General features: G+C 41.6%; 1 protein-coding gene, 1 long non-coding RNA gene and 1 pseudogene across 6 annotated transcripts; 1 reads left to right on the top strand and 2 right to left on the bottom strand.

Annotated features, from left to right (window-relative positions):
- The first annotated feature begins 273,989 nt into the window (after positions 1–273,989).
- On the top strand, positions 273,990–281,777 carry LOC133365386 (uncharacterized). The gene is made up of 3 exons (XR_009758197.1): positions 273,990–274,092; positions 276,998–277,058; positions 281,577–281,777. It is a non-coding gene; the product is annotated as an uncharacterized LOC133365386 (long non-coding RNA).
- A 162,076-nt stretch (positions 281,778–443,853) lies between these two features.
- Positions 443,854–1,152,358, bottom strand: ZNF385D (zinc finger protein 385D). Of its 5 annotated transcripts, XM_061586270.1 has the most exons (11): positions 1,151,911–1,151,989; positions 1,081,947–1,082,070; positions 966,808–967,086; positions 687,638–687,780; positions 636,830–636,931; positions 586,283–586,393; positions 533,573–533,735; positions 458,336–458,572; positions 455,583–455,761; positions 450,180–450,281; positions 443,854–449,411 (listed from the first exon to the last, which is right to left on the bottom strand). In XM_061586270.1, the coding sequence occupies exons 3-11, from the start codon at positions 967,079–967,081 to the stop codon at positions 449,178–449,180; spliced, it is 1,545 nt and encodes a 514-aa protein (XP_061442254.1). In that variant the 5' UTR covers positions 967,082–967,086; positions 1,081,947–1,082,070; positions 1,151,911–1,151,989; the 3' UTR covers positions 443,854–449,177. The 5 variants fall into 5 exon arrangements, with proteins under 5 accessions (XP_061442254.1, XP_061442253.1, XP_061442257.1 ...); XM_061586269.1 differs by lacking the exon at positions 1,081,947–1,082,070 and having other exon boundaries at positions 1,151,911–1,152,358; XM_061586273.1 differs by lacking the exons at positions 586,283–586,393; positions 1,081,947–1,082,070 and having other exon boundaries at positions 1,151,911–1,152,358.
- Positions 1,030,737–1,030,942, bottom strand: LOC133365700 (small nucleolar RNA U3; annotated as a pseudogene).
- Positions 1,152,359–1,153,433: the final 1,075 nt, after the last annotated feature.

Here is a 1,153,433-nt window from a genome sequence, read left to right as displayed (position 1 = left end):
AGAATAAGATTCATTGTAGACTGTAAAGGTAGTAAGAGTTCTTCCTCCAAACATTTATAATACATTGCAGATAACCCATCTGGTCCTGGTGCCTTTCCTAATTTAATTTTGTTTATAGCTTCAGATATCTCTCTTAACGTAATAGGGCCATTAATAGCTTGTCTCTGAAAGTCTGTAATTTTAGGCAAATTCTGTTTAGATATATACTCTTCTATTTTTTCAGATGGAATTTCCTGACATTTGTACAATGTTGAATAATATTGATGAAAAATCTTTTTAATTTTTACATTATCTGTCAACGTCTCATCTCCTTCTTGTATCTTTAAAATGATATTTTTTTGACGTTCTTTTCTTAATTTATATGCTAACCATTTCCCAGGTTTATTTGCAAATTCAAAAGTCCTTTGTTTAGCAAAATTTAGTTTTCTTTCAATTTCTCTGTCAGCATTGATACTTGCTTCTGTAACATTTTGATTTGATTTACAATAGAAACTTTAGTTGGATTCTTTTTCAATTCTTCCTCTTTTTGTTTTATTTCTTCCAAAATTAATTGCATTTTCTGTTGTTTCTTTTTTTTTAATTCAGAGTTACATTTAATAAGATATCCCCTCATAAATGCCTTACTTGTATCCCAAACGATATTTTCACTTGTTCCTTTATGTAAATTATGTTCAAAAAACTCTTTTAATTTCTTCTTACATTCTTGTACTACTTTGTCATTCTGTAATAGAGATTCATTTAGTCTCCATCTAAATCCAAGATTTTTCTTTTTTAAAGTTAATATCACAGGGTTATGATCCGAAAAAGTTTTTGGTAATATATCCATTTTAAAAGTGTCCTTCGCTAAAATTTTAGACATCCAGATCATATCAATCCTCGAGAATGTTTTGTGTCTTTCTGAAAAATAAGTAAATTCCTTTGCATTATCATTTATATATCTCCAGGTATCCACCAATTCTAAATGTTCCATCAGTTCAAAGCAAATCTTCGGTAATTTACCCTGTGTCTCTTTGATATTTTTTTCAGAAAGCCTATCAATTTTTGGTGTGATTACCCCATTCCAATCACCCGTAACGCACCAATGGTCATATGAAAACTCTGACAATTTTTCCATAAGTCCTGTGTAAAACCTTGTTTTATCTTCATTGGGGGCATAGATACCCACTATCAAAATGTTTGTACCCTGTAGAGTAATTTCAACCCCCACAAATCTACCACTATCATCCAGTAATACCAATTTAGGAAGCAATTGTGGGTTAATGTAGAGAACAACTCCTTTTTTTTTTTTTGGTCCAGCCGAAATAAATTCTTCACCCAAATTTTTACAAATCAAATATTTGGAATCTTTCTTCTTAATATGAGTTTCTTGTAAACAAATTATATCCAATTTTAATTTTTTCAAATAGTGAAACACTTTCTTTCTCTTCTGCGCCGTATTAGCTCCATTTATATTCCAAGTTAGATATTTGTAATCCATCTTTAAGCGTGTATTTTAAAATGTGCCTGATGCTCCTTTTAATCCATCATCTTCCTTTCCTTCCTCTGCATATCTTTGTTGACTTTGTTCCCCAGGAATTATATCCATATCTTTGAGTTTATCTTCATCCATATCTTTTGAAGCTTTTCTCAAGAAGTCCCTTGCTTTTTGAACAGTATTCAATCTATATTTCTGTTGTCTGAATGTAAAGATCACTCCTTCTGGAACATCCCATCTAAATTGAATTTTGCGTTGCTTAAGTTTCTCTGTAAGGAAAGCATATTCTTTTCTCTTACGTAAAAGTCTAATAGGAATTTCTTTCATCACCAGTATTTCCTTACCATCAATTTTAAAGGTATTTTTAAAGTGTTGCTGTAATACCATATCTCTGGTCGTCTTCTTTATAAAATGAACAAGCACATCTCTTGGAATTTTATTCATTGTTGCATATCTGGAATTAATTCTATACACTTTATCTATTTCAAATTCCATCCGATCTTCATTCAAATCCAGAAATTTTACTAGAGCATTAACAATTTTATCTCTGATGTCTTCACCTGTTTCCTCAGGAATTGCACGGAATCTCAAACAATGTTCTTTGTTTTTCATTTCAGTCACAGCCATATAGTCCAAGTTTTTTTCTAATTCCAGATTTAATATATCTGTTCTATTCTCCAAGATTTGTACCTTTTCTTTAGTGTTTTTTGCATCCTCCTTTATTTGCCCAATTGTCCCTTTAATCTCATCCACTTGTGTTTTAATATAGTCTTTTATATCTGTCAATTCAATTTTCATTTCCTGTTTTATATCATTAATCCCTTCCATTATTTTTTGAAACATATCTGGGGGTATAACCCCTTCCCGTGGATCAGTAGAACTTCTTCTTCGCTCCTGGGTCTTAGTTGCTTTTTTAGTTGTCATTTTCAAGAAAAGCCTTTAATTTCTGATATTAATCACTGTTCCAAAACCTAGAGGCAGTCTATTTCTTTTTTTTTTCCTCCACCAACAAAAAAGTTAATATTCCAGGCCTGTTATTAAAGTCCAGCCAGCACAGCACAGTTCTTATCTACATCCAAGAATGCAAAACAATTCTGGTTGCCAACACCAAACAATTAGTAACATATACGAGCAGCAGATTCGTCCAAAAAGAAATAGTCCAAAGAGAAAAATAGTCCAAAATATAATAATTACCTCTCATCCGTTTTTAAACTTTAAAACTCCAAATTCAGGCCAGCTTTTTGTCGTAAAAAAAGTATATAAGTTGTTTACATTTTCTTTCTTCCTTAATTATATTTAAAAGAGAAAAAGTATGACTCACCCAGGTTTCTCAGTTGCTGATTCGTAAACAAATCCCTTTTATTGTAGTAATTTAAGCCAAATGATAAGATTTAGACAGAAGTAGGCTCGCTGGTTAAGAACGTTTTTTTTAAGAAGAAGAAAAAAAACGCTTCGCTTTTTTCCAGTACAGCTTGCGTGGAAATCCTGACTCCGTCTTCAGCCGATCTGCATGCCTTCTTATCTCAGGGATTTCCTGATCAATTCCAGCCGCCGACAGCTCAACGAAGTCTTGTGGAAAATCTGATCGGTTCTCCTATACCTTGGAGAACATTTAAGCCAGTCCAAGATTCCTCTTGGCTGGCTTTTAACCTGAAAAAAGCTTCCTCTGAGGCAGAGCTCCCTCAGAGACAACCACCAGCCAGCACTCCTTCCGGGAAGTCCAAGAAGTACTTTCTTTTGTCTGTCTTGAATCAGTTTGAATGAAGCTAACATTCAGCTTCATTGGCTGTCCATGGGTTCTAGTGTTATAAGAGAGGAAGAAAAAACTTTTCTTTATCCACTTTCTCCATGCCATGTATAATTTTATACACTTCTATCATGTCACATCTTACTTGCCTTTTCTCTAAACTAAAAAGGCCCAGATACTACAACCTTTACACACAGGGGAGTCACTCCGTCCCTTTGATCATTTTGGTTGTCCTTTTCTGAATTTTCCAGCTGTACAATATCTTTTGAGGTGAGGCAACCAGAACTGTACATAGTATTCCAAATGCAGCTGCACCATAGATATGTATAACGGTATGATATCAGCAGTTTTATTTTCAATACATTCCCTAATAATCCCTAGCATGGAATTTGCCTTCACAGCCACCGCACACTGGATTGCCATCTTCATCAAGTTATCCACTACAACCCCAACGTTTCATTCCTGGTCAGTCACTGCTAGTTCAGAGCGTATTAATTAAGATTTTTTTGCCCAAATATGCATAACTTTACACTTGTTTACATTGAATTGCATTTGCCATTTTACCACCCATTCTTTCAGTTTGGAGAGGTTGTTTTGAAGCTTTTTGCAATCCCTTTTTATTTTAACAACCCTGAACAACTTAGTATCATCAGCAAACTTGACCACCTCACTGTTCATCCCTAACTCTAGATCATTTATGAAAAAGTTAAAAAGCACAGGTCGCAATACTGGTCCGTGGGGAACTCTACTTTTTATAGCCCTCCATTGGGAGAACTGTCCATTTATTCCTACTCTCTGCTTTGTTTCTTAGCCAATTTCTGATCCACAAGGGAACGTGACTGCTAAGCTTACTCAGGAATCTTTGGTGAGGTGCATTGTCGAAAGCTTTGTGAAAGTCCAAGTACACTATGTCAACCGGATCACCTCTATCTATATGCTTGTTGTCACTCTCAAAGAACTCTAATAGGTTAGTGAGACAGGACTTACCCTTGTAGAAGCCACATTGGTTCTGCTTCAGCAAGGTTCCTTTTTATTCTCCTCATTCAAAGCAGACTTCAGTTTTTTGAACGAAGCCTTCTTGCCTCTAATAGCATCTTTGACTCTGCTCGTTAACCACACTGGCATCCTCTTGGCCCTGGTGGTACCTTTCTTGATCTGCAGTATACACTTCAGCTGAGTTTCTAATACTGTGTTGTTAAACAGGAAGCCAGATTTCAGCTGAACATCAGGAAAAACTTCCTGTTAGAGCAGTATGACAATGGAACCAATTACCTAGGGAGGTGGGGGGCTCTCCAACACTGGAAGCATTCAAGAGACAGCTGGATAGCCACCTGTCAGGTATGCTTTAACTTGGTTTCCTGTATTGAGCAAGTGGTTGGACTTGATGGCCTTATAGGCCCAACTCTACAATTCTGTGATTTTGGAGTGATTTGACCCTGTTGACTTTGCCTTTCAGATTCTTCTTTTTTCAGTCACCTCATTTTTGGGAAGTTTCCTCTTTTGAAGTCAAATGTGATTGTGTTGGATTTTCTTGCCGATTGGCTATTTATATGTATGTTTAATTTAATATTACTATGGTCACTGCTTCTAATCAACATCTCGCACCAGGCCCTGGGCCCCAGTGAAGAATAAGTCCAGGGTCACCACCCCTCTGATTGAACATAAGAACATAAGAACATAAGAAGAGCCTGCTGGATCAGGTCAGTGGCCCATCTAGTCCAGCATCCTGTTCTCACAGTGGCCAACCAGGTGCCTGGGGGAAGCCCGCAAGCAGGACCCGAGTGCAAGAACACTCTCCCCTCCTGAGGCTTCCGGCAACTGGTTTTCAGAAGCATGCTGCCTCTGACTAGGGTGGCAGAGCACAGCCATCATGGCTAGTAGCCATTGATAGCCCTGTCCTCCATGAATTTGTCTAATCTTCTTTTAAAGCTGTCCAAGCTGGTGGCCATTACTGCATCTTGTGGGAGCAAATTCCATAGTTTAACTATGCGCTGAGTAAAGAAGTACTTCCTTTTGTCTGTCCTGAATCTTCCAACATTCAGCTTCTTTGAATGTCCACGAGTTCTAGTATTATGAGAGAGGGAGAAGAACTTTTCTCTATCCACTTTCTCAATGCTATGCATAATTTTATACACTTCTATCATGTCTCCTCTGACCCTCCTTTTCTCTAAACTAAAAAGCCCCAAATGCTGCAACCTTTCCTCGTAAGGGAGTCGCTCCATCCCCTTGATCATTCTGGTTGCCCTCTTCTGAACCTTTTCCAACTCTAGAATATCCTTTTTGAGATGAGGCGACCAGAACTGTACACAGTATTCCAAATGCGGCCGCACCATAGATTTATACAACGGCATTATGATATCGGCTGTTTTATTTTCAATACCTTTCCTAATTATCGCTAGCATGGAATTTGCCTTTTTCACAGCTGCCGCACACTGGGTCGACATTTTCATTGTGCTGTCCACTACAACCCCGAGGTCTCTCTCCTGGTCGGTCACCGCCAGTTCAGACCCCATGAGCGTATATGGGAAATTAAGATTTTTTGCTCCAATATGCATAATTTTACACTTGTTTATATTGAATTGCATTTGCCATTTTTCTGCCCATTCACTCAGTTTGGAGAGGTCTTTTTGGAGCTCTTCGCAATCCCTTTTTGTTTTAACAACCCTGAACAATTTAGTGTCGTCAGCAAACTTGGCCACTTCACTGCTCACTCCTAATTCTAGGTCATTAATGAACAAGTTGAAAAGTACAGGTCCCAATACCGATCCTTGAGGGATTCCACTTTCTACAGCCCTCCATTGGGAGAACTGTCCGTTTATTCCTACTCTCTGCTTTCTGCTTCTTAACCAATTCCTTATCCACAAGAGGACCTCTCCTCTTATTCCATGACTGCTAAGCTTCCTCAGAAGCCTTTGGTGAGGTACCTTGTCAAACGCTTTTTGAAAGTCTAAGTACACTATGTCCACTGGATCACCTCTATCTATATGCTTGTTGACACTCTCAAAGAATTCTAATAGGTTACTGAGACAGGACTTTCCCTTGCAGAAGCCATGCTGGCTCTGCTTCAGCAAGGCTTGTTCTTCTATGTGCTTAGTTAATCTAGCTTTAATAATACTTTCTACCAGTTTTCCAGGGACAGAAGTTAAGCTAACTGGCCTCTAATTTCCGGGATCCCCTCTGGATCCCTTTTTGAAGATTGGCGTTACATTTGCCACTTTCCAGTCCTCAGGCACAGAGGAGGACCCAAGGGACAAGTTACATATTTTAGTTAGCAGATCAGCAATTTCACCTTTGAGTTCTTTGAGAACTCTCGGGTGGATGCCATCCGGGCCCGGTGATTTGTCAGTTTTTATATTGTCCATTAAGCTTAGAACTTCCTCTCTCGTTACCACTATTTGTCTCAGTTCCTCAGAATCCCTTCCTGCAAATGTTAGTTCAGGTTCAGGGATCTGCCCTATATCTTCCACTGTGAAGACAGATGCAAAGAATTCATTTAGCTTCTCTGCAATCTCCTTATTGTTCTTTAGTACACCTTTGACTCCCTTATCATCCAAGGTTCCATGACCTACTGTTCTAGGTCACAGTCATTTAGGGTATCTAGAAATTTTATCTCTTTTTATCAGCATTAGAATACATATGTAGCCAGTCAGGATAGTTTTAAGTCACCCATAACTACAACATTCCCTAGTTTGGATGCTTCCTCAGTTTCATTTTTCCTCTCAAGATCTCTCTGAGCATTTTGATCAGGGGGATGATAGAATGTCTTCAGTACCAAATTACTCTTGGGGCCTGGTATCACCACCCACAGCGATTCTGTGGAGCAGTCTGCCTCTTTGGGGCGTTCTAGTTTGCTGGATTCAATGCCCTGTTTTACACTGAGAGAAACACCGTCTCCAATATGTCCTTCCCTATCCTACCAATATAGTTTATATCCAGGGATAACCGCGTCCCACTGGTTTTCTCCATTCCACCAGATTTCCATTATGCTCACTGTATCAACGCTGTCCTCTAAGACCAAGCACTGTCCAGTTCTCCCATCTTGGCTTGGAGCTTTCTAGCATTAGTGTACAAATACTTGTATACAGTGTCTCTCTTTAAGCGTCTTTGGCACTTTTGTTTTGGCCTGTAGTACTTTGGCCTTTCTGAACTACTAACCTGTGCCCCCGCACTCACAATGCCTAGTTGTAGGCCACATCATTTAGATTTTCATCATTTTTTTTGGTCTTCATCCCATGGGGGAGATTCGTTCCAAACTAGACCCTCCTCAGCTCCAGTTGGCTTCCCCTCCGATCAGTTTAAAAGCTGCTTTGTCATTTTTTTTATTTTAAGTGTCAGCAGTCTGGTTCCATCCCAGTTTAAGTGAAGCCCATTCCTTTTGCACAGACCTTGCTTATCCCAAAATGTTCTCCAGTGTCTAACAAATCCAAACCTCTCTTCCTGATACCATTGTCCCATCCGTGCATTGAGACTTCAAAAGCTGTGCCTGTCTAGCTGGCCCTGTGCATGAAACTGGTAGCATTTCAGAGAAAACTACCTTGGAGGTCCTGGCTTTCAGTATCTTACCTAGCAACCTAAATTTTGCTTCCAGGATCTCATGACTACCTTTTTGCCATGTCCTTGGTGCCCACATGCACCACGACCACTGACTCCACCCTAGCACTGTTGACCAGACTGTGGAGACAATGGCTGACATCCACAACCTTCATGCCAGGCAGGTCTGCATGCCCATCACACCCCCTACCATCTATGTTCCTAATGATCAAATCACCTGCTACAAGGATCCCTCTGCTCCCTGGAGAAGTATCCCTGGCATGAGAGGGTAGCTGCTCATCCCCCAAGGAATGGGTCCCTTCTAAGGGGTCATTCCCTCTTTCCTCAGAGCAATATTCTCCTTCCCCGATGCCCTCATTTTTCATCATAGCAGGAGAGCGATTATTCTGAGGGTGGGGCACAGCTATAATGCCCCTGAAGGCCTCATCCAACAATCTCTCTGCCTCTCTCAGCTTCTCCAGGTCAGCCACCTTGGCCTCAAGGAAACAAACTTGTTCCTGAAGAGCCAGGAGCTCAGTGCACTGAGGGTATACCCACAACTTCTGGAAAGCCCCTACACCGCTGCTGGCTCCCTACCTGCATAATTGTCTTTGTTGTTTACTGAATTACTTTATTGAAAGTTTACGTTTTCTCCAAGTCAAGGAACAGATGGGCAGAGTGGTGTGCCCTGGCATTCCCGCCCTGGTACCAGACTCACTCTGCTACTAAACTTGCCTTGACACTTTGTCGCTGAGGCAGAGAAACTTTGTCAGCTGGGACTCCCTCTACGACTTAAATTTATTTGTCTGGCTGGTTCTTCCCAGCTGCTACTACAGCCAGATGAAGTTAGGGTATGTGCCTCCAATTCTCAAGTAGAGGAATTTGAAAAGGGGTTGGAGTCAGGGCAGTATGGCCCCTGGCAATGGGGAGTAAAGGACGAGTGTTGATTAAGTGGACAATGAGTAGTGAGTTGATTGGGGATTAACTGCCTGGGGAAGTTTTCCTCCCTTTCTTCCTTCACCGAGAAAGATTCCTATAAAGAAAGTTTTAATTCACAAAACCTAACTTGCCTTTACCTGACCCCCCCTGTTTTAATGGAGCAAAACACACTTTTCAAAGTGCAAGATGCCCTGCAGTTTTAAGTGATAACTTGCAGTCTAGCTTGATTAGCTGGACTAGTTTTGGGGCAGTTTTGAACTGATCTAAAAGCGAATACTTTTTATCTTCTGTCCTACTTACAAATGAATAGATGCTGGCTGTAGTGATAGTCTAATTCTTTAGTTCAATTGTCCTAGGGCTGAGGAATTGAAATCATTTTCTGGAGCTGAATTTAACATGCTTTTATCCTACTGGGTTTTATCTCAGCTGGGTTCTTCAGCATTCTGTCAATATATACCAACTTTCTTGTAAAATCTTTTTATTGAGCAAGGCTTATTTGGCATCTGTAAATATCTCCAGTGCCCTGAAGATGGATTGGGGCTAAGGATTGCTCCTAATTACATCCAGTTATGGCTCTATCTGAACAGGGGTAGCTTTACTTCTGTTGTTTATGCTCTGGTAACCTCTAGGTTAGATTATTGCAATGTATTATACATGGGGCTGCCTTTGAAGACTGTTTGGAAACAGCAGTTAGTGCCAAATTCAGTGGCCAGATTGCTGACCAGAGCAAGAAAATCTGAACACATAACAAGCCCAGCATGACTCAATTGGCTACCAGTTAATTTTGGGGCCTAGTTCAAAGTACTGGTTTTGAACTATAAAGCATTATGCAACTCAGGACCATATCTCAAGGACCGCCTCTCCCCACCGCCAAACAGACCCTGTGTTCATTATCTGAGGCTCGTCTCCATGGGCCTGCTCAGTGGTAGGTCCCTGCTTGAGGAATGCTTTCATAAGTCACTTTGAGCTCACCTTTATGAAAAAAGCAACTGATAAATATTATTAACAATAATTAATAATATGCTTAAGGAAGTTGCTATTTGGGTAAATCGTAGTTGCTCCCTTGAGTCAGAAACCATTCATGCAATTCCAGTGTTCTTGGGTCTTGTGCAATTATATATATATTTTCCTACTCAGATCTGTGTGGGATCTCCCTGTAGACAAATTATAATGTGTGAAGTGTTTTGCATTACAAGTGGTACAAGTTTGTGTTTTGAAAGTTTTTTTTTTAAGCAGTACTTCGTCAAATCAAAGTAATACATTTTAATTTGGTATTCTGAGAATAATTCACTGCCTAATTAGTTATGCTGGCACCGCTGTCTAGAAATGTGTATAGTCAATTGTGCAGTTTAATTATATGCCTTGCTGACTTATGGAATCCCTTTGATTGCCCATGAAATCAGATAACTAGTACATTTATAATTGACAGAGTTGACACACCAAATGCTTACAAAAATTTTGATAATGCTTTAACGCTAAGATATCAAAAGGAGGTAAAATTGTGAAATAAAACCTAAATTAAGCCACCCAACAAACCAACAATAATTGGCTGCGAAGCATAAATAATCTTTATATAAAGGTGAAGCAGAAAATATTTGAGCACCTATCTGGAAAAATGAGCAGTTTCACAATTACACCTTGGAAGTCTCCAGGAAAGAAAGAAAAAATCATCCCAGCAAAGCAAATTTTTACCCATACATTTTAAAGTTGAAAAGAAAAGTTCACAAAATCACATGGCTATTTTCAGAGGCACCAGTAAGCAATTGTTTAGATATCTTAATTTTAAGCCTCAGAAGCAATTGTGTCAGTGGCAGCTTAATTAAACTAAGGCCAAGGGTTCCAGAAGTCCCATGAATGGGGAAGAAGATAAGGGACAGGGAAGGGCCCAGGACAATGGACAATGGCCGAGGTCCCCAAGGCTCCTACCCACCCAAACTCCCAAAGTTTAAATACCCATTCCAAAAAAATCATTTCCTCCAACACCATCGGCTATAAGTAATAAGGCTGCAGGACATAAGAGGTGCACTGTACTATGAACAGACTTGACTGGCTAAATGAAAAAAAAAACATTCATAGGATCCTCTGGAGAAATGTGTATGCAGCCCATAGTAAAGCACCTAATGAATTTGGACAATGCAAACTGAACATATTTTTAATGCCTATTCTGTGCAAGTGAAAAGGCAGCAAGAGCTAGAGAAACAACTTGGCAATATGTCCATACAGTCTGAAAGGCTTCAGTGATACCGCCAGAAAGTGAAAACTACTCCCCGCCACCAATGATCTCACCTCTTATTTTTTGAAAGCCTGTGTGTCATCAAACCATCTAAAATGTAAGGCTGAAATGTAGGACTTCTGTAGTGTTTCACTACCATGGACTCTCAAGTGTTGAATTATAGACTACCAGTGGAGACTGGTGGCTCCAATATCAGTGGGGCAGTGAATCCACTCCAGGTTTCAGTCCGAACTTCCAAGGACCTGTCTAAGGCTTGCTGCCTGTTCCTCCATCTGATAACAGTATTAATTCTGTTAATACAGGTGAGACGACTAGAACGCCGGTGGCGTAAGTCCCGCTCCGAAGATGCTCGGACACAAGTTAGAGCAGCAGTAGCTGCCTATCATGTGGCAATAAAGGCAACAAAGAAAGATTACTTTGCTGCCTCTATTGCATCAGCAGAGTGCTGTCCCAGGAGGTTATTCCAAGTGGTCCGAAGCCTGGTCGGTCCAGTTGCTCAGGAACCCTTGGAATATTCGAAGGCCTCCTGTGACAATTTAGCAAAACACTTTGCCGATAAAATCGAACATCTGAGAAGCTCGATTTCGCATACCGTGAATGCAGATAGTGGACCAGAGTTGACCAGTCATAATGTGATCCAATGGGATCGGTTTTGGCCTCTTTCTTCTGAGGATGTGGACAAGGTGTTGTCAACTGTGAAACCTACCACCTGTCTCCTTGATCCATGCCCATCATGGCTCGTGATGAGCTGTAAAGAGAGATTGGGCGAAGGGATCAAGGCGGTGGTAAATGCATCCTTGAATGAGGGTGTATTGCCATTAGCCCTCAAGGAGGCAATTATAAAGCCCATCTTGAAAAAGCCCTCCTTGGATCCCCAAGATCTAAACAACTTTCGCCCAATTTCAAATTTACCATTCTTGGGCAAGGTCATTGAGCGAGTGGTGGCCAAACAGCTGTCAACGCACTTGGATGAAACGGATTATTTAGATCCATACCAATCGGGTTTCAGGACTGGACATGGAACTGAAACAGCCTTGGTCGCTCTGGTGGATGATATGAGGAGGGCATTAGATAGGGGAGAATTCACCTTTCTGGTCCTCCTTGATCTCTCAGCGGCTTTTGATACCGTCGACCACGGTATCTTGCTGGATCGTCTGGAGGGATTGGGAATAGGAGGTACAGTATTAAACTGGTTCCGTTCCTTTCTCTCCGATAGACACCAGCAGGTGGCATTGGGAGATGAGGTTTCAGACCCTTGGCCCCTCAAATGTGGTGTGCCACAGGGCTCTATCCTCTCTCCCATGCTATTTAACATTTATGTAAAACCGCTGGGGGCTATCATCAGGAGGTTTGGGCTGCAGTGCCACCAATATGCGGATGACACTCAGCTCTACCTCTCATTCAAGTCCTCACCAGAGTTGGCTGTGGAGACCATGTCCAAGTGTCTGGAATCCGTGAGTGGATGGATGGGAAGAAACAGGCTAAAGCTGAATCCTGATAAAACGGAAGTACTGCTCGTGGGAGACAAAGGAGGGTTGGGAAATATTGACCTGGTGTTTAATGGGGTAAAACTGCCCCTGAAGGACCAGGTCCGCAGCCTTGGGGTGATCCTTGACTCCGGGCTGTCCATGGAGGCCCAGGTTTCATCGGTGTGCCGGGCAGCTTGGGGTCAATTGCGTCTCATCCGGAGGCTGCAACCCTATCTTCCTATCCATCAGCTCCCACTCGTAGTGCATGCTCTGGTCACCTCTCGTTTAGACTACTGCAATGCGCTCTACGTGGGGTTACCCTTGAAAACAGTCCGGAAATTACAACTGGTACAAAACACGGCGGCTCGTTTACTTACGAAAAGCCGCCGTTATGATCATATTACCCCAGTGTTATACAATCTTCACTGGCTTCCAGTTATTTTCCGGGCTCAATTCAAGGTGTTGGTATTAACCTTTAAATCCCTACACGGTTTCGGCCCAGTATACCTGAAGGAGCGCCTCCACCGTCATAAAGTGTGCCGCCCTACAAGATCGGCCACTCAGGGCCTTCTCTCGGTTCTGCCGACTAAAGTGGCTAGGTTGGTGAGGACTCGAGAGAGGGCTTTTTCTGTGGCGGCCCCCACGATCTGGAACTCCCTCCCAATGGATCTTCGTCATGCCCCTTCCCTAGATATATTTCGCCGGGGTCTGAAAACTTGGCTATTCCATCAGGCCTTTACGACCTTTGAGACTTCCAAGGTGAACTAGTCCTAGAACTGTAAAAACAATCTACTAAATACTGTAATTTTTGTATTACACTGTACTGGCTATATTGTTTATTGTTTATTGTATTTTATCATGTTTTATTGTAAGCCGCCTAGAGTGGCCATTGGCTAGATAGGCGGCCTATAAATTAAAGTATTATTATTATTATTAATTCATTCTTGTCCTTTACCAAATCTGGGGACAAAGCAGAAGAGAAAGAGTAGCTTCCATTCGTCTATAGCACAACTCCTAGAGAAGCTACCCCGGAGAGAGAGAGCTGGTCCACATCCCTTCTGCCAGAACCTGTCCAGAGCTCTGTAAGCACCTAATTGACTTCCAGATGTCATTAGATCCACCTAATGGCAAAAACATTTAGTTTTACACCATTTGCTTAATCAGCTCCTTTCTTCAGGTTGCCACAATATAACCTCAAGTGCAAAGCCTGACTAGAAGTGCTCCAGAAACTGAAATGGAGGATGCCAAGACTGTGACACCTTTGCTAGGACACAAAAATGCAGCAACTTACTTGCAGACCCCTTCCTGTAAAACTCCTAGCGCTTGCCTAGGACCTTCTGAAACCATTTGGTGTCTTTAAGCTGTTGATTAGTATCAGCGTCAGGCTGCAAATGTGTCCAGGCAGACATATCAATCACGCATAGTAAGAGTGACACTAGCAGCAAATCAAGGAAAACTGCATTAGCTCCCAAGGCCTCCCACATTTAGAAAGAAGGGGGGGCACTTAACAGAGGTAGATGATTAACTCTTTCCCTCATTGGCATGTGTACCCCGCTGCAGAAGGCAATTCAAGAGTAATTTTCACAAGTATAATAAACTTTCCAGTTGGCTTGTTAATAGGAGCAGCTCAGAGTCCTTTACGAGATCCTTGCCTAGGGATCATGCTTGTCCCTTTAAGTACACTGAGCCACTGAGGGCCAGGCTTGCAGCCACACCAAGAGGATTTTTTAAAAAACATAATTTTGGGGGAGGGGCACAATTTCTATCAGGATTGCATGCGAGGTGAGGGGGAGAAACTCTTCCATCCCCAGCTACAGTCCCAACTATGCTGTAATTATTTGGGGAGGGGAGGAAGAGCTGCAGTTTTGCCCCATTGCACTTGTGCTGCAGTTGGTGCTATGGAAAAACTTCCCTATCACTAATTGTCAGGATCAATGCTGGACAGGGGAGAATTAAACAACTCCATATCATGCATTTTCATCCTGGTAGACATCTTCCCGGCCATGCCAAGGATTAATTTTTAAAAATCCTTTGATGTTAGGGTGGTCAATTACAAAAGTGTACCAGGTCCCTGCATCTTTAATGGCTGCATATAAGAGGGTACAACAGCTGGTATAGCACAGTGGGAAGGACAGCCTGGATGGGAGTCCAGATTCTGTGAGTTCAAATCCCCGCTCGTGTCTCCTGGGTGTCAAGGGCAGAGCTTGGAAAAGTTACTTTTTTGAACTACAGCTCCCATCAGCCTAATCCAGTGGCCATGTTGCCTAGGGCTGATGGGAGTTGTAGTTCAAAAAAGTAACTTTTCCAAGCTCTGGTCAAGGGCCAGCTAAAGATCACCCCGACAGTGAGTGGCACAAGGGTTATGTGCCCTGCCACCTGTGCAACTGTGGGCAAGCTGCATAGTCCCAAGGAGCCCAGTTGCCCCCCAGCTGGCAGTTGCGGACAAGGATGGGGCTGGCTTGTGCAGCTGTGGCAAGCTGAGCAGGCTCTAGCTAGCTGGGGAGGACTAGCCTCAGAGGGAGGCAATGGTAAACCCCCTCTGAATACTGCTTACCATGAAAACCTATTCATAGGGTTGCCATAAGTCGGAATCGACTTGAAGGCAGTCCATTTTCATTTTTCATAAGAGGGTGCATGACAAGCTACACCTGATGAAATTGCCTTTCAACACAACTATTAAAGGGGCAGGAGCCCTGTTCTCTTTTGTATCTGGCTACTGGACATAGCTGCAAGCCATGTAATGTAACGTGTAGCTAGGCCCTCAGTAAGCCTGCAGCGGCTGTACCTGCCACCACAAGATCACAGAGCTGGAGGGAGGCATGCACTGGCCTATACCTTTCAGCCAAAAGATCAGGGGCTCCTGGGAGATTGTACCCCTTCCCTCCCTCCCTTCCTCCCAGGACAAACATCATGACAAGCATCTATTGGTCAATGAAGATGCAGCTGCTCCAGGGCTTGCTTTCCTCTTCTTTCCCCATTCATTTTTTTCCTTTTATATCATCTCTGTTAGATGAATGTAAAGCCCTCTTCTCCAGCTTTGAATCCTGCAACCCTAACAGAGATGATGATGAGTAGCTGGCTATGAAGAGTGTCTGACTTCAACTATTGCAGATCCAGGGCTCATCTACATATTGGTTTACTGTGTGTTTCGTGCTACTCACATGTCCTTTTAATTTGCATGGTTCACATGACATTATCAGCAAACAGAAGCTCTCACGCAGTTTTCCCCGTAGTAACCCAATCCTCTGAAAATACAAAAAGGGAAGGAAAAAACATCTTCACTCTGTATCTCTAGTGCTTGCAGACACCTGAGGTAGCACACACCACAAATGCTAGCATGTCACTACAGCACTTACAGCGTTTAGCTGCTTTTGGGGGGATGAAAAGCAGATAGAGAGGTACAGCTGGGAGGCCATCACTAGGGCTTGTCAGCTCTGTGATCTTCTCTCCTTGAGGGTTTGTCCCTGTAATACTCAGGAGGTGGGATCTGTGGAACATGTTCCTTTGCTTTGTAAATTTTGTGCTGGAGCTCGTAGGCAAATGATTGCCCCTTTATTGGCCAAACTACCAGGAAGGTCAGTTCAATTTTATGTTAAATATTTACTGGGAGATAAAATCTGATGGGTACCATTAGCAGTGGCCTAATTTTTATAAGTGGCAGTGAGAATAAGGAAGCAGTTAATGATATAAACCTGGAAGGACTATGGCGGGGGGTGTAGTGAGGTCATTTGCTGTTTTGTGTTTGTGCATATATATGTGTGCAGTGGTGGTTAGTACTCTTTGGGACTGGTGGGGCAGACGGCAGGGAGACCAGCAGTAGGTGGAGCCAGAGCCAATGACAGGCAGAACCACATCCTCACTGGTGGGACTTCCGGGAAGGGTGACTTAGCCTGTGCCTGCTTTTGAGACGGGCTCCTGCCTCAAAAGAAGCTTATTCAGATATATCAGTCAGTTTTTTCTTTTTTTTTTGACTGATTAAACTTCTCCCGGGTAGGGAGAAACGAAGAGATTAACCTCAAAGCCTATTTTTGTTGGGACGACCAGATCTCATTAATTTATGGGACGAGGTCCAGCCGACGAAGGTGGGACGGATTTTTAACAGCAAGCTCTATCTGATAAAGCGAACGTTCACCTTATCTTCTAAGAGAGAACGCACTAACAGGCAAGCACCCTTCTTTCTATATTTTTCTTTTACTTGACTTAAATTGTTGCTGTTTAAAAGAGATTTGCCAGATTGATCAGTTTTTGACATCTCACTGGGGAGCCATAACTTCTCTCTGCTACGCACTAATTAATAGCTTATCTCTGTTTTTGTTGCAAAAAGCTGTCCTGGATTTGCATTCTAAAGATATACACAGAAGAGGGATTTCTATTCCAGATTTTTATTTTGAAAAATATTATACTGTTTTGAGACTACTCTCTTTTTGGTCTATTTTATTTTGACGAATCTGTTTTTTGACGATTGCCATTAATTGTTTCGATCCTGGGAACTGCATTTTGTTTACTTAACTATTGGAGAGATAAGGCTGTCTGCTCTGTTTATACTGTGATGTCACCAAGTTTGGAGTATTAACCCAATTGTTGCTGAAATAAGAAGTGGTTTTCCTATATTTTTCTTTTAAAATGGCAATTAAGAAAGTGGCTGAAAATCTGGAAATAACTATGTTTCAGAAAATAATGGATGAGATTGAGATAATGAAAATTGAATTGAGTAAAATGAAGCAGGAGATTAAAGATATAAGGGTCCCTGTGAGAGAGGTGACCCTGGAAGGGGTCCCTGTGAGAGAGGAGACCCCGGAGATTGGAACAGGGGTCCCTGTGAGAGAGGTGACCCTGGAGACTGGAATAGGGGTCCCTGTGAGAGAGGAGATCCCGGAGATTGGAACCAACGTGGAACAGGAACAAGATTTGGAGTCTATGGACTTTAGAAATAAAATCTATTGTTTGGAACTCAATGTTATCTCTGAAGAAATGAATGAAGATTCTAGAGATAAAGTTATCAATGGCATGGATAACCTTCTGGACTGGAATGATGTGATGGAGCCCAATATAGAGAAAATCTATGGAATTAACTGCAGCCATGTGACAATGGAAAAACTTTTAAGAGATGACCCAGTGTATTTTGAAAAAAAGAACAGAGATATGATTTTACAGCAGTATTTCAGCAACCTATTCAGAATGGATGGCAAGAAAATATTTGGGATAGAGGTAATCCCCATCAGACTCTTACTATATGACTATGGCTTTGACAGCAAGATTATTATGGAATACTGATAATGGAAGATTGGATATTGAAATTACTGGACTTAACAAGACTACTGAAGATGGAAGATGGAAAATGGAACTAATAGAGATAATAGAACAATGGTTACTGAAATTATTGAACCTAACAGATTCTGATGTGATGGATTAATTGAAATGTTTATTTTGACTATGGTTATGACAATAAGATTATCATAATTAGTAATGAGATGGATTAATCGATATGCTTATCTGGAAAAAAAAATTGATAGATATATTTCTTAAAGAATTGAAACCTCTCTTTGACTTTTTGTGGAAAGAATAAAGTAATGTTTATGAGATTTGATGATTAAGTAAGATAACTACTGGAGGAAAGTGATTTTATAATATGACTTAAGAGACAGGATTGTTATATATTATAGACTTATAACTGATTTGATCTTTGACAAATGGGAAGTCAATATTTTACTCTTTATTTTTTATTTTTGTTTTTTTTTTCTTTTTTTCTTTTTGTTTAACTATTTTTGATTTTGTTTTTTGTCTTTGAATGTTTTATGATTTTGTCTTGTATGTTTTATGAAAATCTGAATAAAAATTATTGAAAAAAAAAGAACCACATCCTCACTGGTTATAAGTAAGAAGGCAGGCAGGGGCAACTGCGGGTACACTGAGGTTGGTGGGCAGTGCCACACTTGCCCTAATGAACCATCCTCCTCTCTCACTCTGTCTCTCTCTCTCTGTACATATAGTGCTTTTTGTGTGTGATGGTATTCAACTGGTATGGAGTACTGTCACCTCTTTGTTCAGGACAGACAAAAGGAAATACTTCTTTACTCAGCGGATAGTTAAACTATGGAATTTGCTCCCACAAGATGCAGTAATGGCCACCAGCTTGGATGGCTTTAAAAGAAGATTAGACAAATTCATGGAGCACAGGGCTATCAATGGCTACTAGCCGTGATGACTGTGCTCTGCCACCCTAGTCAGAGGCAGCATGCTTCTGAAAACCAGTTGCCGGAAGCCTCAGGAGGCGAGAGTGTTCTTGCACACGGGTCCTGCTTGCAGGCTCCCCCAGGCACCTGGTTGGCCACTGTGAGAACAGGATGCTGGACTAGATGGGCCACTGGCCTGATCCAGCAGGCTCTTCTTATGTTCTTATGCAGCTATTTTCTGCTGGCACCATGGCACTTCGATCAAGATACGAGTACTGGCACCTCATTTTTTTTTTTTTTACCAAAAAAGCACTGTAAACACAGACAGAGTTCATGCTTAAGCCAATGGCATTTACACTATACGTTGCTTTGCATTTTGCTCAGACTATGTTACAGTGCATGATTTTTGATGTTATTTCTGGTTTGTTGACCACAATAAATTGATGGTGATGTTTTTTTTAAAAAAACTGGACCAGAATGACAGTAACAATTTCTTGTGGCACCCGGCAAGTGAGGTAGTGATGGATGACTGTTCCTCACTTGCCCTACCCAGGTTGTCTGTCTAGAAGCAGCTTTTAAAAATTATTATTATAGGCATATATGGTTAATGTAATGTCTACTCCGTGTGTGGTCTTCTGAGAGTAAATTCATCCATAAACCAGAACAGGAAATCTCAGTTCAAAGGATGTAATACTCTGTGCAGAAATTAATTTTATTTGAACGATATGTAGTAAACAAAACTTTACAGTGATTTTACAAAAGGCTAATGATAAAATACTGGCAGCAAAGCTATTAACTGATTCCCTTTGCTCAAAAAAAAGGTGAGATTTTGTGCGGGGAAATAGTTTGTAATCATGCATCTGAAGACTATCATAAGGCATATGACTTGCTTTTGGACATCTGACTTGGCATTGTTAATGCTGTTTTGCTATAATGTGTGAAGTGATGGGTATCTCTTTTTGCCCAGCAAGTATATAGATCAGGCAACTACCACCTGCATTGCCTGCCTAATCAGTGTAATTGCTACAGCATGAAAATGCCCATGAAATGCCTTGAGCCTCTTTAAAACGCTATGTATATGTGAGGAATTATTGTTATGACTACACACTTTCTTGTAGACTCATATTTTTCCTGCACAGAAATTATATGTGCATGACAGTTGTAAGTGCATCCATGCTGGCTGAGGCTGATAGGAGTTGTAGTCAAAAAGTTCTGGAGGGCACCAGATTGGCAACAGCTGCCTTCGATTGATGCTCTCATGCTCATTTGCTCTGGTGCTAATGAGACTACTCAGATTGTTGGGAAAATGTATGTAGGAGCCCTTTCAAGGAACATTTTGGGCAAGAGGTAGATAAATTCCCTATAAACATCAAGTTCATGTACAGTTATTGTTCTTACTTGATTTAGAAGAGGCCATAACTTCATAATAAGGGACATGCTTTACATGGAAAAAAATGCCGTTCAATATCTCCCAGTTTTTAAACGGAACTGAAGTAGTAGAAAAAGACCTCCGCCCAAGACCCTTGACAACTGCTGCCAGGTGGAGTAGGTACTTACTAAGGGCTAGATGAAGCAATGATCTGACTCAGGATAAGGCAGATCCATATGCTTTTTTCCATTCAGGAAGTTTTTATCCTAGAGTGGCCACTTAATGTTTAAGGAAGGAAGGAAGGAAGGAAGGAAGGAAGGAAGGAAGGAAGGAAGGAAGGAAGAAAGGAAGAAAGGAAGAAAGGAAGAAAGGAAGAAAGGAAGAAAGAAAGAAAGATTAAATACATCACTTAAGAATAGGTCAGAAAAGGATGCAGGTTTGCAAAAAGTCTGCACTTACTAATTATACAGACAGATGCATATTTAGGAATGATTACTATAGACAATACCATGGATCTCACCATCATGGGGAAGATGATGACCACGTGATTAGCGTGTCTGCTCAGTCTGCTGTCCAGGTATTAACTGTTGATGGGCAACTTTAAGGCAGCTGCTTTCGTATCCTGGTTTGTAGTGTGAGATAAAACCACAAGTTCCTTGTTGGATGTAGTGGGAAACTGTGGTTTATTAAACTCCAGAACTCTTTTGTTAGAACACACAAGAGGAGGGAAATGAGGATGGGGGCACAATGTTTGTTCTTGGTCTAAGTAAACTATGGGTTTATTAGATTAAGATTGATATGTCTGAACCAGGCCACTGCCAATGATATTAGATATACTATAGGCCTTGCTGAAAGTGTTGAAATAACAAAACCGTAAATGAGAAAATAATGACCAGCCATCTACTGTGTCATTTTGGTCTCTTAGAACAGGTGCGGGGAAACTTTGGCCCTCCAGGGGGGTTTCCAGTTCCGGTGAAGGGTAAGCTGATATTTTCCCAGCCCTTCATTTCAGCTCCCTGAATTTACAAAATATAAGCCTTTCAATTTCATTCACCTCTCGGCAAAAGCGATAGTGTGAAGCTAAAAGACTTGGCATACAGCCCAGAACTTAAAACATCACTTTTTTTTTTTAATAATAATTTTTATTATTCAATTTTTTATATAACAAATACAACAAAAACAATACAACAAAAATAATAAAAAAAGAACTTGACTTCCGATTTGTTACAGATCAGCTATAAGTATATAATATATATCAAACCTGTCCCCTAAAACATACGAAATTCACTTTTTCCCATAGTCTATCTTGATTAATCGTCAAATCCCATTATCATCATTTCATTTTTTTCTTTCAACAAAAAGTCCAAAAGAGGCTTCCATTCCTTAAGAAATGTATCTATCATTTTTTCTCTAAGAAGGCATGTCAATTTGTCCATCTCAACTAAGTCCATTAATTTCAATAGCCATTCTTCCATTGTTGGTATCGATTCCATTTTCCACTTTTGTGCATATAATAATCTTGCTGCCGTGATCATATATAATATTATTCTTCCATATTTCTTTTCCTTTTGTTTATCCATAAAACCCAATAAAAAAAATTCTGGCTTTGACTGAATATTTATCTTTAAGATTTTTTGCATCATCCTACCTATCTGTGCCCAAAATAATTTTGCCTGTTTACACGACCACCACATATGATAAAAAGATCCTTCTTGTTGTTTACATTTCCAACATACATTAGAAACATTACTATACATTTTTGACAACTTTTCTGGAGTCATATACCAACGATACATCATTTTATAAAAATTTTCTTTAAGATTATAACATAATGTAAATTTCAAACCTTTTTTCCACATATTTTCCCATTGATCCATTTGTAAATTATAACCAAAATTTTTTGCCCACTTAACCATACACTCTTTTACTTGTTCTTCTTCCATGTCCATTTTCAATAAAAAATTATACATTTTTGCAATTATACATTCATCATTTGTACACAAACCTATTTCAAAATCAGATTTATTTATTTCAAACCCATACATTTTCTTGTCCATTTTGTATCTTTCTAACAATTGTAAATAGGCAAACCATTGTGAACTATATCCTTCCTTTATTAGTTGTTCTCTCTCTTTCATTATATATTCTCCATGCACATTTTCTAATAGTTCTTGGTAAGTTAACCATTTCTCTTTTCCAGCCATTTCTCTTCTATAAAATTTTATAGAACTTAAAACATCACTTCAAAGCCAAAGGATAGCTGTAATTAAGATTACAAGCCGACCAGGATTCGGGAGGTTTTAAGATGGTGATCGTGTTTTGACCTCCTCTGATATTTTTTCTCGGGAGTTGCTATCTAAACGAAACAAAAACTTTAGTATCTACTCCCTCCCCACGTCTCGGCTGCACAAAATGGTCTTGACAAGACAAAGATGCAGAGAGCTGGTGGATAGTCAACAGTCTCAGTCCCAGTCACCTATACATCAACCCTCTCAGCCAAAAATCACTTCGTTCTTCAGGCATGAACCTGCTTTGGACACACTTGATTTAACGATCCCTCCGACAGAACCTGACCCCTTGATGACACCTTTAATCATGGACTGGTCTTTAAACCATATAAATGAATATATACGCCACTGAGAGATGATTCGTATTCAACCCCCCTAAGCATGGAATTAGCTGCTGCCGACCTATTAGCTAAAGGGAATTCAACAAGCTGCCTCATAGCTCCACATTCCTGTCTTCATACATCGTTTCACTCTTCTGCTAGTACTCCTTCGCTAAACAAGAGCACAATGACGGAGGATCTTCCAGAGGTTCTACCTCCCTCCAGTGACATGAGGCCATTACTACTGGTCCTTGATGAACTTGATAAAATGAAAACCTACTTTGTGGAGTGTAACGCTCTTTTAAAGACCCTGACTTTAATAGTTAAAAAATCCATGACAAATAACTTTTTGCAACCCGTGAATGTCACAACTAATCTTGACAAGGTGGACTTTACAAAACCTCTTGAGCCCATCAATCAACCAGTCCCACCAATGAAAAACACGAAGTCCAGGAAAGCAGCAAGGAAAGGCAAGAAATCTAAGAACATAAAGAACGTTAAACACCCCCCTTATAAAAAATTTAATTTTAAGCCCCTTTTTGAAATCTTGAAAAAATTAGAATCTTCAACTCGCCAGTCCACTAACAAACTGTCGCAGCTGGATACTGGTTTAACTAAAAATGCCAACAAACCAAACTGTTTGAAAAATCATTCCTACCCCTCCCCTCCATCTAATAGCCAAAAGTCTACAGAGGCTATAAATACAGATGTGGTCCTACCTGCAAGGAAAATATTTGTACCTTTATCAATCGAGAAACCTGAAATGAAAAAGGTTACAAAAAATAAGTTATCCTCGGCTCACATGAATCTAGTTCTAGAGCAAAACAAAGTGGTCCTACTAAACTTCCCCAATTTTCTGAGGAAGTTTGGACACTATCCTGATAAATATCAGTTTTGTAAGTACCTAACATCTCGGGTGGCAATCCAAATTGCTCCCTCTGATATAAATGGAATCCTCTTCTTATATAGCAATCAACGCACGACTAGAGTGATAATATCTTTCACAAGTAAGCATGCCGCTAACAAATTTTATGTTTTAAAACCATATTTGGCTGACCATGACCTATTTGTTGTACACTGTTTTAAAAATGTAGCTCCCCCCTTCCCTTTGGTGGGCAGTCCCCTTCGACAAAGTAACCCCATAAGTAAATCCGTTGTCCCTTCCCCTACTCACGTGCCGGAGCCAGATCCACAAAGTAAATCCCTCGTCCCTTCCCCTGTTTATGAGCCTGATTTGGACCCACAAACCCCTAAAAAAGATTTACATAATGAATCAAGAGAATCGGAAGATTTACAACTTATCGAAGTCTTTCCTGAGCTTTCTCAAGAAGAGCAATTAAAAATAATTTACAGACTTGACCGCTTAAAGGCTGATTTGCAATCTCAGCAAAAGCTTTTCCTTTCTGACCACCTTTCCTCTAAAGAAAAATCCCCCGGGGCCCCCCTTATGCCATCTACTCAGACCATCTTCAAGGGGGGTAAATTGCTTATTTCAAATGTTAGCGTAATAAGACCCGAATTAGAACAAATCCAACCCTTTGATGAATCAATCCATTGAAACTCCCTGCCGTCCCCTGTTGCCACTGAACTCAGAAATGTTACCCCAGATCTCCCGGCCTCTTCTCCTCTCATAACTACTAACCTGTTATTTTGGAACATAGCAGGCTGGAACAATAAAGTTTCGGTCCCCGATCTTAAATCTTTTTTTCGTTCCTATGACATCTTAGCCTTCCAAGAGACATGGCTAACAGAAGATCAAAATCTTTATGTTAAAGGATTTAAATCTTGGTCTAAGCCTGCCTTCCGTCCGGCCCAAAAAGGCCGCCCTAGCGATTTTAATATCTACTGAATTAAATGTAACTGTTATGGAGATAATAAGCCCGTCCCATGATTATTGTCAGGCCTTAATAATATCCCCAGTCTTTTTCCCCTCCTCTATGAAATCACCTCCCCCACCTTTTATAGTTATAAATGTTTACTTTCCCCCCCTAGCTTCACCTTCTCGGTCCCAAGCGTGGGATGACTTTTCTGAATTTATCGAACAAATTCATCAAAAATATTTTCCCCTCAACCTAATAATTGGCGGAGATTTCAACGCCAGGATGGGCCCCAGTTTTCCGAAAGACCCGGTTCCCCCTGAGCTCTGTCCAGGGGACCTGGTTGTCTTGCTCCGTTCTTCACGTGATAAGGTGATTAATTCCAATGGCTACACCCTATTTAGGCTATTAATTAGTATCCACCTTTTATGCCTTAATGGATCAAAATTTGATTCGTCCCAGGGGTTTTTTACCTTTCTAAGCAAGAGAGGAGTTAGTGTCGTTGACTACATTTTGATTTCTCTCCGTCTACTAGACTACGTAATGGAATTTACCATTGAGGACAGATTGGATAGTGATCACCTTCCTTTATCGTTAAAACTTTCTTTTTCTATAGGTTATCTGATTCTCCCCCAATCACTACCTGATCCAGAGGCCTTCCAAGGCCCGAAACGCCGAAGGTGGTCCCCAAAAATAGTCGACCAGATCAAATTAACCCTATCATCTACCATCATGATGGAGTTGCGCGCAAAAGCCTCCTCACCAACATATGACACTAAGGAGCTATTTGAACAAATGCTTAACCAACTTCTCCCGGCAGTCACTATATCTAATGCCCACCCTTCCAATACCTTTATTAATAGTAAGCCGTGGTTTGATAAGTATTGTGTAGCTAAAAAGAAACAACTTTCCCACCAAATACGTTTTACTAGACACCACTATTCAGAATCGGCTAAAGCCAAACTACTGAAGCTTAAAAAAGAATATAACAACCTATTAAAACACAAACGAATAGCCTATACTTCTATCTTATGGCAACACCTGGGCTTGGCAGCTTGCCAGAAAAATCAGAGGGAGTTTTGGAGCTTAAATCACGGTTCCTTGTATGATAAACCACCCATTACAACTCCACCGATCTTACCAGAAACGTGGACCCTACATTTCTATAAGGTCTTTGGAGATTTATCCCCTCATCTCCATGATCCTCCTACTCTCCCCCCAGACTCCCCAACTTGGCCTCCAGTAACTGAAGTTGAAATTAACACCTTAATCTCCTCACTTCGTTTGGGGAAAGCCCCAGGTCAAGACATGATTCCCCCTGACCTTTATCACAGTTTCCCTGCTTGGTGGTGCCCTATCCTTGCTACACTTTTCACAAAAATTAATGAAACTGGTTGTATTCCATCTGGCTGGAAAACAAGCATAATAATCCCTATATTTAAAAAAGGAGATCCCACAATCCCCTCCAACTATCGCCCCATTAGCCTCCTAGATGTCGCCGCCAAGCTTTATGGCCGTTATCTTTTAAATAAACTTTTGGACTGGGACAGGGAACACACTCTCATAGCCGACGTACAAGCAGGTTTTAGGGAAGGGGCCTCCACAATAGACCAATTGTATATTCTTCACCATCTAATCACAAAAGTTAAGAGATCATTAAATTCCCTTTATTTAGCGTTTATCGATTTTGCTGCAGCATTCGATTCTGTTGATCGACACCTCCTTTGGAGGAAATTAGAAAATGCTGGCATCGATAAAAGACTGCTCTGGCTTCTCCAAATTTTACATTATGACACAAATCTAAGAATCAGACTGGGCTTTAACGGTCTATTATCCAAAAAAATTCCAATGAGAAAGGGTGTTAAGCAGGGTTGCTTATTAGCCCCTTTCCTTTTTAATTTCTTTATTAATGATGTTGTTACAGCCATGTCCTCCCCTGCTTTCCCCCCCCTACGATTAAATCAAGAAAAATCCCTGTATTACTTTATGCTGATGACCTTCTCCTGCTTTCACAAAATAAGATTGGGTTTAAACGAATGCTTTTGCACCTTCAAGACTATTGCAATGCACAATCCCTTAAAATTAATTACTCAAAATCAAAAATTATGGTCTGTGGAAAATACAGTAAAACCAATACCAACTGGCTCCTAAATGGCCACATCCTGGAACAGGTACATACTTACAAATATTTGGGTATCTATATCAATAATAAATTATCCTGGTCCCACCAATTGGCCCATATTAAGTTACAAGCGTTAAGGGCCCTCGGTTTGTTAAAGAAATTTTTTTACACGAAAGGTGGCCAATTACTGAAGCCTATGATCAAACTATATACATCAAAAATTCTCCCGTCAATCCTGTACGGAAGTGAGATCTGGGGTCCTGCCCTGCGTCTTGCCTTAGAGCCAATCCAAAACACCTTTTATAAATACATCTTAGGTCTCCCCAAAGGCACTCCGGCTTCCTTTTTGAGAATTGAACTCAACTCCCCTCCTTAATGGCCAAAACCGATCTAACGTACTTAAGATACTGGAAAAAACTTTCGGTCACTGCCCAGCCCTCATTACCTAAATTGTGCTGGGAGGATCAATTGATAAATGGGGGTTGGGCAAAAAACTTTTCAGCCCTAGGTCTATAATACCTTCTAACTCCCCCTTTGCTCTGTAATCTCAATTCCAATGGCCTACGTATCCAGATTTATGATCAAGATCTACATCAAGACAGAGAAACGATTGCAAATTCACATTTTTCTAAATGGTTTACTTTTATTATTTCTAATACTACCTGGCCAAATTATTTAGATATTCTAACAAGGCCTTCACTTCGTAGAGCATTTACCGAACTACGCTTACAGGTAATGCCCTCGTCCATCTTACAAGGCAGATATCTTGACACACCGTATGATCAAAGGTTATGTATAGCTGGGTGCAAGGTGCCAGATGATCTCTTACATTATATGTTAGACTGCCCATTGTTTTCTCACCCAAGAACAAGATTTTTGGTTCCAATTTTGAATATGAAAAATGAATTAAATAGATCCCAAATAGTCATCTTTTTGTTATCTTCAGTTATACCCCATGTAATAATTTCGACTGCAAACTTTGCTCTGGCTGCAAAGACACTTAGGGCTAGTTTTATTAAGAATAGTGGTTCTAAATAATGTTTTAAATTTTTACTTTTTAACCTTAGATGGTAATTTTGTTTTAATGCATATATGACTATACTTCTATTGTAACAGCCTATGGCAATATACAATAAACTATTGATTGATTGATTAAAACCACAAGTTCCTTGTTGGATGTAGTGGGAAACTGTGGTTTATTAAACTCCAGAACTCTTTTGTTAGAACACACAAGAGGAGGGAAATGAGGATGGGGGCACAATGTTTGTTCTTGGTCTAAGTAAACTATGGGTTTATTAGATTAAGATTGGTATGTCTGAACCAGGCCACTGCCAATAATATTAGATATACTATAGGCCTTGCTGAAAGTGTTGAAATTACAAAACCGTAAATGAGAAAATAATGACCAGCCATCTACTGTGTCATTTTGGTCTCTTAGAACAGGTGCGGGGAAACTTTGGCCCTCCAGATGCTGCTGAATGACAACTCCCATTATCCCTGGCCATAGGTCATGCTTGCTAAGGCTGATGGGAGTGGTAGTTCAGCAGCATCTGGAGGGGGAAAGGTTGCCCACCCCTGCCTTAGAAGGTAGAGAACTTATTTGTTATATTAGAAAATTCAGACATTAATTTCTGAAAACACACTGACCAGTAACATCAACTGAAGTCAGAGTTCCAGACAAACACTTAGGAGACTTGGTGATGCCATCTATTCTTTGAGCACATTCTTTTTCTTCTCCATCATATGTTTTATTTTATTGTGGGTTCTCACAGTCCTTTTAAAAGGTTAGTACCAGATGTATTTCTTCAAATAGACATAAAGTTATGAAAGGACTTGAATCTCAGGAGAACAAATGAATGTTAGAAGGTGGGAAACATTTGCAGTCAAATTGATCAAAACCTTATAGAATCATAGAATACTAGAGTGGGGAGGGGCTTATAAGGCCATTGAGTCCAACCCCCTGCTCGATGCAAGTATTCAACTTAAATCATACCCAACAGGTGGCTGTCTACTACCTCTCGAATGCCTCCAGTGTTGGAGAGCCTGTCACCTCCCTAGGTAACTGGTTCCACTGTTGTAGTGCTCTAACAGGAAGTTTTTCCTGATGTTCATTTGAACTCTGGCTTCCCATATGTTGAGCCCATTATTCTGTGTCCTGCACTCTAGGATGATCGAGAAGCGTTTCTGGCTCTCCTCTGTGTGACAACCTTTCAAGTACTTGAAGAATGCTATCATATCTCCCCTGAGTCTTCTCTTCTCAAGGCTAAACATGCCCAGTTCTTTCAGTCTCTCCTCATACGGCTTTGTTTCCACTTCCCTGATCATACTTGCTGCCCTCCTCTGAACCTGTTCCAATTTGTCTGCATCCTTCTTAATGTGTGGTGTCCAGAATCTTAAGGGCAATAGTTGCACTATGAAAAACAGCAAATAGGTTTTTTAATTATTGCCTGCAATAAGATAAATAAATGAGCAAGAGTAGTAACTTACTTTCTAAGGAGAAAAGTAAACAAATAATATATAATGATTACTGAAAATGCACTAAACTTTGCTAAATGTGCACTGTAAGTAACTTCTCCCTTTTATTGAATAGATAGTATTTGTATCGCATGTTAAGCTACATTTTAAAATGTCAGTTTGTTAGACTGTTACCCCACCTTCTTCTGAGGAATTTGGGGCAAGTTACATGACATATTTATTCCCCTCCCCCGAAAAAAACCTCTGTATGATAAACTAGGCTAAAGGACAGTGACTTACTTGTCTGAGGACACCTAAACGGCTTCATGATTGAGCATGGATTTGAACCTGGGCTTCCCACATCCGAACCCAATACTCTGACCATTACACCCCCACTCTCATTCGTGTACAAATAAAAAAGTGCTTGCTTTTGATGTCCGAGGGAGGAAACGACAGAGCATGGAGAAAGCGTGTAGAGAACCTTTTTCTCTCTAGAACTCACTGTCAGTCAATGACATTGATTGGCAATACATTCTGACCAAATAAAGTACTACTTGCAAAACACATAATTAACTTATGGAATTTGCTAACACAAAAATGTAGTGATGTCCACTGGCTTGGGAAAGTGCCATAGCTCAGTGGTACAGGCTTTGCATACAAAAGATTCGACCCCTGGGAAGGGCTGGGAAAGACTTCTGTTTAAAACCTGGAGAGCCACTTCCAGTCAACATAGACCAGGGACAGCCAATGTGATGCCCCCTAGATGTCGTTATCTACAACTTCCACTCCAGCCATATATCCAATGGTCAGGAGTTATGGGAGTTATAGTCCACAACATTTGTAAGCCACTATGTTAGCCACCCCTAATACAGACAATGCTGATCTAAATTCTCCAATGGTCTCATACCTTCATGCCCTGGAGGTAGTCTTCTTGGAAGCATCTGGCTGGGCATTGTGCGCAACATGATGCTGCACAAGTCTGAATTTTGGTCTGATCTAGCAGGACTCTTTTTATGTTTTTACCTATTTTTTTCACTTGCTGCTAGGGATGTGCAAGGATTTAAATGAAATTGGAACTGGCATCAGACTCCCTGATGATTCGCATGTCTGCTGTTCTGAAAACTGCGAAATTCCACTGCTTTCCCCATCACTGGATTTTTACCACATCGAATGTAAATTAAGCTATCAGTCTGCTTTGCTTGCTAACTGAAATTGACTAGGAGAAGGGAAGGAGACCTTGTCTGAAACTGATCAGCTACTGATCAGCCTTTCTTTGCTTGCTAATTTCCTCCTTCCTGGTGCCATGTGTGTGAGTGAGTGTGTGTGAGAGGGCTGAATTCAGCAGGGAGGGGACACAGCAAGTGGTTGGAAGCAGTGAGTGGCTGCATCACAGGTGGTAGAGGTGTGCACCCTAGGCAGCATGTGGGCCTGCTGGGACCAGACAGGTGGAAGGAGAGGAGCGGAGTGTGTGGTTAGATAGATGAACTGACAGGCAGACAGGATGTCGGGGGATGGGGGGCACTGAAATCTGCTGTCCTCCTTTTCTTTCCACAAGGGAAACAGCCGGTCTGTACTTGGTAACATGAAAACTGACGAGCCTCAGTCACAGAGGAGGAGAAGGCTAAGCTGCTTTCCTTTCAAAACACCAATATATCCTTTCACTTATTGATATATTGGGAGGGAAAAAATTGGATTGTAAGAGCAATGGATAGTGGGAAAAGAATGAGCTCAGTTTGTTTCCACCAGTTAGGTCAATGGAATGCTTCTGAGGTAGCACCAGCCTACTTGCCATCCTCACGTTGTTTTTGAAGCAATGCATCAAACGGATAAGTCTCAAAACTACCTCACATGAAGCACCCCTTGTACTTTGTCAGTCTGACAAAAAAAAAAAGTACCTCTGGAGCAGATTCTTTTAGCAAGGACCCAAAGGGGAGCTGTGCTTGGCCTTTTTGAGTATGTAAAAACAAACTTCCTAGTGGATTTATTGTCATCTGCAAGTTTCTCTGAAAAGCAATACATTCCTCATGAAATGCAACATTAATCCCTTCCATTGACACTGAATACCATCTGAACAGCAAAGCTTCCCATGTTTTGACTCACTTTCTGTTCCTTTAAACCTTGTGTAAATCTCACATATTGTCTAACATTCAAGAAATGACCTTCATTTGATTTGCAATTGCAGCACAGCAATCTGCTTTTTTGGCATCGATTACAAGGTCTACCATTCCCATTTAGATAGCATGCAATCTAAATAGTCAGCTAAGATCCTTAAAGGTAGATGGGAAGGTTTGCCTTAAGAAACAAAACAAAACCCTCCTCCTTTGTTATCCTTGCAGAGTTTTAAAAAAATGAGCTGCCAGCTTCATCAGTGTCTGATGAGTACAGTAATATTATACCTGCAAAAGTGATCCAGTAAAATTTACACTAGGGCTGTGCTCAGACCCACTGATCCAATTTGTGGCTCCACTGTGTAAATACAAATCAGGCCCAATCTGGTCTGGACAGATTTGGACCTGATCCAAATCTGGATCAAAATCCAGATATCCCAAATCTCTGGAAGTCCCATTGAATTACATTGGACATATTTTGATTTTTTCCCTAGGGGCATGAAACTGAAAGACATGGTAGCCCATATAGAGGGACCTATCCTTGCCAAATCTCAGTGGATAGGAGTTTTCATACTAGCCACCTTTAGTTTGCTTTTTCTATTTTTTTTAAAAAAGACTATGAGTGCTCAGTCATGTTATACTCCTGTTTCCCCTTTTCCTTCCTTTAAGATTTTCAAAAAATATGGATTTTTTTTTTAAAATAGGTTTGCAATACTAGACATGAGAAGGTAGCATTAGGCAGGCATGGGCTGGCAGCACCATGGAGGTAAAAATATTTTGTTATATAGGGATAAATTGCCAACAGCAGTAATGAGTGAGGGAAAATACTACTTAATATTAATAATATTCACTGTGGTTAGCAATTGGAGATGATGATGATGATGATGATGATGATTCTTAATGCAGAACGCTGGCTGATATACCCACAAGGTTTGGCTGACTACTACTACTACTACTACTACTACTATTGATAATAATAATTATGTAACCACACTAGCTAGTTACTTCTTATTGTTTGTGGATAGCAACTGGAAAATCATCATCATCATTATACTGAGTTCAGAAAGCTGTGGCTAAGTATGCCCACAAGGTTTAATAATAATTCTTAGCAATGAGAATAGAGTAAAATAAAAGAGTAACAGAGGCAACAAACTTTTTAAAAAATGAAATAAGGTACCTGTTGCGTTAAGGAACAGCAGCTTTTTCAGCCGATATACGGCATTTTGGGCAAATGTCTTTCACACGGTTGCAATGAACAATGTCTTGTTTTAGTCCCTCAGCTGTTATACATCTGTACACTGTAGTTCTCACCTGTGTAGGAGGTCTAAGATCTCATCCCATCGCCTCATGCAACCCCTCTCCCTTTAGCATCTGACACAGAGCTTGGAAAAGTTACTTTTTTGAACTACAACTCCCATCAGCCCCAGCCAGTGGCCATGCTGGCTGGGGTGATGGGAGTTGTAGTTTTAAAAAGTAACTTTTCTAAGCTCTGTAATATATATAATATATATTAGTTGTATAGACACAGGGGAGTTTGTGGGAAATGCTGCTGCTACCCGTGCCTACGCTGGAATGCCGGTACAATTTTGGTCAGGCAAAAAAGTGCACCTAAAGGTGGGAATGCAGTGTATGCTGGGATGCCTGTCACATGAGGTGTTGCAGCTTGTGAAAAACTCCTGTGATTTTCCAGGTTCCCAAGCTTGCAAATGGATTATTTCTGGTAACATTTATCCTGAATTTGCACTAAACTTGCACTATATTCCATTAGAATTCCAGAACTAGCTTGTACATCATGTGAAAGATCAAATATAATGCACAAATTACCAGGTAAGAAATTGTCAGACTAACAGAATAAAGTGCAGTGTGAAAGCAGCCCCCATTGTTTTCAGCAGGACTTACTCCCAGAGAACTGTGAAAATATATTGAATAAAGTGAAAGTGAACTAATGTGTTTGATATAAATTCTATTTTTATGTTTTAGATTTTTTAAGATTGTGGTGTCTTATCCTTTCAGTTTTACAATGCGTAATTTAAAAAGGGAAATGGTATTGTACTGCAGCATCAAAACACGTGATCCATTTCTTAGTGTGACTAACTCTGAAGTGTACTAGAAGTAAATTAGGAAGGAAAATAAATTTAATATAATTGGTTATATTATTAGATAGTTAATTTTTTGTGTATGGCTTATAAGGAGAAGATACTGATCTGCTTGGAATTCTGATGCCTGATTCAATGGCATGCCCTTTTAAGGCTGCCATATGGCTGTCACCTAAGAACTCTGAGATTACTGGTGCCATCAGTCAGTTCAGCACAATCTGTTACGATGCAAAACAGATGGCTGGAACTCTACCAGAATAATAGCACTGAAACCTCTGCTCCATGTATGCTGGATAGATACAACGCTCCCCCCACCCCCTCCTGAGGTAATTATCCCATCACCTGCCAGTTCTTTTGGGAGCTGCGCATGTCGTAACTGTTCTATGAGGACTTAAATAACGTTAAACCTGTTTGTGTTAAGCCAGCTGGATGTCTGGCCCACTAGCAATACAAGACTCACATTAAATGACAGGGTGTAACCTGTGATCAACACGATTCTTTTGAAGAACCCACAAAGTGCTGAAATAGTACAAAATATGTTTCAGGGCCCTAGAGAAGCGGGGTGGATATACAGTATCTCCAAGGTCGGGCAAAAGACGGCCTCCAGCATTACAGTAGCCCAAGGATGACCACATCTGTATTCTCAGGGACACTGTATTAGCCAATCACTGTCAAGGTAATGGAAGTGTATTTTGGCACACAAAGAGTAGGTGTGGTAGGACTGTGCTGCTCACCTGACCTCCCTCTGGCCGGGTCACTGCAACAGGAAGTGGGAGGGGGAAGAGGAATGGAGCCAATCCAGTGATCCTGCTTGCGTGTTTGCACAGCACCTACCTCACTGCCATCTGGCACCTCCTGTCATGGCCCCATCGGAGGACTCATCAGATGAGGATGACTCGGGAGTAACAGCAGCAGACCCAGCAGACCCAGAAGGAGAAACGGAGGAAACTCCTGAGAACCCAGCTCCTTCTCCCCCTCAGCTGCAGAGCACCCCAGACACAGCTGAAGCCCTTCAGCCAGACGCAGACAGTGAACAGGATACTCCCCCCTCACCTGCAGAACATAGACAGCAGAAGGTCAGGCAGAAGAGGGGCAGGCCTGTCCACTTAAGGCCAAAACGCTGAGGGCTCACACCTGCTGACAAACCTGCTCCTTAAAAGTCAAACCTTGGTTTCAGCTTGTTGCTGACTGCAACATCAGGCATGGCTTTGTGTGTTTCTAGTTTCCCTGAATCTTATCTTGGACTGACCCCTTGGCAATTGAACTTGGATCTCTACTGATCTCACTTCTGGACTTCTGGCTTGGCACATAAGCTTGGAAAGGGCCTTGCCCTTATCACGCTTCATCCTCATTAACCTGGCAGATTTACGACCAAGCTACCAGCTAAGGACTTTCCCGCCCTGATAACTACCCAGGAATTTCCAGCCCCCACCGGCACTGCTGTCTCAGTGCAGAGCTGACATCTCCTCCCTATGTCTCAGTACCCTGGTCTGAGGGAGGTCAGGTGAGCAATGCAGTCTTGCCATCCCATCTGATGCTGCACACAACTCTGCTGTTAAGGCTATAAAGTTGTTGCCCCATAGAATCATAGAGTTGAAAGGGGTCTATAAGGCCATTGATTCCAACCCCCTGCTCAATGCCAGAATCCAATTTAAACCATACTCTTAATTATTCTGATGTTTTACTGACTATTTTATTTGATTGGGTCTGTGACCGTAACACAACCATACTCCACAGGTGCCTGTCCAGCTGCCTCTGGAATGCCTCCAGTGTTGGAGAGCCCACCACCTCCCTAGGTAATTGGTTCCAGTCAGGAAGTTTTTCCTGATGTTCAGTCGAAATCTGGCTTCCTGCAATTTGAGCCCATTATTCCTTTTCCTGGACTCTGGGATGATCAATGTTTCTTCTTGGTCTAAGTAAACTAAGAGTTTATTAGATTAGATTGGTATGTCTGAACCAGGCCACTGCCAATGATATTAGATATACTATAGGCCTTGCTGAAAGTGTTGAAATAACAAAACCGTAAATGAGAAAATAATGACCAGCCATCTACTGTGTCATTTTGGTCTCTTAGAACAGGTGCGGGGAAACTTTGGCCCTCCAGATGCTGCTGAATGACAACTCCCATTATCCCTGGCCATAGGTCATGCTTGCTAAGGCTGATGGGAGTGGTAGTTCAGCAGCATCTGGAGGGGGAAAGGTTGCCCACCCCTGCCTTAGAAGGTAGAGAACTTATTTGTTATATTAGAAAATTCAGACATTAATTTCTGAAAACACACTGACCAGTAACATCAACTGAAGTCAGAGTTCCAGACAAACACTTAGGAGACTTGGTGATGCCATCTATTCTTTGAGCACATTCTTTTTCTTCTCCATCATATGTTTTATTTTATTGTGGGTTCTCACAGTCCTTTTAAAAGGTTAGTACCAGATGTATTTCTTCAAATAGACATAAAGTTATGAAAGGACTTGAGTCTCAGGAGAACAAATGAATGTTAGAAGGTGAGAAACATTTGCAGTCAAATTGATGCAAACCTTATAGAATCATAGAATACTAGAGTTGGAAGGGGCTTATAAGGCCATGGAGTCCAACCCCCTGCTCGATGCAGGGATCCAACTTAAAGCATACCCAACAGGCGGCTGTCCACTACCTCTCGAATGCCTCCAGTGTTAGAGAGCCTGCCACCTCCCTAGGTAATTGGTTCCATTGTTGTAGTGCTCTAACAGGAAGCTTTTCCTGATGTTCAGTTGAAATCTGGCTTCCCGTACCTTGAGCCCATTATTCTTTTTCCTGCACTCTGGGACGATTGAGAAGAGATCATGGCCTTCTTCCATGTGACAACCTTTCAAGTACTTGAAGAACGCTATCATATCTCCCCTGAGTCTTCTCAAGGCTAAACAAGCCCAGTTCTTTCAGTCTCTCCTCATAGGGCTTTGGTTCTAGTCCCCTGATCATCTTTGTTGCCCTTCTCTGAACCCAGTTTGTCTGCATCCTTCTTAAAGTGCATTGTCTAGAACTGGACACAGTACTCAAGATGAGGCCTAACCAGTGCTGAGTAGAGGGAAACCAATACTTCATGAGATTTGGAAACTATACTTCTGTCAATGCAATCTAAAATAGCATTTGCCTTTTTTGCATCCACATCACACTGTTCACTCATATTCAGCTTGTGATCAACAACAATCCCGAGATCCTTCTCACATGCAGTATTGCTGAGTGAAGTATCCTCCACCTTATAACTGTGCATTTGGTTGGTTTGACAATTACAGGGTGGTCAGAGGCAAAAGTGCACAGGACCCCTGCACTAATAGTTGTGCAGAAGAGGAAATTTAATCAGGTGTAGTTTGACATGCAAATTACACCAGCTGAAAGTTGCACTGGCTGAAATTTCCTCTTCAGCCAAAGTATTAAAAGAGTGGGAGCCTTGTCCTCTTTTGCCTCTGGCCACCATAATCACTGTGGATTAGTCGACATCCAACAGCAGTTGGTATTTTGTAATGACACACATAATTAACACAGATTCCCCAACAAATCCAGAATGCAATTATCAGTTCCAAGATTTACGCCTTTAGGCAGCAATCCTCAAACCATATATTGCAACGTAGCCCTGTTTTTCTTTTGCTGGGGCGGGGGGGGGGGGAGATGCCACAGAACTTGTACACTTTGACTTTGATCTAGAGAATGTTACAGTGTAATCTTGTACATGCTTACTGAGATGCAAGCCCCATTGGATGTGCTCAGGATTTCAACCTTGGTCATATATGAGTCCCACTAAAAGTAATACCGTAATGGCAGAACGTGTTTGGTATGTAATATTTGTGTTCAAGACCTGTGTTCTGTTCCAATTCTTTATATTATGGATATATTTGGATGCATAAATATGTTACTGGTGTATAAACTGCTTTAAAAGTTTTATTATTTATACAAAATCACTGGGACCAAAGTTAATCATAACAAGCTTGCTCTATTGCTTTTAATGGCATTGTGGATTGAAGCCTTCTCTCTAGTATATACTTTGGGTAAATCATGTTTCTGTTATTTGGCTACTCAGCAAGAAAACCTATGCTAGGAAATAATTGAGAAAATCCAGCAGCTGGCAAATTCATTCAGGGTTGACACTGGGTTTTCATAAACCACATGAACTGTTTACCAGAGACTTCAGCTGTTGGCAAACTTCATGTCAGGTTGGCATTGCTTTGCAGAAATAAATGTTTCTACCTGAGCAACTGGATCTCCTTCGACAGAAATCTTCCAATTGTCCCAGAAGTTCATAGCCTTTTACTATAGCCAGTCTTCCCTTCAAGGTTGTCAGACCCAATGTTTATTGGTCTCCCTGAGTGGCATAAAGGCAGAAAATTACTAATAATCAAATCACTTGTTGGTCTAGAACAAGAAAGAGGGGAGTCTCCTTGTTGTGTATTCCTATAATGAACAAAACCATGGAGAATAGGATTTAGTGCAATCTTATGCATGTCTACTCACCTATAAGTCCCACTAAGTTCACCTTTCAGGTGAGTGTGTTGAGGACTGAAGTCACAATCACACGTTAAAGCAAAATTATTTTCAGGATGGCCTCTAGCTGTTGAGATCAATTATGCAAGAGAAATTATGTGAGAGAAGCAAAGGGCCAAACAAGATGCAACTGTGGCAGTTCCATGGGTTTAACACAGAGCTGCTGAAATCCCATTGAGCAGTGGTGGCTGGTGCTCATTGGGACTGGTGGGGCAGAAGGCAGGAAGACCAGCAGTAAGTGGAGCCAGAGCCAATGACAAGCAGAGCCACCCCCTGGGGTTGGCTGAAGATAGACTGTGGTTGAAGTTGGTGGGGCAGTGGCTGATTTGCCTCCACTGCCTTTGAGAGAGGTGTGCAGGGATCTGGTTTTAACAGGAAAAGGGGCATGCTATTTATTACATTTGTATCCTGCCCTTCCTCTGAAAAGGAGCCCATGATGTGGGCTGACCCTGGATTAATGAGAGAGAAGTGGGAACAAGGAGATTTCAGTGCACTTCTGCTGTAAATCCATTTTGCTCTTTAAATCTGACCTGCTCCTCTTTTTATATGATTGGTACAGTTCCATGTTTAAGCAAATAAAACTGTGGATGGCAGATTTGGTTTGGCACACAGGGCCAGTGCATAGTCTGTTTCCTTTGCGCATGAGCGGATGTGGCTCCCCCTTTCTTTGGTACAAGTGTGCTGGGACCATCTGGGGAAACATTAGCATGAGCAGGGCCAAACACAAACAAAGCTGTCATGGTGGTTGGGAAAAGGGCAACTGTGATATAGAGATGGCCAACTGCAATCTCTGGGTACAGCCCAGTTCATGCAGTTGGTTTGCTTGGCACCAGAGCTGTAGCTAATATAGTGTTCCCTCGTCATTTCTACATCAGCAATGTAATGCTGATTGATTTGGATTCTTTCAGGATTAACCAATACTCTCTGTGTGTCACAGTACTGTGTAATTCCAGAGCTTGGGAAAGTTACTTTTTTGAACTACAACTCCCATCAGCCCAATCCAGTGGCCATGCTGGCTGGGGCTGATGGAAGTTGTAGTTTTAAAAAGTAACTTTTCCAAGCTCTAAGTTTAGCACATGGGAAGAGGTAGCGCATGAGAAGAGAATACCATTCCTGCATGATTTTGAATATACACTGAGATGAACAAATAAGCATGAATTCTGTAACAGTTGGATTAACCCTGGAATGGGGAACCTCTGGCTCTCTGGATGATGATGGACTGCAACACCCATCATCCCTGACCATTGGCCTGTTTGTCATGTCATCTGAACCTAGCAAAGTGGTTAATGATATTATGGTTGGTTTGAAAAGTCAGCTTCAAGCAGTGTGTTATGAAGCTGGCTTGTTTACTAACAAACCTACAGTTTACAACTACAATTTAGGGTAATGATACACTAAATGGTGATTAACTGAAACTTGAAGTGAAAGTTTCCAATCTCATCATAGCCACCTGATAGATAGGTAGTGTGGGGGGGCACATGAGCCTGAGTCTCACTGCGGCTGCCATCGAGATGTGGCCTGTGTATCTTTGCCCTGTGTTGTGTTTGTTTCAACAGCTTAACAGAACTAACCTTCTGGAACTTGCAGGATGAGTATTCTCTAAAGCAATTTCCCTACTAAAAGTGCTAAATAACAGTATCTTGTGAACAAGAGTCATCATTTTCCAGCTGAAGAAATTCAGGTGCGAAGTGTTAATCGGATTCTCTCCACAGAAACATTATGTGGCAGGAATGGTTAATAACATGGTTAAAATAGACTTATAAGTGATCATTCCACTTACTCATGCTAGTTCTCTCCTCTCAGTATATTTTCAGAGTGCTCATTTATTTTTCCCTTGATTGCATGCTTTGTTTTTGCCCAGATTGAATTTCCTTCTGCTGGAGTTCTTAAAATAGTATCATTGAGAGAACACTCCAGACGGCATGAATCTGAGGCTAAAACTAGATGTGATCATGCCAGCCGCATTTGTTTAATTTAAATCCGGGTCTGAATCAGCCACATTTATTTTTTTTTAAGAGCAGGAGAGATGTACATGTGAAGGGTGCTGAACTCTGCCCCACCTTACCCCCCAGCTTATTCCCCCATAGTAGAGGTGTACAAGACCCTTCTTTTGGTTTCATAATCCCATCCATTTTTTGTTGGAAAAGATCTCATTTGTTTCATTATTAATTCATTAAATCATATTTGGTTCATAACTCAGTTATTAAATTCACATGCATTTCATCTTCCAGAGGGGTAGTCATGTTAGTCTCTTGCAGGAAAAACAACAAAGAATTGCAGATTTATCACATTTATTATGAAAGCTTATGTCACAATAAATTTGTTAGGTTTTAAGGTGCCATAGGACTCTTTGTTGCATTTATTTTGTTACTCATACTCATTTTTCCCTTTTGTTGCTACTGCCGCAGAGTTAATTTCTGCAGCAGGTTCCTGAGAATTAGTACTTTATTTCCCCAGAATGCTCTCATGAAAATTTAGAAATAAGACATTGATTTAAACAGAAATATGATACATCTCACTTAGAGGGGAAGACTGCCCAGGTGACCTGTGTGCCTGCTCAGTCTGGAGTCCAAATGTTCAGTGCTGACAGCCAACTTCAAGGGCCTTGCTCACCCTGCTTATGGCTCTTTCATTTCAAGTTGGACTTGGACCAGAGGACTCATTCAAGCAGAAGACTGTCTTCTGTAAAGAACTCACGGTCACCCCAATGTAGTCCTGGAAAGCAAAGGGGATAATAGGGAGTCTGAGAGGAGAAAATCCTCAAAACTAGTGAGAGAGCTGTTTTAAATACATAGCCATATTGCAGGGGCTCTAACAAAGGTTTGGCTAATTCAGCTGCAGCCGCAGGCCAAGCATAATAAGCAGGGCAAAGCTTTCAGACTTTCATGTCTACCCTCTTCTTACTGTGTAAATGCCTCTTCCTCTGCACACCAATTTATTTTTGAAAAGGATGTACAACTCAGCTTTTTGTCAACATTTTTAACCTTCAAAGCAACTGATAAGATAAATGTATCTAAAACAATACAAAATCCATTAAAAATTATGTAGCTGAAAAATATAGATTAATGATGGCCCCAATGATCAGAGCACCACGTCCACAAATGCTCCCCTAAAAAGACAGTAGTCAAGCAAAGACTGTGGAGGCTGGTGCCCACTGGGATTGGCATGGCAGAGGGCAAGGAGGCCTACAGTAGGTGGCACCAGAGCCAACAGCAGGCAGAGCCAACTATTTCTAGTTTTGTCCTCAACCTTCTTCCTGTTGAGTTCTACACAGGCAGCACCGAGACTAAGGAAGAAGAAACCATGAGGAAGGAATGGGGGAGAAATTCAGTTCAGTTTGCATTTAAAGGTCAACCTAACTAATGCAGAAGTTCCAAAACAATACAAACAATACAATTACAATACAAAACAATACAATACAAACAATACAAAACAATACCCGGACATAGACTGGCTGCATATGTGTTCCAGTCATGACAAAGAAGCAAAGTTTCTAGATATTCTAAATGACTATTCCCTAGACCAGTTGGTCATGGAACCGACCAGAGGGACGGCAACCCTGGACTTAATCCTCAGTGGGGACCGGGACCTGGTGCAAGATGTAAGTGTTGTTGAACCGATTGGGAGCAGTGACCACAGTGCTATTAAATTAAACATACATGTAACTGGCCAATTGCCAAGAAAATCCAACACGGTCACATTTGACTTCAAAAGAGGAAACTTCACAAAAATGAGGGGATTGGTAAAAAGAAAGCTGAAAAACAAAGTCCAGAGGGTCACATCACTCGAAAATGCTTGGAAGTTGTTTAAAAACACTATATTAGAAGCTCAACTGGAGTGCATACCGCAGATCAGAAAAGGTACCGCCAGGGCCAAGAAGATGCCAGCATGGTTAACGAGCAAAGTCAAGGAAGGTCTTAGAGGCAAAAAGTTTTCCTTCAGAAAATGGAAGTCTTGTCCGAAAGAAGAAAATAAAAAAGAACACAAACTCTGGCAAAAGAAATGCAAGAAGACAATAAGGGATGCTAAAAAAAAATTTGAGGAGCACATTGCTAAGAACATAAAAACCAACAACAAAAAATTCTATAAATACATTCAAAGCAGGAGACCATCTAGGGAGACAATTGGACCCTTGGATGATAAGGGAGTCAAAGGTGTACTAAAGAACGATAAGGAGATTGCAGAGAAGCTAAATGAATTTTTTGCATCTGTCTTCACAGTGGAAGATATAGGGCAGATCCCTGAACCTGAACTAACATTTGCAGGAAGGGATTCTGAGGAACTAAGACAAATAGTGGTAACGAGAGAGGAAGTTCTAAGCTTAATGGACAATATAAAAACTGACAAATCACCGGGCCCGGATGGCATCCACCCGAGAGTTCTCAAAGAACTCAAAGGTGAAATTGCTGATCTGCTAACTAAAATATGTAACTTGTCCCTTGGGTCCTCCTCCGTGCCTGAGGACTGGAAAGTGGCAAATGTAACGCCAATCTTCAAAAAGGGATCCGGGGGGATCCCGGAAATTACAGGCCAGTTAGCTTAACTTCTGTCCCTGGAAAACTGGTAGAAAGTATTATTAAAGCTAGATTAACTAAGCACATAGAAGAACAAGCCTTGCTGAAGCAGAGGCAGCATGGCTTCTGCAAGGGAAAGTCCTGTCTCAGTAACCTATTAGAATTCTTTGAGAGTGTCAACAAGCATATAGATAGAGGTGATCCAGTGGACATAGTGTACTTAGACTTTCAAAAAGCGTTTGACAAGGTACCTCACCAAAAGCTTCTGAGGAAGCTTAGCAGTCATGGAATAAGAGGAGAGGTCCTCTTGTGGATAAGGAATTGGTTAAGAAGCAGAAAGCAGAGAGTAGGAATAAACGGACAGTTCTCCCAATGGAGGGCTGTAGAAAGTGGAGTCCCTCAAGGATCGGTATTGGGACCTGTACTTTTCAACTTGTTCATTAATGACCTAGAATTAGGAGTGAGCAGTGAAGTGGCCAAGTTTGCTGACGACACTAAATTGTTCAGGGTTGTTAAAACAAAAAGGGATTGCAAAGAGCTCCAAAAAGACCTCTCCAAACTGAGTGAATGGGCGGAAAAATGGCAAATGCAATTCAATATAAACAAGTGTAAAATTATGCATATTGGAGCAAACAATCTTAATTTCACATATACGCTCATGGGGTCTGAACTGGCGGTGACCGACCAGGAGAGAGACCTCGGGGTTGTAGTGGACAGCACGATGAAAATGTCGACCCAGTGTGCAGCAGCTGTGAAAAAGGCAAATTCCATGCTAGCGATAATTAGGGAAGGTATTGAAAATAAAACAGCCGATATCATAATGCCGTTGTATAAATCTATGGTGTGGCCGCATTTGGAATACTGTGTACAGTTCTGGTCGCCTCATCTCAAAAAGGATATTCTAGAGTTGGAAAAGGTTCAGAAGAGGGCAACCAGAATGATCAAGGGGATGGAGCGACTCCCTTACGAGGAAAGGTTGCAGCATTTGGGGCTTTTTAGTTTAGAGAAAAGGCGGGTCAGAGGAGACATGATAGAAGTGTATAAAATTATGCATGGCATTGAGAAAGTGGATAGAGAAAAGTTCTTCTCCCTCTCTCATAATACTAGAACTCGTGGACATTCAAAGAAGCTGAATGTTGGAAGATTCAGGACAGACAAAAGGAAGTACTTCTTTACTCAGCGCATAGTTAAACTATGGAATTTGCTCCCACAAGATGCAGTAATGGCCACCAGCTTGGATGGCTTTAAAAGAAGATTAGACACATTCATGGAGGACAGGGCTATCAATGGCTACTAGCCATGATGGCTGTGCTGTGCCACCCTAGTCAGAGGCAGCATGCTTCTGAAAACCAGTTGCCGGAAGCCTCAGGAGGGGAGAGTGTTCTTGTACTCGGGTCCTGCTTGCGGGCTTCCCCCAGGCACCTGGTTGGCCACTGTGAGTACAGGATGCTGGACTAGATGGGCCACTGGCCTGATCCAGCAGGCTCTTCTTATGTTCTTATGTTCTTACATGACCAGGAAAAAAAATACCCGTCCTTTGAAATTCACACTTCTCTGAATTTTGAAATGCAGTTCTCCAGCCAAGTAATGTACACAAAAATGCATATAACAGTGTGCATAAAAATGTACATATTGGTGAAAATATCATTAAATGGATTGTGTAAGGGAAAATGCTTTGCAAAAATGTGTTTATGAGTCAAAATTCCACACACATGTATATTAGGAGAAATTCACTTTCATGACGTCTTCAAAAACAAAATCACAAACTGACATGGAAATGTGGAGTACTGAACTTAAGAATGGAAAGATGAGAGACTGAAAGGAACCAAGATGATCCAATTTACCCATCCCTGTGACAGGTAGTGCCACTCCCTGGAGCAGTTGTAAGTAAGAAGGGAAGACTAGCTGAGAGACAGATTGAGGTTGGCGGCGTAGTGCTCTGTTTGCTCTGCTGGACCAGCCACAACTGGGCGAAGACTGTGCTAGTTGGGCTTTTCTTGGGATGGTATTTCACCTCTGAGTGAAGGCCTGTGGATGAAAATAGGAGGGGAGCCTTGATAAGGTAGTATGATTCTCACTGGGTTGCAAAGGTTGCATTGTTCCTCAGCAATGGAGCACAGGAGCATGGCACATCTGAATTATGCAGATGCAGGTTACATGTCTCTAGCACCAGTACAAGGAGAACTGAAGAGACTGTTTCCTTACATTGATGTTGGAACCCTTTAATACTCATTGAGATCCTACAAGCTGCCTCTACCAAAGTTTCTTGCCCTAGCTTTCAGCAAAATTGTTGCTTGATTTCCATCTCTCAGTAAAATATACCATGTTCCTAAATAGTGCTAAAAGGAGTCTTTCTCAAATGAGACACAGTGCAATTTTCCTGAAATATCTTTAGAACAACTCCCAAATCTGATGGCGTTATAAAATGAACTGCAGACCTTTCTAAAAGAAGAGTGTCTTGGTTCCCCCTCCTCAGGACAAATGACTGTCATTGCATTCAAATTCCAGGAAATGTGATAATGTACATCAAGGAGAAACTTTTGCCCATAGACATTTAATAGTCTCGAGATAGTGCTCCCGGGGAATGGACAACAAGGAATCCTGGAGTCAGTCAGTTATGACATGGTAAAAACAGGCATAAATCAGAATTCTTTAGTCAGCCTGTTCCTGGATTACCATGCATGGGTTTTTGTTATCTGAAAAGAGCAGACTCTGCTTTTTCACATCATTTTTGATGTTTCCCAGCTTTTTAAAAATATGCATGTAATATGTTGGGTACAGAGACCTGCAGAGGGCTTGTCTTTTAAAGGATTTAATTTGTATTCATTTTCTACAATTATTCTGCTGTAAACTCCCCATGCAAGTCACTGTTCTTGATTGCATTCACCTTTGGTGGTTCACTGAGCAGGATGATAGGAAATCACACATCAGGACAACTGCCTGTCTGTCACATAATCAAGATTCAGCCTCTTTCTGGCTTCATAATTTAATACGGGATATTAAAATATTTTTAGACTGCTGAACCAGCAAATCTTGCTATCTTCAAGGTGGGTGGAGAGGGAGAGCCTTGATCATATCGGACACAATAACACAAATGCTAGTTGGTTATTGGATTGATGTACATCATGCTGAATCAACCACTGCAGCTTTTAAGATCCTTATGACCGCTAGGAAATGACATTTTTCCCACTGCAGATTTTTTAAATTAAGTGACAAGGATTCAGTTGCTTTAATGGGGGAATGTTTCTGGTTCATTTTGTATGTTCTATTAACTTGTGAGAGCATATCCATTTATACACATAATTTGGCAAATATAATATATGCATTGCTTTGTGCTGGCTTTCTAATTACCGCAAAAGCTTCTATCACTACGGTTGGACTTTGAATGACACCTGATGGGAATCAGGAGCTTTGACAAAGAACATAAGAACATAAGAACATAAGAAGAGCCTGCTGGATCAGGCCAGTGGCCCATCTAGTCCAGCATCCTGTTCTCACAGTGGCCAACCAGGTGCCTGGGGGAAGCCCGCAAGCAGGACCCGAGTGCAAGAACACTCTCCCCTCCTGAGGCTTCCAGCAACTGGTTTTCAGAAGCATGCTGCCTCTGACTAGGGTGGCAGAGCACAGCCATCACGGCTAGTAGCCATTGATAGCCCTGTCCTCCATGAATTTGTCTAATCTTCTTTTAAAGCCATCCAAGCTGGTGGCCATTACTGCATCTTGTGGGAGCAAATTCCATAGTTTAACTATGCGCTGAGTAAAGAAGTACTTCCTTTTGTCTGTCCTGAATCTTCCAACATTCATCTTCTTTGAATGTCCACGAGTTCTAGTATTATGAGAGAGGGAGAAGAACTTTTCTCTATCCACTTTCTCAATGCCATGCATAATTTTATACACTTCTATCATGTCTCCTCTGACCCGCCTTTTCTCTAAACTAAAAAGCCCCAAATGCTGCAACCTTTCCTCGTAAGGGAGTCGCTCCATCCCCTTGATCATTCTGGTTGCCCTCTTCTGAACCTTTTCCAACTCTAGAATATCCTTTTTGAGATGAGGCGACCAGAACTGTACACAGTATTCCAAATGCGGCCGCACCATAGATTTATACAACGGCATTATGATATCGGCTGTTTTATTTTCAATACCTTTCCTAATTATTGCTAGCATGGAATTTGCCTTTTTCACAGCTGCCGCACACTGGGTCGACATTTTCATTGTGCTGTCCACTACAACCCCGAGGTCTCTCTCCTGGTCGGTCACCGCCAGTTCAGACCCCATGAGCGTATATGTGAAATTAAGATTTTTTGCTCCAATATGCATAATTTTACACTTGTTTATATTGAATTGCATTTGCCATTTTTCTGCCCATTCACTCAGTTTGGAGAGGTCTTTTTGGAGCTCTTTGCAATCCCTTTTTGTTTTAACAACCCTGAACAATTTAGTGTCATCAGCAAACTTGGCCACTTCACTGCTCACTCCTAATTCTAGGTCATTAATGAACAAGTTGAAAAGTACAGGTCCCACTACCGATCCTTGAGGGACTCCACTTTCTACAGCCCTCCATAGAGGGAGAACTGTCAGTTTATTCCTACTCTCTGCTTTCTGCTTCTTAACCAATTTTTTATCCACAAGAGGACCTCTCCTCTTATTCCATGACTGCTAAGCTTCCTCAGAAGCCTTTGGTGAGGTACCTTGTCAAACGCTTTTTGAAAGTCTAAGTACACTATGTCCACTGGATCACCTCTATCTATATGCTTGTTGACACTCTCAAAAAATTCTAATAGGTTACTGAGACAGGACTTTCCCTTGCAGAAGCCATGCTGGCTCTGCTTCAGCAAGGCTTGTTCTTCTATGTGCTTAGTTAATCTAGCTTTAATAATACTTTCTACCAGTTTTCCAGGGACAGAAGTTAAGCTAACTGGCCTGTAATTTCCGGGATCCCCCCTGGATCCCTTTTTGAAGATTGGTGTTACATTTGCCACTTTCCAGTCCTCAGGCACGGAGGAGGACCCAAGGGACAAGTTACATATTTTAGTTAGCAGATCAGCAATTTCACCTTTGAGTTCTTTGAGAACTCTCGGGTGGATGCCATCCGGGCCCGGTGATTTGTCAGTTTTTATATTTTCCATTAAGCTTAGAACTTCCTCTCTCGTTACCACTATTTGTCTCAGTTCCTCAGAACCCCTTCCTGCAAATGTTAATGTTCCTGCAAAAGGAATGTTCATATTTCTTAATGACTTGTTTATATTTCTTGAATGATAAGTTCACATGTAGGAAGAGAGCAGTGACCAGCAGAGATGTACTGTGCAGAGATTTATGTGCTACTGTGTTGCTCCCCTACCTTTTAAACGGATGTGCTGTTGTATTTATTTGGTTTAGGTTTTTGTATTGCTTTTCATCTTTTTATTGATTGGGTTCACTGTGGGTTCACTATTGTGATGAAAAGTGACTAATAAATTAAATATAATAATAACAACAATAACAACAACAACAACAATAATAATAACAATATAATGTTGGTGTGTGAGAAACTGCCATTCTGCAGATTGAATGGGAACAAAGAGAATGTCAAAGAGCTGTGAATTAACTAAGTGAAACAACTTTGTGTCCGGGGTCTCTTTCTTTAGGCCCTGTGCGGGACTTTAAAGTCCGCGTCGCCTGAAGTCCTTGTGATGCCAGGTGACTGAGAGGTGAGTGGCTCCACCCACCCATCAAATTTTGCCCATGAGCAGTAGGGGAGGTAAGTATCTGGCCTCAAGGGATCTGATCTGCTGCTTGTACACTTTCACCACTTCTTATGCTTTTGTATTTCTACATAGAGCAAATATTGCATAACTAATAGTCCCCTTTAATCATTTGCCTTCTGCGTGGAGGTTGGAAGGATGGAGGCTGAGGATGTAGAGGCAGGTGGGCATGTAACGTTAGGAGAGCAGCTAACTGTGGAGCTCCAGTCCCCCTTATTCCCATGGAATACACCTGTGAAAACAAGAATACAACAGGCTTTTGTCTGAATATTTGTATTACAAGTCAGTCTCAATACAGTACGACACTTTTTATTTGTTATGGATAAATAACAGCTAATTGCTCAAGACTCATATAGAATTATGAAATATATTGTTGTTTTTAATTTTACTTTATATATATATTTATATATATTCCTGTAAAGGATGATGTATATAATTGCAGCATCTGTACCTGGAACCTTAGGAGGACTATCTGGTTTCAGTTTTATTTATGTTGTTCTGGAAATATATAAATATAAGGGATACCATGAAAATAGGGCTATTATAAATCTCTAATTGTCTCTCATCTAAATACTTGTGCATGTCTGTGTAAAGCACAGAAGTGTTAGTTATCACAGCCCTTTAGCAAAACAGAGAAATTTTCTATTACGTGCAAGAAAATATCCTATTATACAGAAAAATTAGCATATATAAAATGCATTCCTATGTGTTTGCTTTCTAATTACTGTGAAAGGTTCTGTCACTTTCTGCTAACTGCTACCAAGGCTATGTTATCTCTCTCTCTCCACAGGGACAACAGTGCCTGCCATATTTCCTGCAAGAAAATTAATATTCAAACGCCTAGTAGAAATGAACCTGCTTTTGCCTGGTGCCAAAAAAATGTCAATGCCAGGGCCAGGTGAGCCTCCCTAAGGAGACCATTCCATAAACTGGGGGTGGGCTGGGGAATTGGTGTTACATGTTCAGATTGTGTGGTCCCTGCTAATAATGTGGCTGCTGGATTCTGCGTCAGCTGCAGTTTCTGAACTGTCTACAGAGCCAGCCCCATGTATTATGCATTGCAGTAAATCAAACATGAGGTTACTAGGGCATAGAACACTGAAGCCAAGTTATCCCCATCCAGATAGGGCTGCAGCTGGGCCACCCACTGAAGGTGGTAGAAGGCACTCAATGACAGTGATGGATCCAAGAGTATCCCCAGAGCGTGTGCCTGATCTGTCAGGGAGAGTTGACTTTGAAATGTGTATATATTCTCCCTCTCTGATGTTGGAACACAAATCTCTCCTCCCATTTTTATTTTAGAAAGACTAGACCATCCATTTATAATAGCACACCTACCTTCTCCCAATTTTTATTATATAGGAGTGGGAGGATAGGGCTACTGGTACTGGTTAGTTCTGAGGCAAGCCTGACATTAGGGAGAAGTGTTTGCTTTTATTTTATTGTATTTTATTTATTAGATTTATATCCCGCCCTTCCTCCCAGTAGGAATTAAATAATACAGGAAAGCTCATCAGTAATTATATTGTTTTGTTCTGATCTTGCCACTGTATATTCTTCCAGTTGCTTCAGAAGTTGTTAGTTTCATGGCTTTTAAACATGGACAGGAGATCCAATGATGTTTTTGTCACACACACTTTTGCTAATAATCTCTAGTTATTCCTAGACCACTATATGATTGCACTAATACCACAGATAATATTGACTATAGTGTAGTTTATCTCTGGGATTTACAAATGTTTTCTTTCCACAAGCTCTTTCCATCTCTTTCATCTAGGTTTGATCAATCCATTGACCATCTAAACACATGAAGCAGAAATACACTAAAGGATTGCTGTCTTTTGGCACTTGCACACAGAGATTTTTTTTGGGTCTTGAGTTTGCTCATTTAGTTCAGGCACACTAGTCAGAAGGCACCAGTGCACAGCCTGCCTTGATCTCTTGCCCATGCACATGGAGACAAAGCTAGGCTTTGCACAGGTGTTTATAGCCCACATATGAAGTGTGTTGTTGGCATAAGAAACCCTACATCACACTGTACCATCTTATTTTGTTTGCAATTTCCAGCTGTGTCCCAGTGCATGACGTTGATAGGATGGGAATGCATCGTACAGATGCCCCCTAAAAATAAAAATTACCATAAACAAACTTTATGAATTGGGCTGGTGATTTGATGCTATTTACATGATTTAAGAATATCCATTTCCGTAATATTCCCCTCCCACAACTCTATGTAAATTAAACCCACATCCCAAGTGTTAAAGTTGTATACATCTATACGTTAATCAATAATGACTTTGACTACACCAACCTATCAGCATCATATCCTGTATCATATCTGCATTGCTCTCATTTGGGCCTTGGAGGCATCTCTTACCATAAGGTTGCCAGCTTAGCATGAGCTTATCTGAAACAGTTTCCAATAGTCAGTAAGAACAAGAAATATAGCTTGTGGTTAGGCTTGAGTGAGAATAGAAAAAGGGAACAAGCAGAACATAAGTTAGAGGCAGTCTGCCAGCGGTGGCTGGTGCCCATTGGGATTGGTAGGGCGGAAGGCAGGGAGGCTAACAATAGGTGGAGCCAGAGCCAATGATAGGCAGAGTCCCCTAATTCTAGCTTTGTCCATGCTCTCCTCTTTGCTGAGTTCTACAACATTGAGACAAAGGAGGAGGAAGCTGACAGCTAGTGCTATGCCTTGGATTGGTTGCAAGTAAGAAAGGTGAGGGCTAGTTGAGGGCAGAGTGCGTTTGGTGGGGCACTGCCCCACTTGCCCTAATAAACTAGCGTCCACTGCACTCTATGCATGTTCTAAAGAAATATGAAGTAAACACGTAGAAACATGCTGCAACATTTGACTCGTAGACCATACATGCACCTTACTTTTGGGGTGTACGTCAAAGTCACATGTGAAGAAAGGGGAAACCATCAAAGAGTCAATGGGGTTCTGCATTTGACATACACAGCCTTATATGAAGTCCAAGATATGAGAACTGTATGAAAAGGGTTAAGAATATGAGCTTGGGGTACATATGTTATTCTTTTGGACATGAATCATAGCTCTGTAGGCTATGAGCTGGAAGTTCCAGATGAAACTTCTGGCTCCCAATTAAAAGTTTCCTAAAATTAAATTCCTACACAAGTTTGTAATAGTGGATTGTTACCAATAAAGCATCCTTCCTTGCTTGGTATCTTTCAAGGAGATTGATGCACTCATGGCATAATGCAGCTTTCTCTTTTGCCTGTGTTCTTCTTACTGTGATTAATGTAAATAATGACTGTAGATCAGGCATGAAATGTTATCTTTATTTTTGCTGCTTCTAATGTCTTTAAAGCTTTTAAGCACATCAAGGAAAATGTGAAGCAGTAATAATTGTGGCTCCAATTTGGTGGGGAATTATGCATATGGGGAAATGATTGTAGCAGTATTGGAAGATCTGAAGCATAAAAACAGCTTGTGGGATATAGGATAGTTGAGAGAAAAGAGTGCATTAATCTATAAGAAGATTAAAACGGGGAAGGCAAGCTTCAAATATAAAAAAGGAAAAAAGCAAGGAGCTGCTGTTTCATTAGTGCTGTTGAACAGGACAATGGGATTAAATCCATTAGACCAGTGGTACCCAAACCTCTTCCCCTGTGGACCACTTGGAAATTGCTGGGGGCCTTGGTGGACCACTGAATGATATTTCTGCCTATTGTAGCCATTGTAATGTGCTGTGCTAGATGCTGGATGATTTTTAATTGTATTTTTATTGCTTTATGTATTGATTATATATTGTATCCTATGTATTTTATAGAATTCAAATTGTAATACAATAAAATATAAGAAATAAAGAAGCAATTAAAATGCAATTAAAAATCAATATGGATATTTATTACAATGGATGTGCCATCTCGTCTTCAACCGCAAATCCACAGACATGCCACAGATCACTTGAATGAAGCCTGTGGACCACAGTTTGGCAAACCCTGCATTAGACAAAGATATATTAGAAAACAGACAAGGTGCAAAGTTGGTTGGGTGGAGTAGAACATTTCTATCTCCAAAAACTTTTAAGAACTGAAGAAGCTGAACAACAACAAAAAAGATCATCTGTTCTTTAAGTCTCCTGTTTTAGGGCACAGGATCTGATGACCAGAAGGGACATACGTTGAAAAAATTTCTCCACTCTCCATTTGCCACTTCTTTGCTAAACTAGAAATAAAGCAAGTGAACAAATTAGGTACCTATAAAACTGGTTTCACAACCACTGACTACCGTGTCATGCTTCTTTGCTAAATATCAGGAAGCCTAGGGTCACCCGGAGCTAGGAGCCAAATCCTGAAAGAACCTATATCTTAGGAGACAGATCCTAGGGGTAGGAAGCCTATAGAAAGCTAGTTTTCAACACCACCCTAGCAGGAAAGCTTCAGGGCACATTGTAAACAAGGCTAAATTCCAGTCGGAGAGAAGGGGAAAAAGGAAACCCCACCAATACATACAGGGAGTCAGCTCAGTCTTTGCTAAAAAGGGCAGCTTTAGCCTTCCTTAAACACAACCACAAGCTCTGTTTCCCTAGGTTAAAGAAAGGTCAGGCTGTTCTAGGTGGGAAAAAAAAAGACTCGCCTGGAAGTCGCAGCCCCTTGCTTAGATTAAAAGCAGCCAAAAGCTAGTCTAGTTTGTCCAGGCCAGAGTGCAAGGCACCACTTAAAACTACAGGGGAACTTGCACTGATAAAAGTGGTTGTTGTCAGCAAATAAAATAAAAATAGAGTAAAAGCTAGTTAACCTTTCTTACTACCACTAGTCAAAGTCCTTAAACAGCCTCCCCTGCTCCACGAGCTAGAGGGAACCCCCAGCTGACAAAGCATCAAGGCGAGTTAAGCAGCAGAGCGAGTTCGGCAGCAGGGCAAGGAGGCCTGCGTCCCCCACTCTGCCCATCTGTTCCCTGATCTCAACTAAACCGCAGTCCCCAACCCATTACCATAATAAACCTTAAACAAAACTATGCAGGTAAGAAGCCAGCAGGGGTGTGGGGGCTTTCCAGTGTTTTGCACTGCCTGCAGCATGTACGACTATCTGCCTGTTGGACAGAAGTCGTGGGTGTGCTCTCGGTGCAATGAGCTCCTGGCTCTCCGGGAACAACTTCAATTCCTTGAGGCCAAGGTGGCTGACCTGGAAAAGCTGAGAGAGGCAGAGAGGTGTGTGGAGGACGCCTTCAGGGACGTTATAGCTGTGTCCCACTCCAAGGATGAAAACTCTCCTGCTATCATGGAGAATGATGGTCTCAGGGAAGGAGAGCATCCAGCTGAGGAAGAGGGAAATGATCCCTTAGAAGGGACCCATTCCTTGGGCGATGAGCAGCTATCCTCTCATGCTGAGGATATATCTCCGGGGGGGTGGAGGGATCCTTGTAGTGGGTGATTCGATCATTAGGAACATAGACAGTGGGGTGTGTGATGGGCGTGCAGACCACAAGGTGATTTGCCTGCCTGGTGCAAAGGTTGCGGATATCGCCCGTCGTTTAGATAGTTTGGTAGACAGTGCTGGGGAGGAGTCAGTGGTCGTGGTGCACATTGGCACCAATGACATGGGGAAATACAGCTGTGAGGTCCTGGAAGCAAAATTTAGGTTGCTAGGTAGGATGCTGAAAGCCAAGACCTCCAAGGTGGCTTTCTCTGAAATGCTACCGGTTCCACGCGCAGGACCAGCCAGCCAGGCACAGCTTTGCAATCTCAATGTGTGGATGAGACGATGGTGTCAGGAGGAGGAGTTTGGATTTGTTAGGCACTGGGGAACATTTTGGGACAAGCCAGGCCTGTACAAAAGGGACGGGCTCCACTTGAACCAGAATGGAACCAGACTGCTGGCACTTAAAATTAAAAAGGTGGCAGAGCAGCTTTTAAACTGACTGAGGGGGGAAACCCGACAGGAGCTGAGGAAGGTCCGGTTCGGAATAAACCTTCCCCCTGGGATAAAGACCAAAGAAATGATGAAATTTTAAAAGGGGTAGGCCTAGAATTTATTTATTTATTAATTATTTCAATTTATATACCGCCCTTAGCAGAATAGCTGTCAGGGCGGTGAACAAACAAGATAAAATACAGTATATCATAGTAAAAAATCACAAAAACATGTACAAACAAACAACAGAAAGCACAACAAAAATGAAATACAACACAAATTAAGAAGGATACATGTTAAAAGTAGAAAGATTAAGAAAATTAAAAGATTAAAATGCCTGGGAGCATTAAAAGGTCTTTACCTGGCGCCGGAAAGATAGAAGTGTAGGCGCCAGGCGTACCTCTTCGGGGAGGCTGTTCCATAACTCAGGGGCCACCACAGAAAAGGCCCTAGATCTAGTAACCACCCTCCGGGCTTCCCGATGAGCTGGTACCCGGAGGAGGGCCTTAGATTCTGAACGAAGTGAACGGGTAGGTTCATAGCGAGAGAGGCGTTCCACAAGGTATTGAGGTCCCACGCCATGTAAGGTTTTATAGGTCAAAACCAGCACCTTGAATCTCGCCCGGAAGCAAATAGGGAGCCAGTGCAGATGCGCCAGAATAGGTGTTATATGCGAAGACCGACTGGTCCTCGTCAATAGTCTGGCAGCCGCGTTCTGCACCAGCTGAAGCTTCCGAACTGTCTTCAAGGGCAGCCCTACGTAGAGCGCATTACAGTAATCCAATCTTGAAGTTACCAGAGCATGAACAACGGAGGCGAGGTCGTCCCTGTCCAGATAGGGGCGTAGTTGGGTTACCAGACGAAGATGGTAAAATGTATTCCGTGCCACCGAGGCCACTTGGGCCTCGAGAGACAAGGAAGAATCGAAAAGAACCCCCAAACTACGTACCTGTTCTTTCAGGGGGAGTGTAACCCCATCCAGAACAGGGTGAACATCCACCATCTGAGCAGGGAAGGCGTTCACCAGCAGTGTCTCGGTCTTGTCTGGATTGAGTCTCAGTTTATCAGCTCTCATCCAGTCCATTATCGTGGTCAGGCAACGGTTCAGCACATCAACAGACTCACCTGAAGAAGATGAAAAGGAGAAATAGAGCTGCGTGTCATCAGCATATTGATGGCAACGCACTCCAAAACTCCTGATGACCGCACCCAGAGGCTGCATGTAGATGTTGAAAAGCATGGGGGACGACTTCCCAGGAGGATCCCTCCGCCTGTGCTGCCTCTGAGACGGGCTCCCGTCTTGGATGAAACTTATCCAGTTTTAAATTCAGTCAGAAGGGTTTTTTCTGACTGGGGATGATTTCTTCCGGATAAGGAAGAAGCGTGAGATCTGCCACATAGTTTTGTTTTGATTGTTGGAGCCTGGAATTCGTCAGAATTGTCTGTCTTCCAGCAGTTCAGACAGAGCGAGGATTTTATGCTAGCTCAGCTGGATAAGTGACCCGTTTTTTTTTAAACGGACTAGCAGGCAAACCTCCTGTCTACATTTATCATTTTCTTATCTATATAGCTAAAGAGATTTGTCAAAGTAACAGCAATTAAGATAACCTAGATGAGGTAAGACTTTCCTTCTTTATTTACGGCACTAAGGGGGAAGAAAATATAAATAGCTTATCTTTTTTATTATTATTATTGCAAAAAGCTGACATGGAAAATTGCGTTTTAAAGATTACAATGGATGAGAGCTTTCTGATTGGGAGAGATAAGAAATCTTTTTGATTTACAAGACTTTTGTGTAATATATATAAGGGACTATTTTTTCTGATCTACTTTTTTTTTTTTTTGTTGACGAATCTGCTCATTCTCTCTGCTACTAGTTATTTGAACGCTGTGAACTAAAGCTGTTTTTGCACTTCTGGACATTTAAGAGATAAGGACTGTCTAGCGTGTGACGTTAGTTGGTTGGAAAGATTAACTCCTTTGTAACTGGATAAAGAAATAAACTGCTCTTTGCTTGAGACATTGAAAATTGAAGGAGTTTTGTTCTTTTGGTTTTAAGAATGGCAATTAAGAAGATCATGGATGTACAAGAAGGGACTTTATTTCTAGACATGCTTCAGAAAATAATGGATGGGATTAACTCAATAAAACAAGAACTGAGAAATAATAGACAAGCGTGGAGAACTGAATTTCATGAAATGAGACAGGAGCTGAAAGAAACTCAGGATTCTATGAGAAAGGAGAATAAAGATAGATCTGGAAAACAAAAAAAGGATGAAAGAGAAATTAAAGGCAAGGTTCAATCTATGGAGATTGGCTTAAATATGGACATGAAAAAAGATTTGGATTTCCTGGTTGTGACGGATCCTGGAGATAAATATTACAGTTTGGAATACAGCGCTGTCTCTGAAGGAATTGAAGAGATTGGAGATAAAGATATTATCGGTTCAAAAAAATTCCTGGACTGGAAGGATTTGATGGAACTTGAAATGGAGAAAGTTAATAGAATTAATCCCTGTTTTGTGTCAATGGAAAAACCTTCAAGAAATGTACTAGTGTATCATGTGGAAAAGAGGAGCAGAGATGCGGCTTTGAAACAATACTTCAGTGTTACGTTTGGATTTGATGGTAAGAAAATATCTGTGATGGAGGAAATTCCTATCAGACTTTTATTATATGACTATGACAGCAAGATTTTTGGGTGCGTAAAGATGGAAGATGGACCCAATATGGATAATGACAGAAGAGCGATTTGAAACTACTGGACTCAGTAGATTTGATGAGTTGGATTAATTGACATGTTTATTTAGAAAAAAAAATTGATTGACATATATCTCAAGGATTGGAAACTTCTCTTTGACTTTTTGTGGAAGATTAAAATGATATGATGTTAATGAGATTTGAAACCAACTAAGATAACTGCTGGAGGAAGGTGATTTTATAATCTATTAAGAGATAGGTCTGTTATATATTATAGATTTATAGTTGAATTATAGTGTTTTGAAATTACTGGATTTAGTAGATTTGATGAGCTGGATTAATTGGCATGTTTATTTAGAAAAAAAAATGATTGATATATATCTCAAGGATTGGAAACTTCCCTTTGACTTTTTGTGGAATATTAAAATGATATGATGTTAATGAGATTTGAAACCAACTAAGATAACCGCTGGAGGAAGGTGATTTTATAATCTATTAAGAGATAGGTTTGTTATATATTATAGATTTATAGCTGAACTATGACAAATCGGAAGTCAATATTTTTATATATATGTATTTTTTTTTGTATTGTATTAGTTATTGATTTGTGTTGTTTTCTTTTTGTATTATTTTGGTTTTGAAAATTAGAATAAAAATTAATTGAAAAAAAAAAAAGAAAAGCATGGGGGACAAGACCGACCCCTGAGGGACTCCACAATGGAGAGTCCATGGTGTCGAGTGATGTTCCCCAAGCACTACCTTCTGGTGACAGTCCGCGAAGTAGGAGCGGAACCACTGCCAAGCAGTGCCCCCGACACCCAACTCCGCGAGTCTCCCCAGAAGGATACCATGGTCGATGTTATCAAACGCCGCTGAGAGATCAAGGAGAATCAACAGAGTCACACTCCCGCTGTCCCTCTCCCGACAAAGGTCATCATACAGGGCGACCAAGGCTGTTTCGGTGCCAAAACCGGGCCTAAAACTGGATTGAAACGGATCTAGAAGTAGGCATTGTGAGAGCAGGGGCACAGGATATAAATTCAGAAGGGCAAAATTACCACAGGCCAAACCACAAGTGCCAAAGACACTTGAAGAAAGACACTGCTTACAAGTGCCTGTACGCTAATGCTAGGAGCCTCCGAACCAAGATGGGAGAACTGGAGTGCTTGGTCTTAGAGGAGAGCATTGATATAGTGAGCATAACGGAGACCTGGTGGAATGGAGAAAACCAGTGGGATATGGTTATCCCCAGATATAAACTATATCGGAAGGACAGGGAAGGATGTATTGGTGGTGGAGTCGCTCTATACGTGAAAGAAGGCATTGAATCCAGCAAGCTCGAAACCCCAAAAGAGGCAGACTCCTCCACAGAATCATTGTGGGTGGTGATGCCATGCCCCAGGAGGGATTTAATACTGGGAACGATCTATCGTCCCCCTGATCAAAATGCTCAGGGAGACCTGGAGATGAGATATGAAATTGAGGAAGCATCCAAACTAGGAAATGTGGTAGTAATGGGTGACTACAACTACCCGGACATAGACTGGCCACATATGTGTTCCAGTCACGACAAAGAAGCAAAATTTCTAGATATTCTAAATGACTATGCCCTAGACCAGTTGGTCATGGAACCGACCAGAGGGACGGCAACCCTGGACTTAATCCTCAGTGGGGACCGGGACCTGGTGCGAGATGTAAGTGTTGTCGAACCAATTGGGAGCAGTGACCATAGTGCCTTGTTCCTGTCTCCCCCACAACCACAGGTCTGTTGGTTGTCCTATCAGCCAGCTTTCAGATCTCCGGATGTTGCTTCTAAATGCCAGATCGGTACATAATAAGATCTCTCTCATTCATGACTTAATTGTGGATGAGGTAGCCGATCTGGCATGTATAACTGAGACCTGGGTGGGTGAGCAGGGAGGAGTTAGTCTCTCCCAGCTGTGCCCACCGGGGTACTTGATTCAGCATCAGGGTAGATCTGAGGGTTGGGGAGGGGGGTTGCTGTGGTCTATAGGAGTTCCGTCTCCCTCTCCAAGCACCCTGTCGATGTGACTACTGGTCTGGAGTGTTTGCATCTTGTGTTGGGCCAACGGGACAGATTGGGGATTCTGTTGGTGTACCGCCCACCCAGCTGCCCAACGGACTCCCTAACTGAGCTGACGGAGGTGGTCTTGGATGTATTGTTGAGATCCCCCAGACTGTTGGTGCTGGGTGATGTCAACATTCATGCCAAAACCGCCTTATCTGGGGCGGCTCAGGACTTCATGGTTTCCATGACAACCATGGGGCTGTCACAATATGTTATTGGCCCAATGCATGTAGCAGGACATACTCTTGATTTGGTTTTCGCACCTAGACAGGGGGATGGTGATCTGAATGTTGGGAGTTTTACATCAGTCCCTTTGTCATGGACAGATCACCGCTTGTTGAGGTTTAGACTTACAGCGGCTTTTCCCCTCTGCACGGGTGGGGGATCTATTAAGATGGCCCGCCCCCAGAGACTGATGACTTCTGGTGATTTTCAAAGAGCTCTGGAGAGTTTTCCGGCTGATAGGGCTGGCGCTCCTGTCGAAACCCTGGTTGAACTGTAGAATACAGAAATGACCCGGGCAGTTGACATGATCGCTCCTGTACGCCCTCTCCTGTGTAGAGCTCATAAAGCTCCATGGTACACTCTGGAGCTGAGAGCAATGAAACAGTCTAGGAGACGGCTTGAGTGCAGATGGAGGCGAACTCCTGATGGATGCAATTATGCACTGGTAAGTGCCTATACTAAGTTATACTTAGGGGCGGTGAGGGCAGCAAAAAAGCAATATTTTGCTGCCACTATAACATCTTCCATCTCCCGCCCAGCAGAGCTTTTCAAAATTGTCTGAGGTCTATTGCATTCTGGCCCTAGGGACACGGTGGAGCCATCTGGGCCCACTGCCATGAATTTGCTAGGCACTTCCAGGATAAAATCTCTTGCATCCGCCAGGATTTATAGCAGTTGAATCGAATGAGGTATCCAGAGCTCGGCCTTGTCTTGATTTTTTGGATGAGTTTCAGTTGGTACAGCTTGAGGACGTTGACAAGGTGCTTGGACTGGTGCATGCAACCACTTCTAGGTTGGATCCTTGCCCCTCTTGGCTGATAAAAGCTAGCAGGATTGGGACAGCCGGCTGGGCCAGGGAAGTGATTAATGCCTCATTGCAAGGGAGTGGTCCCTAGCTGCCTGAAAGAGGCAGTAGTGAGACCACTTCTGAAGAAATCGTCTCTGGACCCAGAAAATCTTAATAACTATAGGCTGGTAGCAAATGTTCCATTCCTGGGCAAAGTCCTGGAACGAGTGGTTGCCAACCAGCTCCAGACACTCTTGGATGAGACCGATTATCTGGATCCATTTCAATCGGGTTTCAGGCCTGGTTTTGGTACGGAGACAGCCTTGGTCGCCCTGTATGATGACCTTTGTCGGGAGAAAGACAGGGGGAGTGTGACTCTGCTGATTCTCCTTGATCTCTCAGCAGCTTTTGATACCATCGACCATGGTATCCTTCTGGGGAGACTCGCTGATTTGGGAGTTGGCAGCACTGCTTGGCAGTGGTTCCACTCCTACTTGGCGGGCCGTCTCCAGAGGGTAGTGATGGGGGAGCACTGCTCGACATCCTGGGCCCTCCAGTATGGAGTTCCGCAGGGGTCAGTTCTGTCCCCCATGCTTTTTAATATCTACATGAAGCCGCTGGGTGCGGTCATCAGAAGTTTTGGAGTGCGTTGCCATCAGTATGCTGATGACACGCAGCTCTACTTCTCTTTTTCATCTTTTTCAGGTGAGGCTGTCAATGTGCTGAACCAATGCCTGGCTGCGACAATGGACTGCATGAGAGCTAACAAACTGAGGTTCAATCCAGACAAGACTGAGATGCTGTTAGTGGGCGGTTCTCCTGACCGGATGGTGGATGTTCGTCCTGTTCTGGATGGGGTTGCACTCCCCCTGAAGGAGCAGGTTCGTAGCTTGGGAGTTCTTTTAGAACCATCCCTGTCACTCGAGGCACAAGTAGCCTCGGTGGCACGGAGTGCTTTTTACCAACTTCAGATGGTGGCCCAGCTACGTCCCTATCTGGACAGAGAGAACCTCGCTTCAGTTGTTCATGCTCTGGTAACCTCTAAATTAGATTACTGCAATGCGCTCTACGTGGGGCTGCCTTTGAAGACGGTTCGGAAACTGCAGCTCATGCAAAATGCAGCGGCCAGATTAATAACAGGGACCCGGCGGTCCGAACATATAACACCGATTCTGGCACGCTTGCATTGGCTGCCTATATGTTGAATGAAGAAAATAAAAAAGAAATGCAAGAAGACAATAAGGGATGCTAAAAAAGAATTTGAGGAGCACATTGCTAACAACATAAAAACCAACAACAAAAAATTCTATAAATACATTCAAAGCAGGAGACCATCTAGGGAGGCAATTGGACCCTTGGATGATAAGGGAATCAAAGGTGTACTAAAGAACAATAAGGAGATTGCAGAGAAGCTAAATGAATTCTTTGCGTCTGTCTTCACAGTGGAAGATATAGGGCAGATCCCTGAACCTGAACTAACATTTGCAGGAAGGGATTCTGAGGAACTGAGACAAATAGTGGTAACGAGAGAGGAAGTTCTAGGCTTAATGGACAATATAAAAACTTACAAATCACAAGGCCCGGATGGCATCCACCCGAGAGTTCTCAAAGAACCCAAATGTGAAATTGCTGATCTGCTAACTAAAATATGTAACTTGTCCCTCGGGTCCTCCTCCGTGCCTGAGGACTGGAAAGTGGCAAATGTAACACCAATCTTCAAAAAGGGATCCAGGGGGGATCCCGGAAATTACAGGCCAGTTAGCTTAACTTCTGTCCCTGGAAAACTGGTAGAAAGTATTATTAAAGCTAGATTAACTAAGCACATAGAAGAACAAGCCTTGCTGAAGCAGAGCCAGCATGGCTTCTGCAAGGGAAAGTCCTGTCTCAGTAACCTATTAGAATTCTTTGAGAGTGTCAACAAGCATATAAATAGAGGTGATCCAGTGGACATAGTGTACTTAGACTTTCAAAAAGCGTTTGACAAGGTACCTCACCAAAGACTTCTGGGGGAAGCTTAGCAGTCATGGAATAAGAGGAGAGGTCCTCTTGTGGATAAGGAATTGGTTAAGAAGCAGAAAGCAGAGAGTAGGAATAAACGGACAGTTCTCCCAATGGAGGGCTGTAGAAAGTGGAGTCCCTCAAGGATCAGTATTGGGACCTGTACTTTTCAACTTGTTCATTAATGACCTAGAATTAGGAGTGAGCAGTAAAGTGGCCAAGTTTGCTGACGACACTAAATTGTTCAGGGTTGTTAATACAAAAGGGGATTGTGAAGAGCTCCAAAAAGACCTCTCCAAACTGAGTGAATGGGCGGAAAAATGGCAAATGCATTGAGAAAGTGGATAGAGAAAAGTTTTTCTCCCTCTCTCATAATACTAGAACTCATGGACATTCAAAGAAGCTGAATGTTGGAAGATTCAGGACAGACAAAAGGAAGTACTTCTTTACTCAGCGCATAGTTAAACTATGGAATTTGCTCCCACAAGATGCAGTAATGGCCACCAGCTTGGATGGCTTTAAAAGAAGATTAGACAAATTCATGTAGGACAGGGCTATCAATGGCTACTAGCCATGATGGCTATGCTGTGCCACCCTAGTCAGAGGCAGCATGCTTCTGAAAACCAGTTGCCGGAAGCCTCAGGAGTGGAGAGTGTTCTTGCACTCAGGTCCTGCTTGCGGGCTTCCCCCAGGCACCTGGTTGGCCACTGTGAGAACAGGATGCTGGACTAGATGGGCCACTGGCCTGATCCAGCAGGCTCTTCTTATGTTCTTATGTTCTTAAGCCTTATCTAAAGAGGGTGATGTTTATGGAGCTCCTTTTTTTAATTTTGCAAATATAAGAGAAATAAAAAAGAAAGAAACATTGTCAGTCCACATCAACAATACAAATAATCCATCAATCCTGACTTTAAACATATATATTAATGTAAGCAGCCTGTTATGTCCAAATAGATATCCAAACAAAATAGGCAAGTATAAGATGAAATGGAAATGGAAATGGACTGCCTTCAAGTCAATCCCAACTTATGGCTACCCCATTAATAGGGTTTTCATGGTAAGCGGTATTCAGAGGGGGTTTACCATTGCCTCCCTCTGAGGCTAGTCCTCCCCAGCTGGCTAGAGCCTGCTCAGCTTGCCACAACTGCACAAGCCAGCCCCATCCTTGTCCACAACTGCCAGCTGGGGGGCAACTGGACTCCTTGGGACTATGCAGCTTGCCCATGGCTGCACAGGTGGCAGGGCACGTAACCCCTGAACCACTCACTGTGGGGCTGATCTTTAGCTGGCTGTTTACACCAAGGAGACATGAGCGGGGATTTGAACTCACAGACTCTGGAGTCCCATCCAGACTCTCCTCCCCACTGTGCTATACATACATTTAAATGTACAAGGGGCAGTGAGATCTTTAGACCACTGAGTAGTGGATGGTGGCTGCTTATCTTTCCAGCCTTGACATATACGTTTCTTTAAAACCATAAGAGCTCGCAGGATCCACTTTCATTGTTTGTGTGTTTGTCCGCAAACCACAGGAATAGTGCTTGAACATGAACATCCATAAATATAGAGGATTTTCTGCTGTTTGCATTGGGAAACAAACCCTACGTTATTTGACTTTATTTATTTATTTATTATTTGATTTATATCCCACCCTTCCTTCAGCAGAAGCTCAGGACAGCAAACAAAAGCCCTAAAAACACTTTAAAATGTCATAAAAACAGACTTTAAAATACATTAAAACAAAACATCTTTAAAAACATTTTTTTAAAAAAAGCTTTCAAGACATCTTTTTAAAAAAGGTTAAAAACATTGTTTTTTAAAAACAGTTTAAAAATGTATTAAAAAGCAATTCCAACATAGACACAGACTGGGATAAGGACTCAACGATAACAGAGACGGCGCCTGTCTAATATTTAAGGGTAGGGAATTCCACAAGCCGCCACACTAAAGGACTTTTTCCTATATTGTACAGAATGGACCTCCTGATAAGATGGTATCTGCAGGAGGCCCTCACCTGCAGAGTGCAGTGATCGACTGGGTATATAAGGGGTAAGACGGTCTTTCAGGTATCCTGGTCCCAAGCAGTATAGGGCTTTGTACACCAAAACTAGAACCTTCAACTTGGCCCAGTAGCAAATGGGCAGCCAGTGCAATTCTTTTAGCAGCGGCGTGAATTGTTGATGATACCCTGTCCCAGTGAGTAGTCCTGCCACTGCATTTTATACCAGCCTCAGCTTCTGGACCAACATCAAGGGCAGTCCCACATAGAGCGCATTACAGTAATCCAGCCTGGAGGTTACCAGTGTGTGGATGTCAGGACCCCTCCTGTCATCACCACCTTGGCACAATCCCACCTCAGGGTCCTGGTCTCTTGAAGGTTCTCTCACCAGCCCTAGCACAGATCTCTCAAGATCCCACTGCCAGGCATCACCACGTGACACTCTCTGTAAACAATATAGCCTTGAGACTGTGCCTTAGTCTCCTCCTGGCCTATTGCTATGTTGTGTCTGGGTGTACTTACAGGCCACAACCCCACTGTATCTTTGTGCCTATAAAGATTACAGCCCTGGGTTGTTTTGGATACCTGATGATGTTATACTATCTCTTCACCGCTGCCACTATTGATACTGTTTCCCAACTTTGGTATATGTCCTGACCAGCCTTCTGGTCTGTGTAAACCCAGCCAAGGATCAGGCGTTTTGGGAAACCAAGAACTATTTATTTATTTACACAGGGAATAACAAGATTACTTAAAGGTTCAGTCAACATGCGTATGGTTTCATAAGATGCGTTACTCTTCATATTTCTTAGTCATAAATAACCTGCCTCACTACCCACCTAAATCCAATTCACCCAATAACACTCTCCAAAAACCCCTCTCAGAACTCACCCTCTCAGAACTGTCATCCTCCCATTTATACCTTCAGACACCCAGACACTCAGCCAATCATCATACAACACTCTTCAACATTCCAACCCATGTACTCTCCCCCTCACTCAGTATATTTACCACATATACTCTAATAATCCTGCACTTACCATATGTACAGTATTATATTTTACAGGGGCATCACAGTGGACAACAGTGGTCAGACCATCCCGGTCCAGAAACAGCTGCACCTGTCTTACCAGCTGAAGCTGGTAAAAGGCACTCCTAGCCAGTGAGGTCACCTGGGCCTCTAGGGCCAAAAATGGATACAGGAGCACCTCCAGACTATGAACCTGCTCTTTCAGAGGGAGTATGACCCCATTCAAAGCAGGCAACTGACCTATTATCTGAACTCGGGAACCACCAACCCACAGTGCCTCAGTCTTGCTAGGATTTAGACTCAGTTTATTGGCCGTCATCAAGCCCACCACCAAGTCCAGGCAGTGGTCCAAGGCTTGCACAGCCTCTACTGATTTAGATATTGCAGAGAAATAGAGCTGGGTATCATCAGCCTAAATCTTCTGATGACTGCTCCCAAGGGCTTCATATAGATGTTAAACAGCATGGGGGACAAGATGGTACCCTGCGGCACCCCCAAAGCACAACTGCCAGGGGGCTGAAAGGTAATCACCCAATGCTATTCTCTGAAAATGACTCTGGAGATAGATTCAGTGCCTCCAATACCCATCTCACCAAGTTGGCCCAGAAGGATACCATGGTCAATGGTATCAAAAGCCGCTGAGAGATCAAGTAAGAGTAACAGGGTCGCACTTCCCCTGTCCTTCTCCCTATAATGGTCATCCATCAGGGCGACCAAGGCCAATTCAGTCCCCAAACCAGGCCTGAACCCAGAATGGAATGGGTCAAGATAATCTGTTAATACAAACAATAATCTCTGACCAGAAAGAAACCACAGGACCCACCCACATTAGAAGCCTCAAAGAGGTATTATCAGCATTATATTGCCAGCATCTGAACTAACCAATACCTTCCTGTAAAGATGCCATGGAGTCCAATGTCCCTGGAACACAATATTTTTGTTGACTCAATCTCAATTTTAAATCTCAAGAAATATTATATATATATCTGCTTAACACCTGGAAACTGTAGCCCCATGGCATGCAGGTTTGGCCACCATCACTTAAGACAAGGACTCTACTCAAATTTAGGGAAATACAGATACAGTAAGTGTGTCTGATGACAGTATGAGTCAGGGCTAAACTAGATGCAGTTTCATTCATCCAATTAACATTTGGATGAATGGCTTTTTAAAAGTACATTATGGCTGAGCCGGGATCAGACCCTTACCTTGTAGAGTAGTAGGGGTTTAACCATTTGCCTCCTCTGTTTCCTTATCTGGATTAGCATCTCCTGTTTACATTGGGAAACAGCCCCTATGTCATCTGATGGGATTTTTTCCACAGTAAAAAGCAGGCACTGGGGCCAATCTGGATTTGGAGTACAACAAGGAGCAACACACTCAAGCCCTCTGTATCCCGTGCCAGGGTCCCAATCCAGAGTGGAGTCCCTGCACCTGCTATGGTCTTTATCTAATAATTATTTATTAATTTACTTTCTAAAATGACATTCCTACAGTTCCTAATTGTGGAAATGGCACCTTGCCTAGTTTGGCCTTCAGATTGCTGAGTGACAGACTCCTCAGGCAAGCTGTCATACTTTTGCCTTGTATTGCTCAGTCTTTCCTTATCTGTGTTGTCCAGTTTCCATTCCCCAAAGGGCAGGGAGATGGGAGGGGCATGGCATAATGTGATCAGCTGGAAATCAGTGCCAACAAAAACATCCATGGCAGCATTTGTAATGGTGGCTGTGGCTAGAACTTCCTGACCATAGAGAAGATGTTGTCTGAGGGTATGACTGAAGGGGAGCTGAGCCAGAATGCATCATGGACTGGCACAAACAGATGGATTACCAGCAGAATATTAAGGGGGGTACGTGGATGGAGTGAGTTGATTTCACCCTCAAAGTGCACTCAGAAATGGGAAAATATCATTATGTGACTAATTATTTCCCACAATTGAGAATCTACCAACACTGTCCCCAACACGGAAGGCCTTCAAGAGGCAGCTGGACAGCCACCTGTCAGGTATGCTTTAATTTGGATTCCTGCATTGAGCAGGGGGTTGGACCCGATGGCCTCATAGGCCGTTTCCAACTCTACGATTCTATGATTCTACCACTAATGTTCATGCACCAAACAAGATTCTATGTCTGTCCAGAATTAACTCTCAGCAACAATGGACAGGAAAAAGGAGGAACACTGGTGGAAAGAAGGGAATGTTCTACCTCCCCTGTCTGAGGTGGTATGCCTCTGAATAGCAATGCTGGGAATCACAAGTGAGGAGAGTGATGCTGTGGTCAGATCCTGCTTGTGGGGTTCCCTTGGCTTGATCCATCAGGGCTCTTCTTGTGTTCTTAAATTAAAGTTGACATAAAATTGCTCTCTGAAAAGCATGAATGACCAATTAAGCTTGTCTCCATAGCATGTAGGCTCACCCATGAAGAAATATAAAGTAATTAGCACTCAAATGCTGGTATATTCAGTCAATAGATGAGCCAGAAGCCTCTGTTTCATGTCTAGTGATTTCAGTATGGCTCTGTGCCAAAACTCACTGGCATAAATGAAAACATTCTTTTCTGAATTCAGACTTGTGATCTAACACCTATACACAAGCTGTGAAAATGATAAATAGATCACCCACTGAAGTCAACACAGTGGCCACCTGTATTTGTTAAAATGACCATTCAGCTCTCTCTGAGAAGTGTTAGCATATTTCTGTAAGTTTAGAAGGAGATTAATCTACTGTACTAGTATCTAGGCAACATTTCTGGACATATGAATTCAGTAAACACTGGGCAAAACAATTAACATGTAGTGGGCAGGCAGATTTACTGTGGAATCATCTATTACAAAGGAAACAGAAGATTCCCTACCCCATATTTCTTTATTTATCTTTATTAGTTTTATATCCTGCCCTTTCTCGCAGTAGGAGCCTAAACAGTATTTCTGTTCAGCACCAATGTGGAGGCTAGGGGACATTTGCAGGAAATAACTAGTGGGATGGAGGAGGGTTTCAGTCTTTCCAATACCCTGTGATTCTTACTTTCCAATGCCATGCATATAATTTTTTAAGCATGTTTATATTCACTTTAATCTATATATATTGACCAGCTTTTATGAATCCTTTTAGTTGTGCTGTTTTAATTATGTGTATTTTTTCCACTGTTTTCATCTTTATTTCCAAGCCACTTTGTGAGAACACTTTCTGAAAGGCAGAGTATAAATGCATAGAATAAATGCTACTATATATTTTGGAAACTTGTCTGTTTGCTATGCATTTGGATACCTCTTAAGATACAGTAACCAAATATTGCATCATCATTCCTGAGATTAAGGAGCAGGTTTTCATCTATGTTTCTATGCCATTGGATAACATTTTGAATCAAGATGGTGGACTGAACAATTCAAAACTGCACTTTCTAATAACTGATTTCAAAATTGCCCTGATTTGTTAGGTTTCTTAGAATTCCCAAGCAACACAGAGTACGAGGCTGCTAGTTTAGAATAATTACTATAATTTGCCACTTTGTTTCTGGTCCCAATTCAAGGTGCTCACATGAGTGTTTAGAGCCCTAAGTGACTTACGCTCAATATCTGAAAGACCACCTCCACCCCTACTGACCTTCTCCGGTGTTAGGTTCTGTAGAAAGGGCTCTCCTGATAGTTCCACCCAGGGCTGATTGGGGGGGAGGGAAGCCGGTACAAATTACCAGGGCCCGGCAGTCCAGAAGGGTGCTCAGGCCCCGACTATGTTGCATATGCTTTTGTCTTTCTCGGTAGTATCATTATTTGTCTGTTGTTTTTGACATCCATTGTAAAATCGGTGAATTTCAAAGAAAATAATCATGATATAAAAGATTAAAGTGTAAAGATTTTTAGCCGGTCCGCCCTTGCTGGGGGACCCAAAAAGTTTTTTTCACCGGGGACCAAACCAACTCTCAGGGGCCCTGGTTCCACCACCCTCAGAAGTACAGGGTATAAATGAAATAAATGTTGCTAAGTGGCAGCCAGGTCTTACCCAGTCACAGTATAGGTTGTTTTGCCACATCAATTTCATCCTGCTCATCCAAATTACTTAGAGCCTTATTATGTAACAAGACAGTACAGGATTATGCCTGTAGTGAAAGCAGGGAGTTCCCCTCCTCCTACTTTTACTGTCCCAGGAATCAATCCCCAACCTTGGGCAATTGATCCTAGCAACCTGGTCTGCTAGGGCTGTGTATGCTTACACCAACCCTGCACGGTAGTACTGCCACCACCCTTCTATTGGTTAAACACTCTGGGGTGAAGGGACCCCCAGAGCCCACTGAACACCCAAGCCTCTCAGGACCAGAGGCTCAATACCCTCCTGGCCCCTTCAGAAGTCTTAAGTGAAAATGTTCCTCTAGTACACGGTAGTTTGGTCAAGCAGCCAGGACTGAACTTAGTAACTGAACCCCTTCTCTGGAATAAACACACGTTGCTTTAAAATAAGTAAAGTTTATTAAAAAAAGAAAATAAGAAAAAGGGTAAAGGGTACAAAAGATAAAAAGGTACATACAATTAATTTGGAGCAGCAAATCAAATCCTAAAACCAACACCCAAAAGGGGCAAGGTATATAACAAACAAGATATAAAGGTTCTTGGCACAAAAATGAAAATAATAAAACTAACTGCCTCAATTGTACTTACAAGCCTCAGCTCTGTCTCAGGAGTTAGTGTCCTTCCCCTCAGGGACGGCCAGTCAGGAAGTATAGTGGAGCCACCGCAGAGCATCACCATAAGCAAGGTGGTGCCCACAAGTGGAACACAGCCCAAGAGCTGAGGCCTTCTCTTATAGAGAAAAATCCTTGCCTCAGCTGGGAGCAATCAACTAATTTAGCAGTTCCAGCACAGGAATGATGAAACGATGTTCCCACAGTACCAGGCCCCGTCCCTCCTGGTTTCCCATAACAAGCCGTAGGAGTTTTTACGGCCTTGACGGAACCAGGCCCCTCTTGCTGATAAAGAGGTGCCAATTTGCAGTAAGCTGATACAGCTGGGGCTGTAAAAATCACCGGGTCTCTGGGATGAAAAAATATCAAAGGATTTAACTATCTATGACCAGGGACCCAGGAAAATAATTAAGGGGATCAAACAGGCATGACAATGCCAACTTTCCTTGTCGTTAGTGATCCAAACAACCTTTCTGATGCACTGTGGGGAGTGCACCCAAAATAATACCTTCTCCTGTCCAGTCCCTCAGCATCTCACAATACCCTTTGCCTGAATTGAAAAAAAGGTTTGATAAACATAACTAACAGTTGCTGTAGCAGATTCTAGAGTATCTAGGACTTTAAGTAGATCCCAAGAGACCAAAAAATGTCCCTCTGAGCCTTCTAAATGGAGTAGCTTAGAGAGCATCACCCAAGGTAAAAAGCCAGCATTCTGGGCAACCTGTAAATAGACCACAACGTTACCACACTGGGTCAGGATATGCATCCAAGCTGAGTGTTTCTCTCTCCGCTTCCAGGCTGAGAACACATAGCACAGGCTGCCAATGTTGTGCCCTCCAGATTTTGTTGGGCTCTAATTCCCAACATAAGAAGAGCCTTGCTGGATCAGGCCAAAGGCCCATCTAGTCCAGTGTGCCATTCTCACAGTGGCCAACCAGATGCCTACAGAAAGCCCACAAGCAGGTCCTGGACACAATAGCACTCTCCGCTCTTGTGATTCCCAGCAACTGGTATTCAGAGGCATACTGCCCTTGACAGTGGAGGTATTATTATTCTTTCATTTATTCATTGCCTTATACCTGAAGATCTCGAGGTGACTTACATAATGAACAAGTCAACATTAAAGCCATACAGCTATAGTTAACTAAAAGTGATCACCCATTAAAACCACAATTGTAAACTCCCTCCCCTAACTAACATGGAAAACTGATTGCCATAAAACAGCAGACTGTACAAAAACCATTCACAACAGGAGAGAGAAAAGACTAATATTCAAATACCTGGGGCAATGTGGCTCTGTATTGATCATCTCCTGCAATGGAAACGTACAAAAGTATGATCTGTAAAACCCAAGTATGCTGTCATTCATATATATTGTACATATACCCACATTTACTAAAGGAACATTTCCAGATATCAGTGAAATACAAGACTGTGAGATATTGCTTACAAGGAAACAAAACACAATCATACCCTGCTTTTCCCAGGGAAAACTACAAAAGAATGCTCTCCTTAGGGTTTTATTAGCTAGCTTCAAAAGCTGGGTTGTGCCTCCAGTGAATTACCATCACACTCCTAAAGGATCTCCAAGTGACTACTTCTCTTAGTCTAAATCTTTTAATCTATTTACCCAGGAGGTGTGTTGATTTCTGGGCCATTAAAAGCCCAAGTGGTGTCTTTAAAGGTTTCTGTGTTTTGTCATGCATTGTTAATAGCCCCAAATAGCTCACATGTGTTTTTATGAAAGGCAGACTTTCTGTACACATATGACCATCTTGGGTGCTGCTGGCCATGTTTTTGAGCTCTAAAGAATCAGATCTGTAGAACTATTCTGGCATCAAAGCATAATTACAAATGTACTTATTTTCCAGACTAGTGATTCTTAAACTGCTTTGAGACCACCAGTGGTCCCTGATGCACTTTCAAGGGGTCTCCAAGACCACAGTGATAATAGCAGTTGACAATGTTGAAATGCCACATGCTGAAGAGGCAACCCACTTTTCAGCTTAAATGCCAACAGAAGTTGCCTCTTTGGCAGTGCAAATGGCTGCACTGCAAACGTTACAAATATCCACATGGAATTGTCATCTGGTTGCATTCTAGTATTTCTAGTAGTTTACAAAAATGCATGTGGTAGGGGAAAGTGTGCATAAAAGTGAATATATAAGCAAAAATAACTTACAAAATGCATTATAAGATGAGAAATTGCTTGCGAAAATGTGTACATCAGTCAAAACTGCCTACAAAAAGTATTAGAAGAAATTTTCATTTTCCTGAGGATTTCTTTTTTAAAAAACCCCGCAAATTGCTGCAGAAATGTGGAGAACTGAATTTAAGATTAGAAAAATTGAGAGAACCAAGCTTGACAGATCTTTCCATCCCTACTTGTGAGTAAAGATCATTTATTTAAACAAAATTTATGCCACTCTACAACAAAAACGACACAAACAATGCTCACAGAGCAGTTTACAACACATTGCAAACAAGACAGTTGTGCTCTCTGGTTTACAATCTGAAAAGACACAACACAACTAGGAAATGGTTTAGGAGGGTGGAGGAAATAACTCAGGTCCAAGTTCTTGGTTACAAGTTCTTCTAATGGACCAGCCCGTGTGGAAGTTTTCAAGATGAGGATGACCTAAATGTTGCTGATCTCTGAGCTGCGCTGATGAGGCAAGTCTTGCACCCCTTTTTTTCCCTCCTCTTTTCGAGCCTTGCAGAAGATCTTGCTGATGGGAAAGCTAATTGTGGAAAAGCAATGCCTCTGCTCAGTGGTGGTGAGGTGGCATTCACCTGACCTCTGGTTGGCCACATCACTGCTACTTATTGGAAGGTAGAGGGGAAGGGTGGCAGTGGGGGCAGTGATTTGCTAATGCACTGAAAGGAATGCCAGGTTGGTTCTGCTGGTGCATTTGAACAGCACCTACCTCACTACTGCCTTGCCCATCCCGTTTTACCTCCTGGTAAGCAGGACGTGGCCAGTTGGAGATCAGGTGATTGCTGCTATCCCAACACACTGTCCACTACTGCTCTTCAGCACTACAGGTCCCTAAGTGGGAAGATAACCCTGCATTTCTAGCTCTAGGGATGTCAATTTATCATCAGTGCTCTTTAAAGAAACACATTTCACTATTCATTAAACAAAAGCTTAGAACTGATCCTACTTGGCAAATCATACTATTTCTATGCTTTCAATAATAAGGCCAGCAACATGTCGTCTTGACCCTTGCCCTTGTTGGTTTATTAAAGCTTGCCAAGGGGGTATGACTGAGTGGATCCTGAGTGTGGTCAATACATCTTTGCGGGAGGGAGTGGTCCCAGCTGCCCTGAAAGAGGCGGTGATCCGACCACTCCTGAAAAAGCCCACCCTGGACCAATTGGTGTGTGACAACTACTGCCTAGTCGCAAATACTCCCATTTTAGGGAAGGTCATTGAGACAGTTGTCACGCAGCAATTCCAGGCACTCTTGGATGAAACAGATTATCTTGACCCATTCCAATCTGGGTTCAGGCCTGGTTATGGGGATGAATCAGGCTTGGTTGCCTTGAGAAAGACAGGAAGAGTGCAGCCCTGTTATTCTTACTTGATCTTTCAGTGGCTTTTGATACCATTGATCATTTATTTATTTATTAATTATTTGATTTATATCCTACCCTTCCTCCCAGCAGGAGCCCAGGGTGGCATCCTTCTGAGCTGGCCTGGTGAGATGGATATCGGTGGCACTGTTTTACAGTGGTTCTGATCCTATCTCCAGGGTCTTTTTCAGAGAATTGCATTGGGCGATTGTCTTTTGGCCCCCTGGCAGTTGTGCTGTGGGGTGCCACAAGGTACCATCTTGTCTCCAATGCTGTTTAATGTCTATATGAAGCCCTTGGGAATGGTCATCAGGAGATTGGGAGGGAGGTGTCAGTAGATCCTGGGACTGTTGGTTGGAACTATCAGGTGGATCCACAGTTGGCTACAGAATCATACTCAAAGAGTGCTTATCCTTCTCAAAGTGGTGGGAGGTAACAAGGGGGGTACCTTAGGGCTCGGTCATGGGTCCAGTGCTCTTCAACATTTTTATTAATGACTTGGATGAGGAGGTGCAGGGAATGCTTATCAGATTTGCAGATGATACAAAATTGGGAGGGATAGCTAAAGCCTTGGAAGACAGAAACAAAATCCAAAGGGATCTTGATAGGCTGGAGCATTGGGCTGAAAACAACAGAATGAAATTTTACAAGGGCAAAGTTCTACACCTAGGAAAAAGAAACCAAATGCACAGTTATAAGGTGGAGGATACTTGACTCAGCAATACTGCATGTGAGAAGGATCTCAGGATTGTTGTTGATCACAAGCTGAATATGAGCCAACAGTGTGATGTGGCTGCAAAAAACGTAAATGTTATTTTAGGCTGCATTAACAGAAGTATAGTTTCCAAATCTCATGAAGTATTGGTTCCCCTCTATTCAGCACTGTTTAGGCCTCATATTGAGTACTGCATCCAGTTCTGGACACCACTTTAAGAAGGATGCAGGCAAACTGGAACAGGTTCAGAGGAGGGCAACAAGGACGATCAGGGGATTGCAAACAAAGCCTTATGAAGAGAGACTGAAAAAACTGGGCATGTTTAGCCTTGAGAAGAGAAGACTGAGGGGAGATGTGATAGCACTGTTCAAGTACTTGAAAGGTTGCCACGCAGAGGAGGGCCAGGATCTCTTCTCGATCGTCCCAGAGTGCAGGACATAGAATAAAGGGCTCAAGTGACAGATTTCAGCTGAACATCAGGAAAAACTTCCTAACTGTTAGGGCCATACGACAATGGAACCAATTACCTAGGGAGGTGGTGGGCTGTCCAACACTGGAGGCATTCAAGAGGCAGCTAGACAGCCACCTGCTGGGTATGCTTTAATTTGGATTCCTGCATTGAGCAGGGGGTTGGACTCAATGGCCTTATAGGCCTCTTCCAACTCTATGATTCTATGATCTTTCTTGTATGTAGTATTGCTGAGCCAAGTATTCCCCATTTTATAACTGTGCATTTGGTTTCATTTTCCTTGATGTAGAACAGGTTTAGGAGAACAGGCTTTTACTTTCTGGTTCTTGTGCACAGCTCCCAGCTGAGCTGGTGTTCAGCCAACCCAGAGGCTTCTGGATGGCAATTGGATATGGCAGAACTTTACACCAGCTTCTCCTGTGCCAGCACCACTTACACCGGCTTCCTCTGAGTTGGATTGCTCTGTTTGCACATTACAATTTTCATTCCATAGAATTCAAATTGTAATACAATAAAATACGATAGATGAAATAAAAGAAGCAATAGAAATACAATTGCAAATCAATATGGGAAGTTGTTAAATACACATTTAATGGAAATTGTCAGACAAGTTCTATGCTGCTTGGTTTAGCTTTTTTGGGTATGCTGAAATGAAAGAATACGGTTACAGAACACCAACATCCCGTGGCAACCTATGGAAAGACACTTTTATTTGATGGATATTGTACCTTAATAAGCTTTTCTTTGTGAACAAAATGCTGTAATCTGTGGAGATGGATGAGAAGGGGATTCATGTTAAGTTACATGAAATTTTAAAAAATAAAATTATGAATATTTAATATGGACATGGCACAGATTACATGAATAAAGCTTGTGGGCCCTGGTAGTCCACAGACCAGTTTGGGAACCCCTGCTTTAGCTGAAGGATTGTGAATGTAGTAATTTTTATCTTGAGATTTATCTATTTGTACTCATCACATAAAGTTCCTCATCCGATTAGAAAGACTTTTTTTTTTGCTACATTGCTGTTTTATTTTTAAGTATAATGCAGAATTCCTAGGTTCTTGTTTCCCCAATCCTTTAAAAGAAATAGATACCCAATTTATCCACTCTTTTGGTTGTTTGTAATGCTAACAGTATTGCAGCATAGGTAGGATGCCAGCTCCAGATATGGTTTCAATTCTGTGCTATTCTTCTCTGCTGGGAACTAGTCCAATCAATACTCTTCTGAAATAGTGCTGGTGTTTGGCGGACTGTCCGTATGAGAACTCCCATGGTTGCTAACATGCTTTCCCCAAAGGACTGGGGCTTAGTGAAACTGATTGCAAATCCCATTAATTTCTTTTTGAGTCTGAACAAGGCTTAGGTGATCAGCCAGATGTACACAGTGAAACATTCAATAGTCCCTTCAACAGATCTGCCTTTCTGTTTTCTTCCAATTAACTATAAGGGTCTGATGAGATGGAAGAAACCAATGTGTTCACCAGTAACTTTATCAACATTCAGGCTATTTTTAAGGTGCCTCAAGTTACTTGAACAATCTACTTTGTTTTAAGAAGAACAGATGTTAATGGGCAGAACAATCCTATGGAGGGTGGGGTGGATTTCACTGTGGAGGAACCACTACTGTCTAAGCCCTGATGGACTTGTGTCAGCCAAGGCCAAAGGTGTTTTTCCCCTCCCCTTTTTTCCTACATCATCATTATTAGTTTCAATGGGACTGAAAATAACCGCTCCAACTCTATGGCTGATATAGTTCTCTTCCTCATTGAGTGAATGTCAGGGGATAGGATCTGCCCAACTCACTCCCAACACCCTCTTCTTCATCCCATACCACTGTGGAGAAGCAATGGTGACACAGTTTCTGTCACCACAAAGAGGAGGCCTCCAGCAGAAATATCTTTATCCACCCACACAGATCTCCCTTTCTCTCCATGGAGAGGGAGATCCACAGGTTCCAGTGTACCCTGGAAGCATGCCCCATTGAATTCAGTGGGACTTATTTCTGAGTAGATATGTATAGGATTACACTACAAATGTAGTTTGTTTGTTTTTTAAAAAAAATTCTTTTCCTCAGTGGAATTTTTCCTGAAGTGACCAATTATTCCTAACTGCACTTGTTTCTCCCCTTAATTTGTGTTGGTAATGTTGCTCAGTGCATACATCCCTGGAGTAAATAAGGGAAAAGGAGGAAGTATCATTTAAGTGAATGCTCTGGCCAATCATTTTTGTTTGTGGAAACAAACAAAAAAGTTGTTTTATACCATTTCAACTCACCACAGAAGACAGTAGAGGTTTATTTGAATCCCAGCCTCTACTTTATCTTATATAGTGGGATATGTTAGATTGCCCATCACTAAATAAATCACATTTACTGCACAGATTTTTAGGTGAACTAGATGACATTTCTAGTGACTTTTCTGCTGTGCTGAAAATAAAATGCTTCTCTGGGTGGACCTTGAGCTGATCTAGCCAGCACTTCTTATATTTTTAAGTCTGTAATAATAAATTTGTGAAATATTTTACACTTTATGATATTATACATTTTGTTATATTATTGGAATATTTGCACCCCAAAGGGCTACCAGAGTGACTACCAATTGGGGGAAAGACAACGAAACAGAATGAAACACAATTAAAAGACTCATTCTAATTAATTAAGGCAGCAAAACAGTATAAAATGGATGCCAGCACAGGACAAACTTAAAACCATAGTTACACTATTTTTATTTTATTTTATTTATTTTAAAATATTTCTATCCTGCCCTTCTACCCTATAATAGGGCACTCAGGATGGCTGACAAAAATAAAATCAAACAAGTACATAATAAAATTGTAAACAGTAAAAACACAAAAAAAATAAAATAAATTAAAATACATAAAATAAATTAAAATACATAAAATACAATACACACACACACACAGACATATATATAGGGAGTGGAACTAAAGGGACTACAAAGGTAAAATTTAATGTAGAAGGCATAAAATCAGTGTCAGGCTCTACCTTCAGTCCCTCCCAAAGGCTCTCCCGAACAAGGTTGTTTTCAGAAGCCTCCGGAAAACCAACAGGGAGGAAGCAGAGCGGGCTTCTTGGGGTAGGGTATTCCAAAGCTTGGGGGCCACAGCTGAAAAGGCTCTCTCCCGCGTGCCTGTCAGTCTAACATCTTTTATTCCAGGCACGCAGAGGAGACCAGAGGCAGATGAACTTAAATCCTGGACAGGTACATATGAGCGTAAGCAGTCCCCCAGGTATATTGGTCCAAGGCCATTTAAGGCTTTAAACCAGTACTTTGCACTGGGCCCGGAAACAAATTGGGAGCCAGTGGAGTTGATAAAGCACAGGGGTGGTAAGCTCCCTGCACCGTGCTCCAGTTAACATTCTGGCTGCTGCATTTTGAACCAATTGCAATTTCTCAACCGTTTTCAAAGAGAGCCCCACATAGAGTGTGTTACAGTAATCAAGCCTCGATGTCACCAATGCATATGTCACTGTGGCCAAGTCAACTGTCTCCAAGAACGGACGCAGCTGGTAGACCAGTTTGAGTTGGCCAAAAGCACTCCTGGCTACTGCAGCCACCTGATATTCATGTTTGGTATTTTAAAAATATAAAATGAAATAGGAACTAAGTTTCATAGTCATATTTCTTAGCAGAGATACAAATGCAAGCAGCAGAGTGAGATAAACCAGTCCACACCTTTCCCTAGGCAAAAATAACAACAGACACAAGCTTCTTAGGTAAAAGATAAAGAATATTTACTCACGACCTTTCATATGTTCAGGAAACATAGGCTCTAGCTTAGATGAAAGAAAAAGTAGAAGTCTTAGTCCATCTTAGTCTTTGGTAGCGATGCTCTCAGGGAGAGCATCTGCCATGCGGCCTCCCCCAGAGGTAAAAAGATCAGTAATGGAGATTATTCAGAAATCTCCAGGAGGAGGAAGCCAGGTAACTAATCCCACCCATTAAGAAGTTACATCATGGTAAACAGGTACATGGGATATTTCCCCAAATATCCCTTAAAGTGAACATGCAAGTTTGCCTATTCCAACAATTCAAGCAGCAGGGCAGGATCCAGGAGGACTCCCAAACCAGTAGGTTAATATGTCAATCTAAACTAGAAGATCTGACAGTCTGAGATAAATTTTTAAAGCTATTTTCTTTACTAATAGACATGGGGGTTGACATGAGGCAAACTTCTCTGGGTGGTGATTCAAGATGGGTTGTCACCACTGAAAAGACCTATCTCAGGTCAGTGCTTGCCTTACTTCTGTAGGCAGAGGAACCTGAAGAAGACCCTCAGAGAAATATCTTAACATCCAGGAACATTCATGAAAGAGCAGATTCCATTGATGCACTTTAGGCTCAGGCTGTTTAAGGCTTTAAATGTTAAAACTTAAAACCAGACCTTTGAACTGTGCCAAGAACCAGTGTGCTTAAAACTGGTGAGATGTGTTTCACATGCCCTGTACCAGTCAATAATCTGGCTGTTGTATTTAAAATTAACTAGGGGTTAGTCATGCAGGGTCGGGAGGTGGTGTCTTAGACCCCTTACTTTTTGGGGAGCCAAGTCTCAGCAAGGTCCCTATGTCTCCACCGTCCTATGAGCTAATCAGCATGACAGAGGAGTGTGTTAGTCCCTGAGAAGTCTTCTAAGTTATTTCAATGTCATTTCCTGTTGATTGGAGCCAGAGTGAAAGGAGATGAGTCAGCTACTGAGAAAGGTCTTCAACTGCATTTTTAGTGTTTTTACTGTATGAGGGTTTTTTATTTGTTGTAAAGTACTTTGAATTTTTAAAAAAATGAAATAGCGGTATACAAATATACTTATGAATAAATAAATAATAACATACTCCCTTTTCATGCTGATTGACTCCTAGGAATGTCTGTCATTGGAAAAGTGTGAGCGAGAAGGACTGAAGAGTATGAAGACAATAATGGAGAGCGAGTGATGGAGTTTGTAGAGGAGGAGGGTGGATACAACCAGGACAATGAGAGATGAGGAAAAATGGAAAAGGAGGTGGAGGAGAAATTTTGGGCTGAAGAGTCTCTCTCTCTCTCTCTCTCTCTCTCTCTCTCTCTCTCTCTCTCTGTCTTTGCTGCAAGTCGTCCAGATTGTTTGTTTGTTTTTTGTTTACAAGAATCTCATTCTCAAACCTGTAGCAAAAAGGGAGAGGAGGGGGAAGATGTGTGCTTTTGTTCCAGCCCAAAGTCAGGAGTAAGGAAAAAGGAGGCAAAGAGAGAAAACATATGTTCAAGGGTGGGGCAGAAAGTGTGTGTGAGAGGGAGAGGGAGTTTCATTGGTGTTTCAGTATTTAATGATGTTACAATACAACAATATCTTTATTACGGTCAAAGACCAGCCAGAGTATACAAAATGTAAAAAATACAGAAGGGAGGAAGAAACAGTTTTTCCTTAATAACTTCAGAGTATAAGTGTTAGGTTTGTAATTATATTTTATATTAAAGAGAGTAGCACTTATAGAAACTAAATAACTAAAAATTTAGTTTTCAGTGATTTCTCTACGATTAAAACTATTGTAGAGAATTTGATGATATTAAAAGTTTTCTGGTGCGAATTGCTGCTGCACAAAAGTTAGCTACCTTTAGTGTGACCTGGTGAGACTTGTCTGCTAGAAGGTAGTCATTTTTTCATCTTTAGTAGGGATTTGGTTCAGGATTGGAACTAGGAGCCTAGTACGCAATTCATGATAAAAGGAACAGTAAAGTAATACATGGGTGACTGTTTCTACTACATCGGCACCACACGGGCATACTCTATCAGAGTAGGTAATTTTCTTATACCTACCCTGTAAGAGGGCTGATGGCAATACCTTAAATTTTGCTAAAGTAAAAGCCCTCCTGTATCTAGGGACAGTTAAATTAAATAGATAGCGGGGGATGGAGAATGGAATTAAATTGTAGCCAGAATTAGGGGCAGGTGTCATCCTCATTAGGTGATTTTGGAGTTCTATATCGTGTATTCTTTGTTGGATCTGTGATTTTGCTTTTATAAAGCCCCATGACAATATTATAGATATAGAGAACCCTAGAGAGGCTATTTTATCTGTTACAGATGTTAGCCATCTTGAACAAAAAACATCAGTTAAGATGAGAGGGGTGAGGCCCACTGGCATAAACAAAATTTTCAGCCATAGATTAATCTTAGCTATCCAAATGCGGGCTTCCAAGGTTATGAGGCCAGCTTCCTGTCGTACGATGGAATTTGAAACACAGGTAGGGGTACCAAAAATTGCCCTTAGAAATTTTGATTGTACTTTTTCAAATGGTTCCAAGTTAGTAAAGAATCCAATTTGAGCTCCGTATAGAAGTTGAGGGATTACTTTAGTTTCAAAAATTTGTATTGCTGAGGGGACATGTTGACCACCCTTATTATAATAGAAAGAGAGAAGTGCCTTGGTGGTTTTATGGGCATTTGAAACAGCATAGTTTAATTGATGTTGCCAGGAACCTGAAGTGTGGAATACCATTCCCAGATATTTGAAAAATGGGACCTGTTCTATGGGGTAACCATCCATCTGCCAAAGATGCTTTAGCCTTCTTCTAGAGAAGACAACAACTTTTGATTTAGTATAATTAATTTCCAATAGCTCTTTTTTAGAGTAATTGGCTAGCGCTCTTAGCAAACGCCTCAAGCCAATGTGAGAGTATGAAAGGAGGGCCACATCATCAGCATATAGAAGTGCTGGAATTGGTCTCCCAGTCAGACTGGGATAATGTGAACCAAGAGGTGATAAATAGCTGACCAGGGAATTTATATATATGTTAAATAGTGAAGGTGCCAGGATACATCCCTGTTTAATGCCTTTAAGCGTAGGGATGGCTTTTGTTAAGCGACCAGCTCTATCACATCTAACACGCAAGTAAGTAGATTTATATAAACATTGTATCAAGGCTAGTAGTCGCCTGTCAATGTTGGTGTTCTCCAGCTTGTCCCAGAGCTTGCATCGCGATATAGAATCAAAGGGTGCTTTAAAATCGATAAAAGCAGCATACAAAGCACCATTAGAAGATTTAGTATATTTTTCTATTAGATGATTTAGAAGTAGTCCATGATCAGTTGTAGAACGACCAGCTCTGAATCCTGCCTGTTCAGCTACAAGGATGTTTTCTTGTTCTATCCAAGATGTAAGTTTGTCATTTAGGTACGTGGCATAAATTTTACTGATGATGTTCAGAAGGCTAATTGGCCTGTAATTAGCTGGATCAACTCTGGAGCCTTTTTTAAAAATCGGAATTACTATTGCCAAACCCCAGTCACTTGGAATAGTGATGTTCGCATTGATATAGGAAAATAGGGCGGCTAATACCGGGGCCCACCAGTCCACGTTGACTTTAAAGAGTTCAGCAGGAATGCAGTCCGAACCAGGTGCTTTTCCTGCTTTTAATCTCGCTATTAAACAGCCAATTTCCTTTGGAGTGACCGGTGGCCACTCTGGGAGACCTTGTTGATGTAATTCGATGTATTTGGTGCAGGGATGTGCTCCGGAAAAGAGCGTTGTATAGTGGTCTTCCCAGGTGTTTACCGAAATATAATAATCCAGGGAAATTGATGAGTGGGGCCATCCTTTAGCCACCATTTTCCAGAAAGAACATACATCTTTTTCTCTGGATGCTTTCAGTAAACGTTGCCAATCTTCTGCTTGAGCTAAGGACTTTTTGGTTTTTATTAGTTGTTTATATCGTCTCTTTTCTTCCAGCATCTGGAGGAATAGGGCAGGAGAATTTGTATCTCTGTATGCTCAATATTTTTCAGTTAGAAGTTTTTTCTGAGCAACGCAGTCATGGTCAAACCATGATTTAGACTGGTAAGTGGGTCGACGAGAGGTAGGTTTTGGGGTGCTAGATAGACTTTTTTGCAAAGCTTGTATCAGTTGTTGAAGCATGTGGAGGGGCGAGTCAGTAGGCTGAGTGGCTATAAGTTTGTTTCGAAGTATGAGACAGTACTCAGAATTTAGTAATCTCTTTATATCTGCATCCAATTTGGAGGACCAACTAGTCCGAGTGGCTTGTCTTTCACATTCTGCAGCAAAAGTTGGAGCTTGCTCTGCGGAAGTGGACTTATTACCACAAGACAATAGTATAGCTAGTGGTAAATGATCACTTTCAGGATGCACTTCGACAAAACAGGCAGAGATAGCTGGCAGAAGTTCTTGTGAGACACTGAAGTAATCAATGGTAGAAGTTTTAGGTCCGACTAGAAAAGTAAATTCACCAGGAATGTCTCCGTCAACCCGCCCATTAGATATGGTCATATTTAGATTATTTAGCATCTTTATCAAATAAAAACCAGATGGATTGGTGCCATTATACTTTGACTGTCGGCCTGGAATAAGATTTTGACATGAAGTTATTGGTACCGGTTCATTATAACGGGCGTAAAGAAATTCATGAGAGGGTCCTATCCTCGCGTTAAAATCACCTGCTAAGATGACCATAGCATCTGGAAAAAGAGCCGTTTGGTTTTCAATATATTCTTCAAGCTTTTTTATGGTTGACTTTGCTGATTTCTTTTGACTACATACTGGAAGGTACACATTTATGATCAGGAGTCGAGTCCAAGAGAGGTTTATTATTATTGCAATTGCCATCTCATCTAAGGAATCCAAATTTATATAGGAGACCAGTATCTCCTATAGAGACATAGACCTCCTTTAGGGCGGCCACCTTTCATACTAGGGGATGCATGTAAAGTATAGGATGTGTATCCATTTAGAAATATGTCCTCACAGATCCATGTCTCCTGCAGTAAAATGATATTGTATCTTTTTAAATAAGTAAAGAAGCTCGGGTCAGCACATTTATTCTGCCATCCAGAGATATTTCAAGATATAAAAGCCAGATTATTCTCAGTAGAATTAAATGGCAGTCAGGCATTGCTGAGTTGATTGGTTTTCTGCGCTGGTCTGTTTCTTTTGTTAGCAGATGGATTAGGGGAGGAATTATAATCAAAGTGAGACTGTGTGATGGTTGAAATGGTTGGAATTGACTCCGCTATATCCAGATTCTGTTGGTCTGTATTCTTCACCCCGGTAGGGCCTATATAATCATCTTTTTGTATAGGTTCAATTGGTGTAATTACAGACATTGGAGGAAGGTGGTAATGATATAGTTGTATCATGTATAGTTTTTGGGTTTTTTTTCAACTCTCCTGAAGATTTAAGAGTGCCTCTGTCCTTGGAAGGACTTAACGTTAAATCGATCTCTCCAGCTTTGGGGTCCAGGGGGACTTTTACTTCTTTGAAAATGTCCAGTAAGTGAGACTTTAGACGTTCAAATCTTATGAGGATATCAATTTGACTGTGAGGAGGTAGCGTGGCAAAGGAATTTATTGTCATTTTCTCATCCTCATCAAAAGAGTTCTCAAATTTATTAAGAGATTGGCTGTCTTCTTGATGCACTGTATCTATGTTCTTCTCATAATTGTCTGGAACGATGTCTCTAAGTTTGGTAGGTGATGAATCTTCTAGAGTCAGCTCATTATTGGCCTCTTGTTTTCCTTTTTCCTTTTCATTCATATGGTCTTCACATGGTCTACAGCAGTGTATTAGAGCTACTGGGACTGCCTTATTTTCAAAGAATCTTGATATGGCAATTCCAAGCTTTTCAAATAGAGCCTTGGCCTTGAAAACTCGATTCGCCACACTCCGAGTAGCAAAGGAGATCAGTGCACGAGCTCTTCTCCCATCATGGTATATATATTCTATCCATTCAATTTCTATTAAGGGTATATGAATCAGGAGGTGATTTCTTAGTAGCTCCTGCAGATGTAGTTTACGATTAAATTGGGATAGAAAACCATTAGGTTTGGGGAAGTTTATCAGTACCAGTTTGTAGGGGTTCAGAACAAGGTTCCAATTATAATCTTTTATAGCTTCCACTTTCAGATGTTTACTAGACTCCCTTAGTTGCATATCTGGTAACCTATTTTGAGGAGTAATATGATGCATGGACGTTGGTAAATAGGCCTTCAGGGGAGGCAGAGTAGATGGGAATACGGGGGTGTCCTGAGATTGGAGCTTCGCTCCAGAAATTAAGGAAGATGTTATGCCTGCACTCTTTTGAGGCAATCTTGAGATCGTTTGGGTGGCGGGTTTATCCAATATGTCAAAAAGCTTTTTGAAGTTCATCTTTTTTCCCCGTGTTGTCTTTAAATTCTTTAAGTTTTTTGGTTTTTTTGTGTTAGGCTTCCTAGTCTTGAAGTTTTTACATTTCTGAGGGTTTGTTCTTGCCTTCTTGTATTTGAATTTTTGTAACTTTCTTTTGGGAGAGGGTGGTTTCTCTTCGCTTTGTTCATGATTTTGGTACAATTTTACAAGAATTATTAAAAGATGATTACATTCCCTCAGGGATGACTTCATAAGGTCAATATCCTTTAGTAGCATAGACATCCAGCCCAAGATCAGTGGGTTATTCTCTACTGAATCCAGGTGTAAGTATTGAGAATGTTCTTCGTTTAGCGAGTCTAAACATTTCTCCACAGTTGGGTTTGGCTTGGTGTTAGACATGTTGGTCGAATCATTATTTAGCTGGTATTTTGGTGGGTCTGCTTGATGTAACTTTTCCATCACCGTCTTTTTACCATTATTTTTAAATTGAGTTGGCAGTTGTTTTTGTACATTCTCATCCAATGCAATTTCATCGGCCAAATTTACTGATGGATATTCATCTGGGACAGCTTGGATATTATCCTTAAGGGATAGAGACCAATCAAGGGGGAAATGCAAAACTTGAATGTCTTGTAAAGAAGCCCCTTCATTTTCTCTCTTTGAGGTTATAGTAAAAAAGTTTGTAATCTTTAATTGGTCACTTTGAGGCTCCACTGGACAGCTTGGACTAGATGTTAGGAGTTGGGTTGAATCCTTTCTTTCAAGACCTCCAGTCACAGGTAGGCTCTCAAAGTTGGGGGTATTTCCCAAAGCTTTTCGAGCTCTTCTTGTTAGAACCATTACTAGCTTTATTAGCTTCACCACTTCAGATTACGAGCTGGAATAAGTCTTAGAAAGTGTGGTAATGTTCCAGCTCTCCCATAAGTAGAAATAAGCAAGTCTTTGAGTAATTTTTCTTGAATCAGATACGCTAAAAAGCTAAAAATTAAAAAGAATAGACAGGTTTTGTCGTTCACAACGCCATCTTATCCTCTCATTGGATATTATAGCGGTTTTAAGTCTGTCAGGATTATTCTTTAATTTAAAAACAGCTTAAAAATTAGTAGAACAGAAAGTCAAGGTCTAAAAATTAGTAAAATATGTTATCTTGGGAAGTCCATCATAACCCGAGAGAGGGAAGAAGATTTATGCTGATGGCTTGACTTTAGGAATGTCTCTGAAATTCTTAGCCGCCAGAAAATTCTTCAGTTAAAAGTAGTTCATCAGAGCACTAAAACTATCTTTTGAGTCAGTTGATACATTTCATACCAGAGATTTGGTGCCGAGAATTATGAGATATCAGCAGTAAATTAAGTAGGGAGGATAAATTCTTAGTCAGATTATACTGTGTTTTAGCATCAACTCCGATAAATGCGTCTTGTTAAATCGCCATCTTTCCCTTTACTCTCCTGAAGATGACTGTAGGGACAGGAGCAGGCAAACAGTTGTTATCTTATTTTGTCTACTAGGAGTCCTTTAGTGAGAGGTAGAGCACCACAGGAATGTACTTCCTTCTTTTAACTTCAAAACAGACTTTTTATCAAGTTGTTTGGAAAAAGTTAAAGGTAGCTCTAGAAGTTTTTAAATTGTGAACAGAGGGAGCCGAGATAGCAAGCGTCTTACCGGAAGTCGTTCCAGCTTCCTCCCCCCAATGATGTTGTATATATCTGTGTCGTGCATGGTAAAGTGAAATGCAGATGAATATGGCTAGGTGTGTGGCTGCAGCCCACACCAGAGGTTAGGATCAGGAATTTCCATGCTTAAGTTTCCTCCTAAAACTCATAAGCTCATAATGCAGTTACTCTGAGTCTTAATGTGGTAGCCAAGAAGAGAAACTCAGCAAATAATGTACCTTGCCTTACAGCATGTTGTTGATTCTGATGATGAAAAACTGCTTGAATGGGCTAAAACCTGTATCTGTTTCTAACACTCTAGGTATGTGTGGAAGGAGGAGAGGGTGCCATAGGGAGATAGGAGAAAGGGATGGAAAAACCCCTTCCTACCTTCTAGAAGGTGGCAAAGTTCAAAAGGTTACAAACTCTTATGCAGAATGAGTGACTTGCTTAGAAAGTGTGAATTCCTTCATTTAGGAAAACCCCAGCAGCAAAAAAACTCCCAGAGAAAGGGAGAGGGAGGACCCTTTATTGCTATAGGGCTTTCTAAGTTAGTTGTGCAGTCCTCAATGAGTGCCAATTGCAAGCAAGCCTTTATTGATTCCTACTTCAAAAAGCCAAGACAAGTTGTGGAGAGTAAGAATTCAGTAACTACAGAAGAGACAGTGAATCCTGATGATAGCATCCCATCTACATCAACAAGCAGTTTGTAGCAGCAGGAGATAAACATGTAGGTCCTGAATTCAGTAATTCAAGCAATATCTCTGGTAGTGAGAAAGGACAGTCAAATGATGATGGTGACAGAGAAGCAGAAAGCAGTATTCAAGCCTGGCCAGACTTTTCTATAATCTTAGAAGGTTGTATAATCTTAGAAGTGGGTATGGCTGTGAGGGGGCATGACAGTGACTATTATGACGGGACCCTGCATTTCTGAAATTGCCACTACACTACTGGAATCAACTGAAATTTCCAAAAAATGTGCAAATGGAGCCCTGTACACTATGTGTTGTAGAAATAAATACAACCTATTACTGCTGGTCTTTTAAAAAACCTATTGAAAATACATTTACTAAAGTCTGTATTTGGCTAAATTGTGCTGTACTTGGGGAAAAAGGTTTGCCTTTGCAGGTTTGGGTGGTGTTAGTAATTGTATATTCATGTGTTTCAGAGTCTTGAAAGCTACCTTGTGAGGATGGTGTGCCTTGAAAGGTGTGTGAAAAGTATTTTAAATACCTAAATAAATAATATAACTAGGCTCTCTCTGTCCCACTCTCACAGCTGCTGCACCTCCCGCTGTTGGTGAAAGATGTTTCATGTCAGAGAATTTGCTGTCCAAAGACAATACAGTACTCGAACTGCAAATCTGATCCTAAAGAGGAGTGCAACCCCTTGTGAACAGTTCATCCTGTATAGATAAACCATCCACTAATGTTACTTCCATCTTGTCTGGACTGAGCTTCAGTTTATTGGCTCTCATGCAGTCTTTTATTGACCACAGACAGCAGTTTAATACTTCCACAGCTTTATCTGAATTTGATAAAAAGGAGAAGCAGAGTTGGGCATTCCCCATGTGACCTTGTACAGTGGTTTCCTGGGGAACACAATAGGGCCATATGACACATTAAAGCATACAGTTCTTCAAGCGTTCAAAGAACATAAGAACATAAGAACATAAGAAGAGCCTGCTGGATCAGGCCAGTGGCCCCTCTAGTCCAGCATCCTGTTCTCACAGTGGCCAACCAGGTGCCTGGGGGAAGCCCGCAAGCAGGACCCGAGTGCAAGAACACTCTCCCCTCCTGAGGCTTCCGGCAACTGGTTTTCAGAAGCATGCTGCCTCTGACTAGGGTGGCAGAGCACAGCCATCATGGCTAGTAGCCATTGATAGCCCTGTCCTCCATGAATTTGTCTAATCTTCTTTTAAAGCCGTCCAAGCTGGTGGCCATTACTGCATCTTGTGGGAGCAAATTCCATAGTTTAACTATGCGCTGAGTAAAGAAGTACTTCCTTTTGTCTGTCCTGAATCTTCCAACATTCAGCTTCTTTGAATGTCCACGAGTTCTAGTATTATGAGAGAGGGAGAAGAACTTTTCTCTATCCACTTTCTGAATGCCATGCATAATTTTATACACTTCTATCATGTCTCCTCTGACCCGCCTTTTCTCTAAACTAAAAAGCCCCAAATGCTGCAACCTTTCCTCGTAAGGGAGTCGCTCCATCCCCTTGATCATTCTGGTTGCCCTCTTCTGAACCTTTTCCAACTCTAGAATATCCTTTTTGAGATGAGGCGACCAGAACTGTACACAGTATTCCAAATGCGGCCGCACCATAGATTTATACAACGGCATTATGATATCGGCTGTTTTATTTTCAATACCTTTCCTAATTATCGCTAGCATGGAATTTGCCTTTTTCACAGCTGCCGCACACTGGGTCGACATTTTCATCGTGCTGTCCACTACAACCCCGAGGTCTCTCTCCTGGTCGGTCACCGCCAGTTCAGACCCCATGAGCGTATATGTGAAATTAAGATTTTTTGCTCCAATATGCATAATTTTACACTTGTTTATATTGAATTGCATTTGCCATTTTTCTGCCCATTCACTCAGTTTGGAGAGGTCTTTTTGGAGCTCTTCGCAATCCCTTTTTGTTTTAACAACCCTGAACAATTTAGTGTCATCAGCAAACTTGGCCACTTCACTGCTCACTCCTAATTCTAGGTCATTAATGAACAAGTTGAAAAGTACAGGTCCCAATACCGATCCTTGAGGGACTCCACTTTCTACAGCCCTCCATTGGGAAAACTGTCCGTTTATTCCTACTCTCTGCTTTCTGCTTCTTAACCAATTCCTTATCCACAAGAGGACCTCTCCTCTTATTCCATGACTGCTAAGCTTCCTCAGAAGCCTTTGGTGAGGTACCTTGTCAAACGCTTTTTGAAAGTCTAAGTACACTATGTCCACTGGATCACCTCTATCTATATGCTTGTTGACACTCTCAAAGAATTCTAATAGGTTACTGAGACAGGACTTTCCCTTACAGAAGCCATGCTGGCTGTGCTTCAGCAAGGCTTGTTCTTCTATGTGCTTAGTTAATCTAGCTTTAATCATACTTTCTACCAGTTTTCCAGGGACAGAAGTTAAGCTAACTGGCCTGTAATTTCCGGGATCCCCTCTGGATCCCTTTTTGAAGATTGGCGTTACATTTGCCACTTTCCAGTCCTCAGGCACGGAGGAGGACCCAAGGGACAAGTTACATATTTTAGTTAGCAGATCAGCAATTTCACCTTTAAGTTCTTTGAGAACTCTCGGGTGGATGCCATCCGGGCCCGGTGATTTGTCAGTTTTTATATTGTCCATTAAGCCTAGAACTTCCTCTCTCGTTACCACTATTTGTCTCAGTTCCTCAGAATCCCTTCCTGCAAATGTTAGTTCAGGTTCAGGGATCTGCCCTATATCTTCCACTGTGAAGACAGATGCAAAGAATTCATTTAGCTTCTCTGCAATTTCCTTATCGTTCTTTAGTACACCTTTGACTCCCTTATCATCCAAGGGTCCAATTGTCTCCCTAGATGGTCTCCTGCTTTGAATGTATTTATAGAATTTTTTGTTGTTGGTTTTTATGTTCTTAGCAATGTGCTCCTCAAATTCTTTTTTAGCATCCCTTATTGTCTTCTTGCATTTCTTTTGCCAGAGTTTGTGTTCTTTTTTATTTTCTTCATTTGGACAAGACTTCCATTTTTTGAAGGAAGACTTTTTGCCTCTAAGAGTTTCCTTGACTTTGCTCGTTAACCATGCTGGCATCTTCTTGGCCCTGGCGGTACCTTTTCTGGTCTGCGGTATGCACTCCAGTTGAGCTTCTAATATAGTGTTTTTAAACAACTTCCAAGCATTTTTGAGTGATGTGACCCTCTGGACTTTGTTTTTCAGCTTTCTTTTTACCAATCCCCTCATTTTTGTGAAGTTTCCTCTTTTGAAGTCAAATGTGACCGTGTTGGATTTTCTTGGCAATTGGCCAGTTACATGTATGTTTAATTTAATAGCACTGTGGTCACTGCTCCCAATCGGTTCAACAACACTTACATCTTGCACCAGGTCCCGGTCCCCACTGAGGATTAAGTCCAGGGTTGCCATCCCTCTGGTCGGTTCCATGACCAACTGGTCTAGGGAATAGTCATTTAGAATATCTAGAAATTTTGCTTCTTTGTCATGACTGGAACACATATGCAGCCAGTCTATGTCCGGGTAGTTGAAGTCACCCATTACTACCACATTTCCTAGTTTGGATGCTTCCTCAATTTCATATCTCATCTCAAGGTCTCCCTGAGCATTTTGATCAGGGGGACGATAGATCGTTCCCAGTATTAAGTCCCTCCTGGGGCATGGTATCACCACCCACAACGATTCTGTGGAGGAGTCTGCCTCTTTTGGGGTTTCGAGCTTGCTGGATTCAATGCCTTCTTTCACGTATAGAGCGACTCCGCCACCAATACGTCCTTCCCTGTCCTTCCGATATAGTTTATATCCAGGGATAACCGTATCCCACTGTTTTTCTCCATTCCACCAGGTCTCCGTTATGCTCACTATATCAATGCTCTCCTCTAAGACCAAGCACTCCAGTTCTCCCATCTTGGTTCGCAGGCTCCTAGCATTAGCGTACAGGCACTTGTAAGCAGTGTCTCTCTTCAAGTGTCTTTGGCACTTGTGGTTAGGCCTGTGGTAATTTTGCTCTTCTGAATTTATATCCTGTGCCCCTGCTCTCACAATGCCTACTTCTAGGCCTACCCCTTTTAAAATTTCATCATTTCTTTGGTTTTTATCCCAGGGGGGAGGTTTATTCCGAACCGGACCTTTCTCAGCTCCTGTCGGGTTTCCCCCCTCAGTCAGTTTAAAAGCTGCTCTGCCACCTTTTTAATTTTAAGTGCCAGCAGTCTGGTTCCATTCTGGTTCAAGTGGAGCCCGTCCCTTTTGTACAGGCCCGGCTTGTCCCAAAAAGTTCCCCAGTGCCTAACAAATCCAAACCCTTCCACCCGACACCGTCGTCTCATCCACGCATTGAAACTGCGAAGCTGGGCCTGTCTGGCTGGTCCTGCGCGTGGAACCAGTAGCATTTCAGAGAAAGCCACCTTGGAGGTCCTGGCTTTCAGCATCCTACCTAGCAACCTAAATTTTGCTTCCAGGACCTCACGGCTGCATTTCCCCATGTCGTTGGTGCCAACATGCACCACGACCACTGACTCCTCCCCAGCACTGTCTACCAAACTATCTAAACGACGAGCGATATCCGCAACCTTCGCACCAGGCAGGCAAAACACCTTGCGGTCTACACGCCCATCACACACCCCACTGTCTATGTTCCTAATGATCGAATCACCCACTACAAGGATCCCTCCACCCCCTGGAGATATATCCTCGGCACGAGAGGATAGCTGCTCATCCCCCAAGGAATGGGTCCCTTCTAAGGGATTGTTTCCCTCTTCCTCAGCTGGATGCTCTCCTTCCCCGAGACCATCGTTGTCCATGATAGCAGGAGAGCTATCATCGTTGGAGTGGGACACAGCTATAACGTCCCTGAAGGCCTCCTCCACACACCTCTCTGCCTCTCTCAGCTTTTCCAGGTCCGCCACCTTGGCCTCAAGGAAATGAAGTCGTTCCCGGAGAGCCAGGAGCTCATTGCACCGAGAGCACACCCACGACTTCTGTCCAACAGGCAGATAGTCATACATGCTGCAGGCGGTGCAAAACACTGGAAAGCCCCCACACCCCTGCTGGCTTCTTACCTGCATAGTTTTGTTTAAGGTTTATTACGTCAATGGGTTGGAGAAGTTAACATACATGATCTTATAACTATCTCTATAAGGCAAGTGGTTTGTTAGCCCCCTATTGCAAATTGGGCCAATGAGACGGAGAGGTGATGACTTGTTCGACAGCCATATGTTGAATTCAAGGAGGCATTATTTGAATCAGGGAATTTTTATAGCCTGATCCTGCGCACGTTTCCTCAGGTATGTCTAAAGGAGTTCAGCAGGACTTACTCCTCGGTAGGGATGGAAGAATACTTCAATTTCAGTTCTCTCAGGTTCCTATTTTCCCAATCTTAAATGCAGTTCCCCATATTTCTGCAGCAATTTGTCTTTTAAAAAAAATCCTCATGGAATTTCTTTAGCATTTTAGTGCAGATTTCTCCTAATAAACACAATTTTGTTTGGCGTTTTCACTAACGTGCACATTTTGGCAAGCAATTTCTCCTACTGTAATGCATTTTTGTAAGTTATTTTCACTGATATTTGTTTTTGTGCACATTTTCCCCAGTATATGATTTTTTGTAATCATTGGATGGCTGGAGAACTGCATCATAAAGTTCAGCTTGTTTGGACAGAGCTTCAGTTTAGTGTGAATCTGTGTTTCAGTCTCACATTGTTTCCTGAAAGTGTGAATTTGATAGGCTCACCTTTAAATGCAAACTGAATTGAATTTCTCTCCCATCCTTACTCCTAGGTATAATGTGCATAGGAGTGTAGCATTAGCCAGTTCTCTCTAAAGTTATAGCCCCTGGCAGCTCTGTTTTTGGCTAGCTAGCCCTTTAATCTTTTCCAGTTCAAACTAAACAACTTTAGCTGCTGCTATATGTCTCCAGGAGGCCTTTATTATTTTTCCACATTTGTAGAGGAGCTTGATTATCAAGTGGCCACCAAAAATCACTGTTAATACTTAGAAATTATAACTCTCAGAATCAGGTTATGCTATGCAATCATTTGAAGCAGTGCTGAAACCTAGGCTGGCCCAACACCAGGTGGAATAAGGGAAGCAATTTGGGGGTGTCATGAAAGTGCAGCAAATTGTTATCATTTGTTTGTTTCTTTACTCTCAGGAAATGGTAGAGGGGCTTACGGGAGGTGCTAAAACAATATGCACCTTGCATGGGGTAGGGGATTCTTTTTCTGCTGTGTCTCAGGCAGCAAAACAGTTTGGTGAAAACAAAACTGATAACAGGAAGGCCAGAGAGGCCATTTGTGTCAGCCATCTTATTTACAGTTTTTAGAAACATTCTACAGGCAAGATTTGGCTAATATTGTTGGGAATCAGGAGACTTGGCTTGTGGATGTCATTGAGGGCCCCTCTAACTTAACCCCTAGCATTTGAGAACTGAAGAGCTGCGTTGAGTTCATTAGCAGCAGGAAAAAATGGTTAATCATGAATTTTGGAAGCATCCACAAATGCCATCTATGGAGCTTTGATTTAACAAAAATGTGGGATGTTGCATCTGTAATGACATTAACACACCTCATTAAATTTAGAGTTGATCACAGTAAGGAACTGAAGAAGGGAAAAGTTGCTTAAACATCCTGGAACATTGTTTAATGGATTGTATATTTTGCAAATGATATAATTTATCCAACACAAGGAAAGCAAAGATGTACAATAATTATATTGGGGGCAAAAAACTTTCTAGGATGTACATCACTGTAGTTTCCTTGGCAACTGGCGTTCATTCAACCACCATATTCCTATTAATTTTGGTAGTCATGAAGTGTAATGCATTTTCAAAAGCCTGTCATCATCTCTCTCAGCAGTATGATTCCTTATATACTTTTGACATTTTTGGCAGTTCTAACAGGGTTTGTAACACTTATGTTCTAAATCTATATATCAAGATTTTTCAAATAATGACTGAAATTTTTCACATATAACGTGTGGCTATTTCTGATTGTACAATAAATGTTCATGTCTTTTCCATGTCTAGGATTTTACGAATGATAATATGGGTAATTAATATAGGCAAGATAGGCTTTGAAAATAATGTGCAGCTAGTTCAAGTCAACAATGCTTACAAGGATTGATAATCTAACCAAATAGATCTTTGTTATCAAATTCATGTACAAAAGATCTAAATTTAAGCTTTCCCCCCTAATATTTGGGTTTATATACAAATATACAAATTAAGCATAGGTGATGGTAGACAGCATTGCTCTGTTATAAAACAGCAGATCTGCTGCCCCACCTCAGGGTGAAGTTTGGTTTGGTTTGCATTTTAATGTGAATTTACCTAATTCACACTTCCTGAACCAATGTGTGACTCTGAACTGAAACTCAGCTATCCTTCAAAATTCACACTTTTCTGGACTTTGTGATATTGTTCTTCAACCACACAAGGTGTACAAAAATATGCATATATGGGGGAATGCATGATGTTAAGGGAAACGGTTTGCAAAAAATGTGTGTATTAAACTAAACAAAATGACATACAAAAGTGTGTATATTAGGAGAAATGCCATTAAAATGCTAATGATTTTTGGCGAGGACTTTTTTACAAAAATGGCAAACTGGTGTGGAAATGTGGCAAATTGAACTGGAAAAAGGAGAAACTGAATTTGACAGATTAATCCACCCCTACTTTCTTTGTCTCTGATTCCCAGCTTGTCTCTGACTATTCCTAGAGAGAGAGAGAGAGAGAGAGATTAGTTAGCCACAGCCCTTTGCTAAATATGGGAAAGGATGAGTCCTCTTCACACAAACGATTTTCTCCTCCCAGAGATATTTCTACCCATTTCCTAGCCAGTTTGGGCCATTGACCTGTAATTTCCTTGACAATTAGTGTGGCTGGCTACTTGGCCACTGACTCTTAAGTGGCTTTTTAAAAAAAGCAATCATTCTGGTCCCATTAACTCTTTGGACCAGAAACTTAGCCTCCTTCATTCCAGTTAGAGAGTAACAATGTCTTACACTTGATGGAAGCCAAACTGCGCTGCGCTCAAAAATATTGCGAAGGTTGAGGAATTGTTCCCTTTGCCTTCCCAGAAAGTTGACTCTGTGATGGAACTTGAAATGGCTTTCATTTGGTGAGGGCGTTTTGTTTTGTTTTGTTTTCACTGTGTGCAGCTTTCCTTAGCATGCAACTTTAATGCATCCTCAGTTACGTTTTGCAGGAGGTTGTTGCTTTCCCGGAGATAAGGCTCAGCCATTTAGACTGCCTTGCCAGATGTGTTGAGTTTAACTGTCATCCCTTCACTGCATTAGGCACTCATAGAAGCATAAGTCTTCTTGTCACTAGGACAACAGTTGAGCTTTGGAACAGCTTGAACTGAACCCATTTCTACTAAATCTGCAAATAATGCGTGCTGAATACTTAATTAAATGGAGCACATTTCGGATTGGAGGCGACTCAGCCAAAATGCTCAGCTAACAGCAAACAATTGGTTTGCAGCTTCCAAGGGAGAGAAAACAGCATTAATGGCTCTTTGGTGGTCTAGAATTTTTTATTATTATTTAAAAAAAACCCTATTTCATCTGATTCCAGAATGTAACATTTACCCCCTGCACATACACAGAGGAATGTCAAACCTGCATTATCTGTTACATTCAGGCATTAATGGATTTCTCAGATGTTACTATCTTTCAGATGCCAGTGGAAAGAGAAGAGGGATTTTTTTAAAAAATAGCTGTGTGGATTCAATTTAACTTGTTTGCAAATTGCTGCCAATTTGGATGTGGTCTCACATTTTCAGCAATATGACATCATTGGGTCTTGTGTAGAGACACTCATAGAAGTGTTAAAAAGGTTTAATGCTTCAGATTTGGAGAAGATCCCTGCAAAAATCTGTGTAAATGACAAGGAATTAATTCCTACTTGCTTATTTCATTTCCCCTCCACCTAGTCTTTGCTTTAAGAGTTTTATTTTGTTTATATCTCCTTAGGGAACCCATTCCCTCCATTTCTCTCTCTCTCTCCCTCTCGCTCTCTTCATGAGGCTGGATACAGTTCCAAGATTATATTTTCTCCCAAGTCTATTGAAAGTGAAAAAAGATTTAATTTTTGCTCCATAATTCTGAAGAGTATTGAATTTCACAAAGTACCTTCAGTTAATGTAAGGACTGAATATTCTATACGTTCTTTTCCCTTCATTTATCTCCTGCATACTGTAATTGAATTTTTGGCTTATGTACTCAGCATAGTTTGTAATGCACCGTAAAACAGTACTATATCCATAGAGTAATCAGTTAAAAAATGCCATCAAATCGCCAACTAATAAACAGCGAATAAAATTTTGTATGTCTTGAATCAAGATGAGGCCAGTTTCTAGATGATAACCACAATACATGTTATGGCTGTGATTCAGTGTGATGTCATTATTTGCATCCAGATATACAGGCCTAGCACCAGTACTTGGAATGGCAGAGCAAATGTTGGGGCCCACAGGCTCCAGAGAGCCTCACCATAGCTGATGCTGGCCTCCCCCTATTTTTAATTTTTTAAACATGTTTTTAATAATCTAAAGAAGCATGGGTCCAGTCAGCCACAGCTGCTGCTACCTTACCAATGGCTTGTTGTTGTTATGTGCCTTCAAGTCAATTACGACTTATGGCGACCCTATGAATCAGTGACCTCCAAGAGCATCTGTCATAAACTACCCTATTCAGATCTTGTAAGCTCAGGTCTGTGGCTTCCTTTATGGAATCAATCCATCTCTTGTTTGGTCTTCCTCTTTTTCTACCCCATTCGGTTTTTCCCACCATTACTGTCTTTTCTAGGGATTCGTGTCTTCTCATTATGTGTCCAAAGTATGACAACCTCAATTTCATCATTTTAGCTTCTAGTGATAGTTCTGGTTTAATTTGTTCTAACACCCAATTATTTCTCCTTTTTGCAGTCCATGGTATGCGCAAAGCTCTCCTCCAACACCACATTTCAGACGAGTTGATTTTTCTCTTATCTGCTTTTTTCACTGCCCATCTCTCACATCCATACATAGAGATCAGGAATACTGTGGTCTGAATTATCCTGAGTATGGTGTTCAGTGATACATCTTTGCATTTGAGGACCTTTTCTACTTCTCTCATAGCTGCCCTCCCCAGTCCTAGCCTTCTGATTTCTTGACTATTGTCTCCATTTTGGTTAATGACTGTGTCGAGGTTTTGATAATCCTTGACAAGTTCAATGTCCTCATTGTCAACTTTAAAGTTACATAAATCTTCGGTTGTCATTATTTTATTCTTTTTGACGTTCAGCTGTAGTCCTGTTTTTGTGCTTTCCTCTTTAAGTTTCAACAGCATTCATTTCAAATCATTACTGGTTTCTGCTAGTAGTATGGTATTGTCTATATATCTTAAATTATTGATATTTCTCCCTCCAATTTTCACACCTCCTTCATCCTGGTCCAATCTTGCTTTCCGTATGATATGTTCTGCGTATAGATTAAACAAATAGGGTGATAAAATGCACCCCTGTCTCACACCCTTTCCAACTGGAAACCAATTGGTTTCTCCATATTCTGTCCTTACAGTAGCCTCCTGACCAGAGTATAGGTTGTGCATCAGGACAATCAGATGCTGTGGCACCCCCATTTTTTTAAAGCATTCCATAGTTTTTTATGATCTACAGAGTGAAAGGCTTTGCTGTAATCTATAAAGCACAGGGTGATTTTCTTCTGAAATACCTTGCTCCGTTCCATTATCCAACGTATCTTTGCAATATGATCTCTGGTGCCTCTTCCCTTTCTAAATCCAGTTTGGACATCTGGCATTTCTCTCCCCATATATGGTAAAAGCCTTTTTTGTAGAATCTTGAGCATTACTTTACTTGCATGGGATATTAAGGCAATAGTTCGATAATTACTGCATTCCCTGGGATCCCCTTTCTTTGGATTTGGGATGTATATTGAATGCTTCCAGTCTGTGGGCCATTGTTTAGTTTTCCATATTTCTTGACAAATTTTTTAGCTTGTAGCAACTCTATTGGTATGCCATCTGTTCCTGGTGATTTGTTTTTCTTCCAAGTATTTTAAGAGCAGCTTTGAACTCATATTCTAAAATTTCTGGTTCTTCATCATACGGTTCCTCCATGGTTGAATATCCGGGCATCTCTTTTATAGAGTTCTTCAGTGTATTGCTGCCATCTTCTTTTTATCTCGCTCAGTCAGTATGTTCCCCTGTTGATTATTTAACATCCTTCCTCTTGGTTTAAATTTCCCTTTCATTTCTCTGATCTTTTGGAATAGGGCTCTTGTTCTACCCTTTTTGTTGTCCTCTTCTATTTCTATACAATAACTATTGTAATAGCTCTCTTTGTCCCTACGTACTAGTCGCTGTATTGTTGCATTTAGGGTTCTGACCATGTTTTATCGCCTTTTGCGTTCCTTCTCTCTTTAACCATTTTAAGAGTTTCTTCAGTCATCCATTGAGGTCTTTCTCTCTTTTTAATGAGCAGTATTGCCTTTTTGCATTCTTCCCTGATCATGTCTCTAACTTCACTCCATAGTTCTTCTGGTTCTCTGTCAACTAAGTTTAAAGCCTCAAATCTGTTCCTTATTTGATCTTTATATAATTCTGGGATGTTATTTAAATTCTATTTTGGCATTATGATTGCTTTGTTCTTCTTCTTTAGCTTTACTCTGATTTTCAATACGACCAGTTCATGATCTGTACCACAGTCTGCTCCTGGTCTTGTTTTTGCAGAAAGTATGGAACTTCTCCATCTTCTGCTACCAATTATATAATCAATTTGATTTCTATATTGACCATTTGGTGATGTCCACGTGTACAGTCATCTTTTCAGTTGTTCAAAAAATGTGTTTGCAAGAAACATATTATTGGCTTCACAGAATTCAATGTCTTTCTCCTGCTTCATTTCTGTCTCCTAATCTCCATTTCCCCACAGTTCCTAGTCCTTCTCTGTTCCCTACTTATGCATTCCAGTTCCCCATGATTATCAACACATCTTGTTTTGGTGTGTGATCAATTTCTTCCTGTACTTCTTCATAAAATCTCTCTAATTCCTCTTCTTCAGCATTTGCCATTGGAGCATAGACTGGGATGATGGTTATGTTAATAAGTTTCCTGTTTAATCTCATGGATATCACTTCCTCAGACCTAGCATTGTAGCTCCTAATTGCTTTTCTACATCACTTCTCACTATTAAAGCAACCCTGTTTCTTCTTAATTTCTCATTTCCTGCATAAAATATTTTGTAGCCTGATTGAAAATGTCCCATTCCTGTCCATTTTAATTCACTCACGCTAAGTATTGTAATGTTGATATGTTCCATTTCTTGCTTGACCATTTCTAACTTTCCCTGGTTCATGCTTCTCACATTCCATGTTCCTATTGTGTGTGTTGTACAACTCCAGACTCTCACACCTGTGCGCATCAGCCTCTGGGCTTCCTTTTGGCTTTGGCCCAGCTGCGTCAGTCACAGCGCTACTCGTATTTGTCCTTTGTTCTTCCCCAGTAGCTCGGTGAGTGCCTTCTGACCTGGTGGCCTCATCTTTCAGCACTATCTCACATTGCATTTTGGATACTCTGTTCATAGAGTTTTCGTGGTAAGAGGTACTCAGAGGTGGTTTACCATTGCCTTCCTCTGAGTTTGGATGCATCTTAGTCTGGTGTCTCAGCTTTGACCATTCCGCCTTGGGTGCCCCTGCTAGGAGTCTAGACTCTTGGTCTAGACTCCTGATGGCATTCATTTCATTTCTACTGCCTCTCAACCAATCAATCAACACCCAACATTCACCTGATCCCCTAAATGACTCCTCGCATTATCTCTTGCTACACTGTATGCATAGGTATTTTCTCCTAAACATGGACATTTTCCCTTTCCTTCAAACCCCTCCTCAAAACCTACCTTTTCCATGTCACCTTTGTCTTCTCCTTCTAAATTCTTTAGACAATTACAATGCCCTTTGTCCACACTCTTTCATCCCTACCCTTTTCTCTCCCTCCCTTCCACTGTTGCCTTCCTTTCTTTATTTCAGATGTCAAGGTCTTTGAGAGGAGGGACTTGCTGCTTTGTGAGGCACTAACAGTGTGGTGGTGGTGGTGGTGATAATGATGATAATACAAATGGGGTTACAGTAGGTGGACTTAGGCTTATTGATTTGAGTGGGCTTTAGTGTAATCATCACTACCATCATCATTATCATAGGTGTACTTAAGCTTATTGATGTGAAAGGGCTTAAATGTGCCTAATATGTTTAAGGACATAAGAAGAGTCTGCTGGATTAGGCCAATGGCTCATCTAGTCCAGCATCCTGTTCCCACAGTGACCAGCCAGATGTTTGTTGTTATAAATATAACTTCACCTAGTACCTTACTGATACATCTCTGATCACCAGTACCCATCTGTCCAAAAGATAATGCCATTTCTCAGTCAAACAAGGGGAGTTTTACAATAGGTCCTGAATGACACTTTATGTCCTAGGGATAATCAGCATTTTTTACTTATTAATGATCAGAATACAATATATTTAGGAAGAGCTTGGTGGATTAAGTTTGAGAGACAAAAGCACCACTGATTTCTATTGGGAATTTATTTACAGTATCCACCAAGAGGTTGTTCATACATTACAAAATTGGTTAAGAAAACTATTGCAAATGCAAAGCATTGTCATATGCCACAGTTCTGTGAATTAGTGCACTGATGCCACTACTCCACTGACCCCTCTTCTGAGGATCACATTCTAATAGTGGCAAAAGTAGCTGTGGCAAACATGGGCAGGGCATGACAAAGCAATATAAAATAAATAAAATTTACTTCAATAGAATAATTAAAATAAAACAAGTATTTTATGGGACTTATCTCTGAGAAATCACTGTATCTGTTTTTGCTTTGGGAAGAAATTTGGGGGCACCTTTTGGGAAAAAAAGGCTTTGTACACAGTACAATTGCTGTTCTATAGGGCTGAACCCCTGAATTATGAGAAATTAAACCTATGCAGAGAATAGATGTATCTGAGGAAACAATGGGAGTGAATCCAGTATGCATTGCTTTGCAAACAATGCCCTCTTCCATTCTAAACATAGGGGTGGGGGTGGGGTGTCACAAGTTGACTTCCTGATTATGAGGCCTCTGGCATAACTAGCTGTCATGCTGAGTCAGAGTTGTGGCTGCATACCCTGTGCAGAGTCCAGGGAGTCACCTTGACCGTTGGCCATCCATAAACTGGATGTATACACCACCACTGCTTCCTGTGCTGCCATGGTCATGAGGCACATAGATGTGGTAGCCCACAGCAAGGCTGATGATGAGGAAGTCTTTGTAGACAGTGAAGTAGAAGGGTCAGTTATCAGCCTTGCAGTCCACGTAGAGGAATGTGGTGCAGGAGCTCCAGATGAAAGGCTCGTGCAGGAGAGCCACAAGGGTGTTGAGCTTAGGCGCAGATGGGCTAGTGTGCACTAACTTGTGGAAAGCTCCGTTAGCTCATTAAGCTTAGTCATTCCCCATGTTGGGAATGGGTTAACTACTGCACAGTGATTATGTGAAGGACACACAGCTGTACCAGATCAAAGGGGCTGGCTATAAAATACAAGCCCAGGGAGCCAGGCTGTGTGGGGGAAGATAGGAGTATAGCTTATGTTGGTGATTGTATTCTGTATGCACGTTGATAAAGTTTTACTGGCACAAAGCTCAAGTGTGTCGGAATGGTCTATGCCTAATTGCCGTTTCAGGTGCACTGTTACTCACACACCTCTGTGTCCTGTGCAACAAGTTACGTCTGCCTTGTTGGTTCGGGGCACAAGAGCTTAACAAAGGGTTATGGGCCCAGCCATAATAGTGTTACTGTGAAACTGTGCTAAAGAAGCAGATCCAGAAAGTGCAATACAGCAGCCGAGAAGGAGTAAGAAAAGAATGGCAGCATTTGGAGGCGCGTCTTTTCCCTTGGAGAGGCTGGGGAGCACCAACTACTCCTACTGGAAGGTAAAGACAGAAATGCTACTGGTGAAGGAGGGCGTGTGGCAAACAGTTGCGGAAGACCACCCTGCAGCCCCACCAGCAGAGTGGATAAGGGCGGCAGAGAAAGCTAAAGCTCTGCTCATCCTAGTTCTGGAGAATGAACAATTAATACATGTAAGAGGCTTAAACACTGCGAAGGAAGTGTGGAATGCATTACGTACTGTACATGTGAGAAAAACTGCGGGCTCTAAAGTCCTACTTGCTAAAAGACTTTACCAAACACGTTACAAAGAAGGCGAGTCCATGCAGAGGCATTTACAGAACTTACAACGTTTGTTTGCCGAACTGCAAGAAATGGACATGCAGCATACACAGGAACAGATGGCATACATTACGGTGTCAACTTTAAATGATTCCTGGGATGGAGTAATAAGCGCATTAGAAAGTTTGCCAGACGCGGAGCTCAGTGTTAATTACATCACAAACAAATTGCTGCAAGAAGCAGAACGCCGACAAGAGAAAAGCAAACAGAGCAACAAAGAAAACCCGGAGTGGAATGAGCGAGGATCCATGGCATATGGAGTGAGACGCTGCTACAAATGCGGTTCCACAAATCATCTACGCAGACAATGCCAGGCTGAGATGCAAAGAAGAACACAACAATGTGAGAAAGACCCGTTTAAAGTGCATGTCATAGGAACTAAAGACAAGGACAATGAACTGAACAGAGCATCCTGGGCTGTGGACTCGGGAGCTAGTCATTTTTTGGCGAATAGTGGAAAACAGTTTAAAACCCTGACCCCAACAACGAACCAGAACGTTTACTTGGTGGATGGAAGCTGTCACGAAGTAAAAGGGGTAGGAGTGGAATATCTAAAATGTTTAAAAATGCTAGTTACAAATGTGCTTTATGTTCCCAGTATGGACAGGAATATAATGTCTGTAGCCAAGTTGAATGATATGAATTATGTTGTTCACTTTGACAAAGGGAGATGCACAATATGCAAGGGAAATAAGATATGTGTTATAGGAAAGTTCAAAGAAGCATTGTTCATTGTAAATGATGAAGCCCCACAATGTGTAAACACAGTAAGAAACAAGTCTACTCATGATAAATGTATACACTTGTACCACAAAAGGTTGGGTCATGTCAGCTATGCAACACTTCTGAAAACAAAGAAGCATAGTGCAGACCTAATGTTTAAAACTTGTATGCAGTATGAAGACTGTAACATTTGTAGTGAATGGAAGTCAACAGCAGCTCCCATACACAAAGAAAGACTGACAAGCACGCAAAGGCCATTTCAGTTAATATACATGGATCTGGCCGGTCCCTTTAAGCAGTCTAAAGGCAATGCTAAGTTTTATTATGTGTTGGTCGATGACTACACAAGATACACTTTTGTTTACTTATTGCATAACAAAGCAGAAGTCACTGGAAAGCTACAACATTTTGTGGAATGGGTAGAGGCTAGATTTAAAACCCGGATAGCAATGATACGATCAGATAGAGGAGGGGAATTTTTATCCTCAACTTTGCAAAAGTATCTATACAAAAAAGGGGTAAAATATGAATTAACAGCTCCTTTTTCACCCCATCAGAACGGGGTTGCTGAGAGGTACAACAAATTTTTGCAAGACACTGTGAGAGCAATGTTAGGAGACTCTACACTTACCAGGGATTTCTGGAGTGAATGTACGATATATGCTAACTATCTGTTGAACAGAGTATATACAAGTGCTGTAGACAGTACGCCTTATGAAATGATGTTTAACAAAAAGCCTTATCTTAACCATGTAAGGAAATTTGGAGTAGTATGTTGGGCTCATATTCCCAAACCTCAATGTAAAGGGAAACAGGGTCCGAGAGCACTAAAAGGCTACTACTTCGGTTTTGAGGGGGCATATCACAGAGTCTGGTTAATGAAGGAAAAACGTTTACATGTGTGTAGAAGTGTAAAAACGCAGGAACAAGACTGGGAAGACAGTACAAAACAAGCAGAGATACACTTAGACAGCACACACAATGAGAAACAGGAAAGAAACATTAAACCTGATCCCCAGGAGGAGAGGGGAGGGGGAAATGTAGAAACCGCAGAAACAGAAGTAAAACGAGAGGCAGAGGAAAAAGAAGAAAATAGTCAGAGCATAAATAAGGTAGAACAACACATAGAACAAACAGAACCAGCACCCATCCTAAGAAGGTCAGATAGAGCTAACCTAGGAATACAGCCAAAAAGATTTACAGTAACTAATGTTGTATCTAGTTATACAGAGCCTATGTCCTATGAGGATGTCATTAAATTGCCTACCACAGAAGCACAGCTATGGCATATTGCCATGCAAGAGGAACTGCTTGCTATGTCCAGAAATGGTACATGGAAGCTGGAAACCCTACCTTGTAACAGAAAGGCTATAGGGTGTAAATGGATTTTTAAAATCAAAAGGGACAGTGCAGGACAGCCACAACGCTACAGAGCACGTTTAGTGGCTAAGGGTTTCAATCAACATTATGGCTTTGACTATGATGCCGTATTCGCTCCCGTGGTGAAGCATGAGACGATACGGCTTATGCTAAAAGTGGCCGCCACCAGGAATATGCAAGTATATCATTACGATGTTGACACTGCTTTCCTGTATGGGGACCTCCAGGAAAACATATACATGGAGCAACCCCCTGGTCACATAGAGAATCCAGCACTCGTCTGCCGCTTACAGAAGGCTATTTATGGGCTTAAGCAAAGCGCCCGTTGTTGGAACAAGAAATTACATGACATTCTGACTAAAACGGCATTCGTGCGTAGTGTAGCAGATCCCTGCCTATATCATTGTGACACAGGTGGCAGAAAGACGTTCTGTCTAGTCTTTGTAGATGACATCATGTATGTGTGTGGTTCTGAATATGAGGAGAAAGCATTCAACACACAATTGCAAACACAGATTAATATAAAGTGCCTAGGTCCCATACAGCAATACCTGGGAACAGAGATACTTAGGCAGACAGATGGAAGCTTCAGGCTACATCAAACCGCACGAATACTACAAATACTAAAGGAAATGGACATGGTGGAATGCAAACCGGTGAATACCCCCATGGTGGTAGATTTCCAAAGAGAACAGGATAGCCAGACACTGGCTAATCCCAGTATATTCAGAAGCATGGTTGGCAAACTGTTATACATTGCTAACATATCCCGGCCGGATATTAGCAATGCAGTAGGGATTCTTGGCAGGAGAGTGTCAAATCCCACGGAATATGATTGGATGGGCTTGAAAAGGGTGATTAGGTATCTTAAGGGTACCTGTGGTGTACAACTGTTAATATCTGCCAGTCAGGAGAACGGTGTTGAATGTTATGCAGATGCAGACCACGCATCTGACCCCACTACCAGAAAGTCCACAACAGGGATAGCCATAATGATACAGGGGTCTCTGATTGAGTGGACTAGCAGGAAACAGTCTGTTGTGGCCGTCTCCAGTACTGAGGCTGAGTACATAAGCCTCTCCATAGCGTGCAATGAGCTCCTCTGGTATCAACAGTTATTGCAGGATATAGACCTAGCCATAGGCACGCCCTATATCGTAAAGGAAGACAACCAAGCTTGTATCCACATGGCCAAATCAGAAAGTAACACTAAACGGACTAAACACGTTAGTGATCACTACCATCATGTGAGAGACTGTATACAAAGTGGGCTAATAGAGCTACACCACTGTGAAACCACCAAAATGGTGGCTGATATTCTCACAAAGCCACTATGTGCAGATAAGCACATACAACTCTCAAAGATGCTGGGACTCAGATGGGACTGAGAATGTATATAAACTGAATGTATTAATGTATGTGTACAAGACTACTATATATAAAATGTGTATAGATGTACACTGTAAAAAGGAATGTAAAATGTAAAATGTAACTGCAAAAGCTGAGCAACAGAAGCGCCCAACAATGTGGAATGAGATGGGGGCTGTTAGCTCATTAAGCTTAGTCATTCCCCATGTTGGGAATGGGTTAACTACTGCACAGTGATTATGTGAAGGACACACAGCTGTACCGGATCAAAGGGGCTGGCTATAAAATACAAGCCCAGGGAGCCAGGCTGTGTGGGGGAAGATAGGAGTATAGCTTATGTTGGTGATTGTATTCTGTATGCACGTTGATAAAGTTTTACTGGCACAAAGCTCAAGTGTGTCAGAATGGTCTATGCCTAATTGCCGTTTCAGGTGCGCTGTTACTCACACACCTCTGTGTCCTGTGCAACAAGTTATGTCTGCCTTGTTGGTTCGGGGCACAAGAGCTTAACAGTATACACCACCACTGCTTCCTGTGCTCCCATGGTCATGAGGCACATAGATGTGGTAGCCCACAGCAAGGCTGATGATGAGGAAGTCTTTGTAGACAGTGAAGTAGAAGGGTCAGTTATCAGCCTTGCAGTCCACGTAGAGGAATGTGGTGCAGGAGCTCCAGATGAAAGGCTCGTGCAGGAGAGCCACAAAGGTGTTGAGCTTAGGCGCAGATGGGCTAGTGTGCACTAACTTGTGGAAAGCTCCGTTATGTGGCAGAAGTCTGAGATGATGGCAGTCTTGCTTTCTGGCTGTGCTCTGTCTCCTTGCACCTGATCCTGCCATCATTCTTCTTCTATCAACTGAGTCATAGCTGCATTGGTGTACAATAGTCTGCCATAGTAGTAGCTACATATAGAAGTGGCAATGCCTCAAATACCAGAGCTTGGAAAAGTTACTTTTTTGAACAACAACTCCCATCAGCCCAATCCAGTGGCCATGCTGGCTGAGGCTGATGGGAGTTGTAGTTCAAAAAAGTAACTTTTCCAAGCTCTGTCAAATACAGGCTTTAACTTTCCTGTTCCTCACAACACGTGATGTCAGGTGATTGGCAAGTGGGCATGTCTTGTCTCCCATGTCAAATGGAGAGGCCTGAGGGCCTAGGTTTCCCAGTGCTGCTATAACTACATAACAACAAGCTATATTTCTTCATCTAAAAATAAAATTAGAAAAAATCATAGTCTAGTTCATGATAATTGGTCCATAGCCGAGGGACACATGTTTAGTCCACTGAAAGTCAATGACAAAACTGCCATTAACTTTCAAAGAAATTAATGGGGTCTGAAGTGAATGAGTTCAACCTAAATTATTAATTGTTGACTGGGAATAGTTTGTCCTAGCAAAAATAATTACTTTATGTATAAATAGCGGCTGTTTCAGCCATCTGTACAATTTCCAGCCTATGGAAAATGAATTTGCAAATTCATGCAGGTGTGGATTTGGGATACTGATAGTGCTTGAACAGTCTTGTAGGTTTACCCTCTTTGTGCATTGCTCATGCAAAGGGCACACATGGATAAAGAGGGACTGCAAGACTGTGCATTTAGCCCCAGTCCTGAGATCTCACAGCTCAAACTAGCCTAGTCTTGAGGGATAACTTCTGTGTAGACCCTTAGAGCTCCAAATCACATGCGGAGCTTACATGGATAGAAAAGGCCCCTATATCAGAGGTTTTCTCTCAACACATGAGGGGCCAGGACGAGACACATGACCTCAGGGACATAGCTAGGCAGATAACCCCAGTTCCCCTGTGCTGCCCCTTCATGTTCTAACACAAGAAAAGGGCTTATGTACAATGCAAAAACTAGTTTGTATGTTGCTATAAATAGCACTCACTATTATCGTTCTATGAAGTCTTCAACCATTTTAACATTAATATCCTGACAGCTGACACAAAACTTGAATAGATTATTCAAAGAATCCACTAGCTTTTTGCTTAAATGCTCATCAGTGGAAACTACAAACACACAAAAACTGAGGGAAGAGAGAAGAAAGGTGAAAGAGAAATACAAGGTCTATGGCGGGGATGAGGAATTTGTGGCCCTCCAGATGTTGTTGGACTACAACAAGGGATGAGCAAATCTGTCAGTTAGGTCTTCTTTCAGTTTCTTGATTTTTCATCTTAAGATCAGTTGTCTACATTTCCCCATCAGTTTGTGTGTTGTTGTTTTTTCTAAAAAAGTTCTCATGAAAATGCATTTTAGTGAGAATTTCTCCTGATATACACATTTTTGCATGCAACCTTCCCTAATATACACATTTTTTGCAAAATATTTCCCCTAATATTTGTATTTTTTCTAACAGTACACTATTATCTGTTGCTTTCATGAACAGATGCATTTTTATGCTCAGTGTACTGAAGAATATGCATTTTTGTACACATTACCAGGCAGGAGAACTGCACTGCAAAATTCAGAGAAGTGCAATTTTGAAGGATGGGTGTGGTTGAGTTCACATTGTTTCGGAAAATGTGAATTAGATAGATTTACCTTCAAATGAGAACTAAATCAAATTTCTCCCTCATTTCTATCTACAACTCCCATAATCTCTGACGTTTGGCCATGCTGGCTGGGGCTGATGGGAGTTGGAGTCCAGCAACCTCTGCAGAGTCAAGGGTTTCCACTTGCCAATTTCTATATGTGAAATAAGCTAGATTTTTTTTTTACAGAATTTTGATCTTCTCTTTATTAAATTAGATTCTTTATAGAAATTCAGTACAGCAGATGGGGAGAAGATGAAGGAATGTAGGAGATAAAATACTCTGGGGGAGAGTATTCTTGGCTTTTCAGTTTTTCTTCTTTCGTTTCTGCCATGAAACAGCTCCCCAAATCTACTATGAGACAGAAATATGTCTTAATATTGTTCTTGGATCTGCAAGAGAGAATTCTTGAGATACGCAACAGTATTTTTCCTCTTCTTGGAATCAAATATAATTCATCCAGGTTTCACCACCCTTTGTTAGCGGTGTTGAGAAATAAGGTATCAAGTGAGAAGGTAGTCAGATTATATTTCAAGGGAACACATCCCAAAAGACTTCACTGAAGTACACAAAAGGGTAGTCCAGGAGGACTGTATATGGAATTTAAAGAAAAGTGTAAAACAGCTGGCATATACATCAGGAATAGCAATTGAAGCTTGCTATACTTTATAAATGCCAGCACAGCTTCTTTTTGCCTGCCTCCTAGTTCTCTCCAGCAGGTAAGTAGCGATGCTGGAACTCACTATGGTAATCATGAAGAAATTGGGATCTGGATTTTCAAATAAAGCAAACTAAATTACCATAGAACTAGTGTTATGAAAGATAATGGAATAAATATGAACAATTATAAGCAGTCAAACTGTAACACAATTTGACTCAATTAAAAAAGATTGTAATATGACCAAACATATTTCAACCCCTGTGAGAGAGAGATAATTATATATATTATATAATTATATATACACCATAGTCAAAAGCAACTACACCTGCAAAAAAAAAATGTAGTTGTTGAAAAGTAGTAAAGTACTTGAAAAACATATAAATAGTCATATTTTTATATATTAAAAGAAAACTTACCAAATAGGACTGGTGATTCATTCATTCATTCATGGACTTATTTGTATACTGCTTTTTGGCACAGGCCCTCAAAGCAGTGAACAGAATCATCCAGAAGAAAATATAATAAAATTGCAGTAAATACAAATTCAAAAGTATAAAGCAATCAGTCAATAAAAATATAAAACAACAAAAACTCAAGCATACCATAGATCACACTTATACATTTATGAGTTGCATTTGTGCTTTCACCACAAACACATCTGCTATCCACAAACAAGAGGCCACACAACAAGCTTCCCACTGGAAGCCGCTACAGCTGTGGCAAATTTCTTACAGTGGCTCTCCAGAGCGGAGCTGGCTAGCTCAACCTTCTGGCTGATCAGCATGCTGCAGTTCTCCAGGGGCAAGAACAAGAGCTGGTGCAGTAAAGAAGGATGGATGAGGCTAAAAATGGAATTCACCCCCCAGCCACCTCTAAGCCCATCACAACCTCCAAATAAATAGGCTTCCTCCTGGAAGCATAATACTTATCTGACCATAGAGTGCCATGTATGTATGTTTGCCAACCAGAACAGGCACTCACTGTGGTAATCATCATTGAGTAGGTGGGTAATGGGACACCAGAGAGGCTAACTTGAATTACAGGGGTTTGTTGCATAATCTCACCATCACCACCACCAATGCTAGCCCTGCCCTCTGATGGCCACGTGTTCGGTGGCAGTGTGAGGGGGTCCTACATAAATACAGATGTATGTGTATAGAGCTCCTCTGCAGAAGGGGAGACACAGGAAGCTGACTTATACCCAGTCAGACCATTGGTCCATCTAGCTCAGTATCTGGCAGACATTCCCCAACTTGGCTAAGGATTGAACCTGGGAACTCCTGCGTAGAAAATGGATGCTCTACCACTGAGACAGGATCTCCCCACATGGCACTGTACACAAGTAGCCCCCTTTCATGCAGTCGCTAAAGGTGTGTCCAGCAAGGGAAGTGTGACTGGCATGGGTAGCAGTGAGGGCTGCACAAAGTGACCCGATGACCCTTTTGTGCATTATTTCAATGCACGAGGGTGATGCATAGTTAAGGTTGCCAACTGACCAGACCAAAATTACTTGGAGTGCTTCTCTACCTGTAACAGTGTGGAGTGAGAACCAGTGTGGTGTAGTAGTTAGAGTGTTTAATACCAGGCTTCAAAAATTAGTCTCCTATCTGTATAGCTTTTGGAATCAGCCCAAATCTGTTTTGGATCCACTCTATGATGTTCCAGTTCAATTGGTCATTCAGATCCTAATCTGATCTATTACATCCAAAGCTCTGTTTTGCCCCCATTGACCATAATGGGGAATCTAAAAATGGCTATAATTTTTTTTCCTTTTCACACATGGATGAAATTTGCAAACACAGGAGCACCTCAGATTAAGCTTGAGAGATATCAGGCAGATCCATGCAGATTTTGTGCACGGATCCATTACAGGTAATTTTTTTTTAAAAAGCCTCCAGTGTTTTTCTCTTCTGCCAGAATTGAAATCAAATTACAGGCATGGCTGCTCTTTCTGAGAAGATGCAGCCTGCTAAATTTCAGAAAGTTAGGTACAGGGTTTCTCCTGCCATGGCAGACAATAATGTTTTGGGGTGGTAAAATGGAAATTGTGCCCCCTCCGCTATTTTTGCAGGGGTGATCAGTTTGAAAACTGGAAACATGAGGGAGCAGAAGCGGCTCATTGGGTTGAGCAGAGCTGCTACACTAGCTTCCGGATAGTTGTGTCATTGTTGCCTACCAGTAGGGGGAGATGGGAGAGCTGGCAGGGAGCCCAGCGTGGTGCAAACACACCAGCAGAGCTAATCCAATGTTCCTGCTGGTGCATTTGCAATATGCTACCCTTCCCCTCCCCTCAACCCTCCCTGTCCCCCTCCAGGTGAGCAACAGTAACAACCTGCTGGGAAGCTGGCATCGCAGCTCCGTCCCACCCAGTGAGCCACTTCTGTGAGGGAGGTGTCCCTGGATTAAAACGCATACCAGCATTCAGACAAATAAATCCAGGGCCTTTCCTGCCAGGTGATTTTACCTTTGTTATTAAAAAAAAAAAAAACCCTGGAAAACTCAGGGTTTTTTTTATACACACCCCTTTCCTGAAAGTACTCTCTGCGAAGAAAAATTAGGGAGTGCTATGATTTTTAATTTTTTACTAGGGAAAATGAATTTTTGGGAAAGAAGCAGGCTGCCCCAATAGTTTAACTCCATCGATTCCACCCTCCACACAGTCAAAACTCAGAGGATGACCCATGTGTTCATTTAATTTTATTTATTCATTGATCCAGTTTATGTCCTGCCCTTTCTTGCAAAGGAGCCCAGAGCGGAAAACATACCATTCAAACAATATCATTAAAACATTCTAAAAAGAGTTTAAAATATTTTAAAAACAACTTAAAACCAATTGCATTCTCTTAGCCAGTGATTTCAGGATTGCCAGGAACAGTCTCTTTCCACTATCAAATGCTTGGGTAATGTTTACTTCAACATCCTTTCCCAAAGCGCTGTGACTGGAATGAACTGGGAACATAATTCACTGTGATGAAAAGCTCAACCTGTCAATCAAAGCACAAGATTCCCCTCTTTCTCTCCATGCTTCCCCTGTCTTATATACCCTTGTGATGTTCCTGTATTAATGTATATATGGTAAGTGCTGTTTGTATAGAAGATACATGGTAAGTGGAATGAAAGAGGAGGGGGGAGTAAATGAGCAGTAGAATGCTGGATGATTGGCTGAGTGTTTGGATGGCTGAGAGTATAAATGGAAGGATGACAGTTGAATCTGGGTGGACGTGAGTGGGTTGTTTTGGTGGAGTTTGGAGGTGGGTGTGAGTTGGTGTATGTCAGGAGAGTGTGGAGAAAGAGGGAGGTGGAGTTCGGATTAGTAATAAGTCAAATATCACAGTAATAGATGAAACCATAAGCTTGTAGATCATTATCAGGGCCTGCAGGAGGAAGAGACCATCGCCCAAGGGAAGGAGAGGCTGCTGCTCTTGCTGCTGCTCTTGCTGCTGCTCTTGCTGCTCTTGCTGCTCTTGCTGCCGCCGCTGCCGCCGCTGCCGCCGCTGCCGCCGCTGCCGCCGCTGCCGCCGCTGCCGCCGCTGCCGCCGCTGCCGCCGCTGCCGCCGCCGTGGGACCACCACCTCCACCACCCTTCCCAGAGGGACTTCTGCCTGGCAGGACCAGGCCCCAGGCCTGATCCTGATCAGGGCGTGGACGTTTCTGTTGCTGCCGTTGGGCTGTCCTGGAATGCGAGACTGAAGTGCTGCTGTTGCCTCTTCTGAGGTGTATGCCACGTTGCTGCTGTCATTATCACCAGGTTGGGGGTCATTGCTGTCTATCGTTCTTGGGTCCCATTACATCAGCTACTACGGATTATCGGCTGCTGAAGCTCCTCGGATGCTGCTGTGTTGTCTGAATGTATGAGTGGGTTGTATGAGTGAGTGTGTGATTGTGTGTATATGCCATGAGTTTTATTATTTATTTTATTTTTATTATGTGCCTGGGCGAGAGGACAGTGTTGTGGGAGGGTGGACCAAAGGGGGCCCCTATTAGTGTAGTGACGGGTAATGGGAGGTATGGTGCTGTGAGTAGGACATGCCAGTTAAGGGGAACTCGCCCCAGACAACTGGTGGCTGTGACGTGTTCCGGTCCTCCTCACACCCACAGGATTGCTGGTAGTTCTATCAGCCAACCCTCGGATCTCCAGTTGCTGCTTTTTAATGCCAGATCGGTAAATAATAAAACCTCCCTCATCCATGACCTAATTGTGGATGAGGTGGCCGGTCTGGCATGTATTACCGAGACCTGGGTGAGCGATCTGGGAGGTATTAATCTCTCCCAGTTGTGCCCACCTGGGTATTCGGTTCAGCATCTGGGTAGATCCGAGGGTCGGGGAGGGGGAATCGCTGTGGTCTATAGAAGTTCCAATAGATCCAATCTATTGTTTGGAACTCAATGTTATCTCTGAAGAAATTAATGAAGATTCTAGAGATAAAGTTATCAATGGCATGGATAATCTTCTGGACTGGAATGATGTGATGGAGCCCAATATAGAGAAAATCTATGGAATTAACTGCAGCCATGTGACAATGGAAAAACTTTCAAGAGATGACCCAGTGTATTTTGAAAAAAAGAACAGAGATATGATTTTACAGCAGTATTTCAGCAACCTATTCAGAATGGATGGCAAGAAAATATTTGGGATAGAGGTAATTCCCGTCAGACTCTTACTATATGACTATGGCTTTGACAGCAAGATTATTATGGAATACTGATAATGGAAGATTGGATACTGAAATTACTGGACTTAACAAGACTACTGAAGATGGAAGATGGAAAATGGAATTAATAGGGATAATAGAACAATGGCTACTGAAATTACTGAACCTAACAGATTCTGATGTGATGGATTAATTGAAATGTTTATTTTGACTATGGTTATGACAATAAGATTATCATAATTAGTAATGAGATGGATTAATCGATATGCTTATCTGGAAAAAAAAATTGATAGATATATTTCTTAAAGAATTGAAACCTCTCTTTGACTTTTTGTGGAAAGAATAAAGTAATGTTTATGAGATTTGATGATTAAGTAAGATAACTACTGGAGGAAAGTGATTTTATAATATGACTTAAGAGACAGGATTGTTATATATTATAGACTTATAACTGATTTGATCTTTGACAAATGGGAAGTCAATATTTTACTCTTTATTTTTTATTTTTGTTTTTTTTTCTCTTTTTTTCTTTTTGTTTAACTATTTTTGATTTTGTTTTTTGTCTTTGAATGTTTTATGATTTCGTCTTGTATGTTTTATGAAAATCTGAATAAAAATTATTGAAAAAAAAAAAAAAAAAAAAAAAAAGAAGTTCCATCCCTCTTGTTAGGCACCCTATCCAGATGGCTAATGGTCTAGAGTGTCTGCACATAACGTTGGGTCAGCGAGACAGACTGGGAATTCTGTTGGTGTAGCGTCCACCCTGCTGCCCAACAGCCTCCCTAACTGAGCTGACAGAGGTGGTCTCGGATCTATTGTTGCATTCCCCCAAACTTTTGGTATTGGGGGATCTCAACATTCATGCTGTGGCCGCTTTATCTGGAGCAGCTCAGGACTTCATGACCTCCATGACAGCCATGGGGCTGTCTCAATTTGTTACTGGCCCTACGCATGTGTTGGGGCACACTCTGGACTTGATTTTTGCCACTGGATTAGGGGATGGTGATCTGAGAGTGAGGGATTTTTCATCTATTCCTTTGTCATGGTCAGATCACCGCCTATTAAGGTTTAGACTCACACTGTTTTCTCCCCTCTGCAAGGGTGGAGGACCAATTAAGATGGTCCGTCCCCGGAGACTAATGAATCCTGAGGGTTTTCTGATGGCTCTAGGGAATTTTCCGGCTGATAGAATTGATGGTCCTGTCGAAACCCTGGCCATGCTGTGGAATACGGAAATGGCCCGGGCAGTTGACACGATCGCCCCAGTGCGCCCTCTCCGTTGCAGAGCTCAATTGGCTCCCTGGTTTACTCCGGAGCTAAGAGTGATGAAGCAAGAAAGGAGACGGCTTGAGTGCAAATGGAGGCGAACTCCCGACGGCTGTAATCATGCACTTGTGAAGCTCTCTACCAAACTCTATGTGAAGGCAGTGAGAGCAGCAAAGAAGCAATACTTTGCTGTCTCTATTCAGTCATCCCTTAACCGCCCAGCGGAACTTTATAAAGTTGTCCGGGGACTTTTACACTCTGGTCCCCAGGACGCAATAACACCATCAATTGCCCACTGTAATGAGTTTGCGCGACACTTTTGTGATAAGATCATGAACATCCGCCGGGACCTTGACTCCATTATTGTAGCAGTTGATCCTAATGAGGTGTCCAGAGCACAGTCTTGTCCTGTTTTATTGGATGAGTTTCAGTTGGTACAGCTCTAGGATGTGGACAAGGTGCTTGGACAGGTGCGGGCGACCACTTCTGCTCTGGATCCTTGCCCCTCATGGCTAATAAAAGCTATCAGGAATGGAACAGCCGGCTGGGCCAAGGAGGTGATTAATGCCTCTTTACGAGAGGGAGTGGTCCCACCCTGCCTGAAACAGGCGGTGGTGAGACCGCTCCTAAAAATATCCTCCTTGGACCCTGATAATTTGGACAACTATAGGCCAGTAGCAAATGTCCCATTCCTGGGCAAGGTTCTAGAGCGTGTGGTCGCTCGCCAACTCCAGGCTCTCTTGGATGAAACTGATTATCTAGACCCATTTCAATCGGGCTTTCGGCCGGGGTTTGGTACAGAAACGGCCTTGGTCGCCCTGTATGATGACCTCTGTCGGGAGAAAGACAGAGGGAGTGTAACTCTGTTGGTTCTCCTTGATCTCTCAGCGGCGTTTGATACCATCGACCATGGTATCCTTCTGGAGCAACTTACGGATTTAGGAGTGGGAGGCACTGCTTGGTGGTGGCTCTGCTCCTATCTCGGGAATCGTCTCCAGAAGGTGATGCTGGGGGAACATTACTCGAGTCCCTGGGTACTCCAATATGGGGTCCCGCAGGGTTCAGTTCTGTCCCCCATGCTTTTTAATATCTATATGAAGCCGCTGGGTGAGGTCATCAGGAGTTTTGGAGTGCGTTTCCAGCAATATGCTGATGATACGCAGCTCTACTACTCCTTTTCATCTTCGTCAGGTGAGGCTGTTGATGTACTAGACCGCTGCCTGGCCGCGATAATGGGCTGGATGAGAGCTAATAAACTGAAACTCAATCCTAACAAGACTGAGATGCTGTTGGTGGGAGGACCCTCTGCCCAGATGGTTGACGTTCGACCTGTCCTAGATGGGGTTACACTCCCCCTAAAGGAACAGGTACGTAGTTTGGGGGTCTTATTAGATCCGCTCCTGTCACTTGAGGCTCAGGTAGCCTCGGTGGCACGGAATGCATTCTACCAGCTCCGCCTGGTAGCCCAACTACGACCCTATCTGAGCAAGGAGCATCTTGCCTCAGTTATCCATGCTATGGTAACCTCTAGATTGGACTACTGTAATGCACTCTACGTGGGGCTACCTATGAAGACGGTTCGGAAACTTCAGCTAGTGCAAAATGCTGCGGCCAGAGTTCTCACTGGGACAAAGAAATTTGACCATATAACACCTGTCCTGGCGCAGCTGCACTGGCTACCGATATGTTTCCGGGCCAGATTCAAAGTGTTGGTTCTTACCTATAAAGCCCTAAATGGCATCGGACCGCCATACCTGATGGGGCGCCTCTCTCGCTATGTACCTACCCGTTCACTACGCTCGACGTCGAAGGCCCTTCTCCGGGTCCCAACCCATAAAGAGGCCCGGAGATCAGCAACCAGATCTAGGGCCTTCTCGGTGGTGGCCCCCGAACTATGGAATGCCCTCCCAGACGAGATACGCCTGGCGCCTTCTCTGTTATCTTTTCGGCGCCAGGTAAAAACTTACCTTTTCGCCCAGGCTTTTTAAATTTTGTAAATTTTTAAATATTTTAATTTAACATTTTAAACTTAATATGATCTTAATTTAAATCTCAATGGCAATTTTATTAATGTTTTATAATTGTACTATATGTATATGTTTTTTTCCACACTTGCTCATATTTTAATTGTGATTTTATTTGTTGTACACCGCCCTGAGAGCTTTCTGCTATAGGGCGGTCTAGAAATGTAATTAAATAAATAAATAAATAAAAAATATCAAAGTTATCTTGTTATTAATGTTATTTAATAAATACTATTTTGGTTTACCGAAGGCCTGATCCTTGGCTGGGGTTTCACAGACCAGAAGGGAGGGTAAGGTAATAACCAAGGCTGAAGGGAAACAGTAACAAATGGTGGCAGCGGTGAAGAGAAGAAGATAACATTATAAGTATCCAGAGCAACCCTGAGTTATGAGTTATCTGCATTGGTACAAGGGGGTTGGGAACAGCATAGGCACGCAGTCACGAATGTAACCGGGTAGAGAGACTTGGGCAAGGTCTCTGGGAACATTGGTTGTAGAACGTGACTGGTGGTGCTGCCTAGCAGGGGGATCTATTGAGATCTGTGCTAGAGCGGAGAGAGAAACCATAAAAAAGGACAGTCTGGACTGGTGGAGTCCCTGGTGGTGCCTAGTGAAAGGCAGTAGCCACGAGCAGGTAGGAACCTGACAGAGAGAGCCAGGGAAGGGCATCACAACCCTCTCTCCTCTCAAGCTCTGGCCATTGCCCCAGCCAACTTGGTTTCATTTCTCAGAAAAGAAAAGGCAGATGGGGTGGCTGTGCACTTAACTTTATGGGGAAAAATGAGGCAATGCAGCTATTCAGATGGTTGGATACTCCTTCATCCACTTTGACATGTCTTGTTAATCATGTGATTTGTCTTGGCAACTTGAAATGCTACCAATGGAAGAGGGAAAGCCATTTTTGCTAATGCCTCCTTCCATATTCACACCCAATCTGTTCTAATCTAGAACAGCATGGGGGGGTATCTTGTGCTTAGGTCATGCTTGCGGGCTTTCCATAGGCCACCGTGAGAACAGGATGCTGGACTAGATGGGCCTGATCAAGCAGACTCTTCTTATGTTCTTGTGGTGGTGGTGCTGAGGACTTTAAGAGAAAGGGAGAATGCATAAACAGTGCCTCTTTCCCCCTTCCATTCATTGCAAGCCTCCACTGGACAAAAGAACTGGACAATTTTGGAGGACACAATTGGATACAACCCTATTTATTTCTTTTTTATTTTTGAACAATGTTGGTATGCTGCCCCTTAACATCAAGTTCTCTGAGTGGCTCACAATAATCTAAATAACCATATATATTTTAGAACTAATATTCTAGGTCATCAGAATTTCTCAGCAATGTTTCCTTCCCAGAGCGCTGTGTTCCAGGATGCATCACTGGTGTTGTGAGATTGCTGGCCAAACTCTGGAGACATTCTGATTCACCCTACTTCCAAATTCACATATGGACTTCATTCCAAATCTGAGTTTTGCCACTCGAGCTCGATTCTGCTCCTAAATAATATCACACGGAAATAATAAAACACAGCTGAAAATACTGAAGTCTTAATAAAGTTGGTTGGTCAAAGATTTAAGAAGTTGAAATGTTTGTATGTAATATTATTTTCACTGGCACAGTAAAGTATATTTTAACATTAAGTGAATGGGATGCATGGCATCTTCTGCTCGGATTGTTTCCCAGCAAATTTTCAGCTTGGTACATTTCATAGACACAAATGTTAAGAAAACCAATGTTAACATTGTCTTCAAAAGACAGAGTTAGGTGGCTAGAACACACTCCATCTGTCTTCAGTGCTCAGTTCTGCCAATATATTTTTGTGGCCTTGGCTAAATTACTTAAGGCAGAACCCACAAACATTAGGGATGTGTCCAGGCAGCAGTCTTCCATAGTGACAGCATTATTCGAAAGGAACTGGGGAGTAAACTCCTTGGCAGAAGAGATACCAAATAGCTTGGTAGTTTGGCTTTTGTGCTACGGTTGCTGTGCTAACCATGCTGATCGCACTCCATTAGTTTTTTTAGACTAGTGGCGATTAGCCATGTATAGGTTGTGCAGCAGAACAAAGGGCAAAATGGGTGCCAATAATCTAGGAAAAAATGATTGTTCAGAAGTGATCTATTGGCAGGTTCCAGAAAGCTTTTGAGGAGATGAGGTTTGAGTATGTTAACTTGATGTGGTTTACTTTTTTCTCTCTTGATTTTGGATTTATTTATGACTTTAGATTTATGCTGGATTTGATTTGATTATATTCATTTTCTTTTATGATTTATGGATTGTTAGCTTCTTTGGGCACCTTTTAAAAAGCATACGGGCAGGATATCAATGTAATATCCTTGTGTATGTGCTTTACCCCAGAAATGACTGATGCTCTGCCCAGTCCACAACACTCTTACACACTGTCTTCTAAATAATGCCCAGGAGTCATTTCTACCATTTGGAACTATTGCAGCTTTTAAGCACGTATCAACCTGATGGTTGCATAGCAAGTTTTGGATTTAGGTTTCTTTATTTCAGCCCCATCTCGGTTACTGTTCTTTCTCCTACCCTACCTGCATCCCCCGACAACGTATTCTAGAGATCGGTTTAGGAAGTGTGTGCAACTTGTGTACCAGCACAAGCACAATGACCCATAAAATCAGCCAGCCCCAGGCATTTTGACTTATTGCACCAGTATTGGCACAATTTTAGATTGAAACAGAATAATTAATAATGCCACTATCATTGCATAGGTGAGCAGAGAGGAATCGATACATTTTGGTCAGGCTTACATCTTGCTGTCCATTTAAGTTTCTACATAGACAGACAATGCCATTCTTTTTCTCCACATTTGTTGCAGTTCATACAATAGTTTGCTCAGGGTGAATCATAACAACTGTTTTCTCTCAGACTACAAAATTACTTGCTCACTTGTCTGGTTTTTTAAAAATATTTTTTCATGAGAGGAAGCAGAGAGACATGGAACTGGGCCATCTTAAACACTGAGCAAAACATGATGGTTGACTTTGATATGGAAATTACTGCAAAGGATTGACAATATTGCCTTGAAGTGAGAGTAATCTGAATTCATTTGCACAGACTGGAACCAAGGGTTGATGTGCATATTATGAAACAACTCCAAGATTCTTTTAAATTGTTCCATATTAGAGGTGCTTCTGCATAGCCATCAGTTTGTGTACAGCAGCTCATCATGTGGACTATGACATTACTTCATCATAGGACTAATGTTTAGCCATTGATAATGGTATGGAGAAACTCCGTGTGATGAAATGCTTCATATGGTTTGCCACAGGTCAGCCCCCCCCCCCAGTATTTTAAAGCAGCCTCTGTATTGCTGCTGTAATGTGCAACATAGCTAACATTTACAGCACAATTCTATGCATGTTTTATTGTGTTCAGTAGGGGCAGGGGAGTTACTCCTCAGAAACTGGGTTGTATCCGGAGTTGCCATATTCAGAATATACCCATTGAAATGGATGGACATGACTAACTTGGGTCTATTAATTTCAGTGAGTCTGCTCTGGGTAGAACGTAATAGGATGCAACTTATTATGTTAGGATTTCAGATGTAGAATATTATTTGATTGCTCATAGCTGATCCAAATTAAAAAAAATCATATTGCAAATATTGACTCATAAATAAACTTTAGAAACTTACAGCCAGAACATGGCCATTGTTCACACTGTCAGGAGATGCCTATTCATTGAGAAATAATTGCTGATTTTTTATTGTTCTTAGCAGCTTCTTGTATTACCATGCTGTAATGTGCTAATATTGCACTACAAAGTGGTGCCACGTCCACTGAAAAATTATGCTATTGCATAAAATATGCTGTTGTGCCATATCAAAAGTTCCTATAAATGTATCCCATACCAATTTCGATAAGCTCTGAAACTCCCCTCTTTATATTTGTAAACCACATTCCATTCCCTTTATTTTGCTGACACATTTTGAATTTATTTTAAAGTGCCGCCAAAGTTCAGATGCTGTCACTCATTACTAATTTATCCTAAAACCACTTCAAGCATAGCCACTCTTGTAATTTCTTATCTAAAGTGAGTTCTTTCCCCAGCAAGGCATTATCTAATTAAATGAAGGGGAGGTTGTGATGGAGAATAATCTTCATTAGAGACTAGCCTGAGTTTTTTTTACTCACAGTCTGCTTTGAATCTAGGTCTCCAAAAGTGAAAGAGAGGCAATTGCATTAACCTATACTTTATTTAGCCTGGTTAAGTCACCTTTCAGATGATGCCCTTTGCCTGACAGTTTTGATCCATCTGCCGTGACTTTTTAAAGGACTGCTGCATTCAAGCATCCTGATAAAAATTACCTATGTTTTTCTGTCAGTTTAACCTGTTTGTATGTTACATTATGCTCTCTGAGATCTCATGTACACTGAACCTATGAATTACTTGGGGCATCATCACCATTACACTACAAGGAATATATCTGAATAGCTTCTGTTATTTAATAATTTTTAGCTTTTGCCTATTTAGTCTACCCTGTTCTGCATTTCCCATGATGTATTTCCAGATATTATCCTCAATGACATGATCTTGCTCAAGTCCTCCAGAAGACAGACCTATTGTCAATCAAACCATTGGATTTGCACACACTTTTAATTCTTGAGCAAGCTACAAATTAAGTTATGGTTACCCACTTCTCTTGATGACAGGAAGCCCCAGGAATAATTTGACATATTTATGTCTTTAGTGCATATCTCATATTTCTTCAGTCATTAAACTCAAGACAGTTTCCAGATGGTCACCCATCCAAGAACTGACCAAGCCCAGATCTGCTTAGATTCAGCAAGGTGGCTGCATCAGGTGCCCTCAGACTATGTCCTAGGGTGCTATCAGTGTCATTACCTCTATCTTGGCCTCCAGCACTTGAGAGGTATATTTTCAGGACCCACACTATTCCTGTGAGTGTAATGTGTTTAAATGGTTTTTAATACTGTATTTTAAATTTCTGTAACCCACCCTTGGACCTAATGGTGAAGGGTGGGCAATAAATATTTTGATGATGGTGGTGGTGGTGATGACCACAACATACTGGAGGCTAGTGTTATTTTAGCAGCAACAGCATGGCCAGTGCTCAAGGATGATGGAAGTTGTAGTTCACAACATCTGGAGGGCACCACTTTGGCTGTCCCTGACATAAACGAACAGTGCTAGTCTTAAAACAGAATTAGGCTACCTTGTACCTCTTAAACTCTGCTTCTTGCAGCCAGCTCCCAAACGCAAACTATTTTTCTCTGCCTCCATTAAATCTGTTCTCCCCCCCCCCTTTAATCAAAGTACAAATATGGTTTATTTATACCCCAGCTCCCATGGACATTCTCAAGGTGGCTTGCAATATTGTTAAAGCACAATAAAAGAAACAATGGTACCAGAGTTACTAGAGAGGGGCAGATTCTGGTCTGAATGGTCTTGTGGGGCAGGGCTGGGATTGGACTTAATGGTCTTACATGGGGCCCCTTCCTAGTTGTTAATGTGCATTAGCTCTCTTACTTCAAAATGTGTTTGGGGACCCTCAGTGAAGGCTGGTGGCTCTGATGTCAGTGGGACATCTGGGTTTTAGTCTGAACTTTCATAGAGCCATCCAAGGTGCTGAAAGTTCAGACTAAAATCCGGAGTGGATTCACTGCCTCACTGACTGTGGAACCACCAGCCTCCACCGGAGACCCTCCTGCAGTGTTTGGGAGCCCTCCTCCTCAAAGCCCTGACCTGATGACACCTTGGCTTATTGTACTGCCTGAAGATGTTTCTTCAGTCATCTTCATGGCAGGGCCAGCCCTAGAAAGCAGCAAATGTCTTGCTAATGAATGGCAAGGGATAATATAATGGTAATAGTCAAGAAGAAAGACAGTATTAGAATCTGGTCTAGAAGACCATTCATAGAAAAGCTTGCAATTCTTTAATGTGATGCAAGATTTTTCACAAGGCAACCATGAAGTGGAGAGGTAACAGTGACAGATTACAAGATGTGGTGCGCACCATGTTTTCTCCTCATGTAAGTTGGGACATTTATATTTAAAAAACCCAAACAAACCTGCTAGCCTGGATGCACCCTTCATTAACCATACAGCAGTGGAGAGCAGATTTCCTTCTTAATCCTTTTTGCAGATGAACGGCATTCAGCAGCTCACAAACAATGTTAAGCACCTACCGGGTAAGAATGCATGAAAGTGTTATAATTGTAGTTAGCTTTGCATTTCTTAAGTGGTTAGGGATCACTTGAAATCCACAGATGCTTTGAAAGAGCTCTGGTTCAGTGCACCAATAGTACCCCGGCTGAATGGAGTATGAGGCATGCAGATAACTAACTTAGGAAGGTCACAATTGTTGTGTGTGCTCAAGCTTGTTATCAGCTGGAAACCCTCTTTTTGCTACCAAGCGCACTTGTCAAACGTTGTCAAGGGGTGCTGAAGAAATGACATTCACCAAGAAGCCATCCTTGTTGCGACCCTACAATACTATCCCTAAATGAAGATTTAATACGCTCTGACTGGAAAATGCAATCTGCATTCCTTCCATTTTGACTGGAGGAGGAGGGAAAATAAAAATGTTAAGAGCAGTGGCTCTCTTTTTCTTACCTTATGGACAATATATGTGAAATGGCAGGACTTCAGCAACATATTTCTCTCCAGCAAGCAGCTATTTTGGAAGAACTCAACAAGTTTGGGCTCAAGGCTTCACATTCTACGAGCATAACAGCACATTCACCTAGCACGGATATCAGTGATTCCCAGAGCTTTCTTCTTTATTGCCCCCCACTCCTTAAACATAATTTTCCATATGTTGTGCATCTGTCCTCTGCAAACTCCAGCCAGGAGAACAACCATATGGAGACCTGGAAATCTCCTCTGCAGTGATTCCAGGAGATATCTTTATGTTCATTCCAAATGGCATGAAGAACCATTTGTCAGTATTCCTCCAACCTCCTTTTCCCCAAGGTGTAAATATAGCGTGTGATGTTGTGTAAAACACACAGAAAATAACCTCTCTTGTGTCAAATGCAAAAGATGTTTCCTATCACTAGAATTCAGAGGAGCAGTGAATTCCCCTTTAAACTCCAAGATGTCTTCTGCTTACTAAGTTCTGGTATGGTTCCTCCTTCTCTCTTTTGAGTTAACAGCTAACAGATTTCTTACAGTGCTCACTTTCCTCCCTATGCTCAAACTGTTTAGTTTTTACAACAGCTTAGGGTACTTTTTTATCCATGAAAGACCACTTGATATTACCAAGTGGCAATTACTTAGTCCCCCCTTTAGGATGCACACCTTAATGTGGTGAGGGGGTTTGAGAGTGCTGAAGAAGCTGAGACCAATGCTGTCAGCAGTCTAGACCAAGGGGTTAGACTCCTAGCAGGGGCACCTATGGCGGAATGGTCAAAGCTGAGACACCAGACTAAGATGCATCCAAACTCAGAGGAAGGCAATGGTAAACCACCTCTGAATACCTCTTACCACGAAAACCCTATGAACAGAGTATCCAAAATGCAACATGAGATAATGCTGGAAGATGAGACCCCCAGGTCAGAAGGCACTCACCGAGCTACTGGGGAAGAACAAAGGACAAGTACGAGTAGCGCTGTGACTAATGACGCAGCTGGGTCAAAGCCGAAAGGAAGCCCAGAGGCTGATGCGCACAGATGCACACAATAGGAACATGGAATGTGAGAAGCATGAACCAGGAAAAGTTAGAAATTGTCAGGCAAGAAATGGAGCGTATCAACATTACAATACTTGGCGTGAGTGAATTAAAATGGATGGGAATGGGACATTTTCAATCAGGCAACTACAAAATATTTTATGCAGGAAATGAGAAATCAAGAAGAAACGGGGTTGCTTTAATAGTGAGAAGTGCGCAAAAGCAATTAGGAGCTACAATACAAAGTCTGAGCGAGTGATATCAATGAGATTAAATGGGAAACCTATTAACATAACCATCATCCAAGTCTACGCTCCAACATCAAACGCAGAAGAAGAAGAATTGGAGAGCTTTTACACAGAAGTACAGGAGGAAATTGATCACACACCAAAACAAGATATGATGATGATCATGGGGGACAGGAATGCAAAAGTGGGGAACAGAGAAGAACTAGGAATTGTGGGGAAATGGGGCTTGGGTGACAGAAATGAAGCAGGAGAAAGACTTATTGAATTCTGTGAAGCCAAGCCAGGTATTGATAATCCTTGACAAGTCCAATGTCTTCATTGTCAACTTTAAAGTTACATAAATCTTCTGTTGTCATTACTTTAGGCTTTTTGACATTCGGATGTAGTCCTGCTTTTGTGCTTTCCTCTTTAACTTTCATCAGCATTCGTTTCGAATCATTACTGGTTTCTGCTAGTAGTATGGTATCGTCTGCATATCTTAAATTATTGATATTTCCCCCCCCAATTTTCGCACCTCCTTCATCCTGGTCCAATCCTGCTTTCTGTATGATATGTTCTCCGTATAGATTAAATAAATAGGGTGATAAAATACACCCCTGTCTCACACACTTTCCGATTGGGAACCAATCAGTTTCTCCATATTCTGTCCTTACAGTAGCCTCTTGTCCAGAGTATAGGTTGAGCATCAGATGCTGTGGCACCCGCCATTTCTTTTAAAGCATTCCATAGTTTTTCATGATCTACAGAGTGAAAGGCTTTGCTGTAATCTATAAAGCGCAGGGTGATTTTCTTCTGAAATTCTTTGCTCTGTTCCATTATCCAATGTATGTTTGCGATATGATCTCTGGTACCTCTTCCTTTTCTAAATCCAGCTTGGACATCTGGCATTTCTCGCTCCATATATGGTAAGAACCTTTGTTGTAGAATCTTGAGCATTTCTTTACTTGCATGAGATATTAAGGCAATAGTTTGATGATTACTGCATTCCCTGGGATCCCCTTTCTTTGGAACTGAGATGTATGTTGAATGCTTCCAGTCTGTGGGCCATTGTTTAGTTTTCCATATTTGTTGACAGATTAAAGAAAAAAGAGAGAGAACAGCTGTCAAGAGCCTGGTTGACAGCCTCTCCCATGTGACCTGAACATACAAGAAAGCTCAGCTGAGGATGCAATGGGCTCTTCAAGAAACACAGACACCTAGGATGGCTGCAGAACGCAGAGCATGGAAGAGATGATTTGTAGATTGAAAGTGATGACATTCATAAAAACTCTCAGCCACCTCAAAAGTGAGGTAAGTACAACAAACAAACACCTGTACCCCACCCATTATAATTTTACTGAGCTTTTCTCTCCCCTTTAATAATTTTTTATTGCAAATTCTCTTCCTATTACTTTTTGGAAAATGGTAGAGGGGGTGGAAACAGAAGCAATTTTTGGCACAGTACAATAGTAACTGCATGGCTACCGCCAAAATTGGCAGCTGTGCACATTTAATTCCATCCATATACACTACAACATTTAGGATAATTTATCTGTGACCTGAACTCATAGCGTACTAGCCGACCACCCCCACTGCCAAAGACACACACAGTAGTGGCAGCCAATGATGCATTGAAGGGCAAGTTTCTGTGATTTTAGGATTCAGGTACATCAGGACTCCTATATGTTACAGAGAGAGAGAGAGAATGACAACACATAGCTGCTATTTTCTACAAAGGCCATGCAGTTAATGTAATGTGCCGTTGCACCTTAAGTCAAGAAGGCTCAAGCTTAGGATGTGTTGCGGGATTCTTCTGATCAGATCTCTTATTTTATTTGATTGGCGTGTAAAAGTAAAAAAAAGTAAGCAGTATTGGAGGAGGGGTTGTTTTAAAACTCTCTTCCATTTTCTCAATCTAAATGCCCTCATAGTTGCTATTAGCCCCTGCAGTCGACAGAGGGGGAGTTAGGCATGATAGAGGACCCCTGCTTTAAAATAAAAAGGGGAAAGAACTGGGAAATCCCATTATGATCTTTGGGGTCATCTCAAGACTGGCCCTACTGCAGTAGAGCCAGGATGCCAATTAAACACACAATTTAGTGTGTGCTTTGTTCTGTCCTGTTTTTCTTGTGCTATAGCTTAATAGTGCCCCTCCAGACAGCAATAGTGTGGTAACGTTGGGGCAACATCACAGATCATCTAAGTGGAATATGTATGGATGATCCAGTATAAATCCAGTATAAATCCACCACCAATGCATTATTATAGCATCAATGGCTTGTTGCCAAACATGCATACAAAAAACCTTCACCAGTCTGGAGGACTCATGAATAAGGTAAGTCTCCATTACTAATATTTAAGAGTTGCTGAATTAAAGCATAGTAAAAGGGCCCATTTCTGCCAACTGAGCTTAATAAGAATATTCCTGCAGTCTTATGCTTCTAACATATCTGATATCTGGCAAATTACTCTCAAAGACTCTGACTTTTCATTGTATATTAGAATTATATAACTGCTTTCTAATGATTTTTGGAAATGTGGGGTGGGGGATCTGTGTGCTACTTTTTGGCTGCCTTGACTGTGCAAAGAAAATGGTTAAGGCATGATAACATGTAACTCTTTTATCCGCTTTCAGTTTTCCATGGCTGACATCCAATATTAGTAATACTAATACATATTAGTAGCTAAGGATGGGTGAGAAATTAGGTTCATTTGGCACTTCAAGCCAAATCTATCACATTTATTTATTTATTTATTTATTGCACTTGTATACTGCCCCATAGCCGAAGCTCTCTGGGTGGTTTACAGCAATCAAAAACATTACAATAAATATACAATTTAAAACACATATTTTAAAAACAATTTAAAACACAATTTTAAAATTTAAAACAATATAAAAACAATTTAAAACACATGCTAAAATGCCTGGGAGAAGAGGAAAGTCTTGACCTGGCGCCGAAAAGATAACAGTGTTGGCACCAGGCGCACCTCATCAAAAAGATCATTCCATAATTTGGGGGGCACTACTGAGAAGGCCCTCTCCCTTGTTGCCACCCTCCGAGCTTCCCTTGGAGTAGGCACCCGGAGGAGGGCCTTTGATCTTGAACGTAGTGTACGGGTGGGTTCGTATCGGGAGAGGCATTCCATTAGGTATTGTGGTCTCAAGCCGTGTAAGGCTTCATAGGTCAAAACCAGCACCTTGAATCGAGCTCGGAAACATACAGGCAGCCAATGCAAGTGGGCCAGAATTGGTTTTATATGTTCGGACCGTCTGGTCCCTGTTACCAATTTGGCCGCTGCATTTTGCACAAGCTGCACTTTCCGAACTGTCTTCAAAGGCAGCCCCACGTAGAGTGCATTGCAGTAATCTAATTTGGAGGTTACCAGAGCATGGACAACTGAAGCCAGGTTATCCCTGTCCAGATAGGGACGTAGTTGGGCCATAAACCAAAGTTGGTAGAAGGCACTCCGTGTCACTGAGGCTACCTGAGCCTCAAGTGACAGAGATGGTTCTAGGAGAACCCCCAAGCTACGAACCTGCTCCTTCAGGGGGAGTGCAACCCCATCCAGGATAGGTTGGACATCCACCATCCAGTCAGAAGAACCACCCACTAGCAGCATCTCAGTCTTGTCTGGATTGAGCCTCAGTTTATTAGCCCTCATCCAGTCCATTGTCGCAGCCAGACACTTTCTGCAATGATATAAGAACTGAAACACAGCCATCCTTCAAAATGCATACTTCAAATATTGCAATTTTCATGAGGATTTTTTTTAAAAAAATTGCAAATTGCTGTAGAAATGTGGAGAACTGATTTTAAGATTGGAAAACTGAGAAACTGAGAGAACCGGAATTGACAGATCTTTCTATCCATAGAGTAGACCCATTGAAATTAATGGATTTAAGTTACTGGAGCCCATTAATTTCAATGGGTTGACTTTGAGTATGATTTAATTGGATATCACCCATATACTTATCTGATAACATAACATTTCAGGATGAATCCTGTCCCTTTACATCACTAGAGACATCTGTCACTCATTATGTAAAGAGCTACTGAATACAAGCAGCAGAAATTAAAGCACAATTATTCTTTCTTTTTTTCCTCTAATGCCACTTTGCTCACACCCTCCTCACATTTCTGACATCTGGCTTGAGAACGCAGATCAAGCAAACCATATTTCAAAAAAACTCACATTCAGTTTTAGACTCCTTTTAAAAATCTCATTCTCTAGAGCCCAATGGATATAAATTCAGCAATAGCATTAATCAAACAGAGGGCATGTGTGCTCTGAGGGATGAGAAAAGGCTGACAAAAGAAATCAATTTCTGAACCTGAAACGACAACATAAATGTTCATTTTCTTCCCTTAGCTTTTTTGATTAGGAAAAAATAGTTTGAAATGTTAGAAGAACATCACAAACTCAATTCTACCAGTTTCAAAAGATCACAGTTAAAGTGACACAAAGTGAGCAAAGCACTTCTAATTATGTCAGATTATAGCATCTATAATGTTGAACATGACCTCATTTTGTCTTGAATATGTTTCTGGCAGTGTAGGAGCAAACCTACATTTAGTTCAGAATGGAATATTTTATTAGTTTAATAGGAAGGATGGGAACTGAGGGAAACACATGGAAGATATTATGATATGGCAAGTCATCTGTGTCATTCACCACATGATTAGGTCAATTTTATCTATTGGGCCAATTTTATCCACACCTACACAAAACATTAGGAAGGGCCATAGCTCAGTCTTAGACTATCTGCTTTGCAGAGCTGGAAAGTAATTAGTTACAAAAAACCAATTAATTGTAATTTATTACTTTTTTGAGGTACAAGTGGGTAATTTCTTTACATTTTGATTGTAACTAAGAGTAATTTTATTACTTTTGAGGAATAATTGTAATGTTTCCAGTATTACTTTTGGGCATTACTGGAGGGGGGAGCAGGGGAAGTCTTCTGCTCCTCTGATTCATGGATGAAAATCATGTGCCTCAAAACTAGGCTTCTGTGAAGCATCACTCTTGTGCTCTGTGGGTGGGTAGAAGGCAATGAGGGAGGAGGTGGAGAGCAAGACGGGTGGAATGGAGAAAACAATTGCTAAAAAAAATGGACGGTGGTGGAGAAGAGTGGAGTGGAGGGAGAAAGGAGCTGGAGGACAAGGACATGGATGAAGGAGGAGAAGGAGGCAGCAGCAGAATGAAGATAAAGAACTGTGGAGGTAAGAGATGACAACGTGTGTGTGTGTGTGTGTGTGTGAATACTCTTTTTGCACTTGGCACACGAAGCAGCCTCCACCACCCTCCCTGGCTACTTTGCTGCATTTGCAGTGTTTTAACTTTTTTGTATCCCAGGGAAAATATTTGCTTGGGTGGGTGTGTCTTAGGTGGCAGCAGGGCAGAGTCTGGGAGGTGGTTGAGTGTGAGAGAGACGATGCTTGCTGGTTGAGTTTGTGTGTGAGGGGGTTGTGCTTGGTTTGATGTGCAAAGATGTGAGCGGTGGCCTCTGCCTCCCTCCCCGCCTCCCCTACCAGTGGAGAGACCACCACTGCTATCTTATGGATAAAAATAATTATTCTACTACCTCTGTGTGTGTGTTTATTTTTAATGTTGTTTCAGGCAACTTAGGTGTGCAGCAGCCAAGGTCAGCACCTTAGGCATTCTAGTTTTTTTTTAAGTATCTTAACTGTAACTGTAGCGATTACTTTTGAGTAATGGTACAGTAATAAATTCCTTTCAGAACAGCTGTAATTGTAATGGTAATTTATTCCTTTTGGGGGCCATGGAGCAGTAATTGTAATTGTAATTTATTCCTTTAAAAAAGTAATCTTCCAAGCTCTATTTTACTTAGTTCTCAGGTACTCTTCAGATGTCCCTGTGGTACATCAGAACTAAATGGAATTTGAGAACCAGTTCCTGACAGTACAATATTCTTGCAGATAAATATACAAACATCATTTATCAATGGCACGATACAAATGACCCAGTAACAATTGGGGCCCTGTTCAGCAAAAGTTGCAATTTATAAACAAAGATAGCCATTTACAAGTGATGCTGTTTGCATGGATTTTTATCCTGGGCCCCTGGGTTTGAAGAGATCCTTAGCAGAGAAGATTCCACACTGGATTTAAAAACCTATTACCATCTTATGATGACAGGGTATTGGTACCAGGCCATATTTGCTCTTTTGCCTTGAATTTTTCTCTCTCATTATATTTATTCATTCACTCTGTGGAAAGAATCAGCATAGGGATTTGGCACAGTAATTTGGTCCACTTCTCTGACTTGTTAAGAGATACTTAATGACACACACATTCATCCTAGCAGTGAAAAATGTTCTTCTGGGTCCCTGTTTGGAAGGGAAAGATCGACAGCTCCGTTTTGTGCAAACCTTTCTTTCTTATAGCTGCTGTCAGGACAAGTGAGGTGCTCATAGGCTTTCAGACATAAATACCACAGCAAAAATCAATTATTTTGACTAATTCTAAGAAGCCTTTGTTAATCCTTTCTGTCTTTTCAAACACCAATGTGAACTGACTCAGTTTTCTGTAAAGGAAAAAAAACCCACACGCAACCCAATTTGTGGGTTGACTTATGACAATGCCACTTTACATGGCAGATTATCTCCCAGTACTTCGTCCTCTTTGAGGACAATATGAAGAATGAGAAAGAGTGTTGCCTTCCAAAGGTAATTTGAGTCCAGGAAAATGTTTTGCTCCATTTCATTTTCAGCTGTATTCATTAGGTTTATACCTGTGCTTAGCAAAGAGTATTGCTTGGGGATGATAAAGGATTTGCCTTTCTGTTCTTAATGTACATTATCCAGAAGGAAACTTATTGAAATAAAGTGGGGCTCTTTGAAAGAGTCAATGGGATAATTAGCTAACAGATTCAATCGATGGGAAGCTAGCATTTAAATTTTGGCTTCAAACCCATTTCAAACAGAAATGCTGATTCTTTTTGCTAAGTTAGCCATCTAGGCTATGCTCTTGTGTCTATTTCCTGTATATCAGTCTGACTTAAATTCAGTGCAGCACATTTGCATTTTAAGACTTACACATTATGATTGGAATTGGATTCAGATTTGGATTTAGATCTTTGTGCTTAGTTCAGAAACAGGTTAAGCACATAGAAAGGCATAAATGTTTAGGAGAAATAGAAAGGGGGGGAAATCAGACAAGCAATCTCTAGCTAATCTTACAGTGATGCAGTTCCTAAGTTAGTTTCAGCAACTTACATAAAGCACAACATCGTGGTACGTGCAGAGATGCACAGAACTCATTGGGAAGTTGAGGTGAGCAAGCAATCATCCTTAAGGCAAATGGAGGTGAAAGTCATTCTAAAGCTATCCCATGTTTATATTATGTTTCTGGATAGGTGATTATCACAGAGTTGGAGCATCCAATCAGAAGGTGGTAAAGGGTGTGAGAGGTGTTTACTCATAAGGCAATTAGCATTTTACAGCAGGGATAGGGAACTTTTTTCAGCCTGAGGACCATTCCTTTCTAGGCAATCTTTGGTGAGGGCTTATGCCAGTGGTGAGTGGGGCCAGAAGCAAAAGTGTGTGGAGAAACAAACATTACTTTCACTTTTGTACAGTAGAGTTGTTTCTAAACACACTGAAACTGCTTTGGATGGGGTCATACTCCCTCTGAAAGAGCAGGTCCATAGTCTGTGGGTGCTCCTGGATCCATCTTTGTCGCTAGAGGCCCTGGTGACCTCAGTGACTAGGAGTGCCTTTTCCCAACTTCAGCTGGAAAGACAGCTGTGTCCGTTTCTGGACCGGGATAGCTTGACCATTGTTGTCCATGCACTGGGAACCTCCAGGCAGGATTACTGTAATGCGCTCTACATGGGGCTGCCCTTGAGGTTGGTCCTGAGCTCCCTGTCCGGCATTGTGGAACCAGTCTGCACCTTGGTACATCAGTGAGCTAAGGGCAATGAAACAGGCTGGACGATGGCTAGAACGCAAATGGTGAAAGACATGCTGTGAGGCGGATCAGCAACAGTGGCAGATCTCAGTGGCTAGGAGTGCCTTTTAACAGTTTCAGCTATTAAGACAGCTGTGGCTGTTTCTAGACCCCTGCACAACTTTTAAAGATACAGAACACCTCTTGGTTGCCAGACCCAGCCTCCAAGAGGTCTTCTGTATCTTTATCAGTTGTGCAGGGGGAAGGGAGAATTCTACCTTGTGGTTTTTCCCATTACAGTGTTGCAAGAACACCTGCATTTGGCTGACTTTCTCTTCTCCTAAAGATACAGGATCAGTCTCAGGCCCTGAACCTGGCAAAACTACTTATTCCTCTTTCCTGCTCAGCTCTGTGGCTCCAGCAATTGACGTTTCCTTGAGCTCATTTCTGATTGGTGGCAACAGCTGCTGCTGCTGCTAGAACATGGATTCTGGATTTGAAAACTATGACCCCTAGTGGTCTTAATGAGGAGCTCGAATTTCTTCCGCTCCTATGAAATTCAGAAAATATCCAGGTTCCCTTACATGTTTTCCATCTCCAGGTGGTTGTCATAGAGCAATAAGTAATAATTGTTAAGTGGTTTCACCGGCATCATGATTTTTGGTTGTATATATGTGTACATGCCTAATGAACTTCTCTCTGAGGTGTTTACATTGATGAAAGCTGATTGCTCATTTGAGGATACTTCTTGCCAGCCTGCATTGTAAGATTGTTTTATTGATTTTATATGTATGATTTCATATGTTCTTGAAAGTAAATTTGTTCCTGCCTTTTTATCTACAGCCTCTGATGATGAAGTCCTAAAAACTAATAGGCTGAAATGTGTCGGGCTTTGATTATATAATAAATACATATTTTTCTTGCATCTTGGGTTCCGTCCCTCTTTCTCCTCCACTGCTAGAACAAAGCCTTAGGCTTTCCCCAGGGAGCAAAACAAATTGCTCAGGTGGACAGTAAGTAGGGAGAATCAACACATGAACAAAAGACCTCTTTCTTCAGGGTACCCGTACATGTGGTGATTTTTCAAATCACCATGTGTAGACTCTTTCTCAAGAGCAACTGAACCCAGGTATAGGGGGCTTGTACCCAGGTACAGAGCAACATGTGAATACCCCTAAGGGCTTCAACAGGATCACCTGCTCTGTCTACTGGAAACTCCCCCAGGGCATTCAGGAATCCTGTGGATTCCATTAGTCTCCAGGGGAGGACCATCTTAATCTGACCACCACCCCTGCAGGGGAGGATCGGAGCCAAAAGTCTAAACAAAGATCAACACTTGGGTTTGCTGCACTCATTCATAACACCAATGAACAGAACCAATGGCAGAGAGATGGCAATTATATTTTGCTTCCTTCTATTTTTTATGTATATATAACATCCTGTGCAGCCAGTGAAGAAACCATATTTCTGCTGAGTTATAGCAAAATTTGATAAGAGCATTTTTGTGAGTAGTGCTATGACTACCATTTGGCTGGGATGCATTATTTAATCTCACACTGAGAGTGGCTGGGTTTCCAGCCAGATGGGTGACTAATAAATCGAATAAAAAAATAAAATAAATTAAAGGAAAGGAACTCTTGTAACTTGGTGCGGTGGTTGAGCTGGTTGAGGTGTTGGCAATAAGAATGCCGCAGAAATTGCAGCCAGGGAGCGAGCGTGGCCTACCATCTATTGTGGGGCCTGACGCTGTGGGGCCTGACACTGATGAGAAGGACATATAGGATGGACGAACGTCCCTCTCCAGCCTGTACCTTCTCCGACGCCACCGTTACGACCTGTGCCACCCACCGCGGCTCATACCTTCTCCGTCGCCGCCGCTACGACCTGCGCCCCCCGCCGCGGCCTGTACCTTCTCCATACCGCCACTACGACCTATGTTCCTCGCCGCGGCCCATTACCCGCTGCTGCTTGATTGCCTCCTGTGAGGGGCGGCCTCAGGACGCCTTCTATTCGAGCGAGGGAGCTGCTGGCGGCGGGTGTGGAGCGGTGGACCCGAGAGGTAACCCAGGTACAGCAGCGCCGTTTGCACTGCCCGCTTCGGCTTCCAGCGTCCTCGTCCGTAGTGGAGGGAGGGAGAGGCTGTAACATCAGCAGCGCAGCACGACGCACCCTCCATTGGCCGCTACAGAGGAACAGGACCTGACAAGGGGGAAGATGATGAGGCGCTTTCGCCGCTTTGGCCTTGATTAGGAGAAGGAGCCACTGGGCGCGCTGGGAAGACAGCGAGGAGTGGGGATAGCTGCTGTGTGGGACAGGAGAGAGAGTCGTGGTGGAGGCTTGGGAGCGACAAGAGGAAAGAAGCCTACCGGCTGCAGGCGAGCCAACCCCACCTTGTGGAGCAAGAAAGACACGGGCAATTTATACATACTTATTTGGGGGTGGGGGGCCTGCCTGATCGGCAGACAGGGAGGAGGACATGTGTAGACCGGAGGGGAGTACTGTGGGAAGGGTGGGGAGCTATGATATTGAAAGGCTAGGCGGCAGATCCTGGAAAGGCGCGTGTGGCAGGTTACGCCAGTTTAGGGGAACAAGGGATAGATGCGTTATATCCATCCCCTGTTCCAGGTCTGTCCACAACCAGAAGATAACTGGGGGATGCAGGACTCCATCCAACCTTCGACTGCTGTTGTGTAACGCCAGGTCTGTGGTGCAGAAAACATCGCTCCTCCATGACATGATCCTGGATGAGAGCGCAGACCTGGTGTGTATTACGGAGACCTGGCTGGATGAGGCCTCAGCTCCTATACTTGAGGCCATGTGTCCATCCGGTTTTCAATACGCACAGCAGCCAAGGATTGGTAGGCGGGGAGGGGGAGTGCCAGTTATGTACTGGGGGTCTTTGGTTTTTGCCAGACCCCCTCTCCATGAGACCAAGTTTGTTGATTGCATGTACTGGAGGTTGGGCCCAAAGGGTAGTTTAGGGATTCTACTTGTGTACCGCCCACCCTGCTGCACAGCAGACTCTCTGGCCGAGGTGCTCGAGGTGGTCTCGGGCGTGCGGTTGCTCTCCCCCAACCTATTGGTTTTGGGGGACTTCAACATGCACGCTGAGACCGCTCTCACGGGAGCCCCTCGGGATTTCATTGAAACCATGACTTCTTGGGAACTGCACCTTAGTAATACAGGGCCCACCCATGTAGCTGGTCATGCTCTTGACCTTGTGTTTGTCTCGGGAGGGGAGGGAAGTGCTCTGAAAATGGGGGCTGTCTTTTCTAACCCCGTGTCATGGTCAGATCACTACCTGGTGAATATGGACCTCTCAATGCCGCACACCCTCCGCAGGGGGCAAGGACCTATTAGGATGGTCCGCCCCAGACGCCTGATGGAGCCTAAAGGATTCCTGAATGCGCTGGGTGATTTGGAGCTGACTGAAGGACGCCTGGTCAAAACCCTGGTGGTGGAATGGAACAGGGAGATCACTAGGGCGGTAGACTGGGTGGCTCCGAAACGTCCTCTCCCCCTGAATAGAGCTCAGATAGCACCCTGGTATACACCACGGTTGCGGGGTCTGAGACAGGAGGTGAGACGACTAGAGCGCCGATGGAGGAAATCTTGCGCCGAAGACGATCGAACACTGGTTAGAGCAGCAATAGCAGCCTGCCAGGTGGCAACAAAGGCAACAAAGAGGGAATTCTTTGCTGCCTCTATTGCGTCGGCAGAGTGTTGTCCCAGGAGGTTGTTCCAAGTGGTCTGAAGCCTGGTCAGTCCAGTTGCTCAGGAACCCATGGAGCATTCTAAAGGCTCCTGTGATACATTTGTTAAACACTTTGCTGATAAAATCGAGCGCCTGAAGAGCATGATTCCGTACGCTGTGGATACAGGAAGTGGGCCAGGGTCGGCCAGTTGCATCCCGGTCCGGTGGGATCAGTTTCAGCCTCTTCCTGCTGAGGAAGTGGACAAGGTGCTCTTTACTGTGAAGCCAGCCACCTGTTTGCTTGATCCTTGCCCTTCGTGGCTCATTTTGAGCTGCAAAGAGAGACTGGGCGAAGGGATCAAGGCAGTGGTAAATGCATCCTTGGAAGAGGGTGCAATGCCATCAGCCCTCAAGGAGGCAGTGATAAAGCCCATCTTGAAAAAGTCCTCCTTGGATCCCCAAGAGTTGAATAACTTTCGCCCAGTCTCTAATTTACCATTCTTGGGCAAGGTGATTGAGCGAGTGGTGGCCAAACAGTTACAGACACACTTGGATGAAGCAGATTATTTAGATCCATTCCAATCGGGCTTCAGGACTGGACATGGAACTGAAACAGCCTTGGTCGCCCTGGTAGATGATATGAGGAGGGCATTGGATAGGGGAGAATATACCTTCCTCGTCCTCCTGGATCTCTCAGCGGCTTTCGATACTGTTGACCATGGTATCCTCTTAAATCGCCTGGAGGGATTAGGAATAGGGGGCACTGTTTTACGGTGGTTCCGTTCCAATTTCTCAGACAGGCATCAACGGGTAGCATTGGGGGATGAGGTTTCAGACCCTTGGCCTCTCAACTGTGGAGTACCACAGGGTTCTATCCTCTCCCCCATGCTATTCAACATCTATATGAAACCACTGGGAGCCATCATCAGGAGTTTTGGGCTGCAGTGTCACCAATATGCGGATGACACTCAGCTCTATCTCTCATTTAAGTCCTCACCAGAGTTGACTGTGAACACCATGTCCAAGTGCCTGGAGTCCGTAAGTGGATGGATGGGTGAGAACAGGCTGAAACTAAACCCCGACAAGACCGAGGTGTTGCTCATGGGTGACAAGAGAAGGTTGGGATACATCGATTTGGTACTCAACAGGGTGAGATTATCCCTGAAGGACCAGGTCCGCAGTCTCGGGGTCATTCTTGACTCCCAGCTGTCCATGGAGGCTCAGGTCTCGGCAGTGAGCCGGGCAGCTTGGTATCAATTACATCTGATACAGAGGCTGCGACCCTACCTTCCTGTGAATCTGCTCCCATGAGTGATACATGCCCTGGTCTCCTCCCGCTTAGACTACTGTAATGCGCTCTACGTGGGGTTACCCTTGAAAATGGTCTGGAAATTACAACTGGTACAGAATGCGGCGGCATGCTTGATTAAGCATAGCCGTCGCCGTGACCATATCACTCCGGTGTTAGTAGACCTACACTGGCTACCAGTTGTTTACCGGGCCCAATTCAAGGTGTTGGTGTTGACCTTTAAAACCCTGTACGGTTTCGGCCCAGTTTATCTAAAGGACCGCCTCCAGCATCACCAATTATGCCGCCAGACGAGATCAGCCACACAAGACCTCCTCTCGGTCCCACCAGTCAAAACAGCTAGGCTGGTGCAGACCAGAGAGAGGGCATTCTCGATTGTGGACCCCACCCTCTGGAATTCCCTTCCTTTTGACCTCCGACATGCCTCCTCCCTGATGGGTTTTTGCCGAGCCTTAAAGACCTGGCTATTCAGGCAGGCCTACAGGATTTCTGGGGTGGATTAGTTTTATGATGTATTAATTGAAGGCTGGTTTTAGATTAACTACTGATTGTGGTTTTTTGATTTGTATATTGTATTTTACTATGTTGTTGTACGTCGCCTAGAGTGTCCATTAATTCGGACAGATAGGCGACTTACAAATAAAATTTTATTATTATTATTATAAGATGGCAATTTTTAAACTGAATGTACTTTATACTTGACGTTTGTCATGTATTTGTATTCAATCATGAGGAATGCAAATATCTAATATAACAGCTCAGTCCTAAACATTTCTGTTCATACGGAAGTTCTACTGAACTCTCTTCACTTCCATGTAAATGTTTACAGGATTATATCATAATATGTTCTAATAGAAATACACATGAAATTTTACAATTCAGTAATATGATAATTTTAAAAAATGCATATATATATTTGCTAAAATAAAAATAATGTTATTTTGAAGTTCTAATGATTGTGGCCTGCACCTGATGCAACCTTCAATTATTCATTCTGCATCCTATGATCCATTTGTCTTTTGCCACTGTTCTGATGCCATATGTTAAGGAACAAACTGGAGGATGCCTGGAGGTGTGTGTGTCTGTGTGTGACCAGGATGGAGAAGGGTTTGAAAAGGAAGTCTACAGGAATGGTAGAAAGAGTTGGGTATGACTGGTCTGAAAAATAGAAGATTAAGGCAAGACATGATAGAAGTTCAAATGTCTGAAGAATTGTCATGGAGGTGGAGAGACTTGTTCTTTGTTTTGCCAGAGGGTAGGTCTAGAACCAATGGGTGGAAATGGCAAGGAAGCAGCTTTCAGCTCAACATTAGGATGTACTTCCTAACAGCAAACGCTGGTTGACAGTGGTACACTAGCTCAGGAGCTTGAGGGCAGAGAGGCTGGATGGCCATCTGCAAGGGATGTTGTATCCTGCATTAGAAATCCTACACTGAGATGGGGATTGGTTTAGATGAGTTCCAAGGTCTCTTCCAACTCTTTGATTCTCTGAATTGCAGTAAGGAGAATTTTGTGGGAAATGTAACAATTGCAATTGAGGGAAATGCAATAATAATATCCACAGTGCCATGTACAAGATGCTTGCACTATGGCACCCAACTATAATTCAAGTTTTAGACTTCCTAATATCTTCTCTTATATTACACTCATTATGCTCAATACATTCATGCTGGGGAACTTCATATTTCTTCTAAATACTTTTTTCTTCTATCTATAAATGATAATGCTCATATTAGCACCTCAATCCCACATGAGAAAAACAAATAAAACACTTTTTTATTATTATCACAAACCATCTCTTTCAGAAAGCCTATACAATGAGAATTGGTCAAGTAGAAGCATGAAAATCAGGTGCATTAGTTATAGGCACACCCTTCTTCCCTTCCCCTCTCTTCAGTGTAACACCCAAAACATTATATAGGCACATCCAGATGGACGAGTTTTTGAGTGTTATGGACATTGACTTAGCATGTTTGAGACCAGTAAATAACACAAGGCATATCCTGAACCCCATACTGATCACTGCTAATTAAAATTGGTCTAGCAGGATCAGCACAGGACGCTTAAGAGTTGCATCAATGTTGCATCAATGTTTCTTCTTTGCATCAATGTTGCATCAAGAGTTGCATCAATGTTTCTTCTTTGAGGCATTTCAATTCTGTTTCCTGTTTTGGTGCTCTTTTCTTTGCACAGACTATTGTCTAGACAGGACTGGGGAACCTGTGGTTCTCCAGATGTAGCTGGATTCCAACTCCCATCAGCTCCAGCCGACATGGCCAGTGCTCAGGGATGATGGGAGATGTTGTCTAACAACATCGGGAGGGGTAAAGATCCCCACTGAAGAGAGAGTATTGTAGAGAGAATGGTTTATGGACTTATGCAATAAGCACATTCTATCATAGAGACTGCAGTCAGAAAAATAATTAAGTCAGTACATTTATACTTAAGCTATCTTATTCCCTTTTGATATCTGTTAAATTGTGATGCTTCAACAATTCAGTCCTTTATGAGGATTCCCTGTTTTTACAGTTTCCACAAAATACACAGAGAGTGCTCTCCAGGCAAATAGTTGCACTTGCAGATGTCTCTTGAGACATTATAATGGGCGTATGTACTAGATGAGGCTGTGGGTTTGTTATCACAATGTCATCACTATCCACATGCATTCATTTTGTCTCTGAAGAATGTGTGAAAAAGGTTTAGGTGTGTATTGCATGTGACGTTAAAATATATAACTGACAGCATTTACAAGTTATTTATTTATTTATTTATAGCATTTGTTAGTTGCTTTTCCCCAAAAATAGGACTCAAAGCGATGTACAAAAAGGAAAACAAAAACACACTGCATATGAAACAGCTTACAGCAAGTCAAACAATGGCAAAAACAATTTAAAGTGAAATAATACAACAATAATAGACAAAAAAACAAATGGCAGATATAACAGCAACACGAAAACCATACCAACACTATAAATATAACATAACACATTGTAACAATCCTATTACACAACTAGTCAATATGGCAAAAGTAGAAGAGAAGTAACACAATTTCAACTTCAACTTAGCTACTAGAACCACCCCATCCATAATGTTATTCACAGTCTCATTCGTCTAGTAACAAAAAGCCCTTTTAAACTCCACCAATCTCTGCCAACTGCCTGCAGTAGCTCTTCCCTGGTGGCCTGATCTCAAGCTGCCACATCGAGTGACCAACAGCACCAGCGCACCTCTGGGAGAGTCCTGCTTGTGAGTCCGCCGAGCAAGGAAGGCTCCTCGGTCGTGCTGGGATAGCAGGCAATGAAGATGAACATGGGGAGCAGTCCAAGAGCCACCGCTGCCACCACCGTCTCCCCCCACATGCTGGGGATGGCATACCTGCAAACCGGTCTCCCTTTCTTCCCCCCTCTCTGCAAGGAAAAAGCTCCCCAAAGAGCAGAGTCACGGCCGCAGCAGCAGAGGATAAGTCAGCCCTCAGGTACCCCTCCACCAGCTTCCCTCGTGGGGTGAGACCACCTTGGCGGCCTCGGTGACAAACAAGAGGCAACTGCTCCACCGAGATGGAGAACCACTCAGCTGGGGTAAGGGACCAAACTCTGTTGTCCTCCGGTCTCTCCCGACCCATTTTCGTGCCGCCGCATCGGTAGTGCCTTCTGTGGAGGATGGAGCAGGTGGAGGCAGCCGCTGTTACTGCCGCCATGATGTTAATTGCATTAGTTTATTAATATACAGTCACAATAAATGTAAATGTACTGCCTTCAAGTGGATTCTGACTTATGGCAACCCTATGAATAGGGTTTTCATGAGGCTGAGAGGCAGTGACTGGCCCAAGGTCACCCAGTGAGCTTCATGACTATGTGGGGATTCAAACCTAATCGCCCAGGTTGTAGTCCAACACCTTAACCACTATACCACACAGACTCTTTCAAATAAAATAGTCAATAAAAAACATCAGAATAGATAAGATACAGAAATAGAAAAGTACATCATAAAAGAAATAGCAGTTGAGAAGAATTCTCTTGTGACTCCTTTGAGCAGAGAAGGGAAACTTAGCCACTGTCTCTGTTGTAGCCTTATTAAAATCAGCTAGGAAATATTTCAAAAACCAGACCAATGGCCTGCCAGGAAAGTTCCTCATTGGGCCAAGTAGTCTATTGCAATCCTCCCTATAAAAATTGCATACAAAAAAGACGTGAGTCAATGTTTCAACTTTGTCACCACAAGGACACATCCTGTCCGCATACCTTGGTATTGCCCTTCCAAGAGAGCAGAAGGGAGACAATTAAACCTGGCTCTGGAGAATACACAGCATTTACAAGGAAAGAGTGCCCATGGAACCAGGCACTTCTGCTCTAGAAGGCAGAGGAAAGTGCAATAGCGGCAGTAAAAAATGTAAATGTACTGCCTTCAAGTCGATTCCGACTTATGGAGACCCTATGAATAGGGTTTTCATGAGGCTGAGAGGCAGTGACTGGCCCAAGGTCACCCAGTGAGCTTCTATGGTTAATTAACTGGGCTGACAAATTGCCATGATCTAAGCAGTGACAGCTGGTGCCCATCAAGACTGGTTGGGTGGAATGCAGGTAGCCTAAAGAGTAGGCAGAGTCCAAGCCAATCAGAAGCAGCGCCAAGTGATTCTAGTTTTGTCTCCATCCTCCTCTTTGCTGGGTTCTACAAGGGTCAACACTGAGACTAAGGAAAAGAACGCTGACAGGTAGCCCTGCCACCCCCTGGATTGGTTGTAAGTAAGAAGCAGACAGGTGGGGACTGGGTGGGGGCAGACAGGTTGGTGGGGCAGTGCCCCACTTGCCCAAATGGACCAGCCACCACTGGATCTGACGTAACTTGAAGGTTATTGCTCTGTGCCTTGGGATGAGTTGGGGTGAGGAAAAGTCTTAGGCAGATACAAGAATCAGGTCTTTCCTTAAGAGAGGTTTGGCACATCTCTGGCAACTTCTCCTGTCCCAGGCTGAAGAACACATGGCATGATGGATCAGATGTGGCAAGATGTGGATTAGGCAGCTAAGGATCAGGACCATGGACAGCTCCCTGCAGAGCAAGTTTCAGAATTAGATCAGGCAAGTGGGTCCTGCAACAAAATGTTATAGGTCACATCCACACCATGCATTTAAACCACATTGTTTCCCCCAAATAATGCTGTGCACAATCCCACTACATTAAAATCGGTTATTTTTCCGTTGATGTATATGGGAACCTCTCACATCTGTTGCTGGAGACATTTTAAAACAGTGTGAACTAGAAATTGACCTATTCAGACAATGAGATAGCTCATTCTACCATTTTTATATGTATGTGTCTTTCCCTCCCTTTATTTTATTCTCCATTCTAACTAATTGTCAATCTTTCCCCGCTGTGTGTCAGTCAACATTCTGTGCTATTGAGGCTATTCTGTGCCTTATGGTTGTTTTGGGGGGTTCTCTGTTAGATCCCCCCCTTTTTGGAAGCATCTGTAAACCTCAGAATGACCCTGACTCTTTTGATAACTTCCTCTTGTGCATGGGTGTTGCTATTTTGGTTGTACCTCTGTGAGATAAGGCTGCCAATGACTACTAGTTATGATGGCTATGTTCTACCTCCACTGTTGGAGGCAATATGCCTATGATTATCAATTGGTGGGAATCACAAATTGTGGCAGTGAGGGGTGGGGTCTGTTGTACTCGCATGCTGTTTGTGGGGTTCTCATTTGCGTTTGTTTGGCCACTGTGTATATTAGAATGCAGGACAAGATGGGCCTTTGGCCTGGCCCAGCAAGGGTCTTGTTGTGTTCTTAGCTTGGGAAGACTTGGATTGGAAATGGAGGGGATGACAATAGTACCAGACTTACTGAGAAGCAGTGAGTGTTCTTTCAGCACTGCTTTGTATCTAACTGATGGCTTACATAGTTCTCTAGAGAGAAGCGGAGGGACCCTACTTCAGAGTTAAAGTGTTGCTTTCTATTATTCAAATGTGTACTCTGGCAGAGTTGGAATGCCTCCTGTAGTCCTGGGCCTTGTAGAGAGAGGAGGAAATCTCTCTTATGCTGCTGCTGGTCCTCCTCAGCTGAAACTTCAGGGACCAAACAGTCTCCTCTGACCAAGGGTGGTCAGGATTCTAGGCCATGGCAATACCTAAAACAGGGATAGGGAACCTGTGGCCCTGCAGATACGCTGGACTACAACTCCCATCTTCCCTGACCTTTCGTTATGCTGGCTAGGGCTAAAGGGAACTGGTGTTCTATGATAGCTGGAAGTCCACAAGTTTTCCATCCCTGATCAAAAGGCAGGAAAAGAGCAAAGGAGAGTGGCCAGGTACACCCTCAGGGCCTTCTGTAAGGGTATCTTTTGCTTTTTCCCAACATCTCCCATGATGATTGCACTAATAATAATGATTTGCATTTCTGTGTTCTAACCCAGTGACATGATATTCACAGTAATAATGGACTGTATAAGATTGTTTTCATTATTATCTGAGGTATATCAGTAAACATCTGAAGCATCAAGCAGGCCTTTCTTGTGCAAATATTGTTTTAAAATTAAATATTGCTTCATTAATACATTTTTTTTAAAAAAACCAGCAGTTTGAAGTAAACAAGTGTATTCTGCAAATGGAGCCACAATGAAGCCAGCCAGTTTGTCAGTGTTTCCTCTTGATGCACTTCCATTATGGCAAAATGAATGTGCCATCTGAAGCTGCTAACATTTTTGCAAGCTAATGTGATTGAGAGCAGTTAGAAGAACTCTCCCATAGAACAAACACTTGTCTTGTTTTAATTATACCGACTGTTGTGCCAGCACTTGCCTTTTTGTTTTTGTGAACAGTTGACTAAGAGGCTTTGGGGGAAAATATCGATCATAACAATGTGTGCTTCCAAAAATGAGGAAATGCAACTTCGTAGGCTACAGCTACAAATAAAAATCTGAACCTGATGTAATATAGGAAAGAATTTGATTTTGTATAATGTATATACATGTTTGTGTATATAGATAAACAGATAGATCAGCCCTTTTAATATTTAGTGCATGTACAGCAGGCAATGACAGAACCTCTAATAAGTTTTGTGTTAACCATGATTTGTGCTGATGTGTACACAGAATATGAAACCATGGGGAAGGGCCATAATTCAGTGATAGAGCATATGCTTTGTATGCGGGAGATTCCAAGTTCAATCCCTGGCATCTCCAGGTAGGGCTGGAGAGATCCCTGTCGGAAATACAAGAGATCCACTGCCAGTCAGTGTTTACAATACTGAGTTAGATGGACCAATATGCTGACTTGGTATGAGGCAGCTTCTCTTGCTATATTTAATTCTGGGAAGAGAAATACAAGGGAGGGGAGAGATGGGGGAATTTTCATTTGGAGGCTGGTTCCCAAGTTACAAACCATGGTTTTCAGACAGCCAATATGATGTGTCTGCTGAGCCCATGTTCCAATAGCAGTTTGTCTTCATGCTAAATGGGAGTGTCAACCCAGTTATTTGAAATCAGAAGACTCCTCAGTTTAATTTGAAGGCTTAAAAAAAGATTAATGAGAAATGTCACTGTGATGCATAACATGCTATGAATCCAATAATTTCATTTTAATCAGTTACACATTATTGGTAACAGTGAGTCATAATTTTACTCCTTGTTCAAGGGCATTATGACCTTGCATAGCTCTAGCAAGTGAATCATTTTGAGTTGCCTCACTATTTTCAGTTTCCATAATATTCCTCTCTGTTTAAAAATAGTAATTTTATTTCTCTAAATAGACCATCTTCTGCAGCCAAAAGCAAATAAAATAAAATAACCCAAGGGGATTCACACCAGTCAATCAGACATGTATGAGTCCTGGCGAAAGCACAGAAGACTGTAGTTTGCCGAAGGTGGGCTCTCTTGCTTTCTACTCGTAATCCAATCCAATATTTCAAAGAAAGCAATTTTATTTTTGATAGCTTAATATGAAGATTTAATTCATTCTGGATAATTTGGATTTAAAAATACCACAAAATTGATGAATAATGTTTGCACACAGATAATTTACACGACACAATTAATTTTGCCCAACATCATATTTGTTTAATACATTAAAAATATTACAATATATTAGGGTTTCAGTAACATCACAGAAGCCAGATACATATGCACATCTTATCTGGATTTCTCAGAGCTTTTACTATTCTTGTTACAGAAGTATTTTTAGCATAGGCTTTATTTAAAATATGAAGGAAATGCAAATATTCACTCTGTTTTTGAAAGTGGCAAACCACATCAGGCTATTTGGTTTTAACGTTAAAGAGATGAAAAGTGTGAGTAGGGTAAACGTCCTTTAGCATAGCTCCATTTCCAGTGTTATGCGTGTTATTCATGTACCCCCTGCTCTGCCCACACATGACATAATTCAGAGGCTGAGCAGAAGAACCCGCCGGGTCTTTAGCATCAGCTTGCTTTTTTTCTGTCTACTATGACTTCTCACTATGGATGGGCAAGAAATTCAATTCAGTTTTCATTTCAAGTCGAATCTATCAAATTTGCACATTCCAAAAAATATGAGAACTGAAATGCAGCCATCCTTCAAATGTTGCCCTTGTTTGAATTTTGCAATGCGGTTTGCCAACCAATGTTTACAAAAATTAGGGGAGAAGTGCATAAAAATGAATATGTGAGTGAAAATAACATACAAAAATGCATTATATAATGAGAAATTTTATTTTATAGTGTGATGTATGATTCTCTTCTATTTTTGTCTAGATATTTTTATAATTGTTATATTTTCTTTTTTAAGATATGTATGTTGCTAGCAATTTATTGTTCAGTTATGTTTATTTAAAATGTGATATATTCATTTTCTTTTACTATCAATTGTACCAAATGTAATGATATATTGTTTTTATGTTGTAAACTACCCAGAGAGCTTCGGCTATGGGGCGGTATAAAAGTGTAATAAATAAATTGCAAAATGTGTACATTAGTCAAAAGTGCCAAAAATGTGTTTATTAGCAGAAAATCACAAAAAAATGCTGGCAAATTTCCATGAGGATTTTTTTTTAAAAAAATTGAAAATTGTGGTCAAAATGTTGAAAACTGAATTTAAGATTGGAAAAATGAGAAACTGACAGAACTGAAATTGACAGATCTTTCCATCCCTACTCACATGCACAATGAAAAAGGGAAAATAGGGTGAGACTGCAATTCTATTCACACTTACATGGAAGTAAGGCCCACTGAACTCAATAGGACATTCTTCTGAGTAGTCATGTATAGGTTTGAAATGAGTTACCATCCTTTTTGGGAAACTGGAAGAATAGCTCTTAGTTTCTTCCAGGCCCTGTCAGTCCCTACAGTAGAAAAAAAGGAAGGGGGAGATAGGTTAAAACTTCAGTGCCGTTGTGGGGACCCAAGAGAATGGAGTTAATTTTTTCAGCACAGGGATAAACATGAGGGGCAGATTTGGCCAGAATCAAGCAGGCAGAGATTTTCCTTTTTCTCATTGTGATTTTCATATTTCAAGTTGCTTTAGAAATTTCTGCACCATGTAGGAATGTAATCCTATGGTTAAGAGCAGTAAAAATAAAGAAATCATGTAACATATCTTTCACCAGTCCTTGTATAGATTCTTGGCACAATCACAAACCTGGCAGAATGAAGGGCTGTGTGATGGTGCCAAGGCTCTATGGAAAAACACAGAAGTATCTATAAACACTAGGTGCCAGCAACACTATCACTGTAATCCAACACATCTCTACACAAAAGCAAGTCTGGTGGTTTTCAGTAGAGCTTAATCCCAGATAAATCTGTATAGGGCTGCAGCTAAATCATCCTAGTTTGTTCCCATAGCATTTGAGGCAAATCTTCCCTTTCTTTGCACTTTTTGCATCAGCCTACCATGGAAGTGTTATCTGGAACATATGATGCTAGCTTTTACTGACTCAAGCATGGTTGATTCAGGCCAGTGTTGTCTACTCTGACAGGCAGTAGCTCTTCAGGGTCTCTGGCATGGGTCTTTCTCATAATCACCATTGGTGCATTTAAATGGAGATGCTGGCGACTGAAATTAGAATATTCCGCAGGAACAGCATGAATTCTACCACTGTGCTAAGTCACTTCTCCATTGTATCACATGAAACTCATGCTGAACTGCTGCTCTAGAGTCTTACACAAAACAAATATTTTTAAATATTTCCAACAAGAGCAAAGGAGAGTGTGTTTTCTCTGCTTATAGCAAAAATAATACGGTTATTATTCTAACTTGGCCACATGCTGAATTCATCTTCAGTTTTGAAAATCCACAGATGGTGGTGAACTTCAGATATGTACCAGCATGGCTGATATCAGATTATGGCTTCTGCTCTTTCACTGACACTTCATTTCTTGCCAAATGCAATTGCTGACATGATTGCCCTTTTCTCTATAGTTTCCTTGGCAGGTAAATACTCTACTAATTTGAACTACCCCAGGCCCCAGTGGATAAAATAATAGCAATAGGCTTTATGTTGACTGCCAGACAAGAGCAAATTTAAGTTGCCATCCATTTCCTAACCTTTTCAAGCTGCCAGCATCTCTTACAATAGCCCTTCTACTCAAAATAACTAAATGGACAATACTGGCTCCCTGCTAGCTTTGTGCTTCATCATGAAGTTTTTGACTAGAGTCTCATTTTTTAAAAGTGATTATCCATTTAATTTCTGCCACTGCTGCATTCATTTTTTTTAAAAAAACTTCACTCTTTTAGACAATAACCTTTTAATCAACATTCTATAACATTTTCATAAGAATTTCTGCTTGTTCTGTTTCTTTTTAGCTATTTGCAACTCATTATATGAGTCTCCTTTATCCAAAAAGTGTACAAATAGTGTAATTTGTGAAAGGCGACTAAGTTTAACTCATCTCTTCTCAGGGGGAAAAACACAAATCCAAACTAATCCTTAATGAGCTTGCTACCAAATTAGGCTGCTGGAAATGGCCATAGCTCAGTGGCAGGGCACATTCTTTACATGCAGAAAGTCTAGAGTTCAATCCACGGCACTAGGGTTGCCAGGTCAGAAGTATCCCAAACCCTGAGATTTCAGGGGTGGGCCCTAGTGATGCCATGGGGGCAGGTCATGGTGACATCATGAGGATGGGCCATAGTGATGTCACAGGGGCAGGCCTTAGCGATGTCATTAAGCATGATACATTAAGCATCGCCCACAGTTGCTTGGACCATACAATTCAAACAAAAAGATTTCTCTGACTGGAAATTAAGATAGAAAGCTAAAAGATAGACCCTTGGTAGTGAACATTTAATCTAGCCTACTTGCTTCTGGCAAGAAGGGTTTAAGTGCCCTCAGGCCAGCCCAGTCACCAGTAGGCCACTGTAGGAAGAAAGGAGTCTAGTGTTGTAGAGATGTTAGATGGGAGCACTCAGGAGTAAAAATGGATCGCCCGAACAGCTGCAATTCTAAACACACTTACTAAGGGACTAAGCCCCATAGAACTCAGTAGGACTTCCTTCTCAGTAGATATGGTTTGGATTGTGCTCTTGGTAAAGCTTGACTAGGGATCCTCTGCAGAGATGTCCATATCCACGCAGAGTTGGCAACCCGCTGCCTGGAATGCCCTGCCCGTACCTTTTAACATGGCTGCTCCAACCTTCTTTACAGATTTGACCTTCACTTCAGAAAGAGGTTTGAGAAATGAATGAGTAAGAAGATTCTCTACCCTTTTCTGTCTACCTTGTGGGCTGCTATAAACTCACTTTGACAGCCAATCCAATTCCAGTGAATAATAATTGACAGAGAGAAAACACACATGGTTTGATCTGTCTTCACAGACAGCAGCTTGGGAACAGCAACAATTGCAGCCACACTTTCCAGTATGTGAATTCTCTTGTATATGGGGCAAGAAACAAACCACCATGCAACCGACAAGTTGCATCATCAGTGGGTTTAAGGGGGTTGAGCTGAGCACATGGAATCACTGTTGTTTCTTCCATGGATGTAAGGGAGTGAGGTTAAAGGTAAATGAAATGCAAACAGAAAAAGAAAAACAGTGATAATTTCATAAATGCAATACCATACCAATCACAACAAAATTCCCATGAGTAAGGCAGAAATCTCAGCATCCCACAACCAGTCAGGATTCATAACCAAAAACCAAAACTAAAAAGTCCTGGCAGCCAGTCAGCCAAGCTCACAGAAATCCCCATGCAGCACAGCCTGACACAGGGACTGCAGTTAGTAAAGAATGCTGCGGCACAATTGCTGACACAAGTGAGACTCTATCAGCACATAATACCTCTGCTCTGAAATCTGCACTGGTTGCCTGTTTGCTACCAGGCCAAGTTCAAGGTGTGCTTTCCATGTTACAGGCACCACATAGTACTTGTTCTGCTTTTGTAAGAAACCGATACTTTAATGTGGCAGCACCTACGCTTTAGAACTCCCTGCCTATTGACATTAGGCAGACACCTTCATTGTACTCTATTTGGCACCTGCTAAAAACATTTTTGTTTAGGCAAGCCTACCCAGGTAGGTAGAAGCTGTTTTTATCTGTTTTTAACTCATTGTTGGTTTACCTGTCTTTAACTTTTTTTGCCAATAATTTTATTGTTTTAATTCCTTCTGTAAACTGCTTTGATTTTTTTTTTACAATAAAGCGGTATATAAACATTGTAAATAAAATACGTAAATACATTTTGGAGTAACTGTGGCCCTTGGGTCTCTTTCCACTTTTAGGCATAAAGGAATCTACCTTATACCGACTCAGGCCATTTGATACCATCTAGCTCAGTACTGATCACATGGACTAGCATTGGCTCTCTAGAATTCCAGGCAATAGTCTTTTTCAGAAATTGAATTTTGGAGTTTTGCATGCAAAGCATATGCCCTATCACTGAGCTATGGCCCTTTCCCTGTTTAAAAAAGTGTCTTTTAAAATTGTTATTTTCAATTTACTTATGAATGCACATCATACCTAGGGCAGATCCATACCATTCATTTAAAGCACATTCAACACCCATTTGAAGCACATGAATCCCACCACAGAATCATGGGAATTGTAGTTTGTTAAGGGTGGTGGGAACAATAACTGTAAGGGGGAAACTGTACTTCCCAGGATTCTTTAGGGGAAGTCATGAGGTTTAATGCAAGTTGGATGTGCTTTAAATGTACTGTGTGGATCTAATTAATAAACTTTGCCCACATGTAAATTGTTTTAATTAATTTTTTTAAATGGAAATCAGCTATAAAGTTTACTGGGTGACCATGGGCTATTCACCATCTCTCAGCCTAATCTGCCCCTCAAGATGAAAACAACAGAGTGGAACCACGACCACCCCAAGGAAGAAGGGCACACTTAAAATGTAGAGGAAGTAATAATGTACAGCCATAGTGTGAAATAATATACTTATTGGGACACAGTATGAAAAAATATTTATATAAGCATGACTGTCAAAGATGTTTATTCTTTACACAAACTGTAAAGATATTTGTAATCCAATACTATGATTGTTTACTCAGAAGCAAGTCCCAATGTTTTCAATGGGACTTTCTGAAACAGGGAAGCATGCACAGAACTGCAGCCTCAAGTGAAAAAGAACACTCACCCAACCCAAGATTCAGAATTATGCCACTTTAAGCTGTTTTGGAACTGTTTATACTTTTTATGGTTTTTGGATTTTAAAGGGATTTATTTCTTGTTGTGAGTTGCCTTGGTTTCCAATCAGCAATTCTACCTCACAGGGTTGTTGGGAAGACTCCATATATACACACACACTGGAGATGTAAAAATACATAGACCCCATATAATAGTTTATTGTCAAAACCAGTTAGTCATTGCAGAACATTTTTTAAAAAATCAGTATTAGTTTCTTACATAATAAAAGTAGTGATACCTATGTAAGCCCTGCCGAAGTGCTTTAAAAATAGGATTGGAGGGAGAGAGAAAGATTTACAACACAAGCACAGTTCTTCGCGATGTTCACTCAAATGTCCCATTAATTTACAGCACAATCCTAACCATGTCTACTCAAAAGTAAGTCCTATTGAATTTAGTGGGGTTTACTCCGGGTATGTGGGATTAGCCTTGCAGTTTTACTCCCAGAAAAGCAAGGATTGGATTCAAGCTTCATATTGGGGAGGTTTTCAAAACCCTGCCCTCTTCAACAGCCCAGGAAAATTTAAACTTGTTTGACACCTGCACACAAGAGAAAAAAAGACTAGTGGTACTGCTGAAAGTTATATACTTACTCAATTTATGAGATATTCAGATAAGCAGGAAAAAACAACCATTTTCTATCTTTGCAATGGGGTCTAGGTACTGCCTGGAGGCCCAGAAATCCTTTGTCAATCACAACTCTGACTTCACTTATTGGCTACAAATCTGAAAGGGCGGGTTTAGAGCAGCCATCTAAGAGATCATTTCATAGAAGGTGTGTGGGGGGGGGAGCTAATATTTTGGTGTGTATCTCGTGAACCAGACCACCTAGAAACTTAATTTTTAAAAAACTGAAAGCTGAGAGTTCGGAGATTAAGCTGAGACCTGGAGAGGACCCCCAAATCCAGAGTCTCTGGGTGAAAACAGGACACCTGGCAACCTTACACAGCACCTCCAGTTATGTCTGGGAATGGCACTTGTCTGAATGCCTGAAGAGCCACTGACAGTCACTGTAGGACAGCCTTCACCAACCTGGTGCTCTCCAGATGTTTTGGACTACAACTTCCACCAGTCCCAGCCAGCATGACCAAGGGTTAGGGATGATGGAAGTGTAGACAATACTAGTGGTGTGCAACAGCAACAGCAACAATAAATGTCACATTCTCATGGCTGGGTGGGGTGAAGGTTGTTTGTCCTGCTTTCCTCACTTTTGAGGTGTCCAAAAGTATCTTTACTTTCCTTCTGCCAAACATCTGACTGGTGGTTTACACTCTGCAGCCTCTGAATTTCTATGTAACTCTGTGATAATTGTTTTTAAACCATGCACAATATTGGCCCAAGACATTTTGCTGTCTGAAGTAGAGGTGCAAATGCAGGCCCAACTCTTTTAAATGTCTTCCTGCACCATTCAGACATCTATCTCCCCTCATGGTGTGATCTGAAACAGCTTACTTCATCCTGCTGTATGGCAGAGCAAGCCCTGAGTGTACACTAGCAAGTAAAATCCTTCATATGTTTTCCCTTCATATTTTTTTCTTTGTGAGGGCTGTAGAATGAAAGATGAGGAAACAAGGAGGACAACCGTTTCTACCATTAGGCAGAGTTAGGTAAATGCCTCAGGAAACTGATTATGGGTGTCATTGAAAGGGCAGCCAGAAAAGGAAATGAGAGGCAGGACCATCTCTACCATTAGGCAGAGTGAGGAGGACGCCTTAGGCTGCTGATTTTGGTTATAATGAAAGGGCAGCTAAATGTTCATTATTTGATTTATTATTATTGCATTTTAAAACTGCCAGGGAAGAGGCAAGGCACTTGTGGCATTCTCTGTCTCAGATGCAAAACTAATTTGGCCAGCCTTGGCCACTATACACCTTGAGTTGGCAAAATACCTTGGACTGTCCCTGGCAAGGAGCATGGTGACCTGGACAGAAAAAAATGTAGGCAAGACAGATGCCCATTTTTCTATAAAGCACAGAAAAAAGATATACAAGCTTTTATTCACCCGATGATCTGTGCTGCTCTTGGTTAGATAAATAAAATACCATATGGTAATTTTTTTCTGGTGTGGATGACTAAGTCCAGGGTTTGAGAGCTTTGTGAGGCAGCTGTGCTTCAAACTTTCTAATTCTTTTACTGCTTGATTAATCAGATCTCTGAAAAGGGCTCCACAGGCTGCCATTAAAAGTACGAGTGCAGGGCACTATATCTCGATTAACAGCCAAATTAGAGGTATCATATAGAACAAGGGGAAATTACTACAATTTGAGTTTGTGCTTGACAGATACTATTGAACAGTCTAAATTCTGCTGAGAAGAAAAAATTCCTGCATAAACCTTTATGGTACCTAATAGTGTTTTCACTTGATAGAAATTAGCTGCACACCTTATTGGAACTGAATTATAAACCAAATTTGTTGGGCATTCTACATTAAAAACATCCACTTGGCAACCCTAATAATCTTAAGAACATAAGAAGAGCCTGCTGGATCAAGCCAATGGCCCATCTAGTCCAGCACCCTGTTCTCATATTGGCCAACCAGATGCCCATGGGAAGCCCACAAGAAGGACCTGAGCGCAACAGCACTCTCTCCTCCTGTGGTTTCCAGCAACTGGTATTCAGAAGCATACTGCCTCCAACAGTGAAGACGGAACATATCCATGAGGGTCAGTAGCTAATAGCCATTGATAGTCTTATCCTAGATTGTTTATGAACAAGTTAAAAAGCACAGGTCCCAGTACTGATCCTTGGGGAGCTCCACTTAATGCACATGATCCCAATCTTAATTTTGTTAATATACATTATTTCAATCTGGCTGTTGTTGGGGCCAATCTTAGGCTAGTTTGAGCAATAGGACCACTGTATTAGATATATCTCCATTGTGGCAACATGCTACCCAGTTAGGGTTGCCAGGTTCAGGGCCTGATCCTGATCCTGTATCTTTAGGAGAAGAGAAAGTCGCCAAGTGCAGGTGTTCTTGCAACATAGTAATGGGAAAAACCACAAGGTAGAATTCTTCCTCCTCTCTGCACAACTTTTAAAGATACAGAAGACCTCTTGGTTGCCAGGTCCAGCCTCCAAGAGGTCTTTGTATCTTTAAAAGTTGTGCAGGGGGGAGGGAGAATTCCACCTTGTGGTTTTTCCCATTACAGGGTTGCAAGAACACCTGCACTTGGCTGACTTTCTCTTCTCCTATAGATACAGGATCAGTCTCTGGCCCTGAGCCTGGCAACCCTACTACCCAGAGTTCCAATGTCCTGTTTCCTGGATTCAGCTCTCATTGCATTTGTACTCTGCTTGTGTCTGAAGCAGGGGTTAATTTCCATTCAGGCTGAGCTTATCCACCACTGCTTCTTCCTACTGGAAAATATATAACTCATATAACAAACTCAGTGCTTCTCTCCTTTTCCTCCCTCTGTGCTTTCTTTTTGTCTGGTGGTGTCCTTCCTCACTGATATAGGCAGCTTCAACACACACATCCTCACCACCCCCCAAGCTTTAAGGTGTTCTGGAACCTTCTTTGCTAGAAGCAGGTTTTGGTATCAAGATGGACACTGGAGATTTGGCACCCTGTTGCACTCAGCTGGTTTTATTTTGTTTTATTTTATTGCAATATTATACAGCCACAAGAGTATACTATAGCCAGCATGAATTTTTCACATTCTGTAATGTTAAATTGAAAATATCCCCCAGGCCAGTCCAATCCACTTGCTGTGTAGCTTGGAAGAATTTGGTAACACGGGCCTCTGAGCATATGGTGAGTGGTGGCAACTCCTGCCATCTCCCAAGATGGAGAATTACATTTTTGTATGTTTGTTGGTGTTCTTCTTACTTTGCTTCATTCCTGTGCTACTCCTTTTTCCACAGAGAATCTAATCTATAAAATTATATTTCTTTCATTATTCATCCTAGAAATCTCTGTCAAATTTGTTATTAATTTCAAAGCCTTTTTATTGGTCAGTGTCATATGATGGTGAAGACAGCCTTTTGTGTTTCAAACTGGAGGTTATGTTCTATTTCTATTCTGGGTGTATTAACAGTTGAATCTGAAACTGCAGTTTGATGTAAAATCAGACTGATTACAATATGTTGCTACTTAAGCAATGACTCTAGCTTTTGGAAAAAACAAACTTGGCCTGCCCAAGATGCATGTTTTCAGCCTGCTATGCTTAGACCACTTCACTGAAGGAAAGGTGGGCATGGTCAACTAAAAACATAGAGCACACCTAGACATTTTCTAGAATATATTTCACCTCCTACAGCTTTATCTTGTGCAAACTGAAACATTCATGTCCATTGGAGACTATTCTGCAGAATAGTTAGTGCCATTATTCCACAATTGTTTTTGGGTATTTTTAGTGTAAATTTTGCAAAGTGTTGTTGTACTTCACATATTGCCAGAAACAGAAGCAAAAGAAAAAGATTTCCTATAGGAAACTTCACTAAAATTGCAAAGTAAATCAAACATATTTAAAGTGACTATCTGAACTATATCAGCTGTGTTAATATTCTTGCTTCCTCCCTTCTAAAACAAGATCAGCACAGCACATGTCTTGTCTCTATTATTTGGACTGATTGCAGGTGTTGCCACCATTCACCATATGCTCAGAGGCATATTACCAAATTCTTCCAAGCTACACAGGAAGTGGATTGGACTGTGAAAGATCAACCCAAATTGTGTTTGCATTTTTACAAATTTATAGGGCAGTACAATATCTGAGAGAGGAGGTCAGGTCTCCTGCTCCTCTGGGGCATTCATTATAGCTGCCCAATTCCTCTCCTTTTAAAAGTTTGATAGAAATATCTGTTGGTTATAGGTACGTCCTTAAACTGCAAGGTTTTTTTATTAGGGAATTTATTACAGGGACTTTTGAAGAATTCAGAAATAACCTGTGTTTCCATATAGGTTTTCTTGGGAACTGTTTAGAGTTTTGTCGTTGTTGTTACCAAAGACGGCTTTCTGTCCATTTAAACTTTGTTTTATTATTGTAGTTATCAATGTTTTTGATCATATAACAGTAAGGCCCAACATGGGCCAACTGATTATTTGTTAAAGTAAGCATCTGTTAGGTAATCCTGACAGTGCATGTTGTATATAAAGAGAACTTTCACATTTCAATTTCATTTTACAAATGGTCAGTGTTCCTATGTTGTGAGTTGTAAAAAGTGGATCCAACAACATAAATTTTCCCACAAACTAAGGACTGCCAGTCCCCAGCGCACCCTGAACCCCTGCCAATATTATAAGCTATTTGCAGGTCAAGAGCCTATCCAAAAAATCAGAGTGAATATGACACCTGGTCTGTTATTATAGAAGGGTGCCTCAATACTGAAGCCATATAGCTTGACAGTGGGACTCCTGATGCCTGGCACACACCACACTAGGTCCATTTTATACTGGCCAACTCCCAGGGTACTCCTCAGTAGTGATTCTGACATGGATGTCAAGCAACAGGTGTGTTTGAAACAATGTCAATCCTGCCCCCGATGCTATGCCAATCCCATCTACCTGCTGTAATCAATGAAAAGTTGTGGCCTGTTTCAACCCACACCTGGCTTACAGTCTTTTAATCCCCATAGCTTGCCAAAAGAAGCAGCATATTGCAAGAACCCCCCATATTCCTTGGTCTGTAGTTATACAAGGGTGCTATCAGACTGTCACTTTTTTGTGGAAGGGATTTGAGCCCATACTGGAAGTTTAGATTTATGCAATTAAAGAAGATTAAATTGCTCTGTTGCCATAACAAGAGAAGTCCACTTGGAAAAGCAACAGGCTTTGGGTGGTTCGGAAAGTGATGAGGAAATGCACTAAAAAGGGTGGAATGAATGAGTGACTAACAGGAAGATGTGCAAACTCTCCACAAGCAAATCAGGATGAATGCAGGATGAATGCTCATTGTTATATAATGTCCCCGCAAACAAATCTGCATGAATGTTCAATAAAATCCTGACATAGTCTAAGTATTACAGAAGCATTGTGCAAGCAAATCAGGATGAATACTAATTAAACAGGCTGTCTAGAGGAGCCCTATGTCTGCTGTCTGTTGCACTTTTATGGCAGCCTCCACTGTACACAGACGTTAGTAACATAACCCTGTTAATAAGCCCATTATATACAGCTCCCTAGTGGGAGCCAAGGGAAGAGAAGGGGAGGAGTTTGGATTTGGGGCTGTACTTAAGGAAACAGTGCACAGTTAATGCACCTTGCCTGCATACAAGACTGATAGGACATTTGGTTGAAACATTTTGCTGGAAACTCCTTAAGGGAAATATGTTCCTGTATATGGAAGAGGGCATATGTGCTGGGAGGCTTTGGGGAATTTTTAGTTTAGAGAAAAGGCAAGTCAGAGGAGGTGACATGATAGAAATGTATAAAATTATGCATGGCATGGAGAAAGTGGATAGGGGAAAGTTTTTCTCCCTCTCACATAACACTAGAACTTGTAGACATCCAGTGAAGCTGAATGTTGGAAGATTCAGGATGGACAAAAGAAAGTACTTCTTCACACCATACATAGTTAAACTATGGAATTTGCTCCCACAAGAGGCAGTGATAGCTGCCAACGTGGATGGCTTTAAAAGAGGATTAGACATTCATGGAGGATAAGGCTATCATGGCTAGTAGCCATGATGGCTGTACAATGCCCCCATAGTCAGAGGCACTATGCTTCTGAAAACCAGTTGCTGAAAACTGCAGGAGGGGAGAGTGCTCTTGCACTCAGGTCCTGTTTGTGGGTTTCCCAAGGGCATCTGGTTGGCCACAGTGAGAACGGATGCTGGACTAGATGGTCCACTGGCCTGATCCAGCAGGATCTTCTTATGTTCTTATGCTTTAAACTGAGGGGTTTGTGGGAATCTTCAGATGATATCACAGACTATATTGTTTGTAAGAGCTTGGAAGGAGAGGGTGAAGAGAAGATGTATGAGAACCAGAGGGTGAAGAGACACTGCAGTAGTAGTCAGTGGCAAAGTTGCCAGAAACACCTTCTATTGTGGAAATTTCAGGTAAATAGCCCAGGAGGGCTAGGGGAGGTTGACCATAATACAAACATGCCAGCAGGAGTCAATCCAATGCTCCTGTTAGTGTGTTCACACCACACCTAACCTGCCTGCCATCTCACCCTTCTCCTTCCTGAGAAGCAACAGTGGCTCACCTGCTGGGAGGCTCGTGTAATGGCTCCACTCCAGCTGGCGAGCTGCTTCTGGTCAAGGGGTAAAGTGATGCCACTCTCTGAAGAACTGGTGTGGGAGCTGAGGATTTGTCTGGCTGTTGGAGTGTATAGCCGTGCCTGCCCTCCACCTATGTTCAACCTGTGTATTTGTAAATAAACTCAACTATCACAAAACCCCATAAACCTCAAAGGAAATCAGACCTGGGTGAGCACTGCAGCCTTGGAGTTTCTTGCCATTTGGGGAAGGGGCATGTAACAGTATTCTTTTAACTATGTTGGAACTACCCTGAAACCTTGAAGTAGAGTGGATTAATGAACAAAATTCAAAAAAACTACTGCAAGTCAAGATATCTAAATTCTTTGTTCTTGTGATTTCAGGAGTGGTTCTTTCTTTCAAGTGCCTGGAAACTTATGTTAATAAATTAAATGAGCTATAGAGCAAAAAATGATTCACAAAGTATGTTGTCTTCTCTAGAAACAAGTGCATATTCCTTTTGATTTGGCGACTTTTCCACCCAATTGATTATCTACCTTCCTTTAGAATCATATCTAAATGCTTGTTTGTTTTCTCCTCTTGCTCATAACAATTTGGTTTTCTCTCTGTGTGTGCTGTTATTTATATTACCTGGTCCTGTGGTTTCATAATTTAAGTCTACAAAGGACTTGGTTACTCTGAAAGAGATGTGGTAAATAGTTAAAACAGACTGTATTCCTCTTTTGGTTATACCTCTGTTAACAAATGGCATTGCATTACCGCAACAACATACCCATTTGTCAGCTCCAAACTGTTTCACAGCAGCTTCTTACAAAATTAATAGGAACAAGCCCACCAGGAACCATAGTACTTTAGATTTGTTGTCTCTTTAAAAGCCCCCCTCCCCCTGAAGCAATTGGAACAGGTTGTGCATGAGTTCAGAGCACAAGATGTGGGAGTCTGGATATTTTCATGTTCTTGCTTCAGTCAGTTCAAGCACTGGTCAAAATGTTCAGTCTTCCAGTATTGGCCAGAATGATCATTTGCATTACAAAGGTTTTTGTACCACATTCTACCCACTTTAACAATGATCAAACGCAAAAAGCGAGCAAGGTGCTCAGACTAGTGAGTCATGCCACATATTCGGAAAAGTTCTCATTCCTTCCCCATATGCTGTTAACAGTGCCTCCCTCAGGACAAGCTACTTATTAGTATTCTCTACAAGACAGTCTCATTTTGGCTGGTTTGTTACCTTCACATTAGAGCAGTCTTTATCCCTCTTTCAGTTTGAAGGTCCCCTCTAGGGACAAGCCAATCTGCCAGTTTTGGATTCACTGACATAATGCACTTTTACTTTCGGTCTGCCACTTCAGCATCAGTTTGTGATTTTTTTTTTAAAGTCCTCATGAAAATTCACCCAAATTTTAGCATTTTTCTTAACAGACACATTTCTGCATGCAATTTTGCCTAACGTATGCATTTTTGCAATTAATTGTCCCTGTTCCTTTCACAGTATAACAATTCCCAGAGTGGTTTAATAATTAATTCCTCTTCCTAAGGAACTCTGAGAATTGTAAGGAAAATGAAAATGGACTGCCTTCAAGTCGATCCCGACTTATGGCTACCCCATTAATAGGGTTTTCATGGTAAGCGGTATTCAGAAGGGGTTTCCCACTGCCTCCCTCTGAGGCTAGTCCTCCCCAGCTGGCTAGGGCCTGCTCACCTTGCCACAGCTGCACAAGCCAGCCCCTTCCTTGTCCACAACTGCCAGCTGGGGGGCAATTGGGCTCCTTGGGACTATATAGGGGGCTCCTAACAACTGTTCACAAACTACACTCCCCAGGATTTTGTGGCGGAAGTCATGACTGTTTAAAGTGGTTTATGGTGTGAATGTGAATGTGGTCCAGGTGAGTCACTCCTGTACATCAGAACCCAATGTGAAATCAGAGTAGATCAGTCAGCAGCATCAAGAGATCTGCATTCTAATGCCCATTGTCATGTTTTTAGAATTAAACACCATAGTTGTTTCATATATGTCATAGACCTTTGAGCCCTACCTTATGGGGCCAATTTAGTTTACTACTTTTGGAGAAATTTTGTGCTTTAGCATGTACTATAAGGAAACAGATGGTTAATGCATCTTAACTTTAGTATACCAGATTTTATTTTCTTAAGTTTGTATATATAATTTAACTTGCTTACTTGTTTAAATGTAATTCTTCTGCCTTTCTGTGTTTAAATACTTGTACCTGTATGGCTGGTCGGTGACCACAAACAATAACAATGAGATGAGACTAATTTTGGAGTTTTCCAATGAAAACAGGCAGATGAAAATGAATATTTAAATGGAAGAGTGCTTATCGTTTTTTTTAAAAAATCATAATACAAAATAAGAAAGCAATAATACTGTAATAGAACATTAGATGATAAAAATAGACACGAATACACATTTAACTTAATCAAAGAAAATATCCAAAAACATTAATAGTACTAAGCTACTATTACTCAACAAAACATAAACTGCTGATTATTGAAACCATTTAAAGTAGATGTGGGCTGATTTCAATTTTGCCTAGTCTACTTAAAAAACAAAACAAAAAACAAGTCTCTTCACGGTCTGGCAATGTGTTTTAAAATTACAAATCAAGATTGCATACCTATGATCCCTTAGCAGTTAATACATTACTGATATGTGTGATTGCCACCCTGGGCTCCTACTGGGAGGAAGGGAGGGATATAAATCAAATAATAAATCCAATAAATAAATAAATTCTGAATTATATACTCATAAAGCAAAACAAAGCATAAGATATGCATCCTTGAATTAGACCACAAATTCTTATGTTTTTAAGCTGGGATTCTTGCAAATAATTTTTGGTGTAATTCAGGGATGCATGTTTTATCATGCATTCTTTTGGGGGTGCATATGTAATCCAGAATCATGAAGATTGGTAATGTATGGACTGTTAAGAAATCATAAGCATGCAGCCTTGATTTGTAATTTTAAAAAACATTGGTGGACCATGCAGAGTCTTGTTTGCTGGATCAGACCAAAGGCTGATCTAGTCCAGCAACCTGTTTCCCATGGTGGCTAACCAGAAGCCTATGGGAAGCCCATGAGCAGATCTGAGGGCAACAGCCATCTCTTGCATTTATTTCACAGCAACTGATATCCAGAAGCATGTCACCTCTGATCTAGCAAGCATACCAGAAATGAGCCAGTGGTCCAACAGTTTAAAATGATGGGGGGGGAAAGGCGGGAGGAGGAGAAAATCCACTGATAATTTAAACTATGGTAAGATAGTATTGGGGTTAAAGAACAGGAAGAGACTTTCTTGTGAAATTCCACTGCCTATTAACTGCTAGTTGGAAAGGTCTGAAATGAATATCACTCTGAACTGCTGCTAAGCTTTTCCCTTCAGTGCTAACTGCTACAAAAGGCAAACACTATTAACAGAAGATGATTGCATTCTGATCACACCACAGCATTCTATCAATAAAAGATCAGGTTACAATGACCTGCTATATATGCTGGGATCTATTATTTCAAATGGTCATGGTGCCACTTCATAACAATGAAAGCTGTAAATATTATGTTGTGCAATTTGGGCATTTAACAAAATGGAAGCACTATTGATAAACATGGCTTGCCCATCTAAGGCACAACAGCTTTCAATTAGTAGGAATTCAGGATGCATAGAACTATAATGTGGCAATGCAGTTTTTATTTCACTGAATGTAGAGCTGCCTAGATTTCAATAAGCAACTGCTGCTATATGTTTAAGAGCAACTTGATTTGCAGACATTATCAGCTGGCCTGGCGCTAGCAGGTGGCCAGGTTGGGCCCTGGCGAAGGGCTCCTGCTGCTGAGAGGGGGCCCTGCTGCTGGGGCTGAGGGGGTGTAGCTTCTGCTCTGTGATCTTTGCTAGCATTGGGTCTTGGAGTGTGTGCTCCATCACCCAATGCTGGTGCAGATCATGGAGCGGGAGCCTCCCTCATAGACAACATCCCCCCTGCTGCTGCTGACATGGGCTGGCCACATCACCATGTCAGCGCACTCATGCTTGTCATCACCCAAGATGGTGGTGGAGGCATCAACAGGCCCCCCACTGCCATCTTGGGTGATGGTAGGTGTGCACAAGCAGAGTACTAACATGCTGACATGGCCAGGCCTATTTAAGCCCAAGGGACAAAGACAAGTTCTAGAGCCTTTTCTATTGTGGCTCCTACTCTTTGGAATTTGTTGCCAACTGACCTCCGTCAGGCTCCCTCCCTGTTATGCTTTTGGTGGACTTTGAAGACTTGGCTTTTTACCCAGGCATGGGAAGAGGATTAGGCTAGCAGATTGCTGATCTTGGGGGGGGGGGTTAAATTCAAATTTAGGCTGGCAGATTGCAGATCTTGGGGGGGGTTAAATGTTTAAGCTTTTAATTTTTAATCTCTAATCTTTAGGATTTTGATTATATCTATATGGAATGTACTTGTGTTTGGTTGTAAGTTGCCCAGAGTGGCAGATAAACCTCTGCCAGATGGGCGTCTAACAAATCTCATAAATAAGGGCCCACTGCAGTTTGGTACCGGCCCTGATTATCAGGTGATAACAGAGATTAGAAGTCTCTGAAATTTCCTGAGAAGTTTTGAAGAAGACCATATTCAAGCCATAAGACTCCCCACTATTTCCCCCTCTTCATAACAGTTGACCTATCTAGTCATTGCTTAGATCTCTCTGTATAGAGGTATTACGTCATGGTGTTGCATCAGATCACTACCCTGGCTGAAAATATATGATTTAATGTGTCATACTAGTCCAGGGACAGCAAACGTTGTGCTCTCCAGATGCTGTTGAGCCCGATTCCTATGCTTTTGGACTCCAGCTCTCATCAGCCACAGCCAGCATGGTCTATGGTTCTCGCCTTTTCTCATTTGTCCAATCTTAAATTCTCTACATTTTTGCAGCAATATGCATTTTTTTTTAAAAAAAAAATCATCATTAATTTTTTTTAGCCTTTTCATGCAAACTTCTCCTTAAAACACATTTTGGATAGTTTTGATTAATGTGCACATAGTTTCAAGCAATTTCTCCTTATGTAATATATCTGTGTATGTTGTTTTCACTAATATATTCATATAGACGGACACTTTCCCCTAATAAATAATATTTTGTAAACATTGCTCGGTTGGCAAATGACATTGCAAAATATGGATAAGTGTGGATTTCAAAGGATGGCAGTGTTTCAGTTCTCAGATTGTTTCAGCAAGTGCAGATATGATTCATCTTTAAATGCAAACTGGATTAAATTTCTCCCCCATTTCTAATAGCGGAAAAACCTATCCAAATGGGAGTGGGTGGATGCTGTTGTGCATGTGAAACGTGTTTCTGTGAAGAAGCCCCCCATATTTGTGACAATTGTTATTATGAATCTGGGGTCAGTGTCCATAGTTGGCATTGGCTTGCCTATCTATGGCCCCTCCTCTAACAGAAATTCTTATTCCTCTTTCTCCTCACCACCACTGATATGTTGCGGCAGGATTAAAATTGTCATGGCTAAATGGGGATTGACTTTGCACAATCAGCTTCATGCATGGAATGACACCATAGGTTCCAATTTTGTGGGGTGCTACTCTGGCACAAAGTTTATGCTTGAATTAAACCAGGAACAGCTCAAAGTCACTAATGTTTTGGCAACTTGCAGTTTACTTTTGGTCCCCCAGGTCAAGATGCATTTCCAGTGCTGCCTTAAATGTTAAATAAGATGCCCCTCCTGAATAAATAGACCCTTCTCCTTTGTTTGCAATGTGTTTAACCAGGAGCATACTCTACAGCAGTGATAACTAACTTGATGCCCTCCAGATGTTTTGGACTACAACTCCCATCAGCCCCAACCAGTATGGCCAATGGTCATTGATGGGGATTGTAGTCTACCACAAATGGAGAGCACCAGTTGACTACCAGTGCTCTAAAGCCATAATCAGTGCATTAGTTGCCAAACCTGTCAACAATTTCAAACCATTAAAGTCTGGCCTGACCCAGTTGTGCGTGAGGAAGGCGCTGAGTCCATCCCATCTTATTTCTCTGTGGATACAAAATATTTTGCTACAGGCACATAGATTAGTATGTTTTTCAATGTGTTGTGCAAATCTAGCCCCCAAAATCCTGTTGTTTTCCAGAATTTAAAAATGGTATTATGTACTTGAAAAGTACAGTTGCTGCCATCTATACATTTGACAAGGAGCTGCCACCAGTCCTTGTCCTCTGAATCTACCTGCACGTTTGTCTCACTAACATTTAACATTTTACATTTTCAAATGTACAATTAAAAAAAAAACACCTCAGAGCTATACCCCTAAAAACATAATTCTGATGCAGTTCTGACACTTTCAGCCTTAATACCATATGAGCTGAATCTTTTTTAAAAAATCGAAAGAAATAAAACCACACACTTGAGAAGTGATTGAGTTGCCATGCTTCAAGCTACCATATACCAGCTAGATATAGATCAGGTCAGATCCTCTTCAAACAAATGCCTTAGAAATGTTGTCTGTTGATCGGCTTTTGAAGAGATGATTGTGTTTCACCCTACCTACTTCGTGCCACCTGCAATCCCTTCAAAAGATTTATGCTGCAATCCTAGCATTCATATGCTTCTTAAAGAATGCTGTCCTAGATATAAATATTGTAGATTGCTACAGAAATATGATCTTCCCACCCCCTTTAACTTTTCTTACTCTAGTAGACGTTCGGTTTTTTGAACAACCGGTGCCAGAATGTTAAGTGTGAGTATATTCCATCAGTGAAAGCAGAGTGCCAGACTGGGCACCACATTTGATGAGGCCCAGGTCAAGGTGCTTTCCTGGTGGGGCCCCTATAGTGGCTCCCAAGCTTACCAGGGGGTGGATGGGGCCACATGACAATGGGCAGCAAAGGAGGCAGGCAGTCTCTGCCAAATTCAATAAAGTGGTGCTTGTTGAAGCAGCTTAATGTTTATATTTCAGATTTTTAGGACACATCCTATTTTATGATTTTAGGTTATTTTAAATTGTTTACAATGCTGTATTTTAAAATTATATAACCTGCACCCTTTTGGTGAATGGCACGTAACAACAAAAACAACAATAGTAAATTTTCACCTGGTGCCATCATTTTCTTTAGCATAAGTACCTCGGGCCCCCTCTAGGATGCACAACTTAATGTGGTGAGGGGGTTTGAGAGTATTGAAGAAGTTGAGAGCAATGTTGTCAGGAGTCTAGACCAAGAGACTAGACTCCTAGAAGGGTCACCCAAAGCGGAATGGTCAAATCTGAGACACCAGACTAAGATGCATCCAAACTCAGAGGAAGGCAACGGTAAACTACCTCTGAATACCTCTTACCACAAAAATCCTATGAACAGAGTATCCAAAATACAACACAAGATAGTGCTGGAAGATGAGACCCCCCAGGTCAGAAGGCACTCACTGAGCTACTGGGGATGAACAAAGGACAAGTACGAGTAGCGCTGTGACTAATGATGCAGCTGGGTCAAAGCCGAAAGGAAGCCCGGAGGCTGATGCTCACAGATGTGAAAGGAGAGTCTGGAGTTGTACGACACACACAGTAGGAACATGGAATGTGAGAAGCATGAACCAGGGAAAGTTAGAAATTGTCAAGCAAGAAATGGAACGTATCAACATTACAATACTTTGGCGTGAGTAAATAGAAATGGACGGGAATGGGACATTTTCAGTCAGGCAACTACAAAATATTTTATGCAGGAAATGAGAAATTAAGAAGAAACAGGGTTGCTTTAATAGTGAGAAGTGATGTAGCAGAAGCAATTAGGAGCTATAACACAAGGTCTGAATGAGTTATATCAATGAGATTAAATGGGAAACATATTAACATAACCATCATGCAAGTCTACGCTCCAATGGCAAACACGGAAGAACAGGAATTGGAGAGATTCTATGCAGAAGTACAGGAAGAAATTGATCACACACCAAAACAAGATGTTCTGATAATCATGGGGGACTGGAATGGAAAAGTAGAGAACAGAGAAGAACTAGGAATTGTTGGGAAATGGGGCTTAGGAGATAGAAATGAAGCAGGAAAAAGAGTTATTATATAGCCACGAGAGAGTATTATACAGCCAGTGTGGATTTTTCACATTCCGCAATGTTAAATTGAAAATACCCCCTTCCCATTCTGATGCTTCCCATAAGCTCATTTGAAAACAAAACCTTACAAAACTTATAGTCTTGAACTCAGGAATGCTTGTTAACAACCCTGTAAATTTTCATGGTGATATACAAAACAGCCAGAGAGAATTCAAGGTGTTGGTTCTGACCTTTAAATCCCTATACGGTTTCGGACCAGTCTATCTAAAGGAGCGCCTCCAGCATCGGCAGGGATGCCGCTCAACAAGATCAGCCTCAGAAGACCTTCTCTCGATCCCACTGGTTAAAACAGCCAGACTGGTGAGGACCAGATAGAGGGCCTTCTCAATAGTGGCCCCCACCCTGTGGAATTCTCTCCCAAATGATCTCCGCCATGCCCCTTCGATGATGAGCTTCCGCTGGACTTTAAAGACCTGGTTTTTCAGACAAGCCTTTGGATTGGGTTAAGTTTTTACTGTCGGTTTTTATATTTTAATATTGTAATGTGTAATGTATTTTACTTGTATGTCGCCCAGAGTGGCTGGACAACCAGCCAGATGGGCGACTAATAATAATAATAATAATAATAATAATAATAATAATAGAGAGTTCAAAGTCTAAAAAGAGAGGAAAAATCCCAGATCCGTTCTGGACTTTTTTCTGTCAGAATTCTCATGATCTGTTGAAATTCATAAAAAATCAGCCATGTTCACAGAGTACCTGTAATCCTGATACTGCAGTAATTATTGAACTATTGCCTTAATACCCCATGCAAGTAAAGTAATGCTCAAGATTCTACAACAAAGGCTCTTACCATATAGTGCCTTGCAAACGTATTCATATCCCTGACCAGTGCTCTCATATTACTGAATTACAAATGGTACATTGTAATTTCATTCTGTATGATATTTTATTTTGAAACACTGAAACTCAAAATCCATTATTGTAAGGCGACATTGGTTTTATGTTGGGAAATGTTTGTAAGAAACATCTTCATCATCATCATCATCATTATCATAACATAACAACAACAAAAGTGCTTGGGGCATTGGGCATAAGAAAGATAGCAGTGGCTGCAGCTGCTTGGCCCAACAGTTCCCTTCCCAATACTTTGAGTCAAGGTAGCCACCCACACCCCCAGTTGAAACTCATGGGTGCCATTCAATGCACGAAGCTGATTGTGCAAAGCCAGTGCTGCTATGGTGCTTAGAGAAGAGGAGGCCAGCATGAACCACTGCAAGCCTTGGTATTTGACTCAACATACTAAGTGGTGATGCCAGACCTGCCAGAGGGTACCACTTCTTTAAATTATTTTGAAAGGCTAGGAAGTCTAATTTGATTCCCATCATGTTCTTCTGCTGTTAAGCAGACAGAGAAATGAATAAAGGTCTTGCAGCCGCCTCATTTAGTGAATTGCACATCTAGTAAACATCTGCTATTATTGAATAATAAAAGGCCTCAGCGGAAAGCCGAGAAACTAACACAGAAAGGGGACACATCTATGCGCACATGCACGCAAACACATTGAAAAGGGATGCCTATTTTTAAACAGGAAAAAATGTGGAAGCTGAAACCTTAATCTTTCAATTCAAGTAGTAAAATAATGCAGAGAAAATAGGATGCTAATCTTCAAATAATGACTTTGTTTACTTCTTGGCTACAACTGAGTCTCATTTTTGCAATGTCTCTGTTTCTTCCTCTCACAGTTGTCTTCTGTTTATCTGTTAGGGCCTTTTGAGAAAGGATTGGTAAACAGAATGTTCCAAATATAGAAATGTTCCAAGTTCCAAATAAATCCACTTTCTTCCAAAAAGGTTGTTGTCTTCTTTATTTGCTTACTTACTCAGTCCCCCACTCGCTCTTTTTGTTACCACCTCCTGAGTAAGGAGCAAACTGGGCACGAATTTCCACATTGAGAAGATCCAAATAATTAAACCACGGCAGTTGGTTAGGAACATTTGGCTGTGGTTGTAATTTGTGAAGTATGGGGCATAATGTTTAATTCAGCTCGGTCTGTCTATAACAGTGTCATGCAATTATTTAGTTGGAGTTATTAAGAGATTATATAAAATACATCTCAAGGACCTGAAGAATAACAAGTGGCTATAGAAAATATTTGAATGGAACTTGCTTATATGTTGAAGCTTGTGTTGCATTATTATATAATGGTATATAGGGCTGTCACAAGACATTTTGCTGCCTGAGGTAAAAGATAATATGGTACATTTTCCTATTCCATGTACAGAAGCCAACTAGAATGGCAGTTGCATCTTCAGCATTGGCAACAGGACAGCATCTTCTACTACACCCAAGAACAACAGACTAGCATGGAGACAAAGGGCAGACTACATGGCACACAAAACTCTGCCTGTACCCTGCCTGAGGTAGCTGGTTCACTCTGGTGGTGCATTCTTTGTCATATACATTAGTCACATACAAATAATCTCATATGGATGCAAGAGTTCCAATGGAAATATGAAGTATCTACACCACGTTGGAGATCCTTAGGTCTGCGAACCAACTGTGGCCCTCCTGGCCTCTCTATGTGGCCCACAGGACTTTCCACAGGCTTCACCTTCTCCTCTTCCCAGACCACACTCCTCACTGGCCCTACTTCTCACCTTCCTTGAATGTTTTTGCCTGGGTGATATGCATCCTTGAATTCTGTTAATGTCTCTTGCTTGCCTGGTTGGGGGATAGAGAGGGGTGTGTGAGCGTATGTAGAAACTAGCCTAAAATGTACACTTGTTCTGTCTGCTCTTGCCTCTGGCCCTGTCCACACTGGCATGTGATCCCCAGAAGGTTACCAAGAAGGGAATGTGATCCTCAATCTCATAAAGGTTTCCCATACTGATCGATACCCACAAAACTGCCCCATTCATTGCAGTGTTAGGCTGTGCTGCCAACATGAATCTGCTATCTGGATTGCAGGGGTGGGCGTGGGTGAAATGGAACAGACTGAGGACAAGCAGGACTGGACAGGGTTGATGAGTGAATATTCTGGTGCCCACACCCAGAATAGACAAGACTCTTTATGTATTTATTAATTTACTTCATTTATATAGTTGCTCCATAACAAATGTTTTCTGGGCAACAAACAAGGAAATATTGAAATGCAATATAAGACCATAAAAGCTATAATAATTGTCCTTAATAAACTAAAACACAATTAAAATAAATTTTGCAGGTGAGATGCCCGGACTATAAAACATGGCCTGGGTGAATAGAAAGGTTTTCATTTGGCACCAAAAAGAACACAAGGAGGGCATTAGGCAAGCCTCTCTGGTGAGGCTATTCCACAACCAGGGTGCCACTACCAAAAAGTGGTTACCCATCTTGCATCATTTCATGAGGGCACTGAGAACCAAGCCTATGAAGAGGATCTTAAATTTTAGGTAGGGACATATGGAAGAAGGAAAGCTTTCAGATAACTTGATCCCAAACTGTCATTGACTAAATGAGGACTACAACTTCATTAATAGATAGCATCTATCGGTGTGCATTTTATGTATTGATACATACTGACTGATATATATTGATTTATTTTGTGATTTCTGACATGGGAAGTGCACCACTTTTTCTTCCAGGTCTCCTTAACTGGATCAGAGTGAATGTATATTATTCTGGTTTTCATGATATATTTTCCTTGGCCGTATCTTCTATTCATTCGATTACTTTCAGAATTAGTTTAAAACAGCCCCATACTTCCATTGAGCACAGGAATGATGTTTGTGAGTTTCCATCTTAGAGTTAGGGTGCCATCCAACTGCTGTGTATGCCGGGCTGAGTGGATATGGATATGGCAGACCTTTGGCTGAGCTAGCTGGGTACTGGCTCAGCTGGGCTATGCTGGGCTATAGCACATAACCCCCTCATCCTGGCTCAGCCATGGCTAAAGTGGGACCTGGCTGGCTCAGCTGGAGGTCTGCTGGAGAAGCTCAGCCTGGAGCCAAGGGAAGCCGGGGCAAGGCCAGCAAAAGGAGTGTTCTGGGAAGGTGTTGGAGGAGGGGCCGACAGGGATGACTTACGCGATATCCAGGTCCCATCCAGGTCCCTCCCATGGCCCTGCATCCTGGCAGCCAGTACACCAGGAAAAGGGGTGGCAGAAGGAAGAATGTATTTTGTGTCCTTCCATTGTGCCCTGCCAGCGCAGCCAGCTCCCTCCCCTCCAAGAGGCCTCTTCTGCCAACTCAGCCTCCCCCAGCTTTGCTCCTGCTGGCCTCCAGCAACTTGGATTGTGCTCCCCGGCAATAAAGTCTGTTTGAAGAAATCCCTTAACTATCATCCTTAGCAGTTCAAAGAGAGGGTTAATTAGGAGGGGAAATGGGAAAGGAGTTTGTACATTTTGTTTCAGTGTTCATTTATTTTAAAAGTGGCAGAAAAAGAATGAGGGGAAGAAATAGCCTGATATCAATTCAAATAGCCTCAGACCAATGTATTTTTGCAACATAGCATGACTGTTGCATTTCTAGGTCATGTAAATTGTATCTTAATGGTTCTTAATCAAAGGGTTGCCTCATCAGTAAAGGGTTTAATAATTCTTGTGATCATGTCTCTGCCTGTTGAAATAAAATGAAACAATACATTATACTTAAGATTGGTCTCCAGTGCAGATGTTACACTGGTCTCAGGTGATGCTGGTACTAACAATTTTATCTAACTGTAAGTAAGTTTATATACTTAAGGAAGGATCCAGAGATTGATACCTTCAACTCCCATTAGCCCCAGCCAGCATGGCCAATGATCAGGGATGACTGGAGTTGTAGTCCAACAACATCTGGAGGGCCACAGGTTCCCCATCCCTGAACGATGTGAGTCCAGCCTTGGCCTCTTTGCTTTGTATCGACTTTGGCTGCAATCTTGAAAGATATTGCATGCGTGCAAGCGATAAGATGCATGAACATGGAATTTTTTGGCTGCTTCTCTGAAGTGGAGGGCAGAGTGATGCTGGGGTGTGTGGAGTCATCCAAAGCAGCCTCACGTTCATTCTGCTGCTTTTAGGGACAGTGTTGGACACTGTCCCATCAAGAGTATCAAAGTAAGATTCAGCTAGTGATCCAGTTGGCTACTGTACATAGAATGGGAGAGACCACCATATTGTGTTTTGCCTGAGGTGAGGCAGTGCAATGTCTTGGACTCACCCTGGTCTCCAGGCCATGTCAACATGATTTGCAGCAGAGAAGCTTAAGGATGGAGGCTGTTCTATAAATATATGGAAATATATGGAAATAAATACTAGGGTTGTGCAAAATGGAAAAGCTCCATTTCGTAAACATTATGGAATCCAGTTGGTTCTGCTCAGAGCTTGGAAAAGTTACTTTTTTGAACTACAGCTCCCATCAGCCTAATCCAGTGGCCATGTTGCCTAGGGCTGATGGGAGTTGTAGTTCAAAAAAGTAACTTTTCCAAGCTCTGGTTCTGCTCCAGTTGTCAGAATATCAGTATGGAACAAATTCTAAACAGGCATTATTCTCATTTTTTAAAAAACTGGCCTGGGTAAAGCAGGAAATGCAAAATGTAAAGAGAATCCCAAAATATTACATGAACAGAATGTGAGAATAGCTAGCACAGGGTAGTCTCAAGTGGAGATGGTTAAATTAAGAAATTGCACCATTGTGCAATTTTGCAATTTAAAAAAGAAAAAAAAGGGGAGAGAAATTATTTTTAAAACTTTTAGCAGTCCAGTTTTCTTGAGGAAAATCCCAAATATATGTCTTTGGAGGTCAACCCACCAATGGATTTGACTGGGCTATGTTCCAATCTGAAAATGTGCTGGAAACACAGAAGTGCAAGTTCTGGGGCAGAATGAGCTTGAGGCAGCTTCCATAAGCATCCCTAGTAAATCGCCATCCCACTGATCTTAGCCGCTTTTTTAATTGCTTGTCAATTTCTCAGTGGTATAGTGGCAAATTCAGAAGTGCAGGGTCCCTTCATGGTAGTCATAGCCATGCCCCTCCCCATTTTTTGCTGTGAGGTTGAGAATGAGATCCTTGTTAATGCCTTCCCCCACAATAGACATCCCTAGGAGCCAATATGAGGGAAAGGGGAGAGTGTAAGCTACTGAGAAGACAGTGGCTGACTCACCTCCTTTCACTCTGATTGGCTCCAATCAGCAGGAAAGGTCAAGGAAACGTGTTAGAAGATTCTTCTAGGTGGCTAAGACACTCCCCTTTCATGTTGATTGCCTCACAGGATGCTGGAGTCACAGGGACCCTGCTGGGATCTTGCACCCCAAAAGGTAAAGGGTCTAAGACCCCCCAAGACCTTCGATGAATACATCCCTGCAATTTCTGAAAGGAGAATGGCTCTTGATTTGAGCCAATATGAACAACTGACCATGAAGATACTTTTTAAAAAATAGCTGCATAAAACCTGGCTCTGTTATCGACAGAACGTCTGTATTTAATTTTCTGCTTAGGCCCATATTGTGAAGGAAGCCTATGTTTGTGATTTTTTTTAAAAAAGAATCTTGTTATTTATCACCCTTCCCCACCCTCCACTCCCATGGGCTGCCCATTTCCACAGGTTCTTTGCTGAACAAGAGAAAAGGCACGAATAGTGCACAGCATTCTATTATGCTGGAATCTCCCCCATCTATTTAGTAAGATGCTGTACATAAATATCATGTCGTGATGAATCATTTGGACTTTATTAGCCAACACAGAATTGGCCTTTTCACACTGCTATTTTATTGGCTGTTACTGTCACCGTGTGAACTTCTGACTATGGAATTATGTACTAGGTCTGGATGAGCTGGCAGATCTAGACGACTTGTAAAAGAGACATCTGCAGCAGTGAAACAGATCTGAGGTTTATAAAAGTTCACTGGAGAGACCGCTGTGACTCTCAGCAGAGTTAGGATTGCAAAAGGTAAAAGAAAAGCAGAAAAGCTGATATTGGGAAGCTGGATGTTTTTTTAAATATTCTGTGATTGAATGGCCATCTTGAAGTTAGGAAAATGAGAGAGCGAGGCCAAACTTTATTAGGAACATAGGAAGCGGCCTTAGACTGAGTCAGATCATTGGTCAATCTAGCTCAGCATTGTCTACATTGCTTAGCCATGGCTCTTCAGGGGTTCAGGCAGGGATTTTCCCCTACCTTGCGATGCTAGGGATTGAATCTGGGACCTTCTGCATGCAAAGCTGATGCTCTGCCTCTGGGCTATTGTCCTTCTCCAAAGTCAAGGGTCCATCTTAGAAAATGTAATTTTGCTTGTAGCATTTAGTCACCAGAATATGCCTCCAGCAGCCACCAACCCAAGTACTCCAAGAGCTCTTCCTTAGAGAAGTAGTAGCAGTTACAGGGAGACCTGGGGACCTGGGGCTCCATGTGCCCTGCATTATCACTCTTTGACATTGCTGCAGTCGAGGAGCAGATCCAGGAGCCATGGCACTTAAACATTAGCCTAGATTTGTTTGACATCATCAAAAAGACCAGTACGCTAAAGACTGACCAGAGGCTCAATTTTTTGTCTCAGGAATACTCTCAAAGCAGTAGCATAACAATATTCAGAATGTTTCTTGTATAATCAGGCTGTCATTGTCAGGGCCATCACCAAATACAAATTGAATTGAATTTTTAATTACAAATGGAGCTGCATTTGAGTGATCAGTATCAGTTTCTGCTTTTTCATATTTGTCATTATAACTTTGAAAAATTGATGATTTATTCTGACTGAAGCACAGTTCTATATCCTTGATTGAAACAAGCTTCTATATTCTTTCACATGTCATAGCCCAAAACTTTTCAAAATTTTCAGGGAAAAAAAGCTTTGGGGGAAAAATTCCCCCTAGTTTTCCTGTTCCCCACCCCAGACCTTCACATCTTTAGCCCCTTCAGAACAATGAGATGAGCTCAATTCCTCCACCCACCCACTTACTGAAATTCTAAAGAAATTCTAAAGTACCCTGAGAAAGACACAGAAAGTTAGGAGCCTTCTTTGGATGAGGAAAAAAACTTCTGTGAAAATAGAGGACAGATTTTGGTACAGCCCTAAAAATAACTGCTTTTTCATAGCACAAACATACATGTCGTTAGGTAGCAACAAAAGTAATATTTGTCTAAGTATCATGGCTTTAATTCCATGCTAGTATTGTAGTGGTTTAAAGTAGCAAAATCCTATTTGTGTATGTTTGTCTTGTATGTACATGCAACAGAGAAAGTTGGCAATCCTGCTTCATGATGTCCTGGCCCTTCTAGTTTAGGCATTTGTTTCACAACCTTGCCATTTTCCAGAAAGAAGTAAAACTAGGTATCCATGATCTCCTCAATCCAGGACAACTCCAAATAAGCTTGAGAAAAACGGAATTATCCAGGATATAAAATAACTTAAATTAGGGAGGGTTTAATGTACACAAAGTGTGCATGAGCTACTTTGGCACTTCTAGCTTTTTGATCGGTTGGTGTCTTTGAAGGTAGGATTTGGGGTTTACTGCCTAGCATTTAAGTGCTGTGTTTTCAAATGCCTTTCTGCAATTTCATCTTAAGGTTTTAATAGTGTGCATGCTGAGACTCAACTGCAGTTTTATGCAATCTGCATGAGTAATCAAGCAAAGGAGGACATTGATCAGTTGTGCAGTGCTTGTGACTTTGAGGAATACGCCAGCAAATGTCCTTGGCAGTTTTCTTTACTGCTAGCATTTTACATGATTTGTAGTTGTGAAAACAGTTTTATCCATTGATTGGCTATTATGGAAATAGTTTTTAAAATTTAGCAAGAAATGTGTTGCAATAACCTTTACACTACAGTGTCTCACATCCAAAGGTCTTGGCCCATGCTCAAAATCCATAGATAAAAAAGCCAGTTCCCAAGATTTCATCACAATCTAGCTACACACTCAGACGCAAGTATAGCAGGGTTATTATGTTAGTCCATTTTCCTGAGAGTTTACACTGGCGAGGGAGGGAGCAACATCATGGGAAATGTCAGATTTGCACTTGTTTTGAGGATGTAGGAGTTGAGACTTTGGACCCAGCTCTTCCAGGAACAATACATGGAAGCTTCATAGAAGTGGAGACACAGACAACTGAAAATTCATAAGGACCAGGAAGTTGGTTAGTAAAGGTCAAACTACATGCACATTATCTTAAGCACAAATTTTAAAAGTGTGCTTTAGACTGGCAATCCTCTTTCTTCAGAAAAAAGCAGATTTGGGGATTCCAGTCTGGTTTGGGATTGCAACATTGGTGGTGGTGGTGAGGAGAGTTAATCTTTCTTCCAATGCCATTACCCACCACCACCCTGGAAGATGCTACTTGCAAGAAAAAGCATCTTTTGAGAGTAATTTGGTTTTCTTTGCTTCCAGCCAAAGATCAAGAGTAAGAGTAATCCTGCAATCAGTTGTACAATGCAATAGGCAAAACTATGTGCAGAATGGCAAGCTGTCATTTGATAGATATTCCTAAGGATTTTTCTTTTTCTTTCTTTCTTTCTTTCTTTCTTTCTTTCTTTCTTTCTTTCTTTCTTTCTTTCTTTCTTTCTTTCTTTCTTTCTTTCTTTTGGCTGCTCAGCTCCTGTCCTTTGTATTGAGCTCCAAATAACTGGTAGAGAGAGCACCTATTAATGAATGTAAGTTAGGGTGATAGAAATGGGTCCACAGCACTTACCCACTAGCTAGTGAGAGCAGCTTGGCAGACATTGGCACTTCGGTCTTAACACTTGTACTTAGCCACTCTTTAATAACTGTTTTGACATTATTCCCCTGGAGACACTGCAATCTAGCAAGCAGTAGTGGCCCATAAAAATACACTAGGCTATAAAAAGACTCAGGAGAATTCACGTTCAAAAGACTAAACAGAGAGGACAGTGTGTTAAGCCTCAATATTTCAGAAGAATAGTGCTGGATTTTACAATATGACTCTGCCTCAAATTACTAGCACATGTTTTTATCCCTTAGCACATTCCACTACCAGATTAAACAGTAGCGAAATGTGCACACTTATTTGAAATGCTTTTCAAATCCAGTGGTTTAGTCTGTTATCTGAAGCCTTGGAAGTGCATAAGGTTGTTTTTTTTAAGCCATAGGTGTGCACAGCTGTACCTTAAGGTATAAATGCTACATGATGGGTAATGCACATCACTGCTTTATATGGAAGGTACCAGAGCTTGGAAGTAACTCGTTATTTTTAACGAGTTACTTTTAATTCGTTACAATTTTAAATAACGAGTGGGTAATTCCATTACATTTGGCAAGTAACGGAACGAATAGTAATTTCCCTACTTTTCAGCTTCAACTTTAACATTTCCACGTTAGGTTGGACGTTACTTGGGGGCGGGAACAAGGGGAAGTCAGCTCCTGGCTGTGATTGGTTAACACAAGACATGTGCCTCACACTGATTGGACCTCTGCGCAGACTGTCTCTTCCCTCGTGATCTGTGTTAGGAGGCACGATAGAAGAGATGAATAGGCAGGGGGAGCCTGCTAGCATCTGACTCTGAGAGGAAAAAATGGACGCCGGAGGAAAAAGCCAGGGCAAGGAAGGCAGAATGGCGAAGAGCTGTGGAGGTGAGTGACGATGATTTGTGTGTGTGTGTGCCCCGGTGTGTGTGTTTTCGGCTGGAGTCTCTGGTTTTGGGGGGGGGGCTCTGGCTCTCTGGCTACCACCCCTTACTCTCTGGACTCTCCGCTTCAATTTTAAAAAAAAGTTTCTAGGTGGTCTAATTCCCGAGATATACACCAAAACATAAACCCCCCCTGCACAACTTTTTTTAAAACATATCATGCTCTAGCTACAACTAACATCAGCCCAATCCAGTGGCCATGCTGGCTGGGGCTGATGGGAGTTGTAGTTTAAAGTAACTTTTCAAAGCTCTGGCTGCAACCCTGCCCTTTCATGATTGTGAGTAAAGTGCAGACTTGTGTTTGTGTTGTAAATCTCTCTCCCTCCAACCCTATTTTTAAAGAAATTAGGCAGGTTTTATCACAGTTTTTATTATGTAGGAAACTAATACTCATTTTTTAAAAAAATGAATGAAGTTTATTTATTTATTTTTATTATTTTATTTATATCCCACCCTTCCTCCCAGTAGGAGCCCAGGGCAGCAAACAAAAGCACTAAAAACACTTTAAAAATCATAAAAACAGACTTTAAAATATATTAAAACAAAACATCTTTAAAAACATTTTTAAAAGCTTTAAAAACATTTTTTTTAAGAAAAAATTTAAAAACATATTAAAAAGCAATTTCAACACAGACGCAGACTGGGATAAGCTCTCAACTTAAAGGACTTGTTAAAAGAACAAGTTCCTTATCACTTGAGGCTGCAGTTTTCCCTGATTGAGTAAGCCCCATTGAATACATTGGGACTTGCTTCTGAGTAAACAAACATAGGATTGCACTATAAATATCTTTACAGGTTATATAAATAAACATATTTGATAGTCATGCTTATATAAATATTTTCATAGAATCATAGAATAGTAGAGTTGGAAGGGGCCTATAAGGCCATCAAGTCCAACCCCCTGCTCAATGCAGGAATTCAAATCAAAGCATTCCCGACAGATGGCTGTCCAGCTGCCTCTTGAATGCCTCCAGTGTCGGAGATCCCACTACCTGTCTAGTAATTAGTTCCATTGTTGTATGGCTCTAACAGTTAGGAAGCTTTTCCTGATGTCCAGTCGAAATCTGGCTTCTTGCAACTTGAGCCCATTATTCTGTGTCCTGCACTCTGGGATCATTGAGAAGAGATCCCGGCCCTCCTCTGTGTGGCAACCTTTCAAATACTTGAAGAGTGCTATCATATCTCCCCTCAGTCTTCTCTTCTCCAGGTTAAATATGCCCAGTTCCTTCAGTCTCTCCTCATAGGGCATTGTTTCCAGTCCCCTGATCATCCTTGTTGGCCTCTTTTGAACCTGTTCCAGTTTGTCTGCATCCTTCTTGAAGTGCAGAGACCAGAACTGGACACAGCACTCAAGATGAGGCCTAACCAGTGCTGAATAGAGGGGAACTAATACTTCACATGATTTGGAAACTATACTTCTGTTAATGCAGCCTGATATAGCATTTGCCTTTTTTGCAGCCACATCACACTGTTGGCTCATATTCAGCTTGTGATCAACAACAATTCCAAGATCCTTCTTGCATGTCGTACTGCTGAGCCAAGTATCCCCCATCTTATAACTGTGCATTTGGTTTCTTTTTCCTAAGTGTAGAACTTTTACTTCCACCCAGTTTTGTCATGCTGTGTCCCTATAAGTATCCAATTGTATACTATGGTTGTACAATACTTCCTTTACATTTTAAGTATGCCTTGGGGTAGTCATGGTTCTCCATTGTTTTCATCCTGAGGGGCAGATAGGCTGAGAAATGGTGAGTAGCCCATGGTCACCCACTGCACTTTATAGCTTATTTTCATTTTGAAAAATTAATTAGAACAATTTACATGCAGGCAAAATTTATTAAGCGGATTCACACAATATGTGTAAAGCACATCCAACTCGCATTTAAAGCGCATGACTTCCCCTAAAGAATTCTGGGAAGTGTCATTTCCCCCTCACAGTTATAGTTCTCACCACTCTTAACAAACTGCAGTTCCCATGATTCTGTGGTGGGATTCATGTGCTTCAAATGGGTGTTGAATGTGCTTTAAAGGAATGGTGTGGATCTGCCCTAGGTATGATGTTCATTCAAGAGTGAATTGAAAAGAACAATTTTAAAAGATACTTCTTACTCTTACTCATTTTTCAGACCTCTTTCTGAAGTAAAGGGTCAAATCTGTAAAAACATTTGGAGCAGCCACATTAAAAGATAAGGGCAGGGTATTCCAGGCAGGGGGTTGCCAACCCTGCTTGGATATGGATGTCTTTGCAGAAGAACCCTAGTCAAGGTTTACCAACAGCACAGTCCAAACTATATCTACTTAGAAGTCAGTCCTGTTGAGTTCTATGGGGCTTAATCCCTTAGTAAGTGTGTTTAGAATTGCAGCCTTCAGGAGCCTCCATCTTTACTCCCCAAAGCTCCCATCTAACATCTCCACAACACTAGGCTCCTTTGTCTCTGCTGTGGCCTTCTGGTGACTGCCCTAGCCTGAAGGCACTTAACCCTTCTTGCTGAAAGCAAGTAGGCTAGATTAAATGTTCCCTACCCAGGCTCATATATATAAAATATAAACGGCATTTTGTCAAAAGTATTTTTGTCTACATTTTATACCTCATCCTTGGTTTTCCAAGCTTGGCATGGAATGCTTTTCATACAGAATTAATTTGAAATGCTGCATATTTATTATCATAATCATCATATTCAAAATAAAAAATATATGTACCGCCTTCAAGTTGATTCCAACTTATGGTGACCCTATGAATAGGGTTTTCATGAGGCTGAGAGGCAGTGACTGTCCCAAGGTCACTCAGTGAGCTTCATGGCTATGTGGGGATTTGAACCCTAGTCTCATTTTGTTCTCACAACAACCCTGTGAGATAGTAGGTTAGACTGGCCCAGGCAGGGTTATTCAGTGAGCAAATAGGATCTCTTTTAATTGTGCTATCGACCTGCTTACTTCCACTCTGACTGGGGGATCTTGCAGCATGGGGAAGAGATGGGGGCACATCACAGCTGAAGTTCACCCATATAGGAGCATTATCTCTTGTTTATTACAGAGACGCCTGTTGCAGGTTTTGCTGCTGAGAGCAGCAGTCAGTTAGTGCGGCCACTTGAGTCACAGCTTGTTGATCCTGAGGAGGCAAAACTAGAAAGTGAGGTTCAGAAAGGAGGCCCTGTGCATGAGGAGGAGGAGGGCATGAAGCAGTGCCAGTTGCCCACAGCCACATCTGCAGAACAGCAAGTACCATGGTTTGGCTTTGAGAAAGCTTGTACATTTGTGAGCCAGAGTGGGAAAAATGTTGTTGTACGATGCAATTACTGTCTTCCAAGGATCAAAAATCTGAGATCAGCTGTTTCCCCCTCATCCAATGTGAAGAAACATTTTGAGGTAAGCCTTTGTCATGCTGGTCCTTAAAGAGTGTCCATTGTCTATTTATGTTTAAATTGTGAAGTTCCTCTCCATTTTTTCTTGGATTCATGCTTTGTTCTTCTTCCTCAGAGGGCACACCCTGAGAAGCTGAGAGCAATTGAAGAAGCAATAAAGGCAAGGAGACGTGGCCTTCCTGAACCAATGCATGACACCCCTCCTCCCAAAATGCTGAAGCAGCAGCAGACAACCCTTGAGAGGTGGGGATCTGGCAGGGATCTGCTTCTTCTGGCAGCCTGCCTACACCCTCGCTTCAAACTAGATTGGCTGGAATCGTGTCAGGCCACCACCCATACCAACAAGTAAGAACATTAGGGAAGCCCTTTGGGTGGATTACTCCAAGGGAAATGTTGTCTCAAGGGAGGCATCAGAGGGCTTAAGGTGGTAGGCAGGGGCTAGGCCTTTTCTTCCTGGGGCTCCTCATCACAACCTTGGGTTGCTGCAGGTAATCCTTAAGGGTCTGCTGTGCTGCCCCATGAGTGTGGTGACTTGGTCACCTTCCTACCTTCCATGTCATCATCCACAGGCTCAGGCTGGACCCTGAACCAGGGGCATGACAAGCATCAGGAAATGAAGAGCAGGTGATGGTTTCCTAACATATATGTGTTAACATATCCTCTCTCTTTCTTAGATACACAATGGAAGCCTTGTTGAAAGCTGAAATAAAGATGGGTGTCCTTAATGAGGACAGTGATCAGTCTTCAGATAAAGACCAGGAAGGAGATGACTTAGAAGATGACTTCTTTAACTTTCTGCCCCAGGGCAAGAAGTCAGCAGTGGACACTGCTGAGGAGGAACTGGTGAGGTACCTGAGGTCTCCCAGCAGGGAAGTGTCATCACTCCATGGCTTTCCACGTGTGCTGCAGTGTTTTTTGCAGCACGACACAGGCATGCCTTCAAGCGCCGCAGTAAAACGCCTGTTCAGTACTGGTGGCACCGTAATGACTGTAAAAAGACATTCCTTGTCTGACATGCTCTTTGAGCATCTTGTTCTTTTGAGACATAACAGAAACATATTATACAAGCATTTCAAGTGTAAAATTTGATTTCAAGAGTTGGGGTATCTTCATTGCTTGGGGGGATGTGAGATTCTGTTATGCCATTATGTTAATCTTATGGATAAATTTTTTGATTCTACTACCCCCTGTGTGTGTGTGTTTATTTTTAATATTGTTTTAGGCTTCTTAGATGTGCAGCAGCCAAGGCCAGCACCTTGTAGGAGTTTTTTTAAAAGTAACTGAAATGTAATTGTAGTGATTACTTTTGAGAAAAAGTAAAGTAATCAGTTACTTTCAGAGCAATTGTAACTAACGGTAATTACTACTTTTTTGGGCCAAGTAATTGTAACTGTAATTTATTACTTTTTAAAAGTAATCTTCCAAGGTCTGGAAGGTACACGCCAGCCAGGACAGCTTCAGTTTCAGATGGGACAACTACCTTCCACCTTGTATGTTTTCTTATTGATAAACATGAACGATCCATGGCTCTTCTAAAAAGTGAAACTAGCTTTGGCCAAATGGCTTGGTGACAAAAAAAAATAGGGAATTTATTAGACCTATATGTAAAGGGCCTCTTAAAATTTATCATCCTATTTGCAGGCAGAAAAATGGGGGGGGGTTCACCTAATTTGTCCAGGAAAAGAAAACATTCTCCATTGCTGGGATTGCCTACTAGCTGAAGCAGTAGCACAGCTTCTTTCTTTCCTCTATAGGTTGACCTTACTGCTACTGCTTCCACAATTGGAAATGATAATAATAGCAGTTGTGTTGGCAGCCTAGTCACCATGTTGAATCCGGAACAATGATGTTATGGGGTCCTAATGTTGGAGACTATTCAGGGAAAATTCTGCAAAATTGCCTTCTTTTTTGTGTGGGCCAGAAATATTGAAATAATAACTGAGGAAGGATGCATGAGTTTCACATACACTTTGAAGCCGCTTTCTTGATACAGGGCAAACTTGTCTTTGCTTTCTGTCAGTGGGGTTGCTTGTTTCAATCCAGCTCTCAGTACTCTTAACAAACTCTAGTTCCCAGGATTCTTTGGGGGCTTCCATGACTGTCTCAAGTGGTATAATAGTGCTTTAAATGTATGGGGCATACAGGGCCTAGGTATGATGTGCCCATCAGCATTTGAACAATCATAGTGGAGAGAAGGTATGTACTCACTCACCTTGACATCGTGTGAAACACAGTTGCTCAGTGTTAGTATCTGAGTGCAGAATTCCTCTTTTACAGGAATGTCAAAGACAAAAATTAAATTACAATGTTCCTTGTATTCAACTGAGAATCAGGGCTATTAGTAGGCACTGAGGGATCAGCAAGAGATTTGTTTTGAACAGCTTCCTTAATAGCCAAAAGGCTGCTGTCCTAAACAGACTTTCCTGGAAGTAAATCCCACTGAATTTAATGGGGCTTACTTCTGAACATGTATAGGATTGCACTGTAAATAATGTGGTTTTTCTATTGAAGACATCATATCTTTATATTCCATGAAAAGCTAATTAATGTTGTACATTTCCCCAATACATTCAGAATGTGTGTTATTTTTTCAGTCCATTTTTTCTTTTGTCATAATTCCCTTTACGGCTTTTATTTATCATCTCAGTAGACATCATCCAGGCACTGTAAATTCCAGTTCAAATGAATCAAATTATATCATCATTAAATTGTGTCATTCATCTTCAGTGTTGGAAGCACTTCTACATAAAGAGACTCAAATTTAACATGCATTTCTTTCTTTCTTTCTGGAATAATGTGCAATGATTCACACAGACTAGATACAGATCATAAATTTAAAGTTAATGAAATTGTGGTACCAGTGAGTCTGCTAGCTCTGTATTAAGTATGGATATTAAGATCACATGCAAGTACAGAAAGGAGAAAAAAGGAAAATGTTATCTCTACACGACACGTCATAAACATCCCCAGTGAGGCATTGATTCTACGAAAAAAACTGCCATTGTGACCATAGAAGCTATGGCTGTATTCATAACAGGCCTAGGAAATGCATTAGATTCTCACCTGAAGGTGTCCTTGGGAGTGGCCTGGAGGCATCATATGGACAAAGTTCTACATCGTTGACTGGTTCTAACATTTGATCATTTTAGCAAATCCCAACAGAATTTTAGGGAAAGGGCTATAGCCCAGTGGTACAGCATCAATATTGCATTCAGAAGGCCCCAAATTCATACCTAATGTCCCTTGCATGCTGGGTGTACCCCTCCACATCCCACCTTCATGTGCTTAATAGCAAAGGTGGAAGGAATTTAGCACAGTGGTGCAGCATCTGCTTTACATATAGAAGGTCACAGGTTCAATCCCTGGCATCTCCAGGCAGGGCTGGGAGATGCTCCTGCCTGAAACCCTGAAGAGTCGCTGCCAGTTGGTGTGCACAGTATTGAGCTAGATGATCCAATGGTCTGACTCAGTATAAGGCAGCGTTTTATGTTGCTAGATGAGGATTCATCAATGATGGCATTTGCTGGAAAACATCCCAGGAGTTGAGAAGAAGCCTATCATTTCTATTAAGGAACTTAGGAATAGTCAGGATGGGTTGATCCTCAGCAAAACACAAATCCAGTCATTATCAAAACAATTACACCACACCATTGTAAGCAGCCTTGGTACCAACACCTAACATTATGGAGCAAATACTGGGGCTCTGGCAGGGCCTGCCACTGTTGCCTCTGAGCTGTGTCACCACAACAGATGATCAGCTGAGTGGTGATGGTGCCAAGCAGAGCTCTAGACCCACACAATGCATGTGTAGTGGCTGGTACAACGATGCTAATTATACTTGCCCTGCCCATAATGTGCAAATGGGAAGGGGGCCAGCAACATTAACATGACTATACGAGTCACTGCATATGTGCAGGCTGGGAGCTCTGCTTGGCACCACTGTAGACATACAGGCTAACAGCCAAGCTATACATGTATTTACTTATTCTATTTAAATCATTTATATACTGCTTAATTTTTTGCATTTCTGTGTGGTGTACATAAAAACAAACCATACATAAAATGAAACAAAAAAGCAATGAAATCATCATAAAATCAAACATTTAAAATGCCTGCTGGAACAAGAACGTTTTATTTGTACACCTGAAGCTCAACAAGGAGAGTGCCTGTCTAATCTCAGTTGGGAGGGAGTTTCCTAGGCTTGAGCTCACTACACTGAAAGCACGACCTCTAGTCACGTCAAGCTGTGCATCTGAGCCATGGGGGGCCACCAACAGAAACTCTTCCAAAAATCTCAGTGATCAGACTAGGATATACAAGATCAGGTGGTCCTTAAGATATACAAGTTAAGGACTTTGAAAATTAATAGAAGAATTTTGAACCTGTTCTGGTAGCATATGGGCAGCTCATGGAAGCTTTTGAGCACTAGAATTATGTGCTGGAACTAGTCTGACCCCATCAACAGTTTAGCAGCAGTATTTTGCACCAGCTGGAACTTCCGGACCAGGTGCATTCCAGACATGACATTTTTAAAAATCACTCTTTAGCTGGCTACTTTAGTTTGAAGGAAAAAACAGCCACATGAGCTCCCAGTCCAGCATCAATTTGCTGCCTAATATCCCCCTCCTCCATTGGCTATTTGCCCCCCAAAGATGCTGTTCACTGTATACAGCACCTTCAGGGGCAAATAGCAGCCAGTCCTGATGGAGATCAGGAGCACAATTTGGATCAGGGCCCCATGGATATTTTCCTTCAAAACAGAAGTGGACAGTTTAATCATTCTTTGAAAAAGCATGTTTAATAGAATGTGTAGCCTGGGCTTGAGTATCTCTGAAGACTAAGGAATACCCTCAATCTGCCTAGTACAGATAGGTGTTTTTTTTCCAGTGAGCAAGGAGAGTTGATGCAATTGCTGGAGCACTGAGGTCATCTCTACACATACAATAGTATATATTAGGGAAAATGCAAGACCAGTTGGGAAGCTTCTAGTTGTTTATGTGTAACCATACTTGACCCAAACTGACAAATGCAATGGGTTATATATATTTCTACCAACTCAGCCCAAAACATGTAGTATACAGGAGAGTTCAGCAAAGGAGAAAGTATCAGAAGTTTATCTTTTCAGGTTGCTGGCAAGAAGTGTTGCCCTGATGAAGGGATTTATTAATTCAGAAATGTGTTGGACACAATGAAACATTTTGGCTCTTTGAAAATTTCTGGGGGTTTCCCCTGGCCTTCATTCATTGAGATTGCAAAATGTGTTGGGCAAAGTAAAACATTTTGGCACTTCCTAAGTATACTATTGATGGTGTTCGCCTTGTGTTTTTTCTCTGACATTTGATGCTGTCCCTTAACATCTTGAACATGGATGTACTATTTAGCTACCACAACTCATGGGTTTTGATAGTTCCATATTCTGTTAATATGTATATTCTATTCATAAATGGAAGAAGGGACATTAATAACTGGAAGGACAATGAAAGAACTGCTGCTGCTGATCTCTTTTAGGGAGTATTGAAGGAATGCCTACTCCGATATCAACCTGCTGGTGCTCATCTTTGGAGGTTTGTTCTCTGGATGTCCTCCCCACCTATCTGACCTAAGGTGGGCAATGCTGATTAGAAAATGGACCACAATCACAGCATTCCTGTTTAGACATGACTGGATCTGTCCTCCGAAAGAAGGGTATTAATGGGAAAAAGTTGACAGATTACTTGCGTTTATTCCTAAAACAAATTAAAAAGAAAAATTAATTACAATACCATTGATGGAATCAGCTAGATTTAGAAGAACTTTAGCATTTGAGTTTGAATATCTTTCAGGGAGCAAAACATGACAAAGCAGAGTTTACATCAAGCAGGAGGATTTAAAATTCTATTAGCAGAATGAGCAGGCTGAATTTTGAAGTTATTGATGTCTTCCAGTTCTGGAGGCCAAACATGGTACCTACACTCTTAACCAAGATAATCTAATGATGCAAATAGCATTGTTGTTCCACATAAATGTATGGGCACTACAATAAGATGTCATAAAGTGCTGAGGCCAGCTTTTGAAAGAAGGCCTAAAGATGTGCATGCTTCTAAATGGAATGCACATTCAATAATTTATTGGAACTATAGATTTTGGTAGCCCTCTCCAAATATTCTTAACACAGTCATGCCAAATTAATTTTTTTTAAAAGCCCACACATTTAAAAGGCACTTAATGTTGTATTGTAATGGTCAAGGAATAGATAAGAGGATCCCAAAAGTGTTTCACTTGCTTACTACAAAAACCATATTTAAACAGGGAAACAAAGTATAGACATACTTTGGACTAATCAAGAGCAGCCCGTAAATGGTGCCACATCAGTAAATGTTCTGTTTATACAACCTGCCTAATACTGTATCAAGAAGTATTTTCCAGGCCCTAATAGATGGTTGGTAGAATATGACAGATGAGTGATTTGCCGTGCTGACTTGCTACAGTACTGTGCAAACAAGAGAGAGAACTGAAGAGGTCAAAGGATACTGTGCTTAAATATCACAGGGAAAGGGATGTAGCTCCATGACAGAGTGCACGCTTGACTTCAGATGGTCTTAGGTTCCATCCCCAGCATGTCTAGGTAGGGCTAAGAAAGATCCCGGTCAAAAACCTGATGAGCTGCTGCCCATCAGTGTAGCTGCTGCCAGTCAGTGCAGATAATAATAAGCTAGATGAACCATGAGGCAGATTCCTATGTTCATCGGCTTAGACTCCCAAAGTTGGTTAAATTGCTGTTTGACTCACAGCACAGAAAATATTGAACAAGTTTAATACTTTTGGCATTTTTATGTCAACACATTATCTACGCTGATGATTTAATTTAGGTCTTAGTGTAATGGCATTATTTAAACGTATTCATTATCATCCAGAATCAATGGACTTGTACCTAAAATGATGTGCAGTGGCTCTTTAAATTCACCAGTCCCCTTCACTTTATCTGGGTTCCCATGAAAATGATGCATTATATGACGACAAGGAAAATAAAATATGTCAAGAATCCTACCACAGCAAATGCCAGCCCCAGTCTTTCTCTTCTCGGGAGTGGTAGAATGCCACACTCTTGTCAGCAGTCTGAGGACAGCAGCCAAAGTGATTGACTGTGACCATCAATATCTTTTTCCATGCCTCATTTAGTGTAGCTATTCAAGATGACACCCAGTCTGGAGGAAATGCTTGCTTAGTAGGAAATGACAGACTATTCTTTCTTATTTTTAAGGGCTTCTCTGCTGTTTTCACTGCTATGGACTGTAAACTTTCCCAAACTTTCCTCAGTGTTCTTCAGCATATATCAAGGCAGACAGCATGATTGTTCTGTTTGCCCAGTGAGCTTCAGATCCCTAATGCGATATCTTGAACATAAATAAGACCTCATGCAAATTCTATTAAAATCCAATAATGGAAAATAAACTGCAGACATCTGCTGTTCATCATAGCATCATCTTAAGTGTTTCCCCTTCTCTGCAGCAAAACTTGCTTATGCTGCTTGAATAAGTGCCAGCCCAACATTTTGACATTTGAACTGTTAGATAACCTGGTAAACAGCAGATAAAATCAGGAAGGTAAAGGTATCACAGGATATGGATTAACTGGCTCTGTTTCTCATTCAGAAAAAAAAATGCTGACCAGTTATCTTGCTTTTAAACCCAATTAGAATGGAATGTTTTCCCCCCATTCATTTAAGCAGTCAACTTCACATTTCAAAATGGATGATGCAGCAGTCCAAGGAGTGTGGTTCTTTAGGATGAAGAAGATAGCTGGCGGCTCTGACAGATTACATTATTTTTCACCTCAGTCCTAGTTAAGCCTGCTTCACGTGCCTTTCCACAGATCTCACTTCCATGTTAGAAAGTCACAATAAAGGGATACATGAAGCTGCCTTATACTGAGTCAGAGAGCATTGGTCCATCTAGCTCAGTATTGTATACACTGACAGGCAGCGGCTCTCCAGGGTTTCAAGCAGGAATCTCAGCCCTACCTGGAAATGCCAGGGATTGAACCTGGGACCTTCTGCATGCAAGGCAGATGCTCTACACTGAGCTGCGGCCCTTCCCCAAAGAAGCTCCTTAATACTGAGTCAGATCATTGGTCTTTCTAGCTCAGTATTGTCAAAATGACTGGCAGTGGCTCTTCAGGATTTCAGGCAGGAGTTTCTCTCAGCACTACCTGGAGATGCTGAGGACTGAACCTGGGACCTTCTGCATGCAAGGCAGATGATCTACCACTGAATTACGCTTCTTCCCCAATGTATATTTCATGCACACTATCACATGTTTCTTCACCTGAACACAGGTGCCCTTTTCACTCATTGCCTTCACAGATACAGAAAACATGTAGAGGAGAAAGTAGAAGCACTCCCATTGGCCCCACCCACTGGACCTCTCTGTGCGACATTGAACTTCAAACGAGGAAGGCCTCTTTGTTACATTTAACTTCCAAAAAATGAGAGACTTGACAAAAAGGAAGTTGAAAGGGAAACTTAAGAGGCAGAATGCTTAGATGTTATTCAAAGCTACAACAGAATCTCAGCTCGAGAAGTACCATTAAGTCAAAGAGGATGCCAAAGCTGAGCAGAATCAAGGAAGCTCTTAGAAGCGAGTAAATGGATATGTTGTCAAAGCGAGAATTAAAAGGAACACAAACTTTGGTAAATGCAATGCAGACAGACAATAAGAGATACAAAATAAAATCTGAGAAGCATATTGCTAAAAACATTTAAGATTCACCATCAAAATAATATTCAAAACTAATCAGAAGCAGGAAACCAGCTAGTAAGATGGATTCAGCCTTGAACAGCAAGGTTGTTGAAGGTGTGTAAAAGGCAGGATAGAAGACTGCAGATAAGCTTAATGGCCTGTCAGTCTGTTTTCAATCCAGAAGATGTAGAACACATCCCTGTGCCTAAACTGACATTTTAAGGAAGGGGATTTGAAGAAAGGAGGAAAATCACCAGGCCCAGATAACATCCACATGAGAGTTCTTAAAGAAATGTAAAACTGCTGATTTCCTAACAAAAATATGTAACTTTTCCCTAAGATTGAACTTCAGGACCACAAAGTAAATTCAATGTAAATTAATTTTAAAATAGAGATTTGAGGAAATGCAGGAAATTGCAGGACAGTTAGCTTAACATCTGTTCAAAGTAAACTGGCAAAAAGCATTATTAAACATAACATTGTCAAGCATAGAGAAGACAAATCTTGCTGAAGAAAAATTAACATGGTTTCTTTAAATATTCTGTCTAATATTTAGAGGGTTATTTTTAGAGTGTCACTAATATGTTGATCGGGACGATCCAGTAGACACTGTGTACTTGGACTTTCAAAAAGCTTTTCATGAAGTTCCTTACCAAAGGCACTTGAACAAACTTAGCACCCATGGATAACAGGATGGATCCACTTATGCATTAGAAACCAGTTAAAGAACAGGGAGCAGATAGTAAGGATAAATGAACAAGTTGCAATGGAGGAGTGTATGAAGCTGGATTTCTCAAGGATCCATACTGGGACCAGTGTTTGGACCTTCCAAAGTGCGTCATACCACCTCAGTGATTCAGACATCATCATCATCATCATCTTGAAGACAAGGGTCTTGCTAAAAGCAAAATTAATATATCACAGCTTACCATATAAGAAAAACACCAGTGTGGGGAAAGGGAAAAGAGAGAGCTCTGTTGTGACTTACAGGTCTAGCTTGTAATCAGAGGGAATTATATTACCAGGGCTGTCTAGTCCCAGTGCTTTGGGAGATGGATGTTGAAGTAAATAAATAGCCTTGGTCTCACATACTTCTTTCTCTTTTGGAAGATTTATGGAGGGCAGAGTAGGACCCCCCTCTCACTCTCAAGTCCCCCCCCAAAAAAGCAGAAGCAATGAGCAGTTGTGGAAGATTTGGGGTAGGGGAAGTATGGATTCACAAGATGTAAGTTTCAAGTGCCCATGCCAGACTACTCCTCAAATAAAAATACTTTCCTTGCTGCTCTGTGTGCAGTACCACCTCAAGGCGCCAACCTAATGTCATTGAATCAATGCCCACAAATAAAATCGTAGAAAGGAAAGTACATCCCTTTTAGTTTGTCTCCTCCCAATCAATTTTAAAGGTACTGTTCTGTCAATCCCTTGGAGTTTGCCGGGTGGGGGGGGGGCAGATGAGATGTTCTTTTAGAAAAGTGCAGATAAGTAATAAAGATTAACACCAGCTGTGCTATGTAACATGATTTATTCAGCTAACAGCTATGCATACAGCTAACAGATATGATTCTACAGACCAGATAATATACAACCTGATTCAGCACTCAGATATGGAGGAGACTTCCTTCCCTTATAGTATAGGAAAAGGAGCCTCCTGTGGGTTGGTTTGGCAGCCCTCCCTAGGCTTCCAGAACACTGTACTATGTTCAATGCCTGATGTGTTGTCTGTTGTGTTGTGCCTTGCACTGTGCTCTGTGCTGCTCTATATAGATCAAAAAGACTGAGGTTTATTTCTAGTCTTGTAAATGCCCAATAGATGGCACTGCCACAACAAGGGAAACACTCACTGGATGCTTCCTTATTCTTATCCCACATAGTGGCTTCCCATAATCTCACCCCTTCGTAGTCAAAACATCACTTGACTAATTAGATACCTGTTTTTCTTGTAACTCATCCAGTGTTCCCAGGCTTCAATGTGAACTTACATTTCACAGCTGATCATTGGATAAGAGGTGTGAGAAGGCATTTTACCTCCTTTGTATTGCTCATCCTGTCACATCATTCATTCTTACACAGCTCTAAGCTTCTACTCTTTACTATGGCATATATGCATATTATCAAGCAGTTTCAGGCCCCAAAAGAGGCTATAGATAGGGCATTAAAGGAACAATTGCTGGATTCCACATATCTCCAGACAATATGACATTACAGGTACGTAGCACACACACACACATCTGTACCTATTTATCAAAAATTTGGCAAGTTTCTTACCTAGGGACACCTCTCTCGTGTATGCTATTTTCAGTCCAGTTGCCCACAAAAGACTAGAGAAGATTAAGTAATTCGGTTTTTTTTTTACCAACACTGTAACAACTGCCCTTGTGGGAAAATCACTGCAGATTTCCTTCTCAAATATGGAAGGATTCATTCCCTCAGAAGGGCCTACTATGTCTGCAAATTTCATCCACTTTTGCCAAAGGAAAAAAATATAACCATTTTAAAATTTCCCAATAGGGAAGGGGAGGGAGAAATGAAGCATTGTTTTTTCTGAAGTGGATTTGGATGGATGCCAAGCTAAATTGGGTAGCCTTAGAAGTGTTTCAGGCCCAGGTGGATTGTTTTCCAAAGAGCAAAACTGAAGTCCAGATTGAACTTCACATATACACTATTGGGGGGTATGAGCTGATAGATACTGATCATGAAAGGAATCTTGGAGTCATACTGAACAGTTCAAAGAAAAAGTGCTTCAATGTGAAGCACATATGGAAAAGGCAAATTCCATGTTAGAAATCATTAGGAAAGTGACCAAAAGTAAACTCCCAATGTCATAATGCCTCTATATAAATATATGGTGCATTTGGAAATACTGGGTACTCTTGACCTCTCCAGAAAACGTGGTGCTAGCCTAGAAAAGTGTTTGATCTGGTCCAACAGAGCTTTTCTTTCATTTTTACTTTAGCTAGAAGACCTGAAAGGGTCATTTCTCTGTATATAGATGTACACATATAGGTGAATCATACAATTGAATTGGGGTTCCAAAGCAACTACATGCACGTGTGTGTCTTTCATTCCTTCCAGAAAGCATGTGTCTACTGTCAGCATGGAGACAATGACTAAAGGCTAGGTCTCATGTACATTGGAAAGTAATGGCCAATTTCAGATTGTTGTTATATTTAAATAGAACAAAACAGACACTTCCAAGGAAATCTGGATACAGGGTAAGCTGTAAGCTGCATTTTCTTTTCTTCATAGTCTTGTTTTCTTTTCAGTCACTTCTGAAGAATTAGCCTCAAAGAAAAATTAGGCAGCATCTAGAAGTCTGCTCTATGATCTTCCATTTATATAGTTGCATTTGACCCAGTTTTTTTCTCCAGTCCATGAGACTGATCCCAGCACTCTTTATAATATTTTGATATTTGTACTCTAGTTGTGATGCTTTCTAATTTGATGGCATTACCAAAATGCTACCACCACATTCATATTTCCTTCACCAAGGTAGCTGATAGAAAATATTCAGAAGCAAAAATTCAAATTCAGTGGATTCTTATCTTCCCTTTAAATAGATTCTTGAGACTCATTCAACATACATGTTATTTTATTTATAATTCCCAATTTAGGCACTATTTTCCTATGTGGGTGCCCAGTAAAATGGTTTGGTTAGTTCTTGAAGACTAAGGGTTGTATTGAACTAAGTCCTACTCAAAGTATACCCATATGAACATTTAAAATAATTTAAGAGAACATTTTGTGGATTTTTAGGAATTTCATTATTAGTAATTTGTTTAATATTATCTAAAACATGATTCTAAAAACATGTTTTTTGCAGTATTCTAAAAGATAGGCAAGTAATCTGCATGTGGGAATGGTATGATGCATCAGTCAAGGAGATGGTGGGCATAGGACCTGGGACTTCAGTTTGGCTCAGACACACTCCAGTGTAGTGTTTCAGGAGCACTTTAGTGACTTTGATTGGCTGCATTTGGTTCCACTGACCCCAGCCCATGAATGAATCCCATGAGTTTTGGTTAGCCTAAAATTATCCAATCTGTTCTCTCTCCGCCAGCCCCATTTCTAGCATATGTGCAGTAATCTCAAGTGCTTGGAGAAGCCCAGTGACTGAGGCCAGGATGCATGCACTAGCTAAAGGTGTGCTTTGACAGAAGTCTGTGTCAATGGATCAGTTTTCCCAAAAATATTTTTAGGGGAAACCTACAGGCTCTCTTCTATAGAAGGGGACTGCTACAAGTGTTTGTGGGAATCCCTATGCATATCCAGCTCACATATGATCTCTAGAACTTGTTCTCTTGAGAGATGCGAAATCTTTTCCATGGAGAATAGCCACACACTGCTCTAGCCCTGTGCCTAGCTCATCCTTTTTACCCCAAAACATACATTCACACAAGAAATAATATACTTCAAGGGGAAGGGTCATAGCTCAGTGGTAGAGCATCTGCCTTGCATGCAGAAGTTCCCAGGTCTAGTCCCCAGCATCTTCAGGTAGGGTTGGGAGAGACTTCTTGCCTGAAACTCTGAAGAGGTGCACTTGCATTGCTCGCTAACGCCAGGTACAACTCTGCCCCCAACCCCTCACTAATCCTTGTACCGTCAGACCTTGCCAACCCCCCTCTCAGACAAACTCATTAAACCAGGGGTGAGGAACATTTTGTTCCCACCCTGGGGGCCAACTTTAACACATGGGTGGAGCAACCCCAATGTCAAACACATGACATAACCCTAATGTCACATGATTGACACCTGACAAAGTTGGCCCACAGGGTGGGTTCCTCACACCCAGCCTCCGAGGACTTGCCGCCACTGCCACCGGCCTCCTGCCAAGGCTGCAGCTATCGCTGCTGCCGCATAGCTACCACTGCCTGCTCCTTGCCCAGTAAGCTGTCTTTGTCACTGTGCCCCACTCCAAAGTCTTATATGAATGGAGAGAGGAAAAGAGAGAGAGATCACATATGTATTTAACTAACACCTAGACCTAAGAAATGAGACACCCTGCTCTATAAGAGGAAATAAAGTGGGCAAGCACAATACTTAGTTATGAAAACTCCAGAAAATAGAGATAGTAATAAAGTTATCTTTCCTAGCTCCTGATAGAACAGTCCTGTGTCTAGGCATATGAAAGAGGACCAGGATCCAAAGTTAGGATCAGGAATTCTATGTCTGAAAGAGTTAAGGTCTTTCTTTCTACTCAGGCAATAGGGACTTTACCAAACCTTTGCACTGGTATCCAGCAGTGTGCTAAAGCTGGTCCTTGAGAGTGAAGTGGAAGTGCGTGGAAAATAGTTGGAGCTGTATGTGCCACCTGACTAGTGTCAAGACCTAATCTGAAGTCCAACTTTGGATTCCATAGGTATGTAATGTAAAAAGAGAGGATCTAATGATGTGGGGGGGGGAGAGAAGGATGCAGAGAGGTCTTCTAACATGAAAGTTTGTAACTTTTCTTCCAGATGTATTTCAAGGTTATCATCTTGGCTTCATGATGCATAGAATGTAAATTACTGTATTTTGGAGTAAAAAAGTATTGTTCTGCTGACTCTACTATGTCATAAATTATATTTAGGAATGGCAGCCGTATCTGATCAGAGGAAACATGTTCCCTTAAAGGCTGCTAAGTTGACAGTTTGGGATTTTTCCTTAGTCAACCACTGTATTGCCAATTGTTATTGATAGTCTCCTCATTGCTTTGCTGGACTTAGGAAGCCTGGTCTTTAAATCTATGTCCGAGGCAAGAGTGAGGGTTATGAAGGGGTTGGTCCCACAATGCAGCACAAGCAAGGCTAATGCTTAGGTCCAATTTATGAACCAAAGAAAAGTCTAATCAAGTGTTTCTGTGTTACAGGAGTCAGGACCATAGGCTACTCTGGATATCACTTCACAAAGATCATTGTTATCTGTCCATGTACTGACTTTGAGCTTGATATTGGAATGTAGAATGACACCATCTGCTATTGTCTTCATTCCATGATACTGTGGCTAATAAATCGCTGCAAGGTAGGGAACATTTGGAGATATATTCCCAAATGAAGTTTCCAAAGCAAATCTCTCTGTTGCATTCCTCTGAGATCGTTTGTTTTCTAGGGGGTAAAGGAAAGTGGAACAAAGTCCAGATGTTTCAATTGATGCAAAGCTGTGATTCATAAATGACTCACGTGTTTGAAAAATTCAACATGTCCTCTTGGTTAATGACTATGGGAGCAGAATTTCCAAAGAGCATGTCCTTAGTATAGCATCGCATTTACAGTTATTAAGGCGGAACCATTATGGTAGCCACTATTAGCACAATGAAATGAATAAGAGTAGTTCCATGAAGGGATAGCTGAAATTGTTTCTGTCTTTGTAGCCATTCTAATGTCAAAGAGTGATTTTGTAGCTAAGGCACGTATATTATGAACCTGGATCTGCCATAGACTTCCCATGTGATGTTAGGCAGCTCATTTGATCTCTCTAACTTTGTGTCTTCATCGGTCAAGTGAAAACGTAAGGTATGGGTAGGCAGGTATCTAGTCAAAATGAAATATTTTGCTAGACATATATGTGATTGTTCAGTCTGCTTATATTAGATTACACTGACCTCAGAATGTGGGTCACACTTTTTTGTCTTTTAATGAAGGCTGCAATGTACCATCTTTCCTGGGAGGAAGCCCCATAAAATTCAGTGGGGATCACTTCAAAGGAGACATGCTTATGCTGTGAATAAGGTTTCTAAATATAAGAGACCTGGAAAATAGCGATGAATCTATTTCATGGGGCTCACAAAGGTAAATATACTCTGATTCCTGAGTTAAAGCCCTTAGAAAGTTTGACATTTGTCTGTTACACCTCTCAGCAGCCATAAGATGACAATGTTTCAGATGTTTATTGTCATATGATGAAAATCAGTTGCTTGCATCATTTCATCTACCTGTATAAATTCTATATCCATGAGAATTAGAGGTTTGGTCTTTGGTCGTGTGGTGGTACAGTCAAGAATAGAGATATAAAAAGGACTGGCAGCCGGCTGCAACATTGCCATGCTAGATTAGTTGTTCAGACAAAGACCTGCTAAATCTGTCACTTGCTTTGTATCACACATCCAGGATGTTTCCTCCACATAACATTCTGCTTCATACTATTATTGCTAGAGGTCTTTTTCGATGTATACTGGGATTATATCTCCACTTTGTGATATTTGCCTAGAAGTATGCAGTACCAAAAGTTCAGCAGAAATAATGATCATCCTCCATCATTGTTCATCAAAGGATAAACCACTGTTTTTCCTCGTTAATTTTTAGTTATAATATTATAAACAATTTTAAGGAATAAAATTACATCCTGCCTTTCTGCTCCATTAAGATAATGCAAAATAAGAACATTACAAAAAAGCACAGTGATATCTCACAATAAAACTGCTACATAACACAATAATAAACCAGCTGAAACAGAATAGTGTCCTACCCTTTAAACTACCTAGAGAAGCTGATTTTAAAAATGGTTTTGCATTTCCACCCCTAAAAAGAAGGATGCACATGAACCTGTTTGGGTTTCCTGAGAGTACCTGCAGAGAAGGTTCTGTCCTGTCCCTCCTTTTTTTAAAAAATGGATAGGTCTGTAAGTCAGGCAGATCTACTGTATGTGCATGTGTGTGGTTAAATACGAAGGCAACATTTGGTGATGTAGGCTGAAATTCTTATGTCATGGATGGCTTATACTGAGCTGATACTTTGAAGCCCTGACAATCAGCTGAGAGTTGAGGCTTTGCACCCAGCTCTCTGCAAGCACCACCAAGCAGCTGATTTTCAGGCCTTGCAAGGAGCCAAAAAAATTGGTGCCACTGATCAACTGATTAGCAGTGTCTGCAAACTCCTTTTTTAGCCCAGCCATGATTTTACATACCGATGGGCATGGCTTAGCCAAAATGGCTTCATGGGCCAAACTGGGAGACCGGGTGGGCCTAATTAGCTCCACGAGCTGGAGGTCTTCCACCCTGGCTTAGCGAATACATCACTCAAGAAGCTATATCTCTCCGATAAGAATAGGTCAACAGCAGGAAACTCCTCACTCCATCCAGATACAACTAAAGCTCTATTTGGGAGCTTTTGGCTCACATGTAAACCCTATATGTAAGCAGGGAAAATGGGAATGAGGGCACTAATCTCACCCCATGTTGCTATCCCCCTTGCTCTCCAACTTCTGGAGGAAGACGTCCTCAGTAGAGAGCTTCCTTTACTTGTGGAGGCTCCTTGCCTGGTTTAGAAATCTGAAAAGTTGAGATTCTAAATCATGTGGGGAACCTCCATGAGTAGAGGAAGCTTCCTGCTTCACACCTCACCCATCACAAGTTGGAGAGTGACAGGGATAATGAGATGGGGGATGGGAGAGGAGCTAAGTGTGCTCATCACTGCTTACCTTGCTCATATGTAGGATTTGTGCATTAGCAGAATGCCCAAAATAAGGCTTAAATTATTATTATTATTATTATTATGGTTTATTTCTATGCTGCCTTTTGGCAAATATAGAAATACATATCAATAAAAACAGTACAATTTACAAAAATTAAATAGCAAGATAACATTATGAAAAAGCATCAATAACAACTTTAAATCAAAATACAATATCAAATCACACTTTCCTAATACTTTCCTAATAAATTTGTAATAATTAGACAATGGCTACTAGTTCTTACATCAATATGTTGACATCAAAACATGACACCACTGAGGTGTCCTGCTGGTACCATATCTGCCAGTCCTAATACAGGAAAAGGAGCAGGAGCAGTCCAGCTTTTTCCCAATATAGGTGGTGTCCACGGTAAGCAGTACTTCAACTTGATCACGGGGATGAAGCGGTCAACGTTCCAGCTCTCATAGGTCGTTGCAAAGGTGGAAATGATGGGCTCAGAAAGAAAGGAGAGGAAAGAAGTAGAGGCCAGCTCGGGATGAGTGGGTCTGCCCGCAGGAGAGATGGAAACAACGAGCTCTGAAAGGAAAGGAGAGGAAGGGGTGGGGGCCTGCTCGATGTAGATGGATCTGCCTGCAGGGGAGGGCCCGGCACCGGAGTTCATATTATTGGAGAGTTGGTACGGGTCCACCATCATGGCTAGGCTGGACAAGAGGCCCAGCAGGGAGGGTGGCGGTGGCAAAAATATATGTGGTGGTGAAGACGGGCAGGAGGCTCTTGGTGGCTCTGGGGCTTTCAAAGGCAAAGGTGGCACAACTGTCCTTCCACCAAACTGGACAACAAAAAGCCCAGCAGGGAGTGTGGTGGCAAGGAAGAACCATGACTTAAGGCGGCAAGGAAGAACCATGACTTAAATCCAGTGCCATAAAGTGACTAAACCATGTAATAACACTACCCAAACATCTGTACACATTTCCTTCGGTGTAAGTGGTTTTTACTTCCAAGTAAACATATATATAAGATCGCAAAGGAAGCTTTCTTGACAATAAACTGTGTTTTTAAGGAAATATCAGAGAGAGACTGGCATTCCCAAAAAAGTAAAGGGGGAAGAAAAAGACTCTGTCCAGAATATCCCAAAGCAACATAAGGCCACTGAGTACAGTTGATACAAGACAAGTAATTTTATTTTGTTATATCTTATTTGTAGTCAGTGAGACTATTCATCACAAATAAGTTAACTGAAAGCATAAAATAAACCAGGGCATTTTAAAAGAAATAGTTACTGGGTGTCCATTTTTTCATCCGAACATGCGCATGGAAGCCTCTTTACCATGTACATGCCCTGACATTTGGATTAAGGTGAAAGTTGTTCAAAGTAAAAAAGGGGGGAGGGGATGAATGCACCTTGCAAATGCATTTACACAAATTACTAGCCAAGCAAAAATTTTACTGGCCTGCCCACACACCAGTAAATACATGAATTAAAAAGCAAATTAAAATTAAAAACTGCTGCTTATGATTCACGCCCTGCTATACCAGAATCTTTATGAAAAAAAATGTACAAAGATACGGAGAACCAGACATCACAATGTACAGGGAGACAGATTTTGTTAAGATGTTTTTCAGAAAGATTGGTGGTTTATAATAACCCTATGAATTATTGTTTAATGGACCCCTGTGTTTTACTGTTTCTATTCAATTTCACTAAAATTCATACCTCTGATCAGTGTTTCAGTGGTTTCCAGTCTGATTTTGTGTTCCTGGTTTATTGATTAAATTTTATGTGTCCACTGTGTGTCCAAAAGCTAGGACTGGGTGTCCATGTGAACACATATCTATTACTTTAAAAAATGCCTTGAACAGTAATTGGTAAATTCATAAGTTAACATAATACATAATTACATGTTCTGTTCAAATATGATCTACACATAATATTTGTATTTTAATAACTAGATGCTTCTCACATTCCATCTAGTTATTAAAATACAAACTTTTATGTGTAAATCATATTTGAACAGAACAAGTAATTATGTATTATTTCCAAATACTTTATTGCAAGGCCATAGGCCAGCGCAGGTATACACAAATATACAAATTCAATACATTAAATATACAAATATGAATGTAGAAAAAACAAAAAGGAGAGTTGGGATATAAAATAATTTTAAAATTATTCACAAACAACCAGAGCAATCAATAGATTAAAAAAAAAAACCCATGTTCTCTAATAGTCCTTTGTTATCTTTATTTATAATTAGCCTTAGTTTATTATTTGGAAGATAGTTCTGTAATAAATTTGGCTCTCAGTTTCTGGGCTGTTAGAGCAAATAGAGCTACCTTACACGTTACTTGAAGATTTTGATCTGACATTAAAAAAACTATTTTTTCGTCATCCGTAATCAACCTATCTGCAACCAACCATTCCTGCAGGAGGTGAAGCCTTAGATCTTGATATATTGGGCAGTAGAGCAAAATGTGCAAGAGGTCCTCCTCCTCATTATTATCACAAACACATTTTCTCAGGTTCTTGGGGATATTTGTTATTCTGCCCAATCTGCCAGCATTTGGAAGCGTAAAAAAACGAATTGCAGTAAATGCGTGTCTTAGGTTAATGCGAAGTGGCTGTCAAAGATATTGGGAACAGATAGAATCAGGTTTGAATCTCCAATACCATGGAGCTACACGGGAGTTGAGTAGGGTAAGTCTATCTAAGTATTTAGAATGATTAAAAATCACCTCACGAAGCCTCTTATTTGTATCTATAGTATAGAATTGATGAGTAGTTAAATGATATCTGTGCAGCAGTTCTTCTATTATACAACCCCAGATTTTGTGTGGAAAAGGGTGACAGATACAACATTTTAGTAGATCTTTACCTTGCATAGAGGTAAAAGATCTCACAAATCTTAGAAGAGCTAAATGTATGTGGGCGCTAATTGGAGGGATACCAGTCTCTGCCCGGAGCATAGCTGCCGACGTTCCAGGTGGCAGGAAAAGTAGGCGCCTTAGAAAATTTGTCTGAATAGTCTCTAGGGTTAGAATTGTTGCAGCTTCCCAACCCCAGACCGATGCACCGTATATTACATGCAAAATTACTTTGGCCTCGAATATCTTTAGGGCCGGCATGATCAAATTGCCCCCTACGGATCGATAGAATTTTAGGATTGCCCCAACATTTTTTGTTGCTAATTGCTTTATAAGGTGGATATGAGATTTCCAAGAAAGGGTATCTGAAAAGGTCACACCCAAATATTTGAACGTTCGGCATTGTTCTAATTTATGATTTTCCAATGACCATTGATGGTTCGCTGGTCTTTTACCAAAGGTCATGATTTTTGTTTTCTCATAGTTTATATTCAGCCTGTCTGTTTTTCAGAGTACGTATAGTCTTTTCATCATCTTTCTTAGGCCAATAGGGGCTAAGGAAAGTAAGACCATATCGTCAGCATAAAATAATGCTGATACCTTCCTTAGTCCGATAGAAGGGGGAAAGTATTGCTTATCTGAGAGATCTAGAATTATTTTATTTACAAACAGGTTAAATAGAAGGGGAGCTAGTGGACAGCCCTGCTTTACTCCTCTCTCTATCAGTATCGAGGGAGTCATATTTCCCTGAATGTTTACCCTAACCTGCACCTTGGTATCAGTGTATAGAGCCCTTATGAGAAGTAATAATCGTCGATCAATTCCCATGTTGTATAACTTGGACCATAGGATATTTCTGTCCACTGAATCGAATGCTGCGGCCAGATCAACAAAGGCCACATAAAGATGTTCATAAAAAACCGCTACTTAAAAAATCTAGCAATATTAAAAATTATAAACATCAACAAAGAAAAATGAACTTTGGGAAACTATTCAAACTGCTAGATCAAAATGCTATTTCCAGCAATCACTTGGATCTACCAAAAAAGACAGACCCACTCCCCCCAAAAACAGAAGAAAATCAATCTCTGGGTGTTAAGTCATCTAAAAGAAATCCCGAGATCTCACAATCGCTGACGAAGCTGACAAACCCCCAGGACGAAGAGCAATCACTGAGTATGGACTTTTTCAACATATCCCTGACTTTGCAGAATGCTACTCAAACAGATGCCGATAATTGCCAAGATCCCTGGTCTGAAATCCTGCTGAAACAGCCCATACAGATACCTTCTAACAAAAGTAACTGGTCTATTGTTTTGGAGCCGTTACATCTAGTATTCATAAATTTTCCAAAACCGGTGGGCTTCTTAAGCCAACATGATCATATCCTTCATTTTTGTAATCTTATAAAACCAATGATAGTGTTGTCTTTAACTGATGTGCAGCAGGTACAATAGTTGTACTTTAATGGTTATAACGCTCGTGCCATAGTTAAATTCTCTGCTCAATCTATTGTTCAAAAAATATTAATGTTTAGATCTTTTTTTTCTAATCTAAATATTAATATAACTAGATATTTTGTTAATAAAGCTCTACCTATACCACTAGATGCGAAGCTTTCCAATTTTGGAAAGCAGAAACGATCATAGAATGACTCGCTGTCAATTAGCCAACCATTAATAGATCTCAAATTAGAACCGCTGGAACAAATGCAAACCTTTGATCGTCCTGTCTCGATACAGGTTAATAACAACATTTTTAATTCTGAAGAACTAATGTTAATAAATACTTTTGGCACATTATCTGAAATAGCTCAAAATGAAATACTGAAAAGACTGGACTGCTTAAAAACGCATCTTGATAAAATTAGAGAACCAAAACCAAGTCTGAAACGACCCCAAGGGGTAAAACATATGTCAATTTTAGAACCACTGACTAAGATACTCCAGCCTATTGAACCAACGGTTGACACTTAAATCCACCGAATCCAATGAAATATGTAGCTTGCAAGGAACCCACAATGACCTAAACAGAGAAAAAGGAGCTCCGGGTACTCATAGTCAATTGAGAGTTGAGATTAATATGGCGAACACTTTCTCCTCTCTTATTGAAGAAAAAACCCAATGGGAAATTTCCCCTCGTTATAAACTTGCCAAACAGGCAAAAATAGGTTCTCCAGGGAGGTGGGAAAGAATGCGTGCACTGGAAGTGATGGAATTAGGGTCTCCGCCTAGCATCCTAGAGCCTAGGGAAATTGAAATACAGCATGCTAACCAAAGAAATACTGCCCAAACCATACAATTGGTTAAAAACAAAAGTAACTCTATGCACCAAAATCGAATCTTACCAACTTCTAATGGATGTATAGTTAACACACTCCCATTTGAAGAGATTTCTGTCGAATGACGGATATCTTTGTTATCATGGAATTATGTATTATGTTAACTTATGAATTTCCATACTTTGGACACATAATGAGAAGACATGATTCAGTAGAAAAGACAATAATGCTGGCAAAAACAGAAAGGAGTAGAAAAAGAGGAAGGCCAAACAAGAGATGGATTGATTCCATAAAGGAAGCCACAGACCTGAACTTACAAGATCTGAACAGGGTGGTTCACGACAGATGCTGTTGGAGATCGCTGATTCATAGGGTCGCCATAAGTCATAGTCAACTTGAAGGCACATAACAACAACAAAACAACTAGATGCTCTAATTAATTCTATAGTACTGAAAATCAGGATCACCAAATATTAATCAATATTAATCAGTTGGGCTTTGTATATGCTATAAAATTATACCAGCGTTTGTTTTTTTGTTTGTTAAAAAGAAGCAATTAATTCCTGGGCAGTGTTACAACCCCAACTTCTATTAATTTCCAGGTCAGTGAAGTACTCATTAGTAATTAAAAATATGGCAAGTTGGTAATGCTTTCCAGCAGTGAGACATATTTGCTTATCAAATGTCCTTTGGCATCAAATCCATGACATAAATCTGAGTGTTGGAAGCAGAACACTGCATGTGTCACAAGGGAAAGTGACTCATATCAGACAGAATTTCTTCTGACATGATAATGCACAACTCCATTGCTGATTGGAGGACATCACAATAGAGGCATATTTTGAAGATTTCTTTCTTTTGCTTTATCCTTGCTGTATTTTGACAATGCATAATCTAATGTGGTATCTATCTGGAAGCCTACAAGAGGAGGGGCTAATCTATACCCTGTGGTTTCAAGAAATGTCCTGCACAGATCTTCCTTGGTGCACACAAAAGCACACTGAAGGGAATGAATGATACACTCTATGCTAATGCTGAATTCTGTGTGCACATCTTGGGAGCCTCTCGTTTGGGGCAAAGAAGTGTTTCTTGCTACAGTTTGGTCTGTGCTATAGAGCCAGTGCAATACAGTGGTAGAACATTGGGTTTGTTGATTGAAAATTCTGCTTCACATCCCTACTCAGTCAAAAAGCCCACTTGTTGGTCTTGTGGAAGCCATTGTCATTCAACCTAAACTACTTTACAAAGATGGGCATATTGGAAGAAGCGCAAATGTATTCCATGCTAGGGATCATTACACAAGGGATCTGAGCCGGCAAAGGTTGATCAGGAAAGGGATCTTGGGGTCATAGTGGATAGTTCAAAGAAAAAAGTGATCCATTGTGTGTCAGTTGTAAGGAAGGGGAATTCTGTGTTAGGGATCAGTAGGAAAGGGTTCAAAAATAAAACTGTCAATGTGATAATTCCTTTATACAATTCTATGGTGTGAACACAGAATACTGTGCTCAGCTCTGGTTACTGCACCTGAAAAACTACACTGTAGAGCTGGAAAAGGTACAGAAAATGGTGATCAAAATCATCACGAGGCTCTATAAACTTTTTGACTATGGAAGGTTGCAATATTTGGGGCTTTTAAGTTATAAAAAAAGGTGAGTAAGGGAGAGACATAAATGGATGCTGATCTAGCTAGGCCTTTGATCTGATCCAAAGGTTCTTCTTAATTCAAGATGTTATTCTTTGGTCCCAGTCCACATACGTTTTGAAAAGTCAGAGTTCTTTTAAATGACCTGTCCCCATATGAGCCTGCCTGAGACTTCCATTGCACTTCAAATAATTGTTCTCTGGGTCTAACTGCTGTCTGATGTGTGGTGAATGGGCATTAGAAACAAGACCTTTTGGGTTGTGGCACCAAGAATTTGGTATGACATCCCTAGATGGGCACAATATGGCTCCATCTCTTCTTGGTTTTAGATGAGCAGCATGAATGGTTTTATATTTCAATGAGCCATTGCTTTTTGGGTTATATGGTTGCTGTCGCTTTTTAAATTGTGACTGCTCTTGATTTTTATTTTAGATTGCTGTCTTAATATTTGCCATCTGCTCTGATTTCATTTTAGAAAGGCAGGGAAGACATTCCAGAAACAAAAAAAAATAACAACAGGATACAAACAAATGTTATGGTTGGACAGCCAAATATACAAATAAACCCATAAACCACATAGTCTTATTAAGAACTGGCAGCTTACAATAGGCAAGCAAATTTATCTGAAATGTTGATTTAGACACAAGGGAATGGGTTGAACAGTGATCACTTTTAAATGGTGGATTTTTATTATGGTTAATAAAACACTTACATGCTGCAGAAATGACACATACGTTTTTCAAATGGCTGAAACTATTGAGCTTAATGGGTATTGGAGGCATGATAAAATCACAATTTTCTTTGGTTTACAGCCCTTGCCATTTATTTTTTCAGTGACTGTACTTTGGAATAATCTTATACTGACAGCTCTGCATCCCTACAAGCTGGCTTGATATCAAATCCAGAGACAGGTAATAACTAAACAGAAAACAGCAACAGGAAGGCTTGTAGAGGAAACATGAACAGAATAGAGTAGAATAGCACTATTCAGGCATTCAGCCTGATCACGCAAGGGTTAGATGTGTCTATTTATTTATGTATTTATTAAATTTATTAGTCTCTTTTTTCACAAAAGTAAACCCAAAGTTAATTATAACCGATAAAAAGATTAAAACCAACATAAAAAAAATAAACAATAAAAATTAAAAAACATAACACATAAATATAAAAGGCGGTTGAACATCCCACCCCTAAAAGAGATTATAAAATCAAAAGCCCTCCAAAAACCCATCAAAATTAAGAGCTGAATGCCTGGGAGAAATGTTTTTGCCTGGTGCCTAAAGATAAAAAATGATAGCACCAGGTGTGCCTCCCTAGGGACACACTTCTATAAACGGGGGGGGAGGACACACCACTGAGAAGGCTCATTCTTATGTCATCATCCTCTGTACCTCCCTTGGAGGGGATATATGAAGCAGGGCATTATTTATTTATTTTATTTTATTACATTTTTAAACCGCCCTATAGCAACATGCTCTCAGGGCGGTGTACAATATGATAAAACCACATTTAGAACCAATGAATGTGGATAAAACATGTAAGTATAAAAACACATTAAAACAGATTAAGACAAAAATAGAACTTACAATTAATTAACAATAACATTAAAATTAAAAAACAAAACTAAAACTAAAACTAAAACTAAAATGCCTGGGCAAAGAGGTAGGTCTTGACCTGGCGCCGAAAAGATATCAAAGAAGGCGCCAGGCATATCTCGTCAGGGAGGGCATTCCATAATTCGGGGGCCACTACCAAGAACGCCCTAGATCTCGTTGTTACTCTCCGGGCCAACTTGTGAGTTGGAACCCGGAGAAGGGCCTTCGACGTCGAGCGCAGCGAACGGGTAGGTTCGTAGTGGGAGAGGCGTTCCATCAGGTATTGCGGTCCGGTGCCGTTAAGGGCTTTATAGGTAAGAACCAACACTTTGAATCTGGCCCAGAAACGTATTGGTAGCCAGTGCAGTTGGGCAGAACAGGTGTTATATGATCAGATCTTTTAGTCCGAGTGAGGACTCTGGCCGCAGCATTCTGCACCAGCTGAAGTTTCCAAACCGTCTTCAAAGGTAACCCTACGTAGAGTGCATTACAGTAATCCAATCTAGAGGTTACCAGAGCATGGATAACTGAGGCAAGGTTCTCCCTGTCCAGATAGGGTCGTAGTTGGGCCACCAGCCGAAGCTGGTAGAACGCATTCCGTGCCACCGAGGCTACCTGAGCCTCCAGAGACAGGAGCGGATCTAATAAAATCCCCAAACTATGGACCTGCTCCTTTAGGGGGAGTGTAACCCCATTTAGAGTAGGTCGGACATCAACCATCTGGTCAGAGGACCCCCCCACCAACAGCATCTCAGTCTTGTCAGGATTGAGTCTCAGTTTATTAGCTCTCATCCAGACCATTATCGTGACCAGGCAGCGGTCTAGTACATCAACAGCCTCACCTGAAGAAGATGAAAAAGGAGAAATAGAGCTGCGTATCATCAGCATATTGCTGAAAATGCACTCCAAAACTCCTAATGACCTCACCCAGTGGCTTCATATAGATATTAAAGAGCATGGGGGACAGAACTGAGCCCTGCGGGACCCCATATTAGATGCTGAATGCAGGGTCCAGGCTGGTTCATTTGGGGAGAGGGGGTCCTTGAGATATGGGGAGAGGTGGCCCTTGAGGTCCTGAGCCATACAAGGCTTTAAATGTCAAAAACAGCACTTTGAATTGAGCCCAGAAATGAATTCATAGCCAGTGCAGTTGTGCCAGAATTGGTGCTATGTGCTCAGACCAATCTCAGCAATCTGGCTGCTGAATTCTGCACCAGCAACAGTTTGCAAACTGTCTTCAAAGGCAGCCCCACATATAATGCATTCCAGTAATCTAGCCTAGAGGTTACCAGAGCGTAGATCACAGAAGTCTAAAGGGCACACCCCCATACCCTGTGTCCCTTGCATGCTGGGTGCATTCTCCCGCCACCACCTTCGTGTGTTTAGTAGCAAATGTGGAAGGACTTTAGTTCAGTGGTAGAGCATCTGCTCTGCATGCGAAATGTCCCCGGTTCAACCCCTGGAATCTCCAGATAGGAACGGGAATATCCCCTTTAGAAATTCTGGAGAACCACTGCCAGACTGTGTAGTCAATACTGAGTTAGATGGAGCAGTGGTCTGACTTAGTATAAGACAGCTTCCTGTGTTCCTAAAGGTTGGAAGAAAGTTTTTAAATGCGGTTAGAACCCTCCATGTGACTGGGAACCATGCATTATCAGGATTCCTGCTCTCTCTCTAACTGCTCTCAGTTAACCGTGACTAGGAGCCCCCTTAAAACCACTGTGCTACATGTATAAAGGCTGGGAGAGGAGGGGGCATGCCTAGGGATGCAGGGAGCATGGGCAGCAGACATGTGCCAGGCCATCTACACACATTTAACTGTTGAATGCCTGGATAGTGCTAATGTTAAACAGGAAAAGAGGAAGCACAGTATGTAAAATGGGTAAGATATATGTATTAGCTTAAGAACATTAGAAGACCCCTGCTGGATCAGGCCAAAGGCCCATCTGATCCGACATCCTTTTCTCACAGTGGCCAAGTAGATATCTATGGGAAGTCCACAAGCAGGACTGGAGTGCAATCTCCTTCTCCCCATTTGTGATTCCCAGAGACTGGTATTCAGAGGCATGGTGCCTCTGACAATGGAGGGACAACATAGCCATTATGGCCAGTAGGTAGGATATAAGAATTATAAGGCATTAATTTCACTGAAACTGGCACAAAAATAACTAATTCATTCAAAGCAATTGTTTGGGTGAATACCTTTGAGTAATTTGATGACATGAAATTTAGTATGCATTTTCATGTACATTTCTTTTAATATTTACATTTTTGTGTGCGGTTTTGCCTAATATATACATTTTGCAAGCAATTATTTCCCAACATATTGAATATTGGTTTATTTCCACTAATACATGCATTTTTGTGCACAATTTCCTTTAATTATGCATTTTGTGTGCATTTGTTTTGGTTGCAGACCTGAATCGCAACATTTAGAGAAGTGCAAGTGTTGAAGGATAGCTGTGTTTCAGTTCACACATTGGTTCAGAAAGTGTAAATTAGGTTTCCATTAAAATGTGAATTGAATAAATTTCTCCCCCAGTACTCATTAACTTATGGAATTTGCAACCACAAGATGTGGTGGTGGCCACCAATTTAGATGGTTTTAAAAGTGAATTGGACAAATAGTTTCCGTGGAACTAAACTGGAATATTTTGTTTGCGGTCCATGCCATTATTAAACCTCACGTGGAATGTGACTGTTATGATTGTGTAACACACACACCCAGATGGGCAGCCAAACATACAAATAAAACTCAGAAAGTGATAAAGATGGTGAGTGATCATTCCAGACTGCTCTGTAATTAAGGAGCTCACAGGAGATTCCTAAAAGTAGTGCATTTCAAACTGCCGAATTAATATTATATGCTGAAATATGCCCCATGGGAAGAGTTGGCTATGCTAATACTGTATTAAAGCGCCTGCCATTGGCAAATATTTCACTGAAGAGAATTTGAATTTGAAACAACGCTTCAACTCCAGGCAAAATGGCATAATGCATGACATGCAGTTACTAAACAGAAATCATTAAAGAAGATGAATGCATAATTAGATCTTTGTATCTTTATTATTACCAGTAGTGACCAGGCACTGTGCATCACACATACACCTGGCCTAACGGTATCCCATGTTTCATAATGATAACAGGAGATACAGAGTGGTCTTCAAATCAGGATGAACAATTTAATTGCCCTCATGAGAAAATATTAGTCTGGATGATATTTAATGCTGTAAGAGAGCCTGTCCCATCCTGGTGGCCTCCAGATGCCTTAGACTACAATTTCAATCAGCCTTAGCCAATGGTCAAGGATCATGGGAGTTGGAGTCCAAAATATCTGGAGGGTGCCAGATTGGGAAAAGCTGCCCAAAAATATCTCTGTAATTGTCTACATGAATTGACACACCAATCCTAAAGATCACTTTATCCTTGGTATCTTGCCAAAGGTCCTTTGGTTTCCATTCTTTCCACTCGTAGGCCTAATCACAACCACCCAATGCATTTTCTAAACCAGGGGTAGCTAAAATGTTGCCATCCAGATGTTGTTGAACTATATCATCCCTGTGACAATTGGTCATGCTGGCTGGGGCTGCTGGGAATTGGAGTCCAAAAAAACTGAAGGGCACCATGTTGGTCTACTATAGCTGAATCTTTTTAATTTTAGAGCTGACTTATTACCCCTCTTCACATGTTACTCATTCAGAGAAGGGGAAGTGAGTAGAAAGAGACTGTGGGGGAACATGTTTTGGCCCCACCTCCATGATGTGTAAGTTAACTTCCTTCCAACCATGCCCCTCCCCACACATTCCCCATGTGAAGCCAGGAAGTCTGTGTATGTTTACAGTTTCATAGGGAGATTTCCCCAGATTCTGAAATCTTGGTTCCAGGATCAATGGAAGCCTCTGCAAAAAAGGGTAAATGCACTAAGGCTCTCCCACCTCAGACAACTTTGCTAATGTGTGCACAGTGGAGGCAGGGCTGGGCAGAAGCCACACAGCATATGAACAAACCTCTAGACTCTTTTTCCTGCAACCAGGAAAAAGTAGCAGCACTGTATCTTAAGATTCAAGTTTGAATCCCAAAGAAGCTTTGATGCTATCTATCAGATACAGCCAATATTCTTGCCAAGTAAAGGCTGCTTCATACATTACTCATGAACAAATCTGGCACTGAGAAACTACAGTGTGTTATGCCTCCCCAACGAATATAGCTGTAAATGATTCACATATTGTTTGTCATATTCACATTCAAAACATCTTATGTAACAGACCTAGAGGAACAATTGATCATTCTTGGGCTGGCTTACTTCCAAAATACTATGTTCCATGCCAAACTGCACATGATTGTAATTGCTTGAATGCAATTAACGGGCATGTTTTTGAAAAGTGTAAATAGCAGCAATGCTGGCGTCTGAGCAGTATCAGGAGCAGAGAGGGTGGGAAGCCTTCCCTCTTGATGAGGGGTGAGGAAGCTTTTTCAGCCTGAAAGCTACATTCTTTTCTGGGCAACCTTCTGTGGACCATATGCTAGTGGTGGCCAGGACCAAATGCAAAGCATACAGAGAAACAAATATAAATTTTACCTTTGTACAGTAAGCTAGTTTCTACACACATACACCCCTATATCCCCCCATCTAGACAAGCAAGAGACATCAACAGAGTTCAAGAAGACCTTCAAGCAAGGCAGGTTGTGAAGCAGGGCCAGGGATGGGTGTGGCCTGTGGCCAGAGGGTGTGGTGTAATGAGAGTTCCAATGACCAGGCAGAGAGATTTGAAGAGCCACATTTATTCCCTGGGCCTGACATTCCCCACCCTTGCTGTTTATACAAATTATTGTTATATTTATTGCCCGCCCTTCACCAGCAAGTACCAGGGCAGGTTATAGAAATTTAAAACACAGTATTAAAAACAATGAAAACATGTTACATTCACAGTAATAGGGTGGGTCGTAAAATATATATATCTCAAGTGGTGAAGACCAGGGTAAAGAGGTATGTCTGTAGCGTTTGCCGGAAACTGTACAGTAAAAGTGCCAGACATACCTTTGTAGGGAAGGAATTCCACAAATTAGGGGCTGCCACAGAGAAAGCCCTCTCCCAGGCCACCGCTTCTGAGGAACTACCAAGAAGGCCCCCCTGTGTTGATCTTAATAGCCACGTGGGTTGGTAGGTAAGGAGACGGTCTCTCTGATATTTGGGGCCTAAGTTGTTTAGGGCTTTTAACACTAATGTGAGCATCTTGAATTGGGCCTGAAAATGAACTGGCCACCAATGCAACTGTTTTCTAAGATAGATTACATGTGTTCTAAATGCAACCTCAGCCAGTAATTTGGCCATTGCATTTTGGACCAGTTGAAGTTTCCGAGTCGTTTTCAAGGGCAGCCCCATGTAGAGTGCATTGCAATAATCCAGTCTGGAAGTTACCAGAGCATGGAGTACTGTTGTCAAGTCATCTCTGTCCAAAAGGGCCCAAAACCTGAAATAAGTACTTTTAGCTACTGAGGCCACTTGGGCCTCCAGTGACAAAGTTGGATGCAGGAGTACCCCCCCCCAAGGTATGAATCTGTTCCTTCCAGAGGAGTGCAACCCTATCCAGAACAGACTGTCTTACCATATCCTAGACTTGAAAACTTAGAACACCTAACACCTCTTCTTTTCAGGATTCAGTTTCACTTTGTTGGCCTACATCCAGCCCATCACTGCCTCCAGACATCAGTCTAGCACCTCAACCACATTTCCTGATTCAGATGAAACAGAGATAGAACTGAGCATCGTCCATCAATTGGTGACACTTCAGAAAGCTCCTGAGGTGGAGGATCTACCACATTACCTGTTAAAATGCTCCCTCTACAAACACCCCCGGGCCAAATTCCTGGACGAGGTACTGATTCATGTGCCTGATGACATACCTTCACGCATTATCTTTCTTCTTTCAGACAGAGACCCAGGGATCACTTATAGGGTTGCTCTATTTGCCTTAGCAGCGCAGAAGTTGCGAAGGAAATATCTAGTCGATTTAGGGTTCGTCACCTAGGTTTTATTTATAAAGGTATTGTATGTAATAACAATAACATTCATGATTTTACTTGTTTTTAAAGTGTATTTTTGGTCTGAGGCCTATGGCCAGACAGCAATAAATTGACTCACTGACTCACTTCAGAATTCCTGATGACCTCTCTCAGAGGCTTCATATAGATATTAAATAGCATTGGAAACAAAATGGAATCCTGTGGGACACCACAGGAAAGCTCCCATGGTGTCCAACAGAAGCCTCAAAGAATCATAGAATAGTAGAGTTGGAAGGGGCCTATAAAGCCATCGACTCCAACCCCCTGCCCAATGCAGAAATCCAAGTTACAACTACTTTTTGGATATGTCCCTGGAGGCAGGAGCAGAACCATTGAAGTACAGTGCCCCCCACCCCCAGCCCCTTGAGCTGCTCCAGAAGGATACCATGGTATCGAAAGCTGCTGAGAGATCAAGAAGAATGAGCAGGGTTGCACTCCCTCCATCTTTCTCTCAACAAATGCAATCAACCAGGACAACCAAGGAAGTTTCAGTGCCGTGACTGGGCTTAAGGCCAGACTGAAGTGGAACCAGATATTCAGTCTTCTCCAAGCATGCCTGAAGTTGGACTGCCACTATCTTCTTGCCCAAAAAAGGAATATTTGCCACTGGGCGATAGTTATTTTTAACACTTCTGGGTCCAAGGAGTTCTTATTAAAGAGGGGACACACCACCACCTCCTCCAAGGTGAATGGTACTCTACCCTTCTCCAGTGAAGCACTGATCACTTCTTGGACCCACCCAGTCAGCCTTCCAATGACTTGATCTAAGAAGCCATGATGGGCAAGGGTGAAGGGGGCATGTGGTCGGCCACACTTCTTCAAGCAGTTTGTCCACATTCTCTGGTGGCAATAATTGAAAATGATCCATAACAGATGGAACAGACACAGCACAGGATGCCTCCACTGGAATTGTTCAAACTGTGGCATCTGAGTGATTTTTGTCCCTAAAGTGTCCCAGAGTTGTTACAGTAGGCTGCCAGGGGAGTCAGAGTGGTGATTGCAAAAGACCATTCACCACTTGGAAAAGCTCTGCCTTTTGGATGCAATGGTTATGAAGAAGTAAGCTTTTTTTTGCTGCCACCACTGCCACATGGTAAGTACAATAATCTGACCTCACATGTGCCCAATCAGGTTCAGACTGAGATCTATGCCACCTGCGCTCTAGCCTACCCTCCTGTTTCATCACATGCAGGGCACTAAAGTACCAAGGTGATCTACATGCTCCACAACAATGGCAACGACACTCAGGAGTGATTGTGTCAATGGCTCTATGCATCTCACCATTTCACAGTGTGATGAGAGCCGTGACAGGAGCACCAGCCATGTCAGCTGGAAAATCCCCCAGAGCATTCAGGAATCCTTCACATTCTAGAAGTCTCCAAGGGTGGACCATCTCAATAGGTTCTCCACCCCACAGCATGAGGAGGTTTCAGGGGGTAGTATTTTCATACAGTCCATGGCAAGACTTGAAAGCATGTGGTTCTGATGCTGTTCAGGCTGCCCAGCAACTGCTATTATTTACACTTTTTTTAAAAAAAAAAAAGTGCATTCATTGCAGTCACACAATTATGTCACATGTGCTCTCCTCTCCCTGAGACAGCTCACAGATGTGCATTAATAGCCAAAGGAGTTTGGCCAAAATATTTTCTGGTAAGCAGGAAGACAAGTTATATGTAAGAACTTTTTTCTTTGCATTTTTGGTAACAGACAACAAGAGGAGAATGTGGGGTAATTGTATTGTAAGTGGATCCCTTTTATCATAATTTCCCCGAGCCTTGAGCACTGCAAAGTCAGTCCAAGCACTTGCTGACAAGCTGTTCTCCAGTTTATTAGGGTTCCTTCCTAGGAGGGCTGGATCCTATTATGTGTTTCAGGAATTTCCCAAGAGAGCTTCAGTGTTAAACCAGCAGGGTTAACATCCAGATTTTCTTCTTCAGGTTTCAAGTGTCCTGCTTTTCCAAATGTTTAATCTCCCCTACACATTTAAATGCATTAGATGAAACAGAAATTTTGACTGTTCTGCCAGTTTTACCTCCTCATCCCATCATTAGAGAGCAAAGCATCCAAAAATCCATTCCACCGCTTTTGTAGGATTCACTTATATGCTTATATTCATCTCAATGAGATACCATTTAAATAAGTATTCAGGGGAAATTAAGAGTGAGGCATTCCATTTGGGGACTGTGTTGTGTTTTGTTCCAGAGATAATTCTTTTTCCATAGCATTTCACCGCCAAGGCAAATGATCCATTCTTGATCTTTAGGCAATGGTTTAGGATTATTTGTTTGCACAGCAAGAAAGAATACCAAATATTAGCATTATGTTCAGTGTTCCTTTGCAGCTGATAATCCCTTGAATCATATGGCTCATATAAACAGTTGTAGTAGAAAAGTACATAAGGCCAGGTATGCATGAATATGAATTTGGGCAGAAGCATTGTGCAGGTCTGAAAATAAAACAAACATAAATCATGGAGAATCGTGTTCCTGTTCAGAAGAGGTCAGTGAAGTAAAAAATAGACAAGGATTCAGCATTCTCCCTCTCTCCCATGTGAACCAATTCTGGCTTGAAAAGTGGAATGTTGATGCCTACCTTGCCCTTGCTATGTATAGTATTTCATAGATGCCTTCCTGCAAAATGTGAACTAAATAACACCAGCTGTTATTATTTAAGGGTGTGTAACAGGAACATTTGACTTCCAATTTTAAGAATACTGTCCAGGAAATACTATTCCACACTTCAGTAGATTTACCAACAGAAATCCTGAAATATCTCTTCTGTTTGCAATGTATATGTGGCTCCTTTCAGAAGAACACAATAAGAAACATACCTGTGGAGGCACAGATACAAGATAGAAATCGAGGTTGCTTTTTGACAGCTGGCATAGACATGGATGAATGACCTGGGAATTAGAAAGCACGTGAATGTTTGTATGGAATCAGGCTACCTTCCTGATCACTTGCTTATGTATGTATGCAATATGCTAGGCTCTGCTCTTGCTTGTTTTGCTCACCAACGCTATTACTGTCATCAAAGCTCCTCCCTTCTCCCCCCACAGATCACCAAAGCTCCCCCTCCCCCCACAGGTAGCAGAAGTTCTCCCTGCCCTCCCATGGGTAGCCAAAGCCTCTCCTCATTCTCCAAGGGTCACCAAAGCTCTTCCATGGGTTGCCAATGTTCCCACCCCACATGGGGAACCAATACCACCAACCCCAACACACACACACACTTTATCTCTCTTGTACGCACATGCGCATACACACAGTAACACACTCCCCCTCACCACTCCTGCCTCTCCCTCTTCCTGTTCCTGCCATCATCCCCCAGGCTCCAGCACTTCCCACCCCAACCCACTTGTGGCTGCTGCCCTCCTATCTGCTCAGGCCAAGGCCCCAGCCCAGGCCCAGGCCCACTCGCTCACCCACTCCACCCCCATCCCCACCGTCATGCCATGTGACAACATGACAGCATGATGGTTTAATGCAGTCTGCACATGTGTAATGCGTGTGTGTGTGTATAAAAACAAATGAGGCACTAGTACTCATGTGACCTGCCCTGGGAACTTCTAGTGAAGGGTGGGTAATAAATCTAATCATTGACATCATCATCATCATCTCAGGTGGAGCAATACTTATGAGGGTACCTTATATGAGGTCATATTTTTGGGGGGGGGGGAAGAGATGAAGGAACTTCAGGTGCTTGAAGAAAGATTTATTTTAGGCCTGATGGACTATTTATCCATATTAAACAACTATTGTCTAGTCTGACAGAACTCTCCAGTAAAGGTTTTTCCCAATACCTGCTAACTGACCCTTTTAACTGGTTATGCCCAGGATTGAAGCTGGGAGATTCTGCATGTGAAACAGATGCTTTACAACTGAGTTACAGCCCCTCTCATTTGTCTCACTGAGTGGGATGGAATGTTTGGCCCTCATGTGTGTAGCCTTCAATCCTGTAGCTATTTATGCATGCTCAAATCACATCGGAATCAGTTGGCTTTCAAAGGGCACAATTGGATGATGGGTTGTAATTCAAAGCCTAAAAGGTCATTATAAAGATATTATTTTGGAATGTATACAGTATATAAAAATATGCCCCAAATCCTAGAAAGATTAAAATTCTTACCTTGCCCTTCTTCATGCCAGCTTAACCTATAAAGAACAAATGGGAGGTCTATAGCTACTAGAAAAAGGATAGATAGATGGATAGATGGATAGATGGATAGATGGATAGATGGATAGAAATTCCTACTGACAAGTTGTGGAGAAATGACATGTTTTCATTGCTGCCTTAGAGACTTTTGCAAAAGACACATTTTACAACGTGTTGCTATTAATTATTGCTCTAAACTGGGGGGGGGACTCTAATTTGGTGCCAACAAATTGTTTTTTTTTATGTACCTCCAAGTCGACTGCGACTTATGGCGACCCTATGAATCAGTGACCTCCAAGAGCATCTATCATGAACCACCCTGTTCAGATCTTGGAAGTTCAGGTCTGTGGCTTCCTTTATGGAATCAATCCATCTCTTGTTTGGCCTCCCTCTTTTTCTACTCCATTCTGTTTTTCCCAGCATTATTATCTTTTCTAATGAATCATGTCTTCTCATGATGTGTCCAAAGTATGATAACCTCAGTTTCATCATTTTAGCTTCTAGTGATAGTTCTGGTTAAATCTGTTCTAACACCCAATGGTTTGTCTTTGCCACAGTCCATGGTATGCGTAAAGCTCTCCTCCAACACCACATTTCAAATGAACTGATTTTTCTCTTATCTGCTTTTTTCACTGTCCAACTTTCACATCCATACATAGAGATCAGGAATACCGTGGTCTGAATGATCCTGACTGTTAAGTGATATATCTTTGCATTTGAGGATCTTTTCTAGTTCTCTCATAGCTGCCTTCCCCAGTCCTAGCCTTCTTCTGATTTCTTGACTATTGTCTCCATTTTGGTTAATGACTGTGCCAGGGTATTGATAATCCTTGACAAGTTCAATGTCCTCATTGTCAACTTTAAAGTTACATAAATCTGTTGTCATTACTTTTTGTCAAAATTTGGACAGATTCAGTCTCAGTAGCTTGTAGCAACTCTGTTGGTATGCCATCTATTCCTGGTGATTTGTTTCTTCCAAGTATTTTAAGAACAGCTTTTACCTCACATTCTAAAATTTCTGGTTCTTCATCATACGGTTCCTCCATGAATGAAACATTATGTTTCATAAGTAGTATTATTATAATGAAAATGAACCATTTAGATCAGAGCCAAGTTCCATCCTCTTATACATCCAGTTTAGAATGTCCAACCAACCAGGAAAAAAAACCTGGGAGTTTTTGTTTTGATTTTGGACCAGTTTAGAGAAAATAAGAGACAGGTTGAGATAAATCCACTCCACCCAGCTTACCCACCCAAGTCTTGATTATACAAGCCAGGTTGGCTCCCTCATTCATAATGAAGTCATGGTTGAGAGTGGCCTTATTATTTACGGACCTGGCGTTGAATAAGAGCACCATCAGCCTAGGGACCTCAATAACCATGTTACCTGTAAGGTAGGATCAGCAGAGGGAATGTCCTGAAGCCATTGTCCCCCTTCTATTTTTCTAATCCTTACAATTCACCATTCCATACCTTCCCCTCTAAGAAATAACTTGTGCCTATACCGCCACCGTGCTTATTCCACCACACTTGTCCTGCACTTGCACCACAATTATATGGCTACACGGAAACAAAACACAGGATTTACAAAAAAGCTGGCATACTAATGGCAGCATATCATCTATCCAAATGATCCAAGTATGCAGCCAGGAATAGTTCATCATATCATGAACTCCATCACCAAGGAGCACTGAATTTTTGTCTACCAGAAACTGCTTTCTCCTTGACCCAGAAGGTGTCACATTCAACCTCTGCCCAAAAACCATTATTATGGCATTTATAATTATATACTGTTTTGAATATTTATATGAAAAATTGGTTGTTTTTATTGTGTATGTTTTTTTAAAAAAAGACTTCCTTTTCCCAGTGGCAATAAATTAAATCTTCCCCACTAATTTCAGCTGGATGAAACTCTTTTGTAGCAAAGCCTGTCATTAAATTCAGGCCATCCACAAAAGTTATCCACCACCTGAAAGGCAATACTGTATTTTCTGATTGCTTTGTGTAGGTCTTTTTGGCAGTGCATTCACATTCCTAATGTTATTAAGGACCACAAAGGGCAGCACCTTGTTGTGTATTTCCAAGCGCCACTCTCCTTTCAGCCAGAACCCAGGATACATATTTTGAGATAACAGGCAGAACAGAACAATGTGAGAAATAAAACATTTGGAACACAATACATAGTGTTTTTTGTTTTTTATTTGTTACTTTATCTGGGATACAGTGAAGAAAACCGCAGTAAAATAGAATTTGTCATTGTGTCTGGGAACACTTTTTCATGTCTTCCCAGTACTTTCAGTCTGTTAAAGCAATGTTATAGTAACATCATTTCCTTTAACAATTGCTCTCCAAACATTTCCAAAAGGCAACTTTCTGAAATGAAAATGGACAGTGGTGAGCTGAGCAGAGAAGGAAGGCATGAATGCCCCCCCCCCAACAGTCAATACAAATTTTACTCAGAGGGCTGTGTCGAATGTTCCTGGAAGATATTTCTGGAAGAAAATAGCTGAGATCTTTCTTTTTCACAACGCGTCCCCCCATGCACACAAAGAGCAAAAGAAGACTTCTTTGCCCAATTTTGTCAGAATATTCTGTATTTCTTTTATTATAACACACACACACTCAGAGAGAGAGAGAGAGAGAGAGAGGGAGAGAGCCCTGAATTGCACCAGATCCAGGGCATTGTGGAGAATGCAAAAAAGTGGTCAGATCACATTCATTGATTCACTAATAGGCAAAAAAAATGCTTGTGGTTTTAAAATGTAGCTATAGTCAACAGATATTTCTATCAAACTTTAAAAAGCGGGAAAATTGGGTAGCTCTAGTGAATGCACCAGGGGATCAGGAGACCTGACCTTCTCTCTGAGATATTGTATTGCCCTGCAAATTTGTCAAAATGCAAACACAATTTGGGTTGGTCTTTCACAGTCCAATCCACTTCCTGTGTAGCTTGGAAAATTTTGGTAACATACTTCTGAGCATATGATGAGTAGTGGCAACACCTGCAATCAGCTCAAATAACAGGAACAAGACATGTGCTGTGCTGATCTTGTTTAGCAGGAAGGAAGAAACAATGTTAAGACAGTTGATGTAGTTCAGATATTCACTTTAAATATGTTTGATTTACTTTGCTATTCCAGTGAAGTTTCCTATGGTAAATTATTATTATTTGCTTCTGTTTCTGTGAATATGTGAAGTACAGCAACACTTTTTTTTACACTAAAAAATCTCCAAAAACAATTGTGGAAAAATGGCACTGACATAAAAACAAAATAGTCTCTAGTGGACATGAGAAATGTCTCAGTTTGCACAAGATAAAACAGTGAGAGGTCAAATATATTCTAGAAAATTTCTGGGTGTGCTCTATGTTTTTAAATGCCCGTGTCCACCCTTCTTTAAGTGGAGTGGTTTAAGCATAGCAGGCTGAACATATGCATCTTGGGCAGGGCAGGTTTCACTCAGCTAGATTAATTGCTGAAGAAGCGACATATTGTAAATAGTCTAATTTTACATCAAGCTGCAGTTTCAGATTCAACTATTAATGCACCCAAAATAGAAATAGAATATAACCTCCAGCTTGAAACACAAAAGGCTGACTTCACCATCATATGACATTGACCAATAAAAAGGCTTTGAAAATTATAAAAATACATTTGACACAGATTTCTAGGATGAATAATGACTGAAATATAATTTTTCTAGATTAGTTTCTCTGGAGAAAAAGTAGTAACAAATAAAAGGAGCAAAGAAGCAACAAACAAAAAGTAATTCTCCATCTTTGGAGATGCAGCCTGATAGCAGGTGTTGCCACCATTCACCATATGCTCAGGAGCACATGTTACCAAGTTCCACAGGAAGTGGTTTGGACTGTGAAAGACCAACCCAAATTGTGTTTGCAGTTTTACAAATTTGTAGAGCAGTACATTGCCCCCACACAAGGAAGACTCGTGACACCAGACTGGTATAATGTTATATTTATTAAAATATAACATCGTAAATCAAATGCGATACAGCCAATTATTAAAATATCCAACTCTTCGGGCAGGTGAGGCTAAACCTAACAACGAGGGATTACACCCTCACCTTCTAAAGGCATCCATTCACGTCATTACGTAACCCAAGAGTCAAGGACGTGTGTGAATTCCTCCCTCCTTGCTCTTGGCGCCAGCTGTGTGGTTCCCACCTCCACACCATGGCCCCGCCGTACAGGCGTTCACCCTGATGCACAAGCAGGTCCCACAAGGACACAACCCAGATTGCCACCAGACACCAAGCCCTGATGGTTCCCTGTGGAGTGCCCCTTTTTCAGGATGCCTTAACCGCCTAATTTTAACCCCCATATACCTCACCTGCCTGAATTCTATGCCACAAGAGGGGATCAGCTTAAGCTTGGTCCCCTCCACCCAATGAAGATAACAAACCCCTTAATCCCCCCCATAAGATCCTCCAAAAAAAAAATGTCACACCCTTGCTCAGAAAGATGAACACCGTCATCACGAATGTGGGGCATGGAACTTAATCCTTTCATGAGGAATAACTGCCCCACCCAAGGACAAAACTAGCTCCCTTACCTTCCTATTAACCCATTTCCTAGATCTATCTATCTTATTGGGGTGCAATGCACCCCTCCAGATCCTTCTAACAAGCATTTCGGACCATAAAATTATAAGATTGGGATATACGCGGATAAGCCACGTGAGATCACGCGTCACTTTCAGCAGCAAATCCAACACAGGACGCTGCACCAAATCATTTTCTCCCAAATGAATCAACACGATGTGTGGCCTATTAGCAGAGGACATGATTCGGCACATGGCAGTTAACAACGCATCCCATAACATGCCCCTCTGTGCATCCCACTGAACTGAAGCTGAGGCTAACAGCTGCAGCTGTGTGCCCGGAACAGAGGAGGATGCCCTCCGGTGAGCCCAAAACAAAATTGAGTGGCCACACAAGACAATCCTCACAGGAATTGGGATGTTTGTCAAACCTATGGGAAACAAAAACAAATTCCTCTGTTAAAACCTGACATAAGACTTGAATGCATCGGAACGCCACCTGCCAATCGCCTGTATATCGCTTATACTCGTGCCCACGAGGGCCGCGGCCATATCCGCACCAATCTGGAATGAATGCAGCCCATAGACTCCAACAGCGCAACCACTGGCCAACAAGGCCCGCCGAACAACGGCCCAAAATTGAAACTGAGTCAGGGCAGTTCCATCTGCATGTAGAAACCAATAACGCTGGCCCGATGGCCAAATGGATAAGAATTGCTGCATTGCAGACAAAGGGCACAATACTAGGACCTGGCATCGTTGTAACCATGATACTGCCATGGCCCTTTTGCCGCATTGCAGACACAGGGCACAATACTGGGACCTGGCATTGTTGTAACCACGATACTGCCACGGCCCTTTTGCCGCATTGCAGACACAGGGCACAATACTGGGACCTGACATCGTTGTAACCACGATACTGCCATGGCCCTTTTGATCGGTCATAGAGACACGCAGGGAGAACCTCACTATAACCGCACCTAATGTGCAATCGCCAAAGCATAAGGCTCGATTAGTCACATCACGCTTAGAAGGGGCAAGTATTTCACTAGGGCGAAAAGCACCATAAAACATCGTCAGAGTTACTGCGGCGAACAGGTGCGACTCATACTGAGATGAGCATAAATAATTAAATACTGCCAGGATCTGGAGGAGAACATCGGGCATGATTGGCCTCCTCCAGCCAGCAGACCTGGGAGCGGAACGCGACCAACCCACAAGGACCTTGTAGAGGCTTGTAGAGCTTCCTAATGCCTAGCTAGCAACGGGAACTCCACACAATAGAACTCTGGAGTATCATCTGTCTTCTCACTCCATTACATATGCACTCAGTATAGGAGACACTTTTAACGAAAACTACAACCTCACTGCTAACTCATCTAGGTGGTCAAAGAAATACTGCATACTGATTGAGAGTATTTTCCATTAACAATAATTCCATTTTTAAAATTTAAGCCCACATCTATGTACTTCACTGGACCATTTGTTAAAGGTAAGCAATAAGCTCTGTTACAAATCAAACACATTGACTGTTATGTCTTTTGAATATTACCATTGTTGCAATTTCTTTTTAAATAGATGTAGCTTTGGAGTTTGTTTTTTTAATTTAAAAGAAAACAACCAAACTTATTTAAAAATGTAAATGTACTGCCTTCAAGTCGATTCCAACTTATGGCGACCCTATGAATAGGGATTTCATGAGGCTGAGAGGCAGTGACTGGCCCAAGGTCACCCAGTGAGCTTCATGGCTATGTGGAGATTCGAACCCTGGTCTAGTCTCCTCTAAAAATCAGACAGCAGCTGTGACCAGCATATTTTACAATTGGTTTCAACCATTAAATCGTGGGATTTAGATAGAGGATTTCCACTCCAATCCTGTAAAAGTTTTGTTCTAATAAACTAGGGGTGCAAGCCAACTGGCATGTACACCAGGCTGAGGGGATACAGGATGTGGCGGAGGAGGAAGGGAGGAGAGAAGGTGTTGGCACAGCCAGCCTGTGCCAGCAAAAATCCCCCCCAGGCACAGCCACGGAGGAACTGGGGAAATCTGCCACCACCTGGGTGCAGCAGGGGCCCATCCTGCTCAGGCAAGACTGACACAAGTGGAGTCAGTAGAAGGCCCCCAAAATGGGCATTCTGGGGATGTGTCAGGGGCAGATCTGAGAGGAGGGAGATCCAGCCCACCACCGAGTCCAGGCACCAGTACAGGGCTAGCATGGCCTCTCCCAATTCAGATGTGACAGTGAAATAAAGCTGGGTATCAGCGTACTGCTGACACCTTGCCCCACATCTCCTGATGACTGCTCCCAAGGGTTTCATATACATGTTAAACAGGATTGGGGGAAAGATGGTACCCTGTGGCACCCCACAGTACAACTGCCAGGGGCCGAAATACAATCACCCAATGATAACGACCCTGGAGGTAAGATCAGAATCACTGTAAAACAATGCCTCTGATACCCATCTCATTATGTCGGCTCAGAAGGATACCGTGGTCAATAGTATCAAAAGCTGCTAAGAAATGAAGTAAGAATATAGGGTCACACACACCCTGCTCATCTCCCAATAAAGGCCATTCATCAGGTGACCAAGGCTGATTCAGTCCTATAACCAGGCCTGATTGGCATGGGTCAAGATAATCTGTTTCTTCCAAGAGTATTTGCAATTGCTGCCCACAACCCTCTCAATCACCTTCCCTAAAAAGAGGGTATTTGTGACCAGGTGATAGTTGTCACAAACCAATAGGTCTAGGGTGGGCTTTTTCAGGAGTGGCCAGCTCACTGCCTCTTTCAGGGGTGCTGGAACCACTCCCTCCCGCAATGATGCATTGACCACACCCTGGATCCACTCGGTCAAACCCCCTCTGCAAGTTTTAATAAGTCAAGAAGGACAAAGGTTGAGAGGACATCTTGCTGGCCACATTGTTGTAAGCACCTTGTCCACATCATCAGACTGCATCAACTGAAACCCGTCCCAAGAAAATGCAGCAGAGGTTGCTCTGGACACCTCACTGGGAACTACAGTACATGTGGATGGGGCATCAAGATTGCTATGGAGGCGATTAACTTTACCCTCAAAGTACCATGCAAACAATTCACAGTGGGCCTCCGAAGGGTCTAAAACTTGATTTCCTGGAGTTGATGTCAACAGACCCCTGACAATACAGAAAAGCTCCACTGGACGGCTACTTGAGGATGTGATGGTGAAAGAGAAGTGGGCCTTCTTCACTGCCTCACTGCTGCACAGTAGACACGGTTATGATGTTTTACATAAGCCTGATCAACCTCATAGCATGTCTTCTGCCACTTGTGCTCTAGCTGTCATCCAGCCTTTCATTGCCCTTAGTTCACTGGTGTACCAAGGTGCAAACTGGGCTCCGTAATGCAGGAGAGAACAATGAGGGGCAACCGTGTCAAGAGCCTGACACACCTCGCTGTTCCACCGCATGACAAGGGATTCAACAGGGTCATCTACTTTATCTACTGGGAACTCCCCCAGGGCATTCAGGAATTCAGTAGATTCCGTTAGTCTCCAGGGGCAGACCATCTTAATCTGTCCTCCACCCCTGCAGGGGAGGATTGGAGTTGTAAGTCTAAACTTTACCATGAAGTGGTCTGACAATGGAAGTTCTGTAGACCATAGCAACCCTTTCTTCCTGTCCCTGCAGCCTATGCTGGTGTTACACCAAGTATCCAGGTGGGCAAAGCTGAGTCAGATCAACACCTCCCAGCTCACACCCAGATCTCAATAATGCACACCAAAGTGGCATCTTCATCTTCTTCTATGGTAGATCACCACCTCCCCATGACTTTACTTCCTTGTACCCATGATCAATGAAATTGGGGTGGCATCACCCATGTCCCTCTTTACTAAGACTTTTCCTGAACACCTGATATGGACCCAACAAGAGCCCACCAACAAAACCTACCTGAAGCCATTATCCTAGTAGGCCTCTGAGACAACTGGGAACAGTCAGACCCACTCTGCCAGTTGAAGACTCTCACTTTAAAGGCATCTGGTGACTTTCTCCTATCATTCAGTTCATTGCACAGGTTCTCACTCTGCACAGAAATTACACATGCGCCTTATGCTCTCCCCACTACCAATCTCCTCTAGATTAGTTTTAAAAAATAGAAGGGGGTAGCACCCTTGCCCTCAGGACTCCCTAAGGGTCTCCCCAAGGGATGATCCACTTTGGTGTCACCCCTTCAGTGGCAACCCTGCCAGCCGCAGACCCGCTGCCCAAGGGCAGCCAGGACTTTATGCTCCCTGACCCAGTCAGGAGCTGATAGAAGAGGCTGCAAGATTGACTGCAGCCTCTCTCTGGAGTCAGGGTCAGGCAGCAGGTCCCAGTCCTTGCAGCACTTACCAGGGACCTCAGCTGTCTCAAGCAACCCAGAGGAGCGAGCAAGCAAGCACCCAGATGCTCAAGTACTCAGGGCAGATCTCAAGTTCCCCAGTGCTGCAGCTGTTATATACTGTTTAATGCGCAGAAGGCTTCTAATTGGTTTACAAACCATAAAAACTAATTGCAGTACATTGTTAAAATATATAATAATTAAAATACAGAATAATTAAAATTTACAACAGAACAATCCTATTAAAACAGGACTCAGGGCAAGAGATTAAGATATGCCTAAATAAACAGATGCTTCTTCAAAAGTCAGTAGAATACCAATACAAATGGTGCCTCTCATAGTTCAGCAGGGAACGTGTTCCATGACATCGATGCCACCAGTGAAAAAACCTGTGTCTATGTCACCACAAGCTGCTAATCATCAGGCTGTGGTAAAATTAATTGGGATCCTTTTGTTGATCTTAATGCCCTTACTGAGCAATGGAGGGGAAGTTAATCCTTCAGGTAACCTTATACAGAGTTGTTTTGCACGTTAGATATAAAGATTTTAAAACTGGCTCAGGGACTAATAGGCAGCCAGTGCAGATCCCTTAGCATTGACATGATATATGGCACCACTCACCACATTGGCCGTAACATTTACATGGTGGGAGTCTCCTTTGCTCAAGAATGCAACTGAGATGAAAAAGTGCTCTCTCTCTCTCTCTCTCTCTCTCTCTCTCTCTCTCTCTCTGTGTGTGTGTGTGTGTGTGTGTGTGTTTGGGAGTCCTGGGGGGTTGGCATGTGAGGCACATGGGGCAAAGCCCCTAGTATTTTGATAATTTTATTATGTCTATCTGTTTTTAATGTCTGTTGATTCTATCAGTATTTGCTTATGATATTTTAGGTTATTTTAAGTAAAACACTTAGAGGTTTTTTTAAACTATATAGATATTGTTAAAAGAATGGATAAATCAATTACATAATTCTCATAAATTTACATAATTAACATTGGTGATATCTAACAAGTAATACTCAGAGTAGACCCATTAAAATTATTAAGCATCCAACATCATAAAATGCCTTAATCAATCAACCTATAAAAGTTGCCCCAAAGCTGCAGGTTTTTACTTGGCATCAAAATGAATATAGATTGGGACAAGATTCACTTCAGTGGCAAGCTAATTCCAAAGCCACCACCAAAAAAGCTCAGGCTCCTACACTTCACACTTCATTTAACTTTGGGGCTATCAGGACAGCCTCTGATCTGAATGCACGGACAGGTATTTGAGCAAAATAAGCACATGCATTACCAATTACCATCTACAATAAAATGTAGTACCAGTTTTACCTGGAATGCACTGATGTTATATATTAGTTATTTACATGAAAGGAGAAAGTGCACTGAAAGGGGCTGTGGGGTCATGCCTTTAGCCGCATCCCTACCTTTACACAGCTCCTTCTGGCCCCTCCATGATGTTATCCATGCATTGGGGAAAAGTCTGAAGGGGGGCAGGGAGACTGCTGAATGCTTGTAGGCTGTCTCCATGAGCTAGAACCCTGTGTTGTCAGAGGGAGTTCGGGGTTAGTGTTGGACTGGGACACAGGAAGCTTCCTTATACTGAGCTGAATATCGTCTACAATGATTGACAGCAACTCTCTAGGGTTTCAGGCAGGAGTCTCTCCCAGACCTACCTGGAGATGCCAGGGACTGAACCTGTGAACTTCTGCATAGAAAGCAGATGCTCTACTAGGCTATGGCCCTCCTGACCTGGGAAACCACTGTCTAAATCAGCCTTTCCCAACCAGTGTGCCTCCAGATGCTGAGTTTCATGGCTGAATGAGGATTGAAAGCAGACTTTTTCAACCAGTGTGCCTCCAGATGTTGTTGGACCACAACTCCCATCTTTCCTGACCATTGGTAATGCTGGCTGAGGCTGATGGGAGTTGTGGTCCAACAACATCTGGAGGCACACTGGTTGAAAAAGTCTGCTTTCAATCCTCATTCAGCCATGAAACTCAGCAGGTGACCTAGGGCCAATCACTTCCTCTCAGTTTAACCTGCCTCACAAGGTTGCTGTGAGGATAAGATGGAGGGAACGGGGGGGGGGGAATTGTCATTTTCTATCATTTTCTTTACAATACACTTTCTGACCTTCATAAGAACAGAAGAAGAGCCCTGCTGGATCAGATTAAAGGGCTATCTAATCCTGTTCTCACAGTGGTCAACCAGATGTCTGTCAGAAACCCGCAAGCAGGATTCAAGTGCAACAGCACTTTCCTCCCTTGTGATTCCCAGCAACTGGTACTCAGAGACGTACGGCCTCCAAACTAATAGCAAAACTCTTATATACTTTACAGTAAACACTATAAAGGAAATGGGAAGCTATTGCTCCTGGAATTGTTTTTCTTTTTTCCTTTTTAATGTCTCGTGTCTTCCGACATATCAGGCATACGTTGAAATGAATACAACATCCAAGAACAGATCTGAAAGAATGGGTTTCTGCTTCAACATGAAAATTGACAGAATAATTAAAATGCAATTAATTGAAGATTCAGCAATGGAAGCTGATCTGAATTTCAATGCCATGCACTTCCTTTTTGCATCAACACAAGAAAGTTAATACTTAAGAAGTTTGATTGCAACAGCCCTGATTGAGCTTCACTTAAATAGGAATAGTTCCCTTCCTATTTAAGAGACAGCAGTGAGCTGCCTGAGAGAGGAAAAAAATAGGCAGTAACCCATAAGACATGCCTTTCAAATTACTGGCCAGGGTTATAGAGCAAAACTATAGCCAAGATGACCTTGCATGTTCCTTGTTGGAACATAATGGAGTCGATGCTGAGACAGGGTGGTGATTTCTTTGTTTTTAGGATTGTTACTGGACTGGTGAGCTTTTTGGTCCCTTACAGCTTCAGGGATTAGCATGCCTGTTCCCAAACGTCCTATACAAAAGAAGAAAAAAGGTATTTGCAGCATAGAGTTTGCATGCAATATTAGTGTGGGGAAAATATGTGTAATCTCTGTGTGCAAGGCATATTAAGTTGCTCAGAAAGGCTGCAACTCTAACCCCACTTATCTGGGAATTCAGTAGGACTTACTTCCAAGTACACATGGTTAGGCTTGTGCTATAAAACAAAACTGAGTAATTTAAGAGCAGCTTTGGCCGTTATAAGGATCACCATCAAGGGTGCTTCGAGATGGAGGTTTATTGTGGGATTGGTGTTCCCCAGGCATGAAAGGTTTTTGTAGGGTCCATATGGCATAATCAGCATCAAAATGGCAGTCTGAATTTTCACCCCATTTAATCTGGATTTACCTTTTCTGGGGAGAATCTGATAAGTAAAAACAACAACACACCTGTTGCCAGTGTCCCATTTGCAATATCTCAATGATCTGTTTGCAAATTAAGCCCATGTCTGAAAGCACAAAAATGTATGGATGTGCAAGTCATCATCTTTTCATATAACTTAAGGGTACTGCATTCAGTTGTGCAGGCTTCAAATGTTGTATAGCACTATTTCATTTAAAGACATCAAAGCAGTTTACAATAAGTTTTTAAAAACCCTGTACAGTAAAAACCATTAAAAATACAGTAAAAACAGGTCAGCTGTTATGTATATCTCCCATGTGCCCCCATGCCCCCAAGCTTCATCTTTACTTATTGTCTTATCTATCTATCTATCTATCTATCTATCTATCTATCTATCTATCTATCTATCTATCTATCTATCTATCTATCTATCTATCTATCTATCTATCTATCCTGCATGTTTGTTTGTTTGTTTGTTTATTATTTGATTTATTTCCTGCCCTTCCTCACAGCTGGAGCCCAGGGTGGCAAACAAAAGCACTAAAAACACTTTAAAACATCATGAAAACAAACTTTAAAATACATTAAAATAAAACATCTTTAAAAATATTTTTAAAAGCTTTCAAGACACCTTAAAAAAAAGTTAAAAACATATTGTTTTTTTTAAAGGTTTAAAAACATATTAAAAAGCAACTCCAACACAGACTCAGACTGGGATAAGGACTCAACTTAAAAGGCTTGTTGAAAGAGGAAGGTCTTCAATAGGTGCTGAAAACATAACAGAGATGGTGCCTGCCTAATATTTAAGGGGAGGAAATTCCACAGGGTAGGTGCTGCCACACTAAAGGTCAATTTCCTATGCTGTGCGGAATGGATTTCCTGATAAGATGGTATCTGCAGCAGGCCCTCACCTGCAGAACGCAGTGATAGACTGAGTATATAAGGGATAAGACAGTCTTTCAGGTATCCTGGTCTCAAGCTGTATAGGGTTTCGTATACCAAGAGTAGAAGCTTGGACTTGGCCTGGTAGCAAATGGACAGCCAGTGCAATTCTTTCAGCAGCGAAGTGACATGTTGGTGATACCCTGTCCTAGTGAGCAGTCTATGATGTTTACTCATGTCCGATCAGCCTCACAGCACATCTTTCACCATTTGCGCTGTAGCCACCGTCCAGCCTGTTTCATTGCCCTTAACTCATGGGTGTACCAAGGCGCAAAATGGGCTCCCCAATGCCAGAGCGGGCACTCAGGGGCAACCCTGTCAAGAACCTGATGCTCCTCGCAGTTCCACAGCATGACAAGGGCTTCAACAGGGTCACCTGCTCTATCTACTGGGAACTCCCCCAGGGCATTCAGGAATCCAGTGGATTCCATTAGTCTCTGGGGGGCCATCTTAATCTGTCCATCACCCCTGTAGGGAAGTATCAGAGCCATAAGTCTAAACTTCACTAGTAAGTGGTCTGACCATGACAATGGGGTGACATCCACCCCCCTATCTCCAAACCACCCCTTACTCCATCTGGAGCAAAAAACAAGTTGAGGGTGTGCCCTGCCCTATGCGTCGGGACAGTGACAACTTGAGACAACCCCATGGTCGTCATGGAGGCCATGAAGTCCCGAGCCGGAACACTAGAGGCAGTCTCAGCATGGACATAGAAATCACCCAGGACTATCGTTCTGGGCTCCTCCAAGACCACAGCTGAGATGGCCTCCACCAGCTCAGTCAGAGAAGCTGGACAGCAAGTTGGACAGTACACCAGCAGCAACTCTGGTTTACTGTCTCCTTGGCCTGACACCAGGTGCAAGCCCTCACAGCCAGCTCCAAGACAGAGTGGTTTCTTGGTGACAGAGATGGAGTTCTGTAGACTACAGCAACCCTTTCTTCCTGTCCCTGCAGCTTATGCTGGTGTTGCACTGAGTATCCAGGTGGGCACAGCTGGGTCAGATCAACTTGTCCCATCTCACCCACCCAGGTCTTGGTAATGCACACCAAATTGGCACCTTCATCCACAATCAAATCATGGATGAGTGTGCTCTTATTGTGTACCGATCTTGCGTTAAACAACAACACACACAGGTCAGTAGGCACAGCAGATGAGCAATGAGGAACCCATCCATGAGAGAAGTGGCAAGAAACAAGGTGTAGATAGCCTTGCCCTCATCTTCTATGGTAATTCACCCCCCATGGTTATACTTCCCACCTCCCCATGACTATACTTCTATGTTTTGCTCAAACCACAGATCATTCCGTGCTTATGTTGTTACATTCTTCTTCTTTTCTAGTGCTAAAGTTATGCCCTGTAATTGCTTCTTATCAATATGCGCCTCACCACCAAGCTGTAACTTCTGATTATGCCTTTCTTTCCCTCTTCTTTTATTCCCAGATCTCATGTGATCTGAGCCTGTTTTTTGGCAATCAGCAAATTCTGGCTTCTTAATTTACTTTGCAAATGCAACTCCAATCCTTCCCTTTCAGTCACAACACTCAAGATGGCTTACAGACAATTATAAATATCCACAGAAAACTGATAAAAAACAAGGATTTATTTATTTATTATTTTTATTTATTATTTATTATTTCAATTTATATACCGCCCTTAGCAGAATAGCTCTCAGGGCGGTGAACAAACAAGGTAAAATACAATATATCATGGTAAAAAATCACAAAAACATGTACAAACAAACAACAGAAAGCACAACAAAAACAAATACAACACAAATTAAGAAGGATACATATTAAAAATAGAAAGATTAAGAAAATTAAAAGATTAAAATGCCTGGGAGCATAAAAAGGTCTTTACCTGGCGCCAGAAAGATAGAAGTGTAGGTGCCAGGCGTACCTCTTTGGGGAGGCTGTTCCACAACTCAGGGGCCACCACAGAAAAGGCCCTAGATCTAGTAACCACCCTCCGGGCTTCCCGATGAGTTGGTACCCGGAGAAGGGCCTTAGATTCTGAACGAAGTGAACGGGTAGGTTCATAGCGAGAGAGGCGTTCCACAAGGTATTGAGGTCCCACGCCATGTAAGGCTTTATAGGTCAAAACCAGCACCTTGAATCTCGCCTGGAAGCAAATAGGGATTTGCTTATCTCTCAAATCCATCAGAGGCTCTCCTGTTCTTTGTTGCCTGTTATCAATTAAATTTCCTTTGCACTCCTCTTTTTCTTTTTTTCTAATGTTGTCATCCTCTCCCATCACTCTGTTTGGACTGTAAGCTATCTGGACACCACTTGTATTCATCTATGCAGTCCCGAGTTGTTGCCTTTGATCTAAGGATGGAAGAATCTGTCAACTGCCATTCATTAGTTCATTCTTAATATTAGTTCTCCACATTTCTGCATCAGTTTATATTGTTGTTGTTGTTGTTGTTGTTATAAGCCGTTTATCTTTAAAAAAAAGAATTTGTCAGCATTTTAGTGTGCATTTCTCTTAATATACACATTTGTGAATGTAATTTTGCCTAATTTAAACATTTTGGAAAGCAATTTAATAAAATGCATGTTTGTATGCTATTTTCACTAATATATGCATTTTTATGCACATTTCTCCCTAATATGCAATTTTGTACACCTTATTTGGTTGGAGAACTGCATCACAAAATTCAGAGAAGTGTGAATTTCAAAGGATATCTGCATTTCGGTTTATGTATTGTTCAAGAAGTGTGAATTAAGTAGTTTTTCATTAACATGTGAACCAAATTGAATTTCTCCCCTATTCCTACATAAATCCTAGCTCTTCTCCCTTTCTAATGCTACTAGCCCATTCATTGGTATTGTCCTGCAGGAGAATGAGATCAGAGGAATATCAGAGGAATTCTTTTATAGAATTCAGTGCCACAGGATATGAAGAAGGCTTAAATAAAGATAAGACAAATTAATAGAGGACATGCTTATTATTGGCTATTAATCATGGTGGCTATATGTTCAGTACTGGAGGGCTGTCACTTTGATGGAGGATGCTAGATTAGATGGACTTCTGAACTGGTCCACCAAGATGGTTCTGCTTAGGGTGGCAAATTCTCTCATGTCAATGTGCTTGGGGCTGGCAACACTGGCAACTCTGTGAAGAACTTGGCAGGCAAGCCTCAGTGTATATGAAGAGGATATCCCTAGGGTTGTGCTCAAATTTTGTAAAATTTAAACTTTCCTATTCATTTGCTTTTTTTTTTTGTCTTTGCGGATTGGGTTTTCTTCTAGCAGTTTTCCATGGCTGAAGCAAATTTTTTTTTAAAAAAAAATTGCCTCAAAAATGTTGATACTAATATTGATATTTTCCTCAAAATATCAATATTGGTTGTATCCCTCAATATAACGATATTAATATTGATATTTTGAGGAAAATATTTCTTTAAAATCTATGAAAAAATATATATTTAAAAATACCAATATTAATATAGATATTTTTGTGGGGAAAAACCTGAATCGGTATTTATCGCAAATAGCCAACATTGATCCCCAACGAAGCGGTACCAGAAGGAAAATTGACGCAGTGAAAATTGAACCAGCACTGAAATGCAGATCCCATCCCTAGATATCCCTAAGAGAACCTTGGAAAGGCCCTAAATTAAACATATTTATCTAGGAAGTATTCAGAAAGTGCCCTCTCCCAGTTCCTTCTTTTATCAGTTTCCCATTGCCAGTTGACAGAGAACACCACAACTTTGAACTTTCCAAAATCTCAGCATCTCACCATCATTTTCCCAGGACCTCCAGCATTTGTGTTTGAAGTCCTCTCTTGCAGGCACAGCTGCTCACATTTCCCACCTGTTTGAAAACTGCTGTTCGCTCCATGCCCCGAAACCTATTGCTAAAAAAGTGGTTCTGAAATTAACAAATGCTGTGATCACAGTATCATTGCAGGTTCAAAGATGAGAGGAAAGCATCTGGGTGGCACAAACCCCTTTGCTGAAATGTGTCTCTTCTTGATGAACAAAAAATGGTATGAAATCATATGGAAAAAGCATAATTATGTCCTTAGGCACAGGTGTCTTTAAAGAGGAAAAGAAGCAAACACTATGTAGCACTAAACATCTACATAGCTACATTCCCATTGATTTTAAGTGGGAGGACGAAAGTGTTCTTGATTGCAGTTCTTAACATGCTAATTGAGAAACAGTAAGAAGGGGATTTCTAGTTGATCCCTCTGCTAAGTCAAAAGTGTGTAAAGTAGTACCACAAAAAAGAGACCCAATGTTGTATGTTTCCTTCCAGTATAGATAACTGTAGGGCCAAACTAGATGTGACATTAAGTATATGCTTAATGTTCTAAATTCTAAATGTTTAGAATTTGCTGGCTTACTAGAAGCCACAGGGTGGGACAATCTGAACAGAAACAGGGAAGGAATTTGATTCAGTTCACATTTTAAGCTGAATTTATCAAATTAGAATACTAGAGCTGGAAGGGGCCTATAATTCACACTTCCCAAAAGAACAAGAGAACTGAAAAATGGCTATCCTTCAAAATTTGCACTTATCTGAATTTTGTGATGCAGTTCTCCAATCAATGTTTACAAAATGCATGTATTAGGGGAAAATGTGCTTTAAATTGAACATATTAGTGAAAATAACATGAAAATTCATTATATGATGAGAAATTGCTTGCAAAAATGTCTACATTAGTCAAAACTGCATACAAAATGTGTTTAATTGGAGAAATTCATACTAAAATGCTGAATAATTTTCATGAGGATTTTTTTAAAATTGCAAATTGCTGTAGAAATGTGGAGAACTATATTTAAGATTGAAAAAATGAGAAATTGAGAGAAACAAAATTGATATAACTTTGAATCCCTAAATCTGAATTGGGACTTTGGTATACATGTGGTAAAAGTGAATTAAATCTTTCCACAGTTCTAGAAGCATTGAATTTTAGAATTGGAAGGGACCTTGGTGATCACTGAATTCAACTCAATGCTCAGTGCAAGATCTACAACAGGTATGGAGAACCTCTGGCCCTCCAGATGTTGTTGGACCCATCAGCCCAAGCCAGTATGTCCAATGGTCAAGGATTATGGCAGTTGTGGTCCAACAACTTTGGGGGGGGCACAGCTTCCCTATCCCTGATCTATAAGGAAAGAAGCAACTATAGCATCCTTGAAAAATGGGTGATCAAAGTCTGCTTAAATACCTCCAGAGGAAGAGAGCAACCACTTCTTGAAGCAGTCTGTTCCACTGCTGTATAGCTCTTACCACAGGAAGACTAGACGTACCCAATTGTCTCTCCAATTCCACATAGGACTTGGTATCTAGACCCCTTACCACCCTCCTCTTCACAGGCTCCACTTTGTCAATCTCCTTCTTAAACTATGGTGTCCACCATCAGTACTCCAGATGTATCCTGCCCAGCACCAGAGTGGATTTTTTTCTTCTTCTCATGATATGGACACTAGGTTTCTAATACTACAGCCAAAGAGCCTTAGCTTTTTAAACAGCTTTTTAAACAGCTTCAACTCGTGATCAGCTAAGACACCTAGTCTGTTTACATTGATGTGGACCAGGCCTTCCTTCAGGCACTGTTTGCCACAAAAGGATTTTCGCAGTTTTCGCTATGAGCAAGTGTGAGAGGAGCTGATCCAGAGTGGGACCACAGCAAGGGCAAAGGGTGGTGGTCAATCCTTTCATTGGCGCTCACACCATGGTCCCACTTTTATTCACCTCTTTCCCGCCAGCTATTATTTAGTAAACAAAAACCAATCAAGCAAGGGTCAATCACATGCTTAGCATCACATTTAGTATGGCTTTTACTATCGGGAAAAAAGTGAATGTTGAAAGGAATCTGAAACTCACTTATATCCACCCTTTACAGCTTCATTGGGAAGATCTCTAAATGGCAGTTTATAATCCAAAAAGGGGGTGGGGGGACTATTAACACCTGTCTTAGACCTAGCCAGGCATTTGGTAATCCATAGCTTGCATCCAGCTCCAGTCAAACATCTCTAATCCTTGACTCTGCAAACATTTATTTAGCAGACTGAAAGGGATATTCACAGGTGGAAAATTATATTTCTGTCGCCTACAGGGTTTGGTAATGCATGGCACACTAAAGCCATGATCCATTTGGCATTTATAATTTGGATCTGCATACCTAGAGACTACGCTTACTTGTCATTGCTGGGCACCATCTGGGCAGGCTGCAATCCACCTCTTCCTGTTACAGGAATCTCTGCCTACCTCCCAGCAATACCATGACTAAAGCTACAATCCTCTACACATTCCCTTGATCCTGTTAACTTAATGGAGCTTACTTTTGATGACGCATAGATAGGATTGCATCGTAAGCCATTTGCTTGTTGTGTATCTTGCCATTTCTCTTCCAGTCAAACCATGAAAAACCTCACTGGGAACTACCATTTGGAACTAGACACAATAGTCATGTGCTGTTCCCCCACCCCGGATACACTTCTTTTATTTTAAAAATGGAACCACAGAAGCTGAAACCTGCAGAAGCCTGGCATAGTCGAAGGCCTTCTTAACAGGATTGCCAAGTGAGAAAGAAGGCAGGCCTCTTGCACCTTTAATAGCAGTGTAGCTGAGAGAATTTCAGTGGATGTAGCTTGCATGACCACTGCACCCACTGCAATCTTCCCATCTACATTGCTATTAAAGGTGTAGGAGCCCTGTACTGGGTTTTCATCTGGCCACCTTCTTAGTCCAGGGAGAGGAACCAGAGGCCCTCCAATTTCCACCAGCCACAGTCATCCCTGGCCAGTGGTCAAGGGTGATGGAATGATGGGAGTTGGAGTCAAGCAACATCTGGAGAGCTGCAGGTTCCTCACCCCTGTCTTAGTCCTTTCTACATCAGTGGGGTTTTTTTCTCTCCATTGATGGGGGTGGCTGATTGATGGTAACGGTGGCACCATTTTGTGTTCTCTTTTTCTGCTCTGTAGCAGCCATTTTTTATCTTGCCACACATCCAACCACAGATATACCACACCCCAAAGCAGAGACTGGTGCCCACAGCACTTTCTTAAAATTCCAGATGTATCCACAGGCCCAAAATTGTTGGTGACCCCTACTCTAAGAGCACCTTCCCCGCCTTCAAATGCCGTCTGTCTGGTAATGACAAAGCATTAGCATGAGAAGTATCCCAAAGTAAAGCATGTCTCTCTTCTTCCACAGTCTCTTCTGATTCCCAAATCAGTTTACTAGCACACCCGTCAAGATGGTCTTTTATTTCCTGGCAATTGCAAGAGAATGTATCCACAAAACGCTCTCCCTCAAAATGACAGTGGCAAAGATCCCCTCGTGAGCACACCACTACATGAAGTGCACAAGTGGCTGATTTGAAACACATCCAATGTCATCAGACAAAGTCCTTGTGCAGAACAAGAATGGAAGGAAGAAACAGGTGACAGAGGAGGACGAGGAGGCCTGAGAGGACCAGTTTTAGAAACTGCAGCCCTACAGGGAAATCTATAAGCACTTTGTCCAGCAAGAGAACATTTGTATTGTCACAAGCCTATGCACTTCATAAGAGGCAGTACGGTTTTTGAAAAACAGGATCAGAAGGAATTATGGTGTGTTCCTTAACACCAGGGGTGGGCAACCTGTTGCCTAAGGGTTGTAGTTGGCAGAGGGGAACAGTGGGGAAACGTGGTGACACAAAGAGAGACAGAGATAAAAAGAGCAAAAGGTGCCCTGCCCACTTTTGGCTCCATTCTGCAGTTACTATAGTCAAATCCTGCACAGATTTACCAGTTCATGGGTACATGGGTGTAGGACCGAATCCTAAAGGACCAGGACCGGTCCTTGGCCGCCTGATCCCCTCTTACTCCACTGCCACCTTTCTCATCACAACCCAATGGTCACACACTGCTGCCTCTACAGACAGGGCAGCATTGAATTCAAGCTCCCCAAAGTCTTGCAAGGTTTCTCTGACTTCTGACACAAGACTCTTCTGAAATCTCATGAGATGTGTTACGAGAGACACTTTGGTTACATCTAGTGAGACAAGGCAACATCTCACCACATGTGGCCAGGTGAGATATGGGGGAGGCATGTTTTAAGACCTCTCCCCATATGGCACAGCCTCAGACTGTGGGCTGCTGCACCACCTGGTCTACCTGGATATGGACCAAGGAGTGCTCACCATTGATGTGAACTTTTGTTTGAAGGGCAGTGGTGGGATCTGGGCTGGCACTGCAGATGGCATGGCACAATGGGGGCTTGGATGGGCAGACAGAGGAACTCTGTGCCAGGCTGAGGAGTGCTGGTCTCTGTGTGGTGTGGTGAGCGCTCACAGTTTCATGCAGTGCACTTATTCTGATGGTGTAGCCTGACAAGAGGTCAGACAATGGGGAGGACTCAGGCACACAATGGCAAGTACACTCATTCTCCTACCCTTCCTGATCCACTGCCTGAGACAAGTGGCTCAGGGTGGCTAATCATAAGACTTGCCACGTAAAGAAGTCTTGGGTTCATGGGTGTCCATTAGCTACTGGGCTTTCAGGGTTCTGGTTTTGGTGTACAAAGCCCTATACAGCTTGGGACCAGGATACCTGAAAGATCATCTTACCCCTTATATACCCAGTCGATTACTGCACTCTGCAGGCCAGGGCCTGCTGCAGATGCCATCTTATCAGGAGGTCCATTCCGCACAACATAGGAAACAGACCTTTAGTGTAATGGCACCTACACTTTAGAATTTCCTCCCCTTAAATATTAGACAAGCACCATCTCTGTTATTTTTTCAGCGCATACTGAAGACCTTCCTCTTTCAACAAGCCTTTTAAGTGGAGACATTATGCCAGTCTGTGTCTGTGTTGGAATTGCTGTTTAAGATTTGTAAAACTTTTTTTCCCAATATGTTTTTAAATATGTTTTGTTTTAATATATTTTAATGTCTGTTTTTATTATGTTTTATAGTGTTTTTAGTGTTTTTGTTTGCCTTCCTGGACTCCTACTGGGAGGGAGGGCAAGTTATAAATTTAATTAATAACAATAATAATAATAATGACCCAAATATAATGTGATTCCATTTTTGAATATTTTTTAAAAAAATATTTTGCTTTAAGATATGTAATATGTTCCTATGAATGGTATTCAATGCTAGTCCTACTCAGAGTAGACCCACTGAAGTTAATAGATATGACTAACCAGTTCATTAATTTCAATGGGTCTACTCTGAGTTGGATTTAGTTGAACACAACCTAATGCTTTGTTTGCAATGTAAATTTTTCCCTGTTCAAAAGTTTATAAAAATGTGAATACCTTTACACAGAATACATTAGCATAGCATTTCTTACCTAACTGTACCTAACTGCAGCTACATGTTTAAATGGAAACATAAGCTCAGATGCAGAAAAAGAAAGGCGGTGGTGGAAAGCCTTATTGAGATTCAGGACTAAAGTAGAGATTTCCCCCGGGATAGTCAATATCTGAAACAAATGAGGAACATTTCCTACCTGTGGTCTCTGCTGTGGTTTGACTGAATGTATTGCATTCACAATTGGAATTAAGCACATTGTGGGCTCAAATGGCATGATGGATTTCCCCCCAATTCACCCAATACATTTATTTTTCTGTAACGAATGCATGCTAGGCAAACTATTTTTATGGTACATCAAAAAATGGCAGCGCTGTTGCTACTATCATTTTTCCAAAGGGACAGAGGAGGCTGCCTTATCATGAGTCAGACCACTGGGCCATCTTGCTCAGCATTATCTCATTGTTGTAAACCACCCAGAGAGCTTCGGCTATGGGGTGGTATACAAATATAATAAATAATAATAATAATAATCTATACTGACTGGCAACAGCTCTCCAGGGTTCAAATAGGGAAACATTCCTACCTGGAGATGCTGGGGATTAGACCTGGGACCTTTTGAGTGCAAAGCAAGGGCTCTACCTGTGAGCCATGGCCTTTCCCTTTGTTGTGTTCTCGCTCCCACTCACTTTTTTCAAGGAACATACAGTGGCACTTTTTCCTAGCATGAGATAGATTATTCTGAAATACAAGCTCTCTTCATGCATGGCTCATGGGTAGAGGACCAATGTGGTGGAAGGGGCTGTGAGCTTCTTAATCCAAAGTGATTGATATAAATGACAATTCCCAGCCCTCACTTTAAGAGCAAGGATTCCTGTAGTGAATTTGGGAAGATTGACTTTAACTAATACGAATGCTTCAGATCAGACAAAAAATCAATAAATTGTGAGCCTATAGTTCAGCCCATTTAATCTCTCTCTCTCTCTCTCTCTGTCGTATACACACACATACACACACATACAAACACAAAATCAGGAACAATAAAAACATTACCCTCAAAGTAATGAAAGTTAAATGCAAACAAAATATTGTGGCAAAGTAGTTAGGATGGAATGTTAGCTAAGTGTATAATTTCATGGGTCAGAGCTGTTCCTAAATTATTCTTTAGAGTAAATGACTTTGCCTTTTGCCTGTTAAGCAGGCACACAAGGTCCATTAATCATGTACACGAATTGTGTCAGAGTGTTGTTTTCCAGTAATGGGTAATTCACTGAGCTACACCATGCCATAGACAAAATGACTGCCTATGAAAACTAACACCAAAAATGGATCTAATGGAATAATGCCTGCTAAATGGTTAGCAAATAGGATGCAAGTATATATTGACACTTGTACACATGTATCTCCCTTCCTTGGATTGGACAAATGTCATATAAGGGGAACATGGTTTAATAAGATACTATAAATCCAGAAATGCCAAAGAAGTATAAAAGTTAATCATTTGGGTAGTCCGTGCCATGCCCACATTAAATATTCACATTGATTTTTAATTTATGTTATTGCTTCTTTTATTTCTAATGTTGTATTTTATTGTATTACAGTGTGAATTCTATGGAATGCAAATTGTAACACAATCTTTTATATAAGATATAAAAGAAGCAGTAAAAATACAATTAAAAATCATACAGCATCTAGCACAGCACGTTATAATTGCTACAACAGGCATCAAAATTAAGTGGTTTACCAACAGAGCAATCCAACTCGGGGCAGCTGATGGGAGGGAGGCCGGTGGAGGAGGAGCTGGTGGGAAGCTCTGCGGAAACCACTTGCTGCTCAGGAGCTGCTGGCCTGGCTGAATGCAGTCTCCATTGGGAGCTGCGTGCAGGACCTGGAAGGGAAGAGTCAGCTCCCACAAACAGGCCTACCAGGGAGTCAGCACTCCCCGTAGACCACCATTGGCATAATTTTACTATATCTGCCTTTTTGCCAGTGTAACTTTGGGCCAGATTGGAACCCGTGGGAGTGCTCTGAAGGGGATTTGGATGCTGCGTAAGTCCCCCCACAGCTCCTCCCCCACCATGCCCCCAGAACACCCTGTTTTCAGGGCTACCACTTGCTTCCGTCAGCTCTCTATCCACCAGGCTGGCTGTCCCTGGCAGACCCCTGGTGATGGCTTCCAGCACTACCATGGCTCAGCCTGGATGGGGGGCTTCCGTTGGTGGAAGCTGGAGGTCCGCCACATCCAACTCCCCCCAGCCTGGTGTAAACTCAAGTTAAACCTTCAGTAATTTTCAAGTGGTGTGTGAGAAAAAAAAATTGGGGAATTATTGCTCTAGAGGCTTAACAGATCACTGTGGAGCCACTAGGGCAGTTGAAAAACTGAACTGAGGTACTGGAAATAAAAGAAAACGGTATCCTACCACTCACAGGGGAACAAGAGAAGCAAGTGTTGACATTTAAAAACACAGGAGGGGAACATGTGGTCCCTAAGATGCTGTTGGCCTGCAACTTCCATGAACCCTGACCATTCACTTGAGGCTCATGGGAGATGGAGTCCAGGAACACCTGAAAGTCCACATGTTCCCAATCTATGGTTTAAAGCAATTAAATGAAACTTTCTTTCATTCAGTTTCTGAAAGAAACCAGCTTAATTCTGTAACTGATTTTCAGCTTAACTGTGACAGGGATCTATTTTGTTAGAAATCAGTCACAGAGCATTAAATGTTCTTCTGTGTTACCAGCCAATGTACAGCTTATATCTTTCCTCTCAGGCTTGTCTAATAAGCTCTGTTTCTTCCTATAAAATGGGGCTTAGCCAATTTCCCAACAGTGCCTGTAATAGTGCATTACCAGCCATCCAGACTGTTTCCTTAGCAGAATATTGGATCTGTCACCACCACAAATTGCAGATCAGCAACCTCAGAGGTAGAAGCTTAGTGTTGTCTTTGGCTAGAAGGTTGAGGTTTTGATCCAAAACAAAAGTAGAAATTCAAGATAAACCCTGGCATTCTCTGCTTCCTACACTTTATGTTTCAGAACAAAGGAGACACAAAGGAAACCACATTGTTAATGTGTGCTTTAACTTTTCGTGCCTCTTTGATAGTCCTTCAGAACTGGACAGCAAGAAAGTGTATCTTTCCTAAGGGCCATGTGATGGCAAGAGATCTGTGACTTTTCATAGAGCAAATGCAGCCACAGGGGAAAGGAAGGATGGAATTCAAAGTGGGATCATGGTGCTGGGGGAATACATTAAACTCTTGTTCCTTTCCCACACTGCTCGCTTTTCACCTTCTTCAATAATTTTTAAGCTTCGCCATCACTGAGAGGCCATGCGATTGTACTGAGGGCAGTGTATTGTCCCTCCTGGCTTGCCACGCCATGAACTACCCTCAGGCACTGCGCTGTTTAGCTTTCAGTTCTGCATTCCAAGCAGCTGCCTACTCCATGGCTTTCCTCTTCATAAACTATTTTGTATTATGCATTCTCTGTGTAGCCTCCTCTTCATGATCCTTTTCACTGAGTCTTTTTTTTTTTTTTTCAATAATTTTTATTCAGATTTTCATAAAACATACAAGACAAAATCATAAAACATTCAAAGACAAAAAACAAAATCAAAAATAGTTAAACAAAAAGAAAAAAAAAGAAAAAAAAAAAACAAAAATAAAAAATAAAGAGTAAAATATTGACTTCCCATTTGTCAAAGATCAAATCAGTTATAAGTCTATAATATATAACAATCCTGTCTCTTAAGTCATATTATAAAATCACTTTCCTCCAGTAGTTATCTTACTTAATCATCAAATCTCATAAACATTACTTTATTCTTTCCACAAAAAGTCAAAGAGAGGTTTCAATTCTTTAAGAAATATATCTATCAATTTTTTTTTCCAGATAAGCATATCGATTAATCCATCTCATTACTAATTATGATAATCTTATTGTCATAACCATAGTCAAAATAAACATTTCAATTAATCCATCACATCAGAATCTGTTAGGTTCAATAATTTCAGTAGCCATTGTTCTATTATCTCTATTAGTTCCATTTTCCATCTTCCATCTTCAGTAGTCTTGTTAAGTCCAGTAATTTCAATATCCAATCTTCCATTATCAGTATTCCATAATAATCTTGCTGTCAAAGCCATAGTCATATAGTAAGAGTCTGATGGGGATTACCTCTATCCCAAATATTTTCTTGCCATCCATTCTGAATAAGTTGCTGAAATACTGCTGTAAAATCATATCTCTGTTCTTTTTTTCAAAATACACTGGGTCATCTCTTAAAAGTTTTTCCATTGTCACATGGCTGCAGTTAATTCCATAGATTTTCTCTATATTGGGCTCCATCACATCATTCCAGTCCAGAAGATTATCCATGCCATTGATAACTTTATCTCTAGAATCTTCATTCATTTCTTCAGAGATAACATTGAGTTCCAAACAATAGATTTTATTTCTAAAGTCCATAGACTCCAAATCTTGTTCCTGTTCCACGTTGGTTCCAATCTCCGGGATCTCCTCTCTCACAGGGACCCCTATTCCAGTCTCCAGGGTCACCTCTCTCACAGGGACCCCTGTTCCAATCTCCGGGGTCTCCTCTCTCACAGGGACCCCTTCCAGGGTCACCTCTCTCACAGGGACCCTTATATCTTTAATCTCCTGCTTCATTTTACTCAATTCAATTTTCATTATCTCAATCTCATCCATTATTTTCTGAAACATAGTTATTTCCAGATTTTCAGCCACTTTCTTAATTGCCATTTTAAAAGAAAAATATAGAAAAACCACTTCTTATTTCAGCAACAATTGGGTTAATACTCCAAACTTGGTGACATCACAGTATAAACAGAGCAGACAGCCTTATCTCTCCAATAGTTAAGTAAACAAAATGCAGTTCCCAGGATCGAAACAATTAATGGCAATCGTCAAGAAACAGATTCGTCAAAATAAAATAGACCAAAAAGAGAGTAGTCTCAAAACAGTATAATATTTTTCAAAATAAAAATCTGGAATAGAAATCCCTCTTCTGTGTATATCTTTAGAATGCAAATCCAGGACAGCTTTTTGCAACAAAAACAGAGATAAGCTATTAATTAGTGCGTAGCAGAGAGAAGTTACGGCTCCCCAGTGAGATGTCAAAAACCGATCAATCTGGCAAATCTCTTTTAAACAGCAACAATTTAAGTCAAGTAAAAGAAAAATATAGAAAGAAGGGTGCTTGCCTGTTAGTGCGTTCTCTCTTAGAAGATAAGATGAACGTTCGCTTTTCCAGATAGAGCTTGCTGTTGAAAATCCGTCCCACCTTCGTCGGCTGGACCTCGTCCCATAAATTAATGAGATCTGGTCGTCCCAACAAAAATAGGCTTTGAGGTTAATCTCTTCGTTTCTCCCTACCCGGGAGAAGTTTAATCAGTCAAAAGAAAAAGAAAAAACTGACTGATATATCTGAATAAGCTTCTTTTGAGGCAGGAGCCCGTCTCAAAAGCAGGCACAGGCTAAGTCACCCTTCCCGGAAGTCAAATGTCCTTTTCACTGAGTCTCATGAGGACTGGCTTCTTGGGTGCAACCACAAGGGCCCAATTCCTTCTAAGTGTGCTTGTGTAGGGATGGGAAATCAATGGCCTTCCAGATGCTGCTGGACCTCAATTCCCATCAGTGCCAGCAAGCATGGTGAGTGTGTTAAAAGTCAAGCCATGTTCTGAAAGCAGTCACACAACCTACTGCCAACTCTGAAATTCAACACCAGCTGAGTTTTTTTAGCTACAGTTCACAAGTTAATGTTGGTTACGTATCTGCGACACATCACTTCTTAAAAAAAATAAAAATAAACAAACTGTAGACAGATTTATATTCAGGTTAGCATATCCACACCGGGATTTCAGTTTGAGTAAACTGGGTTTTTAAACAAGCCACAGAAACCTTTTCCTCTAATACGGAAAAGAATAAATAAACTTTTGTTAAATGTTGGAGAAGTCGTTATTTACAGTACATAATCTGATCAGATCCATTCTATAGCCAAGCAATTTTCCATGGCTTAAAAGCTAGTTCTAATTCCCTCTCTGTTAACTCTCTTTGTCCCTTAAAGTGAAAACTGCTTTGCGAAACTCATCTCAACAACCTCCAGCTGAACACTGGTCTCTATTTAGCAAGGATTCAGGCTCCCTCAAGTCAAAATCTGGGCTTCAAATATAATTCATAGGGAAATATGGTTGCAAAGTCCTGTCAGAGCCAACCTGTTTCCAAATGGACACATTCTGAGCTAATTGTGGATCTCTGAGCTACAGGCAAGTGCATCTGCAGAGTGGTTTTGAATTCAGACTGATGTCTGGGGAGGTTAACTCAATTATTGTGATTTATTGATTTGAAAATGTGGCTTCTCTGCAGTTTATGTAAAATGTTCTTTTTTCCAATCCTATTCAAGGGATAAGAAGAAAGGGTAACTTTTTAAAGCCTGTCAGGTGTTAATAGCTGCTTGTCTCATTGATTCACCCCATGTAATAATGCACTGTTAGCTTCAGCTTATGCGACTAGCTTTTCATGTATTTAATTTTTGCTCTTTGTTTTAGCAAGGAGATTTTCATGTTTAAAATGTCAGATGGAATACCCTGGTTCAGTACAATCTCCCCTATTTGACCTACCATAGAGTCTGAACTGTGGCTGTTTAGTGACCATTCTGCCAGTTTTCTCCAGTGTCTTCTGGACACTATTAATTCCCATTACTAATTTTATACAGCAGATAAGAGACTATTGGCATTCTCCAGTGTTACAATTCAAATAAAAGAATTGCTTTTCTGATACCAACAGGAATGGAACTGTTGGCAAACTGCTAATACATTCACCAAATCACACAACAGAAGAAATAAATAACTTTTTCCATAGGGCAATCCAATCAACAAGCTAAGTAAACTGCAGCATTTACATTTAAGCCAAGATCAGTTTCATTTGAGCAATCGCTCAAAGGCTAGTGGACACGTTTTACGTCCACTCAAGTGAACTGGAGACTTGCCAGTATAGACAGCAGTCATTCTTGTGATCACAGCAATGGAGGGTTTCCCCTGCTTTCCCCAACTGTGGCAGTCTTGGGAGTCTCTGCTTATTACATCCATGATGGCCTTCTTCACACATTATGTTTGTCAACCTTGATAGCTTATATTCTGCAGAGTACAGTAATACCTCAGTTAACAAATTCTCCAGGAATGAACCTCCTTTGAAGAAGGCTTTTTTAAAAGGTGAAACTGACCAACTTTGCTTTGCTATGGATAAACTTTCCAGTTTGTGCCTTTGCTTTAAGGTGAAACTGAGCAGCCCCTGTCTGCTTTGCTATCAAAAAAACTGACAAGCCTATTCCTTTGTTTTAAGGTGAAACTAACCAGCCTGTGTCTTTGCTTTAAGGTGAAACTGAGCAGCCCGTGTCTGCTTTGCTATCAATGAACTGACAAGCCTATGCCTTTGTTTTAAGGTCAGACTAACCAGCCTGTGTCTTTGCTTTGCTGTGAATAAACTTTCAAGCCTATGTCTTTGCTTTGTTAGGGTGAAGCTGGGGAGGGAAGGATCCAATACATTCAGAGGAGGGGGAGGGTGCCAAGTAGAGACCCTTTAAAGCCTCTGTTGAAGCAGCCCCCAACATCTATGAGCAGGTGCAGGGACCTATCCCTATTATTTCCATGCTATTCCTACCTCTGGTACCAAAATTTCTGTTAAAGAAGTAATGTCCAGGAATACACATACTTTATTTAACTGAGGTATTACTGTACATGAAAGACACAAAGAAGCAGACTTTTCATAGAGCATGAGCCATAGATATAAAGCATAACCACATTTTTTGTAGACAGGAGGTAACTGATATATTCTGTTAGGGATGGTAAAAGAAATTCACCTTAGTTTGCATTTAAAGCTAATCTGTCAAATTCATATTTTCCAAAACAATATGAAAACTGAAACAAAACCCTCCTTCGAAATTCACACTTACCCGAATTTTGCAATGCAGTTCTCCAACCAAACAATGTTTCCAAAAATACATCTATTAGAGGAAAGTGTGCATTAACATGAATATATTAGTGAAAATAGCATACCAAAATGCATTATATGAGGATAAATTGCTTGCAAAAATGTGCACCTTAGTCAAAACCGCATATAAAAATGTGTGTATTAGGATAAATTTGCATTAAAATGCTGAAGAACTTTCATGAGGATTTTTTTTTTAAAAAAGCACTAATTGCTGCAGAAATGCAGAGAACCAAATTTAACTAGAAAAATGAGAAACTGGGAGAACTGAAATTGACAGATCTTTCCATCCCTAATCCCAGTGTTATGCATTCCATATGTTATCTACCACTGTCTGTAATTCTGACCTCTAAAAAATCAGAGCTGCTCCTGGGCATTTTCCATTCCACTTGGTGTGTCCTTTAAGTGCATTGTGAATTTTTTTGGCAGCTCAAGAGTGCAGATTATCGGAGATCAGAGACCTGAGTGACAAACCTTCTCTAGAATGTGGGACACCCACATGTGTGTCAGCTACTACTACTGTGGTGGCCCCCGAACTCTGGAACAGCTTACCTGAGGAGATACGCCTGGCACCTACGGTACTTTCTTTTAGGCGCCAGGTTAAGACCTGGCTATACTCCCAGGCATTTTAATGTTTTTACGTTTAATTTTGTTAGTTAACTTGCTGCTATGTGTTATTGATTTTATTATATTATTGTATTTTAATCCAGTTTTGTACACCGCCCAGAGAGCTACTAGCTATGGGCGGTCTAGAAATGAAACGAAATAAATAATAAATAAATAATAATAAATAATAAATAAATAAATAAATATACAGACTTGCCTGCTTTAAGATCAGGATGACGGGACTTATATAGAGAAGAGGAATGAATGAATGAACAAATGATTTATATTTGTATGATTTTTATCCCTCCTTACTTCCTTTTCTGATCAATCCTGTTAATATAAGAAATAATATATTTTTATACTAAAAAGGCTGAAAATAAGGAAGAACCATGTCTTATTTCTCCAAACTAGTTCACTTGAGGGGACTTCTTGTCCCTGGGGAATTCAAAGCTAGTAACACTGCTGGCCTCCTGCATCCTAGGGATGAAGATTTAACACTCAGGTAGGACATATCTGACAAGATGGAGGTGACACTACCCCTTGATTTCCTGACCTGCAAAACCTGAACCAGCTCTGGGCACTTCCTTGGGAAGGCTCTTGCCTGTGTCTGGGTCAGGGATAAAAGAAGGTGCCACTGTGGAAATGGGGCACCCAGTGGCAGGGCACCCCTAGCAAGGGACAACACCCAAGAGGATCATGTCTTGAGGGAGAGGCATTATCTTTGTTGTATAGATCACCTTCTGTGGGTGAGAACTAGGAAAGGGAGGGTGTTGAGTGGGGTTTTCCCATGTACACAGCAGGCTGGTTTCATATATATATATACCTACACATTTTGAGTATTTGCATGTACATGTAAACTCCTCAACACATCTACTGTCTGCACATTTTTTAAAAAAATCTGAATCCCTAAATCACCCTGAATAACTTCAGAAGTCCCTGTGTCAGTTAGGGATGCTTCAAAGAGACCTTGCTGTGGCTCAGATATGCCCCAAAGGTATCTGAAGTAGTTGTGCTTTGGTTTTTGATTTGGGATTAATCCAAATTTTATATATTTGAACATTAACTTTTAAAATATTTATATCGTCTTCTGTTAACCTAACACAGGTAAACCTAATAAGGAGGTCATAATTTACTAGGCAGGCCCCCCTCTTTAAATAACTAGGTAAGGCAGTCCCCCCTGAATGTGACTGATGGATATAGTGAAAGAAGGTTGGGAAGAAAACCTACAGACCACCCACTTTCTAATTATAATTCTCCCCCTGAACCTCCTCCCTTCCCCCAGTAATAGACTGGAAGAGTTTTAATGAGAAAGGCTTATGTTGATCATTAAGATTACAGAAATCTGTCCAGTATAAAATAGCTTACCTTGTACCTATGAAGAGAAAATTGCCAGTAGGTTGTGCTTCATTATAGGATTAAAAACAGATTTTCCAGTTTTTCAGAAATGTATTTAACTGCATCTTTTATGGGAAGTTCAAAGGAGCTGTCCCCCTTCCCCTTGAAATGATAAAATATAAATACGGAATCCACTGGAGATATTTTTTTAAAAGCCTATAAATATGTGTTATGCCAAGGAGGTTTCATTTTACCACTCACATTATTATATTTATCTTGAGAAAGCACACAATTCACACCATTTTCTAATTTATTTACAATCCTTATCCGGAAGCTGTAGGAATAGTATATCACTAATTTTATGTAGTACATCTGATACATTTTAAGTAAATGTAATGTGCCAACATGAAAGTCTTAAGACTGACCTTCCTCTTAACTCACAAAGAAATGGCATATGACAAAATCCACTAGGAAATTCTCTGATGCAGTCCCCATTGAAATGAATGGGAGTGCTATGAAAAAAAGGACAACTTTCCAGTGGTTTGTAGCCAGAGGTCAAGGGTCCCCAAACTTTTTTTGGCACAGCGGCACATTTGGAAATTTAAGCAACTATCATGTGCACCACAGAATATCCATTTCACAGAAGGAAAATATGCCTTGTATGGAAGGGATGCGATATCTGTACTGGCTTTTTATTCCTAAATATAGGCGGGCCTTCACTTTGGCTCGGTTTGATGCCCTTCCTTCAAAACTGTTGGAGGGCAGATATGAAAAGATCCCAAGAAACATTAGATTTTGCCCTTGTGATGTGCATGAGGTGGAGACGGTCATGCACGTCCTTTTTAAATGTAAATTGTACGAGGATGTCAGAAGAGATCTTTTAAATCCTGTTCTTTTAAATTACCCTGGTCGTTCGGCCAGTACACTTTTAAAGATTCTTATTCAGGGTTCTGACGAACTAGTCACTTTAAGTGTGGCCAAATACTTACATCAAGCCATGGTGATTAGAAAGGACCTGATGGGACCAAAGGTCTGACTGTACGCTATGCATCGGATGATTTACAGCTTATAGCTAGTTTTTACGCAAGTACTACAAGCTAAAGTAATGTAAGCGGTTCTGGAAGCCAGTGTATAACAATCTGTTAATTGTATGTGCTGTGTATTTGTAGTTGTTTGTTTGTTCCTGCTACGGTCTATTGACTATGCAATAAAGGATGATGATGAGAAGGAAAAATAGCAATGCTACAAACCGGAGAAAAATATCTCTGCTGAAGCTGGTGATTGCTTTATTTATTTATTTAAAATATTTCTATTCCTCCTTTCTACCCTGTAATAGGGCACCCAGGGCGGTTTACAATAAAATCAAACATGTACATAATAAAATTGTACACAATAAAGATCACAAAAGCATTCAAAATAAATTAAAATACATAAAATGCAATTAAAATAGCTAAAATATATTTGGAATATATTGGAATTTTATAGTGGAAATCTTCCATTGTTGCTGGCTAGAGGAAGACACTATCGGCAATTCCATAATAGCCAATATTCCTACAGCTTCTGGATAATGACTGTAAATAACTTTTATAGAGCTGATCCAAGTAATCAGTTTCCTCCAAGCATGCTTGAAGCTGGACTGCCACCACCTTCTCAAGTACTTTGCCCAAAAAAGGGATGTTTGCCACTGGGCAATAGTTGTGTAACACTTCTGGGTCTGAGGAGGTCTTCTTAAGGAGGGGACACACCACCACCTCCTTCAAGGCAGGTGGTACCTCCCCCTTCTCTGGTGAAGCATTAATCACTCCCTGGACCCACCCAATCAACCCCCTATAGCCAGCTCTAGGAAGCCAAGATGGGCAAGCGTCAATGGGGCAGGTGGACTTTCCTCTTCTCCCAGGCATTTTAGCATGTGTTTTATACTGTTTAAATTTTTAAATTGTGTTTTAAATTGTTTTTATAAGATCTGTTTTAAATTGTATTTGTTTTAATGTTTTTAGTTACTGGAAACCGCCCAGAGAGCTTTGGCTATGGGGCGGTATACAAGTATAATAAAATAAATAAACATTGCAAGGCCAGAAAGCTGGCTGAGTGGCACACCCATATTCTGAAACACTACAGGCAAAGCAGGGGTACAAGGGCTTGGTCATAACTAGCCTTCCCTTCGATACCTTTGCCCACCACTATCTCTCTCCCTACCATCTCACTACCATCTCCCTCTCACCTACCATCACAGGAATCGCAGGCCCAATCCCATCCCCACACCCCATTCCTGGTCATCATTCATACTTCCCTGACCCACCTCTAGAAAATGAAGGAATACAGCAGAGGATGGGAGACAGTCAAACAAAGAAAACTAGATGAGACTGACATCCTAGCTCTCCCCTTGGACAAAAACTCACTGCTCCACCCCACCTTCCCAACTCTGACCTTGGAAGGGCACAGTTTCATGATGGATTCAACTCTCCCTCCAGGAGCATGAAACCACTTTCCACCAATACACCCCCTCCAGACCACTTCCAGTCTCTCACCCTGAAAGCAGTCTAGAGAAAACCAGGACAATCTCCCCAGAGGAAAAAACAAGGAATCCACACCACACATAAAACCTTGTCATTAAAAAGTAATTAAAAGGGATAGTGATGGCCCCAAACTTAATTGGCTTTAAAACAGCGGTTGACAAATTCATGGAGGAGAAGGCTATCAATGGCTGCTAGTCATGATGGCTGTATACTACCTCCAGAATCAGAGGCAGCATGCTTCTGAATACCAGTTGCTGGAGAAACTGGATGCTGGACTAGATAGGCCTTTGGCTGGATCAAGCAGGGCTCTTCTTATGTTAAAATGCTTCCTTGTATCATTCAAATGAGGAAAAAGTGTGTTTATTTAGTAAATCCATTTTATCAAATCAATTTCCTCGGAAAAATAGGGGAAATAATTAGCTACTAATAGAATTTGGTTGAATTGTTGTTACATTGTGGATCCTGCCACAATGAAATGCCCACAACGTGTCTAATTGTAACAGCTGTCCAATTCTGCTAACATCTGCTCCATAGGAATAAGCTGATCAAAATCTCTAATGCATTTGCCAGCTGTTTCTAATAGACAAAGATAGTACTACCCTATCAATGACAATCATTCATGGCTTTCCATAATTGTAGAATGGCACTGAAGAAACAACCTCAGACTCATCATGATCAGCATCAAGCTGAATATTCTGCTCATGAGGTACTTTCTGCAAAGAGGTTATTCGTTGCAGATGACAGACACTTTGAGAATATAAAAGCCAGCATAGCATATTGAAGTCACCCACATTAAGTGCAGTAATGAGGACTAAAGGAATTGCTGATCTATAAAATGAACACGAAATTTCAAGAACTCATCAAGATTGCCACACAGTTGGGAATTAGTATGACAATTTGTATCAAGCCCCCCAATGCCCTTTTATTCTTCCCCAGCACGAAGAGAATATGAGTGAAGATCAGCTGCAGTGTTATAAAGGTGGAAAATTAAAGGTAAGAATTCCAGAATACAATATGCAACTAGGACCTCTTTTTTATTTTATTTATTTCATTGCAATACAAAACTTAAACATCAAGAAATAATACGACATATGTTTGCATACTAACTCATACATCTTCTTTGGAAGGTAGACCTTATTGCAGAGATCCAAAGTAGATTCCCAACTTAAAAAATGGCATTGGTTCTTACAAGTGAGATCTGCAACAAAATGCTGCAGTATGGAGCACTGCTTAGAATTCCAGCCTCTCTAGTCCATGCTCTCCACCCAGTTTTCTGTCTCCTTCCCTTCAATAGTCAGTCAACATTCCATGACAACTGAGCATGCTTAGTCCTCATTGGGCTATTTTAGTGTTCCTCTCCTCTTTTTCCCGCTAAAGAGCTTTTGTACATCTGCAAACCTTGAGATTTCCCCAGGCCTGCTGATGCCACCCTCTTGCTCCTGGTTGCTGCTGTTTTGACTTCATAAGAAATGGCACTCACTGCCTGAACATCAGAAACAGAAAGAATGGTTTCTGTTTGTATTCTACCCTATCATCTGGATCCAGAGCCAGTTACATGTCTGAGTTTCCAACATAACATTAATATCTTTATCCCCTCTAAAAATCTTAAAGCAAACTGATCAAATCTTCTGATGATGGAAGATTTTAGAGGGTTTTAGAGAGCAGTGTGGCAACAAGGCAACTCTTTTCTGGTTTTCACATTTGTCCATACCATCTGAAATCAGTAACCTACAGGAGGTGTTAAATTTAATTCATATTATTTTCTTTATAAAATGCTTCTAGTTACTGCCCACATCCCTTAATAAAGCTCTTTGTTTAAGATTAGCTTTGGGTGGCTGTGCTCATCCCCTTCCACTCTCAAGAAGGACCACTTTTGGTAGCACTTTGTGTGAGCTACCAGCTTGAAGATGGGGAGGCGCCAAGGTATAAAGATAGTCAAAGATTCTCCTTCTTTGTCATCTCCATTAGAAGTTTTCTGTTTTGTCTCTGTGTAGTTTTTTATAAAGACAGGGCACCACAGGTTTCCAGTTTACCAGAATTAACATCACTATACGTGATGTTAAATGAATATTTGCATCTAGCATGTACATTTTGTAAAATGAAATATTACATCAGATTTGATGGAGGAGGTGATAAAAGGGATCTCAGAAGAAGCAGGATGGTTAACCTTTTCTTCCCTGCTGTGGTTTTGTGGCAAATCCATCATCTGTAGCTAATGTTTGTTTTGGGAGAAAAATTCCCCACCCTTGTTGTCAGATATCACATGCAGTTTTGCTCTAAAATGTCTGGTACCGTAAGTGACCAATTATATAGATATCTTGCGGAGGCCCGCACAGCCCTTTTTAAGAGGTATTTATTTATTTATTTATTGCACTTGTATACCGCCCCATAGCCGAAGCTCTCTGGGTGGTTTACAGCAATCAAAAACATTAAAACAAATACACAATTTAAAAACATATTTTAAAAACAATTTAAAACACAATTTTAAAATTCAAAACGATATAAAAACAATTTAAAATGTAAAATGTAATACCTGGCTAAGTGCTATTAAAAACAAAAAGAACTGAAAAATATGGGGACTTTTAAAGTTGACAGTATTGTTTTAGATACCGAGGCTTGGGTTCAAAGTCTAGCTGGTGCCTCTTATAAACACTGAAATCAGACTGTGGTATGTGCATGAGAAAGCATCCTGTTATCAGTGCCATTTTTTATTATTAATGATTCCACAGAGGTATTGGTACTAGGCACATCTGCAAAATGTACAACCACCCTGTGTATTACTGCAGTATGATAATGCAGCAGAGTTAATGTATGAAATGAGAATTATGTTAATGTTCTGACTTTAGTGAAATGGCAGGTTAGGCATCCAACATACATGAGATTATCTGAGAAATAAAAAAAACTTTAAAAAGCTGAATTAGCACTCTCATTTTGTTGATATATATATATATGTGATATATATATCTATATCTCTCACATAGATTATTTTTAAAAAATCAATCACCATTGTGTGTATAAAATATATCATTGTTATTGTCTAGATTGCAAGTAGGTCACACTGGCTTCATTCAGCTGTCATGCTGAGCCGTAGCATACATTTGGAAGCCCAAACCATGCTGTGGATTTTTCACTAGGGCTATAGTATCTGAAATGAGTCAATTTTTCCTGCCTTTTGGTTCAGTTTCACCACTTATTGAATGTTCCATCCATTCCTCCACTCATCACCATCTTGAATTCCATCAGTTTTCAAAAAATAGATCACATCTTCCTTCTTTTTTTCTCTCTGTTGTCACAGCAGCACACAATCACTGTGGTGAGGATGACCTTGCTGTGCAAGTGGCTTTTGTATAGCACATTCTTCATATTACTGTTTATCAGTTGATTGGCCAGTTGCATTTAGTCTGCTGACATCATTCTGTAATATTGGCATGTTTCCTGGTGACTAAGAAAAGCTTCCAATAATAACATCATTGTGCAGGTTTGAGTAGCACTTTGGAATCCCACTGCTAATTAGTTTTTTTAAAAAAAATTAACTTCATATTTTGATACAAAATATGGATTGTTTACATTTTGATACAATGCTAAACTATATGTACCTTTTTTGTTTGTTTAAAGCATTTTATCCCACCTTTCAGTGTTTTTTTAAAAAAAAACTTCAAAAAGGGGCTTACAGCAAAAATTTAAAACACAGACAGCAATTAAAAGCAAACATAAATAAAACAGCAGTTACAATTCAACAATATGCATCTCTACATAGAAGAAAGTTCCAATGAGTTCAATGGAGCTTAGTCCTGGATATAGGCTTGCTGCCTTATAGGAGGCAAGTAACAAATCAGCAATAAATCAATAAAAGAATATCAAAATGCATTATCCACTAAAAGATATATTGCTGCATCTTAAGGTATGGATTTATGTATCCAAGTCATCTCCACACAAAAAATAGACCTTGACCTTGAGTATGGGATATTCATGTCCCTAAGTTGCTGTATTCTCTGTTTTCAGTGATCAAGTGGAAGGCAAAATATAGATCACCTCTGTCATATTTGTCCCCAAATCCCCTTCATCAAATTGGCAGCTTTCTTCCATACTATTAGCTTCCCATTGTAACACATTAGTAAAAAAGCGTTGATGTTCTCCGTAGAGAAGCAAAATCAAGTGATTGATATGAGCAACTTTTGTGTTGCTGTAGTGGAAGGAAACAGACTAACAGGCTATTAGAAAGGAGAAAAATGCTAGATCAAAAAAACTTGTTGGCACAGTACACATTCTTTCTTCAACCCACTTTTATCATGGGAGGAAGGGCGGGATATAAATCAAATAATAAATTAAATAAATAAATAAATATACTCTGGATTCTCTGCAACTGAAACAGGCTAAAGTATGACAAATACTTAGGCCAAAAAATGTGACTCTTGAAACAGAAGACCAGAGCCTGACTTGGATACAAATACTTTCCTCAACTAATGGAAATGGCAGCCATTCTAAGGTTATTTTTGTTCCAGTCTCTATATCATTGATGTGGGACCATCATATCACTATCACATCACAATTAGCCATGCTGGCTGGGGCTGGTGGGAGTTGGAGTCAACAACTTCAGAAGGGTGACATATTTTCCAAGTCTGCTCTCTTTATTTTGTAGGAATGGCGTGCAATGGGAAGGAGATATGTCAGTCAGTATGTCCCAGTCTAATGTTATTAGGAGGATATAATATTGTTGTGAACTCCTTGGAAGATGGGTGGTAATAGTGGCACAAATACGCACGCACGCACACACAAATAAGCTTAATGTTGCCAAGTCATCAGATGTCACCAAGTCGCCACCAGAGAAATAAATCAAGTATCTAGATGGTTATGGCGCATCTTGCAATATAATATATTCACAATATATTGGTTTATATATTTAATATGTTCAAGAAATTAAAGATATTCTGCTTTCCTAAAAGGATTGTTTCTTGTTAAAAGATATGAAGACTGAAAATTATGACCTCTGGTATTGCTAGGCTGGTAGCCAATCAGCAAGCACGTGCTAATGGTAGGATGTTAAGGACTCCAGCTGTACAGCCTCACAAAAAATCACAGGCATGCATGTTTCCTCTCTCCCCCGTAATGTTGCAAGCTCAGTTAACTAAAGTGGCAATTTGGAAGTTCAGATTTTCTGCTCTTCACATCAAATGTGTTTGTACAGAAAGGGCTGTCAAATGCCAGCTATTTCAAACTTTCAATTTCATATTAAGGCATATTCTGACCCTTATTAATGATAAGCTAACATTTTCAACACTGAAAAGTAATGTAAGCTTAACTTTCAAAGTCTAGTTCCATTGACCTTTGCTTCCATTATGAGTCTGATTTGCACCAGTAAAGGATCATGCCCAGTGATGTATAACTGTAACACTCTCTTCTACAAAGTTTAATGCTAACCTTTTATTTCTACTGCATAGTGATATGGTGTTTGACTTTCAACACCTTCTTAAAATGAAGCCTGAGCCCACACAATGCCCATTTGAAGAATATTGTAAGAGGAAATTGAGCCAACCAAATGTTTGGCAGAAGACTTGGCAAAAGATGTCCTGCCACTTGAAAACTCAATTATTTCCCTTGATAGTCAAAATACTATGATGATAAATGAAATAATAGCTTCTTTGCAACCCTTTCATGACATGAAAGACCTGTTGTCTGAGGTAGTCTGCCTCTGCTGGATCATGGCTGGATTCAGACATGGGCAAACTGGGCCTCAGCCCAGTGCACACCATCTTTGGGGCACATCAGCATTCTAGACCCACCTCCCAAATGCCACACATGCCTTGTTTACAACAGCACAGTATTTTGTTGGTGTCATGTTTTATCACCTCCTCTTCCTTCTTTGCATTTTTTTGCTCATGGGAAAATGGGCATGAGAGACAGTTCACGCTTTCCACTCAGAGCCCACAGCCTGGGCTGGGTGGCATTTCAGAGCCTGGTAAACAAACTCCCCTTTGTGTGCAGTACCATAGACAGGCCCTACCTGACATGACGAAGGCATTGCCAATCCTAAAGCTGATTCCCTCTTCCTGTACAGTAGGATTGTCTCTCCAGCTATGGCTAGACTACAACTACCATCATTCCTGGCTGGCTGGGGCTGGTGAGAGTTAAGAGTGCAACAATATCTGGAGGGCCGCAGGTTCCTCATCCCTGACTTACAGAAATAAATGTGATAGTATAAACAGTGTAGGCAGACAAGCTAGCTAGCAAACCTCAGTGTTAGAGCTGGCTAAGATCCTGGTTCCCTTAACACTGCAGTCAGTGTTCCATGCCGAAAGTGATTACCTGAGAATGAGTGGCTGGGGACAAGCCTTACTCATCAGTATTCAGTGCCACTGACATAACTTGAAGGAGAATGGGGGGGGGGGAGAGACTTAACTAAAACATGAGAAGGAGAGGAGATAAAAAGAGATCAGTGAGGCAGAAAATAAGGACATTGCCAAATTGCTTAGGAACAAAAAAATCACATACCTTAAAAGTTGTACATTTGAGTAGTACCACATGTCCTCCCTATTCAGCGCATGTTTCCCTTTGAACTTGTCACTGCAGCAATGAATCACTAGAAACAGAGGCAGGAATCATGGGCACAGATGCACATATATAGGGCATACAGATAACAGAAGTCTGCAATGTTGCCATTAACGGACAGAAGCCTCTTTCCAATTTCCATTCCATTAAAGTAAACAGACTTCTGTATTAAGGGAATGGATTCTGCTGTGCCTATTGCTTCTTCCCTATTGATGACAGAGCAGCCATAAGTATTTTAAGACTACCAGTTGCATTCACCCACAGTTCAAAAGGAAAATACAACTGATAAGAGAAAATTGGCAGTAGCTCAAGGTCACTCCTGATGCTGCCGTGTGTATGTGTGAATTTTGCATTAAGCTACATCCTTCTTCATGTTGACTGAATCTACAAGCCAGACTTTAGCCCTTGCTATTTATTTTTTTTAACCTCTATTTCTGATCATACTGAAAACGCATGTGATCTTTTGTTTAAAATATATTGATGATCTTTTGTTTAAAATATACAGATTTGTACTGGTTTTCAATAAAACATGAAACTAGGGGTGCTTGCGGAATCAGATTCCTGTGAATTCCAGCATGAACTGACCTGATCTGTGCTTCCTGGACTAATGTGCAGATTGGAATGTAATTATCCATTGGCTTTATTTTATTTATTAAAAAAAAATCTCTCCAAAGAGTCTTGCACTGACTAACAATCAGTAATACACAGAGAATAAAAATAAACACAATTGGTTAATAAATATATACACTCAAATTATTAATTTAACAACATCCTTAACTAATAATTTTGCCTTTGATAGCTATAAAGGAAGTTATTTGGAACAACCAATTAACTCTTGATGGCCCAAGCTTATAGGTTTGAATTTCTTTTTTCTGCTTCTTCAGTCAGGCTAACGAGGGACAGCATTACGTGAAATACTTTTGACCATGTTTTGCTTTATAGAGAAAGCTGAAAGAGAGTCAATATCACTGATAACCTCTGAAGTTTTTTCCCCAGTCTCAGTTATGTGCATTTTACTAATTTCATACTTCTCTGAATTTTGTGGTACAATTCCCAGCTCAAAAGCTGTACCAGAATACATTAAAATGAGTAATTTAGGAATTATGCATTTAGAAATCCACACATTGAGATAAAATGCACATTTAAATATGTATTTTGTGGTTAAAATAATGCTTAATATGGAAACAGAATGGACTTGAACATGTGAGAAATTTACAAGGACTGAAAACAGACTGGTTCATTCAAGCCTACATGAAACACAAGAAACAATAATGTGAGAACAATGAGTTGATGAGTTTTGAATCGAAATTGAAAGTACACAATCATCCCCATGAACATTGCTACCATTTCATCAGGATTGCACCCACCTCTAAGTCAATGAAGGCATCTCCATGAGATGCTGAAGGTCTGAATTCAGGTGACTCACATAAATCAGATAAGGAAACCATAAATTGACCTTGTTTTAACATTACAAGCCTATCATGGTCAGTCAATTTCTTGGGTGATGCTGTTTACCCATATTATCCCATAGAGGAAATAATTTCTTACAATCTTCATATCTCTATTTAAAAGGTAGGAGGACTTATTCCTTACCACAGGAATTAAGCAGCAATGTCAGTTCTGCATCGCAAACAAGAATTCATATCCCACCCTTCCTCTCAGGAGGAGCCCAGAGCAGCAAACAACAAATAATAAATATGATAAAACACTAAAAACATATTTAAAAATATCTAAAAAACAAAACACCTGTTAAAGAAATTAAAAACAAAACATCTTAAAACATTTTGAAAATACCTTGTAATTTTTTTTTAAAAAAGTTAAACTTTATGGAAGCATTCCACAGCCCTTAAGGTGCAAGTACATCACTGAGTTCTATTGGAGTTTTATGATCTGTCTATTTCTTTCTCTCTCTCCCCCACCCATCTTAAATGTCTATCCCTAGCATTTTGTTTGTTTTTATATGCTACTTTACTTAAATCCAATATGTTGCAGAGCTTGGAAAAGTTACTTTTTTGAACTACAACTCCCATCAGCCCCAGTCAGCATGGCCACTGGATTGGGCTAATGGGAGTTGTAGTTCAAAAAAGTAACTTTTCCAAGCTCTGAATTATGTTGGTAATGTCAGATATGACTCAAGCACTCCTGAACCTTTAAAAAATGCAAAGAATATGCTTCTGTTATGGTGGGAACAAAAACTGCTTAACTGAGGGCAATTGACAATAAAGCACTTTAAAATTATTAAACGGAATATAGCTTTCATTAATCCCCAGCAATGCATATTAATGTGTCTGTGAGCCATAGCAGCAAGTACACTGTAAACAGTGCCATTTTAGTATGAGGCACTTGGAATAAATCATAACCACAGAAGAAGTTTCCATTGTATGTTGCCTCAAATCTCCTGTCAAGTATGTCTTCATGATTGCTCTTTCTTAATGATTTCAAGAGATAGCTCCATATACCAGGTGGGATTCAGTTGAATGTACTTTCCAATTGTTCAGTAACTGCGCACTTATCAAATGAGCATGGGGGAAAATACATGAGACTAGTATCTGAAGTTGTCTAGGGTGGGATCAGTTTCAGTGCTATCCTATTGTTGGCAGGTAACTGCCAAAGGAATGGACAGTAGAGCAACTGATGAAATTGTATGTAATTTTTAGTTCAGTTTCATGAATCAAATTGCCAGGGATGCAATCAATGAGCTCATCTCAAAAAGTACATTTAATGAACTGTTGTGCTGGTGCGATGGCAAATACTGTATCGGAAAGAGTTAAGAGGATGTGACTTGCATCACTGGGTACAGTGGTATGTCTCAGTATAGTCACAGACTCTCCGTTGATTCCATTTATTAGGAAGATAATAGGAAATACTCGGGTCTAAGTCAAAATTTCCCCGCCCCAGCAGCACAATGGATGGGATAATAGACAGAAAGTTTGTAGATCTGGAATGTATGTGTGTGTGTACATGACACACACAAACACACACACATATACAGAAGTCCTGCCCAAAGTTGAAAAAAACCAGGCTCAGACTCGGCTGTGGCTTTTTCTCTTTTTATTAAAGTAATAGATACATCCAAAGCAGTTTGTCTCATTAATGTAACTACTCTTTCTAGCAACTTAGCTCTGCTCTAACTCTGACAAAGCATGACCTTGCGACTCTAAGACATTGACTCAGGAACTGGGTTTCCCCCCTGAGTCCCCTTAAGTAGGATTGGATCTCTCGCACACACTCAGGCTCCTCCTCAGCTTAGTCTGTTGAACTTCCCTCCTCAAATGCCTCCGAGCATGGGGGGAAAGGTGGTTTGATCTCAGCTTCCATCAGTGACAGAGGGGGGCTGCTAGCTGACAGTTCAGGTGCGAAAAGCTGGGCAGTGCTCAGCTGGGAAATGTCTGGTTTGCAAGGTTGAATCTTTTGCAGTGACAGCAGTGGTGACGCTTCCACAGGGGGGTCAGGAGCTGAGGGAGCTGAGCTGCCCAAGATGGGTGCTGGGGTGCCCTGTGAGTCCATCCCACTATCTGCCTGCTCCCCAGGTTCCCAGTCCGTCCTTATCCTCTGTGTTGCCATCATCTATCCACCCCCTTCCTGCTTGGCTTATGACAATAGATTCCAGATCTATAATCTGTGCATCTGTGTTTGTGTGCGCACGCGCGCAGGCGGGCAAGCAGGCATGTGTGCGTGTGCACGTGCACGCACACACGGGAAGAACTGTGTCATGCTTACAAAAGGGGGAGCTTTGGTGAGCCATGGGGCGGAGGAGCTCTGGCAACCCGTGGGAGGGAGTGGGGGAGGTCTGGTGACCCATGCAAGGGGTGGGGGAGCTGTGATGACTCACTGAGAGGGGCAGGGTAGGAGGGTGGAGTGCTGGCGATCCCTGTGGTGGGCACGAGGAGCCTTGGTGACCTGAAGGGGGTGGGGGAGCCATGGTGATCAGGGAGGGCTGGGGCAGTTTTGACAACTCATGGGGGCAGGGGGAAGACTGGTGACCCCTGTGGAGAGAGCGGGAAGAGCTCTGGTGACCCTGTGTGGGAGAGTGGGAGGGCTTTGGTGACCTTCTGGGGAGGAGGGCTTTGGTGACCCCTTTGGGGTGAAAGGGGTGAGATTTGTTGACCCTTGTGTGGTGGAAGGGGGAAGACCTGCAGGGGGAGGGGGGAGCTTTGGCGACCCATGTGGGAGAGGAGGGAGCTTTGGTGGTGGTAGACAGGGTTGGTGAACAAAGCAGCAGCCCCTAGTCTTCAGGTCATTTCTTAACAAAAGAACCCAAAAGATACTTCAGATACTAAGCCAGAGTGTTCCATATATGCCCAGATGCTGCAGAAGGAATGAATAAGATGAACAAAAGGGAAGGTAGGTGAGAGAAAAACTAGCTGTTTTGTGATTACATACTCCACATTTTGTTAAAGGCACCTCTACTCTTTGAGGTTAAGCACATAATGGCATGCACCCAGTTAAGACCTGCACTTCATCAGCTTTTGTGACACAGCATGCATAACGTTTAGACATCATTTGTGCATCAGTAGTGTGGTAAGTACTATATTCTTCCAGTCTGTTGAAAAGCAAAGGAAATCAAAGGCCATTGGCCTGATTTACAGTGCTCATTGACTTACAGCAATGATATAAAGAGCAGTACAACCCATTTGCTAGAAAGAAATTTGTGAAAGCCAGAGGAAGTGTTCTAAGATCTCTAACAATTGCAAAGGCTCACATTATCAGGGCATAATTAATTCTGCAAATTATTACAATAAAAATTATTAATAAGGTGACCCCCCCCATTCAAACATGCACTGCAGCATGAATGGATCAAATTACAGGAAATGCCATCTGAGAACCTGAGATAGTAGCAATTTTAGAGACTTTGCAAGCATTTTAGATCAAGAGAAAGAGGGAAATTGATATGTGTTCTGAATTGCTCCCTGACTTCATCTTACTTTTTTTATCCGTCTTAAAAACTCGACAAAGATTTTTAGACAGTGTGAATCAGCTATCACATCCTGCACAGAAACAGTAAAACTATAACTATGGGGTAGTTTAATATATGAGGCAGAGCTTCACATTGAATCGTGTACAATAATCAAGGGATGTGTGAGTTCTTCTTTGCCCTGATTTTGATGTATGTACTCTGAATAGGCCAGGATATTTATTTATTTTTATTTAACAAAATTCATATACCACTTTATTGAAACAAAACCTTTATAAGAAATATTAGATTATCAATAACAGTTATGTATGATTTATAGAGACTGCATAGCTGTCTACCTCTCCACTGACTGAACTGACTGGTGGTGTGGAACTGGTGGTTTGGGGTTCAATGTGGAATGGCCAATTGTCATGGACTCTTTGCTTAAAGTCACCTATGGATCTCTAAAAATATGTTATAAGCCATGGTTGTGCCCAGAAAGAGATGAGGCATGAGTGTTGCATGAAAAGGGCCACACCTTTATGAACTTAAACACATGAGTTCTTGAACTGGAACTAACTGAGGCAGGACCCCAATTGCTATCTCTTCCTTTTGTCTGAACAAAAAGGCAAGCCTAGCCCTGCCCCAGGCCAGCCCAAGTGGATACAACATTGGTGCTGTGGGAGGCCTTCTTGAACCACTCACCCAACTTTGGATGTGTGCTCCAGGCAAGCCTCAAAGGGCTTCTGTATCCCACAGCCCTGAGGGACAAGTGTCAGGAATCCACAATCTCCATAAAACTGCCTCTGGGCGCTCTTCAATTACTTTTCTTAGGCATTATTTTCCCCATGCTGTCCTGTCTGCATAGTGACCAATCTAATTTAATAAGATGTCACCATATCCAAATTTTCTTCAGGGTCAGTATTGCTTCACAAAGCCAATCAGATCCTACTCAGCCCTAGAGTGATCAGTCTTCATGGATCATAGATCATAGAATAGTAGAGTTGGAAGGGGCCTATAAGGCCATCAAGTCCAACCCCTGCACAATGCAGGAATCCAAATCAAAACATTCCCAACAGATGGCTCTCCAGCTGCCTCTTGAATGCCTCCAGTGTCAGAGAGCCTACTACCTCTCTAGGTAATTGATTCCATTGTCGTATAGCTCTAATCTATCTTATCTATCTAGTCTTATCTATTGCCACCTCAGGATAGGGAGAATGGGTGCCACAAGAAACAAAAAAAGACAAAGGATGGTCTTTATGTGAATATTTTTTTCTTTTAAATAAACTTTAATGTTTCCTGCACAAAACCCGCAGGATGTATCAGTCTAAATTGGTCAGGCTTTATCCACTCTGGACAAGTTCATTTTCCTGCAAATTTCATCCGTTTATGAGGAAAGAAAAAAGCAGCCATATTTAGATGTCTCATTATAGTCGATGGGAACAAAACAGATCTTTGGATTTAACAGATCAGAACTGCACCTATATTTGTACCAAATAACAACAAAGAGATGTCCCAAAGCTGCTTCCAAACACTACAGGTACAAGAAGAAACTTTTGGTCACTGCACACCCTAAATATACATATGGGTGTGTGTGTAAAAGTTGCAGTTAAATGGCCCCAATTAGCCGAGCCAAGCAGCTGTGAGTTTGGCTTTTAGAATATTAACAGTTGGTTCTTACTGAGCATGCCTAATGTTATTATTCAGTTCAATGCTAAATTTATTAAATTAATTAAAAATCAACTAGGCATTTTTTAAACTTTTAAACTGCAGACGATGAAGGTCAGAGTATGGGGCAAAGTCAGGATTTCAGGTTCTCTGTGAACATGGCTGATTTTTAATTAATTTCAACATATTATGAGAACTCGGACAGAAAAAAGTCTAAAAGGGGTTTAGTTTCTCTCTCTTTTTACACTTTGAACTCTCTATTCTCTCTGACTGTTTTGTGTATCACCATGAAAATTTATAGGGTTGTTAAGCAAGCGTTTCTGAGTTCAGAACTATAAGTTTTGTAAGGTTTTGTTTTGAAATGAGCTTATGGGAAGCATCAGAATGGCATGGGGGGTATTTTCAATTTAACATTGTGGAATGTGAAAAATCCTTGCTGACTATAGTATACAGACACTGTCGTGGCTGTATAATCAAGTCTCTTAAAAGAGCAAAAAATACTTCCAAGAGAAATGTCAGTGTGAACCTGCTGAAAAACAACTTATCTAAAAGTTCAAATCTATTCGCTTTGGTCTCAATGGAGACAATGGTTTCCCATCACACTACAGATGATAATATAAGCAGTGCTAAGATGATTCTGTTATAATCAATCATTGCTGCTGTGAAGGCTAACTGTGCTCATTTTACATATATTTAAGCTCTAATTGCCATTTATCTGAGAGTAATCATAATCACATTTACTATACTAATTCACTAATAGGCAAAAAACCTTGGAAAAATGGAAGAGGATGGGGAAGGAGGGGAAAGGCAGGTCTGAACATTTGCATGCTTATTGAGTTCAATATGATTTACTCCCATGCAATCATGGTTAGAATAGGTAACTGACCATGGGGGAAGGAGGGGGAGGGGGAGGGGAGAGGAGAGGGAAGGAGGAAGGGAGGGGAGAGGGGAGTGAAAGGAAGGGAAGGGGGAAGGAGGGGATTGGAAGGGAGGGGGAGGGGGAGGGATGAAGGAAGGGGAGGGAAGAAGCAAAAAGGAGGGGATGGGAGGGAAGAGGAGGGGAGGGCAGGTTTGACCATTTGCATGCTTATTGAGTTCATTGGGATTTACTCCCATGCAGTCATGCTTAAGATAGGTAAAACTGACCATGGAGGAGAGAAGAGGGGAGAGGGGTGGAGAAGGAAGAGGAGGGATTTGGAAGATGGGGATGGGGAGGGAGGGTATAGGAGGGAGGAGGAGGGTAGGGTAGGTTTGATCATTTGCATGCTTTCTGAGTTCAGTGGGAAAGAGATTGGGTGGATGAGAACTGGGCAGATTGGAAGCCCCTTTCCTTTTCGAAAGGAAAACATTGTGAACAGTATCATTTTCCAGCATTTCCCCCACCTTTTTATTCTACAGCAGGCACATGTAGTATCCCACCCAAATTTAAACCAAAGCTGTCACTAGCCACATCCACACCAGACCTTTATGTTACTTTAGACAGTCATGGCTTCTCCCAAAGAATCCTGGCAAGTGTAGTTACTGAAGTGTAGTTACTGAAGGCGAGTGGTGGCCAACCAGTTGTCAGCACACTTGGATGAAACAGATTATTTGGATCCATACCAATCGGGTTTCAGGACTGGTCATGGAACTGAAACAGCCTTGGTCGCTCTGGTACATGATTTGAGGAGGGCATTAGATAGGGGAGAATCCACCTTTCTTGTCCTCCTCGATCTCTCAGCGGCTTTTGATACTGTCGACCACAGTATCCTTCTGCTTCGCCTGGAGGGATTGGGAATTGGAGGCACTGTATTACAGTGGTTCCATTCCTTTCTCTCCGATAGGTACCAACAGGTAGCGTTGGGGGAGGAGGTATCAGACCCTTGGCCTCTCAATTGTGGTGTGCCACAGGGCTCTATCCTCTCTCCCATGCTATTTAACATCTATATGAAGCCGCTGGGGGCAATCATCAGGAGATTTGGGCTGCAGTGTCATCAATATGCAGATGACACTCAGTTCTATCTCTCGTTTAAATCTTCACCAGAGTTGGCTGTGGAGACCTTGTCCAAGTGCCTGGAATCCATCAGTGGATGGATGGGAAGGAACAAGCTGAAGTTGAACCCTGATAAGACCGAGGTACTACTTGTGGGGGACAAGAGAAGGTTGGGCGACATTGACCTGAAGTTCAACGGGGTGAGTCTACCCCTAAAGGACCAGGTCCGCAGCCTTGGGGTTGTGCTTGATTCCAGGCTGTCCATGGAGGCTCAGATTTTGGCAGTGAGCTGGGCAGCCTGGTACCAACTACACCTCATATGAAGGCTGCAACTCTACCTTCCTGTTCACCAGCTCCCACTAGTGGTACACGCCCTGGTCACCTCTCGTTTGGACTACTGTAATGCGCTCTACATGGGGATACCCTTGAAAACTGTCCGGAAATTACAACTGATACAAAATGCGGCGGCTCAACTACTTACGAATAGTCGCCGCCGAGATCACATCACACCAGTGTTGTTCGACCTACACTGGCTACCAGTTGTTTTCCGAGCCCAATTCAAGGTGTTGGTATTGACCTTTAAATCCCTACACGGTTCCGGCCCAGTTTATCTCACGGAGCGCCTTCAACGCCACCAATTATGCCGCCCGACAAGATCGGCCACACAGGGCCTTCTCTCAATCTCGCCAACAAAAACAGCCAGATTGGCGGGTACAAGAGAGAGGGCCCTGTGTGGCCGATCTTGTCGGGCGGCATAATTGGTGGCGTTGAAGGCACTCCGTGAGATAAACTGGGCTGGCCCCCACTCTTTGGAACTCCCTCCCACAAGATCTCCGGCACGCCTCTTCTTTAAATGTGTTTCGGAAAGCCTTAAAGACCTGGCTCTTTCAGCAGGCCTTCGGGGTATCTGGGGAGGGTTAATTGTTATAACTGAAATGCCTCCTGCCCAGTTTTAATATTGTTGCTGCAGATGTGTTGTTTTTATATTGTATTACTGTATTTTATCAATTGTATTTTAACAATTTTGTAAGTCGCCTAGAGTGGCCATTGGCCAGATAGGCGACAAAGAAATTAAATTTATTATTATTATTATTTATTATTATTATTATTATTAAGGTTGCTGAGAATTGTTAGGACATGCCCTGTTGCCTTAAAAAAACCCTCAATAAGAGCGGCTGACTCTTAAACCACTCTGACAACTGGACCTCTCTCAAGGGAATAGGAATTTCCTCTCAACACCCTTCACAAACTACACTTCCAAGGATTCTTTGGGAGAAGCCATGACTATCTAAAGTGAAATAAAGGTCTGGTGTGGGTACGCCCCTCTGATTAACCAAGCACCTGTGAGTCTGGCTTTTAGAACACTGATAATTGGTTCTTACTGAGCATGCCCTGGGTTATCATTGACTCCAATGCTAAATTTTTTAAATTAATTAAAAATTAGCCAGGCTTTTTTTTTTAACTTTTGAACTGCAGAAGATGAAGGTAAAAGTATGGGGCAAGGTCAGTAATAGGATTACAGGTACTCTGTGAATATGGCTGATTTTTAATCAATTTCAACAAATTATGAGAACTCTGACAGAAAAAATCCAACAGGTTCTGGTTTTTCTCTCTCTCTTTTTACACTTTGAACTCTCGATTCTCTCTGACTGTTTTGTGTATCACCATGAAAATTTAGAGAGTTGTTAAGCCAGCCTTTCTGAGTTCAGGACTATACATTTTATAAGGTTTTTATTTGAAATGAGCTTATGGGAAGCATGAGAATGGCATGGGGTATTTTCAATTTCACATTGCGGAATGTGAAAAATCCATGCTGACTATAGTATACAGCCACTCTCGTGGCTGTATAATTACAGGTGTGGGAATGAGATACAGCAGGTTTTCTGTTTAGATATTATCCATTATAATATTGGTGTTATCTTTCTTGCAACTATATTTCTCTCAAACAGAGCAATACTATCCATGTCTGCTTACTTCAATGACACTTACTCCCAGATAGGTTTGTACAGGATTGTAGTGCAAGTTAATTTTTTAAAAATTACCCATAATTCTCCACCCTGCTGAAGCTTTACCATCCAGAAATTATCTAAATCCTGATGGATTATATATTCACTAACCTAAGATTTTTCTATTATAACAAAACTATGATGCAGTGTTGTTATAAAAGTAGTGATAGGGTGTGACTACTTTTTAAAAAGAAAAGAAAAGGAAAGAAGAAATCTTATTTTGATTGTGCAAATAACTTTTCCTGTCTAAAATGTTGGCCTTCACATAGCAAGGACTTGTGATGGAAGATGCTGAGTGTTTGTCACTTAAAAAAATAATAGCCATGATTTTTGCCATAGCATCTCAATTTTTACAAAACCCTTGTAACAACTGGAAGCACAGGCTGCTTTGAGTACATATTAGCAAATGGCGCCGCTGTCTTCAATCGAAGCACTGCTGCGGGAATCAAAGAGCTACAGGTTTAGAGAGGAGAGAACAGAAATAACAGGTCATCTGGTTCGAGTCTCTAGCAGTGAAGGACTGCTTCTTGAGCTCCAGTGTATTTTCTGTTCCTTCCTTTAGTCTAGTTTTATATGTGTCAAGAGCAGCACTCCCTACGGAAAACCATTCGGCAGTTCATTAGCTCTTACTGTTAGGAAGCTTCCTCGATGATCTGTCCAATTGCTCAATTTTTGAGGCAGGGCTGAACCCAACCAAATTAAACCCAATGACTTTCCCAGAGTGCTGCAAAATGCAACACGTGACTCCTTCCTCTCCCCACACCTTTAAAAAAGTGCTCAGATTAGTTCTCAGGAATGAAAAGATTGCTTTGCTTAATTTTTTTGTGCTACATTCTCACCAGCAGACAGAGTGGGAGTAAAAGTAAGCTCTACCTTTCCTTGTTTGTCAGGATAAAAAGAGGTGCTCTTTCTTTTACTTTTTACAAAGGAGTAGGTCACTCCCTAATATGAAATAACAATCAAGCAGCCCACCCAAGTCCCTTTCATGTTGCCTAGTGCATTCTATTAAAGAAATGTCTAGCTCCTTAGATAATGATTCACATTAAATGCATTAAATGCCATTCTAGAGACCTATTCATCTAGGGAATGCAACTCCTACACAGAGGCTATGTACATACCAGACATTAAAGCACATCTTGCTCCCTCCAAAGAACCTTGAGAATTATAGTTTACTCCTCACAGAGCTATGATTCCCAACAACCTTAACAAACTACAGTTCCCAGGATTCTTTGGGGGAAATTTGCTTTTAATGTGTGGTGTGTACAAAGCCTGAATAAGGACTTGGGCCTGGTGGCCTCCATGATCCCAGTTCTGAAATTATATGTCAGTGTGGGGAGCCTTTTTTCTCTTGGGGGCTGCATTCCCCCAGGGGTAATCTGTCAGTGGGCTGCATGTCAGGAGTGGGTGGGATCAAAGCCCCAAATGGGTGAGATCACCCCTTTTCTCTATATGCCATCCCTTTTCTTCCATTCCTCTCCTCTGTTTTACAGTATGTTGTCACGCTGGATTAAGGACCAAACAAGATGAGAAGTGGGAGACACATTATTTTTTAAAAAATGAAACGTAGCTGTGGGGCTGCAAATTTAATTCTAGAAGCAGCTGGAGTACATATGCTTAACCCTTTCCCTCGGGGCGGGGGGTTCTAATTGCACTTTTATTTCTTTAATAATAGCCCTGTATGCTGTATGACCAACTGCTTGACAGTGGCCCAGAGCTTGGAAAAGTTACTTTTTAAAACTACAACTCCCATCAGCCCCAGCCAGCATGGACACTGGATTGGGCTGATGGGAGTTGCTTTCAAAACTGTCTTATATATATATATATATATATATATATATATATATATATATATATATATATATATATATATATATATATATATAAACTGACATACACAATCTGGAATGCACATTTGTTTCTGCATCATAATGCTAATTTGGCCCCATTTGATATGGCTGGATGCTTCTTTTGATAATGTGCATCCTTATCCAGGGCCGTTACGTGTTGAACTCAACTAGAGCTGGATTTGGGTTGCCATCTTAAATTCATAATGAATCCTCAGTTCATACATTGGAAAATCTTTCATGCAAAGCTATTCCATTAGCACATCCACAAAGGATATACTGTGTGCTCTGACATGTCAGTTCCAAAGCCCAATCCATTGTTCTTGAGATTTCTTCCATTAAAAGGGGGAAGGAGCCAAACTGCAAAAGGGTGCCTTCCAGGGATTAATGGTTTGAAAACTACAGCTTGCATTATTTTTTCATTACTCCAAACCATTGTGGCAACATATTAACCAGGACCATGAATTAAAAACAAGCATGGTGATTAATAAAACCAAGAGAACAGCAAGCTTTGGATATAGATGAGTCTATGGAACAAGACCAAATTCCCTTCCTCTGAAAACAACTAAATAATTAATGGTAGTGAAAGAAAAATTACAAGGCCTTCCCATAGGCATCTGATAGGTGGCTCTGAGAACAGCATGGTGGACCCCTGGCCTGATCTATAATGTGGTTCTTAAATCTGCCAGTTTGAATACAACTATTAAAAAAGAATTACAGAATGTGAGTCATATGTAAACACAGACTCCTTTTTGCATTTGTCCACTGCAAAAAAGGAAGGAAGGAAAGAAAGACATATTAGTTATATAGCCACGAGAGTGGCTGTATACTATAGTCAGCATGGATTTTTCGCATTCTGCAATGTTAAATTGAAAATACCCTCCTTGCCATTCTGATGTTTCCCATAAGCTCATTTCAAAACAAAACCTCTGCTACGGTCTATTGACTATGCAATAAGGTATATTAAAAAAACAAAACCTTACAAAACTTAGAGTCCTGAACTCAGAAACAACCCTCTAAATTGTCATGGCGATACACAAAACAGAGAGAATAGAGAGTTCAAAGTCTAAAAAGAGAGAGAAAACCCAGACTCCTGTTGGACTTTTTTTCTGTCAGAGTTCTCATAATGTGTTGAAATTAGTTAAAAATCAGCCATGTTCACAGAGTACCTGTAATTCTATTACTGCCCCTGCCCCATACTGTGACATTCATCTCCTGTATTTTAAAAGTTAAAAAAAATGCATGGCTGATTTTTAATTAAAGAAATTTAACATTGGACTCTATGATAGCACAGACATGCTCAGTAAGAACTGTCAGTGTTCTAATAGCCACACTCATAGCTGTTTGGTTTGGCTAATCAGGGGGCCACACCCATGCCAGACATTTATTCCACTTTAAACAACTGTGGCTTCTCCACAATAATTCTTGTAAGTGCAGTTTGCGAAGGGTGCTAAGAGTTGTTAGGAGACTCCTGTTCCCTTGACAAAGTTTCAGTGGCCAGAGTGGTTGAACAGTCAGCCCTTCCCCTGGGGTGGTTTAAGCATAGCAGACTGAACATATGCACCTTGGACAGGCCAAGGGTTTTCCCCCCCAAACAGCTAGAGTAATTGCTTAAGTAGCAACATATTGTAGTCAGTCTGATTTTACATCAAACTGCAGTTTCAGATTCAACTGTTAATGCACCCCAAATAGAAATAGAACATAACCTCCATTGAAACACAAAAGGCTGTCTTCATCATCATATGACATTGACCAATAAAAAGGCTTTGACACAGATTTCTGGGATGAATAATGAGAGAAATATAATTTTCTATGTTGGATTCTCTGCAGAAACAGCAGTAACACAGGAGAAGCATATGCTCAGAGGCACATGTTACCAAACGCTTCCAAGCTACACAGGAAGTCGATTGCACTGTGAAAGACCAACCCAAATTGTGTCTGCATTTTGACAAATTTGTAGGGCAGTACAATATCTCAGAGAGGAGGTCAGGTCTCCTGCTCCCCTGGTGCATTCACTATAGCTGCCCAATTTCCCTGCTTTTGAAAGTTTGATAGAGTATGTTTCACGGTTTTCCTTAGGTCCAAGGGTTTAGTTAAAAGTTTGACAGCAGGGAAGTTGGCCAGTCTGGCTTTTTATTCCAAGGCCTGGGGTTTCCCTAACCTTACAGTTGATTTTAGCATGAGGAAGACTTTGGAGGGATGGGCTAGGGAGGCACCTCAGCAGCCTGATGTTTGTAGCTCTATTTTCCCAACTTTGGTTTTGGCTGCTATTCAAGCCCTTAATGTTTTTGTCACTCTGATTTTGAGCGTTGTCTGTTCAGAGCTGCCATGCTCTTGACATTTTATGGCGCCTTTAGGGTTAGCGAGTTGGTGGCTACTTCTAAGTTTGATTGGTCAGCTAGGGCCTTGAGTTTTTCTGATGTTGTTTATTCTGCCAATGGTCTGTCTATCGAACTGCGCAGATCAAAGACTGACCAGAGGGGAAGAGGCTTTGTGGTTGAATTGGTGTCTTGTGGGGTTGCTGACCATTGCCCTATTCAGAATTTGGCTGCATACATTCACCTTTGTAGGCAAAACCCTGGAGTTTTATTGCAGAATGAGGATCAGTCACCACTGACTCGATTCCAATTTTGGGATGTGGTTAAAAGGGCCTTGGAGAGGGCTGGTGCTCCAGCTGGAAGTTTCAGCATACTCATTTTGTATAGGTGCGGCCTCTACTGCTGCATCTCTAGGCCTGGGAGATAGGCATATCCAGGCCATTGGGACATGGAAGTATGGGGCCTTTAAGAAATATATTTGACCCTTCAAGTAGCTTGTTTTTGTCTGTACTGGAATCTTCAGGCTTTGGGTCACTTGTCAACTTTCTATTTTGTCTTTGCAGATTTTGGCTGGAGTGGTGAACCTAAGCGAGTCCTGATTTGTGGTCACAGTATCATTTTCTGGGCCCTGTGCAGGGCCAGGGAGTCTGGCATTGGTTCGCAGCTTGGCCTTAATTTGATTGTTTGCATCGAGAGGGCTGGCAGGTGTGGTATGGTTTGGAGCCAGCTTCTCCTGGTCCTGCTTCAGTGGCTGCATGGTAACTCCCTGCCTCAAGTCTTATTGGTTCCCTTGGAGAGAATGACCAGGGGATGAGAAAGAGCTTGTCTATTCCCCTCCAGGCTGAGTGGGAGTTTTCTTTCATTCAATCTGCCTTCCTGGGAATCAGAATCATCTGGTCATATATGCTTCAGTGCAGCATGTGGAAATGTTGTGCCCACAAGCAGATGTATAAAGCCTGGAGGAAGCTGAATGGTTCCTTGAGATAGGCTTTGTTGGCTGGTGGGGTTGATTCATCTCTCACCAAGACATCAAACACACCTTGTTGCACCTGTATAGAGATAATGGAGTACATCTCTCTGATGAGGGGTAGGTCATCTTCAGCGAGGATCTGCGGTGGGGTATCAGGTACCACATTTGGCAGTGGTGGGGGGAGAGGGGGGGAGAACAAGGGCAAGGTGTCCTTTGTGGCAGGGTCAGTGTGGGGTTAGGAAAAATGGGGTAAGTGAAAAAATTGGTGAAAACCTTGAGGCACCTTCTAGAAGGTGAAAGGGGTTTCCTCAGACCTGTCTATCAAAGCCTCAAGGCCAGATGGTGGGGACAGGAGTCCTCCTTGAGGACTGCCCAGATCACAGGCTTAATGCCTCAGGTCTGGAGCTAAAGGTGACCTGGACAGAATTCCCTAGGCACAGTTAATGTGCCTGCAAGGATGGGACTAGGAGTATGTAGTAAAACTACTCTTGGGTCTAGAGCCAAGTTTCCTTGCCCAAAAATCTGAGGATTGGGTTTAAGCTTTATAGCACTCAGATTTTAGGAGCCCCCATGGATCTTTAATATTTCCCTCTGCAGATCTTAATTTGATAATTGGCCTAACTGACCATTCAGCTTAATTGGCTCATTTGATTAGGAGGATAATTGGTTCAATTTGGTTTAATAAAATGTTGCCCTTTTCATCCCATATTTTGTGTTTGCCTCATCATTTGGGGGGTCTGGGCACAAAATCACTTAAGAAGGGCTGGTGAGGAGGGTAGCATAGGAAGAGGGATGTAGCCTTGCCCTAGAGACCCAAAGCCTAGAGAGAGAGGTTCCCACTCCTGCTCAAACTGGACATTATGCAATACGCTGATCTGTTGCTGCTCCTTGTCTCTTCCTCGTAACATTTGTTGAACACAACAGGGGTATTCACACGTTACTCTGTACCCAGGTAGAAGCCCCCTGTACCTGGGTACAGCTGCTCTTGAGAAAGAGACTACACGTGGTGATTTCAAAAATCACCACGTGTACAGGTACGCTGAAAAAAGACGTCTTCTGCTCACGTGGTGATTCTCCCTGCATGCTGTCCCCGTGGAGCTGATCATGAGCAATTTGTTTTTCTTCCCCGGGGACAGCCTGAGCCTTCGTTCTAGCAGCAGCAGCAGCAGCCGCCAATCAGAAATGGGCTCAAGGAAACGTCAGTTGCTGGAGCCACGGAGCAGGAAAGAAGAATAAAGCTAAAATGGAGGGAAGGGAAGGGAAGAGAGACCAGCCTGAAGCAACGAGCCTGAGGTAAGGAAAGAGGCAAAAAATGGGGGGGGGAGAGATTTGAAGGACTCACTGCAATTTTTAAAAGGTCTACTCAGAAGTAAGTCCCATTGAGTGCAGTGCTTCTGTGTGCTGGCAATGAGTGAGTTTGAAGAAAGGACAGAGGGAAAAAATGGAGAGGAGAGAGCTTTGCAGGATTCACATTTGAATTTAAAAAATGTCTACTCAGAAGTAAATCCCACTGACTTCAGTGGGGCTTACTCCCAGGTAAATGGAGTGACTAAAAATGTGAGAGACTTGTCAGGAAGCTAGAGCTGGGTTTAAAAAATAAAATTGTTTTACAAACTTAAATGGAGTTTAAGCCTCTTGTGGGCTCAGACACAGCGGCGTCACTAGCAGGAGTGCGGGGGTGTGTGGACCTCCGGTGTGCGCCCTCCCAGGGGCATGAACAAGGTGGCTGGGCTTGCGCACAAGCGTGCACGCGCACTCAAGGCCAGCCACCCTGTCCATGCCCCTGGGAGGGCGTGTGCCAGAGGGGCACCCAGCCGGAGAAGGCCTGGGAACGCCGGCGCACCTCCCTCACCCTGCCGATGCTGCTCCCGGTCTCGCCCGCCTCAGAGGAGTTGGAGCAGCCTTGCCGGGCAACGGCGCAGGGCGAGGCGGCTCTAGGTGTCACCCCCCTCATGTTGACACCCGGGTGCGGACCGCACCCTCCGCACCCCGGTAGTGACGCCCCTGCTCAGATAAGTGGAAACTGCTATTTTGAGAGAAGGGCAGAAGGAAGGAGCAATCAGAAAGCTAGTGAAGAAAGAGAAGGGGGAGAGATTCTGAGGGCTCGCACTGTAATTCTAAAAATGTCTACTCAGAAGTAAGTCTCACTTAGTTCAATGGGGCTTACTCACAGGTAAGTGGAGTTAGGATTTGTCAAAATGCAAACACAATTTAGGTTGGTCTTTCACAGTCCAATTCTCTTCCTGTGTAGCTTTTAAGAATTTGGTAACATGTGCCTCTGAGCATATGGTGGGTGGTGGCAACACCTGCAATCAGCCCAAAGAACAAAAGCAAGACATCTGCTGTGCTGATATTGTTTTAGCAGGGAGGAAGCAACAATATTAAAACAGTTGATAATATAGTTCAGATAGTCACTTGAAATATGTTTGATTTACTTTGCAATTTTAGAGGTTTCCTATAGGAAATCATTTTCTTTTGCTTCTGTTTCTGTGAATACGTGAAGAACAGAAACACTTTGCAACACTAAAAAAATTCCAAAAACAATTTTGGAATAATGGCACTGACTATTCTGCAGAATAGTTTCTAATGGACATGAGGAGTATCTCAGTTTGCACAAGATAAAACAGTGGGAGGTGAAATATATTCTACCAAAATTCCAGGTGTGCTCTATGTTTTTAATTGACCATGCTGACCTTTCCTAAAGTGGAGTGGTGATTAAGCATAGCAGGCTGAAAACATGCATCTTTAGCAGGCCAAGTTTGTTTTTTCCAACGTCTAGAGTCATTGCTTAAGTAAGTAGGTTGCTTCCTGATGACCTGTTTACTGAGCATCCTGATTTGTTTGCACAAAGTTTACAGAGAGATTATACAGTGTCCCCTGATTATTGAACATTCATTCTAATTTGTTTGTAGAGAGATTATATGGCATTGTGTTGAGCAATTGTTATCCCAAACTTTTCAGAGCTTTCCTCCAACACTTTCCTTCAGAAAAGAGGCAGTGAGTTTGTTGAGCAAGGGCACCAAATCCACTCTAACTGCTCAACCAGATTTGCTAGATTGAATCCTATCTGCAAATAGCAGCAATATGGAAGTTGCCCATGCCTCTTGAGAAGTTTTCTGTTATGACAGTTGGTAGTAGAACTCAGCTTTTATAGGGGTCAGTAGAATCCAGAAGGCCACACTGTGATATGTCTTTTAGTGGTCATTCCATTTGAACTCAGTTGTCCTTAGCTACAGTTCAAGAAGATGTACAGTTTTCAGAAAAAGCCTTGTGATTGGTTAGAGGCTTCTGGCTGAAGAGAATAAAGGACATTTTTGGAAGAGACTCTGAGGAGAAGAGACTGAAAGAGAGCCTGGAGATTATAGTGACATCTACAGCTGCCCAAGGAAGCCGCTAAAAGGCAGAATGGGACTGAGTGCTGGAAGATCTTTGTGGTGGCATCCTTGGGTTCAAGAAGAAGCCAAGAACCAGAGCTGAAATGACTGAAGGCTGAAGCTGAGAAAGTCTGGAGAGAGAGACATTCCAGCAGCATCCTCCACAGGAGCTGAAGATAGATTGTCAATTGGTGGAGGTTGACTTCAAAAAGAAGTGGGGCCCTGACCAGGAAGCCTGTAGTGTACATTAAGGCCACATCAATACCAGGCATTTATTCCACTTTAAACAGTCATGGCTTCCCCCAAAGAATCCTGGGAAGTGTAGTTAGTGAAGGATGCTTAGTGTTATTAGCAGACTCCCATCCCCCTAACAGAGCTCCCATGGTTAGAATTGTTTAACTCTTCCCAGAGAATTCTGGGAACTGCAGCCCTGCGAGAGGAATAGGGGTTTCCTAACAACTCTTAGCACCCTTTACAAACTACACTTCCCAGGGTTTTTTGGGGAAAGCCATGAATGTAAAGTGGAATAAATGTCTGATGTGGATGTGGTCTAAGTGTAGTAAAAAGAACCCGGAGGAGAGGAAAGACTTTAGTTGAAATCCTCTATAGCCTGGGAGTAAAACTAGGGGACGAGAACATAAGCAAAACTGGCTGATTAGGGAAGAGAATTAGAACAAATAAACAAACATCTCTTTAAAGTAACTGTAACATATTAAAGCAAATACCAAGCAAAACATTAGTTCATCTTTAACCTGCAAATAATTTTCTTATATTATGATTGTTTTAATAAATTAATATATATTTGTTTGACTTTTAAATGCAAGTCTCCTGATCTGTTCATCCCATGCCCTATCCCAGCTACTGAATGTGTGTATGTGGCAAAAGGTGAGTAAAGGAATTATTTGGAACTAAATTGTGGCTGTAAAAAATTAAACAAGATAACAAAAGCAGGTTTCTTTAATATCTAAAGTGTATGTGGTAGGGATCCTACATTGCTCATTAGAGATGGAAGGCTCGGCCAATTTTGGTTTTCTCTGTTTTTCATTTTTCCAGTCTTAAGTTCAGGTTTCTACAATTTCTGCAGCAATGTGTGAATGTTTTTTTTAAAATTATTAAAATAAGTCAGCATTGCAGTGCAAACTTCTAATAAACATATTTTTGTTTTCAGTTTTCACTAATTTACACATTTTTGCAAGCAATTTCCCCTAATATATTCATTTTTATGCACACTTTCCCCTAATATAGCATTTCTTAAAACATTGGTTGGTTGGAGAACTGCATTGTAAAATTCAGATAAGTCAAATTTAAAGGAAGGGTGTGTTTTGGTTCTCATATTGTTTGGAAAGTGCAAATTTAATAGATTCACTTTTAAACAAAGCTTGGAAGATTACTTTTTAAAAGTAATAAATTACAGTTACAGTTACATGGCCCAAAAAAGTAGTAATTACCATTACAATTACAATTGCTCTGAAAGTAACTGATTGCTTTACTTTTCCTCCAAAGTAATCACTACAATTACATTTCCGTTACTTTACAAAAAAGCCTACAAGGTGCTGGCCTTGGCTGCTGCACATCTAAGTAGGCTAAAACAACATTAAAAATAAACAAACACATACAGAGATAGTAGAATAATTATTTTTATTCATAAGATAGCAATGGTGGTCTCTCCACTGGTAAGGGTGGTGGGGAGGGAGGCAGAGGCCACAGCTCAGATCCTTGCACGTCAAACCAAGTGCAACCCCCCCACTCAGCCAGCCAGCACAATCTCTCTCACTTAACCACCTCCCAGACCCTGCCCTGCCACCAAGTAAGGGACACTCACTTAAGCAAACATTTTCCCCTGAGATGAAAAAGTTAAAATATTGCAAATGCAACACAGTAGCCAGAAAGGGTGGGGGCCACTTCATGTGCCAAATGCAAACACAGTATTCTCTCTCTCTCACACACACACACACACACATGTTGTCATCTTTCACCTCCACAGTTCTTTATCTCCATTCTGCTGCTGCCTCCTTCTCCTCCTTTATCCATGTTCTTGACCTCTGGATCCTTTCCCCCTCCACTCCATTCTTCACCACCACTATCCTTTTTTTAAATAATTTTTTTCTCCACTCCACCCCATCTCACTCTCCGCCTCCTCCCTCGTCGCCTCCTACCCATTCACAGAGCATGAGGAAAGAGCAACACTGCACAGAAGCCCAGTTTGAGGCACATGATTTTCATCCACAAATCAGAGGAGCAGAAGACACCCCCCAAGTAATGCCCAAAAGTAATTCTGGAAACATTACAATTACTCCACAAAAGTAGTAAAATTACTCCTAGTTCTATTACAATCAAAATGTAAAGGAATTACCCACTCGTTACTCAAAAAAGTAATGAATTACAAGTAATTCGTTACTTGTGACTAGTTACTTCCAAGCTCTGCTTTTAAATGAAGACTGAATTTAGTTGTTCCTCCATCCCTACTGACAATATAAAGGTGGGGTCTTATACTGAGATATAAATAAAAGTTTCTAAGCCACCACATAGTGTTATGTTACGTTATGTTAAGTTAATGTTTATTTATACCCCGCCTTTCAGCCAAAAGGCCCTCAAGGCGGCTTACAGAAAAAGTAAACACAAATATAAAAATACATCAACAAAGCAATACATTGTACAAAAAATTAAATTAAATAGCAAATAACATTATATTAAGAAAAAATATCCAGGAAGGCATTCTGTCTCACCTGAACTTACAACTATTTCAAGGCGGTACACCAGTTCAAAACGGCAATGGCCTGCGACTCAGGCCAATAGTAGTACAGCTTAAAGCTTGAGGGTCTCCGTCTGCATGCCCTGGCCCATGATGACGATAACGCTGGTAGAGTGGAAGCAGGGCGGCGGCAACTGGCAGGTCGACCAAGTGGTCTGGCCCGTGGGCCCTCCGACGCCTCAGTGGCAGCTCCCAGGCCTCGCAGTCCTGCAGCTCTTCTGGGGTGGTGGGTGCCACCGTAAATTCCCCTCAGGCTGGCCAAACGACTCCCCGGCAACGTCTGCAGGTGGAGCGAACAGACCGGGCAGATGCAGACCCTGGTCGGCCCTTTGAGGGAGGTCTTGACGAGGTGGAGGTAGAGGGCACTCTGCTTGTTGCCATGGCTCATGCGCTGCCCGAGGCCGTCACGCTGGAGGATGCAGTCCTCGAAGCACACCACGTTGGGGTGGCAGCAGCACAGGCTGGTCAAGACCCAGAACTCGGCCAGTGCCAGCTCCATGTTCTTGGGTGCATCACAGTGGATATGCTTGACGACCAAGCAGGCACCACTGTGCCTGGACATGGCCTCATACACCACGCCGTAGGTGTGAGGTGGAATGGAGGAATAGTAAAACCCACAAGTCCTCACTGAGTGTTAAAGTCAAAGCTGGGACAGTAAACATTGCATCTCCCCATATGGTTGTTTGTTTTAGCCTGAAATACCTAGGCAGACTGCAGCTAAATTATAGGAAATAAATAAACACCCTGATACAGAATTTCTCATACACACAGAGCTCATAAAGGCTGCCTCTTTCATTTCAGTGGAATAAACTGCTTCTTCCATGCAATTAAACACGAATATTGATCTTTTTTTCTTTCAAGACATGATGTTTTTGACATCTCTCCCCACCTCCCTTCCAGCTTTAATGAAAATGATTCATGGTCAAATGCCAGGGTCACAATCCCACACAGCCACAATATGGAGGGTGAAGCTGAGGGCCGTCATTTTTCACACAACCAGGGGTACTTTGGATTATTTTTTTTACTGCAGCTGATCTCCCAGAAACATGTACAAGCCACTTAGTTTGAAACCATGGATTGCCTATTCAGCTGAATGATAATCTGTACTAAAACCTTTCAAAATATGTCTAGCTGGATACAGGCTTCTCTCTGACTTGAGTCATAGCTATGTAGGACTGCAGAAAAAAGGGTGAGGAGACCTCAGTGGTGCACTGAGAGTAATTTACGTGGTCCAGCATATTTCATGGCAAGGCTCTCTTCTTCAGCTTTTACAGTGGGTCAAGTATAAGGGGGTACTTTAGTGAATCATGAATTGATCAAACCAGTTATTCCTACAGAAGAATTGCATGAGTTGAAATGCAGTAGGCCAATAGGTGTGGGGAAACTTTGGCCCTCCAGATGTTTATTTATTTGTTATTTTAATTATACCTCACCCTTCCTTTCAGCAGGAGCCCAGGGTGGCAAACAGAAACACTAAAAATACTTTAAAACATCATAAAAATACCTTAAAATATATTAAAGCAAAACAACATTAAAAACATTCAAAAAAACTTTAAAAACATATTTTTAAAAAAGCGGTAAAGATATTAAAAGACATATTAAAAGCAATTCTAACACAGATGCAGACTGGGATAGGTCTCAACTTAAAAGGCTTGTTGGAAGAGGAAAGTCTTCAAAAGGTGCCAAAAAGATAGCAGAGATGGGACCTGCCTAATATTCAAAGGGAGGGAATTCCACGGAGTAGGAGCTGCCACACTAAAGGACCGTTTCCTATATTGTACAGAACGAACCTCCTGATAAGATGGTATCTGCAGGAGGCCCTCACCTGCAGAGCGCAGTGATTGACTGGGTATATGAGGGGTAAGATGGTCTTTCAGGTATCCTGGTCCCGAGCTGTATAAGGGCTTTGTACACCAAAACTTGGCCCGGTAGCAAATGTTGCTGAACTATAACTCCCATCATCCCTGGCCATTGGCCATGCTTGCTTTGCCTGATGGGAGTTGTAGTTCAGCAACATCTGAAGGGCCAGAGGCTCCCCATTTCCTCTTAAAGACTACCTTTTAAGTCTCTTCTCATTGGTCTTTGTACCAGTGCAAACATTTTTTCCTTGGTTGCATAGCAATTCCAACCCAAAATAATAACAGAAAATAGGGCCACCTGTGTTATGAAGTAGCACAGCCTTCCCCAGCCTGGTGCGTTCCAAATATTTTGGACTAAAACTCCCATCATCCTTGACTATTGGCCATGCTATCTGGATGCTGACAGGAGGATACCATTACAGGAAAGGCTGTAGTAACGTGAAACAACCTCCTTCAAGTGGCACCATGCAAAGGGGCATAGAAGAAGACAGAAACGGGTGTCCAAACAAAGCCACAAGCCTTTGTAACATGCTGGCCCTGGTTGCAGGGAGGGAATGGGCTCCACTTCAGGCTGCAAAATATCTTGAGTTGGCACTGAACTGAAAGCAATACAAAAGCAAAAGTGGGGAGAAATTCTGCAGCAAAGTCTCAGAAAATCAGTTCTTTTAGAATTCTTTAAGATCTAAGAGGCACATCACCAAGTGGCATAGAAAGCAAGAGGCTTCACACTACAAGAGTGGCTGAAAGTATCAATTTTCTTTTAACTGAATAGCAAAATGTGTTTCTTTGCAGGAGGAAGAAAATTGTTCTGGGACTAAAATAGCAGCATTTGACTTAAGCATGCAGTTATGGCTGTATGATAGCTGCAGAGAAAAGCAATAAAAATGAGCAACATTTTCTTTTCTGGGCTTCACTGCCATATGTATGACCAGTCTTCTCAGTGTGCATTAAATAAATTAAAATCTGTTTTTCTAAGTCATACTTTGAATTGAAAATGGGAAATAAAAAAGAAAAAAGATCCATATCTCTTAGTGATTATATTTCTGTTTTTCAAAAAAACCACTCATTAGTGTGTTCTTTGTTGATTTTTTTTTTAATCATCAAAATCCTTATCAATGGCAACATCTTGTTCTCATCAAAAGTCCAGAGGGCAACAGTGGGTGAAATTCGTTCAGAGGCACACCAAAGGCTCTGCTGTGGATTCTCCGGGTCTGAACAATTCAAAACACAAACAGTAACATTTAAACAAACAATAAAAAGGAGCTGAAACAAGTAATGACATAATTAAAAGGCTGTCTCCTGAGAGACTTAAAAGCCTTCAGGAGGAAGGCAGCCGTGATGGTGAAAAGCTACTAAAGAGAAATTGGACTGATAGGGGAAAAAAGGGTTGTTGTTTTTTATCAAATTATACCAAATGTGACTTTAAAACCCAAGGAGCATATAACCACTATAAAACATCTTCCATAAGACTTATGATTTTGTGAGCTGCAGGGGGATTGCTTAGCAGAAAAATCCAAGACTCAGAACAATAAAGCAAAAGTGAATTACCAAATAAGAGCAAAAGCCCTTCATACAGACCCACGTTTAATAAACACACCGTTTTAAAGGAAGGAAACAGTGTGGTTGGTTTTATTAAGAAGGTGAAGTATACTCCTTCTGCTTTCAAGATGGCAAACAAGGTCCTATAGATGTGCCTCCCTCTAGGTATATAACAGCATCTCTTGCATGAGTGGCTGCATCTGAATGGGACAGTCATGTGGGCAAGATTGACTGCATGGGACTTCCCCAAGGGTGGGGAACCTTTGTCAGTCCAGGGCCGCATTCCTTTCAGGCAACCTTCCATGAGCTACCATGCCAATAGTAGGTGGATCCAGAGGCAAACATGGGTGGAGCAATGATTCCATCTAAATGTCACCTTTGGACAGCAGGCTAGTTCCTACCCACACTCACACATCCCTCTCAATCAGCCATTCAGGCAAATAAGAGGCATTCTCAGAGTTTAAGGACACATTCCATCCAGCCAAAAAACATGGAGGATGTGTGGAGAAAGGCCATGAGAGAAGTGACCTAGAAGAAAAGGATGTGGCTGGAGAGGGGTTGTGGCAATGGGACAGTCCAAGGGTGACATTGAGAGGCCTGGAGGGCTGCATTTGGTCCCCAGGCCTGAGGTTCTCCATCCCTGGAATTAGCATTATGCTGTTAGAAGCTTAGTGATTAGTCCCAGCGCATATGATTGCATCATGTGGGATCTACTCTGGAAGAGTGGCTTTCACATGAGTAGTGATATGCCTAGAAGGTTTCTGAAAAGAACTTATTTTGAAATGGTATCTGTTGTAGCTCACATTCCCAATCTAAACTGTGAATGGCTATATTATACCTCCACAGTCGGCAGGCAGTGTGCTTCTGAATACCAGTTGTTGGAAACCGCTAGAGGGGAGATTGTTATTGCACTCAGGTGCTCATTGTAGGCTTCCCTTGAGCATCTGGTTGGCCACTGTGTGAACAGTATGCTGAGCTAGACGGGCCATTGGTCTGATTCAGCAGGCTCTTTTTACGGCACAAGCTCAATTGGGAAATTTGATGACCCATAAATCTGACCTGGGTGCAATAGCTAATAATACTGTTCTATATTGTGCTTTCATTGTTCTGTAACATGCTAGATATATTCTTTGGATGAATGGTGTATGTAACTTCCACAGTACTAGAAAATGATTATTCAGGGAGTTTGAATTTCAAGTACTCAGGCAAAGCTATACAAACCTTGACAGAAACTTATCAGGACGTGATAGGGCATTCTCAGGAAAGATTGTCTGGTCCACAAGGAGTTGGTTGGTCCACACATGCCATAAGCCAGCCAAAGCAGAGAGCACAGTGAAACATTACTATGAATGATTTCATATTTTGTAGGGCTTGACTCACAAGCATTTTGGGAATACTGAATCTGTCTCATCTGCTGCTGGTGAGCATACAAGATAGCTTTCAGGCAAACAGCTTGGGAATGGGTTCTGACAACTATCTGCTTGCTTGCTACAGCATTAGCAGTTATGCAAAGTTCTAACATGACACTTCTCCGGAGAAGGAGTGCTTCTCAGAAATCTCACAAAATGGTGTTTGGGAACAGAATCCTCTATTGGGAATGTGAACCTTGCACAGGCTTCTTAAGACAAAGAACTTTCAATAGGATCAACCCAACATTGTAGCTGGATTTGACAAAGATGTGAAAACTGGCAAGATAAAATGGTCAAAGTGGGAGATCTTGGAAGAGATTTTGCTATTCCTTGGAATCAGGGAAAATGTTGACATGAGGGGAAGGTCCTTTCATATGTCCATATTGAGTGACTTATCCTCCAATGATATATCAAAGCCAGGAGACCCACAGAGTAGATAGAGCTCACAAACTTCAGCTTAGATCCAAATGAACCTGATGTCCAGAGACAGATCTCCCCAGGTGTGCTTCTATGGAGCACCCAGGAAGGACACTTGGGGTGGGGTGTCCCTGACTCATCTGTGACACTGTTTGAGTTTGAGGGAGATGCTGAACCACCTCCCAACCATCAAGAGCTTTGATGCCAGAAGATCAGGCTCAGGCAGCTGGTTGATAGAGTGCATGTCTAAAAGCCCAGTGTCACCACACTACTGAAGAGTGAAGGGTTTCTTGGGAAAAACTGCACTGCTAAATAGTAAAAAGATCCTGAAGAACAGAATTGAGCAAGTTATAGGAGGCCGGCCTATATAAACCTTCAGTTGATGTTTGCTAGTTGCTGGAACAACATATGCCTTTTGGTTCCTTGTGCCTGCAACCGGACTTACCGGAGTTCTGACTGTTCCTCATAGCTGCTGACTTATGGACATTTGATTCATGAGTCTGCCTCTAGTTTATGTTTGCTGTCTTGTGCTTGACCTCAGCTGTACCTTGCCTTTGCTTTTGGATTCTCCTGGATACTGCTTGGTGCTATTGTGTTTTGGATCTGAGCCTAAAGTGGAACCTGTTGTGCAATCTTACACCACCCAGGCTATCTCAAGGACTGGGATCCAACCCAGCCTGAATACAACATCTCTCAAATTTGATATATAATGAAGGATGTAGGTTTAGATCAATATTATTAGACATTTGATATAACTATTGTAAATAAATAATAAATGTTTATTATAGATCAAATTCCCTAACCCCATTCTTTTAGTATGTTTGAGTCCTGTATATCACCAATTTTAATCCAGAAAAAGTATGCTTCATATATTCAGAGTCTGTGAAATACTACCCTAAACACTGGTTACAGATATTTACTATAAGAAAGAAAAAATGTACTTAGAGCCCATGGAGACACACAGTAAAACAATGAGGCAATTTTCATGTAAAAGAATTATTTGTGTATACCAGATCTTTGTGTGCATCAGAGCCCCTGAATTCACAAGGAACCAGGCAAGATGTGCATAAACTGCTAGCCTCCAGGTACTTTGCCAGATTTCAAAACTTTCACAATATTTGCAGTGCACATATGCAATTATGGAACAAAATGTTTGTATTTCATTTGTCCATATATATTTAGAAGCAATTACATGCAAAAGAATGAGCAGTGGTTTATTTATTAATTAAATTTATATCCCGCCCTTGCTCCCAGATGTTTGAGTCTTGGTATCATTTCTAAAATATCAATGGTCAGTATAGGGAAGAATCTCCCCCCCCCATTTTTTTTTATTTCTGGTAGGATGATTCCCAGCAGAATGAACAAATATGTTTGCTTAGTGATAAAGTATGCCATATCACATTTGCTTTTTTCCCTAAAGATTACTGAAATCACACAAATCTAGTGAAGCAGTAGCTGCCACAAGCATTTAGAAACCCAGTTTTATTGCATTAGCTACTCTGAATTGTGATTATGAATATGTGGCCATTCATCCTTGGAGAAGGCAAAAAAGTACAGTGGTGAAAAATAACCCAGGAAACAAATGATATCATTTTATTACAATTTAATTCATTCTACACATTTATAATTCTGTTACTCCTGTGGCTGGATGAGCTTGTTATATCACTATTGTCAATATGTTTGATTAAATATCAGGAAACGGAAAAGTATTGATGCATTTTATATACTATAAAAGGTCAATAGCAGGAGAAACAGATCAGATTTAATGGCCAAGTCAGTTAAGTGTAGAAATAAATAGCACCTCAAGTTAATAGCAGTGCCCCAGTTCAGAATAGGGTCACCTTCCTGCTCCTTGCAGTGTATATAACCCTTTCTATATTAGTACAAGCATCTTTCTGGAAGAATTAATATGCTGAACTTGGCATATCAGCTTGGGATTCCTACTGTGCTGGATTGATTCACCATCCACAAGCACAATTCAGGATGACAGAATATTCTGAGAACTTTAAAATTCCTGCTAAGGAATCACTGTAACAATGGGGACAATCTTTTGTGCTCTTTTACACATTGGTGCAGTCTTACTCTCTCAGACATATACTCAGGTGCTTCTCTCAGAGACAATTTTAATCAGTGCAAGAGCAGTAGAAATATCTAAGGAAGTGCACAGCCAAGATGTTTCCTAGAGAAGCCACTCCATTATAAGCTCAGTGTTGCCACAAGCACAGAAGTGGCCATTACATAGGCTAATAAAATATAGGTGCAGCAGAGAAAGAGGAAGGAAGTGGAGGGAGCTTTTTCCTTAAACGCACAGAGCTGTAACAGAAGATACTGTTTGTGTAAAAGAGAGACACCCTGTGGGTGGAAAACACAGTGAATTCTGCTTTTGATTATCTTAAAAACACAACGCTCACCTTTATTACTTTCCAGCCTAAAATGTGCATGTTTAATTGTGCACAGAATACTAGGGGTACAGAAGCAAATATTTATCTACAAATGTAAGAAATGTCTCTTGCCCATAAAAGTCACATTTATTTCTCTCTCCCATTGGTAAGTCTGATTTTCTTCATCTGCATGCTGTGGGGAAAAAACAGGATAAAGATTCTGGCACAACACAAAATTGGCAAGGTCCATAGTTTAGTGGTAGCGCACATCCTTTGCATGCAGAAGGTCTCAGATTCAGTCCCCGGCATCTCCAGGTAGGACAAGGAGAGACCCTTGCTACTGTAAGAATAGAATATGGAGAAACTGACTGGTTCCCTATTAGAAAGGGTGTGAGACAGGGTTGTATTTTATCACCCTATTTGTTTAATCTATATGCAGAACATATAATATGGAAAGCGGGATTGGACCAAGATGAAGGAGATGTGAAAATTGGAAAGAGAAATATCAATAATTTAAGATATGCAGATGATACCATACTACTAGCAGAAACCAGTAATGATTTGAAATGAATGCTGATGAAAGTTAAAGAGGAAAGCACAAAAGCAGGACTACAGCTCAATGTCAAGAAGACTAACGTAATGACAACAGAAGATTTATTTAACTTTAAAGTTGACAACAAGGACATTGAACTTGTCAAAGATTATCAATAGCTTGGGACAGAAATCAGAAGAAGACTAGGACTGGCAGCTGTGAGAGAACTAGAAAAGGACCTCAAATGCAAATGCAAATGTATCACTGAACACTAAAGTGAGGAATGTTCAGACCATGGTATTCCTGATCTCTATGTATGGATGTGAAAGCCAGCGTGGCATTGGGTTAGAGTGCTGGACTACAACCTGGGAGGCCAGGGTTCGAATCCCCACACAGCCATGAAACTCACCTGGTGACCTTGGGCCAGTCACTGCCTCTCAGCCTCAGAGGAAGGCAATGGTAAGCCACCTCTGAATACCACTTACCATGAAAACCCTATTCATAGGGTCGCCATAAGTCGGAATTGACTTGAAGGCAGTCCATTTCCATTTTCATGTATAGATGTGAAAGTTGGACAGTGAAAAAAGCAGATAAGAGAAAAATCAACTCATTGGAAATGTGGTGTTGGAGCAGAGATTTGCGCATACCATGGACTGCAAAAAGACAAATAATTGGGTGTTATAGAATCATAGAGTTGGAAGGGGCCTTGTAGGCCATCGAGTCCAACCCCCTGCTCACAGCAGGAAATCCACAGCTAGAGCATCTCCCGCAGATAGCTGTCCAGCCTCTGCTTGAAGACATCTGTTAAAACTAATTAAACCAGAACTATCACTAGAAGCTAAAATAATGAAACTGAGGTTATCATATTTTGGACACATCATGTGAAGACATGATTCACTAGAAAAGACAGTAATTCTGGGAAAATTAGAAGGGAGTAGAAAAAGAGGAAGGCCAAACAAGAGATGGATTGATTCCATAAAGGAAGCCACAGACCTGAACTTACAAGATCTGAACAGGGTGGTTTATAACAGATGCTATTGAAGGTCACTGATTCATAGGGTCACCATAAGTACTTGAAGGCATATAACAACAATGTGTGAAAATAACATGCAGAAATGCATTATATTAGGGGAAATTGTTTTGCAAGAATGTGTATATTAGGGAAAATTGCATACAAAATGTATGTATGAATAGAAATTCACACTAAAATGCTGATGAATGTTAGAATCATAGAATAGTAGAGTTGGAAGGGGCCTAAAAGGCCATTGATTTCAACCCCCTGCTCAGTGCAGGAATCCAACTGTGCTGTGTGCAATACTTCCTTTGGTTGCTTTTTCTCAATTTCCCTGGGTCATTTGTCTCCCACCCCAAGACACACAAACCTAGAAGGCACATGCACATTTTTGCTTTTTGCTTTTTGAAGGGGTCAGATCCAGTAGAATGAAAATGAGTAAGTTTGAATTTGCATAATTTTTCTTGGGATCTCCCTACAAAGTAAAGGTTACAGTGGTAGACAGCACAGTAAAATAATCACAGCTCCAGGACTTACCAGCACCGCAAAAACATTGCTCCAAGGCACAATTCATGGATCTTCATAATTTTTACAAAGAATGACAAGAAAGCCACCCACACTTCTGTTGACAAAAGAAGTGGACTATGATTTGATGGTGTTTTTGAAGGATCCCCTTTAAAAATCATGAAGGTCCATAAGGATCGATATAACATATTTATGTTTTTATACTATGGCAGCACTGGGAATCATCAGAACCATTATTTTTATGGTTCAGTCAATGGATAATCTTCCAATTTCCTCCTGCAGATCTACATACTTTTCAAGAGGGAAAAGGTAATCATCCTCAGCACCTCATGACAAAGGGGCAGTGAGTACAGAGTCTCAGAGCTCCACATGCACCAGGGGAAGTCACAGATACCGTGTTGGCAACCCCAGGGATAGACTAACCCCCCCCAGTGCTCTCTGTGCCACCTCACCAATGTCATGAAAAAATGGCAAAGCATGACTATATGGTCATTTTAATAATTAACGGGCAGCAATTATACCCATTTATGACAGCTAAGCATTTTATACCCACTAATGCTAGCAACCAATCTGGAACTCAGAGACTAAAAGATTGTGTGTGTGTTTTCATTGTAGAATCCACAGGTAGTAAAAGCACCTAAAATGACTCCTGCCTATTGCAACTTTGCAAGTCATGACGAAAGGGGGAAAATTATTGTTGGATTTCTAAAAGGTTATTCCTCTGAGACAGAAAATTTAACATCCTGTGTTTTCAGAGGTGTCTGGAGCAGTGGTAGCCCTGAGAAGCAGTAACAGTCTTTCTGTTATCTGCAATTTATCACTCTTCCCTGATTGTCAGTGATAGCAGGTTAGCAGCTGAATCCTTTCTTTTCACTTTGGCTGCCTTCTGAAACCCACCAATGCACAGAGTGGATGAAGCAAGAAAAGCAAACTGTGTCACAATCAGTTATTGTAAAAAATTCTTCTCTCTTTCCAGTGAAGCAGGTCACAGATATGATCTCTTTTTTCCCCTCCATGCACAATTTCAACCTGGGGCCATTTTACTATCTACAGCTCATTTTCTGTTAGGGACATTGTAAAGACATGAAAGTCACCCCAGCCTTTTTGATGCCGAATGTCAATGTCCAGTGAAAGATACCACAGGAAAACAATTGCAGAGAAGCTGAATGAATGTCCTTCATCAGTCTTCATTGCAGAAAACTTTGAGACACAAATGGCTGGTAACCTATTCTAACAAAGACCACATTTCATCGCAACTATGCTGGTTGTTACTCTGTTTCTTAGATATCTCTGTCTGTAAGGACTCTTGTGCAAGCCAAGTGCCATAGATGAAAGTTGGGTCTCACCTGCATTTTGATACATGAGAAAAATGCAGTGGTACTGAAAGGCATTTTGCCTTCATTGTGCAGAGAATGCTTAATATTAATTTGGACTTATGTGCTGAAAGTGCAGGACCCTGGGGCAGACATCTGGGGTCCCAGTAAAAGGAGCACAGGACTGCCTTGCCACATTTTGAAGTACAGTGGAAGCTCAATCTAATGCGCCTCACTGTAGGGAAAACTCACCAGAAGACCTATTATATCGAGGAGATAGAATGACATGTGACAATTGTTCCTTCATGCCTGACTCTCTCTATGATGGTGTCAGCTCTACACTGCCTCAGCAGTGTCAGGGGGGGCTGGAAATTCCTGGGTCTTTGGCAGGGAAGGAAAGTCCTTAGCCAGCAGTCGGGTTGTAAATCTGCAAGGCCTATCCAAAGCGTACTTGCCGAGTCAGAAGTCCAGAAGCGAGGTCAGTGGAGGTCCGGGATCAATTGCCAAGGAGGTCAGTCAAAGAGATGCTGCAGGGAAACTAGGTCTACACAAAGCCACACCTGACGTCAAGGTGTGCCTTATAAAGAGCAGGATGGACAGCAGGTGTGAGCTCTCAGCGTTTGGGCCTTAAGGAGACAGGCCTGCCTCTCTTCTGCCTGACCTTCTGCTGTCTACGTTCTGCAGGTGAGGGGGGAGTATCCTGTTCACTGTCTGTGTCTGGCTGCAGGGCCTCTGCTGTCCCTGGGGTGCTCTGCAGCTGAGGGGCAGAAGGAGCTGGATTCTCAGGAGGCTCCTCCATGTCTCCTTCTGAGTCTGCTGCTCCTGGGTCTGCTGCTGTTACTCCCGAGTCGTCCTCATCGGAGGAGTCCTCTGACGGGGCCATGACAGATGGTCTAGCAGGGCAAGCCCTTTAAGAGATTGCAAGCTTTTTAGGTTAAAGTAGCTATCTACTCAAGATGGTGTGACCTTGGAAGCTGGGAGGATCTCATATCTATTGTTATTAGCCTCCTGCCACCTGCTAGACTTATCTTTGGATAGACTAAACCAGAGCTTGGAAAAGTTACTTTTTTGAACGACAACTCCCATCAGCCCAGTCCAGTGGCCATGCTGGCTGGGCCTGATGGGAGTTGTCGTTCAAAAAAGTAACTTTTCCAAGCCCTAAACAATGATAAGACCAAGGACATGACCTTCACAACAGGTGTGATTAACAAGGTTGTTGTTGGAGATGAACACGTAGCAAGTGGAGCCTTTAGGTATCTAATTCTCCAAGATTTTGCCCAAAGTGAACTTCGACACAGACCTTAGACCATTGAGGTGCTGCGTACCAGCCATTAGCTGTGGTCTCTCCATTATTGTTCACTTGGCATTCCCAACAACTGAATGGAAAAAGTAAGCTTATTCTTGCTCAGTACATGTTGCTTTCTTGTATCCTTTTGCCTGCTACTTAATAAAATCATTGACTTCCATCTACCTGTGTGTTCATTGCCTCTAAATCCACACTAACCCTTGTCCCTTGGCAAGAGACTCACTGTACCGTGGAATCTGCTGTACCACAGCTATGATGTCCCCTGAGTAAAACACGGTATACCCTGTTTTCCTGTCTGTTATAACTCTTCTCTTTTTGTCCTCTGTGCTCCTTGTCCCTGGTAAGTCTTCCATTTGCTTCTCCTGGGATTCTTTTAGTCTTTTTCCCTCTTAGCTTTTAAAAGAAATCTCTTTCCTGATGACCCCCTTCCTCCCTCCTTTTTCCTTCCTCGCATTTTTTCTCTAAGGGATGCTCATCTCTCGAGCCTTCTCCAAGTTCTTGAGTTATTTTGTTACTGCCTGTGGAGCTCTCTGTTACCTTTCCTGCTTCTTCGTTCACACTCTGTTCCTCAGCTGCAGCAGTGGCAGAGATTTTTTGGGGGGGGAGTTGCCCCTCTAGGAACAAGTAGTATTGTATTCTTAGGCTTTAACACTTTCAGTGCAGTTTTCATTATAACATGGAAGCCTTATAACGCAGGAGCATCCTTTGTCCCCCAACCCCCGTGCTGTAATGAGCTTTCACTGTAAGTAAAGTAATAAACCATCGGGAGGGTTAAATATGGCCAACAGTGTCTTCAGAAATATTGGGGGAACAAGGGTCATGTGTTGTTACTACAGGTCATTGATAACTCACTGTACCCATCATTACATTAGAATTCCAGGAGGGGAAGTGCCCCCTTTGCCCCCCCCAGGACACCCTTGAATAGGACCATTTAATTTAAAACTACTTCACTGCTACCTGCATGCATAAACATGGCAACACAAGTAGGCCTCAGTCACATAATCATCCTACCTCTCTTTTTCATGGCAAGCATGTGGATTGTGTACCATTCATATAGGTTCATTGAGTGTTTTCCCACTCTACAACATTGATGTTCATTAGGGCTTATGCTAGGAATGGTGCAGAATATTCACAAAATTGAATTTCATATTGAATTCTGGGATAATCCGCAAGTTTGTCTCATTGACGAAAAAGCTCCCACTCCTTGTGTGCGTTTGCGGCTGTGAGTGACACTGTAAAACCGCAGTGAGAATTACATAATTATTTTTGTAATCTGCTGCTGCTGTATACATTATATAAATATACAGCAGCATAAGGAATAATGGAGAAAATTACGTAATTTTTCAGAAAAAAAGTAATGGGGGAGAAAAAGGGAGAACCGGGAATCACAATAACTACCAGAACACAATTTATAGTGAATAGGAACTGATAGCCCATTTGACGAATTGAGAAACAGAACGGAATCAGACAGTGAACCGCATCCCTAGCTTATGCACATAAATATCTAAGGCCCCATCTGTGCTATACATTTAAAGCACTATTATGCCACTTTGAACAGTAATGGCTTCCTTCAAAGAATCCTGGGAACTGTGATGCTGAGAGTTAGGAGACCCCTGTTCCTCTCACGGAGCTGTAATTCTCAGAGTTCCCTGGGAAGAGGGATTAATTGTTAAATCATACTACAGATTGTAGCTCTGTGAGGGGTAGAGGGGTCTCCCAACAACTCTCAGCACTCTTAACAAACTACAGTTCCTAGGATTCTTTCAATGTATAGTGCAGATAGGGCCTTAGACTCACTTTTACACTCTGACACAAATGCATCCTGAAAGCTACAGCCATGTTGGAACATATATAATAATCAGGGCAGGCCCCAGATATGCTGGCGCCCTTGGGCACTAGCTTGCCCTGGGCCCTGGCATGCATGTGCGCACTCACACATGCATGCGTGTGCCCTGGGCCAGCCCCAGACACGCTGGAGCTCTTGGGCAAAAGCCTGCCCCAGGCCCCAGCGCTCCCCTTCCATGACTCACGCACGGCGAGAGCTTCGGGGCTCCGCCATTCCCTTCCTTAACTTATCTTGTTCTGTAGTTGCGCATGCAGCGGTGCCCTTAAGAAAGATGGTGGCTGAGGTTTCCCTAAGGAGCTGAAGCCTCTGCAGCCATCTTGGTTCATGGTAGGGATGCGAGAGTACAGCACACATGCGTGCCATCAGCCAAGATGGCGGCAGAGGCTTCAGCCCCTTAGGAAAACCTCAGCAACCATCTTTCTTAAGGGCACCGCTGCGTGCGCAACCGCAGAACATGGTAAATTAAGGAAGGGAATGGCGGAGCCCCGAAGCTCTCGCCCTGTGATCCGCAGCAGCGATCCTGCCACGAATCATGGAAGCGGAGGGACCCCCCAGGGGCTCCTGTAGCCTCAGGGGCCCTCGGGCCAGTGCCCCACCTGGCCACCCCTTGGAACCGGACCTGATAATAATGTAGGCCCTCTAGTCAATAGGCTATCAGCCAAATTGCACCAGCTAATCGTAAAAATCTTGAGATCTGATTTATGAAATGTTTTAAATGTATGAATTGCATGCCTATCTATACCATGAAACTGAATATAGTAATTCACAGAATACATGTGTCTTCTATACCTTACCAAGTGCCTAATGATTTTATGTGTTCATTCAATACTAATTTAGTGTAACTCTCCTTAGTAAGGAAATCCTCATGGTAATGCTGAAGAACTGATATACCTGTATGCAAATTAATTTAATAAAAGCAGACTTACAAATGCATAAGAGTTCAGCAATAATCAGCAAATTAATGACCCTGCATGGAGGATGCTTCCCTTTAATTAAAATCATTGTCAACATGCTTATATGAAAGCCTCTTGTCACTTTGCAGAATTAATAGTCACGTGGCCTACTGTGCATGGAAATAATAAGCTCAATTTTTACTTTAATGATTAATGATACATATTAATCAAGAAACCGGGTGTAGGGGTCACAGTGTATCTTCCCTGCTACAAAAGAACTAGGAAGTGGAAAAACCGAGACCACACATTCATGGTATGGCTGATTTCTCCAGCTATCTTATTTAGCATGTGTTTTTAAATTGTTTTAATTTTTTTAAATTGTGTTTTAAATTGTTTTTGAAAGATGTGTTTTTAAATTTGTATATTTGTTTTTAATGTTTTTAGTTACTGTAAACCGCCCAGAGAGCTTCGGCTATGGGGCGGTATACAAATACAATAAATAAATAAATAAATAAATAAATATACCGTATAGCATCTCTTCTGTGGAAACAAGGAGCATTCCAATTCTCCCGTCCCCAATAACATTTGAACAGTAATCATTAGGTGTTCCTTCCCATTGTTGATTTCAATTCTACCCAGGGCATGGTCTGAACCCTGGCCACATGGTGCCACTCCTTGCTGAAGCTAAGCAGGCAGTGGGAGCTAGTCCATTGGGGCAAATAGGGCACTGCCCCACCAACCTTAGTCTTCCTCAGCCAAGCCCCACCTGCCTGCCTTCTTACTCGTAACCAGTCCAGGGGATGGCCCTGGCTGCCAGCTTGCTCCTCCTTAGTCTCAGCAGGGAGAAGGGTGGGGACAAAACTAGAATTAGTTGGCTCTGCTTCTCGCTGGCTCTGCCTCTGCCTGCCACTGACCACCTTCACATCAGACATTTATTCCACTATTATTTCACTTTACATGATCATGGCTTGGGTACTGGGTTGTTAGGAGATCCCTATTCCCCTAACAGAGCTCCAGTTGTCAGAGTTCTCTGGGAAGAGGGACTGACTGTTAAACCACTCTGGCCACTGTAGCTCTGCTATAGGGATCTCCTAACAATTATCAGCACCTTTCATCAACTACCCTTCCCAGGATTCTTTGGGAGAAAACATGATTGTTTAAAGTGAAATAATAGTGGAATAAATGTATGGTGTGAATGTGGCCATTGGCTCTGGCTCCACCTCCTTTTGGGTTCCTTTCTTTCCACCCCACCAGTCCCAATGAGCACCAGCCACCACTGTAAGCAGATCTGGGTCTGGCTGTGCCTGGATGGGAGATCACCTACAAATCCAGTGTTCATCACCTTGCGTTCCATAGCTGACTACTTACATAATACATTAGATGTAAAGGGAACATTAACTTCTTTACATTCTTGGGATTATCAAGGAAAGGGTGTCTGTGCTTGCTCCACTGAATCATTCCTGGTATCATCCCACTGCAGAAAAAGGAGTGCCATGTCCCTCTTTAAAAAAAAAGTGGCTTAGATCCTGAGATTCTGTGGATGGAACTCCACCCAAAGGATGGTCCCATTGGTGGATAGATAGATGATTGGTTACTGGCTTAGGTTCCAAGTTGTCCTTTCATGGGAGGGTCTTTGGTTATGAAGAGATTCTTGCTGGTGGAAGGAGGGAGATTTTTTTTTTTTTTGCCAATTTCCCCTTCTCCATGTGCCATCCAAATTCTGCTCCACAGTGTTGGGCTCCAGAAGCAGCATGGGAGGTGGTACAGGAGGCTGCAAAGAAACAGGTAAATCAGTTAAAAGCTGACTCTTCAGTTCTGGATCAAGAGCCCTTGCATGAATGGGTGACTTTAGGATCCAAGTCAGTACCTATTTGCTTATTTATCTAATTAGACTGGCTTTTTCTTTTTCACTTCATTTGAATGATTTGTGCTCCGGTCCAGTAAACATTCTTGGCCTATTTTAGAATAAAGTGGCCTTCACTTTTTATGAGTATGCCTTGTTCCTAACTGAATTCATAAAAGGGAAAATAAAATATCACAGACACAATGAATTCCTAAGTGCTTTACACATTTGACCCACTGAGAGATGAAAGTAGAAAAAGCATTCAGAAAAAACAGCTATTTCCAGGCCCGGCACCAGCAGGTGGCCAGGATGTGCACTGGCAGAGGGCCCCTGCAGCTGGTTGAGAGCACCTGTGGCTGGGAGGGTGGAGGTGGAGCTTCCACTCCGCAATCCCCATCAGCATCAGGTTATGGGGTATGACCAGGTGGTAGCACAGATCGTTCCACTCTCCCAGGCAACACCAGGCAACACCATCACCACACGTGCGTACAGCCAGTGCATGCCTGGTCGTGCCTCCTGTTGCATAGTCACATGTCTGCCATCACCCAAGATGGCAGCAGTGGTGTCGCTGTGTCAGCACACATGCCTGCCATCACCCAGGATGGGGGGGCATATTGATACCCCTGCCACCATCTTGGGTGATGGCAGCATGCTCACTGATTGAGCGATGCAAAAGGTAATACAACCAGGTGTATTAAAGTATGCACTTCCATGTAAAAAATCCACAATGATTCTCAGGATTTACTTGCTAAAATCCAGGATATTGCCCAAAGTTGACCCTATCATTATTTTTAAGTAAATTATAAAGCCACATAACTTATGTGGTGAAAAAATTGTGATACACTTTTTGTGTGGCAGTTGCAGGATGTGGCCCCCACCAGCCATGGGAATAAATTTAGCCAACTTCATTTATGGGTTGCAACAGGACACAACGTTTTTGGTTCATAGCAAGTAAGCAGGGTTGGCATGGCAGTAGGGCAAGGAACTGCAATTCCATTCCACAAGGAATGCTTGTCCCCAACCTTGGGGGTTAGCCAATGTTCGAAGCAGGTCATGCTTCTGGAGTCTCACTGGGCAACCTGGGAGGGGGAAATATGATGAGGAAGGTTCACCTGCTCCTGAGTTAGGGGTGTGGCCAAAGAATATCCCCACCTAGGATACCCATTATGTTTGACCCTGCCCAATGACATTTTTGCCTTGTGAGAGAATAAAATATATGCCTAACAGATGAGGAAGAGATCAGTGAGGGATAGGCAAAAAAGCCTTCCCATCCAAGTCCCAATTGTGATTGAGAGAGAAAATTCCTATCTGGCCCTATCAACCCTCGACTCAAAGTTCAGTGATGCAGTAAAACCAAGGGCAGGCGGGTAGGGAAGCAAGTAAGGCAAAATGGCCCCATTGGGACCTGGATGCAGGCTTTAAAGCCTAGGCTGCCCCACCCCTCCAGAGTGAGCCCCCATGAAATTGCCCTAGATTTAATTAGGTTGGCGTTTTTCTTTTTCACTGCATTCAGTGTTTTGTCTCCAGTCCAATAAACATTCTTGGCCTAGTTTAGAATAAAATGGCCTTCACTTTTGCTGAGTATGCCTTGTTCCTAAATTGAATTCGTAAAAGGGAAAAGAAAATGTCACAGACACAATGCCTTCCTAAGGGCATTACACATTTGACCCACTGTGAGAAATGAGCATAGAAAGAGCATTCAGAAAGACACTGTTATTTCATTCTATCATTTGGAGTTTCAGATGTTAGAAAGTTCACTGAAAATCCAGGTGGGCTTTAAAAATTCGCTCATACATTCTTTAACATAAAAAAATCCACAATGATTCTCATGATTTACTTGCTAAAATTCAGGATATTGCCCGTACAGAGGCATGTAGGGTTAGGATTTGGGAAAGGATGGAGGAGGGCAAAACTGGTCCTTGGCCTTCATTTTGCCCAGCTGGCAGAAACCCAGCAGAGTTTTGGAAGTGCAGGTTAACCCCAGTTGGTTCCTTGCCCCTCTCCCACCTTAGGATTGTATCCCGAGTCAAAAAAGGTTCTCAGAAGATAATTTTCTGAGGAAAACTCTTAAAGAATTTCACTTCCCCTCAAGAACATTCAGCAAAATCTTTTTCCACATGCACATATGCACACCAGTTTCACCACCCACAAATCATGTGGAGAATTTTGGGAGCCAATTTTCTCTTTGCCCAAGTTTTCAAACCTCTGCTGCTACTTTCTCCTGTTTTATTCCTCTACCCTTTTAATTTGTGTTGAATTTTATTTGAATTTTTGTCCTGTGGATGATTAATTTATCTTTGCATATTGTAACTTACCCGGAAATAATGGACATGCTGAAGGTGAGGCACTTGTCATTTAAATAAATTTGCAATGTTTTACACAAGCAGCACATACAGATTACTTGCATTCCACAAGTCAAGCACCTCCAGTCCTTCCTTCCTTCCTTCCTTCCTTCCTTTTTGCAGTTGTATCACATGAATGGAGGCTATATTTTAATGTCAGGGCTGTAATTCAGCAGTAGAGCATTTGCTTTGCATGCAGAAGGGTCCCAGATTCAATCCCTGGCATATCCAGGTAGAGCTGGAAGAGGCTCCTGTCTGAAACCCTGGGGAGGTCCTTCCCTGTCAGAGTAAATGGTCCTGAGCTAGATGGATCACTGGCCTAACTCAGTATAAGGCAGCTTCCTGTGTTTCTATCTGTACAGTGTTTGGGGAAAAAATAGTTGTGCATTAATAATCATAATGACAACAATGCATTGGTAACCGAGCCAGTGATTTGGAAATTTGATTCTGAATTCTGAAATGCGATTCTGTTTTTTTGTTCAGATAGGTTATCCATATGCTTATTATAACATTGATTGTCCAAACAAAATCTGATTAACTGACAGTTAAAACAGATATTAAATTCCATTGTTTTCTATAGTGATACTTTTAGCACTTCTAGCAATGTGTCTCATCAAGGGTGTTGACTTGATTTTCCACTTCTGTTGCAATGCGCAGCCTCTTGAACGACTCACCTCTTCTAAATGGCCACTTCTGCCTGGAATGTCAGTCATCCATCTGGAAACATAACAGGAACTGGAATATTGAAACAAGTATCCTCATAAAGGAGCTGTGTCCTCTTCCAAACTCATGTAAACTAAATTTAAAACCTCGGGGTGGATTAAGAGCCCCTTAAACTTTGATTTCTCAAACATTTATCTCTTTCCACCTCATAACCATCATACATTTGAAGAAAGGAGGGTAAAGGTGTTTTATATAGTAACTGGAAATGTTCACATATGGCATGAGTAATTATTTTGACTCTCCTTTCGAAAATACCTTCACATTTTAATTTTTTTTAAAAATGTTTTAAATGCTAGTCTTTCGTTTTAAACATGTATATAAGTGTGTTATACTTTTTTTGAATTTTTACTTTGAGCAGTTTATATCTGATAAAGCGGCATCCTCTATACAAGTAGTGAATTTCTTCTTTGAAAGCTGATTCTCATGTCACTATCATCTATCATCTATCTATCTATCTATCTATCTATCATCTGTCTGTCTGTCTCAATGTTCTACTCTTAGGTAAATGGTGCATATGCAAGTCTGACAGCTGCATTCTGGAATCTGAGTTTCCAGCCAGAATGAAAGTGACCCTAACCGGTGTCAGAATCTTGGAACAATTATGGAATGGAACTGCTCAGTTCTTCTCATCTTGAATAGCGCTAACACATACTTTCTGCCTAGTTAGTAGGCCCTACATTTATGTACCATCTTATCTTCATCAAGGCAAGATTTAGGGCCCCAGAACACTTGATTGCAAAAAAGAAAATGTAAAAGTCACCAGTCCAAGAAAGGACTCAGACAGGTCAGCAGAGCTAGCTCTAGGTTTGGAGAGGGGGTAGCTCTTGGCAAAATGCCTTCTGGTGGGCCCGCTTATCCATAAATGTGTCCTAGCAGGTTTATCTGGTACTGGAGGCATCAGTGCACCAAACAGCTGGGTCTAGCCACCATATAAATTTCTCGCAATGCCCCAATTTCTCACATCCTATTTCCCTCAAATACATGAAAATTTGCATTCTTAGCATATGTTTAACACCTGCCATCTCCAAAGATGGAGAATTGCATTTTTGTATGTTTGTTGGTGTTCTTACTTTGCTTCTTTCCTGTGTTACCACTGTTTCTACAGAGAATATAACCTAGAAAATTATATTACTCTCATTATTCATCCTATAAATCTGTGTCAAATGTATTTTTAAATTTCAAAGCCTTTTTATTGGTCAATGTCATATGATGGTGAAGACATCCTTGTGAGTTTCAAACTGGAGGTTATGCTCTATTTCTATTCTGGGCGCATTAACAATTGAATTTGAAACTTCAGTTTGATGTAAAGTCAGACTGATTACAATATGTTGCTACTTAAGCAATGGCTCTAGCTGTTGGAAAAAAGAGGATGCATGTTTTCAGCCTGCTATGTTTAAACTACTCCACTTAAGGAAAGGTGGGCATGGTCAATTAAAAACATAGAGCACACCTAGCATTTTGCTAGAATATATTTTACCCCCACTGTTTTATCTTGTGCAAACTGAGACACTCCTGATGTCCACTGGAGACTATTCTGCAGAGGTCAGTGCCATTATTCCACAATTATGTTTGGAGTTTTTTTAGTGTAAATTTTGCAAGGTGTTACTGTACTTCACATATTCACAGAAATAGAAACAAAAGAAAATGATTTCCTATAGGAAACTTCACTAAAATTGCAAAGTAAATCAGACATATTTAAAGTGACCATCTATATCAACTGTCTTAATAATGTTGCTTCCTCCCTGCTAAAACAAGATCAGCACAGCAGATGTCTTCTTTCAAAATCTTCCAAGCAAGTGGATTGGACTGTGAAAGACTAACCCAAATTGTGTTTGCATTTTGACAAATTTGTAGGGCAGTCCAATATCTCAGAGAGGAGGTCAGGTCTCCTGCTCCCCTGGTGGATTCACTATAGCTGCCCAATTTCCCTGCTTTTTAAAGTTTGATAGAAATATCTGTGGGCTATAGGTATGTGCCTATTAGTGAATTTCTCTGCTTTTTAATTTGGGAGGTAAGAAATGGGATCCTGTGCAAGTTTGCTGAGAATGGATTGATCATTTGCTTATTGAGTTCAGTGAGATTTACTCCCCTGCAATCATGCTTAGGATAAGTGAAACTGACCACAGGGGATGGGGAGGGAAGGAGGAGGAGGGAGGAGGGAGGGGAGGGAGGGCAGAGGGGAGGAGGGGGATGGGAGCAGACAGGAGGGAGAGGGGAGGAGAAGGACAGATTTGATCATTTGCATGTTTATTGAGTTCAGTGGGATTTACTCCCACGCAATCATGCTTAGGATAGCTAAAACTGACCAGGGGGGAGGGAGGGAAGGCTGGAGTGGGCAGGGGAGGAGGAAGAAGGGGGAGGGGGAGGGGAAGGAGAAGATTGGAGGGGCAAAGGGAGGGGAGGGGAGGGCAGATTTGATCATCTGCATGCTTATAGAGTTCAGTGGTGTTTACTCCTGTCCAATCATGCTTAAGATAGGAAAAAACTGACCATTGGGAGGATGAAGGGGAGGGGGAGGGTGGGGAAGGGGAAGGGGAAGGAGGGGAAGGGGAAGGGGAAGGGGAAGGAAGGGATTGAAAGGGGAGGGGGAGGGAGGCGCAAAAGAAGGGGGAGAGAAGGGGCAAGAGGGAGGGGATAGGAGGAAGTTGAAGGGGTTTTTGATCATTTGCATACTTGTTGAGTTCAATGGGATTTATTTCTGTGCAATCATGCTTGAAAATGGAAATGGACTGCCTTCAAGTCATTCCCAACTTATGGTGACCCTAGGAAGAGGGTTTTCATGGTAAATGGTATTCAGATGTGGTTTTACCATTGCCTTCCTCTGAGGCTGAGAGGCAGTGACTGGCCCAAGGTCACCCAGTCTGCTTCATGGTTGTGTCGGGATTTGAACCCTTGTCTTCCAGGTCGTAGTCCAACAATGACCTGGGGGAGGGGCAGGGAGGGGAGTAGGAGGGGAAGGGAGGAGATTGGGTGGGTGGGCACTGAATAGAGGGGAACCCCCTTTCCTTTCCAAAAGGAAAACATTGTGAACAGTATCATTGCTTTTCAGCATTTCCCCCACCTTTTTATTCTACAGCAGGCACGTGTAGCCTCCCACCCAAATTTAAATCAAAGCTGTCCCTGGCCACATCTACACTAGGCCTTGATTTCACTTTAGCCAGTGATGGCTTATCTCAAAGAATCCTGGGAAGTGTAGCTAGTGAAGGGTGCTGAGAGTTGCTGGGAGATGCCCTGTTCCCCTCACAAACCTTCAATCAGAGTGACTGACTATTAAATCAGTCTGGCCACTGGAGCTCTGTCAGTGGAATAGGAGTCTCCTCTCAGCACCCTTCACAAACTACACTTCCCAGGATTCTCTGGGGAAGCCATGACTGTCTCAAGTAAAATCAAAGTCTGGTGTGGATGTGGCCCCCTGATTAGGCAAACCCAGCAGCTGTGAGTCTGGCTTTTAGAACACTGACAATTGGTTCTTACTGAGAATGCCCGACACTATAATTCAGTTCAAGCCAAATTTTCTTAAATTAATTAAAAATTAGCCAGGCATTTTTAAAAATCGTTTATACTGCAGAAGATGAAGGTCAGAGTATGGGGCAAGGTCAGTAATAGGATTACAGGTACTCTGTGAACATGGATGATTTTAAATGAATTTCAACAGATTATGAGAATTCTGACAGAAAAAAGTCCAAAAGGGGTCTGAGGTTTTTTTCCTTCCTTTTTAGACCTTGAACTCTCTATTCTCTCTGACTGTTTTGTGTATTGCCATGAAAAGTTAGAGAGTTGTTAAGCAAGCATTTCTGAGTTCAGGACTATAAGTTTTGTAAGGTTTTGTTTTGAAACGAACTTATGGGTAGCATCAGAATGGCATGGGAGGTATTTTCAATTTAACATTGCGGAATATGAAAAATCCAAGCTGGCACTCTCGTGGCTATATAATACTGTATCATATTACAATAATGAAAATGCATGGATATGCATTCTCCAAATATTTATCATCCCAAAACATAGTAAAAACTTACCATTGCCCTATTAATATTTTGCCCCATTTTCTCTCTCCTATAACACTTGAGTTTCAGTAATGTTGAACCAAGGTAGAGGTGCTATAGCTTTATTTCAAGCCTTAGAAATGACTGTTTTCACCACTATTAATAGATTTGCTACCATTTCCAGATCTGATGCAGGTACTACACCTTTCAAATAATTCAATAACAGGAGTTTGGGATCGTTTGGTAAAAGATATCCAGTCATTTCTGAAATGAGATTTCGAATGGTGTTCTAATAGACTTGAATTACAGAACAGCTCCAAAATATATTCCAACAATCTGTGTGTGTTTAGACTGTAATCCTATACCCACCTGGAAGGTGACTTTCTCTGTTCCATATATAGTACTTGCCACCACCCAAACTATGGGAGGCTTGCATGAGAAAGGAATGGATTTTAATATCCTGCTGTCAGGTGACAGGTTCCATTCCTTTCTCATGCATAATTATATGACTTGTGGGATTTAGAGAGAGAAAAAGACTCCTGGAAAGTCTTTAGAAGTCTTTATACAAAGTGACAGTAAAATGCAAATTTGACATTAAGTCTAAAAGTAATTAATAATAAATATGAGATGAATGCATCATATTCCCCAAATCAATGATCAAATGATTTGTTCAGCAAGCACTTATTGGATTGATGTTTGATATTCATCTAAGTGCCTAACCAACTTTTGTAATGTAACTAAATGAGCAAAACAGCATAATCACATTCTTATTAATATATTAGACTTATAAGAACTATTTCTGTATTGGAGACATCTGACAGGACAGCTGAAACAAGTTAATTAGATTTCAAGTGAACTGCTAAACATGTTAATTTATATTTTATAAGAAAGTTAATTAAAATCCAATATCCTATAGCCGCAGTACAGTGTCTTTTATATTCCATACAAACTTTGCATTACAAGTAAATTAAACATTTCAAGTATAATGAATCAGTATAAAGGCCCAGCTCACCATTTATTGCCAATATAGTGAAAATTATATGGAAAATGGTTTATCTTTTATATATATATATTACAGCTCATCAAAGGCTCCTTAAGCAATCATTTTGTGCAATAAGTGATTTTATATGCAAATTTAAATGCAGGTTTGACAAAATAAATATGTATTTGAAACACAGTTTCTCTACCTTAGTTTCATTTCAATGAGAGAAATCGAATAAGAACAATAGTTATAAATGCCAATTGCTGCAAAGTGTTGAATTAAAATAGATATATTAGCTCATTAAGCACGGGCTTCCAGTCATAAGATAAAGGCTTTCTTCAGTCCCACTAAGTGCACATTAAGTTCCATTTCAGACTGTTTATAACCTCAAATGGCACTTCAGGGTACTTTATTAAGCTGAATATTCTCCTTCCCCTTTCATAGTTATGCTTCTAGCAACTTAGGGGAAAAAGAGAGAATTAAAGCGCTTCCAGGGAGTACCAAGAATTGTCATTGACATGGAATAAACCACTAATGGTATCTAGTCAGTTAATGGCATCTTTTGAGCTAATAAGGCTTTCAAATGTTCTTTATAAAACTGTAACAACTTGGGCCTGGCTGACCTGCTTAAGTCTGACACCACAATTTCTGGACAGACCCCATTTAAATAGTTCTTCACCAAATGTGTCATGCCAACCTCTTCTGGATTTATAGGTCATCTGGGGCATAATTTAAGAATGTGTTGCCCCTCCCAATTGATGCAGAAACAACTGTAGCCATCACAGGATTCTGGAATGATGCACTTAGAAAGAGCTTTTCAAACAGCCAGTAGGACAAATACTTGACAATGTCAGATACGATCTGTCACTCAGAGTGTTATAGTATAAATGGCAACAGGGCAAAGGCACCCTGAGAGTGACATGGCAAGCCAATCACACATTCCAGAAGACATTCTTTCACAGGCATCAAATCAGTCCACTGTTGATGCCTTCAGTATTAGAAGGCAGAGAAGGGGAAGCAGTCTTTGCCATCATCACATACGTTTTTTATTCCTTTACACATTGTATTGCTCGCAGCTAATTGCTCACAGCTTATTTTGTAGATTTTTAAAATGCATTTTCTCAGATGAGGAAAAGTTATGGATAACAACTATCTGACATCTAATCATTTAAAAGCAAGTGTGGGAGGGAATCAAAGATTTTGTACACAAAGCTGTGTGGATGGAGAGGGTGGCAGTCTGCAGTTCTGTTTAGTGGTTGGCCCCAATGGAAGAAGGTCTGAATAGTTTCTAATCTTAAGATACTTCATACATTTCCCCTCTGCCTTGTCTTTCCCACTTGTAAGGGGGGGGGAACAGAAAAATCAGCTTTGGCTGTTTATTTGTGAGAAGTTTTTCAACAATTTTAGGCTTCCTGGCCAGGAAGGGAAATCAAAACACAAGAACCAGGATAAAGTTAATCTTCCAATCTGTTTGCCATCTTACCCAATTACTGCTTTTCCTCACCGTGAAATTGGCTTTGGAAAATCTTGGAACTGATTTAGTAATGCATAAAAGGAAGAGTAAATAGATTGCAGATGCTCTATATGTAATGTATTTTAAAATGTTACTGTTTGCAAACACTAGGGTTTAGGTTTGTAGTTCACACACACTGTACATTTCTTTGAATTAATAAATCCCATATGGTTACCTTTTGGGTAAACGGCACATAACATATTTTTTTTTAAAGCCAAATGGAAGCTGGTGAACTCAGTCAGCCTGGGACAAAGGACATGTGATACCCAGTCCTATGTGGATTGTTCCCAAGTTACAAACTAAATCAGAAGATCAGTGGAGGGGTTTCTCAGAAGAGGCTAGATGGCCACATATTCAGGATGCATCATCAGGAGATTGGGCTAGATAACCTCTGAAGTCCCTTCCAACTATGTGGCTGTCCCTTATATGACTGTTGTTGACTGAGCACCTTTCTCCAAGCCATGATCTCTTGTGAGGCATAGATAGGGCCAATGGGCTTACCACATGTGTGCACTAGATTGGAAATTACCGAGGGAACTGGAACCAGACCAGTGTAAGTTGTCTGACTTTTCCTAGCCCATAATATCCTGATATGTCTCAGCCACTCACTGGCATCACCTGTGAGTCAAGCCCCATGCCACCTCTTCCCTGTTGCTTGCCTGGGCAACTTCACGAACAGGCAAGCAAAAGAAAACAGAATGAGCCGTCCAAGACAATGAGTGTAGCTACAGAGGTGGCTCCTCCCTGCTGCCTGCCCACACTGCCACCTGCTATACAGAAGGGGTCACTAACCCATCACCCACAGGTGCCATGGCATCCACAAAGGCCTTCAGTGGCATCCCCAGCAGGTAGCCAGAATGAGATTTATTTTTAAACAAGTAAGTCTGTAGCCCCCACCCCGAAGAAGGTTATGGAGCAAAATGTCCAGGTATCATTTTAAATGATTTAGCATGGCTGCTCCTGCCTGTCAGTGTTTGGACACTAGGCAATGGGAATCTGTAGGGTCTTAAAGACTTCTGTTTTTCCCGCCCTTTTAGTGCACTTTTTCCTGCTTCTGTCATTTTTTTTCTAGTCTTGGAATCTCCGTAGTTTGCCCTTCTTTTCCCCCTAGCAACCAGGATGCATCTTTCCTGTGCTGGATTTACCTGAGATCAGGTAGTGTCTAGAAGCTGTTTTCTGCAAACACTACTACAAAATAAGTGTGAGTGAATGTTAAAGGATCCCCCTTCCCCCCAAAGACAAATGCAAACACTTAGCAGAGGCTTAGGCATATCTCCTGCTTTTCAGGAGCTAAAGATCAGGGACTTCTTAAAAATTCACTGTAACTTTCAATACAATAGTATACATATCTACTCAGGGGGTAAAAGGCTGTTTTAGTTTAATGGGGCTTCCTTCCTGGTAAGTGGCTAGAGGATGGCAGCCTCGCGTTTGGTTTAGGGTTGGAATTGGGGGAAAATGGGGTTCTTGTGCCTTTAACTGCAGAAATTCAGCATTATTTTCTAATATGGAAATACAATTATGGGAAAAGCTTCAACATGATTACTCCAGGGGTGTAGCAACGGGGCAAGGGCAAAGGAGGGCATTCCCCCCCCAAATGATAATTCCATGAAATTTTCTTTCAGTCCCCAAATTTCTAGCACTGCAGTAACTTAAAACTTCAGTTGAGCTTTCAGAAATGCAGTTTAAGCATCCAGGGCAAAGTTACCAAAGGAATGTGAACACAGTAAATATAGGAGTTAAAAGTGTGAATGAAGTGAACACAAGTCTTGATGGATGGGGCAGGGAGTTGGCAAGCCTAAGGGTTTGCAATTGGAGGAAGAAAAGGCAGGAAGGACAATATTCTTACACACTGCAGAGCATCTCCCCCTCCCCTGTAATGCTCAGTCAGCCTCTGGAGGTGGTGGATGTTATTAGTGCATCTGGTGGGTGTGCCTAGGATTTGGGGCCAAGACTGTCCAGCAGTCTGGCCTAGTCCAGGGCAGGACCTGAGAAGAAGCAGAGAGACAAGTGAGCCCAGGAAACCTAGTGAGACCTTATTAACTGAGCCTAGGCTAAGACTAATGGGGAGCTGGAATATTGTGTGTGCATTTCTTCCTTAGTTTGTTAAAAAAAAGTTGAAAAACAATAATGCACTTTATTTAACTTTTCTCATGGGACCGTACGTACTACCAAAATGGGGTGTGTGAGATTTGTTGGTAGAGCCATCAGAAGCACTGTTAGCTGGCTGGCCCAAGGCCTTTCTGCAGAACAGAGATTGTGTGCTTGTACAGTCGATTCTAGCACTTGTAGTTTGGAGAGATGTATAGTTCCTATGTGACATCCTGTCAAGCATTTCCACATGAAAAGTGATGTTTATAGGTATCAATTTAATTATTAAAGTGAAACTTCTCTTAATTGCTTTCCTGGCATGGCAAAGGAGACCAGGGTAGTTAGTTTCAGGAAGCAGCTGCCTCAGGAGAACTGAACTCATAGTTCACAAGCTTACTAAAACATTGTGTCTGTACAAGGAAGCCTTTCCGCACACACACACTTTGTATGCTGCAGGACTCACCTTTGGTGCATCAACAGCTGTGTGTGACAATTCGTTCTCAACTTTGACGCATGTGTTGACACCATACAGGTGTTCAGTTGCTCATCAGAGAAAAACCAACTTCATAGAATCAGAATAGTAGAGTTGAAAAGGGGCCTATAAGGCCATTGAGTCCAACTCCTTGCTCAATGCAGGAATCCAAATTAAAGCATACTTGGCAGGTGGCTGTCCAGCTGCCTCTTGAATGCCTCTAGTGTTGGAAAGCCCACCACCTCCCTAGGTAATTGGTTCCATTGTTGTGCTGTTCTAACAGTTAGGAAGTTTTTCCTAATGTTCAGTCAAAATCTGGCTTCCTGTAACTTGAGCCTATTATTCCATGTCCTGCACTCTGGAACAATCAAGAAGAGATCCTGGCCCTCCTCTATGTGACAACCTTTCAAATACTTGAAGAATGCTATCATAGCTCCCCTCAGTTTTCTCTTCTCAAGGCTAAACATGCCCAGTTCTTTCATAGGGATCTTCTCTTAGGTCTTTGATTCCAGTCCCCTGATCATCCTCACTGCCCTCCTCTGAACCTGTACCAGTTTGTCTGCATCCTTCTTAAAGTGCAGTGTCCAGAACTGGATGCAGTACTCAAGATGAGACCTAACCAGTGCTGAACAGAGGAGAACTAGTACTTCACGTGATTTGGAAACTATACCTGTTAATGCAGCCTGAAAGAGCATTTGGCTTTTTTGCAGCCACATTGCACTGTTGGCTCATATTCAGCTTGTGATCAACAGCAATTCCAAGATCCTTTTTGCATGTAGTATTGCTGAGCCAAGTATCCCCCATCTTATAACTGTGCCTTTGGTTTCATTTTCCTAGGTGTAGAACTTTGCACCCATCCCTGTTAAATATTATTCTGTTGTTTTCAGCCCAATGCTCTAGCCTATCAAGATCCCTTTGAATTTTGTTCCGTTCTCCAGGGTATTAGCTATCCCTCCCAATTTTGTATCATTGATAAGCATTCCCTTCACCTCCTCATCCAAGTCATTAATAAAAATGTTGAAGAGCACTGGGCCCAAGAGTACCCAGCACATTACTGCCCCCCAGTTTGAGAAGGAACCATTGATAGCCACTTTTTGGGTACGATTCTGTAGCCAACTGTGGTTCCATCTGATAGTTGCTCCATCCACTCCACATTTAGCTAGCTTGTTAATCAGAATATCATGGGGCACTTTTGTCAAAAGCTTTGCTGAAGTCAAGATATATTTTGTCCACGACATTCCCACAGTCTGCCAGGGAGGTTACCCGATCAAAATATGAGATAAGATTGGTATGTCGGGATTTGTTCTTGATAAATCCATGTTGGCCTTGGTAATTGCTGCATTGTTTTCAAGGTGCTTACAGATTGACCACTTCATAATTCACTCCAGAATTTTCCCAGGGATTGATGTCAGGCTGACTTGTCTGGCATTCTCTGGTTCCTTCAACGTCACATTTGCCAGGAGGGTCATAGACCCTCTTTTGGGGAAAGAGTGAGCCAAAGTAGGAATTGAGCACTTCTGCTTTTTCTTCATCATCATTTTGGTATCCTCACTGAGTAGCTGTACCACCATTTCTTTTCTCTGTCATTTACTATGGATGTACCTGAAGAAAGCTTTTTCCTAGCCACTTTACTGGCTCAAAAAACATACAGTGCATAGTCTAGTACAAAATGTGTATGTTGTGAAAAAATATGTTAAATTAATGCAAATTTCTTGTATGTGTGTGTTTTTAATTCAGAGACTGATGTGAAAACAGGACAGAATGTAGTCATGAATAAGCACACGTGAAACTGAGATGGAGCAGAAAGAGACAGTGTTTGCCAAAGTTTTTTTTCCCTTTCCTGAGACAAGAAAGTTTGAGATCTGAATAAACATGAAATATACTGGTGAGAAAAGAAGATTTAGTGTTTTATTGCAACAAAAGCTATTGGCTGTGACAAGCAGGCACTTACACTAATGAGCACAGTGTTTATCTCACATTTTCAGTTTTCCCCATTGGAAGCCCCCAGAGAGCAACAGACGGAGATATCCCTTTATGGCCCCTCTTGGATTTACACCACACCACTGTTCAGGCCTGTGTTGAGGCTTATCTGCCCAGATTGAGGGCTCTTTATTTATACCCAAAAACACCATCTGGGAGGTGGCACAGGTAGCACCTATACCTGTGAGATTTTTATCTCTCCCAGGGGTCAGTGTCTTTAGATCTCACACTTTTGACTTTTGTTTATCCTACAGTGGTCTTGAGGTTGTTACAGGCTGGTATGAGAGCACAACTGTGAAGCCTTCCCTCGCCCCTGTCAGTGTATGTGAAAGTTTTCTGCTTGCTGTTTGTTTTGACTAATTTAATTGCCTTGTCCCGGCTTCTGCTGTCAGCATAGGCAGAGTGAAAAAGCCTCTTCCTAAACAGGGCTAGGAAGCCTGCAAATCCTTGAACAGAGCTCTCTTAGACTCCAATACTATGCCCAAAGTTTGCAAAGCAATAAACACCCTATGGATCAGGGGTATGAGACAAGAATTATGGGACGGGGGGAATGGGACATGCTACACTACACCTCCTCAGATGTACATCTAGATGTCTTGCAGATTTTGCCCCTACGGATGGATCCATCCATCTTAAATTATCACTATCCTGGCCAAGTCTAAAAGTGTGCAGTCCCAGCTGCTGTGTACATGTTTTGCTAGATCAGGGCAAAATAACTTTACACTGCCTTGGAACAAATGCATAACAAAATGTTACAGTCTTGTGTGTGGTTTGGGCGGATTTGTAAAGTTACATGGAAAAGCTGATGTTGCTATTCCATCACTCCTGCTGTCATTTAACTTAATTAATTTAATGAGTTCTAAATGTGATGGCTTTATTTATGTTTGTATGTGTGCTGAATATGAAGGGAGAAGCCGGACCATGATTTCCACTATGAAAATGCGGTATGATCAGTGCAGAACACACACACAGATGGAATAAATAGTGAAGAAATATGAGGGGGGTGTGTGTGCTGCTAAAAGTTTATTAGCCAGTCATAATATTAAAAATCTTCTTTCTTAGAAGAAAACTTTGTCAAATGTTAAAAGTGAAGATAAATTAAATACCCAGCATATTTCTTTTAAGAATGAAAGTTACTGACTCTGACTACATTTCCTTGTGATATGAAAGGCATAGTCTCTTACCTTAGGAAAAAGGAAAAAGAGCTCATCTACAAGGGGGCACAAATAGCCAACCTTTGTACATAAGTGAATATTAGTCAAATTATACAGGAATTCATTTTAGACAAATAATGAAATTGTTGTAAATACTTCAAATTAATCAAGAAAGGAACTAGAGAACTCCAGTGACTTCAGATATAATCCTGATTGCACCAGTAAGATACAGGAGGGGTATCTCCTTCCTGGCAAAATTAGACCTTGCCATGATCATTCATGTCCTCAGAACCTCCAGAATGGATTACTTTATGTGGGATCTCCTTTAATAGAGTTCAGAAATGGCTCATAGTGCAAAATGCTGCACCTAAAATACCAAAATCTGCTAGCCATTTTGAGTTGATCACACCAGTTTTGCGTGATCTGTGCTGGCTGTTAGTTTGTTTCTGACAATTCAAAGTGCTGGTGTTAACCTTTAAAGCCCTTAAAGTTTGTGACCTAGGTACCTTAATGAGCACCTTTTTCCATATGATCCTCCCTGCGTGCACTGATCATCATCTGAGACTCTGCATCAGATCCTGCAACAATGTGATACATGCTTGCTAGTGACCATGCTAGGGCCTTTACCGTAGTGGCACTTTCTCTAGGGAAGGCTTGCCAAGCAAACTGCGTCAGATCCTCTCATTTTACTCTTTTAGATGGCTGGTGAAGTCATGGCTGTTTAAAAATGCCTTCAGCTGAAAGTCATCTCTTTCTGGTATTTTGTAAGGGTGGGCATCAGATTCAGATGAATCCCAAGGCAAAGCAGGACATGTATGAGACAGCATGAATCAAAGCAGGGACATCTGAAACACTTTGTGGTGCCTCAGCAATCTAGACTTTTTTTAAAAAAATGCTGCAGACAAGCATCTGCTGAAAGTGAAAATAATGTCTAAATTTATCATTACAGCTGTGGGGGGGGGGATGGAGGAAGGGAGAACAAACACCAGACTGGTGATCAGCAGGTCAATCTTGTAATCAAAGGGAATAATTTTCCCAGAAAGCAAATCCCTTTTAGTTATTCCCTTAAATCAGTTTTAAAGGTGGCTAGTAAAGAGAAGGACTGGGGGAAAGGGCTGTACAAATGTGTAGGTGTGCACTGAGAAGAATCATCCAATAAATAAATAAACTATTTTGACTGGCCACTTAGTCATTGAGAATAAAATGGAGGAAAAATCTTCCTTCAATCAGTGATTCAATCCAACCCACCTGAGGTCAAAGATGGGGTGATGGAGGGAGGTGGGGGGGGAGATACTGAGCTGGTTCTGCAGGACCAAAGATATTCCCACCAGTAATAGTAATACCAGCATGTGAGGCTGGTTTACATGCAAATCTAAATCCTCATGAAAATTCTCCAGCATTTTAATAATAATAACAACAACAACAACAACAACAACAATAATAATAAACTTTATTTCTACCCCACACTTTTTCCAATAGGACTCAGAGCAGCTTACAACTAAAAACAACACCATTAAAACATACAGAAGTATACAATTAAAAAAGAATTAAACTATGAGAAAAATTAAAACCATAAAACATACATTAAAAACAGCGGACAATTTAAAATAATAAAATATTAAAATATTTAAAATAATAAAATCATATAATATAGTCACCAATCCTATGACACTTAATCCTGGTCGTTCTCTATCCCAAATGCCTATTGAAATAAAACAGTCTTTACTTGTCGCCGGAAGGACAGCAAGGAGGGAGCTAATCGCACCTCACTCGGAAGGGAGTTCCACAACCTAGGGGTGGCCACCGAAAAGGCCCTATCTCGTGTCCGCGTCATATGTACTTGCGAAGGTGTGGGGAGCACAAGAAGGGGCTCACCTGAAGATCTCAAATCCTGGACAGATTCATGCAGCATTTTAATGTGAATTTCTCCATATTAACCCCTTTTTAAGGTAGTTTTGACTGATGTACACATTTTTGCAAGCAATTTCTTGTCATATAATGCATTTTGTATGTTATTTTCACTCATATATTCATTTTTGTGCACACTTTCCTGTAATATATGTAATTTTGTAAATATTGTTTGGTTGACGAACTGCATTGCAAATTTGAATAAGGGCGAATTTTGAAGGATGGCTGCGTTTTGATTCTCATAGTGTTTCAGAAACTGCAAAATTGATACATTCAGCTTTAAATGTGAACTGAATTGAATTTCCCACCCATCCTGACTTCTGATTAAGCATTCTTAGAATAGCACTGTAAGCAGTCTCCCACTTTTAAATGTGTTCCCTTGACTTTCACTTTGTTCTGGTTTTACCTTCCACATTTCCTAAATCATATTATTAGAAGCTAAGGTAAATGATCCAGGCACTGAGATTACTACAGGCCACAGCAGCTTTGCAAGCACTGGGTTCCTGCTTACCAGTGCAGGATGGGATTGTTTGTGCATATTGCATGAGGAGGAGCAGCGGCAGCAGCCAGAATTGTCTTCTCCTGCACATGGCTGGCTGATTTGGGCAGCTGTCCAGCTAGGAAAGGTAGTAAGTATTTTGTAACATAGCTCAGCTCCTTTGCTAAGCTAAGTATTCTGCAAATGATCAGACTTACGTTGAGAAAATGCTTTGCTTTAGCAAGCTGCATCCTTGAGCAGTGTGTCTTATTAAACCTCAAAGCAACTGAGCTGCTAAATATTGCAAATTTAAATAAAAAGTCCTCAATCTTGTAAACTAAATTTAAATGGAAAGACCTCAGTCTTGTAAAGTTAAAGGCACAGCACTATTTTTAAGCCCTCAAGTTAATTAAAGAAAACATGCTAAATCTAGGTTTAGGTTGCTCAGAAGTAAGTGTAGTAGACAAAATGTGAAAGTGGAGGCTTGCTTAAAATATACAAAGATAGAAAAATAATTAAAACTTACATCTCCTGATCTATTTAGTTTTGAAGCATGACATGCAACCAATGACTTTGTAGCACACTGCAAGATTATACAGGCACAAGAGTGGCTGTATACTACAGCCAGCATGGATTTTTCACATTCCACAATATTAAATTGAAAATACCCCCATGCCATTCTGATGCTTCCCATAAGCTTACAGTCCTGAACTCAGAAACGCTTGCATAACAACCCTCTCAATTTTCATGGCGATACACAAAACAATCAGAGAGAAGAGAGAGTTCAAAGTCTAAAAAGAGAGAGAAAAAACCCAGAGCCCTTTTGGACTTTTTTCTCATAATCTGTTGAAATTCATTAAAAATCATCCATGTTCACAGATTACCTGTAATCATAATACCGGCCTTGCCCCATACTTTGACCTTCATCTTCTGCAGTTTAAGAGTTAAAAAAATGCCTGGCTGATTTTTAATTAATTTAAGAAATTTTGGCTTCAAGCCAATGGTAACGCAGGGCATGCTCAGTAAGAACCAACTGTCAGTGTTCTAAAAGCCTCAGAGCTGCTGGGCTTGGCTAATCAGGGGGGCACACCCACACCAGACTTGATTTCACTTGAGACAGTCATGGCTTCCCTCAAAGAATCCTGGGAAGTGTAGTTTGTGAAGGGTGCTGAGAGGAGACTCCTATTCCCCTGAGAGAATGGTTTAACAGTCAGCCACTCTGATTGAAGGTCTGTGAGAGGAACAGGGCATCTCCTAGCAACTTTCAGCACCCTTCACTAACTACACTTCCCAGGATTCTTTGAGAGAAGGCATGATTGTCCAAAGTGTAATAGACGCCCGGTGTGGATGTGGCCAGGGACAGCTTCGCTTTACATTTGGATGGGAGGTAGGGTTGCCAGGCCCAGCCTCCAAGAGGTCTTCTGTATCTTTAAAAGTTGTGCAGGGGGAAGGGAAAATTCCACCTTGTAGTTTTTCCCACTACAGTGTCGCAAGAATACCTGCACTTGGCTGACATTCTCTTTTCCTAAAGATACAGGATCTGTCTCAGGCCCCGAACCTTTAAAAGAAGAACCTTTCAAAGAAGATTAGACAAATTCATGGAGGACAGGCCTATCAATGGCTACTAGCCATGATGGCTGTGCTCTGCCACCCTAGTCAGAGGCAGCATGCTTCTGAAAACCAGTTGCCGGAAGCCTCAGGAGGGGAGAGTGTTCTTGCACTCGGGTCCTGCTTGCAGGCTTCCCCAAGGCACCTGGTTGGCCACTGAGAGAACAGGATGCTGGACTAGATGGGCCACTGGCCTGATCCAGCAGGCTGTTCTTATGTTCTTAACCTGGCAACCCTAGTGGGAGGCTACATGTGCCTTCTGTAGAATACAAACGTGGGGGAAACGCTGAAAAGCAATGATACTGTTCATAATGTTTTTCTTTTGGAAAGGAAAGGGGCTTCCCTTCTGCCCAGTGCCCACCCACCCAATCTCCTCCCCTTCCCCCTCCCTGCCCCTTCCCCAGGTCAGTGTTGGACTACGACCTGGTACACCAGGGTTCAGATCCCCACACAGCCATGAAGCTGACTGGGTGACCTTAGGCCAGTTACTGCCTCTGAGCCTCAGAGGAAGGCAATGGTAAAACCACATCTGAATACCATTTACCATGAAAACCCTATCCAAAGGGTCGCCATAAGTCCGGTCAACTTGGAGGCAGTCCATTTTCATTTTCAAACATGATTGCACAGAAATAAATCCCATTGAAATCAAAAAGTATGCAAATGACCAAACCCTGCCTCCCTTCTCCTCCCTCCTATCCCCTCCCTCTTGCCCCTTCCCTCCACCTTCCTTTGTCCCTCCCCCTCCCCATGGTCAGCTTTACCTATCTTAAGCATGATTGCACAGAAATAAATGCATTGTACCATTGAACTCTATAAGGATGCAGATGATCAAACCTACCTTCCCCCTTCCTTTGCCCCACTCCAATCTGCTCTTTCCCCCTCCCTCTCCCCCTCACTCATGGTCAGTTTTACCTATCCTAATCATGATTGCATAGGAGTAAATCCGGTTGAATTCAATAATTATGCAAATGATCAGACTTGCCTTTCCCCCTCCTTCCACTTTCCTTTCCCTTCCTCCTCCCCTCCCCTCTTCCTTCTTCCTCCTCCCCTGCCCACTTCAGCCCTCCGTCCCTCCCCCCAGTCAGTTTTACCTATCCTAAGCATGATTGCATGGGAGTAAATCGCACTGAACTCAATAAACATGCAAATGATCACATCTGTCCTCCCCTCCCCCTCCTGCCTGCTCCCATCTCTGTCCTCCCCTCTGCCTTTCCTCCCCACCCTCCTCCTCCTCCTCCCTTCCCCATCCCTTGTGGCCAGTTTCACCTATCCTAAGCATGATTGCAGGGGAGTAAATCCCACTGAACTCAATAAGCATGCAAATGATCAATCCATTCTCAACAAACTTGCACAGGATCCCATTTCTTACCTCCCAGATTAAAAAGCAGGGAAATTCACTAATAGGAATTATTGCGGTTTAAAAACGTACCTATAGCCCAGCCATTCCCAGCCAGTGTGCCTGCAGATGTTGTTGGACCACAACTCCCATCAGCCTCAGCCAGCATTACCAATGGTCAGGAAAGATGGGAATTGTGGTCCAACAACATCTGCAGGCACACTGGTTGGGAAAGGCTGCTATAGCCCATAGATATTTCTATGAAACTTTAAAAAGCAGGGAAATTGGGCAGCTATAGTGATTGCACTAGGGGAGCAGGAGACCTGATCTCCTCTCTGAGATATTGGACTGTCCTACAAAGTTGTCAAAATGCAAACACAATTTGGGTTGGTCTTTCACAGTCCAATCCACTTCGTGTGTAGCTTGGAAGAATTTGGTAACGTGCCTCTGAGCATATGGTGAGTGGTGGCAACACCTGCCATCTCCAAGGGCAGATTGGGCTATAGGTACATTCTTAAACCACAAGGTTTTTTGCCTATTAGTGAATATCATTTCAGAATTACAGGGACACACCTGTGAAATGATGGGAAAAGTAAAATCCTCTTCAGGGGAACCACAGTATCCCCAAAAAGCTTGTAAAAAATCTCATGCTCTTAAACCATTTGTACACCATGTGTCAAAAAGAGTGGAGCCTCCTCTCTACCCTGATTATACAGGGTTCTAATTTGCATGGGGAGCCACCACGATTAGAAGAGAGGCTTCATAATTGTGCTGTCCAACTCATGGGGTGCTGAAAAAAGAAGATGGAGTTTGAGACATCAGAGAAGTTGAAATTTCTGGTGAAATTTTTATGCAGAGAAACAGAAAGCCAAATAGTGCTTTGGGGTATAGTATTATTAATTAATATACCACTTAATGCTATAACAGGCTTCTAAGCAGTTTACAAGTATAAAAATCTGTTACACAAACATCAAAATATAAATATCCATAATTAAAACACACAATAAAACAATGTCAAGTGTACCCCAAATGACTACACTACTCTGACTTAGGCAACAGAAATTTAGTACACAGGTAGGTCTAGACTCTTGGTTATTGGTTGTATTTGTTTATATATTTAATTATTGGACCTACAGACTGTTTTTCAGGCACACACACAGCCTCCCAAAGCAGTACCAGATAAGTCTGAAAGGGAGAGATTTATAGGAGTCTCCCTGAAAACAGGGTGTATCATAATAGAATGTATTGCATAAAGTGCATTGCTAACAAATGGTTACAACATTTCCAAGCAATTTAGAACACGGACATCTTCTAAATTCGTAGTCCAAGGCACACTGATTACTGGGAAAGTCTGGAAATGGGATGTTTTTGCACCAGTTGTTTAAAACTTTGAATATGGTGTTAGCTGCTAACAGAGGTTGGCATTCCTGCAAAGAGGAAGCCTAAATGCATATGAGATGGAAAGAGAATGTTAGGCTGTAAGTGGTCATTCAAGTGGACTTTCAGTCGGGATTTTTTTTTTTCTGAGGAAGGGGGAGGATTTATACTTTTAACTTTCTTTTGTTTGCTAATTTATAAATTATTGGCAAGCATTGCCATCAGATTTTTAAGCTGGTTACCAGATCTACCAAGGATGGAATGTTAAAGGTGCAAGCCTTTTCTATTTGTGTTAAGGAAAACTGGAATTCTTGAGATCTTAATAGGACTCCCCAGTTCACACTGAAATACTATGAACTGACAGATTCATGGAAGAAAAGGCTATTACTGACCACGACACACAATGGCTATGTTCTTCCTCCAGTAGTGGAATACCAGTTGCTGGGAATCACAAGTGGGGAGAATGTTGTTGTCTTCAGGTCATGCTTGTGGACTTCCCATAGGGATCTGGTTGGTCACTGAGAGAACAGGATGATGGATTAAATGGGCCTTTGACCTGATCCAGCAGGGCTCTTTTTATGTTCTTATGTTGTACGTAGGGTCTATCAATAAACCTTGACCATGATAGTTGGAAATGAAGCCAGATTTAAAGGCAGTCTACCTGTGATTACTGGATGGTGAGGACAAACAATGTGGGATAGGCATTACCATCATGCTATACACTATTTGGATGTTTCCCAGAAAAATCAGTCTGGCCACTACTTTTACCCATTTGTAGCCCTATGCTGTCTACCATCCGTATGTTTCATGTAATCTTTGAATGCAGTAAAAAATTCTAATGAATATATTACCAGTAAAACATCACCAAGATAACTGCAGTTTGTAATTCTACATAAACATAAGAAGAATGGAAAATCCAGGCTTAGTGCACCCACTGAGCCACATCAATATTTTAAGGCACTGTTTTATAAACTCTAGATTCCAGCACAGGTGAGGTACATTTATCATGAAGTCCAGTTATCACTGATATTGCTTTAGTGACATGCTGAGTTATATTTGACATATGAAACCCAAACCAGTGTATTGAATTAATGGTTCCACTGGGTCCCTTTCCATCTTTCAGCCAAAGATCTGGGATGTACCACAACTGAATTCCACAGCTTGTGACTTATGTGCACCAGAGAAACCAGCATTTGCTAGCGTAATGGTAAAACAACATGAACAGCAATCATTCTAGGCACTGTGTCTCAGAAGAAATAAATGCCTTTTTGTTATGATACCTTTTTTTTTAAAAAAAAGCTAAGTTAAAACATTTTTAAACCAATTATATTCTAGAAATCTCCCCAGTGATCTCTGCAGCCTACAAGTCACTCCAAGCATATCTAAAAGAATCAGAAACTGTAGAAAGCATTTTACAATCAGATTAATAGGGATTCTAACAAATATGTCTATCCAGTCCTTGATGCACAGCCAAGCACTATAACCTGATGGCAACTCAGATGGAATTACTCTTGTGTACAGTAAATTAAATTGCTGTGATTGAGGTAGGGTTTTATTTGCCCAAAAGTAAATCTTGCAGATGGAACTCTGACTAAACTGCCACATTAAAATAAAAGGAATTTCTCCCAAAATAGCAATCATTCATTCAGCACACCTTGAAGAATGCCATAGTAATAGTTTGGTATGCTGTGAAACCAGATGAAGATCTGAGGTCCCTAGTTTGCTGAAAGAGAGCTTGAGGAGTCAGTTTTTCACCATCTAAACACTTTTGAGATGAAACAGTAAGCAAAGGGAGCGCAATCCAGCAATGTGTTGAAGCAACCATGTAATGGCAGTACAATGCAGTGAAGTCAACTGAAATGGATTTCAGTCCCTCCAAAACAAGCTTTTACAACACTTCTCAATGGATCGTACTGAATAGAACAGAACTGCTGCTTGTTGGATGCTTCAGGCCAAACTCGTCCACACAACCTGTAGACTAGTGCAGAACTGATGTGAGCTAGATACCTTTCATGGCTACTCACCCACGATAAGCATGATACCCTGAACACAGTGAAGGTTGGTGGCTCTATGTCAGTGGGGCAGTAGAATCTGCTCCGGGTTTTAATCCAAATTTTTGAGGAGCTGTCCAAGGTGCTGAAGCAAGGGGGCATGTCCCAGGACAAAAAATCCTTACTTCAGATGCAGCAGTCAATAAAATTATAATCTTACTTATGTTTGCATGTTTTAGTCTTGCCAATACCAAAAATGACTTTTTTCCAAAACACTGAGCTATAACAGTAACCTTCTTAGAGTCAACAACAGTAAACTAAAGGCTGATTCTGTTTGAACATGCTCTATGTTCATGCCTATCTTCAATGGATATTATGTATATGAGTGATAATAGATCAGGCACTAAATGAGTTTAATCCAGACTGAATCAGACCAACAGAACAAGGCACTACAGGAAATACTTCCTTTGGTACAAAGGATGAAAATCAGTGAAAGTTTATGTTATGTTAGTCTCTTTTTTGTTATCAACTGCCAGAAAATGAAAGAATTTTTTCACCTTGAGTGGGGGCTTTCTTAATTCACTCACATTGCCCACATTGCTGCTGCATACCAGAACAGAGAGGGTGAGGGGTGAGGCAGAGACAAGGTTGGGGTGGTGGGGTGGGATGGTTGGTGGAACCAATCCAGCTCTCATGTCAGTGTGTTTGGACTGCACCGAATCCACTGCTGCCTCACTCCTCTACTTCCCTGTATGCAGCTGTGACATGGGAAACTGGAGGTCAGGTCAGTGCTGCACCCCTCCACCATCCACTCCCTTATGAGGACCAGGAGCTCATGGGTTTTAGATGTGGGAACCATTACAATATCAGTGGGGCACTGTTCATTCAAGTCATCCTCTTTTCTACATTAAGAATGTGGCCTCCAAAACACCTTTCAATGAGGTCTTTTGGCAAATTCATTTTTTAAAACAAAGCTAGCATTTCCTCTTCACCCCCTTGCTCTTTGGACTAATTAAGCATTCACTCAGAAAGCAATGAAGACTATTGTGGAAGGAAAACTCTTCACACGTAACTTAGTAGAAACTGCCAAGTGGACAGAAGTTTATTTCAATGCAAATATACTGATGACCATCAGGAGAGAGTGCCCAGTGACAGTCAATTGATCACTTTGGGAAATCTCTCTGCCTGTGCCAGGGTTACAGGGAGTTATATAGGCCCAGCAAATTATATCATATAAGGCAACAGAGATAGTACATGAAGGGTGGTATTAGGGGTGCACACCAGTCACATTAACACAATTTCAGCATCTTCTATCCTCTTTGTCAATCTCATAACAACAGGGCAAAAGTCCCTTGCAATTGCAAATTTTCCTGTTAGGCTTTTCCCCTTTCTGCTCGCAGATGTTTGTGCAGTACCCACTTCCTCATTTCTTGCTGCTGACTTGCAACATTATAATATGATTAATATGAAGCATTTTATATGAAACAGTTTAAAGCATATCAATGGTTAGGGTCTTCTGAGGAAGCCTTTCTCAGCCCCTCCTTTGAGGCTTTTAAGCCTCATTGTGGCTGGGCTTGCCCAAAACATCCCATCGCAGGAATATTTATTTATTTGGTGGGACCCACTGACCCAAAGTTGTGTGTTAGTGCTTATGCAGACAGCAAACTTATAGAAACAGTCTCACCCCAGTAAGTGATTGGCAGGGTAATCACAGATAATCACAATCTGATATGTTATTTTAGAGCCTAATGAACCCAATATATTTTCAATTTAACAATTATTTAGTTACGTAAAATTTAGCAGAGAACACACCCATGTTCCCACAAATAACACCCAGATGCCCAGTCAGATCCTCAGGTCACACCCTCACCCAGACCAAGCAATATAGACCTTACTTTTAGAAGTTCAGAGAATGACCACATAAAGTATAATTTCAACAAATCTTCCCCAAAGTCCAGTCAGGATTACTAGCAAAGCACACACAAAAAAGAAATGTCCCAAGATCTTAGTATTCTGCAGCTCAAGAACTTCTTTCCCTCAGGCTACCTTCTGCTTCACATGACGAAGACCGAAAGGACTTGTTAGGCCTCAGGAAGTGACCTTTTACTGCTTCTGACAGAGAGGCCTCATGTTTGCTCCCAGGGAAATTCTGGGTGCCAGTGAATGCTAGGCTTACCACTGGACTTTCATGGGCATTACTATGGCCCTTCATCTCTGCTGGTGAGGAGACCACAGTTGTGATTTTCTTGAAATTTCTGGACTTGATGAATGCTTTGCCGTAGCCGTCCCCAGATCACATAGCTGCTCAGCAGACAGGTGTCGGTAACCTGCTGTACAGACCTCCTTAAATTGTGTGGAAGATTGTGATGGACAACTATTGGCTCTCGTCTTCTTTCCAAGACATGAGCACCTTGTGCCTCAATAAGATGTGTAAATGGGATGAACACACAAATCAAAGGCAGAAGCCTTTGCAGTGAAGCTGGGTTACAGGATGCTGCAACAAGGCTCTGATGAAAGAGTCCGGATTCTTGATGAAACAATCCTCCCCCCCCCGGTACTGATGGTGATTTCACAGGAGAGGAAAAGCAACATTTGTTGAGATCCCACCACGCACCCATAAGGGTAGTCCAAATAAAAGCTTAAAGTCTTAAATCCTTTGTAGACATTTCCCTTATAAGTAAGCAGTTAATACAACTAACTTTTCCCTTAACTTCCTCCAGCCCAACTACTTAAGCATTCCAAAAGGAATTGTGACAGCAGAAAATGATAAAACCAGAGGAGAAATTCTGCAACGACAAACAGAACAAGGCTTGCTTTGCCCACCATTACAAAAAAAACCTCTTAGAGTATATATACAAACCCAACCGATACCCTCATATAAAATTACTTGAACTTGGAGGAGAAACCTACAAACACCCAATTAATATTTAGTATCAGGGTTTGGCAATAACAACGCAATTTAACACAGAAGCATAAAAGATATGAGATGTTAGACATAAGGAGTCCTAGTGGTTTCCCTTGCCAATATCTCACCTTCTGCAGATTAATGCTCAAATTTAGAATTTTGTGACTTCAATTCAAAATCCAAATCAAATCCATGAACTCAGTTCAGTTATATGGCCACATAACATAATTATTGAACGAGATACAAAAATCCCCTCACTCAAAGCTGGTTTTAAGTTGAGGCATCTACTTAGGCAAAAGGGTTTCTTCTCTGTTTGCTCTTGTCCTGCCAGTGACCAGTGACCACAAGGTGACTTTTACTAGGGGTGTGTGATGATTGCTCAGTTTTGGTGGCTTTCCCTGTATTATGAGCTTAACAAATTCCATAAGCCCTACAATATTGTCTAGCAACAAAAGTGAATTTGGGTGCAAACCAATATCTAGCTTTTTTTTTTTTTTGCCATACCATCTTTCCCTACATGGGACAGACCATAGCTTATTCTTACAAGGTAGGAAAGAAGTGACTCTGAAACAATCAGCCGGCCGGTCCAATCAGCCCAGAGGCCATCTTCCCCCTTTGTACACCCTGCTCTACTTCGTTTCTACCTTTATGTATGTGGCACTGAATTCTGAAGTTTATTCAAATCATTTCGTTCAGCCACTAGCCACTGGGCAAGAACAGGCATTGAAAAACAGGATGTTGAAGAGACTGGTTTGAACTGTGCTACTCCAAGTGCAACTCCCCCTTTTCATGGCAAACAGCAGGAAAGGACCTCTAATTAAGAGTGTTCTCCCTAAATATAGACAACAAAGAACTCTAGAAATGTTTCCCTTTCCAAAATACCCCACTGCCTACATTCAAATGCTAAAATTTTCAACATGTGCTCCTCTTAGGCAATGTGGGAACATAGGCACACTCTTCTCTATAGAATAAAATTTACTTTCCAAATTAATATACAAAAGAAATCCCAATGAATTCTTCAATATAACCAATTTTCTCAAATTAATACTTAAAATCTGAAAATTTCTGTTTCACAAATACATTTTAACTATAGGAGCCTTTCCCTTTCTGATTTTCTGAGTATTTTACCATTTCCCGGATCTTCAGACTTAGAACTTTCTCCATATAATTTTGCTCATTGGTTGTGATCTTTTTCTGAGGACCCGCCTAGGTTTCAACTCCTTTATTAATTTCTCTAATTCATTGACCTCTTGAGTCAACTGCTCATTAAGCTCAGTAAGAGAAGGGGAGTCCAATCCATGAGAAGTCCTCTAAGTAGGCAACTCCTCATGCGGTGGAAGGTGTTCAGATGCAGATCCAGAACTAGTACCACATGGCAATTATTCTCTTACTTCCCTTAATTGTTGTACTAATGTTTCTTGTGAGCCTTTAAGGTTAATAAGCGTCTCAGTTTGCCATCTAAGCACTTATGAACCATTGTTCATAAGTAATTTTGGGGACCGCTAAGCAAGAGTGCTCTCCTCAGAAAATATATATATATATTCTGAGAATCAAAAGTCCCAACCAAAGGAAATTGTAGTTGGCCCACCGTGTATCCATGTCAAAAGGCCATAAACTTGATTGCTAGGTTTCCCTTTAGTGGTGTTTCATACAATTTAGAATATTGATTTGCCATGGCTTAATTCTGTAATTTTCTAATTCAGTGTAATTAGTATTGTGTGCAATATTAAAAGGATCCTGATCAATTTTTTTAAAAAAATCCCAAACAACAAACTCAAAACCACAGTAAAAGTAAATTAAAAACACTATCCTTATTAAGACTTAAATTGAATTGTCTGATTGAGATGACTCATGGGTGCCTTTTTCAGAAGTATCTGGATGATTTAGGGGCACAGTCTAATTTTTAAAATGACATAGGTGCTTCTCATTGATGTATAAATTTGTGGGGGAAAACACTTTTCCATGCTAATGCTGAACTGATAGAGTAACCCCTAGGCAGTGCCACAAACCTCCTTGTATGCTGCCCTGGGCTCCTACTGGGAGGAAGGGCGGGATATAAATGTAATAAATAAATAAATATTATTTGCTAATCTCAGAAAATAATCTGAAGATGGGGTGACTACTGCTTATGGTACAAGGCAAATGTATGATAGACAAACTTCCCATAATAAAGACACAATGAATGGGCTACATAACTGGGCTTATATAAACTTGTTGAGCTCTTAATTGAAAAACACAGATCATCAAATGCACTTCTGCCTGTATAGCCCCTTTGGCAATGGTTCAAGATTTCCAGTACCATTTGTCCTACCCTAAGCTCCTGGCAAGAAAAGTTTCCCAGTCTCTGCCAACCCCAACCCCCATGGGTGTGCTATACTATTTATTCAGTTTGGTGGTGACAACTCTACACTATCCCATCTGATGACAGAGACATTATTGTATACCTATATGTTGATATTCCATTCATGAATTGGGTGCGGTTGCCATTGACTATAACCAGAAATTGGAAAAAGTTAATTACTCCAATTCATGAATGGAATATCAACATATGGGATATGGTAAATCTTGTAAAACTTAACAATATAATTAGAACAAGGGAAGGAAGAGAATCACAAGACTCTTTTATATGAAAATGGAGTTTAATGTACTCCATATAGTATTTGTTAATCAAATGTGTAAAAATCCTGCCGTACCTATTAGAAATTACAATACATTTATATCTGATTTTCTTTTTTTTCTTTTTTTCTCTTTGGGAAAACTTTTATCAGCCAGTTTTGTCGATCTGTTGTCACTTTTGTATTTGATTTTGTTTAAATAATTATTTTAAAAATATAGATATTAAGCCTAATATGTATATTAAGACAAAATTGTGCTGCTAAGAGAGAGAGAAACCAAAATTGATATATTCACCCATACCCATACCCACCCAAAATGTCCATGCTAACATGGGCAGAGAGATGTGCATAATAGGGACAGAGACCAAGGCAAGTAATGCATGAAGGATCTTTGATCTGCACAATGGCAACAGAATGCAGATGGTAGAATGCTGAGGTGAAAGAATGAATTGTACCACTTCAGACTACAGGTGGAGAATATCACTTCTTAGCCATGTAAAAACAATAAAACTCCCAAAAGTAGAAAACTTGCACATCAGGGGGAAAAGGGTTCTAGCACAACCTTTTGTTTTAAGACAGGAAAACATTTAAAAATGGTCTATTCCACCAAGAAAATGAAGGGCTTTGGTTGATTCTGTCACCTCATCCTGCTGCATGTTTAGAGCAGATCTAATGGCAAATTGCTACAAAACCTTTCGCCGTCCACAGAAGACCCTTCCTGGCATTCTGAAAAACTGGGATGGGGGAACACAAACAGGGACAAACATGATTGTTTCTTTCAAAGTGGCAACTGCTATGAGAAAAGAGGCAATCCCTAGAATGATCCCTGTGATGCCACTGTATTTATAACACTGTAAATATGGTAAGTGTGTGTTTATTAGAGTATATATGGTAAATAGACTAAGTGAGAGGGGGGAGTACATGGGCTGGAATGCTGAAGAATGTTGTATTATGATTGGCTGAGTGTTTGAAGGTATAAATGAGAGGATGACAGTTGAGAGAAGAGTCTGGGGTTAATGAGTTCTGTTGGTTGATGAGAGAGTTCGGTTGGTTTTGTGGGTTGGATTGGATTTAGATGGGTAGTGAGGCAGGTTATTGACAGCTAGAAACATAAAGGGTAACGCATCTGATGAAACCAAACGCTTGTTAAACTATACCTTTAAGTAATCTTGTTATTCCTATATATATATAAATAAATATTTCTTAGTTTACCTAACATCTGATCCTTGGCTGGGTTACACAGACCAGAAGGGTGGGCAGGGCATATACCAAAAGGTGGAGAAACAGTATCAATGGTGGCAGCGGTGAAGAGATAGAGTAACATCATCAAGTATCCAGAGCAACCCAGGGCTGTATTCTTTATAGGCACAAAGATACAGGGGGGTTGTGGCCTGCAAATATACCCCGACACAAAGTAGCAATAAGCCAAGAGAAGACTAAGACACAGTCTCAAGGCAATATTGTTTTACAGGAAGGCCTGGTGGTGGTGCCTAGCAGTGGGATCTTGAGAGATCTTTGCTAGAGCCGGTGAGAGCATTTTGAGAGCAGGACCCTGAGGTGGGACCGTGACAAGGTGGTAGCCACAGGCGGGATCCTAGCAGGTGGTGGCCTGAAGTGGGATCCTGACGGGTAGGGGCCTGACAAAGTGGTGAAAGCAGATGCGAGCCTGACAATCCCTGTCTTTGGCAAGGTAAGGAGATGTACCATACCGAGGAGAAATACTCTTCAGATTGCCTCCTTGAAAGTGGCAAGATCCAAAAAAGCGGGAGGGTTTTCAATTTCACAGTCCAGTGTGATTTCTTCTCCCCTAGAAGTAGTGTGTCTCTATCTGGAATGATGTTTTTTACTGGGGGGAAAGGATCCTACAAAAAATTGGTGGAGCCCTATGAGTATGTCAAACTTTTATTATTTAGGTCTGAGACATTTATACTGCCCCAATTTTTATCTATTGGCACATATTGTCTCTTTTCACCATAAACACCCAGGCATTTTAGCATCTGTTTTATATTGTTTTAAATTTTTAAATTGTGTTTTAAATTGTTTTTTAAAAAGATGTATTTTAAATTGTATTTGTTTTTAGTTACTGTAAACCACCCAGAGAGCTTCGGCTATGGGGTGGTATACAAGTATAATAAATAAATAAATAAATAAACACATCCTCTTTGGGTAAATATGAAACAGTGATAAACAAAACACAGGGATTTACTGGAAATTCCAGGGGGGGAGAGAGAGAGCGAGCAAGAGATGCATTGAATGAGAAATCTAGCAATTGATGGATGGCTTCAGCAGAAAGATTGCACACATATGGAACGATTGTAGCCACATGGAATACATAAGCAGGGGAAGTGATTAAAGTATCCAAGTGTAAATGAGTATAAGAGATGCACAAGACAAACCACAATTCCCAAACCATTGCCTCTAGAGGGATACCATTAAAGTAAATGGGGTTACTCACTAGTAAGCAATTTCAAGACAGAAGCATCATCTTTCTTTATGGAACAAGAGGAAATCAAATCCTACAGTGAGAAAGCAGGGAACAGGAATTCAGATAAATAAAACAGCGGAGACATACTGGGCTGAATGACTTTTTCTTTCTTCCCCTGTTTGCAAATTTCAGGCATTTTAAACAAGAAAGTGACTCCACAGCTGTTCTGTGTTATTCCCACATTCTTTGTTACTACTCTGCAGGCTAAAGGACGTGCAGTGTTTTCGAACAAGAAGTCCTTCACTCATGTGGGCTTTATTAGGCATCACAGTGGAAAAAATTATCGTGAAAAGATTCATGCCACTAGATCCTGCTACCGATATTCCTGTGGGAATGAGAGGACTGTATTATCTTAAGAGGACTGTACCACCTGAACAGCTTTAAAGGTGAACTTACATAATCCACACTTTCTGAAACAATATGGGAACGGAAATACAGCCATCCTATGAAATTTACACTTCTCTGAATTTTGCAATGCAGTTTTTCAGCTGAGTTATACATACAAAAATGCATATACTAGGGTAAAGTGTGTCTAAAAATACATATGTTAGTGAAAACAGCATTCAAAAATATTTTATATTGGGGTAAATTGCTCTGCTAAAATAGTAGGCACCTTTGCTATTCGTTTCGGTGGCTACTAAACACTTTTCTGTTTAGGCAAGCCTTTTCAGACACACATATGTCGATCTGTTTTAATCTTTCTAGTTAGTAGCTGTTTTAACTGTTTTAAATATGTTTTAATTACTTGTTTTTAACTGTTTTATTGATAATTTTAATGTTTTTGTAAACCACTTAAAGGTCTTTATATTCAAGCAGTATACAAATTGTGTTAAATAAAAAAATTAAAATAAAGAGTGTATATTATGCAAAATTCACATTGACATTCTGATGAGGATTTTTTTAATATGGAAATGTGGAGAACTGACCTTAAGACTGGAAAAATGATAAACAGAGATAAACTGAAACTGGACACCCCTACTAATAGCAAACTCAGCAAATGAGTACCAACAGGATTGTGGCCCAAACAGGGCCCCTGAGAAACAGAAAGGTGGTTCAGCATGCTCAACAGAACATCAAGTTTTAGAGAAGGGGTTTTAGGGGGGAAACCTAAGGTAGAACCCTTTCTTTAAAAAAAAAAAACAGCTGAAATGAGAGCTGAGCACGCTCAGTTGCTACAGTACACTGGGTGTTTTCTTAGATAGAGGAGGAAAGACCAGGAGGGAGCGGGGGGGGGGAAGAGATGGAGTGAAGTACCTTGCAGAGAACATGGCTAGCTGGCTTGAATCCTGAAGAAGATCATTCCTCACTGCAGTATCATATTTAGGGTTCCACTTGGATTTCTTAATTTTTAAAATTCTGAATAATTAACCATCACCATTACATTTCACAGTCTCTGCCAATGGGCATGGAAGCTAAACATTTGTTTCTAAACAAACATTTGTTATTATATTACAGTTCATTATAATGGTTTCTGTTTGTAGTGCTATTATTGCAGCTCTGTCATCATCAGTACATCTGTGAGGTTTTTTTGAGGTTAGAAATGACTAAGCAAAGTGATTCCCATGGGACATCTCCACATACAGTCTTGATGGAAAACACCCTCTGATGGCATTGCCAAATGCCATAATTGCCAAACTGTGAGATGTAATTCTTTCTACTCAGTATTGTACCAGATGGAACTTGGAAGATTGTCTGCAGCAAAAGTAAGACTTTCCATGGTAGGAACCTGTCTAGTCAAATCTGGCCGATTCTGGATGAAATCATCTAGGTCATTTTCTCTATTTTAGGAAAGAATTAATGAGCATGATAGAATGATTCCATCTGTTGTGCTCTGCCTCAGCAAAACTCAGGTGGCATCAACCAAGATGGTGGCAGAGGCTTCAGTCCCTTACGGAAACCTCGACCGCCATCTTGATTGATGGCAACCCTGCGCGCAGCTGCAAAGAACAGCAGAGAAAGGTAGGTGAAGCAGCAGGGATGGTGGCAGATGGTGGCGGCGGGTGGCTCAGAAGCTCTTGTCTTGCGATCCACAGCACAGTTCGTGCCACAGATTGCAGAAGGGGAGCGGAGGGGCCTGGGGCAGGCTGATGCCCAAGGGCCCTGGCATTCCTGGAGCCGGCCCTGGACAGCAGATCAGAGAGCTGAAGTGGGGTGTGGGGAATAGTATTCTCTCATGATGTACTAGAGCAGACTAGCCTGTAGGCCACCAGGGATTCCTAGCCCTTATCCATAGACACCAATGTGCTTGGCATTAGTTTGAGTGCAGCTTATGCACATATGGATATACATGCATAAGGCTCCCCCATGGGGATAGGAATCATAGTTAATCACAGTTCTCACCCCACAGGTACTGAACAGCTGAAGAGGACTGTACTCAAAGCCATATTCTGTTGCAGATTTGTAGTTCTGCCAATAATGGATTATATCACAGCAAGGATGGCAAAATTGTGGCTCTCCAGATGTTGTTGGACCACAATTCCCATCATCTCATCATTGGTCATGCTGCCTGCGGTCGATGGAGTTTGAGTCCAACCACATCTGGAGGGCTACAGGTTCTCCTGTTCAGAATTACTGCACTGGGGATTCACTGGAATTTATAGGGGTGCTCTCTTGGGCCTGAATGCCTCAAATCCATTGTAGACTGTGTAGAACAGGGGTAGCCAATATAGGGTGTGTCCTCCTCCCAGATGTTGTAGGACTGCAAACTCCCATCATTCTTGACCATTTACCATGCTGGATGGGACTGATGGGCAGTGTAGTCAAACATCTGGAGGGCACACATTGCCAACCCTTAAGGGAGAAGTTGCATGGGAGTTGCCTGTGATGATGTGATCCCACTTATTATACCAGGTGCCTGAGGTCTCCAGCTGTACTGAAATTCCTAAATTCCTAAATTATTTATTTATTTATTTAATAACTATATACTGCACCATAGCCAAAGCTCTGCTGTTTTGGAGTTCCAAGATCTGGAATCTGAGGTCAATTCTGTGATTGGGGTGTAGAGAAAAAATCTGATTTAGGTATGAACAAGCATGTCTTTGGGCTTATCCATATGGGAGCAAAACTTTGTATTAAAAATGCTGCTTTTACCTCCATTTTCTGTTTGCACAGTCCACATAGGGGGCTCAAAGCCAGCTGCAAACCATTGCTTTTAATTCACACTGAAGGGAAAGGCTTAATCACGCAGCTTCCTAATGACCATGCCCTCTTAAGGTCAAGATTTCACTTCCTCTGGTTACCTTGACAACCGAGCATGCTCAGTTTGTTCTGGAATTTCATAACTCCCCCCCCCGAAGTGTATTATTTGTGTTTTCACTGCTACAATCCACCTGGAATGCAAATATTTGCTTGAACAGAGTTATGCTTTTGTGCACAGATTGGGGGGGAGAAAAATAAAGCACTGTTTGCAGCAGGCTTGCAAAACGGGAGCCAGTAGCCAAACAGGAAATGACATGAACAAAGGGAGGAGGAGAGAGTGGGCGTGGAGAGGGAAAGTACCTACAAGCATCTACAAGCTCCTAGAGATATGAACTGGAGACGTATTTACCTTCCCTTTTTGGATTAAATCAGCATGTTTTTACTACGTATTTAAAGGGGAAAACTGCATTTTAGCTGCTGATTGACAGTCACATCATGTGAACCATGCAAATTAAAAGGGGCTGTAAGTAGCACCAGACCCGTACTAAAACTCTGTGTGATCCAGCCTTTTGTCTCAAATGGGCTTTATCCTTAACCACATTCTAAGCAAATGCACACAAAAGGTCAATTTTTCATGCGCTGCAAGTAAGTGTGCACAAAACATACATGGATGCTTGGATTCCCACCACCTCCATAGCCTTCCCCTTCTCCTTCCGTGAGGAAAGAAGGAGCAGGTGCCTTAAACTCTGAGGGTCAGGGACCACGGGATTGTGATAATGACATATGCCAAAAATGTGTCTGGAAGGAAGCTTTGGTTCTGGAAATTTGAGCCCTCGGTTTTGCCATGCTGAAATCCTTTTAATTTACTGCAGATGTTTTGTTTTATATTATGTTATTATATGTTTCCAGGCTAATAGCATGTATTCATTTTTCAGCAAGAGAGATTGCTTTTCCTCTAATGCTTTAAATCAGTTAATGGCATCAAAAGCATGATTGCTGCTGTGCTGAAACCACAGGCAGCATCTGTCTAAGATTGTAATGACACACTCTTGTCAAATGCTAGACTTAGGAGCTTTTCTAAATGCATGCACACATCTTTAGAAGACTTAACTGGTGACTATAAAGGGGGCAAAATAATAACTATAATACTAATAACAATGCCTTTTGGGAACACCAGGGCAGGGTAATTTGACATTTTCAAGTGACTACCAAAAACTAAAAAGCAATGAGATGCTCCCATAGAAGTGCACATGGTTCTGTCCTACTCTCAGATCAAAGACTAGTGTAATGAAAGCAGAAAGTAAATTCATTGGTTTGTCTGAGAAATATAGATGTATAAATTGCGGGGGAGGTGAAAGGGAGGATACTGATCCCCTTTATAAACAAGCATGGTATATTTATCCTTAGTTGGTTTATTTATCCAAGCATGGAACCAAGGCATTTTGTTGCCTGCAATGGAGGACACAATGCTGTTTCCCCCTCCTTACACATGACTGGACTGGCCATCCTCCACCTCATAGAAACATCATCATTATCTTAAATTAAGTTCCTATCCCACTCAGTGATGTAGTGGCAAATTTAGAAGTGCAGGGTCCCTTCATGATACACCTCCTCAAGCAGCCATGCCCCTCACAGCTCCCCCCCTCTCTCTCTCACACACACACACACTACAGTTACACTGGTTCCACCAATCCGCCACACCCCCTGCCACTCCCACTCCCACAGAGGAGGCAGGAGAGGAGGTGATGGCAACAGCCTCCCCAGTACCACCAGACCATGGAGGAAGAAGAGGAACAGGAAGAGGGGGTGCATCACCAGAGGAACAGGAAGAGGGGGTGCATCACCATGGAGCAAGAGACAGGCTGTAGGCTGGGGTGAGTGAATATCTGCTTAATTCTGACACTCTGCAGTCAATATTAAGCAGAATTTTTGCTATAGTTTTGCTATGTTCTCCCATAGAATCCTGGAAACTGTAGTTAAGATTGTTGAGAGTTGTTAGGAGATCCCCTATTATCCTCACAGAGCTACAATTCCCAGAGTTCTATGGGAAGAGGGATTGATTATTAAACAACTCTGAAAATTGTAGCTCTGTGAAGACAAAAGGGGATCTCCTAACAACTCTCAGCAATCTTAATTATAGTTCCCAGGATTCTATAGGAGAAGCCATGACTGTTTAAAGTGGTATGGTAGTGCTTTAAATGGATAGTGCAGATGGGGTCATAATGGGACTTAACTCTGAGTTATATGTATAGTTTTATACTGTAAATCAGTACATCACTGTCTCTGATGTACTAGGAAAAGGTGACTAGATGAGACAGACAGCCCAGGGCATTGCTGCTGGGACACCAGCTGAGGAGGATGGGTATGGAAGAGGTTTAGTGGTAACAGCCGGGGGCTGCTGCTGTCATCCCCAGCAAGACTGTGAGTATACTAGTTGCCTACAGCAAAGCTTTTCCTTTGGCCACACCTGGAGGGGGAATGGGTTGATCTGCCGATCAGTTGCAAAATATCTTTGAAGTATTTTTTAAAAAGAAAATGCACCCAAGATGATCCCACAAGTGATCCCATGGGTTTGACTAACGTTGTGTGCCCCTGTTTTCTGAAAGGAGAGGTGGAGACCCACTGGAACCAGCAGAACAGTGAGTGTGTCTCTACACACATCACTCTGCCTAATGTTAGGGTTGGTCTTGGCCACCTCAAGTCTATTCATGCCAGATTTCTTTAAAAAAAACTTTAAAGCCCTGATCATACCATATCAGGATACCATATCATGTCCTTCCATATGTACCCACTCAACCACTCTGTTCATCATCAGATCTTCTGAAAACTCTTGAGGAAGAGAGAGTAAAAGGTATCAGTAGTACAGGAGATAATGGACAAATGAAGATTTACTGTAAAGCGGAAGGAAACTGGATCAAGAGGAGAAGGGTAGCATTCAACTGAAGAAGAAAAATAAGTAGCATCAGAGTTGGAAACCGGAGACAAATGAGGAAAAAGAGAGAAAGCAAGCTGTCATCATAAGGTGTCATGATTGGGCAGCAGCCAAGGGCCGTGCACTGCCTCCTTGCTCCTGTCCCAGCTTCTTGCCTTCTCCCCAATTCTGACACTGCTTGCATGTCTTCCATTTGCGTCTGCATCATCTCCTCCTCTCCCCCTGCTCTGTGTGGGGACGTCCCAGCTGCCCACCTGTCTGCTGATAATAGGCTTTTAAAAGATGGATGGAAGGGTGGAATGATGGGAGACAGGAGCTGCAGCAGCCCCTTGGCATGGGGAGGCCCATTGGAATAGTAGGGATTCCATGCTGAAGGTCCCTGCAAACCTCAAGGCAGCAAAGGCAATGTTCGAATACTACAATCAGAAAAAGAAGAAAGAATGAAGAATAAATAACACTTTTGCAAATAAAGTATTGGGCAAAACTATCTGAAGATATAAAAAACAAGGAACAATATGAAGAAAAGATGGGAAAGTAGCAAATAGATGTTATGGATAAGATCTGCCAAATTAGTCCTTTTAAAATAACCCTCTAAATCTCTGACTCAGCACCAGTCGCTGGCAGTACTGAAAACAATTTTGAATTAGCTAAATATAACTATGCCTTTTGAAAAAAAATTAAGAGAATTTGTTTGATAATTTCTGAAAATTTTCCAAAACTCATTTCATGCAGGCTCCAATCAATCCATACAAATAAATTCCAAAATTGCTTAAATGCCATTAATTCAACCAATTAAACAGATTGTTACAGTATTACTTTATTCTAAATGTTCAAGGACATGCTGCATAAACTTTCTGCTTCTGAGTACTTTGCATGATCATTATCATCAATTGATCAGAAAACAAACTGCATTCCTGCCGTTGGTTCCTAGGCTTTTGCACCTTTTCCTTTGCATAAGCTACAGCATATCACACAAATCACTCCTTTACACACAGGCCCTGTAATGCAGTGGTGCACTTTGTATGGAAGTGCACAGTTCACCTTAACACATCCTTGGATATCTGTAAGCACTTTAAGAACTGTCTGTTAGAAAGTCTTTACCATCAAAAGTCAAAGCTACTGTTAATGCCAAGTCCAACAGAGACTGTGTGCTTGCTTTCTCCTTTGCTTTCAATAATTAACTTGGCATAGCAGATTGCTTTATTGAACTATTGTGAATCCTTTGGGAGCACCTTCAGTTGTATTGGTATAACAAGTGCTAGTGTATAATAAGCTACATTCTTCTGTAGTTGTTAATGGAAAGGGCAGCCAGCTGGCTGCCAGTGTGCAAGGCCATTACTTTGAATGAAATAAAGGAAAGTATTTCACTCAAAACACAGCCCTTCTAGAGAGCACAGCCAGTGCTTATGGGTTTTACAGTCTTGCATTTGTTAGTATTTGATTTTATGCCTTTTCTCATGGGGCTTATATTTGAGCTTCTACTCCCATATCTTATCTTTCCTTCCACGTTGCCCAGCAGGAATATTGCTAAGTTGGGGCAGCTCTGAGGTTCTTAGTCTGTCTTTTTTGTACCAAAGGAATTTTTCTTTTGGGGGGGGGGCGTTATAATCCCTGGACATACAGTTATGTTCATTTTTTGTTTGTTTAATATATTTTGTATACCACCTTTTACAACATTACAGCAATATATGTATTTTCATTGTAAGAAAACAATAAAAAAATACCAAGAGTAGTTACTAAAAGCAACCAAATCAATGCAATTAAAACATTTAAAACTAAAATTTTAAAGGGAGTATAAGGCTACAATCCTAGCCCCGCTTACCTCAGAGTAAGCCTCATTGAATTAAATAAGACTAACTTCTGAGTAGACATGGCTAGGATTGTGCTATTCAGCTGCAATCCTGTGCACACTTACCTGGGGGTAAATTCCTATGGATTTACATCTGAGTAGACATACACAGTATAACAGCCTGGCACTATTTTTTTTTAGCATCATCAGCTCTGACCAAGCTTCCTTAGAGAGGTAGTTCCATAACTGGAACAGCTCCATTGAAAAACACTCTCTAGAGTCACCCCACCCACCTCATCTTTAACAGTGGGGTTCGCAGAGCAGAGCAACAGCAGCAGACTATATCTACAAGGTATATCTATATGGAAGGTGGCGGTAGCGGCATGAGCAGGTTCCTGCAAGGGAACCAGAAGGCAGCGGTGAGGTGGGCAGCAGAAGAATGAGTGCAAACGAGCGAGCAGCGCAGGCATGTACAGGCTGGGCTGGGGTTGCCTCGCCATCACCCCTGGGATGTCGGTGCACAGCCTGCTCGGCAGCATCTTCTCCTGCTTTTCCTCACCTGTGGCCACCACCTCTCCCTCCTCCTCTTCTGGGAACCTTTCCAAGCGGGGGCTCCGCCAGACCCGCAACCAGACTCAGCTGTTGTCAGCTGCTCTTGCAGGGGGGAGGCGGCGGAGAGCTTGGTTTGTGCTCCCCAGGCCAGGGCACTGGGCAGCCCTTGGCAGCCTTTTCCTCATGTGCTCTGCTGTGCCCAGCCGGCGGGGGGAGACGCTGCAGGGCTCCTTCTCACTCTCCACGCCCAGCGCCCTGCTGGATGGGTCACCCTTGGGCAGCTTCCACTTCGACTGCAAGAGCTCTCGAGGAGGTGGCTCCAGCAGAGGGGGGCCAACATCTGCCCAGCAGTCATGCCTCCACCTACATCGTGTGGAAATCTGAGGCAGCCATCACATTTTATGGGAATTTCTGCCCATCTACTAGAGCTTCATCTTCTGGAGTGGCACGACTCCCTCTTCCAGGTCATGGCAGAGAGGCACAACATGTACCAGTACCTGGTGGAGAGCTGTCCAGAGAAGTTTAAGAGCAGCAAAGACGGCAAGGAGCACTTGGTCAAAGTTCACTGCTCCCCTTCTTATTTATTTATTTATTTATTTATTTATTAAATTTATATACCGCCCGACTAGCAATAGCTAGCAATAGCAATAGCTTCTGATTTTCGCTTTGTGATTTGTGATTTGTTAATGTATTTTAATTGGAAGTTGTAACTGCTGCTTTTTAAAATTGTATTGTTTTTATTGATGTATTTTTATATTTGTGTTTATTTTTTCTGTAAGCTGCCTTGAGGGCCTTTTGGCCAGAAGGAGAGGTAGAAGTAAACAACAACAACAACAACATCTATAGACTATATCTACAAGATACTACCTTCAGGTACCTGGGTCTTAAGCTTTATTGTTAAGCACCACACCTTGAACTGAAGTCAGAAATGGAACAGGACCCAGTGATGCTCCATGATACTTCTCCATGGCAGCAAGTACTCACGTAACACAAGGACTGCTCTGTAACCAACACCAGTCCAAGAGCAAAGTGTGAGACCCTGAGCTCCATTATTTCTGATTGACTTATGTCTGATTGACTTGTTCAAAGGATTATGGGTAGAATTGTTTTAGAGCTAAAGGTCTGCAACACGCTGCTTCAAGTCTTGTACCAAAATTAGTATAGATGGAGAAAAGGAATGAATGTCCTGGGCCAAGAATAGCCTGTTGATATCGTGTTGACTAATAAAGATGGGTGAGTGGAAAAAACATGGGCTGAGCTAAATCTGGGCTTTTGACCTTTGGTATAATGGTCAAATGAAGAGGAGGGGACCTGTTAGGACCTGGGGAAAAGAGGAGCCAATAGTGTCAAAACTCTGAACACCAGGCACTGGGGAACACTGGGGACCAACTTTACCTATACACCAGAGACTCTTCAGATGATGATCTAAGTGTGGTTTGGTTATTTAGGATGTGTACACTGATGTGAGGAAGAACAAAAAACAGAACTGAGAAGGGGGGAAGTGAAAAAGTAAGAAGACCCTAAACGTTACTGTGGCCAGTCGAAAAATTTATAACACTTGATGTGAGATAATGATATATGAAGTATGATCTCAGATCAGGTCAGATTTGTACCTATAACACCAGGTACAAGGAACCAGGATTTTGTCTTCTCTTGATTCTCCGGAAATGAAGACAAAATCATTTCCAGAAATCATTCTCCCATTCTCCGGAAAACGTAGCTAGCCCTTTCTTGTGAGTATGATCATCTACTGCTTTAACCATTATACTTCTTTTCTGGAATAGGGATTAATCTTAATAAACTCTGTATTTTTCATCTCAATTCTGGTGTGCTGGTATTGCAACAATAACCTGACTCCCATTCTCAGGCCCAAGAACCTTGACTGTGGAACAGCTTGAAGGACTGTCAGCAATCAGATTAGAATGAACTCTCCTCTCTCTCAGAGAGGACCATAAATTGAAATCCTCCGGAAGTCAATAGAAAAACCTGTAACACATTTAAATATCATAATACATCCAGTAATCCTGTGCGGGCTTGGATGCTCCAGTCCTCTCCCATTCAGGATTTCCTCATTTATCTATTTATTTATTATTTAATTTATATCCCACCCTTCCTCCCAGCAGGAGCCCAGTTTATTGGATCACTATGTCAAATAAATGACAATGCTTGTTTAGGGGGTATTTGATGCATTCCAGGTCTCAGAGCTCAGGAGTGGGATGTAGTCACTTTGGTGCTATCATCTGGCGGTACAGAATCCAGTCCCTATCCGCAGTTGCAGTACACTTTAAGGGACTCCCAAAGATTATAATATAATACTATATCTACAAATACAACTCCATAATCATAAGTTTCATGGCCTTACTGAATGAAAACGTGACTCCCTCTGCTTATGAGGTGAAGAAGAAAGTGTTGCTAAGTCACAGGTAGGCCAAGTGGTGTGATGGCCTTGCTGAGGAGCATCTTGCTTGACAATCACCTTGGTGGACGATTATGTACAACCCTAGACATGCTGCATAGTAAAGCGTGCTCGTTTCGCTTACTTGTACGCTTCAATTTAACTGCATCAGGATGCTGAAGGGAACAAAGGTTTAATGTGGAAGCTTCTGAAGCAGCCTCCTGCACAGTGACCATAGTGTAAAAGGAAAAAAGTGGAAATTTGCAGAGATTGAGGAAACCAGAGTAGTGACCTGCAATACGACAAAGTTAAAGGATCCTAGGATAGGTCTGTCCCAGAGGAGAGGAATCTCAGGCCTGGGGGGCAAATGTGGCCCTCCAGGCCTCTCTATCCAGCCCTCAGGGCCCTGCCCAGGCTCTGCCCATTCCCAGACCACCTCTCCTCTCCCTAGAACATGCTCCCAACCAACCAAGTTGCAATCCCTGCTGAAGCGTTTTTGCCTACTGGAATGTCTCCACTAGCTTTTGGTAGGTTGGTGAAGATGGAGCAGAATTGCTCACCTGGCTTGCAAATGGCACACATTGCTATGGCTTACTGAGAGGAAGAGGAGCAGGGAGCACAGCAAGGTGCAGGGGGGGCGGTACAGCAGAAGGCGTATTGGATTGGCGGAGGCAGTGTACCCAGGCCATGCTCTCCATCCCTCACCCTCTCAGGAGGTGGTAGCAATGCTTGCCACCCAGAAACCAAGTGTGCAAGCCTCCCCACCCCCACTGACTGCTCCCGGATTTGTCCTTGAAACGTGCGAATGCTGCCTGTTTGCCTGGATGGAGAATACAGAGATGTATGGGTGTAGAAACCTTTGATGTTTGTGTGGTCCATGAATAAGGGTCATGTTCATTGCCTCACCCACATTTTGGTCTCTGGCCCAGCCCACCACTGGCATGCAGACCCCAGAAGGTTGCCCATGAGGGAATGCAGCCCTTGGGCTGAAAAGGCTTCCTTGCCCCCAGTTTATACAAATACTGTGAGATGCTCCAACTGACCTTGAGATTTTGTGCAAGGAAGCATTGCTCATCTCAGCTCCAACCACCCCATTTCACCACATGCCACCAGAGCAGAGCTTGCCTTTGACACATAGCGTAAGGACAGAGAACAGCAGCACTGATTTGAGAAGTTGCTGCATGAACAAGCATGTCAAATGTTTCCTTGCCCCTGTGTTAGCCTCCGTATCAGTACAGCAGCTCAGAGGATTATTCAGTTGATATGATTAGGGCAAATGTACAATTTATTATTTCATTTTTTTGACCCACACATATCTTTAAAACCTCAGAGAACACATGAACTTAGGCCTATACTAAGAATACTTTAGCCTCCTGCCTCTACAGCTTACAAAGTCTTCTGAGACTATGTAATTGGTAGTTTGTGGCAAGTTTTACTCTGACTGTATTTCACTTTGTTGGTTTATAATTTCTGTACAGAAATTCAGCAGAGAGAGAAAAATCCTTTAGGCTCTTAATGAGTTTCCAGAATTATCTGGAACTGCTATAATTCTCCAGGGTTAAAGAACTGGAATAGTTATTGACCTCAGCTATGCTTTTTTAAAAACAAAATTCATACATAATTATTTCCTCAGCTGCCTGCACACAGCTTCTCCTGGTGAGATTTAGATTTTTTTTTCTGACCTTGATCCAGACATTATCTTCTTCTCTGCATAAATTTCAAGGGAAAGTTATATACCTAGGGGGTGGCATCACCCCAATTTGTTTTGATTGGCACATGTCTATGAGAAACTTCCAAAAGTACAGCCTGGAATTAATGTTAACACACTTCACAAATCAATGGTGTTAACCTTGATTCCAAATCACAGATTCAAGTAAATCTTCATATTTTATGTCTCTGAATGGGCAGGCTGTTGCAATGGACTGCCTTGAAGTTGATCCTGACTTATGGCAACCCTAAGAATAGGGTTTTTGTTAGTGTTGAATAAATATGGACTACTGAAAGACAGCTACCTATGCCTGTAAGAGAGGATAACAAAATTACAAAAGCAGAGTTAGATTGGAGACAGGTCTGGGCAACTGCTGGATTTTTCATTTTCAAACATGGGTGTTGAGACATCATGTGCTTCTCTGTACCAGCAGTGCTAGATGCAACCTGAAACCTGCATGGCATCTAATAGTGCCTAATCCAGCCTATTTGGTATCTCCATTTTAGGACTGACTAACTACAGACATTGTGGCTTCAACATTAAGCCGACACATCTCTCTTCCTCCCTCCTGCTTTGTTTAACATCCAGTCTTATGAGGATTTCTGGAGAACTTTCTCACTATCATATGACAGTACCTAATAAAGATATTTTCTTTAATATTTATCTTTTCTTTAATTTTGGAATTTTTCTTCTGGGTCATAAGAGCCGTGCTGGAACAGGCCAAAGTCTCATCTAGTCCAGCATTTTGTTCTCATGTTGGTGAATGAGATGCCTATGGGAAGCCTGCAAGGAGGACCTGAGTGCAGCAGTAGCCTCCCTACATGTGATTTCCAGTAACTGGTATTCAGAGGCATGTCACCTCTGATAACAGAGACAGAACATAGCCATCATTGCTTCATTTGCTTTTTATGGATGGCATTCAATGCTAGTCCTACTCAGAACAGACCTATTGAAGTTAATAGACATGACTAACTTAGGTAAGTTAATTTCAATGAGTCATTGAAAGTGGGCTCTTCCATACTGCATTGTCACTCAACAACAACAGCAGGCTGAAATTGCAGCACTGGGTTTCCCAGTATGGCACTTATGGTTGCCTTGGTGCTCTTAAACATTCCTTTGTCACCCATCAAAACACCCTGCTCCTCCTCTTTTTTGTCTCTGTGTTATTTGTTTCAGGGTGTATGCAGGTGTTTCACTTGTTTTTTGGGGGTGGGGTGGGGATCCGAGCATCCCCAGTTTTTCTTTGGTGAAATGGAATATTTTCTGGTGCCCACTGTAGTGTCTTACTTTTCCAATTGTACCTCCCTAGATCCCTAAAGACTGGAAGCCCCCTGTTGTAGCATATATTCCTATATATGGATTATGAGTGGCCTGGTAATGTAGATAAATATAGAAAGGCTGGCAGGACCTCAAGGCAAGCAAACCTTTTAAAGTTGAAGGAAGTTGAGGGAGAGAGCAATGTATTCCAGAGACAATGGAAGCAGTGTTTTTAAGCAAAAGTAGTCACAATCATGTTCAAGTTTCACTGGTAAGTTCTAGGAAGTAGGATGAGTCAGATATCCAAGTAGGAACCAGCTTGTTACATGCATTACGCTGAGGATGAGATTGTGGGAAAGAAATTTGGAGCAAGGCCCACACCCAGTTTTGATGGCAGTTTTTCAGGATTTGGGGCCTCTCAGTCTTCCCATTCCCAACCTGAAAGAGATAGGTCATGCAAACTGAGCATTCTCATCTACTTAGATAGTTATTCTATACAAACTGGAAAGGGTAGCATTGTTATGGTGGTGGGTCCCATTGGGGCCTTAGTAAATACCCAGCCTTGTCACCCTCTGCAGGAGGCCCTGGATTGAGATGTTAGAGATTTTCAAGATGATTGCAGAGTGTTGAAGATAACTGAGGATCTATTTACTTAATATTTTTCTGGATCAACCAAAGGGTTTAAGGTATACTTACAGTTAGGATAGGCCTAATCTGAAACAAGAACATGAATGTGTGTGTGTGTGCGCACATGAGCGTGCATGCATGCACTTACGCAGACACACTTTCCCCATATTGCCAGAAGAGTCTCTTGAAGTTCTTTTAAGATACTCAATCTGACTCAAAATCATTCTGAAATTTGTCAGTCACTATCATTCGAAAGCAGATAAAAATACAACCATAATTCATTCTGCAAACAGAAATTATCTCCCCATTATCCTGCTCACAAAGCCAACCCACTGGAGGTCAGATAGAAAACTTCATGCGAGAACATTGCTAGCTGCCAGTTAAATGGCATCTGATAAAAATGAAGGCAGTGAAAGAAAATGAAATGAGATTTCTGCCATCAACTCAATAAAATAGCGGCACAGCACAGAATGGTTAATGAACTTTAGACCTCAGACATAGCTTATTGCTTTTAGGAAAGAAAAGATGATATAAATTATATTAATCTGTCTCTATTTTCAGATGTTAAATTCCTTCTGTTGAAGAGCCTGCGGAGTAAAGATGAAAGCAGCACTGTTCAAGTTTATTACTGAGAATTACTGGTATGCTCTTTAGCATGTCAGCTGTTCCTACCCTGTATAAAATTCCAGGCTCTGTATATGTAACTAACTCTGTAAGGTCTAGGATTAAAGACATTAAGGCTGCAACCCTAAAGGCAGTGTGTGTGTGTGTGTGTGTGTACTATTGCCGAAAAGGCAGAAGTGAGGCCAAAGCAGCACTTGCACTCTGTTCTCTTTCAGCTTTTTATTCACCAATTTCCCTCCAATTGGGAATAATGGGAGGGAATAAGAACATCAAGAAGAGCCCTGCTGGATCTGACCAATTGCCCATCTAGTCCAGAATTTTGTTCTCACAGCGGCCAACCAGATGTCTATGCACAGCATACAAGCAGGACCTAAGTGCAAGAGCACTCTCCCCTCCAGCAGTTCCGAGTGACTGGCATTCAGAGACCCAATGTTTCTGACAGTGGAGGTAGGACATAGCCATTGTGCCTAGTCGCCATTTACTGATCAATGCCTTCCCCCATCATTAACTCCTTTTTTGCCTCTACCAACACTGGAGCTCTGACATCAGTGAGGTTAGTGCCATGGATATTTCCACTGTGATAAGGAGCGTGACCAGTGAGGTCAGATCTCTCTCTCCAAGGGCAAGCCTAGGAGACAGAGACCTGTTCTACCTATGGCTTCTTTGTTGACCCTCCAAGGGGCCATAAGATTGCAGGGTAAGGCTGCAATCCTATACAGCAGGGTAGCCAATGTGTTGCCCTCCAGATGTTTCTGGGCCATAACTCCCATCATCCCTGACCATTGGTTATGTTGGCTGTAGCTGTTGGGAGTTGGAGTCCAACAATATTTGGAGGACACTGGCTACTCCTGCTATACAGACTTATTTGGGGAAAAGCTCAATTGAATTTAATGGAGTTACTTTTGACTAGACAGTTTCCAAGTACAAAGGACTGTATTGTTTTCCCTTTACGTGCTACCCCCGGCCAATCTTATTTGATCTCATGGCCTTCAGTATCAAGTTCCAAGTACATTTAAGCATGCTGCTGTTTCTCCCATTCTCAAAAAGCCTTCACTTGATTCTTTAATTACTGATAATTACTGGCCTGTTTCTTTGTAGACTTTTGTTTCAAAAGTCCTGGAATGTGCTGTTTATTCATGTTGCCTCACCATGATTCACTGGAAAAGACAATAATGCAGGGAAAAATAAAAGGGAGTAGAAAAAGAGGAAGGCCAAACAAGAGATGGATTGATTCCATAAAGGAAGCCACAGACCTGAACTTACAAGATCTGAACAGGGTGGTTCACAACAGATGCTATTGGAGGTCACTGATTCATAGGGTCACCATAAGTCATGATCGACTTGAAGGCACATAACAAGAACTTTCTTTCTCGTACCTCTGCTCTAGATCCCTTTCAATCCAGATTTCATCCCTTGCACTACACTGAGATGCCTCTTACAAAGATCACAGATGATCTCCTTTCTGCCAAGTCTAAAGGTCTCTGTTCAGTTCTTATTTTACTCAATCTTTCTGTGGCCTTTGACACCATTGATCATGATCTCTTGTGGACTCTTTTTGTGATCTGGTTCTATTCTTAGTGATTTGTTTCTTATTTGTCGGTCCATTCACTTAATGTGTTGGCCGGAGGTTGTGCAACATCCTCTTTTTCCTGTGTGGTACCACAGGGCTCAGTTTTAGGACCCTTGTTGTTTTCCCTTTAAGTGCTACCCATGGATAACCTTATTCGATCTCATGGCCTTCAGTATCATTTGTATGCTGATGACACACAGTTATATTTTTCAATCCAGGAACTTTCTTCTGATGTCCAACATCGTATTACAGTAGGTCTTTTGGTCATTTCAGCCTGGATGCCTCATCAGTGCCTGAAACTTAATATGGCGAAGACAGAATTGCTCATCTTTCCTCCTAAGCCTTCTATGTAATGCACATTTGCCATCACTGTTAACAACTTCCCTCTCTATCCTGCGGAGGAAGCACGTAGTCTTGGCTTTGCTTTTGACTCTTCTCTTTCTTTTGTTCACCAGACTAAGGCTATAGCAAAGTCCTGTCATTTTTCCTCTATAATATTGCTAGAATCAGACCTTTTTGGTCTGTCTCCTCTGCATGCTGTAGTTATTTCTCACCTTGACTATTGTAATCTTATTTCGACTGGTCTTCCATGAACTTGTATCAGTCCTTTGGTTTCCATACAACACTTCACTGCCAAAGTCATTTATTTGGCCTGTCATTTTCACCATGTTACTCACATTTTGAAGTCCCTTCACTGGCTCCCTATTCATTTCAGGATTCAGTACACGCTTCTTGTTTTAACTTGTAAATTTTTACTTGATCTGGCTCCTCCTTATCACTCAGTTCTTATCTCTCATTATAGCTCCGCTTAGGATCTCCGCTCCTCAGACTTTGTGCTTCTTACCCATCCCAGGGTTATTTGCTCTTTAGCTCGACTTCATCCATTTTCTCTTGCTGCTCCAGATCCCTGGAATTGTCCCCCAGAACACTTGCGGACTGCTCTCTCAATTTCAGTTTTTTATTTAAAAACCTTCCTTTTGCCCCCAAAACTTTTGGGGTTTCAACTTAGGATGTTTTTTAAAAAAATCTATATTTGTATACCTAGAGTATGTGTATTTGAAGTCCTTGCTTTGTCCTCTATTTGCTTCCCCTCCTCTCCTTTGTTGTCCATTTTATTTTATTTAGATTGTACACCTTATTGGGCAAGGACTTGTTTTTATTGTCTTATTTATGTGCATCTGATGATGCTATATAATAATAATAATAATAATTAGTTGCTATTTCAGGAAAACAAGATGCAAACAAAGTCTGCAAAAATCCTCTGCCTTCTATTATTTTGCTTCTGGTGAATGTGGGGGTCATGCCTTTTCAGTGGTTAGGCAACCAGGCCATTCCTTATTCATATTAAGATAGTGTATGCATCCATATTCAGTCATCCATGTTCAGAACCACATCACAATGTGAATATCATTGTTTTGCACTGCATTCCTCACCATGGACTGCACTTTAGGCATCTGTTACTTGCCCTCTTGTAAATACTTTCTCATCATGTTGTCAAGAAGAGGTGATGAATTGCTTAAAAGCAAATTCATTTTGCAGGACTATTTAAGCTCAACAGAATTCTGAGCTGCAGTCAGTAGGTTCAAAAGGGTGGGAAGTATACCGTTCTGCATAGCCCCTTTTGTGAAGCTAATCAACCCTTTGGATCTCAGCCAGGAGACCAAGAATTAGTGATGGGGTGAAACTCACCTGTGCCCATTTTGAAAGGCTTGGGCCTTTCCAAGCCTTTCTTAAGAGTTCTTGGGGGAAACCCTGGACTTTTTCTGAGAAAACATCAACATTCAGAATGATTTATTACAGGAAATCACCTTCAGTCATCAACAGCCTTTTCAGCTACCAATTTCCCATCACTCCCTATGTCCCACATTTTGTCAAACTTGCCAGATTGGGAGAAGGGGAAATGGTAGCCAAGACATCTGGCTCAAGTTGAAGGTTTATTCTTAGTTTCCAGTTGTCTGAAGTGAAAACCTCTGAGTATGCTCAGTGTGGATTGGGTAGGTAGACCTATGAAGGGTTGGTGGGCTAGAGGTTCAACTAGGTGCTATGTACATAACAGCAATTCATTCTCACCTAAACATTCAACTGTGACAGTTCATTGCAACAACAAATACTCTCTGCTACAAACTTAGCCAGTTCCAACTCAGTTTTGCTAAATGCATATTTCCCATGTTGAAGAAACCTGCAAAACAGCTCCATATTTCCATCCTTCTGTAAGCAGGAAAAAATAATTCAGTTTGGTCCCACACCATACAACATATGTAGAAGTGATTATTATACATGAAGCTAGTATAACAATGTCAGAAATGCCATATGCATTTTGTATCATTTGTGACAATCTATTCTGTAAAAAAACAAAAGTCACAGTAATTATTTTCTGGAAGTAATATGCATAGACTTTCAGAGGCAGCTTTGTATATGGTAAAAATCTCTAAACCTTTTTTGGGGGGGAAACAAAGCATGGACTCTATTGAATTACTTGTAATGAAGTACACTTTCAAATATATCATAAAAGCAATATGTTGCTCCAGTGCCTGTTAGATAGGCTTTTATGAAAACAGCTGTAACATGAGGAAAGAAAAGACATATTGGATAAAGACCTTATATCTTTATTCAAAACAGCAACAACATAATTTGATTTCTTAGAACTAAATGGACATCAGTGTTGGCGAAAGTAAACCACACTGATAGTTTTCTATAAATAATTGCCTCAATCCAGAGCTCCACATGTGCTGTACTGCACAGATGGAGCTCTTGTGTGTGTGTACTTTCAACTCTCTTCCGCTACATGGAGTAGCTCCATGCATGAAAACAACAGGAAAGCCAATCATGAGCATGCTGGAGCCCCAAAGCCTACAACATGTTGTTTATGACTGTGACCTTTTTGTAGTGGTGTTATCCAGGCTTCCACAGACTGAAATCAAATTAATGCAACAATATATATGTTATGATTTATTGAGAAATAAATGCAAATAATGAACATGATATAAGTCATGTTGATAGGGATGGGGTTCACTGCCTACTTCTGATCCACTTGTATTCCAACAGTCCATCATTCCATCCTGATCTGCCCTTTTTTTGTTCCCGCTTGCTTTGGTTCTTGCCGATTCGATCCGCTGTTTGTTTTTTGGTTGCAAAAAAAGTTGTGTATTTTTTAATGTCCATGCCTATGTAAATGATGACAGCGTTCCATGTGGTTTATTTTTTCCTATCTATCATACCTACACACTGTTACAAATGCATTAACTTAGAGGAAATTACAAAGATAATTACATAAAATCGGGGGGGGAAGGAATTAAAAAAATCTATGCCCATTACAGCCACAGCCCTCCACAAGTAATCAGTGCCAGTCTGAAAAAACAACAGACTGTTGAATTCAGTCAGAATCCACTACTAAATCCGATTTAGCTGATATTCTCCCCCATTCCTACTGGTCGATTGAAGTTCCTTGCTCTCTTTAAGTTTCCAGTTCAAGATATGCAATCATACAGTGTGTGCATGTACTTGAAACTTACAACCCTAATGTCTGTGAATTCATACGAGGATACTGAGCCTTAATGAATGGGCAAACAACCATTTAAAAATACTGCATGCTGAAGCAGCCAGAAAATAGAGCTGCTTTAACATATAGCACATTACCTACTATATAAGAAGTTTGCATTATTCAACATAAAGCCCCAAATTCCACCCTCTGCAGAATTAATGACTTAGAAGGAGAAGATATCTGTGAGGTGTGCATGTGTATGAGCATGTGCATTATCCTGACTGTGAACTTGCAACTGGTAAACTCTGAGCGGTCACACAATAGGATCTAAACACTGTAAAATTTGGCAAGTGCCTCAAAATGGCAGCCACACATTAGTAGCAGATCTGAAAGAAGATACAGATCTTTTGAAGTTAATCTCCAACAAAGGGATTTTGGAAAGATTTTACGCACATCCTTCAAGAGGTAGGAGGGAAACAAGTCATATTTAGATATACTGTAAATCAGCAAATTTATGCAACCTGGGATTTGTCCCAGAGTGTAATAGAGATATTGGCTCATAAAGAGGGACTGAAAATTGCCGACAGGATGTTGATGAAAAATAATACATAATGTGGTACTTTAGAATACTGCAGAAGAATGTATATGGTTTTGTTGGCCACAAGCCTAGTGAATAACTAAAGCAGAGAATACTGCTTTTGTTTGTTTATTAAATCCTCTATTGGCAATGTAAAGTATTAAGTCCCTATTGTGTGTTTTTAAAGTTTGTTGCCATTTCTATGCATTTTGTTTATGTTTCGGAGAAGTTGTAGGTAATGGCATTCTTGTCGACATTTCTTGAAAGGAGATTGTAGTCAATGCCTCCAGGAGACAGCTCAGAATGATAAATCTAGTCCCATGCCATTAAACTCTAAAGGTATTATGGATGGAATTTTCACATGTGGCATTTAAGAGGTGCTTTGAAAAGGGGAAATAATCAAAACGCCCATTTCTTGGTAGGTTTTGCCCCACTGCACAGCTGTGGTCAATTAGACAGACATTTGCAAAACAGTAGAATGAAAAGGGGTGGGGGAAAGGAAAAACAAAATTCTGCCTTCGGTAACACTTCAATAGTTATCGTGATAAAAACCCAGGAACAGCTTATATCCTTCAAGAGACCATAAGCCTATACACCTGCAAATGTGCATATAGCACATTCGGTTTTGATAAAGAAAATAGCAAGGTTATTTCCATTGTGCTATGCATGCACACCTACTAAACCCCAGGGGAAGATGGTACTCAGGTACATGCACCATACATCATAAGTCTTTCCAGGCATTCCTTCCACACATTTACTAAATATGAAGGGGGAAGAAGAGCCACGTCTGTTCGACCATCCCTGTTGTTACACAGCCCACCATCCCAATGTCCACGCATCAGCAGCACATCTTTATGTGTATAAAGCCGTACACACATTGGTGCTTCATGCAATCAGGACTCCAGCACGATCAGTTATTACCGCAAGGATTTGAGCATTGGGGACATTTGAAAAAGTAGTAAGCACCCCTCCACACATGCTTGTGAGCAGGATCAAGGTGAGCACAACCCTGCCTGCGTTACTCATAGAGAAGTGCTTGCTTTGATCTTGTGAGGCGCTTCTACTGCCACCAACTCCTCCCTGCTCTTAGGTCCAAGAATTTACCTTTGGAGAAGGGAATGGTGGTAAACAGTGCTGAGCAAAGCATATTTTCTCATTGGGAATGGGACTAAACTATCAGTCCCAACATTCCCTGTGGGAAGATGACCACGACATTCCCATTTTGGGCTCCTGCTGGGAGGAAGGGAGGGATACAAATCAAATAAATAAAAAAATCAATAAATAATAAATTATTTCCACTGGGAAGCAATAAATCAACGATTTTTTTAAAAAAAAAGTCTGTTCACATATACATGTATGAGAATGATTGTTTATGCAACTTTAGAATAATGAACTTCATAATTCAGTGTTCTCACACACGAAATCACAGGCACAAAAATGTCAGGGCCTTTAATTAAAACACTCATTAACACTGAATACGTTGAGGCACACCACTGTTATGGGTCAACATTTGACTTGGCAGTTAATTTTCCAGGAAAAATTGCCTATCTGGCCAAGAAAATGAAGCTCAAACTGGAATTGCTGTCACAGATTAAGAACATGAATGGGGACCTGATAGATTAGACCAAAGACCTGTCTAGTCCAGCATCCTGTTTCCCACAGTGGCCAACTAAATGCCTAAGGAAAGCCCACAAACAGAGCATGAGTGCAATAGCACTCTCCCTATTGTGATCCATACCGACTGACATTCAGAAGTATGCTGCCTCTGATATTGGAGGTAATAAGGCCATCATGACTAGTAGACACTGATAGATTTATCCTCCATTAATTGGTCTAATCCCTTTTTAAAGCTGTCCACATTGGTGATCACCACTACACTTTGTGGTTTAGCTATGTGCTATTTGATGAAATACTTCTTTTTATCTGTCCTGCATTTGCCAATCATTCATGACCTCAGATTCTAGTATTGTCAGAGAGGAAGAAAAATATATCTCTATTGCACCCCATGCATAATTGTATACACCTCTGTCACATGGCCCATTAATCACCTTTTATCAAGACAAAAAAGTCCCATATTTTGTAACCTTATAGAGGAGTAGATGGAAATACTGTCAGGTGGATTCACAACTGGTTGGAAAACTGTACTCAAAGAGTGGTCGTCGGTGGCTCTGCTTTGGACTGGAAGGAGGTTTCAAGTGGAGTGCCACAGGGCTCTGTCCTGGGGCCGATACCCTTCAACATTTTTATCAATGACTTAGATGATGGGGTGGAGGGAAGCCTTATGAAGTTTGCGGATGATACGAAACTGGGAGGGATAGCTAACACAATGGAAGACAGGAATAAAATCCAAAGGGACTAGGAAATTGGGCTGAAATTAATAAAATGACATTCAATAAAGACAAATGCAAGATTCTGCATTTAGGCCACAAAAACAAAATGCACGGGTACAGGATGGGAAATACCCGGCTTAGCAGTAGTGCGTGTGAGAAGGACCTTGGAATTGTAGTGGATCGCAAGTTGAACAGAACCCAGCAGTGTGATGCTGCGGCAAAAAAGGCAAACGCGGTTTTGGGCTGCATAAACAGAGCTATAGTTTCCAGGTCGAGGAAAGTAATAGTCCCACTATATTCTGCATTAGTCAGGCCTCATCTGGAATACTGCGTTCAGTTCTGGGCACCTCATTTTAAGAAAGATATAGACAAGTTAGAGCGGGTTCAGAAGAGGGCGACGAGGATGACAGCCAGTATGGAGAACAAGTCTTATGAGGAAAGGTTGAAGGAACTTGGCATGTTCAGTCTGGTGAAGAGAAGGCTGAGGGGTGACATGATTGCACTCTTTAAGTACCTGAAGGGCTGTCACATAGAGGAGGGTACAGATTTGTTCTCTGCTGCCCCAGAGGGTAGGACTAGGTCTAATGGTTTTAAGTTGCAGGAGCGTAGATTCAGATTGGACATTAGAAGGAACTTCTTGACAGTAAGGGCAGTTCGGCAATGGAACCGACTGCCTAGGGAGGTGGTGGGATCCTCTTCGCTGGATGTCTTCAAGCAGAGGCTGGACAGCTATCTGTGGGAGATGCTCTAGCTGTGAATTTCCTGCTGTGAGCAGGGGGTTGGACTCGATGGCCTACAAGGCCCCTTCCAACTCTATGATTCTATGATTCTATGAGTTGCTCCAGTCTTTTTTGTTTGCTCTTTTTCGTACCTTTTCCAGCTGTACAATATGGTTTTTGAGAGCCAGCATCCAGAACTGTACACAATATATTCCAAGTGCTGGCTGCAGTTTCGCCATAGGCTATAACTGGGATTGGTGTCAAGGATTTTTTCATGTAACTACTTTAGGACCGAACTACATCAAATCCTGGACCAAATCCAGAAAGAGATAATGATAACGTTAGGTAGCAAAACACTGTTGTTTATTTCCTTTTCATCAACCAGGTTAGAGTTGAGTCTAACTTTCAGCTCCACATACATAGCAGAGTACATCAAGGAACGCATCACCTGTTATCTGTTCCCTGTCTTCCCACTTATCCACTGAAAACTATAATGAAACTTTTTCTCCTGAGCTTTGACAACCCAGCCAGAAGCCTGGATGTATGAGCTTCAAAATCTTTCAATGGGAATTACAGTTATTGTCTTTTGTTGTATACTATGAATACTTAAGAGTGATGAGAAGCCACATACAGGTCAAGACCCATAACTCATGGTAGGATTGTATTTGTAAGATGACTGTTTTTTTCTTGGCATAGAATTTCTTTCATATACAAACTCAAGCTCAGATTTTATAGGGCAAGATCAAGGACAAAACATACCACTTTTAATCCTAATAGGCACCAACAGGTAGTGATTTAAGCTCTAAGATTTTAGGTAAAGTGAAGATGAACTATAGATAACTGTTTTTTGGAAACACCTTTTTCCTGATATTAATATTCCTTTCAGCAAAAAAAAAAAAAGGTTTTGAAAGTGCAAGTACAGAACAACACAAATACACTGGATTTCTCAAAGCAATTATTAACACAGGAGAAATGAATCATGTCTTTTCTGCTTGTCCCCTCCTTTTCATAGCCAAACTGTGCTTTTGTTGTAGCTGGATCAACAAGGAAATTATGATGAGTGGTTTATATAAAAACAAAGATGAGTGATATTTTGAGCAAGACCACATTCACACCGTACAATTATTCCACTATTATTCTACTTGAAACACTCATGGCTTCCCCCAAAGAATCCTGGGAAGTGTGTCTGTGAAGGGTGCTGAGTGTTCCTAGGAACCCCTCTATTTTCCTCATAGAGCTACAATTTCTGAGGTTCTCTCAGAAGACAGAGTGACTATTAAACCTTTCTGAGAATTCTAGCTCTATGAGGAGAATAGGGATCTCCTAACAACTCTCAGACTACACTTCCCAGGTTTCTTTGGAGGAAGCCATGACTGTTTAAAGTGGAATAATAGTGGAATATATGTATGGTGTGAATGTGACCTAAATGTCCCTTAATTATAACATCGCTAGCTAAGGTTTTCTTCATTGGGGCATGATAAGAACAGTGGAAGGAGGAAAGTTATTCTTTTTGATATAAGCTGATCAGATCTGAAGAGTTAAACTAGGGATGAGGAACCTCTGGTTCTCCGGATGTTGTTGGACTACAACTCCCATCATCCCTGATCATTGGGCCATGCTGGCTATGGAAGATGGGGTTGGAATATCCAGCAATATCTGGAGGGCCACAAGCTCCCCATCTCTGAGTAGTTTGAAACAACCTCCAAGACATGATATCTAGTAAAGATGTGTTTCAGTCCACTAGGCGTCTTATAATAGTTGGATCCAAACTAGGATGCTTTTCTAGAGCTAGACTTTTTAAATTAGCTCTTCAAACCAGGATTGCCTTCTTACCTCTTTAGACCTTTTGGCAGCCACTTATTGAAAAACTTCCCAGTCTTACCAGATTTTATGGATCTATCCTTTCAGCTTTTACGTTTTTAGAAAGAAAAAAGTTCTCTGAAAGTTCAGAAAACTGGGTTAGTTTTAAAGAAGACCTATTTCAAGCTATATAGTTTAATTTTGTATGGGGTAGGTCTTGTACATGCAGTAACTCTATATAACAATGCATCTGTGCAAATATGGTGTTGCTTAACTGGGTAAAATGAGAGTGTGGTGTAGGGTTAGAGTGTTGGACTATGACCTGGGAGACCAGGGTTCGAATCCGCACAGAGCCATTAAGCTCACTGGGTGACCTTGGGCCAGTCACTGCCTCTCAGCCTCAGAGGGAGGCAATGGTAAACCCCCTCTGAATACCCCTTCATGAAAACCCTATTCATAGGGTCGCCATAAGTCAGAATTGACTTGAAGACAGTCCATTTCATTTTCAACTGGGTAAAATATTACTAACTAAAAATAATTCAGAAGGAGATCCCTGGGGCCAAGGATCAATATTTTTGTTTGCTCCACAAATCTTTCTGTATCTCCCAACACCAAACATCTTAATTCCCCCTACTGTTTTCTATGGTTCCCCTCAAATCCAGTGTTATCCCCTTTTTTCACTCTGTTCCTTAACAATGACAATTTCATTTTAGGAGAGAAGGGGAAAACACAGTTGCATCCTGGACACAACGTGTAAATGTGAATTTTTAAATACTTATAATGAGCTGGATCCTGATTAAGTCGGTTGCAATTTCGGTCCCATTGAAATCAATGGGGTGGAAGCCATGGCTAACTTCAGTGGGACCCAAGTACAACTAACATACCATCTGGATCCAACCCAATGTGAATGTGATTGCAGTGGAATGTTGCATTTTTTCATGAGTACTGGTGCGATATCATCATGTTTTATCTGGCCATGATATACAATCCTAACATTTCAGTGCTATATTTTCTTGAAAATAAGACACACTGATTACAACAACATTTACTTTCCATTAAGCATGCTCAGCATTCAGCCTTAGAAATGTGAACTTCTCTCTGGTTTTATAAAACAAACAGACCAACATATCGTCTTCTACGGCAAGGTCCTTTGTTGCTCTAGGCAGTTCACTTCTAAGTAAACAGTTCTGAAATGGGCCAGCTCTGGTGGGGAGAATATAAATTACATCTTGATTCCCATCTGAATATTCTGCTTTAGTGCTGTGCCAAAATCTGTCCTCCAATTTCTCAAAAGTCTTCTTCGCCTGTGAAAGAGGCTTCAATTTCTCTGTCTCATTCTTGGGGCACTTTTAAAATTCCTTCAGAGTTTCAGTAGGAGCAGAGATTTGAGCTTACTTTATTGTTGTGACATGGCCAAAGGCTGTGTGTGTATGTGTGTGTGTGTGGGAAATAAACATTTCTCCAGCACTCTGCAGCCTCCCTGCCTGCCTGTGCTTCATGATCTGAAAAGGCCATATAATGTCTTCCCCTGGGCTTTTATTGAAGCCTAAATACTTGGGTTGGCTACGTTGTGCAGGACATTGATGAGATGATTCATGGAAAGAACGAATCAAAAAAAGAAAGAGTACTCACAAACACCCCTTGGCTAACTCAAAAGTAAAGTGACCATGACAAAAACCCTGTACCTCACCCATGAGAATTTCACAGCATTTCTCCCTTGACAATTTTCAAATGCAATTTCTGTTCTCTTTAATTGATGGGAAATGGTTGAAGAGAACCACAGGAGAAATCTTTGGCACAGCACTAGTGTTTTTAGTAACCATAACAATCAGATTCTAGCCAGTGGTACTCTAGGTCTTAACAGCAAATAACTAAGTATAGGCGTTCAGCAGGTAGTATCTACTAGAGGTGTGGATGAACTTCAGAATGGAAGAGTTTGGATCCCTCCCAGACCATTATTATTTTTGTATTTATTAAGAAGGTTTACATCTCAATTTTCGTTTGAATGCTCCTCAAGGCAGCTTACAAAACAGTATTATATGATATACATACACACAAATTCAGATTGTGATGAAAGCTCAGACTTGGTTTGTAATGGGCTTGGCCTACCACCAATGGTCCTTGACATCCTCTCCCCTTTCCCACCAAAATGTAACAAGTGGAGATTGTGTGGGTGCCTCCATTAGACACCAGACACTGGTGTACAGTGTTCTTGGCATCAAAGACCACAAACAACATAGATGCATTGGTCCCTGACATCCTGAGATGAAAGAAATTACTGTAATGACATTTCCTATAGTTTTTGACCCCCTGGATGTTACATGCCAGTATCGTTGTAGGGCTCCCACTGTCAGCCTCTCCCATGGCTGCCAGGTAAGTTTAGAGTTAGGTGGCAGAGACCTGATAGCATCACTGGGAAGCTTGCAGCAGGGTTGGAAGCTGGTAGATGACATGATCCAAGCCTAATCCAATCCAAGCCTAAACAAGTTTAATTCAGACCAAGTCCATATCATGCACAAATATATGTTATGTATTTGAGGCAAACGTAAATAGAATGGAGCCCAAGGGGAATCTCAAAACAGGGAACTTCCATGAGGCTTGATGTAAAAGCGGGGTGAACACTGGAAGGCTCTACATGTGTAAAAAAATGTTTTTATGGGTAGAAACATCTCACATTTATCAAACAGTTTCTGTTTGTTGCATGAATGAGGAAGAAATCTGAATTTTAATGTGAACCTACCTAATTCGCAATTTCTGAAACAATGTACAAACTGAAATTCAGCTATCTTTTAAAATCGCATGATAGGGGAAGGTCTGTATAACAATGCATATTTTCATGAAAATAACACATACAGTGCACGATATTAGGAAAACTGCTTGCACAATATGTATATTAGGAGAAAATTGCACTATAATGCTGAGGGATTTTCATGGGGACTATAAAAAAACACAAACTGGAACAGAAATGTGGAGAACTGAATCTAAGACTGAAAAAATAAGAAACTGAGAGAAACTGAGATTTGATCCATCTCTAGTTTGCTGTGTGTATAACTAGAAAGAATATTACAGCAACTACTATATGAGGGAGATGATGGCTTGCATCCAGCACTAGGTGAGCAGAGTCCACTTGCACAACAGGACTTTAACGTCCACTGGAGCAGATTTTGATGCTGTGGAGGAGGAATGCAGGGCAGAGGAAGGGAAGTTTCATTGTGGAAGTCTGCAAGATGAACAGAATGGCAGCACTGAATATAACCCTCTGTGTTTTCTTTAGGATGCAGAACTCTTGCAAGTCTGCTGTGGAAGAATCAAGTTTCCATGTCCTCATCTGCCTCATCTCTCCTCATGCTCTCCCTCTCTTTTCAAAATGAGTGATGCTGCTTACTTTTACTTTATTTATGTATTGAAAAGGATTAGGAATTAGCTTGGTTCCAAGAATTGCTTGCTGCCCAAAACTTAAAATGATGCCAAAATAAGTTAGAAGAATGGGCTAAAATTTTAATTTGAAACTACATCAAATAATTTTTTCTTCATCAGGCTGAAGGAGAGAAAATCTTGAACTTGAAAGTCAGTCTGAGTTGAAGATTAAGTCTAATGAGGATTTAGGAGACTGGCAACTTTGTTGATAAATGCATTTCTCCCTTCACCTTCACGTGCTTTTCTTCCCATCAAAATATTTCCCTAGGATGCAGTAAGGTCTTGTTACATTAAAAAAAAAAATGTCACAGGCATCACGTAAAGTTAATGTCAGTATTAAAGATAGATGACTTCAAAAATCAATGTTATCCAGAGCTACTCAACAGCGTCTTATGAAGCTCCTTTGGCCTGGGTTAGAGAACTCAGACTTGTTTCCTTTGCTGTATGTTCAAATATTTTGACCATTTTATATGCACAGATTTATAAGTCATGGTGAGAATGATGATATTATTTAGCAGTGGCGCTCTTTGAACAGTTGCTGGTACTAGTTTATAGGGATGGGTGAAAAATTCAATTTAAAGGTGAGCATAACTAATTCGCACATTCTGAAACAAGATTCGAACTGAAACACAGCCACCCAAATCCGCACTTCTCTGAAGTTTGCAATGCAGTAATATATACAAAATGCATATATTAAAGTGTCCATATAAATGCATATATTAGTGAAAATAACATGCAAAATGCATTATATTAGGGGGAAAATACATATATGCAAAAACACATATATTAGGTAAAATTGCAGACAAAATGGTTATATTAAGAGAAATTCACGATAAAATGTTGGTGAATTTTCATGAGGACTTATTTTTAAAAAAAATCACAAACTGATGTGGAAATGTGGAGAACTGAACTTAATTTTGAAATGATTTGTAGTGGGACAAGACTGGAGTGAGATGAAATGTAGCAGAAGTGCTAATCCGGACACATCCTAACCCAATTTCTGTTTCTATGTCCATTAACACAAATCACTCACCATCCACTCAGATTTGCATAGGGCTGCCTCTTGGCATCAGCAAAACTGCTCGGCTTCCTGCTGCTATACATAATCACTATTTTCTCCTTAAAGAGCACTTCTGCTTTCAAAACACCATTTGGCAAAAGGAAATGTGAAGAAACATGTTTGTTCTCTTTCCCTGATTTCCATATCAAATATGTTTATCTGTTTTCTGTGTTGCCTGCTTTCCCCCTTTTAGTTGCACAACAGGCAGTCAGGGGAAGATGGATTGTTGATAAAAACTTCATTTTTTGGTAACAGAGTAAATAAAAACTAAAGATTAAATAAAACTAAGTAAATATGAGAAGGAACATGTAGACACTGTAGATATGTTTAAAATAACATCTTAATGTTTATTTATCTATTTACTATATTGAACAGTTGCCCAGTAACTCATGTTCTTTTGGTGACGTGGATCAAAAATCACAAAACCATAAAATAAAATAAAATAAAAAATTATTCTGTTCACTGTCCCATTCAGTCAACTGTGCCCTCTTCCATTATACTCCATCGCTGTTCCCACCTGGTTTTACATCCCACCCCCACCCCCAACAGTCAGTCAGTATTCCTAGGACCCTGCCTATGCTCAACTCTCACTGGAATGTTTTTGAGATTTTTATCTCCCTTAATGTTTTTCCCCTAGAAGATTTTTTTGTATTTCTGCAAACTTCAAGGTTCCTCTGATTTTGCTTTTAACTTGTGTGTGTGTGTGTGTGTGTGTGTGTCCGTGTCTGTGTCTGTGTCTGTGTGTCTGTGTCTGTGTCTGTGTGTGTGTGTGTGCACGCATCTCTTGCTGTATTGTCTATGACACTCATGCCTGGATAACAGAGATAGAGGGGATGATATAAATTCCTACAACCTGCCATTTCCTCTCTTTTGCATTACAACAAGTATAGAAGGTCTAAATGTGATGCATTTCTCCAACTTGAACAAGAGGTCAATTATTTTAACTTAATCATCAGATTGGGCCAAACCATTCAACAAGGGCTCAGTGAATTTCCTTCTGGTTCAGGATAAATGTCACAATGAAGTGCCTAATGACAAATGTTTTCAATCACCTGCTCCCCACACATACAAAGACACTGGTGAAAAGTGAAGATCTGATACCGTCCCTTTAGCTATTGAGTTGACATGGTTTGGAATCTCAACAAGTCAACTGCCTTACTCAGGGCAAAAGAAGTTAAATCATGAAAGTAGCTTTCCGGAATGTGTTCTGTTTTGATGAAACACATGTGAAGAAATTTAGAACATTGTTTCCATATCTTGATTTGAGAAATTCATTTAATTAAGCTTTGATAAATGTATGCATGTTCCCAACACTTGGCATTTCAAGTTTGCACAGAGGGTTGAAATAATACATGGACGCAGCAAGCTGGCCACTTTATTAAACTTCATACAAACCCCTTAACTAAACCTGCAGAGGGGAAACCTAGGTGCAGGAGCTGTTTATAAGCAAGCAGTTGCAATACAGCTATTGGGCAACCAGCCCCTACTGGGGCAAGGGCAAGCCATTCTGCTTACCCCTTACCCCCACCACACCCTGTAGGTGAGCAAGGGGGCCTTCCCATGTCACCAACCCCCGGGGCCCTACAACTCTGGGCAGATGAGGTAAGTTGGCCCCCAAAGCAGCCCATATCCTGCCCCCAGGCCCTAAAGCCCTGACTGGCAGGCCTCTGGAGCCATCAATCACCTCCAAAGTTGCCTAAGTGGGCCACCTAGCTGTCCTTACCTACTTCCCTTCCTGCACCTTGCTGCCACAGAAGGGGGACAAATCTCTATTTAGTCCCCCTTTACCTTACTGTTGAGAACCATGTCTTGCAGACACCACTGCAGGTCAGTGAGAAAGATATCATTCCCTGCATCCATCGGGTGAATGCCATCAGCCTTGTAAAGTTCAGCCCGAGAGTGCCATATATTGGGGTGATGTAAAACCAACCCGCCATGTGGCAGGAGAGCCAACCGAAGCTGCCAGTTGACCTTCTTGCAGACCCTGTCTATCCCCCTCAAGTCCCCCAAACAATGCCAGACCCTGCGAAGGAGTATGTCTGACCATATCAGACAAACCAGAGGCCAACGTTGCCTCAGAACCTGCAGGTCCTGGCATGCTCGCAAACTGAGGGCCTTGCCCTTAAGTAAACCAAGGTCATTGCACCCCAGGGTAATGGAACATGTGGAACCATCCACACCAAACCTTGCTGGAATAACATGGGTAGGAGCCCATCCCAGTGCATCCCCCACCGGCCCAGCCATTGAACCATGGCCCATTGACTGAGGCCCAGGTGTGAATCAAAACGTGACTTCACAGCTCTATGGCCTGCCCAGAAGATCATGCTATAGCCGTAGAGTAGGACGCACATCCACGCTGTCCCAGTCCAGCAACCTGCCAGAAACAAAAATTAATTACACTTAGTTAGGCTCCTGGACCTCCAGGCTCACCAAAGGGGCGAATATAATTCTTATATGCACCAGATTACCACCTTCCAATGGCCTGCACCTGTGCCTGTGCAAACCCAAGACCAACTGCCATGGAGGCAGCTCCAATTCTAAAAGAGTGGGTCCCAAACCCTGCGGGGCCCACCCCCAGGCCTTGAAGCACTAGCTTGGTAAGTGCCCAAAACTGAAACTTTGTGAGGGGAGCCCCCCTTATGAATAAACAAATATCCCAGCTCAGAGCCGTTTGCCTCTAAGAAGTGTTATAACACCCTCACTGGATAGATGTCTGGTGTTGGGGAAGGTGATAACACAGTGGTGCACCTCTTACACTGCTGGTCCATTTTGGACCATCACAAGTTAATATTGCCACAAGTCCCATCAAAACTAACAGCAGACCACAAGATGGTGTGTAGAGATGAGTCCAACTTGAACCCAGCAACCATCTCACTGATCCAGAAGCACCCCCCCCCCAAAAAAGTGTGAGGGCCACTGTGTGAAACAGCTGAACCTCATAAGGGGAACAGCATATGGCAACCAACTGACCTAACAGTCCCATCAGCAGGTCAGGCAAAAAGGGGCAGCAGGGATTCAGGGCAGCTGGGTATTCCCTAGCCCAGCCAGCCAGCACGTGATGGACCCTATTGTCCTATGAATGGTCCTGAAAGTCCCCTGCCTTGGCCATAAAGGAACCTCGCAGGGTCCTGACAGATAGGCCCTTCCTCCTGCCTTCCACCAGGAATTCCAGCAGGTAATTCACAGGAATAGGCCACACTGACGTGTAGCCCTGCTGGCCCTGAACTCCTGAAGCTCCCTATCTGCTCTCTGATAGCTGGTGAGCATGTTGGGGGCAATGGGTAGAATTATGGCCCTCTCCGACTCCGCTCTCCAATCTCCCAAAGCTTGGTGGCATGGCATCCGGCTGAGCCCTGGCCAGCAGCGTCAGCTGTTGAAACCTCTCCATCTGATTCTGTGACAAAGCATCAGCAACAGTATTGTCAATACTCAGTACATGCTGTGCCCAAAATAGAACATAAAAATGCAGGCATTGAAGAACAAAGGAACAAACCAGACCCATAACCCTAGTGTTCCTAGATGTAAGGGAGTTGGTAACCTGGCCTGTGCCCATGTTATCACACCAAAAATGGACAGTAGAGTTCTGCAGCCTCTCTGCCACCAAGTAGACCTCCACCATGATGGGAAAGAAATCAAGAAATGTTAAATCCCTGGTTAACCCCTCTTGAATCCAGGTCTGCAACCAGCACCCATTATACCAGGAAATCCCAAAAACAACCCCAAAGCCAAATGCTCCCAATGCATCTGAGTGGACTTGCAGCTCTGTCTCCAGGAGCAGGTCCTCCCTCCAGAACGAAACCCCATTGAATTTCTGCAGGAAGGAGAACCACACAGCCAGGTCGGCGCATAATGCTGCCATAACCTTGAATCTGTGGTAAGGCCATGAAAGCCCCACCATGGCATCATACCGGCCCAGTGTGATGACCCTACATGCGAAGTGTAAATGTCCTGCCAGCTCCTGGAACGGATCTTGATCTGCAATAGGTCAAGCTTATCCCTGGGCAGCTTGCAGCACTGTACTTCAGAGTCAATCTCGATACCTAGGAAGGTTAAAACAGGGGCCGGACCCTCCATTTTCTCTGTAGCCAACATAACCCCCAACTCCCTAGTCAGGTCATAAAACTGTGACAACCAAACCTACCCCACCCGTGAACAATAAATCATCCAGATAGTGCACCACCACATCCAAGCATACTCATCTCTTGACTGCCCACTCCAAAAAGGAGCTGAGGCACTCAAATACTGCACAAGAAATAGAGCAGCCCATAGGCAATGCCCTGTCCACATAACATTGACCTGAAAAGGCAAAAGCCAGCAGTTCAAAATCTGCCAGGTGGACAGGCAAGAGTTGAAAGGCAGACTTGATGTTGCATTTGCCCATAAGTGTAGCTCTGCCACAGGCGCGCACCATGAACACAAAATCTAATGAGGTGCAGTGCACTGTGCAAAGACTATCTGGTATGAAGTCATTAACTGACTGCCCTCGCAGTAAGACAGGTGGTAAATCAGTCAAATTCCCCATCAGCCTTCATGTACACTATGCCAAGGGGGGACACACAAAGAGCTGAGGTAGGGGTGATGGAAAAGGGCCCATAACCTTGACAGCCTGAGCTTCCTTATCAATCTTCCCTTGTACAATTGCTTCCATGCATAGCAGCCCATGTTGAACCCCTTGCCCCACATTCAAGCAGTGAAGGGTAGTTGCTGCCTGCTCAATAAATGTCTGCTATCACTCATATCTCCTGCCATAGCCTGAGCAGCAACCATGCACTACAGCCATAGCTTGGGTTCCTTCCTGTCCCATGGCAAGGCTTTGTCAAACACAGCCCACATACGAAAGACCTCATCATACAATAGCCACGCAGGGCCAGAAAACTCCAAATACCCTCTGTAAATGATGTTCTAGTATTTAAGCAGTAGCAGACCCTGCTTCTGCAGGATAACCCCTAATCAAGTAGGCCGGCAGCCAGTTGGCCCACATCCAGTCCACTTTCCTATGTCTGGGCCTATCCTGCTTCCTGTCCTCGCCCTTCTCCTTATTCTCCTTGGGGGGCTCCCAGTAAAGGAGGAACAAGTCCATATACTCCCCCTACAATTTTTTTCCCTTTGTCGCGGGGAGCAGATGGAAGCCGAGCTGCACCAACATTTCCCCAAAGGGAATAGCTTCCTCAGCAATGGAACCCAATGGGTCTTCAGCTGCATCCTTAGTGGCTTCTGTGGATGACTGTTCCACTACCTTAGAAGCAGCCACCAGCTCCGAGGGCCAGCCTAAATTCGTGGTCGAAGCAGCCTCAGCAGCAACCTGACCATTCATGGGAAGCTGCCACACCTGGTCACATGTCACCATAAGCGTTACCTGCTGGTTTTGAACAGCACTTTCTACTCCCTGTCCTGTCACTGGCAGGGAGATTGCCTCCATCCCGCAAGGCTGGGAAAAAGGCCACCCCTGCCCCAGAGCCCCAAACCCCCAAGGTGGCATTCCCCGATCTGGCCACCCATGCCACTGAACATGTGGTGATGACTCAGCTCCCATACCCCTTGGCAAAGAAACCATGGCCAGCTGGCATTCCGGGACTGGGGTCGTTGTCACTCCCCCTTCAGTGTCATCGGGGGGGCATGCTAGGCCCATCCTCCAGAGCATCCAGCCGTGCTAGAATAAAATTAACAGTGTTCTGATTAAAACCACCATTGCCTGCCCATGATCACACTTTAGCTTGCTTAGACCTTGCTGCTGGAGCCGCTGGAGGATCAGGATGCAACTACTCCTGCGTTCCCGGATGGGCCCTCTGCTGTTCCAGCACCTCCAAGCAAGCCAAAATAGCAGCCCATGGCGGCGTCTCATCCTCAGCAGATGACACTGCCACAGGGGGTGGATGCTTGGGCAGTGGCTTAGGAGATTTACCCTTGCCCTTTGCCCCCCCTTCTTAGGTGGCATGTCACCCAGATGAGGAGAGAGAAACCCTTAAGAAAAAAATCAAGGGTCAATTTTTAGTTTTTCTCTAAATCAGACAGCTAAAAACTTCAGGCTCCAATGCCTAGATTTATAAAGGGGCCCAAATCAGGCCAGTCCCACCCAATGACACCAAATCTCAGACAAGCTTTTACTGCACTCCGGTTCCAGTCAATGCTGATCGCCGCTCTGACGGGATGTTATAATTAGATTCCGTGGAGTCAGCAACTCTGCATATGTGGGGCTAATAAGGTGGAGGACCTCCCACACTAGAGTTTGAGAATCCCTGCTGTAGGGGGGCTTTGAATGAGGCAGAGATGTTCCTCTGCTCAGCCCTGTGCTGGCAGGTGAGCCCCACCAGTGAGAAGCCTTGCCCAAAGTGGTGTCCCCACTGCTGGTAGTCAGCATAAATCCCCAAAACAGGGCAAGGAGGGGGAGGGGCTGGCCTGGGAGAGGATTTGCTGGATCTTGAGCCAGCCCTGCAGCCATCACATGATGGCAAAACAGGCTGAATCCTGGGCTGTTTGCTGGGGAGTTAGTACAGCAAAGAGGCCTTCTTTCCTTTCCCCGACCTCCCACCCTTGGTGGTGCAAGCACCTGGGCTATGCATGTGGTAGTGGCTACACCACTCCATTAAGCCCTCTGCACCCAGCCATTGGGTTTGGATAGATGTTAGGCAAATTTATGAAAGATAAGATGATAGCTATGTTCTACCTCCACAGTTAGAGGCAGTATACCTGTACATCACAGTTGCTGGGAATTGCACAGGGAAAGAGTGCTATTGCACTCGGATCCTGCTTGCAGGTTTCTTATCTGGTTGGCCTCTGTGAGAACAGGATGCCAGACAAGAGAGGCTTTTTGCCTGATTCAGCAGAGCTTTTATGTTCTTACATTTATCTTGTTGTGGACTTTCCAGCAGCTGATCCACAAAACCTGGGTCTATGTAATAATTGTTGGCAAGATTTTTACTGCATATATTTTGAACTTTAAGCATTGTAAGGGTTAGATGGCAGACCAAATTACTTCTTTCTGACCAAGGCACACACACACACCGGACTTTTTAATAGCATGGCTGTCACATTTCTATTTATGGTGAATGGGGTACTTTTCAAATACTTTCTTTGTTTCAAACTTTTCTTTGTTTTGTTATCATTGTCATTCAGTTATCGGTTAAATCAATACAAAGTTTCACAATAACCTAGGCAGATGAAAACCATCTCATTTCCATAAATTTAGTTTGTGGGCCAATGCCCAAACTGGAAAATAATCAGATTTTTTTTAAAAAAAAAACATTTTTCATTATAATGATTATGACAGGTAACACAGTCTGATGCATATTAACTCAGAAGCAAGTTCCACTGTATATTTCCACATAAGTGTGCTTATTACTAGGGGAAAAGCCCTATTGAAACAAAGTCACATCTGCACTATCCATTTAAACCATTATGATACCACTTTAAACAGTCATGGCTTCCCACTAGAAATTGTAGAGGGTGCTGTTAGGAGACCTCCTATTCCCCTCACAGAGCTACCAGAGTTCCCTGGGAAGAGGGATTGACTGTTAAACCACTTTGGGAATTGTAGCTCTGTGAAGGGAAAGGGGATCTCCTAACAATTCTCAACAATCTTAACTACAGTTCCCAGGATTCTATGGGAGAAGCCATGACTGTCTAAAGTGGTATGGTAGTGCTTTAAATGGATAGTGCAGATGGGGTCATAATGGGACTTAACTCTGAGTTATATGTATAGTTTTGTACTGTAAATCAGTATATCACTGTCTCTGATGTACTGGGAAAAGGTGACTAGATGAGACAGTTCCCAGCAGTCTATGGGAGACGTCATGACTGTTGAAAGTGGTATGATAATGCTTTAAGTGGATAGTGCAGATGGGGTCATAGTGGGACTTAACTCTGAGTTATATGTATAGTTTTGTACTATAAATCATTTACATAGAGGTCAGATTAATGGGCTAAGAGGCAATCCTGTCTAATCTCCCTGTCCTGTACAACAGAAGATACAACCATGACACATTGGCCACAATCTTATTAAAACTACTTCTGCAGCACATTAACAAGATTATTAGTCTTAATCCAGTGAAGAAATTGAAAAATCATTTTGGTATTGCACATTGTCACACTGTTGATATACTGTATACCCAGAACACTCCAAACTCAGATGCTGCCTTTTCAGTCATGGGAGATCAAATTTTGTCTCAGGGCAGTATATTCAATAGCAAAATGAGTGCATTGTTGAAAAACACACCTGACATCACACATCTGATAATGGACAAAGTATCAAAATCAGAGCTTGGAAAAGTTACTTTTTTGAACTACAGCTCCCATCAGCCCTAGGCAACATGGCCACTGGATTAGGCTGATGGGAGCTGTAGTTCAAAAAAGTAACTTTTCCAAGCTCTGATCAAAATGGTGGAATCCTTCCAGAGGTGTGGCCTAAGAAAGTTTTTATTAATTTAGTTAGTTATTTGTTTATTTATTTGTTTATATCCTGCCCTTCTTCCCAGTAGCAGCCCAGGGCGGCAAACAAAAGCACTAAAAACACTTCAAAACATCATAAAAACAGACTTTAAAATATATTAAAACATCCTTTAAAACATTTTTTAAAAGCTTTAAATCATCTTTAAGAAAAGGTTTAAAAACATATTAAAAGCAGTTCCAATACAGATGCAGACTGGGATAAGGTCCCAACTTAAAAGGCTTGTTGAAAGAGGAAGGTCTTCAGCAGGTGCCAAAAAGATAACAGAGATGGTGCCTGTCTGGTATTTAAGGGAAGGGAATTCTAAAGGGTAGGTGCCACTACACTATGTTGTGCACAACTGACCTCCTGGTAAGATGGTATCCACAGCAGGCCTTCACCAGCAGAGCACAGTGATAGACTGGGCATATACGGGATAAGATGGTCTTTCAGGTATCCTGGTCCCAAGCTGTATAGGGATTTGTACACCAAAACTAGAACCTTGAACTTAGTCTAGTAGCTAATAGGTAGCCAGTGCAATTCTTTCAGCAATGGGGTGACATGTTGGCAATACCCTGCCCCAGTGAGCAGTCTTGCTGCTGCATTTTGCACCAGCTGCAGCTTCCAGACCAACCTCAAGGGTAGCCCCACATAGGGTGCATTATAGTAATCCAGCCTGGAGGTTACCAGTGCATGGACAACAGTCATCAGGCTATTCCGGTCCAGAAATGGACACAGCTGTCTTAGCAGCCGAAGCTGGTAAAAGGTAATCTTAGCCACTGAGGTCACCTGGGCCTCTAGTGACACGGATGAATTGAGGAGCACCCCCAGACTATGGGCCTCCTCTTTCAGAGGGAGCATGGCCCCATCCAAAGCAGGGAACTGACCAATTATCAGAACTCAGGAACCACCAACCCACAACTTCTCCATCTTGCTAGGATTCAGACTCAGTTTATTGGCCCTCATCCAGCCCACCACCGAGTCCAGGCAGCGGTCCAGGGCTTGCACAGCCTCTCCCGGTTCAGACGTTACAGAGAAATAGAGATGGGTATCATCAGCGTACCGCTGACACCTCTCCTCAAATCCCCTGATGAGCACTCCCAAGGGCTTCACATAGATGTTAAACAGCATGGGGGACAAGATGGTATTCTGCGGCACCCCACAGCACACCTGCCAAGGGGCCAAATGGCAATCACCCAATGCGGTTCACTGAAAATGACCCTGGAGATAGGATCAAAACCACTGTAAAACGGTGCCTCCAATACCTATATCACCAAGTCAGCCCAGAAGGATGCCATGGTCAATGGTATCAAAAGCCACTGAGAGATCAAGTAAGAATAACAGGGTCACACTCCTCCTGTCCTTCTCCCAATAAAGGTCATCCATTAGGGTGACCAAGGCCGATTCAGTCCCATAACCAGGCCTGAATCCAGATTGGAATGGGACGAAATAATCTGTTTCATCCAAGAGTATTTGCAAGTGCTGCACCACAACGTTCTCCATCACCTTCTGTAAAAAGGGGGTATTTGTGACCAGGCCGTAGTTGTTGCAAACCAATGGGTCCACGGTGGGCTTTTTCAGGAGTGGTCGGATCACCACCTCTTTCAGAGCAGCTGGAGCCACTCCCTCCTGCAATGATACATTGACCACACCCTGGATCCACTCAGTCAAACCCCCTTGGCAAACTTTAATAAGCCAAGAAGGGCAAGGGTCAAGAGAACACATTGCTGGCCCCATCATTGCAAGCACCTTGTCTACGTCATCAGGCATCAAGAATCAACTGAAACCGTTCCCAAGATGTTGCAGCAGACAATGCACTGGACATCTCACTGGGGACTACAGTAGATGTGGATGGGGCATCAAGATTGTTACAGAGGCGAGCAACTTTACCCTCAAAGTGCCTTGCAAACAATTCACAGTTGGCCTTTGAAGGGTCTAACACTCCATTTCCTGGAGTTGATGTCAACAGCCCCCTGACAACACAGAAAAGCTCCACTGGACGGCTACTTGAGGATGCAATGGTGGCAGAGAAGTGGGCCTTCTTCACCGCCCTCACTGCCGCACAGTAGGCATGGTTATGAAGTTTTATGTGTGCCCAATCAGCCTCACATCTTTTGCCATTTGCGTTCTAGCTGTTGTCCATCCTGTTTCATTGCCCTTAGCTCACTGGTGTACCAAGGTGCCAGAGAGGGCACTCAGGGGCAACAGTGTCAACAGCCCAAAGAGCCTCGCTGTTCCACAGCGTGACAAGGGCTTCAACAGGGTTACCTGCTCTATCTACTGGGAACTCCCCAACGGCATTCAGGAATCCAGTGGATTCCATTAGTCTCCAGAGGCAGACCATCTTCATCTGTCCACTTTTATATCACTTTGTCTAACAGCAAGCATACGAAAAGCTAGGAAATGTTTGGGGCAATGTTTGGTGCTTTCCCTTCCCCCCGTCTTGATTCTTTTCCAAGGGAGACCCTCCCTCCTCCTAATGCTCTCTCTCCCAACTCCATGTCATTAGCTCTAACAAAAATATTGTACTACCTTGCAAACAGGTATCCTAGTCCCAACTATGCTTGCTGCTTAAGTGCTACACCATATGACTTTTAAAACAGACCTTCATTATCTTCCTTCCCAAGTGTTTCAAACTGGATCACCGGCATAGGTGCCACACACATCACAACCAAGCACACACCACAACTATTCTACCAGCTACAACAGAGTGCCTCTTTCCAAGCCTCCTTTAGGGAAAAGACTTTGTGGGTGTCAGAGTAGGCTTCTGCAGGCACAGTTGTGCAGGCATCACATTGGCAAGCCTTGCCTTAGAGATTATGAATGTTACTGCCCTGCCCACACTTCCCAGATTGCTAGCAGTCTGATTGGCTGGTTGGTTGACTGAGTTTATTTATATTCCATCTTTCCACAGTGAGTTGCACCCAAAGTAGCTTGTAACAAACATTTACTTATCAAAATACAAAGGGCTGGGTTGGGAGAGAGAAGTCAGTTTACAAACCTCATTGGTAAATTCAAATAGGACAAAAATCAACAATTTAGCAAAAAATCAACAATTTAGCAAACATAGAATAAATTCTGTATTATAAAAGAAATAATTTAGACTTAAATACATAAGTACAGAGCAAAATAGGAAGTTAACAAACAACAGAGTTCCATCTGCTCCTGCTGGTCTCTCTGCACTCCAAGGAGTCTCAGCAGTGTGGCCTAAATACAGTAGGGCCTCGCTTATATGGCGGGTTAGGGACCAGGCCCCCGCCTTAAAGCGGAAATCGCCATAAAGCAGAACTCCATTGATTATAATGGGGCACGTTGCACGAAAATGCCGCAAAATGCCGCAAAAACGGCTTTAAAATGGGGAATTTCCTGCCGCCGCATTAGCAGAATGCCGGAATGCGAAGCGCCGGTAAACGGGCCCCTACTGTACAGTTCAGAGAGGACTGAATCTTCTCACCAGGGTAGATGACTACTGCTGGCTCCTTCTTCTCTCCTCCAGAGAAAACCAACAGCAGCAAAAGGGAAATGCTGGGGAGGGCAATGATGGAAAGCCTCCTAGAAGTTCCAACTACTGGTGCAATTGGAATTGCACTTCGAGGAGGCTGAAGGAGAAAACACAGGTGAGCAGGAGTGCTGCCATTTCAGCTAAAGCAGTGATTCCACTTTTAAAAAGAGTTCCATCTGACGAAGCATCTCGGAGAGTACTCAAGTTGATGTACTTTTCAACAATCAAGTTTCATTTAATGAGTGTCCAAGCAGCAAAGTTCTCAAAGGTCAGTTGAGAATAGCAGACTATTTAAGAATCTACCAACCCAGATTTCGGACTTTTAAATCATAAGGAAGAGCAGTGAGGGCTGAAATGCTACAGATAATATGAAGAACCTCCCACACACACACCACCCCCACTTCAAAAAAAAAGAAGAAGTCAGAATATGGTTCATTATTTACTTTTAGGACCTTGTCTGTAGAAGAACTGAATGGAAAAGAGACGAGGAAAGGTTGCAGCATTTGGGGCTTTTTAGTTTAGAGAAAAGGCGGGTCAGAGGAGACATGATAGAAGTGTATAAAATTATGCATGGCATTGAGAAAGTGGATAGAGAAAAGTTCTTCTCCCTCTCTCATAATACTAGAACTCGTGGACATTCAAAGAAGCTGAATGTTGGAAGATTCAGGACAGACAAAAGGAAGTACTGCTTTACTCAGCGCATAGTTAAACTATGGAATTTGCTCCCACAAGATGCAGTAATGGCCACCAGCTTGGATGGCTTTAAAAGAAGATTAGACAAATTCATGGAGGACAGGGCTATCAATGGCTACTAGCCGTGATGGCTGTGCTGTGCCACCCTAGTCAGAGGCAGCATGCTTCTGAAAACCAGTTGCCGGAAGCCTCAGGAGGGGAGAGTGTTCTTGCACTCGGGTCCTGCTTGCGGGCTTCCCCCAGGCACCTGGCTGGCCACTGTGAGAACAGGATGCTGGACTAGATGGGCCACTGGCCTGATCCAGCAGGCTCTTCTTATGTTCTTATGTTCTTATCTTTACTATGGATATTTATGTCAGAGATAAACAATGCATGCAGACAATATGCCCTCCTCTTGCACAGAGAACATAAAATATTATTTAGTATTGCTTCAGTAGTTAAGGGAAACACTCAATGCACAGTTTATCCCCTTAGGATATTTCAGTGTCCAGCCGCTCCCTATTTATTGCTAGATAAAGGTATTCACAGCTGTATTTCCTGTAGAACAGAAAATGACCTTCCTTGCCCAACAAGGCTGATCAAAGAGAAGAGGTCCCATAGGGCACAGACTCTACTCTTCCACTTGCTGTAGTTAAAATGAATATGACTCTCAGGTACCTGCTCAGCCTAACTGCATTATACATTTATAAATTAACATATGAGCTATTCATATGTGTGAATTGTATCCAATAAAGCAGCACATTGTAGCTTTTTTTTTAAAAAAAGTTATTAATATCTCTAGTTTTTGTATATAATAGAGCACTTGCACTAAAACAATAACTGGATTTATCCCAGCACTGTCAGGAAATAATTATGAAGAGGTGGTAAATAGGCACTTGGCTAGCTTACAATGGCAACCACTCCATTTCAACTAGACGAATTTTCTTCGGGAAACATTTGGAACGCTCTTGTGAGTATTGATTTATGCAGATTAGCAGCAGCATGAGACTGGCTTTCCCAAAAATACCTTTCAAGTTTGTCACATGCTCGTATCATTCCACAATTTCAATAAAAATAGCTCATTTCATGTTAAATCCAGATGTTGGGGTTGGTGGGAGATATATCAGGATCATTTCTATCAGTTGACAGAAGATAATGGGGGAGGAGCTTACAGGGAAATCTAATCTGTGAGACTTGGTCCTCTGGCCTTTCCTGTGGTTCTTCACTCTGTATATATAGTCTGGCACTGCATGGGATGGCTCTTTGGTAATGGGAGTTCATATAACTGGAGGTGCCAAGGACTGAACACAAGACCTTCTGTGTGGTGTGTATGTGCTCTGCTATTAAGCTATAGCCCTTCCCCTACATTGGGTTTGCTGTCGTTGCAACCAGAATCAGGAAATAAGAATCAAGGCACAGAGAAATGAACTTGGTCACATTTGTTAGTAAAACTTCTAAAAGGGGGAAATGACTAGAGCAGGAAGCTAGCGTAAGTTAAGTTGGATGAGTCAAAGCTTTATCAAGGGCAGGGGGCACTGTGTGTGTGTTATGTGCCTTCAAGTTGATTACGACTTATGGTGACCCTATGAATCAGCGACCTCTAGTAGCATCTGTTGTAAACCACCCTGTTCAGATCTTGTAAGTTCAAGTCCATGGCTTCCTTTGTGGAATCAATCCCTCTCTTGTTTGGTCTTCCTCTTTTTCTACTCCCTTCTGTTTTTCCCAGCATTATTGTCAGTGAATCATGTCTTCTCATTATGTGTCCAAAGTAACCTCAGTTTCATCATTTTAGCTTCTAGTGATAGTTCTGGTTTAATTTGTTCTAACACCCAATTATTGGTCTTTTTCGCAGTCCATGGCATCCGCAAAACTCTCTTCCATCACCACATTTCAGTTGAGTTGATTTTTTCTCTTATCCAATTGTTCACTGTCCAACTATCACATCCATACATAGAGATCAGGAATACCATGGTCTGAATGATCCTGACTTAGTGTTCAGTGATACATCTTTGCATTTGAGGACCTTTTCTAGTTCTCTCATAGCTGCCCTCCCCAGTCGTAGCCTTCTTCTGATTTCTTGACTATTGTCTCCATATTCTGTCTTTACAGTAGCCTCTTGTCCAGAGTATAGGTTGGCATCAGGACAATCAGATGATGTGGCACCCCCAATTCTTTTAAAGCATTCCATAGTTTTTCATGATCTACACATCATGAGAAGACATGATTCACTAGAAAAGTCAATAATGCTGGGAAAAACAGAAGGGAGTAGAAAAAGAGGAAGACCAAACAAGAGATGGATTGATTCCATAAAGGAAGCCACAGACCTGAACTTATAAGATCTGCACAGGGTGGTTCATGACAGATGCTCTTGGAGGTCACTGATTCATAGGGTTGCCATAAGCCATAATCGACTTGGAGACACATAACAACAACAAACACAATCAAAGGTTTTGCTGTAATCTATAAAGCACAGGGTGATTTCCTTCTGAAATTCCCTGGTCCGTTCCATTATCCAGTGTATGTTTGCAATATGATCTCTGGTGCTTCTTCCCTTTCTAAATCCAGCTTGAACATCTGGCATTTCTCACTCCATATATGGTAAGAGCCTTTCTTGTAGAATCTTGAGCATTACTTTACTTGCATGGGATATTAAGGCAATAATTCAATAATTACTGCATTCCCTGGGATCCCCTTTCTTTGGAATTGGGATGTATATTGAACACTTCCAGTCTGTGGGCCATTGTTTAGCTCAATTAGTATGTCATCTGTTCCTGGTGATTTGTTTCTTCCAAGTATTTTCAGTGCAGCTTTCAACTCACATTCTAAAATTTCTGGTTCGTCTTCATATGGTTCCTCCATGAATGAATCTGTCATCCTTACATCTCCTTTATACAGTTTTTCAGTGTATTGCTTCAATCTTCCTTTTATTTTATCTCTGTCAGTCAGTGTGTTCCCCTGTTGATTATTCAACATCCCTACTCTTAGTCTGAATTTCCCTTTGATTTCTCTCATCTTTTGAAATAGGGCTCTTGTTTTACCTTTTTTATTATCCTATTTCTGTACAATAATTATTGTAATAGTTCTCTTTGTCCCTACGTACTAGTCTCTGTATTATTGCATTTAGGGTTCTAACCGTGTTTCTCTCTCCTTTCACTTTTGCTTGCCTTCTATCTTTAACCATTTTAAGAGTTTCATCAGTCACCCATTGAGGACTTTCTTTTTAATTAGAGGTATTGTCTTTTTGCATTCGTCCCTGATAAGGTCTCCGACTTCATAATTCTTCTGATTCTCTATCAACTAGGTTTAAAGCCTCAAATCTGTTCCTTATTTAATCTTTAAATTATTCTGGGATGTTATTTAAATTGTATTTTGGCATTATGATTGCTTTGTTGTTCTTTAGCTTTACTCTGAGCAGGGGGCATTACAGGGCCATAACCCCTTGAACTATTCCACACCATTAAGATGAGTAGGGAAGCCTTCCTTACCCCACCTCTTCCTGTTGCCCCACACCTCTGGGCAGGTGGGACAGCAATAGGGTGCTCCACATCCAGGCCAAGGGCCCCATACTCCCAAACAGCTGGCCTCTGGAAACACTCATCACCCTCAGAGATTATCCTTCCCATTCAAATTTCCCACGCCTTCCTGCCAAATGTGACTTATTTAAAATGTACCAATCCTGTAAGCCATTAATTGCCCTCAGTCTGGAAAAAAAATCCTCTTCAGCCCTAAAGCAAGTAGAACAAACATGTCCTGCAACCAAGGTTGGGCGGCCAAAGACATTCACCAGTCGTAGCTTCATGCTGGGCTGGGGAGCAGCATTGTTGTGGCAGATGAGCAATTGCCAGATACACCTAGTCAATGTCTTTCAATTTCTCTTTTTTAAAAGTGTAACATTTTTATCCTAAATGGGCAGCTTTTATTTCTTCTCCATTCTGTAATAGAGATTCACTGTCTTATTAAGAGAGCACCTCCTTTCTGGAAATAAGAGCCTACCTTGTGCTGTCCAAAGGATGCTTAATTGTACACTAGTTTTAATATCCATCTAAGTACCATATCCCCAATTAGCATGCTAATACTTCTGTGGAATGTCATGGAGCATGACTGGCTCTTTCTTTTTGTTGATGAATTAGTGCACATTAAAATGAGCAGCTGCAGTTGATAAAGCCAACTAGCCAAGGACGCAATGGGGAAATACTGGGCAAGACTCATACTCAGCCCTGCCAGCTCACTTCTGCCCTAACCTGAAATGGTCCTACCAGTCTCTTGCTGGGTACTATCTCATCTGAGATGGCCATTGATGTCTCTATCTGCCAAACTGCATAATACAGTTTGTGGCACACATCCATTTTCTAAAATAAGACTGTGTACTTAACTGACATAGCAGCAAACCCAAATGTTAAAAAATATATAGATCATTAGTCCAATGCAGCAAATTATTGCTTTGCTGCAGAAAGTAAGGCCTAACAAGAATGCATCCTTTGACTCAGGATTGGTTTCCATTCTATGGTAGCCTACTCAGAACCTTAATGAAGTTAGAATCTGAATTTCACACAAACATGCAGATGCTAGAGTTCTATCCAGGCATTGTTTACTTATGTGAGGGCATTGTTTATTTAAGTAATTCTAAATCCTATGAGAAGAGCATGGATGCATTTTATAGCCTCATGTCTCCATCATTTCCATGCATGTTGCCCTCTCCAACTTGAAGAGCAAACTTCTGCAACAGGGAGCTTTCTAAATCAGTGGTTCCGAACCCAAACTTTTGTTCCCACTTAAAAATTGCTGAGGATCTTGATGGACCACTTAATGGTTTTTCTGCCTACTGTAGCAATTGTAATACATTATGCTAGATGTTGCACAATTTTTAACTGTACTTTTACAGACATGTTGCGGACCGCCTGGATTCACCCACAGGCCATTTAGAAACCCATGTTCTAAACCACAGTGGGAGCCTCTACATGTTCAGGAGGCTCCCCACTGCAGAAGTTCACTCTCCAGCTCATGGAGGGCAGTGTCCATAGGAATGGTGACATGATGCAATGGGTGGGACTAGAATCATGTGAGTAAACTGAAAGCTTGACTAGGGCTTTTAGCACTCTTTAGCCAACTTATCAGTGCAAAATGAAAGCTTATTAAGAAATATGTGATCATGAGTTTGTGCCCAGAGAGTTCAAAGAGTAACCAATCTACTTACTTGGAATAACCATAGCAGATTCAGGAATTCTTTTACCTTCATAATGCAGCCTGTAAAAGTATCAAATAATCTTGTGATACCCTAAAGACTAGACATTTTGTGTAGCTTAAACATTAGTGGGCTTGAGCCCTTGAGAGCCTTAGTTGCTTTGGTTGTAACAGATTAGCATGGCCATAGTAACACATTGCTAACTTACATTCAAATTATTATCACTAACCCCTAAATGTCACTAAACCCCTGAACTTTAAAACCAGCATGACTGTATTCAGTTCCTTCTTCTTGACACCCTTGATGGATCTGGACAACTAGAAACATCACCCTGTTATTTTCTATTCAATTCTTGAAGGGGGGACACCTTCATTTCAATTTCAAATCAAACAGCATCCAATTCTTACCTATACCCTGGGTGCTGTAGAAAGCCAGGGGGTGCTATTATGTCCATACAAAAGGTGGTGAGCTTATGAAGTGCTCCCTCTGTTGACGTGGATATGAAAGCCTATGTGCATGCATACAGGAGAACCAATGAATGTTGTATGTGCTGTGACTTCTATGTGCCTGATGCTGTGCTGTGACAGGCTTAGTCCTGATCCTGTTCTCAAGTGATGGGAGGGTGTTGTTCAGTGGAGGTTGGTCCATTAGGGCAAATGGGGCACTGCCCTGCCAGCCTCAGTCTGCTCCCCATGTGCTGCTTTCTCACTTACAAGCAGTCCATGGGGTGGCACTGCCTGTCAATTTCCTCCTCTTGGTCTCAGTGTTGCCCTCGTAGAAACTCAGCAGGGAGGTGGAGGAGAGCAAACCTAGAATGAGTTGGCTCGAGTTTGGGCTGTGCCTGGCTCTGGCTCCACTTACTATTGCTCTACTCACTATTAGTCTCTGCCTTCCACTATACCATTCCCAATAGGCACTAGCCACCTCCAGTGGTGTTTGATGCGACTACGTACAGAGACAGTGTGTGTTTGGTGCATGCAACTGTGCCAGCACAACTTTTGATCCCAGTCCTTCTATGCTTCTAGCCCCTTGCCATCCTTCCCTCTCCGCCCACTTTGGTTTTGCATACAGACCAGCTGCTGGATTGGAAGAATGAGGCGTTGTTGTGTTGTTGTTGCAGCAATACCGCATCTGTGTAGCTGTCTCGCAACCTGCAGTTACTAAATAATATTGTGCAACATCACAGAGCTTTACATGTAGCCCCCTCCTGCTCATAAGACCCATAGCAGAGGATAGGATAATGCTGCTCACCTGTCTGTCCCCTCGTCCATTATTTATGTATGTTGAAGATGTATTATATTTTTAAAATATTTTCCTATCAGCAATGCTCATTAATCTCGTAAAATTTTCATGAGGAGGGATTTTCTTTACTTCTTCCTTCTCTTTCTTTTTAACAAGACAGAAGAAGGGATCCATTGTGTTTGGCTTCTCTGAGACGTGGGAGGAGAAAGGATGTATGGAAAAGTAATGGTGTGGACAGCCTCACCTCATTACTTTCAGTGTGGTTTATTCTGTTGTATCCATTATATCACCCTCACTTCCGAAGAAATGACAGTGAACTCTTTTGCTGTCATGATGGGAAGCGTTATAAACTGCATTTCAATGCTCCAAACCAAATAGGAGGTGTTCAGCTTGTCAGCATTCATGCTGATCTTGAAACATGATCGCAAACACAAACCTAAATTATACTATCGTTTCAAAGCACCATCTCTTTCCTCCTTGTGCTGTACAACATGAGGAGTGCATAATGGCTTGTACAAACATGATATGTGACTTTCTGTTGTGCACTGCAGAAAAAGAACTTTAACGAGGTTTATGATCACAGTCTTTGCAAGTGTCACACACATTATTTTTCTTCTAAGGCATTGATCCAGAGGCATTGAGGCATTGATCCAGAGGCATTGATCCAGAACCTAAATAAAGGTGGGTGGGGAAGAGAGACTGTGCATTTCAAGACTATGCATATCCTCCTCAGTTTTGAACTAGAATACTGACATTATCTTTGTCTTGATTTAGCTGTTTTGGGCTATGTTATCTCATACACACTGATAGCATGAAAACATCATTTTTCTCAATATGAATAGTTCATGCTGGTGCTCAACATGTTGCTTTCAATCTAGATTGATTGTAGATCCTGCCATCCAGACAGGTAGATGCGGTTACTTGATGTTTTTGAAGACCTTTCCCTTGATTAGATTACGCCTTTGAAAACCTTTCCCTTGTGAGCTTGATATATGACTACCCACAACATCATTGGGCAGGTGGGGGATGCATCCCCCCATTGCTGGACACACTGTAGGGTAATGCAGAATCAATCTGCAGTGGGCTTTTATTTTCAGAATAAAACCAGTTTGTCAAGAAGCACTTTTCAGGGGCAAAAAAACCCTTTCCAAACTTTGTCTTTGAGGTTTCTACAGTCTATGGCAATGCATATATTTTCAGCAAATGGAGCAGTCACCGTGCTGCAGTGCTAAATATTTATAAATATACTGGGGTAATGGCTCATAGAGCTCCTTATCCAACTGTGACCCTCCATGTAAATTCTGCTTTTTAAAAAAAAACTTTTTTTAAAAAAAAATAGTGTTCTAGGTGTAAAAAAAATGTAGTGTTTGTATTATAAAACAGAAGGCCCCAGTTTAGAACAGATTTATTTATATGGACATAGACCCACTATAAAATACAACTAGAGTAACAGGCCCCAAACAGCATGGGATGTTACATATAGCATGTAGTATAATACATACAAAACTTTACAACCATACAAAACTCATTCTGAGATCATCTGAGCTCTTATCTTGATTAACAAATATTTAAAAGGACTACTTTCTAGTAATATATTCATCCTCTTCCTTCATACAGAATTGGAATCTAACATCCATTGATCTACCAGGTAAATGCTTTAAAAGTGGGAGGATCAAGTTCTTCCTAGCTCTGTTATAATGTCTGCAATAAAACAAAACACGAGAGGGAGATTCCTGACAGCCCTCATCACAAGGGCGTACTCTTTCTTCCAACAGAGTCCAGTTAAATTGACCATCTATTCATACTCCAAGCAGAGATTTACAGTGTGCCAGCATAAATGCTCTTCAAAGTTTAAGAAGAGTAAGAAAGTTTAAATACTTGTTCATCTGATAAAATTTCCAATTACTCAACCCCAAAGGTCTTCAACTCTTGAAAACTCATAGCCTTAATTCTTTGCTTGATACAATCTTTAGCTTTCTCATAACAAAAAGCAGTGATAATGACCACAGAAAATCTTAAAAGATGTATTTTATGCAGGATTATTATTATTGCTACTATTTATTCATTCATTCATTTATTCAATTTATTTATATATATACCGCATTTTCCACAAATACATATGTGCTCAAAGCGGTTCACACAAACAAACAGTCCAAATGCTGCAGCACAACAAAACACAATAAAAAGTACAATCACTACAACATACAAACACACACACACACTACTGCTACTTTTTATTTCATTTATTAATCACTTCCTATGAAGCATCTCAAAGGAATTTCAAAATACAATAAAACATAGATAAAACAATTGAAAATGGAAATGGACTGCCTTCAAGTCAATTCTGACTTATGATTAGGGTTTTCCTGGTAAACGGTATTCAGAGGTGGTTTACTATTGCCTTTCTCTGAGGCTGAGAGGCAGTGACTGGTCCAAGGTCACCCAGTGAGCTTCAGGGCTGTGTGCGAATTCGAACCCTGGTCTCTCAGGTCACAGTCCAACACTCTAACGACTATGCCACAATTACATATATAAAAAACGTTAAAGGAGCCCATGAAAGAATCTGTAAATACCAAATCAGCTGACTGTGCAGATTTCATAAAAAGGATATGATCCCAATTCCAAAGAAAGAGGATCCCAGGGAACACAGTAATTATTGAACTATTGCCTTAACAACCTATGCAAGTAAAGTAATGCTCAAGATCCTACAACAAAGGCTCTTACCATATATGGAGCGAGAAATGCTAGATGTTCAAGCTGGATTTAGAAAGGGAAGAAGCACCAGAGATCATATTGCAAACATACACTGGATAATGGAACGGACCAGGGAATTTCAGAAGGAAATCACCCTGTGCTTTATAGATTACAGCAAAGCCTTTGATTGTGTAGATCATGAAAAACTATGGAATACTTTAAAAGAAATGGGGGTGCCGCAGCATCTGATTGTCCTGATGCCAACCTATACTCCGGACAAGAAACTACTGTAAGGACAGAATATGGAGATGAGACAGGGGTGTATTTCATCATCCTATTTGTTTAATCTGTATGCAGAACATATCATAGGGAAAGTGGGATTGGACCAAGATGAAGGAGGTGTGAAAACTGGAGGGAGAAATATCAATTTAAGATATGCAGACGATACCATACTACTAGCAGAAACCAGTAATGATTTGAAATGAATGCTGATGAAAGTTAAAGAGGAAAGCACAAAAGCAGGACTACAGCTGAACGTGAAGAAGATTAAAGTAATGATAATGGAAGATTTATGTAACTTTAAACAAGGACATTGAACTTGTCAAGGATTATCAATACCTTGGCACAGTCATTAACCAAAATGGAGACAATAGTCAAGAAATCAGAAGAAGGCTAGGAATGGGGAGGGCAGCTATGAGAGAACTAGAAAAGATCCTCAAATGCAAAGATGTATCACTGAACACTCAAGTCAGGATCATTCAGACCATGGTATTCCCGATCTCTATGTATGGATGTGATAGTTGGACAGTGAACAATTGGATAAGAGAAAAATCAACTCATTTGGAATGTGGTGTTGGAGGAGAGCTTTGCAGATACCATGGACTGTGAAAAAGCCCAATAATTGGGTGTTAGAACAAATTAAACCAGAACTATCACTAGAACTAAAATGATGAAGCTAAGGTTGCTTTGGACACATAATGAGAAGGCATGATTCACTAGGAAAGACAATAATGCTGGGAAAAACAGAAGAGAGTAGAAAAAGAGGAAGACCAAACAAGAGATGGATTGATTCCATAAAGAAAGCCACAGAACTAAACTTACAAGATCTGCACAGGGTGGTTTATAACAGATTTTCTTGGGGATCGCTGATTCACAGGGTCGCCATAAGTCAAAATCGACTTGAAGGCACATAAGAACAAAATTGGGAACAAAGCCCTACATGACTGCCCTCAAGATTTGGAACCTCTGATCCTGCACATTTAGGGATTCCAAACATTTCTAAAGAAGGCTCCAGCTCAAACAATACCAGAAAACTAAAAAGAGATGAGGAAGATACAGTACTATAGGGTGTACATTTTATCTACAATATTCATTGTAAATACATACCCTTCTATATCCAAGGCAAACTTGACTTTACACTTAGAGCAGGAGTGGGACAGCTGTGGCCTTCCAGACAAAGCCAGCGTCAGAGGGCAGCCAAGTTGGGCCCTGGCCGAGGGGCCCTTCTTAGGTGGGAGGGTGGATTTGTGATCCTCCTGCTTCGTGATCAGGGTGGGCTTTCTAGCCCCACACTGCCTTTATAGGGGAGTTTTGGGCTACAGCGCCATGGGCCCGGGGCCGGCTAATGCCCAAGGGCCCAGTATGCCTGGCATTGGCCCTGCTTCTAGATGTCATTGGACTTCAACTCCCATCAGCCCCAGCCAACATGGGCAGAGATTATAGGAGTTGTAGTCTAGCAATCCTGTCACTTGTATGGGCAAATAAATCAGCAAGATATCTAGATGTACCAAGGAGGTTTAGAGTGGCATGCTCCATTCCCCCCGTCCCATATTCTTGTCTCAAACCCCTGTTTGTCATGATTTTTAGGACAGGAAGCTCAATTTGCAGGCTCTCTGCATATGTTGACAAAAAGCTGGGAAGAGGCCTTTACTCTGCCTGTGCTGAAAACAAAAGCTGGAAAAAGTCTGTTTAATTAGTCAAAACAGACAGTGGATGAGCTAATCACATACACTGATAGGCTGAGAATGAGCTTCACAGCTGTACTCTCAGCCCTTGCTAGCTCAATTCCAAGTTCACTGTGGGATAAGCAAAGGGTAGAGGCATGAGATTCAAGTAAACGGGCCACTGAGAAAGATAAAAATGTCACAGGTATAGGTGCCACCTGTGTCCCCTCCCAGAGGGTCTTTTTGGTATAAATAAAGGGCCCTAGATCTGGGAAGATAAGCCTCAACACCGGCCTAAAGAGAAGCATGGTGCGTTGTAAATCCAAACAGGGTCGTAAAGGGGATTTCTTTACTGTTGCTATCTGAGGCTTCCATCAGGAAAAAGGAGAACCTAAGATAAGATCTGTGCTCATCGTTAGCTGCTTTAAGTGTTTTAGTGCCTGCCAGCCAAAAAAACCCCAACAGCTTTGCTGAAGCACTAAATTTTCTTTCCTCACAAGTGTGTTTCATGGTCTTTGGGATCCTGGACTTTCTTGCCTCTGGCAAAACAACCTTTGGCAAAACACCCCTGCTTTAAAGCTCTTTATGGCCCTTACCATTCTGCCTTGTTTCACTCTTAGTTTTGTATCACAGTGCACTTTTCAGCATTACTAACAATAATAAATACCATTTAGGGCAAGAATGGGGACATGTTTTCAGCCAAAGGGCCACATTCCTTATGGGCAAACCTATGGGTGGGTGGTGCTAAAGGCAAAAGTGGGCGAAGCAATGCATGTGACTTTTTGCCTTTGTACACTTTTGCTACATTTTGACCACACAAAAATCAGAGGTTTCTATACACACACACACCCCACATCCAGTTCAAAGACACATTCAAGCCAGCCAAAAGCACTCAAGAAAGACAAAGAGCAGACCCAGTAAGGAGTGTGGCCTGAGGAGAATCCCAAGGGCCAGACTGAGATGCCTGGAGGGCCACATGGAGGTATTATTTCAAAGATTTCTGAGAGCTCTTCAGATGTACACTGACTAAACCCTTCTCCCCAGCACCACCAAAGTGAAGCACAGAAGAAAAAGCAGGTTGAGACAGTATGATGAAAGCAGACAGAATGAACACAATGAATCTAATTGGATTACTTCAAGACGAGAATCTGGTATCACTTTCAAAAGCACCTTACTACATAGTTACAAGTGCTTGTACATACATTCAAAATCTTCTCAAAGTAACACTCCCTGACTGTTTCCAAGAGACATTCACATGGTTAGTGTACCAGATTCAGGTACTCTTGGAGGAGGGAAATTTTCTATATCCATTTCAATCAGGATCCAGCCCTGGCTTTGGTACAGAAACTGCTTTGTTTACCCTGTATGATAACCTGTATTGAGACAGAGATAGGGGGAGTGTGACTCTGTTGATCCTCATTGATCTTTCAGTGGCTTTTGATAACCAACCATGGTATCCTTCTGGGGGGAATGTATGAGCTGGGTGTTGGGGGCACTGCATTGCAGTGGTTCCATTCTTACTTGAATGGTCAGCTGCAGAAGATGGTTCTTGAGGAGCATTGCTTGGCTGTGTGGGTTCTCCAGTATGGGGTCCAGCAGGGGTCAGTTCTGTTCTCCATGTTGTTTAACATCTACATGAAACTGCTGAGTAAAGGTCATATGAAGTTTTGGAGTGTGTTATCAGTATGCTGATGAAACGCAGCTCTATTTCTCCTTTTCATCTTCTGTAGAGAGGCAATGGATGTGCTGAATTAGTGCTTGGGTGCAATAATGGAGTGGATGAGGGCCAGTAAACTGAAAATTAATCCATATAAAACTGAGATGCTGTTGGTGGGTGGTTCCTCTGATTGGCTGAGTAGTGTCTGGTTTAGATGGGGTCTGAAGGATCAGGTTTGTAGTTTGGGGGTTCTCCTGGATCCACTGCTGTTGCTTGAGTCACAGGTGGCCTCAGTGGTGTGGAGTACCTTCCATCAGCTTATGCTTGTGGCTCAACTGCAACCCTATCTGGATAGGGATAACCTGGCTACAGGAAATTGTGCTCTTGTGAACGTAAGGTTGGATTATTGTAATGTGCTTTATGTGGGACTGCCTTTGAAAATTGTTTGGAAGCTTCAATTAATGCAGAATGTGGCTGCCCAATTGCTGATGGTTTAAGGCAAACAGATAACACCAATTCTATTCTAGCTCCAATGGCTGCCTGTATGCTTCTGAGCGCAATTCAAAGTGATGGTTTCGACCTATAAAGCTCTTTACAGCTCAGGACTCCAATGTCTTCTGGAATGCCCCTCCCAATATGAACCTACCTGGACCCTTAGATCTTCTTCTGAGGGCCTTCTTCAAGTCCCTCCTGAGAGAGGCTTGGAGGGGACAGGCCTTTTCAGTTGTGGCTCCCCATCTGTGGAATATGATCCTCAGGTCTGCCTGGTGCCTTATGGACATCTTTCAGTGCCAGGTAAAGACTTGCCTTTTTTCCAAGGCATTTATTATTATTTAAAATACTTATACCCCGCCCTTCTTCCGAGGAACTCAGGGCGGCTCACAATTAAAACAATAAACAATCAGAACAACCAATATACATGTTAAAAACAATTAAAAATAGATTAAATCAAAATAGATTAAAATTATAACATTTTCAGTTAAAAGCCCGCCTAAATAAAACAGTCTTCACCTGGGCGCAAAAGGATGATAGCGAGGAAGCCAACCGACCTTCGCTAGGGAGGGAATTCCACAATCTAGGGGCAGCCATCGAAAAGGCCCTATTCTGTGTCTCAGCAAGAAGAACTTGCGAGAAAGATGGACTAGTAAGGAGGGCCTCACCGGATGATCTTAAAATCCGGACAGGTTCATAGAGGGAGACACGGTCTAACAGATAGCCTGGACCTAAGCCGTATAAGGCTTTATAGGTCAAAACCAGCACTTTGAATTGTGCCCGGAAACAGATTGGCAGCCAGTTGAGCTGGTATAGCAAAGGAGTAGTATGTTCTTTGAACCCAGCTCCAGTTAACATTCTGGCTGCCGCTCTTTGTACCAATTTAAGTTTCTGAGCAGTCTTCAAGGGCAGCCCTATGTAGAGCACATTACAGTAGTCTAAACAGGATGTAACTAAGGCATGTGTTACCGTAGTCAAGTCTGACAGGTCAAGGAACGGGCGCAGCTGGCGCACTTGATAGACTGAAGTGTTGTTGTCTGTTATTAGTATGCTGCCAAAGCTTCCTGTGGCTGCATGGGAGTGTTGTTGCTTTATTGCTTTGTTTTACAGCATGATGTGTTTGTTTTTGTTTTTCACATTGTTGTAATTCACTTGGAGACTTACTGGTAACAAGAGACTAATAAATCTAATGACTAATAATAACAGTAATAATACTTCCATAGGAATAATTTCCAGACTCTCCTTTATTTGTGGACTGCCTGGCACACATGCTATATGCAGATACATCCCTAGAGATGGATTGAGTGGATATGATGTTAGATGTCTAAAGAGACACAAAATGTTTCATTTTTCTTGTGGACAGTCTGCAGTGTTTGGGGGGGGCAGGAGGATAACATCTAAATCTTTGAATTACCCCAAAGTACTTCAGAAGCCCCTGCTTTGGTTTGGGGTGGTTGAGAAAGATCCCACTTCAGCTCAGACAAATCTATCTAAATCTAAATCTATGAGCTTCAGTTCTTGATTCAGGATTTGTCCAAATCTTTTGCACAGATCTACTTTGTAGGAGCCCTTTCAGATGTTATGTTAGTGTAGAATGAATGTGTATAGAAGGCAGAGGGCTCCACCCCAACAGTTTTTTTTATTAGAATGTCTAAAGAGCCTTCTGCTCATACATCTTCACAGGGGCTCTGTTTGGATGTTCTAGTGAACCTTGTAAATAAGTCTGGACTCTGCCTCCCACCACCACCACCATGCACGTTTATTCAATACACATGCAACATCTGAAAAGGCCTTTGGCCACAGTGTATAAAATTAATGCACATAAGGTGAGAAGCCCCCAACCTTACATATGTTCACTTGATGATGTGTGCTGTAAGCAGTGTTCCTAATCATGCACATTAGCCTACCAGTGTTAAATGCTAACACATGTCATTTTCAGGGTCAACCAAACCATGTAATCAGGAACAGGAAGCCAGACCACAAAAGAGAAATGATACAACTTGTTTTTATTCAATTATAAATCAACTACTATAAATTAACCACAAAGTCTCCAACACCTTATGCCCCAAAACTGAGCTGTACTAAATCTGCCCCAAAACTTGAACCCATTAGCAAACAACAATGGCTTTTTGCTCATGGGTACAATTATCAATGCTTTGGTAAAAAGCGATGACCACTTCCTCTGATCTTCAAACAGAAGTGAGATCTGGACCTTTTCCCCATTAGCCCAGTCACTCTGCATGCATTGACCATAAGAACATGGTTTAAAGATGCCATGGTCATGGCTAATTGTAGGAATATCATGCTCATGCAGTCTGTACAATTTAATTCCATAGGGTTTGTCTTCCTCCTGTATTTCCATTTTTGCAGTTAGACACCAAAATGATAAGGGCAGAGACATATACAGCATGAGAAAATAAACAGGCATGTTGTTCAATAGGATACATTCAATGATTTAGAACATTTGGTATTCCCTATCAATCTTAGCAAAAAAAAAAATCCCATACACTATATGCATTTAAGAACCATAACATTTTTAATCAAAGGCATCATCTCTGATAGGGCAGATTTTATAGGACATCTTGAATGTTCAGTGCTCTGACAAGAAAAGCCTCTCCTCTATGACATTAAACAAAAGGGGCAATGCATCTACTAGCTGACCATAAATTGAAATATCTCTAAATCCCTCATACTAAAGGGCACTGAATGGTGGTTGGGGTTATTTTAAGAAGAAATTAATTTTGAATTCTCTTACGTCTTAGCTTTACTCCAATTAATTTGAGTATGGGTATGAAGAAGTTTAGTATTGGACTAAAGCAATTCACAGATACTTCTTAAGCCTATTTTTTCCACCCCTGATGGAACAGTTAATAGTGCCCTCATTTGTTCTTTTCATTCTTTGGATAACCTTACCTATATTTATATAATGTATGTGAAATGTGGGGGTGGTTTCAAAATCTGGTGTTCCCAAATAATATGCTCTTTTCAATGTGATAATGTACTACAATCTCCAACCCTAACTAAAAATGTTGTAGTAAAACATTTGTGGAAAAAGCCTTTCTGCCAATTCCAGTGTGTCTCCACCTCTCTATTCTGAAAACGGGGGCACACCACGCTAGTCAAACCTTGCCCCTTTTTTACTTTAAAACCTGTTGAGATCAGCAGTGTTGTTGTTTTTTAATTCAACTTCAAAGAGATTTCACAACTGATTGGCCGATCAGCCTGTTCTCCCTCCAGGCACGGCTAATGGAAATGCTTTGGGGAAGGCAACTAGTATGTTCACAGCCTGTCTTTCAAAAAAAAAAATGTGAATCACCCTTTCGAAACTTAACACTGTTAAGTTAAAGAACCACTGTTAAAGAACCACATGGCAGATGTCTGAGACATACAGTTAGGAAGATTCACACATGGGGCTAGCTAGGCTTTTCTTTTAAGAATTTTCTTTTTAAGAAAAAAACTGACGTTTTTTTTAAAAAATGGTTGCCTAAAAGAGGCAATGAAGATATTTGCAGGACAAAACAAACTCTTGGCCCACTGTAAATGAATGTCACATGAATATTGTCTGATTTCCTGATTAACCAATTTCTATGGATAGAATTCATAGTCCATTATTTTCAAAGTACAGGGTTGTTAAGGAGAGGACTAACATCACATCACAGAAATATAATTTGGTGGAAAGAAAGGCAGGGATTGAATGCATATGGAAGACCTGGCAACCTTATCTGTGGGTGACATTTTCACAGTTTGGGATTTATTTGTTATATTCAAACTTCCTGTAAGATTTCAATAATGAAGATATTTATTTATTTATTGCCATTGTTATCCTTTCAATGAGTTATATTATTTATTTATTTATATCATATTATTCTTTTAAGAAGGTATATATTTATATTTTTATTATCTATTCTGGTTTGCTTTGCAATCTAGAAAGAAGAAAGACACACTATCACCTATCTTACAGGGGTGTGCATCAGCTGGAGTGTGTGTACCCCAAATTACAAGGCAAATTGGGGTGATTCAGGAAAGTGTCTCACATTTCTGAATCAGATCACACCATTGACAAGGTATCTTGAGGCACTCAGGGACTCCCTAAGCTTCCAAGTGGCTCTGTGATATCAGCTCTCCAAAAAATTGCACAACTAGTTTTCCCCTGAGAAACAAAACCAAGCTGACTGGAGAAACACCCATAACTCAAGAGGGAAGGGAGGGGGTGGAGGGGTGTTCAGGCTTTTGCAGACAGGTCTAGATTTTAATCACAGTGATTTATTCCCAATCACAGTGATTTGGGGGAGGGATTAAACACTGAGTTTGTTTTTTTCATATGGATCTATGCCTTCCCTTATGTAAGTCACTGGAGAGATCTCCAATATATCCCCCAAAATCAGTGAATTGGACAGAAGCCCATCCCCCACCAATGGCCCTTGGTCTAACAGAGTCCTTGCTGGAAGGATAAAATTTTCCCCACCCACCTGAGTCTTTTCTGTTCTAACAATCCCAACATCCATTACTGGCTTTGCAGCTATCCTTTTGAAAATTGGTAGGCTTCATCCCCACAGAATGGGAAACCTTTCCTGCACATTTCATCTAATTCTGGCAAAAAAAAAAAAAATAGGCTTGTCCTTTAAAGGTGCCCTACACAAAATTCCCTAGATATGTTTGCCTGCAATTTGGCTTAATGCACGCTCTAGTGGAGCTGCTACACCTGAAAATTCCATCCACTTCTGTAAAAAGAAAAAAGCTCATAGCTGCTTTTATATTCCCTATGATAATGATGGGGGGGGGACCAGACTTTCTTTTTAACAAAAAAAGTCCTAAATAACAAGTTGAATTGGAAAGACACAATGTCGTTCCTAATTAGGGGCGTATTTGCCTCCACCATAATTACAGGGAAGACTTGGGAACATTCTCGAATCAAGTGCTAGGAGCCACGTGAGATCAATCATCCTATCAGGGAAGGCACTGGGCAGCAGATATAAGGCTGCTCCGTTCTTCCCGCTCTTGCCTTTTTCGCCTCGTGGCTTGTGCGGTTTGTCCTCGCTCCGTGGCGTCGTTGGTGCTCAGACGCGATCGTTCTGCTTATTTCCCTCGTTGCTTGTTTGCTTTTATTCTGCCGTTCGTTGAAGTCCCTTTAACTCCTTTCCTCGTTCCGCCGATTAGCTGGGCAGCGGGCGTCCGCCCACCCGCCCGACGGCTTCTAGCCGGCTCATCCTCCCTTTAATCTCGCTTGTGTTCCTGTTGTATTTATAGCATTAAGTTCCCTAATTTACCAGTACCGTTTGCTTAGGAATTGTAGTTGGTGTATTATTTGTTTCCTTGTGTTTGAATTTTATTTGGTGCTTTGGGCTTTAGGTTTCGTTTTTGCTATCCGCCCCCCCTCCCCCTCCCCCTCCCCTTTCCTTTCGTTTTCCTTCATATTTAGCTTATTTGTTTCTTCTGTTTGTTGGTTTTTCAATTCATTATTTGAGTAGTTCTTATATTGATAGTTCTTGTTTATTAAGATTAATTGTTCAGGTGTTGCAGTAGTTGTTGGATTTTTATATTTGTTAATTTATTAATTATATTCATTGCGTAAAATTCATTCCCCTTTTAAAGAATCCCCTTTACCCCCTCCCTCATCTCTTAATAATAGTAACAATTTATTAATTGGATTATTATAAAATAATAATAATAATAATAATAAATACTAATAATAAATTTTAAATAATAATATAAATCATAATTATAAAATTTTGTTAATGTTTTGTACTTGGCACTTTAGGAGTGCTGGTATTCTGTGATAAGTTTGTGTATTCAAACATTGATAGAGTTTTATAATTTTGTTAATTGTGTAATTGTTATTTTGCTGTTCTGAGCATGCCGCCCAAGAAGGTGCAACAAAAGAAAGGAGTGCGGGTGGTGAAGCAGGCCACGAAGCGCCCCCCATCTCAGCAGACTCAATCTTCTGATGAAGAATAGGATTTGGGCACCATACGCGCCTTGGTGGCTTGGGATCAAGGCATTGGAAAAGGAACGCTGGCAGCCAATGGATGTTGATGCAGGCCCTAGTTCAGCCCCTGCAGGTAAGAAATCTGCTAGGTTGGCTTCCAAGTTGCCTAAATCTCGTATTCTTGCTGATTTAGTTTCTAGGATCGGTGTGCTGGAAGCTGCAGCGCCTCCTGCTGATATGCCAGTGCATACGCCTTCAGCTGGTTTGCCTGCTCCTCGGACTGCTACTTCTTCGACCACTGCTTCAGCCCCGCCGGCTGCAGGGCCTTTGCAAGTGCAGCTTCCTGTTCCTCCTGCTCCTGCCACACTCATCCCTGGGGCTTCAGGGTTTCCCACATCGTCTGTGGTTGCTTCTCCTGCTGCTTATACAGGTGAGCAACATTTACAACCGCACGCTACACATGTACAGGCTTCCAGTGTCCTTTATCGGGATTCCTCAACCACAGGTTCTCCTTTGCAGGTAGACTCATCACACCCAGCGGTATTCATGGGGGGGTTGGTGCCTCTGCACCCACAGCTCCCTTGGCCTGCTTCTGCAGTGTCCCCTTGGCAGCAGTCTTCGGCCTCCCCTTCTCAGTTGCCCGCCTATTTACCTCTTCCTCAGGGAGTTTACCCTCAGGGCGATACATTGCTCCCTTTGGGTGACCAATTAACATTAGGAACAAAGGAAAAAATTTGGCGTGGAGAGTACATTGATTTGTTCTCTCTTCTGTTTCGTGAAAATGAAACAAAGCCTAAGGACGGGCAAGATGTTAAAGAGCATGAGGCTGCTATTAAACGGAGGGTCGATCGTGTGTGGCCTAACTGGTTGAACGCCTATACGATTTATATGGGTGTTATGACACAGGCTTATCCGTCTAGGGCTTTATCCATGATAAAATATCAGGATATAGTGCATCGGGCCGTCCGAGAATTCTCTGGAACAGCTTGGCTTAGGTATGATCAGAATTTTAGCCAAAGAGCAGCATTAGATCCCACCCTTCATTGGGACATTGAACATACTGGACTGTGGCTACGTTCTATGACATCCGCCAGGCCCTCTCTTGGAGATAGGGCCGATAGTGGGCATTTATTGGCACGTGCGCAGACTTCCGCCTCTGGCTACAGCCAAGGGGGGCAGTGGGTTCAATCCCAACAAGTCTGCTGGACATTTAATAGCAATGACCGATGCTCAAGACCTCCCTATAGGTTCCGACATGTTTGTGCACTGTGCGGAGGCAACCACTCTAGTTCCTCTTGCCAGGGGGCACGTACAGCTCCACAGGGTACAGGGGAGCACCGACAGCCAAAACGCGGGTCTGGCAATAGCGGCTGTACGTCGCAAGGCCAGTAGCCCGATCAAGCTGGCTCCTTTGGCGAAGCTGTTAGAGCATTATCCCAATCGGCAGGCTGCTAGTTTTATACTCCAGGGTTTTACGGATGGTTTTCGTATCCCTTATGAGGGTCCTAGGATTGCTACATCGCTAGTCAAGCAGCCCTCTTATAGTAATTTAGCGCCCGTAGTTTTGGCCAAGCTTCATAGGAAATACTTGCTGATCGGATATCAGGCCCCTTCCGTTTTCCTCCTTTGGAAAATTTGAGGATTTCCCCTTTAGGTATTATCCCTAAGAAGCAGGCTGGAGAATATCGCCTGATTCATAATTTGTCATTCCCAAAAGGGGCCTCTGTCAATGATGGCATTTCCCCATTATTTGCATCAGTTAGATATACTTCTTTTGAAGAGGCGGTTAGAGTAGTTAGAAAAGCTGGAAGGGGTGCTTTAATGGCAAAGTGTGATATAAAATCTGCTTTTCTGATTTTGCCAGTACACCCTGAGGATGTGGATTTGCTTGGTTTTAAATTTCAATATCAGTTCTACGTCGACAGAGCTATGCCAATGGGCTGTTCTGTGTCGTGTGCTGCTTTTGAAGCATTTAGCACATTTCTAGAATGGGCATTGAGGAGGAAAGCATCGTCCTCCTTTTCTGCTCATTATCTTTATGATTTTTTATTTGTGGGGCCGGCCAGGTCTTCTCATTGCCTTCATTTGAGGCAATCTTTTGACACTTTAACTGACGAATGGGGAGTTCCGTTAGCTCCCGAAAAGTCAGAGGGCCCTACTACTTCCCTTATTTTCTTAGGGATTCAGTTAGATACTGTGACTCAGTCCTCACGTTTGCCGCTTGAGAAGCTGGTAGTACTGCGTCAACTGCTCTGTTTAGTAATAGGGTTGAAAAAGATCACATTGGCCCGGTTACAAGAACTTGTCGGCCACTTAGTTTTTGCTTCCAAAGTTATTTCCCCTGGTTGTGCGTTCATCAGGCGTTTATGTGACGCCATGAAGGGAGTTCACTCTCGCTTCCATTTCATAAGGATCACGTCAGGGATGAGAGAGGATTTGTACATGTGGCTTGCATTCCTGAAGGATTTCAATGGCCTTTCCTTTTGGAGGGAGGAATTACTCTTAGAAGCGGAATTACAGGTGCATTCTGATGCTGCCGGAGGCACTGGCTTTGGGGTCATCTTTAGAGCCCAGTGGTGTGCTGAGCGATGGCCTGACAGTTGGCGAGATATCGGAATTACTTCCGACTTGACATTTTTGGATTTTTTTCCAATTGTGGTCGCTGTTCATATCTGGCCAAAGGCATTTACAAACCCCACAGTGCGCTTCTGGTGCGATAATATTTCCACAGTTAGCGTGATTAATGCCCAAACTTCTAAGTCTCCTCGGCCATGCGCTTGGTGCGTGCTTTTGTGTTGCAATGCTTGCGCTTTAATATTTTATTCCTGGCCAGACATGTTCCAGGTTTGCAGAATACGGTAGCTGATGTTGGATGTTGGATCGGGCACAAGCAGATGCCCAGAATGCAGAACAGAATAGTGACAGGCTAGATCCCAGTTGAATCACTCAGCCAGACAAGACATAGGTTTTAAGAGTCACTTTTACTGACATGAAAAGTTTCAGGATACATTTACAAGCTCTTTCTCTCTACTAACAAACTCCTCGACCCCCACACTCTGCCAGTTTCAGTTTCCAGCTATATACTGATAAGACAGCTGGTTGTCCTGGCAACGTGTCCTTGAGGAGTGCACATCCACTCCAGCCTTGTGAGCTACTTGGCCTTGTAACTCTGCCATGGAAAAATACTCTTAGGAACTTTTTACTTGCCAACACCCCCCACCTATTTTTCCATAAGCAGCACCTTTTACATTTGTTCACATTTTTGCTTCCATTTGTCATTACATTTACATTTACATTTCTTGTATTCACTTAAATCACATTTCTCCACATGATACATTTTTCAGTTTACATGTTCAGTTCAGTGTACATCTACATTTCTTTGTTCCTTTATTTTACAGAGGTTTTACAAACATCATCAGTTTATCTCTTTGGGTTTTACACACTCCAAGTATAATGTGTCAGCATCCATTTCCCTGTGTGTTTGTGCTTCATTCCCCTTTATTGTGGCAATCCTAAATCTGTCAGTTAGCACACTCACATTTGCCCTTCCAGAACGTCTCAACATTTGCTTGTCACTTTTACCAAGGTATTCTTTTACCCCTGTTTCTCTGTCATGTACTGTGGGTGCATTTGTACTAGGCTTGGCTTTAGTGTTCCTTGCTGCTACAATTGCCTTGGTTCGATGACACGCATTGCAGTCTACATATTTACCACAGTTTCTCAATGTAATATCATTACTGTTCTCAGTTGTTTTCACCACATTTTCATATCCTATATGTCCCAATTTTCTGTGCCATAAATGTACACAATCATTGTGGGGTTTCTCATTAGCACACATGAGTACATGATTTGTTTGTTTCAAGTATAAGAAGAACAATGAGTTCCTTACTATTCCTTTCATGAATATTTTGTTCCCTTTCATGACTTGACATGAGCCCCTTTGAAACAACACATTGAACCCCATTCCATTAAGTTTAGAAACTGACATTATGTTATTTTCAATGTCTGGAATAAACAGCACGTCTGTCATAATTGTATTAAAACCTGCTAATTTCACTGTACCCCTACTTTTGATCAGTTTCTTAGATCCATCAGCCATTATTACATGATCCTCTACGTCACAAAATGTATGAAACATTGATTTATCTTTGATTATACTATTTGTTGCCCCACTGTCAATTGCCCATAAATCTTTACAGTTATTTCCCTGCTCATTGTTAATACATTGCTTATTCTTACTAGCATAGATCACCTGTACACATGGTTTTCTTCCTCTTTCTCTTCTTCTTGCTTCACAATTCCTTTGAAGATGTTGCCTGGAACCACAAAAATAACATGCCTTTTGTCCATACAGTCTCTCTTGTGCAGCTTTGTTGTTCTGTTTTTCCACGTTGTGTTTAGACTCAGTCTTTTCCTGCTTTGCCATTTCCTGCCTCCTTTGGAATTCTTGTAAAAGTTTGCCTTCTATATAATCCATATTGAGATTTGCATCGTCCATTGCTTCCAAAGAGCTCACCAGACTATCATAACTTGAATCCAGACTTGATAACACAATATAAACTTTTTGCATTTGAGAATGTTCAACGTCACGTTCTGTCAACTCAGCAAATAGTCTATTCATCTCCAATAAGTGCTCTGACATGGTTGTATCTCCAGATAAGCGCATCTGATATAATCTTCTGGCAAGATAAATTTTACTACTAGCAGTCTTTTTCACATGAATATTTTTCAAAGTTTCCCAGGTTTCCTTTGCTGTTACTGCGTCACGCACGTGCAGTAGTTGAGAATCATCAATAGCAAGAACAATTAACGCCTTTGCCCTTTCATCCAGCCTTCTCCAAGCTGCTGGAATTGGCACCACGGCGGGTGGGTCATCTGCGATGGCTTGCCAAACGCCTTCTTTCACTAGAAAAGCCTGCATTCTCTGTTTCCAACTGCCATAATTTTTCCCTGTCAGCCTTTCCAAGGGAATCCCGGCCGATAACGTAACAGACATACTTTCACTTTTCACAGTTCACCGCCTTTGTAATTTAGAGCTTCTCACCTCCGTCCTTCAGTCAGTTATTCCCACGGCTCTCTCACAGCTTTCAGCTCAGCTTTCGGTTTCGCCGTCTCTTCACATGCTTGTCCTCTTCACTCCTCTTTTGGCTTTTCTTCGGACATCCGTCTGCGCATCGAAACCATTCTGTGCTACCACTTGTTGGATGTTGGATCGGGAACAAGCAGATGCCCAGAATGCAGAACAGAATAGTGACAGGCTAGATCCCAGTTGAATCACTCAGCCAGACAAGACATAGGTTTTAAGAGTCACTTTTACTGACATGAAAAGTTTCAGGATACATTTACAAGCTCTTTCTCTCTACTAACAAACTCCTCGACCCCCACACTCTGCCAGTTTCAGTTTCCAGCTATATACTGATAAGACAGCTGGTTGTCCTGGCAACGTGTCCTTGAGGAGTGCACGTCCACTCCAGCCTTGTGAGCTACTTGGCCTTGTAACTCTGCCATGGAAAAATACTCTTAGGAACTTTTTACTTGCCAACAGCTGATGCACTTTCATGCTTGCAGATGGCGTGCTTTCGCGAGCTTGCACCTGGAGCGGCTCTGGATCCTGTACCAATCCCAACTTTCCTGTGGAACCTTGGCAACTAGAAGTTGGGGTTGCGATTGCTGCCGCTCTGGCTCCCAGTACTCAAAATGTGTATGAGCGTTCATTTGCTAAGTTCCAGACTTTCCGTATAGGCACGGAGCTGCCTTTGGAGTGGCCTATTCCTGTGGAGCATTTATTGCAGTTTATGACACATTTAAAAGGGCACAATAATTCTGTTTCTACTATCGCTGGTCACCTCTCGGCACTAGCCTTTATTTCCAAGGCAAAGGGGGCTGCCAGATCATTCTGTAGATTTTAGGGTCAGAAAGGTCCTTGTGGGTTGGTCGCATTCCGCTCCCAGGTCCGCTGGCCAGAGGAGGCCAATCACGCCTGATGTCCTCCTCCAGATCCTGGCGCTATTTAAGTCTTTATGCTCATCTCAGTATGAGTCGCACCTGTTCGCTGCAGTAACTCTGACAATGTTTTATGGTGCTTTCGCCCTAGCGAAGTATTGCCCCCTTTTAAGTGCGATGTGACTTATCGAGCCTTATGCTTTGGCGATTGCACATTAGGTGCAGATATAGTGAGGTTTTCACTGCGGGTCTCTAAGACTGATCAAAAGGGCCATGGCAGTATCGTGCTTTTACGAAGTCGCCAGGTCCAGGTATTGTGCCCTGTGTCTGCAATGCGACAATTCTTATCCATTCGGCCAGCGGGCCAGCGTTATTTGTTCATACATGTGGATGGTACTGCCCTGACTCAATTTCAATTTTGGGCCATTGTTCGGCGGGCCTTGTTGGCCAGTGGTCGCGATGCTGGAGTCTACGGGCTGCATTCTTTACGGATTGGTGCAGCTACAGCTGCGGCCCTTGTGGGCATGAGTATCAGCGAGATACAGGCGATCGGAAGGTGGCGTTCCGATGCATTTAAGTCTTACGTCAGGTTTTAACAGATGACTTTGTTTTTGTTTCCTGTAGGTTTGACAAACATCTCAATTCCCGTCAGGATCGTCTTGTGTAGCCACTCAATTATGTTTTGGGCTCACCGGAGGGCATCCTCGTCTGTTTATGGAACACAGCTGCAGCTTTCTGCCACAGCTATGATTCAGTGGGAAGCCTGGAGGGGCATGTTATGGGATGCATTGCTGCCTGCTGTGTGCCGGATCATGTCATTGGCTGACAGGCCGCACATATTGTTAATTCATTTGGGTGAAAATGATTTGGTGCAGCGTCCTGGGTTGGATTTGCTGCTAAAAGTTACGCGTGATCTCACGTGGCTTATTAGATCATATCCCCATCTTCTGCTTGTATGGTCTGAAATGTTTGTTAGAAGGGTTTGGAGGGGTGCTGTTCACCCCAATAAGATAGATAGAGCTAGGAAATGGGTCAATAGGAAGGTTAGGGATTTAGTTTTGTCTCTTGGTGGGGCAGTTATTCCTCATGATAGGATTAGGTTCCATGCCCCACATCTATTTCAAGATGATGGTGTTCATCTTTCTGAGCAAGGGTGTGACCTGTTTTTGGAGGATCTTATGGGGGGATTAAGGGGATTGTTATCCTCATTGGGTGGAGGGGACCAAGCTTAAGCTGATCCCCTCTTGTGGCATAGAATTCGGGCAGGTGAGGTATATGGGGGTTAAAATTAGGTGGTTAAGGCATCATGAAAAAGGGGCACTTCCTAGGGAACCATCAGGGCTTTGTGTCCAGTGGGGATCTGTGTTGTGTCCTTGTGGGACCTGCTTGCGCATCATGGTGAACGCCTGTACGGTGGGGCCATGGTGTGGGGGTTGGAACCACACAGCTGGCTCCAAGAGCAAGGAGGGAGGAATTCACCCACGTCCTTGACTATGGAGTCACGTGATGATGAGAAGTGATGCCTTAAGAAGGTGAGGGTGTAATCCCTCGTTGTTAGGTTTAGCCTCACCTGCCCGAAAATATATAGATTTGAATAATTGGCTGTATTGCATTGGATTTAGGATGTTATATTTTAATAAATATAACATTATACCAGTTTGGTGTCAGGAGTGTGGGGGCAAAAGGCTCTTATTGCTTCTCAAAATGTCCCCTTGTCCATGGATGCTTCAGACTTGAGCACTATTTTTCACAGACATCATAGCAGAAAGTTTAAAATTCCCAGTTTTGACTCAACTTTTCTCCTCTGTTCTTAGTTTCCTAGAACATTTAATAATGATTTACTTCTTTGTACAACTCTTTTTTTCCATATGGCAGAAAGTAGGAAACTATTGAATGTGCAAACATATTTTTCAAATATAAAATAACTTGACAACCTTTGGCATCAAGCATGTATTTTAAAACTTCCACAGAGATATATTCTAATATGTCAGAGTTATGCTGTTTCTGCTTAGACAGCTGGTAATTCTAAAAGAATGAGCCACCAGAAAAAATACAGCTGATATTAATGCAGCTGAACATAAGCCCTTCAAAACATGGATGTTGAAATGTAGGCTCACAAGCTGATATATGGGTCCTTCAATATGTAGCCCCACTTGTTGTATTCCAATAACCCTAGTGAATCTCAAGTCCACATAAACAGGGACTGCTTTTTATTTAGGCCTAATTAAAAGCATGACTAACAGCCTAATCTAAAATGCTTGCACCAGCAAATACATGTTTTGCATGGATCACAATGTCTCAGAAGATTCCTAGCATTGCAATAAAGTTATGGGATGCTAATATTTAGAACCAGTGTACTTAGCAGCATTGCTGAACCAAGGGAAAATGTTTTCATAAACATTTTGACACTCCTCCAATAACACCTCATTTCAGCAAAGGGGCTCAGAAATGTTAAAGCATAGTGGAGATGCATGTTTTGAAGAATGAGGTAACATGACATGCCTCCATTGCTGCACACAGTGAGGACGCATTCCTTCTTTCTCAGAGTTAGGGTTTCATTTCCCCTCAGTGACACAGCCAAATTTTATTGACTAGGTGGTGCTGTGATGTCATCATGCTTACAAAACTTTCCCTAATTAACTGGGATGATGCACTGAAGAAGCACCAGAGAATACAGTGGATGAACAGAGGGATTGTTCACCACTATAAAGTCCCCTTTTCACTCCCACACCTTTTTTTGGGGGGGGGGAGAGACTCATTCTGTTAATCTGTTCCTAACTATAACACTGGCCCATCAGTTTATCAAGAAGAAATGCTGCCCCCTATCAAATATTGCAAATCATATCCCGTAGCATTTTCTCCCTAATTATCACAGCACGGCTGCTTTAATGGTCCTCTTGTGCACTTGGCTATATAACATGTGGAACATATGAATGCTAACAGCAGTCTGTATTGCCTCCTTTACTTGAAGCTAGCTTCGAAAGGACAGAGGTTTTGCCAACACTAATAATTACATTATAACCTTTTGGTGAAAGAAGAATAGCTGGGGAAAGGAAGGTGCACAGCTGCAGACATTCCAATTCATTGACTAATTGTTTTCTTCAGCAAACAAAAGAAGATTAATTATTATGCCAAAGGTTAAGTGTCCACTCAGGCTGTCTGCACCAGCAGTTTTTCATGTGTGCTGTTCACTCAATTCCGTTTCCCTGCCTTCTGTTAAGGTGAGGGCAGCATGGTCACATGAGATTGGAGCACATGAACTAGGAGGAGGGAGGGACAAATGTTGCTTGGCAACATCTGTCTGCCTCGCTAATGCAGCCAATGAAATAGCCCATCAGGAAAGTTTACCCTGCTCCTCAATACAAAAGTTTGTTTTTAAAGACCCATTTGATATGTTCTTATCACCAAAATAATATTTCAATTAGTGTTTTGTTTTAATGTACACATTTCTAAGTGTATTTTGTCCTGAGATACATATAACTTTACACATTTGAATACATTATTTGAGCACAGAACTGTATTGCAAAATTCAGAGAAGTGCAGAATCTGAAGGATAATTGTGTTTAAGGGCTAGTCCAAACTGACCTTGATAATCCATGTTTTCCATATGCGCTTTGTCATCTGACAGTCCCCACTAGCCTGTTTGTTCGCTCTTTGCCGATATAAAAACAATGCTTTTTTGCGCCTGCACATGCAGCGGGGAGGACCCGTACTTCTTCTCGCTTTCCCCCAGCTCCGTTCCTGATTGGTTCACTTTTCCCGGGCTTCTTCTCCCGGACATTCACGCACATACGCAAAAGTTATTGGATGGGAATGACAGAAGGGGTGTGGGGAAATGGCCAAGGACCGCCCATGAACCGCCTACATCGCTAAAGTCCAGGGTATTGCATCCTAGCGCTATGTTGAAGCAGGTGATTCCCGGTTTAAAAAAAGGAAATCACATTTTTTGCGATACTGCGGATGTGGATTTAAACGCTATAACATCCGTGAAAACGGGTGATGTCGTATGGACCATGGAAAATTAATGAAGACACAAAGCGATCATATCGCTGATTAAACAGTCGTTTGGGTGAGCCCTCAGTCTCTGAATTAGTACAGGATATGCGAATTAGAATCAGTTCACTTTAAAAATGCAGACAAAACCAAATTCTCCTCCATGCCTACTCCAGGGTAGGGCGGACAGAAAATACACAGCCCTCATTTCACCCCATAATCTGTCCATTTGTGTTTTCTATGTCCTACTTCTCACATGAAAAAATCATACTCTTTGTTAGAGAAGTGATTGAATAAGTATTTTGAGTGATTTGTGTAATCAGTTCTTACATTGTCCTTTTTTTCCTGAACATCATCTTCCCCTACCCCTTTCTATATATGATTCCTATTTTTCCTGTCTACCATTTTGGATTGTTCAAAATAATTAACCAATATAAATTGGATATTCTGGGTGCAGAGATTGCCCAAAATTGTCCAATAACGTTCTAGCTTCCAAGAACTACTCTCTGTTTTTCATCTGTGCTACTGCTGCCATAGGGCCATGTCAACTTCCAGCAACTTGGAAAGGTGCAACAAAAGGATCCTGCAATTGTTCTTAGTGCTGATAACTTAAAATAGCGTCAGTGACAAGGAGAAAAATGCCATATATAATTGTTAAGGCTGTCACAGAATCAGGCCCAGGTAGGACCATGCTCCAAAGGAATATTGCAGGGAAGCCTTCCACGTCATCCTCAAAACCCAACTAGTTCTGAACAGCTATTGACACAAAGATGCTTCTCAAGACTCCTTTCCATCAAGCAGAACAGCTATGATCAAACCAAAAAAATCCAACCCTTTACACATACACTTTAGTTCTGGGTTTAGTTTCTAGAAAGAAAGGAGAAATGTACCGACAAGACAGATTATGAGGACTCTTTTCTTCTATTGATGGCTATTTTTCTACCATTTGAATATGCTCATCTTGGGTCATTAGAGTTGCAAGGAGAAGGTGATGAGATGGGCTGTTTGCCTGGTACGCAATACAATCCTTGGGAAATATTCCATTTTCACTTCAGATAAAAGAGCAAAGGAAAAGACATCAGAGAGGAAGAAAACCCAACATATTCAGGAAAACAAGGCTCTTCTTCCCACCCATGCTTTGGGGGGGGGCAATTTTGCCTACACTCCCTTGGAGAAGATGAAAGAAACTTTGGTGCACCTGCAGGAAGTGGGGCAAGAAACTCTAGAAGGAATCAGTCACCTTTAGAAGTCTGGTCTAGCCCTCTTCTTCAGCATGTTCTTCAAGCAGCAGGCTGACTGGCCCTTCCCTGCTGTAACTGATACCCTAGGATTAGCCATTCCCCAGGAGGATGTTTTCCCCACCCTTCACTTTTCTTTGCCTACATCATGCTATATTATTTCAGGGGAAGATTATGCCGGTTTGGCTGATTTGGTGTAACTCTAGCTTAACACATTTGGCAGGTGTAATGTGACTTACACAGAGGCTATCCTGGTGACCACCCTTATGCAACATTCGGGTGATGGTGGGGAGCTTACCCAAATCACCTCTCATGGTCAAATGGCAGGGAGGGGTTTTGGAAAGGAAGCTAACCTTGGACCCTGTTCATCTCATCACACGAACAACTGACCAGATGTGGCAGCACAGAACGGGAGTGGGGAATATTTTTTTCAGCCCGAGGGCTCCTTTCCCTTGTTGGCAACCTTCCAGGGTAGACATTTCCCTATCCTCTTTCGAGGCAAGCAAGATGCATGACCACAGTTCAAGAACACATTCCATTTGGGATAAGCACTTCAGAAGGGTACAGCCTGTGTGTATGCATGGGGTAGCCTGAAGGGCTAAGAGAGGCCTGAAGGGTTGCATTTGGACCCTGGGCTTGAGGTTCCACACCCGGGCATAGAACAATCAGGTGCCTCCTCACCGTACCTTTAAAGTGAGTGGGCAATGACAAGCACAGGTGAGCAGATTGGTCAAGTGATTGGAGCTAGGGTGGAATGACTCTTGTCAGGTAGACAGCTCTCTCCTGAAAGTCGTGGACCAACGCTGAAGGATTGCCACTAGCACATTGTGCTTGTTGCAGAGCTTGCAAAGGGAATAAAGCTGTTGCCCATTTGCCCCTTTCTGTGCCCTGGGTCTTCATGTGGTGTTGGTGGGGGGACATGCAATAATTTCACAAAATCTACAATGATCTTAAAAGCACTATAAATGTCTACGTTACAGATCATTTACAAATGGAATAAAGGATATTGTGTAACTTCCTTATGGAACTTTGATTGAATTATTTATTGTTGACAACCACAGAAGAGTACATCTCGCAAATGCCAGGGGATTCCTAGATAGAAGAGGAACTCATTCGCCTTGCTGCTGTCAGTTTTGTGATAGCAGAGCTGTTTGTTAAGCCCTTCCATGGCCCAAAGCCTTTTCTGGAATTTCGTGGTGTTACTACCATGAAAACAATTTGTTGTTGATTTTAGTCCAAAAACTATATTAAAAAAAAACTATGATCTTTAGACAAACATTTAAGGTTATATCCTTTAAATTTTCGAGTTTGTGCATTTGAAGAATGTATTCCCTCCACAGCAACTACATGTGTATTATGCATTTATGTAAAATACATTCATCCTGAAGGAATCCTTTGACATTTTCATCTTCATTCCAAAGGGGGAAATTATGGACTGGGTTCTACTCATGCAATCTAGAAATAGGCTTCCAAGTTACTATATAATTTAATTCTTTAATTTGCATATAAAGTTAAATGTTACTATCTTCCTTTGCTTGATGTTTGACTGACAGCTATAAAATCATCCTGTAACTATTGCCTTTGATTAATTCTTTTTCTTTAGGGCTTGAAGTTACATTTTGTCTTTTCCATAATTGATTTTTGAATTCTTTGGCTATGATTATTTCAGTCGGAGATCCTTTTTTACATGGCGTTGCAAGACCACCTTGAAACCTCATTATAATGTTTACTTAGGAAGCAGCTCCATCATTTAACCTTCTGAATCCTCAATTATTTTAAACACCATGACATTTAAATTAGAGAAAAGACCTGTTTGTAATCACTAATCCATTTGAGTTTCCCATGAGGGCTCATACCTACTACATTATTTCACAGAGTTATATGGCATGATTTTTATCTGTATTACTGGTTTCTGATTTTTTACTTAGTTTTCCTGTGACAACAGCTAAATCCTGGATCCTAAATTGTATGAGTTGCTGCAAATTATTATTTATGATGGAGAACACCAACTGCTGTATCAGCACAGTATACTGATCTGCATCATTACACACTGACCTAGGATGTTGCATTTGTGCAGCAGAATGGATTGATGCTGCTAAGCCAGCAACAGAACTGGATGGAGAGGAGAAAAGGTAGAAGCATCTGGCGCTCTTTCAGCCCAGCAATTCCCAAGCACACATGGGCTCAGGAGACCAAATAGACCAGCTGCCATGCTGCAGCTACCAGTGTCATTCTCCTGTGTGAATCTTTTGATGTAGAAGAAACTGCAGTACTCTTGCAAGGAACTTCAAATCCTTAGCACCTACCGCAGTTGACAAACAAGAGGCAGAGACCAATCTTTGGATTTAAAACTTGGCCCCAACTTTATTGATTACCATGAAAGAATTATTAAATTATCAACTGGGACATGAAAATGAGGGGGTGGTTGTGCCATTTTCTCTCGTCAACTTTACCTGAGCAATTAGTCTGGCTATCAGGCCACCTTTCTCCGCCACTGTAACCCTCCCCACCGCACAGGTTTTGTTGCAGGAACGGAGGGCCCTTCCTGTTTCTGAGTCTAGGAGCTGTTGTAACTGCTCTGAACTAGGGATGGAAAGCGCTGAACATTGTGGTCAGTTCTCCACATTTCTGCAGCAATTTGCAAATTTTATTTTAAAAAATCCTCATGAAAATTCTTCAGCGTTTTAGTGCAAATTTCTCCTAATAAAACCCAGATTTGCAGGCGATTTTGACTAATGTACACATTTTTGCTTCTCACCATATGGTGTATTCTTATGTTATTTTCACTCATATATTCAGTTTTATGCACACTTTCCCTTAACATATGCATTTTTGTAAACATTGCTTGGTTGGCAAACCGCATTGCAAAATTCAAATAAGTGTGAATTTCAAAGGATGGCTGTGTTCCAGTTCTCATATTGTTTGGAACATGCAAATTTAATTGATTGGGCTTGAAATGTCAGCTGAATTGCCTATCCCTACTCTGAGCAATCATGGCTGAGCAGACTATTGCCCATTAGCTGGACTATGTGGTTTCTCTACTCATTATCTGCTTAGTTGCTGGGTTTTGTTGGCCTTCACTGACAAAAGAAAGAAAAGGGCACAGTGTTCATAGCATTCAGTCCTTTTGTGAATTATAATCAACATGAATTAGGATGTAATAGCAAGCAGGAGTATCAAGATTTCTGTTAACAGGCAGCTCTACTCCACCCCGCTTGCCAAGGACAGGTTGGGCTATGCCTCCTTCCTGTTGCATTTACTATGGCGATACACTCCTTGGAAAAGGATGCAGAATCCCAGAAATCTCAGATATCATTGGTTTTTTGAAATATCTATATATCTTTTTATGGTTTTAGAGATATAAGAAATTAGGGTTGGATCCAATCTTAGTCATGCTTAGAATAGATTAGTTGAGATCAATGGGGCATAGGTTAAGTCATTCATGATGATTAACCTCTTAACACTAGAACTCATGAACATTCAGTGAAGAAATGCTGGAAAATTCAGGACAGATAAAAGAAAGTACTTCTTCACACAGTAGAGGAGGCAGTGATGGTCAACAACTGGGCTGTAAACACAATACTCACCCAATCAAAGCATTTCCATTAGCCATATCTTGAGGGGGAGCAGGTTGATCTGCCAATCAGTTGCAAAATCTCTGTGAAGCTGATTTTTAAAAAAAGAAGAAGCACCCAAGCAGCTCCCACCAGATTTTACAGTAAAAAGGGGCCAGGTTGACTAGTATCATGTGCCCCCGTTTTCAGAAGTAAGAGGTGGAGATGCACTGGAAGCAGCAGATCAGTGAGTGTGTTTCTACCCTCAGACAGCTTTAGAAGAGGATTAGACAAATTCATGGAGGATAATGATATCAAAGGCTGCTAACCATGATGGCTATGCTCCACCTCCACAGTCACAGTATGCTTCTGAATACCAGCTCTGGAAACCGCAGGGGGATTGAGTTCCCTTCTTCTCAGGTCGTGCTTGCAGGTTTCCCTGGGGCATCTGGATGGCCACTGTTAGAGCAGGATACTGGACTAGATGGACCACTAGCCTGATCCAGCAGGCTCTTCTTGTGCTCTTAACCTTAGTCTCATTGATTTCATTAGGTCTATTCTAAGCATGGGTCCAGCCCTTAGAACTTAAAGCAATATCGGCATTGCTAATGGTGAGGTATGGTATGGCGGGGCCACACCCAGTGAAATTTCTGTAGCTAGAATGGTCTACCCTGGTTTTATAAGGAGTAGAGAACAGACTTTTGTATTCTGCATAACTCCATGCCCCTTTTCATAGTGATAACTACATACTCAGAATGCAAACACATAAAATATTCAAGGTGCGGGTTATATCATTTTATGATAAATAATTTGGCTTACTTTGTTGCTCAGCCCACAGACAGGATGTTGCTTTAGCTACTTTAATGCAAACCACTATGCCACTGGGGTTTCCAAACACCCTTGACTTTATTGAATTAACAAGATCTTAAAATGCCTTGACAGTGTCTCTGCGTGCACTGAAAAAAATATGCCTTGTAAGGAATTTGGAACATATAGGTTTTTATAGAAAAAAATTAATATTGAACACATGCTGCATCACAGTAATTCTAATTCTTTAACTGTACCTAGTTCCTCCCCCTCACAACCTACTTTATGTTACTTGAATACAACTCTCATCCCCATGAAAGTATCAACTATGAGTGGGAACTCTTTTTTTCTCAAGAGGGGGCACATTCCCTTGGGACAAATCTTTCCATATGCTAGCAGTGGGTGGAGCTGAAGCAAGTGGGGAGGGGGACAGAGCCAAAATCAGACAGGGTACTCCCTTTCCTTGTCTCTCTGTCTCTCTCTGCCACCTCCTTTACCCAAATTTTCCCCTCTTTTCCACTTGCATGTAATTAGGCCAAGGGCTGCAAGCAGCCAAGGGCCGCAGTTTGCAGACTACTGGCATAAACAAATAGTTTCATAAAGGGACTGCACCCAAAAAGGTGCTGGAAAAGCCCCTCTGGAATTTCCACTTCTATTGCATTTCTGCTTGTTTTCATCACGGAAACTGAATATCTTACACACTCTGTTATTATTGGTGGTGGTGGTGGTGGTTGTTGATGATGATGATAGGTCCCCAGTGACTTACACAATGTTAAAAACAAAAACATAACACCAAAACAATAGCAATAGCACCCTATGCAGCCACAGGAAGGTTTGGCAACATAATACAACAAAACGTCATCTCAATATATCAAATGCCTGGGGGAAAAGGTACATCTTTACCTGGCGCTGAAAAGATGTCAATGACGATGCCAGCCAGACCTCACTAGGGTTCATATTCCACAGATAGGGAGCCTCTAGAAACTTCAGGCTTTCTGATGAGTAGCTAAGTAAACTGATAAGGGGTTCCCCCAGAAATAGGTGTGCTTGGTCTGGTGCCATCCCCTGCCTCCCTCCACAATGTAGAGGGTTAATGTCCGAAGTGGGGAACCTCCTGTATTTGCGAGGGCTCCCTGTGCCCTTTAGAACCTCAGAGGACCAAGGTTCTCAAATATGCAGGGTGCCCCCAAGAGGATGGGGGAGGTTGTTCCTGCTTCAGAAATCCTTTCTAAGACATCCCAGGACATTGTATTGCCTGAGGTGAAGGACAAGGTGGCACCCCTCTTATTCCATATCAACTGGACTGGCTGTTGAAATATTGGAGAAAGGACAGCATCATCCACTATACCTGATAGAGAGGTGCAGAACAGGCCCATGTGGCACACACTGCCCTATCCTTCAGCACCTCACCACTGCTGCCTACCCCTCAGTATCTGCCACCTGAAGCAGTCGCCTCACTGCATAACGGTAGGGTTGCCCCTGCTAGTTGTAGAAGGGAGGTCTACAGTCAGCAATAGCCTTTCCCCTGGTAATAATGAAAATCACTGTGCTCAAGCTGAAGTTGTGGGTCTGCCAGATATGATCTAGTTTTAGGCAGTTTGCAGATGGACACATTTCTTTTTACCACTATGCTGGCTGATTGCTACAGAGCTATGCCTCATAAAAGAATGATGATCAATGAAAAATAAAATCCTAGGTGTCCACCAAGACATACCATTAGTGATGCCAACATTGCTTTAAGTTACAATCTCGTTTCTTTTTCCTGTTTAGTATTCTGTGGAGGTGTTGTGTCCATCGGGATTAAGATGAACATAATCTCCGAGCATATTCTTGCTGTTCAATTTAGTACAGTGTGTTGGCATTGGTTGGCAATATTTTTTCTATGCTCTGCTTGGCTTACTGATGCTGTGTAAGAGAGAGAAGGAAAGTGGGAAAAGAGACTGGATAAAGAGTCAAAGTGTTAATCAATAATGAAATACAGCAACTGCAAGTCTGTGAGGATGTTTACCCAACCTGTAGAGATGGAGCAGGGAAGGGAATTTGGAAATTCATTGTTAACTCTGACCAAAATATTCACCTTTGAACAAAATCCTTGTTTTAACTGAACTCCTTGAGAATAGGATTGTGTAGCTGGGGGCTTCCACAGGCAGCAGTGCAGAAGTGATGTGTGTGGAAAGTAACCCATGCAACTGGATGAGAGAAACTCTACAAGGCACTTTGGCATATCTCCATTTCCCAGGTCAACATTTTTATTGTTATGTGCCTTCAGGTCGATTACGACTTATGGTGAACCTATTAGGTAATTCTAAAACATGATGTCATCATTTCACGAGTCCTCAAATCCTCAGAGTTTAGGGCAGCTTCTCCTAGGCACCATAAGAAGCACACACCACTCTCCCTTCTCTGCCTTCCCAGAGGCCAGAGAAGCCCTGCTTGTCATGTGGGAAGACAAATAACCATCCCCCAACAGTTCCTTTATCCTCTCTCAAGAGCAGCCTTTACCTTCAGCAGCAGGGATTGGCCACATTTTGGGGCCAGTGGGCACATTTGGAATATTGAAAAAGTGCTGTGGGTGCCAGTCACACAATTACTGCCATGGGAGTGTGGCATATCACAAAATGGCTGATGTGGGGTGTGTGATATAATGGCGGTCACACCTTAAAAGCTGCCCTGGGCTCCTTTGGAGGAAGTACGGGATATAAATACAATCTAATAATAAAAGAAAAAGAGGACCACAAAAGGGTGAGGGGCATGTCTCCCCCCATCAGCCACCCCACCAATGGGGAAAAAGGCTCCTACATCAGCCACCACCAGGCGTGCTCACAAAGAGAAGCGCTTTGAACCCTTTCTCTGTTCAAAACAGATGGGAGGGTGGGCAGAAACAGATGGGAGGGTGAGAGAAATCTGCCTGATGGATTCTTCAGTCCGAAACAGATTATATTACAGTACCAACCACCTTGACCTGACCTCTGCAAGGCAAAGTCATCTCCTCTTTAGGCTAGGCCATGAACGTGTAGATGGTTGGGATGCCAAGTGCAGAACCCTTTTGGAATACTTGGAGACTGTTTTCCCCCAAAGGTGCTGTTGAATGCATAAAACACCTTTAGCAGCAAGTAGCAACCAAGTAGGAGTGGGTGATCTGCATGAGGAGTGCAGCACCAGGCCAGGACTGTGCACAGATGCCTTCCAAATCAAAGTGGCAGCATTAAGTAAACTTTTTTAAACATCGGAATTAACACTGCATGGATTTTCTTCCTTAAGAAAGGCAGAGATTATCACGACCATGGTGAGGAAAGATCCAAATATGGAATTTACTGCTTCGCATAAAGCTTGAAAGAACAAAACCTGCCATGCAACTGTTAAAATCACATAGCTTGTAAAAATGAATAATTAAAATAGCCATCCTAGAAAATTCTTCCTTCCTATAATACCCTTTGGGCTGAATCACACAGAAGATGTTCCTAAGATGCCAGCTATAGAGGAGGAGGCAGAGGGGAACCTATCCTAGCTCAGCTTGCCCATTTCTCTATGGACATCCAAATCCTTCAATGCAATGGGCCTCTGTGGCTGACACTATACACAATATTCATTGACAAAATGGACTGAACTGTGGTGGTGCCTTCAGTAGTGGCACAAAGTTTGCTCCTCCATGAATAAACATGAGGAGGTGGTATAATCTGACTGATATCAAAAGAGCATCTCACCACCTCCCAGGCAGAATTGTATAATTCTCCCTTGCGTACAGTATTCCAGTTTCCTTGGTAACGTGTGATCACTTGCCTTCCTTAACAGCCATGATGCCAACAAACATTACATACAGTAATAGGTGTTTGCTACAGCTGGAGATGTGAGCACCCTAATGATGGCATAATAAATCTTAATGGGAAAATTGGGATGCCACATTAGTGACAGGCTAACAGCCATCTCTCTGCTCGCTGCTTTTTCTTCATAATCAGGTTGATGGTACTCACACTTTGCTGGATTCTTTATGCACCACAGTGTATCTTCCAGCAAAGTTTTACAGCACTGGGACCTTGGAAGGATGCAATGCAGATGTTCAAGCAGACCTACTGGGCAATTTTCACTATGACAAATAATTATTTTCCCCTCTCAGTCCTCCCCTTCCTCACATGCCCTTGTGCTGGTGCAGTTAAAAATAATCCACTTTTGCAAGCAAGATGTGTCTTTGTTTCGTGATTTATCAACCATTTGTTTGGAATATTTATGTGCCACCTTTCAACAAAGTTATATAGTAGTTATATAGTAACATTGGGCACTAAGTGAAGGAATATAAGAAGTGGGGGGGGGGAGAGCCAAAGGCAGATGAGTTGTTTTTCCATATGGATTTTAGCCCATGGAAAGGCACTGCTGGATACCAGTACATGATGTCCTCTGGAAGTTACCTTTGTAATTCCACTCCCAGTGAATTGCGGAAAAGGAGCACCCTGGTAGTACTAAAGGGCTCTACCATAGAAGGAACCTAATTTCAAGGCAGAATCTTTTAACGCATGGTACACAGCTGCTCTGTGAATCTCTGGCACGCCCAGGGTGGTGCGTGTGGGATGCTCCCTGGTGCTGTATCCAGCTGCCTCCATGCCCCACATGCCATTGCAAAACAAGCAAAACATGCCTTGCTGTTTGGAGCCTACTGGCCGGTCACAATTGGTTTGCATCTCAGGATTGCCGAGCCTGTGTCGGCAAAGCTCAAAGCCCTTGGAATGTGACTGTTGTTTCTCCTTGGCTGGCTGTTTGAATGCCAGGTGGGAAAATTTATTGTCTCCTTTTTTAAAGACTGTTTTTATTGCTATATTTATTGACTATTTTATACCATTTAATGTAGACTGCTTAGATATATTTTTTTTGATTAAGCAGTATATAAATCTTGTTAAATAAAAATAAATAAATAAATATGCCTTACAGGGCTGCACTGACAGAACGGAAGGGGTAGGGGGCCTTTCCCCTCTGCCTCCCCTGGTCATCCAGGCTTTTTTCTTAAAGGTTCCATCTATTCCATTGGGAGGGCTTTGGATCCTGCGGTTCTGCAGCCTCTCTTGGCATCATGGTTGCCAGGTTCGGGGCCTGAGACTGATCCTGTATCTTTAGGAGAAGAGAAAGTCAGCCAAGTGCAGGTGTTCTTGCAACACTGTAATGGGAAAAACCACAGCTTGGAAAAGTTACTTTTTAATCCAGTGGCCATGCTGGCTGGGACTGATGGGAGTTGTAGTTTTAAAAAGTAACTTTTCCAAGCTCTGGGAAAAACCCAGAAAAACCCAGCCTCCAAGAGGTCTTCTGTATCTTTAAAAGTTGTGCAGGGGGAAGGGAGAATTCCACCTTGTGGTTTTTCCTATTACAGTGTTGCAAGAACACCTGTACTTGGCTGACTTTCTCTTCTCCTAAAGATACAGGATCAGTCTCAGGCCCTGAACCGGGCAACCCTACTTGGCACACTCACCTGGCACACCTTTTTCCCCTCGCTATCAGTCAGCTCTTGGCTCTCAGAATTCTCAAAGAGTTCTGCTAAAAGCACTAAGGAAAGGAGAGTGATGTAAATTGCCCCCTCCAGTTCAGGGGTGGGGAACCTCAGGGCCCAGGGCCCAAAAGCAGGCCTCCAGGCCCCTCTGTCTGGCCCATAGAACTGTCCCCAGGACACCCTCTCTGGGCCACTTCCCTCCCTGGCCTTGCTGGAAGGTGTCTTTGAACCCGATAATGCCTCTTGCCTGTCTAGATGGAGGATAGAGAGAGCCTGTGAAAATGTGTAGAAAATAGAGCAGTGTACAAAATTTACATTCATTGCTTCATCCACTTCTGCCTCTGGCCCTGCCCGCCACTGGCATGTGGTCCTCAGGAGGTTGCCCAGAAGGGAATGTGGCCCTTGGGCTACTTCTCTAGTTCCCATTATTGCTTCACCAGGCTTGCAGTGGCCACAGTGAACAGCCCTAGAAGTTTGTTACTGAGCACCAGGGCCAGGTAACACAAGTTCAAGGTGCTGGTTTGGGTGTATAAAGCCTTATATAGCTTGGGACCAGGATACCTGGAAGTTTGTCTAGACTCTCATATACCCAGCTGATCACTGAGCTCTGCAAGTGAGGGTCTCATGCAGATACCATCTCATCGGGTGAGCTATGATCCCTGTCTAAAGAGGGCAGGGACTTTTCAATTCACACAAGTTGCCACATCAAGCCACTCCTCCTGGCAATATAGTTCTGCTTCAAGTGATTGCTTGAATGTATATGTTCTTGGTTTATTTGGGGTAGGGGAATAGGGACAGGTAGCTCAAAAGTTGTGTATCATTTATTCCAAATCAATTGTTCTTCATCATGATGCCCCATTTGAACACACTAATTGGAGTTGCATGGGAAGTGACAAGGTCAGTGTTCATCAACCTATAAACATCCTCTTTCATTAGCTTCGGTTTGACTGATATGCATAAATTTGCCAACTTGCGTATGGTTATATTTGGCCTCGCTACTTGTTTAGCTTTACTTTTTAAAAACTACAACTGTGAGGAAAGAATGCATTACAAGCTATAATTTATGTATATTATTTCATTCATTAGAAGTGTGTAAAAAAATTGTCCCTTACCTAGCAATGAAAATCAACTTTTAAATCCCTGAATTTTATGGTTACACAGAAAAGAGGCAGGCTTTCTTAGTCTTGTGCAGGAGACAGATTTGTGCCCTGCTTGGTTGGGATGGGAAGGACAGGAGCTAAGGTCAAGCAGAAGGCATCTTGGCCAATTGTGGCCCCCTTTGGTGGCTTGGCTCTTGGCCCTTTTGCTTCCTATGTTGCCTTGAGCAACAAAACACATATCGAGGAATGTCTTAGCCATCTCCTCCCCACAAATGCAACAGTGTAAACTGAAAGGCACAGCTTGGTCCCATCTGTGTAAAACCATGGAGACTATTTGCTGAACTGTAGGCTCTATTCAAAATTAACTGATGCAAATAATAATAATAATAATAATAATAATAATAATGTTTTAATTTAAGTCTAAGGACCATGATTCTTGCAGTTAAGATAGCACTACCAATGACTCCCAGGAGCCTAGAGAGACTTCCAAGAGCATTAGGCTCTCTGTCAGAATATCCAAATTATAACTGTTTTGAAAGGAAGAACAACTCCATATTTACAAACACTGCATTATTTATTTAGTATGGCAACTCTGTCTGTGCTGAGTTTGATGTTAATTAAAGAAGCCAAGAATAAAAATTAATTTGGCTTCAGATGTAAGGAAAACAGAAGGTTTCCTTTTTTAGCCAAAACATTTTAAATCCTACTGTGGTCCCACAAAGCTTTTCATTCTGTAAACCATTGTGAAGCACAGTATACATCAAAGCTGCATTTATGTTCTAGTGACAACATACTGAGAACGCCATCAAATGGGACAATTGTACATTTGGGGTCTTCTCTTTGCAGTTGTGCAGTGACGTAGAGCATGAAATTGTGCATTCTCTCCACAAGGTGCAAAGTGCCCAAGACCAGACAAATTGTTTTTACACCAGACACAAAATTCCACAAGTGCCTCTCTGTCTCCCTATCATCACCATCATCATCCCAACAACTGACCAACAATTTACTATCCTTTCTTGACACCCAGAATCAGTTACCTCAGGTAGTCGTCTCACTCTGGCCATCCCCGAGAAAGGGCCTATAACTGGGCCTCTCTTAGGCCCTAGAACTGGATAAGAAACCTGTGACCCTTCAGATATTGTTGGACTTCAGTTCCCATCAGTCCCACCCAGCTTGGCCAATGGCCAGGGATTATGGTAGTTGAAATCCAACAGCATCTGGAGGGTGACAGGTTCCCCATCCCTGGCCAAAAATAATTCTCACTGATTAGCAAACTATTTTCCCACTTGACATGAGCCTGGAGGGCTATATTTTAGAAAGGGCATGTGGAGAGGAAGAAAAGGCTTCTACAATAATGGCAGTTGTATAGAAATGAAGGAGAGCCAGCTTCTTCCACCCCTGCATAAGGCATCTGCCTAGCCTTTTTACTGGAGCTGCTTCCGCACTTTTAACCGAAGCCTAATAGTGAATTTAGCAGGTGAAGCTTCTCTCCGGTTAAATATTTGTGTTAGGCTGCTGCGACACAGAAGCAGGAGCAATACAGAACAAACGTACACACACACACACACACAAGGCAAAAATTTTCTTTCACACGACTGTTAAAGCCCCAAGAACGTTCTTTTTTCCCCCTGCATATGGTCTGTTCACATTGCCTGGAGGTACCATATAAGCTGTCAAGGTTTGACAGAATTTTGTCAGATGAAATGGAGAGCTCTAAGGCTGGCCTCTCCGCATCAATGCAGCACATATTAAGGCCAACACTGATGTTCTCAGCAGGGCCTGTATTTTGATGAGGCTCCAAAGACTAAACAAAGATAAGTCTGAACTTTAATTCCTGAGGAACAGTCCAACTTGAAAGACTACTCTTTGGTGTCACCCTACTAACGAGCTCCTTATGTTTCTGTTGGTGCCTAGCTTGAAAATAGGGATGGACAAATGTGTCAATGTCAGCTTCTCTCAAGTTTCTTAGTTTTCCACTTTTAAGTTCATTTCTCCACGTTTCTGCATAGTTTGCATTTTTTTAAAAAATAATAATCCTTGCATTTGTTTGCATTTTTAGCAGATATTTCTTCTGATATATAGATTTTTGTATGCAGTTTTGCCCAATATATGTTTTTTCAAGCAATTTTTATTATATAATACATTTTTGCATGTCATGTTCATGAATATATACATTTTTATTCACACTTTCCTCTGTGCATGTTTGTAAACGTTATTTGGTTGGAGAACTACATCACCAAATTTGGAGAAGTGTGATAGTTACATTTTAGTTTGCGTGTTTTTTGGAAATGTAAATGAGGTAGTTTTGGATTAAAATGCAAACAGAAGTGAATTCCTCTGCCATCCCTAGTTCATGACCAATAATCAGCCTTGCTGAAATAGAACCAGTATGGCTTTTGCAAGGGTAAGTCCTGTCTCACTAACCTATTAGAGTTCTTTGAGAGTGTCAACCATCATACAAGTAAATATGATCCAGTTGACATAGTGTACTTGGACTTTCAAAAAGCTTTTGACAGGGGATGTCACCAAGGACTCCTGAGTAAGCTTAGCAGACCTGGGGATAAGAAGAGAGCAGAAAGTAGGAATAAATGGACAGTTCTCCGAATGGAGGGCTGTAGAAAGTAGAGTCCCCCAATGATTGGTATTGGGACCTGGGCTTTTTGAACTGTTCATAAATGTTCTAGAGATAGGGGTGAGTAGTGAGGTGACCATGTTTGCTGATGATACTAAATGGTTCAGAGTTGTTACAACAAAAAGGGATTGTGAAGAGCTCCAAAGGGCCCTCTCCAAACTGAGTGGATGGGCAGTAAAATGGCAGTCACAATTCATTGTGAACAAAATGTAAAGTGATGCATGTCAGAGCAAAAAATCTTAATTCCCCGTGTATGCTCATGGTGTCTGAACTGGCAATGACTGACCAGAAATGAGACCTTGGGGTCACAGTGGATGACTCTATGATGCAACCACATTTGGAATATTGTGTACAGTTCTGGTCACCTCACCCCAAGAAATATATTGTAGAGTTGGAAAAGGTTCAGAAAAGGGCAATGAAAATCATCAAGGGGGTGAAGCAATGAGTAAAGGTTGCAGCATTTGGAGCTTTTTAGTTTAGAGAAAAGGGCAAGTAAGAGGTGACATGATAGAAGTGTGTATACAATTATGCATGGCAGAGAGAAAGTAGATAAAGAAAAGTTTTTTCCCTCTCTCTTAACGCTGGAACTTGTGGGCATCCAATGAAGCTGAATGTTGAAATGATTCAGGACAGACAAAAGACTTCTTCATACAGCACATAATCAAACTATGGAAGTTGCTTGCCCAAATTAAAACTGGCTTAGACAAATACATGGAGAATAAGGCTATCTGTGGCTATAGCCATGATGGCTATGCTCTGCCTCTATGTCAGATGCAGTATGCTTCTGAATACCAATTAATGGAATCCGCAGGAGGGAGAGTGCTCTTGTGCTCAGGTCCTGTTTGTGGGCTTCCCATATGCATCTGGTTGGCCATTGTGAAAACACGATGCTGGACTAGATGGACCATTGGCCTGATCCAGGAGGTGCTTCATGTTCCTATGTCCTTACATCATATGGTAGGGTAATCAGTTTGCTCCAAACTGCAAAATTACAGCATTTCAGTCCACTTGTCCAAGAGACAACAGCATAGATAGAACTGTTAATTTAAATATGTGGAGTACTACCCTAGCAACGAGCAAAGTGAGTCATACGTCTGGGAGGTTTCTAATTGAAATATCATCTCAACATGTGTTTTGCCAAAGATTTTCCCCCTTCCCTGTGGCAAGAAAGTTCGTTATCTGAATGGCCATGAAACACACTGGTGAGGAAAGAAAATTTAGTGCCTTTATTGAAGCAAAGCTGTTGCTTTTGACAAGTAGGCTCTAATTCCTTACACTTAATCAGCTAATAATGAGCACAGCTTTGATCTTATGTTCTCCATTTTTTCCCTGATGGAAGACCCCCAGTCAGCAACAGGCAGAGAGATCCCATATCTGGCCCTGTTTGGATTCACTCCACACCACTTTTCCCTGCAGGCCGGTGTCGAGGCTTATTTGCCCAGAGCTAGGATCCTGTATTTATACCAGAAAGACCCTCTAGGAGGAGGCACAGGTGGCATCTGTATCTGTGAGATTTTTATCTTTCCCAGGGGTTACTGTCTTTGATCTCATACTTTTGACCTTTGTTTATCTTACAGTGGCCTTGAAGTTGTGCTCGCAAGAGCTGAGAATGCAGCTGTGAAGCCTTCCCCCACCCTCTAAGAGTGTGTGAAAGCCTTCTCTCTTATGAGCTTACCCTGGTTGTTTTGGCTAATTAAACAGCCTTTCCCAGTCTCTGGATTTAGGTGGAGTCAAGCAACCTTCTTCAGAAAGCCTGCAATTTCTTGAACAAATCTTTTTCAGACTCCAGTACTGTGCAAGCAGTTTGCAAAGGCAAAAAGCACCCCATAAATCAAGGGTATGGGACTAGAATTATGAGACATGCCACACTAAGCCTCGTCGGTTACATCTCGATATCTTGCGGAGTTTTGCTCTACAACTTGGCACTAACTAAGCAAGCTGCTGTTCTCTCATTTTAAGCTCACTCCACCCCTATGGGGTGAGAATGGAATGATAATACTGACCTAACTTACAGAGTTGTTTTATGAAGGTCGGAGAGGGTTGCATTCATTTAGTGCAGTTTGCCAGCCCTACCATTAGGCAGAATGAGGCATCATTGGGTATCATGAAAGAGCAGCACATTTTTAGTCATATCATTAATAGTTATTTATCATTTTTTTATCATTAATTTTTATTCAAATTTTCAAAGACAAAAAACAAAACAAAACAAAAATAATTAAACAATAAAATAAAATGTTGACTTCCGATTTGTCGCAGATCAGTTATAGGTCTAAAATGTATAACAATCCTGTCTCTTAAATTATATTATAAAATCACTTTCCTCCAGTAGTTATCTTAATTAATCATCAAATCTCATAAACATTACTTTATTCTTTCCACAAAAAGTCAAAGAGAAGTTTCAATTCTTTGAGAAATATATCTATCAATTTTTCTCCAAATAAGCATGTCGATTAATCCATCTCGTTCAAATCTGTTAGGTCCAATAATTTCAATAGCCATTCTTCCATTATCAATGTTAATTCCATCTTCCATCTTCAATAATCCTGTTAAGTCCAGTAATTTCAGTAGCCATTCTTCCATTATCAGTATCCCATAATAATCTTGTTGTCATAGCCATAGTCCAAATAAACATATTGATTAATCCATCTCATCAAATCTGTTAGGTCCAATAATTTCAATAGCCATTCTTCCATTATCAATATTAATTCCATCTTCCATCTTCAATAGTCCTGTTAAGTCCAGTAATTTCAGTATCCATTCTTCCATTATCAGTATCCCATAATAATCATGCTGTCATAGCCATAGTCATATAATAAGAGTCTGATGGGAATTTCCTTTATCACAAATATTTCCTTGCCATCAATTCTGAATATGTTGCTGAAATATTGTTGTAAAGTCATATCTCTGTTCTTCTTTTTTACAAAATGCACTGGCTCATCTCTTGAGAGTTTTTCCATTGTCACATATCTGTAGTTAATTCCATAGATTTTTTCTATGTCAAGCTCCATCACATCATTCCAGTCCAGAAAATTATCCAAGACATTGATAACTTTATCTCTAATATCTTCATTAATTTCTTCAGAGACAACGTTGAATTCCAAACAGTAAACTTTGTTTCTAATATCCATAAACTCCAGATCTTTTTCCAATTCCACATTTGTTCCAATCTCCAGGGCTTGTATCTTCTCTTTAATTTTTCTTTTCTCATCTCTGATCTCCTCAATCTCCTCTCTCACAGGATCCCCTATTTCTTTAAGCTCCTGCATCATTTTGCTCAGTTCAATTTTCAGCTCCTTACTGCCCTGTCGCAGGGTTTGTTTCGTTATCTCAATCTCATCCATTATTTTCTGAAACATAATTACTTCCAGAGTCTCAGCCACTTTCTTGATTGCCATTCTTAAAACCACAAAAACAAAAACAAAAAAAACCCACTTCTTATTTCAGCAACAATTGGGTTAATATTCCAGGCTTGATGACATCACAGTGTAGACAGTACAGCCTGCCTTATATGTTCAGGAATACAAAACAAATTTAGTTCCCAGCATCAAAACAGTTAGTGGCGTCGTGAACAAGCAGATTCGTCAAAATGAAATAGACCAAAAAGAAAATAGTCCCGGACATATAATATTCCAAAGTTCATAAATCGAATTTATTTATTTTTTTCCTCCTCGGAATAGAAATCCCTCTTCCGTTTGTATCTTTAGAATGCACTTCCAGGCCAGCTTTTTGCAATAAAAACAAAGATAAGCTTTTTCAATTTCTTTCCTCCTTAATTTCGTGAATAAAAGAGAAGAGTTATAACTCACCCAGAAATTCTTTATAGCTGATTCATTGACAAATCTCTTTTTGCTGCAACAATTTAAACCAAGTGAAAAAAAAAATAGAAAGAAGGATGCTTGCCTGTTAAAGTCCGTTTTTCTTTGAAGAAAAGAAAAACATGTCGCTTAATCAGTTAGAGCTTGTTTGGAAGTCCGTCCGGCATTGCTGGCTGAACCTTCTCTCATAAATTAATGAAATCCAGTCCTCCCAACAAAAACAGGCTTTTGTGGTTAATCTCTACGTTTCTCCCTGCTCGGGAGAAAATCTTTACCAGTCAAAAAGAACGTTCTGACTGATTTTAAAACTGAAAAAGCTTCTTCTGAGACGAGAGCTCATCTCAAAAAGCAGGCACAAGCGAAGTCACCCTTCCCGGAAGTGGTTTATCATTATTTATTTAAAACATTTGTTTTCCCTCACCCCTTTCAATGCAAAACAACATCAGAGCAGGGCACATAAAGGTCAAAACCAAACTGATGTCTTAAAAATATTTTTAATCTACTGATTTTTCTATCTGTTTATTTAATTTTATATCCCCCCTTTTCCTCCTAAAAGAGGAAACTTGTACTGTGAACTCTCTTTGAGATGCTTGATAGGAAGTGATTCATAAATAGCGTCATCATCATCATCATCATTACTTCAGCCCTGGGGAAGAAACACTTGTGAGATTTAGTGCCTCAGATGTCAACACAGGAAGACATTTCTTGCTCTGCCTCGTGCAGTAAAATGTCTTGTCCAGCCCTGTAAGCAACCGGTGGTAATGGCACGCTGGTCTGGCTATTGGTGCTGGGGAGGGACTGGAGACATTATGCCTCCTCTTCACATTATTGTTTGTGAGCCGAAGGGGTGCCATAGTTAAAGTGTTAGAGTAGGACTATGAGGCCTGGGTTCAAGTCCCCACTCACCCACATAGCTGACTAGGTGATTGGGTGGGCCAGCCCAGGCTAGTCACGATCTGTCAGCCTAATTTACCTCATATTGTGAAGATTAAATGAGGGAGCAGGGAAGGGAAGACCCATCTCTGTTGCCGTGACCTCCTTGGAGGAAATTTTAAAAAAGGAGTAAATATATGCATCCCAAATCTTATTTGGGTTGATCTGAGGCCTCAATTCAAAATCCATGCAGGACTATATGAGGGCATTCACTCAGAGTAGAGACACCCTTACTTTTGTGCTGGTTCCAGTGCATCTCCATATCTCTTTTCTGAAAATGGGGGCACACAATGTTAGTCAACCCCCCTTTTTTACTGTAAAACCTGGTGGGATCAGCTCGAATATATTTTTAAAAAATCAGCTTCCAACAGATTTCACAACTGATTGGCAGATCAACCTGTTGCCCCTTCAAGTATGGCCAATGGAAACGCTTTCCTGTAGGCAACTAGCGTGCTCACAGCCTCAGTATGGTGATATGGAGACACATTAAGCAGATGCTCGACAAAGGTACTGTTGGGGAACTCTAATAATTTTATTCAAACCAGGAAAAATGAGATTATTTTTAGTCTTTCAATATCTGCACTTCTCAATCTGCCTCTCTAAGTTAAAGACCAGTTAAGAACTGAGCATGATAGATATATTTTGACAGGTGATTGTCCTGGCAAAGAATACATCATTGTATTTCAGCAAGCCAGAAAGGAATTCTTCTGTTGACATCTGTCTAACCTTCTCCCAGTTTTAAAGCACTTCTATTTTACATGGATATTGCTAGTTACTTATGAGAACCTTTTGTCCTCTGACTTTCATTATTCGTAAGGACCGGTCCCATAAAAGATTGAAAATGCCTAGCAACAACCAAGATTAATTCATACCAGTTCATGAAATTCATTTGGACAGGCATGTGGGACATGAAACCCTGAACACACTGTAATTGTATGGAGCACAGAAAACCAGGGAAGTTACAAACATATATCTATCCAAAATGCAGATTATTTTTTTAAAAAGCTCTCCCATGTTTCTAAAGATTTTAAAAATAATGGTCTAGCTTCACGTAGAATCAGAGAGGGCCAATGGAATCTTGTTGAACAATAAAATAGACCACTGACAAGGATTGGCTTTTGATATCCAGTATTTTATTGATGACTTAAGGTTTGTGGTACCATCCAGTAGCAATTTGGTGCACCTATGTCCCATTGAATGAATGGAACAAATAGTGCCACTAAATGCTAAAACAATTAGATTTATAGCCCAGTTCTGTTAATACAATCTGGGATTAGGAATAGGGTACTGCTTAACTCTTTTTCCTTCTCCTCAAACCTCTCCCCAACTTGATTTCCCACCTACAGAAGAGAAGATTTTGTATCCCTGAATCTTTTCACCTATGGGGAGAAAAACTGCTTCAGATGGGGGTAATTTTTGACTGTGCCCAACCCCCACTTCACTCCTTGTCTGCACATAATCGCAGCTGCTAAACTGCTTTTCAGTGTAAAACAAGCCGTGGAAGGGATTGTTCACATGGCTTTGTGGTGTAACATCTAGTTAGGACCTGAAGCTGCAATTCTCTGTATGCTTGTTTGGAAGGAAGCTACATCAACCACAGTGGGACTACTTGGCAAAGGATCAGGATGGAATATGCATGTAGTGTGCCATAAGGAACAAGTTAGCCACAACTAGCTAAATTCCTACTGCTTTCAATGGGACTTAGTCATGACTAATTTTAGCTACAGGTCGGTCTATGCTACAATGTAAGCCTGTTTCGGACATGTTTAACTTTCATACCTCCCAACCAAGGAAGCTTGGGGTCTGTAGTTTGGTGAAAGAGGTTAGAAATCTCTAAAAGAGCATTAGTGTTGCCTGGCTTTCATTACCAATCCGCCATTTTTTTGTTCCCAGTTGTTTTTACAATTTCAGATCAGCTCATTTTTTTGAAGCAAAAAACCCCATAATTTCTAATGAAAATGGTTATGCTGTAGGCACTTATTCCGTGGGTTTTTTTCTATTTACATATCAGTTAGGCAGATAATCACCCATTGAGTCTGTCTCTTGCTGTGCTACTCAAAGATGACTGTCCCCCTCCCCAGTTTGCTAATCTTGTCATTTTGCAGTACTTTTGATTATTGCTGTTGAAAAGCTGATCAGTTTAACTTCTTTTTCTGCTAAATTTTAATCTAAAAAGAAAATTAAAGTAACAATCTTCTTTGTGATCAAAATAATTTTTACCAAAAGTCACATTTTATTTATTTTATGTATTTATTGAAATTGTGAATGTAATATGTTTTAAAAGCAGAAAGTAATATTGCTACTGATAAGATGTTGTCATTATTATTTATTCACTTTTTATTTGATTAAAAGTGTGAATTTAAATAATAAATATAAACCCTGCAAATTTCATGCTTGATGACCTCTTGAATGACTTCATCAGCAGCACCACTACCACTACCTTGTATTTGTATTTCTTTGCTGCTTACAAGATCCTAAAGAAATCTACACATTAGCCAGTAGGCACTCACAAGGTGCGACACTTAATGTACCATAATACATCAGCGTGGCTTGGAAATTTTTAACTAAGTCACTCACACACACATAGCACAATCACAACACAATCAATCACACAGATACGTGCACACACAGCATCAACAGCAGAGATTCCTCATTTGGTAGATTGAGAAAACTACACTGTCTTCTGCAATTCAATTGGATAATGAATAATGACCAACATGATTACTTTACGTAATTTAAAGATCAGAAGAATTAGAGAACAGTCAGACAAAGAAAAAGAATTAACATGAATGTTAATGGACATCTCTGAGAATTAATAAAACAAAGAGAAAATTGGATGGATTTAATGGATGTAAATGGTGGTTGTTATGATCGTGAAGAATGCATCCGCTTAGAGGAAAGCTGACTATGAAGACAATAACGTAAAATTTGGAGCAGATTTTTTTAAAAAAGAAAACCTGCTGATGACAGCCATGACCCACTGCAGGAAATCAATGCCGGTCTGAAAACACTATGGATTGTTGAATTAGATCAAAATCCAGTAATTGATTTGGCAAATATTCTCCCTCATTGTCGGTGTGACTGCTTTGAGAATTGTTCTTGGTATGACTGCTAATTGTTGGTATGACTGCTTTGAGGAAAAAAATTGAGGGCTCAGATTTCTGCATCAAAATAGAGAATTATCTGGAAAGTTTAAATAAGTTCTTTATCAGTGCAATTATGCACTCCAAGTAGAAGTGAGGGAGGAAGTCAGAAGGCTGTTACTCTTTCTGCCCTCCTCTCTCAACTCTATGAAATTCTCTAGCTCCCAAACAACAAGAAGGAAAAGTGCCCTATAAAAATGTTTTAAAAGACAAGAGAGAGAGAGAGAGAGTGAGAGCAAGCGTGCGCGCGCGCGAGAGAGAGAGAGATAGGCTTGTGGGCAGCTGCAACAACCAGACTCAATATGACTGGAGAGTGAAACAGACTGAGTGGATGAGAAGGGAAGGACTGGGGCACATCTCTGTGTGATTTCCCCTCTGGGGCTCTCTCTCTCTCTCTCTCTCTCTCTCTCTCTCATGTCTTCCTCTCAATCTGTCTGGGGCAGGTTCTGTGCTCTTCCTTTCCTCCTTTCTCTCTGGGGTTGTGGTTTTCTCTGTCTGGGTCTGGGTGTCCTGGGAGAGAGAACGAGTTTGCCTTTGTGATATTTGGATATTTTTGTGACTGGTCATGCCCACTATTGGCGCCATTTTGTGCATGCCCATACCCCATCTCAGCCGTTTTGTGACAGTGTCCATAAGTCTCTCACGATTCCAGATATGCCCATTGGCACTCAAAAAGGTTGGTGACCTTGAGCTCTCCAGGCTTTCAGACAAGGAGCATTCCCAGCCCTACCTGGAGATGTCAGAAATTGAATCAGGAGCTTTTTACATGCAAAGCATGGCAACAAACAATGCTGCCTTATACTGAGTCAAGCCATTGGTCCATCTAGCTCAGTATTGTCCCCACAGACTATCAGCGGCTCTCCAGAGTACTCCCCTTTCTCTTCTTCTCTCTCTATCCCCCCTTTACCCCCATTTCCTCCTCCTGATGTAATGACAGCTGCATGCAGCCAAGGGCCACTGGTTGCCCACCCTTGGTATAAACCGATCATTCCATTAGGAGACTGAACCAAAAAAGGGTTAGAAAAGCCCCAGTGAAATCCCCACTTGTGTTGCATTTCTGCTTGTTTTCATCACACAGCTTGCATATCTTACAAACACTAGAACCCACATTAGGCCTTCTGATGTTAAGTAATACAGTTTGGTTACAGAACCCACAACACTCTCTTAAGATTCCAGATGTGCGCATGGGCCCAAAAAGGTTGCCAGCCTTGAGCTATAACAAGTGAATTGACTCTTACACATGTGGAACTTTAAGGTAATGATGAGTTTACATTTCTTCTTAGAACCAAGTGAGAATAAAACTGAAGACAATAAACTCTTGGCCAAGCCCAGGGTTTCGGACAAGGGTATTTCCCAGCCCTGTCTGGAGATGCCAGGAACTGAACCTGCAACACATAGAAACATAAGAAACTGCCTTATACTGAGTCAGACTGCTGATGCATCTACTCAGTATTGTCCACACTGACTGGCAGTGACTCTCCGAGGCCCAGACAGGGGACATTCCCAGCCCTACCTAGAGATGCCAGGGAGTGAAGTGGGGATCTTCTGCATGCAAAGCAAATGCTCTTCCACTTATTTTCATCTTTTTATATATATATTTTCTTAGCAACAACAATAATAAAATATTTTCAGCATGCTCATAAAATAATAGTTTTCAAGCCTTTTGTGGGAGCGTGAGGGGATGTGTGTGAAAGAGGAGCCATAGCAGCTCAACCAGTTTTAAATCAGCTTACGTTAGTAATCAATATATATCCACTAGGATCCTAGCTCAAGACTAGTGCTTGTTTGTTTGCTTCGTTGCTTTAAAAAATTTGTTTCTCACAGAGAAATAGCCTGATTTTAAATAGGGAAATATTTTCTCAAACATTAATTAGTTATTGACTGTTTCCCACCAAAACTGAAATCAAAACTAGCAGTGTATGTTAAAAATTAATTGCACGAACAGCCTGCCTGCTAAAAGGCAGTCAACTATGCTGTGTTTTATCTCGTCTCATTTGAAGACATTCTATACATTTGTGACACATGAATCTGGCAAGTTTTTAGACTTCTTGTGTTGTAACTCAGCAGGTTTAACACTGATGTTTTACACACATTCTCTCTTTCTCCTTTTCCGTCTCCACGTCTCAAACAACACTATTTCAGTTTGCAAATTGTCCTCAAATAAATGTACTTATCTCCACTAAGGATCATTTCGCAATGTAAGCAGTAGAGTTATGGGAAGTCAATTTAGCAATTAGTTACAGAATAAATAGTACAATACTGTAAATCGTCCATCGAGACATAAGTGCAAAGAACAAAACAAGACTCTTCAACCAGGAAGTGCTGTGTTTCTGCTGCCAATGAAACAAAAGCAACAAAAATGAAAACAGTAAAGATGTTGTAGAAAACAGATGGCAAAAAATATTTACCTCTACAAACCTGCTGAAAGATGGTGTATTGTGTCATTGCGCTGTGGGGAGGCAAAATAAAATTACCATATCAAAAATTCCTAATTCCACTTCTGCTGCTGCTGAACAAACAAAAGGTGATGGGAAGGGCCATCACTGAGCATTAGAGCACATGCTTTGCACACAGAAGATCCAGGTTTGCACTGGCTTCAATCCCTGGTTGCACATTTCAGAAACCCCAAAGGACCATTGCCGTTCAACATAGACCAGGGGTGGGGGACCTCTGGCCCTCCAGATGTTGTGGGACTCCCAGCTCCTATCAGCCCCAGGCAGCACAATCAGAATTCAGGGATGATGGGGGTTGGAGTCCAACAGCACCTGAAGGGCCACAGGTCCCCCATCCCTGCCCTAAAATAATAACCAGCATTTGACAGACCATTTTGCCATTTTATATGGGCCTGTTGACTATGTTTTAGAGAGCGCCTACTACTTCCAGGAGGACACTTTTGTAGAAGAGAAGCAGACCCCGCTTTTTTCAGCCCTGCATAAGGGAAGTGCCACTGGTTCCCCATTCTTGGCGTTTTAATTCTGATTGTTGTTTTCAAGATGTGTCTGTATTTTTATTATTTACTTTATTCTTGTAATTCTCATTGTGGCTTTTTGTTGTGGGAAGTGATAGGTACATTCAGTAAACCTAACCTAGCTTAACCAACAGACTGGGGGTTTATCGTTCAGTGGCAGAGAACACGTGTTTTGCATGCGAAAGGTCCAAAGTTCAGTTCCTGGCATCTCCAGTAAAAAGGAGCAGATAGCAGGTGATGGGAAAGATCTCTGGCCAAGACCCTGGAGAACCGCTGCCATGTCAGACTAAATAATGCCAGGCAAGACGGACACACAGTTTACCTATGTTCCTATTTCCAGAAGGTTAGTTTCGTTAGTCTGGTACATCAACAGATCCTAGTTCATGAAATCTCATGCTATAATAAATCTCTAAGTCTTTAAGATGCCACAAGATTCTTGCTTGTCTCTATTTCTGTGTCAGTTCCACACGGCCTGAGGCTTGGACATATGATCCCAGTATCACAGGAATGCACCGCACTGTAGTAGGATCCATGTCAATGAAGTAACCCGAGAAGGCATATGTAACAGCTAGAGTTTGTCCTTTTAATTGTCTGAAGGATCTGCTGAAGTTCCAGAGAAAACAACTGTTAACATAACTGCTTGTGTAGAAACTCTGTTCAATGAATATACGTAGCTTAGGGCAGGGCCAGCCACTGTGATAAAGTCTATGGCCCACAGCATCAGCAATGGTCTGTTGAGGAAAATTAGAAGAGCAGTGAAAATCTTTTGCACTTTTAAACAATCAACATTGCATTGAGAACATAAAGCCACATATTCATCCACATAGAATCATACGATATTAAAAGTATATTGTGGTCTACCAGATTATTTTAAGAAGTATATGGCATTTGGATGAGTTGTAATCCCAGTTGTTTGAGAATGGCTGTGTTTAATAAATCATGGTCAATTGTAAACACATTTCTGGAGTGGTGCCGGCCCTCTTTATGGTACCTAGAACCAAAGAGGCTCTCCAGCCAGGAAACAATGATCCTCTGCTTTGGCCAGCTGTGTAAATTAGGTCTTGTCCACGTGTCACCTGGATGGCCAGAGCTGTGTGTTTTTTAGCTCTACAAAATGTACATTAGGAGGAATGGTATTGTTGAATTCAAAGTGTGTGAGTCACACAAAGTGTGTTTGTTGCCAATGCAAAATAACAAACGATGTTTGCTCTAAAATACTATTGCCTACATGTGCCACTAGATTTTCTTCACGATGCTGTTGTTTTAAAACCATCCAGACAATTTCGTATTCCTGCCGGAGTCTGTAATGTGCTCCCCATGTCAATGATGGACAGAGAGTCCACATTAACACCCACTAGTATGCAGAATTCATGAGCCAGGCCTTCAGTAATTATGTCAATCTACAAAAGAATAACTCTTTGTTCTTTCTATTGGCCTGCTGGGATTTGAGCCAAGAGGCTTGAAGCTTCCATAGAGCTGAGAAAATCAATGGTGTTAAAAAAAAAGAAGAAAGGAAAACTCGAGCTCTTATATATGCATTTATTTATGTTATATTATGTTAATGTTATGTTAATGTTTATTTATACCCCTCCTTTTGGCCAAACGGCCCTTATAGCTTTGGGTGTTTGGATTTAAGGAAATTATTGAATATTGTTAAGCTTTCAGTAACACGGAGAGGCTAATGTATTGCATACTACCTAAAATGTATACCTTCATCTTATTATCATTAGTAGTAGTATTGGGTTGTATCTAACTAAGTTGTACTCAAAGTCGACCCATTGAAATCAATAGACTTAAGTTATATCCATTAATTTCCAGGGGTCTGTCTGCTCTTAGTAGGAATGCTATGGGATACAGCCTGTTGATTTGGATCCTAAGCTAAGTCAACTTAAGGAAGTTCTCAAAAGGAAAGTATTCTCTTCTCTGCTACTTCCTGTGCCTCCTGAAAACCCTTTATGGAAGGTCAGGGAACCCATCTTGACACTATGGGATAGGGGTGGGAAGGTGTGTGGGGGTAAAACTCAAATTAGGTTTGGATCCTAAGCTACGGCAATTTAAGGAAGTTCATAGAAGGAAAGGTTCCCATCTCCTTCTGCTCTCAGCAGTGCCTCTGCAGTCCCCATTTCTTTCCAAATTCATCCTCCTTATGTGCCCCCTCAATCTCAACCTTTCAGAAGCTCATGAGATCTGTTCCCATTATTTCTGTTTGCTATGTTCTAATTCCTCAGTCTTTCCTCTTCTCTCCCCTTCTCCACCCAGAATGCCCCATTACCCCGGTTGTACTGTTTGGGAAAAAGCTTAGATACAAGGTTCTTATTCTACATATGTAGCTATCACATGGAGCCACTACCATGGTGTCATAACCACATGGCACAATTGGTGCTACCAAAATATAAAGAAGCAGCAGTCTCTGTCTAGGCAATGATCATGAGCTTTGACAAAATGAATAAGCTAAGCGAAATAGCTGTATTTTCTCAGATAAAATGTTCAAAATGATTTGGCCCTGGTCCAAAAAACTGTGATTACAGCACTGTGTGGGTGTCTTGGTCAGAAATGCTTGCAATCCAGAGCCTGGCTTTCCTCTACAGCAGATTGTTTTTTCTTTCTTTTTAAAATGATTTATTTATTTCACATATATCTCATCTGTCTTCCATCATAAAAATCAAGGCAGCGTATCTGGGCAATGAACACCCCTAAAAGTGTTTAATTTCAGCAAGGAGGCTGCACCACAAACCATCAGTATCTGGGATGTTTTCTCCTAGTTTAGATGTCAGCAGGAGGTATCAATATATAAACTATTTTATTGTATAATACAGCCATGGGAATGGCTGTATATTATAGCCAGCACAGACTTTTCGCATTCCACAATGTTAAATCGAAAATACTCCCCATGCCATTCTGCTGCTTCCCATAAGCTCATTTCAAATCAAAACATTACCAAACGTATAGTCCTGAACTCAGAAAAGCTTCCCTAAGTTTTCATGGCGATACAAACAACAGTCAGAGAGAATTGAGAGTTCAAAGTGAAAACGGAGAGAGAGAGAGAAAAGACCTCTTTTGGACTTTTTTCTCTCAGAGTTCTCATAATCTGTTGAAATTCATTAAACATCAGCCATGTTCACAGAGTACCTGTAATCCTATTACTGACCTTGCCCCATACGCTGACCTTCATCTTCTGCAGTTTAAAGTTTTTTTTAAAAAAATGCCTGGCTGATTTTGAATAAATTTAAGAAATTTAGCATTGGAGTCAAAGTTACTCGCGGGCATGCTCAGTAAGAACCAACTGTCATGGTTCTAAAAGCCAGACTCACAGCTGCTTGTCTTAGCTAATCAGGGGGCCACATCCACACCCGGCATTTATTTCACTTTAGACAGTCATGGCTTTTCCCCAAGAATCCTGGGAAGTGTAGTTTGTGAAGGGTGTTGAGAGTTGCTAGGAGACTCCTATTCCCCTGGCAGAACTCCAGTGACCAGAGTGGTTTAACAGTTAGCCTCTCTGACAGAAGCTTCATGAGGGGAACAGGGTGTCTTCTAGAAACTCTCAGCACCCTTCACTAACCTCACTTCCCAGAATTCTTTGGAATAAGTCATGGCTGTCTAAAGTGAAATAAAGATCTGGTGTGGATGTGGCCGGGGACAGCTGTGGTTTAAATTTGGGTGGGAGGCTACATGTGCCTGCTGTAGAATAAAAAGGTGGGGAAAACCCTGAAAAAGAATGATACTGTTCACAATGTTTTCTTTTTGGAAAGGAAAGGGGCTTTCCCTCTACCCAGTGCCCACCCACTCAATCTCCTCCCCTCCCTCTTCCCTCCTCTCCCTACCCCTCCCTCAGGTCAGTTTCAACTATCCTAAGCATGATTGTACAGGAGTAAATCCCATTCAACTCAAAAACCATGCAAGTGATCAAACCTTCCCCCCTCCTTCCTATCCCCTCCCTCTTTCCACTCCCTCCCCCTCCCCTTCCAATCCCTTCCTTCTCCCTCCTCCCCCATGGTCTGTTTTACCTATCAAAACCATGATTGCATGGGAGTAAATCCCACTGAACTCAATAAGCATGCAAATGATCAGACCTGCCCTTCCCCTCCTTCCTCTCTCATCTCTCTTCCTCCTCCCTTCTTTCCCCCTCCCCTCTTCTTTTTTCCCCCTCCCCTGCCCATTCCAGGCTTTCCTCCTTCTTTCCCTTTTCTATTCCTCCCCCATGGTCAGTTTTACCTACCCTAAGCATGATGGCACAGGATTAAATGCCACTGAACTCAATAAGCATGCAAATGACCAAACCTGCCCTTCCTCCTCCCTCCTCCTCCCCTACCCTCCCTCCTTCTACCCTCCCCGTTCCCCTGTGGTCAATTTCATGTATCCTAAGCATGATTGCAGGGGAGTAAATCCCATTGAACTCAATAAGCAAGCAAATCATCAGTCCATTCTCAGCAAACTTGCACAGGATCCTGTTGAGCCTCAGCTCTCCCTTCAGGGGCAGGAAGGGGGGAGGCATGAGTTGCAAGTGCCTCAGCTGTCTGAGGGCACGGAAGAACCAGCAATTATTGAGTCTGAGCAGGACCTTGGGAGGGGAAGCGAGCCTGAACTTGGGCCAATTCCCACTGATAGCACAATCTCAGAAGCAGAGAGTGCGCTGCCCCCAGTAGTCGCAGAGGAGATGTTGGGGGAAGTTCAGGAGACTCTGCCAACTCCTCCCCAGCCAAGCAGTTCTCAGGATGCCAACAGCATGACGCAGCCTCCTGACCTCGAGCCTACTCCAGAGCAGGTGTCTTCCGATGAACCGTTGGAGACCCGTCCCCCGTTACCTTGCGCCCGCCGCCGTAATAAGCGGACAAGACAGAGACAGGACTTGCGAAGGAGTCAGAGATTACACTCAAAAACGTTCCCTACTTAAGCTGGCAGCACACGGGGGGGTTGCTGAGTCAACTTTCTTCACACGTCGTAGAGCATGTGTAGAGTGTAGCTAGGGATTCTAGTGAGCCAGTATAGGTGTTTCTTATGAAGCGCAATGCCTTTGATGTATCCATTACTTTAATAAAATGAGATTTAATTGCACCCGTGTCTCAGTCTCTTGGTTCCGGCTCTGGAGGGGACAGATCCCATTTCTTACCTCCCAGATTAAAACCATTTCTTACCTCCCAGATTAAAAAGCTGGAAAATTCACTAATAGGCAAACAATATCTTGCAGTTTAAGAATGTACCTATAGCCAATAGATATTTCTATCAAACTTTAAAAAGCAGACAAATTGGGCAGGTAGAGCAAATGCACCTGGGAAGCAGGACACCTGACCTCCTCTCTGAGATATTGTACTGCCCTACACATTTGTCAAAATGCAAACACAACTTTGGTTGGTTTTTCACAGTTCAATCCACTTCCTGTGTAACTTGGAAGAATTTGGTAATATGTGCCTCTGAGCATATGGTGAGTGGTGGCAACACTTGCAATCAGCCCAAATAACAGAAACAAGGCATGTGCTGTGCTGATCTTGTTTTAGAAGGGAGGAAGCAACAATATTAAGACAGTGGATATAGTTCAGATAGTCACTTCAAATAGGTTTGATTTACTTTGCAATTTTAGTGAAGTTTCCTATAGTACTTTCTTTTGCTTCTGTTTCTGTGAATATATGAAGTACAGCAACATTTTGCATAATTTACACTAAAAAAACTCCAAAAACTATTGTGGAATAATGGCACTGACTATTCTGCCGAATAGTCTCCAATGGAGATGAGGAGTGTCTCAGTTTGCTCAAGATAAAACAGTGGGAGGTGAAACACAGTAGGGCCCCACTCATACAGCGGGTTAGAGACCAGACCCCCGCCGAAAAGTGAAAAGAGCCGCAAAGTGGGACATAGCATGCGATCAGCTGCACAGTACAGCTGATCACGTGCTACAGCTGATTACTGTTGGCTGGAGCGCAGCAGCTGGAACACCCTGAGCTGCAGCTAATTACTAGCGTGCAAGGAGCTCCAGGGGCCAAGCACTGTCAGCTGGACCGCTGTGGCTGGAGCTCCCCGTGCTACAGCTGATCGCTCAGCTGGTGCCGTATTAGCAGAACGCCAAAAAGCAGGGCACCAAAAGTGGGGCCCTACTGTATATTCTAGCAAAATTCTAGGTGTGCTTTGTGTTTTTAATTGACCATGCCCACCTTTCCTTAAGTGGAGTGGTTTAAGCATAGCAAGCTGAACACATGCATCTTGGGCAGGCCAATTTGTTTTTTCCAACAGCTAGAGTCATTGCTTAAGTAGCAGCATATTGTAATCTGTCTGATTTTACATAAACTGCAGTTTCAGATTCAACTGTTAATGCACCCAAAGCAGAAATAGAACATAACCTCCAGTTTGAAACACAAAAGGCTCATATGACATTGACCAATAAAAAGGCTTTGAAATGACCAAAAGGGAGAACTTTTGGATTTACTCTCTGGACACATTGGCACCACATGGCCTGAACCTGGAGGACAGTACCACCACTACTTAGCTTCTGCAAATGAAGCCCCTCTGAGCATTCCATCCTCAATGCTCTATAACTGCCACCTTGGTAACAGCATTTCTATGTTGGCAGCTGATGAAGGCAGAAGCTGAAATGTTTTGTTAATATAATAAAAACCTCTGTTTGGTTAATCACAATTACGTTCATATCTATCATCTATCTATCTATCTATCTATCTATCTATCTATCTATCTATCTATCTATCTATCTATCTATCTATCTATCTATCTATCTATCTATCTATCTATCTATCTATCTATCTATCTATCTATCTATCTATCTATCTATATATCTACAAGGTTTTTTTTGCCTATTAGTGATTTGTATTGTCCTTGTTAGACTCTTTGAGTGCTGTATATAAAGAAAGGAAGGATATTTGAATATAATAAACAATAAGATTTCCTTAAACAGCTTTGTCACAAAACCATAGAATCAATTATACTTACTTCCATAGACTATGGGTGGTATTCAATGCTAGTTCTACTCAGAGTAGACCTATTGAAGTTAAAGGACATGGCTAACTTTGGTTCATTAATTTCAATAGGTCTGCTCTGAGTAGCACTTAGTTGAATGCAACCTGTGCATCACAATTTCACTGAGGGAACAAGCTGCAGGCCCAGGAAATTTCTGAGATTAATTTGCTCAGTCTCATATTAATAATATTAATATTAATATTAATATTAATATTAATATTAATATTAATAATAATAATAATAATAATAATAATAATAATAATAATAATAATAATAATAATAATAATAATAATAATAATAATAATAATAATATGGTCTGAAGGCACATAAGGCCAGCTCTCTGCTGAAGCTAAGCAAGGCCAGGTCTGGTCAGTGGCTGGATGGGAGGCCTCCTGGGAACCACATGTAAGCCGCGTTGGGTTTCTATCATGAAAAAGAAAGGCGGGGTATAAATGTAATAAATAAACCTGAGTGTTCACTTTTTAATAAGAGCTTCTAGTCCTCACTGTAGCAAAAGTACATGAAAGAAAAAGTCAGCACAAGTTACTAATATAAATTGTATAAGCCATTAAATAGAATATACACATTACACTTTTTATTGCTATATCTGCAAAATCTGAATACTATGTCAATTAAAAAATAGATTAACATTTTCCAAGTAATATCCCTTCTTATCATGAATAGCTCTGAGTTGGCCTTTCCCACTTCATTTAAAATCTCTGTGAAATGCAGCATCTGGCAAACTGACCTTGCACAGCCTAAGTCTATAGCAGCAATTAAGGATTGCATCTCTTCACTATGGTGAATTATCAAGTCATTGCTGAAGACTGATTCCACAAAACATGGGAAGTTGCAGGTTTTAGCTCACGAGACACGGAGAAAGCAACCATGCCCAAAGCCATGATTAAAACACACTTGCCTCAATTAGATTTTCCCTTCTGTCTTAGTGTTATGCTAATTTTCTCCATTATTAACAGCTACATCCATTTTATTCTTTATTCATTAAAATCACATTTTGTTATGTACACATTATAATCATGAACTTCCAAAGAGGAGAGGATTCTATAAAACAAATGCAAAAAAGTAATTATAACCATGTTCATTTCCGTACTTGCATTCATTTTCACTTATTTATTTATTTATTTATTTATTACATTTATATATCGCCCCATAGCCAAAGCTCTCTGGGCGGTTTACTTGTGTGTGTTTTCTTTGATTTTGCCATTCATGACAGCAGCAGCAGAGCAGCAACAGGAACTGATTTCAGTAGCTGCTCCTTAGGGCCACCATTTTATTCTCCCAGAATGCCCTGGGAGTTGCAACATTCCATGGCATTTGGGGTGGGAGAAATGACAGTTGTTGTTCTTGTTGTTATGTGCTTCCAAGTCGACCCTATGAATCAGCAACCTCCAAGGGCATCTGTCATGAACCACCCTGCTCAGATCTTGTAAGTTCAGGTCTGTGGCTTCCTTTATGGAATCAATCCATCTCTTGTTTGGCCTTCCTCTTTTTCTACTCCCTTCTGTTTTTCCCAGAATTATTGTCTTTTCTAGTGAATCATGTCTATCTTGGAAGAATTTGGTAACATGTGCCTCTGAGTATATGGTGAGTGATGGCAACACCTGCCATCTCCAAAGATGGAGAATTACATTTTTGTATGTTTGCTGCTGTTCTTCTCACTTTGCTTCTTTCCTATGTTACTACTGTTTCTACAGAGATTCTAACCTAGAAAGTTATATTTCTCTCATAATTAATCCTAGAAATGTATGTCAAATTTATTTTTATTAATTTCAAAGTCTTTTTATTGGTCAATGTTATATGATGGTGAAGACAGCCTTTTGTGTTTCAAACTCGAGGTTATGCTCTATTTCTATTTGGGGTGCCTGAACAGTTGAATCTGAAACTGCAGTTTATGTAAAATCAGACAGATTATGTTGCTACTTAAGCAATGACACTAGTTGTTGGAAAAAACAAACTTGGCCTGCCCAAGATGCATGTTTTCTGCCTGCTATGCTTAAACCACTCCACTTAAAGGAAGGTGGGCATGGTCAGAGCTTGGAAGATTACTTTTAAAAAGTAATAAATTACAGTTACAATTACTTGGCCCAAAAAAGTAGTAATTACCGTTACAATTGCAATTGCTCTGAAAGTAACTGATTACTTTACTTTTTCCTCAAAAGTAATCACTACAATTACATTTCAGTTACTTTTTAAAAAAAACTCCTACAAGGTGCTGGCCTTGGCTGCTGCACATCTAAGAAGCCTAAAACAATATTAAAAATAAACACACACACACAGGGGGTAGTAGAATAAAAAAAATTATCCTTAAGATTAACATAATGGCATAACAGAATCTCACATCCCCCCAAGCAATGAAGATACCCCAACTCTTGAAATCAAATTTTACACTTGAAATGCTTTTATAATATGTTTCTGTTATGTCTCAAAAGAACAAGATGCTCAAAGAGCATGTCAGACAAGAAATGTCTTTTTACAGTCATTACGTTGCCACCAGTACTGAACAGGCGTTCTACTGCGGTGCTTGAAGGCATGCCTGTGTTGTGCTGCAAAAAACACCGCAGCACACGTGGAAAGCCATGGAGTGATGACACTTCCCTGCTAGGAGACCTCAGGTACCTCACCAGTTCCTCCTCAGCAGTGTCCACTGCTGACTTCTTGCCCTGGGGCAGAAAGTTAAAGAAGTCATCTTCTAACTCATCTCCTTCATGGTCTTTATCTGAAGACTGATCACTGTCCTCATTAAGTACACCCATCTTTATTTCAGCTTTCAGCAAGGCTTCCATTGTGTATCTAAGAAAGAGAGAGGATATGTTAAGACATATATGTTAGGAAACCATCATCTGCTCTTCATTTCCTGATGCTTGTCATGTCCCCTGGTTCAGGGTCCAGCCTGAGCCTGTGGATGATGACATGGAAGGTAGGAAGGTGACCAAGTCACCACACTCATGGGGCAGCACAGCAGACCCTTAAGGATTACCTGCAGCAACCCAAGGTTGTGATGAGGAGCCCCAGGAAGAAAAGGCCCAGCCCCTGCCTACCACCTTAAGCCCTCTGATGCCTCCCTTCAGACAACATTTCCCTTGGAGTAATCCACCCAAAGGGCTTCCCTAATGTTCTTACTTGTTGGTATGGGTGGTGGCCTGACACGATCCCAGCCAATCTAGTTTAAAGCGAGGGTGTAGGCAGGCTGCCAGAAGAAGCAGATCCCTGCCAGATCCCCACCTCTCAAGGGTTGTCTGCTGCTGCTTCAGCATTTTGGGAGGAGGGGTGTCATGCATTGGTTCAGGAAGGCCACGTCTCCTTCCCTTTATTGCTTCTTCAATTACTCTCAGCTTCTCAGGGTGTGCCCTCTGAGGAAGAAGAACAAAGCATGAATCCAAGAAAAAATGGAGAGGAACTTCACAATTTAAACATAAATAGACAATGGACACTCTTTGAGGACCAGCATGACAAAGGCTTACCTCAAAATGTTTCTTCACATTGGATGAGGAGAAAACAGCTGATCTCAGAGTTTTGATCCTTGGAAGGCAGTAATTGCATCGTACAACAACATTTTTCCCACTCTGGCTCACAAATGTACAAGCTTTCTCAAAGCCAAACCATGGTACTTGCTGTTCTGCAGATGTGGCTGTGGGCAACTGGCACTGCTTCATGCCCTCCTCCTCCTCATGCACAGGGCCTCCTTTCTGAACCTCACTTTCTAGTTTTGCCTCCTCAGGATCAACAAGCTGTGACTCAAGTGGCCGCACTAACTGACTGCTGCTCTCAGCAGCAAAACCTGCAACAGGCGTCTCTGTAATACACAAGAGATAATGCTCCTATATGGGTGAACTTCAGCTGTGATGTGCCCCCATCTCTTCCCCATGCTGCAAGATCCCCCAGTCAGAGTGGAAGTAAGCAGGTCGACAGCACAATTAAAATAGATCCTATTTGCATCATTTTTGCTCACTAAATAACCCTGCCTGGGCCAGTCTAACCTACTATCTCACAGGGTTGTTGTGAGAACAAAATAAGACTAGGGTTCAAATCCCCACATAGCCATGAAGCTCACTGAGTGACCTTGGGACAGTCACTGCCTCTCAGCCTCATGAAAACCCTATTCATAGGGTCACCATAAGTTGGAATCAACTTGAAGGTGGTACATATATTTTTTATTTTGAATATGATGATTATGGTAATAAATATGCAGCATTTCAAATTAATTCTGTATGAGAAGCATTCCATGCCAAGCTTGGAAAACCAAGGATGAGGTATAAAATGTAGACAAAAATACTTTTGACAAAATGCCGTTTATCTTTTATCTTTTATATATATGAGCCTGGGTAGGGAACATTTAATCTAGCCTACTTGCTTTCAGCAAGAAGGGTTAAGTGCCTTCAGGCTAGGGCAGTCACCAGAAGGCCACAGCAGAGACAAAGGAGCCTAGCGTTGTGGAGATGTTAGATGGGAGCTTTGGGGAGTAAAGATGGAGGCTCCTGAAGGCTGCAATTCTAAACACACTTACTAAGGGATTAAGCCCCATAGAACTCAACAGGACTGACTTCTAAGTAGATATAGTTTGGACTGTGCTGTTGGTAAACCTTGAGTAGGGTTCTTCTGCAAAGACATCCATCTCCAAGCAGGGTTGGCAACCCACTGCCTGGAATACCCTGCCCTTATCTTTTAATGTGGCTGCTCCAAATGTTTTTACAGATTTGACCCTTTACTTCAGAAAGAGGTCTTAAAAATGAGTAAGAGTAAGAAGTATCTTTTAAAATTGTTCTTTTCAATTCACTCTTGAATGAACATCATACCTAGGGCAGATCCACACCATTCCTTTAAAGCACATTCAACACCCATTTGAAGCACATGAATCCCACCACAGAATCATGGGAACTGCAGTTTGTTAAGAGTGGTGAGAACTATAACTGTGAGGGGGAAATGACACTTCCCAGAATTCTTTAGGGGAAGTCATGCGCTTTAAATGCGAGTTGGATGTGCTTTACACATATTGTGTGAATCTGCTTAATAAATTTTGCCTGCATGTAAATTGTTTTAATTAATTTTTCAAAATGGAAATAAGCTATAAAGTGTAGTGGGCGACCATGGGCTACTCACCATTTCTCAGCCTATCTGCCCCTCAGGATGAAAACAATGGAGAACCATGACTACCCCAAGGCATACTTAAAATGTAAAGGAAGTATTGTACAACCATAGTATGCAATTGGATACTTATAGGGACACAGCATGACAAAACTGGGTGGAAGTAATGAGTGGTGTACCACGGGGCTTGGTCCTGGGCCCAGTGCTCTTCAACATTTTTATTAACTATTTGGATGAGGAGGTACAGAGCATGCTTATCAAATTTGCAGATGATACAAAATTGGGGGGCATAGCTAATACCGTGGAAGACAGAAACAAAATTCAAAGGGACCTTGATAGGCTGGAGCATTGGGCTGAAAACAACAGAATGAAATTCAACAGGGATAAATGCAAAGTTCTACACTTAGGAAAAAGAAACCAAATGCACAGTTATAAGATGGGGGATACTTGGCTCAGCAGTACGACATGCAAGAAGGATCTTGGAATTGTTGTTGATCACAAGCTGAATATGAGCCAACAGTGTGATGTGGCTGCAAAAAAGGCAAATGCTATATCAGGCTGCATTAACAGAAGTATAGTTTCCAAATCATGTGAAGTATTAGTTCCCCTCTATTCAGCACTGGTTAGGCCTCATCTTGAGTGCTGTGTCCAGTTCTGGTCTCTGCACTTCAAGAAGGATGCAGACAAACTGGAACAGGTTCAAAAGAGGGCAACAAGGATGATCAGGGGACTGGAAACAATGCCCTATGAGGAGAGACTGAAGGAACTGGGCATATTTAACCTGGAGAAGAGAAGACTGAGGGGAGATATGATAGCACTCTTCAAGTACTTGAAAGGTTGCCACACAGGAGGGCCGGGATCTCTTCTCGATGATCCCAGAGTGCAGGACACAGAATAATGGGCTCAAGTTGCAAGAAGCCAGATTTCGACTGGACATCAGGAAAAGCTTCCTAACTGTTAGAGCCATACAACAATGGAACTAATTACTAGAGAGGTAGTGGGATCTCCGACACTGGAGGCATTCAAGAGGCAGCTGGACAGCCATCTGTCGGGAATGCTTTGATTTGGATTCCTGCATTGAGCAGGGGGTTGGACTTGATGGCCTTATAGGCCCCTTCCAACTCTACTATTCTATGATTCTATGAAAATACTTATATAAGCATGACTATCAAATATGTTTATTTATATAACCTGTAAAGATATTTATAGTGTAATCCTATGTTTGTTTACTCAGAAGCAAGTCCCAATCTATTCAATGGGGCTTACTCAACCAGGGAAAACTGCAGCCTCAAGTGATAAGGAACTTGTTCTTTTAACAAGTCCTTTAAGTTGAGACCTTATCCCAGTCTGCGTCTGTGTTGAAATTGCTTTTTAATATGTTTTTAAACTTTTTCTTAAAAAAAAATGTTTTTAAAGCTTTTAAAAATGTTTTTAAAGATGTTTTGTTTTAATATATTTTAAAGTCTGTTTTTATGATTTTTAAAGTGTTTTTAGTGCTTTTGTTTGCAGCCCTGGGCTCCTACTGGGAGGAAGGGTGGGATATAAATAAAATAATAAAAATAAATAAATAAACTTCATTCATTTTTTTAAAAAATGAGTATTAGTTTCCTACATAATAAAAACTGTGATAAACTCTGCCTAATTTCTTTAAAAATAGGGTTGGAGGGAGAGAGATTTATAACACAAACACAAGTCTGCACTATGTTTACTCACAAGTCCCATTAATTTACAGCACAATCCTAACCATGTCTACTCAAAAGCAAGTCCTAATGGAGTTTAATGGGGTTTACTCCAGGTACATGCTTTACTCCCAGAAATGGCTTTACTCCCAGAAAAGCAGATATTGGATTAAATACTTTCATATTTCATAGCCCAGGGTCTGACTCTTGGACAGAAGAGGAAAAAAAACATTAAGCCATATTACTTACGCAAACTGCAAAAAACTCAAAGCCACCATATTCTGACGTTCAGCCTAGGCATGCCTGGATCAACAAGTCACAACTCTGGCGTCATTGCCTACAATCATGAAAGGGCAGGGTTACAGCCAGAGCTTTGAAAAGTTACTTTTTTAAACTACAACTCCCATCAGCCCCAGCCAGCATGGCCACTGGATTGGGCTGATGGGAGTTGTAGCTAGAGCATGGATCTGTTTTAAAAAAAGTTGTGCGGGGGGGTTGACGTTTTGGTGTATATCTCGGGAATTAGACCACCTAGAAACTTACTTTTTTTTTAATTGAAGCGGAGAGTCTGGAGAGTAAGGGGTGGTACCCAGAGAGCCAGAGCCCCCCCCAAAACCAGAGACTCAAGCCAAAAACACACACACCGGGGCGCACACACACACACAAATCATCGTCACTCACCTCCACAGCTCTTCACCATTCTGCTGCTGCCAGGCCTTCTCCTCCGTTGTCCTCGCTTTTTCCTCTGGCGTCCATTTTGTCCTCTCAGACGCTAGCAGGCCCTGCCTACCTCTTCCCTCGTGCCTCCTAACACAGATCACAAGGGAAGAGAGAGTCTGCACAGAGGTCCAATCAGTGTGAGGCACATGTCTTGTGTTAACCAATCACAGCCAGGAGCTGACTTCCCCTTGTTCCCACCCCCAAGTAACGTCCAACCTAACGTGGAAACGTTAACGTTACAGCTAAAAAGTAGGGAAATTACTAGTCGTTCCTTTACTTGCCAAATGTAATGGAATCACCCACTCGTTATTTAAAATTGTAACTAATTACAAGTAACTCGTTAAAAATAATGAGTTATTTCCAAACTCTGGGCATGGTCAATTAAAAACATAGAGCACACCTAGAATTTTGCTAGAATATATTTCACCTCCCACTGTTGTATCTTGTGCAAAGTGAGATACTCCTCATGTCCATTGGAGACTATTCTGCAGAATAGTCAGTGCCATTAATCCACAATTGTTTTTGGAGTTGTCTTCAGTGTAAATTTTGCAAAGTGTTGCTGTACTTCACATATTCACAGAAACAGAAGCAAAAGAAAATGATTTACTATAGGAAACTTCACTAAAATTGCAAAGTAAATCAAACTAAATATGTGTAGTTTGTAAACAGACGGTCTGAACTATATCCACTGTCTTAATATTGTTACCAAATTCTTCCAAGCTACACAGGAAGTGGATTGAACTGTGAAAGACCAACCCAAATCGTGTTTGCACAAACTTGTAGGGCAGTACAATATATCAGAGAGGAGGTCGGGTCTCTTGCTCCCCTGGTGCATTCACTATAGTTGCCCAATTTCCCTGCTTTTTAAAGTTTGATAGAAATATCTGTTGGCTATAGGCATGTTCTTAAGCCAAAAGGTTTTATTTGCCTATTAGTGAATTTCTCTGCTTTTTAATCTGGGAGGTAAGAAATGGGATCCTGTACAAGTGTGCTGAGAATGGATTATTTGCATGCTTATTGAGTTCAATTGGATTTACTCCCCTGCAATCATGCTTAGAATATGTGAAACTGACCACGGGGGAGGAGGAGGGGAGGAGGAGGGAGGGGAGGAAGGGCAGAGGGGACAAGGGGGATGGAAGCAGGTGGGAGGGGGAGGGGAAAATGAAGGCAGGTCTGATGATTTGCATGCTAAGTATAACTAACCATGGGGGAGTAGAGGGAGGGGATAGAAGAGGGAAGGAGGGGGGAGGGTTTGGAAGGGGAGGGGGAGGGGGAGGTGAAGGAAGGGGGAGGGAAGGGGCAAAAAGGGGGGATAGGAGGAAGGAGGAGGGGAAAGGCAGGTTTGATCATTTGCATGCTTTTTGAATGGAATGGGATTCACTCCCGTACAATCATGCTTAGGATAGGTGAAACTGACCTGGGGGAGGGGCAGAGAGGGGGAAGGAGGAGAGGTGAAGGAGGGGAGGGGTGGGAAGCAAGGGTGAGAGGAGAGGGAGGGGAAGGTGAGGAGATTGAGTGGGCAGGCACTGGGCAGGGGGAAAACCCATTCCAAAAGGAAAACGTGAACAGTATCATTCTTTTTCAGGGTTTCCCCCAGCTTTTTATTCTACAGCAGGCACATGTTGTCTCCCACCCAAATTAAATCAAAGCTGTCCCTGGCCACATCTACACCAGACCTTTATTTCTTTAGACAGTCATGGCTTTCCCCAAAGAATTCTGGGAATTGCAGTTTGTGAATGGTGCTGAAAGTTACTAGGAGAGGCCCTATTCCCCTCACAGAGCTACAATCCTCAGAAGAGGGGCTGACTGTTAAACCACTCTGTTCGCTGGAGCTCTGCTAGGGGAATAGGAGTCTCCTAACAACTCTCAACACCCTCCACAGACTACACTTTCCAAGATTCTTTGGGAAAAGCCATGCCTGTCTAAAGTGGAATAAATATCTGGCGTGACTGTGGCCAACTGGTTAGCCAAGCCAAACAGCTGTGAGTCTGGCATTTAGAACACAGCTGGTTCTTGCTGAGCATGTGCAATTGTATAATAGACTTTAATGTTAAATTTCTTAATTAAAAATCATTTTTTAATTTTTAAACTGCAGAAGATGAAGTTCAGAGTATGGGGCAAGGTCAGTAATAGGATGACAGGTACTCTGTGATCATGGCTGATTTTTAATTAATTTGAACAAATTATGAGAACTCTGACAGAAAAAAGTACAACAGGCATCTGGACTTTTCTCTCTTTTTACACTATGAACTCTCAATTCTCTCTGACTGTTCAGTGTATCGCCATAAAAACATAGAGGGTTGCTAAGCAAGTGCTTCTGAGTTCAGGACTGTAAGTTTTGTAAGGTTTTGTTTTGAAATGAGCTTATGGGAAGCATCAGAATGCCATGAGGAGTATTTTCAATCCAACATTGTAGAATGTGAAAAATTCATTCTGGCTATAGTATAAGCCACTCTTGTGGCTGTATAGTATTAACTCATATTCTGGCACCAGAGAAACAAAGACTCCCCCTCTCCACTCATGAATGTATGACTAAGGAATAAATAGAGACAAATGGGAGTAAAAATAAAAAGTGTATTATTTATTATTTGATTTATGTCCCACCCTTCCTCCCAGCAGGAGCTCAGTATCCATTCATACCCGTTTATTCTTCAATGAATTTGCTTAAAAAAGAATGAAACTTGAACCAAATAGTCCTCATTCAGTTCAAATGTTTAATTCAATCAGAAACAAATGCACATCCTTAGGCCCAATCTAACTGGTGCCATCTGCATGCAAAAGGAGGTGAACTGTATGTATCATCATGGGCATACAAATCTGCTTTGATGGGGGGGGCAGGAATAGTGCTGTATCCAGAAGGAAAACACCATCCACCTCTAAAAGTGCTGATCGTCCACAGGAGGATGCTTCATTTAGACTAAGTAGGCCTTTGTCTCCTCCTCTTTCTCTGGCTTGCTTAGTTCTCATGGATGAAGAGTTGGATGTATATTCACTGTACACCCAAACACAATGGCTCCCAATGTGCCTCTCCACAGCTATCCCTCCGCATCCCCTTAAAGGATTTAGGAAGAGTAATTGCTGGACCTGAGCTACAGGTACACCTTGCACACAGTCAGACATATTAATGGCAATAGGTTTCATGATGTTCCAATCACATTATGCTAGCTTCCTGCAATATAATTTAAAGCGGGGCTTATCTTGGTACTTCTGTTGCAAACAATATTTCTTCATATAATTTTTAATGTCTGACAGCTAAAGAGTGAGAGGTCATCCCACAGTGACAAAGCACATTTTAAAAAATACGTACAAAGGCCCAGTTTCCATTTCTTTTATTTTGTTTACAGTATTTATATATTGCTTAATCAGTTTTCTTTCAAGTCTTATTAAAGATTCTCCAGTAGTAGAGGTGGGAAATCCTCTTCCTTGAGACCCTTGATATCCCCCTTCCCTGGTTGATTCTCTGGGGCAGCTTCAGATATCCCTATAGCCCCTTGATTAATGTGACTAATGTCTAGAGATATGCTGTTATGAAATCTTTCAATATTTAATCAAAATGATATCAGGAAATGTCACATCTCTTCAGCATATTGCCAATGGTATTTTATAACCGTGGCTCATTAGACAGTTTTGGTTCCAATCTCTGTTACACACTGAAATTGTAACATATGTTTATCTAACCCAGGGGTCACCAACCTGTTTGGACTTTTGAGTAGCCAGAGCACCATCCTCTCTGGTCACTTCTTTTCCCCCTATCCCAGATCACCCGCTCCCCGAGAGACTGAGATAAATGAATTGTGCAAACACACACCAGAAGAAGGCAGAAGCTGTCTCTTGAGGGAGGGTAAAGTAAGTGGTGGTGGTGTGGTAGGTTGGAAAGACAGAGAAGGGAGGGCAGCCTGTGTTCCTGAAGCAAACAAAGACCAGCTGCCCCAAGTCTGGAGTAGTCAGAGATCCTGGAAACTGTGACAGTGTTTGGTATAGTGTTACACCAAAAAACAACCCCCTAAAAAATAAATTGAATCTAGTAGGCTTGTACTTCTTGAATGTATAACAAGCCCTGATTTTGATCCAATGGACTTTTAATATTTTCATAATTCAAACTGAGATTTGACTATATTTTAAATTATAGTTTCTATGTCTGTACACTCTGCACAATTAAGTGCCAAACTCTGCCATCTTTGCAAACACTCAGAGGTTTGTTGCTATGCACCTTTACTTTCCAAAGAAAATAAGGAAGTCCTATGGGCAGTACACATGCACATGGAGTGATTTTACTTTAATCCTTTAATTATCCTTTGTAAAAAGGAACCGATCAGTTTAAAAGTTTGGATTTGAAACCATACAACAGCCAACCATGTCTGAAGAAACAGACATGTACATTTATATCCACTCCTTGTTCAACATTTCTTTTTCACTCATAGCTGAACATTCATTTCTGATCGACGTAGTCGTCTTGTGGTCATTTCTCTCAACCTCAGTCAGAAATACACAGGCTGGGTGATGCACAGAGGTGGAAAACAACGCCATAGAATCCACGCCACATTCCCAAGATGCACTTTGGTGACACGTATGCACAAAAAATCAGAGATACTTCAGTATTTCCACATCCCCTTCCCAAACCCTTTATCCTAGTTTGTACTGTTGGATTTGCAAACAAACTACAAATTCTATGTTCACCCATCACTAGTTTTGTTACCTTCTGGCATGCAAGCCCCTGACCCTAATTTCCCTTCAGGGAATCAAGCAGGCCAACCCCCCATTTTCTTTCTCCAATTGACACCTTTGCTCAATTGCCCTCATAGGTTCGACAGTCCACATTGGTTCCACAGTCACTAAAAATAAGTTCTTGTCCAGGGGTCTTTTCGAGGGATGGTATTTGGATTTAATTTCTGTTTATTTAAATGTACAAACCAATAGATTTCTGTATACCTAGAAAGTCCCTCATATATGCAGAAACCACTTTCTTATCCCCCCCCACTTTGGAAGCCTTATTTTGCTTCCACAGCTCATAGACAGACATGGGGTCACCAAAGTTTGGTGACAGAGGGGACGGTTGTTCTGTTTATCACTCACAGAAGTCCAGCAATTAGCATGTAGTGGGACAATCCAATGCATAAAATCCATCACATTACTAACATTTAGGCTTCATCCTTTATTAGGTAGTGAATAAGAGACATAAAAATGATTGTTTGTTGCTTACAGCTGAAGTCTAGGGTAGACGTGTGTGTGTAAGAGAGAGAGAAATATGTTTGCATACAGCACAATGAAGATCATGATAACAGAGAGAAGTTCAAGCAACTTAAAAGAGCATGGACTGGCTGATGAGAAGAGTAGGAATGACTCTTTATTTCGAGCAAAACTTTGATTATCTCTGCCATTTGTACTGTGCCTCCATACATGCCACAGGCCAAAATATTAAAATGCTATTCCTTTTGATAGTGCAGTGGCATGTCTCTCAATACCGGTAGGCCATGCACACACTGTGTTTGAATTTCTCCACTTTTCAGTTCTGCATATTATTATGCCATTTGTGAAAAATTATTTGGAGCATCCCCAATACTCTATGGCTTGGTTCTCAGTGGTTTTCTTTTGTGGCCACAAACAAAGGCTCTACAGGCCAATAAAAATTCCTAGAGCTTGGCTTGAAAAATCACTGCCATGTGTGCACATGCCAGAGTGCTGAGGACATCGTCCTTATTGCAACTACATAATAAAAAGCTGAGATAGATTGCTGGAGAGCATCTCAGTTGTCATGGAGATGCCATCAAAAAGTTCCCATATAGAAGATAATCCCTGCATTGGGCACAGCATGTGCTCACCATGCAGGTGATGAGTAGGAGGCCCCCCCACCTCCATATCTCCAGTGACTCAGAATGTGGTAACTCTGGTCTGTGTGGTGAGCACTTCCTTACAAACTATCCAGGACAGAGACAATTCCCTGTGGAAAGGCTATTTTTAGTAGCATCTCAGGAATAGCCATCATATGATGCTCTAAGGCAGGGGTGGAATCTAGCTCCCATCAGCCTCAGCCAGAATGACCAGTAGTTAGGGATGATGGGATTTGTAGGCCATCAAATCTGGTATGTCACAGGTTCCCCACCACTGCTTTGTTTTTGAACCAATGTCACTTATTGATCTAATTAGTGTAGTGAGAAAGTGATATTTGTGTTCACTTTCATGGGCCACTGGATCAAGCTCTCTATAGTGGTTTTACTTCCAAAAGTGCTGTGCTGCAAGATCCCAATGATTTAGGAATAAATCTGTTCATCAGCTTACAGGGAGCTAGTGTATATTCAATATCCTGAAGTATGAATTTGGAAATTTAACATTAGAGTCCTCGTATTAAAGATGTCAAGTAATCTGTTGAATGAAAGTGCATGAAAACCACAAAATTCCTTGACTGACATCCTATCTCTGATTGAAGATTAAGATAGCCACACACACAAAAAGTGATTTATCTTCAAGGCACAAACATTTACACATAAGATGGGTGAAATGTTTCTAAATCATTAATAAAGATCTATCTTTGTCAATTACATAAAAAAGACAAATGCATCTCTTTGGGTTTTGGAGGCACATACTGGGCTGGATAGAGAGTTCCAGAAGTGGGATTCTGCTCTCAGATCTTCCTTCCTTCCGCAGCCCCCTGCTCTCTGAAAATCTCCTCCAGAGGGAAGTTGTGAGGATGGGACTGCAGAGAGAAGGGATAATTGGTGAAAACTGCCTCAGCCCACTTCATTCAGGGAAGTATCTGCTGGATCCAAGCCCCTTCTGCAAATAAAAAATACTTTTCTGAGAATGGAAGGACTCCTGTTCATAGAAGGGCATCTTTGGCTCCAACATCATAACCTTCCCTTTTCCTTTTTATTATTACGTATATGTATGGATATGTGTGTGTGTGTATGACATATACATATGCCCACATGCACACACGCACACCCCTTATAAGTGGATAGCTTTTTCTTAAAAATGAAGAAGTAAATACCAATGAATAACTCTTGGTCAATATACTCCAAGAGTAGTAATCCTCAAGTGCTAATATTTTTTAAAATGTGCATGTTTAGCAAATCTATGGCCAATGTTTCGCATCACTAGCATTTGATGAATAGCCTTTAATCTCCTGTTCCCCACTTAATTCAAAAAATATGGTTTACTTTTTATAGTTAAAATCTAACGTGCAGGCACTCCAGCTGCAAATCAGTATGGCTGAATCTGGCTGAGCAGACCATCTCATATTATTTATAATATCATTTCCAGCTCTCTGTGGGAAAATGTCAGCAGCAAATATCAGAGATTCAAAACATGTGCACTTCTTTTCCATCCTCTCTGCTGTTTGTTGCCAACCATTTCTTGACCCACATCTAAAACTGAATGGCTCTCTATATAATTATTTTATATAATTTTCTCTTTATACTTTTTTTAACTCTTACATATATACAGTATAGCTCTATAGATCTCCAATATTTCATTTTTCAAAGCCTCACAGTGAACATAAGTCCTGAAGAGATTATTACATAAAGGCCAGGTGCAGGGTTTAGGTCCAACGGTTGTATCTGTTCCATACAAAATATATGTGGCTCTCTCATAAGATATATCTTCACATATATTTAAATTTTAGATCATATCAGTAGCAATGTAAATTATTAACTCATATCACAACCCTATAACAAATGCTCCCCACTTGTCTGCCCACTTGTGTAGAATAAAACAAAAAAAAATGTATTTGTGGTGTGTTCTAGGTTCCCTTTGCTAGGTGAGACTTATGTCTATAACCAGCAATAGATTTTATTGGTGTCTAATAGATATATTTATCACTAACATCTGAAATATATACAGGCATACCCTGCTTTAACATACGCAATGGGACCGGAGCGTGTATGTAAAATGAAAATATACTTAAAGTGAAGCAATTATCTATGCATGTACTGCACTGCAATTGCCACTAGATGGCAGCAACGTCATGCCATTAAGTGTCCGTAATTACGAAACACGCGAATGTTAAGCAGGGTATGGTGGCGTATGGAGCATGAGTGAAGCGACATCAAGCGAGGTATGCCTGTGGTACCTTCCATATTACATAAGGTTGAAATTATCCACTTTACAGCCTTAAATTGGTCCAACAGTTGTCTCCTCTTTCCACAGGGCTTTAGGATTTTAGTTTCATGAGAGAGACAGTGATTCTCAACAGCGAATTCTCTGTGCTCACAAAAGGACAATTGCCAGATATCTTTGGAGAAGGTCATGACATTAAAGCTGCATAAAAACCAGGAGCAGTTCCTATATAGGAACTGGCTGCCACCAGGGGACCTGGGAAAAAGGGAAGTTCCCATGCCCCTACTGAAGGTCTCATGCCCCTATTGATGACCATTGCATAGTAGCGATACAGGCAGTGGCCACTAGATCAAGACCAGTATGGGTGCTGCTGCAGCTGCACAGAGCCTGCAGTGTGGACAGAGCCTCCACACTGCCACATATTGCCCTCTCCTAAGGGTACTGAATCCCTCTAACCCTCGGCAGAAGAGCAAAAGGCCAATTTCTTCCAACCTAGGATCTCACAGGTTTCTGCTGATAACACTAATATCAGTTTAGATAGTGTACATAAGGTCACTATTACCACTTTGCAACTTGCATACACTATAATTTCAGTAGTCACTGTAATGGCCTTACCCTGACCCAAATCCAGACAAGCATGCAAGAAAATGCAAGTGGGGTAGAACTTTTCCTTCTTTCCTGAACAGTAAGTCCCCAGTCCCTTTAAATAATGCTGCAAGATACATTTAAAATCCTGCAGAATTTAAAAAACAGCTTGGGATGAGGCAAGCAGGGTCTGGTAGAGGGGCTACTTCTTGGAAAGAAGTTAAGAAGCCTTGTTGCACGTGCTGTCTCAACTGTGGTTCCAGTGCTGCTCATTTGGAATCATCAATGGAATCATAATCTCTAATTTTCTTTCTGAATGCCACTGACTGGAACATTTTGAATATAGGAGAGAAACTAGCACTGCAATCCTGTGTACAGGTCCTCAGAATTAAGTTCCCCTATGGTCAATGGGGTTTGCTCCCAAGCTAAGTGTGCACAGGATTGTAGACCACAATCTATGATCATTGTGGCAATTTACCATAGAGAGATGACACATTTACTTCATCTCAGTTTATGAACCTAGTGGCATACATAGAGACACAATACTAGTGCTTAACAAGACATCTATTGCATCTACTTTTACTCAGATAAATAGGAAATGCTGACTTGGCAGGAGCATTGGCAAGAGTACTACTATTCACAGTGTTTCTGTGCCCCACTTTTTTATTCTACAGAATTAAGTATTTTATGTACATTGAAATTGGTTAATGCCCTTGAGACAATTGTGTTTTACTCTTTCATAACCAGGAAATACTTTGCAGGGGAGATGTGCCAAAAAGCACAGTTAAAATGACTTCATACCTTTTTTTTAAATATATTACTTCATGGTTGCTTCTAAAATGGTCAATATTTAAGAGGAATTCTCATCTGGAGAAAATACTGCCTTTCCCCCCTTCTTAGAATTTGTTCAAAAGTCCCAGCTCATATATATAGTTTGTTTTACTTTACTATAAATTAACACTGCATAGTTCATTGTTCTTGTGTTACTTTTGCTCTGAAAAATTATTGCAGTACAATTAATTCCTTTGTGGAGTTCAGTATGGAGCAAAGAGGACAGGCGTGTGGGTGGTCCGTATAGGCCCAGGGGCAGGTCGAAGGAGCGCTGGAGGAAGTGCTGAAGTCTGAAAGAGGGTAGCTGGTGGGGCTGTTCGAAGACTGAAAGGGGAATTTACAGCCACAGCAGCAGCTGCTGCAGCAGCTGCAAGTGGGTTTGGTAAGAGCCGTGGAGCCATTGGTTTCGAAGGTTCCTTTGCAAATACTAGCTTTACCTGCAGGAGAAAAGAAAAAGATTACCCACAATGCAGATTACCCACAATGAAGAAAGCTTTTCAGAGGTAACATATAAAATACTTGGATGGCATTCCAGCCAGAAAGGTGGATCAAATGTTTTAAAGGAAGGCAGCATATAAGGAAGGGGAAATGTAGTTTACATTGTATCTGCTCTGATCATCAAAAAATGTTAGATACAAATTTGTTTCCCACTGGACAAAATGGGACATGAAATCTTGCGGAGAAAGATCTACTTGTTTGGGGTTTTTTTAATCCAAAAGATTGGGCACTACATTTTCATATGACATCATGAGGCCCTTCCATGGGCATTCCATGAAGTGTGCTGGCCAGGGAGGTTGCAATGCACGTCCTCTCCCTGCCCCCGGCCACAAGTTTCATCAGGGTTTTAAACCCTAATTAAACATGTGGTCGATAGCTGGGGAGGGGGAGACGAAAGGCAAGTGAGACTTTCTATCTGCATCTCATTCCCCCACCCCTCGACACTGATTGCATATTTAATTCGGGTTTAAAACCCTGATGAAACATGTGGTTGGCTGACCACCACTTCTTTTGACAGTTCCACATTGCTCTGGGTGGTTTAAGTGGTGCTATGACAACAATGCCACAGAAGCAACATGACCAACATTTTCCTCAAACTCATTTTCTGTGCCATCGGAAATACTCTGCCTGCCAATACACATCTGAACCGTTCTTCGATTATATATTATATATATAGAAAAATCATCTCAGAAAAATCATTGGCTTACCCCAAGTGGGTGTGTTCCCTTCTGGAGTTTGTTGTAGGGACTGTATTTAGGTTTTGGGGGCTTCCCAGCAGCTCTGTCTTTGTGCCTTCTACTGCTTATGTGCTGTTTGAAAGCAAGTAGTATTGTTATTTATTATTGTTCTTCTATAAATAACATGCTTTCAGTTGGCTTCAGCACGAAACACCTCTAGTCACCTAAAATCCAATTTGTTCAGCTTATTCCAATACCAAAATTATTATTCACAATAGCAAATCTATTTCAGTTTCACAGTTCTATTTTTCTAAGAAGCACATCATAAACGTTTTGCTGGCTTATCTGCTATGATGAAATCATTCTTTATTTTTTGAAGATTTATATACCACCCTTTGCATAAGCCAAAAATACAAAACAAAAATATTATACTTGTTAACCAGGCCATAGCTGAGTGGTAGAGCCTCTGCTTTGCATGCAGAAAATCCCAGGTTCAATCCCCAGCATCTCCAGGTAAGGCTGAGAGAGACCTCTGTTGGAAACCCTGGAGATCTGCTACCAGTCAGTATAGTCAGCTAGATGGACCAATAGTCGGTCTCAGTATAAGGCAGCTTCTTATTTTCCTATGTTCTCTCTAAGCTACCTAAATGGGAGATCGCCTTGGAAAAATATGGAGGCCATAATGATCTCTTTAGAGGAGGAGCAGTGAAACAGAATGCTTCATTGGCATTTGTTGTACTATAACGCTTCAATTCTAAAGCATCACCATTTTCTGAGATTACTTATCAGAGCTTGGTGATGAGATATCATTCATCATTAAAAAAGAAATGAATAAAAGACCATAACAGGTAATGCTATTCTAATATTTCTAGGATGGCCATCTGCAACAATGGACCAATACGCTGCACCTTTGTACAAAAGAGGAAAATTGGGCAAATGTAGGTTTTCCCTTCCCCTTTGCCCCCCTGCAGAACAAGCTGCCCAAATTATCTCTTCTACACAACGTAAGAGACCCGTGACCCTGAGCCACCCAGGATGCAGCTATCAATAGTTCCCCTTCACAACCATTTTTAATATGTACTGTTCAGTACAGATTAGCTGCCTTGGTCTTTTAGCCATTGGGCTTTACCTTCAGGTTTTGTCCAAGCCCATCCATGTAACTAAATGCCTGTCTGGCAGCTGATTTAAATTGCACCCCATGGCAACTGCCTCCATATGGCAAACAATTTGTCTGCAACATTTCATCTTGTAGAGGAGCCTCCTGGCAGTTCACAACCAGAAGTCCACAATTTGGAGGGTTTGTATGAGGGATTTCCTGTTTAGGACACTGATGCATATGATCAGACACTGTGCAATACCTCTTTCTACTGCTCCTCATGGCAGCGGCCTTCATAGGCCGACCCATTTGGGTGTAGTCACCTGCCACAAGGGCAAACTTGCACAGCGACAGACAGCTTCTCCCTGTAGTGGGTTGCTACAGAAACATGGTTTTTAGTGATGCCATTCAAGAGTGAGCAGTTTGGAGTACTAATCTGCCTAGCTTGTAATGTTCAGCTGCATTCTGAGCTGAGTGCCATCCTCATCCCCTGAATTCTCTTCTGGTTCAGATTAGAGAGAGGAAAAATCCTTCGCTCTGACCATTCTCAATGAATTGCCCTTGGTAGCAGCAACAGGGAGAGATCTAGTTTGACAAACCTCTCTTCCTCCCTCCCTCCTCTTCACATTCCTCTGATGGTAGAAAGTTGTGATCCCAGGCACCCTGGGAGATGTAGAGAACCATATCTCATAAAGTCCCTGGTATATGGGACTAGACAGCTGGCACCAGCCACAAGATTCAGCTTGGTTCCTGATTTGGTGGCTTGGAACACAGCCTGATTTGGCTTGAACCACTTCAGAGGCTGTCGCTTCACCTCAGGACCAAATCAAAACCTCAGTTCAGGACAGCTGAAACTTCATGCATCCCTACTGATTATCATGGGAAAATTGAGAAATGGAAATAACTTTTTTAACTTTTTTGAACAGAATTGAGAATATAATTGAATCTGCAAGGATAGTAACTCCTTCGGAATGGATAAGGCCCACCAAATATCAGACAACTCAGTACAGGGACCTTTACTTTTTTTTTTTTAAGGAATGATAACTTTTTTTATCTTTTGGAAGAACTGGATGAAATAAATAATCATGGTAATATCTTCTGAGGGAATGAATTTCACTAGTCCAGTTACGGATTGGCAATATGCCTCAGGTCATCAACACAATCACTCCTGAATGTCCTCTCCAGATTGGTGGAGCCCACAATCTCCTTAATGTTCTGGGGCACTGCAGATGATGAAACAAAACACCTAGAATGCAATTGGCGTAAAACACACTGTGAGGATGGCAAAACACGCATTAGAGCATGTCATTGTTCCAACTGTGTGGTGGTGGAGGTAGAAAAGAAAGCCTACTTTGCTGTCTCCATTGCATCTTCAAGTAGCTGTCCAGCAGTTATTCCAACTGGTTTGGGACTTTTTAATGTCTGCACCAGTGAATGGATGTCTGCTGTAACAAGCCTGCAACACCTCCATAATGACTTAGACACTATTGTTGTGACAAGATGCTTATAGCAACATGGCTTGCCATGTATCATCTTAACCCTTGCCCATTCTGGCTGATTCAAGCTGGCCATGTCTGTGTGACTGGGAGGGTCTGGGGTGTTGGAAAGACATCTTAAGGAAGTGGTAACGTGTCCACTCCTGAATAAACCCACTCTAGACCCAGAGTAAGTGGCAACTACCGCCCAGTTGTGAACACACACTTTGGGGGGAAGATACTTGAGAGAGTAGTGATGGTTCAGCTCTAGGCATTATTAAATTATCAGATTAACAGATTATCTGGACCCATTTCAGTCGGGTTTCAGGCCTGGACATGGGACTGAAACAGCCTTGGTTGCCTTGGTGGATGATATGAGGAGAGCGTTGGATAGGGGTGAATGCACTTCCCTCGCCCTCCTGGACCTCTCAGCGGCTTTTGATACTGTTGACCACGGTATCCTTCTGGATCGCCTGGAGGGGTTAGGCATAGGGGGCATTGTATTGCAGTGGTTCCATTCCTTCCTCTCTGATAGGCACCAAAGAGAAGCATTAGGGGATGAGGTTTCAGACCCTTGGCCTCTCATTTGTGGAGTGCCACAGGGCTCCATCCTCTCCCCGATGCTATTGAACATCTATACAAAGCCACTGGGGACTATCATCAGGAGATTTGGGCTGCAGTGTCACCAATATGCGGATGACACGCAGCTCTGTCTCTCATTTAAATCTTCACCGAGGTTGGCTGTAGAAACCCTATCCAAATGCCTGGAATCGGTGAGTGGCTGGATGGGAAGGAATAAGCTGAAGCTGAACCCTGACAAAACCGAGGTACAGCTCGTGGGAGACAAGGGAAGTTTAGGGGATTTGGACCTGGTGCTCAATGGGGTACAATTGGCCCTGAAAGACCAGGTCCATAGCCTCGATCTTGACTCCCAACTGTCCATGGAAGCTCAGGTTTCGGCTGTGAGCTGGGCAGCGCTGTATCAACTCCATCTGATACGGAGGCTATCCCCCTACCTTCCCGATCATCTCCTCCCATCGGTGGTACATGCCCTGGTCTCCTCTCGCCTAGACTACTGTAATGCGCTCTACATGGGGCTACCCTTGAAAACAATCCGGAAGCTGCAACTGGTACAGAACGTGGCGGCGTGCCTGATTAAAGGCAGCCGCAGGCGAGATCATATCACTCCAGTGCTAAAAAAGTTGCACTGGTTACCAGTTGCTTACCGGGCCCAATTCAAGCGGTTGGTTTTGACCTTTAAATCCCTATATGGTTTCGGCCCAGTCTATCTAAAGGAGCACCTCCAGCATCATCAGCTATGCCACCCAACAAGATCAGCCTCAAAAGACCTTCTCTCCATTCCATCAGTCAAAACAGCCAAACTGGTGAGGACTAGAGAGAGGGCTTTTTCAGTTGTGGCCCCCACCCTGTGGAACTCCCTCCCAAATGATCTCCGCCATGCCCCTTCCATGTTGAGTTTCCGCCAGGCCTTGAAGACCTGGCTCTTCAGGCAGGCTTTTGGGGTTGGCTAGATTTTATCTTCATTGTTTTTAGATTTTTAATGTCTAGGTATTGTATGCGTATTTTGTACGTCGCCCAGAGTGGCTGGACAGCCAGCCAGATGGGCAACTAATAAATTCAATAAATAAATAAATAAATTCCAACCTGGTTTCAGGCTTGGTTTTGAGACAGAATTGGTCTTGGTCTTCCTGATCTTTATCAGGAGAGGGACTGTGTGTGTGTGTAGCGCTTTTGATTCTCACTGATCTCTCAATAGCTTTTGATTCTTAACCATGGTCTCCTCCTCGACTGACTCTGCAGGCTGAGAGTGGGAAGCACAGTGGTCTGATAAAGCCTTATATGCTCCAGAATGTAGTGTGCTGTTCTTTCTGTTTTCTCACATTTTCTCTCAGCTTAAAAAAAGTGCAGTTCAGCCTCTATAGCTGTAAAATCCCTTGACGAGCTTACCATTCCAAAGAAACACAAAGACAATGTTTTACAGAAATACAGATTTGCTGAGCTGAGAATGATTGAAATGTAAGTTGTATAATGAAAATTTGGAGGTGATGCTTTTGTAGTCCAGAGAAGAATCAATTTATAAAAACAACCCACTCTCCTCAGAGTAAATTATTCAGTCTTCTGCAAAAAAACCCCTACACTCCTCCCCAAGCTCCCACACATTTGGGTACACAGTATTGAAAAGCAAATAAAATGCTTGAATGCATGAAACAATGTATATTTTGGCATTATCAAAGAACATTCACTGAGACTTTTGAGAAATACACTTTAATGGGATGGAAAGGTGTACTAAAAACAAAACAACAACATCAACATTAATTGTGTAGATCAGGGATGGGGACCTTGTGGTCTCCCAGATGTTTTTGAACTACAACTGATTATTCCTGATCATCACTGATGACAGTTGGAGTCCAACAACATCTGGAGCACCACAGGTTTCCCATCACTGGTGCAGATGACAAATTATAGTATCAGAGGACTGGTCCACATATTCCATAGACAATTACTTCAGGAACATATGGGACCACTGCTGGACCCTCACAGTCAGGTTGTAAATTGAAATAGATATGCTACTTCTCCATTCTACACATGCACACACTGTGACTTCTGTGATAGTGAAACAACTTTCTGGAGCCATGACATTGTTGTTGCAGAAATCACAGAGCTACATTTGTTGTAGAGGCACCAGTTCCACTGTATGGTGTGTTGATATGGTGCAGCCTAATCATAAAGCTGTCAGTAGCCTCACACATACTTAAAGCAGGAGGTTGGCAAGGTGTGTGAATGAACTCTTATGATCACTAAACTTCTAGAAAGTAGGAACATGCATCTGGGTTTCTGTACCTGTTTAAGTTGTGTCTCAGAGTTTACATGCACATCACAAATTTCACAGTGAAATGTTTTGTTCTGAAGTCCTGTGTTCCCTTTATTAATGGGTCCTTTGCCTTTGACGCCTGCCCTGGGAAAGGCTTTGATAGTTCCACTCCCATTTCGAGCTTCTAGCATAGTTTTGTGCTTTGTGCCTGGAGACATTAGACAAGGTAAGGAAAATGTCATTTTAGCAAGTTGTGTGTATTATTCCTTTGTTTCACTAGACATGTTGCAGGTCTTGTCCCATGTGATATCATGGGCACCAATCTGCATTCCCACATTACCATGATAATAATTAAGTAATATTTCATTACCTCACATTTAATTATTAAATGATGCCCATGTATGCACTGAAGTAAGCTGCCATCAATATGTAGTGACATGGTAGGGGAGGCCTGAGGTGAAGTTAAAGGGATGCCTTATTTTGTTATGGCCTCCTGATGTTAATGAAACATGTGCTGGCACTGAAAGATAAAACCATGATAGCTCTTTAAGATGTTGGCTTGAGTCATTTCCACACTTTTCAGATTGTTTTTTGAAACAGAGAGTTGAAATTTTGCTGCTGCTGTTATTGAAATAATTGACATTCTCTCAAAGGGCCCTTTCAGGAGAAAGTTTGCCTGTGCAGGGCCCATTGAAATGAATGGAAGCTAAACGGCAGCATATTTGTCCTTTTCTAAAATCTTTTTGTTTCAATGGGTCTTTCACAGGAAAAATTTCCTGGCAGAGGCCCAAAGTCTTCCACAAGGAGTTCAGCTCTGTATGTATTGTTTCATGCCACTACCCCTCAGCAGTGGGAGTCCAGAATACCTTTACATGGTCCATTTCCTTTTTGATGCGTTTGTCACGGTCTTTTTATATACAAATGTATTGAACAGGTATAATGAGAGTTAAGAAACAAGCACACAGTGTCGGTATGAAGCCCAAAGCAACTTCCGTATTCTGAAATCCCAAAAGACTCTTTCTGCCAGCTGGAAACCTCTTGTCAACTTTTCTGCCAGCTCCAAATCTCAATCTGCTCTCTTTTTCAGGTATCCAGGTCTACAACTCAAACAGACTGAACAAACAAATTTTAGAGCCCCTACCTATACATAGGTCTAAGCTGACCATACGAATGGGAAAGGTGACCAGCTATATTGCTTGCCCTTTGTTAGCATCCATTGTTAGGGATTAACTAAAGGGACACTTCAAATTATAGGACAATGTGCCTCATACTACTGTTAATGAGAAGAAAGTTGAACCTGCAATAGTAAGCAAACTACATCAGATTCCAGACCATTTAAGAAGTGTAGTGCCACAAAACAGAGCCAAAAAAATTGAAAGCAATATTGGTATTGCCACTGTTGCCAAAATAACAATAACACCAGCATTAAAAAATATCCAGCTAAATGGTGCAAAGTCTTATGAAGGAAGCACTACTGATTCTACAAAACATCTTATTTGACCTATAAAGAACATGTAACAAAATATATGAAGAGATATTTCACATAAAATATGAACTATGATATGGATATGTATGTAATGAAATAGTTGAATAAGGCAAATATTGGAAATGATATAACAACATTGCTGATTACATACACACGTGTATACATACTTTTCTTATTATTGAACAATATGTACGTAATATGTATTAGAAAAATATGGAAAAAATCCAAATATTAGTCATACACAGAGGAGATCAACCGAAATCCATGCAGTCTATGGATTTTGGTGGATCTTTCTCGAGTATGAGTTACTTGGATAGCATCCATTAGTTTTAAATATCAACACTAAGCAAACTACATTATGGAATAAAGAAAGTTGTGTGGTGAGGGAGAAGATGTTAAATCTGATTATGGTTATTCTTGTTTTATTGCTGAAATTGAAGTCAAAATTGTACAATATAGGGGGGAAAAACACCTCCATAAACAGGGGATAGTAGCTTACTCTTTTATTGGCTTCATTGAGGGATCTGGGTTAGATTACACCCTGAGAGTACTAATTAACATAGTGGGAAGAACTCTTCAAGTACAAGAGAGGTTCAGCAATGGCAGAACACACTTTGGTTTGGGAGATGGTGGAGATTTGGGGGGGGATGGGGAGCATTTGCCAATCATGCTTAAACACAGAATATCCTGCCTGACATTAGATGGCTTAAGTGCACTCTTCAAAGGGCATATCAACAGAGACACTGAAAACGTTTAGTCTGGGACACGTCATTGAGTGAATGCTATTACTGTTGAATAATAAATGGAAAAGAGCCATTTTAAAACATGTAGCCAATTAACCAATTTTATTTTCTGATGTGAGGAATGCAAAAGCCAATTTATATGTCACATCTGAAAACTGCCTAATTCAAAAAGTCCACCCATACGAGATTGTGCTTTTCCTTTCATGTACAACAATGTCAATTAATGTTCAGTTTGCTATTGGGGATAAGTGGAAGTATGCAAACTAGGGTGAGAGAGCATAAGCAGTCACATTCTTCCATAATTTAATATTTGGAATGGTTAAAAAGACAGAAATTTAAGGAAACTGATCACTTGCATGAAGTAGAATTGCTCCTTTTCTCTTTTATGATGGACTTTTTTCTTGTTGCTTTTATTCTTTAAGACTTAATGAATTCCATGTAATTGCTGGTTTTCTGCCAACTCTTTTTATCCCCCTGCTGCAAGCAATCTAATCTATTCAGGGGAAGATAATTGCAGGGCTCTTTAGTCAGGAAAGAAATTGCCATATCTCACCACTGTTGTGCGCCTCCAACTGTGAGGCGGAGTTGACAGCAACCTTGCATAGTGAACAGTAAAGCAGCCGTTTGGCCTTTTCTTCCTCCGTCTCTCCCAAAGAGCACGCGTTGCTGCTGCTAGTGGCTACTGTGGGGAGTTTTTCAATTTTAGAGGTGATTTCCGTTGTCATCACACTGCTCTTCCGAATTTCGACCGCTGTGGTGGTTGATATTGCTGGTGCCTCTGTTTTATTGTCTGCTTTGCAGATTAAAAGGAAAAAAGCATAAACAAAATACATTTCATACAGCGTGGAACTTGAATGTTGCAATGAGAAAGTGACTGAAAGTGGAAATAATCTATTTCTAGGTAAAGGAGTTTCTGGCAGGAGCAATGTCGTGTCAACTTTGCAATGAAGACTTATGGCCTATCCCACATGTTCAAAACCACACTCTTGCATTCTGTTTTCTTAGCTGAAAAAAACCCACCTAGTTTTCCCCAAGCATGCAGAGTTACAAAGCACCTCCTCCTGAATCATGAATTGGCAGCCTTGCTGAGAACTAGAAAAAATGAAAATGGAAAAAATGTTGCTGTATCTATGTGTCTTCAGGGCAAAACCAAAAATTAATTAATTAACAAATAAAGACATATGGTGACTATTTCACTGCATGCTGTTTATAACCCAAAGGGTTACAGGTTCAGTGAAATATGTTTTAAAAATAGAAGTTATGATAATGACTTTGTATGATGATCATTAAATTTGTAATTAAGTTCCAAATAATGTAAACTGTGAAATATTGCCCATACTTTTCTTTAGCCGATGGCAATGAAATTTTAGTTCTAAAATCTACCTTGTCATTGGACATTAAATTAACAAACATGTTGCCACACAATATGGTAGCTGGGAAACACAGCGCCCACTTCTGAGCAGCAGACAAGAATCATCATGAAACAGGAAGATTACAATTTTTGTGCTGCTGAAAGGAAGTGCCAAAGGATTTTCCCTTAAAGAAGGATATTTTTATAAATTTGTTGATAAAGACAATATATAGGGATTTATTCAACTAAATAAGCTGAGTAGACCCACTTAAACTAATTAATCTAAGTTTTTCATATCAATTTTCAATAGGTCTACTCTGAATAGGACTAGCATTCAATATTACTCACAGTATCCAAGATACCTGTACTGCACACCTGCACAATGGGATTTATTAAAGTGAATGTGACCTGCTAGTTGAGTATTGTGGCAACACTGACAACACTGTTTCTGCAGTCCCAAGTACACAGAAATAAAAAGGAGGTTTACTTCATATATGGTTAGTGGACAGCATTCGGCCGCAATCAGGCCTGTTCTACTCAACTCACTGATACTCTTCACAGAAAAGAAAATAGTTGCAAATGAAGTTTGACATTTACCCACAATTCAATCTAAGAGTACCTCATAAAAACAGGCAGAAACAAGATCTAAAGAGCTGCACAGAAATTTATTGAACAAATGGGTTTCGAGTTGGTCACTCTTCTTCAAGACAATAAGTTAACATTCTATGAGCATCCAGTGCAACGTCTGCTGCAATGTCTTGGGAAATGGTTGGCAGTCTCCAGTTTTTGCCTAGAAACTCCGGTTTTTGGGAGTCCTCTCTAGGTGAGTCACCTTAATCTCCAGACTCTTAGCTTTCATTTTTAATTTTTACGTTTCTAGATGGACTGGTTCAAAAGGCCAAAATGTCAGCTGCCCCCCACACCTTCTGTTAGCACCGGCTGCTCTAATCCCAGCTCTTTCAGTTTCTAGCCAATAAGTGAAGTCAGGGTTGTGATTGAGAAGATTTGTTGACCCCCAGGCAATACTTAAACCCTTTTTCAAGTTCTGAGAAAAGTTTCCTTTTCCTGCTTGTCTCACATCAGGAATGCAATAAATATATAGCTTTCAGCAGCATAAAGAGTACTTTCTCTATACAGGATTGGGACTTGCTTCTGAGTAAACATGCATAGGATTGCACTACAAAAAAAGATCACAGCAGGATCTTGGTGGGCATACACAGTAAACAATTTTACTTATAATTATAATAAAAGTGTGCATGCAGGTTTTTTTAATTACTTGCAAAAATGTCGTATTATACATTTTATCATTCAAATATTTTTTGAACAGAAGTTTTAAAAAGCGTACATGCTGCAGTGTCACACTTTTCTAATTAAGGAGCCAACCCAGTTTACATTTTACTGGACTGTTGAAGAGGGCAGTTTATTTGTCTTATTCATAACCTGTTTTGAAAAAACTTCCTAATATGAAGCTTTTCTGGGAGTAAAGCTGCAATGCTAATTTCACATACCTGGGAGTTAACCCAACTGAATTCAGTAGGACTTACTTTTGAGTAGGCATGGTTAGGATTGTACTGAAAATCACTGGGACTTTTGAGTGGACTTGGAAAAGGATTGTGTTGTAAACTTTCTCTAACCCTCAATCCTTTTTTTAAGCAGTTACGTAGGGCTTACTTAGGTGTCACTGCTTTTATTTGGCAGGAAACTAATACTTATATATATTTTTTAAAAGTGTTCTGCAATGGCCAACTGGTTTTGACAATACATTATGATAGGGGGTGTATGCATTTTTACATCTCCAGGGTGTGTGCGTATATGGAATATTTCCAACAACCCTGTGAGGTAGCGTTGGAAACCAAGGCTGCTCACAACAAGAAATAAAGCCATTTAAAATCCAGTAACTGTAAAACAAATATAAAACAGTTGCAAAACAGCTTAAAGTGGCATGATTCTGAATTTTGGATTGGGTGAGTGAAGTTCCTTATCACTGAATTGCAGTCCCGTGCATGCTTCCATGTCTGAGTAAGCCCCATTGAATACAGTGGGACTTGCTTCTCAGTAAACATGCATAGGATTGCACTATAAATATCTATGCAGGTTGTGTAAATAATAAACATATTTTACACTCATGCTTATATAAATATTTCTTCATACTATGTCTTGATATGTATCTGATTTCACACTGTGATTGTAAATTATTACAGTAGGGCCCCACTCATATGGCAGGTTATGTTCCAGACCCCCGCCTAAAAGCGAAATCCACCAAAAAGCAGAACTCCATCAATAAAATGGCGCCCAACTCCCAAAAGACGTTGTAAAAACAGAACAAGCGCCGTATGAGTGGGGCCTTACTTTACTTAATAATATCTACCCAGAAGTAAGTCCTGTTGAGTTCTATGGGGTTCAGTTCCTTAGTAAGTGTGTTTAGAATTGCACCCTTCAGGGACATCCATCTTTAGACCTGAGTGTTTCCAATTAGCATCTCCACAACACTAAGCTTTCTTCCTACAGTGGCCTACTGGTGACTGGCCTGGCCTGACGGCACTTAAAGTAAAAAGCCAAAAGCAAGTAGACTCGATTAAATGTTCCTTACCCAGGCTCTCTAAGCAGGTGAGAAGGAATGATCTTGTCACTTCAGTGAGACCTAGAAACACCCTCATTTAGCTAAGATTTCTATCTTAATTTCCAATCAGAGAAAAAAAATTGTTTGAGTGGTATGCTCCAAGCAACTGTGGGTGATGCTTAATGTATCATGCTTAATGGCATTACTAGGGCCCACCCCATTACATCACTAGGGCCCGCCCCTGAAATCTCAAGGTTTCGGATGCTTCTGACCTGGCAATCCTATCCTTCAATCAGTTTCAGTTGATGTTTCCTGATGATGTGGACAAGGTGCTTGTGACAACGCGACTAGCAATGTGTCCTCTCGAATCTTGCCCTTCTTGGCTTATTAAAGCTTGCCAAAGGAGTATGACTGAGTTGATCCAGGGGGTCTTTGTGGAAGGGAGTTGTTCCAGCTGCCCTGAAAGAGGTGGCGATCTGACTGCTCCTGTAAAAGCCCACCCTGGATGCATTGGTTTGTGACAACTGCTCCTGAGTTGCAAATACCCCCTTTTTAGGGAAGGTGACTGAAAGGGTTGTGGTGCAGCGATTGCAAGTACTCTTAGATGAAACAAATTATCTTGATGATTCCAATCTGGGTTCAGGCTTGGATATGAGAGTGAATTGGCCTTTTTTTGCCCAAATGGATGTCCTTTATTGGGAGAAGGATAGGGGGAGTGCGACCCTGTTATTCTTCCTTGATCTCTCAGCGGCTTTTGATACCACTGACCATGGCATCCTTCTGAACCAACTTGGTGAGATGGGTATTGGAGGCACTGTTTTACAGTGGTTCCGATCCTATCTCCAGGGTCTTTTTCAGAGAATAGCATTAGGTGATTGTCTTTCGGCCCCTGGCAGTTGTGCTATGGGATGCTGTTTAACATCTTTATGAAGCCCTTGGAAGCAGTCATCAGGAGCATTGGGGTGAGGTGTCAGTAGTACACTGATAATAGCCAGCTCTATTTCTCTGTAACATCTGAATCAGGAGATGCTGTACAAGCCCTGGACTGGTGCCTGGACTCGGTGGTAGGCTGGATGAGGGACAATAAACTGACTCTGAATCCTAGCAAGATGGAGGTGTTATGGATTGGGGGTTCCCGAGTTCAGATAACTGGTTGGTTGTCTGCTGTGGATGGGGTCGTACTCCCTCTAAAAGAGCAGGTTCGTAGTCTGGGGGTGTTCCTGGATCAATGCTTGTCACTAGAGGCCCAGGTGACCTCAGTGGCTACGAGTGCCTTTACCAGCTTTGTCTGGTAAGACAGCTGTGGACGTTTCTGGACCAGGATAGCCTAACCACTGTTGTCCATGCACTGGTAACCTCCAGGATAGGTTGCTGTAATGTACTCTATGTAATGTGCTCTATGGGGAGCTGTCCTTGAGGTTCGTCTGAAAGGTGCAGCTGGTCCAAAATGCAGTGGTGCAACTGCTTACTGGGGCAGAGCATTGCCAAAATGTCACGCTGGTGCTGAAAGCATTGCACTGGCTGCCCATTTGCTACTGGGCCAAGTTCAAGATTCTGGTTTTGGTATACAAAGCCTATACAGCTTGGGACCAGGATACCTGAAAAATCATTTTATCCCTTATATACCTGTGCTCTGCAGGTGAGGGCCTCCTGCAGATACCATCTTATCAGGAGGTCCACTCTGCACATTAGAAGAAGCGGATCTTTAGTGGCACTAACCCTTTTGAATTCCCTGCCTTTACATATTAGACAGGCACCATTGCTATTATCTTTTTGGTGCCTACTGAAGACCTTCCTCTTTCAACAAGCCTTTTAAGTAGAGACCTTATCCCACTGTGCGTCTGTTTTGGAATTGATTTTTAAGATGTTTTAAAGGTGTTTTTTTTAAAGATGTCTTGTCTTATTTTGAAGTCTGTTTTTAAGATGCTTGAGAGTGTTTTTAGTGTTTTTGTTTGCCGCCCTGGGCTCCTTCTGGGAGGAAGGGGGCAGATACTACTACTACTAAGACTAATTATAATAATATAAAACATGTACATGTGAAAATCTATTAAAAGAATCCACCATCCCATCTGAAGTGTGGCTTCTCATCTCACAGATTCTGCTCTGCCTTCATGGTTGGAGGCAGTATGCTTCTGACTATCAGCTGCTGGAAACTGCAAGAGGGGAGAGTGCTGTTGCACTCAGGTCCTTCTTGCAGGCTTTCCATAGGCATATGGTTGTGAGAGCAAGATGCTGGACTAGCTGGGCCACTGGCCTGATCCAGCAGGCATTTCTTATGTTCTTGTTCATATTCACTGTATTTTAGAACTTCCTACTATGCTGGTTGATGAAAATACACTGAATCACAATAATGTTCCTGAAATCTCTTTCCCGTGTGTGTGTGTATTTACCGATTAATACATGTAAACAAATTATATCTGTGCCAGTTTTTGTCTTCCTCATTTGTCTGGAGAGCGAGATATATAACACAAAATATAACGTTTAACAGATTACAACTGAGTTAAAGACAACTTTTAGCTTGATCATATGGATCAGCTTAAGGTCCAGTGGCTTAAATGGTATGTTGCACCCCTACAGCTCAGGTGTGACTGTATGCTCACCATAGGATCAAAGAAAACCTAAACTGCAGAACTCATCCCAATTTATAGCCTAGACATGAGCAGAACATCAAAACACAGTAAGTTTCTGCCTCACCCCTACCAAAGTACATCTATCCTATGTCCTAGATGTTCCATTGGGTTGACACTAGGATTCTTATGGCAAATCTTATAAAATGCTGCCTCGGTACTGCATGTCATACGCTAGTAGGCCAAGCTAATCAAGACGCTATGATGTGATCCACTGGTGCACCCACACAGCTCCAACTTCATTGCTGTCTTGCCCCACTCCAGCTCCATCCAGGTAAACTACAGCGATGCTGGTGCTGGGAGGGCAACTCCACACTGTACCCCACCACAATGGTCATTTCTGCAGATAAGCAGCTCTGGGGAATAACATTCCACAGCTGGGGAACTGCCGCTGATAAAGTCCATTCACTGGCAGTCTCAGCCTGATTGTTTATGGTAGGTTACTCAAATAAAGATCTTAATGTGCGAGCAGGTTCCTGGGGAAGGAGACAGCATACAAGTACACATGCTTTGTGGAATTATTTAGATAAAGAAAATGGTCCAATCTAATCCCTTCCCCCATGACCACTTTGAACTAAGGACTAGAATCGTGTTGATTTTTCCTTCTACTTTATCCCTAGTTCAAAATTACAAGGCAGTCTTACTGATAGAAGAGATGGGCCAAAACAGCAACCTCCCAATTCATAATTTTGCCAACTGAAACCGCTCCAGAACTGGTTTAGGAGCAGAGACCTTGCAATTCTTAAAGAGAGAAGGCTTCTTACTTTCCCCCTTCTTTTCTTGAAATCTCCCTCCCCCTTTAGCTTGACTTTCCTTCTTCTTTCACAGCTTTTGGCAGTGCATGAGGAGAAGTGGGACTCTAGCTGCTGCCACCAGTCTTTCTTCCTCCCTAGATGATCTCTGGCCACCAGAGTTCTGCTGCTACCACTGTTCTGTCAAAGCTGCCAGCAAGCCAGTGGCTTTAAAGGGTTTATAAAAGGGTTACAAGAAAAGAAGACAGAAAAAATAAACAAGGTAAGAAACACTCCCCGTGCCAGAATTGTAGTCCTCTTTTTGGCCTCCTCCCTTCATCATTTTGCCTCTTCTCTTCCATTTTCCTACTGCGGTTTGGCCAAAATGCTCCACTCCATTTCAGCTGAACCCCTGAAGTGACACGAATAGGGACCAGCCCTTATTCTGAGACCCTCTGTGGAATGAGCTCCTGTGGGAGAGGAATGAAGAGAACTATAATCGTTTGGGACTTTTATAATTAGGTTGAACAAGGCTCTCAGAAATATATTGTAGGTAACTTTCTCCCATCAGCAGAATGGAGCAGATTCCTCTATTTCATCTATTGGATCTAGGAATTTGTTCAGCTACTCTTTTTTCTTCATTCTATGATTCTCCTTCTGGAATTTTTAGACCTACAGTTCCAACATGATTAAAGTGTAAGTCATCTCTCCATGCAGGGAGACAATCAGCTCTAACAACCCTAGAGGTGAAACAAAAATTGCCTCTATAGGCGGGAGATATAATCATGTAGTATAATTACAGTAGTCAGTCACGCTCTCTGGGGAAAAGGTGGGAAGTGTAGTAAAAGGAGAGAGAATAGACCATTTATTCCTCCCTTAAAAGCTTCTCCTGCCCTTTTCCATCCTTGTGTCACTTGATTAATTCATTTGGTTAACATAATTTGACACTTAAATTCACCTGTCACACAGAGAAAGAATTTTGATACATGTGCATTAAAAAGGGGACATTAAAATAGCACTTCCTGTTGTCAACTGCAAATACAAAATTCTTTGTTTTTTGATAGACAGAATGCAAAAGAAGATAGGCAAAGCTATCACCAATTCAACAATCAAATGTCATGGTCCAAGAGCCTTGGTACCATGCAAATGTCTTAAGAATGGTATGTTTTCAAAAAGAACCATAGCCATCCTCATTCTCTTGAAGCATCTGTGATCTGAATATGCTCCTTGTCTAAATCTGATGCATCTTGATCAGATCATTTAAGAGAAACTACATTTTTTCATTTATTATACAGTCTTTTGTCATTTGTATTTAAAAAACAAAACACATTATTATTGGTCTCACATTAGGTGATACAAACTATAGTTCTCATAACATTTGAAAGGGTGGCCAAAAAACCCTGGTTACAATGCCCATTTTCTCCCTATCTTTTTTTATGGCAGCAACTTATGCCCTGATTGAGGAACTCAGAGCAATGACTGAGCGCTTGCAAACTCTGTAAAACTGATAGTGACTGGCCCAAGGCCATCCAGTGAAATTCACTGCTAAGCAGGAAATTCAACTTGGGTTTCCCAGATTTAAGCCCAATACCTTAGCTGCACCATACTTGCTCTTTAATATCTTGGCTCTGTGTAAGTATTACACCTACACGTTTGTTCTTATTAATCTAAAATTAAACACAAATGGTCCTTCTTTGAGGTGCATTTTCTTCAAACATTCTGTATACAAGGAAATTTCTAGATTGTTAGGGAATCAAAAACAAAAAAGAAAGTCCTAGGAATGGACTATTTGTTCTTAAATAATGTTCTGTGCATGGGGACAGCTTGTGTGAATGATTAACCATAGATTTCAATCCACCAAGTCAGCTGTAACTAAACTCCACTGAAACCAATGGAACAAATTAGTCATGATTCCCATTAATTGCAGTGGGATTTAGGCTACAATCCTATGCACACTGGGTTTGGTGTAAACCCACTGAACTCAAGGAGAATAAGAGTGCATGAGACTGGCCTGGATATCATGACCAAAACCTTATTCAGATGTTTGTTAGTTGTATTGGAGCAGCACAGCAAAGACATTCAATAAATAAAAAAAAGTAAATTCAGTGGGGCTTAATGCCAGGTAAATGCATTTAGGACTGTGGCCTGATTAACCTACAAATTAAGTCAATTACATTGCAGTCTTAATACAATATACTATACAAACATTATACCTCCTATATTAAATTATTTTGAACATAATTATTCTGTTAGAGGAGCCAAAGCCTGCAAGGGAAAAAAAAGTATGCAGAATAAAATTTTCACGGAAAAATGTATGTAGAATGCTACTCTGTCAAGATCCTCTCACTTCTGCATAATTAGAAATTCTGTAAAACAGGTACTCTCAAAGTTTGGCCATGTAAATTCTCCACCTCAAGAAAAACATTAGTGGCTCCTCACATTAGCAAAGATAAATGAATGATTAGCAGCTCAATAGGAGGAAACAGTCAATCTCACCCTGTATCTAAAAAACCTGCAGACTAAGAACAGCTTCTCATGTTACATGTTGTGCTCAAGGAGAATATAATTCAATTGCTACTTTGCAATATATGAAAATAGGAGCCCAATCCTTTTTTTGGTTGTGGATTCAGTATATTTGAAAGGAATAGTTGCATTTAAAAGTCAAACACCATTCCCAAATAATGTATGTCCTCTGAAATCCACACCTTGAGGTGGGAAGAATGCAAAATGATCCATCCAGAAGGCTCACAGTGGAAGCAAAAAGCCTCAGAAAATCCAGGTGGGCCTCAACAACATAATCTATGGGCACCCATCAGCATCTTAAAATACAGTCTGAGTGGTGGCATACCATTCAATATTGATAGCTTTTGAAATCTCCTTCCCACATCTGTCCGCCCAAGTATGTGCAGCATCTTAAGGCCAGTACTCTGCGGTAGATGGCACTGGGTGGAAATGTGCATCTGACTGAGCATGTGCACATGGCAAGGAGCTTTTTCAAATTGTATGCCTTCTCCAAGTGGAAGTGGTTTTTGGTGGACTGCATGAGGATTTTATATTTAAGCCTGATCTTAAGTCGCAAGCTGTGGAAAGGGGCATGTTTTATGTTGTTTCAGCCAGCCAGTCTATTAAAGAGAAAACCTTGAATGAAGTGGCAAACATAAATCCAAAGGTTTATTTTCATACTAAAACAGTGCCAGAATGTACATAAATAGAATCTGTGAATATGCATTTTTTCATTAAAGTGTAAAGGAAGAACCAAAGGAGGACCCTATGAGTGAATTATTTAAAGGATTTAAGCACATAGGATTAATTTTGTATCCCAAATAGGTTTTTCTAAATTTTCATAGGCTATGAACACAAATCCCATTTGTAGTTTTGCAAGTAGAATCTTGCCTTATATAAATTAGTTATGATTTGGAAAACAAAAGTTGTTGTGTAGTGTTACAATTAACTTCTGAGTCCTTATCCATTTATTTTGGATTGTGAGACCCAAGCTCCTTTCATCAGGGTTTAGCAAAAACAGCAAGGAGAGGCTGATAACAAGCAACATATGGAAGAGGAGCTGTTACTAGGGATTGTTAATTGCAGGGTTCAGAATCTTTAATTCCAGAGTTGGCCCCTGAGATCATTATGAACCTGAAGTTATGGCCAGCTCTGTGACACCCTTCCCTGGCTCTCTCTGTCAGGTTCCTACCTGCTCGTGGTTACTGCCTGTCTCTAGGCACCACCAGGGACTCCACCAGTCCGGACTGTCCTTTTTTATGGTTTCCCTCTCCGCTCTAGCATAGATCTCAACAGATCCCCCTGCTAGGCAGCACCACCAGTCACATCCTATACCCAGTATTCCTAGAGACTCTGCCTGAGTCTCCCTCAATTAGGTTACCTCTGTGACTGCGTGCTTAAGCTGTCCCAATCCCTTTGATTTACTCAGACTGCTTATAATTCTGGTTTGCTCTGAATACTTGTGGTGTTATATTCTTCCCTTCACCCGCTGCCACCATTTGCCACTCTTCAGCCTTGGTTATTTACCTCACCCTCCCTTCTGGTCTGTGAAACCCCAGCCAAGGATCAGGCCTCTGGTAAACCAAATTAAGTATTTATTAAATAACACAGAGAACAAGATTAACAAGATTTCTTCATAAGGCACATAAGCATATGGTTTTATCTAATACTAATCCGAACTCCACCCCCTCCTTCTCCACGCTCTCCTGACAAACAACTCTCACAAACCCACCAACGTCCACCTCACATCCACTTCACATCCATCAGCTTTGCTCCCAGTTCAACAAAAGACCTCCCTGCTTGGATCTGACAGTTTCGGAATAACTTTCTAAAATAGTCAGGTCCCAGTCTGAATCTTTTGTAGACTGCCTCTTTAAACTCAGCATAGGTGACGGGCTTGTCTGAGGGGAAATATTGGTATACCTCTGCCAATTCCCCTTTAATCAGGTTTGATAAATACTGCATGTATTTATCTTCAGGTAGCCCCCACAATTGAGCTGCCTTTTCAAAGGTACTGAGGTAAATTTGAGGATCTTGACCAGGCTCATAGACAGCAAAGTCCTTTGGAGTAATTTTTATTTTTGCTCCATCTCTGTTTCCTTGTCTCATCAGAATGAAACTTCTCTCTTTCAAATTTTAACTTTTCTACCTGTAATTCCGCATTCACTCTCATTCTCTCAAATTCCGACTCCCTCTGTTTTTCCTTCTCTGCACCTTCCATCCTCAATCTCTCAGTTTCCATCTTCAACTTCTCAGTTTCTAACTCTCGCTGTTTATCTTTTTCCTCAGCCTCAAAGACCCATTGCTTTTCTTTCTCATCAGCCTCCCTCCTCAATCTCTCAGTTTCCAACTCATGCTCCCATCTTAACTTCTCTCTCAAGTACTCTATATAAGCGGGATTGCTTGAGTATCCTTCTGGGGTCTCTTCCCTGACAGGTTGTTTTTGCTGGGCAGTTGCAAATCCTATAAGTGCTACCCTCAATTCATCTACCCCTTTACCCTCGTGAGGTAAATTGAATGTTATGCACTTCTCCACCAGCTCCTCTCTTTTCATTTTTATATATTCAGCCATGGTGTTTGAGTTCACTCACTCTTTGCCACACACTCTTTGCCAGTCACTCTCACAAATAATCTTGTTTTGCTATTTCTGTTTGCCACACCACTGTTAGGGATTCTCTAGTATTCGTATCTGGATTCTCTGTTGTTCGTATCCCACCGCTGTGCTACCACATGTGACGCCCTTCCCTGGCTCTCCCTGTCAGGTTCCTACCTGCTCGTGGTTACTGCCTGTCTCTAGGCACCACCAGGGACTCCACCAGTCTGGACCGCTCTCTCTTATGATTTCTCTCCCCGCTCTAGCACAGATCTCAACAGATCCCCCTGCTAGGCAACCACCAGTCACGTCCTAATACTAGTATTCCCAGAGACTCTGAATACTGGTATTGTTATTCTCTTCACCGCTGCCACCATTTGTTACAGTTTCCCTTCAGCCTTGGTCATTACCTTACCCTCCCTTCTGGTCTGTGAAACTCCAGCCAAGGATCAGGCCTCTGGTAAACCAAATTAAGTATTTATTAAATAACACAGAGAACAAGATTAACAAGATTTCTTCTTAAGGCACATAAGCATATGGTTTTATCTAATACTAATCCGAACTCCACCCCCCTCCTTCTCCACGCTCTCCTGACAAACAACTCTCTCAAACCTACCAATGTCCACCTCACATCCACTTCACATCCACCCAGATTTACCTGTCATACTTCCTTTTATACTGTCAGCCATTTTAAACATTCAGCCAATCATCCAGCATTCTACTGCCCATTCACTCCCCCTTCCTCCTTCATTCTACTTACCATGTATCTCCTATACAACCAGCACTTACCCTATTTACACTAATACAGGAACATCACAAGCTCATAAGGGGTTGACTCTGTGCTAAATCTGTCTGGCAGCTCCCCATCACAAAACAACCCCTTTCTAAACATAGTCTGTAGGAATAGAAGGGATGACATGTCTTTCAGTAGTGAATGCTTCAGTCTTAAGGTATATGTTGCCATTGGAAACTCAGAGGATTGTAGCTTTCCTTTCCTCCTGGCTCAATTGGATTGGTGCTGACCCATCACAGGGTCTTCATAGTGGTGGTTCCCTGTTTGTGGAATGCCCTTCCTGATGAGGCACATCTGCCTCATTATTAATTTTCAGGGGGAATTTAAAAATGTTCCTGTTTACTCAGGCATTTGACGGCTGGAAGATACTGTTCCTGGCACCGTGGTAATTATTAGCTATGAGGGTATATGACATTCTTACATGATTTAGACATTCTTTTAAAATGTTTTAAATATGTTTCATTTTATTTTTAATTGTATTGGTTTTACCACTTTGGTGTTTGCTGCCCTGGGCTTCCTTGGGGGGAAGGGCAGGATAGAAAATAAATATGTAAATATTCATTGAAAACAATGCTTTCCAGAGCTCCTGGCTTCTAAGCAGCCTTAGGAACATATGAAGCTAGCTTATACTGAGTCAGACCATTGGTCCATCCAGCTAAGTATTATCTACATTGACGGGCAGGCGCTGTTCAGAGTGTCAGACAGGGAATTCTTCCTAGCCCTACTGGAAAATGTCAGCGATTGAACCTAGGACCTTCTGCATGCCAGGCAGATGCTCTGCCACTCAGCTAATTGCTTAGGGAGTCCTAAACCTTGGGAGCCTTCATTGTTGCCAGGAACCCTGGGAAATAAAGTATGAGCCATCGAGTATTGCTAGCCTCCTTTGGTGTACGATTTCTGTCTCTCTTCACAAAAGCTGTTGGGGAATGGGGAAGTGAATGATGGCAGAGGCACTGATGTTGGGGAGCTTCCCTGACACTCTTAGGAAGTTAGGCAGAGGCAACTCATTCATCACTGGTTGACACTGCCACCCAACACCATGCCCTTAGAATTGCCAGCAGCCTAGCAGAAAGCTTCTTTGGAAAGCAGTCTGTTTACTCTAGTATTAGTCACTTCCAAAACCAGTGAAATAGAGGGGTGTAAAATTTCTGGAAATATAGAAGTAATGGGAAAGCTTTTTCTAGGCTTTTCTTTTTAAGGAGAAGAAATTGGGAGGTGGGGATTGAAATATACGTAATACTAATTTTCTGAGCTAACCAACAGTACAGAGAGATAGAAAGAGAGAGAGAGTTGGATTCCTGCATTGAGCAGGGGCCTTATAGGCCCCTTCCAACTCTACTATTCCATGATTCTATGACACTTCAATGCTGATGGCTGGAGAAGGTTAGAATAGTGTGTCGGTTCTTCTCTGCTGCCCTCCAGTGGCAGAGATGAGTATTCATGGTGGGATTCCGCAGTGGCAGAGGTCCCAGATGTCCCCAGTGGGCAGAAAGCTACTGCTGGCAGTTCTTCCACCAGCACCAGCAGGCAGAAAGCACATGTGATGTGGTGGAGGATCTGCCACTCTACTCCTGCCTGACCCAACTTAGGATTGCTCTCTTACTTTACTAGTTTAAGAACCTGAAATGTACTATCATGCATAAATAGAAAAAAACTCACTATTTTAAAGAGAAAAGAGCCAGAACCAACTTTAGTTATAAATGTTGCAATGTTAGCCATTGGATATACCTTTGAAGAATATTCAGAATCTGCATCTTGTGGAAAGAACAGTCTCCTGTCCCACAAAAGTGGAGGTGAACGTTTACAAAATATATTACACTGGTGGTCCAAACTCTGCTATACTTCCTTAATAGCATTCCAGGAACAATTCACTGTTATTTATTTATTAAATTTATATTCCACCCTTCCTCCCAAAAGGAGCCCGGAGAGACAAACAAAACACTAAAAGTACTTTAAAACATCTTAAAAACAAAAGACTTTAAAACGTATTAAAACAGAACATCTTTAAAAACATATGAAAGCAAAACATCTTAAAAACATCTTTAAAAATTATTTTTTTTAAACACCTTAAAAAACAATTCCAGCACCGATGCAGACTGGAATAAGGTCTCCACTTAAAAGTCTTGTTGAAAGAGGAAGGTCTTCAATAGGTGCTGAAAAGATAACAGCATCTGTCTAACATTCAAGAGGAGGGAATTCCAAAGTGTCAGTGCCACAACACTAAAGGTCTACTTCCTGTGTTGTGATAAATAAAGCTCTCTATAGATTGCGCCTCATGTAGTGTATAATATGGATTATGCTCCTATCTACAGAATGGTGTACAAATCCACTGTCTATAGAAGAAAAACACAAATCCATTAACTGTGGGCAAATATATCATCACTTATGTAGCTTTCAACAGATACATGCATAGTAAAAGACAAGAAACGAAATGGTGGTTCAGCTACACAGTGAGGATGGCAAAATGATTACAGATGCAAAGAAAAGGCAGAAGTGCTCAATTCCTACTTTGGCTCAGTCTTCTCCCAAAAGAGGGTCTATGACCCTCCTGGCAAACATGAAGTACAAGCTGAAGGAGCAGGATTGCAGCTTGAGCTTGACAGACAAATGGTCAAGCGATACCTAATTACTTTGAATGAGCTCAAATCCTAAAATAATGAAGGAACTGGCTGAAGAACTCTCAGAACTACTGTCTATTATCTTTGTGAAATCATGGAGGATGGATGAAGTGCTGGATCACTGGAGGAGGGCTAATGTTGTCCCTTTCTTCAAAAAGGAGGAACCTGGGAACTGCAGACCAGTCATCTAACATCAATCCCTAGGAAAACCCTGGAGCAGGTTTATCTGTAAGCTCCTTGAAAACAACACAGTGATTACTAGAAGCCAACATGGATTTGTCAAGAACAAATCCTGCCAGACTAATCTTACCCCATTTTTTCATCAGGTAACCTCCCTAGTAGATTGTTGGAATGCTGTGGACATAATATATCTCGATTTCAGCAAAGCTTTTGACAAATTTCCACATGGTATTCTGATTAGCAAGTTAGCTAAATGTGGGCTGGATGGGACAACTATCAGGTGGATTCACAGTTGGCTCCAGAATCGTACTCAAAGAGTGCTTATCAATGGGTCCTTCTCAAAGTGGGAGAATGTAATGAGCGGGTTACTGCAGAACACAGTCCTGGGCCCAGTGCTCTTCAACATTTTTATTAGTGATTTGGATGAGGAGGTGCAGGAAATGCTTATCAGATTTGCAGATGATACAAAATTGGGAGAGGTAGCTACTACCCTGGAAGACAGAAATAAAATTCAAAGTGAGCTTGACAGTACAGAGCACTGGGCTGAAAACAACAGAATGACATTTAACCGGGTAAGTGTGAAGTTCTACACCTGGGAACAGTTTTAAGAAGGGGAATACTTGGCTCAGCAATACCACCTGCAAGACGGATCTTGGAATTGTTGCTGATCACAAGCTGAATAGGAGCCAACAGTGCAATGTGGCTGCAATAAAGGCAAATGGTATTTTAGGATGTATTAACAGAAGTATAGTTTCCAAATCATGTGAAGTACTAGTTCCCCTCTATTCAGCACTGGTTAGGCCTCATCTTGAGTGCTGTGTCCAGTTCTGGTCTCTGCACTTCAAGAAGGATGCAGACAAACTGGAACAGGTTCAAAAGAGGGCAACAAGGATGATCAGGGGACTGGAAACAATGCCCTATGAGGAGAGACTGGTTAGACTTCATCTTGAGTACTGTGTCCAGTTCTGGACACCACACTTTAAGAAAGATGCAGAGAAACTGGAACAGGTTCAGAGGAGGGCAATAAGGATGATCAGGGAACTAGAAACAAAGCCCTTTGAGAAGAGACTGAAAGGACTGGGCATGTTTAGCCTGGAGAAGAGAAGACTGAGGGGAGATATGATAGCACTCTTCAAGTACTTTAAAGGTTATCACACAGAGGAGGGCCACGATCTCTTCTCACTTGTCCCAGAGTGAGGACACGGAATAATGGGCTCAAGTTATAGGAAGCCACATTTTGGTTGAACATCAGGAAAAAAAATTCTAACTGTTAGAGCAATACAACAATGGAACCAATTACCTAGGCAGGTGGTGGGCTCTCTAACACTCGAGGCATTCAAGAGGCAGCTGGGCAACCACCCTTTGGGGAAGGTTTAACTTGGATTCCTGCATTGAGCAGGAGGTTGGACTCAATGGCCTTATAGGCCCCTTCCAACTCGACTATTCTATGATTCTAGATGTGATGCAGTAAAACTGTGTACAGTCTAATAAATGTTCAAATAAACTTTGGATCACTATCACAAAGTTTGCTGTATTTTAACAACAAACTGAAGACATCACCAGAGATACTCAAAGCATATCAGTATCAGCTTGGATCTGGCACTTCACTCATGAGAAAGTCCTGCTGGTGGAAAGAGGGGGAGGAAATTTCTACCCATTTCTCTTTTTACCTGCAGCCCTTGAGAATCTTCTCCCAAGGGTTGAGGGATCCTCTGGAACCATGTCGGAGGTCATATAGGGAAGGGCAGGGGTAATTGGTGAAACTTAATCCCACCCTTATGCCAGCAGGAACCTCCACTGGATTGCCATCCCCTCCAAGGATGGAAGGATTCAGGGTGCAACCCAGCATTATCACAGGTAAAAGCATCACATGAAAAAGGTACAAGAAGAAGCAAAATCAAATAGTTTGAGCTTCTGACTGAGTCCCTTAGTTTGGCCCAAATATCCATGTGCTGTGTTAGACAAGCAAGAATAAAAGGTGCATAGTAATGGAAAGCATATTGACAAGAGGAGGAGGAGGTGGTGGTGGTGGTAGAATCCATCCACAGCAGGAATTTCAGGGCCTTGTGCTCCCCAGTTAAACCTAATTTGATATGCCCTGAAGTGACTTGTTATTAATTAATGGTACACAGTTTTATAACAAAATCTGTATTCTGTTTCAACCATCAGTCCCTCCAGTTCAGTGCACAGTTCATCAATTCTGAAAGAAATTAACTGCAGAAATGGGATGCCTACATTCTTGCTGAAGTTAATTGAACGAAACTGGCAGGAACCAACAGTTGGAGGTGAAGAGCTGGTGGGAAAAGAGCAAGGCAGGAAAGTATGAGGCAATTTTATGAATGTAGGGACTATCTGATAAACGTCTAAAGAAAGATGAGTGCAAACAAGTGAGGAGAGGGGAGGAGAACCAATTTATTCTGGATCTATTTTAAGTAACCTTGGTTTTGACTAGATTTAGAAGCTGTCTTTTTCAAGCCTATAATATAGATTTCTCCTCAGTAGGGCAAAAATAGAAACTGCTTTCAGAAACTATGAATGAAAGGCTCTCTGCCCAAGGAGCTTCAGGGGAAAGTGTTGCTGGCGCAAGCTGCAGCTCTTGCCATTTAATTAATGAAACTTGTGTAGTGAAGAAAAAAATCAATTTTAAAATCAGGACAATTATTTGAGCTTTAAAAGTGGAGCTTACAATCAAGAGCAGAGAGGATCATACTGATTTTAGTCCCAGCCACACTGTGAAAGTAACACATTTTCAATTTATACTCTGACTTCAAGGTTAAACGAAAGGTTAAGTACTGGGTTGAGATTAGGTAGCAGCATTGTTATTTTGGAAGCTGCAGTGCAAGATTAATCATGTAAAATGTTGCTTTTAAGAGTAAGAACAAAAACTTCAAATAGTGTTTTGATCATGCATTAGTGTTAATGTCATGTATTTCTAGTATACCCATCTTTTCTTGCAGGCAACAAGGGGGGGGAAATGATAAAGACTTATCCACCTCGCCCACAATATCTTCTCACTCAACTCATTGCTAAACCACTTTTCAGCCTTATATCTACCCACTTGCTTTCTTCATATCTCATCTTCCACAAGCTTCATAATATAAGTATAAATCTACCTTGTTGCTTCTTCCTTTGGGTGCTCTATTAGAAACACACACAATCCCAATTTTCAAAACACACAGGGACCAATTAAAGTGGGAGCTTTTCTAATTCACAGTACAATCTTATACATATTTACTCAGAAATAAATCCCACTGTATTCAGTGGGCCATACTCCAGGCAAGAGTGCATAGGATTGCAATCCCAACCAATCAAAATCGCTAGTATATATATTTTAAGACTTATCTTATGGACAGGCTGTTTCAAATCGGCAAGTGTCACAAAAACTTATAGTATTTGAGTGACCATTTTATATCATACCCTGATTTAAAAGGAAGTTACATCATTTCCTTGTGCTGATGTATGAAGACTGATTAGACATAATAGCAAGAATGTCCAAACAAGATTGTAATGTTTGATCATAAGTCACAACAAGTCTTCTGGTGTGACACTCAAATATGAGTTCATATCACTCATTTACTGATCTTCTACTTTGGGTTTTGGTCTTATTGACATTAAAAATACATTGTAAAGAGGAGCTCCTTGGTTCCATCTTTAAAAGATCATTTAACTAATAAAAGATTGCCCTGTTTCCCCCACGTATTATTTGCAATTCCAAAAATAAACAGGGGGGCAGAATAAAGTTAGGTGTGTTCACATCCCATTTGACATTGCTTCTAGCATTTGTCAGTATGAAAGGGTTCCAGATGAAGGGTTCGTGTACCACAATTCTCTATTGGACAAACCAACAAGCACAACAACAACAAAAAGGCCATCCACACATACATCCTTCTCCAGGTGCTTCCCCCTGAGGGAGGCTCGGAGGATGGTGACAAGGGAGAGGGCATTTTCAGTTGTGGCTCCCCATCTGTGGAATATACTTCCCAGTGAGGTCTGCCTGGCACCTTCATCGACATCTTTTTGACACCAGGTAAAGGCTTACTTCCACCGCCCAGGCATTTGATAACTGAGATTTTTTTTTATTAGTATGCTGCCAAAGCTTCCTGTGGCTATATCAGAGTGTTGTTGTTTTATTGCTTTATTTCACAGTACAATATATTTGTATTTGTTTTTAACACTGTTGTAAGTCGCCTGGAGACCTTCGGGTAAACAAACAAACAAACAAACAAAGCAATTCACCTTGAACACAAAATTCAGATTGTGCTAAAATATTTCCCATTCAGGCTAAGACGCTTGAAAAACTGAGAATGCACCAACCCATATATAGACCTTGGATCAATACACAGCTCAGGAGACCCTAGATTTTTTGCTGTGTTGCACAACAGAAATTATGAATGGACTGGAAGACATCTGTATTTGGCATTAGTTCCCATTCTGTAGGAAGAATATAAAAGGGCAAAATTAAAAGGACAGATAACAAGAAACAATGAGAACGTAAATACACTCAGTGTGAAAGAGTTTGGAATGTAGAAATTCTTTTTTAATCACCCAGGCTGTAAGCTGCAAGCAATATTGAGCAAGATGCTTTTCTCTACAGGGGAATGCATGCATAGCTCTAATGAGAACCAGCTTATCTACTTTGCAAAAGCTAGTTTTTCTGTGTGTTGGTTTTTAAGTCCTTTGCTGCAAGTAATTCCAGAAGTACATCACTAACTTGCATTCATTTGTTTGGGGCAAAAAGCTTGACAAGAGGTTTCAGGAAGAATAATTAGCGAAATAACTGCTACTGGATCTAATCAGCCAATGACAGAAGATTTAAAAAAGCAGAAAATGAATGAATAGGCCCCATTTCTTTTTGGCAGGGCTGTGAAAGGCAGAAATTTGTCCTGTAAAGTTCTCTTCCCTTGATTTACATCACCATGCTAGATAGTACTTCACCTGTTGAACCTCTGCTTGTCACATAGTTGTTGAAGGTCAAGGAATTCCCCACCACCACCATCCTCAGCTTCTTGCACAGCCAAAACTGACAGAGATGACAAGAGAATTCTCCCCCACCAGTTTGATCTGAATCTTTGTGCTGTGTGAAAATAGCCTCTTGAAATTGTCTACCCTGCATGACAGCAGAGAATTTGGGGAATTATTTTGCCAAATTTCCCTTGAGAGAGGAAAATTCCCCAACAGTTCCTTGATGTGAGGCTCACTATTAACAGTGGCACTATCACAAATTATTCCTCTCCTTCCCTCCTCTCTCTCATTGTTATCTTTCCTGCGATTGCAAGTGGCAGTAGCAGTAACTGGTGGCAGCCTGGACACAATTTTGCATCTTCCTTGATGCTCTGGACCTAGAACTGTTCAGGGCCATTATGGATGGGAAATGGTGGAGAGTACTCAGAGAAAATTCTGCCAAGTGGAAATTCTTTTTCTAGGGGACTGAGGGAAGAAACACCTCAGAAATTTTCTCAGAAAATATATTCTGAGAAAGGTGGGCTCAGTTCCAGTGAAAACTCACACCTCCTGTTACTGCAAATAACATTTACATTAGGCAAAAAACCCTTGCGGTTTAAGAACATGCCTATAGCCAACAGATATTTCTATCAAACTTTAAAAAGCAGGGAAATTGGGCAGCTATAGTGAATGCACCAGAGCAGCAGGAGACCTGACCTCCTCTCTGAGATACTGGACTGCCCTACAAATTTGTCAAAATGCAAACACTATTTGGGTTGGTCTTTCACAGTCCAATCCACTTGCTGTGTAGCTTGGAAGAATTTGGTAACATGTGCCTCTGAGCATATGGTGAGTGGTGGCAACACCTGCAATCAGCCCAAATAACAGCATAGCATCAGGCCCTAGTGATGTCAGGGGGACAGGCCCTAGTGATGTCATTAAGCGTGATATTTTAAGCATCAACCACAGTTGCCTGGAGAATACCACTCAAACAAAAAAACTTTCTCTGATTGGAAATTAAGATAGAAATCTTAGCTAAGTGAGGGTGTTCCCAGGTGCAGATGAAGTGGAATGCCCTGCCGGCCTTTTAACATAGCTGCTCCAAACGTCTTTACAGACTTGACTGTTCACTGTAGAAAGAGATCTGAGAAATTAGTGAGAGTTAAGAAGATTATCTACCCTTTCCTGTCTATCCTGTGGGCTGCTATAAACTCACTTTGACAGCCAACACAATTCCAGTGAGTAATAATTGACAGAGAAAAAACACATGATTTGTTCTACCTTCACAGGCTTGGGAACAACAGCAACTGAAGCCACCCTTCCCAATATGTGAATTGTACCACTATTGCCCAAGAAACAAACTCATTCAACCAACAAGGTGCATCATCTGTGGGTTTAAGGGGGTTGAGCTGACCACATGGAACCACTATTGTTGCTTCTATGGATCTAAGGGAGTGAGGTCAGAGGTAAATGAAATGCAAACAGAAAAAAACCAAAAGACAGTGGTACCATACCAACCACAGTAAGATTCCTATGAGTAAGGCAGAAAATTCAGCATTCTACAACCAGTCAGGGTTCCTAACCAAAAACCAAACCTAAAAAAACCCGGCATCCAGTCAGGCAAGGTCACTGAAACCCCATGCAGCACAACCTGACCCGGGAGCTGCAGTTAGTGCAGAATACTGTAGCTGGATTGTTGACATGAGTGAGATCCTGTCAGCACATAATACCTCTGCTCTGAAATTTGCACTGTATGTTATGTTTCCTTTGACAGCATAGTTTTAATGGTTTGGCATAGAGGACCTGGCACTGTCATGGGGAAGTGTGACATTAAGTCTGCCTTCTGCCTCCTGCCAGTTCACCCCTTTGACTTATTAGGGAAAACTTCTACATTGACCTACTGATGGATGCTCTGTCTCATGTGCTGCTTTTGAACGTTTCAGCACATCTTCAGAGTGGACTTTCAGGAGGCGGACATGGTCTTTTTTGTTGTGCATTATTTAAACAGTTTTTTGTTTGCAGGGCCCTGGGGATCGGGGAAAGTCAGCAGCTCATGTTAGAGTTTGGTTGATTGGCTGCATATTTGGGTGTAACCATATGCTGAGAAGACCAAAGGGCCCTCACCTGTACTTACATTTCTTGGCATTGAACTAGATTCCCAGGCTCAAGTCAGCTGCCCCTTGAAAAAGTCAGGGAACTGAGGTCTCGGATCAAACCAATGCTGGGAGCTAGGAAAGTCACCCTTAGATAGCTCCAGTAGATCCTTGGTCATTTCAAGTTTGCTTGTAGGGTAGTGCCCCCTGGGAGGGTGTTCATGCACAGGATTAGTGACTTAACTAAGGGGCTTAGCAAGCTGCATCATAGGATTAGAGTCACCCATGAGATGCGTGAGGACCTCCTTGTCTAGGCTGATTTTCTTGGCCAGTTCAATGGTGTTTCTTTTTGGAGGAGCAATTTGTTATTGGAAGCCGAGCTTCAAGTTAGCTCAGATGCATCCGGGGCTTTTGACTTTGTGGTTATGTTTCGGGACAGATGGTGCACGGCCACTTGGCTAGTGGTTTGAAAGGATACTGGCATTACCAGGGATTTAGCTTTCCTTGAGTTTTTCCAATAGTGGTCGCTGTGCATCTGTGGGCTGACTATTTCACCAACTCCGTGGTGCATTTTTGGTGCGACAACTAAGCCACAGTGCATGTTATCAATATCCTGACTTCCAAAAACTCACGAGTTATGGTTTTGATGTGTGCATTGGTTGCCCAATGCCTTTGTTTCAGTGTACTCTTCCACATACCTGGGTTGGATAACGGCATTGCTGACACTCTTTCATGCCAGCAGATGGCATGTTTTGGGGAGTTGGCTCCTTTTGTCAGGACTTGTCCAGAGCTGATGCCTATGGCATTGTGGGAACTTGGCAGCTTGAAGCGGAGAAAGCCATTTTGCAGTCCCTAACACCCAGCACCAGGTCCAGTTATATAAGAGCAGGTAGGGAATTCTTCAAATTCCAGCAGATGCATGGGTTACCCAGTTGCTGGCCAATTCCTGTTATGCAGCTGGTAGAGTTTTGTGTGGTTTTACACCATGGGGGCCTGTCGGTTTGAACAATCGGGGTAAGTTGGTTGGCTTACATTTTTGGTCTAATGTTAAGACTTTTCAGGACTATTTGGGGGATTTTACAATTAGAAAAATGTTGGATGTGTGGCTTCATAGCCAGCCACCGGTGCCTGATGCACATTGCCTGATTCCTCCTGAAATCTTGATGGGTCTATCCAGCACATGGGCCTCAGTCTATAACTCAGACTTTAAGGCTATTTTGTTTCAGGCTGTAGTCCTGACAGTCTTTTTTGGCACTTTCAGAATGGGGGAATTGTTGGCAACTTCCAGGGGTGACCAGTCTGGGCATGTGTTGGAGTTTAGGGGTGTAACTTTTCATGACAGCGGTGTTCAAATCCAATTACACCAGTCCAAGACTGATCAGTAGTTCATTTGGCTTCATCCTATCAAGAAGTTATGCCCTGTTAGGGCCCTGGGCCACTTTTGCCAGATATGGGGATCTCAGGAGGGCCTCTTTTTCTGCCAGCACAAGGGACAGGCCCTTACTAAATATCAGTTTGGGGCGGTCACTAGGTGCTCCTTGACAAGGCTAGGGGTTGATGCAGCTCAATTTGCGGACACATTCCTTCCACATTGGGTGGCGTCCACAGCAGCAGGGATGGGTCTTGGTGCTGCAGATATACAGGCAGTGGGCAGGTGGAAGTCTGGGGCTTTCCGAGCATATGTTCAATCTTCCAAGGGGCCTCATTGATGGGGTTGTTTAGTTAGTGTTGCTCATGTTCTGTTTTATTTTGACAGGTGATTGGAGGGTGTTGGAGTGGATCTGTGTGCTCATTGTTGGGCATGATATGGCTTTTGGGGGCAGCTGCAGAGCACTGCAGATGGCCAATGAGACCCAATTGGGGCTTAGCTACTGTGGTGTGATCCAGTGGCTGGGCCAGCATGACATACAGTGGGATCGGCTTTTGCCCATGCTTCTTGATCCCATGTCAGGGCAGCACCCTCCTCATGTTCTAGTTATTTACCTTGTCGCAGATGGGGGAAGAAGGACTAAGCAGAGGCTTGTACTCTTCTGTGGAGGGTATGTGTGGGAAGTTTCACAGGTTAGGGTATTGGTGAGCACCCTTAGGCACGTGAAAGGTGACACCCAAGGCTGGCCTTTTGGGTTTGTGGAGACCAGTTAGCCAGGTAGGGATCACCTTTGGGGCTAATCTATACTACCCATTCAGAGCTGTGGGGCACTGGGAGGGGTGAGTGAAGGAGGATTCCCTACCCACCCTTAAGGGTGGGGCTGAGGAAAGACAGTGGAGTTAAGGTCACCCCCTTTTAGTTGACAGGATGGATCTCGCCGGGGAGATTAATATCTAGGTTCCTGCACACTGCAGATAGTTGGTTTAGTTGAATAAAGTTGCTGATGTTTATTAAAGTTTATTAAGTTTAATACATTTAATAAATGTGGCCCAGGTTTTTAACCAATGTCACCTGCGCCATGTCTCTTTATTTCATGGTTATGGTCACAATATCCATGCAGAATGTCTTTCTCTTGAATCATATAATTCCACTGGAACTAGACATGAAGTTCCACATTATATTCAGAGCAACGGCAGGATTGTCTCTTAAACTTATTTTTCATGATATAAGAGGTGCTCCAAACTTGGATCCAGTGCTCCCAAGATTATTGTTGATGTTTTATCTGTCCAACTCTGATATTCCTATTTCCCAGGAGATTAATTTATAGTTATTTAAGAAATATTCATAACAATTGGAATGGCAAGGACATTATTTTTAAATACCATGAAGAGTGTAAACATAGTTGGGGGCAGCCTTAAAAACGTTTTTGTTGGAAATATTTGTTCTAGTTACTGGTTAAAGCAGTTCAGTGTATTTTTTTTTCATGAGGGCATTTTGATTCCCCTGAGAAATCTTCATGATGCACAACAAACATTTTCTTGATCCAGCCATGAATTGAGCACCTTATTATGTGATAATATATATTGTACATTCCCTGGTTCATATTCTGCCCAGAACTGATGCAAATTCACATATTTGCTCTCCAGGTGGATTTCAGCCCAATGCAATTGCAGTTGAATTTCAAACACATTGACATGATCATAAATGTTACATAATATAACAAACCTTTTCTAAAAAAAATAGGAGAAAAATTGGTAGAAAAAGGAAACAGCACAAAAAGGAGCTAAGTGAAATTAATGGTTTGGATGTGTGTTAAATCACAACTCACATTTAGCTAGCTGTTAAATCAAGCAGTACTTGAAAAATCAGAGTTTTCATGTTTCCTATATTGCATTTTTCTTCAGGGATATTAAAATATAGAGAGCCAGTGTAGTGTAGTGGTTAAGGTGTTAGACTACGACCTGGGAGACCAGGGTTCGAATCCCCACACAGCCATGAAGCTCACTGGGTGACCTTGGGCCAGTCACTGCGTCTCAGCCTCAGAGGAAGGAAATAGTAAACCCCCTCTGAATACCGTTTACCATGAAAACCCTATTCATAGGGTTGTCATAAGTCGGGATCGACTTGAAGGCAGTGCCTTAAAATATATTGTTGCGAGTTTGGGAGTTGAAATAGATAATATAGAAATATATAATATAGAGTCCCCTTCAAGCCTCCAATTTGGAATCCTGTGCCTTGGGGTGAGAAACTTGCTCTGCTGGTCAGATGTGTTTCTTTTGTTAAGCTAACAGAGTGGCCAGGTTTGTTAATTTGTCTATCAGGTGCACAGCAACTGGTGAATGGGCCAGGAAGACCCTTTTGTCATTGAAACTCTTCAGGAGAGCCTCCCCCCCTCCTGGGGCCAAGGAGAGGCTTGTGTTTTGAGTGTGAGAAAAAGGCTGGAACTGGAGGCAGGCAGAGAGACTGGCTATCTGCACCATGGCTTTAGGATGCCTCCTGTAACCCTGATGGAAAAGCTGGATATTGGACTGCTGATGCCTTGAACCCCTCCATCCTAAGCTCAGGTTGGAATGTGTGTAAATAAACAAACCATATTTGATAAAGACACCAGTCTCAGCTGACCTTCTTCCCAAGGAAACCAAACCCAGGGTGAGCACAGGGCCCCCTGGAAATCTCACCACTCAGAGAGTGGGGTGGCGTGCAACAATATCATTTAATACCAGATTGCTTTTGAATAATATGTTTTGTTCAACTGATTGGAAGTGTATTGGAATGATAATACAAAGAACTGACAGTGTTATGAATCACATCCACAATTATATAATAAACTGGTGTCTGATTCAACATAATGAGAGCAGGAACAGGGCTTTCTTTGTTGCAGGACAGTATCTTTAGTGTTTGTTTTGTAGAACAATCTCCCTAGAGATGCTCCCATATTCCCAACAACATTTACCTTAAAAAAGGTTAAAATCTTCCTATATGAGAGAGCTTTTGTTTCCCATTCCTACATGGTAGATTAATTTTAGTTTTTTAAATTATTGATATTGTTACTTTTTTAGGCTGCACTATTCAAAAGCCAGTTGGGGGACATTTCAGCCTCCAAGGATACTCTGTAAGTAACACTGCAGTGCCATCTTGGCGCAAAGGGAGACTGCGACTTGAAATCTTTATAATGTATCAAGAGATTCAATGCTATCACTTGGGGACTGAAATTTTTAGTACATTATGTGTTAATTGGCTTACCAAAGCTAGAATGTTTGTGTCGTCGAAACTGTTTCACAAATTACCACTGTTAATTACACAGTTGTCACAGTCTGTACTTTTCTGCATTTCATTTCTCCCTGACTTCACTTTTTACAATTCCATCCCCCCCATTCACCAACATATTATGTGTCAATATACCAGTTACACAGGATAACACTTCATGCATCTGATGAAGAGGAATATAGTCCACAAAACCTTATGCCATAATACATTCATTGGTCTTCAAAATGCCACAAAACTTTTTTCTGTAAGAGATGTACACGGCTACGCCTTTGGAAATTACTAATTGTACATTCATTATTCAAGGCCAATTAACAGTGACAGATTACTGTGCATGATGAGCAATTCATGTGAAGTTGCTCATCATCCAGATTTTTGGATTTTCATCCCACAAAGTACACCATAAAAAGATTTGCAATTGTGTGTGACAGGTTGCTGAACAAAAACAACTTGCCATAGTAGTTTTGCACAAAACTTGATTTAAAATTATTGCAAGGTGCTTGCTTGGATGTGTGAACAGGGGCTAAAGCAGATGATAATCTCCACATTATCCATAAATATGCAGTGGGAGATAAATTCCTTTTTTACCAACTGTAACTGTGAGGGTCATGGGTAGTTAAATGGTGTTAATAAGCAGTTTATCCACATTCAGCAACCATAACCAGGTCCCTGAGCAACAGACAAGTGCACATTTATGTACTGTGTGTGCTTTGCTTTCAAAGCAGAACAATATAAGGACAAAATGGAAACACCCTTTAATAAGGCCACATTGATTCACATATTATTCAAGGAGCATAAAACAATAACTAACAAACTGGGTTAATGGATTGCAGGTCTTTGATTAAACAAAATGTACATGTTAAGTGAATGTTTTAGGTTGTAAGTGGAGAAGATGCTCCTGTCTTCCATTTTGCCCTTAATGGATCCCAGATGTCAGCTCTCCTCTTCAGCTTCCTAATGAGCCACAGCTGTGAGTTCCTCTGTTCAAAGCTAACATCTAAGATGCCTCTCATACTGAGACTTCCTCTTTATAAGTACATCTGGAATGGAGATATAACATGACCTCTTCCATAGTTTAAAAAATCTGAAACTGAGGAAAAAGTCAGTAAAACAATCCAATTTGACTATTTGCAAAACTGTAGCTCAAGTGAAATAATTACCAATACCCAGCTCAATAAGCTACAGCTGACATAACATGCAACTTCCAGGTTTTTGAACTTTGATCCAAAGATTACAAGTTATTAAGTAGGGTAGTTTTGGGGTTGCAGTTTGGTAGTGTGTGGGATGCCACATTTATTTTTAGGAACAGCAACAGCAAAATGCAACTGCAAGCCCAGAACTGAATGTATGAAACCAATTACCAATTAAAGATGGATCAGGCCTGAACTTTCAAAACACTTCCATGAAGGGAATGTGGCTTGGAAATCACTCTGAAAGGTAACACACAGGTCAAGATGCAGAGCACAGTATTTAAATGCATGCTTTGTTATGGGATTATTTATACATAAATTTGACCTGATGTAGAGTTTTTAAAAGGGGATTTCTGTCTTCCTCACTCAAGGCAGTTGCTTCAATAAATTTCAAGTAGGTCCCAATCACCCAAAATTAACACTAAAGAATTTAGGACAATAATAGCATAGTCAAGCCAAAATTAACCGCTTTTACATCCCATCATTTTTCTTGGTAGAATTAAGTGTGTGCTGAAACTATCCCATTAAAATAATGAAATGTGCAGCCTACTCCAAAGGATGTTTACTCAGAGGTGTGTTCCACTTAAATCAATAATACTTTCTCACTAGTATGCAGGCTTAGGATGAGAGATGTAAGAACACTATCATGTTCAACTCAAAAATGGTTGAGTGTGTGTGTTGGTGAGCATTCACTTAGAGGGGGAAGTTAAAGGATTGATTATTAAACTTCGAGGGAATTGGTATAATATTGTGTAAAATGTATAGTTAAATGCATGGCTGATAAAATCTGGCAGGGAGGGGACAGCTGGATGGGCCAGGGAGATTTTTAATGCTTCTCTCCAAGAAGGAGTGGTCCCAGGCTGCCTGAAGGAGACAATAGTAAGACCACTCCTGAAGAAGCCTTCCCCGGACTCGGAAGAGACTACTAGTTTTAGATTAGTGCCAAATGTAATTTTTCTGGGCAAGGTTCTTGAGAGGATGGCTGCCAACCAGATCTAGGTACTCTTGGAGGAGACAGATTTTCTAGGCCTGTTTTCAGAAATTGGGCTTATTGTGTTAGTTTAATTGATTAAAACGGTTGCACTTCTGTCTCAATTTCTAAAATTTCTTCCACACTGCAGTACTTGTTGCTTTTTTAGTAGCTTTTTCAGCCGGTATACTGGCATTTCATGCAAATATCTTTCACATGGCTGCAACGAACATCATCTTGTTTTTGTCCCTCACCTGTTATACACATGTGCACTGTAATTCCCCACTGTGTAGAACATCTGAGATCTCATTCCGTCACCATGCAATCCCTCTCCCTTTAGCATTTGACATAGGTGTATAGACATAGGGGAGTGTGTGGGAAATGTTGCAGCTACCTGTGCCTATGCCAGAATACCAGTACAATTTTCGTCAGGCCAGAAAAAAGCACACCTAAAGGGCGGGAATGCACTGCATGCTGGAATGCCTGTCACATGAGCAACTGCAGCTAGCAAAAAACTCGTGATTTTATGAGTTCCCACATTTGCAAATGGATTATTTCTGGTATCATTTATCACAAACATTTGTGCTAAACTTGCACTATATTCCATTAGAATTGCAGAACTAGTTTGTACGTCGTGTGAACAATCAAATGTAATGTGCAAAATACCAGATATTTTTTTTGTCAGAATAATGGAATAAAGTGCAGTGTGAAAGCAGTCTAGATCCATTTCAACTGGGATTCAGGTCTGAGTTTGGTACAGAAACTGTCTCGGTTGCCTTTACAATGACCTGTGTCAGGAGAGAGATGAGGGAGCATGACTCTATTAATCCTCCTTGATCTTTCAGCAGCTTTGATACCATTGACCATGTTATCCTTTTGGGATGACTGTCTGAGTTGGGTATTGGGGGCACCGCATTGAGGTGGTTTCACTCTTACTTGGATGCCTGGTTCCAGAAGGTGGTTCTTGGGGAGCACTGCTTGGCTCTGTGGGTTCTCCAGTATGGGATCCTGCAGGAGTCGGTTCTGTCTTCCATGATGTTTAACATCTACATGATACCACTGAGTGGGGTCATATGGTGTTTTGGAGTGTGTTGTCATAAGTATGCTGATGACAAGCAGCACTATTTCTCCTTTTCATCTTCTGCAGGTGAGGCAGTACATGTACTGAATCAGTGCTTAGCTGCAATAATGGACTGGATGAGGGCCAATATACTGAAGCTTAATCCAGACAAGACTGACATACTGTTGGTGAGTTGTAGACTAAGATGCTACTGTTTGTATTAGTGTGCTGCCAAAGGTTTTTGGTGGCTGTACGGTGGTGGATGTTATTATTTTGTTTTATGGTATATTTGTTTCAATTTTTAACAATGTTGTTAAGTTGCTTGGAGACCTTTGGGTAACAAGAGACTAATAATAATAATAATAATAATAATAAAAGATGCAGGTGGGGCATTACTGAGGTTCACCAGTGACAAAATGTTGTGGCAGGGCAAGCAAGTGGGAAGAAGCACTGGGCAGGTTGTGGCAATCTTAACAGAGACGTTTTCTCCATAGGGACAGATTTAAAGGTCTGCAGAATGGGGGCAGAACTGAGGCAGCGGAGGGGGGGTGTCTACCGGAATAATATTGACAATTTGAACTTCCTTGCTTAGAATTCTCGTCCCATTCCTACTGACTTGTGCCATAACACATTCGTGTAAGAAATATTCAGATAGCTAATTAAACAATGTGGAGAATGAGAAAACTTTCTTCCAGGAGTGGTGAAGATAGTGCACTGTCCTATACCACAAGGCTAACAGCTGTGCATATAGTAGGACAATTTTCATTAGCACTAAAGAAAGTGATGGGTCAAATATTCCCTCCATATAAACCATGTTCCCTGTTCTAGAGACCAGAGCGCAATGTCCCTATACTTTAAATTGTCTAGTAGCATACACATCTACCCCCACTGTCCTAAGCATTTTACTATGTCGCTCTATTAAGTAAATCTCCCTCCTTCTTTTTTAATAAAATAGCCCAAGGTCTTTTAAGGTTTATATTATTATTATTATTATTATTATTATTCACTGCTTTTGAAACTTTTCAGCCTTCTCAATGTTCTTTTGACAAACCCAAATTATATGTGCTCCAGATTAGAAGCAGCTGTTCAAACAATGTAGCAAGTGCAGTGAACGTTACTAATCTTCTCCCAACTTCTATATTACTTTCCTCTCTATCATTTCAATTCTCAATGTTCTATTTTGCCTCTTCAATTAATTTTTATCATTATTTATTTATTTATTATTTAAAATATTTCTATCCCGCCCTTCTACCCTATAATAGGGCACTCAGGGCGGCTTACAAAAATACAATCAAACACGTACATAATAAAATTGTAAACAGTAAAATCACAGTAAAATCATTACATAGATATCTACACACACACACCGCTCTTTGTATGTTTTGCTTTGACTCTTGTCGCAAGTATGTAATTCTTAATTTCTGTTTATACTTTGCATAAGTTTCTGGCTTAAGAACATAAGAAGAGCCTGCTGGATCAGGCCAGTGGCCCATCTAGTCCAGCATCCTGTTCTCACAGTGGCCAACCAGGTGCCTGGGGGAAGCCCGCAAGCAGGACCCGAGTGCAAGAACACTCACCCCTCCTGAGGCTTCCGGCAACTGGTTTTCAGGAACATACTGCCTCTGACTAAGGTGGCAGAGCACAGCCATCATGGCTAATAGCCATGAATTTGTCTAATCTTCTTTTAAAGCCATCCAAGCTGGTGGCCATTACTGCGTCTTGTGGGAGCAAATTCCATAGTTTAACTATGTGCTGAGTAAAGAAGTACTTCCTTTTGTCTGTCCTGAATCTTCCAACATTCAGCTTCTTTGAATGTCCACGAGTTCTAGTATTATGAGAGAGGGAGAAGAACTTTTCTCTATCCACTTTCTCAATGCCATGCATAATTTTATACACTTCTATCATGTCTCCTCTGACCCGCCTTTTCTCTAAACTAAAAAGCCCCAAATGCTGCAACCTTTCCTCGTAAGGGAGTCGCTCCATCCCCTTGATCATTCTGGTTGCCCTCTTCTGAACCTTTTCCAACTCTATAATATCCTTTTTGAGATGAGGCGACCAGAACTGTACACAGTATTCCAAACGCGGCCGCACCATAGATTTATACAACGGCATTATGATATCGGATGTTTTATTTTCAATACCTTTCCTAATTATCCCTAGCATAGAATTTGCCTTTTTCACAGCTGCTGCACACTGGGTCAACATTTTTATCATGCTGTCCACTACAACCCCGAGGTCTCTCTCCTGGTCGGTCACTGCCAGTTCAGACCCCATGAGCATATATGTGAAATTCAGATTTTTTGCCCCAATAGGCATAATTTTACACTTGTTTATATTGCATTTGCCATTTTTCTGCCCATTCACTCAGTTTGGAGAGGTCTTTTTGGAGCTCTTCGCAATCCCTTTTTGTTTTAACAACCCTGAACAATTTAATATCGTCAGCAAACTTGGCCACTTCAGTGCTCACTCCTAATGCTAGGTCATTAATGAACAAGTTGAAAAGTACAGGTCCCAATACCGATCCTTGAGGGACTCCACTTTCTACAGCTCTCCATTGGAAGAACTGTCCATTTATTCCTACTCTCTGCTTTCTGCTTCTTAGCGTGGAGGGCTTCTAAGGAGGGTTATGCCATGTGCCTTTTCTGAACTTATATATTAGGCCCTATGAGGATTTCCATCCAATTGGCAACAGGGGAAATGGACTTCAGTAGGAGGAAGCAGACATTGCTTTACCTTGATTCAGTAGAGTAGGGATAGCCAACATGGTGCTCTCCAGATGTTGTTGGCCTTCAACTTTCATAATCCCCACCCAGCATGGTCAATGGTCAGGGATAGTGGGAGTTGTAGTCCAACAATATCTGAAAGGCACCACATTGTCTATCTATCCCTGCTTTAGAGCTTACAGGCAGAGGCTATAGGGCCTTTAGAGGGAGCTGCCCCCACAGGCACTTTTAAGATTATTATAAATTCAGCTCCATGATGGCCTAATTCTAAGTTGCACTGAACATTCATCTAGAATGGGTTGCATAGCAGTGACTCAGGTGCCTTACCCAGCCAGTAATGAACACAATGCAAAGGGTCTTATTATGAATTCAAATTAAGAATAGATATTTGTTTTATCAGTTTGGGCTAGAGAGCAGTACACAACAGATTAGGACATCTCTTACTTCAGTTTCTAAATATTCTGTGACTGAAGAGAAATGAGACAAAGAAATTCCTTTACATCGGGGAAAGGACCTCAGGCCAAGGGGCCAAACATGGCCCTCCAGGTTTCTCTATCTTTCCCTGAGCAATACTTCTCACTGGCCCTACTCACCCTCCTAAAGCGATTTTGCCTGGCTAGAATGTGCCCTTCAACTGTGATAATGTCTCTTGCTTGCCCAGATGGATGTGTAAGTGTGTGTAGAAATCCCTGGTTTTTGTGTGGCTTGAATGTAGCCTACCGTACAAAGGTAAGAGTCACATTTGTTGCCCTACCCACCTTTGCCTTTGAATTTGCCTACCACTGGGATGGGGGAATGTTGCCCTTGGACTGAAAACGTTTCTCCACCCCCCACTTAACATAATTTGTGGGGGCAAGGTGGAATAGGCCCTACTCCACTTGTAACAACTCCATTCTACCTTGTCCTAGAATCTGTTTTAAAAGCTGGAATCTAAATTAACCATGTTATTATGCATTAGCTGAAAAATATTTGCATCTGGAGAAGGTTCAACTTTTGTTTCCACATATAGTTATGACAGCAACATAATAGTAGTGATTACTACATTAAAAGATTGGATTCACCTCTGCATGGAAATTCCATCTCAGAAACAGAGAGATGTTCAGAAGTTGTTTCTGGGAACTCAGTGATGAGGGATGTGCACTCAGATGCAGGCGAACGTTTCTCAGTTAACGCATAATATGGTTAATTTAGACTCCAACTTGTAACTAAAACAGATTCCAGGGCGTCAGAGGTGAGCTGCCACGAAAATTAAGCATTACAGCACTGGAAAGTAACAAGAGGAACATGATTAATATGTGCTGTGGGCAGCGCTCTTGGTACACTTAACTATCATGAGTTAAACCACTCAATGAAATGCAATAGAACAGAAGAGGCCTCCCTCCTGCATCCATCCTCACTAATGATTTAATTTATACTTAAGAAGCTTTAGTGGAGGGAGGGAGAGATGGCAGTTTGCAAAGAAGACAGGCACGGGCAAAATGTTCCTTGATTTAAATTTAGTGGCAATGACATCAGCAAGCTAATGGATTTAATTGTTACATCTGAAGAATGAAAATCTTGGTATTTAAGCCTATTGTGGAATGCTTCAGCAGTGCTCATTTTAGAAACTTCATTCCAACAGCCGGAGACTATTTTTAGTGCTCAGTCTTGGTTAAACAAACATTTAAACACAAATGGCAATGACGAATGCAAGAACCATTTCACACAAGCTTTGAGGCTGAAAAAGAACATATTTGTTACAGGAAAGCATCCAACAGTTCACAGAACTACAGAAAATTGGTGGTGCAATGAGATTATGCCGTATCTGCTCAGATCCTTCTAGCAGAAAAAAACATTCCCTACAGCCTTCTTGAGAAATCCCCCCCAAATAATATTTTGCCATCATATGGTATGATTGCCATGAGGTGGCTGCTCAAAATCAGTTACATATGATAATGTCAATGAAATAAGAGGCCATTTATGAAAAGGTTTAGCTTTTATTTACCATCTGGCCACTTCTTTCTAATAGGTGTATGGGTAAATGGCTATAGGTTTTAATTTGTATTTTTAACTAATAAAAATATATAACTGAAGTTTTGGGTTGGTTTATTTTGATTAAATACACAAATTAAAATATGATAGTGCCATCTGCAGTAAGACAAACTTAAGCATCTGGCAGCCAGATTCAGGGCTATGAGTTATGAAAAAAGAGAAAAGAAATGAGATATGTAAGCATTTGGGAGAGAAGAATGTAAAGGCTGCATAATGCTGCAAGCAAAGCAGCAATTGAATGAAAAGACAGGGCACTTTGGCCACTTCATATGTTGCTATTTTGTAATGGGAGTAAAACTATGAAGCTATGCATGTGCCTATTCATGAGAAATAAACAAGATATGAGAATCCAGATTATATATAGTTCCTCCTTTATAATTTTGAACATTGGAATAACTGACTTGAACGTTCCCACATCACAGATTCTAAATGCTATATTGACTACACATGTAATTAACAGGAGAACCATTATTATGATTATTAATTAATTAAATTTACTGCCCTTCCTCTCAAAAGAGCCCAGGATGGTAAATAACAAAAGCTATATTAAAACCATATTAAAACAGTTCTAATACAGATGCAGACTACTGGTCTCTACTTAAAAGGGCTGTTAAAAGAGGAAGGTCTTCATTAGGCACCAGAAAGATGAGATGACACCTGTCTAACATTTTGATCCACCAACAAGATGTAGAGTGCCCATAACGTTGGAGCAACTAATACTAACATTTTTCCCTTTAAAGTTTCCTCTTAAGAAACAGATCCCACATCTAATTCTGGCTGGGGCCTATCAAGTAAAACCCTTTCGTTGTGGCAGACCAGCTTTGTCCCGATTCTTTGGAAATGGAAAGCAATAAGGATGAAAAGTTGCTATACTAAAAAGGCAAGTGGTGGTGGTGGTGGTGGTGGTGGTGGAGATCATTCTGAAGTATTGGGGCAGGAGGGGATTAAGAGTCCTGAGCCAGCATCTCATAGAGGAGAAAACTGGACCAAAGTCTCCCAAGTTCACTACCCCAGGAATAGACTTGGGGTGTGGGATTGTGTGGAGGTCACCGGGAAAGCACTTCTTAGCACTTCATGACTAGTTAAGAGCAGTGAGGAACAGGTGTGGTGAGGTTGTCCAAGCAAGGCAGCTAGTGGTAGACAGGGACTAATAGGCAAGTGGAGAGATAACTCAGTAGTTGCAGATTAGCAACTCAGTGATGTGATTTTAGGGAGCCAAGCCACATATCTCATGTGCCTTTATCCCTGGTGCTAGGAGCAACATGGCTCAAAACTGCATCTTCTTTAAATTTTATTTTTTAAAAAATAGATTGCATTCAAAGTTTGATATTTTTTAAAAAAACAAATATGTATAACAAAGTTCTAAGTGCCTGGATCCTGCAAGCATAAGGGAGCACCTGCTGCCACATGCTCTTCCATGCAAATTAGACGTATGTGAAGAGATTTTGCTCCACAATCTTTCTTCTACTGTGAAGAGAGTTGTGAGAGTGTAGAGTAGGGTATTTTCTCTTTTGGGCCTCACACTGAAAACTTCTTCATTTCTGAACTCATTTGTGGGCACTGACCGATCTTGCCTGTTTTAGGATTGCTAATATACACTATTGTATTTGTGCTTATTGTTTCTGAATTTGTTTTTAATTTTGCTGTAGGTCACCTTGTGTGCTCAGTTTCTGAATGGAAAAGCAACTCATAAATCAACCAGCCAATCTTTGTTCCTACACATGTGTAGTTTTTTGAAGTTGCACTGTGACCCAAGTTTTGCAGCTGTAAAGCAGCGTAAGCAGCCATTCTTGTGCATGGATATTTATGGTCCATGGTGCCCAATGAAACAACGGTTAATTAGGGAGCAAATGTTCCCAAGGTGAATCAGAAATTGGTGTGTAGAACTTATCATGGAATTACAGGAAGTAGCCTGGCACAACAGAGTTAAAATGTATCACAATATAAAACTACTGCAAAAATATATAATAATTGCTTTAGTGCTCAGAAGGCTACAACATTCCTTGGATGAGTAGGGAGTTGACATAAAGGAATTAATATCAAATCTGCCATAATTTAGAAATACAATTCTGCTTGCCCCGTTGAGGCTGGTTCATTAGGGCAAAAAAGCCAGCCCCCACCTGCCTGCCTTCTTAATTACATTCAGTGCACAGGGTTTGCCTGGGTTAAGCTCATTATTCTCAGTGTTGCCCTTGTAGAACTCAGCAGGGAGGAGGATGGGGACAAAATTTGAATTAGTGGCCCTGCCTATCATCGGCTCTGGCTCTACTTACTGTTGACCCCTCTGCCTTCTGCCTAGAAGTCCCAATGGCCACCAACCTCCACTGGCTGTCAAACTACACAGTTTGAAACATATTTCACTTTTAAAGACTGTTGGCAGCAATTCTTATGTTATCTGGCAAAATCCTAAATAAACTGATGCATTTTCTCCCTTTTCATCTAATGAGGTTAAAACATGACAACTTAGGCAGGCATTCAAAAGAACCTGTGAGGGTTCTAACTGGGTAGGTGGCACGGGGTATGCATGATGCCCCTGCTCCCAACATGCCCATGTGTGTCAGCCCCTCCTTCCTCCCTCCTGACCACCATTCATTGAGCATGAAGGTCTGTGAGGAGATTCTAACCACATTCTGCTGAACAAGAATCCTCCCTTCATTTGGGAATCCTGTCTGCACAGTGTTCCCAGTTGTGGGGGGATTATAACTGTGTTCAGCTTAATGCAGTTAGAATTGTCCTTCCTACCATTATGCTGAAGACAGAAAGGTCAGGAGATGAGTCGATGGGAGGGGACACTGGGTGTGGAACTTGTGTGTGTTTGTAAATTCTAAAGAGCTCAGGCCAGGAAACATTTTCTCCCTTTTCATGCTCAAAATAATTCTGTGATGCAGGAGGTTGTTGCTGCTGCTGTTTTAATCTATTACCCACCCTTCATCCTGACATCCCAGGGCGGGTTACAACAGTTTAAAATACATAATTTAAAACAATGAAAAACAACTTAAAATCACAAACATCAGAAAAAATAGGGTGGGTTTCAAAAATATAGATCTCAGGTGTCAAAGATCAGGGTAAAGAGATGTGTCTTCAGCATTAACTGAAAACTGTATAGTAAAGTTGCCAAGACACACTTCTGTGAGAAGGGAGCTTCACAGCATAGAGGCTGCCACAGAGAATGCCCTCTCCTGCCCCCCTGACTTCTGAGGGTGGCAGAATTACCACTCTACTGCTCTTTATATCCAAGAGCATCTGTAGGGAAGAAGGTGGTCTTTCAGCTATTTGGAGCCTAAGTGGGCACCTTGAATTGGGCCTGGAAACAAATTGGCAACCAATGCAGCTGTTTTAAAACAGGAGATATGTGAGTTTCAAATGGAACCCCAGCCGGTAATCTGACCATGGCATTTTGCACCAGTTGAAGTTTCTAAGTTGTCTTCAAGGGTAGCCCCATGTAGAGTGCATTGCAATAATCCAATCTGGAAGCCGCCCTAGGCTCCTGCTGGGAGGAAGGGCAGAATAAAAATCAATCAGTTGATCAATAAGTTAAGCTGAGAGAGAACCAGATGTTCAAATATGGTCTTAAACCCTGGTTTCCTCAGTCCTAGTTTAACTCTCAGCCACTATACCAACTGGTTCTCCATTTGTGCCACACCTAACATGTGTGGAGTCTTGAATAGCATCTGAATGTACACCCTTGTCTGCACCATCATATCTTAAGCGGATTCATTTTAGACATGACAAAATATTCAACACTAATGTTTCTTAGATGAGTACTACTGGGCAATTGGCAAAGCTCTTTTTTCTTCCTGCAACATAGAGGAAATGCAAAAAAGAGCATAATACTGCTCTTGCCTGTTGCTTGTGTAAGTTAATTCATCCTTGCTTCTTTTTTTTTTAGTTTTCTCATGAGCATGCATGAATGTTAGCTTTCTATGGGCTGCTCATGAAAATGACTGCTGACTGTTACTTTAAATGCCATTCGACACAAAAAAGAAAAGGAGGGGTAGAGGAGCCAGGATGATAAAGCAGCAAGATAGGGTTTCTATTTGCTGCAGCTACCAAAAATATGATTGCTCCATAAAGATTGTGGGAGGGGGAGCTTTGCCCTTGGGCTGGTTGGAATTTCTTTGTATTTTTATGCCAGACTCACTAAAACATATTAGCACTTTGGCACTTGTGTAAAGAATCAAAAGTGAGACAGATGACTTATGCTGACCCAAGAAACGTATTTTAAAAAGCAGTGGGAAAGAAAAAAGAAAGCTGCATGTTTTAGGATTTTAGATCTTTTGTTAGCTGCTTTGGTATAGAAATACATTAAATGGATAAATATATTTTAAAAAAACAGAAAACAAACAAGGCACTTTTTAAATTCACAGGAAAATTATACTGATATCCTTTTGCCATCACTTCTAAGAAAAGGACAGAATCTGGAAATTGATGGGAATAGGGACAATATTACATTTTCTATTCACCTCTTAGATGAAGCAGGAAAGTGGCAGAAAATAGCATTCACATGATCAAATACACACGAGCCCAGGTTCCTAAAGCAGGTAAACAGGTTCCATGTATTCTAATAAGCATTGTGATATTTAGACAGTTTAAAGAGTGAAGTAAAGAAAAAATGGTATTGTAAGTATATAAAGCAGGTGACCCTGTTGAAATCCTTGTCATGCTGTGGAACAGCGAGGTGCGTCGGGCTCTTGACACGGTTGCCCCCGAGTGCCCTGTCTGGCATTGTGGAGCCCGGTTTGCAGGGGCGTCACTACCGGGGTGTGGAGGGTGTGGACCGCACCCAGGTGACACCTGAGGGGAGTGACATCCAGAACTGCTCCGCCCTGCGCCATTGCCCAGCAAAGCAGCCGAGAAGCGATCCGGGTCGGCGCAGCCAACTCCTCCTCGTAGGCGGGTGGGCGAGACGGAAAGCAGGCGCCTGCTCGCTGGCGGTGAAGCCGGGACGGGCCTTCCACCGCCAGCCTGGAGCGTGTGCGCGTGCCGGAGGTCCGCACCCCCCACACTCCCGCTAGAGACGCCGCTGCCGGTTTGCACCTTGGTACACCTGTGAGCTAAGAGCAATGAAACAGGCTGGACGAAGGCTAGAGCACAAGTGGCAAAAGATGTGCTGTGAGGCTGAATGGACACAAGTAAAACATCATAACCATGCCTACTGTGTGGCGATGAGGGCAGCGAAGAAGGCCCTCTTCTCTTGCCACCTCAAGTAGCCATCCAGTGGTGATTTTCTGTATTAAGAACATAAGAACATAACAAGAGCCTGCTGGATCAGGCCAGTGGCCCATCTAGTCCAGCATCCTGTTCTCACAGTGGCCAACCAGGTGCCTGGGGGAAGCCCGCAAGCAGGACCCGAGTGCAAGAACACTTTCCCCTCCTGAGGCTTCCGGCAACTGGTTTTCAGAAGCATGCTGCCTCTGACTAGGGTGGCACAGCACAGCCATCACGGCTAGTAGCCATTGATAGCCCTGTCCTCCATTAATTTGTCTAATCTTCTTTTAAAGCCGTCCAAGCTGGTGGCCATTACTGCATCTTGTGGGAGCAAATTCCATAGTTTAACTATGCGCTGAGTAAAGAAGTACTTCCTTTTGTCTGTCCTGAATCTTCCAACATTCAGCTTCTTTGAATGTCCACGAGTTCTAGTATTATGAGAGAGGGAGAAGAACTTTTCTCTATCCACTTTCTCAATGCCATGCATAATTTTATACACTTCTATCATGTCTCCTCTGACCCGCCTTTTCTCTAAACTAAAAAGCCCCAAATGCTGCAACCTTTCCTCGTAAGGGAGTCGCTCCATCCCCTTGATCATTCTGGTTGCCCTCTTCAGGGGTCTGTTGATATCAACTCCAGGAAATGGTGTTTTAGGCCCTTCAGAGGCCCACTGTGAATTGTTTGCAAGGCACTTTGAGGGTAGCCTTGATGCCCCATCAACATCTACTGTAGTCTTCAGTGAGGTGTCCAGTGCAACGTCTTGGGAATAGTTTGTTGATGCGGCTTGATGATGTAGACAAGGTCTTGCAATGATGCGGTCAGCAACGTGTCCTCTCGACCCTTGACCTTCTTGACTTATTCAAGACACAATTCAAAGTGCAGGTGATGACCTATAAAGCCCTATATGGCTTAGGTCCAGGCTATCTGTCAGACCGTATCTCCCTATGTGAGCCTGCCCGGGCCCTGACATCCTCAGGAGAGGCCCTTCTCTCAATACCTATGTCCTCACAAGCACGACTAGTGTGGACGTGAGATAGGGCCTTTTCGGTGGCTGCTCCGAGGCTTTGGAACTCCCTTCCTAGGGAAGCAAGAATGGCCCCCTCCTTGCAGTCCTTCCGTCGGCAAGAATAGACTTTTTTATTTCAACAAGCCTTTGGAACTGAAAGCTGTTAAGGACAGGACTTGAAGGGTGCTGCATTGCTATTGTCTAATTGTATTATTTTAAACTGAGTTTGAATTATTTTAACTGTATGTATGAATGGTTTTAATACTGTAAATTGTTTAATTCAATTTTAATCTAGACTTTTGTATGTTTTTAATTATATGTGTGCTTTTATCTGGAAGCCGCCATGAGTTCCATTTTGGAAAAAGGGTGAGGTAAAAATAATGATAATAATAATTATTATTATTATTATTAAAGCTTAATGAGGGGGTCTGACCAAGTGGATCCAGGGTGTGGTCAATGCATCATTGCAGGACAGAGTGGTTCCAGCTGCCCTGAAAGAGGTGGTGATTCGACCACTCCTGAAAAAGCCCACCCTGGACCCAATGGTCTGCGACAATTACCGACTGGTTGCAAATACCCCCTTCTTAGAGAAGGTGATTGAGAGGGTTGTGGTGCAGCAATTGCAAGTACTCTTGGATGAAACAGATTATCTTGACCCATTCCAGTCTGGGTTCAGGCCTGGTTATGGGTCTGAATTGGCCTTGGTTGCCCTGATGGATGACCTTTATTGGGAGAAGGACAGGGGGAGTGCAACTCTATTACTCTTACTTGAACTCTCAGTGGCTTTTGATACCATTCACCATGGTATCCTTCTGGGTTGACTTGGTGAGATGGGCATTGAAGGGACTGTTTTACAGTGGTTCTGATCTTATCTCCAAGGTCATTTTCAGAGAATAGCATTGGGTGATTATCTTTCAGCCCCTTGGCAGTTGTGCTGTGGGATGCTGCAGGGTACCATCTTGTCCCCCATGCTATTTAACATCTATGTGAAGCCCTTGGGAGGGGTCATCAGGAGATTTGGGGCAAGGTGTCAGCAGTACACTGATGATACCCAACTCTATATTTCTCTGTAACATCTGAATTGGGAGAGGCCATGCAAACACTGGACAGCTGCCTGGACTCAGTGGTGGGCTGGATGAGGGCCAATAAACTGAGTCTGAATCCTAGCAAGACAGAGGTGCTGTCGGTTGGTTCTCAAGTTCAGATAATTGGTCAGTTGCCTGCTTTGGATCAGGTTGTACTCTTTCTGAAAGAGCAGGTCTGCAGTCTGGGGGTGCTTCAGGATCCATCTTTGTCGCTAGAGTCCCAGGTGACATCAGTGGCTAGGAGTGCCTTTTACCAGCTTCAGCTGGTAAGACATCTGCAGCTGTTTCTGGACTAGGATGGCCTGACTATTGTCCACGCACTGGTAATCTCCAGGCTGGATTACTGTAATGCGCTCTATGTGGGGCTGCCTTTGAGGTTGATCCAGAAGCAGCAGCTGGTGCAAAATGCAGCGGCAAGACTGCTCACTAGGGCAGGGTATCACCAACATGTCACCCCGCTGCTGAAAGAATTGCACTGGCTGCTCATTTGCTACCAGGCCAAGTTCAAGGTTCTAGTTTTGGTGTACAAAGCCCTACACAGCTTGGGACCAGGATACCTGAAAGACTATCTTATCTCTTATATACCCAGTCGATTATTCTGCTCTGCAGGTGAGGGCCTCCTGCAGATACCATCTTATCAGGAGGTCCGTTCTGCACAACATAGGAAATGGACCTTTAGTGTGGCTGCACCTACCCTGTGGAAACCTACCCTACCCTTAAATATTAGATAAGTGCCATCTCTATTATCTTTTAGGCACCTACTGAAGACCTTCCTCTTTCAACAAGCTTTTAAGTTGAGACCTTATCCCAGTCTGTGTCGGAATTGCTTTTTAATATGTTTTTAACCTTTTTTAAAAAGATGTCTTGAAAGCTTTTTTTAAAAAAAATGTTTTTAAAGGTGTTGTGTTTTAATGTATTTTAAAGTGTTTTTAGTGCTTTTGTTTGCTGCGCTGGGCTCCCACTGGGAGGAAGGGTGGGATATAAATCAAATAATAAATAAATAAATAAAGCAAGCAGTCCTAAATTGTTTTGAATCTCAGTACTTTATATTAGCTTGGGAGTTCCACTTACTTGGTAAAACAGAGATAATTGTCACTATATATAAAAAATCTAGGCTAATTTTTTTAAAAATAGCTAACATCTGGCCCTAGGGACTCTTCAAGATCAAATTCATACCCAGTAATTTGTTACTTGCAGACACAATAACAAGTATTCTAACCAGTTTTCCTATCACTATCTAATTCAAGGTTCAGTCTATCATTTTACCATATATTCACCTCACTGTTGGTAAAGGTACCTGGCTAACACCAACAGCACCCAAATAGGCATGGTCTCTGCATCCTTTTCTAATTTAATACTGACTTTCCAATTGAACTGTCAACCCTATGTAAGTATATTATCCAAACAGTATAGAACCAATATAGGTTGATGTTTATGAAGATAGATTCTGAATTCCAACAAACTATTTTATTTATTCACTCATAGCAAGGCCCTCCAGATGTTCTTGGCCTACCATCAATCCAATACCAGCTGGAGGTCTGCAGGTTCTCTATCCCTGATTCATAGAATGCAAATGGCACCCTTCAATATAAATATGTAAGACATAAAACAAAAGAAACACAGAGTGCATTCTCATTGATACAATAGCCTAGCTTGGATACACGCAAGCCAAAAAAGAGTGAAGAGTGAGTGCAAAGGCTTAATACTTTAGACAATGCCAGGCTGTGTCTACAGAAACAGAGCTCCTTCAACCGCTTGCTGTTATTGTAACAAATTACAACCTTCCCCAAAGCATTCTGCTCTGTCAGTTCTTTGAGACTGCAGAAACAAGGGGAAGGATTCCTGACCTCTTTCACTGTCCTGAGTGCAAGTATTGCTTAGTAGTTGCACCACCTCCATCCCAGGAAGACCACCAGCAAGGAAGATTAATATGATACAAACTGGGTGTACATGCCTATTAACAATTCCACCTCTTTGTTCTAGTCAATGCCAAGCTGATCTCCCTCCTCTACTTTTGTATCCTTTGTGTATCCCGTCTTTTAGATTTAATGCCCAAGGGCAGGGCCTATGCCTTATTTTGATTTATATCAGGATTTATATCAGGAGCAATCAGTTGAACTGAATGGGGTGATACCACAGAGCCAGCCTCACAAAAAGTGTCGCTGCTACTTACCAGGAGGGTGCGGGGACATGGCAGGGAGACAATGAGATTTGGACAGTATGGGAACCCTAAGGAGGAGCAACAGATTGGCTCATTACCATTCTGCCCCATCTCCACACCATCCTGGTAAGTGGCCATGATGCTGCTACTGGGAGCTCAGCTCCATGGCACCGCAGAGGCATTGTGTATTTCATTTTCATTCTTATTTGCACTGAATTTTAATTGCTGCAAGCTGCTTTGAGGAGTAACTTTGACTAAAAAGTGTAATACAAATATAACAAAGAACAGACCTTATAGGGAGAAAGAGATTTATCAGGTTTAGGAACTAATGACATCACAAATCATGTGATTTGGAGCTAGTAGAAGCATTTATTTCAAATTTGCCCCTTATTCATAGGAATCTGAAAAAGTACAGAAATGTATAAAGTCCGTTATATTTGTTTCCAGAAAATGTTTGCATAAATGTCAGACAGGCTGGGACAGCTTAACCCCAAAAATTCATTTTACACTGCAATCGTACTGATATCTACCCAAGAAGTATGTTCCATTTAGTTCAATTATACTTTTTCCCAGGGAAATGAATATAGGATTTTGGCCACAATAAGTACTTTGAATCTGGGCTTAATACAAGATGAGTGGGCAATACAAAACCGTCTTGACAAGATGGCCAAATTTTGATCAGAACAATATAAATGAATTATATTTCTATAGCTCCATCGTAGCTATTTATATATTACTGTATGCAGTAAGGTCATAAATTAAATGGAAGCTCCCTGTATTTGTATATCACCTGACATGCCTCTTCTCTATCTTATCTCCAGCTTTTTGAAATTTAGCTCTCAGTGAGAACGTAGGGTGTGAGGATGGGACTAGAAATAGGTAAGATCTTACACATAGACGTAAGTGCCTTGGTAATTAACCTGAAAATTGGAGGGGGGGGGACTCACCAAAAGTATCTGACCTCATCACCAGAAAGATTCTCCCCCAGTGCTGATCTCCAGACTACACTCTGTCCCTCCCTTTTGTTTTAATCAGCATGATGGCACAAGCAGGGGCAGGTGGTGGAAGGAGAGGAAGTGTTTTCCCCCCATACGTCTCTCCACTACAGAACTGATCTCTGTCATTCTAGTGGGCTGCTAATTACTGTGCCCAAGTTTTAGAGGGAGGAAGAGTTCTGCAGAGATAGCCAGGAAAATTCTTTTCCAGCTCAGTTTTCGATCTGAGCTGGAAAAGAATTTGAGAGTTTTAAAAGTTCACTTCTCCTGTCCGCTAAGATTTTTGTGCCCTTGAAATTTGTCTCTGAGCCTGGCTCAAGTGAACTTCTCTGGCATCCCAGTTTATTTATTTATTAATTTATTACATTTATAAACCGCCCCATAGCCAAAGCTCTCTGGGTGGTTTACAAAAATTAAAAACATTGAACATTAAAAAAAATGGAAATGGACTGCCTTCAAGTCAATCCCAACTTATGGCTACCCTATGAATAGGGTTTTCATGGTAAGCGGTATTCAGAGGGGGTTTACCATTGCCTCCCTCTGAGGCTAGTCCTCCCCAGCTGGCTAGGGCCTGCTCAGCTTGCCACAGCTGCACAAGCCAGCCCCTTCCTTGTCCGCAACTGCCAGCTGGGGGGCAACTGGGCTCCTTGGGACTTGCAGCTTGCCCATGGCTGCACAGGTGGCAGGGCATGTAACCCCTGAGCCACTCCCTGTGGGGGTGATCTTTAGCTGGCCCTTGAAACCCAAGAGACACGAGCGGGGATTTGAACTCACAGACTCTGGACTTCCAGCCAGGCACTCCTCCCCACTGTGCTATACCAGCTGTTGAACAGTAAAAACAAATATACAATTTTAAAACCATGCAAAGTTTAAAACTATGAAACACAGATAAACAAGGTAAAAGACCTGGTAAAAGATCATTCCATAATTTGGGGGCCACCACTAAAAAGGCCCTCTCCCTTGTAGCCAACCTCCCAGCTTCCCTCCGAGTAGGCACCCGGAGGAGGACCTTTGATGTTGAGTGTAGTGTACAGGTGGGTTTGTGTTGGGAGAGGCATTTTGTCAGGTATTATGGTCCCAAGCCGTGTAAGGCTTTATAGGTTAAAACCAGAACCTTGAATTGGGCTCGGAAACATACAGGCAGCCAACGCAAGTGGGTCAGAATAGGTTTTATATGTTCGAACCGTCTGGTCCCTGTTATCAATTTGGCCGCTGCATTTTGCACAAGCTGCAGCTTCCGAACTGTCTTCAAAGGCAGCCCCACGTAGAGTGCATTGCAGTAATCTAATTTGGAGGTTACCAGAGCGTGGACAACTGAAGCCAGGCTATCCCTGTCCAGATACAGGCGTAGCTGGGCCACCAATCAAAGTTGATAGGAGGCACTCCGTGCCACCGAGGCTACCTGAGCCTCAAGTGACAGAGATGGTTCTAGGAGAACCCCCAAACTATGAACCTGCTCCTTCAGGGGGAGTGCAACCCCATCCAGGACAGGTTGGACATCCACCATCTAGTCAGAAGAACCACCCACTAACAGCATCTCAGTCTCGTCTGGATTGACCCTCAATTTATTAGCCCTCATCCAGTCCATTGTCGCAGCCAGGCACCGGTTCGGCACATTGACAGCCTCACGCGAAGAAGATGAAAAGGAGAAGTAGAGCTGCATGTCATCAGCATACTGATGGCAACACACTCCAAAACTCTGGATGGCTGCACCCTACGGTTTCATGTAGATGCTGAACAGCATGGCGGACAGAACTGACCCCTGTGAAACCCCATACTGGAGAATCCACGGGGCTGAGCAGTGTTCCCCGAGCACCACCTTATGGAACTGAACCACCAAGTAGAAGCAGAACCACTGCCATGCAGTCCCTCCCACTCTCAACTCAGCCAGTCATCCCAGAAGGATACCATGGTCAAAAGCCGCTGAGAGATCAAGGAGAATCAATAGAGTCACACTCCCCCTGTCCCAACAAATGTCATCATACAGGTTGACCAAAGCTGTTTCTGTGCCAAAACCAGGCCTGAACCCCAACTGAAATGGATCCAGATAATCGGTCTTATCCAAGAATGTCTGGAGCTGGCCCGCAACCACTCATTGAAGGACCTTGCCCAGGAATTGAACATTTGCCACTGGCCTATACTTAATAAGATTTTCCGGGTCCAGGGAAATTTTCTTCAGGAATGGTCTCACTACCGCCTCTTTCAGGCAGCTAGGGACCACCCCCTCTCACAGAGAAGCATTAATCACTTTCCTGGCCCAGCCGGCTGTTCCATCCCTGCTAGCTTTTATTAGCCAAGAAGGGCAAGGATCTAGTACAGAAGTGGTTGCACAAACCTGTCCAAGCACCTTGTCAACGTCCTCAAGCTGTACCAACTGAAACTCATCCAAGAAATCAGGACAAGGCTGTGCTCTGGATACCTCACTTGATTCACCTGCTATAACACTGGAGTCTAAGTCCTGGGGGATGCCTAAAATTTTAACCCGGAAGTGCCTAGCAAATTCATTACAGTGGGCCTCAAAGGGTTCTACCCTGTCCTTGCAGCCAGCATCTAATAGCCCCTGGAGAACTCTGAGGAGTTCCGCTGGGTGGCAAATTGATGATTTAATAGTGGCAGCAAAGTATTGTTTTTTTGATTCCTTCACTGCACCTGAATACAGCTTACCATAGGCACTTACCAGTGTCTGATTGCATCCAACAGGAGTTAGTCTCCATCTGCACTCAAGCCATCTCCTATATTGTTTCATCTCTCTCAGCTCTGTGGTATACCATGGAGCTGTACGAGCTCTGCACAGGAGAGGGTGCTCAGGAACAATCATGTCAACTGCCCGGGTCATTTCTGTATTCCACTGATCAACGAAGGTTTCGACAGGAGCGCCAGCCCTATCAGCCAGAAAACTCCCCAGAGCCGTTTGGAAACCATCCAGATCCATTAGTTTCTGGGGGTGGACCATATTAATAGGTCTCCCACCCTTGCAGAGGGGAAAAGCTGCTGTAAGTCTAAACTTCAGTAAGCAGTGATCTGTGCAAGACAAAGAGTCTGATGTAAGGCCCCCCACATTCAGATCACCATCTCCATGTCCAGTTGCAAAAACCAAATCTAGAGTATGCCCTGCTACATGTGTTGGGCCAATGGCATATTGGGACAGTCCCATTGTTGTCATGGAGACCATGAAATCCTGAGCTGCTCCAATTAAGGTGGCCTTGGCATGAATGTTGACATCCCCCAGAACCAACAGTCTGGGGGATCTCAGCAGTACACCCGAGACCACCTCCGTCAGCTCAGTTAGGGAGTCTGTTGTGCAGCGGGGTGGGCAGTATACCAACAGAATCCCCGATCTGTCCTGCTGACCCAACACAAGGTGCAAACACTCCAGACCAGTAGTCACATGGATAGAGTGCTTGCAGAGGGAGATGGAGCTGCTATAGACCACATAACCCTCCCTCCAGTCTACCCTGATGCTGAACCATGTACTATGGTGGGCATAGCTGGGAGAGACTGACTCCTCCCTGCTCACCCACCCAGGTCTCGGTTATACATGTCAGATCGGCTGCCTCATCCACAATTAAATTGTGAATGAGGGAGATCTTATTATGTACTGATCTGGTGTTTAGGAGCAGCATCCAGAAGCCTAAGAGCTGGCTGATAGGGCAACCAACAGACCTGTGGGTGTGGGGAGGACCGGAACAAGGCACAGTCATTAACTGCCTGGGCCGCGTTCCCCTTACCTGGCAAGTCCTCCTCACAATGCCATATCTCCCTCTACCCGTCACTACACTGATTGGGGGGCCCTCAAGTCCCCCCACTTGGCTCTGAGTCCTCTCTCCCAGGTACATAACTCAAAACCCACAAATCCCACCAAAGCCAGGCAATCTACAAAGCAAAAGTCTGACAGGGCGAGGACGGTGGTGGTAGCCGAGCAGCAGCGACAGCAGCAAGCAGGCAGGCAGGAGGCAGCAGCAGCAGGTGGCTCTCCCTCTTCCCTGGGTGGTGGTGGTCCCCTTCCTCCTACATAAGTTCTCTTATGTAGCGGCGGCCACTCCAACAGCTGGACCGCAGCAGCCAGCAACCCGCAGCGCGCACAGAGAGACACCCGGGGAGCCGGTGGTAGCACACCCCTCTCACCCTGCCTGGCCTGGGCTTCTCCCTGATGGCCGCAGTTTAAAACATGAAATAGCATTTAAACTGTGTCTGTTTCCTGGTGCCGTCAAAACCTGTACCTGTTACGATCTGTCTGAGCTGGACAGGTCTGCTCCCCTGGGGCAGCAGCGTACCTGAAAATTTGATAGTTATTGGACACCAAGGTTACAGAAAGCAAAAAAGCAATTGTGTCTTCTACTGAAATCAGTGACAAACAAAAATGTGTAGGAGTTATGCAGTGAATAAACTAGTTCCCACTGATTAACAAAATGAATGTAATTCTAAGAAATAAGAAGCAAAACAAATGAAAATTTCAACAATGGAAATGGAATCATGAAACAAAACAATTTTCTTGCACCCTCTTGTTCATGAACCCTAGACTCTTGTTCATGAAAGCTAATGCTCCAGTAAATTGGTTGTCTTTAAGGTGCCACATGACATGTGAAGTCTATCAGTTTGTTACAGGTCATTACTGTCATGCAGTGATATTCAATGGCAGGAAGGGTCCAGTTCATGCAAAATCTGTGGCAGATATGAAGTTTTTATTTAGAGATGTTTCCAAAGTTCATATTTTTAATGGCTTGGAGTACAAAGCTCAGTGACTTATGATCACATGAAGATGAGCATTGTAACTCCTGAATGCCACTGTAGTTCACGTTCCCTCAGCACCTTCCCCACTGATTCATTCACTCTCACCCATCCACTCCAGCTCCCTTCCTTCCTCACATCCACCATTTATGGAAATTGGTCTCATTGAACTCCTGATGATAACAGGTGTGCACCAGGATCAGAATTTGCTTATAGCTGGGCTTGAAATAAACTAATCTATTTCACGATGGGGGTGGAAATAACTTGGTTTGCTGAGCCCAATTACAAATTGAACCAGGCAGGGTCCACCCATTACTAACTTGTTTCCTATGCTCAGAATGATGGCTAATGTGAAATTAGCCTCCAAACCCTATGAACGCATCATGGGCAGCAGTTATTGCACATGAAAGTGAATTTGGTCCCTTCTGGTCATCTTTGCTCCCCATGGCTATAGCAACATATTCACTAATAGGCAAAAAACGCTTGCAGTTTACTAACTATAGCCAACAGATATTTCTATCAAACTTTAAAAAGCAGGGAAATTGCGCAGCTATAGTGAATGCACCAGGGGAGCAGGACACCTGACCTCTCTGAGATATTGTACTGCCCTACAAATTGGTCAAAATGCAAACACAATTTGGGTTGGTCTTTCACAGTCCAATCCACTTCCTGTGTAGCTTGGAAGAATTTGTGACAAGAGGATAGGAGGAAGCAGGGCTGTGGAGTCAGAAGCAATTTTGGGTGGAGTCGGAGTCAGAGTCGATAGAAATGTACCAACTCCGACTTCAAAATAAATTTTGATTGACAAATTTTTTAAAGTATAAATTCAAAATGTCAAAGAAGCTTCCCATGAAGTCAGCTGTAGTTGAGCATTTCACCACAACTCAAGATGGAAAACATTTTGTGTGTCAGCGTATGACACAGGACCCAGATGAAGACAAATGCTGTGATGCCAAGATCAGCGCATATTCAGGCAGCGATAAAAATGCTCCTATGAGAGCTTCCAATTTAGAAAGACATTTACAGCCCTTTCCAGGGCTGTGGAGTTGGAAGCAATTTTGGGTGGAGTCGGAGTCGGAGAGTAGAAAAATAGAGGAGTAAGAGTTGAAACTTTGGCGTACTGACTCCACAGCCCTGGGAGGAAGGGTAGGGCTAGGGAGGAAGGTGGAGGGAAGAGAAGGATATTGGGTGGGTGGGCACTGGGCAGAGAGAAAGCCTCTTTGCTTTCCAAAAGGAAAACATTGTTAACAGTATCAATATTTTGGGGGGTTCCCCCTACCTTCTTCTCCCACCCAAATTTAAATCAAAACTGTCCCTCGCCACATCCACACCAGACATTTATTCCACTTTAAACAGTCATGGCTTCCCCCAAAGAATCCTGGGAAGTGTAGTTTGTGAAGGGTGCTGAGAGGAGACGCCCCATTCCCCTTACAGAGCTACAATCACCAGATTATTTGGGAAGAAAAGCTGACTGTTACACCACTCTGGCCACTGGAGCTCTATCAGGGAAATAGGAGTCTACTAACAACTCCCAGCACCCTTCACCCTGATTAGCCAAGCCAATCCGCTGTTAGTCTGGCTTTTAGAACACGGATAGTTGGTTCTTACTGAGCCTGAGTTATCATAGACTCCAATGTTAATTTTCTTAAATTAATTAAAATTCAGCATTTAAAAAAAACTTTTTAAATTGCAGAAGATGAAGGTCAGAGTAAGGGCAAAGTCAGTAATAGAATTACAGGTACTCTGTCAACATGGCTGATTTTTAATTAATTTCAACGAATTACGAAACCACTGACAAGAAAAAGTCCAACAGGAGTCTGGATTTTACTCTAGTTTTAGACTTTGAACTCGGGATTCTCTCCAAGTGTTTTGTGTATCGCCATGAAAATTTAGAGGGTTGTTAAGCAAGCATTTCTGAGGTCAGGACTACAAGTTTTGTAAGATTTTGTTTTCAAATGAGCTTATGGGAAGCATATGGCATCAGAATGGCATGGGGTATTTTCAGTTTAACATGGTGGAATGTGAAAAATCTATGCTGGCTATAGTATATGGCCACTTTCGTAGCTGTATAATTATACAGTTTCATTACTTGCATGCTGCAGCATGTGCCATATGTTTCTAGCTCTAGAATTTTAAATAAAAAGTCAGACATGTGCTTGATCAAATTAAACATTTAAATTGATCTATGTTGCATTTTTTCCTAAGCTGTGTATGCTAGGTGGCCTAAAATCCTGTGACGCAGATATGTGAGCAAAAATTTCAGACCTTTGCAAAATAATTGCACAGTTGATTACTTGAGTGCACATACTGTGAACTAATTTTTTTAATAAGACTTTTAATTTAAGCCAGGTATGCAAGGAAACTACTTCAAAACTCCTATCAGAGTTTTTCAGCTTCAGTATGAATACTGAGTGGCCTAATTTTGTTAACATCATAGGAACAAATTAATTTACAGGGAAAGACTAACTTTGCTGTAGCAGCTAACACTACATTTACATGCCTCTGTAATTTACTTCACTTAGACTGTCTCATATTAATATTCATTAAAAAGCCTTCTCCTAATATTACTTGATTTGACAGGAATGCATTAGCTATGACAAATGCTTTATAATGCACTCACACAATATTAATACAAGCAGAATGCATGGTAATTGCAGTTACTTAAGCACTACGGTTGGCCTTTTCTATTGGTTTTCATCCTTGCAAAATTCTGCAGCTGAGTATATGTGAAGATTATTTACAAACATTTCATTAAAAAAGGAAAAAGATATTATCAATAAATGTAGTGAAAGACCATTGTGGCATTTATTGTTTTTTGCATGTTATGGTAATCAAAGGAAGAGGAAGTACAGTGAACATTCACTGTGTGTAAGACACAAAAGCAACCTCCTTGAAAGCAGAAAATTAGCACAGCAGGGAGTGGGCTGGGGTAGCACCTTTCTCCCTGAAAAGCTAGTTTGTTTGTTTTACCTGCAGGGAGATTTCACATGCGGAGAATTCAGAAAAAAAGGGAGTCGCCCTATTTGTTCAACTGTATTTTTGATCTTGATATGTTGTATTTTATGGTAAATTGTATTTTAATTTTGTTTTTAATACTGTATTTTATAAATGCTGTTAGCTGCTCTGGACTCTGTAGGAAGAAGAGCAGGATAGAAGAAATTAATTGAAGTATTATCATTATCAGCTGACTTGCACCTCCTTTCTCATATTTTAATTCTAATTGTAAAAGAGGAACTGATTTATCTACAATAGGGGTTTTTAACCTGTGGTCTATGGACCTCTAGGGAGTCCATGGATGAGCCTCGGGGGGGGGGTGTCTGTGAACTGGGTACACACCAAAAATTAATTTCCAGTGCAATAAAATATTTATTTATTTATGGGAGTCCATAGTTTTCATCAGATTCTCAAAGGGGTCCATGATCCTCCAAAAGGTTAAGAACCACTGATCTACAACTTGGGAAGAAATGTGCTGTCTTTGCATGTCCAGATCCATTTTTAAGCTAACAACAACAACAGTGGGTTTGTTAGTCTTTGGTGTCCCAAGACTTTTCATTGTTTTTGTTGAAATACCAATTAACACAGCTAACATTCTGGAAATTATTAGGCTGTGATCCAATGAGTTATTCAGTAGCAATTCTGCAGAGAGAGCAGAACATAGTACTCAGCTTCGAAAATTGAGTGTCAGCCAAGGAGAGAGACCCAATGCATTTATTGGTAGGCATTGCTGAGAGGAGTCAAAGGGAAACCAAGATTGCACCATGCAAATGTACCCAAATCATTTCCCCCCCAAATAGTCCTGGGCCTTGTGAAATCAGTGAGGCCCACTTCAGAAATGGCTTTGCCCCACTGGATACAGACATTCTTGTCCAGATATTGGTGGATGTGGAACTCTAGCTTAAACCGTAGCGCTCACAGGAATAAATTCACAGTTCTTTGGACCCTAGCTACTGTTATTGTTGAGCAATTAACTCATTAACAATTTGGGGGAAGGGATAACACACAATTAGTGGATTTTCATTTTTAAATGCCTTCTTCTTAGTATTTTTCAATGAGGAGAATTTCAGAATAACCCCTTCGTACATGACGTTGAGTGTTACAGTCTCTGCATGAGGACTATAGCAGGTTAGAATAATGTTAGAGCATGCAGACTGGTCCTAAAAGAGAAGTGGCCAAGTAAGTGATTTCTATTATGCATTCTGAAAACAGAATCATGTTTCTTTTTAATGTCACACCTTTGCTAGTGGGGTTACTCACATGCCATGTGGATATCCTTGAGCTAAACCTTGAGGTTTGGGTTGAACTTAGCAACTCCACCCTGCAAGGGTAGGGAACCCATTGGGATAGTCTGCCCATTCAGAGACATATGGAATCTAATGGATTCCTGAATGCTCTGGGGGATTTTCCGGCTGACATGTCTGGTGCTTCTGTCAAGACTCTTGTTTCACTGTGGAATGGTGAGATGCATAAAGCCATCAACACAATTGCTCCCGAGTGCCATCACTGAGGAGCACATAGGTCACCTTAATACTTCAGTGACCTGCAAGCAATTAAACAGTAGGGTTGGAAGCTGGAGCACAGGTGGCATAAATTTCAGTCTGAACCTGACCAAACACAGGTACGGTTGCACCATTGTGCCTACCACTTGGCAATGGTGGCAGCAAAGAAAGCATACTTCTTTGCCATCATTGTGTCTACAAGTATTTATTATTATTATTTATTTATTAGATTTATAATCTACTCTTCCTCCCAGTAGGAGCCATCCAGCAGAGCTTTTCTGAGTGGTGGATGGGCTTTTTGTCATCTGCCCAAGACAGCGTTGCTCTGACACCCTCAGAGCCCTGCACTAACAACTTTGGGAGGCACAATAGGGACAAAGTTGTTCAGATACCACGGTTAGAGCAAGTCCAGTGGAGGCATTCAGAGCACTATCTGTTCCATTTGTACTGGATCAGTGTCAATTACTGCAGCCTGAGGATGTGGACAAACTGTTTGAGGAAGTGCGGCCAACTATCTGCCCCCTCGACCCTTGCCCATCTTGGCTTCTTAGAGCTAGCCTTAGGGTGTTGACCGGGTGGGTCCAGGGAGTGATTAATGCTGCACTGGAAGAGGGGGAGGTATCACCTGACTTGAAGGAGGTAGTGGTACATCCCCTCCTTAAGAAGACCTTGCTGGACCCAGGAGTGTTAAACAACTATTGCCCAGTGGCAAATATTCTTTTTGGGCAAGATGCTTGAGAAGATGGTGGCAGTTCAGCTTCAAGCATTCTTGGAGGAAACTGATTACTTGGATCTGTTCCAGTCTGGCTTTAGGCCTGGCCATGATGCTGACACTACCTTGGTCTCCATGGTTGATGGCATCTGTTGGGAGAGAGATGGGCGAGTGCGACGCTGCTCGTTCTTCTTGATCTCTTGGCGGCTTTTGATACTGTTGACCATGGCATTCTTTTGGAGCATCTCAGGGAGGTGGGGCTTGGAGGTACTATGCTTTAGTGGTTCCACTCACACCTCCAAAGCCGTTTGAAAAATGCAGTTATGGGAGGCTACAGTGTGGCACCATGGGAGATGTCCTGTGTTTTTCCTCAGTGTTCCATCTTGCTATTTAACATCTATATGAACCCGCTGGGAACTGTCATCAGTAGATTAGAAGTAAACTGTCATCAATATGCAGATGACATACAACTCTATCTCTCTGTTTCATTTGAATTGGAAGAGGCAGTTGAGGTACTGGACTGGTGCTTGGAGGCGGTGTTCCCCTGTATGTGGACCAATAAATTGAGGGTGAATCCTGAAGAGGTGTTATGTGTCCAGAGTTTAGGAGGTGGGGAGATGGCTTGTTCTGGGCAGGATCATACACACCTAGAAGGAGCAGGTCTATAGCCTACGTGTGTTCCTGAATCCAATATTGTCACTGGAAGCTCAGTTGGCCTCAGTGGAATGCCTTTTTCCAGCTCCAGCTGGTTCGCCAGCTTCGGCTCCTTTTGGACAGAGATGACTTGGCCACAGTACTCTATGCTCTGGTAACTTCCAGACTGGATTACTGCAAAGCACTGTATGTGGGGCTGCCCTTGAAGATGACTCAGAAACTTCAACTGGTCCAAAATGCAGCAGCCAGATTTCTGGCTGCGGTTCCCTTTAGATCTTATATAATCCCTCTTTTAAAACAGCTGCACTGGTTGCCAGTTCATTTCCAGGCCTAATTTAAGGTGCTCGAACTACCATTTAAAGCCCTAAATTACTTAGGTCTCAAATATCTGAAAGACCACCTCCTTCCCTGGAGTGTTAAGATTAGCAGAGGGGACCCTTTTGTTAGTTCTGCCACCCTTGTAAACTTAGGTGAGTACATTCTCTGTGGCAGTCTGTAATTTGTGGAACTCTCCTCACTGATGTGCGTCTGGTAAATTCGTCATACAGTTTTAGGCTAATGCTGAAGACACATTTAGGCTAATGCTGAAGGCATACCTCTTTATCCTGGCCTTTGACACCCTGAGACATGTATTTTTACGACCTACTGTATTTTAGGTTATTTTTAAATTGTTTTTAATGTCATATTTTAACATTGTTGTAAGCTGCCCTGGGACCTCTTGGTGAAAGGCAGGTAATAAATGATGATAATGATAAATAGCATTGAAAGGGGGCTAGGTCAGACACAGTAAAGTGTGCACTGCCAATCACAATGCAGTAAGCTACACAATACCCATTGCACATGATGACACTCTACCAAAGGAAGGCAAATACTCTTCAAAATTTTCAATTGCAAAATGACTGCCAAACTGTCTGATATGTGAAAGCAAGCGGGAACCTAGTTATAGATTAGAGCAAAACTATGGCATCACAATTAGTCCTTTTGCCGAAGTTTATACTGAATCTTTTACAAAAGTAAACTGTGCACTCTGAAAAGACAAAACAGCATGGAGTAGGAGAAGTTTCATATCAGCCAAGTTGTATTTATTGTGTGCACCCAACAGTGTAATCCCAGATCTGAAATGGCCTTTCACTTGCACAACTGGACTTCCTCTTTCTCTTTCCCTCCCCAGGCCCATGTGCACCCTCAAAACCTGCTCTTCAGGATTGGGGGATCCTCCAGAGTAGATCTGGAGGGTTTGGGAGGCTGCAAAGGGGAGGAGAAGTCTGCTCATGTGACATTAATTAATGCTCATTTAATTTGACTTAATTAACACACACATACACACTTTCTGTCCCTATTTTGGGTCCATCAAGCAGCCGACAACCATAAATTAATAAAATTACTATAAAATCCACACTTCCAATTTCACATAACATAGCAGAACATTACAAATTCAATTCTAGCAAAGCAACAAAGTCTTCATATGCTTTCTGAAGGCCAGTAAGGAGTCTCTTCCTTGTAGGTGACAAACTGAGCTCAGTGCCAAGGAAAGCCCCTGAAGCAGCTTCCCTCTAGATTATCTAAGGGGAGGAGCCAGTGAGGATCCTAATTCAGGAGGCTGTTTCTCCTCCAGTCATTCTGCTGCTGCACTGCACAGAGCTAAACCATAGTTTGACTTAGCATGTCACCTGAAACTGAGCTCATGGTTTAGCTCTCCCAAACAAACCATGAGCTGTAAACCATAGGCCAAATCTTGGGTACAGCTTGTTGATTTGACTGGGACCGTTAAACCGTAAGCTGGGAACAAGCTAAGCCAATGTCTTATTGCAGTGCAGCAGCAAAATGACCAATGGAGGACCAAAGAGGCAGCCATCTCCTCTCTGGAAGCCTGCATATTTGCTTGTTCATGCCAAGCCATGATTTGGCTTAGTTTTACGTTCAAACCAGAACATGGTAATTAGATCGCAGAGGTGATGCTAGAACAGATTGAAATCAAGCCAAGCACAAGCAGTGAGTAATCATAAAAATGGGGGGACAGGAGAGAGATGAGGGGCTCTAGCTGTCAGGAAACATCCAACCTGTCTATAATTATGACCCTTGACTAGTACTAATATTTCCCTTATGATTCAATTTCTGAAGTAGAAATATTTACATAGAAATGGGGTGCTCCCAAACCTATATTGCTCTCTAAAGACCTTTAGACCCTTTCATTCACTGTATATCAATTGGATATGTCCATTAGTTTGGTAGAACTAGATGGTTACTTTTTTTTGTTTGGAACAATAATGAGAATATCATGAAATATTGCATCAGAATGTTTCAGGCCCTATAATGACTTTTTGATTAAAAAATTGTTGGCAGACATTTAGTTGGTAAGAATAGGTTGATGATGACTACAAACAGCGGGCAGGATCAGTAAACTAAGAGGTAGATTAAAGGAATAATCGGATGGTAGGTGTCTCAGGTGAATTTACTCCTTCTATACTGAATTTTTCTTGTAGCTATTAAAGCAGCAGAGTAGAAAATAGACACATTTGGATGACAAATTGGAAATGCTAGTTATACTAAGGATTAAAACTGTACAACAGATGTCTCAGGACTCCCATGACAAGGTGAATGAACTAAAAAGCTCATTTTGGAGCAGAATACCTTATTGCATACAAAATGAGATAACTTGGAAAACACAAGAAGAAAATATGAGAAAGAACTTTGGGCTTTATGGTACCAAAATGGGCAAAAATCTTGCCCACATATTAATTTTTATATCTGCCTTATGAAACATCATCATCAGAAGCTCATCAAAATGCTGTTTTTTAAAGGACTAGAACACTAGTAGGTGGGAGAGAAAGCACATTAAACTGGAAGAAGGCAAGAAAGCAAAAGAACCCACAAATCTTGTAAATTCATATTCATAGGAATAGGAAAACACATTTTAATTTCTTCTTATAAGACTAACAATGCAATCCAAACCCCAGCCAGGCAGCAATGACGTTTGGTGGAATAGCAAGACCACCGACTGCTCATGCCAGTTTGGGTGGAAGGCGGAATGGGGGGGGTGTCATTCACTGCACCATTCTGGATCTGGGTCTAGATCCCAATCTAGACCTGTGTCTGCACCATGTCTAGATAGGGCCCAATGCCATCAGGTGATGGCAGTGGGGCCAGATTGGGACCTAGTAGATCCCAGGTCAGCTGAGCCCCTCCCTGGAATACCCCCATTTTGTGGCTTTCCATGGGCTGCTGTTGGCAAGGATCCTGCCAGCAGTGCTTCTGTCTGCCTGCACATTTGGCAAGCAGAATGGGAAGCTCCACACTGGCAAAGGCTGGCAGCGCTGGGCAAAGGAAGACTTCTGGCAATCCACCTCCCTGCCAATCAAAGACAGCCAAAGATTGTTGATGTTGTCACAGGAGGAAATTAATATTGTTCTAAAAAATGTAAATGTACTGCCTTCAAGTCGATTCCGACTTACGGCGACCCTATGAATAGGGTTTTCATGATGCTGAAAGGCAGTGATTGGCCCAAGGTCACCCAGTGAGCTTCATAGCTGTGTGGGGATTCAAACCCTGGTCTCCCAGGTTGTAGTCCAACACCTTAACCACTACGCCACACTGTTCTAGACAAATTGTTCTAGACAAATAAAAATATTTTAATTATCCAATTTTGGGGTGGGGAGGTTGACACAATGAATAATATTCCCCTTTCCATACAAATGCACACAGAGAGATGACCAAACAGAAGGGACTGTATCAATTGTAGCACTTGGTGAGTATGTGGCATCTAGGAGATTATTTCTGAGGGAATGTAGCTTTCTATAAAAGAAAGATTCCTTATCCCTGCTATGCAGTGTTCTCCCTTATAGAAGGGTGGCTGCTTCTCGTAAATTTGGCCTGCAGGAGATAGGGGAGATATGAATCTGGCTCACCAGCCAGATCTAACTCCCCAACCCTAATTTAACTAAGCTGCTTACATAAAACATAGACAGGTTCAATGCATAAAAGGCTGTGTCATTGCTAAAAGTGCCAAGAGTGTTGTTAACTCTGTTTTAGTTATAGGAATAAAAGGACAGAGAAGGGTAAATCAGCTGTTCATCATCACGTTAGGAGGTGTATTATCTGCATTAAAACAAGGTTGATTTTAATCAGAAAAAGAGTTTTACAGCACAATCCTATGCAAGCAGAAGTAGAATAGGGCTTGCTCCCTCAAAGTGTGTTTGGGACCGCAGCTGTAGCCAACACTATGAAATCATTTTCACTCTAACTATCAATTAAAACCTCATGCTCTAGACCCAGAGAAATCCAAATGGTTACCCGGCCCATATCCATCACCAATGAACCATGTATTGATAGTAGTTGGGGTTGTAGTAGGTACATTTAAATTTAATGTCAAGGGTTTTCTCCTTAAGCGCGTATGCGCGGACACACACACATGCTTGATGGTGCTTGCCTCTTCTTCTGGTCTGTTCTTTTTTGATTGAATCATAGAATAGTAGAGTTGGAAGGGGCCTATAAGGCCAAGTCCAATCCCCTGCTCAATGCAGGAATCCAAATCAAAGCATCCCCAACAGATGGCTGTCCAGCTGCCTCTTGAATGCCTCCAGTGTCAGAGAGCCCACTACCTCTCTAGGTAATTGATTCCATTGTTGTATGGCTCTAACAGGAAGTTTTTCCTGATGTCCAGTCGAAATCTGGCTTCCTGCAACTTGAGCCCATTATTCCGTGTCCTGCACTCTGGGATGATCGAGAAGAGATCCTGGCCCTCTTCCATGTGACCTTTCATGTACTTGAAGAGTGCTATCGTATCTCCCCTCAGTCTTCTCTTTTCCAGGCTAAACATGCCCAGTTCTTTCAGTCTCTCCTTACAGGGCTTTGTTTCCAGTCCCTCGATCATCCTTGTTGCCCACTTCTGAACCTGTTCCAGTTTGTCTGCATCCTTCTTGAAGTGCGGAGACCAGAACTGGACGCAGTATTCAAGATGAGGCCTAACCAGTGCTGAATAGAGGGGAACTAGTACTTCATGTGATTTGGAAACTATACTTCTGTTAATGCAGGCTAATATAGCATTTGCCTTTTTTGCAGCCATGTCACACTGTTGGCTCATATTCAGCTTGTGATCAACGACAATTCCAAGATCCTTCTCACATGTCGTACGGCTGAGCCAAGTATCCCCAATCTTATAACTGTGCATTTGGTTTCTTTTTCCAAAGTGTAGAACTTTGCATTTATCCCTGTTGAATTTCATTCTGTTGTTTTCAGCCCAATGCTCCAGCCTATCAAGGTCCCTTTGAATTTTGTTTCTGTCTTCCACAGTATTAGCTATGCCCCACAACTTTGTATCATCTGCAAATTTGATACGCATGATTTGTACCTCTTCATCCAAGTCGTTAATAAAAATGTTGAAGAGCACTGGGCCCAGGACCAAGCCTGTGGTACCCCACTCGTTACTTCCACCCAATTTGAGAAGGAACCATTGATAAGCACTCTTTGAGTACGATTCTGGAGCCAACTGGGGATCCATCTGATAGTTGTTCCATCCAGCCCACATTTAGCTAGCTTGCTAATCAGAATATCATGGGGCACTTTGTCAAAAGCTTTGCTGAAGTCGAGATATATTATGTCCACAGCATTCCCACAGTCTACACGGGAGGTTACCTGATCAAAAAATGAGATAAGATTAGTTTGGCAGGATTTGTTCTTCATAAATCCATGTTGGCTCATAGAAATCATTGCATTGCTTTCAAGGTGCTTACAGACTGACTGCTTTATAATCTGCTCCAGAATTTTTCCAGGGAGTGATGTTAGGCTGACTGGTCTGTAGTTCCCCTTTTTGCCCTTTTTGAAGATAGGGACAACATTAGCTGTCCTCCAGTGATCTGGCACTTCATCAGTCCTCCATGATTTCGCAAAGATAATAGAGAGCGGTTCTGAGAGTTTTTCAGCCAGTTCCTTCAATACTCTAGGATGCAGTTTATCGGGTCTTGGAGATTTGAACTCGTTCAAAGTGATTAGGTATTCCTTGACCATTTATCTATCAATCTCAAGCTCCAATCCTGCCCCTTCTACTTCATGTTTCCCAGGAGGGTCATAGACCCTTTTTTTGGGAGAAGACTGAGCCAAAATAGGAATTGAGGACTTCTGCCTTTTCTTTGTCATCTGTTATCATTTTGCCATCCTCATTGAGGACCATTTCTTTTCTCTGTCTTTTACTATTTATGGAAAATAACAACTCAGGAAGATACCTAAGAGTTGGCATGTAACATTCATGCAGACTTGTGGGGTACCTTTGGATCCCAGGTGCATTTTTCATTGTTTACACACAGGTAAACCTACAGGGATGTCCTTCTAAGATATTGTCACAAATTTTAATCTATACAACATCTACAAATTTCAGCCAGTTACCACTTACTATTTTCCTTTTGGAAACAAAACACCAGCAAAAAGCGCTGAGGCCAAATTTCTGACTTTTCTTGTGTAACTTATACCTGAGTAGACCTACATGATTGTTCTCCTAAGTCATTGTCACAAACTGTCACCCATACAACATCCCCAAATTTCAGCCAGTCTGGAAACAAAACCCCCACTGGGGTCCAAAAATACCCCAGTTTACTCAATATGCATAGAGAAGGAGCCAATATATACTGCTCAGAAAAAATCTGCTTTCTCCAAATAAGTGTTTTATTGGTTCAAGGTGCTTTGGTAGTGTCAAGCACACTTGTGGTGATAAAAAAAAGGTCTCCGGGGTACAAAGTAACCCCATCCATTCACTGGAAATCTCATTGGAATCCAAATAAACCCCAAAGTCTGCCAATGTGATTTTTTTCCCCTGGGTCTGCGTGAGTTAAAAAGACATATTTTAGAATACTGAGGGTAAATTTTGACTGTAACTTCCATAAGAGCCACAAATGGTTGCTGAATAATAATAATAATAATAGTAATAATAATAAAATTGGTTGATATACTGCTTATATGAAAAAATGACAACATTAGCATTGCCCTATATGAACATTTCCTCCCCCCCGCTTTTATCTTCCAGTTCCATTTCACTCAACTGTTATGCTTTCCTCTATTGCTCTTTTTCATCCTAGTGCTTTGCAGCAACAGCTGCTGCAATAGCCTATGTCACCTGAACTCCATTTAGGGAACGGGCTGCCAAATTGCTGCCGTGTGTCATTTCAGCCTGTTCACCATCTGCTCACCATCAGCGGCCAGTTATAGGTTTAGGAGAGAAACTCTGTGAAAATTTAGGAAATAATTGTGCTTGAAAGACACACAGACAGAGAGGAAGAAAGTCTGTTGACACTGATGGCTGCTTTCTTTCTGCTCAGATCTTAATTTATTTTAAACCTACTATCCCTGTTTTTTGCACAAAACCATGGTTCTCCCACAGGTTTCCCAATCTTACCTACTGTTTCAGCTTCATTTATTATTGTATTTCATTCTTTTTCCATCAGCACACTCAGGCAAAACAACGAACGTATCAACACTTCACTTGTCAGAAGATAGATTATCATGGCACAGTTGTTTGAGCAGGAATGTATTTCCAGATCATACTTATAGGCTATAAAGAGGGGGCATGGAAGAAATATTGCATGGCATTTTTGGGCATTCCTCTGCATCATTGGACTGTGATGTGGAATTAACATACATGCACCAACCAACACCAGCAGATTATTTGATCACGTGGTTCCAAAAACTGACTTATGTCTAGATGTGGTAGAAATGTTTGAGGTAATTTATCAACTTCCAGACTGAAGGAATCTGGGGCTGAAAATCTTTCAAACAGAAGTTAAAAAATCATTGAGAAACATGTACTATTATTATTGTTATTATTGTTGTTGTTGTTGTTGTTGTTGTTGTTGCTGTTGTTGTTGTTGTTGTTGTTAAAGTAAAGCTAAGCTATTAGACTTAGGTGAGTGGGGAAGAAGAGTCAAACTATCTCATCTTCTGGCTTCTGGTCGGACTGTTGATAACTCTGTGGCTGGAGTCATCCACCACAATTTTGGTGGTAGAACCAGTCAGATGTAACTGAAGCATACACAAAAAATGGTTATATAGAAATGGTGGGCATTCCATTAGCTTGATGGCACAGCCCCTAATTTCAATGGATATATTAACCACATGCTTAAATCTCTCATTTAAGATATATTAAAAAGTTATGCCTCTTTCCCATCAAGAAATACACACACCAATAAAGAAAAAATAAACAAGTAAATATAAACAAACAAGCAAATACAAACAGACCAATAAGAAACTTCTGAAGTCCTATAAAACCTTTCATCCAAAATCAGCTATCTACCTAGAGCTCAAATGCCAGGTGGAGTTAAACAAAAAAGTATCTAAAGCAATAAAGAAATATAGTCTAGCAGACCTTCCTGCGAAGCAACCTCCTTAATTGTGAGCCCAGGGAGCAGTGTAGTTGTCTGTAAGCAAATAATTACTCATCGACTGAAGTGGGTTTAAAATGACCACACCTTTATTGGTTACAACTCGGAGAGTTTGGTTTGGGACAAGGCAAAGATCTAGTCAGTGGGCAGCCTCATTGCTGGCCCATGTCACCTTACCAGTTTGATGAGTGGAAATGAATCTCAGGCCCACTACAGTGCCTCATACAACCTAAGAGTGTGGTGCTCATGCCAGCCCCCTGAGCTAGACTGAGGTCATAAGGCAATACCCAAATAGGGTTGCCAGGTCGGAACCATCCAAAAACCTGAAATAATGGGGTGGGCCCTAGTGATGTCATGGGGTGGGCCCTAGTGATGTCACGGGGTGGGCCCTAGTGATGTCATGGGGTGGGCCCTAGTGACATCATTAAACATGATACATTGTATCAACCAGTTGCTTGGAGCATACCATTCAAAAAAAAATTCTCTGGAGATTAAAATAGAAATCTTATCTAAAATAGGGTGTTCCTAGGTCCATCTGAAGTGACAAGGTCATTCTTTCTCACAAGCTTAGTGTGATGCAAAATGGAAATGGACTGCCTTCAAGTTGATCCCAGATAGGATCTTCATGGTAAGCAGTATTCAGACAGAGGTGGTTTACTATTGCCTTCCTCTGAGTCTGAGAGGCAGTGACTGGCCCAAGGTCACCCAGGGAGCTTCATGGCTGGGTGGGGATTCGAACCCTGGTCTCCCAGGTCACAGTCCAACACTTTTAGGGAACATTTAATCTAGCTTACTTGCTTCTGGCTTTACAAAGTACACAATGTCACCTACATATATTTTCAGGGGACTATTTATATACCATTTCATTGTTCTAAAATAATGCAGAGGTGTGTGTTCTCTCTCCCCCACCCCCCATTTAGGACTTGCCTCCTTAAAAGATAAAGAATATGCATATATGTGTATCACTTATGTTTCCTGCCAGTAGCATACTATCGTCATTATCTGTGGGCTCGTGCTGACTGGCCAACAAAGAGGAGCATCCACTGTCCTCCTTTCCATTTTCCATTTCACTAGCATTCCCAACATGCCTCCACAAAATTTGTTGTTTTTCTTTGTTATTATGTAGAGGTTTTCCTTCACTTTTGATGTCAACACTCTTGGGGCTTCCATAGTGCTGGTCACTATACAATAGCTTCTCTGATACTCTTTAGTGCAGTCTTTACAAAACTCCTTATTATAATTAGCAATACAGAGCTCTTCTGATCTTTTTTCTGTTCCAAATGGTTTTAACGGTGAAAGTCCACAGTGAACAGTGTGTCCTTCCCTGTCCACTTTGGAACCCGTTTCCTCGCTTTCGTGTTATGTCTGGCCCTGACATCTCCCTCCCCTCCCCCATCGCTTCTCCCTTTCTCTCTCCGCCTGCCCCCTTTCCCTGGTAATAATGACATGTAAGCCCTCCTGCCCACATTCTAGCAACCGGGAATGTGCCAAGCGCCGCAGCAGGCAGCTGCTGCCACCCACTCGCCTTGCCTTGCCTTGCCTTGCCCTGCCCCCTGGCGCAATGCAATGGACCCCCACCCCGGAATCCTGCGCCCCCTCCTCTTTCCCTTGGGAAAAAGGGGTGAGCTGGCGAGGAAGGGGGCTCTCTTTCAGCCTCCCCCCCTCAATTCAGGGCTCCCAAAGGCTCCCGGTCTCCTCTCCCTGCCCGCCAAGCCCCCGATTGGGGGGGCAAGGCTGGCATCGGCCGGCCTCCCTTCCCTTCCCCTCGCTTGCTGGTCCCCGGCCGGCCCATGCAGTGCCTGGGGTGCATGCCTCCGCCGCTGCAATGCAGCCACTTGCGGCTGTCAACCTCTTGCTCAGCCCCTCCCTGCCGATTGCAGCTCTCACACACTCACATGCACCCGCTCTCACACACACGGTGCCAGGAGGGAGCGCGGTGGCATAGTCAGGGCTCCCAAAGGCTCCCGGTCTCCTCTCCCCGCCCGCCAAGCCCCCGATCGGGAGGGGCAAGGCTGGCATCGGCCGGCCAGCCAGCAAGCTACCCACGCCACCCTCCCAGTCAGAACATGCTGCTCGGAGAAGCTGCAGCTGCAGCTCCCGCTCGGACTATAGCAGCGGCTCGGGCTGCCTCGCTCGGTGTGTGGGCACGCACGCACGCACGCACGCATGCGCGGTGGTGGCTCCGGGCGTGAGTGTTCGCCCGCCAGCTTCGCCGAGTCTGGCTCCGCCTGTCTGACTGTGCCACCGCGCTCCCTCCCGGCACCGTGTGTGTGAGAGCGGGTGCATGTGAGTGTGTGAGAGCTGCAATCGGCATGGAGGGGCTGAGCGAGAGGTTGACAGCCACAAGTGGCTGCATCGCAGCGGTGGAGGCGCGCACCCCAGGCACCGCACGGGCCAGCCGGGGACAAGCAGGCAAGGGGAAGGGAAGGGAGGCCGGCCGATGCCAGCCTTGCCCCCCCGATCGGGGGCTTGGCGGGCGGGGAGAGGAGACCGGGAGCCTTTGGGAGCCCTGAATTGAGGGGGGAGGCTGAAAGAGAGCCCCCTTCCTCGCCAGCTCACCCCTTTTTCCCAAGGGAAAGAGGAGGGGGCGCAGGATTCCAGGGTGGGGGTCCGTTGCATTGTGCGAGGGGGCAGGGCAAGGCAAGGCGAGTGGGTGGCAGCAGCTGCCTGCTGCAGCGCTTGGCACATTCCCGGTTGCTAGAATGTGGGCAGGAGGGCATACATGTCGTTATTACCAGGGAAAGGGGGCGGGCAGAGAAAGAAAGGGAGAAGCGACGGGGGAGGGGAGGGAGATCTCAGGGCCAGACATAACACGAAAGCAAGGAAATGGGTTCCAAAGTGGACAGGGCTAAATCAAGGCAGCCTCACCTTGAACAGTTTCCTGTGCATTTGGGCTCCGCTAGCCGAAGCAATTGGGGTATCTGAATCCAGGCAAGAGTCGTTGCCTTCTCTCCACTGGGCGAGCCAGCTCTGCGGGTCTGCTAAGCTTGAGCTGCCACCGGAAACAGTTATTTTCCTTTCCGGAGCAGGGGAACTGCCTAAGGAGGAGCCAGGCCAGCCTGGCCTCCACAGCCACCACCTCTTCACGCATGCGTGGCTGAGGGGGCCGCTACAAAGCCAGAGATCCACCAGTTTGACTGACATATGGCCGGGGGCCGGAGACGGCCCCATTTTCCCTGAGACTCCAGCAGAAAACCGGAGACCTGGCAACCCTATACCCAAAGACCTCCTATGGAGATCCCCCACTGGGAAACAGGGTGTTCTTCACTACTGATCTGGTCCAATGCCCCCCATCTGCAATGGAAATTGTGACAAATGCCAGCACTTGCAATTCCTGCAGGTGATGAGAGGAAGGCAACTGGCAGCTAATCTCTGTCCATAAGAATTACAAATAGCTCAACTGGGGGTGGGGAGGAAAGTTGGCAGATGGAATATCACATCATAGTCCAAACCCTTTATTTATGGCCCATGAGCAGACCAGATCTCTAACTGGTTCACCCTAGGCCACAATCCCTGGCTGGCACTGCCAATTGAGTGGGCCTGCCCAGGCTATAATATATCTGAACAATTCTTCTGTTCATAGGTCACCAGCCACACACCCAGGTGGTCACTCTCTCACAATAATGTGAGGACCAATAGCTTGAGGTGCCACAAAAAAAAAAGTAATGAGACTGCCATGCTCTGTACTGAGGCAATATGCAGCAAGACTCAGGCTAGAGACAGTGTAAGGTTCATGCTTGGTCCCAAGCTGGAGATGGTTCAGACTGAATGTTAGTTCATCAGGCTATGCTGTGTGAATACAAAACTCCTATGTTACTTTAGCAGGGAACAAGTGAGCCTCAGCCCTATATAGTAGCAACACAGCTGCCTCCAAATTGTGAGCCCCGCTCATATTGGAAGGTGCTGCTTTGCTTAAAGGGGCCCAGCCCTCCCTATTAGTCTCTTATTGAGATGTTGTGGGGGAGTCTCCATGAAGTCCTCAGAGCTAGATGGCAGTGTCGCATCCTCTGGCTGAGGGGATGCTGGCCTTGTGGGCTCATCAGGTGACAATGCTTCTGAGGTGAGCCCTCCAACTATTTACCTTCTATCTCAGAATCCTCCGCTTCATCAGTTGAAGAGGACTCTGACTCTTGGTCCCTGAGAGAGAAGTGTTTACATTTTATAAGACTGTGATTGCATGAAGTGCTTTAAATCAGTTCCCTCAGAGAACTAGACATTCCCAGAACAAGGCATAGTTAGTAAAGGCGATTTAACCAGAGAAACTGGAAAATTCTAAGTGAGATGTTCTGACTAATGCCAGCTCCTAGGTTGGTAGTCTAAAGCAAAGTGCCATCCTCTAAGCCCTCTCCTCTTGGTGGACCCTCCTCATACCCCTGATACTTGCCTTGGGGAAGCATTTTTAAAATACTTCCACCACACAAACATACACACATTTCCACCTTTTTTCCTGGCACTCCATCTTGGATACATCTTTAATGTCCTGGAAATTAAGTAATTCCAGAATAGGAGGAGGGAGAGAAGTTGGCCACTACCTTATTTTTTTTAATGGAGGGAGGCATGGTGGCCATGTTCTCCAGGGGTCCTAACTCTCTAACTCTAACTCACCCAGAACACCTGCCTGAGTAAGCCTCGTGGTGGCACAAAGCCTGTTCCTTAATGTACCCTTTAGGCTACTTGTTGAGTGCTTTAGCTCCACCACAACATGTACATATTCAATTAACGCATAGGGAAGGGAGGCAAATTAAAAACCATGGGATTTGCTTCAAAGTAAACGTATGTAGGATTATGAAATTAGTATCATTTTAATTGCTACACTCTAAATCTGTTTTAAAAGTGACATGTGAAATGCGTTCCAGGAGATGTCAATTTCTTGATTCAACTAATGCTCTGTTATTGTTCCAGACTGTCTCTGATTTGCCTATGGCTTCTACTGGGATCATTCCCTGCCAAGAGGTATAAGCAAGATAGCAAATTTATTTATTTATTTATATATTTTATTACATTTTTAAACCGCCCTATAGCAACAAGCTCTCAGGGCGGTGTACAACAGTATAAAAACAAATTAACATACAAATGAGGGTGGGTACAATAGACTATAAAAGATATATAAAACAAGATTAAAACAAAATTAAATTAAAATTAAGATTTAAATTTTAAATTTAAATTTTTTTTTTAAATGCCTGGGCAAAGAGGTAGGTCTTTACCTGGCGCCGAAAAGATAACAAAGAAGGCGCCAGGCGTATCTCGTCAGGGAGGGCGTTCCATAACTCGGGGGCCACCACTGAGAAGGCCCTAGCTCTAGTTATTACTCTCCGGGCCTCCCTATGCGTTGGAACCCGGAGAAGGGCCTTCGACGTCAGGCGCAGTGAACGGGTAGGTACATAGCGGAAGAGGCGTTCCGCCAGGTATTGCGGTCCAATGCCATTAAGGGCTTTATAGGTAAGAACCAACACTTTGAATCTGGCCCGGAAACATATTGGTAGCCAGTGCAGCTGGGCCAGGACAGGAGTTATATGATCATATTTTTTAGCCCCAGTAAGAACTCTGGCCACAGCATTCTGCACCAGCTGAAATTTCCGAACCGTCTTCAAAGGTAAACCTACGTAGAGTGCATTACAGTAGTCCAATCTAGAGGTTACCAGAGCATGGATAACTGTGGCGAGGTTCTCTCTGTCCAGATAGGGTCGTAGTTGGGCCACCAGCTGAAGCTGGTAGAATGCATTCCGTGCCACCGAGGCTCTTTTGCTTCCTATTTCATGTTGCACATTGACTTCTCTTTCCCATAATCTTCATTACTAGGCACTGAATGTTTTCTGATGACATTTTGTTTGTCTGTGGAGCTGAAATCTTGACAAATGTGCTGGTGCTCACATTTTATCCACCATTTAACCATTTTTTTTGTACATGATATAGTGGTGGTGATGGCAATATGACCTGTCAGCTAACTTCAGATCACACATTAATCTTTCAAACAAAGCTTTATAAAGCTATTTTTTTTAAAAAAAAGCTTCCAAAGGCACAGGTAGAAAACACACTAATGATTTCCAAGGAAGATGTATAGAACTTAGGAGGCCAGTTTTTCCTCAACAACACACAAGCTTTTGATCACTGATATCAGCTTTTAGATACTGACTTTTCTTGGCCACTTCCCCAAGATTTTTCTACATCCATGTCGTGAAGCAAGTTGTCCTTTTACAAGCAATATAAACCCAGGCTTTTCTTTTCTTTTTAACAGCTCAGTATAGTGTGCAGAGAATGAAAGACTTCTGAAAGCAAAATGATTGAGTACAAGGAGATATGCTTATTAGCATGTGCCAAAGCTTCCTGTGACTGAATGGGGGTGTTTTTTTTGTTTTGTTTTATAGTATGATGTCTTTGTTTTTAATATTGTTGTAAGTCAATTGGAGACCTTTGGATAACAAGTGACTAATACAGTAAATCTAATAATAATAATAATAATAATAATAATAATAATAATAATAATAATAATAATAATGTGCTTCTACTAAATCAGAATCTTTCTTATAAACTCTGGGCTCCCCAGAGTCTGAGGCTGAGAATCCACTTGCCAGTGCTGATACCTGAAGTTCTGTAACTGGAGATGACAGGAACTAAAGCTAAACCCGAGACCTCAAGTGTCTAATTTATTTATTCCTGCACTGAGTTATAGTCTCTCCTCCATGTCTACTAAAGTTCACCTTTCAAGAGTTATTTTTACCAAGCCATAATAATGAATATCTGGAATCTTTGTGCATTTGATACAATCTTTTATACCATTTTAGATGTTTTTAAGGTGCAATTTTGTAGGCTTTAGAACCGAGCTAGGTTTGAAAAGGTTTATTGTTCCAAATGACATGAAAATGACAAACGATTCTATTGATCAAAAGGCCTTACAAAATTACCACCATTTTACACTGCCATGCTTTTTTTTTTAAGCTCATTTTTCACTCTTCACTGATATTGGCACTTCTCCCAGAGATAAAACTACCATTCATCATTGGCACAATCTAATTTAATTAATGTATAAAAATTAGCATTCCCTATTATCTTGCGCTGAGACTTTAAAAATAACCAAGTAGATAAGGTGCAAACCCCACCAAGACTATTGTTTTCTGTGCTGTTTTATAACTGCTAAATTAGACAATCCTTTCAAAGTACAGTAAATAGGTTTACATCATGGTATAAAATAAATCTTAGCGCAGGAATAACTTCTAGTCTTTGATATTTTTGTTAACTTCCTGTCCATGTTAACAGTCAAGTCCATAAATACCCTGATACTATGAACCCTCTGTTCGTTGTAGGATGTTGTACAGATTTGTTAACAAAGGACCCATATAAGCTCTTAAAAGCTCATTGGGAGAAACACCTAGGCCATCTTACAATCAACAATTTATCAAAAGTATTTTCTGGATTTACACATGTATCAGATCCAATTTTTGTAGAAATAATGCAATATTAAATTATGTTGGACTGAGAAATACAAAATGAATATCTGCCTATTATGTTATATACGTTATCCTTGCTCTCCAACTAAAATATGAAAAAACCCCAAACTATTCTGATGGCATGAATCTGCATCACATAATTTGCATGGAAAGGTAAACTTTCTCTTTGTGCATGCATTTTGTGTTTGTTTGTGTGCATGTAGAATGTTTACAAATTTGTTCTTACCCCTTCAATAATTTCTGTGACCTTTTTGGAAATTTTGAGGTTGTCTGAACAACAAACTTGATATTACTAATTATTTCAACACTTGATTTCATTGTCCACTGTTTTATCCAACAGTGTCTGATGTCTGAATCAATGTCAAACATAAGAAATGGTCTGGATGAGGGCGAATGAACTGGAGCTTTATTTGGACAAGAAAGAGGTGCTTCTGGTCAGTAGAAAGGCAGATCTGGGAATAAGGGTTCAGTCAGTCTTAGATGGGGCTGCAGTCCCCTTGAAAATTCCATTCTCATGTTAGGTGGATTTCTAGATATATCCCTGAACCTGGATGCTCAGGTTTTGGTGGTGGTTAATGGGTGCTTTTGGACATCTGCAGCTACTAAACCAATTACACCTGTTCCTGGAAATGTCCTATATAGACACAGAGGTAGATCCCTTAGTTGTATCTTGTTTGGACTGGTGTAACACACTACATGTAGCTGTTTTTGAAGTGATTTTCAGAAACTTCATCTGGTTCAAAATGCTGCAGTCAGGGCCAGTTGTAGGCAGTATATGACTCCTATGTTAAACTTTACTAGCTACTGGTCCATTTATGGGGAAAATTCAAAGTGCTGGTTTTAACCTACAAAGCAGTCCATGACTTTGAACCAGATATTTTAACAGACTGTATTCTCCCATATGAACCCTCTATAGTTTCAAGATTTTGGGAACAGGCCCTTCTTTCTCTCCCATCAACATCTGAAGCACATTTGAGAGAGGGTCTTCTCAGTGGTTCCTGGCTCAGGAGCTTCATGCCAACGGTGACCTGTCTAACCCCTTCTCTGATGACTTTCTGTTGGCTAGCAACAGCATTTGGCCTCAAAAGTTGACTTGTTATGGCCATTGTATATATGCTGCAATTTGTTTTATTAGTTACTGTATTTTATCATTTTATTTTTCTGATATGTTTTACCTGCATTGTTTTTATGTTTTCTTTACTTTGCATTTTCTTATTTTATTTATATTTTATTTCTGTTAGCAACCTTCATTCACTCATTCATTCATTCATCATTTTATTTGTATGCCGCCTTTTCACAAAAAATTGTGCTCAAGGCGGCTTACAACAACCACTGAACACCATTTATAGAAAGACAGAATACAAGGAAGGATACAAATTTAACAAATAAACAACTCCTGTGGGGTAGATTAGATAGAGATAGTGACCTGCTGATTGATGGTTGATTTCAGATCTGATTGTGGGCCTCCTGTGTTCTATCCAGTTCAGCAGGCAGCACTAAACTGATGTTGAGTTAACCATTAGGAGACCTGAAGCACCACACAGGGAATATCTAGAAAGTCAAACAATTACATTGCAGAGTTGAAAGGGGAATAAAGGACATCTAGTTCAGTGTCCTGCCCAAACGTCAATACCTCTAGCACATCCAACATATGCAGTCCAGACCACAGTACATCAAAGCAGTTAAAGCATGGAAAGGTGATTGTTGAGCACATGATCTAATTCAAGCAAGCAGGACTAGCTACATGTATAGACTATAGAAGAAAACACCAGAAGCGTTTGTATGGTTCAAGCAGCACTTTGAAGAGGACCAAACATTCCTGGCATGATATAAAAATGTATAGAAACAAAAATCCTGAGATGACTTCATAACTGGCTACTATAGTTGCTTTGCACAGGCCAAGGTGATCTGTCCTTAAGATTTCCTTCCACCTTCTCCTTTCTCTGTTTTCTGCACTGTATATTACTATTTTTTTCTTGTTACTTTGTTTGATACAACTGCCACAAGTCAGCAATTACAACAATTCGGTATTTCAAAACTATTTGTTTTACAGAACATTTTGAAGTATTTTCAGCCGATGTGATCCAGCTGACAGAATGTTGGGTTTGAAAAATCACAAATATCTGGATTCAAATCCTGTCACTGCTATAAATTTAGGGGGCAAATCACTATCTCTCAGCCTCCAAACAAAGCTCTGTAATGATGACAATTATAAAGCACGGTACACTGATATATGCTGATATAATGTATATAAGAAAGGCTCACCTGTGGATAAAGCCTTTATTAATACAGGTATCAGACAAGGAAAACCCCTCTCTGATCACTTGGAAAAAGGAAGCCACACCAACAAAGCCTAGGAACAGTCTTTTTTTAAAGGATCAGTTCACTGCAGTGCAAACACTGCATTCCCTTAAAATTGGGCAGCATTTTAAAAAGGAGATGGTCATGGAGAAAGGCAGAGTAAGTCTTCCAAGCCAATGCCATGCAAGTTTGAGCTGTGCTAAATTGCACTGTAGAAAATCCCTTTGTATCAAATGACGTGCCATCCACAGTAGCCGCAGGAGAAACAAATCACTTGACTCATTGTACATCACTCTTTTCAGCAAGTCTTTTATGTACGCACCTCATGAGTTTGCATACTACAAACACATGACAGAAAGTGACAAGATCAATTCTTTTGTGTAAGGTACACAACTGTCTGCCTTTGAAGTTTTCTGGACAGTGGCTCAGATTTTAAATACCAGGTTACACACACACCTACCTGTTCTCAATCCATGATTTTCAGGCTCTTAGTAGTAACGAGAAAAATAGATATCAGTCACACTAACCTGTGAGGTGTGGTTATATAGCTATTATCCAGCTTGAAATCATGCAGCACCCATTTTAAACAATAATGCAGTGCTTAAAATTTGCAATAAAGCTTTGATAAAGAATACTTTTTATCACAGGCTTCCAGTCTCAATTAGTGCTATTTTTCTGCTTTTGTAGCTAAAAATATGTCACAGCCAACTGCAGAGAGAATACGCTGCATATAGATTACAAGGTTCTGAGCATTTCTATTTAATTGTTTGCTTGCCACAAACATTACTCATCTTACATATATGCACTCATGTCTGAAATGATGACAAGCCTCTTTGTGCACAAGAGAAATCAGTTATACAACTCATCATGATTACCTTACTCTCATAAGTGTACTGTGAAGAAGAAAGAAATCAATATTACATAAAATGATGGATCAAGCATGAATCAATGTGGCAAGCATATAACCAAACGGACATGGTGGTGAATAAGAAAAATAAAATAATAAAAGAAACAAACCACAACAGAGATTATCGCTTAACCTGTTTTGTCAGAGCTGGCATTGATGGTATTGGTAGTGATGGAAGTGAAGGTAGTCTTTGCGCTGTCCTTGGTAGTTACAGATTTCTGCTTATTTTTCATGGCTTCCAGTGCTTTGAGCTTCTTGGCATGTTTAGTGCCTTTGTAGTGGGCCGCAGCCTGGCTCTACAAAGGAGAACAAAATGAACCATGCAATCAGGCTCATTTCTAAACTGGCATTCTCTGTATTAGTACAAATACAGACCACCTTTCAATAATGGGTACCATACGCCATACCAAGGCAGTGACCAAACTGTAGAATTCTTTTTAGAATTGGATTTTGAAAACAGTTAAATATTATATTCTAACACCATTGTTATTATAAATATCACATAGGGCTATCCTACTTTCTCAACTCATATAATAAAATACATTCCATTTCGTAATTTTGGCAACTAATGATTTTTCCTCTCTGGGTGAAGCAGCATTTTTCTTTGAAGTTAGTTCTTACTGGAATATAGATTAAAGGGGGATTTAATTTTAACAGCAGGAGTGGAAATGTTTCAAACAGATACCAAGTAACAAGAGGGAAATTATGCCATGTAAAACATAGGCCTCTACCAAGGCAATGTCATTTTGCAAAATTCAAAATGAGGACCATTGCACAGTGCCAAAACTTGGAACAATTCCAGATGATAAAGCTTTTTTGAGCAGTTAGAGTAAAACTTTGACTGATTTGTAGGGGTAAAGTGGATGCACATTGCCACTTTGAATGGTGATTCTCAAGGAATTAGCTTATCACATGTGAACTCTCCTTCCTGTTGATGGGTTAATGTTTGCATATAGTAAAAATAATAACAATACCCTGTACCCAGGAGCGCTGACATGTGATAAGATAACCCCATGGAATTCAGCTTATGAAGCAGACATGTACATCTACTTCATTCCAGAACTGACATTCTAGTGCTGACATACAGATATTGGCATACAAAGTAGTCATGGTTTCATCCCAACTCTCAATATTTAAAATCATTTGGAGCAACTTTGACCTAAAACCCTTGCCCCATTGTTCAAAATGTCCAATGAGTGTTAGCCACTTTTTGCTGGGGAATATCTGTTGGTGGAGAACAACTCACAACTCAATTGTTCTTTCTCTCCCTGTATATATATAATTTAAGCATATATAATAACAGACCCTGATATTTTATTCCTAGCATGACAAACAAACAAATCCAAAATCAGAGGCAAGGATGAGGCTCTGCAAATAGAAACTGGCTCAGTATTAAATGGTTGGAATAACTGGTAACTGATATAGCCTCATCCCCGTGTTGTCCCTGAGTGCATCTGTTCTATTTTCTTCCATATAAGTGAATGGCTGCCATTTGTGCCTATAGGAAAATGCAGATCACTACATCTGGGGACTCTGCTGTGACGGAAGCAACTCTAGCCTCCCACCCTGGCATTAGGTGGTTAATCCTCACTGGCAGGACTTCCAAAGTTGTGCATGTGTTTGCAGTCTAAATCTGTGCACACCACTTTTTTTGCAATATACTTGTAAGCCCATTATGTCCCGTTCATTATGTCCCATCATGACATTTTGCTAATTCACTATGCAGGTGCAATTGTACTTTTTACAGTCCCTTTGTTCCACGTGTGCCTTTTCACCTTGCCCATCCAGCACACTTTCCCCACCAGGTGTCTGCATGTGAATGCAGTGTTTCATGAGGGTTTACACATGTAAAATCCAATGCATGTAGGCTCAGATCATGAAGTAAATTCCAAGATTTTCTCTGGGATATTGATCATGTTGCTCAGGCCTATCTGTAGTCATCTGTAGAGGAGTCCTTGGTATGGTGATATTGGAGGTGAAACAGGCACAACAAGTGCACATGCAGGGAAGGTGAAGTCTTACATCCCACCATGCATGGGAGAGAGTGTTGCCTGAACAGGGTTCATCTCTTCTTTAAACAACAGCGTGATCTAACAGCTCCACATGTGCATAGATGACTTATTACTCTTCCATGAATGGAGATAACATTTTGAGAATAATAGGCAGTCTTCAAATATAAATTAAAAGGAAATTTTGCAGAGCATTCCTAAAATTAAAGAGAATGGACCAGGCATTTCACGTGGAACACCATACATTAGTGGTCATCAAGATACAGGATCATGTTATAATCACTATGCCTTCCACATAGGTTTTGTTTGTTTACCAACTTGTTTACTAGTTGAATTACAGAAATTGATCGACGTTCCAAACTGAAACATATGTTACATATTTTTATGTAAAAACTAAATGCTTAAGTGGTGACTATCAGCGCTGAAGGGGGGGGGGGAGGTCACTAGCTTAAAAAATCCTCCAAAATTTGTTCTGGTCCACAACAGAAGGACCTGTGCTCATAGATAAAAGTATAGATTTCCTTTTCTATGAAACAACTTAGGTATTATGGTAGGTACCATTATTGAAAGAACACTGGACAGTGAAGATATTAATTAGAAACAACTTGAACAAAAATAGCACAATCATGCATCTTCTATGGTTTTCAAACGACACACAACATTAAGAGACATACTGTAAGCCAAACGTGAACAGTCAAGAAGTGTTAATTATTATTAAATTGAAAGACCAATGTTAGGTTAGGATGGCATAAATAAAATGACAGCATAATCATACACATTTATGTCATCATTTCCATGTGTTGGTTTCTCTAGTACAACATTTTTTTAAAGCTGTTGTCTAATTGGAACTGGATTTTAATACTGTATATTGACTCAGAACTTTATTCCATAACCATATATGTTTCATAATTCTGTTGCCTGTGCTAATTTCAGTATTATTTGGTTACTTCAAGTTATTCACAGGTATCCTTTTTCCAGACTACTTACACAATTCCTATTCATATGTTGAATCCATACCACCCCATCTACACCCCCACTTCAGTGAAAGGTACACGCAATTAAAAATACGAGGTATGTAAAGATAAATCGCAGTGCCCTGAATTGGAATTTATAATTTATACCAAAAGCTTTGCTGATGAAGTGATGAAATGCAACATTCATAGAATCATAGAATCATAGAGTTGGAAGGGGCCTATAAGGCCATCAAGTCCAACCCCCTGCTCAATGCAGGAATACAGCTTAAAGCATACCCGAGGGGTGGCTGTGCAGCTGCCTCTTGAATGCCTTCAGTGCTGGAGACCCTACCTCCTCCCTAGGTAATTGGCTCCATTATCATAGAGCTCTAACAGTTAGGAATTTTTTTTCGATGTGCAGTGGAAATCTGGCTTCCTGCAACTTGAGCTCATTATTCCATGTCCTGCACCCTGGGTGATCGAGAAGAGATCCTGGCCCTCCTACTCACAACTGATGCATGTCCCCTCAGGTTCAGAAATGAGCAATAGTAAAAAAAGAAAGAGAGAGAAAATGGGGGAGGATCCCATACCTCAATACTTTAGTCCTTTGAAATATAAAATGAAACTACTCTCAGGTCACAGGTAAAACTGAATTGCAAACATCCCATGGAGTACTGGTACTTTTTCTCCTTTCTACTCACAAAGACATTTAAATGCTTTGTATTAAAATTTCAGAATGTAAATCTTCAATTTCTATAGGGATATGAAGGCATTTAAGGTTGTTTCAAGATAACTAGTGTTGGCAGTTTAATGGTACTATGATGCAGAAAAGACAGATTGCTTGCCAACAGTTTTAACCAGTTTTAAATTAGACTCTGACTACACTAAAGATCCCTTCCTGAATCTTTAGAGCTGAACTAGAAAACTCTAAAAATCTGTCATTGCCTTTTCCTGTAAAGTAATTTGTAAGAGTGAAAAAAGAGTGAGAAGATATTCCCAGGCTTTTTTTTTGCATATATCTGCAACACAAAAAAGTACTTGGCAGAACAATTTCTTTACAGAGTTGAAGTTGCACACACAAAAAAGAAAAGAAAAAAGAGTAAATTTCCTCATATAATGCCTCTTGTTGAAGCATAAGGACTAAAATTAGATTGAAAAATGTAATTATGCCAGAATGTCATGCAGAAAAAGGAAAATGGAGCCACAGGCTGAACCTGAGTAGAAACCATGATGCAGAACTGTGGAAGAGACTGAATGACTGATTGCACCATTTTATCCAGGGTAGGAAGCAAGCGTACATACTGTGACATTCCTTAAGATAATAGTGGCAGAAAATGAAAAGTGCATTGGAAAGGGGAATTTAAAACTCATTTGTAGCAATCTCCTAAAAGACCTGTGCTATGTAAGAAACTTTGCAGTGCTTGCATTTATTTGTCAATCTATAAGAAAACTTTTTTCACTGCGAGTTTTGAATATATTGTTTAATTCTATCTGCATCTGCAAGTCCCAGGCATAACGAGGAGTTAGAAAAATAACATCTGCCATTTCTTTAAGGGAGATTTGATGCTTTCCTGCCCCTGCACATTGCTGGACCTCTGTCCCAAATCAGCCATATAATAGCAACAAAAAGGTACATACAATGATCAATCTTACTTTTACGTATATGTGAGTTATTTAAACTGATTTAGGATTGACAGCAAGTGTAAGGATCAGTTAGACAATATTGCTTACCTTTTATTATTAATACAACTTCCCATTTCTCACTTGCTTTACTCTTTAATCATTTAATAAATATCTTGCATTAGAAGCCTTGAGTTTAGTAATGAGGCTTTATTTGAGCACCTTACCCATAATGACTGGTCTACAATTGCTAGAAGGAAAACTGAATAAGGTTTGTCCTTTCCCCTTTAAAATTCTGTAAGTATGAATTCCCACATGTTCAAACTAAAGCACAAAATACTGTGGTGCAAGGGCTACTAATGGATAAATTACACAAAAGGTATAAGCCAGTGATCTTCCTTTGCAAGAGTGGCAGAAGCTTAGAGAACTGGTCTATTACAACTGCAAATCCAAGACAGATGTTCACTTGAGGCCTCTGAAAATGGTTACCTTGGGAAGTACCTGCTTTGCTTATTGTGCACAGAGGTTCTGATTGGTATGTGAAGAAACAGGGGTTGATTTAGCTTTTTTACAGGGCTAGATGTGTTTTAGTGGCTAGAACAAAAGCAGAGAGAGGTGGGTCCAAATTCACACTCAGCCATGAAGCTCACTGGGTGATGTTGCACCAGTCATCATCACTTCAGGAGACTAAAGTGTGTGTGTGTAGTGGTGGGGAGACCATGTACAATACCCTGAGTTCCTTGGAGAAAATGTCTAGATATCTGAGGTATGTAGATAACTTGTGTTTCTTTAAATTCTGTGATTCATGAGTAAAACCTAAAACATTTGTTAAGAACACATTTGATGGAAATAACATTAATATATTATATTAAAAAATGGAAGCCCTACATTAGAATTGATCTTAAAAAAAAAAAAAGATGCATGTATACAGTTGTGCCCACAGTAGGGCTAATAAGTACCAGGAGAAAAGTGCCTGGGTTAAAATTGGCCACAACTTTATTTGTTGATGGGTAGCTTACACAACATTTTGATGGTGCATGGTCAAAGATCCAGTTCTTGGACAGCATTCTGGCCATCTGAAATGACTAACCTATCTAGGGTTGCCAGGTCGGAACCAACCAAAAACCTGAGAAAATGGGGGCGGGCCCTAGTGACGTCACGGGGCGGGCCCTAGTGACGTCATTAAACATGATACATTGTATCAACCACAGTTGCTTGGAGCATACCATTCAAAAAAAATATCTGATTGGAGATTAAAATAGAAATCTTACCTAAAATAGGGTGTTCCTAGGTCCATCTGAAGTGACAAGGTCATTCTTTCTCACAAGCTTAGGGTGATGCAAAATGGAAATGGACTGCCTTCAAGTTGATCCCAAATAGGGTCTTCATGGTAAGCAGTATTCAGACAGAGGTGGTTTACTATTGCCTTCCTCTGAGTCTGAGAGGCAGTGACTGGCCCAAGGTCACCCAGTGAGCTTCATGGCTGTGTGGAGATTCAAACCCTGGTCTGCCAGGTCACAGTTCAACACCTTTAGGGAACATTTAATCTAGCTTACTTGCTTCTGGCAAGAAGGGTTTACGTGCCCTCAGGCCAGGCCATTATTGGAAGAAAGGAGTTTAGTGTTGCAGAGATGTTAGATGGGAGCACAGATGGATGCCCCTGAAGGCAGCAACTGTAAACCTGCTTATTAAGGAACTAAGCCCCATAGAACTCAATAGGACTTACTTCTGAGTAGATATGGTTGCAGCCATGTTAAACAAATTAAACCAGAACTATCACTAGAAGCTAAAATGATGAAACTGAGGTTATCATACTTTGGGCACATCATGAGAAGACGTGATTCACTAGAAAAGACAACAATGCTGGGAAAAACAGAAGGGAGTAGAAAAAGAGGAAGACCAAACAAGAGACGGATTGATTCCATAAAGGAAGCCACAGACGTGAACTTACAAGATCTGAACAGGGTGGTTCATGACAGATGCTCTTGGAGGTCGCTGATTCATAGGGTCGCCGTAAGTTGTAATCGACCTGAAGGCACATAACAACGCCTTCTTGCCTGCACTATCTAAAAGTAACGTTTGTAGGGATGAGAGAGCTGTTTTATGGCACCAACTATCCCAAATAAAAGGCACAATTCAAACCATGTCTGCTGCTACATACATGCTTTAATCTGCTAGCCCATAAGAGACTCCCATGAAAGCACTATAGTCCAGGAGGCCTCCACCTTAGAAAGTGCCCCCACTACATTCCAGATCAGTTCCAGCCTTGGGAGGGGACAACTATATTAATAGGTTGCTCATTACTATTGTTGAGTGGCAGATGCCTACACAAAAGGCATCAATGTGCCAATTTTACAGTAGCATTAAGTTACTACAAACAAATAATGCAGCAGAGTTACAACACCAGGACTGCACACTGCACCCATGTTACTGCTCCCCATATTGGTGTCTCCAATAATCCCTTTAGCTGTTTAGAAGGCAGGTGGGTGTTCTCACTTGTAATCTGCATTTCAGAAGATCATTAGATCCAGAAGTGTAAGCTCCGAATCTTGCATTAAGATCCACAGACTACAAAAAAAAATTCATTCATTCTATACCACGATTCAATCCACAGCCTAATCAATTTGGACAGATACTGAGATGGAAGGGGTATTTAAAAGCCTAAGTCTGTGGGAAAATTCTGCTAACGTCTGTATGCTGTAGTCCTTTAATCCAAATACTCTCTTAGTGCCATGGATATTAACTGAACTTGCTAAGCAAGTTACAGCATGAAGTCTTTTCCCCTGCAAGAATGAGATTTTGTAGGAGGGGAGAAAAAATGACAGGAATTAAGAGATTTCGAGGGGCATGAAAAAAACTGTCATCTCCTACTGTGGCCAGGCTTATCTGTAAATACTTTTCCAATATATTTTTAATAGTACCTTTGTACAGAACAATAAATATCTTTTCAGCATTCTGGTTTTTTACCTCCGGAAAGGAGCAGCGTGGCGCCGATGGGCAGGAGCGGCTGCGATGGGGCTGAGGAGTCTGTGCGTGCGGTCGTTCTGAATCCGGTTGGGGGAAGAAGGACCGGTTTGAGGCCGGGTCGTTTGTAGGCCGTCGCGCAGAGGGAGAGAGAGAGAGACGGAGAGAGAGATTTGTCTTGAGTCTGCTGTATTTAGTGAAGCTTGAGTCTGCTGTATTTAGTGAGCGGCCTGCCAGCCTCAGCCGGTTCCCCTGCTCCGGAAAGGACGGCCGGCCGCTTCACTAAATACAGCAGACTCAAGCTTCACTAAATACAGCAGACTCAAGCTTCACTAAATACAGCAGACTCAAGCTTCACTAAATACAGCAGACTCAAGACAACTCTCTCTCTCTCTCTCTCTCTCCCCCCTCTCTGTCCCCCTCCCTCTCTCTCCCCCTCCCCCCTCTCTCTCTCCCCCCTCTCTCTCTCCCCCTCTCTCCCCCCCTCTCTCTCCCTCTCTCTCTCCCTCTGCGTGACGGCCTACAAACGACCCGGCCTCAAACCGGCTCCTTCCACCAGCGGCCTTCTTCCCCCAACCAGATTCAGAACGACCGCACGCACAGACTCCTCAGCCCTATCGTGGCCGCTCCTGCCCATCGGCGCCACGTGGCTACAGCCTCCACTCACCACCCCCTCACCTGTACTTCTGTGGCCGGCGGGAGCAGCTAGGCTCTGCTGCACAGAGTGGGGGGGCGCGGCGGCGACTCAACTCCTCCTCTCTCTCTCCAGTCCCTCCCTCAATTACAAAGGGCGGGAAGGCGGCCAGCCACAGCCTTCACGCATGCGTATGTCAATCACGCATGCGTGGCTGAGCGGCACGCTCAAAAGCTGGAGATTAGCCTCTTCAAAGGAATTATGGCTGGAGGCCGGAGACAGCCCCCTTTTCCCCGAAACTCCGGCAGAAAACCGGAGACCTGGCAACCCTAAACCTATCCTGTCTGCTGGGAAAAACACTGAGGGCTGGAAGTGACTTAGACAAACCATGTTGCATGGTGCATTGAGGCTGTGGTTTGCCCCTAGGTATGCTACCAAGGCCCATTAAGATCCTCCCAGATAGGGAGTGGGTCCACTATGGATCCTGCCCCACGCCCCCAATACCACAGAAGCCTGGCACTAGCTACACTTGAGTTGTGCCCCTTATATAATGCCCAGGCCCAGACCAAAGCGAGGAGGTTCTCTCTCAAGTTTGCACTGAAGCTCTTTCCTACATTGGGGAGTAGATATCCCAATCAAGCTGACTGGTAAGGTAGGAAGCCTCCTGGCTGTGGTGTGGCTGATGATCAACCAGAGCTGATATTACTGGTCCATGCTAGACGTCTTAGCAACAGCTTTCGTATCACCATCCCTGCCCCACTCAAGTCATAGTGGTGGTTCCTACTGATCTGGGATCCTATACATGGCCAAGCAGATAAATTATGCTTGTATGTTGCCCTTGGTATTGCACCATACGAGGCCAACTATATTCCACACTAAGCAACAAAATATATTTTGAATCAACAATAAGCAAGGACCAATTCTCACACTAAATTTAGAAGACTGGTGTGTTACTTGTACATAACATTGGTGCCTGAAGATGTGTGCAAATGTAATGTGGTAACTATAATAAAATGCATCTGCCTTAAAGATAAGTGATACAAATAACTGCACAGGTGTGTGACTAGTTGTTGCCTTATCAGTCCAGGGAGTAAAGACACAAAAGATGCAAGGAACTTACAGTATATTGGACCAATTTGTGTTGGAAGGACTATTAGCCTTCACAGTTAAACAGATGTTTTACAAAAGAAAATTCTAAAGCAATAGAGAAAGGAAGTTTATTTATTTATGCAAACAGACCAGTAGACTAAGTCTATAAGCTTGCATTACTGGCAAGGCTATCTTCTGAATGAGTCATAACAATTATTATCCCAGAATGTAGGACACGGAATAATGGGCTCAAGTTACAGGAAGCCAAATTTTGGCTGAACATCAGAAAAAACATCCTAACAGTTAGAGCAGTTCGACAATGGAACCAATTACCCGGGAGGGGAATCTCCAACACTGGAGGCACTCAAGAGGCAGCTGGACAGCCACCTGTTGGGTATGCTTTAAACTGGATTGCTGCATTGAGCAGGGGGTTGTACTCAATGGCCTTATAGGCCACTTCCAACTCTACTGTTCTATGACTCTATGATTTTATCAGCACAATAGCACACAGTGTGATTTTGGCCCATTTATGTCACTGAATCAGCTGGCCCAAACAACTAGTCATTTATGGGCCTATCAGTATGAGATTCCAGTCATGCAATGTAGTGTGCGTGTGTATGTGTGTGTACATGCACACACACACACACACACAGAGAATGTCTATTTGATGTTCGCCATATGAGGGACAAATGAATACTCTACTGAGAAATCTAGATTTCCCTAAATCCCTTCTTTTTATTTCTAGAGAACAGCAAAGCAGCAACAAAAAGCCATCCTACACATACCTTTTATATGCAATTATTCACCCTGTAGAATCAATGTTTTGCCATTTTATAGTCATCAGCACAGAGACAGTTACCCAGAGATTGATATATATATATATATATATATAATGTGTCTCTTATTCATTTATGAAAATTCAAGATGTACTTGTCCCTTGGTACATTCAACCTCCCGACTTTTACATTAACAGTAATTACATTTGGTTTGATGTGTTTAATATTAAGAAAAAGTATATTTGAAATTTGAAACCTCTGCTATTTTCAAAATTAAAGGTATAAATTAAATGTGGCACACCATCTAATAATGGCATACTTTATGTATATTCTCCCACTTATATTTCTGTTAAAACATCAAGGAAGATGCTGCTCTAGAATTGATCTGGGAGTGAATCATAGGACAAGTTTTTCCCTCTCATATATCAACAACAATTATCATTTGATTGGCTAATTTGTTCAACATTCCATAATGCTACCTCTCTCTGTGTTACCCATTTCAACAAGTAAAATAGCACCTGTGGAGAGTCTATTAAAACTGGATAACTGTCAATCAAAGGAAAAGTTCCATGATTTCAGTGGGAAGGGAGAAGCATAGTTTCAGCATAAGCAGTTCACATGGTCATCTAAAACTTTCATTTCTCTAGTTAAATTTAGCTCTGATTTTTGAATTACACATTCAGAAAGGAAGGCATTGACAAGCAAATGAGGATATATTTGCATCTATCTAGACATATAGAGAGAATGGTGCATGTTAAAACACCTGTATTAATAAAAATATCACTAGAAAGAGCCCACATTCAACTTGGGATACTACACAAACATACATACACATTCCTGTAACACGAGTATTAAACGAGACATTTCTTAAGATTTCATTCCCGAATGTGCTTCAGTATTAATATGATATCTGTTTATAACTCTGTTTAAAGTAAAAAGAGCAATTTTCTAGAGAAGAATCAAAAGAGAAGAAAAGAGAGAAGTCTACCCTCACTGATTTTAGTTGAAAATCAGACCATAATGCTCGCTATAAAGCCATTGCTTCCCTTAGTCTCAATTTAAAACAGAAATCTTTGTAACAACTCCAGCTGGAACAGTATCAGTACACACTTACCTGCCCTTAGCCACTCAGATTAGTGAAAACTTCCTATTGACTGGTTACTATCGGAGTCTTTATCTTGTGAACAAAACAACTAAAGGAAACTTGTGGGTGAGAACAATGTTGCCAACTCGAGTGTTTTAACCTTGTACCTGTTGCTAGGGAAACCACTTCTTTTGTCTGCATACAATCAAAACAGCCACTTTGCTGAACTTGGAATTAAAGAGCTATGATTAGGTCTAGATTCCAAAACAAAAAAAGAAAAAGACTATACAATGGTATCAGAAATCACGCAGGAACACTTAAAAGCCATCAGATTTACTCATTTGTCATTTTCTTCCTTCATTTATTGTGAAAATAAAGGAATGATAAACCCAAATAAAGATGATCAGATTGTCCTCTTCTGGATTTCTGGCCTCCCTATGGCAAGCATTTTGTATATCTGAAACATCCTGTGGCACCTAAAAGATCAACAAATTTATTGTGACAAAAGGCTTATGTGAGGCCGAACCCACCTTGTTAGGTACAAGTGGGCAGGGTATCTCAAAAATTATCCATGCATCAGGCACAATCTGTGAGTTACCCTTGCTGAGTTGGTGCTGGTTACATTCTGGCTGAATGGGCCTTTGACAAGATGGATGCTGCTTGGATTAACTGTGCTGTCTTAGAGTACAATCCAACTTGTAGGAGGCCTGCAGCAGCAGAGCCAGTGGAAGGGGCTACCACAGCCAACCTCCATTCAGGTGCCACTGGGAGGGAAGGATGCTTGCTATGCCTGCAGGGCACCATGGAAGAAAACAAAATGCATGTTTCCTTCCGAACCCCTTCTCCTGACATATCGGCTGCCAGGAGAAAGGGCCGCAGAACTGAGCCGAACAGGCTCAGGATGTGGTGGAATTCCCTGTCCCCTTGGTTCCACCCGCGGCACACCCCCAGAATGCCCCTTTTTGAGGTCTTCTGCCAGTTCCGCTTGCACCGGTCTTGGCTGAGCTGGCTGTGCCCAGGTGGTGGTGGAGTTCCCTGGCTGCACCTGGGCAGGGGACTTCTGCTAGCAGCGCCAGGTGACACTGACACCCTTCCTCTGCCTCCTCCACAGCCCTGCCACCACATCCTGAAGCCCCTCAGCCCAGCATATCTATCAAGTGGATTTTGCCCTTAGTTGCTAAGTGACTGGTTTTTGCATGCTTGGTAATCTCACTCTCTACCTGACATTGATGTCAGAGTAACAGAACTCCTAGAAGTGGCATCTCGAGAACAAACAAGATATATAGGAAATAATGACTTGCACAAATTTAATGGCATATGGAATGACTTTATGGAGTATTTTTAATGGCATACATATGGGATGACTTTATGGAGTATTTTTAATACAACATTATTGCCTTAAAAGAGGTTCTGCTATGACTCTGGTGCTCTATCTGACTCCTTACTTAGTCAACACAAAAAGCTACTCTCCAATAAAATGAATGAAGCTGTCCTACATAAGACACGAGGCTTGCTTGATCAGACCAAAAATCCATCTAGTCCAGCTCCTTGTTTAGGGTAGCCAGATAGAAAAGAGGACAGGGCACTTGCATCTTGTCACGCAAGCAACATATTACTGAAACATCCACATCTACACGAATTGTAAAGGTGCAGGAGCTCTGTCTTCTTCTCCTTATGGCTATGTCTAATCATGTTCTTATAGTGAGTACCTTGATGCCTCTGGGAAGTACATAAGCAAGACATGAAGGCAATAGCTCTCTCTTCTTGTTGCTCCCCAGGAATTGATATGCATCTGAACTTACCCCAATAGTAATGGAAGCTGGGGCCTATCTCAGATTCACAAACACTTTAGTGCACAGAAAATCTTTTCATGTCCCTCAAGTAAACAGTACAATGTCTGATACTTTAAGGATGAACTGAAAAGTAACTTAATAGGACTTACATGTGCAGGAATACACTACATGGTATTTATGACATTGTAATGGAAACAGACATGTAATTTGCTCACATATCTGATCACAGCCCGAACTGCCCTGAACTCCACCTCCAGATTTTGCTTCACAGATTCAGCAAGTAGTGGAGATGCAAACTTAAAGGGACCTCTGTCCCCACTTATCAGTTTCCCATCTCTTTACAAAGGTTTTTTCACCTCAATCCGCCTTCACTGCACAGCTGGGATGTGCAGGTGAAAAAGTAAACAGAAAGTTCAATGTGCTTGTTCTCCTTTATGGCCAGCTTTCACCGCTAATTTTTTACTGTCTAAAAGGTTCAAAAGACTGTTGCTAGCATTTACAAGTCACACCTGCACAAATGAGCATCGGGCTTTAACAAATCTTTTAAAAGCAAACAAAATACCTCAGCTGACACAGCCACCTTGTTAAGTCAAAGTATGCCAACCCTCCCCCAACAATTTTTTCCCACAAGCAGCTATTTGGGGTATTCTATCTCCCACCCTACATTTCAAAAACACAATTTTTCTTTTCTTTCCTCCCCTGTCTTGCCCACATTACAGCACAATCTTGTAGATTTCGACTTAGAAGTAAATGCCATTAAGTTTAGTGGGCTGCATTCTAAGCACATCAGAAACCAGTCATGACAAAGAAGCAAAATTTCTAGATATTCTAAATGACTATTCCCTAGACCAGTTGGTCATGGAACCGACCAGAGGGATGGCAACCCTGGACTTAATTCTCAGTGGGGACCAGGACCTGGTGCGAGATGTGTTGTCGAACCAATTGGGAGCAGTGACCATAGTGTAACATACATGTAAATGGCCAATTGCCAAGAAAATCCAACACGGTCACATTTGACTTCAAAAGAGGAAACTTCACAAAAATGAGGGGATTGGTAAAAAGAAAGCTGAAAAACAAAGTCCAGAGGGTCACATCACTCAAAAATGCTTGGAAGTTGTTTAAAAACACTATACTAGAAGCTCAACTGGTATGCATACCGCAGATCAGAAAAGGTACCGCCAGGGCCAAGGAGATGCCAGGATGGTTAACAAGCAAAGTCAAGGAAGCTCTTAGAGGTAAAAAGTCTTCCTTCAGAAAATGGAAGTCTTGTCCGAATGGAGAAAATAAAAAGGAACACAAACTCTGGCAAAAGAAAGGCAAAAAGACAATAAGGGATGCTAAAAAAGAATTTGAGGAGCACATTGCTAAGAACGTAAAAAACAACAACAAAAAATTCTATAAATACATTCAAAGCAGGAGACCATCTAGGGAGGCGATTGGACCCTTGGATGATAAGGGAGTCAAAGGTGTACTAAAGAACGATAAGGAGATTGCAGAGAAGCTAAATGAATTCTCTGCATCTGTCTTCACAGTGGAAGATGTAGGGCAGATCCCTGAACCTGAACTAACATTTGCAGGAAGGGATTCTGAGGAACTGAGACAAATAGTGGTAACGAGAGAGGAAGTTCTAGGCTTAATAGACAATATAAAAACTGACAAATCACCGGGCCCGGATGGCATCCACCCGAGAGTTCTCAAAGAACTCAAATGTGAAATTGCTGATCTGCTAACTAAAATATGCAACTTATACCTCAGGTCCTCCGTGCCTGAGGACTGGAAAGTGGCAAATGTAACGCCAATATTCAAAAAGGGATCCGGGGGTATTCCGGAAATTACAGGCCAGTTAGCTTAACTTCTGTCCCTGGAAAACTGGTAGAAAGTATTATTAAAGCTAGATTAACTAAGCACATAGAAGAACAAGCCTTGCTGAAGCAGAGCCAGCATGGCTTCTGCAAGGGAAAGTCCTGTCTCAGTAACCTATTAGAATTCTTTGAGAGTGTCAACAAGCCTATAGATAGAGGTGATCCAGTGGACATAGTGTACTTAGACTTTCAAAAAGCTTTTGGCAAGGTATCTCACCAAAGACTTCTGAGGAAGCTTAGCAGTCATGGAATAAGAGGAGAGGTCCTCTTGTGGATAAGGAATTGGTTAAGAAGCAGAAAGCAGAGAGTAGGAATAAATGGACAGTTCTCCCAATGGAGGGCTGTAGAAAGTGGAGTCCCTCAAGGATCGGTATTGGGACCTGTACTTTTCAACTTGTTCATCAATGACCTAGAATTAGGAGTGAGCAGTGAAGTGGCCAAGTTTGCTGACGATATTAAATTGTTCAGGGTTGTTAAAACAAAAAGGGATTGTGAAGAGCTCCAAAAAGACGTTTCCAAACTGAGTGAATGAGTGGAAAAATAGCAAATGCAATTCAATATAAACAAGTGTAAAATTATGCATATTGGGGCAAAAAATCTTAATTTCACATATACGCTCATGGGGTCTGAACTGGTGGTGACCAACCAGGAGAGAGACCTCGGGGTTGTAGTGGACAGCACAATGAAAATGTCAACCCAGTGTGCGGCAGCTGTGAAAAAGGCAAATTCCATGCTAGGGATAAATAGGAAAGGTATTGAAAATAAAACAGCCGATATCATAATGCTGTTGTATAAATCTATGGTGTGGCCGCATTTGAAATACTGTGTACAGTTCTGGTCGCCTCATCTCAAAAAGGATATTATAGAGTTGGAAAAGGTTCAGAAGAGGGCAACCAGAATGATCAAAGGGATGGAGTGACTCCCTTATGAGGAAAGGTTGCAGCGTTTGGGGCTTTTTAGTTTAGAGAAAAGGCGGGTCAGAGGAGACATGATAGAAGTGTATAAAATTATGCATGGCCTTGAGAAAGTGGATAGAGAAAAGTTCTTCTCCCTCTCTCATAATACTAGAACTCGTGGACATTCAAAGAAGCTGAATGTTGGAAGATTCAAGACAGACAAAAGGAAGTACTTCTTTACTCAGCGCATAGTTAAACTATGGAATTTGCTCCCACAAGACACAGTAATGGCCACCAGCTTGGATGGCTTTAAAAGAAGATTAGACAAATTCATGGAGGACAGGGCTATCAATGGCTACTAGCCATGATGGGTGTGCTCTGCCACCCTAGTCAGAGGCAGTATGCTTCTGAAAACCAGTTGCCAGAAGCCTCAGGAGGGGAGAGTGTTCTTGCACTCAGGTCCTGCTTGCGGGCTTCCCCCAGGCACCTGGTTGGCCACTGTGAGAACAGGATGCTGGACTAGATGGGCCACTGGCCTGATCCAGCAGGCTCTTCTTATGTTCTTAACCCCCAAGGCTGGATTTTAAACTGTAAAAAGAGGAGGGGAATGCCTCAGACCTTGGAAGTATCAGCAGACTGGACGGACAGGAGAGGGGGTGAGATAGGCAAAGTGAGGGGATGGTGGTGGTAGTAGTAGTAGTAGTAGTATACATTCCCCAAACCTACATAATTACAATGTAGTCCTGCCCTCCAGTCCTTTCCCTCAAGAGAGAAGAGTCAGGTTCTGGAGCATGGAATCTTGCCTCATAAAGGACTTGAATATCAATCTCTCTCTCTTTCTCTCCCTCAGAGTACTTGCAACAAGGTTAGAGTGTGACTTCCCAAAGAGATATATTCACACCGTTCACCTTCATGGGGGAAGGGGTGGTGTGGGTACTATCTAAAGGAGGGGTAATGCTACAGAGTAACATTAAGGGTGATCGAGAAAAGAGTTAGAAACTCTACACTGCTGAGAAAATTGGGTGGGAACTGGCTGTCGAAGAGAGCAGGCAAAGAACACTTCCATACTTCGATCTTGGAGACAGTCAGTGGGAAGGTCCAAGATGAGGCAACACCAATAGTATGATGGTGCAAAGGCTTTCGGGATATCAAGCAGAGTGTACAAAATAGGAAGAAGCAGATGGTAAGTAGGTGTGGGGGGAAACAAGCCATGGTTTGTTTGATCATCTGTGGGGTGACTGACTTTGGCTTAGAATGACTTCTCCAGCAGGCCAGTGTGCCTATTTAGCTGAGGCTCTGTCATGAGTTTAACCTGACCCTGTGTGGCATTCAGCAGGACTGTATTAGTGGTGCAAAACGATATACAGGACAAAGAATGTCCTGGCTTCATTTCAGTCCACTTGCACTCATACAATTGTTTTCCCAAGCATCATAAATATTTGCTAGAATACTAGACATTTCTGCACTCCTTCTGCACTGATTTCAATGCAACTTTTCCATCAAGGACACAGTGTTGTGGCATTGTTGCTTCTTAATGTCATCAGTCTTCACCCCCCACGCTCCCCAGTCTGTTCACAGTAATTGTTCCAGACTCTGGGTTACTGCCACATATGCTCACAGCTAAGTAATGAAAGTCTATCATATTCCCAATAAGAAGCAGATATTTTCTCTTCCAGCTCACAGACTTAAGATGTCTTATCACTTTCAGGGTTCTTATACATAGTGCAATTTAACCAGTCAGGGGAAAGGCTTAAAGTAGGCAAGCTAAGCCAGAAACTTTCTAGTGTGAATTTGCCAGGAAGGCAAGAAGCTGTCTGCTGGAGATGAATTAAAATCTACAGTTGAACAGTTTATTTAGCTGAAAGAAGACATTCCTTTCAGACAATTTATTGCACATGCATTAACTTGTGCGGGTTCCATGGTGGAGTTGTGGACTAGGGTTTAAAGAAGATTTAGAGAGAGAAAACTAGATATGCACATGCAAGCTGTCCAGAAAATAATGTTGTGCAATGGGAGTGGGGAGCACTCATTCACCCTGATCCCTTCCTTTGTTTCATTGTAGGTCTTAAACTATATACATCACATTTTAAAGATAGGGTAGGAGCTGCTTCTTCTGGGAACACAGTATGTGCCTCCATCAATATGAGCCACATTAAGGGGCCTCACATCTCTTGGGACACTTCTCCTCTGCACACTAATAGATATATGTATCATCTCTATACCTAAAATCTGCTAGTTTGGGGAGGGGCATATAGTTTTATCCCTCTTGCCAGCATGTTCAATTGTCCTATCTCTACCATATGGTCTTCTGAGCTGTAAGAAATGTTAGGGAATGTTAAAACAATGAGCAGGACAGGCACATTCATCCCAAAGATAACAGAAATAGGCAATATCCTAATGATTATAGATTTCGTATAAATCTGGCACATCTGTGAATCCTATTTCGTTGAGACTCTACATTATAACCCACTTAGTATAATAGTTAAGACAGCCCTGTACCTATCTGTCTTATGGTTTTAAGGCCCTGCCATCATTTGACTTAACTGATTACAATTCAGATAGACTGCAGAAGGTACTTATTTTCTTTGACAATATTTGTTTCATCCTACAGAATGGATTAACTTTTTTAAGGCATTAATTAATTTAAAACATTAATTAAACTTTTTTGAAGCATTCATTTAACATGCAGGTTACAAATAAAAGTACTTCTTGTTTCTTTAATTGATTAAGGCACTGCATGGGAAAATGACCTCAAATCATCTTGATGTATGAGGAAGTGTAGGATGGCATGCTCAATTTCCCTGTCCCCTGTTCCTGCCTTAAGCCCCTGTATCCCAGCCAGGTGGGCCTTTGGCATGCTTTCTCACCCAGCCTATATAGAATACAATAGTACATAAGTCTGAGAAGCTTTGTTTATGTAACACACATGAGGTAAGAGAGGCTCTTAATTGGCAAAAAATAGATAGTGGATGGCAACAGATCATTAGAAAGGATGTTTTCACACACACTGCTAGGTGCTGGGAACTTGGCCTTCAAAGGCAGCTTCAATGAAACAGGCTGCTGCAAAGCAAAGACACTGACCAACAGAACTGATAACAAAGGCAGAAGCATGAGACCTAATTTATTTAAAAAAACATCCTCACAGGTATAGCTTGTTAAAGTCACAGGTGCAAACCTGCACCCAGTTTCAGGGGCTCTTTTGGGTATAAATAAGGGTACCTAACTACTTCTCAGGGAGCCTCAGCACAGACCCAGGCCAGTTTGGGATGCTGTTTAGGGGCCAGCTGGGATCTCTCCGTCGTTGCTTGTCCGTGGCAACAACTGAAAGGAGAATGTGCTCATGAGCTGCCTTGCCTGTAAAGAAACACAGACAGCTCTCAATTAAAGCTTTTTAAATCTTTTTTTTCCACTTGAGTGCTCATTGCCTCTGGAATCTCTTGAATTTTCTTGTCTGTTGGCAAAACAATTGGTGTCACGAACAAGATTTCAAAGGCTATGCCCTGGTGGAGAAAAGAATGATTGACCCAGATTTTTGCCCAAGCCGCATCCCGGGGTGGCCATGCACCAGTGCTTGGGCTTCTGTGGCTCAAATGTTAAACAGGCTGATCCTGCCTGCTGAATGGGAAGCTGGGCTGACTGAGTGTGGGGCCCTAGCCCCAGTGCTGTGCTAAAGTGCATGCAGGCATTGGGAGTGGGGGAGAAGTGCAGGCGGAAAGCAGTAGCAGGAATAGGATGGGTCCTTCTTACTGCCCTACACACAACATGGGAAAACTTGGAAGCCATTCAGCAGAGGGTTCAACAGCAAACTGAGGAGGTTGCTGCACTCAAGGAACAGCAAGCTCTCCTGAAAGGAGCCCTGGAGAGTGCCCAGGGGAGGAGGAGAAGGCTGAAGAAAGAGCTGCAGTCATGGCTGTTTGGTTTCCTAAAACATGAAACATGAAAAGCAGGCAAGGAGGCGGGTGTGCATACCTAAACCTTGTAAAATTCAAGCCCTTACCATATCCCGGGAGTGGGATCCAGGAACCTGTGATGGCGATATGTGGGACTCTGAGGAGGAGTTTGACTGGACTGAAGAGGAAGATGAAAGGGAACCCATGGTGGAGGTGAGACCCTTAGTCAATAATAAATCTAAGGGGCTGCCTGGAAATCCAAATGCAATTCAGAAAACTAGAATTGTGAGGGATTGCACTCAGCAGGAGTTGGCAGAGATAGCTAAAACTGCCGGACAGCACCAGGAGGAGCGACTGAACCAGTGGATGGTGAGACCGTGGGATGAAGGTGCTGGCAACATTTATATGACTGTAGGAGAACCAAATAGGCTGGGAGCTTTATCAAAAGACTCTGTAATCAATCAGTATCTCAGAAACTCCACTCCAGGGGCAATGGGTACTCAGCTGGAGTGGTGCATTCTTGCAGTATATGCTAGGTCCCCTTCCATGGTTTGGGAGGAGCAACTGCCTTCCTGGCACAGTATTGATGAAGAAACAGAGCAATTGAGGGCCATGCAAGGTGGGATGTATCAGGCAGGGTTTCAGGGACCTGATGCCCAGCCCCTTACTGCCCCAGGCTAGAGTAGCAAAGGAGAGAGGAAAGACACAAAATAGCCAGCAATCCTAGAAGGCAAAGGTGACACAAAGACAAATGTTTGCAGACCTATTACAGTGTGAGGTGTTAAAAACTGACATAGATGGCCTTCCCACAGCTGATTTGTATTGGATGTGGAAAGGAAAGTGTGCTAGTAAATAGGGAGTGAAAGAAGGGGCACAGCAGGTCAGAAGTGCTACCCCAACAGCCCCGCCAGAAGAACACTTGTATCCCCCACTGCCAACTGTGGAGGTACCCCAACCAATGGATTAGGAGTGTGGCAAGGTTCCAGTGGTAAGGCTAATAAAAACAGCCATCCCTGGAAACCCGCACCCATATATGCCATTAATTATTTACTGATCTAGGAGTAACACCCAGCAAGTAATGGCTCTGTTAGATACAGGGGCAGAAGTAACCTTAATTCATGGCAGTCCAGATAAACACAAGGGGCCTACAGTATACACCAATGCTTGTGGGGATGGGGGACATCAATGCTTGTGGGGATGCTTGGGGACTACCCAAGTGTGCTTGCGTTTGGCATTAGGGCAATTGCCCCCCAGTTGGGCCACTGTATTGATTGCACAGGTCCCAGATTATTGAAATGGATTTGCTAAAGGGGCTGGCACAGCTGGTGCAGTTGCTAAGGGTGGTCTGGGTGTGATTTGTGGGACATATACCTGGAAAAGTGCTCAATGTAATTGCTACCTTGCAGGCTCCAACCTCCAAAGTGGAGGCTCAGTGCTTGATTGGCCTGATAGGCTTTTGAAGACGGCATATTCCCCATCTAGCCCAGATTCTGCTGCCTATTTACCAAGTGACACATAAGAGGGCTTGGTTTGAGTGGGGGGAGATGCAGCAATGTGCCTTAATGGAGGCTAAAGCAGCAATGGCAGCTGCTTTGCCCTTGGGCCCCTACATTAAAGGACATCCTTTTGAATTGCAGGTGTCTGACAACTGTGAAGTGGCAGAAAGGGCCCATAGGCAGTCGGGTATCTCTGGGATTTTGGTCCCAGCAGTTGCCTAATGTTAACTACACCCCTTTTGAGAGGCAGCTGCTAGCATGTGGGCCCTGGTAGATACTGAGAGGATGACTGGGCAAGACCCAGTCACTTTAAGGCCCTCTATTCTAATCTTGACATGGGTAAAAGATGAGTCAGCCAACCCATGAGTGGGGCGTGCACAGCAGGCCTCCATAGTTAAGTGGAAATGGTATATTGTAGAAAGAGACAAACCAGGCCCTCAGAGAGTGAGTGCTCTCGAGGAGCAGGTGTTAGCTTTGACACCTACAGGGGAAGAGATTCAGGAAGGTCCTATGCTGGAATTAGGGGAGGGTCCAGTGAGGGAGGCCTCACCATATGCAGAAGTAATACACAGGGAGACTTGGTTCACAGATGGGTCAGCCTGATACCAGGGAAATGAAAGGATATGGCGAGCTGCAGCCATCAATCCTAAACAGCGGCTGCCTTTATACTTATGCCTATTTGGTGTATCTTTACTGATTGCTGTGCATGAGCAACACAAAAAGCATAGCACAATGCATTAGGATTGGCCATGAATAAAAGTGTAGCATTGCCCTGTCCGTTTTGGTGCTGATACAGGAGACTGCATCCCTTCCAGTTCAAAGGACCCCAAGTGTCAATCCATCACTCATCACTTGGAAAATGCACTTTCACTCATGCTGAATACCCTGTGGTGAAACTAAAGGCCAGTCTTCTCCTGCAGGCAATTCATGTTTCATTACACAGCGCATTAAAATGCAGTCATCCTCTGTTAGTCCAGCAATTCAACAACAGCAACAAAAAAATGTTAGGAAGGAACATGACATAGTAGCTCTAGCTGTGACAACCCTTCATGGTTGAAAATTTAGGTGTTTGCTTTATTGTGTTTGTAACATAAATTAGTTGAACCTTTTGTAAGAAAGAGAGGTCATGTCTACACATGACTCAGATAAATTTCCATTTCTAAGATGCTGTACACAAGTCATATAGACAATAAAATCAATGCTTACAGAATTCTGTTTTTTATGCTACATGTTTCCTAAATGTGAATATATTCAGGAATAGGGCAACATGCACCCTTCTAAATTGCTGGGATAGGTACATGAATATAAGTTTCCTTACACATATGCATATGAGAGTCTCCATCCAGAAGCTGGGAAGTCACACATGCATATAGGGTGAGAACAGACACATGTATGACTCCATTTGCCTGCATATGAAGATATACGTTTGAAGGTAACAAAATAAGAAAAATAAAGCCAGTTTTGAAGCTTTTGCCACTGGATAAATCAAATAAAAAGCAGATGCTGCACCATGGAGAAAAAATAGTGGAAGGAGGAGTACAAGGGGAATGTGCTGGGCAGGAGAGGAGATAGGAGAGGAGACAGGCAAGCAAAGGAGGGCAGTGGGTCATGAGACCTTAACATTTATTTGCAAGTCTGATCAAACTACTTCCCCCAAAAATCTGGCAGCTGATGCAGAATGTACTGTTTGCCAGACAGGCAGGAGCAGACCATGCTATACCATCTAGACCAGCCTTTCCCAACTAGTGGGCCACCAGATGTTGTTGGACCACAACTCCCATCAGCCTCAGCCAGCATTGCCAATGGTCAGGAAATATGGGAATTGTGGTCCAACAACATCTGGTGCCCCACTAGTTGGGAAAGGCTGCCCTAGACTTAAACGTAAGGTTAATTTGTTAACTTTTAAGAAAAAAACTCTGAACAGTTTGGGTCCTCTAGTCCCTCAATAATGGGACCTAATTCCCTTGTTTTCTATCTTAACATTTTTACTGTATTTTCAAGAACAAATAATTTTAAAACAGTATTTAGTATATAATACAGCAGAACTGTGATGATATATATATATTTACTACTGTGAAAATTGAATTCAAGTATGTTTAAACAAACTTATGGTTACCTCCTTGACTTGTTGCAAACAGCCACTTTGGAAAATCAGGGTGCAGCTGCACAGGGTCAGTTAAGCAGCTGCTGCATTTAACAAATTATTCACTAACAGGCAAAAACCCTTGCGGTTTAAGAAGGTACCTATAGTCCACAGATATTTCTATCAAACTTTAAAAAGCAGGGAAATTGGGCAGCTCTAGTGAATGTACCAGGGCACGAGGAGACCTGACCTCCTCTCTGAGATATTGGACTGCCCTACAAATTGGTCAAAATGCAAACACAATGTGGGTTGGTCTTTCACAGTCCAATCCACTTGCTGAGTAGCTTGGAAGAATTTGGTAACATGTGCCTCTGAACATATGGTGATTGGTGGCAACACCTGCAATCAGCCCAAATAATAGAAACAAGACATGTGCTGTGCTGATCTTGTTTTAGCAGGGAGGAAGCAACATTATTAAGACCATTGATATAGTTCAGATGGTCACTTTAAATATGTCTGATTTACTTTGCAATTTTAGTGAAGTTTCCTATAGGAAATCATTTTCTTTTCTTTCTATTTCTGTGAATTTGTGAAGTACAGCAACACTTGGCAAAACTTACACTAAAAAAACCTCCAAAAATAATTGTGGAGTAATGGCACTGACTATTCTGCAGAAGTCTTAGTCTCCAGTCGACATCAGGAGTGTCTCAGTTTGCACAAGACAAAACAGTGGGAGGTGAAATATATTCTAACAAAATTCTAGGTGTGCTTTATGTTTTTAATTGACTGCGCCCACCTTGCCTTAAATGAAGTGGTTTAAACATAGCAGGCTGAAAACATGCATCCTCTTTTTTCCAACAGCTAGGTATTGTTGAAGTAGCAACATATTGGAATCAGTCTGATTTTACATCAAACTGCAGTTTCAGATTCAACTGTTAATGCACCCAAAATAGAAATAGAACATAACCTCCAATTTGAAACACAAAAGAATGTCTTCAACATCATATGACACTGACCAATAAAAAGGCTTTGAAATTAATAAAAATAAATTTGATACAGACTTCTAGGATAAATAATGAGGGAAATAAAATGTTATAGATTAGATTCCCTGTAGAAACATTAGTAACACAGGAAAGAAGCAAAGAAAAACACCACCAAACACAAAAATATAATTCTCCATCTTTGGAGATGGCAGATGTTGCCACCACTCACCATATGCTCAGAGGCACACGTTAGCAAATTCTTCCAAGCTACTCAGCAAGTGGATTGAATTGTGAAAGACCAACCCAAATGGTGTTTGCATTTTGACCAATTTGTAGGGCAGTCCAATATCTCAGAGAGGAGGTCAGGTCTCCTGCTCCCCTGGTGCATTCACTATAGCTGCCCAATTTCCCTGCTTTTTAAAGTTTGATAGAAACAGCTGTGGGCTATAGGTACATTCTTAAGTCACAAGGTTTTTTGCCTATTAGTGAATTATTATTATATTTATATCCCAGCTTTTCTCCAAGGAACTCAATGTGGCATAGAACATGGCTGTGCACCTCCCACTTTTATCCTTACAACAACACTGTGAAGTAGGTTGGGCTGAGAGACACTAATTGGCCCAAGGTCACCCAGTGAGCTTCATGGCTGAGTAGGGATTTGAGCCCTGGTCTCCCAGGTCCCAGTCCAATACTCAAACTGCTATACCACATTGGCTCTAACAAAATACATAAGGGACAAGTTTTAGTCACAGCTGGCTCAGACATAAGAAACATCCTAGGTGAGCTTTGGTCTTGTGCCTTCCCACCTCCTTCTCTGGCACAGAGGTAAGGAATCTGGAAACTTATTGAAATTTGCCACAGCCAGAAGTTGCTCACCCAGTGAGGCATAGCCAAAATCCTAGCATCCTAGCTGTGGTGTTGTTGATGCTCACTGGGAAGGAGTGGAGAAGGGAGAGGCAGGGGGAGATCCGGGCTGTGGAGGCACACTAGCAGAGCCAGTACAGCACTTCTGCTGGGGACCCTCCACACTGCCTCAGCTTTCCCTCTTGGAAAATGGTTGTGCCACCACTGCTGGGCACATAGCATTTTTGTTTCACCTCACTGGGCAAGCCACCTCTGACCATAACCATGATTTGTTGAAACAATCCAATTTCAAAGCATAGTTGAAGAAGATGGCTTGCTTCAACAAAATACCGTTAAGGTTAATCACAGTTTAAGGTTTATTAAACATTAAACTTTGGTTAATCTAAAATGGAAGCATGATCTCCCTATGGCCACAATGGAGGCGGACACAGGAGTGAACAGCACAAAAGCCCAAGACTCGCTGAGGTTTGTCATCATAATTGTGATTTAGTGTTATGTGGAGATTGGGCCACTGTCTTCTAACAATGATCCTTGTGCAACCTAATCCTATTCATGTTTCCAAGAAGTAAATCCTACAGAGTTTCAGTGGGGTTTATGATCGGGTAAGTGAGCATCGAAGTTCAGGCTTAGATCTAAACAGCTACAGTTAGCCCTGTATATATGTCATGATTTTGGCCAGGCAGAACCTGAATAATAAACATCAAATGCCTTGTCATTTTTAAGTAACATTCAATCCATTTCAATCCATGTCAAGGGAGATAAAAATCTCATTTTCCAAACTTCATATTTCTTCTCATCTCCAACTACTGATACTCATTTATTGCTATTGATATTGCTTTGCACCTGCTTATCATTACAACAGACTTTATTGTAAGCATTTATCATCACACAATTTTGATACAAATATAGTACAGGATAAATTGAAAAATAATGGCAGATAAATTATGGCAATCTATTTGAGTAGAATCATATTAGAAAGGAGATATCAGATATGAGTATTCAGCAGCCAGATTTTTTTTAGAACATTTAAAGCGCAATAAGGACTAACAGGTCTTTGGAAAAGTAATACAGATTGCTATACACTTTTAATATTGCTACATTCTCATATTGATTATTAAACTATAAAAATAAAGTGTTACAAAGGGAAAGATTTTGTATGTGTGCAAGTGATGGTTCAGGGGAAAATATTCAAGAATCTGAGAAGTATTTTTCACCTTGAGATCATTTAATTTGTTTTTTTTTAAATACATCAGGTTACAATACAACAAAACAAGGTCTCTAGAAGGAGTGCACCTTGTTTTCTAAATCACTACATATACATTACAGGCCCAGCGAGGTCAACATTTGCCAGTGGCTTTGTAATAGTCTGCAAAACAAAGCAACTGATAGTGAAGTGCAGAGCTTGGAAGTAATTAGTTACAAAAAAGAATTACTTGTAATTTATTACTTTTTTGAGGAACAAGTGGGTAATTTCTTTACATTTTGACTGTAATACAACAAGGAATAATGTTATTACTTTTGAGGAGTAATTGTAATGTTTCCAACATTACTTTGGGGCATTACTTGGGGGGGGGAAGCAGGGGAAGTCTTCTGCTCCTCTGATTCATGGATGAAAATCAGGTGCCTCAAACTGGGCTTCTACACAGCATCGCTCTTCCCTCATGCTCTGTGGGTGTTAGGAGGTGATGAGAGAGGAAGTGGAGAGCACAATGGGGGTGGAGTGGAGAAAACAATTGTTAAAAAAAAAGGACAGTGGTGGAGAAGAATTGAGTGGAGGGAGAAAGGGGCTGGGGGGCAAAAACGTGGATGAAGGAGGAAAGGAGGCAGCAGTGAAATGAAGATAAAGAACTGTGGAGGTGAGAGACAATGACATCTGTGTGTGAGAGTGTTAATACTGTGTTTGCACTTGGTGTGCAAAGTGTCAACCTTGCAATGTTTTAACGTTTTGCACCCCAGGGGAAAATGTTTGCTTTGGTGGGTGTGCTTTAGTTGGTGGCAGGGCAGGGTCCAGGAAGTGGTTACGTGAGAGAGATGACACTTGCTGGCTGTGTGTGTCTGTATATGGGGGTTGCACTTGGTGTGATGCACAAAGATCTGAGTAGTGGCCTCTGCCTCTCTCCTCACCTTCTTTATCAGCGGAGAGTCCACCACAGCTATCTTATGGATAAAAAGAATTATTCTACTACCTGTTTCTGTGTTTATTTTAATGTTGTTTTAGGCTACTTAGGTGTGCAACAGCCAAGGCCAGCACCTTGTAGGCACTCAGTTTATTTTTAAGTAATTTAACTGTAGTGATTACTGGTGAGGAATCAATTCCTTTCAGAACAATTGTAATGGTAATTTATTCCTTTTTAAAAGTAATCTTCCAAGCTCTGGTGAAGTGTATCGGTCTAATGGAAATATGATTGTTTTGTTTGCTAGCATCACTTTAGTTAATAACATAATTGATCACTGTCCTAAAATATGTCTGAAGGAACAGGAAAATTAACTTTTACCAACTGAATTGTTTATAGAAAAAAGATGAGTTCACATCAAGTTTCTTCTTTGTGCTTCTCTAATATTTTAATTTGTCATTTCTACTAGTTGCTGCATGGCATTTGAAGTGTCACTTATCAGAGATCTAATATCATTTATATCCTGTCATTTGATGCTGTGTATGGATACCTAATTGTTTTACTTTTTAAAATTTCTCTAAAATAACAGGAATATATACAAAAATGATGGCTGATGAAGCTGGCCTGACATGAGCAAAGCTTTTGCTTAGACATAGTTGTACAACTTTATGCTTACGCTTTCAGTTAACAAAAAATAAAAAAATAAAGATGGGAGGGATATGCAACCATATTTCTGGATCAGAAAACTGATGAGCAGAAATTTGAATTGAATTATGAAAAGTCATGCCAAGCTGGCAAAATTTCAAAAGAGCACAAGGAGAAGTGTGATGTGCGTGAGACAGAGGTCAAGAGAACAAGAGAGGATATTCAAGCTGGACAGTCAGTGGATATCAGGAAAGTAAAGAGCAGGTACATCCTCTTTCACCCAGATGCTTACAAAGACATTTTATACAGGTATCACACCATGTCAGTTGCTGCTGAAGAAAGTATTCAAGTCTTGCCCTGGAATGATTGCAGAAGGTCCAGAACTCGCTTCCATCTTAAATTTGAAAGACTGCCCATCCTCCTTTGCTTTCGGTTGCAGTGAGCCATCTTTGAATCATTATTATATCCCCAGTTGTGACTGAAGCCTTGTAGTAATTTATTTGAATTGTATGGATGCCTCACAGGCATCGGCTTTACATTTAATAAAATTTAGTGGTGCCCTTTCCACTGTTGTGGTCTGGATTTTTGTTCCTGCTTACATGGTTTGTGGAACTCTGGTAGACCCTCACATTGACCTGTGGCAACGATTGCAACAGTAAACTCGCATTAGAATTAAAATATATTTAGCACTAATTAAAAGTAATGCAAGTTTTAAAGTAGAATAAAGCTGCAATACTATACTTACTCACATTGGAGTAAGTGTTTTCCAAAATCAATGGGATCCACTTTTGAGTACATAAAGGGCTCCTGTTGGGAGGAAGGGTGGGATGTAAGTAAGTAAGTAAGTAAGTAAGTAAGTAAATATTGGATTGTGCACTGGGGAACATTTCATTAAATTGAACTCTGCCTTATTTGTAACATGCACAACTACTAACATACATTTGTAGAATGGTCCACAATGGGTTTTAATTCCTTGATACGGACACTTTTGTAACGTATAAGGTTTCTCTCTTTGCATTGGCAGCACAAAAGATTCGTGCGAAATACATTCTAGACCACGCGATAAACTGTCAGGGGGATGCCTTATGGTAATAATTTGTTTACACAGTTTCCCGGCCATGTAGCATTCTTTGGGCTTAAACAGGAAGCTTAATGTCAATCAGCACAATAGCTTTGTTGTAATTGAACGTAGGTTTTAACTGGAATATATTATAATGCTGGATCATGTCAAATTTTAATTGTATATTAAAACTGAGTACGTGATATTTGTTATGCGATGGCCTATGGCTAAGCAATAAAGTTTTATCTTATCTTATCTAATTCCTTGAAGACTCATGTTTTATGAGTGCAACTGTAGCTCATGAGTGTTCTGGGAGTGGGTCCCAAGTTCGATCACAGCTTTAATGTACCTGCATACTAAGGATGGCATTGCCTGTCAAACACTGCTCTGGTATGCTGGCTAGACCAGAGTTCTAGCATCAGCTGAGATTAAGGCACTGGGGAGAGACTGCATGGCTAAACAATTTTGTTGCAGTCCAAAGAATGCTGCCTTGTACAACTGCCACTCATTGAAATGGCACGTCATGGAAGTAAACTATCCAACGCTTCATAAATGTTGGTGGTCCCTCATGGCTCAGATATGCAGCTTGTAATGTCTAGAAGCTGTGCATTCAGTGTAGTGGGACCAAGCCTGTGAAAGTTTGAACTGAGATTAGACAGGTGCCCTCCTTGTTGAACTTCAGGCACATGATTAAGACTTTTCTGTTCCAACAGGCATTTTAAGGTAGTGCTTGGTTTTATAATGATTTTATTGTTTTATTTTATGCATGGCTCATTTTTATGTACACCACTTAGAAATGTGAACGATTAAGTGGTATATAAATGTCTTAAATAAATAATGAAGGAACACTTACACATTAATGTCAGGGACAGCACCAGGCATGATTAAGCTCTTGGACACCAGACTGCCTCAGACCCAGGTCATCATTCTCCCAAATACCCCCACCTGATGCACGTGGCACAGGCTTAAATGGACCCGCCCACCTGCCACACCTCCTGCATTGCTGTGCCAGCACACTGTGCACATGCCTGTCATCACCCAATATCATGGGGGTGTTGCCTGGGATGGTGGAGCTCTCGCTCCATGATCCATGGCAGTGTTGTGTTGCTGGGCTTGACATCCCCCATGACCCAATGTTGCAGCTCCACCCTCCCAGCCTAAGAGAGACCCTTGTGGGCTTCAGGGGCCCTTCTCGGACAGTACCCAATCTGGCCACCCTGCTAGCACTGGGGCTGAGTGGGTGCCAGGATTTTTTTAGTTAGGAATCTGGACTGGTTGTGGGATGCCAAGTTTTCTGCCTTACTCATAGGAATTTTGTTGTAGTTCGTATTGTATTGTATTGCATGTAGGAAATCATCACTGTCTTTTGTTTTTCTTTTTCTGTTTGCATTTCATTTACCTTTAACCCTACTCCCTTACTGCCATAGAAGTAACAACAGTGGTTCCATGGGCTTAGCTCAACCCCCTTAAACCCACTGATGATGCACCTTGTTGGTTGCATGACGGTTTGTTTCTTGCCCAGTAGTGGTAAAAGAAAATTCACATACTGGGAAGTGTGTCTGCAATTGTTGTTGTTCCTAAGCTGCTGTCTGTGAAGGTAAATCAAACCATGTGTATTTTCTCTCTGTTAATTATCATTCACTGGAATTGTGTTGGCTGTCAAAATGAGTTTATAGCAGCTCACAAGATAGAGAAGGGTAGAGAATCTTCCTTCTCTTATTCATTTCTCAAACCTCTTTCTTAAAGGAAGGGTCAAATCTCTAAAGAGGTTTGGAGCAGCCATGTTAAAAGGTAGGGGCAGGGCATTCCAGCCAGGGGGTTGCCAATCCTGCTTGGATATAGACATCTCTGCAGAGAATCCCTAGTCAAGCTTTACCAACAACACAAATGAAACCCTATCTACTCAGAAGTAAGTCCTATTGAGTTCCATGGGGCTTGGTAAGTGTGTTTAGAATTAAAGCCTTCAGGGGCATCAATCTTTACTCCTGACTGCTCCTATCTTACATATCCACAACACTAGGCTCCTTTCTTCCTATAATGGTCTTCTGGTGAGTGGCCTGGCCTGAGGGCTACTTAAACCCTCCTTGCGAGAAGCAAGTAGGCTAGATTAAATGTTCCCTACTCAGGCCCTATCTTTTAGCTAAGATTTCTATCTTAATTTCCAATCCGAGAAATGTTTTTGTTTGAATGATCCAAGCCAATGTGCTTGATGCTTAAGCTATCATGCTTAATGGTATCAGTAGGGCCTGGCCCTGTGACATCACTAAGACCTGCCCCTGTGACATCACTTGGGCCTACCCCAAGACATCAATACAACCTGCCCCCATTATCACTAGGGCCTGCCCCTGAAATCTCAGGGTTTGGGATGCTTCTGACCTGGGAACCCTACTTAGGGTGCATTCCAACTCGCATTTATGACGTGCTGAGGGGAGTTGGATGCGGCGGATCTCCAGCCGGCTCAGCCAGGCTATGCTGGCGTAAGTCCCTCAGCCCAGGGACATAAGTGAAGCCAGCATAAACCCCCCAAAAGGGTTGTTCTAGGGCCATGTTTGGGAGGGGCTGAGATGAGGGGACTTAGGCCAATTCATGTTCAGAGCGCTCCTGCAGGTCCCAATTCAGGCAAAAGTGGGAACTGGGAAAAGGTTTGTTCTAAGAAAATAAATACAATAGAAGTCAATGGAGAAGGCTTACTCCCCAGTAAGGGTATTTGGAAGAGCAGACCTTTAGTATCTGGTCCCTGCACAGCTCTCAGCTGAGACAGCATGCAACCATCCAGAGGCTCCTGAACGGCAATTGGAAGCAGCAGAACTTTGTACCAGCACCATTTACATCAGCTTCCCCAGACTTGGATTGCTGTGTTAGACAACAATGCTATAGCACTTACCTAGGAGTAAGTCTTATTTAGCTCAAGGAACATACTTCAGTGTAGATATGTGGAGGATTGAGCTGATAAGAAATTAAGCCATGGGTCATTGGCATAATTCCTGAGGGCACACATGTGCCTATAGAGGCCTTCACCACCACCACTGAAATTAGGCTTGAAAAAAGCGCTCTTTTATGGCCAACAGAGCAGGCTATGGTATGTGTTGGGTTACTCTATGTGTGTGGTGCCCTTGACTGTTTCTTGAGTTTTGTGCCCAAAAAAGTTGATGGCCCCAGAATTAAGCTTCTATTGTGCTAGCAGTCACTATTGTGACTGTTACTGTGCTAGTAGTAAACTAGCTCAGTGGTTCCCAAACTGGGGGGTGGGATCCCCAGGGGGGTTGTGAAATCATCCCAGGGGAGGTCGCAAAAAGTCAAGAATGAGCTGCCTTCCAAAAAAGTAATGGGATAAAGTCCCAGCGTGTCCCCCCACAAATGCACACCTGGGCATTCATTAAAAATTCACTACATAGTTAACTTATACAATGTATGCATGTCTACTCAGAAGTAAGTATCTTCATATTTAATGGGACTTTCTCCCAGGTAAATCAAATTGCAGTAATCATACCAGACTAAGATTCTGTTGAAGCTTTGAAGCTGTCCTTCTTTGGGAGAGGGGGGCCATGGGGCTTTTTAGTATAAAGATGCATCATTCTGGTTAAAGGAAGTAAAAATTTGTGTCTATAACACAAGGACTGATGCTGCAATCCTAACCAGGTCTACTCAGAAGTAAGTTCTATAGAATTCAATGGAGCAACAGCCATATGAGGTAGGTTAGGCAGAGAGTTAGTGGCTGATCCAAGGCAATAAGTGAGCAAAAAAACACAGATGGGTTAATAAATTTTTTAAAATGTGAAATTGCATCTGCTCAGTGTATTTTTGTTGCTGTTTATCAAGGCTTTGAGTGTGTTCTTACACAGTTGTATATGTACATTTTAAATACATTTTAAAATATTTTAAAATACATTGTTGCCCAATTTTGTTGTTTTTACTCTTAATTTGAGTTCTTTGAATGGCTCAGGGTTGGCACTGGGGAAAGCAGGGCTCTTGTATCTTTAACAGCTGTGTTGATGTTGTTATATGACTTCAACTTGATTACGACCTATGGCGACCCTATGAATCAGAGACCTCCAATAGCATCTGTTATAAACCACCCTGTTCAGATCTTGGAAGTTCAGGTTTGTGGCTTCCTTTATGGAATCAATCCATCTCTTGTTTGGCCTTCCTCTTTTTCTATTCCCTTCTGTTTTTCCCAGCATTATTGCCTTTTCTAGTGAATCATGTCTTCTCATTATGCATCCAAAGTATGATAACCTCAGTTTCATCATTTTAACTTCTAGTGATAGTTCTGGTTTAATTTGTTCTAACACCCAATTATTTGTCTTTTTCGCAGTCCATGGTATGCGCAAAGCTCTCCTCCAACACCACATTTCAAATGAGTTGATTTTTCTTTTATCCACTTTTTTCACTGTCCAGCTTTCACATCCATACATAGAGATTGGGAATACCATGGTCTGAATGATCCTGACTTTGGTGTTCAGTGATACATCTTTGTATTTGAGGATCTTTTCTCTCATAGCTGCCCTCCCCAGTCCTAGCCTTCTTATAATTTCTTAACTATTGTCTCCATTTCAGTCATCCATTGAGGTCTTTCTCTCTTTTTAACTAGAAGTATTCTTTTTGTATTCTTCCCTGATAATGTCTCTGACTTCAATCCCTAGTTCTTCTGGTTCTCTGTCAACTATGTTTAAAGCCTCAAATCTGTTCCTTATTTTATCTTTATATTCTTCTGGGATGTTATTTAAATTGTACAGTAGGGTCCCGCTTCCCAGTGCTTTGCTTCCCGGCATTCCGCTAATGCGACGGCTTTCATTCCCCATTTTAAAGCTGATTTTGCGGCATTTTCGCATGACGCGCTTTACGGCGATTTCCGCTTTATGGCAGGGGTCCGGAACAGAACCTGCCATATAAGCGGGGCCCGCCTGTATTTTGGCATTATGATTGCTTTGTTCTTCTTTAGCTTTATTTATTTATTTATTTTATAGTATTTATATACAGCCCCATAGCTGAAGCTCTCTGGGCGGTTTACAGTAACAAAAAACATTAAAACAAATATACAAATTTAAAACACATCTTTTAAAAACAATTTAAAAATTTAAAACAATTTAAAAACACATTCTAAAATGCCTGGGAGAAGAGGAAAGTCTTGATCTGGTGCCAAAAAGATAACAGTGTTGGCGCCAGGCGCACCTCATCACAATAATCATTCCATAATTTGGGGGCCACCACTGAGAAGGCCCTCTCCCTTGTTGCCACCCTCCCACTTTCCCTCCGAGTAGGCACCCGGAGGAGGACCTTTAATATTGAGCGTAGTGTACAGGTGGGTTGGTATCATGAGAGGCGTTCCATCAGATATTGTAGTCCCAAGCTGTGTAAGGCTTTATAGGTTAAAACCAGCACCTTGAATCGAGCTCAGAAACATACAGGCAGCCAATGCAAGTGGGCCAGGATTGGTTTTATATGTTTGGACCGTCTGGTCCCTGTTACCAAACTGGCCACTGCATTTTGCACAAGCTGCAGTTTCTGAACCATCTTCAAAGGGAGCCCCACGTAGAGTGCATTGCAGTAATCTAGCTTGGAGGTTACTAGAGCATGGACAACTGAAGCCAGGTTATCCTCGTCCAGATAGGGGCACAGCTGGGCCACCAACCGAAGTTGGTAGAAGGCACTCCGTGCCACCGAGGCTACCTGAGCCTCAAGTGACAGAGATGGTTCTAGGAAAACCCCCAAGCTACGAACCTGCTCCTTCAGGGGGAGTGCAACCCCATCCAGGACAGGTTGGACATCTACCATCTGGCCAGAAGAACCGCCCACTAGCAGCATCTCAGTCTTGTCTGGATTGAGCCTCAGTTTATTAGCCCTCATCCAGTCCACTGTTGCAGCCAGGCACCGGTTCAGCACATTGACAGCCTCACCTGATTTACTCTTTACTCTGATTTTCGATATTACCATTACATGATCTGTACTGCAGTCTGCTCTTGGTCTTGTTTTCGCAGAAGGTATCCATCTTCTGCTACTATTTATATAATCAATTTGATTCCTATATTGACCATTTTGTGATGTCCATGAGTACAGTCATCTTTTCAGTTGCTCAAAATAACAGCTGTGTGGCATGCATAAATTAAATTAAGCCTTTTCTAGTATGGAAATACTAGAATACTAATTATGGGGAAAGCTTCACCTGTTGACATTTTGTCTGTTAGACATATTATTATTGTCATATGGATCTTCCTGAGCCGAGTGCTAAAGAGGAGGCATCGTTGTATACACATGGAACATTTAAAACTAGAGTCAAAATGCCCTGGCATTAACTAGACTCTTTTCGCCATTCTGGGTGGTTTACCTTTATTTCCTTCCTGTCATTTCCTTCAATATTTGTTAAAAGTTGTTTATATTGCTGTAACCTGCCCTTGGATCTTCTGGTGAAGGACATTTAATAAATATAATTATCATCATATTTGCTTTTGTGATGAATTAAAAGTGACATTATTTAATGTTTCAATTTACAGAGACTAAAATTACAAGAATTTACAGGTGAGGGTTACGAAAAATTTTGTGGTTACAAAGGGGGTCCTGTGCTCTCAAATGTTGGGAGACACTGACCTAGCTTTATAAAGTAAACATGAGTGATAAAATGTTAATGGAACCAGATTAAATCATATCCCTTAATAAGCTCTAAAAATTAGTGAAGATTGTGCCTTCCCTTGAGCAAAAGTACTGTGTCATCTTTTAATTTGTAATTCATGTAATAATAATTACATTTGAACAGTGAAATGAAACACGGTGCAAGCTAGGAGGACATTTCAGTATCCAAATTCATCTAAAGTAATCTGAATTCACAAAACCTACAATCAAAGACAGAAGTGACAAGTGCAAGGGGAACAATAGATATATGAAAGTACTTTTGACAAAAGCTATGAAGTGAGTTTCCATTGAGGGATGATTTTCACTAGTCTCCAGGTATAACATTATGCACACTGATGAGCTGATCAACTGTACAGAACTTCTACCTAGCTGTAATCAACAGTGATTGATGGTTGGGGCAAAAAAAAGTTGATTATCATGACAAGACCATTGATGCAGAGAAAATAAGCAGCGCTGGAGAAAAGAGAAATCCTATTCTCAGAATATCCCCTAAGGTTTCTTTAAATGGCATACAAGAAGGCATTTTATGGTTTTAAAAATGTGCTCCAGTACAAATGCAGTCTATTTATGCAGCAGTGTCCCCACCAACTACACACATAAACCTACAGAAACCTAGTAGAACAAGATTTGAAAATAATTTCACTTACAAGTCATTTTTTCAAAGAACTATCTATCAAGAGTGCAGGTCAACCCTACGAATACACCTGCATGTTTGTTTTTGCAGGAAAAAAAACTTATTTCCGACAGCTGCAGGAGACTCATTTGAAACTGCCGATCTGGATTCCATCCAGAGAAGAAGTGAGTCCCTAATGGTGATTTTAGACCTTCAATTTTTAAAATTTTCAATCCAATCAAAATAGAAGCTTAATCAGAACCAACCTACAATGCTGTATTTGCCCCGTCTGATTTTCTGTGTTTTTGCATATTTTTGGCACTGAATGTTGTCAGATCTTGAGCCAAAACCTAATATTAGAGAACAGGGAAGTTGAGTGAACGAACAACACAAAAGTTTGATATTTATTTCATTTATTTATTAAAGAAAGTTAGGCAACACCACATGCCCCGTGTGAAAAAGTAATTGCCCCCCTATTAACTCAACCCAATGAAAGGGATTATTAGGGCCAGAAGTTTGAATATTTTGGTAAACAATCAGGCCTGCTTTGGGCCAGCCCTGCCCAATATAAATCTGAATAACTTTGGCCCTTGCCATCAAACTGAAGTTGCCAGCAGAGGTTCCAAAGCCACATCATGCCACAATCAAGAGAAATCCCTGAACACCTCCGGAAAACAGTTGTTGATGCTTATTAGTCTGGAAAAGGTTAGAAAGCCATTTATAAGGCTCTGGGGCTCCACCGAACCACAGTCAGAGCCATAGTGCCCAAATGGAGAAGGTTTGGAACAGTAGTGAATCTTCCCAGGAGTGGCCGCCCTGCCAAAATCCCTCCAAGAACAAGGCATACAATCATCCAAGAAGTCACGAAGGACCCCAGAACAACATCCAGGGATCTGCAGGCCTCTCTCGCCTCAGCCAAAGTCAGTGTTCATAACTCCACTACCAGAAAGACACTGTGCAAACATGGGATCCATGGCAGAGTAGCAAGGCGGAAACCACTGCTCACTAAGAACACGAATGCCCGTCTAGAGTTTGCCAAAAAGCACCTGGATGATCCTCAAGAGTTCAGGAACAATGTTCTACGGACAGATGAGCCAAAGATGGAACTTTTTGGCAGGGCTGTGGAGTCAGAGTCGTGGACTCGGAAGCAATTTTGGGTGGAGTCGGAGTCGGTAGAAATGTACTGACTCCGACTTCAAAATAAAATTAATATTTTAATATTAATGTATTAATATTAATACATTAATATACATTTGCCATTTATGAAGGAGTCAGAGTCGGACAGTAGAAAAATAGAGGAGTCGGAGTTGGAGAGTAGTAAAACAGAGCGGAGTCAAAGGTTTGACATACTGACTCCACAGCCCTGCTTTTTGGGCGACATCGGCCCCGTTATATCTGGTGAAAACTGAATACTACATTCTACATGAAGAACCTCATACCAACAGTCAAGCATGGTGGTGGCAGAGTCATGGTTTGGGGATGCTTTGCTGCATCAGGACCTGGACGACTTGCCATCATTGAAGGAACCATGAATTCTGCTTTGTCTCAGAGAATTCTACAGGCGAATGTCAGGCCATTTCTCTGTCAGCTGAAGCTGAAGCACAGCTGGGTCATCTAGAGGTATGTTACTGTTTATTACATTATTCTTAAATTGGTTTTAGGTATTTTTAGGTGATGTTTAATTGTTTTAATGCTGTAATGAGTTTAATTCTATTTTAAATGTAGATTTTTATATGTCCAAATTATATGTACCCATTTTTAGTTGTAAGCCACCCTGAGTTCCAGTTTTGGAAAAAGGGTGGGGTATAAATAAAGATGTTGATGTTGATGTTGATGATGATAATAATAATAACGCAGCAAGTCAATGATTCGAAACACACAAGCAAGTCTACATCAGAATGGTTGAGGAAAAAGAAATGTAAAGTTTTGGAATGGCCTAGTCAATATCCAGACCTAAACCCCATTGAGATGTTGTGGCAGGACCTGCAAGGAGCAGTTCATGCTCAAAAGCCCACAAATGCCACTGAGTTAAAGCAGTTCTGCATGGAGGAGTGGGTCAAAATTCCACCACAGCACTGTGAGAGACTGATCAGGAACCACAGGAAGTGTTTGGTTGCAGTCATTGCTGCTAAAGGTGGTATAACCAGGTTTTGAGTCTAAGGGGGCAATTACTTTTTCACATGGGGGCACTGGGTGTTGCTTAATTTTCTTTAATAAATAAATAAGTATCAAAATGTTGTGTTGTTTGTTCACTCAGCTTCCCTTTTCTCTAATATTAGGTTTTGGTTCAAAATCTGACAATATTCAGTGTCAAAAATATGCCACAACGCAGAAAATCAGACAGGGGGAAATACTTTTTCATGGTATTGTACCTTTATAAATATTTTTAATGTGGATAAAAATGTACTACACTCAAAACAAGCATAGCTTTACACTGGATATTTAGTCCTATTTCCAAATTGTACTTTGACATGTATTATATGAGCTCTCAAGAATCTGAGACTCTATTCCCAGTATATAATATAGTCAGCAATGAAGAATCAGCACTATGGATGTTTGCACAGCATTTGGTTCATACAACTTCCAGTAAGCTCAACATATACAAGCAAGCTGAACTGTAGCATTGGTCACAAAGAAGTTGTTCTTCACTGGAAGCCTTTATGTGCAGAATAGTCACAATGCGAATCCAGTGATTTGCTTTGTGTCATCACAAATTACCCAAAAAGATGAGCTGTAGCATAGTAACAAAAGGACAGATAGGAGTCGCTGCACATGAAGGGCTTGCAGTGTAGCTTATCTAGCATGTTGTAGTTTGATTTTATTATAGTTCATGTGAATCAATCAAGATCGGATATGCCATTTGGTAAGAACAGAGGTTGCTGTAGCTTTCCTATGTTTCAGATCATAGATGATATCTCAACTATGCCTACACTGCTGGTACAGATAAATAAATAAATTGATTACAGTTTCTCTCAATTTCTCATTTTTCCAGTCTTAAATTCAATTCTCCACATTTTCACATCAGTTTGTGATTTATTTATTTTTAATGAAAAGTCATCAGGATTATAGACCAAATATTTCCTTATATACATATTTGTATGCAATTTTGCCCAATATAAAATTTCCCCTAATACAGTGGTTCCCAACTTGGGGGCTGACCCCCAGGGAGGCTGCGGAGAAATCCAGAGGGGGCTGCAAACAGTAAAGAAATAAATTTTTTAAAAGTCCCCACTCCCAGGACACCGTCTGCTTCCCACTGCCGCTGCAGATGACACCTCCCACTTGCTCCAAATGAGAAGGGCCTTTGCTGAAGCGGCAGAGTGTCTTTCAGGCACACCAAGGGCAGGCATCTGCCTATAAAATACATAGCAGATGCCAAAGCAGGCTGAGGGTGGAGATATGAGGAAGAAGAGGGGATTACTATCACCGACTCCCGTCTCCTCGCACTGCCGCTGCTGACAACACCCTTACTCAGAACGAGAGGAGAGGGCTTTTTGTTAAGCAAAAAGAAGCAAGACTGTAAGAAAAGACTGCTTTCCCCCTTCCTTTCTGGCAGCCAGCCTGCCTCCCTGGGAGGAGGGGGGTCACAACATTTTTTTAGCTTATAAAGCGGGTCCTGTACTCATAAAGGTTGGGAACCACTGCCCTAATATAATAAATTTTTGTATGTTATTTTCACTAATATATACATTTGTATGCACATTTTGCCCTAATATATGTATTTCTCTATACATTACATGGGTGGAAAACTGCGCTGCAAAATTCAAAGTCGTGCAAATTTTGAAGGATGGCTCTGTTGTTTTGGAAAGTGCAAATTAGATAGATTTACCATTAAATGTGAACTGAATTCCATGTCTACCCATCCTAAATTGCTGGACAACTCACTGAAGGACTACTATGATAAACAATGACTAAATGAAGCTGGGTATCTGTGCCAATAATATTATTTTAATTACGGTGAAGTATAAAACACACAATAAACTGTCTTTTTACATACTGTGAATTTTAAATACCATTGTTTCAATTAAGTCTTGCAAAAAAATGTCTTTGAACCAGAGCTTGGAAAAGTTACTTTTTTGAACTACAACTCCCATCAGCCCCAGCCAGCATGGGAGTTGTAGTTCAAAAAAGTAACTTTTCCAAGCTCTGCTTTGAACTTTACAGTGAATCCTGGGTATCACAGCTAAAATCTGAAGTGGCACCGCTGCTCTTGAACAGCATTGATGATAATGGATGGTCAGCAAAAGAGATTAATGTTTTCAGAATACTAGCATGGAGATACTGCTGTTCATTCTGATAAAGATAAAACAGCAGCAGAAGAAATCCAAAGTAAGAACAACTAATAAGAATATGAGAATTTTAACATTTATCCTAATGGTGTCCTTCTCTATCTTCAGTAAACTAAAGGTATCTTTTTCTATCTTCACCCTCCCCTGGTCAGTTCAGACAGATCTGAATAGTTATTTTCAAAGCCCAAAATACTACTGGAAGAACTTAATTGAAATAACAACAAATCCTCTCTGCACTGCAATCACATTTTGCAACAGATGTACACGAGGCACAATTCAGTATACGTCAGGGACCCTTAAACCTTTTCATTTCCATTGGTTTAAAATCCCCTAAATCTGCATTGGATTATTGTCCTTTACTGCACTGGATTATTGCCCAACATAAAGGGAGTAACATGTAGGACATCCACCAGCAAAGCATTACTTCCAAGCAGAGCTTGGAAAAGTTACTTTTTTGAACTACAACTCCCATCAGCCCAATCCAGTGGCCATGCTGGCTGGGGCTGATGGGAGTTGTAGTTCAAAAAAGTACAACAACAACAACAACTTTATTGCATCATAGCCATAAGCCTTTTGCAAATACATATAGAGATACGAACATTATATTAAAAAAAAAAAGGGTGTCCTATGGATCTGTTAACCTATGGATAAAAATCTCTCTCAGTTTTTGTGCGGCTATCGCAAAGTTTGCAACTGCGAGAGAGACTAACCTAGAATATTCCAATAAAAGTATATTGACCTTAACCTCATCAGGATAAGATGCTATTGGTTCTAAAAATGATTTAAATTTTTTTTGCCTAGGTTGTTCATAAAGAGGACAATGAAGCAAATAATGATCAATCTCATCAACTGCCATGCAGCCATATGAACAATGTCGTTGAGCCAAAGGGATGCCTTTATACCTGCCATCTAGAAAGGCTGTGGGCATAACTTGAAATCGAAGAGCTGTAAAAGCTCTTCTGATTTTAGCTCTGTCTAGAGTGTCAAGATAATTAGACATGTAGTGATTTAATTTAAAGGATGGGTACCAACGTGAAAAGGAAGCCATCATAATGTAAGCTCGATCTTGGCCTGCATCATTTTCGAAGACTAAATTTCGAAGGGCTATTCTATTAAAACCCAGCACTTTGGATTGAGAAAGATCGTATTTTGCAAGTACCTTCAAGCAATCCGAAGCCCAACCCTCCGATTGCATTTGTTCTAGCCAGCATTGTTTAACCAGAGCTGCCTCCTCCATTTTAGAGATTCTCTGCCAGAGTCTTAGATTGGCCAAATCAATACGAGCAGCAATCGATGGTAATCCCAGCTCGGCTCTTAAATGTGCTGCTGGCGTCCCCGGTGGTAAGCCTAAAACTAGTCTCATGAACGCATTTTGAGTAGGCTCAAGTTGGTACCTGACAGAGAGGCCCCACAGTTCTGAGCCATATAGAATCTTTGGTATTATTTTGGATTTAAGAATTTTAATCATGGGTGGTACAAGTTGGCCTCCTTGCGAAAAATAAAACCTTCTGGTTAGGCCTAAGATTTGGGTACCGGCTAGTGATGTGGCTTTAATTTGCGTTGCCCAGGAAAGTCTGTTGGACAGGTGGATTCTGAGATATTTAAAAGATACAACCTGTTCAATTGGGGGCCCATTTAATATCCAGGTGTTCTTAACTCTGGAGAATTTGCCACAAACCATTATTTTAGATTTATTATGGTTGATCTTAAGTTTATGTGTTCGGCAGAATTCATTTAATTTACGGAGCATTCGTCTGAGGCCGATTTTATTCAACGAGCATATGGCCACGTCGTCCACATATAAAAGGATGGGAACCTTTTTATTTCCTACTGAGGGGGGAAAGAAGGAGGGCGAAGATACTGCCTCAACTAAGTCATTTATAAAGAAGTTAAACAAAAAGGGGGCCAGAAGGCACCCCTGTTTTACTCCCCTAGCAACTGGAATTTTAGTGGAGAGGGCGCCATTATTACCTAGGCGCACTTGGATGTTATTTGATTGATATAACGCCCTGATCAGCCAAAACAATCTGCGATCAATATTCGATTGGGTGAGCTTTTGCCAGAGGAGTCCTCTGTCCACTGAGTCGAATGCTGCGGAGAAATCAATGAATGCTATATATAAGGATGGCCAGATTTTTTTCTTTGTTTTCCTTATTAGGTGATGCAGAATAAAGGCCTGGTCGATTGTGTTCCGATTTGTTCTAAAGCCAGCTTGTTCCTCGTGTATGATTAAATTAGTTTGGTCCCAATCATTTAATTTATTTAGGAGAAAACGGCTATAAATCTTCGCTGATACATCTAGGAGACTGATCGGCCGATAATTTGTTGGATTTGAGGGGTCCCCTTTTTTAAAAATCGGAACCACAATGCTAGTGTGCCATCCCCTCGGGATACAGCCTGTATTATTTATGTTGGTAAAAAGGGCCGCAAGAAGAGGGGCCCACCAGGATAGGTCCTGAAGCAGGAAATCAGGTGGTATCATGTCCTCTCCAGGAGCTCTCCAGGAGCACTAGCCTCTCTATCTCATCAGAAGTAATTGAAGGCCATAACGGGATGTCTTCTAGCTCTTTCGATATGTCCACAGTTTTAGTGGATAACGAGCTTCCGAAGATTAAACTAAAATGTGCTAGCCATTCCTCATGCATAATAGGGGGCAAGGTTGTATAGCTTTTTGGATTGAATTTCCCTTGTAAAAGACTCCAAAATTCTTTCTCGTTTCCCAGACGGGCCGCATTATCCAAAGACCTCCAGTTTGCTTGATAAAAGGCAAGTCTTTTGGCTTTTAAAAGGGATTTATAAGCTCTCCTCTGTACTATCAGCTGGTGGAAATTATCAATTCGATTAGAAGCTCTAAAAATTTTAATTTGTCTAATTAGCTGTTTCTTTGAAAACCTGCATTCATTATCAAACCACGATTTGGGTTGGAATGCAGCCGTAGTCATAGTTATAGCTGCAATTCTAGGACAGAGTTCATCAAGTAATAGATCATATGTTCTAATAGAGTTCTGAGGGTTTGTTATAGCTATCTGTTGTAAATAAGGAAATGGGTCTGTTAACAGTAAGGAGTGGGCCTTATTCCCTATCGCTTGTGTCCATTTACGTCGTTTATACTTGCGCATAGAATCTATAATGGTTATTTTTTTTAAGTTAGCTCTGCTTTTAGCAGAAGGTATAAGGGTTAGCCTTAAAGGGAGATGGTCACTTTCAGGTCTCAATAATATATTAAGTTTTTGACACTGTTTATTATATGATTTGTACCCAAAAAATAGTCAACTATACTGGCTCCCTGACTTGCTAAATAAGTAAAAGAGCCTTTAGATATATCTAAAGAGGAGCCATTTAAACAAATCAGGTCAAATTTTTGAATTAGATGCGATAGAGCTAAACCATATCTATTGGTCACATGGTCCTTAATAGAGCTATTGAGTAATAAAGGGTGCCATTGAGGTTCGTTGGGAAAGTCATCATCTGCTGGATTATTTTTTCCCATCCTAGCATTAAAATCTCCTCCTAAGAGAAGCTCATATGTTGGGTAACTAACTTGGAGTTCGTCTAGAAATATTTCTAAAGTCTGCCAAGGGAATCTTGAGACATGGAGTTAAATGGAGAAATGTAATTATTTACGCAAATAAAGATTGGAAAGCCTGGGATTTTCATTCCCACGGCTAAAGAAGTCTCCGGAGTCTTCTCTTTTAGATCAATTATATGGGCCGATAGATGAATATCTACTAATATGGCCAGCCCCCCTCGTCCTCTGCCTTTTCTAGCAATTTTGGTGGCTGGTTTTAGCCAAGTTTTATATCCCTCTAACATAACTGAGTCCTCAGATGTAAGCCATGTTTCTTGCAAGAGGATGATATCAAATAAGTGTAGAAATTGTAATAACGCACTATCAGCTGTCTTACTCTTCCACCCTGCAATATTCCAGGAAATTATGGATAGGGAGGAGTTCGGCCCAGAGGTGTTTAAGATTTTAAATCCAACTGAAGGACTAATGTTATTGAAAGGCCTCACTGAGTTAACTAGAGGAGTACATTGAAGTCAAGGACATGGGGTAATAACATTAATTTCAGGGGTAAGTACACTGACATTCGAAGTGACTCTAAATGCTTGAGTTAACTTGCAGGGGGAAATAACTTCTTTTCTCCATGAGCTATATGGGGATCCCAGTTCTTCTGGATGTAACCTACGCATCTCAAGCCAGGTAGCTGGAGAGATTGGCTTCCCTGTGCTCGAGGATTCTTCTTGGAGTTTAGGATTAGATAAACTCAATTTTCTATCATAGGTCAGTTCTCCTTTGTTTTTACACGAGGCACAATTCAGTATACGTCAGGGACCCTTAAACCTTTTCATTTCCATTGGTTTAAAATCCCCTAAATCTGCATTGGATTATTGTCCTTTACTGCACTGGATTATTGCCCAACATAAAGGGAGTAACATGTAGGACAACCACCAGCAAAGCATTACTTCCAAGCAGAGCTTGGAAAAGTTACTTTTTTGAACTACAACTCCCATCAGCCCAATCCAGTGGCCATGCTGGCTGGGGCTGATGGGAGTTGTAGTTCAAAAAAGTATCTTTTCCAAGCTCTGCTTCCAAGTGTGTTTCAGACATGTTTCAGAGACTTTAGGGATGAGCATATCAACTTCACATTTTAAATATATAGTCCATGGATGGGAAACCTTTAGCCCTTCAGATGTTGTTGGAGTCCACTTTCCATCAGCTACATCTGGCATTGCCAATGGTCAGGGACAATGCAAGCTGTAGTTCAACAACAGTTGGAAGACCACAGGGCTCCCGTCCCTGGTATAGGTCAGAAACACAGCTGCCACATAAAGTGTGAATCAGCTCTGAGAACTGGCAAGTGTTTGATCTTCGGAATTTATTGTAAAGATACAATCCCACATGCAACATACATTACTCTTATTGACTTCAATAAGAATTTCCAGCCTTAGTCCAGGATTGCTCATTAAATATATAGGATATTACTTTTTTTAGTTCTAGTCTAAAATGATTCTCCTCCCCATTTCATGGGCCCATGAACTGACCACCAAATTGTAGGGCCCTTTGGGGGTGGGAAGAATATTAGGGGTGTGGACAATGCTATGTGTTCCTCCAGCCCATGTTTGGCTGGTTGCTGCATTTTTTCTTGACCCAGAAACCTCAGGTCATGTCTGCACCATATATTTATAATGGATTAACAATCAATCCCTCTTCCCGGGGAACTCTGGGAATTGTAGCTCTGGGAGAGAAAAAGAAGCCTCCTAACAACCCTCAGCACACTTAACAAACTAAGTTCCCAGGATATTTTTTTTGGGGGGGGGAGCCATGACTTTTAATAGTGCTTTAAATGTATGGGGTGGATGTGGCCTCAGACAGATAGAGCATCTGAAGGGAAAAAATGGTAGACACCAGCCAAGTAGAAGCAAAAGGAGCACTGGTAAATATTGCCCTCCCTTGCACCTGCACCCACATTTGAAAGAAGAAAGGCAGCTATGTTCCTCTTGCCATTATCCTCCACTGCCAATTTTGAGAACTTTCTGTTTGGCTCTACATGCGGAGGAAAAAAATGAACTGAGATGAAGTAGTCAGATAGTTTTTACAGCCCAAGGTTAGGGTCATCCAGTTTCAGACTGTAATTTCTAGCACTTATTACCAGAGTTTGCAATTATGCATTAGGAAAGGTATGGTAATGTTTCAAAATGTATAGCACATGCCTATAAAACAGAAGCCATCACATATCCAACTGCACAAAGAAGTGTTGGATTGTTCTCAAATTAGTCGTATTTGCTATATAAACGAAAGCCATTCTTTGCTATTTGATTAGGCTTCCTAATGCGGACTCTCAAGATGCAGTAGTTGGATATTCTGTAGGGCTTCTGTATTACACTGATATGAATGCCTGATATTCATTTGCGATCTTTACATGTAGAAATTTCTACCATTTCCCCATTTTCATTATTTTCCAGCTGTCAATATAAGGAAAGCAAGGAAATGTGCCAATGTATTATGCACTCAAGAAAACATCTATCAGAAATGTTATATTGGGGTGGTGAGCCACTGCCCTCTACGTCATGTCCAATACTTTTTTTATTTGCCCCCCCGATCCGTACCACATTTGTCTGTGCTGCTGAAGAGAACCTGCCTAGGCACTGAGGCTTGTTTACTGCCACTCTGAATGGAAGATAACCTCCACCTGGGCCAAGACATCTACCTCTTCCTTCATTTCCTCCACAATTGACAGATCCCATCTGTCCCATTGGAACTTGCCAGGCAGCATGTTCATGATGGACAGTGGGGCTGGGAAGTGCCTCCCTCAATGGTCAGCATGAACAGAGCACACTGACAGAGGTGGGAAGGTGTCAGCACCATCCCTTCTCTGTCAAAATGCTGTGCTTATTTTGGCTTCAAGAGGCTTTGATATTTATGAGGTCTAATTCTTTTATGGGGTTGAGCAGACTTGTGCTTGAACTTTTCTGATCACCTTTTTTCCATTGTGGAAGTAAGGCAGCATTCACACCATTTTCAGGTAATTTCACCAAGGCATTAATCAGACTCAGATCCACTGTGAGAACAGGATGCTGGACTAGATGGGCCACTGGCCTGATCCAGCAGGCTCTTCTTATGTTCTTATGTTCTTCAGTGCCTACATATGATGCCCTGGGGCAAAGACTAACCCAATCTTACATTTAAAAGCTGTTGGGATCCAAAGACTGCTTCGAGTCTTTCAAGGCTGGCTGAGATCTAAAGAGCTGTTCAAACTCATACAAGTTGCTTGCACTAACCCTCTGGACTTGTTGACTCATTTTTTTTCTTTGAACGGTGACACCTCTTGCCCATATTACCAGCAGTGTTTGAAACTTGCCTCGACATCAAAAACAGAAGGCTATGTAGTACTGGACAGTGTTTTTCATGGAAAACAAGTCTAAAACTTTCCTTGAGCTCATAGTAACATAAAAACCACCCATCTAACCCAACATTCTGTTCCCACAGTGGCCAACCAGATGTCTATGGAAAGCCTACAAGCAGTAAATGAGTGAATAGCACTCTTCTGATCATTACCCCGAGCAAGTAATATGCAAATGTATACTGCCTCTGATACTGGAGGTAATATAGCCATAATGACAAGTAGCCACTGATAGCCTGATTTTCCATGGATTTGTCTAATCTCTCTTTAAGGCTATACATTATGGTGGTAAATTCTAAAGTATAAATTCTATGCACTGCATGAGATAGTATTACCCTTTGTCTGTCCTGATTCACCAAACTAATTCCACTGTTCTTTGGGTCCTGGACTAAATTAATTATAGAAGCCACCAGTCTAGTCTGGAAAACTGACAAAACACTGTATTTTATGCCTCAGTTACTCAAGCACGTCTGACATCCAGGCTGGACTACAGTAATGCACTCTACATCAGGCTGCCTTTAAAGACAACTTCAGCTGGTGCAGAATGTGGCCATCTGTGTATTGGAGCAGTGGCAGCTGATGCCCTCTAAAACTGGTGGGGCTTCTATGAGGTCACAGGGGCAGGGCCAACGAGGTCACACGGGCATGGCCAAGGCCTGGTTTTCTTCCTATCCTCCTACACTGAAAGATTCTGTTGATGCTTAAACATTGCAGTTTTACAAATAGAACCTAAAGAAACTGAAAAGTGCCTTACTTTGGTTTAGAGGGGTCCACAAAAGACAATAAAATTATCAATAAAACAAAATGAGCATTTATATATCTATAAACAAAATGGTTAGAGCATTAGACTAGGACCTGGAAGATTCCCACTCAGACATGACCAACACTAGAAACAAACAACTCTCTTCTTCTGCCTGCCTACACACAAACACAGAGAACACAGTGACCACTCTTTTCTTTCAAGCTACATCTGCTTAGCAAAAAGCAAGGGAATAGCAACACAAACTCAGAGAGGAGCCAGTGCAGATTGCAAATGCATGCATCTGATTGGTTCAGACTGAAATACATTGGGGAGGATCTTCATAGTCCTGCCCTAATGCTATGGAACTTCCAGTGCATTTCTAAGGGACTCCTCCTGATTAGTTAGAGCTTATTCTGTGGGAAATAAAACCAAACTGGAGGTCCTGAAGCTGCAGAGGGGACCCCTGCCCTCCCTAAGCCACTTCTACTAGAATTTTACCCCTGGAGACACGGGTGAGACCATAGCAATGATTGTGATTGGCTGTGTTATCCAGAGATTATTGACCAGAACAGAAGAAGGACAGAAACAAGTCCAGAGTGTCTCTAAATGTGAGGTACTGTGTTGAATATTAATGTAAGGAACAGAACAGAAAAAGGGCACTGGGCTATAGGTTTGGAAATTTAGGGTGGTTACAGTGGGCAGTACCTAGGGTTTCAAGGTCTCTGGTATTCACCCGGAGACTCCAGATTTTGGGGATCCTCTCTGGGTCTCCGGGAGGTGAGTCACCTTAATCACTGGTCTCTCAGCTTTCATTTTTAAACAAAAATAAAATAAAAAAGTTTATAGGTTCACAAGATATAAACCAAAACGTCAGGGCCCCCACAGCAACTTTTGTTAAATGAGCTCATATCTGGCTGCTCTAACCCTACCTTTTCAGGTTTGTAGCCAATAAGTGAAGTCAGGATTGTGATTGACAAGGGATTTCTGGGCATCCAGGCAGTTACTAGACCCCATCGCAAGGCCAGAAAACTGCTATTTTTTCCTGCTTATCTGAAAATCTCATAAATTGAGAAAGTATAGTTGCCAGGCCTGGCCTCCAAGAGGTCTTCTGTATCTTTAAAAGTTGTGCAGGGGGGAGGGAGAATTCCACCTTGTGGTTTTTTCCATTACAGAGTTACAAGAACACCTGCACTTGGCTGACTTTTTCTTCTCCTAAAGATACAGGATCAGTCTCAGGCCAAGAACCTGGCAACCCTATCTTGAACAGAAATGAGAAACTGTAAGAGCCAATGTGGTATAGTGGTTAGAGCAGCCTTTCCCAACCAGTGTGCCTCCAGATGTTGTTGGACCACAACTCCCATCAGCCTCAGCCAGCATTGCCAATGGGAGGCTGATGGGAGTTGTGGTTCAACAACATCTGGAGGCACACTGGTTGGGAAAGGCTGGGTTAGAGTGTTGAAGTACGACCTGGGAGACCAAGGTTCAAATCCCCACACAGCCATGAAGCTCACTGGGTGACCTTGGGCCAGTCACTACCTCTCATCCTCAGAGGAAGGCAATGGTAAACCACCTCTGAATGCTGCTTACCATGAAAACCCTATTCATAGGGTCGCCATAAGTCAGGGTCGACTTGAAGGCAGTCAATTTCATTTTTTCATTTTCAAGGTTTTTCTGAAAAACATGTTTATAATGCAATCATGCTATAAACAAGTGATTCTCTGTCAACTATTGACACCTACCTGTATCTAGAGAAGTCTGTATTTTATAAAAAATATTGATCTGTGCAGATAATGTTTTAATTTTTTTTGTTCTAATGTTATGTTATGCTGTATTTTATTGTGACTCATTCCGTGATCACTTCATGGCAAATGGTGGGATAAATAAATAAATAAATAGGGTTTTGTTTTCCTTTAACATCTACCTTGAAGGCAAAACTGTTGGTGAACGCTCTGTAACTCATGTCACTCAAGCACTTTTAAAGTGGTACTGCAATATGCACACATTTCAGATTTATGTAAACAGAAGATAAATGAAATTATAAAGCAGACTACTTAAAAGTAACATGAAAGGAATTCTCCAAAGTCATATTGTACATAGTATTATGCCCTTGAATTATCTACTGTGCAATGCTTTTGTAAACTGCAAGTAGGATTTTGGATAGTTTCATATCCAAGAAAGGGTAAGAAAGGGTTCATTAACAATCAAATCTGTGATCCATTCATTTAACTTATTTTCACAGAAACTAAATTTGTAGGGCTCACAAATGGGACATAACATATCTGAAAATCATGTACAGATTGACCTGAAGCCAGTTAGCATTAGGGAATCCTTGGAAATATTTTGATAATTAGGCAAGTATTTACCAGAATTAAGCTTGACTTTGAATGGGATCTCTACCCTCAGTTCTATCATCTGTCAAACTGGAACAGCAATCCTACTATTCATTTAGGTGGAGAGGTGGAGAACTTCTGCTGGAGCAATTGCCACATTAATTGCCCTTCCATTTCAGTGTGGGCAGAGTGGGAGCATAGGATCCCTCAATTTCTGAGGCATGTTGTAGAAACAAAAGGGCTTTGGACATGGCCTGCCCCCAACATGCCCCCGATACGCTTCATTCCTACACTCCTGCTGGTGGAACATCACCTGTGGAATATCAACACCAGTGCAGCTTTCCATTGGCATGCTGGGGGACTTCTACTGGCATCCCTCCAACGTGCCTCCATCTCTGCTGACCGAGTAGCACTCACCTGACTTCATGAGGCCCCTCAGCCAGCTTCCAGCTGAGGTTAGGATTGTGCAATACAGAGTATGGTGTGTACTCATAATTTTAGAGGTGTTTTGTATTTTCTGTTTTTAACAGTTGCTACTTTCCCCTGCAAGTAAGTATCTGGTGTCCTCTGCGTGCCTGGAGTGAAAGATGTTAGACTGACAGGCCTGCGGGAGAGAACTTTTTCAGCTGTGGCCCCCAAGCTCTGGAATACCCTACCCCCAAGACGTTTGCTCTGCTCCCTCCCTGTTGGTTTTCCGGAGACTTCTGAAAACGATCTTGTTCCGGAGAGCCTTTGGGAGGGAGTGAAGGTAGAGCCTGACACTGATTTTATGTCTTCTACATTAAATTTTTCGTTTGTAGTCTCTTTAGTACCAATCCCTATATATATGTATATATAAAATACAATATATTGTATTTTATGTATTTTAATTGTATTTTATGTATTTTAATTTATTTTAATGTTTTTGTGATTTTACTGCTTACAATTTTATTATGTACATGTCTGATTTTATTTTTTTAAGCCACCCTGAGTTCCCTATTATAGGGTAGAAGGGCGGGATAGAAATATTTCAAATAAATAAATATTTTGTTTTTTCTGACACTGTGTATTCTGTTGTTGGCCAGCATATTCATGGAGAACAAGTAAACAGGCAAATCATGAAAGAACCTTGGATTTGTTCTTGCAAATAAGTTTTAAAAAACGTAGAGAAAACTATACTTCAGAAGCATAATAATTTGTTTCACATTTTAGAATATTTATTTATTTATTTATTAGATTTATATCTTGCCCTTCCAGTAGGAATATTTAAAGCACTTTGCATTATCTCAGCAAAATAGAGACAATAGCACTAATTGATTTATTATTTGCTTTGGAACTGAGAGATCTGGATGTTTTGTCTCATGAATCATGACTGGGAGAAGAGCACTAGAATTTATTTATTTATTGAATTTCTTAGTCGCCCATCTGGCTGGCTATCCAGGCACTCTGGGCGATGTACAAAATAAGCATACAGATACAATGAACATTAAAAATCTGGACACAAAGATAATAAAATCTAGCCCACCCCAAAAGCCTGCCTGAAGAGCCAGGTCTTCACGGCCCGGCGGAAACTCATTATAGAGGGGGCATGCAGAGATCATTTGGGAGGGAGTTCCACAGGGTGGAGGCCACAATTGAAAAAGCCCTCATTTACTCATACTCATCTTCTTTCCTCTTTCTGCACACCAACAAACGTGCAGAGCAAAATATGGGGTACAAATATTGGGACTATATCACATCAGACTACAAGCAAGGAGCATGTTCTTCACTTGACATACTACTTTTCTATGCTTCGTGAATTTCATATAGACAAACATTCAAACATATAACCTTCCACCTTCTACCTGCAGTTTTGAAGTATTAAGGTGAAATCCAATGCTGCTGCTCCACTTGTGTGTTGAGTTTTTTTGGCTTTTGATCCAGAAAAAGGTTCCAGAGGGTTAGGGACCCTCCAGAACAGAGGGGAGGTGCAAAGGAACTGTTGAATGTTACCTCCCCTACTCTATTAGTAGATGCTCTGTTGGATGGATTGAAGCATTGGATTTCAACCCTACAGTCCTGGAAGAGATGTACTAGGTGTTTCTTCTGTTTATTTGAATTGGTTTTATGACATATAGATTCACATATCAAAGTGAACATCAAACTACCATTAGGGAAGATAAAACTACCGCCCTGTCATAAAGTCACTTTCAGGAAAGAATGAATGATCAAAGGTATAGATCTCTAGCGCCCTTAGCCTGTAAGCTGCAATTCAAGATTTGTGGATGAGTAAGGACCCAATAGTTCCACGGCTTGCAGTAATGATGGCTCAATCCTATCATTCATTCATTCATTCAAGACACTGGAAGAATGGAAACTGCAGAAAAGAAACCCTAAAAAAGAACATGTGGGCTAATGGGTATCGGATATACATTGTTGTTCTATAACCACAAAGGTAATGTCAAATAATATCATACAGACACCATTACCAAAATAAATAAATAAACTCAAACCCATTATTACATGCATATATATTTTTAAGAAGATATAAATTATCTACTTACATCTGAATTAAATCTCAACTGGCAAATGTTGCACGATATGATTTGCTTTCTTCTGTGAGGAAGAGGAACCCCAAACGTATGATTTATTACAGCTTTTTGAATTGGGTCCATCTGCAACAAAAGGAGGAGAAATAAAAGCTTTTCTATTCTCTTGGAAGTCTGCCAATTCTGCTAACACTGGTTAATGGAATTTACATACTGCCAAAGGGTTGTATCCCACCAAGTTTTACTCAGAGTAGAACCCCCTGAAATTAACAGTCCTACATTAATCATTTCCATTAATTTCAATGAATCTACTCTGAGTATGACTAGCATTGGATGCAACCCAAAATCCTTAACCCCCTTAACAGTGCAATCCTATGTATGTCTACTTAGAAGAAAGTGCCACTGAGTTCAATGGGGCTTTGCTTCCAAATAAGTGTTCATAGGACTGCAGCCAAGATATCACTTTCTATCTATATTGATAAAGCATGTTCTTTCCTTTTTTCTAGCGAAAAACAAAAATTGGGTGCAAGTGATATTAATAGCTCTGAAAGTCCTCACTGGCTACATTTGAGGGAAAAAAAACTTATTGTATTAAACTGCTAGATACTAAAGCAATGTGCTGAACATTCTGACATGTCACACTGTTCTTTCTTAATTTTAGTCAGTCAGTATTTAGGATCTGAAAGTTTTCTCCCTTGCTCAGAGTCAAAGCAGCTGCCTGCACTATTAGCATTTTTTGCATTTTCCTGGCACAGAAAGTGGGATCATTCATCCTTTGTGTGTGTGTGTCTGTAGAAGTCTCAAGCAGGAAGAACAGGGTGAAAGAAATATGCAAGAACAGAAATTAAGATAAAAGACTCCAGGGAAAATAGAAAATAACAAGTAGTGGGATGGATGATTGTGTAAAAAACTCAATGTGCTGTTACTTTCAGATCTTACTTGTTTTATATTTCTGATTCATTAAGTTTTCTCAATGTTTAAATATTTATTATTGAACAATTAGATAAATATTTTGCATTTTATCTGAGAAAAACAAAGTTAGTGTTTTCAGCATTTAAAAGCAGTGCATAGTTTGGAAGGAAGGTAAACACACACATGGACACACATGCTCACACATACATATTTCCATGCAGCCTACCTTCTATAGTGTATGTTTTAGTTTTGGAACTCCATTGCTAAGGGCAACTTTGAAGATATGGCTTTAAATCGTAGGTTACTAGAACTCTAGGCATAGGATAAGAATGACTGATTTTTTAAAAAAAACAATGTTTAATCTGTTAGTTTTTATTTTTTAAAAATCAGATTCTTAAGTGTTTAAATGACTTGGTTTAAAATTAAGGTGACTTCTTTTTTTCTTACCCATAGACACTACAGTGCAGTGTAACTCCACACATTTCTCTCCTAAGAATATAAACACAAAGGGCAGAATCATAACCTAAGAAATTTATTCAACCACATATTATGGGCAGTTGTCTCTCAAAGTTCATGTTGTATGTAAATATTACAGTATTTCCAGTACTGTAATGCTGTTCTAAAGCTCATTAAAAAAAACTGGAAGAGGACCATGTTGTAGGAAAAGTAATGGAAAAGGTGGAGGCAGATAATCTAACATGAAAGCAGAAAGTCATGGAAAAAGATGTCACTACCTATCTTACAGAACTCTTCTCCCCAGAGGACAAAACAGTAGTGCTATGCCAGTCTAAGCATGTAAGGATTGCAATGGCCACAGAAAGTGACACTTGAAAAAAATGAAAACAGAAGAAACACAGGAATGTAGTGGATTAGGAGCACTGTCATCTGGATTCACCAGAACTAAAGGAGAGAGATGTAGGCGAGAACCTCAAATTTGCAGATGGTGAATTAGGAGGAACCATTTGGAGGGGCATGATTCTACTCTTAAAACAGTTTCACAGAGACTTCCTTCCCCCTCCCCTTTTTCAAGTTCATCGTGGCTTTTAAGCCATAAACAAAACCAAAAAGGAAAAAAAAAAGAGAATGTCCTGCTGGCCCATGTTAAGTCTCCTCTCTCCCTCCGCCTGCCCCCCCCAGTGACATAAATTGCTTTACACCAACTATCCCTAGGATCCTTTAGCTCTTTTGGGGGTTTGCCTGAAATGCCCGTCCCAAATAGGGTAAACCTCAAAATTAGGGTTGACAGGTCAGAAGCATCCCAAACCCTGAGATTTCAGGGACGGGACCTAGGGATGTCACAGGGGCAGGTCATACTGATGTCACGGGGGCAGGCCATATTGATGTCATGGGGTGGGCCCAAGTGATGTCACAGGGGTGGGCCCTAGTGATGTCATTAAGCAGGATACCTTAAGTATCAACCACAGTTGCTTGGAGCATACAATTCAAACAAAAACATTTTTCGGATTGGAAATTAAGATAGAAATCTTAGCTAAAAGATAGAGCCTGAGTAGGGAACAATTAATCTAGCCTACTTGCTTCTCGCAAGAAGGGTTTAAGTGCCCTCAGGCCAGGCAAGTCACTAGAAGACCATTGTAGGAACACAGGAGCCAATTGTTGTGGAGATGTTAGATAGGAGCACTCAGGAGTAAAGATGGATGCCCATGAAGGCTATAATTCTAAACACACTTACCAAGCCCCATAGAACTCAATAGGACTTACTTCTGAGTAGATAGGGTTTCAACTATGCTGTTGGTAAAGCTTAACTAGGGATCATCTGCAGAGATGTCCATATCCAAGCAGAGTTGGCAACTCCTTGGCTGGAAGGGCCTACCCTACCCTTTAACATGGCTGCTCCAAGTTTCTTTACAGATTTGACCCTTCACATCAGAAAGAGTTTTGAGAAATGAGTAAGAAGATTCTCTATCCTTTTCTGTCTACCTCGTGGGCTGCTATAAACTCATGTTGACAGCCAACACAATTCCAGGGAATAATAACTGACAGAGAGAAAACACACATGGTTTGGTCTACCTTCACAGACAGCAGCTTGGGAACAACAACAATTGCATACACACTTCCCAGTATGTGAATTCTCTTTAACCACTATTGGGCAAGAAACAAACTGTCATGCAACCAACAAGGTGCATCATCAGTGGGTTTAAGGGGGTTGAGCTAAGCCCATGGAACCACTGTTGTTACTTCTATGGCAGTAAGGGAGTAGGGTTAAAGGTAAATGAAATGCAAACAGAAAAAGAAAAACAAAAGACAGTGATGATTTCCTACATGCAATACAATACAATACGAACTACAACAAAATTCCTATGAGTAAGGCAGAAAACTTGGCATCCCACAACCAGTCCAGATTCCTAACTAAAAAAATCCTGGCACCCACTCAGCCCCAGTGCTAGCGGGGTGGCCAGATTGGGTACTGTCCGAGAAGGGCCCCTGAAGCCCACAAGGGTCTCTCTTAGGCTGGGAGGGTGGAGCTGCAACATTGGGTCATACACACTTCCCAGTATGTGAATTCTCTTTAACCACTATTGGGCAAGAAACAAACTGTCATGCAACCAACAAGGTGCATCATCAGTGGGTTTAAGGGGGTTGAGCTAAGTGCATGGAGCCACTGTTGTTGCTTCTATGGCTGTAAGGGAGTGAGGTTAAAGGTAAATAAAATGCAAACAGAAAAAGAAAAACAAAAGACAGTGATGATTTCCTAAATGCAATACCATACCAACCACAACAAAATTCCTGTGAGTAATGCAGAAGACTCAGCATCCGACAACCAGTCAGGATTCCTAACCAAAAGCCACAACTAAAAAAATACTGGCAACCAGTCAGCCAAGCTCACAGAAATCCCCATGTAGCACAACCTGACCAGGGGGCTGCAGTTAGTGCAGAATGCTGTGGCACGATTGCTGGCAAGAGTGAGACCCTATCAGCACATAATACTTCTGCTCTGAAATCTGTACTGGTTGCTGATTTGCTACCAGGCCAAGTCCAAGGTGTGATTTCCATGTTACAGGTGCCGCATAATATTTGTTCTGCTCTTGTAAGATATCAATCCTTTAGTGTGGCAGCACCTATGCTTTGGAATTCCCTGCCTATTTACATTAGGCATGTACTTCATTGTACTCATTTTGGCACCTGCTAAAAACATTTTTATTTAGGCAAGCCTACCCAGGCATATAGAAGCTATTATGTTTTTAACAGGCTGCTATAGCATAGTGTGGAGGACAGTTCAAATCCCCGCTCGTGTCTCTTGAGTTTCAAGGGCCAGCTAAAGATCACCCCCACAGGGAGTGGCTCAGGGGTTACGTGCCCTGCCACCTGTGCAGCTGTGGGCAAGCTGCATAGTCCCAAGGAGGCCAATTGCCCCCCAGCTGGCAGTTGCAGACAAGGAAGGGGCTGGCTTCTGCAGCTATGGCAAGCTGAGCAGGCCCTAGCCAGCTGGGGAGGACTAGCCTCAGAGGGAGGCAATGGTAAACCCCCTCTGAATACCGCTTACCATGAAAACCCTATTAATGGGGTAGCCATAAGTCGGGATCGAGTTGAAGGCAGTCCATTTTCCATTTTGCAAGAGCCAGTGTGGTGTAGTGGTTAAGGTATGGGACTACGACCTGGGAGACCAGGGTTCGAATCCCCACATAGCCATGAAGCTCACTGGGTGACCTTGGGCCAGTCACTGCCTCTCAGCCTCATGAAAACCATATTCACAGGGTCGCCATAAGTCGGAATTGACTTGAAGGCAGTACATTTATATTTTGGTTTTATTATTTTGAATGCTTTTAAATACCTGTCTAACTGTTGTTGCCAATAATTTTATTGTTTTAATTACTTCTGTAAACTGCTTTGAGGGTTTTTTTTACAATAAAGTGGTATATAGATGTTGTAGATAAAATGCATAAATACATTTTGGAGTCACTGTGGCCCTTGGGTCTCTTTCCACATTTAGGAACAAAGGAATGTGCCTTATACTAACTCAGGCCATTTGGTGCCATGTAGCTCAGTACTGATGATATGGACTAGCATTGGCTCTCTGTGATTCCTGGCAATAATCTCTTCCAGGATTGAATTTTGAACCTTTGCATGCAAAGTATGTAGCCTACCACTGATCTACACTTCTTCCTATTTAAAAAAGTATCTTTTAAAATTCTTCTTTTCAATTCACTAATGAATGCACAGCATACCTAGGGCAGAAGTACACCATTCATTTAAAGCACATTCAACATACATTTGAAGCACATGAATCCCACCACAGAATGTAGTTTGTTAAGGGTGGTGGAAACTATAAGGGTGAAGGGGAAACTACACTTCCCAGGATTCTTTAGGGGAAGTCATGCACTTTAAATGCAAGTTGGATGTGCTTTAAACGGTATTGTGTGGATCTACTTCATAAACTTTGCTTGCATGTAAATTGTTTTAATTAACTTTTTAAAATGGAAATAGCTACATAGTTTACTGGGTGACCATGGGCTACTCACCATCTCTCAGCCTCATCTGCCCCCCAGGATGAAAAAAACCAGAGGGGAAGAAGGAAGAACACACTTAAAATATAGAGGAAATAATAATGTATAGCCATAGTGTGAAATCAGATACTTATTGAGACATAGTATGAAGATATATTTATATAAGCATCACTGTAAAAGATGTTTATTATTTACACAATCTGTAAAGATATTTGTAGTGCAATCCTATGATTGTTTACTCAGAAACAAGTCTCAGTGTATTCAATCGGACTTACTCAAACAGGGAAGCATGCACAGAACTGCAGCCTCAAGAGATAAAGAACTTCACTCAACCAACCCAAAATTCAAAATCATGCTACTTTAAGCTGTTTTGCAACTGTTTATACTTTTTGTGGTTATTGGATTTTAAAGGGATTTATTTCTTGTTGTGAGCTGCCTTGGTTTCTAATCAGCAATCCTACCTCATAGAGTTGTTGGGAAGACTACACACACTTGAGATATAAAAATACATAGACTCCATATAATAGTTTATTGTCAAAACCAGTTGGTCATTGCGGAACATTTTTATATATAAAAAAATAACATCAGTATTAGTTTCCTACATAATATCCTACCTCACAGGGTTGTTGGAAAGATTCCAGATACACACACTGGAGATGTAAAATGCATATACTGCATATAATAGTCTATTGTCAAAACCAGTTGATCATTGCAGAACATTTTTTTAAAAATGATATTAGTTTCCTACATAATTAAAGCAATGACACCTAAGTTAGCCCTGCCTAACTGCATAAAAAATAGGATTAGAGGGGGAGAGAAAGATTTACAACACAAACACAATCCTTTGCTATGTACACTCAAAAGTCCCATTAAATCACAGCACAATCTTAACCATGTCTACTCAAAAGTGAGTCCTATTGAATTCAATGGGGTTTACTCCAGATATGTGGGATTAGCATTGCAGTTTTACTCCCAGAAAAGTAACATTTTCATGCTGTGAGTTAGACAAATGAACGGCCCTATTCAAAGCCCAGGAAAATTTAAATTTGTTTGACTCCTCATAATTAGAAAAGCATAACACGTTTTAATGGCATTTAGTTTTCCTGCACACGAGAGAGAAAGAGACTTTTGCTATAGCACAAAAAGTATAGCACTTACTCAGTTTATGAGATTTTGAGACAAGCAAGAAAAAAACAACCAATTTTCTGGCCTTGCAATGGGTTCTACCTATTGCCTGGAGATCAACAAATCCCTTGTCAATCACAACCTTGACTTCACTTACTGGCTACAAACCTGAAAGGGCGGGCTTAGAGCAGCCAGCTACGAGCTCATTTAACAGAAGTTGCAGAGGGGCAGTGACTGACGTTTTGGCGTATATCTCTTGAAACAGACCTTCTAGAAACTTTTTTTAAATGAAAGCTAAGGGTCCAAAGATTGGGGTGACACCCAGAGACCTGGAGAGGACCCTAAAAATCCAGTCTCCAGGCAAAAACCGGAGACCTGGCAACCCTACTCCCTGACTTTTGACACCTGAGAGATGTGTTAGGACCTACCCTATTCTCTTGATTGTTATCAGTTTTAACTGATTTTAATATTGTATTAATAAATTCATGCTCTCGTCTAATGCTAACCCTAATTCATGCAAACAATTCAAGTTTCCTGAGTTGTAAATGTTACTGTAGGTCTTTCTTCTTAGGCTGGCAATGATGCATTCAGTGCAGGCATGCTATTACAGATGGCAGGGGTCAAAATAGATGTAAGATTTACAGCAACCAAAGTTCAGATGCCCATGCTTGGGTAAATTCCAGACTAAATTTCAAAAAGCAAGTTATGTATTCTAACAGTATTTATTGTGGTTATTTATTTATAACTATAGCAATGTTCTCAACACAGGTCTTCTTTTTTCTATTTTTGAGCAAACAGGCATTGTAGCTTTGAAATGAGTACTAAGTATTTATACCAGCAGCAACAACCCATCGCCAAGGATTGCTTGTTTTTCCTCATGGGTAGGAAAGCAATTAATCACCACCTCCCCACATGTTGCTGCTACAGTCCACTCAGGAGGCCCCCCTCATACCTGCCACACACACACTTTAAAAAGAAAAAAAAAAACCAAGAGTCTGGATAACACCAAACTATACTGCAGGGTTCTCATATATTACTTTGTCTCTTAGCAACCCCCTCCCCCCAATATTAGTATATTTCAACACTGGATTACTTTGCAGGGCTGATGTAGGAACACTTTCACAAGTAGTAGACATGCAAAGAACTCCACTATAAGTGTTAAAAAACCTATTGCCCTCTATAGCTGAATGGAATAATAATAATAATAATAAATTCACTACACTTTTGTATTGTTTAGATAACTAAAATGTATCCTAGATGAATATTGCTGTGCGGTATATCCTATATTGTTATCCAAAGATCTCCAAGCGAATTACAACATTGTTTAAAACATATTAAATGTATTATAACAGAAAACAGAAAAACAATCCCCATCAAGTTTGATGATTGCCAAGTTTAATTATATTGTGTATGAATGAAGTAAAGGTTACTTTATAGCTGCTGCATGGACACTGCAGGGTACTAAAAGAGCAGGAGGGATCAAAAGCATGTTCCTTCATCCAAAGATTCCAAAGCCAACATTCCACTACACATCTTGGTTCTGCAAAAAGCCTAGAGGTCATTTCACCTTAGGCCTCCCTCAAATTTGATTTCCCTGATCAAATTTAAATTTAATATTTTCTGCCTGTAGCAGGTCAGCATCCCATCAGGTTCGCAAAATCTTTTTGTTTACCATTAGATAGTTGCATAATTTCTGATCTTTTTTCAATTGATTTTTAATGACACATTTAATAAATAAAGGGGGGAAAGAAAACAGAAAGAAAAAAAAGGGGGGAAACCTCCAGCTCACATTTAAAAAATCAATGCATCCACCTGAATTTAAATGTATAAATTGATATACGATGCCCAAATAGGTATAAAAGCTGACTTTTATAAGAAATGTGTTCAAATGTAGCAAGGGCAGTACACCCCTCATACCATTCCATAATAGATTATGGGTGTCTATCTTTTCAGACATTAATCTCTTAGCGACCATAAAAGCTTGTAAAATCCACCTTTGTTGTCCTGCGGTTAATCCCCATACTAGAAGAATACAATTTAATAGTACATGGACATCCAGGAATATCAAGGATATTGCCAATACAAAATTGATACAACTTCAGGCCAAAAAAAACATATCACTGAACATGCCCACATCATACGTTTCAGGGATGCATTTCCAGCATTACATCTCCGGCATCTATCAGATAATTTCTTATCTTTATTCTGTTCTCCAAGAACACAAACAAAACTATATGACCCTGTTCATACAACATGATACGTATAGGTAATGCTTCTGTGTGTGGGGTTGGGGGATCAAGATCATGCCCATTGGCCCTTTCTCCAACCACTGTACAATGAGGAAACATGGCATTCAGACTTTATGCTGAACATACACAAAATCAGTGGGCACAATTTCCATTTCTCCCTGCCTGCATGTTCATATCCACAGATATGCCACATGAACAGGGCTCACATAGCTTTAAGATACCTATTTTAATTTGCAGTCAGCAAATAACCAGGCCTGCTGGTCCACATGGGCATGTGACTCATTCTCTTCAGATCTGGTTAGAGTATATAGAAAAGCACATAATGTTACCCAGGACATATCTGTGCCTTAGGGTTGCCAGGTCAGAAGCATCCCAAAACCTGAGATTTTAGGGGCGGGCCTGAGTGATGTCATGGCGCAGGCCCGAGTGATGTCATCTGGTGGGCCCGAGTGATATCATGGGGATGGGCCCGAGTGATGTCATTAAGCATGATACATTAAGCATCAATCACAGTTGCTGCCTTGGAGCATACAATTAAAAAAAAAATCTGATTGGAAATTAAGCTAGACTTCTTAACTAAAATATGGAGCCTGGGTAGGGAACATTTAATCTAGCCTACTTGCTTTGGGTAAGAAGGGTTTAAGTGCCTTCAGGCCAGGGCAGTCACCAGAAGGCCACTGTAGGAAGAAAGGAGCCTAGTGTTGTGGTGATGTTAGATGGGAGCATTCGGGAGTAAAGATGGATGCCCCTGAAGGCTGCAATTCTAAACACACGTACTAAGGGACTAAGCCCCATAGAACCCAACAGGACTGACTTCTGAGTAGATATAGTTTGGATTGTGCTGTTGGTAAACCTTGACTAGGGATCCTCTGCAAAGACATCTATATCCAAGCAGGGTTGGCAACCCCCTGCCTGGAATGCCCTGAGCTTATCTTTTAATGTGGCTGCTCCAAACTTCTTTACAGATTTGACCCTTCACTTCAGAAAGAGGTCTGAGAAATGAGTAAGAGTAAGAAGATTCTCTACCCTTTCTGTCTGCCCTTTGGGCTGCTATAAACTCACTTTGACAGCCAACCCAATTCCAGTGAGTAATAATTGACAGAGAGAAAACACACATGGTTTGGTCTTCCTTCACAGGCAGCAGCTTGGGAACAACTGCAGCCACACTTATAATACAATACAATACAATATATATTTATTGCGGTCAAAGACCTGTACAAAGAATATAAAATACAAATGTAAAATAGTACAATGGATAAAATATACAATAGATAAAATATAATAAATCTGAATAATAAAACAGAGAGGAAAAACTGTAATACGTGTTTCAAAAAAAAAAAGATTTTGACCGTTTAAATTGGGCTGCATAGACAAATTTAGCAACAGACCTTGTTTGGGACCTATTTGAGCCGTTCAGAAGACAAAGTAACAAACACTCAGGAGATTTGTTGGGATACTTTTTTGTAATTGGAATAATGTATTTATAGTGTTCGGGTGAGTATAATGGGCAAGTAAAAAGGACATGTGAGAGGGTTTCCAGTTCCCCCGCCTTGCAAGGGCAAATGCGTTGCTCATAGGCTATTCCCTGATATCTCCCTTCCAATAGTGCTGAAGCTAGGCAGTTAAATCTAGCCTTAGCAAATGCGTGTCAGTATTTGGGAACTGTTAAAAAATCCAGATATGGGGCATGATTCAGAGGGTCAAAGCTCAACTTGTGGTGCAAGGGTGAGCAGGTTTTGGATGCTGCAGCAGTTGAGCTTTGGAGGTCTATGTCTTTAAGTCTGTTTCGAATGGTGTGTCTAACCATTGCTGAATCTAGGGAGGATAAGTGTTCAATGGAGAAGCCTAACCTAGGGAGTTTGACATGAAAGGTTTTCATCCACGTGGAAAGATAAGAATCTTTCCAGAGGAATGCTAAATATCCAGATGTACAATTATAGGAAAGTTTAGTCCGACTTCCGGGAAGGATTGCTTAGCTTGTGCCTGCCTCTGAGGCGAGCTCTCGTCTCAGAGGAAGCTTTTTCAGTTTTAAAACCAGCCAAAAGGTTTTTTTTTGACTGGTAAAAACTTTCTCCCAGGCAAGGGAGAAACGAAGAGATTATCCACAAGCTTCATTGTGTTTGTTGGGGGACTTGAATTCATTAGGAACGAAGGACCTCCCAACAACGTCGGACGGAGCCAGGGAATTTCAAGCAAGCTCAAACTGATTAAGCAAGACTTTTTTTTTCTTTAAAGAAAAACGTATTCTAACAGGCAGGCATTCTTCTATCTACTCTTATCATTTTGTTATCGTTAAAGTAAAAGAGATTTGTTAAAGGATCGGCAACAAAGAATCCCTGGGTGAGTTATAACTTTCTCTCATATACACGGAATTAAGGAGGAAGAAAAGCAAAATAGCCTATCTTTGTTTTTTATTGCCAAAAGCTGGCATGGAATTGAGCATTTTAAAGATATAAACGGATGAGGGGCAACTAATCTAAAGAGGAAATCTGATTGTATGACATTTGAGACTATTTTTTTGACAAATCTGCTTACTTTTTATGCCATTAATTTTTTGGATGCTGTGAACTAAATTTGTTTTGCACTTTTGGACACATAAGAGATAAGGCAGTTTGTGCTGTCTAGAGGGTGATGTCAGCAGGCTTGGAGGATTAACTCCTTTGTGACTGGAAAAAGAAATAAACTGTTCTTTGCTTGGGAATAGTTAAAAATGACAATCAAGAAGGTGGCTGAGACCCTGGATGTATAGGAAGGGGTTCTCTATCTAGATATGTTTCAGAAAATAATGAATGAGATTAAGCTGGTGAGACAGGAGCCGAGACAGAGCAGACAAGAGATGAAAAGTGAATTTGGCAAAATGAGACAGGAGCTGAAGGAAATTCAGGATTCTGTGAGAGGGGAGGTGGATGAGACCAAAGATATGGCTGGACAAATAAAAGAAGATGAAAGAAAAATTAAAGGAAAGGTTCAAGCCCTGGAGATTGGAATAGATATATCAAATATGGACTTGGAAAAAGATTTGGATTTTATGGCTGTGATGGATCCTGGAGACAAATATCACTGTTTGGAATTCAGCGCTGTCTTTGAAGGAATTGGTGAAGAGATTAGAGATAAAGATATCAACGGTTCAAAAAAATTCCTGGATTGGAAGGATTTAATGGAACTTGAAATGGAGAAAGTTTACAGAATTAATTCCAGATGTGTGACAATGGAAAAACTCTCGGGAGATGTGATGGTGCATTCTGTGGAAAGGAGGAGCAGAGATGCAGCTTTACAACAACATTTTAGTGGTACATTCGGAATTGATGGCAAGGAAATATTTGTGATGAAAGAAATTCCTATCAGACTTTTATTATATGACTATGACTATGACAGCAAGATTATTATTATTATTCCATGGAGATGGAAGATGGAATTAACACTGAGAATGGCTATTGAAACTACTGGACCTAGCAGACTTGATGAGATGGATTAATTGACATGTTTATTTGGAGAAAAATCGATGGATATATTTCTCAAGGAGTGGAAGCCTCTGTTTGACTTTTTGTGGAAAGAATAAAGTAATGTCAATGAGATTTGATGATTAATTAAGATAACTACTGGAGGAAAGTGATTTTGTAATATATTAAGATACAGATTTGTTATATATTATAGATCTATAACTGATCTGCGACAAATCGGAAGTCAACATTTTATTTTATTGTATTAGTTATTAATTTTGTTTTGTTTTGTTCTGTTTTGTTTTTTGAAACTTTGAATAAAAAATAATGATAAAAAAGAAAGTTTAGTCCAGTAGTTGAACGCAAGAGACCATGCTTGGCATTCAATTGAAGGTAGGCATACTTCTAACCTAAGAGCAGCATTCGGGACACATCTTGGCACACCAAAGATTTGACGCAGAAAGTTTGAGAGTACTGTTTCTATAGAGAGATGATAGGCAGAGATCCAAAGAGGGGCACCATACAGTAGTTGGGGAATGATCTTAGTTCTAAAGACTTGAATAGCTGCGGGGATAAACTGCCCACCTTTGGTGTAAAAGTAGCGTAGAATATTCTTCGCTGTGGTCCGGGCAGTCCTAACCGCCGCACGGATATGTGGAGCCCAGGAGAGGGAAGAATGGAACATAATGCCAAGGTATTTATAGCATGTAACTTGAGCAATTAGTTGACCGTTAATTTTCCATTCTGAGACTGTGGATCGCTTTGTAAACGCCACGATTTTAGTTTTGGAAAAATTAATAGTTAAGTGATTATCGGTGCAGTATGACATGAAAATTCGTAACAGGCGTTTAAGACCTATTTTAGAGAATGATAGAAGATCCGCGTCATCTGCATATAACGAAATGGGGCATCTATGTTCATTGACTTTGGGCACGTGGAGATTTGGAGAAAGACACCTCATTCCCAGATCATTTAAGAAGAGATTGAAGAGTAGGGGAGCTAGGACACAGCCTTGCCTAACCCCTTTCTTTATGGGGATCGAGTTGGTCAGACCCCCATCGCGTCCACAACGGACACGGAGTGTGGTATTCAGATGCAAATTATAGATTAGAAGAAGCAATCTTTTCTCAATTGTTGTTTTTGCCAATTTGGCCCAAAATTTGTCCCTTGGGATGGAATCAAAGGCAGATTTTAAATCCACAAGTGCAGCCACACTTTCAAATATGTGAATTCTCTTTTACCACTATTGGGCAAGGAGCTGAGCACATGCAACCACTGCTGTTGGTTCTATGGATGTAAGGAAGTGAGGTTAAAGGTAAATGAAATGCAAACAGAAAATAAAAAACAAAATACAGTGATGCTTTCCTAAATGCAATACCATACCAAACACAATAAGATTCCTATGAGTAAGTAAATAAATAAATAAATTTTATTTTTCAGCCGCCTATCTGTCCGGGTTAGGGACACTCTAGGTGACGAACAGCAAGAATAAAAACAATACATATAGATCAACATAATAAAATTTTAAGCTAAAAAACCATTCATTAAATCAATTGTAACGTAAGTTAATCTGTCCCAATCTTGTAGGCCTGCCTGAACAGCCAGGTCTTCAAGGCTCGGCGATAGCTGGACAGGGAGGGAGCATGTCTGAGATCGAAAGGGAGAGAGTTCCAGAGGGTGGGGGCCACAACAGAGAATGCCCTCTCTCTGGTCCGTACCAGCCTAGCTGTTCTCACCGGTGGGACCGAGAGAAGGTCTTGCGAGGCTGATCTCGTCAGGCGGCACAATCGGTGATTCTGGAGGCGTTCCTTCAGATATACTGGGCCGAAACCATATAGGGTTTTAAAGGTCAACACCAACACCTTGAATTGGGCCCGGTAGACAACTTTACATTCCACAACCAGTCAGGATTCATAACCAAAAACCAAAACTAAAAAAATCCTTACAATGCAGAATGCTGCGGCATGATTGCTGACATGAGTGAAATCCTATCAGCACATAATACCTCTGCTCTGAAATCTGCATTGGTTGCTGATTTGCTACCAGGCCAAGTTCAAGCTGTGCTTTCCATGTTATGGGTGCCACATAGTACTTGTTCTACTCTTGTAAGAAATCAGTCCTGTAAAGTGGCAGCATTTTGGATACTCTGTTCTTAGGGGGTTTGTGGTAAGAGGTATTCAGAGGTGGTTTACCATTGCCTTCCTCTGACTTTGGACACATATCATACTTTGGACACATAATGAGAAGACATGATTCACTAGAAAAGACAATACAGAAAAACAGAAGGGAGTAGAAAAAGAGGAAGACCAAACAAGAGATGGATTGATTCCATAAAGGAAGCCACTGACCTGAACTTACAAGATCAGAGCAGGGTGGTTCATGACAGATGCTATTGGACGTCACTGATTCATAGGGTCGCCATAAGTCAAAATTGACTTGAAGGCACATAACAACAACAACAAAGTGGCAGCACCTATGCTTTGGAACTCCTTGCCTATTGACATTAGGCAGATGCCTCTTTTTAGCACCTACTAAAATCATTTTTGGTTAGGCAAGCCTATCCACGTATGTAGAAGCTACTGTGTTTTTAAATCTGTTTTTAACTCATCACTGGTTTTATTAATTTGAATGTTTTTCAATCCATATCTTTAACTGTCTTTGCCAATAATGTTATTGTTTTAATTCTTTCTGTAAACCGCTTTGAGATTTTTTACAATAAAGCAGTATACAACTGTTGTAAATAAAATGCATAAATAAATGTTGGAGTCACTGTGGCCCTTGAGTCTTTTCCCACTTTTAGGAACAAAGGAATCTGCCTTATACCGACTTTTGGTACCACATAGCTCAGTACTGATGACATGGACTAGCATTGGCTCTCCAGGATTCCAGGCAATAGTCTTTTCCAGAAATTGAATTCTGGACCTTGCCATGCAAAGCATATCCCCTACCAATGAGCTACAACCCCCTGTTTAAAAAGGTATCTTTTAAAATTCTTTTCAATTCACTCTTGAACGCACATCATACCTAGGGCAGATCCACACCATTCATTTAAAGCACATTCAACACGCATTTGAAGCACATGAATTCCACCACAGAATCAGAACTGTAACTGTGAGGGGGAAATGACACTTCCCAGGATTCTTTAGGGGAAGTCATGTGGTTTAAATGCGAGTTGGATGTGCTTTAAATGTATTGTGTGGATCCACTTAATAAATTTTGCCTGCATGTAAATGTTTTAATTTAAAAAATGTGATACCTAAGTAAACCCTGCCTAATTGCTTTAAAAACAGGATTGGAGAGGCAGGGAAAGATTTACAACACAAACACAATTCTTTGTTATGTTTACTCAAAAGTCCCATTAATTTACAGCACAATCAAGCAAGTATTGGATTAAATACTTTCATATTGCCAAGGTTTTCAAAGCACTGCCCTCTCCAACAGCCCAGGGTCTGACTCTTGCATACAAGAGAAAAACAACTGTAAGCCATATTCTTACTTACTCAAATTGAAGATCTCAGAGCCACCATTTCCTGACGTTGCAATGAAGTCTAGGCACTGCCTAGGTCAACAAATCACAACCCTGGCTTCACTTATTGGCTACAATCCTGAAAGGGTGGGGTTAGAACCAGAGCTTGGAGAAGTTATTTTTTTGAACTACAACTCCCATCAGCCCAATCCAGTGGCCATCCTGGCTGGGGCTGATGGGAGTTGTACTTTTAAAAAGTAACTTTTCCAAGCTCTGGGAGCTAGGAGCTGCTATACAGACCTGTTAAACAGATTTAACAGTCATGGGGGCGGCTGACATTTTGGTGTATATCTCGGGAACCAGACCACCTAGAAACTTAATTTTTTAAAAAATTGAAGCTGAGAGTCCAGAGATTAAGGTGAGTTACCCTGAGGGGACCCCCAAAAACCAGAAACTCTGGCCAAAACCCAGACACCTGGTAACCCTACTGTGCCTGTCAAATACAGCTAATTTTCTCAATATTCTATCCACCAGATAAATAATCAACATTTGGAATAAACAAGGCAGCCAGAAGAGAGAACCTACTCATCCAAATATCTATAGAAGATAAAAAAGAAATTCCTATAAATTGCTTTGAAGTACACATTTGTACGTTTTATTTTGTACGTCGCCCAGAGTGGCTGGACAACCAGCCAGATGGGTGACTAATAAATTTAATAATAAATAAAAAAACCATGAGAACCAATGATGCAAAAATGCATGTTCTAGATGTACGGCTATTCATCTTTTTACAACTAACTTTTTTTCAACATTGGCTCAGTAATTATGATAAATAATCAGGCAGTATTTGAAATTCAATATAAGGTCAAGCATTTTTATGTATTTATTGTGAACTGATTCTGGTCTTATCAATGAAAAGTGTAACATTGTGAAAAACTGCTTCTCACACATCTGAAACTGAAACACAGCTCTATTTGAAGCCATACAATTCAGCTAGAAAAGTCTGTCATCTATAGATAATGCAAAATAATGAGCAGATGCGGTATATAATTATATCTCTAATGTCCCTCTTTTTTGTAAAGGCAGTCAGACTCCCCACCCCTTCCTTTACCTATGTAAGCCACCACCTATTTAACCTGTTAATACTTGAAGACTTATGCCAAGAATAGAAGATATCCTTGACAACAAGGGCATTTTAGAGTACTTAAATTATCGTATTAATACTGTACCAACTAAATTTCTTTCCTTATGTTCGTTTCTCAGTCGCTTTCTTATCTATTTAAATTGTAATTAAATTAAATTAAAACTTACCATTTTATATTTCAGGCAATACAACTATAATCCCCATACTCACATTTCACCTGAACCTTCACTGAATCCAACCTGAACACATAGAAAGAGGAGAAAAAAATCATGAAGGAGAAACATGGTCTACAGATTCAGCAAAATTAGGTGGCAGAATGCTAGTTCTAACTTCAGGCTGTGGGTGGACAACACTATTTTTGAATGTTCCCCTTCCTGTAAACAGAATACCAGGGCATCTGGTGAATTCAAGAGGGCAATTGTTTTAGCACAAGATTGGCAGATATCATGTAGCTTTAGTAGATTTTCATACTCTGTTTTAGAGTATGGGCAAGCTTGCTCACATTCACCTTGGAATGACTCTTAAATTAACTGAGTTATTATCCCCAATTTTGAATTTATCAGTTGATTTTCCAAGTCAATCAGAGGCTTTGAAAATAATCTCCACTTCCTGTCAGCCTACCCCAATCCCACAAACTCCTTCCCCCTTTTCTTTTAAAGCCTCACCACGGTGGTCAGTGATATCACATGGGGAGAAAGAAAGACAGAGGTAAGTCCCTTCTGGCACCTTGGTATGCTGCTACATATTGTGCCAAGGCAGAAGAAATGTAGTTCTCTCAAGAACTACTATACTTTTTGAAACCCCAAAGGCCAGAAACCTCCATAGGCATCCCCAGTCTGTTTGAGAGGATGAAAACCTGGTGGTTTAAATCTTATTTATGTACTTACATTTACACCTCCCATTTCTTCCATAATGAAACGCAAGGTAGTGTACATGTGGTTCCCAGGCAGTGACCAGACCCAGTAGCGCCAACAAGCTGGTGGTCTCATGTACCTTCAGATCATACCCTGGGACTATTTACATATTTGTGGATGTTGATGTTGTCATGAGCAGAACCAGGCTTTTATCTATGGCTCCTGTTTATCAAAAAACTATAAAGTGGAAATATACACAATAGGCTATAAATGAAGTGAAATAAATAGAGAGGTGGTAAGATAATATGATGGAAATAAACAATTTTATATGGCACTTTTATTGCAAATAGAGAAATAGACAGATATGCACACAAATGAGGTAATGATGGCCATCAACGTGAATGGCTTTAAAAGAGGATTAGAAAAATTTATGGAGGATAAGGCTATCAATGGCTACTAACCCCAGGGCCAGTCCTGAAGGGCGGCCAGGTTGGGCACTGGCCCGAGGGCCCCTGGAGCTACAGAGGGCCCTCCGCTCTCCTTCCATGATCTGTAGAAGCAGGATAGGAGCTGCGGGACAAGAGTTTCCGAACCGCCCGCCATCCCCCCTCTTCACTTACCTTTTTCTCTGCTGTTTTTTGCAATTTGCCATCAATCAAGATGGCAGCCGAGGTTTCCCTAAGGGGCTGAAGCCTCTGCCGCCATCTTGGTTGATGGCAAACCTGTGCGCACAGTGCTCACAGCCACAAAAAAGCGGAAAGGTAGGTGAAGCGGGGGGGATGGGATGGGACGGGACAGGGTGGCGGGTGGCTCAGAAGGTCCTGTCCTGCTATCCATCCCGCAGCTGTTTCCGCGGATTGCGGAAGGGGAGCAGAGGGGCCCAGGGCACGCTGGTGCCCAAGGGCCCCGTCATGCCTGGTGCCGGCCCTGACTAACCCTGATGGTTATGTTCTACCCCCACTGACAGAGGCAGTATGCTTCTCAATACCAAGTTGCTGGAAACCACAAGAGGTGAGAGTGCTGTTGCGCTCAGGTCCTCCTTGTGGGCTTCCCATGGGCATCTGATTGTCCACTGTGAGAACAGGATGCTGTACTAGATGGGCCACTGGCTGATCCAACAGGCTGTTCTTATGTTCTTATGCACTCACACAAGATTAAATAGAATGAGATAAACAGCTTTATAAATGCTACAGGGATTAGCATATATTCACAAAAACATCTTCATTAATAGACATCAACTATGTCCTTAAACCAGAAGTGCTCTTTTGATATGGCTCTAGAGCAGTTTTCAGTGCTGTTGTTGCATTAATTGTCAAATCTCATCAACTGATCACAGGACTTGAAAATTCAGCACACAGGTTGAACCAATCACCTTCTTAACAAATGCCAGAATCTGTTGGCATCCAAGTTTCATAATTTAATTTTTCTGGTCTACATAGCCCAGTGAGTGATCACCAATACTAACATTGTACATATTTTAGCCTACCTTGCATCAGTTTTGGAAACCAAGTATGTCATCAAGAAGTAAAAACACTGAACTGTAAAGTATGAAAGTCAGAAAACTAATACTTAGAATCAGATTCACAGCACAACATCTCAGAAACGAATGTTTTCGTATCATGTATGATGTAACATGAAAGAACTGAAATGTAATACTACCACCCAAAGGAAAATATTAACCAGGTTGATGTGATCATGATTGCATGATCCAACAAAGCAGATGATTCTTTTACATTTAATTGCCTTGCACAGGCCTATGTTGTTTGGCTGCTTACTTCAAACAGTCTAACCAATTACACTGTATGATGTTGCCTGTTCGGTTCCACCCAAAGGCATAAAACACATGTGCATTTCCTAGAAACTGGCTCCCAAACAGGCAAATTCTCCGCTTACTTGGACTGGCAAAAATAGAGAATGAAATAATAATTAAAATATCAAGAATGTTTTCAAGCTTATTGTGAATTTCTGAACAAAAAGCTGAGCAGGGTAATGAGCATTGCATAATAGTTCCCAGAAGGATGTTTTACATGTGAAAGATCATCAGAGATAGATCAAATGCAGTAATTGGCTTTTAATGACAATACTGCCTTTAATCATTCATGGCAAACTAATATAGTATCCTTGCCAGACAAAGGACTTGCTGTATGAACTTTATTAATTTCTATTTCTTTATTAATTTATTACAAATGATCATTAAAATCTACTATGTACACAGCTACTTCAGAAATGTGATTGTCTAAATGTACTAGAAACTTGATTTCTAGGGTTCCTTCTAGCATCAATGCCTATCATAATTCACACAGTACTAATTAAATACAGTGCAGTTATTCCAAATAAATGATGAAAATGTAAAATATAGCTAGTGTAAAGTATTTGAACAATGATGCATATCAATGGAACAGCTGGGATTAGAGTTTATTTTATTTATTAAAGAGATTTGTAGGCTTCCTTTTGGGGCCATGGCTGAACAAGACAGCTTCAAGTGTATAAAAACTAGTATGACACTGAAATAAAAAAACATCAGAATAACATGAAGCACCACAAAACAATAGTAGCATCTAAAACAATCATTAAACAACTTTGTCTGATCATCGCAAGTGTACTATTGTGATTTTTTTGGTTATGCTTTCGGGCTTCCTTTAGGCATCTGTTTGGCTACTGGGGGACTGGTCGATTGGATCAGGGGAATAGTTAATGCCTCTCTACAACAAGGCAGAATTCCATCATGCTTAAAGGAGGCAGTTATAAGACCACTGCTGAAAAAGCCCTCCCTTGATCCCTCTTTATTGGGCAACTACCGGCCAGTCTCCAATATTCCATTTTTAAGCAAGATAATAGAACGTGTGGTGGTCGCCCAACTCCAGAGATTCCTGGATGATACGGATTATCTAGATCCATTTCAATCTAGTTTCAGACCTGGCTATGGGACAGAGACGGCTTTGGTCGCCTTGGTGGATGACCTATGCAGAGAACTGGACGGGGGGAGTGTGTCTCTGCTGGTTCTACTGGACCTCTCAGCGGCTTTCGATACCATCGATCATGGTATCCTTCTGGGCCGCCTTGCCGAGATGGGACTTGGGGGCACTGTTTTACAGTGGCTCCAATCCTTCCTGGAGGATCGAACCCAGAAGGTGGTACTGGGGGACTCCTGCTCGACCCCTTGGCCATTGACCTATGGGGTCCCTCAGGGTTCTGTTTTGTCCCCCATGTTATTTAACATCTACATGAAACTGCTGGGAGAGGTTGTCCGGGGTTTTGGTGTTCGGTGCCATCAGTATGCTGATGAAACTCAACTCTATTTCTCTTTTCCACCTGAAGCCAAGGAAGCCGTACAGACCCTAAACCAGTGTCTGGCATCAATGATGGACTGGATGAGGGTAAACAAGTTGAGATTAAATCCTGACAAAACAGAGGTACTCCTGGTCAGTCGGAGGGCAGATCAGGGAATAGGGGTTCAACCGGTACTGGATGGGGTCGCACTCCCCCTGAAGTCTCAGGTTCGCAGTTTGGGTGTACTCCTGGACTCAGCTTTGAATTTGGAGGCCCAGATTGCTGCAGTATCCAGGAGCGCATTTGCCCAATTAGAACTGGTGTGCCAGCTGCGCCCGTTCCTGGACCTGCCTGATCTGACCAGGGTGATGCATGCCTTGGTTACATCCCGCTTAGACTATTGTAACGCACTCTACGTGGGGCAGCCTTTGAAGACTGTTTGGAAACTTAAATTGGTACAAAGAGCTGCAGCTAGAGTACTAACTGGGGCTGGTTACAGGGACCATACAACTCCCCTGTTACAACAGCTCCACTGGCTGCCAATTTGTTTCCAGTCACAATTCAAAGTGCTGGTTTTGACCTACAAAGCCCTATACGGCTCAGGTCCGGACTATTTGACAGATCGTATCTCCCTACATGAACCTGCCCGGGACTTGAGATCTTTAGGTGAGGCCCTTCTTGTGTTCCCTACACCTTTGCAAGTACATTTGACGTGGACACGAGATAGGGCCTTTTCGGTGGTCGCCCCTAGGTTGTGGAACTCCCTCCCGAGTGAGGTACGATCAGCTCCCTCCTTGCCATCTTTTCGGCGACAAGTAAAGACTGTTTTATTTCAGCCGGAATTTGGGACAGAGGATGACCAGGATTAATGTCTTATAGGCTTGGTGATCATATTATATGATTTTATTATTTTAAATTGTTCGCTGTTTTAACTTTTATCTTATAGTTTTTAATTTTCCCTTATAGTTTAATTCTTTTTTAATAATATACTCTGTATGTTTTAATGATGTTGTTTTTAGTTGTAAGCCGCTCTGAGTCCTATTGGAAAAGGGCGGGGTAAAAATAAAGTTTTATTATTATTATTTATTATTATTATTGCACATTCCTAGTATTTATACAGGGTTTTTTTTACAGGACATATTACATCAAACAGAACATCACCTGAAGGTCCTGCAATATAATTTATGTCATTGAATGCAAAAGACCAGGATGTCATATCCAATATGTAGGGAAAACCACAACTGACCTACGCACACGCTTCAGAAACCAAAAATCAGCAATCTTGACAAAAAAAGTGGAGCAACCAGTTGCAAAACATGTTAATACCGAGGGCCACAGCCTGTTGGACATTTCTATAATAGCTATAGAGATGCCAACAGATCCAGCAGCACTGACTGAGAGGGAGAATGTTTGGATATGTACTCCAATATGGGGTTCTGCAGGGTTCAGTTTTGTCCCCCATGCTCTTTAATATCTATATGAAGCCGCTGGGTGAGGTCATTAGGAGATTTGGAGTGCGTTTCCAGCAATATGCTGATGATACGCAGCTCTACTTCTCCTTTTCATCTTCTTCAGGTGAGGCGGTTAATGTACTAAACCGCTGCCTGGCCGCGATAATGGACTGGATGAGAGCTAATAAACTGAGACTCAATCCTGACAAGACTGAGATACTGTTGGTGGGGGGGCTCTCTGCCCAGATGGGTGATGTCCGACCTGCCCTAGATGGGGTTACACTCCCCCTAAAGGAGCAGGTCCGTAGTTTGGGGGTCTTATTAGATCCGGTCCTGTCACTGGAGGCTCAAGTAGCCTCGGTGGCACGGAATGCGTTCTACCAGCTTCGGCTGGTAGCCCAACTACGACCCTATCTGGACCGGGAGAACCTCGCCACAGTTATCCATGCTCTGGTAACCTCTAGATTGGACTGCTGTAATGCACTCTACGTGGGGTTACCTTTGAAGACGGTTCGGAAACTTCAGCTGGTGCAGAATGCTGCGGCCAGAGTTCTTACTTGGACTAAAAAATCTGATCATATAACACCTGTCCTGGCCCAGCTGCACTGGCTACCAATATGTTTCCAGGCCAGATTTAAAGTGTTGGTTCTTACCTGTAAAGCCCTTAACGGCATTGGACCACAATACCTGGCGGAACGCCTCTCCCGCTATGTACCTACCCGGTCACTGCGCTCGACGTCGAAGGCCCTTCTCCGGGTTCCAACGCATAGGGAGGCCTGGAGAGCAATAACTAGAGCTAGGGCCTTCTCAGTGGTGGCCCCCGAATTATGGAACGCTCTCCCTGACAAGATACACCTGGCGCCTTCTTTGTTATCTTTTCGGCGCCAGGTAAAGACCTACCTCTTTGCCCAGGCATTTTAAATTTAATTTTCATTTATTTTAATTTTAATCTTTTGTCTTAATTTTGTTTTTAAAAATGTTTTCTATTGTATTGTACTCATACACACATGTATTTTAATCTGTTTTTACCCTGTTGTACACCGCCCGGAGAGCTTGTTGCTATAGGGCAGTCTAAAAATGTAATAAAATAAATAAATAAAAATAAATAAATAATGTTCTCTGGACACATTGGCACCACATGGCCTTAACCTTTGTCGGGAGAGGGACAGGGGGAGTGTGACTCTGTTGATTCTCCTTGATCTCTCAGCGGCGTTTGATACCATCGACCATGGTATCCTTCTGGGGAGGCTCGCGGAGTTGGGAGTTGGGGGCACTGCTTGGCAGTGGCTCTGCTCCTACTTAGCGGATCGTCACCAGAAGGTAGTGCTTGGGGAACATTGCTCGACACCCTGGACTCTCCATTGTGGAGTCCCTCAGGGGTCGGTTTTGTCCCCCATGCTTTTCAACATCTACATGCAGCCTCTGGGTGCGGTCATCAGGAGTTTTGGAGTGCGTTGCCATCAGTACGCTGATGACACGCAGCTCTACTTCTCCTTTTCACCTTCCACAGGTGAGACTGTTGATGTGCTGAACCGTTGCCTGACCGCGATAATGGACTGGATGAGAGCTAATAAACTGAAACTCAATCCAGACAAGACTGAGACACTGTTGGTGAGCTCTTTCCGTGCTCAGATGGTGGATGCTTATCCTGTTCTAGATGGGGTTACACTCCCCTTGAAGGAACAGGTTCGTAGTTTGGGGGTCCTTTTTGACCCTTCCTTGTCGCTCGAGGCTCAAGTGGCCTCGGTGGCACGGAATGCGTTTTATCACCTGCGCTTAGTAGCCCAACTACGCCCCTATCTGGACAGTGATGATCTCGCCTCGGTTGTTCATGCTCTGGTAACTTCTAGACTGGATTACTGTAACGCGCTCTACGTAGGGCTGCCCTTGAAGACTGTTCGGAAACTTCAGCTAGTGCAAAATGCGGCAGCCAGGCTGTTGACAAGGACCAATCGGTCTGCGCATATAACACTTGTCCTGGCTCGCTTGCACTGGCTACCTATTTGTTTCCGAGCTAGATTCAAGGTGCTGGTGTTGACCTATAAAGCCTTACACGGTGTGGGACCGCAATACCTTGTGGAACGCCTCTCCCGCTATGAACCTACCCGTTCACTTCGTTCAGTATCTAAGGCCCTCCTCCGGGTACCAACTCACCAGGATGCCCGGAGGACTGTTACTAGATCTAGGGCCTTTTCTGTGGTGGCCCCCGAATTATGGAACAGCTTACCGGAGGAAATACGCCTGGCGCCTACGGTTCTTTCTTTTAGGCGCCAGGTTAAGACCTGGCTATACTCCCAGGCATTTTAATGTTTAATGCTTTATGTTTATGTTTTTAGTTTAATGTGTTCATTTGTTATTGATTTTATTCTATATTGTATTTTAATCTCATTTTGTACACCGCCCAGAGAGCTATTAGCTATGGGCGGTCTAGAAATGAAAATAAATAAATAAATAAATAAAATAAACCTGGAGGACAGTACCACCACTACTTAGCTTCTGCAAGTGAAGCCCCTCTGAGCATTCCATCCTCCAAGCTCTATAACTGCCACCTTGGTAACAGCATTTGTATGTTGGCAGCTGATGAAGGCGGAAGCTGAAACGTTTTGTTAATACAATAAAAACCTCTGTTTTGTTAATCACAATTATGTTCATATATTTTTAGGTGATTAACGGAATCCTTATAGGGATCCACAGCAAGCTTGAGTGAAGTTCTGTTTGTTGCTTTATATATATATATAAAGTAAACCTACACTTATCACCCACTACCTGATGCCATTGTGCTTTGAAGAAGCTGATGAAGAGTGATGTCTCCTGAAATTCTACATAACAATTTGTTTCCAAAAAGCTGTTTTAAAATCTATATTAGCAGCTCATTAAAAGACAAGAATGATTAGAGAGAGAAATGAAATAAGGCAATATATGGGATCCACTTCCATTAGAAATGATTCAGAAAATTAAACACAAAATTTACAAAGACAATGTTACTTCAGAAAATACTGTCTCAGCAAAAAAAGAAATAAATAAGACACAAAGAGATGGTTAAGAAGGATCATTGCTTACACCAATAATGAAAAAATAGCATAAGGCTTTGATGCTGTGATTTTATCCAAGATTTATTCTTTCAATGCATTTCAAAGTCAAAAAGGTTCTCTTTCAAGGAAAAAAAACTGTTTAGATAAGAAAGGTCTTTGAACCATGTTGGTCCTGTTCTAAAATGTTTTGCTAACCTTCAGCCTCTATGTAATGGATCAGGTTTAATGTGGTAAGCATCCCTTTCCCAACTCTACTAGGAAGCAGAGGCCACACAGCACCAATAACAGTTCAGTTAGCCCTAAAAATCAATAGAGTAACTTGTGGGGCAATGGCAGAGTCAGTGAGAGAATATAGAGTCACAGTAGCCCAGTCTGTATGCCTGATATGACCCAGAGCACCAGCAATGTATTTTATTGTGCCAGTTCGAAGCACACAACATATACCTTGTCTTACCTGAACTTGCCTACAAGAATCAGCACAAAGTATAGAATGGTTTTATTATGCTGGTGTATTATGCTGAAAATAAGCATTATAATAATATTTATTTATTTATTCATTCATATTTCTCTCTTGCCTTTCCTCCTAAAGGAGCCCAAGGCAGCAACCTCCAAAGTAGCCTCTGTGAAAACCAATGGAGATTCTGCCCCCTCTTTCAACAGACTCATCTCTGCATCCTCGACCCCAGAAGGACTGAAGGGGGGGTTATAAATGTGTTTGGCTCAATGTGCTTAGAAGCCTGTTAGGGATGGGGGATAAATTTGATTCAGTTTGCATTTCAAGCTGAATTTATCAAATTGGCACTTTCCAAAACTTATTTTGTCTGCCCTGAATCTACCCCTTCAGCCTTATTGGATGACCCCAAGTTGTAGTATTATTGATAAGGGAGAGAAAAAAATCTGTCTATCCACTTCTTCCACACCATGTAAGGAAGGTAAAAAAAATGAATCAAAATGGGTTAAACAGAGAGCTTGGGATATAACAAGGTGTTAAAAACAGATGGTGCAAGGGTCTGAGGGATCAGAGAAGAGGGGGAAATGGCAAGAGCTCGGAAATGGATGTGGTAGGCATTGATTATAATCACCATTCCTTAAGCTAGCTGGCGTTCCCTATTGGTTCAATCTTTCGCCTAGATCCACACTACTGTCTACTGTGTACTTCTTCTCTTTCCTTCCTATGGCACAGAGTCTATTATGGTTTGGTACATATATGTAGTACACCTGGAGCACAAGAAGAGCAGAAGGGAAAATGTTGGACATAAAGTGGATCCTACATCCTTACCATACAACATAGGTTTATCTTTCATATCATGGAAACATCTTCTTTAGTTGAACCATTAATTTACTTTGAACCATTCTTACTATTAACAATGCATTCTGTGCTCTTCCTCTGCTCTGCCCCAACGCATCTTTTAAATATAATGTATTAGATCACTGTATCATGTATTTCAATCAGCTAGAAAAGAAATCTGATTGTTCATTCCTTGGAATTCCATGTAGTTTATGACTGAAGGTGAACTATACTTTTGTTGCCTGCATGTGAAGCCAGGACCAGCAACAATGCAAACAAGCAAAATTTATTGTGAAACCCTGGAGATGAGTTTGTAGCATTTCTAATGCTGTTAAGAGCATGCAGCTTCTTGGAGAGACAAACTCATCTGAACTACAGAGGAGGTTCAATATAAAAGATTTATTCAACACACACACACACACACAAATTTCCATTGAACCAGTTCCCCAACCATGACCCTTTAAAAGTCAAACCACAATAATGTAAGAGAAAAGAAAAGCTTCATAGAAATAAATTTGTATCTGCTTTTCTGTTTCAACATAAAATATTAGAACTGAAGATTCCTCACATTTCATACAGGCTCTGTTGGCATACTCTACTCTGTGCTGTCACACTGCACTTTCCATAATTAATACTGTGTTTACAAATGCAAGGATGTGAGGTCAATCAGAGCCCTTGGCTACTACAACCACTTAACTAAGCATGTGTTTATATCCTAATGCTGTGAAATATTATAAAGTAGTAACATATTAGGTTTCATATGTGAAAAACCAGCTGTTTTCTACAGGGCCATGTGGGAATTCTGTATATGTGCAATATGCATGGCTATGCTTTCAGCAGAGAAAGGTTTAGGAACGGGATAGCAAAAAATGATGCCATGAGCATCCTACTATAATTTTGCAGAATGGAGCTAGTAGCATATCACACTGTCATTGTGTGGATCTTCCCATTCTGTTCTCACGGTGCATATACTACTTATATGGTCTCACAGGCTAGCCCAGCCAATAAATCCAGAATCTACTGAACATTTATACAATGGAATAGCTTCTTCAAAGTAGTGCTTTGGAAAAGTAATGCACAACAGCTATCAGGAGTACCACAATTAATTTCAGTACTTAGGGCATGAAGTAATGTCGATGAAACTGCTATCTGAATTTCCAATATCCATTCTATTGCCTCTATAGTTAATAAGAACAAGCCATGATTAGACTGTAGGTTCAGATCGTGCTTGCTGTCATAGTTTAAACAAATAGCAGCTCCCCAAATTCAGACACCATGGAAAACTGTGGTTAGTCTATAACAAAAGGCTTGCAATGCAAAAGGGGACGGAAGGGGAGTGTGTGAGCTTGAGGCTCAGGGGCAGCCCATCCATATAGGCAAACTAGGTGGTTGCCTAGGTTGCCAAGTTAAGGGGGGCACCAAATTCGAGGGGAAAACACACATTAAAAAGTACAAATAAAATAATGAAGATATCATTTCAGTTCTATGCAGCATTAATGAGATCGCTCTGTCAGTACTTGCCTGATGGAGTGATCTCCCCTCTCCTCCCCCTATGTGCGGTGGGGCTGATTTGGGGGGCACAAGGAGAGAAGATGGGGAAGCCATGTTCCACTAGTGGGAATCCTTACAAGAGCTCCTGCTAGCAGGACGGTTAGTTGAATCTGTCATTATTTCAATTCTTGTGCATGTACAGAGTGAATATGAATTATAATTGTAATAAATAAGGTGGCCCATAAAAGAAAAGTAACAGTGTTAACCAGGACCCTTTCAGGGGGGCACAGAGGACAAATGAGCCAGGCCTCACATATGGGGGGGTCACACATGGAGGAGGCCACATGAATGCTGGCATTTCTGCCAATTCTTTTCTTTCAGAATCCCACTAACTTGTGCACTATAAACCTAATGGAAAAAATCACAAAACAAACTCCATTGGTGGTATTGTCTTTTTGTCATGACAGCATGAGCAAGATGGTTGCAGTCACAGGCAGGGTGAAGAGTAGCAACCTAGCCTAACCATTGTCAGACTTTTAAAAAATTATTAAATTTCTATCTGGCCTTTTTCCTCCAAGGAACCCAAGGCAGCTTACCTGATCTTCTTCCTCCTCCTCCTCTTCATTTTATCCTAACAACAACCTGTGAAGTAGGTTAGGCTGAGAGTCAGTGACTTGTCCAAAGTCACCCAGTGAACTTCATGGCCAAGCAGGAGCTGGTTTTCCCCAGTCCAGCATTCTAATCACTACACCACACTGACCCCACATACATTACAGGCACAGGGTCCTCAATGCAGAGCCTAAAGGCACCGGTGTACTCACAGAGACCTTTCAGAGTGCTCCACAGGGTCTCTGCTTCCTTCATTGCACAATTATAGATTATAATGGCCACCAGCTTTTTAAAACTCTCACTAACACAATTTTCTTAGGCCCTATGCTATTGTAATTGGCCACAGAATCAGAAATCGACACTACCAGCAGAGAAGCCGGTGAAAACTGTTTCCTTTCTTCTCCAGTCAGAACACTAATTAGACCTGAGAGAACAGTTATAATTGGACAGGACCGGTACAGTAGGGCCCCGCTTACCGGCGCTTCACTTCCCGGTGTTCCGCTAATGCGGTGGCTTTCATTCCCCATTTTAAAGCCGATTTTGCACTTTTACGTCATCATTTTTGCATCATTTTCACTCGACGCACCCCATTATACTCAATGGGGTTCCGCTTTACGGCGATTTCCGCTTGGCGGGGGTCTGGAACAGAACCTGCCGTATAAGCGGGGCCTGCCTGTATGGAGAACAGAAAGAATAGTTCTAACTGGACATTATCAGGAGGTGAGCATGTGGATTCCAAGGAAAGAAGAGGAGTGGAGATAGCAAGCGAGTAGCAGCTGTATGTGTGTCTCAGTGGAAGAAGGAAAGGTAGTTACTGTGGGGGAAGAAAAAATGGAGGATCCAGGCCAGGGGCTTGGGGACAAAGAAAAAAAATGGAGAACCCAGGGTCTGTGTGGAAGGAAAAGGATTTCCATGTGCATATGGGTGGTGTATTTTATTTGAGGTGATTTGGTGAAATGACTTACCTCCTGTGAAACTGATGTTATGTTGGAGCAGTAGATTGTAGATTCAAAGGAGTGGCTTTATGTTCTGGGGCTCATGCCCCACCTCAACCTTTTACTAAGGTTCTTGGGCAAGTTACTCATATTTAGGCCTTCTGTGAAATGAATATTATGTTTGCAGTAGCAAATATTGGAACAGTTTCACACCCACATGGCAGCCATTTTGTAGACTGGCCCTGCCCTGCCTATTGTAGCCCTTTTGTGGCAGCGTCCATGGCACTTTTTCAAAATTCCAAATGTGCCCATGCACCCAAAAAAGTGGAGACTCATACATAGTTATTAAATTAGTTATTGCTTTTACTGTTTTAAAAGCATATATAAAATTCAACTCAAATACAAATATATATCACTGAACAACAAAGTCAGGATAATTCACACCATGGTATTCGCAATCTCTATGTATGGATGTGAAAGTAGGACAGTGAAAAAAGTGTATAAGAGAAAAATCAACTCATTTGAAATGTGGTGTTGGAGGAGAACTTTGCGCATACCATGAACTGCAAAAAAGACAGATAACTGGGTGTTAGAACAAATTAAATGAAAACTATTGTTAGAAGCTAAAATGATGAAACTGAGGTTATCATACTTTGGGCACATAATGAGAAGACATGATTCACTAGAAAAGACAATAATGCTGGGAAAAACAGAAGGGAGTAGAAAAAGAGGAAGACCAAACAAGAGATAGATTGATTCCATAAAGGAAGCCACAGACCTGAAGTTACAAGATCTGAACAGGGTGGTTTATAACAAATACTACTGGAGGTCACTGATTCATAGGGTCACCATAGGTCGTAATTGACTTGAAGGCACATAACACACACACACATAGAATTCAACTAGCCAGCCACTTTGCGAATAAGTCACTCCCTCTGTAAACGGGTGCCTTTAAGAGAGAGAGTTGATTAACATTTGCTCTCTTTCGCTCTCGCTCGCTCTCACTCATATTTTTGTAAGCCATCATGTATGGGGTGGGGCACAGCAGCAGGATGGTAGGCAAGCTAGGTGAGGGAGTGAAGAAAGCAATAATGGCAGGCAGGGGGACAATGGCGTGGGTGTGCAAGTGAGAAGCAGGGGGGTGAGCAAGCAGATGGTAGGGCACAAGTGTGCAAGAGGGCGAGCAAATGGGTGGGGGAGAGAGCAACATTGATAAATTGGGAGGCAGGTAAGTGGTTGATGTGGGGTGGCATCAGCAACAGCCAATGTAGATGAAGGCTGGTAAGCTGCCTAAATGGAGCAGTGGCAAGTGCCTGGGGAGCCATTTTGGGAGTTGTCTGGGGAGGTTGGGAGTTCCTTGTGTGTGAATGAGTGACTGAGAGAGAGAGAGGGTTTGGGAGTCCCTGTGCATGTGTTTATGTTTGGGAGCCCCTTGCTGGCAAGTGGAGCAAGTGGGTGGTGTTAGTGAGCAAAGCAATCAGTAGATAAAATTTTAACATGCTGATGTCAAATATACTTGTTTTTTTGAAAGTATGCATACTTCCTGTGGTAGTAAAGCACAATAGTGTAATGGATTATATTGGATTTGTAATAATAAAAAATATAATTAACATTTTAATGCATTTTTATTTGAAATCGGACTGAAAAATCATCTAGCTGTTGTGTACAAATCTATTCTGAAAATTTCATATCTCTGTTTTATCTGATCTCAGAAGTATTGGTTGGACAAACGGATGGACGAACAAACCAGATCATTCCACTGGCAATCACTCATGGCCGAGTAAGATTGTATTCCAAGATAGGGTCTTTAACAGTGGGTCCATAAGTGACCGTGGAGGCCAATTCCAGATCCACACAGCCTCCCACAGTGAGGACATAGGTTTCCAGATGGAAGATGGTTGCGATGAGGATTTGTTTGACGTGCCTTTCACTTGGCTCGTTTGTCCTGTTCGCCCTGTATCCGTGCTTCTTCAAATCCACAGCACCTTTGATAATAGCTGACCTCCATTTGGGACGTTCATGGGCCAAGACTTCCCAGTTCTCAATGTTCATGTTACATTTTTTTAACTTCTCTTGAAGAACATCTTTAAACCTCTTTTGCTGTCCACCGATACTCTGTTTTTCATCCTTAAGTTGGGAGTAAAGTAGCTGCTTTGGAAGACGGTGATCAGGCATTCGAACAACATGTCCAGTCCAGTGAAGTTGATGTTGAAGGATCATTGTTTCAACACTGGTAGTCTTTGCTTCTTCCAAAATGCTAACATTAGTCCGTCTGTCTTCCCAAGTAATTTGCAGAATTTTCCGGAGGCAGCGTTGGTGGAATCTTTCAAGAAGTTGGGAGTGGCATTTATAGATGGTCCATGTTTCACAGGCATACAGTAAGGTCAGTAGTACAATGGCTTTGTAAATAAGCATTTTGGTCTCCCTGCGAATATCCCGATCCTCGAACACTCTATGCTTCATTCGGAAGAATGCGGCACTTGCAGAGCTCAGACAATGTTGAATTTCAGCATCGATGTCAGCTTTTACAGACAGATGGCTGCCGAGATAGGGGAAGTGATCAACGTTCTCCAGCGTCACACCATTAAGCTGGATTGATGGTGCTACAGAGGGACTAGTTTGCACCTGTTGATGAAGCACTTTTTTCTTAATATTAAGTGAGAGCCCAAACTTTCCATATGCTCTGCGAAGACATTTAGGATAGTTTGAAGATCTTTCTCTGAATGTGCGGAGACCACATTATCATCGGCATATTGAAGTTCTACGACAGAAGTTGACATTACCTTACTTTTTGCTTTCAGCCTACTGAGATTTAAAAGCTTTCCATCTGTTCGATATATGATTTCCACACCAGTAGGAAGTTTCCCCTCAATAAAGTGTAGAATCATAGCAATGAAGATAGCAAATAAGGTAAGAGCAATGACACATCCCTGTTTTACGCCTGATCTGACTCTGAATGGATCACTCTGAAAGTCATTGTTATCCAAAACTGTTGCTGTCATGTTGTCATGAAGGAGTCGCAAAATATTCACAAATTTATCCGGGCATCCAGTTTTCATAAGGATGGTCCAGAGAGTAGTTCGATTCACAGTATCAAAGGCCGCAGTCAGATCAATAAACACCATATATAAAGATCGATTCTGCTCCCGGCATTTTTCTTGAAGCTGTTGTGCAGTGAAGATCATGTCCACTGTCCCCCTGGAAGGGCGGAAACCATTTTGAGATTCTGGGACGACATCCTCTGAGATCAGCAAGAGGAGATTTGCAAGGATCTATTGGGGTAAAATGTCCCCCAGTTTACCAAAAAACTCAACCTAGATCTGCCCTTGGGGTTTGGGGCACTGATTGCATGGTTCACCTAGAGAGACAGTTGGTGGCAACTAGTCGAGTCCTGCCCCTGTAGAGGCTTGACACATAGGGCAGGAATGGCTGACCTGTTGCCATCCAGATGTTGCTGGACTACAACTCCTTCACCCCAGCCAGCATTGGCAATGGTCAAAGATGATGGGAGCAACATTTGGAGAGCCACAAGTTAACAACCCCTGTCATAGTGGGAAACCATGGTTTTCCATTATGCCTGAATCAATTATTTCAAATACTTCAGAACCTCAGGATCAGGCTAAATGTTTCACTAACATGGGTAACTAGAAAGCACACCAGGTGGTGGGCAAGGACCTGATTTGTACACACTCCGTGTGTGTGTGGCAGAATGGTGCCTTTTTTCCTAAGCCTAATTGCAATGTGGGAGAGGGGTGATCTTTGTTGGGAGATCAGCTTGTGGGGAAAGGGTTAAGTTTATTCTCCCTGTGTGTTGTGGCCTAGTAGTCCAAGTAGGTATTCAGATAATTCCTGACCCAGTTGTCCAACCAGGGTATCTCAAATAATAGAGAAGGCAAAAGATCATTGGTAGTACACAAGCTTAGCATGCAGAAGCCCTCAGGTTGAATCACTCACATGCAGCATTGAGAAAATAAAAATTATACAACACATGATGTCCTAAGAAATGTACAACTAGCTATTGCATTAAAGCTCCTTGAACAGCATGAGCATAGTACTAATGGTGGTCAATTACTATGCAAATACCCTGTAATTGCACTTGTTAAAAGTTTGGCATGGTATGTTGCCATTTTGGGAGAAACAACAAAAATGAGAAATGATTGGTACATATGCAGGTTAATTATTAAGAAATAATATCGGGCTTCTCTTCGCATCTACAGTACTTACAATGATACAAACAGAAAAGAACAAATCTACATCTTGACACCAGCATGTTGAAAGTCTTAGATTTCTATAATTATGCTTTTGCTGTCTAAGATTAATCAGGCAAGCTAATGATGCAAAAAATTACATTTATAATCCAGTCTGAATACAGCTGTACAGCAAGCTAAGATCTGAGTGCTATTAAGGTAAATGGAATTAATGGGCTGTCCTCGTAATCTTTATATCTATCACCTACTAATTAACATTTTTCTGTAAAGAATAATTTGTGGTGAGAAAAATATACAACACCAACAAGGCCAAACTTGCAACAGACAGTGCTGCTAAAGGGTTGTCCTACAGGTGGTACTAGATGATACACAGGCTTTAGTTTGCCAGTTGACAAAAAACTGCCAACTGGCACTGAAATCAGCAAAAAAACTTTCATGTAATTTATTATGGCAGCAAGTAATTATCTTCACCAAGGATGAACGTTTGTGGAAAATGTCAACTTCAGCAAATAACCAAAGGTCCAAGTAGGAGATAGTATAAAAAGTGATTGTTGAGAAAGAAAAATGAAGACAGAACGCCATTTGTGGACAACTTAGCACTTTTGTTATCTTAGATGTATAAATGGTATTTCTATGAAGCCTAATCCAATACATTTGTTTAATTCTCTTTTGTTTTGTGCCTCATGTTGACTACATTTTTATGATGTTTTTAATTGTGGGGAAAAAACTGCACTCTATAAAATTTCAATGTTTAGCAGAGATCAGGACGTACACTCGCATACCAGTTATACTTTAATTCAGTTCAATATATTGAACATGATTAGGCGCCTCTTTGGAACTTATCTCTTTCCTGCCACAAAATTCAACTGGAACGTCAGGTTATTCAATTTCTCATCACTACTCTTTTTATTTCCATCACTGTAGATATATATGAAAATCTAAATCAGGAGAACCCAATTCAGGACATTTTAAAATATGGCTTAATGCAGGAATCCCCAATCTCTTTGGGCCCAACAGCACTTCTGGAATTTTTTTAAACAAGTGCTTTGGGCCTCACAAAATTCCCATTTCATAACAGAAAAACTAGTGATGCTCAGAACTCCAAAAGTGCTCCCCAAAGGGCAAAACAACTAAACACACTCCCAAAATAATAAAACACAGACAAAAAACCAGGCACCCCTCAAAAAAAAAGAAACCTAGGCATGTAAGTACTATACACGCCAGATAGTTCTAGTTTATGAAACATTGGTTTGCCTGAGGATGATGGATGACATTCCTTACAAGGGATGACGCCTCCTACTGGAAGAAACAGCCATCTCTCTCACCAGGCCGACCCTGCCTGAGGTTGGTGACAGTTGGGGTCCTCTTATGTTCTCTAGAACTTTCTGTTCTGAGCTTTTATTCCTGTGTTTCATCATTAGTTCTCTTGTCTTTTGTGTCAGCATGGTCTCTCCCTTGGTGTGCATCTGTGGTGATTGAAAGGGGTGGTTATTTGGGTTTTTTGTCTCCCCCCTGCCTTGCACCTTTCCCGCATTTTCCCCTCACTACTGTTATTTTGTGTGTTTTTGCCTTTCTCCCTCTCATCCCTTCATGTTTTGGGGTTGCATGGGTTTGGGCTCAATGAGGAACCTTTTCGTGCACTGAAAGCAGCCAGTCAGGATGTGTCCTGTGAGGTTAGGCTACCAACAGTGAAAGGACACACAGCAGTGGATTAGGTTGACAGACTCCTTAGTCGGGACCACCATTTTGTGTGTGTTGTGGCTGCAGTTGCTTTGCCCTGTTAGCTCCATTCTAGCCAGTGATTCTTGCAACCCTTTGATACTGAGCAGGTTTGCTAAGCTTGCTCCCTACTCCTGCAGCCTTTTCTGTTTGCAGTGGGCTATTTGTGTGATTCCCAATGCTCTAACCTTTTGGCAGGAGCAGATCTGCCATGGGGGTTGTAGAAGCACCTCCACTTTTCCTCTCAGTTGTGGACTGCGCTTTTGGCAGCTTCCCACCTTTTGTAATGTCTGCACAATGTGGAGTCGTCAGTTATGGCTGCTTCAACCGCTTCCTGGATCTCTCATAGGATCTTTGAGCTCACGCGCAGCTAGATGCTTCCCACCCTTGACTGTGCAGGGGAGAGCTGTGCCATAACCTTTATGGGTTCATCTGATGCTTTTGCTGCCTCTGGCCATAATGGTCACCAATGACTCATAAGTGTCCTTTCTGTCAGTATTCAGTGCTCTGAGGCAGCAGTTGCTCATTCACCCACTCATTCTGCAGAAGGGGTGGGCAATGCTGCCTCCTATGTCAGTCATGGGGGTTCATCCACATTTCTCTCATGTGTACGCCCCAGCTTTTACAAGAGGTTAAGGACTCCTTCCCTCATAGTAAACACAGGAGGGGGGGAGATCCTCTTAACAGAAAGCCCGTAAAGGAAGAATATGGAGGGCCGAGTAAGGCACTATTCCAAGAGCTGTAAGTAACAGTTCTGTGGGATCTCTATTCTCCCCCTGTTCCAGAGGTTCTTTTACCATCATGGAGCTGGCTAAGAAGTGTCCTATGGTGCTGATAATGCTTTCAACAGTTCCCTGAAGGGAAGAGGGAGCACTGCCTGACTCTTATCATTCTACCTCTGAACCTACTGGGGAGAAAAATAAACTTTCTGAGGGACAAATGCTGGTAGTTCAGCCTCAACCAAGGTTGTTTGCTTCTAACATTTTTCAGCCCTTACTGACAAAAGCATGGAGAGTGTTACAGCTGACTGAGGATAAAAGTTCAGTTCAGGATACTTCCTCTCAAACGTAAGTTATGTATGCAAAGAAGAACCCACATAAACACACTTCCGGTAAACTTGTCACAGTTTATTTTCCTTCAGGTTTTTCTGCCATCTTGAAAGCTGAATGGTCAACTTCAATAAGGCTAAATAAGGCCAAACACCTGCAATCAGCCCAAATAATAGAAACAAGACATGTACTATGCTGATCTTGTTTTAGCAGGAAAGAAGCAACAATATTAAGACAGTTCATACTGTTCAGATAGTCACTTTAAATATGTTTTATTTACGTTGCAATTTTAAAGAATTTTCCTATAGTAAATCATTTTCTTTTGCTTCTGTTTCTGTGAATATGTGAAGTACAGCAACGCACTGCAAAATTTACACTAAAAAACCTCAAAACATAATTGTGGAATAATGGCACTGACTATTCTGCAGAATAGTCTCCAATGGACATGAGGAGTGTCTCAGTTTGCACAAGATAAAACAGTGGAAGGTGAAACATTATACAGCCACAAGAGTGGCTGTATACTATAGTCAGCATGGATTTTTCGCATTCCACAATGTTAAATTGAAAATACCCCCCTTCTTTCTGATGCTTCTCATAAACTCAATTCAAACCAAAACCTTACAAAACGTACAGTTGTGAACTCAGAAACGCTTGCTTAACAACCCTCTAAATTTCCATGGTGATACACAAAACAGTCAAAGAGAATTGAGAGTTCAAAGAGTAAAAAGAAAGAGAGAGAAAACCCAGAGCCCTTTTGGACTTTTTTCTCTCAGAGTTCTCATAATCTGTTGAAATTCATTAAACATCAGCCATGTTCACAGAGTACCTGTAATCCTATTACTGACCTTGCCCCATACTCTGACCTTCATCTTCTGCAGTTTAAACATTTAACAAATTCCTGGCTGCTTTTTAATTAATTTAAGAAATTTTGGCTTGAAGCCAATGATAATGTCAGGCATGCTCAGTAAGAACCAACTGTCAGTGTTCTAAAAGCCAGACTTACAGCTGCTGGGCTTGTGCAATCAGGGGGCTACACCAACGCCACAGCTTGATTTTACCTTAGACAGTCATGGCTAACCCCAAAGAATCTTGGGATGTGTAGTTTGTGAAGGGTGCTGAGAGGAGACTCCTATTTCTCAGAGCTATAGTGGTCAGAGGGTTTTAACAGTCTGCCACTCTAATTGAAGCTCTGTGAGGGGAACAGGGCATCTCCTAGCAACTCTCAGCACCCTTCACAAACTACACTTCCCAGGATTCTTTGGGAGAAGCCACGACTGTCTAAAGTGAAATAAAGGTCTGGTGTGGATGTGGCCAGTGACAGTTTTGGTTTAAATTTGGGTGGGAGGCTACATGTACCTGCTGTAGAATAAAAAGGTGGGGGAAACCCTGAAAAGCAATGATACTGTTCACAATGTTTTCCTTTGTGAAAGGAAAGGGGCTTTCCTTCTGCCCAATGCCCACCCACCCAATCTCCTCCCCTCCCCCTCCCCTCCCTGTCCTCTCTCTCTCCTTCCTGCTCCTCCTCCCAGTCAGTTTCACCTATCCTAAGCATTATGCATAGAATCATAGAATAGTAGAGTTGGAAGGGGCCTATAAGGCCATCATGTCCAACCCCCTGCTCAATGCAGGAATCCAAATCAAAGCATTGATTGCACAGGAGTAAATCCCATTAAACTCAATAAGCATATGATCAAACCTGCCCTCCCCTCCACCTGCCTCCCATCACCTCCCTTTTGCCCCTTCCCTCCCCCTTCCTTCCTCCTCCCCCTCTCCTTCTAATCCTCTCCTTCCCTCTCCCCCTCCTTCTGCTCCCCTCTCCCCCCTTCCTCCTTCCCTCTACTCTCCCATGCAAATGATCAGACCTGCCTTTCCTCTCCCTTCCTCCCTTCCCCTCTTCCTTTTTCCTCCTCCCCTACCCACTCCAGGCACCCCTCCCCATGGTCAGTTTCACCTATCCTAAGCATGATTGCACAGGAGTAAATCCCACTAACTCAATAAGCATGCAAATGATCAATCCACTCTCAGCAAACCTGCACAGGATCCCATTTCTTACCTCCCAGATTAAAAAGCAGATAAATTCACTAATAGGAAAAAAAACCCTTGCGGTTTAAGAACGTACCTATAGCCAATAGATATTCCTATCAAACTTTTAAAAGCAAGGAAACAGGGCAGCTATAGTGAATGCACCAGGGAAGCAGGAGACCTGACATCCTCTCTAAGATATTGTACTGCCCTACAAATTTATCAAAATGCAAACACAATTTGGATTAGTCTTTCACAGTCTAATCCACTTCCTGTGCAGCTTGGAAGAATATGGTAACATTCCCTAGAAATATAAGTTTCCTGTAAAGCAGTGATTCCCAAACTTTTTTTATTTTTTTGTTGCTGGACTACAACTCCCATCAGCCCCAGCCAGCATAGCCAATGGTCAGGAATTATGGGAACTGTAGTCCAGCAACAAAAAAATAAAAACAGTTTGGGACACTGCCGTAGAGGATGATGGGGAAAGATGGGCTTGTCCTTATTTTCTGGTTTCATGAGGCTTCACCCACAGCCACTGAAAATAATTTAAAAAAGCATAGTTGCCTCTTTTTTATCGTTTTCAGGGATTGGGCTCGTGGGAGTTGTAGTTCAAAAAAGTTACTTTTCCAAACTCTGGATTCACGTGGTGGTGATGAAATGCCTTGTGCTACCATTTTACTACAGTAAATGTGTTATTACTACTAGTTATACATTTGCCATTTATGGAGGAGTCGGAGTCGGACAGTAGAAAAATAGAGGAGTCGGAGTCGAAGGTCTGGTGTACCGACTCCACAGCCCTGGTTTCCTCCCAATAAAAATGTTAAACTAGTTTTGTTAATTCTTAGCATACAATAAACCTGATGCTGATTTTTCACCATAAAGGATATATAACTAATATAAAGTATATGATTGGATATGTCTTTGGTATATTTGAATTTTAAGACTGCAAGTTAATCATCATCATCATCTTCTAAGATCTGCCCACATCCTGGGTGCAGAAAATTAGAAGCAGCAAATTTTGGTGAAGGAAAACTTACTATATAATAAATTCTATATAGATGTAGATACACACAGACATACACACATGTGCATGCAATATATTTATCACTCACACCCTGCCTTTCCCAAAAAACAAGAGGGTTAGAACACTCAATAAGTTCTCCAGCAATGATTTCAGTGAGTCATCGATCCAACACCAAATATTGGTGCCTCTTTTCATTTAATGTAAAGGCATGGAATTTATTTATTTGGGTTCTTTCATTCATATATTATGTGTGCATCTTTTTTAAGTGAGGCATGTTGTTTATAAGTTGAATTGCCTAATTGTTGTTCTATGATACTTTCATGCTTAACAGAATACTGTATATTTAAGGACAAGCACCACATCTTAGGAGTAAAACACATCTTGTGCATTCAGTAACTTCCAATTAGATGGACCTGTACAGAACACACAGCTCATCAAATTACACAATACTGGACAAGAATGACCAATGGTAAAAACAGAGAAGGAGAAAAGCAAGTGTGATTTCAATGGGCAGGGATGATGGGAGTTGTAGTCCAAACCATCTGGAAGGCACCAGGTTGGAGAAGGCTGCCCTCTTCTATCCTGTAGTACCAGAGGAATTATAGCTTAAGAGTAACTGTTTGTTATTAGTTTTCAGTATTTTATTTCCCTATACTAGAAATATCTAGGAAATTCTAATTTGCTCAATATAACCCAATCGGCATTAAATTATAGAAACATTTGTCCAAATGGCATGTGACCTACACAGTTACATCCACGTTTTTTAAATAGTAGCAGTGGATATCTTCAACTCTGCACACTAATGTCTCTTGGTGCTAATTCTGACCTTCTCCTTCTGTGTAAACTTTTCCAAACTGGGCTTCTGCCTATTTAATTGAAGCATGCAACAAGCATATGTTCTGCTCAAGTAACTGTGTGAAGTTCAAAGTATCATATCTAAACAGTCTGCAATCTCTCATGCCTTCAAGGCACTACACTCTTGGAAGTGACTCTTTGATTTGAAGCCAATATAAAACTGTAATTTATTGAAAAGTGCTGCTGCTTTTTGATGGGAAGGCAATTTCTGTGTACCCAGTGGAGAGTGATGTCAAGGATTAATTAAAAGCAGCAATCACATATGAACTTAATCCCTACTTAAATAAGTGCCTTGTTCCAGTTGCAGAGAAGATAAATTAAATCCCTAAACCAAAAATGCTATTGCTAAAAGAACAGTAGTTTTCACTAATTCCTAATCATAAGAATGAAAATAGACATATTTTAAGGAAGAGGTAGAAATAATACTTTCCATCAAAGAGTCCTTCCATCAAAGGAAGATGTCTTTTGTCACAGAAAGAGAACCTTTGAATCCAACCCAGTGCTTACACATTTTGTTAAAAAAAACCTCTCTACATTAAGTTAAAACCTCTCACTCAGAACTTAGCTTAGTTCTATTTGTAATAGATGTTTTATTTGTAAACATTTACTTTTAAGTAGAGTCCCAGTCTGTGTCTGTGTTGGAATTGCTTTTTAATATGTTTTTAAATCTTTTTCTAAGTCAGTTTTTATGATGTTCTAAAGTGTTTGGGCTCCTACTGGGAGGAAGTGCAGGATAAAAATCGAATAAATAAATAAATAAAATATAAGCAACAATTAATCCATACAGAGGAGCAGTGAAATCAAAGACGATCAGCTTTAATTTGGATTCCTGCATTGAGCAGGGGTTTGGACTCAGTGGCCTTATAGGTCCCTTCCAGCTCTATGATTCTTAACTTTCTGCTACAGTAGGAAAACAAATATATATGTACTAGACAAAAGTAGACATGAACATTTACACTGTTTTCTTCAACAACAACAAAAAAATTAGTAACATATAACTTCCAGTATTCCTACTCAACATTTAACTCGCAAACACTGAAGTATTTTGAGGGGGAAAATATCCTTCCCTGTGTCTTCATTCAAAATTATAAAATCATATTTTTGTAAGAAGCATTATGTAAGCATCTTTTTCTTTTGCTTTGCACCCTCCAAAGAAACGATTGGAAACCTAAAATGAGAAGTGTTGGATTACTTTTTTCTATCAAGATGAATGATAACCCCATACTATATACATCCAGATTATGTTATATTGCATCATGATAATCAGGAAAATATTAATATGGCAGAAAATATAAGAAAATATAGATAGGACACTAATGTACTGAAATAGATCTTATTATACCAAGAAACTAACTACACAGGAACCAAATGCTGCTCTGCCAATCTCATCAAGATGTGTATGGGGTTTGGGGGGGGGTTGGTTGATTTAATAGTAAACACGGGAGAGGCTGATTTGATCAGGGCACAAGGAAGGGAGATTTTACCCTCCCTTCCACAGCCACAATCTCCATGAAAATCACTCTCCATACTGCAATTAGCAATAGGGTTACCAGACCTCTGTTTTTCAGCTGGAGACTCCGGTTTTTTGGGTGACTCACCTTAATCTCCAGATTTTCAGCTTTCATTTTAAAAAAAAAATAATTTCTAGGTGGTCTGGTTCCAGAGTTATACACCAAAACGTCAGCCACCCCCCACAACTTCTTAGTTGCTCTAAATTCTGCTCTAATCTTTGCCATTTCAGATTTTTAGCCAATAAGAAATCAGGGTTGTGATGGACAAAGAATTATAGAGCCAAAAATGTAGAGTCAAATTGAATTGTCTGCCTTCAAGTCAATTCCGATTTATGGTGACCCTATGAACAGCATTTTCATGGTAAGCAGTATTCAGAGGGGGTTTACCATTGCCTCCGTCTGAGGGTGAGGCATTGACTGACCCAAGGCTCAGAAAACGTGCTTTTTCCTGCTTTTCTGAACATCTCACAGACTGAATAAGTAAGCTTTCAGTCTTTTTCTCTCTTGTGTGTAGGAGTCTGACATGTTTAAATCTGGAGAGTGCAGTGTTTTGCAAACTTCCCAAATTGAAGCTTTAATCCAATACCGGCTTTTTCAGAGTAAATACACCTAGAGTAAACCCCATTGAATTCAATAGGACTTCCTTTTGACTAGACATGGTAAGAATTGTGTTGTAAATTGATGGGACTTTTGAGTGAACATAGGAAAGAATTGTGTTTATGTTGTATATCTTTCTCTCCACCGCCAATCCTATTTTTAAAGCAATTAGGCAGGGCTCACTTAGGCATCACTGTTTTTATTATGTAGGAAACTAATACTGATTTTTTTTAATGTTCTGCAATATACAACTGGTTTTGACAATAGTATTATATGAGGTGTATGTATTTTTACATCTCCAGCGTGTGTGTGTGTGTGTGTGTGTGTGTGTGTGTGTGTGTGTGTGCATACAGGAATCTTTCCAACAACCCTGTGAGGTAGGGTTGCAGTCTGGAAACCAAGGCAGCTCACAATAATAAATAAATCTCTTTAAAATCCAATAACCATAAAAACAAGCATCAACAGTTGCAAAACAGCTTAAACTGGCATGATCCTGAATTTTGGGATGCGTGAATGAAGTTGCTTATCACTTGAGGTTGCAGTTCTGTCCCTGTTTGAGAAAGCCCCACTGAATACATTGGGACTTGCTTCTGAATAAATAAACGTAGGATTGCACTATAAATATATGTACAGGTTGTGAATAAATTGATAGTCATGCTTATACAAATATTTCTTCATTTTTCATATTTTTGGTTTTTGGTTAGGAATCCTGACTGGTTGTGAGATGCTTAGTTTTCTGCCTTACTCATAGGAATCTTGTTGCGTTTGGTATGGTATTGCATTTAAGAAATCTTCACTGTCTTTTGTTCTTCTTTTTCTATTTGCATTTCATTTACCTTTATCCTCACTCCCTTTCATCCATAGAAGCAACAACAGTGGTTCCATGCGCTCCGCTCAACCTTCTGAAACCCAGTGATGACTCACCTTGTTGTTTGTTTCTTGTCCAATAGTGGTAAAAGAGAATTCACATACTGGGCAGAGTGGCTGTAATTGTTGTTCCCAAGCTACTGCCTATGAAGGTAGACCAAATCACGTGTGCTTTCTCTCTGTCAATTATATTCACTGGAATTGGGTTGGCTGATAAAGTGAGTTTATAGCAGCCCACAGGGGAGACAGAAAAGGGTAGAGAATCATTTTACTCATTACTCAGACCTCTTTCTGAAGTGAAGGGTCAAACCTGTAAAGAAAGTTGGATGTTAAAAGGTAGGGGCAGGGCATTCCAGGCAAGGGGTTGCCAACCCTACTTGGATATAGATATCTTCGCAGAGGATCCCTTGTCAAGCTTTACCAACAACAAAATCTAAACCATATCTACTGAGTAGCAAGTCCTATTGAGTTATATGGGGCTTAGTCCCTTAGTAAGTGTGTTTAGAATTGCAGCTCTTCGGGGGCATCCATCTTTATTCCTGAGTGCTTCCATCTAATCTCCACAACACTAGGCTCCTTTCTTCCTACAATGGCCTTCTGGTGACTGGCCTGGCCTGGCCTGGCCTGAGGGCACTTGAACCCTTTTTGCCAGAAGCTAATTGGCTAGATTAAATGTTCCCCACCAGGTTCCATCTTTTAGCTAAGATTTAATTTCCAATCTGATAAATGTTTTTGTATGAACTGTATGTGCCAAGTAACTGTGGTTGATGCTTAATATATCATGCTTAATGACATCACTTGGACCCGCCCCATGATGTCACTTGGACCCACCCTGTGACATCACTTGGACCCGCCCCATGACATCACTTGGACCCACCCCATGACATCACTCAGGCCCACCCCCAAAATCTCAGGGTTTGGGATGCTTCTGATCTGGCAACCCTATTGTTTATATCTGTCCATTTCTTGCCCATGTGTTCAACATAAGAATGTTCTATACACAAAACATGCCTGTTTTTCAGACATGGAGCTTTACTTCAGTCATTTAACAATATATTAAGAAAAGCAAGAGCATGGCTTGTACGTAAAGTTTTCAAAGTGTGTAGTGGTGGGACACAGAGAGACATGATGAACCTATGCATGATAATGGACTGTAAGCTAGTGCTGAGTTTTTTGTGTGTTTTTTTCCTTTTTGAAATCCAGATTCAATTTTTCTATTTACTGTTTGCTTTCTGATAAAACATCACATGAAACAAGCTATCAATTTTCAAATTCATTATTGAATCTATGTCAGGAAATATTTTTAAATACCAAATACTATTAATTTTCAACTGTCAATCACAGCCAAATACTAAAATTGTATGTCTACTGGAAAATTCTAGATACCCCTGTATGTCAACTGTCATTGCATAGCAGCTGTTAAGTACTGTCAAAATCTAATGCTATTCATGCCACACATAAGATGTATTCAAATACTAAATACAATTGCATTTAGATATCAATTGATGTAAAATATTGAAATCAAACATCAAACTTAATGTAAATAAATATCAGATATCAAAGAGTGATATTTTAATTGACAGCAAATGCGTAGGTGTCTAACCCTAACAAAAGCCTATGTGTATAAATAATTTAGGCAAAACATTTCACTGTACTCCCAGAGGCCCTAATTCAGGCAAGATGTTTCCCTCCCACAATTCCTTGTCACAGAAACATTCTATAAACCAGGCATTCTTGACACTCTCTGCAGTGAAGGGTCAAGTCTGTAAAGAAGTTTGGAGCAGCCATGTTAAAAGGCAGGTACAGCATTCCAGGCAGGGTATTGCCAACCCTGCTTTAATATGGATATTATTGCAGAGGAACCCTAGTCAAGCCTTACCAACAACATAATCCTAACAATATCTACTTGGAAATAAGTCCTGTTGAGCTTAGTCCCCTAGTAAGTGTGTTTAGAATTGCAGCCTTCAAGGGCATCCATTTTTACTCCTGTGTGCTCCCATCTAACATCTCCAGATGTACGAGAAAGCTCCCTTCTTCTTACAGAAGGAATGATCCTGTCACTTCACCTGGACCTGGAAAAACCCTCAGTTAGGTAAGATTTCTATCTTAATTACTAATCAAAGCAATTTTTTTGAGTGGTATGCTCCAAACAACTGTGGTTGATGCCTAATGTATCATGCTTAATGCCATCACTAGGGCCTGCCCCTGTCACATCACTAGGGCCTGCCCCTGAAATCTTAGGGTTTGGGATGCTTCTGACCTCGCAACCCTATTAAGTACCTCCACACACTCTTTTTCTCCTCACACAATTTTGTTTTTGGTTTTTAAATTAACAGATATGAAGAGAGGGCAATAGCATTGACCTTGCCTATTTATTTTTTTCTTCTTCTTTAGCATCTTATATTAAGGCATACTAGCCCCCAGCTCAGCAACTCTGCTGTGCACAGGACTGCTCTAATGTACACAGAGACATAAGCATAACTGAGAGAGATTTCATTCACTTAGGAACAAGGCCATGAGAGCAATTTCCATGTTCATTTCAGTTTTTAAAGTTGCGTCCGCTCACTGTTTTACAGCCAGAACTATCTTATCTTGAAGACAACAGAAATACCCACCACTGATTCCCATTAGCTTTCAGGTCTGGCTTTTCAGAGCTTCTCTCATGCTTTGGCTTGTCACTACAATATTTTAAATTAATAGTTTAAAAAGTGTTGAATAGCTGTTTCAGAAATAGCCAAACTTGCTCTAAGGCAGCCTTTCCCAACTTTTGGGTCCCCAGATGTTGCTGGACTACAACTCCCATCAGCCCCAGTCAGCATGACCAATGGTCAGGAATTATGGAAACTGTAGTCCAGCAACATCTGGGGACCCAAAGGCTGGGAAATGCTGCTCTAAGGAATGTCCATATACAAGGAGAAGCAAGCTTTGCCAGCAGCTTAGCTACAAGCTATACTGATGAAATCAGACAGCTGAAGCAATCAACTCTGGGATACTTTTAGCCACTTCTGAGATTATGTTTTCTAAGTCATGGAAGCATTTCTGAAATCTACCCTAAAATTATAATATGTAAAACATGTACACACTGTGTTCTTTTTTTTTTTTCAATAATTTTATTCAGATTTTCATAAAACATACAAGACAAAATCATAAAACATTCAAAGACAAAAAACAAAATCAAAAATAGTTAAACAAAAAGAAAAAAAGAAAAGAAGAAAAAAAAAAAACAAAAATAAAAAATAAAGAGTAAAATATTGACTTCCCATTTGTCAAAGATCAAATCAGTTATAAGTCTATAATATATAGCAATCCTGTCTCTTAAGTCATATTATAAAATCACTTTCCTCCAGTAGTTATCTTACTTAATCATCAAATCTCATAAACATTACTTTATTCTTTCCACAAAAAGTCAAAGAGAGGTTTCAATTCTTTAAGAAATATATCTATCAATTTTTTTTTTCCAGATAAGCATATCGATTAATCCATCTCATTACTAATTATGATAATCTTATTGTCATAACCATAGTCAAAATAAACATTTCAATTAATCCATCACATCAGAATCTGTTAGGTTCAGTAATTTCAGTAGCCATTGTTCTATTATCTCTATTAGTTCCATTTTCCATCTTCCATCTTCAGTAGTCTTGTTAAGTCCAGTAATTTCAATATCCAATCTTCCATTATCAGTATTCCATAATAATCTTGCTGTCAAAGCCATAGTCATATAATAAGAGTCTGATGGGAATTACCTCTATCCCAAATATTTTCTTGCCATCCATTCTGAATAAGTTGCTGAAATACTGCTGTAAAATCATATCTCTGTTCTTTTTTTCAAAATACACTGGGTCATCTCTTAAAAGTTTTTCCATTGTCACATGGCTGCAGTTAATTCCATAGATTTTCTCTATATTGGGCTCCATCACATCATTCCAGTCCAGAAGATAATCCATGCCATTGATAACTTTATCTCTAGAATCTTCATTAATTTCTTCAGAGATAACATTAAGTTCCAAACAATAGATTTTATTTCTAAAGTCCATAGACTCCAAATCTTGTTCCTGTTCCACGTTTGTTCCAATCTCCGGGATCTCCTCTCTCACAGGGACCCCTATTCCAGTCTCCAGGGTCTCCTCTCTCACAGGGACCCCTATTCCAATCTCCGGGGTCTCCTCTCTCACAGGGACCCCTTCCAGGGTCACCTCTCTCACAGGGACCCTTATATCTTTAATCTCCTGCTTCATTTTACTCAATTCAATTTTCGTTATCTCAATCTCATTCATTATTCTCAGAAACATAGTTATTTCCAGATTCTCAGCCACTTTCTTAATTGCCATTTTAAAAGAAAAATATAGGAAAACCACTTCTTATTTCAGCAACAATTGGGTTAATACTCCAAACTTGGTGACATCACAGTATAAACAGAGCAGACAGCCTTATCTCTCCAATAGTTAAGTAAACAAAATGCAGTTCCCAGGATCGAAGCAATTAATGGCAATCGTCAAGAAACAGATTCGTCAAAATAAAATAGACCAAAAAGAGAGTAGTCTCAAAACAGTATAATATTTTTCAAAATAAAAATCTGGAATAGAAATCCCTCTTCTGTGTGTATCTTTAGAATGCAAATCCAAGACAGCTTTTTGCAACAAAAACAGAGATAAGCTATTAATTAGTGCGTAGCAGAGAGAAGTTACGGCTCCCCAGTGAGATGTCAAAAACCGATCAATCTGGCAAATCTCTTTTAAACAGCAACAATTTAAGTCAAGTAAAAGAAAAATATAGAAAGAAGGGTGCTTGCCTGTTAGTGCGTTCTCTCTTAGAAGATAAGATGAACTTTCGCTTTAACAGATAGAGCTTGCTGTTGAAAATCCGTCCCACCTTCGTCGGCTGGACCTCGTCCCATAAATTAATGAGATCTGGTCGTCCCAACAAAAATAGGCTTTGAGGTTAATCTCTTCGTTTCTCCCTACCCGGGAGAAGTTTAATCAGTCAAAAAAAAAAGAAAAAACTGACTGATATATCTGAATAAGCTTCTTTTGAGGCAGGAGCCCGTCTCAAAAGCAGGCACAGGCTAAGTCACCCTTCCCGGAAGTCCGTACACACTGTGTTCTGACGTCACAATAAGCCATAGTTCAACAACCTAGCCTTCTCCATTCAGAGGGAACACATACTCCTCTTCTCTTTCCTTCTCTGAGAAGGTTGCTTTTGATTTACTACGGCTTGATTTGTTTGGAACAAAATAACTTCAAATCCTGGTTTATGAGGCTGCCTTGTTTTAGTTTCAGATTTAATTAAGAAAAACAACAGTTTAGGGTGAGGACATAATGCAAAACTGTGGATAAATTAAAATCAGAAGGTAAAGCTTCTTATCACCTCTTTCCTGTTGTGCCTGTGGAGGAGGAGGGAGTGCATGAGCCTGGTGGGAGGCTAGTCTCATCCCATCATGATAAACCACAGTTTATTGAGATGTCTCAACATGTCATTGGCCATGAGAAAGCCCTTCCCTAATTCTTATCATATACAAGTCTTTCTTATAAATAGATATATATGCAAATCCTTTCTTTGGTACAGCATTATAGCTTCCATGGGGAGGGGACAACAGGCAACATCCAAGTGGTTACTGAAGCAGCAGTTATAACATATAGGACCCTTACAGTGTAATTCTCAGAACTTCCATTGTGTCCAACAGAGATTATTCTCAGGTATGTATGTTTAGGATTTCAGCCTTAACCATATTAATTTTGTGGTGTCCCCCTACACAGTGTGGAGGATCCCCATAGTAAATGGATGGCTCCCACATGAAATAAACATGCTGAATTTCCAGATGATCTCCAACTGGAAGGTTTTGGGGGGTGTTGTTGTTTTTAGCATATTGTGGATAAAAAACAAAAAAACCTGGAAGTGTGCCTGTGTGAAGCCACAGGTTAAGACTTCTGATCTATAGCATCTTTGTCCTGCACACTGTATTTTGGATTGCCTGGATTGAATTTTCATTATCTGATGGATAAACTGTCTCTTTGATGTGGGTTTGCACTGGGTAGATCTTTTGGCACTTCTTGCTCTGAAAGTCTGTAATCCTAGTGAAAGACCCAATTCCGCTATGGATTCCTTGGATTATTTTACAACTATTTGTGTTTATCATAAGGAAATAGTCCTCAAGTATGCTTTTTCTTAAACCATAAATTTAGCCTGACCAGAATTTCAGCAATGCCTCAAGTTCTAGAGTTTTGAGGAAGAAAGAATAATGTATTTCTAATAACTCTCTTCACATTTCATTCATTATTTGATAATATAATGATCTGATAGGTGTCACATCATCGTTGAATATGCATTATGGATCTTTTTCCTTTTGTTTCTGACCTATACTGGCCTTTTATTTCAGCTATTTTGACACATATTAGGACAGCACATAAAACATGGCAGCTGCTATTTCTTCCCATACTGAAAGATTCCTGCATCAACAGATCACTCTAAAGCAGGTTATAAAATATATTAGCAGTAAATTGTCAGCAGATGATACCGTTAAAAGGATAACTTGCTCTAGAATATTCAGCTAAAAGCAGACATGTTAAACTCCAGCTTCCCCTGATTATAACAGTAATACTTTAAACAAGGCAGAAAAACTTCATTACTTCTATGAGTCTGAGGCTATTGAAATTCTGCAGATGTGTGCCTTGTTCCTAGCTCCTCATGCAGACCAAGTGCCACCAATGACAATGGAATGACATCAGTAATATTTCTCCCCTTTAACTGACAGATCAACAAAACTGCTTAACAGGTGCTTGATTTCTCTATGCAGAAAATAATTAATCTGTGGAATTCATTTCCACAGGATGTTGTGATGGTCACAGCCACAGACAGCTTTAAAAAGGGTCAGACAAGTTCATGGAAAATGGGTCTATATATAATAGCTACAAATGGAACCACATTGTTCAGAGGAAGCAGACTTACTTCTCCAATCAGTAGACTTCCAAAATTAGTCCCTACCTCTTTTGAATCTTCTCTACACAGAGCCAGCCCTGGCATTTTTTTGGACAAAACTGAGTTGTAGAACTGTGGCCAAGAGATGTGCATGTTCTTGTTCTGAAACTATATAGAAAAGGGAAGAAAAGTTGGAACACAAATTCCTGAAACTCTGCAACACAGTGAATGAAGAAAAAAAATCTGTATCATGAGAATGTCTGTTTATTCCAATTAATTAAATCTAAAGAGAAACTAAAAAAACTTGGAAAAGGATGTCTTTTCTGATTAAATATAGTACAGGCATTAAGAAAACATAATACATCTTATATGGCATTTCCACAATCCTTTCTTCAATTATGTACTGTACTCCAGATTATTTTTTGTAATGAACCCATTCTATAGTTTTTTACTTTTAATTTCAAGGTCTCCAAAATATTCCTTGGTTAAAAAGGATTTCATTCTCTTAAAGAGGCACTTTAACAAGGGTGTGTTTTGACAATAACACACAACAAAAATACATCTATATTTTAAATGCCCTTCTGGGAGAATGTCAGAAACATTCAATTTATCCCCCACTTTGCAATGCTTGTGTATGGAACAGTACCTTTAAACTAAGAGTTATTCATCTCTATTACATGACTTGAATAGATCCCTTCATTCTTCTCATCTAATCCGGGGCACGAAACAAACAGCAATGGGGAGAGAGAATTGCTACGCAGATGGAACAGGTGGTTCTTTTCTACATTCGAACAGAAAGACTTTGGGTCTGTATCACTTTTGTAAATTTATTGTATAATATTTCTGCACCAATCCAATACACTACTATATGATTCTTTATTAAGATAATCCCATATGTTAGGTTTTATATGGTAGTGCACTTTGACACAAATGTGATCAACAATCACCTACTCTACCCACAGCCCTTAATGTTGAATTATGGCATTTCAACAAAGCTCCATCATTTTGGAAAGTTAAGCCCTCAAGATATAACCAAATGTATGTGTAATCGGCTCATGAATAGAAAAACAAAGTTCATGCCCTGCACCTTGGAATGTATATTTTGCAAACAGAATAAAGTATATTAGCACTTCTTTATTACACATAACCTGTTCAGCATCTATGATTCAGGGTCTTGAAATGCTGAGCTATCTGTTCATATGGAATATGTCCAAGATGTGAAAGGGAAGAACACAGAGATTGTGACTAGATGGTGAGTATGAAAAGAGGAGCAAGCACTAAAAGTGGATAGGACTAAGCCAAAGTGTGTGTGTATGGGGGGGGGGACCTGACTGCTTTTCCTGAACATTTTATCTCTCCCATGCAAAGTAAAAACCCATTATGGGCAATTGGAGCTACTCATGAAAGGCGCAAAAGTGTTCATAGATTGGGAGCACAACCTTCACAGCCTCATTCCCACCATGATTCCTTCTCAGGTAACCGCCAACAACATTCCAGAATCTGCATCTTCACAGTCCAAATTGGCAACTACTTCCTTGTTGCTTTTTCTTTTAAGAATAAGGCTGCAGTCACACTAGCTTTGGTTGAAAACATGTTTCAAACACACTTGCTCATGGCTGGACACATCTCCCTTTCCTGCTGCTGATCTTAGACCTTTTAAGATCACCCACAGCAAAATACTGAGCCCCTCATCGTCTCTCCCCAACCTATAGCAAAGCATTTTTTGACACACCACAGAGTGGCAACAAGTTGGACTGTGAGCACACTAGTTGCCTACAGCAAAGCATTTCCATTGGCCACACCTGGAGGGGGAATAGGTTGATCTGCCGAGCAGTTGTGAAATCTGTTTGAAGTGAATTACTGTTAAAAAAAATAAAGTACTAGAGCTGATCTCACCAGGTTTTACAGTAAAAAAGGGATGGGGTTTGACTAGCATCGTGTGCCCCCGTTTTCAGAAAAGAGAGGTAGAGAAGCACTGGAACCGGCAGAACAGTGTGTCTCTACCCATGGTCAATAATCCCAGAGCACTCAAATGACAGTGATTTGGAGGAGGGATGTTGAAGTAAATAAAGCCTGGTCCCAGGCTATGGTCTGAAGGCACATAAGGCGAGCTCCCTGCTGAAGCTAAGCAGGGTCAGGTCTGGTCAGTGCCTGGATGGGAGGCCTCCTGGGAACCATATTTAAAGCTGCCTTGGGCTTCATGAAAAGAAAGGCGGGGTATAAATGTAATAAATAAATAAATAATAAAAGTGCTTGTTTGGTGGTTGTTCTGTGAGTTCTGCTTGGGAAAGTGGTCATTTAAAAGAGTGGTGAACTACTGGAAACTTTCTCAATCGCCTGTTTCCTAAAAAACAATTAAAAATCAATATTTCAATCTTTTTCATTCTGCTGTTTTTCTCTTCTTATTTTTCCCAGTTTCATTAGTTTGGTTGTTATTTTGCACACTTTAGGAGAGCTCAATATAGCGTCTTTTTCCTCTCCCCATTTCATGGGGCTTTTTGGCTGATTTATTTATTCCTTTTTATTCTAATCCCTTTCTGTTTTCCAGCAAACACCTACTTTAATTTGGGGGGGGGGTTCCTCCCAGTTTTAGTTTGCTTTTTCAAAGTTTCATCCTTCTATCTTTACTTTTTGGGTACCTGTGGTTTCATTATGCTGAATTCATGCTGTCTAATATTATTAATATTTTATTCACATTTTCTCTAGCACTGGTACTTTCCTCCCACTCAGCTAAGCCTGCTTGTCTCTTAAGTAAGCTTCCAGTTGTGTTGCTCATTTCCAGCCTATTATTACCCACTTACCTCACATTACAAGTTTTCAGACCAATTGCCCAAAAAGCATTACAGGTGATTAACTGATAGCTATTTTACCCACCACCAACTGGTAAAGTCTGCCCTTGTGGGAGATGCATGAAAATCCTTGGATGAATCTGCCTCCAATTTGACAGAATTAATCTATTCTGGAGGGGCTTATTTGCCTGCAAATTTCATCCACTTCTGTGAAAAATAATTATAACTATTTTAGATCCCCCATTATAGTTGGGGAGGGGGAAGCAGAACTTTAGATTTGATTTGGAAAGACATGTTAACTTGGAAAGACACAGAGTGGATCTGAAACAGATTGGGTTGCTTCCTAATGCTATAGTTACTTACAAGAGCAAATCTTGTGGCCAGTGCACTTCCCTAGTTTTGACCTCTTGAAAGACCTCTTTAATGCCTAAAATGTTTACTGCTGAACATTATGTATAGCAGAAATAATAAAGAACTATGTTAGATACTATAGGTTGGTTTTGTGCTTGTCTCTCTGTCTTGAATTAATTGTGTTAGATAGTTCAAAGATCCACTTTGTGTGCCCATTTCTGGACCTTTATCGCAAGTAGGAGCCTACATATTCCTAGACCTAAGTACCTAAATACATCTAAGTATCCCCCACCCCCCGAGCCAGGAGAGTCAGAACACTGCTTTTTCGTAAATGAAAGTTGATTGACTTAGAATGGCACTTTCAGCAGTTATACAGCAAATCTGTAGTTGAGTGGGATACACACAACCCTTCCAATAGAAACAAAATACTGTGAACAAAAGCGTTCACATCTTTCTCACTCAGTTGAAATTGTCTCTATTTCCTATTGCCACTTTTTCATTATTCTGCATCCTGAGTTTGTGTACCACAAACACACACACCATTGAATTTGAGCTCCTGTTAGTAAGTACACTTTGCACTTTTATAACTTTCAGTCTTGTTCACAATGTAAATTACACTGAGCAACTGTTGGAGACTGTAATACAGAGAGGGCTTTTCTAGCACAACATCCATTTAATCAGATATGAGCTTGCACTGTTGAGGCAGTTTAAAAAGCAGCAATGTTAGCAACAAACAAAATGTTAGCCTAAATAGCATTGTCAAAGTCAGTTGCCAGGTCTCAGTACCCTAAAATCCCACTGGTTTTCATCATTGTTTACAATTGCTAGGCACTTATACATGTTGAACATTTTGCTCTTTGCTGTTTATTGGGGATTTCATATTTATTTCTTCGGGTGTTTTCCCTTTTTTCTAAAGTAAATGCATTCAAAACCACATCAATTGTGTGATCCTTTGTGCTGGGTACACAACAAGCACTTTCTGTCCAAGAAGCCATTTTTATAATACTTTTCAAGATTTTTCATTCTCTTTGTAAACACAAGTCTCTTTTTAAAGCAAAACCTTTTAAAAAAGCATCAGAGCTCTATTTGTGCAGTTCTGACATAAGTTTCAACAAGTGGAATAATTTCATATTTTTGCCTCTGGAGATTAGAGAAAAAATGGAATTAGACTTAAAGCCAACATTCCTCCAACAACAATGAACATTTGGGCAGAAGGAGGTGGAAAAAAGTTTATTCTGTATGTTTTGTATTGCATTTACTTTCCTGCAATTCCAAGTAGGAGGCTGGCTTAAATTCCAGCAGACTTTCCCCTCTTTTATCCAAAACTATAATTGAGGCAGCACATATGCAGAACTTTGTATGGCTTTGTAAGGAAAGGTGCAATTTGTTACCTGAGCATTCATAAGCACAATGTATGCTATTAAAGCACTTATTAAACCAGTATGAATAATTTTATGGAGCTATTTTCATCTACATAGTCATTTACAATCCACCCCCACCTTTAATCCTCACAACAGCTACAGCTCCCAGGAGGTGATTCACTTCCCTTGACTAATAGAACTAAGAGTGCCGTATTTCCAACAGAGAAAAAAGTCTAGCCATTATTCACTTGTATACATTAAATCATGTAAATATATACACAGATAACCAAATCAGCTGATTTAAAATCTTGCCTGTAACTACTGTCTGTCATTGAAGAGGGGCTCCCACAGATGACTGACCTGGAGTCTTGTTGTAAGCACTGTATCAGGTAGCATTGACATACAGCTGGTAGAAGATAGCAAGACAATAGTGATTGATGGAAAGCAGATGGCAAAATCAAAATATGCAGAAACCAAGACATTTCCAAGACAACGGAAAGACACTGAAGCCTCCTGAGCCTTCAGATGCTGGCACAGGTCTTTTGACTGAACAAGCCTTGCCCTTTAGTTGAGAGAATTTAAAGAAGCAACACTCTGGTTTGCCATGAATTTCTAAACCACTCATCTAGTTGTATCTTTTGACATCTAAAGGAAGAATTTTAAGGCAGTCCATCAGCTGGCAAAGAACCAAGTTCAGATTGTCTACCTGAGTGTTCTGAACTGCTGGTCTTGGTGTCATACTCTTAAGTTATTTTCCTACAGACAGGGCTGGTGCCAGAGTGTGGCCAGCTCAGGCACCAGCCGAGGGCCCTGCTGCTGCTTGAAAGCCCCTGCCACTAGCTGAGGGCCCCTGTGCCTGAGAGGGTGGAGCTCCAGCTCCATGATCCCCACCAGCATTGGTCGGTGGTGCAGATTGCAGAGCAGGAGCTCCACTCTCCCAGCCAACAGCAGCCCCACAAGTGCATGCAGCCGGTAGACACTTAAATACGCCTGGTTGCTTCATCTCACACATCACCTGCTGGCGGGGGTGATGGCAGGCAGGCAGGTTGATGCATGAGGTGGCACAAGCAGGAGTATTTAAGTGCATGTGCACATGCACACACATACACGAACACATACACAGGGAGGCGGGGGCCCGTGGTGTACTGTTACTACTCAGTACTTGCTTTCATCAAGCTTGGAGACTGAAAGCCATCTGAAGCTGCCTCCTCTGAACTTGTTTTGCCCCCTTGGCCTATAAGAGACTGCTGAAAATCAGAGTTGTGAAAACTTTCAAATCTGGTTTGGATATCTCCTAGCTACAAGGATTCCTGTTACCCACAACTATGGAAAATAAAAAGCTACATCTACACAAGGGGCATCTATATAAAAAGATGCAGAATGGAAGATATTGAGTGCTCTATCACTATGTATGGGGCAGGAGGATGGACAGGAAATTTCAAACCATAAAACCCCATTGAAGCATCTTAATAGCGTGGAAATGACTAAAGAGTCTACGGGTAAGAGGAATACATCTAAGTATGGTAGAAGTGGTTTGAACACACATTTTCCACACTGAGAACAAATGCCTCTGAATGCAGTAAATAATATGGTTCAGATGTAATAACATGGGGCTGTGAGCCTTGCAGTAGGGAGGAGAAAGAAGCAGTAACAGGGAGCAGGAGTAGCAGGTGGCAGCCAACAAGCAACCTGTTGCCAGCATCCCTGTGGGTAAGTGGGCATACAGTCTGCCACTTCTCCTGAACTGCCACCTGAGCCACATGGCTCAATGCAACTCATTGTTGAGTTGGCCCTGTATATCTTTGAGAATGATATTGTGGTATGTTAGACGACAGTTTCTCACGATGTCCAAATCATGGTTTAAAAGCTGCTTACAAACCATATATAATTCTGGTTTGATATCCGGGTTTGTAAACAGCATTTAAACTAGAGTTTCCTGATTCTGACATCACAGGGAATGTCTATCTTCATCTGATTTTTTCCCCTCTTTCTGGATTTTCTTTATTGCACTTCAAAATAATGTTTCCTTTTTCATTATTTGGGCATTTCTCTTTCATGGTACTTTACACTGCCAATGTAATTCTATTCTTACGCTGTAGTGTGTTGGATAACACTGCTCTGATTAGATTTGGCAGCGTTCCTTTGGTTTATTCTTGTCATTTTAGAATCTTAGCAATACCAGTACACTTCCTTTAGTTCTATAGACATGTTGGAAAACTTTTATTTTATTTATTCCATAATTATGCTCCAATGGGCTAGTGGTGGCATACATTGTATTCTCTCAAGAACTCTGTATAGTAGGTTAGTCAGAGAGAGAGAAAGAGATGATCTTGGAAGTCCTAAGGGAGCTTTAGGGCTGATGGAGGATTTGAATTCAGGTCTCACCAGTCATAGTTAAACACTCCAGCCACTACACTACACTGACTTGCCTTCCATCTAGTTAGTATTTGGGCACTAATAACAGTTTGAATAAATAAATTCTGCACCACATGATTGGCAACCTCTGTGTATCTTTGAAACAACATAAATATTTTACATATCTTTAGGTTATCACTGAGTAGCCAAACATTCTAAGTGAGTTCTGTAGAAGCCACTGGAATTTATTTCCAAATAAAGAAGTTTACCTATTTATTCTCAGTGAATGCACTTCACTTTAAAGCAGCACACTACCCAGGCTCATCCTGCAAGCAATGAAGTATCAAAGCTATCATTTCAATTATGTCATCAGCTCTTGGAATAGTACTTGAACCACATCTGGGTACTATTACTAGAAACATACAACTAAATTAGTCTTTATAAATATATCTTCAGAATACTGCATTGTTTATATTCCATGGCTATGAGATGGAACGACCTTATATAAATGCCACTGTAGCAGTTTCTCTCACAGGTGTAGCCAAATTGCTTTTCTATAAATGTCATTGCAATGATTACTTTTTTCTCCTTCAAAATATGATTGGAAGCCATGGTAGTAAAACCTTAACATTGTTCCTATTGGAAAACATATAAAGGACAGATACAGAACTTTATATATGGCACTATTGATATAGAATGTTCACAAGTAGTATGTGGATCCAGTATTTCTGATATTAGGTGGGAAGCAGACATCACATACTTTTTAAAAAGTAAAAACTCTATGAAAATTACAACACAAAATCTACTGCAAGCTAAACATAACACATACCTTTAAAAGTTCAAATATATATTGTTAACTTTCAAAGTGATGTAAACAATGCTTAGAATACAATATGATTTTAATAAAGCATGTAACCATCTACATGACGAGTTATGAACAGTTTGTTGTCCATATCAACCATCTAAGCCATGTTTAAGGCACTCCAATATACTTAAAATAAATGGAAGTAGCAACCAGGAAAGAACCCAGCATCCACTTTCATTAATGTTAAAGAGACAATCAGTGATTTACACACTCACAAAATGTCATTCACTATTAGCATATTGTACTTGGATATACCCAATTCTTCAAATTTTAGCAAACTAAGTTTTACAAGGTCTTGAATTCTAAATCTCATTTTTATTTTATATGTTTATCTCCAGCTGAGTAATATGATGAATGCAGGGTAGGCAATACAGAAATGTTTTATTTACTTTATAATTGGGAGAAAATAGTTTTGGTGTGTGTGTGTGTGTGTGGAAGAAGTAAGTTTGATTTCCTGGTTTCAACAATTTAACAGGAGGCCTTGCATAGTGTCATGAGCTACGGTTGGAGTTCTGATGTTTCTGAGAATGAACTAGGAGAGGGGGGCAGCTGGGCTGAGGCGTCCGGAGGGGAGGGAGAAGCTTCCCAGATAGAGGGGGAAAATCTTGAACAGACAACAGACTCGGTTCTCACGCACTCCCCCCCTAGGAATGTGCTGCCGTTACAGACAGAGAGGGAGGAGGAGGACCAAGGTCGTTCGGCTGCAGAGAAGGGTAGAGAGAAATCGCCTGACGCATTGAGCCAACCCCCCCCACTTCCTACCATCCTTTCCGAATCAGAAGGGGAGGAGGCAGCCGCCCCCCCATCGCCCCGCACCCGAAGACAGTTAAAATGGCGCCAAAGAAAAGAGGATGGAAGGGGCGTAGATGTGGGCAGTTTGAGGCGGAGTGAGAGGATCAGGGCCCGAAAGCCCCCTTGATAAGGGACGGGGAATGCTGGAAACTCTGTTCTATCAACTCTCTTCCATGCCGCGGGTTTTGGTTCGTGTTAAGAGTTCATGAGGCGGAGAAGCCTATGTCTGGAAATTACTCTAATAAAAACTGATTTGCTTTCATCAAGTGATTCTGTTCTTGATTCCCAACCCGGGCACGACACATAGTGGACAACTGCCTGTTTTATGTAGGGACACTTGCGGTGTTTCATGATTCCAAATTACTACATGAAAATGCCTTATCCATAGCTTGTGGATTAATGTGTGGATTAATGCGTGGATCAGAACTTATCTACCCAATGAATTGCGCTCAAATCGTATTTTTAATATTTTTTATTCTATGGTGGTGGTGGTTTTAATGTGTTGTAAACTGCTTTGCTGTTTTTAATAAAATAGCAGTATACAAACATTTTTATAAATAAATAAATAAATAATTCATTTATACCAGGAAGGGTCTCAAGATAATATGTTCATAACAATGTGTTACTTGGGCAACTCAACCAACCATGACTCGAAACAGTGGGAAAAGAACCTTAAATCTTTTAAGTAATTTTTAGATGCAGAATAATACACATTTCAAGTCTTTCTTTCTCACACACACACAAAGTGGTGGGCAGACTTCAGGCTTGCAGGATCTACTTTGTTATTTACTAGAACCCTGAGGTCTACCTACCAGAGCCTTGTGCAAAACATACACTTAGAATTAAAGAATTCTGAGGCCAGGAATTTGTTTTGAATACCAGAACTGAAGTGAGCTCAAAGTCCTTCCACACAGATATTTATTACTGGTTACCTTTCCTCTAGCTCTCTATATTTCAGAAGTATAATTTAGGGAACAATTAGTTTGTTATTGTCATTGTTAAACAAAAGGGAGTAAGAAATCCTTGCCATCACTGCTTTAGACAGCCAAACAGGATCCATTCCAGTAGGGCTTCAGACCTTGCCATGGCACTGAAACCAGTTTGGTTGCCCTAGTTGATGACATTTGTGGGGGGGTGGAGAGCATGACCTTGCTCTTTCTCCTTGATCTCTCAGCAGCTGTTAATACTGTTGATCAGGGTATTCTTCTAGAGCGTTTCAGGGAAGTGGGGTGGGGACACTGTGCTTCAGTAGTTCTGTTCCTTCCTCCAGAACTTGTTCCAGAAAGCAGCTATGGAAAGCTACTATTCTGCACCTTGGAAGCTGCCCTGTGATGTTCCGCAGGGTTCTGTCTTGTCCCTCATGCTATTTAACATCTATATAAAGCTGCTGGGAGCTGTTTTCAGGAGATTTTGAGTGAGGTGTCATCAATATGCATCTGAATTGGGAAAAGTGGTTGAGGTATTAGACCAGTGCTTGGAGGCAGTGATGGGCTGGATGTGGGCCAATAAACTGAAGCTGAATCCTGAAAAGACAGAGGTGTAATGTGTCCCAAGTTCTCAAGTCCAGGAGGTGGGGAGACAGCCTGGTCTGGATGGGATTGCACTTTCCTGAAAGAAGCAGATCCGAAGCATGGGTGTGTTCCTGGCTCTAACCAGCGGCGTCACTAGCGGGAGTGTGGGGGGTGCGGACATCTGGTGCGCGCCCTCCCAGGGGCATGGACGAGGTGGCTGGACTTGTGTGTGTGCGTGCGTGCGTGCACTCAAGGCCAGCCACCCCGTCCATGGCCCTGGGAGGGTGCACGCTGGAGGGGCACCCAGCCGGAGAAGGCCTGGGAACGCCGGCGCGCCTCCCTCGCCCCGCCGACGCTACTCCCGGTCTCGCCTGCCCGCTCGCCCACCCGCCTCCAAGGAGTTGCCACCTCCGAGGAGTTGGAGCAGCCTTGCCAGGCAACGGCACGGGGCGGGGCGGCTCTGGGTGTCACCCCCCTCATGGCGACACCCGGGTGCGGGCCGCACCCTCCGCACCCCGGTAGTGATGCCCCTGGATCTAACATTGTTACTGGTGGCTCTGGTGGCCTCTGTGGCTAGGAATGCCTTTTTCTAGCTCTGTCTGGTTTGCCAGCTTCGGGCCCTTTTTAACAGAGATGACTTGGCATAGTACTCTATGCTCTGGTAACTTCCAAAATGGATTATTGCAATGAGCTCTGCATGGGGCTGCCCTTGAAGACAACTTGGAAACTTCAACTGGTCCAAAATGTAATGGCCTGATCACTGGCAGGGGTTCCATTTAGATCTCATATAACCCCTGTTTTAAAGCAGCTGCATTGGTTGCCAGTTTGTTTCCAGACCCAATTCAAGGTGCTCATTTATTTATTTATTTTATTCGATTTCTATACCGCCCACAGCCCGAAGGCTCTCAGGGCGGTGCACAATGTGATGTTCCTATATTCATGTATATATGGTAAGTGTTGGTTGTTTAGAAGATACATGGTAAGTGGAGTGAAAGAGGAGGGGGAGTGAATGGGCAGTAGAATGCTAGATGATTGGCTGAGTGTTTAAAATGGCTGAACGTATAAAAGGAAGAGTGAGAGTGGAATCTGGGGGGAGAAGAGAAAGAGTGGGTTGCTTGGTGGGTTTGAGAGAGTGGTTTGCCAGGAGAGAGTGGAGAAGGAGGGGGGTGGAGTTCAGATTAGTATTGAGTAAAACCATATGCTTATGTGCCTTAAGAAGAAATCTTGTTAATCTTGTTAGCTTTGTAATCTTTAATAAATACTTAATTTGGTTTACCAAAGGCCTGATCCTTGGCTGGGGTTTCACAGACCAGAAGGGAGGGTAAGGTAATGACCAAGGCTGAAGGGGAACTGTAACAAATGGTGGCAGCGGTGAAGAGAATAACAATACCAGTATTCAGAGTCTCTGGGAATACTAGTATTAGGACGTGACTGGTGGTTGCCTAGCAGGGGGATCTGTTGAGATCTGTGCTAGAGCGGGGAGAGAAAAAATAAAATAAAGGACAGTCCGGACTGGTGGAGTCCCTGGTGGTGCCTAGTGACAGGCAGTAGCCACGCGCAGGTAGGAAACTGACAGGAGAGCCAGGGAAGGGCGTCACACACAACATAGGATAAAATACAATAGAATCACAAAAACAGTAAAAGCATACATATTAAACAATTAAATGACCTGATATACATTAAAAGCTAAAAGATAGAATTAAAATGCCTGGGAGAATAAAAAGATTTTAACCTGGCGCCGAAAAGATAAAAGTGTAGGCGCCAGGCGCACCTCATCAGGGAGACTGTTCCATAATTCGGGGGCAACCACCAAAAAGGCCCTAGATGTTTTTACGACCCTCCGAGCTTCTCTGTGAGTCGGAGCTCGGAGGAGGGCCTTAGATGTTGAACGAAGTGAGCGGGTAGGTTCATATCGGGAGAGGCGTACTAGTGTTTGTCCTAAATTACTAGGCTCCATTTACTGAAATTACTGAAAGACCATCTCCTTCCATACAGACCCCCCCCTTGGTGTTAAGATCAGCAGAGGGGGCAGAGCTGGCACCAGGGAGGGCCCAACAGAGCCCATGAGTTGCGGCCCAGGGGTGAAATAGGACACAGACACAATATATATTTGGGTTAAATAACGGGCCACTTTATTAACCAAATTCACATTGCATAATGAACCTACAGAGGGGAACATAAGTGCGGGATTCTCCTGATGAGTCAGGCAAAGCCTGCTTGCAGCTATTGGGGCGATTCAACCCCTGCCAGGCAAGGGGCTGCCAATCTGCCAACCCCTGACCACACCCATAGGGTGTGTAGGAAGGCCAACCTGCGTCACCGCCTGCCCCCGGTGCCCTGAAACTCCGAGTGGATGAGACATGTTGGCCCCAAAGGCGACCCGTATCCTGCCCTTGGGCCGTATAACCCGGAGCTGCAGGCCTCCGGAACCGCCAATCACCTCCAAAGATGCCTAAAGATGTCACCTAGCTGCCCTTCACCTTTACACTTTCCCGCACTTCCTTGCCATAAAGCAACCAATTTAGATATTAAGATCAAACAGCCAAATCAACCTAATAACCAGAAATGCACCCGTGCTAACCCTGAGCACCCTCACTGCTAACCACAGTATGGAGTAGGCAAAAGAAACCCGCTGGCTAAAGTGCAGGCAAGCCAAAAATTCCTAGTCGGCCCCGAAGCGACCAAATTAATCACACTGCAGCAGAGGGAGGGTAGGGCAGGTGCCAAAGAAGAAGAGGGTGAGGGGCCGGCGTGAGCTTAAATAGGCTCAGCCGCTCGTCACCCGCGGCGCGCCTTGATGATGTCATGCCAGTCCTGGCTCGCCTGCCCTTCCTCTAAATGGCGGCTAGAGCTTCACCCCAGGCTGCAAATCTCGCCCCGCAGCCGGTAAGTACCGTGCAGAGCGGGGAGTTCTGAGAAGTCCACCAGTCTGGCCCCACTTCATTGCTTCCACTCACCGGCTGCCCTCCTCCCCACCAGAAGCCTGGACCTAATGTGCTAGGCGGATAGGTGAGAGTTTTGAATTGGAGCATTTCGGCTCCTGGATGCAGCACCTGTAAAATTTCCCAATATCCAATGACCCCTGGGGCATTGCATGCTGCCGTGGGCTCCTACTGGGAGGAAAGGAGGGATATTAATTGATTGATTGATAATGATGATAATGGGTAATTGTATGGCAGGCGGCTCCTGCACAGAGGCACCAAATCACTCCAGTTCAAAAGTACAGGCACAGAATGTTAGTTAAGTCTGCTGAACACCTCTCCCTCCTCCAGCCAGGCCCAAACAAACAAACAAGCCAGCAAACAGTAGGGATCTGAAGATGAAGCAGCAGCAGCAGCACCTCAGCATGGATCAAATTGTCCTTGTAAGTAGAGCAAGTTAATTTTTTTTAACCTCCTTTTTCATGTGGCTATATCATCTTTATAAGATTGAACTTGAGGGGGAGAAGCAGCTTTGAAAAGAGGACAAAAAGGAGTGAGTGAGTGTGTGTGTAGCATAGTGGGGGGAGTGAGAAATTAAAAAAAAATGGGGGAAGAGGTAATTAGCAGTGGTTTCTAAAAGTCCCTACTTAAGTTATCTAAATTTTTAGAAATCATATTGGATGAAACCTGTATTACTACTTTGTTGTCTGTTGTATACTAGCATCTTTCCCCCCAAATGAGGCAGAGGTTCCTAAAACAAATTGCCCTAATCTGTTTTAAAGAAGAGAAGCTGCATGACCTAACGATCTAGCTTTAGAAAAACAAATTAACTGTTTAACCAGTTAATTCCTCAGTGCTTTGATAATTGCCTTCTGCATGTGCTAGTGTGTGGTGTGTGTGTGTACATATATATATACACACACACAGTAGGGCCCCACTCATATGGCAGGTTACGTTCCGGACCCCCGCCGAAAAGCAAAAACCGCCGTAAAGCAGAACTCATTGAATAGAATGGTGCGCGATGCCCGAAAACCACCGTAAAAGCGGAACAAGCGCCGTATGAGTGGGGCTTTAGTCTAATTGCGTCTAATTGAGACCACTGCATTAGCGAATCAACATAAAGTGAAGCGCCGTAAAACAGGGCCCTACTGTGTGTGTGTGTGTGTGTGTGTATATATATATATATATATATATATATAAACATAATTGTGATTAACCAAACAGAGGTTTTTATTGTATTAACAAAACGTTTCAGCTTCCGCCTTCATCAGCTGCCAACATACAAATGCTGTTACCAAGGTGGCAGTTATAGAGCTTGGAGGATGGAATGCTCAGAGGGGCTTCATTTGCAGAAGCTAAGTAGTGGTGGTACTGTCCTCCAGGTTCAGGTCATGTGGTGCCAATGTGTCCAGAGAGTAAATCCAAAAGTTCTCCCTTTTGGTCAATGCTGCTGGATCTGCTGGCATCTCTATCGCTGTAATGGAAAAGTCCAACAGGCTGTGACCCTCGATGTTAAAATGCTTTGCAACTGGTTGCTCCACTTTTTTTGTCAAGATTGCCGGCTTGTGGTTCCTGAAGCGCGTGCGTAGGTCAGTTGTCTTTCCTACGTATTGGATATGGCATCCTGGTCTTTTGCACTCGATGATGTAAACTATATGTAAGCTATGGGTCCCTTTGCTATATTTGTTCAGCCTCTGGATGTTTATAGTCAGCAAACAATTATTATACAGCCACAAGAGTTAAAAATTGCCTGGCTGATTTTTAATTAAAGAAATTTAACATTAAAGTCAATGATAAGTCCAGGCATGCTCAGTAAGAACCAACTGCTAGTGTTGTAAAAGCCAGACTCACAGCTGCTTGGCTTGGCTAATCAGGGGGCCACACCCACACCAGACCTTTATTTCACTTTAGACAGTCATAGCTTCCCCAAATATCCTGGGAAGTATAGTTAGTGAAGGTGCTGAGAGTTGCTAGGAGATGCCCTGTTCCCCTCACAGAGCTTCAGTCAGAGTGACTGACTGTTAAACCATTCTGGCCACTGGAGCTCTATCAGGGTAATAGGAGCCTCCTCTCACCGTATGCTCAGAGGCACATTACCAAATTCTTCCAAGCTACACAGGAAGTGGATTGGACTGTGAAAGACCAACCCACATTGTATTTGCATTTTTACAAATTTGTAGGGTAGTACACTATGTCAGAGAGGGGGTCAGGTCTCCTGCTCCCCTGGTGCATTCACTATGATTGCCCAATTTCCCTGCTTTTTAAAGTTTGATAGAAATATCTGTTGGCTGTAGGCACCTTCTTAAACCGCAAGGGTTTTTTTGCCTATTAGTGGATTTTTATATATATTAAACTGTAAAGTATAAGTAAGATCTATTCTCAACAACTACATGGTGGCTTCCCATCTACCCCAGTTTTTGTTCTTTTAACCTTTCTGCCTATGGTAATTAAGTCATTTCTTTAAGTGATTACTTTTGACTAATTGCAGCTTTTACAGAACAGGTTAATAACTACCATCCATATTTAAACTGCAGATTTTAAGAGTGATGCTTATTATGCCATCCAGTAAAGATTTTATAGAATAAAATAACCATTGATCTTTTTGCCAGGCACTATTAAAACAAAAGCTGTAAACTTTAGCTGATTAAAATACTATTGAAATGCTTTATTAAAATTTATTTTTAAGCATTTTCACTCATCAAGATGTGACAAAACTAAAGAGCACTTCATTTAATTAACTCTGTGATAATGCTCTGCATGCAAAATGAGTGCCCAAGGGGCATTTAGTGCACAGAAAAGGACTGTGCTATTATTATATAACATGCTACACCTTACAGTTAATCTCACTTCCCATTGCGCCATACCTCCTAGCACATCTAGAAGGAAGGGATAACTAGAAAAGTCTTATGCATAAATTCTAACCATCAGTTCAAAAAGGGTTATTTTAAACATAAAATTATGACCATAATTCTACCTCAAGCCCACGTTTGAAGGCTCACAGAGTCCTTCAATTTTTCTTTTCAAGTCAAGGTTTTGAAGGCTTTGAGAGCAAACCTTTAGGGAAAGGAACACACATACCATCCTCTGCCACCTCACAACGATAAGATAAGCTCAACACATACTCCACAAAATTTTGAAGAAATTCTAAAATAAAATGAAATAGCATCATGAGAATGAGAGAGAAAAAAACAAAAGCCTCTTTGCTAGGGAAATAAAACTATCAAGAATTTGTAGGATCGTTTTGGGCACAGAATGGCACTCTTAATGCACAAGCAGGTTGATACAAGAAGAGGTGCTCCTTAAAGTATTTAGGCACCAAATCATGTAGTGCTTTGTAAGTATTCACTAACACCTTGAATTTGCTCCAGAAGCATATAGGAACGTAGTGTAGGTCTTTCAAGATTAGCATCCCATGATTCTGACTGGCTGAACTACCTAACACCCTGGCTGCTGCAACATACTATGCTCAATCGTACCAAGAGCCCTTGCAAGATCAAGGAGAATCAACAGGGTCACCCTCCCTCTGTCCCTGTCCTGACAAAGGTTATCCATCAGGACAACCAAGGTCACTGCAGTGCTGAAACCAGACTGAAATTGGTCCAGATAATTTGATTCCTCCATGATCGTCTGAAGCTGAACAGCCACCACCTGACTGATTGATTGATTTACATTTATATCTAGTAATGTAGTGCTGCTGGGTCACTCCGGGTCGAAATCCCCTTACTTTGAGAGTGCGGGGTCCCTGCCAGGTCCCTATGTCTCCAGTACTACAGCCAATCAGCATGAATCCCCTTTCATGCTGATTGGCTCTTACATCTCTTTTTGTTGGGAAGAAAGACAAGAATGAGGACAGTCATGAAGAGGGGGGTTCTCTCTCCCTGACCTTTTAAGGAGGTTCCTCCTGCTAACATTTCAAGAGAGAAGTTTACAGGTATCTACTTTGTTTAATTCTTTAGAATGAGGTTCCCAAACTGTGGTTCGTTTCTCTTTTGCCCCATGTCTCAAGCAGAGCTTGGAAAAGTTACTTTTTTAAACTATAACTCCCATCAGCCGCAGCCAGCATGGCCACTGGATTGGGCTGATGAGAGTTGTAGTTCAAAAAAGTAACTTTTCCAAGCTCTGGTCTCAAGCTAACTTAAAAAAAAACTGTTTGGGGGCTAGTTGGAGGGTGGAGGAAATAGATTGAAGGGGAGGGGAAGGGGAAAGGTAAACCTGCCAGGAGCCACCAGGCCAGCAGCAGGAACCTTTATTATGCCATAGCCAACCAGGCTTTTTGCAGATACATTAACAAACAGAAGGAACATATACATAAAAAGACAGGTTAAAAACAGAGATAAAAAGAAGAAAAAATAGTCATCTAACCATACTAAAATAGTACAAATAATAATTATTTAAATTAGAAATGAATGAAAATGGTTCTAGGAACATATATTATCACCAAAGGGAAAAACAACATTTCTTCTCTCTGGGACTAATTTAACATATGTAGCAACCTGTTAACACAGAGAAATCTGTTCCTGCCAGTAAAAATAAAATTCTATTTAAAAAGATATTATATCAAAAACCATCAATGGTTTTAGATACCAAATTCTTAAGTCTGAATATAAAGGACATTCTAGGACAGTGGTTCCCAACCTTTAGGAGTACGGGACCTCCTTTTTAAACTCAAAAAATTTTGTGACCCCCACATACTAATTGTTGTAATTTTAGTATCTGTTAATTGAAAAAAATACACAATGAAGTGTTACGTAATGTCATTTTTTTTCATCTCAACAACAAATATGATATTTATTCTCTGCCCTTCACCAGAAAGTCCCAGGGCAGAATGTAAACAACTTATAACAAAATTTGAAGGATAGTCAACTTACTAGGTAGCTAGGGGCTTCACGCACCAACCCCATACACATCCACACACACACACACATGAGCTCCCAAAACACACACATCCACACCCATACCCAGGGACTCCCACCCCTCAAGGATGCTGTGACAGTGGCTTACTGTCTTACCATATTCCGATTTTGCTAACAAAAAAGCAAATCAAGGAATAGAAACTAAAGATAAAATCCCTTACATCTCTTTATCAAAGGGAGGGTGACAGAGATACACATACACACACAATCTTCCATAAGCCAGCCAAAAATTACCTCTTTGTATTTGAACATTTTTATGATCCTTATTTATCATATCACACTTACTCAGAAGGGTGGCACAGGTAGGGTTGCCAGGTCTCCGGTTTTCTGCCGGAGTCTCCGGCAAAAGTGGGCCGTCTCCGGCCTCCGGCCATATTTGGTGTGAAGAGGCTGATCTCCGGCTTTTGGACGTCCCCCTCAGGCACGCATGCGTGATTGACACGCATGGCTGCTGGGTGGGAGGAGCGGCCGCGATGGGCGTTTCTGGCTGCGGTTTGCATCGCGGCCGATAGAGCAGTTTGGAATCTCGTTTGGAAGCAGAAGGCTGCTGGGTGGCAGGAGCTGGAGCAGGTTGGACTGCGGCTGATTGCAGAGAGAGAGAGAGAGAGAGAGAGAGAGAGAGAGGCGTGAGAGAGAGAGAGAGAGAGAGGCGTGAGAGAGAGAGAGAGAGAGAGGCCTGAGAGAGAGAGAGACCTGAGAGGCCTGAGAGAGAGAGAGAGAGAGAGAGAGAGAGAGGCCTGAGAGAGAGAGGCCTGAGAGAAGAGAGGCCTGAGAGAGAGAGAGAGAGAGAGGCCAGAGAGAGAGAGGCCTGAGGCCAGAGAGAGAGAGAGGCCTGAGGCCAGAGAGAGAGAGAGGCCTGAGAGACAGAGAGGCCTGAGAGATGGGGCTCAGCAGTCTCTGTCCATCATCACACCTTGGGGGAGGAAATTCCATCACACACACACACACTCTCACACCCTGGGCCCCCCCTCTTCCTTTTCTGATTGTGGAAAGCTGGTGGTTCCATGTCTGCCACTGCTCCTTGGATTGTTGAAAACCAAATGTTTAAATAAGCAAAATGTATAGCAGGATGAGGTTGCCATGTGATTTTTCCAGCTGGGTTTGTGTGTGTATGGAACTTCAGCAGGTGAACAGGCCTGTCCCCTCATCTCTGTGACAATGAAAGTTCTACGTCTTGAATTTCTGGCTGCCACCCAAAGAAAGCTGGCAGCCCCGGGAACAGGTGGGTGCAGAGTGGGTCTTAAAATAAAGAAAGAATCTTGCAGATGGAAGGCAGGGAAAACCAGGCCAGGTTCCCCAGGAACAATGTCTGTTTCCTAATCCCTGTCCCTGATAAATCACAGTTTCCATTTTAAGCATCACTTGTGCTGGAATTGTGGAAATGCAACTCGATTTGGGTGTTTCCACGTCTGGAGGGAGACAGAGGGGAGACCTCCAGGTTGCTAGGCTGTGCCTTTCCTTTGGTCATATGCTCATCTTCCTTCCTGAAAACTGATACCTCTTAGGAATGCTGACCACACCTTCCAACTCTCTCCTTCCTGCTTCTTCTCTGTCTCTTGAAGAGAAGAGATGTCTTTGCTTTGTCTCTCTCACCTGCAGCATGAGGGCAAAGGCCATGTCAGGTCCATGAACCTCCAATGCAGGTAGTTTACTAGAACTAGAATCCCTTTCCTATCTATTGTGTATTTCCTTCAATGAAGCAAGCTGTTCCTTATTTTACTAAGTCTGAATCCTCAGTTATTGCTGCAGCGTAAAAGTCTGCTACTTCACAAGGAAAGTCTCTCTCTCTCACTCTCTCTCTCTCTCTCTCTCTCTCTCTCACACACACACACACACACACACACACATCAGCACTGGGTCTGCTCTTGATCCCAAACCTAACTCTGCTAACAAGTTTCTAGTCTTTTTTCAGCATTGAGTTGCCTCCACTCAAGACTCTGGAAGTTAAACCTCTCAGTGTGCGTGCAAAGCCCCCCGCAGCAGAGTAGGAAGCCTCTTTTTGTCTGTCAAGAGCCATTGACCACCAGCAGCCAAATCAACCTGAGGCCCCAGCTGGCTTTGTCTGTGGGTCAGTGGCCTGAGGAGATGCCTTGGGTCACCTGCCAGCCTGCCCAATGTGCACTTTCAAAATTCTCCTCAAGCAGAGACTGCCCAGTGCTGAACACCCTCCCGCCTGAGAAGAGCCTTTGGAGCAGGTGATATTGGGGGACCTGCAGGCCAGAGCCCGTCCCCCCCTTTTAAATCAAGGGAAGATGGCCATAACTCAGTGGTAGAGAACATGGACAGTCGCTGCCAGTCGCTGTAGACAGTGCTGATGCTGAACCAGATGGACCAATGGCCTAACTCAGTATAAAGCAGCTCCCTGTTTAAATCACCCTTCATTCAGAACCATAAGGACTAGAATCTTACTTTATTTTTAGGGAAACTGTTGCGCATGCAGAAGGGCCCAGGTTCAGTCCTCAGCGGCATCTCCAGGTAGGGCTGAGAGACACCCCTGCCTGAAGCCCTGAGAGCTGCTGCCAGTGCAGACAGCACTGGGCTAGAGAGCACCCATGGGTCTGCATCCAACATTCCTGGGTAAATGAAGCGGATCCTCGCATCTGGTCCAATCCTGCCTCCGGCCAGGGCTCGGAGTCTTAGTTTGCCTTGGCCACCCTGCTTCATCCGCCCGTGCTGGGAGCTGCACAGCAGGAGTTGGGCCCATCTGTTCTCCTGGTACCTTTCAGTAGTTTTCAGGTTCCCTTAAGGACATAAGAACATCTAGTTCCTCACCCCAACCGTAATAGGAAGCCTGCAAGCAGGACCCTTCTGGGAGGAAGGGTGGGATATCAGTTTAATAGATAAATAAAATAAATAAGCGCAACTGGCCTTCAGAGGCATATTGCCTCCAAATGTTAATGCAGCTTCAAATACCATTTGCCTTTTTTGCAGCCACATCACACTGTTGGCTCATATTCAGTTTGTGATCAACAACAATCCCTAGATCCTTCTTGCATGTAGTATTGCTGAGCCAAGTATCCCCCATCTTAATAACTGCATTTGGTTTCTTTTTCCTAGGTGTAGAACTTTACACTTATCCCTGTTAAATTTCATTCTGCTGTTTTTAGCCCAATGCTCCAGCCTATTAAGATCCCTTTGAATTTTGTTTCTGTCTTCCAGAGAATTAGGTATTCCTCCCAATTTTGCATCATCTACAAGTTTGATAAGCATTCCCTGCCCCTCCTCATCCAAGTCATTAATAAAAATGTTGAAGAGCACTGGGTCCAAGACCAAGCCCTATAGTAGCCCGCTAGTTACCCCCCCCCAGGTTGAGAAGAAACCATTGATTAGCACTCTGAATATGATTGTGTAGCCAACTGTGGATCCACCCAATAGCTGTTCCATCCAGTCCACATTCAGCTAGCTTGCTAATCAGAATATCATGTGGCATTTTGTCAAAAACTTTGCTAAAGTTGAAATATATTGTGTCCACAGCATTCCCACAGTCTATCAGGGAGGTTTGTTGTTGTTGTTATGTGCCTTCAAGTCGATTATAACTTATAGCGACCCTATGAATCAGTGACCTCCAAGAGCATCTGTCATGAACCACCCTGTTCACATGTTGTAAATTCAGGTGTGTGGCTTCCTGTATGGAATCAATCCATCTCTTGTTTGGCCTTCCTCTTTTTCTATTCCCTTCTGTTTTTCGCAGCATTATTGTCTTTTCTAGTGAATCATGTCTTCTCATGATGTGTCCAAAGTATGATAACCTCAGTTTCATCATTTTAGCTTCTAGTGATAGTTCTGGTTTAATTTGTTCTGACACCCAATTATTTGTCTGTTTTGCCTAGAATGCCCTCCCTTGTCCTTAACATGGCTGCAACCATATCTACTCAGAAGTAAGTCCTATTGAGTTCTATGGGGCTTAGTTCCTTAATAAGCATGCTTACAGTTGCTGCCTTCAGGGGCATCCATCTGTGCTCCCATCTAACGTCTCTGCAACACTAAGCTCCTTTCTTCCAATAATGGCCTGGCCTGAGGGCACGTAAACCCTTCTTGCCAGAAGCAAGTAAGCTAGATTAAATGTTCCCTAAAGGTGTTGAACTGTGACCTGGCAGACCAGGGTTTGAATCCCCACACAGCCATGAAGCTCACTGGGTGACCTTGGGCCAGTCACTGCCTCTCAGACTCAGAGGAAGGCAATAGTAAACCACCTCTGTCTGAGTACTGCTTACCATGAAGACCCTATCTGGGATCAACTTGAAGGCAGTCCATTTCCATTTTGCATCACCCTAAGCTTGTGAGAAAGAATGACCTTGTCACTTCAGATGGATCTAGGAACACCCTATTTTAGGTAAGATTTCTATTTTAATCTCCAGAGAATTTTTTTTGAATGGTATGCTCCAAGCAACTGTGGTTGATACAATGTATCATGTTTAATGATATCACTAGGGCCCACCCTGTGATGTCACTAGGGTCCGCCCCCTGACATCACTAGGGCCCGCCCCCATTTTCTCAGGTTTTTGGATGGTTCCGACCTGGCAACCCTAGGCACAGGACACCCTGAAGGTCATCTATTCTCCTTTATAGTGGATCAGTACAAGGTTGTTGCTTTTTAAAAGATCTGGGCCATATATAGAGTTAAGCCCCCAGATGAGAACAGGATCCAAATAACGAAAGGGGGAAGGGCTGTCCATTAATTTAAGAAGGGGATGGTTCCTTGAGCAAGGCAAGTTGGGAAACACACCGTCCTCTCCCTCCTTCTTTTCATGAGACAGCCTGAATAGTTGTTAACTCCATCACACTCAGGCATCCCCTTGACCTCCCCCGCCAAACACAGGTTTGGCCAGACACCGTCCCACCCTGACCCCCCCACCTACTGCTTCCGCCCCCTCCTAATCTTAGCAACCCTAGGAGAAAGCCCTGCATATCACTAGTGGGGGAGGAGGAGAAGTGTGTGGGGCAGTCTCCCGCAAGCCTTCCCTCCACACCCTTCTAATTTGGGAAACTCTCAGTAGCAATTTCAAGCCTAAGCGGAAAAAAGAGAGGGAAAGGAGTAGTCGGCTGGTTTCTCACCTGCATCCCTGGCAGGCCAGGCTGCTGCACAGGGGAGCCATGATGACGGAAGCTGCAAGAGACAGCGCACTGCTGTTCCTGCTCTGCCGTTGCCACCCCTCCTTCTCATTTGAGGCGGTTCCAGGAACGGAAGGATTCACCTCAGCACCATCACCTCCTCCACCCACACACCCCAATCCACCAGGGCTACCAACGGACCACGGAAGGAATGTGCGAGGAGAGGACTTGTGTGGTGTCCGTGCGTGCGCACAGAAGGCGGGCATGCGGGCGCTGAACAAGCAGTGAGCCTTCTTGAGTTTCACTGCTGAATTTCTTGAAATAATCTCATATTCTTCTGCCTACTGTTCTTGCAGTGGCGACAGAGGCAGCATTCCTCTGCACTCTTCTTTGCGGCCCCCTTTCTGTTGTTCTGCAACCCCCTTGGCCGCAGCCCCCAGGTTGGGAATCACTGTTCTAGGAGAAAATGAGCCATGTCCTGTACCTTCTCACATCCCAGCAGAGTAATATCTGTTCATCCTGCACTGACCATTCTATCAAACCCTTAGCCCCCATCAGTTGCAGAGTATTAAGTGTGAATTTGGGAATAAGCCCCTTAAGGCCATATGGACAGATACAAGCCAATATGGAGGCAATTTCCCAGGGGAGACAGTAAATGGTTTGTATAGCATGTTAGAACAACAATTAGACATGAATGTGGAAGCAGTATCGGTTGTGACTTGCAGGTGGGCACCACTGTAGCCTCTTGTAATCAAATTGGCCACTGAGAAGCCCAAATCAGAAATAATCTGACAAATTTTGGTGACGCATGACTCTGATCCCATATCCTTATATGTCATTTAAATATCTTAAGCCAATAATGTATGTCTGCTTTCTGTGATAAAGTTTTTACTGAGCAGCAAGCTAGCTCCACATGTACAACTGCTTTAAGAGTAGATCTGGAAATACCTAAACCTCTTGTCAGGAACTTATTCTGTTCTAAATCAAAAGTTGCAGTATCTGAAAATGCCCATACAGCAGCTGGGTGAGGAGCTTAGGCTCGCAGAGGTCAAGGAGGGCCATTCCTGGCATACAGTACTGCCTGGTTCAGCCACATAGCGGGAAATGGGATTGGCCTCTATGTTAGCTGTTAGGGCAGCAGCTTCCAAGTGGATGGGCCAAGATCCAGAGTTTTTGAACATCACATATTTGTAAGAGTTGGCTTGCTCAACTCACTGATTGTCCAGCTGCCAGCAATATTTCTGCCTTCTTTTACCAAACACCATCATTTTAGTCTTGGAATACTTAACATGTAAGAGTTCCTTCACAAAATATAGACCAAGGGCTGTCAGAAGCTTAAGCATCCCTACCTGTGTATGTGAAAGAATAGCACTGTGAGCATACAAGAAGATGAAAATAGTCTTGTCTCTCAGATGGGAGGGGGGGATCCAATCCTGATAGAGAAGAAATTATATCACTAAGATACAAGTTAAAAAGGATAGGTGCTAATAAACACCCCTGGCATACTTCGTTGGCGGGAATAGACTCTGAGAAACAGCCCCCTGCAGTTATCCTGATTCTTCTCAGCAGCCTACAGTATTCAGGAGGGCCAATGTGGGTGTTTGTGTGTCTGAAATGGACTCAAAGGCTGCCTGAACGTCTACAAAAGCAGTGTAAAGAGAGTGCAGAAGTTATGTGGGGATAACAGTCAAATGCCTCGTCCACATCTCTTGAATCCTGTGATCCTTAATTGTCTATCTCTCATCAATGTAGGGGCTTGCAGAGGGAAGTAAATAATTTGCTCCAATTAATCCCAGTTGGGGCCTATACTGGCACTGAAATCACCCATTTGAATAAAATAGATGTCAGGATGTTGGATCTCTAGGGCAAGGAGGTATTCTAAATGCTCCCAACTATTTTCCGAGAGGTATTTTGATTTCCATGGTGGGATATAGACATTTGCCATAACAAAAATTATTGATTCAAACTTAAAGAGGATTGCCATAGCTGAAGGGCCCATGTGGCCTATAAAATGGGTTTCTGCTTTCAACATAGTGGCTATGCAGCAAGCCAATCCCACCCAGGGACACCCCTTGCATCTTGGGGAATTTGCTGGGACTGAATAGGTTATATAGTCGTTCAGCAAAATATTCCCGAGGGATCATGTTTCCTGGAGGAATATAATATTAAACTGTTTGAGATAGTTCTGAAATCGGACATCCAGTTTATTATTCCAGCCAGAAATATTTCAGGATAAACACTTCAAAGTCTCCCTGTAAATCAGCTTTGTTACTGGGATTTATGGATGGTAATCTGGTCCAGGAGAGGATCTGAGCACACTGCACCATTTAAATGTAAACCAGGCTACTGAAAAGGGATTTAGGGTGGCATAAGTGGGAAGCAGGGATGACAAGGGGGTTAATTTCAGTCATCACTATTATCAGTTTGTCCACAGGTCTAGACTGGAGGCTGTCAATATTAGAGCTAATCAAAGTGTCAAATGTGAGAATATCAAGTGAATTTGTAACAGGCTCTTGATTTAAGGTGATGGTGGGGAAATAGCCCCTTCTGACCTCCTCAAATTTAGTCTTTCTAGACAGAGTAAAAATGCTTAACATTTATGAATGTCGGTTTTTAAAATTACGTAGGGTTTCTTGGTCAAGTAGCAGTGATAGAGAACGAGTTTTTAAAACCCATCTGATTCTGATTCTGAATTTGCCTAAATGAAATCTAGTTGCACATATTTTGTTAACTAAGCCTGGTGAGTCTTTAGATTGGTGGGGCGGGGAGCAGGGAGAGTCTGAACAACTGTAAGGTTTCTGAGTTGCAATTTTCAGTTCAGCAGGATGTTCAGATTATGCACAATCTTACTTCTCCTGCACCAGCTTGGTAGAATCCCATTTGGCAACGGGGCTAGGGTTAAATACCCAATAGCTACTGGGTTCTTTTGTTTCACTAGTTCACCTTAGTTTTGAAGGCTTGGTAATCTACCATTACTCAAAGTAGCCAAAATGAAAGTGGGTTGGGAGTATGAGATTACTTTATTGCTCTGCATGGAGTTTGATGATAAGTCTCTTAAACAGCGGACTAAATTAGTTAATCTGATCATCCAACTATAGGAGATAATTTGCTATTAATGTCCTCTGAAGTATCATAAATGTTAGTCAGGGTCTTTGTAATTAACAAGCATTGCGCAGCCATAATTTCAGTGAGAAGAGGGCTCTTGCCTTGAAGTTGGAAACCCATAGAGTTTTCTACAGATGGGGAGAGAATCCCAGGCTGCTTTGTTCTCAAAGAGTGGATATTTTCCTCCTCAGACATGAGAACAGCATACTTATTGGTAGTTGAAAGGAGAGAGCCAGATCAGGGCCAGTTCTAAAGGGCGGCCAGGTGGGGCACTGGCCCGAGGGCCTCTGGAGCTACAGAGGCCCCTGAGGGGCCCCTCTGCTCCCCTTCCGCGATTTGCGGGAGGAACTGCGGATTGCAGGACAGGAGGAGCTTCCAAGCCGCCCGCCATCCCCCCACTTCACCTACCTTTCTCTCTGCAGTTTTTTGCAGTGCGCGCAGGGTTGCCATCAATCAAGATGGCGGCCGAGGTTTCCATAAGGGGCTGAAGCCTCTGCTGCCATCTTGGCTGATGGCAGCAATGCGCACATGTGCGTGCCATCAACCAAGATGGCGGCAGAGGCTTTAGTCCCTTACAGAAACCTCGGCCGCCATCTTGATTGATGGCAACCCTGCGCGCACTGCAAAAAACTGCAGAGAGAAAGGTAGGTGAACTGGGGGATGGTGAGCAGCTCGGAAGCTCCTGTCCTGCGATCTGTGCTCCTGCCGTGGATCGTGGAAGCGGAGTGGAGGGGCCCAAGGCAGGCTAGTGCCCAAGGGCTCCGGCATGCTGCAGCCGGCCCTGAGCCAGATATGCCAGGATTTCCTAACATAAAATCACTGATTTTAGATTGCTTTGAAATCAAGAATGGCAGAGATACTGACTGATCTCTTAATCTTTTGTTGTTGTTACCTACAGTTGGTGCAGCTAGTTAATAACAAGGGCATTCAGGCTTGCCAGATTGGAATGCAAATTATACAGCCACAAGAGTGGCTGTATACTATAGCCAGCATGGGGTTATTGCATTCCACAATGTTAAACTGAAAATACCCCCCATGCCATTCTGATGCTTCCTATAAGATCATTTCAAAACAAAACCTTACAAAACTTATAGTCCTGAACTTAGAGGCTTGCTTAACAACCATCAAAGTTTTCATGGCGATAGAAAAAACAGTCAGAGAGAACCAAGAGTTCAAAGTGTAAAAATAGAGAAACAAATCCAGACCCCTGTTGGACTTCCCCTGTCATCATTTGTTGAAATTAATTAAAAATCAGCCATGTTCACAGAGTACCTGTAATCCTATTACTGACCTTGCCCCATACTCTGACCTTCATCTTCTGCAGTTTAAAAGTTTTAAAACTGCATGCTGATTTTTAATTAATTTAAGAAATTCAACATTGGATTCTATGATAGCACAGAGCATGCTCAGTAAGAACCAACTGTCTATATTCTAAAAGCCAGATTCACAGCTGCTTAGCTTGCCTAATCAGGGAGCCACACCCATGCCAGACATTTTTGTCCATTTTAAACAGTCATGGCTTCTCCCAAATAATTCTGGGAAGTGTAGTTTGTGAAGGGTGAAGAGTTGATAGGAGACTACTATTCCCCTGATAGAGCTCCAGTGGCCAGAGTGGTTTAACAATCAACCCCTCTTCTGTGGATTGTAGCTCTATGAGGGGAATAGGGTGTCCCCTAGCAACTCTCAGCACCCTTCACAAACTACACTTCCCAGGATTATTGGGGGATGCCATGACTGTTTAAAGTGGAATAACGGTCTGGTGTGGATGTAGCCAGTGACAGCTCTGGTTTAAATTTGTGCCTGCTGTATAATAAAAAGGTGGGGGAAACCCTGAAAAACAATGATACTGTTCACAATGTTTTCCTTTTGGAAAGGGAAAGGGGCTTTCCTTCTGCCCAGTGCCCACCCACCCAATCTCCTCCCCTCCCCCTCCCTTTCACCTTCTTCCTTACCCCTACCCTTCCTCCCCTTCTCTCCCTCTTCCCCCCTCCCTCAGGTCAGTTTCACCTATCCTGTGCATGATTGTACAGGAGTAAATCCCACTGAACTCAAAAAGCATGCAAATGATTAAACCTGCCTTCCCCTCCTCTTATCCCCTCCCTCTTGCCCCTTCCCTCCCCTTCTTTTGCCCCCCTCCAATCCTTTCCTGCCTCCTTCCCCATTCCCCTCCTTCCCTCCTCCTCTTCCCTCCTTTCCACTTTCCCTCTCCTCTCCCCTCTTCTCCCCCATGGTCAGTTTTACCTATCCTAAGCATGATTGCACAGGAGTAAATCCCATTGAACTCAATAAACATGCAAATGATCAGACCTGCCTTTCCCCTCCCCTCCTCTCACTTCTTCCCCCTCTCTCCTCCTCCTCCCCCTCTCCCCTACTCCTCCCTTTTTCCTTCCCTCCCCCTTCCTCCTTTCTCCTCCTCTGCCCACTCCAACCCTCCCCCCCATGGTCAGTTCCATCTCACTTGAGTAAATCCTACTGAACTCAATAAGCATGCAATGTGGTTGCCGTAGCGGTGAATTCCAGTGTCCCCTGCCTACCTGGTTGTACCCAGGTGTTAATGCCAGCCAGCAGGATGAGAGATACGCAGACACAGGCTGTTAAGGTTTAACAGTCTTTTACTAGACAGGATTTACAGACATGAACTTCTCTCTTCAATCTCCAATACAACCCCCACACTATTGCTTTCGCTTTCAAGGTTTATGTACATGTTCTCTGCCCTTGCCAGCCATCTGCTGTGCGCTGACCTTGACAGTCTTGGATTCAGTTTTAACCTCTTAAGTGTCAGTTCTTACTGTCTTTCTGGAAAACTCTATACGTAGTCTCCTGAGCAGCCTACAGTTCCCACCTTTTCCATAAAGACATTACTTACATTTAAATTACTGTTCAACAATGTTTCATACATTACATTTGTTTCATCACATGTACATTTCTTGTTTCAGTACATTGCATGTCATTGCACATTTACAGTCATTGCATTTTAAGACGGTTTAATACTGTCTAGGTACAGAGTGTCTTCATCAAACTTCATCACGTTTGTCTCATGGCTTTTAACTATGCCTATTCGAAACCTACCTGGAGGTTTCCCCAGGTTCGCTCTTTCAGAGCGTCTTAGAGTAACCGTTTCCTCTGTTTCCCTCTCATTTATATCAGTAACAGGTTCATCTTCTTTTTCTTCTTTTATCTTCTGTTTTAACTCATGATCAGTGGATGTAGTGTGTGCATTATTGAGTTCAACATATGTGCTTTGTTCCCAGTCCTGCTCTTGAACCTCAATGCTTCTGCTCAGCACTACTCTTCTCTGACTTGGCACCCACACTCTGTAATAGGCATTCTGGAATCCTAAAACATTCCCTCTTTCTGCTCTTTGGGCCAATTTCCCGTGCCTTTTGCCTTTGGGTATGTGCACCCAGCACCTCGCCCCAAATCTGGCTATGTGTCGAAGTCTAGGCTTCTTCTCTGTGAGTTTCTCATAAGGAGTCATGTTTAGTGCTCTGTGAAACAGCCTGTTCTGAATATATGTTGCAAACAGCACACATTTCCCCCAGAACGCATTCGTTAATTCAGAATCTTTCAACATTGCTTGTGTTGCCTCTTGAAGTGACATTTGTCATCTCTGCAACTCCATTCTGAAATGTTGCTGTGCAATTCTGTTCAATACCTTTATTTGCCAAATATTGCTTTAGGGATTTTCCTGTAAACTCTCCCCCCTGATCAGAACGTATTCTTTTGTCACACCGTGTTGTGTTTCAATCTGCTTTACAAATGCTTTCAGTTTCCCCTCTGCTTTGTTTTTACTTTTAAGCAGATATACGGAGCAGAACCTTGTGTAATCATCCACAATTACCATAAAATACTTTGCACCCCCTTGTGAACTTTGGAATGGTCCAGCTAAATCCACATGAATTAATTGATACGGTGCGTTTGTGTTGTATTCTGCCTCTTTGCAAATAGGTGCAACTGTGGCTTTGGTCTGTTTGCACACATTACAATCAACATACTGGTCACACTCCTTCAGTGTCACATCCACACTGTTACTGGGTGTTTTCATTATTGTTCCATAACTAGCATGTCCCAGTTTTCTGTGCCATAAATGAACACAACTCTCATGAGGTTTTCTGTTAGCATTTACTGCTGCACAACCTGTGTGTTTGAACTGAATGTAGAACAATGCATTTCTCATATACCCCTTCATACAGATTTTATCTCCTTTCTGTATTTCACATTTCCCTTGTTTAAATGTGACAGTATACCCCATAGCATTCAGTTTCTGTACAGACATTATGTTACATTCCAAACCTGGCACATACAACACATCAGTGATTATTGTATTCAATGTATTCAACTGTACTGTACCTCGCCCCAACACTTGTCTTTTTGTGCCATCTGCCAGCACAACCACTTCTTCAACGGATTTTGACGTTTTGAACAAGTTTACATCCTTCACTAAACTGTGTGTAGCTCCAGAATCGACAACAAACACAACATTGTCTCTGTTCTCACAGCTATCCGGTTTACAAGTGTCAGCACTCACCATCTGCACGCTGCTCGGCTGTCTGCCTCTGCCTTCCCGCTTCAGTGCACGGTCCCTTTGCAGATGTGTTTTCGAACCACACAAATAACACGTTTTATGTCCAAACAATCTTGCTTCTGTCTCTTGGCAGTTTATTTTCCTGCTTTCTCTTTGCTCTGTTTTTCCTCCGGTTTCTCTTCTTCTCTCCCACTCCTGGAGAAGTTTACCGGCAATGTAATCCTCCGTCAAATCAGCATCCGGCATGGCTTCTAACGAGCTCACCAAATTGTCCCAAGATGTGTCCAAGGATGACAGGATAATATACACTTTCTGCAACTCTGTGTGTTCGATATTTCGCTCCTGCAGCTCAGCAAAAAATCTCTTTAATTCCATCAGATGCTCAGACATGGTTCTGTTCTCAGCCAGTTTCATATGATACAGCTTTCGAGCCAAATATATTTTGCTACTGGCCGTCTGTTCGACATGAACTGCGTTCAAAGCTGTCCACATACGTTTCGCTGTTGGCAGTTCTTTTACATGTAACAACTGAGAGTCACTTAACGCCAATATAATAAATGCTCTTGCCTTTTCGTCCATGCATATCCACGCTTGCTGAGGAGCTCCCGGTGGGTCGTCTTCTATCACCTGCCATAAATCTTCTTTTGTTAAGAAAGCTTGCATTCTTAGTCTACAGCTTGCATAATTACGTTCAGTTAGCCTCTCCAGAGACATCCCGGCTGAAAGTGAAACTGCCATCTCTGCAGCACACTTTTCCCTCCGCCGTCTCGATCAAGCACTCAGCCACTCTCCGCTCCTTCCCAAGCGTCTGGCTTGCTTGCTTCTTGCCTGGTCTGTTTGCCCCAGCTCCGGGCTATTATCTTGCCCCTGTGGCTCTGCTAGACTGGGTAGGCTGGGCCCATAACCCTTGTTGCCATAGCGGTGAATTCCAGCATCCCCTGCCTACCTGGTTATACCCAGGTGTTAATGCCAGCCAGCAGGATGAGAGATACGCAGACACAGGCCGTTAAGGTTTAAGAGTCTTTTACTAGACAGGATTTACAGACATGAACTTCTCTCTTCAATCTCCAATACAACTCCCACACTATTGCTTTCGCTTTCAAGGTTTATGTACATGTTCTCTGCCCTTGCCAGCCATCTGCTGTGCGCTGATCTTGACAGTCCTGGATTCAGTTTTAACCTCTTAAGTGTCAGTTCTTACTGTCTTTCTGGAAAACTCTATACTTAGTCTCCTGAGCAGCCTACATGCAAATGATCAAATCTGCCCTACTCCTCCCTTCCCCCCTCCTCTCCTCTGCCCTTCTTCCTCCCCTCCCTTCTTTTCCCCTCCCCCTGCCCCATGGTCAGGTTCACCTATCCTAAGCATGATTGCAAAGGAGTAAATCCCATTGAACTCTATAAGCATGCAAATGTTCAGTTCATTCTCAGCAGACTTGCACAAGATCCCATTTCTTACCTCCTGGATTAAAAAGCAGAGAAATTCACTAATAGGCAAAAAAAACACCCACTTGCTGTTTAAGAACATAGCCAACAGATATTTCTATCAAACTTTAAAAAGCAGGGAAATTGGGCAGCTATAGTGAATGCACCAGGGGAGCAGGAGACCTGACCTCCTCTCTGAGATACTTTATTGCCCTACAAATCTGTAAAATTGCAAACACAATGTGGGTTGGTTTTTCACAGTGCAATCCACCTCCTGTGTAGCTCAGAAAAAAATGGTAATGTGCCCGTGTGTGTCTATGTGTGGCTGTGGTTGCATACGTGGCTGTGCGTGGCTGTGAACACACTAGTTGCCAGAGTAAAATATTTCCATTAGCTACACCTGAAGGGGGAACGGGTTGATCTGCCAATCAGTTGCAAAATCTCTTTGAAGCTGAATTTGTTTTAAAAAATGCACCCAAGCTGATCCCACCAGGTTTTAGAGTTAAAGGTTTTGACTAGCATTCTGTGCCTGTTTTCAGAAGAAACAGGTGGAGACACACTGGAACCAGCAGAACAGTGAGCATGTTTCTACCCTATGTATGTGTAACTGAGAAGTATGTATGTGTGATCTGTGTGAAAGAGAAAGAGATGTATTTGTAGTGTATGTGTGATGGAGGGAGGGAGGAACAGATCTATATGTTGTCTGTGTGCATGTGTGAGAAAACAATATATATGTGTGAGAAAACAATGTATATGTGTGAGAAAACAATGTATATGTGTGAGAAAACAATGTATATGTGTGGTCTGGGGGGAAGAGGTACACTTGGATAGAGATGGAGATATCTATGCGTAGTGTGTATATGTTTGTGTGCAAGAAAGAGGGGAGCTATGTATGCATTTGTGATATGTGAGGGGTGTTGCTAAGAGGGGGTCATCTATGAGGAGGCATGGAATGACTCGTGAAGGGACCCTGCAGTTCTAAATCTGCCACTACACTACTGTTTATATCCAACCTGTCTGCTGTCCTGGTGTCCATACCAAGCACCACTGCACCAGATATTTCTGTGTCACATTACAGTAGGGCCCTGCTCATACGGTGGGTTCCGTTCTGGACCGCCGCTGTAAAGCGAAATCCACTGTAAAGCAAAAAGCATTGACTAACATTGACAAAAATGGCGCCCAATGCCTGAAAAATGCCATAAAAGTGGAACAAGTGCCATAGGAGCGGCGCCTTTCTGCAATTGACAACCGCTGTATCGGTGGAACGCTGTAAAGCGGAGTGCCGCGAAGTGGGGCCCTACTGTACTGCTATTTTTAAAGCACCAGGCACTACCCCCTCATGCAAGGAACCATCTATGCCTTCCCCTGCACTACAGATCAATCCAGTCAATGCCCTCCAGCCATGCAGGGTAAGGGTTGGAACTATTACATAGCCTTTGTACTGCTCTATGGGTGTAGGCATAGCCAAAACAAAGAAAGACTCGGAACCATAACATCCATAAAGGATTTTTTGGACAAGATATAACATAGTCCAAAACAAAGTTATCCCATTTATAGTTATTAATTTATAGTGGTTGGGAAATTGAGTTCTCTAATTATCTGTTATGTTTTTAAAAGGTTGGATATATTTTTTACTTGATTTTTATTAGTACTTTTATTTCTTAATGTCTAGAAGATATTTTGTTCAGTTGTTTACTATGATTTGTTTGTGTATTTTTGTGGTTCAATGTTTATTTTTATACTATTCAGTTGTTTTTTATAGCCTGTAGACCCACACTTTGGTGGGGTTTTTTTCTATTTGCTGTTTAAGAGGTTTTAACTTATGTTGTACACCACTTAGTTTCATTTAAATATGTGGTATAGAAATTGTCCAAATAAATAAACAAATAGAAATACGTAGGCAGTCAATATAACTAGTACAGAATTGGTGTGATATGATCTGTTTTCTAGATGCTGCATTCTCTACCAACTGAACTTTCCAAACTGCCTTCAAAGGCAGCCCCACATTCTGCAATTTACAGTAGTGTAGCTTGGATGTAACTAAAGTATATAACTCTGAAGCTTCTCTAAAGAGGACCACAGTTGCCTAACTAACTTAGCCACCTATTCGGAAGTGAGACAGCTGGCACTGAAGCTGTGTTCAATCATGCATAAAGGTTAGGTGGCCTTGGGGAGGTTGAGGTGAGGCCTTACTCTTCACTTTGTTTGTTTTTTTGATCCATTTGCTTTTTTGAATAGATTCAGTGGTTTGTATGAGAGACCTCATGAGAGAGAGACATGAACTATGATAAACCAATCTTCATTTACCTGCTGCAATATCACCCACAACATTGCAAGGAATGGAGTAATCTGATTTCCCCCCTCTGAAGCCAATAAACAAAACAGCTTTAACTAGCACTAGGAAAAGAAGGGCTGTCTTCTATTAAGTTTTAGAAAAAAAGCTGGATTTTATTTTCCCATCCCTGTTTCTTTGTTCCGTAATTAGTATAGCATAGTACTAAGCCCAAAACATGCTATGAAAATCATTTTTATAAAATCAAATAAAATCAAAATGTTTAAACTTTTTACTATTGATTTGTTCACATTGAGTGAACTGCTAAATCAAATGTTTTAAATTACTACTTTTTGTTTTGCTAGTCTTTTTCCTTTTTAAAAAAATCTGTAAGCATTTATTAAATTGTCTGGGTAATTGTGGAGAACCAAAAGTAATAAGAGGCAGCAAGCATAAGTAAACCAAGATATTTTATCCTAAATATGGCCAACTCTGTCTACACAATCCAACAGCAAAAGGTTCCCCAACTTTTTAAAATATATGTATTTCAGCTGACATTATAGAGTAGCACCTGTAAAGTTGCCGAAATGGATGAAAGCTATATAAGAACTGACTGTCTACACTAACCAAAATAACACAAAAAGCCTCTCACTGAAGTATCTGAAGCTTTCCTTTTCCCTTAAATGTAATATTCCGAGGTAAAACATGTCCATTCTGTTCTATAAAAATTATAGTAATGGCACAATGATCCTCACCTCGTAAAGGTTGTATTTTTTTCCTCTCCAAGCAAAGTTTAAAAATCATTGGCAATGATTTTCTATTGCCACATACACCTGTAAAAACGAAATGCTGATTTACAGTAAACTGAAGTCATCACATTGCATTTTGTCACAGCTATTCCTTTGTGGAACCAGAATGCCCTGGCAGAATCTCATTACCATTCTACTTTGAAAGACATTACATATTTTTTGGGGGGGGGGATGTCCCAGAGATTAGATAAACGTGCCTAAGCTAGAATCTGATAGTTGCTTGTTTTATCTCTTGCTGCCAACCATCATTGAAAACAAATACTGTATTTTCTGTTTTTCCACTGCCCCCCAATAACCCCACACTTTCTCTATCTACAACAGGAAAGGGAAGCCTGTGGCCCTCAATATGTTGTTGGACTCCCATCAACCCCAGCCAACATAGTCAGAGATCATGAAAGGTGTAGTCCAACAACACCAGGAGGGCCACAGGTTCCTGATTCCTGATCTATAGTTAATTAAGCACTACAACGGCAAATTGTTGGAGCAATGTCATTCTTGCACCCTCTGATTTTTTTTAAAGTCCTAAGTCCCAGAATTTTAAAAAACAAACGTTAAATACATTCTTCTAATTTTGCTTTTACTTTATTTTACCACAACTGGTCAGCAAATAAAGTTTCCTGAATAGTCCATTTCCAGAACGCAAGTATGGAAATACTTTTTAGATACCACCTTCCAGGAGCAGTTGGTGTGTTGGGTTGGTAGAGCTGACCTCAGTGCCATGCCAGCTGCTCCTGCCATCTTCCTTTGAAACACACTGTGCAGCTGAAAACTCTTTTAGAGTCTCAGCACTAGCAACCAAATCTGGTTCATTAAAAGATATCACCTGGATCAGTTTCGCTCTTACATTGTCTGATGCTGACAAAACAATAAACACATGCAGTGATAAAGTATACTGTCCTTTCCAGCCAGTAAGTATTCCAACATTCAGCAATTTATCAGTTTCTCTTTCTCATTATTAAAGAACCAGATAGTGCCTCATTCCTATACAAGTCTGTTATGACTTCTTTCTACCAAAAAAACCCCTCCTTTAGCTGCTTCCCTCTACATGTACAATATCTTTCCTCTTCTTCCCAAGTATCTCCCAGCTCACTGTCACCACTTCATTATGTCACATCATGCAATAGATACACCAAACACCTCCACTATTTCTGCTAGATAGAAGTCTCTTGAAACTTCCCTTAAGCTCCTTATTCTTCTCCATTTTCTACTAATATACAGCAAGGGCAAGCTACTTTGGCTTAGCTATAATTCCATATTTGAGGAGATTCCATTAAGTGGGACTCACCAGATGAGATATATTGGATCCACTCTGTTTTTCTTACACAAATTGTTTTTTTATAGGGTATTTTTGCAACCCACCTAATAATTATTAGTAGTCTAAGAAGGGGGAAGTTTTTATTGGGAAAATGTTACAGAGGCAAAGGGTTAAACATGCTACCTCAACCCTTGCATGAAACTGCTGCACATCACATGCACTTTGGCCCTAAGGCAGAGGTGGGAACCAACAGTCTACAAGCCCACAGCGTGATTTTGTCTGGCTCTCTGGATCTGGCTTTGATGTTGTACAAACTGCGCACATGTAGCTCCTTCCTCTGCAAGGATATTTGACAAAAAATGAGAGAGAAATGCCTAAGCAGAAAGGTAGATATGAGTTCCTTGGCAAAAAGTGCCCATATATTTTACAGCGGCATGCATCAAGATTTTGACATGCAATTGCATTTTGAAGTGTTATGCCTTTAATAGCTGTAAGCTAGGACTTTCTGTTCAGCTAATGCATGGACATTGTTTGCATTCTTCTGCTAGGATTACTGAATTATTTTTGCATTTTGCACAGTCAGGACAGATAAAGAGAGCTCCTGCTCCACACACACACCCCAAAAAACTTTGGGGAAACAAAGTCTAGCAAAATGAAGGTGAAACTTGAGTAGACTTACTATCTAAATATTTGTATCTTGCTCCATGGGAAATAGCTGTGCATGCACGTGTGTGAGTGATTGTGTGTGGGTGTGCCTCTGTCCACTACTGGAGTGTGGCTTATGACAGCTTTCCTTCAGGGTAATTTATTTAACATAATTTCAACCCATTAAAACCAGCAAACACAATTTAAAAAGAGTTAAAGGAATAGATAAAACCACAACAGAAGCAGTAATAACAATTATAATCAAAACCTGACCCAGCAGTCAACCCCCACTACTGAATACACTTCTGGTGGAATAGGTAAATTCTCAACTGGCACTCATCAGTGTCAATACCAATCACATTTTAAGGGGAAGGGCATTCAATAGTCAGGGCACCATGGCAGAATAACACCCCTTCCAGCTGCTGTAAATAGTTTTTTCTGGTATGTGGAATAACCAGGACTGCATCAGTTGCTGATCTTGATGTAGGAGGAGACACTCCTTCAGATATCAAGGTAAAGTTGTTTAAGTTTTCTAAGTCACTATTATCTCCTTCAACCTGATGTGGTAGCAGATTGGACGTAAGGGCAATTATCTTGGGATTGGTGGAATAATGTCATAAGGAGCTGAACCAGTCAGTCTCCAGACCATCTTCAAGAGTAGCCCCTCATAGAATACATTACAGTAATGCAATTGATCCATTACAGTAATGCAATTGATTGCAGTAGTTCCCTCACCATCTGCTGGATAGCTACTTGAAGATGCAATTCACTATCATGCTGTATGCACAGTCACGTACTTGTACAAATGTGTGGTCATCCTTGTGACTAGACTTACACCACTTGCACTCCAGCTATTATTTGTCTTGTTCCATAACCTGTAGCTCCCCAGAAAACCTGGGGGAAAGGTGTGACAGTCCTCTCCACATCTCACCATACAAAACAAGACCAGGGGCTCAACACGATCGCTAGTTCTGTAAACAAAAAATTATAAGAATTCAGAAATCACTTCCACAAGTCTCCTGGTGTGGACCATCCTACTAGGTCCTGCAGAGAAGAACTGCCAGCATCAGTCCATAATCTCCTCCAGTTCCAGACCACCCAGCCTCAGCTCTGCGGCAAAGACTAGAACAAGGACATGACCTGCACTATGTGTTGGGGCCATAGTGTACTGAGACATCCCCATGGTTATCATGGAGGCCATAAAATCCCGAGCTCACCCACTCAAGGTTGTGTTGGTGTGTTCATTGAAATCTTGCAGAACAATCATCTGGGAATTCTCCAACATCTTTCTTAAGACTACCTCTGCCAGCTTGGACAAGGAAGCTGCTGGGAATAGAGTGGGTGGGTACACCATCAGCATTCCTATTTGTCTCTCTGGCCCAATGTCACATACAGGCTTGTTTCAACTAGCTATAGTAAAAATTAACTACAGTTTGTCCAGAGCTTGTAAGATTACTTTTAAAAAGCAATAAATTACAGTTACAATTGCATGGCCCCAAAAGTAGTAATTACCGTTACAATTGCAATTGCTCTGAAAGTAAAAGATTACTTTTTCTCAAAAGTACTCACTACAATTGCAATTCAGTTTTTTTTTTTAAATGCCTACAAGGTGCTGGCCTTGGCTACTGCACATCTTAGCCTAAAACAACATTAAAAATAAACACACATACAGAGGTAGTAGAATAATTCTTTTTGTTCATAAGGTAGCAATAGTGGTCTCTCTGCTGGTAAGGGATGTGGGGAGGGAGGCAGAGGCCACTACTCAGATCATTGCATGCCAAACCAAGTGAACCCCCCTCCCACTCAGCCAGCCAGCACAATCTCTCTCACTTAACTACCTCCTGGACCCTGCCCTGCCACCAACTAAGGGACACTCACCCAAGCAAACATTTTTCCCTGAGAGGCAAAAAAGGTAAAATACTGCAAATGCAGCACAGTAGCCAGACAGCAAATCCAGCGCAGTAGCCACTTTGTGTGCCAAGTGCAAACTTAGTATTCACACACACACACACACACACGTTGTCATCTTTCACCTACACAGTTCTTTATCTCCATTCTGCTGCTGCCTCCTTCTCCTCCTTTATCCATGTTCTTGCCCTCCGGCTCCTTTTCCCCTCCACTCCATTCTTTACCACCACCATCCATTTTTTAAAACAATTGTTTTCTCCACTCCACCTCATCTCACTCCCCACCTCCTACCTCGTCACCTCCTACCCACCTACAGACTATGAGGAAAGAGCGATGCCGCACAGAAGCCCAGTTTGAGGCACATGATTTTCATCCACAAAGCAGAGGAGCAGAAGACTTCCCCTGCTCCCCCCCCAAAGTAATGCCCAACAGTAATGCTGGAAACATTACAATTACTCCACAAAAGTAATAAAATTACTCCTAGTTCTATTACAATCAAAATGTAAAGGAATTACCCACTCGTTCCTCAAAAATTAATGAATTACAAGTAATTCGTTACTTGTAACTAATTAATCCCAAGCTCTGAGTTTGTCTGAGTGCAGACAAGGCAAACCACAGTTAATCTAAAATGGAAGCAAAAGCTGAACAACTCCTCACATCTGCACCAGAGGCAGAGAAGGAAGTGCTCAAACATGAGTCTTACTGTGGCTTATTCTTGTAATATGCAACTACGGTTTAGCATTATGTCCAAACTGATGTCTCTGATTCTTAAGATCTAGTTCCACATTAGTCTTTATGGATGAGTGAAAAATCTTACACTGGAAGCAGTATCTGAAAATACACTTCAGTAGATATATTTGATATGTGAAACTCTAATTATTATAATTAGTATAATATTTGCATATATATGTTGGCAGCTGATGAAGGCGGAAGCTGAAACGTTTCGTTAATATAATAAAAACCTCTGTCTGGTTAATCTCAATTACGTTTATATATATATAAATATAGGGATCCAGAGCAAGCTTGAGTGAAGTTCTGTTTGTTGCTTTCAAAACTGTCTTATCTGTATACCAAAGCAATTCGCATCCAACAACGATCCAGTCTTCTTCATTCAAGTTCTCCACCATGCACAACAACCACCCAAGGTATGCAATGTTTTTACAAGAGAAGATTACAAAATGCCAACTTACTATAGAGCATCTTAAAGTATATGTCCTTAAACATTATCCCACGAGGCCTTGAGATCTATAAACCAATTTCTATTCCAGAAAGTATCCCTTTATGTCTAAATTGGCACATAGAGAAACATCAGCTGAGCATATTCCTTATTTCTACGATTATTAAGCAGAATCTTCTGAAAATCAAGACCTTGAAACATGCACTACAGCAGGAATTAATGTTTCAAAGAAACATTCTAACACTATGCGACTATGAACGCCTCCTGTATCTGCTCCATAAAACGGAACAGACAACTTTTATCAATGTCCATGCCACCAAAAAGAAAAAAACTCAAAAGGGATATTCTAAGATATCATCTTCCTCTTATTCCATCCAATTTAATAACACAGTGTTCTATATATAAAAAAATATTTTCATGTACTACAAGAGCAAAAGCTAACCGCAAGAAAAAGAAAAACAGGAGATTCAAAAGAGTTACTCCAAAAACTTCCACATGTATAACAAGATCACCTGACATAACTTACAGAAATGACTCCACAACAATAATAGATCTCACTGCAGGCAAAATGTCACCTAATGAAATTAGGCTTCTATCCAAAGGCCTCAACTTCTGCCCAACACCTAGAGAGCACAATATAGCACAGATGAAATGTGACATCAAAGCATTTGAAAGGAGATGCAGATTGGCTGAATTTTTTTATGATGACTCTAAGAACAACATAGACCTCTACAATAGAGATCCTCTACTGCAGTTTCTGCCACCTAAAACTTGGACACCGAACATTAACAGGAATCCAGTCCTAGAAACCTTTCTCTTATCAATAAACAGAGTCATCAGCAACCACACACCAACTCCTACTCACAACAACCTTTCAAAAGAAGAAAGAATAGCCCTAAGGAACCTTCAGATGAGAAGGGATGTTGTCATCAAGCCTGCAGATAAGGGTGGTGCTGTTGTGGTACTTAACACTACAGACTATATAGCAGAAGGTCAAAGACAACTAAAGGATGAAACAACATATAGATTTCTTGACAAAGACATCACCACAGATCTCAATACTCGTATCATTACATCTATACAAAACCTTACAAGTAGGAAACTTCTTAAAGAGGAAACTGCTGATCTTGTTAATCCAAATCCCACCCCTGGAAGGTTTTACATGCTGCCTAAAATCCACAAAGCCAACAATCCTGGTCGCCCAATTGTCTCAGGTAACAACACAGCTACTGAAAGGATTTCTCTGTACATTGACTTAAATTTATAAAACTTGGTGCAAAACCTCCCATCGTATATCAAAGACACCAAGGACTTCTTGCTTAAAATTGAGTCTTTAAAGAAGCAGTATCAATTCCACAACAATACTATACTAGCTACTTTAGATGTCACATCTCTTTATACCAATATACCACATAATGATGGGATTCAGGCTTTAAATGAGTTCCTTAACACCAGAGATATGAACAATCCTCCAACAGAGGTTCTCACAACTTTAGCTACGCTAGTCCTGACTTGTAACAACTTTACATTCAATGGAGAACACTACCTGCAACTACAAGGCACAGCTATGGGGACTCGCATGGCTCCATCATATGCAAATCTCTTTATGGGTAAACTGGAACAGGAGATCCTCAAAAAGGCCATCAACAAACCACTTATATAGTGGCGATACATTGATGACATCTTTATGGTCTGGACGAATGGTAAAGAGAGTTTGGAACAATTTAAAAATTACATCAACTCTATCCATGCCTCTATTAAGTTTACATTTAATAGTACAAATGACAATCCGCACATCCCTTTTCTGGATGTCCTTCTTACCATTGAAAACAACAAAATAGCCACTGATCTCTACAGCAAACCCACTGATGCCCACACCTATTTAAACTGGAAATCCTGCCATCCTAGGCATATAAAGAAGAACATTGTGTATAGCTTAGCTCTGAGAATCAAACTTAATTGCAACACTGAAGATAAATACCAGAGAAGGATCAGTGAACTTAAAGAACACCTTCTTCGAAGAGGATATTCTCCACATATTATGAATTGCAACATCCACCGAGCCTCCATCCACCCAGAGAAAACCTCCTCCATCATACTGAGGTGTCAAAGAGCAGAGAGCAACGGATTCCATTTGTGGTAGATTTCCATCCAGCATCTCCTAACTATCACCGAGCAATCAAGGAGAGCTACCCATTGCTGGCAAAATCTGAACATCTTACCAGAGCCATCAGCAGGCCTCCTGTTATAGCATTTCGCCAACCTCCTAATTTGCGCAGACTGTTGGTGAGAGCTGTGCTTAAGCCACCTATCACCAATCCAGGGTCTCTTCCTTGTCACTCCAAACGCTGTGTCACCTGTGTGTACCTCAGGGAGACAGCCACTTTTACAAGCACTAGGACAGGCAGGATATATTACATCAAACAGAACATCACCTGCAGGTCCTGCAATATAGTTTACATCATCGAGTGCAAAAGACCAGGATGTCATATCCAATACGTAGAAAAGACAACTGACCTACGCACGCGCTTCAGGAACCACAAGCCGGCAATCTTGACAAAAAAAGGGGAGCAACCAGTTGCAAAGCATTTTAACATCGAGGGTCACAGCCTGTTGGACTTTTCCATTACAGCGATAGAGATGCCAGCAGATCCAGCAGCATTGACCAAAAGGGAGAACTTTTGGATTTACTCTCTGGACACATTGGCACCACATGGCCTGAACCTGGAGGACAGTACCACCACTACTTAGCTTCTGCAAATGAAGCCCCTCTGAGCATTCCATCCTCCAAGCTCTATAACTGCCACCTTGGTAACAGCATTTGTATGTTGGCAGCTGATGAAGGCGGAAGCTGAAACGTTTTGTTAATATAATAAAAACCTCTGTTTGGTTAATCACAATTACATTTATATATATACATATATATATATATATATATATACATACATATATACATATATATATATATATATATATATATATATATATATATATATATATGAGGACATGATAATTAAAAGTTACCTCAGTTAAGAACATAAGAAGAGCCTGCTGGATCAGGCCAGTGGCCCATCTAGTCCAGCATCCTGTTCTCACAGTGGCCAATCAGGTGCCTGGGAGAAGCCTGCTAGTAGGACCTGAGTGCATGAACACACTCCCCTCCTGAGGCTTCCGGCAACTGGTTTTCAGAAGCATGCTGCCTCTGACTAGGGTGGCAGAGCACAGCCATCATGGCTAGTAGCCATTGATAGCCCTGTCCTCCAGTTGCTGCTGTATGAGGAATCTAATGGCTTCCACTATCCCCAGAACAATTTTTTGCTAGCCTATCATTTCTTCAAATGACATGGATTAATTTTTGAAGCAAGGGTAAAAACAGCGGTCACAATCTTCTCCATGGATCTGATCTTCTAGCTCCAATGTCTGTCCCTCTATTATCACATTCACCATAATAACAGTGTCTGTGTCCTAGTTGTCACAGCACATGCTTTATTTTTTTTAAAGAAATCCTCTTTCTGCTACAAGTATTTGCAATGCTGTGACATTTATAATTCTCTTTATCCTCCAGCAATGCTTAGATGCCATTCATTGGAAATGAAGTGTGTGTGGAGAGTGTGGGGAGATATTCCCCTCTCAGGAAGTTCATTTTTTATTTATTTAACAAAATGTATATACTGCTTACTCTACAGAAAACATGTAAGCAGTTTGCAAAGAACTTATCAAAGAACACTGATAAAAGCAAAAATTAAAAGTTGTCATAAAAATGTCAAAATATAAATAAAAACAGCAATTTTAAAATAATTGTACATAATAAAATATGTTAAAAATTACTTGTTAAAATTACATGCTTGGGATGGCTTGCCAAAACAAAAAAAAAGTTTTTAGCAGGTATTTATTTTGTTTGCTCTGCTCCCAAAGCCATCACACAGCTGGTATCTAAGAAACTCAGTCCAAAGGCACACCAATCATGTGTGACTACTGTGGATATCTTTCCCAGAAGGGTATTGTGGTATAGTGAAGGACACTAAAGTTGCAAATCATAGCTGGATAAATAAAGTGTGATAAATAAATGTTCAATCAGAGGGCTATCACTGCTAAATAAACAGGCCCAGTAGAAGTCTACTGAGCAACCGACTTGGGTCAGGTCTTGGCCTGTCCTAGGAAAAGGGATGAGGAAGCTCACGAGAAGTAAAACAAATCTCATGTGAACAGGAATTCTTTTTTCTTTCTTTCTTTAAGATATTTGAATGTCTTTATTTAATATATTTTAGGCCACTTTTTAGTTCTAAACTCTGGAGAGTGTGTTTTTAAAAATAAAGTACCAACAGAACCCTAGAACCCACAATGGGTAGAGAGCAAAAAAGAAACTTTTGGTACAATGCACGATAGCTGCACCTGACTACAGTTACTAATGTAATTAAATGTGACTGTTACGTGCAGCATCATATATTCCCCCACCCCTTTTAATAATAGTAGGCATGTGGGAGGGGTTTTTCTCAGGACGGAAGCATATCCTCTGCTGTGGTCCCAGCTAAAGCCCCCTCCTGCAGCTGCCCTTACTCTTCTTAACAGTAATTATGGCAAATGAATTTTCATGGGAACTGCAGCATGGCAGGAACAGGTTTATTTATTTATTTTATTACATTTATATACCGCCCCATAGCCAAAGCTCTCTGGGTGGTTTACAGCAATTAAAAACAAATATACACATTTTATAACACAAAAAAACAATTTAAAAACAGAAATTTTTTAAAAAATTAAAAACAATTTAAAAACACATGCTAAAATCTCCTTCCCACATACTACACTCCTGACATAAATGAGCACCAAGCCTCCTGTTTATTAATTGCTTTAATAATACAGCAGGAAGGTATGAACTTCATGCCATGCTGAGTTTGGCCCTAGAGTTTTCACTCACACTTTCCATCTCTTATACAGAATAAACAAGATAGCACAAACGCATGCAGTCTTATATGGACTAGCTATATCTGCTATGAATCTGCTATGTACTCAATTTGCAATACTATCTTAGCAGGCAGTTCAGACATCCAAGGATGCTGTTTGCATTTGATCACATTTACAGGTGATACACAGTACTTCTACATAATGAAGAAACTTGGCTAAGAATATGTGTAGGTCCTTCTGTCTATTGATGTATCATAATGTGTATCATGGTGTGGCATTTTTTGCAAATATTTTTATTTGATTTATCAGACCTTGTAGAATATCAGAATGGGGAAGTTTTATAATTTATTTCTTGTACCTTAAAATGGATGATTACATTTGTTCATAGATCATTTGGAAAGAAACACACAGAGCTACACATGCTCAGAAACCTATGTATGATATGTAATATCATTTTTTATGAGTATGAATTCTCTTCAGATGCATCAAAAGATACATCCTTGTCAAACTGTCCTTTTAAGTCAAATTTATTTGTGGACAATCTTTCCTTAGGCTGATAATGTACTAAAGAATTTGACATGTCCCCATAGATTTGCCAGTCTGGGATGAACTACCAGAGGCTTCCAGAAAAGAACTAGGCTTTCTGAGCCACGTTATGTGTGTACAGAATGCAATTAACTGACACAGGCATAGAAATCCAGTGTAGCCTATGTTCATTACTGTATAGGTCAAAGGTACAAATGTAGCTCAAAGTGTGATATGTAGGGTTGCCAGGTCGGAACCATCCAAAAACCTGAGAAAATGGGGGCGGGCCCTAGTGACGTCACAGGGCGGGCCCTAGTGACGTCACGGGGCGGGCCCTAGTGACGTCATGGGGCGGGCCCTAGTGACATCATTAAACATGATACATTGTATCAACCACAGTTGCTTGGAGCATACCATTCAAAAAAAATTCTCTGGAGATTAAAATAGAAATCTTACCTAAATTAGGGTGTTCCTAGGTCCATCTGAAGTGACAAGGTCATTCTTTCTCACAAGCTTAGGGTGATGCAAAATGGAAATGGACTGCCTTCAAGTTGATCCCAGATAGGGTCTTCATGGTAAGCAGTATTCAGACAGAGGTGGTTTACTATTGCCTTCCTCTGAGTCTGAGAGGCAGTGACTGGCCCAAGGTCACCCAGTGAGCTTCATGGCTGTGTGGGGATTCAAACCCTGGTCTGCCAGGTCACAGTTCAACACCTTTAGGGAACATTTAATCTAGCTTACTTGCTTCTGGCAAGAAGGGTTTACGTGCCCTCAGGCCAGGCCATTATTGGAAGAAAGAAGCTCAGTGTTGCAGAGATGTTAGATGGGAGCACAGATGGATGCCCCTGAAGGCAGCAACTGTAAAGATGCTTATTAAGGAACTAAGCCCCATAGAACTCAATAGGACTTACTTCTGAGTAGATACGGTTGCAGCCATGTTAAGGACAAGGGAGGGCATTCTAGGCAAGCAGTTGGCAACTGCCTGTCAGCATTGTGCTGTTGCTAAGACTTGACTGGGGATCATCCACAAAGTTATCCATAAGGCACTGCAACTTTATGTGTTGGCTGGCTACTGCAGTGGGTGTCCCCTAATATTTATGGCCATACAAGCAGGGTGAGTGTAGGCAGCAATTGCCTTTCTACTTTACGAGGCCTTATATAGGACCGACAGGCAGCAGGAGAAAGGGGAGGACCAGAAAAAGAAAAAGAACAAAAATAAAAAGGAAGAGAGCACCTCCTCCTAAGCAATAAGCATGTGCACTGTGCAGAGCGCCTCCCTCCGTTTCCCCCCGAAGCCGCCGCACCCAGCCTCGATGCCAGTGCCTTCTGGGCCAGGCAACCTTGGTGATCTCTGGGCCGCTTCAGCCCCGGCACCTCTCTGCCCTCCCCCCCGAGAAAAATCAACTCATTTGAAATGTGGTGTTGGAGGAGAGCTTTGCGGATACCATGGTCTGCAAAACAGACAAATAATTGGGTGTCAGAACAAATTAAACCAGAACTATCACTAGAAGCTAAAATGATGAAACTGAGGTTGTCATACTTTGGACACATAATGAGAAGACATGATTCATTAGAAAAGACAATAATGCTGGGAAAAACAGAAGGGAGTAGAAAAAGAGGAAGGCCAAACAAGAGATGGCTTGATTCCATAAAGGAAGCCACAGACCTGAACTTACAAGATCTGAACAGGGTGGTTCATGACAGATGCTCTTGGAGGTCACTGATTCATAAGGTCGCCATAAGTCATAATCGACTTGAAGGCACATAACAACAACAACAAAGTTCTTTCCCATTCATTCCAACAACAGTTTGGGGTTTTTTGTTTGATTAAATTTGATTTCCACCACCACCAAGTAGTGCTTCCAACTATCCCACACCCATACAGTAGAAGGCGGCCTGCTGCTCAGACTCTCCCATAGTTTGATGGAGTCTTGCTAGCCAGGGCATCACATCTAATTAGATCATACAGCTCTACTCCCAAAAGAAAACCAAGCAAATACTGGCAGCAGTACTTTTCAGCATCTGCAATTATATAGGTTAGTTACAAATCCCTAAAGTCCTGGATCCTCATCTCTGATGAAATGTACCCATTATTTGCCATTACATCCCAGATGTCTGAGAGAGGGAAAACCCATATTATATAATCCGGTCCACTCTCCTCACCATTGCCACTGCTTCCTGCTATATCCTCTTTCCTGCATGCACATCTGTTCCACACAGTCCATGTTTTGGCTTGTTGCGACTGACCTTTGGTCAGGACCCATTTTGGTACCCTTTTCTTCTAGTTGCTCCATGAAATCCTGACAGGCAAGGAAGATTCCTAGGTCCTTGGGTTTGGCCCAGAACCCCTTTGGGCTAGCAGCACAAATATCTGGGCTGTAGGACCTGTCATGGTGGATGGAGGAAGGAACGAAAGAAGGTGACAGAATGCCACACGAACACCACACCACCTCTTTCCTTCCTAATCTGCTGCCAATGCTCCCCTGACCTCCTCTTCTTCCAGGCATATTGAACCCTGCAATGTGCCTGGAAGTGAAGGATATGTGGAACAGCGTAGAGGCAGCAATGGCAAAGGAAAGAGGAGGAGGCAGAGTGGTGTAGTGGCTGCAGCTGCGGCGGTGGCAGTGGCAATATGCCTGCCTGTGTCCACACTGCATTTTGGCCTAGCTGGCACACTTTCACACCCCCAGCAGCATCGATGAACAATCTGCTGCACACGTCAGGAAGGAGGATGGATGGTGGTGACAGCAGTAACGTGTCATATCCTCCTGTGCCACTTTTCAGGTTGTTTGGTCTGTGCTGAGTGAAGCTGATGGGGCCAAGGAAGAGATACTGTGGGCGCCGCCACCACTGCTGAGCTCCATTGCGGCCACTCCCGCCCAGCGGCGCCCACAGCATGAGGAGTGAAGCAGGCGTCCTTTCCAGAGGAGGGGAACCAGCTCCGGGGCCAAGAAGGAGCCGGCCCAGCCTGGCCTCCACTGCCACCACCTCTTCACGGCTCCTGCTGAGGCTGCCAGGCCACTCGGATGCTGTCTTGGGAGCGGTTGCTAGGAGACGGCGTCCGAGCGGCCTGGCAGCCTCAGCAGGAGCCGTGAAGAGGCGGTGGCAGTGGAGGCCAGGCCAGGCCGGGCCGGCTCCTTCTTGGCCCCGGAGCCGGTTCCCCTGCTCCTGAAAGGACGCCCGCTTCACCCCTCATGCTGTGGGCGCCACTGGGTGGGAACGGCCACGATGGGGCCCCCAAGGAAGAGATGCTGCAGGCGCCGCCGCCACTGCTGAGCTCCATCGCAGCCACTCCCGCCCAGCTGCTGCTGGGGGGTCCCTGTGGGGGCGGTGGCTGGACGGGCTCGGTGGCAGTCCGAAGGCCTCGCTTGAGTCAGGTGGAGGAACGTCATCGTCGTCCTCTGTCTTCTTGAGGCAACTGCAGATGCTGCTTCCTCCTCCTGCGCCTGCGCCTCACTGGGAAAAGGTGGGTGGGCGGGAAGACGCTGCTTCCTCCTCCTGCACCTGCGCCTGCCTGGGAAAAGGCGGGTGGGCGGGAAGAGCCTTCAGCAGCATACGCATGGATGAATCACACATGTGTGCCTGAGGGAGATACTCAAAAGCCAGAGATCAACGTCTTCAAAGAAACTATGGCCGGAGGCCGGAGACGGCCCCCTTTTGCCAGAGACTCCGGCAGAAAACCGGAGATCTGGCAACCCTAGTAATATGGCATGTCAGAAAACTGAGTCAGAATGCAAAGGCCATATTGCTAACCATATACTCACTATGAAATGTATGACGAAGCTGAGAAGCCTCCATCCCAAAAACAATCAGATTTCACAACACAAAGCAGCAAACATAGGTAGCTTGCTCTCAGTGTAATCTCCCATTACAGAAATTAGATAATAGGCCAGAGCAGAGAAGGCTGAGCAACTTCAGACATTTCATTCAGTGGTTCCCCTTCCTCTTTCTTCATCAAGAAGTCTATTGCTTAGGGCAGAACTATACATCACTGGAGATTTGGAGCAGCCAAAGAAAAGGATATTTTCTTGATGTGCTCTGTTCTCCCTCTTTGTAACATACGGTGAAGTTTACATTGTGTCATGACATCATGGTGATGTGAATTTCTCACCCATGTCAACACCATTCACTGAAGTGGAGTGGGAGTGACTCTCACCATATGCTACTGTCATGATACAAGAGAAATGATTCTACAGATAATGGGAAGATAGGTGAGAATCTAACACAGAGAAGCCACTTTGGGCAAATGCCCCCCAGTCTCCCTTAATGCGCAGTTCCATTCTAACATTTCTAATTTCTTGAATTACTGCAGTGCAATATTACTGCAATATTTTTCCCTGTTACATTATTGTTATTCCTCAGTATAATAGTATAAAAACTCTAGCATTTAACAAACCATGAATTAACCATCAGTCATGCAAGCAGCATCACCCACATTGTATTTCTAGCCCTTTTCAAATTACTGACGCATCGGATGTCCCTTTCCCTACATCTTTATAATACCAGTTCTCTTGCTGATCTCACTGCCTATGTCCCATTTTCTCTTGCACAATAACATAGTACATGTCAACCTTGATAATAAAGCTAGAATTTGAAAGGGGGGATAAAAAAGCCATATAAAATATCACTTATGAAATTTTAGAGCTCAAATTTGCAAAATTCAAACCTCAACAAAAAACTGTACGCTAGCAAATTAAAGCCAATTTGGAACGGTGTCCAAAATAATAATAAGGAAAAAATCCGGCCTGGGTGTTACGCACAAATGTAAAAAACAGCAAGGATGAAAATACCTAAAACTTATGCAATGTCAACAGATAAAACAAATATGCCTGCATGTCTGCATTGTTATATAGTTAACTGTACTATTTAATTAAACCCAACTAGAAAACCTGACAGAAGTATTTATGAATTGAAAATATAAATATTTATACTCAATAAACTAAAATAAATAAAGCAGTTTCTACATACAACTGTACAGTTAATGTTCCATAAAAGGACTGGGAAAGTCTTCCAGGAAAAGCCTTCTTAAACAAAAACAGCTTTAATAGCCACCTCGATATCAAGATGCTATTTAGATACTTATTTTGAGCAATTACTTAGAACCCATGAGCAAACACTGTTGAATATTAATCCATATTTAATTACTGGGAAATGATGAAATGGACATGTTATTTCATTAGTCCTGATAATTTCAATTACTAATCTGACATACACAAATTAGAAGTAAATTACACTTCTATAGTACAGGTTTGTCTTCTTGCTAATTTTCTTGAGGAATTGCCCAACTCCACAACACTTGCATGTCAAACATGTGCCTGGGTATATGTGTACATGTGCCCACTGATTATCTATTTTGCTAAAAGAGGAGTTCAAGGGATGACATAGGAGATGGAAATTAACTCTGCAATAGAGTACTTACTGCATTGAAGTTGGGGAAAAGATTGACAGCTGCTGCAGTATCCAGAGGAAATGGAAGAAAATGTTTGATATCCAGCGGAGGCTGCAAGGGTGGGGCTGGAGGACGTACCAGGGCTGGAAGAGCAGGGCTCTGGCATGTACCTCCTATACAAAGAAAAAGAAGACAATAAGTGAAATCATACATATATTGTTAATCTTTATTTTAGATACTAGGCACTTAAACTAAGTCAGTGAGAAATGTCAGCCATTACTGTCATTAACTTGGCAATCTGGCAGGAAATTCTCCCCATTGCACCCACCAGCTCTTCAGCTGTGCTAAAGGATCATGACCTTCTATGGAGGCAACAACAGCTGCAAGTTTGGCCAAGGACATATTTTTTATTTCTACCAGTTCATATGCCATGAGTATATTGTTTGGTCAAAGACACAAAGTACAGGTTTATATCTTTCTACCAAGTCTAAAGAGTTCAACACAGATAGTTATGTAGTTCTGAGAAGCTCACTTGTGTGGATCAACTGGGTGTTTTCTCCTTTGGGACCTTTAAAGAATGACCGTGGGCCTTATTTCCTTCCTCTTTCTGCTTGTCTGTACCAAACAGTGCACCAATTAAGGGAGAGTACAGCCAAATAACCAGGCTCTATTTGATCTGTCTTGCAAAGCCAAACACACATTTAGGACCCCATGAGGGGGAAAGCAGCTCAGGAGGCAGGGATGTGGAGCAGAGAAGAAATGGGTAAGGAACAGACTGAATAGCTCTTCCCTACTTTTATGCACCATATCATTCCTCCTTAAGCAGCTTGTCCTCAAAAAAATGGCTGCCCTGATTCACTTAGATATTAGGGGTTTGCAAAGATTTGGATCAATCCCAAATCAATAACCAAAGTGGGACTACTTCAGACACATTCAGGGTCTGACTGACAGGTCTAGCTTCTAATCAGAGGAAATAATTTTACCAGATCTCTCTAATCACAGTGTTTGGGGGAAAGGATATTGAAGTAATATATCACCTTGTTCTTGTCTCTGTGCTCTTTGCTAGTTCTCCCAGTGGTGCTTGCTTAAAAACTGCTGCACGTTTCAGTCCTTCTGCCTCTGTGCTATGTACCCACATATCCACTGCTGTCTAATCAATGTTGCACTTAGCTTTGATGACTTCTGCTGCCAATTTAACAGAACACAAACCTAAAGCTGTTTTTTGTTTCATTCATGATAACTCCAAGTCCTTGCCTCCTTGCACATCACTTTCATAAGGGCACCTCTACAATGTATGCTACTTTAATAATAATATTGTCCACAAAATCAAAGTGAGGGAAGCAAATCCTTTTTGGCTCTTTCCCCCAATCCAACTTTAAAGGTCTTCAGTAGAAAGAAAAAGCCCTGCACACATTTGTCTGCAATATAACTGGTTTCTTACCTAAGGGCATCTCTCTCAGGCATGCTATTTTCATACAGATTGCCTGCAAATCAATAGGGCAGATTAAATGAATCTTTTTTTAACCACTCCAAATGGTAAAGGATGCTGTTGCAGGAAAACTGCTCCAATTATATTTTGCACTATTAATCTCCTCAAAAGGTGCAAATTTCACCTAATGCTGACAAAACAAAAAATTAAAAACTCATAAGACTGTTCTCTTTTGGGGGAGGGGGAGGAATCAAAGGTCCCCAACATAAAACTCCCTTCACCTATTACGCTGTAATTTGACAGATGTTATCCCTGCTAGAGCAGCTATTATACCTGCAAATTTCAATCAATCAAAAGAGGGAAATGTTATAGTCATTTCCCCCCATAATAATGGACAGGGGAGGCACACATTCCAAACTGGAATTTAAATTTTGATTCTGAGCTGAATTAGAGAGCCTCCAAAGTGCTTTGGACTGAATTAGGCTATTTCCTGAAGCAGTGTCAGAACTGAATCTCATGGCTGGTGCATGCCCGTTACAAAATTTTGTGTGTAACATGTACTTAGGCCAGCCTTTCCCAACCAGTGTGCCTCCAGATGTTGTTGGACCACAATTCCCATCTTTCCTGACCATTGGCAATGCTGGCTGAGGCTGATGGGAGTTGTGGTCCAACAACATCTGGAGGCACACTGGTTGGGAAAGGCTGACTTAGGCTCTTAGCTTAGATTCCTACACAACTTTTCCTATAAAGTATCTTAGAATGTGGTAAGGAACACAGGCTGAAGTGCCCCTTTCTAATTCCTATATACCTTCCGGGAAATACTTGAAATACATGCCTGACTCCTCGGAATGGGTATCACTGTGGACTGTTTCAGGTAGGGCTGAATTAAATGTTGCCCCCATTTGCAAGCAGCGAATTTGGGAGACCAGAATTTTCAGGATGGCAATTCTTTACAAAGTTAAGTTAATACAGTAGAGCCAATAGCATGGCAGTTCTTTCCCCTCTTTTATTAAAACTCTTTTAATACCACTGCCTATTGGCTTTATTTTTGTAGCAGCCATTAGTTTTCATAGAATACTGTAATGATTCTATGTCTGAGCATTCTGGAGGGAAAAAACTGATGGCCACTTAGAGGATCACCACTTTACAGCCGGTGGTACAAAAATATTTAAAAAGAAAAAAAGAAAAAGGACTATTACATTGTTGCCTCAGACATTATCCTCATTTTGTGATGGTCAAGCTCTTTTCCCAAAGACTGCACTGAGATTTCTTGTTTGAGAACTTTAAAAAAAAACTTATGGGGCTTGTGACATCTATCCTAAACATGTCTGCTTAATATAAGGTGCAACTGGAGCTTTCCATTGTTGCAGCAAAGGCTGCCCATTATGGTATGAACAGAAAGAAAAAGCTCTTAATTTCATGTAACAATAAAAAGGAAATTTATGTTTGTAAGAATTTTAAAGATTCTCTCTTCACTCTTAATGAATGAACTCATGTATTTATCCAAAATAATAATGGGGCTTTACATTTAACTTCAAAGGCTAATTTTACCAAGAAGCCCAAATAACTGAATAAGAACCTACTGTTTTTAAAAAAGGAACACAACATGATGTAAGGCCATTTTCTGAAATTCCAGCCAAAACAATTTACAACCCCTAGTGGACTGTTGTCACAGGTTTGGGTGATAAAAGAATTGCCTTGCAGTTCTGGTGAGTAGGCCTCCCCTATTAATGCTGCGTGTGAGCAGTTCTCTGGGACCCAGATGGAAACGAAGCGATTCCTTTGCACACTGATAAGCAGGCACCTGTTTAACATGGTCATCAGTTTTACTTGTTGTTTGTCCCTTGTCACAGACCACAACATATTCAGTTGTTTGGAAGCTGGGAATATTCAAGTCCTATCTCTGCTTACAATGACTCCCATATTTTTGGTACATTTCCAAAACATCAATTCACTGCTAATTAAGATTCTTTGAATCCTAGGATATTCTTAAAATATGTCTGCATTCTTTTAATCTGACAGGCGGGCAGAGAGTCCAAAAACCTAAAGCAACAACAAAAACAACATTCCGCTAACAAAATTCAATTGGGATCCCCCTCCCCACTGCAAATATGCCACTGAAAGAAAGGATGGGTGGAAGGTAAGAAATTTGATTCTTTCCTAAGAGGTTCTTTTCCCACTACAATTCTTACATGAAGTCATTGGATGGATTCACTTCTAATAAGTTAAATGCAGCCAGAAAAGCTCTTAACCAGACCTGTGTTTTAATACTTCTAACTGGAGGCTTACAGCACATGATTAAATTAACCTGCTATATCAAATTATCAACTTTTGGTAGGAAATCAGCAGGAGACCCCATTATGTGACAACACATTCTTACAATTGTTTCAGTTGCTCCCTAAAATACCTGACAAAAACGTTTAGTGAAAAGGAAGCATTGCTTTTATAAATCAAGAATATAAATAGATGGTTCATATTTATTTCACTGACTTCCTTAGACTCTCGTGATTTACAATACTTGTGAAAGTGGAAATTGAATCCGACCTTTAGAAGAGGGCCATTATGGGAGGAGAGACGATGAAAGGATAATACAAGAAGTCAGCACTCATCTTAGGCAACCAGACAGGCATTTATTAGCTGCTTAAATATTGGCTAAATTGACCTGGGGGAGTCAGAAGCATTTAAGGCACGACTGTGAGAAACCTGTCTAGATAAACTGTTTCTTTGATTCAGTACTTCAGTGCAATAATTGCACAAAAGAGATTAAATAAGAATACTATGAATGACTGTGATAGAATATAGAAGAGGATGGGTAAACCTGCAACCCCCTAGATATTCTCAGACTACAACTTGTATCACACCAACTATTGGCCATGTTGGTTGGGGCTCATGGGAGTTCAAGTCCAACAATGTCAGGGCAGCTACAGATCATCCACTTCTAATAAAGAGAGTTTTATCTGAGTCAGCACTCATCTAGTATCAAGGGATTTGACTAGCTCAGCCTTTCCCAACTAGTGGGCCACCAGATGTTGTTGGACCACAATTCCCATCTTTCCTGACCATTGGCAATGCTGGCTGAGGCTGATGGGAGTTGTGGTCCAACAACATCTGGTGGCCCACTAGCTGGGAAAGGCTGGACTAGCTGAACAGTAAGTACCTTGAGAATTCCCAGGAAGATTAGATAGGGTTTTTATAAATCCAGAGTTCCCAACAAGACATTCCCCAGCTCTCACGCAAAGACTTTGTCCATGTTTATAAATTCATCATCTCTTCTGCATCCAGCAGGCCACAGCCTTCTGAAATCAAGGTCATAGAACCTAGGCTCTCCATAGAACCATATTCGGCATCCTGTGGGTCCTACATCACCCATTCAAACAAAGTCAGAACACCCCAGTTATCAATGCCACTAGATACACTATGTAGAAAATACAAGCTGAAGTTTCACAGAAATCAAAATGTTGGCTTGGCTGCTTAGACCTTGGTTCTTTAAGAAACTAGAAAAACCAAAGCACTTGGTAGAACTACGGAAATTCATTGTGGCCCACTAATATTTTGGTCCTCAATTAATGACACACAATTGCTGATACAACCCGACTGCATATTTTATAGTTTATCCAAGCCTTGTCTGACAGTAATGTGCTACATCTGTCTGGCTCCTGATCATATTGACCATGACCACATCTGTGAGTGACAACTCTATTAACATAACAGTTCCATGTCCAAGAATAGCACTGGTAGTAAAAGCTCTAATTTCCCCCTTGTCCTAAAGATCTGCTCCATGGCTCTTACCCAAGGCAGTATGAAGGGCTATATATGTAAACTGGCAAATCTTTTATGTGAAATAGAAACAGGACTGTGAATGTGAACCCCAGTTTTCAAAACCTGTCATACTGCTGTCATATTGGTAATCTTAAATGAGGGAGATATGCAGGTCTCACAAATTGCTCTCTGCCTCTGGAAAACTGATAGCCCAATGAGCAAATGAAGTGATAGCGGACTATGTCCACCAAGACTCTTTCCTTCCCCATCAGTAATCTGACAGCTTAGTCTGACTTTGAATTTATTTTAAAGAAATGAGGTCTGAATAGCAGTAGATACACTGACTTAGGCCGCCCTACCCTTTTCCCAGAGGGAGCTGAGGAACCGCTGCACTGTCACAAAAAGCATCCCAGTACTTGCTCAAGGAATGGAGGGGGAGTGGGGAGTCAGTGAATGTACTAATAAATAAGCTTGCTCGCTTTATAGCATCAGTACTGGATTTTTAAAAAAAGTTAAAAATGAGAAGAGTCACAGAATGGCATATAAGAACTCATGTATGAGTGTGTGTTGTCTTTTGGCATTTACATCACATGCACTACCCAATTGTTCTCTGGACTCTCAGCTTCAATTTTTTAAAAAATTAAGTTTCTAGGTGGTCTGATTCCCGAGATATACACCAAAACGTCAACTGCCACCCCGCATGACTGTTAAATCTGTTTTACAGATCTTTAGAACAGCTCCTAGCTCTAACTACAACTCCCATCAGCCCAATCCAGTGGCCATGCTGGCTGGGGCTGATGGGAGTTGTAGTTTAAAAAAGCAACTTTTTCAAGCTCTGGCTCTAACCCCACCCTTTCAGGATTGTAGCCAATAAATGAAGCCAGGTTGTGACTTGTTGATCCAGGCATGCCTAGGCTTAATTTCAACGGCAGAAAATTGTGGCTTTGAGGTTTTGCAGTTTGAATAATATGGCTCAAAGTTTTTTTTCTCTTTTGTGCAAGAATCAGACCCTGGGCTATGAAATATGAAAGTATTTAATCCAATACTTGCTCTCCATGTACCTGGAGTAAACCCCATTGAACTCCATTAGGCCTTATTTTTGAGTAGACATGGTTAGGATTGTGCTGTAAACTAATGGGACTTTTGAGTAAACATAGACAGACTTGTGTTTGTGTTGTAAATCTTTCTCTTCCCCTCCAATTCTATTTTAAAGCAATTAGGCAGGGTTTACCTAGGTATCACAGTTTTTATTATGTAGGAAACTAATACTGATTTTTTTAAAAAATGTTCCTCAATGACCAACTGGTTAGACAATAAACTATAATATAGGCTGTATTTTTACACCTGCAAGTGCGTGTGCGTGTGTGTGTGTATGGAGCCTTTCCAATCACCAGGTAGGGTTGGTGATTGGAAACCAAGGCAGATCACAATAAGAAATAAATCCCTTTAAAAACCAATAACCATAAAAAAATAAACAGTTACAAAACAGCTTAAAGTGGCATGATTCTGAATTTTGGGTTGGGTGAATGAGGTTTATTTATTTTTATTTATTTTTATTTATTTTTTTATTTATATCCCGCCCTTCCTCCCAGTAGGAGCCCAGGGCGGCAAACAAAAGCACTAAAAACACTTTAAAACATCATAAAAACAGATATTAAAATATATTAAAACAAAACATTTTTAAAAACATTTTTTAAAGCTGTGACTCCAAAATTTATTTATGTATTTTATTTACAACAGTTATAGACTGCTTTATTGTAAAAAATCTCAAAGCGGTTTACAGAAAGAATTAAAACAATAACATTATTGGCATTGACAGTTAAAGACATGGACTGAAAAACATTCAAATTAATAAAACCAATGATGAGTTAAAAACAGATTTAAAAACACAGTAGCTTTTACATATGTGGATAGGCTCGCCTAAACAAAAATGATTTTAGTAGGTGCTGAAAAGAGGCATCTGCCTAATGTCAATAGGCAAGGAGTTCCAAAGCGTAGGTGCTGCCACTTTGTTGTTGTTCTTATGTGCCTTCAAGTCAATTTTGACTTATGGCGACGCTATGAATCGATGGCCTCCAGTAGCATCTGTCATGAACCACCCTGCTCTGATCTTGTAAGTTCAGGTCTGTGGCTTCCTTTATGGAATCAATCCATCTCTTGTTTGGTCTTCCTCTTTTTCTACTCCCTTCTGTTTTTCTGTATTGTCTTTTCTAGTGAATCGTGTCTTCTCATTATGTGTCCAAAGTATGATAACCTCAGTTTCATCCTTTTGGCTTCTAGTGATAGTTCTGGTTTAATTTGTTCTAACATCCAATTATTTGTCTTTTTCGCAGTCCATGGTATGCGCAAAGCAAATATGTGTCCAAAGTCAGAGGAAGGCAATGGTAAACCACCTCTGAATACCTCTTACCATGAAAACCCTATGAACAGAGTATCCAAAATGCTGCCACTTTACAGGACTGATTTCTTACAAGAGGAGAACAAGTACTATGTGGCACCCATAACATGGAAAGCACAGCTTGAACTTGGCCTGGTAGCAAATCAGCAACCAATGCAGTTTTCAGAGCAGAGGTATTATGTGCTGATAGGATCTCACTCATGTCAGCAATCATGCCGCAGCATTCTGCATTAACTGACTGGCTGTAAGGATTTTTTTAGTTTTGGTTTTCGGTTATGAATCCTGACTGGTTGTGGGATGCTAAGTTGTCTGCCTTACTCATAGGAATCTTATTGTGTTTGGTATGGTATTGCATTTAGGAAAGCATCACAGTATTATTACTCACTGGAATTGGGTTGGCTGTCAAAGTGAATCTATAGCAGCCCACAGGGTAGACAGAAAGGGTAGAGAATCTTCTTACTCTTACTTATTTCTCAGACCTCTTTCTGAAGTGAAGGGTCAAATCTGTAAAGAAGTTTGGAGCAGCCACATTAAAAGATAAGGGCAGGGTATTCCAGGCAGGGGGTTGCCAACCCTGCTTGGATATGGATGTCTTTGCAGAGGATCCCTAGTCAAGCTTTACCAACAGCACAATCCAAACTATATCTACTCAGAAGTAAGTCCTGTTGAGTTATATGGGGGCTTAGTCCCTTAGTACGTGTGTTTAGAATTGCAGCCTTCAGGGGCATCCACCTTTACTCCCGAATGCTCCCATCTAACATATCCACAACACTAGGCTCCTTTCTTCCTACAGTGGCCTTCTGGTGACTGGCCTGGCCTGAAGGCACTTAAATCCTTCTTGCCGAAAGCAAGTAGGCTAGATTAAATGTTCCCTACCCAGGCTCCATCTTTTAGCTAAGATGTCTAGCTTAATTTCCAGTCAGATTTTTTTTAATTGTATGCTCCAAGCAACTGTGATTGATGCTTAATGTGTTATGCTTTATGACATCACTTGGGCCTGCCCCATGACATAAGTGGTCCCGCCCCTAAAATCTCAGGTTTTGAGATGCTTCTGACCTGGCAACCCTATTCAGCAAGTAAGCATATCTGCTAGTGATGGGATCTGCACCCACTGCATATCCCCCATGGATCTGCACCCACTCCCATCCCCATGGAGAAGAAGGAGAGTAGGGGGTCCCAGGCCAAATGAAAGAGAGGAGGCCTCAGCAAGAGCCTCTGCAGGGCCAGACCGTGGAGGAGGAATAGGAACAGGAAGGGGAAGCACCACACTACTACCACCCCACAGTCAGAATTAAGCAGAGTTTTCACCCACCCCAGCCTCTGTTGTCCCGCAGTGTGGTCCCTCGTCTTCCTCCTCTGCAGTCTAGCCCTGCTGAGGAGGCTGTTGCCGAGGTCTCTGCTCTATTGTTCTGCCTAGACAGCCCTCCTCTCCTCCCTTCTCCTTCTCTGTGGTAGCAGGTGGGGGTGGGGGTGACGAATCAGAGGGGGCCAGGGGATCACCTGAAAAGAAGTAATGGGACAGCGTCCTCACATATGTTGACAGGACTACACACTTAGCTTTAAGTAAAATCTAATTCTGCCTCAGTGTAGTAAAGACTTTATGACACTGAAGGTCCCCAATGATTCTTTCATTTCTGTTTGATGCTACATCTGGAAAGTGTAGGATCCAGACAATTGGATACAGTAACAGTAACAGTATTTAATAATGGTAAATAAAATGTTATGAATATGTAAATGAACAAAAAGAAGATATTTTCACAGCCATGAAAACTTGAAGCTCCTAAACTGCTTATGACATTAACACATTTTTTAAAGATGCAAGACAATGTGACAGAAGTCCAGCGCCGCTCATCGACGCGAAGCCTGGGCGGGCGGCGCTTAGTTGCGGCTAGAAGGTGAAGCCGCAGCCGCCATTTGAAAGAAGGGCAGTGTCGCATGTCGCACACAATAGGCGCATGCAATGTGCTGCGTGGAGGGGCGGAGCGACAAGAGGCTTATTTAAGCCCGTGCCACCCCTCCCTCCTCTTTGCCTTCGAGACGCCCAACCCGCCCTCCCTCTTTTATTGGTGTGACCAAGGTCGCTTCAGGGCTGAGTAGGAATTTTTATCCTGCCCACCCTAGTTGGCGCGCAGGTTTTTTGCCTGCTCCACACTGTGAGAGGGGGACAGAATTGGGTTAGGGGGAGTCTCGATTAACAGGTGGATTTGGCTAATTTGGATAATTTGACATACTAAAAATACCCCGAATGGGGCAAGTTTAGGTTATGAATGCGGGAAGGTGCGGGAAGGGAATTAGGTAAAGATCAGCTAGGTGGCCCCCTTAGGCACCTTTGGAAGTGACTGGTAGTTCCGGATGCCTGTTTCTCAGGGTTTTACGGCCCAAGGGCAGGATATGGGCTGCTTTGGGGGCCAACTTACTTCATCCACCCGAGGGTTGTGCGGCCCTGGGGTGTGGTAATGCAGGAAGGCCCCCCTACTCACCTACAAGGTGTGGCCAGGGCAAGGGGTAAGCAAAAGTGGCTTGCCCTTTGCCCCAGCAGGGGCTGGTCGCCCAAGAGCTGTGGGGCAAGCTGATTGCCTAAGGTTTAGTCCTGCACCTAGGTTTCCCCTCTGCAGGTCGCTTTAATGGGTTTTGTTATAGTTTAATAAAGTGGCCCTTTGTTTCAACCATAACTGCTGTTGTTTGTGCTTTATTTCACCCATTGGCTGCAATTTTTTCACGTTTATGTAAAATACGCACTCAACATAATAAAAAGTAATGTGTTTTATTGTTACATAGATAACTTTTATTGCCTCATGTAAAACTTGTACTTACAATATTCATTTCTTGAACTATAGATGGTTATGTGTGTGTAATCTATTTGCAATTGACAAGCACATCCATCCATGCTTTTCTAATGGATTATTTCAAATTTTACTCCAAGGAACTCAATAGGGTACTCTTCTTTCGATTGTCCTTTGTGATTTTTAGAAGCAAAGACAAAAGGTCACTAGGACAAGAAAAGTCCAATTGATTTATCATTGCTCAAAGCTGTTCATCAGTGCTCCATTCTTGTAAAAACTATTCTCGTTTTTTTAGCAGTGAGAAGTACTATTTACATCTCACCCCTGTTAACAGTTTGTTAACATCTTGGGCAGCTGCATGTGCCATTTTCTGCTGTGTGTGATCTAGACAGAAAGAGGAATTTGCTTCCTGGGAATCTATAGATCCTATCACAGTAAATGTGCCCATTTTGAAACTCTTTCCTGTCAACTGTAGGATTAGTCTTGAGAAGCAGATATCTTATCAGAATGCCTCTCTCAAATGTTCTTTCCAGTCTATATTTTGTAAACTCAAGTACCTGAGGCCTTCAAAATTACTAATGTGCTCTGAAATGTTACCTTCACTAATAAGATGGTTTGGACAAGCCTTGTCTCTCCACCACTCAAGGTGCCTAACAACAATTACAATCAATTATTCACTAAACCTTGTGGTTTAAGAATGTACCTATAGCCCACAGATATTTCTATCAAACTTTAAAAAGCAGGGAAATTGCGCAGCTATAGTGAATGCACCAGGGGAGCAGGAGACCTGACCTCCTCTCTCAGATACTTTATTGTCCTACAAATTTGTAAAAATGCAAACAGAGTGTGGGTTGGTCTTTCACAGTCCAATCCACTTCCTGTGTAGCGTGGAAGAATTTGGTAACATGTGCCTCTGAGCATATGGGGAGTGGTGGCAATACCTGCCATCTCCAAAGATGGAGAATGGCATTTTTGTATGTTGGTGTTCTTCTTACTTTGCTTCATTCCTGTGTTACTATTTCTACAGAGACTCTAATATAGAAAATGTTATTTCTCTCATTATTCATTCTAGAAACCTGTGTCAAACTTATTTTTATTAATTTCAAAGCCTTTTTATTGGTCAGTGTCATGATAGTGAAGACAGCCTTTTGTGTTTCAAATTGGAGATTGTTCTATTTCTATTTTGGGTGCATTAACAGTTGAATCTGAAACTGCACTTTGATGTAAAATCAGACAGATTACAATATGTTGCTACTTCAGGAATGACAAGCTGTTGGAAAAAACAAACTTAGCCTGCCCAAGATTTATTTATTTATTTATTTATTTATTTTATTTTATTTTATTTCATTTTTAAACCGCCCATAGCGAGTAGCTCTCTGGGCGGTGAACAAAACAAGATTAAAATACGATATTACAATAAAATTACAATAAAATCAGCAACAAGTTAAACGAAAAACATTAAATGAAACACATTGAACATTAAAATGCCTGGGAGTATAGCCAGGTCTTAACCTGGTGCCTAAAAGAAAGTACCGAAGGCACCAGGCGTATCTCCTCAGGTAGGCTGTTCCACAGTTCGGGGGCCACCACAGAAAAGGCCCTAGATCTAATAACAATCATCCGGGCATCCTGATGAGTTGGTACCCGGAGGAGGGCCTTGGATACTGAACGAAGTGAACGGGTAGGTTCATAGCGGGAGAGGCATTCCACAAGGTATTGTGGTCCCACACCGTATAAGGCTTTATAGGTCAAAACCAGCACCTTGAATCTGGCTCGGAAACAAATAGGCAGCCAGTGCAGGCGGGCCAGGACAGGTGTTATATGCGCAGACCAGCAGGTCCTCGTCAACAACCTGGCTGCCGCATTTTGCACTAGCTGAAGTTTCCGAACGGTCTTCAAGGGCAGCCCTACGTAGAGCGCATTACAGTAGTCCAGTCTAGAGGTTACCAGAGCGTGAACAACTGAGGCGAGATCGTCACTGTCCAGATAGTAGTTGGGCTACTAAGCGAAGATGGTAAAACGCATTCCGTGCCACCGAGGCCACTTGAGCCTCAAGCGACAAGGAAGGGTCAAAAAGGACCCCCAAACTATGAACCTGTTCCTTCAAGGGGAGTGTAACTCCATCTAGAACAGGATGAACATCCACCATCTGGGCAGGTAAAGAGCTCACCAACAGTGTCTCAGTCTTGTCTGGATTAAGTTTCAGTTTATTAGCTCTCATCCAGTCCATTATCGCGGTCAGGCAACGGTTCAACACATCAACAGCCTCACCTGAAGAAGGTGAAAAGGAGAAGTAGAGTTGCGTGTCATCAGAGTACTGATGGCAACGCACTCCAAAACTCCTGATGACTGCACCCAGAGGCTGCATGTAGATGTTAAAGAGCATGGGGGACAAGAACGACCCCTGAGGGACTCCACAATGGAGAGTCCAGGGTGTCGAGCAATGTTCCCCAAGCACTACCTTCTGGCGACGATCCGCTAAGTAGGAGCAGAGCCACTGCCAAGCAGTGCCCCCAACTCCCAACTCCGTGAGCCTCCCCAGAAGGATACCATGGTCGATGGTATCAAATGCCGCTGAGAGATCAAGGAGAATCAACAGAGTCACACTCCCCCTGTCCCTCTCCCCACAAAGCTCATCATACAGAGCGACCAAGGCTGTTTCAGTGCCAAAACCGGGCCTAAAACCAGATTGAAACGGATCCAGATAATCGGTTTCATCCAAGAGCGCCTGGAGCTGGCCGGCGACCACCCGCTCCAAGACCTTGCCCAAAACAGGGACATTCGCCACCGGTCTATAGTTGTTCAAAATATCTGGGTCCAAAGAAGGTTTCTTTAAAAGAGGTCTCACTACTGCCTCCTTGAGACTACCAGGGACTACTCCCTCTCTCAAGGAGGCATTTATCACCTCTTTAGCCCAGCCGGTGGTTACAGCCCTGCCGGCCTTCACCAGCCAAGATGGGCAAGGATCAAGGGCAGACGTGGTCGCCCGCACCATTCCAAGCACCTTGTCCACTTCCTCGAGCTGCACCAACTGAAACTCATCCAACAATGAAGGACAAGACCGCGCTCTGGACACTTCAATGGAGTCATCTGTCATAACATCAGAGTCTTAGTTCCGACGGATGCAAGCAATCTTGTCCTGGAAGTGCTCCGCAAATTCGTTGCAGCGGGCTTCCGATGTTTCCTTAGTATCAGGAGGGCCAGAATGTAAAAGCCCTCGTACCACCCTAAAAAGCTCCGCTGGGCGGCAAAGAGATGATCTGATGGTGGCAGCAAAATATGACTTTTTTGCCGCCCTAACCGCTTTTACATACAACTTAGTGGAAGCACTCACCAAAGAATGACTACATCCGTCAGGAGTTTGCCTCCACCTGCACTCTAGCCTCCTTCTCTCTTGCTTCATCACTCTCAGCTCCGGGGTATACCACGGTGCTGTTTGCATTCTGCACCCAAGGGGGCACGCGGGAGCGATCATGTCAATGGCCCGGGTCATCTCCGCATTCCACAGATCGACCATGGCCTCGACAGGAGCGCCAGTACTATCAGCCGGAAAAACTCCCAGAGCGCTCTGGAAAGCAACAGGATTCATAAGCCTCCGGGAGCGGACCAACTTAATAGGTCCCCCACCTTTGCAGAGGGAAAGGGTTGTCATGAGTCTAAAGCTCAGCAAGCGGTGATCTGTCCATGACAATGGAGTAGATGAAAAATACCCCACCCTCAGATCACCATCTCCATGACCAGTGGCGAAGATCAAATCAAGAGTATGTCCTGATACATGCGTCAGGCCAGTAGCAACTTGAGACAGCCCCATGGTTGTCATGGAGGCCATGAAGTCCTGAGCTGCCCCGAACAAGACAGCCTCGGCATGAATGTTGACATCCCCCAGTACCACAAGTCTGGGGGATCTCAACAATACCTCCGAGACTATCTCAGTCAGCTCAGCTAGGGAAGCCATTGGGCAGCAAGGTGGGAGGTACAACAATAGTATTCCCAATCTGTCTCCTTGGCCCAGCACAAGATGAAGACACTCCAAACCAGTCGCCGTCTGGACAGGGTGCTTGGTGAAAGAGAAAGAACTCCGATAGACCACAGCAACCCCGCCTCCCCGGCCCTCAGATCTACCACAGTGCTGCACCGAATACCCAGGTGGGCAAAGCTGCATGTTTTCAACCTACTATGCTTAAACCACTTCACTTAAGGAAAGGTGGGCATCATCAATTAAAAACATAGAGCACACCCAGAATTTTGCTAGAACATATTTCACCTCCCGCTGTTTTATCTGGTGCAAACTGAGATATTCCTGATGTGCAGAATAGTCAGTGCAATTATTCCATAATTATTTTTGGAGTTTTTTAAGTGTAAATTTTGCAAAGTGTTGCTGTACTTCACATATTCACGGAAATAGAGGCAAAAGAAAATGATTTCCTGTAGGAAACTACACTAAAATTGCAAAGTAAATCAGACATATTTAAAGTGACTATCTGAACTATGTAAACTGTCTTAATAATGTTGCTTCATCCCTGCTAAAAAAAGATCAGCACAGCACATGTCTTGTTTCTGTCATTTGGGCTGATTGCAGGTGTTGCCACCACTCACCATATGCTCAGAGGCACATGTTACCAAATTCTTCCAAGCTGCACAGCAAATGGATTGGACTGTGAAAGACCAACCCAAATTTTGTTTGCATTTTGACAACTTTGTAGAACAGACCAGTATCTCAGACAGGAGGTCAGGTCTCCTGCTCCCCTGGTGCATTCACTATAGCTGCACAATTTCCCTGCTTTTTAAAATTTGATAGAAATATCTGTGGGCTATAGGTACATTCTTAAAGTGCAAGGTTTTTTGCCTATTAGTGAATTTCTCTGTTTTTTAATCCAGGAGTTAAGAAATGGGATCCTGCACAAGCTTGCTGAGAATGGATTGATCATTTACATGCTTAGTGAGTTCAGTGGGATTTACTCCCCTGCAATCATGCTTAGGATAGGTGAAACTGACCACAGGGGATGGTGAGAGGAGCAGGAGAAGGGAGAGGAACAGGGGGAGGGGAGCAGGAAGGAGGGGAGGGGAGAAGAAGGGCAGGCTTGATCATTTGCATGTTTATTGAGTTCAGTGGGATTTACTCCCATGCAATCATGCTTAGGATAGGTAAAGCTGACCGGGGGGGAGGAAGGGATGGCTGGAGTGGGCAGGGAAGGAGGAAGAAGAGAGAGGAGAGGGGAAGGAGGGGAAAGCCAGGTCTGATCATTTTCATGCTTATTGAGTCAATGGGATTTACTCCTATGCAATCATGGTTAGGATAGGTAAAACTGACCATGGGGGAGGAGCAGGGGGAGGGGAGAGGAGAGACAAGGAAAAAGGGAGGGGAGGGGGAGGGAAAAGGGTGGGATTGGAGGGGAGGGGCAGGGGAGGTTTGATCATTTGCATGCTTATTGAATTCAGTGGTATTTACTCCTGTGCAATCATGCTTAAGAAAAGTAAAACTGACCATGGGGAGGAGGAGGGGGAGGGGAAGGAGAGGATTGGAGGGGGAGGGGAAGGAGAGGATTGGAGGGGGAGGGGAGGGGAAGAGGGAGGGAATAGGAAGAAGGGAGGGAGGGTTTGACCAGTTATATACTTTTTGAGTTCAGTGGGATTTATTTCTGTGCAATCATGTTTGAAAATGGAAATGGACTGCCTTCAAGTCAACCCCAACCTATGGTGACCCTATGAATAGGGTTTTCATAGTAAACGGTATTCAAAGGTGGTTTTACGATTGCCTTCCTCTGAGGCTGAGAGGCAGTGACTGGCCCAAGGTCACCCAGTGAGCTTCATGGCTGTGTGGGGATTCGAACCCTGGTCTCCCAGGTCATAGTCCAACACTGACCTGGGGGAAGGGTAGCGGGATAGGAGTAGGTGGAGGGGAGGAGATTGGGTGGGCACTGAGCAGAGGGGAAGCCCCTTTCCTTTCAAAAAGAAAACATTGTACAGAGTATCATTGCTTTTCAGCATTTTCCCTACCTTTTTATTCTACAGCAGGCACATGTAATCTCCCACTCAAATTTAAACTAAAGCTGTCCCTGGCCACATCCACACCAGGCCTTTATTACACTTTGGGCAGTCATGGCTTCTCTCAAAGAATCCTGGGAAGTGTAGTTAGTGAAGGGTGCTGAGAGTTGCTAGGAGACACCCTGTTCCCCTCACAGACCTTCAATCAGGGTGGCTGACTGATAAACCAGTCTGGCCACTGGAGCTCTGTCAGTGGAATAGGCATCTCCTCTCAGCACCCTTCACAAACTACACTTCCCAGGATTCCTTGGGGGAAAACATGACTGTCTAAAGTGAAATAAAGGTCAGGTGTGGATGTGGCCCCAATTAGGCAAGCCAAGCAGCTGTGAGTCTGGTTTTTAGAACACTGACAGTTGGGCCCGACATTATCATAGGGTTCCAGCCAAAGTTTCTTAAATTAATTAAAAATCAGCCAGGCATTTTTTTAACTTTTAAACTGGAGAAGATGAAGGTCAGAGTATGGGGCAACGTCAGTAACATTATGAGAACTCTGAGAAAAAAGTCCAAAAGGCATTTGGGTTTTTTTTCTCTCTCTTAAGACTTTGAACTCTCAATTCTTTCTGACTGTTTTGTGTATCGCCATGAAAATTGAGAGGGTTGTTAAGCAAGCGTTTCTGAGTTCAGGACTATACGTTTTGTAAGGTTTTGTTTTGAAATGAACTTATGGGAAGCATCAGAATGGCATGGGGGTATTTTCAATTTAACATTACGGAATGTGAAAAATCCACGCTGGCTATAGTGTACAGCCACTCTTGTGGCTGTATAATAAAATACAACTTTAACAATACGATGTACAAACCAGAGACAATATAATGGAATGTAATATAATATAATCAGAGACATCCGATAAAACAAAGCCATCAGATAAAATATTACCTATCTGAAAAAGCCAGTCTATCCCCGCAATTTTGCCATATAGTGAAGCACCATAAACATATTGGAGAAATGAGTTCTGCTACTTAGTTGCAGTCACAGCAAAGACCCTTTCTCTTACCACTGTCAACTGAGCATCTACCATGCTCAGGCATAAAGATAAACCCCTCCATTAAATATTTGGGCATGTGCAGGCTGGTATGGGAGGAGCTGGTTCCTAAGGTATCCTAAATCTAAGCCATTTACAACTTTAAAGGTCTTCACCAACACTTTAAATTGTGCACAGAAACAAAATGAGCCCCCATCATGTGCAACCATGTCCCACTTAATGTCCATCAATCTGACAATGCTCCTTATAATCTTCCTCTCTAAAACTGTAGTTCTTCTAAGAACAGCTGCTGTATTTGTGCTTTTCACCTGGTGTTCTTTGTTTGCAGTATATAGCCTGGTTAGTGGTAATGAGACCAAACTAGATGCTGAAAATGGAGCAAACAATGGGGAAGAAATCCTCATTTTCTGTGCAATAAATGTATAGTTAATCCTTTGATAGATCCAAGCATCTTACCTCATTAGAAGGTTGGTTATAGGAAAATTCAGTGTTGCAGAATAAGAGCATTAATACCCTCCTGATTTTCTAGAATTAATTCTTTATAATATAGTTCCCATTTTCAGCTGAAACAGACCAAGGAATTTCAGAGGGAAAACACCCTGTGCTTTATAGATTACAGGAAACCCTTTGATTGTGTAGACCATGAAAAACTATGGAATGCTTTAAAGGAAATGGGGGTGCCACAGCATCTGATTGTCCTGATGTGCTACCTATATTCTGGACAAGAGGCTACTTTAAGGACAAGTAATATGGAGAAAGGGTATGAGATGGGTGTATTTTATCACCCTATTTGCTTAATCGACATGCAGAACATATCATATGGAAAGCAGGATTGCACCAAGGTGAAGGAGGTGTGAAAATTGGAGGGAGAAATATCAATAATTTAAGATATGCAGATGATACCATACTAGTAGCAGAAACCAGTAATTATTTGAAACAAATGCTGATGAAAGGAAAGCACAAAAGTAGGACTACTGCAGAACGTCAAGAAGACTAAAGTAATGACAACAGAAGAGTTCTGTATCTTTAAAGTTGACAACAAGGACATTGAACTTGTCAAGGATTATCAATACCTTGGCACACTCATTAACCAAAATGGAGACAATAGTCAAGAAATCAGAAGAAGGCTAGGACTGGGGAGGGCAGCCATGAGAGAATTAGAAAAGGTCCTCAAATGCCAAGATGTATCACTGAACACTAAAGTTAGGATCATTCAGACCATGGTATTCCCGATCTCTATGTATGGATGTGAAAGTTGGACAGTGAAAACAGTGGATAAGACAAAAATCAGCTCATTTGAAATGTGGGTTTGGAGGAGAGCTTTGCGCATACCATGGACTGCGAAAAAGACAAATAATTGGATGTTAGAACAAATTAAATCAGAACTATCACTTGAAGCTAAAATAATGAAACTGAGGTTATCATACTTTGGACACATCATGAGAAGACATGATTCACTAGAAAAGACAATGATGCTGGGGAAAACAGAAGGGAGTAGAAAAAGAGGAAGACCAAACAAGAGATGGACTGATTCCATAAAGGAAGCCACAGACCTGAACTTACAAGATCTGAACGGGGTGGTTCATGACAGATGCTCTTGGAGGTCACTGATTCATAGGGTCGCCATAAGTCGTAATCGACTTGAAGGCACATAACAACAAACCCATTTCTTGAAGGGAAAAAAATCTGTTCATCTTGTTGGTACTTCTAGGATATCTCTGGCAACCAGGGCCTCATTGCAGCTGCAAACCTATATACTTAAAATTAATATGGGCACCTTCATAATTTCATCTAGGTTTTATTATTGTTGTTGAGATTTTTAATGTTTTAATGTATTTGTATGTTTTTATTTTGTACGTTGCCCAGAGTAGCTGGACAGCAAGCCAGATGGGCGACTAATAAATTTAATAAAATAAATAAATAAATAAATGCTTTCAGCTGAGCTACTTTTTCTCCTCTCATGCAATTCCAATATATAAAGTGTGGATTGAAAATCTTGTTCCACTGTCTCTGTGTTGGACAATGATATTACAGGAGGGCGGGGAATAATTGGGCCACATATTGATTGATCATGTGGAAAAGCTATTATTTCCTGACATCTGGCTACAAGTGAATGTATTTCACACTTGAGAGAGGGAGCAAGACAGAGCTTGGAAAAGTTACTTTTTTAAACTACAACTCCCATCAGCCCCAGCCAGCATGGCCACTGGATTGGGCTGATGGGAGTTGTAGTTCAAAAAAAGTAACTTTTCTAAGCTCTGGAGCAAGATGATAATTTTTCAAAGGTTGAAAATGGAGCAAAATGCTTCAAAATAAAATGGTATGGAATAAAAATAACATCTTGTATGTGCTTTTCAACCAAGTTTTGTGTTAAACTGAAAACATCTGAAGATTTCAACTTGCCATTGACTTTGTCATCATTGAAGATCAATTATCGTTTTAGACAAGGCTAAAGAAATTTGGTTCACTTTAAGAAAAGAAAAGAAAACATACATATAATTAATAATGATGGTTTGGCAGACAAGACTATAACTTTCCAGCTTTGTTTCTGAACAGAACTTGGATTTCCAAAGAACGTGGAAAGAAAGAAAAACAAAAAACACCACTATGGACAATGTGAAAACTGTTGGAATTTTCATGGGACATGAACTGTAGACCTACATTTTTAATATACTGGTGTTAATGTCCCTTTCTTTTCTATTCACGATATTCCATTAAGCCCATCTCCTCCTATCTTGAGAGCTATATCTTAAGATGAATGTACAGAAGACTTTTAAGTTTATTTCAAACATGTAGGCTTTCCCAACAGGCTTCTGATGCTTTACTGAATGCAGGTAACAGAGGGATGGATAAGCTACAGCCCTCCAAAATATTTCTGGACTACAGCTCCTATCACCCCTGGCTGGGGCTGATGAAAATTGGAGTCCAATAATATACGGAGGGCCAAAGTTTCACCACCAGTGATATAACCCTTCCTATCCAATGTTTCCATGTAAACTCATAAATGTGTCCTCATTTCATGTGCTGCATTTTTAATGTAGGCTTGAAATGAATATGTTCATACATCTCAAGGCCAGGTCTCATGGTATTTTAGGATAGTAATATCCAGTTTGAGTGAATCAGCTTGGCTTTTTGATAGCTGGGTGCATGTTAAATATAACACATGACAATTCATGAGTCATCCCCTGAAAAATGACCAAGATTTTTCAACCTAAAAATATTCATCTGGATTTGAAACACTTTTAGCATGCTGCACTAATTATTTTCTTAGAAAACTCTGCTGAAGTATAAGTAAAAGGGTTCAGTGATAATTATTTGAAACATATAAATATGAAATGGCTAAAGCCATCTTTTCATGTTTTTGATATTTGTTAATTAGAATGTTTCTTTGATGTGTATCTGATGTGTTGCATTTTAGCTTTATGTTGGAAAAGGAAAAGTCTAAATTAAAATTAATACATTTGTTAACTTAATTAGTTTGCAATGGAGCTGGTGTCTTTGTGCCCTTTGATGCTGGAGTTCTGGAATATATATCAAATTATACTAGACATTAAATACTAGAAGAATGCTGAGAACACAAAATCCTTCATTCTCTTCAGAAGACTGTTGTAGCTCTGCATGCATGCACCTACCCTCTTCAAGTAAGCAGGGACCACCATGTAGCAATAGTATGCTATTCTCAAATGGTCAGATCAAGCAAATTTGTTTTGCGTAATTGTCTAACAAATGTTTAAGTTTCATATTAATCTGTCAACAAATAGCATCAAGTCAGAGCTTAATGTATTTCTTCATCTTTCTGTTTTTAATTGAAAATTTGAGGTGGGATCAGAACATATCATATGGAAAGTGGGATTGGACGAAGATGAAGGAGGTGTGAAAATTGGAGGAAGAAATATTGATATGCAGATGATACCATACTACTAGCAGAAACCAGTAATGATATGAAACGAATGCTGATGAAAGTTAAAGAGGAAAGCACAAAAGCAGGACTACAGCTGAACGTCAAAAAGACTAAAGTAATGACAACAAAAGATTTATATAATTTTAAAGTTGACAATGAGGACATTGAACTTGTCAAGGATTATCAATACCTTGGCACAGTCATTAACCAAAATGGAGACAATAGTCAAGAAATCAGAAGAAGGCTAGGACTGGGGAGGGCAGCTATGAGAGAATTAGAAAAGGTCCTCAGATGCAAAGATGTATCATTGAACACTAAAGTCAGGATCATTCAGACCATGGTATTCCCAATATCTATGTATGGATGTGATAGTTGGACAGTGAAAAAAGTGGATAAGAGAAAAATCAGCTCATTTGAAATGTGGTGTTGGAGGAGAGCTTGCGCATACCATGAAAAAGACAAATAATTGGGTGTCAGAACAAATTAAACCAGAACTATCACTAGAGGCTAAAATGAGGAAACTGAGGTTATCATATTTTGGACACATAATGAGAAGACATGATTCACTAGAAAAGACAATAATGCTGGGAAAAACAGAAGGGAGTAGAAAAAGAGGAAGACCAAACAAGAGATGGATTGATTCCATAAAGGAAGGCACAGACCTGAACTTACAGGATCTGAATAGGGTGGTTCATGACAGATGCTCTTGGAGGTCACTGATTCATAGGGTTGCCATAAGTCGTAATCAACTTGAAGGCACATAACAACAACAGTGCATGTTACTCTTTTTCCCCATGACAGTGAAATCACCTGTGAAAGAAGATCAGAAGAAGAGCAGTGTGTTCTTTTGTGGCTACAATGTGTAATTGTTTTGGTTGAAACAGTGGCTTTATTTTATGAAAGTGAAGAGAAACTGTTCTGGGTTAGATCCTGTTATTTACTCTAAGCCTACAATGTGGTTCAGCAAACAAAGTGTTAAGGAAAACTGCAGGGAATAAAGACGTGAAATAATAGCTATGTTTGCCCTGCACAGATCTTGGCCTTTCCTTGCTATTTAGGCTATGCCAAAAGGAACTGTGCAATAATTGTTTCCCACTGGTCCTTACTCTAGCTTTGCTGTTTGAAGAAGTGCTACTCTCATGGGATTTGGAAGAAACATGTACTGGCAGGAATGCTAGAAGCTAAAACCCAGTTTTCACATTCTCATGGATGCACATCCCAAGGCTTAGCATGTGAACTTTAATTTTTTAAAAAAGCGTTGTATCTTAAATATTGTTTCTGATACTTGGATACATAAATGCATAAGGCTTGTATTGCTGAAAATGTGGAAAGGAATACACAAGGAAATTGCTTATGGGAACAAAAAAAGCCTTAACTTTGTCGCTACACCCTGCAACAGCAAAAGAAGGCCAGTGTGGGACAGTATGCAGCATTGTTACATCTAATCATGTCTTTTTAATATACCCATTTACAAGCCACACAACCAGCATAAAATATCGGGTCAGCCAGCACCCTACAGATGATAATAACAAACGTCCATTCAGTAGCTCCTAACAAAATTCCCACAACGCTAATCATTTTGAATGAAAGCTGGAAGTATATGGAAACTATCATCAGTTAAATTCACTGACAGGGTATGATACCCTCAGGGCCAGAGCATATGTGCATGCATACTTGTTGACATCAAGGGATACTTGTAGGTGTTTTAAAAAAGAAAAGAAAAATAATCTGCACAGATAAAACTTTCAGATTTTTAATTCACACACTTTTCAGCTGAGTTTTTCAATAAAAATAATTCACACATTTGACTCAGAGTCATTGTGTGTAAAACAGTGAAGTAATGAGAGATCAGTGATGTACACTGATGTGAGTTTAATGAGCTGAACTCTTGTAATCTGAGCTCTAACACATGTAGTGACCATTAATTCTTATATTATATCCTACTCCCACCCTCAGACAACTTGAATGATAGCAATGTCAGATTGTATTTTTTACATGCTACAAGTATATATGACAAAATAGGTGGGCAGAGCAAGCCTTGCCCCCAGCTCCACTGACTGGAAGGGGTAGATAGAGTAGAGGTGTCTTTATGAATTGCATGGTGGTGTTTTTCTGCCTGCAAAGAAGAGTTCCCTTGGTGGGGAGGCCACACATGCTGCAGACATCCCTGTTATGAAGTTATGTAGACACAGACCTAACTATGATTGTCCCTACTGGCAGAAGCCACCATTACGACCCATAATGGAACATTCACAGAGGGGGCAAGATGAAGGCAGTCTTGGATCCGAACGCCATCATTCCCTAGAGAGGCCCTAGGATTAGAGTCCCATCCAGCTTGGAATCAGCATAACTAATTTTCGCCCCATTGGTATCAATGGGAGAGAATTATAAGAAGATCCACATTGGGAAAAAAAGAGCTATGTCTAAGACCTCACCTCCTGCCCCAAGCTAGCAGGACTTCGGAAGTGGAGAATGAGATGCCACTTTGCATCCCCAACTCACTCTGGATTGTATTGATAGCCAGTTACCACTGACATTACATCATCTCTGACATTTACTCCTGTAAGAAAGAGTGTATGCAGCTAGCGTCTCTGCTGTAATTTTTGTATTTAAATTTATTTATCTATGTATTTATAAACCAAACTTTCATACAAAATATCACAAGGGTATACAGATTAAAAACACAGTATTACAATAAAAACAGTAAAAAGGTCAAATGTATCAGTAAGAACTGGTAGGCAGATAATCTCACATTTGATACACCTGTCTGAATAATATGGTTTTTTAAAAAGTCTAAAAATGAACAGGGATGGGTTTTGCCAAACCTCTATTGGCAAGGAGTTTCACAGGGCAGGGCCTGCTACACTAAAGACAGGCTCCTGGTGAAGGCCATTTGAAACTCAGGGGCAAGTGGGACCACCAGAAGTGCCCCATCAGAAGACTTCAGCCATCAAGGCAGAGTATAAAGAATTATACAGCCACTTTGGGCCCACCGGTGTGTCAGGGAAAGTTACTTGGTTGGAATCGCATTGATAACCCACAAAGAATGTAAACCTGGCAGCAGAATTCCGTTGCAACTGGTGAAAAATACAGCTTTCACAGTTCTGGGTCTTCCATGATCTTTAGCAGAAATATTCAGTAGAGATACCCTTGTCATCTAAGGTGAGGCAGGTAGCTACCAAGGAGAGGGCCTCCCCAGTGGTGGTAATCCAATTTGGAATGCTCTGGGTTGTCTTGTGGCACCTACTTCTTTGTCCTTTCAACATTGGACAAAACCTTTTAATTTCCTCTGTAATTGTTTTTATCTGCTTCTTGCTGCCTTTAACTTTTTTGTGTTTTGTGACTGTTGTATGTTGTTTTAATAGTTCCCTACAAGATTTAAAGTCGAACAAACAAGGCCCTCTGTTAATAGAATTTGCTTCAATGCACCTTTTGGAAATTTTAAATGGCTCCATATGCGATCTATCCTTGGGCTCATTTACTTTCCGGACATCACGCGGTGCAAGTCTGATTGATTACATTTTAGTCTCTCAGACGTTAATGAAGGACATAATAGACTTCAGTGTTAAACTTAGGACAGAGAGCGACCATTTCCCTCTCTTACTTAGACTAAAGGCTCCCATGATCAGACTTAACTACCCTTCTCTCATGGAGCCAACGGATATTGAAAAAAGAGTCTATTGGACAGATAGGAGGCGCGCATCTCTTGCACTCCTATTTCAGAGTGACACATTTCAACTGATCCGCCAGGAGGTCTTGAATGAAACCCAGGATCCCATACTGGCATTTCAAATAGTCCTATCCCTACTCAGGCCCCATATGACCTATAAAAACAATGGTCATCCAAGAAAAATTCACTTGAGTACCTGGGTTGACCAAGACTCTAGAGACGCAAAAAAAAATCTTAAGAAACTCCTACACTTATCTCTTAAGTCCCGTCCCCTCAATCCCTTTCCGCCTTTAAATCAAATAAGGCTGCTTATAGAACCCTCCTGAGAAAAAAAAAATCAGACTTCGCCGAATCTCGCTGGCAGCTATTAACAAAGATGATTACTGAAAACCAAGAACGTCAGTTCTGGTCCATAGTAAAGTCGGGACTAGGCCTTAGCAACACCCCCAAGCTGGTTTTGATTCCGATCTCAACCTGGCATGCTCATTTTTCACACCTCTATTCCTCAACTACGTCTCTACGTAGTACTCTATCCACCTCGGATATAATGAACATGCCGCCATGGCCCCCAGTCTCTTCCCAAGAAACTAAACTTCTGACCGATTCACTTAAAAACGGGAAATCTCCGGGAGAGGATTTCCTTTTACCAGAAGTCATTAAACAATTTCCTGATTGGTGGGCCCCCTTCCTGGCCCGTCTATTCACCAGAATAAATGACTCTGGCATCATCCCCGACGGCTGGAGATGTAATATAATTATCCCCATTCATAAAAAGGGTGACCTCTCCAACCCCGCCAATTTTCGACCAATCAGCCTGTTGAACGTTGTCTCCAAACTATATGCCAAATTTCTCCTTAACAAACTAGAAGTTTGGGTCCAGGCACAGCAGATTTTATACCCTGAGCAAGCTGGTTTTCGTAAAGGCTCCTCGCCAATCGACCATAGCTTAACACTCCATTTTTTGGCAAAACAATCTATCGCCGGCCCTACTCGACATTTGTATGCTGCATTCGTTGATTTGGCAGCAGCGTTTGACTCGATTGACAGGAACGCTTTATGGTATAAATTGTATGATCTGAACATCGATCCCCGCCTATTACATCTTATTCGCACTTTATACACCAACACCTTTGCTTTAGTAAGAGCTCCTTATTCTGGAGCCCTCTCTGACCCGATACCGGTGGAAAGAGGCGTCAAACAAGGATGCCTCTTAGCCCCCCTGCTTTTTAATTTGTTTTTAAATGATATCATTCCCTTTTTATCCGGTCCCCAATTTTCCCCCCCTCTATTGGCCAAAGGAAAGTGTCGACCCTTCTCTATGCCGATGATATGGTTCTCCTTTCCTTAGTTCCAATTGGACTCAGAAAGATGTTGAGATCCTTACAGTCCTATTGTTCTAAGGAAAAACTTAACATTAACTATGCCAAAACCAAAGTCCTAGTTTTGGGGAAAAAAATTAAAGGACACCGTTGGCATATAGCTGATCATCAGTTAGAACAACCTGGTGAATTTAAGTACTTGGGTATTTATTTCTCGGATACCCTTTCCTGGCAATACCATCGACAATATATCAAATCGCTCGCGGTTAAGACAGTTGGGACAATCTTAAAATTTTCTCGATCTGCCAGGGGCGGTCAGATCCACCCCACTCTAAAAAAATTTAAAGCAAAGGTGATCCTACAAATCCTATATGGGGTAGCCGCCTGGGGTTGGGATCATAACATTGTAACAGCCCTGGAAACTATACAAAATACCTTTCTCAGGCGCCTGCTATCTCTCCCGGTGGGAACCTCCGCAGCGATGACACGAGCTCAGACGGGCTCCCCGCCGCTCTCGGCCTATATTCACTTCACCCTCTTGAAATTTCTGAGATCTTTCAATGTGTCCCAGCCCAGGACATTATTACAACTATGTTTTGACCATCCTTTCGCCACCATTTTATGGCGTTCTAAATTAAATAAATTGTTATCAGTCTACCATCTTCCAGTACAGGACTTTAACGCAATGTTAAATAACAAATCTCTACGCGAACATATATTTCTTCACTCTAAGGATCTAGACAGGCTATCCATCATCAACTCAAAGATATCTCCCTGGTTTTGGTGATTTAAGCTCGCCCCCCAGTGTTCTAACTATCTTATTCAAACCATTCCCCTCGCACTCAGACGGGCCTTTACAGCCCTACGCTTTTTCTCCCTTCCAAACGCCGATAGGGAAGGTCGATTAGCTGGCGTCCCCAAGGATCAAAGGAACTGCCCTTGCGGCTCTCCCTCAGCGGAAGACCTTCCCCATGTTTTGCTTTATTGCCCAATTTATACCCACCCTAGAATTAGATTTCTCAAGAAATGGTTAGAAATCCCTCAGCTTTATTCACTCGATGCCAAAATCATCTTTTTAAACTCTGACTACAATTTGGAAGTAACCCATAATGTAGCTCTCTTTGTAATAGCAGCAAGAAAATTTAGGGCCAATTATATTGCCCTACGAGATACTACTTAGGTAATTTCCCCTGCATAGGGAATCCCCCCCAAATGTATCTTTTAAATGTTTATACTTGACTATGAATTACTGTATGTACATTGTTTTTAATTGTGTTGGCCTTCGGCCCTACAAACAAATAAATGAAACTAATAGTTCCCCTGCCATGGAAATGTCTGCTTCATATAAATAATATATAATATAAAAACAAATAAAATGTTTTGTATTGCACAGGTTAAGCTGTTTATGACATTTGGCTCTGTTTATAATTGGTATATACAGCTTCTTTCACACAAATGTGAGAAGACCAACACTTTCAGGTCACAGAAGAGTGAAAGGCTGTAATCATTCTGACATCATTTGAGCATACCGTAATAAAGATGATGCAAGGGGGAAAAAACCATTTTTGTCCCTCATTGCCAAAGTTTTGATATGACAGTACTATAAGTACTATACATTCACATGCTAACTTGTAAGAAGTGTCTTTGGCATATAACAAGTATGTAAATGTGGATACATTAAAACATATAAAACTAACTTATATTTATCAGACCATTGGTCCATTTAGACCACTATTTCCTGCTCTGACTGGTAGTCACTCTCCAGCAGCCAGGGTGGTGTAATGATCAGAGTGTCAGACTAGGACTGGATGGAGGTAAGACCTGGGTTCAAATCTGTACTTGGCCATGAGGCTCACTGGTTACCCTAGGCCATGAATTCTCTACCAGCCTACCTATCTCACAGGGTTATTGTGAGAAAAATGGAAGGTACCATGTACACTGCCATGAGCATCTTGGAGGAAAAGTGTAAATAAGGGTCTCAGGCAACAGTCTTTCCCATCACGTGTGACCTGATACTTTCAACTGGATATGTTAATGATTGCATCCGAGATCTGCATGCAATGCAGAAGAGGCCTTACTACTAGGTAGAATGAGGTGAGCTCCTCAGGCAGCAGATGTTGAGGGGCAGGTAGTGATGAGGTGTTGGAGGACAGAGTGGTGTGTGTCACATGGCATGCCATGTACCCCCTAAACTACCCTACTACCCTGAGGTGTGGTGGATGCTGTCGTATCACCAATGTTGAAGCAAGGAGACTACAAAAGATTTATTTACTTAGACAATTTATATACCACTTAACTACAATAGTCTATAAGCAGTGTACAAGGAATACAATGAGAAATAAAAATTGGTTGACTTCCGGGAAGGGTGACTTCGCCTGTGCCTGCCTTTGAGATGAGCTCTCATCTCAGAAGAAGCTTTTTCAGTTTTAAAATCAGTCAGAACTTTTTTTTTTGACTGGTAAAGACTTTCTCCCGGGCAGGGAGAAACCTAGAGATTAACCACAAAAGCTTGCGTTTGTTGGTGTCAGGAGGCAGAGTTGGGGTCCCAGGGGGTTGGAAGAAGAGGATTCAAATGGATGGCAGGGAGGAGGGGGAGCAACTTCACCCGAGTGGAGCAAAGACGAAGCAGAGGAAATGCCAGAGATAGGGTTGCTTAGCAACGGAGAGCCTGAGAGCTTTGGAGTTTCAGAATCGCCCCTGGACATTCCCACGCCTCCCCTTCTCCGAAGCTCAGAACAGGAGGGAGAAGAGGGAGGGCTGCCCAAGGCAGAAAAGCCACGAGGCAGTTTACCATCAGCCCCCCCATCCCCCATACTGGAATCGGAAACTTCAGAAGAGGAGGGGCCAATGCTTCCCCCTTCGCCGCGCACACAAAGACATCTGAAAAGACGAGAAGGGGGGGAAGGCGGGTAGTACCTGAGGGGCAGTTAAGGAGCAGCGAAAGGTTGCGCGCCCGTTTGGCCCCTTCTTAAAGAACAGGCGGGAAGCAGCTCCTTCCTCTGTCAACTTTCTCTCAATGCTGCAGGACCTGTATTTCTGTACTGCTTCATGAGAAGATGCAGTCTTTGTTTGGACATTACTCTAATAAAAACTGAATTACTTACAACCCCTGGTCTGGTTCCTGAGTCTCATCCTGGGCCTGACAGCTTGACAGAGCCACCTCAATCACCCTCAACGCTCTCTTCACTTGACTGGGACAAGATGTCAAAGGGAGCAGGGAGGGGAACGAACCCCACTTCCGAGACGGAAGAAGTGAAACTCTTGAGGACTAAGGTAGCTGATTTGCAGACGGATGTTCAAGCCCTGCTAGCAGCCGTCAAGGCGTTGAAAACGGATAATCAAGCCTTGAAGGCCACGATAGACCAGATGCGAACAGCCCCTCCAGTCGCCGCAGTAAAGGTTCCCATTGGATTGCCCCCAAAATATGCGGGACAGAGTGATCAGTTGGCAACTTTCGTGGCTCAATGTGAATTATATCTGGATGTCAGGCACACGGAATTTCCAGACGATGGGGCTAAAGTCGCCTTCGTGATTAGCCTTCTGGAGGGAGAAGCTGCAAAATGGGTGACTCCATATCTGGTGAGAAAGGATACTGTCTTAAGAAGATACAGAGGATTTATACAGGAGATGACCGAGATGTTTCAAGACCCGCAAAGAGCTGAAACAGTGGCACGGCAGCTAGGCGCTCTGAAGCAAGCTAAAGGGACTGTTTCCGAGTACACTAACACTTTTAAAATTTTGTCCCAGGAAACGGGTTATAATGATGCCGCTTTGATGTTTATGTACCGGAGTGGATTAAATGCTGGAATCCTGGATGAGCTGGCCAGGACCACCCCTCCCACTGACCTGCCAGGGCTAATCCGGCTATGCCTACAGATAGATCACCGGATAAAAGGAAGACGCCTGGAAAAGAAGCAGGAGGTCCCGAGGTACTCAGCCTAGGCATCCTGCAGCAAGGCCCTTTTCACTGCAGGGGCGGCAGGTAATGCAACTGAGGGACAAGGAGGGGCTAGGCCAAGATTGTCAGAAGAAGAAAAGGAAAGACAACATCGAGAACGTTTATGCTTTTATTGTTCAAGACCGGGCCATGTGGCCAGAGACTTTGGACTGAAAGGGGGGGAAGCCGAACCGTCGGGAAACTAGAACACCCAGTCGACGTGAAGGCCGGTGGACTGGGGGCCGCATTGTATAAAGGCCCTCCAACGATCCAACCTCCCTGAAAAGGGGTGTTGGTCTTACCTATTCGGATTACAACTTCCAGAGGAGTGGTGTTTAATTCTACTGCCTTGATTGACAGTGGAGCCTCCACAAATTTTATTGATGCAAAGCTAGCCAAGCGTCATGGAATTTCCCGGTGGAAACTGGACGCTCCCCTATCTGTGGAGACCATCGATGGGAGACCCCTGAAGTCAGGAGGGGTGACACAAGCCACGGAGGAAGTGAAACTTCAAATCCCTGGGCATGAAGAGTTCATTTCGCTATACGTGTCAGATCTCTCGAACTTTGAGGTGATTCTGGGAATGCCCTGGCTAGCAAAGCACGAACCCAAGATAAGTTGGAAGGAGGCGGTGATGTGGTTCACCTCACAGTATTGTCAGGAGAACTGTCAACCTGAAGGAATCAAGAACACCTTGGCGGCGGCAGCGCAGGAGAGCGAGCAAGTGACCCTGCCGCTGAAGTATGAGGAATTCAAAGATGTATTTGATGAAAAAGAGGCAGAGACTCTACCCCCCACCGCCCTTACGACTGTGCGATTGATCTCGTGCCAGGAGCCAGCATCCCATCGGGGAAAATTTACTCGCTCACAGAGACTGAGAGGGAGGCCCTGAAGGAATTTCTGGATAAAAACTTGAGGCGAGGATTCATACGTCCCTCACAGTCCCCTGTTGGAGCACCACTATTGTTTGTGAAAAAGAAAGGGGGGGGAACTCAGACCTTGTAACGACTATCGCGCATTGAACCAGATCACCATCCCTAACAGCTACCCGCTGCCCCTAATTTCAGAGCTGCTAGACCGACTGCGCTCCGCAAAAGTCTTCACGAAGCTGGATTTGAGGGGAGCATACAATCTGATCAGAATGAAGGAGGGAGATGAATGGAAAACGGGATTCTTGACCGCTTATGGTCAGTTTGAGTACCTGGTCATGCCGTTCGGGCTTTGTGGAAGTCCAGGAGTTTTTCAAAAGTTCATGAACGACGTGTTTATAGACCTGTTGGACACGTATGTAATCTGTTACTTAGATGATATCCTGGTGTTCTCAAAGAACCAGGAAGACCATGATCAGCATGTGAAAACGGTGCTGAAGAGACTGAGAGAGAATCACTTGTATGCCAAGTTAGAGAAATGTGGATTTGACCTCAAGTCTTTGGACTTCCTTGGGTACCGAATCTCAGCGGAAGGAGTGGAGATGGACCCAGGGAAAGTAAGTTGTATATTGGACTGGGGCCTGCCTGTTACCAAAAAGGATGTACAACGGTTTTTGGGGTTTGCCAATAATTACAGAAAGTTCATTCCAGGGTTTTCCAAATTAACAGCTCCTCTGACTGACTGCTTAAGGGGAAAGAAGTTTCAATGGACAGAGAATGCCACCAAGGCCTTTGAGGAGCTGAAGAGAAGGTTCGCTTCCGAGCCCATTCTGCGCTTTGCTGACCCGACCCGCCCCTTTGTCGTGGAAGCAGATGCTTCGGATTTTGCCATTGGGGGGGTCCTTCTGCAATTAGACCAATGGGGAAAGGAGCTGCACCCCTGCGCGTACTTCTCTAGGAAGTTAAAGCCAGCAGAGAAGAACTACACAGTATGGGAGAAGGAGCTGCTGGCCATCAAGGATTCTTTTGAGAACTGGAGACAATACCTAGAGGGGACCTCTCATCAGATTGAAGTGTGCTCCGACCACAAGAATCTGGAAAGCCTGCAAACAGCCAGAAAGTTGAACCAGAGACAGATAAGATGGTCCCAGTTCTTCACTAGATTCAACTTCAAGATTATTTATCATGCCCAAGCCAAAAACCAGAGAGCAGACGCCTTATCCAGACAGCCACAATTCAAAGAAAGTGAATTAGATGACCAGCCTCAGTACGTGATCCCACCAGAGAAATTAACGTTGGGATCGTGTCAGCCTTCATGGGAAGAGGAACTCAAAAAGGCACAACAAGAAGATGTAGACATGCTAAGATATAGGCAGGAGACGGGACAAGATCAAGACTCAGAAGTTACTTTCCACTGGAGGAATGGACTGTTATGGTTCAAAACAGCCAGATATGTGCCAGAAGGGGAATTAAGGCTCAGAATCCTACGCCAGTGCCATGATTCCATCACAGCGGGACACTTTGGGATTTACAAAACCATTCAGAACGTGGCCAAGGACTTTTGGTGGCCTAAAATGCGTCGGGATATTGAAAACTATGTAAAGTCCTGCTCTGTCTGTATGCGGACAAAAACACAAACAGGAAAACCAGCAGGACTGTTACAACCGTTACCTGTCCCACACGAACCCTGGAAGGACCTATCCATGGATTTTATAACTGATTTACCCAAGTCCCAAGGAATGACAGCCATTCTAGTAGTGGTAGATTTACTCACCAAAATGGCGCATTTTCTTCCTTGTGCAGGGGCCTTAGAGGCTAAAGAAACGGCCAAGTTATTCATCAAAGAAGTCTACCGGCTGCATGGGTTGCCAAACAGTGTAGTCTCGGACCGAGGAACTCAGTTCACAGCCAAATTTTGGAGAGCCATGTGGAAACAGCTGCAGACGGAGTTAAAACTCTCCTCCGCCCATCACCCCCAGACAGACGGGCAGAAGGAACGCTTGAATGCCGTTCTGGAAAGATATTTACGTAGTTATGTGTCCTATCAACAGACTGATTGGGTATCATATTTGCATTTTGCAGAGTTTGCCTACAACAACTCCCTGCATTCCAGCACTCAACAAACCCCGTTTTTCGCTAATTATGGATTCCATCCTAAAGTCTTTCCAAGCAGCTCAGAGGGTATGCTGGTGCCGGCGGCAGAGAACTTTCTTAGGGAATTGCAGGCGGCGCAACAGATGTTGAAACAACAGTTAAACGAAGCCAAAACGGAGTACAAGCGAGTTGCTGACCTGCACAGGAAGGAGCCCCCCCCCTGCAGCCGGGAGATCGGGTCTGGCTGTCTACCTGCTTCCTCCAAATGCCAGGTAAATGTAGAAAATTACAAGACAAGAGGGTGGGTCCTTTTGAAATAGAAACTCAAATTAATCCCGTGGCGTACCGACTGAAGCTACCTGACACGTTTAAAATACATCCTGTGTTTCATCGATCCCTGTTAACCAAAGCCGCCCCTCCCAGTGAGTTACGGCCGGAGGAGCCTCCCGGAGCTCCGCTCCTGGTAAATGAGCAAACTGAGTTTGAAGTTGGGGAAATACTAGACTCCAGAATAAGACGCCGCAAGTTGCAGTACTTGATTCACTGGAAAGGCTATGGACCAGCTGATAGATCATGGGAAGATGAAGTTGACGTGCATGCTCCAGACTTGGTAAAACTTTTCCATCAACGTTTTCCCCACCGCCCCAAGTCAGCAAAAGGGGGGGGCAGCTTGGGAGAGGGGATGATGTCGGGAGGCAGAGTTGGGGTCCCAGGGGGTTGGAAGAAGAGGATTCAAATGGATGGCAGGGAGGAGGGGGAGCAACTTCACCCGAGTGGAGTGAAGACGAAGCAGAGGAAATGCCAGAGATAGGGTTGCTTAGCAACGGAGAGCCTGAGAGCTTTGGAGTTTCAGAATTGCCCCTGGACATTCCCACGCCTCCCCTTCTCCGAAGCTCAGAACAGGAGGGAGAAGAGGGAGGGCTGCCCAAGGCAGAAAAGCCGCGAGGCAGTTTACCATCAGCCCCCCCCATCCCCCATACTGGAATCGGAAACTTCAGAAGAGGAGGGGCCGATGCTTCCCCCTTCGCCGCGCACATGAAGACATCTGAAAAGACAAGAGAGAAGGGGGGGAAGGCGGGTAGTACCTGAGGGGCAGTTAAGGAGGAGCGAAAGGTTGCGCGCCCGTTTGGCCCCTTCTTAAAGAACAGGTGGGAAGCAGCTCCTTGCTCTGTCAACTTTCTCTCAATGCCGCAGGACCTGTATTTCTGTACTGCTTCATGAGAAGACGCAGTCTTTGTTTGGACATTACTCTAATAAAAACTGAATTACTTACAACCCCTGGTCTGGTTCCTGAGTCTCATCCTGGGCCTGACAGTTGGGGGGACTGGATTTCATTAGTTTATGAAAGAAGGTTCAGCCAGCAACGCCGGACGGACTTCCAACCAAGCTCTAACTGATTAAGCGAGACGTTTATCTTTTCTTTAAAGATAAACGGATTTTAACAGGCAAGCATCCTTCTTTCTATTTTTATCATCTGGCTTAAATTGTTGCAACAAAAAGAGATTTGTCAATGAATCAGCTATAAAGAATCCCTGGGTGAGTTATAACTCTTCTCTTTCATTCACGAAATTAAGGAGGAAAGAAATCGTAATAGCTTATCTTTGTTTTTTATTGCAAAAAGCTGGCCTGGAATTGTACATTTTAAAGATACAAACAGATGAGGGATTTCTATTCCGAGGAGAAAAAAAATAATAATAAATCTGATTTATGAGCTTTTGAGTATTATATGTCTGGGACTATTTTTTCTGGTCTATTTCATTCTGACGAATCTGCTTGTTCTGGATGCCACTAACTGTTTTGATGCTGTGAACTAAATTTGTTTTGCATTCCTGAGCATATAAGAGATAAGTTGGCTACACTGTGATGTCATCAGGCTTGGAATATTAACCCCTTTGTTGCTGGAATAAGAAGTGGTTTTTTTTTTCTTCGTGGTTTTAAGAATGGCAATGAAGAAAGTGACTGAGAATCTGGAAGTTACTATGTTTCAGAAAATAATGGATGAGATTGAGATAATGAAACAAACCCTGAGACAGCGTAGACAGGAGATGAAAATTGAAGTTGGCAAAATGAAGCAGGAGCTTAAACAAATAGGGGATTTTGTGAGAGAGGAGGTTGATGAGATCAGAGATACAAATGGTCAAGCATTAGAAGATGAAAAAAGAAAAATTAAAGGGAAGATGAAAGCCCTGGAGATTGGAACAAATGTGGAACTGGAAAAAGATTTGGAGTTTATGGATATTAGAGATAAAGTTTACTGTTTGGAATTCAGCGTTGTCTCCAAAGAAATTAATGAAGATATCAGAGATAAAGTTATCAATGTCTTGGATAAATTTCTGGACTGGAATGATGTGATGGAGTTTGACATAGAAAAAATCTATAGAATTAATTACAGATATGTGACAATGGAAAAACTTTCAAGAGATGTGCCAGTGCATTTCGTAAAAAAGAAGAATAGAGATATGACTTTACAACAATATTTCAGCAACACATTCAGAATTGATGGCAAGGAAATATTTGTGATAAAGGAAATTCATATCAGACTCTTATTATATGACTATGGCTATGACAGCAAGATTATTATGGGACACTGATAATGGAAGAATGGCTACTGAAATTATTGGACCTAACAGGATTATTATGGGTGCAAGGATGGAAGATGGAAGATGGAATTAGCATTGATAATGGAAGAATGGCTATTGAAATTATTGGACCTAACAGATTTGATAAGATAGATTAATTGACATGTTTATTTGGAGAAAAATTGATAGATATATTTCTCAAGGAGTTGAAACCTCTCTTTGACTTTTTGTGGAAAGAATAAGGTGATGTTTATGAGATTTGATGATTAATTAAGATAACTACTGGAGGAAAGTGATTTTGTAATATAATTTAAGAGACAGGTTTGTTATATATTGTAGACCTATAACTGATCTGCGACAAATCGGAAGTCAACATTTTATTTTATTGTTTAATTTGTATTTTTGTTTTGTTTTGTTTTGTTTTTGAAAATTTGAATAAAAATTAATGATAAAAAAAGAGAAATAAAAATTGGTTAAAACTATAAAAGCCTGCTGGAATAAAAAAGTATTCAGTAGGCCCTGGAAATTCAACAGGGAGGGGGCCCTTTGGACCCCAACTTAGAGTTCCATAAAATTGGAGGTACAATACTGAACACACAGCTCCTGGGGGATACAGGTGAGGAAGTAAGCTGGACTCTCATTTTGTCAATAAGGGATTTAATAATCAATATGCCTCAGTATGCTTGAATTTCTATGTCTTTGTCAGGAAAAACATATTTAGCTGAAACTGCAATGTATAAAGGAAACACTGTGCCAGATGTCTACAGAGACAGCAAAAAGGGAAGTTATGGTTAAGCATGGTCAGTGTATAAGAATTTGGTCATTTGAGTCTGATTCTAGCTAAGGCAGGATAAGAAGATATGTGATGGTGGCAAGGTACATCTAACGCGTGTAAAGGACCACCCCAAAGTGTGATATGTTAACCGTCTGTGGGATAAGATTTGGAATCTTCTATGTGACTCATGTACAACTGTATAAGCCTGTGTGTCTATGGTTTGACAGAGAGACTTTCTCTGGTGTGCAGGTAACTGTCCTGATGTACCTCAGTATTTTCTTTATTGCAATAAACTTGTCCAATTGACTGCTACTCCTAAATTTGATCAGTGAAGTTATTTTCCTTCCACACAAGCCATGCATCCAAGCCATGGGAGACTACTAACAGTAATTACCACAAAGACTGGGCAGGAAAGGTGACTGGGCAGGAATCTAAGGAAACAGGCAGTCCTTGACCATGACTATGTGACCAATAACTCTACATAATGTAAGTAAGCCAATGTATTTAGGGGAAAATCCTCTCCCCGAGCCTCCAAATACCTCATCAGGACCTCTCAAAAATGGCAAACTGGCAACAAAACAGCCAATTCAATGAGAAAGCATAACTCAGTGGCAAAGCACATGTTTTGTGTGCAGAAGGTCTCAGCTTCAATCTTTGGCATCTCCAGCCTGAGACTCTGAAGAACCACTGCCAATCAGAGTAGACATGTCTGGGCTAAATGGGGCCGTTTCATATGTTTATGTGTGGCTACATGTTCAGATTCACTTTATATAATACGATATACAAATGGGTCAAAAAAGCCCAACTTCATAATCCACTTGAACTGGTATTGGCTAACCAGGAATGATATCTTGACATCAAATTGCATAGCTCAATGCAAATGTCAACTCATACAGCAGCAATAAAAGTGGCAATGGGTTGAAAATATCATGTCACTAACACAAATCAGTGGTGACGGCTGTATTTTGCATACGTTGTACAGTTCTTGTTGGCCTATCTTCTATCTCAGAAAGGATATTCTAGAGCTGCAAAAGGTGCAAAAGGGACAACAGTGATCAAAAGACTGAACCACTTTCCTTATATGTTTGTGTGGTTGTATTAGTTTTTTTTTTTAAAAAAGAAGAAGCTAAAAGGATAAACAAAAGGAAGAACTTTTTCACACAGTGCATAAATGACATGGATTTGCTGCCACTAGGTGTGGTGCAGGCTTAGATGGCTTTGACAGAGACAATTGTGGTTACTGAATCAATCATGAGAAGAGCCTAGCTGGAAGAGAATAACAGTCAATCTAACTCAGCACCCTGCTCTGCACAGTGGACAGCCAGATGCACTCTCCCATTGTTGTGTCCTAGCAACTGGTATTCAGAGGCAGGCTGCCTCTGATCCTGGATATAGTATGTAAAGCCATCAATGACCAGTAGCCATTGATACCCTTATCCTCCATGAATTTGTATAATTGTCTTTTAATGCCATCTAAGTTTCCTGCTCAGCTGTTAAGCTCACAGGGTAACCTTGGGTCAGTCATGGTCTCTCAGCCTAACACACTTCACAGGGTTGTTGTGAGGATAAAATTGGGAGGGAGACAACTATGTTTGTATGCCACCTGGAGCTTCTTGGAGCAAAGGTGGGATATAAATGTAATAAGAAAGAAAGAAAGAAAGAATCAATTGGTGGCTATTACCATATCTTTCGTAGTGAATCCCATAGTTTTAACAATGAGCTGCGTGAAGTAATACTTCCTTTTCTCTGCCCTGAATTTCACATCGTTCAACAGCTATTGGCTATGAAGGCAAAAATGGAACTGCCAGTTTCAATATGCCCCCAAATACCAGTTGCTTGGTGGTAAGCAGCAAAAAGGGATCTTGATTTCAAATCCATCTTGTGGGCTTCCCCAAAAGTGTCTCTTTGGCCACTTTTGGAAACAGGATGCAGAACTAGATGGGCCTTCATTCTGATCCAGCAAGGCTTTTCTTATAGTCTTAAAATACTAACATAATTATTCCTTCTAAACTCCAGACAGGGTAATCAATAAAACTCCTGAGTACAAGCCATACACTAATCCATGGAATTATCACAAAAGGAATTTTATTGGAAAGGAGAGCCAAATCAATGATGTCTTGCATCCAAATAATTTCCACATAATTTCACCACAGCATGGCCTTGTAGAAAAATTAACAATAAGTAGAAGATGCCAAAATAACTATTTCTTTTCTTACTAAACTCTCAGAGTACCTATGTTAAAATATACTACATTAATCATATACTGATTCTCTTTTTAAAGAATACAAAAATTATGCATGGAAAGCTTTAGTTGGTAAAAACAAAAAGGAACTTTGTCATCACTGATGTGTAAAACATTTCTTTTTAACAAAATGTACACTGCCTTCCATAACTGAAGGATATGAAATTGAGAAGTTAAGTAGAATCATACAACTTTAATTTAGAAAATGTGCAGCCCAGATACTGCTTTTTCCCACTTCTACCCAACTTCTGCTAAATAACAAATAGATGATGATTCACAATGCTACAAGCACGGAAAGCAAAATGACAAAACATTGTCCCTTCTGGACTAAGAAATGACTCAAACACCACCAATTGTTATTGATTTGGAATGAAATATTTTGATCAACAGGGCTGTTGTTTCTAATGTAGTTGACACAAAATGTGAAAGAGAGGCAAACAATTTGATTATTCCTTCTTGACAGCAGAGCAACATCTGGGTATACTATACTTGTTGAGAGTCATAACAGAAGAGATGTATTTTCAGGAATAAATATAGCCCAGCTATTTGTAAGCAATGCTCCATACTAAATTGAATAGTCCTACCTGGATGAGGAGGAGGAGGAGGGAAAGAGCATGCCTTTACCTTACCACGTACAGCAGCTTCACACATTATGATTTTTTTCAGAAAACATGTAAGTGCAGACATTATACATGCATCTTTAAACACTCACATTCATGTACATGTATCTGAGAACTCTGGTCCAATCTCTTAGTTAGGAAAGTATATGAGTTGTGTGTCTGAGCTTATATACATGTTTGTATAGGTTGCAGACTAGCTTGTAGTCTCCAGGATTACCTGGACATTCCATCTGCTAGTCTCTAGAGACAGTTATTATAGTTAAACTGTTGACATTAGCTTGAACATTATGTTTTTCAAGCTTTCTTGTGCATACTTGGGGTGCAATGTTCAAGTTCTTCTGCCAGTAAAATCATCAGCATTTGAGATATCTACATACAGTAAGAGTGTGTCTGTGTGCGTTTCCGCCTTCAGCTGCTCTGATGTGAGTTAAAGGATGCTGTAGTTGAGGTAATAATGAATAATAAATTAGTAATGATAAAACATTATGGAATATTCAGCAACTGAGTGTCAGGTGTTATCACCTAGGTTCAGGCCATGTGGTCTTAAGGTGTCAAATCTATATATTTAAACGTTTTCTTTTGTTTCCAATGTTCTTGTATCAGATGGCATCTCTATTGCAAAATGTTGTCAGTCAGAGAGGCTGTGATGCTCTGAGCTGTAGTGCTTTGCAACTAGTTTAATCTCTGTCACAATTTCCAAGAAATATATTGTCTTACATAAATTACATAGCAAGTTAACTATAACTCTCTCTCTCTATGTCCTGCTTACTTGCCAAAATGTTTTCTAAGCAGTTTACAACTATAAAACCAATTATAAAAATATAGCCACACATTAGTAAAATGCACATTAAACAATTTCATCAAAACCTTAAAATAAATATCCATAATTAAAATGTACAATAAACAGACCCATGAAAATAGCGTCACAGTTAAGCAAACTATGATTCTTTAAGTATAATTATTTGGCACACTTTTTAATAATGCAAAGTGCTTTTCTTATTTCACGGCCATTCCTTTAAAGGCATATTTGCAAACTACCAGAAATCCTAAGTAAATAATTAAAAAAATACAATGGGAACTAAAGATCTGCCAAAGTCCAGCTTCAGATTTCCACTGGCATAAACAAGTATCACAGTCTAATTCTGTGTGATTAAATTTCAATCAGAGAAAAATTAAATGTGTAAACTCTGGTGCATGCTGTACGGGGGGGGGGATGTCATCCCAAGGAGCGCTGTTAGTTGTCCCCTGTGTTACAGAGGCCCAATTGGCCTCAACCAGAAGTCAGACATATAGAATTGTATTCAACTAAGTCGTACTCAGGGCAGACCCACTGAAATTAATGAACCTAAGTTACTCATGTCTATTAACATTACTACTCTGAGTAGGACTTATACTGACTACCATCCTCACTGTTGCTGGTCCATGCTGTGTAACACTCTTTGAACAGAGATTTGGCAGGCATCCTGGCTTTTTGACTTGCAGGCATTACTTGTCTAATTGAATAGTCTGCCATTTCTTTATTGCTTTTAATGGTTTTAACATTGCTGTACACTGGCATGATGTATTTATTTATTTCATTTATACCCTGCCTTTCTTTTCATGATGGTTTTCATAATACGGTTGAACGTGCAGCATTTCGGCTGTTACACTGTCATTATGTCATGCAGTGTGATATTGGGGGTGGGAGGTAGGTTATCTGGCAAGCAGGGCAGGCTACAAGTTGACGGCAGAAGAAGAGGCCAGGCAGGAGAAGCCAGTGGTGGCAGCAGGAGAGGCCCCAGAGGCTAGGCGGGAGAGGCTGGTAGTGGTAGTGATGGCAGAAGAGGCTGAGCAGGAGAGGTTGATGGCGGTGGCAGTGGCAGTGTAAGAGGCTGAGGGAGAGAGGCTTGTGGTAGCGGTGGCAGGAGCAGCATCTTAGTGGCTGGACAGGAGGCAGCTTTGCCAAACCATGTGAGATGGCAGGGGGGAGTTGTAGAGGAGGGCTCTGGTGAGCCATGGGGGAAGGAAGGGGAAGGGCTCCAGCGACCCATGGAGGAGGGAAGGGGGAGCGGTCCAGTGACTCATGAGGAAGGGAAGGGGGAGAGCTCTGGGGTCAGCAAGTGTCAGTAGGGGCAACAGCCCCTTGTGTGTTTCTGTGTATGTGTGTATATGTGGGTATACTGTATCCCTTTCTTCTCATCCATGTGGGAATGAATGATCCTGCCAAGCAGAATGCAAAGAAATCACATCAGACATTGAAGTGACCCTAATGAGACAAGGAGTCCAAGATGAGTGGGAGTTTCTAAAAAAGGAAATTCTAAAGGCACAATGGCAAACAATTTCATCAAGGAAAATAGGGGGAAGACAGCAGAAGAAGCCAATGTGGCTTCACAGAAAATTTAGAGATGACCCAAAAACTAAAAAGGACACACATAAAAAGTGGAAGGAAGACCAGGCCACAAAGGAAGAGTATGGACAGGTAGCACAGAATTGCAGGAAGGCTAAAGCTGAGAAGGAGCTGAGGTTAGTGAGAGATGCCAAAAGCAACAAAAAGCTTTCTTCAGGTAAAAGACAGTAAAAGAAAAAGACAGAGAAGAGAAACGGTGGTACAGCTACTCAATCAGGATGGCAAAATAACAACAGATGACAAAGAAAAGGCAGAAGTGCTCAATTCCTACTTTGGCTCAGTCTTCTCCCAAAAGAGGGTCCATTAATAATAATAATAATAATAATGATAATAATAATAATAATAATAAATTTAAGTTATGTGTCGCCTATCTGGCCAATGGCCACTCTAGGCGACGTACAAGTAGGCAATTAAAACACAATACAAAAATACAATAATACAATATAAACAATGCAGCAGCAAAAACAATACTAATACAGGGTACGAGGCATTCCAATCATAGTGATTAACCCTCCCCGGAAATCCCGAAGGCCTGTTGAAAGAGCCAGGTCTTTAAGGCTTTACAGAATACATTTAGGGAAGAGGCGTGCCGTAGAGCTTGTGGGAGGGAGTTCCAAAAGGTGGGGGCCGCCACTGAGAATGCCCTCTCTCTAGTTCCCGCCAATCTACCCTCCTGACAAACATGAAGTTGAAGGGACAGGATTGCAGCTTGAGATTGTTAGACAAATGGTCAAGGAATACATAATCACTTTGAACGCATTCAAATCTCCAGGGCATGATGAACTGCAATCTAGAGTATTGAAGGAACTAAGAACTCTTAGAACCACTGTCTTATTATCTTTGCAAAATCATGGAGGATGGGTGAAGTGCCAGATGACTGGAGAAGGGCTAATGTTGTCTTATCTTCAAAAAGGACAAAAAGGAGGAACCTGGGAACTACAGACCAGTCAGCCTGACATCGATCACTGGGAAAAATCTGGAGCAGATATAAAGTGGTCAGTCTGTAAGCACCTTGAAAACAATGCGGTGATTACTAGACACCAACATGGATTTATCAAGAACAAATGCTGCCAGTCTAACCTTATCTCATTTTTTGATCGGGTAACCTCCCTTGTAGACTGTGGGAATGCTGTGGACATAATATATCTCGACTTCAGCAAAGCTTTTGACAAAGTGCCTCATGACATTCTGATTGGCAAACTAGCTAAATGGGCCTGGATGGAACAACTTATGAGGTGGGTCCACAATTCGCTACAGAATCATACTCAAAGAGAGCACTATCAATGGTTCCTTCTCAAACTGGGGAGAGGGAACAAGCAGGGTATCACGGGACTTGGTCCTGGGCCCAGTGCTATTCAACACTGATATTAATGACTTGGATGAGGAGGTGCAGGGAATGCTTATCAAATCTGCAGATGATACAAAATTGAGAGGGATAGCTAATACCTTGGAAGACAGAAAATTCAAAGAGATCTTGCTAGGCTGGAGCACTGGGCTGAAAAAAACAATGAAATTTAACAGGGACAACTGCAAAGTTCTACACCTAGGAAAAAGAAACAAATGCACAGTTATAAGACAGGGGATACTTGGCTCAGCAAAACTACATGCAAGAAAGACCTTGGGATTGTTCTTGATCACAAGCTGAATATGAGCCAACAGTGTGATGTGGCTGCAAAAAAGGCAAATGCTATTTTAGGCTGCATTAACAGAAGTATAGTTTCCAAATCACTTGAAGTATCGGTTCCCCTCAGTTCAGCACTGCTTAGGCCTTATCTTGAGTACTGAGTCCAGTTCTGGACACTGTACTTTAAGAAGGATGCAGACAAACTGGAACAGGTTCAGAAGTGGGCAACAAGGATGATCAGGGGACTGGAAACAAAGTCCTGTAAGGAGAGACTGAAAGACTGGGTATGTTTAGCCCTGAGAAGAGAAGACTGAGGGGAGATATGATAGCACTTTCAAGTACTTGAAAGGTTGTCACATGGAGGAAGACCAGGTTCTCTTCCCAATTGTCCCAGAGTGCAGGACACAGAATAATGGGCTCACGTTGCAAGAAGCCAGATTTCAACTGAACATCAGGAAAAAACATCCTAATTGTTAGAGCGGTACACCAGTGGAACCAATTGCCTAGGGAGGTGGTGGGCTCTCCAACACTGGTGGCATTCAACAGGCAGCTGGATAGCCACCTGTCAGATATGCATTAATTTGGATTCCTGCATTGAACAGGGGGTTGGACTCAATGGTCTTATAGGCCCCTTCCAACTCTACAGTTCTATGATTATTAACAAAATGTGCAGATAGACCCTGAATGATTGTCAACAGTAATTAAATAACTGGAGTTGTTTATATAATTCAGTTTGTTGCTCGTTGTACCCTGTGTTACTAAGTAATCTTATTATATAACTCCCAGCATTATGTTTTATATTTGTGGTCAGTTGACTGTAAATAAAGATTGATGATGATGGTGAACTTGCAAATATACACAGGCAAGCAAGTACAAAGAAGCAATAAAGCAACATCCATTTGCCCAGGTATTAAGATCTTCAGAGGAGGCCATTGCCAGTATCCTGCTACCAGGTGTGGTACACTGCACAGTGATGTGGGAAAGAGGCTCCTCTGTAGTGGGGGCCCATTTATAGACTATCATCCCCTCTGAGATATTGTTGGCACCCACTGTGTTTTCAGTGCCAACTTAAAATGTACCTGTTTACCCAGGCATTTATATGATGCTAGTTATTTATGTGGAGAGATGGTACAGCCTATGCAGATGGCTTTAGCATGTATTTATAGGTTATATTTTTAATTGATGTATTTTTATCTGCTCCTGTTTAATTGTATCTTTAAGTTATATTATCTGTTTGTAACACACCCTGGGACTGGCAGCAATGGACTGCAATATAGCCATTTCTCAAATAAATGACAAATAAAGGTCACCTAATTTATTTTAACCTAAAATTCAGCACATGTAGAGGAGACTAAACTAATATATGAGTAGTATTTTCACAAATAACTGAAATCAAATACCAATGAAGTTTGCACAGCTTGTATCAACATTTTGCATCAAGGGCTAGCACTCACCACATTCCAAACATAAAATGAAATTCAGGTACAAGTCAGCTCTTGGGAATGTAAGTGCTCTCATCACATTCCAAAGACCAAATGTATCTCATGCCAAAAAAAAAAAAAAACCTACTGTTGAATGGTACTGACCCAGATCTATACTTCTGAACCAATGACTGATGACACAACCTTTGTACAGGTTTTGCTAATTTGCTACTATGTATACTTGGACAACATCTGCAGATTTCCTACTTAGACAAAGACAAACATCAAACAGGGAGTGTTACCATTTCTTTATTATATTCTTTTGACAACTAAATTATACTTTGAACCACACTGAGATATGCAACGCACACAGCTGTTGAGTGTTGCTATGCAAAATCTGTTGCTAGCATGTGTAGAAAAATCAGCATTTTCCTCTGTGTACCCTATTTAAGTTCATAAAAAAGGTATTCAAGTGTCTGTGGTGTTTAAGTACATTAGCATACACATCTTCAAAACCAGCAGAAGGAAAGCAAATAGCAATATCCCTGGCCAAGTATCAGCAGCGCTAAGAAAACAGAATAGATTTTTGTAAGCTAAACGCTACATGCAAAATACTGCTGATACACTAACAAAAGCAAGGTAAGGTTCACATCTCATCAATAATCCCACTAATTATGTGTATTGGTTAACACTGAGCATTTTACACAATAGGTGAAGTTTCATGAATGGTTGACAAGTGATTTTGAACCCATAGAAAAGGGGAAATAATCAGGGAAAGGTTGAAGAGCCAGCTCATGAACCTGTATGGTTTAATCTAAGATCATAGAAGTAAGTCTTGGTCTTTTCTTCTCTAGCCTATTTAACAACAGCCAACCATTTCTTAGTGATTCATCTAATGGTGCATTCAAACATTAATGCTACATCAAGTGATGACCTGAAAAAAATGAAATGGACTGCCCAGGTCGTAGTCCAACACTCAAACCACTATGCCACGTTGGCTCTCAAGTGATGACCTACAGATGTTAAAAGGATCAGACACTTCAGAGAACTGTAAGGAGTTGTATATTATTTTCATAATCTTTTTAAATAGTCATCTGAGATAGCAAGAATATACCTCTCTTACAGCACAGATTCCCAAAATTAATATGAAGAACACTCCTTTCAGAGATTAGACTTCCTGGGAACTGGGATGGGATAACATTAATTGAAGCCAATTGCACTGCATTGAAGCAGCAGAGATGTTAAAGACAAACCCCTCAGTGATTTTCCAATTGGAGAGGTCCAAACCCCAACCCAAATGGCTCCAAATCTTAAATCCAATAAAATGTCTTAAAACAATGTCTCACTATAATATATAAAGCAAGCTCTCAATAGCCTGTTTGGTGACGTTATTGGTCCTGCAAGCAGAAGTCATCCCAGTGAATGAGTTGCATTCTAGATGAGTTTACACACAATGCCTGTTAGCTGAGTTTTCACACAATACACACACACAATGTGTTTAGCCTTTACATGGCCAAACACCAGTTTTGATATATTCATTTAATAATGGCCAAGCTTGAAGATCCAGGTGCTCCTAAACCACACGCATGCACACACACACACATACAGAGAGAGAGAGAGAGAGAGATTTTCAGCATTTCAATACGATCTTCTTGCAAGGTATCTTAGCTGCAGGAATTAGCTTTTCTGGCATACAATTAATTTATTTCACCGACCATATGACTTAAGCCAGAGAAGCAAGCCTAGATCAGGACACGAATACCCAAAACAGTTCATTTTTTTTAGAAAAAGTATAAAGTGGCTGTGCTAAATAAATGAAAACGTTTCTGGTTTGATTTCCAATGGGGATAATCTACCAGGATAGTCAGATCATCTGCACTAGTCTACCAGGACTGATATTTGGGAAGGATATATGAAGCTTGTCAGTTTTGCAGCTTGTTTACAGCCTTTTTGTGGGAACTGGATAATGTACAGTTAGTGCTGAAAATGTAAATTGTGGAGTAACAAACCATTGATATTTCACATGCATTTGCACATGCAAAATATAAACATGCATGTATCAGTTCTCTCTTATAATGTACATCCATTGGTACAATTGCTCTTTCATGGTTCTTGTTGGTTTCAAACATGCACAGATGTTGTTTGGAAAAGTAAGGATATCCAAGATGGAAACATGGAAAACTAACAGTCACTGAGTTTTTCCTCATCTCTAGTTTCCAGTTTTATACTCTCTTTGCACCGCACCCATATGCTGCCCTCACATCCTATAGAGTTGCAGTTGGACTTACTAATAGCCAGACTAGGCACCTGCTTTGAACCTCAATTTTTTAGGAGCTTGAAATATTTGAAAGACAAAAAGGGCATGTCAACCAGGCAATCCTCCATTAAATACCAGTTTATAACAACTGCTTATAATAATACAGCATAGAACCCTTGCTAGTCAACACATTTTTTAAAAACAAAGATCTATGTTACACTGCCATAGCAACAATTCATTTCAGCCAGCCAGCCCAGCTCTCACATGGAAGAAGAGTGAGGTGTGGGAAAAGTTCCCATATTTTAAAGAAATACTGTGAATTTGTTTAAAAGACTTTATTGAATAAGTTGGCTCTGATAGAAGCAGACAACTTACTGGCCAGGCCAAAAGCTATCAGTAAGACTCTAGCCTAGCTGGCACCTTACACAGTGTTTCCCAGACTCCTTTGATATGCCTGAGGAAAGTTATGGGGGTGTCTCAGTTTATGCAGAAAACACTGCCTCAACTTACATCTGTCTTATATTCCGTCATCCCAACATTTCATCTTGCATTGTGCCATTTTGCCCTCAAACAAATAGTGTTCTCCAGACAGTTCCAGAGTGGCACTTTTAAGTTAACTCTGCCCTGATGTATGAAATTTCTTCTAATTTTAACACAATACAAACTTTAGATGATGAAGAAAATGGAAGGGGTGTTAAGAGATCTCTAAATACTCCCAGCATCCTCTTGAAAGTAGGGATTTGGTAACATGTGCCTCTGAGCATATGGGGAGTGGTGGCAACACCTGCAATCAGCCCAAATAATAGAAAGAAGACATGTGCTATGCTGATCTTGTTTTAGCAGGGAGGAAGCAACAAGACAGTTGATATAGTTCAGATGGTCACTTTAAATATGTCTGATTTACTTTGCAATTTTAGTGAAGCTTCCTATAGGAAATCGTTTTCTTTTGTTTCTATTTCTTTGAATATGTGAAGTACAGCAACACTCTGCAAAATTTACACTAAAAAAACTCCAAACATAATTGTGGAATAATAGCACTGACTATTCTGCAGAATAGTCTCCAGTGGACCTCAAGAGTGTCTCAATTTGCACAAGATAAAACAGTGGGAGGTGAAATATATTCTAGCAAAATTCTAGGTGCGCTCTATGTTTTTAATTGACCATGCCCACCTTGCCGTAAATGAAGTGGTTCAAACACAGCAGGCTGAAAACATGCATCCTCTTTTTTCTAACAGCTAGAGTCATTGCTGAAGTAGCAACATATTGTAATCAGTCTGATTTTACATCAAACTGCAGTTTCAGATTCAACTGTTAATGCACTCAAAATAGAAATAGAACATAACCAACAATTTGAAATACAAAAGGCTGTCTTCACCATCATATGACATTGACCAATAAAAAGGCATTGAAATTAATAAAAATAAATTTGACACAGATTTCCAGGATGAATAATGAGGGAAATAAAATTTTCTAGTTTAGATTCTGCGTAGAAACATTAGTAACACAGGAAAGAAGCAAAGTAAGAAGAACACCAACAAACATACAAAAATGTCATTCACCATCTTTGGAGATGGCAGGTGTTGCTACCACTCACCATATGCTCAGAGGCACATGTTACCAAATTCTTCCAAGCTACACAGCAAGTGGATTGGACTGTGAAAGACCAACCCAAATTGTGTTTGCATTTTGACAAATGTGTAGGGCAGTACAGTATCTCAGAGAGGAGGTCAGGTCTCCTGCTCCCCTGGTGCATTCACTGTAGCTGCCCAATTTCCCTGATTTTTAAAGTTGGATACAAATATCTGTGGGCTATAGGTACATTCTTAAACCACAAGGTTTTTTGCCTATTAGTGAATATTATGAAAAATGTGTTATTATTGCCATATAATGCAAAAAAAAAATTGCTGCCTGCCCTGCCCTAGGCTACATATGTCATCAGTGTTAATTGTCAAATCATACTGCAATTTCATGTTTTTAGAGCATTCTGAGAGAGATTGACCTACACAACCCAACCTGCCCCGCTCTGATTTTATTGCTGCTGTCCTCAGTTCATCAGGGGCTGTCTCTCTCTCTCTGTGCTATGTGTGTGTGGGCGTGGGTGTGTGCAAATAAAAATACAAGGTGGTACTAGTGGTGGTGGTGATGCTGCTGCAGTTCTGCTGACAAACTAATTCAAGAATAGGGAACAGCGAAAGGCAGGGGAATCATTAAGCAGCACATCAGTTAGCCTGAGGCAAGAGATAGCCTCAAAGGCGATTATCTGCCTCACTGATATGTAAATAGGAAAAAAAAAAACCATGTGGAACACCATGATCATTTACATAGGCATTTAAGTTTTAAAAAATTCCCCATCAACCCCCCCCCCGCCTTGTGGATCGAATCACCAAAAAACCTCCACAGCGGATCGAATCCGCAAGTGCCAAAGCAAGCGGGAACAAAAAAAAGAGCAGATAGGGATCGAATGATGGACTATCGGAATACAAGTGGATTGGAACTAGGCAGCAAACCTATCCCTACTTGACAGGAAGTGACCAGAGTGGCTTCCACAGGCAATGGTTGGCAAACAAAAACCCATTTGGTAAACACTGGCTTGTAAAGACAATAGTGCCTCGGATGTGAGCTGAATGATGACTTGGCTTAGAAAAAAAAAAAAGCAGTGATCTTGAACACTGTGCCAAGGTAAGCAGCTTGCTAATTTTCCTTGTGCATTTACAACTGAAGATCTTGTCAAAGCTCTGCTTTTAAAAATATTGATCCTTACCATAAGGATGGGTAACAGTATTGGAAAACACAAGCATTATCATCTCCAGCATTATCATCTCCCGTCCTCATGACTTACTGCACTCAATAGTAAGCAAGGTCAAGAATTGGAAACAAAACATTTGTGCTCTGATTGCTTATTGAAAATGAGAAAGGTTTCTCCCCAGAAAGAGAGAGAGAGACAGAGAGAGAGAGAGAGAGAGAGAGAGAGAGACAGAGAGAGGGAGTGAAAAAGATGCGATATAATGTTTAAAAAGAAGCAAAGTATTTGGCTTCTAAAGAGCTCTGCTAAAATATCAGCTAGCTTTATATGTACTGCTAACAGATACCACAAGGCATTTTCAGTATTGCAGCTGATGTGAATTACTATTAAAAACTAAAGGACTTTAGGGTGTAAACATAACCAAAGAGTTGTTCAAATTGCACTTGATAGCCAAGATCCACATTCCCACCCTATTAAGTCACAATGAATAATACCATTTTCCACAAACACATCAACTGAAATTGACACAATTCTACATAAGACTATTGAAAATGCTTAGAATTTAGTTTTGAGGGTGGAAAGTGTTCAAGGCAGCTAATAAAATTATATTGTAAAACAGGCATTTAAAAATTGTTCTCTGCACTATTGATCTTGGAATATATATTCCATTAAAAAAAAAAGACCTCTTTTAACCTGAGTTTCTCAAATGTTCTTTTGAAATCTAGAAATGGTGCTCTACTACAGCGGTGAGGAAACTTTTTTCAGCCCGAGGGCCACATTTTCTTCTGGCCATCCTTTCAGGGGGCCACATGTGGTGGGCAGGGTGAGAGACAAAAGCATGCAAAGCAAAATGTAAACTTTAACTTCTACTGTTTCCCTTTTTCTATGCGAATTCATAGATCCCTGCCAGCCAGCCAATCAAGAGGCATTATATGCGTTCAAGGATACATTCCAGCCAGGCAAAAACACTCAAGGAAAGCATGGAGCCGGACTGGTGCAGGGTGCAGCCTCAGGAGAGTCCCAAGGGTCAGATTTGTCCTTCAGGACTTTCTGAGGTTCCCCACCTTCCCAGTAAAACCGTCTCAGGGCATTTCAGGGCTCCACGGGAATATAGCTGCAATCAGCAAATGGAGTCAGAGAGGATTAATCAAATGAAGTGGTTTGGAAAGAGACAATGAGACAGTGACAGTTTCATAATGTTCTTCTATGGAGGGAAACTTTCCAAGTGACAAGGACTGGGAGCACAAAGATTTCATAAAAGGTAAACACAAATATTGCACACAGGCATATGTACATCTCATAATGTCATCATCATTTGATGTCAGAGCACTTAATATCCCATGACCAAATCTGTGAGCAACGTCTCTCTTAAGTTCAGTTAATATGAAAGGTCTATCTCTGGTATTTAATCTGCATTTTACAACTGCAAATAATTGTTTGATCTCATTGAGTGATAAACATGCATGTGTACATCAGTTCTACTAGACAATTTTTTAAAAAAACAGACCAGTGGAGTTTCCTGTGACACAATTCTTAGACAGCTCAGTTCTGAGGCACATGGAACTTGTACAGGTGCACGGACACCTGTCCATTTTTGACTCAGACAAAACAGGAATTGAAGTGGCCAGGTCTAGATGCTCAAACCTTTAGGAGCCGATTGGCTAGGGCAAATACCTCCCTCCCCACAGCTCTCCTGTACTGTTACTTGATTAACCCCCAGTGAGGCTTGTTTCATGTTATTCATGCTGCTCCCATCTACTTATGGATGCAGAAAAAAGTAGCTGGTCAGGGTAGTGTTTGGTTCTCGCTGGGCCCTTTCTGCTGTCACTTGCCTTGCCCAAGGGCTTGTACTGACACTGTTCCACTGGAGAGCCTAGGTCTGTGGCCAAAGATGCAAAGATGGATCATGCCTGCAAAAACCCTGGGGTAAGTTAAATATAGAGGGGAGCGGAGAAAACAAACAGTGCCCAAATCAATCCACTCCCTTTCCAAGCATATCTGTATCTTCTCCAGGGCCAGCTGCAGCTTAAGAACATAAGGAAAGCTATTGGATCAGACCAAGGGTCCATCCAGCCCAGTGTTGTGTGTTTCCAGTAGTGACCAGCCAGTCTCCAGTAAGGAACTCATGATGGTAATGGACACACAACCATTGCCTGTCTCCAGCATCTGGCATTAAGTTATATGGTCATGGCTAATGACCTCTGATTGACTTATCCTCTATACATTGTTTAATCCTTTTTTTAAAAAAGCTAATTTATGCTTTATGGACAATTGGGTCCATCCCCCCCCCCATGAAAGGGCATTCTATAGAGTGGCCATGTGTCCTGTTTTGCAGAAGGCAGTTCTCCATTTGAAGGAGTCCTCTGTTTGGAAGATAGTCCAGTCAAAGACTGGTTTAAAGATAAAGAACTGAAGTGGAAAATTCCACTCTCGGGGGTCACTCGTGTTTGTATGTAAATAAGGTGGAAGGGGACAGATGTTGCGACAGGATGGGGCAGACAATAGATGAGTACATGCATTCATACTTCCTCTTAATGGAGAATTACCTGACGAATCACGGAGCCAGGTGGGAGCGGGAAACAGGTAAAGCCCCTTATTGGGTACCTTGGGACACATGACTGTACAATGTAAAAACCTATAAAAGACCTGCAATTTGGGGAAGAAGGCAGTCTCCCGCCCTAGCACATGCTGGGCGGGGCTCCTTGCAATTGTAAGTATAATAAACAGCTGTACGCTTCAACCTGCCTCAGTGTTGTTTCCTGGAAAAGGATTCCATTAAGGAAAAAATTCCACAACAGAACCATATGAAGGAAGAGCACCATTTTCCCACAGCTGACCTGCACTGTAAAATATTGCTACTTCAAGTTATTTGTTGAATGCCATCACTTGTAATTGTCCTTGCAAGCTTCTCTGATTCAGATTCTGAAGGATCTCATAGCAGGCAATATAGATATATACAAAAGGTCCTAGGTTCAATCCCTGGTATTTCCAGGTAGGGATGGGAAAGATTCCTGTCTAAAATCCTAGAGAGCTGCTGCCTGTTAGTTTATACTGAGGTAGATGGATTAATGGTCTGACATACACAACAACTTCCTGTGTTCTGCTGTTGGCATTTATGAAAGTGGAACAAATGTTTTTCAACACCTGTTGCATTCAATTTGCTTTTTAAAAAAAAAATAGTGTGTTCCATAATAGTTATGGCAGAAACTTCATGTGAAAGTTTTCAGAAGCAGCTATAATTTAAATGTGGGTCTGAATCAGTTGCAATTCTTTACAAAGTTCTGCTGTTGATAATGTCAGTGTCTGCTAGCAATAGCTACATTTTGTCCATTCATTCGTTTTCAATTATGCTGCTTTTCAAGGAAAATACTTCAGAATGGTTTGTGTGTTCTCCATAATGGACAATATTTGGACAAATGAAGGAAATCATCTATACACTGATGTAGAAAAGGCAGAAATCGTAATCATTGCAAATTAAATTTTATCATATCCTGTGGACACTTCCATGACAACATAACCTGGAAACTAGTTACTGAAGGCAGCAGCATCAAACAAAAAAACATTTAATTTCAAATAAAAATATGGAATATAACAGGGCAAAATTGTCTTAACATGACATGGTTACTTTTCTTTTATTTTACAGAAATTAGTGGATAATAAACCTGTAAAAATGATCCAACTGTTCCCTCCCAACGTAAATAAGGATTGTAGATCATAAGGGAGGCAGGAATGAAGGGATGCTCTGGGGTGAATGGGGCAGGCCAGAAAGAAAAATGTTCCAGCACAGGAAATTCCTTGTTCTTCTCCTCTCATACTACACCTCACTCCCACTCATCCTAGTTCTCATACTCACAATGCTCCCATCTGTCTGAGCTCTGGCAGGGAAAATTTTCCTTCATTGAATGATTACTTTTCTTTCCAGATTTCTCCCTCTATTAACAGCCACATCTTCACTCCCAGCTTCCCTTCTTCTCTGTGTTGTTGTTATTTACATTTCTCACCCACCCTTTACCAGGAAGGGTCCCTTCATGGTAGTCATGCCACACCCCCTCACAGCTACATCCCCTTTTCCACTTTCCCTCATCTCCCTTGCTCTCCCTGTCATCTCATGCGTCCATACTCCGCTACAACAGACGTCCAAACTGAAAGGAGAGGCTGTGTGTTAACTACTGAGAAGAGTCTTCTCAGTGACTGACTCACCTCCTTTCATGCTGATTGGCATTTAAGGACCAGAAACATGTTGATTCTATGTATCTGGTCTTTAAATGTTTGATAAGTAGTTTAAATCAGATTTTTTAAAAAATCACATCAGTAGCCCCTTTAAAATTATTCCCAAAATATCATAGGAAAAAATATAGGTCTTTGTAGAGATGGGTTCTGCCTGATCAGGCCACCCTCTCCCATGTCACGGGCCTGCCAGGCCTAACTGCTCTCATAGATGGGCACACAAGTAGAGTAATCTCGATCATGCCTAGAGATTATTCTTAAAGATCATGCCAAGAAAGCCTAGAATCTAAATGTGGCAGTCCTAAATTAGAAAGGCTTTTCCACAGTCTCCACATTTCCCAAGCCCACGCAAGGTTAAACTGGAGGATATGGATGTTTGCAGGTATTTTCCAAGGGTGGGGCAAATTAAAACACTGAAAGCAGGGAGCAGGGTAGTTTCTCACACAAAAAAATGAGAAGAGTGACTGTATATTTTGACTCATATCTCAGGTTCTACAAATGCTAGAAACCTACTGTCTTAAAAAAAAGCTAGGAATCTGGAGTTTATGGGTTCATCCTGGGAACCATAACCCCTCTCCCCTCTGGATGTCCATGTTGGAAAGCAATAACCATGGGCTGTCCCGAGGGGAAAGACTTGTCAAAAGAGGCACCAAGACTGACACCCTTCAAGCAAAAAGCTCTGCCAACATGCCAAACATGTTAGAGCCCTCCTTTCACAGAAGACAGAAAGTGCTCCTAGAGACCATCCCATGATGCCATAGCACAAGGCTTCAATTCAGGGTTCCATCAACTCTGCTAGGAATAGAACTCAGGCAGCTGGTAGGCCTGACCACTGAGAGTTCAGCAGGACTCTTCTAGCAGCCATGTCTGCTATGCTAGGGAACCAATCCATGCCCTTTGGAATCTAATCCTAACCTGCTTTCTACTTCCAGTTCTCTTCTCTGTTTGCATCCTGCTGCCAGTTGCTCCAGACTCAAACCAATGTTGTAGACAAAGCCATGCAGGAGAAAGGCATTATTTTATTTATTTATAAAAATATTTGCATACTGCTATTTCGTTAAAAACATCAAAGTGGTTTACAACATGTTTAAAACAACAACAACCACCATCACCATAGAATTTTAAATAAAAACATTAAAAATACAATAAAAATGATGGTCACTTGTTGAGAAAAAAGCATGTTCTTAATTGCCTGCATAAGCCTGGTGAAAGAGAAGGGTTTTCAGTAGGCACTTCAAAGTTAATACAAAAAGTGCCTGCTCAACCTTTGTTGGCAGAGCATTCCAGAGAACTGGGCCGATGACACGGAAGGCTTAATTTCATCTCGATGTTAAATGAGTCTCACCAACTCAGCAGACGAGCATAGCACAGAGAGGCATAGACATGGAAGGACAGAAGGATTCAAAGCCATAGTACTCCTCTCAACATGTTGCCTTCATGTATGTCTGGTTTTTTTTATCTTTATGTATCTGGTCTTTAAATGTTTGATAGGTAGTTTGGTATTTTAAATACTCTTTTATGTCATTTTGAGACATTTTTGTAAAAAGCAACAAATAAAGGTAATCATAATAAAATGATTAATTTAAAATGTTTTTATATATGCTTATTATTTATTGTTACATCATGTTGGAATGTTTCATGGGAAATGATACATAAATAAAGTTCAAGGAAATCAATAAGGGCACATCTGGGGAAATCTAGGGTAGCAGATATATTCCAGAAAAAAATACTTTTCTTTCTCAACTTCAGTAAATATATATGGAGACCCTTATCACAAATTCCATGACAGATGCACCACAAAACCATAAACAATTTCTGCAGAATTTATGAAGGGTATGTTTTGTTCCACTCAAAAATGTATCTCACTATATCAATATAATCAAAGTGATTTACAAGTAAAGTAAATAAAACCATCATATAACGGTCACCTTACATACCCCCTCATGAGAATAGATAATAGTAACTGTGTGCGCATGTTATTTCCCTTAGAACCCCTCTTTGAAATGCCACACTGCAAAATGATTTTTTGAACATGAGATATGAGTGTGGTGAACATGAGTGTGATGTAGTGGTCAGAGTATCGGACTGGGACCTGAGAGACCAGGGCTTAAATCCTCACTTGGTCATGAAGCTCACCAGGTGACATTGGGTCAGTCACTGTCTCTCAGACTTACCTACCTCACAGGGTCATTGTGAGGATGAAATTGGGAGGGGGAGAACCATGTTTGTATGCCACCTTGAGCTCCTTGGAGGAAAAGTGGGATATAAATATACTAACTAACTAAATGGGCTTCTGCTGGGAGGAAGGGCAGGATATAAATCAAATCATCATCATCATCATTGTCATCAACATAATAATACTACATACCTACATACATACATACAGTTAACACTATGAGGATTCTGTGGAGATACCAAGTGAAAGTCTTTGGGAAAAGGTTAGGAGGGTGCATACCTTTCTAGATCAGATTTGCATGTTAGCAGACTTCTGCAAATTCAAGTTGTGCCAGATTAGGAATCATGCACACCAGCAGGTGTCATGTGTGTGAATCCTAAGGCTAGGTTGCTACATTCAGCACAGAGTGCTTCTACATAGGTCAAGACTTAAGTCCACATCAGGTCTTGAAGTGGTGAGGGCTCACCAAGCTAGGGTTTTGACCAGCTTGAGAAGCCTGAATTCAGTTCTCTTTGCCAGTGTGGTGTAGTGGTTAAGGTGTTGGACTATGACCTGGGAGACCAGGATTCGAATCCCCACACAGCCATGAAGCTCACTGGGTAACCCTGGGCCAGTCACTGCCTCTCAGCCTCAGAGGAAGGCAATGGTAAACCCCCTCTGAATACCACTTACCATGAAACCCCTATTCATAGGGTTGCCATAAGTCGGAATCGACTTGAAGGCAGTCCATTTGCCCATTACTGCCCTGGAACAGTTTACTAAAACTATCTGAGTTGACAAAATTTAATGGAGATCCATGGATGCATAAGAGCACAGGTGAAGTCCCCTGCTGCAGACTTACCTTAAATTCGGATCAGTGTGTGTAGTATACTAGAATATATAGGATGAATTAGTTGGGGGCAGGAGGAAAAACCTGCTTCTGACATACCCAAATGATAATCAGAGGGCAGTCAAAGTGGGGAAAGCAGTCCCAAATGACACAGGAAACAGGAGTCTTTCTGCAACATTGCACATCTCCAGAGTAATTTTATACAGTTGCAGACTGAAGTTTCAAACATTTGCTAGGCCAATCATTGTGTTCAGAACAGACTGACCCACACTCTACTGCCCTTCTATTTAATGAGGTTAATGAGACAACAGAGTGAAGCATCTTTTCATACTCAGCCCTAGCAATTTGATTTAAGGACTTTAGGGCTTTGATATTTCTGTACCACCTCTTAGGGTATATTCTCCTCTTAAGGCTGTCATTCACCTGTGAAATTCAGTTGCAACACTAATATTTGCAGTAAATGATATGTAATAGTTCATTTCTTAAAAATCAAGGCAATACAGTCCTTTTTGAATATGAAGAACATTGCACGGTCTCTTAGAAAATGCAAATATTTTTCTTCTCAAGGTCAAACACCTAAGCAAATTTGGGACATGACCTCCCTCACGGTATTTTGTTGAAAGGAAAGATACGATTATGGATTTTTTAAAAAACTCTGTGACAATTATAGGATTATTAAAATGAATGAGGAAGAACTACTAAGTTTATCACAGATAATATATGAATTGGACACACACAAAATAGAAGTGTAAGCCAAATATTACTCAGTTTTAATACACAGTACTATCCATAACATATAGTCAATATCCATCCCATAATCCTACTGCAAAATAATGGTCAACATTGTGATCTATGTGCCTTGAAATCCTGAGTTTAAATTTCTGTTCACCTTAAGGAAGCCATTATTTCGTCAACCTCAGAATAACAACAGTAGGATGGAAATAATAATACTGGCCTACCTTACAAAGGCTGGTGTAAGATTTAATGAAATAATATATGTGAAGAGCTTTCATCCCTAAGGAAAATTGCAATATAAATATTATATTGGTATTTGTATATCATTAGTAATACTAATAGCAGTAAGAGATTTCCTTAGGCAAAATACACATCTTCATTATCATGTTTCCTTTGAATAAATATTTCAGTTAGAAGCCTGTGAGTATATCTTCTGTCACTAAGCAGGAAACCGTTGATTTACATATCTGAGCAATTATGCCACCCGCAAAGAGGTTTATTGGGAGTGCCCATTATCAAAAGCACGTAACTTATCTTAAATAAACCCACCATAATTTTCATAAAATTCCTGCAACCATAAACATGATATGACCTGAATAGCTATGCACACCATAGCGCTTTGTAAGCAGAAGACACAACAGGAATTTGTAATGTTTCTGCTTCCATGGAATGCTTTCTCCCAGTTCACATATTTAGGTATTCCCTATTTGAGAATACACATGAGCACACCAAAGGATATATTTGGATTTCATAATTCTACAACTTGATTCTCCTCAGAAACATTCTTCTGTCGCAATCAACATCCATTATGTATTAACAGCACCATTTTATTGCACACGTTGATTGTAAAATACCAGAGTGAACAACTCAATATAAATAGTGTCTGAAAGCATTTTGTTTTTTAATGTGCTGTCATAAAGATCTGATTCATTCTTCTGTACATGAAAAATAAGCAGAACTAGAAAGAGGAAGTTTTGGTTGTATATAATCTTCCACATTACATGCTGCAGCTTCTTCTAAACAAATTGGAACTGTTTCCAGTGAAAGTAGTTTCCATTAAATGGCAAAGGATTTATTTCGTATTTCCAATATATATTTTCTTTAAAGTACCTCTGAGATTTAGGGGGGAGTCATCTTTTACCCTCATGAATCATCCACCATGAATCTCTCCTTCATGAAACTATGTCAGAAGTAAAAAGTGATACTCAATGAAGGAATATGAAGGCTGACAAGATCATATCCACTATTGTACTCACAGGAAGAGAGAACTGGCCCTAGTAACGGCCAAACTGCATGGAAGAATGTGACAGATTTCTCTCCTGCTTCCATTTACAGAGGACTGTGCACTCCCCCAAATCAGATACGCACTGATAGATTAAGCACATTGTTGCTACATATTTCACCATAAAACACAGAGTGCTAACAGCGAGAGTAATGGAAGCTCTTTGAACATGGCAATATTGCAGCAAAACCCATAAGAAGCATAGCAAGGATAGGCTGTTCCTCTTGTAGCAACCCTCTTTAGAAGAACAAAATGGCGTGATTTATATACACTGCCATTATTCCATTGCAGAGGTTATAGAATTTTCTAAGATAGCATGCACAATCATGTAATTGCAACATTACTGAAGCATTTATTCTGACTGACAGTCGTGGCTGTTACACACTGATAGTTCATAAACCCCTTCAAAATTCTGTGCAAGACACCCCTGGAGTCCCCGGAGGGGCAGTGGGGTTGCCCTCTGTCACCTCGCCGGGACAGCTGGATGCCCAAGAAAATCAGGACATTCCCCTCCCAACAACAAACATATGAAACTATAGACCTGGTTGCAAATGCAATTCAGCTGGCTTTGAGGAGACTGGAATTTAACACAGAAAATGCATTTACTTGTACCACAGATAAAGCCACCATTAAGAGCTACTATGTGTATTGTTATTTAACTTTTACAGATTGTATTTTGTATTGTTTTATTGATGCATTTTTATACTGTATTTTATATTTGTGTTTTTTGTAAGCTGCATTGAGGGCCTTTGGCCAAAAGGTGGGGTATAAATAAACTAGTAATAAATAAATAAATACATACATACATACATACATACATAAAATGCCTGTTCCTTTGAGCTACATCTCCTGAATGCAAGGAAGTTGCATTAAAGCTCAACAAACTCAATCACCACAAATGAAATGGAGGCTTTGCACTAGTGCTAAACGAGAAAGCAGGTACTTCTGAATGACCCAGAATGCTATATAACTTTATAATATCAACTGTGCTTAAGACAAAGCTCAATGGTAGTAGAGATTTCATGTCAGATCTATTAAAATATTAGAGGCCTATTGGAAGCAGATCATCTGTCAGTCATAACAGTGTCCCGGTGTTAATCAGAATCTGCTGCACAGGACTAGAGCAAGTCCCCAGCTATCACTTCATAACATTACCTCCATGACATTGACAACCACCCACAGTCTTTTTTTAATCTGTGGAGAAGGTTCACGGCAAATTCTGTTTTCCAGATAATTACTCTAGGAAAAGGCACATAGCATTTTTTTAAAAAATCTAAAACAAAATATGCTACAAATATTACTTGGCAATATTTACTAGCCACACTAACAGAGGTGAAACAACAACATCAGAAGATTATATAGCCGGTGGTGAGAATGATCTTTGCCTAAGACCCTGGAGAGGCGCTGCCAGTCAGAGTAGGCAATACTGGGCTAGGTGGGAAAATAGACTCAATATAAGACAGATGAACACTTGCATACTGAACTACATAACAGTTAGAGCTGCACATGACCACAGTGTTCTTGTGTATGTCCCATTAATCCAACAGGACTTATGCAGGGCAACATCCTGACCAATTGTGCCCATAAGTGTAACATTTAAAAATAGCCTTTCCTGCTTTGCATCCAACTCAGAATACTGGGTTGGATCCACTCAAGGTTTGTTGAACATAGGTCCCATTGAAATAAATGGGGTAAGTCAGTCATGAATTTAACTTCCATTTAACTCAAGGTAACTAAGTTCAACTAATGTAGTCTGAATCCAACCCACTGAAAATGTCATTAAAACAAGCAATACTATATTCACGTCTCAACAGATCCAACTAGAATAAATAATTTTGCTGAAATTCCATAAGAAGACCAAAGTGATGCTATCCAACCATTAGACGATTTGTATGTGGCTTCTAGATATGAAGTCAATCCACATTTGCTGAACAGAAAATAAAATGTTATCAAATCAAATGCATATTGAATTCATTAACAAAAATAGGTGGCCCATATGTGACAACAGAGTGCTTTAGAAAGAAGCTACACACACATAGAAGCTAATTTCAGTCATTAGATATTTCCACACAATCTATAGAAATATATGGAGGGGGGCAGAGGAGGCTGGTTCCTAACTATTCTGTTTTCAAGTATTGAAACACAGTGGGTGGTATACTGTACCATAACATTATCCTAATTAGAAGCATTTTAATGGTAAGGCCTAGTAAAGTGAAGAAAATGTTTACCTACAGGACACATTTTCCTGACTCTTGTAAAACTTTTAACATAGGTTAGCAACCTTTGACATAAAGCCGCCAAAAGATGCAGAAGAATTATTTTCAACAGAGAACTAGCTTGGTAATTTTTTTAAAAAAACTGCATAAACATATGTGCATGCTTTCATTTGTCTGTTTTATAAATATAGTGACCCTATTATACATGATTGCTCTCCCAAAGAAAGGGATTATGCAAAATGTTCAACCCTTCCTCTGGTTAATGCTGTCCTAGGCAAGTCCATATCATTCCATTCCTAGCAGGGACAGGTAAGATGATAAGCTTAAGCCTTCTGACAATATGAACAAGAAACTTTCTACGACAGAGAAAATAAAAAAAGCAAGATTTTGGGTGTGTGTTCTCAACATGATCTACTACTCAAAAGGAACACCTCCCTCTCCAATTTGAACAAAAAGGTCAGACAGAAGAAAGTATGCCAAAAAGCTGTCTGACTGCTGGCTTAGTTGCAGAGCCTGCTTAGGAGGCAGATTCCCTATAAAGTGGCACAATGATGCTTCAACTTTTTTTTAACTTGAAGCAGAGTGTACATCCAAATGGCTGAGTACTGTAGTGCATTCAGTAAAAGATTCTGGAATGCTTTGAACAGTAAAGTCAAGCTGAACAAAACGTTAAGCCCTTGGATCTCTATTACACATATATAGAAACATCCCAAAAGATTCATTTTATTCATTTTAGAAGAGATGACTTGCACCTAGTGTCACTGAGACCTGCAGGTATAACCATACATAACATAGATCACAGGTCCTTGCCAAGATCAAACACACAAACATTGCAAAGCAGAGTACAGAGAAATCTATCCTAACAGCTCCCCTGGCAGTACATTTAAGTACCAGTATTAAAGGGGATGCTTCAAGAAGTGCAATGTAGTTCACTGAAATCCAATCATTATTACATAAGGAGAGGACACTTTTGCTGCTACATAACTCATCGGGACCTTTTTGAAAACACAGAACTGACAATATCATACACAACGACTATAAAGGAACTGCCACTTTCCCTTCCCTCATCTGATGTTGTATCGGAGTTTAACACTTCCCCTCCTCAATAAAGCAGGCTTTACACAAAACTAAAGTTCTCTGGAAGATGTGCATATGGCTTTCAACACTAGAAAATTTGCTGTTAGAAATAGCATGGAACTGACCTGAACCTAGCAGAATATACAAGAAAGGCTTTCTCGAAGTTCCAAGTCAATTCTTGGTTTAATATTTAATAAAAGGAAGCTATTGACCAGCCCAGGATCCCCCTGCTTTCTTTCTAGTTGTGTATCATTGAACATAATTCAGCTGCATTAAAACTATAGCTTAGTTTCCAAGTCAGGAGACGATGAGATTACCCCTTTCATGTTATGCATTCGTTCTCTCCTCCTAGCATTAAGTTGTAGCTTTATGTTATATGGTCTCGCGCAGCCAAGCGAGCTCTCCGCGTTGCAGGGCTACGTTACAAAACACACACAAACCCTTCCCAGCTCCAACATGTTTCTCTCCTAAGAAACAGGCAGCCCAGTTTACTTGTAAACCTGAAGCAGGTTTTCCATCACAACTCAACTCCGCACGAAGATTTTAACTGCTCCAAGACCTTCCGGAGCCTTTTCAGTCCCACCATGCTTTGCTTGGCGTGCTGGGCTGGCAAGGTCCAGAAATCTGGGAATCTCTGCAGAAAAGAGTGTTCGGGAGAGCCACCAAGAGCTGGGCAGAGGGAGGCATTGTTGTGTTTCTCCTCTCTCTCGGAATCAAAGGGAAAGGCTTTCAATGGGGAAGGTTAAAAATAGTTACATGGAGACTTCAGAATCCCAAATAGTGCAGGCGGTGGCTGGTACGTTATTGCGTTAAGTTTGCCTCCAACTTCCCACGCTTCACAAACCTTGCGGCAGATGACACACAGGTTCATCGCGGGGTGGGGGTGGGGGAAACGCCAGGAGGGCTGGCAGTCATTGTTATTATTAGCAATTTGTATGTAAACACGCAGAAGTAAGGTAAGCCGAGCAAAGAGACAGACGAGTGTTGTCTAAGACAATGGAATCCTCCTTTGCAACAGCCTCTCTCTCTCTCTCTCTCTCTCTGTTGTCTGGTTTGGTTCTCAAAACAGCAAAAGGCGCGCGCGCGCGCGCACACACACACACACACACGGTTAAATCCGTCCTACTAGAGATAAAGAAGATGTGAAGCAGAAGGAAGAATGGCATCAACAGAGACTTACCAAAATACATGATGTTTCTCATTAATCATGCAGCCAGGATCCCAGCGCTGTGTGATCAGCATTAGCTCCCGCGCCGAGGTGCTGCGATGCAAAGCAGAGCGAGCCTCTTTCATTCTACTACATGATGTGGAAATTTCCCAGCCTCGGAGAGCGAGCGAGCGAGCGAGCGGCGTGAGACTCCTTGGGATCAGGGCTTTGAAGGCAGTCTTATCCCTGATACAATCCCTCTCTGATTTAGCCTTGACTCTCGCTGCACGCTGCACTGCCCATTCTTACTGTAATCTGACTCCTCCTTGTGATGTCCTTGCCGTGCCTGTGACATCAAGACGAGGAGTACTACACAAACACATTTCTTCCCCAACGCTTTTCCAAGGCATCCGGCTGAAAGTAACTCTGCCTCTCGCTAAACCTTATGTTTCCCATACACACCCAAGCTGGCATCAAAACAAGCCAAAAACAATGTAGTCAATTGCATAAGGGGTGGGAGGCAAAGATGGTATTGTTTTTACATATTTCACCACCACTAAGGGAATTGTAAGTTGCTGAGTGCTCTGTGATGACAGAACCAGCTCGATGACAATGGAGAAGGTAATGAGTGCAGTGTTCCATTGATAAAGAAAGAGGAGTTGGGGCTCACACCTGCCTGGAAGGTATTGCTTACCTACAGCCATAAGCCAATAAGGAGTGGAAGCTAGCTGGGGTTAATAGTGAGTGGAAGCAGAAAGGCACTCTGCATATGTTCAGAGGATCTGTTCAATATGAAGTCGAAGCTAATAATGAGACCAGTGTGACCTGCAACAAATGTTGTCATGAGAAGTGTCTCTGCTCATGGTCAGCCAGCCAGCCAGCCAGCCAGCTCCTCTTCCACTCCATTCCCTCCTTTTTGTTTCCCCCTCTCGTCAGTCTGCGTCCTGTGCCAACTGAAGATGTATCCCTGGATATATTAGAAGGGCAGGGAAGGACATACTGGAGGTGGTGTCACTCTATACGTGAAAGAGGGCATTGAATCCAAAGCTGGAAACACCCCAAAAGGCAGACTCCTCCACAGAAACATTATGGATAGTGATACCAGGCCCCAAGAGTAATTTGGTACTGGGGACATTCTATCATCTCCCTGATCAAAATGCTCAGGGAAATCTTTTGATGAAAAATGAAATAGAGGAAGTATACAAACTAGGAAATGTTGTAATGCGTGACTTAACTGCCCTGACAAATGCGTTCCAGTCACGACAAAAAGGTAAAATTTCTAGATACCCTAAATGACTGTGCCCTTGAACAATTGGTCATGGAACCGACCAGAGGCATGGAGAAAGATTTTTCTCCCTCTCTCATAATACTAGAATTCATCCAATGAAGCTGAATGTTGGAAGATTCAGGACAGACAAAAGAAAGTACATCACACAGCACATAGTTAAATTATAGAATTAGCTCCCACAGGAGGCAGTGATGGCCACCAACCTGGATGGCTTTAAAAGAGGATAAGACAAATTAATGGAGGATAAGCCTATCAATGGCTACTAGCCGTGATGGCTATACTATACTATACTATACTATACTATACTATACTATACTATACTATACTATACTATACTATACTATACTATACTATACTATACTATACTATACTATACTATACTATACTATACTATACTATACTAGTCGGAGGTGACATGCTTCTGAATACCAGTTGCTAAAAACTGCAGAAGGGGAGATTGCTCAGGTCCTCTTGTGGGCTTCCCATATGCAACTGGTTGGCCACTGTGAGAACAGGATGCTGGACTAGATGGGCCATTGGCCTGATCCAGCAGGCTCTTCTTATGTTCTGAAGATGCTCGTTCTTCACTGGTGGTTTTGGATTCCCCATCTCTGAGGGTCCCCCCCCCAAACAATGAGGATGCCTCCCTCATGTTCCTGGATGGTGCTGTTTTAGCTACATAAGGATCTACATTCACAGAATGAATTCAATACTACGCCCCTATCTGGACAGTGATGATCTCGCCTCAGTTGTTCACGCTCTGGTAACTTCTAGACTGGATTACTGTAATGCGCTCTACGTAGGGTTGCCCTTGAAGACTGTTCGGAAACTTCAGCTAGTGCAAAACGCGGCAGCCAGGTTGTTGACTAGGACCAATCGGTCCGCGCATATAACACCTGTCCTGGCTCGCTTGCACTGGCTACCTATTTGTTTCCGAGCCAGATTCAAGGTGCTGGTTTTGACCTATAAAGCCTTACACGGTGTGGGACCGCAATACCTTGTGGAACGCCTCTCCCGCTATGAACCTACCCGTTCACTTTGTTCAGTATCTAAGGTCCTCCTCCGGGTACCAATTCACCAGGATGTCCGGAGGATTGTTACTAGATCTAGGGCCTTTTCTGTGGTGGCCCCCGAACTGTGGAACAGCTTACCGGAGGAGATACGCCTGGCGCCTACGGTTCTTCCTTTTAGGCGCCAGGTTAAGACCTGGCTATACTCCCAGGCATTTTAATGTTCATGTTTTTATGTTTAATGTTTTAGTTTTAATTTTGTTGCTCTTTGTTACTGATTTTATTCTAATATTGTATTTTAATCTTGTTTTGTACACCGCCCAGAGATCTATTAGCTATGGGCGGTTTAGAAATGAAATAAATAAATAAATAAATATAGGATATGAGAGCACTGAAATGGAAGTCTTGGCAATCCTTGGCTCACACTAAAACCCAGATTATATTCAAGTTAAAAGTCCTATTAAAGTTATTTTAAACAAAGTATAACATCTTCCCATCATCCAATCCAAACGAAATAGTGCTGACAGTGTACCCCATCTACGTCCTGTATGAATCACCTCTCTGTGATCACAGTAACACACATGCACAATCATCATCATCATCATTTTATCACAAGGTCCTTAGTCTGCACAGTGTACAGGCAACATGGGTATGCTAACAGGAGATGATTATGATGATGTGATTTTCTTGTCTGTGAGACAAATGTGATGTGCTAGGCCAATTCACACATGACCTGAGACTGAGACACTGTTGCAACCGGCATCTTTGGATGCGGGTAGGCAGTCTCTGAGGATAGAGATCAAGGATGCAGATACAAAAATGCACTCTTCTAAGTGGAGGTGCCCCGAGTCAGATATGATATAAATTGACAAGACAGTATGTGGAAAACTGCACTGCCTATATCTACAGGATGTTGCTTTTCATTATGATCAATGTGAATTCCTTGGGTACCAATATTAGTTTCAGATATACAGAAGAAGATAAGAGTCCCAAAATTAAAAGTGAAAGCATGCAGAAGTATTTCTCTCCTTGAAATAAGCTTTAATGGGATGAATGCTTCATTCTTTTAGAAAAAAGATTAACAGATAATACACTGAAAGCACAACTCCTTAGTCTTAAGAGCCTATAAAAATAAGTCCCGTTTCATTCCTCAGCGAAGGAACCACAAACATCCTAGAAGAAGAACAACCATGGGATTTACAGAATTGGCAAAGCAAGTATATGTACAGACCTTGCAATTTATCTTTTTCCTGGCTAGACTAAAGGTTCGCATGGAAAGAAAATGGAAGGAGAAGATACAGCATCATCACTATATCCATCATGCAAAGTATACAAATGAATTATTTCCTGTTCAGATGAGGCAGTGTTACTATCTAAGTATGAAACAAGCAGACTTGTAAAGAAGCCACACCTCGCCTTTTATCTCAAGTACTGCAGCCAAAGTACCAACAGTATACTGACACTTAAGGTTGGACGGAGCTGAGGCAGAAAGCTATTCTTCAGTGCCTCAACGCAACTGGCAGAAATGCAATCCCTATACCTGCTTTGAACAGAAGCAAACCCCGCCTACAAGTTGTGGTGTTGGAGGAACCCTATCTATTGTCATAGAATCTAGAATCATTGTCATTGCCCAGCCATCACTCAAGGAATCATTGGTTGAATATAATCTCATGTGACACAAACCATTAAGATCTTGTAAATCCACAGGACCCAACAAATGAATAGGTCAAAGACAGCCAGACCAAGATGTGTGTCTGGGCACACACAAATGTCAGTGATTAGGGCTGTTACAGTGCAATCCTATATTTGTTTTATTGAGAAGTATACCCCACTGACCCACAGCTTAGAGTAAGTCCTATTGAACTCAGTGAGTCTTACTACAGTAGGGCCCCACTTTACAGCACGCTTTACAGCGTTCCGCTAATACAGCGGTTGTGAATTGTAGAAAGGCCCCACTTTACAGCACTTGTTCCACTTTACAGCACTTGTTCCGCTTTTACGGTGTTTTTTTGCCACTGGGCAATATTTTGGTCAATGTAAGTCACTGGGATCTGCTTTTACAGCGGTTTTTGCTTTACAGCGGGGGTCCGGAATGTAACCCAATGTATGAGCGGGGCCCTACTGTATTCTTAAAAAATAATTCCAACACAGATGCAGACTGGGATAAAGGTATCTACTTAAAAGGCTTGTTGAAAGAGAAAGATCTTCAGTAGACACTGAAAAGACAACACAGATGGGGCCTGTCTAATATATAAGGGGAGTGAATTCCAAAGGGTAGGTGCCGCAACACTAAAGGCCTGATTCCTATGTTGTGCAGACAGATCTTCTGATGAGATGGTATGTGTAGGAGGCCTCACCTGCAGTGATCAATGGGGTATATAAGGGATAAGACATATTTCAGGTATCCTGGTCCCATGCTGTATAGAGCTTTATTTACCCAAAATAGCACCTTGAACTTAGCCTCATAACTAACTGGCAGCCAATGCAATTCTTTCAGAAGTGGGCCAACATATTGGCAAAATCCTAGCCCAGTGAGCAGTTATATCACCACATTTTGCACCAGCTGCAGCTTCCAGACCAAGAGCAGCTCCACATAGAACATATTGCAGTAATCCAGCCTGGAGGTTACCAGCACATGGATAACAGTGGTCAGGCTATCCCAGCCCAGAGATGACTGCAACTGTTTTACCAGCTGAAGCTGGTAAAAGGCACTCCTAGCCTCTGAGCTCTCCTGGAACTCTAGAGACAAAGACGGATCTATGAGCAACCCCAGACAATGAACCTGCTGTTTCAGGGGGACTATGACCACATCCAAAGCAGGCAGTTGACCAATTATCCAGACCTGGGAGCCATTCAGCCACAGTGCCTCCATCTTGATAGGATTCAGAGTCAATTTGCTGGCCCTCATTCAGCCAAACAATGAGTCCAGGCCTTACATGCCCTTCCCTGTTACAGAGGTTACCAAGAAATAGGGCTGGGTGATGACACCTCACCCAAAATCTCTTAATGACTACTCAAAACAGGTTCATTTTGTAGGTTCATATGCTTGAACAGGTTCAAATAAAATCAGAGACAAGATAGTTCAGCACAACTGCCAGGGGTCAAAAGATAATCACCCAATATTAGTCTCTGTAATTGACCCTGGAAATAGGATTGGGACCACGGTAAAACAGTGCTTCTAATACCCTTCTCACTGAGTCAGCTTAGAAGGATACTATGGTCAATGGCAGCAAAGGCCACTGAGAGATCAAGCAAGAATAACAGTATTGCACCCTCCTTGTTCTTCTCCCAATAAAAGTCATCCATCAGAGTGACCAAGGCATATTCCATTCCAAAACCAGGCCTGAAGCCAGATTGAAATGGGTCAAGATAATCTGTTTCATCCAAGGCTACTTGCAATTGTTGCACCACAACCCTCTTGTTCACTTTCCCTAAAAAAGGAGCACTTGCGACTAGGTGGTAGTTGTTACCAATCAATGATTCTAAGGTGGGCTTTGTTAGGAGCAGTCGGATCCCACTCTCTCCCACAAAGACACATTAACCACATCCTCTATCCACTTGGTTGTACCTCCTCGGCAAGCTCTAATAAGCCAAGAGGGGCAATGACCAAAGAGACACATTGCTGATCACATAGCTGCAAGGATTTTGTCAACATCATCCGGCCTCATCAAATGCAACTAATCCCAAGAAGTTGCAGCACGTGCTGCACTGGACAGCTCACTGGAGAGTGAAGTGAATATGGATGTGGCATCAAGATTGCTATGAAGACAAGTAAGTTTACCCTCAAAGTACCTTGCAAAATTCACAGAGGGCTCCAAAGAGTCTAATGAGTAGACACATACAGGATTGCATTGTAAAAGCCCTATTCATTAATCACCTGGTCAGCCTTGCAATGACTTATGAGCCTTGCTATTTATTTTCCAACTATGAGGACTAGAAAGCATTTTTAAAGTGTGTTATGGACCTGTGAAAGCAAGTTATTTCTTAGTTCTATCTATTACGGGTAATAAACATTCTCATCATCTTCATAAAGTATCTAAAATAGTGAGGCCCACCCAATAATAAAATCATTAAGACTCACTGCAGCTATAGGATCAAACAAAGGTTCAGAGAAGGCATTCACAGATTTTGTATGTAAACAAAGCAAGTCATAAACATCTTCAAAACACCCATTAACTGTTTAGGGTGACTGTTTTCATTTCTATTATGGAGCATATGAAAAAGCAACTCAGCAGCCTATCCTCCTGGCAAACACCCACAAAACAAATTGAATGTAACTCTGAGCCAGATGCTATATTTGTTTACACCTCTGCATCTCCACAGCCATTTACAAAAAGCTTTACATTTTCAACTTAACTTGAGCCAAGTTGTGCTTTTTCAACTGAGTTTTATAAATGTAAGCAAAAACAGAATTTAGGCATATAGCAGTCAATCAATAGTGTGTTCCAAACATGCAGCACTTTAAGAAGCAGCTTCCAAGTTCACATTCTTTCAATTCATGTAGGGAAGCAGCCAGAAAACAGTCTCTGTTCTGAGACATGTGTCTGAGAAAGAGCCTGGAAGATGGTCTGTCATTCAGAAATCTCCAATGTAGTTTGGGCCACATGCATGCACTTGGCTGATTTTCTTTTTTCTTTTTTTTTGAGGGGCCAGTCCCTTAAAATCTATTATTTATTTCATTTATATCCCTCCTTTTTTCCACGTTCAATAGTTCTGCCTTCCACACACCATTTTATCCTCACAGCAGGCCTGTAAGGTAAGTTAGGCTAAGAGAGAATGACTGACTCAAGGTCAACTAGTGAGCTTCATGGCTTAGTGGGGATTTGAACTCTGGTATCCCCAGCCCAGTCTGACACTCTAATTGCTACTCCACACTACCCCCAAACAAATGTTAAGAGCAGGAGTCATACAAAGGAATTGCCCAACAGTATCACAGCTAAAGCCACAGTGGCCATGCTCTGCCTCTTTAGTTGGAGGCAGTATGCTTCTGTATACTAGTTGTTGGAAACCATAGGAGGGGAGAGGGCTGTTGCGCTCAGGTCCTGCTTGTGGGTTTTCCAGGCGTCTGGTTGGCCACTGTGAGAACAGGATCCTGGGTAAGAAGGTAACTGGCTCTTCTTATGTTCTATAAATTAGTTTCAATTATATATCACTGGCTGCTTCCATTACTCTTGTTTCTTCAAGAGCAGCACTCACAATCTATCTAAAACATAAAAGTGGCAATCACATGTGTCAGTACTGCGCCTCAACCATGAACCACTGGCTCTGGCATGGGAAATATCACGGAGCTCCATGTAAATCACATAATATATGCCTTTCCCACTCTACCGGTACAATATGCAGCTCACTTGGGGAGAGCAGTTTTGTAATAGCAGACCATGATGGGGAACTCTGCAAAGTAGAGGCAGATTATACCCCATGGTTGTGGTGGTAGCAGTAAAGAGCGAAGATGGAGGACAATCCATTTTAAATAGATTTATAAATGGAATTTGATGGTTCTGATCTGACTGAGCTTTGTTCACATCCAACTGCCTCTTGTATCAAGTGCTGGCTTATGTTCAAGCTGCTCATGTGTTTTTTTAAAAAAAAATCCCAAATAATGATATGAAAAATTATATGCAAAATATGTATTTTATATGTATAATACATATAAAAGAGTCAAGCCCCATGCTGTAATATATTTTTGCAGCATAATTGTATAACATTATCTTATATGGTTAGATGCCTTGTTGTATGTATCTGTTTATGTTCTGGTTACTATAGAACACCCAGTGTGCATATGCACATAGTATGAGTATAATAATGTGTATAAAATTGCATATTTTTAGAGGAAATGGTGGGGGGGACTCGATTCTTGCTGAGACTAAGGAGCAAGACAGGAATTAGAAAAAAATGTGTACAAGTTTGACATAAAGATTTTCAGAACATTTCATTCCTAGTAAAGGATTGTGTGGACACAAGTGACAACACACCTGATCAGGGGGGAAAACAGGTATCATATTTTCTGATATTTGCTCTCTCTTTTTGGCTTGCAAAAAGCTCTGTGGTACTTTGTGCACTTCAAAAGCTCAAAGGGCTTCCTATAAATCTTAGTAACTAATTCTTAGCCTGTCTTATTTTCTAAACTTCACCCCAACTCACATATTGCCCCATGCTAAGCATAAAAACATCACTTGCAGGCATGCCTACTACAAACCTTAATCCATATTTAATAAAATTAATGTGCCTGCTAAACTTTGAGGTTTCCTGGAAACCTCTCTTTTGCTTTTGCAAACTCACAGGAGGCAACCAATAATAGATCTAGTTGGCTATGATGAATTTCAATTTGGGAGGCTGATGAGAAGACTTTCTGTGAATATGTGCAGCAGTGCATCCAGGGACCCTTTTGTTGGCAGAAATGTAATAATGCACAACAAAAGACAGAGGGTGACACAACATTATCAGTTGTAGATGCCTTGTGCAGCAGGTGAAAAGATCCTGCATACTTGAGAGGTTTCCAATTTTTTCTCAAAATAAATTTCATCTCTTAGTCCCAGATGATTATTGCAAACCAAAATTTACTGTACTATAATAGAAAATAAACAGGGATGAGCAAGCAAGATCACATTTAATCTTTATGCTCGCTTTTCACACCCCCTCCCAAAGTTCATTGCTAAAACATTTCAAAAAGGTAAACTGAAATGAATATTAACAAATTTCAGGTGTTGGTGGATTATGGGCTTTTATTTCTTACTTTAAAAAAAAAACCGCTCAGTGAAAGAAGGAACCATTTACAACAATGTGAGGAGCCAAAAGCAATTGGAAGTGTTGACAAGTGTGCAGAATATTGAGCTTCAAGTCAAACAGAGTAAACGCCCTGGTTAGATATGTATATTATCTTTGAATCAATCTAGATTTGTTTAGGAAAAACTATTCCTTTACTGAAGAAAAAGTGTATTTCTAATTAAGGATCTCCTGAGATTGACAGCCAAGTTTGATATGTATCAATTGTGGTACAATTCCCACACATGAAGGCGCCGCCTAAGAATTCACATGGGGCATCATTTGTCTGAATGGGCTTCAACATTAAAACAAAACACAACCTATCCTGCATGTTAGGAGTCAAAATCTTACACCCTCTGTAAAGCTTACACATCAAGGAGAAGATTATCACTTACATGTAAATCTCCCCCACCCACCCACCCCACAAGTATATATTTTGAGCAGGTACAGTTACATTAAAAAACAATTTTGTGTGCTTGCTTGAATTAGGGAGCAATCCTAATTCCCATCTGCAAGTGGCAGGAATGAATGGAGTGGCACAGCCACTGCTGCATCTGAAGCTCTGCCACTCATGCCAGCCAGGGTAGCAGGTGGCAGGGAGGTTTCATCCTATGTTTTGTTGTACTAGTTCCAGGCTGCCGCAGCAGAGAGGCCTGGATTGGGCCCATTGCTGGTAGCTGGACTGGTTTAGGATTCAGTGGATCCTTGGCCAGCCCAGCTCCACTCCTTTCCGCCCCAGAAACATCTTGGGGGTGTGTGTGTTACACCCAACTGAGATACTGCCAACAGTAGCTTCTGCTTCCCCTTGTTTTTGGTGAATGCAGCAGATGCCTCTGCAGAGGCAACCTATTGGCTGAGCTAGGTGGAGAGATGCCTCCACCGCATCCAAACCTCATGCAACATGGCAGGTCAGGGAGTTGGATAGCTCTTTTAGTTCTCAGTCTCCCTCAATGTTCAGATTATCAATATCAGAAAGTGGTCAAGGCTAGAGAGCCTCTTCCTTCATGGGTAAATTCTCCATATTGAGCAGTGGGATATTTTACAGGGATGGTGTGGGTGGGAAACAATTCATATAAGCAATTCCCAGTGTGCATTCTGAAACGCACGGTATCTTGAGATGCCTATATCATTTGATCAACCTGTATGTTCAGATAGGCGATAAACTAAATGACAGAGAAAAGAACCAAAGTGGTATGGAGAGGAAAATGTGAGGTGATTTGAATACTAGCCGATTTCAAAACACACTCATTCCTTTTTATGGAATATCTTTGTGATAAATGCAACATTGCTTCACATAAGACAACACTGTTTTGGTTCCTTTCACACATCCTTGCATCACATAAAACTGTGCTCCTCCATGTAGCCCTCCCAAGTAGCTCTCTAAAGGTTACAACCTTTATTACCTGGCCCTTATGATATTTTGGTATGGTTAAAGGTCAAACTGCACATTACATCTAATCTGCAATTAGATCTCCCAGCATATTTTCTTCTTCTAAAAGTAGTCATTGTCTCCCCCCCTCCCCAATTTGAATTGAGTCTGTGGCACACAGCAAGGGATGGTCTAACCCTCCCCCCGTGCTGCAGTCCTGATCCAGATTATCCTCTCCAAGAACTGCTATTAGCTATTTGACTACTGAATAGTAGCTCTCGGGAGGTGATCTGGCCTGGGGCTGTGGTGGAGACTGGAAGGATTAGACCATTCGTCCCCTTGAACTATATGGTTCCAATCATCCAAGGCAATATCCAGTGGGCTCTTGGACAGCTGATTGTTTTATTTATTTTGGAATGTAATGAACAAAAACTCTTCAGTTGTAGTTTACTTCTAGGCAGCAGAGTGAGCCATTTTGGGTGCAAAATCAATTAAGCCGTAATTATTAAGGCATTGCTGAGAACATAAAAAGAGCCTTGCTAGATCAGGCCAATGGCCCATCTAGTCCAGCATTCTGTTCTCAGAGTGGCCAACCAGACACCTATTGCCTAGATGCCTAATGTCAGGTACCTATTGTTTGTTACTAGACATTGTTTTGTGTAATCTCCATCCAGTTTATAAATCTTGACCAAATATCCGTACACCCCATTTTCATGGGACTATTAATTTCCCATGAAAAAGGGAGTGTATTGATGATTTGGGGGGGGGCATTGACATTTGATCACCTTTTTCATCTGTGCTTGTATGTGTGTGTTACCTGAAAGCAGTGGTTCTCAAACGTTTTTGGTTCGCGGTGCACAGTAAAACATATAAAAATTTTCTGGCGCACTTCATGTACAAAATTAAAAATATATTAATATGTTTTAAACTATGAATAAAAATAAACTATAGAAAACTATTACTTACCCTATACAAATGTGTTTCTTCTCATTTTTAAAATATACTTTCATAATATTTGAGGCACACCTAGCCACCTCTTAGGTAGTTGAAATTTTTTTAAAAAGAAAGCTGCTGCTTTAAGCTGTGGCTTTGCGGCAGAATGTCCCATGGGAATGATGCTTCACCATGATGTAGGAACAGGCATCTCCCTACACCCTGTCAAGAATGCCCATGGGAATGATGTTACATCACAATATAGTTTCATTCCCATGATGTATTCAGCTCCCAGTTACAATGGGAACACTGCCAGGCTGCTATGGGCAGCCAAGTTGCTACTTTTCGGTTATAAAATCCCCCAGGCAACTTGTGTTTAAGATAAGTCCAAGCTATCTGAAAGTTTATTTATTTGGAACATTTGCACCTTGCTCTTCAGCAAAAAAATCCCATAGAGTGGCTTACACAAAATCATTTAAAACAAGACAGTCCGTACCCATAGACAGGCACAATGCAAAAGGAAAAAGAGAAAGGAAGGAAAGAGGAAAATGGAAAGTCAGGTGCCATTTTTTAAAGTTAAATCATAGTTCTTATAGTGACCAGCTGTTATGGAAACTGTTCAGGATCAGGAGTCCTAGAAGTTCTTTGATTTTACCCATCCCCAATAATCCAATGCTAGACCTGCATTTCCCTCCAACGGTATACTTCAGCTCAGTGCCAGTTTTTAATGGTATGACAGCAGCTTGATTCTGTGCCTAAGAGAAATGAATGCTAACTCCACTTTCGGAATGGCATTGTCTTTTTTAGAGGCTGCTGAGTTTTTTTGTGTTTTAACTAGTTACAAGAGCTGTCTGGATTTTCATCTCCTCACTGGACAAACTACCAAATGTGGTGGCTGTTGTGTGTATGTTTTTTTACCCTTGAATCAGAGGTGTCAGTTCTGGAAATCTGCAATATTTGTCAGCATGAATACTATTTAACTGCAGCAGTACCCAAAGGAACTCTGTATAGCTGCCTGTGAATGTGACTGGAGGGACTTAATTAATCTTCCTGTCACTTCCATGATGCTTTTCATTAGTTTAGCTGCTATCTGATCAACTGGCCCTTTCTCTATTAGAAATGGCTTTCCAGAACCTGTTTCTGAAGCATTTTCAAGAGGTAAACAAAGACTCACCTTTGATGTGAAAAGTCTTTGCAAGTCTTAGCCATGCAGACTTTATCAGTTCAATTAGTTCATGTAGCAGCTTTACTATATCTGTAACAATATGGAGTTTTCAACAGGAGATTTGAGAACTATGAAAATACTAAATATAGAAAGATTGGAGAATGTTTTAAAAGAAAGTTAAACTAATAGCATTTCCCCCCAACCTTAAGTACAGATTAAATATTTTGTCACAGAAAATATTTCCCTCCCCTTTTTAAAAACACTACCAAAATTGTCCTTTTCAATTATTATGCCTACCATGTCTTCCACTCAATTCCAGTTAAGATTCATGGCATCAAATAATTCCTAGCAATGTGTATTGATAAAAAAAAATGTGTATCAGATAATGTTATCACCACGTAAATAAAAGGAAGTAGAATGAATTATATGGCAATCTCACAGTTCAATATAAATACACACACACACACACACGCAGCAGTATGCACTGCTTGTGCCAGATATGACCTTCATCACTGCCTGTAGCATCTGAGGGCTCCACAATCATTAATGGATTTTAGTTTTCCAATGCTCCTGTAAGGTGGGGAAGCATTATCTCTGTGGTGCAGATGACTGGCCGATGCACAAAGTAGATTAAACACAGTGGTAGTCTACACCATCGTTTAACTCTTCCAAGCCCTTCAGAACAACTCCCCATGGCAGACTATTGTAATACAGCACAGCAAACCTCACAACAGAGAATTCTCATATGTGAAGTTTCAGTTGCCTTACGTACTTTCCCATTAGTTGTGTGAACATGTAATTATTAATGCATGTGAGAAACTAGAGGATGGCATTTGTAATGCAGGTGGGTTTTCTGAGCTATGCAAATTTCAAGGGGATTCCAAAGTGGTTTTGTTCCCACATGTGCCTGCCTAAACATTAAAATATTTGAAGTCCTTCTTTGGGTGCCCCCACAATATGTGGTGCAGAGCGTGGCTACAGAGGAAATGGTCTACATGTTGATGGCACCTGTACAATGTTTCCCCCAGGTAGATTTGCCTGGTGCTTGCCTAGTTATCACTCCAGCACAAGCAAATACCTCCATTCTCTTGAGCTGACCCTGCTCATATGGGGGGTCCACTTAATATAAACAGTGTAATATAATCAGAGGAGATTACATTTCCTCCTCCACTATGAAACAAATCGCAAGCTGTGTTTTTTTTTCTGTTATGAGACACTTTTCCCTACGAGTCCCCTATTCTGACACTATACTGCTTAAGAGTAGGTCACGAGTGAGCAGCTTTTTCTTGGATAAAACTGGCTGCAGGCATACCTGTGTTAGAACATAACATGCTTTGTTCATTGGGCAGGATGGGATTCACATCAAAATCTGTGGTGACAAAGCCACCATGGTATGATGTTTTGTCTATGCAGCAACTATTTGTTTGGAAGATTCTTCACAGACATTTGCTAATGTCAGAACTGACCATCGATTTACTTGTCCCACATTTCCAAGGAGTGCAACCTTGACAAATTCAAACAAATAGTAAGTAATCAAATTTTAAAAAGAAATTCTGTTGTGGTTAGGGTGGCCAGGTCAGAATCATCCCAAACCCTGAGATTTCAGGGCGGGCCAGAGTGATGTCATAGGGTTAGACCCGAGTAATATCATAGGGCTGGGTCCTAGTGATGTCATTAAACATGATACATCAAGCATCAACCACAGTTGCTTGGTGCTTACCACTCAAAGAAAACAATTTATACAATTGGAAATTAAGATAAAAATCTTAGCTAAATGAACGTGTTCCCAGATCCAGCTGAAGTGACAGGATCATTTCTTCTCACCTGCTTAGAGATCCTGGATAGGGAATATTTAATGTAGCCTACTTACTTCTGGCAAGAAGGATTTAAATGCCCTCAGGCCAGTCACCAGAAGGCCATTGTAGGAAAAAGGGAGCCTAGTGTTGTGGAGATGTTAGATGGGAGCACTCACGAATAAAGATGGATGCCCTGAAGGCTGCAATTCTAAGCAAACTTACTAAGGGACTAAGCACCATGGAACTCAACAGGACTTACTTCTGAGTATATATGGTTTGGATTGTGCTGTTGGTAAGGCACTAGGGATCCTCTGCAAATATATCCATATCAAAGCAGGGTTGGCAACACCCTGCCCGGAATGCCCTCCCTGCCTTTTAATGTCACTGCTCCAAAGTTCTTTACAGACTTGATCCTTTACTGCAGAGAGGTTTGAGAAATGAGTAAGAGTTAAGAAGATTCTCTACCCTTTTCTGCCTACCCTGTGAGCTGCTATAAACTCACTTTGACAGCCAACACAATTCCAGTCAGTAATAATAGAAAGAGAGAAAACACACATGGTTTGGTCTACATTCATGGGCACCAGCTTTGAAACAACAGCAATTGAAGCCATACTTACCAGTATGTGAATTTTCTTTTACCATTATTGTGCAAGAAACAAACTATCATGCAACCAACAAGGTGCATCATTAGTGGTTTAAGTAGGTTGAGCTGACCACATGGAACCACTGTTGTTGCTTCTATGGATGTAAGGGAGTAAGGTCGGAGATAAAGACAATGATGATTTCCTAAACGCAATACCATACCAACCACAACAAGATTCCTACGAGTGAGGCAGAAAACTCAGCATCCCACAACTAGTCAAGTTTCCTAACTAAAACTTAAAAAATCCTGGTAGCCAGCCAGTCAGCCAAGGGCACAAAAATCCCCATGCAGCACAACCTGATCCAGCGGCTGCAGTTAGTACAGAATGCTGTGCACGATTGTTGGCATCAGTGAGATCCTATCAGCACATAATACTTCTGCTCTGAAATCTGCACTGGTAGCTGATTTCCTAACAGGTCAAGTTCAAGGTGTGCTATCGATGTCATGGGTGCCACATAGTACTTGTTCTGCTCTTGCAAGAAATCAATCCAGTAGTGTGGCAACGCTTATGCTTTGGAACTCCCTTCCTATTGGCATTAGGCAGGCACCTTAAAACATTTTTGTTTAGACAAGACTACCCAGGCATGTAGAAGCTTACATTTTTTATCTATTTTTAACTCATTCTTGGTTTTATCATTTTGAATGTTTTTAAATACCTGTCTTTAACTGGTTTTGCCAATAATTTCATTGTTTTAATTCCTTCTGTAAACTGTTTTAAGGGGTTTTTTTTACAATAAAGCCCTTGGGTCTCCATCCTCTTTCAGGAAGGCCTTATAGCAACTCAGGCCATTTGGTACCATCTACCTTATACTGATGACATTGACTATCATTGGTTCTCCCAGATTCCAGGCAATAGTCTTTTCCCGAGATTGGATTTTGGACCTTTACATGCAAAGTATGTGCCCTACCACTGAGCTATAGCCCTTCCCCTGTTTAAAATTGTTCCACATCAGATCCACATCATTCATTTAAAGCACATTCAATATACATTTGAAGCACATGAATCCCACCACAGAATCATGGGAACTGTAGTTTGTTAAGGATGGTGGAACTATAACTGTGAGAGGGAAACTACACTTCCCAGGATTCTTTGGGGGAAGTCATGCACTTTAAATGCAAGTTGGATGTGCTTTAAATGTATTGTATGGATCTACTTAATAAACTTTGCCTGCATGTAAATCATGTTAATTAATTTTTATAATGGAAGTCAGCTATAAAATTTACTGGGTGACCATGGGCTACTCACCATGTCCCAGCCTAATCTGCCCTTTAGGGTGAAGATAACAGAGGGGGACCATGACCACCCCAAAGAAGAAGGGCACACTTAAAATGTAGAGGAAATAATATTAATGTACATCCATAGTGTGAAATCACATACTTATCAGAACATAGTATGAGCAAATATTTCAGTGGTGGCTTTTCAGTGGTGGCCCCCAAATTATGGAATGATCTTCATGATGAGATGCGCCTGCTGCCAACACTGTTATCTTTCTGGCATTTGCTCATGTTGCTCATACTCTCTCCATCTCTCTCTTTGACATTCTTCTTTCCCAGGTACACCACCACCGTCCTTTGTGGGCTGTGGAGCAAAAGTAAAGGTCTGGTTGCTTAAGCATGTGTGTGGGGTGTGTGGGGTGTGTGGGGTGTGTGGGGTGTGTGGGGTGTGTGGGGTGTGTGGGGTGTGTGGGGTGTGTGGGGTGTGTGGGGTGTGTGGGGTGTGTGGGGTGTGTGGGGTGTGTGTGTGAGAGAGAGAGAGCAACATGAGTATCCATCTGAAGGCCTGCCTCTCTCGCTGACTAGAGCAGAAGCTGGCACAGCTTAAGGGTCAATGGACTAGGAACCTTGCAATAACTATTGGGTTTTGGATTAAGTGAGCTGAAGCCTCCATCCTATAATGTCCCATTTTGGAGCTTGCTACTGGCTACTGACAAGTTCTTACCTACCAAGGGCAAAACGTCAAACCTCTACCACAGTGGATCTCACCGCTGGTGCCCCTACCTGCTCGTAGAGACTAACAAAAACCTATCACACCCCATAATCAATATCTGGTGGTTTTCTAAGAAAAGCATGTTTGCCATGGAAACAAGTAAAAGCAAAGAAAAAAATCTGCTAATGATTGCTATCATTCCCTATGGACAAGAGTGAGGGTTTTTTTTTTTTTTGTAAACAGTAACAACTGCTTTTGAAAAAAGGTGAATGCAAAAGTTTATGATACAAATGGATTGTGGGTTAGTTGTCTAGCATGATGCCCATCATGATCAAAACTATTCCTAACTCATTGGTGAAGAATTAACTTGCAAAGAAGAGCTTTTTCTGTGCTCCCATCTTTTCATCTGACTGACAGAGCCTTTTGGCCTCTACTTTTGACAGTTAATTTACATAGTAAAATACTGGTCTATATCTGGGCACCACTGTTTACTTATATGCTTTTATACAGTTCTCTTTTGATGTTCCATGACTCCAAATTTAATTATAAGTTCTGAAAATACTCTACCACTGTTTTTGTCTATTCAGTAACTCTATCCCTTTGCCTTGAACAGATTAAAAAGTATGTCTTAAACTCTGTCTACCTACCTGTCACTTCCTGTGATAAATTAGCTTCACAATTTATAATTTAAATGCAATGCTGCTCAATTTCATGATGATCAACATTTGTAATCACTAGTGCAAGAAGCCTGATTTTTCAGAATGTAGCACAATCTTTCTGTCTCTGTCTCTCTCCACCCTTTCTCTCACATTAGGTGAATTACTGTCAGCCTAGGATGGTTGGTTGCTGTTTCTTTAATGGGAGCTAATAAGGAGGAGATAGATGGGAGTATCTCTGTGCATTCTTGAATTAGATACATATCAGAACTTGAGGAAAGTGACCAGGTAAGGAGCAGGGAATAGTTATTGGGGTGTGCATCACATTTGGACAGAACAAAAGCAGGGTGCCTCAGAAGGCTAGTCAGAGGTGAAGCAGGATCTGTAGGAGGCAGTACAAGTTGAAGCAGGGACCCCTGAAATACCTTTTGTTGCCTCAGAGATCCAGATGTCAAACAAATACTACAGACAAATGTTTGCTAAAAGCAAAACTAAATGTCTCTAAGCATACCATAGGGAAGAAATATACTAGTGTTTGCAAGAAGCAGCACTCATTTGTGCAGTTATAGACACTGATCATACCCATTTCCACATATGTTTGTGAATGGGCAGTTTGCACTTTGTCTAAATAGGTGCAAGTTTGTTATAATACACATAGTTTTCCATTGTTGGCCAATATTCTTAATGTGTTTTGAATTATGTATTTGATCTTCATGATACACCCACCCACATATATACTTGCTGTTAAGTCAGTATGTAAGAAAAAACTTCAGCACAGCTTCCTCCCTGAAGAAAAACTTAACTATTAAAAACAATGTTTTTCTCTGCACTCACATGCTCATCTGTATGGGTATTGCATGCCAAGGCCCAAAAGGGAATGATCATTTATCCAGTATTTTCTGTGAGACATTAAAGCAGTGGTCAAACTTACTCAAGAAGAAATGTTTCTATAGTCTTCAAGCCATTAACACTTATATTGCAGTGGGGCAAAGAATTGGGGGAATAAGCAGGGGACAACTGCCAACAGCATATTTGCACAGAGAACACATTTGACTCACACAGACAGACAGACACCACAGTGATTGTGCTACTACTCCCCAAAAGTTATCTCTGTGATTGTGACAGCTGAGACATGTGGTAAGATAAAAAGAGCCCTGCTGGATCATCTAGTCTAGTAACCTGTCCCACACTGGCCAACTAACATGCTTCTGGAAAGTCCACAAGCAGGGATATTGCTGCAGGAATGCTGTGGCTGTATCTGTAAGCATCCCGAGTCTGATATTACATTCTCCATGAGATTGTTGCCTTTGGAGGGTGAGCCAGAGTTGCTCAGCTGCAACTGAACTGGCCTAACTACATCTGTCTTCTTTGACTGTCATATGCTGTCATTCCTGAGAGGTACCACAGAATTCTGTAAATATGGCATTGCTATTTGTTAACTGAAAAACAAAAACCAGAGTGAAGAAGAAAGCACCAGAGCTAGAGGTTTTCCTAGTTCTTTCTCAGTTTCCCTCCTTCTTCTCTATGAAACAAATAAGGGGGAAGGGACAGCGAGGACAATTCAGAGTTTCCAGTAGCTGCGCCCATACACAGATAGCAGTACCTCTCTAGAATGCTTTCAGACTACACTGTTCCAACCATTTTGCCTCATCTTGAAATGGCTTATGCTGCTCTCTGAATAGGTCTTCTTCTGGCACATGCAATAGTAACTATTGAACTACTTATTTAATAAAGGCTACTATTATCACTCTGTTTCTACAACAAAAGCTTTTACCATATATGGAGTGACAAATGCCAGATGTCCACGCTGGATTCAGAAAGGGAAGAGGAACAAACATACGTGAGACAATGGAACAGACCAAGGAATTTCAGAAGGAAATCACCCTGTGCTTTATAGATTACAGCAAAGCCTTTGACTGTGTAGATCATGAAAAACTATGGAATGCTTTAAAAGAAATGGGGGTGCCACAGCATCTGATTGTCCTGATGTACCTCCTGTACTCTGGACAAGAGGCTACTGTAAGGACAGAATATGGAGAAACCGATTGATTCCCCATTGGAAAAGGTGTGAGACGGGTGTATTCTATCACCCTACTTGTTTAATCTATACTCAGAACATATCATACGGAAAGCAGGATTGGACCAAAATGAGGGAGGTCTGAAAATTGGAGGGAGAAATATCAATAATTTAAGATATGCAGACAATACCATACTACTAGCAGAAACCAGTAATGATCTGAAACGAATGCTGATGAAAGTTAAAGAAGAAAGCACAAAAGCAGGACTACAGCTGGATGTCAAGAAGACTAAAGTAATGACAACAGAAGATTTATGTCACTTTAAAGTTGACAACGAGGACATTGAACTTGTCAAGGATTATCAATACCCTGCCACAGTCATTAACCAAAATGGAGACAATAGTCAAGAAATCAGAAGAAGGCTAGGACTGGGGAGGGCAGCTATGAGAGAACTAGAAAAGGTCCTCAAATGCAAAGATGTATCACTGAAGTCAGGATCATTCAGACCATGGTATTCCCCATCTCTATATAGGGATGTGAAAGTTGGATAGTGAAAAAAGTGGATAAGAGAAAAAATCAACTCATGGTGTTGGAGGAGAGCTTTGTGCACACCATGAACTACAAAAAAGGAAAATAACTGGGTGTTAGCACAAATTAAACCAGAACTACCATTAGAAACTAAATTGATGAAACTGAGGTTATCATACTTTGGACACATAATGAGAAGACATAATTCATTAGAAAAGACAGCAATGCTGGGAAAAACATAAGGGAGTAGAAAAAGAGGGAGGCCAAACAAGAGATGGATTGATTCCATAAAGGAAGCCACAGACCTGAACTTACAAGATTGGGTTCACAACAGATGCTCTTGGAGGTCACTGATTCATAGGGTCGCCATAAATCGTGATTGACTTGAAGACACATAAGAGCAACTATTATCATAATTGTCAGCTCTGCACTGAGACAGCAGTGCCGGTGGGGGCTGGAAATGCCTGGGTCGTTAGCCGGGGAGGAAAGTCCATAGCCGGCAGTCTTGTTGTAAATCTGCCAGGCAAACGAGGAGGGAACCTGATAAGGGCCAGGCCTGTCTGAAGCTTACTTTCCAAGTCCGAAGTCCAGAAGCGAGGTCAGTAGAGGTCCGGGATCAATTGCCAAGGGGTCAGTCCAAGAGATGCTGCAGGGAAACTAGGAATACACGAGCCACGCCTGACGCTGCAGTCAGCAACAAGCTGAGGCCAATGTGTGCCTTATAAGGAGCAGGTTTGACAGCAGGTGTGAGCACTCAGCGTTTGGGCCTTAAGAGGACAGGCCTACCTCTCTTCTGCCTGACCTTCTGCTGTCTACGTTCTGCAGGTGAGGGGGGAGTATCCTGTTCACTGTCTGCGTCTGGCTGCAGGGCCTCTGCTGTATCTGGGGTGCTCTGCAGCTGAGGGGGAGAAGGAGCTGGATTCTCAGGAGTCTCCTCCGTGTCTCCTTCTGGGTCTGCTGCTCCTGGATCTGCTGCTGTTACTCCTGAGTCGTCCTCATCGGAGGAGTCCTCTGACAGGGCCATGACAATAATACTCCTGCGCAATTGCTGCTATGGAATTAATTCCCACTGACCTATGCATTGATGAATGCATTGACCTGACCCCGTGCTTTGGTATAACACAAAGGCCAACCAATCACAGCCAGGGTAAAATAATAGTGCACTCTGTCTCTCTTTTCTCTCTCTCACGTGCACTCTCACGCTTTTGCTCGCTCTGTCTCTCTCTCTGTGTGTGCATGCACACATGCATGCGTGTGCGTGCGACAGAGTCAGATGCAAAACAGTATCTCAGCAGATTACCCCAATTGTGTACTGCACCCCATCAGCCATATTTCTTTATTAATTATTTGATTTATATGCCACCCTTTTGAAAACTATTTTCTTTTTCTAAAAGAGAACAGATTCTAAACTTTCTTTAGATGGAAGCTGTCATGTCATAAATTAAAAAAAACCTGTCTCTTTTAAAAGTGGGGTAGTGCATCCATGACCCCAGTGCTGGCTACAGCCCTTGCTGCTACATAGCGGGGGATGTGTTTTCTACCATTCACAGAACATCTGCTTTGCATGCAGAAGGTCCCAGGTTGGATCCCCAGCATCTCTAGGTATGGATGCGAAAGATCCCTGTCCGAAGCTGTGGAGAGCTGTTACCCATCAGTGTTGATGATACTATGCTGGCTGGACCAATGGTCTGGCTCTATATATGACAGCTCCCTATGTTACCACTAGTTTTCTAGTTCTGGTCCTCTGATGGGTCTATCAATGACAATTAGCAGAAATGGTTATATGGAACCTCCATGTTCAGAGGCAGTATACCACTTTATACCGGTTGCTTAGAAGCAAGGAAGGTTGCTTTCATAACCTGCGTGTGGGCCTCCCACAGGAATCTGTTTGGCCTGTGGATACTGGAACAATTGGGCCTTGAGTCTGATCCATGAGGGCTCTTGTTGAGCTTAAAACGCAGAAACTGAGCAGCTGAACGCTTAATCTCCATCACAGCATCATAACTGTGTGGCAGTGAGGGCAGCGAAGAAGGCCCACTTCTCTACCTCCATTGCATCCTCAAGTAACTGTCCAGTGTAGCTTTTCTGTATTGACAGGGGTCTGTTGACATCAACTCTGGGAAATGCAGTTTTAGACCCTTCAGAGACCCACTGTGAATTGTTTGCAAGGCACTTTGAGGGTAAAGTTGCTCGCTACTGTAGCAGTCTTGATGCCTCATCCACATCTACTGTAGTCCCCAATGAGATGTCCAGTGTAAAGTCTGCTGCAACTTCTTGGGAACAGTTTCAGTTGATGTGGTCTGATGATGTAGACAAAGTGCTTGCGATGATGCGGCCAGCAATATGTCCTCTTGACCCTTGCCCTTCTTGGCTTATTAAAGCTTGCCGAGGTGGTTTGACTGAGTACATCCAGGGTGTGGTCAATGCATCATTGTGGGAGGGTAAACTGACCACTTCTGGAAAAGCCCACTCTGGACCCATTGGTCTGCAACAATTACTGACCGGCTGCAAATACCCCCTTCTTAGGGAAGGTGATTTGAGAGGATTGTGGTGTAGCAATTGCAAGTACTCTTGGATGAAACAGATTATCTTGACCTGTTCCAATCTGGGTTTAGGCCTGGTTCTGGGACTGAATCAGCCTTGGTGGCCCTGATGGATGACCTTTATTGGGAGAAGGACAGGGGGAGTGTGACCCTGTTACACTTACTTGATCTCCTAGCAGCTTTTGATACCATTGACCATGGTATCCTTCTGGGCTGACTTGGTGAGATGGGTATCAGAGACACTGTTTTACAGTGTTTCCGATCCTATCTCCAAGGTAACTTTCAGAGAACAGCATTGGGTGATTGTCTTTCGGCCTCCTGGTAGTTGTGCTATGGGGTATCACAGGGTACCATCTTGTTTCCCATGCTGTTTAACATCTATATGAAGCCCTTGGAAGTAGTCATCAGGAGATTTGGGGTGAGGTGTCAGCAGTACACTGACAATACCCAGCTCTATTTCTCTGTAACATCTGAATGGGGAGAGGCCGTGCAAGCCATGGACCGCTGCTGGGACTCGGTGGTGGGCTGGATGAAGGACAATAAACTGAGTCTGAATCCTAGCAAGATGGAGGCACTGTGGATTGGTGGTTCCCGAGTTCAGATAATTGGTCAGTTCCTGCTTTGGATGGGGTTGTACTCCCTCTGAAAGAGCAGGTCTGTAGTCTGGGGGTGCTCCTGGATCCATCTTTGTCACTAGAGGCCCAGGTGACCTCAGTGGCTAGGAGTGCCTTTTACCAGCTTCAGCTGGTAAGATAGCTGAAGCCTTTTCTGGGCCGGGATAGCCTGACCACTGTTGTCCATGCACTGGTAACCTCCAGGCTGGATTTCTGTAATGTGCTCTATGTGGGGCTGCCCTTGAGGTTGGTACGGAAGCTGCAGCTGGTGCAAAATGCAGTGGCAAGACTATTCACTGAGGAAGGGTATCACCAACATGTCACCCTGCTGCTGAAAGAATTGCACTGGCTGCCCACTTGCTACCAGGCCAAGTTCAAGGTTCTAGTTTTGGTTTGCAAAGCCCTATACAGCTTGGGACCAGGATACCTGAAAGATCGTCTTATCCCGTATATACCCACTCGATCACTGAGCTCTGCAGGTGACAGCCTCCTGCAGATACCATCTTATCAGGAGGTCTGTTCTGTGCAACATAGGAAAAGGATCTTTAGTGTGGTGGCATCTACCCTGTGGAATTCCCTACCCTTAAATATTAGACAGGCACCATCTCTGTTATCTTTTCAGTGCCTATTGAAGACCTTCCTCTTTCAACAAGCCTTTTAAGTTGAGACTTTATCCAAGTCTATGTCTGTGTTGGAATTGCTTTTTAATATGTTTTTCACCCTTTTTTTTAAAAAATGTTTTTAACCTTTTTTTAAAGATGTCTTTAAAGCTTTAAAATGTTTTTAAAGATGTTTTGTTTTAATGTATTTTAAAGTCCTTTTTAATGATGTTTTAAAGTATTTTTAGTTCTTTTGTTTGCCGCCCTGGGCTCTTGCTGAGAGGAAGGGTGGGATATAAATCAAATAATTAATAATAAATAAATAAATAACAACAGAACAGGCAACCTGGCTACTGAGACATCTCCTGGGATAATTCACAAACAATAACATTTATTACATGGAAGTCAACACTATGCAGGGAACTACATGGATCCTGTGTGGTAAATGTACATGTTTCTATTAAGCTACATTAAAACACTTTATGCTATGTGTGCATTCTGTACACATGTGTGTGTTTGAACTACATGAAGAATTTCTGGCACTTACTATACAGACATAACTGTTGGAAATCTGTCTTTTGTGAGGTAACCTTCGCTCCATAGCAGAAGAGTGATTATGTTGGTGTGTACCAAACTCTGTGGTTACTGTTGAAATTTACTTTCAGTTCTAATCCTCTTCTTGCCACATATAACTTTGTCAAACAAATATCTTGGTAATTAGCTATCCCAGGAGATCAACGCAAATGAAAATATTTGCATGAGAAAATTCAGGAAAACCAGTTGAACCGATTTAGAGTTGCACAAAAAGAGCACTTCTATAAAAGTGTCTGAGTACACATGGCTTAATATTGGAAATATTTAAAACTTCAGATCTGAGTCATATTAACTTAAGGAAGGCAAATAATTCAAAAAGTAAGTACAATTCAAATTCTAGCTATACTTTCAAAAGCTTATTATTAATACCACCACCACCACCACCCCTACAAACTTCTTCAAGTTAGGGCAGCTTAAGGACATTTTCCATATGGTAAAAATGCATGGTAAGAGCCCTCACATCAAACATGCTGCAGTTAAGTACCACAGCACTTTTCTTTGCAATATTTCTCTTAAAACCACTTCAGTTTAGAGTAATCTTACAGCAATGAGGCAACCCCAGAGATACTTAGCAAAACTGAGAGGTATTTAAGTAATGCAGAAATACTCAGATTCTTTGGTGGGGGGCCACATTATCAGACAATCCTCCCTTTTGGGTTTGTTCTTTATACTGCACAGCTTATTAGACGCTGCCTCTTTTACTATGAAAGCAGAGTGCTGCTGCTATCTTTCCCCCATAGATTGAGCAATAAGGAATAAATGAATAAAATATTTTCATGGGAACAACGCTAAGACTGCGTAATATGGCATATAAACAGGTTTACAGGTTGATCCTATTGATCTGCAATATTGTAACACCTAGTCTCTCCAACAAGCAAAGCAAGTCCTTCTGGCCCTTCCACTTGGCCTAGAAACCGTCATGCAATAACAAACTAAAAGCCAGAGCATATCCAAGATTTTGCTGTTAATTTCTATTATTCTAAATTTGGAAGACTCATATTTATTGTACAACTGAACATCAAAAGACATATACTTCCATGCCAATTCATAAATCCAAATGTAAATTCTTAAAATGAAAAGCAGTTGCAAAATAGAAATTGGGAGTGAAGGATTTGCAGCAGAATTGCCCAAGGGAAGGGAAAAGGGGAATACAGAAAGAAATGGCTGGAGAGGAGAAAAAATTGAGTGGACAAATGGCAGGAAGGGGCATGTAGCTCCTCTGTCCCTCCTTCAACTGTAGGGTTTCCAATCCTGATTTCAGGCAGCTCCCAATGGTTGCTTTTCATTTTATTTTTAACAACTACTCACAAAAATAGCCAGGAGAAGACTGCAAAATTGTCTTTCACAAATACTTTGGCCCTCAGAAAGGCATAACCAGAACTGCAGTTTCAGAAAAACTTTACAAATGTGTTAGAAATACCCCTGGGGGTGGTGGAAGTGGATTTGGAAGCAACAAAAATCCTGACTTTTGGTATTTGAATAGAAGTTGCTAATAAATTATAACCTTCTAAGAGTCATTTTATTCTAGTATTTCAAAGCAGAACCATAGTATGTCAGTTATTGATTCTAATTGCAGTTTGGCATTATTATTGTTATTATTATTATTATTATTTCTGCTGCATTGAAATGGGGATGGACTATATGACCTTTAAGGTTCCTTCCAACCCATTCTAAGTCACTGAGCTGTCTTCTAATCACCATTTTTGTATTTGGTTTTGACTGATCCAAGCATCCACCACTCCGAGACAGTGAGAGGAAGGTAATTAAATAATCCCCTGTTATCCAAAAGTCCTGATCCTCCCTTACTGAATATGATGCTATGTATGTTAAGGAAAAAGCACAGACCCCACCCCACCCCACATGCCACAAAGCTGTCATGCCAGGGAGCAGGATTAACAAATACCTCCCCTGCCCTGCCACAGAGGCTTCTTGCAAGCGTGTGGAACCACTCTGCAAATATTTCTATGCGTGCTCCATAATTCTGGCACAGATTCAAGTGGGAAAGAACTCCACCCCATCTTTAATAAAGAAATATTACGGATGAAAATGTCAATCTATCTTTTTCAGAACTCTGGTATATAATGGAAAAGGTCTTGTTTTCTTGCAGTCATTGGAGGGTTTTTTTCCATAAGAAAGCTTGCAAAAGTTGTCAGCTTTGAAACACAGCTTTGTAATAAATACTCCCATGCAGGCAACATTTCCCAGCCTTAACACCACTTTAAATCATGTTGCCAATAATATCTTTGGGAGGGGAAAAATTGAATTCTTCCAGTTTGAATTTAATTACTTTATGTAAACTAGAAAATGTCCACAATACACTTTGAGTGAACAGCTTATCTTGGCAATTGTTAAATCCTGTTTTGTTTGAAATATTTGCATTTTGATAACTTTGCTCTGCTATACGCAACATTTATTGATCTTTGTCAGGAACCCATTTTCAGCACAGTGTATTACCTTCATTTTGCATAAAGATTGAACTGGAGCACTTGGCTATATAGTATTTAAGTTTTTAAAAAATGCTTTGCAGAGAATGCAAGATGGAAAGTCAGAAAGTCCAAACCTAAGACAGATTTGTGGTACTTTTGCTGGTTTCCTATGTGTCAATTGCTCGATAGCAATACCAAGATTGTTCACAGTTTGAAAAACACATTTCTGAAGCATGAATACTCACTGCACTCATGAATGAAAGCCCAGATGACAAGAATGAATTGCATTTTATATTTAGAATGTTTGCTTTTTTTATATACCAATGTACTAAATGTTGTTTATTTTATTTGAATATTTCCCTATTGGTTTGCCAAAAAGCAGATCACTGAAATCCTTTCTCCCTCTTCTGCATGCAGAATTTAATGACATTGTGATAACAATGAATCCTCCCCCCTTTTATCTCACAGAGTGAAACTAAACAGGGAAACATTCTACAACCAATCAAGTAAGGCCTGCTTTCACCTGCACTTAACGGTTGCTCTTGAAATCCATGGTAGAACAATTCTTATTAGTGAATCCAGAAGGGAATTGCATCAGAAATGTTACACACTATGTATTTCCAGCAAATTCATATAGCTGTTCACATGTGTTCTATTTCTTAAATTCTATGAGGCTCAGGCACCAGCTGAAACATTTCATAATATAGTTTGATGCTTGCCAAATCAGTTTTTCCGGCATGCGATGTCTATGGACAATTATTATGTGCACAACAGTAATTCTGAAGAAAAAATACTGAACTGATTTGTCTATTTCAAGGGTATTAAATATGGAGGTGCCCTCCAGATGTTGCTGAATTACATTTCCCATCATTTCTGAGTGTTAGTCATGCAGGCTTAGGCTGGTGGGAATTGTAGCCCAACAACATTTGAAGGGCACCATCTTGGATATCCTAAGTATTTCAAAAATGTATACTCAGGTCTGTCCTGCAAGCCCTGCACGACTATATGGAACAACAATGCATTCTATTGAGATGACTGCCATTTTCCCAAAGATAACAAAGCCTGTTCCACAGTGACACCCAGAGTTAATTTTTTTCCTCAGATCAGAAACAAAAGTGCACCGCAGATAAACAGCAGAGATGAAGGATTATCTGGGCTGGAATGTGAAAATTTTGATAAGCTGAATGTAGCCATGCTGCAGAGTCCAGCTACACATCACAGCTGCTCTGGCATCAGCAGCTCTCCAAAAAAACCCGGAAAATGGTATAGCCAAAAAAGGGACATTTTAAGTACAAAATCACACACATTTGGATGCTACTATATTTCCAATGGCTGAAGCCACACAGCCAGCCATTTCAAAGAAAAAGCCATTGTATCACTTAGTTGCAACACTGCAGTTGCTTCAGACATGGAGTTATTACTCAGAGGAAAGGACATGGACACCCAGTAAGACTATGTACAGAACTTATTGCAAATATTTTAAGATTGCTCTTTGGTTTTGGTTTTTTTACTATTTAGACATTCCTTTGATACATAGTGTAGAGCAGCCTTTCCCAACCAGTGTGCCTCCAGATGTTGTTGGACCACAACTCCCATCAGCCTCAGTCAGCATTGCCAATGGTCAGGAAAGATGGGAGTTGTGGTCCAACAACATCTGGAGGCACACTGGTTGGGAAAGGCTGGTGTAGAGTATTTGTTCCCCACCAGTTTCAAGCAATCAAAAAAGCGACAATCTTTGCCTGTTTCTTTAAAAGACCTAGATGAATAGAGTTTACTTCTTAATTGCCTTAGATTTTCAATTTTTTAAAAAATTCAACAGCCCATGCTTGACACATTGGTAAACAAAAGAGAAGCTATAGAGCTGGATTTTACTGGTTTACTGAAATATTGTTTGTTTTAATCTTTGTAAGCTACCCAGAGAACTTTTAAAGGGAAGCCTTTAAATGGTAAGAAATAAACATTGAAAAGCTTTTTAATATTGGGGCTGGCACTGGCATTGAAGAAGCTTGATTTGCCTTTTTTGACCTTAAGAGATTAACAGGGAGGAAGGGTGGGATATAAATGTAAATGTAAATTTAATCAATAACAACAACAACAACAACAGTACTTTTAAAAAGTATTACTACTTTTAAAAAACTTACAAGCTCTTCCTGATAAATGGAATGGGAATCAGGACACAATTCCAAATCAAGAGCTACATTTGGAGGTGTATTTTTCTTCATGAGTTACATTTTCTTTCCAATGTCAAATAAAAGGAGACATTTAATTGTTGTAAACCGCCCAGAGAGCTTCAGCTATGGGGCGGTATACAAATGCAATAAATAAATAACAAATAACGCCTCTGTTGTTCACGCTCTGGTAACTTCTAGATTGGACTACTGTAATGCGCTCTACGTAGGGCTGCCCTTGAAGACCGTTCGGAAACTTCAGCTAGTACAAAACGCGGCAGCCAGGTTGTTGACGGGGACCCATTGGTCCGCGCATATAACACCTGTCCTGGCCCGCTTGCACTGGCTACCTATTTGTTTCCGAGCCAGATTCAAGGTGCTGGTTTTGACCTATAAAGCCTTACACGGTGTGGGACCGCAATATCTGATGGAACGCCTCTCCTGCTATGAACCTACCCGTTCACTTCGTTCAGTATCTAGGGCCCTCCTCCGGGTACCAACCCATCAGGATGCCCGGAGGATTGTTATTAGATCCAGGGCCTTTTATGTGGTGGCCCCCGAACTATGGAACAGCTTACCTGAGGAGATACGCCTGGCGCCTACGGTACTTTCTTTTAGGCGCCAGGTTAAGACCCGGTTATACTCCCAGGCATTTTAACGTTCATGTTTTATATTCAATGTTTTTTACTCTACCTTGTTGTGACCTTGTATGTTTTATTGTAACTTTGTATTTTAACTCTGCTGTTCACCGCTCAGAGAGCTATTTGCTATGGGCGGTCTATAAATAAAATAAAATAAAATAAATAAATAAATAAATAAATAATTTTGTTATTATTACATTTGCCTGTAGACAGTTTTATCTCCTGGTCAATGGGCAAGCCTATTGTCATCAGACTTCTTAGTGTGGTGCTGTCATACTGCTGTCATTATCTGATTTTAAAGTAAGCTCCACAAGCCCTAGAATCATGATGCTCCCAACCCATTTCCCTAATCTTCTCATGCACCTGTAACACAGGAGGAAAGGAGGCACAGTGGTACAGAAGGAAGCAAATTGGAGTCTGGCCTGGAGGTCTCTCAGTTTGAGTTTAGTGTCATGTGTGAACCAAGCCAATAACCTATCCTATCCTATCTTTTACATATATAAAAAAGTAAACCCCTACCCCATCACGATACAGTTTGCTTTGCCACCGACAGGTGGCGCTATGAACTGCAGCATGACCGAACCATGCTGGGCTCAAGGGGGGAGGGCAAGATTGAGTGGACAGTATGACAATGCATAGGCAGCAGTAGCCCAGCCAAGCTTCACACCTGCTCCATGGGAGGCCTCTGTATTGCTACTGTGATGCTTCCCTTTGCTCCAGGCTATGGGGGCAGGAGGGAGAAAGGTAAGCAGCCTAGGTGCACTGAATGGAAGCTGCAATAGCAGCCGTCTGGGAAGCCAGTAAGCAGTCCAGGCAGGGCAGCAGTTTCCAAGCACTGCACAGTGTTGGCATTTGAGAATGGGGGCAGTGCAGGGCAGCAGCACAGGCAGCAATACAGGAACAGGAGAGGAGTGTGTGTTGAGCTATGGTGGCTGGTTTGAGCCAATGCCTGGAGGTTCTGGGGGTATTGCAAGTGGAGGTTTGTGAGTGGGGTGCCTAGGGGTGGTTTGGGACTGCCTGTGGTGGGACTGGCACACAAAGTGTGCAGGGGTGAAGCCCCTAGTACATACATAAAATTGGAAGTTTGGCATCATGCTACAGTTTGCTTGGTGGTGCTGCGAACTACACTGTAATGAGAAGTGGTGGATGGGTAGCCAAGGCAAGCCAGTCAGAACAGGCTGTAGCCGCCAAATCAGCTCTACTCGCTGGTTCCTCAGCCTGCCAGCTGTGTGGCCCCTGACTCTTGGAATCCACTGCTGCTGCTACTGAAAAAGTCTGGTCTGACTCGAAGCTCCTAGCCCACAAAACCTTAGGAATGTATGAAGGGGGGGCAGAGAGAGAGAGACCAGCTCTTTCTTCCTACTCTCCCCCACAAGCAGGGATTTTATTTGGCAAATATCTTTCTGGCTAGGGCTGCCAGGTCAGAAGCATTCCAAACCCTGAGATTGCAGGGGCGGACCCTAGAGATGACATGGGCTGGGCCCTAATGATGTCATTAAGCATGATAAATTAAGCATCAATCACAATTGCTTGGAGCATACTAATTAGAATTCTAATACTAAAAGAATTCTCTGATTGGAAATTAAGATAGAAATTTTAGCTAAATGAAGGTGTTTCCAGGTCTAACTGAAGTGATAGGACCATTCCTTCTCATCTGCTTAGAGAGCCTGGGTAAGGAACATTTAATCTTGTCTACTTGCTTTTGGCAAGTAGGGATTAAGTGCCCTCAGGCCAAGCCAGGCCAGGCCAGTCACCAGAAGGCCATTGTAGGAAGAAGGTAGCGTAGTACTGTGGAGATGTTAGATGGGAGCACTCAAGACTAAAGATGGATGTCCCCGAAGGCTACAATTCTAAGCAAACCTACTAAGGGACTAAGCACCATGGAACTCAACAGGACTTACTTCTGAGTAGATATTGTTAGGATTGTGCTGTTGGTAAGGCTTGACTAGGGATCCTCTGCAACAATACTAATATCAAAGCAAAGTTGGCAACCCTGTCTGGATTGCCCTCCCTGCCTTTTAACATGGCTGCTCCAAACTTCTTGACAGACTTGACTCTTCACTGCAGAAAGACGTTTGAGAAATGAGTTAGAGTAAAGAAGATTCTCTACCATTTCCTGCCTATTCTGTGGGCTGCTATAAACTTACTTTGACACCCAACCCAATTCCAGTGAGTAATAATTGAAGGAGAGAAAACACACATGGTTTGGTCTACCTTCATAGGCAGTAGCTTGGGAACAACTGCAATTGAAGCCACACTTCCCAGTATGTGAATTCTCTTTTACCACTATTGGGCAAGAAACAAACCATCATGCAAATAACAAGGGGCATCATCACTGGGTTTAAGGGGGTTGAGCTGACCACATGGAAGCACTGTGGTTGCTTCTATGGAAGTAGGGAAGTAAGTTCAGAGGTAAATGAAATGCAAATAGAAAAACAAAAACAAAATACAGTGGTCATTTCCTAAATACAGTATACCAACAATAACAAGATTCCTATGAGTAAGACAGAAAACATAGCATCCCACAACCAGTAAGTGTTCCTAACCAAAACTAAAAAAATCCTGGCAGCCAGTCAGCCAAGGTCACTGAAATCCCCATGCAGCACAACCTGACCCAGGGGCTGCAGTTAGTGCAGAATGCATGTCCTGTTCAGAGCGGGATTCATGAGGCTGAGTCGCAGGTGCAATTAAATCTTGTTTTATTAAAGTAATGGATACATCAAAAGCCGTGCACTTCATATAAACCTCTAAGCTAGCTCACTAAATTCCCTAACTGCACTCTAGACATGCTCTGCAGTGTGTGAAGAAAGTTGACTCAGCAGCTCAACCCAGTGAGCTGCAGTCTTAAGTAGGGAAACTTTTAGATCATAATCTCTGGCTCCTTCGCAAGTCCTGCATCTGACCTGTCCGCTTCTCGTGGCGTCGAGAGTGGGGTGACGGGGGTTGTGCTTCCAACAGCTCATCCGCAAGAACCATCTCCTTAGCAACCGGCTCGAGGTCAGGGGGCGGTGACGTGCTTGAGACATCCCAAGAGCTGCTTGGTGAGGGGGGAGTCAACGCCCCCTCCGAGACATCTTTCAACTGCTCCTCCGACCTGTCTGGGGGCGGCACACTCTCCTCTTCAGAGATCGCACCACCCGTGGGAACTGGCCTGGAGTCAACCTCACTCCCCCTCCAAGGTCTTAATGAGGCTCAACAACTCCTTGGTCTTCCGCGCTTTCTGAAACTCATGTCTTCCCCCTCCCTGGCCCTTGTGGGGGAGCAGAGGCTCAACAATGCTGCAGCATGATTGTTGATGTGTGAGTGGGACCCTATCAGCACATAATACCTCTGCTCCGAAATCTGCATTGGTTGCCAATGTGCTACCAGGCTGAGTTCAAGGTGTGCTTTCCATGTTACGGGTTCCACATAGTATTCGTTCTGCTCTTGTAAGAAATCAGTCCTTTAGTGTGGCAGTACCTACGCTTTGGAACTCCCTGCCTATTTACATTAAGCAGGAGCTTCATTGTACTCATTTTGGCACCTGCTAAAAACAGGCCTACCCAGGTATGTAGAAGCTGTTAAGTTTTGAATGATTTAAATACCTGTCTTTAACTGTTTTTGCCAATAATTTTATGGTTTTAATTCCTTCTATAAACCGCTCTGAGGTTTTTTTATAATATAATAATAAAATCCAGAGATTAAGGAGATCTGGAGACCAAGAGAGGACCCCCCAAAAAAGAGTCTCTGGATGAAAACCGGAGACCTGGCAACCCTGGTCTGGAAGGGAGAAGAGGTGTTAAACACACTGAACAGGTTGACTGCCTTGCAATGCCTGAACAGAAATTATTGCTATGTGCAGTAGCCACCAGCCACTGAAAAGCATGGGGACTGCAAACCATTCAAGCTGTTCAACGTGCCAAATGCCTCTTCTTTCTCCAGGCAGGCCCCTGGTGCCTGGTGAAGGCAATTCAAAAGGCAGCTAACAGCAGAGGTCTGAAGATTAAAGATAAGCAAATGCAACTCCGCTCAATGCGAACATGTGAATGGAGCAAATTACTATTGTAAGCAGAGCAAGCTACTTTAAAATATGCTTTTTAACACTGCTGCATCATCTTACAGGGCTGAACTTGTGGGGCAAGAAGCTTAAGAAATGGTGACAAAAATGAATGTGTGTGAGAGTGAATAGCCCATCTAGTCTTGCATCCTGTTCTGACAGTGGCCAACCAGATGCCCATATAAAGCCTGCAAGCAGGAACCAAGTGCAAAAGCACTCTCCCTTCCTACGATTTCCAGCAAATGGTATTATTCAGAAGGACACTATCTCTGACTACGGAGACAGGGCATAGCCATCATGATTTGGAGCCGTTGATAGCCTTATCCTCCATGAATTTGTCTGATCCTCGTTTAAAGCCAGCCAAGTTGGTGGCCTTTACTGCCTCTTGTGAGAAGAAATTCCATAGTTAACTACATGCTGTGTGAAGAAGTACTTTTTTTTAATCTGTCCCAAATATTCCAACATCCAGCTACATTGGATGTCCATGAGGTCTAGTGTTACAAGAGAGGGAGAAAAACTTATCTCTATCCACTTTCTCTATGCCAAGCATAATTGTATACACTTCTATCACATCACCTCTTACTCGCCTTTTCTCTAAACTAAAAAGCTCCACATGTTGCACCCTTTCCTCATAGGGGAGTTGCTTCATCCTCTTAATCATTTTGGTTGCCCTTTTCTGAAGCTTTTCCAACTCTACAATATCCTTTTTGAGATGAGGCGACCAGAACTGTACACAACGTTCCAAAGGTGGCCATACTATAGATTTGTATAACGGCGTAATGATATCTGCAGTTTTATTTTCAATACCTTTCCTAATGATTCCCAGCATGAAATTTGCCTTTTTGACAGCTGCTGCACACTGCGTCAACATCTTTATCGAGCTATCCACTACAACCCCAAGGTTTCTCGTTCCTGGTCAGTCACCATCAGTTCAGTAAAAACAACAGAGACTTGTGGCACCTGAAATATTTATTTATTGAAGTATTTATAAGCCATACTTACCTAAAAGTACATCATGGCAGCTTACAACATATAAAATCATTGTAAAATTAAAAACCAGTACAAATACTGTTAAAAACAATAATGAAAGCATCAACAAATACTGCATTGATTGGAAGGGGAGAAAATCATGTTAAAAGGACTGTCTAAAAAGTTTGGTTTTCAAGAGACGCCTGAAAGAAAGAAGGGGTGGTTCGCGCAACTTGTTTATGGCTTTGTGAATTATCTTGAACCTGGCCTGGTAGCAAATTGACAACCAGTGTAGGTCTTTCAGCAGCAAGGTAACATGTTGCCAGTAATCTGCTCCTGTAAGCAGTCTGGCCATAGCATTCTGCACTACTTGCAGCTTCCGGACCAGATACAAGGGCAGCCTCACATAATGCATGTTACAGTAATCGAATCTTGAGGTTACGAATGCATGGACCACTGTGGTTAGGCTACCACTGTCCAGGAATGGTCACACTTGGCATACCAGCTGAAGCTGGCAGAAAGCACTCCTGGCCACAGAACTTACTTGAGCCTCTACTGCAGACATGGATCAAGGAGTACCCCCAAACTGTAGACCTTCAGTTCTTCTTCAGAGAAAGTGCAACCACATCCAGGGCAAGCAATTGATGTATCTCCTGGACACGGGAACCACCCACCCACAAGGCCTCCATCTTTTCAGGATTCAAACTCAGTTTACTGACTCTCACCCAGTCCACCACTTCTTATAGGCCTTGATCCAGGGCTTGCACAGCCTCTCCTGATTCAAATGTAATGGTGAAATGGAGCTGGGTATCATCAGCATACTGATGGCACTTTGCTCTAAGACTCCTGATGACTGCGCCCAATAGCTTCATGTAGATATTTACCGGGGGCAAGATAGTACCCTGTAGCACTTCACAGTGTAAACACCGGGGGGGCGCACTCCATAGTGTAAACACTCCATAGTGTAAACACCGGGGGTGCTAATCTCTAGACATGAATGGAGCCACCGCAGTACGATGCCACCAATACCCATCCTGCAGAGCCAGTCCAGAAGGTACCATGGTCAATGGTCAAATATGAACACAGAGTCTTGTGACATCTTAAATAAGAAATTTTAATGGACTCAAACCTATTTGGTTTATCATGTGTATGAAATCTTAGCAGGTAAAGAAATTGTAAAATAGGAGTTGAAGGGAAATGAAACGTAAAATACACATTTGGTGATAATTAGAGTTTAAATGTATATTCAATGTGGCTGTGCATATGTGATGTGAGTCTAAATGCATGTGGGAGAGATGAATTTCTGTGTGTGTGTGTGTGTGTGTGTGAGAGAGAGAGAGAGAGAGAGAGAGAGAGAGAGAGAAAGAGAGAGAGAGAGAGAGAGAGAGTAAGAGAGAGAGTTGTGTGGCCACCTTCTATATTTTACCTGATTATAGGGAATGTTCCCAGTTATTAATAGACAGCAGACATGTGCACAAAAACCAATATGGCATGATTTCCACAATCAAGACCAGCAGAACACAGTAGACTTCCCACAGTAACCATGCTGCTGCCTGGGGGGGGGGATGGAGAGAGAAACAGAGAGAGGGGGGGGGAGGGAGGGAGGGATCAGCATCAAATGTCTAACTTTGTATTATGTCACATACACCCATACAGCCTTTTTGTGTAGTGTTTAAGGTGCCACAAGATTCTTTGTGGATTTTATTGTCAACTTGGCAGCCCTGCTATTTGCCTACCTCTCCTCCCCTACAGAGGATCCCAAATTTATTTTGGCAAGAGTGAGTAAAGGGGTGGGAGGGAGAGAGTTGGGGATCATCCCCTCAGGGTACAAGGGAGGGAATCTGGGCAGAGGGTGATGGTGGTAGAGAGACGCTCACCTTCAGCTCACTCACTCTAGGCCAAGGCTCCCAGCAGAAGGAAGCAAAGGAGAACCCACAGAGGGCCAGAAAGGAAGGGCCAGAGCCTCTATCACCCCATTCTCCCAAAGAGAGGCAACTCCAGGTGGGTGCTCCTCATGGCCGGCTTTTTTTTTTTTTTTGCAATGGCAGCAGCAGGGTTGGGTGAGACAGTACAGTTATCATTTGTTTGCCCACCCCTTGCCTATCTCTTTTCCCTTTATAACACTTGGGCCACAGCGGCAAGGCATAAAGCAAAATGCAGTGGGAAGAGGACCCTGAAGGAAACCTATCAAGTGTTTGATTTTCTCAATTTAGTTTAGATACATCTTAGAGGCTAATTCTTCAATACTTGGAAAGAAGCTGAAATAACTGGATTTGAATGTATGCATTAGAGATTTAGAAAGAGTCTTGAACTGAATTGGAAGATAATATTCATAAAGGCATGCATGTGAGCTTTGAAAACTGACATGAATCTATGCAAAATTGCAGCATGGAAAAAGATGCATTCTTTATGGCTGTGTTATTGAGCAGCAGATTCTGCCTGTAGAATTTACATAAACCTTATTTAAGGATGTATGAGGGAACTGATGGTTATCAGGCATCAAATAAAGGCCTGTCAAAGAGCTGACTCTTCATAAGGTATGGCAGCCATTGGCTTGGCAAATCTCAATGTGAAAACTCCCAACGATCAATACTGTATTAATCATTTAGTCTGTGCTAGATGAAAATACACTTCCTCCCAGGGAAAAGCTCTGGCTTCTGTCAATATAGTAAATATTGTCACTTTGGAAAAGCTGGTCTAAATAACTATGGTAGGAAGCTCTAAACTGAATTAGTAGAATGAGTTTTGAAAGCACTGTGGGAATACAGGAACTTTATTTTCTTTGGGGAACTTCCCACCAAGTGTAGGATGAAGTTCCAAGGACAGCCAGTGTCAGAGGTCTGTGGATTCCTAAGCTCTTCAAGTCTTCCCATGTTTATCAAAAGACAGGGCAAAACAATGAAAACAAACAAAGATATCTTCACTACTGTTTATCTCTGTGCTCTTACAGATTGCCCACAGAGTGCATTCACCTATTCAGTTGCAGGTACTGAGTTTTACATTTAATCATAGAGTTGGAAGGGGCCTATAAGGCCATCAAGTCCAACCTCCTGCTCAATGCAGGAATCCAAATTTAAGCATACCCGACAGGTGGCTGTCCAGCTGCCTCTGAACGCCTCCAGTGTTGGGAGCCCACCACCTCCTTCGGTAATTGGTTCCATTGTCATATGGCTCTAACAGTTAGGAAGTTTTTCCTGATGTTCAGTTGAAAGCTGGTTCCTGCAACTTGAGCCCATTATTCCGTGTCCTGCACTCTGGGATGATCGAGAAGAGATCCCGGCCCTCCTCTGTGTGGCAACCTTTCAAGTACTTGAAGAGTGCTATCATATCTACCCTCGGTCTTCTCTTCTCAAGGCTAAACATGCCCATTTCTTTCAGTCTCACCTCAAAGGGCTTTGTTTCCAGTCCCCTTATCATCCTTGTTGCCCTCCTCTGAACCTGTTCCAGTTTGTCTGCATCCTTCTTAAAGTGCAGTGTCCACGACGTAGTACTCAAGATGCAGCCTAACCAGTGCCGAATAGAGGGGAACCAATACGTCATGGAATTTGGATACTTCTGTTAATGCAGCCTAAAAGAGCATTTGCCTTTTTTGCTGTCACATCACACTGTTGGCTCATGTTCAGCTTGTGATCAACAACAATCCCAAGATCCTTTTTGCATGTAGTATTGCTGAGCCAAGTATCCCCCATCTTATAACTGTGCTTTTGGTGTAGAACTTTGCACTTGTCCCTGTTAAATTTCATTGTGTTGTTTTCAGCCCAGTGCTCCAGCCTATCAAGATCACTTTGAATTTTGTTTCTGTCTTCCAGGGTATTAGCTATCCCTCCCAATTTTGTATCATCTGCAAATTTGATAAGCATTCCCTGCACCTTCTCATACAAGTCATTATAAAAATGTTGAAGAGCACTGGGCCCAGGACCGAGCCCTGCAGTACCCCGCTCGTTACCCTGCTCATTCCATGTGCCTCTTAAGATAAGTATATTACACAAAGATATTCAAGGGGTGGCATTAATTGGACAGAATACTTATTGACCTGACATCACAACAAGAAAAGCATTTCCCATTAGTCACTCTGAAAAAGAAAGCTTCACTGCAGATGTCTATTGCAGTTTGGAGTGTGCCATATCATAAGAGTGGATCAAAAGGTTTGTTTGAGCTCTTTTTTTTAACTTGCCTTTTCCTTTTTCTTCTTCAGAACTGAAAGAAAAGAGATCCTTATAAAGTAAATTATAATAAATTGTAGTTTCAGAAGCAGTCTTGTAGGTGTTTCTGTTCAGCATATTGCTAGTTTAGTTTAAATCTACGTTGAAATGAACACATCTTCAAAACAAATATCTTGCCGACATTTTTGGAATATTCTCGCACCTCTCTCTGGAGCAAGAGAGAGAGATTTTTTTACATAGATGGTCTGATTCTGATTCAAGATGCCTAAAGGAAAAAGAATGAATTTCTTTCTTACACAACCATCTGATGAAGAAGGTTTGAGTCCCTGGAAGATTATGCCATAATATGTTTGTTAGTATTAAGGTGCCACAAGACTTTTTTATTGTTTTTTTTCCTTAACCCAGTATGCATGCCATTTAAAGTCTAGGCAGAATATAATGGCAGTTTTCTCTCCTTCCGCAAAGGTAAACAGTTGGCTTTAGGATTAGAAGTTTTATAAAGACTCTAAATGCTTTTGCATACCTATAATATATGCTTGTACTTCCTGCCTTTCATTCAGATGTACCAGTGGCACAGGAGGAAGAGAACTGGAGCCTGGCCTGCAGGTCTCTCAGTTTGAGGCCCACAATTCATAAGATTGTGTGTACACATATACATTCACATATGGCTGCATTCAACTAATAATAGACCACAGTTTAGTGAGACATGTTTCCTGTTTCCCACTACCCTCTCCTTCTTGGGCACAGCTGTGAAGAGATCCGAATCTTCTGCCTCCATTTTCAGCTCACTGATGTTCATTGTTCATCTGAACCAGGATAAAACTGTGATTAGTTTTACAAATAGTTTTGTTCCCCCACTCTCTAAACAAGCCAACTTCAAACCATGGTTTATGATTCCGGCTTGTTCAGATCAACAGTTGTTAAAATGGCAGCTCCAGGATCAGACAAAATGAAAAACTGGTTAGTTAAAAATAAAATCAGATACTTCTGACTCAGGGCTGCTCTGGAGAAGAGAGGAGTGGGGAGCAGGCTCGTTCATGTAACACTCACTATAGTTTAGTGTGTTTGAATCAAGCTAATATATAAACATACTGTGAATGGTAGTGTGGAATCAATACCCAGGATGTAGAGGATTCTAGGTAGCTAAAAAGATTGGTTCTGCCTGTGTCTGGAAAGTGTAAAAACTGCTGTGTGTAGGAAAACTGATAGACCAGATGACCCAGCAAACATATCCTTGTGTTCTCTTGTGCTGTCCTTGAAGTACACTCTTATGTCAGTACAACCAGCTTCAAAGTGTAACACCTTTTAGCTAGCAAGTACTCCCTAACAACATCCCCACTACTCCCTAACAACATGTCCTAGCAATTTATAGATAATCAGAATGCTTTGAACTAAGGAATGTTCGATGTATTAGGCATGCTCAAAATGGCAGTTTCATCTGCTGAAGTCTTTGTTCTTTGAAAAACTATAAAGGCCTGCACCATTCTGTAGAGAGTTGGAGTCAGTGCCGTTTTCTGCTGGCTCTCCAGCACTGTATGAATAAACTTGGAATCTGCTTCAGTTCAAATATGTCTCCGAGTGAATTCTTCCACAGTAGTAATCTGCAAATCCCCTTCAGCTCAGTTCGTAATTTGGCCCTGCTAACTGACCTATTTTCCTAAAAAGTTGAAATATAGTTTGAGGATTTCTCAGCCCAAGGACAAGATCTTTTGGGGACATTCTTACAGTATTTATTTAAAAGCACTTCTAAGCCACAGCAACTACAGCGCACCAACAACAAAGCAGTATAAATACATACAAGGCAGGAAATATACAGACCAGAACAGCATATTACAAATCCAGAGAAAACAAATTACCAAACACCTGGGGAAACAGATATATATTTAAATGAGCAGCAAAAACTATCCAGTGTCGACACCAACTGAATCTCAAGAGGGAAGTCATTCAACAATCGGGCACTAAGGTGGAGAAGGCCCTTTCATTCATATCATGCCCATGTGCAACCACTAATATAATCTTCCCAACAGATCTTAACTTGTGGGCAGACTGGTAGGGGAGAAGGTGCTCCTATAACTATTTAAGTCCCAAGCTGTTTAGGACTTTATCACAAGCACTGTGAAACTGACCTGGATAGCTAATGCAACTCCCTCAGGCCACTATATGGTCTAAGTAAGTTGACCTGCTCATTGAGCAGGCATTTTTTGCACAAGCTTCTAGATAATCTTCCATGGCAGCTCCACAGAGAGTACACTGCAGAAATCTATTTGGGCGTTTATCAGCACATGGATCACTGTGGCGAGGCTATCCCTATCCAGCAACAGCACAGCTGAGGAAACTGGTAGAAAGAGCTCCTAGCTAGCAACACCACCTGTGCTTCCAGTTACAATGATGGATCCAGGAGCAACCCCAGGCTACAAACCTGTTCTTTCAATGGGAGTGCAGCACTGTTCAGAACAGCTATTCTACCCAATCCCATTCCTTCATTACCCATGAACCTCATCTCTCCTATCAACCCCCAACCCCCCTTGCCTGACTCTAAGAGCAGCAGAGGTATCTGTTTCAGCCCCCTCAAGTATTAATTACAATTCAAGCCAGACTAAAACTCTGCGTGTTATAATTCTTGCCTAAAGTATCATAATATTTGGAGTCTATTAAATTAGAAATAAGAAAGTGATGGCCCAGAGGCTTTCCATCTGAATTCCAAGGAATTCCACAATTCCAGGGAAGTTCACAATCCCAGGGACCTCTACATTATTTATTAAGCACTCTCAGTCTGCCCACCCCCGGTTCTACAGTGCCAGCAGTAGCAGCAAAGCCTCTCTCTTGCTAGGCAACTCAGCTGCTCACTTCAGTTTGGCTGTGTTTAAACAGATGCTCTGGATTCAGCATAGTAGCAGATGACTCTGCCAAAGCCTTAGTTACTGTTCACAGTAGGAAGGAGGGTGTTGCAGACTTTGACTTGTGTCTCATCCCGTACATGAGTAAGTTAGTGGGTGATGCCAATGCTGCTGGATTTTCTCTCTTGCTCAGTTCAAAATGTGGTTCCTGTGCAAAATTAGTTGCTCTCTTTAAAACAGAAGAAAAAGAAGAACTATAAGGATCAGGATTTAAAGGTCCCAGAGCAAAGAAAATGAAGATCTCTTACATGTGTAAAGATGAATGAGTGATACTCACAAATCCTTCCAAACATTCTTTTAAAAACCAACTAAGCACATACAGGATGTGTGCCTTAGAGTACTTATACAAGACATTTTGGCTCAGGCTTTGATGGTCCCCTAAGGGGTTCATATATGAAGATGATGACATAATAGCTGTTCAACACAGCTTTATTTGTGTTAGTGCAGTAGATTTATTTTCTCTAAATACTGGCACATTACTGAACACAAATTTATTTTTCACCTCCCACCCCCAATTGCATTTTTCACCTTTATGTGGGATAAGGAGCAAGAGAAAAAAGTTCAAAGTGCAAAACTATTGTGACTGATTCTTAAATATAACTGACTAGGACAAAGGTTCAACAGGTATACATATCTATTACCTGTAGAGCAATTGACAAACAACCAAATATGTCTCTCCTGTTCTTCCCTGCAGTGTTTATTCCTGTAACTGAGCTAAACAAGAAACTTTGCAAAAATTGTCAGAGGTCTTTGGCTTCTATATTCCTCTTGGGTAGGGCCATTATGGGGCCTCTTGGAAAAGTGTGCTCACTCTCTCCCAAAGAGAATACAATATAAATAGGGAAAAGGCAGTGGAAAAGAATTCTGTCTTCAAGGGTGGATTCAATATTTTCACAAGGGTGGATATATAATTCTTACACTGTGGGAAGGGAGGTATATTGAGTTTTCTTTTGTAAATTATTGAAAATGATCAGCCAGATAATAACAAAAAGAATCCATCAAATTACATTTTAGCTATTTATAAAAATTAAGTTATATATAAAGCTATTTATTTATTTATTTATTTATTTTATTTTATTTTATTTATAGACCGCCCATAGCGAATAGCTCTCTGGGCGGTGAACAGCAGAGTTAAAATACAAAGTTACAATAAAACATACAAGGTCACAACAAGGTAGAGTATATAATATCTTCCCCCTGCCCTCCACGACAATGAGATTACCATTAAGACAATGAAGGCTCTCCCTAGGTGCAATGTCTCGAGCATTGAATATTCTTAGGCTTTATCATGAGTTTAATTGTAAGTGTGCAGTGGGAAGGGGATGATTGGGTTTAAAGGGCAATTCTGGTACATTTCCAGAGATGCTTATACAAACAAGGGCCATAAGATAGGAAGAGGGCTTTCTTTGCCATGACGCAGTAGGAAAAGGAGAAAAGGCAGTGACTTGGCAATTCTTCCAGATAGGGTAGAGTTGGGAGTGCAGAGAGGAAAGCAATGAAAGTATGGAATGAAAGTTCCAAATCCCTACTCAGCCATGAAGCTCATGTGGTAATCTTGAGCTACTCCATCATCTTTAAGCCTAAACTATCTTGTAAATTGTTGTGTATGGAAAAACAGAATAGGAAAAGATGTTAAGATTTACTTTGGAATTTTACCAACCCAACAACTTCATTGAAACAAATCTGTAAGCCACTTTTACTAAGTAAACTATTTTAAGATCTTATTTTTGTTGTTGTTGAAAAGTAGCATATAAATATTCTAATATGAAAAAAATGATGTTTGAACTTCAGCAGCACTACTAATCCCAACTGACTTCTGGCAGCGATATTTGTAAAAATAACTGCATGGCATATGAGCCAACCTGCTGCTTCTCACAATATCCATCATTCTTGTAATGGATTTAGTATGTTAAATTTAAAGAATTCACATTGTTGACAAATTTTATGTAACAAATCACTATCATTTCCTCCAGACATTAAATATATCATTTTGGGATTCAGCATTACAAGGCTGATCCATCTAGTAATCGTTATTTTTACCCAGGTGCTTATCAGTTTGCTACAGGAAGCTATCATCTGTGATGGCAAAAGCATTTGCAGTAAACAAGACCACACATATACACAAACCTTGAAAACATTAAAAAGTCAGAGTATGTGGGGGGAGAGTATTAGAAAGTAGGGTATCTTTCCAAATTTCAGTGTACCCACCTATTTTGCTTTTGGCCTACTTTAAAGTGAATGTTACCTTCAAAATCTTTTCTGTGAAATTCAAGACACACACAAGTGTGAAATTTGCTGCTTGAGTCACCCAAAATAATTACTGAAGAGCGTCCAGGTTTGCTGATACATAATCTAAACTAAATGAAAATGCTATTTTATAGAGATAGAAATGATGATATTAATAATAGACACTGGAGAAAAGTATCAATATCTAGCTATTATAAGATTCTCTAGAGAAAAAAGCATGAAAAGATTGTTCAAGGCTTATAGTGTTCTCTTGCTGCTATACAGCTAGAAAAGTTAATGAGCTGGGATCAATATTTCACAAATAAGGAATGTCCAAGAACAGTGTGCCTGAAATACAGAGACTTCTGTGAAGGATATCTGGACATGTATGTGAATTCAGTCCACATGCACATCTCCTTTTCTTTTCAACAATACAACCTTTTAAGGAAACAGCTTAATTTCTAACCTAAGAACAAGGCAGGTGGAAAGAGTAGGGCCCTTGGGGCAAAAGGAGGGAGAGGAAAACTAGGGTGGGGATGATGTAGACAAACTAAAATATTTGTGAAACTAGGTAGTTATAGTTATGGTGTTTGTCTGTTTCAGGTTGACAACTAAAGGGAGTATTCTGCATTGGAATCAAATGTATTATACAGCTACGAGAGTGGCTGTATACTATAGCCAGCGTGGATTTTTCACATTCTGCAATGTTAAATTGAAAATACCTCCCATGCCGTTCTGATGCTTCCCATAAGCTCATTTCAAAATAAAACCTTACCAAACTTACAGTCCTGAACTCAGAAACGCTTGCTTAACAACCCTCTCAATTTTCATGGTGATACACAAAACAGTCAGAGAGAAGAGAGAGTTCAAAGTCTAAAAAGAGAGAGAAAAGGCCCAGAGCCCTTTTGGACTTTTTTCTCTCAGAGTTCTCATAACCTGTTGAAATTCATTAAAAACCAGCCATGTTCACAGAGTACCTGTAATCCTAATACTGACGTTGCCCCATACTCTGACCTTCATCTTCTGCAGTTTAAAGGTTTAAAAATGCCTGGCTGATTTTTAATTAATTTAAGAAATTTTGGCTTGAGCGGGGCATGCTCAGTAAGAACCGTCAGTGTTCTAAAAGCCAGACTCACAGCTGCTGGGCTTGCCTAACCAGGGGGCCACACCCACACCAGACTTTGATTTCACTTGAGACAGTCATGGCTTCCCTCAAAGAATCCTGGGAAGTGTGGTTTGTGAAGGGTGCTGAGAGGTGACTCCTATTCCCCTGAGAGAATGGTTTAACAGTCAGCCACTCTGATTGAAGGTCTGTGAGGGGAACAGGGCATCTCCTAGCAACTCTCAGCTCCCTTCACTAACTACACTTCCCAGGATTCTTTGAGAGAAGCCATGATTTTCCAAAGTGTAATAGAGGCCTGGTGTGGATGTGGCCAGGGACAGCTTTGTTTTAAATTTGGGTGGGAGGTTACATGTGCCTTCTGTAGAATAAAAAGGTGGGGGAAACGCTAAAAAGAAATGATACTGTTCACAATGTTTTCCTTTTGGACAGGAAAGGGGCTTCGCTTCTGCCCAGTACCCACCCACCCAATCTCTTCCCCTCCCCCCTCCCTGCCCCTCCCCCAGGCCAGTGTTGGACTGAGAACTTGGAAAAGTTACTTTTTTGAACTATAACTCCCATCAGCGCCAGCCAGCATGGCCATGGGATTGGGCTGATGGGAGTTGTAGTTCAAAAAAGTAACTTTTCCAAGCTTTGGTTGGACTATGACCTGTTAGACCAGGGTTCGAATCCCCACACAGCCATGAAGCTTACTGGGTGACCTTGGGCCACTCACTGCCTCTCAGCCTCAGAGGAAGGCAATGGTAAAACCACCTCTGAATACCATTTACCATGAAAACCCTATTCATAGGGTCAACATAAGTCGGGATCGACTTGAAGGCAGTCCATTTCCATTTTCAAACATGGTTGCACATAAATAAATCCCATTGAACTCAAAAAGTATGCAAATGACCAAACCCACCCTCCCTTCTCCTCCCTCCTATCCCCTCCCTCTTGCCCTTTCCTTTGCCCCTCTCTCCTCCTCACCCTCCCCTTCCAATCCCCTCCTTCCCCTTCCCCCTCCTCCCCCTCCCCATGGTCAGTTTTGCCTATCTTAAACATGATTACATGGAAGTAAATACCATTGAACTCTGTAAGCATGCAAATGATCAAACCTGCCCTCCCCTTCCTTTGCTCCTCTCCAATATGCTCCTTCCCCTTCCCCCTCCCCCTCCTCCTCCCCCATGGTCAGTTTTGCCTATCTTAATCATGATTGCATAGGAGTAAATCCCATTGAACTCAATAATCATGCAAATGATCAGACCTGCCTTTTCCCTCCTTCCCCTTTCCTTTCCCTTCCTCCTCCCCTCCCCTCTTCCTTCTTCCTTCTCCCCTGCCCACTTCAGCCCCCCTTCCCTCCCCCCCAGTCAATTTTACCTATCCTAAGCATGATTACAGGGAAGTAAATTCCACTGAACCCAATAAACATGCAAATGATCAATCCATTCTCAGCAAACTTGCACAGGATCCCATTTCTTACCTCCCGGATTAAAAAGCAGGGAAATTCACTAATAGGCAAAAACCTTGTGGTTTAAGAATGTACCTATAGCCCACAGATATTTCTATCAAACTTTAAAAAGCAGGGAAATTGAGCAGCTACAGTGAATGCAGCAGGGGAGCAGGAGACCTGAACTCCTCTCTGAGATATTGTACTGCCCTACAAAGTTCTCAAAATGCAAACACCATTTGGGTTGGTCTTTCACAGTCCAATCCACTTCCTGTGGAGCTTGGAAGAATTTGGTAACATGGTTTGGAAAAGACTACATGTTTATTTTTGTGTGTGTCTTTAATTTTGTAACATAAAAATCATCAGGACATAAAATACAGTACTGACAAGTAGGAAACATCCACAGGGCTTTAATCCGAAATGCTGCACTTCCGTCATACATTCAGGATCATAAATCCTCTAATTTTAGTCACTGTTTTATCTCAAAATCAAGCTTTGCTGGTACTCAAATGATTAAAAAAACCCACACAACTTCAAAATGTCCCCTATTGTGTAATAACTACAGTTTGGAGGCACATAGTATATTTGACAGAATAATAAGGCCATTTATATCTTCAGTGCTTGGTAATTCATAAAACTAAGTAACATTTAAAGAAATTTCTTAAACATTAAAGCTGTTCAGTGACAGTAGAAATATGCTAATAAGTTAAATCATTTTTGTATATAAATGCACATTATCTTTCAAACCAGAACCAAACTCTCCACTAAATCTCTGAATATACATTTTTAAGCTTATGTGTAATGATTTTTGTGGCTGTGGTTAAAAATAATAATCTTACTTGCATTAAACACTAGCTGCTGGTTTTTAAGCTCATTACAGTAGATGTATTTATACTTCTAACAAGGAATCAAGCTACTATTCATTGTTTATTTTCATTATCAAAAGTCAATTTAGTTTGTTTTTAACACTGTTATAATTTTCAATTGAGGAGCCAAGGATAGACAAAGGTATCATCTGTAGAACAGTAGTGGTGACTTGGAAGTATTCTCACTGCATTCAGTACAAACTTTTTCCTTTCTAGGCTGTGTTCTGGAAAACAATTGTTCTGCAGACTTCAGTAGTTGGTTCTCTCTTATGTCATCATACCCACACACAAATTCCACACATCAATCAATCAATTATTTTTAAAATGAATTACCTTCATTAAAAGAAACCACCTTAATTTACACATAACACTTAAAAACAAAACAAAAGGGCAGACAGCCCATCTGAAGCTAGAGGGACAAAAACGATTGCCAGCCCAGCATATATATATTCTCTGTATATTTAGGAAGAGGGATTGATTTGTTAAACTACTCTAGGAATTGTAACACTGTGAGGGGAATTTCGGGGTGGGTTCTAACAACACTCAGCACCCTTAGCAAACTACAGCGCCCAGGATTCCGTATTGGGAAGACATGAGCTTTTAAAATGGCATGATACTGCTTTAAATATATAGTGCAGATGGGGCCAGAAATGTTGGCAGTGGAGGCTAGTGGCTCTGATTTCAGTGGGGCAGTGAAACTGCTCTGGGTTTTAGTCCGAATTTTCAAGGAGCTGTTCAAAATGCTTTCAGCTGAGTGAACTCCCAGAAGCACAAAAGGCACCCTCTACATCTCTCCAGAATATTTCAGAGAGGGCATATTGAAAACTAGCATTATACCAGCATCTAATCACAATCAACCAAGGAGATCATAAACATGTTTTCGATTGTACCACTTCTCGGCTGGAGCTCACATGTGAGCAAGAACCCCTCTCCCCAAAGATCTAGCTTTCTATGTGCAGATCATTTTTAGATGGAGGAGCAGTCTGTAATTTGCAGCCCCGATATCACTCAATTGAGGAACAGATCCACTATCTGATCTGCTGTTTATGAGCAATAAGCCTCAGTAATGATCTTGTACGAGTAGAAAAGCAAAGATTGTTTGAGTAATTCTCAGAGGTATTGAACATCTTTCCATTTGGACATTTGCATCTTAAGCCTCTTCTTCCCACTACAGTGATTCACAACTCCTAAAAACTCACTCCCAAAATAATCATGGAGTGAAAATTAAGCATGCTACTATTCATGAACTAAAATATATAAATGCATAAACAAAGCAAACTCTGGATTCTATATGTGTGTGTGTGTGTGCGCACGTGCATAAATATATATGAGATAATGCAAGTCACTGTGAGGTGGATTCAGTTATCATTTATCTTGTCAATAGCATGACACCACAACAAACACACAAGGTTTTCATCTGAAAGTGAAATTCAAGATCCCATTACTAAAAGTGCAGAACCATCTGCTTGATATGATAAATAACAACTGGTCATTTTTCCCTATGTGCCAAGAGTGGATTATTCAAATTTGTTTGCTACATAAAATGGTGAAGGTGATAAAGTGTGACACACAGGCACAAATGCAGCCATTTGTTTGGAAGATTCAATTACAACTCTTCTACACAGAACTTGATTTGCTATCATTCCCTCTGACTCACTTTCATATTGTAGAGCTTGAGGTTTACAGTAAGTGGTTTACCCTCTTCTTTCAATATACCAAACCAGAGGACTTCCAACCACTTCAAAAGCACAGAATCAAAATCAGTGTTTAAGCTGCTGACATCTTGTAATAAATCATGCAAAGTACTCAAAGGCCTTGGTGTTGTTTGCAGAGAAGATGCAATGTTTACAGTTCCATGTCTGGTCTTATTCAGAACGTATATTAGGTTTAAAGTATGTCACAGACACAAAGCATTCAGCATATGGCAGTCAAATCTAATGAAAATACTCTCTATGTATATAATGTTGGATACACTGCTATAAGGATGCATGCTTGTATTCCCTTGCACTCAGAAAATATACTCTTAAGTGGAAATCTAAAAAATACCAAGATATGATACAGATAAGAAGTATCTTTACATGAGTATATAACATATTTTCATAAATCCACCTGGCTGAAGGCAGAAGAATCATCCAAAACACTGTTCTAGGACATATAAGGCCCACTGCACCCCACAGAATCCACTGTGGTGTTCAAATCTCAGTGCAGGGATCACCTTTTCATCTGTGGGCACCATGGCACCTGCGAAGACCTTCAGTGATGCCCCAAGCAGTTGCCCAGGACCTGAGCTTTCATTTTAGAAGAAAGCAAGTCTTTAGCCCTCCTACAAATAAAGTTATGAAGTAAAATGTACAGGTACCCTTCTAAGTGATTTCTGTGAAATGAGCCTACCTGGCTGCTCCTGCCTGTCACTGTTACTAGTCAGCAAGTGAAATCACAGCTGTGATTGATAAGTGAGTTGTCTGGACACCAGCCAATAGGAATCCCTGGGGTCATAAAGAGTTGCTGTTTTGCCCCCCCTTTTAGTGCACTTTTCCTGTTTCTGTCTTTTTTCCCCTAGTCCTTGGAATCATCTTCCATTTTCCCTAGCAACCAGAACACATCTTTCCTGTGCTGGATTTGCCTGAGATCAGGTAGTGAGTAGAAATTATTTTTTGCAAATACTACTACACAATAAGCATAGGTGAAGATTTAAAAATCCTCTTCCCTCCAAAAGCCAAATGTTAAAACTTTGCAAAAAAAAAACGCTTAGACTTATCTCCTGCTTTGCAGGAGCTAAAGACCAGGAACTTGTGAAGATTTCACTGTATAGTTTATTTCTTATTTACTAGGGGCTCTGTTCCTACGTGCTTCCCATGCCAACTCCTTCCCTCCCAGGTCACCAAGGCTTCCCTCCACCTTCCTCAGGTCACCATAGCACTTTCCCTCTACCCCTCTCCTAGTCACTAAGGCATCTCTTCTTGGTCGCCAAGGCCACCTCTCCCCCTCTCACAGGTTGCTAAGACACCTCCCTGTTCTCCAGGTTACCAAGGCTTCCCCTTCCCCTCCCCCAGATTGACAAGGCATCTCCCCCTCTCCCATTCCCCAGGTTGCCAAGGCCACTCCACCCTCCTCTCACAGGTTGCCAAGGCACCTCCCCCTCACTTCTTGGTCTTGCACACATTCATTCCTCCTCCCCACGGCCTGGAGGCAAAGGAGGCCTCACAGCAGCAATGGTGAACCTCCCATAAGGCAGCTCCACAGGTTCCCCAGACCACCATCTGCTGGTCTGCTGCTGTACGGTCACTGTCCCACTCTCATGTTAGTGTCGCCCGCACCGCCACACTGGGCCTGGAGGGAATGGAGGGCTTGGGGTGGAGATGTCAAGGCCTCCATGAAGCGGCTCTGCAGGTCACCCAGACTGCCACCAGCTCCCGCCACCCACTTGCTCAGTCTGCTGCTCTCCTCTTAGTCTTGTCTGGCCGCCGCCTTCCTTCCTTCCTTCCCTCCACCACATGGTCTTAAGCCCAGCACGGCAGTTCACAGCACCATTTGTCTGTGATGAAGCAAACTGTAGTGTGACAGTTAGAGGCTTACAAAAATACAGATTTATTTATTTAGTTATAAAATGTTTATCCCATCCTTTCTCTCAGCAGGTAAGGGAGGTGGGGAGGGAGGCAGAGGCCACTACTCATAATTTGCAAGTCAAACCAAGTGCAACCCTCCCCCCCACTCAGCCAGCAAGCATAATTTCTCTCACTTAACCAACTCCCAGACCCTGCCCTGCCACCAACTAAGGGACACTCACCCAAGCAAACATTTTCCCCTGGAGGCTAAAAAGGTAAAATACTGCAAATGCAGCACTGTAGCCAGAGAGGGTGGTGGAGGCCACTTTGTGTGCCAAGTGCAAACACAGTAAAAGGGAGTGGTAACCAGTTGAAGATTACCCAGTTCTTTGCAAAGATGCCGATGAGCGAAGTGGGCCACACCGAAACGGAGTGTGCATGCCCTGATTGGTCAGTGGACACTAAGGGAGTCCTAGCGGATTGTAAGGTCAATGAGGTGAAAGATAATGATACCAATATTGACCTGGCTCGTGAACTTTTATGGCGCAGGCTGCAATTCAACCTAGCTCTCCCTGCCACCTGGTGCAGGATACTCTAGAGAAAACGAGCTGACGCTCCACCGAACGCCTGTGCCGATTGTGCACAAAGCGGGGGTAAACGCTTCAGAGCCTCTGGAGAAATCGAATACATTGAACTCAGCGGAACTTCCAATTGAAGGCTGGCTTTTTCTGATTTCCCAAGATATTGAATTCATTAAATCGTTTATAGATAAAGGTAATAGCCTCCTAACCTCTGTCATTGATCTCCTAGCGGTTACAAAAGCGAAACAGTCAAGAGAGGAGTCGGGCTCTTTGCCAAATGCTAACAAGTTCCCTAACATATCGGCTACGGTGCCTAACTCAAGGAAACCAAACAAATCTGCTAAGCTCCTCCTCTGTTAAAAAGAGCAAAAATATTAGGAACTATAAGCCCTTGAAATATAAAAAAAATGGAATTTGGGAAGCTATTTAGGCACTTAGATAATGAGCCTGTGCAGAGGGTCATGAAATGGAGTAGTGTTTCTTCTAGCAACAAGGAAACTCTCAAGGGCAAGCCCCCGTTACAACCAAAGCATGGCCTTGGCACCCATTCACATTTGCCTCCTCCAAGTGCAGTACCCTTTCAGGATTTGAATGCACAAGTTTTGCCGATTAACACCCTTCTTAAAACTAATAGCTGCAAGGTGAAGAACTTTATGGTGGACAACTGGAATTTAGTTCTAAACCACAAGAAATTAAAGTTGTGTAACTATCCAAAACCAAGAGGTTGACTTACCCAAGCAGAGCGGAAACTCCACCTTCTTAATATCCTGAAAGGAGTTCTCTCAGGCATGTTTTCTATATCTGACTTAGTCCGGATAGAATATCTCTATTTTAACGGTTCCAACACCAGAGCCTTGATCACTTTTAGGGCCTTGGGCCTGGCTAATGCCCTACTGGCACAGCGTGATGCCCTTTATGAGCATGACATACTTGTCACAAGAGTCTTTGAAAATGCAGTACCCCCCAGGGAGCTGATTACCGTCTCCCAAACCTGTGCAGGCAGCGGTATGCTGGAGAAAACACAGAGGGTAATGAATCAAATTGAACCTGGCCCCTGTAAAAAAATTCCTTCCCCACATAACGAGTGGAAGAATATCCCTCACAAGAAGATTCAAGATGGATGAGGAAAATGGCGTCCTGAACGGAGGAGTGATTGCCCTGAGCTCTGCAAATTACTACAGATTATCTCAGCGTAAATAGGTCTAAATAAATGTGTAACATCTATCGAAATAGATATTAGATAGATATACTTAATTATCTCATATTGCAACTGCCTCGAGTGAAAATCAGCCCGAGAGCTAATTAAATCAAGAAATCAGCTTACGCAATTGCCCACGGCTGACAAGTAAAATCTTTTGGTAGCTTCTAATCTGCAGCCGCTTATTTACTGGGAGACAGAACTGACTTCAAGGATAAATTGCGATTTAGAAGTTTAGAAGATAAAAGAAAGGTTCCTTCAACAGAGGAACGCTGACCTTGAAGTTTTCCTCAAAGAAACAACGCTGATCTGCTTCCCAGCTGCAGCTGATACTCTAATTACGATTTCATATACTAAGTAAGTAGCTACTAATTCTTATTCAGACCAAAATATAAATGACAGTAAATGTGGGATTAGCTCTTGCCAACTAACCTTCCCAAACTTATAAGTGCAATATCACTAATAGAAGAAAATCATGGTTTTAACAAGAAAATCTTACAGAACTTTGGGTATTACTCCCAGTGCAGAGCCTGAGAATCTCTCCAAAAATGTTAAAAATCCCAAGATTAAACAGCCTAAAATAACACAATTTTATAACATACAAGAGAAAGGAAAGCAACGAACTGAAGACAAAAATAATTTGTTGCCAGAAAAGAATATAAATGATTGGACTATTAGTAATCCATCTATTTGGTTTGCCAAAGGGAGTAAGCCTTTCTCACCAAACTTAGCACAGGAGCTAATCTCTGCAGTAGAATCAAACACCTCTTCAATTTTGGCCGAGACTATTCAGAGAGCCAATCTGACAGATGAAAACATCTATAGCTCTATGCCTCCCTTGGAATCCTCCCACAATGATGAAACAGCAGAGATGGCATATGGAAAAGAAATCGAGGATCTGCTGCTCCAGAAATCCCTGACGGAAGTATCCATAGCAGAGGGGTGTACATCAAACTTCAAACCACCCTTAGTCTTTCCACATCAAGAAATCTCATTTGGTTCTACTTTTCTCTCAATCATGCCCAACTTGAAGGAGTTGGATACCACAGCGTTACCCACCCAGAAAACAATATTACCAACTGAGACATGGAGTTCGGCAGTAACACAATCATTATCACAGATCTCCAGCTTTGTTGCAGAATCTATTTCACTACTTACTATCCTGATAGACTGTATAATGAAAATGGACCAACACAATAGTAAAGTTAATGGTCAATCAACTAAATCAACTCAAACCTGCGAAACAATGTCTTCTGACAGCAGATTGCGAGATAAAAAGAAGAAACGTGCTTGTCAACGCCCTTTGGATCAAACTAAGAAAACAAAAAATATTTAAAACTGCAAAACCAGACATAAATCTTACATGAACTATGGTAAGCTTTTTAGATTAATTGATCCACCATCCCAAGGGGTCAAGAAGAAAAGAAAAAAGAGGAAGCATAAGAAACCTAATAACCATAAAGGAGAAAATCAACCATTATTAGATAACAATCGACAAAGTCCTAAAGAAATCTCTCATCCTGCAGAAATTGCAGAAATAGTGGTTGACAAAAAAAACCAAGGATTGACGGTTCATTCGCAAGGGACTCCTCACAAAATATCTATGCAATTGGAATCTTCCAACTTACTAAATTATCCAATCTATCAAAAAATGAACTTAGTTCTAAACAAAAATACTTTGGTTTTTATAAACTATCCAAAACCTAAAGGTATGTTAAGTCAATACGAACGAAGTTACCATTTTTGCAAATTAGTCAAAGAAATAGTTCCTGGGTTAGTAAAACCTAATGAAGTCACCTTTATTGATTATTTATTCTATAACTATAAAAACGCAAGAGCTATAATAACGTTTCGAGATATCAGCATAGTAAAATCTTTATATGAGAAAAAGTCATACTATCAAGAACACGAAATTTGGATTACAAGATTTTTTGAAAACCAAGCTCCCTCGAAATGTATGGAGCATGATAACACCCCAGTAAAAACTGACAATCAACATCAAGGATTACCTGCTGTAAATCCAACATTAATTAATAATTCTATAAAATACTCTGACATTTTACCAGAAGAGTTACTCCTTATAGACTCATATAGTGAACTGGAATCAAAGGCTCAAACTGAAATCCTCACCAGACTTAAAAAGCTAATATCGATTCTGGAAGAAAAAAAGAAATGCAACTTACAACCTTTTTTATCCAATGCGCCTGATGATCACAATTCCCAAATCAGATTAAACACCTTTGAGGAAAACAGTGACTCGTTGCATATTCCAAATACAGGGGCTAAACAGTCCCTGTCTTCAAAGGCCCATCTTCTCTTGACAATTACATCTCCTTCTAGGAGCACTGCTAACGACATCAATGTCCTATCAAAACAACATAAATTGCCAACAGAAGCAAAACGATCTAAGGGGACAATTCTGAACAAAAACAGATCCCTTTCATCTGCCAACTGACTGATGAGCAATCCTCCTATAGATAAATTGAAAATAGTCTCCTGGAACATCACAGGTTGGAGAAATAAGATAAATGATCCATTTATAAAGGATTTCTTGGTCCAACATGACATTATCCTACTCCAAGAAACTTGGTCTCTGGAAGAAGTCAATTTAGAAGGGTATTCAACTTTCCATATGGCAGCCACTATGAGTAACAAAGGGGGTCGTCCAAAAAGGGGGACTTGTATATTTGTCTCCACTTCGCTCCAAGCTCGATTTATTAAGTCGAGTGAGCTCCATGAATTGGCTTCTGCAATTATTTTAAAACTGTCAGGTTTTCTTTAATTCTGGTAAATGTTTATCTTCCTCCTTGCAGAGGTAAAAAAATAGTTAGCAAACTAATTGCTCTACTTGAATCTTTCCTAATAAATTTAACATCTTCATACCCTGAAATGTTATTGATATTAGCAGGTGATTTTAATGCCAGGATAGGCCAATCTGATCCAGCCCTTTATGCCAAATATCACCAACCATCTCCAATAATAGCAAATATTCAAAATATCCCAACGAGACACTCAAAAGACAAAGGAATAAATTATACAGGCCTTTGTCTCATGAACCTAACAATTAAATTAAACCTCATCTTGCTTAATGGTCGCACAAATGGGGATCAGGAGGGGGAACTTACATATTTCTCAGTTAGAGGCTCATCGTCGATAGATTTTATGTTTATATCGGAAGAGTTATTCCAACTGGTTGGCAACTGCAAAATTATAAATTGCCCAGAAAGCTACCATTCTCCCTTAACTATGGAACTTAACTGTGTAGATGAACATATTCATCTAAACCAACGAATGTTTGCAGATGATGAAATTGTCATCCGCCAGGCCAAGATTACATGGGTGCCCAAACAAGAAAAAGCTATTATGCTCACTATGAATACCTCTGAAATACAGCATGTTAAAGCCCAACTTCTATCTCCCAATTATCCATCAGATCCTTTTCAAGATCTTCATAAATTGATGGACACTCTTTATATGACCATCGAAAAAAATATAAAAAGGAAACCAAGTGCCACTTTATACAAATCTAAGTCCTGGTTCGACATGGAATGTCGAGCATCAAGAAGAGAATTAACGGCCATTTATCAAACGTACAAATCAGATAGATCTTTGGTTCATCTTCAACTATATTGTGAAGCTAAAAAAACCCACAAAAGATTAATAAGGAAGAAGAAAGGGTTAGAAACTTTACAAATTTGGCAACGACTTTTAGATGCTGCCAAAATGAAAAATTCAACTATCTTTTGGCGTTTAATTGCTCATCATTGGCCAAAGCCATATGCCCACTCAAATTGTTTGATATCATCAACTGCCTGGGAGAATTATTTCTCAAAAATTTACCAATCTAATACCGATATGGCAATTGGAAAGCAAATTACCATAAACGATGTTCCATCTTGGCCTCCAGTAACTACCGAGGAAATTTTAGATCTTATTACTCGCTTAAAACCAAACAAAGCACCTGGCCCCGATAATATACCATCTGAAGTTTTTAAAACTAACGCAAAATGGTGGGCTCCCATTTTGTCGACCCTTTTTACCTACATTGATTCTACAATGAGGATTCCCGAGGATTGGGGTGCAGCAATTATCATCCCAATCTATAAGAAAGGTCCACAATCTAATCCGGCAAATTACAGGCCAATAAGTCTACTAAACATCATAAGTAAGCTCTATGCAGCTCACCTACACAGTAAATTAACTATGTGGTTGGACCAAAAAGATATTCTAGTTCCTGAACAGGCAGGTTTTCGTCCATGTTGCTCAATAATTGGCCACACCCTCATTCTACATCATTTAATTTCTAAGTATACAGGCAACAAAGGTGGTGCACTATATACAGCATTTATTGATTTAAAAACTGCCTTTGATTCGGTAGACAGATCTAGACTGTGGACAAAATTAAATAATCTGGGAATAGATAAACGGTTGCTAATCTTGATACAAGGCCTTCACAAAAAAACTACCCTCCAAGTGAGATGTAATAATAAGGGATATTTAACCAACCCAGTTCCAACCTTTAAAGGGGTTAAGCAGGGTTGCATTTTGGCACCCCTGCTGTTTAATATATACATTAATGATGTTGTTTCAAAATTAGACGCTGCCTCTTTACATTCACCGATTCTTGCAGGCATTCCGAGAAATGCCCTTCTGTATGCAGATGACATAGTAATACTTTCAAGGACCCCAATAGGCTTAAAACGTTTACTCTCCCAAATAGCCTCTTACTGCTCCTCCGAACTACTAACAATAAATCACCCAAAATCTAAAGTAATGGCCTTCACCAAAAAAAGAACCAAACACCATTGGCATATAGAAGGCCAAGAAATTGAGCAGGTACACTCCTTTAAGTATTTGGGTATAATCTTTCAAACATCAGGAAGTCATCGCATGCATATCAAATTGGCGGCGTTAAATGCAAGAAGAACAATGAAAGCCCTGACAACTTTTTTCTATACCAAAGGAGGTCAATTTTTACCTCCTGCCTTGAAAATTTTCAATGCTAAAATAATCCCATTTGGGTCCCAAGTGAGTGCCAGTGATAATCTAAAGGAGCTAGAAACAGTTCAAAATATATTTTTAAGATCCATTATGGCCGTCCCTCTGTGTGTGCCAAACTGTGTTTTACGATTGGAGTTGGGGGTCCAATCTATTGAATCAAGAGTGTGGCTCAATAGGATTAACACTTGGCTAAAACTCATATTTGATCCCGAAGGCTTAACCCCCCATATTTTGACTGATAATTATAAATCTACATGGGCTGAAGCGATCCAAAATAAAGCTTTAAAAATAGGCTTCTCAATTCAAACAATCTATGAAATGGGCTTAGAAACAGCACGGTCATCTATAAAACAGCGAATAAGAGATATAGATGTTCAACACCAACAAATCCTAATTAAAAACCAGAGATGTAATTTACGTTATTTGACCCCAATGTCATATATATCGGATTTAGTTACTCCCAACTATTGGAAGGCTTTCACCTGGATCAGACTCAATGTCCTTCCCTCGGCACTTTTGGAAGGACAATATAATAAAACTCCATATATGGACCGATTGTGCCCATGTGGGGAGGGAGAAATCGAAACAAATGCTCATGTATTACTACGATGCCAATTCTATCGAGCTTTGAGATTCCAACTAATATCACCTCTTTTAGCTCCCTGTTCACATAGATCTGAATCCTCTAGGCTCAATTATTTACTAGGAGACCACTCCCCAGAGACAACGTTAATTGTTGCCAAATACACTATGGCTGTAATAAATCATAGGAAAGTCATTTTAAATAATCCCTAACAGCAATTATTTGCTTACGATTTTATATTAAAAATCTTTTAGCACTAATTTTAGTTTTTACCCTCTAATAGACCTAAAACAGTCATATTTTAACATGTATTTCAGTTTTTACCCGCTAATAGACTTAAAATAGTCATATTTTATAACAGTTTAATTGATTTCATCTAGCTAAGTATTAAATGATTGATTTTCAGATGTTTACTTACAAATTCAAAATCAAAGAACGGATCTGTTTACAATATATTACGTTCTGGTATATTAAACGGCTGCGACTCTCAGTCACAATTTATTTAAATATACCTGTCTATTAGCAAAACTGTAAAATTGCCCTCAGTCTTTTGTGTATCTAATTGTTGTCTGGTCTTATGACTGTAATAAAGTGATTGATTGATTGATTCAAGATGACATGGATGTAATTAAAAGATATTCTCCCAGCAACGAGGCAACTCCACTTGACATCGAAGAAAGCAGTCTCCTGGACTCGTTTGGAGCGTTACCAATGGAGGCACAAAAGGAGATATTAATGAGGCTGGAAGACTTGAAAACCCGCCTGACAGCTCTCAATCAAAACAAAGGCGGGATTTTAAGTGCGGTGCCAAGAGAGGATGAGGAACACAATGTTTTGGCCCAAAAGGAGGTATGCCTGAATGACCGGAAGTTACCACAAGAAAGGATGCCTGGAGCTAAATGCGTCCAGGTCTCAGCAGACATTAACCATGTGGCCAATAAACAAGAGTATATTGAGACCCCCATGATGTGTCCCTCTACCCACAGAAATCCAACAATAATTAAACCGACGCCCTCTTGGACCGAGATGAGAATTTTGGAGGCGAACGAACTTGGTTCACCTGAATTGGTAATCAACCAGAATGATTCCCGAAGCAAGAACCCGGCCCGATATTGCTCAAATGTCAGCAGATTGAGCCCCCGTTTGGAGGAGATCGAGTTCTTAGGAGAAGTCACTGTAGAGTGTGGGAAACTCGAGACTTTTAAAAATCCATTACATGTGACCCCGGATAAGCGATCGGAGATGGACATCCGAGACTACTTCAGACCCTGTTGAGAAGGCTAGTCACACAATCGACATGGTAGGAAAGTTCATCTTGCCCCATTTTTGACAGGAGCCCACCTGGTATGCCCAAGTATTGATGTTATCCTGGAATGTTGCGGGCTGAGCTAGTGTTGCAGCCTGTTTTGGCACTGAGTTTGGGCAGCTGAGGAATTTGGGGTAAAGAGATGTAGGTATACTGAGGCAGTATTGAGTAAGGACATCCGTCAAGACTCTGGCAGGCCTTCCGGTCTCCGGGGAACTGGGAGGTGCCCATAGAGGTGAATGTGCATACAGTAGGGCCAGGTTACGCATGGGGGATCCACACCCAAGGATCACCCAGCAAGGAGGGAAAGTTGGTCCATATCCTTGGCAGCCGTGCTACATGCCCAGAGGTCTGGGGGGGGGGATTGCATCCCTACCAGAACAGTTTAATTCCTCACCAGCTCATGTGTTATAATTTGGTTGATTGGATGTGTTTGAATTCTGATTTAAAACCTGTTATATTCAAATAAATATAACACTCAAACCAATGCTACATCTCACAAGTTATGTTTGTGGGTGTGGAGGCAAAGAAGCAGACTTGAAGTTTCACATAAAGAGTTAGTAGCTAGACAGCATATTGAGCAGACACACAGGTCACCTGGTCACAGTCTCACTTGCTATGGTGAGATGTTTCTATTTAAACTATAGTAATTACTTCTAAATTTTCATCTCTTCATATAGATTAACTCATGCAAATTTTATGCACCATCTGCATGCTCATTTGTCCTCTTTTTTAGTTATTCATTCTCTCCCTTATGGCAACTTATTAAATGGTCAGTCTAGGTACAATCTAAACCCACACAGGCACAGCAGCCATATGCATAGACACAGTTAGATATGCTGAATAACAGAAATCAGCTTTTTTTTTTTCCAGGAAAGTGAGACTGGGGTAAACTAAATCCAGCTCTTCCCACTCTCTCTCCCAAACAGTTGATTGACACTATTCAGAGATTTTAATCTCAGTACTTTGTAGCACCAGCTGGTAAATTGCAATGCAGAATTGCAGTGTGTGGTGTAATTTCCCATCCAACTAGAGATACGCAAATAGAGGAAATCTGTTTCTCCATGCGTACAACTAATTGAATTAGGGCAATATTTATAAGTAGGTTATTGCATTTTGCCTACTAAGCATCTCTTATAGGTATTCAGCCAAAATTCGGCAGAGGAGTTTGGTGGTGGAGTTTGGTGGCAGAGGTCAATAACAAAAAGTTGTCTTGTAGCATGCATCATATACAGTATCAGTGTGGACATAATATATATCTCAACTTCAGCAAAGCTTTTGGCAAAGTGCCCCATGATATTCTGATTAGCAAGCTATCTAAATGTGGGCTGGACGGAACAAATATCAGGTGAACATAACATAAGAACATAAGAAGAGCCTGCTGGATCAGGCCAGTGGCCCATCTAGTCCAGCATCCTGTTCTCACAGTGGCCAGCCAGGTGCCTATCAGAAGCCCGCAAGCAGGACCTGAGTGCAATAGCACTCTCCCCTCCTGCAGCTTCCGGCATATGGTTTTCAAAAACATACTGCCTCTGACTGTAGAGGCAGAGCACAGACATCACAGCTAGTAGCCATTGATAGCCGTATCCTCCGTGGATTTGTCTAATTTTCTTTTAAAGCAATCCAAGTTGGTGGCCATCACTGCCTCTTGTGGAAGCAAATTCCACAGTTTAACTATGCTGCTTGAAGAATTACTTTCTTTTGTCTGTCCTGAATCTTCCAACATTCAGCTCCACTGAATGTCCAAAAGTTCTAGTGTTATGAGATAGGAAGAAAAGCTTTTCTCCGTCCACTTTTTCCATGCCATGCATAATTTTATACACTTGTATCATGTTGCCTCGGACTCACCTTTTCTCAAAACTAAAACGTTCCAGATGTTACAACTGTTCCTCATAGGGGAGTCACTCCACCCCCTTGATCATTCTGGTTGCCCTTTCCTGAAGCTTTTCCAACTCTACAATATCCTTTTTGAGGTGAGACAACTAGGACTGTACATAGCATTTCAAATATGATCACATTATATACAATGGCATTATAATATCAGCAGTTTTATTTTCAATACTTTTACTAATGATCACTAGCATGGAATATGCCTTTTTCACAGCTGCTGAACACTGGGTCATCGTTTTCACATCCACTAAAATCCCAAGGTCTCCTTCCTGGTCAGTCACCGCCATTTCAGACCCCATGAGCATATATGTGAAATTAAGATATTTTTGCTCCAATATACATAACTTCACACTTGTTTATGCTGAATTTCATTTGCTGTTTTACCACCCATTCACTTAAAATTTGGAGAGGTCCTTTTGGAGCTCTTTGCAACCTGAAAAAATTAGTGTAATTAGCAAACTTGGCCACTGCACTGTTCACCCCTGAACAAGTTAAAGAGCACAGGTCCCAATACCAATCCTTGGAGGACTCCACTTTATACAGCCCTCCATTAAGAAAACTGTCCATTTATCCATAGTTGGCTACAGAATCACACTCAAAAAGTGTTTATCAATGGTTCTTTCTCAAACTGGGGAATGTAACAAGCAGCGTCCTGCAGGGCTCATTCCTGGGCCCAGTGCTCTCCAATATTTTTATTGATGACTTGGATGAGGAGGTATAGGGAATGCTTATCAATTTTACAGATAATACAACATTGGGAGGGATAAGTAATACCCTGGAAGACAGAAACAAAATTCAAAGGGTTCTTGATAAGCTAGAGGGTTGGGCTGAAAACAACAGAATGAAATTTAAAAGAGATAAGTGCAGAGTTCTACACCTAGGAAAAATAAACCAACTACTTGGCTCAGCAATACTACATGTGAGAAGAATACTTGGAATTGTTGTTGATCACAAGCTGAATATGACTCAACAGTGTGATGTGGCTGCAAAAAAAGCAAATGATATTTTAGGTTGCGTTAACAGAACTATAGTTTCCAAATCGCATGAAGTACTAGTTCCCCTCTGTTTGGCGCTGGTTAGGCCTCATCTTGAGTACAATTCTGCACTGTAAGAAGGATGCAAACAAACTGGAACAGGTTCAGACAAGGGCAATGAGGATTATCAGGGGACTGGAAACAAAACGCTATGAGGAGAAATTGAAAGAACTGGGCATGTTTAGCACTGAGAAGAGAAGACTGAGAGGAGATATGATAGACACAGAGGAGGGCCGGGATCTCTTCTCGGTTGTCCCAGAGTGCAGGACACTGAATAATGGGCTCACATTACAGGAAGTCAGATTTTGTCTGAACATCAGGAAAAAAGTCCTATCCGTTAAAATGATATGACAATGGAACCAATTACCTAGTGAGATGTTCGGAGGGTAGCAACAAGAGAATGGGTCTTGTCTGTGGTAACTCCCTGCTTATGGAATTTTCTCTCCAGTGAAGCTCACTTGGTGCTAACATTTTTATCTTTTCAGTGCCAGACAAAGACATTTATTCTCCTAGGCATTTCAGCAATAATGGTTCGGCTTTACTGGCTGCTTTTGCTGTTTATTTTGTTGTTGTCATTGTGTGCTGTTGTTTGGGGATGTTTTGGATCAACATTTTATTTGTACTGCTTTCATGGATACATGATTATCACTTGTCTTTTTAGATTTTTGTAAGTTGCTTCAGGACATCTTGGTCGTTGCAAATAACAGACAAATTTAATAAACTAACTAAACTATTCTCTGGGATGACATGGGTCCTGTTGGTGGTGCTGCCACTGGGAGTTACCCAGTTGGCGGTAACAGGGCCTTCTCGGTTGTGGCTTCCCTTTTGTGGAATACCATCCTTAATGAGGTGTGTCAGTCTTTTCATTTCTTTTAGGATATTTTTAAAAAAAATTCCTGTTGACTCAGGCATTTGATATTTGCAGTATCTGTCTCCGGACACCCTTAAATTATAGTTTTGAAACTAGGTGATTGCTTTTAGGACTTTGTAACTGGTTTTAGGGGGTCATTTTTAACTGTTTTTAGAAGTTTTAATTGTATTGGTTTAGTATTGATAAGTTTGCTGTCCTACGTTCCTTTGGAGGAAAAGCAGGATATACATTTAATAAATAATAATATTCTATAACAAACACATTTTATTTTAAAAACTAATTTATTAATATAAATATATACATAAACATAGTGTAATCCTATACATGTCTACTCAAATGATACTCCACTGAGTTTGATGCTGCTTACTCCAGGTACATGATACAACATTGCAGCCTACATGAAACAATGCCAAAGAAACATTAAAAACTACATAGCATATACAAGTCATTCTAGTCATATAATGCAGTGATAATATATTTCATTTAAAATTCTCAATTTTTTATAATATTAAAAAGATATGCTTTTCCTAGCAGCTTACAAGTATGGTATAATCTTCAGAGACAACAGAACTTTTTCAGTGGAATAAATCAAGAAAATTAATTGGATTTAATTAAAATTTAGAAAGACTAAAAAAGGCACATCACTTTTTCTGCTCTCCTGTAAAAAATCCTCTTTTGACCTCTAGGCCACGGAGTGTTAATTCAGTTTCAGTGCAAGCTAATTTAAAATTTACATACATCAACATGGATCAACATATACAAATCCTAATAGTACAATCCTAATGCAATAATACCTGAGTTAACAAATATGAGAAGGAAGTTCCTTTTAACAAAGTCTTTTTTGGGTGTGGGGAGCACGGAGAGCGTGGGGAAGCACTCTGACAGAGCCAGAATGTGGCTCCTTGTCTACTGAACTGCGACTGCTGCAGACAGCTCTCTCACATGTGGCTGGAATGGCGCTCCTTGCCAGGTGGCACAGGAGCCTCCGCACTAAACAGTGCTTCGGGTGTCCTGGAAAGCACTGTTTACTGCAGAAACATCTACTCAAGTATAGGGGAGGATGGCAGAGAGAGAGAGAGAGAGAGAGAGAGAGAGAGAGACCAATCACAGGGTGGGTGTGTCTGCCTCTTGCCTGCCTGCTCGAGTGTACAGAGCCTTCAAGTGGTCTGTATACTAGGCTTACCTGACCTAGTTGTTTCATTTCAGACATGTGTATTGTTAGGTTTTAATAAAAAGTTTGCTTAAATATGTTGAACTACTCTTCTTTTTTGTGGTGTAGGAACTTATCACTATTCTTTCCATGTTATTGCTACCTCTGGTACCAAAGTTTCTGTTAAAGAAGTAATGACCAAGAATGTGTGTGCTTCGTTACCTGAGGTATTTACTGTACTGCTGAAGATATTTTTACATTGTCTCACTTTCACACTGTTCTAGAAACAGTGTGGGCAGAATGAAAAAGACTAATACTATTATGAAGAAATAGGTCATCCTGGCTACCTACCACCTTGGTGGGATTTGATGCTTGCTAAACTGCTGCTGATCAGTGTATTTTTTATAGAAATCTGGAAATATCCCTCTGGCTCTTGAAAGTGGAGAGTTAAGCTCAACTCTTTTTCTTCTGTTTGCCTCTTGGCAAATACTATTATTTCCAGCTCAGGAAATATGTTCACAGATGTACATCTGTAAAAGGGTTAAGGGTTCATTTCAGCCAAGATCACCTACCAACAGTTGTGAAACACTGAAGACAGTGCATGCTTTATCTTATGTACAGTTTATGTTTGTGTCACAATAAAGTCTTGCACTTTGTTTTCCCCCTCATTATGCTTTGTGCTCCTTTAGCATATATGCCTGAATATAGACATTATCCATTAAAGAAATAACAGCGTGCAATAGACTGGAGTTGGAATTAGTGCACAATTTATTCAAGTTGCAAAATACAGCAACACAGCAACTTGACATAACATTGTGTTACTTGCCCTAGAGGCATAAATTCCAATTTGCCTTCGATAATAAATAAATTTGGTCAAGTCATCTAGAGCTGTGCATGAGTAAACATATTCAAATGTGAATTTCTTTTTTCCCATAATGCAGAAATGGCTTCATGAATTATAGCCTATTTTTGAAAAAGCAAATGTTGTTCTATCCCTTAGTGAATATGCAGCAGACATTCAAATAATAAATATGTAAAATAAATAACATATAATGCATTTATTTGTTGCTGCAGTGGTGGATCAAGAGCTTAAGAAAGAAAAGTGTTCATCATGCATTCACAGTCCATTCCTTTTTTTTTTTGAACCAGATACCAAAATGTATCAGGAAAACATTCATTCTGTATATAGCAGGAATAGAAACATTTGTAAGCTGACTGAAATACATTTAAATGAGAAAACCCCATTCATTCCCTGTCCACCCAAAGATTAGGCTCTACAATCATTCCTTCTCATTAATATTTCTGTGCTTGTCCTCTCCCCCATCATCATCATCATGATGCTTAAACCCTTTTTGTAGAAATAAAGTAACCAAAGCAGTTTGTACTAATACATATGAAAGTAGATCTCCAAACCCAAATTTTTGGGCTGCTACTGGGAGGAAGGGTGGGATATAAATCTAATAAATAAATAAAGTGCTACTAGAAAACTAATATGTCAAACTAATATAGCTAATTATTAGTATAATAATAGTAGTTAAGTACTGAAAAATATGATTATATTAAATACCAGGGGCTCTGACCCTGCACTCTTTCCATGCAACCCCACCATCTAACACCAGAAATAGGAACCCCAGGTAACCTCCCCCCAGGGTCTCCAGATAATGCCACATGGTGGCTGCAACCACTCTGTTTGCCTAACATCGGCCCACTTGCACTCCTCAGGCAGTCACCAAGCTTCCTCCTCTCCTCCCCCCCAAGGGTCACCAAGCCTCATCCTGTCCTCCCCCCCCTCACAGGACACAAAGTGTCCTCCTTCACCTCCACACACACACCATTCTCAAGCTTCCCAGAGCTCCCCTGGCCTTTTGCTCCATCATCATGCTATAGTTCACACCTGTCTATGGCCAAGCAGCGTGATGCTTACAAGGCTTATCCATTCATGAACAAAACTCCTTATTGATTAGAACATGTCTCTTCAACATTTATTTGAATCCCTTGATTTCTGTGCTTGTCAAATAATAAACACAGTGAGAACCATTTTTTTTGGGACCACACATGAGTGCTCCGCCAATGGCATTTCTGTAAATGTCCAAAGATAAAGGAAATATGGCAAAGGCAAAAGGGTTACTTTCTTTCCCTAGATTTTCACACTTTAGATTAAAATGACTGTCTTCAGCCAAATTCCTCAGCATCTATATCGTGCAACCTATGATAACAACTTAGATCAATAAATCTTGCTTAAGCAAGATTCATCCTGACCATATGACCAGATCAGTACACAATAAGACCACATTCATCCATGATTTGATCATGGATGAGGGTGCTGATTTGGTGTGCATTACCGAGACCTGGGTGGGTGAGCTGGGAGTTGATCTGGCCCAGCTTTGCCTACCTGGTTGCTGTGGTCTACAGAATTTCCATCTCTGTCACCAGGAAACCACTCTGTCTTGGAGCTGGCTGTGAGGGCCTGCACATGGTGTCAGGCCAAGAAGACAGTAAACCAGGGTTTCTGCTGGGCACACCCTCTACATGATTTTTGCTCCAGATGGAGGAAGCGGTGGTCTGGAGATGGGGGGGGTAGATGTCACCCCATTGTCATAGTCAGACCATTCCTGGTGAAGTTTAGACTTATGGTTCTGATCCTCCCCTGCAGGGATGGTGGACAGATTAAAATGGTCCGTCCCCAGAGACTCATGGAATCCATTGGATTCCTGAATGCTCTGCGGGAGTTCAAAGTAGACAGAGCAGATGACCCTGTTGAAGCCCTTCACACTGTGGAACAATGAGGCACATCAGGCTCTTGAAACAGTTGCCCCTGAGCGTCTTCTCCAGCATTGTGGAGCCTGGTTCGCACCTTGGTACAGCAGTGAGCTAAGGGCAATGAAACAAGCTGGATGACAGAGAGCACAAGTGGTGAAAGATGTGCTGTGAGGCTGGTTGGACACAAGTAAAATATCATAACCATGCCTATTGCATGGCGGTGAAGGCGGTGAAGAAGGCCCAGTTCTCTGCCACCATAGCATCCTCAAGTAGCCATGTAGTATAGCTTTTTCTGTATTGACAGGGTTCAGTTGACATCTAATCCAGAAAATTGAGTTTTAGACACTTCGGAGGCCCACTCTGAACTGTTTGCAAGGCACCTGCCTCCATAGCAATCTTGATGCCCCATCTACGTCTAGGGTAGTGCCCAGTGAGGTGTTCAGTGCAACGTCTGCTGCAACTTCTTGGGATTGATTTCAGTTGATAAAGGCTTGTTGATGTGGACAAGGTGCTTGTGATGATGCGGCCAGCAATGTGTCCTCTCAACCCTTGCCCTTCTTTGCTTATTAAAGCTTGCTGTGGGGGTTTGACCTAGTGGATCCAAGGTGTGCTTACGGGATGGAGTGGTTCCAACCGCCCTGAAAGAGGTGGTGATCCGACTGCTTCTGAAAAAGCCCACCCTGGACCCACTGATTTGTGACAACTACCTCCCTGTCGCAAATATCCCCTTTTTAATGAAGGTGATCGAGAGGGTTGTGGCGTAGCAATTGCAGGTACTCTTGGATGAAACAGACTATCTTGACTCATTCCAATCTAGGTTCAGGCCTAGTTATGGGACTGAATCTGCCTTGGTTGCCCTGATGGATGACCTTTATCAGGAGAAGGATGGGGGAGTGTGACCCTGTTATTCTTACTTAATCTCTCAGTGACTTTTGATACTATTGATCATGGTATCCATTTGAACCGACTTGGTGAGATGGGTATCAGAGTCACTGTTTTACAGTGGTTCCAATCCTATCTCCAGGGTCATTTTCAGAGAATAGAATTGGGTGATTGCCTTGCAGCCTCCTAGCAGTTGTACTATGGGATGCCACAGGGTACCATCTTGTCCTCAATGCTGTTTAACATCTATATGAAGCCCTTGAGTGCGCATCAGGAGATTTGTGGCATGATGTCAGCAGTATGCTGATGAAACCCAGCTCTAATTCTCTGTAACATCTGAATTGGGAGAGGCCATGCAAGCCCTGTGCCTGGACTCAGTGGTGGGCTGGATGAGGGCCCCAAAACTGAGTCTGAATCCTAGCAAAACGGAGCTGCTATGGGTTGGTGGTTCCCAAGTTCAGATAATTGGTCAGCTGCCTGCTTTGGATGGGGTTGAACTCTCTCTGAAACAAGAGGTCCATAGTCTGGGGGTGCTCCTGGATCCATCTTTGTCAGTAGAGGTCTAGGTGTCCTCAGTAGCTAGGAGTGCCTTTTACCAGCTTCTGCTGGTAAAACAGCTGCGGCCATTTCTGGACTAGCATAGCCTGACCACTGTTGTCCATGCACTGGTAACCTACAAGCTGGATTACTGTAATGCACTCTATATTGATGATGGTCCAGAAGCTGCAGCTGGTGCAAAATGTGGTGGCAAGATTGATCACTGGGGCAGGCTATCACCAACATGTCACCACGCTGCTGAAAGAATTGCACTGGCTGCCCATTTGCTACCAGGCCAAGTTCAAGGTTCTAGCTTTGGTGTGCAGAGCCCTATACAGCTTGGGACCAGGATACCTGAAAGATCGTCTTATCCTTTATATACCGAATTGATCACTGTTCTCTGCAGCTGACGGCCTCCTGCAGATACCATCTTATCAGGAGGTCCGTTCTGCACAACATAGGAAAAGGACCTTTAGTGTAGTGGCACCGACCATGTGAAATTCCCTCCCCTTAAATATTAGACAGGCGCCATCTCTATTATCTTTTCAGTGCCTACTGAAGACCTTCCACTTTCTACCAGCCTTTTAAGTAGACACTTTATCCCAGTCTGTGAGTATGTTGGAATTGCTTTTAAGATGTTTTTAAAGATGTTTTTTTAAAAAGATGTTTTGTTTTAATATATTTTAAAGTCTATTTTTATGAAGTTTTATAGTGTTTTTAGTGTTTTTGTTTGCCACCCTAAACCCCTACTTGGAGGAGGGGTGAGAGATAAATTTATTATCATCATCATCATCCTCTTCATCCTCATCGATAATGCCCAAATACTGTAATCCATTACACTGAATATATTAATGGTGTACGGTAGAACTAAAACTTCTCTGCTCTGCTCTGCTCTGCTCTGCTCTACTCCAAAGAGCTTATCCTGACATTGTTGTTGTTCTTATGTGCCTTCAAGTTGATTACAACTTATGACAACCCTATGAATCAGTGACCTCCAGAAGCATCTGTCATGAACCACCCTGTTCAGATCTTCTAAGTTCAGGTCTGTGGCTTCCTTTATAGAATCAATCCATCTCTTGTTTGGCCTTCCTCTTTTTCTACTCCCTTCTGGTTTTCCCAGCATTATTATCTTCTCTAGTGAATCATGTCTTCTCATGATATGTCCAATGCTAACATCAGTTTCATCATTTTGGCTTCTAGCGACAGTTCTGGTTTAATTTGTTCTAACACCCAATTATTTGTCCTTTTCGCAGTCCATGGTATGCACAAAGCTCTCCTCCAACACCACATTTCAAAGGAGTTGATTTTTCTCTTACAGTAGGGCCCTGCTAACCAGTGCTTTGCTTACCGGAGTTCCGTTAATGCGGCGACTTTCGTTTTCTATTTTAAAGCCGATTTTTGCTCTTTTGTGACGTTTTGCGACGTTTTCACGTCATTTTTGCGCGATGGCCCCATTATAGTCTATGGGTTCTGCTTTATGGCGATTCTGCTTTACGGCGGGGGTCCGGAACAGAACCCGCCATATAAGCGGGGCCCTACTGTATCCACTTTTTTCACTGTCTCAACTTTCACTTCCATACATAGAGATCGGGAATACCATGGTCTGAATGATCCTGACTTTAGTGTTCAGTGATACATCTTTGCATTTGAGGACCTTTTCTAGTTATCTCATGGTGGCCCTCCCCAGTCCTAACCTTCTTCTGATTTCTTGACTATTGTCAACGACTGTGCCAAGGTATTGATAATCCTTGACAAGTTCAATGTCCTCATCGTCAACTTTAAAGTTACATAAATCTGTTGTCATTACTTTAGTCTTTTTGACATTCAGCTGTAGTCCTGCTTTTGTGCTGTCCTCTTTAACTTTGACCAGCATTCGTTTCAAACCATTACTGGTTTCTGCTAGTAGTATGGTATTGTCTGCATATCTTAAATTATTGATATTTCTCCCTCCAATTTTCACACCTCCTTCATCTTGGTCCAATCCCGCTTTCCATATGATATGTTCTGTGTATAGCTTAAACAAATAGGGTGATAAAATACACTCTTGTCTCACACCTTTTCCGATTGGGAACCAATCACTTTCTCCATATTCTGTCCTTACAGTAGCCTCTTGTCCAGCGAATAGGTTGCACAGCAGGACAATCAGATGCTATGGCACCCCCATTTCTTTTAAAGCGTTCCATAGTTTTTCATGATCTACAGAGTCAAAGGCTTTGCTGTAATCTATAAAACACAGGGTGATTTTCTTCTGAAATTCCTTGCTCCATTCCATTATCCAGTGTATGTTTGCAATATGATCTCTGGTGCCTCTTCCCTTTCTAAATCCAGCTTGGACGTCTGGCATTTCTTGCTCCAATTATGGTAAGAGCCTTTGTTGTAGAATCTTGAGCATTACTTTACTTGCATGGGATATTAAGGCAATAGTTCAATAATTACTGCATTCCCTGGGATCCCCTTTCTTTGGAACTGGGATGTATATTGAACGCTTCCGGTCTGTGGGCCATAGTTTAGTCTTTCATATTTCTTGACAGATTTTTGTCAAAATTTGGACAGATTCAGTCTCAGTAGCTTATAGCAGCTCTATTGGTATGCCAACTGTTCCTGGTGATTTGTTTAGGGTTCTGACTGTGTTTCTGTCTCCTTTTGCTGTCGCTTTTCTTCTTTCTTTAACGATTTTAAGTTTCATCAGTCATCCATTGAGGTCTTTCTCTCTTAGCTAGAGGTATTGTCTTTTTGCATTCTTCCCTGATAATGTCTCTGACTTCACTTCATAGTTTTTCTGGTTCTCTGTCAACTAAGTTTAAACCTGTTCCTTATTTGATCTTTATATTCTTCTGGGATGTTATTTAAATTCTATTTTGGCATTGTGATTGCTTTGTTGTTCTTCTTTGGCTTTACTCTGATTTTCGATATGACCAGTTCATGATCTGTACTGCAGTCTGCTCCTGGTCTTGTTGTTGCAGAAAGTATGGAACTTCTCCATCTTCTGCTACCAATTATATAATCAATTTGATTCCTATATTGACCATTTGGTGATGTCCACGTGTACAGTCGTCTTTTTGGTTGCTCAAAAAACATGTTTGCAATAAACAAATTATTGGCTTCACAGAATTCAATAAGTCTTTCTCCTGCTTCATTTCTGTCTCCTTAGCCCCATTTCCCCACAATTCCTAGTTCTTCTCTGTTCCCTACTTTTGCATTCCAGTCCCCCATGATTATCAGCACATCTTGGTTTGGTGTGTGATCAATTTCTTCCTGTACTTCTCTGTAAAATCTCTCCAATTCCTCTTCTTCTGCATTTGCCGTCGGAGCATAGACTTGGATGATGGTTATGTTGATAGGTTTCCCGTTTAATCTCATTGATATCACTCGCTCAGACCTTGCGTTGTAGCTCCTAATTGCTCTTGCTACATCACTTCTCACTATTAAAGCAACCCCATTTCTTCTTAATTTCTCATTTCCTGCATAAAATATTTTGTAGTTGCCTGATGGAAAATGTCCCATTCCCATCCATTTTGATTCACTCACGCCAAGTATTGTAATATTGATGCATTCCATTTCTTGCTTGACAATTTCTAACTTTCCCTGGTTCGTGCTTCTTACATTCCATGTTCCTATTGTGTGCGTTGTACAACTCCAAACTCTCCTTTCGCATCTGTGCGCATCAGCCTCTGGGCTTCCTTTCAGCTTTGACCCAGCTGCATCATTAGTCACAGCGCTACTCGTACTTGTCCTTTGTTCTTCCCCAGTAGCTCGGTGATTGCCATCTGACCTGGGGTGGTCTCATCTTCCATCACTATCTCGTGTTGCATTTTGGATACTCTGTTCACAGGGTTTTCGTGGTAAGAGATATTCAGAGGTGGTTTACCACTGCTTTCCTCTGAGTTTGGATGCATCTTAGTCTGGTGTCTCAGCTTTGACCATTCCGCCTTGGGTGCCCCTGCTAGGAGTCTAGCCTCTTGGTCTAGACTCCTGACTGCATTGCTCTCAGATTCTTCAACACTCTCAAACCCCCTCACCACGTTAAGGTGTGCATCCTAGAGGGTTATTCTGCCTAGAATGCCTTGGAGGAAATAAAGTGTTGAATTATAATAAAATAAGATAATAACATAACATGTACATAATGTGCACAACATTTTGTGTCCTGTAAGTATGATTCTTGGATGGTGATTGATTACACATCAGTAATGGAATATATTCTCTGTTTTCTAGGCCTGAGAACTGATTATAAAGTTCAGCTCTCACTGAGCGTCATTGAAAGTGCCTCCATATGTTGCTGCTCCATTGGGTAGCTAGGGGGTTTGTAAGCCAGGGCTAAACTTATTCTAAACTGTCTGCACTCCAGGGCTGCACTTCCCAGTGTTGTTTCTGGTATAGAAGCAATTCTTGTAGAGCACTGTTGTGGAAGCATTTTTTAAAGCTGCTGTCATATCCTATGCTGTGCAGGAAGAGCGTGGATAGGATAACTTTGGGCAAATAGTTTTGGCCAGAGATGCAGTCAGGACAGTGCCACAGAAGACAAGCACAGGATCAAGGTACAGAAGTAAGTTACAAGAACATAGTAGCAAAGACTCCTCAGACAGGCAGTTAGCAGTGAGCATCACTGAGATAAAACTTGCTCAGATGAAAAAGCAGAGTAGAATTGACTCATGCACAGTTTTCCTTGCTGAGCAAAGAACTCAGGCTTCATCTCCAATGAATCTATTTGTGAAAGTTTGTCTGTGAGATACAACTATGATATGTGTGAGTTCTAGTTTCCACTGAGCTAGTAAACCTCTGCTTGGACTTCATCACTCCAGACTGTAAATGAGACCTCAGTTGCTCGGATTATCCTATAATAATTCACTAATAGGCAAAATACCTTGCAGTTTAAGAACGTACCTATAGCCAATAGGTATTTCTATCAAACTTTAAAAAGCAGGGGAATAAGGCAGTTATATTGAATGCAACAGGGGAGCAGGGGACCTGACCTCCTCTCTGAGATATTGGACTGCCCTACAAATTTGTCAAAATGTAAACACAATTTGGTTTGGTCTTTCACAGTCCAATCCACTTCCTGTGTAGCTTGGGAGAATTTGGTAACATATAACAAGAAAGGGGAGGGGGAGGGGTGAAGGAAGGGGGAGGGAAGGGGCAAAAGGGAGGTGATAGGAGGGAGGAGGAGGGGAGGGGTGGGCAGGTTTTATCATTTGCATGCTTATTGAGTTCAATGGGATTTACTCTCATGCAATAATGATTAGGATAGGTAAAACTGACCATGCGGGAGGAGGAGGGGAAGGCATAGGGGTGGGGGAGGAGGAGAGCGAAGGAGGGAATTGGAAGGGGATGGGGAAGGGAGAGGTGAAGGAAGGGGGAGGGGAGGGGCAAGAGGGAGGGAATAGGAGGGAGAAGGAGCAGAGGGCAGGTTTGATCGTTTGCATGCTTTTTGAGTTCAGTGGGATTTCCTCCTGTGCAATCATGCTTAGGATAGGTGAAACTGACCTGGGGGAGGGGACGAAATTGGATGGGTGGGTGCTGGGCAGAGAGGCAGCCCCTTTCCTTTCAAAAAGGAAAACATTGTGAATAGTATTCTTTTTCAGGGTTTCCCCCACCTTTTTATTCTACAGCAGGCACATGTAGCCTCCCACCCAAATTTAAACCAAAGCAGTCCCTGGCCACATTCATATGAGACCTTTATTTCATTTTAGACAGTCATGGCTTCTCCCAAAGAATCCTGGGAAGTGTAGTTAGTGAACGGTGCTGAGAGTTGGTAGGAGAGGCCCTGTTCCCCTCACAGAGCTTCAGAGCAGCTGACTTTAAACCACTCTGGCCATTTGAGCTCTGTCAGGGGAATAAGAGTCTCCTCTCAGCACCCTTCACAAACTACTTCCCAGGATTCTGTGGGGGAAGCCATGACTGTCTAAAGTGAAATAAAGGTCTCATATGGGTGTGGCCCCCTTATTAGCCAAGCCAAGCAGCTGTGAGTCTGGCTTTTAGAACACTGACAGTTGGTTCTTACTGAGCATGCCTGGCTCAGTTCAATGCTAAATTTCTTAAATTAATTAAAAATCAGCCAGGCATTTTTGTAACTTTTAAACTGCAGAAGATGAAGATCAGAGTATGGAGCAATGTCAGTAATAGAATTACAGGTACTTTGTGAACATGGCTGATTTTTAATTAATTTCAAGAAATTATGAGAACTCTGACAGAAAAAAAGTCCAAAAGGGGTCTGGTTTTTCTCTCTCTCTTTCACACTTTGAACTCTCGATTTTCTCTGACTGTTTTGTGTATTGCCATGAAAATTTAGAGGGTTGTTAAGCAAGTGTTTCTGAGTTTAGGACTATATGTTTTGTAAGGTTTTGTTTTGAAATGAACTTATGGGAAACAGCAGAATGGCATGGGGGGTATTTTCAATTTAACATTGCAGAATGCGAAAAATCCGTGCTGACTATAGTATACAGCCATTCTCGTGTCTGTATAATAAAAAATCCCTTCACATAGAAAACCTGGTGCTCCAGTTTTCAATGTGCAATTATTTTACTTTTCATTTTTGAAAAGTACTTCATGCTGTGACACCTGAAGTCTGAAGTGGTACAGCCAAGACACCACCTGTAGATGCTCAGTGACAAATAGGCCTGAGAAGCTGTGTTATACCAGGTCTGACATTTATCCATCTAGCCCAGCATTGCACTCTCTGCCTGGAGGCATCTCTCCAAGGTGTTGGCCAGAACAGATCCCATCATCTTCTACATGATCCTTTTGAGTGGACAAGCCAGGGATTGAACCTGGTGCTTTACGGATGCAGAGCTTGTGTTCTACTGCTGAGCCATGGTCCCTTCCCTAAAGGATGGCTGTTTGGTGTGTGAGAACATTAGGGCAATTCTGTAAAGTCTCACAGATATTCCTAACTGGGAATATACTGAGAACTGTGGCAAGCAGACATGGTGTTCTAAATTCACAGACATTCCAATTGCCAATTTATAAGAACCAAGTGAAACTGGTTTATCTTCCTCTAATGTACCCCATGAACTCCAAGATCATGTTTTAATGGGCTAGCAAAATAGCTATTTGAAACACAAATTAACTGTGATAGAAAGTAAGCAAGCAGAGATTGTGCTTGATAGAAATAGTCTCCACACAGATGTGACTTCTAGTGTAATGGAATATAATAAGCATAATTGCTCTGATGTGGTAGAAACCCAGACATAAAAGCTCTGAATATTCTGTGGCTGATACTAGTATAATTATATTCTATTTTTAAAATGGTGGTTTCCTCCACTGCTCCAATAAGATTGCTACTAACTAGATTGGTAACTCCCTTACCAACAAATCTGACTTAGCACATCATTACATTTTAGAAATGGGCTGAACAATACAGTATCTACAATGTGGAAAGTAAGCCATTATCTCATTCAAAACATAAGTAGACGTTTCTTATCATATATACAAAAACTCCATGAAAACACATGAATGACCTACAGGTACACATTTGAGATGTTAAATAGGAATTACACTGTATCATACATAAATATGTTGTTTCTACATATTTAGACATCCCAAAAGTTGCCTTGGGAAATGATGTTCAATGATGCAATCCCACGAAGGATTCTTGTAAACCACTCAGAAGTTCTGTTACAATCAAGGAGTACTGTATATAAATTTGGTTAAAAATATCTAAATGACACAACCTTGGGACGGGGGGCTGATCACATGACTCTTTTCAAACAATGTGCTGAGGTATGTATGCATATATTTATTTTCATGCACACAGAAGGGCTCCAATGTGGTTAGCCATAATAGCTAGATATGGACTTAGCCTGTGTTCAAATCCCTGCTCAACCATGAATCTCACTGGGAAATCTTAAGGAAGCCTTAATATGTATATTAAGCAAGCTCCCTTTGTTTTATTTTCAGATGCTTGCTAAAAATGTTTCTTTTTGACCAAGCTTCCCCTGGTGTGGCCAGTTTTTATTATTTGACTGAACAGTTGTTAAATGTTTTGTTTTTGTATATAGTCTTATGGGATTTTCTTTTATTGTTCACTGTTTAGAGTTTTTTTTAATAAATAGTATATGAATGTTATGAATGAATAAATAAAGTAAATAGTTTGATAAGAGGGAGGACCATGTACTCAGCTCTGGGATCTTTGGAGGAAGGTTGTGATAAATATGTGCAGCTCTAGGTATAACTAAATGTCAACTGCAAAAGGTTAAGGAAAGAGATTATAAAATAGTAATTGCACGATTGCTAATATTTTTCTAAGAAGTAAATTATCTAAAATTGCTAGAAGATAGGAGAGGTTGAATGAGAAAGGCCTATTAAAGATTCAACTTATTACACAACATGGAACATACTCTAGTTTCTTTGCTTTTTTCCCTTTTATAATACCTAGACAAAGCCAAGATAATTCTATTGTATATATTACACATATATCAAGGTTTTACAGTGTGAATATATAGAGCTGTGCCCTCGTGCTTGATGCTCAGTTGTGCAAATTCCATTCTAATAAGGACCTTCCAAGCACCAAGCACCTCTGGAAGCATTATCAGTTATTTCTATTTGGATTCTATTCGTGGCATAGGGTTGCCAGGTCAGAAGCATCCCAAAACCTGAGATTTTAGGGGCAGGCCCAAGTGATGACATGGGAGTGGGCCCAAGTGATGTCATGGGGCGGGCCCAAGTGATGTTATTAAGCATGATACATTAAGCATCAATCACAGTTGCTTGGAGCGTACAATTAAAACATCTGACTGGAAATTAAGCTAGATATCTTAGCTAAAAGATGGAGCCTGGGTAGGGAACATTTAATCTAGCCTACTTGCTTTCAGCAAGAAGCGTTTAAGTGCCTTCAGGCCAGGCCAGTCACCAGAAGGCCACTGTAGGAAGAAAGGAGCCTAGTGCTGTGGAGATGTTAGATGGGAGCATTCGGAAGTAAAGATGGATGCCCCTGAAGGCTGCAATTCTAAACACACGTACTAAGGGACTAAGCCCCCATAGAACTCAACAGGACTTACTTCTGAGTAGATATAGTTTGGATTGTGCTGTTGGTAAAGCTTGACAAGGGATCCTCTGCAAAGACATCCATATCCAAGCAGAGTTGGCAACCCCCTGCCTGGAATGCCCTGCCCTTATCTTTTAATGTGGCTGCTCCAAACTTCTTTACAGATTTGACCCTTCACTTCAGAAAGAGGTCTGAGAAATGAGTAAGAGTAAGAAGATTCTCTACACTTTCTGTCTGCATAGATGCCCTCATCCTTCCCCTGCACCCAACAGAAGCTCTGGGCCAGGCGGGGCACAGTGGCTTCTCATAGAGGACACCCTCCCCTTTCATGGGGTATATGATTTGTCCTGGCCCAGAGCAAATTTTGGGGTGGGCACCCCCAGTTACTCATTTTTCCTGTATGTCTTTTTCTGCTTTGATTTTGTATAGATGCCCTCCTCTGTGCCCTGCGCCCAGCAGAAGCTCTGGGCCAGGCGGGACGCAGTGGCATCTCATAGAGGATACCCTCCCATTTCCTGGGGTATATGATTTGTGCTGTCCCAGAGCAGATTTGGGGGTGGGTACCCCCAGTTACTTATTTTTTTCTACATGTTTTTGTCCATTTTGATTTTGCATTGATGCACCCGTGTGTGCCCGGTGCCAAGCAGAAGCTCTGGGCCGGATGGGACGCAGTGGCATCTCATAGAGAACACCCTCCCCTTTCCTGAGGTATATGATTTGTCCTGTCCCAGAGCAGATTTTGGGGTGGGCACCCCCAGTTACTTATTTTTTCCTGTTTTTTTCCTCTTCTTTGGTTTTGCATAGATGCCCTCATCCATGCCCTGCGCCCAGCAGAAGCTCTGGGCCAGGCAGGACACAGTGGCATATTGTAGAGAACACCCTCCTCTTTCATGGGGTGTATGATTTGTCCTGGCCCAGAGCAGATTTTGGGGTGGGCACCCCCAGTTACTTATTTTTTTCTGTATGTTTTGGTCTGCTTTGATTTTGCATAGATGCCCTTCTCCATGCCCTGCGCCCAGCAGAAGCTCTGGGCCAGGTGGGACGCAGTGGCATCTCACAGAGGACACCCTCCCCTTTCCTGGGGTATATGATTTGTCCTGTCCCAGAGCAGAGTTTGGGGTGGGCACCCCCAGTTACTTATTTTTTATGATTTTATGACATCATTATGTATTTATGATAATATCAGAAGCCTGATGATTTTGATTGCATAAATGTATTGTTATTCTTGATACAGGGTACCCCAACATATATTGTGGGGTTCAGAGACATGTTAAGTTTGATTTGAAGTTGCTATAGCTGTCAACTCTTCTTTTTTAGTGTTTTGAACTTTCAAGCAAATAAGGAACTGGGAACTAGGAACCAACTTCAGCATCATATCAGTTAGATTAAACAGTTGCGGGGGTGGTGGCTGACGTTTTGGTGTATATCTCGGGAACCAGACCACCTAGAAACTTATTTTTTTAAATCGAAGCTGAGAGTTGGGATATTAAGTGGTGCTAGCCGGAGAGCTGGACCCCCCCCCAAAAAAAACGGAGACTCTGGCCAAAAAATGGAGACCTGGTAACCCTGTTGTGGTATCAGGGAAAAGTGGGTGCAGGATGTGGTGTTTGATGCTTTAATGAAGCAGTAGGAAACTATTTTTCTGTTGGGGGGCCACAGTCCCTCAGGGATGATCTGTCAAGGGTCACATGTTTGCATGCAGTAAGCAGCACTGAAGCCAGAAGTAGGTGGACCCAGAGCGAAAATTCATGGGGCTATCCCTTTTCTCTCTCCCTTTCTGTCACCTCCGGTCTCACTAACTCACACACACACACCTCCTTCACTCTCCCTCTTTTTCTGCCACCCTCTTTTCTCTCTCTCAGACTCTGGAAGAGGGGTAGATCACTCTTGCCAGAGTTTATCGCCTGCAGAGAGAACTTATCTCTGTCTCCTTTCCCTCAGCTCCATCCATTTTGGCTACTTCCTCTGTTTTTGTTTCCCCCTCAACTACCCTCATTCCCTCCACCATCACTCCTCAGTGAAATTGGCCAAGGGCTGCAGGAAATTATACCAGCCACATGTTGCCCTTGAGTTGCAGGCTCCCTCTTCTATTTTAATTATGGTTGCCTAGTCAGAAGCATCCAAAACCCAGAGATTTCAGAGGTGGGCCCTAGTGATGTCACAGGGGCAGGCCCTAGTGATGTCATTAAGCATGATACATTAAGCATCCACCGCAGTTGCTTGAAGCATACCACTCATTTTTTTTTATCTGATTGGAAATTAAGATTGATATCTTAGCTAAATGAGGGTGTTCCCAGGTCCAGCTGAAGTGATGGGATCATTCCCTCTCACCTGCTAAGGGAGCCTGGGTAGGGAACATTTAATCTAGCCCAGAGCCTGGAAGATTACTTTTAAAAAGTAATAAATTACAGTTACAATTACATGGCTTAAAAATAGTAATTGCAATTCCTCTGAAAGTAACTGATTACTTTACTTTTTCTCAGAAGTAATCACTACAATTACATTTCAGTTACATTTTTTGAAAAAATGCCTACAAGGTGCTGGCCTTGGCTGCTGCACATCTAAGTAGCCTAAAACAACATTAAAAATAAACACACACAAACACACACATTCTTTTTATCCATAAGATAGCAATGGTGGTCTCTTCACTGGTAAGGGAGGTGGGGAGGGAGGCAGACACCACTATTCAATTCTTTGCATGTCAAACCAAGTGCAACAACACACCCTCAGCCAGCAAGCATAATCTCTCTCATTTAACCACCTCCCGGACCCTGCCCTGCAACCAAGTAAGGGACACTCAGCCAAGCAAACATTTTCCCCTTAGAGGCAAAGAAGTTAAAATACTGCAAATGCAGCACAGTAGCCAGAGAGGGTGGTGGAGGCCACTTTGTGTGCCAAGTGCAAACTTAGCATTCACACACACACATGTTGTCATCTTTTACCTCCACAGTTCTTTATCTCCATTCTGCTGCTGCCTCCTTCTCCTCCTTTATCCATGTTCTTGCCCTCCAGTTCTTTCCCTCCACTTCATTCTTTACCACCACCATACATTTTTAAAAACAATTGTTTTCTCCACTCCACCTAGTCTCACTCTCCACCTCCTACCTCGTCGCCTCCTACCCACCCACAGAGCATGAGGGAAGAGCGTTGCTCCACAGAAGCCCAGTTTGAGGCATATGATTTTCATCCACAAAACAGAGGAGCAGAAGACTTCCCCCCCAAGTAATGCTCAAAAGTAACGCTGAAAACATTACAATTACTCCACAAAAGTAATAAAATTACTCCTAGTTCTATTACAATCAAAACGTAAAGGAATTACCCACTCGTTCCTCAAAATAGTAATAAATTACAAGTAATTACTTGTAACGAATTATTTCCAAGCTATAATTTAGCCTACTTTTGCCAAAAAGGGTTTAAGTGCTCTCAGGAAAGGCCAGTCATCAGAAGGAAATTTTAGGAAGAAGGAAAACTAGTGTTATGGAGCTATTAGATGGGAACACTCAGGAGTAAAGATAGATGCCCCTGAAGGCTTCAATTCTAAGTACTCTTACTAGGGGCCTAAGCTCCACAGAACTCAACAGGACTTACTTCTGAATAGATATGGTTAGGATTGTGCTGTTGGTAGGGCTTGACTAGAGCTCCTCTGCAACAATATCCATATCCAAGCAAGGTTGGCAACCCCCTGCCTGGAATGCCCTCCCTGCCTTTTAACATGGCTGCTCCAAACTTCTTGACAGACTTGACCCTTCATCGCAGAGAAGAGGTTTGAGAAATGAATTAAAGAAGATTCTCTACCATTTCCTGCCTGCTCTGTGGGCTGCTATAAACTCAGCCAACCCAATTCCAATGACTAATAAATGACAGTGAAAAAACACACATGGTTTGGTCTACCTTCACAGGCAGTAGCTTTAGAACAACAGCAATTGAAGCCACACTTTCTAGTATGTGAATTCTCCTTTACCACTATTGGGCAATAAACAAACCATCATGCAAACAATAAGGTGCATCATCAGTGGGTTTAAGGGCAGTGAGCTGACCACATGGAACAACTGTTTTTGCTTCTCTGGATGTAAGGGAGAGAAGTCAGAGATAAATGAAATGCAAATAGAAAAAGAAAAAAGAAAATACAGTGATTATTTCCTAAATGCAATGCCATACCAACCACAACAAGATTCGTATGAGTGAGGCAGAAAACCCAGCATCCCACTACCAGTCAGGGTTCCTAACCAAAACTAAAAAAATCCTGGCAGCCAGTCAGCCAAGGTCACATGTTACCAAATTCTTCCAAGCTACACAAGAAGTGGATTGGACTGTGAAAGACCAACCCAAATTGTGTTTACATTTTGACAAATTTGTAGGGCAGTCCAATATCTCAGAGAGGTCAGGTCTCCTGCTACCCTGGTGCATTCACTATAGCTGCGCAATTTCCCTGCTTTTTAAAGTTTGATAGAAATATCTGTTGGATATAGGTATGTTCTTAAACCGCATGGTTTTTTTTGCCTATTAGTGAATTTTAATTATCATTTTTTAAATGGAAATCAGCTACAAAGTTTACTGGATGACGATGGGCTACTCACCATCTCTTAGCCTAATCTGCCCCTCAGAGTGAAAGCAACAGACGGGGACCATGATCACCCCAAGGAAAAAGGGCACAATTAAAATGTAGAGGAAATAATAATAATATAGAACCATAGTGTGAAATCCAGATATGTATTGGGACATAGTATGAAGAAATATTTATATAAGCATGACTGCCAAATATGTTTATTATTTACAAAACCTGTAAAGATATTTATAGTGTGATCCTATGCATGCTTACTCAAAAGCAAGTTTCAATGTATTCAATGGGACTTACTCAAACAGAGGATTTGTGCATAGGACTACAACCTCAAGTGATAAGGAACTTCACTCACTCAACCCAAAATTCAGAATCATGCCACTTTAAGCTCTTTTGCAACTGTTTCATACTTTTTATGATTATTGGATTTAAAATGGATTTATTTCTTGTTGAGAGCTTCCTTGGTTTCCAGTCACCAACCTTACCTCACAGGGGTGTTGGAAAGACTCCATATACACACATACTGGAGATGTGAATAGACATACACCTATTATAATAGGTTATTGTCAAAACCAGTTGGTCATTGCAGAACATTTTAAAAAATAAAAAAATCAATATTAGTTTCTTACAAAATAAAATTAGTGACAAGTAGGTAAGCCCTGCCTAATTGCTTTAAAAATAAGACTGGAGGGGGAGAGAAATATTTGTAGCACACACAATCCTTTGCTATGTTCACTCAAAAGTCCCATTGATCTACAGCACAATCCTAACTATGTTCTACTGAATTAAATAGGGTTTACTTCTGATAAGTGGGATTAGCATTATAGCTTTACTCCCAGAAAAACAAGTATAGGATTAAAGCTTCATATTTTCACAACAGGCTATGAATTATTCAAATAAACTGCCTTCTTCAACAGCCCAGAAAAATTTAAACTTGTTTGACATCTTATAATTAGAAAAGTATAACACATTGTAATGGCATCATAAGCTGCATATACACTGCTTTTAAATTTCTCTTGAAAAATTATTTAAAAGATAAAATTTATACTATGCTACTTTTGCAAGTAATTTAAAAAACCCTGCATGTACACTTTTATTATAATCATAACTGAAATTGTTTATGGTAAACAATTGCCTACGAAGAGCCTGCTATGATTTTTTTGTTCTACATCTTCCACACACAGACAGAAAAGGACTTTTGCTATTGCTGAAAGCTATAAACTTACTTAATTTATGAGATTCTCAGACAAGCAGAAAAAGACAACAGTTTTCTGAACTTGCAATGGGTTCTAGCTATTGCCTGAAGGTCAACAAATCCTTTGTCAATGATAACCCTGACTTCAGTTATTGGCTACAAACCTGAAAGGGCATTGGGTGGGGCAGCTGACATTTTGATGTATATCTCTTGGACAAGACCAAACGTAATTGTTTTTTAACACAGAGAGTGGGGTGACTCACTCAAAGACCTGGGGAGTCCTGGAGAGACCTTGAGACTCCGAGCAAAACCTGGAGACCAGGCAATCCTAATTTTAATCCATTTGGTCTGTTTTAATCCAGCTAGAACCATATATACGTCATGCAATTAGATTTGCCTGGCTATGAGAGCCCAGGGCTGTGAGGGAGGCCTCCTGGGCCTCATTCACAGAATGCCTACAGAACAAACAAATTTGTGTTTTATCATATTGTTTCTACAGTAATTACAATTTAGTGTATATTTATCTGCTTCAAAGAACTATGGTGGGATCTAAAAAAATATTTTAAACTGCTCTGATGGAAGGAAAAAAACCTATAAGAGTGCCAAGCATCATTATTGCTACAAATATACTCTGATTTAATTGTTAGCCTAAGTATATTTCAACAGTGTGACTTGGTAAGGTTTTGTTGTTTTAAAAAAAATAATTTATAATGGTGAAATGTATCTACAACAAATATATAAACAGATTATAGTTCATGCTACAGAAACAAACCATGAATTTGTAAAGGAAGCTTAAGTTCTAAGATTTTTAAAATATATAAAAAAGAATAACTCTAAATTACTGGTTAAATTAGTGGCATATATGAAACACTTGTGTACTTGCACAGATTATATATATAGGTCATAATCTTCCAGGAACATCTGCTGAGCAAGTGCTCTGAAATCAGTGAGAGATGCACATCCTATTCATGTGCACCTGATTCATTTCAATGGGGAAATTTCTTCTCAGGAAATACTAATTTTTATTATTCATTGCATTTATTCATTGCTTACTACCTAAAATGTCTCAAAGCAACTTATAAAAGCATGCATAATACAAAATTTAAAACTTTAAAAAGACAAAAATATTATTGATTGAAAGTAGTCATTCTGCAATAACATAAAAAGAACAAATGTTTGACGAATGCAGAGTAAAGGACAACTATTCTAGTGACTTGAAAACAATGGGTTGTATACAACATGATCACTAAGCTGACAGTAAAGCTTTCGTCACTTTTTGGTGATTCCCTATTACAGCCTCCCACAACTTCTAAATCTGCTCTAGAGGGTTAGAGGACCCTCCCGGGCAGATCGGGGGGAGTGCAGGGGGAGAAGACATTGCTAAAAATTTCTTCTCTCTCTCTATTCCACTGAAGGACGTCTTACCAGCAGTTGAGCTACACTGTTGGATACAACCCTTAGCAGTGATGGTTGGTGGCTCCATGTCAGTGAGGCAGTGGAATCTGCTCCGTGTTTTAGTGCTGATGCTCCTGGGACAGCTCCTTGAAAGTTCAGATTAAAATCGAGAGTGGAGTGTGTAGTTTCCCATATTCTCCTTTTCCCCCTTTGGAAGATTGGGACAAAAGTTTCTGTGGTACCTCCGATGTTCTCTAGGGTTAATAAAATATAATAGACAGAGTTCCTGAGAGTACAATCAACAACCTCCTTTAGTATCCTAGAATGCAATTAATAAGACCTTGAAGATATGAACTCATTTAAGGTAGTCAATATTGCCTGGCCAACTCGTTATCAATCTTGAACTACCATTCTGTCTTCATCAATCACAATTCTTATGAGTGGTTTCACACAGTTCCCCTTTTGGGAGAAGATGGAAACAAAATAGGAGTTGAGTATCCTTAAGCCTCAGCAAGTTCCGTTCTGCTCCACTCGCCCGAGCGCAGCCTGCACAGGCAGGGTGTAGTTGCAGCCAAGGGGTGAAGCCCCGGGCACCATTTTGGAGAGAGGCAGTTGCATGGCACATGTTGTGTGCGGGTGTGCATGTACAGCATGTCTGCATGGGGAGGCAGGGCATTGGGGCTTATTTAAGCCTGCACCACCCCCTAAGCCTCCTCTTGGCTCACAACACTCATCCTGCTCTCCCACCATTGCTATGGTGTGTTCTGGGTCACTTCGGGACCAAGTAGGAATTTTTATCCTGCCCACCCTTGTCGGCAGGCAGGTTTTTTGCCTACTCCACACTGTGGTGGTTGGACGGAACCAGGTTAGGGGGTGCTGTGGTTATTAGGTTATTTTGGCTAATTTTACATTTTAAAGATTAATTCCCTGAGTTGGTTTTAGGCTGTCTGGTCACTTTTGTGGCAAGGTACAAGAAGGGAAGTAGGTAAGGACAGCTAGGTGGACCCTTTGGCACCTTTGGAGGTGATTGGTGGCTCCGGAGGCCTGCAAGCCAGGGCTGTAGGGCCCAAGGGCAGGATATGGGCTGCTTTTAGGGCCAACATACTTCATCTCCCCAGAGTTGTAGTGCCCCGGGAGGGGGGGTGACAGGGCACCCTGCTCACCTACAGGGTATGGTGGGGGTAAGGGGTAAGCAGAATAGCTTGCCCTTGCCCCAGCAGGGGCTAGTCACCCTATAGCTGTATTGCAACTGCTTGCTTATTGACAGTTCCTGCTCCTAGGTATCCCCTCTGCAGGTTTAGTTTAAAGAGGTTGTTTGAAGTTTAATAAAGTGGTCCTTTGTTCAACCCAGCTTGCGGTGTCCATGTGTTATTTCAACCCTCGGCCACAACTACACATAGCCCACATATATCCATGATCAAACCAAAAGGCAAGATATAATCACATCACTTCAACAACATGTTTAATTTTGATCCATAAGCCAAGACTGAAGCTGGACCAACAGAAGACCTGACTTTGAAGCTGGAACATTTCATAGTGCCCTCTTTATGTACTTTGAGGCAATGATTTCCACAATAGAAAAGACACACAAGCAGAAATTGTAAAAGATGGCAATTAATGAAATTAGTATTTAATATTACAAAAATGGCATGCCTTCCTCCTTCATTTGAAGCCATGTGTAACTGCATTTTCTGTCAAGCAATTTTTGCCCCCAAAAAGATTTCCACGTTACATATGCCTTGGAAGGCAGAGCATTTCATGCTCCATATACAAGTGAAATTGAGAAATCATTCATTCCACACATAATTTGAGATCAAGAAGCTATTTCTGCCCTTTCAGTATCCAAATTCACTATTCATTTGTAGAAAATGGCTACTGAATGTATCTATTTTACTTTGAGGCCACCAGAACATTTCTCAGAACAAATTATTTGTATTTCTCTACATTCCTGGCCCAAAATTTGTGATGCCATCATCCTTAATGAAAATATGTGTTCCTCTTCTTTCACTTTATTTTATTTTTATGCTGCTCCTAATGTACAGAATTTCTTTTTATGCTGCTCCTAATGTTCAGAATTCTCTCCCTGGGTGCAAACATTGTAGAACTCCTTTTCAGTGTTAAAATTCTAAAAGGATCTTTAGTTCTTCAAAGCTCTCCAACAAAATTGATTCTTCTTATGCTGTTCACCAAATACTACTAATCCAAGTATCAATGTAATTGCATTGTTTACTAATCCACTAGGAAGTAGATGAAGATGGGACAGCTGAAACTGCAGCAAGGAAAGGAAGGGAATGTGAATTATGTCATGGAATTTGCACATATATGCATTCTGAGGGAATCATTGATGGGCTTAATATCCTATTCGTTCCCATTATTAAGTCTGGAAATTCAAGTGGTATTTAACAGAATCATGTTTTTACCTATCTGTGTAGTAAGATATCTGCCCCAAAATCTGCTACTTTTTTTTAATGGCAAGGCTATTACACAAAGCACAATGACTCCAAAGTTGGTCATCTAAACCATTGATTGCAATTCTAAATCATTGGTAGAATAAAGTCACAACCATTATACAAGGGTTGTCTGGTATAATGTACTTTGCAATCACATGTAGTTACTTTAATAATTTCCTCTCTTGTTTTTTTAAGTGACTATTGGGTAAAATGAAAAGGACACTGTAAAGTTCCCTTTCACATACTAAATGGTAATTTAAGCTCAAATAACTCACAAATTAAAGCATGAGAAGGATAGAGAAACAATGTAGACTAATTGCATAATGGATATTTTGGTACTAAATATGCATTAAATGTCATGAAATCAAAGTCGAAAGAGAGGCACAGAAGACAATTTATAGGCCCCTTCCAACTCTACTATTCTATGATTCTATGACAAAGGAACCACTGGATTAATATACCAAGAACATAAAAGGATAGATATTCATATAAAATATTCATGGACTATATGAATGAAAACGTTGAGAGAGAAAAAAACAAGAGATTTCCAGCAATGAACGTCCTCTTCCTTTATCAACTATGCTGTTTTGTTTTATTGTATTGAGCTATAAGATTTCTAACCCACCTTTATCAAATTCAGCTGCAAGGTGGCTATATGGTCACTTGTGAATTCCCTGACATTATGGAAGCTGTCTGTGTGCATTTAACTGTGTTTGGACGACATTAAATGCCCCTTCAGTTAGGAGAGCTGTTGGTAGAAGCTAGATCACACACAGATGACAAAGTTATTGGGCAGGTTTTGGCCCCACTGTGTCATGAAGGCTAATTCCCCCCCTTCAAATTAGTGAAAGCCATTCTAATGAAGAATGTAAAGTAGTGTCTCTTGAAAACCAGACTGGGTTGGAGCAAAACTCATCTCCTGCTGCTGGTGACCCCATTGTCTGAAATGAAGCTAAAGTTTTAAATTCCATCTCATCTGTGTCCCAGAGTTCATTCAGCCTGTTTCTTTTATTGCATAGAACCCTATGGGAGTCCCTGAGGACTGAGTCATATCCTATTGGCATAATGTCAACCCTTCACTTTCGTTATCCTATCCTGGCTCCCCTTTCTTTGGCAGATACCAGAGTCTGGTGAAACTATGATAATGTGTTTTATACTAATTCAGTGGTAATTTACTTGTTGCTTTTAAAAAAAACAAAGGGTAGGGGTTGTTTCCGCCACTGTTTCCCATCTTTGCATTATCCTTTCTCTTGTCCATCCATCCTCATAATTCCATCTTCTTCACCCTCTCATCATCATCATCATCATCATTTTCCCCCTGCTCTCTCTTCTTCACTTTATGCCCCAGGATTTGTCACCAACCTCTTATTTCTCCTTATCCCCACACCCTCAATGCTCCCAGACATGGGCATGTAGAAAAGACTGTAAATTAGAAATGCTATTGCACTTAAGCCTGTAAATATACTAAGATGCTGTTGCTAAAACAAAGCAGAAACCTATTAACTTGGAGATTAAACCCAATAATAATATAAATAATGAATAATAAAGCAGGGACTGCTCTTGTTTAATAGCTGTATATGGAGTAATCAGGCTGAAAACAACTGAGTTAATGCAGATATAAAACCCATGTAGGTGAAAGGCCTATTAGGCATGCTCTTTAATGTGAAGCAGAAAGAGCTAGGTGTTAAACATTTGATCTGTCCACTGCTGTGACGGAGTTGCTCTCTTCATGCTGGAAGTGCTCCAGTAGTTAATGTTTTCTCATTAGTGTACAGTATCTCTCTCCTGGATGGCTATGTTCCTGTTAATGATCTCTCTCCATTAGCATATAACCACCCCAGAAAGATATCAAAATACACTACTTGATCCACTTCCAATACTGTCTGTTCACACTACCCCTTCTGTTGTGTGGCCGCATTCCAAGATTTCATATTTTCAGTGTTGCTCTTCTCTTTTGATTGGCTGAGTTCCAGTGTTGGATGTACTGTAGCTCAACATTAAGCACTTGATTATGTCAATTTTGTCCCACCTGGTATGTGTATATTCTAGTACTTATTGATCCATGTCTCAATTAAGTATTACAGATTTTACTCTCCCTCTGTTTACACCAGACTAACTTAATTTATACAAGTTTAAAGGAGGCTAATGTAATGTCTACTTGTATTGTCAACATTAGATAATATTATGTTTCTTCAGTAACTGCAAGATGTGCAGTGGGCTAGCAATTAAACAGTGGGGCCTATGTTGCCCTCTTTAACTAGTAATACCCAAATGTATTATACTATACAAAATAGAGTATTTTTATCCCCAGAACCATAATGAAAATCAAGTTTTTTTAAAAAAATCTCTAAACTACAATGAAGAAAAGGAAAATGTCTCATAACAGCTTTTCATTCTGATTGTCTGCTGTAGATATGCATGCTCAATTTATATAAACCACAGCCTTAAAACTACATAAACATTAGTATGAATGTCATACACAAACCTTGGGTTGTATATATTGTGTCACCTGACTTGTTATTCTAAGTGTTATATCAGCCTGAAATTCCAGTGTGTGTCCCTTTAAGAATAAAGCATCCTGGAAAAAGTCAGCTAGTGTCCATTACTCCTCACTGACTATCCCACTCATTTCCTACAATTTCCAGATACATAAACTGGAAGCCTTTGATGGATCCCATCTGACAGGGACAGCATAAGTCAGAGATTCCAAACTGTGGTCCATGGACCATCAGTGATCTTCAAACTTCATGCTATTGGTTCCCGGTGTGTTTTTGAAGTGTAGCACCAATAGCAATGGCTGCTCTGACATAATCTAAGCCTGAGCTTTGCACGTGGCCAAGCCTGCTCACAGACAGGTAGAATCCGCCCTGCATGTACAATTTCTGTGATATGAGCTAGCCTCGTCTGGCTGCTCCAAGTCCCCACCTTTTAGTGAAGCCAGAACTATGGGCAAAGGGTCCGGGAACTCCTAGGAGCCCTGCACACCTTCCCACCAAATGTTGGCTGCATGCAGGAAGAAGCCAGCTCACATCACCCCTATTCAGAAAAGTCAGTAGTGGAGGCAGCAGTAGCTTTCCCCCATACAAGAAGCCTGGGCCTTTCTCCTTTCCACTCCTCCATGATGCAATGAGCTGACTAGCCAAATAGAATCTTTTCTTCACTCCTCCTACCTCCTTTCCTTCCTATGGCTGGGGTGGTCCATGGGTAGAAAAAAGTAGCTAAACAAATAAAGTAAGGTGAGATGGAACTGGGTAAAACCAATACAGATTTCTAGGCTGTGACTCATGATGCTTACTTTCAAATAAATTACTTGGATCCACTCCAGTCTGGCTTCAGGCCTGGCCATGGCACTGAAACTATCTTGGTCGCCCTAGTTGATGACAACTGGCAGAAGAGAGATAGGGGGAATGCTGCCCTAATCTCCTTGATCTCTCCATGGCTTTTGATACTGTTGACCACAGTATCCTTTTGGAGTGTCTTAGGAAGGTAGAGCTGTCCTGTAGTGTTCTGCAGGGTTCCATCTTGTCCCCCATGCTATTTAACATCTACATGAAACCGCTGCAAGCTGTCATCAGGAGATTTGGAGTGAGATGTCATCAATAAGCAGATGACACCCAACTCTATCTCTCCATTCCATCTTAATCAGGAGAGGCAGATGAGGTGCTGAATCCTGAAAAGACAGAGTTGTTATATGTCCAGAGTGCTCATGTCTGGATGGTGGAGAGAGATGGGGTTTCACTCCCTTGGAAGGATCATTGCAATGTGCTCTATGTGGTGTTACCCTTGAAGATGACTCAGAAACTTCAACTAGTTCAAAATGTAGCAGCCAGATAACTGGCTGGGGCTGCTTTTAGATCGCATATAACTCCTTTTCTAAAACAGCTGCATTGGTTGGCAATTTCTTTTGGGCCCAATTCAAGATGCTCACACTATTGTTTAAAGCCCTAAACAAGTTAGGTGGTCCCAAATATTTGAAAGACTGCCTTCTTCATAAATTACTTCTCTGCTTTCCCCTTGCTCCGTATACCTTATTCCTTACAAAATGTCTCTTCTAATTTGGACTTGATGTATGGAGTAAATTAGTGACAAGCCCAAGAGACTGTTTTCTCCCCATCAGCAGTGGATTTACCTACTTTTGTCTAAGGGGAGATAAAATGAAAACAAGCTGTCCTTGCCCACAGTGACTGGAGGGTTCTAGCTGGTTGCTGCCTCCCAGGCAGATAATTTGCACTTAGACTAGATTTCTTCTCAGGCTACAATTATACTTTGAAGAGAGATGATGGTAAAAAAAGAAGCTAGAAGTATGTACAACTGGTTTACTTCACAAGAAAATTTGGTTCAAAAGGGCTTCCAACTATATTCAAACATAGATGAAAACCTGTTCCTTGATCTCAGAAACCACCATGCAAAATATGGTTATGATGTCTTAAGAGATATCCACATGTATAGTGAACAAACAACTTCCCACAATATATAGTAGACTAGTAGCCAGTGTTGGTCAATGCAATTTTGAAAGGTTCAGTCCACCATTTTGATTCAAAATGATGTCCAATGGTATCCAAACACAGACAAAAGCCTGCGCCTTGATCTCAGGAACCAACATGCAATATTTGGTTGCAATATTTTCAAAGGTGTCCAAATATATACCGAACAAACAACTTTCCAAAATACATAGTAGACTGCAGACAGCTAACAAATCCAGACTATAAGGGCAACCCAAGACATCTTGCTACATGAGGTGAAGGACAAGATGTTGCCTTCCACCACCATCCCCAAATCAGGGGAAAATGTTGCCTTGATAGGAGAAACTTAATTTCATGCCCTGAAGGAGGACACCATCAACCAAAACATGTTGGGCCTTTTATGGTTTTAAAAGGATTATCATTATTGAATAAATATTTGTTTCTCAATACCATTTTGAGGCCTTGCCTCTTCTTTTGCTTCCTTTGCCTTTCAGTGTTGCCCCATTTTCCTTCATTAATATTTTTCAAACTTTTTTCGATTCCAAAGATGTATGCTTCACACATATATTCAAGCCAAAACAGAAATTTTGCAATGTCATCACAGTTGTCCTCATTTTGCTGAGAACCTTCTGGCATTTCAAGGCTTGCCAGAATCACTGGTTGTGAACATTTCTTTTATGAGGAAAAGGAAAGCAAATCATCTACCTCTCAAGCCTCTATGTATAATAGAGCAAGATATTAAGTAAAATTAATTGGAAAACCTGCACAATAGATGTTCGTCCCATTTCCGAGCTGATTACTTCAACAACACTATGCTATTCATTTGTTAGAAAGGCATTCAAGATAAACAGTGCCTTGCAGGAACAAAGCCTATTTATAAAGGTGGAGTGTTTAGCTACTTCTCATGCTTCAGGCAGCATGTGAAAATATGACATTAAAAAGTAGTAAGATCAGCAGACATACATTACATGGAAAGAAAGACAAATGTAAGAAAATATTTGCATACGATTTGACAAAAAGTTGCCAGGTTTGCTTGTTTTTAAAGTCCTTGTAGTCTCCATAGCAATGCAACAAACAGCATCACTCAAAGTATCAACGCAAAGATTGATGCAATAGAAAAGAGATTATCTCATCATTTAAAGACAGTCTGTCACCATTACTAAATGATTTGTATTTTGCTATACAGAGGAGGTCCATTGTCAAGCAATGTAAGAAGGAATTTCAATGCATCAAAGACTGTAAGTAGTAATGGTTACTTCATACATGTCATTTTTTTTTAGAAAATCCCTAGATGCGAACAGAATCTGCTTGTAATGCTAATTGTAACAATCAAGGAACTACTAGATTGTTTGCACATGTTTGGTTAAGGAACACAGGAAACTGTCTTATACAGTCAGATCACTGTCAGTCAGCACAGACCAGTAGTTTCCACCTTTTTCCCCCCATAGACCATCTGAAAATTGTTGAGGGTCTTGGTGGACCACTTAATTATTTTTCTGCATGATGTAGCAATTGTAATGTGCTGTGCTAGATGCTGTATGACTTTTAAATGTATTTTATTGCTTTTATTTCTCATGTAATGTATGTTGTTGTATTACAATTTGAATTCCATAGAATTCCGTGGCATTCCATAGAATTCAAATTGTAATACAATAAACGAAAAGAAATAAAAGCAGCAATGAAAATACATATGAATATTTAATGTGATGGATGTGCCACCTCCCACCTTCAACCGCAAATCCACAGACGCACCATGGACCACGTGAATGAAGCTTGCAGACCACTGATGGCCTGTGGATCACAGTTCAGGAATGCCTGGCATAGACAATATTAAGCTTAGATAGACCAGAGGCTATCCTCCAGGTTTCAGGCAAGAATCTTTCCAGCGCTTTTTAGAGATGCTAGTTGTAGGCATGGAATGAGATGCACATATTCACTTTCATATATCTATAGGGCTAATAAGTCATTTTCTGATTAATTATAGGGAAAATCAAGGGAACTCAAAATTATGGAGACAGAGTCACAGAACTTTTGGTAAGGAAAGTTTGACAAATGTCGAAATGGAGAAGCCAGGGGCAGGACATGAGTACTGTGTTAGAAAATCACAATTGCTTATCTTGTCTGGAACAGCAAGACAAGGAACTTGTGAGAGGTTAGCATTAAAGAGAAAGCAAAGACCTAGGGAGCCAATCAGAGACAGACACTCCAAGTTGAACAGAGATAGCAATACAAGGGAGTAGAAAAAACTAGAGACAGAAGGAACTACATAAGTGCAGGAGGGGAGATCTGGGATGGAGGAACTAGCTAGGGAGTAACTTAATAAGTGTGGATGAGAAGCAGGAGAAGAAACTGGCCCCAGGGTCAGATCCAGTGGAGGCTAGTGGCTCCATGTTAGTGGGGCAATGGAATCCACTCTGGTTTTTTCCTAGGTTTCCACACCTTGCACAGCTCTTGGAAAAACCTGGTGTGGATTCCACTGCCCCACTGACATGGAGCCACCAACTAATGCTGGTCAGATCTATACTTGAAGCAATTGGAGGTCAACCATGCTTTCAAGCTAAGAGAGTATTACACATTAAGAACCAATAGCTGGTGAGTCAGCCTTGTCCTATGTACACAACTTTGAGAACTTTCAGTTAACAGAAGTATATACACTTTGCAAATAAATAAGAAAAATGTGAATATTGAGGTTTATATGTCATGAATAGTCCCAGTGAACTCAACTATTTGTTTTATGCAGCTTATGAGTAGAATACAACCTTAATTTTGAATAATCACCATTAAGTAGTATCTTCCAAGCTGGTTAACAGTAAATTATTACCTAGGCAAATACAGAACTATTGTGTGAGTGTCTAATGTGCCTTCAAGCAGATTACAAGTTACGGCGACCCTATGAACCAGCGACCTCCAATAGCATCTGTTGTAAACCACCCTGTTCAGATCTTGTACGTTCAGGTTTGTGGCTTCCTTTATGGACTCAATCCATCTCTTGTTTGGCCTTCCTCTTTTTCTACTCCCTTCTGTTTTTCCCAGCATTACTGTAACCTTAAAAAGATGTATGCATTTTTAATGAAGCATTCCAAATGCACACTCGAAGCCATGAGAACTCATTATGCACAATAAGCATGTTCATTCAAAAGGATAAATGTGCAAGTTACAGCATATGTATTACCAACTTATCCTTTTGCCTCCTTCTGCCATCCAGTTTAACTTCATCTGCTGCTGACTTCTCAGCCCCCTTCATCTAACAATACCTCAGGATCTTTAGTGAGTTGCTGTGAATGCCTTGTTCTTTTGATGCCACCACCAGCAATGTGAAAAAGTCACAGCCTAGTCTAGGATGGTTGAAGAAACACCTGGCAGCAGGAGGCCCCAGCTGAGACTAGTGGAGGGGCTCTGTGATTGGATGGCATGGAATGTGTGAGATCCAAGCAAACACTGCAAAGCAGTATCCACCCTCAGATTTATATCAATGCACACCTTCAGCACCTTCAGTCACGATTCCTCCCACTCCAGGCTGTCCAGCCACAGAGTCCTTCTGGTCATCTCAGCTAAGAGCCACTGCTGCCAGATGGTTAGGTAAACATCTGACAGCAGTGGCTAAGCTGGAATGGCAGACGAACAGAAAGAGCAAGATGAACCTTCCACTTTGCAGAAGTTTGTGGAAGAGCTGAGACAAAGGGGTAGACAGGACCCCTTGGTAGAGGTTGGGGATACTGCTCCTCTTGTTTTGCTGCTTGCCAGAATGCACCTGTTTGAAGTGTGGTGGGGTTGCAGGATGTTGTGGCTGAGAGTGAAGGATAATTATCAGTCCAGTCCTTATACATCCTGTGCCTGAGTGTAACAACAACAACATCAAAAATTCCTACTGCCACCCACCAATCACTAAGCACCCCTAAACATCTTCCTTTTTTAAAAAGAAATACCTACAGTACAATATTAGATTGGATTTGTATCTTTTTAAAAAAGAAAAGAAGTGAATGGCAACGTTAATCTCCTCATTCAGTGTGGGAACAACTTTAGGGGCCTGGACTCTAAAAAAGGGGAAAATAAATACTAATGCAAACCAATACATAATGGGCAAAATGGAGACCTATGCTTTACTGAATTAAAGCAGTTTTTTCAAGATCTCCATACTAAAAATAAATATATATACTGCAATTACAAACTCCAGATGTGTGCAATAATTGGATAGCACAATTTGTTGAAATAGGCATACTGCCACCATTGGGGCTGCTGGACAAAAAATGGCTGAGTTATGTTCAGATTAGGAGCAAACAGAAGTAGGGTGTGTGGCAGTAGAAACAACCCTCCAAAATTTAACCCCATACATGATAATCTGCCTATCCCCTTCAAAAAAAGTGCACTAAGGAGTATATTTTTATTGATTGGATTTTCCAGGGATGGGTAACATGGACTACATAAAAAAACCTGTAGGCTAGCATTTTGATGACAACATTGTGTAGATGATGTAAAAAACATCTGAGCATGAGCAGCACTGAGTCCACAATAAAGTTTCATCTGGAAGCACCCCAAAATGGTCAACATTAAGGGCATTAAAAAAATGAATTTCAACTGTCAAATAACTTAAAGCTGGTAACTAACCCCCTTAGCCCCTTTTAAAACGAATGGATCTAAGCCAGCTTAAGTGCATTCACACAGGCCTAAGTGGTGTTTGAGGTGTATTATTACCAGCAATTCTGCTCCCAGATCCCCATATTTAGAAGTCAAGGCTACAAGTTCAATTGTCTGCACTGTCAATTAGTCCAACATTTCTCAAGTTCCCCCTTTCTACTAAGCAGCCAAAGTGCAAGAATAGCCAATTATTCCTCTTTAATACAGGCAGTGAGAATGGTAGTACATATACGAATATACAGTATATTGGCCTCATTTGTTAGTCACAGTAGTTTACCATAAATACACAAATATGGCCAGTTTGCCCTGTTGGTGCATAGGAGAAACAAATTATGATCACTGGCTTAGCATAATATCTGAACTGGATTCGTGGTTTGTTTTGCTCCAAAGAAACCAGGATCCGTTGGCAAAGTTTGTTCTTGGTTTGTTTGAGTGAAACAAACCATGATCCCTGGTTCAGATGTAATACTAAGTCAGGGATCGTGGTTTGCTTCTCCAGCACACCAGCAGGAAAAAGCAAGGTAGCCCAGACTGACATGTTTACCATGATGTGTAACCTTGCCCATTATGTTAAAGAACAGAAGCAAGTCTAGATGGAAGGATGAAAGCATTAGAAGCCTTATGCATTTTACTCTTATCCAGAAGTAGATGGTATACAAAATTTATTCATCCCCTGAAACAATAGTCTTGACCTTATCAAAGTATTTTTATCTGCTGTTTGGGCAGATGCACAGACAGTAGTCTTAAAGGGTGAATCATCATTCATAGGACCAAACCTGTATCAAGGTTATTTAACTTCAAAAACTTCATACTGCAGATTAAACTGCTCAGGATTCATACATTGTTCAATTTTTCCCTATTTAACTTTTAGCTTTGATCAGAAAAGTTCAAGAATTTGAAAAAGAATTTCCCACTGCTAACAAAAGCTTTTAGTAGATAATCCAATATGTCTACTCAGAAGTAAACCTCACTAAGCTCAATGGAGCTTACTCCCAGGTAAGTATGTATAGATATGTAACATCCATTTACTTTTTTATCTCCCTCTCATTTTAGCAGTTCTGGACCTAATGAGCTTGTCTCTTTCTCATATGTATATATATCTTCAATGTGTATAGTCCAACCACACCACATATTTAATTAAATTGACTCCTATCCCCTCCCCATCAGATAATGTTCTTAGGTGAACAGTTTTTGGCAGACCATAGTCCAAGAAAAAGAACTATCAAATATCCTTTTATTTTCACTTTAGTCAATAATTCTCCCTATAGACTAGGTCTAATGTAGACTAGCTCTTAGCCTTAGATACATTCTTAGATACATCTCAAAATTATGCAATCATGAAATTATTTCTAAACATTCAATTGTCTCTCTTTCCAATCCTCTTTTAAACAATCTAATAAGTACTGTGACAGGGAAAGCAGAATTTCCTTCAAATGATAAGTGAGTTAATAACTGATTACATATAAAGGATCATAATACTGTACAAGTGATTTCCCTTTCTTATTTATGTAACTCCATATGCAATCAATCCTTGTTGCAATTCTTGTGGCACCAAGGTATTTTCTAACTCATCAATATTGAAACTGTATTTTGATATATAGCAAGATTATTTTAAAAAACTGTACAAATACTATATTTGCACATTTATTAAATGTTATTAGATATGTCAAAATCTTCACATTTTACTCATTACTAACAAGACACTATGCTGATGAAATAAATTTGCCTCTTACAGACACTCAAACCCCCAAACGTTTTAGATCACTTTATGTTGTCTTCATTATCTATCAATTCAAAACTCCAAATCTTGAAAAAACCAGTTTGTATAGATAAATTCTTTCTGCTTAAATGTAGAGACTTGGTAGTGACAAGAGTCTACACTCAAAATGATCATATTGCTTACAATCATACTGCTGCTCTCTGCTGTCTTTGCAGCTGCTTTATGTTAACATAGATGTTTGCACTGAAAATTATGTCCTAAAGCAAATTGCTAAGAAGGATAATAGATCTTAGATTACAGAATATTGCAGAATGCTTTACCAGAATTTACCATAAATGAACATTTTTAATAAATTTGTGTATGCAATATAAGCAAGTTATTTTTCAAACAAAATGGTTGTTCAACATCTGTTGTTGTTACATACCACTACTTCAGTAATATGAAAAAAGTGTGATGGATAATCAAGATGGCAGCTACGTAAACAGGGATTTTCCAGACCACATAATACTTGTGGCTTTTAGGGAACTTAGCCAACCCCCAAACCCAAACATTGTTTCAGTCTAATTAAAACAACAACAAAGCAGTGGTTGGTGAGCTGAAAGATATTCCATTCAAGAGAGTCTTAGATATATTAGGCAAAAACCATTAAGAGCTTTGTAGGTCAAAAGTAGATCACAAATTGTGCCATAAAGACAATAAATATCCAGGTTAGGTCCTGAAGCATTTGCATAAGAGACAAAAGACATTAAATATGATAAACATATAGTAGCTGTATTTGCATTCTACCCACTGTTGAGCTTTTGTTGGTTCTTGCAAATGTTTATACAGAATTCACTGTTAAAAATTACCTTCATTAAAAGTGCACTTCAAAAGCCTTCCCGATGGCTATCTGGGAATGAGTAATGGGTCTGTTGTTTCCTACCATATTAAAGAAATGACAACAGAGCATACTATGTATCATCAGCAGATAATACTATAAGTAGATAAGGATGTCTCCCTAATCCATATGGGTAGATTTATGTCACTGATTCGATAGCACAAGACAGCTTCTCTGCAAGAACTCCATTATTTATTGTTTAACGGTTTGGCACTACAAAGACTTAGGTGGTGGAAAAGATGCTAAATTTCTTTTAAAGTCTTTGTTGCTGTCTAATGTAGATTCATTTTTGCTTTTTAAAAATGAGATAGCTTGCAATCTCTTTTTTCCTTCCTACTGATTTTATTTGCTATTTTTCATTTACTATCACTCTGCATCAACATGTGCAATCTGATGGCATTTTATAGCACTCATTGGCTCTTATCTAGAATATTAGAGTCTTACCGATTTCTGGTAATACCTTATGTCTCTTCTACTGTAGTTCTGTCATGGGCCTCAAGGAGAACCTGTGGCAGGAGTGGGGAAAAGAGGAGTGGGGTACAGAACTTAGAGAAGGGATTGTCAGTTCTGCTGAGGGGAACTGGGATGGCACAGTGGAAGGATTTTCAGAGCCCAGTGAGTCTGCTGGTAAAATTGTTGAGAACAGCCCAGAAGCTCCCCCACCCCGCCACCAGAGCCATCAGAAGATAAAGATGTCTTGGCATTTAGCCCAGATCTAGCTGAGGAACAAAGTTAAAGTGGCCAGCCAGAGTTGCTGACTCCTATATCTCCCAAGATCATGCTGAAAGGCAAGATGTCAGCTTCAGCTCGAGAAGTTACTATCATTAACATTATTGATTTATAATTATAACTTTGTTTTTATTTAATCTTCAGTTGTTTTTAAGTGCATGTTTAACTGTTGTATATTTTAAAACTAAAAGTGTTGGCTTTCCCCATAAAAAAGACATCAGTATGCTCAGAATACTTGAAGCTAGTCAAGTGACTCACTAATTGACATCATAAGTCCTTTTCTCACAGGGGGGGAGCTTACATGTTCACTAAAGAAGCCTTCACCTGGTGCCCTCCAGATGTTTTGGGCTACAAGTTCTATCAACCTTGGTCAACATGGCCAATGCTGAAGGATTATGGGAGTTGTAATACAATGATATCTGAACATGTAAGAAGAGCCTGCTGGATCAGGCCAATAGCCCATTTAGTCCATCATTCTGTTCTCACAGTGGCCTACCAGATGCCTATGGCAAGTCCACAAGGAGGATCTGAGGGGCACCATGTTGGGGAAAGCTGCACTAAATGAACTACAATATCAATGCCAGAAGCAGAAATTGCTCATCTTAGTTAGCTATCAGGGAAGCTGATAGAAGGTAAGATCCTGCATTTCTGATTAAGAAAGTAGGATAAATTCAGTTCAGCTTACATTTAATGCTAAACCTACATCTTTCCCACACCATTCATATCACTTACTTTAAAAATCTTATGTCTCTCCCCCAGTTTTCTAAACCAGAAACTCACAGATACTTTTCCTTATCACCATGGGAAAGGTACTTATCTTGATCATTTTACTTTCCTTTTTCTGCACCTTTTCCAGCCGTTTCATATCCTTACTGATATGAGATAATGAGAACTGAACACAGTGTTCCAAATGTAACCATACTATTGTCATGCTCCAGCAGGTGCTCTCAGGGCTAAGATCCCAGTCCCAGAAGGTGCAAGCTTTCTACCTAAAACATTTACCAATGAGAACAAAGTTGATGGTGCAGCACAGTCCAAACAAACCAAGGTCAAGCACTGGAAGCAGCCTAGGTCCAGGACATAATCCAGAGGCAAGGTCAGATCAGTACCACAGGGAGCCCAAAAAAACACAATACAGCAGCAAAGAGGGGTGTTCAAGAGCAAAATCTTCAAGAGCAAAGAGCAAGGGCCTTGTGTTGTTTCCAGCAACTCGCAGCCTCAAGAAGGAGGCCATATATACTTTGGCCTCCTAGACCACATCCCAACCATAACTGCTGGTGATGAAGATGCTTCAAGGATTGCTTGCTCTCAAGGAGACCCCTTACTCCTGAATTGCACAAAGACTCTTCAGCCTAGACCCAGACCTTCTGCCCCTAAAGTTCTTATGGGCTTGGGTGGTTCCACCTCCTCCTCCTCTGACGGCACCAATGGTTGTTCAGCAGGTCCCCCCATGGAGAGTCTTTCAAGGTCATCTTTAGTACTGATTCCAGGGGACGCCGCCTGCTCCCACAGGTCTTCAGTCTATGGAGAGAAGGGTTCATCCTCTCAGGACTCAGTGTCCAATAAAGGCTAAGAATGACACCTTTAGTGCTTTTTTAAAATACTTTGTCCTTACTTTTGCTGAACCTTATTTGCAATTGTGTTACCCTTCATCAAGCTTAGAAATACAATTTTGGAGCTCCTCATTTGAAGCCATCTATAAACTTAACATCTTCAGCTGCTCATACTTCATTAAAGATCACTTAGCAAACTAACAGAGTAATCCTACAGGAGCAGAGGGAGTGGCAGAGGAACCAAAGCCCTACTGGGCCTCATGCTAGGCTGGGCAAAACAGGGATGGTCAGTTTTGTTTTTTCATTTTTGCTGCTGATTGTACCTTTATTTTATTTATTTGTTTGTTTGTTTAAAACATGTTTATACCACCTTTTGGACCTAACAAGGCAGTCTACAAAAAAGAAAGAAAATAAACAGTAACAGAATTGAAACAAAATATTCAAAACCATAAAGAGTTAAAATCTTCAATGCCCATTTGTAGCATTTGTAGTGCTGTTCTACAGAATATTTTGTCACTGCTGTTCACTGTATTTTATTTTATTTGCTGGTGTTTTATTGTATTTTATTATTGTTGTAAGCCACCATGTGCTCCATTTTGGAAGAAGGATGAAATATAAATCTATCAAATAAATAAGTAAGATTAAATAAATTAAAAACTTTAAAAAGTCAGGCAGAATAAAAATGTTTTTGCTGCCCAGCTAAAACTTATTAGGGATGGTGCCAGCCTCTCTGGGAAGAGAAATCCATAAACAGGATGCTGCCACAGAAACACAGATCTCCTGTATTTCCACCATCTTGAACCTCTCATGGTATGTGTATAGGAGGCATACAACAAGGCCTCATATGACAATCTCAATATATAGGAAGATTCATAAGAAAGGGGGTGGTTTTCAGATATCTTGGCCCAGGACCTTAAACTAGACCCAGAAAGAAATTGGAAATCAGTGAAATTGATAAATCACCAGTGTAATATGGTCTGGAAATGTACACCAGAAAGCAAACTGGTTACCACATTTTGCACCTGCTGCAGTCAACGACAGCCCCATTTATAGCGTGTTGCAATGATCTAACCAGGAGATTATCAAGGCATATATTACTGTGGCCAGATTCACCCTGCCCAGGAAGGGCACAATTGGTGCTGAGCACATGCATGTCTGGTCACAGAAGGCATCTGGGCATCCAGGAGCAATGTTGTATCAGGAGCACCCCCTACTGCAAACCTGATCCTTCTGAGAGAGTGCAACTGTACTAGTAATCCTGAATTTTATGACTAACAGGGCCTTTGTTTTGTCTAAAATAAGCCTCAACTTGTTATCTCCCATCCAGTCCTTCACTGCATCTCATCAGTGGTTCAGAACTTCCACAGCCACATTGGCATTAGCTAAATGGAGATTCAGAGATGAGTATCTGCTTTTTAAAATAAATATTCTCAACTAGTGGTTTCAATGGATGGTTGGGTATGGGGGGAAGAGAAGTAAGTGCACCAACCCTAGATCTGATGTACTTTTTTACAGTTTCTGAAGGCATGTTGGGAAACAAGGAGGTTGTGGATTCAGTGGATCCAAAGCTTTCCCCTATCTGGCTCTACTCCAATATACATCATGGCTGGAGTAAAAATCCACTGCTATTCACTGCCAAGAGAAGGTCTTCATCAGAACCTGTAAAGAGTGAGGTCTATGGACAGAAAGGGAGGTCAGCAACATCCACCAGCCCCACAGATGCTGTCCCTGGGAGTTTAGGATAATATTAATTTAGGTATTTATATACGGCCCTTCATATAATATATCCCAGGGTGGTTCACAGTGAGAATTTACAATACAACAAAATCATATAATTAAAGTATTGTCCCCACTACTTACCTTCTTTCATTGTGATAGCTGTGCATTTTGTCTTACCTTCTGATTCCTATACCTTAATCATTTATTAATCCATATACAATCTGTTGCGTTATCCCTATGCTATGCTCTTGAGTAACTCCATTCTTTTCAAGAGGGCTTGTATGGCTCAAGTCCCAAGCCAGCAATTCAGCATTTATGCAGTTGCCATATTGGTATGAAATTTATCCAAAGAAGGAAGCATATAGAAGGAAGCTTAAAGCCTCCATATTTTCCGAGTTTATGCAAAGGCATTATTCAAATTCATTTTACCAGTTCCTGATAAAGTATATTTGTAACCAAACACTTAACAATACTTTGATTTTCTTTCTTCTGTTTTCTTCTCTATTCAAATCACATAGCATCTTTATTTCGTGTGCATCTGGCATCTTTAAAGGAAAAACATTCTTTAAATTAAGCTTGTTTATAGTTTTTGTTTTGTTTTGTTTAATTATCTGGATACAATTCCTTGCCACTTAATAAGGCCAGTATGTAAATAATAGGCTGCCTTCTCAGAGGATTTGGAATCTTTAAAAATAGTTCAGCATTAGTCACTAAAATGTATCCTGTGGATGGTGGCCTAATTTGCTTTTCTATTTCTGATTCCTTTTCAAGTTGAGTGAACTTTCTGTATTTCAATTAGTATTTGAAAACATATACTCACTATTTTTAAGTCTTGTTTTTTTCTCCACATTCCTTCATATGAAAGATCTCAGTGCATTGTGTATATATTAATCTGGACCTATTGCATACTGGTGAATCATGACTGCTATTACATCCACTTTACAGATGAAAAGATGAACTGCAAACTGTCTTTCCCATTCCAAGCTTAAAATGCAAGGACAACCAAAGATTAGAAAAGAAATTGTATTACATTATTTTGGCTGAATATGCAAGGTGGAACTAAGGGCCAAATTAAGAATTGAGTGTCAAACTAGACACGACTTAAACCATTTTTTCAAAAATGTGCTTAGAATAACTTTGGGCATTTCCACATGGAAGTTTATTGTAGACCCAGTGCTGCTCATGCATGCAAGTTTTTCACAGCACCCACATGACATCATTCTTATTTAAATGTAATTCCGTATTGTTTTCTCATTTAAACTGCTTTTTTCTGCAAAATTGTAAATGTTAATTAAGGGGGGATATGGATTGCAAAATAGCAGCCAAGAGCAATCCCAGTCCAAGCTGGAATCACAAAAACCTTTTAAACTTTGGGGCAAATAGCAGGTTAAGGGTGATTTTCAGCTGAAAAATTGTATACAGGAATACCCTGCTATACGGACCTTCACTTTACGGACACTCGTGAGTACGGACATATTTACAGTAGCACCATTCCCCTGTTTACGTAACCTCGCTTCACAAGAACGGACACGTAACGGCATGACACCACCGCCCGATCAGTTTCCAACTACAACCTTTTTACTTAAAATAAGGCCTACTGTGTTTATTTTAGTTATAAATGGGTTATTTACATCAGTTATGCCCGTATATGATGATTACAGTGCAGTATATGCATCGATAAGTGAAAAAAGGTAGTGCTTCACTTTAAGTACATTTTCGGTTGACATACTCGCTCTGGACCCATTGCGTACGTTAATGTGGGGTATTCCTGTAGAAGGGAATGTGTAAACCACTCTCCTTTCTGCACCACAGTCCTATTCTGGACTGGTGTCTCCAGCAGCTACTTTTTGGAAACAAAAAGACTGAGCCTAGATTATTATTATTTTTGTAAGTTTAAAGTCTTAGAGCAGGGATGGGGAACTTGCAGCCCTCCAGATGTTGCTGGACTACAGCTCCCATATGTCCCAGCCAGCATGGCCAATGATGAGGGATGATGGGAGTCAGAGTCCCACAGGATCTGAAGGGCCAGAAGTTCTCCATCCTTGTTTTAGAAGATGCTGCTTTGTTTCTATTGTTGGCAATGTTCATGTACCTCAGTTCTGAAATAATATAGTTCAGAATTCTACCAGCTCGTTCTGTTTAATTGGGTCAAGAGACATGGTATCAAATAGCTTTGCTCTGCTAGTATCTAACACTGAAGGGCTTATTCCATAAACTGTTCCTGAATGCAGGGATGGATAGAGAGTCTTCAAGATGGCTTCCATCTTGCCAATTCTGTGCTTCTAGGAAGAAGGCCACTTGATCAAACTTATGCTTGGCCAAGCAGCTTCTGCTTAGAAGGAAATGTCTGTCTGACTTTATTGCTCCTTCTGTTGTTATCTCTAGAGCAGGGATGGGGAACTTGTGGCCTGCTAGATGTTGTTTGACTACAACTTTCTGACTGAAGTTGAAGGACAACAGAGTCCAATAACATTTGGAGGGCCAAAATTTCCCCCTCCTGTTCTATAGGCTAATTTTCCCAGTTTTCAACGGGAGAAATTAGCTGCTAGAACTTCAGCTATCCATCTCCTGCACTCCTCTATTAATGCTTAGCTGATATTTGGTAAAAAAAAATGAGGTGCCGGTGCACATATCTTGATAAAAGTGCTGTGGGTGCCATCAACAGTGGTTGCAATTAGCAGCAAAAGAAAAGGTGCTGGTACTCCATACTGGTGAGTACTGTTACAGCTTCCTCCTTCCCAGGAGCACAGGGAGAGCAAAAAGGAAGCCAAAACTTTCTTCTAGACATCCCTCCCTATAGGGACCACTTCTGGCAAGAAAATATTTACCTCTTGATATTTTTAAAAAATGAAGGGATTTAATAAAACTTCTCTGTTCTGAAATCAAATTTACTTACGTGCATGATTTTGACGTCAATGGCAAATCTTTAATAGACTTTAAAGACCCTAGCAATTTCAGTTAAAATGTTTCAATTATTAGAGCAAGCAAAAGAGGAGTGAGGGATGAGATAGAAAAAGAGGGATGCAAAATCTCATACCACACAAACTTCCAATTTACAAATGCCCCCAATAATTTAGCCTATATTTTATCCACAATCTAATATAACAAGGGATGTTATATATGTTGCCCTGTGAGTTCCAAAAATAATTCTTAAGGGTTATCCAACTAAATTTGGAAACTGAAAAGGCTTCTATGCTTATGAAATTTACTACACAAATACTCATCAGGATAAATATAGTGCTGTGCATATTTTCCTTCTGATTGCCACCCCCATCCAAGCATTTGAAATCAAAGCTACTTGTCAAAGTTAATCTCAGTCTTTAGAAATGTACACAAAAACTCTGTGACAAACAGACACAACGAACCAGCTTCCTAAATCTGCCTTCAGATCAAATGCTAGCAAAACACATTTGGTGTTTCAATACGACCCCACATCTTCTTCTAATTTATACTAAAAGATGAGATGTTTGCATTTCTTCATCCACCAAAGGCTTTGTGCTACAAGATCTCATTTCATCATGTTATCTGAATTATGGCATTATCTGTCCCCACCAGGGCCTCTGATGCAGAATAACAATGTCAGCACGAACTCTGTGCTGAATTTAGCTTTCTGGTCATGTTATCACAAATTGGTTTGAGTACACAGCTTGCAAGGGGGGGGAAGAAGGTAAATGACAAATCAAATAATCCACAAAGGGAGAAAGAATAAAAAAGAATAAAGGGGGGAGCAGATTCAATACCTTCTTGCTTGTCAATGGATTGTTATGAAATGATGCCAAACAGAATTATATCAAAAATGTCTGCTGATGTCTGAACATCACTTTGTCGATGGTTAATTTATATCAAATCTATACAGTCAAGGTGCTGTTATAATGAAGGGTCACAGTAGCAATTCCAGCTAAATTAGAAAAAGAGCAATATCATTGCTATCTATGAAAGACCAAACGTGATAGGGAATCTAGGACATTAAAAAGATCTCACCCATTATCATGATAATAGTAGGGGAATTGGATGTGCTCACCAGCATACTGGCTAGATCAAATATTACAAGCAATAAGTTTTTAATAAGGAGTTTTTTGGGGGGAGGGGGAATTCTGCTAGCTAGGTAATTTCCCACTAGTGGAGGAAAGGTTTGTTACAGCCCTCTCTTTGCCAAGACCAGTGAAATAGCTAGGTTATATACACACATACACACACAAACATACACACAGAGACACATCATATCATATATATTCTCATCAGACCTTGTCATATTTTAAATAATACTTTAATGTATTAAATTAATGTCTGTGATGTTCTTATAGGTTTAGCCAAGGGTTCATTATATTATTCTCTGTACATTGCACATATACCTGTCTATTGTTTCTCACAATGTAGTTGTGATATTAACTGTTATAGGTACCTATTTTTCAATGAAATGAAGTAAAATATTAAATATTGTTATACTGAATTGATTTTTATAATGTATTTCTGGATATTTATGCTTATACTTTAAATTTAAAAATAAAAGGTAAAAAAATAACATGATCATGGAAAGCACATTGTCTAATCAAAAGACAAACTATATTTTAAGAATAGACTTTGCATGCCGTTCTCAGTGCATTTCTCAGCATCTTTTCACGGAATATGGGCTCCCTCCGGTGGAGAAGTTAACACCCACGGAATTCCACAGCTGTTGTTTTCAAGCTGCATAGCCTAATAAAGAAATTGTTAGCCATATATACTGGAAAGGCTGTGAGTTCAAAATAGAATTATATGGGCTTTTCCTTAAAATGCTACACACTTTGGGAATGTTTTGTTGTTTGTTTTATGTATGCTGTTTCTAATACTAATGCTATATTCATCACACAGAATTTTTTTATATAGCTTCACTTGAAACAACTAAGTAACTTATTCAATGGAGAAACTACTTGGTAAAAGGCAGGTATAGTGGGATGACACCAGCCCAGTCTCTAACCCATAATGGGCACTACAATCCTATGCATGTTAACTAAGGAGTAAGTCTCGCTATGTTCAGTGGGGCCAAAAAGGTCACCAACATGGTGTCCATGGGTGCACCTGTGCTCACTGAGGGTTTCCCTGGTGCCCACAAGTCCCTCCCTTCATCCCCACTAAAATTAGACTTGACAGAAGCATTGTGTTGCAGCCATTGCAATAGGTTGTGTTACGTGTGTGTGGTAGCCCTAACAGTTTTTCCAGTTTGCTAAAGTGCCAGTTCCAAAAAGGTTGGCAACCTCTGCCTTAGTAAGTGTGTTTAAGATTGCAGACTCAATCTCTTTCCATGTTGTTGACAACCAAATGGACACTGCAAAGAAACCGCTATGATCATCATGTCCCAACTGAACATTCACAAGGAACCCTCCAGCTGAACTGGCATAGCAGCCCAGCAGAGAAGACTTGGAGGCAGGCATATGGCAGGCTTCTGAAGGAGAAAAGAAGGAGCTCCCAACATCAAAGTACTGTTATGCCTCTTGTCGGGAAGAAAACAAAGAGAGCAGACAATGTAAAGGAGAGACCAGAAACTCAAAGCTTAGCCCCTTCCTGGAAACGGAAAGCCAAGGCAGAGACCAAGGCCAAGGAATACAGTTTTGTATCAGGCCCCAACTGATTCACATTAGGAACACCTATCCCACAGCACTGCCTACCAAGAAAAAAAGGAGGAAGAATCAGCACCTTTAACAGAAAGAACTCCCCTATTCTGTAGACAGAGTCATGGCTGCCTTGAAAAGGGGGGGGTCCATTTTACTCATGCACAGTGCACAGTTAATCAACCAGTATATCCCTGGCAGTGCATCTATATCTATTTCTATATCAGGCTCCTTCTGGGAGTAAGGGCGGGATATAAATGTAATAAATTATATCTATATTTATATCTATATGCAATTACACTCACAGTCTTATGTGATCACATTCTGCTCAAATATTCTTCATTTTGCATAACTGTAGGCATCTACAGATAAAAGTATGGTTTGTTTTCTTGTCAGTCCTAATTATTTCACTCTCAAAGAAAACTTTATACTTTTATATTTATGCACACAATAGTAGAAGCCCAACAGTACCTCAATCAGACCCATGACATTTAATCCTATCCCATTTCCTCTTTCCTTCCACACTCACCATTTGTGAGTGCCATTGCAGCAATGGCAGCTGATACAGCAGGGCAACCCTTCTTCCCCATAAATATTTTATCAATGACTTACAGACTGCTGACCCATGCCATGGATGTTCAAATGCAAGAAGGAGCAAAAATAGTGTCAGCTAAAAGATCCATTGATCTGGTCATAATCATTCATTAAGTGCTGAATTCCTGCACCCTCGGTCTCCTTGTTACCTGAAGTGTTTGAATCAGGCCCAGTGAGGGGTAGAGCAGCAGCATATGAAAGGAATGAACAGCTGTCAGAACCAATACAAGATCCTTATTCTTCCCTTCCCTTATGAATGCATCACACACATCCCACCACAAGATTCCTCACTCTGCAAAACTAAGAAGCTGGTAAGAGTTTGGAATCCGTACCAGGAATGAAGCCCAGCAAGAGTTATTTGGAAGTGCATGAGCAAAATTGTGGCTCAAACTGAGCTCCTACCATAGTTTTGAGGGCGTCACACTGCTTGTAACAAGAATATTGGGTTTATCTCTGGCTTTATCAGACTCCTATTTAGGGCAAAGCTATCTCCAGAACTCCAAAAGGCCATGACACCTACACATTTACAAGTGCTACTGCATAGCTATCTGCAGTGGAAACTTAGTCCAAGAAAGATGGCTATTCTTCTAGGCAGAATACCACTCTAATATTCTCATAAACTGGTTCTGGGTGTCTGACACACAAAGCCATACATGCTAAACTATATTTGCTTCAAGTACAGAGGCTCAGAAACAGATAAGATGTGACAGAAACAAAACTACAAATTTTCTAACCCTAAACTTCACCCAAGATAAGACACATCCTGAACAAATCTACAAATGGATGTGACAGTTCTCTCCCTGCTTATTTGTAATTCCACAGTTGCTTTATATTGTTATGAATTCTGTAGGTGAGTTTCATTTTCAGAAAAACGTGGGGCTTTTCATTTTTCTTCCCTGAAAAATATTACCTTCTTGTCATGCTCAGATCACCGCTCTTTGTTGGGTTCTACTTCACCTTGAGGCTTGTTAGACCTCATCCCAGAAGAATGGCGCATTCAGAACTAAATTTCTTCAAAACCAAATGCAAGAATTCAACCTTACTTAGAATTCATATCTATTCATATCTTTAATCACTAATATACAGTGGCAAGTTGTGGTTATACAGCAGAAGGGAAAGACAAATGCTGTAAAACCATGGCATTGAAAACAAGCCTCAGATATGAGTCTTGGTGAGATCAAATTTAGTCTTTCTTCTGATCTGATCTCCTGAAGGTGGGAAAGGGACACCCTACCTGGTAGCTTGAAGGCAATATGCAGGTAATTAGAGCAGGCAGAGTGAGGGATACAAAACAGAAGGTACTAGCTAGGTGGATAGGCAGGCAAGCTGGTAACCATTTGGACTGCTCCCTAGAGATTACTATGACTGATATTCAGAAGGCACCCACAGTAGGGTGCTTCCAAACTCAGGCTTTGCCCAACTAGGTTACTGGTCTATTCTGGATATAGTATATATCCCTGACATTGCTTATTGATTGTTGTTGACTTTATTTAGATTTTATGTCTATTTTAATATTTATTTGATTTTATATCTTTTCAACATTTTAGTCTTGCAAGTTTATTATGTGTACTATTTTGGCATCCTTGGATGAGGTCTACAAATTATTTTTAATAAATACTTTTATCAGTCTCAGGAGCCAGGTCAGGATCTGAGGCTTTATAGAGGAAATTAAAACCCCAGGATCATTGTATCATCTAACAGAAACCAAATAATCAAGCTGCAGTACTTCCTTCCAGCCACATAAATTGGTGGCACCCATGTGCAATAAGTACCATACCAAGTGTGCAGTCCCCTTAAAACCATCAACCAGAGTAACAAACAGAGTAAAGCACTTAGTACTGGCTTTGAGATCCTTTTGCAGGAAGAACTGACAAAGTAAAAACTTATAACAACTTTTGAAGGGCCAGCTTGAGTCTGTATCCAACCAGAACTGCCATAGCAGTATTAATGTTTGTTCCATTTGTAGCACATATAATCAATTTCCCAGAATCCTTCCATCAGCATACAAAACACACTATACTTTTAGAGCACATTTCCCCCCCTCAAAGAATTCTGGGCATAGTAGTTAACCCCTCACAGAGTAATAATTCCCAGCAACTCTTAACAAACTACAGTACCCAGAATTCTTTGAGGGGAGAAATGTGTTTCGAATATGCTTTAAAACTATAGTGTGTAGGCAGCTATAACTACAACAGAGTTAGGCAAGTATTTAAATGTATTCCATTGCACTGCATTTTAAGTAATGTAAACTGCTTAATGCTAAGAATGAACAGCCAACATCGAGAGAGACTATACTATTCCATTGTGTATGCCAGGTGATAATTGCTAAATTGTAGAGATTTGGTTTCTGTCGGAAACTATGTTATTTATTTATTTTAGGCATTTATAAGTAGATTTTCTGCCAAATTGACACTAAAGTGGCGGATTGCTTAGGAGTTCATGGTCTCCATGGCAACTATGGGCATGTCTCAAATGGTCATCAGTCTGACACATAGAGCAGCACATACCTTTTGCTCCATGAGGGGAGGGTGGTGGTTTGGAAATTGATGAGATGGATATCATCCCATTGCCATGGTCACACCACTTCCTGGTGAAGTTTGGTCTTGCAGCAACAATTCTCCCCTGCAAGGGTGGGGGACCAGTTAGGATGGTCCGCCCTCAGAGATTGATGGAATTTGAGAGACTCCTGATCACTCTGGGGTATTTTCCAATGGGTAGAGCAGCTGATCCTGTTGAGACCCTAGACTTACTGTGGAATGGTGAGATTCATAGGGTCATTGACATGATTTCTCCTGAGGGCCCTCTCCAGTGTCACAGAGCCCACTTTGCTCCTTGGTATACTAAGTATAGTTGGTATACCAAGGAGGTGCGGTTGATGAAATGGACCGGGCATGGATAGAGTGTAAGTGGCATAAATCTTACTTCAGAGTCAACCAAACTTGTTCAAGCTCATAATTAGGCCTACTGCATTGGGGGGGGCAGCAAAGAGATCCTTCTCAAATGGTTTTGTGAACAAATGGTTTTGAGACCTGGTTTTGCAACAGAATCAGCCTTGGTCACCCTGATGGATGACCTTTGTCATGAGAGACAGAGAAAGTGTGACCCTGTTACTTCGGCCTAATCTTTCAGTGGCTTTTGATACTAACTATTGACCTTGATATTCTCCTGACTGACTCAGTAGCTTTTACCTTCAGGGCCATGTCTAAAGAGTAGCACTGGGTGAGAGTTCCTCAGCCTACTGGCATTTGTGCTATGGAGTTCCATAGGGCACTATTCTCTCCCAAGTGCTACTTAACATTTATATGAGGCCATTGGGAATGATCATTAGGAGTTTGGGAACAAGATGTAGTCAATATGCTGAGGACATGCAGTTCTATTTCTATTTCTCCATAACATCTCAATCAGTATGCTCTGGATCTGTGTCCAAGTGCTGTACTGGTCTGGATGAAGGCCAGTAAACTAGGCTTGAATCCTGGGAAGACAGAGGCCCTCTGGGTAGGTAGTTCCCATGTCTGGGAGACAGGCAAATTATCTGTTTTGGATAGGTTGCAGTCCCTCTGAAGGACCAGGTCTGTAGCTTAGGGGTCATCTTTGTCAAGTATCCTCTGTGGCTAGGAGTCCTTTTTACCAGCTTTGTCTTGTTCATCAGATATGGCACGTCCTGGACAGGGATAGCCTGACCACTGTAGTCCATGCATTGGTAGCCTCGAGCCCGGATTACTACAATGCACTCTGTGTGGGGCTGCTCTTTGGTTTGGTTTGGAAGCTTCAACTGGTACAAAATGCAGCAGCCAGACTGCTGATGGGGCACATGGCTGACAACATGCATGGCAAAAGCAGATGTGCAGGATCCCTTCATGTTAGTCACAGCTATGTCCCCTCACCTCTTTTTGAGGGGTTGAAAATAAGATCCTTGTTAGTGCCTTACAGCAGACATCTCTAGGAGCCAATAAGCATGAAAGAGGAGAGTGTGACTCACTTCCTTTCACTCTGATTGGCTCCAATCAGAGGAAAGGAAGCATATTAGAAGACTGTTCTCAGAGGTTAACACACTTCTCTTTGATACCGACTGCCTCATAAGATGCTAGAAACATAGGAACCCTACTGGCACCCTCCTCCCCCAAAAGTAAGGGGTCTAAGATCCCCTGTGACCTGGATGACTACACCCCTGGACACCACTTTTAAAACATCTGCACTGGCTGCCCATCCACTATCAAACCAGATTCAGGGTATCTTAGAGATTGCCTGAACCCTTATATCCCAGTTCGACCACTGAGATCATCTGCAGAAGCGGCATTGATCGTCCCCTGGGTTGGTAAGGCTCATTTAGCATCAACATGAAATCAAGCCTTCAGTTCAGTTCAGTTATCAGCCCAGTTCTCTGGAATGCTCTGCCAATACAGATTCAGTGGGCACTTTCTATTTCAACCTTTAAATAGCTGCTGAAAACCTTTGTTTCACCAGGCTTGTGCAAACAATTAAAATGATGTCTTTTTGCAGTAGTTGACCTTTGTTTTTACTGTATGTTTTTTATTTGTTGCAAACCTCTTTGATTATTTTTTTTAATGAAAAGCAGCATGGACAGCCTTCAAGTCGATTCTGACTTATGGGTGACCCTATGGATAGGGTTTTCATGGTAAGCGGTATTCAGAGGGGGTTTACCATTGCCTTCCTCTGAGGATGAGAGGCAGTGACTGGCCCAAGGTCACCCAGTGAGCTTCATGGCTGTGTGGGGATTCAAATCCTGGTCTCCCAGGTCGTAGTCCAGCACCTTAACCACTATACCACATACAAATATATTTATACATAAAATCCATTGAAAATATCCAAAACTGTAAAGACTGAATCCTCTTCCAGGGTAAGCAATATTTTACTGATATTGGTAAGAGATGACAATCTGCTACAAATGTTAGAGTTTACATCTCTCAAATCTATGCACATGCAAAGAAATCCATTCTGTTTCCACCAGAGCCCAGAGTTTGTCTGTCTTTGATCATGGACTCTTCATATAACAACAGCAGCCATCAGCAGAGACTCTTAACATCAATGCTAGTGGAAAAAAACTGTTTTCTTATGCTTTGTATTGGAATGTTATGTTATTAATATTGAAATGTTATGTTATTAATTTGATATGTTTTAATTGATTGATAGCTTGTTTTATGATGTTTTATGATAACTTTAAATGTGATAATGTTTAGGTAATCAATTGGAGTTATTGTTGGATTGTTATGTTTTGAAATGATTTCAAATGATAGTTATGTTTTTGAATTGATTGCTATTGTTTTCATCATTTGCATTTTTGTAAGCCACTTTGAGCATATTTGTATGGAAAAGTGGCATATAAATTCAAGTAATAAATAAATAAATAAATAAATAAATAAATAAATAAATAATATTCAAAGTAAGCTTCATTTCCATTTAAAGTTTCTCTTGAAGTTTGGAAGAGGTTTTCATAACAATTTGATCTCTAATCATTTCCTCAATTATATAGCCAAAATCACAAGTAGCTTTAGTGCCAGGGGTGTAGTCATCCAGGGTCTTGGGGGTCTTAGATCCCTTACTTTTTTGGGAGCAGGATCTCTGCAGGGTCACTATGTCTCCAACATCCTATGAGCCAATCAGTATGAAAGGGGACTGTGTTAGCCACTGAGAAGAGTCTTCTAACATGCTTTCTTGTCCTTTCCTACTGATTGGAGCCAATCAGAGTGAAAGGAGGTGAGTTAGCCACTGAGAAGACTCTTCCAGTAGCTAACACTCTCCTCTTTTATGCTTATTGGCTCCTAGGGATGTCTGTTGTTGTGGGAGAAGGCTTTAACAAGGATCTCATTCTCAGCCCTATAGCATGAAATGGCAGTGGTGACAGCAGCGGCAGGAAAGCGGGGAAAGGGGCTGTGGCTGTGGCTGTGACTAACATGAAGGGACCCTGCACTTCTCAATTTGCCACTACACTACTGTTTAGTGCATGTAATGTAGTGACATGTTCATCTATTGGTTTCCGCGGAAGTCAAACCCTTGAATAAAATTAGTTACATTCAGCAATCTCATTTACAGGACGATTAAAATGATCATCCAAGGTTTGGAGAACTACTTCATAAGGATTTGCATCCTGAAGCATGACAGTAGAGAAAGGTGGATGAGTATTGATCATCTGGCCTTATAGACCCAAACAATGAAACGAAGAGCCTTCTGTTTAGCAAAGGTAACATCTTGACTCTAGATGGTAATTGCAAATCAGGCCTTTCTCAAGAAGAGAAGGTTCTCCTTGAGTGGGAAGGAAGAAAGGTGGTAGAATTATGTGAATATGCATGTTGGTGGACAGGCAGGAGAAACTACAAAATCCAGGAAATGCAAAGGCAGGAGAAGTGAAATACCTGGAAACAGCCTCAGTTGCAAAAATCAGGAAATCCCTCTTAAAATCTTGTACTGATGCCAAGGTCAAACTTCTTAAAACTCAACAGAATGCAACACCTATGAATTTGTGAACTGGTCTACATACTGATCCTTTACACTAAATGGAGAAAACTGACCATTTTAATTCACACACATTTCCATTGATGTACAACTCATATGCAATCCCCTTGAAGGAACAAGATCATAGTCTGCGAGTACTCCTGGATTCCAATCTGTCACTGGAGTATCAAGAGGCATGATTATGCCCGGTTCAGACTCTTTTACCAGCTATGGCCATTCCTGGACCAGGATAGCCTGGTCTCAGTAACCCATCCTCTGGTGACCTCCTGCCTGGATTACTATAATGCACTCTAAGTGTGACTGCCCCTGAAGACAGTCTGGAGAATACAGGTAGTGCAGAATGTGGCTGTTAGATTGATAAATGGGGGGACTTGATGGGAGCATGTGCCACCAGTCCTGAAAGTGCTGTGTTAGCTACCAATGAGCTACCAAGCCCAATTCAAGGGAGTTAGTACTAGCATACAAAGTCCTAAATGGCTTGGGACCCTGGTACCTAAAAGAGTGATTCCCCCAGTATCAACCATCTTTGGCCATATAATAGGCAGGGGAAGCTCTGTTGGTGAAGCCAGGTGTTGCACAGTTGGCATTGATCCATGACACAGCATTCTTGGTGATAGTTCTCCATTTGTGGAATGTTCTCTCTGGTGAGGTTTGCCTATCCCCCTCATTATTAATATTCAAGATGTGTTTAAAAAACCCTCCTCCCTCCTTTTTCCTGAGCTGGTGATGCCAAGGTCAGACCTCTCAAAACTCAACAGAATGCAACACCTATGAATTTGTGATGGCTTGCAGCATTTGATGGCTGAAAGATAATTGTTCCTGGCAATTTTGATATTATTAGCTGTAAGAGTCCGTGATATTTTACATGCTTTAAATGATTTTAATTGTTTTTGTTTTAAAATGTTTTAAATAAGTTATTTTTAATTTAATTGTATTATTTTATCACTGATGTGCTTTGCCACCCCAGCCTTCTTTAAGAGGAAAAGCGGGATATAATGATATATCATACACTTTTTATATTTAGGTGTTAGTATCAAAGTATAATCATAAAGTGTGATTAGACCTAGAGGTGCAAACCTATGCATGTCTGGCTCAGATGTAAGTCACACCGAGTTCAATGAGTATAGGAGTGAGGCACAGCATAAGGCACACAAATTGCTCTGTTAATCTGCATAAGAGGTAACCAGCATGGTGCCATCTATAGGTTTTGAACTACAACTCCCATCATTCCTGACTATTAGCCATGTTGGTTGAGGCTGATGGAAATTGTAATCCATAATATCTAGAGGACACTACATTGGCTATCTTTGATCTATACTGTGCAAGCATGCCAAATGTAAATCTTCCCTGCTCTTCATCTTTCACTATTTTTTCCTAAATTCTTGTTCTCTGTTCGTTATAGTTCAAACCCACATCTCCTGACCCAATTTATGGTGCCTTAACTTTGTCTTGGCTACACTGCCATTGAGCAGATTGCTATTCCCTCAGTTCAGAAGAGTTGGAGGTATTGCACATTCAGCCTTGTCTTGTTTAGTTCAGTCAATTCCAACATCAAACAGCAGTTTATATTGATTTGCAAGATGGCTAAGGGGTATAATATGAGCATTTTGATCTTGTGAAAACCAGCTGGGAGAGCTAAACATTTTACAGGCTAGAATGAAGTAATCAGGCTTCTTCACAAGCATCTCTCTTTTGATGTTAACTTCTCAGCCATTCAGTGTTCCATTTCTAGTCTTTCCCTTGTACAGAAAATGTTGTTGAACATTAACCATATGGACCATAGAAGACCCAGTATAATTCCATCAATAGTAAGTAAGAATTAGATCTTATTAAATGTTAAATTCCATAAACAGGCCTAGCTCTCCACAAATCCATCTTAAAGTAATTAATGCACAAAGGGTGCAATGTTGCTTGCCATCCGTCCACCCCACCTCCAGATGCAGAGGACATGAGGATAAGGCAGACAGAAGAGACAGTGTTGAACAAAAAGGAAACTGTGGAGAAATCTTAAAAATTTCCTCTCCTTGTCAGACATTGGTTGAGCTTTTTGATGTCACAAGATATTCTAGAAGAACACTTCACACATGTCCTACCTACTGGGAGAAATCTAATTCTTAACTTTAAGATAGCTGCAATAGTCCCCTTTTGCTCCTCTTTCATGCCGTTTTTTCTTGTTCACTGTCAACAATGTTATATTTTAATTAGATAATGGTGGTAAACATTGTCAATATATTATTATTATTAACCTTAGTCAGGCATGCTGCTTATGCGTAATGGCTACATGCAAGCAGGGAGAGTGGGGACAAACATACAAAGTCCATACCCTTCCATTACTTTGCCTGCCACCCTCCAACAGTTAGAAAATGACGTCTCAAGTGAGGAGCCTCCTCTACTCATGGAGGCTGCCTGCATGATTTGAAAGCCCAATTTTCAACTGGAGGAAAAATACCCACACCAGCTCAAGGTAGTGTTGGATCTGCAGATACAAGGTCACCACCAACACTCCCAATTTAGCCCCTATTGCAGCAGAGTGACCACCAGTGTCTCTTTCTATATGTATAGCAGGGGCCTCCAAGGTAGCCAGGCCACTCCACCAGTGAAGTGACTCTCCACTGGCAAAGGAGCTCTTCTCATTTATCCTAACCCCCCTCAGCTGGCTTTTTGTGGTGAGTAAGGATTGCTCTGTTTATTTCCAAAGTGGTATTTTATTTCTTCAGGGCAATCACATCACCTCCAGGTGGTTAGCATTTTTCACATAAAAATTAATATTTTTTTCAATTTAGAAGACCTCTTTGTGTGTGCTTGTGCTGTTGGCTGCATACAGGTAAGGAGGACTGAATTTATATTACACCAATTAGAATAAACCTTTGTGTGGATTTTTTCAGGCTTCCATTTGTTATTTTTCTCATTCTTTTGTTGCTAAGGAACACTGATGCAGGAGATATTAGAATTACCTGCTATTAAGGTAATCAAGACTGCTAGAAGTGGACCAAAGAGTAGAGCCCATTAAATCACTATAAGCAGCAGCACTTAACCGAATGCAAATAGGTGTGCCAAATTTTGTTGAGGTTTTGTTAAGCTAGGCAGATTTTCATGTCCAGAAATAATAGTAAGAATAGATAACAGATTACATAAAATACTAGCAAAAATGTATAACACAAATAACAATAAGGCCAAATTTATCAAAAACCAAGATGACAGCAACAATGTATACAAAAGTAACAATAAGGCTGAATTTATGTTATAATGGCATTTAGGAAGTGCAACAGCAGGGATCATTCAGTTTGAAATTTAAGGATTCTGTTAGTGTTAAAGTCAACTAGCCAAGAAAGGGACAGGTGGCATGATCTTCACTGAAGTAGCACGTCCTCTGGTTGGCTGTGTAGTTCTGAGGGAATTTTCCTCCATGTTTGTATGTCTCCCTGCTATGAACACCTCGTTGTTCCTTTCTCCTTAAATTATACATTGTTTTTGTTCAGTAAAGTGTTATCAGGACTTTTCTCTCTGGACTAGGGTTGCCAGATTTCTGGTTTTTGCCCTGAGATTCTGGATTTTTGGGGTCATCTCCGAGTGAGTCACCTTAATCTGCAGACTCTCATCTTTAATTTTTTTTTAAATTAAGTTTCTAGGTTTCTAGTTCACAAGATATACACCAAAATGTCAGCCCCCCCCCCCAAACTTCTGTTTAATAAGTTGGTAGCTGGCTGCTCTAACCCTGCCCTTTCAAGTTTGTAGCCAACAAGTGAAGTCAGGGTTGTGATTGACAAGGGATTTGTTTACCTCCAGGCAGTAGCTAGGCCCCATTGCAAGGCCAGAAAATTGTTGTTTTTTCCTGCTTATCTGAATATCTCATAAACTGAGTAAGTATATAGCTTTCAGTCTTTTTAGCTCTTGTGTGCAGGAGTCAAGCAAGTTTATATTTTCCTGGGCTATTGAAGAGGACAGTGTTTTGAAAACCTTCTCAATATGAAGCTTTAATCCAATACTCGCTTTTCTGGGAGTAAAGCTGCAATGCTAATCCCACATACCCAGTGAAACCCCATAATTCAATAGGACTTACTTTTGAGTAGACACGGTTAGGTTTGTGCTATAAATTAATGGGACTTTTGAGTGAACATAGAAAAGAATTGTGTTTGTGCTATAAATCTTTCTCTCCCCCTCCAATCGTATTTTTAAATGCAATTAGGCAGGGCTTACTTAGGTATCCCTGATTTTGTTATGCAAGAAACTAATACTGATTTTATTTTTTTAAAATGTTCTGCAGTGACCAACTAGTTTTGACAATAAACTATTATATGAGGTGTATGTATTTCTACCTTCAGTGTGTGTGTATATATATGGATTCTTTCCAACAACCTTGTGAGGTAGAGTTGCCTAGAAACAAGGCAGCTCACAATACGAAATCAATCCCTTTAAAATCCAATAACCATAAAAACAAGTATAAACAATTGCAAAAGAGCTTAAAGTGGCATGATTCTGAATTTTGGGTTCAATCAGTGAAGTTCCTTATCACTTTGCATGCAAAGGTCCAAAATTCAATTTCTGGAAATGACTATTGCCTGGAATCCTGGAGAACCAATGCTAGTCCATGTGATAAGTACTGAGCTAGATTGTACCAACTGGTCTGAGTTGCTATAAAGTAGATTCCTTTGTTCCTAAAAATGGAAAGAGACCCAAGGGCCACGGTGGCTCCAATATTTATGTATTTTATTTACAACATTTATATAATGCTTTATTGTAAAAAATCTCCAAGTGGTTTACAAAAGGAATTAAAACAATAAAATTATTGACAAAACAATTGAAGACAGGTATTTAAAACATTCAATATAATAAAACCACCAGTGAGTTAAAAACAGATTAAAAAAACATAACAGCTTCTACACCCCTGGGTAGGTTTCCCTAAACAAAAATGTTTTTAGCAAGTGCTGAAAAGAGTACAATGAAGGTGTCTTCCTAATGTCAATAGGCAGGATGTTCCAAAGCATAGGTGTTGCCACACTAAAGGACTGATTTCTTACAAGAGCAGAACAACTACTATGTGGAACGCATAACATGGAAAGAACACCTTGAACTTGGCCTGGCAGCAAATCAACAACCAGTGCAGATTTCAGAGCAGAGGTATTATGTGCTGTCAGGATCTCACTCATGTAAGTAATCATGCTGCAGCATTCTACACTAACCGTAGCCCCTAGGTCAGCCTGTGCTGCATGGGGATTTCTGTGACTTTGGCTGACTGGCTGCCAGGATTTTTTTTAGTTTTGGTTTTTGGTTAGGAACCCTGACTGGTCGTGGCTGCCTTACTCATAGGAATCTTCTGGTGGTTGATATGGTATTACATAAAGGAAATCAACACTGTCTTTTCTTTTTGCGTTTCATTTACCTCTGACCTCACTCCCTTACATCCATAGAAGAAAAAACAGAGGTTCCAGTGGTTCAGCTCAACCCCCTTAAACCCACCAATGATGCACCTTGTTGGTTGCATGACGGTTTGTTTCTTGGTCAATAGTGATAAAAGAGAATTCACATACTGGGCAGTGTGGCTGCAACTGTTGTTGTTCCCAAGCTGCTGCCTGTGAAAGTAGACTAAATGATGTGTGTTTTCTCTCTGTCAGTTATTACTCACTGGGTTGACTGTCAAAGTGAGTTTATAGCAGCCCACAGGGTAGTCAGAAAAGAGTAGAGAATCTTTTTACTCTTACTCATTTCTCATACCTCTTTCTGAAGTGAAGGGTCAAATCTGTAAAGAAGCTTAGTGCAGCCATGTTGAAAGGAAGGGGCAGGGCATTCCAGGCAGGGGGTTGCCAACCCTGGTTGGATATGGATATATTTGCAGAGGATCCCTAGTTAAGGTTTACCAACAGCACAATCCAAACTATATCTACTCAGAAATTAGTCCTATTGAGTTCTATGGGTCTTAGTAAGTGTGTTTAGAATTGCAGCCTTCACAGGCATCAATCTTTACTCCTGAGTGCTCCCATCTAACATCTCCACACCACTAGGCTCCTTTCTTCCCACAGTGGCTTTCTGGTGACTGTCCTGTCCTGAGGGCACTTAAACCCTTCTTGCCAGAAGTAAGTCGGTTAGATTAAATGTTCCCTACCCAGGCTCCATCTTTTGGCAAATATTTCTATCTTAATTTCCAATCAGAGAAATGTTTTCATTTGAATTGTATGCTCCAAGTAACTGTGGTTGATGCTTAATGTATCATATTTAATGACTACGCTAGGGCTTGCCCATGTGACATCACTAGGGCCCACCTCCCTGACATCACTGGGGCCCGCCCCTGAAATATCAGGTTGGGGATGCTTCTGAACTGGCAACCCTACTCTGGACTCCATCTGCATTATTTAAGTGACATGGCATGGGAACCACTCTGGATCCCATAGTGGGTAATATCTAAAAGGAGAAACTATATGGAGTTCCTGAATGGTATAGTGCCATCCCATGCCCCGTCTTCCCTATCTGGCTCCTGACAATGCTGGCATGGAAAGGAAGTGTGTCATTCACACAATCCAAATTGTTTCTTCCTACATATGTCACTAGTGTGACATGGAATTCAGATGCTACTCTTCCATGCTACTCTGGTTATGAATATAAAAATCACCACTAAATGAAATCTCCTTATCCGTACACTACTATATAGCACAAATGCTAAATCAGCTTTATTATGTATATTTTCCCACATTTTTAGATTTGTGCTGTACATTCTTCCTTTTTGTATCACATGGAAATGAGCCATTTAAATGAAAGATTGTATTCATTTATTAAGGCCCCCCATGCTTCCATACATCAGATTGTACCCCTTAAGAGTAATAAAGTGTACCTCATTAACATCCATGCAATGTTATTTAAATAGCAAGCAGATTCTCAGTGGCTTTGTAATCTCTATACTATGAAAGGATTTCAGGTCTGATATGATGCAGTACTGTTTGCTACCCATGCTAATACCATCTGGCACAGAATGCTTTCAGAAGCAATATATTTTCAGCAATTTATGTATTTATTTGTATATTTTTACACCACCTTTTGGAAGCACGCCCAAAGCTGCATAAGTATCATGAAACAATGTTAAAACAATAAAAAGATAAATCTAAAAGATTCAGCAATCAAGCATCAGTACTAAAATAACAAAAAACAACATCCCAACTGCAGAAATCATATCACAAATACAAAGGATTTCTTTTTTAAAGCCACCACAAAGAAGTATTATAACTGCTAATCAGATTTCGTCAGACAGCAGGGCCTCAGAAGCTGATCTTAACAATTGGCAGCTTCATGTCACAACATGTTTTGGATAATATAATAATCAATAATCATCGAGACATTAATGATTAAGGGCCAATGCAAATTGCTCACTCACTACCCAAAATCTCTTATCCAGGTTTGTAATCCATATTAATGGATTAGCATTTGAACTGCTGCTGGAAGCAGCTGATGCTGGCATGGTAGAGTGTCACATAATTTGAGAAAGTTAAGAGGAATGTATATGTTCTTAGTACCACTCATGGAACATTAGTGTGGGCAAGGTTTGTTGGTTGGTTGGTTGGTTTTTGTGGCAACTCCACAAAGGGTTAGTTTGTTTGAACCAGACAAAGAAAAAAATTAAGTTAAAGAATGAAAAAGACTACATTTGGACATAATGGAAACCATGGTTTTGTTAAGCCTTCCCTAACATCTTGCTTCACAGGACTTCAACTGCCATCAGCCCCAGCCAGCATGGCAAATGTCAGGTGTTATAACAGTTGTAGTCCAAAACATATGGATGGCATCAGGATGGGGAAGGCTGGTTTAGCACTACGTGAACAAGCCTAGTCTCCTCCTGAGCTCATGCTCTCCTCCTCCTCCTCTTTTCTCCTCCCATGTAGGTGGGAGGAACAGAAAACCTTTTGCTTTTTGTTAAAGATAGCTTGTTGTTTTGTCTGAACTGAGAATCGTGGTTTAATATTCACAGAATCATAGAGTTGGAAGGGGCTTATAAGGCCATCGAGTCCAACCCCCTGCTCTATACAGGAATCCAAATTAAAGCATACCCAACAGGTGCCTGTCAACCTGCCTCTTGAATGCCTCCAGTAGTTTGTTTCAAAACAAGCCAACTTCAAACTGGTTTATGAATCTGGCTTGTTTAAACTAACCATAATTAATGTTAACTCCAGTTTCTAATCCAGACAAAATGACAAACTGTGCTTAATTAAAAACAGAAGAAAATGTTGCATGAGAGGAAGTGGGAAGAGGGGGTGAGAAAGTGAGCTCATGTCTGAACAATACTGTTAAATAATTAAATGGGGCTTCCTTTTTCTGTTCATTCATATTTTATTAATTTTTATTTGTAGCCTTTACTCTTTTGTTCTGCGTAGGCAACAATGATGTATATCAAGAATGTCTTACTACAATAATGTTATTAGAATTATTAAACTACCAGAGAAAATATGAGTTGAGAGAGAATTTAAGAAGCTGCAGTCTTATATACAAACAGTGCTTTCCTAACCATGGTTACTCAGAAGGAAGTCCTACTAAATTCAATGGGGTTAAATCCCAGGTAAATGGGGTTAGGATTGTAGCCTTAGATGAGAGTTTTCAGTGGGGCTTACTTCTGAGTAGACATGTAAAGGCTTGTATTATTAATAATTGAGATTAAATTAGATCATTAGGACCTTTTAAAATAATGAGATTAGATCACTACAATCTTTCAGCATTAAAAGAGAAAAAAATTAATAACTCTTAACTGAATGTTACAGTAGATGTATTTTAATATACCATTTCCAATTCACAACTTTTTTTTTAGTTTCTATGGAGGTAGTCAAAAATGATTCTGTTTGGGGGTGTCCTACAAAGTAGAACATTATGCATAAGTAAGCACAGTTGTGTAGAACATCTCCATGTCAGTGCTGCAGGGGATTCATATCACTTAAGTAAAAACATTCCATATTCAATAATACTGTTGTGCGCCACCCCAATCTCTGGGTGGCGAGAGATCTCCAGGGATCCCTGTGCTCCCCTGGGTTTGGTTTCCTTGGAAAGAAGGTCAGCAAAGTCTGTGGTGTCTTTATGAAATATGGTTTGTTTATTTACGCACATTCCAACCTGACTTTAAGATGGAGGAATTAGCAGTCCAATAGATCTTGCTTTTCCATCAGGCTTACAGGAGGCATCCTAAACCTATGGTGCAGGGAGCCAGCCTCTCTACATGTCTCCAGTTCCCAGCCTTTCCTCAGACTCAAATTCAAAACACAAGGCTCTCCTAGGCCACGGGGGAGGGGGCTCTCCAGAAGAGTTTCAATAATAATAGGATCTGCCTGGCCCAGTTAATGGGCACTTGATAGAACCATCAGCTCACCTGGCCACTCTATTAGACTAACAAAGGGGACTCATCTGACCAGTGGTTTCTCAGCTGCAGAGGCCACCTCCAGGTACAGGGTTCTAAATCAGAGGCTGGAAGGGGACTCATAGAAATCATATATCTCGACCCTAAAACACCCATAACACTATGCTATGGCACATGAAGGGCCTCTACCTCAAAGAGTATTATCATGTCTTCTATGTTTTATAATTCAAAATAAAAATTGTACTACTCTTAAAAAGCCCACAAAAGTATATTTGTATTCTACAAAGTTAATGCTAGCATCCAATCAATGTTAGCATCTTAACTGACTTTTGACATACAAATGTAAAGTCTGACTTCATAGAAAGTAGTAATACGGATTTTTTTTCTTTGATCACGATGTCTGTTCATACTGGTTACTCATACCTCATGATGATCCATTTTTCCTATCAGTGGTTGTTAAAATTAGGAGATGACTTGTTGGTTATTTTTATCCACAGCTGCATTAATTCAAAACCTAAAGTAATCACTTTGCATTATATAGCCTTTCATGCCGTTTGCACAGATTTACAGCTTGGTTGCTTTATCTAGTGTCATACTTGTGAGAAAGCTGCTAAGCATTTACCTAATATCATTCCATACACAAGAGAATTCCAGTTTGTTCATTTGAAGTCATATGCCAACAACAATGTTGTGGAAAAGATGCCATAATTCTAAATTCTTTAACCAGGCAGGAGGGCACTTATGCACCAAACCTACAGTGTCCATTACTCAACATACACGATAGTTAACCCCACAGTTAAGGTTGGGTTTTTGTTTTTGTTTTTTCTGATTCTAGTTAAAGAAGATCTATGAACAAATTCCTTAGAACTTCTCAGTGAATCTGGACCAGCTACTCCAGGCATAATAAAGTTGACAAAACCGTATTGGCTAATTTTATACTTTTTATCAGTGATATTTTAATATCAAAATTATTATAGTACTTTCTAACATCTTTTGAATGCACCATACACATATTTACAGTTAATATACAGCAAAGTTAATGAAAAATATTTAGTTTTCATGGTTCGTCAACCGTTTTTGTTTTAAGCTGTTGTCTTTATTGAGAACCTTAAAAGTGTGACTGAATTAAATAAAAATGCAATTAAATCTTTCCCTCATTTGATTGTGTTTCTGCCAACAGATCATATCTGCAAAAAACTATTCTGCTTTCTCATTAAAATGCAGTTCCTAGATGAACAAACCTAACTGGCAAGAAGTCACTAAACATAATTGTTTAAAATATGAATATTTCTGAAAACAGTGCATTTTGATGACAGTGATCTGTTTAGATGGGCAGATATTTTACTGTGATTGTATTTCAAGAGAAAGGGATATTTATCTTACTGCTAAAGAGGTGATAAATAGAAAGCTTGACAAAAAAATTGACTGAATACAATCTTCAAAACAAATATATTTTACACTGGAAATGCTATGTCTGGATTTAATTTTTAAAAAGCATTCTTCCATAATGCAATGTATATTCATAATCAGCATGGTATCATGAAAGACTAATACACAGACTGGTATTAGTGTCTCTGTTCATTACGAAGCAAAGTATTAATATTTTAAATCATGGCATGTTTGGATCTGATTCTCAGTAGATATTCACACTTTTAAATCTGAAACATTTCAGAAGATAAAAATTAAGGGAAAGTGTGGTGATTTTTTGATACTGGGAGAGCAGATGTTTTAAATCTTGCAATTACATAATGAAGAATAACCTGTTCTCTATGTTATTGAACGGTTAAAAACATCCACTTGAACGAAAGTAGCCATTTATTTATTTATATACCGCCCCATAGCCGAAGCTCTCTGGGTGGTTTACAGCAAACATAAACATACAGATAAACATCTATGTGTACATTAGACTGGTGTGTACACACTGTTGGATTCCATCAATGTGTTCAGGACAGGATTACAGTCCCTATGTAACACAAAGTTAATAAGGAAAACAAAGTAAGAAGTTAGTTCCGATATTATTCAAAAAGAAGTGGGAAGATAAGCATGAGTTACTTTCTTGCATTGAATCATTTCTAAGCTCTGGCAACAGAGTATGCATGGATTTCCCAAACGCTTTTCCTGAGTGGTTGTCTAGAACTACAGACAATTGAGTTCAACCTGTCATGTGAAAAATTTTAAACAATTATATAGTGATCTTACACATACACAAATCCTGCTCACCTTCTATCTTTGGAACACATAGAGAAACTAATTCTATATAACCTGTCTTACAATCATAAATCAGTACTGTCTATTTGAACTTGTTCCTATATTAATGTATATATGGTAAGTGTTGGTTGTTTAGAAGATACATGGTAAGTGGAGTGAAAGAGGAGGGGGAGTGAATGGGCAGTAGAATGCTAGATGATTGGCTGAGTGTTTAAAATGGCTGAACGTATAAAAGGTGGATGTGAGGTGGTGAACGTTGGAGTGGATGTTGAGAGGTTGCTTGGTGGGGTTTAAGAGAGTGGTTTACCAGGAGAGAGTGGAGAAGGAGGGGGGTGGAGTTCGGATTAGTATTGAGTAAAACCATATGCTTATGTGCCTTAAGAAGAAATCTTGTTAATCTTGTTATTTATTTATTTATTTATTTATTTATTAAATTTATATACCACCCGACTAGCAATAGCTCTCTGGGCGGTGAACATAAAATAGCATAAAAATACAATGAATAACAAAATAATACTAAAATACAATCATCAATCCAATACAATAAACATTTCAAAAAGTAAATCAGTGTAACTTAAAATGCTTCAGAGAATAGGAAGGTTTTGACCTGGCGCCGGAAGGAGAGCAGAGTCGGCGCCAGGCATACTTCCTCGGGGAGACTGTTCCATAGTTCGGGGGCCACCACTGAGAAGGCCCTAGATCTTGTCATCACCCTCCGGGCCTCCCTGTGAGTTGGAACCCGGAGGAGGGCCTTTGTAGCAGAACGTAGTGCACGGGCCGGTTCATATCGGAAGAGGCGTTCCGCAAGGTATCGTGATTCCGCACCGTATAAGGCTTTATAGGTTAATACCAACACTTTGAATCTAGCCCGGAAACATATTGGCAACCAGTGCAAGCTGGCCAGAACAGGTGTTATATGCTCGGACCGCTTGGTCCTTGTCAGCAATCTGGCCGCCGCATTTTGCACTAGTTGTAGCTTCCGAACTGTCTTCAAAGGTAGCCCTACGTAAAGCGCATTACAGTAATCGAAATGTGAGGTTTGTTAGCTTTGTTATCTTTAATAAATACTTAATTTTGTTTACCAAAGGCCTGATCCTTGGCTGGGGTTTCACAGACCAGAAGGGAGGGTAAGGTAATGACCACGGCTGAAGGGAAACTGTAACAAATGGTGGCAGCGGTGAAGAGAATAACAATACCAGTATTCAGAGTCTCTGGGAATACTAGTATTAGGACGTGACTGGTGGTTGCCTAGCAGGGGGATCTGTTGAGATCTGTGCTAGAGCAGGGAGAGAAAAAATAAAATAAAGGACAGTCTGGACTGGTGGAGTCCCTGGTGGTGCCTAGTGACAGGCAGTAGCCACGCGCAGGTAGGAACCTGACAGGGAGAACCAGGGAAGGGCGTCACAGTTATATCCCATTAAAAGCATCTAAGTGGCTTCTGTTGCCTCTGTGATTATTAGTTCAGAACAAAGGCAACAGTCATGCCAGTAATATGTCTGCCTAATTTTGTTGTTATGTACCTTCAAGTCGACCACGACTCATGGCAACCCTATGAATCAGCGACCTCCAAGAGCATCTGTCATGAACCACCCTGTTCAGATCTTGTAAATTCAGGTCTGTGGCTTCCTTTATGGAATCAATCCATCTCTTGTTTGGCCTTCCTCTTTTTCTATTTCCTTCTGTTTTTCCAAGCATCATTATCTTTTCTAATGAATCATGTCTTCTCATGATGTGTCCAAAGTATGATAACCTCAGTTTCATCATTTTAGCTTCTAGTGATAGTTCTGGTTTGATTTGTTCTAACACCCAATTATTGGTCTTATTTGCAGTTGTTGAGGATAATTTGTGATCTTCTGTTTTATGGTACTATAGTTTACTTAGGTTAACACCAGCTTGGGCTTTCTGGGAAATAGAACCAAAGTGGCCTTTATTTGACTTTTTTGATATAAAATGTCGGTTTATTTCCTGGTGACCTGACCCTTACCTACATTCCAGTGGCTCGCATAATAAAAGCCGGTTTAAGCTGGAAACCTCCCTACTATGCATTTCTTTATCACATTCATGTAACCTTGCTTATTGTTGCTAATGTGCCTTACACAAGAATGTCAAATGCTGTTCTTATGCCCCTCATATCCTTGACTTGTTTTGTACCTTTGATATGCAAGCAAAGCAATATCATGCCTGTCTCCAATTTAGGGGGCGCCCGGTTGCAGCTGGGCCTCCCCTCAATAGTTGTCTTTGTCTACTGTTACATAGTGCTTATCTCAAGGACATGTGAAATGTGCAGACATGAAGTCTGGAAGATAGTCTTGATGTTTCCAATTGTGCTCCTTTTCTCGTACCCCTTTACCTCCTTTCATATGCTCCTAGAACTGTAATTATTGGCAATTGCTTCTTTTGTTATTATGACGCACACCCGATATTGTAAACTTCGGGGTGAGCCTATATATTCTCCTGCACGCAAATAAACGAGGTTCCCATGCTAGCAAGCTTCAGCGTGTAAGTATTGGGTCCCCTTTGCAAAGGTTTTTGTCTTGTGTTACTTGATCTCTGACAGTGGGTTCATTTGCACCCAGCTCCACACTCTTCCCGGGTGTAATAAGAGAGTTGGGGAGACAGGGCGGCTTGCGTGTTGGGTTTGGACCTAACAATTGGGGGCTCGTCCGGGATCCCTTGTGCGGACCCCCTTTTTGCCATTGCACCCCTTTATTTGATAACAGGCGCCACGAGAAACTTTTCTCGGTTATCAATAAAAGCGGGCGGCTTTGACACTTTGGGGATAAGGCACAGCTGAGGAAAAAAAACCCGCTGCCAGACATCATGGGAAATAAGGGGAGTGTGCCGGTAAAGGACAGCCCCTTGGGAATCATGTGTATGCTGTGGCAAGAAGAGGAATTGCCGGTTAGAAGAAGAGGCCTGAAAAAGAGAAAAATGATAGAGCTCTGTGAGGAGGAGTGGCCGCGGATGACTGCAGTGTCGGCACCGGGTGAACGGTGGCCGAGGGGTGGGTCCTTTGAAACCGCTCCGTTACTGGGAGTGCGGAGGCGGATTGGGGATACCCACCCGGATCAATTGGAATTTTGGCTCCTATGGAAAATAGGGTCGCAAAAGTGGGATAGTCTTACTTTGATGGCAGTTAGAACTTTGTCCATTGAGGAACCCCCTCCTCAGTATTTTAGTGACGATACGTCAAATAAAAGAATGGTTCTTACTCGTTCTATAATACCCTCTGCTCCAGATCCGCAACCAGCTCCCAGGGGCGGGTATCCCAATCTGGAAGAGAGGGGCTTTTCGGTTGTCTCAGATGATGAGACAGATGAAAAGGGAAAAGAGAAGGGGGCCTCAGGGAGTATGGACACGCGCCAGCGAAAAAAGGATAAGAAAAGAAAGGAGGCAGAGGCGTTGGAAATGCCTCTAATTGTACATGACCAACCGTACGTGGACGGCCGTGGGGGCATCCAGCGTACAGAGGTAGTGGAGTTGAAAAGTTGGCTGGAATGGGATTTAAAGGAATGGAGTACCATGGCCGGGACCTTTGGAGAACAGCCAAGAAAAATCAGGGAATTGCTAGCCAGATTATTTGAGAGCCACAATCCGACGTACTCGGATGTGGAGCATTTGCTGAGGAGAGTTTTGACAGGTGAAGAACGTAGCAGATTGTGGACGTTGGAGACTGCTTGGGCCGCCGAGGCGGCGGTAAACAGGGCTTGGCCGGAACAAGCTCAAGCGGCTGCAGCCTGGGTAGCGGGAGACTGGACGCAGCCTCGCCGCGCTCAGTTGCAGACCGATAGAGATAGGATTTTGAGGCACTTAGAGCGAATGTCACAGAAACCCCCCAACCAAGCTAAATTTATGGCAATCAAACAAGAGGCCAGCGAACCTCCCAGGAAATTCTGGTCGCGCTTGTTAGAGGGAGCACGCAGTTATACTAATCTGGACCCCGAAAACGTGCTGGACCACCCGACCCTCATTGCTAATTTCGTTCACCAAGCGCAACCAGCGGTGAGGGATTTCTTTTTGAATTTTAGACCTGGATGGGGGGGGAGGCTGTGACCGTGATTTTGGAAGTAGCGGACTTTGTTTGGGATAAGGATAAGGAGAAAACCAGAAAGAAGGAAAAGAAGGAGGATTTTGAAATGTTGGCTCTTGCCCTGAGGGGCCAACCACCAAATAGAGGATTTCGAGGCAGGGGTAGAGGCTTTCCGAGGGGGCCAAATGAGGAACTCTTGGCAAGGAGATAGGGCTTGCTTTCAGTGCGGTGAATACACTCATTTCAAGAAAGACTGTCCGTGGAGGACAGGGGACGCGCAGTACACCACTAATAATCCTTTCTACCCAGATTTTACAGGTACAGGTGCAAACGTAGATTTTCCGCCACCTCCCCCACCTGTTGCCGCTCAGCAGACACCGGCTTCGTGGGACCAATACGGCGGGCGCCAAATGAACCAACAGAGTCAACAATGACTACCTATGGATAAGGAGGGGCTGGGAGTAAGACTAATGAATCTTATGTCTTTGGCAGGTCTCTTTCTCTCTCTTTCTCACCCGATCCAAGAACCTAGGCTTTCTTTAAATGTGCAAGGGCAGATGGTGACTTTTTTAGTGGACACAGGAGCCACGTATTCTTTGATAAATGTTGTTTCTGAAAATTGGTTGAGTAGAGAAGTAAAAATGACAATGGGGGTAGATGGAAACCTCACACCCATGTGCATCACATTACCATTGCAAGTGAAATACAATGATAAGATGTTTAACCATGTTTTTCTTTATTCTGCTTCTTGCCCTATTTCCTTGATGGGTCGCGATATGTTGTGTAAACTGGAGGCTACCTTAACCTGCACCCCTGAAGGGGTGGGTTTACTGATGAGCGTTTTGGGAGTACCCGAAGGGAACACAATTAAACATAAACACATAGACCACCATCTGCCAGAGGATCTTGCTGACCTGCCGCCGGATCTATGGGGTACAGAGGACACGGATGTAGGATTGTTGCGATCAGTGAGCCCTGTTAGAATCCAGGTAAAACCGTTCCTCCCACCACCAAATGTTGCCCAGTATCCCTTGTCCCTAGAAGCCAGAGAAGGCATACGCCCCATAATTGAAGGGTTCATCGCCAAGGGAGTCATCCGGCCACAGCGAACCCCCTGCAACACGCCCATTCTACCAATAAAGAAACCCCCCAAGAAACCCGGAGACCCCATACGGTGGAGATTTTGCCAAGACTTAAGGGCAGTAAACAGGTACGTGGTCCCCTTGCATACTGTTGTTCCAGATCCAGTGACGATCATCAGCCAGATTCCGTGGGACGCTAAATGGTTTACCGTCATTGATTTAAAAAATGCCTTTTTCAGCATCCCTCTCCACCCAGATTCGCAGCATTTGTTCGGGTTCGAATGGGACCAACGCTCTTTCGTGTGGACAAGAATCCCACAGGGATACTGTGATAGTCCCGGGGTGTTTAGTCAATGTTTGCGAGACGATCTGGAGGGGTTCACCCCAAAAAGGGGTTCCGTTTTGGTGCTGTACGTTGATGATATCCTGATTGCTAATGGACACCAGGGGGCGCTGCGGGAAGACGGTAAGGCCTTTTTACTATACTTACATTCAAGGGGTCATAAAATAGACCCGAAGAAAATTCAGTGGCTGTCAGAAAAGGTGAAATACCTGGGGTTCATTTTGACACCGGAGGGACGGCAAATGGACCCTGGGCGCGTTACTACTATACAGAATTGCCCGCTTCCTAAAACCAAGAGACAGTTAAGAGGGTTCCTGGGCTTGATTGGGTTTTGCAGACCATGGTTGCCATCTTGTGGCGAATTGAGTAAACCGCTACATGCGCTCACTGCGAGTAAAGCTCCTGACCTGATACAATGGAGCCGGGACAATGAAAAGGCATTTGAGTTATTAAAACAGAGCGTGGCCACATCGATGTCTCTGAAACCTCCAAATTACGGCAAACCTTTTCATTTGTTTGTCCATGAAAGATCGGGGGTGGCTAGTGGGGTCCTGACGCAGCTGTACGGCCCCAGCCACTTCCCAGTGGCGTTCTATTCACAGCAAATTGATAACGTGGCCCGTGGAACTCCCACTTGCACACGCACCTTGACTGCAGCAGCCCTGCTTCTAACTAAAGTAAAAGGGCTGACTCTAGGCCACTCTACTACTGTCTGGACTTCGCACGCGTTATCAGCCTTGTTGCGCAAAGGTACCACACAGGTGTTTTCAGCCCAGAGACAGCAACAGCTAGAGGCGGAACTCTTGGAGGATCCCAATGTGCGATTCGAGCGTTGCGGACCGTTAAACCCAGCTACCCTCCTACCCGAATTACCTCCACCCTTCCCGGACCATGATTGTGTGGAAGTTTTGCAATCCACTCTGCAGATCAGGCCAGACTTGTCTGACGAACCGCTACCGGAATCAGATGTCATCCTTTTCATGGACGGCAGTTCCTACTACCAGAATGGGGTAAGATACACGGGTTTTGCAATAACGACTCAATGGGATGTGGTGGAGGCAGCAGCGCTCCCGGGACGATGGGGTGCACAAGCGGCAGAAATTTATGCCCTGGCCAGAGCATGCCAGATATCAACAGGAAAAAAGGTGACCATCTTCACGGACAGCAGGTATGCTTTTGGGGTTATACATTGCCACATTCACTTATGGAAATATCGGGGGTTTACAACGGCAGGGGGCAAACCAATACAACACCTGGAACTTGTGCAGAAATTATTACAGACTATACTTGAACCTTCACAACTAGCAGTAGTGCACTGTAAGGCACACACCAAGGAGCAGGACCCTGTGACATTGGGCAATGCACTGGCAGATCAAACCGCACGCCAGGCGGCATTGCTTCCTATAAGCATGCCCACATTAGCCCTAGCAACAACTGCTTTTCTCCCGCCTGTATCTGTTTCAATACCCCCACAGGAGCTGAAGCGATGGACAGAGTTAGGAGCGATCCTGAAGCAACAACTCTGGGTTATGCCTGATGGTCGAGCCTGCTTACCCAGAGCAGTATACCACACAGCAGCTAAGTGGTTTCATGACCACGGAGGCCACTACGGTACACATGCGTTGGTGGACTCGATCACGCGTTTTTGGTATGCCCCCGGAATCCAACCAGTATGCGGTGCAATAGTGAAAGCATGCCACATTTGTCAAGCAAACGGTCCAGCTTTACCAAACAGGGCTCCGCAAGGGGGTAGACCCGTGCCGGCTGCACCTTTTCAGCATATACAAATTGACTTTGTTGATCTCCCAAAAGCAGAAGGGAAGAAACATCTTCTAGTCATGGTATGCCCCTTGACAGCATGGATAGAGGCTTTCCCGACCACAAACGCCACCGCTACAACGGTAGCCAAATTGTTGTTGAAGGAGATTATACCGCGGTTTGGAGTCCCAGAGGTAATAGACTCGGACCGCGGAACACAGTTTACAGGACAGATTCTGACAAAAATAGAAGAAGGTTTGGGAATCAAGCATTTATTTCATACTGTTTATCACCCGCAATCGTCTGGAGCTACGGAAAGACAAAACCGGGAAATTAAAACGGCATTGGCTAAGTATACTCAGGAAACAGGTTTAAGGTGGCCTCAGGTACTCCCCCTCGTCCTTTTTCATTTGCGTACTCGCCCGACTCAAGCCCTTGGGCTTTCGCCATATGAGTTAATGTATGGCAGGCCTCCCACAAAAGGGGGGACCCTGCCAAATGTGGATGTTTCACTGTTGGGGGGGGACCACATAACTGTATCCCAGTATCTTTCCTTGCAGAACAGACTCCGTGAATTGTGGAAAGCTGCAGGATCCACCAAGACGGTGCCGCTTGAGGATCAAGTACATCCATACTGTCCGGGAGACTTTGTCTGGGCAAAGAAATTCGTGAGGGGTGACTCTTTGCAGCCGAGATACACAGGACCACACCAAGTCCTCTTAACTACACAAACCGCTGTTTTCCTGGAGGGACGGAAATCGTGGATACACCATTCCCACGTAAAGCCCGCTGTGGTAACGGCGCCTCCTCCTCCCCAGGTTCCGAAACTACGTTTGCAGAGGAACGAGGACACAGGACAGTGGCAAGCGACTCAATTTCCCTTCCAGGACGCAGAGATCGAGTAAGAAATGTTCCAGCAGGAAGGGAAGCTGTTGGCTTACGTATGGGCCGTTTGCGTTATGTTTCACCCAGCCTGGCTCATATGTTGCCCCCCCGATGTGAAAATATGCAGCGAAAAGGACTATACCTATCTGAAGGACTTTGGGCGAACAATACCTAACACACGGGACTGTCCAGACCCTTTCCTATATGCTGTGGGAGGAATAGAAGAAGGGACAGTAAAAGCCGATATTGCGGGACGTTTGTGTCACAAAGCGGCTGTTGTATTACAACACAATTATACAGGCAATTGGGTGGTACAATGCATCCGAGTGGAAATTGAATGGCCCATCAGACTAGCGCTCCGGTGCAGACAATACCGCCCTATGCCTAACCACGGCTGTCCCTCAAATTTAGATGTGAATACCATCAGAACAGAGTATAACATGATTACTTTTCAGGTACAGACCAATAAGGTCCAACCCAAGCCATCAGAAAGATCAAAGTTTTGTGTAGGCATTGGTATGCCATCCTGTTATGCTTGGTTAACAGATAAATTGAATACTCGGAAATTCGAACACGAGCAGGTGGCACTGGCCGCACCAAAGGTAAACACGATGGGTGGGTTTAAACAAAGAAACACCAAAATAGGCGATGGGTGGGATGGTAACACGTTCGTAGCATTACTGGAAGAAACAGCCCCAAAAAAGGGCACTTGCTATGTCTGCGCACACACCCCACCACATGGACAGGCTGGAGTCCCCTTAACAGGGGCCCCTTTGCCGCTGAAAGAGTATCTTTCCTTCGCCTCACATTCCAGCTCACAGGAACTAGAGGGAGGGTTGATTCTAAGCGGACCCATCGCTAGATCTATCTGTGTAGGCAGTGGAAGCCAGCCGACGGGTGGAATGTTATGTGATGGCCTGATTTATTCAACACACCCGGGTAATTGGACTTTCATAAACGAAACACGTAGAGTAGAAGGCCTGACTTGGCTATCCATCTGGCAACTTCTGTTACAGTTGACTTTTGCAGATCACCATTTAGTGCCTTTTCTTACGGATTTAGTGGATCATCAAACCCCAGCTGGACTCTGGTGGCTTTGTGGGCACTCAGCGGTAAGGAAACTGCCAATATCGGGTTCCTGGACCTGTACCTTGGGAAGGGTGGTACCAGGGCTCCGGGTCTCCCCCACTTTACCTACCCTGTGTCGCCGTAACAAAAGAGGCACAGGGGAAGCAGTGCTGAGAGGTTTTTTTCCTATGTATGGAGCAGCTAAAACTTATCAAGAACTCATAGAATTGTCTCAAGCCTTTGAGCGTTTTATGAATGATTCGGCTATTTCATTTACAGATTTGACAAATGAACAAGGCCAAATTAGGACTGTAGTTTTGCAAAACCGGCTCGCCCTGGACTTTTTATTAAGCTCCCACGGGGGGGTTTGCTCGCTGATAGGGAGCGAATGTTGTACCCATATCACAGATAGCAAGGCTGACGTTATTAAGCATATTAATGATATTGGAAACATCTATCAAGAAGTGGAACGTATTGGGAACTTTTCTTTGCTCTCGGGGTTTTCTGATTGGTTTTCTACATGGCCCGACTGGCACAAGATCTTGTTATACGTTGGTATGGTGCTTGCCTTGCTGGTAACAGTTTGCTGTTGTTTACAATGTATTCCCAACTTAATACAGCTGGCTTCGACCTGTGTGAGTAAACTGACTCTGGCTTATTCTCAAAAGGCACAGCCAACTTACATGGAGATGGCTTTGAGACCAATTTGGCAGCCCAAATAAAGGGAGTGCAGCTACCTGAGAGACTAGTTAGTCTCTCAGGGCTGAAAGGGGGGAATTGTTGAGGATAATTTGTGATCTTCTGTTTTATGGTACTATAGTTTACTTAGGCTAACACCAGCTTGGGCTTTCTGGGAAATAGAACCAAAGTGGCCTTTATTTGACTTTTTTGATATAAAATGTCGGTTTATTTCCTGGTGACCTGACCCTTACCTACATTCCAGTGGCTCGCATAATAAAAGCCGGTTTAAGCTGGAAACCTCCCTACTATGCATTTCTTTATCACATTCATGTAACCTTGCTTATTGTTGCTAATGTGCCTTACACAAGAATGTCAAATGCTGTTCTTATGCCCCTCATATCCTTGACTTGTTTTGTACCTTTGATATGCAAGCAAAGCAATATCATGCCTGTCTCCAATTTAGGGGGCGCCCGGTTGCAGCTGGGCCTCCCCTCAATAGTTGTCTTTGTCTACTGTTACATAGTGCTTATCTCAAGGACATGTGAAATGTGCAGACATGAAGTCTGGAAGATAGTCTTGATGTTTCCAATTGTGCTCCTTTTCTCGTACCCCTTTACCTCCTTTCATATGCTCCTAGAACTGTAATTATTGGCAATTGCTTCTTTTGTTATTATGACGCACACCCGATATTGTAAACTTCGGGGTGAGCCTATATATTCTCCTGCACGCAAATAAACGAGGTTCCCATGCTAGCAAGCTTCGGCGTGTAAGTATTGGGTCCCCTTTGCAAAGGTTTTTGTCTTGTGTTACTTGATCTCTGACAGTGGGTTCATTTGCACCCAGCTCCGCACTCTTCCCGGGTGTAATAAGAGAGTTGGGGAGACAGGGCGGCTTGCGTGTTGGGTTTGGACCTAACACAGTCCATGGTATATGCAAAGCTCTTCTACAACACCACATTTCAAATGTGTTGATTTTTCTCTTATCAGCTTTTTTCACTCTCCAACTTTCACATCCATACATAGAGATTGGGAATACCATGGTCTGAATGATCCTGACTTTAGTGTTCAGTGATACATCTTTACATTTGAGGACCTTTTCAGTTGTCTCACAGCTGCCCTCCCCAGTCCTAGCCTTCTTCTGATGTCTTGGCTATTGTCTCCATTTTGGTTAATGATTGTGCCAAGATATTGATAATCCTTGACAAGTTGTGTCCTCATTGTCAACTCTGAGGTTGCATAAATCTTCTGTTGACATTACTTTAGTCTTTTTGACGTTCAGCTGTAGTCCTGCTTTTGTGCTTTCCTCTTTAACTTTCATCAGCATTCATTTCAAATCATTACTGGTTTCTGCTAGTAGTATGGTATCGTCTGCATATGTTAAATTATTGATATTTCTCCCTCCAATTTTCACACCTCCTTCATCTTGGTCCAATCCCGCTTTCCATATGATATGTTCTGCATATAGATTAAACAAATAGGGTGATAAAATACACTCCTGTCTCACACCTTTTCCGATTGGGAATCAATCAGTTTCTCCATATTCTGTCCTTACAGTAGCCTCTTGTCCAGAGTATAGGTTGGTCATCAGGACAATCAGATGCTGTGGCACCTCCATTTTTTTTAAAGCATTTCCATAGTTTTTCATGATCTACAGAGTCAAAGGCTTTGCTGTAATCTATAAAGCACAGGGTGATTTTCTTCTGAAATTCCTTGGTCCGTTCCATTATCCAATGTATGTTTGCGATATGATCTCTGGTGCCTCTTCCCTTTCTAAATCCAGCTTGGACGTCTGGCATTTCTCGCTCCATATACAATGAGAGCCTTTGTTGTAGAATCTTGAGCATTACTTTACTTGCATGGGATATTAAGGCAATAGTTCAATAATTACTGCATTCCTTGGGATCCCCTTTCTTTGGAAGTGGGATATATATGGAACGCTTCCAGTCTGTGGGCCATTGTTTAGTTTTCCATATTTCTTGACAAATTTTTGTCAAAATTTGGACAGATTCAGTCTCAGTAGCTTGTAGCAATTCTATTGGTATGCCATCTGTTCCTGGTGATTTGTTTCTTCCAAGTATTTTCAGAGCAGCTTTCACCTCACATTCTAAAATTTCTGGTTCTTCATCATATGGTTCCACCGTGAATGAATCTGTCATCCTTGCATCTTTTTTATAAAGTTCTTCAGTGTATTGCTTCGATCTTCCTTTTATTTCATCTTGGTCAGTCAGTGTGTTCCCCTGTTGATTATTCAACATCCCTACTCGTGCTTTAAATTTCCCCTTCATTTCTCTAACCTTTTGGAATAGGGCTCTTGTTCTTCCCTTTTTGTTGTCCTCTCCTATTTCTATACAATAGCTATTGTAATAGTTCTCTTTGTCCCTACGTACTAGTCGCTGTATTGTTGCATTTAGGGTTCTGACCGTGTTTCTATTTCCTTTTGCTTTTGCTTCCCTTCTCTCTTTAACCATTTTAAGAGTTTCTTCAGTCATCCACTGAGGTCTTTCTCTCTTTTTAACTAGAGGTATTGTCTTTTTGCATTCTTTCCTGATCGTGTTTCTGACTTCATTCCATAGTTCTTCTGGTTCTCTGTCAGCTAAGTTTAAAGCCTCAGATCTGTCCCTTATTTGATCTTTATATTCTTCTGGGATGTTATTTATATTATATTTTGGCATTATGATTGCTTTGTTGTTGTTCTTTAGCTTTACTCTGATTTTCGATATGACCAGTTCATGAACTGTCTGCTCCTGGTCTTGTTTTTGCAGAAAGAATGGAACTTCTCCATCTTCTGTTGCCAATTATATAATTAATTTGATTCCTATATTGACCATCTGGTGATGTCCACGTGTACAGTCATCTTTTTGGTTGTTCAAAAAATATGTTTGCAAGAAACAAATGATTGGCTTCACAGAATTCAATAAGTCTTTCTCCTGCTCCATTTCTGTCTCCTAAGCCCCATTTCCCCACAATTCCTAGTTCTTCTCTGTTCCCTACTTTTGCATTCCTGTCCCCCATGATTATTATCATATCTTGTTTTGGTGTGTGATCAATTTCCTCTACTTCTGCGTAAAATCTCTCCAATTCTTCTTCTGCGTTTGACGTTGGAGCGTACACTTGGATGATGGTTATGTTAATAGGTTTCCTGTTTAATCTCATTGATATCACTCACTCAGACCTTGCATTATAGCTCCTAATTGCTTTTGCTACATCACTTCTCACTATTAAAGCAACCCCGTTTCTTCTTGATTTCTCATTTCCTGCATAAAGTATTTTGTAGTTGCCTGATTGAAAATGTCCCATTCCCATCCATTTTGATTCACTCACGCCAAGTACTGTAATGTTGATACGTTCCATTTCTTGCTTGACAATTTCTAACTTTCCCTGGTTCATGCTTCTCACATTCCATGTTCCTATTGTGTGTGTTGTACTACTCCAGACTCTCCTTTCACATCTGTGCGCATCAGCCTCTGGGCTTCCTTTCAGCTTTGACCCAGCTGCATCATTAGTCACAGTACTACTCTTACTTGTCCTTTGTTCTTCCCCAGTAGTTTGTTGAGTGCCTTGTGACCTGGGGGTCTCATCTTCCAGCACTATCTCGTATTGCATTTTGGATACTCTGTTCATAGGGTTTTCATGTTAAGAGGTATTCAGAGGTGGTTAACCATTGCCTTCCTCTGAGTTTGGATGCACCTTAGTCTGGTGTCTCAGCTTTGACCATTCCGCCATGGGTGCCCCTGCTAGGAGCCTAGCCTCTTGGTCTAGACTCCTGACGGCATTGCTCTCAGCTTCTTCAACACTCTCAAACACCCTCACCACGTTAAGGTGTGCATCCTAAAGGGGGGTCTACCTAATAAAGAGGCAGTTATCACACTGCCATGTTCAAAAGTTATTAAGGGGACACACTGACAGAACATTCCTTAAACCTATTACTTGAGATCCAAACAGACATATAGAGCAGAGGAAGCCAATATGGTGCCCTTCAGATGTCATTGCACTACAACTCCCATTATCCCTAAACATGGGCTGGGATGAGAGTTGGAGTTCAATAACACCTGGAGGACACCACAATAGCTATCCCTGATGAAGAGAGCACATTTGGTTCCTATATAATAGTTGTAAAATTTCCCCTGAGGAACACAGATGCCCAAAAATGCATGGGGGATTTAGAAAAATCACACACACCACTAAACAATTTTATTGCATCAATTAGCATTGCTTTGTTGCCTGGCCCCTTTTCTCTGGAGGCCAGCACTTTTAAAGATTATGGTACATTTCACTTTATTTAGGAACTCATTTATTTAAAATCTTTTCAGCCTTATCATCAAGATTCAAGGATAAGGTACATACAAAGGAAAATATTAAAATGCTATAACAAAGTAATGAAATCAATAAAATATATGTGATATCTAAACATCATATACATAAGGCTTCCTAACTGTTTTGCTCTTCTTTAAAAATGTCAGGCTGGTTCAGAAGGTGGCTGCCAGAATCCTATTGAGGGCCAAGTGGGCAACATCTGTAGCATCTTTATTATATCAGTTGCACAGCTTATCGGTACATTTCCAGCCCTAAATTGTTGAACTATATCAACTGTCTTAATAATGTTGCTTCCTCCCTGCTAAAACAAGATCAGCACAGCACATGTCTTGTTTATATTATTTGGGCTGATAGCAGGTGTTGCCACCACTCATCAAATGCTCAGAGGCACATGTTACCAAATTCTTCCAAGCTACACAGGAAGTGGATTGGACTGTGAAAGACCAACCCAAATTGTGTTTGCATTCTGACAAATTTGTAGAGCAGTACAATATCTCAGAGAGGAGTTCAGGCCTCCTGCTCCCCTGGTGCATTCACTATAGCTGCCCAATTTCCCTGCTTTTTAAAGTTTGATAGAAATAGTTGTGGGCTACAGGTACGTTCTTAAAACGCAAGGTTTTTTTGCCTATTAGTGAATATATGTATCTATATTGGCATAAACCATCTGTCAGATCAACATTTACTACAGTTCTGCAACTGACATGCAGCAGAGCTGGACCAAGCTGACCTATTTTGCTGTAGTGGTATCCTGGGCAAATAAGATCAGCATCAATTCTTCTATGCGCTGTTGAAGCTATGTACATCTTTGAATATCAGCTGTTATGCTAATCCACTGCAATGAATCCATGGGCAAGGCATAAACCTGTTGTTAATACACTCTGGCTTGGCTCTTGGCTTCACTACAGGCATTTATTTTGCTCACTAGTGACCTTTGAAGAGTAGCTGTGTGCCACTCCTCTGTATTAGTAAACTTTACTATGGAGACAACAGAAACAAGACTTGAATCTCTGTGATGCAAAACAAAGCTTAGCAATCATGAAAAAAATATTACAGAAGAAGTCAAAAGTTATTACTAGAAGTACTCACTGAATATATAAACTTTGTCACAAAGCAAGGCTGAAACAAAGGACAGCTTTTTTAAAAAGCCAGGTACAGAGGCCTGTGACCCCAAATGTCTTTGATCAACCTTTAGGATAAAATAAAGCTGATGACTTTTACATTTATTTGCTCCGTTGTATCACTTCAATTGGGTTCACCTAGAGAGTTATCCAACACTGTAATAATAATCATTTAGGCACTAAATCTGGTGCCTAATCACAGGGGGCAAATGGCCTCTTTTCCCCTAATCTGCTGTGGGAGGGGGGAAAACACTGAAGTCATTCACTGTACAATGCATCCAGAGCCATAGCTCTTATTTTTATAATATAGTTTGCTGCAGTTTTCATCTTTTGGTATCTTCAAATTCTGATAGTTTGAGTAGAAGAGATATTCTAAATGATGAGTTTGACAAAAGATTATTTGCTGCACACTAAAATATACTAAATACATAATGGTGCAAAAAGCCAATTTCTATGCAGGCTAAAATAGATTCTCTGCAAGGCCTTTGTTTCTAGATTATTCTGGATTATTTCTAGACATGCAGAAAAGTAATATATTATTTATGATTACATTTATCTCACTTCTCAGAGAAAGTTGTTTTCCAAACTACCTATGCTAAGAGATTATGTTGAGAGACTTCCCAGAGAGCAAATGAAGGAAGCTATGTCTCCAAACTCAGTCATAGAATCATAGAGTTGGAAGGGGCCTATAAGGCCATCAAGTCCAACCCTCTGCTCAATGCAGGAATCCAAATTAAAGCATACCTGACAGGTGGCTGTCCAGCTGCCTCTTGAAGGCCTCCAGTGTTCAAGTCAGCTTCTTCCCACATGGAGTAACCAGTATTTGGGCTGTATTCTACCTTGTTTGCCTTATTTATGCTTTACTTTGCCAAGTCTCACTCTGAACCTGGACACATGTCACCTCCCCTTATTCCCCAATCACTCAAGTATTGGTCTTATCTAATTCAGGAAAACACACCGAGTCCTCCTTCCCCTGCATGAGACATCACTTAGCCTGGGTGATGATCTGTCTTGTCAATGCATGTTGATATATATTTATCAAGCATGTTTTTAATATGATATTAAATATATCAACATGTTTGATATATATTTATCAAGCATGTTGATATATTTCATTGCACATAATCATGGCCACCTGCACATAAGAGGTGCTTCTGCTCCTACAGTATGTAGGGCTGTGAGAGCAGGAGGAATGGCTGTTATTTCTAGGCCCAGAATGATGTACCCAGTAACAACATCAACCTTTGCTGACATGCTAGGCAAGGCCTTCCAAGTCTGGAATTCATGTAACGTACCTGATTATTTTAAAATGTTCAGAAAAAATAATATACATTTTATTTATTCTTTTTTATTTATTCTTTCTTTATTCTAATTTCAGACGAATATTGAGTTGGAACCAGGCTAAGTTAGGAAAACTTAGTTTTCAGTTCTCACTGAAATCAGGACTTAGATCATGACTAACGTTCCATTGATTTCAATAGGACCCAAGGTCAACTTACTGTATCCAACCACCATCTCCCAAAGCAACTCACATTGTGTAAAACTGAGAAACTGGCCCTGTGTTTGTGTTTACAAACTAAAAAGACAAAGTACGCAAGAGAAGGGGAGTGAAGGAAAAGGGCAGAGGAGGGGGATCAGTTTATCAATGGCAAAAAAGGAGGTGAATTGTTAATAAGTATTTATATCCATTTTGGGCTCAGCCCAATCTTCATCTACTGGCATTGTTTCTTGGACAGAGTGATGCAACTACCTCAGAACACCCTTAGTTCTCTAACTGGTGGGAGAGAACTACCCCATTTCTCCAGTCCCAGGGCAAAGGGTATTAAGGGTAGTGTATAAAAAGCACGTTAAGTGGGGAAGCTGCGGAAAAGAGAGAAATGATAGAGATAGACAATTCACCTTCTATACATTTTATAACTTCCTTAGTAGCACCCAACTGATGCAAACAATATCCCCAAATAAGAAAAAATGCAATTCATGATAAGATTGAAGATGTATTTTTGTTGCCATTGCTTCTGTGTACAGAGTGTATATAGCGATGTCTGTCTGCTGAAAAAGGTATTGCTTGTAATCTCTAACAAGGAACATATGTCACATCTATCAGCTTTTACCTCTGTTTTAATATTTAAAATTTCAAAACCAATATACAGACATAACAAAAGTTTCTGCTCATTCAGTTGCACAAGACACAGTCCTCCAAGACCTTTTCAGGAAAATGTTCCACTGAAACAAATTGGACTTTTCAAAAACACTGAACATCTACTGCATATGGCTATGCACTTGCGCAACTCACAACATAACAACTGACTTCAGTGGCACTAAACTGGCTAAATCCGAATGCTTAACAATATTATGGATCAACTTGCAATTATGCCAGTTTAGAACTCAAGCTGCTATAGATATTACATCAACTCAACCTTTAACTAACCATACTGATAGCTATTCTGTCAAACAACATTAAGAGGCAATCTGAATCTTGCACTCCTATATACACTTACCTGGAAGTAAGTCCCATTAAAACTAGTATGACTTATTTTTGAGTATTCATGCATAGGATTTCACTATAAATATCACAATGTTGCAGAGCAAGGACATAGAGTGCTTAAACCTCATCTGCAAGCCATTCTTCCTCTAACTTGACATAGCTGCATTTGTCTCAATGCAATAACAAACGTACGTTTGAAAGACTCATGTTCATAGTAAAGTCTAGCTTGCCTCTAAAACTAGTTTTAAAGGTTTATATCTTATTTTTCCAACATGTCCTAGTTGAAGCAAAGGTAGCCAGAAGTTGTCCATCTAGCACTGATCAAATTACGGGATTGTGCTGTCCAAAGTAAATTCTGAAAGGCTGTTGCACTTTGTTGTAAAAAGAAACACAAAGAAATAATTAAATACTGCAAAATTCCAGGGCAAGAATTATGCTAAAAATACAATCAGGTTTCTTGCCAAAAAAAAATAAAATTGAGAATTGTAATATCCTTCTGTCAAAATCAGTGAAGCATAATATTGCATTCAAAGAACTGGCTAGATTCTAATTCTCTAGCTCACACAGCTGAAAATCCCTCAGTTCTTATACTCTTCATTTATTTTGCCAATATTCATTTAAAATACATCATTTTAAGAAAGACACCAATCATCATCATCATCTTTATAGCTATAGGCATATACATGCATTAGCTTACCCAACAGCATCGCAGTTTCTGCTAATGAAAAGAAAGCTGGTAGTACAAATCTTAAGCCTCCTGTGGCATGAAAAGTATTATAGCAATGAATAGAAGAAACTCTGAGCCTTTTCCCTGCTGGCTTGTTTTACAAAAAAGCAGTTAGGATCACACTGAGAAGTGTCAAACCTGAATAAGCCACTAGTAACTGGACATACAGCCTCAGGGCTGTTAGTTTTCATAGGTGACCATTTTATATTGTCCAAAATGAAAATCCCCAAAATACATAGGAAATCAGTGCAGAATCTGGTACAGACAGTAGGCTGAGACCTGCAGACAAAGAACTAGTGTCCTTCAAAAGGTTTGGATGAGAGAGCTTGTAAAAGAAAAATAACTTGGGCATCTTGAAATTTTATCAAACTGATCCATCTAAATTCTGTCAATGCTTTTCACATTGCATTTTAAGAGCTGTTCAGCTGCCGCGTGGCAGAATCCCTGTATTTATGCTATAATTTATTATCACAAGAGCACCTCTCCTTTCCCCTTAAATATTCAAATACATGTTGAGGGCTACAGAAAGCAGGTTGCAATCAAATAATTTTTTTTAGCTCTATTAACCAAAGCTGGAATTTCAGTACTAGACCTGTATATGTATTTTTCTTTAAGGTATTCAATAATCAAGATCCTATTCTCTAATTTAGGAGGAATACACTTTTATACACTAAGAACAGAGTGCAGGTTTTTGAAGAATTTAGAAGAAACATTGTTTACAAAATAACCAAAATAAGGATATAAAGTGAAATAAAAGCAACCACATTTGCATTTCTATGTAAACTATGTATACTTGGTTTAAAATTATTATAAATTATTATCCTACTTTTCAGCAACAAGCAATATCAGTGCAGCTCACAACATTCTGCGTGTGTTAGAATTGCTTTTTAATATGTTCTTAAACCTTTTTAAAAAATGTTTTTAATCTTAGATGTTTTGAAAGCTTTTTTAAGAAATATTTTTAAAAATGTTTTTGTTTTAATGTGTTATAAAGTTTGTTTTTATGATGTTTTAAAGTTTTTAGTGCTTTTGTTTTCTACCCTGGGCTCCTGCCGGGAGGAAGGGTAGGATATAAATCAAATAATAAATATATAAACAAACATTAAAGCAATAAAATAGTGTTACAGAATTGAGAATTGGGTATAAATGACTTCTTGGGTCCTGTCAAGAATGCTCAACGTTCATACCAGGAGGTCAACCCCCAAGTCCAGAGCAACTGATCCCAACCAGGCACAACCCATGCCTCCCTTACCAGGGCTGAGTTAAACCAACAACAATCCAGCAAGGTAGGTAGACTGCCACCACCCCTTAAACTTGGTCACCCACTCTCAGCCAAGGGGAAACGCGACATGCTAGAAATAGACCTGCCAAGGATCCCAGAAGACAAGAGCCAAGGATGTACTTGTCTTGAAGCCTTAAGGCAAAATGCCCAACTATATGGTAGTCTGTGGCTAACTGACCAACATGCTGGATTCAGAGCCAACTTCCCCCTGAAATGAACACACACACTGATAAATAAAAGGTAGCTTTATTAAAATAAAATATAAGTGCTAAAAACATAACAGCAAAATAATGCCTTAAACCAAACAGCCCAAGGGTGAGGTAAAATATAAAAGGCAGAGAGTTCAAGTCACAGACAAAAATAACAAGTCTGTCTAGCCTCTTCTATACTCACACAATACAGGAAGACAAGCAGAGTAACTTCATGGCTCCACATCTCCCCAGAGATGTATAACCTAGACAGCAGATAGACAATAGAACCCCAACATCAGGTAGCACCAAGGAACACTGGAATCTTAGTTCTATTTTTATTGGGGAAAGTCCAGCAATAGCCAGGAATTAATTAGCCAGTCAGGGGACTTTTTGATGATGGAATCTTCCAGAGCTTTCGTATATAACAATCACGCACTTCTCCAACCTTCCTAGGCCTATGGCCTTGAGGTACCAGTCTCAGGATGATAAGCAGATGTTCTTACTCACTTCCTAATTAACTGAGTTCAGCTGTGAGAACCAACAGTCTCACGGCCTTCCAGAGGCCCTAATTCAGGCAAGATGTTCCCTCATAATTCCTTGCCACAGAATCATTTTAGTTAACAACCTTACAAACTAGGCGATCTTGACAGGTCCCTTTCAACTCAACGATTCTCGATTCTAAGAGAGAGGGGCTACTTCCAGACCATTGCAATTTTGTGGGTGGGGTTCAATTGCATACCAATAAATTCAGATTGCATAATTAAAGTTGATTTGGTTCTCTTGTGCAACAAAATCGTTTTTTTTTTTTTAAAATGAACTTTTTGTGGTAAGAAAAGTGATGGGAAAATGTACTAGAAGGAATGGGATGACAACAACAAATCAGAATGAATGTTCAATAAACAGTGTATGTTCTGTAACCTCCAAACAAACTTTGTGCAAACAAATCAGGATGAATGTTCACATCTAGAAGTGACCTCCATTAGGGGCCTTGAAATCTACCAGGCAGATTTGGCACAGGCACATCTGATCAAGTCACATCCGATCAAGGCACATCCTTTGTTGGTACGATTAGAGGTGATAGGTTGCCACTGGAACTAAATAATAGGGTTATGACCTTATTGACTCTCCTTTTTTAATGGCCAGCAAAGATCTGAATGGGATACTTCTTTCCCTTTTCCAGCTAAGAAATATGGTAATGATAAAGTAAGCAAGAAACTTAAAGCCTAGTTTAGCAGGTTAGGAGTAGTCAGAGGGTATATGCACATTAGTTGTTTCAAAAGCAGCAAGACTGTTTTGTCTGGCTGCAGTTTCAAACATATTTGCCCGCAGCTGGGCACATATCCCTTCCCCACTGCAGATTAGGACCTCCCACAGCAAGTGTTGAGCCAATCACTGTGTCTGCTGGAGCCTACAGCAAAACATTTTCATTGAACATACCTGGAGTGGCAACTGGGTTGATGGCCAATCAATTTTAAAGTCTGTGTGAAGCTGAAATTGAAATGGACTGCCTTCAAGTCGATCTCGACTTATGGCAACCCTATAAGGTTTTCATGGTAAGCGGTATTCAGAGGGGCTTTACCATTGCCTTCCTCTGAGGCTGAGAGACAGTGACTGGCCCAAGGTCACCCAGTGAGCTTCATGGTTGTGTGGGGATTCAAACCCTGGTCTCCCAAGTCGTAGTCCAGCACTCTAACCACTACACCACACTGGCTCTCTGTGTGAAGCTAACTTCAAGGTAAAATGCACTTGAGCTGCAACCTGCAAGGTTTTGGAGTAAAAGGGGGTACAATGCCTAGCAGGCATTCAGAAAACTAAGTTGGAGGTGCACTGAAGGCAGAAAAACTGCAAGTGTGTCTCTACCCAGAGAGAAACTGAGAAACACAGAGGCTGGGTTGCCATTTGTGAGACTCCTGTGGTGTTAGCAGTTTGTCCAGAACATTTGATGGGGAGCAGTGGAGTCTGGGACATTGAACGGGATGTGTAATGTTGAACCTGTATATTTGTAAATTAATTCAAATATTACAAAATGCCACAAGCTTCCTGTGATCTCATTTCCAAGGAAAATTTTGAAATTTGAATAAGCACTGGAACCCTTCACATGACTTTGAGGATAGGGCTACAAATGACAATATGACAAAAATTAGGACTGTGCCAAAATTGCTTAGAAAAAGAAATTTCTATAAATGTTTTCATTTTTTATCTTTTTTTAAGCTCCTCCTGAGCTGCTGGAAAATAAATTAAAAATACAAAATTAAGTCTCCCTTCTGCTTTGACATTCAGCAGTCCCTTAATTGTCAGGGCATCATCACATCAGCCACTGTTTAACATAATTTAACTATATTTTTAACTTAATTTGTCTTTAAATACTGTTCCACAGAAATATCAATGTCTGAAGTTAAAAGCATAATATATATATGATAGTTATGCTTATTTGTATCATGACATTTTCAAAGACACAATAAATATGTCTCTTCTATATTCTTACATTTTAAGAGGGAAAGTACTTATAATAATGTTTTAAGAATACTTAAGGTCAGTTCTTATAGAACAGCCTTCGACAATCTGGTGTCCTTCAGAAGTTTTGGACTACAACTCCCACCAGCCTCAACATGCATGGCCAAGGGGCTGTACTCCAAAACATCTAGAGGGCACCAATTTGGGAACAGCTTTTATAGAAGAAACCTAGAGCATGTCATGTTAGCTAATATTTCTTGACTAAAAGAGCCTTCGAGTAGAGCTGGAAAAGATCTCTGTCTGAAACCCTGGAGAACTCCTGCCAGTCAGGGTACACAATATTGAGCTAGATTGACCAACGGAAGTATACTTAACTCAGTATAAGGCAGCTTTCTATGTTCTGTATATTGTTAAAACATCTGCACTGGCTACCTATCCACTACCAAGCCAGGCTGAAGTTCCTTGTATTAATTTATAAATCCCTCAACAACTTAGGTGCAGAATACCTTAAGGACCACCTGAACCCTTTTATCCCTGTTCAATCTCTGAGATAATCTGCTGGAAAATCATTGGCCATCCCGAGTTGGCAAGGTTCATCTGACAACAAGAAGAAATTGAGCCTTTAGTATCATTGTCCCAGTCCTATGGAATGCTCCCACAACAGAGAACATTCTGTTCTGATTTTTAAACACCAACTGAAAACTTTTCTAAGCCATGAGGCTTATGCAAGCAATTGAAACAATGTCTTTCTACAATAATCAGTTAATTGATTTCTGATTTTTAAAAATTTATATGGTTTTATTCTGTGCTTATATATGTTGTAACTGCTTTCATATTTTTCAAATGAATAGTGGTATATAAATATTTTTATAAATAAATAAATGTAAACCGCTTTGTGAGGTCTGCCTGAAAAGTGGGATATAATAGCCTTAAATAAATAAATTATATGGACTGCTGTCTGGACTCATTGGTGGGCTGGACAAGGGGCAATAAACTGACTCTGAATCCTAGCAAGACGGAGGCGCTGTGGGTTGGTGGTTCCTGAGTTCAGATAATTGGTCACTTGCCTGCTTTGGATGGGGTTGTACTCCCTCTGAAAGAGCAGGTCTGTAGTCTGGGGGTGCTCCTGGATCCATCTTTGTCACAAGAGGCCCAGGTGACCTCAGTGGTTAGGAGTGCCTTTTACCAGCTTCAGCTGGTAAGACAGCTGCGGCCGTTTCTGGACTAGGATAGCCTGACCACTGTTGTCCACGCACTGGTAACCTACAGGCTGGATTACTGTAATGCACTCTATGTGGGGCTGCTCTTGATGTTGGTCTGGAAGCTGCAGCAAAATGCGGCAGTGAGACTGCTCACTGGGGCAGGGTATCACCAGCATGTCACCCTGTTGCTTAAAGAACTGCACTGGTTGCCCATTTGCTACCAGGCTAAGTTCAAGGTTCTAGTATTGGTGTACAAAGCCCTATACAGCTTGGGACCAGGATACCTGAAAGACCATCTTATCCCTTATATACCCAGTTGATCACTGTATTGTGCAGGTGAGGGCCTCCTGCAGATACCATCTTATCAGGAGTTCCATTCTGCACAACATAGGAAACGGACCTTTAGTGTGGCGGCACCTACCCTATGGAATTCTCTACCCTTAAATATTAGACAGGCGCCATCTCTGTTATCTTTTTGGCACCTGCTGAAAACCTTCCTCTTTCAACAAGCCGTTCAACTTGAGACCTTATCCCAGCCTGCGTCTGTGTTGATATTGCTTTTTAATATGTTTTTAAACCTTTTTTAAAAAAACAATATGTTTTAGCCTTTTTTTAAGATGTCTTCAAAGCATTTTTTTTTAAGTTTAAAGTCTGTTTTTATTATTTTTTTAAGTGTTTTTAGTGCTTTAGTTTGTCGCCCTGGGCTCCTGCTGGGAGGAAGGGTGGGATTTAAATCAAATAATAAATACATACATATATAAATAACAGACAAGTAAGAAACCAATTTACATCCTGGGGGGTGCAAATACATCCCAATTCCAGCAAACTTCAAAAGTTCCTTCATGTCTCTAAAAACATAATACCAATCTTAACATCCCTTTGGTATATTTGACTTTGCTCAATTAAAAGCTGTTTCTACAGAGGGCCTCCTCCAAGAGACAAGGTTCTCCCGCAATTCATATCTTTTTCTAAGAACACACATAGGAAAGGTTAATGACATATCTATATATTAGGAACATAGGAAGCTGCCTTACACCAAGTCAGCCCATTAGTTCATCTACCTAGTAATGGCTCTCCAGGGTTGTTACATACATACTGGATAGTTTTGCCAGCTCAGAAGCATCCCAAACTCTGAGAGTTCAGAGGCAGGCCCTAGTGATGTCATTAAGCATGATATATTAAGCATCAACCACAGTTGTTTGGAGCATAACACTCAAACAAAAGAATTCTTTCATTTGAAATTAAGATAGAAATCTTAGAGAAATGAGGGTGTTCCTAGGTCCAGCTGAAGTGGGGGGTTAATCATTACTTCTCACCTGCTTAAAGAGTAAGGGTAAGGAACATTTAATCTAGTATACTTGCTTCTGGCAAGAAGAGTTTAAGTGCCCTCAGGCAAGGCCAGTCACCAGAAAGCCACTGTAGGAAGAAAGGAGCCTAGTGTGGAGATGTTAGATGAGAGCACTCAGAGTAAAGATGGATGCCCCTGAAGGCTGCAATTCTTAACACACTTATTAAGGGTCTAAGCCCCATAGAACTCAATAGGACTCACTTCTGAGTAGATATAGTTTGGATTGTGCTGTTGGTAAACCTTAACTAGGGATCCTCTGCAAAGATATCCATATCCAAGTAAAGTTGGCAACGCCCTGCCTGGAATGCCCTGCCCCTTCCTTTTAATGTGGCTGCTCCAAGCTTCTTTACAGATTTGACCCTTCACTTCAGAAAGAGGTATGAAAAATAAGTGTTAAGAAGATTCTCTACCCTTTTAGGTCTATCCTGCGGGCTGCTATAAACTCACTTTGGCAACAAACGCAATTTCAGTGAATAATAATTGACAGAGAGAAAATGCACATGGTTTGGTCTACCTTCACAGTTAGCAGATTGGAAACAACAACAGTTGCAGCCACACTGCCCAGTATGTAAATTCTCTTTTACCACTATTGACCAAGAAACAAACTGTCATGCAACCAACAAGGTGCATCATTGGTGGGTTTAAGGGGGTTGAGCTGAGTACATGGAACCACTGTTTTTGCTTCTATGGATGTAAGGGAGTGAGGTCAGAGGTAAATGAAATGCAAATAGAAAAAGAAAAACAAAAGACAGTGATGATTTCCTAAATGCAATACTATATCAACCACCAGAAGATTCCTATGAGTAAGGCAGAAAACTCAGCATCCCATGATCAGTCAGGGATCCTAACCAAAAACCAAAACTGAAAAAATCCTGGCAGCCAGTCAGCCAAAGTCACAGAAATCCCCATGCAGCACAGGCTGACCTAGGAGCTACAGTTAGTGTAGAATGCTGCAGCATGATTACTTACATGAGTAATCCTGACAGCACATAATACCACCCTGCCCCCCTGCAGGTCCCTTTGCAAGGGCTCAGCCAGATGTGGTCCCCCCAGCACTATGGGAGATTGTAGACTCGCATCAGAAAGTGCCATAAGCCTGTCTGTTGCACTCAGCACTATGGCCAGCTACCAGAGAGCAGGTAGTGAGCTATCTGTTTTCAGGGAGGCCAGTGGCTATGACCAGAAGTGGTCCATCCCCATGGAGCATCTTATTGAGTTCTGTGTAAAGGGCAGAAGGAGGGGCCTTTTGGTCAAGACCATTTGAGGTAAGCTCTCCAGTCTCTAGCCAAGGAGCAGGGCTTCCAGGATTATTCAGGCAACTTTTGAGTTCACAAAATGTTGGAGGGTTGGACTCACGAGCACCAGGGGCCCCTGGATGCTCACCTCCCCGTTCCCCGGAGCTATTGCTTGGTCTGCAGGGACAGTGGAAGGACTTGTGTTCTTCCCCCTTTGAGTAACTGCTATATCATGCTGCTGCCCTCACTATGTTTTGGGGGGCCTTTTGGATCGGGGAGGTGGTGGCAGAGTCTAAAATGGACTGTTCAACCTCTCTTGGTTTCCGACCTCAGCTGCAACTGCGATGGTCCAAGACAGACCAACATTGTAAGGGATGCTTGATTATACTATCCCCCTCTCAACAGGAAGAACTCTGCCAGGTAACAGCCCTATGGCACTTCATGGCGGTTCGGGGACCGCAGACCGGATACCTATTTACACACAGAGATGGCCAGCCCCTCACCAAGTATCTGTTCTGGGTGGTGGCCAAGGCTGTGCTTTGCAACTTGGGTATGGACCCATACAAATTTGGGATGCACTCCTTCCAGATAGGTGCAGCTTCTACAGCCTGGGCTTCTCGAAAGAGAGGCTGCGTGCAGTTGGCAGATGGCATTCTGACACAAAGCTTATATTATACCATTAGATTTTTTTTTGAATTCTTAGATGTTTTTAAATCTGTTTTTAAACATATGTTTTTAAAGATATTTTATTTTAATATGTTTTAGAGTGTTTTTAGTGTTTTTGTTTGCTACACTGGGCTCCTTCTTGGAGGACAGGTGGGATATAAATAAATAAATAAATAAGTAAGTAAATAAATAAATAAATAAATAAATAAATAGGGTATGTTTTAAATTTTCAGATACTGTATGTCATCTCACCCAAAAAATAACAGTGGTTGCCTTTACAGATAAATAGACAGATATGTCCACATTCTTGAGCCATGTGGTAGAATAAAAATTCTGAAATCAATCAATCAAAATAATTAGAAACATATCTATCTAAATGCTGATGGTTCCATATAGATTAACTACATAGATTTGTGATTTGAAAAGGATATACGAACTGCACACAGTTTAACCTAATTACTACAAAGTAATATAACTGTACACTAAATAAAAGGAAAAGCCACTTGGGTATTGTAAATTGGATTTAGTCAGTTCCCTATGGAACTATAATACTAACAGTCAAATCAAAGTGTTTTAGGTCCATTTAATCCTTTTACAATCTGCTAGCTCTTTTTCCTTCAGTGCAGAGCCACTCAAGCCCAATGATTCCCAGTGCTATAAAGTCCAGCAGATTTATGCACCTGCTGGGAAAAGTCAATAAAACAACCTACAACCTGATATCTAGCACATCATGCACCCAATAAATCAAAATTGGTTGACAAGCCTCCAATTCAACCATGCATGTGTTTTCTGCTGCAGATGGACATTGTAAGATCTTTATTTCATTACTGTGCTTTTCATTTATGTGCACCAATAATAACAATTTTTCCCCAGATTGTTACAGTTTTTATGTTAACCCTAATCATTTTATGTTAAACCTAATTCTGTGCCAGAGGCAAAAACAAGATAGCTTTAATTTCCTATTTTCTCTCTCCGTTTATTTTTAAAATTTAGCTGCATTACTGGCAGTTGTGGATTGCATTGTGGGTCAGAAGTGTCACCTGATTTCTGGACAGATGAGTTGCTGATGCTTACTGGGAAGGAGAGGAAGAGGAGTGAGGTGACTAGGAGGTTGGCACAGAGTAAAAGTACTGGTAGGAATGCTGGACTGGTCCTGCTAGTGCATTACACTGAATTAATATTCAGTGTTGTAGGTTGTTATATTTATATAATATGTTGTTATATTTAAAGTGTTGATATGGTTTTTGTGCTGCTGTTATATCTGCCATTTGTTATTTTCTTTATTATTGTTGTATTATTTTGCTTGAAATTATTTTTGCAATTGTTTGACTTATTGCAAGCTATTTCATATGCAATGTGTTTTTATTTTCCTTTTTGTACGTCGCTTTGAGTTCTATCTTTGGAAAAAAGCGACTAATAAATGCTATAAATAAATAAATAAATAAATAAATAAATAAATAAATAAATAAGCAAGCAAGCCTCTCCCTGGGTCCTTCTGAAAAGTCAGCACTTTTTTTTAACAAACCAAAAAATACAAGACAACAAGAGTGAAAAAATTGATTTCAAGGACTTTTTCCCCAATTAAACAAAATATCAAAACCATTTTCTCATAGTTACCTGTTTCATTTCTAAAAGTTATCTGAAGATTGGCACATTAGTTGAATGTGACACCCCCCCCAGGCCTCCTTCAATTTCAGTGCTGGATTTCTAGTTGCTTCAGGGCTAAGTAGGAATTTTTTGCCTGTCCAAAAATTGGGTGAGTTGGTTAGGTTTTTTCACTTATTATGTACAGAGCTTGGAAGTAACTCGTTATTTTTAACGAATTACTTGTAATTAGTTACAATTTTTAATAACGAGTGGGTAATTCCATTACATTTGGCAAGTAAAGGAACGACTAGTAATTTCCCTACTTTTCAGCTTCAACTTTAACATTTCCACATTAGGTTGGATGTTACTTGGGGGCAGGAACAAGGGGAAGTCAGCTCCTGGCTGTGATTGGTTAAAACAAGACATGTGCCTCACACTGATTGGACCTCTGTGCACTCTCTCTCTTCCCTTGTGATCTGTGTTAGGAGGCACGAGGGAAGAGGTAGGCAGGGCCTGCTAGCGTCTGAGAGGAAAAAAATGGATGCCGGAGGAAAAAGCCAGGACAACGGAGGAGAAGGCCTGGCAGCAGCAGAATGGCGAAGAGCTGTGGAGGTGAGTGATGATGATTTGTGTGTGTGTGTGTGTGCCCCGGTGTGTGTGTTTTCGGCTGGAGTCTCTGGTTTTGGGGGGGGCTCCGGCTCTGTGGCTACCACCCCTTACTCTCCGGACTCTCAGCTTCAATTTAAAAAAAAAAGTAAGTTTCTAGGTGGTCTAATTCCCGAGATATACACCAAAATGTCAACCGCCCCCCGCACAACTTTTTTTTAAACTGATCCATGCTCTAGCTACAACTCCCATCAGCCCAATCCAGTGGCCATGCTGGCTGGGGCTGATGGGAGTTGTAGTTTAAAAAAGTAACTTTTAAAAGCTCTGGCTGTAACCCCGCCCTTTCATGATTGTAGCCAATGTTGATCCAGGCATGCCTAGGCTGGACGTCAGAATATGGTGGCTTTGAGTTTTTTGCAGTATGCGTAAGTAATATGGCTTAATGTTTATCACAGTTTTTATTATGTAGGAAACTAATACTCATTTTTTAAAAAAATGAATGAAGTTTATTTATTTATTTTTATTATTTTATTTATATCCCACCCTTCCTCCTAGTAGGAGCCCAGGGCAGCAAACAAAAGCACTAAAAACACTTTAAAAATCATAAAAACAGACTTTAAAATATATTAAAACAAAACATCTTTAAAAACATTTTTAAAAGCTTTAAAAACTTTTTTTTAAGAAAAAGTTTAAAAACATATTAAAAAGCAATTTCAACACAGACACAGACTGGGATAAGCTCTCAACTTAAAGGACTTGTTAAAAGAACAAGTTCCTTATCACTTGAGGCTGCAGTTTTCCCTGGTTGAGTAACCCCCATTGAATACATTGGGACTTGCTTCTGAGTAAACAAACATAGGATTGCACTATAAATATCTTTACAGGTTATATAAATAAACATATTTGATAGTCATGCTTACATAATCTAGGCAACAGTCCCACTGTTAAAGACCATAATTAGCATAAGAAGCATCCTGGGTGATACAAGAATCATAGAATCATAGAATAGTAGAGTTGGAAGGGGCCTATAAGGCCATCAAGTCCAACCCCCTGCTCAATGCAGGAATCCAAATCAAAGCATTCCCGACAGATGGCTGTCCAGCTGCCTCTTGAATGCCTCCAGTGTCAGAGATCCCACTACCTCTCTAATAATTAAGTTCCATTGTTGTATGGCTCTAACAGTTAGGAAGCTTTTCCTGATGTCCAGTCCAAATCTGGCTTCTTGCAACTTGAGCCCATTATTCTGTGTCCTGCACTCTGGGACAATCGAGAAGAGATCCCGGCCCTCTTCTGAGTGGCAACCTTTCAAGTACTTGAAGAGTGCTATCATATCTCCCCTCAGTCTTCTCTTCTCCAGGTTAAATATGCCCAGTTCCTTCAGTCTCTCCTCATAGGGCTTTGTTTCCAGTCCCCTGATCATCCTTGTTGCCCTCTTTTGAACCTGTTCCAGTTTGTCTGCATCCTTCTTGAAGTGCAGAGACCAGAACTGGACACAGCACTCAAGATGAGGCCTAACCAGTGCTGAATAGAGGGGAACTAATACTTCACATGATTTGGAAACTATACTTCTGTTAATGCAGCCTGATATAGCATTTGCCTTTTTTGCAGCCACATCACACTGTTGGCTCATATTCAGCTTGTGATCAACAACAATTCCAAGATCCTTCTTGCATGTCGTACTGCTGAGCCAAGTATCCCCCATCTTATAACTGTGCATTTGGTTTCTTTTTCCTAAGTGTAGAACTTTGCATTTATCCCTGTTGAATTTCATTCTGTTGTTTTCAGCCCAATGCTCCAGCCTATCAAGGTCCCTTTGAATTTTCTTTCTGTCTTCCATGGTATTAGCTATGCCCCCCAATTTTGTATCATCTGCAAATTTGATAAGCATGCTCTGTACCTCCTCATCCAAGTAGTTAATAAAAATGTTGAAGAGCACTGGGCCCAGGACCGAGCCCTGTGGTACCCCACTCATTACTTCCACCCAATTTTGTCATGCTGTGTCCCTATAAGTATCCAATTGCATACTATGGTTGTACAATACTTCCTTTACATTTTAAGTATGCCTTGGGGTAGTCATGGTTCTCCATTGTTTTCATCCTGAGGGGCAGATAGGCTGAGAAATGTTGAGTAGCCCATGGTCACCCACTACACTTTATAGCTTATTTCCATTTTGAAAAATTAATTAAAACAATTTACATGCAGGCAAAATTTATTAAGCGGATTCACACAATATGTGTAAAGCACATCCAACTCGCATTTCAAGCGCATGACTTCCCCTAAAGAATTCTGGGAAGTGTCATTTCCCCCTCACAGTTATAGTTCTCACCACTCTTAACAAACTGCAGTTCCCATGATTCTGTGGTGGGATTCATGTGCTTCAAATGGGTGTTGAATGTGCTTTAAAGGAATGGTGTGGATCTGCCCTAGGTATGATGTTCATTCAAGAGTGAATTGAAAAGAACAATTTTAAAAGATACTTCTTACTCTTACTCATTTTTCAGACCTCTTTCTGAAGTAAAGGCTCAAATCTGTAAAAACATTTGGAGCAGCCACATTAAAAGATAAGGGCAGGGTATTCCAGGCAGGGGGTTGCCAACCCTGCTTGGATATGGATGTCTTTGCAGAAGAACCCTACTCAAGGTTTACCAACAGCACAGTCCAAACTATATCTACTTAGAAGTCAGTCCTGTTGAGTTCTATGGGGCTTAATCCCTTAGTAAGTGTGTTTAAAATTGCAGCCTTCAGGAGCTTCCATCTTTACTCCCCAAAGCTCCCATCTAACATCTCCACAACACTAGGCTCCTTTGTGTCTGCTGTGGCCTTCTGGTGACTGCCCTAGCCTGAAGGCACTTAACCCTTCTTGCTGAAAGCAAGTAGGCTAGATTAAATGTTCCCTACCCAGGCTCATATATATAAAAGATAAAAGATAAACGGCATTTTGTCAAAAGTATTTTTGTCTACATTTTATACCTCATCCTTGGTTTTCCAAGCTTGGCATGGAATGCTTCTCATACAGAATTAATTTGAAATGCTGCATATTTATTATCATAATCATCATATTCAAAATAAAAAATATATGTACCGCCTTCAAGTTGATTCCAACTTATGGTGACCCTATGAATAGGGTTTTCATGAGGCTGAGAGGCAGTGACTGACCCAAGGTCACCCAGTGAGCTTCATGGCTATGTGGGGATTTGAACCCTAGTCTCATTTTGTTCTCACAACAACCCTGTGAGATAGTAGGTTAGACTGGCCCAGGCAGGGTTATTCAGTGAGCAAAAATGATGCAAATAGGATCTCTTTTAATTGTGCTATTGACCTGCTTACTTCCACTCTGACTGGGGGATCTTGCAGCATGGGGAAGAGATGGGGGCACATCACAGCTGAAGTTCACCCATATAGGAGCATTATCTCTTGTTTATTACAGAGACGCCTGTTGCAGGTTTTGCTGCTGAGAGCAGCAGTCAGTTAGTGCGGCCACTTGAGTCACAGCTTGTTGATCCTGAGGAGGCAAAACTAGAAAGTGAGGTTCAGAAAGGAGGCCCTGTGCACGAGGAGGAGGAGGGCATGAAGCAGTGCCAGTTGCCCACAGCCACATCTGCAGAACAGCAAGTACCATGGTTTGGCTTTGAGAAAGCTTGTACATTTGTGAGCCAGAGTGGGGAAAATGTTGTTGTATGATGCAATTACTGCCTTCCAAGGATCAAAAATCTGAGATCAGCTGTTTCCTTCTCATCCAATGTGAAGAAACATTTTGAGGTAAGCCTTTGTCATGCTGGTCCTCAAAGAGTGTCCATTGTCTATTTATGTTTAAATTGTGAAGTTCCTCTTCCATTTTTTCTTGGATTCATGCTTTGTTCTTCTTCCTCAGAGGGCACACCCTGAGAAGCTGAGAGCAACTGAAGAAGCAATAAAGGCAAGGAGACGTGGCCTTCCTGAACCAATGCATGACACCCCTCCTCCCAAAATGCTGAAGCAGCAGCAGACAACCCTTGAGAGGTGGGGATCTGGCAGGGAGCCTGTCACCCAGAGCAATCTTGACAGGAGAATCATTGATTTCATTGTAGAGGAGACATTACCACTTCAGACTGTGGACAAACCATCATTCATTAATCTGGTTCGCATTGGACTCCCCAAAGATCTCACCATCATATGTGCCAAGACTCTGAGAGACGGAATTGAGAAGAGAGCATGCCACATGAGAGAAACTCTTGCAAACCGAATGGGTGCTGTGGCATATATAGCAACCACTGCAGATTGTTGGACCAATGGCAAGAAGAGTTACTTTGGGGTAACAGCCCACTGGATCAACCCAACTACCCTGAAACGTGAGGTCGGGGCCTTGGCTTGTAAGCGTCTGAAGGGGCGCCATACATACGATGTCCTTTCAAAAGCACTGCATGATGTACATGTGCAGTACAGGATCTACAACAAAGTTATGTGCACTACTACAGACAATGGCTCCAACTTTGTGAAAGCGTTCAGAGTTCTTATGGCCAAAGAACCAGTGGAAGCTGCAGGCACCAGTGACGATGATGGTGAAACCAGGAGGAGGAGGAGGCTGAGGTGGAGTTTGTGCCTATCTGTGAGATCCTGGACACAGGACCTGAGGCAGAGGAAGAAGCTGCAGACTCAGGAGAGGATTTTGTTTTACCACCACACCAGAGATGTGCTAGCCACACCCTCAACCTTGTGGCAACACAAGACATAGAGGCCATGCTTTCTGACTCCTCCAAAAGTAGTCTTCTTGGTCTTTTCAAGAAACAGTTTTGTTCCTTGATGGGAAAGTGCAGCAAGTTGTGGTCCAAGCAGAACCAGTCAGCCCAGATTGCTGAGTATATCCATGCGCAATGTGGTGTGTATCTGAAGGTACCGAATGAGACCAGGTGGAATTCCACCTTTGATGCGTTGAAGCAACTACATGAGCTCCTGTCAACTGTGCCACTAAAAATGCATGCCATAATGGACCGCTGCTCCTTGTCCAGGATCACAGCTGCTGAGATTGAAGTGGTACAGGAATACACAGAGATTATGGAGCCACTAGCCCAGTCCCAAGATATCCTGCAACGGGAGAACGGCATGTTCATGGGGTATTTGCTACCAACGCTCTGCAATCTGGACCGCAAGTTAGAAGGACTGGAAAACAAACCTGAGAGGTACACATACTGTTTTCAGCTGCTGAGAGGTGTGCGCGAAGCCCTAAGAAAGCGGTTTGCAGCTATCTGGGAGGACAAGAGGCTTCTTCTGGCAGCCTGCCTACACCCTCGCTTCAAACTAGATTGGTTGGAATCGTGTCAGGCCACCACCCATACCAACAAGTAAGAACATTAGGGAAGCCCTTTGGGTGGATTACTCCAAGGGAAATGTTGTCTCAAGGGAGGCATCAGAGGGCTTAAGGTGGTAGGCAGGGGCTGGGCCTTTTCTTCCTGGGGCTCCTCATCACAACCTTGGGTTGCTGCAGGTAATCCTTAAAGGTCTGCTGTGCTGCCCCATGAGTGTGGTGACTTGGCCACCTTCCTACCTTCCGTGTCATCATCCACAGGCTCAGGCTGGACCCTGAACCAGGGGACATGACAAGCATCAGGAAATGAAGAGCAGATGATGGTTTCCTAACATATATGTCTTAACATATCCTCTCTCTTTCTTAGATACACAATGGAAGCCTTGCTGAAAGCTGAAATAAAGATGGGTGTACTTAATGAGGACAGTGATCAGTCTTCAGATAAAGACCAGGAAGGAGATGACTTAGAAGATGACTTCTTTAACTTTCTGCCCCAGGGCAAGAAGTCAGCAGTGGACACTGCTGAGGAGGAACTGGTGAGGTACCTGAGGTCTCCCAGCAGGGAAGTGTCATCACTCCATGGCTTTCCACGTGTGCTGCGGTGTTTTTTGCAGCACAACACAGGCATGCCTTCAAGCGCCGCAGTAGAACGCCTGTTCAGTACTGGTGGCAACGTAATGACTGTAAAAAGACATTCCTTGTCTGACATGCTCTTTGAGCATCTTGTTCTTTTGAGACATAACAGAAACATATTATAAAAGCATTTCAAGTGTAAAATTTGATTTCAAGAGTTGGGGTATCTTCATTGCTTGGGGGTATGTGAGATTCTGTTATGCCATTATGTTAATCTTATGGATAATTTTTTTTATTTTACTACCCCCTGTGTGTGTGTGTTTATTTTTAATATTGTTTTAGGCTTCTTAGATGTGCAGCAGCCAAGGCCAGCACCTTGTAGGAGTTTTTTTAAAAAAAGTAACTGAAATGTAATTGTAGTGATTACTTTTGAGAAAAAGTAAAGTAATCAGTTACTTTCAGAGCAATTGTAATTATAACAGTAATTACTACTTTTTTGGGCCAAGTAATTGTAACTGTAATTTATTACTTTTTAAAAGTAATCTTCCAAGCTCTGGGAAAGAGACAGCAAGAAACTGTATTGTACTACCATATAAATACTGAATGTAATAATCCTGCCTGAAAGAATGGAAGCAAAGAAAAGGCTTAGCTGTCCTCATATAGCACTGTGCTGAGATCTTCATCATATCAGCTGAAGGTATTAACTACAGCAACTGGGTGAAATGAGGTAATGAAAATGTTCAGCATGCCTGTGACCTGATCATGCTAATGTACATGTGGTCTAATTCATGTATCTATATATAACTTCTAATGGACAGTATTATGGTTACCTGACTTTACCACCATTAAAATAGTTTGTTCAGTACAATGAGCTGTTTTAAAAACACAACAATGACAGAATCAGTAACTGTGTAATGTCATATGGTTTATCTGCTCTAAATCAAAAGCCAAATTACTTCCTTATAATCAATAATAGAATACACTGCTGCTATGCTATAGTGAAACTTTGAAAATGCCCTTTAGAAGTTTACATAAAAGAATCCACATCTAACAAGAGAATAAAATAATTCCCTTGGAAAGTTAAGGGCTACTCTGAATGTATTTTTGTGTTTGTATCTTAAGACCAAAGCTCACCTCTGAGCGGAGTATGAGCAGCTAATGACTGAAGAACCAGCATCAATATGATTCTCTTAACTTTTAGCTGCAAAGTAATCCCAAAAATGACAACAGGTTCCATTTTGTGATATGATGGACAATGCTGTTCAACTAAATACTTTGACATATTATAGAGAGTAGAATTGAGAAATCTGTGGCAAAATATTAGGCTTTATAATATTTGACTTGGAACTGTGGATACGGAAGAGTGGATGAGAGAGAGGTAGTCTGCTTCAAATGTAATGCCACGAATATTATCTTTTTTTTAAAAAAATCATAAAAAACAAAAAGCCTTCCAATGAACATCATGTTTAATCTAGGATTGGCACCCAGAGATGCATCAGTAGCAAGCAAAAGAACTGTGGCCTCTGTATACATTGGTATACTAGGCATATGTAGGGTTTTTTTGTTTTTGTTTTAAATGACAGTCACTACATTTAAAATAGGTCAGAGAGAGAAGCTCTTGAACAATTGACAAATCTCCTATCTGGATAGTATCTTTGCACAGGATTACGTGTGGGCACTGCTTGTAAACTATCAAATGCACCTGTTAGTGGAAGTCTCTACTAGATCAGACTCTCCTCCCGAGGACTCCTTAACATTAATGCACAGGCATAATTGGATACAAACCATTGAGATGACAATGACACCTAAATTTTGCAACGCTGTAGATTTCAGAAAATCTATGTATTAATATCAACTCAAGTCTTACAACATTCCCAGACATGGAAGAGAGAGCTGACTAGAGAAAGCCAGTGTTATATAGTGGTTAGAGGGTTGGACTGTGATCTGGGAGACCAGGGTTCAAATCCCTGCTGGGCCATGAAGCTCACTGGGTGACCTTGGGCCAGTTACTGTCTCTCAGTCTCACTTACCTCACAGGGTTGTTGTGAGCATACAACTGGGAGAAAGAGAACCATGTTTGTACACTACCTTGAACCCCAGTCTTGGAGGAAAGGCATGACATAAATGTAATAATATAAAATACATAAAATCAATGGATAAATTAAAGAATTTAATGTAGCTGAGAACTGACGTGTGTCAACCCTGCTCAATCCCCCTTCCAAAATGGGGGGAGAACCAAAATGAGGGAGGACCCAACACAGACTAATTATGAGCACAGAATGTTGACCAACTGTTGGGACTGGATACCCTAGGGAGTGTGAATAGGATGCAGTGGCTGTATCCCTAACCAGGAACATTCCAGAATGTAACAGTGCTGTTGCGGGGCCCCACTTGTGTATGTATATTGGTGTCTGTCTCTGTGGTTTAAATGTTAATACTGGTTCTAAGGGAAACAGGCAATTTAATACTGCCAGAGTTATGTTCTCTTCAGCACACGTCTCATAGCATGATGCAAGTTTCAACACACAATTCCTTAAAAGGTTAACTTGAAAAGAAAATATTCAAAAACTATGGTCACTGCATTTTTACAAATCCTGTTGCTTTTCCGTTTTATGCTTATTTGAGACTCAGAAGGACATTAGGAAGCCTAGTGAAACAACATCTTAAGCTAAGCAGCCTTAGAAAGTGACACGGAGTCAAATTACCTTCTCCCAACATTCAAAATGTTTTTGTTCTTTTCACCAAGACAGACTTACCCAATTTCCCTGCTTTTTAAAGTTTGGCAGAAATATCTGTGGGCTATAGGTACATTCTTAAACCGCAAGGTTTTTTGCCTATTAGTGAATATATTTATTATTTACACAAACTGTAAAGATATTTATAGTGCAATCCTAGGTTTATTTATTCAGAAGCAAGTCCCAGTGTATTCAGTGGGGCTTACTCAAACAGGGACAGAAATGCAACCTCAAGTGATAAGCAACATATGGGATTAGCATTGCTTTTACAAAAAGCAAGTATTGGGAAGGTTTTCAAAACACTGCCCAAGATCTGACTCCTGCACACAAGAGGAAAAGAAACTGAAATGTATATACTTACCCAATTTATGAGATTTTCAGATAAACGAGGGGGGGGGAAACCACCATTTTATTTTCTAGACACTGCCTCAGGTCAATGAAACTGAAACAATCCTGGCTTCTCTGATTGGCTGCAATGCTGAATGGGCGGGGTTAAAGCTATAGCACTGTAGTACTGTTTAAAGAAAGATTTAACAGTCAGGGGGGCGGCTGACGTTTTTATGTATATCTCGAGAACCGGACCACCTAGAAACTTTTTTTTTTTAATTAAAGGTGAGAATCCGGGTCACCTAAGGGGCTAGCCGGGCGCCGGGTGGCATGCAAAGAATCCGGGTAAAACCCGGCTAACCGGGCAATATGGCAACCCTACCCAACAGGCTAGTAGGGAAAGGGCCTTTTCAGGGGTGGCACCCCATTTATGGAATACCCTCCCTAGTGGGGCTTGCCTGGTGTTTACACTATGGTCTTTTAGGTGGCAGGTTAAGACTTTTCTGTTCTCCCAGGCATTTTAATTACAATGGGTACATCTATATCGAATATTAGATTCTTGCACCAAGCTTGTCTCTTGCTGGTTTTATGCTGGTCTTAAATTGTTATTAGCTATTGCATTACTGTTGGGTTTAGATGGATTTTCCTGTTCTTTTCATAATCAGTATTTTTAATGTCTCTATAAACATTAAATCTTGAGAATCTAATTATGTGCTTGAGCACTCTGCTAGGCCAGGCCTGAAAGCATTCAATCCTTTGCAGAATAGAATCCCTAGTCAATAGTTTTACTTATTTGTTAATATAGAAATCAAATAATATTAAATTGTGTTTTTCTCCAGGCAGTTCTTTAAAAATGTGGAGACATAAGACTATAATACCAGCATTACACGTTCCATAGACATTTTCACCTGAGTGAAGTTGTTCATTTTGGAATTTTGCTCTAAACTGGGTAATTATATTCAAAACTGAATTTCTTACTCAGTGCCACTATTGCACAGCTTCTTTTTCTTTTGTAACAATAGTCCCTTTTTAGACATTCTAAATCCCTCATGCTGTGCAGGAACAGCAGGAACAAGTGTGTTAGCTCTGCCCCCCATTGCTGTCCCCATTGCCTTTCATGAGTTGGAGGGATAACTTCTGTAGCAGGGCAACCTTAGGCATTCCATGTGGGTTAGAATTTCCAGGATTCTAAGGCTGAGGGCATACTAGTCACTTACAGCAAAGTATTTCCATTGGCTACACTTGGAAGGGAAAGGGGTTGATCTACCAATCAGTTGTGAATCTGACAGAAGCTAAATTTTTTAAAATGCACTCAAGCTCATCCAACCAGGTTACAGAGTAAAAAGGAACAGAGTTTGACTAGCATTGTGCATTTTCAGAAGAGAGAGGTGGAGACGCACTGGAACCAGTACAACAGTAAGTCACAAACACAAAACAGAGCAGACCACTTATTTCAGAATTTATCCCTTCACCTCATAGAGGGAAACAGGGAATTAAGAGTACACTTGCCTTCCCTGTCCCTCATTTTGTAAAGGATGCCTGTATAGATGTTAATGTTTTCCATATATGCGGTCACCTCATTAAAAAGCAGTTGTCCTTCATTTCAAGACTACACAAATATCCATTGGCATATATGTTTACACCACTTGAATAGAATCTCCAAAGCAATCTGAGAGTCTGTAGTCAGTAAAGAAATGTGACAGACTGATACCATTAAAACAACCAAAAGAATACAACAGTAGGAAATCTGTTTTTCTAATAAATCTTAAGCTACTATGAAATCTATACGATTAGGGATGCTGCAGCAATCTTCTAGGATCGATTTTTAATGCAGATATCATCAAGGCAAGATAGCAAAATCGAACAGAAATTGTGAGACAACCAGCAATATTGCACATGAATTTGCATGCATAACATGTTAACACAGATGTGTTGTTGTTGTTGTTATGTGCCTCCAAGTCGATTACGACTTATGGAGACCCTATGAATCAGTGACCTCCAAGAGCATCTGTTGTGAACCGCCCTCTTCAGATCATGTAAGTTCAGGTCTGTGGCTTCCTTTATGGAATCAATCCATCTGTTGTTTGGCCTTCCTCTTTTTCTACTCCCTTCTGGTTTTCCCAGCATTATTGTCTTTTCTAGTGAATCATGCCTTCCCATTATGTGTCCAAAGCAACCTCAGTTTCATCATTTTAGCTTCTAGTGACAGTTCTGGTTTAATTTGTTCCAACACCCAATTATTTGCCTTTTTCTCAGTCCATGGTATGCGCAAGCTCTCCTGCAACACCACATTTCAAAGGAGTTGATTTTTCTCTTATCCGCTTTTTTCACTGTCCAACTTTCACATCCATACATAGAGCTTGGGAATACCATGGTCTGAATGATCCTGACTTTAGTGTTCAGAGATACATCTTTACATTTGAGGACCTTTTCTAGTTCTCTCACAGCTGTCCTCCCCAGTCGTAGCCTTCTGATTTCTTGACTATAATCCTTGACAAGTTCAATGTCTTTATTGGCAACTTTAAAGTTACATAAATCTTCTGTTGTCATTACTTTAGTCTTCTTGATATTCAGCTGTAGTCCTGCTTTTGTGCTTTCCTCTTTAACTTTGATCAGCATTCATTTCAAATCATTACTGATTTCTGCTAAGAGTATGGTATTGTCTGCATATCTTAAATTATTGATATTTCTCCCTCCAATTTTCACACCTCCTTCATCTTGATCCAATCCCGCTTTCCGTATGATATGTTCTGCGTACAGATTAAACTAATAGGGCGATAAAATACACCCTTGTCTCACACCCTTTCCGATTGGGAACCAGTTAGTTTCTCCATATTCTGTCTTTACAGTAGCGTCTTGTCCAGAGTATAGGTTGCACATCAGGACAATCAGATGCTGTGGCACCCCCATTTCTTTTAAAGCATTCAGTAGGTTTTAATGATCTACACAGTCAAAGGCTTTGCTGTAATCTATAAAACACAGGGTGATTTTCTTCTGAAATTCCTTGGTTCATTCCATTATCCAACGTATGTTTGCGATATGATCTCTGGTGCCTCTTCCCTTTCTAAATCCAGCTTGGACGTCTGGCATTTCTCGCTCCATATATGGTAAGAGCCTTTGCTGTAGAATTTTGAGCATTACTTTACTTGCATGGGATATTAAGGCAATAGTTCAATAATTACTGCATTTTCTGGGATCCCCTTTCTTTGGAATTGGGATATATATTGAACACTTCCAGACTGTGGGCCATTGTTTACTTTTCCATATTTCTTGACAAATTTTTGTCAAAATGTGGGCAGATTCAGTCTCAGTAGCTTGTAACAACTCTACTGGTACGCCATCTGTTCCTGGTGATTTGTTCCTTCCAAGTATTTTAAGAACAGCTTTTACCTCACATTCTAAAATTTCTGGTTCTTCATCATATGGTTGCTCCTTAAATGAATCTGTCATCCTGTTGTCTCTTTTACAGAGTTCTTCAGTGTATTACTTCCATCTTCCTTTTATTTCATCTCGGTCAGTCATTGCGTTCCCCTGTTGATTATTCAACATCCCTACTCGTGCTTTAAATTTCCCTTTCATTTCTCTAATCTTTTGGAATAGGACTCTTGTTCTTCCCTTTTTGTTGTCCTATTTCTATACAATAACTATTGTAATAGTTCTCTTTGTCCCTACGTACTAGTCACTGTATTGTTGCATTTAGGGTTTAGACTGTGTTTTTATCTCCTTTTGCTTTTGCTTTCCTTCTCTCTTTAACCATTTTAAGAGTTTCATCAGTCATCCATTGAGGTCTTTCTCTCTTTTTAACTAGACGTATTGTCTTTTTGCATTCTTCCCTGATCATGTCTCTTGCTTCACTCCATAGTTCTTCTGGTTCTATGTCAACTAACTTTAAAGTCTCAAATCTGTTCCTTATTTGATCTTTATATTCTTCTGGGATGTTATTTAAATTATATTTTGGCATTATGATTGCCTTGTTCTTTAGCTTTACTCTGATTTTCGGTATGACCAGTTCACGATCTGTACCACAGTCTGCTCCTGGTCTTGCTTTTGCAGAAAGTATGGAACTTCTCCATCTTCTGTTTCCAGTTATATAATCAATTTGATTCCTATACTGACCATCTGGTGATGTCCACGTGTACAGTTATCTTTTCGGTTGCTCAAAACATTTGTTCGCAAGAAACAAATTATTGGCTTCACAGAATTCAATAAGTCTTTCTCCTGCTCCATTTCTGTCTCCTAAGCCCCATTTCCCCACAATTCCTAGTTCTTCTGTGTTCCCTACTTTTGCTTTCCAGTCCCCCACGATTATCAGAACATCTTGTTTTGGTGTGTGGTCAACTTCCTCCTGTACTTCTGCGTAAAATCTCTCCAATTCTTCTTCTTCTGCGTTTGACGTTGGAGCGTAGACTTGGATGATGGTTATGTTAATAGGTTTCCTGTTTAATCTCATTGATATCACTTGCTCAGACCTTGCATTGTAGCTCCTAATTGCTTTTGCTACATCGCTTCTCACTATTAAAGCAACCCCGTTTCTTCTTGATTTCTCATTTCCTGCATAAAATATTTTGTAGTTGCCTGATTGAAAATATCTAATTCCTGTCCATTTTAATTCACTCATGCAAAGTATTGTAATGATGATACACTCCATTTCTTGCTTGACAATTTCTAACTTTCCCTGGTTCATGCTTCTCATGTTCCATGTTCCTATTGTGTGCGTCGTACAACTCTGGACTCTCCTTTTGCATCTGTGCGCATCAGCCTCTGGGCTTCCTTTCAGCTTTGACCCAGCTGCGTCATTAGTCACAACGCTACTTTTACTTGTCCTTTGTTCATCCCCAGTAGCTCGGTGAGTGCCTTCTGACCTGAGGGTCTCATTTTCCAGCACTATCTCATGTTGTATTTTGGATACTCTGTTCATAGCGTTTTCATGGTAAGAGGTATTCAGAGGTGGTTTACCATTGCTTTCCTCTGAGTTTGGATGCATCTTAGTCTGATGTCTCAGCTTTGACCATTCCACCTTGGGTGCCCCTGCTAGGAGCCTAGCCTCTTGGTCTAGACTCCTGACGGCATTGCTCTCAGCTTCTTCAACACCCTCAAACCCCCTCACCACGTTAAGGTGTGCATCCTAAAGGGGGAACACAGATGTACCACCTGCCATTATAATTTATTTATTATAATTTATTTATTTATTAAATTTATATCCCGTTCCTCCTCCTGGTAGACATCCAGGATGGCAAATAAAAACACCAAAAGCCAAAAAGATAACAGAGATGGCACCTAACATTTAAGAAAAGGAAGTTCTAAAGGGTCAGTGCCACTACATTAAAGGTCCACTTCCTATGTTGTGCAGAACAGACCTCCTGCTAAGATGGTATCTGCAGGAGGCCCTCACCTGCAGAGTGTACTAATCTACTGTGTATATAAAGGGAAAGTAGATCTTTCAGATATCCTGGTCCCAAGCTTTATAGGGCTTTGTACACCAGAAACAGAACTTTGAACTTGGCTCGGTAGCTAATGGACAGCCAGTGCAATTCTTTCCGCAGCAGGGTGACATGTTGGCAATACCCTGCCCCAGTGATTAGTCATGCCACCACATTTTGCACCACATGCAGCTTCCGGGCCAACCTCAAGGATAGCCCCCCCTACAGTATTACAGTAATCTAGCCTGGAAGTTACCAGTGCATAGACAATAGTGGTCAGGCTATCCCAGTCCAGAAACAGCTGCAGCTGTCTTACCAGACGAAGCTGGCAAAAGGCACTCATAGCCACTGAGGTCACCTGGGCCTCTAGAGACAAAAATGGATCCAGAAGCTCTCCCAGACTATGAACCTGCTCTTTCAGAGGGAGCACAACCCCATCCAAAGCAGACAACTGACCAATTATCTGAACTTGGGAACCACCAACTCACAGTGCCTCCATTTTGCTAGGATTCAGACTCAGTTTATTGGCCCTCATCCAGCCCACCAATGAGTCCAGGCACTGGTCCAGGGCTTGCACGGCCTCTCCTGATTCAGATCTAACAGAGACATAGAGCTGGGTATAATCAGCGTACTGCTGACACCTTACCCGAAATGTGAGTATGCACAATTGCTTTAGGAGGGAGGAACATGTGGGATATGTTCAGAGAAACAAGCATATCTGAAATAATGCTCACACTTTCTATAGTGAAAACAGATATTTTAGAAAATCAGAGTTTGATACTTATGATAATTTTAGGAAATATCTCTTAGCTGCAACATTTACATATATAAACTGGATGGCAAACAGTCAAATCCAACAAAGATATATATGTTTAATATCATAGAATTTCAATCAAAATTCAGACTATGGTAATAGCATGTGATTGGCAGTGCACTAATAAAAACAAGAGACGGAGGTTTACCTTTATTACACCGTTATTTGTTCATGCTTCAATGATAATTAGATTCAGTTTTGATACTGAGACTCTTTTTAAAATATTTGGCCACATTTTTAGCTAGAGTTCCCAAATGTAATATTTTTCAAAGGCACTGCTCATTTAAATGAAAGAGACAATCTTCTCCACTAAACAAAGTTGGTGGGATAAAGGAATTTCAATAAAGGGTGCATTAGGTTTCTTCAATAATTTTATTCAGTTGCACTTCTGTTATAACATATAAGGGACAGAAAGTCCAGAGTGAGTGAGTAAGTGAGTGTCCAATTCAATAAAGAGTTTTCATTAGTTAGGAAACTTAGTTTTACATACGAAGTTTAATAAAAGTGGAATTGTGATATAATGGTAAAAGCATTCCTATGAAAAAGTAACAGTGTATTCCATGAACTACCTTCATGAGATATGTACCATGTGAGTAACAGAACAGTTCAGAGACAAGAGTTGCAGCTGTAAATCGATTACTGAATTGTGTACTGGAAGTGGGGGCTTGTTATTCAATTCATATGAGAAAAAACTGTAGCAAGGACAAAGATAAATTACATCTAGTTTTCCTGAATTTGAAAACATAGCTTACCAAACGTTACCAATGTTAGCATATTTTATAAATTGTGGTTAAAAAATGTAACAACTGATTGCCCACCGAGTGCCAACTATAAGAATTAAATCAATGGGAACCGCAAAAATCTTGGAAACTTAAGCGGCACCATATGGCTTTGAGACTTCTTATTTTCTATTTAAGGCTCACTCACATCAAGCTTGCATTCCTAGAGAAACTGACTCTGAACCAACTGTATGCATGTAGCAGAACACCAGCACTCATATCTATCATCTCTTCAGCTGAGAGGAAGGGGTGGTGGTAAATAAAATTCAATCTCCATTCTTCTTTCCCCCCCAAAAAACCCTTTGATCATTGTATTTTATGCTTTTCTGACTAAGCTACAAGCAACAGGAGCAAGGGAGGAACTCTGTCCTCAGCACCTACATGCACATGCAGTTCCTCATCCACTTAGAAATGCACATAACAAACCCTGATGCTTTCACATATGTCATGTAATTGTATATGACTGGATATAGGGAAATAATTACACAGAACCCAAGGACATGCTTTATGACTCTACTTGTTAAAAATATAGGATTGGATCCAACCAAAGTTAGCCATACTTAAGTCCCATTGACTGAAGTACAACTTAATGCTCTACCCACTTGCATTAGAGTACTCCCCATTAAAGTCAATGGTATTTACATCTGTGAAGATATGTACATATGCTGTTACACTAGCCCATTCTAGTTTTTATATAGATTTGAATGGGATCTAAGTGTGACTAACTTGAATTGGATCTAACTCCATAGTTTTATAATAATAATAATAAATTTTATTTGTTAGTCGCCTATCTGTTCGACCGAACGAACACTCTAGGCGACTTACATAACATTTTAAAATGCAATATAAAACAACATATTCATCAATCAATCTAACATCATAAAAACAGCAATTTATAGATACAAAAAACTACTCCACCCCAATATTCTTATAGGCCTGCCCGAATAGCCAGGTCTTTAAGGCTCGGCGAAAACTCAACAGGGAGGAGGCATGTCGGAGATCGTAGGGGAGAGAATTCCAGAGGGTGGGGGCCACCACCGAGAATGCTCTCTCTCTGGTCCGCACCAGCCTATGTACAAACAAGCAGTTTTTAAAATAAACATATATTTGTTCAAAAGAGAGAAACAGATTCAAATGAAACAACAAGGAAATGAAATGTAATTAATGGTAGAGAAGAATAGGATGAAAAGCAGTGCTATGAATCCTCATAAAGAAAAATCTAGGCAACAGTCCCACTGTTAAAGACCATAATTAGCATAAGAAGCATCCTGGGTGATACAAGAATCATAGAATCATAGAATAGTAGAGTAGGAAGGGGCCTATACAGCCATCAGGTCCAACCCCCTGCTCAATGCAGGAATCCAAATCAAAGCATTCCCGACAGATGGCTGCCCAGCTGCCTCTTGAATGCCTCCAGTGCCGGACAGCCCACTACCTCTTGAGGTAATTGATTCCATTGTCGTATGGCTCTAGCAGTTAGGAAGTTTTTCCTGATGTCCAGTCAAAATCTGGCTTCCTGCAACTTGAGCCCATTATTCCGTGTCCTGCACTCTGGGACGATCAAGAAGAGATCCCAGCCCTCCTCTATGTGACAACCTTTCATGTACTTGAAGAGTGCTATCATATCTCCCCTCAGTCTTCTCTTCTTCAGGCTAAACATGCCCAGTTTTTTCAGCCTCTCCTCATAGGGCTTTGTTTCCAGTCCCCTGATCATCCTTGTTGCCCTCCTCTGAACCTGTTCCAGTTTGTCTGCATCCTTCTTGAAGTGCGGAGACCAGAACTGGATGCAGTATTCAAGATGAGGCCTAACCAGTGCTGAATAGAGGGGAACTAATATTTCACGTGATTTGGAAACTATACTTCTGTTAATGCAGCCTAAAATAGCATTTGCCCTTTTTGCAGCCATATCACACTGTTGGCTCATATTCAGCTTGTGATCAATGACAATTCCAAGATCCTTCTCACATGTCATATTGTTGAGCCAAGTATCCCCCATCTTATAACTGTGCATTTGGCTTCTTTTTCCTAAGTGTAGAACTTTGTATTTATACCTGTTGAATTTAATTCTGTTGTTTTCAGCCCAATGCTCCAGCCTATCAAGTTCCCTTTGAATTTTGCTTCTGTCTTCTACAGTATTAGCTATGCCCCCAATTTTGTATCATCTGCAAATTTGATAAGCATGCTCTGTACCTCCTAATCGAAGTCATTAATAAAAATGTTGAAGAGCACTGGGCCCAGGACCGAGCCCTGTGGTACCCCACTTGTTACTTCTGCCCAGTTTGAGAAGACACCATTGATAAGCACTCTTTGAGTACGATTCTGGAGCCAACTGTGGATGCACCTGATAGTTGTTCCATCCAGCCCACATTTAGCTATCTTGCTAATCAGAATATCATGGGGCACTTTGTCAAAAGCTTTGCTGAAGTTGAGGTATATTATGTCCACAGCATTCGCACAGTCTACAAGGGAGGTTACCCGGTCAAAAAATGAGATAAGATTAGTTTGGCAAGAATTGAACTGAAAGGCTGTTCTTAGTGGAGCCCTACTGACTTCAGTTGGCCTCCAACAGTTTAACTGTCTTTAGGATTACCACCAGTGCAAATGGCAGGGAGGTTGACTCCTGAGCAAAAGTGTACTGAAAAAATTGTTTAAAACTTCAAACGGAAAGGATTTGAAAAATTCAGATACCAAATTACCACCCATGTTTATTGCTGTCATGTTATTTTCATGATTTGCATAAACATTGAATGTTTTGAACCATTCTAAGACAACATGATAAAAATATTGATTCATAAGCCTGTGTTTTCTATTATAAAATGCATATATTAAGTCGTCTAAGATATATCTACTAATAGTTTTGACACTAGGTTATACTTAGGATGCTAAATAAATACTTTTGTGAGATTATATAGAAATGGAAGATCTTATAACTTCAAAATTTAAGTAGCTCATGAATGGAAAGGTTATTCTCTTGTGGCAGAATATTAAAATGGCCTGCTACATATTCAAATACTTTCTAGTTTATGCATGTAGCATCACAATCCCATATGTATACACTATATACATAGAAAAGTAACAATTTTACATAGTCAAATAAAAATATTTTTTATTTCTATTGAACAAAATTGATATACCACATGATTGTAAAAAAAGAAGAAAAAAGAAACCCTCTAAGCAGTTTACAAGAAATGACATAAAAATCATAAAATTGGAAGGGTCATTAAAGGTCATCTAAACCAACTCCTGCTCAATGCAGGATGGGCAGGGCAGGGCAGGATGCAACTACAGCATCCCTGACAGATGCCATACAACTTCTTAAATACTCCAGGAAAGGTATTCAGAATGTGGGTCAAATGAAATCTTTACGTATCTTTAGTGTGCCTCCATCACCACAAAAGGATGCATCAAGTACAGCAGTTTCTCTCTTTGGAATTCAATGTGGATCTTTCTCCAGACAAGGTGATGACATACACTACATTTCCTTACCTCAATGCTCTCAAGATTCTGCAAATCTAGGAATTCGCAGGGCTGGTTGATAAAAATGGGAGATGTATAACAAATGCCCCTTTCTTTCCATTTACCAATTTCGATTGCTCTGCATACTTGGATATACAAAAAAATTCCCTTGTTGTTGGATGCCTGATCTCTTCAAAATGGAATGGCTTCCAATAATCTGAGTTCCCTATTAGAGGGAATTATGATGCAATTGTAAAAATTGAAAGGTATAAGCAGAATTTAAAGTTTGTGGCAAATCATTTTAATGTAAACTAATTTAGGTGTAAACAGATGCAACAGAGGACAGGCATCTGTACCTTTAATAGCTGTATAGGAATTTTCCAATTTATAATATCATGGTGCTATAAGCAGTGAATGGGTGGGGGGGAGATGTACTTGCAAAGGGGTATTTTTCCTTCTAATGGAAGTGACAGTGGGCAAAATCAGTCATGAATATAGTTGATAGAACTTGGATAATAGGGTTTAAAATCCACTAGGACTCTAACCTAATGTATCTTACATATTCATGCTAAAATAATATATCACCACATTAGATGGATTAAAATGTATTTTGATATATCACAAGGTCAAGCAATTTAGAAAAGGGGGCTTTAATGCATTAGGAAATGTAAAATTTGTGCATGCAGATAGTACAACTGACTGTGCAGCGAGCTATTAAGTGAAAACAGCTGTTTCCAGCCTCTAGAGAAACCTCACACCTGACTTCTGATTAATAACCCTGCTTCATTGTACACAGACTATAGCTATTGTAATGGACACAAAAACAATTCATTTGAAAATACAGTGAAACAAACTAAAAATATACAAAAGTCCTCTTGTGTGTTCAAGTATTAATGGTGTGAGAGCAACTGGCTACAATCCAGTTCCCAGCAAAGGGAATTTATTTATCCAGTTAAATCCAGTATCTAAAGGATAGTTTCTAAATACATTGTGTCATCATCACTGAATGTTATTCCTGAAGAATACCAACTATGTGTCAAATTTGTACCTGGTAAAAAGAGTGCTTAGGAATAAATTGGAATAAACCCATGCCTTGATTGAAGTCACCAATGTCGCTTCCATCAGTGAAGCACAAAACACAACAATAAAGTGCTTACCCATAACACCTTTACATCTTCAAAAACACATCTGAAATAGCCTCCCTGCACTGTGTGGGATATCACTACAAGTAACCATCCTGCATCTACAGAAAACTGAGAAGGACAGCAACACTGTAAACCACTCCATATTGTTGCCTACCTTTCTTATGGACAACAGATACAGAACAGGAGGATTCTGAGAGTGGTTGTTACCATTACATCCAGGGCTTACTTGAAATTGGCAACTTCAATTTGGTTCTGGAGCACCATTGTTTTTCCTGGCAATTTACACAATTCTGCTTTGGAAGTGGATGAAATTGTATTTGAATGATAATGGTTATTGTACATCAGTGGCTTCAGAGCTAAACCAGATGTGATGTTGGAAATTAAGGATATGGATTTTCAAGAGTTTCTGTTGGAACTTGATCCCCGATATATTTCAGTTTGGGTAATTGGAAATTTTATCATATGAACAGGTATTTACATTTTCTTACTTTTCCTAAACTTCAAAGAGCTTTGATGATTCTTCACTGTAAGTCTCCGCCAGGAACATTAATGGAAAGTCGATTTAACTGCACTCCATTGGAAAAAAAAGAGTACAACCTTGTGATGAGGCCTGTCAGGAATTTCTGTCATTTTCTGTTATAATGGAGTCAAGAAGACTTGATCTATCCATTTTTAAAGCATTTGGTTTACAAATGGAGGTTACATTGTCAATTCTATCTGAAGGAAGATTATATTACTAAAACGGTAGCCCTTTTTAAAGTTTGGTAATCATGGTCAGGTTATCTCAGAGCGTGTTTTGGACAGATGTCAAATTTTGTATATTTTGCTTGGGGTCACCAACCTGTTTGGACACCAGTGGAATTTTGAGAGAGTGCTTTGGGTGCCAGTCATAAAATGGCTGCCATGAGAGCATGGCATAACACAATATGGCTGACATGGCAGGCATGGCATAACACAAAATTAAAGAGAATTTGAAAGTATGGAATAGAGAAAGAGATGGAGATTGTTCAAGGTGATGCATGGGTGTGTAAAGGTATGAAAGCTGAAGAGCAAAGAGGAGTGGGACTGAGAGAAAAAACTGAAAATGCTTTTGGTAGTGCATATTGTGTTTGATTTATATGGATGAAGGAAAGCCAGAAGGTGTGTGCATGTGAGTGAGTGAGCAAGCGAGCGAGCAAGAGAGTGAGTAATAGAGAGAGAAAGAGATGGGGTTTCTTGAGGTAGCATGACAGAAGGGGAGTGTAGCAGGGAAGGATAGTCAGTGGAGAAGTTTTTGGAGCACACAGAGCCAAACACAAATAACTGTGAAAACAAGAGAAATCAAAAGATACAGAGAAATTTCAGGATCCTGAAGTAAACCCATACCGGAGGGATGAGAAAGGAGAATGTCGTTCCTATTGGGGACGTATTTGCCGCCGCCATCATCATAGAGAAGACTCGTGAATGCCCGCGATAATTATGTTAGGAGCCACGTGAGATTGTTCATCCAATTGGGAAGTGTGTTGAAGCAGCATATAAAAGGCTGCTCCTTCTTTCCCGTTCTTGCCTTTTTCGCCTCGCGGCATATGCGGTTGGTTCGTGCTTCCCGTGGCTCCGTCGGCGTGTTGGCGTGATTGTTTCTACTTATTCTGGGTTTTGTAGCTTGGTTTTTCCCTGTTCGATCATTGTAGTCCTTTGATTTGTTTTCCCAATTTGAATTTCCCTCCCCGATACCCCGCTGCTCAGCTGGGTGGCGAGCATCCGCCCGCGCGCCTAGCGGCTTTTTTCCCGTTTGTTCCCCCCCCCTTTTTGTATGTAAAGCCTCAGTTCGCTTAATTTCTTTGGTCCCAATTTTGGAGCTGAGCTGGAGTAGTCGTTCCTGTGTCAATTTAGACTTTAATTCTTCGTTTTTGCCTTAGTTTTCACTATTGTCCTCGTTTAACCCCCATTTTACTTTCAGTTTCTCTCTGTGTAATCGCTGTTATATATTATTTTGCTCGTTGATCTTTTACTTTATTTGGAGTCTCTTTTATTTAAATTAATAGTTTTGCTTATTATATCTCAATTTTGTGTGTATTGCTATTTATTCTATAGTTGTTGCTTTTTAATTATATTTAGTTGATTGAAATTCAACACCCCCCTCCTTTTTTCCTTATTTCCCTCCCCCCCATAGTTTATAGTATAGTATTAATTCTATTACTCATTATCAAATAATAAATAATATTTAATTTATATAAATAAACAATAATAATAATAAAATAAATAAATAACTAAATTTAATTATCATAAAATCAATATATTTTCAAATTTCTGTTTACTATTATAATTGGCATCCGTGCCTTGGTGGCTAGAGTTGAAGCGCTTGAAAAGGAACGCAGGCAGCCTAAGGATCTCAATGCGGGTCCCAGTTCTGGATCTGTAGCTTATACAGTTTCTAGGATCGGCGTGCTGGAAGCTGCTACGCCCGTGGAGAAGCCTTCGGTGCATATGCCTCAAGCTGGTTTGCCCGCAGTTCCGTCTACGACTCTTACCTCGCCTGCTGCAGAGCATCGGAAAGTACAGCTGCCCGTTCCTCTAGCGGCGGCCACGTCCACTTCTGGGGCTCCAGGGTTTACCATGCCGCAGGTGGTTGCTTCTCCCGCAGCTTATACAGGTGAGCAACAATTACATCCTCATGATACACAAGCATATGCCTCACGTGCCCTAGATAGGGATTCCTCAGTTGCAGGTTCTCATGTGCTTGGCGATGCTATGCACCCTGCGGTGTTCATGGGGGGAGTCTTGGTGCCTCAGCACTCACAGCTCCCTTGGCTGGCTGCTGCAGTGTCTCCTTGGCAGCCGTCTTCGGCTTCTTCTCTGGCGCTTGCTCATCTGCCCCTGCCTCAGGGAGTTTACCCACATGGCGATACATCGCTTCCTCTGGGGGACCATTTATTGTTAGGAACTAAAGGAAAAATTTGGTGCAGAGAATATATAGATTTGTTTTCTCTCCTGTTTCGTGAAAACGAAACAAAGCCTAAGGAAGGTCATGAGGGTAAGGAGCGTGAGGCTGCTATCAAACGTAGGGTTGATCGAGTCTGGCCTAATTGGTTGAACGCCTATACTATTTATATGGGCGTTATGACTCAGGCTTACCCAACTAGGGCCTTGTCCATGATAAAATATCAGGACATTGTGCATCGTGCTTTCAGAGAATTATCTGGCGCCGCTTGGTTGCGGTATGACGCGAATTTCAGGCTAAGACCGATCAAACAGGCCGTGGCAGTATTGTGTTTTTACACAGTTGCCCGGTCTCAGAATTGTGCCCTGTGGCTGCAATGCAGCAATTCCTGTCTCTACGGCCAGCGGGCCAGCGTTATCTGTTCATACATGCTGATGGTTCTGCCCTGACTCAATTACAATTTTGGGCCGTTGTTCGGCGGGCCTTCATTGGCCAGTGGTTGTGATGCTGGAGTCTATGGGCTGCATTCCTTCCGGATTGGTGCGGCTACGGCCGCGGCCCTCGTGGGCATGAGCGTTAGCGATATACAGGCGATTGGAAGATGGCGTTCCAATGCATTTAAATCTTATGTCAGGTTTTAATTGGATTTTTTTTTTTTTTTTTAGGTTTGCTAAGCCTCCCAAGTCCTGTGAGGATCGTCTTGTGTGGCCACTCAATTTTGTTTTGGGCACATCGGTGGGCATCTTCGTCTGCTTCTGGGACTCAACTGCGGCTTTCCGCCACAGCTACAGTTCATTGGGTAGCCCGGAAGGGCATGTTATGGGAAGAGTTTTTGCCTTCTGTGTGTCGGATTATGTCTTCGGCTGATCGGCCACATATATTGTTGATTCACTTGGGGGAAAATGATCTTGTGCAGCGTCCCGGAATGGATCTGCTGCTCAAGGTCATGCGTGATCTTACGTGGCTTATTAGTTTATATCCCCACCTTATAATTGTGTGGTCAGATATGCTAGTTAGAAGGGTGTGGAGGGGTGCTTTTCATCCCAATAGGATCGACAGATACAGGAAATGGGTTAATAGAAAGATCAGGGCTCTTGTCCTGTCGCGTGGTGGGGCATTTATTCTCCATGATGGGATTAGGTTCCATGCCCCACATTTGTTTCGAGGGGATGGGGTTCATCTTTCAGAGCAGGGTTCCGATTTGTTTTTGGAGGATCTTATGAGGGGTTTAAGGGCTTGTTATCCTCTTTGGGTTGAGGGGACCAAGCTTCAGCTGATCCCCTCTTGTGGCATAGAATTCGGGCAGGTGAGGTATATGGGGATTATATTTAGGCGGTTAAGGCATCCTGAAAAAGGGGCACTCCCCAGGGAACCACCAGGGCTTCACGTCTGGTGGGGATCTGGGTAGTGTCCTTGTGGGACTGGCTTGCGCATCATGGTGAGCGCCTGTACGGCGGGGCCATGGTGTGGAGGTTGGAACCATGCACCTGGCTTCAAGAGCAAGGAGGGAGGAGTCCACCCACATCTTTGACTCTGGAGTTAGGTAATTTTGAGAATTCATGTCTTTAGAAGGTGGGAGTGGAGTCCCACGTAGTTAGGTTTAGCCTCACCTGCCCGAAGTTACTATATTTGAATGATTGGCTGTCTTGCTTTGGATTTAGTATGTTATATTTAATAAATATAACATTATTCCAACCTTGTGTCACGAGTCTTCCTTGTGTAGTGGCAAAGCCTTATCCAACAAATAGCTAACTGGCAGGGCCTCTGAGAGGAATTTTATCAGGAGATACAAAGTTTATTTTGGGCCCCTTCCCTTCTCCATTAGTCATTCTGTTTTTATCCACTACGGTTTTATGCCATGAGCTGTAGCCTGTAAGGTCAAAAAGGGTATGGAAGACGAGAGAGGGGTGGAGTGGAGCACTCTGTTAATTTTCTGCATTTAAGGCCTTATGCTCTTATACTCCCTCCACGATAAATATAAATAAATATAAATAAAATAAAAGAGGATCAGAGATAAGAAAGCACATTTGATTTGAACATCTTTGTTTATGCTACAATACAGATAAGGAGAAAGAATTCACATTGAAACAAGGTAGATAAACTTACTATTTACTTTTAAAAAAAGAACTTTCCTGGCCTTTTCTTGTGAAAAATTTCAAATCACAGCATGAAATTAATTGTTCTGGCAATGTTTGATTCAATACTTAGCCTGGCCAAATCCACAAGACGTTCCTGAGACATTGTAGACCTTAAATAATTCTTAATTAGCTTAAGTTTGCTAAATGACCTCTCTCCAGGAGCTACTGTTGCTGGAATTGTTAATAGTATTCTTAAGCTAACACAAACATTTGGAAACAGGTCTCCAAGTCTGTACTCTGTTAACAAGTTCAACAGATCTAATGGCTTTAACTGTGCATTTACAAAATTTGTTTTATGTACTGAGGGTAAATGTTGCATTCCTTTTCCAAAATCATCACCATTAAGGTCAGCAGGATATTGCTCTGATAAAGATAAAGCTTTTCTCTCCACATCACTTTCGGACATGGTGAGATATTTCCACAAGAAATCAATTTTTTCTGCCAACTGCTTAACAGCATTGAAGCGGACAGTTAATCCTGCTATAACATTGTCTACCAAAATGTAAAACTTTCTGAAGTAGGCCTCTTCTGGAGTATCATCTGTGTCATTCATTTCTTCCAAGTTAGCATCAGGTGTGCTGTCGTCATGCGGCCTTGCCCTCTTGCGCCTAACTCCATCACATCTACAGGAGAGTTTTATTTCTATATTTAGGTTTGATGCAACCAATTTGGCTTCATTCCACATGCATTTCCAGTTCTTTCGAAGTTTTGTCAGCTCTGTGAGGAGAGTTTCTATGTTTGCTACTTCAACATCCAGTGTGGCATCTCTAGCTTGGATGACCTTGTTGCAAATATCTATGCCAGCTAATATTTTGTACCACATGGCTGATATTAACACACAGGCAAAAGATGTCACATATAATAAAACTCCATGGACTTCATTTCTTGTTTTGGCCGTCAAATTTAGTTCTAGGAGGTCTTCCAGTGCTAATTTAATGCCAGGCAAGTGAGCTGCAAAAGGCTTTACACATTCAACACGATCTGACCATCTTGTTTCAGACATACCATGAAGAGAACAACCAATACGGTTTTGTAGTAATTCCCACCACTTAGCACTGGAACTGAACAGGTGGTACACAGTTTGAATTGTTCCGAAAAAGGTTATTGCTTCAGGTATGCATTCAGCAGCATCATTGCCACATAAGTTGAGTGTGTGACAACCGCAAGGTGAAAAAATTGCTGTTGAGCATTGTTCTTGTATTTTTGCTTGTGCACCATTGTATTTTCCGGCCATATTATCGTAGCCTTGAGCTCTACAATCACTGAGAGGAATAGCATGTTTTTTCAATGTATCAGTTATCAACAGAGCAATTTCTTCCCCTCTTTTGTTGCTACAATCTGCAAACTTGAGAAATCTTTCTTGAATCTCATACTGCGTTTCTTTTAAAAGTACGTATCTCAAAAGAAATGTTGTTTGTTCAATATGGGAAGAATCTGGTGTGGAATCTACTATTATTGCAAAGTACTTTGCAGATTGCCTCTCAAGCAAAATGTGTTGTTTCACAAGATTCGAGCATTCTGCAATAAATTCATTTTGTGAGTCAGGGGACAGATAATGAACTTGAAGCTGCTCACTCCTTTTCTGTGACTCCACTACACTTAGCACATGTTCCTGAAGGATGGGGTCCCACCTGGAGAGCAGTTCAATGAGTCCTAAAAGTTTCCATTGTTTGAATCACCAATTCGATGGGATGAACCAGTAAATGCTAGACCACGTTCTCCCAAGAAGAGTACAACATCTATGATGTGCTTTAAAAGGTTGTACCATTTCACAGCTTCAGTTTTGATTGATGCTTCTAAGATGATGTTGTGACGTCCTTCCCTGGCTCTCCCTGTCAGGTTCCTACCTGTTCGTGGCTACTGCCTGTCACTAGGCACCACCAGGGACTCCACCAGCCCGGACTGTCCTTTTTTATGGTTTCCCTCTCTGCTCTAGCATAGATCTCAACAGATCCCCCTGCTAGGCAGCACCACCAGTCACGTCCTATAACCAGTATTCCCAGAGACTCTGCCTGAGTCTCCCTCAATTAGGTTACCTCTGTGACTGCGTGCTTAAGCTGTCCCAATCCCTTTGATTTACTCAGACTGCTTATAATTCTGGTTTGCTCTGAATACTTGTGGTGTTATATTTCCCTTCACCCGCTGCCACCAATTGTTACAGTTCAGCCTTGGTATTTACCTTACCCTCCCTTCTGGTCTGTGAAACCCCAGCCAAGGATCAGGCCTTTGGTAAACCAAAAGTATTTATTAAATAACAAAGATAAGATTACCAAGATTTCTTCATAAGGCACATAAGCATATGGTTTTATCTAATACTAATCCGAACTCCACCCTCTCCTCACATCCACCAACTCTCCACACAATCTCCTCTCAAAACCCACCAAAACAACCCACTAACATTCACCACCCAGATTTACCTGACATCCTTCCATTTATACTGTCAGCCATTTTAAACATTCAGCCAATCATCCAGCATTCTACTGCCCATTCACTCTCCCTTCCTCTTTCATTCCACTTACCATGTATCTCCTATACAAACAGCACTTACCATATTTACACTAATACAGGAACATCACAGATGTCAACTCCTGTCTCAGACAGCAGGCGCCTTTCTACTTCTCGCCAAGCTAGGTAACATTCTCTGTGACTATTGCCTTTTTCATGTTTTGGGATCCTGTAGGAAAGTTTCCGCCACTTCCCATTAGAATCCCAACCTTCAGCAGATACCAGTGCAGACTTAGACGCAGAAGTGCTAGTCTTGACTGACTTGTGCCAAAATAATCAGCATGGAAAGCAATATAAAGCTTGTTTCTGTTGACTCCAGACAAGCCAGTCTCTTACATGTAGTTCTCCATTAGTGCTTTGAAATTTCAGTATGCTTTCTGGGAACACTTGATTTGCAGGTGTCTTTTGGGAATGTTTTAGGCAGAGGGATGTGACCATTCGTAGCATACTTTTCTATTGCCTTTTGAGATGGAAACTCAGTTGTGATACATCCAATGTCAAGGCTATATTATGATTACTCCTCTCATCTTCCAAATTCACTTCCACATGCGTTTGTATGTCTGTTTCTTTCTGTTTTCCATTTTCATTTTCTGCATCTGCCCCTTTATCAAAATACAGTGCATGATTACCCAAATCAACTGCTCCTTGTTTGGGGATGAGGTTTCCAACAGTTTCTTCTTGCTCCAATTCTGTAGGTGAGTTCAATGAAAAACGTTTTGAAGCCGCACTTAATCCAAATTGAAAGAGCGTTGGTTGACCCCTTTTTTCATTTTCCTCTTGTTCTTTCTTGTGTTTTCTTTTCTGGGCTCCTGATTTGTGAGAATACATTTTGGAGAGATGATTTTCTCATCGTGATAGGGTTTAAAGGTTCACACTGCTTACCTTATATGAGCCCTCAAACTGCATTTTTCCTTTCATACTAAAGGGGAAGGGTTAATCTAGCTTCCCAATGACCACGCCCTCTTAAGGTCAAAGTATCTCTTCCTCTTGTTACCTTGGCCACCGAGCATGCTCAGTTTCTTCCAGAGTAGGTTTCATAAAAAATGAAAAAATCCTCAAGTTTGATTATTTGTATTTTCAGAATCCAACAGAAATACAAATATTTGTTTGAACAATGTTATGCTTTTTTGCACAAGTTGGGGGGAAAGAAAAAAAGCACCATTTGTAGCAGGCTTGCAGAATGGGAGCCAGCAGGAAATGACATAACAAAGGGAGGAAAAGGGAGCTCCCCTCCTTTGGCTCCCAGGCCCCCTTTTTGACCCCGGGCCCAGGTAAGATGTACCCCCGGAACCCCCCCTCTCATGAGCCCTGCTAACTGGCCAGTACTTCTGCAGCAGGATACAACATGATACAAAGAGTATCCAGTAATGAAAATAACCGCTAGTATGAAAGCATGAAGGGTTCACCAGAGATCTCTGATATATAGAGATAGGTTGGGTCTCTGAGGACAAGTGGGACTCACAGAGAAGGAAACCTCACAGCTACCTTATCAAGTCCCAATTCCATAACATTAATCTTGCAACCCACATAATCTCTCCAGTGTCAATACGTCCTAGTTGTGTGAGATGTAATTACCCAGGGATGGGGCTTATCACATTTGTAAAAATTCAGACTATATACAAAGTCTACAAAAAATCCAGAATTAACAAATAAGCACTTGCAATGCATATTCGTATCTTGGTGAGATCTCCTTTTCCAAGAACTAAGACTGCAACAATAAGACTTCGGACCACTTAACTTTGTTGTTGTTGTTATGTGCCTTCAAGTCGATTATGACTTATTTATTTATATATTTATTTATTGTGTTTATATACCGCCCCATAGCCGAAGCTCTCTGGGCAGTTTACAATAACTATGACGACCCTATGAATCAGTGACCTCCAAGAGCATCTGTCATGAACCACCTGCTCAGATCTTGTAAGTTCAGGTCCGTGGCTTCGTTTATGGAATCAATCCATCTATTGTTTGGCCTTCCTCTTTTTCTACTCCCTTCTGGTTTTCCCAGCATTATTGTCTTTTCTAGTGAATCATGCCTTCTCATTATGTGTCCAAAGTATGAAAACCTCAGTTTCATCATTTTAGCTTCTAATTATAGTTCTGGTTTAATTTGTTCTAACACCCAATTATTTTCCTTTTTCTCAGTCCATGGTATGCACAAAGCTCTCCTCCAACACCACATTTCAAATGAGTTGATTTTTCTCCTATCTGCTTTTTTCACTGTCCAACTTTCACATCCATACATAGAGATTGGGAATACCATGGTCTGAATGATCCTCAGTTTAGTGTTCAGTGATACATCTTTGCCTTTGAGGACCTTTTCTAGTTCTCTCATAGCTGCTCTCCCCAGTCGTAGCCTTCTTCTGATTTCTTGACTATTGTCTCCATTTTGGTTAATGACTGGGCCAAGGTATTCATAATCCTTGACAAGTTCAGTGTCTTCATTGTCAACTTTAAAGTTACATAAATCTTCTGTTGTTATTACTTTAGTCTTCTTGATGTTCAGCTGTAGTTCCGCTTTTGTGCTTTCCTCTTTAAACTTTTATCAGCATTCGTTTCAAATCATTACTGTTTTCTGCTAAGAGTATGGTATTGTCTGCATATCTTAAATTATTGATATTTCTCCCTCCAATTTCCACACCTCCTTCTTCTTTGTCCAATCCCGCTTTCCGTATGATATGTTCTGAGTATAGATTAAACAAGTAGGGTGATAAAATACACCCGTCTCACACCCTTTCCAATGGGGAATCAATCGGTTTCTCCATATTCTGTCCTTACAGTAGCCTCTTGTCCAGAGTATAGGGTGTGCATCAGGACAATCAGATGCTGTTGCACCCCCATTTCTTTTAAAGCATTCCATAGTTTTTCATGATCTACACAATCAGAGGCTTTGCTGTAATCTATAAAGCACAGGGTGATTTTCTTCTGAAATTCCTTGGTTCGTTCCATTATCCAACATATGTTTGCGATATGATCTCTGGTGCCTCTTCCCTTTCTAAATCCAGCTTGGACATCTGGCATTTCTTGCTACATATACGGTAAGAGCCTTTGATGTAGAATCTTGAGCATTACTTAACTAATTTGAGAGAATTCAAACAGCGTACAAATCCTTTAAATCCACCACAGAAACTGGTAAATATTTACAATTTGTACTCTTTGTGAATGTGTTACTTGTGAATTCATTAACCATTCTTTAGCCTATTAACCACTCTGATTGAAAATATGGTGAGGTGGTTAAAGGTTAAGCATAAGAGCCTGAACATAAGTTTTCCCATCTTTGTGAAGTTGTTCCAGCCATATTGAATAGCAAACTTTATAATCAGGAACAGTTCAGTAACCTGTGGCTTTCTCAAACAAAGCTAGAGAGAAATTGAAAATACTAATGTTGTAAAAAAGTGGACAGGAAGAAGGTAAGAAGGGCAGCAAAATAAAATAAAATGCAAATACAGGGGAATGGAGAAGGGCTCAGTGTGGATCAAGATTTATCAGAGTTCATATAACCAGAGTGTCATTCCCCTCCCCCACTTTCGTTTTACAGATGCACACCTGTGGCTGAGATGTAAAGACCACACATTAGCAACAATAGGACTGTAACTCAGGTCTGTTGTACATGCTTTACTCTGGTAGACCAACTCGCTCATATGCCCCACAAAACCTGATGTAATATATTCATGGAAAAATATAAAAATAATAAAAAGCAGCTTTTCAGAGCATCTCTCAACTAAAACAAAAAATCATAATAGATATAATCTGGAAGGTATTCATTCATTTCAAATCATTATAATATCCTGAGTTGACCTACATGTGGAAATGTTATGAAAACAAAGTAGGCAAAGCTGCTAAATGGTGGTCCACTAAGCAACTAAGATCAGGCCCTGGAGTTGAATTTTAAAGCTATTTTTGTATTGTAATACATCATACAGTAATTGCCCGGGAGGGCTGAACAGAACAGAGTAAGAAATAATCTGGAAATGTCTGCAAATAACTATTTGAACAACAAGAAAAAGGAGAAGAAGAGATCCAGGAGTCAAAACCAAAGCTTTTGTGAGTTTATTTTTAAGTCAAATGTTACCCATGAGACACTAAAATTGATGATTCTGTTAGATACCCAAATAAAGGGTTATTGTATTCAAGAAAACAGAACATCTATGGCATTATGGATATATACATGAAACACCTGTAAGAGGAATTTGTTGCTCATAGCTTCTGGAATTCTGCACTAATAAATAACTTGCTTAACGAGAACAAAGTCTGAAATACGCTAATTTATACAATTCATTTAATACTTTTTTTTAATTGTGCAGAACCTTTCATTCCATTTTCATCTTAAATTAGTGATGGACACTGGTAGGTATCCACCCTACTGTCAGAAGCCTCTGCAAGTCCACCCTTTTGTCTAAGAACCATTCATATAACCATGAAGATCAGACTCCAGGGAGCTCTTGGCACAATGCTGCCAGTACTTTCCTATGCACACACAACCAGGCACGCCCTCTGTCTACTGTTGCATGTGGGGGAGTCAACACCCTGCTTTACCCAGAGCCTCAGCTGATCACTCCTCCCCCCCCAAAAAAATGAGGACAGGACACCATTCTGCATGAAGACAGCAACAACATCACTCTCCCTTCCACATATCATTATCTGCCCACTCCCTGCAACACCCCCAGAACCATAAGCACTAGGCACACAGCACTGCTGCTTTTGAATAGTAGTAGTAGTAGTAGTAGTGGTAGTAGTAGTGGTAGTAGTAGTATCTTTATTTATACCCTGCCATTTTTCCAAAACTGGAACTCATGGCAGCTTCCAGATAAAAAATACATATAATTAAAAACATACGAAGTCTACATTAAAATAAGATTAAACTATTTCCAATATTAAAACCATACACACATATAGCTAAAAGAGTTCAGACTAGTTTAAAAATGATATAATAGACATTAGCAATGCAGCACCCTTCACGCCCTATCCTTAGCCTTCAATTCCAAAGGCTTGATGGAATAGGAAGGTCTTTGCTTGTCGGTGGAAGGACTGCAAAGAGGGGGTCATTCTTACCTCCCTAGGAAGGGAATTCCAAAGCCTAGGGGCAGCCACCGAGAAGGCCCTCTCATGCGTCCCCACTAGTCGTACTTGAGAAGATGTGGGTATTGAGAGAAGGGCCTCTCCTGAGGATCTCAGGGCCCGGGCAGGCTCATACAGGGAGATACGGTCTGATAAATAGCCTGGACCTAAGCCATATAGGGCTTTATAGGTCATCACCAGCACTTTGAATTGTGTCCGGAAACAGACTGGCAACCAGTGGAGCTTTTTTAACAGGGGGGTAGTATGGTCCCTGTAACCAGCCCCAGTTAACATTCTGGCTGCAGCACGTTGTACCAACTGAAGTTTCCGAACAGTCTTCAGAGGCAGCCCCACGTAGAGCGCGTTACAGTAATCTAAACGGGATGTAACTAAGGCATGTGTCACCATGGCCAGATCAGACAGCTCAAGGAACGGGCGCAGTTGGCGCACTAATCTTAATTGTGCAAAAGCCACTGCAGAAACCTGGGACTCCAAATTTAACGCTGAGTCCAGGAGCACACCCAAACTGCGAACCTGTGTCTTCAGGGGGAGAGTAACCCCATCCAGCACAGGCTGTATCCCTATTCCCTGATTCGCCTTACGACGAATGAATGGGAGCCAAACTCAGCTCCCATGTCTCGCAACGGCCCACCAAGTTTAATTTCCCCAAATGCACCACTCCTGCCTATAGATTTGTGAAATTACGATTTTATAGATGTACCGTCCCAGTATATTTTGTAAATCTATAGACCAACACCGTACATTATATATGGAGAACAACTACTGCAGATGGGAGCCAAGCTTGTCTCCCGTTCAAAAGTGGCAACCTGCCCAGCAGTGAAACAGCTCTGGTGGTCCAGCCAGGAGGTTGGTGAGTGGTACCAGGGAAGGTCCAGTGAGGGCCCTTCTGAGCCCATGGGGTCCTTGGCACCATGTCCAATAAGGGTTCTCATGTGGTTTCAGTTACTTTGGGCAAAACTTGTCTTTGGGTATTGTAGTTTTGCTGGGTGAAAATGTGGAGCACATTGGCAGTACCTTCACGCAAATGACATTCCATGCAATTAATGAGCAGCAAAGTTCACTTTTTCCTGTAAACTCAGTGGACTCAGAGCCTGAAAATACCCCTTTCATCTTCCCATGCCGTTAAGAGCCCATGCAATATGTATTCTCTATGATAATGATTTCTCTAGCATAACGTAAGAAGTTGCCCAATATTTTTAGCAACTTAAGGACTAGAGCCTTGTTGCTTAGAAGAGAAATATTAGAATTAATTTAAAATTCAGCAACAGCTTCCCAAATCTAGGCCTACTATATTTGCATCATGGTGTGATCATTTTCATGCACATTTCTAGATTTTCATTTCCATGCATATTCCTAAATTATTTTAAGCTCTCCTGCAGAAGTGATGATATTTGTGGATTCATAAATGGCAATAGGTTTTCCATTACACTACGGTCACTAAGACCTGATCAACAAATTCAGTAAAAGTAACTGGCAAAGACTTCTTGAGATTTTTTTAAAAATCCTTATACATAGAAAACCATCATATTAGAGAACATGACATCCTAGAACCTTTCTCCAGGTGTTGCACTTGGAGTCATATTGGAATCCAGTGATGTGTTGCCATGTTAAAAAGGACCTGGGCTATAGCTATATGGATAGAACAAAGATCTTCAGAGAGTGCACCCACCAAGCATAGCACATAGCATGTTTCCATTGGATTGCATCAGGCAAAAATATGATTAAAGGTGCTTTAAAAAAATACAAGGAACTATTAACATGAAGAATTCCAACTTGGCTTTTAATGTCAGAATTTTTACAATATTCTGTGGTTAAATCATAAGAGGAGCTCTTAAGGAACCTGATTTTTTGTTTTCTTTTTTATTCTGTGACTAAATTTCTACCTAGCTTTGTGTAGTTAGACCTCTTTTGCGGCTCAGAGTTGTGTTTATTAGGGTCAAGAAGAAACCCAATTCCTTTAATGATCAGGTATTTGAATCATGCCCTAAGCAGTCCAAAATTGTTTATTTCTTGTCCCACAAAACACTTTGGGTAGACAAATTGGCTTTTACTATTTTAGTTTCCAATATTTTGGTACTTATTTATTATAATGAACCACTCCCAGGAGTTGAAGATGTTCCTTCTCTTTTTTGGCTGTGTGTGCACACATACAAATATACTGCCTCCCTCATATGGTTTTTTTGTACCTTACTTAAGTAGTAGATCCTGATTTAAACTTATCATTCAAGAGCTATTGCCCACAAAGCTATGTCAGTAGTTTGTTGGCTGCTATTATGGTTGTGATTATGATTCATGTATTTGATTATTATTGGCTTTTATGTGTAAGGATTGATGAAGGGATGTGTAATTAAAAAAAAGACAAACAAAAACAGGATAAAGGTGTAATGATTGTGTATCTGGGTGTGAGTGGTTGATGAAGATGAGAAACTGTGATAGTAGTTGTGTGAGTAGAATGATTTTGAGGCCTTTAATAACTGATTTACACACCTATATAACATTTTATATTGATATTATTGTACAATAATAATATAATAATATTTATGGATATTCTGTTGTATTGTATATCCCTGTACTTGGTATTTTTATTAAATTGTTTGAAATTGTATGTTTATATATCTGGAATTTTTTTTATGTAAGCTGCTTCAAGATCTTTTTGATAGTAAGCAGTATATAATTGATCTAAATATAAATAAATAAATGCAGGAGGTTTTTGTGTGAGAGCAAGTTTTTAAGATTATGATCTGTACCTTGCACTCTGATGGACTATACTACGTAAACCTTACTGAATGTCTCTCTGTATTACAGCTCTCTCTGAGCTCCTACTGTAAGCAAGGGTGGAACCTAAATCTAATAAATAAACAAACAAACGAGTCTCATGGCACTTTAAATGGCATAAACTTTAATGAGCCATAATCCACTTCATCAGATGCATGATGTAAGATATTAATAAGAGAAATATCTGGCTGGAGCCATATTCCAAGAATAAAGACATTTTTTAATTGCTCCTGTCCATTTCTAAACAGAAATACTACCAGATGTTTTTAGAACACTATACTGAAATCCTGCTAAGTGCTCTAAATGTTGGGGAAACAGACATAGTAATTCATAGTGCCAACACAATATTTTGCACTGACAAATAGGACATCATGATGAGTCTCATGCCTCCATTTGTGGCTAGCTTGATCTTACGAAGATGGTGAAATGGGGGAAGAGAGAAGCATCACCTTGACAAGCTGTAAACAGTAGATTTCTACCAACAGTGTTCTACCAAAAACATATATATGTGGCTTTCCAGGAGGCTAATTCTTTCAATGCAACAATGCAAACCACCTATTGATTGCTGAATGCATAAAAGTGAACAAGTGCAACTTGTATTTGAGCCAGAAAGTTCTAAGGTACAAAAGATATTCAAGTTCAGTTGCTTTTGTTTGATTCTCATTCCTGACCTCTTTGATCTGTACAAATGCCAGAATCCTTTGTTTTGCTTCATCATGTATTAATTGGTTTTATGGCAACTACAAATAGATCATTTCATCGTCAGGATAACAGAGTACCAAGTTTCAGTTTCACAAACTTGTTTTGATCCTTTTAAATGAGAGGGCTATAAAACAGAACAGTTAAGCATGCCACCTGTCAGATAGACTTGTCTTTCATTTCAGTCTAGCATGGTTGGTAACTTAATATAACATATCTGCAAATCCTCAAGAAATTAAACTGACGTTGCAAGGTAAAATATGGTAAGTCAATGTGCAATAAGAATCTCTTTGTGTTGGTTGCCAGCATTCAGCATGATCAGAAATGTGACCTTGAGCAATCTGTTCCCTTTAAAAGTTATAAGATTATTCAAGAAGCCCCACCCCCCGAAGGTAGGAAAAAGCAAGAACTGGATTCTGTGTTGCATAGTTTATTGTTAGCCAAATTTTCAACCATAACGGTTTCAGTTTCAGATAACTGCATCATAACTGCATATACATCAAAATAAGGAGAACTAGGAACAGATTAAAAACAATAATTAAAGGAAATAAAAGAGTTATATAAACTTGGTAAAATACTCCAAAAGTTTATTATGTAAATAGATTAATTAAAATGGCTCTAGGAACAGATATTAACATCTGGGGGAATAAAAACTGTCTGCTTCTCTAAGGCTAGTTTGACAAATTTAGCAACCCAATATGTCACATAAAAATCTGTTCCTGCAAAGAATATAATTTTGTTTTAAAAAGTATTATCTCCAAAATCAGCATAAGCGGGTCAAGATATCAAGATCTTAAAACTGAATATAATGGACATTCTAAAAGAAAGTAAGGCAAGTCCTCTACCTTCTGACATCCAGCAAGGCAATATCTGCCCATCCTGCATTGTCCTTTATAACATCCTTTCACCTTTATCAGCTGCAAATTATTGAACCTACATTTGGTTATAATCCCCTTAAGGCAATGAGTGCAAATAAAGGCTACATATGTGGGCAGTTTCCCTGGAGAGGTGATAAAATATCTATAATATGTGTTACATCGGCAATTAGACACTAGTTTGAAAGTAGCCTGGAGATGAGCATCGACTGAGCACCTAGTAACTTCAAAACAAGCACCACTAAAGCCCCTTGCAATCAGATAGCCCACCGAAATACTAAAGTCAGAAACAGTTCAACAAACTTTAGTGCAGCCCTAACAGCTAATGCTATTCTCTGTTATGCAGCTAAACCATGGCGTAGGCTAGGAGGGTACCCCTCCCTGAGCTTTATAGGAATAAGCTCTTGCTCCAGTTCTTTTATGGAGGCCCTCTTTGGGCACACTCAGTATCATAGCCCTAGAATCAGAACAGCATAAATTCCTGGCAAGAGCCCTAGGTGTCCCCGGAGCTATCTCTAAGGCAGTGGTACATAGGGAGACAGCTTGTTGTTCAATAAAAATCTTATCCCTGAAAGCAGTCGTTTAGTATTGGCTCAAGATAATTTTTTAACCATGGCTGAAGTCTCGTGGAACACATATTAAAAATTCATGTTTAGTTTTGCAACTACACAGGGAACTAAAGAGGCAAGGCACAAAGCACATTTATTTATTTAACCCAAAACAGATCTGCATAGGAGAAACAAGGTGCAGGAACTAAGCAATAACCAAACTGTGAGTGAGCCAAACTTGCCAAGGGTGATGGGAAGCCTCTCCTCTACCTCTTCCCTTAATCCCCACCTTTTCAAATGAGCAGGAAGGCCTTTCGACTCTACCCCCTCCCAGGCCCCATCAATTCCAGGCAGATATTGCAGGTTGGCCCCAAAGGTGTTCCCATTAAGTCCCACAGCCCCGAAGGCAAGTCTCAGGACTATATCCTTCACCTTTAAAGGTGCCTAAGGGTTCTCACTGAACTTTAACTACCTCACAACTACCCACACTTGTCTGCCACTGTGGACAAATAACCTATTTAATGACTAACACCACTAAGTACATCCATCAGCATATTAGGCAAAAAACAACAACAACACCTCACCGGCAAGACCAATCAGGAAATGAGCACAAAATTCCTACTCAGCAGCCCCAAAGCTGACCAATAATGTCCAAACTGACTGTAGGGCACTAGGATGGGTAGCCAGCAAAATAAAGAGGCCAGAGGAGGGGTGAGGTGGGCTTATATAGCCCCAACAACAGCCCTGCCCCTCCCTGGCATCACATGCAGCTGCACACTAAAGCCACTGGCAGGTCTCTCCATTTCCCGAATGGCTGTAAACGCTGCTTGCCACCACACCTGCTGTGGGCACAGGATTCTGTACAGGATAACAGTGGATTGTCTCAAAGTTCTACACAGAGTAGATCCATGGAAATTAATGGACCTAAGTTAGTCATGCCCATTGATTTCAATGGGTCTACTCCAAGTATGACTAGCACTGGATTCAATACAGTATACATACAAAATACTAATTTCCTAGAAATGACTGGGAAATTTGTGAATTATTCCAATAGAAGTAAGACGAGATTATTAGATTTTGGTATTAAAAGACAACTGGGGACTGTTTTTTCAGCAGTGTTTACAGCCATAAAACAATAGGAAAATTATTAATGGTTATCATAACCATAAATTATTTGAAAGAATTTGAAGCTCCAGTTTGTTAGTGCAGATTACCAAGCATATAAGACCTGCAGTTTCTCCTCCCCACATGTCAATCTAAAACCAAGCACTCAGTGAAAAAGACAGCATGGGGAGTGCCAAGGAACAGTTAGAGAATGCATTCATTCATCTTCTACCTATGTTTTAATCTCCCTTTGTATCCTTTTGTCTTTCCTACTAGTTCTATGTTTCATCAAAATGGTAGTTGTCAATCCAAAGTCTAGTTTAAGTGTAAAGCCATGTATCTGTGGAAGTACATTCAGGGGCGTCACTACCAGGGTACGGAGGGTGCGGCCTGCACCCGGGTGTCACCATGAGGGGGGTGACACCCACAGCCACCCCGCCCCACGCCATTGCCCGGCAAGGCTGCTCCAACTCCTCGGAGGCGGGCAAGCGGATGGGCAAGACCGGGAGCAGCGTCGGCGGGGCGAGGGAGGCGCGCCGGCGTTCCCAGGCCTCCAGCGCATGCCCTCCCAGGGGCATGGATGGGGTGGCTGGCCTCGAGTGTGCTCGAGTGCGCGCGCGCGTGCAAGTCCTGCCACTTCGTCCATGCCCCTGGGAGGGTGCGCACCGGAGGTCCTCACCCCCCTGCACTCCCGCTAGTGACACCGCTGAGTACATTTGAGCATTTAAATGTTATATACCACCTATTAATTACGTCCAAAAGTATTTTGTCCAATTGTATATTCTTTGCAATTCACTAAGCCAGAAACAGGAGTTTTCAGGAAACTAGTGGATGACTGCTTCTATTATACAGTTAGCTTTAGTTCACTATAAATTATAAAAACCCCTCAGAATTCTGGAATGTGAATCTGAGTATTGATATAATTCAGAACCAACATAAAAGAAAACAAGGCTCAGAAGATACATCATCAAAATTAAGAACAATTTAGATACATCAATATTAATCAGCTTGCCAAGTATGTGAAGCTGGAACTTTTATATCTGCATAAAAATGGTATTTTACATTGCTAACATATAGTGTAAAGTTCTCATTTTTAAAATGTCCCTGTTAGCTTATCTAGCAAGATTTTCCAAATCTGTGAACTATTTATTAGATCCTCAGTGTGCAAAGCAAATCACTAAAGAACCTCAAAATCAACTTTCCCCATCCAGCTGCTTAAGGAAGTCTAGTGTCTCAGTGATGTGTAAATAATTGACTTGCCAAGCAAAGAGACACAAAAGCAAATAGATCAATATCCAACTTGCAAACTTGCTTACAGAGCTCAGAAAAGCCTTGATTCACTTTATTTCCTTTATTTCATTCATGTGTCAATTGACACTAAAGAGCCCCATGATCTAATTCACCATGTCTAATGATCAACAACTGCTGACATCTTTGATTAAACTCTTAAATTGCCTCTTAATATAATTTCTGTGTGTGTGTGTGTGTGTGTGTGTGTGTGTGTGTGTGTGTGTGTGTGTGTGTGTGTGTGTGTGCATGCACACAAACACACATATGGGAAGTGGGGTAAGGGTGAGATATTGATCAAAGTATTCTAAAGTATGACCCACTGAATGAAGTTGAGAAACGTTCAGATAGTCACTTCAAGGGCTGGCAACCAATAGCTTTTTAACATTATTCCATATCAACATCACATGAATTTGGTGTAAGGACCTTGTTTCCTTTTCTAAGGGGAAGAATGCTACAAGAATCCTATTATATCATTCTTATTTTTTATTGGTTGCCCACATTTTCCACAAATTTTTAGACATCCACAGACAGAAGAAGCAAAGTGGCCCAAAGCTGGCTGGCTATGTGGATTGCTTAGAGCAATTCAGAAATATGTCACCCACCAGGACAAAACACTGGGAACAGGCCAAGTACTAATCCCCTCCACCAACTACCTTGCCATGCCAGGGTATGGTTAGGTATCTGGATGGAAGTGATCCTTTTTCATCTCTTCTTTCATTTGGCCTCAGAAGAATGGAACCTGTGGGAAATCAGCTGTTTTGTTCACCACTTTTGGAACACTATGAGTAGAAATGCAATATGTTTTATAAATACAAATAAATAGCTATCCTCCTCTTCTGATTTTAATGAAGAGATCTAAACCATTGAATGACATCTTTTCCCCTTAAAAGTCAGTATCCTAACTCAACATTAACACAGCCTTTGAAAAGAGAGTTGTTACCATGATAAAGACAGCAAGATAGGATGGGTGTCTGGGAAACTGTCTCACACATTATAGGGAAGGGGTATATTTGACTGTGGAAAATGCTGGTCATTGACCGAATAAACTACTGTTATTATTATGACTGTGGAAGGAACAGAAACATCCTTATCTGCAAGTAGAGCTGCTAAAGCATAAGTTATTGGTTGCAGTGGTTCTTCTTCATGCCCTTTTGTTTCAATAGAATCCTTGCAAGTGCAGCGTTCAAGGAACTGACACTTTGTCACTTACATAGTGACTAAATGAGCCACACTTGTTCTGAAAAACACGAAAAAAGGGAAAAGGAATCTTGGGAAAAGCCAGCAAGTGTAATCAAGCCACTTTAATATGGTACAAACAGCCAAAATCAAAACCTCCAATTCACCCCTAGATTTTGCTTACTGTTCTAGTATGTTTGACTTCTTAATGTGCTAGACCTGAGTCATCTGACTGCTGAACCATCACTGCATAACACAGTTTCTGGCATCATTTCCAGAATGTTTCCTAGTCCCTTCTGGATGGTAGCCCAAAATCCAACAATAAATAAAAGAATTTGGCTATGGTTAAACATAAAGCAGTGTAATTCAAGCCACACAGATCAACAAACTGATAAGCATATATACATGTAAATGCAGAAAAGGACAGTAATACAGGGGAGCATGTGGGATTCTTGTTCTTCTTAACCTTTCCCTCCATGTCACCTTGTGTCGGTAATCATACATACACAACATATACATACTCCCCCAAAAAAGTATCCCAACCAAAAATATGGCTGCCTTTGTCCTCCAAGATTTTGCTGTGCACTGGCTGCACCCAAACCCTTGCTTTATAGGCATTGTTCTACAGGTTACCACACCTAATGGACTGCAAAAAACACACCCCACCTCCTCCAAAATAAATCCATCACCAAAAGAAGCCAAGAAATAACTGGTAGCTAGTGATGGGCAAACTCCCCTTTTCCCAGCTTTGTCTTCTGTAGTTCTTTAAAGAAAGTTTAGGGGGGAAAACAAGTGGATAATGATATGTTTCTCTTCCATACAGATCTCTCCACTCCTTTCTCAAGCAAGGGACTGTACCCGTGAGAAGGATCAGAGAGTCACATGAATGAGAAAGACTTACTAAATACAAGAAGGATCTTGCTGGCCTTTCCTTAACTGAAAAGGATGCCTTTGAGTATGCTCGGGAACACTGTTTGGTTGCCTCCACTTCCCTTCTGAAGGGCAAGTGTTAATGCTTATAAAGGGGAGACTTGCAGAGGAGCTGAGTGGTGGTGGAGACAAATCCATTTACAAACGGGACCCAAATTTGGAGAGATCCAGGCTTGACCTGTAATGATCAGGCTTTCTAAAAAGGTTTTATTTTCCAAACTTCTCCAATTCTGAATTCATTTCTACCATTTATAGTAAAGTTGTATCAAATATGTAATCTTCTTGGAAAATGTATTATACTAAAAATGGAATATATATTGGAATATATAGAAAGGAAAAATGAAATACTTAGATTCAGAGCTGGCATAAATAATGTGCAAGAGGCTGACTGTATATACCCCCTGTAATGTCTGCACAACCTGTAGTTAATAAATAAGCAGACAAATACAAAGATACTTTAAGTTCTGTGTGGTGTTCTCTCCAAATGAAACTACAACTCTGTTTTATGATTTCCTTTATTGCTGAATGAAGAGATTGCAAGATAGATAAATTGTTTTTGTAGAAAATAAAAAGTAAAGCAATTGGAAAGACATAGAAGCCAGTTGTAGCATAATTCTAAAATAGAATAGAAGCTAGATGTAGCATAATTCTGATTCCCGCCCCCTTCTTATGAATCTTGTGAACCTCGGTAGGAATGCATGAAAACAGATACTGTGAATATTTGACATTCAGTTTTTGGATTTCAATACTGGTAAGGAATGGAATACTGTGCAGTTAAAAGTCAATAATCTTAAATGTTAAAGAGATAGGTTTTAAAGCAACTCCTCTGAAAGCTATGTATTAAGAGGACATAAATCCTCTTTCTGCTGTTGCTAATATTTCAGGGTAGATATTTACATGTTATTCAAGGGACTACCCAAACCTCTTCCATATAAGAACTACATATACATTACATTATGGCATTATTTTCTCTCTTCAACGGAATGAATAAGCACAAGTATTTATGTCTTTTATTTATTTATTTATTTTGTTTACTTATTATTTGATTAATATCCCACCTTTCCTCCCAGTAGGAGCCTGGGGCAGCAAACAAAAGCACTAAGAACACTTTAAAACAACATAAAAACAGACTTTAAAATATATGAAAGCAAAACATTTTTAAAAACATTTTTAAAAAGCTTTAAAAACATTTTTTTTAAAAAAAGAAAAGGTTTAAAAACATATAAAAGAGCAATTCCAACACAGACACAGACTAGAATAAGATCTCAAAAGGCCTGTTGAAAGAGGAAGGTCTTAAGGAAGTGCCAACAAGATAACAGAGATGGCACCTCCCTAATATTTAACGGGAGGGAATTTCAAAGGGTTGGTGCCACTACACTAAAGGTCCATTTCCTATGTTGTGTGGAACAGACCTCCTGATAAGATGGTATCTGCAGGAGGTTGACACCTGCAGAGTGCAGTGATTGACTGGGTTATATAAGGGATATGATGGTCTTTCAGGTATCCTGGTCCCAAGCTGTACAGGGCTTTGTTCCTTATGTCCTTGTACCCTATATCTTTTATATCCATCTCTAGTACTGCTTGCATAATTCATACCTCCTCTAACTAATACACTGCTTATTTGGTTAACTTATTGTTCAAAGGAACACAAGTAAAAAGCTTTACCCATTTACAGTGCCTTGCAAAAGTAATCAGACCCCTGACCAATGCTCTCATATTACTGAATTACAAATGGTACATTGTAATTTCGTTCTGTATGATATTTTATTTTGAAACACTGGTTTTATGTTGGGAAATGTTTGTAAGAAACACCAAAAACTGAAACATGTTGCTTGCATAGGTATTATGCTTCCCTATGCTGTGGAATCTCCCAGTTTACACAGAGGAAAGAAACTGCCCTCTTGAGGACACAATTACCTTACAGTTGACCTCCATCTGTGAACCATTAAAGTTGCTGTCACATTGTCAGAATAAAAACCCCACTGTTGAAGTATCATTGGTCAGGCTGTGGGTCTGGAGGAAAATTTAGACCAAAGAGCATTCTACAGAAGTGAGAGATAGTGTAATACAAATGCCTAGATTAGGAAAAGGGTACAAAATAATATCCAAGTGTTTGAATATCCCAGTGAACACAGTTGGATCAATAATCAGAAAGTGGAAGCTTCATCACACCACTCAGGCACTGCCAAGAAAAGGCTGACCCTCAAAACTCAATGCTTGAATAAGAAAGAGACTTCTGAGAGAAACCACAGAGGCCAACAATCACTTTGAAGGAGCTACTGTCAAGCCCCAGCTCCCTCAGGGGGATCAAGGAGGGGGGCTGGATGAGCTTCAGCTCCCTCACCTAGGGCAAGGGGAAGAATCAGAGGGTGTTGAGACTTTTGAGGAAAATGAGGGAGGGGGTGTGGTTGACACTGTGCCAGTTCCCACGGACAATTCTCCCACCAAAGAAGACTTCGCTCCACCTCCAGACACCCCAAAAGAGCCGTTGGGGAATGTCCTGGTGCGTGCACCAACTCCACCCCCCCGAGCTCCCCTCCTGACACTTCAAATCCTTCCCCGCCTCCTGAAGCCGAGCTGGCACCTCTCGAGCCTGTACTGTCAGATGAGCCGGCGGAGGCGCGCCCCCTCTCGCCCCACACGAGACATCATGAGAAGCACTTCGGTCAGAGAGAGGGTCTTCGAAGGAGTCAGAGATTATGTGTGAAGACCTTTCCTACTTAAGGCAGCGCCCCCCTGACCTGGGTGCTGAGTCAACTTTCTTCGCATGCTGCAGAATATGCTTAGGGTTAACTCAATAGTCAATTACCTAGCAGTAGTAAATTCCCATCCCCCCAAATTGGCTAACAGACCCTTGTCCATATTACTATACACAGATGATGCTGTTCCTCTGCCTCAAACTAGTGTTGGCCTTCGTCGCCTTTTGAGGGCACTCGCTTCATACTGTAATGAGGAAATGCTGAAAATAAATTATGATAAATCTAAGGTTTTGATTTTTACCAAGAAAAAGGCTAATCACCAATGGCAAATAAACGACCATCTGATCCAGCAGGTTACAGTGTACAGGTACCTGGGAATTATTTTCCATTCCTCTGGTTCCTGGAAATCACAAATTACCAACGCCATCGCGACCCCTCAGAGGAGCGTAAAGGCATTGCTATCTTTCTTCTACAGTAAAGGGGGACAATATATCCCCTCTGCGATACAGGTTTTTAGTGCCAAGGTATTAGCACAAATGCTGTATGGAGCGCAGTTTTGTGCTTTTGATGACTTTGTGTCTTTGGAAGCTATTCAATCTAAATTCCTTAGATCTATACTTGGCCTCCCTTCCTGTGTACCTAATGTAGTCATACGCCTCGAGGTTGGTCTTCCTCTTATAGAGTCCTGCATCTGGATCTATAGAATTAACTATTGGCTTAAGTTGATCTTTACCCCTTTAGGGTTGGCCCCCCTGACGCTAGAAGATTCTTTCCAGTCCAAGTGGAAGCGGTTCTTGTATAATAAAATCTATGCCCTTGGTTTTTCGCCCGAGGCGCTTATCGAACTCGGGTTTTCCAAGGCCAAAATGGCTATTCTCCAACGGATCAAGGATATCGAACTCCAAACTAATTTAAGTTTGGTTGCGGCATATCCTAATCCGGGTTTGCATGGAAGAATATTCTCTCCTGCGCACTATTTGGTAACCTTAACTGTTATTAAATACAGAAAAGCGTTAACTTTGGCTAGACATAATGTCTTGCCTTTGGCCTTGCTCAAGGGCAGGTTTATACCCTAGAGTCCCCTGTTGTGAATGGGTTTGCCCATGTGAGAACGGGGAGGTGGAGACAGTAGGATACGTCCTTCTGTATTGTTCTTTCTATCGAGATCTTCGTCATGTTTTTATTACTCCTATTCTACAAGCTCTTCCAGCGGGTTCTGAAGCTAGTTATCTCCATTTCTTGTTAGCGGATTGTAACCCTATGATTACCACTAAGGTAACCAAATTATTTGTAGGAAAAATATACTAGATATGGAGTAAATGTTTTAACTGTTATTTATTTCTTTATGTTTTCTTGCTTTTATCTTGCGGTTTTTTGTAAGATGTAATTTGTGTACTTTGTGTATTTATACTATCTAGGCTGGTCTGTGACCAAAATAAATTCATTCATTCATAAGAACATAAGAAGAGCCTGCTGGATCAGGCCAGTGGCCCATCTAGTCCAGCATCCTGTTCTCACAGTGGCCAAGCAGGTGCCTGGGGGAAGCCCGCAAGCAGGACCCGAGTGCAAGAACACTCTCTCCTCCTGAGGCTTCCGGCAACTGGTTTTCAGAAGCATGCTGCCTCTGACTAGGGTGGCACAGCACAGCCATCACGGCTAGTAGCCATTGATAGCCCTGTCCTCCATGAATTTGTCTAATCTTCTTTTAAAGCCATCCAAGCTGGTGGCCATTACTGCGTCTTGTGGGAGCAAATTCCATAGTTTAACTATGCGCTGAGTAAAGAAGTACTTCCTTTTGTCTGTCCTGAATCTTCCAACATTCAGCTTCTTTGAATGTCCACGAGTTCTAGTATTATGAGAGAGGGAGAAGAACCTTTCTCTATCCACTTTCTCAATGCCATGCATAATTTTATACACTTCTATCATGTCTCCTCTGACCTGCCTTTTCTCTAAACTAAAAAGCCCCAAATGCTGCAACCTTTCCTCGTAAGGGAGTCGCTCCATCCCCTTGATCATTCTGGTTGCCCTCTTCTGAACCTTTTCCAACTCTATAATATCCTTTTTGAGATGAGGCGACCAGAACTGTACACAGTATTCCAAATGCGGCCGCACCATAGATTTATACAACAGCATTATGATATTGGCTGTTTTATTTTCAATACCTTTCCTAATTATCGCTAGCATGGAATTTGCCTTTTTCACAGCTCCCACACACTGGGTCAACATTTTCATCGTGCTGTCCACTACATCCCCAAGGCCTCTCTCCTGGTCGGTCACCACCAGTTCAGACCCCATGAGCGTATATGTGAAATTCAGATTTTTTGCTCCAATATGCATAATTTTACACTTGTTTATATTGAATTGCATTTGCCATTTTTCTGCCCATTCACTCAGTTTGGAGAGGTCTTTTTGGAGCTCTTCGCAATCCCTTTTTGTTTTAACAACCCTGAACAATTTAGTGTCGTCAGCAAACTTGGCCACTTCACTGCTCACTCCTAATTCTAGGTCATTCATGAACAAGTTGAAAAGTACAGGTCCCAATACCGATCCTTGAGGGACTCCACTTTCTACGGCCCTCCATTGGGAGAACTGTCCGTTGATTCCTACTCTGTGCTTTCTGCTTCTTAACCAATTCCTTATCCACAAGAGGACCTCTCCTCTTATTCCATGACTGCTAAGCTTCCTCAGAAGTCTTTGGTGAGGTACCTTGTCAAACGCTTTTTGAAAGTCTAAGTACACTATGTCCACTGGATCACCTCTATCTATATGCTTGTTGACACTCTCAAAGAATTCTAGTAGGTTACTGACACAGGACTTTCCCTTGCAGAAGCCATGCTGGCTCTGCTTCAGCAAGGCTTGTTCTTCTATGTGCTTAGTTAATCTAGCTTTAATAATACTTTCTACCAGTTTTCCAGGGACAGAAGTTAAGCTAACTGGCCTGTAATTTCCGGGATCCCCTCTGGATCCCTTTTTGAATATTGGCGTTACATTTGCCACTTTCCAGTCCTTAGGCACGGAGGAGGACCCGAGGGACAAGTTACATATTTTAGTTAGCAGATCAGCAATTTCACAATTCCACGACTTCTGTCCAACAGGCAGATAGTCATACATGCTGCAGGCGGTGCAAAACACTGGAAAGCCCCCACACCCCTGCTGGCTTCTTACCTGCATAGTTTTGTTTAAGGTTTATTACGTCAATGAGTTAGAAACTGCTGTTTAGTTGAGGTCAGGGAACAGACAGGCAGAGTGGGGGGCCCTGGCTTCCTCGCCCTGCTGCCGAACTCGCCCTGCTGCCGAACTCGCCCTGCTGCCGAACTCGCCCTGCTGCCGAACTCGCCCTGCTGCCGAACTCGCCCTGCTGCCGAACTCGCCCTGCTGCCGAACTCGCCCTGCTGCCGAACTCGCCCTGCTGCCGAACTCGCCCTGCTGCCGAACTCGCCCTGCTGCCGAACTCGCCCTGCTGCCGAACTCGCCCTGCTGCCGAACTCGCCCTGCTGCCGAACTCGCCCTGCTGCCGAACTCGCCTTGACGCTTTGCCAGCTGGGGCCTTGATGCTTTCTCAGCTGGGGCTCCCTCTAGCTCATGGAGCAGGCTCCCTCGCTAGGGTGCTCTGAATTTATATGTGTGGCTGGTTCCTCCCAGCTACTGCTGCCAGCCAATGATGTGTTAATTGAGGCTGATGGCTCAACTATCAGGTGGGGCTTAACTCTTTAGGATTGTCTCAGGCTTCCTTCCTTTGAAGGCAGGAAGGCAGGCTTCCTTCCTTAGCGAGGAGCGGGGCTGTTTAAGCTTTTGTCTGCTTTTAATCTAAGCAAGGGGCTGCGACTTCCAGGCAAGTCTTTTTTGTTTGTTGTTTTCCCACCTAGAACAGCCTGACCTTTCTTTAACCTAGGGAAACAGAGCTTGTGGTTGTGTTTAAGGAAGGCTAAAGCTGCCCTTTTTGACAAGGACTGAGCTGACTCTCTCCCTGTATGTATTGGTGGAGTTTCCTTTTTCCCCTTCTCTCCGACTGCTAGGGTGGTGTTGAAAACTAGCTTTCTATAGGCTTCCTTCTCCTAGGATCTGTCTCCTAAGATATAGGTTCTTTCAGGATTTGGCTCCGAGCTCAGGGTGACCTTAGGCTGCCCTTATTACTTATTGCTCTGAGCTGTTTTAATTCAATTAACTAATGGAATAAATGGGAGCTACTTACCCTCTTTTTGCTCTGCTGTTTAACTCGCCTTGACGCTTTGTCAGCTGGGGCCTTGACGCTTCGTCAGCTGGGGCCTTGACGCTTCGTCAGCTGGGGCCTTGACGCTTCGTCAGCTGGGGCCTTGACGCTTCGTCAGCTGGGGCCTTGACGCTTCGTCAGCTGGGGCCTTGACGCTTCGTCAGCTGGGGCCTTGACGCTTCGTCAGCTGGGGCTCCCTCTAGCTCATGGAGCAGGCTCCCTCATAAGGGTGCTCTGAATTTATATGTGTGGCTGGTTCCTCCCAGCTACTGCTGCCAGCCAATGATGTGTTAATTGAGGCTGATGGCTCAACTATCAGCTGGGGTTTAACTCTTTAGGATTGTCCCAGGCTTCCTTCCTTTGAAGGCAGGAAGGCAGGCTTCCTTCCTTAGCGAGGGGTGGGGCTGTTTAAGCTTTTGGCTGCTTTTAATCTAAGCAAGGGGCTGCAACTTCCAGGCCTTTTTTGTTTGTTGTTTCATTCATTCATTCCTTCATAAGCATGTGATAATGATTTATTTTATGTTTTTATTGTGATTTTATATCTTTAGACTTGTTAGTTTCTTTGGGAATTGGGATATACTGAACTAAAATCAAATTTAAATAAATAAAATGATGAAATTATAACAGATTCCCACCGGCACCTACCATTTTTTCCCTTAAATGGTAGTCAGTCATAATGTAGCATCAGTCAATGGGTATTAAGGAAGGAGAAAATGGCAACTGCCACAGCAAAAAAAAAAAAAAAAGATAAGGAGGCACCATATCCACACTTACTAGCAAAAGATAAGGCCCTAACATTTTGAGTAAATTCTGATAGCCCACCTCCTGAATGCTCCCACTTCAGGGCATCTTCACATTTTGAGTCCAGGGTTCTCTTTGGAGAACTTTTGGCATATCAATACAGTTGCTACAAGCTACTGAGACTGAATCTGTCCAAATTCTGACAAAAAGTTGTCAAGAAATATGGAAAACTAAACAATGGCCCACAGACTGGAAGCATTCAATATATATGCAAATTCCAAAGAAAGGGGATCCCAGAGAATGCAGTGATTATCAAACTATTGCCTTAATATCCCATGCAAGTAAAGTAATGCCCAAGATTCTACAACAAAGGCTCTTACCATATATGGAGCAAGAAATGCCAGACGTCCAAGCTGGATTTAGAAGGGAAGAGGCACCACAGATCATATCGCAAACATATGTTGGATAATGGAATGGAGCAAAGAATTTCTTTAAAGTTGACAATGTGGACATTGAACTTGTCAAGGATTATCAATACCTTGGCACAGTCATTAACCAAAATGGAGACAATAGTCAAGAAATCAGAAGAAGGGACTTCCGGGAAGGGTGACTTAGCCTGTGCCTGCTTTTGAGACGGGCTCCTGCCTCAAAAGAAGCTTATTCAGATATATCAGTCAGTTTTTTCTTTTTTTTTTGACTGATTAAACTTCTCCCGGGTAGGGAGAAACGAAGAGATTAACCTCAAAGCCTATTTTTGTTGGGACGACCAGATCTCATTAATTTATGGGACGAGGTCCAGCCGACGAAGGTGGGACGGATTTTCAACAGCAAGCTCTATCTGTTAAAGCGAACGTTCATCTTATCTTCTAAGAGAGAACGCACTAACAGGCAAGCACCCTTCTTTCTATATTTTTCTTTTACTTGACTTAAATTGTTGCTGTTTAAAAGAGATTTGCCAGATTGATCAGTTTTTGACATTTCACTGGGGAGCCATAACTTCTCTCTGCTACGCACTAATTAATAGCTTATCTCTGTTTTTGTTGCAAAAAGCTGTCCTGGATTTGCATTCTAAAGATATACACAGAAGAGGGATTTCTATTCCAGATTTTTATTTTGAAAAATATTATACTGTTTTGAGACTACTCTCTTTTTGGTCTATTTTATTTTGACGAATCTGTTTCTTGACGATTGCCATTAATTGCTTCGATCCTGGGAACTGCATTTTGTTTACTTAACTATTGGAGAGATAAGGCTGTCTGCACTGTTTATACTGTGATGTCACCAAGTTTGGAGTATTAACCCAATTGTTGCTGAAATAAGAAGTGGTTTTCCTATATTTTTCTTTTAAAATGGCAATTAAGAAAGTGGCTGAAAATCTGGAAATAACTATGTTTCAGAAAATAATGGATGAGATTGAGATAACGAAAATTGAATTGAGTAAAATGAAGCAGGAGATTAAAGATATAAGGGTCCCTGTGAGAGAGGTGACCCTGGAAGGGGTCCCTGTGAGAGAGGAGACCCCGGAGATTGGAACAGGGGTTCCTGTGAGAGAGGAGACCCTGGAGACTGGAATAGGGGTCCCTGTGAGAGAGGAGATCCCGGAGATTGGAATCAACGTGGAACAGGAACAAGATTTGGAGTCTATGGACTTTAGAAATAAAATCTATTGTTTGGAACTCAATGTTATCTCTGAAGAAATGAATGAAGATTCTAGAGATAAAGTTATCAATGGCATGGATAATCTTCTGGACTGGAATGATGTGATGGAGCCCAATATAGAGAAAATCTATGGAATTAACTGCAGCCATGTGACAATGGAAAAACTTTTAAGAGATGACCCAGTGCATTTTGAAAAAAAGAACAGAGATATGATTTTACAGCAGTATTTCAGCAACCTATTCAGAATGGATGGCAAGAAAATATTTGGGATAGAGGTAATTCCCATCAGACTCTTACTATATGACTATGGCTTTGACAGCAAGATTATTATGGAATACTGATAATGGAAGATTGGATATTGAAATTACTGGACTTAACAAGACTACTGAAGATGGAAGATGGAAAATGGAACTAATAGAGATAATAGAACAATGGCTACTGAAATTATTGAACCTAACAGATTCTGATGTGATGGATTAATTGAAATGTTTATTTTGACTATGGTTATGACAATAAGATTATCATAATTAGTAATGAGATGGATTAATCGATATGCTTATCTGGAAAAAAAAATTGATAGATATATTTCTTAAAGAATTGAAACCTCTCTTTGACTTTTTGTGGAAAGAATAAAGTAATGTTTATGAGATTTGATGATTAAGTAAGATAACTACTGGAGGAAAGTGATTTTATAATATGACTTAAGAGACAGGATTGTTATATATTATAGACTTATAACTGATCTGATCTTTGACAAATGGGAAGTCAATATTTTACTCTTTATTTTTTATTTTTGTTTTTTTTTTCTTTTTTTCTTTTTGTTTAACTATTTTTGATTTTGTTTTTTGTCTTTGAATGTTTTATGATTTTGTCTTGTATGTTTTATGAAAATCTGAATAAAAACTATTGAAAAAAAAAAAAAAAAAGAAATCAGAAGAAGGCTAGGACTGGGGAGGGCAGCTATGAGAGAATTAGAAAAGGTCCTCAAATGCCAAGATGTATCACTGAACACTAAAGTCAGGATCATTCAGACCATGGTATTCCTGATCTCTATGTATGAATGTGAAACTTGGACAGTGAAAAAAGTGGATAAGTGAAAATGAACTCATTTGAAATGTGGGGTTGGAGGAGAGCTTTCTGCATACCATGGACTGTGAAAAAGACAAATAATTGGGTGTTAGAACAAATTAAACCAGAACTGTCACTAGAAGCCAAAATGATGAAACTAAAGTTATCCCACTTTGGACACATCGTGAGAAGACATGATTCATTAGAAAAGACAATAATGCTGGGAAAACCAGAAGGGAGTAGAAAAAGAGAAAGGCCAAACAAGAGATGGATTGATTCCATAAAGGAAGCCACAGACCTGAACTTACAAGATCTGAACAAGGTGGTTCACGGCAGATGCTCTTGGAGGTCGCTGATTCATAGGGTCGCCATAAGTCATAATTGACTTGAGGGCACATAACAACAACTATAACTGAACTGGTATACTCTTAAAGTGTTTTTAAAAGTAACAGTCATGGTATCTTTAATGAAAGTTAAAATTTCAGAGGAGAAATAAGGATGCTTCCGGGTATTTATTGTGGGATAAGTGCTCCTCCTGCACATTTTTTGCAGCATTCACACGACATAATTGGTATCAAAATCCCAGAGCTTGGAAAAGTTACTTTTTTGAACTACAACTCCCATCAGCCCCAGCCAGTATGGCCACTAGATTGGGCTGATGGGAGTTGTAGTTCAAAAAAGTAACTTTTCCAAGCTCAGCCTGTAGTTTTTCCTCATTTAATCCAGATTTACCATGTCCATTAAAAATTGGATGTTATAAAAATAAACCTGTTGTCAATGACCTGTTTGCAGTTTCTGAACAACCAGTTTACAATATTAAGCACTCATCTGGAAGCACCCTAAGCATACAGCTGCAAAAAAATATGGGAGACTGCACAAAAATAATAGTGGATTTATTCTAATATCAGACTGACATTAATACAGTAAGATTCTTTCAGAGTTTTCTGTTGCTGAGTAATTTATGCCGGATCTGTCCAACTATTTAACAGGTGTTTACAGTTGCAGCTATACTGCTTGGAATTTTTTTTAAGTTATGCAAACTTAATATGTGATGTCCATAAAACTTTACAAGATTAAAACTGTTCTCCAGACACTATATTTATGAGTAATATGCCTTTTGCTGTATTTTCATACATAGAAAGGAATGTTAACATTAGTTGGGTTATTTTTACTGATTATTTTTATTGATTAATTATTCTTATTTAGCTGTTCATATATAGTTACCTGAAAGAACCTTTGGGGTCATGCAGGGTAAAAAAGAAAGAAAAGAAGACAATCCCTAACTAAATGTTTATTTATTACATTTATTTATTTATTCCTGGCCTTTCTTCTCCAGGGAGTTCAGGGTGGCTGGTTTTTATTTGTTCTCTCACCGGCTCTAGCACAGATCTCGCAAGATCCCATTGCTAGGCAGCACCACCAGCCACTCCCTATTTCACAATATTGCCTGGGGACTTTGCCTTAGTCTCCTTCTGGCTTATTGTTGCTTTGTGTCTGGGTGCACTTGCAGGGCACAACCCCCCTGTATCTTTGTGCCAATAAAGCATACAGCCCTGGGTTGCCCTGGATACTTGATGATACACTATCTCTTCACCGCTGCCACCATTCGATACTGTTTCTCCACCTTGGTAATTACCCTGCCCACCCTTCTGGTCTGTGAAAGCCCCAGCCAAGGATCAGGCTTTTCTTAAACCAATACCAGGAAATAACAAGATTACTTAAGGAATATTTAACAAGCGTATGGTTTCATATATTGTGTTCCTCTTTATGTTTCTAGTCATATATAATCTGCCTCAATACCAGCCAAATATAATCCAACCCACAACCAACTCCAACCCACAACAACTGACCCTCTGACTCAACCAACAGAACCCTTTCTCAACTGTCATCCTCTCATTTATACCTTCAGCCACTCAAACGCTCAGCCAATCACAATACAGCATTCTCCAGCATTCTAGCCCATGTACTCCCCCTCTCACTCACTCTACTTACCACATTTACTCTACAAAACCTGCACTTACCATATTTACAGTTATCAAAATACAGGGGCAGAGACCATTGTACCTGAGCCTGTTCGGCAGGAACCCCAGAGAAACCTCCCAGATCCAGGGTCTGTAAGGCCAGAGTCTGGGCCCTCATGGGTGCCTTATCCTGAGTCTGAAGAATCAGATACCTCTCACCGTATGTCACCAGTCTGCCAGTGTAGGGCACACACTAGGAGGAAGACTAGGAGAAGAAGAAGTGGCTGCCTTCAGGCCAGAGAGTTGACCCTTTAAGGCTCTGGAGTTGTCTATGAGGGAAGAGCCTGGAAGAAGTGGTCTAATGAGAGACGAGTAAAAGGCCTCAGTCTTCTTCCAGCCCTTGTTGGAGCAAGTTACTCACTTGGAGCTCTCCGTGGTCTGGCAGCTCAGCGTCTCATCCAGCCATGTTCTCTGTGGTATCCAGCACTGGACTAGAAATGGCACTTTGCAAAGTTTTCACATTTTATTTATTTATTTATTTATTTATTTATTTATTTATTTATTTATTTATTAGTCGCCCATCTGGCTGGTTGTCCAGCCACTCTGGGTGATGTACAGAATAAAAACATACAAATACATTAAAACATTAAAATCTCAACAGTAGTAATAAACCTAACCCACCCCAAAAGCCTGTCTGAAGAGCCAGGTCTTCAAGGCCTGGCGGAAGCACATACTAACTGTATTTGCAAAAAAAAAACTTCAAAGGAGTACCTGATTTCACAAAAACCACCAGAGGAAATGTGCATCTTGGTTTGCCCTTACTGCAGAAATTCTAAGGGCTACTAGAAAATAAGGTAGAAGCTGAAATAGTGCACTAAAGGGAAGGGAAAACAGAAGCTCTTTAGGACTCCAGAAATTCTTATTGCCTAGAGGCCAAACAACTCACTTAATAATTACATCTCTAACTTCACTCATAGGTTAAAAACACTGAAAGGCTGGAGAAGCTCAGCTGGCCCATTTCACAGAAATTGCTTAGAAGGGTACCTGCACATTTTGCTTCATAACTTACTTTCTAGGAGGACTAGAGACTTGTTTTTTAAAAAAGAAAAAGTTCTGGAGGCCCTGAAAAAAAATCTGAGGGCCCTGCCTGGGGGTGCCAATGAAAGCCTTCATGGGCACCATGGCACATGCAGGTGCAGGTGCCAGGTTGGTGACCCCATCCTACAACATCTGGAGGGCCAGAAGCAGCCCTACCATTAGGAGTGTGGTAATTGCCTCAAGTGGTAGATGCTCAGGGATAGCAGTGGCAGCTGCTGGCTATTCCTCGTGATCCCTCAGCCATTCCACTTTGTTGCCACATGGCCTCTCCAGGACCCCTTAATTTGTGGTTTGGTGTGGGATGCTATCCCATCACCATCATTCAAGAAAGATTCAACTTTTAATATTTTATATTGTTCTTATGTAAGCTACTTAGAAAGAGATGGCTAAGCAATATAAATATTGTGTTAAATAAAGCAAACTCCCAGATCAGTTGGCTTCTATATGAAGGGGGCTCCATCTTTGCCTCAAGCAACAAATGGTATTTTGGGTCAGGCCTCTAGAGGGCCACAGGTTCCCATCCCGCTCTATAATGAAGGATCTTTGGCGTTGTGGGACTAGCAAGCTTCCCCACATTCAGTTTATGTATGGTAAATGGATGAAAATCCACTGCTGACTAATCTTAAGGATTCTCACTTTATATTTATGGCCAGAGTACAATATAGAGCATCGGTCACCAGTGTGACACATGTGCCCACAGTAGCTTTCCCTCCTCTCACCCTTCCACTGCTGAAATTAGGCTTGAAAGAAACTTTCTTTTGCAGCCAAAAGAAGGCTTATTCAAATCTAATTACAACATGGGAGGCAATTTTGGAAGGTTACAACTGGGCAGTGGAAAGGGCACTCTTCCCTCTCCAGCTGTGATCCCGCCCCTCCAACCCCATGGTTAGGCTTGACAAAAACCTTCTATTCTTAATTAAAGTCTAACTGTTGCATGGAAAGGTTGTTTGTGTGATCTTCTTGGAGACTGCAGCTGGGTTGGAAAGGTTCCCTTGGCTCTCCAGGAAGTGCATACAACCTCATTTTCAAGTATCATTGTGGACAGGAGAGGAAAATGAGTATATGTGCATGGTTGCAGCTTGTTGATAGAGACATGTATCCTATCAAATGAGAATGGCACATACATGTACATGGGACAGCATATATTTTTTAAAAATACAGAAGTGGTTTGTGGGAAAGGATCAGTCTGCCACTGCTGAAGTTGTAGTGGGGCATTTGGGATATACATATAAGTACACTCCTCATTTAAGGAGCCCAAGTGTATTTTGTATTTGGAGTGTGAGAATATTTTTTACTCAGGTGTGATAAAATTGAACAACTAATCAGCTATCAGAGACTGCAATGGGGCACCAGGGAAGAGGTAATCTCTTCTGCTCTGGTTTGTTGATTAGGATCAATATAGCACTTTATGAATCTCATGACCATACTGAACAGATTGAATATGCTTATTGTCACTACTGAATTTGATCTTTTTTTTTAAGTTACAAACTAGAACCCTGGATTGGGAACTGCACCAGTTGTTAAACCATTGATGAGACAGAAAAATCAGTCAGTAAATTCCCTAGCCACATAATAATCACCCGCAGCAGACTAATTAAATAAAATAGTTCATTACCGTGCTCAATTTACTCCCAACAAATCTACAGGCTTAATTTTTAGTATTTTAACAGGAGAGCCGGAAGTCTCCGTGGGACTCTTTAAGATTGTTTTAAATCTTTAATTTCATGAGTTTTACAACTCACCAAATAGCAAGGTAGTAAAGCTTTGTTAGTGCTGCTTTTCAACCCCAATCTCACTGCTGCATTGTCCTTCCATGTAAACAGCAGCAACAACAGGGTTGGAAGAATGGTTCTTCAGCTCCGCCCCACCACATGGGCCATTATTGGCAGAGCTGAATATGAAGGGGATGTAAAATGAAGATGTAAGTGGAGGTCCCTCTTTTTTAATTGCAAATTTAACAATAAAAGGACAGAAATATAAAACAAAGGAAAAATGAATTAAAATAAAATAAAAATATTAAAGGTACAAAAATAATTTTAAAAAGTATGAACACTACTACTACTAATAAACTATCTTGAGTTTCCATTATGAATACAGTACCCATCAGTACATGCATCTTGAGTTAAGGATATAAATTAATATAAGCCTTCCAGACGTCCAAACTATCCGGTGTTGTTGTTGTTGTTGGTTGGTTGTTGATGTTGATGTTGTATCACAACTGATTTCTTCTTTTTTTCAATAATCCTTTGCAAATTTGACATAGACTGGTGAATCCCATTAATCATTTCTCAGTTTTTACTAACCCATGATATAAACCCTACCAGAACTTTTTATGCTGTGTGGAAATAATTTATACCAGAAACAGAAAAGGAGACAATCACATCAACAAACCTGTCACACAGCATTACTTTCAAGAGCACATACACAAACATTTGAAATACATCAAGAGAAGCATGAGCACTTATGTAGAAGCAAAGGTATCCTAGAGCAGATGGTGGCCACACTTCATTATTCCAAGGAGACCTAACATTTTCCCAAAGGCTGCTGGTGTGTAGCTCTAGGAAATATTCTCATAAAACTAATACTTTACATGTGTGCCTTCAGAAATAGCTGAATTGTGACTATTCAAAAATAAGACAATAAATGATCATATTGTTTGCAGAAATATTTTGTTTAGAAATAGTGTAAATAAATAAATAAATAAATAATTTACAAAGATTTTCAGATTGGTACTGCAAAGATGAATAGTATTTATGCATCAGCTCTTTCAAAATCATGCCATGAAAATCCATTTTAATATAAAGTCCACAAGCTCTGTCAAGCCAAAGCATAACACATTTTGTAGGGGAAGGAAATTTATGAAACATATAACCCTATTACAACTCAGCACTAGTTAAAATGTTATTCTACCAATCCTCTTAGCTGAACTATTTTACCTGTGCTACACCCAGAGCCTCTTAGGTCAGGCGGATCTTGCAAAACTGAAGTAATATATGCGCATTATTCACTTTCAACCAACATTTTGCACTAGCTGAAGCTTCTGAACACTCTTCAAGGACAGCTCTAGATAGAAAGCTCTGTAGTAGTCTAGCCTGTAGCTGTATAATGGTTACTAAATCCTTCTCCAAACAAGCTCATAGCTTCCAGATCAACCATAGAAGGTAAAATGCCATCTAAGCCACACTAATGAAAATTTAATAATCATTTGAAACACAATGTCTGTTGTCAATGATCCCACATTTACCAATAATACCTCTGAGTTATTTAAAAATCCAGTCCTTCCTTTGCACTATTTTTCCAAATTGTGCAAGGCATCAATAATGTCTGCTACTAAAAGCACCCCCTAAAAAAAGACTCAAGCACCATTTCAAAAGCATACACGACATGCCTTCACACATGATTCTCATAGACAAGACAGAATACAGCAAGTAGCTTACCATGATCGGTTTTTAGATTCCCATTGCTGAGCTGTTTTAATCTTTTCTGATGTGATTTCCCATTATAATGGATCTGTGCCTGAGCAGCAGAGTTCAGCTGAATGTTGCACACATTGCACAAAGTAAAACTGGTATGTTTCTTCTCCCTTGCTTTCTTTTCCTCACTGTCATCAGGTGTTAAGTCTGCCTCACTTTCTCTTTCATGAAAACAAGTAAATTTCGCAGTATAAGGAACATTGTCTTGGGATGAATTAGGACTCCAGGGTTTCTTCATCGTTTCTAAGATAAGCAAAAGAGAGAACTATGAGTGATGCACACACCACACGCCCAGCACTTAAACCTGTGAAAATGTGATGGCTGCACTTAGAACCAATAGGCATGTCTGAGTTTCTCACATGGTAACTTTAAAGGTCATGTGAAAACTTATTTGGCTGGTTGGTTAGCATGTGTGGGTCAGGGCATATGATGGCTGTGACAACCTAGATCAGCCTTTCCCAACCTTTGAGTCCCCAGATGTTGCTGGACTACAGTTCCCATAATTCCTGGCTATTGGCCATGCTGGCTAGAGCTCACCAGAGTCCAGCAACATCTGAGGACCCAAAGGTTGGGAAAGGCTGGCCTTGATGTCAAGGAAGTGCTTTTTGTACAATGGAAATGCAACACCCATCCATGGTCTAAACCTCTCTTCATATATTATCCATGTAAAGATACCTGCCCGTAACACTGTGTGTCTCCACAAACCAGCTCCTAACAGAAGGAAATTCAACATGTCATGGGTGTGGCTATTAATGTGGCCCCTTCTACAAATATAACTACACCATTTCAGATGTGTGTAGGGAATCACACTTTTGAATGCTTGATATTTTTGCTCAATGGCCTAATTTTCTCTTTGCCGTGAGTTCTTTATGGATGAGAGTTAAAAATGGTCTCTCATCTGTGGTTAGAAGCAATACAGTACATTCTGTCACTGACACACTCCATTCTGTTACTGATTCCACTAATTTTACTGTATGTTAAAATCCAATCACAACTACCATGGAAAAACATGGCCATGTGAAGCAGCCTGAAGGTCTTCATCCTAATCACAAACTGAGAAACCCATTTTCTAATAGTAAAAGATGTTCCAGGGAAGTGTAATTAAATGTTTCTTTAACCTACTAACAGTGCAATCCTATATATGTCACGTCAGAAGTAAGCAGCAAGTTCAGTGGGACTTACTTCAGGTAAAGGATTGCCTCTGTTTTATTAAAGAAATCTAAGATATTTTTAAGACTCCTAGATCTTCTCTTTGATGCACATAGCACAAAATTTTAAACTCTTCACACAATAGTGTGCTAAACTTTACAATTTTAAAATAGTAGATCTTGTGATATTTGGAGATTTTCCCCAGCTCTTGTTGTGTTGTAATCATGAATCTCATTAGCTGCAGAGAAATGCTTCAAAATGTTAAGTGACTACATCTTAAAGGCTCAGAATCCAACAGTAAAATTTAAAATGTACTAATCCTTAGTAATAATTAGCAATTCTTTATGAAACAAGGCCAGACGCCTGAAAGCATAGGCATGTGCTGCCATACTGAAGTTGCACATTTTCAGGATAAAAGTCCAAGGAACAAAAGTGTCAGAGTTTATAGTAACTTTAGGTAAGTTAAGTTGGAGCCAAAAGAGGCAGATTCCAGCTGCAGCTCTGGTGGAAAATTGCTGTACAATTTGGACAAGTTACAATATTTCACATCAGTGTAACCACAGTTCCATACTGTGTAAAATGGAGCTATTACCCCTTTTCAGCCACATAAAATACTGTGAGAAGTACAGATGGAGCTTGTGTTAATACCAAGAATTAATGGGACAGATAGAATTTTGAAACATTATTTTTATGTGCTTCCATGTGCAAAAAGAAAAAGTAAACATTGAAAAAGACATATATGACAGAGTTTCTCTGAGTCAGTGCTAAAAAGTACAAGATGCATTTATTTTTTTGACAAACACCCCTTTAAGATACCAAATTTAAGTCAGTCATTTTGCTCTTTCTGCTCAAGAATAAATGGTAAAAACCAGAAATTACATTTCTGTTTATGAAAGCATGCATGATTTGTATGTATGATTTCAGAGATTTTGATGAAAAGAGATCAAAGACCATAAAACCAACATGTCAAAGAATAAAATGGTCTGTGCTTAAGCCAGATATTCCAAAGCTCCTTCACTGCAAACTTATGCACACTTAACCTGGAAGTAAGTTCCACTGAATTCAATGGGCTTGATTGTACTTAAGGTACTTTGGGCCCGTGTAGTTTAGGGCATTGTGAATTAACGCAAGTACCTTGAACCTAGCACTATGTTAGCTGTCTTTAGGCAGCAGAACAAGACACATTTGTTTCTTCAGGAATATATAAATTGGTGACCTAAATTGCTACAGATTATTTCTGACTTTTTCAATTTCTGTTCTATATATATTGTTGGTTTTAAGATCTTGTATTGGTGTGTGTATTTTAGAAATTGCTGGGTACCACACTACTACTAGTAGTAATAGTATTATTAACATGCTGTCAGGATGATGCTATACTGAGCTCTACAAGCTATATAGACAAGTCCCTGATCACAAGGAACTTACAATCTAAAATAGACAGTGAAGAAACAATGAGATGGTGAGAGATAAGACAGGAGAGGATGCCTGGATAAAAGTCCAAAGGGAGTGAAAGTATATAAAGAACTTCTAAGAGTGTTTCTTTCCTGATTAAGCTTGTGGTGAAAAAGCAAATATTCCCTGAGGAAAGCAGCAAGCCCTATCTACCATCTCTGGATGCAGGAACAAAAGAGATATATGTTCTGTCAAAAAAGTTGAAAAAAGTAAAACTTACAAAAGTACTATGAGAAGGAGGAAGAGGAGGAACATAAATCTTAAATGTAAATAATGAAATAGCAGCATGCCAAAAAAATCCTGTTTCTATTTTTCAACATCAATACATCTTCTGCACTGAAAGCATTCCCCACTAGAGAGCAGTATGAATGTAAAATTAAAAATACTTTCTATCTATCAAGAGTCATAACAATGTTTTATCTATATGGCTTTACAACTGTACAAATATTTTATGATCTTTTCAGTCTTTCTAAAACTAATTCATATAAATTATGTATATTTTGTGGTTAACATGAGCTGAAGGTGTATAATATTGATGAATGTGCATATTCACATGAAGGAATGGAGAATATACACAAATAGGCAGCATTAATAGCCGATTTTGTACATATTTCAGCCAATATACATAGTTTCCACCTACAAGCTGCATATATATCAGGCAATATACAAAATTCCTGACATGAATTCAAATTTTTTCAGCAGCACTTGATTCTATGCATATTAATTGAACAACATGTGAAATTCTATGCTTATGCTGCTGATTTGTCCTAACATGTTATACTATTGTGATTCAGTCTGTATGACTATATTCTATAACAGCATAATTATAATGTAAACATGAGTTTGGGAACTTTCAGCATATAAATAACTACTCTGTCCCAATTTCATTTGTAACATGAGGTAAAGTGCTCTGAGTCCTACTAAACTGAGTCTCCTACAATAGTTATCATTAGGACGGCTTGAATTTTTTTCTGCCTGAATGTTATCTAGAAAATAGAAATTCAACATAGGCATCTTTCCCCATCTTTGCATATCTGTGCTGGCAGAGACAATATTTTCTAAACGTTTGCCTGTCTTAGAGTACCATGAGGCACAGATGTTATGTTTGATAAAATGCTGGTAGTCTTTTTTATAGTAGAGCTGCAAGTGGGTCTTCATACTGATAAACTTGCAAAAGTGAACAGTTGTTCAATTGTTCTATAGTAACTTGGTGTAAGTGAAGCAGAGCCATGGAACTGCTTTCCCAACACCAGTGTTGCTATAAGCTCACCTTGACAGGGTTGAGGTGGGGGTTAGGGATGGTGACAGTGAAGCAAACCAAGTGCCCCTGCTGGTATGTCTGCACAGTATCAGCCTTGCTGCCACCCTGCCCAATAAGCTGCAGTGATGCCACTGTTGGGAGGGAAGATCCCACAGCTCTGTCCCACCACACCTCAGATCCTCTACCACCATTGCTCTATTGTCACCTGTATTTCTGTGATAGTAATCTAATCAAGTGGTTCCCAAACTTTATGAGTACGGGACCCCTTTGTAAGCTCAAAGAATTTCATGACCTCCACCCCATACTAATTGTTAGTCTCTGTTAATTGAAGAAAAGGTGCATGGTAAAATCACCTCCAAATATCCCTTTCCAGATACTGAGGCATTGCTTTCTTCTTTTAATGCAAAGGTCCAATCAAATTGGTATCTCCCTCCCACACACACTAAGAACTGGACTAAGAACCAGGTTCAAATGTCCACCAGCCATGAATCCCACTGGGTGACCTTGGACCAAACACAGTCTCTCAGCCTGATCTATCTCACAGGGTTGGTGTAAGGATAAAATGGAAGGGGGGGGAACCATGTGCACCACCTTGAGCAACTTGGAGGAAATGTAATAATAATTAAATAAATACATTTCTGCTGCAATACCTGAATACCAGTGAGCCAACCTGTGGAGCATTTATTTATTGATGATGATGATGAAGAAGAAGCAACAGCAGCAATGTGGTGGTGATGGGGATGCTAGACTGTGCACTGCAGACAACAGGGTGGATAAATTGAGGAGGGGATTAGTGTTTTTAGGTCTTGGGATGATCATCAGAACTGATGACTTGGTTAGTGTACACTTGGGGAATGAGAGCAGAATGGAGCGGAAAACAGATCAGTAAACACCGCACAAACACATGAGCGCACACACACACACACATACACACATACCTGCCCCTCCTACAAGCATCTGCAGGCATGCATGTGATTGGGCATGTGGGAAGTGGGAAGTCCTCAACTGCTGCAGCATCTTGGAGAGAGACACTGGCACACACACTTAGCCTCAGAAATGGGGGGCAAGCAAGTCCTGAGCTTCTTCACTGCTTTTTGGCTCTGCCTGAGCCAAAGGCGAGATCTGGGCAGCCTTGCAAATAAGAATAATTTTTAAAAGGAGATGGCTGCAAAGCAGGAGCCAAGAAAGGCAGGCTGGCTGGCTACCAGGAAGGAAGGGTGAAAGCAGCCTTTACTTGCAGGCTTGTTTCTTTTTGCTTCATGAAAAGCCTTCTCCTCTTGTTCTGAGCAAGGGCAGCAGCAGCGGCGGCAGTGCGAGACAGAAGTCAGTGATAGTAATCCCCTCTTTTTCCTGGTAGCTCTGCCCTCAGCCTCCTTTGGCATTTGCCACGTGTTTTATAGGTAGACACCTGCCCTTGGTGCACCTGAAAGACACTCTGGCACTTCAACAAAAGTCCTCCCCTCTCTTTTGGAGCAAGGGGGAGGTGTCATCTGCAGTGGCAGTGGGGAGCAGACAGTGTCCAGGGAGTGAAGACTTTTAAAATAATAACAATAATAATAATACATTTCTTTACTGTTTGCAGGCCCCTCGGATTACTTCGCACCCCCTCCAGGGATCATGGCCCCCAAGTTGTGAACCACTGATCTAATCTAACATCCCTCCTGTAAATTATAGCTTTTTCCTTCCTCCTGTTGCATGTGATTAATTTTCTTTATGGTATTATATTACCTATACAGATAGTTATTATCAGTAACTATACAAAGTACTTTACAACCAGAATATGTGTGTGTGCGCACATGTGCACACATGTGTGTTTTGGGGGAAAGAACAATTACTGTGAGAATATTTGTACATTTCCAGCTTATAAAAAGATAAAGAGCACAGCAGAAGTAAATTAGCAAATCAAAAGAGAATCCAAAAACCTGAACCAATTTAAAAAGCATGGGCTGTTTGTTCAGGCCTCTTGTCCCTGAATTCTTGAGCTCAATTCTAGCTCAGTGATGCTTACAAGTATATTTTGACAGCCTCACCTGAAGAAGATGAAAAGGAGAAATAGAGCTGCGTGTCATCAGCATACTGATGGCAACGCACTCCAAAGATCCGAATGACTGCACCCAACAGTTTCATGTAGATGTTGAACAGCATGGGGGACAGAATTGTCCCCTGTGGAACCCCATACTGGAGAGTCCAGGGTGCTGAGCAATGTTCCCCAAGCACCACCTTCTGGAGCCGATCTGCCAAGTAGGAGCCGGGAACACTGCCATGCAGTCTCTCCCACTCCCAACTCAGCCAGTCTTCCCAGAAGGATACCATGGTCAATGGTATCGAAAGCTGCTGAGAGATCAAGGCGAATCAACAGAGTCACACTTCCCCTGTCTCTCTCCCAACAGAGGTCATCATACAGGGTGACTAAGGCTATTTCCATGCCAAAACCAGGCCTGAAACCTGACTGAAATGGATCCAGATAATCGGTCTCAACCAAGAGTGTCTGCAGCTGGCCTGCCACCACTCGTTCAAGGACCTTGCCCAGGAATGGAACATTTGCTACCGGCCTATAATTATTAAGATTTTCTGGGTCCAGGGAGGATCTCTTCAGGAGCAGTCTCACTACTGCCTCTTTCAGGCAGCCAGGGACCACCCCCTCTCGCAGAGAGGCATTAATCACTTCTAGTATATTTTATCTTCAGTGTCTTGCAGCAGATCATTAAAATCTTTTAGGATGTCCTGGCTCCCAACCAGAGAAGCAGACTCAGGACTTGGAGACTGGGTTTTTCTGCAAACTATTATTCCAGAAATCAGAACAGGGACCTAGCACGTCATGCTGCAGGCAAACCTGGATTCAAACAGAAACAGGCATATTAGGTGTTGGAGGCAACAGCGAACGAGTTGTCACAACAGCAGGTACAAGCAATGATACTTCTTATATACAGAAATAGAGGAAGCACTTAGCACTAGTAATTCAGGCTCCTTTCAGCATGAGCTGCAAGGCAGGGACTATGACGGGGGCTGGATGGACAAAATTGGGCCACTTGTAACTGTCTTTTCTCTATCCTCCACAACCTTGGAGACATGTCAGTTTCCGACTCTACTGAGTCACTTTCATTTTCCTCTGCCTGAGAAATTCCAATGTTTCTCTTAACACTTATCTCTTTTGCCCTTACACTTGGCCTTGGTGCCTGCACAGAGTCCTCAACAACTGGCTGAGACAAAGAAAGGCTGTCTGAGCCTCCTTCAGTAACTCCAGCAGCTGATGTTGAGGCTTCTGGAGACACATCCTCTGTAACCCCCTCGTTTCATTCTTCAGTGCTAAATGTCCTCCCCAGTGTCAATAACCCTTTCTCCATTCTCCCAACCTTGCCTGAGATTCTCATTGGGGCCCATGATATAGGGTGGGCTTTCAATCTTGGAACAAATTCTATGCTATATCTCGGCAATCATCAGGCTTTTTGAACCTGTAACTAAACCTAAAGGGTGGTATTCAGTGCTAGTCCTAATCAGATTAGACCCAAAACATTTAATCCTTGTTTCAGAAATTTCCTTATGTTGGAAAACACCTTAACAGGAGCCTTGTGTTAAAATATACTACACTCATTTCTTTAATTAAGTTCTATAAAAACAGTTAAACACTAATTAATCACACATGTTATTTAATAAGTTAGTAATACATACTGTATCAGTTTCACAATCCTATGCAAATGTAATGGAGCACTTTCAGTGGTTTATAAGCATCAACTTTTAACATATAAGAAGATATACTGCATTTATAATTACTACAACACTGACATAAATTGTAAGTAGAGACCTTATCCCAGTCTGCATCTGTGTTGGAATTGCTTTTTAATATATTTTTAAACCTTTTTTTAAAAAATGTTTTAAAAGCTTTTTTAAAAATGTTTTAAAAGATGTTTTAATATGTTTTTAATGGTTATTGTGTTTTAATATATTTTAAAGTCTGTTTTTTGATGTTGTAAAGTGTTTTTAGTGCTTTTGTTTGCCGCCCTGGGCTCCTACTGGGAGAAAAAGCAGGATATAAATCAAATCAATCAATCAATCAATCAATTATTACCAGCTAACTATTACTTTTCTCAACCTCAGAATCCTACTGAAAGCAACTGGACTGTGTCTCGATATGAAATGAAAATGTAAAGTTCCGTCAATCATCTGGTCTACATTTTTTTGGAACATTAAAGGTCCTATATACACCTTCCTGGGAGTAAACCCCATTCAAAACAATTGGACTTAATTCTGAGTAGAAATGCACAAGATTGCACTGTAAATTTTCATTTGTAAGGAACATAAAGTGAATTAACCAAAGAACAGAATATGTTTTTTTCACTAACATTTTCTTGAATATAACCATGATGATAACTCTTTACAATTTTAGTTTTTAGAAAAGATACATGTCACAGGAAAAGAACTGTATAAACAGCTGAAAAAGACAAAAGTCTTTTGGACTTACAGACTGGGTACATTGCTACCAAATGGTGTAAATGAAGATGTAGATTGGATGTCCACTATTTAATTCTATTCTCTTAGATTATTCAGTTAATATTTCTTGCCACCATCTGAGAGCAATTTGCTCTATAAAGACTTATGTGTGATTGTATGCATTGTATTTATGAATGATGAGTTTATCATATTTTGGAAATTCAACATAAGCTCACACACAGTGTATCAATTATTGGCAGAATGAAGTCTTTGCATATCAGAGTACGTATTGCATCGAACTAAGGTCACAAAGCATTTTACCAGGATTCCTTTGTTAGACCAGGTGCAGAATTATTATAAGGGGTATAAATATGTCAACCAGTGAGAATGGATTCAGAAAAGCAAAGAGTGTATCTTTATGATAAAAGTGAAGACAGAATAAGAGAGTAATTTTTATTCTTTGATAAGAGGATATTGCTTTTCAAATAATACATTTTTAAATTGTCCTCTTCCGTGGCAGATACGTACAGGAAATTCACAGCATAGAGCTTGGTAGGCACCCTTTAAGGTGATTGGTGGGTTCTGAGGCCTGCCTTCCATGTTGTGCAGCCTGTTGGCAGGATAAGGCTCACCTTTGGGGCTAACCTGTAACACCCACTCAGAGTTGTGCGGCCCAGAGGGGGGATGGAGCAGAAAGGCCTCCCTAACCATCCAGCGGGAATGGGCCCTGGAGAAGGGGATTGGGCTTGGACTACCCCCTTTTCCATGGCAGGGTGTCATCACCCAGTTGGGTAAGGGTTAGGTCCAGCAATTTTCTCTGCAGATCATTTATTAGGCAATCAAGCATTTAATTGGCTTTATTTGAATAAACGTGGCCCTTGATCTACCCACACTTCATCTTGTCTTGCCTTTTCATTTCCTGGCTATAGACTGCAATAAATTTTTAAAATATTACTGGAAGTAATATTTTCCATAAGGGCTTGGACATTTCTGTGTTGCAGAAGAGCTTCAGACCATTTTTCTCAAACTTTAAATCTATATTATGTGGTAAGCCCAGGTTTTACTGAAATAAATTTGAAAGATCAGAGATTCATGTTTTATGTCATTAAAAACATTTATATATATTTAAGAATTGGCTCCACGCACAAGGAGATACCCTTCTCTCCTACATGTCACTAAAAACACAAGTCGAAATGCCTCTAGCATTTTTTTAAATTCAACTGTTAACAGTCTTCATCTTCTGGATTTCAAGGTTTGGGGCAATCATACCATTTGCTGTAGTGCAATTAGCATATGAAAGATATTTAATCAGCACAGCTATGTATACTCTTTACTTTGTGTCTGCTTTGCAATGTTGTGAAGCCACACTAGATTGGTTATTACTGTAGATCTTATTGGCTACCAGCCATAGATCTATTTTTTGTAAATATATATATATATATAATTTCATACTTAGACCTTGACTCTGTTCGTTTATTAGCATGCATTGAGTGGTCAGGGACTACATCCTCGTGGTTTGGCTTTTCTCTTGGCTAGAATACATCTAAGGACAGTGAGAAAAGCCTTTTTGCTAGAAGCTTGCAGTCAAATAGCTGGCTGATTAGTTCAAATAAATATATGAATATTAAATTTAGATTCCCCTGCACCTGACTGTTAACTTCATAACCAACCCTCCTTAAATTTTTCAGTGAAGGCAGAAGCCTCAATTGGAAGAAATTGCCTGTTGGGGATTAAATGTAGCCTTCCCAATCCTCCCAATCTGTTCTGTTCTGCCTGGCTACCTCCTATTAATAACATGCACCCCAGTGCTACTTCCCCTTTGGCTCCTCCTATGCCTCTACCAACCATTGTTTCACCAAGAACCTGTTTTTAGGCCACTGCCTTCTTGGTCCCATTTCACATAGCCACCTTGGCCTTTTTCAGACATAACAACAAACTGTGGCTTGTCATTAGGTGCATAAGACACTGTGAGCCATGTGCTCATATTCTCCCTCCCTCATTCCTTTCTTTGTGCAAGAAGCGAGAAGATTGGAAACTTGATTCTAATTTTAAAAAATCAAATCTTTAGGAGTATATACAGAACATAATAATTAATCTTTTAAAAAACAATTATAACCTTTTACTTAAAACTACAAAGAAAGACCTGGAGAAATTTAACACTCTGGAATAATAGCGAACATTAGTCAACATTCTGTTTCAAATGATCCATGTAGGATTACAGAAACATAAATATGGGATTAACAGGATATGATAAGTATTTGGAATAGAGGAAGAGGAAACAAAATTTAGCTAGCAACACATGGAGAGAAGGGGGGATAGAAATTCCAGATATAAACTTGTATTCTGCTGCAAATAAGTTAGTTTAGCTCACAAAGTGGTTCAGAGAAGAAGTGGGAGGATTTTCCAATTGAAGCAATATCATCAAAAACAATGCTGGAAAGCCTATTATGGGTGGGGGAAAAACATAAGAAACAGTCCCTTGCAGCTACTCGTTGGGAAAACACAGAAAACACATAACTGTATCCCAGTTGTGTAAGGATAGAGACACACCCAAAGAAGAATCTTTTCACTCCTAAATCTTTATCTTTACCATGCAGTAGAACAGCTTTTCATGGAGACCCTAAAAGGCATGTTGGTGCCTCAGGCACTACTAGTGTGCCCAACAGCATGTCATTTTGGCATCCAGCAACAAAATCTGGGACTTATATCCTCAGGATGAACCATAAAAAGTCTTTTGTTTTTAAGATGTGTTAAAGTGCTTTTATTATTTGTTTGTTTGTTAGATTTATATCCCACTCTTCCTCCTAGTAGGAGCCCAGGGCGGCAAACAAAGGCACTAAAACACTCTAAAACATCATAAAAACAGACTTGAAAATATATTACAACAAAATATTCTTAAAAACATATTAAAACAAAACATCTTCAAAAACATCTTTAAAAAAATGCTTTAAAAACATATTAAAAAACAATTCCAACACAGATGCAGACTGGGATAAGGTCTCTATTTAAAAGGCTATTGAAAGAAGAAGGTCTCAGTAGGCACCAAAAAAATAACAGAGATGGCACCTGTCCAAAAGGTAGGTGCCACTACACTACAACTACAAAGGGTAGGTGCCACTACACTAAAGGTCCGTTTCCTATGTTGTGCGGAATTGAACTCCTGATAAGATGGTATATGCAGGAGACCTTCACTTGCCGAGTGTAGTGATTGACTGGGTATGTAAATGGTAAGCCAATTTTTCAGGTATTCGGGTCCCAAGTTGCATAGGGCTTTGTACATCAAAACTATCACCTTGAACTTGGCTAATAGGTAGCCAGTGCAATTCATTCAGCAGCAGGCTGACATGTTGGCGATACCCTGCCCCGGTGAGTAGTCTCACTGCTGTATTTTGCACCAGCTGCAGCTTCTGGACCAACTTCAAGGGCAGGCCCAGATAGAGTGTGTAACAGTAATCCAGCCTGGAGGTTACCAGTGCATGAACAGTGGTCAGGCTATCCCGGTCCAGAAACGGCCACAGCTGCCTTACCAGCCAAAGCTGGTAAAAGGCACTCCTAGCCACTGAGGTTACCTGGGACTCCAGCAACAAATATACATCCAGGAACAATCCTAGACTACAGACCTGCTCTTTCAGAGGGAGTATGACACCATCCAAAGCAGGCAACTGACCAATTATCTGAACTCGGGAGCTACCAACCTACAGCGCCTCCATCTTGCTAGGATTCAGACTTGGTTTACTGGCCCTCATCCAGCCCACCACTGAGTCCAGGCAGTGGTCCAGGGCTTGCACAGCATCTCACAATTCAGATGTTACATAGAAATAGAGCTGGGTATCGTCAGCGTACTGCTGACACCTCACCCCAAATCTCCTGATGACCACTCCCAAGGGCTTCATTAAACAGCATTGGGGACAAGATGGTACCCTGTGGCACCCTACAGCACAACTGCCATGGGGCCAACAGACAATCACCCAATGCTATTCTCTAAAAACAACCCTGGAGATAGGATTGGAACCACTGTAAAACAGTACCTCCGATACCCACCTCACCAAGTCAGCCCAGAAGGATACCATGGTCAATGGTATCAAAAGCTTTTGAGAGATCAAGTAAGAATAACAGGGTCAAACTCCCCCTGTCCTTCTCCTGGTAACAGTCATCCATCAGGGCTACCAAGGCCAATTCAGTCCTATAATCAGGCCTGAACCCGGACTGGAATGGATCAAATTGAGTATGTGAAATTGCTGCTCCACAACCCTCTCGATTACCTTCCTTTAAAATGGGGTATTTGCGACCAGGCGGTAGTTGCCATAAACCAATGGGTCCAGGGTGGGCTTTTTCAAGAGCAGTTGGGTCACCGCCTCTTTCAGGGCAGCTGGAACCACTCCCTCCCGCAATGATGCATTGACCACACTCTGGATCCACGCAGACAAACCTCCTCTGCAAGCTTTAATAAGCCAAGAAGGGCAAGGGTTGAGAGGACATGTTGCTGGCCACATCTTCGCAAGCACCTTGTCCAAGTCATCAGGGCACATCAACTCAAACCAATCTGAAGAAGTTACAGCAGATGTTGCACTTTTAATATTTTTGTTTGCTGCCCAGGGCTTCTCCTGGGAGGAAGGCCAGGATATAAATATAATAAATAATTACCAGCTTGCTTTCTTTTTTTAAAGTAAATCTAGCATTTTTAGAACCTGAGATACGAAGCAAAATGTGCAGGCACAATTCTTCTCAAATTTTGTGAGAAATTATTCTGCCACCCTTTCAGTTTTTTATTTCCCCCTACCGCAAGAAAAATTCCTGCAGACACCTATGTATACGACAGGAGAGATGCACATGTGGTGTATGTGTGTAGGGGTGTGTGTGTGTGAGAGAGAGAGAGATGCATGTGTGTCTGTGGTCTGTATGTGTGCAGTGAGTGTGCACTCAAGAGAGTGAGTATGGTGAGGCCACATATTTATTATTTATTTATTTTATTACATTTTTAGACCGCCCTATAGCAATAAGCTCCCAGGACGGTGTACAACATAATAAAACAGGTTAAAATACAAAAACACAATAAAACATAATTAAAAATTTTCAATTTTAAATTCAAATTTTTAAATTTTTAAAATTTTTAAAATGCCTGGGCGAAGAGGTAGGTCTTTACCTGGCGCCGAAAAGATAGCAAAGAAGGCGCCAGGCGTATCTCATCAGGGAGGGCGTTCCATAGTTCGGGGGCCACCACTGAGAAGGCCCTAGCTCTAGTTATCGTTCTCCGTGTCCCAACGGCCTTCGACGTCGAGCGCAGCGACCAGGTAGGTACATAGCGGGAGAGGCGTTCCGCCAGGTATTGCGGTCCGATGCCGTTAAGGGCTTTATAGGTAAGAACCAACACTTTGAATCTGGCCCGGAAACATATTGGTAGCCAGTGCAGCTGGGCCAGGACAGGTGTTATATGATCAATTTTTTTTGTCCCAGTAAGAACTCTGGCCGCAGCATTCTGCACCAGCTTTTTCCTAGTACTAGGAAATGCTCCTGTATTATTGGACAGCAATTCTGTGTGTCTCTGTGCGTGAGAGTCTCTGTTTGTGGTCAATATTATGTGATCTCCACAGTCAGGACCAGCAGATCATCTCTGGCTTCCCTTGGTAAACTGAAAGTTGTCCATGGGAATGGGAATGGGGGAAACAACAATGACTGTACTCTCTCTAATTTTTATGCTATGCCATCCCCCCCCATAGTAGCCATTTTGTGTTATGACATGCCCCTCAGGGCAACCATTTTGTGACTGGTGTCCACAACACTTTCTCAAAATTCAAAATGTGCCCACTGGTGCAAAACGTTTGGGGCATCCTGTTGAATTATTATTATGAAATTTGATTACTTTCCCCCTCTATAGTGGGATATAGCCCTTCCTGCCCTTGAGCTTTGCTGTTTCTTCTGAGCCCTCTCTCCAATCAGCCTCTTCTTATCATAGTCCCTTGTCACCTCATTCTCCACCACCAATTCTTCTGTGAGGCACTTTTTCCTCAGTCCATTTTCTATCTTCTTCAGTCCCCATGCCTCTGGATTCCCTGTCTCTGAGTGTCCTAGTCCTCAGTCTGCAACTGTGTGAGATTTTAATTCCAGTAATACCTTCCCACACTAAAGGTAAACTGTAAACTAAGGTTCCCTGAACAACAAAGCATTCCTTGCCATTGCACTAAATTCATAGGCAAGGTTTCATCACTACAACTACAACTGCCATACAATATAGATGTTAGTTGGCAAGAAGGGATTGCTCCTTTTAGTTGAATTGTTTAACTAAATGTAAGTGCAGTGCCTCATACTGTCCACAGGATCCACAGCCAATTTTTAGCTTGATTTCTTTCTTGGTAAAGTTCAGTGTCATTTCTTCCACTTTGGATGTGCTGACGACCCCTTTCCTAGGTGTCTGTTTCCCCTTGTAAGGTTTTTAAGTAAAGTTCTTATATTCTAACTTACATAAGTACCTTAAAAAGGATTTTAAGAGGAAAAACATATAGGGGAAAAGTATTCTTTTATTTTTATGCACCTAGAAACATAAACAGGAGAATTAAGGCTCTTCTCTACTCTTCTGAAAGCATTAGATATAGACTTGCTTCTCCGCTCCCACTGGATAACACTGAAAGTAACTTGAACAAAAGCCTTGAAGCAACTGTTGTACTGAAGCTTTTCCCTATGCTTAGGCTCTGTGGAGTGCTAATGCTAGCCCTGCTGAGTGTGCAAACTCATTCCAAGACCCTGTGGCTCATCTAGCAGAGTCAGTAAACTCTTCCAATATGCCTCACTAAGCTTGAACTGCGTGGAGAAGCAAATGGCACCATGCATGAGAGAATTCAGAAATTATCCTGAGGTTTGATAGAATTAAACTTGGTATTCAAGCCAACTGAGAATAAGACACATATGAACTCACTATAAGTCATTTGCAAAGATTTTTGTTACTTGAAATACTGGCTTTAAGCAAATATTCCTGTTAAAGACTTAACTGCAAATGAGAGTAAAGTGAATGAGAGAACTAGCTCAGCTAACCCTTAGCAATAAATGGACACATATAGATCATATCTCAGGCAATCAGACTTCATGCTCCTTCCTTTGCTATAGACTGCAATTAAAGTAGAAGCCTCTATTTAACCAGTTTAACATTTCACCCTAGCTGTGAAACTGTGGTTACTAACTTTGGAACCAGCCAGGATCCTAAACATACCCCAAACCATGGTTTAATATCCTGGCTGGTTCTGAAGCTGTAAACCATTTATTTATATATGCCACTAAATAACACAAATTTGCACAAAACAGGAATTAGATGTTTCCTAGTTGAATTGTGGCTTACACAAAGGAAGACGCCAAGGGCTCTATGCATAAGCAAAAGGCATGTGCATACCTCAAGCAAAAACCTAGATATAATAATCTGAACAGGGTCAGAATTCCTCAGGGCAGCCACTGAAATACCAAAGTACATGGTTACTAGGCTCTGGTCCCAAAATTATCCTTGTCTTAAAGCTGATGGAACACCAAGATGGAAGGCTTAACACCTGTGTAGACCGGGATGGGGAACTTGTGGACTTCCTGAACTCTAATTCCCATCAGCTCCTGCCAGCATGGATAATGGTCAGGAATGATGGGAGTTGTGGTCCAACAACATCTGGAGAGCCACATGTTCCCCATCCCTGTTGTAGACTCTTGCAAACATAGGGTTTTTAAAGAAGGAGGCATCATTTCTGAGTGAAAGCCTGGCAATGCTACCAAACAGCTTAGCATGTTATATAGTCACTCAGCAGTCAATGGAGGTAGCCTCTGCCCTAGACACCTTTGTTGCCTGTATATCTGTGGAGTTCTTGCTAGCTTGTGTTAAGCTTGTGTTTGTTAACTAACTAAACTGCTGAAAGACCTAGGAGAAATAGAGCAACCAAGTATAACTTAGGGGAGGGTTTAAGTCTGCTGCAGCTTTGTGGAAGGGGTTTCTGGGGACTGATCCTGTATCTTTAGGAGAAGAGAAAGTCAGCCAAGTGCAGGTGTTCTTGCAACACTGTAATGAGAAAAACTACTAAAACAACAGGCCTGGCAACCAAGAGGTATTCTGTATCTTTAAAAGTTGTGCAGGGGGGAGGGAGAATTCCACCTTGTGAACTTAACTTTCTCTTCTCCTAAAGTTACAGGATCAGTTCTCAGGCCATGAACCTGGCAACCCTACTGGGGACTGAAGTTACTCTCATGTGCAAATAATCAGTAGTGTAATACACCCTCTCAATTTGTAACAGTTATTGTTAAGATTCCCAAAGATAATTCAAAACACTGCCAGAGACATTGGAAGTGTTAGGGTGTAACTCAGCTTTCATTGAAGGCTGATGTGTCTGCATGGGAAAGAATAAACAAATAGAGAAACCTCCATGCTTCATAGCCTATCCTTTCCCTTCCCAACTGTGCTGATCTTCCTTCCAGTGCTGGACTGATACTCTTAGCATAGCATACATAATAAATAAATGCAGTAAGTCCTGGGTTCCTGCTCAGCAGGGATCTCAATATATGCCAGAATGTGGGGTGTGGGGAGGGAAAAGATCTGATCCACTCAGTTTGTATGGCTAGCATCACTCTGGTTGTTGTACACCATTCAACCATACTGTGGACAGGCCGCACTCTGAGTCAGTTAGCATTGAAGGTGAAGCCAGAGAGCAGACCTGGGGTTGCACCTTCTCTTTCTTGCTTGCTAAAGGGCTATATATAGGAGGCTTGTTCCACAGCTTCAGCATTACCCAGTGCTGGAGTTTGCCATTGGACTGGATGAGGACTAATATATTGAAACTCAATCCAGAAAAGAAAAATATGTTGTTATTATTGGCAGTTCATCTGTCTAGGATGGTAAACTACAGTTGGCTTTGGCTGGGCTTCCACTTCCCTTAGAGCAGCAAGTTCACAGTTTGGGGTACAGGCAGACCCAGCTGGAGAGCCATCATAAGCTGAATGAAGTCCTGCTCTCTTGGTAGCTGAATTCTGTGATGAGATGGGGTGGTACCAGATGGCCATTTTACAGCACAACTGCACCTTACCACTTGGCAGACTGATACAGACGGCCAAACTGCCTCAGAGTGAGCTAATTTATCCTAGCATAGTTCCACCCTTTATATTGGCAGATAGCGGTTAGCATAGTTTATAATCTTGCAGTACTTAGTTTTGTGTACTACAGACATTATTCCATCAATGATTCTGTTCATCAGTGGTTTCTCCTTTACCTATTACACTGCTGACATATTCAAAGAATTCTATTAAAATACCGAGGTATTTGTCTCTTCAGTCATGATTCAGATGGTTTTATTTAAAAAAATAGTGCTTATCCTATTTTACCAAGCACAAATAGGCTTTATGATTTTGATCTCTCCAAAATCACTGTATAGCTATAGACACAGTATTTGCTATACCCCATGTTCCACAGTCCAGTAGTCTATCTGGAATTGTTTTGTTATCTGCAAAGCAATCTCTCAGTGTGCCTGACCACATACTTTTATAAGTAACTGCATCCACCCCACACTGGTCAAACCTGGACAGACTTGTGATGGATCTTGTTACATGTAAAGTCAGTCCGCACAGAATATGACCAAAGAGAAAAGATGGGGAACTGGCTGAGTTCACTTTGTATAACTCAAACTTGCAGATCACTACTCTGATTAGGGTTGAATTTTAAAAGCAGATTGGATAACTATACTATTTTCTCAAACTTGAAGTTACAGTAGTATTGCATAGCTGGAAGAATATTAGATAGCAACTGTAAGACAATGGGAAAATATATGCAAAGCAGAAATAAAAATAAAAATGCATAAATGTACATTCGGAAGAAGATGTAAATGGGAATGAACCTTGGTTAGCCCAATAAATAATCTTGCCTAGTAAAATAAAAAGCATCTATACAGAACATTTTTTTTGCAAATTAAATAGAAACCTGTTGGACTATAGTGTCAGCACAGGACATGGGTAGACAATGTGTTGCTTTCCAGATGTTGGTGGACTGCAGCTTGCATAATCCCTAACCGTTGACTATGTTGCCAGGAGCTGATGGAACCAAGTAACTATCCCTGGCATCCAAAAATAAAATTATATTAAATACAAGACAGCCTTCTTATAGAGTTCTGACATATTCATCACAGCTGTTTCAACACCAGTGATATGCTTTTGCACTCTTTATGAACAAATACACCACACACACTTTTAACAGTATCATCCCAGACATATTTTCTCTACGGCAAATGAAACTCAGTTAAAATGATACTCTAAGTAAGATTGCACAAATTGCATTCTTAGAATTAAACAATAAAACAAGTAGCCCTCCTTTACAAATTAAAGATGACTACTCCACCATTAACTCTTGTTCCCTAATTTATTTCCTTGACACATGGTGCTTCATAGATTTTTATATTGTTATATTGTTGTGGCACCTTAAATTCTGGCATAACCTTTCATATATCAAAGTTCAGCCAAATGAATGCTTGAAGGTCACATGTTAGCCTTCAAGGTGCCACTAGATTCTTACAGTGCAATCCTATGTATGTCTATTCAGAAGTAAGTCCCAATGAATTCAACGGGACTTACTCACAGGTAAGTATGTATAGGGCTTCAGCCTGTATTGGTTATTTTCTGCAACAGATTAACACAGCTCCCCCCCCCAACATTTGCCTATACAGAATAAATCTAATAGAATATTGTGAATGTTATATGAAACAAACCTCAATATCTTACCTTTGTGCATGTCAGGAATATTTGCCCAAACAAACTAACTTCCCTATAGTACCTTTTTGATGCCAACCTATATCTACTGTCATCCACAGCTTTTCACAAATTACTTGATTATTGATCACTATACTTAGCATTCCTCACTGACCTAAACATTTTACATTGCTATTCTCCTGCTGCCTCAGCATATCTATGACATTTCTATTATGGTTGTAAGCTCTCACATGCAGTGACCCTTTCCTAAAGATACCTTGTGGCCATTTAAAGATTTCAATGTTTTTGCAGTGGTGTGCGTTTTTTCCTTTAAAAAAATGACTGGGTTGCAATTTAAACTTTCAAACTTTTTATCCACCAAAAATGAGGAAAATCTTAACCCAAGGGCTTATATTTTCCCTGATATGGCATATTGTGACATATATTCCACTGTGCAAAACTGAAACCAGTTGAATAGTCATTTGCTAACTACTTTAAACAATTATCACAATCTAAAAGAGAAATCTCCACATGGGAACAAGCACAGTAGATGTGGGTGCAGATCAGCATTCCTAAATTGTTCTTTCATTAAATCACTTGCCTGAACAAAATCCCTATTGAACTCATTGTGACTTACTTCTAAGTAGACACACACAGAATTGTGCTGTAAAAGTTAGCTTGTATGCTGTGGCTTTGGCTATGTTCACAAATAGAATCTGAAAGTCAACTTGCCCTTTTTTTGTTTTGGGTACTTTGATTTAAAGTTGGTAGAACATACATCTAAATTACCAGATTAAGAAATGTACTCATTAGTATATCAGTTATTTAGGTTTCCCCCATTTTCCTGGTAAATACTACCTGTTTTTTTAAAAAATGCAAAACTAATTGTGCCCAGGATACTACTATTTTGCTTGGTTTGCAAGTGTTTTTAGTGTTCAACCCTTCCTTGGCCAAGAACTGAATGAACAACCTTGAGAAAGTTATGCTCTTTCTACCTCAGTTTCCAGCTATAAAGTGGAAACAGCAGTAACTTATCTCAAAGGATAACTGGGTGGATTAATCAAATGTATTCTTAGCTATCTGAACCTTACTGTACAAAGCATTGTCTCCCTCAGTGCATGTTTAGTAATTATAAATATTTTTAAAATAACACTGGATGGTATTCAGTACAAGTCTTACTCAGAGTAAACCCACTGAAATTAATATACACATCTAACTTAGGTTCATTAATTTCAATGGGTTTACTCTGAGTAAGACTCAGTACAACCCTTTGTTGCTTTTACAGACAATTGTCTCATAAAATGTGTGATCTCAAAGAGAAAAGGATAATTATCATGAATGTAAAATCAGGAACTAGATTTTTTTTCTGTTCTCACATGCATAATCTCCAAAGGGAATGGAATAGCCAAGTGTTTTATTATAATATCTTGGAGTATTTGATAACATTTTTATGTTTGCACAGCATAATGCCTTTCAGACATCTATCAATGGCTATGTAGAAAGCAGAGGATGGGAATGTTCTTCAGAGGTGTCAGACTGTGCACAGTATGATCACACAGGGCTTTTTCTGACCCTTGAACCATCCATTAGTGAGATTCCACCACATGGTGACTTCAAGACATGGATTTAAGTACAGGATAGCATACTGAAAAATGTACTGGCAAATACAGTGCCTAAGACTAGAAACTAGTGAATAAAGCCATAAGGCTGATAAGGGACTTATGATGTGGTCGCTCAGGAGCTATTGTGCCTTAGTTAGTATACATTGTCAGTGGCATACCAAGGGCGGCACGGTGGGAGAGATCCGCCCAGGGTGCAGGCAATAAGGGGGTGTATTGTCTGTAGCAGCACCCAGCTGCAGCTGCTTGCCTTTGCACTTCACAGGGAACACAGGAGGGGGCTTCCCAATCAACTTTCCCAGACTATTTATTTATTTATTTATTTATTTATATGCCGCCTTTCCACAGTGAGATGTGCCCAAAGTGGCTTACAACAAACATTCAAAATATCAAAATACAAAACATTGAGGCAGGGGAAAGAAGTCAGTTTTGTAGCTTGATGATACAGCAGGAACTAGAATCTAAGAGAAAACCAATGTGAAAAGCCGTTGTTTTATAGTGATGTTGTTTATCTACAAATAGATGTTGGACTGAAACATATTTCTAACATTTTTAAACCAAAGTCCAACATCCACCTATTGATATCTGTACAATAATGCAAACAAACATTTTTGTCAAGTACAGCTAAGGACAATGTGTTTTTTTCATGTTTTGAGTTATTAAGATCATCCCAATAATCTCAACCACATTATCTCCACTCTTGGTAATACAAATGACTGAAGACCAAGTGAAGCTTCTTTTCCTTTTCTTTGACCACTTTTGCTGACTAGTAGAAACTGTGCCTGATCAAGAGGAAGGTTTACTGGAGTTGTGCCATCATACTATGGTTAAGTATAATGACCATTTACTAACACAATGGTATGGTTCAGACATAATGCTAAAACATAGTATAGTATTATGAGAACAAACCTAATTTTCTTCTGAGCTGACATGCTCCCCCATTCCCACCTCCTCCTCCGGTACAGTGATAAGGATATAGGAAGCTTTTGGTTCTTTCTTTTTATTATTATTAACCAAGGTTTAACATTATGTTTGAAACCTAAATTTTGTTTAACAATCGGTTGAAATTAGCTTGCTTCAAGAAACTATAATTAAGACTAACCAAAGTTTCTCTGGTTTTGGACATAAATCTAACCTACATTTACTTAAAAACAAAAGTGAATACTTCCAATCTCCTCCTAGTAGCTGTGCTAGAGAAGGAGAGAAGGCAGAGGGAGCATGTGAGCCCAAGACTCATTCACATAACACCAAACCATAGTTTAGCATCACATCCAAATGAGGTCAGTACTGTCCAATTGGATAAGATATAATGTTTTGTGTGAGCAGGAAAGTTAAGAATGGAGAACTCTGTAATGCATTAGCTGCTAAGCCACAAAGTACTCTTCGGTCCTTGTTAGCTTAAACTGCAATATAGTTCTTCTGAGTCTGACACATAGATCTGGCTGTTCTTTCATCTGTGTTTAAATCCTTTTTGGTCATTTGCAAAAAGGAATTATTCAAATTCATCATGTTATTTGCATGTGTACAATTTGCTAGCTATTTAAGCAACTTTCCCTGGTTAGACGAGGATAAAGCATTCAGTAATTAGGAATGTGAAAGCAGAAGATCATGATGCATGTTTGAAGCATTCTCAGACCCAGCCATATATCTTCTTAATCTGCTAAAGAGTTTTGAAAGCATTTATGATTCCATACTGTGTGCTGAAACACACTTTGCTTCAGAGTTAAAACAATTATTTGCTTTTACTTATTCATCCATTACACAATATGTTTGTCCATTGCTTTGAATATAAAGAAAGCTCTCCAGAAAGTACTAAGTATTATTACTGTCATTAATTCTGTAATACTGAGATGGGTGCATTATGAAAGTACCCTTACTAGAGAAACTTGCAATAATGAATATATTATAGCTTCTCCAGACTGACTTTAAATATTACTCAGTAGCATGATAATAGGTGAAGGACATTTAATGCAAAGACTATCAAGTATCCTTCAATAATATTTTTGATCTAGGTTGTGGACATTTTACCAGCAGATGCCCAGTTAAGACTTTAAATATACTTGTCAGGTATTGTTTTTCATGTTGTTATCTCACCTTATTTTTCCAGTGCATGAGAAGCACAGAACTTACAGGATTTGGTTCCCTTTGGAAGGAAGTCTCTGGAAACTTATTTTGTAATATTTGTGTTTCTTTCCAAATATACAGGTTGAGCATCATGGAGACATGGCTTGACCACTCTGACAACCATGAAATTCTACTACTCCCATATCAGATCTATAGGGAGACATCCAGAACCCTAAGTTGCCTACAGAGCCCAAACTCATATTTCTGTCTTTCACAAACACTTCTCAGACTGGATTTTTTCTTTGTTTCCTTCACAGATACCCAGGGGTGTAGTTGTCCATGGTCTTGGGGGGTGTCTTAGACCCCTTACGTTTTTGACAACAGGGTCCCAGCAGGGTCCCTTTGTCTCCAGCATCCTATGAGCCAATAAGCAGGAAAAGGGAGTGTGTTGGTCATTGAGAAGAGCCTTCTAACATGCTTCCTTGTCCTTTTCTGCTAATTGGAGCCAATCAGAGTGAAAGGAGGTGAGTCAGCCACTGAGAAGGCTCTTCTCAGTAGCTAACACACTCCCCTTTCATACTCATAGAAGGTTCTATAATCTTAGAAAGGGGTGTGGCTATAAGGGGCCATGGCTATGACTATCATAAAGGGACCCTGCACTTCTGAATTTGCCACTACACTACTGCAGATACCAGAGCTTGGAAGATTACTTTTAAAAAGGAATATATTACAATTACTGTTACATGGCCCCAGAAAGGAATAAACTACTGCTATAATTACAATTATTCTGAAAAGAATTGATTGCTTTACCGTTACTCAAAAGTAATCACTACAATTACATTTAAGTTACTTTAAAAAAAGAACTAGAGTGCCTACAAGATGCTGCTCTTGGCTGCTGCACACCTCAGTCGCCTAAAACAACATTAAAAATAAACACGGAGAAAGAGTATATATATTTTTGATCCTTAAGAAAGCAGTGGTGGTCTCTCCGCTGGTAAGGGAGGTGGGAAGGAAGGCAGAGGCCACTACTCAGATCTTTGCACATCAAACCAAGTGCAACCCCCCCACACACACACTCTCAGTCAGCAAGCATACTCTCTCTCACTTAACCACCTCCCAGACCCTGTTCTGACACCAACTAAGGGACACCTATCCAAGCAAACATTTTCCTCAGAGATGCAAAAAAGTTACAATACTGCAAATGCAGCAAAGTAGCTAGCGAGTTGTGCCAAGTGCAAACAATATTCACACACACACACACACACACACACTGTCATCTTTCACTTGCACAGTTTGTGTCCATTCTGCTGCTGCCTCCTTCTCTTCCTTTGTGCATGTTCTTGCCCTCCGGCTCCTTTCTCCGTCCACTCTGTCCTTCTCCACTACCATCCATTTTTTAAAACAACTGTTTTCTCCACTCCACCCCCATCTCGCTCTCCACCTCCTCCCTCATCGCCTCCTACCCACCCACAGAGCACGAGGGAAGAGTGATGTTGCACAGAAGCCCAATTTGAGGCACATGATTTACATCCACAAATCAGACAAGCAGAATACTTCCCCTGCTACCCCCCAAGTAATGCCCCAAAGTAATGCTGGAAACATTACAATTACTTCTCAAAAGTAATAAAATTACTCCTCGTTCTATTACAATCAAAATGTAAAGGAATTACCCACTCGTTCCTCAAAAAAGTAATGAATTACAAGTAATTCATTTTGTGACTAATTACTTTCAAGCTCTGGCAGATACCTATGTTATATAACCCTGAGCCAGCATGGTGTAGTGGTTTGAGTGCTGGACTATGACCTGGGAGACCAGGGTTTGAATCCACACACAGCCATGAAGCTCACTGGGTGACCTTGGGCCAGTCACTGCCTCTCAGCCTAAGAGGAAGGCAATGGTAAACCACCTCTGAATACCGCTTACCATGAAAACCCTATTCATAGGGTCGCCATAAGTCAGAATAGACTTGAAGGCAGTCCATTTCCATTTTCCATTTAGCTAAGAAGTGAGGGAGTGAGTAAGGTATTCCCAAACAGCCTCCATTTTCCAGAGGATTCACAAACTATTAATTGTAGGCCATTTATCTGTAATTCCCCCAACAAAGGAAATACTTGGCAGAATTATTAAGGTGGTCTCATTAGTTCTCTCCTAGAGATATAGAAAGTGGAGCTCTAAATTATCTAAAGTTATAGATCAGCAGTGAAGTTTGCTGATCATATTGTTCAGGGTGGTGAAAATAAAAAGGGATTGTGAAGTGCTCCAAAAGAATATCTTAAAACTTTTGCCATGCACTAAAGGGGTCTGAATTAGTGGTGACTGACCAGGAACAAGACTTTTTGTGGGTAGTGGATAACTTGTTAAAAATGCCCACACAATGTGCAGCAGTTATAAAAAAGGTGAATTCCATGTTAGGGATCATTAAGAAAGGAACTGAAAATAAAAACTGCAAATAATATCATGCTGTTATTCAAAACTATAGTGCAACCACACTTAGAATATTGTTAACAGTTCTGGTCACCTGACCTCAAAAAGAACATTGTAAAGCTGGAAAAGGTTCAGAAATGGACAACCAGAATGATCAAGTGGTTGAAGCAAGTCCCCTAACAAGGACAGGTTACATTTGTGGCTTTTTAGTTTACAGAAAAACAAGCAAGGGGGAAACATGTCAGAGTTGTATAAGATTATGGCTGGTGTAGAGATGTTTTCCTCCCTCTTTTGTAATTCTAGAACCACAGGCCTTCCAATGCATCTGAGTATTGGAAGATTCAGGACAGACCGATATAAGTACTTCTTCACACAACTCATAGTTAAGCTATGGAGCTTGCTCCCAAGATGTAGTGATGGCCCACAATTTGAACAGCTTTAAAATGAGGATTAGACAAATTAATGGAGGATTCAATAGCTACTAGACACAATGGAGGTATACTATATACCAGTTGCTGGAAATCAGGGTTAGGGAGACTGCTGTTGCACTTAGTTCCTGCTTGTGGATTTCCCACAGGTAGCTAGATAGCTACTGTGAAAACAGGATGTTGAACTAGATGGACCAATTGGTCTGATCCAGCAGGGCTCTTCTTATGTTCACTCTTAGAAAACATGAGCCTCTTCTTCTGGAGGTACAGAAACCTGATGAAGGCTCAGTGGCTTTGGAAAATGAGACTCTGGATGTGTCAGGGTTTTTGTAGAGGTTACTTTTTAATGGTTGGTGTGAGATGTCAGCCTTTGTAGGATTTATAATTGAATTGAAGCATGTGATCAAACTCCCAAAGATCACTCTCTCACACACACATTCCCTTGACCACAGTTGCCTGAGGGAAGTCAACTAAGAGCATGTGCAACAGATAGACCATTATCTGACCTAATCTCATCCACTCCCCTCAATCATGGTAGTGTCTCTGGTCATTTTACCCTGCGTTCTACATACACTCTTTTAAATTCTAACAACATGACAGGATGACACAGAGATTGTATACAGATGATACCATTTTACCACCCATGCCTTTATGCTACATGTGTGGTAAAATCCTCCTTATCATTTGTTGGTCTGATACAGATGAGGAAGCCATCCTGGAGTGAGAGAACTCATCCTGGGTACTTTGAACATCCATATGAGCTCATACAACTGGTTTAATAGATGGCTACATTGACTGCATTCAGTTGGGCTCCATTCAGGAGGAAAGGCAGGATATAAATTTCATAAAATAAAAAAATAAAGTTACAAGAATGAGCTTAGCCTCGCCTCAGGCTTGCACTTTCTCCTTTCTATTCTTCCAATGTGGCCACGATGAATGAGAAGTTTCCATCTCCATTTTAGATTAACCACAGTTTAGCATTACTCTAACTTCAAACTATTGTTTGAAGCTGGTTTATGTCCACTAACCACAGTTAAGTTTAACAACAGTTTATCCAGGTTTCAACAACACAGCCCTGTGCCTACCATGCCAGAGGTGAAGAAGGGAGGGGGAGCACAGAAGCCTGAGGCTAAACAGAGTCGATGCCTAAATAAGGTCACTGTCTTCACGGGCGTTGTGCTGCTTCTCTATTAATAGGAGCATCATTATTTTGTCCTTTCTGTCCAGTGATTTTTGCCACTGCACTGTGTACCCATTCATTTAGAGAACTTCTAGATTTTGTCTATTTTGTTTAACACATGCTGAACTCCCTGATTTTTGAAGTACGGCAACTTTATAATTTCAAAATCTTTCCCCACTCAATCTGTTCCTGTTATTTTAAAAAAACTGGGGTATATCAGAGGTACTGTACATATTCAGTATTTGTTAACTAAAAAAAATTAAAAACCAGTATTGAGGGCTAAACTAGACATGGCATTAATTGTATGAGTTGCCACCAATGAGAACTTGAAATGCAAATACCAACTCCAAAAATATTTTTGTTGGGGCTGTGGCTGGTATAAAAAGAATTAAGCTTTTCTCCACCCTCCCCAGTTCTGAGGCTATTCACCTGTCCCCTCTGCCACTGCTTACAACAGAGTTGTTTTGACACAATGAAGAGAACTGAGGGATGCAAATTGATGTGTTGATAAGTGTGAGTGGAAAATTTTAGAGAGCAGGACACGGAGCTGGAGGAGCTTGAGACACAGCACAAAATGATGCTTACATGCTCCAACTGGATTGGAGAGACCCCGTGTGGAGCCACGACAAGGATGCGCACCTGGGAGAGACTGAGGTTGGACTTGTCCCGCTGCCACCACCACCTCCTCCTCCTCTTGCTACTGCTGCTGGCCACCCAACTAGCTGGTGCAGACAGAGACACTGTCGAGGAAGATTTGGAGGGGGCCCCCTCAGAGGCAGGTCCTCCTGGCCACGGGACCAGTCACTGGAGCTATGCAGCCAAGGCAGAGTGGGCCTCTGATTTTCCCTATTGTGGGGGTTACATGCAGTCCCCCATCAATATCAACACGACGGCCACCCTCTTTAGCCCCCAGCTAAATCCCGTCCTGCTCTCTGATCACAACATGCCTCCTGGAGAGATGCTCCACCTTCAGAACAATGAACACACAGTCCTGATGAGGTTTGAGTCCTGCAGTCTCGCAGCCAGCGGGTGCTCCAACTGCCCCACCAGGAGGAAGAAGAGGCAAGAGAAATGGCAGCAAGCCGCACCAGGGAACCGATAACCTTTTACCTGCTTGTTGCCCTCCTCAATGGTCAACAGAATTTCACTTTTCTGACACTTTCATAATAATAATAATAAATAATAATACACTTTAATTTATAGGCTGCCTATCTGGCCAATGGCCACTCTAGGCGGCGTACAATAAAGCACGATAAAATACATGGTAAAATATGATACAATAAAAACAATATAACCAGTACAGCACAATGCAAAATTACAATATTTAGTAAAGTTGTCAGTAATACAATTCTGAAGCTAGTTCACCTTAGAAGTCTCAAGTTCATAAAGGTCTGATGGAAAAGCCAAGTCTTCAGGCCTCGGCGAAATATATATAAGGAAGGGGCATGTCGAAGATCTATTGGGAGGGAGTTCCAAATCGTGGGGGCCACCACAGAGAAGGCCCTCTCCCGAGTCCTCACCAACCCAATCACTTTAGTTGACGGGACTGAGAGGAGGCCCTGAGTGGCAGATCTTGTAGGGCGGCACAATTTATGACGTTGGAGGCGCTCCATCAGGTATACTGGGCCGAAACCGTACAGGGATTTATAGGTTAATACCAACACCTTGAATTGAGCCCGGAAAATAACTGGAAGCCAGTGTAGATCGTACAGCACTGGGGTAATATGATCATAACGGCGGGGAGGGTGGCTTATGGGCTTCCCTTGGTGAATTCTAACTTTTATACTGTGTTTATGTATATGTTTATGTATATGGATATTGTTTATGTATTTTGCTTTGTAAATTAATTTGATATGTTTTTATTGTACCTTGTGTATTCTATTGTAAACCGCTTTGAGATCTTTTAGATAGTAAGTGGTCTAAAAATGGAAATAATAATAATAATAATAATAATAATCCTCACATCTACTGTGGCCTTTAAATACAAGGACAAGAATGCAAATATGCATGGGGAATTCATGGAGATTTGTTCCAATACATAACAAATGAAATGATTACTAATGTGGCTGCACCTTTTCTTCCTTCTGTACTTGTCCTCATTGTTACATGGGCTTCAAACATACAGTTGTCCTGCATCTGACTCTTTCCCAAGGCTAGCGACACCAAAAAATCAATGCAAGAAACACCCATATGTGTTTGAGCAGACATAAGCATCCACATGACATATTAAACTTACCGTATATTTTCGTCACACTTTGATGACACAATGTGGGGTATCTGTGATCAGATTCTTTTATTTCTTTGGTTAAAAGCAGCCACTGAGAGTAAATAATTAACTGGGAACATGGTGCTAGAGAGCTTAACCCTTTCCCTCTTATTTACTACCCTGATTTAAATTGTCCCGCAAGTGATTATTGAATGGAGGGAAAGACTGATGTTCCCCTGGCACAAAGTCCCCGACTGAGTCAGTGACAAAGACATCAGTAGATCTGATGATGGATCTCCATGCCACATCTAATTTGGCACCGAGGACACAACAAAAGAAGGGCAAAATAAAGTAAGCATAGGGAAAAGTAACAGAAGTGAATAATTGAAGTAAAATTGAAAACAGAACCTTGCGTATTTAATTTGTGGCTTTAGCTTTACTTCAAGATGAAAAATAAAAAGAAGTGGGTGTCAGAAGACCTATTAAACACATTATTGATAATAGCAGAAAAATACCAGTCAATTACACCTCTTTCCTTCCCCCCCATAATCTTCTCTCATCTTCTCCTCTAGTAATTTGCTCCAACAAGAAAGTCTCCCCTTCCTCCTGTCTCCTAATAGCACATGATTTCACCACAGCTGGATATATAAATTATAAAGAAGCATTTATCAATGATAAAGGCATTGGAACACATGAGACATCAGCATGACAACTCCAAGGACTTAGAATGAAAAACAGCCTAGAAAAAAGCACTAATATAACAAAAACCCACTGAAGATACACAAAGTGCTTGGACCATGACAATCTATTTGTCAATAATAGGAGCATTCTGCTTTCTCATTGTTGCATTTCCCCCCCTAGAAGTACAAACACTAGAAATGGGCACGCTTGCTCCTGCTCACATCAAATTAGCTGGGAAATATTTCCAATTTAGAACTTGCATTTTTGTGCTTTATTCTGTTTCTATCTAGTATACGGCTTTATGCTATGAAGCAGTCTATAAATCTGTTAAATAAAAACACACAAATATTTTTCCAATCCAATCCAAATGTGCTCTCCCCCATCCTAGTCCTGATTCCTTATAAAAGCCTCACATGTCAGGCCAGTAGCAATGGTGCTCCTGATGTAAGATGAGAAGAAGGAAGGTTGTCCTCACCCTCCCTTCCCTCTTTGGTGTGCTGCTACTGCAAAAAGTCACTGTGGTCCTTGGGAGCTTTGCACAGTGGTCCTTGGGAGCTTTGCACAGTGGTCCTTGGGAATTTTTAAAGGGAAGAGTTGGTTGTTTTGAAGTTGGGGAACTTGGTGGGTGGAAAAGGGCTGCTGGGTTACACCAGGCATTCTCCTCCAGCTCAGACCACAACCCAAGTTGGAGTACTATTTGGAGGATGTATAAGTCCTGAAGTTCCTTGGGTGGGGTGGCACATCTCTAATGAACACTATGAAGCTCATGGCTTTGTGAACACTATATATCTGAAGGATTTTATCTGGTTACATAGCCTTTAAGTTTAACTTGTAACACTTGAAATAATATCCATTACCTTATAGGGCTTTTCTCTGGCATGCATTTATTACAAATATTTTACAAATAACAGCTTTTCTCTGAATACAAAAGTACTTGGAATCCAAAGGAGTCTCTGTTAGTGCTATTAAACAAGAAGCAAGAAAATCCTGAAGTATGGGAAGACAATTTCATAAGTGTATGAATTGCCCAGAAAAGAAAAATATGAGCAACTTGGTTAAAGTAAAGGCAAGGAAAACTGCAGATACCTGCAGCCCTAGAAATTTGGTGGCTGACCAAGGGAATTTTAAAATGTTATAGAAGACTATGCAGAACCGGCGTTTCCAGAAAATCTGATGCTGATACTAAAATATTGAAGCTCATGTAAACAAACTTGATTTCCATCCTGTATATATTCACATACACTACTAATTTTAAGTGGAGGATAGCATTAATTTCATCTTCACTGAGGAAATGCATGTCAAAGGCAAAACATTCTGCTCCAATTTTACAGTGCCTTGGGAACCTATAATACCCAAGGATACCAAACCTAGAGTAACTATGGGTTCTACAGGTTCTGGCTTCACTAATACTGAGAATCTATATGCTTGTGTATTGTGAGCTAAATTACTAAAATTACAAATATAGCCTATAAGGAGGATAGGAAAGTAACTGGTGATACTGACCCAAATTCAGACTTCATATAACCCTAGAGAATTCAAGGGACATCAGGCAACAGTGACCACAGGTCAGTACTGTCAGTACCTGAATCAAATATTGCAAGTTGAGACTTTTTTAAGTCCACTGTGCTTTTTTCAGCTACCTGTATAGAAAAACAATCAGCAGGGTAAAGCAGAAACATTGACATGCCTCTTCCTTCACTGCTAAGGTCTCCAGCAGTTTGGACCAAAAAAAATCCATTCACTCAAAAACCTGGAGAAATCCCAAACATGTGGTTGCCCACTGTCCTGCTCTTGCAAGTGGTGCAATGAGGCTCAAGCTGAGTGCAGTATAAGATGAGGTTTAGGCTAGGTGCAGGACTCAGGTTATGCTCCAAGACCACACAGCTCTGATGTTGCTTCAGCAAGAAACAGAGACTGAGCCCTATACAGTAGAAGCATCTGCATTCCTATTGTTAGACCTGCCTGTACTGAAATATGCTTCTTTAATTAAAGGTGCCCAGCCTGCTCCAGTAGTCTCCTACTGCAGCAAAGCAGCAGAATCGCTGATCACACTGGGGATTCTGCAATAGAGTCCTTTTGGTCCAAGGAGGGAGTCTCACATCCTCAGGATAGATGGGCACTGGCTCCACAGGCTCATCCCACGGAAGTGCTTCTGGGGCTTGTCTTACGAGCCCTTCTGGTCAGAGTTGTCAACCTTATCAGTTAAAGAGGGGGAAACAGACTCCTGGCTCCTGACAGGTAGCATATTTTTTGTTTCCAATTCCTATGAATTCAATACTTTTTCAGCCCTGTATAAAGACTGTTTCAAGAACATCTCATCTTATATGTTAAAAGCTTAAATACTAATTAAGTGTTGCCATCTCCATCCTGCACTGATGTGTATGGTTAGTAAGTAAGTTTAATGTGGAAACCACAGGTCATAGCATAGCAAGTCAAAACATACACAAGAATATTAATACATCATGCATCCAGTAGAATTTAAAAGCATTAAAACATCATACATTCAAAAACTAACACACACACACAAAAAAAACTGAATTCAAAATACCAGTGTAATAACAACACTAATAAAAATGGTCCATATTCTGTGGCAAGTCCTGATAAAAGGCCTAACTCAGGGGTAGGGGAACCTTTTTGGCTCCACAGTCCAGATCATTTTCAGGATTGGCCTCACAAGCCACATTTGGCAGGAGGGTGGGCACTGCCTTGTGCAGCTTTGCAAGTCTCCCCACACCTCCCCTTTAGACTCCCAATCTCAGAGGTTTAAAGGAGGAGTTGGGGGAAGATTTGAAAAGCCCTGTAAACATCCGAGTGAGTGGGCAGCAGTGGGGAGGAGAAAGAAATCTGCATTGTGCAGGCTCCTTTCTCCTCTCACGCTGCCCACAGTCCATGTGCTCAGTTGTTTAACTGTGTGGCCAAGAGGAGAAAGAAGCCTTTAAACATCCATGCAGGTGGCAGGGGTGATGGGGAGAGGAGAAAAGAGCCTGTACAATGAGGGCTTCATTCTTCTCTGCTGCGGCTGGTACCTGCCCAAATATTTAAAGGAGAAGCACTCTCCCTTTCGGACAGCCCCCACTCCTGTTCTAATCTCCTGTTTTCAGAGGCTCAAATGGGAATGCTGGGCTACTTGAACTAAGCAAGATTTAACCCCCGCTCATCAACTGATGAACAGGGATTAAATCCTGCTGCCTTGGCTGTGCAATCCTGCATGCAGACACTGCAGGATTCAACCCTATCTCCCTGCCCATCAGCTGATGTCACCAGTGATGTCAGCTGATGGGCAGGTAGGTGTGGTTTAGGGAAAATGGCCTCATGGGCCAAATTAGATCCCCTGGCAGGCCATGACTGGTCCACGGGCCAGAGGTTCTCAACCCCTGGTCTAACTGAAATATCTACAGTTTGGTACTGGGTTTGTTCACAGTTTTAGTTACTGAAAAGAATATTGATGCATTTATCACAAAAGTGATGTCCTCATTAACACTAAAACATGGTTTGGCCTTGTGAAAATGAGTCTAAACAAGCCTCGGGCTTTCTGACTCTCCTCCTCAACACTCCTTTTATACAGTTATGCAACTTCTGCTTCCATTTTAGATTAATCACAACTTGTCATGACATCCAAAACTGACCAAGCTATCATTAATCTTAACTATGTTAAAATTATGTTAAAACTATGTTAAAAGCCATAGTTAAAATTAACCACAGGTTAGAATCCAAATGCAACACTAAACTGCAGTTAATCTAAAACAGAAGCAGCAACTTCCAGTCACCTCCTTATGGCTACACCAGAGGAGATAGGAGGGTAGACCATACAAGGCTTGCTGTGAATCATCTTCAAAATGATAAATCATGGTTTAGCATTGGTGTCTGTTTAGCACACTAACTTATTGTGATATCTGAATCAGCAAACTATGGTTAGGCCTTGTGCTCCAAACCATAACTGGAAACTATGGTTTAAAGTTGGTTTCTAATTTGAAGGGCAAGAACTAACCAATCTGGATGCCATGCAAACTATAGTTAGTGCTAAACAGGAAACCCCCCTTTAGGATGCACACCTTAACGTGGTGAAGGGGTTTGAGAGTGTTGAAGAAGCTGAGAGCAATGCCGTCAGAAGTCTAGACCAAGAGGCTAGACTCCTAGCAGGGGCACCCACGGTGGAATGGTCAAAGCTGAGACACCAAGCTAAGATGCATCCAAACTCAGAGGAAGGCAATGGTAAACCACTTCTGAACACCTCTTACCACGAAAACCCTATGAACAGAGTATCCAAAATGCAACACGAGATAGTGCTGGAAGATGAGACCCCCAGGTCAGAAGGCACTCACCGAGCTACTGGGGAAGAACAAAGGACAAGCACAAGTAGCGCTGTGACTAATGATGCAGCTGGGTCAAAGCCGAAAGGAAGCCCAGAGGCTGATGCGCACAGATGCAAAAGAAGAGTCCGGAGTTGTACGACGCACACCATAGGAACATGGAATGTGAGAAGCATGAACCAGGGAAAGTTAGAAATTGTCAAGCAAGAAATGGAGCATATCAACATTACAACACTTGGTGTGAGTGAATTAAAATGGACTGGAATGGGACATTTTCAATCTGGCAACTACAAAATATATTATGCAGGAAATAAGAAATCAAGAAGAAACAGGGTTGCTTTAATAGTGAGAAGTGATGTAGCAAAAGCAATTAGGAGCTACAATGCAAGGTCTGAGAGAGTGATATCAATGAGATTAAAGAGGAAACCTATCAACATAACCATCATCCAAGTCTACGCTCCGTCAAACACAGAAGAAGAATTGGAGAGATTTTACGCAGAAGTACAGAAGGAAATTGATCACACACCAAAACAAGATATGATGATAATCATGGGGGACTGGAATGCAAAAGTAGGGAACAGAGAAGAACCAGGAACTGTGTGGAAATGGGGCTTAGGAGACAGAAATGAAGCAGGAGAAAGACTTATTGAATTCTGTGAAGCCAATAATTTGTTTCTTGCCAACACATTTTTTGAGCAACCAAAAAGACGACTGTACGCATGGACATCACCAGATGGTCAATATAGGAATCAAATTGATTATATAATTGGTAGCAGAAGATGGAGAAGTTCCATACTTTCTGCAAAAACAAGACCAGGAGCAGACTGCGGTACAGATCATGAACTGATCATAATCAGAGTAAAGCTAAAGAAGAAGAACAAAGCACTCATAATGCCAAAATACAATTTAAATAACATCCCAGAAGAATATAAAGATCAAATACGGAACAGGTTTGAGGCTTTAAACTTAGTTGACAGAGAACCAGAAGAACTATGGCCTGAAGTCAGGGACGTTATCAGGGAAGAATGTAAAAGACAATACCTCTAGTTAAAAAGAGAGAAAGACCTCAATGGATGACTGAAGAAACTCTTAAAATGGTTAAAGAGAGAAGGAAAGCAAAAGCAAAAGGAGATAGAAACACATTCAGAACCCTAAATGCAACTATACAACGACTAGTACGTAGGGACAAAGAAAACTATTACAATAGTTATTGTATAGAAATAGAAGAGGACAACAAAATGGGAAGAACAAGAGCCCTATTCCAAAAGATTAGAGAAATGAAAGGGAAATTTAAAGCACGAGTAGGGATGTTGAATAATCAACAGGGGAACACACTGACTGACCAAGATGCAATAAAAGGAAGATGGAAGCAATACATTGAAGAACTCTATAAAAGAGATGCAAGGATGACAGATTCGTTCACGGAGGAACCGTATGATGAAGAACCAGAAATTTTAGAATGTGAGGTGAAAGCTGCTCTTAAAATTCTTGGAAGAAACAAATCACCAGGAATAGATGACATATCAATAGAGTTGCTACAAGCTACCAAGACTGAATCTGTCCAAATTTTGACAAAAATTTGTCAAGAAATATGGAAAAGTAAACAATGGCCCACAGACTGGAAGCGTTCCATATATATCCCACTTTCAAAGAAAGGGGATCCCAGACAATGCAGTAATTATTGAACTATTGCCTTAATATCCCATGCAAGTAAAGTAATGCTCAAGATTCTACAACAAAGGTTCTTACCATATATGGAGGGAGAAATGCCAGATATCCAAGCTGGATTTAGAAAGGGAAGAGGCACCAGAGATCATATCGCAAACATACATAGGATAATGGAACGGAGCAAGGAATTTCAGAGGAAAATCACCCTGTGCTTTATAGATTACAGCAAAACCTTTGACTGCGTAGATCATGAAAAACTATAGAATATGGAGAAACTGATTGGTTCCCAGTCGGAAAGGGTGTGAGACAGGGTTGTATTTTATCACCCTATTTGTTTAATCTGTATGCAGAACATATCATACGGAAAGTGGGATTGGACCAAGATGAAGGAGGTGTGAAAATTGGAGGGAGAAATATCAATAATTTAAGATATGCAGACGATACCATACTACTAGCAGAAACCAGTAATGATTTGAAATGAATGCTGATGAAAGAGGAAAGCACAAAAGCAGGACTACAGCTGAACGTCAAAAAGACTAAAGTAATGACAATAGAAGATTTATGTAACTTTACAGTTGACAATGAGGACATTGAACTTGTCAAGGATTATCAATACCTCGGCACAGTCATTAACCAAAATGGAGACAATAGTCAAGAAATCAGAAGAAGGCTAGGACTGGGTAGGGTAGCTGTGAGAGTGTAACAGTGGACTTTGTTTATTTGAGTTAAACATGTACTTTGCTTGCTTTGAGATAAAATGGTGCTGACACTCTGAACAACGCCCTGCTAGCAGAGTGAAACACAACACCATATATGGCATAAGGATAGATAAGGCAGCTACCATTAGAGGAAACAGAAACTAAACGTACACAATTTCTTGTAAATCACCTGATTTTGGGGAAATGGGCATGTATTAGAATGATGCTTGATGATGCTTACATGATTAACATATCAAAGTTAATAAGAAGGCTGGCTGCATCCAGCCTAGTCAGAACCAGTCTGGCTGCTTCTCCACGTGCACGTGTTAGTAATAAATATACTACTTCTCCATCTTGTTTCGTCGTTTCTGAACTCTATTGGGGTGAGTATAGGGAACGAACTCAAGGCCACCAGTACCCCAAAAGGGACTGGGGCAATTTGTTTGTAACAAGAGAACTAGAAAAGGTCCTCAAATGCAATGATGTATCACTGAACACCAAAGTCAGGATCATTCAGACCATGGTATTCCCGATATCTATGTATGGATGTGAAAGTTGGACAGTGAAAAAGACAGATAAGAGAAAAATCAACTCATTTGAAATGTGGTGCTGGAGGAGAGCTTTGTGCATACCATGGACTGCGAAAAAGACAAATACTTGGGTGTTAGAACAAATTAAACCAGAACTGTCACTAGAAGCTAAAATGATGAAACTGAGGTTATCATACTTTGGACACATCATGAGAAGACATGATTCACTAGAAAAGACAATAATGCTGGGAGAAACAGCAGGGAGTAGAAAAAGAGGAAGGCCAAAGAAGAGATGGACTGATTCCATAAAGAAAGCCACAGACCTGAACTTACAAGATCTGAACAGGGTGGTTCATGACAGATGTTCTTGGAGGTCGCTGATTCAGAGGGTCGCCATAAGTCGTAATCGACTTGAAGGCACATAACAACAACAACAAAACAGGAAACAGAGAGGGAACAAATATAAGAGCAGATGTGAGGAACTGTCCATATCTCACATCGGAATTCAAATAGTGTTCTGTGTTCTAGAATAAGCACAGTCAGAATATGCAAGTATAATTGTTATTACTACCCTTTCTGTACTTTGACTTATGCTACAAAGGCAGAGAACAAACTGAACATTATGATTTGCATAAGATGGAAAACAATACAAAGAACATTATTATAATGCCACCAATATCATAAATCATTTTAAAGATCTTTGTGAGTAATATTGATACGGTGTTCCTGACAGGCTTAAAAATCAAAATATCTGAAAAGAGAGACAGTTGGTAGGATGAATGACACAAAAGACTACACATCTATCTACAAATTATATATCTGCCTTGATAGAGAGAAATAAGGAGAAAAACATTTTTCAAAGCAAAAAAAGAATGTCTTAATATAGGGGCTGCAAAATAAGAAAAAGCAAATAGAAAGTAAAATAGGTTACCTTATTTGCCCTTTTGCACTGCAAACATGAGATACCAAGAACAAAATGCAAGGAAGTTAAAACTGGTACAACTTCTTATAAATCAATTACTAGCCTATGAGGCTTACAAGGCATCTTTCTTCTAACAAAAACTCTGCAGGATGCCAAATACTGCTGTGCATTGTATACCCAATGATTGATAAGATTTTATTTTAAAAGGAATTCAATGATAAAAATCAATATCCCACTACAAAAATACTCCTACAGGGAAAGCATTTTATAATTGCCCATTTTGGGTCTTTTGCAGCGTTTTTGAAGCTTCTTAGGTAAACTTATACTTGACATGGAATGGTGACCTGCAAGAACCTAATGGCCTATTAGACATCAGTATGTGCCAGGAGACTGGAAAAACCATAAGCAGTTCCAAGGTTTACAAAAACAGTTTCTAAGGAATTGAATGTAAATTCGTGACTAGCATTTTTTATCTTCCATATTAGGAGTAGTCAGTGGAGAATTTTATAACTTAATCGCATGCTTAAAACAACACTATCACATAGGTATAACTATCAATTTTCAAAAGGGTACAGAGGTCAGTTAGAAAATCCAGTCATTGTATTAATGAGAAGTAATTTGGCTAGATTGCAGCAACCAATATATTTAATACATTTGGAGTGTAAGAAAACAGCTTCCACGATACCATAAAACTCTTAAATCCTATACAATAGTTGAGACAACTAAAAAAATTTTAATGGTTGATAAGTAACAGAGCATTCTGACCTTACTTAAAGGAACTTATAGTCAATTTCCTGGTTCAAACAACATTAAACCATAGTTAGCACTATGTAAACAAGCCTGCTTGAAACTTGGTTCACTCCCCTGTCCTTCTCCAGCACTGCTGCAAGGAGACTGGAAGCATCCATTTTGTCTTTTAAACTAATCACTCTTTATTATTACATCCAAAAACAAACTGTAGGGAGTTTAACCTATGGATTGTTAAAACAAGCCACTATAGAACTGTAGTTTCTGATCCTGGTTTGTTTCAACAATCCATAGGTTACACTAACCAGAATTCAGAGTCTGGACAAAGCAACAACTCCGGTCAGTTTAAAAGCAGATGCTTCTAATCTCCTCATGCTGGAACAGGAGAGTACAGTGCTCCTGCCTGAAGCTCAAGTAGGTTCATTTACCAAGCACTAAACTATGGATTAGCATTAAATCCAAACTAGACCATCATTCCCAATAGAGTTAAAAGCATCAAAAAAGAAAGCACAAAAGGAAGTAGCTGCTGTGAGTGTTGCAAGCTACCAATTGCTATTCTGAGATGACAGTGGCTGGGCTGCCTCAGTAGATCTCTATATACGGTCCAGTACTTTTGAGTGTAGAGATTGCACATGATCAGTGTTGTAATTTAGATTGCCAGACACCAGCAGAACCCCATGTGTGGAAGCATTCTAAAGACCAAAGCTCTCTACTTAAATGAGATCAGACATTTATCACTAGCAATAGTATAGAAATCAAATAGGTTAGAGGGGGGAAATGCACTTTCTCTGTGCAGATGAAAATAGAATTGAGTTCATTATAATACGATTGTATCTTGTCATCTAGATAAAGCTTGGAAGTTTTCAGACCCTTAAAGTCCATGCATGGGTTGGATCACAGAAACCATGTGGCTGTCTCTCAAAACAGCAGCCCCACATCTACTACAATTCCAATAATGTAAGGTTACACAAAAATTAAATCATAAACTGGCCCCATCTATTAATTGCCTTGAGTAGCCATCACTATGTATTAAGCTTGTGTATAGTAAATAGAATTCTTCCGTATGTGTCTGATATCAAGCCCTAAACTACTTCGGCCCCAAATATCTCAGAGACCATCGCCTTCCCTACAGATCCTTTTGGGTGTCAATATCAGCAGAGGCGGCCTTCTTGGTAGTTCTGCTACCCTCAGAGGTTTGGGGGATGGTTGCCTGGGAAAGAGCTTTCTCTGTGGCAGCCCCTAAGTTGTGGAATTCCCTCCCTACAGAGGTACATCTGGCACCTTCACTATGCAGTTTTCGGTGAATGCTAAAGGCACACCTGTATACCCTGGCCTTTGGCTCCTGAGACGTATGTTTTCAGAACTCACCCTATTCTTGTGCTCTCCGCATGGCTCTGTGATTCCCAATCCAAAATTACTGCTACGGCCAGGAGGTCCCACTCACCCATCCCTAGACAGAAAAAACTATGTGAAAAAATACCATTTTGTTAGGACTTTAGCCTCCTTAGAACTGGCACTTTTGCAGTTCCCCCCCTCTGGTGGTCCTGATGGCAATCCAGCCAATCAGGACACAGGAATTAGGATACAGCCACAGAAGAACATTAGAAGGGATGTGGGTGTGACCATGGTAGACCTACCATATGTTCTGAGTAGAGTTACCAGGTCTCTGTTTTTTGGGTGGAGCCTCTGGTTTTTGGGGGGCCCTCCGGCTCTCTGGCTAGCACCCCTTAATCTCTGGACTCTCAGCTTTAATTTAAAAAAAAAGTTTCTAGGTGGTCTGGTTCCCGAGATATACACCAAAACATCAGCCGCCCCCCACAACTGTTTAATCTATTTAACTGATATGATGCTGAAGCTGGTTCCTAGTTCCCAGTTCCTTATTTGCTTGAAAGTTCACTAAAAAAGAAGAGTTGACAACTACAGCAACTTCAAACCAAATTTAACATGTCTCTGAACCCCAAAATATATGCTGGGGTACCCTGTATGATATATCACTGTGATCGGGGGACTCTTCCCGTCAAGCATAACAATACATTTATGCAATCAAAATAATCAGGCTTCTGATATTATCATAAATACATAATGATGTCATAAAATCATAAAAAATAAGTAACTGGGGGTGCCCACCCCAAACTCTGCTCTGGGACAGGACAAATCATATACCCCAGGAAAGGGGAGGGTGTCCTCTACGAGATGCCACTGTGTCCCGCCTGGCCCAGAGCTTCTGCTGGGCGCAGGAGAAGGATGAGGGCATCTATGCAAAATCAAAGCAAACCAAAACATACAGGGAAAAATAAGTAACTGGGGGTGCCCACCCCAAAATTTGCTCTGGGCCAGGACAAATCATATACCCCAGGAAAGGGGAGGGTGTCCTCTACGAGATGCCAGTGCATCCCATCCAGCCCAGAGCTTCTGCTGAGCACCGGGCATGCACGGGTGCATCAATGCAAAATCAAAATGGACAAAAACACATAGAAAAAATAAGTAACTGGGGGTACCCACCCCAAAATCTGCTCTGGGACAGCACAAATCATATACCCCAGGAAAGGGGAGGGTGTCATCTACGACATGCAACTGCATCCCACCTGGACCAGAGCTTCTGCTGGGCGCAGCGCACAGAAGAGGGCAGTTATACAAAATCAAAGCAGAAAAAGACATGCAGGAAAAATAAGTAATTGGGGGTGCCCACCCCAAAATCTGCTCTAGGCCAGGACAAATCATACACCCCATGAAAGGGGAGGGTGTCCCCTATGAGATGCCACTGTGTCCCGCCTGGCCTAGAGCTTCTGCTGGGCGCAGGGGAAGGATGAGGGCATCTATGCAGACAGAAAGCGTAGAGAATCTTCTTACTCTTACTCATTTCTCAGACCTCTTTCTGAAGTGAAAGGTCAAATCTGTAAAGAAGTTTGGAGCAGCCACATTAAAAGATAAGGGCAGGGCATTCCAGGCAGGGGGTTGCCCACCCTGCTTGGATATGGATGTCTTTGCAGAGGATCCCTAGTCAAGCTTTACCAACAGCACAATCCAAACTATATCTACTCAGAAGTAAGTCCTGTTGAGTTCTATGGGGGCTTAGTCCCTTAGTACGTGTGTTTAGAATTGCAGCCTTCAGAGGCATCCATCTTTACTCCCGAATGCTCCCATCTAACATCTCCACAGCACTAGGCTCCTTTCTTCCTACAGTGACCTTCTGGTGACTGGCCTGGCCTGAAGGCACTTAAACCCTTCTTGCCAAAAGCAAGTAGGCTAGATTAAATGTTCCCTACCCAGGCTCCATCTTTTAGCAAAAATGTCTAGCTTAATTTCCAGTCAGTTTTTTTTTTAATTGTACACTCCAAGCAACTGTGGTTGATGCTTAATGTATCATGCTTAATAACATCACTCAGGCCCACCCCGTGACATCACTCGGGCCCACCCCGTGACATCACTCGGGTCCGCCCCGTGACATCACTCGGGTCCGCCCCGTGACATCACTCGGGCCCGCCCCTAAAATCTCAGGTTTTGGGATGCTTCTGACCTGGCAACCCTAGTTCTGAGCATGTCCAGACCTGTTTCCTTGCAGGCTACACCTACATACCCAGGAGTGTGTGTACTTCCTTGAGCAATCTTTTTTTTTTTTTTTTCAATAATTTTTATTCAAATTTTCATAAAACACACAAGACAAAATCACAAAACATTCAAAGACAAAAAACAAAATCAAAAATAGTTAAACAAAAAAAAAAAAAGAAAAAAAAAAAGAAAAATAAAAAAGAAAGAGTAAAATATTGACTTCCCATTTGTCAAAGATCAAATCAGTTATAAGTCTATAATATATAGCAATCCTGTCTCTTAAGTCATATTATAAAATCACTTTCCTCCAGTAGTTATCTTACTTAATCATCAAATCTCATAAACATTACTTTATTCTTTCCACAAAAAGTCAAAGAGAGATTTCAATTCTTTAAGAAATATATCTATCAATTTTTTTTTTCCAGATAAGCATATCGATTAATCCATCTCATTACTAATTATGATAATCTTATTGTCATAACCATAGTCAAAATAAACATTTCAATTAATCCATCACATCAGAATCTGTTAGGTTCAGTAATTTCAGTAGCCATTGTTCTATTATCTCTATTAGTTCCATTTTCCATCTTCCATCTTCAGTAGTCTTGTTAAGTCCAGTAATTTCAATATCCAATCTTCCATTATCAGTATTCCATAATAATCTTGCTGTCAAAGCCATAGTCATATAGTAAGAGTCTGATGGGAATTACCTCTATCCCAAATATTTTCTTGCCATCCATTCTGAATAGGTTGCTGAAATACTGCTGTAAAATCATATCTCTGTTCTTTTTTTCAAAATACACTGGGTCATCTCTTAAAAGTTTTTCCATTGTCACATGGCTGCAGTTAATTCCATAGATTTTCTCTATATTGGGCTCCATCACATCATTCCAGTCCAGAAAATAATCCATGCCATTGATAACTTTATCTCTAGAATCTTCATTAATTTCTTCAGAGATAACATTGAGTTCCAAACAATAGATTTTATTTCTAAAATCCATAGACTCCAAATCTTGTTCCTGTTCCACGTTTGTTCCAATCTCCGGGATCTCCTCTCTCACAGGGACCCCTATTCCAGTCTCCAGGGTCTCCTCTCTCACAGGGACCCCTGTTCCAATCTCCGGGGTCTCCTCTCTCACAGGGACCCCTTCCAGGGTCACCTCTCTCACAGGGACCCTTATATCTTTAATCTCCTGCTTCATTTTACTCAATTCAATTTTCGTTATCTCAATCTCATCCATTATTTTCTGAAACATAGTTATTTCCAGATTCTCAGCCACTTTCTTAATTGCCATTTTAAAAGAAAAATATAGGAAAACCACTTCTTATTTCAGCAACAATTGGGTTAATACTCCAGACTTGGTGACATCACAGTATAAACAGAGCAGACAGCCTTATCTCTCCAATAGTTAAGTAAACAAAATGCAGTTCCCAGGATCGAAACAATTAATGGCAATCGTCAAGAAACAGATTCGTCAAAATAAAATAGACCAAAAAGAGAGTAGTCTCAAAACAGTATAATATTTTTCAAAATAAAAATCTGGAATAGAAATCCCTCTTCTGTGTGTATCTTTAGAATGCAAATCCAGGACAGCTTTTTGCAACAAAAACAGAGATAAGCTATTAATTAGTGCGTAGCAGAGAGAAGTTACGGCTCCCCAGTGAGATGTCAAAAACCGATCAATCTGGCAAATCTCTTTTAAACAGCAACAATTTAAGTCAAGTAAAAGAAAAATATAGAAAGAAGGGTGCTTGCCTGTTAATGCGTTCTCTCTTAGAAGATAAGATGAACGTTCGCTTTAACAGATAGAGCTTGCTGTTGAAAATCCGTCCCACCTTCGTCGGCTGGACCTCGTCCCAAAAATTAATGAGATCTGGTCGTCCCAACAAAAATAGGCTTTGAGGTTAATCTCTTCGTTTCTCCCTACCCGGGAGAAGTTTAATCAGTCAAAAAAAAAAGAAAAAACTGACTGATATATCTGAATAAGCTTCTTTTGAGGCAGGAGCCCGTCTCAAAAGCAGGCACAGGCTAAGTCACCCTTCCCGGAAGTCCACTTCCTTGAGCAATCTTGGTGCTCACTCTCACAAAAAGGCAGATCAGTGAAAGAGAAAAAATAAGCAAACTGACTTTTTAAAAAAATTGATCTGCTTTTTTGTGTGAGTGAGCACCACTGGACAAACTGCGTATCTTGTTTGTAAAATTGTGACAACAGGGACCCCTTCTGAATGGCAAGGCATTGAGGTGCTAAATATTTATACAAGTGTGCACTATTTCTTCACAAAGGAGGAGGACAAAGAATTAGAACAGGAGGAGGCCACACAACATTTCTCCCGGCAAACTGTGACAGCAGGGACCCCTTCAGAACCAAGATAAAACATTTTTCAGTTTAGTTAGGTGCTAAGTATTTGTACAACTGCAATGGTTATGTATCCACGGTGTCTTTACAAAGGAGAAGGATGTGGACAAAACCAGAACAACTTGGCCACAGCTTTGCGACCTTTTTCACTATGAAGCAGCCCCACCAGGCCCAGTGTTCACCAGCCACTGCTGCTGTTCCTTGACCCAGAAGCCCATCTGGGCTCCTGCTGGGAGGAAGGGCGGGATACAAATTAAATAATAAATAAATAATAAATAAATCTATATAGTGTGCAGAATTCTTGCTGCTGTTAGTCCATTGATTTTGTCTCCATATTTATATACATATTTACATATTTATGCACTTTCCTAAATCAGCAGCTTAAAATATTTCACTTTTAACATTAAAATAAAAGGAGGATAAATATTAACCATTTCCTTAGAAAAGAAGATGCAATTTATTTGTTAATTATAAGAGTTCTTGGGCCATTAGTACCAGGATTAAAGATTATTTTTCCCCACAAATTCCAATTCAAAATAATCTAGTCTTCTCTACATTTGGGTGTTTTGTTCTATGGTCAGTATGAATATTGTCCAATTGAGTTATATTACAGCAAGTTCTGATATGTCAGACACATATTGAAGAATGCCTATTTATATTTCCTGAGCTTACTCAGCACATTGCCAATGGCTACTCATGGCAATTTTAGTTAATATGTGTCATTAGGTTATACTCAAGATTTCATTCAATAGCTCTATGCTAGGCATAAAAGAACAATACTATAAAGAATATTTGCTAACACTAAATCTGGAGAAGACACCATCACAGTCTCTTCTATTTAGGCAGAAAGCATTCAGTGGCAAATCTATCAAAATCACAAACTCTTGAACTCTGCCACATAGAAAGCTAATTCCTGGTTGAAGCTGTTGTAAAGTAACACTTTCATCTACTAAGAATCACACTAAATTACCTTCTGGAAAATTCATGCAGATATTGTTTTTAAAATAAGTGCCAAGGTTCAATCTGAGCTTCTTAAAAGGCAGACAGCTTCACTTTACCACCACACATCTCCTTTAAACCAAAAATGCTAATGTACATGGCAGCTACTTGACATGCAAGACTCTCAGGCATACAATGTAAGCTACATTATTGCACTGTGCTGGCATCTCCACCATTTTGGGTAAAGAGAAGTAATTTTTCAATCACTCACTCTTCACAGGGACTTGGAACTTTCTTTTCAACAACAACAAAACCCATTGATTTTGGCTATAATTTCTGCTACATATGCTTTGCCCAAGGGTTCATTTCTGTAGCTATTTTCAAATTCCATTTGGTTATTTATGAAATATCTGAGCCTGAATTAAAAGCACCCTTTTTATATTTTGGCATTTTTCAGTTACTTTTTAGAGTCTGACAGCTCAGTACATTTTTAATACTTCAGACCTGTACAGCAGTCTACACAAATTTTATTAGAACAGAGCTGAATTGAGATCCTTATTTTCTCTGTATGCTGTAAATCAGGGGCAGCTAACATGATGCCCTCCGATTATTGTAAATTACAACCTTCATCAGCCCCAGCCAGAATGACCAATTGTCATGTATGGTGGTAGTTGTTACCCACAACATCTGGAGAGTACCACATTGGATATACTGCCTGTAAACATCAAAACACTTGTTAAAAATGAGGACATATTTCTGTCTTTACTGTAAGAGATAGGGGGAAAGAATTAAACTGTTATTGTTGGTAGTAGTCTACATGTGGCATCCATAGGCAAAAAGTGGCCAATTTAGAGACATGTGGGGATGATTGCAGTACTTCATTCCTCATAGGATGACTGCAGTACTTAATTTCTCATGTTTTTCTGTATATACCTCCTTTGCAGAGAAGAAGCTGAATGATTCTTCCCTGTGGCTGGGGAAAAGGAATTATAGGAGGACCATGATGCTAGATGAATAGTTTGCAACTATAAAAGGAGAGAGGGCTTGGGCACCTTAGTGAAATAGCAGGTGGGCTCACATTCCAGTTGGATAAGAAAGGAATAGTGGAATTATGTGGTCCCTTCAGCAGACGGGCAGACAGACTGGCATTGGTGGCTGTTATTTCGGAAGGTTCTACTCAATTTTCTTTCCTGGCTTTCCTTTGTTCCCAATCTTTTCTCTCCTTTCTACTCCAACATGTTCACAGTGTTCATGGTTTCCAGTTTAAAGGGGTGGATTTCATGAGCTTCTATATGGAATATAGTCCATATAGTCCAAAGTCCATGAGATGATGTGGACTACGGATCAAAATAAATAAATGTTATTGCAGAAAAACAGAAATGAGTTGGAGGTTTTTGCTTTTACTATTATCTCCACATGGCACTAGCTCCAAACTCTTTGTAACTGATACAAAATGTTTGACAGTTTCTAAGTCCCACAGAAGCAAAATGTGAACAACATTCCTCTGCTTGCGCACAAATAGCAGTTAGAGATACATTATACAGTCAAGCTGCAAAGCTTGCTGGAAAAATGACTTAAGCCTAGGGGCCTTGATGTCACTATTAAGTAAAGCAAATGCATTCATTAAATTAATTAAAATTCAGACAGGTGAAATGACTTCCTGCCCTCTGAATATACAAAGAGCCTTAACACAGTGTATTATTGAACAATATTATCCACATTGAAACAAAACTCCAAATCTGTTGTCAGAATTGCACCAAGAAAGGAAACAGTTTCGTGTCAATGTTCAGCATATACAAGTCTCTACACAAGCATAGTAATAAAACCATGTTAAGTATGAGAAAGGGGAGACACAATTTGGTTGTCAGGAAAACTATCACTTTGAACTTCTTGACTTGTGAGTATAAATCTCAACAGTAAAACTACCTTAATGTAGTTCTTTGCATCTAAGAGACTCAGGTTTACAAACAAGAAGTCACTGCAAAACAGTTCACTGAAAAACACTCTGGGCAAGTAAGCATCTAAGCAACATGAGGGAGTTTATAAATGCAGCATCATAGATGTGCACTATAAGCAAAACCACTTTAAGTACAACAGTCCTTGGAGGAAAAGATTGCCAGCAAGGGATGAAATGGTTGAAAGGGAGAAATAGTAGTGCTTCCAAAGATGATTGCCACATTATACTCTGCAAAAAGATGTTCTATAGGCTACAGAGAAAGATATTCTAGCCATTTCTTATTTCACAAATCAGCCCTTAAAATGTAAATGTACTGCCTTCAAATCATTTCCGACTTATGGCAGTGACTGGCCCAAGGTCACCCAGTGAGCCTCATGGCTATGTGGGGGTTCGAATCCTGGTCTCCCAGGTTGTAGTCCAACACGTTAACCATTACACCACACTGGCTCTCAATCAGCCCTTACATTATGTAATAACAATTAACTATTGCTATCATCATCATCATAGTGTGCCAGTTTATCCATTTACATTCAAGAGTACCTATGTTAGTATGCTGCAGCAAAAACAAAAGAATCTTTTGGCACCTTAAACACAAACTGATTAAGGTTTCATGATGCCTGTTTAATAAGATGGATTATGTAAAGTGGGAACAGAGAAAAAAAAGACATAGAAAATGCTACACATATGCTGTACACACTTATGGAGGGCACATTACAGGCCCCTCAACCAGATATCGTCTATCTGCTATCCAAAATATGCATGAAGTAGGCAGTCTTGGATAACACATTGTTTCCTGCACCACCACTCACTCAGTGAGGAAACTATAGTCCATTGACAGTCTACACACACACACGTACATACATATACATTGCAAGCAACCACAAATGTTATATATCTGATGATACCATTGTACATATGGCCACCAACGTTCTCATCTGCAATCATTACAGAATGAGGGACAGCTTGTACCTTGAATTCAATGGCACGTTATGGGTGCCTTTATGGGTACCACAATATGCCAGCCTATTTATGGCAGAGCCATGTTTCTTCAGCTCCTGTCCCCCAAATCCTTTACTCTGCATATGACACATTGATGACAGCTTCCTAATCAGACCAACAGGAAGGAATGACCAAGACTTCAACTTCCAGCCTATCTTCAACCTGAGCCTGGATCAGTCCATGCAATTAGATGATGATGATGATTTATTAACTTCACCCTAAGATACAACAATTTAAGATACAATATTAAAACAAATTACAATCACAAGAAAATGATGGAACCTAAAAATATGCATCTCAAGAGTCAAAGCCCAGGGTAAAAAGGCATGGCTTTAAGATTCAGTGAACACTGTGTGCTGAAGATGCCAGACACACCTCTGTGAAGAGAGAGCTTCACAACTTTGCCAGGCAGATGCCCTCTCCCAGGCCATCACCCGCCCCATATTTCTGGGGATGGTACAGCTACCAAGAGGGCCCCCTCTGCTGATCTTAACACCCAAGAGGGTCTGAAAAGGAGGAGGTGGCCTTCCAGATATTTGGAACCTAAGCTGATTACAGCGTTAAACACTAACATGAGCACCTGGACCCAGAAATCAACTGGCAACCAACAGAGCTGTTTTAAAACAAGGGTTATTGTCCTGCCTAGAGTGCAAGACACAAGACAGAGGCGAGGCTGGAATTAATTCTTGTTTTATTAGAGTAACGGTTACATCAAAAGCAGTGTGCTTCATAGACCTGTCTATGCCAACTCACTACTGACTGTACCTGAACTACCTAGGCATGCTCTGCAGCATGTGGAGTAAGTTGACTCAGCACCCCAATCAGGGGGGCGCCACCTTAAATAGGAAAGGTCTTCGCTCATAATCTCTGACTCCTCTGAAGTATCACCTTCTGACTGTTCCACTGGCGCAGGGTGAGGGGGGACAACCCACTGGCTTTACATCTGACAGCACAGGCTCGCTAGGCGCCAACCTCAGGGGCAGGGAGCAGGTTGGCGGGGAAGCATTTGAAGTGCCAGGAGGAAGTCCTGGGGGGGTGGAATTGGCACACGCGTCAGGTCACTTCCCAACGGCTCTGTTGGAGTGCTTGCAGACAGACGGGATCATCATCAACGGGAGGTCTGTCTGTGGGAACTTGCAGGCTGTCAGCATCTCCTGCTCCCTCAACGCCCGCGAAAGCCTCGTCCTCCTTTGACACCTCCCCCTGGTCTATCAGGGGGAGCTGGGGGTCAACAGTTATACATGATCTGAGAGGAACCCCAGCCAGGAATTTAGTCACTGCATTTTGGACCAGTTGAAGTTTCCATAGCCTCTTCAAGGGCAGCCCCATGTAGAACGCATTGCAATAATCCAGTCTGGAAGTTACCAGAGTACGGAGTACAGAGGCTAAATCATTTCTGTTCAAAAGGGGCATAGCTGCTGAACCAGCCGGAACTGGGAAAAGGCACCCCTAGCCACTGAGGCCACCTGAGCCTCCAGTGACAATCAGTGCCGGTACCAGGCTATTTCGTACCCTAGGCAAGGCTAACTACTTGCACACACACCCCAAATGGCTAACTTCAATTTTCAAAAGCAGATGTAGAAAAAATGAAAAGCACAAAACTTGAAACTGCTAAATTTATTTTAGTTGCATTTTTTCCAAGGGTTAAAAAAACTAATCTGTATAAAACTGTGCCCCTCAAAGATCAGTACTACGCCCCCTCTGAGGTCTGTGCCTGAGGCGGCTGCCTAGTTGGCCTAATGATAGCACCGGCCCTGGTGACAATGTTTAATCCAAGAACATCCCCAAGCTATGGTCCTGCTTTCCCAGGTAGTGCATTGCCATCCAGAACAGGCCATCTGCTCACCTCCCTGATTTGAAAACTTGGGACACATAACACTTTTATTTATTTATTTTTAGGATTCAGCTTCAATTTTTTGGCCCACATCGAACTCATCACTGCCTTTCCCAATTCAAAGGGAACAGAGAGATAGAGCTGGCTGTCATCTGCATATTGATAAAACAGAAAGGAAAAAAACAGGAATATAGTGCTTTTCTACATTTTATTTCTTCTTTTCCATACAAATATCAGAACAGTATAAAATAATACATAACAAACAACAAAAGAGAAAAAAGGAGCATTAATCACACTGTTGCATATAAAGAAGTCAATTTTGTGTTAATCAGCCTTTTTTAGTAATTGTTCTCTTTTCCACTTTGAGTTTTCCTATACAGTGTATGAGACTATACAGTGCTGTTTTTGAACATTTACATGGGCAAGTGAAACAAGTTGATAAGCTACCAAATAAACATCCATAAAATGTTCAACAAGTAAGGCCAACCAATAAGCTTCCAATTAAACATCCATAAATGAGGTACTTCAATCACTCCAGTTATTAAATAGCTGTCAATTACACATGAATAAAGTGCTTCAAATATTCCAGTTGTTAACAAGATCTCCTTGATTGAATCCCGTTTGTGCTTCTTCGGATGGAAAACGGAGACTGTACAGACTTTTCTTTTTCTGTGCAGTTTTCTTAATCTTCTATTGCCTCAAATTCTTATCTGACACATTTCTTTCTTCAGGAAATGTCCTGAGACCATCTGTATTGAAATTCTTTTTCTTGTGTAAATTTCATTCCCTGGATTGTGTGAAACAGGATATAACTATTGAAGGTATCCTCTCATGTCTGTATGGTAGATGCAGATTAGCAACAGAATCTAGTCTCAAGAGATTTCCTGAAGAAAGAAATGTGTTGTTGAACATGTTGTGGATGTTTATTTGGTAGTTTATCAGCTTCTTTTACTTCCCTGTGTTAAGGTCTCAGTAACAGCAGTTTATTCCTGCCTAATTGGTTCCTGGGTTTTTTTCCCTTTCCATTTTGTTCATATACTGAGGACCTTCCTCTTTGTTTGATCTGCATATTAATGACATCTTGCTCCAAATCTCCTAATGACATCTGCTAGTAGGTTCACGTAGATGTTAAATAGCATGGGGGACAAGACGGAACCATGCAGAACACCACAGAACAGCTCCCATGGTGCCAATCAGTGGTCTCCCATAACTACTTTCTGGAAACAGCTTTGGAGCAGAACCACTGAAGTACAGTGTAGTCAAGGAAAATGAGCAGGGTCACACTGCCCCCATTGCCCTCCCAATAAATGTCATCACCCAGGGTGACAAAGGCAGTTTCAGTGCCATGGCTGGGACTGAAGCCATACTAGAATACATACAAGTAATCAGTTTCCTCCAAGCAAGCCTGAAGCTGGCCCACCACCACCCTCTTGAGCACCTTGCCCAAAAAGGGGATATTTGCCACTGATGATAATTCTTCAACACATCCGGGTCCAGGGCGGTCCTCTTAAGAGGGGACATATCACCATCTCCTTCAAGGCAGATAGTACTTCCCCCTTCTCCAGGAAAGCATTAATCACTCCCTGAACCCAGCTAGTTGACTCCCAATGCCTAGCTCTAAGAAACCAAGATGAACAGGGGTAAAGGGGGCAGGTGGTTGGCTGCATTTCTTCAAGAATCTTCTCTACATCCTGAGGAACTGATCCAGTACAGATGGAACAGACAGTGCTCTGGATGCCTTCATGGAACTTCATCTAACTGTGGCATCCAACTCTGTCCAAATCTGAGTGCTTTTGTCCCCAAAGTGTCTCACAAAGTTGCTACAGCATGCTGCTGTTGGTGGCAGAGCAACACCCTTGATCAGGTAACAATAGCCCATCTGCCATTCAGAAGAGATCTGCCGGACGGCTACTTGCAGACACAATGGTGGCACAGAAGTAAGCTGTCTTCACCACCACCTCATGATAGATGCAGTGGTGCAACCTTACCCATGGTTTGGTCAGATTCTCAGACATTTTGGAAAGAGGTTCTACTCAATTTTTTTTTCTGGCTTTCACTTTGTTCTACCTGTGCTCTAGCTGCTGACTCTCCCATTTCAACACATGCAGCTCACTAGCGTACCAAGTACTGCCCAGCGACATCAAGAGTACTTAAAAGTGATCATGTCAAAGGCTCTGTATATCTCACCATTCCACAGTGAGACAAGAACCCAACAGGAGCACCAGCCATGTTGGCTGAAAAATCCCCCAGAACATTCACGAATCCATCAGGTTCCATGTCTCTGAGGGTGGGGACATCTCAGAGTGGAGTAGCTACATTCAGCCCAAACCTCAATTATGTAATTTTTTTAAAAAAAACTCTGTTTGGAAACCTGCTGACCACTACATGTTTCCAGCTATGACCCAGAATACTCCAATGATCCAATGTTTGTGACCAAGCCCTAAAATACAACTGCATTTGTTCCAGATCCAGTACAGTTTACATCAGGCATTCTTAAAACTTCAGTACCTACCTCATGAAGTGAACAAATAGATTGACAAGGCGAGACTGTTACTCATCAGTATGTATGTACATATGTATTAAACAGATTTCTAACTCACCCTTCATCAAGTGAACAATCCCAGGACAGGGAATAAAACGCATTCACAGATAATAAAACAGCTACAGGGCAGATAACACAATGAGTCTGAGCAGTATGCAAGTACAAATCACGTACCAATCTAAGCAACAAAAGCATGGGCAAGAAGATGTATCTTCAGTTGGCACCAAAAGCTTACTAAAGTTGGTGCTAACCATACCTGGAAGGGAACAATGTTTCTAAGATGGGGCACCACTACCAAGAAAGTCCTCCTCCAAGTCACCACATGATATATGTTATTCAGCTGCAGAACAATCAGCATGTTGATGGCACTTAACTTCAAAACTCCTGATGACTTCACCCTATGGCTTTATATAGATATTGAACACCATGGAAGACGAGTTTGAATCCCGTGGTATCACACAGAACAAGTGTTATGGGTGAAAAACACCAATCCTCCAAATGCTACCCTATGAACCCAACCCTGCTGGCAGGAATGGAACCACCATATCACTATGACTTATATTCCCAACCCACACAGCCTGTTCAGCAGGATACTATGCTCAATAGTATCGAAATCCACTGAGAAATCAAGGAGAAGCAACAAAGTTGCACTGCCCATCCACCATCCCTTCTCTCAATAGATGTCATTCATCAGGGTGACAGAAATCCAAAACCAGGCCTAAACCCAGATTGGATTCGGTCTAGATAAATAGTTGCATCCAAGAGCACCTGAAGTTGCACAGCAATCACCTTCTAAGGTACCTTCCCAAGCAATACAGCAGATGGCCTTCCTGGCAGAGCCAGACCATAGAGGAGAAAAAGGAAGAGGAAGAGGAGGCATGCCATTCTACAGGACAAGTGACAAGCTTCAGGGATGGGCAAGAAATCCACTTAATTGCAACCCCTTGCAGTGAGAATTAAGCGGATTTTTCACCCATCCCAAACTGCAGTGTCACTTGCTCCATGGTGTCATGCCTCCTCTTCCTTTTCCTCCTCTACAGTCTAGCTCTGCTTGGGGATGCTGTTGCTGAGGCCTCCACTCTATTGTTCCACCTGGGGGGGGTACTCTCTTGCCTCCTCCTCCTCTGTGGTGGCAGGGGTGGGTGGGCACAAAGCAGATCAGCGGCTGCAGATTCCATCCTTGATTTGTAGCTCATACATTTTTTTCTGCTAAGTTCTAGGCCACAAGCTATGGATTTCTCCCCTACTGCTGGTGTTAAAATTAGCATAACAAAGCTAGAAAGTTTGTGTTATTACTTATTATTACTGTTGTCAGTGGGCACTACTCTGATCTTGTATTCATTTAGTCTTTGCATAGATATTTTGAAGACCTACTCTACTCTTGCATTTCCTGACCTTTTGGTTCTAGTGTCTACATTTGTGTGTGTGTCTGTATTTTTCCACATAGGTAATGCTATGCATTTGATGAAGTGGGGTCCATGATATCATATGTCACAATAAAATAAGTTATTCTTTACAAATCCACAGACTCTTTATTGTTTCTACATTTGGGGAGAAACATGTATTTATAGAATGGGAAACTGCTTCAATACTCTTATCCAGTCAGGAGCTCATTGTATTGGATCCACAACAGTGTACCTGGCCATTATATCCTGAGCGGTAGGTCCATCCATGACCCCCTTAGAGGGATCCAGCAGCCTTGCAACTCCCAAGAAACACATATCCAGGCTACTTTCTCTGATGATTATTCTGTGTGCTAGGAACCTAGGAAAGAACTAGGATTCCGGGTCCATCTCTTGGAGGCTTAAGCAAGCTGGAAGTAATGAAATGGAATTACTGGAGCCAGATAGATGGAGCCCTGCCAAGGAACAGTTGGAGAAGAAGGCAGGAGGACTCAAGGATGCCCTATCTCTGTGACAGTAAGGCTCCTGTAAAAGCTGAGCTGAGGAAACAAGGAGTGGATGTAACCAGCTGCAGTGAGTGGAACAGCAGAAATATGAGAAGAATTGTGATTGAGATCTCTTATATTAAAACTAAAGAAAACATTTGTTGTCTGCCTTCAAATGTGTCTAGCTTTGTTCCCTAATACAAGGAACAACACAATCCCCACCTAAGCAGAGCTGCACATATAAGAAGGAATAGATCATGCCAATTATTTGTAAAGTGCACATAAGTGAATGAAGTGCTATTTTGAGCAGGCAATACTATCATTAGGTTATCTTAGCTGCAAAGTAATGAATACTGTTTGATATCTGAGAAGTCTGACATGGATTCTTTAGTTGATATCACGATTACACTATTAAAAACAGACTTACTGACAGAAAATAAAATCTATAATATTTTTAGTTGGGAATAATTGCATACATTTCAATGATTTTCAAGGAACCTGGTCTGGAGAACGCTGCTGTAATTCTAGTTATATTTTGGGGTGTACCTTAGAATTTATAGTAGACCAGTTAGTGCAGACTGATTAAATGGTGCACTCGTAACTGGAAAGATACCTGAAAAATAATATAATGCTTTGTACATTCTAGTTTTGCACTTTTTTGACAATGTCCACAGTGGGAGTTCACACATTAAAGAAGCTGAAATGTAGGAAGCAGAAGGCATTTGTGTAACATCCTTCCTGTTGATCAAGGATGTTTTTCATCTGAAGCAGACCTCAATCTTTCATACTCATATTTAAGCCACAGTAAAAAGGACAAAAATGCCAATAATAAAGCTACTTCTCCAGCCAAAATATGGCTTCCTTGCCATATGGACTAGTCTTCTAGCTAAATTACAGAAGTATATAACACAACAAATGTCAAAATAAGTTTATAAAATATTTTATTTATATTTATTGATGAAACACCATACATTTTCATTTACCACCCAAAAAAACAATAAAGTAAGGAAAGTTATTAAAAAAAATTACAAAGTTAATATATCTCCCCACTGAGGAAAAAACACAGATGTCTTATGAATAACTGTATGTTTTTTTCCTGTGAAGCAAAAAGCAGCTATGGGAAAACATCAGTGAGATTAATCACTTATCTCACCACCATTCTTCAGCTACTATTTGTCTCACAAAGAAAAGCAACCTAGTGTCCACAGGGCACATATACTCTAAAAATAGCAGAGGGGGAAAGTGTTAAAGATGCACAGGACTGTGACCCCAATATGATTTGCTTTTATTTCTCTAAAAATCCATGGGAGTCCAGTCAATGATCTCCCAATGTCATTTCAGATTTGGTCCCAATAATGTTTTTTCATCTGGAAAATATCATAATTGAAAACCTCATGAGAAATAATTGCTCATTCTATTTACAGATGTGGGAAATGCCCTTTGATAGTAGTTCAGCTCCAATATGATTTTGCTGTGGGGTAAAAAATAAATGCAAGGTTGCCAATCACACAACTCCCAATGTTAAAGTGATGCACATGAGAACACAAACAATTTAATTTGAAGCCTACATCAAAGCTAAAACCGATGGCACTAGGGTACGTATGGGTAAGTAAGTGCTGTAAGGGAATGTACTGTTTTTGTACTTGTGTGGAAATGAGACTGTAATATGACTATGCTTTTAATGATGTATATTTCAATGTCTGACTAACCTGTACCTGTTATTTCTTTGTAGGGAAAGCTGTTATTCTGTTGTTTGTCTGCAGGTCTGGGACAGACCTTTTCAGGGAAGGGGGTAGTGTTATGAGCATGGGGGTTGGGATGGATGATTCCTGTGGGTCCCCTTACAACCTCTGATTTGGAATCCTATGCCTTGGGGACAGAAACTCACTCTGCTGGTCAGACGAGTCTCTCCTTTGTTAACCAAATAGATTGGCCAGGTAAGATTATGGGCTCATCAGTTGCCCAGCAATGGTGAATGGGCCAGGAAGACCCTTTTGTCATTGAAACTCTTCAGGAGAGCACCCCCCCCTTCCTGGAGCCCAGCAGAGGCTTGTAGTTTTGAGTTTGTGTCTAGAGAATGCTGGGAGACTGAAGACAGGCATTTTGAACTCAGGCTTCTCTTCTTAACAGACTCTACCTTCTGGCATCCTCCAAACCCAGCAATATTGATTCTGTTTCCTGAATCCTAACTGAGCACAGCAGAGCAGAGCAGAGCAGAGCAGAGCAGAGCAGAGGAAGCTGTGTCAGCTGGTCCAGGGGATATACAAGCGAGCCAGCTCTCAGAGAGAGAGCAAACCGGGAGAACTAACAGGAGTTTGGCAGAGGAGTTCAGCGGGGTAGGTCAAGGGGAAGGTCCCTAACATATATTTTTTTCTTGCACAGTGCACCACAAACCAATGGGACTCTCCTACTTACCCTGAAGGAGGACAGGACAAAGCACAGACCATTCCAATACAAGTAGAAAGAAAGAAACAAAAGGCAGTAGATACTCCAGTGGTGGTGGCCTGCAAGCTATGTGTAATGTTTGTTTTCTTGCCTGAGAACAGCATAGTATATACGTGCAACCTGGTGACGCGGTTGGAAGAAAAACTGAGAGACCTGGAACGGTGGGTAGACACATTGAAGAGTAGAAGAGAAGACAAAGAGTACTTAGACAGAACACTAGAACAACAACAGCAAAGAGAAGCACAGGAGGTGGAAGAACAACAACATATTGAAGCAGAAGAGGAGACAGTTGTGGAGAGGAACAATGAAGTGGAGGAAACTCTGTGGGAAAGGGTGACAGTCAGGAGTAGAAGAGCTAGAAGACATTCTTCACCGGTAGAACTATAGAACCACATTCAGGCACTTGAGGATAAGACTGGAGGACAGCCTGCAGGTGAAGAATTACAGGAGACCCCATGTGACAACGAGCAAGAAGCTCATGCTCAGTCAAACAGAGGCAATGAAACCATGCCCCATGACAAGAAGAAGAGAAGAGTAGTAGTGGTGGGAGACTCCCTACTGCATGTGATTGAAACCCAAGTATGCCAAGAAAACCCATGGACTTGCCAGGTATGCTGTCTCCCTGGAGGATGGATTACAGGTGTGACAGAAGGGTTACCACTGACAGGTATCACTTTCTTCTCATCCATGTGGGAACGAATGATATTGCCAAGCAGAATACAAAGAAATCATGTCAGACTTTGAAGCTCTGGGAAGGAAACTCAAGGACTTTGGGGCCCAAATAGTTTTGACATCCATTCTTCTGGTGCTTAGAAGAGGAGTAGAAAGGGAAAGAAAAACACTACATGTGAATGACTGGCTATGAAGGTGATGCCAACGCAAGAGATTTGGAATCTGAGACCACGGGCTATGCTTCCTAGAAGATGGACTGCTGGCAAATGATGGGTTGCATCTCACAAGGACTGGGCAGAATGTGTTTGGCCACAGCATGAAGAACATCAAGAGAGCTTTAAACTGAATCCTAAGGAGGAGGAAGAGGTAAATTTGGCTGTAATGACTGATGAAGGCTTGTGCACGGTAAGGGGAACTGAAAGAACAGCTCTAATGGGGCCCAGTAATAATCTTCATAAAAATATAGGAAGGAAGCCAGGCCATAAATCATAGGGTCTTTAGATGTCTGTATACTAATGCCCAGAGTATGGGGAACAAACAGGACAAACTTGAACTCTTAATACAGGAGGATAAATATGACTTCATAGGTATAACCAAAACTTGGTGGGATGACTCCCATGACTGGAATATAGCAATTGAAGGATATAACTTGTTCAAAAAGAACACAATGAATAGAAAGGGAGGTGGAGCTGTGCAATATGTTAAAAACATATATCCATGCACAGAAATACAGGAGGATGAGCTTGGTAGCTCCGCCAAGAGTATCTGGATTAAAATTAATTGGGCAAGGAACAAAAAGAACATGGTAATTGGAGTCTACTACCGACCACCCAATCAAAGAAAAGATGAGTATGAAACTTTTGAGAAGCAAATTGCCAATGTTTCTAGAAGGCATGAAGTAGCAGTAATGGGGGACTTCAATTACCCCAATATCTCTTAGGAGACAAATTCTGCCAAACACAGCCCCTCCAAGAAATTCCAGGATTGTGTCAGATATAACTTTCTCCTACAGCTTGCCCTGGGCCCCAGCGTGTGTGCATGTGCAAGTGCGCGCACACACCTCCCCCCCACGCATGCACATCTCTGCCATCAACCAAGATAGCGGCAAGAGGTTCAGCACCTTAGGGAAACATTGGCTGCCATCTTCATTAAGGGCAATGCTAAAAGGCAGGAGACAGGTAGATGGGTCGAGGGAATGGCGGGCAGGTTGAAGCTCCTGCCCTGCGATCCACAGCAGCAATCCTGCTGCAGATCACAGAAGGGGAGTGGAGGAGCCCCTCAAGGGCACCTGTAGCCCCAGGGGCCCTCAGCTGGGGCCACACCTGGCCTCCCTTTAGAACTGGCCCTGGGAGGAAACAACCAGAAGATCAGCTATTCTTGACTTGATTGGTGGATGAAGTGGCCGTTATGGAAACTCTGGGGGAAGTGACCACGCTATACTTGAGTTCTTGATTTTAAAGGGAACAAAAGCTGACTGTAGCCATACGTGAACCCTGGACTTCAGGAAAGCCAATATTAATAAATCCAGCACAATGGTAAGTAAGGTTCCATGGCAAATGATCCTAATGAGAAAAGGAGTCCAAGATGGGTGGGAGTTTCTAAAAGAGGAAATTCTAAAGGCAGAATGGCCAACAAGGAAACAAAGGGGGAAGACAACAAAAGAAGCCAATGTGGCTTCACAAAAAGCTTAGAGATGACCTGAAAAAAAAAAAAGACACATAAAGGAAGTGGAAGGAAGGCCAGGCCACAAACGAAGAGTACAAACAGGATCACGGAATAGCAAGGATGGTGTCAGGAAGGCTAAAGCTGGGAAGCAGCAACAAAAACACTTTCTTTGGGTACATCCATAGTAAAATACAGAGAAAATAAATGGTGGTGCAGCTACTCAATGAGGATGGCAAAATGATAATAGATGACAAAGAAAAAGCAGAAGTGCTCAATTCCTACTTTGGCTCAGTCTTCTCCCAAAAGAGGATCTATGACTCTTCTGGGAAACATGAAGTTGAAGGGTCAGGACTGGCGCTTGAGATTGATAGCCAAATAGTCAAGGAATGCCTGATTACTTTGTACGAGTTCAAATCTCCAGAGCCTGATGAACTGCATCCTAGAGTATTGAAGGAACTGGCTGAAGAACTCTCAGAACCACTATTATCTTTGTGAAATCGTGGAGGATGAATAAAGTGCCAGATGACTGGATGAGGGCTAATGTTATCCCTGTCTTCAAAAAGGGCAAAAAGGAGGAACCTGGCAACTACAGACCAGTCAGCATCAAAGCTTGGAAAAGTTACTTTTTTGAACTACAACTCCCATCAGCCCCAGCCAGCATGGCCACTGGATTGGGCTGATGGGAGTTGTAGTTCAAAAAAGTAACTTTTCCAAGCTCTGGTCAGCATGACATCAATCCCTGGGAAAATTATGGAGCAGATTATAGAGCAGTCAGTCTGTAAGCGCCTTGAAAACAATGCAATGATTACTAAAAGCCAACATGGATTGAGCAAGAACAAATCCTGCCAGATCAAATCTTATCTCATTGTTTTGATCGGGTAACCTCTCTGGTAGACTGTGGGAATGCTGTGGATATATCTCAACTTCAGCAAAGCTTTTGCCATAGTGCCCCATGGTATTCTGACTAGCAAGCTAACTAAATGTGGGCTGGATGGAACAAGTATCAGGTGGATCCACAGTTAGCTACAGAATTGTACTCAGAGGAATGTGTGTTTGGAAGGACTCTGTGTGCTGCTGTAGCTGTTGCCATTTACCTACTCTGCCTTCATTGTTTATCTTCTGCTCCAGGTATATGAAGGGGAAAAGCTGCCTGAGGCAGCGCCTCAGCATCGTGTCACGTGCAATACTAAGTGTGCACTTGGCGTCGTCTTGGAGAAATAAGACAATGGAAGCAATGTTATAGAAGATGGGGTTAGGTGAGAAGAAGCACAATGGGACACTGGAGAGTATCTTTAGACATTTTTATAACTGTTATATTCGGTTTGTTTTGTTTATTCTTTTATTATGTTATGTACTTTGTTGAGATTTATTGTTATGTTTATTTAAAATGTGATGTATTTTTTCTTTTAATTGTACCAAATATGAACTGTTTATTGTATATTGGCTATTGATTTTTATGTTGTAAACCGCCCAGAGAGCTTCAGCTATGGGGCGGTATAAAAATTTAATTAAACGTAAACATATTAAACATAAACAGAGTGCTTATCAATGGTTCCTTCTCAAACTGGGGGGAAGTAATGAGTGGAATACTGCAAGGCCTGGTCCTGGGCCCAATACTCTTCAACATTTTTATTAATAATTTAGATGAGGAGGTGCAGGAAATGCTTATCAAATTTGCAGATGATACAAAATTGGGAGGGATAGCTAATACCCCGAAAGACAGAAACAAAATTCAAAGGGATCTTGATAGGCTGGAGAATTGGGTTGAAAACAACAGAATGAAATTTAACAGGGATAAGTGCAAAGTTCTAAACCTAGGAAAAAGAAAACAAAGGCACAGTTATAAGATGGGGGATGCTTGGCTTAGCAATGCTACATGCAAGAAGGATCTTGGAATTGTTGTTGATCACAAACTGAATATGAGCAAATGCAATGTGGCTGTTAAAAAAAGGTAAATGCTATTTTAGGCTGCATTAACAGAAGTATAATTCCCAGATCGCATGAAGTATTAGTTCCCCTCTATTCAGCACTGGTTAGGCCTCATCTTGAGTACTGCGTCCAGTTCTGCACACTGCACTTTAAGAAGGATGAAGACAAACTGGAACAGGTTCAGAGGAGGGCAACAAGGATGATCAGGAAACTGGAAACAAAGCCCTATGAAGACAGAATGAAAGAACTGGGCATGTTTAGCCTTGAGGAGAGATATGAAAGCATTTTTTTACATACTTGCCACACAGAGGAGGGCCAGGATCTTTTCTCAATTGTCCCAGAGTGCAGGACACAGAATAATGGGCTCAAGTTGCAGGATGCCAGATTTTGACTGAACATCAGGAAAAACATCCTAACAGAGCAGTACAACAGTGGAACCAATTACCTAGGGAGGTGGTGGGCTCTTCAACCCGAGGCATTCAAGAGGCAGCTAGACAGCCACCTGTTGGGTATGCTTTAATTTGGATTTCTGCATTGGACTCGATGGCCTTATAGACAGAGCTTGGAAAAGTTACTTTTTTGAACTACAGCTCCCATCAGCCCCAGCCGGCATGGCCACTGGATTGGGCTGATGGGAGTTATAGTTCAAAAAAGGAACTTTTCCAAGCTCTGCTTATAGACCCCTTCTAACTCTACTATTTTATGATTCTATGCAGACGATACCATACTACTAGCAGAAACTAGTAATGATTGAAAAGAATGTTGTTGAACGTTAAAGAGGAAAGCACAAAAGCAGGACTACAGCTGAATGTCAAGAAGACTAAAGTAATGACAACAGAAGAGTTATGTAACTTTAAAGCTGACAATGAGGACATTGAACTTGTCAAGGATTATCGATATGTTGGCACAGTCATTAACCAAAATGGAGACAACAGTCAAGAAATTAGAAGAAGGCTAGGAATGGGGAGGGCAGCTATGAGAGAACTAGAAAAAGTCCTCAGATGCAGAGATGTATCACTGAATACGATCATTCAGACCATGGTATTCCCGATCTCTATGTATGGATGTGAAAGTTGGACAGTGAAAAAAGTGGGTAAGAGAAAAATCAACTCATTTGAAATGTGGTGTTGGAGGAGAGCGTTGCGGATATCATGGACTTCGAAAAAGACAAATAATGGGGTGTTAGAACAAATTAAACCAGAACTATCATTAGAAACTAAAATGATGAAACTGAGGTTATCATACTTTGGACACATAATGAGAAGACATGATTCACTAGAAAAGACAATAATGCTGGAAAAAACAGAAGGGAGTAGAAAAAGAAGAACAAACAAGAGATCGATGGATTCCACAAAATTAGCTACAGACCTGAACTTACAAGATCTGAACAGAGTGGTTTATAACAGATGCTATTGGAGGTCACCGATTCATAGGGTTGCCATAAGTCGTAATCGACTTGAAGGCACATAACAACAACAATGACTTATAATGTGGGTGAGAACTTGAACTACTTTGTGCACAATCATGTGAGTGAATTGGATACTACTGCATGCAATTATTTATGAATCGAAGATTTATCCAATACTAGCAGGAGAAGTATAGTAGAACCAATTACATTGTCGTTACTCCCCAAACACATGCTGGAAAACATCACAATGGCAAAGCAAAAATTTCTTCCTGGTGCAGGGAGAGAGAGGAAAACACCACCTGCCACATGGAACATTGCATGCAAGCACATACGCATACACTTACTTCCTCAATGACTCGTTTCTTTCACCATTCCCTGATTCCCCTCCCACCATCGAGGCTTACCTAACAGACTGGCAGGAGTTTCAAAGAAACAAAAACAAACTTAATTTCAGTCCAAAAGTTCAATCCACGCAGTGAGAATGTGAGTTGTGCATATCTGGGCTGAGCTGTAAATGTGACTTCTTCATCACAACCATATGCTGACCAAACATGTGTTGCTTTTCCATCTCACCCATATACATTCATACATTATTATGATGATCTTGTTGCAGTACTTTGGCATATTTAAAATGCAGGAATGACCTTGGACAACAATGGAGTCCACGGCAATAACTTCATGGAGATTTGTTCAAAGAAACAGATTGAGAAATTGACTGAAGAAACCACCTTATTCACTTCATCATCATGGTCCTGGCAGTTGCAAATTGACAGAACAAACATGTTGAATAGCCAGAGAGGCTCACAATTCAGCTTTCAGCTTAGTGCACTAATCTGGAGGTGAGGTGTGAAAACATAAGTTGTCAACATGAAATAACAAGCATTGTCAGGGGAGATTGATGGAAATATGCCAGTTTTCATTTAGAACGCTCACTTTAAAAAGACCAGATACGGTAAATGAAAGTTCTTTTGGAGCCTCTGAGGAGAGACAGAGGAAATTCCACATTTAAAAGACAACATTTTTTTTTGGTAGGAAAGGACTGAACATTTTTTTGTATACTAAAAACTCCAACCAGTTGCAAAAGTACTACAGACTTCACCACATAGGCAGATGCTTCATGATAAATGGCTTACTACTACTACAAAGGCGAAGTCCCCCCAAAGCAGGGAATAGCATATTAAAAAGAGAGAGAGTACAGTATAGTAAAATGGCAAAAATCAGCCAATGTATAACCATAAGACAAATCATGGCTACAAATCATAGTTCTCTCCCTTCAATCTTACAAAAACAAGGCGGAACAGTCATCAACAGCAGGCAGCAGCTACAAAAATGCAAAGCTGCCACTTGCTCCACACTCAGAAGAGGACACGTTGACTCCTCCTTGTGGTTCGCTCAGCCAGTCACTTTCAAGTACACCTCTCTAGTTTGACAGTATAGAAATGATCTTTGAACACACTCAGTCTTGTCCGATCTCAGAAGCTAAACAGGGTCGAGCCTGGTTAGTACTTGGATGGGAGCACAGCAGGTGTGTGCTCCTCTCCAGGAGCCAGCATTTTTCTGCAATTCCAGTAAACTGTAGCTTGGTTTACTGTGACATTTGAACCAGGCCAATGTATCACTCAGCATAAAAGAACAAGTTTTTTTCTCCAGTCATCACAACTGCATGTCACACTGCCATGTTGCTATTGCCATTGGGTTTAAGCCTCTCAACAGGGGGGGGGGGGAAACCCAACAACTTAGGTTGCAATCCTTACCTCATTTACCTGGAGTGAATTCAATAGAACGTACTTCTGACATGGTTAGGATTGCACTGAACAAGGTCTGTCCTCAAGTACTGCTGTAGGGGCCTGAAATTATACTATTCTTCCTTGCCCATCATCACTATAATTTTGGGAAATGATAGGAGTATAGGTTTGACCACAGCAATATTACCTTATTTGGAAGTGACGTAGTGGGATGACATTCCCTGATGACTGCAACTCAAGGAACCATGGAATCTGGAGTGAAGAATCAATGCATCTATGCAGTTACTGGTTTCTCAGGAGGTCCTGTAAGCTTGCCCAGGAGGCTTCTCTGTGTTTGTGCCCCCTTGTGTATCAGAAGCCTAGTATGACTAACAAACATCCTTTTATATCTAAGAATGGTGCTACTTGTTACTGATAATTTCGTCATACCAAGCTGCCTTATACTGAGTCAGACCATTGAGTGTTGTCTATGCTGCCTGCAGGAGCTCTCTAGACAGACAGGGGACATTCCCAGCCCAACCTGGAGATGTCAGGGATTGATCCTGAGACCTCCTGCATGCAAAGCAGATGTTCTTAAGAAGTCCCTCTTCCCCTCCAGTTTCCTCTTCTAACTTGCAGCATTAGCACTTGCATTTTCTAAAGATAAACCTCTCTTTAAAAAAATCACAGACCTACACATAAAGTGCCAGGGGCCTTCTTTTGTCTGTGAAAATAGTGTGACTAAGGATTTCAGTCTCACTCTCATTTTAAGTGTGCCCCTACCTAGTGGAGGCTCTTGCACTAAGTCTACTGAGGCATAACCCTCCCAAGGAGAATGCAATAAATCCCATGTCCAAATGCAGCCTTAGTACAAGTTCTATATTGTGATGAAAACAGCAAGATCAAAAATTGCAGTCAAATCAAAATGTTACTAGCACCACTGCCCATAGTTTACTTCACTCTGAAACTCCCCAGTTTACCCAGGGAAGTATACAACGCAAAAGCTTGGGCATATGAGGCAAGAAAGCTGCAGCATGTACTTTCTGATCTCTACCTACAATAAACACAATGAGGAACTCTTGCCAGTTATGTGTTGCCGCGCAAGACCTCTGGAAAATGCAAGTGCCTTCTGCTCTGCCTGACCTCTAACCTAATTAGGTTATTTGAGGCACATCCTAATTTGACCTAATTAGCGCTCTGACAGAGGAAGCTTCTTCTTTGGGGCACTGTCAACGTATTAACAGCCACCATTACTTAAGACTTAGAATTTTCCACTGGACATATGCACAGAGAACCTTCTTCAGATCCACCACATACCTTTGCACACTGGCAGGAAAATTAAATCCCAGCAAGCATACTTAAATCCCCCAGCATTCTGGAGTCTCCTCCCCACCCTTCCTCAAGATGACAGTTATCAGCTTTAAAAAAATAAGAGTTCAGTCTTCATGGTATTTTCTCTAGAGTAGTTTGTCCCAGTCTTAGACAGCTTGGCTTCCCCTTCCTACCACCTCTGCTCTGCATTGTTTCCTACCTCCCTTCTGTCTTTGTTATTTTTATACGCAAATTAGTTAAGGCTCCAGAAGAAGCATATAGCGTTTGTCTCTCCCATCACCATTGTTCCATGCAAGGTCAAAGAAACCTATGAGGGCTCTGCCTACACTGGTTGTTTCTGGATAACAAGAGCCTAAGAATAAGGAGTGGCCTAAGAAACCTTGAGTTCCACTTGTAAAGGATGACCTCCTGATTCACTGCAACTCCCTTCACTTCTCCTGCTTTGTAACAGGTAATATTAATGCTCCACTTTCTCTTTCTCCAGTTTTCACAGAGATACACACTCTCCCTTACAGCCATGTGTATCTTCATTCTAACATTCTTCTTTACCCTAATTCAACTTCCTACATGTCCTTCTGGCATCTATTGCATTCCCTTCACCATATTTGGCATTACGGGCTTCCTACCTCTATTGCCCCTTCACCTAAGTCGGGGTGGGGAACTTCTTTGGCTCCATGGGCCAGATCCTTATATGGATCTGCCTTATGGGCCAAATTGACAGGTGGGGGGGCTGCTCACCTGCCAAAAATCCCTTGTGCTTTCCTTTTAAGTAGGTGTGTATTGGAGGGGGGACACTCTGGGATGAAGCCCCATTACTTTTTTTGCAGGCTACCCCCTACCCGCTGGGCATCCCTCTGTCTCTGCAGCCAATCAAGCTGCCACAACTTTCAAGCACAGAGTGTGCTTGCTTTTAAAAGCTATGCCCTTTCCTCTGCCTTAGGAGAGATGGGGAGAATCCAGCAAGGTCAGGGGTCACTACAGCCAATCAGCAGTCAGTATGAATCTCCTTGCACGCTAATTGGCTCCCACTGTCTGTTGTTGTGGGGAGGAGAGAAACATGAGGAGGGAGAAAATGAGCAGGAGTTAAGAGGGAAGTTTATAGAGAAGAAAAGGGACAGCCAGACCCGATTTAAGCAGGGGTTTGCATCAGAATCTTACTAAAATGAAGGGCTTTCAAACAGTTCCACACAGACTCAGCAACCAAAGTGGAGGGTGGGTGAAGAGAGCCACCCTGGGGGGTGAGTGGAGCATAGGGCTAAGAGTGAAGCAAAGTGGCATTTTCTCTCAGAGAAGGGGAAGCTGAAAGAAGGAAGGCTGCTTGCAAAATACAGGGTGCATTGCTTGTAAAGCATTTTTTTATCCCTCAAGGGCTTTTTGCAGATTGTTTGTGAGAAAGTGGATGGTGGGAGGAGACAAAGGGTTAAAAAGACGAGGAGTATTTTACAGACAACACTGCAAGTCAGAGAACTCCTTCTCACAGCTGATCTAAAAAAACAGGTTTCTTCCCCTTGTAAAATACAGGATGCCTTACTTTTTACCCACTTTCTTATCCTTTTGCTCTTTCTGTCTTTCCCCCACCCTCTGTGAGGCTCTCTCTCCCCCCCCCCACTTTCTCACAATCTCCAAAAAGCACATTTGAGGGATAAAGAACCGCTTTACAAGCAATTCCCTTTATATTCTACACACAGCCTTCCTGTCTCAGCTGTTCTTCCTTTGACTCCTTCTTTGAGAGGAAATGCCACCCCACCTTCACTCACTCTTCTTAACCCTCTCCTCTTTCCCTGTCTCCCCATGCACCCTCCGTAGTCATGCCGGGTCTCAGGGGGTCTTAGACCCTTTACTTTTTTGGCAGCAAAAAATCAGCACGAAAGAGGTGTGTATTACCCACTGAGAAGAGTCTTCTAACATGCTTCCTTGTTCTTTCCTGCTGATCAGAACCAATAATAGTGAAAGGTGGTGAGTCAGCCACTGGGAAGACTCTTCTTAGGGCTAACACTCTTCTCTTTCATGCTTACTGGTTCTTAGACATTAACAAGGGTCTCATTCTCAACCCCCCAGCAAAAAAAATGGGGAGGGGGAATGGCTGTGATTAACATGAAGAGGCTGCACTTCTGAATTGGCCACTACTGCCCTCCCTGTTGGCTTCAGTGAGTCTGTGCAAGGAGAAAGAATTGCTGGATTAATTCCTGCTGCCTTGGCTATGAAATCTTATTCCCTACTGGAAACAAGATTGCGCAGTCAATCCAAGATTAAATCCTGTCCACTTGCCCATCAGCTGACAGGCGGGGGCATGGTTTGGGGGAAATGGCCTCACAGGCCAAATTTGGGGGGGCATGATTTGCCCAGAAGCCTGACGTTCTCCACCCTGGGCTAAAGCAAAGAGCTGATGGTCCAATTGAAATACTGCCCATATGATTAATGTTTTTATTTCTGTAACAACCTGTGTATTAATCATGTTTTTAAATAACGTGTATATTTTCTGTGTTATTTTTAAACTGAATTCTGTAGAGTAGAAATTAACAATACTAGAAAATTCAATGTTGGTTTAGGTTTTTGCAGTAACAGCTACTACAACATTATAGTATTCTGAGACTTCACTGGCCAGCACTAATTAGTTAAGTCAAAATATTTAATTGCAATTCATTCATGTGACTGTAAGAACACTATTAATATCAGAAACTAACAAATACCAAGATATGGCAGAACACCATCAAAAGAGCTGACAATAATGATGTTCATTATTGATGTTTCCTTGCCCTGCAGGAATGACACTTGAATGCAGCTGGGTGCAATTATAAGTATTTAAATAGCAAATTTTGATACATTAATTGCAATTATTTGAATGGCTTTATTCATATTGAAATTGAGCATGAAGCCTCACAAATTTTTACTGTACATGACACAATTTAAAGTAGGGATAATTAATAACCAGGTTTAAACTATATATATTTAATTAGCTTTTTAAGCCTTTTTAAAAATGAATGTAAAAGTACTTGCAAGCTTTTAGGAACATATCAGTTAACTAAAATGGAAAAATAGCAATACAATTCAAGATAAAAATCTATTTAGGAGTTCAGCAAGGATAACCTTTTATCAATATCATATTGCTTGGTTCACATGGTGTCCTGTGTATTTACAATAAATCCCAATCAGCCACTCTAAGCCCATGAAACAGGGTGGAATAGGATGTAAACAAATCAAATAAACAGCATATTATATTATGCAGAAATTCTGGGTGATAGCCAATCATTATACTCAGAGTAGGTTCATTGATTTCAGTGAGTACTCTGAGTATGACTACCATTGGATATGACCCAGTGTTCTTTCCATTATCTGTTACAGGCATTTTTATAAAACTGAGAACTAATCTTATAGCACCTTACAGATTCTGAAATGTATTGCAGCCCATTAAATAACAATTCTCTTTTGTTACCATGTCATCAGTTCTCTTTAATCACTGTCCTCTCATTAATGCCTGCTTAAATACCAGTCCAATGAACTGCTATGAAACATTGACTTCTTATTCTTATTTATTAGATTTATAACCCGCCCCTTCTCCCAGTAGGAGGCCAGGGCGGCAAACAAAAACACTAAAAACACTTTTAACACATCATAAAAATAGACTTTAAAATATATTAAAACAAAACCACCATTAAAAGCATATTAAAACAAAACATCTTCAAAAATATTTTTAAAAGCTTTAAAAACATCTATTTTTTTTAAAAAAAGAAGGTTTAAAAACATACAAAAAAGCAATTCCAACAGACGCAGACTGGAATAAGGGCTCTACTTAAAAGGCTTGTTGAAAGGGGAAGGTCTTCAGTAGGCACTGGAAAAGTAACAGAGATGGTATCTGTCTAATATTTAAGCAAAGGGAATTCCAGAGGGTAGGTGCCACTACACTAAATGTCCATGTCCTATGTTGTGCACAACAGACCTTGTGATAAGATGGTATCCACAGGAGGCCCTCACCTTCAGAGCTTAGTGGTTGACTGGGCATATAAGGGATAAGACGGTCTTTCAGGTATCCTGGTCCCAAGCTGTATAGGGCTTTGTACACCAAAACTAGAACCTTGAACTTAACCCGGTAGCTAATAGGTAGCCAGTGCAATTCTTTCAGCAGTGGGGGTGACATGTTGGTGATACTCTGCCCCAATGAGCAGTCTCACCACTGCATTTTGCACTAGCTGAAGCTTCCGGACCAACCTCAAAGGCTAACGTCAAGCCCCACATAGAGCGCATTACAGTAATCCAGCCTGGAGGTTACCAGTGCATGGACAACAGTAGTCAGGATATCCTGGTCCAGAAATGGCCGCAGCTGTCTTACCAGCCAAAGCTGGTATAAAGCACTCATAGCCACTGAGGTCACCTGAGCTTCTAGCAACAAAGATGGATCCAGCAGCACTCCCAGACTATGGACCTGCTCTTTCAGAGGGAGTACATCCCCATCCAAAGCAGACAACTGATCAATTATCCAAACTCAGGAACCACCAACCCACAGCATCTCTGTCTTGATTCAGAGTCAGTTTATTGGCCCTCATCCAGCCCACCACTGAATCCAGGCAGTGGCCCACAACTGGCACAGCCTCTCCCGATCCAGAGTTTACACAGCTGGGTTTCATCAGTGTACTGTTGATACCTCTCCCCAAATCTCCTCATGACCGCTCCCACGGGCTTCATATAGATGTTAAACAGCATGGGGGACAAGATGGTACCCTGTGGCATGCCACAGCACAACTGCTAGGGGGTCAAAAAGCAATCATCCAATACTATTCTCTGAAAACGACCCTGGAGATAGGATCAGAACCACTGTAATACAGTGCCTAGACTTCTAATGTTTTAATAACAATAATAACAATAGATTTGCTCCATTTCCAGCTTGTAAAGAGGTTCAGTTTACTCCAACTCCAGTTCCAAAAGCTGATTCACACATTTCTTCCTTCACTTAGGTCTAGTTCATAAATGCCTCTATAATTGTCGTGAGCCATGGGGGGGTCGGATAGGTAAGGGTGAAACAGAGGATGAGAACTTGGACTAGGAACCTGGGGAGGGGCACATAGCGGGATGGACTCACAGGGCACCCCAGCCCATCTTTGACAGCTCAGCCCCCTCAGCTCCTGAGCCCCCATGGAAGCACCACCTGGTGCATCTGACACTCTCCAACTGGACAAGTTGGCGCTGCTGCCACAGATTCAACCTTGCACACCAGATGTTTCCCAGCCGAGCGCTGCCCAGCTTCCCATGCCCAAACTGACAGTTAGCAGCTCCCATCTGTCGGAGTAGGATGCTGAGATCAAGCCACCTTCACCCTGTGCTCAAAGGCACTGCAGGTGGAAAGTTCAACACACTGAGCTGAAGCGGAGTCTTCATTTGTGCACGCAATCCAAGCCTACTTAAGGGGACTCGGGGGAGAACCCAGTTGCTGAGTCAACATCTTAGAGTTGCGAAGTCATGCTTAGTTAGAGCTAGAGCAGAGCTGAGTTCCTAGAAAGAGTAGTTAGGTTAATGAGGCAAATTGCTTTGGATGTATCTATTACTTTAATAAATAGGGGGAAAAGTCACAGCCAAGTCTGAGTCTGCATCACTCAACTTTGGGCAGGACAGTTTGACTCAGCCACAACTTCTTTCAACACCCCTATGATGGAAGGAATGGAAGCAAGTTGCGGAGTTGGGGAGGACCTACAGAGAGCCATCAAAACCCTGCAGCCGAGTACTTTCCCAGAACTGGTTCATTTTTGCCTGCAGATTGACAACCTGCTTGAAGGTCATTTCCAGGAGCACAAAGCAGAGATGACCTGATCCTTGACTCCCTTACCACTCCCCTGCACCTGTCTCTCCCCCGGCGTGGGAACCTCAACACCACCAGTGGTGGAGCCCATGCTGATGGGGGGGCACAGATGTGCCTTACTGAGGCAGAGAAAGAGAAGTGTCAGAAAGAAGGACTGTATCTATATTGTGAGTAGGCAGGGCACCTGGCAAAGATGTGTCCCTCTAAGTCAAAGAAGGCCCCGGTGCAGGAAAACTTCAAATCCCAGCTCTTGTAGAGGTCTACGAGCTGGAATCAACCATGAATCAGCGACCTCAAGTTAAGCCTCTCCCGCCAATGTCTGCTCTACATTTGCCAGAGTATTCTGAGTCTCTGGGAATACTGGTATTAGGACGTGACTGGTGGTGCTGCCTAGCAGGGGGATCTGTTGAGATCTGTGCTAGAGCGGGGAGAGAAACCATAAAAAAAAGGACAGACCGGACTGGTGGAGTCCCTGGTGGTGCCTAGTGACAGGCAGTAGCCACGAGCAGGTAGGAACCTGACAGGGAGAGCCAGGGAAGGACCGTCACATGTGGTGGCAGAGGTGGGATACGAAAAACAGAGAATCCAGGTATGAATACTAGAGAATCCCTAACAGTGGTGTGGCAAACAGAAATAACAAAACAAGATTACTTGTGAGAGTGACTGGCAAAGAGTGTGTGGCAAAGAGTGAGTGAACTCAAACACCATGGCTGAATATATAAAAATGAAAAGAGAGGAGCTGGTGGAGAAGTGCATAACATTCAATTTACCTCACGAGGGTAAAGGGGTAGATGAATTGAGGGTAGCACTTATAGGATTTGCAACTGCCCAGCAAAAACAACCTGTCAGGGAAGAGACCCCAGAAGGATACTCAAGCAATCCCGCTTATATAGAGTATTTGAGAGAGAAGTTAAGATGGGAACATGAGTTGGAAACTGAGAGATTGAGGAGGGAGGCTGAGGAAAAAGACAAGCAGAGGGAGTTGGAAACTGAGAGATTGAGGAGGGAGGCTGAGGAAAAAGATAAGCAGAGGGTCTTTGAAACGGAAGAAAAAGATAAACAGTGAGAATTAGAAACTGAGAGATTGAGGATGGAAACTGAGAGAATGAGAGTGGATGCGGAGATACAAGGGGAAAGATTAAAATTGGATAGAGAGAAATTTCACTCTGAGGAGACAAGGAAAGACAGAGATGGAGCAAAAATAAAAATTACTCCAAAGGACTTTGCTGTCTATGAGCCTGGACAAGATCCTCAAACTTATCTCACAACCTTTGAAAAGGCAGCTCAGTTGTGGGGGCTACCTGAAGATAAATACATGCAGTATTTATCAAATCTGATCAAAGGGGAATTGGCAGAGGTATACCAATATTTCCCCTCAGACAGGCCCGTCACCTATGCTGAGTTTAAAGAGGCAGTCTACAAAAGATTCAGACTGGGGCCTGATTATTTTAGAAAGCTTTTCAGAAACTGCCAGATACAGACAGAGAGGTCTTTCGTGGAGCTGGGGGCAAAACTGATGGAGATATTTGGGAAATGGCTGACAAGTGCAAAAGCTCAGTCTGTGGAGGAGGTGAAAAACCTCATGATACTGGATCAATTATACCATCAGTTACCACCAGAAATAAGGCTCCTGGTCAAAGACCGTTCCCCTACATCGGTGCAGGAGGCCGCCGAGATGGCGGATCACTTTGCCTCCAATAGAACTGGCTGGGTGGGGAAAATATCAAGAGATTTTAAACCCAGACCATATAATGCTGGCAGAAGGGATGTAGTACCACAGCGAGTGAGTCCTCCAATAAAAACTGAAGGGCACAGGACACCCCAGAGTGGATCTGTGTACCCTAAAAGTGAGGAGAAATTATGCTACAAATGTGGTAGACCGGGGCACCTACGTTTTCAATGTGAGGTTGCCAACCCCATTAGTAATCCTGCTCAGACAAGGGCAGTGAAAACAGAGCCCAAGGCTTTAGAAACAGCGAAAAAGGTTCAGTAACAGACTTGGATTCGAGTCTAAGAGAGGAAGTGTGTGTTCAAGGGGCAAATTATTGGGCATTGCTTGATACTGGTGCCGCTCAGACATTACTGAGGCCAGATTTAATAAAATCTGAGGAAATATTACCTCAGGAAACGGTGAATATCCAAGGAGTGAGGGGTCAACCAGAAAGCTTGCCTATGGCCCTAGTGAAAATGGAGTGGAGAGGAAAAGGGGGAGAATATAAAGTCGGTATTAATGCCCAACAACAAGAACCAATGATACTGGGAAGAGATATTATGGGGGCACAAGGAAAAATATATGTGGTGACCAGACAGCAGCTGGGCAAAGAAACAGAAGCCATGTTAACACAGGCTGAAAAGAACAGGGTGGAATCTGTTAGCCAGCCTCAGGTCACCATAGCAACCACTAGCAGGCCTGCTGAAGGAGACAAACTGTATCAACTGGTCTCTGGGGAAGAAGCAGAGCAGTTCAGGGAAGAGCTGCATAAGGATACCAGTTTGAATCAAATAAAGGAACAAGCCCTGACCCAACAGATTCCTTTCACTGACAAGCTGAGGAATCAAGTTGTGTGTGAGAATGGGATTTTATATAGACTGGGGATGCCTGCTGAGAGAAAGGATGAATGTGAACCAGTGAAGCAATTGATAGTACCTAGCAAATACAGAACCAGATTGCTAGAGGTAGCCCACGATGTCCCATGTGCAGGACATCTGGGAATAAAAAAGACCAAGAGGGGATTGGCTGCACACTATTATTGGCCAAACATCTCCAAAGATGTAAAACAACATTGTCTATCTTGTGGTATATGCCAAAAGGTGGGGAAAAGTGGAGTAAAGACTAAGGCACCCTTAAAGCCCCTTCCTATAATTGGACAACCCTTTTATAGAGTGGGAATAGATTTGGTGGGCCCTTTTTCCAAACCCACAAGGCATGGCAAGAAATATCTAGTGGTGGTGGTGGATTTTGCCACCAGGTACCCAGACGCAGAAGCACTAAGATCTGTAGAAGCCCCTGTGGTGGCAGAGGCTTTATTAAAAATCTTTATGAGGCTGGGTTTCCCTCATGAAGTGCTGACGGATCAAGGCAGTGTATTCATGGGAGAAGTGATGCAATGTATGTGGAAATGTTGTGGTCTAAAACATCTAAAGACCACTACTTACCATCCCGCCACTAATGGGCTAACTGAGAGATTCAATGGCGTTTTGAAGGGCATGATAAGAAGCTATGTGCAAGATCACCCACAAGACTGGGATGAACGTTTGGGATGCTTCTTATTTGCATACAGAGAAGTCCCTCAGGAGTCAACAGGCTTCTCACCCTTTGAACTCATGTTCACTAGAAAAGTGAGGGGACCTTTGGAGCTGTTAAAAAATTCATGGGAAGGAACCCTGGGAGTGTACAAAACATCTGTAGTAGATTTTGTATTGGAATTCCGCAATAAATTAACATCAATGATGGAAGTAGTGAAAGAGAATTTGAGTCATGCACAGGAGAAGCAAAGTTACTGGTATGACAGAACAGCCAGGGAACGTGTGTATGATGTGGGAGATATGGTTATGGCGTTCATACCCAGGAAACATGACAAATTACAGGCTAACTGGAAAGGACCATATACCATAAGAGAAAGGCTTGACACAGTGACATATGTAATCACCACAGACCAATTAAACAAAAGCAAAGTGGTTCATGTAAATATGTTAAAGCCTTACCATACCAGGGATGCACAGGTGTTGCAAGTTACCTTATTCCCTGAGGGAAGTGGGCCTGAACTTCCGGATTTGGTACAGGAAAGCAAAGACAAAGGAGGGGTAGATCAAGTGGAATGGTCAGAGGAGGTGAAGGAGGAAGTAAAAGAAGAGATTCTGAGAGTTTTGAAAAACTATGGGAATCTCTTTAGTAATAAACCTGGCCGAACCAGTATAGCCAAACATTCCATTAATACTGGAGATCATGCCCCAATCAGATCTATGCCGTACCGTGTGAATGGGAAAGTTGTGAGTGAAGTAATCTGTGTAGGACATGGGGTGGGGAGTGGGAAAGTCACTCCCTTATGGAGCAAGGTAGAGGCAGTGCAATCGTGGCCTATCCCCTTGCATGAGTTGACAAAGAAAAAGTGTTCTGAGCGTGTGGTATGGACAGATGAATGTCAGAAGGCTTTTGATCTGCTGAAGCAAGCCTTGTGCCAAGGACCCATATTAATAGCACCAGACTATGAGCAACCATTCATCGTGGCTACAGATGCATCGGACCTCGCGCTGGGAGTCGTCTTGCTGCAGGAGAGAGAAGGCACCAGACATCCAGTGGTGTATCTGAGTCGCAAGCTGACGCCGAGGGAAAAAAGCTATTCATCGGTCCAAAAGGAGTGCCTAGCGGTCGTGTGGGGACTGAACAAGTTGCGCCCATACGTGTGGGGACAAAGATTCACGGTAACAACGGATCATCGGGCCTTGTTATGGTTATAGACTATGAAAAACCATAATACTATGCTGCAGAGGTGGTCCTGGGCCCTACAAGACTATCAAGTGGACTTCCAGTTCATCAAAGGCAAGGACAATGTATTGGCCGATGGACTGTCAAGGCAGGTGGCTGGGACTGCAGTGACGTTACCAGACGGAGGAACAAAGAAAGACACTTTCCCCATAGAGACTTGTTTATATTGTTAACGCGACATATAAATCCTGGAACAGGAATAATACTCTGCCGTTATGTTAAGGGGGGTGGAAATGTGATGATCCTGTATTAGTGTAAATAGGGTAAGTGCTGTTTGTATAGGAGATACATGGTAAGTGGAATGAAAGAGGAGGGGGAGTGAATGGGCAGTAGAATGCTGGATGATTGGCTGAGTGTTTAAAATGGCTGAGCGTATAAAAGGAAGAGTGACAGTGGAATCTGGGTGGATGTGATGTGATGAAAGTGAGTGGGTTGTTTTGGTGGGTTTTAGAGAGTTGTTTGCCAGGAGAGCGTGGAGAAGGAGGGGGGTGGAGTTCGGATTAGTATTAGATAAAACCATATGCTTATGTGCCTTATGAAGAAATCTTGTTATCTTTGTTACCTTTGTTATATCTAATAAAAACTATATTTGGTTTACCGAAGGCCTGATCCTTGGCTGGGGTTTCACAGACCAGAAGGGAGGGTAAGGTAATGACCAAAGCTGAAGGGAAACTGTAACAAATGGTGGCAGCGGTGAAGAGAATAACACCACAAGTATTCTGAGTCTCTGGGAATACTAGTATTAGGACGTGACTGGTGGTGCTGCCTAGCAGGGGGATCTGTTAAGATCTGTGCTAGAGCAGGGAGAGAAACCATAAAAAAAAGGACAGACCGGACTGGTGGAGTCCCTGGTGGTGCCTAGTGACAGGGAGTAGCCACAAGCAGGTAGGAACCTGACAGGGAGAGCCAGGGAAGGACCATCACAGTGGACCCCGGTGTTAGCCTCACTATTTACTTATATTGATCCAACACTTGAAATACCAAAAGATTGGGGTATGGCTACAATAGTTCCAATTTATAAAAAAGGTCCTGCTAACGATCCGAACAACTACAGGCCAATCAGCTTGATAAACACAATCAGTAAATTATATGCGGCCCATCTATACTAAAAATTAGCAGAGTGGATTGACCAAAGTAACATCATAGTGATCGAACAGGCAGGATTCCGCCCGAATAGATCAATTTTTGACCATATATTAGTTTTACATCATTTAGTAGACAAATATGCAAATAGGAAAGGAGGGTCCTTTTATACGGCCTTCATAGAGCTAAAGGTGGCTTTTGATTCGATCTCCCGCTCTCGTCTTTGGTCAAAACTTAACTATTTAGGTATGGATAAACGTCTTATAGCTCTGATCCAAGGATTATATAAAAATACCTCGCTTCAAATATGCTGTAGTATTAAAGGCCACTTAACAAATCCAGTATTAACATCAAGAGGGGTGAAACAAGGGTGTGTACTATCGCCAGTTTTATTTAACATCTATATCAACGACATAGTACACAATTTAGCACCAGTTTCATCCCATCCACCTATTTTGGCTAAAAAACCACGTAATATCCTTTTATATGCCAACGATGTAGCCTTATGTTCAAGGACTCCAATTGACCTTAAGCGACTATTAACTAAATTAGCAAGTTACTGCTCCACTGAATTATTAACTATAAATTATCAAAAAACAAAAATAATAGCATTTACTAAGAAAAAATCTCAATCTGACTGGCAAATTCATGGACACAAATTAGAACAGGTGAATTCCTTAAAGTATTTAGGCTATATATTTCAATCCTCTGGCAGCTATCTGATGCATAATCAGTGTATGATTATGAATGCACGGAGAACTTTAAAAGCATTATTAGCATTTTTTTATACAAGAGGAGGTCAAACTTTTCTTCCAGTTATGAAGATTTTCAACGCCAAAATATTAGCCCAACTGACCTTTGGATCACAAACAAATGTAAACCAGAAATTTAGCTCATTTGAGTCAATACAAACCATCTTTCTGAGATCCATTATGTCAACTCCGACATGTGTATCCAATAACATTCTAAGACTCGAAGCAGGGGCTCAAATGATTGAAACCAAAATTTGGTTAATGGGAATTAATCTATGGTTAAAACTTAATTTTAACCCAATAGGTATTGCTCCAGATATTCTGATTGATAATCATCAATCCCCTTGGGTGAAATTAATTACAGACAAACTATCACAGATAGGCTTTTCAACACATCTTATTAAATTTATGGGTTATGAAGCTGCATTGGCTGGAATAAGACAGTGTTTGTCTGATATAGACCACCAACAGCAATTACTTCTAATAAAAAATCAAAGACACAACCAAACTTTTTTTAAACCAATGCCTTATCTATTGACTTTAGAAATACCTAAGCATCGCAAAGCCTTTACTAAGATCCGATTAGATGTGATGCCTTCAGCCGTTATGGATGGCAGACTACTCAAAATACCATATAAAGACCGAGTATGTCTTTGTGGAGAAGGTGATGTGGAAAATAATAAACACATACTTCTTCACTGCCCACTATACAAGACATTAAGGCAACAAATAATTACCCCATTGTTAATAAATATACTTCACAAATCTGAATTAGATCAATTAGAATATCTACTTGGAGATACCTCCCCTAAAATTACACTTCAAATAGCAAAATTTAGTGTAGCTGTGCAGAATATACGATCTAATTTTATAAAAGCTATCTCTCTCTGTAAATGAAAGTCATAATATGTCATACAAGATTAGATATTTACTGACAAATGTGTTGACTAAATAAGATATTATAGAGTGCCAAATAAATGATTATAGTTAATTTAAGATGCTATATTAGCTATATTAATATTGTAAATTAAAATCTAACCTCGGCCTCATGGAAATTTAATTAATAAATCTAAGTTTTAAATGTTCTTAAGCTATTTTAATAATTAATGTTTTTTATATAAAACTATGTATTAACTAAAATGTCATATAGCATATTGCTACATGTATGTTTTTGTCTTACTATGTTTTAAGCTGACCTATGGTCGAATAAAGATTGGATTGGATTGGATTGGATATTAAGCTGGACCTACATGGAACTTATAACCTTGTCAGAATCAAAGAGGGGAATGAGTGGAAAACTGCTTTCAAGACCCGCTATGGCCACTTTAAATACCTAGTCATGCCATTTGGGCTATCGAATGTGCCAGCTGTCTTCCAAAATTTCATGAAAGACATCTTTCAGGACTACCTGGACCACTTTATGATAGTTTATTTAGATGACATCCTAATTTACTCTGACTCCCTACAGCAGCATGAGTTGCATGTGCAGGACGTGCTGCAGAGACTGACTGTATGCCAAACTGGAGAACTGTGGTTTCAACTTTACCATCCTGGACTTTCTGAGTTACCGTATCACCCCCACAGGAGTTGAAATGGATCTCGGAAAAGTGTGTTGTGTGCTCTCCTGGCACACACACACCCAAACCAAAAAAGATCTGCAGCAGTTTCTGGGGTTTACCAACTATTATTGACATTTCAACATGGCCTTCTCTAACTTGACAGCCCCACTCACTGACTGCCTAAAGGGGCCAGGCCCCTTCTGATGGATGAAAGTGGCTCAACCAGTGTTTGAGGATGCAAAGCTGCTGTTTTCCTCAGAGCCAATACTGCAGCATGCAGACCCCCAACACCCTTTTGTGGTGGAGACTGATATGTTGGATGTAGCCATTGGAGCCATGTTATTACAACCACACCAAAAGGGGGACGTTACGACCCTGCGCTAACTTCTCTCGAAAGTTGACTAGTGTGGAAAGAAACTTACATGGTCTGGGAGAAGGAGTTACTCACCATCTGCGATGCATTTGAGACCTGGTGGCACCTCCTGGAGGGAGCTCGGCATGAAGTGGAGGTCCGCACCAACCATCAGAACTTAGAGAGCCTCCAGATGGCCCACAAATTGAACCAGCAGCAAGTGCAGTGGGCCCAGTTCTTTGCTAGGTTCCATTTCCGTATTAACTACATTTCACAGGCACAGAACCGCGAGGCTGACACCTTATCCTGCAAGCCAGAGTATAAAGAAGACCAACTTCTGTCCTCACTACATTTCATTATACCCCTGGAGAAAATGGTGCTGACCACCTGTCCAGATTCATGGTTCAAGGAATTACATCATGCTCAAGAGCATGACCTTTTCACTCAGGAGATGGTGGGAGAACTAGAGCAGCCAGGCTTCTCTCGGGGGGGGGGTCCTCTATCACTATGAAGACCTTTATATGCCTCCAGGAGAGGTTTAAGTCAAGGTCCTCTGTCAATGCCATGACTCCCCAACCACATTTTGGGGTGTTTAAAACTTTATAGGCAGTTACACAGGACTTCTGGTGGCCAAGGGTCAAGCATGATGTGAAAAGATATGTACAGTCCTGTCCCACTTGCATGAGAGCTAAACACACCCCGGGGCAGCCAGCTGGATTGCTGGAGCCTCTCCCAACACTCAAAGGACTGTGGTGAATTGTGACTCTGGACTTTATCACGGACCTGCCCGCTTCTCAGGGAAAAATGTTGGTTTTGGTAGTTGCGGAAGCCTTCAGTAAAATGGCTCATTTCATTCCCTGCACTGGACTGCCAGCCACAAGGGAGATGGCCCAGTTTTTTGTTCAACATGTTTTCTGGCTGCATGGACTCCCCACCAGTTTGTTCTTGGATTGCGGGACCCAGTTCATCACACAGTTCTGGTGCGTCCTATGGCAGCTGTTACAGAGCAGGCTGAGGATGTCATCTGTGCACCACCTCCAGAGAGATGGGCAAACAGAGAAAGTGAATGCAGCTTTGGAGCAGTACCTCCGCTGTTATGTGAACTACCAGCAAGATAACTGGGCGTCCTTGCTGCCCCTTGCTGAACTCGTTTACAATTCGGTACATGCATCCAGTCGGCAGACACTGTTCTTTGCCAATTTTGGCTACCACCCGTGTACCCCCAGTTCTAATCCAGCCATCCCAGTGGCGTCAGAGTTGGTGCAGGAGTTGCAAGCCATGCAGCAGCTGCTACAAGAACAATTAGCCAGGGCTAAAGCCAACTACAAAAGAATAGCAGATCAGCATCACCAGCCAGGCCCTGAAATACAAGTAGGCGACAAAGTGTGGCTCTCCGCTCACTACTTGCTGATGTGGTTTCCCTGCCACAACTTAGAGGCGTGGAGGCTGGGACCCTTCGAAGTAGAAGCACAAATCAACCCAGTCACCTTCCACCTATGCTTACCTGCCTCCTTAAAGATCCACCCAGTATTTCACTGATCCCTGCTCATCCCAGAGAAGCCGCCAGACCCCCACCAAGCACCTGATGCTCCGCCCCCACCAGCGAGTATGAAGTGGAGTAGATCCTTGACTCCCGCCAACATCGAGGAAAGCTGCAATATCTGATTCATTGGAGGGGATTTGGTCCAGAGGAAAGATCCTAGGAGGCAGCAACAGTCGTCCACATGCCAGATTTGAGAGAGTTCCATGAAGCTTATCCAGACAAGCCCAAGCCCCCAGGGTGGGGGTGGGTAATCGGCATGGGGGGATGATGTTGTGAGCCATGCAGGGAAGGGGCGGATAAATGAGGGTGAAACAGAGGATGAGAAATTGGACTGAGAACCTATGGAGGGGGCAGACAGTGGGGTGGACTTACAGGGCACCCCAGCCCCCATCTTTGACAACTCAGCCCCCTCAGCTCCTGAACCCCTTGTGGAAGCGCCACCTGGCATATCTGACACTCTCCAACTGGACACGCCACAGCAGCAGCCGCCACCAGAGATTCAACCTTGTATGTCAAACATTTTCCAGCTGAGCGCTGCCCAGCTTCCCAAGCCCAAACTGACAGCTAGCAGGCCCCCTATGTCAGAGGAGGAAGCTGAGATCAACCCACCTTCAACCTGTGCTCAGAGGCCCTTGAGGCAGGAAGTTCAACACACTGAGCTGAGGCAGAGTCTTTGTTTGCATGTGCGATCCAAGCCTACTTAAAGGGACTCGGGGGGAGGGGGGAACCGAGTTGCTGAGTCAACATCTTAGAGTCACTATGTCATGCTTAGTTAGAGCTACAGTAGAGCTGAGTTCCTAGAAAGAGTAGTTAGGTTTATGAGGTGAACTGCTTTGGATGTATCTATTACTTCAATAAAAAGAGAAAAAGTCACAGCTAAGTCTGAATCTGAATCCCTCCACTTCAGGCAGGTCAGTAATGTGGCTGCCATTTTCTTGTGTGCAAGCTCCCACTCTAGAGCAGTAACATCTGGTACTAAATGGCTCAGGCAGATGATGCAGCCCAACACCAGCTTCTCTGATGGGATATATGGAAGGATAACACTGTTTAAAATAACCACATACCTTCTGAATGCCATATGGTCTCCAGTTCTAAACATTACCATTGCAGCAGGGATTCAAAAGGGATTCTTATTCTCATGCAAATGATCTGCTCACAGTATTTTGTGACAATTCTATATGCGGGTGACCATGGCTGCTTTCACACATGGGGCTAATAGCGCTAGTTCAACGGATTAAAAAGGTAGCGCTTCATTCCAGATTTCAAAAATCCCTTTCACACTGCAATACTTGTTATACCAGCATTTTGCGCAACAGTTTTTCACACAGGTCTTCACCTACCGGTTTGAGGCCTGTTCTTTCGGTGCATGGGGGGGGTTGAAAGAGGCACAATCGTGATCAGCTGAGAGGCGCAGCAGTGCAGCAGCAGAGGCTCTGGTTAAGCAGCAGCAGCATAGGCTGCTCTCCAGGAGCAGCTGGGATCGGCTGGGAGGCGCGGCGGTGGCAGTTGGTAAGGGCGGGAACACACTGCATGCTGGGATGGCTGTCACGTGAGCAGCGGCAGTAGCGCAAAACTCCTGCAATCTTCCAAGTTCCCAGCCTATCGGAATTTTTCAGATATCATTTATTGCGAAATTTAGCGCTAAACTTCCACTACATTCCACCAGAATTCTGGAGCTACCCATTATGTCGTGTGAAAGCTCAAATTTTATGCACAAATTAACAGGAAATAAATAGTCAGAATAATGGAATGAAGTGCAGTGTGAAAGCACCCCATGTGTCCTACATTACAGAGGACATCCAACTATTTGAACGAGTCCTCTGTTTGAAGGGCTGTCCAGTCTAAGTATGATTTTAAGATGCATAAGAATGGACAGCAGGAGCCTTGAAGTTGCTCACCAGCAATTAGGACCTAGACAGCAGACTAAACAGACACACAGGTCACCTGGTCACAGTCTTCTCTACTGTAGTGAGATGCATTGTATTTCAATTTAAATTATAGTTATTATTGACAAATTTGTATATATGTACAAATAAATTAGCATATGCAAATCTATGTCCTCTTTTATCAGCCCAGAACTACATATAAAGTGTAGGAAGGCTTTTTTTTCATTGTTGATGATAACGTTGAAGTGGAGTCTATCTTACATGTTTTGTTCAACTGTAGATATTATGCAGGGCCCAGAAAAGATCTAATATACCCAATTATGCAGTCCTTCCCTGGCCGCCCCCTTGAGTCTCTTCTGATCGCTCTACTTGAGGGTTCTGACAAGGCAATTACCGTGCAAGTGGCAAAATTTCTGAACCTGGCCATTTTAATCAGACCCTGTAAGATTGTAAATGGCAACTAACTCAATTGGATTGTTTTTTTTTGTCTGCTTTAGTTTCTGATTTTAAGCATTTTTATCTTTTTATCTTTAATATTTAATACCATGTTTTTGTATTTGTGGTCGTTCGACTGTAAATAAAGATTGTTGTTGTCATTGTTGATGATGTATTTCCTTATTTTTGGCGATGTGCAAGTGGTCACCCTACCTGTGCCCAGGAACTTTCTTGATCACAGCTAGAAGCTATATTGATTGAACTCTTCAAATTCTCAGCTGAGATGTTAAACTGATCATAAGAATAAACAACTTGTGCAAAAAAAGGAAATAAGCATCTCAAGGTAGGATGTCAATCAGCCCCCAGTTGTTTCTATTTTTGTATAGTTAATGTCTGTATTGCAACATTCAGCCAGTCAGCTCATTGCATGTGTTCAAATCATTAGGGATTATTACCATTTCTTTCATTGTACATGGTCTTTTACAGAGCAGTGTAAACAAAATAGCAAGTTTCTTCAAGAAACTTACTACCTGCATTTTGGCAATGGCAGAAAGAAGAAAGAAGAAGAGAAAGTAGGAGATATAAAGGTAAAAACTGATATCCTAGTCTTGAATAAGAAAGAAGTGAGGACTTTAAAAAGTATTCCTATGTATACATTTCTTTTTATATAAAAAGCAATAGCTTTGATAGCACATTGTTAAATATTGTATATACCTACTTAGTATTTAAAAACTGCAACATATATATTTATATAAATGATTTGGGAATCCTAATGCTCTTGTAATACAACATTTCATCCATTTGGAGCCATTTTATTTCTCTCTACTTGCAATTACATTCTCTGTAAGTACACTCTACAAGAGACAAATTATTATGTAAATTTATTTGCAGTTCAGGATTGTGCTAAATAATTGCTAACAGAAATGTATTATTTAGCTGCAGGCTATCTTACTGCATTAGAATTAAATAGTAACTGTTGCTATTTGAGCAATGGCAAGAAACACCAGACTGATGTCAACATCACTTGGATGACCATTATCATGGTTTCAAAGCAAGTTTATATCTATACCTGGCTGTTTCATTGAAGAAAAATTAGTTATTTCTAATATGATAGAAGTCTCCAGTTATTTTCAGCTTAACAGCATAGGGAAAAAATGCTGAGTTTATTTTTCCCTGTATTTTAATTAAGCACATTTTAATAACTATTATTATAGTAAGTTCATATTATTCTTAGGACTGCATTGTTTAATCAATTAGGGTGCATTTACACTGGGCTGAGAGGAGTTGGATATGCTCAGCAGGGCTCAGCTACACCAGGACTTTGCTGGCCCGACCAGGGGTCCACCAGGGGTGTTGGTGGAAGGCACAAAAGAGGGGTGTTCCAGGGGCATGTCGAAGGAGAAGCCAAACAGGAATTAGATGACATCCAACTCGTGTTTGGAGTGCTCCTGCAGGTCCCAATCTGGACCAAAGTTACACCAGGTAAAAGGTCAGTTTAAGAAAATAATTACAATGCAAGTCAATGGGGAGCACTTACTCCCCAAGTGGGGATATACATGAGAGCCGGCTTTTACTTTCCAGTCCTTGCACGCAGCTCCTGGCAGAACCAGCACTCAGCCAGCAAACTGATGCCATGGAACTTCACGCCAGTTCCTTTTTCGCCAGCTCCCCTTCCACTGGCTTCCCATGAGTTGGATTGCTCTGCCGATTAGTTATATCAGCCTTTCCCAACCAGTGTGCCTCCAGATGTTGTTGGACCACAACTCCCATCAGCCTCAGTCAGCATTGCCAATGGTCAGAAAAGATGGGAATTGTGGTCCAACAACATCTGGAGGCACACTGGTTGGGAAAGGCTGAGTTATATCAATCAACTGGAACTTTTGATGGGCTAAAAATGTTCCCGATTGATATGGTAGACTTTAAAATGGGGGATTTAACATATGTAATCTGGCCACAGTGACACATGCCTTAGTTGCTTGTTGTTTGGACTACTATAATGCATTCTACATGAAGCTGCCCTTCAGGGGTGTTCAGAAACCTGAACTGGTTTAAGAATTTTCAAACCGGAACAATGACTGGAGACAATTAGAGGGAGCATGAGATCCCAATGTTACAACAACTTCAGTGGCTACTGGCCCACTTCTGGTCACAACTCAAAGTACTAGTTATGATCTACAAATCCCTACTTGGATTCAAGCCAGTATATTTTCCTATATGCCTGCCTGGATTTTAAGGGCCTTGGGAGAGACCTTTCTGTCTGCTTCAACCACATCTGAAGTACATCTTTCAGGAACGTAAGAGAACACCTTTTCAGATGCTGCCCCCTGGTTCTGGAACTCCTTACCACAGGAGGCCCAGCTAGGCCCATTTCCAACTGATATTTATTTAACAAAATGTATTGTTATGAGCATGGGGGGGGCTGGAATGGATGATTTCTATGGGTCACCTTTCTAGCCTCTGATTTGGAATCCTATGCCTGGGAGGCTGGCTCTGCTAGCCAGATGAATCTCCTTTGTTAATCAAATAGAGTGGCTAGGTAGTTAATGGTCCTATTTAGTTGCCCCAGCAACTGGTGAAAGGGGCTAGGAAGATCCTTTTTGTCATTTTAAACTCTACTGGAGGAGAGTCTCCCCCCCACTCCTGGGTGGGGAGAAGTGTGTTTGGAACTGGAAGTGGGTGTACTGGAGAACTAGGGCGGCAGGCATGTGCAGAGGCTGGCTCCCTGCATCGTGGAGATAGGATGCCCCTGCACCTAGATGGAAAAGTTGGATATTAGACTGCTGATGCCTTGAACGCTGCCATCCTAAGCTCAGGTTGGAATGTGTGTACATAAATAAACCATATTTCATAAAGACACCGCAGTCTCCGCTGGCCTTCTTCCCAAAGGAAATCAAACCCTGGATGGGCGCAGGGACCCCCTGAAATCTCACCGCTCGGAGATTGGGGGAGGCGCGCAACACTGGTGTCAAAAGTGGGATTGAGTTTCCTAGAAGAAGCCTTGGGAGCAAGGTGTGCCTGAGTCAAGATGGAGGGGAGAACAGCATTTCTCCTGGAACAGATGAAATTGATGTTCCAGCTGGACCAGCAGCAAAGGCAGAAAGAACGCCAGGAGGACCAGCAGCAAAGGCAACAGGAGCGGCAGGAGCATTGGAAACGAATGGGAGAGACAGATGAAAGCATCTTTGGAGAGAAAAAGGAGACCCCATGTGAGGAGGTGAGAGCCCTGCCTGATCAGCCACTACAAGGGGTCGAGGGTGACCCAGGAGTCCAGCTGCACAGCACCCAGATGGAGGTGGCTAAAGAGATCCAGAAAGTGGATGGGCAGCTGGAGGGAGTGGGCTGTAAGGAGTTGCAGTCAGTAGTGGAGGAAGAAGAAGTTTTGACTGTCCAGGAGCCTGCCAGGGGGGGAAACCACAGAGAGCTGGAAGTGAAGCCCCAAGATTTGAAGGAGGACAGGCTGGAAAAAGAAGAGGAAGATGCCTTCGAAGAAAGTAAAATAGAGGCTGGAGAAGAGTGCTGCTGATAGATTTCTCTGCTCCCTGTGTGCCAGCTGTGGAAGAGAAAGTGCAGGAGGAAGAAAAAGCTTCAGACAAAGGTGAACTAGAGGCTGGAGAGGAGCTGCCAGCGCCTGGAGAAATGGCTGTGAAAGAAAAGGTGCAGCAGGAGAAACCTGAGAAGGGAGTTCAAGTCCAAGAGAAGCTCCCAGCGCCTGGAGAGATGGGTGAGATAAAATCCCCAAGTGACTTTGTCCCTTGGGTGCCCCATAATGGTCTTGTGGGGTGGGATGCAGCTCCTATGATGGGTGCAGTCCTTGGGCGAATTCCAGCAGTGAGAGGCACCCAGTACCCAGTGAGTTTGGAGGGTAAGAGACACTGGGAGGGTTTCCTGCCTCTGTTTGGGCCCATGTTTCATACTGGAGATTGTGAGGGAGGACAGAGAAGATTTCTTTCTGCCAGCCTGGGTGGACTAGGCCAGCTAATCTTTAAGAAGATCCCCCCGGATAAAGACTTGTGGCAGAACTTTGATTTGGCGTTTGGGGCAGGAGACCAAGTGGACTGGCTTGAAGACTTTTCCCAGAGCAGAGAGTGGCAAGAACATGGCTACAGCCTGCCATGTGCTGGGGAGGAAACAAATCTGTTCCTGGAAAGGAGTCCCAACCCCCTGCAGGCAGCAGCAGAGATCAGCTTGGACTGGGAACACCATGAAGCCCCAAGACAAAGGGCCATGTTGGCAACCGCATGGCTTCGGGGTCGGGGTTGTGCTTATGGGACTGTGTAATGCTGTTGATTTGTGCCTTTCTGCGTACTGGTGGGGATATGAGCTGTTTAATGGTTTTTTTAGGAATCATGCTGATAGGGTTTTTTTTGTAATAAGATTTTAATGTTTAGGATTTGTTATTCTGTGACTTGGATTGTGGGTGTATGTACAACTGTTAGGGAAAGCAAGGAGTAAATGTACATGTGGTTGAGGGCATGCTTAAACATGTCAGGAACTCAGGCAACTGCCAAGTTATGAGGACTGGGTAAGCTGTTGGATGCAGAACTGTGACTGGGAGCTCCAAAAAAGAAGAGGAAGCCCAAAGAGAGAGTAATTAATGGAAAAAGGTGCTGTAAGGGAATGGACTGTTTTTGTACTTGTATGGAAATGAGACTGTAATATGACTATGCTTTTAATGATGTATATTGCAATGTCTTGCTAACCGGTATCTGTTATTTCTTTGTAGGAAAAGTTGTTATTCTGTTGTTGTTTTTGCAGGTCTGGGACAGACCTCTTTCAGAGAAGGGTGTAGTGTTATGAGCATGGGGGGGGCCTGGAATGGATGATTTCTGTGGGTCACCTTTCTAGCCTCTGATTTGGAATCCTATGCCTGGGAGGCTGGCTCTGCTAGCCAGATGAATCTCCTTTGTTAATCAAATAGAGTGGCTAGGTAGTTAATGGTCCTATTTAGTTGCCCCAGCAACTGGTGAAAGGGGCTAGGAAGATCCTTTTTGTCATTTTAAACTCTACTGGAGGAGAGTCTCCCCCCCACTCCTGGGCGGGGAGAAGTGTGTTTGGAACTGGAAGTGGGTGTACTGGAGAACTAGGGCGGCAGGCATGCGCAGAGGCTGGCTCCCTGCATCGTGGAGATAGGATGCCCCTGCACCTAGATGGAAAAGTTGCATATTAGACTGCTGATGCCTTGAACCCCTCCATCCTAAGCTCAGGTTGGAATGTGTGTACATAAATAAACCATATTTCATAAAGACACCGCAGTCTCCGCTGGCCTTCTTCCCAAAGGAAATCAAACCCTGGATGGGCGCAGGGACCCCCTGAAATCTCACCGCTCGGAGATTGGGGGAGGCGCGCAACAGTATATACTCCACGACTATACATAAAACCTCTAAGTGGCTTACAAAAAACTAAAACATTAAAATTGTCAGTAAAAGAGTTAAAAACAGGAACTTAAAAATTCAATATATAATTAATATTAAGAAAAGCAAAAACCAGACTAAAACACATCAGCATCTACATGACTGGATAGGCTTGCCCAAACAAAAATGTTTTTAGTAGGCATCAAAAAGCACCAATGACCTTTTGCTGGCACAAAATTATACAGCCACATGAGTGGCTGTATACTATAGTCAGCATGGATTTGTCGCACTCCACAATGTTAAATTGAAAATATCCCCCATGCCATTCTAATGCTTCCCGTAAGCTCATTTCAAATTCAGAGCTTGGAAGTAACTTGTTAGAAACAAAGAGTTACTTGTAATTTATTACTTTTTTGAATAACGTGTGGGTAACTTCGTTACATTTTGCTTGTAACAGAACGAGTGGTAATTTCATTACTTTTCAGCTGCAACTGTAACGTTTCCGTGCTACATTTGGACGTTACTTAGGGAGGGAAAGCAGGGGAAGTTTTCTGCTGTTGTGATTGGTGGACAAAAGATGTGCCTCAAACTGGGCTTCTGCGCAGCTGGCTCTTCCCTCGTGCTCTGTGTTAAGAGGCCACTAGGGAGGAGGTGGAGAGCTAGACGGTGTGGCGCGGAGAGAGAGAAAAAAATTGTGGACGGTGGTGAAAAAAGGAGTGGAGGGAGAGCCTGAAGGCAAAGATGGAGGAGGAGGAGGCAGCAGCAGAATGGAGATGAGGAGCTCTGTGTCTGTGTGTGTTAGGGTTACCAGACCTTTCTGGCTTTCAAGGACTCCCTCCAGATGTCACTTGCCCTTCCCCTCCGCCGCCTGCCTGCTAGAACACTGGCCCTACCACCCCCGTCGCTCACTCCCTCACTCACAATTCCTCTTCTTCTTCTGCCTCCAGCCAGTTTCCTCCTTTGTCTCCGTTGCCTCTATTTCCATCTGCCACCCTTCTGCCCTGTCTCTGTCCCAGCCCTCTGGCAGTGCGCAGCTGGCTAGGTCTGTTTCCTTTCTGCTGCCCTGTCTCCTCAGTTTACTACTGTCTGCTACTCTGCTTGAGAGCGTCCCTTCTGCCACTTCCTCCTCCTCCTCTTCTTCTCCTCCTTCTCCCGCAGCCTTGCCTCTCCCCACCCACACAGCGGACCAGAGACAACGTGCTAGCTGCTCTCCCTCTTTGCCTGCTCTGTGGTCTCTGCTCTTACAGCCCCTTGCACTCCCACTCATTCTGCTCAGAGACAGGGTGGCGGCAGCTGGCTGGCTCTGCCACCATCTTTATCACTGGGCGGGCAACCTCCCCTCCTGTTCCCTAACTCCGCAAGCAGAAGACACACACAGCACAGTTAGCTCTTGCCTGCCTGTCTGCCCGCCTCATAAATGTGTGTGTGTGTGTTTTGCTTCACGTTGTGTCATCCATTCGCTATGAACCCCCCACATGCATGCCTGCCCGGGCATCCATCTTCATCTCTCTCTCTCTCTCTGGATGAGCCCTTAATAATCCAAATAGAATATATATGTATATATATAATCTTAACAAAATAGAATAGGCATGTCTCATTTTGAAAGATTCCAAATCAACAGATACTAAAGAGACAATCAATAGTGCAGTTCCATAGTATTCCCTTATTTTTGAAGTTTCCCACTAATCAATCCTTCCAGTCTCCATCACCTCAGTATCTGGTTTCAATCCTGTTTCTTTAAGAGTTTCGCTGTGCACAAAATTGACAAAACAAACTATGAAAAAAGTGGTAATTGATGCTCATCTTTTTGATGCACCACTTACTTGCCCAGCTAAATAAATCCAGAGTGTTTATTCTGTGCCCAAGCAAGAAAGGGGCATTCACCTCTTTCTGCTAGGTGGATATTAATATGTAACAAAATTATAGCTGTTGCAGCCCCGTATCTAATTGTTATGGATCATTTTCAGCAAGCCAGCTGCTGGGAAGACACATGTTTTAGTGAATGCCTTGTCACACCAACACACCCCACTAGAACAACCTGAAAGGAAACAGAAATGTTTAATACCACTACCTGCAATTATTAATCCTATGATAAAAAGGAAGTAGACATATTGCATACCCTAAGATAAGAAAATATTTTCATTTTCTTTTGCCCAGACAGGAAATGTATGTTTCTGATAGATCTGATAGATCTGTAATTAATCTGGGGAAATGCATGTGTGTCTCTGTGCGTGTGCATGCACATGTGCATGTACACACTTCAGTATGTTACAGATCTGAGTTTTGGGGAGGATCGTACTTTTCAGAGTTGAGAAAAATGTAGGAGAACAAAACTGGAAAGCCAATAAGGAATTACATAAATACAGTAGAAGGAGCCAATTACAAGCCCCATCACCTCCTGTGAGAAAAGTTGTTCACAGAACATAATTTCCCAGTGAAAAGTAGTTGTTCTCCATCTGATACCTACTCCCTCCAGTTAGATAATTTTAGACTGTAAACTTCATGGTATTTACTGAAGAGTTTCTTGGATGATACTTCCACTGGTTTCAAAATATAATAAGTTATCCTTGCTTTATTTGGGGACCTTCCTGCTCATTCTGCTGAGTGGAGCCATGGGCCTTGCCCCTGAAATCTGCCCCTGACAAGACCGCTCCAGGCTGGATCTTTTTCTCCAGGCTGGATTTTTTTTGGCCATACAGGGAAGAGTAGCAACAGAAGATGGCTGGGTGGGTACGAGCCGCATTGAGAGTGGGCTGTGCAGATGACATCAAACTGGGTAGGGTAGCCAATACCTTAGAAGATAGAAACAAGATTCAGGATGATCTGGACATGATAGAGAATTGGCTCAAAACTAACAAAATTTATTTATTTATTTATTTAAAATATTTCTATCCCGCCCTTCTACCCTACAATAGGGTACTTAGGGCGGCTACACTAAAAATACATACATACAGAATAAAATACACAATAAAAACACAAAACATTACAGTAGATTAAAATGCATAAAATACTATTAAAATACATAAAATGCATTATGCACATACATACATAAAATGCAATTATGCATATGCATACAAACATGCATGTATATATGTGCATGCACGTATAAAAAAGTGAGACTAAAAGAATTTAAGATTTAAAAATGAAGAATAAAAAGCTTAAAACAGTGTCAGGCTGACCTGTCAGTCCCAACCAAAGGCTCTCCAGAACAAAATAGTTTTGACAAGTTTCCGGAAGGCCATCAGGGAGGGAGCAAAATAGGCTTCTTGGGGCAGGGAATTCCAAAGTCTGGGAGCCACAATTGAAAAGGCTCTCTCCCTCGTGCCTGTCAATCTAACTTCTTTCATTCCAGGCATACAGAGAAGCCCGGAGGTAGATGATCTTAAATGCAGGCTAGGAACATATGGACGTAAGCGGTCCCTTAAGTAAACTGGTCCAAGGCCATTTAGGGCTTTAAAGATCAAAACCAGCACTTTGAATTGGGCTCGGAAACAAATTGGGAGCCAGTGGAGTCAATAAAGCATAGGGGTGATATGCTCCCTGCACTGTGCTCCAGTTAGCATTCTGGCTGCTGCATTTTGGACCAACTGTTGTTTCTGAATCATTTTCAAAGGCAGCCCCACATAGAGTGTGTTACAGTAATCAAGCCTCGATGTCACCAATGCATGTGTCACAGTGCCCAAGTCAGATGCTTCCAGGAACGGACGCAGCTGGAAGACTATTTTGAGATGGCCAAAATCACCCCTGGCTACTGCAGCCACCTGATATTCCAGCAGCAGGGCAGGATCCAGAAGAACTCCCAGACTGCGTACCTGCTGTTTCAAGGGGAGTGCAACCACATCCAGAACAGGTTGCAACCCTATCCCTAGGGCAGTTTTCCCTTGGCCAGCAACACTTCCATCTTGTCTGGATTAAGTTTCAGTTTGTTTGCCCACATCCAGCCCTTCACAGCCTCCAGGCACCTGTTAAAGACAAACAGTCCCATCTTGCCATCAGATGGAAGGGAGAGATAGAGTTGAGTGTCATCAGCGTATTGATGACATTGCACTCCAAATCTCCAGATGACTTCTCCCAGTGGTTTCATATAAATGTTAAAGAGCATGGGAGACAAAATGGAACCCTGATGTACACCATAGGCCAATGGCCAGGGGGTCGAGCAGTAGTCTCCCAGCATCACCTTCTGGGTCCTGTCCATGAGGTAGGAATGGAGCCACTGTAAAACAGTGCCTCTAAGACCCATCCCAACAAGACGGCTCAGAAGGATACCATGATCGATGGTATCAAAGGCCACTGAAAGGTCCAGCAGCACTAAAAGGGATGCACTCCCCCTGTCCGATGCCCAGCGTAGGTCATCAAGCAGGGCGACCAGGGCAGTCTCTGTCCCATGACCAGGCCTGAAGCCTGATTGAAAAGGGTCTAGAGATAATCCAATTCATCCAGGAAAACTTGGAGTTGAGCGCCACCACCCTCTCAATCACCTTGCCAAGAAAGGGGAGATTAGAGACTGGCCGGAAGTTATTAAGATCCGCAGGATCTAATGAAGGCTTTTTTAACAGAGGTCTAATCACAGCCTCCTTCATCAATGTTGGCATAGACCTTAGGGAGGTCTATAACACCCTTAGGGAGGTGTTAATCCGATATGTCAACCAATCAGCTACTCCCAATCTAGCAGATTTAATTAGCCAGGATGAATCTAAAGTTCTGCGGTTAGGCAGGAAAAACTAGATGGACAAATACAGGATGACTTTTATAGCAGTACATGTGAAAAACGACCGAGAGGTTTAATAGACTACAAGCTAAACATGAGTCAGCAATGCAACACAGTGGCTAAAAAGGCTAATGAAATTCTAGGTTGCATCAACAGAGTAATAATATCCAGATCACAAGAAGTAACGGTACCAACCTATTCTCACCTGGAGTACTGTGTCCAGTTCTGAGTGCCACAGTTTAAGAAGATAATGAGAGCCTGTGTGGTGTAGTGGTTAGAGTGTTGGACTACAACCTGGGAGACTAGGGTTCGAATCCCCACACATGAAGCTCACTGGGTGACCTTGGGCCAGTCACTGCCTCTCAGCCTCAGAGGGAGGCAATGGTAAACCCCCTCTGAATACCGCTTACCACGAAAACCCTATTCATAGGGTCACCATAAGTCAGGATCAACTTGGAGGCAGTCCATTTCCATTTTTCAAATCATGGGTAACCAATGTGTTGCCCTCTAGATGTTGTTGACTACAGCTCCCATCAGCCCCAGCCAGCATGACCAATGCTCAATGATGATGGGAGATGTCATAAATAACCTACTCATGCTACATGGTGAAAAATGCATTTAATTTTTAAAAGATGTATGGATCACACAGTGAAGCTGAATGTTGCAGGTGGAAGCTGAGTGCTTATAGACCACATGAACAGTTGTCACTTTAAAGGAGACGACGTGCAGAAAGCAGCACATCCCTCTCCATCTCTAGGCTTGAGTTTTGTAGAGAGAAGGGAATGGATGAGGATCCTTCTGTGCAACACCTCTTTTAAAAAAGCAGGGGCCCCTTTAAAGGAGGCAATCATCAGTAGGGCTTGTCGTATGCTTCTCCCTTCTGTTGGCAAATGATAGCTCTTGTGCCAAAAATTTACTTTCATAAAAACTTGGTGCAGCACTCACTACTATTCTATAAGCCCTTTCTTAACCTCAATATAAAGTATGATAAGGGTTTATAAGGTACCTTGTTGAAGACTCAAGCTTATAGAATAGAATGTTGTGGCGTATATGAGAACAAAATGAGTACAATGAGTTTTAAAAAATGGGTGGTGGTGGTGAAGAATGAAGTGGAGGGAAAAAGGAGCCAGAGGGCAAGAACATGGATAAAGGAGGAGAAGGAGGAGGAGGCAGCAGAATGGAGATAAAGAACTGTGGAGGTGAAAGATGACAACGTGTGTGTGTGTGTGTGTGTGTGTGTGTGTGTGTGTGTGTGTGTGTGTGTGTGTGTGTGTGTGTGTGTGTGTGTGTGTGTGTGTGTGTGAGAGAGAGAGAGAGAGAGAGAGAGAGAGAGAGAGAGAGAGAGAGAGAGAGAGAGAGAGAGAGAGAGAGAATACTGTGTTTGCACTTGGCACACAAAGTGGCCTCCACCGCCCTGTCTGGCTACTGTGCTGCATTTGCAGTGTTTTAACTTTTTGCATCTCAGAGGAAAATGTTTGCTTGCGTGAGTGTCCCTTAGTTGGTGGCAGGGCAGGGTCCGAGAGGTGGTTAAGAGAGAGAGATTATGCTTGCTGGCTGAGAGGAGGGTTGCACTTGGTCTGACGTGCAAAGATCTGAGTAGTGGCCTTTGCCTCCCTCCCTGCCTCCCTTACCAGCGGAGAGACCACCATTGCTCTCTTATGGTTGAAAAGTAACTGAAATGTAATTGTAGTGATTATTTTTGAGGAAAAGTAAAGTAATCCGTTACTTTCAGAGCAATTGTAATTGTAATGGTAATTACTACTTTTTGGGCCATGTAATTGTAACTGTAATTTATTACTTTTAAAAAGTAATCTTCCAAGCTCTGTTCAAAACAAAGCCTTACAAAACTTATAGTCCTGAACACAGAAACACTTGCTTAACAACCCTGTAAATTTTCATGGCGATACACAAAACAGAGAGAAGAGAGTTCAAAGTGTAAAAAGAGAGAGAGGAAAAAACAGGTCTCTTTTGGACTTTTTTCTGTCACAGTTTTCATAATCTGTTGAAATTAATTAAAAATCAGCCATGTTCACACACTCACAGCTGCTGGGCTTGCCTAATCAGGGAGCCAAATTGTTACCAAATTCTTCCAAGCTACACAGGAAGTGGATTGGACTGTAAAAGGCCAACCCAAATTGTGTTTGCATTTTGAAAAAATTGTAGGGCAGTACAATATCTCAGAGAGAAGGTCAGGTCTCCTGCTCCCCTGGTGCATTCACTATAGCTGCCCAATTTCTCTGCTTTTTAAAGTTTGATAGAAATGAAGCCCCACTTACCTGCGCAGCATGGATAAGCGGGGCATAGCTGTGAGGAGGGAGCGATGCTGCCGCGGCCATCTTCGTTAAGGGCAACGTCGTGTGTCGCAGCGTTATGTGTGCGTGATGTGCAGCAGGGAGGGGAGGGGCCATGGGCCTATTTAAGGCCAGGCCACCCCTCCTACCTCCTCTTTCAACGAGCGACGAGAGGACAATGAGGGACATAGCAGAGAAAGCTGCAGGACAGTCGGCGTTGGTTGGGCCTATTAGGCCTAATTGGTTACCCCCAGAGGGGGTTTTCGGAGCCCCAACAGCTGTGGGTGGTAGCATTGTGGCGTGGCTGCGACTGGGGCAGGCCTCGTAAAGGGGCCTGACCAGTGGGCCTCGTAGTGGGGCCTAGCAGCGGCACGTCCGATACCCCGCCCGCCTAGCAGTTGTGGAGGGGTTGATTGAGGCTTTTTATTGAGCAGCGCGATGTTAGTGCTGCTGCTGGTTAAAAGAAAGACACAGGAAGTTTAAAAATAAATGAGACTATACTGGATATACAAACAAAATTAAATATAGTTGTGACACTGGACTTTGTCTATTTGAATCAAATATGTACTTTGCTTGCTTTAGCTTTGTTTATTTGAGTTAAACATGAACTTTGCCTGTACTTTGAGTTAAAATGGCGCTGAGGCTTTGAACAACGCCCTAGCAGCAAAGTGAAAAACAAGACCATATATGGCATAGAGATAGATAAGGGACCTGCCATTAGAAGAAACAGAAACTGCACGCACACAATTTCTTGTAAATCACTTGATTTCGGGGAAGTGGGCATGTGTTAGAATGATGCTTGATGATGCTTATGTAATTAACATATCAGAGCTAATAAAAGAGCTGGCTGCGTCCAGTTTTGTTCAGAACCAGTTCTGCTGCTTCTCCACGTGCACGTGTTTATAATAAATGTACTCCTCCTCCATTTTGTTTCGTCGTTTCTAAACTCTATTGGGGTGAGTATTGGGAGTGAACTCGAGCCACCAGTACCCTAAAAGGGACTGAGGCGATTTGTTTATAACAATAGTCATGCTAATACACTGGTTAAAGACAGACTCATGCACATAAAGGGAAATTAAAAATAAATCAGAATAAAAGGGACGAACAAAAAAAATTGTGTCTAATCCTTCTAGTTTAAGTTCCCTCTGAGCACTCTCCCCCCAACAGGTTCAGCTTAGCCCCCCCGATGATATACCCAGGTTGGTTCTTTATTATATTATTACAGGGTGGATGCATGATGTGATGGCAGAGCCCTTTTGTGAGGCTTATGACTTCTTGCTAGGCCCAGACATAATAATAATAATAATTTAATTTTTAGGCCGCCTATCTGGCCGAAGCCACTCTAGGCGGCGTACATATTAAATTCAATAAAATACAAAATACAGTAAATACAATAAATACAATAAAATACAAATAATCAACAGTGACAGAATAGCAGCAATTGTAATACATAGCAACGGGCATTAAGTATATAATTAGCCCATCCCGATAGTCCCAAAGGCCTGACCAAACAGCCAAGTTTTTAATGCTCGGCGGAAGGTATCCAGGGAAGGGGCATGTCGAAGATCAAACGGGAGGGAATAGGGGGAGGATTGCCCACCCCCGCAGGTTATCCAGCTTAGCCCCCCCGATGATATACACAGGCTGGTTCTTTATTATATTATTATAGGGTGGATGCATGATGTGATGGCAGAGCCCTTTCATGAGGCTTATGACTTCTTGCTAGGCCCAGGCATAGGTACAACTTCTTGCTAGGCCCGGGCATGTATGAGGTTTGAAGTACTTAATTATATGATTATTATACTACATACTAGTATATTGGTGGGGCCTAGTGAGCCTTTTTAGCCTTTGGGCCTTTCATAGTTATATGATAATAAGGGCGGAGATAACAGTTTGCTAGAAAATGTCTAAATCGCTGTATCTTAAGTGAGCGGTCCTTTTGCATTCCAAGTGTTAATTTCAGGCTATTTGCTCACTCTGAGACGGAAGAGGCATTTACCTGAATTTAGTTAGGAATGGAAAGTTTAGCAGATAGTAATCATATTGATTGGGGAATAGGAATAAAGAGGAAAGCCCGATTTGCCTAATAGAGATCCCTCATATTACAGAATCTTAGACTCTTATTGACATAGGGCTGCCTTTTAAGGTCCAGGAAGACTCTTCCCCCCTTTACTGAGGATTGTGGCACCAACAACAAAACATCATTACCTGAAATTACATTTTAGTTAGGACTTCTGATATCATTACCTGGAATTACATATAGCGTGCAACTGTTGCATTGGCTCATCTATTTAGATATGTGTTGGAAAACCTGCTATAGTGCAGCCACATATTGGTGACAGCAACACATCCTCAGCATCTGCTGCTCTTGGATTTATGATATCATTTACTAGAAAGGGATATAGGATGTTAATTTTGCATTTTGGACATCTATTATGATAGGTGTTTGGAAGCCTACAAGGGGGAGGCCGCTGCAGTGGGCCAAATATGGGTGGCAGCGCCATATCTCCAGTATCTGTGATTTGGGGAACTGGGTTAGCTGCACTAAAATGGTGGCTGGGAAAGTGTGCTTACTCATAAATTATTTCCTTTCTCTATGTGAAACAGGGAAATATGAGGCCAGTGGCCCTCACAGCAGTGAGGAGAAGCACCCAGCAGTAGCTGCTCAAGGAAAGCGTTCCTCCCCTGTTAAGCTCGAGGTACTGGGACCTTGCTTGCAGACTGCCCAGTTCCTGGGGAGGTTTGTTTTGTTATGGGGTTTTCTTTCAGTTTCTGGATCCCATATTGTAGTCTCAGGGCTTGCCTTAAGGGACTGCACTCTTAAATTTGTCATGGGCATAGACGCAATGGCAATCAGTAATGGCTTCCTACCAGTTAGTTAATGCACTGCCTATGGGAAAGTATGACATCTAATCTGTTTTTTCATCTACTGTGGGGATACAAGGGGATTTATAGCTGCTGGGTTTTTGCCTTTTCAGTCAATTCTATGAGGTAGAGCATTACATATAGGCTGCTCTATTCTCGCATGGAGTGCTTCAGCTCCTTCCTTGAAGGGGCTGTTGGGATGAGAGGGTAAAAAAAAAAAAAAATTTGGATGCATGTTAACACCTGTCAGGCCCAGGATGTGACTCAGGAACCAGACCAACGGCTGTAGTTAATTCGTGTTTTATTAGGGTAATGTCCAAACAAAGACTGCGTTTTCTCATGAAGCAATACAGGGATACAGGTCCTGCGGCATTGGGAGAAAGTTGACAGAGCAAGGGACTTCTTCCCGCCTGTTCTTTAAGAAGGGGCCAAACGGGCACGCAATCTTTCGCTCCTCCTTAACTGCCCCTCAGGTACTGCCCGCCTTCCCCCCCTTCTCTCCTGTCTTTTCAGCTGTCTGCGTGTGCGCGGTGAGGGGGGAAGCATCACCCCCTCCTCTTCTGAAGTTTCCGATTCCAGGATGGGGGATAGGGGAGGGGCTGATGGTAAACTGCCTCCCCGCTTTTCGGCTGTGAGCAGCCCTCCCTCTTTCCCCTCTTGCTCTGAGCCTGAAAGAGGGGGAGGCGTGAGAATGTCCAGGGAGGGCTCAGGCTCCCCGTTGCTAAGCGACCTTATCACTGGCAGTTCCTCTGTTTCGTCTTCGCTCCAAAGGGGGGGAAGTTCCTCCCCCTTCCCTCTGCCATCCATCCGAATACTCTTCTCCCAACTCTCTGGGATCCAGCTCCCCAGGATTGGGACCCCAGCTCTGCCTTCCGACAACACCTGATGTCACAGATTATGGAATGGCTATGTAACTGGTTCATCTTAATGGCTGTGTCAATGGACCATCCTGCCCGGTGTTAACCTTCCTGGGCATACCACCTAATTCACCACCAATCATACTCATGTGGTCAGTCAGTAAGGGTTTCATGACAGTTAGGCCAAGAAAGTGTTTCTTGTCTGCCCTCCAGGTATTAAAGGTCTTTTCCAGTGGTTTATGAGGTCGTAGCAGGGCTTCCACAGCCTTACTACAGGTTCAGGTTTGTGGCTGTATAATAATTTAATGCTTGTTGTGATCAAACATTGATCAAGAAATTAGAGCCAAACTGCAGGTTACATTTTATATTCTTGCCCAAATCATTTGGTCCAGTTTTCCCACACTCCTGGGTAAGAACTAACTAACTTGCTGTAGAATTACGTGACATAGCTCAGGGCTAGAGCCTCTGAACTGCAGGCTGAAGGTCCATAGCATCTCTAGGTAGGGCTGGGAGGTAGAACTGGAAGTCCGTGGATGCATGGGGGGTTTTGTGCTGGCTGCAGGCTTGGACTTATAGGCAGTGAGGCTTGGGAACCCTCCCGTCCATTTTAGGTAGGGTTATGGCCCTTGTCTGTTCCTTTATTCTCTAGTGCCCAGATTTTAATGTTTTCTTTTGGGGCATGGTAAGGTAGACTCAGGTGGAGCGGTTCAACTGTGCTGTGCAACTGCACATTGGGAGATTGGGGAGCAGAGTCAAAGATGGCCATAAGCCGGTCTGTCGCCCCAGCATGCTCAACAGCTATCAGAATGCAGGAGAGGTTTTTCCCAGGACTTCTGGGCCGGCAAGGGCTATGCACCAGAGTGGCCTATTCAGTGAGTCACCTGCTGGGATTGCCTAGTGAATGGCTGGAGACTGGGCCTCTCAGTCCAAGCACTTCGAGGTAAAGGCTGATGATTTTCCCACTTATTCCAGGGACTTCAGAGTCCGCCGTATGTTAGCTGGGTGGGCTAGAGAACACCCTGCCACCCTCGATCCCCGTTGCCCTTTCTCACGGGGCATTATATTGAGCATGGTGGGCCAGTGAAAAACAGTATGCTCCTCAAGCTATGAAGCCAGACTATTTCAGGCGGCAGCCCTTATGCTGGTTTTTGGAGCTTTTTGGATAGGTGAGGTGGTGGCCGGATCCAAGGGAGATTTGTCTCGACGGGCCCTCCAGCAATCAGATGTCTCCATGGAAGGGAGTTGTACCTGTATAACATTGATGGACCGGCAATGTTGCTGGACAGGGATGGAGCAGCTGCGCACCCTATCCTGGGCTTACAGTTAGGCCTCAGTCAATGGGCTGCAGTGTGGTGGCTTGGCTGGCAAGGAATACTTTGGGATGGGCTCCTACCCACTTTGTCCCAGCTTGGTTCAGTGCAGACATCTCCGCATGTGGTGGTCATTCCCAACTCATTATTTGAGGCAAGGCCCTCAGGTGGCGGGCATGTGCAGACATGCAGTTCGGGATGCAACGATGGCTTCGGTTACCTAAGGGCATGGTCCTCAGTTTGGCAGGCATGTGCGGACATGCAGTTGGCGAGGCAACGGAAGGGCATGACCCTCAGTTTGGCAGGCATGTGCGGACATGCAGTTCAGGAGGCAATGGAAGGGCATGGCCCTCAGTTTGGCAGGCATGTGCAGACATGCAGTTCAGGAGGCAACGGAAGGACATGGCCCTCAGTTTGGCAGGCATGTGCGGACATGCAGTTCAGGAAGCAACAATGGCCTCGGTTACTTAAGGGCATGGCCCTCAGTTTGGCAGGCATGTGCGGACATGAAGTTGGCAAGGCAACGGAAGGGCATGGCCCTCAGTTTGGCAGGCATGTGCGGACATGCAGTTCAGGAGGCAACGGAAGGGCATGGCCCTCAGTTTGGCAGGCATGTGTGGACATGCAGTTCAGGAGGCAACGATGGCCTCAGTTACTTAAGGGCATGGCCCTCAGTTGCAACGAAAGGGCATGGCCCTCAGTTTGGCAGGCATGCATGGCATGCAGTTAATAAGGCAACGTCGGCCTTGGGTACGTCTGCTTTGGTCAGACATACTCCCGCGAAGGGTTTGGCGTGGTGCCTGGAGTCCGAAAGGGATGGACCAAGCCGGAAGAAGGTCAACCGGCAAATTCGGTTGGCTATTCTGGGGCAGGGGGGTTGGCTATTTCACACCCTGCATTCAGCATTGGATGGGTGAACTGTACAGGGCCGATGGCGTTCACCTGTCTGACGCAGGTAACGTCTTTTTGGCAGACCTGCAGAAGTGTCTGCGAGAGGCGCTTCTCAGCAGTGGGTAAAAGGGGACTAAATAGAGATTTGTCCCCTTTTTGTGGTGGGAAGGTGTGGAAAGGGAAATAGGTAAGGACAGCTCGGTGGCCCCCTTAGGCACCTTTGGAGGTGATTGGCGGTTCCAGAGGCCTGTCTGTCAGAGCTTTGCGGCTTGAGGGCAGGATATGGGCTGCTTTTGGGGCCAACTTAACTCATCCACCCAAGGGTTGTGCGGCCCCGGGGGGTGGTGACCTGAGAAGGCCCCCCTACTCACCTACTGGATGTGGCTGGCGGAAGGGGTAAGTAGATGGGGCTTGCCCTTGTCCCAAGCTGGGGCTGGTCGCCCGTGAGCTGTATGGCAAGATGCTCGCTTATAGATAGTTCCGCACCTAGGTTTCCCTCTGCAGGTCACTTTAAAAGGTGTTTTTGTATAGTTTAATAAAGTGGCCCTTGTTCAACCCAAGCTGATGTGTCCTTGTCTTATTTCGCCCCTTCACTCGCAAATATCTGTTGGCTACAGGTATGTTCTTAAACCGCAAGGTTTTTTGCCTATTAGTGAATACATTTGTAATTAGACAAGCCTTTGGCTCAGAAGCTGACTTAAATATATTGTAATTGGTTTTAACCAGTTGCTTTATTGGTGTTTTAACTGCCTTGTTTAAGTGTTTTCCTTAAGACTATACTCTTAACATTTTCGTTCAATAACCTAAGAGAATGACTGCTTCAAATAAATGATGGGGAGAAAGTTTGTGTAGGTTTATAATATATTAGAGCAGGTGTGGAGGAACTTTAGTCCTCCAGATGTTGCTGAACTACAACTCCCATCACCCCTGGCCATTGCCCGTGCTTGCTGGTGCTGATGGGAATTGCTGACAGGACTCATGACACAGTCTGGGATGGAAATTGGTGGCCCTGTCCTATAGTGGTTCCAGTTCTATTTGACTGACAGATCCCAGAATGTGATGTGTGTGGGGGGGTCCCATTTGATCCCTTGGCCTTTGGGGTCAAGTAATTGCTTGTGGCAGTAATTGTAATTGTGGCAAATAAACTGAGGTTTAATCCAGACAAGACAGAAATGCTGTTGATCAGTTGAACTGGGAGTGAGGATACGTCCTGTTCTGGATGGGTCGTACTTTCCTTGAGAGATCAGGTAAGCCTATGAGCGCTTCCAGACTCAGCTTTACTCCTGGGTGCTCGGGTAGCAGTCATGGCCAAAAGTGCTTTAGCACAACTCCAGCTAGTATGTCAGCTACACTCCTTCCTGGGCAAAGTAGATCTGGCCACTTGCCATTCATTGGCCTGGTCACATCAGACTGGATTACTGTAATGTGTTGTTTGTGGGGTTGCCACTAAAAAGCATTAAGAAGCTTCACTTGGTACAGATTGGTTTATGAAGACTGATCATATTATTATATTACTCTACTTTTGTTTTGAGTTCACTGGCTCCCATTTCATTTCTGGGCACAATTCAAATTGCTGGTTCTTACTTTCAAAGACCAAAAAGTTTGGGATCAGAATATCTTAAGAATCACATTCTCCCATATGATCCTATCCTGTCCACTCACTGTGTTTAACATTGGTGGTCCTGCTGAGTCTCTCCATTTTCAGAAGCCTGGTTGATTGGAGTGCAAGATAGGGCCGTTTCTACAGTGGGAGCAAGATAATAGAACTCCTTTCCCACACAGGTGTGGTTGGCTTCTTCTCTTTTTAAGATTCAGCATGATGTTTCCCTGTCATGAGGTTTTCAATGTGGTTTAAAGTTTTTATCTCTGTTTTTAAACTTGCACTGACCTGCTTTTATTGCAAGATACTGATTTTAGGAAATTTTTGATAGTTTTTATTATTGCATCGATTCAGCCGGCATTTTTTTAGTAATTTTGCACGTCATTTTGAATTTTTTAAAAAGAAAACAGAGACAGAAATTTATATCTAAATAAATGCCTATGTTACAGAGCCCTGATCACCCGGAACAGAAGTAGCCCCTTTTCTGTAACTTTTACAAATTGTGACAATGTCAACATAAAAGCAACTTCTACATGGCAAAGCTCAAAATCTTAGAAATATTACTCATAAGCTTTTAACTAGTAACTACAGAGCTGTAGGAGTTAGAGATGCCCTTTATTTTAAGTAGACAAGAAAATTACAGCCCCCCAAAGAATTACTTTATTGTACAGTGGAATATCCTTAACTTTTATATAACACACCTGCATTATATTCACACCTTTTTTCCTCCATCAAAACAAAACCATACACAATGCCTTCACAGCCAGGAAATATCCAAATTTTCTCTACTGAAATAGCCTGTTTAATTCAGCTTGGTGATTACTGTATCCCTAATCAAATATGAAAACGATCCAAAAATTAAAGGTCTGATTAATGCTTTCTGTGACGTTTAAACAACTCCTAAATATTAATCATGTTGGAACAGGCAAATGTTGCATGTTCCCTTTAAGGGATATTTGGGGAATATCCCATCTACCTGTTTTACCATGATGTAACTTCCTGATGGGTGGGGTTACTTACCTGACTTCCTCCTCCTTTGTCCTGGGGGATTTTTGAATATTCTCCATTGCTGATCTATCCACCATTGACAGAGGCCACATGGCACAGATGCTCTCTCTCAGAGCATCAATACTAAACCACTAAAATGAACTGAGACTCCTATTTTCTTTCTTCTAAGCTAGAGCCTATGTTCCTAACATATGAGGTCGTAAGTAAACACTCTTTTCTTTTACCTAAATGATTGTGTCTGTTGTTGTTTATATAGAGAAAGGTGGGGCTGGTTTATTCTCATTCTGCTGCTTGCATTTTTATATCTCTGCTAAGAAATATGACCAACCAAATTAGTTCCTGTGTATTTTTATAATACCGAACAGGTTATGTTGCCCAGAAATAGTTGAGAATTAAACCAGATTTTTCGGGTTTTATTTTGAGTATTTTTTTGGCGTATTTTGTTTTCCCCCTTTGCTCTATATCAGGCACTAGTTTTTAAAAGAGACTATTTTTGCTGCTGTTACTTCCTTGAGTTGTTTTAGCATAACAAAAGCTCTTCTCAGACCAGGAAGCATGTATCAGCAAGGCAATAGAGGTTTTTCAAGAAGAATGCCTGAACTATCTGCTGCTAACTTTGACCAGTGGAGGAGTAGAATCAGGATTATCTTAGCTGCAGAGAAAGCTCTATGCTGTATCAAAAAACCTAAACCTGAAGGGACTGACCAAGAAGCTAGCGTTTGGGAAGACAAAGATTCTCTTGCAAAAGCTATAATATTTGATTCTCTGAAGGATGATCAGCTTGTTTATGTGAATGAGTATAAATCTGCCTCAGAGATGCTAGACAAACTCCAGATAGCTTTTGGACTTCAAAGTTTTAGATGTCAGACAATGTTGATTCGAGAAATAGTGAATTTAAAATTGCAGACAAAGGAAAATTGTGAAAAACATATCACTTCCTAGCTGCTTATTTTCAACAAATTGAAATTGGCTGGACTTGATTTTAATCATCAACAGAAATTGGGCTTCCTAATGGGATCTCTTGGAAAGAAATTTGATCCTTTTATTTCTCTTTTAAACCACAATCCTCAGATTCAGTTTGAACAAGCCCTTGCGAAACTAAGAGAGGAATGTGTGATTCAGAGAGACTGAAATGATAATGGATCACCTAACATGGCTAGCAGAGATAAAGGGAAGGGAAAAGCCCCTCCCAAGAGCCAATCACAATGCTGTTTTTCATGTGGGAGGCGCAGTCGCCTGGCTAGGGACTGTGACTCACCCAAAAGGTCAACAGCCAATGGTAGCTCTCCAAGTTTTAAACCAAGAGAACAAAGGCAGCATGCTTTCTCAAAGGAAAAGCAGGAACCTCAGAGAGGAAGAAATTTCCTTTTAACTCATAAGAGTCTTGTTGCTAATAATTATAAGCAAAAATCAAACAACTGGATTTTAGACAGTGGATGTTCAAACCACAGTTGTTATAATGAACATTTATTTGATGAAATAAACAGTGATACTGAAGGAAGAATCCAGACTGCCAATGGTCAATATATGAACATTAATGGATCTGCATCCATTGCTCTTAGGTGCAAGGTATCCGATCAAACCATAGTAAATGTGGCAGATCATGTTTTATATGTCCCAGACTTAAATTGCAATATGCTGAGCATCTCAGCTTTAGACAAGAAAGGATTTGCAATACATTTCCAGGATGGAAAGTGTACAGTGACCAAAGATGATGAATTGCTTGCACTAGCTTATGAAAATGATGGTGTTTATGAACTGAGTCTTACAGCTGAACAAGCAAACATAGCCATGGTGAACAAGGAAGAGACCAGCCTAGAACTTTGGCACAGACAACTGGGACATCGCGAGCCAAAGGCGATCCTACAGCTACAAAAGCAGAACCTTGCCACAGGTATCAAGGTAAACCAACAGAACCATGATAAAGCAAGCAGGTGCGTAAATTGTATTGAGGAAAGGGGTGTTAGGCCCTCATTTCCACCAAAGACTGAAAAGAGAAGCACCAAGGTGCTAGATCTCATACACAGTGACCTCTGTGGACCATTTAATGTACCCTCACTTGGGCAGAATAGATATGTTCTAATTTTGTGGATGATTTTTCAAGGTACTGTGTGACTTACTTATTGAAGGACAAGAGTCAAATGCATGAGATGCTGAAGAAATACATCTCCATGGTGAGCACAAAGTTTGAAAGGAAGCCGAAAGCTCTACAAAGTGACAACGGTGGTGAGTTTATATCGCACCAAACACAAAGTTTCCTGGAGGAACAAGGCATTTTGCACAGGAGGACTGTCAGTCATACTCCAGAGCAAAATGGGATTTCTGAAAGGAGACTTAAGATCTCTTCTGGAAATGACAAAATGCATGCTTGCTGACGCTGATCTACCCAAAAGGCTGTGGGGTGACGCGATCATGGCTGCAATGTATATCCAGAACAGATTGCCAACCAAGGGCACCACACACACCCCATTCCAATTGTGGCATGGCAGGATCCCAAACCTGGCACATGTCAGAGTGTTTGGAATCACTGCTTTTGCCTACATAGCAAAACAAAAGAGGCAGAAGCTAGATGCTAGAACAGAACAGACTATTTTGATAGGATATGCTCCTGGTAGCAAAGGCTACAGAGTTATGAACCTAAAGACAGGTGAAGTCAACACAAGACACATTGTCTACTTCGATGAACGTAGCAGAGCTGACAAAAGAGGGACTGTGCTAGATTTCTCAGAAGAACAAGGACACCACGTCCAATCTCTTACAGATATGCCAGTACCCACATACGAAATACCAGTGACATCACAGATGTCTGCACAATCTGACCCAAGCCTTGAACAAGAGGAAGAGGCAGAGATTGCAGAAAGTGATGATGAAGCTGAGAGAGGTACAGACGCAGATGAGAATGATAAGATGACTGGACTGGAAGATGCTGCAGAGCCAGACCAGATCCCAGAACAAGCTCCCAGATCCTCATCACGAACCAACAAATGTATACCACCTTTACGCCTGTCCTACCTTGTAAAGTCGGTGCTACCCAGAGAACCATCGACTTGGGAGGAGATCAAGCAGATGGCAGCATCCGAGGGTGCTCAGTGGAGAAAAGCTGCTCAGGAGGAGATGGATGCACTGCACAAGAATAAGACTTGGACTTCCACCAGGCAAGAAAGAACTTCCACCAGGCAAGAAAGCCATAGGATGCAGATGGGTGTTCAAGGTGAAGAAAGATGCAGGAGGAAAAATTGAACGCTACAAGGCAAGACTAGTTGCCAAAGGTTTCCTGCAGAAATATGGAGAGGACTATGATGCTACTTTTGCTCCTGTTGTCCGACACAGCACAATAAGAATGCTACTAAGTGTGGCAGCCTCCAAACAGATGCACATCAGACACCTCGATGTCAAGACTCCCTTTCTGCATGGAGAAATAATGGAGGAGTTGTACATGCAACAACCTCCAGGTTTCGTGAACCAGAAGCAAGCACATCTTGTATGCAGACTTAAAAAGGGCCTGTATGGACTCAAACAAACTGCAAGAGTCTGGAATGAGAAACTGGATAAAACGCTCAAGGAGCTAGGCTTCAAGCAAGGTGAGGTAGACCATTGCCTGTACACCAGAAGCAAAGATGGACATTTGACATACATTCTGATTTATGTCGATGACTTGACCGTGGCGACTCAAAGAGATCAAGACTACAGAGAAGTTGTACATCATTTAAACAAAGAAGTTGAAATCAAAGAGCTAGGCACTGCAACATACTACCTAGGCATCCAGATTGAAAGGGAAGCAGATGGCTCCTACCTACTCAACCAAAAACAAAAGATTGTTGATCTTTTAGAGACTCTAGAACTCAAGGATGCCTATCCTGTAGCAACGCCTATGGCAACAGACTTTCTTAAAGACAATGATGTAGGTGAACCTTTACCAAATAATAACAAGTACAGAACAGCAATAGGGAAGCTTTTGTACTTGACCACAAACACCAGACCAGACACAGCAAGTGCAGTAGGGATGCTATGTAGGAAAACTGGCACACCCACACAAAAGGACTGGATTGCTGTAAAAAGGGTGGCTAGATACTTGAAAGGGACTATGGACTTTAAGCTGAGATTGCCAGCTAATAGTGATCCCAAGCTTGTGTGTTACACTGATGCTGACTGGGCTGGAGATAGCTCAGACTCCAAGTCAACTAGTGGCTTTGTGTTTATGTATGGAGATGGACCTATCTCCTGGGCTAGTCACAAGCAAGACATAATAGCATTTTCTTCCACAGAATCTGAGTATATAGCTGCTGCAGAAGCCTGCAAAGAAGCCATTTGGTTCAACAGACTACTAAAGGACCTTGGAATAAGGGTGCAGAGACCTATCCAGGTGATGGAAGACAACCAAACTTGTATTAAACTTTCTCAGACTGAGAAAATCACTTCATAGACTAAACATATAGGTATAAAAGACCATATTGTATGAGAGTTGACAGAAAAAGAATTCATCAAGATGAACTACTGTCCAACTGCAGAGATGATAGCTGACATCATGACAAAGCCATTACCAAGAGACTGTTTCCAGAGACTTCATGTCAAAATGGGCTTGTTAGATTAATGCATGCAAATTTGAGGAGGAGTGTTGGAATAGGCAACTGTTGCATGTTCACTTTAAGGGATATTTGGGGAATATCCCATCTACCTGTTTTACCATGATGTAACTTCCTGATGGGTGGGGTTACTTACCTGACTTCCTCCTCCTTTGTCCTGGGGGATTTTTGAATATTCTCCATTGCTGATCTATCCACCATTGACAGAGGCCACATGGCACAGATGCTCTCTCTCAAAGCATCAATACTAAACCACTAAAATGAACTGAGACTCCTATTTTCTTTCTTCTAAGTTAGAGCCTATGTTCCTAACATATGAGGTTGTAAGTAAACACTATTTTCTTTTACCTAAATGATTGTGTCTGTTGTTGATTATATAGAGAAAGGTGGGGCTGGTTTATTCTCATTCTGCTGCTTGCATTTTTATATCTCTGCTAAGAAATATGACCAACCAAATTAGTTCCTGTGTATTTTTATAATACTGAACAGGTTATGTTGCCCAGAAATAGTTGAGAATTAAACCAGATTTTTCGGGTTTTATTTTGAGTATTTTTTTGGCGTATTTTGTTTTCCCCCTTTGCTCTATATCAGGCACTAGTTTTTAAAAGAGACTATTTTTGCTGCTGTTACTTCCTTGAGTTGTTTTAGCATAACAAAAGCTCTTCTCAGACCAGGAAGCATGTATCAGCAAGGCAATAGAGGTTTTTCAAGAAGAATGCCTGAACTATCTGCTGCTAACTTTGACCAGTGGAGGAGTAGAATCAGGATTATCTTAGCTGCAGATGCCCTTTATTTTAGATGCCCTTTATTTTAAGTAGACAAGAAAATTACAGCCCCCCAAAGAATTACTTTATTGTACAGTGGAATATCCTTAACTTTTATATAACACACCTGCATTATATTCACACCTTTTTTCCTCCATCAAAACAAAACAAAACCATACACAATGCCTTCACAGCCAGGAAATATCCAAATTTTCTCTACTGAAATAGCCTGTTTAATTCAGCTTGGTGATTACTGTATCCCTAATCAAATATGAAAACGATCCAAAAATTAAAGGTCTGATTAATGCTTTCTGTGACGTTTAAACAACTCCTAAATATTAATCATGTTGGAACAGGCAAATGTTGCATGTTCCCTTTAAGGGATATTTGGGGAATATCCCATCTACCTGTTTTACCATGATGTAACTTCCTGATGGGTGGGGTTACTTACCTGACTTCCTCCTCCTTTGTCCTGGGGGATTTTTGAATATTCTCCATTGCTGATCTATCCACCATTGACAGAGGCCACATGGCACAGATGCTCTCTCTCAAAGCATCAATACTAAACCACTAAAATGAACTGAGACTCCTATTTTCTTTCTTCTAAGCTAGAGCCTATGTTCCTAACATATGAGGTCATAAGTAAACATTCTTTTCTTTTACCTAAAAGATTGTGTCTGTTGTTGTTTATATAGAGAAAGGTGGGGCTGGTTTATTCTCATTCTGCTGCTTGTATTTTTATATCTCTGCTAAGAAATAGGACCAACCAAATTAGTTCCTATTTCTGTGTGTATTTTTATAATACCAAACAAATCAAACCTTAAGCACAAGCATTTAGCTATCCTCAAAACTCATAACAAAGCACCTGCAGTTTGTAAGAGGGAAAATAATTATTATCAAAGACTATGAGTTGCAGAGGGTGCTTTGATTAGTCTGAGACTTTTTTCCTTCTGCCTTCTGTAATCAAGTTAATTATTGCATGCAGTAACTCCTGTAAGGATTACACTGTATTTAACAAAGTAAGCCTTGTGCACGGGTGCTTATTAATTATGACAGTTCCCTGAAAAGCTCTACTGCTAGTTAATATTTTATTTTGTAAGGAGATGTCTACTACTTCAGAATTTGGTTCTAAAGATCTTAGCGTTACACCAGTCAATTGTGTTGTCTAAGTCGTTACCTTGATCCTGAAAAAGAAGCCTGTCAAACCCGAATTCACTTTAAAAAAGCAAAATGGGGACAGAAAATAGGGGGGGGTTGGCTCCCAAACTAGCATCTAATTATCACAGTCCTGTTCAAAGAACCACCAAATTACTTAAAATTATTCAAGAACTAGACACAGAAGTATCAAACACAAAATCAACAATATATTTTAGTCAATATGGTCCCATTCCACTTCTACATTAAACTGCATCTAATTTATTCACATTCAACTGCATCAGACATGACCACTTAACCTACTTGAAAATTGACTATACTTTGCAAGATATTGCAGAAATTGTTCACCGTAGTTAGTGTGACATCATTTTTATGAGGTTCAATTTTCTGTGTGTATAAAGCTTCTCAGAGTACTTTCCTTATGGATAGTTGGTATCATATAACATTTGTTTGACGTCTTGATATGTTGCGTTTTTGGTGCCATTTAGATTCCACACTGCATGAATTCAGCCAATCAGTGATCACGAACATGTTGACATTTGGCTATGTAACACCATAAGGACAAACAAAGCATTACCTTCATCAGGGGTGGGAAATCTGTAGCTATCCTGATAATGAAAAATAAAGCTCCTTCAAATGCAAATTCTCCTTGGATATCTCTTGCTACAGAAACATACTTGTAGACATTCAACTCCCTTGGTCTCCTAATCAAATTATTTCCAAAGTCAGTATAGAAAAAAACAGCACTTTAAAACACCCCACTCAATAAAAACAGAAAATAAGAACAAATCTACACTCCCTAAATACAATAAAAATAGAAAAAAACCAAATCAAGTTTAAGAGAGAGGCACAGAAACCTGAAGCCTTGAGATATCAAGATGCCTTTACGTTGTGTTGAAAACTCAGTAGAGACTTTACCAAGTCAGCCTTCCTGGGCAGAGTATTTTATAGATTACATTAAAAGTGCTTATTGCCCCCGCCACAACAAAATTATAATCCAGGATCCTTTTACATATTTTCATGCTTAGAAGATCAGGGAAGGATGTATTGGAGGTGGTGTCACTTTGTAGGTGAAAAAGGGCATTGCATCCAGCTAGTTAAAAACCCTAAATGAGGCCAACTCCGCCACAGAATAGTTGTGGGTGATGATATCAGGTCCCAGGAGTATTTATTTTTATTTTATTTGTTAAATTTCTATACCGCCTGACTAGCATAGCTCTCTGGGAGGTGTACAACAGAGAAATAATACAACAAAGAAATATAAATATACACAGTATATAAGTAGCCAAACAATAATAATAAACAACAAACTAATGAAAACATCTCAATAAATATACAATTAAGCAATCCCCACACACTTCACAACAGTGTCTAACAAAAATATGCTGTAGTCCAAATAACAGCAAAAATGAATCTCCAAAATTAAATCTTGACCCCAAAAACAACTAAAAAACAACTAACCCCAGTAGTCTATAGACATCCCGAGCAGCAGGTTCACGCACACATACACACACACGGTCTCTGGCCCCTTCAGCAGTTGCTGCTTTTGTAGCTGGAGAGGAACAGGGCCCCACCCCTCCAGGCCAGGTGGAAATTAGCCAGAAATGCAGGGAGCAGGTCTTGCAGAAACTCACACAGGTACATGGTCTCTGGCCCCTTCAGCAGTTGCTACTTTTGCAGCTGGAGAGGAACAGGGCCCCACCCCTCCAGGCCAGGTGGAAATTAGCCAGAAATGCAGGGAGCAGGTCTTGCAGAAACTCACACAGGTAGATGGTCTCTGGCCCCTTCAGCAGTTGCTGCTTTTGTAGCTGGAGAGGAACAGGGCCCCACCCCTCCAGGCCAGGTGGAAATTAGCCAGAAATGCAGGGAGCAGGTCTTGCAGAAACTCACACAAGTAGATGGTCTTTGGCCCCTTCAGCAGTTGCTGCTTTTGTAGCTGGAGAGAGACAGGGCCCCACCCTTCCAGGCCAAGTGGAAATTAGCCAGAAATGCAGGGAGCAGGTCTTGCAGAAACTCACACAGGTAGATGTAGTACTGGGAACATTCTATCAACCTCCTGACCAAAATTTTGAGGGAGATCTTAAGATGAAAAATGAAACTGAGGAACTATCCAAACTAGGTAATTTTATACTAATGAATGACTTCAACTGCCCTGACACAGACTGGCTACATATCCAGGGGTGTAGGAACACGGGTGCCAAATGAAGGCATTGGCACCCCAAATGATAATTCTGCCCCCCATTATTTTTTCCTTCAGTCCCCAAAATTCTAGCATTGCAGTAACTTGAAACTTCATTTGAGCGTTTAAAAATGCATTTTAGGCATCCCAAGAGGCAAAGTTACCACTGGAATGTGAACACAGCAAATATAAGAGTCAAAGGTGTGGATGAAGTGAACACAAATCTTGATGGATGGGGGAGGGAGTTGGCAAGCCTAAGGGTTTTCAGTTGGAGGAAGGAAAGACAGAAAGAATAGTATTGTTATGCACTGGAGTGCATCTCCCTCTCCCTGGCTGTAGTGCTCAGCCAACCTATGTAGGTAGTTGGTGTTATTAGTGTATCTGGTGGGTGTGCCTAAGCTTTGGGCCTAGACTATACAGCAGCCTAGCCTAGTCCAGGGCAGCACCTGAGAAGAAGCAGAGAGGTGAATGAGCTGGCTCTACAAGGCCCAGGAAGCCTAATGTGACCATACTAACTTAAGCCAGGCAATGGGGAGCTGGAATATTGTGTGTGTGTGCATGTCTGGGGGGCATTTCTTTTCTAGTTATATATCTATCTATCTTTGCAATGCTTTCAAGCTGGTTATTATAAATAAAAGGTAAAGGTGTCCCCGCACTTGTAGTGCGATTCGTTTCCGACTCCTAGGGTGACATTTACTAGGCAGATCGTATATATGGGGTGGGCTTGCCAGTTCCTTCCCTGGCCTTTCTTTACCCCCCAGCATATGCCGGGTACTCATTTTACCGACCACGGATGGATGGAAGGCTGAGTGGACCTCGACCCCTTTTACCAGAGATTCGACTTCCTCCTTCCGTTGGAATCGAACTCCGGCCGTGAGCAGAGCTTTGGCTGCGTTACCGCCGCTTACCACTCTGCGCCTTATTTAACTTTTCTCATGCAAACGTATGTACTACCAAAATGGGTGTGTGAGATTTGCTTGTAGAGCCATCATAAGCAGTGCTTGCTGACTGGCCCAGGGCCTTTCTGTGGAAGATTGTGTCCTTGTACATTTGATTCTAGCACCTGCAGTTTGGAGAGACACATGGTTCTTATGTGAAATGCTATCATGCATTTCCTTATGAAAAGTGATATTTATAGGTATTAATTTGATCTTATAATGAAACTTCTCATAATTGCTTTCCTGCCATGGCAAAGGAGACCAGAGTAGTTGGTTCCAAGAAGCAGCTGCCTCAGGAGAACTGAACTCACAGTTCACGAGCTTACTAAAACATTGTACCTGTACAAGGAAGCCTTTCCACGCATGTACATTTTGTATGCTGCAGTACTCACCTTTGGTACATCTGCAGCTGTGTGTGAAAATTCATTCTCAACTTTGACACGTGTTGACATCATACAGGCTTTCAGTGCTTCATCACAGAAAATAAACTTAGTAATCTTGGCTTTTGAAAGTAACATTTGAAGGTATTTCAAGTGAACAGTTCCTCTGCGAGTTTGCACAGAAATCACGGCAAATTAGACTTTATTAACAGTTCAGATCATTATGGTAGGATGACTTGCACAATGCACATTTACTTTCTAGTCACTGTTATTTGGTTCACGTAACTATTTTGCATATGGAAAATGTATTTTAAGTTGATTTACTTTTTTCTAAACTTCACAAGTCGTAATTCCCAATTAAAATGCATAAATTGGGGTTTATTTTTGTCATTACCTATTAAAATCTTTACCCCCCAGAAACCTCTTTTATGGTGACTGATGCTCCAACCTTTCCCGCCCCCCCCAATTTTTGTCTTGGCACACCCAATGAAAATTGTCTCACTAGACACATCCTGTCCAGTCACATCCTGTTGCTAGACTCAAATTCATTATGCATAAATGTTTCCAGAAAAGAATTCTAAAGCTTACAGGCCATATACTGTCATCAAATCAGCAGCATGAATGGCACATTCTTTTACTCACATGTTTATTGTGTTGGCAGCTGCCTCCTTGCTTAATTAAGGATGTACTGGTAAGCTTCCATCCTCTGAAGAAGTCTTGGTATCAAGATGCATGCATCTATCTCTCAAGCCTCCCAGACAGTTTCCTGCAATGAAAAACAAGAGTGGTGCTTTTGCCTTCCTTCCATCCCACTGTATTTCTATGTACTTAACCAACAAGCAATTCCTTGCACTTCCTGATGTATATTCAGAAAAATCTCGTATTTAATGTAGTTACATTTACTAAAGTGTCCATATGATTTTATGAGTCTGCAGATGTACAAATGGATTTTCAATACTCAAGTCTATGTCCAGCACATCAATGATACTGGTCACTGCTCATGTGTCCTAATGATAATACTTACCATAAAATTGTTGGAAGTGGGGCAAGAGCAACTCCTGTTTTGTTCTTTTGTTTATGTTCCAGAAGGGAGATAGAGTTAGGGTCATCCAGATGGATAGGCTTGATTACCTTTACTTATGATGCTCTGACTGACTTCCTTCCGTTGTTGGGAAGCTTATCTGCCCCTCCTCCTTCCGCCCTTTCCTCTCTTCTCTTCTCCACTGCCCAAGAGAGAGAAGACACCTTTGTCTCTGCTCTCTCTCTCCTAGCCATGAGGGGAACTCCCAAGCCTGGGCGTTGCGCCTCCAAGCAGAGCTTGGAAAAGTTACTTTTTTAGAACTACAACTCCCATCAGCCCCAGCCAGCATGGCCACTGGATTGGGCTGATGGGAGCTGTAGTCCAAAAAAGTAACTTTTCCAAGCGCTGCCTCCAACTTAGTTAGTTAGAACTAGGTATGCTTTCTTAGGTAAATGAACACACTGGGACACACATTTCACACCGCTGTTGTTCTCTGCTTAACAAATATACAAATTTACACCACAACAAGTGTTAAGGGCCCAGCAAACAAAGTTGAATTGCAAGTTGTGCCTAGATGCTATAAAAGGCTAAGTACTGTGTGTGACTTACAAAAGGGAACTTTAAGTTAGAGAAAGAAAAGCAGAACAAAAGATAGGAAAGGATGGCTGAAGTATCAACACTTGAGAGACGCATCCTGAGGCTAGAAAAGGACAATTATGCGGTGTGGAATCTTCGGTTCACTGCGATCCTTGAAAGGGAAGATTTAAAAGGAATCCTGACCAATCCTGAGCCCTCAGCAGAGGATGAGACTGCTACAGCATCCGGGAGATGTAAGCATGCAAAAGTGAAGTCTCTGCCTATTTCTGCATTATTAGATGAGGCACTAAATGTTTGCATAGGATGTAACAATGTAAAACAAATTAGGGAGAAGCTAGAATGAATATATAATAGGAAGTCTTAGAATCACATCATCTACCTTTACAAGGAGTTGTTTTCTCTGAAGGAGACTGCTGAGAGAGGCAGTCTGAATACGCATATTCAAAAGTTTACAAAGCTGATCACTAAACTTGAGAGATGCGGGAAAGGCCTGGCTGATGATGAAATGAAAAGGAACTATTCCTGAGCTCTCTTAATGAGCGTCATAAATTAATTTGCTGTGTGCTAGAAAATTCTGACCAAAACGTGAGTCAGATCATATCATATTTAAAGGACCAGGATGTTAAAGAGAGACAAGAAATTCTGTCAGAGCAGGCAAACCTTACTATGGGCAGGAACAAACAAACAAAGGGTAGCAACATGAGTCATCGCCCAAATCCACAAAAGGGCATAGACAAACACAGCCAGAGGTTCTGTTTCATATGCAGATCCCCAAACCATCTTCAAACAGATTGTGATAGGTGTCAGACAGCAGCAAAGCCTGACTTTAAACAAAGGTAGACTGAAGTGAGAGAAGCCGCTGGGCAGAGAAAGACAAAAACAAAGGCTTCTAGTTACCATGTATCTGGTGAGAGGAAAGATGATTATAAAAACAGATTTTTAATCGATTCAGGATGTACAAGCCACCTGATAAAAGATAAAAAATTGTTTAAGTATTTTAAAGGCTTTACTCAAGAAATAAAGACCACCTCCGGAGATATTTTTTATTGTCAAGGAATAGGCTCAGTCCAATTGCTGTGCAAAACGCCAGATGGTGAAAGACAGCTTGAACTTAAAAACTGCCTATTTGTTCTAGATTTTAAAGACAACTTAATAAGTGCTACTAAGATAATGGAATTAGGAGGTGAACTTTATATGAGTGGAGAATTTTGCCACATTCTAGATGAAGGAGAAATACGTTGCACTGCAAAATTGAAAGATGGACTTTTATATTTAGAATACCTTGAAGCTATGCATGCAAATGTGGTCAAGGAAACCTGTAATTCTGAATGTTTGCATATTTGGCATAGAAGAATGGGACATGCCAGCTTTGCCAGAGTTACTGCTCTAGTGAAAGAGAGTTTGGCAAGAGGCATTAAAATGGGGCAGTGCAAATGTACAGAAAATTGTGAGTGCTGTATAAGGACAAAAAGTGTAAAACCAAAATTTCCTAAGAAAAGTGAGAGGAAAACCAAAAAGCCTCTAGAATTAATTCACACTGATCTTTGTGGGCCAATCAAAGTGACATCCTAGGGTGGAAATTTATACATGCTGACTTTTATAGATGATTACTCGATGTACACTACAATGTACCTGCTAAAAAAGAAAATTCAAGTACTGCAAAAATTGAAGGACTGTCAGAATTGTGTCCAACAAATTTGGCAGAAAGCCACAGATCATAAGATCTGACAATGGAGAATATGTGTCCAGGACTATGCAAGACTTTCTCCGTGAGGAAGGCATAGAGCACCAGACTACAGTCTACAACCCAGAACAAAATGGGGTTGCAGGACACATGAACTGGACTCTTGGACAAATGATTCATTCCTTGTTGGAAGATGCACAGTTACCAAAGAAGTACTGGGGAGATGCTGCGGTTACTGCCACCTACTTACAAAACCGACTTCCTGCATCTGCAACCAACAAAACACAATTTGAACTATGGCATGATAGGACACCAAGCATGTCTCACCTTCGTGTATTCAGGTGCAAGGCCTTTGTGCACATCCTGAAACAAAAGAGGTCAAAACTTGACAACACTGCCAGGGAAGTAATATTCACTGGATATTCTTCAACACAGAAGGGATACAGAGTAATAGATCCCAAAACTGGCGAAGTTGAAGTATGCAGAGCTGTCCACTTTGAAGAAGGAAAGTGTGCACACCGACCAGAAGGGGCGCCACACCAAACAGATGACAGCAAAATGGAAGAAGAAGCTGAGTTATTCTTCCACCACAGAAGGTATAATAATATACCTGCAGAGGAAGGCAAGGAGTCTGAGCCACAAGAGGCAACAGAGCCAGAACAGGCATCAGAGCCAGAAGGGGCAGCCGAAGCACCAGCACCCAGATGCTCTGAATGCACCAACAAAGGTGTGCCACCAGAGAGACTTGCTTACCTCGTGAGAGATGAACTTCCAGAACCAGAGACTTGGAAAGAGATTGAAGCCTTAACCAAAGCTGAGGCTGACAGGTGGAGGCAGCCTGCCAAGGAAGAGCTAGAAGCTCTACACCAAAATAAAACTTACACACTGACCAAGCTTCCTCAAGAAAGGAAAGCTGCAGGCTACAAGAGGAAATTCAAGAAAAAGCCAAATGCTAAAGGAAGTGTTGAGAGATACAAGACAAACCATCAGAAAACGTCTGTATATAAGTACTGTTACCAAGCCAGATGTGGTGTTAGAACTGGGATACCTGTGCCAAACAAAACCATCTCACCAACAAAAAAAGGACTGGGAAGAAATCAAGGATGCAACAGACTCTTGGAGTCAGAAGGGGTGAGTTCATGCACCAAGCACATAGAAATGAAGTACCAACCTACCGCAGAGGACTACTCAAGATGGAGCATTGTCCAACAGAAGACATGACTGCAGACACTCTCAAGAAGGTGTTGGGCAAAGTCAGACATTGCAAGCTGCGAGACAAGATGAAACTCATGGGCTGAACCAAACACTCATTGAGAAGGGGTGTTGGAAGTGGGGCAAGAGCAACTCCTGTGTTGTTCGTTTGTTTATGTTCCAGAAGGGAGATAGAGTTAGGGTCCTCCAGATGGATAGGCTTGATTACCTTTACCTGTGATGCTCTGACTGACTTCCTTCTGTTGTTACACTGAAACGTCTTAAGGGAAGCTTATCTGCCCCTCCTCCTTCTGTTCTTTCCTCTCCTCTTCTCCACTGTCCAAGATAGAGGAGACACCTTTGTCTCTGCTCTCTCTCTCCTACCCATGAGGGTAACTCCCAAGCCTGGGCGTTGCGCCTCCAACTTAGTTTGTTAGAACTAGGTATGCCTTTCTATCTGCTATGTATTTCCATAAATAAAGTAGCTTTTCTTATTTTACTAAGTCTTAAGTCTCAGTGATCCCAATGCAGGGTAAAACCCTGCTTTCTTAGGTAAACGCACACACTGGCACACATGCATTTCAGACCGCTGCTGTTCTCTGCTTAACAAATATACAAATTTACACCACAACAAAAATACCTACACTCCAAAGTGCACCAATACTCAAAGGCTGAACGAGTGGACACAATGGGAATGGAGAACATCCATCCCATGTTTCCAGAAAAACCTATATCTTGTTCTGCGTTGATACTGAACAACAAGCATATAAGAACATAAAAGAATTCACTAACAGACAAAAAACCTTGCGGTTTAAGAATGTACCTATAGCCCACAGATATTTCTATCAAACTTTAAAAAGCAGGGAAATTGGGCAGCTGTAGTGAATGCACCAGAGGAGCAGGAGGCTTGACCTCCTCTCTGAGATATTGGACTGCCCTACAAATTTGCCAAAATACAAACACAATTTGGGTTGGTCTTTCACAGTCCAATCCACTTCCTGTGTAGCTTGGAAGAATTTGGTAACATGTGCCTCTGAGCATATAGTGAGTGGTGGCAACACCTGCCATCTCCAAAGATGGAGAATTATATTTTTCTATGTTTGTTGGTGTTCTTCTTAGTTTGCTTCTTTCCTGTGTTACTAATGTTTCTACACAGAATCTAAACTAGAAAAAATGTATTTCCCTCATTAGTCATCCTAGAAATCTGTGTCAAGATTTATTTTTATTAATTTCAAAGCCTTTTTATTGGTCAGTGTCATATGATGGTGAAGACAGCCTTTTGTGTTTCAAACTGGAGGTTATGTTCTATTTCTATTCTGGGTGCATTAACAGTTGAATCTGAAACTGCAGTTTGATGTAAAATCAGACTGATCACAATATGTTGCTACTTCAGCAATGACTCTAGCTGTTGGAAAAAAGAGGAGGCATATTTTTAGCCTGCTCTGTTTAAACCACTTCATTTAAGGCAAGGTGGGCATGGTCAATTAAAAACATAGAGCACACCTAGAATTTTGCTAGAATATATTTCACCTCCCACTGTTTTATCTTGTGTAAATTGAGACACTCCTGATGTCCACTGGAGACTATTCTGCAGAATAGTCAGTGACATTATGCCACAATTACGTTTGGAGTTTTTTTAGTGTAAATTTTGCAAAGTGTTGCTGTACTTCATATATTCACAGAAATAAAAACAAAAGAAAATGTTTTCCTTTAGGAAACCTCACTAAAATTGTAAAGTAAATCAGACATATTTAAAGTGACCATCTGAATTGTATCAACTGTCATAATAATGTTGCTTCCTCCCTGCTAAAACAAGATCAGCACAGCACATGTTTTCTTTATATTATTTGGGCTGATTGCAGGTGTTGCCACAACTCACCATATGCTCAGAGGCACATGTTACCATATTTTTCAAAGCTACATAAGTGGATTGGACTGTGAAAGACCAACCCAAATTGTGTTAGCATTTTGACAAATTTGTAGGGCAGTCCAATATCTCAGAGAGGAGTTCAGGTCTCCTGCTCCTCTGGTGCATTAACTATAGCTGCCCAATTTCCCTGCTTTTTAAAGTTTGATAGAAATAGCTGTGGGCTATAGGTACATTCTCAAACTGCAAGGTTTTTGCCTGTTAGTGAATTAGTATAGTAAATGTGATTATGATTACTGTCAGATAAATGGCAATTAGAGCATAAATATAAATAAAGGGTTTTTTTTTTGCCTATTAGTGAATTTCTCTGCTTTTTAATCCGGAAGGTAAGAAATGGGATCCTGTGTAAGTTTGCTGAGAATGGATTGATCATTTGCATGCTTATTGAGTTCAGTGGGATTTACTCCCCTGCAATCATGCTTAGGATAGGTGAAACTAACCACAGGGGATGGGGATGGGAGGAGGAGGGAGGGGGGGAAGGGCAGAGGTGAGGAGGGGGATGGGAGCAGACAGGAGGGAGAGGGGAGGAGAAGGACAGGTTTGATCATTTGCATGTTTATTGAGTTCAGTGGGATTTACACCCATGCAATCATGCTTAGAACAGGTCAACCTGACCGGGGAGAGTGAGGGCTGGAGTGGGCAGTGGGGGAGGAAGAATTAAGAGGGGAGGGGAGGAGGAAGGGAGAGGGGAGGGGAAGGAGGGGAAAGGCAGGTCTGATCATTTGCATGCTTATTGAGTTCAATGGGATTTACTCCTATGCAATCATGGTTAGGATAGATAAAACTGACCATAGGGGAGAAGGAGGGGGAGGGAAAGGGGGAGGAGTAGGGAGAGGAAGCAAATGAGGGGAAGGGGAAGGGAGGGCAAGTTTGATCATTTGCATGTTTTTAAAGTTCAATGGTATTTACTCCTGTGCAATCATGCTTAACATAGGTAAAACTGACAATGGGGAGGAGGAAGGGAAGGGGGGAAGGGGAAGGAGGAGATTGGAAGGGGATGGGGATAGGGAGGGAGGGGCAAAGGAAGGGGGAGGGAAGGGGAAAGAAGGAGGGAATAGGAGGGAGGAGAAGGGAGGCTGGGTTTGATCATTTGCATACTTTTTTCAGTTCAATGGGATTTATTTCTGTGCAATCATGCTTGAAAATGCAAATGAACTGCCTTCAAGTCGATCCCAACTTATTGTGACCCTATGAATAGGGTTTTCATGGTAAATGGTATTCAGAGATGGTTTTACCATTCCCTTCCTCTGAGGCTGAGAGGCAGTGACTGGCCCAAGGTCATCCAGTGAGCTTCATGGCTGTGTGGGGATTCGAACCCTGGTCTCCCAGGTCGTAGTCCAACACTGACCCAGGGGAGGGGCAGGGAGGGTAGGAGGAGGGGGAGGGTAAGATATTGGCTGGGTGGGCACTGGGCAGAAGGCAAGCCCCTTTCCTTTCCAAAAGAAAAACATTGTGAACAGTATCATTGCTTTTCAGCGTTTCCCCCACTTTTTTATTCTACAGCAGGCATATGTAGCCTTCCACCCAAATTTAAGCCAAAAGTGTCCCTGGCCACATCCACACCAGACCTTTATGTCACTTTGGACAGTCATGGCTTCTCTCAAAGAATCCTGGGAAGTGTAGTTAGTGAAGGGTGCTGAGAGTGGCTAGGAGATGCCCTGTTCCCTGCACATACTTTCAATCGGAGTGGCTGACTGTTAAACCAGTCTGGCCACTGGAGCTATGTCAGGGGAATAGAAGTCTCCTCTGAGCACCCTTCACAAACTACACTTCCCAGGATTCTCTGGGGGAAGCCATGACTGTCTCAAGTGAAATCAAAGTCTGGTGTGGGTGTGGCTCCCTGATTAGGCAAACCCAGCAGCTGTGAGTCCGGCTTTTAGAATACTGACAGTTGGTTCTTTCTGAGCATGCCCGACATTATCATTCAGTTCAATGCAAAATTTCTTAAATTAATTAAAAATCAGCCAGGCATTTTTTTAACTTTTAAACTGCAGAAGGTGAAGGTCAGAGTATGGGGCAAGGTCAGTAATAGGATTACAGGTACTGTGTGAACATGGTTGATTTTTAATTGATGTCAACATTTTATGATGACTGTGACAGAAAAAAGACCAAAAGGTTTCTGGGGGTTTTTTCTTTCTTTTTAGACTTTGAACTTTCTATTCTCTCTGACTGTTTTGTGTATTGCCATAAAAATTTAGAGGGTTGTTAAGCAAGCATTTCTGAGTTCAGGACTATAAGTTTTGTAAGGTTTCGTTTTGAAATGAGCTTATGGGAAGCATCAGAATGGCATGGGGGTATTTTCAATTTAACATTGCGGAATATGAAAAATCCACGCTGGCTATAGTATACAGCCACCCACGTGGCTGTATAATCATGCCAGGTCACTCCATTCAATCCAGCATTCTGTCTCTGCTTATACCTCTGGCTGATGCTGACAAAAGGAACTCAAAAGCAGGTAATGACAGTGAAAGCCATTCTCCTAATTCCCTATATGGTAAGGGTGGGGAACCTTTTTGGCTTCACAGGCCAGATCCTTATCAGGATCTGCCTCACAGACCAAATTTGATAGGTGGGTTGGTCTGCTCCCCTGTCAATCACATTACTCCATTATGACATCACATCATTGGCAGGCAGTGTCATGGGCACCCACCTGTCAAAATCCCTTGTGCTTCCTTAAGTCTCCACAATTGGGGACTTAAAAGGGGGAGGTTGGGAAACTAACAAAAGCCTCTAACAAGTCTCCCTACACTTCCTTTTTAATTATCTGAGATTATGGATTTACAGGGGGAGGGAGGAACTTGCAAAAGCCTCTTCCAAGTCTCCCCTCCCCCTTTAAATCCCCAATCTTGGAAAATTAAAAGGAAGTGTGGAGAGACTTGGAAAATGCTCCAAGACAGCCCCAGGAGCACAGGAGCTGTCTTAAGGCCTTAAGCCCCTTTGAAGTAGCTCACTTGTGAGAGCTGCTTCAAAAGATGCTTTTGTGCAGTGCATTAATCTCCATTCAGCCACTGGGAACAGGATCACCCAGCCAAGGAAGGATTAAACCCTATCCTCCCCATCAGGTGATATCACTAGTAGGCATGTCTTGGGGAAAATGGCCCGATGGGCCAAACTGGACCCCTTAAGGGGGGGCCATGATTGGCCTGGAGGCTCCCCTCCCCTGCTATATGGGGAAGGACACCTTTCAAAAGGGAGGTCCGCTAGTCTGTTGCTCTTGTAGTTAAAAGGGAAAAATGAGTGGTTTGAGTCTTTCTAATAGAGCAAATAAACCAAACACACACATTCCATTTTTGTATAGAACTCCATTATCATTACTTAATCTACGTGATTCAGGGACTTTTCCTTTGAACAGCTGGATGAGTAGGATGGTTCAAACAGCAGTAAGCCAGAAATTCATACACTGTGTAGTTTAATAATCAGTTTCACTTGGAAGTTTCTTCAATATAAATAGATGTAAATTTAATTATAAGAATGAATTTTGATAAAAATAGGAAAGTGTAGAGAAGACACAAAATTACATTTAATATTTGAACAAATAGGATATTAATTTATCTGTTCATTTCACTTGTACACTGCCGCCCTGGGCTCCTGCTGGGAGGAAGGGTGGGATATAAATCAAATAATAAATAAATAAATGTCCATATCCAATTCAATAAAATGTATCCTCTAACAAGTAAAGATACTAAAATATCCCATCTGCTTTCCAACTTTACAAAGACCATGGTTATTTCTTTATGCATAACATTTATATGTGTTAATCCTGTACTCAAAGCAATGTACAAGTGAAATATATTTAAAATGGCAATAAAATATAATATAGCAATAATCTAGAGCTATTACACTATAAAAATTAACAATTTGCAATACATGCCAGATACAAAAGAACCAGAACTTGCTGAAAATTAACAACCGGTTTCGCCAAATCTAAGCCTCAGAAGAAAGGTGTTACATATCATTGGTAAGAAGGACGACACCCTCTGACTTCCACAGGCTTGGTGTAAAGTATTTTCAGCATCTCAATGCACTCACTGCCTTCAATCACTCTAAAAAATTTTCTGATCTAAGCAAAACAAATTACATTAAGTAATTAATTTGCTATCAACTGAGCTGATCTTTCAGTTTTTGCAGAAATAATGTTTATCTGACTCTAACGCCTGAAAGCACAAATTAGATATTTATCTATAAATATCCTGCCCATAACACTGATATTTCAGCAAGTACTGTGACTCATAAACAAAGTTTATACAGTATTGAAACAAACTAATTCAATCATTAAAACAAATATGTAGCAGAAAAAAATCCTGCAGTTCACTGAAGTGTATTGATCACAAATTTATATTAAATATTCTGTAAAGCACCAATGAGAGCTTTCCTCCCATTGCAAATAGCTGGCACAGTAAGAGCAATAGCAGGGACAATGAGTTAATGCCTCTTTTCCCTTGTGCCATGATACCAATCCAGTCTGGTCCCCTCTATGCCAGCTATTTGTTAAACACAAAGAAGCTATGCAAGGCTAGACTACAAGTTTGCCTTTGAGTATGCATAACACAGGGCCAGAAGGATATAGCCCCAGACTATGTGATATCTGATCTGAGTTATGATCTCCCTTTATACACTACTAGCTGCATTCTGTGATTTAGTGCTAATTTGTGCCACATCCAGTGCTCTGTTGCAGTGATGTAGGTGTGACATAGGTGTGACTATGTTGTCGACATAGAAATGGCTATTTTAATAACCTTTTCTTCCAATTGATGTTCATCACAGTTGTAAAGTTGTGTCATCAATGGGAGGCATTATCTGGAGAACAGAGCATGTATGTAAGTAGGAGACAGATGCTCTGTAGATACGTGCTGTGTATGAACAGTGCTTGACCCATGCAGAGTTTCACATGGTAGAGTTAAAGGGTACTTAATCTCTGCAACTGACACCTAGTTACACAGTAACTGCACCTCAGTGAGGTTTTCGCAGGGCCATATATTGCTGGTATGCAAATGTAAAAGCTTCTTATATTCTTTCCGTAACACGTAATACGAGTGCAGAAGTTGGCATTCATTATTTGCACGATAGAGGAGATAAGCAGAATGAATTCTTCTTCTAAGGTTGGCACACTCCCTATCAAACCACTTATTTGTTCTGTCTGTCAATTGCTTTGTAATACCAGCTGAATTTTGGAGAAAGAGATGCAGATTCTGCATCACCTCAAAAGCTGATATACCCTTCTTCGGTGAAATATCTGCTATTATTTGCTCTAGGGCATTTATTGTATGAGAAGAATGAACAAAGCTATGAAAGGCCTGCCCAGTTTTACTGGACCATTTGATCTTTTTAGAGCTGGCCATGATAGTTGGGCTAGAAGGTAAGTAATGTGGCCTGTTTTAACATTAACATGCCTGGTATAACAAGAGATAGTTCCAGCGGTAAGTGATCACTGTCAGAATGGTCTGCTACTCTAAAATTACAGCCCATGGTTTTCAGATCCTTGCGGATGAGACTATAGTCAACCACACTCGATCCCCTAGAGGAAGTATAAGTAAACTCTCCCCAGTCATCGCTAGCTCTGGAGCCATTTAAAATAGACAGGTCAGTTTTTGAAACAAATTGAAGCAGACTCCAGGATTTACAAAAGTATCTTTTGAATTATGTAAGCTGCCCTTAAGTTGATCCTTGCCTCGGGAGGGATGGCACCTGAGGTGGAAGCATCCACCAAATAAGTTCCAGTCCTTATAAAATCGCCTGCAATTATAGGGAACGCATGAGGAAATTTAGCCCTCCATTGTATGTAATAACATTCAACTTTTAGCCAATTTAACATGGAGCCTCCCTGCAAGCCGCTGGGGGAAAATAGACACTGAACAGAAGCAGGGTGAGCTGAGCAGTCCTCATCTCCAGGATCAATGCCAACAAAACAGAATCGCAGTTAGGAAGCTCTGTTATCTTAGCGTCAATAGAAGAGGAAACCAAGAGGCTCAATCCCTGACTGGCCCTTCCCTTACCCTTAGTAGGGAGTACTGGCAGACAGAAAGTCACAAATCCATTAACATATATATGGTTGCAACACCATGTCTCCTGGAACAGGATTATATCAAATCTATTCAATTAAGCAAGGAAATTTGAGTCCCTGCATTTAGTTTTCCATCCAGCAATGTTCCAGGAGAGAAGTTTTAGAGGGGTGGTGCCACTCCCCTGTCTTAGTCAAGCTTAGTTCTCCCCTTGTTCTCCTCAGTCACTGGGTCTATCAGGTTTTCTTCACAAAGTGCCCTACCTAAGCTGGTTAGTTATTCCCAAGTATAGGAGGGCATTCTCTTTGGCTACCCTCTAATGTCCTACCCTCTAAACTTTTGGGTGGCAGATATAAAAAAAACTCCAAGAAACAACAGATGTTGCCCATGTGATAATGACGAAGTGGAGTCTATTTCACACGTCCTGTTTAATTGTAGCTATTACGAAGGGGCCAGAAAAGACCTAATATACCCTATTATGTAGTCTTTCCCAGGCCTTTCTGTTGAGTCCCTTTTGACTGTTTTACTTGAGGGTTCAGATAAGGCAATTAATGAGCAAGTGGCAAAATTCTTGAACTTGGGCATCTGGACTAGACCCTGTATGATTGTCAATGGTAATTAAATAACTTGAGTTGTTTATATAATTCAGTTTGTTGCTCGTTGTACCCTGTGTTACTAAGTAATCTTATTTTATAACTCCCAGCATTATGTTTTATATTTGTGGTCAGTTGACTGTAAATAAAGATTGATGATGATGATGATGATGGTATGCAAATGCTGTGCATGTGAAGGGCCATCACACTTTAAAGGGTTCTTAAAGTGTGTTAAGTCATTACACACACACAAGTGAGTGCTTTTCTTGCATCTGGAGTCTTCTTTAAACAGGGCCATACTTTTTAAAAGATTTCAAAGATTTCCTTTTTTTATTATAATGGATACCAAGCCTTCTAACAAGTCAATTTAAGGCCGCCAGTTAATTTTATGAAGAATACTGAATGGATAATAATAATTTCAGGGCCAGACTACACATTGCCCCAGTTCTGTCATGTGTAACATTTCCACCTTTTTTATATATATGAACTGTTCAAAATGAACAGATGTGCACAGAGAAGAGATGCTGATTAATGCCACCCTGAGCTCCTTGTGGGATGAAGGGTGGGGTATAAATTTAAATCATCATCTCCCTGTCAGTCATTTTTCATACACAAAAAATCACCCGTTCCTGCTGCCTTTCTTCCCATACTATAAGTGAAAAGATGCATGGATCTACATCTTTCCCATGTGGAAAAAAAAAACAAATTTCACTGTCTCTCCTGTCATTTTGCAAGTCCCAAGTCTTGCCTTCACAACTAATGTTTTGCCTAACCTTGCCTGCTATTTTCAAGAAATTTTTCACTCCCCACAAGACAGCATTTTTCTCCCTGCCTTGTTTGCAAGGGCATAGGAGCACCTAAGAAAGCTTTTAAAGTTTGAACTACAAAAAAAGTCTCTCTCAGTCACTTCATGCAGTTACCAAGGTAAGCACAACCCCACTACACCACAATATTTTCCCCAAAGTTCTACACACATACACCCAGACACAGAACATCCTTGGAGGTATCCTTGATTTGTCCCCCCACACTCCTTTTTAAATGGCTGGAAAAACTACTGCACAGGTTCAGCTAACCCAAGAACATCCTATTTAACTTTGTACAGCACATGCTACTCTTGGTGAATGCACACAGCAAAAGCTAAAATGCCAAAGGAAATAAATTAACCACTTAAAGCACACTCTTACTGGCTGCATCAGTAAATGACATCAGGGCTTGCTTTCCTAAAATACTGTAACCATCTCACTTTAAGAGCTGCTCTGCCAATAAGATTTTCAGTCTGCAAAATGAATCATGATAGTGAAAATCCAGCTTAATATCAGTAGCTCTGCTAGTAGCAGAGGAACAGAGAAGTGAGGTCATAATCATGTCAGCCAACAAGGAATAATTTTCAGTCTCAGGGTTTAGCCAACTTTATCCTTTAAAAAAATTATATCTTTATTGTACATAGTATAAATAATACATATTGTCATCATATAGAGAAGGAAAAATGGAATCATCAAGTTTAAAAATACAGCGCCTTGCAAAAGTAATCAGATCCCTGACCAATGCTCTCATATTACTGAATTACAAATGGTACATTGTCATTTCGTTCTGTATGATATTTTATTTTGAAACACTGAAACTCAAAATCAATTATTGTACGGTAACACTGGTTTTATGTTGGGAAATGTTTGTAAGAAAAATAAAAAACTGAAAATGTTGCTTGCAGAAGTATTGAATCCCTGTGCTGTGGAAGCTCTCAGTTTACACAGATGAAAGAAATTGCCCTATCAAGGACACAGTTACCTTACAACTGGCCTCCACCTGTGAACCATTAAAGTTGCTGTCACATTGTCAGGATAAAACCCCCACTGTTGAAGAATCATTGATCAGGCTGTGGAGCTGAAGGAAAATGAAGACCAAAGAGCATTCTACAGAAGTGAGAGATAATGTAATACAAATGCATAGATTAGGAAAAAGGTACAAAATAATATCCAAGTGTTTGGATATCCCAGTGAGCACAGTTGGATCAATAATCAGAAAGTGGAAGCTACATCACACCACCCAGGCACTGCCAAGAAAAGGGCATCCCTCAAAATTCAGCACTCAAACAAGAAGGAGACTTGTGAAAGAAGCAACAGAGAGGCCAACCATCACTTTGAAGGAGCTACAGAGTTCAGTGGCTGGGAGTGGAGTAATGGTGCACCAGTCCACTGTATCAAGAGCTCTGCATAACACTGCCCTGTATGGGAGGGTGGCAAGAAAGAAGCCGTTACTCAAAAAGTACCACCTGAAAGCACATCTGAGTTTGCCAGAAAGCATGAGAATGCCCCAGCTGCCATGTGGGAAAAGGTTTTGTGGTCAAATGAGACCAAGATAGATCTTTTTGGCCAAAACTCAAAGCACTATGTGTGGGCAAACCTAACACTGCCCATGCCTCAAGACACACCATCCCTACAGTGTAGTATGGCGGTGGCAGCATCATGCTGTGGGGATGCTTTCCATCAGCAGGGACTGGGCATCTTGTTAAAACTGAAGGAAGAATGAATGGAGCAAAATACAGGGAAATACTGCAAGACAATCTGCTTTAGTCCACTAAAAAACTGAAGCTTGAGAGGAAATGCACTTTTCAGCAGGACAATGATCCCAAGCACAAGGTCAAAACAACATTGGAGTGGCTTAAGAACAAAAAGGTGAATGTCCCACAGTGGCCCCGTCAAAGTCCTGATCTCAATCCCATTGAGGATCTGTGGCGCTCTTTGAAAATTGCAGTCCACAAGCGCATCCAACCAACCTGAACCACCTGGAGTGAATCTGCCAAGAGGAATGGGCCAAAATCCCTCCGACACTGTGTGCAAAGCTGGTACATACCTATCCCAAAAGACTTAAAGCTGTTATTGCAGCGAAAGGTGGCTCTAACAAATATTAATGTGTATGGGTTGAATACTTATGCAAGCAACTTGTTTCAGTTTCTTATGTTTCTTACAAACATTTCCCAACATAAAACCAATGTCACCTTACAATAATTGATTTTGAGTTTCAGTGTTTCAAAATAAAATATCATACAGAACGAAATTACAATGTACCATTTGTAATTCAGTAATATGAGAGCATTGGTCAGTGGTCTGATTACTTTTACAAGGCACTGTATCAGCTTAAATAATTTTTTAAAAAATATCCTAAGCCATTAACTAATAAAAATAGCACTAGTACCTTACAATATTAAAACCCTACAGTTTTACAGGCATTAAAAGTAACTGCTGTCATTTCAAATTCATGAAATAAAGAACAGTTATAATTTAAATACAGAGCACTTGAAATACTATTCTTTATGATTCAGTTGTATATTTCAAATATATTATGTTTCATATTCAATGCCAATATATTTCAAATTACATCCCCCCTGACAAAAAACAACAACAGTATTGCGTTGTGTAGGTTTATTGAGTCGATACTGATTTTTGGGGGAGGGAGATGTAATTTGAAATATATTGGCACAACTCAATCAAATGAACACTAATATAAAAAGTTTATGCTAGAGATGTAAAACCAAAAATGCAGAAAGGTATCACATCTTCTGGCCATAGGTAAAGCTTCAAATATTTTGAGTTGATATTGTAAAAGAAATAGAGTATAATACTGGTTATTGTTTGCCAATGGATCAACTTGTCATTTCATTTGGATGTCTTGAAAATGCAGCATTACCTATTGCTTATGAAATGGTTTTGTATCTCCTAAGAGCGCTCAGATGATAATTTCAAAAAAATGGAAAAGATCTTATTTTCCAACAGTTGAGGAGTGGTTAATAAAAGTGTGGGAGTTAGAATCCACGGTAAAGCTAACCAACATGATTCAGGTAAGAGAGGACCGCCAGCCATATTATAACTTTGTCCAAAAAAGTCTTTTTTATTATATATCGGTCGAGGAAAATTCAAGGTAATATCTGTCCTTACACACTCTTAGGTAATCTTTGATTTGTGTATTAGACATAAGTTTAATGTTTAAGGTCAAGTTTCATTTTTGTTTGTAACTCGTTATGATGTAGTATTATATATTATTATTTGTATCAGACATTTTGATTGAGGTAATATTTTTTCTGCTTATTCATGTGATGTCACACCTGCTAATTCTATTTTCTTTCAATAAAACAAAATATATATGTTAAAAACTCTAAAATACTCTAAAATAAAATATGAACACATACACAGAAAGAGAAATACATAAAAGGAAAAGACAACTATTATTTTATTCTCTAGCTTATAAAAAGGAGAAAGAATAAACACAGTCTACTTTCCACTAGCTACCAACTTTAAATAACATTTTAATGAACTGTAACAAGTACAGTGGTGATTTGCATTCCTATAGCTATTTACCAAGTAATTGACACAATTATAGGACTGACAACTAGAATCTGAGATTTTGGGGAAAACATATTGCTTATAGAAATGTGTGTGTAATCAGTCATATGATCAACCAGAGCATGGAAGATTACTTTTAAAAAGTAATAAATTACAGTTACAATTACATGGCCCAAAAAATAGTAATTACCATTACAATTACAATTGCTCTGAAAGTAACAGATTACTTTACTTTTTCTCAAGAGTAATCACTACAATTACATTTTAGTTACTTAAAAAACACCTACAAGGTGCTGCCCTTGGCTGCTGCACATCTAAGTAGCCTAAAACAACATTATAAATAAACACACACATTCAGAGGTAGTAGAAGAATTCTTTTTATCCATAAGAGAGCAATGGTGGTCTCTCCGCTGGTAAGGGAGGCAGGGAGGGAGGCAGAGGCCACCGCTCACATCTTTGCATGTCAAACCAAGTACACACACACCCCACTCAGCCAGCAAGCATAATCTCTCTCACTTAACCACCTCCCGGACCCTGCCCTGCCACCAACTAAGGGACACTCACCCAAGCAAACATTTTCCCCTGAGATGCAAAAAGTTAAAATACTGCAAATGCAGCACAGTAGCCAGAGAGGGTGGTGGAGGCCACTTGGTGTTCCAAGTACAAACACAGTATTCACACACACACATACATTGTCATCTTTCACCTCCACAGTTCTTTATCTCCATTCTGCTGCTGCTTCCTTTTCCTCCTTTATCCATGTTCTTGCCCTCTGGCTCCTTCCTCCACTCCATTCTTCACCACCACCACTCATTTTTTAAACAATTGTTTTTTCCATTCCACCCTGTCTCACTCTCCACCTCCTCCCTTGTTGCCTCCTACCCACACACAGAGAATGACAGAAGAGCTATGCTGTACAGAAGACCAGTTTGAGGCACATGATTTTCATCCACAAATCAGAGGAGCAGAAGACTTGCCCTGCTTTCTGCCCCCCCCAAGTAATATCCAAAAGTAATTCTGGAAACATTACAATTACTTCACAAAAGTAATAAAATTACTCTTAGTACTATTACAATCAAAATGTAAAGGAATTACCCACTCGTTCCTCAAAAAAGTAATGAATTACAAGTAATTTGTTACTTGTAACTAATTGCTTCCAAGCTCTGTGATCAACAGCTATATGAATGACCATAAATATAGCACAATAGCAATTTTTACAATTGCTTGCACTAGCTTTGGTGTCTAGTTACACAAATACAATCCAACTCAGGGTAAATCATGCATGAGACTATTGAAATCAATAGGATTAAGAGCACTTTACTCTGTGTTCAGTTGCAGCCAATAACTACTAACAAAATAATAAGTATCTAGTTGTTAGGCTTGGAGACAAATAATTTTTCCTTTACTTAGTATCAGCAAACTAAGTTGACTGTTCTACTTTGGTTTAATCTATGGCATATTTACAGTTCTTATTCTTCACTTGATAGACTTTACTACATTTATTTTGTGTACAGTTCATTGATCAAATATTATTATTTAATAAAATCTTAATTTATAGCTGCAGGATGCAACAATGAAAGCAGCTTTCTTGAATAACAGCAAAACTAAATTTAAGTGACTGGAACTAAAGTATTTGTCACAATTATACTTCACTTTGTTGCAGCTGACATTCATTTTCAATTTTTACACTTCATAACATTTACTAGCAATGCAAGTTCCAAAAATCAATACTAATCACATTTGGAAAGTATTTACCTTCATTCTATCCCAGTCAGTTGAGGCCTAAGGACCACTGAAGTTATAAGTGGTTATGAGTAAATAAAATTAAATAAAGACTTTGGGAAAAGGCAATACAATCTTATGTTTGTCAACATCAATTTGATAGGATTAGGTCATATTTGCAGCACATAGAAGTTTTAACTCTTGAGTAAATGGGATATACCGACACACTTCATCTTTACAATATAAAAGTTTGCTTTAAGCCATGTTCAGATTCATTCATGATTCACCCAAGATTATCTCTAGTTAGCCAAGGAATATATCTGTACTCACTTTACAACTAAAATAATTCAGTTTTGGTAGTACTGGGGGTAGAACCTGTTTGTGAAGTATAAAGTAACATCCTCCCTTACTTCCATCTGTTACCAGTTTGTTTATCTTCCAGGAGTTACATGCCCCTGCACACCTCACTTGTCTCTTGGGCCAACTGTAAACAACACTGTTTCTTTTACTCTCATAGGCTGATTGGCTCCCACTAGTAATTTAGAAGTACATGGATTTTATGACTATCCCAGGACATGATTTTTGTTGTTTTACAGGTTTATTTATTTATTTTATTTATTTGTTCCATTTATAAACCGCCCATAGCAAGTAGCTCTCTGGGCGGTGTACAAAAAGGTTAAAATACAGAAGTATCACAATAAAATCAGATTACAGACGATAAACACAAGCAACAAACAAAATAATATATTAAACAAAGTATAAAAGTTTAAGAAATTATAAACATTAAACATTAAAATGCGTGGGAGCATAGCCAGGTCTAAACCTGGCGCCGGAATGATAATAACGTAGGCGCCAGGCGTACCTCTTCGGGGAGGCTGTTCTCTCTTTAGGTGCAATAGAAACTTGCTGCTTCTTTGTTGCTTTAGCAGCATGATCATTATTTCTTTTAGGTGCTTGGCTGCAAATGCTTAAAGCTTAAAAAATATGTAAAGTGAATGCATCATGAAAAGTTAATTTTTAGTCAATAGGATTGTTGCCTGTATGCATTAATAGTCAAATATGGTTATAAGAATAGTTTGGAAGGTGTTTTTTTTTTTAATATAGTTCTTAGCCAGGAAGGAGGCCAAAGCAAATAATGATGAGCAAACCCCAGTGTTATTTCAGCCTCAGCCACAAATATGAGCTAGCATCAAGGGAATAGAGTTTTTACTTGTCAGAGTAGATTCTTTGATGGGTACTTACTACATAAGCTGAAAGCTAGACATGTTGGATCAGTTGGATTTGGGAGAAAAGGTTCTTAATGTGAAGACTCTCTAATTTGCACTATGATGGAGAAGCTTTAACATACGTCAAAGGGCAAGCCAGAATGTGGGTGACAGAGCTTAGCTTAATGAGGCGGGGGAGAGAGATAATTTGCGGTAAATTATGACTAGACTAATTCAGACAAGACATGAATGCAATTCAGGGCATATAAAATAGTTCTGATAATGTTTATTTATTAAAAGTGTTTTTATACCATCCTTCAGTTATATTTCTAGGGCAGTTTATAAGAGAAATAAAACAATTAAAATGCAAAAACAAAAAAATAATAAACCATAAGTCCACCAATCACAAAAGCAGCATAAGCAAACCTCAGGGTTAACATTTTATCTCAACAGTTTGGGAGAATAAAAAGGTCTTTGCCTGATACCCCTGGGGAGAGAGTTTCACAACAACTAGGCTGCCACCACCAAGAAGGCCCTCAGTGAAGAAGAAAAGAGCTAATGGAAGAAACATTGCAGGACAAAGACAAGAAGAAAACAAAAATTTAAAACTAAAGATACCTACCCAGGACTAGGCACATCCATGAAACATCATGCATGAACCATTCACTACACCCTCAGCTATACCATCAACTGGCAGTGAGGACACTGCATTACATTCACTGCTATGCCCTGGCCCTTTAGGATCATGAGAGTTCTCCCAGGCTCCCATACACGGTTATCCAGTGGTACACCTGTCCAGAATGGTGGCATAAGGTGTAATGTGAGTAGGAACTCAAGTGAATTAGAAATAGTTGTATGGGGGAATCAGTTTGGGGTGGGACCAGCAGGAAAATGAAAGAAGAGCTCTCTGTCTGGTTTAGAGCATTACAGCTCTTGGTTCTGCTGCAACACACTGTTAAGTAAAGTTTGTTCCTGCTAACCAGTATTTGTGGTTATGTCAAATCTTGCAAATATTACATGGTGTCAGAAGACTACCTAAAAACATAAGGCAGTGAAAAATGGACCAGCTGAAGCCTCCAGGAAAGTTGGTGTTTGAAGGAAATGCAGCAGAGAACTGGAGAAAATGGAAGCAAGGGTTTGAATTGTACTGCATTGCAAGTGGAGCAGATAAGAAAGATGAGAGACTCCAGTCAGCATTATTTCTGCATGTGGCAGGTGAAGAAGCAAGAGAGGTATTTAATACTTTCCAGTTTGATGATGATGCAGATAAAAATAAAATTCAAGTTTTGATGAATAAATTTGAAGCATATTGTGTGCCCAGAAGAAATGTTACTTATGAAAGGCACAGGTTCTTCACTAGAATACAGAGTGAAGGAGAAAGTATAGACCAATATGTGACTGATTTGAAGCTTTTGGCTCAGACCTGTGAATTTGGGGAGCTGTGTGATTCTCTTATTAAGGATCGCATAGTGTGTGGCATTCAGAAAGACAGATTGAGAGCAAAGTTACTGAGAGAGAGTTATTTAATCTTTGAGTGTGCAGTGAATATATGCAGGGCTGAAGAAGTGGCTGCAAAACAGATGAAAGATTTTGGGGCAACAGAAAAACAAATGGATGCCTTACAGGGCAAAAGTACCTTTAAAATCCAAACGTAAGCCAGCCTCAGGGCAAATGGAGCCCTGGCACTACTACCAGCCCCCAAGAAAAGGAAATGCCACAGAGGCCTGTAGAAGCAGCAAAGGCCTGCTACAAGTGTGGTATCAGTCATCATGACATAAATTTATTATTTATTTATTTATTTTATTACATTTCTAGACCGCCCTATAGCAGAAAGCTCTCAGGGTGGTGTACAACAAATAAAATCACAATTAAAATATGAGCAAGTGTGAAAAATATAACATGATAAAAATCCGAAATAGAATTGCCATGAGTTTATAAATTAAAATCCATATTAGGTTTAAAATTAAATTTAAAATGTTTAAAAAGCCTGGGCGAAAAGGTAGGTTTTTACCTGGCGCCGAAAAGATAACAAAGAAGGCGCCAGGCGTATCACATCTGGGAGGGCATTCCATAGTTCGGGGGCCACCACCGAGAAGGCCCTAGATCTAGTTGTTGATCTCCGGGCCTCTTTATGAGTTGGGACCCGGAGAAGGGCCTTCGACGTCGAGCGTAGTGAACGGGTAGGTACATAGCGAGAGAGGCGTTCCACCAGGTATTGCGGTCCGATGCCGTTTAGGGCTTTATAGGTAAGAACCAACACTTTGAATCTGGCCTGGAAACATATCGGTAGCCAGTGCAGCTGCGCCAGGACAGGTGTTATATGGTCAAATTTCTTTGTCCCAGTGAGAACTCTGGCCGCAGCATTTTGCACTAGCTGAAGTTTCCGAACCGTCTTCACAGGTAGCCCCACGTAGAGTGCATTACAGTAGTCCAATCTAGAGGTTACCATAGCATGGATAACTGAGGCGAGATTCTCCCTGTCCAGATAGGGTCGTAGTTGGGCTACCAGCCGAAGCTGGTAGAATGCATTCCGTGCCACTGAGGCTACCTGAGCCTCAAGTGACAGGAGCGGATCTAATAAGACCCCCAAACTACGTACCTGCTCCTTTAGGGAGAGTGTAACCCCATCTAGGGCAGGTCGAACGTCAACCATCTGGGCAGAGGGCCCTCCCACCAACAGCATCTCAGTCTTGTTAGGATTGAGTTTCAGTTTATTAGCTCTCATCCAGCCCATTATCGCGGCCAGGCAGCGGTCTAGTACATCAACAGCCTCACCTGACGAAGATGAAAAGGAGTAGTAGAGCTGCGTATCATCAGCATATTGCTGGAAACGCACTCCAAAACTCCTGATGACCTCACCCAGCGGCTTCATATAGATATTGAAAAGCATGGGGGACAGAACTGAACCCTGTGGGACTCCATATTGGAGTACCCAGGGACTCGAGTAATGTTCCCCCAGCATCACCTTCTGGAGACGATTCCCGAGATAGGAGCAGAGCCACCGCCAAGCAGTGCCTCCCACTCCTAAATCCGTAAGTCGCTCCAGAAGGATACCATGGTCGATGGTATCAAACGCCGCTGAGAGATCAAGGAGAACCAACAGAGTTACACTCCCTCTGTCTTTCTCCCGACAGAGGTCATCATACAGGGCGACCAAGGCCGTTTCTGTACCAAACCCCGGCCGAAAGCCCGATTGAAATGGGTCCAGATAATCAGTTTCATCCAAGAGAGCCTGGAGTTGGCGAGCGACCACACGCTCTAGGACCTTGCCCAGGAATGGAACATTTGCTACCGGCCTATAGTTGTCCAAATTATCAGGGTCCAAGGAGGGTTTTTTTAGGAGCGGTCTCACCACCGCCTGTTTCAGGCAGGATGGGACCACTCCCTCTCGTAAAGAGGCATTAATCACCTCCTTGGCCCAGCCGGCTGTTCCATTCCTGCTAGCTTTTATTAGCCATGAGGGGCAAGGATCCAGAGCAGAAGTGGTCGCCCGCACCTGTCCAAGCACCTTGTCCACATCCTCGAGCTGTACCAACTGAAACTCATCCAGTAAAACAGGACAAGACTGTGCTCTGGACACCTCTTTAGGATCAACTGCTACAATAATGGAGTCAAGGTCCCGGCGGATGTTCATGATCTTATCACGAAAGTGTCGCGCAAACTCATTACAGCAGGCAATTGATGGTGTTATTGCATCCTGGGAACCAGAGTGTAAAAGTCCCCGGACAACTTTATAAAGTTCTGCTGGGCGGTTAAGAGATGACTGAATAGAGACAGCAAAGTATTGCTTCTTTGCTGCTCTCACTGCCTTCACATAGAGTTTGGTAGAGACCCTCACAAGTGCATGATTACAGCCGTCGGGAGTTCGCCTCCATTTGCACTCAAGCCGTCTCCTTTCTTGCTTCATCACTCTTAGCTCCGGGGTAAACCAGGGAGCCAATTGAGTTCTGCAACGGAGAGGGCGCACCGGGGCGATCGTGTCAACTGCCCGGGCCATTTCTGTATTCCACAGTGTGGCCAGGGTTTCGACAGGACCGTCAATTCTATCAGCCGGAAAATTCCCTAGAGCCATCAGAAAACCCTCAGGATTCATTAGTCTCCGGGGACGGACCATCTTAATTGGTCCTCCACCCTTGCAGAGGGGAGAAGACAATGTGAGTCTAAACCTTAATAGGCGGTGATCTGACCATGACAAAGGAATAGATGTAAAATTCCTCACTCTCAGATCACCATCCCCTAATCCAGAGGCAAAAATCAAGTCCAGAGTGTGCCCCGACACATGCGTAGGGCCAGTAGCAAATTGAGACAGCCCCATGGCTGTCATGGAGGTCATGAAGTCCTCAGCTGCTCCAGATAAAGCGGCCTCAGCATGAATGTTGAGATCCCCCAATACCAAAAGTTTGGGGGAACGCAACAATAGATCCGAGACCACCTCTGTCAGCTCAGTTAGGGAGGCTGTTGGGCAGCAGGGTGGACGGTACACCAACAGTATTCTTGTCCTGCATATGGGAAGGAATGCAGAAGATGTGGCAAACTTAATCATTTTGTTAAAATGTGTAAAACTAGAGACAGAAAGCTTCAACGCAGGTAAATGTTCTGAGTAGCAGATACAACTAAAAATGCTCATGATTTCTTCATTGGCACATTGAATTCTACAGCTCTGGAAGATGAATGGTGTGTGGATCTTCTCATAAATGATCACAAGTATGTGACCTTTAAGACTGACACAGGAGCACAGGCTAATGCAATGTCTTTAAAAACATACAAAGCCTTGCAAGCTGAACCACTTCAGCATTCAAATACCAGATTAATAACCTACTCTGGAGAAAGACTACATGTGTCTGGTAAATGAAACTTGGATTGCAAATATAAAGATCAAAGAGCTGAGTTGGAATTTCACATAGTAGACTATGTGAAACAAGCTGTACTCGGTCTCCGGGCTGTGACTAATTTAAATTTGGTGCAAAGAGTTAATTTAATGAAAAGAGCTCCAGTAGATCAATGGGATGTTGCAGTTGAATACAAAGATATATTTGAAGGCTTAGGTTGCTTACCAGAGAAATACACCATCAAAATCAACCTACAGGTTCCACCTGTAATTCATGCACCTCGAAAGGTTCCAGTGGCACTAAGGTATAAAGTCCAAAAGGAACTGACTTGTATGGAGCAATTAAAAGTCATAGTTAGGATAGAAGAACCAACAGAGTGGGTGAATTCAATTGTGGTTGTAGACAAGCCTGGCCGGGACCAGGTAAGAATATGTTTAGATCCAAGAGATATGAACAGAGCAATTTTAAGAGAACATTTTCAATTGCCTACTGTAGAAGAAATTACCAGTAAGATAGCAGAAGCAGAATTGTTTACTGTTCTTGATGCCAGTAGTGGATTCTGGCAAATTCAGCTGGATGACAACAGTTCCAGGCTATGTACATTTAATATACCTTTTGCCAGGTACCGTTTTACAAGAATGCCATTTGGTATCTCTTCAGCTCCTGAGGTCTATCAGAGGATGATCCAACAGACATTTGAGGGTATTGATGGAGTCACATGCTACATAGATGATATCCTGGTGTGGGGGAAGACCAAACAGGAACATAATGAGAGTTCTGGACAGATGCCGAGAGAGGAATCTGAAATTGAACAAAGTGAAATGCAAATTTGCCATGACTGAAATAAAATTCTAGGACACATCTTAACCAAAGGACTAAAACCTGATTCATCTAAAATAGAGGCCATCACTGAAATGCCCAGCCCAAGGAACAAAGCTGATCTTCATAGATTTCTAGGAATGGTGACTTACCTAGCAAAGTTTATCCCAAATTTGACAACAGTAACAACCCCTTTAAGACAGCTGTTGGCCCAAGATGTTGAATTTTGCTGGATATCAGTTCATGAAACAGCATTCACACAGTTGAAAGAACTATTAATGAAAGCTCCTGTTTTGAAATATTATAATGTGAAAGAACCTGTAACTCTGTCAGTGGCTGCTAGTTCTACAGGCTTAGGTGCTGTAATGTTGCAAAGAGGTGCACTTGTTGCATATGCTTCTGAAGCAATGACTGCGGCCCAACAGAACTATGCTCAAATAAAAAAGGAAATGTTGGCAATAGTGTTTGGATGCACAAGATTCCATCAATTTCTCTATGGCAAAAAAGTGACTGTGGAAATGGACCACAAGCCATTGGAGGCAATTTTCAGAAAACCTTTGCATAATGCACCTCCAAGAATCCAAAGATGGCAGTTAACACTGCAGAAATATCAATTACAAGTGCACTATAGACCAGGCAAAGAATTAATCATTGCTGATACCCTGTCCAGGGCATATCTTGGACAGAGTGAAGGAATAAGTTCTGAAGAAGCTGAGGTTGCTGTTAATCTTATGTTATCTTATTTACCAATCTCCGAATCAAAACTGAAAGAATTTCAAGTGGCTACTGAAAAGGATAGCATTTTGCAAATCCTGAAAAATGCCATTTTGCAGGGGTGGCCAGATAGAAGAGTAGACGTTCCAGAGTGTATACGTGATTATTGGAATTACAGAGAGGAATTAAGTGTTCATGATGGACTCATTTTTAAAAGTGACAGAATTGTAGTACCACAAGATTTGGGGAAAGAGATATTGAATATTATACATAAGAGTCATCTGGGTGTTGAATTATGTAAAAAGTGGGCACGAGGAGCTGTATATTGACCAGGTATGTGTGCCCAAATTGAAGAATTGGTACTGTTATGTACCACATGTCACACCGTCAGAAATAAAAAAACAAAAAGAACCAATGTTACCTCATGAAATTCCAAGAAGACCTTGGCAGAAGCTAGGAATGGACTTGTTTGAATTTGAAAGAAAGGACTATCTACTTTTGGTTGATTATTATTCAAAATATGTGGAAATATGTTTGCTTGAGGACACTACAAGTAGATCAGTAATTTTACACTGCAAATCTATATTTGCAAGACATCGTATACCTGAAGAGGTTGTCAGTGATAATGGCCCTCAGTTTTACTCTAGAGACTTTAAAATGTTTGCCAAAGATTGGGACTTTGTTCACACAACATCCAGTCCACTATTTCCTCAATCAAATGGAATGGCAGAAACAGCGATCCAAACAGTAAAGTGGATTCTTAAGAAATCTAGTCTGAATAACACAGTTCCTTATCTTAGTTTATTGGATTACAGAAATACGCCTACAGTAGATACAGCCTCACCTGCACAACTTTAAATGGGGAGACGTTTAAGAACCAGGTTGCCTACCTCAGCACCTTTGTTACTACCTCAGCAGGTAAAAGGTGACATACAGACACATCTGAAGAGAAGACAAGAAAAACAGAAGCTGTACTTTGACAAAGGTTCAAAGCCTTTACCACCTTTGCAGGTTGGTGATTCTGTTAATGTTCGGCAAGATGGAGTGTAGAAACCAGCGAGAGTGACTGGACAAAAAATGACTCCAAGATCATATTTGGTTCAGACTGATGATTTATCTGTCTACAGACGGAACAGAAGAGATCTTCAAAGCACTCCAAGTTGTGAACCAAAAATGGATGAGACTACTGAGACTGCAACTGCACCTCCATCAGAGGTAGATCTATCAGAGTCTCAAGACAACAAAAGTGGAACAGCTGTAGCACAAAGTGACAGTGATATACTAGAAAAGATTTTGGACTCTGAGTTACCTGTTACTACATCAAGAGGCAGAGTGATCAGAAAACCAATTCGATATAGGCAGTAGTTTCTATCATTTTCTTTTTTTTAAAAAAGGGAGATGTAATGTGAGTAGGAACTCAAGTGAATTAGAAGTAATTGTATGGGGGAAACAGTTGGGGGTGGGACCAGTAGGAAAACGAAAGCAGAGCTCTTGGTTATGCTGCAACAGACTGTTAAGTAAAGTTTGTTCCTTCTAAAGAGTATTTGTGATTCATTTCAACTCTTGCAAATATTACAACCACCATCACGGCTAGCTCAAATAAGCCACAATGGCCAAGGGTCAAGAGAACATGCGATCATCCAAGCTGCTACAAACATCTTGTTGACCTCCTCAGGATGCATTAGCTGAAACTGCTCTCACAAAACTGCACAAGATTTATTTATTACATTTATTTTCTGCCCTTCCTCCCAAAGGGGCCCAGGGAGGCAAACACAGGAGAGATAAAACAATTAAAACATCTAAAAACAATTCCAATATAGATACAGACTGGGAAAGATATCAATTTAAAAGGCTTTATGAAAGAAGAAAATGAGGCGTTGGATACCTCGCAAATAGTTATGGAGATGAGTGATTTGCCTCAAAATGCGTAGCAAAATTGTCACATACTATTTGCTGGGGCAGATGTTAACAAACCTTGCACCTCTAGGAGAGATGGCTATTGAAGGTAGCAAAGTATGCCTTTCTTTGCTGCTTTCAGCTCCATTATCCACCAATAATGTTTTCTCCTAAGATATATTATTTAAACCCAATTTAGTCTCATGATCCTGAAATCACTCTACCTAACTTCTCAATTTTCATGCTGGAACACTCTATCATCAAAAAATCAAATCCATAAAACGTGTTTAAAATAGAAGCCTATTTGTTGTTAAATTCCAAATTTAAGTAAATAAACCTGGACTTTAAAAAAATTAACCACTAGGAATGTTACTGAATTTACAATACTCACAGAGAGCGGTGGCATGTAAATCAACTCAAATATATTTCCATTTCAATTTTTACTAAGGGAGTAAAATTTTTACAGCTGACATACATTCAGTTTAGCTTGAAGTTGCAATAATTCTTTCCTTGGGTTACTGTTGTGAAAAGCTGGTGACATGAAGAAAAACTGTTCAGACAGGTTGGTTGTTATAAAACAAATCTGTTTCACACACAGATGGTTAAGTGCTAATTGATTTTGATTATGACATTGTTTGATATTAAGTAAAAATAACATGTAGTTATAGGAAGTACTTTTTGGAGGCGGAGGCTGCAGCAGGAGAAATTATATTTAATCACCGGACATGTGGAAAGATTTCAGCCAGGCATCACAGCTCGAACTAGAATTCAACGGAAAGAGTTTTTCCCAAGGATTTAGAAACTAACAACGTACAGACTTGAAAAAGAGATTGCACTAGAATGGCCCATTGCCGAGAAGTTTCCCAGTGAGGAAGATAGCAAATATATGAACTACAGCAACTTCCTCCTTCCCCTGCAAGCCTCCAGCCTAGACTGGTACTGCACCAAATACCCAGGGTGGCAAAGCTGAGTCAGGTCAATCCCACACAGTTCACCCACTCAGATCTTCGTGATACATGTCTAGATGAAACAATACCATGTTTTACATTTTAGGCAGCAATTCTATGCACACTTCCCTACACAAATTGAGACTTACTTCAAAGTATTCACTCTTATATTTACACTAACTGTCCCTCTCTTACACTTTTATGGCTGCTCATAGAACAATGCCATGGCTTCTCTTAGCAGCAAAAAATATGCATATGAGTAGGACAGTGATGATATGTCTTATGTTTCCATCACCTTGCACAAGCAGGATTTTGCAGAATATCAATAGCTATTAACAAAGGAGAAAGAAAACAAATTAGACCTTCCCAAAGTTCAACAAGCAGTTAACAACAGATGAAAAGCCTTTTTCAGTGGTTGTTTTTCAATGCCTGCCCCAAATCTTTCTTACAGGCTTTTCACTTTGAAATGACCGATAGAGCAACATTGACTCTATCAGTTAGATGTTGGATTTCCTTTATTGTTAAGTATATATACATATTAGCCATCCCTATTCTGAAAAATCCTTAGCTTACCAAAGAGTATTTAAAAATCACAAGTTACATAAAATACCATGCCAACAATATGTCATTGTAATAAACAAAATGTACTGCCTTCAAGTCGATTCCAACTTATGGCAACCCTATGAATAGGGTTTTTATGAGGCTCAGAGGCAGTGACTGGCCCAAGGTCACCCAGTGCGCTTCATGGCTGTGTGGGGATTCGAACCCTGGAAGTTAAATATTTCACATCTTTTGCTGTGGGTTTTGATTGCTGCCTACAATAGCTGCCATCCACTGTGTTCCATTTTGAAGCAGCCCTGAATGGAACTCCTTAAAAATTGAGGGTAAGCTCCTCACTCTGCTTTCCAATAAAATGTGGAGCATAATGTTTGGTGCATTATCTCCTTCAACGGATGCCACTAGATGCTGAGAGTTACTACGACACCTGTAGTGTTGGTGGGGATTTTTATAGGATTCATCTGTATGCAACCAATAAGGCTCTTCCTTTTTTAGTCCTTTCATAATCCAGACCTAGACAGAAAAGACCACTGGATCACTATCATTATTATAATTTATAATAGTGTGTGTGTGTGTGTGTGTATCAATCAGCCCTAAGATTTTAATTGCCTCATTTCCAATACTTTTTCAATCAACTCGCTATGAAACAGTGCTCATAAGCAATAGTTATTCTGACCTAGATTAAACTGGAATATAAGAGGTATGCCATGTTCAGGCAATGTTAGATTTTAGTCTATCTTGGGAGGACTTACTGTGACACTGATTTAAAACTCCAATACTAAATAGCAAAACTGGTAAGATATAAAGCTTTTCATAGGCAAAGTAAACTAGTCTGCTGTGCACTTCCAAACCTAGTGTGCTGTCTGGCATGCTCAGATTCAGACTCAGAGGTTATGGAAGTGTTTCTTTAAAGCTTCGTTGCACCACTTAAAAGGACTTCGAGACATAGATCAAACTACAGATTTGCTGTGGCTCGCAAGGACCTCAGTAAGTGTGACTACACAAGCTCAGAGGTTGTTGCAACAGTTTAGTCACATGTCCAAGACCCTCTTAAACTATCGAGACAGGCCCCCTACTTCTACAGGAACTATCTTTCAATAGCGGGCAAGCAGTCAGGCACTTCTATGGGGAAGCTGCATGGGGGGTTCCATCTGTTCATGCCTGTGCAACTTGAAACGCATCCTTGGAGGTGGGACAGCATCTGCCAACTCACCCTCTGCCCCCTCTTTCTGAGTGCTCTGGCTGCAGCTGGCTCTCATCTCCTTCAGAGGAAGGAACAGGCAGTGGCTGACTTGACAGAGTTGGAGAGGAGGAGTGAGGGCTTGTTTCATTAACCTGCTCTGCAGGGATCTGCTGCTCCAAACTCAAGTTGTCATCAGACAACTCATGGCTCTCCCCATCCAGCCCAACAACCCCCTCTTGCTGATCCCTGGGCTGTCCCCCGTATCTACAAGGCTCATGACACGTAGCCTGCTGACCTTGGGTATAATTTATTTTATTTATTTATTTATTTAAAATATTTCTATCCTGCCCTTCTACCCTATAATAGGTAAATCAAACAAGTACATAATAAAATTGTAAACAATAAAATCACAAAAACATTAAAATAAATTAAAACATATAAAATACAATTAAAATACATAAAATACAATACACACACACACACACATAGGGAGTGGTACTAAAGGGGACTACAAGGGTAAATTTTAATGTAGAAGGCATACAATCATAAAATCAGTGTCAGGCTCTACTTTCAATCCCTGCAAAGGGATCATTTTCAGAAGTCTCCGGAAAACTATCAGGGAGGTAGCAGAGTGGACTTCTTGGGGTAGATTGTTCCAAAGCTTGGGGGCCACAGCTGAAAAAGCTCTCTCCCACGTGCCTGTCAGTCTAACGTCTTTCACTCCAGGCATGTAGAGGAGACCAGAGACAGATGATCTTAAATCCCAGGCAGGTACATATGGGCGTAAGTGGTCCCTCGTGTACATTGGTCCAAGGCCGTTTAGGGCTTTAAAGGTCAGAACCAGCACTTTGAATTGGGCCTGGAAGCAAATTGGAAGCCAGTGGAGGATAATGGAGGATTTGTCCTGTTGCCAATGTTGATTCAACTGCCAGTCTGGGTGGATTCTGTATATGAAATATAGGTCCTCAGGCAGCAAAATGGCTTGGGCCAGCCGTGTTGCTGAGTGGGATTTTTGACTCACCATTTTATTTGAACAGCAGATTCTCCACACCCCATGCCATTAAGGTTGTCAGGTGGGAAAGGGTACAGGGCTCCTCCTCTTCTAATAATTGTGTAGAAGATGGAATTTCAGGAGGTGTTGAAATTCCATCTTGTACACACCTATCAAAGGTACAGGAGTCTTGTCCTCTTTCCCACCTGGCCATTCTAATCCCCTTAGTTTCAAAAGTGGTTTGCCACATGATATGGGAAGCTGCCATTAAAGAAAAACAAACACAAAGGCATATTGGGCCAAAGGTGTTGTGCAGTTCTCTAGATCTTGGCCATAACTGTTCTTTTTTTCAGCAGCTCAATGATAAGTTATCATGGTTAGATATTGGTATGGCTCATGCAGAAAGAATTCTGTCCTGCAATTATTCTTCCAGCCCATGCATTATTTTGACTATTACAGAGTTTGTATACTTGTCAAAGTACTGCAACTTTATAATTCAACCAGTTGGTAAGAATTTTCAGTTTTAGGGCTTGCGATAAAGAAATGACCATCAAATAAGATAATAAAGCTGAGTTTGATCTTGACCAAATTGTTCCATTCCTTTCCCATCTTCTGTACTGTTACCAAGACAATTAAATAAAACTAGGAGCAGTAGTTTTTAGCCATTGTCAGTACATCAATTACAGCCATCCATGGCTCTGATCATACTGTCTGCTATAGGGCAATTTCAGAAAATTTTAAGACACAGTGAAGTTCCAACAGTATTAGTCAACTATTCAGTTTTATTAGAATAATTTTATTATTCTTAACTGTGTTGCAGATATTATTGGAAATGTGTAAGGGCTGGTGGTCAAGAAGCAGGCCAGTAGTTCTATAGATTCGAGCAGGGTGACCATGCATTGTACAACAAGTTGCTCAGACCAAGGATCCAGGCCATAGACAACAGCTTATAAAGGGACTGGTGGAACCTTATTGTCTCCGCACTTCACCTGATCCTGGATGCTGAAGTACAGCCTTGACCCATCTGCAGTGGTGATGTGGTAGAGCAATGGAAATCAGGCCTGCAGTTCCATTGCCTGGAAGTTATAGTGGTGTTAATGTGAATAAGGGACCAGAGGCCTGGTGTTGAACTTTCTTGTTCAAAAAACCCAGCACCTTACAAAATGTGATCTTTTAAGTATATTTGTTACAGTGAATGTTGACAACCCAAGGCCATTCTATATGTGAAATTTCAGAGATACACTGGAGAATATTGACACATGTTTAAAAGCAATTGCTAGAATTCACTAGTATACGTTGAAAAAGTGGAAATATATATCTTTTTTTATATTTGTGAAATTCATCTAGGATTGTCAGCATTCACATATAACTATCAACATTCACCATTTTTACATTAACTGTAATATATACACAACAGAGCCACAGCGCACATTCACAAACTCTCAGTCTCCTTCCTCAAACTGCCACAACTACAGGCTAATAAAACAAAGCCATATTTACAGGAATAGAGATTTTGTTCTCTCTTTGCTTTGAATTTCAAACTTGCTAGTTAATAACTTGTTCTCTGTGTGTTTTGTATTTTATGCATACATTAATGCACACTTCAAATTCTATTTCACTTGCTGAAAAGAGACAAAAGTACAATTTTCTTTTATCAGACTGTTCTGGTTCATGGTCAGCCTAATGCTACAATACTCTGCAGAATTCTGTATAAGCCAAGTAGTCACCTATGGAAAGTGCCATCTGTGTGCTTTTTAATTCTGCCTCATATAACATAGATGCCAAGCAATGCAAAATAATTCAAAAAGTGAGAAAGGCAGACAATGGAATGTCTTACATTCCAGCGCTTCCAGGAGGGAAAACACCATGTTAAATGCAGAATAATATTTTGTTACTTTTCAAAGTTGTCCTTTCATATAGCTTTTTAGTTGCAATTACTTGTACTATGGAGTTGCTTGCTCAATATTTATAATACATTCTAAGTTTATAGCTTGCCAGCCTCACCACTAGAGCATATAGTTGCATGAAGTCAGTAACCTGGAGAAATGTGTTGTGAGCTGGTAAGCATCCAATATTTATCTGAATGGATTCTTTAAAAATATCCACCTTTTCCAGATCCCACTGAAATCTATTGCATAGCTCCTGCTAACAGTAATGGAAAGAAACCAACCAGTTTTATACTAGCCAATGGTCCAGCAAAATACTGGAATATGTTCTCAACTATAAACATGTGATTGTGGAATGTTTCACATGGATAGTGGTACACAAGTATTGCGCATTTCATAGGCCAAATGCCCAGCAGGGGTATGGAATGTATTGGCTATATTGTTATTTAGAAATTCAGTGCTGCTGCCTCCTCATAACTTTCAGGGTCTTGGGTAAATAGAAGCAAAATGAATAATAAGCTAGGTCATTTTCCTTTTTCAATATGATTTTCTTCTTCCCAAACATTCTATACAAAGTTAGCAGAGGAACTATTTCAAGAACATTCATGTGCTCCTCTTGTTTTACATAAGATGATACTGTATTTGCACATCTCTGCAACATACTGCAGTTAAACATACCTTTAGGGAAAGAGTATTAATATTGTACACTACAACTCATGCCAATTTAACTCTGTATATTGAAGCTGATCTTACCCCATGGCGATAAGAAACTAAAGGACTCTCCATAGAATTCTACCCAGCAAACACAAGGATTTCAAGTAGTCCCCCTGTGCTACAGAATGACTACATCAGTATTTGGGTATAAGCATATCTAGTGGAAGACTTCTGACTGGAATACCTTGCATTACTTTGAACAAAACAGTACCTTTGCACAAAGGATGAGGATGTTCATCCATCAGTCTGAAGCTGGTGTTCAAACATTTGACAAGACATTCTGCCATGCAGGAAAAAAGGGCTGTAGATTTATCATGTAAGTGGTTATATTTCTACAGTATTTAAATTTGATTTTTATTTCAGCAAGTGATACGACAGCCTCTTATGTAGAAACCCATATGATCCATATGCTGAATGGCGAACTACGCAGGGGGTGGATGAAAGCTAGAGTGTATCCTCTTTCAACAGGATAAGAAAGAAGCCAGAGAATCAGAGAACATTTCATTTCTGAAGAGTATCTAGGTTGGTAATATGTTCTGCACTGCATTGTGTTAAGAGCCTGATGGCTATGTGAAACCTGAACATAACATAATAACATTACAGAGCCCTGCTGGGTGAGACCTATCTAGTCCAGCACCCTGCTTATCACAAGGGCCAATAGATTCATATGGGAAGCTTACAAGCAGGACTTGAGGGCAATAGTAGTCATGATCTCCAGCAACTGGTATCAGAGGCATGCTTCTTCCAATACTGGAAGTAGCATACAGCCATCATGACCATTGATAGACTTATCCTACATGCATTTGTCTAATCCCATTTTAAAGCCATCAAAGCTTATGGCCATCATCACATCTTGTGACAAGGAATTCTGTAGTTTAATTATGCAGTGGCGAAGCACTTCTTTTTGTCTCTCCTGAACTTCCCACCATTCAGCTTCTCTGGATTATCCCAGATTCTAGTTGTAAATGTTTGTCATAGCAGGGTTGCTCCAGACCTTGATGATTTTTGTTGTCGTTTTCTGCACCTTTTCCAGCTCTTCAGAATCCATTCTGAGTATGACGAGTAACAACCAGAACTGGACACAGTATTCCAGGTGCAGTTGCACCAGAGATCTATGTAACAGCTTTGTGATACTGGCAGTTTTATTTTCAGTCCCTTTCCTAATGATCCCTAACATAGAATTTATCATTTTAACAGCTGTCAAACAGTGGGTCAACATTTTCAATGTGAAATCCCCATGACCTCATGATCCTTTCCTGATCAGTCACTATCAAATCAGTGTATATTATTTATTTATTTATTAGATTTATGTTCCATCCTTTTTCCTAGTAACAGCCCATATGTGAAGCTAGGATTTTTACCTCAATGTACATCACCTTTGATTTACTTACACAATTTCATTTACCCATTGAATGCCCATTCACTGAGTTTGGAGTTAATCTTTTGGAGCTCTTCACCATCGTATTACATTTTCATCACCCTCAACAATTCGGTATCATTAGCAAAGAAGCCTACCTCACTGCTCACACCTAACTCCAGATCATTTATGAACAAGTTAAAAAACACTGGTACCAACACAGATCCAATGGGCCATCCCACTGCTTACATCTCTCCACTGGGAAAAATGTCCATTTATTCCTACTCTTTCTTATTGTTTTACCAGTTAACAATCCTTAGGAGTACCAGTCCCCTTATTCTATAACTGCTAAGCCTACTCAGGCATCTTTGATGAGGGAGTTTGTCAAAAACTTTCTAAAAGACCAAGAACATGTTGTTGACTGGATTACCTCTATCCAAATGCTGTCTGACACTCTGAAAGAACTCCATAATGGTTAGTGAGTTGGGATTAGGGATGGGATCCATTGGCCGGTGCTAGTTCAAAAACATTCCATTAACCTAACAGACCTGTCTCAATTTGAGTTCCTTCTTTGTCCTATAGCCACTGCTTTTGCCAACCCATTTCCCCCCTCACAAAAAATATTGATATTAATATCAATATTTTGAAATGAAATATTGATAAAATTATCATTTTTATTATCGATATTTTAGAAACAGGATTTAAGCTAACAGGTCTGTAATTTCCTGCATCCCACCTGGATTCCTTTTTTTAAAAAAGTTTGTTTAGGTACAAGTTACATATTTTTGTTAGAAGATTAGCAATTTCACATTTGAGCTGTTTAAGAACTCTCATGTGGATACCATCTGGACCCAATGGCTTGTTAATTTTTAATTTGCCCTACATCTTCTGCAGTGAAAACACCACAAAGAATTCATTCAGCTTCTCTGCTATCTCCTTGGAGAGCAAGGAATTTAAAGATGAGCTAAAGAAGGATAGGGAGACTGCAGAAAACCTGAATGAGTTATTTACACTTGTCTCCACTGCAGAAAATATAGGACAGATAACTCCCTTACCATGTGTCACACTTCTAATAATATTGTTATGAGCATGGGGGTTGGGATGGATGATTCCTGTGGGTCCCCTTTCCAGCCTCTGATTTGGAATCCTATGCCCTGGCTCTGCTACTCTTTCTTATTGTTTTACCAGTTAACAATCCTTAGGAGTACCAGTCCCCTTATTCTATAACTCTCTCCTTTGTTAACCAAATAGATTGGCCAGGTAGGATAATGCGCCGATCAGTTGCCGAGCAACGGTGAATGGGCTAGGAAGACCCTTTTGTCATTGAAACTCTTCTGGAGAGCATCCCCCCCTCCTGGAGCCCAAGAGAGGCTTGTAGTTGTACTTGTGTCTAGAGAATTACTGGGAACTGGAAAGCAGGCAGAGAGAGACTGGCTCTCTGCACCATGGCATTTGGGGTGCCTCCTGCAATCCAGATGGAAAAGCTAGATATTGGACTGCTGATGCCTTGAACCCCTCCATCCTAAGCTCAGGTTGGAATGTGTGTAAATAAACAAACCATATTTCATAAAGACACTGCAGTCTCCGCTGACCTTCTTCCCCAAAGGAAACCAAACCCTGGAGAAGCGCAGGGACCCCGGAAATCTCACCGCTCAGAGATTGGGGAGGAACACAACAATATTTTAAAATATTTATTTTGTTTTTTAGCAATATTCTCCATAACTGTGTATGTTTTGGATCCTCGTGCATTTCTTTTGCTGAAATTTGTGTTCCTTTTTGTTCTCCTTTGGACAAGATTTCCATTTTCTAAAGGAAGCCTTCTTGCCTCAAATAACTTTCTCAATTTTGCTTGTTAACTGTGATGTTCCTGTATTAGTGTAAATAGGGTAAGTGCTGTTTGTATAGGAGATACATGGTAAGTGGAATGAAAGAGGAGGGGGGAGTAAATGAGCAGTAGAATGCTGGATGATTGGCTGAATATTTAAAATGGCTGACAGTATAAAAGGAAGAATGACAGTGGAATCTGGGTGATGAAAGTGAGTGGGTTGTTTTGGTGGGTTTGAGAGAGTTGTTTGTCAGGAGAGCGTGGAGAAGGAGGGGGGTGGAGTTCGGATTAGTATTAGATAAAACCATATGCTTATGTGCCTTATGAAGAAATCTTGTTAATCTTGTTCTCTGTGTTATTTAATAAATACTTAATTTGGTTTACCAAAGGCCTGATCCTTGGCTGGGGTTTCACAGACCAGAAGGGAGGGTGAGGTAAATAACCAAGGCTGAAGGGAAACAGGAGCAAATGGTGGCAGCGGGTGAAGGGAATAATATAACACCACAAGTATTCAGAGCAAACCAGAATTATAAGCAGTCTGAGTAAATCAAAGGGATTGGGACAGCTTAAGCACGCAGTCACAGAGGTAACCTAATTAAGGGGGACTCAGGCCGAGTCTCTGGGACTACTGGTTATAGGACGTGACTGGTGGTGCTGCCTAGCAGGGGGATCTGTTGAGATCTGTGCTAGAGCGGGGAGAGAAACCATAAAAAAGGACAGTCCGGACTGGTGGAGTCCCTGGTGGTGCCTAGAGACAGGCAGTAACCATGAGCAGGGAGTAACCTGACAGGGAGAGCCAGGGAAGGGCGTCACATTAACCAATCCAGGTATTACAAAGAATGTGAAGTGCAAATCACAATAATTACAAATATAGAACCTAGATCCTACAAGGCTCCTGCTGGTACTTCTCCATAATCAAAACGTTTTCTTATTCAGTTTATATCCAGTGGTTTTCCTTCACTGACAGGTTTAGCAGATTTAGCTCTTTGATTTAGCAGGGACTTCTGACAGTGGAACAGGGATAAAGACTATTGTCACAGTTTCCCCTCCCTTCTGCAGTTCTTCTCATGCCCCCTCCCATGCTGTTCTGAATGGACCCCCAAATCTCTGGATGTTGGAAGGCAGAGCTGGGGTCCCAATCCCGGGGAGCTGGATCCCGGAGAATTGGGAGAAGAGTATTCGGATGGATGGCAGAGGGAAGGGGGAGGAACTTCCCCCCTTTGGAGTGAAGACGAAACAGAGGAACTGCCAGTGATAAGGTCGCTTAGCAACGAGGAGCCTGAGCCCTCCCTGGACATTCTCACGCCTCCCCCTCTTTCAGGCTCAGAGCAAGAGGGGGAAGAGGGAGGGCTGCTCACAGCCGAAAAGCGGGGAGGCAGTTTACCATCAGCCCCTCCCCTATCCCCCATACTGGAATCGGAAACTTCAGAAGAGGAGGGGGTGATGCTTTCCCCCTCACCGCGCACACGCAGACAGCTGAAAAGACAGGAGAGAAGGGGGGGAAAGTGGGCAGTACCTGAGGGGCAGTTAAGGAGGAGCGAAAGATTGCGCGCCCGTTTGGCCCCTTCTTAAAGAACAGGCGGGAAGAAGTCCCTTGCTCTGTCAACTTTCTCCCAATGCCGCAGGACCTGTATCCCTGTATTGATTCATGAGAAAACGCAGTCTTTGTTTGGACATTACCCTAATAAAACACGAATTAACTACAATCGTTGGTCTGGTTCCTGAGTCACATCCTGGGCCTGACAGCTTGACAGAGCCACCTAAATCACCCTCAACGCTCTCTTCACTTGACTGGGACAAGATGTCAAAGGGAGCAGCGGGGGGGACGAACCCCACTTCTGAGACGGAAGAAGTGGAACTCCTGAGGACTAAGGTAGCTGATTTGCAGACGGATGTTCAAGCCCTGCTAGCAGCAGTCAAGGCGCTGAAGACGGATAATCAAACCTTGAAGGCCACGATACACCAGATGCGAACAGCCCCTCCAGCTGCCGTAGTAAAGGTTCCCATTGGATTGCCCCCAAAATACGCGGGACAAAGTGATCAGTTGGCAACCTTCGTGGCTCAATGTGAGTTATATCTGGATATCAGGCACACGGAATTTCCAGACGATGGGGCTAAAGTAGCTTTCGTGATTAGCCTCCTGGAGGGAGAAGCTGCAAAATGGGTGACTCCGTATCTCGTGAGAAAGGATACTGTCTTAGGAAGGTACAGAGGATTTATACAGGAGATGACCGAGATGTTTCAAGACCCGCAAAGGGCTGAAACAGTAGCGCGGCAACTAGGCACTCTGAAGCAAGCTAAAGGGACTGTTTCCGAGTACACTAATGCTTTTAAAATTCTGTCCCAGGAAACTGGTTACAATGACGCCGCCCTGATGTTTATGTACCGGAGTGGATTAAATGCTGAAATCCTGGATGAGTTGGCCAGGACCTCCCCCCCCCCCGCTGACCTACCAGGGCTCATCCGGCTATGCCTACAGATAGATCACCAGATGGAAGGAAGGCACCTGGAAAGGAAGCAGGAGGTCCTGAGATACTCAGCCTCGGCATCCCGCAACAAGACCCTTCCCACTACAAAGATGGCAGGTAATGCAACTGAGGGACAGGGAGGGGCTAGGCCAAGACTGTCGGAAGAAGAAAAGGAAAGACGACGCCGGGAACGTTTATGCTTTTATTGTTCAAAGCCGGGCCATGTGGCCAGAGACTGTGGACTGAAAGGGGGGAAAGCTGAGCCGTCGGGAAACTAGAACACCCAGTCCACGTGCAGGCCGGTGGACTGGGGGCAGCGTTGTATAAAGGCCCCCCAATGATCCAACCTCCCTCAAAGGGGGTGTTCGTCTTGCCTATTCGGATTACAACTTCCAGAGGAGTGGTGTTTAATTCCACTGCCTTAATTGACAGTGGAGCCTCCACAAATTTTATTGATGCAAAGTTAGTCAAGCGTCATGGAATTTCCCGGTGGAAACTGGACGCTCCCCTAGCTGTGGAGACTATCGATGGGAGACCCCTGAAGTCAGGAGGGGTGACACAAGCCACGGAGGAAGTGAAACTTCAAATCCCTGGGCACGAAGAGTTCATTTCGCTATACGTGTCAGATCTCTCAAACTTTGAGGTGATTCTGGGAATGCCCTGGCTAGCAAAGCATGAACCCAAAATAAGTTGGAAGGAGGCGGTGGTGTGGTTCACCTCACAGTATTGCCAGGAGAACTGTCAACCTGAAGGAATCAAGAACACCTTAGCGGAGGCAGTGCAAGAGATCGAGCAAGTGACCCTGCCGCCAAAGTATGAAGAATTCAAAGATGTGTTTGATGAAAAAGAGGCAGAGACTTTACCCCCCCACCGCCCTTACGACTGTGCGATTGATCTAGTGCCAGGAGCCAGCATCCCATCAGGGAGAATCTACTCTCTCACAGAGAATGAGAGGGAGGCCCTGAAGGAATTCCTGGATAAAAACCTGAGGCGAGGATTCATACGCCCCTCACAATCCCCTGCTGGAGCGCCACTATTGTTTGTGAAAAAGAAGGGGGGGGACTCAGACCCTGTAATGACTATCGCGCATTGAACCAGATCACCATCCCCAACAGCTACCCGCTGCCCCTGATCTCAGAGTTGCTGGACCGACTGCGTTCTGCAAAAATCTTCACGAAGTTGGATTTGAGAGGAGCATACAATCTGATCAGAATGAAGGAGGGAGATGAATGGAAAACAGGATTCTTGACCGCTTACGGACAGTATGAATACCTGGTCATGCCGTTCGGGCTTTGTGGAAGTCCAGGAATTTTTCAAAAATTCATGAACGACGTGTTTAGAGACTTGTTGGACACGTATGTAATCTGTTACTTAGATGATATCCTGGTGTTCTCAAAGAACCAGGAAGACCATGACCAGCATGTGAAGACGGTGTTGAAGAGACTGAGAGAAAATCACCTGTATGCCAAATTAGAGAAATGTGGATTTAACCTCAAGTCTCTAGACTTCCTTGGATATCGAATCTCAGCGGAAGGCGTGGAGATGGACCCAGGGAAAGTAAGCTGCATATTGGACTGGGGCCAACCTGTCACCAAAAAGGATGTACAACGGTTTTTGGGGTTTGCCAATAATTACAGAAAGTTCATTCCAGGGTTTTCCAAATTAACAGCTCCTCTGACTGACTGTTTAAGGGGGAAGAAGAAGTTTCAATGGACAGAGAATGCCACCGAGGCCTTTGAGGAGCTGAAGAGAAGGTTTGCTACTGAGCCCATTCTGCGCTTTGCTGATCCGAACCACCCTTTCGTAGTGGAAGCAGATGCTTCAGATTTTGCCATCGGGGGGGTCCTGCTACAATTAGACCAAGAAGGGAAGGAGCTGCACCCCTGTGCGTACTTCTCTCGGAAGTTAAAGCCTGCAGAGAAGAACTACACAGTTTGGGAGAAGGAGCTGCTGGCCATCAAGGACTCTTTTGAAAACTGGAGACAATACCTAGAGGGGACCTCTCATCGAATTGAAGTGCGCTCCGACCACAAGAATCTTGAAAGCCTCCAAACCGCCAGAAAGCTGAACCAGAGACAGATAAGATGGTCCCAGTTCTTCACTAGGTTTAACTTCCAGATTACTTACCATGCCCAAGCCAAAAACCAGAGAGCGGATGCCTTATCCAGACAGCCACAATACAAAGAAAGTGAATCCGAGGACCAGCCTCAGTACATAATCCCGCCAGAGAAATTAACGTTGGGAGTATGCCAGCCTTCATGGGAAGAGGAACTCAAAAAGGCACAACAAGAAGATGCAGACATGCTAAAATATCAGCAGGAGACGGGACAAGGTCAAGACTCAGAAGTAACCTTTCACTGGAGAAATGGACTGTTATGGTTCAAAACCGCCAGATATGTGTCAGAAGGGGAATTAAGGCTCAGAATCCTACGCCAGTGTCATGATTCCATCACAGCGGGACACTTTGGGATTTACAAGACCATTCAGAACGTGGCCAAGGACTTCTGGTGGCCTAAAATGCGTCGGGATATTGAGAGTTATGTAAAGTCCTGCTCTGTCTGTCTGCGGACAAAAACACAAACAGGGACACCAGCAGGACTGTTACAACCGTTGCCTGTCCCACACGAACCCTGGAAGGACCTCTCCATGGATTTTATAACTGATCTACCCAAGTCCCAAGGAATGACAGCCATCTTAGTAGTGGTGGATCTACTTACCAAAATGGCACACTTTCTTCCTTGTGCAGGGGCCTTAGAGGCTAAAGAAACGGCCAAGTTATTCATAAAAGAAGTCTACCGGCTGCATGGATTGCCAAACAGCGTAGTCTCAGACCGAGGAACTCAGTTCACAGCCAAATTTTGGAGAGCAATGTGGAAACAGTTGCAGACGGAATTAAAACTCTCCTCCGCCCATCACCCCCAGACAGATGGGCAGACGGAACGCTTGAACGCCGTTTTGGAAAGATATTTACAAAGTTATGTGTCCTATCAACAGACTGACTGGGTATCATATTTGCATTTTGCAGAGTTCGCCTACAACAATTCTCTGCACTCCAGCACTCAACAAACCCCGTTCTTCGCTAATTATGGATTCCATCCTAAAGTCTTTCCAAGCAGCTCAGAAGGAATGCTGGTACCGGCAGCTGAGAACTTCCTTAAGGAATTGCAAGCGGCGCAACAGACACTGAAACAGCAGTTAAACGAAGCCAAAACGGAGTACAAGTGAGTTGCTGACCTGCACAGGAAGGAGCCCCCCCCCTTCAACCGGGAGACCACGTATGGCTGTCCACCCGCTTCTTCCAGATGCCGGGCAAATGTAGAAAATTACAAGACAAGAGGGTGGGTCCTTTCGAAATAGAAACTCAAATCAATCCCGTGGCGTACCGACTGAAGCTGCCTGACACGTTTAAAATACATCCTGTGTTCCATCGATCCCTCTTAACGAAAGCCGCCCCTCCCAGTGAGTTACGGCCGGAGGAACCTCCCGGAGCTCCACTCCTGGTAAATGAGCAGCTTGAGTTTGAAGTTGAGGAGATCTTAGATTCCAGGATCAGACGCCACAAGCTGCAGTACTTGATTCACTGGAAAGGCTATGGGGTGGCTGACAGATCATGGGAAGATGCAGCTGATGTGCATGCTCCAGAATTGGTAAAACTTTTCCATCAACGTTTTCCCCACCGTCCCAAGCCAGACAAGGGGAGGGGGGCACAGCCTGGGAGGAGGGATGGTGTCGGAAGGCAGAGCTGGGGTCCCAATCCTGGGGAGCTGGATCCCGGAGAGTTGGGAGAAGAGTATTCGGATGAATGGCAGAGGGAAGGGGGAGGAACTTCCCCCCTTTGGAGTGAAGACGAAACAGAGGAACTGCCAGTGATAAGGTCGCTTAGCAACGGGGAGCCTGAGCCCTCCCTGGACATTCTCACGCCTCCCCCTCTTTCAGGCTCAGAGCAAGAGGGGAAAGAGGGAGGGCTGCTCACAGCCGAAAAGCGGGGAGGCAGTTTACCATCAGCCCCTCCCCTATCCCCCATCCTGGAATCGGAAACTTCAGAAGAGGAGGGGGTGATGCTTCCCCCCTCACCGCGCACACGCAGACAGCTGAAAAGACAGGAGAGAAGGGGGGGAAGGCGGGCAGTACCTGAGGGGCAGTTAAGGAGGAGCGAAAGATTGTGCGCCCGTTTGGCCCCTTCTTAAAGAACAGGCGGGAAGAAGTCCCTTGCTCTGTCAACTTTCTCCCAATGCCGCAGGACCTGTATCCCTGTATTGATTCATGAGAAAACGCAGTCTTTGTTTGGACATTACCCTAATAAAACACGAATTAACTACAATCGTTGGTCTGGTTCCTGAGTCACATCCTGGGCCTGACACTGGACCAGATATTCATTATATTAACTATTGAGCAGTATGACGTAAGAGTGAGTGACTAGTAGGGGAGTGGAATAGAATGCTGGGCGGAGCTCAGTGAGTGACAGGTAGAGACTCTTGATTGGAAGTGGCAGTTGAAAAAAATGAGAGTGAAGTGTCAGAGAAAAAGAGGGAATGAAGTGAGAGATAATGAAAGTACACATAAAAAGCACATAAATGTAAGGTAAGTGAGTTAGGATGCACTGTTCTTTAACCTTGGGTTCCCGGATGTTGTTGGACTACAACTCCTATCATCCTTGGCCATTGGCTAAGCTGGCTGGAGTTGATGGGAGTTCTAGTCCAACAACATCTGAAGATCCAAGGTTGAAGAACACTGGGATAGGGTATGAGAACTTTGAGTATTCTGTACAAAATGACTACTTGCTCTGGACATTCTGCTCCTTAAAACTGAACATATATTTAATTAGCTGTCCGTATTCTGGTCTGGGATTCTAAAGTTAATGTATTTCACCCTACATATCTGGTGAGGATGTACTCAAGAATATAAAGTGAGTAGGTGGCAGCCAGTATTTTAAGGGAGGTCTGGACTTAGAGTAGCTGAGTAACTGACCTAGGGACCACTCTGGGACAAACCCTTGCAGAGGGGCAAGGAAATGTCATAAGCAGCTTTATTAAAGTTGTTGATTACAGCATTCCATTAGAAAGGAGTCAAATTATTAACTTAATTTGATTAAGCCCATCACGCTGCCAAGCAGAAGAACCATGGTGCTGTTTTCCAGGATACAAATAACCTCCTTTACTAAGTCAGGAACAGGATACTGTGTTTGCTTGCTTTAATAACTATCATACAGATAACCTTACAACAGATGCACCTACTGTATTACTGAAAATGGACAACCATAACCTTTAAAGTCATGCACATCAACCAAAGGGAATTATGCTCAAAGGAGAAAGAAATTGCAACCCCATTTTGTTATAGACACTCATAGCAATATATTTAGGTCTACCCTGCCACTGTCAAATGTAATTGTAACTCTATGATCTGCACACACACACAAAAAGATTAAAGAGGCCACTGGGAAACTGGAAAAATGTAGCTGCTAAAAACTGAATATACAAAGCAGACCTAAAAAGCACATCAAATGTTAAAATCAAATAGGTCCTTCTCTGTTGTCATTAAATTAAAATATCTGGAATATGGAGTTGTACATTACTTGAAAACATGGGATATTTTTGCAATGTATGAACAAGTAATGTACTATTTATACTAAATATAACAGGGTGATCATTATACTAACAAGAAATTCTAGTGAAGCCTCATTGCTTTATTTCCCAATGAAGCTTGCTTATTATGTATGCATTACATTTCCAAAATAGCGGAGAAAGGGCTAAAACCTGTGTTGTTTATGGAATTTCAGCATAATGTTACATATGTACATTTACTGGAACAGTATTTGGACAGAATTTTCTAGGGAAACTGTGCAACTATGAACTGAAGAGAAAGCATGCTATAAGAAATATGTTAGAGCAAAATAAGAATACAAATCTGTGTAGGCTGACTGTCATGCATGTCTGTGACACAGGGATTCACAGGCTTTGGCTGGCCTTGTCAGGCAAGCCAAACTTTTCAACCACCAGGACACTATTCCTTCCCTTGTCCCTGATCTCACATTGGAACTCCATATTTATTATTTATTTATTTATTTTGTTTCATTTCTAGACCGCCCATAGCTAGTAGCTCTCTGGGCGGTGTACAAAACTGGATTAAAATACAATAATATAATAAAATCAATAACACATAGCAGCAAGTTAACTAACAAAATTAAACATAAAAACATTAAAATGCCTGGGAGTATAGCCAGGTCTTAACCTGGCGCCTAAAAGAAAGTACCGTAGGCGCCAGGCGTATCTCCTCAGGTAAGCTGTTCCAGAGTTCGGGGGCCACCACAGAAAAGGCCCTAGATCTAACAACAGTCCTCCGGGCTTCCTGATGAGTTGGTACCCGGAGGAGGGCCTTAGATACTGAATGAAGTGAACGGGTAGGTTCATAGCGGGAGAGGTCATGAGTAATTCTGTTCTCCTCACAAACTCCACCCTTAGATAGAGGGGCTTGTTTGTTTGGCCCCATGCTTCCAAGATGCTCTGGGCACTTCAACAATGCAACAGCCAAAGAAGCCTATGCCACCCTCTCTAGCTTCAAAGCTGGACAATACATTGCATTCTGCTAGTCGGGCGGTATAAAAGTTTAATAAATAAATATAAATAAATCAACTTGCATATGTTTGTTCATCTGTTCCCTCAACAGTCCACCCCCAACACACACTGACAGTAAAATAATACTTAGAATGGGATTATGTGCTACTGCACTGGTACAACATCTCAAATTATGACATCAAAAAAGCATTGTAGGGACATTAAAAAAGTATTGCAAGCAGGTCTCCCATATAAATATTTACAATTAAAGTATATGCTTTTCAACATGCTTCACACAATCACTAAAACTAATGATTCTATGTTATTTTCAGAGGCTCATTAGTCTTCACACCAGGTACAGTCATTTTATTATGGCTTGAGTACTTATATTTTGACTGACAGAAAACTAGAAAGGTTTATCCAGTGGCAATATACTCTCCGCACAGTAATTTTGCTTAAAAAGTGTAATAGTGTTCTGATAAAATATTTCATATGTGTTTCACTGTATAGTTAATTAATGCATACTCAATGGCTCTATCTTTTCAATTCATATTTGAATTCCCTACAGGGATTTATTAAAACCAAACTGCATATCTTCTGAGGAAAAGGGTGAAATTATCATGTTTCCATCTCGCATATCAGACATAGGCTCCTTTGAAGAAGATGCTACTCATAGGACCAAAAAAAAAGTTTTTCAGATACATTCTTACATACATTTCTCAGCAGCAAACAGCAAGAAAATGAAATGCTTAAGACTCAAGCACTGGATGATTTAATAGTTCATGAAATGCAAACCATAAAAGAAGATAAACAGAAAGATGACAAACCACAAAGAACATAGAGCTTAACTGGTTATCATAATGGAATTTACAAAGTTTATCATATTCAACAGGCATAGATATATTCCTTGATAAGCCTGTCTGTACTAAGTTCCCTATCCAAATGTTCACAAAGGTAGTTGGTTACCAGATGCACACATAGAACCAGGCTACTCCTCTCTTGCATATTTGGATACATACATAAGGAGACAGCTAAACTTTCCAAGGATGCCTTCACTGCATTACATTAATCTCAAAGCAAAAAGGGGAAAACAAGCAACAGGCCAGCAGACAAAAGGAAAAACAACATAAGCTGGGGTCTCTTAGCTTCTCCTCATTTAACAGAAAAAAGCATTGATGTAGCAAATGAATATGGAAAATTAGTAATAAGCAAATAAAGTTTTTTTATAAAATGATCATGTAATTAAAACAAAATATCACATTTGCCTTCATAATTTATCAGCATTCTTATTTGTTCCAAATGCATAATTTATTAAATATTCATGCGTTTATAAAACTACATTACTGAATTATGTATCCAATGCCATAAACAGAACTTGCACATTATATTAAAACCTGTTTTGCCTGCACAGTTTTACCCTTGATATAAGGAAATTAATCTCTCAAGACAGGAGAATCTTGCCTATGTGTCTCTTTTGAATATTGACTAAGCATTTGGTGATCTAAGACACTGGTCATATGTGATCTATACCACTGTAGACACTAGTGAAGTTAGTGGGGCTTACCAGGGTCTTTTTTTGAAGGCTGGAACTGACCATGCATGTTATCTCAACTTTTAGTGAGATATGAGTTCTTTTTAAACTCCAACATAACAGATGTGAAACTGCATATAAGCATGTAACAATATTGCTTTCTAGCTTTTCCTTTCTATAGAGCATTAGAGAGAATACACTACTGGAGGCAGCACCAGGGATATGCCTAAATTCCTCAGCTCAGCAGGTCCAACTGAAAAGAACTAAAACAAACAAACAAACAGTTTGAACTGCAGAGTAATTTAGTTTAACTCATATGTGTATGCGAGTGAGAATCTGAAGATGGCGGCGTAAGAGCTCGCTGTGGCTTGAGCTCCACTAATGTTTGTTTGTTTTTTAACATTTTTAACATCTCTTAGCAGCGTTTTCAGGACTTTTCCAACTTGCAGATATTTGCACAAGAGATAGGCAGCAAGAACGCCAAGAGTAAATAGAAGAACGACGCAGACAAGAGCGAGTGTGTGAACTCACCATCAGATGCCGAGTCTCCTGCCGTTGAGGTCGGGTGAGAGATGTTTCCTCTTGGCACTGAGGGCGGGTGAGAGCCATTCCTCTGCAGGCTCGTTGCTTTCCATCGCTGCTTCGTTCTGTTGCTGCGTCTTGGGTTTTGGTTGTGGCTGCTGTGTTGCTGCTTGGGGGGGGTCGTTGCAGACCCGTTGCGGCTCTCCATCCTTGCCGCCGCTGCCTACTCGCGTGCAAGTCGGCCGCCGCTTGGGACTCCATTCCTGTACATGCCCATTGCTTTTACATCGTTACTGTTGCCGCCACCCAGAGCTGTTGTTGCGGGCGGCGCTGCGGCTCTGCCCAGATGCTATTCTGTGGCCTTGTGTTGCTGTTGTTTGCTGTCTCCTGCCCGTTTGGGCGCGGGCATTGCCTGACGCGGCTGCCGTTGTGGATTGAGGACTATTCCCTGGCTTTGCATAGTCGACGTTGTTGCCTGCCCGCTTGTGTGTGAGTGTGGCCGTTGTTACTGCCTGGTGCTGTCGTTATGGCCTTGCTATCGTCATCGTGCAAGAGAGGAAGAAGCTGGTGTGCTGCTGTTTGCCTGTCTGTGCCCTGGTTCGGACGTTGTTGGGGCGCCCAGTACGCCTGTTGCTGCTACTGCAGCACTTTGCTACGCTGCTTGCCCTGGCTGGAGAGGAACAATTTCATCGCTGGCTGCTGTTTTTTGTGTGTATGGATTAGTGTGGTGTGAATGACTGTATGATTGTTGCTGTTATTGCATCCTTTTAAGAACGGCCAGTGTTGTTAATATAGTTGCGGCTCTGAGTTTGCAACATTTTTAACTCATTGCTGCCACCTGGATGTAATAAATTGCTTTGAATGTGTTTCTGTTTTGTGAATGATTGAATTGTTACTATATGTGAGTCTTTACTTGGAATTGTGTTGTAGTTTAATATTGTTTGAGTGTATTGAGTGTATGTTTATTGTATTGTATTATTGATTAAGTGTGTGTATGTGTGTGTATTTTGATATAAATTTTTGGTATTATTTGTTATTATTTGGTATGAATGTGATCAGGTGTGTGTGTATTGGTGCTTTTATCTGTTTTAATATGTGCCTGGGAGAGTGTATTATACATCAACCGGGGAGACCTTCGGAGGGCCCTATTAGCGTAGTGACGGGTAATGGGAGGTATGGTGTTGTGAGGAGAACTTGCCAGGTAAGGGGAACTCGTCCCAGACAAGTAGCGTCTGTGACCTGTTCCGGTTCTCCTCACATCCCCAGGACTGCTGGTTGTCCTATCAGTCAGCCTTCGGATCTCCATATGCTGTTGTTAAACGCCAGGTCGGTACAACATAAGATCTCCCTTGTTTATGATTTAATTGTGGAGGAGGCAGCTGACCTGGCGTGTATAACCGAGACCTGGGTGGGTGATATGGGAGGAGTTGCTCTTTCCCAGCTTTGCCCACCTGGGTACATGGTTCAGCATTATGGTAGAGCCGAAGGTCGGGGAGGTGGGGTTGCCGTGGTCTATAGGAGTTCTTTCTCACTCTCCAAGCATCCTGTACAGGTGACGACTGGTTTGGAGTGTCTCCACCTTGCGCTGGGCCAGAGAGACAGGTTGGGAATTTTGTTGGTGTATCGCCCACCCTGCTGCTCAACAAATTCCCTAACTGAGCTGACAGAGGTAGTCTCGGAGATATTGTTGCAGTCCCCTAGACTGTTGGTACTGGGGGACTTCAACGTTCATGCCGAGACTGCTTTATCTGGGGCGGATCAGGACTTCATGGCGTCCATGACAACCATGGGGCTGTCTCAGTTTGTTACTGGCCCGACGCATGTGTCGGGACATACCCTTGATTTGATCTTCGCCACTGGGCAGGGAGATGGTGATCTGGAGGTTGGGGATTTTTCATCTATCCCATTGTCATGGACAGATCACCGCTTGCTGAGGTTTAGGCTTACGGCGACCCTTTCCCTCTGCAAGGGTGGGGGACCTATTAAATTGGTCCGCCCCGGAGACTAATGGATCCTGAGGGTTTCCAAAGGGCTCTAGGGGATTTCCCGACTGAGAAGACTGGTGCTCCTGTTGAAGCCCTGGTTGAACTGTGGAATACGGAGATGACCCGGGCGGTTGACACGATCGCTCCCATGCGCCCCCTCCTATGTAGAGCTCATACAGCCCCATGGTATACCCCGGAGCTGAGAGCGGTGAAGCAAGAGAGGAGGAGGCTTGAGTGCAGATGGAGGCGCACTCCTGACGAATGCAATTATGCCTTGGTAAGTGCCTGCTCTAAGCGATATACAGCAGCGGTGAGGGCAGCAAAAAAGAGTTATTTTGCTGTCAGTATTAAGGCATCACTCTCCCGCCCAGCAGAGCTTTTTAAAACTGTACGAGGGCTTTTACATCTTGGCCCTCGGGATACCATAGATTCATCTGTAGCCCGTTGTGATGAGTTCGGTGGACACTTCCAAACTAAGATAGCTTGCATTCGTTGGGACTTAGACTCCAATATTATAGCAGTTGGATTCAATGAAGCATCCAGACCACGGTCTTGTCCTCATTTATTGGATGAGTTTCAGTTGGTGCAGCTTGAGGATGTTGACAAGATCCTTGGACTGGTGCGGGCGACCACGTCTGTGCTGGATCCTTGCCTCTCTTGGCTGGTGAAAGCTGGCAGGACCGGAACCGCCGGCTGGGCCAAGGAGGTAATCAACGCCTCTTTGCGAGAGGGTGTGGTCCCTGACTGCCTAAAAGCGGCGGTAGTGAGACCGCTCCTGAAGAAACCCTCCTTGGACCCAGATAACTTGAACAACTATAGACCTGTGGCGAATGTTCCGTTCCTGGGCAAGGTTCTGGAACGGGTGGTGGCCGGCCAGCTCCAGGGACTCTTGGATGACACTGATTATCTTGATCCATTTCAATCCGGTTTTAGGCCTGGGTTTGGTACTGAAACAGCCTTGGTCGCCCTGTATGATGACCTTTGTCGGGAGAGGGACAGGGGGAGTGTGACCCTGTTGATTCTCCTTGATCTCTCAGCTGCTTTTGATACCATCGACCATGGTATCCTTCTGGGAAGGCTCACGGAGTTGGGAGTTGGGGGTATTGCTTGGCAGTAGCTCCACTCCTACTTGGTGGGTCGTCAACAGAAGGTAGTGCTTGAGGAACACTGCTCAACACCCTGGACTCTCCATTGTGGAGTCCCACAGGGATCGGTACTGTCCCCCATGCTTTTCAACATCTATATGAAGCCGCTGGGTGCGGTCATCAGGAGTTTTGGAGTGCGTTGTCACCAGTATGCTGGTGACACGCAACTCTATTTCTCCTTTGCATCTTCCTCAGGTGAGGCTGTTAACGTACTAAACCGTTGCCTGGCCGCGATAATGGATTGGATGGGAGCTAACAGACAAACTTAATCCAGACAAGACCGAGACGCTGTTAATGAGTGCCTTCTCTGCCCAGATGGTGGATGTTCACCTTGTTCTGGATGGGGTTACACTCCCCTTGAAAGAACAGGTTCATAGCTTGGGAGTTCTTTTCAACCCTTCCCTGTCTCTTGAGGCTCAGGTAGCCTCAGTGGCACGGAATCCTTTCTACCATCTCCGATTGGTAGCCCAGCTACGTCCCTATCTGGACAGTGATGACCTCGCCTCAGTCGTTCATGCTCTGGTAACTTCTAGATTGGACTACTGCAATGCGCTCTACGTTGGGCTGCCCTTGAAGATAGTTCAGAAACTACAGTTAGTCCAGAATGCAGCGGCCAGATTGTTGACGCGGACCAGAAGGTCCGCTCATATAACACCTGTTTTGGCCCGTCTGCACTGGCTTCCTATTTGTTTCCGGGCTAAATTCAAAGTGCTGGTTTTGACCTATAAAGCCTTACACGGCATGGGACCGCAATACCTGGTGGAGCGCCTCTCCCAATATGAAACTACCCGTACACTGCGCTCAACATCTAAGGCCCTCCTCCGAGTACCATCCCATCAAGAAGCTCGGAGGATGGTGACTAGAAATAGGGCCTTTTCGGTTGTGGCTCCCGAACTGCGGAATGGTCTTCCCGATGAGGTGCGCCTGGCGCCGACGCTGCTATCTTTTCAGTCCCAGGTGAAAACCTTTTTATACTCCCAGGCATTTTAAAGTGTATTTTTACAGTATTTTATTACTATGTTGTATTCTGGATGTTGTTTGGTTCTCGTATTGTTTGTGTGTTTTTGTTTTTTGAGTTATTATATTTATTATATTTATATATTGTGCCTGCTTTTACCTTTTATGTACACCGCCCAGAGAGCCTTCGGGCTTAGGGCGGTATATAAATTAAATCAAATAAATAAATAATTAAATGCACCACAAATACCTAAAAGGGATTTTCCTCTGAATTTACACCAATGTGTACTCTCCATGACCTTCCCTGGTGCCTACAATATTCCTCCTTCCCCTGCATCCATTGCAATGGACTTTAAAGAAGCCTTCACTTGTAGGCAACAGAAGACTTTTTTCAAACCTAATTGTGGTGGGAGGGTTGTTACAGGTAAGGAGGAAAGGATTACATTTTCTCTTTCCAGCTGTGGCCCCATCACCTGTAGTCTGATCCTTTTAATTGGAGATGCCAGCAATTGGATGTGGGATCTGTGCTAGCTAGGCTTCCTCCCCTAAGCAAATCTCCAAACTCCAAAACATATACTTATCTTTTCCATGTTAGTTAGATTCAAAACAGAGCCACTTGGGTTATTTTAAGTTGACACATATGATAACCCAGACTACCAACAGTGACTTGGATATTGACTCAGAGGGTGAGGGCCCAAATCTGCACCAGATCTGGGCACTGACTAGCAACCAGAGAAAAGCAAAATCTGAGACCCGCAAACATGAACCCTTCAAGCCAAGGCCTCCAGAGACTACAGCCCATGAACTGGACCATACCAAGTAGCCAGCATCCTTGCCCCAAAGGATATGTCATATCTACTCACTACTATATCACGTCTGGTAAGAGTCAATGTAGAAAATGATGGAGTGGCAGTATCTAAGCCAGAGCTATCCCTTTAAGGATATCTATTCTCCACCAAGGGAGGGGTCTGAGAGGAAAGTCCAGCTGAGACTTTTTCAGGACAAGCTGTCTTTTTACTTGGACCTGTCCAGGGTTCTGAAGGACCTGTATCTGGTCATTCTTGCTTTTTGACCTGTGACCTTTGAGTGGATATTAACTTGCTGCCTGTCAGTCCTGCTACAGCTTTCTGCTCCAAACCCTTGCTTCCTCCAGATTCCTCTGTTGTCCCTTACCAAGGCAGGACAACACACAGGGCACAGAATAAAATTAAGGATATTCAAATGTTGTGATGTCTTATCCTTCTGTTGCTCAGAACAACATTGAGTGAAATCCAACCCAAATACATCTGGGAAAGTTGTCAAATTGACAAGACTCCAATAAATTATTATCGCAATGTGATGAAACAAATTCAGTGCCTAGGCAGACATTCCAAGTTTAGTTAATGGATACGATGATTCATTGTTATAACATAGCAAGGCTGAATGGAAAGACAAAAGCCTGAGACTATGAGCAGAATTCAAAGACTGGAAACTTCCAGATGTGAGTATAAATGTTATTGAGCCAGAGTTTCTCAAACATAAAAAACATACTATCAACTCTCTGAAAGGGTTCTCTCTGAAATAATTTCACTACAAAGATTGAGACCTGGTTATGTCTCCCTTATCAGTGAAGCTATTATTACATGCTTTCCATTTTCCACCAGAATCATTGGCATGGTCACTGTAACAACACTATAGACAAAATCCTTCCCCACATGAGCAGATCTCATTTGGTATAAAAAGGCTTATCCTATCAGCACACAATGTTCTTTCACTGGGTGGAGTGGAAAAGATTGGATATCATGCACAAACCATCTAGTCTTCATTATACCTGGTGCATTGATTCTGCATGCTCTGATGTCGTATCCAGGATGGGACTCAGGAACCAGACCAGTTGATGAAAGCAATTCAGTCTTTATTAAAGTAATATCCAGACACAAACTACGTCTTCTCATGAAGTTGCACTACAAAACATATCCTGCGACATACAAGAGAGTTGACAGAACAAGGGGTCACTATCTCTCCTGTCCCTTAAGAAGGGGGAAAACGGGCGCGAATTCTCTCACTCTGCCTCAAAGTGCTCTCATCCACCACCCTTCTCTTCCCCCTCCTTTCTCTTCGCTTTAGCTGCCTCCTGGTGCGCGGTGAAGGAGGAAGCACGTCCTCCTCCCCTTCTGAAGGCTCTGACTCTGGTATGGGTGAAAGCGGGGGGGTAATGTTTAGACTGTCTGGCGGTTTCTCTTTGCTTGTCCCTGGCTCAGGAGGCCCTCCCTCTCCCTCTAACTGCTCTGAACTCAAGGGGGGAGGAGGCGTGGGAACTTCAAGGGAGTCTGTGAGCCTTCCAAGGTCTTTACTGCTAGACAGTTCTATCTCTGGGATTTCCTCCCCCTCTTCTCCTGCTTCTTCGCACAATTCTGGATAAACGACCCCCTCCCTTTCTTCGACTTCTGAATTCTCAGGGCCCCAATCCTGCATCCTGACATCTGATGTGCACGGGGGGGCTGACCTCTCTTATGTCCAATGGAAATCACTTGTAAGCACTGGGCCTTCATGGGAAGGATACTGCCCTGTTTCTAAGAATTTTGGATGACTTACCATCAAGATACATGAAATGGTAAAAAATACGTATTTCTTCAGATTATTTTAGTTCTTTTGGTAGAGCTAAAACTCTGAGCCTGTCTGCTACTTTTTTAGTTAATTTCATTTATTTGTTTTGATTAATTATTTTATAGTTAAAATTAGTTTTCTTGTAAGTGTTCCTGAATGCCTTTTAGTGGCAAAAAGGAATGGTAAATAAATTATTATATAAACTCATGGTAGAATTGAAACAAGAAGGACCCTCACTTTTGCAGCCCTATTCACTGGTTTCAAAGGTAAGGAGAGTTTCAACTATTGGGAAGATGGGAAGATAGAGAAAAACCTGGTACTTCCCCAAACTCTTCCATCCTGCCAGCCACTACATTTAAATCCTCATAATGGAACTATGTCACAATATTTGTTGTTGTTGTTATGTGCCTTCAAGTCGATTACAACTTATGACGACCCTATGAATCAGCGATCTCCAAGAGCATCTGTCATGAACCACCCTGTTCAGATCTTGTAAGTTCAGGTTTGTGGCTTCCTTTATGGAATCAATCCATCTCTTGTTTGGCCTTCCTCTTTTTCTACTCCCTTCTGTTTTTCCCAGCATTATTGTCTTTTCTAGTGAATCATGTCTTCTCATGATGTGTCCAAAGTATGATAATCTCAGTTTCATCATTTTATCTTCTAGTGACAGTTCTGGTTTAATTTGTTCTAACACCCAATTATTTGTCTTTTTCGCAGTCCATGGTATCTGCAAAGCTCTCCTCCAACACCACATTTCAAATGAGTTGATTTTTGTCTTATCCACCTTTTTCACTGTCCAACTTTCACATCCATACATAGATATCGGGAATACCATGGTCTGAATGATCCTGACTTTGGTGTTCAGTGATACATCTTGGCATTTGAGGACCTTTTCTAGTTCTCTCATAGCTGCCCTCCCCAGTCCTAGCCTTCTTCTGATTTCTTGACTATTGTCTCCATTTTGGTTAATGACTGTGCCGAGGTATTGATAATCCTTGACAAGCTCAATGTCTTCATTTTCAACTGTAAAGTTACATAAATCTTCTTAGTAAGACTATATTTTTACCCAGAATGCCACCCCAAATTATGGGGTGACAGCCAGCATGGAAGGAACAAGGAAGCACCAGTGATTTTCCTCCCCTTTTTACCATATACTGCCCACAAATGTGGGGATGAACATTCAAATACCATGTTATCCTTCTCGAATTATTTGTGGGATGGGAATTGGAAGCACTGTACTACAGTGGGTCTATAACTACCTGCATAGTCAAGTCGAGAAAGTAGCACTGGGGGAGTACTCTTCTGCTCCCTAGTACCTGTGCTATGGGGGTTCTGCAGGTCACTATTCTGTCCCCAAAGCTATTTAAAATCTATATGAAGCCACTGAGAGCAGTTATTAGGAGTTTAGGAGCATGGTGCTATCAGTATGCCGATGGCACGCAGCTCTACTTTTCCATGAAATCTGAATCAGAGGCTGGTGTCTTAATGCACTGGTGAACTGGATAAGGGCCAATAAACTGAGAACATGGAAGCTCTGTGGGTAGGTGGTTCCCACGTCCAGTAGATAGGCCAGAGGCCTGTTCTGGATGAGGTTACACTCCCTGTACAATACGTAGCTTGGGGGTACTCCTGAATACAACTTTGTCATTAGAGGTGCAAGTGACCTCTATGGCTAGGAGTGCCTTTCACCAGCTTTGTTTGGTACACCAGCTATGGCTGGATCAGAGAAACTTGGCCACTGTAGTCCACACATTGGTAACCTCAAAATGGGATTATTGCATTGTGAGGCTGCCTTCAGGCCTGGTCCAGAAGCTCCAGCTGGTGTAAAATGCAGCCACTAGACTGCTCAGGGGGTAGATGGCCAACAGCATGTGAAACCCCTGGTAAAACATCTACACTGGCTGCTCATATGTTACCAAGTTCAAGGCTCTTGTGCTGATGTACAAAACCCTGAACAACTAGAATCCTCATACCGTAAAGTCTGCCTGAACCCTTATATGCCAACCCAATCACTGAGATAATCTGGAGGAAAACTGTTAGTCTTCTCTCATGTTACAGACACCAGACTGGCCTCAGCTAGAAGTCAGGCATTTAGTGTTGCTTGTCCCATGCTGTGGAACACTCTTCCAGCAGAGATTAAGGCTGCAATGCAATACACCTGAGAGTAAGTCCCATTGAACCCAAATGAGCTTACTTCTGAGTAGACATGTATTGGATTGCAGTCTTCGCAAGCATACTCACTTTGACTTTCAGCCATCTCTTGAAGACTTTTTTATGCCAACAGGCCTGTGCAGTTGTATAAAGTTTCCTTTAGTAACTAGTCATTTTAATCATTATTATGTACTGCTTATAATGGTTTTTAATGGTTTTATATTGTTGTGCTGTGGACTGACATTGTGTGAGAAGGAGTTATATAAATACTTTTATAAATAAACAAATACTGTTTTTAAAAATTGGCCCAGCCCTACTCATGACACTTTCATTTTGCAAACATATATAGTACTTTATTCCAGATTGCAAGATTGAAATTCAGACCTGTTACAATCCACGAGCTTATTACTAAATGCTTAACTGCAAATACTTTAGAATCCACATATTGTAGAACTAGAAAAGAAAGGTATGCCTATTAATACTTATTCTAAAAAAGAAAGAAAGATGAGGCTTTCAAGCAGTATGGTCCAATAGAGAAACTGCTTTGAAAGGCAACTGTTCAAAATCAATTGAAGTTAGGACTCACTCAAAAGGGGCACAATTCTATCAGCATCAAAAGCCTATTCCTATTAGCCATTTGGGGGGGGTCAATGTGAGGGACATGGACGTGTTAAGTCTGTTCATGAGTTATTGCCCTGCATATGTTTTATCTGCCATAATAATCCTGACCAGTCTCATAAGGTCAGCTCCAGAAGAATTGCCCCCACTGTAAATCACCTTCGTTTGGCCCATCAGAGATCTCAGTCTGTGGATAAATCTGATTGGCCTTGTGGTCCCACCCAGACTGGCTGTGATCATTCTACTAAAGGTGAAAGGATCCCTAACTAAAGAAAGGGGGTAGAAACTGGGGCAAAAGCAGCAGCAGATCAGTGGAAGAATGACAGAAAACAAGCAAACAGCAGTAGGTTGGAGAGTTTTCTTCAGGGTTTTAAGAACCCTATAAATCAAACCGGGAGATATTCTATAATGCCCTAATAGGATGGCATCCTATGATCTGATGCAAGAAATACAGATTTAAACATGGTCTGCTCCATTAAACTGACATCACTAGTACAAAACAAATTAACCACTGCCTGTGCTGCTCCTAGTCTACCTCTTACCCTGTTCCTTGCTCCTGTGTCCCTCTTTCCAGCTAATAGCATGTCTCAATTCCCTATGACAAATTCCTTGCATGACCATATCATTAACACAATATTTTGCAACTTTTCCAGTAAGTGTTTGGTATTGGGAGACTATTTCAACTTTACATGTTTCTTTGCACAAAATGTCCCTGGCTGCAATAAACTTTTCTTTTCTGACATATTGTGGTGCATCTAGGACTACTTGCTTGATTTATACAGTAATTTCCATTAATGTATTTCAAAGCAATCTAATCCAATAGTATTCATAAGCACTTACAACTGCCTGTCTAGATCTCAGCAACTTTAAGGCTGCAATCCTATACACATATACCTGGGAGTAAGTCTCATTTGAACTCAGAGACACTAAACTTCCAGCTAAATATGCACACAATTGTGCAGTAAATGCAGTATGTCAACATTAATTCACTTTAAACATGATTGTCATGTATATAAATCAATGTTAGACTGATGTTTCCTTAAGTAGACACACATGTTGATGGCATGCATATGTTTCAAATGTACTGCTTTGAAACATGGTCCAATCTTGAAATGTTTTGCAAGATATTTATTAGACATCAATTAATGGCCATTTTTTATGTGGTAAAAAATGGTTGTATTTTGAAAATGCATTTACATAAAAATTGCAGTGGTCATGAAAACAGAGTGCATTGTTTTATCATTACTACAAATACTGTGTTTTTCATTGTTGGCTCCATTTAACTTTGTGTAGACACATATTTATGAGAGGAAGTCAGAACTATGAAACATTGATGACTTTATTTGAAAATGCCATATGTCTTGAGATCCTGGGCTGTATACATTTCCAGCAGCCAAAAGGAAGAGCTCTACATACAGAAGAATTATAACTTAAATGAAATATATCAGCATTCTGTGTAATACACACAACCAGCAGGAGAATATGGGTAAATAAATACTGCTTATGGCCAATTTCACTGTGACAGCATATAAATGCTTAGGTTGAACCAGCTGTTCTGTTCTATGCACCTCAACAGCTGCACAAATGACATTCATAGATTCCTATGACAGTACCGAGAATATTTAGGACTCAGATAAAAATATTTACGATTCAGATGAGAATCTGAAAGAAAAATGCACGTTATCCAATAACTTAGTTGTAGTAAAGTAAAAAAGAACTCAACTGAGCTCAATCAGTTCCTTCTACCTTCAGAATGAAGTAAAATTTATATTGGGGGATAATGCAGAAATAGATTTTGTTTGGTGTCAAAGCAAATGCAGAAATACAAGAACCACCTATACCAATTCCCAACTGAATAATATTTTTTATACCTACCTTCCTTCCTTCCACTCTGGGTTCAAAATAGTATTATCCCTACAAATGTTATTTCGTATCTGCATTCATGCATCAATAAACCCAAAACCCAATTTGGTTTACAGCTTTAAAATACTGCTAAGATCATGCAGTACTGAATTCATTATAAGACAGATAAATACTAGTTTCCTGTTTGTCACCCCTGTGAGTTTTTCTTATAAGCATATTTCACATAAAACCATGGTGCTGATAAAGGAAATGATCGACATTCTTAACCAAAGCTAACATTTGGAGATGTCACACTTAGAAAGTGAAGTGTTTCTTTGAAGTTAAAGATTATACAGCCACAAGAGTGGCTGTATACTATAGCCAGCGTGGATTTTTTACATTCCGCAAGGTTAAATTGAAAATACCCCCATGCCATTCTGATGCTTCCCATAAGCTCATTTCAAAACAAAACCTTACAAAACTTATAGTCCTGAACTCAGAAACACTTGCTTAACAACCCTCTCAATTTTCATGGCAATAAACAAAACAGTCAGAAAGAATAGAGAGATCAAAGTCTAAAGAGAGAGAGAGAAACTCCAGAGCCCTTTTGGACTTTTTTCTCTGAGAGTTCTCATAATCTGTTGAAATTCATTAAAAATCAGCCATGTTCACAGAGTACCTATAATCCTAATACTGACCTTGCCCCATACATTGATCTTCATCTTCTGCAGTTTAAAAGTTAAAGAAATGCCTGGCTGATTTTTAATTAATTTAAGAAATTTTGACTGGAACCCTATGATAACATCAGGCATGCTCAGTAAGAACCAACTGTCAGTATTCTAAAAGCCAGACCCACAGCTGCTGGGCTTGCCTAATCAGGGAGCCACACCCACACCAGACTTTGATTTCACTTGAGACAGTCATGGCTTCCCCCAAAGAATCCTGGGAAGTGTGGTTTGTGAAGGGTGTTGAGAGGAGACTCATGTTCCACTGAGAAAGCTTCAGTGGCCAGACTGGTTTAACAGTCAGCCACTCTGATTGAAGTCTGTGAGGGGAACAGGGTGTCTCCTAGCAACTCTCAGCACCCTTCACTAACTACACTTCCCAGGATTCTTTGAGAGAAACCATGACTGTCCAAAGTGAAATAAAGGTCTGGTGTGGATGTGGTCAGAGACAGCTTTGGTTTAAATTTGGGTGGGAGGCTACATGTGCCTACTGTAGAATTAAAAGGTGGGGGAAATGCTGAAAAGCAATGATACTGTTCAGAATGTTTTCCTTTTGGAAAGGAAAAGGGCTTCCCTTCTGCCCAGTTCCCACCCAGCCGATATCCTACCCTCCCCCTACCCTCCCTGCCCCTCGGTCAGTGTTGGACTATGACTTGGGAGACCAGGGTTCGAATTCCCACACAGCCATGAAGCTCACTGGGTGACTGTGGGTCAGTCACTGCCTCTCAGCCTCAGAGGAAGTCAGTGGTAAAACCACCTCTGAATACCGATTACCATGAACACCCTATTCATAGGGTTGTCAAAAGTTGGAATTGGCATGAAGGCAGTCCATTTCCATTTTCAAGCATGACTGAACAGAAATAAATCCCACTGTATGCAAATGATCAAACCCACCCTCCCTTCTTCTGCTATCCCCTCCCTCTTGCTCCTCCTTCCCCATTCCTATCCCCCTTCCCCCTCCCCATCCTCCTCCTCCCCATGGGCAGTTTTACTTATCATAAGCATGATTGCACGGGAGTAAATACCATTGAACTCAATAAGCATGCAAATGATCAAACCTGCCCTCCCCTGCCCCTTCCTTTGACCCTCTCCCTCTAATCCCCTCCTTTCCCCTCCCCCCTTCTGCTCCCCACTCCCTTCCCTTTCTCCTTCCCTCTCCTCTCCTCTCCCCTCCCCCTGCTCCTCCCCCATGGTCAGTTTTACCTATCCTAACCATGATTGCATAGGAATAAATTCCATTGTACTCAATAAACATGCAAATGATCAGACCTGCCTTTCCCCTCCTTCCCCTCTCCTTTCCCTTCCTCCTCCCCTCCCCTCTTCCTTCTTCCTCCTTCCCTGCCCACTCCAGCCATCCCTCCCTCTCCCCGGTCAGTTTTACCTATCCTAAGCATGATTGCACAGGAGTAAATCCCACTGAACTCAATAAGCATGCAAATGATCAATGCATTCTCAGCAAGCTTGCACAGGATCTCATTTCTTACCTCCCGGATTAAAAAGCAGAGAAATTCACTAACAGGCAAAACACCTTGCAGTTTAAGAATGCACCTATAGCCCACAGATATTTCTATCAAACTTTAAAAAGCAGGGAAATTGGGCAGCTATCGTGAATGCACCAGGGGAGCAGGAGACCGGACCTCCTTTCTGAGATATTGTATTGCCCTACAAATTTGTCAAAATGCAAACACAATGTGGGTTGGTCTTTCACAGTCCAATCCACTTGCTGAGTAGCTTGCAGGAATTTGGTAACATGTGCCTCTGAGCATATGGTAAGTGGTTGTGTGAATGAAGTTGCTTATCACTTGTGGTTGCAGTTCTGTCCCTGTTTGAATAAGCCCCACTGAATACATTGGGACTTGCTTCTGAATAAATAAACGTAGGATTGCACTATAAATATCTTTACAGGTTATATAAATAATAAATATATTTGATAGTCATGCTTATACAAATATTTCTTCATTTTTCATATTTTTGGTTTTTGGTTAGGAATCCTGACTGGTTGTGAGATGCTTAGTTTTCTGCCTTACTCATAGGAATCTTGGTTGGTATGGTACTGCATTTAAGAAATCACTGTCTTTTGTTCTTTTTCTATTTGCATTTCATTTACCTTTATCCTCACTCCTTTTTATCCATAGAAGCAACAACAGTGGTTCCATGCGCTCCCCTCAACCTTCTTAAACCCAGTGATGATGCATCTTGTTGTTTGTTTCTTGCCCAATAGTGGTAAAAGAGAATTCACATATTTGGAAGTGTGGCTGCAATTGTTGTTCCCAAGCTGCTGCCTATGAAGGTAGACCAAATCATGTGTGCTTTCTCTCTGTCAATTATATTCACTGGAATTGGGTTGGCTGATAAAGTGAGTTTATAGCAGCCCACAGACGAGACAGAAAAGGGTAGAGAATCTTCTTACAACTCAGACCTCTTTCTGAAGTGAAGGGTCAAATCTGTAAAGAAATTTGGATGTTAAAAGGTAGAGGCAGGGCATCCCAGGCCGGGGGTTGCCAACCCTACTTGGATATGGATATCTTTGCTTTGTCAACAACACAATCCAAACCATATTTACTGATAAGTAAGTCCTATTGAGTTCTATGGTCCCTTAGTAAGTGTGTTTAGAATTGCATCTCTTTGGGCATCCATCTTTACTCCTGAGTGCTCCCATCTAACGTCTCCACAACACTAGGCTCCTTTCTTCCTACAGTGGCCTTCTGGTGACTGGCCTGGCCTGAGGGCACTTGAACTCTTTTTGCCAGAAGCGAATTGGCTAGATTAATTGTTCCCTACCCAGGCTCCATCTTTAAGCTAAGATTTCCATCTTAATTTCCAATCAGATAAATGTTTTTGTATGAATTGTATGCGCCAAGCAACTTTGGTTGATGCTTAATGTATCATGCTTAATTACATCACTTGGGCCCGCCCCATGATGGCACTCGGGCCCGCCCCATGACGGCACTCGGGCCCGCCCCATGACGGCACTCGGGCCCGCCCCATGACGGCACTCGGGCCCGCCCCATGACGGCACTCGGGCCTGCCCCCAAAATCTCAGGGTTTGGGATGCTTCTGACCAGGCAATTCTGTTTTCAAGGTGCTTACAGATTGACTGCTTTATAATCTGCTCCAGAGTTTTTCCAGGGATATTACTCTCATTAAATAGAATAACTTGGCTAAAATTCCAATAATCTTTTGTAAACAATTTTTGGACGTCTAGATAATATAAAAGTGCTAATATGATGTTCAGATCTTTAATATATACCTTAATTTCCTCTCTCAATATCATCTTATATTATTTAATATTTATTATTTCCATTTTTTACTGTGGCATTTAAGGTCACAACAATTTTGTGTGGTAAGTTAAGTTGAAAAGGTGACTTTTCCAGGAGCAGCCAACTTCCTTGGCAGCGTTTTGAACCTAGATATTCCAAATCTAAACTTAACATTAAAACCTGCAAAAACTATTTCCATAATTAAAATGTATTAATCAGTCAAAAATCAGTGGTTTTTAAAAGACTAAAGTACAAAAAGTAGAAATACAATAGCGAGTGTGTGACACTAAAGTTCAGTATGAAACATTTTTTGATCATATTTGCTGCATCACGGGTACAGGGTATTTTAATATTTTTAGTAAGATGCAGGAAAAACCTAACTCTGAGAGGGATAAATCTTTTGGCCTGGCAGGCTTGATTTTTATCTCTCCCCACCCCTGCAGGCCAGCTTTGACAGGTGGATGGGATCACCCACCTGTCAGTCATCAGAAATCATAATGACATCAGGTGACTGACACCTGTCAAAGTTGACCTGTGGGGTAGGGAAAGATAGTTCAAAGGGCTGCTCAGCCCTGTGCAAACTTTTTATAATCAGTTCATTGTCAGGCATTTGGAAAGCACTGCACACAGGGCTGAGCAAGCTTTGCAAACCCTGGGCTCAACTCTTGGGAAACACTAAGCACAGTATTTGCAAAGCCCTTTGCCCAGCTCTTTCCAAATGCCTGACAATCAGCTGGTTGTTGAGTGCTTGGGAAGTGCTGTACAAGGGACTTTACAGGCACTGCCAATTGGCATATATGACATCAGATGTAGGACAGGTGGGTGTGGCTGGCCCAAAATGGTCTCACACGCCAAATGGGACGGCCTGGGAACCCCAAATTGCCTCCCAGGCTGGAGATTCCCTCCCTCTGACATAACTGATAAACATTGCTCATATGATTTTCAGTTATACTTTACATGTGTTCAAAAACTTCTTTAATGTTACAGTCCTACACATACTTTCTTCTGAGTGCATTCCACTGAATTCGGTGGGTCTTACTTCTGAATAAACAAAACTAGGATTGCACTGCATGTCTATAATCACTTAGGACCTGAGAATAAAATCCCTTGAACTTATTGGATTGACTTCTGAGTAAGCATAAATAGATAGGATCAGGCTGCATGTCAGATAAATTCCACTGCCAGCTTCACTATGTACTAGTTGACCTCTGATTGTTGCTTATATGTTACTTTTTCTGTATAACAGATCAGAAAGCCTTTCCCTACATATACCACTACAGTCACCAAGCACCTGTTCACAAGATCCTAAAACCACCCTTTAGAAAGAACAATTGTCCTGTTCTTTCTTCTACCATCTTGACAGGGAAAAACTCTCAGAACTGTTGCACAAATGTTGTCATTTTGTATATCCCTTTCCTCTCAAACACAGTTGTCAGTAACAGCTTTCCCTTGTTATGTCTAAGCTTGCAGCCTGAAATAAGAACAGCAACTTTCCAATAGATGTGGTCCTCTCTTTTCCTTTTTCACTCATCCCTTTTACCAGGCCCTTCAGCTTAAGTGACTTGATTACAGATTCTTAGCTACTCTATTCCTTCTTGGAGCTTGCAGTAGTTGTGGGTGCTACATTAAAAGGCCTCAGACCCAACTTTCTGACTTTGCCTTTGGTTCCTGTGACTTTTAGGGGCAAGCACATGACATTGTACCTTCATGTAACAATGTCCTGGTAGACATATATCTCTTGAAAATAACAGGGAAGCTAGGCAACGAGGGGGTGCTTAACCCTTCCTCTGCTAGTTGCTTATTCCTTGAAACATTCCACCACACAGAGACACACACAGGTGTTTTTATACAGTCCACCATAGTGATATTTGCAGGATAAACACAGGTCTGGAACACTGGTGGGGACAAAAGCAGCTATGCCAATTGCCCCCTCCTGAGGTTGATTTGCAAGGGAGAAGGACCCGCTGGAGCTTCATGGCACATAGTAGAATACTACACGCGGCTTGCCCATAGAGTTGCTAGCAAAGTTCTCCTAGGCAGGTTTTGGAAACACGTTGGGGTTTCATAAAAGCTGTTCTTAAAGAAGCAGCAAACTTTACAGGTACCTAAAATTATCCTCTGGCTCAGATTAAAATCTAAGTGAGATAAGTATTTCCAGCTCCCCCCACCCATGCACTTGTTTTCGAAATCTATTGTGTTCCTCCTTCCCGCGCCAGCCTACACTCCCCCATACCTTTCTCAGAGAGAGTTGTTTTCCCTTGCAGCAGTCATTAGAGCTGCATCTCCCATGACAGTTGGGCTTAGTGTCCTACTGTGCTGTTATCCAGGTTGTAAGGCCAACAAAGAAGGGAGGAAAGGGGGGAAAGCTCTTCTCCTGCCCTGTGCTCCCCTGCTGTTGCTTCTACCATAGCCACCTGCAAAGCAGGTAAAGGGAAAGGACTATGTATTTTGGGGGAGATAGGAAAAGTGGCAAGGATGGGGTGCATTTACTTTGGAGAAATTATAAAAGATCTGAACGTTTTAGAAGTTCTTGGATCATTTCAAATTAATCTGAGGTGAGCTTGGAAGAACTCGCACACATCTACTTTCCTGTGGTAATTTATGAATTACTTTCTGGAGCCATCCATGTCGCAATCCTAAACACATTTTAAAGGCAGTAAGCTACATTGAACATAATGGGACTTACGAGTGAACACGTATAGGACTGTACTGAGAGGCAGGCAACTCTGATTCATTAACTTTCAGGTTCCTCATTGAAACCTGCTTACATTCACTTCATACATGCAGTCATTTATGTGGTTAGCTGCTTATAATGCAACTACACAGACAAAGTGGTGCATGTGATTTCTGGGAGATGGATTTTCACCACACCAGCATAAAGCCTCAGTGTTGTGGGAATACAGGGAGCTGTTTTGCACAGAATCAGACCATTGGTCCATGTAGGTTAGTATTACCTACACTGACTGCAGTTGCTTTCCAGGGTTTCAGGCAGGGAATCTTTCCTAGGGAGACCTGGAGATTGTGAGGATTGAACCTGGACCCTTCTGCATGCAAGGCAGATGCTACATAGCAATTTCCATAATTTTAGACATCGCCTGCAACAAATGCCTCTTAGTTTTGCTATCTTCCTGGAACTAAAAAAAAAAAAAAAGTTGGCAAGCACATGGCTGGTGGGCTATGTTTAGTAAAATGAGACACAACCTGTTCACACATGACCTGCAACTGAAACTGCAGCCAATAATAGTTACATCAGCACAATTTGCTGTACCCTAGTTAGGGGCATGGTTAATACTAGAGATATGAAGGCCCAGAAAAAGGCCCAGAAAAAAACCCAGAAAATTTTTGGATGTGTGTGTGTTTCCTAATTTTTCAGGAAAAAAAACAAAAAACTTTGGGGGGGGGAAAGGAAGGTACCCTTTTTCCTTCATTTTTCTGTTTTTTTTCTGAGCCTTCACATATCTAGTTAATAATAAACATCCTAGACTTGGCTGAGCAAGAGATTCTGATGGAAAGAGCATTAACAAATCTTCATTGAAATATAATTCGTACCTCACAGTTGTGCTTCTGCAATACATAAAACCGCATATTTCTGATAATTTCTGAGAACATATTAAAAGTCAACATGGAAGACACTTGTTTGCCTACTAAAATTTTATGAACTTTTTTTAAAACTTTGTGATAAAGTGGCTTAAAAAGTTTTGGATTTGTCAAACTCTGATTCAAATTCTACTCAGTTTTAATTTACTAGATAGCATTGGACAGGTTTTTTATCATCATTACTACCATAAGGTGCTTTGACTACTTTCTTTACAAGAAAAGTGAAGTATAAACATTAAGCAAACTATTTATTCCTTAGGAGATATGCATAAGATAGCACTGTAAATAGCTTAACCCACCTTACAAAGTTGTTAAAGCAAACAACTATATGCGCTTACTTGGGAGCAAGTTCCACTGAATTTAATGGAACTTTCTTTTGAGTAATTCACAGACATGTAGCTTCAGGCTTTGAGCCACATACCTGTGATTTAGATTGTTATGAAATACCCATCCATCCTGGACACCTACATTGATTTTGATGCATTTATCTATATATATTTTTTAAATCTGTATTATCTTTATAAGTAACAATTGACAGGGGCATGGGGCTGTAGATAAAAGAAATTTAACAGTGCAATCCAATGTCTACCCAGAAGCAAGTCCTATTTAGTTGAATGTAGTAAGTAGGTATGGGGTTGTAGCCTAAACATATATTTTCTTTAACTTCATATTTTCTGCATTGGATAGCAAGCCCTTCATGCATAGTTATTTTCCCAGTCAATGCTTGATCTATTTGTATGCTTTTCACAAAGTGAGAGTGTAATGAGAAAGCCACAGTAACTGAAAGTAGGAGGCAGGTGTAGGTGTAGGAGTAGTATTAGGAATTCTTCTTTTCTAAAATAGCCAAAAATCTGTCTGAAAGAAGCATTTCAGTTAAGTTTCATGGCAATGTTCTTGCGCTCAGGTCCTGCTTGCGGGCTTCCCCCAGGCACTTGGCTGGCTACTGTGAGAACAGGATGCTGGACTAGATGGGCCACTGGCCTGATCCAGCAGGCTCTTCTTATGTTCTTATGTTCTTAATTGCTCCAATTAATAAACACAGAGTTAGTAGCACTAAGTCCCCAGTTAGAACTACACAATCGTCACCAGATGTTACTATTTTAAACCTTGTCTTAAAGAATCTTCAGCCTGCCCCCCCTTTTTATAAGCACCAAAGTTAGTTTCTGCAGAAAGACTTTCAGCAACAAACAGCACAAATATTTTCAAAACCAAAACACATTGAGCTGCAGCTCCATAATTTTTAATTATCCATTTTGGGTACTTGCATTGTCTTGTGTTAGGTACAGTTAAAAAACAGCCTTGAAACCCCAGCTAAACCAAAGGGGAAAACACACACAGAAAGAGTCATTCTCTAAACAGATGTCATACCACTTTAATTCTCTCAGTATGTAATTGGTTGCGTATATCAACATAGATGGCAAGGACAGGAAAGCCTTACAGTTCTTAGCTATAGTTCACCTATCAACAAAGATGAGTCCCTCATATCAAAATATTCTTTCCTCTTACTCCAAAATCAGGTTCTGCAGAATTTTCACCAGATAAACCAGCGAAATACACATCTGTCTTCTGCCCACAGAAAAGCAAAGCATGTTTTCTAAAATAATAATAAAAATGCTTTCCAATCATTTAAGCTCCAGAATGTGCTGGACAGTAAGGTTTGGAGTGTTCACTTTAGATTTATTGGCATTCCTAAGTGCTCTTACAACAAATCTTTGGCTCAACTGATTTTAGCCATTGCTCACCACAGTTCTAGCCCTGGTAGCTGTTTTACTGTGCCAAGACTCACATGAAGCTTAAAAAGAATGCCTTGGAGCATGCACAGAATATATTTGTTCTGAGAAAGAGGAAATGCCTTTAGTTCAGAGTATGAGTTTCCCTGGGAGGTTTGAACTCCCACACTTGTAATGTTAGAAATTATGCATTCACCATGAAGAGTAATTTACAGTCAACCCAAGAGTACTCCAAATAAATGTATTTGAGATACGGGATGAGCATGAAAAAGAGGGCCCTGCCCTTTAGCTTTGGCAAGAACTAAAAAGTCATAAGTAGAAGCAGTTCAAGAGACATTTCATCACAGGCAGGTCCCAGCAGAGAGTCACAGAGCAGGAGTTCTTTGTGCAGAGACTGGCTAAGCAATACACATCACCTGCCAGTTTAGGAGTGTTTGTCTCAGGTCTCTGACACTTTGAAGAGAGCAAGGTAGGGGGCTGTGTGAGTCTGTCTTTTCGCAGACGCCTTCCTTATTTCGAAAGACCCCAAGCCTATAGAACCGAATGGATCATCATCCCCCCATCCAGTCCCCTGCAGAAAGCAAGAAACGCGCCTCAGACATCAACAATTTCCAAAAAGCGCTTCCTTTTTCGGAAACTTTGATCTGGCAGCCTAGTGCAGCAACGCGATTCATCTCTACGGGGTCTTCCCCTCGCTTCCTTCATTCCCCCCCTCTTTTTTTGCGCCTCTTTAACATGAGGCGCCTCGAAGCAGCCAACGCGGCCGGAGACAAACCGCTGTGCGGATTCGTTGTTACCCCTCTTCCCACCTTTAAACCCGGGGGGGGGATTTACAACCAAGAGAATATATCTGAGGGAGAGAAAGAGGTGCGAGCGGATTGTTCTCTTCACCAAAACCTGAGAGGAATCCATGGGGGCGGGCGCGAATGCTCCCCTAACTTACCGCTCTTGGACTGGGCTTTGGCTCCGAGCAGCTTCTCTCGCCAGCCACCAGCTGAGCTCTTCATCCTGCAGGAGGGTGTCCCTGCGCGCCCACTGAGCCGCCCTCAGCCAGCCATGAGCCGGGAGAGAGAGAAAACGGCAAAAAAGAGCAGCCCGGCTGGAACTGAGGAAAAGGGCGCGCGCGAGCGCGCGCCAAAAGGGAGGGAAGGTAGAAAAAGAAAGAAAGAAAGAAACTGAATCCGGCTTTGGGAGGGAATGAGGGGCTGGAGGGAAGCGCCGCAGCTGGAGGGGGCGCGACGGTCCCGCTGCTCTTCCAGGACTAGCTTCAAGCTGCCCACGCCGGCTTCTTACTGGGTCGTTCTTCTGTCACCTCAGAAAGAAGGCTGGAGAGCCCCCAAAGCCGCGTACGGGTACGTGGAGGGGGAAAATGATTAGCGCCCGGCTTCTGGCAGCGAATAGAGCAGAATAAACAAAGCAACACCTCCTAAAACTAGAGTCGCTCCTGAAGGGGAGAAGCAGCAGACAAGAAAGTTGACAACGGGCCGGCTCGGGATGAACCTCGGACCGAGATCCAGGACCCACAGGCTGTGGGGGGGAATGAAGACCCGGAGGGCAGCATATAATGGGGGCAGGATAGAACTTGAGCTTCAGTAGTCATCGCAGCATCCTTTCTACATCACTTCTTATAATTCATTTTATAGTCAGGGGATGGATGACTGCGATGTCCATGGTTACAAATGCTCATTTTATTATTTCTATTGCTAAAATGCATTATCCATTTCTAAAAAATAAATGGTGCCTATTCCTAAGTAAGGCTGCGATGCTAGCCCCACTGACACAGGAGTGAGCTCCACTGAATGTAATGGGACTTACTTTTGAGTAGACACAGGACTGCAGCCTAAATGGGTTTAGCATCAGGGCAACAGAAGCAAACTCCCATTTTATTTCTGTAGTCATGATGGTGTTATGATTTAACGGAGTTTAAAGTGCAAAACGGAGACAGCTAGTGTGGTGTAGTGGTTAAGGCAGCCTTTCCCAACTAGTGGGCCACCAGATGTTGTTGGACCACAACTCCCATCAGCCTCAGCCAGCATTGCCAGTGGTCAGGAAAGATGGGAATTGTGGTCCAACAACATCTGGTGTCCCACTAGTTGGGAAAGGCTGGGTTAAGGTGTTGGACTTCGACCTGGGATACCAGGGTTCCAATCCCCACACAGCCATGAAGCTCACTGGGTGACCCTGGGTCAGTCACTGCCTCTCAGCCTCAGCGGGAGGCAATGGTAAATTCCCCCTGAATACTACTCACCATGAAAACCCGATCCATAGGGTTACCATAAGTCGTAATCAACTTGAAGGCAGTCCATTTCAAAGTGCAAATCTACACAATGCTTTGAGTATTTCTTCTTTTTTTAAAAAAAATCAGGATTGGCAGACTTTTGTTGTTTTACTGCATTAACACTGAAGTGAGGAACCACTTTTGAACCTAAGTAGGCCCCTCTCAACTTGGCATGAGAAGCAGTTTTC

This window comes from Rhineura floridana, chromosome 10 (assembly GCF_030035675.1).
Source record: "Rhineura floridana isolate rRhiFlo1 chromosome 10, rRhiFlo1.hap2, whole genome shotgun sequence".
Taxonomy (NCBI): Eukaryota; Metazoa; Chordata; class Lepidosauria; order Squamata; family Rhineuridae; genus Rhineura; species Rhineura floridana.
Note: the sequence above shows the minus strand (reverse complement) of the source record. Positions and strands in the feature narration are given on the sequence as shown.

Excerpts from the sequence above, each read along its gene's own strand:
- ZNF385D (XM_061586269.1), bottom strand. The coding sequence starts at position 1,151,974 with ATGAAGAGCTCAGCTGGTGGCTGGCGAGAGAAGCTGCTCGGAGCCAAA. Across the intron at positions 687,781-966,807 it reads GAATCTAAAAACCGATCATG|GAGGTACATGCCAGAGCCCT; the intron begins GTAAGCTACTTG and ends TTCTTTGTATAG. Across the intron at positions 455,762-458,335 it reads GTTGGAGGCGCACAACAGTG|GCACAAAGCACAAAACTATG; the intron begins GTGAGATATGGC and ends TAATGTCTCCAG.